This window comes from Ammospiza caudacuta, chromosome 5 (genome assembly GCF_027887145.1).
Source record: "Ammospiza caudacuta isolate bAmmCau1 chromosome 5, bAmmCau1.pri, whole genome shotgun sequence".
NCBI classification, from domain to species: domain Eukaryota; kingdom Metazoa; phylum Chordata; class Aves; order Passeriformes; family Passerellidae; genus Ammospiza; species Ammospiza caudacuta.
Genome location: NC_080597.1, coordinates 4637857 through 5758022, shown reverse-complemented (window position 1 = coordinate 5758022; position 1120166 = coordinate 4637857). Strand labels below are relative to the sequence as shown.

Sequence of the window (1120166 nt, the reverse complement as noted above, 5' to 3'; positions counted from 1 at the left end):
GTGTAGCAGAGTGGCCTTTTGCAATTCAGGAAACTGCCACGTTGAATCCAGACATGCAGCACTGGTGGAACTTGTACTTTCTATATGGACCAAAGTTTGTTCCCTATGAACCCTGAGAAAGCACAAATTGAGCAGATCTTGTTCAGTCATATGAAATCAAACATGCAAGAGTCTCTCTCTGCACACTTGACCCCATCCAGGGAGAACCCTAGTAGGTTTAAATTACACTGCAGGAGCAATTCCTCATCACCTGTGGCTACAGAAATATAGAGAGTATTTTCATATGCTGACACAGCCACAGAACATCCCAAGGAGACCTTGGGAAATACCTTCCAGTAACTACAGGGCATTTCTCAAGTGTCTGTCACAAGGCTATTCCAGAATCAGCTGCTTATATGGTCATTAACTTTCATTTAGCTTTTGTTTAACTCTATTTCAGGTTAAATAGTTTCTAGCAGATACTCTGTGAAGGGAAATTCACTGAAGGGCAGGCTGTGAAGGAACTGTCATAGGACAAACACAGCAGATGTGAAAATAATCTCAGATCCCCTTCTTCTCACAGGCAGACTGTGGCTGTGTCTAATTTTTGGGACACAGAGATTCATCCATCTCCTTGGTGCAGATGTATCCTGGCCACATTCTAACTCCCTGGCACCAGCACCCTGTGTGCAAAGGCTTGTGGATGCAGAGGCTGTGGGTAGCCTGTCCCAGCTCCAGGCTTTGGGACTAGGCCACCTCCTCCATACCAGCTCTGAAATCTAAATATAACCAGCTCAAAGATAAGCAAAGGTTAAATTTCTGTGCCCAACAGAACATGTACCAGAAAGCACAGAAAGAATCATGATCAGCAGTTGTGAATCCCCAAATAACAATAATAAATCCCCCCAGTATGATACAATGATCACAGTTCCATCCATCAGTCTTCTCTTGCAGGACATGGAGCTGTTACTAAAATCTCTTGTTTCTTAGCTATGTTTGAATGCCAGTTGATTTTTAATTTTTTTTTTTTTAATTAGAATTCAAAAAGGGATGACCTACACGATAGCCTTTCCTTGAAGATAGAAAGAAAGGGGGAGCAAACAGGGTCAGCAGTTCTCCCTGGGAGCAGAGATAAAATGCAGCAGCCATAAAAAGAAGTACTAAACGCTGCCCTGTGACACTCGAGTTGGACACCTGCCCTAATGTCACAGTTCCCTCTCCGTGTCACCCACCCAATGCAAGCTGTCAGGACTGGCAGCAGTTCCAGCTGTTTGGAATGTGGTGGGTGCACCAGACTTCAGCTGCCTGACTGAGTGGGTGCAGAGGGTGGAGCCCTTGCTGATTTGGGAGGAGAGGAAGACTCTGATAAGGAAAGAAATATAAAGAGAGTGAGCAGAGCTGCTTTGCTGGGAGGTTGCAGTGCCTCCCCCAGGCCATTTCCCCCCCCCCCATTTTCCCCTTTTCCCACCCATTTTCCCCTTGTCCCACATGGTGGCAGCTGTCCTGGGGACGGAAGGGACCTGCCCAGGTATGTTTGCCAAGAGAGATGAAGCCGTTTAAAGGCTTGCAGCAGTAACACAATCCTGAAGAAAAAAAAAAAAGAAGAAAAAAGGTCCAGGCTCTTGCTTACCCTAAGGCAGTTTTATTCTGAATCATCATTTGTCTTGTGGCTGTTCCTAGAGTGCCACATCGCTGTGTCAGCCCTTCACAAGACTCCCAAAACATCCAGATGATGCTGGATGGGGCATTACCATGCTAACACTGCCTTTCAGGGGAAAAAAGTTAAAATATGTGGGGTAGACCCAGTGTTGGAGCTAAATGTAACCCTGTCTTGTCCACAGCCTCAAGGAGCTGCACAAGGATTTAGCATCTACTTGGCCTGAGCAAACAGCTAGACCAGTTTTTTAGAGCAGCAGCTCTCTGCAGTTCACTGTGATGATCTTGGCCAGGCTCAGTTTCATTTGCTGCAGGCAGATTTGTTTTATCCTGCTCGGGAACAACAGAGTTAACCAGTAATGACCTGCCAACTTCCACAAATCACAGGGCTGTGTATATAGGACAGACACATTCTGAAGGAATTAAGGCAATGAACATTTTATTACTGCTTCATTTTCTAGGAAACATCTGCAAATGCCCAGGCAGTACATAACTCTGGTTTTGAAAATGTGTTTTACTGTATTGCAGGGCACAGCTTTGCTTTTTGATTTCCAGCCTCTTGAACCAGAATAACTACCCAAATTCCTTTTATTTAATATTTATTGAATCAGTATTTCTATCTCATTTTCCCTCTTATTTGGCTGCATACACGTTAAGTTATGGTGACAGGAAATGACAGATGAAAATGACATGCAGTTTTTACGTATATTTTTCGTCAATGAAGCTCAAAATATTTTCAAATCATTAGCGCCATTTTACAGAAGAAATCCTGAAAGACAGGGCAGGAAATACTTCATCCGACAGGCACGGGGTGGAGCTGGAGCAGCCACTGCAGCTGCTGCTCCCGTGCTGCGGCCCAACAGCTGCCAAAATACATCTTGATTGATGAGAGAAACCCAAAGTACTTGTAAGAGTGAAAATGTAGTGTTCAGTAACTACCTTGCTCCTTTCACAATAACAAAAACTTTGATGAATGTGCGAGATGGGGCATATTTTAAAGGAGGCAATAGGGAATCATAGTTTTATAAACAGAGTTTCAGAGTTTTAAGGAATGGGCTGGGTGTATTTGTTGTTTGTGGGTATTAGGGATCAAAACAACTCAAATTTTAATTTATAGGGATAATTTTGCTTCCTTTAATTATCTCGTTCACACTCACTGGTTTGAGCTAAAATTTCTGGGTGTGGGGACAAGTGTATTGGCTCAGCAAAGCACTACAGTACATAGAGCCAAATCACCCAGTTATTCTCCCTAGCAATTGCTAAGATTATCCTCCAACAGAGTAGTGTTCCCTTTGTGTTTTGACTGGTCTCACTGTAGAACTTGTTGGTGTAGAGTTTCCACCATTTTCCCCAAGGACACTGTTTTGGGAGGTGAAATCTCCACATGACAGAGGTTTGCTCGCTGCTCAGCCAACACTTCTCATTCCTTAACAGGGCAAGTTCTTGTTCTCTTTGGTGCTCCCCCTCCATGCTTTACTCCAGACACAGGTGTTTGGGCCCTGGACAGGCAGGCCAGCCTATCCAGTGAGGCCTCTTCCCCCTCCTCCAGCTGCCCTGGACACAGGGATGTCCACACCACAGAATCACACACTGGGTCAGGCTGGAAGGGACCGCAATGCTCATCTGGTGCCCCCTCCCTGCCTGAGCAGGGCCAGCCCAGAGCATGTGGGACTGTGTCCAGATGGCTCTGGAATATGTCCCTAAAGGGAGGTTTCACACCCTCTCTGGACATTCTGTTCCAGTGCATGGCCACTTGTACAGTAAAGTCCTTCCTCATATCTAGGTGGAATTTCCTGTGCATCAGTGTCTGCCGATTGTCCTATTGCCTGGCATCACTGAAAACAGCCTGGCTCCATCCTTTTGGCACCCTCATCCAGACACATTGAGACCTCCATTCAGGTCCCCTCCCAAAGTGCTCTTCTAGTTAAAAAAAAAATAAAATAGATCTCAACTGGCATTTAAACAGAGCTAAGAAACAAGAGATTGTAGTAACAGTTTCAGGTCCTACAGGAGAAGACTGATGGATGGAGGCCATGAGCATATGATCATTGTGTTATAACAGAGGGGTTGTTATTGTTATTTGAGGATTTACAACTGCTGATCATGATTCGTTTTGTCCTTTCTGGTATGTGTTCTGTTGCACACCTTCTCTGCTGTTTGTGGGCAGCTCTGGGCTGTTCCCACAGGTGGCCTGGTGGTCGTGGAAGTGCGGGGGTTTCCCCTGACGCCGATTCTGAGAGGAGAGGGTGGCACTGCCTGCTCAGGGCACACAGGAAGCAGCCAAAAGGGGAACTCCCCTCCAGCCTGGAGGCCATCGCTGGGGCTGGAAACTCCCTTCTTTGCCAATCCCTTCTGTTCTTTGGCCACAACAGTCCCATGTAGCAATACAGGCTGGGGACAGAGTGTCGGATCATCAGGTGACCCCAGCATCTGGGAAGAATGATGTGCATAACTCCATGATATCAGAAGGCTAATTAATTACTTTATTACACTATATTATATTGTAACTATTTAAAGAGATACATACTATACTACATCATACTTACTTCTAACTAACTACTGGAAAACCTGTGACTGTCAGCCAACAGTCCCAACACACACACACATGTGGATCCAATTGGTCAATGAATTAAAACACTATCACCAGAATCCAATCGAGCAATCCCTTCAGGTAAATAATCTTCCAACACATTCCACATGTTCAAAACAACAGGAGCAGCAAGCAGAGATAAGAATTGTTTTTCCTTCTTCTCCATTTCTCTCTGTTCAGAGGGCATGTGAATACCACAGCAGAGTGGTTGGAAAGCCAGCTGGAAAAGGACCTGGGAGTGTTGGTCAACAGCCAGGTGAACGTGAGCCAGCAGCGTGCCCAGGTGCCCAAGGAGGCCAGCGGCATCCTGGCCTGGATCAAGGAGATCGTGGCCAGCAGGAGCAGGGCAGTGATTGTCCCCCTGTACTGGGCACTGCTGAGGGCACACCTCGAGTGCTGTGTCCAGCTCTGGGCCCTTCACTTCAGGAAGAACTTTTTGATGCAGGAGCAAGTCCACATGGCAGCAATGAAACTGGTGAAGGGTCTGGACACGTTTCACAAGGAGTGGCTGAGGGAGCTGGGGCTGTTTAGCCTGGATGAAAGGAGGCTCAGGGGAGATCTTATGGATCTGCAAAACTCAGGAGGATGCAGCCGGGTGGGGGTCTGGCTCTTCCCCAGGCAACAGCGACAGGAGGAGAGCACACAGTCTTAAAATGCCAGCTGAAGGCTTAGGTTGGACATTGGGAAGAACTTCTTTACAGAATAACAATCGAGCTGCCCAAGGAGCCGGGGGAGTCACCGTTCCTGGAGGTGTTTACGTTAAGAGTGAACGTAGTCTAGACAACATGGTGGTGTGTGGCCACAGGCCGGACCCGATATCTCAGAACTCTTTCCCCACGGATTCCAGGAATCTGTTCCCGGGAGGGAGGGAATGAGTGAGTGAGGGGTGACCCCGGGCCCCGCTCCGCTGCGGCTGCGCGCCCTCAGCGCCGCCTCCTCCGTGCGCGGCCCGGCCCGGGCCCGCCGCGCGTCCTTCCGGCCCCGGGCGCGCAGCCGCGGCGGCGCCTCCCGCATTGGCGGCGGCGGCCTCGTGCGATGGTGACGCCGTAGGGCCGGAGGAGGCGGCGGCCGGGCCGGGCGGGCGGCGGCGGCGGCGGCGGCAGCGGCGGCCGCGGGACGGGGGCGGCGGCAGCACCTCCGCCGGCCGTTGCCAGGTGAGCGAGCGCCGGGCAGCCGCGGCCGCGCTCCGCTCCGCGGGGGCTGCGCGGCCTGGCCGCGGCCCGCGGGGCCGGGGCTGCCCGCCCGGGCGTGCGGCCGCTCTTCGGGGCGGCGGGAGGGACCGCGGCGGGCGGGAGGGCTGGAGGGCGGGCGGCCTGCGCTGGTGCCGCTGCTGGCGGGGCGGGAGGCGGGCGGAGGGCGCTGGCCGGGCCGGGCCGGGCCCTGCGGGCGAGCGGAGCCCTCAGGCAGCGAGAGCGCTCGGGGCACGGCGGAGCACCGGGAATCGCCGGCTGCGGGAGGAGGCTTTGGGCCAGGGGAGCGCTCTAAGTGGGTCAAGAGCACCGTAAGTGGGTCTTGTTTATAGCCTTCCGTGCACTTGTTGCTTGTGAGGGCAGGGAAATCTGCTGCTGCGCCTGAAAGCTTCTTAGGGAGGCAATAGAAGTAATAATTCCTCCGCTTGCAGTGTGGGAGCCCTTTTTGACAGCAGAGTGTTTTTAAGTGCTTATATCTATAAACACTGGAGTTACCGACAGTAGATAATGTAATATAAATATTTGATATTAGGGTAAGCACAGTTTGGATATTCTCAAGTGGCATTAGAAGAAACTTTTTAAAAAGTTTTGCTGTTTTTTTTTTTTATTCCTGAGTGAATCAGGTGTTCATCTCTTGTTTGTTTGTGATGAACAACAAAGACGTTGAAACATATGGTAATGGGCTGGAAAACAAAGAAGAGATGACAGCTGTTCTTCTTTGCTGGGGTTTTCAAGCAGTGTTAGTTTCTTCTTGTGTTTGTCTTAGCCTTACAAGTCAGATGATTCTGTGGCTTCCGTAGATGTGTGGGCATTTGCTTTCAGAAAACCATTAATATTAAATTAGAACTTTTAATTTTTTATTTTTTGTTATACGAGCTTTGTCACTTTGTGTATGTAAACTATCATGCACTTGTCACACAGCAGAAATCTTTTAGATGTTACCTCTCGTTTAAAGAAACTTTGTGTTCTTCACTGCAGCATTGAAGCTTTTCAGGCAGCTCAATTGCCTTGTGTATCACAACCGTGTTGTGTATTTTTAAAAATGGATTGAATTGTATGAAATTGGCCAGGCCCTCTGGGCAGAGCCTTCTTGGCATAATCTGGCCTTGAGTTGATGTCTTCGAGTGTAATTTAAACGCCTGTTTTCACTCCCTTGCTGTAGTCAGTGTCAGGGAGTATCGAATTTCTGCCTTCATCCTGGCTCCGGGCTTCACAGGTCTGTTCTGGAAGTCAGTGAAGAGCTGTGTGCTGCACAGCACTCCGAGTTGTGAAAATCCTCAGAGTCCTTGTTGTAGTATTTCAGTGTGGAGGTGCTTGTTTGCTGCACAACCTTACTCTGCTGTAACAGAGCAAAACATGTTTGTGATCAGCAAAAGTAGGCGTTGTGTCTTGGAGTTATGGGTGCAGCACGATCATGAAACATGGCCAGTTTTCCTTGTTATCTTTGGCTGTGACCTAGCCTTGTTTATAGCACAGAGGAAGTTTGTGTTATGAGTTCCTTTTTTTCTTTTCCTATGGGGTTGCCAGCCACTTGCAGTTCAGATGATTTCCTGCCGTGGTGTTTGCATTATAGGGATAACTTATTAATAATGTGTGAACTTCATCTGTTCTGTGACACTTAAACCTGTAAGAAGCCTATAAGTGTGTGTTAGTAGGCAACTTAAAAGGAAGTCATTGTTGTGTTGGAAGTGTAAGATTAGTTGGTACAATACAGAAATTATTCCCTTGTCTGAGCTGACAACTAAATATGGTTGTGAATAAGGTTGTTGGCAGCTTTGCTGTGAAAGCCATGGAGGATCGCTGCTAATGTGGAAAACTGAATCACAATGAGTGATGGAGGAGCTAAAAGCTGCATCCCAACCTAGCCCAGGTTTTCAGAATGATCCTTTCTGAGCGTAAATCAGATCTGAAAACATAATGTGGTGTGAAGGACAGGAGTGTATTTTTGGCGTACTTCAAGCAAAGCCTTTCATGGTGAAAATTTCTCCAGCATATTCTTATATATTATATGTGTATTCTCAAATATAGATTTAAAGTGCCACGGGTAGAGAAGCTTAAATTGTCTTAAAGAGACAAGAGAGGCAGAGCCATGGGGCTTTCCTTCATCCCACAGCCCAGTCTTGGCCCTGATGGACTTGAGTCAGTGCTGCTGAGCTGGTGACATTGCTACGAGTGTGGCAAGTGGCTGGTGAGCAGGGGTTTTGGCAGTGTGGGTGAGATTCAGACTGAAAGGCTGACTCCTGGACACAGGGTTGGAAGGCTGAGCTTTGCAAAACCTGTGCTTGCTCTAGGCAAGCGTTTCTGTAGGTCTGTGATGAAGGGAAATTAATGGGAATTGGCAGGGCATGTAATGCCAGTGATTTTAATGCTGGGATCTCTGCTGTTATCTCATGTCTTCAGTTACATGTTCAAGGAGCTGTGTCAAGCATTCATGTACAAAAGATACTCAATATTAGGCACTAAAAACGTTGCAAGTTTCATGGGTTTTGGATTGCATAACCATATTGTCCAAGGCACTGTGCAAAGCACAAGGCTGGCTTTGGTCAGTGGACATGCTGTTTGTGCATGGGGGAAATCTTGATAAGGAAACTTCGTGAGGTCGTTGGATTATTGTGCCATCAGCAATTCAAATCCTTGAACAGAAGTAGTTCTGAAATGGAAATAGCAGTTTTGAGTATTTATGATTTGAAAGTGTCTGTCTGAGTCATTCAGTGAATTTTCTGACAGACGGTGTTGGTAGATTTGAAAAGACGTTGCCCAAGATAATGGTGGTGATTATGAAAAAGTGTTTGGGACAGTGTTTAAGGAAGGGACTATTAAACTATTGATTTTGATAGAACTTGTTTTAAATGCTTTGTCCTTTTACAAGGTGTATTTCAGCTTGTTGTGGTTCACATGGTGCCTGTCTTTAAAGCACTGTTTGTCAAGAGAAGTTTAACAAAGAAGCTGGTTTTCAAAACTAAAGAATATGGAAACAAATAAGATTCTAGTTCCAATTCTTCAGGAAACATTCCTGAAAACATTTTGAACTTTTATTTGTTTATTTGAATATGCTCCTACTACTGGAACATTTCACTTTTGAAGTAGGATGTTGCAGGTCAGTGTGTAAGCTAATAAGAAGCAGGAGGTGAGTTGTTTTCACACAGTTCCTGTTACAGAGCTTTGAGGAGAGCAGCCTCCTGCCTTCTGGGTTGTGGAGTGTGAGATGCAGACTTTCACCATCATGTAACTATAAAATTGAACTTGCCCAGTGATTACATCTATTTTCTGGGAAGTTTGTCTCAATGGTTTGACATAAAAAAAAATATAATCTTAGCCCAGCTTGACGATGAGCCTGAAGGTTCCCTTTGAGGAGAGGGTGACAGACTTTGTGTCTGCAGAGGCTGCTCTCCACCCTGGCACGCGGCAGCTGGGGAGGTGAAGGGCAGGCAGCCTCTCTCAGGAAAGGGGGTGCCACACTGCTTGTGCTGCTGCTACTGGATTTGAGAGACAGCAAGGAACTTGAAGTGAGTTGGCAAAATTAATGTGCTCAGAAATATGAAAAGCAAATATTATATGTTTAAATAGTATTTTGCTTTCTGGTTTAACATGATTGCTCATGTATTCTGGAGTTGCAGGTCTCTGCTGCTCTGTTGGTGGGGGAGAGGGTCTCTCTTTCTGACCAGGCAGGATTCTTTGGACTTCTGTGAACTACATGTGTGTCAGTGATTTTGGGACATCTCAGGGCTGTCCTGTGGTTGAACTGACTGCAGAAAGGGTTTTTCAAACGTATAGGTGGATGTAAATTTCACAGGATGCATAATTGTTAGTGTAGAAAAATGTGCTGCATGGTTCAGATGGATTTGAATAGCTGTGAAAATGCACTGGAGTCTGCTGGGATGTGCCAGCTGCTGTAGCTCTCTGTGAACAGGACTAATTAGGCCCTTGTGAGAGCAGAAAATAGTCAGGCACTATTTACAGGGGGAAGTGTTGGAACAGCAGAGCTGTAATCGTTGGCTGTGAGGTACCTTCAGGCAGCAGTGGGAAAGAGAGCAGACAATTTACTTGCAGAATGGGCTGAAAGTCATATCTGAATACTCAGAGTGGGTATTTCGGTGTTCTGCCAGCCCATCTGAGTGCATTGCAAACCTGCTACAGGAAAGGCTACTTCCTTTCCCCCCCTGCTTTATTCTCTTCTTTCTGCTAGTATTATCTCAAAATGCTAAATGTTCATGTTTCTCACCTAATGGTGAAAACCAAAGGTACACCAGGTATAGATGTCAAAATGTTACAGTGTTGCCTGCATTTGAATAGATCCTGTGAGAGGGGTTTGCTTTTGTCAAATAGTTGTTTTTCTGAGGGAGTCTGTGATCATCTGCATGTATTCCAAGATAAGGTGTCACTAGGCTGCTGTGTCACAAGTACTCCAAAGCAGTTTCTCATATCTGTTCATGTAGTTTTCCTCCTTCTCTTCTTCACCAAATTAAATGCTCTTTTCCCCCAACACATTGGTTCCATCTGCTTAGAGGATTGCAGAGACTGCCATTCTTTGTTTGAAGCCAAGGTCAATTGTGCTGCTCTGTTTGGGTCTAGAAAATGACAGTTTATGTGCTGTGGAATTTTTTAGGAGCTCACTGGATGTGTTAAGCAGTTCTACAACTTCTAGATAAGGGTCATTTTGCTGGTAGGAGCCTTCAGTGGGCTTTTCTCTGTTTTAATGACAGCACTCTGGAGAGCTTCCTGTTTTAGCTCCTTACTGATGGATTTTTATTTGTCAAGTTTGATTTTTCTCAAAATGTTGTCATAAGTGTGTGTTAGTAAATTGGATGTTTATGGATATTTAAATAACAGGCTGTTCCTTGAGGGAATGAGCCATGGGCCTTCCTGCTAAAGGAAATATTTTCTTCATGTAATTCCAGACTTCATTGAAGGCCCTTACTTGTGCTCCTTTGATTTCTTGTTCAAGCTGTTTGGTAGGTGATAGTAAATTTTGGGAGATAAGGACTTCAAGATCCCATATGTCTCTACATTGTTTCTGTTTATTGTAACATGCAGGACTTGTGATGGAAATGAGATAGTTGAAGGGAAGCAGTAAAAGCTGGTTTTTGGGTGCAAATACCAACTCTGGCTGCTTAGATTAAATCTGAATGATGGTAAAAGAGCAATGTGCTTTGCAAATTGTGTTAGTTGAAGAATTATTTGTGTGTCTCTGTATTCTCTAGAATGGCATGTGGCATTGCAAGGCTGGTCACAGCAATGTTTCACTGTTCTCAATATTAATCTTTTAGGCAAATAGTTTTTTGCTTTAATGGAACATGATTGTAGAAATAAAAGTAAGAGCCTATTCATAATTTTTATTAAAGTAGATATGTGACAAAGTGCCAACTATTGGCTTTCTGCCTGCTGTACCTTCAGTGGGGAACAAAATGGATTATTTCTGAGGTGAGTGTTCTGAGAGTTGAGAAAAGCATAACAAAGTCAACAAAAGCTTTACTTAGTGGTTTTCTGACCTTTATATGCTCCAAGCTAGAAGGAGGATGCTGAAAAAGGCTTGTGTCATGGTTATCTGAATGTCCATGGTTAAGTGCAACTGCTCCTTGACTTCCTGCTCTGTGACATTTTAATAATTGGCAACCATGTGAAATCTGCAGCATTACAGAAATAGTTCAATAAGAGATGTCTTATAAAAATCCTTTCCTTTTTATGAGCTTCACTAATTTGGGGAAGGAAGTTGCTAGGTATCTTAGACTTGATCTGTAATGTATTTCTCGAGGGGCAATTTTCAAATCCATTTTTGGTATAGCAGAGGAAATTTAAATATAAATACACTATTATTTAAATATAAACACATACCAATTACTTGTTCTCTTTTTAGATCATCTCTCAGAAACACAGAGTGTGATTTGCTAAAGCCTCATTTCTCTCTGATAGGATTTTTCATAGGTGTTTCTTCTGCTGCTCTTATATCAAACAGGACTGTAATCAGTAATAAAATGTTAAAACTTTCTGGGTTACAAAAGAAATCTTTGGTTCAGTAGGAAGTGACTTGTTGCTGAAGTATCTGGGGCGGTGTCTATTGATTTTAGTTACTTTGCAAAACTCTTCTAATTTAGCCTTGAACCTATACTCTAGAGTTTAAGGGTAAGATGTCTTCTGTCTTGAAGATAAACCCAATTTTAAGTGAAGCTTATCCTTGATGGGCAGCAAGAGAAGCTGACCAAGTTTCAGAGGCCTGGCATGACTGTTTGTGTCCCAAACACCAAGCAGCATGTGATGCTGCTGAAAATGCCATTTGTGTCAACTGCTTTGGCAGGACTTCAGGGTCCAGGTCAGTGGGGCCAAAGGGAGGGGACCTGCAAGGCTGTCACAGATAACACTCCACAGTCCCAGCACTCAGATAAGGTCGGGTTGATGCAGCAGTGCAGCTCTGCAGGACTGTGAATGCCCAGGACACGTGTTGGGCTGGGGGCAGCAGAGCCCTAAAGTGCTGTTGGAAAGGTGGTGCAAGATGCTCTCACAGCACATTGGTTTTTCATTCCTCCCTGTAAGCCCTTTCCAGCTGACTTTTTCTGGGCTGGTTAGCTGCTTCAAACAGCCCCTTGTTACACATCACAGTAAAGTCATTGTGAGAAACAAAGCACGATCACAGAACTCATGACTGTTTTCCTCTGAAAACTCGTGTCTTGGCTCTGCTTCAATAGTTCATTATTGTACAAGTGCCTGAGGGCTTATCTGCCTGCAAGACTCACATGAGTGTTTTCTGTAGGCTAAGGCCATCCGTGAAAAGGCACAATTCCACATTCCTGTTCTTTTAGCAGTAACTGTGATGTGTCCAGTACTTCTTGTGCTACCACTGGAAATCACATTGCATTTTGAGAGGCTATCACGTGTGGACATTAAAACTTCCTTAAAGCTCAGCTTCCTTCTTGAAGATCCTGTTTTGAGGTAACACTTTCTCATTTGAAGCACAAGGGACTCATGAATTGGACAGTAATGGGAGTAATGTGTTTGTAATAAATGAACAGTTCATAGGCATGTTATTTGTTACAACATTCAGAGTCACAGGTAACAGTGGTGGTATTTGGGGTTGACCAAAGCATAGTTGCATAATTCCTGTGTAGAATGACATTTAGTCATGCTAATGATGGAGCAATTGAGAATTGCTGGCACTTAAAATTAATTACTAGGCAAACATAAAAAGGAAAGGTGGGGAGCATACTCATTGCTGCTGCTTGCATCTGAGACTGCTTCTTCAGGGCTTGTGACAGGTAATGGGCCAGTACCAATATATTGTGCTGCTTATGGTGATCCAGTTGCTGAGCAAACATGCAGGATGTGTATGTTAAAACTGCTTCTCTTCAGGGATTGCCCAACAGCCTTTATTCATCTTTGAACTTTTGATTTGTTTGTACTGAAATCTTGGATCGTCTGGTGAGTTGTCGAGAGAATTGATTATATTAGGAAGCAAGTGGTCTGCTGGTGAAAACCAGTCCTGCTTTCTGTTGGAAATGTTGAATAAGGAAGCCATGCAACTGGGGAGGGTTTAGACTGTTGGATGTGAGGCTTTGTATAGAACTATTAGCAGCACTCAGTGTACATAATGTGGTGTGTGTAATGTTGGAGGCAGATTTTCTGGCTGGTGTACTCCTTGCAGTATGGATGAAGTAGGTTGTATAAATTACAACAAACCCCTCCTCCACCGGAGTGCAGTGAATGTCAGATTGAAGCTGTCATGCTGGTGCTTTACAACTCCAGTGACACAGGATCCTAAGATAAACTCAGCCTTCATTTAGGGAAATTTTTAGGCTTTAACAACATGCCATGAAGTGAAGCAGAGAAAATGGAAATGGATTACAGAAAGTCTTCTGCGTTCCTTGCTGTTTTCCTGCTATAATATTTATGTCGTAGAGGATCTCTCCCAAGCTCTGATTTCAAACTCCCATGTGGACCAAAAGCAACATTTTATATGGCTTGACAAAGGTCTCTTTTCACTAACTTCAAGTGACCTGAGGCAGATTAACATGCAGATTAATGTATTTGACAGTAATAAATCAGCTTTAACAAGTACCGAGGCAGAGATTTGTTTGGCAGAGAGTTTGGATAAGATGTGGTATTTGGATTTAAGTTGAACATTTTGTAGAGAATGATATAGTGGAGATGGTTAAAAATTTCCTGCTTTCCTTGGTTTTATGCTGATGCATCTTTGTGCAATTTAGCTGTAACTGTGTGGAGTTTAAGTCAGAGTTATCTGGGTGAGTGAGCCTACAAAAATGGAAGGGTGTTAATTTAGATGAATGCATGCATTTTGTCACCCAGTGTGATGTAAATGTTTACAAGCTGCTGCATAGGACGCATACTCTTTGCATTTTTTCCCTCTCTATGTAAATTTATTACGTAGGATTTTGTTTTCTTGGAGAAACAGCCTTCATATTGATTACACATCTTTCTTGTGGGAATCTTAAGCTGTAACCTTCCCAAGCTTGAATACAAACATCAAAAACCAGGGAGGAATTTGAGGCTACCTTCCTCACAGGTAGCACAGCTGTTTGTCAGGAGAGCAGGTGTGTTGGGGAAAATTATTGCAGTGGTTGAGATAACTGCTGTGTGTGTTACTCCATGTGGAAGGTACAAGATCTGTCTGTTTCACTGTTCTCTGTTGTATTTCTCAGAAATGAGGCTTATGAGAAATTTGAATGTTTCCGTATCAGGGTGACAGTGTGACAAGTGGGGCTTCCAGATTGGGGATGATTGTTGAAGTGAGCTGCAGGAGAACATACACCAGTCAGAGACAGGACTGGAAGATGTCATTCTTTTCCCCTTCAGGAGGAAAACTGTGGAAATGAATTTTTGAAGGGTTTATTTAGTTTGTTTTCCGGTTTTGATTTGGTTTGGTTTTTTTCTCTGAATGGGGTGACTTTTTTTTCGTTAGTTTTTTCTTTTCCATTTGCACCTACTGTTCTGACTTTCATCAGTGGAAATCAGTGACATCAAATTGCTGTGGGACAGCTTAGACACTATCTCTGAAAGAAGTTAAAAATCATAGTTAAAAGATTTTATCTAATCTGTATGTAAGAACAAAAATTGGGGCATACTGAGTGTTTTGATTTCTTCAAGTCTCTGGAAAAAAGTCAATTTCATTGAAACTTGAAATTCCAGGGGAGCTATAACATAAACTAGTAAAACTACCTCTGGCTTAGGGTTCTGCCTTCATTGTGGAGTTGCTGCTTAGGCTGCTGCCTCCTGAGACTCTCTGAGCACCCTCTGGTGTGCAATGCAGGCAGGCTGTGTGGTACCCACCTGCCTCCAAGCTCTGCTGCACAAACATCTTTATGTTCTGGTGCTTCCCTCGCTCAGTTCTGCTCCCCCTGTGTGTCAGCCATGCTCAAAGTGCCAAGAGCTCCCTGAAGCAGAGGGACCAGCAGCTTTGTGCTGGTTGTGCTCAGCAGGCTGTGGCTGTGGGCAGTGTGAGAGCTGTGCCTGGCTGTGTTCATGGCAGGATGAAATCCTGACGTGAGGCTCCAAATGTGCCAGCCTGCAGCACCTCTCGCGGAGCCTTTGTGCTCTGTCCCTGACCTTTCTGCCTGTGCCCTGTGAGTCTGAGCCCCGGCCAAGCTGCAGGGCCACCCAGCCAAGCTGCCCATTCAGGGCAGGAGGCACAAACCTGGCAGCCTCAGGGCTTTGCTCTCCCCCTGTCCTCTTATGTAAGTCCCTGGCCAGAGCCTTCAGGGTAGTGCCTGCTGGCTTCTTGGGTGCCTTTGGCAGCTGTTGGTGTTCTTAGGGTGCTTTGCCTGCTGTCCCTAGGAAATTGTTTCAGCCCTTATCCTTTTTTCTACAGTTTTGTTTTCTGTCTCATAATAATTTAACTTCCTTCCTGTTTTATTTTGTTTGTATGCGTTAGGCTCTTTGCTGTCCTTCCTCAGAGACAACGCTATTTTAGAGTTTTTAGTGAGTATGTCCATCCCCTAAGGAAGCATGAATGTGCAAGCATTCTGAGCATGAATGTACAAGCAACATAAAACAGACATGCACAGGTATTCAGAGGTTTTTAGAGCTAAAGGTGGCTTCATGTGCTTGATGGATTTACACTGCATATTTGTCCATTTTCCCTGTGGATCCTCATTCTGTAGCAAAATGTTCCAGGGTTTGCTTATTGCTGTGTCAAAAATAAATTTTTTTTTGTGTTTGAGGTCACCCAGCCTGATCTGCTAACTCTCTGTGCCCTTACCTTGGTTGATGGGCAGTGGTTGATATCTTCATTTTTCTTATTGTTGTTTGGCATGGTGCTGTTGTAGACATAAAGATTAGGAAACCTTGTGCTTTGTTGAAATCTTAACTGCAGTTTTGAGTGGTCACCCCTGGTTTCACATAAAGCTTTCTTTCCTATCACAAACAAAACCTTCTCTCAAATAATTTAGTAAATGTGTGAAATGTGATGTAAAACTTACAAACTATTACACATTGACTAACACATATTAAAAATAGATATTGGATTTTGAATTTCATAAGTTCAAGGCTTATTTCACATCTTGTTTACTTTGCTACAGCTGCTTGCTTATCTGCATAGGTCAGGGCTTGCCTGGTTATCTGGGCAGCTTGAAGGTCCTCCAAGGTTTTGCTTCTGCTTTTTCTCATGTATTAAATTCACAGCACTGCTTATTGACTTTCTTAGGACTTAGAGCCTGTCAGGGTCTCCTTTTTTTCCAAAATCTTGTGTGCCACTGCTGTGTGTCACTACTGGAAGAGCCTTTCATGCTTTCCATGATGGTGTGCCTGGGGATACAGGTGGGTAAGGTGCTGGCTTTGCTCTGTTCAGATCTGCCCCCTGTGTGGAGTTCTCAGCCAGAGAACTCAGCTGAGAACATCTCTGGCATACAGATTAGTGCCTGGCTCCTGTATGTAGCACTCAGCCTCTGCTGGGAAGCTTGGCCTGTGTCTTCTGTCTGTCTGTCTGTCTGTCTGTGCACATCAGGTGAATCCAAAGAGCTATGTTGCGTCTTGGTCACACCCATTGATATGGTAGCTTGTCTTCACATCAAAATTACATTAGATAGCTTATTTTTCTCACAGAGAGAGATCAAACTCATCCTAGAAAGAGGTTCTTTATTTGCCAGCTCCATTGACAGTAGGTGCTGTCAGCCTAAGGTATTTTTTCTTTGCAGAACAGTTTATCTGTGTAGTTTTACATGCATTAACACCCCTTACAGATGCAATTGTTCAAGAGTACCTTCAGTAAGTATTTAAAACTAGGACACATAACTATTCAGTAGTTTGCTGACCCAGTTCTTGCTTTCTGCTCGTGTTCCTTGTCTGGGCCCTTGTCCAGGAAATCAACTGAAATTCCTCCCCTTCCTACTCTTAAGGTAGTGAAGGCTTATCGACTTGGCCACGTTTCCTTCCTGTTCGTAAAGTTTCTTTGAGCAATGGAGTGTCTCCTGTGGTATCTGGAGATCCTTTCTGCAAACAGCAAGCACAGGCAGTGGATGCCAGGCTCGCTGGTTTGTGTTTGGGTGCTGCTGTAGGATGTGCATGTGTGTCTGAAAGGCTCTTGGGTGCAAAGCAGCCCTGACAGGTCACCCCAGCCCCGAGTTCCCTCTCTGGGCAGAGAGTGCTGCCAGTTCAGGGGGCCCTTTTGGTTGCTTTTCCTGGGGCTGTTTCAGACCTTGTCATTCTGTTGTAATTTTCCTGTAACGCTTTGAAGACAACAGTGGATGGAGTCTTGCATTCCTTCAGCTTTGTTGTTGTGTTCTTGTTTGTGGTCAAAGAGGAAGTGCCCCTTGTGCATGTGTCTGTTGGTTAAAGTGACGTGTGTGCAGGTACGGCCCAGAATTTATTGCTGCTACAATGGAAATCTTAACTGTGGGACTCAGTTTTTCTTTCTGAAGTCTGACTAATGATTCTAAGAAGAATGTGGCAGTTACAGACATGAAAATGTTGCCAAACACAGTTAAAATTGTAACACAATGGACTTTTTGGTTTCTGTCCCTTCTCTGTGATTTATTTTCACCCTTCCATTGCTGCTCTGGGTCTTCAGGTCAGCAGCTTTGGACTGCTGGAGAGGGTAACAGAGGCTATCAGCCCTAGGAGTCATTTGTTGGGAGTATGATCTGGATGTTCCCTGTTTCTTTTTCCTCTCTCTAGGATCCACTTGAGTTTCCTTGGGATCTTTGCTAATATGCTTTTATTCCTCTTTTCTTTCTTCATTGGTCTAAAGCTTCAGGTTATCTCTGGGAATGCTTCACATAATGCTGTTTTCTTCAGTGAATTTCATAATTAGAGTAAATGCTGCATTCTACATGTGATTAAGGCAACCTGGGTGTCTAATTTCAACTTTTTCTGTTTATGTGAAATTAAACCTTTATTCTTGTTTTGCAATAAGAGATTTTCGTAAGTGTAAACTTTGTGTCTGTTTCCCTTGAGGATTTTTTTGCTTAATCTGCTGTTCTTGGAGTTTCATGTTGTAAATTATCTTGTGTAAATAGTTTGACAGAAAAAAATAATCTTTATTTTCCTCTGTTGGTGCTGATTGTCACTAATCCAATGTTACAGCCAGTCCTCATTGTGCTTAGCCAGCAGTGTAGCTCTGTTACAAAGGGTGGATGGCAATTACATGCTTCAAAGTAAGGACACAATAATTTTTTAGATAGGTGCTCCTCATTGCCCAGCTCATTTACAACATTTTTTTTTTCAATTCCATTATGTGTTTGGGGTTTTCTGGTTTTGAAGATTGCTTTTTTTTTTTTTTTTTTTTTTTTTTTTTAGCTGAAAGAGATCCCAACATGATTGTCTGAATGCACCAGTAAGTGGTGTTAAGTCATGGTAAACATCTAACATGTACATTCACAAAATACTTCCTGATCACTTCTGAGTTAACATGAAGCATGTTCATGATCTTAAACTGTTTCAGTCCTAGCATTTACACTGGGATAGCTGTACTGGTTAGACCACACACTGCAGTAAAACTCTGTGGGGAGCACAGTGGCACCAGCAGAAAGTATTTTGGCGAAACAAGCCACAGCAAGATGACATTTTGTGTGAGTCTCTGTGGTCCTGGACCTGCTGATGTGTTTTGGGTTCAAGCTACAGCCCTATTCCATTTTAGCAATATTCTCATAAGGAGACTTGGGTGTTTTGAAATCCGTCCTTAGCCATAGGACAGTAGAAAGTAAAAATTAACTTAACATTTCTGCTTTTAAATTGCATCACTGGTGCCTTACGATATCAGTGTCCTTGGTCTTGTTTCAGAATTCAAGATGAACTATGTTACCAGGAAATAAATTTATATCTGAAGGAGTGGCACTGAATGTAGAGGAGACTAAATGGTCACATCAACTTTTCCTAATTTTCAACAACATTTGTCTTTTAAAACCAAAATTATTCTCTGGCTATTGCGTTAAGGAAATAAATTCATTAAAAGTGGCTTTACTTGGTTTTAGTGGAACTTCAGGCACTTGACTAATTTAATTGGCATAAATTAGATGGTCTAGTTATGGTGGATCTGCTTCTTTTCCTTGAATTTTGGTTGTTAAGAAGGAATCTGAAAGATGATGCACCACTTTTTTGATCCTAGTCTGATACAGTTCTGTGGATGTGGATGCTGTTTCTACAGTGTTCCTGTAGCATTCTTGCTACAGAAAAGTAGCAACTTGTTAGTTGTCTGACTTGTGGCAAACATAATGTTTTATGTTTTATGGCTTTTGAGGAGAGGGATATGTGCTGTTTTCAGAAATGCCATTGCTGAGGGCAAGTGAAGCAGTAGCTTTGCTTCATTTTAATTTTTTTACTAATATGGGAATGCAGACATTTTATAAACCAAATCTGTTGGCCAAAAACCAAAACACTGATGAGCAAACTCACAACCTTATGAGTAAAGATTATCAATAAAGTTAGAGAGCAGGTGCTTCCAAAAACTGGAAAGAGTGTCATCCTTTTACAACCTGGCCTTTATTAAAATGAGTGATCTTGGTAAGGTGATGGTTTGCTGTGCCAGGCGTGGTTTGCCCCTGGTCAACAGGTTGTAATAAAGACCATGATGTGTACTTTTATAACAATTAAAGGTTAGGGCCAACAGATAACTGCCAGTTTTTCATACATTAGGAAAATACATATAAAATAATAGATATAAAATATATGACAGAAATATATAAAATATATGTATGCAGTTAAACCTTTGGAGGTGGGGTGCTGCCCTTGAGCACCTTGTCCAGGCTGTTTCCCCAGCTGGGCTTTGAGCCAGTGCAGTTTATGTGTGTGACAGTATTTCATGGCAAACGATGGTCTCGTTCCCCTCCACTGGTTAATGTTTTTCCAGAGTCCCCTGGAAGGGCTTGTGACAAACATCAGAGTGCCTGTGGGGTGGGCAGCTGGGAGAGGTGGAGCTGTGTTTTGCCCAAAGGGGGGAAAGTGGAGCTGCCCCCTCTGGGCACCAGCCAGGCCTTAAATCTGCACACCGAAATAAAGAGGTGAGCACTAAGAAGCACTGAAGGCAGCACTGTCCTGATGATTGCTGTTGGAAGTTTGCAGCCTGAAATGTGCATATTCCTCTTTGGTTTTAAAAGCATGGCTGCAGTGTTTGTTTTTATACAATTGCTCCAGGTCTTGGAGCATTTTCTTGGAGCATTTATCTAAAAAGCTTCATTCAGTTTTTAGAGATTGAAACTCAGGCTTCCTAGGGGGAAGGGTAGGGTTATGCTTGCCTGTGGATTGCTGTTATTTTGGTGCCCTTTATATTCCCATGCAAAGATTTTCTCTGTAGAGGGTTAAAGGAAGTAACCTCAGTTTCATGGTGTAGCTCTGCATTTTAGTGCCTGCTCCAAATGCTTTGGTTTCTTCATCTCCACCCAACAGTTTTGTGAATTGGATGTCCTTGAGGCAGTAGTTAAAAGTATATATTCTGAATCTTCACTTTAGAGGAAAGTGATGTTTGATTTCAGGCTTTCACTTGCAGACAGTCTGTGATCCTAAGTGTTACTAACATAGGAGAACTGCATCTTTTTGTTTTTGGCAGCCATGAAGCAAAGTTGATGTGAGTAGCATGCCATGGAAATAAAATCATAAAAGAGCAAAAGATGGGATTTTTCTCACTTGGAGAAACTGAGCCACTTAATGAAAAATGAACCAAAAGCAAGTTTTGTGGGTATTTGTGGAATGTAATGTGGAAAGAGCTTGAACTTCATTCTGAGTTCTATGCTGCTTTTGTGACAATTCACTTGGTTTTGGTTTATTGAAGAGTAGAACTGATTTACAGCAGTCATCCAGTCTGTAAGGGCTGGACATTGTGCTCTGGGGGTGGGCCAGCCTCTGCCATAACTCTTTACTCAGTTAAAAAAATGGGGTCCGATTTGCAGTACAAATTGGACAAATGTTGTAACAATGTAGTGGGATCCTGTGAAATGGAAGCATTTCGATAATGCAGGAGGCTGCTGGCTTGTTCCCTTTCTTTGACTCCAAATGCATCAGAATGTGCTTGATTGTTTGCCTCTGCAGCCTGCTGTGAAATAGCTGGGGCTGAAGTTGCAGTGACAGTTTACAAGTTAAAAAGACAGCTTTTTGGCCACTGACCCTCTGCGGGAGTCTAATCTTTGTTTTGTAGATGCCTCTTTATCTAGGGAAATTACATCAAGAAAAGAGGTGTTGGATTACTTCCTCATTGTTCCTCTTTGTTAAAGATAACCTCCAAAGAATTTTTACAGGCTGATTTGTACTTTTCCTTAGGGTACATTGAGAAAACAAAGTCCTCTGTGAGAATTTCCTTCCCCTCCCGTTCATACAAACCCTTATTTGCTTTGTTTTTGACTGCAGCTTTGGAATGTTAACTGTGGATGTTTTACCTCCTGAATTGAAAAAGATCAAGACTGTTAAATTAAAAAAAAAAAGGAAGATAAAAGTTCCTTATTTCAAGTTGGTGTTAGAATACTGTTATTGAGGGACAACTTGTGACAACCAGAAATACAATGTTCCTAGAGAACTGCATTTCAATTAGTATACCTTATTTCACTCAAGGTAGCCAGAATCAGCTGTTCCACAGGCACAAAAATAGGTTGTGTTCTTCTCCCAATCAGTCTGTCCGTGGGTTGTAGTGGAAGTGCTCTGCCATTTGTACCTGTGCTGACAGTTCTGGGAAGGGACTTGTGCCTGTTCTGTCACTAAGGCCTTGCCTGAACCTCTTGGGAAATCTTATTTCAGTCAGCTTTGCCATTCCACTGGCGTGGCTGTAGCTGTCATGGCACATGGCACAGGCAAGGCAGGGTTTGTGGATTGATACAGCTTCTCCTACAAGATTTTTCAGGCACTCAAGCCCTTCATTAAATATTAAGCATTAATGAACGTTCTGAGAAATGTGTAGCCTGAAATTTTCATGGTGGTCTTTTGTTCTTTTGATAAGTTAAGGTCTGTTAGGGGAACGAGCTAATCTTAGGAGGAGTCACCCACTGTGTGTACATTGTTTATGCTGCTTTAATGGCTGCTTTGGGAGAGGATCAGTAAGGAAAGGGCGTGCAGTGGATGCCATTGCCTACCTGAGCAGGGAAGTTTCTGCCAGTAAGGCAATTGAGAGGGGATTGCAGGAAAAAGCAATTTTCATTCTTCTTCCAAAGACCAGCTACAGCCAGAATTAAATATCTTCTGAGGATCATTCTCATGCTGCTTACAGGAAAGAACATACTGACAAGAGTGGAGTACTGGAGAGATTGCTTTGCTTAGGGGTAGTGGGAGGTAGTCTGACCATCCAGGACTGTGTTTTATCCTCAAAAGGGAGTGACAGATCTTTTAGATCTAATTACAAACACTACTGTTAATGTGTTTTCTTTGTTTTGCTACCATGTGTCATCATTTAGCTGAGGCAGTAAATCAGCCCTTGTGCCAGGTGAGCTCTGGGAGTTGGAAGGGCTGCAGTGCTTATCCCAGGGAGTGTCACACAGAGAATAATGGCATTATCCTGTGCTGCTCAAGTCTGGGTAACTAGTCTTTCCTTACCATCTTCAGGAGTGAGGCCGTGTCCCAGATATGCTGTAGCCGTGGGTGCTGGCTCCTGTGACATTGCACAGCTGCAGTGCGTGCTGAAATAATGCTGCCTTCCAGTTGTGTGTGCACAGCTGGCAGGGCTGAGCCTCACACTGCCCTGGCTGTGCTCCTGTGGGCTGGCTGCTCTGGGGCTGTGTGGCAAGGCAGCAGCACACTGAATTGACCAAAGCCTCATTTTGTGCTTCCAGGCTGAGTTTGGAGCCCTGCTTGCATCAAACTGCCAAGTCCTTTCTGAAAGCTGATGGAGCATTTAGGAGTTTCTGTATTAAAAAACCCAACAGACCAAACTCTGTAGATGCTTTTCTCAGCTTATTTTAAGCACAGCAGGAACTCACTGATTCATCTACATGCTGATATTATGGATGCAGTCATTAAGTAGATTTTAAGTCATCATGGCAACTTCCTCTTTAAATGGAAGCTAATTTTAATGAAACCTTTAATTTGTATGCTACAAAAAATGTTGAAGGATTTCATTTATGAGACTGATAATCTCAATGAGACACAAAACAATATTTTCCAAGACCTCAAGTGTTCTATAGCTTTCCATTTTCTAGCTTTTGTTTTTGGGAACTGTGCAGTCTTAGGCAGAATGGGGCAGTAAGTATCCTCACAATGGTTCAACCATCATCTTCTGGTTAGATTCTACTATACTTAGCAATACTTCCTAATTTTTTAGGAAAAGAACTGTACTGTGAGTCATAGAGACTTTGTGATAGAACTCAGACTGCCTATGCCTTTCCTGTTCATAATCTTCACTGCTTTCTTTCATTTGTGAACAAATATTTCAGGCTATTTGCACTTCTGTGTTGGCACCTTCCAGCTGCATTCAGTCAGTGGTACATTTTTAAAAAGAAGTGAAACCCAGTAGTGGTGATTTTGGATTAGCTTTAACTTGCTTACCTTTGCATGCTCATTTAGGGCAAGCATATTTAGCACTGTGAGGATCCTGCATGATGAATGACATGGAAACATCTTAGTTCACTGAACAATCTCACTGTCATTTCAAGAAACAGCAACTTGTATTTCTGCAGAGCTCTGAAGATCAGCTCTGCTGCTCAATGCAAATCTGACTCTCTGGAGGTGAAATGCATCTTTTATTTTTAACCTTAGTGAATACTTGGCAGTGAGTGCTGGTGAAGTAGATCCTCTAGGCCTGATGTAAATTGGCATTCCTCTATCTGTTTTATTAGGAGAGCCTTTTGCAAGCATCTTGGCCAAATGTGGTTGAGCCTGTTGTGTGGTTGTGCTGTGTCCCAGAGCATTGCTCTCACAATGTCACAGAGGTGATGTAAGGACAGGCATTAGGCAATATTGCTGCTGCTGCAGCACACAGTGGCAATGCTGTTGCTTAAATCTGGCTGAAAGGAGAACCAGTACAACTTGCTGGTTCAACGTCTCATGGAATTGCCCAATGTATGGAACTGACTGGGCTGTTTGTGCTGACTGCCTGTTTGAAATGTGTGGGTTAGCAGGCAGGGGGTGTGCCTGTGTGTAACTTGTTTATAAACACCTGCTCTGCTTACTTGCATTTTTCTGCATTAGCTACAGCTTCAGATTGCTTCAGTGGACTTACTGTGGTCTAACCCCAGTGGGCAACCAGGACCCACAGAGCTGCTTGCTCACTGCCCCAGTGGGGTGGGAGAGAGAATCATAAAAGAGAGAACCTGTGGGTTCACATAAAGACAGTTCAATAACTACAGCAAAAGTTGTGGATACAAGCAAAGCAAACCAAGGAATTCCTTCACCACTTCCCATGGGCAGGCAGGTGTTCAGCCATCCCATCAGGAAAGCCAGGCTCCATCCATGTGATGTTTACCCCAGCCAAAACCAGCACAGTACTGTACTGAAATTCTCTCTTATAGGCTGCTTTTTGAATGAAGATGTCCATTAGCTTTATTTCAAACTTTATTTGTTGTTGTTTCTCTGGTGTTCAGCCATCCGATCAGGAAAGCCAGGGATCACATGTAGTGGTTACCTCAACCATGGGATATTTCAGCACAGTACTGTCCTGAAGTTGTCTCTTATAGGCTGCTTTTTAAATGAAGATGTCCATTAGCTTTATTTCAAACTGTATTTGTTGTTGTTTCTGTGGTGTTCAGCCATCCCATCAGGAAAGCCAGGCTCCATCACATGTAATGGTTACTTAGGAAGAATATTAGCTCTCCCCCAGCCAAAACCAGCACAGTGCTGTACTGAAATTGTCTCTTATAGGTTGCTTTCTGAATTAAGATCCCCATTAGCTTAATTTCAAACTGTAGTTGTTGTTGCTTACTCTTTTCTTTCTTACATCAGTTTTGCCAAATGGCAGTGTGATTATGTCTTCATGTTTCTTGCCTAAAAATAGAATTGTGAATTGGCTGCTTGAAATATGACAAAAACAGTTAAGATTTCAGTTCTGTGGCTTCCTGAATATTTGTTCCTGCTCTTAAAATCTACTTGCTCAACTCCTTCACTGAGCTTCCTGTGTAATGTTGCTAAACCTCTTAATTCTCCTGTGGCTCTTGTGTTTACCAAGTAAACAGCTGTGGCCATTTTAGCTGTTGCATCTCAGATGGAGGTTGTGACCCTGCAGTGAAGGCAGCAGGAAGGTGGGGATGCCATCTGCTCTGCTGTCACATTGTCACCTTACCGTCCTGGGTGATTAAAGCACTGTGCCATGCTGAACTCGGACAACTCGAGGTATCATTCAGTTCTGCAGAGTCTGTTACCTGCTCATTAGCAGCTCTCTCCTCTGAGGATTGCCAGGCAGCTGAGGGGATAGAATATTACAAACTGCTGCAGCAAAATTAACCAGAGCCCATTTGTCAGAGCTGAGAATTATCTTGCAGTGATCATATGTAAATGAAATGAGTTCATGTAAGGACAGAATACATTATTTACTGGCTTTTTGGAGGTGACATCTTATTACAAAACTGCCCATATCAATTCCCTATCTTATATTTTTAATTTTCCCTCCTACATTATGACAAATTTCAGCATCTTTTATTGGGCAGTAAAATTCCAATTTAATTATGCATACTGGCAAGTTAAATCTTGTTAGATGGGTTGTCTTAATGTTGTGTGTTAGTCACATCAGAGCACTTAGGTGCTACAGTAATGACACCAGGTGATTAGTGCAAAAAGAATAGATTGTCATTCAGAGGGATTCTGAAGCTTCAGCTGTGGCTTCAGTGTGATAGTACATTCTGATGCTTTCTGTCACTCAGACTGCAGAGTTCTCTGGAGATTGTGCCTCCCAAGGCTGCCACTATCAAACAAGTCTCTCTGAACTGGCTGCTGAAGTGGCACCACACAGGGTGTACGAAACAAATGGGTAACCAAAAATACTCTGGATGAGGGCTCAGATTAACAGTTGTCATCAATTTTCTGTAAATTTGATCAAATCTTTAGCATTTTGAGTTAAATTTACCCTGAATACTTTTTGCAGTGTTGTAAGTGTAGAAGACAGTTTCTTTCCTGAGTAGGAGCCATGGGTTATTGTGTTCTCGGAGATTTACCTGTTTCTGATTGCTCTGATGGAGTGAACAGTGTTTAAATTTGTCTGCTCTAATTCCTTGCACAAGTAAAGATACAAACCCATTCCTTGCAGTGATTGTGACCATGTTAATTTAAGCAAGGGAAGCATAATCACACTGTGTACTACTGTCCTCCTTGCAGTCTGTCTAAAATTAGTTGCTGCTTGAGCTCTGCTTGATTGCTATTACTAATACTTAATGTCCTAGTTTGGTGAAACCTAGTCTGGATGATTGAGCTTGGGTATGAGCTTCATACCTGCAAAAATACAGTAATTATAGAGTACCTGTGACAAGTGGTGCATTTCTAAATAATATTAACAGCCTGCTGCTTGCAATTTTGTAGAAATAATTCATAAAAGTTGGCTGTGGTTTTGTAGATTTACTGCTTTTTGAAGCTCACTTTCTGTCACCTTTCAAAGTTGTGTTTAACTTGTGTTAAACACAAGGATATGAAACTGTTAGTGGTCTCAGGATGAGGATTCATTACCCAGCAGTGTAGAAATGTGTTTAATTGATCCTGTGGGATTTTGGGCACATATAAAAGCAGTTGTCATAGCTGTTTGTAGCTTGTAAGCAAGCTCTTCTTCCAGCCAACTTCTGCATTCCTCTTTCTGACTTCAGTTGAGTTACACAAACGATTTTGTTCTTTCAGAGCCAAGACATAATCAGCCAAACTGAACCAAGAGGAAAGAGAATATTTGAGAAGGCCTCCAGCATCTCATGAACGAACCAACGGAACTCGATAATGCCGGTTGTGCAGAGCCAGGTCTGCGGCTCAGAAAAGGACACATGTCTGACCCTGCAACCACACAGGCAGCCTTTGAGGAGGACAGCTCTCAAGAGAACCTCCTTCTAGTGGAGACACCACTGTCTTCTGACCAGGAAAATGTAAGTCATATGATTCATTACCTGCTAGGTTTTCTAGGAAAAATGAGTTTTGACCTAAGCGCTTCAGTGTTGTAATCTAACTTTTGGAAATGTGGACCATGAGCCTCAACCTTTTATTGCCTGCTAAATAACTGTAATAATACCAGGAAGATTCCAGAAGTATTCAGTTGAATAAATGTATGGGAACTTGGGTGACAAGACCAACTAGTAATAACTAGTTTAACCAGCTTTTTTGTTTTTATTTTGTCCTCAAAGAAATGGGACTTGTACTGGTTTGTGTTCTGCTGAGATGCTGTTCATACAAAAAGATTTTTGTTCTGTAATTTTCAGTTAATTGTAAGTGAAAGGAGACCTGTTGGCTCTGGCTGCATGTAATCAGAACCTTGGCTAATTGGTATCTTTTTGATGATTAGGACAGAAAAATCTGTTTGCAAGCATTCTTGCTGTAATTAGACTGAACAGTGCATGATATCTTATCTCAGACAGTAGCCAGTAACAGACTCACAAGGAAGAGCAAAAGGATGGGGAAGCTCCTTTTGTTACCTCCTAGGACACTCTCCCAGTCTTCAGCAGTTGTTGGCTCACAGATTTTCTGAGCCAGTGGCAATGTCTGCAAGTTTTAGGTGCATGAACCTCTATAAATTTTAGCAGCCACAACATGCAGAAGGGCATCCACAGCTTTATTAGGTGTTCTACAAAGACACAGTCCAAGCACTGGAGAAAAGTACCTTCTGGTTAGAGATTTCCAGAACTGTAATTAATGCTTCTCCCAGGATATATTCAGATGGATATCAGCATAGTTAAGTGGAAGAGGCATTCATCTTAGGCTCACTATCCAATTTATCATGGATTAATGAGTTTACTGTATCAGCTCAGTCACAGCAAGTGTGTGGTTTTAGCCAGCAGCAAAAACATGCTGGTGCTGCTTACTGTGTGTTGGGCTGGGGCTGTAATTGCATTTGCCACAAGTTCTGGGTGTTTGCAGGGCCCAGTGTCATGGATCAGCTGACATGAGAACTGCTATTTGCCTTGTCAGCTTGATGAGTTGGAGCCCTTACAGAATTTAGTGCCAAGCATTCTTGTAATGAAAAGTCAGGATTGGTATTCATGTCTAGAGAGCCAAGCCAGTGCACTCACAGTTGTACTGCAATAACTTCTCCAGAACATTCTCAGTATTCTGATAAGGTAAACTCCCAGAGTCTTTTTCTATTTTGTGGAAGGTTGTGAAGCATGGGTTTAAGGTGCAAAGTCTTGGACAAAACTGGTTAGAAAAAGAAAGGTTGAGTTGTGGTAGCAGATATTTTGAATTTACATGTTTATCTCTTGGTGTGTTTGGGATCATCTGCTTTGAAGACTATTTTCATTCTTGTCTCTGACTTTCCTGGTTGAATAATCAGAGTTACCTGTGGATGGAATGCCCAAGGTAAAAGTCCATAATTGATAATGTGCTTTAGTTCTTTCTGTACATTGCTTAGCTAAACAGAAATTATCTGGCTGAATCAGTGTTTAATTCTAACTTTTTGGCAATGAAACAGTTGAAATACTTTCATTCTCTCTTTCAGGCATTCGTAGCACATGTTGTCTTTTTGATTTTTTTGCTTTCATCCATACAACAAATGTTTGTGTTTTTTTTCATTTTGGCTCACTACAAATGTTTGGCTTTCTCATGTTTGATTTCTCTTTCCTGGTCTCCTGAAGTGGTGTCACAGAAATTTGTTTTTGCCATTTGGGTCTTGCTGTTACATCTTAATCTTCATCACTTTCTCTGCCATATATGGCCTTGTGCTTTTTAAATTTTTTTTTCATCCTTTTATGCTGGTCCTCAGTGATTTCTTGGGTTTGTTAGTATGATGCCTTTAAATTGTTTTTGTCTTAAAAGGCTAAATAATTGATGCTTCTAATGGATCATCCCAAAACACTTTGCTGTCAAAAGTGCCAATATTGGCTTGCCAAATGGCCTTTATTATGTGACATTCTGCAGTGTTCCAGATAATCTGGAAAAAACATTATGCTATACATCTTCCTCTGCCTTGTGTAAGCCTCAGCACAGCTGTTGCTCAAATGTCAGCTTGGATTCCCTCTTTGCTCTGCTGTGCATTCTGGCTCTGTGCATCTGTCTCAGCAGAGCAACGTGTATTTGTTCATTAGCCTGACTTCTCGTTCAAAAGCCTCATTTTCCTCTGGTCTGGAAGAGATTCATGTTCAGATAATAGTAATATAAGGATTTTGTTCTTGACCAGGTGACAATCAAGCTAAACACAGCCTTGTAAAGGTCTCAGGTAGTGCCCACTCTGAATCAGCCACGATGGAGCTGGGGACAACAATTCCTGTTGGATGAGGGAAGGCAGTGAGGGCTGTTGTCATTTAATATTCCTCTAAATGCTTCTACTTAGGAAAAGCTTTTATCATAGTAAATATGTGTTCTGAAATGTACTGGGCTTAGGACTTGTTGTGTTAGTGTAAAAAGATGTGTATTTTTATCCTGTGATAATATGACATTGTTTATTTTCCCAGCGCCTCCTATTACTGTGCTTATATCATTGCAGCTCTCATATAAAATCTTCTCCAAACTCTCCTATACAAGATTCCTTTCCCTTCTTGTATATCCACTTCCTACTCCACTTGTAGAAGTAGCTCTTAAGAGGTAGTAGTTGATGAATTTTTGATGAATTATTTTAATAGTCTTTTGTAAGGAGGAAGGCATGGAAGCATGTCATTATGTTGTTCAGAATTAATTTCAATCTTCCTCACAGCTTGCATTGTATACTATGTACTTATAATTTGATGGACCAAAATATTGGTCCTCATAATAAAGCTTTTTTTTTTTTTTTTTGCTAAGAAAATGAAGGTGATATTAAGAAATAACATTTACTTCTAAAAGATTTCTTTTCTGAGGCTGTTGACCCTGGCACCTACCTGGGAGGTTGCATAGCTGTGAACTAGAAATATAAGATCCTACTTTCTGTAAATTGTGGCATTCAGTAGATACATGTAGCAAAGAATTGCTAGCCAAAAGCATAGACCATGCTTATTCCAAATAACAATAACACAGCTGCACCCTTCTGCCAATGCTGTTAATCTGCCAATTTTATAACAGTTCCTATGAGAAGATACAAATCATATAACATCAATATCCTTTTTATACCTGAACCTCTCAGTCTGTATTTTGTTCCATAACTCTCTGTTCTCTCCTGGAGTGCAGATATGTCCATAGCTTATCCCCTCTTCCCAGTACCAGTTTCAAGGACTAGATACAAATCTTGCTGTCTTTAAATGTGAAATTAGTGTGGTGGCAGGTGAGTGGTGAGCCTTCTGTGACTTGGACCAACAGTAACCATTTGTCTGCATGATAAGCACTTGATGATGAGAAAAGCATCAAGCAAAAGCTGCATAATTCTTCTCATTCCTTCAGCAGTTTAAACTTATTTTCCTTTATCTGGTTTACAGTACATGCTGATAAAGCATTTTTCATCAGGTGTTTCCCTCCTGTAGCATCCTGGATTGCCTTGTCTTTGGGACAGCATCCTTTCTCCTGTCCCAGAGTTTCTGTGTCTTAACTGCTTTTGTAATTCCAGCAGTGATAGTTCCTAAAGAAATCCCTCCTGCTGTGACTTTGTTAGGCTGACACAATCAAATGCATGTGACTTCTTACCATGTGCTGAATGGGCTCTTTGTGCAGCCCTGGAACCCTGTGCTCGACTCTTTCCCTTTGTACTTTAACCTGTCAGTGACAGGAGGTAAACAACAGAACCATTTTCTTTGCCTTTGTTCCAGTCATGGGTTTTGCCCGTGCCTGGATGATGATTCCTTTCATCTTCCCTGAAGTTGAGTTGTTGTGCTCTTGTCCTGTGAGGCACCAAAATGTGCCCATAAGGTGGAGAGCTGTTGCTTTGAAGTGTTTGATAACTTACAGTAAGGTTCTGGGGGCAGCTTTGTGTAGCCCTCAAGTTGTCTGAATGGGCAGAAAGAATTTGGGTGAATACTCCTCTGGATTGCTTTTCAGGGAGTGTGGGCTCTGAAGGGAGAACTTGGTTGACCTCTGACAAATTTCATGATATTTCCATGTACTTACAGGAATCTTTCTAGAGCATAAATACCAAAGTGACTTGAAGGAGGAAGGCAGAAGGATGTAACAGAATTTCAGGTACAAAAGAGAATTTTAGAGTAATTTAGGGTGAACAAATGACTCAAGGCTTTTAACTTGAATCATAAAACTTCAAGCATATTCTGTTACAGAAGTGTTTACATATTATCTACAAGAGCAGACTACAGACAGACTTTTGGTTTTGCAGAAGGATGGATGTGAATAAATGGAATTGTTTACTTGACTCCTGGTGCATGCCAGCTGAGTGAAAAAGACAGGTGAAGTCTTGAAGGTCAAAGAGAGACATTTGAGTCTTAAGAATAGTTTTTCTGGGGGGAAATATTTGTAAATTCTGATTGGGTGAAATTTCATCCTTTGCAAATCTACTTGCAAGTTTCAACCAATTTAGCTTTCTTTTCAGTCTGGCATTTTTCTATTGGTTCTTTGGGGTTATGATTGAAATCTTGGCTTTTGCTTCTGCATTTGCCTTCTTCCTCCATTGCATTGCAGGTTTTGTGTGAATGGAAGAGGCCTGGTAAAATCAAGTTTTGACTTTGTACCAAAGCACATTTCCTTTTCTTTTAAAGCTGATTGTGTTCAAATGTTGTTGTTCTGTGGATTTCTTTATCACCTCTTCCATTCCTTCATTTTTGCAACTCTTGGGAAGAAATGTTAATTCTTTGAAAGCATGTGAGTTGACATTTTACTTCAGATCAAAAGATCTTACCATCTGCATTTCTCCTTCACTTGCTGTTCTAAGAACTGGAAGTAATATGAATTTTACTCATACTGCTAGTCACTGAAGTAAGTGCTTGAATATAGTAAATTTTTTTTCTACAGAAAAGCATTTTTGGATAGAGAGGGCAGAATATCTCCAAGTATTCCCACTTAGACAGTATGAAGGCAATGGGCCACGTTTATGGAGATTGTTTCCAGGCCCCACTGGTGCCTCCCTCACTCATTGATGTGCTTGGGTTATGAACAGACTGTCAGAGCTTGAAATTCTGCAGAAAAGGCAAACTGGTGATCAGTCAGCCGTGCATGGGCAGTGCCCAGGAGGCTGGGAACATGCAGGAAATGGCCCCTCTCCATGCCTGCTCTGTCTCCCAGAAAACTCTCTCTGAGCACCAGGGAATCTGTCCTGGGTGATGGTTGTGGAGTTGCAGCTGGATTCAGTGTGTCCTGTTCCTGTTTCTGTTCCTGGGGAGGGCAAGTGGTGCTGCTCAGGGTTTGCTGCCTGTCAGCAGGTTCTGGAACCATTGCTTGCTGAGCTGGGTGTTGAAACTAGGAGAGGGAGGGAGTAGTTCTGTTTATAATTCACTGGCACAACAGTTTCCCTGCACAGGGGTTGGGTTCCATGGGTTTTGCCTTTGTTCTCCTGCAGATCCTATCTGCCTGATTTGGGCAGCAGTGGGGGGGTGTGTCAACCTTTTACAGTGATAAGAGAGAAAAAAATAGTGTTGTACTGCTGGGTTAACTTGCATCTTCCTCCAGCTGTTTCAGATTGATAGACTCTGCTGTTATGTTAAGTTCAGCAGTGCACTTTCAATCTCTCTTTGTTTATTTTTGTAACACAGCATTTCTTTTTCCATAAGCCCAGCATGCTTGTTTTCTTTTTCTCTTGTCAGGATTAACAATGGCAGAGGAGCAGAAAACGGCGCATGAGACTCCTCTGCAGTAGAAACAATTTCTACAGGCCCTCCCCCAAACTACTGCTGAGCACATGTTGGCATTGAGACCCTGGCCCTTGTCAGATACTGGGCTTTGACAGAAAATCAGTATAAAATCAGAAAATGAGCTCAAAGATTCAACAGACCCTTTTCATCTGAAGATATTTAAGAAGGGAGCTGGTTTAATCAGAGTGTTCTAGCAATGCTACAAAAAGTGACTTTGTCCTAGGACTATTTGCTAAATGAGTTTTGAATGTTAGTGCTTGTTTTTAATGAGTGCCAGCCAGCAGTCACCCATGACCAGTTGTGTAAAGCTGTTTTCAAGTGCTGTATTAAATGGACTGTATCTTTTATAAGAAGGTGACCTACAAAAGAAAAACACTGAACTCCAGGAACCTCCAAGTGCTTGACATTTTGACCAATGGGCCTAAAGGGGTTTTGGCACTGTGCTAATGAAAGATTTTTTTGGTCCAGTGACAGTAAAGGCAGCTTTGCACACCCTGCTCAGAGGTTTCCTTTTGGAAACTGGTGTGGCTGTGTTTACAAGCTTGTCTGGGAGAATGTGAATTCTAAAGGACAAAGCTGTTGTTTTAAAATAACTTGGGATGTGCAGAAGCTAGGGAAAGTCAGGGAAAGTTTTATGATGCTGTTTGCTTCCAGTTTATTTCTCCAATTCAAAGAATAGAAGTTGATGAAATTCTAAAAAATGTGCAACAGGCTTTTAGGAGAAATGGCATGGCAGCCTGCACTTATTGTTACTTCCCCCTTACAAAAGGCTGGTTGATAAAAGGTCAGTTGATAGAATGGGCACAGAGTTGCTGCTGAAAAAAAGCAATCTGGCCAGCTGAAAGGGATGTTACAGAACTGCCATTAGAAAAATAACATTTTTATATTACAGCCTTGAACGTGTTTTGGCCATTATGCTGAAAGCTCTCGAGTTACTGAATCTGGCACGCTGCCCCAAGGAACATAAAATGATTTGAATGTCATGTTAAGCACTATTAATAATTCATCTGATGAGATCAAGATAAACAAGAGCAAAAACTCAGAGTCATGTCTAGACTTTGTGACTTCAGTTTAATGTGGGGGATAACAGTGGTATTGTAAATGCAGCAACATATGTTTTGTAACTTGAGTTTTAAGAAGAAAATAATGTATAAGTACTGTGTCACATAACATGCCATGACTCAGTGTTAAATCAAGACATTTGGTTTTTCTGAGCTGTCTTGCCTGTGTCCCTACCAAGGCACAGAGTTTTGCCAGGGCACTGATCAAGAAGGCAGTGGGGGAGTGTCTGTCAACAGCTGAAGGAAGCAAGAATATTAGAACAAATTCAGACTGCATCATGCTTTGAAAATCCCTGTGGTGGTAGGTTTAGGGCACTGGTGACATCTTGCTGGTGAGTTGGCATCACAGACAGCTGAACTTTGAGACATGGGAGTTCATTAACTGCAGAGCTTAATACTACATAGGTGTGTGCATGGTCAGTTGGGCTCCTGGGTAACTGAGTAATGACTCTGTCTGGAAAGAAACTCTAATGCACAAAACCTGTGCCCTTTGTGGGGCCTAGCAGAGTTTTATTGCATTGCTGGTTGTCCTGGTTTCAACTGGGATTGCTCATTTTCTGCCTTCTAGCTGGTACAATTTGGTAGTTTGGATTTAGGGTGAGAGTAACATTGATAACACCCTGATGTTTTGGTTGCTGCTCAGCAGTGCTAGCCCTAAATCAAGGACTTTGCAGTGTCTCATGCTGTGCCAGTGAGGGGAGGCACAGGAGGCTGGGAGGGAATGGCCAGAGGGACATTCCAGACCATGGAACACAGAGCCCAGTGCAGGAACTGGGGGAGCTGCTGGGAGACAGGATGGGTGTTGCTCACATGGGGCTGAGGGACAAGGTCACCACTTTTTAGGATAAAAGGTGGCTCCATTCAGATTTCAGTTATCTTTTAGTTTGCACACTCAAATGACAACATTGACAGCACTTTCTGAAGTGATGAACCAGAACTTGTCACCTGTGCAAGGAGCAGTCATGTGCAAACTCTGAAGCTTTCTAGAAATCTTTAAACTGACATCAAGAAACTAAAAACCTCAAGAAAATACACTTTGCTTGAAGTCCATTGAACATAGCTTAGTCCAAAGTGGGAAAAATGTTTCTGGAATATTTTTCTGCAATTATGACTTGACTTCTGACAGGCTTTTCCCTAGTAAGGACTTTATTAGCCAGCATGTCTGTTAGCAAATTGGAGAGTGATAGTATAGAAACTGTCAGTCTGTGTGAGGAGGAGAAGCTGTTGTAGGAGACAAGAGAAGTATGTTGCATTTACTAGAGCAGGTTTTACTGCACTTTTCTCTGTAACAGGATCTTTGGCTATGTGATCTGACGTTTTTGGACTGCATTCAGAAGAGAAATGCTTGTACTAAATGTAAACTTTTTTTTACCTTTTCTGCTATTGCTATAAAAGTGAGATTTTACTGTTAAACTGACTTAATGATCAGCACTGTGCAATTGAACTCTTGGGTTTCTTGCTCTTTGTTTGCTCTGGTTCTCTAAGCCTTGGGTTTGCTATTAAACCTTTTTGATCCCTACCAAAATATGCTCTGGAATTCTTGTTTAGGTGATGATCTGTCCCTGGAAGTGCATTGCCTGGTTCTCCTTACAAAGTGATATAATTTAGTCTGATTTCTACCTTTTCATTTACATTCTTGTCTGTCACTGTTATCACAAAAGAAGCTGTAACACTTAACAAAATTAACTGAATATTGATAAACCAGTAAAGCTGATTCCTCTGGATATTTTCACTTGTCCTTCAGATGGATTTTATTCTCTGGTACTGTTACTAAACTCAGATTGTGTTTATACATCTGTTGGATAATTTCCCTCTCATATGTACCTGTACTGGTTTTTAGTAGCTTTAGCACTTTGTGAATTTGCAAAAGGAGTAGAATTAAAATTGGAACAATTGCTTGGCATTTCCATAGAGTTAAATGTCCAGACCTTTTAGAGTGTATATATCCAGAAGCCATGATTTTTGATTTTTGTGAAAGTCTGATTGTAAACGTTGCTGCATGTGTTCAGCAGAAGAGTGACAGCTCCTGATTGTAACAAGTTTGCTTGTTACAAACCAGAGGGTTTATTTAAAGATACTCTAAAATGCTCTGAAGACTTCACAGAATTGTTTAGACAAATCTGAGATGCTTTAAAAGAGGTTGAGTAAATTAGATGATGTAAAAGAACATCTGAAACATCAACTGAGTGAAAATCCCTTTGGCCTATGGCCTAGAAACTACAAAGGCAAAAGTTATTCTTGAAGCACTTAATTCAGGATATACCATAGCTCATTGAAAATGGGATTATCAGACTTTTCTTCTGGGCTCTCATTTCTTGCACAGTTTTAGGCAAGTGATATTATTTACTCAATATGTTTCCCATTTCAAAATGTGATTCTGTGGGCAGGACTTAGAAATAGTTGAAAATGTGTCCTACTAGAATGTGCTTGCTTATGTTGTTATGGTCTAGAATTACTCATGAATTTCTGATACAGTCTGCTGAAGAGGAGAAAATAATGAGTCCTGAGATATGAAGGAAGTTGTCACAGTGGAAATATTACAATATGCTTTCTGAGCAGAAGAGTGGGATTCTTTCCTTTCAGTCATTGAAGAACTGAAGGTCAATGGATTCCTTCAGATATCCAAGTCAAAACTGGTTTTGGTGTTGCCCTCCAGTGTAGATTTCTGACTTTAAACAAGCATAGCTTACTGTTCTTCCCAGTGAGACACTGCAGGAGGAGTCCAGGGAGGATGGGTGTTCAGAACAGGCCTCCTTTTGCCTCCTTAGCAAGAAAAGGACTAAGAGCTGAGCTTTAGGTTTTTTCCCCTTGAATGCTAATTGTGAAGTTTAATGGCAGGAAGGAGATAGTAAAATCAATTCCATTTTTTGGCAGTAATCTGGACTGTGTATATGATATGAATTCCTTTTATCACCAAAAGAAGCTCAGTAATGATTTGTTTGTAGGCACATGGCCAAAATGCAAAGATTTTGGACTAGCTCAGAAATAGCTGTGCTCTTCAGGCTTTCCAGTCTGTTCAAATTTAAGCCTTCCCATCATTCTAGAAATGGGAATGTGTGCAGAGGGGGAAATGAACATTTTTTGGCTTTGAGTCACTGGGCAGACTGCAATGAATGCAGGCTTTGATTCTGTCAGGGACCTTTTTTCCTTCAGTCCACCCGGTTGTGTAAATGGAGCGTTGCTGACTGTCCCCCCATTTGAGCTGGTTATTGTGTGCTGCTGGGGAGGGAATTCTGGAGTAGCTAAAGGGCTCAGCAGTGCTGCTTCTCTCAAATGCACTGGGACTGGAGTGCCAGCCTTGCTTTTCCATAAGGTTTCTTTGGTTTCTAAACTGTGCAGATATCATGAGCATTTCCTCCAGACCTCCATGGCAGGGCATTTAGTCTGGCTGATCTTTACAGCTGCCTTCTAACCCAACCCATTCTGTGTTTCTGTGACCTTGAGTTAATTATTTATGATATTGAAAACCCAGAATCCTAGAGAGCTCCATTAGTAGAAACAGCCAGTGGAATTGACAGCGTGGGGCAGCAATGTCAGTGAATGTTGTTGAGTCAGAATGAAACCAAATTTGCTTTTTATTCCTGTGCCTAGCAGGAATTGTGCCTATTTTAGAAGGATACTAAAGCTATTTGCATCTTTCTGTTGCCTGGTGCCTTTCTGAATAGGACTAATGGGCTAACCTAGGCAGAGTGAGTGTATTTAATAATGTCTTTTTCTGCTGGAGAATCTGCTTAGAGCTGGTCAATATATCAATCATTGCTGTAAAATACAAGAGATTGTTCAGAGGAATTGTTAACTGGAATCATAAATGAAGATGATTAGATGGTACAAGGTACATGGCTTGTTTGTTTAGGTAATCAAGTTTTCCTAGTGTGGACAAATGTGAGGTCATACATAAAAATTGAAGGATGTGTAGTGTGTATTGCACACCAGAAATTGCATTCTGGGTAAGCAAAATTGGGTCAGGAAATGGGATGGGGCCTCTTTGAAAGATGAAGCTTCAGTGACTACTGCAAGGCTTGGGCACAAAACAGGTATGAACATGTCATCTCTCTGTCACAACTCCCAAAAGTATTGAAGGCTCTGGATAGCTCACTGTAGGCTGGAAGAAGCCTCCTTTTATTTATTCAAAAATGAGAATTTTGAGCAGCTTATTGAGTTAACCTGACAGAAACAGTTACTAAGGCTTGACACCAGGGAAGAGAGCTGTAATGTGGGACAGAGGCACAGCCAGCTCCCATCCCTGGCCTGAAAGTTCAGGGCATTAATCTGAACATTACTGATCATAATTTGTAGATAAAGTAAGTGAGGTTATATATGATATTCTCAGTCACTTTGGATGGTATTATTGATACATCACCTTGATTTTAAAGTTGTTAGCCATGGTATGGGAACAGGAGGGGAAAAGTGTTCTGGGAAGTCTGGAGGAGGCCAGCCTCCCTCTGTGCTGGCTGTGGAGCTTTCTTGGCATGGCCAGGGGTGTGTGGCAGCTTTTGCATTAAGTCTGGAGGGTGCAGAAAGCTCCTTCTCTCCCTCCTAGCTTCCTCCAGTTTGTTTACATTGGAAGCTGAAATGTTGAATAGAGTCTTTGATGGGCCATGAGCATTGTAGGGAGCAAACAGGAATGTAGATCTTCCATGGCCCCCTGCTTTTCTCCTCCATGGGAAGCTGGAGAGTATCAAAATATGCAGATGATGTGATAAGTCATGCTAGAGCAGAGAAGTACCACACTGTTCCTGTAAAGTTATTAATGATGTGCACCAGCCTGATATCCCAGCTCAGTGGATTATTTTAGTTTTCCTTTTCAGAATTCTCTTGGCACACCCTGAGAATATGGATGTTTCTCTTTATTTGAACTTGGCTTAAAACTCTGATCCAGGCCTGTTACTGCTTTTCTTTGATAACTTGCCGTTGTCTTACTGGCAGAAGTCTCATAGTAGTTTCTGAAATACCTTGAAAAATCAAATGAATGAGTAAATTCCAGTGCTGGATTACAAGCTGAACAGAAGTATCAGTTAAACAGAATAGATTTTCAGATTTGGAGTGCAAATTGAGGTGAAACATTTCTAACAAGGTAAATGGATTCCTCTCCTTGACTTACCTTTTATTACCCTGAAATGCCAGATCCATTATGGAGGCATTAACACTGGCACAGTGACATTGAAACATAAAATAGGAGTAATCCTTCCCTGGAGGTGGGGAGGCTGCAAGCCTCAGACTCCATATCTGGGATTTAATGAAGCATGACTTGGAGGAGCACTGCTGGCTCCCAAAGCTGCTGGAAACATATGCACAATGCATTAGACATGTGAGTTCTTCTCACATACCTAAGAATGTAATCACTTTTTTGCTTGTTCTTCTGAATTCTTTTCTCAGTGCTGCACAAGGAGAGACTTCTTTATTTGCCAAGAGCTCAAATCATAGCTCTGTGTGGAAAACAGCATCACCTTCCTCTGTTCATCTTTCTACAAAGTGTTTTCTCTGTTTTTTTTCCCCTCCAGTCTTCTGATGATAATAAACACAATGATGAGCCACCTCAAGAAGATGAAGGGTTTATGGGAATGTCACCTCTTCTGCAAGCCCACCATGCTATGGAGAGAATGGAAGAATTTGTGTGTAAGGTAAGGGCATGTGGAAACTGCTGAAGTAATTTCCTTTTTTAGGCAGCCTCAGTGGACAGCAGTCTGTACCTGGAGGAGCTGCACTGCTCATGTGAGGGAGAGGAGGTTCTCACTGTCCCCAAATGGGCATCTCTTGTTCTAATTACCAATACTGTGCTTCCTCAGCATCTGTCTGTCATACAGGATTAAATTGTAGAGCTTGGAACAATAAGGATTTACAACTGACACTCCAGAGCTGATCATGCAACTCAGGTGTGTCCCTTGAGAAACACCTGTGAGTGCAAAGCAGAACAAAAGCTTCTGCTTTGGGGCGCTTTGACTTGCAAGGTCATTTGACCTAATTTCTTCAGATTGGCAAATATTTTGCTTTCCCAGCATCACTTGCATCTATTATAAAATAAGCTTTGTCCCTGACTTGAAAACAATGCTTTATTGAAACCACACATAAGTAAATCCATTGTAGATTTTGTAATTGTTGACCTTGGCTCAGTTTTTGCTACTTTTTAGAGCCACTGGCTGTGTCAGTCTCTGGCCCTCCTTTCTCTCTGAAAGGAATGCTCCCCCTTTATACACTGGTTCCTGCTGGGTTTATGAGCTATTTTTGATATTTTTACAGAGGGACCCTGGTGACTTGGTGGTCTTCTGTGTATGGATCATTTTGATTTTTTGCTTGATTTTTTTGGGTGTTTTTTTACTATGCATCTTTGCCTCTTTAAAGTATTTTGTAGGGTGGATTGTGTAAAATGAATTCCCTCCTTCTGTTTCTACCTCAAATCACATTTTTTGTTCATGAACTAAACCAGTTATTTCCTTGTTGAATGTATTTAAGAACCCAGTCTTTAACTGGGCTGCTTCTTCTGAATTTCTTTGTTTTGCTTCCATGCACGAGTGTGGAGAATTGATTTAAAAACTCTGAGCTCTTGTTGTTGAAACTGAAATAAGAATGTAGCTTTTTAACCTCAGTGTTTCAGGAACCTTCAGCCTTGCTCCTGTAACTCTAGCCAGCCATCAAGCCCCCAGCAGCCTGCAGAAGCAGCCCCGGTACATAAAGCAGCTCCTGCTCCCCCTGCCACTCTGAAGCCTCCATGTGTCTTGTGTTACTGCAGCAGTGCTGGAACATCTGTGCACACTTATTTCCTGTGGAGCCAGCTGCAAGAATGGCTCTGTGCACAAACCCCCCCCCCCACTTTAAAGAAGAAATCCCATGGAATTGAGAGTCATGAGTCTGTTGCCTAAAGTGCTCTGTCACTGTTTGTGAGCTTGGGAGCATTTCTTTCCCAGTCTGAATAAGGGGGTTGGACTCTTCTTGCTGGCCTCTCACCATTTCACATTTTCTGGCCCCTGTTAGGGTAGCTTCTTCTGCTAGCCTTCCCCAAATGCTGGCAGGTACACAGTCAGGTTGGCTCATGGTGGAGGAACAGGCTTATTTATTTATTGGAGGGAACTGGGTGTAGGCTTCTTCAATTAAATGGAGAAGGTGGCCTGTAGAAAAACAGAACATGGAAGTGAATTTAATGTTTTCTCTTCACCGGCAGTAAAAACACCCAATAGCCTTCCTGTCCAGTGGAATGCTGAAGTATTTCTTTCTGTGCTGGTGCAGTTCATAGTGCTGCAGTTTTGAACTGGAAACAGTAACTTTAGCATGTGTAAAACCTTTTCCCCAGAGATGTTCCATCAACTCTCCTCTGTTTACTGTACAGGTTAACTCCAGCACTTGTACCAATATGTGTTTTCTGACTGTTTCCATGCACTGAAGGAGCTCCAGTGCCTGCATTTCACTGAACTCTTGTATCCCCCAGGTGTGGGAGGGCAGATGGAGAGTGATTCCCCACGATGTGCTGCCCGACTGGCTGAAGGACAATGACTACCTGCTGCATGGCCACAGACCACCCATGCCTTCCTTCCGGGCCTGCTTCAAGAGCATCTTCAGAATACACACAGAGACTGGCAACATCTGGACTCATCTCCTAGGTACTCATCCTAAATCTCATCCAATGGGTTTGTCGCTCTCAAAGAAAAGAGAGCAAGACAGAAAGGTCTGTGGGGTTGTCAGCATTATCATTGCACTAGTAACCTGTTAAATTAGCAACTTGGTATCCCTCTCCTAATATTATCCCATCAGAATTGGATTGGACTTGCTTAATTATGGCATACTGTACAAACAAATGCATTAAACATTTCCTAATTTCCTAATAAATTACTGTTAGATCCTTCTTTTCCCAGATGTGTAGGTGTTAATTGGGATGGCCACAGGAACATGTTTAAGTTGCAGTTTCTCTGAGTTGTAAGAGTCTTGAAGGGAAGAGATGATGTTTGTAGAAAGAAGAGCTCTCAGTATGCATGAGCTTGACACCTCTGTGCCTTGCTGCTTTCCAGGATGTGTGTTCTTCCTTTGTTTGGGAATCTTCTACATGTTCCGGCCAAACATGTCCTTCGTAGCACCTGTGCAGGAGAAGGTGGTCGTGGGCTTGTTCTTCTTGGGAGCCATCCTCTGCCTCTCCTTCTCATGGCTCTTCCACACAGTTTATTGCCACTCAGAAGGTGTTTCCCGGCTCTTCTCCAAGTAAGTGCCTCAGAACAGGGCAGGCCAAATAGGAAACAGGTGGGAAAACAGGGCTGGGATTTGTGCCTGGAGCCCCAGTGTGGGAGTTGTTCATTTCATGACTGCATGTACTTTGGAACAGAGTTGAGCTGAGATTTAATGCAGCTTCTTCTAATTATAGTTTGTTTCAACATGAGTTTTTGTGCTGTCATTTGAGTCTTAAAACTCCATCGTTTTCTGCTGTTTGGCAGGCATGTGCTTGCATCTTGCTGCTCTGAGTAATATGCCTTGAGCTTAGTTGCAGGACTTTGAATTTTTAGTGCAACCGTTACTTCTTGTCATTTCAGCTGTTCTGACTTTGAACCTGAAACTTATGTAAGACAGTTCCACAGTGTGTATCAAGATGTCTTGCTCTCTTGGTTTTACTGCATGTTCTTTTTTTGGCTGGCTGCTGAATATCTGATATTTCCTAAAACTACTCAACCAGGATTCTGTAATCTGCAAGACCACCTCTAAAGTAGCCCAGCAGTTAAAGTCCCCTACTGAAAAATTACCTCCTCCAGCTTTTGCAGGGGTATTTTGTCAGGGTGTGGTAAAAAGCAGTGGCTATGATTTCCTTTTTTACATGGGTGCACAAAAAACCAGCATGGTTGAAAAATTGCAGCATTATTCCACTGTGGTCACTGAAGCTGATGCCCATTTAACTCTTACTTGTCAGATACTGAAGTGTTTGCCTTGGCTGTGTTCCCAGAACATTCTGTGTGCCCTGTCTTCTGAGGGCTCTTGCAGTGCTTTTTCCTCATCTGAAACTAAAATGTGAGTTTTCCTCACAAAGCTTTGGTCTAAAGGCTGCTGAAGGCATTGCTGATGTCTGTCTCAAAAATGGCCTTCCTGGCTGTCAGGTAATCCATTGCTGTAGGTGGAAGAGTTGCTGTCAGGACCTTACCTGCAACAGTGAGAATAATTTAATTGCAGTGAGAAGTAGACAGTTGCTCTACTAAAGAAGAGTGTGTAGGTGTGAGGATTTCCAAAGGTTCTCACTTCTTTTGACACTGATTTTTGTTTTCTTCTAGGCTGGATTATTCTGGCATTGCACTCCTCATAATGGGCAGCTTTGTACCATGGCTGTACTACTCCTTCTACTGCAACCCTCAGCCTTGCTTCATCTACTTGATTGTGATTTGTGTCCTGGGCATTGCAGCCATAATTGTCTCACAATGGGACATGTTTGCCACCCCTGAATACCGGGGTGTAAGGGCAGGTAAGACCTGAAATTAACTGCTTTGCTTCTTGACTGCCTTTCCTGCTTCCTGCTTGCCACCTGGAAAAACCACCTTGGGAAGACTTGAGGGAGTTTAATTTTATAGACCTAATATTCTCAAATTGGGAGCTTGGTGGGTTTTCTTTCAGCATTTATTGTACCCAGCTGGATGCACAGATAAGGGCTGGTGCAAGTCCTGGAAGTGCATTGCTGAAATGGACAGTAACACATGCAGTAGGAAAGGTGGTGCAAAGGATTTCTAGCTGCATCTAGCAGGTTTGTTCTCAAAAAATGACTGACTGCTTGGTGTGTGTATGTGTACTTGTTGTGCTTGTGCTTTTTTTTAAACACCAGACACTAGCAAATCATTGAATTCATGTGAATGATTTGTCTGGATAAAACACAGAGTTAAGATAAAGACTGTTTTTCTCTTCACATCATCAAAAGAACAAAACCAGATTTGGGTTCATATTTTGAGGTAGGGAGAAAGAGAGCTTTAGGGGGCAGCTATGGAATGTGCACACAGCTGGGTTGAATAGTAATATTTCTTGTTTCTTAACCTGCACATGCTGTCTACAGTAAATCTAGATTTCCTGGAGAGGTTTGGGTACCTTCAGAGCAGTCAGCTTTCCAAACTTAAAATCTCTGTACAGGACATGAATATTCCCCCCATGCCCACTGTTTTACAAGTTTTCTGTCCTTGCTGCTAAAATCTAAACAAATAATCAGTGTTCTCTTGTATGGCAGATCAGATGAGCACAGATGCTGCTTTTCTGTTTGGTAGGAGTACTTGTGCAGCATATGATAAACAGTCTCTTTGTTGTGTCTCCTTGTCTTGCTCTTGAGCTTGGTGGTGATTGAGGCTCGGTCTGTGTGGTCTCGGTTCCCTCTACAGGCCGAGAGCAGGAACTGGCCTGGCCTCCATTGGAGCTGGCAGGCACAATCAGCAAATGAAATATTCCAGCCATCTGCTGGGACCTGTAACTGAGTAGCTTCTGGTATATGAAGGAAGTTGTGCATTCTTTAGCTTCCTTTCCAATAAATCTCTTCTGGGGACCTGCAGCTTCAAGAGCTGTCACCCCTCTGCTGCTTGGGCAAATGCTGAGTTTTCCTCCTGTAGCTTTTGTGTTTTCATTGTCTCCCTTTGCCTTCAAACCTGACTCTCCCACATTTTCTTTGCCTCCCAGGAGTATTTCTAGGTCTGGGTCTTAGTGGGGTAATTCCCACTCTGCACTTTGTCATCTCTGAGGGGCTCCTGAAAGCAGCCACCATGGGGCAGATAGGCTGGCTGGCACTCATGGCATGCCTGTACATCACTGGTGCTGCGCTCTATGCCGCCCGCATCCCGGAGAGATTCTTCCCTGGCAAGTGTGACATCTGGGTGAGTCTGTGAGTCACTGCTGAGGAGACCAAGCTGAAAGCTGGTCCCCCTGAGCCTGGAGGATGTTGTGTCAATGTTTTCTTACTGCACCAGAAGCAATAGGTCTTCAGGGAGGGGCCAAATGACTCTGGGCTCTCTGAGCCTGGCTTAGCTGGTGCCTCTCTTCCCAAGTTGGCACAACCTGGCTGGTCTGAGGTAGCTGCTGGTGTGCAGATTCCCCTCAGCACATTCCTGGATTGCTTGAACAGATGGGCAAGGAACTGCAAACATTTGTGTGTGTGTTTGTGTTGAGGCTCCTGCAAAGGCACATCTTTACCTTGCTTCTGTGCAGAGCAGTACGTGGTCATTTCATTGATGTTCAGTGTGTTCTCTGGGATCTTCCCCATGGCTGGCTCCTCATCTTGTACAGCCAGTGAAAATGCTGGACAGAGATGGTAGGGTTTGGCCCAGAAGGGACAGTGGGGTGACAAGTGAGTGGGTGGGGGAAACTTGGTATGAGGGAAAGATCATGGAGACTGGAGGAGAAATACCTGAGGAAGATGTAAGGAGAGAAGCTGGGTGGAGCAAGAGTAGAGATGAGGGGAAGCAGATCTTTGGAAGGCCACTGTCCTTGCACTTAGCATAGTTTAAGATCCCCAAAGAAGCCTAGAAGTGAGAATGAGACCTGCACCAGTTTGCTTGGTTGGTTTGTTACTATAATGAGCCAAACTCCAAAAGCACTGTTGTACCACCAGCTCTTTCCCAAGCTTCCCATGAAGCCTGCAAATACACATTTGTAGGAATATTTCAGGAGCATTATCCATGCTGGTATGGCTTCCCTCAGACAAGGGCATGCTTTGCCATGTAGCTCTCTCACAGTTTTCAATCTGCTCTACTCCAGTCAGTGACATCCTGGGCATTCATTCAGAACATCCAGTTGTTTCTAGGTTTTAATACAATATCACGTTTGTCTGTTCTGTTTCTCTGTGGTAGAGAAATAAAATACCAGCATGCAGAATCCACTTGGTAAAACTTATCCCTGTGACCAGAGCAGAGTTTGTACCTGTTGTCTGTATGAGAGGCCATTTTTGTCCATAAACCACCAGTGTGTCTTGTGGAGAAACTTAATTTTGAAAGCATCCTGCTTAAGCCTTTTGCCTAAGGTTCTGAAGTTCTCCTTGTCCCTTTGCAAAGATGAGTTAGAGCAGCTCTTTAGCACGTTTTTTGGTTCAGATGACTCTGAAGTGAAGGGGGATGTGTGTGTGCAGAGAATTTGATTATTTTGCTAAAGATAGCAGAGGGAGAAGAAGGGATAGTGGGGTGAGCAAGTAGGTGGGTGGGGGACACTTGACATGAGGGAAAGAATCACAGAGACTGGAGGAGAAATACCTGAGGAAGATGTAAGGAAAGAAGCTTTTTGTTTGACCAGCTGACTCTGAAGTGCAGGGGGAACGTGTGTGTGTGCAGAGAATTGGATGATTTTGCTAAAGGTAGCAGAGGGGTGGCTTTAGCACACAGCCTGGAGAGCTGTGCGCTCCCGGCCCTGCCCGGTGTCCCTGCGCGCTCCCGGCCCTGCCCGGTGTCCCTGCGCGCTCCCGGCCCTGCCCGGTGTCCCTGCGCGCTCCCGGCCCTGCCCGGTGTCCCTGCGCGCTCCCGGCCCTGCCCGGTGTTACCGTGCGCTCCCGGCCCTGCCCGGTGTCCCTGCGCGCTCCCGGCACTGCCCGGTGTCGCTGTGCGTGCCCGGCCCTGCCCGGTGTCCCTGCGCGCTCCCGGCACTGCCCGGTGTCACCGTGCGCTCCCGGCACTGCCCGGTGTCCCTGCACGCTCCCGGCACTGCCCGGTGTCCCTGTGCGCTCCCAGCACTGCCCGGTGTCCCTGCGTGCCTGGCACTGCCCGGTGTCCCTGCACGCTCCCGGCACTGCCCGGTGTCCCTGCGTGCCTGGCACTGCCCGGTGTCCCTGCGTGCCTGGCACTGCCCGGTGTCGCTGTGCGCCTGAGCTGAACGTGGCTCCGGGGCCGGGTGGAGCCCCAGCTGAACGCGGCTGTTTCCCTCTGCAGTTCCACTCCCACCAGCTGTTCCACGTGTTTGTCGTGGCTGGCGCCTTCGTGCACTTCCACGGCGTGTCCAACCTGCAGGAGTTCCGCTTCACGGTCGGCGGGGGCTGCACGGAGGAGGAGGGGATGCAGTAGGAGCCGCCCGCAGCCCCGGGGCACAACCAACCAGGAGAGCCGCCGGCACCACGGCCGAGCACCGGGCTTAGCTACAGGAATACCTAAGAAGAATCCACGTTTCAGCTGATGAGGCATGGAGCTTCATGGGGATTCTGACTAACCAAGATAAAAATTCTATACCTCAAGCAATGGAATAAATCAATTTGAAGACCAGGAAATTCTGCAAACCTAATTTATTCTTGGGATCTACAGATTGAGCTACAGAGGACCCTTTCCAAATCGGCTTCTGTTCAATGCCATATTTATTTGTAGAACTGGGGAGGGATAGCTTAGCGGTTTCCTTTTTTTTAAAAAAAAAGAAAAAAAAAAGTCAAGGTTAAATTTATATCCTCTCAGAGGGTTTGGGCGTTGATTTTAGATGCTCTTTTGGGAGACAAAATGTAAATAAGATTTCTAACTTTCTGTTTAAATAAAATTTATATAAATGTTTTAAACAATGGGTGGGGGGAAAAGGGTTTTTGTAAAGAATGCAACATGCAAGTACCACACACTGTTTCAATTTTGCACAAAATAAACGATTGCAGGAGGACCAGGTAAAATTCCCAGGAGTGAAGCTCGCTGGCCCTGTCGATTTTCCTAGTGGCCAGCATGCCCTGGGCAATGTGGGGTCCTGGCCAGCACCTGGAGCGGGTTCAGGACGTGCACAGGAGAGTTGTGAAGGCTGGGTCAGTCATGGTGTCGTGCAGGTCACAGTGTGAGCACGTGGAATTGCTCCAGTGCCTGGAAAGGTGCATCTGCTCCCTGCCCCAGCCCGTGTGCAGGGCGAGGTTTGGGATCCTGGATCCTACACTTGGTTGGTTTGGGTCTCATCATAGGAGCTGGAGCACGGTGGGATAACTGCATGTGGAATGGCAAACAGTCCAACTCCATCAGTGCCTGCCCAAGCCAGAGGCCCCAGGGAGAGGATGGTTGCCATTTGCAAGCCTGCTTCGTTTGCTCTGAGGGATGGTGGTCATGGCCTGTCAGGAGATCGTTGAGCATGTGAGGGGAAACAAAGGTGGGGTCAAGGTGGACTGGAAAAAGGAAGCTGTGTGCTCCAGGACTGGGAGTTAACAGGCACTGCAGACCTCAGGCACGTTACCATCCTGTGTGTCAGGCTCCATATGCCAAGGCAGTTTGCAGGTTTTTCTTTTAAGGAGGAATAGATCCCTATTTTTTTAAATAATTTTTTTTTTGTCCTTAGGTCTGCTTTCCATCTGTGCTTTAGCAATGGGACTGCTGGTATTTCTTAAGCCTAAACCTGAGAGTTCAGCTGGATTGCTGTGGTGCAGACACACCTCCTATATAAGGGGAGGCAAGCACCCTTCTCCTGTGTAATTGATGTAGCTTGAGCTTTGGAGCCCAGTCAGAAGCCAGACTGCAGGAGAATCTTTGGAGTCCTAAGGTGAAACTTGAGCATTTTGTTTGTTATGGCACAGGTATTGGAGGCTTTAGCTGGAAATTCAGAGCAATTACCTCTCTCACAGATGAGTTAAACAGCTCATACCGTGCAGTATTTCACAGGGAAGGAAGGTAAAGGGTGGTTGGTTGTTGTATGGGGTGGTTTTTCGTTGTTGTTGGGTTTGGGGTTTTTTTTTAGATTCCCTCAAGTTTCAGTTTTCATTTTTCAAGGGAAAGAGATGGATTGCAAAGATCTTCCCATCCCTGGATGTCACAGTGTGTTTTGGGGAGTTGCTTTGTCTCTTGGAGTCAGGTAGGAGCAGAATGCCCTCCTAAAGCTGGGTGGGCATTAAGGCTTCACCCTGGAGTGGAGTGAAGGCTCTGAGAGCAAGGTCAGCTGCAGGAGGAGGGGCTGCAGCAGCCTGCAAGTGCAGAGGGATGTGTTCTCAGCAGGATCCTGACCCTGGGTGCCTGTGGGGCTGGAGGTGGTTTATCCCAGGTCTGTGGTGTTTAAATGAGGGAAAGGGAAGTGTTCCCTTGGATGTAAGGGCTAACAGCACTGGCATCCCAGCCAGGCTGGGGAGGTGTGCTGGTGTCTGAGCCAGGGGTGGTACATATCACAATCAGAGCTGGCTGAAGGTGCTTTGGGATACCTCTGAACAGTACCAGCAGCAGCAGCCTCCATCCTGGATCACCCCACGTTCACTCCTCCAAGGGTGATTGTAACCTGGTCCTACACAGCACAGAACTATTACAAAAACACAGTACTCCACCTGCTATTCTTAACCCAGTCTCTCTGTTCAAGAAGTTTGTGTGTTCCAATAAAAACAACCTAGCTGTGCACTTTTCTGTAGCTTTTGCTGAGAACTCTTCCCAGGTTGGCACCTGAATGCCTTACTCTCAGCAGTCAGAGGCTTGCTTGCTCTGTGTGCAGGTTATTGCCATAGAATAGTTAGGACCTACAGCTTCTTTCCTTCCCCATTAAATAGTGGCCTTGTTCAGTATATTTCTTTTTAACAATTGCTTACTGTTGGAAGCAATGAAGCACATTCTGGGGTTTTGATGGCTGGGGACTCTGGTGATGGTTCCATATAAGATGGGATCTTATTACTTGCTGTATTCTTAACTTCTGCTAATAAAAGAACCAAATTGATTATTGTCTGGTCTGGGTCTTACTGCACTGTGTGGGCACGAGGGCTGGGGGGAAGAGGGGGGGGCATTGCTGGAGACTTTGGTGGCTGGGGACAAAGTTTCAGGTGAGTTGAGATAAAGAAAAGAAGTTCAGGAGGCTTGGACTTAAATTCCTGGTGTAGAGGAAATGCCTCCTATCCTGTATGTGTGTAAAGGATTGATCATCTCCTCCTGGTGTGAGGGCTTAGGGGTGGCATGAGTGGGGTTGGACTGGGCAGGGAAGGGGCTGGTGGTGCCCAGAACAGCCTGTGCCCACTGGGCCTTGTGCTGTTCCTTGGCTGCCAGTTCCTAATGGCTGGGAACTGCCTGGAAGGTAACACCCAGTCCTGCCCTTGTCTGGGCTCACTGCAGCTCTGGGTGTCCACAGCTGAGCTGGGCTTTTTGTCAGCTCCTTCACTCAAGGTGAGTGTTCTGCAGTGACTTGTAACGCAGACAGCTCCTGTTCGTGACCTGGACAGCCTGATGGATGTCTCAGGATGGATTACTATTATTATTATTACCATTACTATTATTATTGTTGTTAGTTTAATGAAAAGCAAATTCAAGGAACGTGGAGAAAGTTGGTAGCAGATTTCACACAAATTACACTAAAAGTAGCTGCCACATTAGAATATGAATTGGGTTTATTCTGTTTCCAGGAAGCAGAGTGGTATTTAAAAGTTGGCTGGGCAGGATAGAATTGCATGTCCCACCTGTCCTGTGTGTAGTTGTGTCCTTGCTCTGCCCTCTCCTGAGAATCACTTGCTTCATTCATTGCCAAGTACCTGAGTATGGATTAAAGTGTAGCAACCAAGGTGAGTGTCTGAGGCCACTGCCCAACTTTCTAGAGAAATAAATGAAGTGCATGATTAGGATGGAAGAGCTGACTGCTTTAGTTGAAGCTATTAAAGGCTTCCCTGCAAAATTGAGTTCTTTCCCCCCCCCCTTTTTTTTTTACCCCTGCCTCCTGTGTGGCATCAAAGAACTTGTTTGAACCAAACAGTGCTGCTGGATCTGCCTGGAATGCCTGAAATTCTCCAGGCTGATTTCCAGGAGCATTAATGTGGTTTGAATGAAGTTGCTTAAAAAGATGGATTCCTTGGAGAGTGTCTGTGGTAATTCCTAGGTGCACATTGCTCTTGAAGAAGGAATACTGGCCTTGAGCGCATGGCAGCATGGAGAATGTCTCACCTGCTCATCTCCAGCTGTGTGGACAAGGAGCAGGGAAGCAGAAGTGCCTGGGCAGCTGCTGTGAGAGCCTTGCAGTGTAAGCAGTTCCTTGTTCACCACTGAGGGTTGGTGCCTTGGGCAGGGATAGCAGGATGGGAGCCCAGCACTCCTGCACGGAGCTGATTTGCCTGCTGGATCTTATCACAGTCACAGAAGGGTTTGGGTTGGAAGGGACCTGAAAGATCAGACAGTTCCGGCCCCTCTGCCATGGACAGGGACACCTTTCCAACCAGACCAGGCTGCTCAGAGCCACGTCCAACCTGGCCTTGAACACTTGCACAGATGGGGCAGCCACAGCTCCTGTGGGCAACCTCTGTCTCACCACTGTCATAGTGATGGATTTTCTGGTGTTTCCAGAAATTTTATCTTTGCCTTTCTCCAGTAAAATTCACCTGTAAACTACAAAAGCATTGGGATGCTGGGATCTCATTCAGTGGCAGCTTCACCTCTGTAGTGGCACCACTGAGCACAGAGTTCTCTTTGCAGCTTAAAAACTGAACCGGTCTGGTTGTAAATGAGATGGGGAAATCTCTGGCCCGGCTGGGCTCCCAGAGCAGTGGTGTGTTTCCCTTAGAGAGGCAAATGCCACCCCTGCAGTTCCAGGGTCTGCCTTTGCTCTCACCCCAACCCTGCCTGTGCCTGGGTTGTTGGTGCTGGCTGGAGCTGGGCTCTCCCAATCCCAGTTTTTCCCCGTGGCTGTGGCCAGGCTGCAGGGCTGGCACTGCCACATGGGCTGTGGGGTGGCAGCTGCTGCTGGCACAGGCGGCCAGCCCTCCTGGGAGGGAGTGGCACTGCCACCACCTCCCTGCTGGCTCCCGGCCACGGTGGCAGCTCAGGGCTCGGCCCTGGCCCTGGCCCAGCTCCCCATCCTGCAGGGACAGCCAGCCTGGGAGTGCTGCCTCTGCCAGGGAGCCTCTGCCAGCTTGGAAAGCGATATTCTGTCCCTCAGGGCCTGGCAGCAGGAGGTGACAGCAGCTCCAGCCCCTGCTGCCAGGGCTAGAGAAGGTCACTGCTGGCTGGGACGCACAAGAGCAGCCAGGGGCTCTGGCCAGAGTCCCTGGTGTGGGGGTGTGGGGGCTTCCCTGTCCCTTTCCTGCTGCCGGTGACAGGCCAACCCCTGGTGCAGCTCCTGCCACCATCCCACAGCCTTTCCTGCAGCCATGCACATCCCTCTGCTCCCTGTGGCACTGGTGGGAAGCACAGCAGCAGCTGCCTGGCCCTGCAGAGCCAAACAGGCCTAAAGAGAGGGCTCAGTGCCCAGCCCTCCTCTGCTGCCAGCAGGGCCTGCCTGGGCAAGGGCAGGGTGCCAGGGCTCCCAAAATCTGAGGCAGCAGCAAGCAGAGCAGAGCAGGAGGGGCTCATGGCATTTCCTGGGGGCATTTACAGCAGAAACATGCTCGGGGGTGTCTGAGTGGGGCCATCCCAGAGGGCTGGGGCTGAGGCTGATGTCACAGGGCTGTGACAGAGCTGGCCGAGTGACAGGAGGTGTAAGGGTATCTGCTGCATGAGGCTGCCCTGAGCCCCGCTCCCCTGCCAGCAGAGGTTTCTGTGCTGACAGTGCCACTGGGCTCTCTCAGCAGAAAAAGCATCCTGGAAAATCCTCTGAGGAGCCTGAGGTGTGCATCAAACCGAGCAGAACTGTGGTACTGGTCCTTCCCCGTGCCAGAGATGGGCACACACCCCACACGCCTCTCAACACACTTGGGGTGTGTGGGTCCTGGCTGTGGCCACTGCTCTGCCCAGCCTGGCATGTGCCAGTCCCTTGCTAAGTCTAAGCCAGCTCAGGCCAGGCTCCTTTTGTGCACACAGCTGCTGCAAATCCCACTGACTTCCCCACTGTTTTGTAGCATGAAGTCATCCCCGTGTGGCCACACTTGTAGCCAACAGCCTGCTGTGCCCCAGCCACGATCCAGGGAGGGCTCGTGTGTGTGTGATGCTGTGCAAGGTGTGTGTCCCTGCCCACCACAGTGCTTGGGGGAGAGCCAGGCTTACCTCAGCCTGCAGTGCAGCGTCTGTGGAGCCTGGGAGGAGTGTCAGAGAGAATTCAGCTCCCTGCCCCCTGCCTGGGAGGAAATCAGCTGCAGGACTGGGGCCTGTGAAGCCCCTGCTGTGTGCAGCAGTGAGGGGTGGCTCTGATGGACAGCTCTGTCTGCAGAACAGATTCCCACCTGGGAATTTGCTCCCATTGCATTTTCCCTAACAGAACAAACCCTGCTCCTCTGGGTGTGCTTTGTGTGCTCACAGGGTGGATGGCACAGGAGGGACAGCTGGGATTGATGGGATCAGGATGGCAGCAGGATGCTGCTCAGCTGGAAGTGGGAGATGGCTCCTCTCACAGCTGCTGTGCTGCTGGTTGGATGCTCTGGCCTCTGCTCACTGTTTGCTTTTGCTGACCTATTTTCATCTGCTGTGCCCAGCACATGGCTGAAGAAGTTGGAAGCTGAGGCAGCTGCTCTTCCTGGGGATTTTTCTCTTGCTGAAAGGGCCATGAGTCACTGTCTCTGTCAGAGCATGAAATAGAATTTGCTTAACCCCGTGCTGGAGCCCAGAACTGGGTAGGTTTGCTTATGGTCTGCTTTGCTGCAAAAAAAAATTCCAAAACCCAGGAAGCTGTTCCTGGTGTGTGCTCAGGTTTGGGTCAGGCAAACCTTTGCTTCTATTTCTCAGTTTAAGAAGTAATCCAGTTCTCACCCTGTCCCTTCCCTGCAGTCAGCACCTGTGGACAAACTCCCTGAGCCAGCCAAGCCAGGTACAGCTCTCATCTTCTCTCAGTGCAGGTATCCCTGCAGGACCCTGTTTATTGGGGATTGGTGCACCTGAAGCCAAGCATGGCTCATCCAGAGCATCCTCCTGTCCTGTTGAAGCTGAGTGCACATGGGGCTGCTAATCCTTTCTGACAGGGAGGTCATCCCTGAGAGGCACCAGGGGCAGGCACGTGGGGCTGGGGGAGCTGTGCCAGCCTGGGGTGCCCTGAGCCCGGGGCTCCTCCATCTCTGAGCAGCTCCTCAGCCTTGACAGCCGCCCCTTCTCCCTCTGTCCTGCCTTCACCTTCCCTGGCTGCTGCTGCCTCTGAGAAGGTCACTGCCTCTGAAGCCTGGAGCCTTCTCCACCTCCAGTTTCACTTCCAGTACTGCCATGGTTCCTCTCCTCTTTGCTGGAACACTGCCAGGACCTGGCTGGGACTGGTCCTGTCCCCTCAGTGTCAGGTGACACGGGTGGCAAGAAGGACAAGCCTGGAGTGCACCTGTGGGTGTCTGCTGTGCAGGGCAGGGACAGAGCTGCTGTGAGGATGAAGCCCTTTCCCACCCAGCTGCTCTGTGCAGCAGCAGCCCAGGAGTCCAGCCTGGCAGTGGTGGCAGTGGGTGACATGGTGGCCCTGCAGCTGCCATGGCAGGCACGTGGCAGGGCACGAGTGGGCAGTGCTGCTCGTCAGGCAGCCAGCAAGGAGGGCCTGTGTCCTCAAGGAGGTGACATCGTGCTGTGACAGGGGCCTGGAGGGCTGCAGGACACTCCCAAAGTGACCAGGGGCAGGTTCAGCCTTCCTGCTGTACCACCCTGCTGCCCTGGGGCCACCACAGCTGTGTCTGCAGTCCCTCCAGCCACACTCTGTCCCCAGAGTGATGCCCACCAAACATGCTGAAGCTGTGGTGTCTATGTAGAATATACCATATATCTGTTTTTAATGAGATGGTATGGAACAGTTCATAAAAAAGAAAAAAAAATAAGAAAAACGGGTGCTTCCCACCCATTGTCCATAAAGCTCTGTGAGGAATGGCCTGTGCCCACCAGCTGGGAATGCCAGGCCCAGGGCAGGGCACAGCCAAGGGCAGTGCTGCTCCCAGGGACAAAGTGCCTGTTCCTTGGCTGCTTCTGCAATGAGGAGAGCAGGTCAGTCTCTTCGGGTGGCTCACACAAAACCCCTTTGCAGAGGTAAGTCCACATGCAGACAAGAACCTGGGTGCTGCCATAGCAGTGTTAGGAGCGGCCTCCTTGGCAGAGGAGCTGCAGCTCTCCAGCTGAGCTGTGCTGCCTCCCCCTGCCCAGCCCAGGCGAGGCTGCTGCCATTCAGCCTCGGTGCCGTGTCTCACCCCCAGGACCAGGACGTGCTGCTTCCACACCCGGGGTTCCAAACCCGGTGTCACCCTGAGGGACAGGCAGGTGCTGTCCCCTGCCCCTGCTGCTCTCCTGGAGCCAGCTCTGCCCCTCCGTGGGGGGCAGGCTGATGGGGAATGTTCTCCATGATGATCGCAGCAGCCCCGGCTGCGAGCGGGGTCTGGGATGTCCGAGCTGCTGTGCCCGGAGCCGCCCCTGCTGCTTCTCGCATCTCCTTTAGCCACGGCCTTCCGAGGAGCAGCAGCTCCCCCCGTGCTGGACCCTGTGCTGAAGGACACCTGGGGAAGTGGCCGAGGGTGTCCCAGAAGGACATGTCCCCCGTGTCCCCCGTGTCCCCTGCACGGCTCTGTCCCGCCGGCTCCGGGCAGCGTCACCGCAGCAGCAGCACCAGGGGCAGGAGCAGCAGCGCCGCACACACGGAGATCCCAGCGGCGCCCCCGCAGTCCTGGGCATTCTCCTGCGAGAGGGGAGACAAGGGGTCAGGGTCCCTGCTGCCAAGCCTGCCTGTGCCTTTGCAAGGGGGAGCAATGCCTGTGGCCGGGAGAGCACCCCAGGAGCCAAGGAAGGGACTGGTTTATCCCTGCTGGCCACAGCAGCCCTCCATGGGTAGGAAGGCACATGGCTCCTGGCTCCTAGCAGGTGTGTGTGTGTGTGTGTGCTCCTGACCCTGTGGCTTCCGAGCTCAAGCCCTTCCCAGGTGGTACAGAGCTGAAATCCTGCTAGGAAATCCTGGTGGAGCCCCCTCGGGGACTCACGGCTGTGCCTGGCCCCAGCCAGCAGTGACACACCCTATGCAAGGCTGCAAGAGGAGCATTTGTGCATTTTGGGCACCGCCAGCTGTCCCTCCCTGTCCCCAGTGTCCCGGGATACCTCAGGGTGGAAGGCGTGGCACGAGTCCGGCCGCCGGCGCAGCTTCTGGGAGCGCATCCGCTCGCACTTCACCGAGGCGTTGTGTGCGGGGCTGTTAAGGACTGGATGGATGGATGGATGGATGGATGGATGGATGGATGGATGGATGGATGGATGGATGGATGGATGGCACACACACCCCTGGGCCCCCAGGAAAGTTTGGCCAGGTGGAACTGCCCCAACCCAGGAGGATGAGGGGAGGGCGGGTCACCCTGCATGGGCTACAGACCTCCCCAAGCCAGGCCGTGCTCTCCATTCTCCACCCTTCTGCAATGGCAGCAGAAGGACAAACCCTATTTTCCACCCTGGCAAACATGGAGATGACAGGGCCTGTGGAGCTCTGCATCCCTGCTGGGCATGGAAGGATATATTTGACTTCTTTTGCATCCATTGGGACGGGTGGGAAGATGCTGCAATCGCAGACGGTGTCCGTGACCAGGAGCAGGAGGTTACTGCTGATGATCTGCTGTGCCACAAACATCCTGCAAGGGAAGAGCAGGTGAAAAAAAAAACACAGAGCAAAATGAAAAGTGAAAAAAACCACAACTCTCCAGAGCAGCTTCCCTGGCATTGCCTGAGCCACAGCAAAGAAATTGAAAGAAAAAAAGAGATCATTGGAAACAGGGTGCCAGCAGAAAGCAAAAGAGACCAGTGAGCAGATGTACACAGGGAGAAGTGCCACTGGCACTCCTTTTTGGCCTCCTTTCTGGCTCTGAACTGGCTCAAATCTTTAACTCCATGCTTGGCAAAAAGTCAAAATCAACCCAAGAACCCAACCAACCAGCCAAAACCAAGACAAGCTCTGCCCAGGTGGGGCAGCACATGACAGCAGATGACACCTGAGCAAAGCCTGGCTTCACCCAGAGGTATGTCAGTGCCTATTTAATGTATATTTGTGTGTGTGCTTGTACAGTGCAAGGGTGTCTCTATCCTGTGGTCCTGGGAGCAGCAGAGTTGTGCTAAATTTCAAGTTACTGGAGAGAGAAGTAGAGGAACCCAGTAACACTGTGGGCTACACTGGAGTGACAGGACTGACCAGCTGGGGTTTGTTTGGCAGGGAGCCAGCATGTCCCAGAGCCACTGGGCACAGGGAAGGCTGGGGACATCAGGCTCTGCATGCCTGCACTGGTGGCAGGGCTTCTGGAACAGAAATACAGCCTTGTGGGGATGTGCCCACTGCCCTGGCCAAGCTGACTGTGCTGGAGCAGTGCCCAGTGTCCCTGGTTATTCACCACCTGGCCTTGCTGCCTTCCAGCCTCCAGGCATTTGTGTGTCCCCTTTTAGAGGTGCTGAATGCCACACACAGCAGCTGACCATGTCCTTAGTGCTCCCTGACTAATGAGTGCCCTGGCAGCTTTGGCAAGCAGTCTTCACCCCCTGCACAGATTCAGCCAGCAGGACAGAGGTGCCCCATGCATCGATCCACAGGCCAATGCTTCTGCCCAGGATGGAGCACCCAGCCTAGCCCTGCTCCACCAGGAATGCCTGCGTGCCAGGCCCTGGCTGATGCTCCACAGAGCCTGTGGCAGGGGTGAGGGGTGTCTCTCCCAAATACCTGGATAAAAGATGCCCAAGATGCACCAGGGGCTGTAACTACAAAGAGCCAAGCAGGACACAGCCCCTGCTGCTCCATCCAGCACTGCTGAGGTGCTGCCTCCAGCAGGGGAGGGGCAGCTCCCAGGCTCTGTTTGCAGCACAGATCTGTGACCCACAGAGGTCACTCAGTTCCTCTGGATCTGCCCAGACATTAACAGAATACCTTGTTATCATCAAATCTGCAATCTCATCTGAAACAATGTTTGGCAAGGCCCTGGTTTTCCTAGAGCCATGCTGACTAGTGGAGGCTGTTTTTCTAAGCTTTAAGTCTTTCCTTCAGCTGATCCAATACTGAAGACTAGGTAGGATTGTTTTGTGGGCTTTTTTTAAGAAGGAATTTTAGTCAGATCTGTTTGGGAAAGCTGGATCAGTGGAAATTCATCTTTTGGTCACCTTTCCACACATGATTGCTGATAGCACTGTGCAACCACTGAAAACAGCCTCTTTTCACAATGCCTTTCCTGTTATTTTTCACTGTCCATTCACTTACACTGAAAATGGGTAATAAAAAAGTGGACTCTTGTTTTCAGTTCTTTCAGTCTAACACTTATTTTTTTCCCCCATCCCTGGTTTGTTTGTTTGGTTTTTTGGTGTTTTTGTTTTGTTTTATTTTGTTTCATTTTTGTTTGTTTGTGTTTTGGGGGTTTTTTGTGGTTTTTTTTTTTGGTTTTTTGTGTCGTTGTTGTTTTGGGGTGTTTTTTTTGTTTTTATAGAAATACAGGAAAGGGGGAAAAATTAAAAAGAAAAAGAAAGAAAAGGAAAGCCAAGAGTATTGCAAAAAGGGAAAGCCACAATAAACAGGCTTAGTGGCTTTCTAAGAAGAAAAGTTTTGCCAGTAACATGAAAGAACAGAACAAGTTCCTTTCTGAAATCTATGGAATGGAAAGATATATATATATTTAAATGCTGTTCTCTTTGTTCTCCAGCCACCTTTGCTTATTAACACTTTTTTTTTTTGTAAGACTCAGTACCCTGCTCTCTTCCCTTCTCTCTGTCCAGTGTGGCTCTGTGGCCAGAGCTGTGGCTGCCGTGGTGGCTGTGCCACTGTGACCCTTCTGATGCCGCTGTCACCCCCAGCTCCCTGGGACAATGTCCCCAGCTGGAAGGAAAGCTGTGGCTCTTACTTTTGGCAGTCTCCACAGTCGATGAGCCCGTTGGTCTCCTTGATGGCAGGCTCGTAGACGAACACGGGGTACTCGGTGTCGCAGGGCTGCAGCGTGTCGTGCTTCTTGTGCCTGTGAGCTGGGGGAACGAGACAGGGACACATGAGAGGGGCACAGGGACCTGTCCGCGCTAAATGGGGACATCCCAGACTCGGGGATGCACTCTGGAGCAGCAGCGACCCTCCCGAGGTGGCCGGAGCAGAAGAAGGGGAAGGAGATGCTGCAGGAGCAGCCGGGCAGTGATGCCTGCTCCCACTAGGTGGTGTGGGAAAACCAGCCTATGTGAAAGCGCCTCCAACATCGTCACATCGCCACCGCAGCGAGCCCGGACCCTGCCGTGCCCAAACTGCACCCGAGGGCCCGCAGTGGCCACAGCACCCACGGACCCCTGGCCAGGCAGGAAGGACATTCGGGCACAGTGTTCAAGTGCTCAAAGGAGCTCGGGGTGTCCTGCTGAACCAGCCGTGACAATGAAACCCCTCCTGCCCTAGCCAGCCCTGGTTCATTCATGCAGGTTTTAAACACTGAAAGCTGTGCCTGGGCTGGCCCTCTCCCTGTGTGCCTGTGCCCAGGGCTGCGCTCCCTGCGGTGGGGCTCCCATCAGTGCTGGTCCCTCCTGAGCCCACTGACATTTCCCACAGCAGGAAACTGGAAGAGCTCAATACGTGTCATGTTAAGAAGAAACCACCAGCAGCAAGCAGATCTGGCCTGAGAGCACAGGGAAACAGACGACAGCTCTCGGGACCAGCAGAGAGCCAGCTAATGAACAGCACCGGCTCCTGGAGGGAGCAGCTGCTCCATCACTCATCAGTCACACCCTGCAGGACTCCCAAACTAATCTGGGGATGAGGGGGAGCTGAACCACCTCACTCAGCCTCCCTCAAGAAGCAAGAGCATTCTTTCTAGGAGTTCAGCAAAATCTGTCTTGCCTGAAACTACTGCCTTGGGCCCTTTTGGCAATTATTTTCTGCAGTGGAAGGTAGCAAAGGCAGCTCCTGGCTGTGCAGGACACAGGGGACTGCTGCTGATGGAAATACAAAGCTGCGTTGCTAGGGCAGAGGTGGCTGCGGCTCAGCCAGCAGCAAGCACAAGCAATGGTTTCTACATCAGCTCTGAGCACAAAACCTCACTCTGCAGCCCCCCACCCACACAGCAGCCACGGGCAGGGCTCCTGGGGGGAACAGCAGGGAACAGCGTCCTCCTCACCTGGAGGGTGCCCAGTTTACCCCTTGCAGCAGAAGCGCTGAGGATTTATAGGAAAATGCAGCAATCTGGGTTTTAATCAGCAGATGTGTGGTGAGAGGCACGGAGAGGGCACCCGTGCTTGGATGGGTGATTTGCATCGCTGCTCAGAGCAATGGTCTCCTCTCCCCCGGCACTGCAGGCACCTCCCCGCCGAGCCCGCCGTCCAAACAACGTGCATTACACGAGGGAGAGAAAAACTGCGTGATTTCCTCTGATTTTTCTCTCCACCGTGGCAATCCAGCAACACAAGACATCCATTAAGAGCCAGGAACTGCAGCCCAATCTTGCCTCTAACGCCTGGCCCAGATGAATATGATGGGCACTCCAACCCCTCCCTGCAGTGCAGAGTCTCTGGTAATTGTACTTTGTGCTTTTCTTCAGGAGTCTCAAAAAGCAGCACTCAGGAGGCTTCAATCCTCCCAGACTATGGACCCACCTTTTGGTGAGGTTCATTTTGCACAGACTCAAAAGCACACAGAGCCTGACTGCAGCACAATGCCTCGTTCTGTATTCACCCTGGATTCACACTGAATTCATCAGCCCAGCTTGTCATTCCAGGGGCCGGCAGCACCTCTGCCACCAGCCAGGAGCTGTGTGCCTGTGCTCTGCCACCACTCCCTGTCCCTCTGTGCAAACCCCACCTGCAGAGGCAGGGAAAAGCCTCTCCCGTTCCTGCTGATGGAGAATGCCTCTGACTAGGACCTGTCCCAGGGACTGACAGCCCTGAGGAGATCTGGGATGAGCAGAACACCCTGTTTCTGAGGTGAATTTCAGACACTTCTGATGGGGCATGCAGAATATCCCCATTTATGCTGTAAGGAGAGAAGCTGCAAACACTTTCTGGCTCTGAGCAGCTGCAGGGCTGGTAAGTGTATTCTGGCCAGGAAAAGTCCCCAAACTAAGACTAAAGGAGTGTGAGAAACAGAGCAGCATTTCTTTCAGCCTCAATTCTCTGGACTGGGGGTTGGGGAAGCAGCTCCAAACCCTGAAGCAGGTGGCCAGGCTGGACTGCCCTTCTTGGGGACATGCTTGTGGCAAGTCCACACATTGATCCCTGAGCTGCAAGCCATCACTGTCCTGTTGAGCTGCCCCTGGATTTACAGCACTGCCCCTGCAGCACAGCTGTTGGCAATGGAATGTTCTTCTTGCTCAGAAGAATCACTGTGATGACCACAAAGGTGACCTCATAAAGCTGGGGCAAACCGCTTGCAAGAATTTAACATATGGCTCATGTCACGAGTGGCAAAGAGCCCTGACACATCAGGACCTCATTTTTCCCTGTCCCTGGTAAAGAGTGACATCCTTTACTAGCTCCTGTTATAATATCATATCCTTTACTAGCTTCCTGCTATAACATCATCAAAGCAGATGGAGTTCAAGCAATAGAAAGGACAGTGGTGTGAAGGACAGGGTGCAGGGAGGGCTGGATGAGACCATCAGCTTGGACAATGCAGAATGGAAGCTGATCTGAGGCCTCAGCCTCAGCCAGTGTTGGATGAGGGCTGTCAGAACCAGGCCCTGCAAAGAAAAAGTCAATTGAAGAGCCTGCATGAACCACACCCAGGTGTATTTTTAAACTGGCAGAAGTGGCCTGCACAGACTTTAAGGTTTTTTTGTTTGAGTTTTTTTTTTTTTTTGGCACACGCTTAATGAAAAGAAGCTGCTTTAAAATCTAACTCCTGCCCAGAGACAAGACCTATGACAGAGATTATGCTTAAGCCTACTGACACTTAATTTGCTGGGAAGCAATGCAGCTGCAGCAGCACTGAGAGGTTCAGAGAAGCCCAGTAGCATGTACATCATCAGCAAAGGGCTCAGGCTGAGCCTCTGCATGCACATACTGGACATCAAAATGTTATCAGCAGCCTCAGAGCCTGCTGGTCAGGGATTAGTAAACAGCCAGAGGAGCTGATAACAAATTGCAAACTTTATAGCAAAGAGTGAGTTAATTCCAGGCTGTCATTGCTACCATCTGCACTTCCAGAAAGACTTTTGTCAGACATTTGGCAACCAATCCTTCTGAGCAGCAAAAGCAGTTGCTGTGCCTTGTTATGAACTACAGAGCCCAGATTGTGAACTCTTTCCCACCAGCATAAATCATGCATTCAAGTCAGAGAATTTACTCTGGGACATGTGACAAAATCTGCCACTTAGTTACCACTATAAAACATAGAATTTAACCAAATATCTTGTAAAATATCTTCTGAGTACATTACCATGGAGTTAAAAAAAAAAAAAAAAAAAGAAACTTTTATGATCTATGGAATTCTAGAAATAGTTCTTTCTAGGCTGCATGCCTTGGCTGGAAGTATTTTTGGCTTAATTAAAAGCTTTCAAACCTGTGCTGATGTCCATAAAAGCAGAAGTCCTTATAAACACAGAGAGAAACTGAGATGCTGAGAGCAGAGAAAAGTCTGTGGCAGCAAACATATCTTCTCAGCACCTCTGAAAAGCAGATTTGTATGATGAGTGCAGTCTGAATACATCATGCCCATATTCCAACAGCAAGTCTCACCTTCCCAAAAAACAAGAGAACTTGGGAAGCAGAAATAGGCTCAGTGCTGCAGAGCCAGAGGTACACAGTCAGGCAAGGGGGAGCATTAGATCCCTGATCGTTAATTCCTCTGCACATAACCCGGAAAAAATGTGTGTGCTCAATTTCTCTCTCACAAAATGTCTCCTTCGCTTCATATTTTTCACATACACCAGCCTTGGCGTGCAGTCAAGAAAATGTTAACATCTCTGGCAAAAATCTACAGCCCCTTCTTAACAACATGTGCAATCCATTTTTTCCAGCCCCAATAGCATTCTTCCACCCTGCTACTCCCCCACACACATGGACACTCTTTTTTTTCATCTGCAGACACTCTCTCCTGCTCTTCCTCTTCTCCATCCAGTCAGACACATTCCAACTGTCTCTATTTCTCCATCTCTGTCTCACACATATGTCTTGCTGGGCAGAGAGCAAATTGGCAAACACAAGCTAGAAATGGAAGCAGGGAGATACAAACACAGCCACAGTCTGGACTCTGTCTTGGAGGAATTTCTAACTCGCCTGTAGGAGCGGATTTATGAGTTATCAGTTGAACCACTTGAAAGTCCTCCTGCATTATCCCAGAGCTGGGCTGGGATTTATCAGAAGGAGCTAAGCCATGGTGTGTGGAAAAGAAGACTTAAGTTACTTCTTAATAACTACAGTCTACACGACCTGTTTATTTTCCCCTGCAAGAAGGCACAGGTTGGTCTTTGGTTTGGGAATAGCAGCTGAAAAGAATGGGCCAGCTGGGAAGCACGGTGAAGGACACGCCATGGAACACAGGCCTCAGAGCAATGAGTGATGATGCTGTCTGTGACTGCAGCTCCCCAGGAGACTCATATGTTCCTTCTTTTATCAACTTCTCAGTGACAGACCTTCCATCACCAGCTCAGCCAGCTAAATGAGCAACAGCATCTCTTCTTTGCAGAGCAGGGAAACAGAGCCAGGCTCTGCCTTGGCCCTGTCACGCCTTCCTGCAAGTCCCCCACTGTACAAAGGGTGGAAAAAAGTCTTTCCTAGCCTAGGAATTTCTAGTTAATTCTATTTTTTTTTAACTATTAGGTGGTTCTACTTACAGTGATGGAAGACAGCCTTGGCTGGAGAAGTCCCATGACACACAGACACACAGTGATGATGGAGACACGTGACAGATTCACAGGATGGCAGTGACATGGAGACAGGAATTTGCACACAACAGTCATGGAGGTGATGTAGGAAAGAGATGAAGGAAGCACAAAAGGAAATGGTGATGAGTAGGACAGCAGTGACATCCCCCCTCCCTTTTTGCTCTCCTCAAGCACAGACTAAACCAGACTAAATCAGCCAGAGAACATGCACAGCAGGAATGCCACACCTGCCTGTTCCCTGAATGAGCAGCCTCTCCTGAACTGCACCTGCTCATCTGACTCTTCCTCACCAATTTCTGCATGGGGCCACTCCTGCTACCCTGATTTGTGTTACACAGCAGCCAGGGATGCTCAGGGGACAGATGCAGCTTCTACTGCCACCTCTTTGGAGGAGGAGAGTGGGACTTAAACAGCATCCCTGGACCTCCTTCTCTCTAGAGGGGAATTTTGCTTTCAAAAAATGACTGTTTCCCCATTATGCCAGGAGAATTCAGTGCAGAAGGATCCAGCCCCACAGCTGGCATGGAAGATACCACTGTCTCCACTACAGGCACCACTAGTGATCAATAATTAGCAAGGCTAATTACAGCCTGTGCTTGGCTGTGCAGAGCACACCTCCCCTTCCCCTTTGAGTCTCCTCAGGGCCATTCACATCCCCCCTGCCTGCAGGGGCTGGGATGGGGCTGCAGAGATTCCTGGGGTGTTTCCAGCAGGCAGCACTTCAGGCCAGACACTATTTCAAGCCAGACACAGCCCTCTGGTGCTGTGCAATACCATGTGCCATCATCTTCTCTCCTCCAGAGCAGGTCTAGTTAGTGGGTAAGAGAAGACCCTCTGTGTGTTATTAACAGGTTTCTGTCTGGCTTCCTGGGACCTCTGCTAGGCTCTGGAGAGCCGGCTGTTCCACCCCTGCTCTGCTCTGTCCTGTAGCAGACTGGAAGGCAGGATTTCCAACTGAAGTTTTTTGCAGCTGATGGCCTCTCTCATCCCCTGCACATAGGATAGGGGTTCTCAGAAAGAAGTGTCTCCCCTCTCCTCAGCAAATTACCCTGAGGAGAGCAAGCAGAGTGCTCTGAGCAGGACACACCTCACCCTGACCACCCTGGTGCTGTGGCAGCCTGGAATGGGGGGGCATGGGGGATCTGGAAGCTGCATTCCAGTGTCTGTGGAGGAAGGGGTGTGGGGCAGAGGGCAGGCTCCTTGCACAAGGCCAGGCTTCCCTGTGCAGTTTCTTCTGTCACCAGTGGCTGCAACACTCACGTGCTGTGGGGTGGCTGGACTCTTGTGTACTCACCATCTGCCAAGTTGTCTGAGTGCCAGAAGCTACTCATGTTAAACTCCAAAAGGAAGCTGTCAAAAGAGCAAGAACAGAGGATGCTTTTTCAGCAGCCTGGAAGGATGCAGGTGTCAGGGAGATGGCCCTGTTGCCCAGTGAGTATCAGTTCAAAAATGTTTACTACAAATTTCTGGCAGTGCAAGTCTGATTTTTTAGATTTTTAATTTTTTCCCCCCTCTCCACAGGCTAGAATGTAGCTCTGTATTGTAGGATCTGTACTGTGGAAGATCTGAATGGGCTTTTTCATGTGCGAGGGGCTTGTCAGTGAAGGAAGGAACAAGGATGGCAGCCCCTGAGGCTGGGAGGGGGTTCAGCCACGACAGGACCCACCTGAGGAGCAGGCATGATGGCCATCAGAAGCCCAGACTCTGGCTGCTTGGAGCCATGGAAACGTTCTGTAAAACCCTCAGAGCTGGACCTTTAGCACATCTCCCCTTTCGCACACCCTGCAAGCTGAGCAGTGGCACCTCCATCCCAATTTGAGCTTGAACTCTGCTTCAAGACCCCAGAAGTCTGAGGTGAACCCAAACCCAGAGCAGAGCCTCCCCTCTCTCCCCCTTTGCCTGGCACTCAGACCTGAGCTCTTGGCTTGCTGCCTTCAGCCCTGTCCCCCTGTGAGAGGAAGATGTGCATTCGCTCCTCACGGCCAAGAGGACTCGGCACCGAGGATCTGCACAGAGCCCCAGGAGACCCAAGTCCTATTTCTGACTCAGGCACTTTGTACTGAGTGATTTCAGGTAAACCCCAGCCCCTCTGTGGGCCTCTGCCTCTCAAAATGGCAATAGTAATAGCTTTCTGTCTCCCAGGAGCACAGTGCAGAGCTGAATGTCAGGAGAAGGCTGACAGCAACAGCAAAGCCTCACACAGGGGCTTCCACCTGCAGCTTTTCCAGCTCTTGCCCCTCCTGGTCTGAACCCCCCAAACACCCCCATCTTTTGGTACTCACATGAGGAAATCACTTATCAGCCACTTCACTGCAGCTACAAAGGCATAAATTGGCTGGAAAACAAAAGAAGAAATGAGAAATACCACAAGGAGCTGGTCAGAGAATTTATAATTGTCATGCAGGACCCCACGTTTTAGACCAAGTCCCTTCACTGATCAGAGCTCTTGAAGACAGGCTGGAAATACAAGGTCTGGGCATCACTGGAAAACGTTCAAAATCCATCAAAAGCCAGCAGAGCTGCCCTGCTACTAATAATACCTCCTCACCCCCTCCCCATGAGGGTCAGGGAGTTTATCAGGAATGTATGAAGGACTTTGAAGATGTAATTGCTTGATGATTTCTCTCCAGCGTGGATGACCTTCAGAGCTCAGAGCAGGAGAGAAACACAGCTAAATGGGACAGCACCAGTTTAGGATGCTTTTGTGTTCTGAGAGCAAGTGGTGTTTCTGGGACAAGTGACAGCACTGCCCAGGATTTAGTATTATCTGCCATTGATTGATTATGCTTAACTGTGCTTTCATCCAGCTTTTCCTCAAGATGGCATGACTTCTATCATCTTCTTGCTTTTCAGCTACAAATTGGAAATCCAGCATTATCCCAGGGACAATTCATCTGCAGAGGATACTGCTGCTTCTTTTCCTCATGGTAACCACGTCTAATTTTCATCTCCCCCTCTCATAATCATGCCCATGTCCTCAAACCCAAAACAGATGTGGCAGTCACGGGATGCAGGATAATGTTTCATTACTCCCATTATTGATGAATTCTCTTCAAGCAAAATAAATCAGAAAATAGTAAAATGTAGAGATGGCTGGCAATTTGACTGATTTTTATGTCTGTATATGAAAAACTGACTTTTCTTGATTTCTTCCTTTTCAAGGGTTTTGCTAAGAGGGGAAGATGAGAGATGGAGGCTGAATGCTCTCCTTTTTGTTTTGTTCCCAAGTCACCTCATTTTTGGCAGCTCATAGTTTGTGACATTTCTTTCAGTGATCAGGATTGGAGGATATAATCAAGAACTTATTTTCACTACAATCACCATGTGTTATCTAGCCAGCTCAAGTATAGCCATTGCAAACCAGGCATTGTTAAAGGTGCTATTGTTAAGAATGTTGTTAAAAGACAATATTTTGTTGGAAATTCTTTTACTGGAAAAAAATTACAATGCCACACTGTAAGGGAACTTCCTGCACTCCTCCCAGTATCTAAGGATCATAACAGTAATGAATAAATTCCTGTTTGGGGCTGTGTCAAGCAGTTTGAAGTGGCCTAAGTGTTGAGTAGTTACTTTGTTCTGCCTGTCTGAGGCAAGGTTAGGAAAGTGGAGTGGGATTGGAGTACGAGTTTGTATCAGCCTAAGAGAGGTTGCTTTTGGGTACTTCACTCTGCTAGTTTGTTCCCTGGGCTACCAGCATTCTCCCTCTCCTGCTCCAAGCTCACTCATCCTTCCCCAATGACTGCCAGTTTTCCCCAGATGTTCCCTGACACTTCAACTCTCCTTCCTGAGCTGAGTAAAACCACGCCCTGTAAAAGCATTCCTGTTCATTTCAGCTGCTAGCTGATTGCTTGGCTCCCAGGAGAACCTGCCATAGTTTAGCTCCTGTTCTTTCCTGGTCCTTCCAATTTTCAGTGAGATCCTACATGGCAACAGAGAGCCACATTGGAAACCAACACCAGTGGCCACCACAGCTTCAGGAATCTGCCTGAGGTGAGTTTGGACAGTGCCATCCTGAAAGCAGACATCTCCTGAAGTGTTTTGGGGAATGCTGGAGCTGCCCTGCAGGAGGAAGCCCAGCCAGGGAGGGCAGCATGGAGACAGCTACGTACGCTGAGCAGGGGCCGCGCGCCGCTGTGGTGGTGGTAGGGCACCTTGCACATGGCCTGGTAATCATACATGGTCACCCTGCAGGCAAAACACAACAGGCAAGCAGTCAAAAGCAAGCAATGCAACACCCATGGGACAGACATGTCAGCTTTTCCTCAAAAATGTCAGGTATGAAGTGTTTCCTGGATTCAGGAAAGCAGTGACCTGCTCACACGTGTCTTTGCTGTTTGGCCAGTGCTGGATCTTGCAGAGCAAGAAATACAGGCTCTGGATGAATGTAACTGGGTCAGCACAGGAGGAAATATGTCCCTAATTTCACACAGTGAGTAAAGCAAGCTATGAAGCAGAGGAATTATAATTGTAACTACCTCAGATCCCTCTAGTTCCTGCTTTCAAGCCACTGAAACTCTGAACTCTCTTTTGAGGGAGTGGAGTGAGGTGAACAGAATTTTTTTTAAGAGAGAGAGAAATGTGGTCAGCCAGCTGCAATGCTGCATCTGTGGGGCTCTCAGACAGCCACTTCCCAGAAAGGCTTTCCCAGTGGCAGGAGGAACTGAAGCACTTCCATACCCAAAATGCCAAGGAATGTCTCCCATAACATCTTGCCCTGCGAAAGACAGAGAAGCAGCTGCTCTCTGGCCACACAGAGGTTGGAAGTTTCTGTCTCTCTCTGTGTTTTGCAGCAGGTGGAAGAGCAAGAGATGAGGAGAAACAGTGTGTGTGCTGATGATGGCTGAGCCAGGCAGCAGATGGGGCAGGTAGCTAAAGGGGCTCTTGTGTCTGGATAAGAGAGCCACCAGCACCACCAGCATGTGCATTTTCCCTGCTCAAGTGCTTCTCAGAGGGACCAACATGCTCTGACCCACACAGCAGCAAAGAACAAGGAGCACAGTGTGGAGATCCCCCACTTACCGCCTGAACATGCCCATGTTTAGCAGCTGGGTCATCACTGAGCCATCCACTGCACCAAAAAATTTTCCAGTCTGCAAGCACAAAAAGGGAAAAACAGAACAAACTGTAAATTTTCCAAATGCTTGATGGCTCCAGCTGATCTAGCTTGTCTGGAGGCTGCAGTACACAAGGAGGGTTTTTGTAAGGAGGCAATGCTGAGCTTTGTCCTTTGGCTGGTTGGAAAGCTTGAGGGAGGACTTCCCTCAACACCAGCTGGGCATCCTGCACCATTCCTACCACGCTTGGAAAAGATTTAGCCCACATAAGTCCCTGTGGCTTGTCAGAAAAAGGCAGACTCTCAAGCTTCAGAGACTCAGGCATGCTGAATCATTGGAGGCCTGGACTCTCTAGTGGATTATTTGGAATCCATGTTCTCTGGAATGGCTGAGTCTTCCATCTGAGCCTCTCTGCTACCCATGGGCACTATGGTTTTGGAAATCTCTGCTCTCCTGCTGCCCTAGGTGAAATGACCCACCATGCACGAGTGTGATGTACAGATTTCCTTAGGTAGCAAATGCAATATTACAGCTCACTGCTGTGTGACTTCTGAGCAGGCAGTGGCCCGAACAACACAACACAAAGCCACCCATCCCTGTAGCTTACATACTGTGCACTGGCACAGCTAGAACTAAGTTGCATTTGGGGGGACAACAACCCCCAGTCCTGCTTGCATGCCTGAACTAAAGATAGGGCTTGTGGCCCTCTGGTTCCATGTGTGCCCTGGAGTCAAAAACCTCAAATAAGGACCCAATCTCAAAACTGCTAACTGCTGCTTTAGAGATTTCTTCAAACAAACAATTCTGGCCTTCCTGATTACTAAACCATGACAAATATATTGCAAAATGCTTCAAACCTGTCAAGTCCACTGCTTTGTTGACAGAGAAGTAAATGAAATATTTGTAAATAATAAAAGTGCAGATATGAGCTGCCCTCTGTTTTCCTGGCTCATGGGTCCTGACAGAGTAAATAGCTCCCATGTTTTATGGAAGCATTCACACAGTCTGGGATGTTTTGCTTTTCCACTGATAGGCTAGCAGTCATTTAGCATGTATTAGCAGATGACAGATGACTTCATTTATTTGAGTGGGACATTTCCACAAAAAAAGTGCAAACCCTTAGACAGATTTACCTAAGATCACATGGTAATCATCTAACAGTAGTGTTACATGGTTATGAGCTTCTTCCCAAAAGACTTTAGAAATCATTTCACTGCACAAATTGATGCATAACATCAGCTCCGCTTCGAGCATTTAGGCTGTAATCGTCTCAGACACTCCAATGTGCCTGAGCAAGCACTAACTTTTTTCACCTCCCTCGCTCTTTCAATCTGATTAGGGTGGTGGAGAGGCCAGCTGCTTCCATTTAATACCAGTCTGCAGACCCAGCAGGGAGATTTAACACAGTGCAAGCTGCAGGCAGTGGGGCAAGGAGAGGGGGCCACTGCAAGGCTGTAAATGAGGCCCATCCTGTCAAAAGATGTCTGGCTGAATTTCTCCATGCAGGACATCAATTGTATAGGTGTAAGAATGAGCAGCTATTAGTGCAAGTAAATATGGCCTGGGGAGCGTGTTCAGAAAGGCAGCAGCAAACTGGCCTCCAACACCAAACCAGACATTCAGAGCTTGCTGCTGTTTTAGGTACCCCATGCAGGCAGTAACACAGAAAAGCATCACTTGGCAGAAACCAAAGCTGTCCTGTACTGGAGCAATGTTTGTAAAGCAGCTCTCATTACATCCTGCTTCCTCCAGTGACTGCTGCTCTCCTAGACATCCCTCTGCTGTGTTTCTCCTAACTCCCATCTCTGGGCAAGTTTCCAGAGGCCCTTGCCATTTCAGAGGTTGACAGCAGAAAGCATTGCTCTGACATCCTGCATGACACAGGCTGTGTCACTCCCCCTGCAGCTGAGTGTGCACAGGCACATGTGCAGCAAAGACACGCAACCCAGAGCACACATGTGACTCAAAAGCTACATCACTGCTCACATGCACCCATGCTTTGCTGGCTCATTGAACAATTTACACTTTTTGTACACTCAGAAGCTGCAGACAAACAGGATCTGCCAAATCGCCCAGGCTTTGGGCAGGCAGGCAGCCTCCTCCCCCAGCATCTCTCAAACAGAGCCAGCTCTTGTCTCTCCACAAGCTCTGAGCTCTGGTGGCATCCTGGCCTTTTGGCTGCCTCTCTGCACCCTGCTCCTGGAGTCCCACCTGGGCAGAGCTTGCAGACATCCTCTGCAAAATGCCTCAGGCAGAAGGCAGCAATCCTAGAAAAAGAGGTTTAGTGAGAGAGGGAACATCTGGATGCAGCAGGAGGAGGGAGCTCAAGACCTGGGATCCACAGCTGTGCCTATGACTGGCAGTGAAAAACAGCTAAAAACTCAGGGGTGGCTGTGGGGCCATGGCTGCAAACATGACGGAAAAGGCAGAGCAGCCCCCCCTGCAGCACAGCCTGACCCTGCCACTTATTTCCCTTCCTCCCAGAGCACCTGGTCCTCACTCACTCCCTTCTCCTGGCTCTGTGTTTTAACTCTTTGCTCCCTCTGGGATGAGGCTGCATGGGGAGATTAGCTCGAATTAAGAGATTACCCATTCTTCCCCAAGTAATCCTGCAGGGAGCTTCCAACTTGTCACTCATTAAAATCCTGAGTCCCTTTTCCATGGTGGTTTCCAACTGCCAGTAAGCTTCCTGCTGCCTTCATGCAGAGGTTATTAGAGCCAATCCCTCCCCCTGATCCCCCATGCCAAGGTCAGAGCAGAGCAGAGCCTAAGCCTTACCCCCTTCACCCTGCTCTGATTTCCAGTGTGGTCACCCAGGGAAGGAGGTGCAGGCAGCAGGCAGCTCTGGCAGGCAGAAAAGCCAAAATACCCACAAAAGCCCAGGTACAGGATTTTTTTGGGGCATTTTAAAAATGGATGCCTTAAGGAAAGACTACAGGATGGGACAGGGAAGGCCACACAGCAGCAAGGGATCCATGCAGCAACATCCAGGTGGCATCTAGGACACCCAGGATATTGATTTAATGCTGTCTTGAATTCCCTGTAGGGTTTAATGGTGTGAGGACTCATGGTGTCACCAGGAGATAAAAACAGTAACTGGAACAGGATAAAGAAATCAGAAAAAAAAGCAGTAGTGAACTCTGGGAAGGTAAAAGCTGGAGGAGGACAGCTCTGGTGCTTGCCAAAATGCCTTATCTTGGAGGGATGTGGATAATATTTATAATTTACCCAAATCCACTATAATGCCATGTGTCTGCTAGTCAGATCTTTCAGAGATGAGCTTTGGAAAAATCTGTTTTCCATAAGATGCAGGAAAAAGTTTTGAGGCAGAGCCCAGGAGGCAGTGCTGAGGTCACACAGGTGACATGGTAGCTAAAGGGTGTAGCTGAGGGACACATGTCATAAGAGTCAGTAAAGTGTCTTTGAAAATGCCATGGGTATCAGAGGAGAAAGCAATTCCCAAGACCCCCAGCCCATCCCAAAAACTCAGTAGGGCCTGGCCACCCAGAGGGGGGAGCCAATGCAATTTTTATAGCATTTCTCCCCCTTAGTCTTCAAATTCTATTTGCATTTTTGGCTTTTGGCACACATCATTGAAGGGACACTTCTCCCAGACTGTTCAGTGTGCTGGGTAGGGCACTTTTCAATTTCTTACAGAAAAGAGGTTGGTTATCCCTTGCAATAAGCTCCCCTTGGTACCTGTCTTTATCCCCCCTGGTGCCTCTGTGTTGCTGATTGGTTTTGCTCTGTGACTCTCAGAATCTCAGCCTCACTGAACTCACTGTGCAGTGCCTGCAGAATGCACAGTCTCACCTTTTTCTTTTGCCAGCCCATTCTGAATATGCTAACCAACCCAAGTCCAGGTGGGAAACCATGGGACTCATAGAGCTGATGTTTTCCATCTGAATAGCCCTCTAAAAATTCTTCTTCTTTCTCTTCTGTCCCAGCTACTTTTAGATCAGTGTCCCTACTTCATGCTTCACTGTTTCACCATATTTTTGTAAGGGACTCTGTTCAAGGCTGAAGAGAACTGAAATTCTACAGGTTATCTAGTCTCCCTTATCTCCTGATTTTGCCACGCTATTAAAGAACTGTAGCTGATAAGTTTTCTTCCTTCTGGAAGCTGTGCTGCTGGTGCCAATCATCCACCAGGAGGTCTGTTACCTTAATTTCCATTTCCATGTGACCTATTTGTCTCATCTTGAAGAAAGTAATTTCTGGGAGTGGATCTGCTCCCTTTTGGAAATACCCAAACTGCATTTGTTAACACGAGTACAATGACAATTTTAATGAAACTCCATGATTCTGTCAGTAACAAAATCCCTTCATTTCCCACTTCTTCTCTAAGCCCACTTTTCCTATTGACTTATTGCTTTGTATTTTATGAGACTGTTCCCACACATCACTTTCTGATGTCCAGAACTATGGGGTTTAATTATTTTGAAAGAAGAAGCTCTGTGGTGAATTTATCAGAGAACAGAAAAGTGTAACTCAACAATGCAGTGGCTGGTAGTGTTGACTTTACCCAGCTGCACAGGATGTCACATCAAACTTGCATCCCTTCAGCTCCCTAGAAATGGCTGTGGAATCATACATCTTATTTCTATTCTGAGCCTTTTCCCTTGCTCCTTTCACCTTTGCAAGTTCAGTAAATTCTCCGATTCTACAGGCGTGTTCCTGTTTCCAATTTACTTAAATTATTTTGTCTTTGGTTTTTGCCTTTAGCATTTTGCTCTTACCATCCCTTCAGTTTGTTTCCTGAAGAACACCTTCTTTGACTTCAGAAGCACTCAAAAGTACTGCTCCCTTCCCTTCCCTTCCCTTCCCTTCCCTTCCCTTCCCTTCCCTTCCCTTCCCTTCCCTTCCCTTCCCTTCCCTTCCCTTCCCTTCCCTTCCCTTCCCTTCCCTTCCCTTCCCTTCCCTTCCCTTCCCTTCCCTTCCCTTCCCTTCCCTTCCCTTCCCTTCCCTTCCCTTCCCTTCCCTTCCCTTCCCTTCCCTTCCCTTCCCCTGTCTCAGCTCATCTTTCAATAGCATCTGTGCCAAGGGAACAGAGTCTAATTTCCTTTCTTCTGATCAAAAGATATTTTGACTAGTTCCTTCCTTATCTCTGCAAACTCCTTCCTCACCTAGGATGTGCTGTCACTCTGCTGGGAGCCTTCCCCCTCACTGTGCAGTTTAATTTAATTACACCCAGCCACCCTTATTACACAATTCAGCTTCATTTGTTTTAAGCAGCTCTGGTGGGTTATTCAGGAACAAGCAAACCCCACTCTCCTCCTTCTCTTATGCTCTCTTACCTCTTCAGGTATTTTGGAAACAAGTATAAAGCCATTGTTGTCAATGAGGAAGCAGTTCAGAATCTGCAGAGATGGAAGAGAAGCAATATTAAAGATGGTTTTTATGGCTGTTTGTGTTCAGGATGGAGCAGTGTGGGTTTGTGATGATGCCAACAGCCTTGGCATTTCCACATCAAGCCCCACAGCTCAGCTACCACGAGCTTTACACAATTCTTTTCCCTCTCTGCCTCCATTTTAAGGGATTGAACCCATGAGCTGTGACAGGTCTTGTCTCTAGCTGGGGCTCTGTGCAGGCCTGGCAGGCTGTGAGCCACACTTCAGGCAAGGCATCCTTCAGGAAGAGACAGGATAACTGTAGTGCTCTTCTCTTTAGTAATATGGTATCTAATACTTTCCATCTTCAGATGTCAGAGTTTTATAACCACTCACAAAATAACCCTCTCCCCACCACTGAGTATCAGTGCTGATTTACTTTTATTTTGCAAAGCAGGAAATAGAGGCACAGAGTTTAGATGAAAACCCTTTCCTGCAGGAAAAACTAGGAAGCAGAGAAAATCCTACTTGAATACACAACAAAAAATCTCTGGTGATCTCACTTTTCAGGGCAGAGGAGATCCTGTCTCACATATTCCTGATACCAAGGCTGAAGCAGTGGCATAAACACAAAGACAGTGTCCAGCATGCATGTCATGCTGCCAGACACTTTGTTTTTTGGAAGATCTGGGATGCCAGGGAGACAGATTTGAAGGAGATGGACTTTCACTGGCTGGAATCCCAATGTCTCTGCCTGGCCCAGCTGGGGGAAGACCTAAACTGCAGATTTGTCTCATTACTATGAGATCCTGTCCCCCAGCTGTGCAATCTCTTGTGAGGAGACAACAGGCACTGCCTTTTTTGGGGAGACAGATCTCCAAGGAGAAGGTGGTCAGTGACACCCACCACAGGTACAGAGAAGAAACTGAGGCAACTTACATCATCCTGACAGCTGAGTGGACAGGCACCATCAAAGCCACTGCACTGCAAAGGGAAAGCAGAGAATTAACCATGTTGTGAAGGAAACTTCCCAGTGTGACCATGCAGGAGCTGCTCTGGCAGTCACTCCCCCACCATCAGAAGCTTTCACTGCTGGGACTGAGGCAGCAGCAGCTACAGTGACCCCACAGATCTCTGACTCCCCACACACTCCACACTCACACAGCCAGACAAGTTTTCCTTGTTCAACTCCACGTTTCCCATAGCAGGCTCTCAGACATCAGAACATTAAATCAATTTATTAATGGTGCAGTAACACAGAAAGAGCTCAAGCCTGTGCCTCTGAGGAGGGGCCCCAAACAAAGGAAACTGAGCTTTTATACCCTCACAGCCCATGTGTGATCATCTGGGGTCAGCCTGCTGGGACATCTGCTCCTGCTGTGTCTCCAGGTGGCCGGACACCTGGCTGTCCCTCATGTCCCCGTGGTGCCCTTTGTTGTGCAAAGGGTCAGTGCCAGGTCACAGCCTTGCCTGGGGCTCCCAGAGCTCAGCCTGCAGCTGCAGCCAGAGCCACCTGCACTGAGTGCATCCCTCAGCACATGGCTCATCTTACTGTCCCCCCCTTGGGACTGCTGGGCTGAAGGTCTGCAGAACAGCATCCCAGAATTTCTGCAATTCCGCTGGCATTTCCACCAGGACAGGCTTGGCAGCACCCCCAGGTCAGCCACTCCAGCTCCCCGCCTCTGCCAGCACCATCCCTCTCCTGAGGGCTCAGATCCTGCACCTGCCACCCTGACATGTGCCCAGCAGGACCTGTGCACTCCAAGAAAGGGCAAAGGCAAAGGTTATTGTGCACCAGGGAGAAACCAGCATGCATTTCAGCATCTGTTAGTATCTGGACTAAGAGCATGGTATTTCAGATGAGGGTTCTTCTCAGGCAGGGATTCTTTTGTTGTTGTTGCTGTTGGTTTCTTTATTCTCCAGACAGCTAATGATAAAATAGGATGTGAATGGTGCACATGTAGCCCAAGGCAGCATCCACTTCTTTCATTTAGAATTTCTGCGTAGTGGACTTGACATGTGTTTCACAACACTGAACTGGGTGGGCACACCAGGGGTTAAGTGGTGAGTAACAAAGCCCTTCAGGTGCTTATTGATTTCATAATTGTTCAGAGTTTGCTGTGGCTGCATGTGTCTGTCTCTTTGTGTTATTTTTTAATTCTATTTCCTCCACTAGCAGAGGGAAGAAAGCTGACACAGTGTTGCCTTTTCTGTGCATGGAGTCCCCTTCCTGCCAGAGGTTTTCTGGGGTTGGGGAAGGACACTGACATAGCACACAGCCTGTCTGCTCTCAGCCTGCTACCCACTATTTCCTCAAAACCCTTAGACATAAAATCCAACCCCTTTTCTGGGTGATTCTCAGTAACAAGAGGTAAATTTGCCATTCTAGACCACAACAAGATCGCAACTTTCAGTTAGAATTTATTTCTCCCCTTGAGTTTTGCAAAACAAAACCAGTTTTCTGTCCCTCTGTTCAAATTCAGAGGAGATTTGGAGATGCCTGAGTTTGTTTCAAGTCCCACAGCTTTGCAATATCACATGCTCACACTCTGAATCCAGCTGGCTTTTTGAGATTCTAGGGATGATGGTTTAAAAAAAATTCCTTTATCCACAGTTGCAAGCACCATCTCACCCCTGCCTCACCACAAAGCAACACGTGGCTGTTTTATTTCCCTGGATGTATTCCTAGAGGTCACCTTGTGCTTCACCCTGCAGGTTCTTTCCTTTGGTCAGCAGAGAAATGTGGTCACAACAAACCACAGTTATGGCCTTGGGGAATAACAAATACAGAGCCCAGGGTTCAGATATCAGCAGAGAAACCCAGGTGAACCACAGTGGTTCTCCACAAGAAGGGCTCACATCTCACACATCCCCCTCAGCAGTGTGAGGGCTGCGTCTCACTTGCAGACCTGGAGAGGTTCCAGCAGTGCCCTGTGCTGGGTTGGCCATGCAGCAGCAGCAGCACAGCCAGGACCCTGCTTTGAGAGCACTGGCAGCTTGAGAGGGGCAGAACTGAGCCTGTGCTCCCTGGCTTCTCTGAGATGACATCTGCTGCTCCCTCCTCAGAGACCAGCCCACCTCACAGCATCCTCCTGCTGTTGGTCAGGTCTCTGTGACCCACAGCACTCTGAGCTTTGCCAAAGACACTTAATTACTGTGAAGACAAATGCAGCCTGTGACAGGTTTGGACCCTCTCCAGAGGCTAGAGACAAGGGACAGTGCCTATGATATGCTGGCACACAAATGACACAATTAGGAAGCCAAGCCAGGCATGCCAGGATGCCTCCCTGTCCCCAGCTTTTGTCCACTTACATCAGTGTCATTGGGCTGGGAGGCACAGCGTGGACATCCAGAGCAGCACAGCATCAGTGAGGCAGGAGAGAGAGAGAGAAAACAAAATCTGTTAGTCATTCCTCTGTCCAACAGTGCTCACATCCTGGGAAAGCACATGGAGCCTTTTTTCACACCAGCACCTACCAGGGCCACAGCTCACAGCCACTTGGCACACAGGCCTCCTTCACCTGCTTTCGTAAGGCCTCCCAGCTCCACTTAACACCCATGAGGGCTTGTTTGTGTGAGAGCTGCCTGGCAATGGCCCTGAGCAGGGTGTTCAAAATGAAGCTCTCTGTTGCTGTTTCAGGATCACTCATGTGCTTTGCAGAAATCTTTTTAGCTCAGGTTAGGTTTATGTGATCCCCACCTGCGAGGATGCTCCTGCCCTCCCACCTTCTCTGTCATCCCTGTGTGATGACAGTTCCCTCTCCTGACAGCAGAGAGCTGCTTCTGCTGTGTGCTGCTGCAGTCCTGTCATGCTCACCCCTCCAGCACACCCCTCTGAAAGCAAAGCCTGGGAAGAAAGCCCCTGGGTGATGAGGGAAAGGTGTTTCATTTGTCTTGCTCCCCAGACCAGGGGAATTGTTTTAATTATTCCACGTCCTTCAGTCCAGCGGAGTATCTAATATTAGGACAACATCAAAAGCTTATCCCTGGAGCAAATAATTTTTATTTTGGCAAGCTGGCAGCGTTTTGTTATCATTATCAAGATGATAAGAAAAGGCAGTAGATTTTTTTTCTGTGTGCCCAAAATTGCAGATTTCCATGAGTCTTCTGAAAGGCTGAATGAGCAGAAGCATATTTCCACAATTAAATGTGTCACATGCAGCACAGCTAATGCCAGGCCAGGATGCTGACACTGTCACCACGGCATCTGCAGAACAGACTCATGGCTCACACGGCATTAGTGCTGTCAAAGGATTACAGAAATGTGTGACTTCAAACTAATCTACTTCATAAATCTCTTAATATGAATTCCACAAAAACCCTCATTAAAATGCCATCATGTGTGATGTAACATAGCATTGACCTTGCTGACAAAGAGCACTAAATTGTGTCTCTGCATGACTGCTGATGCTCTTACCTGTTGCATGGCCATCCAAAACTTGCGTTGCAGCAAATCCAGCTTTATTTGCACACCCACAGCTGCAGGGAACAACAAAAAAGGAGAGGATCAAAAGAGGAGCATTAAAGACAAATACAGGTCGGGAAATAAAGTAAATATTTGCCCAAGGTGATGGGATGGAAATCACAACTGCAACCTGCCTCCAAGTGCGAATGGTGAGCGCTGAGTCAGACTGCCAAGTGAGAGTCAGAGGTTTAACAAGGGAGAGGAAAAGGGGACACTGACTCTACCAAGGTACTGAGATTTCCCTCACACTAAACACTATGAAGCTACAAACAGATCAACAACAACACCACCACGAAAAAAACCCAAGAAACCCCCAAAAGCCCCCCAGGGTGGCATGAGCTTTTGCCTTTGTCTTTTCACGGATGTTTGTGATCGCCCCAGCCTCAACTCTTATACCACACAGCATCAATCAGAAATAAAGTAGGCCAGTGAGGAAGGGATTAATTTGAAAACCCACCTGTCTCAAGGGGGAACCACAGAGATTTAGGTTTTTCCTAAGCCACTACAAAAGCACAGAATAATGAATGCCACTTGACAGGAAGTCGATTATGAATAGTGATTTGTTACCTGGTCCCAGCCCAGTGCACGGTGGGCTAAGCAGAACTCTGTGTGTATGTGTGTTTCTTAATGAAGTGTGTCCTAATTTCCTGCCTTAATTTCCCTTCTATTCCTAGCATCATGCTCCTGAATAAAGGCAGAGTTGCAGAGGAGAAGGAAGGGTGCAGGGTCTCCCTGACAGGACAAGCTGGCTGTCCCTGGGTTGGCTGCCTACAAGCACACACAATAACCAGGGCAGTCATGCACAGCTGGCATGGTGATGGGGAACAACTGGGCTGTGTGTCAACTAGTTGAATCCAAGAGCTCTGGAGGAATTACAGCCTCAAGCAGGACCTTGAAATAGAATATAAAGTGCAAGTGAGGGAGAAAAAGTAATACAGGGAGAGAGATCTGGGGCCTTTTTCACAACCACCAATATCAGGAGGATGAAGTATTGCTGTTTCTACAGACTTCCTCTGAATTAAAAGGAGCTTCAAAGGGGGGAACAGATCCTTTAAATCTGAATCATGCTATGTGGGTGCTTTTAAGCTAACAGTGTGATCTGATGCTCTAATTCAAATGGGGATGAATTAAAACTGGAGTATGCAATGGTATATTTTCTTGCCTCATGTACAGAGACCCTAGCACCTGGCATCAGCTCTGTGTTTTATACCAGTGTCACATTCCTACTGCTGGTACATCTTACCAATCCCATGTATCAGAGTCACATTTCTCATCCAGCTCTCCCTGCTGTAAACTGAATCTGACTGCCTGTCTGCGGGGGAAAGGAATGATTCTCTAGAGCTGCACTGCCCTAAGCCTCGCAGAGCACAAACCAGGCAGGACAAAGAATGCAAACACAGGAGGAAGGACAGGGCTGAGTATGGCCTGGGTGAAGATTCCCCAGCCTCAGGGAGGCTGTGGCAGGCATGGCTTGGCTTGGTGCCTGCTGACAAACCGACACGCCATGACAGCAGGCAAGCGGTGCTGTTGCTGCTGAGTCCCCTGAGGCCCACGCACCCAATTTGGTACACAGCTTTAAATAAATTCATCCTTTCAAACCAGCTCAAGAAAGAGTCCTTCCCCTTAGCACAGCAGATCACATCAATGGGATTGAGTATTACCCAGGCCATATAGTTTTCATGAGGCTTGAAGAGGGGTCGATGCCTACATAACTAAACTTGCAATGCAGACTTACTCAGTGGCTCATGTTTTTGCCACTGGGAACACTTGGCCTCAAATTGTTCTTCAGAGAGGTTTTAGAGCCTGGTTGTAAATCCTTGCTTCTGCCCAGGAGGCATAAGCAGCACATACCCAGCCTGGACAGAGCTGCCTGCAACATGGTGGAGAAGAAAACCTGCGGGGTCAGACTGGTGGCCAGTGGCAGGGACAGAAAGTGGCAGCTGCTGGCAAGAACTGTGAGAAACTTTCACACATTTGGGGGACCTGAGTAAGACATGGGAGCTGAGGAGAAGCAGGCCACAATCAGCCCTCCCTCAGGAACAAATAGTGATCTCTGTGTCTTCATACTGTTGGTGAGGTCAAGGACAAAGGAGGAAAGCAGTGATCCCGTCTGAGATAAGGATGAAGCTATAGCTCAAGTGAGAAGGGAAAACACTGGAATAAACTCCTCTGTGCTTGTTCCAAAGAACAACTGATTGTTAATGAGCGTTTTTGCTCTGGTGGCAAAGGGTACACTGCATCAGAGGGAAGATCTGAAGCCCATGAAATGATGAGTGGCTGCTGCAGAGTCCCCAGAGAGACCATGGCTAACAGTTTTATTCCTACTCACATAGGAATAAAACTGTTAGCCAGTTTTGCAGCCCAGCAATGCAATAAAGCAGTGCTGAACACCTGGCACAGGGAGGCATCACCATATTGACATGGTACCCAGAGCTGTGCACCTCTTGCCACTCCCCACCCTGCCTGCAGCAGAGCCATGGCTGCAGCTCCTGGGCCTTCCCTGGAGCTGTGCACTGCTGTTCACCGTGGAGAGAAGAGCCTTCCCCTCCACCTGCTCATCCCTGTGCTGAGCATGCCTGCTTCATTAGCTCATCCTCTGCTTGCCCCTCTTTCTGTCTGCAGTCTCTGCCTTCTCTCTTTGATTATCCATATGTTGTTCACATAAGGAGCTCTCCCCAAGATTTAATTCTTGGGCCTGCTGCACAATAAAAAGGCACAACAAAGTCTCAAGATTGCATCCTGCAGAGTGCCTACCAAGGTTTATCTTGCCATGCACAACCTGTTTTCATGGTAGCTGGTCTAATGGTTACATAAAACCTGTGATTCAGCTGGAAGGTACCAGAACAGCAGAACAGCCATGCCTGTACCATCCATTTGCATTTTCTAGTCCCTATTTCTGAAATATTCTTATTTTCCCTCTTGAGCTACTAGCTTGAAATTTTACTTTGAGTCCTCTAAAAATTTCACAAAAAGATAACTTCCAGACACATTAAAATGAACAAAAAGCCCAAATCAGCCTGTTTTATGATACTGGACCTGATAGAAGGGGCAGTTTAAGTAGATCAACAAAAAAGTAATTCTTGCAAATGTGAGCTACTGAGGTCCTCATCAAGATAGAGGAAGGCAACATAGGGGGCTGATTTTGGGGGGGAAGGCTACAGCAGCCTGTGGAGAGCACAGAGGAAATCCCAGTGGTGGTAGTGGGCTGGATTTGCTGCTTACTGCATCCCTGTACCAGCAGGTGATGTCAGGGAGGGCAGGGAATGCCTGTCCCTGATGGATGTCACGGCACCTGACGCATGCACCTATGGCTGAACACACTCCCTGCTGCAGCCACAGCTCAGGGGAACAAACTGTGGATCTTTCACCCATTCCCTTTGTCCCAAATACCCCCTAACAGCACCCCATAAGATTTCCCTGAATCCCTAAGGAAACAGGCACAGGGCTGTGCTGCCCACGGCGGGCACCTCTCGGTTGTCTCCCCCTTGGATGCCTCCCCACCACCATCTCAGGAGCCCTGGGATGGGGGGTGGGAAGGGGGTGCCTTTCTCCCAAGCCCACCAGGTTCTCCCCTGCTGTGTCCCCATCGCTCCTTGCTCCTATACAAAAGCCAGGGCTTGTCCCTTTTCATCCTGATGTCTTTCTCTCTGAGTTCATTGTCATCAACCGCAGCAGGGGCGAGATGGAGGGAGGGGAGGAACTGTTCAGCTCTTGTAACCTGTGCCTGACCAATCTACCTCCTCAGGGGCTGTGGGGAGCTCCTCCCGCCCTGGCATCTCCTCAGCCCTCCTCGAGCCCCTGGGCTCCTGGCACCCGGAGAGGGATGGCAGCAAGGGCGGGATGAGGGAGAGAGAGGGACTGACAGCAGCTGCCCTTTCTCCAGGATGCACTGAGAGGAATGAAAACCTCCCGAGCTCCTTCCTCTGGGTGTTTGGGAGCAGATCCTGCCTGCCTGGCGGGGTGACTCCTCTGCACTGTCTGTGCGCGTTCCTGTGCGTGTGCTGCTGCCATCGCAGATGTACCCCCAGCTGTCACTTCACCGCGCACAGTCGCTCCCTCTCCCGCCTCTCTCTCTCTTTCTCTCTCCCCCTATTTATTATTTACGGAGGATTACAGTCCCTTTCCCACGCTGTCATCTCGCTGTGCGGCTCCCCTGCCCTCCACACGAGGCCAGAGGCTGGCTAGGGAGGGCTCCTGCCAGCTAGGCTCCAGAACAGAGGCACTTTCTGCTGGATTTGCTTTGGGATTGTACCGGGTTCAGAGAGCCGGGAGAGCTGCCATTCTCACAGGAGGGTCCATTCCAGCCTAAGAGAGGTAAGCAAAGCCGTTTCCCTTTTGGATTTCCCCCCATCCCGGCTAAGCGAGGCGAGCGGAGCTGCCCCGCAGGCAGCGGCTCCCCCGGGGAGGGGGCGGCAGGCAGGGCAGCGCTGCGCGCCGGGCGGCTCAAAGGCTCCCTTGTGCCAGACAGACGGACAGGGGAACGGCAAACCTGCTGCAGAGCTTGTTCCTGCTGCTTCCAGCCCAGCCTCAGTGCAGGCAGCCGGGAGGGAGCAACTTCTCCCGGCTGAGAACAGCACCGGCAGCTTTCCTTGCACCACCGGCGCGCCTCTGAGGCTGAGCACTCGGAGCTGCGGTCACCCCGTACCTGGGAGCTCCTGCTGAGCCCTGACTTCTGTCTGCTCCCCGGGGCTCTCACAGGGTCAGCATGAGAGGTGCCACTCTCCTGACTTGTGATGGCTTTGCTGGCTATCATTTTGGACTCAGTAAGAACACCCTAAAATGGAGAAGTACGGACCAAAATCGAAGAGGTTCAGCACTCAGTGCACAGCTTTAGGAATGGGGGGGTGGATGTGGATAGAGTGTGTGGGGGTGTGTGCTCATGGACATGACCACAGGACATGAAGTGAAGCATGCCAAATCACAAGTAGAGCCAAAAATAAGTCCCGAGTTGCTTTCAGCATCTCTGCAGGCTGAGCCTGTGATTTCTGAACTTTTGGGTGGAAGGCAGAGCACTGAGGAGGATGGGTGAAACAGCACAGAGAAGCTTCACAGCCTTTTCCAGCCCTGACTGGGAGGAAAGAGTGAGAATGAGGTCCCAAACGAGCCGAGGAGAAGCACACTGTGGACAGGAGTTATATGTCAGTGTTAGCCTGTCTGTGTCTGTGTGTGTTTGTGTGCATACATACACATGCACAGACACGTGCACACACACACACATCCCACACAGGGCATGCTGCCCCCTCCTCCTCCCTCTGCCTGACCAGTTTATTACTGTCCCTGCATCTCCTGCTAATTAAGAGCGACATGTTAAACTGGAGCTCTCCTGATTTGGGGAGAGAGGGTGTTTGAAGCTGTTGCTCCAAGCAGGTCATGGCCAAGCTGGGCCCCAGGCCCACCACGTGGCCTGTCAGGTAACCTGAATGTGCCACATCCAGCACAGCCCTGATGGGAATGGCAGTGGGCAGGATACAGCACTGCTCTGCTGTGAGTCTGACCTGCCACTCAAGGGTGGAGAGAGAAATTCAGATCTCATTTGGGGAAGGACCAGAGCTGCTGCTATTGCAGGAGAAGGAAACCCTTAAAAGACAGGGGAACCCTTGAACACAGACAGCAACTTGTCCCAAAGCAGGGGACCTTCCTAGCAGCGAGGAGAAGGGAGCCTTTCCACAACTGCAGACCATTTTTTCTTCTGAGCTTTGTGGCTCAAATCTGTGGGGGGGCAGGGGTGGATTTTCCTCTAACTGCTGTGGGCAAACAACATTTGCAAGGGAATTATTCCACATGAGCGAAAGGCTTGCGGGAGTTGTCTCCCTGTCAGACATCAGTGCTGCCTCTGTTAGTGCATCCTGTCCACTTGGAGGAATTATGGTAAACCCTGAGCAAAGGGGCTGCTTGCAAAGAGAAAGGGAGGAAGCCTTCTTATGTAATTTTTATACCAGATCATGGCTTTACCCTTTCCTCCAGCAAAGTGAATGTCACATGCTAGCAAGGTGCGCTCTCAGCTCAGACATCTTTAAGAGTCACTCCAGCTTTCTGCCCTTCCTCTGGCATTTTTTAAGCCTGATGCAGAAAGGATTTTCTAGGCTTTTCTGCACCACAGAAGCCTGGTGAAGGCAGAGCTGTGTGTCAGTAGGGCTGGGAGGGTCAGCACAGGGCCACAAGGATACCTGGGCAGAAGAATTCAGGGAGCAACAGAGCCTGGAACAGGATGGGGAGAGGCTCGAGCCTGTGGGAGGGCATTTCTGGGTAGTTCTTCCGTGACTTTTGTCTGTTGCTGAGTCAAAAGACAGAGCAGGCAGTTTCCTTCACTTGCCATGTTTGGTTACAAGCAGTTGCTTACACTGCTTGACAAGTGTCCCAGTCCTGGGTGGCTCAAACCATAGCTCAGATGACCATACTGGGATGCTCCGGCCAGCGGGGTAGCGCCTCAGCATGCTACACCATGACACACACTCAGTTCTGCCTGGAAAGAAGCAGCAGTGGGAGTTCTGGGATGTTCCTCCTGCTGCAGGGAAATACCTTGTCACACATACCCTATTCCTGCTGTGACTTTACCAAAATGCTGGCTCACAGTAAAGCTCTCTGTGATTGAGGGGATGGTAACAGGAAGAAGATGTGCATTTTTTTTCTATAAACTAGTTCAATTCCAGACTCAAGATAGGGAAGGAAAAGTTGCTTCATCTGTGAGGGGTTGGATTATGTGAAATATATTATTGATATTTCAAAGACAAGCAGTTGAAAGTTAGGAAATACTGGTACTGGAGGCAGTGTGCTACTGACTGGTAGGATCACACACTATTTTCATGAGCTGCTTCATTCAGGGTACTTGGCTACATGGTGCTCAAGGAGTGAAGCAGGGGGGCTCTCTTTTTTTTTTTTTCTTTTTTTTTTTTTTCTTTTTTTTTTTTTGGTACTGCAAAATGTGTGTCTCTTTTATTTGTTTACTGCCTGCCAAGCAAGCCCTGCAGGCAATACATCACTATGCATTGTCTTATGCTGTTCTGGAGATGTTAGCAGCTACAGTTGCCTGTACAGAATTTATGCTCTTGATGAGGCAAGGAGAAGGGTGGTTTTCCTGGCTTTTGAGGGGAAAAGAGACTTCCCCTCTTAGCCACACAGGGAAGGAGCAGCAGGTGCAGGACAAGGGCCTGGGACCTCTTGGCTCTCAGTGCTATTGAGCCCTAGAGATTGTACCAGTTTGCTGGCTAAGCTGCCAGCATTTTGGAAAACAGCTGTGAGTGTTCAGCAGTTCTGCAAAATGGCCCCTAGGGTCTCGTGTTGAGCACCCACAAAATTAGGAATGTACAGACTGTGGCCTCCTGCCAAAACTGTGGTTTAATATTTAATTCTGACCATATAAAAACAGCCTTATTTATTACAACATCCTCATTGTTAGCTTGAGTATCATGTGTCCTTTGCACTGAGTATGGGACAGGGTCCTGTGAAAAAAAGAACTTGTTTGGGTGAGCATAGGCAGTGCTGTGCTGCATCCATGCAAGTGGCTGAATGAAGGTTGGACAAGTATAAGCTCACATTTAAGTCCTTAGCTTTGCAAGCCTATTTTATCATACTATTTTATAAATTTTTTTCTTCCTTTAATGAAAATAACAATTTCCTCGTTATATTTTTATGAAAGGGAATACAAGAGACTGTCTATTATTTATGTCCTGCATAAATGCCCCATGCCCATCACAGGAAGAACTGAGACTTAAATTTACAGCAAAGCCACACAAGTCAGAATTTCTTGACTGACTGCAAGAAGAGCCTGGAAGTTTTTCTTGGAAGTCATGCCCTGCTACCATGCTCCTCCTCACTTCAAGGAGGCTGGGAAGGTTCCTTCCCCATGAACCATGCTCTCACACAAGGGATAAAAAACAAGACCTCATCCTGAGTCTGGAGATGAGCTGTGAAAGGCAACTTGGCTTGGCACTCATTTCTTGGGCTGCCTTTCCTCTCCTGGTGAGACTCCCTAGTGCCAGCACTGCCCAAAGTGACTTTGCTGTGAGGTACCTGAAGGTGGGGCCTGCTCTCCACACCACTTCTAGTGATTTTGATGGGATGTGATTTTGCCATAAAGGTATTTTTTCTGTGGCTGCAAACCCCATAGAAAACTAAAGTCACATCAAATTTGGAGACCTTCCTCAGCCTCAGCAAGCTCTGCAGCATGAGGCTGTGATCTGTGTGCTAACCCAGATGCATCCAAAGATCCTGGCTGGAGCTCTGGGTTGTGAGAGCTGTCACCACATCTTGTTGAGCTATGGGCAATGTTCCCAGCTTGTAAAAAGCCTAAATGTGTCCCAGGGATCCACAGGCACCCCTGGAGCTGAAGGCAGCAGCCCAGATCCCATGCAGTTTGTGTGGACTTTGCAGGGCTGCCCCTCTTGGATGCTCTGGGAAGGTGATGGGGCAGCAGAACAGCTCCAGGTTCTTACAGGCAGCACCAACAACCTTGTGCCACAGTGGCAACCAAGTGAGGCAGATCTCTGCAACTCACTAGGGCAGAAAAAGGTCTCCTTCAGAGTCCAGTGCAAATGCACTGTGTGGGAATGATGAGAGGCAGCCTTTGCTCAGGAGGTTTGCCAGGAGCTGTGTGTATGCTGGGTTGCTGATCCCCTTATGATAAGGGCTGAGAGGATTTTTACTGCCAGCACCTTGTGCTCTGCCCCACCACTGTGCAGGCTTGGATGGTCCCTGTGCCTCTGGACATGCCCAGGGCACAGCCTCGTAACACCTTAGTTAAGTTCTTCCATTTTTCCAGTGTTTTCTACATCGTCTCTCTCCTCCTGCTCAGCAGCCAAAGTGACAAGCCACGACCCTTGCAGCTCATTTTGGGAGCCTGGCACCCAGGGAAGCACAGCCAGTGAGGGGAGTGAGGAGAAAGGGCAGCAGCCTTGGTGGCAGCAGTTCTTCACCACGCTGGCTTCTCCACCAGAAGAAAGAGTAACAAGAGTCAAGCAAAAGGAAGGCCAGTGAGCTCAAGGGCCCAGTGTATTTCAAAATGCAGGCAGTGACAAAAGCAAAACCAGTTTTTGGGCTAATGCAGAAATGGGCAAGTGTGGGGCACTTTGTGTGCAAGGGATCACCCAGGCTTGCAAAAGCTTACCTCATTTTTGGAATGAGAAACCACAAGGAGAAAAGGCTCATGGCTGAAGTGCCTTGACCCCATAAGATGTAACAGGGGTCTCTTGATATCGATCTGGAAGCCCCTTGATTTGGCAGTCTGGTCATGCTGTTCAACAGAAATCTGGCCTGGCTCTGTCCAGGGACAGAGCTTATATTGATTAAAAACTTACATTTTTCTATCTTGCTGCTAAATTGATGCACCTCCATCTACTACTCTATTCATGTAAATGTATCTCTTATCTCAGACAGGCTGGCACCTTCCCTCTTAAAGATCTGCTGCATTCTTTGACTCTAAGTAAGAGACCCAGGGAAGGTACTGGGCCCTGTTAAAATTTTTGACCCCTCAGACAATCCTTCACAAATCTGGGCCCATACACACCTTCCTTCTTGAACACCACCCAAATAAAAACAAGAAAGAGAATACTTTGGGATTCAGAGCACCATCCAGCCAAGAAGTGCAGAAAATACCTGTGAGCACAGTAGTGATGGGAATGAGGACCACAGAACCAGGATTCTCCCACCAAGCTGTCTTCTCTGCCTGCAACCTTTTCCTGGTTGTACCACCCACCCACACCCCCAGGATAGGCTTGCCAGGAAGCAGGGAGCAGCATTTTAAATGCCAGGGAGCTGGAGGATGCTCGTGGGGTGTAGAGGGGGAACTGGGAGCAGAAGGGTGCCTCCCTCAGACCTGCAGCCCTTCTGTCAAGGGACTGAGCAAAAGGATTAAAGGCCTGAGCTACCACTTACCATGGGATTAACCCCTGCAGAAAATTAAAGTTGTAGGGAAGGCGCTTCACTCCACAGCTGAGAGAATGAGAAAAACTGGGATCTGGATTAGAACTGGCAGGGCTGGTGACAAGCCACCACCCACAGCCAACTGTTCCCGGCTGGATCAGAAAATGTTATCTCAACCTTCATGTAGAACCCCCCTCCACATCTCACTTGGTTACCAATTTTTGCCAACAGTGTGAGAAGAACAAAAACATCACCCTGTGGCAAGAAAAAGAGGAGGAAACTGGGTAGTCAGCTCACGTGTCCCTCCTCTGAGCCCCTCTCCCACTCCCTCACCCGCTTCCCTTCTCAGCTGCCTCCGCTCAGCAGGCAGGAAACATGCACGTGGTCTGTCGCGTTCCCTGGACTCGGAGGAGATGCTGGCACACACATGGCTGGATTTCTTCCTGTCAACTGCCCCCTCAGCTCTCCTCCTGCTGCTGCTCTGGGCCTCCTCCATATGCCACGCTTTTCGCTGTGCTGGGACTTTCCTGTCACTCCTGGTTGGATATCCCGCTCTCTCCACCTGCTTCCACAGCTTCCCAAGGAATTCCACATCTCCACAGCAATCTGGGTCTTTCCCAGCAGTGCTACCCTCTGCATCTCCCCTTCCTATGCCCTGTATTTCTCAGAGGATTTGCTGAGGCTTTATGTCCTTGGTTATTTCCAGCTCCTCCAGAATTTCCCAGTCTCATTATTGTGCATTGGTCAGGGAGGCTTGGGATGCAAATAGTGTTTTCTGCTTAAGCTATGGAATGAGGAATCAAGAAAACTGGCTTCTCTCCTGTTTTTGCCACAGGCCTGTCAGGAAACTTTGGGAAAACCTGGCCAAAAATCTTTTTATTCTGTGTAGCTTTGATAAGGCCTACAAATGCTCTCTGCAGGACAGGACAGCATTTACAACCCCAAGTGCAAACTCTGCACTCGACAGCTTTGAAACCCTCAGTGAGTGGGGAACTGATGTGGACTAATGATGAAGTATCAAAAGCAAGGCAGCTGAAATTTCTGCCAGCCAAAATCAGCAGCCAGTTTTACCTGCATCATTCACCTTTCCATAAAATAGGGATAAAGTTGATCTTTCTTGGAGGGTCCTGGGGAGGAAACATTTTTTACCATCAACACATTTTCATTTCAGAGGTGCCTCCATTGCCAATCCAAAAATCTGAAGCTTTTTGACCTTTTCATATCACAAAGGATGAGGGTTTTATTCACATCAGGTCAGGAATGTGGCAGAGTCCTTTACAAAACCAAGTTTTACACTTTTTCTGCTTGCTTTACAGCTTTCTGGATGAGGTGTTTTGCTTAGCTGTGATTGATCACTGCAAGTCAGAGGGCACAATTTCTTCTGCAGCTGGGTTTCTTGTATGAATTTAAAATGTGCTTTCCATTGATTGTGACAGCACAACACTAATGAATCCTGAACACATGTGTTAATACATCAGCAAGTGCTGCAAATAAAGCTGGGAAGCTCACTGGAGCAATGACACACACTGGATGTTTCCACAGCTTTGCTGAGCTTCTCTGCCACCTCTGAGTGTTTCTGCATTCCAAAGAGACAACAAACAGGGGCTGCCACTGAGACAATGTCACCTCTTGGGATCAAAAATCTGCACAACTAGCAGGTCTATTGGGGACCTGAATGGGTGAGGTCTCCTTGCCATCTAAAGCCACTTGTGGTGTGGCAGTCAGGCCACACAGATTATGTGTCTCTGCTGCCACTTGCCCCACCAAGGGCAGATGAAGGGACATGCACAGAACAACATGTGATAGTCACTAAATGCTGGGGTACCACTGTCCCTCTCCACTATGGGATGATAGCAATAAAACATGGATCCTAGAAGCAACAAGGAAAGGGGAAGGAAAGAAGATAATCTCCTTAAAGCGTCCTCCATGTCCTCCCTCATGCTGCTGCTTTTCTGATAAAGGCTAAAGCAATTCAGCAGTGGAAAGGGGAAAGGGACTTTGCCATGAAGGAGAGTGTGGGGGAGGGATGAAAGTCTGTGCACACTTTCTGATAATTTATTGCTGGCATCTGTTGCAGTCTCTGCTACCTACCCTTCTGTAATATAGGTCACCCACATGCCCTGCCAGTGCTCATAAGCCAAGCTGTTAACAGAGTCTGATCCCCCAGCCATGATCCAAGGGTTAGTGCAAGGGGCTTGGAGAGATAATCAGAGACAGAGGTTGCTGGGCTCTGTCTCTGACAGTGTCTCATCCCAGTGACACAGTCCCCTGTGTCTCTAGCCTCAGCGCTGTTGTCTGGAGAATGGGATGGATTTATCCACCTACCCAGAGCAGAAGCACTACTGGCTCTGCTTCTGGGGGTCATTAAACACAAAATAACACCCCTGACAACTATGGTAAGAGCCATCCATAGAACACATGGCAAGCTTTGGATAGAAGGTGACACAGAATTAGGAAGAGGTACTAAGCCAGGACATGGATACAGTAAACCGAAACCCTCCCTGATCTTCTAGCATGCTCCTTGGGACCCTTCCCACAAAAAATACAGCTTTGGGGTGATACTGCAAACATGACTGGTGTCTGGGCACAGAGGAGCAGGCACAAGGCAGGAATAGTGCCTGCTGGAGTTTTCAGGCCCTGGCAAGCGCTGCGGAGTCATTACAATCCCCTCTGCATCCCCCAGTTCCCTGCTCAATCTAATTAGGGGAATCCTCATTAGAGAGTCCTCTAGAGTCTGACAGCAGGCCAAATGTCCAAGTGGCACTTCAGCTCAGTGTATTTTTGGCCACTGGAGCCCATGGGCCAGAAATGGATGATTTCATTTTGTTGCTTTGAGCTGAAACTAAAAAAGTTGTCTTTTGCTGTCCTATTTGAAACAGTAATAGGAAAAGGCCATCACCAGCCCCACAGGCAATGCTGCTTTCTCAAGAATGTGAAAAGACATCCAGCTCCAAGCACATGGAAGAAAGCTCTGGTCTCTGTGCCCCATGGATAACAGGGCATTCAGCTGACATGTTGCTCTAGGGAGAAGGAATGATCTAGAAAGCCCATGAGAAAGGCAAATGCCTGGTTTGTGGAGCCCTTGGGCGACTTCAGAGCATTCAGAGCTCCAGCAGTGCTGACCAGCCCTGAGCCCCCAAAGCCAAGCAATGCCAGGCAAGCTCAGAACAGACAGCACGGTGCCTCTCTTGTTGAGCTGGGGACATACAGGGAGCACTCCTAGGTCTGTCAGAGTCCTGGCTGCTGGAAAAATCCCTGGCTGTCAGGCTGAAAGCAGCCAGACACATCTGGCGCTGCCTTGGAGAGGCTGGAGGTGTGGGCAGGTGCTATTTGCCCCAAGATTACACATTCCCAGTGCTGCACTGGCAGGGAGTGCAGTTGGCCTGGTGCTCTGCAGAGCAGAAGGCATCTCTTGGGCCACAAGAAAACTGCTAATTAAGTCAGAATTCAAGACAAGTCAGAGGAAACCTTTAAAAAAGAAACTCTTAAAAATCCTCTCTGCCTCCTTGCTCTCTCTTTACTGTGGAATATTAATCACTAAGGGTATAATGTTCTTATGGGCAGTAGATGCGTAGGAGAAACTGAGTTTTTTTCTGGATCTTTGGAATTAAAATTTCTCCATGAACATACTTCAACGTATAGATGCAGAAGCTCATTGACCCTCACCTTTCAGCAGCCAAGAACCTCTATGTATTCCAAATCCACTGCTCTGCCACCTGGGCATATGGTGTGCTTGGAGAAGCAGGCAGCTTTGTGGAAGACATGGAGGTTAATAAATATGGGTTACAGAAGAGTCCCTGGAACATGTGCAAGCCCAGCTCCATGCACACATTTGTAGATGTAAGCTAGGTTGGTGACTGTGCATTTGTACATGAAGGTAGCTGCTTTTAAGTCTTGGGAACACGTGTATGAGTGCACACAGGGTGGCTGCTATCTATGGAGTGGGGAGTGTGGCATATATGTGACATGCTTTAAAATAATCTCGGGTTTATCAAGGCCCCTCCATCTCAGTGCATGTTGCAGTGCAGGAGACTGACATTAAAGCCTGAACAGGTGTTAATCACTATGCACTGTAATAAATTCTAAACATAGGGAAAAGGCTTATTTATACATGGCTGCTCCTCCCACCCTGCACTCTCTGCTTGAGCCTTGGTGCTGCCTGAGGGAAAGAGGCGCCTGTGAGGTACCAGAAATGAGTGCAAGAGCTGGACTTGCCCTGCTGGAGCACAAGGAGCCGGGGGTGGACCCTGACCCTGTCCCCATCCTCACGCCCAGGTGTGCCAGCCCTGCCCTGCCCTCAGCCCCCATCACTGCCTGGGGACAGCCTGGAAAAATAGCACAGGGCACTGGGAGAGACACCAGTGCATGGCCTGACTGGGGGCTGAGGGGATACCACAGAGGGAAACAATGCCATAAAGCACCCAAGGAAGCTGGCTTTGTTTTTTTTTTTAAATTGCTTTGCCCCCCTAATTGGAACGAAGCCAGCTGATACAGATGGGGTGTTACAAAACAGAGCCAAAAGGCAAGAGCACAAGGAACAGAGCTATCTATAACCCTGACAAAGTTAGATGGAGTGAAGGTGGGGAAGAGGGAAAGGCAGAGCATGGCAGGCGGCTGCCCCTGATGCTGAGAGCAAGGACGTGATCATTTGGCAACGGGATTTGGAGCTGATCGACTGGCGCTATCCAGCAGGCAGATAAGGCTCTGTGGCTGTCAGCTTAACTCTGCCGTTTATTCCAGTGCTGGAGGGAGTTAAATAGAGCACACGGAAAGCTGCTGCTGGGGACTGAAAGTCAAGCAGGGAGAGGGAAGGAAGAGGCTGTAATTGGGCAGTGTCCGGGGACTCGGGTGGAAGTGGCTGCAGGCAGAACCCCTCCAGGTAAGTGCCTGCAGCTTTTCATCCTCCTTTTCCATACGGACAGGTGGGGACAGGAGACTTCATTGGCGGCATTTAGGATGGAGAGGTTTCTGTGGGGGAGGCTGAAAGTCTCCTCGGTCAGGGCGAGCGCAAGCACCAAATGGGGACAGCTATTTGTTGCAGCTTCTCCTTCAGTGGGAACTGCAGAGAAAGGGCTCCAGCTCAGTTTGGGGAGTGGGGGGCTGCAGTGGATGAAGGCTGAATTGGCTTCTGTACTATGAGAGGTGTTTGGTGCATTGGCATTTAGGTAAATGATCTAAACAGCCTTGTAAATGTGCTAGCCTAGGTACTGAACCTGCTCGCAATTTTCATCAAGATGCTAATTTGAATATTTCCTGGTGGTTTACATTCTCATATAAAATAAATCAGTGGGGGAGCCTGGGGGAGGGTAGGCACCTGGCACATGTGTGGGGACAGTGTCCTGGTGGCAGTGCAGCACCCAGCTAAAACAGCTGCTGTGGATGTTGTCAGAGCCCCTCAGAGGGGACGGAGGATGGCTTATTTTTGTACTCTGGTTGAAATGTGTCCATCTATGTGCTGCTGTGACTGTGGGTGGCACGTCAGAGAGTACACAGGGGGACAGAAGGATTTGTGGTGTCTTCATTTTTCCTGCCTCCTTGTATCCAAAAGGGAAGCGGGAGGGAAGTTGAAACCTGTTGTCAGTCACTTACTGTCAGGGGAGAGTTTTATGGTCTTTGGGTTTCTAATTAGACTGAGGATTTTTCCTTCTACTAATTAAGATGCAATTCCTATCTTTTCAACACTCCCACTCAGTCTCCCCCGCCTCAGGTCCTTCCTTATCCTTCTCCTCCGAGGCTCGCTCGCTCTTCAGCTCCTGCAGTTGCTGCAGTGGGAAATCCCCAAGCTGAAGCTGTGCTGCTCTAGCCACCACATCCATTTTACCTTAAAGCAGACAGGAAGTGCTGGTAGGGAATACGGCACGGGGGGTGGGGGGACGGGTGTGGTGGAGGGGGGAGGAGGAGCGGGCAGAGAAGCGGCTTGGCAGCCGCTGGTGCCCAGATCGCAGCGAGCCTGAGCCGTGCGTCAGGCAGAGGATGCACAGGTGGCACCAGCCTGCGTGGGGGCGACGGGAATGAGCCGGACTCTGCTGCCCTGGCAGGGTCACCTTAGCAATTCATCAGGTTAACCTTGAGCATGGAGCTAATGTAGCTACCGTGGCAGGCTGTTCAAGCACAAACTTCTCTCTGGCACTTAGGTGAATCAGGTTTTATTTCTGCACCGCGAGGTTCAAAGTGAATTAATGTTGCGCCTCCTGAAACACCCTCCATTTCTCCTCCAAAACAGAAGTGATGCCTCAAAGGCAAAACCCTAATTGGGGAGGGGAAAGGCCAGCTCTGAGCTCAGCACCCAGGGAAGTGAATGTCCTCTGCTCAGCTCTGCTTTCCCTCTACAGGACCTGGCAGGCAGGCTACAAGGTCACTCCCTCTCGCGGTGGGGCCGAGGGCCAGGCTGGCTGTTGGATGTGAAGGCACGCTGGAGAAGAGCACGATGCTGCCTGCAAGTGCTGGCCACCGGTGGAGGAGCAGGTTCCTCATGAGGTGGCAGGAGGCTTGTCGTAAGTAATGCCTGCTCAGGTACCAACTACAGCATTCCTGTTTGTCAAGGGAATGGGAAGAAAATGGGTCACATCAGGGTTAAGAACAGGGGAGAGGGACAGCTAAGAATGGAGATGTTTGAACTAATTCCTGATTCCTTTAGAGGCCAGGCTAGCTGGGAGGGAGAGTGATATTGTAAAGCTGAAGATGGGCTTAAAGTGGGACAGCGAGTGATGATTGCTTCTGAATTCCAGTGGGCCTGGCAGGTGAGAAACAGCACGACAGACACCACGGCACAAAGGTCCACTCTGAACATTCCTCAAATCAGCATCCTATGAGCTGCAGGCTCCTCTCTGTTCTTGGGGTATTACACAGGCTGCTGAGCAGAGCTCTTCACAGCAAAAGTCATAACAGATTTTAGAGGGAAATGCAGGATGTGAAGGCAGAATTCTCCTACTGGGCACTGCCACATGTAGTGAAAATCAAGGAGTAAATAAAGAAGCTCTCCTTCAAATTAAATTGTTAACATTCAGCCTGTGCATATTCCCAGTGGGCTGGGGCAGCTGCTGCAGCACCCCTGAGTGCAGAGCAGGCACTGCTAGGGTGATGTGGGGCTTTGGGAATTTATCTGCATCTCAGAGAAGTATCTGGGGACCACAGCAGAGTAAAGAGGACCCTCGGAGAGTGTCCCTCACTACTGCATGCCCAGGCACAAGTAGGTCTGTGCTTTCCCTTGCTCCAGTCCTCCTGGTCACATTTGGAGCTGCAGCTGTAAGAAACTGGGGGAATTACTTCCTTCTCCAGAAAACAAATATCTTTGTAATCCATCCTCACAGACTAGACTGTCTAAATTATTTATAATGAACGCTACTGAGTCTTGACTTAATGTGATATACCTGGATAATCTTTCTGCCACCTACTAGAGTCACCAAACACCCCACAAAGTAACTTGATCTTCCCTAAACACAAAACCACTTATTATCCATCCTTCTGTAGGGCTGGAAGACAGCTTCAAGTTTTGTCTATTGCTTCCCTGCCTCTCCTTCCTGCAGAGCTGCATCTTCACCAACGCAATGAATTCCCTGGCCTCAGCTCACATCCTCATGGATGTGAAATGAAAACGAGATCTCTTTTCTGTACGATTTTAGTAAAATATTTCCAAAAGCATACAGCAATATATGGGTAACAACAAGACATTTTTGGCATATCCTACAAGCCTGGCATAAATCCACTTCCTGAACATAACCACAGCCAGCTGCCTGAGGCTGTTCCTGCCAGCCACTGCCAGCAAACACACTGGTGGAACCCCACAGCCACCCAGCCGGCGCCGCAGGCGGCCAGGCGCTCTGAGAGATAAGCACTGAGCAGAATGGCACCTGGATAGCGTTACACATGGGCTGCTCTTGCCTTTCCTGGTGTACAAAGCAGCTGTTATCTCATCATCACAGCTGCCAATCTATTATTAATACTGGGCTTTTGTTAAGCATCTGGGAAAAGACGGGGTCACTTGAATGACTCATTGCTCTTTCCCTTCCCCACTCTGGCTCCCATTCTTTTAACTCCCTCCCTACAACAAGAGTGTGACATATTCTGAACAGAATTAAATATCAGTTACTCAGTCAGTACCTGTACACTAGCCCATTGGCTATGATCTAATTTCATGGCAATTTCTGCTGTGGGCTCCAGCCTCTGCATGACAAGAAAGCACAGAGGTGGTCTGGGCAAAGATCTGTCTTACACTTCACCATAAGGGTCCATAATTGTCCTTAAAAGAGCACATTTATTGTCATGGCCTGGGCTGATGTACACCTGAGATCTCAACTGTAGGATAGTAAAAAATTATTGAAGAATTGTGAAAGACAGATGAAATAGGAAAGAATTGATATATTATCTCTGAACATTTATCCCTTGGTCCTTAACAAAGTCATACACCTTAGGATTCAAACAGGATAGTTCTCCTTAGACTACCAGTCCACAAATCTGCCAATTCTCACAAGGATCACTGGGAACACAAAACTTGCCCTGTGCAGCATGACAGGGTTGGAGTATGAAGGCACAACGCTGACAGAAGCAAAGTCACTATAAAAAAATGGGCTGGGGGTCAGATTAAACTCTAGAGAGTGGCACAAGGGAAGAGAGGAAGAGCATGGCTGACTGCAAAGCTGCTCCAGGCAGAGCTTCTCCACAGCATGGGTCTCCTCTGGCTCCTTCTCTTGTGGCAATCTTTTCACAATTCCGTTAGGATTCAGAAGTAAAACACCTGCTTGTTGGTTCTTGAAGAAAAGCAGGACAGAAGAACCTGGCTGCCAGTTCAGGAAGGCAAGACAATCAATGCATCCCCTTTAGCCACCACTCACCCCTCAAAAGACTCTACCAACCCAAGTGACTGCCTTCTCTGAAGAAAAGTGAGAAAGGGAGAGGACAGGCATGATGTACAGACAAACCTGCTTCAGTTTTAGTCAAATGCTCAAACTTGTCACCTTAAAAACTGCAAGGGAGCTGAATTTGCTTCCCACATTGAAGAATAGTGGAATTCATTGTGTGATCTCAATTCCACAAAAGGAGCTAAGATGAAGGATGCAAATGTTTTACATAGTCTGCTTAAACATAACTCCCACTCCTCTAATGACAAGAGGTACAAAGCTTGCTTTCTTGCTGATAATGCTTCTTTGTCACAAAAATGAGAGGTTGAAAAGCCACTGGCTCCCAGGGGAGTTTGGTAACTCGTGCCCTGATGCCACTGGCAGGATCTGGAGCCATGTCTGGAATCCACAGCAGCTCTAAAAAATGCTGATTTGTGATTTGTCCAACCTTGAGACAGTGTAGGAGAAAGGGTGTGTGTGTGTTATCCCTTTTCCTGACACTGCTTTTGTCAGTTACCAAGGTACATCTCTTTTCCTCATTCCATTGCTGTGGGCCATTTTGGTCAGAGGTGGTTTAAACTGTTCTTTGCATGTCTGTTGTCTGCCCAGCTGGTGACCATGATTCAGGATTTGCCCCATGATTTGACTGTAGTCCAGAATGTGTCCAAAGTTCTTAATTAGAACAATTGCTGGATCTGTACCCAGTTACCACCTCTAGTTGGGCGGGGGGTCACTGGTCACTCAGAGATACTTTTGGGGCTCTTGCTCTGGGATTCAGAAACTGCTTTGAGAGCAATGGCAGGTACCAGGTGTGCAGTGATTTAGGGACCCCTTGTTACTTTTTAGCAGTTCTCTTGGTCATCCCTTTGTAATGTAATGAAATTCATTAAAAAGTGGACACACTGTGAATATGGTAAGCAAATGAAACCCTGATTTAGAGTCTTAGATCTGAGTCTGATCTATCACAAATATTAGGATTCAAACTGCAGGAGCACATCTGAAATGTAGGTTGTTTTACTTTTCATTTTTCTTAAAAGCTTTTTAATAACATATCTGTTTGTGAAAAATTGGAACTTTTAAAATATACCTGGTCCCTGCATCTCTACCCTGACTGTTTAGAAAGAGCTGTCCTTTGTCAGAGGTGTCACCTCCCACCACTCTCTGCTCCATTATCCTCTGACAGGTACCAGTGCTCCAGTATCTGTTGGCAAAGCCCGCTGGGATGCACTGTTCTGACTTTGTTGTGAAACTGGAAGGATATTTACTTGCTTGTTCTGAAAAAAACAGGCTAAGAGGAGAGTCATGCTGTCAGGATGCAGGCCAAGGGTAAAGCAATGTAGCTGTGAGGAAACTCATTACACTGCAGGGCATTGCAGTGAAGAGCCCTGCTGTGAGGGTTCTGTTGTAGCTGGTGGTGGGTGAGGATGGGGAAGCACTGATCTAATCCATGCCCTCTTCCTTCCCTGCTTTTCTCCTTCCAGTGCTTGGCTGCTGGCTCTCACTATGTGCTGCTGAGTCCTTCTTTGCTTGTCCTTCCTCCTGCAAGTGTAACAGTGGCAACCTGGAAGTGGACTGCAGTGGTTTGGGCCTCTCTTCCATTCCCTCAGACATCCCCACAAACACCAGGACCTTCCTCTTTCTCAACAACAAACTCAGCATCCTGCCAGGAGCAGTGTTTTCCAACCTCTCTGCTCTACAGAGGTTGGACCTATCCAACAACTTCTTGGACCAGCTCCCTCAGAATATCTTCAGTGACCTGGGGAACCTCACAGAGCTGCAGCTGAGGAACAACAGCATCCGGGCCTTGGACAAGGACCTGCTCCAGCACACGGCCCTGCTGCGCCAGCTGGATCTCTCCATCAACGGCCTGGCCCAGATCCCTTCGGGCATCTTTGACGATCTGCCTGCCCTGCGCTCCCTCTCCCTCAGGTCCAACCGCCTGCAGAGCCTGGACAGGGTGACCTTTGAGCCTCTGACCAGCCTGCAGCACCTCCAGGTTGGGGACAACCCCTGGGAATGCGACTGCAACCTCCGGGACTTCAAGCACTGGATGGAGTGGTTCTCCTACCGAGGTGGGTGCTCGCGTGTGCGAGGGGAGGCAGGTGGGGGAATTTTGGTCTTCCAGGAAAAGCAAGCAAAAGGCAGGGAAGAAACAGAAGCACATACAACTGGCAGGTCAGGCTGACCTGATGGACAGGTCTCAGCCAAAGAGCATGGGGACCCTGCTACAATTTAGTGCCACTGCACCTTCATATAGCAACACTGCCACTCTGTGAAGTCCCCAGCAGCCCTAGATTTCCTATTTCCTTGTTTTTCTAATCTGAACTATTACCTGTTTTTTTTTTAATCTTGAGAGAATAAAGAACTTTCCTCAAGTAAAATTAAAATTTTAGGATTATGAATTCACCTTACTCTTTCTGCTAAAAAGAAGAAATGCTTTTCACACTTGGAAATAACCATCCCATTCTCTTTCTTAAGATGAGAGAATTAGAAGTCAGATTTGGCTGTAAAGCATCAGGTTTGCTGCCAAAAAAAAGAACATTAGGAAACAGTGACACTTAGGAAAAACACTGCAACTCATATTGGAGAACCCAACCTACAGCTCAAATTAACAAGCCAGGCCCCAAATCAGACTGGCTATGAAATCATCATTTCAAACTGAGCCATTTTTGACAAGTTTGCATTTCCAGATTTTCCTTGAAACAAGAAGACTAGAAAGGTACATGTCACTTATCAGGAATGCTGATGGGATGACATGCTTTCAGGAGCTGCAACTCAAAGAAAGATGGCACATTTTACAGGAGGGAGGACTGAAAGCCTGACCTTCTGTTTCTGGAACCAACGAGTAGGAAAGGGTCTCAAATCATGCGGATAGCAACAGTCAGCTGTCACATCCCTGCTGATCACAGCCATGCTGCAAGGAGATTATCTCTGCCTATGGCTTCACTGCAGTCTGAAATATGCATTTGTGTGAGCAGAATCAAACAAGCACACGAGTGCCACTTTGCACTTTTTTTTTTTTGATTTGTTGTTTTTTCTTGACTACCATATCACAAAGTCAGTGGAAAGCACGCAGACATAACTTTGCTTTTTTTCCTCCCTTTCAAGGAAATTGCTCAAACTCACTCAAGCATTTGTTTCAACATCTGTCATTATTTTCACAGAGATGGATTAGTTGTCAGAAGATGGGATGTGTATCTGTTGTTTTTTTTTGAGAAGGTACAGCCTGCTCCTATATTTTTGCTTTAATTTCTCTTTTTCTAAAGTGGTTCTTCTGAGACTTACATAACTCACTAAACAGTATGAGGCTGACTTAAATGGTTTCAGAGGGCTTTCATGTGTTGGCCTATTCAGATATGCACCAGGAGCTCCAATGTCAAACCCAACCTAGGCAGAGACTTACTGGCCAGCTGACATGGTTGAAGCTTCTGCAGGAAAAATACTTTAGCAGGTGTGAATGGAGGCCCATGAACTCACCCAGCTGAGGATCTAATCCTGCTGCCTGTGCATGGGCATGGAGCTGTGATTGACTCTTGTTATCTCTGTTGGAACAGGTGGGAAAATCGACCAGCTGGCCTGCACCCTGCCCAAGGAGCTGAAAGGAAAGGACATGCGGATGGTGCCCATGGAGATGTTCAACTACTGCTCCCAGCTGGATGACGAGAACAGCTCTACAGTGCTGGACAATACTGGCCCACCTTGCACTAAAGGAAGCCCTGCTCCTTCCAAATCTAAATCAGGCCCAGAACCAGAAGTGGAGCCCAGTGTGGGATGCCCTCAGAAACAGCGGTACAGGCCCGTGAGCGTGCGCCGCGCGATCGGCACTGTGATCATTGCAGGGGTGGTTTGTGGCATCGTCTGCATCATGATGGTGGTGGCAGCTGCCTATGGCTGCATCTACGCCTCCCTCATGGCCAAGTACCACAGGGAGCTGAAGAAGAGGCAGCCGCTCATGGGTGACACAGAAGGTGAACACGAAGAGCAAAAACAAATCTCTTCTGTGGCGTGAAACTGTTCTAGGAAGGAAGGGACAGCGATGAAAAAAGGTACCTGAGAGCAGTCAAGCATGGGGTTCTCCCAAAATACATCTTCCCAGACAGACTGTGCTATTGCTCCACTCACCCAAGTAGTACAACATGCTTCTGGGGGGTCAGGGCACCTGGCTCAATTTCTTTTCCTCTGCCCCAGGCCCATTTTGTGCCCTTTCACCCTTGGGCCCTCCCAGACAAATAAAGTAGAGTCAGACCTCGAGTGCTTGCTGTGCCTCATGCCCTTGCACAGAGTTTCCCTCACATGCCTGCTGCAAAGGCAGCTGGCACCTTCTGGGACCCTGTGTCATCCTCTCAGCTTTGGTCCTGAGTCATCCTGTGTCCTTTCAAGAGTTCTGTGCAAACAGAGAGCAGCTGTGTGAAACCCTGTGTGGGAAGCAGGACACCAGAAGTGTCCATGCCTCACCATTAGGTCACTGCTGTTGTGTGACACGAAGCTGCTGCCTACCCTACAAATCAGAGCTGCCAAGATTCCATCAGAAGGGAGGCAAGGTCCCTATGGCAGGGCAACAGTCCGTGGTAGATTTCTCACTTTTAGAGGTGGAAAGATGTCTGTATCACCCTAACACACTGCCAGGGAGCACAGTGTCCCTTTTCTTGCTCCTGGCCAAGTCCAAACCTTTGAGCTGGCACACACATCATCTGCTGCAGGTGCACAGCACAGAGTCATCCTCCTGTACACACACACACACACACACTCTGACTCATTCTGATCCCAACACACACACACACAGAGCCAGTCCCAGTTCCAGGCATCCAGGCACCCCAGCTGCACATGCAGAGCTATCACTCATGCCCATGCTGACCTGCCCTCTGCATGCAGCCATGGATACATCCAGCCACTTTACCTTACCCTGATCATAGTAGTGTGTATCACCTTCCACTTCAGACAAAAAACATGCACACACCACTGAGGAGTAACAAAAACATCTCAGCCAGAGTGCAGAGCCAGCGGGAACTGGCAGAAGAGGATGGAGAGAGGCAAAATTATTGAGATTCCAGCAGTCAGTGGAAATAAGTACACAGCATCAAAAAAAAAGAAAGTCTGTTCTTATCTATTTTATGTCTTCTCAAATAAATGGAGAGAGTAAGGATATGAAGCCTCCATTTAGAAATGTTTGATTGGCAGATCAGAAGTGGGTCATCAGGAAAGACTGGAGGAGGAGGTGGCTTACCAGGAGCGTGAGCCGTGCTGAGTAGTGTGAGCCTAGGGGAAGGTGTCAGGGGAAGAAGTCACACATAGTCAACCCCAGAGCTGCTATGGCTGGCACGGGGGCCAGCATGGTGTGTGGAACAGGGTGATGCAGCCAGTGTGACCAAAAAGAGTGGGCAGAGTTATGGAGGGTCTTGAGGTGAAGGCTGGAACCTGGAGCACAGTGTGGCACATGTGGGAGAGCCCAGGAAAGGTCTGGCACAGAAGGCAGCAGAGCCCACATGCACTCCCTTCACCATCATTGGGGTGTCCAGTGACACCCACAGCTGCACCTCAGTGTGCCCACACACACAGCTGTGCACACTGTCACTGTCACATAGGGTGATTTCCCCCAACCAGATTTTAAAGCCCTCAGACTGCAGTGCCTCCTATTAGTCTTAGCTCATTCTGACCTGACAGGGAAAAAAAAGTGAGAGGGGAAAAAAAAAATGAAAGGAACTCAACATAAGGACTCATTTTGTATCACTGGAAGTGGGATAAAATGCTGTCTCCAGGGGAGAGCGCACATTGCCATGGTAACCTGCTCTAACCCGTCACAGTGGGTATTCCTGGGTGAGGAAGATGACACCGGAGGTCGTGCATCCACTGTGCCTGTGCATGGTGTGATCCCTGCCATCAGGAAACAAGCTGGCAGCCAGCCCAGCCCTGCAGGGTGTTTCACTAGCAACCTGTGTTCAGAGCCTCAGAGCCCTGCACGCTCTGCAGGTGCACCCTGCCAGGGCACCTCACCTCTTCCTTCCACCTGCTCCATCTGAATCCCAGTGCTGTGGGACACCTCACAGCCCTCCTGCTCGCTGTGGCTGGATCCCTGTGGAAGCAATGCACACTGGCTCCTCACTCCTTCTGGTCCCAGAGGTGGCTGTACTGATCCGTGGGCACACAACACCATTAATCAAAGCCTGGAGTGGCAAAATCCCTCCCGGTCTACCCAGGGTCACCAGAGCCAAGGAGACAGGGTGCTCTGGACTGTTTTAGCATGGGGCAGAGGAGGATGTTCTTCAGGAAAGCATAAGACCAGGCTGCCACAGAGGAAGAACTGGGAGAAGCAGTCAGCCCGCCCACCAGTGTGAGCACACACTTTCCTCCCGCTTCCAGCACACTGTGGGGAAGAGGAAGCAAAGGAGGGGGGCTGGTGAAATGTGAGGAGGAAGAAAAAAGGACTCTTCCCCCATGCACTGTACAGCCACTCCAACCATCCCATCTGCTCCAAGTGTAGCCCGCTCTGAAGGGCAGAACTGGTGCACTGCAGACTCCATATGCGTGTTATTGCTGTTCCACATTCCCAGCAAGCCAGGAGCAGACTCTGCCTGCTGGATCCAATCCTCTCCCCAAGCTCCCTCTCAGGGGAACCTCTCCCTTCACCATACTGGACTCCTCAATCATACTTGAAATGGGACTTGAGTCAGAGTGGTATATTTATAGATCTATATTTTACTTGCATCAAATAATGGTGACATATTGCACAAAACAAATGGGATCTCTATGTGTGTGTGTGTGTGTGTGTGTGTGTGTGTGTGTGTGTGTGTGTGTGAGATAAGAGAGAGACTGTTTTTAAGGGAATAGACTAGAGGTGAAATGAATGGGAAGAAGGTAGGGGACAATGCAGGGGTTGAGGGTGTGAAATCCTCCTTTCCCTGCACCTTCCCTGTGACTTCCTCCTGCCCTGACCAATTTTTCTTTGTTGCTAATAATATTTTCTATATCCTGTGTTGTGGGGCTGGTGATGACCTTGCCCATCCTTTCCTTTTTTTGTTTTAATTTATACGGCAGAAAGTCTGGATTTATCTCAACCCTAGACAAGGGACTGCTATGTTTAGCAACCCACCCAGGAAAGGAGAAGACAGGAAAGGGGAGAACTGAGTGTTGCTGGGAAACACGAAGGCTGGCTATGAGGAGTCCCTCTGGAAAGCAAATACTCTGTTTGGCAGGATGAGGACCTGTCCTTCTGCATGCAGAGCAGAGGGAAGTGCCCTCTTCATGGCACTGTTTGCAAACAGGCTCTTTCTCTGCTCCCCAGCACACCTGGAAATCAGGCTGCCCTGGTGTGACTGAGCTGCTGCGCTGCCCACAGGCACTGCAGGGAGCACAGCATCCTCAGCAGGCAGAAACAAAGCTCTGAGGGATGCTGGATACAGAATGAGACCCAGTGCTCCTTGTGTGCCCAGCCAAGGGGTTCCTCTGGTGTGTGGGGACAGCAGCTCCTGTCGTCCCTGCAGGTGCCTCAGGAAAGGGTCCTCTGGGCTGCCAGGTCCAACAATGCCAGGGTGATGCTGGGCTGGCAGGGCCACCAGGAACAGCCCTCCTGCTCCTCCTGCTCCCCTTCCCCTCACATCCACCTGTGGGACAGGTAGGCACATCCCTTGCAGGGAACAGATGGCACTTGTAATTCCTTTTTCTTTTTTGTTACTGTTTGAGGGAGAGCGACAAGATTTTCTAAAATGATTGAATGGAGGTTTCTTTGGCATGAGACAGAAAATTTTTAAAGGTATATTATATTTCTGGCTTGTTGTTACAGAATAATAATAAAGAATGTATTTTCCTATGCTCCTTCTTGTTTAAATGAGATCTCTGATAATACCATTCACTCTCTCCCTATCCCCTGCAGAAGCAAACACCTCAGGGACACAGCCAGGCAAAGGAGGAAGCCCCTCAATTCCCACAGATATATTCTTGTCTGTACACACAGTTTGGAGTGAACGTGCACAGACACACAGTACATCAGTGTGAGTCAGGGTGAGGCTCTAGGGCTAAACACACAGTAGGTGAAGGTGAGACCCTAGATCTAGAAACACACACACAGAATGCTCCAGGGACACAGCCAGACAAGGGTGATTGTATAACAAGGATAAGATACTGTGGCAATCAGCTCATTACATAAAAGCAGAAAGGGCCAAATTAATCCCTAGTGCAAGACTGCAGGAGCCAATGGAGTTATATTCAGGTCAAATTTGGTTCCAAAAGCTTTTTTTTTTTTTTTTTTTTTTAATTAGAACATAATGTAACAAATAGGGAGCTATGGGTTCCTACATCTCCAGCTTCCTGACCCTCTTGAGCAAGGTTATTTGGAAATGGATGGAAATTGCAATCTAATCCTATTGCACCCCCAAGTACACAAGCTGCTACCCCTAGAGCTAAAAGAGTCTCTCCACCAGCTGTTCCCTGGCGAGGTCTATCACACACAGCTAAGAAGTTTAAATTCCCCACTTGGCCACTTTCAGTGCTAAGCATACACAACTCATCACATTGCCCTGCTGTAAGAATAAGCTCATCCTGACGCATGTGGAACCACGCAGGATGTTAAACCCACAGAGCAAACCCCTGTGCCACCCTGCTCTCACTGCTGCACTCTGTCACCCTGCTGGGCTCAGGCTGATCTTCAGAGAGAAACTGGGAGCAGAAGCCAGCTACTCTTAATCTGCTCACAGCTGAGGCATCTGTTCTGCTAAAAAGGTATGTGCTGCAGGAGAATCACCATCATTGTTTAATAGCATGGTGTCTATGACACATAGTTTAATCTCATTCTGCCAGCTAGGTAGAGGAGTGCACGCAGATACTACTCAGCAGTTCATATAATACCAGAAACACAGAGCAGAAAAAAGCAAAGCCAACACACTCATCTGATGACTCTGGGCTTTTTCAGTTCATGAACTGTCTGGGAGCAGGCTGTGATTTTCTGCAATTATTTATTATAATTTGATTACTATTTGATATTAACCAATGTATTTGTCCTGCTAACACACCTACTCATGCACACAACACCCTATATAATAACCACATAATTCTGTACATATGACAGGTAAAATATATAAAATAGGATTCCTCCTCAGTATCTGGTCCATTAGGAGCCCATTGTGCTGGCTTGAAGAGGGTTTGCTAGCACTGATTGGAAGCACAGGTTGGAGGATCAGCTTCTATCCTCCAACCAGATAAACAGAAGCCCTAGCACAGGATTTCTGAGGGCCAAAAAGACTTCTCTCCAAGAATAATGGGCAATACAACAAGCATTCACCAATGAACATAGTTAAAGAATGAAATGTGAGTAAATAAACATTTTCTGCGTCATTCTGGGGTGCTTTCTACATCTGTTGCAGCCCTAGAAATCTGGGGATAAGGCAGCATCCTCACAGCTCTTCTCCCTTCACAGAAAGGAGAAAAAGCAGCCAACAAGGGCCAGATCTGTCTTTCCCAGGGTTCTGCTCTACTGCAGCCAGGCAGAGGCCATGAGCAGGGCACCTGGAGACAAAGAGAAAGCAAAGCATGATGCTAATAATAAGTCTGCCTCGCATGGAGCTTCTGGACCAGGACAACAACGTGCTGCTCTTTGCTTGGGGCTCCAGGCAGAGATTTGCTCCTTCACATTTGCTTTTTCTAAATCCTAACTTGGGAATGAAGTTGTTTGTTAGCACAGCTGCAGAAAATCAACTCAGAAAGGGCACTGCAGGAGTGAGAAATGCAGGTATTTAGTTTGAGGGAATACACACAGACCATACCCTGTGATATTCAACCAGCTCCACATAAAGCTCAAGGGAAATATGCACAGTAACAACAATGCTTTGCATTTCTATAGTGCTTGCCTTTGGCAGCTCTCTGGGAGCTTGCAAACATTAATGAATTCACAGAGGCAGAGACTCAGAGAATATAAAGGCCAGAAGGGACTTTAGATCATCCAGTCTGACCTTCTGCGTATCGCACGCTACTTGGAAATGGTGTGGAAAAGAACCACAAGCATTATTTGGGGTGGCAGAAAATGCCTTTCTGTGAAAGGCTGAAAGAGCTCAATCTGTTTAGCTTGTGAAACAGAAATTAGACAAACTATCCTGTAGAAAGACCAACAGTAAGTGTTTACATGCAGCTAAGCTGAATATTCCATAAAGCCATCCACCTTTGATTTGAAAAACACTCAAGAAAGGGAAAAATATTGTTTCCCTTGGTATCTTCTGACAATACCTATTTGTGTTCATTGTTAGCATTTATGCTTACTGACTAATTTGAATCTGTTTGGTTTTTCTGTTACAGTTTTTTGTTATTCTCTCCCCTAGATTAAGAAAAAATAAACCTTCAGTAACCAGCAGCTCTCTCTGTGGAGGCACTTTATACTCTAAATCAAATAATCTCTCAGTCTTCCTTTAGGTACAATAGGCAGATTGAGTTCATTAAGTCTTTCACTGAAAGCATTTTCTCACCTCTGGAACAACACTGGAGCCTATTGTCACACTGCTTCCAGCTTTTTCTCCTCCTTTTAGAAGTATTATCCTCATCCACCAGTATCTGTGCTCTATATTGCAGACGCTACATGACTTTTGCCACTTTTCTCTACTCCTTCCCACCAAAGAATGTTTCACTGGGTTGTGTGAACATTGTTCCTGCTTTAAAGATGCAGGCAAATATAAATGTTAGGACAAAACCCTAACAAGTAATTTTGAGGGAGGAAGATTATGGGTAAGTGGTTCTGATCCTACCTTTATATTAGTATAAATTCAGTGCATTTTAAACATGAGCCTCCAGATTTATGGAATTCTTGGCAAGAGAAAATTTAGCCCTTTATTTAAAAGGATTATCCCCTTCCAGCATTTTCCACTTTTTCATCCACTCACAGCCTCATATGGTTGGTTTTCTCGTATCTCTCACTGGACATAAATGTCCTGGATTCCCCAGTTATTTTTTCTCTCTCCCCCTTATTTTTCTCTTCTTGTGACTGATCATCCCCTTTTCAATGAGTGCCTCTGACCAGCTGCTTCTCAGATTCTCCCTGCTCTGGTCTACTCAAATGTCACAAAACACACCAGCCCCCACATCCCCATCTGCTTTTTAAACGTTTGTCATCATAAGCAGAGGTTTTTCTGCTCACTGTTCTTTACTTTGCAAAACCCAAAGCAACCAAGAGAAACCACCACAATGTCAAAGGCTGAGAGAGGGGTTTAGGTCAGCCCTAGCTTCTGGCCTCCCAGGTGCTGTGCTGGGGCTTTCAGCTGCATTAACAAGCTGATTTTTATTCAGTCATGACTGAAATCATGGAGTGTGGGAACTACAGGGTAGGAATGCCCTGCCTTGTGCCCAAGGAGAATGCTGCAGGGAATGGGAAGTTCCCTGAGTGTTTGTTTACCTTGCTTGTGGCTGGTTTTTGTTGTGTGACATGGTGAGATCAGGGACTTCAGCTGTTCCCTGGTCAAGGCTAACAGAGTCTCAGCTCTTTCTATTCCAGGCACCACCACTTTCTTACACAAGCTCCAGCTTAAATCCATTGTCTTTATACCTCAGATTCTGGCTAAACCTGCATTACCCTAACAGACAGGAACCCACTTCTAGTTTTGCACCCTGAGTATTTTGCTAGCCTGTCTGTACTAGACTGTCTCCACACAACCATGTGCTTCAGTTTAAATGTGTCCTCCAAGGTGCATTCATTACAGCAATCCTGTCTGCTTTGTCCTTGGCTGCATGTGGTTAAACAAGCTGGGTGCTCCAGGTTCCAATGCCAGACTTCCCTTTCCTCTCATCACCTGCCCATCCCTCCTGTCTCAGCCTGTATTCCTTTCACCAAAACTGTAACACAGACCACAGGAGAGGTCTCACTGGGTTTGGGTGGGAGCATCAATGTATTTTCCCACTGGGAACACCTCCCTAAGCACTAGAACAGCATTTGCTTTGTTCCCAGCTGCACTGCACTGTGATTCACCATCATGCCACCATCACCTAATACAGAAAATCCCAGCACTTTTTTCCTGAGCTTTCTCAGGATATGTTTACCACTAAGTGTCTCCTGCTGCCTTTCAGCAAGGCTCTCAGGACAGGTCTTGGCAGATGACAGTGGTTCCCTGAATTTAATGTGGGCATCAAGGAGCAATACAGTTTATACTGATGATCCACACTGAGGATCCTCACTGAGATTTGGCAAAACTGGCTCAACAGTTCCCAGAAGACAAGGACTGCCTCCGGTCCTGCTTGCTATGCTCCCTGCCAGATCTCTGAGAGTTCCCAGCTTACAGAAGATTTCTATTATTAGCTGTCAAGTGTATGACCTTGTCTGTCGTACTACTGAAATTCATTCTGTTTCTGGTACTCCTGCCAAGGTCAAATGAGGCTTCCTCTGCATATCCTGGTCCTTCCATGTACTAGCAATGCCTTCTAGTGTTGAATCACCAGGATACTCCTTCCCTCTCCCCAGCTATCTGAGCTGGGGTCTCAGGGTAATATTAGCAAGGCAAATCCCATGAGTGACCATGGGGAGTGTAACAAGGAACTTTTTGCCAGATTTTGATAGGTGATCTTGCTACTGCTGTCTTCTCAGACTGACTTCTCCCTCCCTGTTACTTACAAGTCCTCTGCCTCACTTGATCTTCTCCAGTCTAACTAATTGTTTCTTATGTGGCACGTATCAATGCTTTACTGGAATACAGAGATGAGACCTTTGAAATTTCTTTTGCCTTCTACAAAAACAATCATCTGAAAGAAAGATGTTGGCTTGGCCTGGTGTTATCCAGAATTGATAAACTCATATTGCTTGATTCCCTTTCCCCCTGCTTGGTAATAATTATACTTTCCTTGAAGATCTCCTCTAAAGTGCTACACATTGCAGAGGTCACACTTGAAAGTCTGAGCCTGACAAACTTATTTCTCATCCTTCTTTAATCCTAACTGCTGAATTTTCACTTTTGCAGACTGCATGGAGTCACCACTGTGTGCAGAGCTGAAAAAAGCCCTTTGCTGTAAGTGTGCTTTTCCACATGCCAGCTCTCCCAGGGCCAGAAAGCACCCAGGCCCAGCACTGTGAGTGCACTAATCAGCTTCAGCTGCTTATTCACAGCACCCAGCTTGTTTCTTTCCCCAGGGATGATATTTCTGTCCTTATCAATAACTTGGGCACTGAGTCTTCTTTGGTTTTTGCTCAGACTATAGACTCCTTGATCCCAGCTTCACTCTTATTGACCAGAAGTGACCCTACTTTTTTTTTTTTTTAATTCCCCAAATAGCTGAACAATATTAAGCCATTTGTTTTAACCTCCTTTGCAAGGTCTAGCTCAGCTTGATATGTAAGCAATCCTCACTTTATCCCTACAGTTCTGACCTCTAAGGGAGGGCAGAGCAGGGCAGGGCTAGGCAAGGCAGCCTTCTTTGCTGCCTGCCCTTTTTCCATTCCACACAATCTCTCTGCAGAGCCAGCTTAAGCAGCTGCTTGTTGTCACAGACAGACGGAGGGCAAGAGAATCAGGATCCTCCCAGAAATGGGGGCTTCACACTGTCCCCAAAAGCTCAACTGCTCCCTCCCCACACTCCAGACTGATTGTTCTTGGCACTGTGAAAGCAGTGCCATGAGTCAACAGCAGAACACCCTCCACACACTGAGCAGAGTGTAGAGGTGCCATCTAACCAGAATTACTGTGATCCTGTGAGTGGGGTTTCTGTGTCCCAGTGAGAGAAAGGAAGAAAAGAAAAAGGTCTTTTGAAGGGAAAGGGATGGCCGAGTCCCATTACAAAGCCTTATGATAGGGAGATTTGTGCCTTAGGTGAGAGGTAGGGCAGGAGAAAAAGAATTCAGGATAAGTTTGGTGGCTAAAAGAATGTATCTTAGGAGAAGGCTGGAGCTGTGCTCAGATCTGCTAAGATTCTGTGATTCTCACCCTGCAAAACCTGTCTGCTTCTACCTTGGCTGAATTTAAGCTAAACCATCATACAACACATTTCCTATAACCTTCTCTGCTGCGACACTTACCATCTTCATCCTCATATCTACAGACTGCTCCTTTTTGGCATCATCTTTGCTCCTCTGCTGAGCTGTAGGTGCTGACAGAGCTCAGGACATCAGATATACCTGTGCTAAGGCTACAGACAACAGCAATTTGTGCACTTTGCATAGAAGACATGGGGCACTGGAAGGATGGATGTGAGCAGGGTAATGAGCTGGCCTTGCACTCACACAGATTCAGATGGTGTCAGGGCTGCCAGTGCCACTTGCTTGGCAGCCTGTGGATCTCCACACAGCTTCAAATGAAGGTTCTATTCATTACCCTCACTTTGGCAGTCCCCCAAATACCCAGTGCTTACTGACAGCCTCTGCACACTGGATAAAACTCCATGGCCACAGGGATCAACCCTGCACCTACCTGGAAAACACCACAGGCAGGAGGAAGTGCAAATTGCTCTGTGTTTCTGAGTGTCTGTGCACGTCCCCAGTGAGCCCAGGGATCTCACAGCGCACTGCAGAGCAGCTCTTTATGTATGCACATACACACATGCACTCACAAATCACCTCACACATCGTTTACCCACACATCCAGTGCACTCCCATGAGCACCCCTGGGTGGGGATACAGGGCCCTGCTGATGCTGGGCAGGCAGGAGTTAATGGAAGAGAGAGGCTGGGAAGGAAATTAAAAGCAAAAAAAAGTTGAAAGCCCAGCACATGATTCTTCTCCTATCGCATCTGTGAATCCTGGAGCGCAAGAGTAATTGTCTGCAATGAGTCAGACCAAAAGGCACAAGGTAATGGTTGCTATGGAAACCTGTGCACTGCTCTAATTCGGCTCGGAATTAAAATTATATCAAATAATTTGCAAGCAAAGGCAACACGGCAAAGGCGCTGGGTGCCAATCTAAAAGATCCAGCTCTATGCAAGTCTCTCCTGAGTCACTGGCAAGGGCTCTTGTCACTCCAAGAGTGACAGCCATGGCAATCAGTGGAGCTGTAGAGGCAGCAGGGATGGATAACTGGATAACCTTAGGCAGGAAGGTTTCTGCTACACATGGGCAAGAATGTGTAGCTCCAGCCTGGAACTGGGGTTGAGGATATCCTGGGACAGATGCCTCACCAGACCCTAAAACTCATTGCTCACCATTTTTTGTTATGGTCCCACTGAGAAAATTCCCTGAAAGGCTGGTGAGGGCAGGCCCTGGGCACAGGAACCTACCCACAGGGTCTGTGCTGGGTGAAGCACTGCCTGCATGGGCTCACTCCCTTAGAGCTTTTTCCCTGGTAAGGGGAGCAGTGTAAAAAGTCAGGCACTCAGCAGAGACTACAAATAAATATTTACTCTACAGAATTGGCTACTGTCTTCAGTTTTTCCCCTGACAAGGACTCCTCCCAAGGCAACAGACAATGTCTGCACACACATGGGGGAGGCATGCTCCCCATGCTGAAGATCACAGCCTATGCAGACAGCACAAACACCATGGAAGAAAAGGAAATTGCTAAGGTCTAGCCAGGGTGAGCAGAATTCTATGGAAGATGCCTCACATTACTATTTTCAGCATTCTTTTGAGGTCAAAATAGACTTATTTGTCCCTCTTGTCCCCAGTTACTGTCTATGCATGGAGACATCTAGCTGGAGTTCTGCAGGCAGATGTTGCTCTCTCTCCTGTTCACTGAGCTGGCTGGAGGATAATCAGCTCTGAAAAGGGAACCATGTGGCCCCAGCACTGATGCCAAACCTTGATGAAAGGCAAAGTTTGTAAGATCAGAGCCAGCACAAAATAACACAACCACCTCAGTTCTGTCTGGCTCATGGAACAGCTTGTGTGTGCCCCAGGAACACCCTGAAAAGCAGCCTGGGCACTTACAGGTGTCCCCCAAGGCTCAGTGGGTAAGCAGAATGCAGTGGGTGGCAGGCAGGCAGATGGGGGATGAAGAGATGCTGGTTTTGGCACCCTAACATGTCATGGGGACACTGACATTGGATTAGTGTCTCAACCCTAAGGCCAGTCAAAGTGTACCCACTGATAACAGCCTCCAGACAGATGTGCTCAGAGGTGGAGAAGGCACAGCACTAAAACCAGCAGTGTTTGTGCCATAGGAGTGTCCCTAACACTTTCCATGACTCACTTCCAGGGCATGGCCTGTTCAGATGGCTCTGATTTTGTTGGATCAAATGGATGCATGAGAAACTGCTCGGGCTTTGGGGGCTGCCAGAAGGGGCTGGTGTCAGGCAGAGACCAGACACAGCAGGTGATGGGCTAAAAATGAGTTGTCTTCCTTCTTTTTATCCATCATAAAGGCATGCCAGGGGGACCATGATTTCCATAAAGGCACCTGGTGATGCCTGAGGGACTCTCAGAAGTCTCTGCACTGAGATAACTTTGGCACAACCTTTGGCACGAAAAGAGGGACAGAATTCCTTCTGAAATACTGCAGTACACATTCAAGAGATCAGCTACCCTCATATTTTATATGGGTATCTTAATGCTGCTTTCTGAACCAGCCTAGTGAAATAATTTTAATTCTCCAGTTTATATGCAGCTATTTTCATGGAAAAGGTGCTTATGCTATTAGAGCTTATTTCCGTGAATTTAACAGCTTCTACTGATGCTACTGTCACTTTCCAGAGAGAAGGTTGAAATGTTTTATCCATCCAAACAACAAAACTGCAGGAATATGGAATTGTGTGCAGATTAGCTTGAAAAGATGCCACAGCAACAGTCCTGCTGAAAAAGCCACCTGCACCTCCTGTTCCTGCTTGCTGATAGCAGACAGCAGGTAGCCAAAATTGGAGACCAAGGAAGAGATGGAGAGACATCAAGCTGGCCAGGAACTGCTCTTCAAATTAAGAGCTTCCATCAGACTGACAGAGGCTGGATTTTAAGCAGAGGCAAAATGGCAGAATTACTCCCCATTATCTACTTTTCAGACTGATAGGTTTCAACTTCTTATGAAAAAAAAATCAAAACATTTTTTTAAAATCTGCTCCTGCTGCGTGTATAGAGCTTTTCTGAAAATACTGGCCTTGATAACTCAGTGTCCCAAAATTCTGTCTTTAAAACAGAGACAACATTTCTCCTCTCTGCCCTGGTTTGAGCTTACCTAAAGCTCTCCCCAAATACATCTGCATGAATTGCTGGTGTCATGGGATAATGATTTCACTGTGGTCCAATAACTGCTGGTAAGAGCAGTTACTTCCAATATCAGCAGAGAAGTGCTGTGTAAAATAAACCTGCATCTCCCAAGTGCCCATTTGGATTCTTTTTCTTGGGCACCATGTGCATGCCCCTGTTTGCTATCCCTGCCACATGACAGCCATGGACCTGACCCTACCTGTCCCTGCTGGGACTGGCAGCCAGCTGACAGCCCCAGGAGTTGAACAGCCAGAAGGGCAGGCAATGAGAGAGACGTCATCCACAGCCCAGAGTGACAGCTGAACTCCTGCACAGATTCCAGCAGTTTCACTCAGGCTTTAAATCACAAAAAGCTTCTGTCAGGAGCTCCATGTGATTTCTGCTTTGCAGCCTGAGGACCAGAAAGCCCCAGGCTCCTGACTCAGGGGAGGGAGCAGATGACAGTGCTATTTGGGGCAGGACATGGCTTGGGGAGAATGCCATCCCCATTCCTTATTTCTCATTTCCAACAGAGTCAATGTGCATGAAAGGTACTGGACTGACATCCCAGGAGAACAGCTGCCTTCTAATTAATGAAAATTAATCATCCAGGCATTACTTAATGTTTGCATAGTGCTTTGAAGTGCCAAAGCACAACATAGCAGGTAGATATTATTCATTCCAAGAAACAGGTATAGTCAAGCCAGGGTTGCCTGTGTGGCTTCCCACCAAAAAGACCACACCAACTCAGCTCACACAGGTGCACCCTGCCCGAGTTCCTCCAAGAAATCTGCGTGTACCCTGAACCCCCTGTGCACCCCTCCCAAGCCCATGGGGGAAGGAGCGGATGGATGAAAAGGGGTGAGGATAGGGCAGGGCAAAGGACACTTCCTTTCCCTCTCAATTTGGCCACCTCTCCACCTGGAGTGTGGAGTAGCACCTGTAATGGCAAGAGGAGCAGCTTGGACTCCCCCTCAAACCCATTCTGGGATTTCCCACTGAGCTAAGACAGACTGAAATGGGAGGAAGGAGGCCCTTGTGCTTCCCCCTTCATCCCTCCTCTCAGCCCTCCAGACTGCAACTCTCTAATTCCATCTGACTGCTCCCTCAGTCCCTGACAGCAGCCAGGCTTGTGTCATCTTCCTGGACACTGGATTTTACCAGTTTGCCTTACTCTGCCCTGGCCATGGACTGCCATTCATCTGCCAGAAAAAGGGGCCCAATGCTGCCTGGAACTGGCATTCTCCCCATGGGGGCACTGGGGGTGCTCCCTCCCCATGAGCATGGCTGTAAATCCTGCAGCTTAATTCTTCCCTGCATGCATAGTGAACATTTCAAAGTGCTTACAAATCCCCTCAAGCACCATCAAGTCAAACAAGTGACAGTAATGATCAGTGGCAGAATGACAGGCCAGTTCATACCACTTGTTCTTTTACAGGGGCACTTAAAAAGTCTCTGTTGTTCCCCTTTTACAGAACTGTAGCTGCATTTATTCAGAAACTACAAATCTTCACAGATATTTAGTTTTCTGGGAACTAGTGCTGGGTATCAAACTTCTGCTAGTATAACTAAATTACCATGGTATCAATCCCAGTAAGGGCTGATGTCATCAGAATAACAATAACAACAATCTGCATCCCATTCTGCTTTGATTGCCTCTTGTGCCTCCACACTCCCTCCCCTTCCTTCACCCATCTCCTGTACCCAAGATGGTGCTGCAGCTCTGTCCAGCATCATTTCTGCTGCAGCCCCTCACAGTCCCCTAGAACCAGAATCTAGCAATTCAGGATAATTATATTACTGTGAGGGGAAAGGAAGTGAGATTACTTACTCTCTAAGCTGACACCCTCAAGAGAAAAATAATATTTCAATTGGTAGTGTGACCACTAGTTATTGCCCTTTTTAAAAAATGACTACTAGCATGAAAGATTCAGCTGATGAACCTTAGTCACTACTAGAAAAGTAAATGGCAATATTGCACTTTTCTCCTCCCTGAACACCCCCACAAACATAAACTGGCACCCAAGCCAGCACATGGAAGCTACCTCAGCAAACCCTTGCACTCCTGCTGAAGTCAGTGCAGGCTACAGCTGGGGACATGAAGAACTCTGGACCCTTTGGGTGACAGTGTTTGCCCTGATGCTGTCCTTTAGCCCACCCATCCCATGGATCAGAGATGGGCTGTTCCATCAAGCATAAGAAACCAGGAGTGAAGAATGCCCACCATGTGTGAGAGCAGCAGAAGATTCTTGTGGTCAGGCCACCTCATGCACCTGCTGGGGACAGGGACTGTGATACCTTTAAGGAACAGAAGCAATTGAAAATTCATTTCTCTGTCTCAGCTTTAGTGATTGCCAGCGAGAAAACTGGTTGTGCATCACTTCCAAAAATGACAGATTTTCCACCTTATTGTTATTGTTTTAAAATATGGTTTTGTTTCCCTATCCTTTGCTGTTTCCTCCACCCTCTGCAAAGGATCCTGTCCTTTCCCAGCATGTCCACACAGACAGTATTCAGCATAACTCAGTGGGTGGAAATCTCCACAGGGCTTGTGGAAAGTGCTGCTGACAGAAGAGAAATGGCTCTGTCGGGGCCAGATCCTCCTGCCACTTGCTCTTGCTCCAGTGCTTCCACTGAGAAGTTTCCTTCCTTGAATTTATGCTGAGAGCCAGATTGTCCTGGTTTCAGCTAGGGTAGAGTTAATTTCTTCTCAGTGGCTGCTAGAGTGCTGTGTTTTGAATTCATAACGAGAATGTTTTGGTTTTTTGCTAAGTGTTTATCATAAGTCAAGGGCTTTTTTCCTTGTCTCATGCTCTGCCAGTGAGGAGCTGAACAAAGGAAAATGGAAGGGACCACAGCTTGGGCAGGTGACCTGAACTGACCAAAGGGACATTCTACACCACAGAACATCATGCCCACTACAGAAATGGGGGGAGTTACCCAGAAGAGGGATGATAGAAACTGCTATAGATAGACCAGTCTGGGTTTGGGAAGAGAGGTCTGTCATGGGTCAGTGGGTGGTGAGCAATTGCATCCTACATGCTTGTTTTTCCCTTATTATTATTTTTATCATCATCATCATCTTTTACCATTATTATTGTATTTTACTTAATTTTCAATTATTAAACTGCTCTTATCTCAAACTGAAAGCTTTACTTTGACTCTCCTCCCCAGTTCACCAGGGTGAAGGGGTGAGAGGCTGTGTGGTGCTTCATTTCCAGCTGGGCTTGAACCACAGCACAGATGAACTGCTTGTGTGCCTCTGCTCTAACCCACAGGTCAGGAAAGGGAAGGAAAAAGATCATGAAAAACAAGCTTCTTTTAAAAAAATGTTATTTTCTCCTCTCAAAATAATGCCTAGAAAAATGTTTCAGTGCTGTGCAGAGACCCTTGGTGCTGTTTCAATGCTCTTTCATTTTCTGCTGGGTACAACAGTGTCAGCTGGTATCAGTTTTGGGAGCAGCTTCTATCATCCAAGCACCTATTAATGTGAACTTTGCTGAAACCATCTCTGTTCACAGGTGCCTCTGGGCAGACTTCATAAAAATTTTCTGGCTTTGGGCACAAGAGTGAAATGTTCTGTTTCATAACACTTCCTTCACCTTATGAGTACTTTCTCAATGCCCAGGTGATAACTAAGGAGTATCACTGTCAGCTAGAACTACCGAAATCCTGGAAACTGAGGAATGCTTCATCACATGAAATTAATTTGCTATAGTTTTACTGACTAGTAGTATTGAAGAACATTCCCTGTCTCCTACCCAGCCTAGGCAAAAGCAATGACTTCAGACTGTGATCTGAAGGTATCTGCTGTATGTCCTTCTCTCTACAGGGAGACCCTGTAACAAAGTTGTTGTTTGGTGTCCATCCTGTCAGTCATTCCTTCCACCATGTAAGGCTCCATTAGCACTAACTATTCCTTCCCAACAAGCTTTGCATCACAGCATATAATAACTCCATTACCTGTTCCATCAGCCTCTTCCTTTAGTCACTGCTTGCAGGTCTAAAACAATTTCCATGGAGCTACATCTTCTCTTGCCCCAGTACTCCTATGCTGAGTGGTTGAGTTGGATATGGTGCCAGGGTTACTGGTAATGGTTTGTTTTGGTAAATGCCTGCTCTGTTTTGCTTCTAAGGCTGAAGCAGTTAGAACAGAAAATGGTAAATCTTCAAAAGCTTTGGGGTTCTGTTGGAAATAATGTGCTACATGAATTTTCCAAAAGAAGATTCAGTCTAGTGAAGGTCTGCAAAAAGGAGTTTAAAGCTCAGATCAGCAAGAAGTCGGGCAATCTATAGTTCTGAGTTGGAGTTCTAGCAACATATCCACTACACCAGCAGAAAATATTTTTCATTTGAGATAACAATGGGGACACACAAACATGAAGCTGTTCTAAAGCCAAAAGTGTTTTCTGCAAAGTTTTAAACCTGCACAGATTTCCCAACCTACTCCTGCTCCAGAAAAAGGGTCTCAATCCACAAATTCACCAGCACTGGAGATGGGAAGCTTCCATTCAAGCAGCCCATTTCCCTTCCAGAAGCCTGTCAGCCATTCAGTACCTGCTCCATTATTCTCTGTTGAGCCTAGTTCTCAATACCACAAGCTATTGTGGCTCCTGTCACTTCCCTTGAATGACAAGCTAACAGCTCTCAGCTCCCACACTCAGTGCAAGATGCAGCCATTTCATTCAAGATAAAAAGAGAAATGTCCTACCTGCAGCAATTCCCATCTTCCCATCCACAGACACAGACACAGCCGTGCTCACTGTCACCACTTTTGGCAGGCCACCCCCCTCTGTCAAGACACAAATACAGCAGGCTTGGTTAGCTCACCCCCAGAGAGGAATAAAATGCAGCAAGACCAGCTTGCCCCCACATTTTCCCATCCAGGACAGTGTACAGGTATTCCTCAACTCTGAAACATCCCAGAATGTTGAGGGCTGCATCTTTCAAGACACAAAGGCAGCCTAATGGGCTATGAGCAGATTTTATTTTTCTCTCCTTTATGGCTCATGATAAAAGTGATATCCTCAACATAAAGGAAGTGTCCAAGGCTGGATGGGAGGGGTTTGAGCAACCTGGGCTCAAGGAAGACATCCCTGACCATGGCAAGGGGTGTGGAACTAAGTGACCTTTAAGGTCCCCTTCAGCCCAAAATGTTCAATGATTCTGTGATAAAATGGAGAAGACTGGTCTCCTTGATTTTGGGCATGTAGAGTTTCTCTCAGGCCAGAGAGCTGTTCTGCTCAATGCACCATCTAAACCCTGTAGACAGAGGAGGAGCAGGACAGGTAATTCTGACAACATCTGCACACCAAAGGCCAGGCTTATGCCTAAGTCTTACCCAAGCCAGGCCAGCACTAGAAACTGTAGACACAGCAGCTCCCAGAGCACACTCCATTTGAGAAACAAAGCCTTTTGGGACTATGTTGCCTAAACTCTCTTATGCCCCAGGGTCTCCCAATTATCCCTGAGCTGCTGCTTTAAGCATCCTGTAGGTCCTGTGACACATCTGCCAGCCCAGTGCAGATCTCTGAGCTCCCATGGGGCATTTAAAATCACATGGCTGGCTAGACTCAAGCAACTGAACTCCATCTCTCCTTGTCAGGGCAGTTGTTCCAGCCTGCAATTTTCCATGTGGCAGATTCCATTTCTATGTATTTTTTTAAGTGATTAGATTAGCTTCAGCTGGGGCACCTCTTTGGGAACTGCCAGGGGACAGTTTGAAGGCCAGTCTGATCAATATAGTCTGCACCTGGTTCCCTCCCTGCATGCTCTGTGCAAATCTCTTCCTTAGACAGATGGGTCAGGGATTCTTTCCTTCCCCACAACTCCAGCATTTGTTACTCCTTTCCATGTCTGCCTTCATCAGTTTAGGTGTGTCCAGAGCACAATTCAGTGCCTACCACAGTTTAGCCTCACATTAGGCTCTCACTATTTTGTTTTTGCTTTTTGATCAAAGCCACATTAACCTGCTCAAGTGTGTCAAAAGCAGTAAAACCTTTGTGAAATAAACACTCACTTCACACACCTTGAGCATGATCCTGCCTTTATGGTTGTCCTGGGCTGGCTATATCATGCTTGTATCCCCAGCTGTTTGCTCTGTATATGCTGGATAACAGGTTTTGAGACTGATTCCAAGGACAAAGAGGGGAGAGAAGATGCGTGGAGTTTGGGGGCTGCACGCACTCCTCCACATTCCTGCTCCTGGACTGTGTTATTGCAGCATGGACAGACAGCAGGACAGAGCTCTCCTTTGCTTCTAGTTAGATTTTAGCTAGCTGAGGCAGAGAAGCTCCCTGGACTGTGGTTTTTCTTTTTCTTGGACCTGTTCAAACCCAGCAGAGCACCGGCAGCTCCAGTGTGGGCACCGGGCCGGGCCTGGGCATTTCCAGCCCTGGAGGGGCTGACAGAGACTGAGTGAGCTGAGCTACAGCCCATGGAGGGGCTTCCTGAGTTTGGCATCTCTACAGTTTGGCAAGAGGTTTTATTGTTTAATATCATAGTTTGGTTTTTTTTTTTTTTTTTTTTTTTTTTTGTGCTGGTGAATGCTTTGCCTGTTAAATAAACAGTTTTTCCCACTTTTCTCCAAGGAAATATTTTTTCTGGAACCAGCTGGGGGAGGGCCACTTGAATTTTTTTCAAGAGGAAACCCCTTTGGAGGTTTTCTCCCAAATTTTTGCCAAACCAGGACAATAGTGAACCTCAAATGGCTTGTTCAGAGATGGGATAAAGAAGCAAAATATACTCAGAATCTCTAGGAAAAAAATCCCACCTAACACATGAAAAATCTGGGTTGCAAGAACAGTGCTACTTGACATGCAGAGGCTTCCCTGCTGTCCTTTCACTTGTGGACACTGGAAGGAGGTGCTGTGCATAAATGATTCTGATGACCTGCAGTCACTTCCTGCTGGTTTGCTCCCCAACAGAGAACTGTTGGGGGTTTTCCCTCTTAGGTGATTAGAAGTCCATCTGCCATGAAAACCTCCTGCCACAGTAGGGGACTTGTGGAAAACATGAAAAGGGGACGTCAGCAGCTGATAGAATTTAATAAGAAACTGGGTGGCCTATTTTGGCTAAAATATGGGACAGCTCTGCTTCATCAGATGTCAGGGAAGGGCCTGGACTCTGCTTTATAGTAAACCACTGTCTCAGAAGCACTGGGAATTATTTCCTGGCCCTTCCCAGGCAGTCTCTCTGAGCCCAGCTGCTCATCCCTACAGACTAATAATCTCCTTTACAATTTAGGGCACGAGGTCTTCAGGGCCAAGTGCTACTTCTTACAAGGTGCCTGCAGGCACCAGGTTTCCAGGTGAGTGGGGTTCTGGACCTGATTTAAGCTTCTAACCCATGGCCATGTAAAACAAAGACCAGTGCCAGCTCCTTGTCTTCCGACTTCATCCAAAACCAGCTGTGACTTCTGAGAAAGCCACAGCAAGCCACAAGCCCAGTGTTTAGCCAGCAGTGACACTGTGGCCTGGGTAATGGCTGCCCTAGGAAGGCCCACTGGATATCACTGCCTGGTTTTCCAACCCACACTCTATCCCAAAGAGCAGATCCATAGCTTGCAGGGGAGTGAAAGGTCCCTCCTGCCATCTCTCCCCCTCTCTCCACACTTGCTTTATAAGTGAGATGTAAGGGTGTTGGGGAGAAAGAGGCTTTTGTAGGTTTTGAGTTTTTTCTCTTTCCATTCCTTTCCCTATACATCCTGGTTCATCTCTTGCCTCCCAGGCTGGTTTCTTCTCTTTTCTACTTGCTTTCCCACCCACCAGACTCCCACCACTGTGCCACAAAAAGCTTTAACAGCTACAGTGCTGAGCTCTGTGACAGAGATGGAGAGCTGGGGGCCAGGGAAGAGCACAAAGGGGCTCTTTGCCTTGTGTGGAGGAGTCTCACATGAATATTTTGTTTTGCTTATTGTTTTTAGGCTGTTTTGCTCTCTTCCAGCCTTTGAGAAGGTCCTGGCTGGCCCTGCATACTCACAGGAATATACAGGAACCAACACCTTAAGCAAGAGATATTGAAAAGCCACTCCTTGCTTTTCTCTAGTGTTTGAACTTTGCTGTGTGGGACACCAATGCTTCCTCTCCACCCTTTTCCTCCACCATCTTCCATAACAAACCCATCCTTTCCTGTCATGGAAAGTGGTGATGGAAAAAATGACACCCTCTGAACTTAGATTTCCTGACTGTCTGCTGGTCCCTCACCAGTGCCAGTTGTTATTGTCACCCAGCAGGGCTGATGCTGTTCCCTCCCAAGCCTGGTTTCATCTCTGTGCCTCTTCCTTCTGCAACACCTCTCCTGCTCCCTTCTCATGTTTCATGTGTATTCCAGCCCCACAAGTACTTCGTGTTCCCCCAGCTCCCACCTCTCTACACCTTTCCATCCACCCAAGCCCTGCATTTCCATTTCCATCCTTCTCCTCTCTAGCCCTGCATTGCTCATTCCTGACTGCCTTCCCTACACCTTGTAGCTCCATCTTTCAGCATCTTGCCCATGAGCTCTGTGCCCCTCACTGGTGTGAAGGTAACACCACAAGGGCAGGTCCCAGCACTTTCTACTAGGCGGGAGGCAGTGATAAAGGTATCGGGATGGGCGCCGTGTGGGATGTGAGGTGCGAAAAGAGCTTTTATTCTCTTTCCCTCTGTCTGCTCTGTGTTTAAGTTGGGATTACCTGATTCATCCTCTGAGACAATGCTGTAGATGAAGCTGCCGGGGGGATGCTCGGCCGCCCTGCGGTACCACAGAGGGAAGTGGTCCATGGTGAAGATGCTTTCCTTGTCCTTCTGTGTCAGGAATTTCCTGCCGGGAGAGAACACGCTGCTCACGGAGCCCTCCTCAGGGCAACGCAGTGGGACACCTGCGGCAGGGCGCATCGCCCTCACCTCTCCACCCGGGGTTTTTCTACGGGCGAGGGCCGGTGGTGTCGCCGCTGTCCCCCCGGGGCAGGGCAGGGCTCCCCCTCGCTCCTGAGGGCGGCCGCGCCCGCCGCGCCTCCCGCGACCGCCGCCAGGTGCCGCTGTTGGCCCGGGCCAGGCCCGCGGCGGCAGCCCCCGGCGGGCGGTGGGGCCGGGCCGGCCCCGGGCTCTGAGGGCCGGGCAGGGCCGGAGGGAAGCGGGCAGGGCCGGAGGGAAGCGGGCAGCACGGAAGATATACCAGGAACGACACCCCGGGAGCAGCGCCGCAGTGCCAGGGGAGCGGGTGGGCGAGGGAAGCACAGGTGCTTGTGGCCATTAGTTACCGCAGGGGATGGGGAGCAGGTGAGGAAAGGGGATTAGGCAGTCTCCTAAAAAACAAACCACACACCCCAAACATAACGTTATGCAACTGTGGGAAAAATCCTCATCTCCTCAGGAGATGCTCAGAGCAGAGACCTCACAGCAACCTTCCAGTATCTGAAGGGGGGCTGCTGGGAAGCTGGAGAGTGACTCTGTTAGGAACTGTAGTGATAGGACAAAGAGAAATGGGTACAGACTGAAAAACGGGAAATTTAGATAAGATACTGGGAAGAAATCTTTTAAGGTGAGGCCGGTGAGAAGCTGGAACAGGTTGCTTAAGAAGGTTGCCCCAGCCCTGGCAGTGTTCAAGGCCAGGTTGGATAATGCCTTAATCAACTTAATCCATGGGAGGTGTCCCTCCCCATGGCAGAATGGGCTGGGAACAGATCACCTTAAAGGTCCATTCTAATCCCTTAACAAATTCTATGATTCTGTGATTCCCAGAGAGGCAGGAACTGAAGTACTTGAGCAAAGAGATGCTTCTGAAGGCAAGAGGATGTGTCCTGGGAGCTTGACAAGACATGCAGTGGGTGCTCAAGCGAGACCTCATAAAATCAGGTCATTTGTTTCCCTGGAGGTTCATACAGCTTGCCTGGCAAGTCCTTTTGTTTTCAGACTCTTGTTTTGCTGTATATTTTGACATCATAATTCCTCATTTAGGATTCCTTCCTTTCAGGGGATTCCAGGAGCTCCTCCTGTGAGATATGTGGGGGTCTGTCTCTGCAGTGTGGTGACTGTGACTGTTTCAAGCACTGAATGCTGTTCCTGATGAGCAGTGGGAATTATCACATTAACCTCCTGCAGCACACAGCATTTCTCCCTTGTTGCCAGAGACTGACTACTCTGAGTTGTTCAGACTACTTCAAACACATGAAGAGTGTCACCTTTCAGGCACAGCAGAGCTGGAGGGTAGGACTCATATTTGGGGAACTTGGGGACAGTGAAACAGCTGCTGAGAAGCTAATGACCACCACCCACATGGTCCCTTTCTGTTCCATCTGCTGGTGTGCCTCTGTGACCTGTCCTTTCCTACAGCAGCATGCATATCCAAAATGCAACAGAATGCAAACTACCCTTTCCACATCAAAACCCTTCAGTGCACACATCCTCCTGCCTTGAGGGAGAGGACAAGGCAGTGAATGGGATGTGACAGATGTCAGTCACATCGCTTAACGCCTCACTGCAAGGCACTGGGATGCTGCTGCCATGTGGGCAGTGTGAGAGGCAGAGCAGCATCAATCTGGGAGAGGAACTGAGACAGAAAGATCAAACACAGCCAAGCTGGGATGTTGCTGGGGCACTGGAGTGCAGAGCCTTTGCACTGCAAAATGGTCCTGGGGACATGGAGTGACTGTGGGCATTTTCTGTGTCAGCTGACTGAAGTCAGGGAATGGTTGAAGTGTTTCATTTAAATGAATGCACTCTGGGACAGTATTTTAAGAAAAACTCAAAAGGACCAGAGGAACACAAAGGCCCCCTACTCTGATTCTGTGAATCAGCATTAATGCCATCAAGGTGTTTCTCCTTTCCATTCTGCCTCCCCAAAAGCATTTCTAAGGCTGGTGGTGATTTCATGCTGGCCCTCCAGAGACACAGACAGAAACCCTGTAATGCAGCTTAGGCACTTACTTGTTGGAAATCTTCTCAGAGCCCACATACAGGGCACTCCTCATGAGCCCAGCCCGAGTGCCCAGAAACGCCATCTCAATGCCTGCCTCAGTATCCCTGTGGGACAGAAATACACAAGCAGGAGCAAACAGTTCTCACAAGAACAGCCATGACCCAGGGTGAGGGCCTTTCAAACTTGAAGCCACATCTGGAGACCTGGTCCCAAGTTCTGCAATATAACCCTTTACACCAGGAGTGACAGTGGCTCCTCCCTGCTCATGGCAACAGGGGACAACTGGCAGGTTTAAGACTTGTGCTCAGATTTAAACCTTTGAAGTCTGCTTATTTCATTCTCTTTTAAGTAGGCCATAAGCTCCTCTGCCCCTGCTAGCTCTGCTTCAGGCTACTCTCACAAGGCTGAAGTGCAGGAAAGGAACTGCAGAAGGAGAATGGCTGGATCAGGGATGCAGGGAATGGCCAGGGTAGCAGAATGTGACTAAATAGGGTGTGTTGGTGTAGCTATTTAAAAGCTGTGCTGATAACTGTGTGTCCTAGCAGGATTGTCACTGGCTCAGCTTCTGTTTGTGTAGGGATACAAGGAACTTAAACAGGAGTCCAGTGGCCATGTACATCAGTGAGCAGGACGTTGTCTGCTGAAAGAAGGAAGATCTGTGAGACATGATACAAGACACCACAAGCAACAAGTGCCTCACTGGAAATAATAAAATACAAAGTTGTTCACTGAAACAAGCCTGTCCAGTATCTTCCTGAGGTTCAATCTGGAGGTACCACCAATAGAGACAAGACCAATCTCTCTTTTCTCCACTAGAAAAACCCTCACCATACTAAAGACTCTCCCAAGGAGGCCCAGCTTACCGGAGTTTACTCCTAAGAGACACTTTTCAAGCTATTTCTAAAGCTATTGAACTATTTCTATCAACTTTTGGAGCTATTTCTGCAGTTTCTTGTATGCTGTGCCAAGTTTGTGACTATTTCAGGCACTGCATAAACCCAGAGCAGTGTTCTATCCATATTTATGACTCGTACACTTACAAGGACATGTTGAGGGCCAGTGTTGTCCAGTAGGCCTCCATGGGGGCAGTGACCACTGCATCAAACAGCACTTCCTGGACCAACTCCTCATCACCTAAGGAGAAAAAAGAACAACAAAAATCAGGAGAGAAAGACATGTTTTTCCCTAGATGTTTTAGGGAGTCCCGTGGCACAGTGGATCAATGTGGCATAAAAAAGAGGCCTCCCATTACAGGGCAGAGAAGATGTCTAACACCCTGGGTGGTGGAAAACACAGGAGCAGATGCTACAGCCAAGATCACAGAATTACAGAATCAATGATGTTGGAAAAGACCTCTGAGATCATCAAGTCCAACCTATGACCCAACACCATCAGGTCAACCAAACCACAGCACTGAGTACCATATCCAGTCTTTCTTTAAACACCTCCAGGGATGGTGACTCCACCACCTCCCTGGGCAGCTGTTGCCAAAACTGATCACCCTTTCTGTGAATAATTTCTTCCTAATGTCCATAATCATCAGATCAGCTCCCCTGCAAACTCTGTGGAAACGTGGTGCCCAAACAAGTGTGGGCAAGTGAGAGGCTTTCAAATGAAGTTATTCATGAGACTGCCACTTGACTCCTTCATTGAGCAGGCTGTCCACAGCCTTTGCCTCAAATCCCTGCCTTGACCTTTCCTCTGGGCATCCTGTAGAGAGGATATCAGCCAAAACCTTCCACTCATGTGGCTTCCCTCAAAACCACTAGAGACTTTTTTATGGTCTCTACTCTGTCCCTTTGATCACTGGCTTCTCTGTTTGCCCTCCTTCCTTCCTGTGAGTCCCAAAACATTTTCCTGTCCTGGTTTTCACCAGATGCTCAAGACAGTGCAGGCTACCACTCTAATCCACTTTGCACTGGAGCTAAGAAGTGATTAGGAAAGTTCAAGGTATTGTCATGTGCTAAATGACATGCCCTAGAACTCCATTTATTTGACCTGCTTTGTTTCTGTATTGCCCTACTTGCAATAATCTGTGAGAACATGGTGACCATCATGTCCCAGAAATGCTCCTTTCAGTGCTGTTCTAGATGGAGCCACCCCACCATTTCAGTGTTTCTGGCACTGAAACCTTCTGGGTTTATGTTCCAGGTGTCCCTTAATGTTTTACCTCAAGTTCTCCCAAATTTCTTTGCCATAGATTTCAGGATCCTTCTCTCCATAGCTGTTGTTACTCAAGCTTCAAACTCAGAGCCCACCATGAGATCTTTCCCTCTTGAGGCCCCCCATGTCTAGGATTCATGTGTTCAAATCATATTTGTTTTTCCTCCACAGCACTTCCAAGCCTGCATTTTTCTCCAAGTCAGCTCTCCTGAAACTTTCCTCCTCCCTGGCCTCTTCAAAGCATACATCTCCTCTTTCCAGCCTACTCCAAGGACAGCCAGGAGGGCTCTGCTCACACTGTGCAAGGGAGGAAGGATTACTGGATTACAGTTGATTTTGCTTTTATGAGATTCCCATCCTTGTGCCAAAGGTTTGTGCCTCTGAGGTGCAGCCTTACATACAAAAGCTTGTACTTGGCAGCACTAAGGGGGCTGAAGGATAACCTAAAACCAAATTGCTGTAAGGAATTCCCATGCACAGCTGGCCATCTCTGTCCCCACAGAAATCCCACTCTTCAGTGGTGCTGTATCAGCTGCAGGAGAATGGGACCTGGTGCAAGGGATGAGCAACAGGGGGAGCAGGAAAGATAATAATCCTGTAACCATTTTTTTTCTCTTGGATCAGTTACCTGTTGTGTTTGGAAAACAAAATTAAAAATCCTTGTTCTGAAAAAAACCCATGTCTCCAATTTTTTTGGCCAACATTGTAGGTTCAAGTCAATGACAACATTTCTCAAATCTCTGCCAGTTTCAAACCATTTCAGCTGGGGAAAAAAACCTAACACCCCCTTCTTCCCCAAAGTTTCCTTCATTTATTATTTGTTGTTTTATAATTTTCAGTGTATAACAATGTTGAGGTTTTTTTAAAGCATGAGCCCTTGGAGGATGATGCCTGGTGTCCCTGGGAAACTGAGTTGTCTCAGCACTTTTCCTGGCTTCTCCTGCCATTGTCCCCTCTAGGCCACTCAGTCTGTCTGTCTTAAACCTGGAGTGCAGCCCCTGCCACGCTCCATTCAAGCCTTCCACTTTCCAGTATTTCCTGTGCTGAGACCTCCAATAAGGCTGAGTTATGTGTCAGCTTTGAAATGGAAAAAAAATCATCTGATAGACACAAGGGGGTGGATCCTCAGCTCATTTCCACTTGTGAATTGATCTGGCCTTGAGTTCAGTCCTGCCTGTGTAAGAAGTGCCAGAGGGGCTCAGTCTGAGACCAATCAGTTGTCACAGTCCCCTCTCCCTTGTGATAGGTACAGAAAGACCCCAGCAGGGCACTTTCAGTGCCTGGGACTCACATTCCAGGTCAGGCTCCTCTCCAGTGAGGAAACGGATCACAGCCTCCAGCTGGCTCAGCTTCCGGTGGTCGGGATCAATGTCGGTGATACAGTAAATCCTGGTGGGAAGGGGAGAACAAACCCAAAAGGGCAAAGAGAAACCACAGTCAAACAAAGGCTCCTGCATGATAATAACTGTGAAAAGAAAGTCAGCAAGAAACCTTGGGCTGCAAAGTCTTTACTTTTACATTGCTGCATGTTGTGCCCACTCTAAAGCTAACAGTGTGGCTAACAGTAAGTCAAACCCTGCCACTAAGCCAAACACCAATTAACCTGCCTGCTGCGCTCTCCAGCATCAGCTCACAACACAACTGAGCTGTTCCAAATCCTGCCAGCAGTTTCCTGTGTTATGTTGTGTAAGATGTGTACATGTGCCTGTGTAGACACTAACAGTGTGATGGAGAGACCTGAAAAGCAGAGGGTCATGTGCAACATGAGACCAGACTAGGAGCAGAAAAAGTAAGAGACAGAGGAACAAAGTGTGCAATGAGGAATGGTCTTGCAGTGAAATATGGTGACAACAAAAGCTGTCCCACGGGGACAGAACTGCAGGAGCCTCAGGACACAGCTTGGCAAAGGTAAAAGGATGTATTAGAAATGCTCTGTGCTATAAAAGAAACCAGTCTTCTAATCTGGCTTCCAATTTTGACTGCTCCGTTGTCAGGACAAGGGAGAGGAAGGGGTTATAAGATAGAATTAAAAGTCATAAAGAGGCTGAAAGGAGTGATTTATGAGAAAAGTCTAAGAGAAATGAATATGTAAAGTGTGGTAAGCTAACACCTGAAGTCAGGAGTAGAAGAAGGAGAAGTCGTTGTTTGTGTCTCAAATGTGCTGCTTGTGAAACTTGACAGCATAATGAGAGGTGAGAAGGGGTGCAGGGCTGCTCGAATATAGTTATTTTGGCTTTGATACAGCCTGGGTTCATGTGACTGAGTGGGACTGAATGTTGGGTTCATGAAAACCCCAAACCTCACAGCAATAAATGGAAAGTGCCGTGCTTCACCCTGTTTCATATCCAAACCAAGCAAAACTGTAAGTTCTGCTTGCTATTGAAATGGGGGTTATAAATCACCTCCGTGTTCACTAGAAGTTAGGTCTAGGCACAGTTCAGAAGGATGCCAACCAAAAATAAACTAGGATTTAAAAAAGTATTTCAATCTCTCACCAAGCTCGCAACAAAATTGCCTAACAGGTCTGACATAGTGTAGGTTTTGTGAGACAATTCTGAGCAATGTGAGGAGGAACAAAGTAAGTGTGAGCACAGCAGACTGAGGATAAATCTCAGCTGTTTCTTTGGAGAGGAATGTGTCAGGTCTTGGTGGGATCTCCCAACAGAAGAGGGGAAAGTCAATTGCCTGGAGACAATCAGGTCTTTGCAGGTCCAGCCCCTGAACAGCACTGCTTTTTCCCTAGGCACAGAGGGTGGTGAACTCAAACCAGACTGCTGGGAACTTTGCCCAAACATCATGACAAAGTCCTGTGTCACTGACAGGATTTCCTCCACTTACCATTCGTTTGCTAAAGACAGGTCTGGCTGGAGCAGGTCATGCAAACCTGAAACCAGAGAGAACATGGAGTATTCAGTGAGGAAGCAGACAGACACACAGAGGCTCTGAAGGAGAACTGGTGACGTTCAGGGTAGCTCCCCTGTCCCTTTCAGATTAACCTACCTTCTTCCACGGAAGTGTTCCCCAGCAGGATGTACTCCCCGTGCCCCCTGGACAGCACAACACCCAGGCTGCAGGCAAGAGGGAAAACAGAGGGCTTGTCAGCAAGGAAAGGTGCCATTGCCTGCAGTTCCAACCCTTAATGACATTAACTCCCTCCACAGCTATTAAAGAAAAGAACATCATCGGAAGAGGATTAAGTGAGATCCGATTTCAGCACAGGGGGCTAAGGAACTGTCTGCAGAGTTATGAGGCATTGCTGGTGACAATTTTTTTGGCCAACACTGTAGGTTCAGGTCAACGATAACTTTTCTCAAATCTCTGCCAGTTTCAAACCATTTTAGCTGGGGAAAAAAAACAACACCCCCCTCCCTCCCCTCCCCCTCACAATTTCCTAAACTTGTTAATTGCTGTTTTATAATTTTCAGTGTATAACAATGTTGAGGTTTTTTTAAAGCCATACACCAGTACCATAAACCATATTCAGTGAAAATGAAAATTTAAGCTGTCTCATTTCTCTGAAATAAAACAACATGCTTTATCTAAGGTATATAGCTGTCAGACTCTGAATTTCAGGTAAATCATAATATTCCTTTTGAATTGACCCCAAATAATATTTTAATGGCAACAGGAACAAAGAATTCATTTATTCCTACTGCTCTACTCATGTCTTGTAGTAAGATTTATGAAGAGAAGGAACTGGTCTGCTGCTCAGACTTCTGATACACTGCATTGGTGCCACAAGTCCTTGCTCACCTGAAGGGTGTGCCACTGATGTCCGTGAAGAAATAATCATTGGTGAGGAAGAGAACTCGTTTCTGAAATGAGAGAATGAATGAGTAAGAGAGACCCTCTGACAGAGCAAGGGCATAGTGGGATGGGGGCCTGGGATAATGTCCCCAAGGCTGAGCAAAGCCAACACCTCTCACCCTGCTGGGGCTGGCTGGAGGCTGGCATGAATGTGCAGTATTCAGCATATCCAGCACCTTGAGACTTCCAGGATCCAGGCAGCCACTCTATCTTTGCAACAAGGGCTGCAGATAAACCTTTCTTTGTTCTAGGGCTCCTGCACTGGCTGCAGAAAGGGCTGGGGGGAAGCTGCCCTCCCTCTCAGCCCCTCCAAGCTGGGGCCCTGCTGCTCTTCTGCTAGACACAGCAGCCCTGACAGCTTTGCACATCATCATCATCATCATCATCTCCAGCTGGAGGGGGGCTCAGGGGCAGATAGGAAGGAGGAGTGGAGTTGAAGGAGAGGCAGAATGGCAAACCTATCCTCTGCGTGGGTGGGCAGCCAGGGCCAAGTCTCCCCACTCCTGTAGGAAATGCTGATATTCCTGACATTTGCTTTCACACCAAAGTGGGACAAAACATTAGCATATTCCAATTTTGTTAAAAAAAAATCAGTTTAAAAAAAAATTACATTTTCAATTTGGAAAAAAAGTGCTGTTTCAAATCCAAGCCATTTTGATTCGCACGCAAATATTTTTTTCAGACTGACATTTCAACTGAAGACATTTCAGATTATTGAAAGCTGCCTCAGAACTTCATCTGTTTGCCAGACTGGCCTTTTCCTGTAGGAAAGTGTTGATTTCAGTGGAACGCTTTTCCAAAGGAGAAAAGTTTCTGGAAAGTTTCTATCCAAGCCTTATGCCAGTATATGAACCCTAATATGTTTAAAATCCTAGACCCAGTCTGAGAACGAGATGAGAGGATGTGTGTGGGAGACAGGGGAGGGAACACAGAAAACTCAGTGTTCCCCAGGGAAAACCATGCCTGCTCTAACCTGCTTGAGCTGAGCAGCCCTGGAAGGGGAGTGAGGCACAGAGGGCTCCAGCTCCACAGAGTACACCCAGTTTGTGCTCACTGTGCTGACAGGGATGGGGGATATCATTAGGTGTGCTGATGGGCATTCAGGATATTGGTAGGTGAGGAGGTGGCAGGTGGCTTAGCCCCTTTTCCCACCCCTCTCATGCATTGCAACTGTACTGCTGAACAACAGGGTCTTCTGCTGAGACAAGACCACACAGAATCACAGAATCATTGAGGTTGGAAAAGAGCTCTGAGATCACCGAGCCCATCCTTTGAGCTATCACCACCTTGTCAAGCAGACCACAGCACTAAGTGCCACGTCCAGGCCTCTCCTGAACACCTCCAGGGATGGTGACTCCACCACCTCCCTGGGCGGTCCATTCCAATTTAAAATAACCCTTCCCAAGAAGTTATTTCTCTTAATGTGCAAGATCTCCCAAAGGGCTGTGGTACCCCCAGAGAATATAACTTGGTGGTGTTTTGGTGGCTGTGGGTGGTACAAAAGGCATTTACCCTCCCTTTTCTTCCTGTCTGATCTGATGATGGAGGCAGGGAGGCATGGAAAAGACCTGGCCACTACCCTGATACCCTTTCCTTTAGCAGGGCTTGTTCTGCTCCTCCTTTTTTCCCCTGACCTGCCCCTCTTCTGATGAGTGCTCAGCCAGCCCCAAGACAGCTGGAGGTACCACCCCTTACCCATGGCATGGAAAAGAAGCAGAGCCACCCCTGAGCCAAGTGGGGCTGAGGATGATGAGGCAGGACTTTGCTGCATAGCAGGGCTCAAGGGAGGAGAGCATGGGCACGCTGGCACAGTGACAGGATGGCTGACTGCCATCCCCTGCACTCTGGAAACACGTGGATTCCAGACTGGATGCTGTGCTAGGCATCCAGGCATGGCTGTTGCCATTACCAGAGGTTTGCCACAACTTCCACCCATGCCCTCTCTCTTCTGCTTTTACAGTCACAGTCCTTCTGTACTCAAGCTGTAAGAGAAGGCATTTCTGCCCCTAGAACTCCCTAACAACTGCCTCCTGTATTTGCTCCTTGTTTTTTCCTCTCTATCTCACTCTGTTCTTGATACCCTCCTGAAATCAATGTGGAGTATTGACATTTACGTGGCTGACACAATCATTTCTATCCCCTTCACTCAGGTCTCCTCTCCACAGTCTGGGTGCCTCATTCTATTAGTTTCAAGGCTCTGTCAGCACTTTCTTTGTTTCAAAGCTGCTCTGCTTCATCAGCTAGCAGAGTACAAGTGGGAATTACTAAGCTTCATTTCTGGTTTCCACTCTGTGTGTATTCTGCTAATAGTAAAATTGTCACAGACTCAGCCTCAGTCCCCTGTTGTGCTTCACAAGGCTTCCAGAGCTGCAAATGGAACAAATAATATCTCTTTACCAAGGCTACTTTTTGTTATCTTCTTTTTCCCCTGGGTAGGGGAGCAGAAGGATGTCTCTAAAATACTGAACTAAAAGATAGCATTGGATGACTCAGAAGAGTGTTATTGAGGGTGCACAAAGGGGTTAAGCTAGCAAAAGAAGCAATCTAGACCTACAAAGAATAGGTCTTGCTCTAAGACCTTGATTACTTTTCTGATAGAATAACTAAGGTAATGGATGAAGGAAATAAAGGTCATTCAATATATTTGGGTTTATATAAAGTACTTGAAACAGCTTCTCATGAACTTTTATTCAAAAAAATCAGTTAAAGTGGGCTTAAATAAGATATAGAGGGAGAACCAGCTGCAGGACTGTAAACCGAAAGAAACAGTGAACAACAGGCCATGGAGGGAAGAAAATCTAATGGGAGGAACAGACTCTGCCTTAGCAGCCCTTCTGTACAGGGATCTATCTGTAAGACAAAACAGAACATTTCTCTGTACACTGAAAAAAGTGTCTCAACAGCCCTTAAAATTAGAAAGGCTGGATGGAAAGGAGAAGTGGGTTTCATGTGGAAAAATGGCAACTGGAAAAAATAGCTAAGAAACACAGAATTGAGGGCGGCAGCTCCAGTGCAGTTGTGGGAGGGAGAAAAAAATTGAAGGGACAGCAGAAAGAAGATTGGGGGCTCCCTGTTCAGAAATATCCTACTGCAGAGAATAGCTGCTCTGTGCAGAGCAACAGGGAAACAGTTTCATAATTCAGTGAAGCCCTGGTATTTGGGCACCAGAAATGATAGAAGAGTCAACAGGAACAATCATAACAGCTGAAAAGTGTGCAAATATTTCAAATGCAGATGTTAGCAATGCTCAGGAGAAGAAAAGCAAAGCCATCAACACGTCCATGGGAGTTACAAACACCAGGAATAGAGAGAAAAAAAATGTAGGGACAAGATCTAGCAGGACAACCATTCAGAGGAAACAGAGGGGTGTCTTCAGTAGGAAATGGCCCCATTTCAGCAGCGGCTGTGAGCATTTGGTTTGTTGGAATTAATGCTGACTGTGGCTTAGCATGGGAATAGTTCAGCCAGCCACTGAAAAAAAAATGCTCTCTATAAAGGATGGAAAATTTTCCTGAAATATAGAAGACTTCTGGGCAGTGTAACTTGCAGGACTCTGGAATACTTCCTAACAGGAAATGATGAAAGCCAAAATCTTCGAGAGAGTTAAATAAATGTGAATGAAAAAGTACCAGTGAACATAAATGTACGAGATAATTTTGCACTGATTCCAAAGGAAGATGTATAACCCTGCCCTAGAGCTGGTAGGGAGTGTTCAAAAGTCTCCATTTCACTATGGCTTTTCATAAAACATCTGCAAATATTTGCATAGAAATTTAATCCTGGACCTGGATAAAGGGAATCACATCCTGACGAAGTGAGGGACAAAGTTTTCATGAGTAGTTTTTTATAGAGAAAGAGGGTGGCAAAACAGTCTCCAAATCTCCCTCTGCCTAGGTCAGTTCAGCATGGTCTTCCCCTGTTGTAACTCTTGAAGATGTCTGATTCATTTCACAGCCCTATAAACAATGACCAACATGCTTTTTGGCTTTGCCTGGACAAAGCAGGGAGCTGAGAGATGTTTCCAGTACCTTTCTGAAAGCAGAATGTTGGTAGGTGTAATAAGGACTTCTAACGATGTTCTCCTGTATGTCTTTAGCACATGGGTTATATATGTGGTGAAACAATGAAATCCTCACACTCAGGAATGCTGAACATTGAAAACCACATCCCTTGTGGTTTTTCAGCATCCACTCCCCTGGGTGACCTGAACAGAAGGAGAATTTCTTACCCCTTTGTCCACAGGGACCTTCACATCCATGGAGAGGTAGCCTGTTTCCCCATTGATCATAGCACTTCTCAGCTGCAGAGGTGAACAAGTTTGCTGTTAGTGTCTCCAAGCAGGACCCAGCAGGAATTAACAAAGCCTTGTAATTAACACACAGGGGCTGGCAGAAAGAATCACAATTGGCTCCCTCTCCTCCCCAGCTCTGTCTTGCTTCTTTTAAACAGAAATCTTGTTTGCAGTGATCAGAATCTTTGGACAGTCAAGCTGATAAGTGATACAGAATAGTAATAGTTTATCCTGAAAGCTTCTTGATATGTCTTTGAGCAAAAATAAAAGATCTGGAATCTATGAAATTGCCAGTCCCACTTACAGACTTCACTGTTTGGCAGCCAGAAATTCATTAGCACAGTGCTTTGAGAGCCTGGAAGAGGAGGAAACTGAGAAACCCACTAACTCCCTCAGACTGAATCCAAAGATCTTTGACATTTTAAAAACTGATTTATAAATTATAGGCTGTATTCAGCAACACTTCTGAGGGGCAGCAAAGCAGCTGTTTAGCACAGTAAAGCAAGAATATATGAGAGCAGGGTAGGCAGTGAGAAGACCACTTTATTCAACCCAGGTTCCAAAGGTAAAATGTAATTTTCACAGTGACTCCCAGCCTCTTGCAAGAAAGATCCAGGAAATTTTTCCACAAGTAGAGAGGCTTTGACTTCAGGTCCAGCCTGCCAGAGCATATCAAGTCTATTGCTTCAGGCTGGATAGAAAAAAAATAGGTGGGAAGTAACTTACTCATTCACAAATTGTTTCCTTACTTCCAGAAACAGGCCTCCATTCAGGTGCTAGCCAGTCTCAACTGCACTGGCTTTACAAGGCCATGGTTTTGTTTATTATGGCTGTTTGATGTGGGTTATTTACAGACCTAGAATATAAAGCTCATGTTTCCCAAGGCCCACATCTTGGAAATGAAAACACTGACTGGTACTATTACTCCTTTCTGGCTAAGAGTGTTTTGCCTTCTTCCAAAGCCTCGGCATACTCTTTGTTCTGGTCTGACAGCCTGCAGGATTTGTTCTGAGTTTAGAATTATAGAATATCCTGAACTGGAAACAAGGATCAGCAAGTCCAACTCCTGGCCCTGCACAGCACCATCCCCAAAAGTCACACCCTGCGCCTGAGAGCATTGTCCAAACACTCCTTGAGCTCTGGCAGCCTGTGCTGTGCCCACTGCCCTGGGGAGCTGTTCCAGAGCCCAACCACCCTCTGTGGGTAAAACCTTTTCCTGATACCCAACCTAAACCTGCCCTGGCACAGCTTCAGGCCATTCCCTGAGTCCTGTCACTGTCACCACAGAGAGGAGATCAGTGCCTGCCCCTCCTCTCCCTCTCTCAGAGAAGCTGTAACTGCACTGAAGTCTTCCCTCAACCTCCTCCAGGCTGAACAGACCAAAAGACCTCAGCCACTCCCCTCCAGACCCTTGACCCTTCTCCTTTTTGCCCCTCACACTATAAATATCCCTGTGCTGCTTTACAGACAAGCCCTTGCTGCTGCCTGGCTGCAGGTTGCACCATTGTGCACCAGTTGGTGTTTTTCAGACAATGCCAACTTGCCTCTCCTGGATTGCTTTTTGCTGCATTACACATCATTAGCACTTGGGCATATTTTCCAGCCTGAATGTGCTGCTTATCAGCATTGCTGAGATTATACTGCAACTGATGTGGAGTCTGTCATTGATCTAATACCATAGCTACAAATATGAGTGTTGAAATGTTGGCAGCTTTCTGCTGCAGTGGGTGTATCTTGAGAGCCTCTAGACTTGCTGAAGTCACACTGCAGATATTGCTCACGTCACTGAATCTCTCTGCACCCTCTGTGACTGCAATCTTTCTTTCTTCTGGAAGATGCAGTACAGGAAGACAAAGTTGCTTTTTGTTTCTCATGCTGGTTTCATGATTTTTTTGTCCCCCGGATAGTTTTACTCTGATTGCCTATGAACAGAAACCTTACACTTGGTATTGTATTTGCATTCAGGTATCAGTGTCAGTTGGTCAGACTGACTTCGTCATGAGCCCACTAGCCAAATAAACATGAGAGCAAAGCAGATAATTCTTTCATTTCTTAGATTAATTTTTTTAACAGCAAACTAGGCAAAGAGGTATAGCTCTAAAAGTGGTTCCAGTTAGAGAGAAAACTGCAATGGGAGTAAAGTCCTCTAGGAGATCAGTGAACCTACAACAAAGCTGCTGGCAACTTGCATCTTGGTGGTTCCACTGCATGTAAGACCACTTATTTTTGTCTTGCTTTCCACATTACATAGTTCTGCTGTGTTCCCTTTCTCAATTTGCCACTCTTCCCCCTCCCAAACTCCTTTGATGCTGCCTTTATACTTGGCCTACACTAGTGGCAGTAGCTACTTTGATCCCCTTGCTGCTGTTTGTCCTGCCTGTTTAAGTGGATATCTGTAAGCATCAGATCCGTTTATCTCAGCAGTCTCCCCTGTAATCCAGAAGCATCACAGCTAATTCTATCTTACTCCACATTCAGTTCTTATCTTAGTCATTTAGGTATCCATTTCCTCCTAGTTCTGAGTAAAATAAAACCAGCCACAGAGGAACCTCTCTATGTGCTCATTTTACCTGAGGTCCTAGGTGTGCAAAGCAGCAGTGTGCAGCTCTTACAGGTGTACACTGTTTCTTCTTTACCACTTGTTAATAATTTTGCTCAAAAGACAGTAGAAAAGAGTTTGGCTTTTCTTTTCATCTTTTCTCTCTGGTCAGTTACTGCTTTCAGTAACTCCACACCTGCGCAGTAAGGTGGTTTCTGGAATTTGTTTTTCCTCTGTGTTTATTACTAATAGTGACTGCAAGCTTTAGTCCCCTGATGAATGTACTCCTTGTTCCTGATCTCATTAGTGGAGTGGCTTCAGCTTTATCTCACACACTGCACGTGTGGGTGACATCACAGGGCACTGCCACACTCCTAAACTACTCTGGCTTTGTATTAAGGCAGCATTAGGCTTTGTACACACAGACTGGCTCCCTGGAGCATCCTCCAAAGTGCTTCCTTCCTCTTCCCAGCACTTCTTCTTTGTTCCATAAGAAGGAAAACTCATACTGGGAAGGAAGGCAAGCACTTGGTAGGGGAGCTTCATCTTTTGTCCTCCTGTAAACCACCCATCTCTCTTAGTCAGAGCCAGTCAGGCACAGAGAAACAGCAGGAATGCCCCCCTCACCTTCCATACAGGCACACAAAGCAGTAGAAAGAAGGTGCTACAAGAGGCTAAATCCACTTTCTGACACTCACTATTTCATCCTGGTCTTCCCACTCCACTTCTGAAAGATCTACGCTGTTGTAGTTCGGCTTAGGCTTCAGTTTCTTTCCTTCTTTATACTGGAATTAAAAAAAAAAAAAAAAAAAAGGAAAAAGAAAAATATTCAAGTAAGTAGCTACATCAATTCCTAAACCAATCCTTTAAGAATTGGTGTGTAATTTGAAAAATAGGGGTGTCTCATTTATTCTCTGACTAGGCAGGCAGAATTTGTGCAGTAGGCAGAATTTCTTGGTCCCATGTCACAGATTTCTTTACACTGGCAGTGAGGCGCTAGGGCAGTCCCAGTGGGACAGACAGGAACACAGCTAAACTTACAGGCAGAGGCTGTGGCCTCCTTCCCCTAAACAGATCAGTGCAACACCCCTGCCTGCAGGAAATCAGTTTTTTTCCCTGCAGCTGAGTATAATCCCATTAACATTATAATACCAGCAGGAGATCTCTTCTGATGGGAGTCAGGTTTAACTGCACTCACGGGAGACTTTTCACCTACAACTAACTGACGCCAGAGGGCTATTCCCCTAATCTCCGGGTGAGGGAGAAGGCGTGAATCGGACTGGGAGAGGCCAATTGACGCTGCAGGGATAAAGCAGCAAGGGCTGTGCCTTGCCCCGCCCTGGAAACGCGGCGTGTCCCTTCTCTTCACACACTTTACCTTTACAAGAACGTAAAATTTGGTGGATGATTGGTTGATGATTTATGATCACGATTTATATTTTTGTTTTTTTTTTTTTTTTTTGGGGGGGGGGTTAGTTCTAGGGTTAGTTTGTTTTGGGGTGGTTATGAAATGATGATGGCAGTTGATTATTGTTTTTGATACTAGGAAATATAGAGGAAGGTTAATTAAAAGTGTATTGATGATAAATGGTTTGGATAATGTAGGGACATATGGTTTCATGTGCCTGTGGTGACCCTGGCCAAAGCTGCCTTTCTGAAGACAGGGCCACCATGGGGCTTCAGAGCAGCTTTCTCTTGTGGTGACCACACTAATGCTTATAGATGTGAGCAGGTGGGTTTGGGCAGACCAGAAACGTGTCTGGAATGTAAAATCCTCCCGTGCTGGGCATCTCAGCAATGAGGCCAGCTGGCCCTCCTGCTCCTGGGTGCCTGCATGTCAGAGCTGGTGGCCTTCACAGCCCAAAACCCCCAAAGGAATCAGAAGCAGCACAGAAAGTCCCCGTGTTCAAGCCAGCAAAGGGTCTCAGATGCACAGCTGCACGTACCAAAGGACGGAGGTCGGGGTGTGAGAGGATGTAGCCGTTGTTGGTGTTGAGGAAGGCGTAGCCATGGACACCCAGCTGCAGAAAGAGGCATGACAATAATCAGTGCTGATCACACCCAGGCACCACCAATATTGAGAAATATTTTCCTTTTAAAGGTATTGACCAGCAGAAAATGGAATCCATCCCAAAGCAGGTATTTGTCTGTGCACAAAAGGATGTGCAGGAAGTTGGTCTGTGTACACATTCAGAAAAATATGTCCTCCTACAGTCTGATTGTCAGCATGGACAATCAGCACCCAGAGGCAGACTGAGCCCTCCACAGCAGAGATGCACAGGAAATGGGCAGTGATAGGGAAAATTTTAGTTTTAAAACAATTTTTCAGGAATAGCATAATCTATCAAGAGCAGACACCGGCTGACCTGATCTGTGAGAGATTTCCAAGAGAGCCATTACTCAGCTCAAGCCCATATATAATGCAAATTCCAACTACATCCTGAGTTGCTAAAAATCTGCAGATAGCCTGTGCTTGCCAAAACATTAGATGTCTCAAGAAAAACAGCAATGAATAAAGTTTCTATCTTAAAAAAAAAAGTTCCAACTCTATTCCTACAGAGACAATCCTGGAGGGATAACGTAGGGAATTGAGGAGGTAACTAATTTACAGTCTGTCTGTGTATTCAGGGAATCAATTCTGTATTTCACACATCCCAGACCAAAACCTTGGACCATATCTCTATGTGAAGCAGTTTCTTGAAAACCACACTTGGCTTAACTCAGTGTGGCAAAAATGAAACCAAGACACTGGATCAGCAAATTTCTTTTTTGGCCCATTAAAGCTGAAATTTCCCAGCCCAGTAAAAGCCCAATCATTAATATATAAGCTCCAGAGGTCTGGAATGCTGGAACTGGTCCTTTTGGAGCCCATGTACTAGGGAATTCAAGTTGAGGACCCTAGATTTCCAAACTGGTCAGGAGTTGGAGGAGTTTCTGAGAAGATATGTCCTGCTGCTGATATAATGAAATCAAAATTTTTCCCCTCCTTTCCTGGCACTGCTTGGAGGAAAGAACAGTGACCCTCCTTAGCCCAGAATAAAAAAAAATTATTGTATATCTGTCCTTTGAGTGACATGGGGGGGAGATAAAAAGGCATTATTCCTATATAGAAATCATATAAAAATTGACCCAAAGCAGGCAGCTTTGCATGCTGAGTGCATGCACCCTGACATTCTCAGTTCCAGGGTTGTCTGCAGGATCATTTCCTACAGCTGCCTGTTAATGGTCTGCCCTGAATCCATGTCTGGAAGCACCACAGAAATTCACAGCTTCTGACAGCACTTTCAGTCCTGTGAGTCTTCAGCAATCAGATTTTGGACAACTGCCTCACTGGTAGTAGTTGTCTGATAGTTATTGAAGAGAAAACAAAAACTTGAAATGTTGGTTCAACTTGCCAGATTTCAGGGTGGTCCTTGGATGTGCTTGTTGTCTCCTGACTGAACAAAGGGTCACTGCCTGAAATCTACAGCAGAAACCAAACCAAACAGTGCATCTCTGGGGGAATTTCCTATGGATGAACATTTTTTTTAAGATACATTGAACACAGAGCTAATGGAAAGTTTTTTGACTAACAATTCTGGAGAGCAAATACTCTATCCAGGTACAGCATAAAATGAGTGAAAGCCAACTTTCTGTACACTGTCCTGCCAAGAAACCATCATGCTGATCTGGAGAAAGGAACCTCTAGGCATGACAGGAGAGTTGGCTCTCCACAATCCATTCAGCCCTCAGTTTTTCAGCTAAGAATATTGACAGTGAAAAGAATACATTTTTTGCCAGCTGGCATGGCAGCTCTTGTCCACTGGGAACTGGATATAAAACTTCAATTCTTCTAATACAGGCTGTCATCTCTGAGAGATTTAGGCTGGTGACCATCAGGATGCAAAGGTTCCATGACCTTTTGCCAACCTACTGGATCACCCAGTCCTTGTGTTGCTGAAGCAGCCTAAAAGCTTGTAGTAGTAAATTATTTCATATGTGCTGTATGGAAACCACACACCACTACATCCAACTCTTCCCTCAGGCTCACAGTTTTTCCTACAGAGCAGCAGAAGTGATTTTTCAGTCATACCCATGGAAGTGTGAGTAGTGACTCTGCTGTGCAAAGGAACCAACTGCATTATCTCAGTCTTACCTTGTAGCGTGGAGCAAGTTTCAGCAACTCCCTCAGTGGTACATCAGAGCCCACCACACCCAGAAGAATGCCATGGGATCGCTTTAACACAAAGGAGAATCCATTTTCAGAAGCAAAACCTGCATAATTTTATACCTGAAAACACATTATGGTCTGCCTAGTAGTTTCTCACCCATCCCCTCTAGGCTTCTGTGAAAGTGGTTATTCAAAACCAATTAATATACTTCAAAAACTCCACAGAGGTTATTCCAGTGTTCATGGAGAAGAGTATTTCTACACAACACTAATCAGTATTCACTGCTGTGATTCAGAAGTAACAAAATCACTGACAACAAGTTTTGAGGGCAAATCCCTGCATTCAGTATGTGTAAATAGCAATAAGGTCAAGAAAATAATGCAAACCGACAACATGAATAGGTTGATAAATTGGGCCAACTAAATAAATGCCAAATACAAAACTGTTAACCCTGAAAAAAGGAAATCCCCCCTCCATGGCATGGGGATCTGTTTTTTAAATAAGCAGCTGGAGAGCATTATGGATAAAATACACCCAGACTCCCACTGCAGTGCTGTGCTAATGCAGGCTATGGTCAGCCCCAGGTGGAGAAGGCACACAGTCACTTGTAGGACCTGGATGAAGAATTTATCCCTTGTACAGCACTGATAAGGTACCATTCTCCATTTTAAAAGCATGCTGAGAAATTAGAAATGCTACAGAAAAGAGTGCCTAAAGGGTTTCTAACCCCAGAGGAAATGCCCTTATCAAATCATCGAACTAATTCAACCTTTTTAATCCTATCAAGATAGACAGGTTTGATTTTATGGCAGTGTAGAAGATGCTTCCCATGAGAACTTACTAAAGGGTACAGGCTTTTTAATCTGAGGAAGCCATTATGACAGGAAGGTGAGGTCAGACAACTTAAAAGCAGAATTCAGACACCAGTTTTTCACTGAGAGTTAAAAACCACAATAGAGAGAGCTTGGGCCTGGATGCCTTTCTTCAATGATGCTTTTGCCAAAACCAGGATATTTCACTCATCTGTGTGAGATGTAAAGGTCTGCAATAAAATGCAGACTAGACAAGGTAATGATCTCTTTCAGCCTGAAATTTCAGGCTCTGTAAACTAGGCTTGGTTTGAAAATGGAAGGGATAAAACAAGAAGCGTCATATTTAAGGGGTGTTTTAAAGAAATCACAGACTATCATTCTGACAGATAAATGATCACCCATCCACCCTGCCAGAGCTCTGCTGCCTTCCCTGATGGCTGAATGTTTGTTCAGAGCCCCTTTGGCTTTAGAGTCCCACAAAGCTGGGTTGCCTCTGTCTCACTCACCGTCTCATTCTTCTTGCTGAACACTGGCATGGCCACCGTCGTCATGAGCAGCAGGCTCTGAGCCTGGGATGCAAAGAGCTGCCAAGAACAAGAGGAGAGCTTGTGTCAGCAAGTGCAGCACCCCAGGAGCACCAGTGCAAGGAGATGCAACTCCCAAGGACCCCAGATGTGCAATTGGCCACCTCCTTGTCTCCCACTCAGGAAACAGATGGCAACACTTTTAAATACTCAGTGTCCAAGAGGACTGTGGATGGATGCTTGTTCTTGTGGGGTGATGAGGATGGGATGAAAGCCAGTGAAATGCATTGAAGAGTTGTTTTAATGAAGAGACAGGAACCTGAAGAAGTGGTGGCACAATTTGTACCCACCACTCTTTGTGAGTGTAGACATGGGCACTTATACAATGAGTGCAAAATACACCAACACAAACAGCACAGAACAGAGAAAAGCAACACAAATATGAGCAAAATCACAAACAAGGTATACTGCAAACATATGAATACCACAAATGAAAAACACCACAGACAAATATTTAAATGGCACAAATGCACACAAAGCCTACTTATATACACTTGTTACTCAGCCATCTAAGCTCAGGAAAAAGAGACAAAGTAATGATCCAAACAGATACACCACAGTTAGCTATCTCTATGAGGGATACAGGACATGCATATGTAATGAGATAAGAGATGTTCCCAATTCAACAGAGGACAGATGCTCTAAAAGCACATGAGAGGAGGTAAAACAGGCAAGTCATGTGCAAAGGAGTCTCCCAAACACACCACCTATCAAAAGATTCCCATCCTTTACTGCTGGTAACATCACTCCTTCCATCTCTCATTTGGTGTGAGTAGTAAGGCAAGAAATGACCTCCAGTCCCTACTACAGAGCATGCTGAGAGCCATAAAGGAACAAGTCAGCAATCTAATCACTTGGTGGAGATTTGCACTTGGTATCTTGAGCTACTTCTCTGGATGATTTTGTGTGCAATCTTCCCATTTACAGCAACACTCACACTAACACACAGCAAGTAAACTACTCTGGACATGTGGAAAAAGAGATCAGGTGAATTAAGCCACTGCACAACACAGATAGCCCTACCCACTCTGAACCAACAGCACAGCTCTCCAGTACATCCAGCATTTCCTCTCCTCTTCTTGCCAGTTCAAGAGGAGCCTCAGTGCTGCAGCCCCCACCCCTGCAGATGTACAGGCCAGCTGTGGCTGTGAAGGCTGGCACTGGCACAAGGGACACAGCACATGCACAAAACACGGTGCAGTTACCTCCTCAGACTGTGGCAGCTGGTGAAAGACATGGATGAACACACAAATGAATACATGAATGGAGGAATGAATCAAAGACAGGACAGGTTGGGACAGAGGAAGACAATGGCAAGACAAGAGATAAGAAACAAGATGCAGAAAAACATGTGCAGCAAACAAATGTCTGTGACTGCCTTGGGAAGCATGACTCTATACACCAGTACCAGAGGTGGCAAATCTGCTGATAAAATAAACTTCCTGGATAATTAGTAGCACTTCTGGAGGCTTTGATAAGTACACTCAAGTACCATGTCCCAGCCCTTGTTTGGCACAGCTCATACAGCAGAAGATACCCCACGTCACCCTCACAGAGCCAAATGTCTCCCCACAGGGCAGGCCTGAGACAAAGCAGGGGGCATTGGGAGTGATGACTGTCTGGTCTTTTGCAGTGTGTCCTTTGCCCACAGGGCTGGGCACTGCGGTGAGTTAGGTCCTGCTAGTTTAAGGAAGGAAAGAGTGAGCCTGCTGCCTCAGTTGAAATCTCTATGAGTAGCAAACACTTTGCAGTTAGCTACTGGGCGGGAGGAAATCAGTCTCTGTGACCCTACCCTGAGCCAAGAATGACCTATTGTGTGAACAATCCTTTAGAAGGCACCCTGCTTGCACAGAAGCACATCTTAGGTGATGTTGTGCCTGTGTGATTAGTCCTGGGCACCTGAGTCACTGCAGATTCGTGTCTGAGTCTGCACACACACCTCAGCTCCAGGAGTAAGCAGAAAAGAAATATTGTCTGTCTCAGTAGAGCCAGAGCCCAGTAATTTCTACCAACCAAACAACTCCTGGCCTGTTTTCCCTAAGTTTCAGGGCTTTCTTTGGGGTTTGGCCCGTGCTGGGGGTCCTTACCGCGCTGTCCATGTAGGCTTCGGTCCAGATGATGTCGTGGTCGTGGTTGATGACCATGGGCCGGCTGAGCACGTGCAGGTACTCCATGACATTCTCCTGGACATCTGCCAGCGTGGAGATCTGAGTGTAGTAGCCTTCATGGAGAAACAGAGCTGTGAGTCACTCTGCTGACACATCTCCCTTGTTTCTAAATGAGTGCAAAGCTAGAAAACTGAATGTCAAAGGCTGGGTAATCTGCTCTTTGTAAAATGGGCCTTAACATCCAAAAGCACCTGTGGAAATCTAGAGTTTCAAAGCAGTGGTTCTGTTCTTCCAAAAATGCTGAAGCAATGTGCAAGATGAGAGTCTTGATATAACCAGATTTGTGCAAAGCAGATGCAAAATGTTGCTTTGGGTGTCAGGAAAAACCTTCCACTGATCAGAGTGCCTTTATTCTGGAAGGCCAAACATATGCAAGCAAAGGTTTTTCACCAGGCTACCCACTTGCCCTGCCCTATTTTATATTAAGATAAAATTCCACTTCCTTTTCCAGATCTTTTTCCAGCACTCTTCAGTCTGCCTAGTTTTACGTTCAAGGATGGCAACTACTTCCATCTACACATTGAAAGCAGAATAAAAAGTGCAAGTTACTTCTTTCCAAAGCTTTGTCCCTGCAGCTGGACACACAGCCATCTAAAACTACAAGAGTACAGGGCAAGGATGTTCTCAAGTTACCAAAAGGCCCTCACAGAAGTACCTGCTGGTCAGAAGTGCTAACACAGTAATGTCATAAGGATTCTTGTGTCCTGCTTCTTACCACAGGCATTGGTTGCACTTGGTACAGGATAGAATATGTCAGATGGAAAACTTCCCAAACGCCAGGAAAACATTGCCATGTGAAAGGGCTCATGTTCTGATAAGCTTTGTGATGTGCAAACAGATTTAGTGTGCTTTAAAACAAAGACCAAAAGAGTTACACAATGCATTGAAACAGAAGAACCAAAATCAGGGAGCCCTCTGCACAGCTCAGATCTGCTAAGTGAGAATGCAAGTGCACAGAGCACATTTTTGTTACCTGGTTATTCAGAAGAATGCATTCTGACATTTTACAGTGAACCAACAGTACCATGAAGTCTCTGTCACTGATCTCCTGGCTGAATACAGAATTTAAAACCCAGGGGTTTGCTTCATTTAACAAAACATAAAAATATTATATGTAATTCATAGTGCTAATTAGACGAATGCTTGAGTCTTGAGCATCCCCAGCTCACAGACATTCTACAGGCCAGCAGCTCTCCTGTCAACTGTTTTCAGCAGCAAATGTTCCCATGCATTTCATGCTCTGCTGGAAGCACTGCTCAGGCTGGAAAAGTCTGTACCTGACACCCAGCTTCAGTTTTGCCTTCCTTTCCCTGTTTATACAGGACACTGATGCAACCAGCATCGCTGTCTCCAGAGGCCAGGTCATGCTCAAACGTGGATGGCGTTTTTCCCTTTCTTCCTTTACTCTTGCAGACTCTGACAGTGCTAACTTGACTTTTTAACTGGCCCCAAATGCACAGAGGTGACTCACTTACTGTGGATGGATTTTCTCATTCATTTAATTTCATGCCAGATAGAGAGAATAGTGGGTTTGGGGTGGGATTAACAAGCTATTTTTGTATCTCAGTGGAAATCACTTACACACAAAGAATTTGGCCAGAATACAGGGGTTAACCTGCAGACCTTGTGAAAATTGCTGTAAAACCTTTAAAGCAGCAATGTTTGTTTTATGTCTCAGCCAAAAGATGTCAGGCTCTCTAACAGAGCTTTGGACAGATTGTCAAAAGCCAGCAACTGGGACACAATAAGCACAGGGGACTTAGGTGGACTACAGCCAGCATGAATCTTGGTCATAGTGTCCCTTGGCAGGGTGACAGGAAAATGCGGTGGCTCAGCACGGAGCACTTGTGTTAGTTGGACACAGGCACACTTCACGTGGGCCAGCAGGGGCTGCTTTTTCCTTAGCTTGTCTTCCAAGCAGGGGCTTGTGGGCCCCAGCAGTGGTGGGTGAGCCCTGGAGGGGTGCAGGGAGGTTGAGCAGCATTCCCACACAGCACCTTTGTTGTTGCAGGCGATCCATTTCACGTTCGGGGCAAAAGTGACCTCCCGTCCTATGAGGTACGTGAACACCCGCACCTAGGAGCATGCAAAGACAGGAGAATGAGGCTGCAATGTGCTACCAAATCCAAAGGGCTGAAGTTTGGCATCCCCTTGTCCACTGGTGTGAACGTGGTGAGAGAAATAGCTCTGCTTTCACACAGAGACAGGAGCCTCTCGCACCATTTGTTTCCTGTTTTGTGGCCTGGAACTTAATTTCCAATTACAATAAGCCCAGAAAGCCAAGTAGCACCCAGGATCATCTGAATAACAAAGCAAAAGTGCAAATTCTGTTTGATTCTATAATAGCAGCTCTGCCAGGCACTCGGCAACCACATGCAGAGTGGTTTACAGCTCCCAGGAATCCTTTACCCAGGAGAACAGCGGGCCACATGAATCATTTAGAGAGAGCTTTACCATTTCTCTTGCATTTGACCACCAACAAAAGAGCCAATCCTGAAATAAACTGTTTCAACAGCCCCCTGCTCTGGTCTCTCAGTAGGCTGCTTCTCTCCCTTTGTGCATTGCTGCTAGCTGGGATGAGGTAAACAAATAAATCAGGAGGGTTTAGGATGAGCAGCGGTCTATTACATTTTCACAGCCAGCTCTGCTAGTGCAAGCCTGTAATCACAGACATCAGAGTAAACAGGGCTGGAAGGCACCTAGAAGGGCTGTTTGGATCATTCCCCATACCACCATAAGAACTTGGAATAGCCAAACCTTTTCTGAACAGGACCAGTTATAAACAGTCCTACATGGGATTAAAACTCTTAGCATGAGTTAGTTTTTAATTTTGAAATACTCAATTCAGTCTTTATAATCTCACCAGGAGAACATTTAGATTGCCCACACCTTTAGAAAACAAAGTGTATGAAAAAGAAAAGCTTCCCTGACCTAGAGATCTGCATTTATAACCCTCTCACCTCAGAAATCACCACAGCAAGCTCCTGCCTGGCTGCTTTGTTTGCATTTACAGTCAGGTGCCCATGGGTACTCAGGTACTGGAATATGTGAATGCTCAGCTTTGCCTGATATCCTGGCTCATGCTCTCCCCCTCCCAGCACGGCAGAACAGCCCCTTTCCCCTCCCTTTCCATTTCTCACTTCCCAGCCAAACCTTCCGATCGGGCCAGTTGTACTTTTCAAAGACAGCTTCATAATCCTCCACGGCTCCATCGGTGATCAGCATGATGGCTTGGTTACACAGACCTCCTTGGCCAGCATCTCTGAACTACAAACAGAGAGGGAGAGCACTGCTTACCCACCACAGGCTGGTTTTGATGAACTGCACTCTATTTATTCACAGTGGGCCACATCCTGACTTCCACTTGCAAACCCCACACTGCTCAGAAAGATGATTGTGTTCGCATGCTGCATATAGATTTTTTATTTATACAGCCTTGCCTGGCACATGCAGACACAGGAGGCTTTGCAGAAGTAAAATAATGAGGAAAAAATAAGTGCTGTGGAGGAAGGGTGTGATTCCCTGCTGCTTCACATCTTGCACAGTCGCATTAGTTTATGCAAAACAACTATGGATTGACCATAAACACGGCAATGCTGATTTGACAGCAGTAACTGTCACTTTTTATGGCAGAAAATGTGAGAGGAGTGGGAAATCAGACTCATTATTCCAGGATGAATCCATCAGTCAGCCAAAGAACAGCAAAGAAAGGCAGGAGCATATGAAAAAAGAAGGCAACTGCCATTGGAGCTGGGAAAGGTTATGGACGTGCCAGCTAGAGAGGCCATACACTGACATGACAGATGACCTGTTATTTATGCATAAGAGAGATTTCAGGCAGAGCAGAAGTGCACCAGGACTCTGGTACAAACACTGCCATGCTCCCAAGGGCACCTGCAGAGGTGTTGGACAGATGTGCTCCTACAAGCAAGCCAGACCCTGCCTATCCAGCCAGGGAGAGCCAGCCTTGGAATGCCGCCTGTCTCCTGCTCCATGTGCTTCCCATGCCCTCAGGTACCTGCTCTGGAGAACTGAGGGCCTCCTGCAGCACCAACACAGTGCTAAAGCCAGCAGCAGAGGCGGCTGAGGACATCCCAGGGACAGAACTGAGCACTTGGCTGCAGCTGCCAGCTCTGTGGCACTCTGTGCTTCTCCTTGTCCTGCCCCTCACTGCTGCTATGCTCTGAGAAGGAAAATCTGATCAACAGAGGAGGGTGCAGAAATTGATGCAGAGTGAAAAAATTATGGAAGAAGGAGAAACAAAAGCTCTCCTGCTAACAAAGATTAATGAGAGGCAATAATATGAGATAAGAGTATACAGGAGACCAGCTGAAGGGCAATTAAGGTTACATCAAACAGCAGCAATTTTAAACTGGATAGTTATATCTTATGGAAAAAAAAAGGTATGCAAATGGCACAATTAATTGTATAAAATTAAATCCCTGGATGGGAGAACAAGAGCACAGGCCATGAACTGGGAGTTTTTAGATGTTTTAGGGTTCAATTCCCAACTCCTTTAGGGTTTGGTAATGCTATGTTATGACAGACAAATGCCTTTTCCAACATGGCTGGTCCTGTGGTTCCACTGCAGATTAACATCATGACCATCAGTACCTTGATGCCAGTTCCAAGCCCAGATTTCCCCAGTAATTTCACCACTCCTTATTATGAAATTACTGGGCTCAGTGCTAATATCACCATAACATCCCCTTCTGCCATGTTATCAGTCCTGCCTCCTCCAACTTCACACAGCACCTGTAACTACACTGCAGAGAGAATGGATTCAACAGCCTCTGAATGATCAGAGGTACAAACCCTCTCTGGCTGTGCCCCTGCTTGTATCACTGAGCAGAACCAGGACAGATGATCAGGAGTGATCAGAAGGATGCTGTAACAGGGTCATTTCTAACTAGCTGCTCTCAGTGAAACATCTCTGGGAAATACCAAGTCAGGATGAGATGTTTGGATGTGCTCCTCCTCCTCTCTCATGTCCCCCACAACAGCACATTCAGAGGGGAGACAGGCAGTAAAGGCTGAGGGTGTACAACAGGATGCAAAGGATGCTCTTAGCAAAGCAGGTGAGAGCCTCATGGAATTTTGCTAAAGACCAGCAGGTAGGAAAAAACCAGAGCCTCAAGTGAGCTATTTCTAGGACAGAGATCAACTGAGTGCAGATTAGCAGGGAGAACAGACAGTGTGAGTGTCCATGAGGGAGGCACAGGGTGCAGGAGATGTTGTCAGAATGAGGCTCAGATCACAGATATAGGAACCTTGTGGTTATGAAAGCAGCTTATTCCTAACTGTTGCAATCTACAATATGTCTGTTTGGATTATTATTAAATTAACACTTAATTAAGGTCACTCACCATTTCATCAAATGACTTAAGATCTCTTCATGAAGCTTACTTCAGAACTCATAATTCTGAGATACTGAGAAATTGGATGTTATATCAGAACCAGCAATCTCCTAATTACAGGAGTAGATGATATTTTCAACAGGGAAAATGAGATCATCAGTGTCATAGAAATGGAGATTAAAAAGACAGATTTAGAAAACAAATGAACAAGAGGTAATCCCTGGTTTTTAGGTCCTTTGTGACTGGCTGCAGCTGTAGCAAATGATCTGACAGCATTTGCAGCAAGCTCTGAGCATAATTCCCTGCTCTGACTGAAGTCTCAGGAGCAGGAAAGAAGGGGAGATGAGGAATAACATGTCCACAGAAGAGATGTCTGAAGACTTGCAGGCTAGAGCTGGGTCAGTGAAGGAGGCACAGAGCTGTGTAACTTCAGTCACGTTGCCAGGACTAAGAGGCATGATCTAATTAATTCAGGGTCACAGTTTCCTGCACTCCCTTGTTTGCTCATTGCCTTTTACTCTGCAGTTATAGGCTGGCACAGAGCTCCCAGTGAAGAGATTGGAACCATCAGCATGGCCCAGAGATGTGCAGGCAGGCGTGCTGATTATGTGCATGCCTGACCAGGGGACTGAGCAGCCCCTCTCCATCTCTCCTGACCCATTATTTATGCAGACCTGCCTCTGGAATGGCCTCCAGAACTACTGAAAATTCAAACTTGGTGGAAAGCATCTCATGGGGAGAAAATCAGCAGTAGACAAGAAAACAAAGCCAGTGAAGGAGAAACGAGAAAGGGCATTAAGCAAGATAGCAGGAACTGATAAACAGGAAAGCCTGAGCTTTGCATATCCTGAAAAAGATGCTGTAGAATCTGGGTCCATAAAAATGTGACTGGAATCAAGAAATAATTTCTAAGTGTTCATAGAAGAATCAAGAAAGGGAGTAAAAATAATACAATGCCAAATGATAAACAGAGGGAGATGGTCAGGCAGAGATTCTTTAGAGCCTCCATCCTTTATCATCAAAAGGAAAATATTGTAATGGCTGGGTACTCACTGAAGTGATAGGAAACTAAGAAAAGAATGAATGAATTAGAGGCAGGGTCACAAAGTGGCAGGGTTAGGGAAAAGACTAATTTAAAGCATTTGAATAATATGTGCTCAGCATGAAGGGAAAGAATTGCAGAAGGTGTAGCTGAACTACTTGCCTTATGGGCTGAGACCTGACAGGGACTATACAAGATCCCAAAGGATGAAGAGGCAATCAACAGAAAACACAGAAAATGGATGGATAAACCCTCAAACATCTAGCATGCTACTAGAAAAATGAGTAACACATGCATCTTGTGAATGCGTAAATCAATAGACACAAGTGAGAGGCCACAAACCTTTGCTTACTTAAATCAGCACACAGGTTCATGCTTTTTATGGCACCAGTTTGCTCAAGTTACTCAGAATTTTATGTCTCACTGAAATCCAATCTGTTACCAGTTTCATCACTTTTTTCCACCTATAGCCATTCTGGAATGACCCACTCAATTAACTTCAACATTTATGTGATTCCTGAGATCAGCAGTGAGTCAAGGCATGACTAAATCAGCCTGGTGGTAAGAGGAAACATCCAAGGTGGCCTTGGAAAGCAGAACTTGGCTTTTCTTGTCCTCCACAGGGTGGGAAAAGCAACAGCTTTCAAAATACTTGCTCTGAGTGTATCCTGAGAAAGGAGGACAGATGCACATTGGAAAGCAGAGGCAGTGGCTTGAACACAGAAGAGGAGGGTGGATACTGCCTGGAGAGGGATGCTGCAGAGACACATCAGCTGAATAGGAATTAACAATGTGACAGTGCCTGAAAAAAAACTGTAGCTGTTGTCTTAAGTCCTGTTAAGAGGACTACGGTGTGTAAAACAGGGAAGGCAATTATTCTGCTCTGCTTAGCACCTGATAGCTCTCAGCTGCAGCACTCACACACTGTTGGGAGGATGGTGGAAGCAGCCTGGAAGCAGAACAAAGGGGTATAAATCCTGCAGGAAAAAGGGGAGAGAACAAGGCAGGCCAAGCTTGTTGAAACAAGGAAGAGAGGAGAGCAGTGAGACAGATTAAAATTTAATAAATAAGAAAATACCTCAAAGATAGCACTTAACACCTGAGAATTTTGAAGCACTTCATAAATGTGTGCTTAAGACCATGGCTTCCCTTGGATGCATATTTTATTGAAACCACTTAGTTTGTGGCTAAATTGGAGAGTTCAAGTGGTTTATTGAGCATGGCAGAGAGGGATGGGGGGGGGGGTCTCTAGCTGGCTGTTCTCCTGAAACTGATCTGCAAATTGTGTCATGGATTAAAATATGCCCTGTCTCCCCCAGAGGATAATGGAGGAGAACAAAGACAGTGAGAGATTTGTGCTCTTCTTCAAGCCCTCTTTGCTACTAATACCTCATTGAGTGGGTCTCTGCTGGGCTATTAATTCTGTAAGCAATTGGACTGAGGAAAATTACCAGGGAAATTCTGCAGCCACTCTCATTACAGATATTACTGGTTGTCTCTTGTAATCAGCAAAGCCTGTTTCATCAGTGTGATGCTGCAATTTTCATTCTCCTGTGTGCTCCCGTGAGCAATAACAGGAGAGCCTGAGGAACAGCTGAGAGTGGGAATTTTGTCTGATGAGAAGGGGGTGGTCAATTCCACCAAAGTTCCCCCTTTTGCTGACTGTGACTGCACAGATTTGTTTTGGGGCACACTGACTAAAATCCTTTTCCTCTGCTCTTACCCATACAGGTCTAAGAAACTCGAGGAGATGATTTCAGAGAGCCCTCAAACCCCATGAGCACTTGGCAGGGGACACCCTTTTATCTTAGGCTGTGCTACTTGCAGAGCCTGGGGTGCTCCAGCTGCTGATATTAAGGCACTCTGCTTCACACATTTCTTTGGTAACAAAGATATTGTTTTATGGACAGCCATTTCCTAGGCACAGAACAGCATGTCACCTTTCCTCATCTGCAGGTGCTCAATGCCTGAGCCTTCTCCCCAGACCCAAGGTGAGCAAAAGGCATGAGAGAAGCAGTACTTCACCTTGTGAGTGAAAACAGCAGAAGGTTCTTTCACCACTGGGTGTTGCACTGTCCAAGAGCAACCTCAGAGCTGTTTAGAGCTTGTTGAGCAAGACAGACTCAACAAGAATCAAGATAAGTGATGACTGCTGAAATTGTTGACTGTATTTTTTAATGCTAAATAGAGAGAAGAAATAAATTCTTTACCCACCAAAGAGTTTGTTCTCTATTACTGCAGTGGAGTCACATTAATCTACTGGGGTGCATGGGCAACACTCCCTGGAGGTACTTTTGGTTCACTGTTTCAGTGGAGGACATATTTGTCTCAGCTTTTAAGGCCCCTTCCATCCCAAGCCCTTCTATGATTCTATGAGCCACAACCCCACTATATACAGTGCCATGAGGGGATGGGGGTATTCAGCTTCTTCTTGGTCCTTTTCCTTGTTACCATTCCTTAAGAAACAGAATTAAATTGTATGTTTTCCTCCAGGCTACTGAATTTCCTATTCAATGAAGCAATGAATAATTTATGGTTCTTTTCAGAGGGATTAATTCTCCTGTACCTGTGATTTCTTCCCCAAGCACTGACACTCAGCAAAGTGACATTGAAATAAATCTGAAGAATAATCTTCCATGTCTTCATTATCACCACTGCTCACTAATAACATTACTTACAACCAGAACTGTGGCCCTCAGCAATCAGTTGTATTTTATTGCCATCATCTGGAAAGGTGCCTGGGCAATGCCCAGTTGTGTGGCTTATTAAGAAAAGTCACGAAGCCACAGCTTTGCTGGCTCCTGATCCTTCCTGGGCAGGGACTGCTGGCTGTGGACATCATGCACAAACCAACACTTCCCCTGAGATGGGTGAGCCCTGCACACTGCTTGTGATAAATGTGGGATCCATGAGATTAGCTCCTGCCTGCTCCACACTGCAGCAGCCTGAGGGATGTGCTGACACTGGGGGAGAGGAGTGCAGGGCTGGGCAGGGACTTTCAAGCCTCACACCAGCACCAACTCTTACCTCTCTCAGGATTTTGAAGGACTCTGTCAAAGCCTTGCTCACTGTCCCCACTCCTTTTGCCTGCAGTTCCTCCACCAGCTGCTTGAAGTGCTGGCAAAAAGAGAAGGAAGAAAACCAGGAATGAGTTGCAGGCAGGGTGTTCCCTTTGAGCAGGGCAGGAAAGGGTGGCCCAGAAAAGGCTGTGCCAATGTAGCTCCAGCAGGACTGCATTTCTCAGTCTCAGGACTGTGAAGTACTGAGGATCCATGTAAGATCATGAAAGGGGAAAATCTGGGAATCTGACTTGCCCTTATCTGCTCCTTCAGGAAAAATAAAACATCCTGTGCACCCAAAAGCAACAGCAGGGGGAAAAATAAAAATGTGAATGCTTGTCTATGACTTAAGTGGCATTGATCTGCTTAAATTAAACCCTCTCTGCAAGACAGTGTTTAGGATGTTTGGGAATCCTTTGGGAATCCCTGCAAAGGCATCACCCTTTGTAGTCATACTCTGTGGCCTAGGGCTAATCTGGGAGAGAAATCTAATTGTTGAAGGCATACAGGGATGCAGTAATACAAATTAAAAAAACTGAAATAAGGAAAACAAAACAGAGAGGAGCTAAAAATACCAGTCAGCCAGGAGGGTGGTGGAGCAGCTGGACACCTCAGGGCTGCTGAACCCTCCTGGATCAGAGCAGCAAAACCCTTCCACTGAGAGGGCTTGCTAGCAGTCCATCCTGATGAAGGATCAGGCCAGGCTGAGAACATATTCACCAGGAAAGGACTGATTGTTCTCATTTCTGAGGGCTGAGGATGTGGGGTATCTAAGATGGAGACCTTCTGCCCTCTGCACACAGTTTTTAACAAGGCAGCCTGGGCTAAGTCTGCTGGTGGTGCAGCAGTGGGGACCAGGGGAGCTGTGGCTGCTGCTCACCCACCAGCTGACCCTGTGTCACAGCAGCTTGGGGTAATTCAGGGTGAGCCACAGAGCCAGCACACAGCCCTGAACTGCTGCTGGCTTCTGAAATTCAAACCCTGTTCCTTGTCCCTGGAGTTTCATCTCACAGCATCTCAACCCTGTTCTCTGCCTGCATGAAGGGAGCTACCTGAGTCACACTGAGAGGGCCTGGTACTCACCTCTCTGTTATCTCTGTCTGCTTGGACCAGGATACCCTTAAAACAGGGCTCAATAAAATGAACATAATCATTGTACTGCAAAGAGAAAACAAGAAGAAAGGAGTTGTCATGGGAGAAAATTCACAAAATGGGTTCATGTCCTAGGTGCATGTTCAGAAAGCAGCATGGAACATGATGCCATTTTATACCCATTTCCCTTAAAAACTGTTTATAGTTATCATGGCAAACTAGGATTTTGATGACCTGTTTGTTTAAACAATGCATTAATTACAGTGTTTTGCTGAGTTCTAGCTGAGCAGATCTACACATACAAAGTTACTTTTTTTCCCCCACTCACACCACAAAGTTTTTATCCCCACTTTATGAACTTGTATCCCTGGCCTTGCTTCTAGCACTTTTTGCACATAGTTTTCACTTCTGGAGACTTTGTGAGTCCCCAGCTGAACCTTGTAACCTGAAGTTTGAAGCCTCTGGTGCACAGCTGAACAGTAACAAAGCAGGTTAGCACACATCCACTGGACTGGGATAATTAGGGGAGTGGATGATTCCAGGCTGTGACATGTGAGGAAAAGCTTGGTAAGGCCCCTGTGAACCTTTTCCTGCAAGGTTCAGGAGAGTGCAATTCCTAAGAGGCCTCTGAGGCTCAGCTGATCAATAGGAACTTAGGTCAGGCTATAAGGTCTCTGAGCCAACAGATTCTTGGTGTGAGTGCAGTAAAGAAAAAAAAATTAAAAATATATCTATATATCTATATATATATAGATAGATATATAAACATGGTATTTCTGGGATTGTTTTTGAAGAACAGATGATATTTCAAACTCCTTAATGACTCCCCCTCCATTTTTCTGCCAACACTGTTCACTCTTCCATCTGTCCAGTCATATAAAGACAGAATTGTTGCCACTGGAGTTTCTAATTAGCTAACATAAGAAGCTATCAACAAAAAGCAAAATTTATATCTCAGTGGCTGTGCCCTGGCAAGCTATCATAGAAAGAAGCCTGGGGAAGGAGATGGTGTTTGAATTAGCTCTGAAAATTAGAAGGCAAGGAGCCTTTAACATGGCTTTAGTCTTGCTATGAGTCATGGAAAGAAGTTTTGCTTTCTGTGGTCACTGGTGCTGGTTTTCTGTGGGTAACCAGCCCATCCTCACCCTGCCAGGGCTCAAAAAGGAAGAGAGTGACACTGAAGCTTCCTGACCAAGCTCCAGGCAGCCCAGCTGATGGACTCAGAACTGTAAGGGCAGCCTTCCAGGATGCTGGAGCACAAAAAGGCACATGGTGATAGTTTTCTAGCCTGGAAGCATTATCCTGAGGATTACACTGCTGCTGCTGGACCCAAATTCAGTGTTAGGGCAAGCTGGGTGAATTATTATCTCTGGTGTCTCTCTGCAGCCCTTTGTTATCTGTTGCAGTCACATCCCTAAGAAAACAAAAAGATGCAGCCAACACCCTCTGTGGAGGAGAGGTGAAATGAGCTGGCAGCCACCCTGCTGAACACACAGAGCTGCCTTCCCAAGGGGAATCTCCCCAATCCAACAGAAGTGCTGCTGTAGGTGGGTCACTGTGATTTGCTGAGGGGAAGGAGGAGGGGTGTGAGGCACCAGGAGAGAGCTCAGCACTGGAATGGAGGCAGACATACTGCAATGATGTTGACAAAGTCATTTTCTCCCAGAGTATCCAAAATGGTGACAATGGTGTGCTTGGCAATGGTCATCCTCAGGCCCTTCATGCTGCCACTGACATCCACGATGATGACAATGTCCTTGGGAGAGGTGGCTGCTTGGATGTACCTGCACAACAAAGAGCAGCAGCAAGCAGGGTGAGAGCCAGGGAGGGGGAATGCTGGGCATGCTGCTGTCACCCTGCCAGCCACAGCACCACGGCCACATTGCCCAGCAGGAACAGGCTGGCCCCAGCACCTCACTTCCTGCCCTGGGAAGTGCTGAGCCTAATGCAGACATACACCCAAGAGTTCTGAAACTCACCACAGTTCTGAAACTCAAATATCCCCACCACCTCCCAGCCACAGAAGTGTAATTTCCATGTGGCACACGCTAGAAGCCACAGGGAAAACTGTTGCTGGCAGGGCTTCACAACCTGCTGTTAACTTTATTTATGTACCCCCTTGTCACTGTTATCTTTTCTGAAAAATCTCTTTACCCAGAATTTTCTCCTGAGAAGCCTCAGAGAAAAATGAAAACAATTATCTGATTTGCTTCTCCTGTGTTTTGCTGCTTTGGAATGGGGTTGGAGATTGTTTCATTGGTTTCATGTGAATTGTTTTTACTTATTGGCCAATCAGGGGCCAAGCTGTGTTGGACTCTGAAGAGAGAGTCACAAGTTCTCATTAGTACCTTTTAGCCTTCTGTCTGTATCCTTTCTGTATTCTTTAGTATAGTTTTAGTATAGCATTCTTTAATATTATATAGATCACAAAATAAAAAATTAGCCTTCTAAGAACGTGGAGTCAGATTCATCACTCCTTCCAACAATGGGGGTCTCAGAAAATACCACACCCCCCACCTCCTGCAGGGGCACCACAGGACATTAATTACTGATCAGCAGCTCCCCAAGGTGTCACACCTTGGAGAAGGGGGAGAGAGGAAGGATCAAAGGTGCTTTGGCCAAGTCTCTCCGGAACTCACCAGCCACGGTTCCTGCAGTCAAAGGAGATGACTCCATTCTCATCTGGTAACCACTTTATTCCTGAGGAGAGCAACAAGAGGAGCAATCAGCACTCACAGCAGGCAGGCACCTGCACTGCTGCTGTTGCCTGCTGAGACCTGGCTACCCCAGGGAGCACAGGAGGCTGGACAGCCACAGCAGTGGCCATTCTGCAGAAATACAAGCAGAGCTGCTCAGTCTTTCGCAGTTCTGAGTAAACTGTTTATTAAAAAATGTACCTTGGAATAGTCTGTTCAACTGTGAAGCAACTGCTTGTACTTTTGAGTTTTTTTCTCACCTTGAGGTAGTTCTCAACAACAGATTTTTTTCTCACAGGGGATGGTGGAGAGCATAAAAAAGCAGCAGCAGTGACTGGGATGCATCCCAGATTCCCTGCTACAGGCTCTGCTCACAGCCATCTCTGCATTCACCTTCCCCAGCATGTGCCAGGGCACAGAACAAGGGCAGGCAGCCATCTGACCAAGTGGCACCAGGCAAGCTGCAGCTGCAGAGCATCTCAAGGGTTCCTGCAAGCACAGCACCTCCCTCCTGTGCTGTGACCTGATGTGCACTCACAGCTGGTGAGTGGATGACCAGCCAGGCTGGCCAGCTGCATCTGCCATGTGTGTCCTCAGAGGCTTGGCCACCACTCAAACCCTCAGGGGAGCCCTGCTATGGTGTTTTGAGAGCTCTTTGGAGGTCCCCTGCCAGCAGACTCCTCTGGGGATGCATGAGGGGCTGGTTCTAATGGAAGAAAGGGGTTTATGCCTGCAGAGTAATTCCTTCAGCCTTACCAGCCCATTTTGCTCACTGTATTCTGCCCTTCTCAGGGCTGGGATGGCCACAGGCTTCCCAGACTGGATTCCTCCATGGCACAGGCCCTGTCTTGCAAGGTTATTGTGTGGCACTGAAAGAGCAAAGCCCATCTCTACTCTTTTACCTGGGTACAGCCTGAAGAATCCAGTGGAGCTGCCAAAGTACTGCCAAGTCAGCGTGGGATCCCTTTCAAAGTTGTCCACAAAAACAGGATTCAGGGCTTCTGACATGTAAACTCCATTGAGTATGGCAGGGTCTGTGGGGGAGAAAACTGTGTTAAAAGAAGGGAGGACATCCACCATCCCTGATGGAGGAGAGGGATGGGAACAAAGGCAGCTGCAGGAGGAATACAACCTTGTCCAAAGCTTTTACACTGATGCATCCTGTTCTCTGGCCATTCAAGTGAATCCTGGAGGCCAGGGCACCACTGCCACTGCAGGTGATCTCAGCTTGGTCAGACACTATTAATTCCATGTCTCTGCACAGCCTTGCCTGCCCTTGAGCCCTACATCTGGTTGGAATAATGCTCCCAGAGGCCCAGGGAGGTCATCACAGTGCTGAGCACAGCTGGCACAGCCTGCAGGCAGTGTTTAACTGCTGCCTGACAGGGGATGTGTGGCTCTTGAGAAGCAGTAGGCTGATGCATCACTGACAGCCTTTCTGCAAGGCCTGTCTAAATTTATGCTGGGTGTAATTACCTAAGACAGAAGAGCCCTAGGATTTACACAGTTGCACTCTCTCTCTTCTTTTCCTCATTGAATTTTTCTTTTCTTCTTGGCCTGCTCTTTCTTTGACAAAGCCTGGGCTGTCCTACCATGCCCCCATCTCCTCAGGAGAGTGAGAAACAACGCTCACTTTTAACATTTGAAAGGTGTTGTCATTATATTGCAAGAGTTCCATATTGTTGTCTCCTTAGTGCAAGTTTCCTACCTCCTTGATGTTTCTCATAGGCAGCTCCTTTAAGCACTGACTCTTTCTTCTTCTCACAGCAGCCAACTAACTCCAGTTCTCCCTCAACCAACAAATCCACTCTTTTATAGCACTCTTCTTCTTATTGACTACAGCTGTGGCCTGCTCCTAATCTTTGATAATTGGCCCAGCTGCAACTCTTTAGGGGGCAAGATTACTTTCTATACTACCTTTATTTACTTATATTCTATCCCCCTACAGAAAGGTTTATTAAACCTTAACAAAGTACAACAAAAGACTGAATAAGGAAACCCTGACAGCACTGGGAGCATGGACCACCATGTGCTCACCCACAAAATGGCTCCTCCACCTTTTATACCTTTGGTGCAGCATCAATTAACCCTGGCCCCTACCAAAGTCCATCAGTCAGCTCTTCCTTGCCATTCATTGGTGGGGATTGAGAGGAATGATGGATTCATCTTTACAAACAAACTGTGTCTGCTGGTAGACAACATCAGCACTGAGAGATAAACAATGGGAAGAATTTCACTGATTGATTAACGGAAGAAGATATTTGCCTTTACAAATAAACTGTAGGTTTGCTGGTAAATGAAACTGAATATTGAAAGATGAAAGAAACAATGGGGAAAAACTCCAAATTCCATAAGAATTAAAAATGAAAAGGGAGGTTACACATTAGAGGGAAATCTTTGGTATCAGGCATTCCAGGAAGTCTGTGCCTCTCAAGTACCTCAGCCAATGGGGAAAGAGAGAAGGGAAATGCAGCAGGGAAATTGGGATAATAAGGAGGCTGTGTCCTCCAAAAATTTGAGAGACCCTAGGGGAATATCCCATGGCCTCTTCCTGCCTGACATGGAGGCCTGTCCACCACGAGAGGTTTCCCAAGAGCAGATTGTACCTAAACCTGTCACAGTGACAGCACAGACATGACTGTCCCTTAGGACAGCAGCTTTCCAACCCTGCCTTTTTTTTTTTTTTTTCCCCTCTGTTGTTATTTTTCTATTCCCATCCTTGTTTCCAGTATTGCTGCTGATAATTTCCACACCACCCTACCATCAGTGAGAAGGCAGAGGCCATTACCTTTGTTGTAGACATTGGTGGGCAGCTGGATATCACTGTAGGTTGTGTTCACCAGCAGGTTATTGAAATGCTCATTTGGCTCCAGAATGAATTCATCCCCAAGCTCCACGTAATTGTCATTTTCATCCTTATCATTAATCAGGAGAGAGTTGTAGTAATCAAACTGTTGATGAAGCAAATAGAAAAAAGACAAAGAGAGAATAGCACAGACTATTACCAGCACTGTTTAAAACAAAGAGGGGACATATGGAGAATCAGGGCTTCAAAGAGGATCAAAATGAGCCACAAACAAGCTATTACTAACTGGAAGTGTCAAGCTGCCCAAATGATGGTTTCTGGCCACTTTGTTTGTTGCTGTCATATGCCCACATGACTGAAAGCACTGTCACTGCCAGGAGCATTGCTTAAGAACCACTGCAGAGCACAGGGGCAGGGTGGCAGCCTCCTGTGGCCCCTCAGCTGTATTTAGGGGATTAGCCAGAAAGGTGAAGTGTCTTATGGGGTCTGGCTCCCAGGTTTAGCACAGGACACAGCAGTGCTGACCTCACCCAGCCTGTCCCTTACTGAGTTCACTGCTGGACATCCAGCTGGGATTATCCCCTCATTCTGGCACTCCAAATAGCAGGCACTCATTGGGAGCAAAGGACCAAGCAGAAGGTGCTCAAAGACAATGAAGTGTCCCCCCACCCATGAAGGTCACTGGGGATTTACCATCTACAGTCACTTTAGTACATCCAGGGCATTCTTTGTCCTTGGATAACCTATGTTTTTAAGATGCTTTTGCTGACTTTATCTGAGCCAGGGGTTACATAAGGATTAGTGTTCAAGCACTAGCAGCACCCAGAGGGTGCAAATGGAGTGTGCAAATACAGAGTCATGTACCTCAACTCACCCATGCCCCTTACTGTGAATGCAGCTGACCCAACTAACGTGGCTAATGGGATTCTTTAAGAAAGGAAAAATAAAAAGTGAGATGAAATTAGTAACTAGCTTGATTTCAAGGAGTGTTTTCAACTTTCCTGCAACTGAGACATGTACTTGCAGGGGTAGCCTGTCCTTCTGCTGAGCTGTCTGTGCTTGTACTGTGGATAGAGAATTTCCTTCCACAGCCTTTTCATTCCAGCTCCCCTCAGCAGCAATAATCCCACAGCTTGGCCACAACAAACAGTTATTAACAGAAAGCCAATTATCCAAATTGATTGGACAGCACCAAACTTTCACCTTAAGGGAAGTCCTGACGAGTGGGTGTCTGTCTGGTACAGAAAAGATGATGGGAGCTGTTAAGAAAGATGGTGAGAAACTCAGTTCATTTGGATTAAGGTTTGCTGTGGGTATTTGTAACAGCATCCTCCTAGTTGTTCATTCACACTCAATTTTTAGCTCATTTTCCAGTCAAGTAACCCACAAAGTGCCAGCTAATTTGCACGAAAACATCACATAATGACAGTGTTGGCCAGTGCAGTAAAAGTAAAGCCAATAACATCACTCAGCCCAATGTCTTCCCAAATCCTTCCCCTCCCAGAGCCACAGGGACAAATCTTTTTGGCGTTCCTAGGCTTGGGATCTGCCAAGGATATCTCTTATTTGCAGCAGTCTCTGAGTGTCCTGCAGACAAGGCAATTCCTAAGCCCAGGAACCTGGTGGGGGTGGGTTCCTGGCTGTGCCCTGAGGATGTGTGCCACGTTTGCCACTGACCAGGATAAACTCACCTCCAGTGAGGAGTTGTACTCATGGTTCAGATCTGCATCTTCTGCTGCTTCCACCAGCCTCTAAAGCAAGCACACAGAAACGAAGGTGAGTGGGTGCTGTGGCAAAGCCCTCCAGAAGTTCTCCCAGCTGTATCAGCGATTGCCTCCTTCACCACAACCACGTCTGGGGTTATAAACTTCCTTCTTTCCCTCCTCTCCTGCTGACCTGTCATTCTGTGCTACAGTTTTACAGCTTGGAAGGTACATTATTTGCAGCTATTTATTGCCAAGTGTATTCACACCTACTTACTCCAGAGTCCCTGCTAAACCCCAGAGCAATTTTAGATATCACAGGACATATACAAACAGAAACAGGTCCATTTAGAGAAACAACAGACAGATTTAATTTCATTTTCCATGAGCCCTTCCAAAAAGCCATGGGAAAGGCATTTCAGCCCCAGCTTGATGTCAGTATCTCATCAAAGGAAAAGGCCTTGTGGGAGTCTCAGTCTGGTATTGTTACTGAGACAAAGACCATGACTGGATTTTGTAAAGGGCTCAGCGATGCTGTGGCCGTTTATAAGCTCTTACCATTTATGGAAGGCAATAAAATCAGCCAGTTTTCTCCAGTATGATGCTTCAGGGCACTAATTCTCAATTGGTACAGACTGGGAAGGGATCCAACTAAACACGTACATGTTTTCAAGGTTGCACAATCAGCAACAGTCTCAGCAAAACTACATTTTGCTCCCTCACAAAGGATAAGGCAATCCAAACACTGGAGAAGTATGGCTAAGAATTTAATGTTATTGGCCAAAGTTCTGGGACTAAATATGCCCACATTTCACTTGGAGATTCAAATGATGTGTTTCTGGATGACTTTTCCACATTAGAAGCCTTAAACAGTCAAGGCTCTGTGACTACAGAAATATGCTTTTCATAGTAGGTAAATACACAGGAATATGATAAATCCTTAGATGCAGGAAGCAAGGGGGGCCAGAACGATTACCTGCTCTGATCTCCCACACTGCAGCAGCTACAGACCCCTTGCCACCTCCTCCACACTTCCCCATGTACACAGCTGGAAATCCAAGCACCTTCCTTGCAGCCTGTGCTCAGGAGGTGCAGAAATTCCCCTTGAGCCACACACAGAGCTGAAACAAGCCCCTAGTCTTCAGCAGCCAGTGTGCACTATGGAAGGATGAACTGGATTTTTCACTTCTGAGAGGTTTTCTTCTCCCCCTTTTTAAACAGCTTGTCTCCTAAAAGAGTGTTCATTCCCTCATATTTATTCCTAGACTTTGTTTTTGTCTTATTTTCTAATTTGAGCCGAGGGAGAAGCCAGCATCCCCTTGTCTGAACGCCCACATCCTCCCACCAGTGTCTGCTTAAAGCTCAGCGTGAGCAGCCAGCTGCACCAGCAGGCTCCTGCCTGGGCAGGGGAGTCCTCACACAACCCCTGCACCCACACACTCCTGGTGCAGGCAGAGCCCTGTGCCTGCTGCTCTGGGGCTGGCAGGACACAAAAATTCCCTCCCAAAGCCCCAGAGGCAGTGGTCATACCTCAACAGCTTCCACCTTCCTGCGGAGCATGCTCTCCATCTGCTCCGAGAACTTCTTCACCAGCTCCAAGCCATCCACCTCCTTGATCTTCAGGGTTGGCTCCACATCTTTGTACTTCTACCCAAGGGAAGGAAGAAAATCCTGCTGAGCAGGAGGTTCTTAAGGAGGGGGATGAATCTATCATTGCTAGCTGGGTATTGTCTTTGTATTGAAACAAGTGCTCTGATTTTATCACCTTCCACCTTTGCCTTTCCCCCTTTTCCATCTGCAGATTTGAGGCCACAACTCAAAGCACTTGGACCAAGTGAAAACAACTGATCCAACTGTGAGCTTGTGGCTGTAGAAAGGAGCAATGCACCTGAAGCTACGAGTGCCTACAAGTTAGAGAGAAGCAGAAGGCCAACTTTTAAAAACCCAAACTGTGCACTGACATCCACAACAGCTTTATACATATCACACACCTCCAGCACACTCAAGGCAGAGGGAAGAGCAAGGGAATGGAGCTGTGTGCTGTCACTGCAGCTCTTCCTATGCCATGTGAGCTCTGGGGCACTGTCCTGACTGTGCTGCCTCAGAGCCACCCCATCTGTGAGGGAACTTGCCAGGTCTCTAGCAAGAAGGGCCTGCTCAGTGCTCACAGGGGAGACTGGCAAGAAAAGCTGAGACAGAAAGGGATGATGCCACTTATTGGGCACCCAGGATAATAATTTAGGCCAAGAGCAACACAGAGGCAATTCCCAAAACCTAGGAATTATGAGCATGGCTACTTGCTGCTGCCTCCAAGGGGAGAGGTGCTATAATGAGGAGGATCTAGATCTGACAGCTTTAGAGATAACCAGTTTATTCTCACCACGTTTCATAAAACCTAGGAATTTAAAAAACCCAAGAGTACATCTAAACTGTAAGCATAATTTGTCTCCTTAAATCTGTTCTTTTAAGACTGGCTAAAATGGTCTTTATTTCTCCTTTGCAAAAAATCCCTCTGCTAACAGAGACAGCCAGAAAGAAAGATTAATGAAACCTGTGAAAGTTCGCAAGACAATTAACTTATTTCAGAAAAGACAGAGCCTTATCTCCTGAGCAATCTGGAAACTCAAAGGCAACCAATTGCAATTCCCTGGTCCCTCATCATCAGTTTTGTCTGCAGTGTGTACAGCCCCCCCTCCATCCTCACACTGTGTTAGCAACAGAGCAGCAATCTCAGCCAGGGCTGGGCAAAAAAAATGATGTGGTTAAAAGGGCAAGGAGATGGCAGGGGCTCTAGTGACACTTCTGAATTAGAGAGAAGCAGCAGGGAAAGGACTTTGCATGTCTTTAGGGTGAGCCCGTGGAGTCCCTTTTGTTCAAGAAGCTCCTTGACCATGCAGGAGTGAGCACGGGCAGAGGCAGAAATGCCTCGAGGACGGGGCAGGCTGAGGAAGTCAGACAGAAATAGCAGCAGCATCCAGCCCACAGCAGGCATGGCAGGGAGGCTGCTCGCTCTGTCTGGCATGATTAACAGCAAGGGTTTTACTGGATTAAAAATGCCAGGCCTCCCATCCCCTGGGCTGGGGAGCTGGGACAGGCAGGGGAAGCAGGAGGAGGAAGAGGATTGAGCAGGAAGGTTGGGGTAACCACACTGCCAGAAGAGAAATGTGCAGCACAACCCCTGACCACGGTGCCTGGCTGGTGAGACACTGCAGCACACCCCCAGCTGGTGTCTGTCCCTTCAGCTCTGTGTCACAGCTCTGCCAGCACAGAGGTGATCTCTGCCAGGCTGGGCTTTAATCAGGCCCTGCTGGGGGAGCAGGGTAATCTCTCCTGGGAAAGCTCACCAAGGGGAGGACACATGGGCAGGCAGGCACTTCACAAAGTGACCTGCCACAGTTACCCTATAGCACAGCCTCAGGTAAAAGCAACAGGGCTTTTCCCTCTCTCTGTAAATTTTTTAATGTGCTTTTGACATACTCACAAGCAGATGTTATGGGGTAAAAGTAATAATGAGAAATGAATACCAGTCTGCTCATGGCGTGCACCTCTCAGGCCTGAGATCCAGCCAGAGATGGGAAGGAAAAAAACCCAACACAAAAAAACCACCCAACTTTCTGCAAAGTTCCAGTTAGCTAAGGAATACACCAGTTTTGAGCTCAAATACTATCTGAGCTTTTTTCCTACAAATGAACCAGGAAACCACTACATGCCTGTATTCCTGCCCTGGAAATCTCTGCCTGTTGATGACTATTCATCCAAGATTTTCTAATGGTGGGCAACAGAGCTGTGATTTCAATCCTGTCACCAGACACCATGGCTGGAAGTCAGCTCAGGTGCATGTATTGGCCAGGATCATCCTGTACAACCTGTGCTTGGGGTTCAGGCTATCAGATCATTTTAAGTTATAGAACAGGAGTCAGGCTTGGGAGAACTGGCTGAAATGATCTGATGTTTGAAAAGAGGCCAAGAAGTTAGCTCAGCTCTAACACAAAACCTTTCCTTATTCATCTAGCACTTAGCATTCCCCTAAAACAGTAGGAGCAATTCATTAAGATTCCCCTTCTGCCGTGACGGGGGTGGTGATTTAAAAGTAGAATATCCAGAATTCAGTATCCTAAGTTTTATCTGTGAACAGAGATATGTCACCAAGTATATATTCTTGTTCCCACCTCCATAAAATCCAGCCTATTGAAATACACAGTGCTGCATTACTCACTGCTAGTGGAACTAAATTAAGAGTGTGAAAGACATTCCTTTCATCTTCACCCAGGAAAATGTCTTGACTGAACTTCTCAAGTTTGTCTGTTCTTTGCATGTTTTTTGGGCTTTCTAATAACACCAAGGCCAAGCTGTGATGCAGGGTAAAAGCCTGCCCTTGGGGATTCAAGGGATGTCTGTGATCTCACCAGGCCTCTGGGAATGATACAGCCTGGTAGGAAGTCAACTACTTGAGTGTGCAACATGATTTTAGGGTTCTTCTGGAGGAAACAAACAAAAAGTTCAAAGAAAACTAAGCAAACTGAAAACCATAAAAGAAAGTTTATGCCAAGTATTAAAGACAAGGTTTATATGCAAAGCATTCAGTAACTGAAAAATTATGACTCTCACAGCTACAATAAGCTGGTTACTTCAAGACCATTAGGCATGAGGGAGACATGAAATAAGATCCAAACTGAGATGATAGCACCTTCTGTATTTCCTCAGAGACAAAATGTCTGTTGACTTAAACAAGCACTGAGAAAAGAATCACCTGGACCTCTGCACTGTGCTCCCCCCACTTCTGCTGGTCTGGGCACAATCCTGCATGCAGAGAAATATCTGATGTGAAAAACAGGTAATAGCCCAAAAAAGAGCAAGGTGTCTGGGGAGCCGGTAAATCCATGTCTTTAATTTTCAGACTTTGGAGTGTTTGGCTCCCCAGGCCTAACATACCAATGAGATAATCTGCATAAAGTTATTTAGGATCTGCCAGGGTGCATGGAAATTATATTTATTAGCAAAAGATCTGTCTGCATCCACTTGTAGTGCTGGAGGTGCCAGGGATGCAGTGGGAGCCCTCTTGGGATAGTCCCTGCTTTGACATAAATTGTGAAGAAATCCTACCTAAAGAAAAGGACTGAAGTGAGTGCTGGCTGCTTCTCCCCTATTCCCTTATTTCCCAGGGAAACAACAGGAGATAAAAAAGCTCAAGAAGTTAAAAGATAAACTTGAGCTGCTTAAATTGCTAAAGTCAAGTTAGGGCAGAACACAACACCGCATGAATTTAAGAAATGATTTTTTACTCGAGTGTTCACAGAGCAAGGCTACATCAAGCTCATCTGTACCCCTACTCAAAGTGACATTTTCCTTCTGAGTCACACACACTGGGAGCTATGGCTTGGGGACCCCAGGGGACAACAGGCAATGCAGAAGCATCATCAAAACTGCTAAAAGCCCAATTTTTGCATCCACATCCTGCTGCAGCTGCCTCACAATTAGTGCAAGAAGTACCTTTATCAGGGCTGACAGCTTTTATTGCAGGGTGACTCTCTCCTTCCAAGAAAAGCTGATGATGAGCACAGACCTCAGTGATGGACGCTGAAAGCCTGTCCTGGTCAAACCCAGCAAAGTGAGTGCTGCAGGATATGATCCCTTACTCCAGCAAAAAGCAGCACTCTGGGGACAGGGAAACAGGGCTTAGCAGTGAGGCAAGGAATGTGATACCCAAACCCTGTGTTGTGCATGGGATGTGAGTGTAATTGACAATGGTAATATGAGGACAGAAGTCAGACACCTAGAAGGTGTAAGGGAAAACTCATGGCTTGTGTCAGAGAATCAGAGAAAGAGTAAAACACTGGATGGCCACAAAGTGGAGTGTGCATTCCTTTGGATGCAGTCAGCAGGCACCATTTCCCAAAAGCAGCACTTGGGAGGTGCAGGGCAGAGATCCCCAGGTCTGAAAGAGGAACAGCCATTCCCCACTGACCTAAGGAAGCTTCTCTACAGCTGCAAAAGGGACCATTTGTTTAAAGCCCCTGAAGCTACACCCCTGAATGCTGCTGGAAAGTTTAGTGCAGTAGTGCCTGTTTGGTGAACAGGCCAAGCAAACTCTGCCCCCCTGGCTTCCAGGGCAGCTGCCTGAGGCAGAGTCTTAATGGCAAAATGCAAAGAATTGATAAACAACTGGCTGAATACAGATGAGGAAACAAAAAAAATAATTAGTGTCAGCTGGAGAGATGCAGGAGGGGATGGTGGGGTGAGTGATGAGTAGCAGAGAGACTTAGGAAAGGAGGAATGAAGGGTCAGCATGGAAGAGCAGGAGGTGATCATCAGAGGGAAAACATGAGGAGTGCTGTTAAAAAGTATTTGTAACAAAAAGTGATACAATTAAGTGGTGCTCAGCAATGGCTGATGAAAGCAGGGAAGGCACTGAATGGATCTCCCTCTCCATCCATGGAGAATGGCCACAGGGCATCACTCTGGCCTTAGGGATATGGAGCTCCATGGTTTAAGAGACAGCTGCACACCAGTGCCTTGTTCTATCCTCCACCCTGCGAGGCACACAGGGAGGTGACACAAAGCAAAGGGAACCCTCACAGGTTTTGCCTACCTTCTGCAGCAGGAGAGAGCCTGAATACTTAGTCACAATGGAGTACAGCTCCCCACCAAAGGCATCTGCCCAGGACTTCACCCTAAAAAAGGCCAAAAGAAGGAAAACCCGTGTTAATAATTCCAAATCTGCAGAGGTGGTCAGACAGACAGCTGGTTAGTCTGCAGAGTTTTCTTCAGACAGCTAAAACTCCATCATCCTGAGTACAAATCCCTCTATTTCTCTAAACCACTCTCCCACAGTGGCAATGTTCTGTCCAGCCACACAAGCAGCAAGGAGACAGTGCTGCTCTTGGACATTCCACCCAAGAGACTGGAGAGCAGGGAGAAACACCGAGTTCTGCTGGTCTTGAACTTGTCCCACCTAACTTTGGATGTGGAAATTTGGTCTTAGATGGCATCTGAGCTCCTTCTGTTGCTAGCAAAGGGAAATAAATTGCTTTCTGCAGACACTTATTCATCTCTCATGACAGGCCCTGGGGTGAAGGGCTAGACACTCAGTGCCAAATCTGCTGAAGAGAAATAAGTGTCAGGACTTAGAGAAGGTGCCACAATTCACCCCTTGCATTCAGCTCCTCCAGCAGAGCAGGCCACAGACTGATGAGCCAGACAAATTCTCTGCTCTCACTGGTGGTGCAGCTGCTTGATAATGCCACAGCTGATTATGCACATTGTCACTGTAAAGCACCCCCAGCTTGTGCCATCCTGGAAATAATGGATGGCAGCGATCCCACATGGAGAACAGTCAGATGTTGAGGAGCAGCCTGAACACTGAGCCATCCAAATCAAAATAGATGGCTCCCAGAATTGACAGAGCACTTCATCAGCACTTACACAAGCAATGCCAGGCAGCTCCCTCAACAAGGATTCACTTAAGAGAGATTTATTTAATGCAATGAGTGGCCCTCTCCAGTTACACTTCTTTATGATAAGTGCAGAGTCTTACCTACAGCTTCCAGGGGAGTTCTTTGAGTCCCAGGCAGGCTTTAACCCCAGGGCCTGTTTTCCCAGTGCATTGCACCACAAATAACACACCAACACAGAGATGAGCGCAGGAGAAAAGCCAGCACAGCAATGGTGGAATAATCACAGGAGCTCACTTCTGCCTAGGAAAGCCTGCCTAAACTCCCCTCTTGCACACAGGAACACACAGGCTTTTTTAAACACATAGGGGATGATTTGGAGCAAACACAAAGCTTCAGCTCTGCACCTCTCTCTACTGCTATAAAAAAGCATGAGAGAGTGGGTGCCTTTTAAAATCAATCCTTAATTGGCAATGAGGCATTCATATTTAACCATTCAGTGTGAGCTAGCACCAGCTAAAGTAAATTTCTTTACTTTTGTTTTTTTTCTGCATTGTGCATCTGCTCTTATTTGCAGAGCCAGAGCTTTTATCTCACCATTTCATCCTCAGAGAAAAAAGCATACAGATATTTTCTAGGAGACCAGGATTTATTTGGCTATATCAGAGTTATTCTAGCAAGCCTGGAATAAAAGAGGAAACAGGGATCCCATGGGATGCTTTCCTGTTTGTTGTAGTAGTGACTAATCATTCCCTTAGATATGAGGATCTCTGGATCAACATTTAAATTGATGCCCATCTGCTCCTACTGGCTTTGCAAGTTTTATGTACAAGATGTTTTGTGCTGAATTTAACAAATATTCTCCAGTCTCCTTGCCTTTTACTGTAGAAAAAGAAAACCTAAACATGAAGGGATAGTAATTTCAGCAGGGATGTTTATTTTTCATTTCTCTCCCCATTTCTCTCCCCTCACCTCTGTTTTGTGTCATATTTATAGTGTGCCCCTGCTCCTTCCAGCCCTCAACATTCTTCAACACAACAGGGTGGAAGAGTCTGTGGTGTTAATTTCTGATTAGTTGAGCAATTTCTTGAAACTTCCAGTAACAGCAGAACTTGAATAAAAACGGGGTTTGTATAGTTTTGGGATGTCTGCTCTGGCTCAGGGACTGTTACTGTTTCTGGTCTCAAAGCAGAGGAGGAACGAGGCACAAAGACAGGGGGACCAAAGAGAAGGGCAGAGACTGGCAGCTCTGGAGGACTGGCTGGAAAGTTAAGGGCACAGAAGAATGAGAGGGCTCAAAAGTCTCAAATCTCTGTGTTACAGGGCTAAAGTTTGTGTCATTAAACATATCTGGCGGCATTTCATGGAAGTTGCAAAGTAGGAAAGTGAAGAGGCAGAAATACACTGGCATTTTTGTATTTAAAAGACAATTATTAGCCAGGGAAATGAGCAACCTTAGAATACTGCCTTAGAATACTGGGAAATTAAGGGCAGCCTGCTGAACTTAAATTTTTTTTCATAAACAAGCGAGAGAAAAGGTCATTCTGAAATTCACCAGCTTGCAGAGACATTTCTTTTAATTGAAGCTGGCTCTGTCCAGCTCAGGAGTAGGTGTATGAAGGCAACAGGAGCAGCCTAAAGAGGCCACACCAAGTTGATCTTTGCCTCTCCCACCAGCATTTCCCAGTGTTCCACTACCTTAAGAAGAAGTCAGCCCCAACTCCTGCCTACACCACGGCTGGTGGAGGAGCAGGGCTGCGTCCAGTGGGGGAGAAGAGGCGCTTTGTGCGCTGAACTGGCACCCCAGCAGCACCGCTAGGAACTGACTGAGCAGATTTCTGCACAGAGAGGAACGAGCTGGCAGTGATCCAAGCACGATGCAGCAAAGCCAGACAGGGCTTGGGGAGCAGCACAGCCCGACTGAGCCTTGTGTCACCTCACCCTGCCTGAACCCAGCTGCTGCTTGGAGGGCTCCGCTTTTGTGTCCCCCCCAAAATGTCCCTGTGTAACCCATGAAACAGAGCCATTTTCTGCTGACTGACTTACTCCCTCTGGGCCTCTGGCCAATGTATTTCCCTGCTGAAATTTCATTTCAAAAGGGCGACTTTTGTGTTTTGGTTAAATTCATGAGTGGATTTGAAACACCAGGGATTAATTCAGCCATTGCTCTGGTTTTAGTACCAGAGGAGAAAAGCTCTTTTTCTATTGTTTATTCTTCATTCTTGCACAGGAATAAGTTCCAAATTGTGCAAAGTGACGTAAATTTCTTTTTTTCAGTATCACATTATAACAAAACACATCAGAAAAGGTTTTGGTCAGAGATTGTCTGCTTCTAATCCCTGCTCTTGTATTCTGTGGCAAGAACAGCAAAAAGGACAGGCTGGCTTCTAAATGCCATAGGCTTCAATGCCAAAAGGTATTCCTATGTGGTATTTATCCTGGACATGAAAAGTTGATTTGCTTGGTTTGAAGTTGGCAGAAGTTGGATTTTATCTTGTGTAACCTCTGTGTCCTTTCTGTGCAACCCAAATCAGAAGCATTTTTGCTGGGGAAGGGCTTGATAGTGCAAGAACAGAATGGGCAGCAAAGTTTCCTGAGACCCTCCTGGATAATGTCAGTGCAGCTCCTGGGCAGATGGGCTGGATTGGTGGCACATCTCTAAGTGCCTTATTGGCAATTTTTGAATAAAAAACATTTCCACAAACGCAGGAAAGTGCTTAAGCTGTCTTGAGTTGATTTTTCAGATGTCTTCTCCTCAAACTGGCTGGCAGAGTTGTCCCCTGTCCAGACCAAGCTGCTGTCCTGCACCCACAGCCCTGTCCCAGCACCCCAGAGGCTGCCCCACAACAGCTTTAACCAACGCCGGCACTGACATTTCTAATCCTTAAAGGATTTAACTCGCCCAAATCAGCTTAACAAGGTGAAGTTTCTATAAACTGGGGTTGCTGAGAGCTCTTGGGCTCCTGGGGGGCTGCCAGGGCTACGTTGCTGGCGGGGAGCTTTCCGGCAGTGACGGTGCTGGATGAGCCGCTCGTCACACGGACACACGCAGGCCTTGGAGCGCTACAAACCCAAAGTCTGCAAACCAAAAACCCCAAAAGATGCATCTAGAGTCCTTGCATGTGCAGTGCACGCACAAACCACGGCTGGGTGTGCTTTGTATCGCAGCTCAGCTTCTCATTCCTTCCCTCTGGAGCTCTCGGGAGGGCCATTACGCCTTTTGTAGAGAGGTGGAGCCAGCACCAGCAAGAAGGGCTGAGGCCTCTTTCCTCCATTCAGCCTCGCTCGCTAACATCCTCTGACAGCCACAGGTGAATAAACACGGCTGTGTGCTTTACCCAGGCCCTTTGCAGCCAGCACTGACCCAGACAAACGCAAGGGACCAGAGCTTTGGAGCTGCAAACCTTGCTGTGCACAAAGAGGTGTGTCACTGCCCCAACACCTCATGTGCACCTTCCCCAGCCAGAACCCGGCCAGTGCTGTGCATCCCTTGGGTGTTCCTGGCATCTTAAAACCCAGCAGTGCCTACTGAAACAACTCTGCTCAACTGGGAGCTGCCAAACTGGGGCCACTCCCGTCTGCCTCCATGGTGGGATCTCTGCAAGTTTTGCAGCAGCGGCAGCGAGGTTTTATGAACGTGTCTTTAAACTGGTTTCGCCTTCTGCTGCCCAGTGCATTAAAGGAGAGCATTAATAGATGTCAAAATACTTAACTAAAGGAGATGAGTATCATTGCTACTCTTGAGGAGTGGGAGGAAGAGGCATTGCATCTTAGCCTAGACCTGGACACAGAACTGGCAGCTCCCATGTCTGTGTCCTCTGCCAGGAGCCAAGGGAGGGCAGTGCCAGCCCCTGGAGCCATGTGTCCCCCTGGAGACATGTGTCCCTCAGGAGCAGCCTGTCCCTGCCGCGCCTGCCATGCCGGGGAGGCAATTCCCACCCGCAGCGCCCATGCACGCAGCAACACTCACGTTTCCAGCGGGATCTTCGTCTGGGCCCTGGCCCAGGGCGGCAGGCAGAGCAGACAGAGCATCATCCACGACACGGCCCAGGGCCCCATCCTGCAGGCACCGGCCATCAGCAAGGGCTCCGGCCGGCGGCGTGCGGGGGCTCCCCGCCGCTCCTGCTGCCCTGAGGGAGCTCCCCGGAGGCCCCCGCCATGGTGCCGGCCTGGGAGCGCTGCTTGTGAGGGGCCGAGCCCCGGGGGCACCGCGGCCGCCTCTGCCCCGGGAGCGCCGCCGCGGCTGCCGGGCGCCGTCGGGCTGTCCGGCCCAGGCACCGAACCGTGTGGGAGCCGCGGCCCGGTGCGTTCCCACGGGTGTGAAGCGGCTCCGGGCCCGCTCAGGGGTGCGCACCCACGGGTGTGAAGCGGCTCCGGGCCCGGGGTGCGCACCCACGGGTGTGGAGCAGCTCCGGTCCCGGTCAGGAGAGAGCGGCTCCGGGTGAGGAGCGGCTCCCGCTCCGAGCCCGGTCAGGGGTGCGCACCCACAGGTGAGGATCGGCTCGGGCGCCGGTGAGGGGTGCGCACCCACAGGCGTGAAGCAGCTCCGGGCCCGCTCAGGGGTGCGCACCCACAGGTGGGGATCGGCTCCGGCCCCGTTCAGGGGTGCGCACCCACGGGTACGGAGCGGCTCCAGGCCCCGGAGCGGCCGCGCCAGGAGGGAGCTCGGCGCTGGGAGCTGCAGCGGCTACGTAATCCCCTGCCAGCCCTTAATCCCCTCGCCAAGCAGCAGCAGCCGCAGATTTAGGGAAGTGGAGTGGGATAAAATCACCCGGGATTACTCTGATTTCTGAAGACGGGCCTTGGCTTCTCCAGCCGGAGGTCAGGCCGTGCCTGCTTTAAAGGGGTCGCATCCACATCCCCCAGAGCCTTCCCAGAGCTTCGATCTCTGCCTAGTGGGGCCTCCCCGACCTGCAGGATGCTGGCGGGTCCCTCCGGCTGGTTTTCCCAGCGTTATCTCCTGTCCAAAGGGGATCCGGGGAGCCCTGAGGGTACCGGCGGGTCCCTGCCGGCCCCTGCCCGGTGCTGAGGTTTGCACAGGGATGATGAGGCCGGGCAGAGCATCCAGGACAGCTCCGAGGCGATTGCCAAGGCAATTTCCTTCCAAACCGCAGCTGTGGGTCTCTGGCAGGGCAGAGGAGGGAAACTGAGCAGTGGAAAGCAAAAGGGACATGAAAGGAAGGGCTCTCTCTGCCAGTTTCAGCTGATCGCCTCCTAATGTGAATGATTATTTATTAATAGCCGGACCTTTCAGTTTGGCCAACATTCACTTGAGATTGCCATCCCTTGGTCTGTGTCTGGAGAGCAATGAATCAAAGGAGCCCAATTGCTGAGCCTGATGAATGACAGGAAGCAGCACACTGCACACTCGGATGAGGGTCACACTGTGGAAGCTCATTATCATCATGAGAAGTATGAATTATAAATAACTACAGATATGGCAGCAGAAAGAGCATAAATTACTGCTTCAACCTGTTGAACAGCTTGGCTCTGTGGCTGTGAATTAAGCCATTTATTACAGTACCTTCCAATCATCTTTTGCACATTTACAAATGGCTTGTTTAATGTAAAATGCAAATGTTTAATGTAAAATGCGAAGCCACACTAGATTGGTAGGTTTCTCTAAGGACAGGGAGGGGGGAACTGGCTGTCAAAGCACTGAAATAAAATGAAGGCCTGTAGTATAGATGACAAGTATAAGGAAAATTAACTGAATCCTGGCCAAAACCAGCACAGATGCAGTTTAAATGGGATAATAGAAGTGACAAAGGAAATACTGAAAAGGGAATAAAACCAGGAAACACTGAATAGAGGTTAAATTGTATGATGAAGAGGCTGAAAGCCTGTGGTCAGGAATTAAGTAATTCCAGGAATAACTCACCGCAGGATAGGATGGCTTTGTCAGTTATTACAATATTTACTCCAGACTGAATGTCTTCTTGAGAATCACAATCTTCAAGCAGAAGCTGCAGGCCTGGAGGGCATAAATTTCTCTTATGTTTTTAAGTCTGTGCAAAGGGCTTCATGGGAAAGTTGAAATGCTTCTTTCTGACCTTAAAATCTACAAAAGAATCAATTTCTACACAGCGAACACTCCAGAGAGAGCGCCTTTAGCACATCACATGGCTGCAGGCAGCTGCCTGAGCCAGCCTGGGAAGGCAACAGGCAGAGCAGATCTGGGCCCGTGTAATTCACCTCTCCCAAGTGGCCAAAATGTGCAGCCTCCTCCTGCCCCTGCAGCTGGAAAAGAGGAGAAAATTGCTCTTAGAGGAGCTAGGAAGACTGACAATGAAGCCTTAATTTGTCTGTGCTTACCAGGATTAAAACTGAGGGGTGGCATCCAGGGTGACAGGCTTCCCTGTATGAGGACTTGAGGGAAAAGAGGATAAAAATTCACATACTGGAAAAAAAAAATCTGAAATGAGATCTGAAGGCAGGAGCATCAACATTTTAGATAACATTTTTTCTCCACTTTGCAAGGAGCCATAAAAATTGCTATTGTGAGTGATTTTTGCAGGATCTCTTCAGTGTGCTGCTTGCAGCTGGGACCCAGGTTAATCCAGATGGGTTCTGGCAAGAGCCCTTGTCTGGGTGTGTTTGGTAACCCCTGAAACACTGATAGAAAAGGCAATGAGACAGCAGCACACTGAACTGGGAGATCCAAATCCCTTTATTTGGATTTATCTCATTTAGTGGATATATCTCACTTAACCCCTTAATGATCTAAAATTGCAAGGAAGTAAGATTGGAAGATTAAATGAAAATAGCACTGAAAACTGAAAACCCCAGGTGCCTGGAGGGGCCTTAATGGGATTAGTGTGCATCCAGTTGCTTCTGCAGAGCTCAGCCTCCACCGTGTGTGAGCACAGTTGGAGCAAGGGAAGGAGATAACAGCAGGGACTGACTGGGGAAAAAGAAAATGAAATCTGTGAGAAAGAATGAAAGCAAATACATTAAAAAGAGTGAGAACTTAAAGCTGCAAGAGATACAAGGTGAGCAAGTGCAGCAATTTAGAGCTACATTTGCAAAACCATGAGGCAATAAAAAAAATACCTGTGTGATTTTTGTGCTGTAGACACAGGCAGGGGAGAGATTTACCTGCTCTGGTAAATGCTCTGGGAAGCAGGAGGATTTGGAGCACACATGCCCTCCCAGAGCCCACATCACTCACCCCCATGGTCTCTGTACATTTCTGCCTGCACACCCATTCATCTGCAAGCCACATGCTGTCCCTGCAGTTTATAGAAGCAGCCACAAAGGTGTCGTATTAATTAATGCCTTCAGCTGGTTACTTTGCCTTTTTTTTTCCTTTTTAGTTTTTTTTTTTCCACAGCTCTGCTCTAAATTTAGACTTGTTTAAATACTCCAAGATGAAATGAGCATTTTTAAAAAAATTTGTTTTTGCTTGCAGCATTTTAAACCCTCATCAGACACAGTGTTCTGAGCAGTAGGAAATTCAGGGCCCAGAGGGAGACACCAAGGGAGAGCAGAATGCACAGGAAACAAAAAGCACTGGAGCATCTTGCCACCACCTCTGAAGCCATGACAAGGAAAAGAATGAATTAAAAAAAAGAAAAGGAAAAGTAAGTGAAAGCAGATGCTCTGTTTGGGGAGAACTGTGAGCAGTTCTGCCCCACAAGAATGCAGCTTTCCTGAAAAAGCAGGCAGAGGGAAAGTGAACTTTATCCACTATCAAAGGGTTAAACTTAATCTTTTACATTTCAAGTCCACCTGAAGGGACTTGACTAAGAGAAAGGGAAATCCCATTTTAAAAGAGATTAAAGCCTTTTGTGATAAACTGGCTGCACTGGAGCAGCTTTCTTGGGGAGGAGGCTTTGCTCTGTGGGGAGCCCCAGGAATTTTGGTGCATCAAGTGCCTGAATAAATGATGGCAGTCATTCTGCCAGTCTGTGCTGCAAAGACACTTGATAGTGCACATCTAGCAACATCATCCATGCTGCCAAATCCTGTGTATTAGAGGCATGATGCAATGACCCTGTTTGGGGAACACTCTGCAGATCCCTCCTTCTCTCTGCTCACTGTGCTACTGAGGATTCAGGATTTTGCAAGGTTATCAGGACAGAGGTATTCGGGCCAAATTAAAGTTGTTCCAGCCTGGCAGGGCTACAAAAAAGGAGGGTCCCTCCTCCATCTGTTCCACTGTCAGGGTCAGCAGGTGGGGAAGGCACAGAGATGAGTTCACAGAGATCATAGCTTCCTTTGTGCTCTGATGTTACTGGTTCACCTACTTGCTGAAATCCTGATAAGGATTTATTAGGTCATGGCTGTAGGGTGTTTTGGAAATACAATAATTCTCTGAGCTCTTGCAGGGGGAGACAGCAGAGCCTCCAGTGCCAAGGACCCTCTTCTGGCTTGGCAATGACGTACAGGGACAAAGCAGCAAAGGCCCCGCTTCCCTGCCTCCCCTGATGTGTTCGGGTGGCACTGTCAGTTTACCAGGGGGGTTTCCCTGTTCCCTGGCAGTGGGGGTGGCTCAGGGAGGCCGTGGAGCTGGGCTGCAGCCTCTGCTGGGCTCTCTGTGGTGATGCAGGCATGGAACATCTGCCTGTCAGGGACGACGGCATCGGCACAGCTGAGCCGCCTCTCTCTCCCCAGCACAGCGCTGAGGGCCAGGGGCTCTCCATCTGTGGGCTGGCACAGCACTCGTGCCTCATCCTTGGGGAAGCTGCTGCACGCTGCCACAGCATAAATAAATAGAAATTTCTGGGCAGAAAGATTATTTTGTTCATCTTTCAGAGGTTGAAAATCTTTGAATCTTTCCTGCTAATTTTTGTTGCCAATACTGAGTGTTCAAGCAAGACCTGTTGTAGAAATGTGTACGAGAATTTATGGAATATTCAGAACTCAATTTAAAAAAATCTTAAAAGTCTTATTATTTCTTTTCCCTTCCTTTTGATTTCAGAGAAGGCAGCAGCTTTGCCAAAATTCTAGGTCACAAATTAAAACATTTCATGCTTTTCTCCTTTGAAAACGAGACCACTTTTTTTTCCCCACAAAAATCAGAGGCGATCAGTTTCAGTGTGATTACAGATAAAAGCTGGGCTTTGGATACATTTTACCACACATTGATGTAGGTGTAGATAAAACCAGTCCATTCTTTCATGAATATTAATGAAAACATGTTTTGTGATTTTAGGCAACCATCAATTGTTATTAAAAATACCCTGACAGTTCTGAAGAAGAGAAAGAGGTGGGGGGAGGCTCTGCAAACTGCTTTCCACATCCAATTAACACCGTTTTGTGTTTTGCTGTGCAATTACCCTGTAGTGAGTGTGAAAGGTGCTTCCCTGACCTCCAGCTGCTCAGCGGGCTGGCAGGGAATGGTGTTCACCCATCCAAGCACGGCAGGGCAGGCTCTGCTCCTTTTAAACTCTTTTAACCTCTGGTTACAATTCCAGTCACTTCCCGTCACCCTAAATTGCCTCCGAGTCCGTAATTAGCTCAGTCACCTGCCAGCTTCCATAGCACACACTCCTTCTTCCTCCCTTCGACATCTGACAGCATCCTGCTCTGCCAGCAGCTTTCAAACAGATTCCCCTCCACCCCAGGGCCTTTGGTGCCACGAGCCTGCCCTGAAAGGATGAAGATACAAATCACGTTGTGCCCACAAGGATCATTAAATGCCTTCTTTGATTTCCTTCAAGGAGCACAAACGAACTCAGGAAGCGAACCAGCGTGTTTCTTGCCAGCCTTTTTTTGTGGTCGTTGATGTTTTTGAGCCCCCCTCGGTGTGGGGTGATGGAGCTGGTCCCTCCCTGTGGTGGGTGAGGAATCTCCAGCTCTCAGCCATCTCCTCCTGAGGTGGGTGCTGGCTAAGTAGATTGCCGACCCCAGGACAGAGTGGTTCCCAGGGATTCAGCCTGGTCTCTGTGTTATGAGAGAAAATAACCTCTCTCTTACTGCTGGAATGTGAGGCAGTGTGCAAAGCCTGAAAAAATCAGTTTTAGCAGCCTGGCTCCTTCTGCCTCCCCCCTCTGTTGTCAGCATCTGGGCAGCACATGGGACAGGCAGGAGAGAGGCAGGGAGAGCTCAGCAAAGCACTGGGTCAGGGACAGAGCAGCCTGCAGCACGCTGGAGATAAAACCAAGAACTGTGTCCACCATCCACAAAAACTGGAATGTAAGATTGCAAGAGTTATCCATAAATAATATTTTATATATATAAAATTTAAATATAAAATTTTAATAGATTAAGTATTTCTAAATTTTCTGTTGCAAGAAAGGAAATTTCTATTCCAACTTATGATGTCTGTCTCAAATCATCTTTTATTTGCCAAAGCTGCACTCCACCTTCTGCCTTCTCGTTAGTGCAGCCTTGAGGCTGAAGTTTACATCTTCCTGAGCCAGAGGCTCCTGAAGTTTCAGACAGAAGCCAAACAGTTGTGCCCTGAGGGATTCCTTCACAGGAAATCTGATATGCATAAAGTAGGCAGAGCTGTGCTGAAATCTCATTAGTGATGGTTGCTTGCTGCAGCTCTGACCTTGCCTTAATTCGTTCAAGTGATGCTGGAGTTAATTGGCGTTCTCAGTTTGGAGTGATTCCCTTTTACAAGGGCACTTTAAGCCTGGATCTGCTCTGCTGGCCAGGCCTGTAACTCCCCTAGACAGAAGAAGCATTACCTGGCTGTACTTGTGCTCCAGTGTCTGGTGTCACACTCTGGCAGCCCCCGAGTGTCACCCAGGGCTGGAGGGAAACCAGCACCAAACACAGCAGCTGGGTTTGCAGCAGATGGTGTCACCCAGCCCCAAGGCTCTTCCTGCTCTGTCACCAGGCACAGGGACAGCCACCCCTCCCAGGACACTCCACCTGCTCTCCTGCTCCAGCAAATGCTCAGCCTGCACCTGCCTCATTTGGGAGGTGAATTCCTGGGACTGGCTATGGGAATTTCTCTGTGGTTGTCAGGGAAGCACACACGGACAGAGACACAGCACTCCTCATCCTCCTCTCCTCCTCATCTTCCTCATCCCACCTGGAGATGGGAGCTATCCGTGCCCAGATTCCATAAGCCCTTTCCTGGGCCACCTTCAAAGTGTGCCCTGCTATTTTCACAGTCCTTAGTTACTGGTCAGCTTTTTCCCATCCTTGAAGTGCCATAATTTTCTATTTGCCTTCCAGAGGTTTTTCCAGAGCTCTGCTGGTATTTTTTCCTATAGCTGTTTTCACCAGCTATTTTTTTTTTCTCATCTACCCAGGCAGAAACAGCAGGTGGAAAGGTTATTCACTTCCAAAGCCTTCCCTCCAAGGATGGGCTGCAGCAGCAAAGGGCAGGCTGGTGTTCTTTGCCATCTCACCAACCTCTGTTGAGGGTGATCAGGAAAGAAAGGAGCTCACTGCTTTCACAGTCCTCCCAAAATGCTCTGTAGTCAGGAGGATGTTTGGATGTTTTATCACCCACAGTGGGTTGTTTTCAGCATTGCTGAGCAGTCTGTTCCCTAGCACCTGAAGACTGGGGAGGCCAAGGGCATAAACACACCTCAACAGCTCAATAGCCCACTCTGTTCTGGCAAAGTCATTTTATGGGGAAGGAGCTACAACAGAAAGTTTTGCCTTTTCCTCTCCCAGTGAAAATGGACTTTTTGTAATTCTGGTCTTTTCTGAAATGACAGTAGCAATTGCTCACCTCTGGACAGATCATCAAAACCCCTTTCAGACTCCCATTAAGCTGCTGCAGTCATCAGGCAAGAGGAAAACATTTCTAAGGCAGAAGCACAACAACAGCTTTGACAGCAGCACGTCTCAAATCACATCAGAGACTCAGAGCAGAGCTAATGGGACAGGAAGGATAATGGGAATCTTGCACCAACTGGTCTCCTCAGTGTCATCTTTGTCACACAGCTGGAGACAGCATATTTGGGAGCAACTGTAATTTATTTTTTGATCAATACAGGAGCTGCATATGAAAATAGCCTTGCTGCTCTGGTCACTCCCTGCTGGCTTTGTTCATTTCCCTGGCCCAGAGCAGGCTCAGGGCACGCCAGGCTGCCACGTGCCAGCCACTGGGATGCTGCAGAGCAAGGGACAGGGAAGGGATTCCTGCTGGGTGATACAGCACCTGCAAAGGGAAAGGAATACAATATCAGAAATCCTGTATTTGTCTGGACTAATTTTTGGTTGCTAGGCTGCTGCTGTTGCCTCTGTCTGCTCCTTGCTTTTTCCAGTTTTCGGTGCTTACACAACATGCTGATCTCTTTACAAAGGGCTGGATCTGGGAAACAGAGCAGTTTGGGCTGGGCTGAGGGATTTCTCAGCTGGCTGCAAACAAAAATGAAGTGTTTGGAGAGGAGTGAAGCTCCAGTGGGGTGTGACTGAGCATCAGTCTCTGCCTTTGACTTCTGAGACCTCCATACACCTGTTACGGAACTGCTCCTCATGCCCATTTCAAGTGGGGTAATGTTTCCTTCTCTCTCCTTTAGAAGGGTAATGTGTATAAAAAGCACTTTTAGACACTTCTATCTAGCTGTTTATATAAATGCACTTGTAGAGCAATGTTGAAGACTTAGAAGATACATATAAGAAATAGAAATCTTTTAAAGTCATGTTGAGTTCTCATCTGAAGGAGATAATGAAATCATCACTTCCAGAAAAGGAGCAGAGCACTTCAGATTAAATACCCAAAGAGTGTTTGTGCTCCTCTCTTCTGTATCTGAACCTGCCCCTGTTCCCCTCCCCACCTTCTGTCTGTCCAGGCCTCCCTCAGCAAAGGGTAATTGAGCAGCTTGTTATGGTGTGGTGACAATAGCCCCACTTCTATCTTCCTGTCACTTCCTAAGCTGATATTTTATCTCTGAGATCTTCCCACTTCATAACCTGCTTGCTTCAAGGTGTGCACAGCAGAGACACAAGGGGTTCTTCATCCCTGGGCATGTGGCTGCTCCCTGCACTGACACTGGCCAGCCTTTGTCTTCTGGATTTAGCAGCCCTGCAGTGAGGGATTAGCTGAGTCTCCTGAAATTTAATGTTCTCTAAATTTCTGCTTTCAGCCAAGGAAGTGAAAGTTTCCCTTGACTTTCCGTGATTTTTTTTTTTTCCCAAAACAAAATCATGTTTTGCTTGTGCTCTTTTCTCTCCCTGGTACCTCTTCTGATTTCCACATCTTCATTTCTGCCCCTAAAGGCAAGCTGAAAATTTCCAGTTTTCACACCTCTTTAGAACTATTCACTAATTTCAAAGTCCTTCCTGGACTTTCTTGAGTACACAGTCATAATTTCTTCATATTTCTCAAAGGATTTAACTGGAGACTCCTCAACTTTACATTCCCTCTACCCTTCCCTTGGTGAAGCTCCTGCTTTATGATCTCTGGAGGGGCTTTTCTCAAAGACAACAATGCTTTTAATTGTTACAGGATTCATCATCTTCACCTGTGGTCCTGCTGACACTCTGAGACATTCCTAAGCTGTGGCACACGTTTGGTGGGATGTGATGGACTTGAAAGGAGCCCGTGGTGATGGCCTGTGCTTGCTGGTGGGGCAGACAAACATCTCCCTGCAGTTGCTTTGGAGGAACTGGAGATTTTAGGAGTTGGGGCAGGGCTAAGGAGGCACAGATGGGTTGGAAGCACTAGGTTTTGGCCAAAACAGGAGAAGGGAAAGAGGGTGAGACAGCAGAGGCAAGAGGATGATGCTGCTTGCAAGCACACCTCTCACAGAGATGGGAATTGCAGCTCTGCTGCCAGACTTCCAGCATTCAGTAGGTGATTCCTGAACTTTGGTACAGTTCTGCAACTTGGCAGCTCCCCTGATCCAAGCTCTTGGCTGCAGCTCTCTGCATCCATGGCAGAAGCCAGGAGAGGCAGGACTCCCGTGACAAGGATCCAGGAGAGGAGCCTCAGGCACAAAGGAACCCTGCTCAGACAATGAAATGCACTCGGGCTGAGTGGTGGTTCTGGGGCTACTGCTCCAGGCAGAGAGCAGGCAGCTGCCTGTCAGCCAGACTACAAAGCTGCAGTAAAAATGAAGGAAAACAGAGCTTTTGTTCCCAGCCTGAGCAGCCCTGCTCTGGGAGGGCTGCCAAGAGCCTGCACGCTTTCCTCTCTCCCTTTCAACCTTGTATTTACAGGCAAGTGCTGAAGAAAAAACCCACAGATGGGCAGGGTAATGAAGGGACATATTAATAATTTCTCTCTCCCTTCTAGGATGTTTGAGAAGCAGATTTCAGGTCTTGGTGAAGAAATCCAGGATGGGTGGCTGTACTTGGAGATAAAAGGTATAGCAAGAGATGTGTGGCAGCAGCACTTGGGCAAAAAATGTTAATATTTATGTAAGATCTAACCATGGGATTAACATCCCTCTGTGCACACAGTAGCAGCTGTAGGAATACCATCATTTTCCAGAGATCCCTCATGCCATGGAAGCAGGATACTCTCTTGCTGATAGGAGGATCTCATCCTTTCTAATCTTTTTCTCTTGTTTAGTCACACACTAGAGGGTTTTTCCTTCTGCCTTTACAGGGCTTACCTTGCTTTGTGTAGCATTTGTGTCCAAATAGAGAAAAAACATATTTTAATTAATGTATGCTCCAAATAGCTTAAAAAATGTTGAGTAGGGTTTTTTTTAATTACCTGTTTGACTGAAGCTGCTGCTCTCAGAAAATGTGCAGTGACTTCCTATTGTGTACACCTGATATTTATTCTAAATTAATTTATTGGATTTATTAAAGTTGTTGCTCACTTATTGAAAAGAAGAAGCATAGACATTACTTGAAACTCGAATTCTTTCCACAACAGCTGTAAAGGAAAGGCATTCTTACATAAAACATATTTTTTCCAATATGTATTCTTCAAAGTGATGTAAAAATCTTTTCCTCTCCACTTTACCCTTTTCAGTACTTGTTTCCTGCTTGTTTCAGTAGTTTTTTTCAGCTAAACTTAGAGCAATGTGGTTCCTGCACTTCACGTTCACTTCCATGCTGGGCAGACTTATATCTGAACACTGTTCTGGTTTGAGGATGCAATCTCCATTAAAATAAAAAATCCCCACAAATCTGAAGGGCAGATTCACAACCCCTCTCTGCTGCACTCTGAGGAAAGGCAGGGGCTTCTCACTGTCATATTTTCTGAGAAATCCCTTGCCCAGCATTCTTCTCCTGGAGCTGAGAAGCCTCAGAGAAAAATGCAAACAATAATTATCTGATTTGCTTCTCTTGTGTTTGGCTGCTTTGGAATGTGGTTTGGCAATTGTTTATCCAACAGGTGATTGTTTCATTGGTTTCATGTGATTTTTTTTAACTTAATGACCAATCACAGTCAGGCTGTGTCAGGGCTCTGGAAGGAGTAATGAGTTTTTCATGATTATCTTTTTAGCCTTCTGTAAGTATACTTTCTCTATTCTTTAGAATACAATGGCATGGCATGGCATGGCATGGCATGGCATGGCATGACATGGCATGGCATGGCATGGAATAGAATAGAATAGAATAGAATAGAATAGAATAGAATAGAATAGAATAGAAATCAGCCTTCTAAGAACATGGAGTCAGATTCTCAATTCCTCCTCCATCTGGGGAACCCACAAAATACCCCAGGGGCTGGCAGTGGTGTCAGTGCAGTTCAGCAGTGGGTGCTGGTGCTGGGGAAGTGCTGCCCAGGCTAACTTTAGCCCAGACACTCTAATCCCCCTGGCTAAATTAGGTTTGTGCTGAGAGCTGCCCTCTCTCAGATTAGGCTCGGGATCAGCAGCTGCCCCGTGGGAGGGACCTGCAAACACTCCTGGGTTCCCAGAGTCAGCCAAGGTAGGGGGTACAACAAAGTCACCTTCTGGTACCTGTGGCATTTCCCAAGTCTTGATGTCCTCCAAGAGGAAGAGCCTTTGGATCTCAGTTTCCTCAGCACCTCAGTGTTGGGAAGGATGGAAGTTTGATAAGGAAGTTTCACAGATATGTATGCTTGGCAGAAAGATTTTTGAACATAGAATCTAAAGAAGGAATAGAAATGAATGCAAGTTTTGATATAGAAGAAAAGAATTGCTGAGCCAGTCTTACTGGATAACCAAGAAGGTAAAGGGTGTGTTAGTTAGAAGGGGTTTTTATGACTTAGAGCAAAGGATAAACCCACCTCAAACAAGAAGAGGTTTTTACCAAGCACAAAGCACAGCAAAGTTGCAAGTAGAAAAAAGGTACCAGAATTTTCCACTGCAAGAAAACTGAAAAACAACTTTTAGCTTAAACTGTAATGTACTAACTTTTAGTGACTGGAGAATAGTAACATGAATATGGTAATTACAGTAGTTATGATAGGCTATAGATAATAGCTATAGATTGGTTCTGCTGTATTAAGATGCTCTGCAAGGAAAAGTGCAGTGCAATGTAACCAAAACCAAAGGGTTTCCAGGCCTGCCTGCAGCTGGAGCTGACAGCTGTGGGCACAGCTCTGTCACCCACCACCCTGGACTGCCGTAACATCCAGGATACATAAACTGCATTTTGGATACAACAAGCTGCATTTTGGAGAGCTGCCTGGAGTCCCCCATCCCTCATTCCAGCTCTTACGCCCCAGATCAGCTCAGTGCAGCTCCTGCCTCTCTCTGCCCTCCCCACATCCCAGCCCAGTGCTGCAGAACCCATCCCTGCCCTGATCCAGTGCCTTCCCTCTGAGCCCCTCGACATCCAACCCAACCTTGGCAACCAATGCTGCATTAATTCTGCTGCAAGACATGGTATGGTGTAGCCATCTTAAAATAAAGAGAAAAACTGGGAAAAGGCAGAAAAGACTGGTGTGGGAGCAGGATGAGCAGCTAGAAGGGAGTGGTTGGGATGGGCTTCCTCTCCAGCAGCAGATGCAGCTCAAAGTATTTATATTTGTAAAGCCACAACCTTTGTTTCCTCAGTGTCTTGCAGAACCCCATTTTCCACTTGCAGCTCGTGTATGCCAAGCTTCCTGCTCCAGTATTCCCAACTGAGCTGGGCACAAATATATCTAAAGGCCAGAACAAGCTTGTTAGAGATACTCACAGGAGTTTGGGAAAGGCAAAGACTTGTAAGAGTCTTTTAAAAGTCTTCAGAATCAGCAATAAAGTTTACTGTAGGTTGACTGAGGATTAAATCTTCAGTGCATTATTCATCTCCAGGAGTGGAATTTTGCCTTTCCCTGGGTTTCATGGACCCCTCTGGGTAAAGCTGCCTTCTCACAGCATTTTTTTCATTAGAGCCTCCAATGCTTACTGAAAAATGTGTTTTAATTTTGCCTTTTCCTCAGCAAAGACTTCCAAGTTTGCTGAAATATTGAACTATGATTTTAATGTCCTAAAGGGGCACTGGTATCTCAGTGCCCACTGCTTTTATGACAGAAGTTCAAAGCTCAACACATTCTAAAGAGGAGGTGGAGCATCCTGCCTACTCAGCTGCATCCTGCTCCTGGGAAATTTTATTTTGCTGCACCATTTTAATTATCCCCATTGCAGCTACAACAAGCAGGAACAACAGAGAGCTAGTGAATAAAAATCAAATTAAGGAGTGGAATTTTCTGTGAGAAAATATTTGGATGCTTTCACTGAGTGTTGTGGGTTTCCATGATAGACATGGACAGAAATGATGCTTCAGTGTTTCACTGACTTTTTACTCCTTGTCTTCTCACTCTAGTTTAATATGGGGATTAATGCATAAAGCACTGCTGCAACTGCTTCTGCAATTCTTGCTGGTCTCAAATGTACAAGTTATTTAATTCTGATGGAAGAAAAAAAAAATCACAAAAACCCCAAACCAAAACAACAACATCAACAACAAAAAAACCCCAAACCACCACCACCAACAAAAAAAACCAAAACCACTCAACCAAAAAAACCCCAAACCAACAACAGCAAAAAAAAAAAAAACCCAGAAAAACCAAACCAAAACATCACAACTCAAAATGAGCAGTATCACAAGAAATACAAAAACAATAAAATGACACATGCATACTGTGAAATCATCTAAATAGAGTTAATGTCATCCTTATATATTTTCTGATTTTCTACTTGCTCTCTTTTTTTCCATATTCAGATAAAGAAAAAAATAAAACATGCCCCAAAAAAGGCAATTCTAAACTGCTGCAGTCTTTTCTCAAAAGGCCTATGAGCTCATAGTTCTAACAGTATCTCTAAAAAAAATTTAAAAATTGAGGATGTTTGCAACCACCATATTCAGAGGTGGTTCATTCATATTCACCAAATTTGATATCAAATTCACCATATTTGATACCCAAAACACCCTTTTTGGTACCATGCACAGACCTGGCTGCATAGAGGCACTCCCAGCCAAAACAGAGGTGCTAAAAACACAAAATGCCAAAAGGCAGAGATGAAGTTTTCATAATTCCATGAGAATCCTCCAGGTTTCCATGACATTCCAACTGTATTTCTGGATAAAGCCTTTTCTGACACAGGTACTTCAGTTTGCAGTAGAAAGGGACATGGGTCAGCTGTACACTCCAGTATGACCCCAAGCTCAGTCTCCAATTCTCAAATGCACCTGAAAAAGCAGATCCTGTCCTCTGAGATGGAAACCTGGACAAGAAGTTTGGCTTCATCTCTCCACAGATTTCTCTCTCCACTTTTCCTCTTCTGCTCATTGTCATAAAACTCATGGTTTGTTTCTGAGCTTGTTCCATCTTCTCACCACTGCTGTTCTTGGTAAACAGGACAGACTTTAAAACAGCACCTCCATTCTTTAGCAACAACACTTCTTCACTCCACAAAAGGCAAGTTTATGCCTTCTGAATAATCCCAGAAATCCCTTACAGTGCAACACAGTGAGAGAAATCCAATTCTGCCAGCATTACTTGGTGTAGATGTAACCAGAAGAGAGGGCAGTGAAAAGAAACCCTGAATTACCTCAATCCTTGTCTGCTTTAAGATAAGCCTCAGCTTGTCAAGCATAATGCCAATACTACAGTTTTTGTAAGCAGCCAGAGTTAACAGATGTTTTAAAAAATATGCCTTTAATTTCTGTAAGTTGCTCTGACAAGTAATAAATAAGAATATTTTTAAAACTTCTACTCACCTTTTTATAAATAAAATATTTGCCCCATAACTAGAAAATGTCTTATCCAGGCAGCTTGAGATGCTTAAGGATTATTTTTACCCACTAATTACAGAAGTTCTACATGTCAAATGAGGTCTTAACTATGTATCCTCATCATCTTTAAATTGCACTCTCAGATAATCCAACATCACAGACACCAATTATGCATGTATTTAGTTTCAAACTCTGTTGTGTAGATTGCAATATCTTCCACACCAGTTCATTCTGAAATAATACCAATTAACTCAGTAGAATGCCATCAATTATAAAGGCTACATAAATTATGAAGGCTACAGGATTAGAATTTGCTATCTTTAAGGTCTGCTTTTCCTGGTATCTGCTCAGCACATTAATTTCACTGAATCTGCAAGAATCATAAACTAACAACAGGCAACCAGAGGGTGATTTGTTGTCTATCAGTTAATTAGTGCAGGGAAACTCCAGCAGTTTCTTGGGGTTATTTGCTTATGTGAATAAAGAAAGTAGCTCTTGACTTGTTTTTTCCTATGTATTTAGAGCTTTTCCCAAAAAATGGCAGCAAATCCTCCCTACCCTTGCATGGGGCAGGAGCAACTCTTTGACTCATTACAACTGTGTAATTATTCAATTCAATTACCTTAAAGTAATTGAAACCTGCAGCCAAACTGACACTGAAGAACCTTCACAGATGAGGCTGAGTTGTGCCTACATCAGTGCCCACAGCAGAGAAGACTGAATAATCATTCATAGATTACAGTTTGGGTTCTCTGCACCCACAGAAGAAATGCCTCCTCAGCAACAACTGTGGATTCCTAAACTGTAGTAAACTGGCACTCCAGCAGCAGATGCTAATAAAAATATACATAAAAATCCTTTCAATCATTTATTTTAGTGGATTTAAAACCTCATGTGTCTTCTGCCAAGTGTAAAAACATTTTCGAGTCATACAAACGAAATATATAGCCCATGGTGCAATAAAATGAAATCAGCACATTGGAGGGATTATCCATTTTTATTTTCTTTAGAAATGGATCAATGGAATTACTGTGCTCCAGGAACACACTTAAAAAAATTTACACCAGGTAGCATTTCCCTTAACAAATTTTCACATTGCTTATAATTATGCAGATTGGACCTGGAACAATAGAAAGATGCATCCAGTGTCACCCCAGAGTTCTGTGACAGCCAAGTACATTCACAAACCCACCCCCCCCCACCCCAATTCCTCAAACACCTGCAGAATCCCATCTCTACATCTAGCTAAAAATATTCTTGTCAAAATAGAAAAAGATTTTCCTACAAAAATTTTAGGGGAAGTCATGACACTTCTTCTAAATTGCTTTGCAGACAGCTAAGTACGACGATCAGTCTTCCCGAAAAGCTCCTTTTCCAGGATTTCAGGCGGATTTTGATGTTCCTAAAAATAGTCCAACATTGCCACCATGTGGTGAGGGACGGCTCAGGGAAAAGCAGGGACAAACACCTCGGCAATGAGGAACCACTGCGAGTGAAAAAGGACTCTGGATCCTGAGAACTGACTCCTTATGCCGGGAAACCAACTCTAAGCATGGACCAGGGTAAGAAAAATAATTTAAGATATTTTGTGAATAATTCTTGAGCGTTGTGATGCTCCCCTCACTAAAGGCACAATCCATTTCTGCTCACTTTTATCTCAGTACAGCACGTGTTTGCCAACAAGGAAAACCTAAGTGTATGCAAAATGCCTAAGACCATTCATTTCTTCAAACATAATCATACTTGAAAATTCCAAAATCTTCTTCCTGGAGTTCAGGAAGCCGTGGAAATTTATTTAAGAGATGATCTTTCACATAGGCTTTTTCATTGCTGCCTTCCTCACACTGAAGAGATATGCTTCATAAATAATGTTCAAGAAGTTGTCATCGTTCTGAAAAACAAAAAAAACCCAACAGGTAATTGTTAGCAGGATAACTGGAGTAAAGAGATTAGAGGGTTATTCCATTTTATGGACCTGACACTTTTTAATCTTACTCTTTTTTATAAAAGGGAACAATAGCAAAGCCCTTTCCTTCACTGAAGATCTGTTTTATTTCCCAGGACTGCACCTCAGCAATGAGTACACTGAAAGATGATTTTCTAAACTCACAGTGCATTTAAATTGAGTCCAGTATTGTTGCATAATAACTCAGTGACAATACTGCAATTACAGCCCTATTTCTCTTCTTTGCCCTCATTTATCTAGGGACTTCCTTAAGCTGTGTCCTCTCTTAGGTCAGGGATAATTCCAAGCATGTCTGAAGGAATAATGAAACACTCTGGATTGTGATCCTACACCAAAACCCTACCTGGGGAAATCCTTGCATCTTGTTTAGCTCTTTTAGGCTCAATGCTCCCTAAGGGATGCTGTCCTTTTGCTCTGATGCTAAACTTTTTCCTTCTGAAGAACATTTTGCAAGAATGAGTCAGCCCACATTAAGAAAGAATGTTATAAGTAGCTCACATAAACATATGAGGATAATTACAATCAAGATAATATTTAAGGAAAATTAGGTGCATCCAAGATTGTAGTTTTATATAATGGAAAATGACAGCTAACAAATTGGCAGTGAATAATTTCAAGGTAACTCAGTTAATCCTAACTACCACCAAAAATAGCAGGGTTAAATATATATTTTACAAGTACAAAGTTACAGAGGGTAACCCCAATTTTCCTTGACTAGTTTTTCCTCTTTAACTTCATGTATGGTTTTAATAGTATCCAGACACTCAAAGTAGGTAAAGGCAAGTTAATGTGATATTTTTTAATCCCAAAATAAAAGTAGAGGGAAAAAATGAGAAAGCCCTCCATCTTATTAAAGATACCATTTATTTTCTGAATTTGTAACCTAAATAAAATTTTAAGTAACTTACAATAATGACTTTTAATTTTATTCCAAAGCCATACAGGCACATAGTTTTGACCTATTAACTGGATGTGTTTCTCTGTCCCTTGTGTTCTGCAGCCAGGTTTTTAGTTATGTAATCTCTCCTCAACTTTTACTCTTCAGATATTACTCACACAGCAAATTAAGGAAAAAAAAAATCATAATTATGCATCATGCCAAAGCAGTAAACAATCATCTTATATATAACATTGTTAATGCTTTGTCACAATTAAACCTGAAAAACTGCAAGAAAAGGAATTTTATTTCATGTAATTTTCTATTTCAAATGCTAAACTGAATTAACATACATTCATGTTATCTAGCCCATATTTTAAAGTTGCTCACTCTCCTAAAATTGCAGGATTAAATCCTGCAATTTTAATCTCCCATCTGAATTCCTCTTACTGCTAACACACATCTCTGAAATATTTGGCAGCTAGGATAATCACCCATTATTTATCCTTGGCTAAAAATATAATCGATGTCTCTCTGGCTTAGAGGCTGACCTTACAAAGCTTTCAGTCATCTTTGTTCTCTCCCACCAAATTTATTACCTTTCCTGAACCCCCAATCAGATGCATTAATCAAAATGCAGTGTGCAAGGAGAGCCCGGCACAAGCAGCCCAACTTCCAACGTTTATTTAATTTCAGAATGAAATTCAGAGTTTAGACAGACAGAACAAGTAGAGGGTGCTGGTCTCAGAGCGGGCAGCAGGATCTGAAGCGGCAGCGCTGCCGGCACGGTACCTGGATGAGGTGCAGCAGCGTTTCCTGCAGCTGCACCTTGGAGACGGAGGCGCTGCAGGGCACGGCCGCCTCGGCGGGCAGGGGCAGGAGCAGGCTGCCCGAGCCGGGCTCGGCGCTGCCCAGGCGGCCGCTCTCGGCAGCTTTGGGCGCAGCGGGCGTGGGCTGAGCGAACACCATGGGGGACATCAGCAGCGTGGGGCTCGCCGTGGCAGGGATGCGCTGCGGGGAGATCACCTGTGCAGACAAAAACACGGGCATCAGGTAAAGATGTACGCTCAATTCTGTGGGAATGGAGATGGTGAGAACTACACAGATTGGCAGCGGGCACTGGAGATCAACGCTGCGATGTACAACTCCAGCTCAACACCACCTCTAGGATCTACTTCCAGATGGAAAGGTCTTCCACCCAATTTGAGATTGCAGACATGGATTCAAGCGTTATAAATCTGATAGGCAAATGATCTTAGGACAATAGTGTTTTAGTGCAGGAATTGGACTACTATTAAATATCAGCACTTAGAGAATGCGGCAGTAAAATCTTCCATGCAGGGACTACAAGTCAGGAAGTTTAATCTTTGAGAACATGAGACATGCAAATATCACTATTAAAGACTAACCCCTGTGTGGCAGTCATATTTTCTGAAAAAATCCCTTTGCCCAGGATTTTGCTCCTGGAAGATGAGAAGCCTCCGAGAAAAAGGAAAACAAGAATTATCTGATTTGCTTCTCCTGTATTTTGCTCATGTGGAATGCGTTTGGAGATCGTTTACCCACAGATGATTGTTGCATTGGTTTCATGTGAATTGCTTTGACTCATTGGCCAGTCAGGGTCAAGCTGTGTAACAGCTCTGGAAAGAGTCACAAGTTTTCATTATTATCTTCTGTAAGTATCCTTTCTGTATTCTTTAATATAGTTTAGTATAGCATTCTTTTATATAATACAATATCATAAAATAATAAATTAGCCTTATGAGAAGACGGAGTCAGATTCATCATTCCCTCCTTCGTCTGGGCCCCCCATAAATACAATACCCCTGTACCTAATACTAGAAAGTATTGTCCAATTATAACTCTCAAATTACTTAATAAATATATACATGTATTTTCCCTTCTCATTTTACTTAAGGAGAGAGAAAACAAAACCATAGATTCAGTGATTTAGCTAAAGATCCATAGTGAGGTCATGGCACTGCCAGAAACAGAACAGACACACAACCAATGCACCATTAACAAAATCAAAGTAGCCCTCAAAGAGAGCCTTGGTGCTGCAGCAGTTCCCTCAGTATCCTAACCACACTAATCTGCACATCTGCCAAATAATTTTCACCTTCAAGTTTTGCAGTGAAACTTGGAACTTTAAATCATGCAGGATTAGCGAATACTATCAGATATAATATTAGCAAATACTATAATATGTAATACACAACGTAACAAAGTTAATTCATTCAGCTTGCAGACATCAGATCTCACTCCCGGTGATTCCAGTAATAAATCTTATCCTAATCAGCCATCTTCTTGCTATGCAAGTATCCAATCTTTTAAATGTACGTCAGAATTGATACAAGCTCACCAAAGCTCCTCCCTTTGGGACTGCAGCACAATTTATTGCTCCCATATTAAGGTGAAAGGCTGCTGAATCACTTCACTCTGTGTCCTGGATTACATTTCAATTTTGAAGAAAAATTAAGGTTAAGAAAACAGAACTGAGGTTGATCTTCGAGGTATGCAAAGCCACACAGATCAGCATTAAAGAACAGTTATATTTTTGTAGCTTGTCTCTCTCCTAGTTATCATTGCTCTACCCAAGACATTTCTGAACAATTTTTGTGAGACCATGATACAAAGAGAAATAGAAACAAAGAGGACTGAGATTTCATGATGTTTTATGGAAAATTTAAGGAAGCAGAAAGGCTGGGGTCAGGAAAGAAAGCATGCAATATACACCTAACACAAAAGTCTCGCTTTATTCTCTCCCAGTATTTACCCAGTTAGGTAAATATTGTGTCTGTTTCTCAAACACAGAGTACTACAAAACTCTAGACTGCAGCTTTCTTCCAGCCCCACAGAAAGTAATCAAAACAGCCATGACCAGGTCTTGTTCCAAGTCCCTGACTGAGCAGAGGTATTACAAACTGACTGAAGGTTTGCACACCTATGCTTGAAAAACAACATTCATTTTAGAAGAAAACTAGTGTGAGTCCAAAGTGACATCCCTCTGTAGAGTGAGACCTCCAGCCTCTGCACAGATCTGTGGAACACCAGCTACCCCCAGATACTCATCCCAGTGCTTCTCCTCTCCTCACCCACACTGCTGCAGCAACTTCTCTTTCATTTACCTCCAGCAAAATTGGCAGGGCTTGCTTAAACAGGATGATTCTTCCCAATGTGATTTCAAGAATGCATACACAAAACTGCTCTATAAGGGCAGAAACCTCCTGCAAAGGGAAGGTTGGGAGCTGCTGGAGGAGATGCAGTGTCCCACTAACAGAGCTTAATCTACAGCAGACTCAGCCCCAGATAACACAGCCTTCCAAATCTAAAGACATTTTTCTCATTTGCCCAAGGCAAACAAACAAAACCTGAGACAAACTGTGCCCTTAATAATACACAGCTCCTCCTGACAAACACATGTTGTGGTTTCAGAGACGCACGAAGAATGCTTTGTCTTCTCTAGTTAGAGAGGTCTGTTAGGTAGGACATGCCAAGCATATGGAAACTGTATGCAATGAGCAATATTGCCATCTGCTGGTGACACAGCCAACATCCACAGGTCATGCACAACTTCAAACACTGTCAGAAGAAGAATAGAGTTTGTGTCTTTTTTTAGTGCATATCACTTATGTCTGTCCTCAATATTACAATGTATTTTTTGCTAACAGCTCAAGCTCAAAGCTTCTGCCGTTGAACAAACTCTTACATAAAAACATGGATTGTTTGGGGTTTGTTTTGAAAATAAAGCAAAATTTTCATTTGAGATTCAGCTCAGATCACCTTGAGTCACTGGGACAACTGACACCCACCAGAAAACAGGATGCTGAGCCTGGCATTACTAGTGCAACTCCTGTAACACCAAGCTTTTGCAGAAGGCACTGTAAATGCTCTTTGGACCAATCTTTTAGCTTTGAGTAACTTCTCACCACTCATAACAGCCCTTCCAAAATTCTGTTGATCAACTTCTTACCCACAGAAACCGAGCTGCTTCTTCCTCCATTATCTCCAGCTGTCAGGTCAACACTTAAATCTCTGAGTCACTAATAACAGAGTAGGAGTCTGCCATCAGCTGTGCAGCAAAGAACAAAAAAATGTGCAGAATAACGGGTGCAGTATCTAACATCCTTTCCCTGAAGCCCAAATGCTCACTAAGATGTCAGACTGGTGTTCTGTGTGGCTGTTGGCAGCTGGATGATACCAAATCCACAGATCACCATGAACCAAGGAGTGCACTGGGTCTCCTGCAATGCAAACTGGCACCTTCTGTGGCTTCCTGTATGAAAAGAATTCCCAGGTGGAGCAAGTGGAACATCAGCACCCAGCGTGTGCTGTGGGCCTAAGCAGTTTTCAGAGGCACTGCTTAAAACTGAGAACATAATTCTGAGAATGGTTTAGGAACTTTAAAAGCAGTTAATTAAAACAAAGCTGGCTACAACTAACATTCCTTTGTCTTTCAAGTTTAATTTAGAATATTTTAATTGATGTTTAGCTACAGAAGCTGAAATTACTTTTTGAAACAAGTTTAATGCAACTATTTGCATTATAGAATTACTGAAACTGCAGTCAGGACAACAGAGAAGCAGTGCTGTGACGCTCACACCACACACACTGGGGTTTCATGCACATACTCAGAAGATGTAACATTATGTACAAAATACATTCTTGATGGAAAAATGCTCCAAGAAATGTGAAAAACGAGCTGCAAGATACGTGGTCTTCTGAAGAAATGATAAATTTGTGTCTGGGTTATTGTAAGCACTTTTAAAACCATAATTCTGATTAACATAAACACTTAAGCATGCATGTACCTATAACCAGGATAACACATCCCTAACACTAAACATACCCCTAAAAGCCCACTGTAGATTAATGTTTTTAATTGTCTCTTAAGCACACGTTACTGTCTGCATATGGAATATTTCACAAAACAGGCCTGGCACCACACCAGGCTCAATGCTTCCAACTATTATTCTTTGGCTTTTACTTTTTTTTAAATTTCTTTTCCCATTTTTTTGGTAACTGGTCTCTTCCTTTTCATGTGGGAGATCACAGTTCTTGTACCATATGGAGTTGCAGCAGAAGCCAGTTTAAACTTGGACTTGTAATGTGTCAGTTGTGGAAAGGACTATTGCTTACATTTTCTTAGTGCTGCTGATGGATTGAGGGTGTTCCTTTAATCTGATTTTTCCAGCAACAGACACTGCTCAGATATCTCTCTATTCCTGTCAGACTTTTGCTTTTTCTGTATGCTGAAGCATAGTAGGAGAGGCAATACCAAAACACAAATAATTACAGAGAACAAACCTTTTGCTGCACTTGTTGTCAGAATCTGCTTTGATCAATTTTGCATGAGCATGTGCAGATATATTTGTGCCAATTCAATTTCACTCAAATATCTACTCTGCAGGCATGGCAGCACTTGAAGCCTCTGGTCTACTGCGAGGATAATTTTATAAAAAGATTAATGTTGGTTTTAAAAGTTGGTTTTTATCTTCCAGGTTGTTTTTCAAAAGCAGGCATGTTTTGTGTGGCTAATTCATGGCTTCCAGAGGAACAGAGTCCTTCCTTCATTTTTAGCCTCCCTGCTTTTGTGCAATCTGCTGCATGTGAAAGAGGCCATTCCTCCCAGACTGCAGAGCTTTAGGTCTCCTAAGCAATAATTAGTGACATTTTTGTTATCATTTTTAGTCAATGCATTAAATCTCCACATTTAATGCATCTAATACTGTGTTGATAGCAGCTGTGGGAAGCCCCTCCTCAGCAGTCTCAGCCTCCTTGTTCTGCTCACAGCCCTGCAAAGGAAGACTGAGAATCTCAGTTGCTGCCTTTTTTTTTTTAAGGCAAACTTGCAGCAATAATCACAGTGAATGAGCCTTGCTCCAGAGAAGACTTTTCTGTTCTATCCATACTCAAGCAGTCAAAGTGCTGCAATTGCATTAGACCAGACCTCAGGAATTGCCTTTCCATATTGCAATTAATACTGGCACCACTGTCTTTTTCATATATACAAAATTAAAGACATTTGCCATAGCAACATCTGTAGGATTTTTTCATCTGAAAAATATATCAGCATATTACCTAATTTTTTATTCATGCATACTGACTTACAGTGTAGAGCCTGGACTTGCCTCATTTCACTTTTACCTCCATTATGTCCTCCCTCATGCCATCAAGCACATGTACCAGTGAATCACACAATTTCTTACATTTAAAGCAGGCAAGTTCCATTCCCAGTGAAAACAAATCAATTTGTTTGACTTTGGATCCTCCTTTTATTCTTTAGCTCTCCACCGGAAAGTCAAAGTTACCATCTGCAAGCAACTGATTCTGAATAATTTCAATGACTAATCCCCAAAAAACTCTTTCATACAGATTCAGATCCTACTGCATTAATTAAAAGAACAAAAATAATGATGGCTATTTGCTGTATCAAATTAATATTCCTCCCACTTCTCTCATGGAATTAGAAAACTTGACCTGTCACAAACTTAGTGACAGATGTGGCTCTTTTATTTTTAAATGACTCCTTCAGCTTCTTCATGTATAGAAGAACTTGCTAGCATCTTGAAATATCCTGTAGTCTTTCAATCAGGTTTGACAGAATTAGAAAAACAGAATACAAGAGTAAAACAGAAAAGAGAAATAAAAAATAGAATAGAACAGAAATACAATAATGGAATAGTCACAATAGAAAAACAGCTTTTCAGCTTTACACTGGAAAGGGGAATACTTGGCATCAGTAATTTCAGACTCCAGTACCCCACAGCCTATCCCCAAAAAAGGAAGCTGAAAAGGGCTTAGATGCATTCCCAGACAGGACATGTGAAGACATTCTAGTGTAGAAAATACTACTGAAAATGAAGTTGTTAAAGACAGTAGTTGTTTTGGATGGGACATTTTGTAATTGCACATGTTGCTTTTCTGAAGAACATAAAACTGTACTCCATCAGAGAGATATAGTCTCTTAACATCTGAATTTTTTAAGACACTAATTTGACTTCTGGGATCAAAATAAACAGATTTTTTTGATGTCACTCAGGCACAAGACCTTTTTTCAAAACAAAACAGAAAAAATTAAAGAAAAATAGCTAATGAATATCTGGAAGTAGCAGGTGTGGTATAAGATAACTAACTGACCAATATACAAATAATTCTAAAAGCTGCAGTTAGAAAACAAGGGACCTTTTAAGTATCTTTAGCAACTGGCATACAAAAGAATGCACATCTACACAGAGGAAGCTATGACTAATTTTGCAGAAAATAATTATTAAACCCAAAATATTACACTGAATAGCAAGCCATTACACATAACAGCCAAGTGTAAGTGAGTGGCAAGTGAAAACTGGGTGACTTTTCAAAGGGGCTATGGGACAACACAGCACTGCAGTATTTCTGGTCATCATTGATGTGTAAGAGATGTGGCCTTCAGGATTTACAGTATCAAATCTTGGTAAATCAGAACTTCATGTTGGGAAAATATCACCTGCAAAATGAATCATGTACAACATGCAGCAGGACAACCAAGCCAAGCCTAACCTCAGAAAACATCAAGTTTAAAAGACTGCTGGATTTGTATTTATTTATGATGAAATTCCCCATTTACCTGGAAGTCATGGGGAACTCCCCCATGAAGAGAGTGCTCTGTTTCCTCACCTCAGAAAACATCAAAATTAAAAGACTGCTGGATTTGTATTTATTTATGAAGTCCCCCATTTACCTGGAAGAGAGTGCTCTGTTTTTCTGTGCCTGGAGCCTTTTCTATCCAGGAATCCAGTGATTTCAGGGTATTGGTGTTCTGGGTAACTGGGAACTTAGCTGCCAACGTTGGTCTGCTGGATACATGGAGCTGCTGTTCTTGTTGCACTATCTGGAGTTTTTTCAGTAATTCTTGAGGTGAAATCACCCCAGAATTGGCTGCTTGATTGCCAGAGAGAGGAAGCGGCTGTCTGGGGAGTTTGGATTGTTCTTTCCCAAGCGTCTGAGCCTCTAAAGTCTGGCCTGGTAGGGACCCATTGAAATACACCAGAGGGGGCTGGCTCATGCTGTTTGCTGGTGCCGCAGGTGCTCCAACAGGAGCAGGAGTCCTGCCGAACACGGCAGCTGTCGAGTTCACAGCTCCTGCGGCGCCGGGCTCCATTTTAGCCACCGATCCTGACTGACTCTGCAATTTCTGCAGGAGGCTCTGAGTGCCAGCCGCATCCTGAGCTCCGTGGGCCGTGGCCATGCCGTGGGCAGCCACGGGCTGGAAGAGGCCCGTCAAAGTGTCCCCGACGGGGGGGACGCTGCCGTTCTCACACAGGCGGCTCTCGGGGAGCTCGGCCAGCGGCTGCAGCTCAGTGCCCCGCACCATCAGCTTCTGGATGGCGGGGCACAGCTGCTTCTCGGCGCCGGGGGAGTGCCTGCTGGGCTCCTCGTAGGACAGCGAGCGAACCACGCCCTGCCTCGCCGGGACGCTCTCCTGGGGCTGCTTGCTGAGCGCCTCCGAGCCGTCTGCCTTGTCCTGTTTGCCAAACAGCGCTGTCAAGGACAGGTGCTGCGGTTCAGGATCCGCGTTCTGCGAGGGGACGAAGGAAAAGAGTGAACACAGCTTCCTCCTGCAGGAGTTACATTGTTACAGACATATTTTATGAAATATCCTTTCGTTAGGATTTTTTCTCCTGAGAAGCTGAGAGGCCTCGGAAACAAAATTTCACAATAATTATGTGCTGCTGTGGAACGCAACAGGTGCATCTTTGATTGGTCTCATGTGGTTGTTTCTAATTAATGGCCAATCACAGTCCAGCTGGCTTAGACTCTCTGGTCAGTCACAAGATTTTATTATCATTCTATTCCTTTCCTTTCAAAGCCTCCTGATGAAATCCTTTCTTCTATTATTTTAATATACCATTTTCTTTTAAAATAATATATATCATAAAAATATATATCTATACATCACAGACATCTTTTGTGGAAAATCCTTTCTTTAGGAGTTTTTCTCTTCGGGGAAGCTGAGGCCCCAGAAATAGAAGGGAAACAAAAATTAGCTGCTGATGTGGAATGCAGTAGGTGCACCTGTGATTGGCTCATGTTCCATGTTTACAATTAAGGGCCAATCACAAGACCAAGCTCCGGGACAGATTCACAGAGAACTCTCTTGTTATGAGATCCCTATTCTATTCTTAGCTTAGCAGCTTTTGAACTTTTCTCTCTATTCCTATTAGTATAGTCCTAATGTATTATATATCATAAATTAATAAATCCAGCCTTCTGATCATGAAGCAAAATTCTCGTCTATCTCTTCACCCCTGAAGACCCTTACAAGTCATGTAACATCTATAAATAAAATATAGATCATAAATCAGGCTTCTGAAACACTGAGTCAAGATTCTCATCTCTTCCCTTGTCCTGGGACCCCTGCAAACATCACCACATTACATTAAGTGGTGACAACATTTAGCCAGCAGAATTCAATGAAAAGCTGAGAAAGCTGCAATGCTCTTTTTTTCCCCAAGAGGATTTTTAATAGTTTTGTCACATAGGAAGGGCAAGAAGACTGTTGTCAAGCTGCTAATGTGGGAGAAAATCAGCAAATCTGAGACATAGCAGTGGCTTTGCTTTAAATAACATGAAAGAGCATCTTCTTTTACAGCCATCAGTACAATATTAGTAAGAGACAGAAATCTGCCTGTGTATGAAGTAGAGCCACTTCTTGTGCATCTGCTGGTCACAGCTGAATTCAATTTTTAGGATTTTGCACTGCGATTCGGCTTGAAGATATACCAAGAGACTTTTCTTTATTTCAATGATTTCCACTGGGGAAAAAGAAAACCAAACAAAAAACGCAAAAAAAACCCAAAAACCAAACAAAACCCCACAAAAAGTGTGGTCCAGCAATTGACTAGATCAGCTTGTGATCAAAACATGCCCTGAAATTTGCAAGACCAATATTTCTTTGTTGCATCAGCACAGTGTGTCTGTAGTTTGTGCGTTTCCACATCATACAGTGGGGGTTAGGGAGCTTTCACAAACCATTGTGCTTTAAAATCATTCCTTACAGTGGCTCAATCTCAAGTCCATGCAGTGACCTCAAACCAATGTTCCTGTTGCTCAGAGCAGCAGCAGCAGTCAGAAAACACCCCAGATTTTACCTTGCTCTGCTGGGAGATTCGCTGCTGCTGCTGGGTCTCACTCGGCTTCACTGGAATGGGTTTGATCAGGTTGGGGTTGCTGTAGATTGCAGAGGAACTGGTTATTTGTTTTGGCTCTGAGCAGGTCTTACACTGCAACACAAAAAAAGGGTTTCTTAGCATGTGTGACAATGTATTTTCCTCCAGTTCCCAACCACAGTAAAATACAGACATAACCAGATACTCAATAACCAAAATACTAACTGCAGCACTGATGATGAAGTATTATGCTATTAGAAGAACTGTAGCAACTGCAACCTAATTTTCTAAAACCACAAGACATATGTAAAACTGAACACTTGATTCCAAGATTTCCCTCTAATTTAAATCTCAGCTCTTTTTGGCCTTCTGCTTTTCCTGCACTTCAAAAACATAAAATACTTTAAAAAAGCACCTTAAAAACCAAGCAACAGACATGCTTTTCCTGTATGCAACAGGCAGCTAAAAGGATTAATGGGCCCATAAAGATAATTTAAAATGCTTTTGTCAACAAGTAGAATAATAACTCAACTCTTTTACATAAATCTTCACATGGTAGGAACTGGTAGGATGTATATACACGTACAGAAAAATAATTAAAGATTTAATCAATTTGTAGAATCAGGAGGATTTCTTATTATGAAAAAGATGGTCAAGACAGATTACTAAAAGTGATCAGGGACAAAAAATGTCATGTGGAGAGAGAAGGGCATGACTTAATTCAGAGAAAAAACACATAAAATGCTCTGTGAAAAAGTAAATGGAAAAAGAAAATGTGAATAAGATGCTATACATAAAAATATAGTCAATGAAACTAAAAAAGCATTGGGTATACACGGAACGCTACTGTCAGTAGAAAAGAAGACAGTGTCTTTGAAGTCATTGTCACTTGATACAGTTGAAACCAAGAAAGTGGAAAGATTTTTAGAAGAATTATTTAACAAGAAGTTAATAGAATTAGCTATTAATTCTAACCCCACTCTCAAATACACAAAGCTGATTACTTAACCCATTTCTGACAATAAACAAATAAACAAAGACATGCTGGTCCCAGGGCTGCCCAGTAAAGCAGAACTGGAATTCTTGTAAGGACTTAAGGGGCTTTAGTAGATCCTCAACACTTTCACTTTTTTGTCAGATTGGACAGATCCTACGTGGACCAAAACTGCATTACAATAAGACTAAATAGCTGGGTTTTTTTGCCCCAAACAGTTCTCTTTCTAATGGTTCTGCTTTTTCTTCAATGTATCTTCTATTTTTCAGCCCAACCTTTTGGGCAAAAAGCATATAAACTTTAACACAATGGATAACATCCTATTGAATATTTGCCAGTGAGTTCTGCAGAATTTAAATAATACCCTTATTTCCTCAGGATATTTTAATAGGCTGAATTCCTCAGAAACCTTAAGTACCTTAGATTCCACTGTCATACCCTGCATAATCCCAGCACTAAGCCTATAAAAATGAGGTGAGAAGCAGTAGTGTTTAACAGAGTCATCACTACATGAGCATATTTTAGACCAAATTCCTCAGCCAAATGAGCATCAGTACACACAAGAATGACATTGACCTGACTTGGTATCATTGCTGTGACTCGATAACAAGGCTAGTAGGTTGCTGTCAAACACAGAAGCACATGGAGGAGAAAAGAAGCCTGTGATGATTGCAGAGGCATCTCTAACTATTGGAGCTCAGAATTTAAAGCCATTGTGGCAGATGGGAGCACAGCCTTGCTGGTGAGGAAGTTGGGAGCACTAGCATGGCATTTTAAGCACCTGTCAGGTGGACAGGTAAAGATGCTATCAGATGCTATTATCAACAAATAATAGCAAAAAGCAGCATGAAAGAAATCCCACCATGCTCTGTAGTGAGAGAACCAGAGAACATCTGACAATTCCTACACCTTGCTCACAGCTCTGTCCTTTAGTCAGCTGTCCTGTTCAAAGCTCTGCTGCTACAAAAGATTGATAAGCAGCCAAAAGGTTCTAAGATCAAGTCAAAGAAAGGCTCAGCAACACTGGAACAAAACTAGACACTTATGGTCCATGTGGATCAAAAAGAGCAAGAAAAAGGGGTTTTTGGCAAGTTTGGTAGAGTCAGAGATATTCAAAGCAAACAACAGCTCTGTGTTGTGAGATCCATACTCCACCTGTGCAGTATGAAGCTGGAAATGCTAAATGCTGGGAGAAGAACTGTGCAGCACAGAGTTCAACCCAGAGCTTGGGCTGCAGCACAGGACAAGGCACAATGGGAAAGGACAAACCCATTTTGTCACGATTTGTTCTGTACCTTTGCAACTCTTCAGCTGGTTTCTCCATGGCTGTCAGTGAGGCCAGCTTTTTCTTACCAGAGGTCAAGAGAAGGCAACTGTATAAGAGGTAGATCTAAAAAAATAACTCAGTAGTTTGGCAACTTAAAGCTCCATCAATTCAAAAAGGAAGAGAAAGCTGTGTATTTTATTTTGCATGTAATGTAATCTCTAAATGTACAACATAATTTGGGAACAAGGAACTTCAAAATGAGTTACAGTCCTAAAAATTGAGTAAAATTCCTTAAAACTTTGAAAATTGATGCTCTTGAACTGATTCTACAGCTTCCAACACTTTAACACACTCTTCACTGAATAAACACAATTCAAAGAAGAGAACAATATATTTCATAACTAATTTCAGCACATCAGACTGTAAGTAATAAAACATACACTGACAAGAAAGTAGATGTCATAAACCAGTCAAAACCCACAACTGCTCTGAAACATTGACATTAGAGAGAAAAATGGTTGTCATTGCCTTTTTTTATCACACTCTAGAAATTTATATTACTAGCAATACAAGAAATCATACACATCCTGTTCATGAGAGGTCAGGCATTCATAGCACTCATGTCCCAGATGAGGAGGAAGTTTTTATGTTATTTTTTATGTCCTTGGCAATCCCTTAAATGCAGAAAGATTAAAGATAAAGTAAGAAGCAAATCTGCAAAAGATTCTAAAGGGAAAAGAGTCCTAAAAGCTATTATTTAAACAACAGAATTTCCTCTCCTTTGTCTTGTTTCCTGTGTGCTAATGCAGAAATGGAAGGTAACATCTTTTAGATTTATCACCCTCTTTTCACAGAATCTGAAGACAGCCTAATATTTTCCAGTTTTCCATCTGCAGTATTTTTAAGGTTATCTAATGAAAACCCTTTAAACATTTCAGAACATCTCAAATCATATTCTCTGATGACAAGATTAGATAATGATTCAGTATTAAAAGATGGGAAAACCACCAAGTTTTGGAAGTGTTTGTCCACTATAATACATTAAATCTCTACTACAGAAAATACAAAGGCCCCAAGCTTCAACAGAAACTATACACAAAATTTAGGTTCCATTTCACCCTAGCTCAAAACAGTTTGCTATCATCTTTCTGAGGATTTTATTAGTAGCTACATTTCAGAAAAATAAACACGAGAAATGTAAAGAGATAAAAGTTAAGATGTATGTACATTGCCAGACTCTTAGGGAACACTGAGGAGCTCTATTATTGCATGACAGCACATAAGCAATACAGGAAACAGCAGCAGGAACCTGCAGGCTCTGTAACAATTTGTAGCTTATATATAGGTAGTTAAAATTATTAGATTTTTATTCCCCAAAGTAAAACGTTTTTGATTGCTCAATAATAGAGAACATTATTAGTCCATTAGTTACTTCTTTATTTAGAAGCCTCAGAAGACCAAAGCAGCGCACGGGCTGAAATCATACTACATTTCAACCTTTTCATTTCCTTCCATTAGTGCCTGAAAGGAGCTAACAACCACAATTAAAAGCAGTAACTTCACTGCCAAAAGTCTCCTGAACCAAGTCCTTTGTGCAAAGCACGGAAACTACCAGCAGGTAAATACTTCACCCAGAAAGAGGGCACAGCTTGCAGGGGCTCCTCAATAGCCACAACAGCTCTAAGGGTCAGATGAAAGGTAATTTATACTTGCTCTGAGCCTCTGCTATTCAACAAATAATCATATCCACATTCTCCTGCCAGAACTTGTTATTGACAGCATTAATTTCTTTTGAATTTTTAGCAAATTCGACATAAAATGAGAGAGCACACTGTCCAAAATCACTTGGAGTAGATCTATTCAAAACCCCAAATCAAATATTTTATGTTTCATACTGTAAAATGGGAGCAAGTCTCACCTTGGTATACTCATCTTTGGCCTTGGTAAGCATCCTTAAGATATCCACTTCTTTGTTATTAGCAGAATTCATGATCATGGGGGACACCCCTGTTCCTGTGCCCTGCTGTGCTTTGAATTGTTCCTGCTGAGTTAGGCTGAAAGGTGGAGGATATATGAGAAAAAAAGTACAAATTAAACATAAAAACTTAACCACAATTAATGTACAATACTTAATTGAAACTCAAATATTTGTCCTTCCCCATCTACATTAAAATGTGCAGTAAAAAAATCGCTATTAAAAAAATCTCTATAAAAATCATAATTTGACATAAGATTAATTTTCTCCAATCTTGACTACACTAGACCATAGAATAAAATTTCCATAACTGAGTCACAATTTCTATACCCAGAAGGAGCAGGAATTTATAGTGTTATTCAGTTCTGCTGGTGGTGGAGGATGGCAAACACACACACAAATCAGGCATTAAGTACTAGCAAATGACCAATTTCCTGCCCCAGCTGTTTTATTATTATTGTAGAATGCTGAGAATTAAAACACACAGCCAATTGGCTGAGCAACAGGGTATTTTTTATCTATATGAAATACTGCTATTATAAACCACTACACATGGTTTACATTTGCATGAATCCTCTGAAAACTAGGTTTTATTGTAGTAAATTACCAGTTTGAGAGCACCTAATCACCACCAACCGAAACTTGAGCTAGTTAACTAAAATGAGCTGTCAAAAACCTGGGCTTCCTAGGGTTCATTGTTTATTTCTGTAAATTCATCCCCATCAATTATTTCTTGGGTCACAGCTGACTCATTTTAGAGCTGTAGAATATACAGCAAAACCAACAAACCCCACTGAACAAAACCCCACCACTGTCCCAGTCTGCATTTCACACTGTTTTGTCACTGCAAAATGAAAAGCAGCAGGTATTTTTTCAAAAATAGGATATATGGAGGAAAGATGACTACGTTCCCATCCAGTATTTTATCACAAATCCTATCTGGTGTGTCTAATCCTATGTACCACAGGCAGCTGGAATAGCCAATCACTGCCTGGTCCTACCCAGCCCCTTTACAACATCTTCCACATTAAAGCTCTAAAAAATGTAGATTGCATATGTTGATAAAATCTGTATGACTTCAGCTCCCTTGTTCTCCAAGCAAACATGAAAACCTGCAGGACACCATCCTAAAAAAAAGGGTCCCTGCAAACAACACAGAAAAATGAGCACTGTCTATCCTGGACATGAGAAGAGTGATATTGGAAAAAGCTACCCATATGACATTCTTAGGATAAAATACAGCTGAGAACACAGTTCTGTATGAAATCTTCACCTCTGGCTGGACTGCAAAATTAAAGTTTAACATTTAGAAAAACACATTTTTATGTGCATGAAAGCAATGACTTTAAAGCTAATTGAAGTCTTGCTTTAAATGCCAACAACAAAGTGAATTTTGTATCTATTGCTAAGAAATGAGGAAGCAGGGATTCAGCCATGCTGTACAAACAGGACAAACCCCACAGAAATTGTATCAATACAGCATGCCCTCATGATATCCTGCACTTACCTTAATATAAGCAAAAAAAAAGAAAGATAACAAAATTAAAAAATAAAATCTTCCCAAATTGAAAGATATATTAAACCCCCAAAGAATACAATTCTTCAAAATAGGTCTCTGAGTCATCAGGAAATAAATCATATCAACTGGTACACTCTGATGTAGCTGGAGAGCTGCACTACAAATTAGGAAAAATTACTGCAATACTGTGACTTATTTATCATTTTATGAAATGCAGGCTCGACACTTGCAACAAAGTTTGTAAGTTTAAAGTAGAAAGGCATTATAATCCTAAAAACATAAAATGGGCATGTACATACCAGAAAACATACATTAAAAAATTTACCCATCACTTACTTTTTCATGAGCTCTGCAATTCTTTGGCATTCTTCTTTATCATAAAACCAAATCCCATATATGGACACTGCAAATGCACATCAAACACAAACTGTGAGCATCTTCTCAAACAGCAACTCTTCCTGGTAGATATTTAAATGTGACCTGCAAATTAATCTTCAAATTTATTTTGATCTTATGTTTTCCCCATCCAGAAACACAAAATGACACCTCAGATCCTATAAAATCAAAAAAGATCAAAGGCACATCTCTAAGCATTCAGATTACAAGCTCTTAAATACTCAATTAAGGCAAAGGTATTTGATCCTTTTCTTCAGAACACTAAACCAGTGGGGGTTTTTCTTTAAAATCTTTTTCTCTGTGCTTTATTTTATGTCATATCCATTTGGCTCCACTACCAGCATGCTGCAGGGAGCATTGCATGCATATGGAAGTAGGGAAATCTGTTTGGTTTTCAAAGAATGCTGAGGTCTATCTTACAGAGCATCAGAGCATCTCTACCTCCCTGGAGAATTGCTGTAATTCTGCCCATTGTTTTCTGCAGGAGATCCTGGGTTTCCTCCTCCTTCCCTCCCTACCCTACTGCAGGCAAGAGTTGTCTCTTAACCTTACCAGGAATTGGCAGTTCCTGCCATGTCTTCCAACATTTCATTTGAAAATGGATTTCATTTGACATGGGTTGAGCACCTGTTCAAAAACAACTGCAACACTGACCCTGATGATGTAATAATTCCTAATATTAGGAGAGTCCAAAAGCAATAACTCCTTCAATTCCACAGAGCCAAACCTGTGGCATATGAAGTGTTCCTTGGCTTTGTTCATGTTTGGAAAGAAAATGAATGTACAGCTGCTTGCAAGACATAATTATATTATTTTCTCCATTCTCCTCCAAATTTAAAGCTGTGTGTTGTCTTCTATAGAACTAAAAATGGTCCCAGCTGTTTAATACACATCACATTGGCAAAAAGTCTAAAATATCACACAAATCAGACATCCTGTAGGCATACAAAAATTAACTTTGAAAATATGTACTGTCCTTTTTATGATTATTGAGAAGTGTGATGATTTCTATTACTCACCTAAAAAAGGCAAGTAACATAATATGCACCAGTGGTTCTACAAATGTGCAATTTAAGAGCTGAACTGCACAAGTAATCTCAGTTTTTTAACAGAAATATTAAAATATGCATTTCAAATGCACATGAATATTCTAGCATGTTCCAATGGGTGTTCAGTAAAAAACTGTGCACCTGTAGAAAAGCATGTGAACAACTCATAAGGTTCCAGAACACCCACCTGTGATGCAAAATTCCACATCCTTCTGATGGAACACATTTGAAAATTTGTCCAAATCACAAGAAACTACATATTCCTCAATGCAACAGCACAGCAAGCAGACTGAGAATCCCAGACAAACCAAATTTGTTTTAATCAAGATACTCATTCTTTATAAAAGAATCTCCAATGGAGAAGAGTATTGATGAAATTTTAGCCATCTGCTCCATCTTCCCAAATTTCTTTTATGTCTGCCACAGCTGGTGGCACCATCAATTATGCAGCACAGGTTGGACAGCTTCACCTTTGGCCAACAGAACAGACATGCCACAGACTACTGATGAATACCTAATAAATCTGAAAGCTGACAGTCCCTTGGAAATGCCAAACTGCTTCTGGCCATTAGAAGCTGCAAGACTCACACTGCCTTGCTTCAGCTGCTGATTTATCTCAACTCAGAGACAAACAGAAGTAAACTGATAACCAGAACAATGACAGATTTCAGATTTTACAGAGCTACAACTAATATTTTGAAATACAGTTGCAACAAATACAAACCTCTTTGGATCAGAACAAGGGCACTGGGTCTGTGCCACCAAACCAAACCACACCACCACCCAACAACATATCCCATTTTAACTCCAGTTTTAAGTCAGGATACTGCAGATCCAGAGACCTTTAACCTAGTGTTGAGCTGAACTTCAAACCCACCCACATATATTTCTCCCCTTGGTTAAATGGTATTTCCAACCCAAATTAGGAAGAACAGCTGAAAGCAAGCTAAGAGCAAAGCCCAACATCCTGTGAGCTTAGAGCTCACCCAGTTGGTGCTGAAATCTTTCAGAAGTGGACAGTCCTACTGCTCTTCCTTCCACACTGCTCCCATCTGTCCAGAGGAGACAGACACTTGAAATTCACTGAGAAACAACCCCTGAGCTTGTGGTAGCACAACACACCCTGAACTCTTTTATGCAGGTGAGAGTGAGGGACCAGTGAGAACACAGCAACTTGTGGAAATCTGAGATACCTGAAGCAGCCATGGCATAAATTCACTATATTCTCCTGTAATCTGTATTTAAGAGAAAAAAAGTGTAGAAACAATGAGTATTGATGGCCTCCATCTTGATTAATGATGAGGACAAAATGAAAAAAAAAATCTGGTGTGTGTGGCAACACATAAAACCCCACAACCAGAATGAGAACCTAAGCTGATAACAACCTGTAACTGTCTGGGAACCTGGCACACTCACAGACACAATACAAATTCACTGCAAGCTTTCTACCAGCATGAAAACACTGCCTGTTTTATCAGGATTAAACATAAACAGATTACTTTTATCTCCCTTCCCACTCTGTCAGACTGTTTGACAAAATAGAATTTCACATCTAAGTATCATGTGTAGAGTGGTAATTTCATGTTCGTGTTAAAAATGAATCACAAAACATCAGAGACACAAAGCAAATTTTTCCACTGCCAAACAGAAGAGGAAATATTAAGGCACTTCAGGCCCAGCCTCAACCATAAAGTTATGTAAGAAGAGATTGTAAAAAACAGAAAAAAATAAAATCAGAGTCAAGTAATGAATTGATGACATTAAAAGGAAAAAAAAGTGCCACAATTACAATATTATTAACAAGATTACACAAAGCTATGACATAATGCAGCTATGAACTCAAGAAGATGCAATTAACATTGAATGGGAAGCTAAATTACTGAAATAAACTGACTGAAGTTATTAATTATTAAGGGTATCAGTCTTTAGAATTTTTAGAATTTCTAAAAGGCAGGCCACTCATAAATCAAAACTGAAAACTTTTACCCAAATCTGTGAAGCTCCTTTAATAGCTCAGTGACTGAATTCAGGAAGGGCACTATTTAAGTTTGAAATCACGACTTCAGAGCCAATTCGAAAGCTTCCGCCTTACAGTTTTCATTTTTTGGCTATGGATTTCTCCTGTCCTCACAAACACTAGAACACTTGATACTATTTATATGCAGAAGCTGACAGCTGCTATCTTCCAGAATTATAGATAACAATTTCCAACCTCTCAATATTTGAAACATTAATTTAGCTATTACGATAATACAGAATTTCTTATCGACCTCAATCATTCGTGTTAAGTATTCTATTAAAAAGAAAGGCATTTTTTCCGGGATTATTTTTTTTCCTCTTCATTATTCCAGTGATTAGATTTTTGTCTTCTGGATAGACATTTCCATTATGAAAGCTTTTGTTTCAGCGGACCTGCAACATGTGATTTTTAAGCTACTCCTCCACAGACTACATAAAATGGATACAGAAATAACTACTGACTAGAGATTCCCCTGTACCTAGGAACTGTTTTATACTTGCTGGTATTAAAAATAAATAAATAAACACCAAGTCTGAAATTTTTGTGTTTATTCTTCATTCCATGCTTAAAGTATTTTGGTCTATGTATAGTCTAGACTCTTGCTCCTGAATATGTAAATCCACACTTGGCTATGTTAAAGAGAAATTTCTGTATCCATGTCTCGCAAGGCAGGCAGACACCTTTATGTTGCTATGTTTAGGACTGCAACAAGGGAGAAATATAGAAAAACCCGAGCACAGACAGCTGCACACTATCCTGGAAAGCTGAATTCCATCCCAGAGATGTTATGCAATGATACACAAGCTGTGAAATATTATCTGAAGTGGCTGCACTGGTTGTGTGTGCTTCATTTCCCAGTGGCTGAGGCGAGATCTTGGACCTGGGTGCAAGACTTGAGTGTGTGGCCTGAAAAAACACCCATCACCCCAATCCAAGTCCGTAAGAAACTTTTTTGAACATATGAATAATAAATACATTGGAAAAAAATTGGCTTGAGTAATTAAAGTCAGACACTCCATTCTAATTGTAACTACTCTGCCCTAGGATCTCAATTTGTGAAATGGGAAGAATAATCTTTATAATCTGAGCAAGGTAAGACAGTTCTCTTTGTTCCTGAGTTACCAGCTTTATAGTGATGATTATTGGAGAAAACAACAGGAAAACTCCATAATTCTGACTCTAGTGCAGAACTCCAGAGGCATATAACAAAGGCCATGCATGAGTAATGAGGAAAAACCAGACTACTGAGTAGCCTCTCGATGTGAACACCACTCCAACTGTTTGATAGCTGAAACAAAGTCCTTATTGCAAAAGAAGAAAACCACACAATATAAAAGTCCATAAACAGAGAGATTGCACAACCAGCCTTAACTCTGGTATTTCCTAGTTTAGGAGTCTTAAAGTTCTTTTAGCTCTAAGCAGGCTTTAAATTCTTTCAAACATAAAATTTTGCTCTTTAGATATTAAACCCAAAACACTAGAAAAAGATTTCAATTGTATCCTGTTATACCACATTGACAGAAATGTGGATCATCAACAGGACTGGAATTTTTAGGCCTCTTGCTTCTCAGCATTGTGCAAAGCTGCACAATACAAAATATGTATTAGGTAAATGTATTTGTTTCTAAATAATGGAAATTTCTCTCTGGCTATATCCTGGTATTTCTGGAAGTTTTTAAAGAGAAGTCAAAATTTTAATGATTCCTCAGGCATTAAAAAGTCAATAAATTGAAGCAAGGTAAGAGTTTTTCAAACAACAAAAATGTGTATTTTGCTATGAGCTCAACCTAAATTCCTAAAAAGCTCTGAAAAGGCCCTGCCTGTTAAATTATCAGACAATTGTTCTTTCATTTAAAGGCTGATAAAGCTCCTGATCCACTCATTTGGAGAACTGTTAAAGACAGGGAAAAGGATGACTTGGTATCTCCATTATCTCAAATATTTAAAATATTATATATGAACAAGCAAGCTACAAAAAATGCCCTAATAAACAACCAAACCAGTTGTTAAAGGAGAAAGAATCCTACTCACAGACAGGTCAATGCAAAGCACTGATTACACATGGCCTCTTTCCAGCTTAACCAGTGAAATTCAGCTGAGGAGGGAACTGTTAAAACAATTTTATTCTAAAATAAAACAACCACAAAATATGAACAACAAAACCCCCAACAAAATGAAAAAGCCCCTCCAGACCCCTTTCCCCAAAAGCAAATGGTTTGAGAGTGGGCAGTGATTGGCAACATTACTGAAGTCAAGAATAAGTTCATCACCACCATCTGTTTAATTGTTCTTGGAACCATGCCTTAAAAATCAAGACAAAATTTTTGTTAATAGAATGGACCCTGAAATATTCCTACCATCATCTATCAGTTGTGAAAGTTGGGGGACCAATTTGCAGACTTCCAGATAGAGCCAGTGATTATTTCTGGTTTCATGAGGCAAAAAAAGGACAGCACAGACAGGGTGGATGGTTTAATAAATCATGTCTGTGACTCTGCTGTGAGAGACTGACTTCAGGCAGATTTTTGATCCAAATTTATCAGAAATTTTAATGAAGAAAAATCAACTGTGTAGCTGTCAAACAGAATAGTGTCACTGGAAAGCCCCCTAAATGGCCTCAAAGCTGAAGTTCTGTTAGTACTGCAGGAAAATTTAAAGCCTATTGATGCACTTATTTCCATAAAGCTCAGCAGATGTAAGAGTCCATCAGCAGGTTCTTTACTTTTTTTGGAAAAGAGCCCAAATGCAAACTGTATTTGCAAGATTTCCCTTAAATATGCCTTCTGTTGATGCTACAAGAAATTTTTATTCCTGACACAGGAATAGCATCTATATTATGATCCATCTGGCTTAGAGAATTTTTTTTTGCCCCACACCACTGGTTTTCCAGTCACACCTCTTGCCATTGCATCATCAGTCCCAAATAATTTTTAAATCATGATGGTGCATGACACTGAAATTACAGCAGGAAGGCTGTGGAAGCCAGGCTATCAATTTCTGAAATAACAAGTTGTTCTTGAGAAATTTTTTCTTATAAATAGGCTCTCTTAAATAACAAATGGTTCCCGTTACTATTTCACAATAGACTTCCAAAATATCCCCATCAGACAAGAGTTCCATAAGCTAAAAACTACATCCAAATATCCTGATTCAACACAAGCAGGGTTGCTGTGAAATAAAAATCCATCAGGGAAAGCCTTACTGGAAAACAAATGCAACTCCTCAACGCCTGGAAGGATTATTTTCTAGCTTACCTGTGCTCTATATTCTCTGCAAACAATAGAACATGTCTTCAACACACTGCAATGAAGCCAGGCCCTGATGTACAGAAATCACCTGAGCAGAACACAGCAATGCCTTACACAAATCCAGGCTAAATATAAATCCACACCTTCCAGCAGCAGAAAGGCTTGTACTAAAAGGAGACTGTCACAAGTGGAAGAGGTTAAACTAGAAAGCTTTTCTTGATTCTGTGCACTTCCCTCCTACCTAGTAACAAAAAGCTAAAAGAACACTGCTCAATCAAGAAGGGGACAACACACCTTTTCCAGCCTGGACACAACAAAAAAATTGCTTTTATTGGAAAGAACAGAAAGGAGAGCTACCTTCAGTGTCTCAATTTCCAGCCTTTCCTTTTTCTTTCCACTATGTTAAGAACAGCAGCAGCTTCTGTGTTTCTTGTGGAGTATCTGGGCTTCCATTCCCACAGGGAAGAGCTGCTCTGCTGCCTGTGACACACACAGCTGGTAGAGGACTCACCAGGATTCTCACATCAAGGTTTTCATTTATAATTTAGTCCAGTCTAAGAATATGTTCCCAATTATTTTTAAAGTGCATCTCTGAGGTACCTGCCAAAGGTACACCTCCAATTCCACAGCTATAGTTAAGTTCAAGGTCAAATAGTTTTCCAAACTCTGACAATGCCATTTTCCAGGATATTAGAAGAGAAGGGAAAAAAGAGAAGACTATTTTAACCTCAAATAGGTGTTCAATAGCATGTCATTTTTTCCTGAAACCTGAATTTTCACTATAATCAGTATGATGAGCTGTCACTCCAAATGGTTCAACTCCCACAAAATAATGAACAACTTCATAAAGGGCTTCATGAAGAAAATAAGCAACCTTAACTATACATGATGTTTCTAATTCTGACTGTTGTGATCTCATCTCTTATTTCTCCACTGCATACCTTCAGATCCTAAGTAATGGAAATATATTTGCAGATCTGGACTGAGCTCTCAGCCTGCAACAATAAAAGTCTGAGTTACTTGTATATCCTTGATCTTGTAACAAGAAACACATAAACACAGTAAGATAATTTAACCTCTCAATTTTGGTATTTTTCCATTTGTATGCTCTATACACAACAATTTTGTATAGGCAATTGTTTCATTTTTCCTACACCATCTCTAATTCTAAAATGGTTAGAAAAATAATTTTAAAAATCCACATAGAAATAGGCAAAAGTCAACTACTCCTCCTGATATCTCAAACAGTTAGCTGATATTTACAGCATATCTTATGCACTCCCTTTTATTGCTTTGCCACAGCCTGTTAACAGGCTACAGTCCACAATTAATGAGTTTTCTACTCTTCTGTAACCATTCCTTCCCTTGCAGTCAGCTGTTGCACTGCCTTCAGTAACATCTGCTTGTCTGCAGAGCTGCAGACAGAAACTTTGCAGCACAAGTTTTAGAAATAAAATACAATTTCACAGGCACAGAAAGGACATTCACTGTTCTCACAGAATGGCAGGCAAACTGTGGGTAGGTTCACACTGTGCTCACAAGCTAAATTTCACCCTGAACTCTATCATTCACATATGGCCACTGCATTTTTACATGCTTGAAAGCTGAAGGATCATTTAAGTATTAATAATAATTTTTCACCTGCATTTTTCTTGTGAAATTGCAATTTTGTAATTTCTTTCATGAAGATAGAAATATACCCCTTTGAAGTACCTTGTTGCTTTTTTCTTTGATTACTGTAATTCTATTTTAATTTGAATCTGTATTTATTCTATTTTAATTTGTATTTGTATCTATTTTAAAATTTTATTTTAACAACTGAAATTAGTGTTCAGGTTATTCAGAAGTTTACTGACTTTGCTATAATGTTGCACACAAAACATTCTGTGGGCAAGAATACAGAATGTTCTGTGTATATGAACAAAGAGAGACAATGCACCCCGAGATCAAGTTTGTCACCAAGAAAATGTAATTTAAGTAGTAAACAGTTTCTTATTTAACCTGTAATTCAACTGAAAAAGAAAAAAAACCCCTCACATTTATCAAATTCATTTCATATTAGCAGCTAGATATTTCACAATAGCAGCACTGGAAGGTACCCTGCAACTCTGAATCCCTGATTATAGACTAAAGTCATATTTAAATAAAAATTAGGGATTATTGCATGGGATTATTTTCACTGCAGCAACTGTATTGCTTCCACACAAAGTAGAAATATGTATTTCATTTTGCTTCAGAAGTCAGCAGTGTTTTACTAGTTTATGCATAATCCTTTAGGAATAAAACTTAACAGTAATCATAATCTGCTTCCTCAGTCTCTCCCCTCCTTCAGTTTTTAACTTTCAGTGCAAATTTGAACATCTACTTTGTTTTCTGTTAAAGAGTGTTAGGGAAATATTCACATGAGAGAAACCAGAATAAAAACAACAGGTAACAATAAACAGAAGGCAGCAAAGCCCTGCAGGAAGACATAGCATACTCACACACAAAAAAAAAATCCCAATGTTATTTCTCTCCTTTTTCTAATTATGAAATTTCATGAACTTGTTAATTGAGAGATGCAACACATGCCTGTATAGAGGATTTAACACTGTATGTTGTTTAGGAAAAGACAGTGAAATTTTACAGAAAGGCAGTTGGTTTGACAGAGCCAAAAGAATTGGTACAGCTCAAACAGAAAGTCCATATCCTTTCTAAAACAATGGGCAGCAGCAGATGATCCACAGAAAGGATCTTAGTCCCTTTATTGCTGACTTCTGACCTGAAGCTTGTGTCTCACATTACTTACTTTTTTTTCCCCCATCCCTGGCTACAGAATCTCTCTGGTTGGTTTAATGCATGTAAACAATACCACTGTTATGCAAAGGGATTATTAAAACAGGCTCTACAAGTCCTGGGCATATGTATGTCCAAAACAACAACGCCAGCAGGAAAAACCCACTGGGTATTTTCTGGGATTGATTTTAGGCAATTCATGATGAAGACTTTATACTTTGTGAAAGGAGGCCCTGCAGCAAACCCCACAAGTGGGCTGCAGCCACAGCCACTGAGGCAGAGCAGGCAGCAGGCATGAAGCCCAGTGCTGTTACTGCTTTGGACAGCAGTTAAGACAAAAAAGCAACTCTGCCTTTGCAGCCTGAGTGAAATTCCACTGGAGCACTTGCACCACGTTCCTGTATATAACACATTCCTTGTCCTTTAAAGGGTATGCTATCTTACACTTGGGAAGGGTTTCTTTCCTCTTCCCTCCTGTAATTGAAAAGTATTCTTTACTGCCGATTTAAGGTTTGTTTTGACAAAGAGAGCACTGATGAGGCACTCAAGAGCTTGTATTAAATCAAAGTTAGACAGAAGTGAGCAGCTTGTATATGTGCTGTGGGATACACTTGCTCACATATTTATCTTCCATGTTTTGAGAGAAGGTTACAAATATTTTTATACATATACACACACATATAAAAGAGCGTGAGTAAGCAAGCTCGCATTCCGAGAGAAGTTTTCTGGCTATGTCAGGAGTGTAGTCCACCCTCTGCTAAGCAAACCTATTTTTTTCAAGCACAAGAGAATATTATCAGAGGAGCCTGTGTGGATATACAGAAACCAGAGATCGTCATGGCTCGCTGAGGTGACGAGCTGATGGGTGGATGGCGCCCATTATCTTCACTCCTCAATCCAAGTTTTCCTGAAAAACGGACAGGGGGAGGAGGAGGCTCCAACTGAGCACAAGGCACAGAGGACAAGCAAAGGATTAGGAGTGAACAGCAAGAGAAGGAAGGACAACGCAAATGATATTGAAAACGTTTCGAAGAGCTAGAAAATAGTTCCTAGATTAGAAGATCCAGTTGTCAGCGATTTAAAACAACATTCAGGTTTTAACTTCTGTACAAGGCTATTACATAATCCTGAAACAAGGAAATTAACCAAAAGGAATGTGCCTTTACTATCTATAGAAAAAACCACTCAGCTTCAGCTGCTTGGAGGCTCCTTGGAATTTGAAAATGTTTCAAGCCTTGGTTCGGCAGGCGTATCACCCCCTGGGCAGCCACCAGCCGGGGGAACCCGACACCAAGTACAAGGGGAAGCTGGTGCATGAAACTCAGCTCAACTGCTTCTACATCAAACCTGGAGGTAAGACAGCATCACCCACTCGTGTGCACACAAACTGTACTCACAGCTGCCTTAAGGGTTGCCTTCCTGTCTAACTAGAGCAATCTGTGTCATGTAGGAGACTAGCCTAATACCTCACAGCAGAATTTGGTGATAATGTACTGGGAAGCCCTGAATGTGTGATCACACCACCGCAGGATTTAGATAATTCTAGTAATTCTCAGATCTGGGGAGTTAAGTAGATGGATGGCTTCTTTTGGTTATATATTGTATTTAGAGCATCTAATCAACATTGCTTTCCCACTTCCACTGTGACATGATTTAAAAAAAAAAGGAATGCAAGTAAAGGAAAATGAAAGAAATATTTTTTTTTGTTGTAGACAAAGAGGCTAAGAAGTTTAAAACATAGGAAAGCTGAAAATACTAAATACATGTGTGCGTATGTGAGGGGATTAAGCTGCAAAGGCGGTTACACAAGGGATTTGTGAAAAGCAAGCAGCTCTGGAATATCCTTGTGTGCAGGAGAAATACATAGAGGAATTCATGTAGATATTTCCCCTGCTCCTGAAACACCCAGCATTTCATGCTGTGCAAGGGGGGAAGTGTGAAGCAGAGGGTGTACAGGTAGTCATGTGAAAATAACCCCTCTGAAAAAAAGAATCATTATCTGCTGCAAGCCCAACTCTTGAGCATTGCTGCATCATATGCCTATCTTATCTTGAAAAGACGTCAGGAATGCCCAGCACTGGCACTGCACTCCCCACAGTAAACGTCCAGACAAGCTAATTTGTTACTTATATGCTGACATCCATAAATGGGAAACAAAGCCTGTGTCTAGCAGATATATGCAGCATTACTCTCCTGCCATCTCATACAGAAAGTCATCCCCAAAGGTGGGATGTTTGACACATGGGTCTAACTCTATTCCATACCCTTTTCCTACTGATTTGTTTGCCCAAACTGAGATACAGCTGCACCACGCACAAAATAATTATCAGCCATCTAAAAACTCCACAGCCTTTTTGTCTTAGCTCCTTAGCCTGTTTCTTCTCACATGGCATACTCTGACTTCCAGACTGGGCTGAAACTGAAAACCTGCATTAACATTACTGCATTTCTTTTCCTTACTTTTTTTTAAGCACCTTCAACACCCAACAGAAAAACATAATTAAAGCAAAAAGATGGCTGCAGTCATCACAGTCACAGCTGCAAAAAGCCACCTGACAAACCAAAACCTGTTTGCTTTGTTCAGCCAAAGGGTTCCACACTTGGCATAAAATCCTCAGGGTGAGGAAGAAACAACTAAAACATCCTGTTTAGAAAGTTTGAATAGGAAGTATCTGTGCTGAGTTGGGTGGTGTGACTGTGGTGTTACGCATCAAAAATTAAAACTGAAGGCCTTCAGCAGTGGTGTCTGCAAACTCCACTGAAAAACAAATTGTATTTAGTTTAAAGGAAAATATGAATAATAAAGCAGCCCTAGAGAAACTAAATTTAGAAATACTTAGTAGTACAAACAATTTTGCTTTTAAAACAACAAACAAAAAGGAATTTTGTAGTTCCTCCTCCTTGTTTTTTTAAATATGAAATGTAAAAACCTAAATCATAGAACATTTACTCTCCACAAAACCCAGGAAAAAACCCCAAACACCCTAAAGCTGAATTAACAGCTGCTACTCCTAGAGTCACAATAATAATTTTGTTTGGCTGGAGCTTCTGCAGTTCACTTAGTCCAGTGTTCTGCTCAGAATAGTGGCACCTTCAGTTTGGGGAAAGAAGAAACCATGATCAACAAAAAGTTTCCATCAAAAACTATATTCTATGGCACTTTTTCAGTTGATTTATTTTGAATTCATTTTCCTGTTCCCTTCCCTAGGTTAAAAATACACTCCTCCTTCCATGGAATTAAACAGAGTTTAGCCACAAGTTTCAAACCCTGTAGTTTGTGCACTCTAGAAGAGGCAAGCCAAATAACCTGACTGCTAAACCATAATTACTGATGTTAAAACCCACTTTCCTTCATGTCCATCTACCCCTGACTGCACTATTAACTTATGCCATCAAGTTATAATAATATTTTTATATCTCAGCAGGCAGGCATTAAAGATTTTCAGGTAGCCTTGAAAATTCAAATGAAACAGAAAGCATGAAAACCTAACATATAAATGCACATATTTTATGGTTTTAGTGATAAAAATATAAATTGGTATCTATACTATTTCCAAGGGGCAGTTTATTATTTTCCTTGACATTCTGAAGTAATTTTTACCATTTTCTAAGCACATTAAAATCATTGGTTAGTTGAAGTATAGACCACAAAGGCAGGAGCTATATGGGAAATGTAGTAGAAAATTAGTAATGCCTTTATCTATGTTTTTATAAACTGGTTTATGAACAGGTAATTTGAGTGTAGGTACAAGGAAGTCAAACTGAGTGCCAGAGGCTATCTTGCTTAAAAAAAATTATCATCACTATGAATCCAATAAACAGAGGCAATCAGAAGCTTGCTTACTTCTCTCAAGGAAATTTGCAGATTAAAAACTACACAACAGTTAGGTTGGACAGAAACTTAAACAGGTTTCCAAAAATTGCATGCAACATGACAAAGTACATGCTGCATCCTTCATTTTCTGGGTTTAGAATTAAAAACATTAATTAATTAAAAACATTAATTTTCAGCATGTATGTTTCCTTTGGAAATTTAAAAAAGGAAAAGAATGCCTATGCTCCAGCCTGTTAGTATTCCAACACTCTCAGCAAAACTGAGGTTTCACTTTAAGGCCAGGAACATCCAGGGAAGATAATCATGACCTCTGCTGTTGTTCTGTCTTGCTGGATACACAATGAATTTTTAAAATGCTGATCAAAGGAGAGAAACTGGAATGGAAAAGAGGAGAGATTTGTTTGTATCTCTGAAACAAAAATGTCTCCAAGGACAGAAGCTCAGGTAAAGCACAAACATTTGTATTCTGAGACACGGCACTAGTCAGTCCAGGCAGACTTTTCAAAAACAGCTTTACCCAAAACTGTTTAGCAAAAAAACAGGCTGAGAAGGATACATCCCTAAGAAGGGCAAGGCCAAAATTATTTAGCATTTCTACAGTTTGAGTTTGCACTTTTGTTTCAAATTGACAAACACTTCTCAAAGGGTTGTAAACTACAGAAATATTTTCCTAAACAAAACATGCAGGTTGTAGCAGGCCAGAACAATAGTTCTGCAAATAAGCACAAAAAATGGTTTTAACTTATTCAGTTGTGACAAAAACATGGCACTTTGTGTAATGATGCAGCAAGAGAAAGCCATGTAATGTTTCTGAATCAGTAGACCACTGATTTGGAGACATTTAGAGAAAAAAAATCACAAACTGGACTAAGTTAAACACATTTACAGTTATTTGTTTCAAACTTCTGAAAGACAAAGGAGGATTTGGAGAATAATCAATTGAATATACATTTCTATTTTCTGCATTGATCCTTTTGGGGTTTGATACTGGACCTGATACTGAATGTTGGCAGGATAGAGGCTGATAAAGGTTCTCCTTTCTAAACTGGTATTTTTACCCAAACCAATAACAAACAAACTCTGTTACATTGTAAAGACAAAGGCTGGAATACCTATTTTGCCTGTCTCAATTGAGCCAGGAGCAGTTTATTGGTCAATATGCAGAAGGCCAAGTCTAAATATATACACAAGGAAATTTCACCACCAAATGCTGGTTTCATGCTCAAAAAAAAAAAATAAGAAAAGGAGGTTTAAAATACACAATTACACAATAACAGTGTAGATTATGAACACATTTCAAGGGGAAAAATACACTATGGTAGCCAAAAGAGGATTGGTTTTCATCATATATTCTTTTTTACATATCACTCTGATTCTTTTCTTGTTGCTTCCTACCTTTTCCCTTCAGAAGTAGATTTGTAAAGTGTTCAAGCTAAGATGTTTTTTACAAGAGAAATGCTACTTGCAGGGTCATTGCAGAGGTGGGACATTTATAATTCATTTGTATTTTTATTAGCATGCATTTCCTTAGAAGGGTGAACTAAAATGTGCCACAGTCTCAAAATAAGATGAGTTGCTCTATTTGAGAGCATCATTGATGCTGTAACAATCTAAGAACGAAAAATAATAGTTTGAGAAAAATATACACTGTTACCTTTTCCTAAACATTTTACAAGCACTTGCCCCCAAGCATATATTTGGTAAAATTTTCATTCATAATTATGAACTATGGGGGAAGAACAAAAACAACAAACAGCAACCCACAAACCACAGATAAAACCCACAAAATTTCCTTAGACAGCTGGCAAACTTCCCTCTCCCTCCCATCCCATTTACCAGACGTCTCTGCAGTGTAAAAATCTGGGAAAATAATACAAAATTGTTCAGGGTTCTGATAGACACATGGCAGCAGGTTAAAGTGAAAAACAGACAAGTGTAAGGTTATGCACAGACCACGTGTGTCTGGACAGCTGTGCCAAATCCAGGCATGTCTGCTCTGCTTTGGTACCACCAAGAGCCCAAATTCAGCAGACACCTTTCACTAGGAAGGTTTTATTCCATTTCAGGCTGAGGAGATGACAGTAGTAACAGTGTGGCAGAGAAGGAAAAACTACCTACTGTGTCCAAATAGGTGCAGAAACTGTCAGAGAGAAATACCGGCTGACATGTCACACAATTTCTTTCTGCACTCAATATAGCAGAAAAGCACCCAATTAACCTGTATCAGATCATTGTCACAATTAGCATACTATTTTAAGGCAGGATCTTGTGTTCTTGGCAGCTAAAATGCTCAAGGTGAAGCCAGTTCTGAGATAAGCAACTTAATATTCCCCAAACTCTGTTTCCTACAAGCATCAAAAGCACAATTCACTGATGAAAAGGTAAATGAGTGAAATCAAGAAATAATTCCCTGACCCAGCACACAGACAAAAACACCTGGTACAGTAGAGAGTGGGGAATAGCTGTAATTATTACACAGCTGCTAAAGGGAGAAAATTAAGGTAGTTTAATCAATTTACTGCTATATATTTCTTCTGAACCATCTCATATCAATCAGCATCCAGACTTAAGCAGCAGGCTCTGACTATTGGTTTTCCCAATAACTATCAGGAAAAACTAATGAAAATAAAGTCATAATTATGTAGTTATGTAATTATGTAGTCAAATACATAACGCATGAAAATTTAAAAATTGTAAGATCATCTAAACAACACCAGAACTACTGTCTTGCTCTCAGTAAGCAAGCACCTAAAATTGCAGAAGTTTAAAGGTCACATTGAAAATTGCCTGTTTGAGCCATAAACCTTCTGTTCCTTGGTGGACAAAGATTTCTGCTGGCATTAAAAACTAACTTGAGCTTCCCTCCTGGCTTTGAAATTAATAACCCCAGCTCTACCCTGACAGATTTCCCAAAAAAAAAACTTTGCTGTGAAATAGTGGATCAGAGCAAACATTAACTGGCATGCATCCCAAATCCAGCCTGAAAAGTCCTGGAATTAGACTGTGCCTCCAACATGGTGTTCAGACAATAATTCAACTTAAGATAACCAGGATCACATGAAACAATAAAAGAAATATGAAAAAAGAAAAGAAAAGGATTAAATATACCTTTTTAATCTTAAGCATTTCTAAAACTTACATTTATTGTGTACAATTTTGTTTTTTTTTTTTTTCAATTGTGATTATATATTGGATACAAAGCAAGCTTTACAGAAGGATAGCTGTTACATCACAAAATGTTGTTGGGCTTGTCCACTACACAAGCACCAGCTTTTGCTGCCAAAACAGATTTATTTTAGACTGTGAGATACAACCAGCCACAGATACTCAGCTGTACAAAAAGAATTTTGAATATTGGAAGAAACAAAACAATGGGCAAGGCCAGCAATTAAAAATGCAGAGGGAATTGTTAGTTTTGTTAGATCTGATAATGAGACATGTATGAAAAGCAGCCTAAGAAGTCATTAAGTCAAACAGCATGTTAGAAAAAGATAATTTGTTTCCAGATACTGTTAAGTATTGCTGCCAAACTGTTCAGTGTTCTGCAGAGTAAACTGCTGTCCCTGAGTACTCCTTGTTACTATGTGAAAGCAGGAGACAAAAACAGTCCTACAGCATAAGGGCCTAAACACCCCAGTTTTGTAAAGTTCATTTAACAATAAACCTCAAGCCTTAGTTTTGCAAAAATCTATAAAGGCAAATTGTGCAAAAGCAAGAAAATATTAATTTATAAAATTGAAGACGAAATTCAGAACTGTGTTTGGATGAGACCCTTGTGAAAACCCCCACTTATTGTCAGGGAGATCCCTTTATTTCATGTTGCAAAGGCTTTGAAACACAAGGAAGAAAGGGCAAGAGGTATGTGCAACCCAATGAACAAATCACCACATGAACTGTAGGGACCTAAAGAAAACCTGGGCAACTCAAATGAGTTGGTAAAAATTGTCTCCCAATTTGCTCTGAAAACAGCTGTCTTCATGAAAATCCCAGAAAACAACAGAAGCTTTTGCTTTGAAGTATCAAAACCTTCAGTTTTCTTGAAGAAATAATAATTAAGCCTTTATAAGAATATTTCAGGAAGATAAGGGGTAACATAACCTTATACCAGAACTCACCTGATACTGACAGGATTTATAGGGTTTTTTTAATAAAACCAAACATGAATCTGCTCTCAGACAACCAAACTCACAATTCAATGAAGAGGTACAGATTTACCCATGGTTAGAGCAAACAAAAATCAGATACACAGACCCAGACATCCTGCTCAGAAGCACAGGCTGCTACTTATATTTGAGAAATATCAACCTAAAGTTTTCCCTGCAAATCTAAAATTTCCACATCTTAGTGAAAAAAGAGCCTACATCCCCCAACCCCTGATTTTTCTCTTAGTAAAAAAAAGTATCACAATTCATGTGCAGTAATCAAACTAAAAACTTATTTCTGTCACCAGAGAATTATGACAACTTCTAATTACTCATTATACCACTTGTATCAACAAAAAAGAAATTAATGGATCAGGTTTCAAAAGGGATATTGGTATATAAATACAGAAACTTCTAATGAAGTTTCAAAACAGGATTAAACAAGATTACAGCTACATAAGAAAAAGCCTTCAAAATCAGATAGAATAGTACTTAAAATCCTAAAGTCTGGCCCAGTCTAGGTTAGCCTGAAGATGTCTGCAAGTCTTTTCAGTTTGCTTCTGAACTCCAGTTCTTTGTCGGCTTAGAAAAGAGTCTCAAAAACAGCAGTTTCATTTAGGCTATTTAGAATGTTCTTCCTCTATTGCTTCTACCACACAGTGTGTGTGAACAACAGCATTCCCTCTTGATATGTTTCCCAACTCCAAATTAGTTTATGAAATAAGAAGGTCTAGCAGATTATCAAATTAGGGTACTTTGCAAGCCATTGATTGCTTTTGCCTTTAGTTCATCCAGAGGGAACACCTGAGCATCACAGTTCACACAAACCATGTCTGAAATCTGCTTTTATGCATAAAGGACAAAGGCCAGATCAGGTACTACAGCTCTGCTTCCAAAGTGAATTTCCAACTGCTGCCTGCACATTGTAACAGTCTGTGTGCAGATCTGCATGCACAAATCAAATTCCTCACGTCTTCCACTCACTGCTGAACTTGCCTGACACTTGCTAATTCCTGTGCAAAGATAATCATGCAGTATCAACAGGAAGCCCAAAGTAATGACTTTGTCTTTCAGCAGGGTTTAAATTAGACTCAGCATTATGTTGTCAGGAGTTACCCCAAGAGCTGAGGAGCAACCTGCCTTCCAACATGCTCTAAGAGCAGGGTTCTGGAGCTGGAGCAGAACACAGGGCTTGGATTGGCTGTATTTGCCCATTTTCATACAGAAAATCAAGACTACAACTACTACCCTGAGACTTCCCAGCAGTGACTGGGGTGTATTCAGAAAACACACACAGACTCTCTCAGCCCATCACAACCACAAACATCCACAATTTGTCAGTTAAATGAGGAGATTACTCCTAAGCACATTCTAATACTTTCTTTAGTAGGGTGGCATTGTAGGGAACACCGAGCAATTCTTCTCTTTCAGAACATCAAAAAAGCAAAATTCATTCCTTCAATTGCACCCCCTGAATGCTGCAGTCTAGGCACTTGGACTACCTTAACCAGGAACAGAATGAAGAGAGCTTGACTGCAATGTTTAACCCAAAGTGTCACATACTTACACCTGGCATTTCTGTAGAGCAGAAAAGGGTCCTGGAGCTGGAAATCAAGGTCTTTAGTAATAGGTTCTGTTCGGTTTTCCATGCTCAGTCTGTTCATTATTGTGAAACCATGCCTTGGAGAAGCTGATCTGAAAGGGAACAAGTAGAAATCCCATTAAGTCAAGGGAAAAGGAAATCACAATAATTTCTTTGTTGGGTAATTCTCCAACTCATTATTTATTTATTTTCTTTGTTAGGTAGTGCTCCAATTCATTATTTATTTATTTCTAAGAGATGCTACAAAAACCTAATTTTGTTGCCAAGGAAATAACAATTGACTTTTGCAGTTTTGGTAATCCTTTTTATTATGGCAAAGGCCCACATTATGTATGAGAAATAAACAGACCATCAGTATCATGTGATTCAATGCCACCTACAGCTCCTTGCTGGACTAGAAAGCAGCAATTAAACCAAGACAGAGCAAGGCAAGCTCTCAGCACTCAGGTGGACAACTGCAGATACTAACAGTCATCAGAGAGAATTTTCTACACCACCTAAAACCTAAGGACAAAAGCCACCATGTGAGAAACTGAAACAGGTTGCCCCAGAGCAGCTGTGAATCCTCTCCCATCGCTGAATATTCCCTGATAAATGATGAACCCAAACCATGCTGTGGCTCTAGGTCATTATGCTCATTCATGGAGATGACACTCAAGTCATTTAGATAAAACTGTTGAACCTGTCATGATCCTGACAGGAGACACTCCTTCCAAACCAAGTTTGGCAACAAAGGAAAAGATGATGGCTACACGTTTGGGGAAGGGTGCCACCTCTGCTTAATTGCTGCTGTGTGGATATCTCTATGAAACCAAAATACTGGAACCTGTTTTACAGGATTGGAGACAACCAAACAAATAATCCTTGTTTGCAAGGGTCAATATTTCCCTTCAAACAAACAAACAGTCCACTTCCACTGGTGCTCATCCAGTTGGAAGTCTGATTTTTTGACTGTTCCTCGAATTCACAAAGATGAGCTGGGCAGGGAGTGAGTCAGCCCAAGTAAAATGGTAACATCATTTTACATTGTGACTAAGGTAATGAGGAGAAACAGACACAGCACCAGCGGTCTCCAAACTGTCTGCTGGCAATGTGCTTTCCACAGGACTTCATGAATTTGTTTGTAGTCACAGAAAATTAAAGTTAAAACTGATGATGAGGACAATGCATGCTGTTACTCACAGTTTACAACCTACTCCATACTGCTGCCTAAAGTGCAACCTGTGCCCTAAATGGAAACTTCCTCAGGCAACAAAACCAGCAGTGAAAGATAACAATACCAGAAGGACCAGGTTTCATGTTGGCAGTTCTTGAGCTTTGAAACCAACACACCAGGAAACACTGCTTCTGTTTTGCAGCACACCAGTCACCACATCCACCCAGTGCCAGCACAACAAAGGGCTGCTGCTTTCCTCTTGTGGTGGCAAATTTACAGCACTTGATCTCCACTGACATGAGAAAAACTGCTGATGACCATTGCCAGTGCAGGGACTGAAACCAGCACTCCCACAAAGCTCACAGCCTCTTGGGCTTCTGTCACCTCACACACTGCTCAAAACCATCTCCTGCTTTCTCAGCTCTCCTACCAGATCCTCTTTGACACAAAAGCTGAAAAAGTAACTTTCTGCTTTGGTGTTACACCTCAGCAGCTGCTGCAAGAGCTGCTGACTGTGCAACTCTCTGATTTTAACAGCAGTCACAGAGAAATGCTGGGGCACCACCACGGAACCCCCACAACAGAACAAACACAAGTGCTACAACAAATGGCGCAAAAAATGAGGTTCTGAAAGCCACAACCAGAGTTGCTGCTAAAAGAAATCATGAAAACCATCCAAAATGTTGGATGAAATATGCATGAAAAATGAACAGACAAGTAGTATGAAAGTTGCCTGAGTAGGGGACACAACATTTCAAAAGCTCTGCCATTCCTTTCCTTTCAGCAGTACCATTATTTATTTCACTCTTTTTTGTTCAGACAATTTTAATTTGCAAATCCTACTTAAACCACCACAGAAGATTTCTACAGTTTACCCATGTAGTGTTCACAGGGGTCTTAGGACGAGGGAAGAGACAAGAATGTTGACTCCATGTTTCAGAAGGCTGATTTATTATTTTATGATATATACTATATTAAAACTATACTAAAAGAATAGAAGAAAAGATTTCATCGGGAAGCTAGCTAAGAATAGAAAAAAGAAAGACAACAAAGGCTTGTGACTGACCAAGACAATTCAGACAGCTGACTGTGATTGGCCATTAATTAGAAAAAAAACACATGAGACCAATCACAGATGCACCTGTTGCATTGCAGCACATGCAGATAACCATTGTTTACATTTTGTTCCTGAGGCCTCTCAGCTTCTCAGGAGGAAAAATCCTAAAGAAAGGATTCTCCATAAAACATGTCCCATACTGACATTTAAATCACATTTGGAAGTCTTATCAAAACACAAGGTCATGCCTCCTTCAGAGGGTTTTCCTTCCCACATTTACTTCTGGCAGTTTCAGTTTCTTTTCCTTAAACAAAGGGGAGCATTTTATTTCATTCAGCCATACTCCATCCCAGCCAGCTTTTCCACAGGTTTCACTCATATGTCAGAATGTGCTCACCTGGTGTAAACAAACAGCGTTCCCTCCACATCTGTCTTCTCCTGAAGAAAAGGAACATTAACAAAGTTGAAAACAGGGCAGTGTTTTGGTCACCATCAGTGAGCTCCCTTTTTCTCTGTTTCACCCAAGCCAGGAAAAACATTACTAAACCATATTTCTTGAGCTGGTGGTGAGAGGCTGGAGCTAGCACAGGTCACCACACAGCTGAGCCAGGTTTGAGGTAAGATATGGAGCTGGGTTCATTCCAGGCTACACCTGAGCACAACACACAGGCAAGAGGCAGAGAAAGGAGTTTGCAAAGGGCACCTGCCCTCCAGGGTGTTGTTTGGCACAGAAATGGGGGAAAACAACACAAAAGGCAGATTGGGCAGGTTCTGCAAACACAGGCCCCGAGTCTGACTGTCACAGCAAGCCAAGAACCGCCTGCCAAGAGCCTAAATGTTCTATTACCTACAGCTTCCCCAAGGTAATTATGTTTGTACATTTTACAATAATGCTTTTAGCACTGGTAACTCCACTCTTTTGCAAATGTTTGGGTTCCATTACAGGTGTTGGAAGGGCAGAGGAGTGCCTGAGGCCCAGAGCCCTGAGTTAAACCCCAGCCTTCCATGGCCTTGGGTTAAGAACCAGCCCTGCCTTAAACCCCAGTCTTCCATGGCCTTGGGATAAAAACCAGCCCTGGGTTAAAACCCAATCTTCCATGGCCTTGGGATAAAAACCAGGCCTGGGTTAAAACCCAATCTTCCGTGGCCTTGGGATAAAAACCAGCCCTGGGTTTAACCCCAGTCTTAACCCTTGGGATAAAAATTCAACCTGTGTTAAACCGCAGTCTTCCATAGCTTTGGGATAAAAATCAGCCCTGGGTTAAATCCCAATCTTCCATGGCCTTGGGCTAAACTCCAGCCTCCTCAGCTTTAAGTAAACCCCAATCTCCCATGGCCTCGGGCTAACCCCAGCCTACACCACCCCAGGTTAAACCCTTTTGTCCCACAGCCCCACGTTAAACCCCAGCCTCCCCCGCACGTGGCAGAACTCCTCCATCCTGCAGCCTCCCAGAGCTCCATTGCCGGCACCCCGGTGCTCCTCAGCGTGCCCAGGCCGGCTGTCGGTGGCGCACCGGGCACACGGCAGGGGCACACCGGCACACGGCAGGGGCACACCGGGCACACGGCAGGGGCACACCGGGCACACGGCAGGGGCACACCGGGCACACGGCAGGGGCACACCGGCAATCGCCGCCGGGCCCCTCCCGCTCCCCACCCTCACACCTCGCCGGGGGCGGGGCGTGCCGGGAAGGGGCGGGGCGTTCCCGCGGCGAGGCCCCGCCCCCGCGGCGCGCGCGGTGGGCGTGTCGGGGCGGGCGCGCGCACGTACCCACTGGCTGGCGCGGTGGCCGAAGGTGTAGAGCGCCACCTGGCTGGCCACGTCCACGATGCCGCTGATGTAGGGGTCGTGCTGCCGCAGCGCCGCCAGGCTGATGTCCAGCCCCCGGCCCAGCGCCGCCGCCATCTTGCGCCCGCCGCGCAGACCCCACCAATCCAGCGCCGAGCCGCGCCGCCTCGGGAGCAGCCGCCGCAATCGAGCGCCGAGCGGCCGACGCTCAGGATGGCGGGCGGTGGCGAGGGGCGGGCCGGGGACAGAGAGACGCGGGGTCGCTTGGTGCGTCCGCAGCAGCGCAGGGACACTCCAGTCCCACACACAGGGACACAGGGAGCCGAGCTGAGCATGGTGGTTCCAGCTCCTCCGTGTCTTCCTGGGAGTGCTGTGGTGCTCCTGCTGTGGCTGGGCTCATCCCTTCAGAGGGCACATGCGGGAGCTGCGCCTGTTTAGTCCAGCTTCAGGTCTCTGTAGGAAAGAGAAAGCTAAGGGAGATCTCATCAATACATGTAAATATCGCCAAGGGAAAGTGCCGGACTAAAGCGGTGCCCAGCGACAGCTCGAGGAGCGGCGGGTACAAATTAAAACCCGAGGAGTTCCACCTCAGCACGTACAAGGACTTTACACTGAGGGTGGCAGGGCACTGGAACAGCAGCCCAGGGTGGCCACGGGGTCTCTCCGGAGACATTCCAAGCCCACCTGGAGGCGTTCCTGTGCCACCTGCTCCAGGTGGCCCTGCCTGGGTGGGATGATCCCCTGAGGTCCCTTCTGAACCGAGCAGCTCTGGGAGTGTGTGTGGGTGCTCCGGTGTTCCTGCAGAGAGCGGGACCGAGCGTGTCCAGCCCGTGTGCCCGCGAGCTTGGGGTCCATGAAGGGCTCGGAGATCCGTGAGGGTCTCAAGGATCCGCGGGGAGCTCGGCCGTCCATGAAGGGTTCACAGATACATGAGGGACTCAGAGATCTGTGAGGGTCTTGGGAATCCATGAGGGGTTCGCGGATACATGAGAGGCTCAGGGATCCGTGAGGAATTCGGGGATCCATGGAGGCTTCTGCCCGGCTCCAGCCCCCCGGGCCAGGGAGAGCAGCGGGCCCGGATCTCCGAGCCCACAGCCAGCCCGTGTTTGCTGGCACACCCTCACACACCCCTGCACCCAGCCGAAGGGAGCAGCATTGCAAGCTAAACCATCACACAGCCCTCGTGAGCAAAAATATACACACAAACACATACTTATATATATATATATGCACTCGTACGTGCGACAAGCAGCTGAAACCTAAACAAGCATGCTGTAATATGGAGTTATACAAACAGCAAGCAACAGATGGACAAGAGCAAGGATTCAGTTGCCACCTTTTCCCGTCAGGCACACATGTTTGTTACTAATCTGTTGGTACCGACAGTTTACAGCAAATACATGAGCTTTATGAGGCATGCAGATAAGCTCAGTATATTGTACTTCCATGGAAAAGATTGCTTAACCCTCCTGCCTGAACCCCCTGGAAGAGCAAATTCTTTTTGCTTTATCACCTCAGCCACCACCTTCCCTGTACAGAAGCAGTAGGGTGATATATTAACAGCCAGAGAACTTGCAGGATGCCTGGAAGAACCAAGGTGATGGCAGTGGATGCTGTCTTAATTGTTTGCAATATTCCTGACGCAGCATTCTCAAAAGGATAGTAGCAGGACAGAGGGGACGAGGTCTGCTGTGGAGTTTTCTTCCCTTCTTGCTCCAGGCCAGATGGAGCTGGTGGGATAGAGAGAGCAGTAGCATCTGTTCCAAGAGCACATGGGCAAGCCTAGGTAAAAGATTCCCATTGAGTGAAGTGAGGATAGGAGAGAATTGAGAGACAGCAAGCTGGGAAATCATAGAAATAAATGTACCAACAGTGAGTCTCTTGAGTAGAGTTAGGAGTAGCCATGTTGCCAAAAAGAAATGGAAAGAAAGGCTGGTTTTTGGGACTTAGGAGAGACTCTATAGGTTTTATTGTATCCCAGAAGGCCAACAAAAATTGCATCACTGAGAGTAAGACCTACAGCTTGCTCTGCAAGCATCTATTAGCAGAGGAAACATCTGAACATACTCTGGTTATAATCTGTCTCACTCTCATTTCCTCCTTGTCTAAAGCCACCTTGTTTCATTTGGGGCTGTGATGAAATACAGCTTTAGAGTTTCAAACTCTGTGGTTTTTTGTGATCCTTGTGGTAGGAAAATGGCCCTAAGCAGTTCCACTGCAAAGCTCTGGCTGACCTACAGATGCTGTAACAGCAAGGAAGACTCATGGGCTCATGCTGGACAAGGAGAACTGCTGTCCTTAGCATGACCCAGAGTAGGGAGGCAAAAAAAACCCAAAACCAAACAACCAAACAAAAACCGAAAGAAAAAGCAGTAAGTAGGAAAGATAAGCCAGCTTTTGCTTAAATAATTAACAGATGCACATTAGTTTCTTTTTGCTGATTAATTAGTTCTCATTTCACAGTTTCCAAGCACCCTTAAGCACATTCCTCCACATGTGCTGGGACTTCTCTTTACCATCATCTTCAATTCTTTGGCAATTCTCCTGCTTACACAAAGTCCAAACGTCACCAAGGATAGAAACATGAAACTTGGAATCCCACTCCTTAACTTTTCCTTTACAGATGCTTTTTGCAGCCTTCAACAATAATATTTAAAGAAAAGATGCCCTGCTATTTTTTTTCTTTTTGTTTTCCTTTAAATCTCTTCAAGCAGACCTGTCAGATATTTTGGCTGTGTATTTTTGTTTGTAGCTGCTTTTTACCACCTCCCTCCCAGGTCCCAGTGCCCCTTTCTCACACAGCTGGACAGACAGCTTCCTGACATTGTGTTTTGAGTCAGCAAACCTGTCAGGCTTCTGACGAGACCTTTTTATATTTTCTGTTACACTCTGAGGTACCTTCAGCAGGTTCCAGCTGTTTTCCTGCATAAGTGCAATGTAATTGCTCCTTCCATTTAGCCTGAAGTAAATATACTTAATAAAGCCATTAGTTCTGCCCTGCTTTATGGGATCACTTGATAGCAAACTAAAAATTCTCCTATGAAACAAGATGCTGTTAAAAACAGAAACACTCTGAATTCTCTAAAAAATTAAGGATGTTTTAGCAAAAAATGTCACAGCTTAAAAACATGGACTATTTAAACTATGGTTCTTTTTCTTACAGTCAGTAATCCAGTAGTTCATGACAACTGTAAAATCAAGTCTGAATGATTTTGCTGTAATTTTGTTTATGAAACAAAGTAATTTTCTAGCTTTCAAAATGTCATCATTTCATGCAGTATATAATTAGACTGTAACTTTGTCTTCTACCTACCTGGATACTGTTTTGTTAAAAAAAACCCCAAACCACATCTTGCTTTTGATATGGCAAGAAAAGGATTTTGTGTAGGTAACACTCAGGCCAATTTAAGGTAAAATCCACCCAGCATGACATTTTGAAGGTCTCCTTTAATAAAAAATGCAGACACGATTAAGCCAAACCTTTTCATGAGGGTTGTTCAAGCAGTTACTAAACCTTCACATTCAAGGATCTGTGACACTTGAAAGATTAAGGCATGCTTCCTCCAGCAAATTATTGGCACTGAGCATGTGATTTTCTGTGGATTTATGTGGGGACACTGCTCCAGGTCCCAGGCATTCAGTCCTGCCCTTCTGGCACCGTGGTTCTGGCCTGGCACAGGTGTGTGCGTGGCCTCAGCGTGAACCAGGCAGATGGGGGAAGTGAACTGTGTGAGAAACAAGTGCCCAGAGCCCTGCTGAGCTCCCAGCCTCCCCTGGCTGCCTGCCCACACTCGCTCCTTCCTCTGAGCTGCACCTTTTTCTGATAAACAGCAGAAATCACTTGAGCCAGTGTGATGCTGAGCACCTCATTTGCCTCACTTCCTCTTCTCCAGCCCTTTTGGAGCTGTTATTGCATGGTAGCTGCCTTTGCCTTTTTCTTCCTTCCCAAAGGCTGCCACAGTTTTCTTCTCACCCTCACTGGTGGCACCACTGCTGCCCCTGCTAGAGAGGAGAGTGCTGAGGCAGCATCCCTAAGTTCCTCTCACTGATCCAGGGCCACTCAAATGCATTTGTGTGAAGCCGTCCAGCATGCTGCTTTCCTGGGAGCAGCAGGTTGCTCTGGAGGAGCCAGAATGATCCAGCAAGGCTTGATTACCCATGCTCCACATATTCCTGGGCATGTGCCCTCAATGCTGCAGCGTGGCAGCTCTCCCACTTTGGCAACCAGTGCCCCGTGCTTTGTACTGGAGCCTGACTGCATCCCTTCCCAGGCACATCTGAAATATGATGGTTTTTCAGCCCATCTCCCTTTTAAGAACCTGTGCCCTGTGATTGTGCTGGAGCCTGGCTGCATCCCTTCCCGAGCACAGATTATTTGAGATATGTGCTCTTCTCAGCCCACTTTTATTAAGGCCCTCACTAGCTTTGCACTGGAACACTTTCCTCATGCTCAAAAGTTGAAATTTCAGGTTGTGCTCTGAGACTACTTCTTAACTGCAGCCCTAATGGCTAAGACAGCTTTAGTCTATTTGTTATTAGTTTATTACTTGCTGAAATTTCCTTCATGAGCATAGAGTCAGGCTATTATGGCTTTGTCTGTTGCTGTTATTAAAATACTCTCTCTACACTAAAAGTAAATCTGACTGCTTTCATTCCAATTCTAACCAAGTCCCCTCCTGCCCCCAGATAAACCCCAGCACATCAGGTTCTTAGCAGGCACATGCTTGTCTGCAGCACAGCTCTCTGGTGAAATTTATCTGACTGTTTTGAGACTTGCTGAAGTGTTAGTCCACAGAGGTATTATTATATTGGAAAGGTTCTATATTACTAGAGCTTCCTACCTCCTTGATGTTTCTCACAGGCAGCTCCTCTGAGTACTAACTCTTCCTTCTTCTTGCAGTAACCAACTGACTCCAGTTCCTTCTTAAGTACCCACCCCACTCTTTTATAGCACTCTTCTTCTTATTGGCTACATCTGTGGCCTGTTAAACTCAGGCATGTTCCTAATTTCTGATAATTGGCTCAGCTGCAACTCCTTAGGGGTAAGATTACTTTCTATGCTACCTCTGTTTACTTGTATTTTGTCCCCCTACACACATGAATGGGACAGCATTCTTCAGCATTGTTGGATTTAGAATTCTGCTGTATTAATTACGAAATAATTAACTATCATTTACTGTGATTTTGGGGGTTGCATTTTTCCTGCACGTAAGAACCTGTTTTTTTTGCCAAAAGGCTTACTTTGGGGGGATAGAATGTAAGAAAATAAAGGTAGTGTAGAGAGTAATCTCACCCCTAAGGAGTTGCAGCTGGGCCAATTATCAAAGATTAGAACAGGCCTGACTTTAACAGGCCACAGGTGTAACCAATGAGAAGAAGATGCTATAAAAGAGGGGTTGGGAACCAGACCCAGTTGGCTGCTGTATGAAGAAGGAAGAGTCAGTGCTCTGAGGAGCTGCCTGGGAGAAACACCAACAAGGTATGGAACTTTTGCAATGAGGAAACAACTGTATGGAACCCTTGTAATAAGAGGACAACAGCTTACTATCATAATCACTTAGCAAAAATATAGCTCTTTACTTATTTTGCTGTGTGTTTATTTGTGAGGTACTGAGCTTTACCTTTTTATAGGCCCAGTTTCTACTGATAGCTCAGTTTGGTAAGAGCTAGAGGAAAGTTACCTACTATCATTAGTAGAGCTACATTTTTTCCTTTCTAACTTCCTATGTACATATTATAACTGTGAAGAATTCTTTTTGATTTATCTTCAGTCACTTTTCAGAGGAGGGCATAATCTGAGCTGTAGAAATAAGTTTAACACGAGGAAAAGACTTATTTCAGGAGAAGGAAGTGAGAGCCTATATCAATATACTTGCATTGCATTCTAGTGTTTTTCAGGAAACTTAAAAAAATTCTTTCTGTACATTTAATCAGTAAAAATTTTTATTTCTATTAATGTTAGATTTTCAATGTTTAAAGTGACTCTATGATTTCACTGTCTAGTCATTAGGCAAGCAGAAATCAGAATATGATAAACCTATCAAAGGTGTGTGGAATATTTTGTGTGTGGCATGTTTTTCCTGGTTGTCTTGCTTTTATCCCCAAAACTTGCCTGACTTCTATAGCTATACATTTGTGAATATGATTCTGTCAGATGTCTTAATAAAATTCTAGATTTCATCCTCCAGTCTTTCTCTAATGCTGATTATATTCCAAACATATATTGTTGATTTCCCTGCTAGAGCAAAGAAAGAATACTGTCAAAACTTACAGAAGGCTTTTTCCTCCTCTTTTATTTACTTAATGAAGCAGAATTCACTAACTGCAGTAACATTTCTCATAAGCTTTAGCTTTGCAAATTCCTTTACTTCCACCCCCATGCTACTTTAATTAAAGTTAAAATTTAACACGAGATTTTATCCTGAGAAGGCAACCATTTGGAGCCACTATGTGGTTTTTTTCCTCTGTGATTTTGTTACCACAACTGTCTGTGCTAAAGCTCAATAAAATATTATTGATAGCTATTACATTATTGCTGTCCTGATAAAATGACATAAACTGTTGTGAGCCATCAGTTTCATTCTTTGCTTGGTTGACTGGCTGGACAAGCCACCAAAATATTGAGGAGGATCAGGCAGTCCTGTTATTTCCCATAGGTTAATGAGGTACAGCAGCAATTATATTTTCCCTAAGATAATGCCTTTGCAGCCACATCTCCCTGGTAATCACCATTTAATTTGGCAGCATCAAACACCTGTTGCTCTAAAAGAGGTATTTTCCAACCAGTTACAGAGAAGATGCCCCTATTTAATTAATTCCTGGTATGGAAAGTTTCATTAGATAATTACACTAAGTCAGGACCTTATTTTTATGCCTCACCTGGCAGAGCAGTTTTTGCCCTGTGCAGGGAGTGGAGTCATCCCAGAGCCAGTGCTGGGATGCAGAGAAATCCACAGTGCTGGGGAGCTGTGCCTGTGGGGGCAAAATATCTTTTTGTGAGTTCTGAACGTTGCCACCAGCTTTTGTTTGAGCTTATTGAGGAAGGAGAAAGTCTGAATAACTTTATACTTTTAGCTGTTACAGTGTTGCTTTATTAAGAGAATTTGCATTAGTTGCTTCTCAACTAGCAGAAGTATCCTCTTGGGTTTTGTTGGCATGTTTGTTTTCTAAATGAAGAATCTTGGTGTTTAAGACTGATACAGCATTTCATAGCTTTAAATATAAGTGAATGAAGAGTGTTGCAACAATAATGACTTTCAGAAAGCAAATAAATATAAGAAGGCTCCTTAAAGAAATCAAGCAAATAAAGTGATGTTTCTGTTTTCTTCTGTCTTAGATGTTCCCCCAATGCTTTTGTGTTTTTGATAGCTGCCTATTGATATTGCTGGGGGGAAATTCTTGAGTTACTAATGGCTATTTCAGCTCTGCTCCTCCAGGTGGGCAGAGCTGCTGAAGGCTTTCAGAAATGCACCTTCTGTAGTTAAAATTAGACTTAAAAGCTATTTTAAGTGTCTTTTAAGGTAAGACATCTAGCCTATAATAGCATGATTTTGGCACAACACCTTACATGACCATTTTGATTTGTTGCTGTCTTTATTTTGCTAGAAAATATGAAAAAGATATTTGTTTCAAAATAATCTTCCTTTCAAAGTGAAAATAGGTTTTCCCCCCTTTTGTTATGCAACATGTTGCAGTAAGGATCCACAATCACTTTTCTGTTTTAAATGCTATTACTTACAGCTTCTGGGAGAGTAAAACCATTTCATTTTTATTTTAAACCTACATTATGGGCTTTATTTGTGCTGCTTTAGGGTTTATGATAATAAGAAGAAAGGCCTGGGTAGAAAAAGGAGTTCAGATTTGTGTAACTGAGCCAGAAAACAAAACTTGGTAACATTTGAATTGTTGCCCTTGGAAACAATAAATGCAGTCTATCCCTGGTTTTTAGAAGGGTTGGATTTAGGCAAAGGCACCTTCCATCAGGCAGCCAATACAAGATTTAAGCACTTTTGAATGAGATTTTGAAGTGGAAACTAAAGGTATTAGCACCACAAACCTCCAGTGAGTGTGTGAGTCTGGGTTTATTACAGTTGTGTGAATTTGTTTCCCTCGGTGGATTCTGAGAGCTGTGGAGGCATTTGGCTGTCCTTCTCTTACAATCTGATTTTGTTATTTTCTGCTGATGCTGTGCTGCTTCTTCTGTCAGATTAAATTTACAGGCATATTACCTCGCCTGACAGAAACATGAACTGCATGGATTTTTCAAAGGAAGGCTTCCATAAGGAGAAACAGGACAGGGTTTTTTTTTTTTTATTTTTCCCCCCTCTTACTTTTCATGCTGGTTTGCCCAAATCTGTTAATTTTATTATCATCCTAAATTACTCTTATAATATTGAGCTGAGCTTGCTTTCTTATCTACAGTGAAATTGCTGTGTCATTGAAGCACTAGTAATCCTACCAAGACTGTGTTAAACTAAATCAGGTTCAGGACATTTTGGTGGGGGTTTTTTGTTATTTACTTTTGACTTGCTATGCAGCTTTAAGGGAAGATCCTTCTGCAACAGTTTCACACAGCTTCTGAGGGAATTCTGTTATTAGAAGGTCAGCTGATAACAGCATTTTGTGGTGCTCTCAGAATTGCAGGATTCAGGTTGAAAGGGGAATCTGAAGGTGTTGTTCAACATGATCATAAAGGGGAGGCAAGGAGTGGAAGAAAACTTCTGAAAGTGTTGGTGCAATACAGAAACATCTAGACTGGGCAGATTGGATTCACAAATCACAGCTGGTGTCATGAGGGGACAAAAGGACCAAGAGGCAGGGCTGAGGGGGAACAGGCTTGATTGGGAAGGCAGGATTGGTATGCAAGCAAAACTGAAGCAGGTTTGCCATCAGAATGGGACACCTGCTAGGAACAAAGTTAAATGGAAATCACAGGCCTGGGTCTGGAGGAAGGAAAATTCAGGAAGATAATGCAACTGGAAATGGAGTAAGTGGAGTGTTTTGATGGAAGGAAATGCTGAGCACAAGGATGGGTAAACAGTGTGCTGTCATTACCAAGAACTGTCCTGCCATGGCCATTTTTTTAGCTCACTTTAATTGCTGGTTGTGACGTGACCTAGTTGAAAGTGGCTGCTACAGAACAGAACCTATGGAGAGTCTCCCCTCACACAGCACTGAGCAATTGGAAAGCAGATAGAGCATCACATAGATTTTCTGTCTCTTTGTCTCTGAGGGATACAGACCAGCAGATATTTTCTCTCAAGCAAGAAAGAGATGTAGACTTAACAATTTAGAGGAAGTTGATTGACCATCAAGAAAGTGTTGTAATGATTGAGGAAGCATTTATGAAATGATAAAGGCTGCTAGAAAGCATCTCTCTTTTCCCTACTACTTGGCAACAGTTGCCACAAGACATAGAAGCCCTCTGTGCAGTTCCAAGAGAGATGATGTGGTCTAACATTTTCAAATGTCTAAGTATCATTAATTCCAGCTGACAAATAGCAGTTCCATTTTATCCTAAAAGTCATACTTATCCTAAAAGTATGTCAATAGAGACAGTGGTTTGAAATGTGGTTAGGATATGGAGGGAGTTTGCACAAATTATATAAACCAAGCTTTTTTGTCTGAGCTTTAGGCAGTATATGTGTGTGTGATTGTATACAAAATAAACCCCAGGCCAAAAGAGGCTCATTTTACTTATCACTAAACATTTTAAGCAATGAAATGATGTAAAGCTTCTCTGAAGTTTGATTTCCTCTTATCTGCATTAACTCCATCAGTGATGGCTCCATTTTCATTCAGTGTAAGTGAATAAGATTGTCTGGCTTATGGGTTTTTCCTTTCACATGGCTAATCCATCTTGCTATGCTAGGAGAGAATGATAACCACATTAGTTTTGTAGTTGCATTGATTCTGAGCTGTCCTGTGGTACTGAGGAATATGATCTTTGTGAATGAGAATACTGTGCTTCAACTGCTCTAGTAACAAGAAAAAGATTCCAAATTTGCCTTTTCTGTAAAAATGTTTCTTAACAGATCTTTGACTTAAACTAGAGTAGTAGTAATGGGAATGGAGATTCCACAGCATTTCTAGGCAACCTATTCCAGTGTTTTATTACCTTTGTAACAAAAAGAGTTCTTTGTGCCTAATTGAAATTTCCTCCTTTCTGACTTGTCTGCTACCTGTCATCCTTTTGCTGTGTACCTCTGATAAGAGACAGGCCCCAACTCTCTGTACCCTCCTCCTGAACACTTGAAGACAGCATAAAGGTCTGTGTTAGTCATCTCTTCTTCAGGCTTAACAAGCCCAGTTCTCTCAGCCTGTGCTCATTCAATGTGTGCCTCAGCCCCCTAATTCTCTTAGAGGCTCTGGGCTTTTCGTATTGCAGTGTCTTGTACTAAGCAGCCCAAAACCAGATGGGTCATTCCATCTGTGGGCTCTGAGAATGACTCCCCTGTGACCTGCTGGCAACAATATTGGTGAGAGGGTCCAGGATGTGGTCAGCCTCCTTCACAGCCAGGGCATGCTACTTGCTGGTGTTCAGCTTTTTCTCTACCAGGACACTGGCTCTCTTTTGCAAAGCTGCTTCCCAGCCTCTACTGCTGCATGGGATTATTCCATCCCAGGTGTAGGGTTTGGAATTTGATTTGTGGCACTCCAGGGAAATTTTCATCTTCCATATCTAATCTACAGCTCTACAACTGAGCTACAAAGTTGTAGGGGAAACTCTCAGATGCCTTGCCCAAGTCAAGGTAAGGGGCACCCATTTTCCTCCCCTTGTCCACAGAGTCAGTGATCTTCTCACAGAATAGTCAGGTGTGTGTGGCATTGTGTGCCTTTGGTAATTCCAACCTGACTGTTCCTTCTTATCCTTTGTCTGCTTGGATATGGCTTCTAAGGTGACTTACTCCATGATCTTTCTGAAGTTAGGTTGACTGCCCTACAGGAGGAGCTCCCTGGCTCCTCCTTCTTGGAAATGGGTATGGTGTTTGTCTTGCTGTTCATCAAAAGCATCACTTGGCAGTTGTGACCTTTCAAAAATGAGAGGACAATTTTACAGTGACATTGGCCACCTTTCTCCATACCTTCACATACAGTTTGTGTTGTTCCAAGGATCTGGGTGTGTCCCACTGTTTTACAGGCTCCATTCCCAGAGACTGACCCTGGGCTTGGAGACTCTGAAGGCCTAAAGACAAACCTTATGAAGAACTAAACCCCTTCCCCCAAAAAGCCCCAAACAACCCCTCCCCACTCTGAAAACCAAAAATAAAAACCGGAAAAAGATGTAAGGCAAACCAGTCACTGAGTACCTGAGCCTTAGTCACATCCTTTTTCACTGCTTTTCCTGCCAGACTGAGCAGTGGGGCCATATCCTTCCCAGCCTTCCCTTTGCTGCCAATGTACTTACAGAAGCCCTTCTGCCCTCTAATCTCTCAATTTTCCCAGCTACATCTGAGCTTTGGCACTGGCCTTCCATCTCCATGTTCTTGAGCTGGGATGGGAGCTCCCTGTTCATTTGTGCTGGCTTCCCTCCTGCCTGGCAGACTGACCTGTTCCTGTGCACTCCAGAGAGGGTCCATGGGGACCAGCCCCATGTCCTGGGTCACTTAGCCCTGCAGGGCAGGGTTCTGGGGGATCCCCCACAGCCCATTCCGAAACAAACTGAAATATAGTCTGAATTCCAGAACTGTGACTCCAATATTTCTCTTGCTCAATTTCTTCCAGGATGTTGTACTGCAGAATGCTGTGTTTGCTGCAGCCTTGCTGCCCTTGACCTTCACATCTTCTAGCCCCTCATCCTCTTTTTATGTATACCAGGCTGACTGCCTCTCCTAGTCATCTTCTTGATAAGCCACATCAAGAAATTGTCATCAACATATTAACATGATTATTCATGAGAAGAAATTGATTTCATGAAGTGTCTAGTTCAAAATTATGAACTAAAGAAGTTTGAATAAGTTTCCCAAACTACTGGGTAATTATCCAAACAGAACCATTTAAAGCTCTTCCACTCCTTGTATTAATAGGAGCCACAATATTCCCATGCTGACTATGAGAGGAAAAATCAATATCAGCAAACGTACATTCATATTGATTTATCTTCCCTTTTGGCTTTCTAATTTAGTAAAGGCTACTAATGCAACATTACATAAAGATTCTCAGGAGAGTAAAAAGGCTAATAGGAGCAGGTATTTGTTTGTTCTGGGGAGGTGAACTGACTGTGCTGTTCAGAGTCAATTGCTGCCCAGTCTTTGATACATGGACTTTTGAGCTGTGTATCAGAGAGCATTATTCCAGGGAAAAGGATTAGAAGGAGGCACCAAGATGACTTTTTGGAATGCAGGCCCAGCACACTGTTAGGATTTTTGAAAGTCCTCATATGTGTGTACAGAGCAGTTAACCTTTGTTAAATTAGGTTAGAAAAGGGTTTTCAGATCACATCCAATTCTTAAGAATATATTTGATTTGTAATAGATTATTTCATGTCTTTTGCAAATAATAATTTTGTATCAGTTTTTTTGTATAATTTGAAAACAGAAGTTTGTGGCTATCCAGGACATCAGAAAGGTGAATTATGGGAAAATGAGTCAGTTAGACACCTGTATGTTACATCCTGAGATATTAAATGGGGATGTGATACAGTACAAACTATTGAATATTTCACCTGGTATAAAGCTTCAGGAAAAAAAACTTTGAATTAAAAAAATGCTCCTTGTATTGTTACAAACATGGAAGTGCAACAGGTTATAAAATGGGAAGAGCATTCTCTGTGCTCTTACTGTGCACAATCAATAGGAACAGGTTTGTGATTGGAAGGTTTCCACATGGTTGGGGTTTTTTTTCCTCCCCCTTTTGAGGATACAGCACTCATGAGGACAGTGTCAGAAAGTAGGACATTTCCTTATCCTACCAAAGGACAAGGAAAACAACAGATTACTGGAAAATAAGACAGAATAATTAGGTCATTGAAGGTCTGGGCTCATAGAGGTATTTGGTGTCCCAGAAGAACAGCTGATAATCTGCAGCAGAAAAATCACATTTTGAGGATGAGTGTAAAGGTTGAGTTCTGTCTTCCAAAGCCCAAATTCCTAACTTTTTTTCAACTTTTCTTGAGTTTGGCCTCGAAGGCATTTTATTAGGGAAGTAAATGCAAGAACAGCCTTTGTTACACTCTGTTGGAGAATTAATTTTCCTTAGTCACCTTCATTGAACTGTCAACAAGTCCTTTGCTTGCCTTGCTGGAATGAAGGAGCATTCCAGCTTGATTTGGGGTACCAAAAGACAGGGTGGCTGTCTCCAAATGGCCATGGCATCATAGTTTCAAAATCTATGTTCAGCCTGCTCTTTCCTATTGTCCATCAGCAAAGACTTTGACTCCTGCTGGGAATTAGTGATACCAGAGTGGTTCACTGTAGAGATCTGCCTTTTTTCCAGGGGAAGGGGTTTCACTGTAAATCCAACCTCTTTACCCAGTCTTTTAGTTCCAAAAGTAGAGAACAGAAATCAGTTTCACAGAAGTAAGATATTCCAGGGGTTCTGTCGGGAAGTAGTACTTGAACGTAATGTAAATATTATAATTCCATGGAAACAGAGTGATGGTGTTACTCACAGAGGCTTAATTCTTGTATCATTCACACAGTCTTTTGGATATCACTTTCTTGGTATGCACCTCCTGAAACACAGGCTTCCAGCCACCCCTGAATTTGGATACACAAAATGGTTTTATTGTACAGTTTATTAGAACAGCTGAAATATTTCGATTCATAGCCCTTCTTTAACCATTTGGAAAACAGGAGAAACTATTAGTGAGTGTAGATGATCATACTCTTATGTCAGCTGTGAGGAGGAAAGAGGGGCTACAGCTGTTGCAGAGATCCAGGGGTGAAGTTCCAGTTAGTTTTTAGGTTCAGTTCCTCTTGTGTTCTGGGCTGATTCTGGCCCTATAGCTTGTTCTTTTTCAATACTGAGCATATGGAAGTCACAATTCTTTTATGGAACTTTAACTCGACAAGATTCAAGTCATGTACGTGACAGAAGGCCTTGAAATCTGGGCAACGTTGCTTGTCAGATTGCAAGTCCTGGCTCTGAAGCATTTATTACCCATTTTCATTGGGAGTTTCTAGTGTGTGAATTTTTGAATATTGTAGGATAAAGCACTTCATACCCTTCTTTTAAAAATTATTTTTCTCCAGAAACTTGCAGAATAAATTCAACCTCCACCCTGAGAAGTTTCAATCCAAACAGTTAAAACTTTGTTATCAAAAACTGAAAAGAATGTCTTGTAGTAGTGTTGCCTTGTACTTATGTTGTGCTAAAGAGAGGTTATTTTTAAATGAAAATCAAATGACAGGGTACCATTTAGTAACACTGTAGTTCCTGTGGATTTTCAGTTCTTTCATTACAAGGTCTCATACAACTTCACAAATACCTCAGTGAAATGCAGAAATACTATATTCATCTTATTTTTAAATTAAAAAAAGGGTTGGAAAGGCTGCATTTTGTCAGTATGAGTAAAGAAGCAACACTTGTTTGAGGTTAGAGATGAAATAATTTACCAAGTCCTTCCTGGTAACCTTTGAATCTGCAATTTAGGGAGTACTTAGCAGTTCCATTTTTGTTTAGGATGACTGAGGTCAGTGTGGCCCTGTGACTTCAGTAACTTTGAGGTCTCTTATTGTTTGTACAGTCACAACAATCTTGCTTAGTGGCAATAATTTTTTTTTTTTTTTTTTTTTTTACCCTCCATATTCCCAGGTAATGCCTGTGCATTTCCTGCCCAGGTGTCTGGTAAGTGAATCAAGTAATTTAGATATTCTCTTCCATCATTTTGGTTTTGCCCTGGCTAGGAAAAACAAACCATGAACTACTGTGATATCTGGTCTGGAAAAATGCTTCTCAAGACAAAGATTGACTTGGAAATAATTATGGATAGTTTCTAATAGAGGATTCTCTTGGTGCCCTTTCTTTAAGTTAAATGGAGACTCAAGAAAAAAAATTCAAGAGGACAAATTTTAATGTTTTATCTGTTGGCCTGTAGCTTTTAGAAATGTTTTCTTAAAATCCACACTGATACTGTTTGTATTACAATGACCAGTGTCATTCTTCATTTACAGTCATTTTTACCTTCTACTTCTAATGGCCAGTAATCTATCTCCTGTGGCTTGGTGAGGTTATTACCCTCTTTACATTCACAGGTTTGCCTATATTAATAAAATACCTCTGATGATACCTAATGTATTATGTTTGAACTATTTTCTGCTGGCAAAAAAATGAGAATTATTATTTCAGAAATGTTTCAAATTTTTAGCAAGTTTCCCAGTTGAAATATTGACAGCATTGTATGTAAATGATGTTGTTTTCCTCAGGGAGAGTTTAGCAAGGATGTGTCTAGTGTGTGTCCCTTTCTCTGTAAGCTACAATAATAAATTTCTCTGCACTTATAAATCTGCTCTTCCCACCCTTAACTGGGAGCACACCAGCTTCCATGGTGCTACAGGAAGGAAAAGATAGGAAATTGTCAGTACAAACATCCTTACTAACTCTGTATAGTGGCTGGGAAGTGAAGGGTGGAGGATGCAACAGTTTGGCTTAATCAAGATATGTCTTGAAACCAAAGAAACTGAAAAAATTCTTTCTCTCTTTCTGGTACTTTAAATCTGATTTGAACTCAGAAAGCTAAGGAGAGTTAAGAATGAAAAATCACAAGGAAAGTATGCAAAGATGCAATGAATCAATACCTTAAACAGTGCCAAGTGTGGAAGAAACAAAAGTAAAATATGTTGCATGTGTTTTCCTTTTTTTTGGGTGGGGGTAATGTGGAGTGGATTGGGAAGTTGGGACAGCTGGTACATCTCTTATTTAAATATAGTGTATTTCAAGGTGTACTCTGGCTTATCATTTGGAACTCAATAACAGCAAGTGTCCAATAACAAAGGTTTTGAGTCCTTTAGAGGTCATTAATCTTTCTCTGAGGATTCAGTAGTCATTGTCACTCAGGAATCCAGGATGACAGCACTATTTTCCTGGATATTTTGCTATTATGAGAGTCACTTATTCAGGAGCACTTTCTTTATGTGCTTTAACTTTACTACAAGGTACTTGTAGTAACTTCCACGTGTTGGCCTCTCACAGGCTGACATTTTACCCATTGAGTTCATGGGGCCACGTGGTTTTCCCTGCATTCATGGGGGAGCACATGGCTCAGGTCGCTTGGGGAGTGAATTCCCTGTTCAGAGCTGAAGGGAGGTTATGTAGAGAGGGCAGTGCAGTGTGCTTTTGCTTTTTTGGATATTCTGTGGCACACAGACTGCAGGTAAGTGGTACCTTGATCGTTCTTGGAATCACTTTTACATTCAGAAGAAATAAGGTGGTGGAACAACAGCTTCAATCCCACCCTGCTGCATGTGTGTTTCTGGTGAGAGAGGAAAATTCAGCTGGCAATGCCTTCGTGATGTGCACTGTAGTTTTTTGGGTCCAGCTCTGCCAAATGTGTAGATGGTAGCAGGCCAAATGCAGCCTTTTAGTTATGTCTACAAAGAGCTTAATTTGATCCTGGCATTAGTTCTGGTTGCTTAAAGCCACAAAGCAACTTTTTTCCTTTCTTTTAACCCTACACAAAGGAGGCTGCTGCTAGTGTTGCAAAATAATTGAGCCAGAGCCTCTTGCAATCAAAAGATGATTAGCTTCTTGTGTTAGTGTGTGTTCTGATGTGAACCAATCCATTATGTCTGTTTTGTGTTCCTAGGGATGCACTATTTTTGTGTGGAACTTGCAAATGCAGGCACAGTTCACTGATGTTTATTGGTGACCTTGTCTTGTCCTCTGAATTACGGACAAATCTGCTTTGAACATGGGGAAATGCTACTAGCAGTCATTAAGTGGATGTTAGGGTTTTTGTAGTTGTTTAACCTCTCCAAGGCCCTGCTGCAATTCTAGATGTAAAAAAAAAAAAAAAAAAAGAGAAACTGAATTATGGGTGTTTAAAGCTGAAATATTTATAGAAGCAGTTTTTTATTTAAAAATAGCATTTGTGCCTGAGAAGATCAGATGTACCACTTGAGTATGAAAAGCCAAACTAGATTTTAGTTCATATTGTTAATAGAAATTGCATGAAGTTTGATAAAGTAATTTAGCTGAAAGTATTTTTCTTCCAGTCTAGGTTTTGGAATGGCTTTTGTGTTATTAAATATTATAAAGAAAACTATTTTTAAAAATTCTGAATTCTTTATAGTTATAGAATGCAAAGACTGGTGGTTTAATTACTGTTTATTAAAGAAGAGAATGTACTAAATATCAGAACACAAGCCATAGAGATGAGATCTCTCAAATTAAAACAAGCAAATGATGTCAGAAAAATAATTTTGCTTATTAGGGGAAGATAGATGGGAATTCGATCACCAACAAAGTAGAATGTATTGAGATGAAAGTGTGTTGTTGAAGTAGATTACAATTCAAAACTGGACTATTTAGGATCAAAATTTACCTTGATTGCCTGTGAGGGAAACTTATGTGGACTTAAAAAAATCCATCCTTATTAAAAATGAAAAGCAACAGTATGTGAAATCATGAAGTTCCTATTGATCTGAAGCCACTATTTATGTAGATCATCTTTTCACCTGAATGAATGTAAATCCTGCAGGATGTGGCCCAAGTGATTTAAAGGTGGTGGCAATTGTTAATGCTCCAGTATCCACATTGTAGCCAAATTTGGGTTGTTTGGAAAGGCTTCCTTATTTGAGGAATCCTACACTGATGGGATTAAAAGAGTAAAGAAATATCCTGAATTACTCTTCTGAAGCTCAGGGAAAGGTTGTAACATACTGTGGTGTTTTTTCAGCTCAATGAAAGGAACTCTTGCACTTTATAAAGAAAGTGCTAAAATGTGTCAGGGAGTAAAATAAATGACTTGTGAGTTACTGCTTTGGCTTTTCAAATATTATCTTAGAGCACAATTTGGGGGGAAGAGAAGTGCCCATGGAGCAATGATCCACAACTCTAAATAAAAAAATCCAAATTTGAATGCATTTTACAGACAGGTATTCCCAATACTGTGACAGTGCTCTTAAATAAAAAATTGAGGATAAAAGTCTGCCTAAAACTTTGACTACTGACTATAAAAACCAAATCCTGTCTGAATAGGGAGAAATTCTTGCTTCATGTTTCCTTAGGATGACAGATCTTGGCTTTGCAGCTTACCTCCCCAAACCAGAGTAAAGCAGCACTCTTGATTAGTCAAGAGAAGGTGCAAACATTAATATTTACTCCATCACATCACACTATCTGGCTCCACCAGCTTGGAAAGGATGGCTTTAGTCGTGTAGCTTTCCTTACTTATGGGTGTCAGGAAACAGCAAATTCATTGGGAGTCCAATTGTGATTTACCTTTTACCCCTTACTCTTGGTCTGCCATTCATTTTGTCTTTGTAAGGCCTAACACTTCAAGGTGTCTTGTTTCATGGGTCAGAAGAGAATATTTGCTGTATGCTGGAGCACTGAGTATATAAAGAAAGACAAAAAGTAGGTGGAAGCTGGTGTGGAGCTTGTTGTTTTTTAAAAAAGCACAGAACTCTTTTTAAGCTGCAGAGTTGAAGCTACTTTTATGTGAGGGTCCATTAAACATTTATTCTCAGAGGTAATTATGGACAGAGGGGAATGTTAACATCCAGGAATACTGCAAAGCAGCCACCTACTCACCCTTTAATTTCCTAGCGCAGGATTGACCTGACGCCCTGCTTAATTTGAAAACACCTTGCATCCTGCCTCCAAAAGTATCATTTTGCTACAAAGTTTGCAAGATCCCTGTGATTTCATCAGATGGAATCCAAGCATAGAGAACAAGATCCTATTTTCTATCTTCATGGATACACTAAGATTTAATTAGTCAATATTATAAAATTCCATATAGGCATGACAATTTGGTCCTTCACTTCAGCATAGCCCAGCTTTTAGTTGTCCTGCTTGCCATAGTACCAGCAATTTATCTCTTGGAAAATCAGTTGTAGTTACTAATCCAATGGGACTTCAAGAAGAAATTAGGGTAGCACCAAAGGTAGTAAAGCTGGTCAGCAGATTGCATTATTCTCCTGGAGAAGTACTGAGCTAACAAAACCATGGCTTGGGTTTCACTGTGCTGCCTGCTGTGCAATCTCTCTGTAATTGTAACATACAACTGGTAGCTCAATTCATGGTCATTCTACATCTCACTGAACCTTTTCATATTCATATTCTGACCAAGTTCTTACAGCAGTAAATCGTTTTGCTTGGCATTTTTCAATTCCAATTTCAAAGTATGGTGCAGTGTTAATTCAAAATGAAGCTTTAACTCAAATGTCAATTGTGACTAGTAAAATTATTCTTAAACACTTTTTGTGTGCTCTGAAGATTTTTTGGATCTGAATATCATCAGTGACTGTATTTAATGCTGCTGCAAACTATGGGAGCTTCATCTCAAGGACTGAGGAACTTAGAACACGGGGAGTCACGAGTGTGTTCTTAACTGGGGCCAGAACATCAGCTCAAGCTGATTGCTCCTTTGTGTCACTCTCAGGGCAAGAGTGTGATTCATCACTTCCATTCTGCTGAATACTCAAGTGCAGATGCATCTTCATGGGTTAGATTTTACTTCCATTGACGACTAAATGGCATCGTGATCTCATTTGTAATAATGTAAGTTGGGAGTAATTTGGTAAAGGCAATTGACCTACATCGGTGTAATTCTTGTGTGAAATCTTGTCAGATTCAACAGCTTCTCTAGAAACAGTTTTGATCTTAGCAAATACATATGTTTAGTTCCCCAGGAAAGCATGTGGATTTCCCCTGCACTGGGGAGCATCTGTGGGTTCTGCTTTTTGTTTGTCAGTAGAATATTTTAAAAATGAATTAAGACATTTAAACCTTGTGTTCTTCATGTGTGTAAGTTCAGGCATGATGTAGCTTTCAATGAATTATTAGACTTGACCACCAGCTCACTTCCATTTTGACAATAATACCATCTGCCATTCTTTCATAGTGTGCTTGTTCCTCTATCTTTGTAGCTCTCTTGATGACTACATTGTTTTGATATGCTAGGCCAGTTAAGCTGCAAAAATCTAGTTTAAAAATAGCTGTATGATTTTAAAATGATTTTTAAAAACTGGAGGAGCTCAGAAGAAAAAATTGTTTATATGTGGTTATAGATCTATTTTTGTAGTTCTATTTCTGGTAAACTGAAGCTGATACACCAGCACAAAAAAGATGATTTATGTAAGTATAGATATGGAGTCATTTCAGGCTGTGGTCAGGATCATCTTACTGGCATGTCTTTGGGTCACTGGGCCAAGCAGGGTTTGTTTAGGTTTTGTTGTGCATTTTTCTTTCTTTTTTGTTGCCTTTTTTTCCCCTCTCCATAGCATTCTTCCTCTGTCAACCCATTTTATTTTGAGAGCAGAATTTCCTCCCTAGTTTCTTCCTTCTTCAGCTAATTCATGTCTTTTGCTTGTAGACATCCGCTGGGCTGCAAAAACAGCAGTACAGTAGTGTAGAGCTAAATACAGATATTCAAAACATGAAATCTGTCAGTCTGTCCCTTGGGCACGAGTCTGTGCCTGTTCATGTTAGAACAGCAGACACATGCCTTATTAAATCAGGTGCTCTTTGTGCAGCCTGTGCTCTGTGGATTTTCTCTGCTCTGCTGCTGTGCTCATGCTGATAAGGGTTCCTTCCCCAGGCTGCAGTGCAACCAGCAGCCCCTGTTGTTTGTGGTAGCAATTGCCACAAACACCACGGATTCAAATGGGAGTGAAATGCAATCAGAGGGGTGTAAAGGTCCCATATTGTAATTTTCTACATTCTCAGAATCTACCAGCCTGGAACTTTTAGGCTGTGCTTTTCCTTTGGGACTGACAGGCAGCACTGACCAGTAGAGAGCTCAGAATGTGGATATCTCCATTTCCCTGCCTTTCTCCAAAGTTCAAGCTGTGTTCCTTCAGGAGATGGCAGCAGATGATACAATAATTGTACAAGTCAGGCTCCTGTGACTGAAGAGGAGAGATGTCCAACAGTTACTCAAGTAACAGAATTATCAAGCTTTTTGCATTGCAATGATACAGAGGGAACTGAGTAAGATTTTGAGCCTTTTGTGTTGAAGCCTAACATAAGAGAAGAACTCTTCAGACTAAAGAAAGATGGTCCAGTGCCTGATAGCTCACAATGTGGAAAAAAGCTTTCATATCAAATTGGATCATGCTGTGTTTTATTTTATGAGCACTCATGCCTGTTGGTAAAGAGCATGGCTTTGTTTTGCTCTGGAAGTGTAAAAGAAGAAACTGAGGAAATGGACAGTTCCTCAGTTTCAGGGATTTAGTTGTTGATTTCAAGGAGCCAGGTCTGAAATGTTCATCTTGATTTCACTCATCCGCTCTTCTTCTGAAGTCGCAGGACTCCCACTGTCTAATGGAAACACAGGTAAATGAGACACAGGACATCTGAAAAGGCTGTCAGGGAACAAAGTGGGAAGTGGCGCTTCTGTTCTCTACAGTTTGGTTCTTGTGCAACATTGGGTCAGGCATTTATTTGGTTTTTACCAATATGAAAGATTTCCTATGAAAAGTATCATTATAATTTAACAGGATCAAGACCTCAGTCCTTTACAACTTCTTTTTTTCCCCTTGATTTAAGGAAACAGGGCAAAAAGCTGAGGAGGGGACAGGAAAAAGGATTGTCAAAGAATGAAATGATGCTTGCTGTATGTGCAATTGGTACGAGCTTTCCATTACCTTTTATTTTATTTGTTTCTATTTCTTATTAAAAATCATTAGTTTCTCTTCCCATGGCGTAAAGCAAATATCAAATCAAGACTTAAAAATTCCACTGTGCTTTAAAAGAGGGTGAGTTATGAATGACAGTTGAAGCAGTTTGAGCCAGTGATGTAACTTATTCTGAAATCTACCTGTTTTCCCAGCATTTAAAACTATTGCTATTTAAAGTTCAAGCGGAATAGGTCTTTCTCTATTTCTCTTACTCTCCCCTAAATCGAAGAGGATTTTTTAAACCTGATCTGGAAAACTTATTTCTGGTGATACATTACTTTCAGATAAAATTGTCTTCTTTCTGTTCCTTCTCTTTTCTTTCTCTCCTTCCTTCTCCTCCTCTTGTGTATGTTAGGAGTTTAGCTTGGTCATCCTGGAGTTCTGCAGATGCAACTCTTATAAACTAGTGTATACATTGATGACATTATAAAATAACTGAACTCTTAACCATTTCTGTTAAGGCAATATAAATAATTCCTTCAGAACATGTGGAACCAGCTAGTAAAGATTTTCAAGTTGTTTATTGTTTTATTTTGCTTGTCTGCATGTTTAGACAAAGATGGGAGAATTAAAAGTGGAGACATAAATAAACTGTTCTGCTTGTGTGTTGGAAGGGTAGTTTAAATAGCAGTATAACATTTTTTTCTCAGCTTCTAAAGCTCCAGATTTTTTTGAGAAACTGCAAACATAATGAACATTTCTTTATACTTACATCAATTCAGAACCTACTACCTTGCAGTATTATCCTCCAAATCAAATAATGCTCTTGACTTTGCTGCCTGTCACTTCAATGATTTTTTTTTTCTGCTTCTGTTCCACCAAGGTTCCACTGCAGCTGAGGAAGCTTTGGAGGGCAAATATTCAGGCAGACACCCATTACATATTGCTACAATTATTTGGGATTATTTTCAGCACTCTTGGAGTTCACAGTGACAGCCACACAACCATTTTTAAATGAAATCTATTTGAATAATTATTGTGTGCAAGCCCAGATCTGTGCAACAGAAGCAGATTTAATTTATAGTGTACAGGAACCTTTTCAGGATACCTTAAATATCTCTCTAGCAAAAAGCACCTCTGAACACTCTGTTTCACACTTCCAGAACTTCTGTAACATCTTAAAGTCCCACTAAATGAGTTTTTAGGATGTCCTAGCGGAGGGATTAGTCAAGATGGCACCTTAATGAAATATACATTTTTTTAACACTGATGATGTAACCAATTCATTTAGGGTTTGTGCAGCATTTGCTTTTGCTGTTTTGACAATAATTTTTTTTGGAAATAAAGAGCTCTTTTGAGCAGTCTATTGGAACTAATTTGGTTTTAAAGGGCAGTTTGCAAAAAATCAAACAATGTTTAGGTGGTGCTGAGAACTCTGGTTTGTCTGTAACCATACAATTTAGAAAATGGCGTTGAAATCAAGAATTGCTATATATGGAAGTTGTTTCTAGCCTAGTGCCCATTTTGAATTGACCACAAAATCATTATTCAACTAAACATAATTACCAGTCATCTTAACAGGAGGCAATAGGAGAGATGCAAGTTGTGGGACAGATTTTAAGACCACACAAAATAAAGTTGCTGCAGTTGAAATAGAGGTGGATTTCTGGGTGAGTTGTGTTTTTCTTCATTTTGGAGAGAAATAATTGGGAGGGGAAAAGCCAGAGGAACACCACAAAGATTGAATTATAACCAGATACACTTGCTAAGCAGTGTAGCCCTTCAGTGCAGAAAGAGTCATTGTTGAAAATGGAGTGTTGACATTGTGTTTCAGGCCAACAGCAAGGCAACTGACTATTCTAACAAATTAATCTAATCATCTTCCTCGCAGCTGATCCATAAGATGATGTATTTTTAGACTATTTTATCTCATTAGTGATTATTGCAAATCCTCCAAAATCTGTCAGAACTCCAAATTGCTGACTTCCTTGAGTTTGTCAATAATTCTCTGTGTTGACAAAGCATATTTAAAAGTTTTGAATCTTTAAATTCCAAAAGACAAGGTAGGAGTTTGGTCTTACGGCCTGCCCCAATGTCAATTTTCTTGTCTTTTTTGAACTCAGTTTATGAGTTTTATACTTGGCATTGGTTTTCCTAGCTAAATATGTTTTTCTGCATTGCCTTCTTATTTTCACTTTGTGTAGTTTTCATTGTTTGCTAATTAGGTCCACTGAGGGTTCCAAATGTCAGCACGTAATTCTTGTAGTCACTGTCAGGTCCTCCTCAGCAGCTTGCAAACATTTGTTCTTTGAAGAATCCCTCCCTCTAAAATAGTCTCTTTGTGCTTGCCCTAAATCCAAAATTCTGTGTGGTTCTTAGTTAAGAACAGGCTACAAACTCCATGTTCTTGAGTGTTTTCTAGAACTGTGATGGAAGATTAGAATGGTAGTAAACTCTCAATTTTGTGTAAGCTGGATTAATTGGATTAAAATTTTTTTCCATTGTACATCTCCTTATAGACTTTAAAAGTTCATGTCTTGTTCAACTAATTATTTTAGACTAGTATTAACAGCAACAATTTTGCTTTTTTTCTTAATTGGCAGAAGTTCATGAAACAATTCTGAATTTAAACCTTTGTGTCAATATGTAACCAATCTAGATAGACTCAATTATTTCTTATTTAAAATAGGCACAGGGCAACACTTTTTGTCAAGTTTGGGTCTTTCCCTTAAACTTTTTGGCAGAGCCACTAAATTTTTCCAGCCAATACTTTTGTATTTAAATTCTGCAAAGGTGTTAAACCTTACTCCTGGCCAGGTACCCATGATGATGATGGCATAAGGAAAACTCCTTACTAGCTACTTTCCTACCCATCAGTCAATTATCTTTCCTTTTTTCCTCTTGGATCTAACATTTTCTGTCATTTACCAATACTAGGCCCTAATATACTTTAGTGGGCCATACAACTTGATATTATAATTACCCTTCTAATTTTTGTAGTTTCTTGACAACATTAAATGCAAATATAAAAGCTAATGACTGAAATTTCAAGGTCAAGCTACCACTTTTTTTTTTAATTTGAAAATTACAGCTAAATTTCCCATCTTTGAAAATCAATCTTTTTCAGTGTAAAAAATTTCAAAAGTTCCTGTGTGTATGTAACTGTTCCAGATTTTAAGAAATAAAATCACCTAGAAATTCTGATAATCCATCTTCTGCTTCCCATCCATCCCAGACTTCTTTTTTTTATCTTGAGAAAGTCTCCTGTGTTCTAGCTAGCTGATAATTTTGAAATGTCTGCAGTTTCCTGACCACACTTTGAATAGCCTTGGGTAGGATTATCAATTGCTTTAATTTCAATTAAAATTAAGCAACCAAGAAAAGTCAAATAAAGAACATTTTAATACATCTGTATTCATAGGTCTAAAAAGGTAATTTTTTTTCATTATCAAACAAGAAGTGTGGGAGATGATGCAGCTTTAGATGTTACATAGTTCAAAAGAATAGAAAATAACTGGGAGAACAATTCTTGCCACAGCAGTCCTGAAATATGAGAAAAATGTATTATCACCAATATTTCATTTAAAAATATTTACATTGTAGTTGTGTAATACCAGCAAATTCCCAATATTGGTATATTACTGTGTGTGGACCAACAATGCAGCCTTGTCAGAAATGACAGGAGTTGTTAGGAGCAGTATGTTGTTCATGCACAGTGATTCTTTAGAGTGCTCAGGCTGTTGCTTTAGGCTGGAATGGTCATTTATTTAAAATAATATCCCATATTCTTCAGTGCAAGGAAGTGCAGAGTCTTATGGGAAGCCTTCTCTGTTGGCAGAGGTGCAAAACCTAAAATCTGTGGGGAAAAAATTCCTTTCAGCAAAGTAACACAGAGCTCTGGCACCAATCCTCTGAGCTGGCCCTGGGAGGAATTGCATTTGTATTGTGAACATAAGTACCATTTCTGGGATAAAAATGCATTTCTTTTCCACTTTTGAATAATTTACCCTTTTCTTTTAGAGTAGAAGGCATTACTGCCAAAATAGTGTGAGCATAATCTGCTGCAATTAGACAGCCTGTGCAGTGGGCCCAGTGGAAACCTTACATCATTTTAGAAATTCTGAGGCTGCTTAAAAGAGACTTACAAATAATGTTATAAGTTATATAAATAGTTCAGTGCAGAGTTTTTGCACACTCTGGTCTGCCTTCCTCCCATTGCTTTCCAGCCCCATTTGTTCCATACATCTTGACAGTAACTCCTCCTTTTGGAAGTAGGGAAATGTTCAGGTGGTTTCTGTTCTGAAGACGGATGCAGGTCCCATACTGGATTTTGGAGAAGTTGTTATTGCCCAGTGTACTCTTTATAAGGCAGGAAAACAGGGAAGGGCTGCTGTATTGTGCACAGAACAAAACATTCCTGGCATGAGAAATGGAGTTGCATGTTCACAGTGTGTACCCTGCAAGTCATTTTTTGGCACTTTACAACTTTAAATAGCAATTTTTCAGGAATCTCTGACTTGGTGCTTTATATGGTCCTCATCACAATTGTTCTCTGAGCAACTGGAGAGCAATTATTCTTCTTGTACTTTTGCATGGGATAGAAAATTTGTATCTCCATTAGAGAGGCCTAAGGCTGAATATACATTGATCATTTGTCCAGTCTGTCATCATGGGCTTAGAGAAAGTCCACAACCACTGATGCAGGCCAGGGTGGGATAGATACCCTTTATTCTGATCTTTGCATTGTCCATCTCACCTCCAGATCTGCTGCTGCCATATCAGACAGGGACTAAGAACTTCTGAATCGGATTTGTATTGAAATAATAATTCTTTCATAATTTTCTTTAAAGCTGATCTCTCACTTGTATACTCCTCTTTGGGTGTGCCTGTGGGGATTGAACTCTGAAGAAGGCTAATTTTCCTAGTTTCTATGGAGGTTCACACCTCAATTTCTTACCTGAAGTGGTCTATATTAAATGTGCATTTCAGTAATCACATTATGAAAAAATCTTACAAGCATTTTTACTTCAAATTCTTGTTTTCATGGACTACATCTTCTTTGTGTACTTGGACAATGCAAATACTTTAGGGGAAGGTGTGGTATTCACTCTTATGCCACCTGATTCATGAGCAGGATCTTTCCATCTTAATCCTACAATCAGTTTCTTTCCACTTCTCTCTATAGGAAATTATTTTATTGGAATTGCTGAGTAAGGAAGCCTCAAGTTATAGTAGAATTTTTATTTATGCTGGAGAAATTAATGCCAGCTAATAGTGTTGTTTCTTGTTCTGTTTTTCTTTGGTATTTGATTTTTGGTAATTGGCCCAACTTGTGTCCTACTGTGGGAGCTTGGCAGAGAGAGAGAGGGATAAAGAACGGAGGGAAAGATTTGTAGGTGTCAGAGACAGCTTGTGTATGTGCCTGCATGCATATGTGAGCTGGCAGAAAGCAGGGCTGTGTGGATTTTAACTGTTTAAATAATACTGTACATTAATCTTCAGCTAGCTGAGGATGTGACCCAAGAAATGCAAAGGAAACATTTCCAGGTGCTCCAGCAGTGTTTGATTTCTAGGCAGGGGTGATCAGGATGCATTTACTTTCCAAGATGCCTTGTCCATGCAAGGGTGAATCATGCAAGGCTCAGTTGACTCATGGATGGAAAAAATGGAGTTAGCACAACTCAAAATGGCAAGGATTTGTGGTCACAAGTGGAAAACAAAATGTACATGTACACAACAAATGTAGGCAGTGAAGTATCTTGTGTTCAGTCCCTTTTATAATGGTGAAGAGAGGACTTGACTTTTTTAAGAAAAGGAAACTTGAAAATGAAAGCGAAGATATTGTCATTCTACCTCTAGCTGAGATCTTGCCTGATCTGGTAAATTAAATGGGTACGTGCATGTGACATTATTAGAGAAAAACTAGGCAAGAGAGGACAGAGTATTTTAATTGCTCAGAGGAACTCTTCCTCCTGAGTCAGAATTAAAGCTGTGCCTCTCCATGCTGTCAATGGCAATATGGTGTTGGTTAATTACCCTTTGAACAGCATCTAATGCAGAAGTTGTGATGATCAGTGGTTATTAGAAACCAAAATGGCCTTTATTTAGGACAAGTGATTTGGCTGCATCCAGTTTTCGGTAAGTGCTTTACATCTATTCTAGTTTTTCTTGTAGTTCCAAATGGATGTGTTGTGTGGTGGTTGTTGGTTTTTTTTTTGGTTTCTTTCCATGAATCTGTTAGCTGGTGGTGTTTTCTATAATATTTTGAGTTCCAGCTGAAAGACAGCTCAATTAAAGTGGAGGGGAGAAACCCATCTCCACATGAGGCTATTTGATACTGGTAGGCATCTGTAGAGAAGGCACTAAGTTTGTTCAAAAGTATTTCTTTTATAGAGGTACTATGAATTGTAAATACTCTTCTAGTTAAAATGGAAAACCACTTGAAAGGAAATACCCATGGTGCTTTAAGCTTCACAAATAGTATTGCATGCATGTGATGCTAGGTGGGTACTCGGTTATGGTGGGAATCTACAGCCCTGGATTTGCACCTAGGGCTTGGTATTCCAGGTGTTCACCTCTGTGCATGTCAGTGGTTCAGTTCTTCGGGTTGTGGCAGTTTCTGCAGTGGTTCTGAGGAGTGTTTTGGGACTCTGCATCTCTTGTTTAACATGGCAGCTCGGAGAGTCCAGATAGGTTTAACATGTGCTGCATTCGGTTCGCAATTCATTTTCGAGGAGTCGTTTTCTCTCTCTGCGGAGGCTTCAATTACAGAGGGCCAAATGACAGGCGTAATTAAGCCAAGTGGTGGGATACCGGCGGAGCACTCCGGCGTTTCCACCAAGGATTTTGCAAATCCTAGCTTGATTAATCTCTTTAAACATCTGTGCATCCTCCGCTGTGTGCAGCTCGCCCCTGGCTCCCTCTCCCTTCCTCCGCCCGCGGGGGCTCCCGCCCGGCTCCCGCGCACCCATCCCGGGCTCCGCGCTCCTCGGGATGCGGCTCGCACTCCCGTTCCGGGGGCAGAGCCCGCCCCGCGGCTCGGAGCGGGGCCGCTGCCGCTCCCCGCCCGGTGCCCGCTCCCCCAGGCAGCCGCCGGCTCCAGCTCGCCTCCTTGACGTCATGTCTGTGCCGAGGCTCCGGCAGGCGCAGTGGAGGCAGCAGGCAGCGTGTTAAACTTTCGCAGCGACTCCGGCGTTCTCGCAGCGCCGTGCGAGAGCGGGGAGCTGCGTGCAGCCGCAGCTGGAACATCTGGAAGCGTTCAGGGTGTCTGTCTGTCGGCGAGAGGCAGAGAGCGGGCGGCGAGCGCGCTGTGAGGGAGGGGAGGGAGTGAGGGGCTGGGACTGTGCTCTCTTCCTCTGCAGAAACAGCTCCCTGCCAGCACAACGCGCTCAGAATGGCTTTGAAGAGGAGGAGCAGCGGCGTTTGAACATCTCCCCCCCTTTTTTTTTTTTTTTTTTGCCTCGTCCTCCTGTTGTTAATCTTATAGTTGGTGGATTTTAAAAAGACATTTAACCCTCAGAGGTTTGTCCTGGATGCTTTTGCTTTTTTTCCTTTCCCCCCCACCCCTCCTCTCGTTTCCCCCCTTCCTGTTCTTTTTTATGGTTTAACAGCCAGAGGTGCTGTGCTAAATTCTTGGAAGGGGCCCGGATGTACTGAGGATGCATTGCAATCTCACTAAAGGAGGCAGTAGTGGAAAGGATCAGTTTTTGGTGTTTGATGCAATAATGGGAATCAGGTAATAATAAAAGGAGAAATTCTGCAGCTCCATTCTTCCTTGAATTTTACCAAGCCGATTTTCGGAGGGATTATTCTGGACTCGTTTTAAATGGTCAATGAAAACAAGAGGATGTACATTCCAGAAGAAAACCATCAAGGTAAGCCTGAGATTTACCTCCGAGGACCTAGCAACCGTTCCCTCCCCTGCCCTTTGTCCCTTCTCTCCCGGCTCGGCTCCGCCGAGGACAGCCTGTGACTCCGGGCTCCATTGGGAGCGCTCGGCTCCCCTCGGCCGGGCGTGCTCCGGGGGGACCCCGCAGCCCCTCACAGAGCTGCTGTTCCTTAGCACAGCCCGGGCACAGAAAAGTTGCTTTGAGTGGCCGTGTCGGGCTCGGGGCTAGAGGGGCTGCGGGCCGGGGCTCGGAGCTCGGCATCTCCTCCGTGTCCAGCGAGGATTCACTCGCAGGGCCGCCGCAATTCGGGGATCTTGCCCATCAACCTCCTCCCGGTGCCCCTGAGCTCCGTCTGGGTACGGCTTCCCAAGGCACCGGGAGAGGAGCCCTTCCCTTCTCTTACGCTATTTCCAATCTCTCGCACGAAAGGGGAGGGGAAGGCAGAATTATCTGTTTACACACATGTGCACCATGCATGCGCTCATGCCGAGAGAACCAGGGACACCGGGGGTGCCTGTATTGAAATGAAAGTTGGGTTTCACTCGGGGCGCTGATTTCTCGCCCAGCTCCTCGCAGGATCGCCTGCATCATGGACACCAAGCCGTGTGCTGTTGCTCCTCGGCGTTTAGCAAATGCCCCCCGCTATTCCCTGTAGTAAAACTTTGTTTGTCCAAACTCCAGAAGCCTTCCCCCGCCCCCGCCCAACCCCGATGTGCCGTTCCTGAAGTTATTTTTAGCCCGCTACCTGCATGGTGTCACCCCCTCCCCTCCCTCCTTCCCTTCCCTCCATCCCTGGCTGCACACACACACTCACACACACACGTCGGTGTTGCAGAGCAGGCAGAGCCATTTCCTCCCCATGGGCGAGGGAAGAGCAGCGCGGCTCCCGGCGTGTCCCTGTCCCCACCTCAGAACCCCCAGCCCCGGCCAACTTCTCCCTCATCGCCCCCTCCGCTTCCCCAGGGCGGCCACAACTTCCCTGCCGGCAATCGTGTTTGTCATCGGGCATCCAACACCTGCTCCGGGGCCGAGCCTGCCCCGCCGAGCCCCGGGTACCCCCGAACACCTGGGAGGGGCAGCGGCGCTGTGGCAGCCCTCCATGGTGGAAGGGTAGTGGGGTTTAGACATAACACCGCTCTCCTCATGATTAAACGCAGATTAAAAGGAATAAAAACCAGCCAGCACCCGCAGCCCTAAGCACTCCATCGAATAAGGTGGGAGGGGAAAGGAAGCAGCCCCTGCTCCGGAGTGCTCCTTGCGAGTGGGAGCCAGTCTGCAGCACATGCATTCAGCAGGCATAATTGGGCTGCTCTTCCTGGTCCAGCGCTGATAAAGTGGATGAAGAGCTCAGCCTCCATAGCAATATGCCAACGCTATGGCAACCTAAATCCAGCTCCCTCCTTATCAGCTGCAGTGATTATATAATTGCAGGAACAGTTTTGCATCTGTCTCTTGATGCGGGTTGTCGTTACTCCCAGGTGAAAGAGCGACTTGTAAAGCAAACAGAAAATCAGCCAGGTGGAAGAGAGTTCTGTTCCCTGATAGTGCTTGGGTTGCCATTTATTTACAATCTATTTTTATTTTATGCAAACAGCACCTGAAAGGTTAAATTGATCAGTAGTCAAGAAAACCTGGTGGTGAGGAGATGGGAGCAAACCAATCACGAGATGGAATGGAGCCATTAAAGCAGCCACAGATTTGCAGTTGCAAGGTAGTGATGGGAGGGGGGCGGAAGATGAAGCCAGCTCTGGGATCCTGGTCTGCTCCTCTCTTCTGACATGCAAGGCTGATTTAGATCAGTCCTTGCTCTTGTGCTTGGCAGCAAGGTGAATGTTCCAGGTTCTTGGTGATGCAAGGCAAATTTTGATGTCTGTTCTTGAGGTGTGACTGATGTGAGCAGGCCTCTGCTGGCAGCTGCTGCCTGGTATCAGGTCTGATATCAGCCAGCCCACCTGAGCTCACACTCAGCTACCCGGGCAGCTGCTCCAACAGGGCTCCCTCAAGGTAAATAAATAAATAAAATGTAGGGAGGCCATTACTTACATTGTGAGGGCTGTGGTGGAGAGGAATTGTGTTTGAAAGGGCTTTGCTGGCTTTTTATCTGCCAGTTTGGGTAGGTTTGCAATAATACTTGTTTTACACTTCTGGATGTGGCTAGGTGTCCTGAAAATCTTTGGCCTACAGTAAGAATTTCCTGGGTTTTTTTGGATGCGAAGCCTGCTGTGCTTTCATTACAGCCTCCCATTGCACAAAGGCAAGTGAATAGTATGTTATTTGTTGATGCTGAGACACAATGCTCGTTTTTTTTGCTACACAATGGAGCATATTTTTTTAATAGCAATTATTCCTTGATACAGGTTATGTTTGTCCAGAAAATGACAAAACCCCACCCAAGAAGCGCCAGCAAAAGCTTCCCAAACTCACTACATCACAACCCAGGCACACGTGGGACTGGGTGGAATCCTCGAGGGGCATCTTTAGCGCGCTCCCTCTTAACGCTGTTGAAAACTTGGTCCTTTGAAATAAAATAGAAAACGGGTGTGCAAACCCACGTGTTGCAGCCCCTGTAGGGAGGGACGAGCGGAACGGGGTGGCCGGAGCTGCTCGGACACGCGTTAAATTCGCCTCTCGCTGCCGCCTGCGCTGGGCAGGGGCGGCAGGGAGGGAGCCCGGGGCTCCGCGGAGGTTTTGCTGAGGTTTTGCTGAGGTTTTCAGCCCCGCGGAGGGGAGGGAGGGCAGCGGGGTCCCGCAGCCTCTCCCGGAAGGTGGCACTGCAGGGCTGCACTGCCCGCGATGCTGCGGCCAGCCCCGCTCTCCACCGCTGCCTATCCCGGGATAAAATTCATCAGTGCTGAAAAGCCCCCGCTAGGTCATTTATTCCGTGCTGTAATGATCCTCTGAGTGAAAAGCCATTTTTGCTGAACTACCCCGCCTTCAATTTCAGATAATGCCTTTGGGCTTTGTCCTTATTGCATATTTTGAAGAGATTTCTACCTGCTGCTTGTAGAAAGAGAACCCCCTCAGGTATTTGTCAACCATAATTAGGTCTTCTTGCAACCTCCTTTCCTAACCTGCACATAGCCTGTTCTTGAAATGTTTCCCTGTAAGACACTCTTTTCATAGTCCTTGTATCTCCTGTATCTGTTAAATTAAGAACTAATTAGTATACCCTTTATTTCTCAGAAGCCTATTGATAGCGAGAGGGTCAAGCCACCAGCGTAGTCCCTGATGCGTTTTCTGACCTGAAATGAGGGTCAAACCCACAAATATTCCTCTTAACTTTGCAGGTATAAATAGAGATGATTGTGTACACACTTCACAGCTGATTTCAGTTGGAGAGCTGAAATCTGTCTCATGCTGTGCTGCAAAGCAAAACCATTGGCTATAGGCACTAGAATTTATTGGATGTTTGCTTTAATTTTCTGCTCTATTTTCAGAGTATCAATTTTGTTTCCTGTTTGTTTTTGGGGCAACGCTTTCACGTGTAGGAGAAGCCACGTTCTTTCCCTGGTGACAAAGTGACCATGTTAGCAAACTTTGTCGTCATTTTTGAGTATTTTCTCTTGTGCTCTTGCTTTGCTGTAAGGCTTGGTCAGAGTGGGCATTAGTCATGGGGCATAAAGGATATCTCTATGTGGTCTGAAACAGCTTATCTTCAGGATTTTTGGAGAAAAAGAGTCTGAATCACTGTTTAAAGATTCAGCACTAGAATTCCAACCTCCCCTGATTTAACAATAAACATTTGTATTTATGAGGTGTTATCTTCTACCTCAAAGTATTTGGAACTCTTGGTTGGTGTGAAGCATTTAATTCAATATAATATGAAATAGCAGTGTAATATAGAAATATTTAACATAGTGTTAAGTAACAGTTCTTAAACATTCTGCATAATACAGTGCACTGCATTTGTTTGTGAAAGTTGCCAGTAGAGCCTCCAGGAAGGTATTTAAGTGCTTTCAAGCATTAAATATCCTTAAAAGGAGTATTTAAGTGTCCTGCAAAAGGCATGGAATTTGAAGTATATACTTTTGAAGGGTTTTCTTTGACATAATCTCCAGTCACAGAGACCAGTTTTGGTTAGGTCATCATCAGTTCCTGCTGAGGGGATCACCCTGGAGTTTGCACTGCTGTCCTGAGCACTTCGCTGGTGCGCTCTCTGCAGCCAGGGCACCTTGAACCCCCTTTGGCTTGCATTTCTGATGTGTTTTTGGGGTTACAGCTGGGTAATTCACTATAGCAGGCATGACACAGCCTTGCCATGTGGAATTAATTTATCCCACTGAGATACTTACTTTGAATTCTTTGTCCTCATCTTCTTGTTTTGTTTCTTCCAAACACTTCAGAGAACATGCTCTGTGACTGCAGTGCTGCCATATGTACTCAGTTTTGGTTTGTTTTCTTTTCTTCCAGTTTTGTGGAAAATGGTTCTGCATCCATACTTAAAATAGGGTTTGCCTGAATGGCAGTCACTCTTAAATCTACTTCTTGTGTGTTTGTGTGAGAGTTTTCATTGTGGCCATAAACTTGCTGAGGAGTGTCTTGTTGTCTTGTTTAACCCTTTCTGGGAAATAATGAAAGGAACAGAGTCATTCAAGTTCAGCAACAGCAAATAAATAAAAGAGCTCCTCTGAGCAAGTGTTCTCTAAATTTATTGACTATCAACCAGCATAACAGATGTGACTGCGTGCAGTAAAATTCTCTCTTAAATTATTGAACACAACAAATCAGATCAACACCAAAGAAAGCTTTTACCAGTGGCAGATATATGATTTACAAAACATAATGTTATTAAATGGTTCAATTGCCTATCTTTTTTTAAAGACTGTATACAAACCCAGTATATATTTTGTCAATCATTTGTCTGAAACACTGGTTTTATTTACATACTGGGGATGATAGGAATTTGAGAGCAAGTGTGTTCATTAAAATGTTTATTACTGGATTTCAGCATCATTAATTTTAAATAGAGAAAATGCTATTAAGGGTTCAGACATGTTGGTGGGTGGCCACTGAACACTCTTTCTGATAGTTCATCTATTACCTAACATAATATTGGCATTTCTTCTTAGTAACATTACCAATGAAAGTAAAAAAAAAATACTATTTTTAGAAATTTTCTCTTTTATTGGAATAAAAGCATGACTGTACATTTAAGCATGTCAAGCTTTTTTTCCTCGGTTTTTATTTATTTATTTTTTTAAAACTGGGAGAGAAAGTGCCAGTCTGTTTTCGGTGCAGAGAGGGCAGTGATGGGTTCATGGTGCTCCTGGCAGAGTTTAGGTGTGGGTTCAGTGGTGGATTTGTCCTGTTGGGATCTCTGATATCCAGTAGTGAGGTTTCATATCACAGAGGCAACTGGTGCTATTGCAGGGTTGTTGTGAAACAGATCAAGGTGCAGTTGACAATACATATAAACCCTTTTCTGAAAGAAAAGGAAGAATTCTGGAAGAATTTCTGTCAGTTCCTATGGATTTCTCATAACCATGAGAATGGAGTAAACTTTAAGAACTGGTGATGGTTTCAGGATAAGCCAATTCCAGCTGGAAGAGTCACGGGTGTCTCTGTACCATGTGCGGAGATTTCCAGAACAAAAGGCCTGGCTGAATTTCCTCCAGAAACCCAAACACAACATGAAGGATTGTGTGGTTCGGACAGGTGCCTTTGCTGGTCAAAAGCAAAGAGAGGGAGAAAAGGTTGATATATGTGTGGTAGAAGGCGACAGAAGATTTGATGGAATCACATTTTGTCTGTGTTTGGTCAAACTGGCAGCTGCCCAGCAGGCAAGGCTGAGTTATTGCAATCTGGGGCTGAGAGATGATCAGCACAGCCCATCCTCAGGAGGAGGTGGGACTGGGGAGCAGTGGCTGCTGGTGGCTTTGGAGGTGGGCTGCCCTCCCTGTCACCTTCCCAAAAACACAGTTCTGGGAGCTGCTGCTCTCCCTGCCTCAGCTTTCAGTGCAAAAATGGCATTTCTGGGAGGTGAGGATTAAACAAAATGGTCCTGTGTGATGGGAGGGAGCTGCTGGAGCTGGGCTGGGCTGCTCAGCACGCCACTGCAAACAGGTTTAATTAAAAGGGGCTGTTCAGGGCCATGGCCAGGCAAATCCTGAATGTCTCTGATGATGGAGCTTACCCAAACCCACTGCGGCCTTTCATTTAATTCTCTTCATAACAAACAAACAAGCAAGCTGACCACGTTGTTCTGGAGTCTGCTCTGTGTGTTTCAGTCTGCATCCATGAAGATGGAGAGCTCATTTCCCAACATCACCCAGGCACTTGGCTGGCTTTAATCAGACACAGAGGCTCTGTGAGGGGCTTTTGGAATAATTTGCTTTTTTGGGAACCTCTGGGATGTTAGAAGCTTGTACAGGAATGTTAAAATAGTAGACTTAAAATAGAGGACTTCCACAATTTTCCTTTTTTCCTGTATGTTTTTTTCAGTCCCACATAGAAAATTCTAAATTTCAGTGGCTGCCTCAGCAGGAAAAACATTTAGAATCCATGAAAAACCACCAGCAAGTTGAATGTCCTTCAACAGCTGGGAGAAATTAGCAGAGAACCATTTAAAGCCTCTTTCATGGGGGGGAAAACAAAGTTATTTAACCTGGTATCTGTCAAGAAATGAAAGAAATCCACAAGTCTCACCTGGGCACCAAGAAACTCAACAAATTTAGGAGGGAAGGAAAATTTGCTTCTTTAATAAAATACAGAAGATTAAAATAATTATTGAGAGTGACTGGAAACTTAGTGGTTTTCAAACCAGAGACAGTAATAAAAAGAAATCTGATTGCACAGGAACTCTTTTTGAGTTTTGTCCATAAACCTTAAAGAGTTAATTTTCCCAAGGAAAATATTGTTTGAGAACCACCCAACCTTAAAAATACTCTATGATATATTTAAAATATCCTTCTCTAAATTGCATTGTTATTTATCTAAAATATTCAGGTTTTTAACCCACTCTGTGTATGGTTGCCTTTGGGTGTTTTGGAAAAAACAATTAAATATGACTGAACATGACATTATAATTACAAAGTAAATATGCTCTAATTGAGTAATTAACTCAACATTTCTTCCTAAAGGCATTGTAGGAACAAACTCATGTTAGTGATCAGATTTCAGATTCTTTATTCCGGGGGACAAAAAAAAGGCTCTCATTCTCCAATATGGCTGGCTGGATGTAAAACTTCTTAAGACGCCTCAGTTTTAAAACTTAATATGTAATTTTTGAAATTTAATATACATTATTGTTGCATCAGATATTCTTCTAATGCTTTTTGTCAGAAGAAATAATCTTTTACATAGACAAAAGGAATACTTGTGTCTCTTTGCTTGTAACTCAGCTCAACTCTTAGGTGGCAGCTATATTCAGTTTCAGGAGCTACTGGCAGAAATTATGATTTTTAAACTGCAACTTGTGTTATACAGCTGTCAGGAGTAGAATTTTAGCTTCAGGAATGATTCAGGAGTAGGAATTTTAGCTAAAATTCCTGAATTTGAGCTCCAGGAATGCAAAAATGACCTATGTGAGAAGCAAATGTAATTTGTGTGAATACAGGAATTAAAGTTGATGTGTGTTGAAGGGGAAAAATGAATTATTGCACCTAAATACACTGCATAGAGGATTTATGTTGAACCTTATTTCTGATGCAGATTGACAAATATCAGCAAGTTGAAAGTTGAGACTGATCTGTAATGCCAAAATTTTCTGAGTTTTCCATCTTATAGCTTCCATTTAAAAAGAACATTTTCAGTGCAGACCCTACACGTAAATATTAGACATTTGAATTAAGTATGAAGGGGTCTGATTTCCTTGGGATGAATTTAAGATACTGACAGCAAAGTCAGCAAATGAAGTTGCACAGACCCAAGGGTCATTAAGAAAACAGGAAATCCATAGTATTCATCACTCTCTGGAGTTGAGAACAAATAGAGTCAGGCAGGGAGGAAAGCTTCACCTGTGTGCTGAAATTCACATATGATAATTAAATTGCCTATTATTGCTTTTATAAATTGTATATTGCCTGTTATTATTGCCCATTATAAATTGTATAGATGCACAGAGTGTTTTCAGGTGTAATTTAAATTCAAATTGGTGTCTTTAGAGAGAAGTAAAAGGCATTTATGGGGTGAAAATTGAAAGTGATCAGGTTTAATTGTGGGTTTAATGGAACTTTAGTGTGACTGTATCCAGGAGCAATAGCTAGGAGTGGATTACATGGAATCTTTTACATCACTTTCACCTAAGTGAAAATTTTAAGATTTGCAGCACCAGTTATGTTTAGTGCCAGCAGCATCAGAAGTTGAATTCATAAATCAGTGAATGGCTTTAGCCACAGAACTCCAATGCCTTACCTGGCAGATTCTCGCTGGCTTTGGCTCAATTGCACAAATTCTGAGTGTGAAATGTTTGTTAGCAGGTGTTTGGGGTGTGCTGGTCCTGCAGCTAGCAGCACACACTGCTGAGTTCTCAAAAAAATTCCCCACAGTTTTCTTTGAGAATTGTTTGCTATTTCTTCAATGTAACAAAGCTTATTGCTTAAATCAGAAATGAACGCATTCTTGAGGGTACATGCTGAAAAAAAATCCTTAATTTTGTTTTTTGGGTACACTATGACTAAGAAGTTAATAGTTTCATTTGAATTTTGGATTTGAAATGGATTGCAGTGAATTGGATTTGCAATGGGACAGTGATGACTGGAATAGAGTAACTGAGTATCTCTTGTCTTTTCAGCCATTATGGCAAAAGTCAGAAACAAAAGCAGAGTGAAAGACTGAGATGAACATGACTTGAAGGCTTTTCCCTGCTTTAAGGCAAAGGGTGTCAAGAAAGATCATAAGAGATGAAAAATTGTGTCCCAGCTTGCATGCAGTGATAAAAGATGTAATGCATGCCAGGAAATCAGTCAAAAATGACAGGAGGGACTTGCTGCTGGCAGCTCTCAAAGACAACCAAAGCATTTTAAAATAAAATTTAAGAAAATTCAGCCATCAGACTTTGGAAAAATTGAGGATGGAGCTTTACAGGTGCCTGGCAGAGTCCCTGTGAGTGTATCATGGCACACGGTCAAATGTGAAGTGCTTAAAAAAGGATCACATCTCCGAGTATGAATAATTCAACAAAACACTGCAGGAAGTTTTTAATGCTGAGAATGCAACTTCTGCTACTTTCTATGAAACATCATGCTTAGACATCTCCTTAAGTGCTTTTAATTTGCAGTGTGGTTCACACAGCTTGGAGTATTTCTGTGCAGAGATATGCATTTGACTGCAACATACATCCTGCTGTTCCAAGGCAAAGCTTGTATCTAAATAAGTACATATGGGTCAGCAGTTCTTTATTTTTCCAGTACTTAGCATTCTTATTGAGAGCTTTGCTGTTATCTTTGCCTTGAATTTGCTTTTATTTCACAAGAACATTTTTTTCTTTTCGTTTTGGGGTGTGCATTTTTGAGATTTTGGCTTTTGTGCTTTAAGGCAGTTTCTGATGGAGAACATCAGTGCCCAGAATGCACTGAGTGTTCCTAAGGATCTTGGTATGCATGCTGTAGGGCCAGAAATAATTTCTCATTATTTATGAGAAATATGGATGGGAAAGCCCTGTGTGGAGTCAGCTCTACAAATATCAGAGGGAAGGAAATTTATTCTTTTTAGCATGTATTAGTGGTGTTTGATAGTTCAAAAGGAATGTGATGTAAGCTCAGCCAGATGGTTTAATACATTGGTGGATTTCATTACTCCTCTCCCTGAGTCGTGTTGGAATACTATTTTAGAATACTATTTAGAGATGGAATTGCTGTAGAAGATGGAAAGCCCCACTTGTCATCTTAGGATTTAAACCTCTAGTTCATGTAGCTAGTTGTTCTGATAAAAGCAGTAGAAAGTATCTAAACCTGATTCTGCAGCTACAAAAGATCTGACAGACTGTCAGGTGCTGTTTGGGAGATTAATGTAAAGACTGGAGTATGGAAATTTAGAGGAGCAGACTGTATTCTAATTTATTTCTGTGTTAGGATGGAGACTTTCAGGAAGTCTCATATCTGCACAAAAGCTCCGCTGCTTTCCTTTTGGAAGGTTGAAAAAAGAACATGTTCTCTGAAGTTATTTACTTCTCTTCTATATTTACATGGTCATGGTCCCTGTAATATGAACAACTTCCAGTATTAAAAGGTCTCGTCATCTTCCCAATGTGCCAGGTCAATGGGCTTGGAAAATTAATTTTCTCTTTCTTCATTAACTATGTTATGTGTGCTTATGTGAAGATATCACCCTAGGAGGTGCATGCAAAGAAATTAATAAGTTATTTAATTTTAGTAAGATCCTTGTTATGAAATGGTGTTTAGTTGCTGATATCATCAAGCCTGGAACAGACACAGCAATGCTGGGAAGTTTTATCCCTGTGTCTGGGTGTAAATCAGAGAGGACAAACCCTGCCCAGCTCCTCCTGAGTGCACAAGTTTGACTCTTGTGGTGCAATCAGAACCTCAGGTTGGGTGTTTTGTCCTGCCCCAGCTGTGCTGATCAAGGAGCAGGGCTGCTGATGGGTGCCCCCATACAGGAGTTGTGCCATGATTTATCTCCTTCCACTTCTGCTGACTTGCTTTTTCTCTGCCTTTGTGTCTGCCTTGTCATTCCAGGATAAACGACCCAACCCTAGTTGGTTTGTTTTTAACTGCACCAGCTTTTCCACCTCCATCCCCAAATTTGGTGTTTCTGGTACTGGTTTTCAGTAATGCTGGCCTTATTTCACATTCCTAACACAGTTACCAGAGCACTGCTGTCCCTGGGATGCTTCCCTATAGGACTGCAGCACTTTGCTCAATTGAGTGTGGAGTTTATTCCTCCCTGACAGGTCCCTCTGGGCTGTGTGTGCAGCGTGGCCATTTCTCACATTTCTCACGTGTACCTCCTGTCAGCTCCTCACTCTGTTGCCACTCCTGGTGATCCCTCATGCCATGGCCAGTAGTTTTCCATGTCCTGTTTGGTCACCCAGGCCGGGCTGAGTCATCTCCCTGCATCCCTAGCACCAATTATTCTGAGCAGCCTTAACCTCACTAATGAGCGCTGTATATTAATAAGTAAAGAGGATTCTCCTCTTTGTCAGTGCAGTCTTGCCCTGGTGATGGTCAGTGTTAGAGTCAGGGTGTAACAGCCATGGAAGGAATGTCTTGGGGAACAAATGACCAGACAGGTTTGTAAGGAGTCAGTGCAGAGACGTGTGAATTTTGAGCCAGATGCTTTGTGATCAGGATGTGTGTGGGTTTCCCTCTTGGGTGTAAATTGTAGAGACAAAGTCTGTTTCTCTTGAATGCAGGCATCGCTGTGATCAAATGGGAATTTGATAGGAAAGGGGGCTGCTGTCTGGGCTCTCTCTGGGGGCTGCACATGGTGCTGTGGGGTGTGCACACAGCATCCTTGGATAGGAGGAATGAAACCTCTCTCTTCCTCCCAAACCTATACATACCACTAGGCACCTCCAGGGCTTGACTACTAACTTAGACACACAGATATTTCTGCTTTTCATCTGCCATCTTTCCACTGTGTGTGTGTCATGAGGCATTTTTATTTTTTGTTTCCAAATAGCTGGGGAAAAAAAGAAGAATTATCTACTCTTGGGAACCATTAGAATGTCTTTGAGATGTCTGCAGTTGCACTGTGCCTACACAGTTTTGTGTATGTATAGGCAGAAGCATAATTTGCTTAGTGGACCAGAATGAATAAGTGATTGTGGTTGGAAGCATCTGGCTGTGTGTTATGAAAGATTTTGAAAGAAATAGAATAGTGTGAAATAAGAGAGAACTGTTCTATGTTTTGTCATTGTTCGTATAGTAAAACTGATCATTTGGCATAGATTCCATTTTACCTCACTGTAGGTGTTTAAATTGTCTAGTTAGAGCTAATCCTTTAGAGCTGGTGTGCTGTCAGTGGAGAGGGAATCAGCCATGGCCAAAGAACATTATAGATATATGAAATAGGTGGGGTAGGCTGCTTTTTTGGGAGCTACTTAACTCTGCCTTGGCTATGTAGCTAAAGCTTTGGTGACTAAGTTAGACTAAATGTCAGATTTCAGATTGCTGGAACTACTGCACTGAATTCTACCTTGTGCATGTGTGTGGCTTCTAATTTTGGTTGTCAACAACAGAGGCATAGTGGGAAGACAGGAATTCTGCGACTATTTTAGTTTTAAGTCACCTGTCTTTCAGGTGACTGAATGTGTGAATGCAAATCCTTTAAGTGTACACATCTTGCCTGGATGCATGCTGGTAAACAAAAGAAATTGGCAAAGAAAAGCATGATAAGGAAAATCACAACTTGGGAAAAATCCCAGTTGGAAATTCATTGTTGGAAGCTGCTTCTTGAGGAATATCCCTGCTAAACCCCTGTGTTGTGAGAAGAATCCATTTTACCTGAGATGTTGTTTAGGAGTGGAAAACTTTGCGAGTGCAGAACAGGCAGCTTCAGGAGGGAGATGGGTTTTCCAGAGTCAGAGAGGAGAGATTTGGGAGTGTCAGAGAGGGATGGCAAGTGTGGCAGAAGACACAGTATCACAGGAATTATGCTGTATATAATCCCAGGAATTATGCTGCCGTCAGTTCAGGCTTTGCTTCCTGGCTAGTGTGGGTACCTGGGCTGGCTGGAATGTGCCAAACTCACCAGGAAAGATGAACAGCTGGGTGACAGCAATGCAGAGAAGGTTCTCTGCTGTAACCCTTTGGTTTGTGTGGGCTCAACAAATGCAGTGTGCCTGGTTTTGGGAGTGCCATTTTTGAGTAGTGGAGAACTCCTTCTCTAGCAGGGTCTCAAAGAGAAGATAAACTGAGGCGTGAAACTCATTTGGTTTTATGAACTTGGTGGCTTTATTGAACCTTGGACATGCTGGCGAATGGGATTGTGCCTGCCACAGCCTGGATTTCCATGTGGAGCATGCTGGATCCCTGCTTTCAGGCAGAGGGAGAGCCCTTGTCCCCCAGGATGCAGCCAGGGGAGGAATCCTTCTGGTGGCTTCAGAAGAAAAGGTGAACCTCTCTTGGCAGGGAAAGTTTTTATCATCATAAATAAAGGGCAGCACACTCTTTCTTTATACCTGTGCTACTATATCACCTCAAAGAATGTGCATCTTTTCAAATTTCTCCCTCTCACTGCCACAAGCAGGGACATGAAGTTGTTCTGTATCACAGGATCTCTTCAGGACCTCTTTGCCCAGGATTTCCAGCTCTGGCTCTGTCCTGCTGCCCTTCCCACAAGCTCTGGAGTGCCCAAATCCTGCTGTGCCCAGGGAATGCCCGAATCCTGCTGTGCCACAGCACCCAGGGTTTGTGAAGCAGCAATTTCAGCTCCCTGGAGAGCACCAGCCACAGAGATTCTCCTTGCAGAAATTGCCATCTGCAATGGGAGAGAGCAGCTCAAAGCAGTGCTTGCCCTTCTCATGAGGTGCTGGTGAAATAATTGAACTTTGTGAACTCAGCTGTGAAATCTGGATTTTTAAAAAAGGAAGTAAGGGGATTTTTAAATTAAAAAACAACCTTTAAATGCAATATTTACCATTGGTGGCTTCCAGTTGAATCTTTCTGAAGAAATCACAAACATATGTTTTTCCTCTTCTGCTATTCTGTAATTTTGCATGGGGTTGTCTCTGATGTTTTCTGTCATCGTTTCACCATTTGCTTTTGAATGCTCATTTACTGTCTGTGCCTGGTAATGATACAATGACTCAAAACAAGAGAATGTTTCAGGAAATGTATGGATTTAAGTGGGAGTAATTTACTTAAAATAATGTTACTGTTTTTGTAGCACTACTTTTCTGATTAAGCCATTGTACTGCAAATAACTTGAAATAAGGACAATGGGGATCCCCAGTCTACATGGGAAAATGTTGCATTTATCCCACTGCAGGCCTTAATATGTTGCAAAAGACACATTTTTACAGAGAAAATTCCAGTTGGTGTACTTTAAAGATCTGAGTTTGCTGCTGTCCTTGGGCTGTCTGTGGGTAACAGATTTTTGGGGACATCTGCCAGGCTGAAGAATCTCACCCAGCAGTTTCAGGACTCTGCTGTTTGATCACCAAAAGGGTTGTTAGAAAATGAAACAGACCTGACCTGGGGAGATGAAGTGAAATAATGTCAGGAAGTGACCCCTGACATTTCACAGTTAAGTTTTCCCTGGTTGTTGCTCCTCATTGTTACCAGTGCACACCTTACCTGACACCTGCCTTTGCTTAGCTACAGCTACCAAATATTGGATATAGTAAGGGTTATTCCATGAGGTTGAAAGGGTCATGAGGTGTGTCAAAAAGCTTCCACGTGCTTGTGCTCATTAATTCTGATCAATTTTTTATAACTCTCTCTTACATAAAACTGGATGCTTAAGCTATTTTTAGTCCTTCATTGAAGATGTTTTCCTGCTCTACATTTCTTGTATCTCCTTTTTTCAGTTCCCTGGGCTTTCAGGCTTGCACGTTGGTTGGAAATCATTCAGGGATGTGTTTCTATGTGTTGGTTCATTCTGTCCAGAATGAAAAAAGCCAATGAGGACAAAGCTGCTCTGTCATGGAAGAGGAGTCAATCTGCACACGCCACCTTCCTCCAAACTGGGAGGGCACAATTTTTAAATAGCCTGGATGTTTTGAGGCCTTCTGTTATGTTTTGTTACTTTGCTGGTTTGGATTTTTGTGTTTTCCTCCTTTTTAGTTCTCTAATGAGCAGTAGAACCACGGAATCTCTAGACCAGATGAGTGGTTTTTAGGAAATTTCTTGCTTCTTTTGTGATGCTGATCCTGCAAACTGTGGAAGAAAGGAACACAATGCCTCAGCTTTCACCATCTTTGGTGAGATCTGCAAATTCCCAAGGCAGAGCTGGAGCAGCCAGAGCCTTCTCCCTATGGCAGAGCTGACCCAGAGCCTCCTGGGCTCTCACCAAGAGCTCTGCAGACCTGGCGTGGATCTGCTCCATGTAAATTCCCTCATGACCAATGGACCTGCTTTTATATAAACAGCAGCTTTTATTTTTAGAAAGAACCTACAAAGGCTGCCTCAAACACTTGTCTGCAGAGAAGGTCACAGGGAAGAGGCTGAGCTCCCTTTGTGCAGTCACCCAGTGACTCAGGAGCTGTTCTGGGGTTACGTGTGCCAGGGTTCAGCCTGGGATGCACAGCAGATGCTGCTTTTCCTCATACAGGTGCTTGCAAAGATTGTCTCCTGCTCATTTCCCCCACCCATGATTACCTCTCACCCTCAGCTCCTCCCTTTGCTGCAGTTGCAATCTCCTGATTAGTGCCTTATTTAGGTTGGGAATGCTCACAGCCAGCAGAGCCAGCCAAGGGTGCTTATTTTTGCATTTGTATATGGCACATGCTTAATGTTTAGGCTTGGAACATTCAGTAAGAAGGTACCAGGAGCTAAAAAAAAAATATTAGGGAAAAGTTTGCATGCTGGAGATAGAACATATTACTTTATGCACCAAACAACCCAGTAAAAATATTTTTTCCTCTATGCAAAGTGCTATAAAAATATGACTCTAAATCTATCTAATACTATGATACCTCTAGATCACAAAGATGTAGTTTGAGTAAATGAATGGTTTTGGGTATTTTTTTTTATCTTTTAATGTCACGCTGAATATTAACCAAGCCTCTGTTTTTCCTTTGTTGTATAGCATGGTTTGCATTCTTGTGGTTGGTCATGTTCTGTGGGTTTGTTTGAGGGGAGGTTCACAAGGAATTCCATTTCCTTGGTGTGCAGAGCATGTTGTGTATACAGCATTCTCTTGGGGATTTTGTGGATGAAAGGAAATACAGAATGGAAGAAGCTTTTAGTCTTATCTCAATTCAAATTTTGCCTTTTTTTGCGTGATCTCTTTCACACACTTTAATGATGCGAAGGTACAAAGAACCCTCCTGTTTGAATACTTTTATTTTGTCTAAAGTTATTAAAAAATGAGAACATTAATTAGGTGACAAATTATTAGAAACACCAAAATTTTCTATTTTTACTTAATTCTTAGAGTTTGATTGAAACTTTTGTACATCTTGTTTCAAAACTTTCCTCTTCAATTGGTTTTGGTGATGTTTTGTTGGTATAATTCCAAGCAGCAAGGGAAGAAAAAGAATCAGATTTTAAAAATAGAAAAATGTGGTTTTTAGAACACTAAGATTAATAGCTGAAATAAAAGTCAGTTTTGACTCTGAAGCATCTTATAAATACCTTTTCCTTTGAACCTGCATTTCAAGAAGGGAGTGCATCTTTAATTTATTAGGGTATTGCATGCATGATCTAAAATTAGGTAAATGTAGCTTAAAATAAATTTTTGCCTTTCTGGAAAGCAAGAAATAATTTTTGAGGGCCTGTTTTGCATGTGTGTGCTAATGTCTGGTTTTCACTGAGGATCGTGTAGTGGGTACCTCTGGAAATTGGACGGGTTTATATCTCAATTATGTATTGAGGTTTATATTGTGATTATATATTGAGACATATATCTCAATAGATATAGATATATCTATTATTTATTTATTCTATATATATAATAGATATATATTATTATATAGTATACAATATATATAGATCTATAGATTGATATATAATATTATGCTTATAATTGATATTAGAATATAATATCAGTATATAATCAATATTATATATTATAATATAAATTATAATATAATCATCAATTATATATTTATATATAATGGATAATATTGCTATATAATAATCTCTATATTTCTGATATTGCTATATAATAATCTCTATATCTCTATATAATATTTATCTCAATTATAATATATTATATATCATATTATATATTAATGTAATAATATTTATCTCAATATATATCTCAATTATATATTGAGATTTTTTATATATGTATATATTATAATATATTATAATATAATTATATATAATTATATATAATTATATATATACATATATATACATATATATACATATATAGATATATATATACACATATATAGATATATATATACACATATACACACACACACACACATATATATATATATATATTCTCTCAGATGGTATGGTCACTATCTGACTGAATCTTTAATTTGGGTGTGTTCTCACCACCCTGAACAGACTCAGAGCAGAGACACCAATAATGCTGCAGAGTGTGGGGCTGGAGAGCCAGAGGTTGATGAAATTTGACCACTTGGAAGGAGGGGGCTCAAAAAGGAGGAGGCTGTGGAGCAGATGGCCTTCAGAGGTCCCCTTTAATCAGAGTTATTGTGTCATAATGCAGATTAATGACCTCCTGCTGTGGGCATGGCCACTGTGAGGGAGGGCTGGCAGCCAGGGCTTATGGCTGCTACAGGAAATTTAGATTTACACCCTCCTTCTCTGCACTTGCTGAGCTCCTCCCCACAAACCCTGCTGCTCTCTGGGTTTGTGCAGCTGAAGGCTGACCCCATGAACAGCAAGGGGAAGCAAAAATCCTCAGCCTGTCAGAATTGCCACTGTCTGTTGTCTGTCAGGACTCAAGATCTGGATGCAAAAGTTTGATTTCTTGTTTATGTGTGTGCCTTTGTTGAAAGGTCTTGTCTGTAACTCAGATACAGACCTACATAGAGATCCCTTTGTGCTTTTTAGCCATCATCTGCTGTAAATGGGAACAGGCTGCTATTTCTGGACTGAGCATACTATGAGTTGTGGAAGGAGTGTGATTGATTTTTCTAGGATGAAGACTATTGGAATTGCAGGCTTTGAATTATTTAGATATCATATGCTTGTACATATTTTCCAAACTGTGTCACATGCTTAGGGCCAAAAGCAGCTGCAGAACTGGGCTAAAAGCAGCTGCAGAGCTGCTCTCTACCTTGTGCGCAGGCACATGTGCATGCATGTGCTCCCCCAAATAAATGGGAGCCTTTAATCTCATTTAATCCACTGAAATTTGTTGTGCAATTAAACTTGTGTTTTGGATTACTTCTGTACAGTGAGAGAGATTGGCACTCTGAGCAGCTGCTTTCACTTGTATTTCAGAAATCTGTCCCAAGGATGGAAGAAATGATCTCTCCATTGACTCTGGAGGGGATTTAGACAAAATCCCTTTTTTAAAATTGTTTGGGTAGGGTGAGGCAAATCAAATTAACAGGTTTGTGTATTGGTTTCTATCCCACTCTGCATTTTCAGACAAGGAATCTGGAGACCATCTAATATGGTGAGGATTATTTTTGAAGTGTAAGAGCTTAATTTCTGTAAAGAAGCTATATTTAGATTACTCACTAAGTGAAGAGTAATCATTCACCAATAAGAAAATGACAGGTTTGTCAGAAGAATCCAATTTATTGAGTTACAGTTAATCTCCAGGGAAATTTTACTGAAGTCCAGGAAATCTTACCAAAGATGTGCTTGCACCCAGCACCTGTAATGGTGGTAATGATAATTTAGACAAACAGTGGGAAAAATTTGCATTTAAGTATTGTATCTGTGGGGTTCCCAGATGAAGGGAGGAATGATGAATCTGACTCCATGTTTTTGAAGGCTAATTTATTATATTAAAGAATGCCATACTAAACTATACTAAAGAATACAGGAAGGATACTTACAGAAGGTTAAAAAGATAATAATGGAAACTTGTGACTCTTTCCAGAGTCCCAACACAGCTTGGCCCTGATTGGCCAATGACTCAAAACAATTCACATGAAACAATGAAACAATCTCCAAATGCATTCCAAAGCAGCAAAACACAGGAGAAGCAAATGAGATAAGAATTTGTTTTCATTTTCTCTGAGGCTTCTCAGCTTCTCAGGAGAGAAATCCTGGGCCAAGGGATTTCTCCAGAAAATGTCTGTGACATTTAAGCAGGAAAGCTCTCTCTTGGTTGAGGATTTGTGCCTGGAGTTTGCCTAGTGTCCCTCCAAGCAGCTCTCCATGATGTGTGTGCATGTCACTGCAAAGCTTTTGTGCTGACAGGTGCCCTAAAAATAGGTGTTCTATTTAAAATGATGTATCAAAGCAATATACCATGAGAGGTGCATCTACAGCTGCCTGAAGGTGAGGAACTTTGGGGTTTTATTTACTTGTCCTTGTGCTCTGTCCTGCTGGAGATGGTGTTATCCCAGGAGAAATGTGGATTACTGTAAAAAATACCCTCTCTAGTTGTTCCTTCAACCTTGGGGCTAATTGGGGTCTCTCAGACAAATACAAATCCTCTTATCAGCAAAGAGATGTTTGTCACTGCTCCTCTGTTGCTGCTTTTGAGTTTTATGAATGTTTCACTGAGTTGTGATTGAAGGGAAAAGTTCCCTGGCTGGAACCACCAGAAACTCGTCTCAAGAAACCCAAGAAGGATCCTTTGTGGGTTTCTCTGGGCTTTCTTGTAGCTTGAAAGTCACAAAATGTAAAAAAATGCAAGTGTTTTGGAGGATATTGTCCTCTTAAAACCTTCTCACCCTCACCCTAATAAATTTATCTCCTGATAGAATTTGTGATTCAGCTGAGTTTACCTCTCATCAATTACCAACACATTAGGTACTTGTCTGAGATCCTATTATGTAGCAGGGTTCATGCTTTCCCCCCCTCTTCCTCCTCTCTAAAAACCCCAAACTTCACTCCCCAGTCTGTTTCTTTTGATTCCATAGTTACAGAAGAGAATCACCCTAACTAGATGGATCTTTGTGTCTGCTGAGGATTTTCAAACTTTGAGCTTTCTAGATTCTCCTGGGCAAGGTTTGAGATGCCTCTTTGGTCGAAGGGCCTGAACAGAGAGTTGCTTTAAATCCCAAATTTATCATTAAGTAGGAATATATTTTGTTTTTACTACAAGTAAAAGATGGTGTCTTTTATTAAAAAAGCCCACAGTGCAAAACAAACAGTGCCCCTTCCTTTCTCCCCACCCTCCAAAAAGCAAAATGAGCCAAAAAGCCACAAAGCAAAAGAACTTCAAAACCACCCTAAACATCTGAACTGTGCTCTTTGAAAACCACAGCATTTTCAAGCAGAAAAGTAAGGGAAATCCTAAAAATTGCTGTCTTGCTGTCTGGATATTTTGTACATCCAAGATTTATGCATATGTAAGAATGACTTTATTTACAACATCCTCTGAAATATGGCTTTTTTTTCATGGAGAGAAATGTTTAGGTCGTGATTTTAAGGAAGAGCTGTCCCATACTTTATTTCAGTAGGGACTAGAGGAAATTATTATTGCTTACAGTCTTGTGCCTCATCCATGAGCCAGAAATCCACTGTGCTGCCTGTTCTACCAACGTGGAACCTTTCTCAGAAAATTCCAAACCTAAACAGTGCTGGCAAAATGACAATTTGCCACACAGTGTCAGAAGTTAATTTTCAGGAGTAAATATTTAACTTGGAGGCATTTGGTGCTGGAAGTGAGAGCAGCTTGTGCACTTGTGCTCTTCATTGAAATGGACTTTTTTTCACATTGCTTGGAGCTCATTGCATCTTTTGTGAATGGCATGCAGATAAAAATCCTTGCTTTTGAGGAGGAAAAGAAGGAAAACCAAGATCTCATGTTGAGTGAAGCACAGTTCTTGAAAATTAGATTTTTGTATAGATTTTTAAAAAAATGTTTAGTCTCAACTATGGCAAACAAACTGTCTTAAATAATGTATTTTCTATCTACATGTATGTTCTGAAACCCCCAAAAAATATACGGGAGAAATTCTTAACTCTCTTATCTGGGCTAGAAACTACACTGAGTCTTGGCCTGATGTGATATTTAAAAGTGTATGTGTTAAATAACAAAATTTGTTATAGAAAAAGCCCTAGTTGTAATCAATCCAGTTTTCATTGTAATTCCTACCTCTACTTGCAGGATGCCTTCAGAAAACCCTTCTATTAGTGGGGGGGAAAGCCCTAGCATCACTTTAACTGTTAGATATCAGAATTCATGTCTTGTTAACTTTTTTTAAAAGGGCTGATAAGGAAAAAATATCCAAATCATGCTTCAAAAAAGAGTTTTAGGTGAGTGCAGCCTTGCATTTACTGTAGGAAAGTTCTAGGCAGGGAAACTGAAAAGTTAGTAAAGATTTCTGGAAAAAAATCTGCTCTTTCATATAAATAAGTGGGTTTATTTCATATTAAGATTTTAAATTTTGTGTTCAGATTTTAATTTTTGTGTAAATTTTGTGGCTGGTCATTGTCCTGGGATACTAAGGTTAATCTATTTGGCTTTTAAAATGTAGGCTTTATAAAGTCTATTAGGCTAAAATTTAGGCTTTAGAAAGTCTATTATATCCTCTAAAGGCTGGAGTTTACTCAGAGGGGTCTCTTTTCATGGATTGATGAAATAAATACATTAGATGTCTGTGCACAGGCTTTTCTTCATGTCAAACTTGCTTTAAATGAGCAAAAGAAACTGCTGCTCACTAGAAATCTCAGCTTAGGTGTGATTGCAGATAGAGATTTTTGCTGGCCTGGTCTGACATTCTTGAGAGTGTGGAAGGCCCGAGTTTTTCTTACTGCAAACCCTTCTGCTTATTGCCTGTGAGTTTGGTGATGGGTATGACCTTTCTGTTCATTGATGTACATACATATGTGTTTAAAATATATATATATTACATATGTAGACATGCTCCAAGGCTGTTATCATGCCACCCTGCCATTCCCATTCCTGTGCCTTTGCCTTGGGCTCGTGTTTCCCAGGCCTTGGGTTGGTTTCCTTGCCCACTTTGGGCAGCCTGGGCTCAGCCAGTCTGTCTGGGCTGGGGAAGCCAAACCTGCAAACCCACTGCGTTCCAGGTTTTATCCCTGTTTGTGCACTCCATGGTTATCACTGCATTTTAATGGGAAGAAGGCAGAATGACAATATCAACTTGTGCTCTGTTGAATGACAATACCAACTTCTCTTCTCTTGGGGATCCAATACAAACCCCCCAAGGCTTTTCTGAAAATAATTTGGGCCGATGAATCATTTTGCTTAAATACTTCGCATTTGTCCCTGCTGAACTCCTTCCTATTTTAAAGGCTTTTTCTTCAATTCATGGAGTTAATTTTAAATTCAGATCCTGTCCTTCAGTGTATTTGCTTTACCTCCCAGCTTCACAGTTACCTGCTTGTTTAATAACAGTGTTCACCATGTAATCACCAGATCATTAATTGAGCAGAATTAAAACATGGAACAGGATCAGATGCTGGGCAGGCTCTCAGGTACCTCCCTGTGACACATCCCCAGTTTGGATGTGCAGCAAAGATAACTGCTCCCAGGCATCCACTGGTTTCATATTCATGACATACCAATTTTTTTTCTTGCCTGTATATCCCTAGAATTCTGATGAAACTATCATACAAGACCTCATAGAACTATTAATAAAACCAGGAGGCATGGACCTACTTCTTCTGCTTTGCCTGGGAATTCTGTTGCTCAGTTCTGGAGGAAACTGGTTTTCTTTGATGCAATGTGTTCATGACAGGTCCATGTCTCTTGCTCGTTTTCTACTTGTCCTGCAAGTACTTGCTGGTGCTTGTTTATTTTACTTATTCCAGTTTTTAAAAATTTTTTATTTTTTGAAACTGAAGTTAATCTGGATGTAAATTTGCCCTTCTTCTATTTTTATTTTATTTTATTTTATTTTTTAACTGGAGATTCTTCTTACCATTTCTGAGTCCTCTGGGATCTCTCCTGTCTTCCATGAGTTCAAGCCAGCAGCCAACAGCTTTGAGGTTATTTCAGAAGGTGTTTTAAATATTCTAGGACATTCTAGGGTGCAAGGTAGCTACCAAAGCAGCTGAAAGCATGGACTTTATCCAATGATTTGTTTCCCTTTTACAGTTGGAAATTATACCTGTTCTGGTTTGGGGTTTTTTTTGTGATAGTCATCAGGTCTTGATGGATATTTTTAAAGTAAAAATTGATGCAAAAATGTCATGCAATACTTAATCCTTCTTGGAAAAATTTGTCAAATGCTCTCATTTTTCCATTGGTTAATGGATCAATGTTTTCCACATTCTTCCTCATTAACAGATGATCTCATGCACTGACTTTTTATTGGTGTTGTTCTTCGTGCTTCTGATTTTGACACCTCTCACTTCAATATTTTGTAACATTTTTCCTGTGGGCTTGAACTGGTCTCACACACGATCTTAGCAATGTGACCAGTTTCCTACTTGCTTTTTGCCTTCATTCTGACAGCAGCTAAGACACTGAGTTAACCAATCTCATATTTTACTGTACCCAGCTCTCCTCTGCTTTAGGGGAAAACACAGCAGTTTCAGGGTGTGCAATTTTAGGATCTGCTGTTTCAAAATGTTGGGGGAAAAAATGACATTTCACATCAGGATTGGTTTATTTTTCATTTAAATAATTAATCTAAGCACAAATTTTTCTAAATAAATGTATGCTTAACTAGATGAAAGCAAAAACCCTCAAAAGTTGTGATTCCATTGTGTCATTAACCTGCCCATGTCTTGTCTCAAATGGTCACTGCATAGTTGGGGTTTTTTATGGTGCTTTTTTGATATAGTAATAGGTGGCACGAAAGATGGTGTTAGAATTCAAATAGCACTTAAAATGGTCATCACTGTGTATTTTAATGGTTTCTGTAATGACAATTTTAGTGATTTAGTTGTAAGCTTTCAGCATCAGGTACTTTGTGCAACATGGTTCATTTCCTGTTGTAGAGCAACCTTACCTGTTACTTTTGTGACTTAACTCTGATTTTTGAGACCTGTGTTTCTGTTGTTTCTGCATCTGTTTTAGTTCTACAAATCTGCATTTTTTTTTTCAGAAGTGAAAATCTTTTCCAAAGGCTTTGTAATCAAACTTGTTCACATATATAGACTTTTCTGTTTAATTATATTTAAATGCTCAAATTAATGATCCATAGCACAGAAGGGTTTGAGAGGGCAGAATTTTGTGCACCAGCTGGACAGAGTCAACAGTGGAAATTCTTGCTGAAGTGTGGTGGGGATTAGCAGGGTGATGATGCTGTGGATCAGAGTGTTTAGTGAGTTATTGCATTTGGGTGGGGGCTCAGTCTCCATTTCCTAGTTCTGGTCAACATCCAGCTTGAATAATGGTATATTTGGTAGTGTGAAACTTCATTTGTAGCGGGGAAATTGAGTGGACTATTCACTGTTGTACTGCAAAAAGAAAAAAAAACCTCAAATCCAGTGACTGCAGCTCTCAGGTTGCAGCAAAGTTTTGTGGTGGGGGAGCAATGAGTGCTGTAGGTGAAATTTCAGCTTGGTGCCTCACGAGTTCAATAGGAACTCTGTTCTCCCTTCTTCCCAGGAATTAACCCTAAGCATTTAGATTATAGGGTGGAATTTCATTCTCCCTGAAACTTTGGCTATGCTGCCTTTGACAAGATTTTGCTCAGTTCTTGAATGCAGCTGTGGGAGCTTCACTCTTTTATTCAAGCTATTTCTATAAAATACCTCCAGAACAAGTCTTTTGTCATTGCCATTTCTCATTTATTAGAGATCCTGTCTGCAGCCTCAGAGCTTCATAAAGCAGAGAGAGCCTTATCAGTTATCAATATTTGTAATATTTGTTAATATAAATCTGTCATTACTGACTCATTGTTTGAAACTAATTTGAGACAAAGCACTTTGCTATGGGACTGATGATCATATTAGAAGCAAAACCAATGAAACCACCAAAAGCTGGATCCTTAACTTTGCTGGCACATCAAAGTCAAAATGCATGACTTGGATCCTCATGTGGAACCTAACTAATAAGAAGTAATAATGATGGAACTTGACACATTCCCAAATTGCAGAAAAGTCTTCATTAAGAAGCAGCAGCTGTTTATTTACAGGAGCACATGGTCTAGTCAGCATGATAAGAACACTGTGGAGAGGGATCAGCAAGTTTGCTTTCACTGGAAAACACGCATCTTTCTTCTCCACTCTAATGGGTCAGTATTAAAGAAAAGCTGGAGTGGGAGAATAATTAGAGTGATTTTCCATTTATTTTTCCTTTCCAGCGTGCCTCAGGCTAGGGAGGTCAAAGAGATGCTAAGAGAAAAACTGCATCTGGAACAAGTCTGAAAATAAATACGTATCCCATGAGTAGTGCTGTGCACAATTTGCTTAGCCTTGGAAAACTAACTTTGTCTGCCACTTGATTGCCTGCTTCATCGAGGAAATCTGCTTAGCCTGTAGGATTCTGAAAGCTCTTTTTCTTCATTTTCAAAATGTGAGGGATGTGAATTAACCATTTCCCATTCCTTGTTTCTTTCAGCTTTCCCTTTCACATATCAGAGTCACATTACTCATCAGCTTCCTTTGGCTGGTTTGCAGCAAGGAGGTTTTTCAGTGAGCAGAGGCAAGCTCTGGATTTCCCTGCTCTGTAACAGCCTGAAAATCTTACAGCAATGCCTGACATAAAGTAACATCCGACACTATCATGTCCTTCTTTGTGTTGCAGTGAGGTGAATTTACAAATCTTGAATGCTTTCTAGGCAGAGGCATATCCTGTTGCACTCTGTGTGTCAATGTAATTGTATTTATTCCACCTGCTTTCATTCATTTGTAGTGCAGTAGTGCTGTGCTACCTTGGCACCGCACAGCCAGCTATGAAATATGCATCTTGAGTAATTATTTCCATTCAAGAAGAGCTTTCCAACTCCCTGGTTTTAAATGTCTTTCATCTGATACTGCAAAAGAAACAGTGTCACAAGTGGTCTTCCCTCAGCTTTGTCTAACAGTCTGCAGGAGCCCATCTGTCCTATTTAGCAACACCACAATTCTGCACTAATCTAAAGCGGAGCATGGTCAACAGGAGGCTTTGGGCTTGCTTTGAAGCAGGTGCTCTCACTCCTTGCCGGGGTTTCCTCTCTCTGAAGCACAGCCTGCAGCTCAGATGTCAGGGGAACCATTCAGAATTCCTGAATCAGGAATGGGCAGGATTTGGAAGCTGAACTGTGGAGGGATAAGATCTGTTGACCTCTCAGGCCTCCTTTTACTTGTACCTCAAATTATGGGCAAACTCACAAGTCCATACAAATTAAATAATCTCTTAAATGTGATACAGGACATACCTAAACAAGGCATTCTTCTTAATCAGAGTTTGCTGTTGTGACTTTGTGTAGAATCCATGTTGCAATTTTTAAACTGGGCTTACATTTTCTTCTGTAAAGTGTCTGGGATAAAATTCAGTTAATATTTCACAAGTTCTCGCAAAACTCAACTGAAGCATAGCCCAAAGAGTAAAACAATCTCTTGAAATTTCAAAATTCTTTCCTCTTTAAGTGATTGGGGTTTTAATTTGGGTCGCTGGAAAAGCCTCACTGAAGAGGCAGAGGTGACTTTACTGAAACGCTGGATCAACTGCACTGGCTTGAGAGAGTGACTTTAACTAATTAATTTAATGCCAAGACCTTCTCAACACCAGCCACATGTCACCTGATGTGAATATTCCATTATTAGGATTTGGTAAATGCATATACTTCCTTACTTTTGGCTAAAGAAGCTGCAAAACTTGGGACTGCCAGGTTTTAGCATTCTTATTATTTTATGCTTTTAAAATTAATTTCTCCATTGATTCAGTAGTTTGTCAGGATATGGCATTAGTTCCAATTTCTAAACTTGCGGTTGGCCTAAACTCTCTGCACAGGAACACACAGAGCACAAGGCCACCAGGTGTGTCCTTGTGTGCTTGTTTCTGCTTCACTGGACCTTCTGCTCAGGCTGTTCTTAGAGTGTACATATATGTTTTGTGCAGGGATAATTAAGGTTATTGTCAAAATTTCACCTTGCCTTCAGGTAACCTCCAAGAAGCATGAAGGTTTTTGTAACGGGACTTGACAATTTCATCTGGGTCCTTTGCCATGTGCTAGATAGCATCGTGCTGCTTGTCTGAGCGAGAAGGTGACGAGAACTAGCCTCACCTTTTGAACTTTCAAAGAGTCCAACTTGCAATATATGTGGGTGAAAAAGAAAGGATAGTTTATTTTCTCTGAATGTCTCCAGACATTGACTGGAGGCACTTCTAACAGCTCAGCATCCATCAGTGTGGTGGGGAATCTCTTGCAAGACAAAAGACTGCATAGTAGTATTGCTTTACAGTGAAGAATTTGAATTACTCTACACTGAAGGTTTAAAAAAGGCATTAGCTATCTCTTCTGCAGTTTAAAAAACATCTTCACAAATTTCTCTGGTTTATTTTGTTTTTAATTCTTTTTCCCTCACAGGTTCCAACTATGGGAGTCCCCGTCCGGCTCACGCCAACATGAACGCCAATGCAGCTGCAGGGCTCGCCCCGGAGCACATCCCCACGCCGGGGGCAGCTCTGTCCTGGCAGGCTGCCATCGATGCTGCCAGGCAGGCCAAGCTGATGGGCAGCGCCGGCAACGCCACCATCTCCACGGCCAGCTCCACGCAGAGGAAGCGGCAGCAGTACGGCAAGCAGAAGAAGCAGGGCACCACCACAGCCACCCGCCCGCCCCGGGCACTGCTGTGCCTCACGCTGAAGAATCCCATCCGGAGGGCGTGCATCAGCATCGTCGAATGGAAATATCCTTCACATGGCCAGCAGGCAGGCCCCTGTGCACAGCAGCTCTTGTGCATGGGCGGTGGAAATCCACGCGTGGGGTGGAAATCCACGCCCGGGCTGGAAATCAGTGGTCCATCGGGTTGAATTTCATGCATTGGGTGGAAATCAATGCATCGAGTTGAAGTCAGCACATCAGGTGGAATTTTATTGCATTGAGTTGAAACCCATGCACCAGTTTTTCAATCTATGCATTGTTTTGCAATCCATGCTTCAAGTGGAAATTCATGCATTGGGTTGAAATCAGTGATGCATTGGGTGGAATTTCGTGCATTAGGTAGAATTTAATGCATTGGGTTGAAATCAGTGGTGCATTGGGTTGAAATCAGTGGTGCATTGGGTGGAAATCCATGCACCAGGTGGAAATCCATGCACCAGGTGGAAACCTGTGCATTGGTTTGCAATCCGTGCATTGGTTTGAAATCCATGCATTGGGTGGAAATCAGTGATGCATTGGGTGGAATTTCGTGCATTAGGTAGAATTTAATGCATTGGGTTGAAATCAGTGGTGCATTGGGTGGAATTTCATGCATTGGGTGGAAATCCATGCACCAGGTGGAAACCTGTGCATTGGTTTGCAATCCGTGCATTGGTTTGAAATCCATGCATTGGGTGGAAATCAATGCATCAGGTAGAATTTAATGCATTGGGTTGCAACCCATGCATTGGGTTGAAATCAGTGGTGCATCGGGTTGCAATCCATGCATCAGATTGAAATCTATGCATCAGTTTGAATGTTCCACCACTGGGAACTCAAAGTACACAAATAATTTTTGATGTCTTAACTGAGGTGGTTTATGCTGAAGAGGGGGCATGTGAGGAAAGAGGTTTAGAAGTGAAATCTTTACTACACCCTGGTGCCAGAGACCACTAGAAGCTTGAATTGAGAGGTTGAATTCTGTTCTTTGGAAAAAGCATGGCCCAGGAAATGCATGGGAGATATTCAAGGTATCTGAGGTCAGGGCTATCAACCTATGGGATTGATAGCAACTCCTGGCTTTCCCTTTTTAAATTTTAATTGGTTTTTTAGAGGTGTAACCACTCCAAAGTTCTGCTACTTTGAACCATGCACCTTTTTGTTCAACATGTGACATCACACTTTCTACAGTATGGAGAAAAGAATGGGGCAAAAGACAAGGTAAAAACCCCCAAAGGTATGCAGTAAAACCCTGAGATTGGGCTGAGAACTGTTGATTTTATTGGAATTCTGGTCAAAATCATAAGACACAGTATTATGTGGTAAGGGATAAAGGAAAAATAAATGCAGTTAAGTAACATGTCCAAAAGCAGTGCAGAGCCAGATCTGACAGTCTGAACAAGAGACAGATGGTGTCACAGATGATGGATGATAACCACTGACACAGAGCTGCAGAGTGAAGGGGTTGGTGCTGCTTCCCTGGAAAGTCAGGGAGAGTCTGGTCATTGCTTTATGGTGTGCAAAGAGCAAAGCCTTCCCAGTCTGCTCAGTGCAAGCTGGAATTTGAGTCTTTGGGGTGAAACTCAAATTGAAATTGTGTTTCTCATTGCATCCTCAAAGAGAAATGAGGATTAACCCTGTAATCACAGTAATCACAAGCTAATGGGGTTCTTCAGGAAATACAAAAGAAAGAAAATGTTTCTAGGGGTAGATAAGCATGTCAAGGAAAGGCAGTACAGAACTTGGCAGTAGTTAATATGATTAAAAAAATGAATTAAGGCATTTAAAACAATGTGATAATATTATTCCCTTGGGTGTCTGGTGGGATGCTGGGTGAAAACAGAAAATGAGTATATCAGGTATTACTGACATGGACATACTTTTTAGATTAAGAACTTGTTAAAAATGCTCCTGTCAATCTTTGGATGTCCTTAAACCACCTGCCTGCCTCTTCCTTTCTTCTTCAGATGCTAATTTTTAGTCCCCTGATTAAGTTTGCTGTTTTTTATTGCTTCTGACACAAGTCTGATACTTTAAGCATGAGATGATGGGTGATGACTAACAGGATAAAACTGAATATTGGTTTGCTTAGCAGCACCCCAGTCACCACATGTCTTCAGAGTTACATTTGATAAATGGATAGGATCAGCAATAAATGATGGGAATGAGGTGTTGTAAACCAGGGTACAGCACTGCTGAGACCAAGAGATGACCAAACAATGCAATTGAAGCAACACAAAGATGCTGAAGCTTGCAGTTTGGGGTTTTGTTTGGTTTTAGGTGATTTGATGGAAGTATTTTTTTCCATCAGAACCTCTCATTGGACATCTGGAGTTTGTAAACCTGAAACACTTCAATGACAACAAGCATTATCAAAGGGTTGTGACAGGGTTTAGTTTAATTCTATATTCTGACTTTTCCTACTTGCTGAAAACTACTGAGAAAGGCTTAGACTAATTTGTAGTACCACTACATTTAGGCATAATAGATATTAAACAAATATCAAATAGTACTTCAGCAGTGTTTCTTACCCAAATGTTACAGTGTTAAGAGCCTGAATGAGCAATTGCATTCAAGAAAAAAGTGAAATGAATTAATAACCTTATTTTGCAAGGATTTAGCTGTGTATTTAATTTTCTGCCTTTTGTACAGTGTATTTGTAGATTTTATAGAATTTAATGTTTACAGTGCAAAAAGAGAATTGAAATGAAAGGAAATAAGTGTAAACAGTGATAAATTAATGGATAATAATTCTGCCAAAAGAAACAAACAAAAATTTGGAGGGAAAAAAGTGATTAGGAAAATGAAAGCCTGTGGAAATCCAGGTATTTAAGCAGTAAACATTATACAAACAGCCTGAGGCAGTACAAACCTGAGAAGTCTCACTGATTTCCAATGTAGATTTCTCCTCCTGCCCTGATCTGCTCTGCTGCCTCTGCGGTACCATTTATCTCCTATTATTCAGAGGCTTAAGCACAGTAGTCTGGTGAGCCTGGAGCCCTCTGAGTGTCCCTGTGTGAAATGCAGAATGCCTGTGAGGATGAGCAGCGGGCAGGTGCCTGGAATTTGTGCACACCTTGCAGCTCAGCGCAACACCCCGAGCTCCCCTGTTCTTTCTGCTCCAGGCTGCTGAGAACAGCAGCCTGCTGACCAAAACCATCCCTGCTGTGCTGACATTTGGCAGCCCCGTGGTGGGCAAAGCCATGCTCAAACGCACTCTGTGGCACAGGTTGTGCTTGGCATTCTCTCCTGCTCCTCACTCCCCTCCCGAGTGCCGGGGAGTTATCCCAGAAGTCGCCTCCAGGATGTTCCTGCGGGGCAGTAAATGCAGACAGGCCATAAATCTGCTCTCTAGGCTGAGGTTGGAGACAGCAGGGAGATTAGGGAGACCACTGGAGTGGATGGAGTGCAGTGGAAAAATGCCCTTTGGTTCCCCTGGACAGCCAGGGGGGCGCTGAGCTTGTGCAGGATTGCTTTGTTGAACATTCCAAACGTTTGATTTCTCTCTATTCCCCAACAAAGCTGGTGCACGGTTGAAATGCCTCTGAGCTTTTCTTTGTCAGAAGGGACTCCCAGCTTCCTGCTGTCCCTAAAATATTGAACTTTTGTGGTCCCTCTGATGCCAAACGAAATGCAAATAAGAGAAAAAAAAAAACTCCCTCAAATAATTTTTAAACAAAACAAGTATACATGGCAATGTGCAGTCTAAGCAGATTTTGGACAAAGACTTTTTGTACCTTAACAAAATTTATCCTTTTTAAAATATATTCTAACCATAGTAATTATTGATTGAGGCCTCACATTTAACTCCAAGATATGAGAGAGAAACTGAGAAAAGAGAGGCAAGAATACAGTAACAACATCAAAAGAAAAGAAACTCCAAAATGTCTGTTAGAATTATCTGAGAATTTATAAATGTAGATGAAAACAACCAGGAAAAAAGAATCTTCAAAAGTGCAAGGACAGTCATTATAGTACAGGTTTCTCTTATTATCTTATCTTATTATGTAGTGCAGCCGCAATCAGAGGAAAATTGGGAAAATGCAATCTAAAGAAGTAAAAGAAGAAAAAACTTTTAAGAAACCTTTGTTTACTCTGGCACGTGACTGGCCTACACTGCTTTTGACATATTAGGAAGAATTTTGGCTGGGAGCTCCTAAAAGCACTTAAAAAGGCATATGTTTCTTTTCAGAGTATAAGAGGCTTGGAATGCTTTCTTTAAACAGAGTTCTTATAAATATTGTTTTTTTAAAAATTTCTTTTATTTTTGTGTGCTTATTTTGGAACAATTTCCTTAACTCCATTCCTCAGACCATTTGAAATAATTATTTTACTGACTATTTTTGCCAATTGTGTGGCCTTAGCTATCTATATCCCCTTTCCAGAAGATGATTCCAATGCCACCAATTCCAATCTGGTAAGTCCACAATGGTGTTTAGTTTTGCTATTTTGAAATTCCTTTTGAAAAGTGATTGTGGAGACTTGTGAAGGTAGGGAATGTAAATATATCCACCAAAGATAAGAACATAAAAATTGGTTTTGATTGCTATGTCTTGTTAATTCATTTTATTACCTGTCTCAGTGGAGCTGGTTTTAGGGATGAATATTCCAAAAAGTTGCACAGGTGCTGTATGTGATGTTTAGGTTAAGAAATTTCAGCATGCTGCAAAAGGGCTTGGTAAATTTTAACCTGCAGGTATTTGTGGGAGATGTCTTTTAATCAGTGATTTTAATCTGGTGGCTTTTTCTTACCATGTGCCATTGTGAAATCGGTGCTGTCCCCCTCTCAGGTGATTGATGACTGATTATTGTTTGCATTTCAGATACATGCATTGATTTGGCTGAATGATATTTGTGCACTCGGTGTTTTTGGTTTGGTTTGGAGATTTTTTTTTTTTAAATTTTTGGTTGTTTTTGTTTTTTTAATAATTCCCTCTTGTTGGGGGAATATAGCTTTTCATCTGTCACCACTGATGCCAGCGTTGGTGCTTTGGGATTGAGCTGTCTGTATAAAAAAGGAAGTGTGTTTACTTTGGGCTTAGCATGAAGCCATAGCAAAGAATTCTGTTCAGTAAGGGCAAAACACAAACCAGCTCTGGAACACAGTTCACTGAATTAGCAGAAAACATTTTTTCCCCCTCTCAAATTTGTGAATAAATCTCCTACTTGTCAGGTTGACTCAGGATGGAAACTCCCTCCCAGAGTTTAGGAGCAGGGATGCTATTTCCTGAATAAAATTTATTGAGACTTAAGAAATTTTAGAGCAACAGAGGAGGAGAACAAAAGCCATACTTCCAAAGTAGCAACAACTGGGGTGGCTGACAGACACTGTAATTAATAAAGATTCATGCTGCTCTTGGAAGTCAGTCATCTGATTAAATCTCTCAAAGTTTTAGAAAACACATCGCAAACTTCAGGAATTGCTGAAACAATACTTCTATGCTTAAAAAAAAAGTAGTAAAAAAATTTGTAGTGTGGTGGATTTGCACTGTAACTCCTTAAAGAAGCACAAAAAGAGAAGCAGGAGGTGGTAAGTGATTGTGAACTACTCTCTACACATACACATGAGTTGGTCTTGTGTCTCTTTGGCTGTTCTTTGTTGGTGTGACAGTGTTTAAGAATGATGAGTTGTACTGTATATACTTAAAAAACTTCAGTAGGGCACCTCTCAAAAATTAGTGTATTTTATTTAATAAAAGCCACATTCAGTTGATTTCCTAGTCAGGCAAACAGGTATGTTCATTGCATGTCGTGCCTTGCAGGGTTCAAAGAGGAAAATGAAGCAGATTTGAAGGTTAGAGGACTCACAATTTGTTTGAGTTTAATTGGGTTGTTGGGATGTGCCTCAATTCATTGTGGAATTGACTAAAACCAGGCTGGAAGTATCTTTGTAATTGAACAAGATGTATTGAAACTGTTCTGCTACCAAGAAATGTGCACCTTGTGATTTGAGTTTCCATTGTGCATCTGTTTCCCAAGACATCTTTTGCATCATTTAGAATGTCTATAAAAACTCTTGTGTTATTTGTTGGTGGAGTTTAAAAAATAACCTAGCCAAGAAAGAGTTATCGTCTCAGGAAAGTTTGGAAATGTTACAGCCTTGAGGACGAGGAGGAATTGTTAGTTTACCTAAATAGCTGTTGCACAGAAGTAAAGCAAGAAGAAAGTGAAATGAGTAATCTGCTTGACTCCATGTTGTTCTTATTGTCTTCATGGCAAAAATAATTAAAACTGGGAAATGAGATATTTGGTGTGGACTTGGGAAGTCAAGACCTTTCTACATTACAGAGAAAATCCTGCAGCTGTGGCTGCTCAGTGGGCTGTGCTCTCCTGTTGGTCTGTGTTTGCTGTTGTTGGGTTTTGTGTGTTTTGTTGCTGTTTTCTCAGTTTACAAACTTATCCCTTGGCATGTGTACACTGCTATTGAGGAGCACACAGCCTGAGCATGCAGCACATGCTGCATTCTGTGAGTGAAGTCCAGAGCAAAACGCAGGGAATGGGGGGCGAATGGGTGAGATAAGGGTGCAAAAATGTGTTAGTTGTGTTTTGGAATGGAATGAAAGAATAGGTGAGAGTCACAGTTATTCCATCAGGCAGGAACTGTGCAAGAGTGGGACCTCACTGTCAAAAAGCCAAGCTGCACATGGAAGGGCCTGGAAAAAAGCTGGGGTTAATAATGTGTTCCTGTAAAAGCTCATGTGCTCACTTCATCTTTGATTTTTTTTTTCTACCGGTGGACATCTATTTCACAATCAGATTTATTTTGTAGCCATGAAGTCGAGGGCTGCACAGGCTGTAAAGTGACACAGGCAAGGAGTTTGTGTGTGCATGTGGGTCATGCACGGATGTGTGTACTGTGCAGAAAGGTGATTGAATGCATATTGAATTTTTCTAGCTGCCCAGAACTCTTGATTCATTTTCATGTTGCAATTTAGCTGGTTTAGGGTTAAAGCTACCACAGGAGCTCCCACATCCCTGGTTTCCTGAGACATCTCTAACTCCTTGAGGTACAAGAAACTATCTACAGAAAACACGATGGGCAGTAACTGCTTTACAAGCTCTGAAAGTGCCAGAACACTTTTCCAATAAGCTGCCAGATTTGCCTTAGGCTCAGAGTATTCCTTCTCCAAAGTTTCATCATAACTTTTCAAATAACATTTTCCTTGGTGACTGAGGTCAAAATCCAATCAATTTCCTTCTACAAGCTAATGGAGTAGAGGGTGGTGAGGGAAGAGAAAGGAATCCTGGGTGATGTGAGTGTCCTCTTCTCTCTGTAAAAGTGGAGAAATGATGCCTAAAAATGCTTGGACAAATAATTGCTCTGTGTGAATTTCACACGAGACCAGCCACTGCTCACATAAGGCACAGGCAGTGCTGTGTGCCTTCCCCACGTACCTGAACAAAACCAGCAACCTCTTCCATGTCTCCATTTGTCTTTTGCTGCAAGACCAATTTGATATAATGCTTCAGTGGTGAGCATGGAAATAGATACAGAAGAGTCCAGTAAATAATTCCTTCCCTTTTGCATTAGCCAGGAATTGTGAATAGCCAGGGTTGCGTGTTGCAAGATTAGGTTTAACACCACCTAGATATTTTGCCTGTTTCTCTGCAATCTGTCTTCCTACAATATCAATTCCTATAAAATTTCAGGCCTTTTTTATCAAGTTTAGGGACAGTAACTTGAGCTGTGAAGCCCTTTCATTTTTGAAATGAACGTTTATCCTAAACCCCACATTTCCTATTTTATGCTCACTGCAGTGTTTTTGTCACTGGCAGGAACAGAAATATGCCAGGATAGTATAATGTACTCATAAAAAATGCTTGAAATTGGTTCAGCAGTTTTTATGTGTTACTTTTGCAGTGTTACTGCAAAAGTAACTAAAAACTATTGTTACTGGAAAGTACTGGAAAACTATTGAACTTAGACAGATGGAGGGCAGTTGTATTAGGTGCATTTTTTCCCTTTTTTTTTTTTGTATTAATGAACTTGCTGAGACTTAATTTAAATTCACAATTAAAATAAGCTCATGTATAACTCTCTGCAAAGGACGGTTGTGTGTTAATGCAACCAGGAAAATTGGAGCTGGTTTGAGGGGAATTAAAGTCAGTCTGCAGCAGAGGCTGTGACTGATACAGAGGCTTTCTGCTTGTTATCCCAGCAATTATGCATTAGCACAGAGATAACATACATTTAGGAATAAAACTATAGACTGCCCAAGATAGGAAGCTGAGAGGAAAATGCTTCTGTCACTTTGCTGGCAACTGCAAACGGCACAAGCCTGGTCAGTGTCACAGCCTGGTGATAACATAATGAGGTTAGGACCAAGGTTTACAGCACGTTCCAGGGAAGGCAGCTCTGTGGGTTGTTTATGCTTTGGGTAAAAAGCAGGGAAATCTTCCTTCTGTTGCTTTGGTAGTTCTGCTTTCCCTTCTTGGTCCTTCTTACAGGAGGGAAATCCTGTTGTACAGTAGTTAAATGTAAAGGAAGATCTCTTGTGTTTATATGTGAGCTTATAAAAAATGGGATGTCACCTTCAGGCTAATTTTTTAAACCTCAAATAGGACTCTGTGAAAAGAAAGATGAGATTTCTGCTTGCTTCTCAATTCTTGTGCTAGCCAGTGTTTGTGCCTGACAATGGAAAGGGGGCTTGCCTTTCAGCAAGTGTGGCTGCTTTACTACCTGGTCATTATGGGAGTATCCTGTAGAACTGGATTCCTGTGTTAAGAGAAAGTTGGTTTAATTAATTTTAAAACTATCTATTGAGACTTTCTATTACATTGCACGGTCTATCTATTACATAGGTATTTGGATGTGACTATCTATTACATTTCTATACATTGGCATAACAAACCAGCAATTCTTGTATCAGAGAATACTGGAGTCGCCACATGGAACAGGCTCAGTTTTTCTTGCGTGAAATCAGGAATTGTTAGCGAGCGAAGTAGGGGTGAGAGGCTTGGGAAAAGAAAGGATGGCTTTTCTGGGTGAGGGTGGGGAAGAGCCCTGCGCAAAAGGTTTTGGTGCTGCTGTACCAGTGCCCTCACCCCGGTGTGTGGCAGCTCCCAGGCAGTGAGTGAGCAGAGGATGACAGCACGGGGTGAGGGACACAGTGCACACCGAGCTAATGAGCTCTGAAAGGTTTATTACCTTGGGCCTGGTGCCAGCCCTGCTGCAGCTGGGGGAGCTGACATGGCTGCAGGGCTCCAGCGGGGAGGGCTGAGTGACAGGCGCTGGAAAGGGACTGGAGTCAGGATGGGAAGAAAGGAAATTGTGCCAAAAAATCCTTGAGGGTTTCTTCCAGAAAGATTGTCGATCTCTATGTGATTCTGAGGAAGCTGAATATAATGGAATTCAGGCTCAACATGTCCCAAAGTTCTCAGAAACCCTGCTTCTGACAGGGTGATACTCAGCACCCCTAGCTGCAGAGAAGCACAGGGTGGAAGAATAAGCAAGGGGTTCAAGAGGGAGACATTCAGCTTGTGCTCTGGTCCTGGTATTGGCAAGCTGTGTGGCCTTGGACAAATTGCCATCTCAATTTTTCCATCATACCATTACAAGTACTGTAAAATAGATCCTAAAGAAAGAAGAAAATCCCTAGCAGCAAATTACAATATAGTAGTCACTAACTAGAAAAGAAATGTAAAAAGTAGTTTTTTTTTTTTTTTTTTTTTTAACATATTAATGTAATTTCCTAGGCTTTGTGAAGGTGAAACTGTTGGGTTCAGAGAGATGACCAAATCTGAGCTTCTCTGTACCAGTGGCCCCAGAGTCCTCATCCAGTCTGTGCTTGTTGGTGTTTGCCATCTCTTTATGGGATATGACATTACTCATGGCTGTGTCCCCTCATATATTTTTTTTTTCTTTTAAAATTGATAATCCTTGTCAAGAAATTCTCCTTGTTCCAGTACACATTCTAACAGATTTGTCCCTTTTCCATTTTCCTCCTAATTCAGTCTCCCTTCCAGAGTAGTTTCATATTTCCCACCTATTTTCTCATTTGACCTCAGTGCTCTGCTTAATCAGCTTCCTGACCACTTCTCTTGTTAATTTTACTCTTGAATTCCCTTTTACTTCCTAAATCCAGACTCTGTAATCAAGTAATTAATCCCAGTGCACATTCTATCTCCTTATTTTTTTTAGCTTCGTTCTTTGCACATTGGTCTCCTAGGCTGAGCCTTTTTGTTTTGAAATTGTTCTTTCCAGTGATGTCTGAGCACCAGCAGTGGACATGGGCACTCATATGCACTTGCAGTAGGGCTGTAAGCTGTGAAAAATGCAAAGATTTATAAATTGTATACCAACTAATCCAACTCCATGAAAAGAGCAACTTGAAATTTGTAGGCTGTATGTTTCTGTGTAAGTGATTTGGAAATTTTAGTTGCATGTTTTGGTTCTGATTGATGGCAAGTTTACTGAGTTAGTCCAAACATGAAACCATTTATCCCATTTTTGAAGACAGCTCTGATTACCGTTTTCCTTTCCTTTATGTGTAGGCTTTCTAAATCTTAACAAGTGGGGTTTTTTTCAGGTGGTAATTATTCTTGTTTATCAAACATCAGGTTCAGTGTAGGAATTTTGTGTGTGTGTGTTTTATTTGGATTTTTTACCACTTATTTTACCTGTTTAAGGAAGATAGAAAAAATGTGGAAGCAGGCCAAATAAGAGTATTTAAGTAGTGATGTTCTCACTGCAGTCTAATTCCTGCCACTGCAAAGGTAACAGTCTTTCAAAAGCAGTGGAAATTTTCAAAATGGCAGGTCATTTTTGTTTTGTCTTTTTTGATACAAGTATCCTTATCCTATAAGCCTTTGGGATGTTTGACTTCTGTTCATGAGCTCTTCAGAATCTTATAATGACATTGGGAAGGAAATAAGCATCTAGAAAATCTAGAAATTCAATTGAGCATATTACGTATCACCTTTAAATTCCTTTGTATTCCTTTATCACCTTTATATTCCTTTATGCATAGTTTGTTTTATACCACATTCTAAGACAGGGAAGTTTCTCATTGACTTCACTGGAGTTTGACTGTCACCAAAAGCCATCCACTAATTCAGTGCATGCCATTGACAAACAATTGCTGGAACACTGGGCTTTGCTGACGTGTACAGAATCATTGACTCTAAAGGCAGTGCTTCATGGACTTGTTCAAACTAGAAAAAACCCTAGGAACTTTTCATAGCTCCCTCAGAAGTAAAATAATGGATGTGCTTCTTGCCAAGGGACAGAATCACCAAAAGGGAGGCATGTTTTGTGTGGTTGTCAGAGTTTTGACTGGCTGTTCCTCTCAAGGACAATTCCTATTTTATCCTATGCTTTCTGACTCCCAAAACATGAGGGTCTGTATGTCATAGCAGCTCTTCAGCCCTCCTCGCCTCAGAACAAAATGAGACCATTCTTGGATTTCACCTCAAAAATGCTGGACAATATACAATTGATATTGTCCATAACCTCATAGAATAACCTGAAGAATTAGCAAAGGTACTTAGCAAAGCTATTTCTCGATGAAGAATATGATGTTGGGAGACCACTGGTTAGGGAAAGACTTCTAGCAAGCAGCAGGAAATGTCCATTAATGCCTTTGCAGTGTGCTGCCTTTCTGGCAGAGGCTGCAAGGTTGGCTCAGCAGGTTCTCTCCTGAAGAAACCCTCAGCAAGTTCTGCTTCAGCTAAGCCTAGGCAAGGGAGCTGGACCATCTTTGGACAGCTGTGTTTGCCACAACCCTAACAGCTTGTGATGATCCCTGGGACATCAAGGAATGCATATTTTGCTCGGTGGAGGCACTTTAATGGTGTATAGCTGTAAAATTTGGTAGACACGAGATGCAAATTGATGTCTTGGTGTTTGTGGCGAGCTCACTCATACAGAGCTTGAACACTGAGCAGCCAGAGGAGCACCTTTGAAAGCTGTTCCCTTCCTGGGGTTACAGCTGCTGGCACAGTCCCTTTCCAGCCTCTCTAGCAGCACTTTTAGCCCTGTGTGCTGGATTTGGCAATGGCATGTGCGAGGTGCCCAGCTCCCCCAGCAGGAGCTTTCCAGAATGGAAATGAGGTTGTGTGCTCCCCTGGCTGGCTGTGTTGGCAAGTGTGCAGCTGCTTTTCAGGCTGTCCTGATAAACTTGCACTGGTGGAGAGCTTGGGGCTCTTGGAATTCATCATCTTCTGCTGGTTTGTCCTTGTCTGTTGCTTGTAAAATTTATATTTAGGTAGCTTATATTAGGAACTGAAGCAAAAGTCTTTTGCATATGGTTATCTTCATCTGGTATGTTGAAATGTTTTTCTACTTAGCAATAAATGTGCTTAATCTTTTACTACAACTCTTTGATCTGTAGCATGGTGAATGCTTTTTATGTGGACATTTTAAAATGTTTCAGTTCTATTACATGCCCTCAAATATAAAACCTCACACAAAAATGGAAGTTGCATGTAATTTTATTATTGTTATTTTTATCCATTGAAAACCTCTTATAGTGCTGTTATCCTTGTGTGGCCTTATTGTCTGAGTTTTAAACAAGAATCCCTGTTTAGATGAGATTATGCAGGCAAACATGTGGTCACAAAAGATTTTTTCAAGATCTAGTTGTATAATTGTTTCACAATCTAAACTTGCATTTAAAAATAAACAAGCAGAAAGCTTCTCCTCATTATGGTCATCAAGATAATGCCTGAATCTGTACAAAAGGCACACCAATGCCCTTCAGGAGCAGTTGGCTGAGATGAAAAATATGAATTGAAATAACATCAAAGGGAATGCAGAGCTTCTATAGCAGTGGCTAAATCATGGCAATGACAAAGGGAGGTCTCACACACAGGATTGGTGTCACTGTGGTGGTGGGTATTGGGGAATTTAATTGTTAAGGATTGTTTTGCTGTACAACAAGGAAATCTGCTGCTTCTGCTCTTTAAAATCACTGCTCTCCTTGCCACAAAGGGAAGGAAACAGAGGAATTCCAGCTTCCTGCTTCTGCTAAATGCCTCAGGTGCCTCCTGAGTCCGAGAACCGAACTGGGCATTTGCTTGTGCAAATCACAGAATCACAGAATCACAGAATTTTCAAGACTGGAAGAGACCTATAAGATCATCTAGTCCAGCCGATGTTCTAACTGTTCAGCTAGATCATGGCAGCAAGTGCCACATCCAGTCTTTTTTTAAATTCTTCAAGGGATGATGCCTCTACCACCTCACTGGGTAAATGATTCCAGTTTCTGACCACTCTTTCTGTGAAGTATTTCCTTCTTACTTCTAACTTACATCTAGCTTGACGCAACTTGAGACTGTGTCCTCTTGTTCTATCCGTTGTCGCCCGGAGAAAGAGGCCGACCCCCAGCTCACCACAGCCACCCTTCAGGAAGTTGTAGAGAGTGATGAGGTCACCCCTTAGTCTCCTTTTCTCCAGGCTGAACAACCCCAGCTCCCTCAGTCGCTCTTCATATGGCTTGTGTTCCAAGCCCCTTATTAGTTTCGTTGCTCTCCTCTGGACACGCTCAAGTAACTCAACGTCCCTCTTAAAGTGAGGGGCCCAGAACTGGATACAGTACTCCAAGTGAGGCCTCAATGTGCCATGTGCAAATCAATCAATATGGGTGATACTGGAGTTAAATCTGGGGTTTTCTGCGAAATCCAGTGCTCTGTGTCCAGGCAGAGAGAGCAGTGGGTAAAAGCTGGCACCTACATGGAGGTGTCTGGGCTGGATGTGCAGCTGTGGTTTACAGCTTATGTTGCATTGATGTGGACAAGCAAAAATCTGATACATCTCCTTTCACCCCAAACAACTTGTATGCTAATTGTTATAAGTCATTAACCGTGATGTATTCCTTCCTTGTTCAACCTGAACCAAGTTTTAGCTGTGAAACAAGTCACTGGCTTTTTTACATATCATCTTATTTATTGTTTTCATTGAATCCTACTTCTCATTTGACAATTACACAACTTTTATCCATCTCAGGAGTGTGATGCTTTCCTCCTGACATAAATAAATTCTTGTTTATAGCAATTAATATTCCAGCATTGCCCTTTACTTACTCAAATTAAGTGTTTACTACATTTTACATGCTTAAAAACAACATTCCAGTTTCAGCTTTTTAAAAAATATTGAATATAAATCTTGATGTCCAGATCAACTTGATCTCCAATTTTATTGTCCCTAGGATAAAACCAGCACTGGTGCTGCTTTGTTTTGCTTTTGATACATCATGCAAATACTTGACAGCTCATAGGGGAAAAAGGAAGAAGCAGCTGAAGCAAAGTTGAGTGTTTCAGCCTTTCAGAGGCCATGAATATGATAATGTTTGAGTATTTTTGATGTTTTTTTCTGCCCTGGAATCTTAGGGAGCAAAAGAAAAAGAGGAGAAAAAATAAATGCAGAAATGTGTTTGTAACTTTCAGAAGGTCTAATTCTGCTGAATTTTGAGCTTGCACTTAACAGTCCAGAGGATAACAGTCCAAAGGATACTTAAGTGTACAGAGGACATGGCAATATGAGGGACTGAGCAGTACAAAAGAGCAGGAGCTAATCTAGGGAAAATACAGTGTGGTATTTGAGAGAGGTAACTGCTGATAAAACCCTGGAAATACTTCTGGTAAATAGGTCTTGAAATAAATTCAGTCCTGGCTGAGAGTTCCCTTTGGAAGTGTTTACCTTTGCTTTCACATTTCAATATGTATTGAAAAAGGAGGCTGAGACAGATCACAGCTTGTGTTCAGGCCGCTGCTCACGGGTTTCCCTCAGTTCATCTTAGTTACTCTGGTCATTTTCCATGGTGCACAGCTAGCACTTCTGGCCTCTGATGTGAGCTTAAGGATTGTGTTTAAAACAGGGTTTTAACAGGTTTTAAACAGTGCTTCATTCTCTCCTTCCATCACCCAGACATGAACAAGACACAGCTGCCAGTTTGTGCATCCACTGCTGCTCTTTAATAATAGACAGAGAAAAGTTTCACTGGACACAAACAGTTCTTAAATAATTAGAAATTTTCCGAGTGGGATTTTTGTATCACTGGTTCTTCAGTATGTCTTGGACTTTATTTTTGGTTTTTTTTTAATGCCTCTCTTGAACCATTTCATTGAAGCAGAACTTATGAAGAGCATGGTTCTGGCTCTGCTGGGCTCCACTTCTGAGCTCTTCCTGTGGGTGAAGGTTGTGAGGTTCCACCTCTGAGCAGAGCAGGTGAGGCCTTGCAGTGCTCTCCCTTGGGCTCTGTTGGAGTTTAGGTCAGGAAAGTGTTCAAAGCTGCCTCTGATCGATGCATGTGTGGATCAGTTCACGCTGCTCTGGGTGCCTCAGGCTACAGAAACCCATGTGCCTTTACTGTTCCAGCCCAGGAGGCAAACTGGGCTCTGCAGAGCCTTTGACCTTTTGAAAGCATGAAAATCCATAGGGAGCTGAAAATTATTCCTTTTTCATTGAACTGCTTAAAATAAAGTGGCCTATGACCTCTCGAAAGTGTGTCTGACCCTGTGGGACTAGGCAGAGACCAAATGAACTAGACCATAGCAGGACCCAGAGGTGAGCACAAATTCCAAGTTTTTAGGCAAATTCCATAGATCAGACTGTATTTTAAAGTGGGAGGTGATGATTTCAGGCCTCTAGTGTTGCTTTCTGCTGGCCATATAAATACATGCTATAATTGCTTTATCAAGAAAAGGGAAGATATTTATAATACTGGTAAGAGCAATTTTCTAATTGGAAGCTGTTAAAGGATGATATAACCTGAAAAAATACAGAGGGCTTTTTCCTCCATACATTCCTCTTCTTCTCTACAAATTTACACAGAGAATGAAAATGTATTTCTTAACTCCATGTAAATTCTGATAGGTTATGCTTGATTGTATTGCAAGGGCTCTAACTTTTTCATTGGTTCTCACTATATCCTGATGCTGATAATTGTTTCTGTTCTTTCTCCTGAAAGCACTCATCAGCATCATGTTTGAAGGCCACTGGAGGTAGATAAAGTTTTCGATTTTGCTGTCACTAGCACAGCAAAGAAGTTAATAACTCATTGAGCATCCTGGAATCTTAATAGCCATGTTATCCAAAAGCTGTGCCCTGATGCTAGAGTTGAGTTGACCTTGGAGGTGATCTGGAAGCTGCCCTGAGAAACTGTTGCTCTCCAATGTGTAACAAGAGTTTGATAAGGCTGACCTGTGCTCGTGGATCCCAAGCTCATGCCTTTGCTTTTGGCTATGCTCAGACTGATTATTCAATAGTTCCCAATTCTCTGATAAATACACTTAAGCCTGCCCTGCTTCAGCAAAATTGGGACCATGCAGGTTGATCTCAGTGGGTGAGTGTCACTTGAACAGCTTGTAAACAAAATATTGTGTTTCCTTTGCTTTTTGGATACTCCTGACATGTCTCTCCATCCTCTCTCCATCCTACCTGCTGGAGCCCTGTACTGCACACAGGTGATTATGGAGTTACTTTCCTCTGCTATCATCAAATATGCTTTAATTGGACTGCAGGGCAAGAGACTGATTGTGAGCTTTGAGTCTGTTCTATTTGCTTGCCATATTCAAACCTGTTATTTTAGATTCCCTGGTCTGATTCAGAAAAGCAAAGTCTGAAAGCTTGTAAGCAAATCCAGATCTTGTTTGCTAAGACACAGATAAGAACATATTCTCCCACGTCATACATAAGTGAGTAAAGGGGTGATGATTACAAAGCAAACACTGAGCAGAAAATGGCTCACAGAATAATGCACAGAAAATGCACTGAGTAAATTTTTTAAAAGCCCTCACGTTATGCCTGGCCATCAAGGATTGTACAACTATTTGTCCAGACAGTTAATGTAAGGAAAAGAAATTGTTCCTGCTTCAGAATATTTGCCATTTTCTTTACCTTAGTGAAACAACGCATACAGCCCTAAATGTTTTGGAATCTAATCTCATCATGCCCATCAGATGACCATGCTTGAGGTATTTATTGATGGGGCTGGATAAATCTGAGCTGAAGAGAACACCACTCGTCACAGAGTGAGTAAAATCCTGGGCAGGATGCCAGACTGTCAGGGACAGTTTTGCCTTGATGGCTTATAGAGATTTATACTTGTCTTTGCTTCCATCACCGAGTGCTAGAACATGGAGAAGAGAGGCAGGAGAAAAAGAAAACACTGTCTTCTCACATGGATGTTATTTACTTAGAAATTAAAATCTGCTCATTGCCTCATCATTTTCTGTTAAAAAAAGTACTCCTAGATTTGTTCTAGATTATAGACTCTGTGGTATTTTACAGATATGCTGGTTGTTGAGTCTTTCTCAACTGAAATAATTTTTTTTGTTGAAATGTTCATAATCCTGCAACAGCAAAAGAAGTTTGTTTAATAATCTTACCCTGAGCTGCTGATAAATAGGCTGAGTTCTGAGTAGGTTTTTTTCTTGCTACTTGGTGATGTTTTGTTTCAGTGAGCAAAAGCTCATTTTCCAATCTGCTTTCAGTGAATTGGAGAAGTCTATAAGCTTTATGTGTTGGTCAGCTTCCATCTTTAAGCAGCCTTTTATGACTTTCAGTAAAACCTTTTGTTTTGATAGCGTATTAAAATGAAGTTTTGCACTTGGGAGCTGAATGACTGACTTATACAAGGAGCAGTAGTTCCCACCTATTCCCTGTAGCCTCCCAGAAAAATAGCATTCCTGGACAAAAGTTGAGACAGGAATGACTCATTCTTCCTGCTCTTCCCCTCTGACACTGCTCCAAGAACAAGCAAGAGGTTTAGTCTGAAGTGTTACTGTTGTATAAAAATGCAGAAAGTTTACGTTAACTCCAGAGGAGAATGGAACAAGAATTTGGAAGGCAGGTCCATTGAGGATTAATAATTAGATAAACTGCATCCAGCTGAGGAAATCCCCTGAGCTGAAAATAATTGGAGGCTGGGAGAAGGATGAAGGAGAGGTACCAGCCTGTCTTGTCATTGATCTCCCTTTGGCTTTTGTCTTTGGTTGCTCCTGGAGGAACCGTTTTGAGTTAGATTAAGTCTTTTTTGGAATGGTGGGGAAGCCTGAAAACCAGAATTTCGGTGCTCAAAATACAGAAAGAGTACAATGCTTTTTGCTTTATGGCTTTGTGGCCAACCTTCAGGTGCCATGGAGGGAAAGAGAAGGAAAGGAAAGGAGCCAGTGCATTTTGAAAATCTGTCTTTTAAGGTCAGCAGTCCTTGACTTTTCATAGAGGAAAAATTGTTTGGGTTGGAAAGGACCTTAAAGATCCTCTAATTCCAATGCCCCTGTGATGGACAGGGACACTGGTTGCTCAAAGGCCTGTCCAGCCTGACCTTTTAGTTTGGTTTAATATAACATAATTGTAAGTGAAGCTGAAGATTTGTGGCTTGTTGTTGTAATTAAATCTGAGGAAAGAGGAAGGTTCAGGGTTGTCAGCTGAGATGTTCTCCCTGAGAGAGACAGTAATGTAGGAACCACCAAACTCAGATGGACATCTGAAAATGCACTTTTATCTCAAACTGCTGATTTTGTTGGTAATAACCTTTGGCTTCATGGATATTGTGAACTTAGATCTGAATGAATTTGGAAAATGAAATCTGTTTGTGACAGGTAAAACTCTTTACAGGGAGTTTTCTACTTCTGCATTCCTTCACATGGGAGAATTCTTCCCAAGAACATGCCTTTAATTCCCCCTCAGTAGGTTTTTAATTAAGCTGATCATCAAAGCCACATCTTGTAAACCAAACACACCAGAGATTGCTGACAAGCACATTATCTATGTGATAATGCTGATCATGTGTGTACTACCTTGGCATTTCCAAGAGCAAAACTAAATTCTGTGCTCTCCTGAATATTTCAGGGTGCTGTCATGTATTGTAAAAGTGGCCTTCTTGTTAAATAGGGAAGTGTTTGTTTTGAAAGTTTAGTAATTGTGAAAGAATATTCAGCAAAAATTCCTCATCTCAGAAAGGTACAAAGACTTAAAAGAGTGATATTAAGCTGAGGTGGCAATTGCAGCTAGAAAATAAGGGGAAGTCATACAGATAATTTCACTGTTGGTTCGTTATTTTGTGATATAGCCCTATATTCAAAACATGTATCTTTAAATCTAATTTTGTTTTCACACTGCAGTTAAGCAAGAGAATCTGGAAATCTGTGAAGTGGCACTGTGAACCCTGCTTTAGTCTTGGCAATGTGGGTTCACAAAGAAGCTGACAACTCAGCATCAGACTTGTGACACTTTGCTAAATTCATGATGCCCTTCAGTAGCTTTATTTCAAGGAGTTTTTAGTGGAGAGTCACATACAAGGACTGTAAAGGAGATGGCAGGACCCAGGACATTTCAGCCTCTCTCCAAGGAAAACAGACCTAGCAGCATGGTCTAGATACTGTCCCTATTTTCATCAATTCCCCAGCCACTCTGACTCCAGATATAAGTGTCCCAGATATCTGAAAAAATGGATCCCTCTAAGGCCTCAGAAACCTTGCTGGAACAGAATCCTCTCAGTCTTTCCAATAAAGTTCCTGACTGGGGAACTTCCTTAGAAGAGAGCTGAGGAGAGCAAGCTGTGCTCAGTGCTCACACACAGCACCAACAAGTGCCAGCTCTGTCCCTCTGGGCTGTCCTGGTCACACTGGGGTGTCCCACCCTGTTTTTACAAGGTACCTGCTTCCCTTTCAGTCCTTCCTCTTTGGAGAGGAAGCACAGCACAGTCTGACATTTTTGCAAGGTGGCTTAGCCAGTTTACCACTGTGCAGAGAACATGCTGGAACCCATTCAAAGCTTGAATTCATAGCAGAACTTGGAGGGGACTGCATTCACCCTCTGTATTAGCAATGAAAGGGAATTTCTCTGGGCCCCCAAACCAGCCTGGCATGAGCCCTGTGGCATCTAGGTCAGCCTGTGGTGTTGTCTGGGTGCTGACTCTTTATGTTGGAAAGTATCCTGCTGGTTTTGCATTAGTTTTTGGCAACTCTCAGATTTTCTAGGAAGACAGATCAGCAAAACTATCCTGAAAGCTGGTAAAAATAACTTGAAAAATTGTTTTTAGCTGGCTAATTTATCACCAGGATGCCATTAGAAACCAGACACTGATGCATTTGCAAATGGAGACATTTTTCTCTGTAGTTCTATAAAATTTTGCTGTTAAATTCATCTTTTGTTGATAAGGTTTCTTTTCTGGACTGCTATCAGTTGCTACTAGTTTCCTGAGGATGTTAAAAGACTCTAGAGCAATTTGGAATTGCAACTGTGAATTTCTTAAGATGGGTAAGCAAATCTGCTTTGTTATCTAATCTGTGATTGGATCTACTTGGCTTCCAATTGGCCATTGTGCCCTCTGTATCTGCAGATGTGGAGGATGATCAGCACAGGCCACTTGCTGGATCATGGAATTTCTGGGAAACCTCACATTCAAGATAAGCCAGCAATATAGGAACACATCCCACAGGATTAAGGGGATCCTACAATGGTTCTTCAGGTCACCACATTGACTTCTTGCACTTTACCTGAATTCAAACTCTGTGAAAATTTTTGTTCTTTCAATTTTTATTTTTTATGGTCAAGAAGTCTGACCAGAGCCTTTCTTGATATATCATTCCTATATTCACAACTTCTCTAAGAATAGAACTGTCATGTGAAAACAATAATCCTGTCACAGCTAATAAGGAAATAGTGATATGTTTGTTGTTTCTTTACATTTGCTTTCATTCCAGAGTCAGGTACATGGAGTTAGGACAGGCATCTGTTCCTGTCTGACATTTCTTAAAAGGAACAGTTTTAGCAATGTCATGAGAAGGTCACAGAACCCACATAAGTGTCATCCATGAGGGGTTATAATATTCTGCACTTGTAAATTATAAGTGTATGTATCATGACAATGCCTTTGTCATTTTAGTAACAGTTCATACAGTGATTCTATGAAAAGCAGTTCAGTTCTATTAAGAACACTAATTATGCACTTTTGAAAAGACTCTGATAGTACATAGGACAAAGGAGTTATAAAATGGTTATAAAAATCCTTGAGTTGAAACTTTCCGGTAAGTGACTCAGGCTGATAGGCCTAATTCAACCAGCACAAATAAATCCAGTAAAAATATATGTGACCTAAATTATGTGAATAGCACTATGGGCTCTGAGAAGGCTCTATGTGGTGTCACTGACAGGCACTTTTTAAAAGACTAATTAAAAACTGGAAACGTAAACATTTCTATATTCCTTTCCAAATTAAATTATGTCATTATCAGATAAATAGTCATTAGCAGTAAGATTATGCACTTGTTTATTGAAAGAACTTTTTTGGAAAAGAGAAGGAAGCTGCATTTATTAATATTTATCTGATTTTTTTTAAGCAGCATTGAACTGTATCAAATAACACGAGCAAGATAATGTACAAATATGGATTTTGGAATTGTTAACAATTGTGAATCAGTTCACTGTTTGTACATTATGTTGATGCTCTGAGAGGTTCTGTGTCCCTTCATTACTGATGTGAGCATTTTGTGGCTGGCAAAATGTGGGTTCTGCCCGTGGATCAGTGTTTGCTGTGCCTGGGAGGGTGGGAAGGGTCTGCGGCCATCCCTGCTCAGGTGAGAGCAGTGCAGCAGCAGCAGGTGGCCAGAATTGAAGCAGCAACCTGAATTTCAGTGGGCTAGAGCTGATTCTAGAAGCATTTTGGGTATCCTGCTGAGAATACACAATATCTATCTTCAATACAGATTGAAGTGGGTCTTGTCATCTCAGCTTTGCTCTCTGGAGTGAAACGACACTGGAGCAGCACAGAGCATCTGCCTCAGCAGTGTGGAGCATCACAGATTGATCTGTGTGTGCCATCCCTGCCACCAGGCTGCATGGACGTGATTTAAAGAACCAAAGCTCTTACTAAATAGCTAAAGAACCAAAGAACTGTTACTAAAATTACTCCAAGCCTCAGAGCTGTTTCTTTCCCCATTGCAAAGAGCAAAAGCTGATCCCTGCCCCACATCTTGCAGTGTAGTGCTTGGGAGAAGCAGTCCTGTGTGACTGGAGCAGTTTGCTCCACGTTCTAGGTTCCTTTTCAGAGCAGAGAATTTGTCTGCCAATACAAGCTGATATCTGAGTGAGCTTATCTGTGTATCAAGAGCTATCTTGAAGCCAGAGACATGTATCAAAGCAAGTGGCAGATATCATAGCAATTACTGCTTTACAAGCCTATTTTTAAGAATAAGTGAGGTTACAGAACATTTTCAAGTTCTAAAGCTGTGTAAATTTACCAAAACAGAAGGAGAGGGTTTAGGATTACTCTGTCATACCACTCTGTCAGTGTAAAACTGAAGTTAATATTTTTTTATGTTAATCTTTTCTGATATGGTACAGGAGGAAGAAGATGTGTCTTGTTGCTTCTTGCATGTGCATGTCTAGAAGTGCTATAAAGTACCACTGCCTCTAAAGAAAGCATTTGAGAATGTAAAAATATCTCTGTGCTTTACAAAAGTAGCTCAATTATGATAGATATGTTTTCACTTGCATCTAATGAACACAAGTCAAAAACAAAAATAATAGGACAAAGTAAATTTAAAACAAACTAAACCATCAAAAAAAAAAAAAAATCCCATAAAGTAGGATTTTGCCATCTTTATGGACCTTTTCCCTCTGCCTGGAATAAATGTCATGACTCAGTGACATTGCTGGCAAGTGTTCAGAACCTGGATGTTTAGGCCCATTCTGGCTCACTGAGGATTAGAAGGGAAGAAAATGCCCCCTATAATTAACCAGTCCACTTTCTGTAATATTTCTGCTTACATTCTTTAGGTTTAGGTTCTCCTTGTGCCCAAACCTGTGTTCTTGTGATTTAATGTTTGAGAGCTGTCATACCTTAAACTGATTAAGCACCAAGGATCATGGAAGCAGCCACAGCATTTTGAAATTAATTTCTGGGTGATTGATTTGAGACTGTGGTCAAAGGGTTATGTTTTTTAATTTACAAAGAGTTTTCAATTTTGTGGTGTAAGAATTAAAAGTCAATCAGGGAACTGCACTAGGTTGAGAGAAGGAACAGTAGGTTTAAGGACTCTATTCTCTCATTGCCTTTAGATATTCTACAGGTGGATAACAATTCAAGATTGCATAGCACATAGTTAAGATAACTTTGTTTGAAAAAAAAAAGGAAATAAGGTTTTAAACTAGCAATTTGGAATGGAATCATCATGATAAGTTGCACCCTCATTTTGTGGCCTTTGCAGCTCTGCTTTCTCCTGCCTTCCTTGACCTCTTAAAGCAAGATGAGATATAGACACTAAATTCTTCATCCCATTCCTCAAGTCTAAACCTTGGTGAGAGATTTGTTGTTACAGATTTACATGGTGTAAAATGTTGGTTTAGGACCAGGATGGAGAAGGAGATTTTTCTTCTGGATCCAGAGAGATTCAAATCTAACAGTGTGATCATTCAACATCAGTCATTGCACTGAGTCACTGTCCTGAAGACTTTGTGGTGTGACACTGCAGTGGATTAAGACAGACTCTTGCACCTTTTCTCTGAGCAGGACAAGTGATTTGGAGGAGCTGTGCAGCTGGCAGAGCAGAGATGTGACCACGTCCATCTCTTTGACAGGCCTGACACTCTTCCAGCTGCATTAGGTAAAATTAACTTATTGACTGGGGGCAGCTTCTGGTTGTGCCAGTACAAGGAAGAAGACCTTGAACATTATTTACCTTAATTCTGTTTTTCATAAACTTTATAGCATGTGACTGCATCAAAGGTAAACAGATTTGCTAGGAACACAAGTGTTTTTGTTTTATTCACACATAACTGTGCACAGAAATTTGTGAAATGCTTATAAAGGTGTTAATTTGTAGGACTTCTGATAAAACAATGAGACAGCTGGACTCCAAAGAGGGAAATTAATGATTATCATAGTCTAATTATGCAACAGACTTTGACATAGGAGGTCCCCCTGCCTGTGGGAGTCAGTGAAGTTCCTCGCATCTCTGTGCTTTCCACATGGTCACAACTTTCTGACCTTGTCCAAAGGTATGATGGAAATTGTGTTTTTCTATGAAATGCTGAAAACTGGCCCCTTCCCAATCTAGATTACCTGACCAGATCAGTGTTCTGGCTTTACTGGATATGAGTTTGTGGGATAGTTTTTTATTATTACTCTTTCTGATTTTTAAAAAATGTATCAGGGTGGCAAAACTTTGATCCTGTGGTTGTGTTTGAAATTCGGCAGGCTGGATATTGCTGTCTTTGATCTGGAATGTCAAAATTTGTATTCTGGATAAACACATTGCAGTGCATTTGTATTAAGACCAAAAAGGAAGACTAAAGCTATTTTTGTGCCCATGTATGAGGAATGTGGCAATGAATTCCAGTATTGATATAAAAGCTTTTATCTATTTAGTCAGGCTTTTCTGCTTTACCTGTTAAATTTCCTAGCTGTATCATGAAAAAGAAAAGAAAGCATGTCAAACTTTGAAAACCACATTTTCTTAAGGAAAAAAGTAAGAATTCCTATGGCTTTGAATCTTTGTTCTGAAAATTCAAGCAGAAGCAGTATGCTCAGCATATTTGAAAATTAAACCACTGCTTTAGCTGCTATAGAACAGGTATAGAAGGCCAGCTTCAAGCAGTTGCTTGACAAACTTTTGGTTTTTTTAACAAATATCAGTGAATACAGGTAATACCAACAGCAGAATGACCCAAGATGCCAGAAGCTAAAAAATGAAAACTCCTGTATGATCATGGGTTAAAATCTATTTAAATAGATTTAATTTATTTATATTTCTGTTTCCTGTGCTGATTCTGCTGTGGTCTGGACCAAAAACTGGGTGAAGAGCTGGAGATAAGAGGGAGATAACTATTTTATAGAATTATGGCATTTTGTTACCAGTTTATAATGGCTGAAATTCACAGCCCAATACTCTCCATAGAAAACTAGTTATAATTCAGTTTTAAAGTGGGGGAACTCAAATTTATTAGCAGAGGTGTTTTGAGACCAATTTGCATGGTTTCATTTATGAAGCTTGAAGAAAAATAGTTTAAATATGGTTGAAAGTTAGATGGAAAAAACAAGAGATAATTTCAACTATAAAATTGGAGAAGGCCATTTATGTGCATTTTGCTACCAGAGTAAATTGAATAACAAAGTAAAGGTATTAAGTTTGACTCAATAAATCATGAAAAAGAACCAATTCATTAGAGTCTAACAAACCTTTAAAAAGTGGAAATTCTATCCAAACACCATTAGTAGATTGGAGCACAATTTATGACACAATCTCAAAATATATTTTTTAAAAGATGGTAAGATAAGTACAAAAAAATTAAAATGCTCTGAGGATGTGATGTAAGATAACTGTATATTTAAACAGAGACTTCTGCTTGTAGTATCAGATGACCTAAAAAAATTTTTTTTTGCAGAAATTGTTCATTAAAACAATTTTTTAATAGAGAAGTTTAGGATGGCCTCATGAAAATGAAACTTTTGGAACAGAATTACATCTCTGTGTATATTTGTATTGATGTGTTTTCATGTTCTCCTTTTCTCCTTGACTTGCACAGGTTTGTTTGAAGTTTTTTGGATTGGAGTGATGGCAATTTGTAGACTTTTAAAAATATTATTTTTATTTAAATACCTATAGTAATAATCAGAATATAAGGAAAAAAATGACAGCAGCAGAATCAAACTATGTCCAAACTAAACATTTTGAACAGATAGACAAAAACTGAGAAGTTAATATCAATGTTTCAAAATCTGGGATGACTAAGGATATTATTTTATTCCCAGATCTAAAGCATGAAGAGAAATGACAGATAAGGCTGAGGAAACATCATGTATCCACAAAACCAACTTTGATCAAAGACCTGAACTTGCAAAAAAAAAAAAAAAAAAAAAAAAATCCCCAAACTGTGAAGACTCAGAAACTGAATCTGTTTAAGGAATTGTTTAAAGATGTGAAGTCTGCTTTGTCTGCACTGAGCCCAGAGCCTGGATTGGGTTGGGTTACCCCCAGAGGTCCCTTCCAAACCAGATTATTTTCCAGTTCCTTGTGTCTGTGCTGTGTTTAACAACAGCCGCAGAGGGGTCCATGGTACACGTTGGCCTGGGCTGGTGCCAGGGGAACCCTCAGGGCCTGCAGCTCCCTGGCAGTGCCTCGTGCTGTGGCACAGCTTGGCGCACAGCAGTGTCCCTTCTGGGGGCTGTGCTCGCTGGCAAGGGCGAGTTGGGGTTGGGATTCTCACCCTGCCACAGGTGAAACACTGACCTCAAGCTCAGGAGGAGTCTTGAATGCAATTTAATCTTCCTTTCCTTGGGAATTCAGTATGATGCGTTGTGTTTCAGCTGTTGCTGAGTTCACCTATCTGGGTAGTATTATATCTGTTTTTGAAGATGTGGCTAAGGTGAAATTATTTTGCTTTTTCAATCTTCTGGTCAAAATTGGTTAAATCAGACCTTGGCTTTTAATGACACTCTATGTTCATTAGAACAATATCTAAATCTGCCTGAAGCTTGGCCAGTAGTAGTCCTCTCTGCATTGCTGGGTGCCTAGCAACCACCATCAGGGCCAGTATTTTCATCCACTTTGCCTTTGAAGTGTTTTCCAGTTCCTTGTAGCTAGGGTATCAAATAGAAACAGTCTGAGAGACACTTACCTCTGTATGTAATGGCAATAGCTGATTTTATGTACTTCAGGGCGAGCTTCCTGTGGTAGGCAGCCCTTCAGATCATTCTTTATTATTCTAATATTATGATTTGGACTCCTTGTTTTTAATCACTTGGAAACCCTTCTCGTGCATGTGGTGGGAAGATGCAAGAATTTGTGTGCTGTCGCTTAAAAATCACAGGTCATCTGCAGGGAGGAAAAGAAATAAAAAAATACTGCTCAAAGAAATTTGCTTTCCCAAAGTTGCTCTACACATGTGTATCAAGAGGAAATGAATGCTTTCTAAATAAGCAGACAGCTTGCAGTTACAAATAGCTTTTCATTTTTGTGCCGTTCAGACAATAATCCTATTTTCTCAATATTAATAACCACAGTGGCTTTGGAAGGAAAGCTACTCTTGCAGCAGATGTTAAACCAAAACTGCACAGCCTGGGCCTAATGTGCAGGCTGCTTCCTTTTCCTGCAGGTTTCAGCTGGAAGGTACATTTTTCTGGTACCATCCTTATTATTTTTTTACTCTGTACGGGAGGATATTGTCCCTGCATTACTCGAACTGCATCACAAGACTTGTGAATGTGTTTGCAAGTGCCATTTGTCTGTTGCATAAGGCTGCTTTCCCTTGTCCTGGCTCAGTGTGATTATTTCTCTTGGCAGCAAAGTAAAAGAAGGAAATAGGGATGTTTCTTTCCTTTAAATCAAGTAGCTTTAAAGAGGCCTGTGTGCATTGTGAGCTGCAGCATTTCGTTTCTTAGGGTGTAATAGCTCAGCCAGAGCCTGTGATTCACAGAGGTTCTGCAGAGGCAGCTCAGGCCCTGCTGCAGAACTCGCAGTTCACTTGCACAATAACAATACTTGCTCTAATGAAAACACAATTAAAGCCAGGCAGGAGCCTCAGGACTCCTACTATAAGTTATTTAATTACAGCTCATGGATGGCCGGTGGGATGAGATCATTTGTGCCCATATGAGGCTCCTATGGTGAGGAGTTATTTGTGAAGATGAAGCAGTTTACAATAAAATATCCCAAACAAACAGTGGTCTTAGAGCTGGATCCTCAGACTGTGTAAATTGGTGTAACCACACAGATTTCAATGAGACTGGCTTTTAACTGCTTAGAAACAGAATTTTCATGTTAAAAAACAAGCTTAACTGTGGTGAGGGTGGGGAACAACCAAAAACTATAAGCTCCTCTTCCCTGGGCATTTCCTTATTTTACTGCTTTCCTGCAGTCTTTCCACCTACACAATCATCTTTCATCTTTAACTGTCACACCAAGGAACAAAATCTATTTGTGCAGTTACAATACATTTTGGGAGGCTGTCCTCAGGCACTGGTGGCTGTAGCACAAACATAAACTAAGGGTGTGTTGCTTGAGTCACACAGAGTTGGCTGTTTGAGTGAGAGGAGATGACCTGAAATATTTTTGCAAATGGTGACTGACCTTTGCCTAATGGAGGTTTGGGTTTTGTTATCTGGTTACCTTACTTTGCTGAAACATTGCACTCCAAACTGGTGTTCAGGATTTCTTTTTAGCAAATTTAATGCTTACAGTTGTGAAATCAAATGTTCTGGATTAAAGTCTGGCTGTCTTATCCAATGAGAAATGCATGTCTCATCTCTTGCTGAGCCAAGGGTTGTCCTGTCTCTGATGCACAGACACTGTACTGCCAGGTATTTTTATTTCATCTTCTCATGTTCACAGCCATGTTCCAGGTAAAATTTTAAAATATTACATTTTTCATGTTCATTTATTTAGTTTGAAGTAGCAGTTCTGTTTCAGAAGCACCTTCAGATATTAGAAAAACAGCTATGTACTTCATGTTATATAACCTAGGTAGTGATATTCGTTAAATTGGTTGTAAACCTGAGTTTTGGAATGTCCTACTGTCCTGGATTTGGCTGCAGGGGAGTAAGAATTTAACAATATATAGATTGGTTATTCTTTTTTTTTTTTTTTTTTTCCTGGTTCTTTCATCTTTGGGCTCCTCAGTGTATGAGGAGAGAGAAGAGGAGGAACATGATCACCAGAGTGTGCTTGTTAAACTGTGTGGAAGGAAGGTGCTTAAATTCATCCAAGATGGCATTATTATATTTACCATCATATTGCTCACTTATGCCAGATCTTCACTTGACTCATCCAGATTCCTGTGGTAGCCTGTTTACACAGAGATGGAGGAAGCAAGGCAGTGGGTGATATTTTTTTTTTTTGATAGAAGCCTCGTTTTTAAAGACAGAGAACCCAGCAATTATGTCCTCTAATTCAGTCCCAGTCATGTAATTGCATAAATCAGGCTAGACCATGTGTGCGTGTCACAATAGCCACTTTTTGCAGCAGTGTGCACTACCAGCTCCTGCAGGAAAAGCTAGTTAGTCTCAAAGACGAATTTATAGTTAAGGTGAGAAAACAGAACCTGAAACAGCCACTGGCAGCTCTGTGCCCAGGGCCCTCACTCGATGCAGATTCAGATCCAAGTCTTCAAACAGCTCAGCAGCTTAAAGCGGTGGCTTCTCTACCCAGCCAATGCCCTGACACCAGGATACAGAATCATTCCTGGCTTTTTTCCTGCCAGATATATTCTTGGTGAGCTTAATTACAGTGTGGAACAAGTGAGGGGAGCTGAATCCATGTCCACAGTTAGGACAATCCCTAGAGATATACAGCAGAGATTCAAGCCTGGTCTGCAGTGAGTCAATCATTTATACATAATGTAATCTCTCAAGTAAAACTTTGGAGGCAATGATTCTCTATCTATTTGCTAATAAATTATTTTTAAAAATTAAGCTTCACCTCCTTAAATAAGTGGAGCAAAGATGTATTGGAGTTTCCCCAAACCCCAAGATGGATGCCATACTCAGCTGCAGAGATGATACTTAATGCAGTTGGTAAGGGCTCTGTTTTTCCTTCTAGGCTCCAGAATACCTTCATCTGTAAGTAAAACTCATGTCCAGCTCTTGCAGTAGGAACATAGGGACTTGTTTCATGTCTAGATTCAGTTTTCTGGGACAGTCCCTCAGTGTTGAATATGATAGGTGGCTTCCATCCATTTTATGTGTGTGTTCTTCTGCTGTTGTTGTATTAGAACTCTCTGTGGACAGAGGGTGTCAATCTATGTACCAAATTACTTGTAGCTGACTTCTTTGCAGTTCCCCATATAAATGGTCAGAAAGAATTATGAAAGCCAGTAATAAAGCAATACCATTTGTGTTATTAAACTGCCTTTGTTGTTTTGCAATGTTCCAAGAAAAACAGGAAGAAATTTGGAAAAAGGCCTGTGTATGCTCACCGTGATGTTTCAGTTACTTTAACCCTTATTCAAAGAACTAGACTAAACTAAGTGCTTAAAAGCCTTATAAATTGTCAAAAAATTTGTAAGGAGCCTCTTTGAACCCAAAGCAGGCTAATGAGAGACACTGATTTAAAGGAACCAAATAACTTTGGCTCAAATTAGAAATGAGACAAGAAAACATTTTACTTGCTCCAGTAGCTTGTGTGACATGAATTGGTGGCCCCAGTCCAGTTTCTAGTAAATGTTTCTCTGCTACAGTAATGGTCTCTATAAATCATCAGTAGTGCCTACATCAGAAAATTCACCACTGGTATTTGACCATAATTGGCTGAGTGATCATCCTCATGCAAGATCATCCTCAATGCCTTTCAAAGGAGTTCTGCTTTGACAATGCTGAAAAGCACTGGCAGGGAATATGGATTGTGGGGAGGGAGAGAGGAGAGAAAGTTTGGTGATGTTGGTGCAGATGTTCCTTGGGTCAACTCCCTTGATTTCTAACTCTGTAAAAGTTTCCTTTTTTGTCCAAACTAAAATTCAATGAAAATGAAGAGGAGGAACATAAAGAAAGGTATTGAACTGTGCAGTCCTGTCTTTCTTCTGTTCTTATGACTGATGTTTCAGTTATTCTTCTGCTGCTGCCTTTCCAGTGGTGTGGACAATAGTGTCAGTAGTAATTATATATTTAGGTCTTCACAGAAAATGTATTCCGCAATCCTTTACTTAGTTCTAACACACACTGCTGTTTTCTTTACCTTTAATACAGTAAAGCTGTTTTTATACTCTAATATTTGTACTGAGTTGGCTGATCATTTGTTTTCCTTATGGGCCATACTGTCTTGCCTGCTGTCCCATTGTTTGTCCTAGGAAATCTACACAATATGTGCCCCTTAATGGGAGCCAGTAAGATATGCTTGGTCAAGCTGCCAGTTTGTCAGCATAAAAACCTCTTCAGAGTCTTAAAAACCTGAAGCCTGTGTCACAGCATTGGTTTAAGATCCACAGGACTGTGTTATTAGAACACGTAGGACAGCCATTACAAATAGGTGAATCAGCTCAGATAAAATTAGAACTGGCTCTGTCTTTACTAAGTCCTTGAACTAAACCTAGATCAGATTACTTTTGAAGTAACTGTGAAGTCTCTCACATATTTTTAATTGAAATCACACAGTCAGGACTCTAGTGTTTCTATTTTATTAAAGTTAATCCACTTTGGTTCACTTTTATGGACTCTAAACTTCCTTGTTCTACTGAAGGCCTTTTGTTTGTGATCTGCACCATGGAAGGGCAACTCTTCCAGCCAGGTCAGACTTGGGAGGGAATAGAAACTTCCCATGGAAAAATAATATTGAATCAACCAAATACAGCAAAGCAAGAAACACAAATTTTCACATCTGTTCTTGCTAGACTTCTGTGTTAAAAGACCAAAGAGGTTTGGTAAAAGTTGGGGAAATCAGCCATTTTTGGTGTGCTTTAACAGAACCTCAAGTCTCCAATGGTTTGCCTGTCACTGCTCAGAGTTAAAGAGGTTTTCTTTGACTGAGGGTACACTGCATATCTAACATCCAGTCTCTTTCATGGTATGCTCCAGACACAGCAGCATGCTATTAGCATTAGCAGGCAGCTCTCTTAAAGGTCAGATGAAGCCAGAGAAGCATATTTCTCAGTGATAATAAAATTAAGCCAAAGCTGACACTTCAGTAGCAACGAGGAAAATGCAGACTGTTTTTGTGTGCATGATTGCGCAGGCGTCTGAATCAGAAAGCCAGTTTCTGCATTCTTTTACACCACCACAATAAGTTCATAAGGAGTAGGCTCCACAGAGAAACATAATATTGGCTCTTGTAATGGGATTTTTTTTTCTGTTTTCTTGAAATACTAATTAATAAGCATCAGTGAGCCACATGCTGTGGCTAGGATACTGTGGCCTGTACAATTTGCATTTGTATCTTTTTTGCTTGTGACACATTAAAATAATAGAATCATAGGAGATATCTGAAGACTAATTCATTAGGAAGGATAAAATCATGGTACTTTTTGTTTTGCCTCATCCTACTTTGTTTCCATATGCTGTTCAGGGTAATCAGTAAGACTGTGGAGTGGCGTGGCAGATGATGCTGGGAATGTTATTTTTTGATTAGGTTATTTCAGTATTTACTCTACAAACATATTTAATCTAATTGGGGCAGTCAGGTAAAAAATCAGAACAAGCAGAGATAAACAAATGGCCCAAAGGCAAATAATTCACGGTTGGATTTGGGAAGGTGGTTTTCTTACTCAGCACTCTGTATGAGAAGTCCAAATTGAAGTAAGCAATCTAACTTGGTCATGTCTACTGGGTTATACTTAAAAGAAAGTAAAAATTCAAGTAAAGCTGATGGGACCTTTGGTCCTACGAATGTAAATCATTCCTATCTTTTGTTGACGGTGTCTCTTATCTCACATAGTTGCTTGTGAATGCCTCAGCTAGATTCAAACTCATGATCCTCTGACTGCTGCCCATTTGAACATCTCCCATTTGAACCACATTGTGGAGATGAATGTTCTGCTCCCCTTTGTGGTACAGATAGAAATGTCTGAATGAGACCAAATCACAGAAGCTCCCATTCAGAGTAGCACTGGGGTCCCTCCTCCTTCAGGACTCTGAGGTGTGTGAGAGGATGGGTGCTCACAGAAAACCTCAGAGGGGCTGGAAATGTGAAAATCTTGTGCAGGCCTGAGTGATGACTGGCCAGGGTGAGGTGGTCACACAATGTAAGGTGTGCTTTGAAAACCAGCCTGGCAGGAGAGCAGCAGGTGGGACTCTGTGAAGGATCATCACAGGAGTGTGACAACCTCAGCCTGTACTCAGGAGAGCTGTAGGATGCTTCTGTCCTTAAGCTGGAAAGGCTGACCTTGGAGACAAAGTCACAGAATAAATTAGGTTACTGGGGGCTTCTCAGGGTCATCTGGTCTAAGCCACCACTCAAATTAGAGCTAGTTTTGAGGTTACACTGAACTCATCGCTCAGTGCCTTGTCCAGGTGAGTTTTGGTTGTCTGTAAGGATGGAGATCCCACAGCCTGTCAGTTTAACCACATCTAAGATGAAGTGTTTTAGCTAATATCCCATCAGAAATGCTGTGGTAAGGTTTTCTCTCTATATATATATAAAGTCTGGTCTGAGTTACATCCTGCCATCACAGAAAGCTGATATATATATAGTTGGAAACTGCAATTTATTTTAATAATTCAGAACACTTCAATGTTATTTTTTTTCAAATTCCATTCTAATTTTTTTTTTCTGTGACAAGCTGAATTTGCAAAAGTAAAGGAAATGCTTCCCTTCTCAATAATTTTGAGGCATACAACATTGGGAGATACAACAATGAGGACTTGGAACTCTTAGCAACTAGATAGCTTTTTTTTTCATACATAGTTTTCAACATTTGTGTGTTTCTTTGGGATACTAAAATTATTTCTTGAAGACAAGTTTGGTTCTTTTTCACTAGCATGAGTCCTTTATGAGCGTGAAATGTTATGTGATTCCAAAACGGCACTAAAAATATTAACAAAATCCAGAACACTTAGATGTAATATTTCTATGCTAATTTACACCTATGAAAATCATACTGCTTTCTGCAGCAACAAGGCCTATATGGATAGAAAATTGCTATCTAAAATTCTTTTCAATGCTCCAGGAATTAGATATCTGTGTGTTTAACTTTGTTCTGTAGGCAGTGAAGAACTAGGAATGAAATTTTCAATTTTTTATTTCAGATTATACCTATTTAATTGATTTATAGTGAAGCTTTGAGAGGAACCTGTCATTTTCAGTTGCAATCACATATAAGTAAAAGAATTTTTTTAATGGTTTTTAATAACATAGCATGTTGTCTGCCATGTTTAATGGTGTAAATGTTACTACATAATATGCAGGTATTTCTTCTGTGGTTTTGCTTTCTTCAATGAGACTCTTCTAACCTAACAGCTTTCTTTCCATCTTTTGCACCAGCTCCTTGATTTGACCTTGGTTCACTTTACTGCTTCTTAACCTGACTTAATTTTGCTAAGGTGTGCCTTCACATTTTGCCCTTCTGTAAGGGAAATATTCACTAAATATTCACTTCTGGTTAGTTTTCTTTTAATTCGGACTCCCCACAGTTCTTGGATGGTGTCCATATCCAGACCATGCTGGTCTCCTTTCTGTAAACCTTCTGAGTAGCAACAGCTTTTGTTTCCTTGGAATGGAGCTGATGCTTGTTGTTCAAGTAATCCTGAAAGGGAGAATATAATGATGCTAAGTATCATTGCTTCAGGAATGAAGATGGAACAAATAGTGTGAAATAGAATATCTGAGATGATGGCATTTCAGTCATGTGAGGAAAGCTATTTCATACTTAGGAACTGGCTTATAATCTTTGGCATAAATACATTCACAGCTTGAATATTCCCAGATCTTCCATCATTCCTGTCAGTTTCTTAAATCTCATTAGAGGCTGCAATAGATGTGTCCTGGAAAATCAGGGAGCATGTATATCATATCTAGATCTGATGAAATAGGAAGCATAATTAGAATGCTTTAACATGTTTGTAGTTGCCAGTATATCATCAATCAAAGATTTACCAGGAGTCTGTGGCCAGTAGAGATGGATGCGTTAAAGAGACCCAACAAAGTCTTTTTTAGTGTTTTTGTCTTTTGATATTTTTTTGAGTAGACAATGAAGAGAATATGAAGAGATTCCAAAAATCTGATTGGAAATGTAAATTTTATCTTTCTTTGAAGTCTGACATTTTGTTAGGTAGCAGTCCTATTTTGGTGTTACCAGATGAGGATTTGGAGATTTTTTTGTTTCACATGATGGAAATTCCCTGAATACTAACCTGTTTCATTGAATATATTATTTATTGTTATTGATTTTGAATAAAAAAGCTAGTAATGTGCTGATGGAAGTTGCTGTTCACTCAAGTCATGAGACATTAAACTACCAAAGAAGGTTTGATATATGAGAAGAACTAGATTACACCAAAGTAGTAAAAATCAGATGTAATCTTGTAGCACAAAATCCCTTTAGGAACTAACAAGAAGCAATGCTGGCATCTTCTGGAAGAGCATTTTGGAAAAAGCTGAGGTGGTTATAGTTTGGCTAGAGGCTGAGTGTGAATTTCCAGTGTAACTTAGAAGGAGGGTAATGTGTTCCTTGTGTCAAGAGAAGTCCAACAGATTGAAGGAGGTAATAACCCTGTTGTACACAATATTTAATGTTAGATGTGAATGAACCCAAAGGGTGGGGAAAGTCATAACAGAAGGAGTAAGGGAATGAAAACCATTATCTATCAAGTTGATTGCAGTAGTTTCACTAGTCCTGCTTAGAAAACAAAGCTGAAGAGGAGGTACAGTCACTGCCTACAAGTTCTCAGGGAGTAAGAATTACATAGAAAAATACCATGTTTAAAGGGTAATTTAGTGGTTTATAGCATTGCTGGGGAAATAGTTTAGCTTCATTTTAAATTTGCATCGATTTTATATAGAAAAAAATAGAACATTTCTTTATCATTCCTTACTACAACCCAAACAACTCCTGCATATTTTGAAGCAGAGAAGGTAATAACCACTCAGAGGCATGAAAAACATTGTCCACAGATTCAAGTTATGCTTTTGGGCAAGATCCTTGCTACAAGGCTTGGTGCTAAGTGAATGGTGGAGGTTGAGCTGAGTAAAGGCTGAGCATGTTGGCGAAGTAAAAGGAGCTCAGGTATGAGTATTGAGGAATTTTATGTACAATCAAATGTTATTTACATTATTTCCACAGCCTATCCATGTTAAATTGATGTCTGTGTCTGCCTCTAGAGCAGCAGAAAGACTGATAGTGTAACAGCATATAGCTGGAGTCTCCCATTCAAATACTGTGGACAGCACAACAGCTTTGGTGTTTTACCCTAATAGAGTCCAAAATCCATTGCATATGCAGCTGTGAGGTAGGGTTGGCTGGTTTCTTAGAGATTGGAATAAATGGAATATTGGAAATAAGCTCATCATCTAATAGATGCTGGAGATTTATATGTTTCCACAAAACAAGCTTGAATATGTTCCCCAGTATCTCCTTCCCTGTGAGCAATGAAAATATTCCTGAGATGAAAGTTTGAGGTTCTCCTGGTGCTTTCCTGTTCACATTTCTTTGTGGACAAATATGGCCACAGTTTAACACAAGGAACAACAAAGAAAACCTAAACTTAGCAAAATACTGACTAATGCTTGATTTTGGGAGTCTGTGTTTTCACAAGGGTCTGCAAATCCCTTAAAAATGGTTGCATAACAACTGTGAATAGGGCTGGTAAGGACTTCTTTTTTCTTTTTTTTTTTTTTTTATCTAAATGATTCCATCTGAAAGTGAGTTCACTGAAAAGAAAGCTTTTGTAAGAATCTAGTGCTTTTGACAGAACTTAAATCAGAAGGGATTCTGAAATCTTGGATGGGATTCCTGGCTAGCAGCACTTCCAGCCTGGCCAGTGTTGTGGCTGATGAAGCACCAATTTGGGACACAGGAAAGTGGAGTTTGAATTCTCTTGTGATTCCTTCTGGGAACCTGGGACAGCACTTCAGCTGGAATGGTTAGACTGCTGGAAAAGTGTAGCTTTGCTCATTGCAGTGAGCAGGTGAGAGCTGGTTTTCCTCATCCCACAAGAGGCTGTTAAGCAGTGAGGGCTACATTTTCCTGTCCCTGTTACTACTTATTCATACAGAACAGGAATATTACATCAGGAGGAAGTGGAAGAGAACAGCTGTGGCTGAGTCTTCAGCTGAGTTTAGGCTGTCTAGGATTAAAAGCTTTGTTGTTCTGGCTGTGGGAAGGGGTTTTAAGATTCCATGTTCTGCATGTCAGAGGCATTCTCTGCCATGTACCTAGGCAGAGCTTTACAGCACAGCACTAGAATTCCTTTTAAATAAAAAAAAAAAAAAGTAGTATTTTTTATTCTGTGGCAAACAGTTTTCCAAATCTTAAAAACCTTCTCTGGGAGGAAAGAGATTTTAGAAAATTTCTGTAGTGCTTTACAGATGAAACGTTGCTTCTGGAGGAAGGAGTATTTCCCTCTTGAGTCAGGGGAAGGAAATATTCTGCATGGAGCCTGTAGGGACAATAAGTGCTTCACAGGCCAGACTTTGCAGGTCACAATGCTGGTCATTGTAGACCTCTTACAGCTGGAGAATGTAACAAGGGAGGAGAGCAGAACTAACCAGAAAGAGTTATGTACCTGAAAGGACAGAAATTAAGCTTGTAATAAGTGTATCAGGGGGCTGTTTAAATAACACTTTTTTTTCAGAAACCATACACCTATTTAAACTGATATCTGTTTTCCACAGAAAATAAATCTCTGGAATGATGAAATTAGAAGAGTATTTTCATCTATTGTGATTCACCTCTTTTGCATTTGATGTATATACAACAGAAATTTAAGAAGGAGGTTGTGGACTGTTTTGAAAGAAGGGGCATAGAATGTTATGACCTTCTTGTGTGGTTTCATTCAAGATCTGAGGTGCACTATAATCAATCAAAAGGGTCAGTGCTGCACGTTCCACCTGTTGAAATAGGAGTCACTTATTTGGAAGAGGGAGCATTGTATTTATTTTTAACATTTTGCAGAAAGTTTGGATAGAAAACTGACAGGATTCTTGCTTATTTATTAATTTTATAGTGAATTGTTAATTAATGTGCTTAAAGGCAAAATCTCATAGAAACAAAATAATAGTTTTTTTGGGGGGGGGGGAATCCCATCAAAGATATTGCAGCAGCATTTAAGTCTTTTTAAAAGCTTTCCTTCTGCCACCCCCTTATGAACTGCCTTAATGACTAGAATGAAATAATTTTCAGGCAAGTTTGCCCTGATTTTTCCTGTGTGTTCTTAGATACCATTCTTCTATAAAGAAGGTGAAGTTCACATCCTGTTAGAAGGACCAACACAAGGGCCACACTTTCAAGTGTTGAAAAAAAATCAAATAGAAGATTTTTGGTATAGGAGGGAAGTGAGAGTGGTCTTTCTTTTGTGACAAAAGAAAGAATAACCACAAATGACAGCTTTTTGAACTGTGTTTTTGCATAGGTTCTTGAAGAAAAAACTAAGTGACAGCACTTTCTGTCAGTCTCTTGCTAATAAGTTTTGAGTTTGTTGGCAAACTTTAATCAAAATTAGCATGTTGACAGATAACTTGGAGATATTGAGTTCCTGAAACAGTTATCAAAAGACATGGCAGGAAAATCCTGTTAATGGCTCCAGTGACAGAATGGCAGAGAAAACTCAGCCATTGTCCATGGAGTTTGGCAGGAGCTGGTCAGGCAGGCAGCACAAGGGTGCAAGTCAAGCGACCAGCATGGGAGGAGGCATCACAACAGCAAAGAGCATGCACAGCTCTGGGCAAACCTCTGCTCAAACAAGACAGGTCAGTGGGTTTTGGGGCAAATGAGGAATGTTGCTGCCAGGAGATGGGGTAAAAGAACTTGGAGAACAATGTGGAGTAATAATGCAAATTTGGGGATAAGCAGAAAGTCTTTAGGGGGTAGCTGTCATTGCAGGTATCTGGAGAAGCCTGGAAATCTAATGGAAGTACAACAGGAAACATGTGGTGAGCTGAGCTTCTCATCATGAATGTACAGAAGGCAGATGTGGTATAAATCTGCTGGAACAGCCTAAGGAGCCATTTTTTCCCTTTTATTTTGCATGTGTGCGTTTCTGCACTGTTCTTCCTTTTAGGTAGAGCTGAATCTAGTTGAGGTTTAGTGCTTGCATCTCTGCATAAGGGTTCTCACCCCAAAGGTAGATTAGAATTGTAAAAAATTTACTTTAAATATTGTGTGTATTTGAAGACTCCATTATTGAGAAAGAAGATAATTGTTAGGTTTAATTTGACTCTTTCTTGGTTGTCACAATCAAGCTTTTTTTGGAAATTAGAGATTTGTGCTATGTCAGAGAACTTTCAAAAGAGTCAGAAATATCCATATTCAAGAACCTCATGTTCTTTGGATGCTGATCAACATCTCTGTTTTTCCTTTGTGTCTCTTACTAGTTGAAGCAAAAAGGATGTGTCATGCTACCTTTCTCTTCTATTTTTTAGTCATTGGGGCTGTATTGGAAAGTTAGTGTTTAATTTATCATTTCGTGTTGGTTTTTTCCCCACCTGAAGTCATAACTAAAGCTGATTAAATCTTTCCTTTTCTTCCAAGATGTAAGATGGTCTAGTTTTGATGGCAATTACATAAAATCTTGGTCAGAATTTCAGCAAAACGGGTATGGATTAATGTAAATTAGTACATGCACAAGGCATGGGAGATAAGTGATCAAGTCCTTCATTTCATCAAAAAACAAAAGAGATCAAAGCTTCAAAAGCACTCACTATGTAAATTTGTTGTTTTCCTGCCAGTCTTACCAACATTCCATATGGATATGTTTATTGTTTGAAGCTGATGAGTCTGTTTCAGTGACATGGGCTAGAATAATTAAAAAGTAATAAACTGTAGAAAATATAGATCACTTTGTGATCTGAGCCTTTCAGATGGTGCATCTGGTTTTCAAAATACATTCATCCCTCTCTGAGCTGTTTTGAGGAAAAAACCCAGCAGTGGTGGATTGCTGTGGGTGTTGTGAAGAGATGAGGGTGGAGAGACAGGGATGAGGCTGGGTGGAGGCTGACAGGTCTCCTGGCCTCTCTTAGGGAGCCATTCTCAGGAAAGTGGTGCAGAACCACCGCCATGGAGCACAGGATGATTTCTAGCCTTCTTTCCAGAGCTTCCCAGGAGATGGGATGTGGTGATCACTCATGAAGGACCAAGTTCTGTTCAGTTCTCCTGGGCATCTCTGAGGGAAAGCCACCCTTCCAAGGGTGTGTGAAATGATTGATGTCAATCTAAAGGTACCTGCTGGAGCTCTGCATGATCATTAGGCCCACTTTCAGCTTTCATAACTGACTCAGACCTCAAAACTTGAAAGACTCCTGAAATTGCAGTTCTTCTCAAAATGTGACTTTGTTTAAAAAGAAAAAAGGTGTGATAGGTTGTCATGTTTCTTTCTCTATAACTTCAGATCAAATATATTTAGATTACAGATATTTTTGCTGTCAGCCTTGCAGACTTAGCAAAGAAAGACAAGCCTGATTCCTTCCTACTTTGTGCATCACTGATAATATTCTGCAGCATAACTTGACTCTCCATGAAACTTATGCAAGCCCATGGTTTTACAGGTGCCATAAACTTCCAGATCTGGGCTCTCAATGGAAACTTATAAATTGATATATAAGTCAAAAATGAGCCTGTCTGACTTTGATCAACATGATTTTCCTCGTTGGTAGGAAGAAGAAAAGGAACTTAAAGCAGCTCTTGAGGCAATTAGGTATAAAAAAGTTGTGTAGCTCCTGTTCATGTTGATAGAATTGTATTTATGGGCTGCTTTGTAGAAGAGAATCCATAAGAATCCATAAAGAGATTTGTGAATCTTTCAAGTATATTTGAGTCAATTATATGTTTTTAGTGCAAATTAGCTGCAACTCAATGATTTTAGGGAAAATTTTACTCTACATTTTAGGTCTAAGTGGAGATATACTGGGGAAAAAAAAATTGTTCCCACCAAAATGGATGTATGTTCATTTGAAGTGTGAATTTTTGAGCCAGAGATTTTGCAATTCTTACCCAGTCAAGGGACAAGAGTAGAGAATCCTGTAACTACTGAATTAGCTATAACTGAGCAAAACCACAGAAGAGTCCAGTGAAGGAAAAGGATAAATATTTTTGTGCTGCTATACATTTGGAAGGAAAATAAATGCTTCCAGATGACAAACCACTTTTACAATGATATATTATCCTTTTACCTTGCAATTAGGGTGAAATTTTCTCAAACTGAGCAATGGTCCAGTGGAACTGAGGAGATGAGATCTAGTGCTGCACTAGAATGAGATCTATGTTCTTTTTGGCTGCAGGTCTTATCAGCAGTTTTTTTCTTCACTGTGCAACCTCTAAATTTTGGATTAATAGAGAGGTTTGTGGTGTCTTACGTGCTTCCTGCTGTGGGCCTCCAACCAGATGCATTTCCCCGCTCCCCTCATTTGTTATTTGAACACAAAGCTTTTATTTCTGTGTTGCAAGGAAATGAGTTAATGTTGTGAGAGCTTTTTCACTGTATTTCATGGGATAACTGTTGTTCTAACTATAAAATATAATGTGGATATGAAAGGAAAAAAGGAAATAGAGAATAAATATAAAACTATTCTAGAGGCCAGCGTAAGAGACATATATGAATTTTTTTGAAATTAAATTCTATGTTAATGCCAATATTCTAAAGATAAATTAATAACCACTTTTTCTTGAGTGTGTTCTATTTAGCTGATGCTACTGGGATTTAACTCTCTTCCCCAGAAGATTCATGTGAATGTATGACAGTTATTTGTGTCTAAAATATCAATTTTCCTCTTCTATGGGAAATTTCAAAATTCAGGCAGAAAATAATTTCAAGTTGAAATATTTAACATTTTTAGGATTGAAGTTCAAAATATAGCAATCACTTTAATGTTATCAAAACATTTTGATTAATTTTACTTCCCCTTTTTATTGCACTACCTCACCAAGGACAATATACATTGTTTTTACATTTACAATTACAATTAATAGTTTAGTGTGAGAGTAGATTAATTGCTATGTTCAACACCTGAAGTGGAAAGCTTTGACAGTGTTCTGTCAAAAACTTAGTTGACATCAACGTGCTGCAAAAAACCTGCAATTTTGTAAAAGTTATTTTTATGCAAATTCTCTGCCATTGTGGAGGGTTTTTTGGGGAGGGGGGGAGGGTTGATAGTTTTTTTTTTTTAAGCATTAAAAGATGCCAAAAGAAAGACTTACTACAGGAAAAAGGAGCACAGGTAAAAGAAAGGCTTCTGGGGGCAGCACTGTGTCCCTGGCTTAGTTAAGCAGAGACAAAGAGTCTCGAGGATGGCATAGGAATAAAATGTCTTTATAAAGTCATCCCACTCGGTGCCCTTCCTAGGGAAGCTGAGAACTGGCACCTCCATATATGCTAGAACTTGGCTTGGGCTGAGCAATCTCTAATTGTGCTTTAGAAACAAAGCTCGGAAAGTCAGAGAGTTCAAAATAAACTCCTTTGAACTTCAGAGAACATTGTATCTCTGGAAACCATCCCTGGGATGGGTATTTGTCTTTCCCTAAGGGATGCAACAAGAGGGAATAATCAAATCAAATTTTTTTGGTATTCAAGCTTGTGGCTTCCTTAAGGATTATCACCACACTTGCAACTGCTTAGTGTTTTTGGGGGAGTTGAAGCCCATTTGGACAAAAATCAAATTCTAGCAGAGGTCTGAAATCAGCTGAGTTAACACACAGTTACATTAAGAGTTCTGTGTGTCTTCCTATGTTTGTATAAATTGATCTTATCTGATACTCAGCAGGACAAAATGTATAAAATTCAGTCATGGATGCCAGAACAAAAGGAAGAGGATTAGAATGAGTCTTATAACTTGAAGAGGCATTTTAATTTTCAGTCCTTTCTTAAAACAAACAGTTGCTAGTAAGGAACACTGCTCTCATTGTTTTAGCTTCCTTTGTATTGTTCTTGTTCATTTTTGGGAGTAATTTTCCACTCAAATTTGGCCTTTTTTTTAATATTTTGTGCCTTTGTTTCTCAAATACACCACACTGCAATTAAGTCTGTGACATTATCCACTTCCCATAGATTCCTAATATACACTGAAGAATATACATTATTCATTGAAAAATGGAAAAGAAAAAAGTAAAAGTGAGGGAATCATTGTCCTTATAGTGCTCTGCCTTTCTAAATATAGGGTCCCATACAGCACAGAATGTAGGGGGGAAGTATTTTTCTTAGCTGGATGCTTGAGATAGAAGAACATTTCTATGACTGAAAACTGAACATTTCAGCAGATTTTACTGCTCCTGAAACACAGATTTTGCAACATCCAGGACGTTTTAGAAATCGCTTTTTTTTGTTGCCAAGTTACTCATTTGAAGCAACAATGTTCAAAAACTACCAAATGTTTCATTTTAACATCTTAAACATTGAAAGTTTACACTGTTCAAATCCGAAGTTACTTTCAATTTCATAATTCCTTTTTTGGCTTATGTCATTGCATTTTTTTTCAGTTTACAAAAAAAGGGGAAAAAACAGTGTTTCCTAATAAAAAGAATTAATATTCCATCAAACTGTCGTTATTTAAATGAAGAGGGGGGGAAAAAAGTAAAATTCCTTTTTTTTAGTCAATTGAAAGGAATTGTTTATTTTGTACATTGAAATGGATTCAGACTCAATATTTCATTCATTATCTAATTTTTCCTGTGAAAGGAGTCGGCCTGACAAGCAGTTTGGCCCAACCCTGCAGTATTTCTGCCATGGGCTTATCCCTTAAATCCTCTAAGGAATAGTTTCAGGGAATCCAGTAGCACAAATGCATGCAGATCTTGGAGTCAATAACTGTAAAACACAACTGGTTACAATTAGACTTGATTTCTGATATTTTAGTTTCTAGGGGCTCTTACAGTTTTTTCTCCTTTAAAATACTTGCTCCTAGGAAGAAAGATGATGCAGATCTGTCTTTCCATGTCACCCGGGGTGACCTGTGGTTAGATTTGGGTTTGTTTTATATGTTTTTGTTGTTGGTTTGGTGGTTTTTTGATTGTTTTTCTGGGTTTTTGCCTGTTTGTTTGTTTTGTAATATATCCATGTAGTGACTAGGAAGAAGAAGGAAAGGCCACTTTTGCTCTTCTTTGTGACTTATGCTGAAAATTTTTTCACTGCAACAGCCTTTCCTTGCTTGGGGATGAGCCTTTGCAACATTTGCTTTCCCAAACCCTGTTGCAATGAGACACAGCACATCCTGTATTGCCATCATCTCTTCAGTATGAGGATGCCAAAGCCCTTGATGTCCTCAGATGCATAATCTGCCAAGTTGCATTTTCTCCTATTTTATGGGTCCATACATATATGGAATGTTTGATTATGAAAATTAAATCCATTTTCCCCCTATCCCTTAAGTACAGGACAGTTTTTGCATGGGTGATGTAAACCAGCAGAGCTGCCACGCTTTTTTACTCTGCTGATGCAGAGATTTAGAAAGGATTTAGTCTTTTATCTGTCAGTTTCTTTGAATATTCAGAACAGTTTATCTCCTTTCCTGCTTTTTTAGTCTCATGTTTTCATTGATCTAGAATATCTTCCCACTGTCATGTTTTGGTTGTGTTCGTTGCTTAGAAAAATGTACTAATTTTAAAAGGTGATCAAAGCCTGTGGAATAGAAACACCCCGTAACTGCCGAGATCTTGAGGGAGTTTTATTATTATTTTGCCTGTTACATATGAGGATCTAGGGGGAAAAAAAAACCAAAAAAACCCAAGAAAAAAACCCGACACCTTTATTTTTAGGCCTTGCTAATTCTTAGTCTACTCTTAGTTGCCGGCTACCTGGCAACAGCAGATTGCCATGGCAACAGTGCTGCTGCTCGGGGCTTGGCCTGGCCGGGGGCTGCAGGCCTCTGATGGCCGCTGAGGGCCAGAGCCGCATGACGGCCGCTGAGGGCCACAGCCCCATGATGGCCACTGAAGGCCACAGCTCTGTAATGGCGACCAAGAGCCACAGGCCTGTGATGGACACTGGAGGCCAGAGCTCAGTGACAGCCACTGAGGGCCAGAGCTCAGTGATGGCCACTGAGGGCCACAGTGCCGTGACGGCCACTGAGGGCCAGAGCCCCGTGATGGCCACTGAGGGCCAGAGCTCCGTAATGGCGACCGCTGAGGGCCACAGACCCATGATGGTGACTGAAGCCTACAGCTCCGTAATGGCAACTGAATGGCCAGAGCCCCGTGACAGCCTCTGAGGGCCACAGCCCCATTATGGCCACTGAGGGCCAGAGCCCCGTGATGGCCACTGAGGGCCGGAGCCCCGTGATGGCCTCTGAGGGCCAGAGTTCAGTGACGGCCACTGAGGGCAACAGCCCTGTGATGGCCACTGAGGGCCACAGCCCCATGATGACCTCTGTGGACCACAGGCCAATGATCGTGACTGAAGGCTACAACTCCATAATGGTGAGAGCCAATGCGCCATGATGGTCACTGAGGGCCAGAGCCCCATAATGGTGACTGAAGGCTACAGCTCCATAATGGTGACTGAGAGACACAGGCCTGTGATGGCCACTGAAGGCCACAGCCCCATGATGGTCATGGAGGGCCACAGCCCCGTGATGATTTCTGTGGACCACAGGTCTGTGCTGGCCACAGCCCCATAATGGCGACTGATGGCTACAATTCCATAATGGTGAGAGCCACGGGCCTGTGACAGTCACTGAGGGCCACAGCTCCTGACGGCCACTGAGGGCCAGACCCCTGTGATGGCTACAACTGCATAATGGTGAGAGCCATGGGCCCGTGATGGCCGCTGAGGGCCACAGTACTGTGACGGCCGCTGAGGGCCAGAGGCCCATCACGGCCACTGAGAGCCACAGCAATGGCCCTGAAGTGACTGAAGGCTACAGCTCCGTAAGAGCGACTGAGAGCCACAGGCCTGTGATGGCCACTGAAGGCCACAGCGCCGTGATGGCTGTGGAGGGCCACAGCCCTGTGATGACCTCTGTGGACCACAGGCCCGTGATGGCCACAGCCCTGTGATGGTGACTGGTGGCTACAACTCCATAATGGTGAGAGCCACGGGCCTGTGACGACCACTGAGGGCCGGACCCCTGTGATGGCCACTGAGGGCCACAGCTTGGGTCCTGCCAAGTTTCCACCAGCACATTCAAATATTTCCTGTCTTACCGGAGAAAGAAGCATGAGGCTTAATACACTGTACTTGGCAGGTAGGTCACAGACATTTGCCTTGGAATTTCTCATCTTAAAGATTAATTTGTAGGTTTGGAATTTTTTAAAAAATGGTTTGCATTTTGATGTCTAAGGTTTTCTACATGTTACTATATATTGGTAATAGTTTGAGGGCTTTGGTAAAGTAGAAGTGAAATGTTTTTCATTTTTACCCAACAATACTCAAACATACTCTATTAAACCCCAGGTACACTTCCCTTTGGGGGCCTGTAGTTGTCCATAAAAACACTAATTTGATATACTCATTTCCCTTATCTTTAAGAGGAATAGAAAAGCACTAATTTGATGTACTCATTTCCTTTATCTTTCAGAGGAATAGAATACTCTGTGACTGGTCTGATATTTTAGTAGCTGTCATCTCACAATGTCTGTTAGCAGTAATAAAATATCAAATGCTAATGCTCAGTTCCATAGATTTAAACTTGACTGAAATTCCTGTGTTACTGCAAACTACAGAAGTAATGAATTTGTAGAATACACATCTTGATTTAGAAGGTGTTGGGGGAGAACTTCAATGTGCAGGTATATATATTACAGGGAATGGTGACATCTAGTATTTTTACCACCTGCTTTGCCTTCTAAACAATTCTTCATTCATGGTTAAAATGCTGAATTATGTGGCATGTGGAATTATGTTGATTTCAAGCAGCTGCACTAAGTAATTTGGATTGAGTTTTAAAAAAATTGCTATAAAGCTCCAGATAAACTTGATTAATACTTGCTGATTGAGAGTATTCTGTTTAGTATCATTGGGCCTTATAGCAGTTTCTTGGTCTAGGACTCAGCAGTGTTGAACCCTTTGACTTGAATGATTTTGTTGTCAAGATAGTGATCTACTTATGGGAGATTACTTTTCAGTTTTGTAAAGGCATGATGTTATTGTAAATTCCTTAGCTATGTGAGATGACAATCAGTACAGTCTCATTCCAGCAGTAATTGATCTTCACTCCAAGTCTAGATATCACTGTTAGATTGCTGAGATTCTCATGCAAAGATTGGTCGAAATCCTAATAAATACAAATTTTAGAAGAATTTAATGACTACAAAATACTTAAAATCGTTCAATCTAATATTTATAAAGAGATTCTTTTCCATTTTGATCCAAAACACACAGTATGGATTTAGAGCTTTGAAATCTTTGGTAATAATTTTACAGTTTGTCAATCAGGCCTCTGGAAAAGTTAAGTATATCTTAGGTTAAAGACTTATTTTACTCAAGACTTCCAAGAGTCTTATCTTAGCACTTTAAAGATGAGGTTATGATCTTTTTTGCCTCTACTTCAGGTTGAGGGCTTTGTAATTCACCCTAAAGCCTTAACCCTGGGCTTGGGAACAGTCTGAGTCTTTTTGGTATGTGTAGGAATTGTTAGTGAAAGCTTTAGACAAACTTTGTAGTGGGAAAATATATGTCTCTTTTATTATTAGGAGTAAGGGAGCTATTGGAAAGAATACATAAACAAAAGAGAAACCTCTAATCACTCAACTGCTCTTCCAGGATAAGGAGTGGGCAGAGCTGGGCTGCACTGTGCTCACAGTGATAAGATAGAAGATGAGTGACACCTTTGGAAGATTGGGAGGAAAGGGTGGGGTACTGGGAGCTTTGCAGGAGAAAATTCTTTTAAGGTGGAGAATATTTGTACAGACATCATTCTTTAATTTAGCACGTGGCTCTGTTTTGGGGAGTGACTCTGAGCATTCAGGTGGGGTTTTTTCCCAGATATAATTACCCTGCTGACACAGTAAACACTTTATTCTCTCAATAACATCATCTGGTGACCAAGCTGTTGGCAGGATGGAAAATGCTTTAGAATACATCCAAGCTACAAATGTTTTTGCAATTATTGCATTGTTGCAGGTGGTTGTTTGTAGTTCATCATTCCGTTTGGAAATAAAAGCCTTAAAAATTTATAGAAAAATCCAGCTTTTACAAATAGGACTATCATCAAGGGGAAGGACTTTCTTCTCCTTGGTAGGCTCTTAAAAATATATACATGATTGTAATTGTTAGTCAAGCCACAGTTTGTTGTCTCTTGGCACCTCAGTTGCTCAAACTGGATGATTAAAAAATAAAAATGCTCCTTCACTCTCCTTTCTGCAGGTCTGGCAGCACCTTTGTGTCAGGCGTTTCCCCTGACAGCCATGTGCAGCTTCCTACCAGTTCTTGCCAAATTCCTCTTTGTCCTACCCTGCCTCTCTTACCCTGCAGTTTCTTGCCCCAGCTGTGGTATATCTATGTCTTGCAAATATGCAGCACTTAAAACAAAAAGAAGGGTATGGATGAGTTTTGGGGAAAAACAAAACCTAAGGTCAATTCTAACTGCAGCTTTGAGGGGTATTCTGGTAGTTTACTTTAACTTCTATCAATTGCCTGAAAGCAACAAAAGCAGAAAACAAGAACACTTTTGGAGCTGATCTTTTTTGTTGCTAATCCAATAAAGTTACTGTGTGTGTGTAACTTGCCTGAAGAGAGAAGTGGGATGATTCACAGTGCTAAAAAGAGGAATAAATACTGAAAAGCTTTAGGAGAATACGTCTATGCAACTCTTCATTGTAAATTACAATTATGAAGCAGAGTCTGAATGCTTTTATTTTTCACTGTGAAGGGTTGACAGTGTGTTATGTAACTTCAAAATATTGCCCTCACGCTTTCCTTGAACATCTTACTTAAAATCCAGGAACAAAAGCATATAAAAAAAAACAACAGTGCTTTGTGTTGTGTGCTCTGTAAGCATCATCAGCCTGGGCTGAATATGCAATGCTGTGTAGTGTTGCTATCACAGATGCATTTCTGCCATCAAAATTTTTCCTTTTCACAAGATGAAAAGATATTTTCTTAATGTTCATTAGAATGTATTAAGACATTAGTGCTCAGATCCTTTTAGTGCATTAGGGAGAGCATTGCCATTCTATTTTCTCATCTATATTCTATTTCTCAGATAAAATAATCGTTTATCTGAAATTGCATTACCTTCAGAGAAAACAGAGAAGATATGGGCTCAAGCTTTGACAATCAAGGCTTACTTTAGATAATGCAGTTAACCACTTGAAATAGCAGAGTGAGACATCTGAGCCATTGCCACGTAGCAAAACAGCAGAAGATGGGCAAGGCTCTTGACTTGTTCTACAACACTGCATGTCTATTTTAAGACAAAACCTAAAGCAAAGGTCAGTCTACTTGTGATAAACTTTCAGGCTGACTTTGCATTAATAGGTGAGAAAGACAAGAAACTGTTAGGGAAAAATAAGAACATGGTATTTTCATGACTTTATTTTTTATTTTTTTACAGAGCCACAGATGTTTGTGGCACTCTACAGGCAAATAAAACAACAGGTCCTGACACTGAGGAATTAATATTACAGTGAAATTTTACACAAAGGGACTGAAGTATTCACAGGAATATTGGAGGAAAATGTTTTCACTGCAGTGAAGTATCTTGAAATGTGTTTATTGCACACATTTTGATGTCTGTCTAATAAAATGTCAAAGCAAAGATATGTTTAATACTGTAACTGGTGCCCCAGAATGAGGGTTGAGTTGAAGGTCACTGATGGAAAAGAGGCCTGAAAAATTTAGAGCCATCAGGTGTCTGAAGATGGAGAGGTGAAAGACAGGATCTCAGAGAAAATTACAAGCAATGGGCAGAGCATGGTAGGAAAAAACATGGATTCTGCTAAGGCCCAGCAAGTGACACTCAAACCATAGGTCCCTGAAGTTTTCATTGTGGTTGCCAACCTGTAGGAATAGATCTGTGCAAGACAAATCAAAGACTCCATTCACATCCAGCTTCCTGTGGAGAAGTGTCTGTTTTCTCTCCCAGTTTCTTGTGAGTGAAGGGATGGTCTGCTAAAGGTGGTGGAAGTGACTGAGCAGTCAGGGCAGGGAAGCAAAGAGCACGAGGCAGAGATGACCTGGGTTCAAGCAATCAATGGAGGGAGCATTTAGGCCATTTAGCCTCTGTGGAAATGAGAAACTTAAGAAAAGTGGGGGAAGTTTGTAAAAACAGCCTGCTCTGCTGATCACATCTCACAAACTTCAGAGCATTCTGGACTGGGGAAAATGTGTTTCCTTCCATACAACCTGTAATGGAGCTGTTCTCTGGGTGTTATGGTGGTAAGCATGCAAAGTTTTGTTGGAGATATTCTGCTGAGCCCTCTGTGAGTTTCATGACTAGAATGTTCTTGCTACTTTTCCCTGTGAAACAAAACAACAGGGAAGGAATTTTCAAGGCAAGTTTGATTTTTACCTGTTCTCCAGGAACTGAAATAAACTGTGTTCATAGGAAAGAAAATCTTCTGCAGAGATCTGCTGTTTCTTGGAAACACCATTTCCTGTTTAATAGCTGTGGTGTTGAGTCTCTTAAAAGAGACTTCATGGTGATGTGTAGTTTGCTTATTTTCTTTTGAATCCAAATGCATGAAGATCAAATATTGAATTCAATTTCTGAACGACTTCTAGAGTATTTGAACCTGGACAGAAAGTGAGTGGCATTATCAATTGGCAGAATTTTATGTACCATGAAATTGTTAGTGTTTGTCATCTGCTTAGCAGTAGCTCTGTACTGAAGTAGAGTAATGATTGCATATTGAAAATAAAACTCTGAATTTAAGTGGACTATGAAAGGCTTTGGGAACTGTCTGCCAGATGTAGTTCAGTCAAAATAAAGACGTTCATCAGCTTTAGGGGGCTATGGTTCAGATATGTGATTTTTCAGACAGAGGTGCTGAATTGAATATAAAACCATTGCTATGGATGTGCTTTTTCCAAATGTATATTGAACTCAGGAATCTGTTAATCCTGATTTTTTTGTTTGTTTGTTTTTGGGATTTGTTTTGTTTTGTTTTACTATCAATCTACCTAGAGAGGCTCCTGAAGATTTTGGGAATAAAACAATATGTTTTGCTTCTTTGATAAGCCTAAATTTTTGAGTAAATAATTTTAACTATTTTAAAACTTATCTGAATAAATTTAGCATGACAACTGAGAGCTGAAATGCATATTGTGTGGTGCTGAGGGATGTTTTTCTTAACTAAGAATAATACCAATGTACCAAATCTATTTCTATAATTTATGTATTATAACAAAGATAATGTCTGGGGAAGGTCAATTGCTCCTCCTCAATGTGCATAGGAAAATGATACATTCCTGACTCAATCCTGAATTCCTTAATCAGTTTTCACTAGTTTATTATTTAAACAGACACTTTACTAATTTCACATTGACTGAGGAAAGAATGAATGAAAATGTTGGAGCTCATTGCTCGAGGCCTTTTCGTGGTAATTTAATACAATGAAAGAATACTTTGGGGTTAGGAGAGAATTCCATTGGAAGAGATTATGCGTTTTTGAAGTGGAGAAAGTACAGTTAGCTGCCACAGAGTCCTTCTCAACAACAATTTCCATAATAATAAATAGTTTACACTTGTATAGGTCCTTTCAGCCAAGAGTCATGAAATGCTTTAAGAAAAGGCCACATATTATTATCCTCACCTTGCAGATAAGAACTTGAATTAAATAGTGTTTGAAGTGCAGGCATGTCCAAGTTCGTAAATAAACTTTCTTTTTAAACCACAAGGCCATCCTGCCAATCCTTGTGACACTTCTTTTTAGCACACAAACTTCAGCAGATTGCACTGAGATTTTTCTAAACTGACAACCATTTGGGCTTTGTGAGTGGCTGGTCTTAATTAAGCAAATTTGCAATCCTTGCACAAACTGAGATTTAGGTCTAGTTGGTAATTATATCTTTTCATTGATGTCAGGGCAATCATCAATTCTTTCAGCTGACTGAACAGATTCACACTTGGCTGTTAGCTTGACCTCTCTATGTGAGCTGATTTTTTCCCTTTTTTTTAGGTTTACTCACGAGTCTTTCAATACATATTTCATAAGATTCATCTCTTCACACACAATTTAATTTAGTTAAATATTTCAGTCAATAATTTCCACACAAGAAAATTACATAAATTATGCTTAGGAATAGCTGAATCCTAATGTGTCAGAAAAGTTAAATTCTTGCTGCACACTTCCACTCTCCTTCTAAGCAATTGCACAACACTGGATTTGAATGGACATTTTGACATTCAAGTTTGTGGTTCAATATTAAAGACAGGTGCTCTAACTTCCCAAGCCAGTAGAAATTAGGAGTCAAAATTTAAGTCTGAGCTGGACAATACTGTGTATTTGAAGTCTATGGGAATGCATGAGAAGAGATTGTCCTTCCCACTATTAGCATCTTTTAGCTCCACTCTTCCTTCTGAAAATCATAATATATTCTTGGGTTTGTGTTCTCCCAGCTCTCATTTTTTTGGCGGTTACTTACTGTTACTCTTTTATTGCCCTCAGTTCTCTCACATTTGTCTTCCTTGTCCACGTAGCATCATAATGTCTTTGAGACATGGACTGTCTCAACTGATGTAGAAATATGATCCTAGAAGTGATGGGAATTGAACTTCCATAAGCACTCTCAGCAACAAAAAGATAAAGCTTCAGGGAAAATAATAATTCTTGCATCTTGGATGATATGGAAATGTATTACACAGACAAAAACTTTTGCAAAACCTATTCAGGAAAGTACTTAAGCATTAGTAAGACTGCTGCATATGTCTGAAGTTAATAATTTTCTTAAACACTCTTCTGTATCCAGGCCCTGAATTATATTCTGTAGCTGTGTGTTTATTTTTTTTCAAACAAAAGCTGCATTAAAATGCTAGTTTTCATTACTGTTACTTGATATTATTTGGCAAGCTGCACAGAGAAGTTGCTGGAGAAATAAAAGCCAAAGGGACAGGTAAAATGGCATAATTGACAAACACTGAGAGAACCCCACTGAGACTAAATGACTACATCTCATTAACATTGTCGTAGGACTGAACTGGGCAATCTCTTTCCTGATTTCCATCTAGCATGGAGAGACAGTTGTCACATACATTGGTAGCAGAGAAGAATCCCAGCTATGCAGCTTAAGTATTTTCTTTATTAACCTTTGAGAAGGTCTATTTATGTTCTCTATTGTTCATTTGTACCCACCAAAGTAACAGTGAGGAAATCCCTTCTTAAAAACAATAAACTTCAAGCAAGAATCCCTCTTCATCCCTGTGGAGGTTTTTGAAGCTGGGGACAAACTTTGTTCTGAAGCCAAACTGAGTTGTGTTGGACCTACACAGCAGTAATGGCTCTTTGGTGTTACTTTTGCTATCAGTTTTATGAACTATGGAAATTAATTGTAGTGGTTATAGGCAGGCTGCAGGATCCAGCATCATGATGTGACCATGTTTAGCTTATCTGGTGGATGACATAATTCTCGATGATAGAATAGTTTTGCCATTCAGCAGTGTAAACAAGGACCCAGTGGTTTGAAATGTTAAAACAAAATAGATCAGTATGTATAAGATCAATGGCACATCTGAATATCAACTGGATATTGTTTATCATAAAGATTTTGATTCTGTGTATGCATGAATGTAAAATATGCATGAGACGTCCTCCAAGACTTGCAAACACAAATCACTTTTTCATTAGATAAGCATTAGAAGTCTGCATTCAATTCAGAGATCTCACATCAGATTAGGTTATTCTTAGGGAGTTGATAGCATCTGGGATTAGGCATTCTTTTTCATTTGTAGAAAACTGAAAAGAAACACTCATTCATCATCAGTAAATATGGCTTCTGTAGACCTGTATTATTATATAAACCTACCAGAAATTAATTCACAAAGGATGCCTGCAGAATACTGCCACAGGAAATGAGGACCAAGGAGCCCTTCTGCATGGTTCTGTCAAGTTAGGGATGCCAAGAATCAAACCAACACACATCTCTGCTTGTTTTCATGCATGCAAATAGAGAAGCTTCTAAACAGACCTTTAGGATTTAATATGATCTCTGCCAGGTTTTATTTATCTGTTTCTCTCCAGTCTTCAGGTAGTGTGCTGAAGTGGCTGCTATGGTAACTTCAGATTGAAAGCCAGCATAATTTTTTTTAAAAAAAGTTTCTTTTTGCCTTTGCCATTCTCTCCATTCTTTTATCAATGTCATATTCCAGAATTCTATTAACAAATAAGTAAAAAAAAAATAATTTAAATTATGTTTGTTTTTTTTTAAAGTGAGAATTAACTAGACCAAAAACAGCTGGATAAATTAATCCAGATGGAGGAAGGTGAGAGACAGAAACACTCTCTGTACACCTCCAGTGATGTGTTGCTGTGACATTATTGGAAAACAGTTCAAACAGGGTTCTTTCAAAGGTCTGCAGTGGAAAGATGACACTAAGAATCAAATTTGCAGATCACAAGGCTGTCAGTAAGGTCTGTATGGCACAAGCTCCAAATGGCAGTTTACAGGATTGATTTGGACTGACCTTTGTTAACTCAATAAGTTTAAAAGCAGTTGTGTTAGCATCTCCTCATTTGGAGCTATATAATAAATGAATAAATAAATACAGATACATAGAAATGCTCTCTGAAAGCTGATAAAACTGAGGGATTCAATAAAACAAAATTTCGCTAAAAGAGATTCCCTAAACAATTAGATTTTAGGAGTGAACTGATCAAGAGGAATAATCCTAATAATATGTTTGTTACTTGATAATTTAAAAATAGATGCTGATAAATTTAAACCTACGCTTTCGAGTACTATATGCTCAAATTAGCATGAAATTGAATTGTCTTTTTCTTGCCTCTATTTATTTTGTATTCTCTACAACAAGATTCTCTTAGTCAGAAGTGACTTCTTTCATATTTTTTTTTCTCTCTGTTGTACAAGTTCTACCCCACTTCACAATGAGGTGGAATTTGCTCTAGCTCTCATCTGGTACCAGAATGCTTGCTGGAAGGATTAAGCCAATTTTATTTTGGTTTTGATAATATCTATAAGATCAAGACAACTGTGTCCCCACTCATGTCGACTTCATTTATCTTTCTGCAAGACTTTCTGGGTATTATTTGACCCGGACTTTAGAAGCAATTAGTAGGAAAGAGCAGAAGGACTGTCTCCTGTCCCATGAGATGTTGCAACATTTAAAATATTGACTCAATGTGTAGATGGAAAGCTGTTTCAAAGAAATATATTCCTCCTAGAGTAGTAGGACAGGTATTCATTTTCCATGAAAAAAGTCTATGCTTACTGAAGCAGTTTTAAACCTCCCACTCTGGGTAGAATATGAGATCTCTTTTACTTATTTAGATTCTCTCACTGCCAAACTGAGCTTGGTTAAACCATCTCCTTTTTTTGGGTATCTGTCTTCATTTATACAGACATAGGTGTTCATTTGAAGTCTTAACTTCAATTTATCAACATCTCTCAGGAAAGATCCAATAGATATATAATTGAGAAATCTTTAGCCAGCTTTATGAGAGCCTATAGTTGAAACATCTCTCTGGTGACTGGTGTCAGACTTTGGACAGGACTCTTTGTCTCAGAAGATCCAGTTTTCTGTGTAATGGACATCATAACACCTACCTGCCTCATACAGAAGTTGTGGGGGTGAGGGAATTTATGTTTGTGCCTTGCTGGTTTTCTTCCTAAAGCTAAATGATGCCTGAGAATGAGAGTCCTGACCTTGAAATTGGATGTAGTACTGTTATAGGCAAAACTTATCACTGAGAAAATGTGCCAACCCTTTATTTATCACTCACCCAGCTGTTCTGCTAAATTACAGCTCCTTTAAAATTACACTCTAATTCATCAATAATTCAGCACTGAAGTCTTATGAAGAAAACACTAGATGCCATTTTGAATAGCTCCACTATCAAATGAGAAGCTATTCAGAGGGGAAACACTGCTGAGGTGCTGTGTCTCTGTTACCAAGGGAAAAATATTTTGTCTTAGAGAAAGCTACAACACAACAGGGCTCAGGAGATTATTTCACAACAGACCTTTGGTAGACACAGAACAGAATGACAGGAGGGGAGAGGGAAGCCTGTGGGGTAAATATATCGATGTGATCTTCTTGCAGCTTTGCAGGCTTCTCTGGGTATTTAAAGCCCACACAAGCCAAGCAGATCAATGCCTCACCCGGCGCATCGCGCATGAGCGCGGGCTCAGCATCGCTCCAGCCTCGCCAACGCTGCGGTTCGTCAGGGTGTGCTAAACACTTGTGTGTGTGCTGTGTGCTGTCCCCGGCCTGGCAGCCAGGCTTAACCCTTTTGGCGTGCCTGGCACAGCTCAGGGGGCTGCTCCTCTGCGCTTGTCTGCGCCCCTGGCCTGTCTGCTGAGGGCACCTGCTCATCCTGCAGTGCTGGAGAGCGATGGGTGCAGCAGCACTTTGGCTTTTTGCAGTTTAGCGTTGGCAGAGTCATTTCAATAGCACTCAGCATCTTGGAAGACTGTCTTCTCTGCTGCTCCCTTTTTCTCTGTGTGTTCTGCTGTGTGACAGAACATTTGTAATGACAGATGCAGACAGAAGCTGGATGTATGCATTAGTGCTGTAGCAACCATGGGTGAGACAGTGCACGGTTAATCGTGCTTAGATCAAATGGATCATATAAGTGCAAATGAATTAACTTGTACAGTCATTTATCTGCCTTCATTTTTACTTTACACTGAAGTACTGATAGGCTTTTAAGCTTAAATATAGTTTTGAAAAAAATCCCAATATGTTGTAAATTTTCTTCTAAAGAAAATATATTTGTGAGATTGAGAGGACTTTGGTCAAAAATACTTTATGTTTGTAGCTCCAGCCTTTTGTATGATAGAGGAAGAAGAAACTTTGTCACAAAACAGTTTCCTTGCAAAATATCTGACCTTTGGAACCCACTCAATTCCCTGCACCACTGAAAACTAGCACTGAGGTGGAAGCTGCACCTGTACAGGTCCCATACAAAATTTTAGGTCTAGACAAAATGGTCTCTTTTTCACTCCTGATTCTGTTTGCTTGTTTTCTTGATCCTCTTCCACTTGATCCTTAATGATCTTCCTTCAGGCACATTTTTCTCCATGCCCTCCCCTTAGCTTCCTGAATTTTTTAGATTTATCTGTCTCCCCTCACCTTAGGCTTCCAGGGGGATTTGCTAATTGTTCCATTCCTCGAAGAGAGCAGCCTTTAGAGTCCCTGGATTGGGTAACAGCTATGCTTCTTTTTCAGGGACCACCCTGCAGCTCTAAAATGAGCTGCTCTGTGCAGGTGCTATTCATCTCTTGATGGGAAAAATTCACTTTTGCCTCAGGATCTTGGTCCACTACCAATGTTAGCTGTGGTTATTTATATATGGTAATGCCTAAGAGCAGCAGCCCTGTCCTGCCTAGACAAATGTTCTGAAGCCAACAGAATTAGAACACTGCTCTTACGTATAAAGCACTCTCCATTTCTTGTTTTATTCTGTTTGTTTAAACAAGGAATCACTCATTTAAACATTAAAATTCAGTAATACTAAATAAATAATGTAGTTTTAAAATGCAAACAGATTAAAAACAAAGGCAGCATCCTACTATCCCTCTCTCTCTTACACATCTACAGGCTCAGAAGGAAAGCTGGGAAAGAAACTGCATTAATATACATAAGGCCAGAAGTAATCATTAAATAAATATAATTTTTAAAATCCCCTTGATATTTAAAAATGCTGAAGGCTTTTGTTTAATAAAAAATGGCTAGGAATATAAGATGAAATGGATACTGTAGAGCAGTGAATTCCACTATCAGGAAATGAGCCACAATGAAGTTCATTTCAACAGGCAGCAGCAGAATCCCTGGAACAAGGATACTGCCAGGTCAGTACAGAGCTTTCTGTGCTATAAAGGGTCTTTCCAGCTGGGGTTTCATACCATAGTGACCTTCCAGACAAAATACCAGTCTGAGCAGCCCCCAGGAGGCACTCAGGGCAGCCTAAATCTGCTGGCTCTTTGTGGAACAGAGGAGCAGATGGGCTAATCCATCCTGAACAAGCTGCGAGCCTGGGAGCTGCAGGATCTCAACCCTTCCGGCCACAGGGTGGCCAGGGCACGTGTCGCTGCTGTGAGATTGCAATGAGTAAGGGCACCACAAATGTAAACTATGCAAAGGGAAAAACATTTTCAGTCATATATTCACATCTCTTTCCAGGGAGAGTCAGAGTTGATGGCAGGATTCAGCTCAGCTTCTGTGAAATGCTGGGCCACAAAAGAGGGAGCCAGGAAGGGAAGTGGTAAATTGTCTGGTTCCAAACTGATGTGTTGACCTCGTATGCTCAAATTATCAGAAGCTATAAAGAAAATAATATCTGTATTTAAAGAAAATAATACTTTTTTTTTACATATACTGAAGGTTGTAGAGAGGGAAATGTTTTCCAAATACACACAACATGAAATCTTTCGGGAATTATAAGACTCAGAAGCAGCTCCTTATTCAATTGAAACAGCTGACAGATCGATTGGAACAATGGCATATATAACAGCAGCTTGTGCAAAAGCAGCAGAGCTACTTTTAAAACTCAATATCTTGGCTAGCAGGAGCTCTTTAATCAGAGCAGCACTGAGTTCAACTCAAGTTAACTGCCCCAGTGTTTTTGGAGCTTCTCATGGAAGCTTTGCAGTTTGTTTGGCACCCTGGGATTCCCAGCCCAGAACATCTGGAAGCTGTGTTCAGGCATAACTGTGTGAATGTGGCTGTTCATAGACTTTGCACCACTTGTGAGTGGGATCTCCACATATTCAATCATCCCCTTCAGCAAATCCAAAGGAGTTTGTATCATTCATTTCTCCTCCTGTGACACATAAGTTGGAATATTTTGCAGTTACCATGAGCTCAGTTGTAATATTTGAGTTTGGGAATTCAAAGTTCTTCTAAATGAGTATGTTGGTGATATTCCTGGCATCATATAGGTAATACTTGATAATGAAGAGCATTTTGCTCATAGATGGTGTGAATCCAGAATATTCATTTTTTATAGACCTTTTACATCTAATTGACTTTTATTGTACCTACGAAATGGAAATGCATTAAAGAGCATCTCCATTTCACTTATAAGACTAATAGCCAATTTTCCATTAAATGTCTTTTGAGAATTCTTAATTGTCTTCCATAATTAGGTATTGGGAGTGTAAACATTTGTATGAGATTATAAGGGCTCTTTTTAAATACATATTATTCTGTAAATATATGAATGTTATGTTGCTGCAGCCATGTTTCCTGTTTTCCGTTTTGCATTGAATTTTGCCATTGTAATTCCTGTTCCACATTGAGTTCTGCATATTTTCTTAAAAGGTAAAGTATAAAAAAGTCTAACAGTTTCTAACACTTGTAAATTATGTGGTCCCCAGAATATTTAAGGAACCCACAGAATACCAAAACACTCCAAAGGAATATCCCAGTTTTTAATGTAGAATAATTACTGTTCTGTAGCATCTGGAGACATCACAAACCATATTTTTCCTGGTTTTGTCTTTCTGTCTTTCTCCCAAAAAATTCTGCTACAAAGTTCACACTGCTGTACTTTGCAAAACATTACTGACCAGAGAGTTCTGCAAGTGGAGGTGATGCCTTAAGGTTTAGATTTCATATTTTTCAGATTCTGTACTGCCTTAGTGTGTAAATCTGATCTTCATATAAAGTGCTAGCAAGTTCTCTTCACAGCTTAGTCAGACAAAAAAATCATTTTCCAGCCTAAGAACCAAGGACACCATTGCAACTTTGGGCCCAAAAGTGTGAATGATGGTGAAGTGAGGAAAGCAATTTTAGAAGATGGGACTTCACAAACTGAAGTTGTAATTGGACAATTAACCCCAATATCTAAATGGACAAAAACTTATAAAAGTGTGAAAACTCATGACTGGTCATCCATCTTGTGTCAACCTGGGTTCCATCTTGGGGGGAGCCACAGCTGGGCTCTTGTACTGCCCAAGGTGTAACCTTTGAAGGCCTTTTAATAAAGACCTGCTTTATTCCTTTAACTCTGTCTAGCCTCTGTTCCAGGTAGACTCTCTTGGCACCACAGAAATATCTATTTTACCCCTACAGAGCAAAAGCAGGGATAAGCAGAACTATGTCAAAGTGGTTTTTATTGACATGCAGGTTTAGTATTCTTTGGTCTATTTGAATTAATGTAACATTTGGCAAACAGAGCAGTTTGCCTTGAGTAGTTCTTTTGGAATGACAATGGTTCTCATTTCTGATATTCATTATGCAGTTGGTGGGAATCATCATTTGGTATCCCATGTATTCCTTGTATGAGCTATCAAGTGGAAGGCTTAGCTACAAGTCTTATATTTGCAGTATTCATCTCTGCTCATCTTGAGGCACTAGTCAGTCCATCCAGCCTATCCCATTGAACAGATCATCCGAGCTTTGGAGCTGTAGAAAAGTTACTCATGTAAATGATCAGATAATATTTGGACAGCCACATGATACCACTTGGTTCTGAAGGACGTACTCAGCTGTAGGAAGGAACTAATTAGCTCAAACAAGCCTTAAATTGGACTTGATGGGCCATAGAGACAGATTTTTGTCCCAAGGTACTTGAAATTGTTGCTGTTGCTTTATAACATATGCTGAAACATGTGCTTTTGTCAAATTTCCCCTTGGTTCATGCTCCTCTTCCACCCCTGATTTCCATAGTAGTCATTAGGGCATGAACAGGGAATTCCTTGCGTCCCGTGATGGATGGGCCTGTACAGTGTGCAAAGCACATGCTATAGATCACAATTCTCTTCCATTTTTTCCCCTCAAGTTCCTTCCTCCTGTAAGAGTTTGACCACTTTTCCCTACAGTTAATAACACATTTTAAATGCAGCAAGCTCTGCTGCTTGCATCAGGAATAAGACCTCCTTTTGGGTTTTGGCTTTCTTTTTTTTTTTTTTGGTTGAAAGAGCAGTTTTAATATCAGCAAGTGGCTGCTCCTGTGATGTTTTTGATATGCTGCTAATCTTAAGTGGCTGAGGGCCTCCTGTGCCGTGGGTAGCGTGCTTAGCTTCCATTGATTATTGAGGATAATCAGAGCCCTGCAGGACAGGCTGCCAGAAATGCTCCAGAAAATGGGAGCTCACAAGAGCAATCACAGTGCTAATGAAAGCAATAGGTGGCTGTCTGTGAAATACAGTTTTTCCTATTCAGTTTGTCTTGAGAGATTAAAAAAAGGTTTTGCTCGAATTAAATGTGTATAAACAAAAAAAAAGAGAAAAGGAACAGGAGAGAAGATTATTCATATTTCAGGTTTCTGTTCTTAATCTGCTGTGCTTGGCCTGCTCAAAGGAGATTTCACTGAAGTTCTTAGACAGAACATAGAGGAAAGAACATTTTCCAGTTGGCTAACAGCACAATTATCTTTACTGAAATAATCTAAAAAAATCCCCCAAACTCAGCTTGAAGTAGGATGAGAAATTTCTAGCAAGTTTTCTAGTATGTCAGTAATAAGTAGCGGAAAAAATACATTTCAATACAGAACACTTAACGGCCTCAAACTCCATGTGCTGACAAGATTTTTGTCACCCGTGGCAGCTTTTTTGCCCAAGAGTAGAGAGCAAGTGGGGACATGTTAGAATGGTGTAAATCTAACACTGAAGAGAACCTTTTTTAGGATGGATCTAGAGGGTTAAATAGAGTTAATGACAGGAAATTGTAACAGGTTAATTTTAGATCTGAGGAGAATAGATTTTGGAACAGAGAAATGGTGGGAACCCTGATGTTGACACATTTAAATATAGACTGGACAAAATGTTAATAAATGTACAATAGGGAACAATTTGACATTGTACTCAAGGAGATGGAAATGATGCAGTAATGACTCTTAAAAATAACTGTCAGGTTCTCAATATACTTCATTGGGAACTTTATTTCACTTTTAATGCGTTTGTATTTAATATAAATACAACAATATTTCTCCTAATTAATAAAGGAAGATTTAATTTTTTTTTCTCTCTATTCAAATACAATACTTTTATATTCAACTCCCTGTCCTTGGTTTTCTTGTAGGGCATAGGGATTTCTGCTGACTTTTACCTAGTGAGTGCATAGACAGGGGTAATTTGTCTTTTTGAGTCTTAAAGGCACTACCCAGTTTTAGTAAATCATCCCAGAGAAGGAAATGGTGTTCAGATATGATCCTATGAATCTGAAAGCCCACTGGAACTGTGGAAGGGAGGAATGTTTATATGGAAGCAGTCATAGGATCTGTTAGATGGTGCTTTTTATGTTTTCTGTGCTTCTTGTCAGTATCCCACAGCCACGAATCACCAATATTAAACAGCTGAAAACAATCAGCACTATCAAAAAAGTAATTTTCAATTTGCAGGCAACACACGTTGCAGGAGTGGTGGAGATGCCAGCTAAGGAAAAGATACAGTCAAATGAATATGTCTTTTATATGGCTGAGTTGTGTTAATTTAGTTCATCCTTTTAAACTCAAGCAAATCTTCAAAAAATGGTGTTTGCTTTAGTATAACATGTTGAAAGATAATTAATGGTCCTTGACATGAAAGTTCTAGGTCAAGTGTAAGAACTTAGAAATCTAAGAAAAAGTGTCTTTCCAGTGACATCTAAAAATTATTTAGATTTACTGTAAATTACATTTACTGATTTTTATCCTGGAGGAGGTCCAGCTATTTGAAAGCTACCACACTTGTGGTAAGATCTTCCTTTCTCACTAGTGGGAATTTATTGTTTAGAAATTGTTGGTACACAGAATGTGCTCAACATTCTATAGATGCAGGAGCAGTCAGTCATTGTCCAGAGGGTTTGCTTGCTAATAACACACATGGTACAGCGAGGGAGACACTTCAAAATGAGGTCAACCACTCTTAGGGTTATAGCATTGTTAAGTGAAAGTCCAGTGAGAAAATATTTCTCTCTGCCATATTTGCCTCAGCTTTTACTAAAATGATTTTAACTTAAAGATATCCTTATTAATTCTCCTGCTGACATTTCACTTCTCAGCACATTCTTCCTGCTTCTCCCTTTCCTTCTGTTGGAAAGCTGTCCACTTTTCTGGGGGTACAACCCTTGTTGAGTAACACTACAGATAAAAGGTGAAATCCAAAAGTGAGGAGTTCACAGCATTATAAGGTGTCCATATTATTTTAATGTTCACCAGAATTTCTCTGCCTATCTGGAAATATATGGCTTTGGGGGTGGATAGGTTTATGAGCAAGCTAGTAAATTACAGATGATACCTCAGAACTTCATGGCAAATCAAAAAGAATTACCTTTCTGTGATATTGTATATTTTGAGATTCATAGTCACAGTTCTTGGGAGGAAGATGTGTTCTCCTGTTCATACCTAATGTTCACCATCTCTAAATTATATATTGCAAAAACTTATTTTATACATCTCTTTCTTAAAGGATTTTACTAGACTACATGATAGGAAACCTCCTTGAAATTCTTATCAGAGGTTTGATAGCATGATATTAAAACAAGAAGCGAAATAAAGAAACCACTTAAGTGGTTCTGTAAGTTCCACTTACAGACAATCCTCTGGAAGCAATGTAAACTTCATACTCAATTTCATATTTAAATTTTTCTTTACAGTGCTCTGTACATTTCTTATGGTCATACTTTTTCATAAGAGGATATTAGATGAGATCCTTGATGAAAAATAATGGTACTGAAGGGGTTTTACTTTTAAACTGAGATGAACTTTTAAACTGCATTAAAAGTTGGTCATACTGAATGGAAGGTGAATATTCAGCTTTCCTCCCTTCTCTGGAAGTGAGCACCCCATGCCTCAGTTCCTCACCAGAAGAAGAAAACATTTTTTGTGTTGGAAAGGCTTTACATCTATAAACATTTAATCTATAATCTGTTAAACAGCCAAGGTCCCATTGATGTCTGAGATAATGGCTCTGGTGACTGTTTCCTCTTGGGATAGTTCAGCACTGAGGGCTGAAGGAGGATCTGCCTCACCCTTGTCTGGCCTGCCTGGTGTCATCGATGCACTCAAGTGTGTTACCCCTGCAGCTATAAAGGTGCTTATTTGTGGGGTTTATGGGGGTTTCTCCCTTGGCAAGCGTGGGGGCAGAGGAGGGGATAGAGCAGGCAGTGTGGCTGCTCCTCAGCCAGTCGGAGGGAGCTGACAGTGAGCACATCCTCCAGTACATTCAATCCTTTGTATGGTAGCTGTGGTTGGGAAGGGCAGGAAAAGTGGGGACATCCCAAATTCACAGAACATTGTACCAAACAGGGCAAGACTGGACAGAAGGTTCTCTGTTGCTAAATAGTGATTTGTGTAGCAGGGACAGAGGCAAGTTGAGGAAAAAGTAAACAAGATTAAATGTTTTTTTTTCTATTCTGTACTTTACATTCATTCTAAAACAGCATGAAAGCAGCCATGCACCAGCCAGTTCCTTGTGTCATCTCCTGTTCACCTGCCCTAGAAATGTTTTCACTAAATGACCTAGATTTATTAATAATATCAATTAAAAGTAAAGGGGGAATATAACTGCATGTGTGACTTCCTTAGCTGACAGGATGAGAGAGACCAACAGACTCAGAGTGGATAGTCACTTTTGTTTTCCTTTTTGTACAAACTGCCATTTGTCCAACCTTGTTTGAAAGAACCTCTGCTGCTCTTGAGAACCTTGTAGTAAGGGGCTTTTTGTAGCCCAGCTTTGTTGCATTCACATTTGCAGGCTGGCTGACACTCAGTGGAGGGAGACAACCTCTGCCTGCCAGAGCAAAGCCACCACATCTCCCTCTCCTTTGCATTCCACACACCATGTTTCGATTTTCCACCATTAAACAATAATTTGTAGCTCTGTATAATCTTTTATTGGGGATCTCAGCAAGCTTTATGAATATTGTATGAATGAATGGAGCCTTGCAACACGCCTGTGAAGTACTAGGTAAGAGTCATTATCGCTGTTTTATGCAGGAGCAAGATAGGATGCTAAAGCTTGGGAAGATTAGGCTCTGAATTTCATCCCCAAATTGTGAAAGCACTATCTCATAGCAAAGCAGACACCTGTTGAACCAGTATATTTGCAAAAGACTGATACGGGCAAATGCAGGTAACTTGAGTGCAGCTTCAAACTAAAACCTTTTATCTTCAAGGTCATGTAGCGAGTTTAGTCAGAGCAAGGAAGAGAACTGATGTCTTTAGTCTCCCTAGTCTGTGTTTTAAATCCAGAGCTATTTATCCTCCTTGAAAGACTGAAATTAACAGGAAAGTTGATATATCCCAGTGAGGATTAATCCTCCCCCAAACTTCATGCGGGTTTCTCTTATTTATTTTTTTGTGTTTGTGAAATAGTTGTTGGTTTTGGGTTTTTTTTTTTCCTCCTCACACTGTCTTTTCAGTCAGATTGCTCCCCACTGAGTTAAGAATAAATGTCAAACAATATGACTTAAGGAAAAACCCGTGTGTTCCAGAAGTGCTTTCCCTAGGAAACACTAGCCAATTAATAGAGTAGAATAAGGGATTTTGCCTAGGGAGCCATCATGAAATAAGAAGTGTATATAAATACATGTAAAAAGAGACACACACAAACACATTAAAAGAGCATTTCATTTGGACAGGATTTACTTATCAGCATGGAGATTTATGAGGCACTGTACAACATGGACAAGCAGAAATCACAGGGAGGATGCTGTTTTGAAAGGCTAATGAAATATTCCTTGTATATATTTTTTTGCTGCTGCAGCAGGAATCATCACGAACACCATGAAGCTGTTATTGGTTAAGCCTCTGCTGCAGAAGTTCTTAAACAGATGTTTTTCCCCAAAACACTTAGGAGGATGTGGTAATTCATCTATTTACTACCATTTTCATGCTAGAAGAAATTGCCCTGTCATGCAGCTTGAGTATCTCTCTCTGACAACCTTCAGTAACCATTTTAACTCTCTCTGTGGAGACCTGCTCTAATACCAATTACACTTAATATTATTTCCTTATAGCTAGTGAGATTTTTGGCTGGGTTTCAAGCCCAGATTTTCTCTATTGTCTTTGTACAAGTTGCCTGTGTTGTTTCCAAGTGATCTGTGCACATTACATACAATATAAATTCATCCTCAGATCACCCACACTTGTCTTAATCTCCCTCACTTAAAGGCTAGTGAATATTTTCATATGGAATTATCCCAGCCATGCCAGGTGGGAAAAAAGACTTCCTAATAGAAAGACTCACTATTAAAAATGCCAGACTTTTAAAAGAAATAACTCTCTTAAATCTTAGGGATTACTAGTGGCAGAAGCAATAAAAATCTTCTTTTAAAATCTTCTGTGAATTATTAAATAAATTTCTTTCAATCTGCTTTATTACTCATAGGAATTGTATCAATCAACAGTGAGAGCTAAATTACTAGATCAGTCAGAAAATATTGTTGCAGCTAAAGAATCAATGCTAATTGAATCATTAAGGCATTATTACATGAAACACAAATACCTCAGGATGATAACTCTTCACTCTGCTTGATCTATAGTCTACAAAGAAGACATAATACCAACAACTGTAATGCTTGATTGCTCTCCTAAGCATTGTATTTTCTCAATGCAGCATTTTTCTCTAGTCGTGTCCTTTTGCTTATAAGTCTCCCACTAGTAAATAAAAAAGGGGAAAAAAGGGTGACTTTAAATTAATGCAGTGCAAATTCTCTCTGCAGTTCAAAGGCCAAACTCCCTTCAGCCTCACTCCCACTGACTGCAAGAAAGTTCAGAGCTGGGGGCATTTTTAGCTTGACCTATTTTTGCATTTTTGAAGGGTCTTGTCAAGTGCTGCTCTTACTACATTGGGTGAAGAAAGGTTGGGTCTGATGGAAACCTTTTATGATGTGTAGCAAAATTCTACTGATTAAGTGAACTCTGTGCCTTGTGTCTCCTCTACGTGTGGGTTTTTGCCTGGTTCAGTCCTCACTGACAGCCAGAAAAGTTGGCTATGGGCACTGTCATTATCCCTGGATTTACCAGGCTTTGGATGGATTTTCCAGGTCACACTGGATGAACAAGGATGATGTGGAGCCCCTGAGTGCTGCAGAAGCCCCCCAGCACTAAATAACTACAGTCCCTTTGCTAGACTTTGTTCCCAGGAGGCTGAATGAACAATTCTCTGTCTTCTGGCTGTGGTGACATCACTGTGTCATGGCTACAGTGTAGTGACAGACAGACAGCCCATGGACTACGGACGTGTATGTGGGTGAGAAAGGGAGTTTGTGTGAGTGCTGGTGCATGAGTGCCAGCAGTGGTGATGAGCATCCTGTTTAGGCAGATAGATGGAGGCTTGCTGGGGTAGATGGGAACAAGAGCATCTATGTGAGAAAATGTGTGAATATGTAGGTTAGAGTAGGTTTGAGGTGGTGTTTTTGTTTTGATCTTCCTACTCCCTCTTTTTTTTTTTTTTTTCCCTATGAAAAAACAACTTCGGTTTTAACATATGTGCTTGCAGTCATAGCAGGATTTTGATGTATGGGTTATGCTTCTTTCCCATCTTCTCCCAAGAGTAAAACCTGCATATTGTCTGTCAAAGAAAACAGAGTGTTTCCAGCCTCTTGATCTATCATTTTTCTGGTTAAGGAATATCATCTTGGTGTATAACATTATTTTTGTTCTGCAAATTGACACCTTTCATTCTCGTCAAAGTTATTGACTATTGTTTACATATAGTGATCAGCTAACAAGATGTATGGAGCTGGGAAAAATAATTCAGGGAATCATAGCAGCAACAATATATTCTTTAATTCTAAAGTTCTTTGGCTGCATTACGATTAATGAATAAAAGGTCTTGATGCCAGCAAAGGCCTGGAGTGCACCTTTTGAATTGGTGTTAATGTAGTTTAATGGGTAGAACAATATAGATGCATAACTTCTTTTCTGGTTAGGGTTTGTTTTTTTCTCTTCTCTTCTATTAAATTAAACATTCTGTTTTGTATTTGTGCCAATGGCTCTGCCACAACCTTTCCAGGTTGTTTGACGACCAATTCAATATAGCAGCTGGGAAATTTATAAAGTACTTTCTTCTTTCCCCACTCTTTCCATATTTCTGCTCCTCATTGGTGTCCCAAGCAAGCAGCTGCCAAGTTTTGTATTCACAGGGCTACAGAGGCTCATCATCCCAGGCTGGTGTGTAATATGGAGCAAAATGCAGCTGGGGGGGGGGGGGGGGCAGCAAAGCATCATGAAATCCTTTTCATTCAAGTCAAAATTTCTCCAAAGATTTTTTTTCTTTCTCCTCCTTCGCCATCCCCACTCCTCACCCTCTTCCTTCACTCCAGTTCCCAGCCCTGTGTAACCCAAGGCAATGCAGCACAACAGTCATACATTCACATCTCACCCAATGAAGTTCTTAACAGTAATAGCTGGGTTTTCCTGTTTGCACTGCAAACAAACAAATCCATTAGAAGGTCCCTCCATAGTGAAACAGAGCAATGGTGCTAAAATATCCACAGTTACAGCATGATTTTAGAGTAGGCATTTCTGGGCATATCAGAAAGTTAAGAAATAATTCCCTAGGTGGAAATTTATCTGGGGTACCAGGCTAACAAATGCACTCTGTGGATATGTGGGTCTTAGGAGACACAGATCTGATTCAAAGCTTCCTCCTGCTACTGAAAAGTGGTCCCTACCTACAACCACAAAATGCTTCAAATGTAACCAGATTCCAGAAGTAATTCACTAACAATCGTTGCAGTCTGTTATTTTTTTTTCCTTCGGAAAGTCTCCATCTGGAAATTACCTATTCCCACCTTGTAGTACCAAGGTACTACAAACTGAAACAGTGACAGCAACATGGCTGAATCAGAAGATTTTCTGCCATTCAGGGGATTTAACAGTGATTTACTAGCTCATCTGTCTTGTGCATTTCTTTTTCTGTATTTCAGTAAAGGCCTGTCAGCAATTTCTTCAGACCTCTGCAGTTTAATTCATGGGGTCTGTGGCTAATCCTACTGATGTTATTGAGATTCATTCCATAGTTTTGGTGAGAACAGGATTTGATATATAAAGAGTAGGTGAAATATTTGAAGGGAAAAGGAAGGATCCTAAGAGCTCTTTCAGGTTAGTTAAAGGTAAAAAAAGCTCTAACGTAGGGAAAAATGAGGCCAAGGATAAAATGGAAAAGAGGTTTTACTGCTGGATACTCTAAAAATACCAAGAACAGCAGCTAAAACTAAGGATGCAGAAATCAAAACAACCTTTTCCATCACCTCTGATAGTGATAAATCTCAAACCCCAAGTTTCTTTTACAAGTATGGGCTCTAAAGCTTATGAATTTCTCTTCTTAAAATAAGTATATTTTAAACCAGTTGATTTTGAGAGGTTTTATTCCCTCCTGCAGTGCTCCATATTTGCATATCAGGGCTTAGAAATCAGATGTGCTTACCAAGATCAGTGAAGCTAAATCCTGTTTTCAATCTGCACCTTCAGAATATCACTCCATGCTCATATTTTTAATGTTGGCTCTCAGGCCACATTCTTAATATCATGCACAAGAAGGCCACTGGCAAGAGTCAGTCCTCAGGTACAGCTAGAGATGGTGTTGCCTCCTAATGAAGTCTAACCTCACGAACTTAACTCTCTTCCATTCTCTGTGCTGCCAGGCTTCTGTTCCAGGATTCATCATCTGCTCATTCCTGCCTCTAGATGTGTACAGTCCAGGAGAACTGGCTTGGACTCAGAGCTGGATGATGGCTAGCAGAGGACTTGGGAATCTAAGAAATGTTCAGAACAGAAAAAGGCCACTTATTCCTCTGTTTCTGTTTTTACTCCACTTTCCTGATTTTACATTTTGTCCCTTGGTTCTCCTCCAAAAATAAATCTGGACATTTCTTCCGTTTCTGAAATGCTTTGATTTTAAAGGCTTGTTCCAGCAAGTAAAGTTAGCTCCCTATAGTAAATCCTAAAGAAATTCTCAAAGAAAACAGATGATTAAATTTTTCAGTGTTGGATCCTCAGAACCTCTTAGACTACCAGCAGATCATCTAGGCCATGCAAATCAAATCTCACATGAATTCAAACCTAGTTTCTAGGTAGCTTGAAAATAGTTATTGAATTTGCTCACCATTTTTATTTGGGTGGACAGCTTCTGGTCTGAAATTCCATGTGACTTTGCACATTGACCTTCCCTGCAAATGTTCTTTTGCTCTTAAAAAAGCTGTTGACTGGGATCAGCTGCAGCAACAGACTTCCTGCTCAGTCTGGTGCCAGTAATTGGCTGTGTTGGGATCTGATGGTGTTAAGAAAAGCACAGTGAGATCTGTCTGGAAAGTGCCCTTTGGACCAGAGCTGCGACACTTGCTGGTGATATTTGAAGGGAAGGTTTTGAATGGATTGCAAATGAAAAGTAGATTTTCTGAACTGGACCTGATGTGAAATATTCAGGTCAACTTTGCTCTTTATGGAAAGACAGTAGAAAGCACTGAGTCCCCATTTGTTTCCCATGACCATCCCATTCTGTGTCCTGTAACCTGTGTGTGATGTGTGCAGCTTTTGCCCCTTCCTAGATGAGGTGTACTATAGCAGGAAAAGATGACAGTCCAGTTCCTCTCTGCTCTGCACCCAACTTCCCTGAGTTGGAAGTCAAAGGGAAAAAGCATCACCTACATCATTCTTGATGCAGTGGTGGCCCTGACAATATGAAGTACTTCTCCTCCTCCAGAGACTGCTGGAGCAGCTCAGGATCAGGAAAAAGGAGAGCAGGCTGATAATGTGAGATATTGAAAGCAGTTCAAACTGATTTAGTCAGACCAACAGTTGAAAAAGCAGCTGATCTGTGAACTGCTGAGTGCCCTCCCTTCTGTTGCTGCTGGCCCCTGCCCAAGTGCTTGGGTGAGTAGGGAGCTCCAGTGTCCTCTGTGTGTGTCCCTGTAGGCTCCCTCTCCCCATCCCTTCCTCCCAGACTGGATGATGCTGTGCTGCTCTCCATGCCCCTGACTCTCAGTGGCAATCTTGGTAGAGAGCACAGCAGCTCCAATGTGACCCCGTTAGCTGTGATTTGTAAGGGCTCACACACTGTGTGACCAACACCCCTCATTTCCTTCCCCTCTGCTCGCTGCCCCTCAGACCCCTGGCTGGCTGGATGCTGGCCAGGGCACTTCTGGCCTCCTGGTGGTTTCCATGTCTAAATCCTGTCCTGAGCAGAGGAGCAGCTTGGTGATTGAGGATCTGTCTCAAAGCATTTCCTGTGAGCTTTCCAAATCCATTCTGCTAATACTGTGAATTGATTGGCTTCTGCTTTTTTTGCAGGATGGTATGACAGTGCATCATATTGATGTTGAGATGCTTCATTATGCAGAGCTGCATTTGCTGTCTTTGTTGCTGAGCAAATGTGTGGCTGGATATCGGTCACAGTCCTCAAACCCTCCACTAGGTTTTGTTTTGCTTGACCATGAATCCTGTGACAGTATTAATTAAAACTTAGAGGTCCCAATAATTTAGGTACAGATTCTGCCTTCAGCTATCTGTGTTCTCTTCACAAACAAGCAAGACTTCTCTGTTTATTTTAGATTCATCTATCCTCATCTTCCTTTGATTTTTTTCAGAAAGGCTTTTGCTATTGAAATTCAGTGCAAAAATAAGGAACAGAAAAATATAGAAACCTTCTTTAAAATTCAGCTTTGAATAAGGCCTTGAGTTTTCTCCTCAGATTTTACTGGGGCATCCCTCACTCACAGAGGCTTGGTTCCCACAATCCTCTCCGAAAAATTCAGACTTAGACTTTAGCACTCCAGAGCTATTTTGAAGCCTAAAAGCACCTAAAATGGCTCAGGCAGAGTCTCCATTTGGGGATAATCATCCACGCATTCTGCATTCCTCCTCGGATTGTTTATGCTGAGCATTCTCTTAATCTCACTCACTGTAGTGCCATTCTCTTTGTATGAAATAATAATTCAGGCTCATGGTGTTCTCTCCTCTGCCACCCACCTTTAGTCCAAGGCCCATGCTGAGTGAGCAGACCCAGCTTCAGTGATGGTGCAGGAATGCTTGGAATCTCTCTGATCTGTTTCCAGGGAACATTTCCCCATGGCATGGCCAACAAGCAAGAGCATTTTCCTTTACCTTGCAAAAGCTGGAGCCCTTCCTCCACTCAGGCTCCTCTGTGCCCAGGTCCCAGAACATTTCTGGAACATTTATGGAAGTGGAATGAGGGAAGGAGTAATGGCAGATGGTTTTTCTCATTCACTGCCATGTCCACAGAGGGGCAAAAGGCTAACTGGTTCATCTGTACTTCTCTGCAAAGTCAAATATTTGAGGTACTCAGATGATGGAAAATTCAAGTGATATAATTAGAAGAATATCTAGGGCCAGGCCTTAAGTAAAGTTTAAAAGTGTGATGAAAATTAGGCTTCTACGTGTTTCATCTTCCCAGGTGGGTATCTACTGAGATCCGAGCTTTGTAAAACCACAGTGCCTTTCTAAATATTTAAACATGAGTCAGAAGCTTATTTTCAGAAATCTGGCTGTGGAAAAACGTAGCAGAGTCATATAAATATTTTTCTTAGTCTTCCTTTTAATGAAGATGGTACTGATTTGCAGCTCTTCAAATTATCTATTAATGTCCAGCAGCTTGACTTCAAAAAATACTTCTTCAAGTCCTGTACTGTCTTTAATACAAAAAGCCATATCCCAACCTTATTTGGCAAGTTAATATATTTACTTTTATTTTGAGAATAAGGAGCAGAAGGATTAAAATGATTGGTCCTATCTGCTGAGAAAGTTGGTGGTAAGTGCTTCAAAGAGAAAGAAATCTTGGCAATCAATTTCTAAAATCTTTGGCTTTTTCTGCCTTCAGGATATTTTGAAGGTAGAATTTTTTTGACAAACTAGAATTTGTTTTATTTGCAAAAACTAAAATGATTTCATTCCTTTGTTTTAAATTGAAATTCTAATTGCATTTACAAGTGTAAAATCCAGGACTATTTATGGGTTTTCACCTTTTCCTTGTTGGCTACCAAATGCTCATTTTGACTACGAAACAGAAAATGAAGTAGAAAATTAAGGTTTAGGACTTGGCAGCAGGCAAGGGTAACTCCCCAGACTAGGACAATAAAAAATATCTGGCCAAAAATTTTAAAGCTGGGAAAATTAATTACTTTCTCTTATTCGGTTTGCATTCTTCTGATGATGAAAGTTTGAAAGTTTCTTTTTTTTCCCTTATATTAAAATTGTTTTTTCCTTACATGGAAGTTAATTGATGAAAAATAATGAAAAGACATTTAAATTCCTTCTTTCCAAACGTGAAGAACCTTTACCCTGTGTCCACAAACATGTCCCTGCTACACGTCAGCTGTAGTAGTGGGTTTTCCAAATCTAATCTCACCAGAGGGGAGAAGAAATGAAATAAATTATTGAAATCTGGGGCGATAGCAACTCAAAAGAATCTAGATTCAAACTACTGGAAAATATGTTAGTGCTAAATTTGGTAATTTTTTTCAATTTTAAGAGGACATTAACCAAGTGTTTTGCCCTATCAGATCCCCATCTTCATTTTGTTGCCTTTTGTAGCCAGTCAGAACTTCCTGGTAAAGTCTGAGAACATCTTGCAGTAAAAGCAGGTGCTGTTCCAAGAGCACAAACCACATGAGTTAAATGAGACACCACCGTATATAGATTGAATTGGAAGGGCCATTGCACACCCATAAAAAATTTGGGTTCTATTCAACAGAGAGCAGTGGTGTAAAATGCACATAAAGAGACAATTAATGACAATGTCATTATAAGCAATTTTCTTGTTGGGTAGCTAATGCAGCTCTCTGACTCTTTCTTATCCTCTTATGTTATGTTGGAAACCTGATTATTCTGCAGCCAAAGGATAAACTGCTCTGGAAGTTAGTCCATTTTATCTTATGTCTCAAGTGCCAGTGCCTGGCTGCCACTTCTCTTTCGATATTTAGGGTTCTGCATCTATGGACTGTTTCAGCATCAAAAGCATGTCCCTCACAATAAGTGATAAAGCAGGTCCTTGAGCTGGGTACTCTAAGCACTTTGCCAGCTCTAGCAACAACATTCAACAAGAATTAATTAAAATGAGCTCCCAGTCATTTCCAAGAGCCAGTGTGCTCAGGGCACTGAGGCAGTGGAATGCAGCTTCATACCTGGCCATGCCTTCATCCAGGTCTCTGAGCAGGAACTTGGCTCTCCCAGCTGCTAAAACCAAACCTTGACAAGGGATCTAGGATCCATTTGTTCCCTTGACATAAATTTTGTTTCACTTTTGTCCGTCTGAATTTACATCTGTGTTACAAAACCTTTCTGGAGGAGCTTCCAGATAGGAGAAAGGTGAAATCATATTCAGGTTCCACCTCTGTCATCTTTAAGAATTGTGTACTTAAACCTGGTCTCATAGGTGTGTGACCTCTACAATCACAAGAGTCACTGCAGAAAGGGGATATGCTCTGTTCTAATCAGAGACCAAAAAACAAAGCAATACAAAAAGAATAGGAGAAGCTTCCACTAAGTGGAATTTATACTTCCTAGCTAGTCCTGGCTAGAAGATGGAAGAAAGTATTTTATGATCTTAGAGAAGTTCACTTGTGTTTAAACACAGTGTAGAAGTGATGTGGAGGGAAGATGAACAATACCTTCTGTCAACATCACAGGCTCTATAGCTGGTTTTGGTTCTCCAAAATGCAAAAGCATCTAAGAAATTTCAAATATATTTTTACTTCTGTAAGAAAGTTCCACTGTTTCTCTTAGGAGAAAGGAAAATATTTGGTCAGGACACAGAGAAATAAGAAGGGATATGGAGCTCTTTCCAGAGTCCAAAAATAAATATTTCTGTTCTCTCTGCTCTCAAAAGGTATGTGCTCACACAAACTAACAAGCACTCCTTTGGGACAGTTAGGACATGAGGGCATTTTTTGTGGCAAGCTTACATTTTTTGTCCCAGATTCTGCTTTGGCACCTGTTGGCCTGACAGTTTAAGCTCCTTTCTGAAAAGCAGGGTTTGTCTCTTACCTGTGTTGGAAGTTGGAATCTCAGTGGGAATTTGTGATCCCAGCAACTCATAAACAGCCTTTGTCCTTCCATGTCTGTCCTCCTAACCCCTGCAGAATTTCAAAAGTACAGGAGCCTCCTAAGCAATGGCTTGTGGCATTTCACTGACTTTTACTTCTATCTCCACCAGTAACAATAAAAGCAGTGAAATGGAAGCTGTAACAAGCTGCTGCTTTGTCATAATAGCTTGGAAGTACTTTATCCATAGTTAATATGCACCTGGTGCACTCCCAGATAAACTCCCCAAGCAGGGACCAGATTAAAAATTATGCCAAATACATGTCTGAAAATAGTGCAAATGATCTTTGACATTGCTAGCATCCTTCCTGCACTGTATGTGTGTTCCCCACATCTGGAATGTGTTGTCTGTTGGTCATACTGGGTCGAATCTAATCTTTTTTAGACATTTGAAAAAAAAAACCTCTGCCTGCAGCACTAGGAAATGTAAAGAAGAGTAGGGATGACTGGTTTTAGATGAACAAACAATGACTGAATTCAGTGCCAGGGATCTGTTTCTCCTATATCCTTTATGTTTTTATATTCAGCTACTTTGTAGGAATTAGGAACAATTTCTGAAGAACATAGGCAGGGTATGGTTGGATGAATCATGTCTCATACCCCAGCTCTAATACCTTTACCTGGGAATGCTGATCATTTGTGGCATCAGAAGAACATAACGAAACCCAAAGCCCCCACCAGCATTTAAGGCATGCAGGGCTCTTTTGGAGTGAGGAATGAGACTCATATTCCCACAGAAGTGCATTATGAGCATCAGTAATGTCATGTGTTGTTCATGATGTTATTGATAAAGTTATGCAACTCTTCTTGTCCTTTGGCTTCCCCATGTGAATTAATTCCTCAAGTTTAGTATGAAAAGAGTAAGAAAAAAAATATATCTCAATTCAGAAATTCAGTTTCTCTTAAATTTACTGAATTTTAGTCTTCAAATGGTGTTAGGAGTTGTATAGTTCCTTCTCTTTTTATTCATGCCTGCAGTAAGTAATACCTGTACATCCTCTACTTCAAAATGCAGTAGGTTGAGCTATGGATCTGACTCCATTTGGATCAGAATTATGGATTGGATTAAAAAGGTTTCTTTCTTGTTTACTTGCATGCATTGTTGTATGCTTCTCTTTTCAATGTGCCCTTCCTGACAGCACATTTGAATGGGTTTTTCTGCCTTAAATTATTACTGAATCTCATATTTTACTCTAAAGGCATAATTTTGGTAAGAAGACATCCTTAACCTCCTGGTACATTTGGTGTAGACCAGACAACTTAGATAAGAAAACCTCATCTGGAATGAAAACACAGCCTATTCTTTCACAGCTGGTAGTCTGCTGTTTCCCTCTCTTTCCTCCCTCTTGGAAGGTCATGTTAGAGTGTTAAGTGCAAATTTCCATTTGGTGTTACTTTAATAAGGGTTTTCAAGCTGTTCTGTTTTCCATATTGTCCTTTGCTCAGTGATTTGGTTGTGCTCTGTAAACAGAGTGACTCAGATGTGTTGTATTGAGTACAGGCTTGATGGCAAAGATGAGAAGTTAAGCCCTTTCTGAAAATAGTGTTTTCAGGCTCTTGCAGGGTATTTGATGAGTCAAACACAAGGGAACTCTGACTTAGAGAATTTCCTCTGCCAGTGCTCACAGCCAGCCTGAGGCCTATGCATCACACCCACCCTGCTTGCAACACTCACACTAGAGCTTAATATTAATAGCATTAATTATATGTATTAACAAATAATAATGTATTAAGCTCAAGCCTTATGCTGGGCTTTCACACACAAAATTCATCTCATCCTCCCACTTGAAAGGAAACTTGCCTCGCCACCTCCAGTAACCTTGTTAATGACATTACTATGTGTGAGTTAATTTTAAAAGATTTTTTAAATGGGCAAATTTTCTGTTGAATTGTTTGAGTCTATGAAGGGCTGTGTTAAGCACCATATCAATTGAATTACATTTTCCTCATCCTGCAGAATCACTGCCAATCTTTGGAGAGTATAAAAATACCACTTACATAAGCTTTTGTCCATTCATAAAATCTGATAACAGGAGTCTTGACTAACATTTTAATGTACAAATAAAGGCCTGACTTGAACTCATTTTTTAACAATTTCTTGTTCATTTTGTTGCTGTAGTTATTTCTAAAAAGAAATAATTGAATATCTTTAAGGGTAAAAAGATTTTTTTCAAACAAGAATATTTCTTTTCAAGCAAGAATACTTTTTCAAATAAGAATCTTTTTGATAGAAACTCTTTTTTTTTACAGACATCTCTTTTAAAATATTTTGGCAGTTAGTAATTCCCAGGACCACAAATCACTTCCAAAACTAAGCCAAATAATTTAGTTCTTACATACCACACTGTCTTAGCCCATCAGGGTTGAACGCCCTCAGCAAATATTATGGCTTTGTTGGACTGGAAAAGAACAAGTTGGAAAACTAACAGGATTGAAAATTGATGCACACTAGACTGGGAAAATAATATTCCCATTATCATATTCAGGGCATTATAACAGCTGGGTAGAATTTCAGGTTGTAGAAGTTTCTCTTTGCTGATCATAAAAAGATGCAGGATAAATATTTGTAAGCCTTTGTGTGCATCTCCTCAGGCAGTAATTTTTCAGATGAAAAAATGTGACCAAAAAAAAGTTTGAGTTCACTTTCTACACTGTGACAGAAAAAATAAGTGAGCCACACCTTAGAATGAAGTGATGGGCCCCATGTCATATGAATACATCCACGCAGCCCTTGCAGTGCTCAGGCCTAGCCCCCTCTTGTCCCAGCTCTGTGCCTTTTTGTGTTCCAAACCATTCCAGACTCAGTCCCATTGCTTAAGTATTTATTTCAGAGTTACTTCTTTATTTTTAATTACCTCATTACAGTCCAAATAAAAGATGGCTTTACCTTAGCATTTTGCTATGGAGGAGTAGTGCAGTTTTGAAACAAATGCTGTGATTGCCTACACTTACCCCCTCTTGCAACGTATCTCATGTGTGGTTTTGGTTCATGTGAAATAGATTCTTCTGAGAGCAGAAGCTCTGATCTGCCTACATGTCCAGAAGATTTAAAATCCTTAAGGGAGGTCTGAACCAGGGATCTGTCTGCTAGAGCACTTTACATCATGTATAGAGTGGGGATGCTTTGATCCAGGAAAACAGATTAGATTTCATCTGAATTTACAGCAGAATATCCTATGGGGGAGAGGTGAGGGCCTGAGTATCAGGTGCTCTGACCTACTGATCCTCTTCTGTTGTGTTAGAAAATTTTCTTTTGTAGTCATAGTAAAAAATATTTTGAGTTTTTGGGTTTTGAGCCACAGGTTCTCTGTGTTGTGATAAAACTGTCACCATTTTTTTCTTCATTCTCCTTTCTACCTCCAAATGATGGGGCATCGTATTGCATTCTAGAGCTGCACTTGATGGAGGAAAATAAGGTGTGCCACAGAATAAAAAGGGAAATATTGTCACAGGACAATAGTTTTCCATTCTTCCAGCTCTGCAGGCAAAGAACAGATATTAGCTGCCACTGTGAAACAAAATGGAATGACACACAAAATGCTAACACGCTTTCCTAGTGGGAGTGCTTGTAGTGCTAGCAGGTAATTGCTCCTACTCCTGCTCTGGAAGGTCACTCTGGATTGAAACACAGATGCTCCCATCTTGTCCTTGCTGTAAGTACAGTTAGAGAGAGGAGAAAAGGCAGCCTGCTTTAATGGGAGCCTGCTGCTGCCGAGCCTGAGAAAGGAAATTCAGGATGATATCTTTCTGAGGGTTCTGCTACTATGAAAAGAAGATTAAAGGATAAGTGGCTTATACTGTTACAGTGACCCGAGCCTACAAAACAAAATGGCAGAATTTTTTTTTTTTCTGTGGCAGTTTTGATATGCTGGTTGTCAGTAGTGGGATAGCTTCCATCAGAGAGTTAAAAGAACAGATGGGAAAATATATTTTACTCTGCAGGGAGGAATTCTGTATTCCAGGGCAAGAAGTGTGAGAAACATAAAAATTGGTATTCTAACAAATTGCTCCATGAATTCAGGTAAGTCATACTTTCCAGCATTTTCAAAAAAAAACCTGCCTGAAATTAGGTCATTGCAGTATTGAAGCTTGCCTAACTATATGAAATAAATGAAGAATAGCCAGAGCCCTGCAGACACATGGAACATTTTTCTGATTGAGAATTTTTCTTGTGGGGAATCCTCACTGTTAGACAGAATTTGCTGCTTTCCGAAAAATAAGTGGTTGAGGGCTGCTATCCTCTAAGAAAAGCCTTTTGAATCAGCTCTTTGGAAATTCTGTCATAAACATGCAGCAAGTTTCCTATGCAGAAGAAACGTGAAGAAATACCAATTTCTAATCCAGCTCTGCCACCTAATATGAGTAGGGCGCTACTCAGCCAGAGGGTGGAGGTACACCTAATTGCCCCAAATCACTGCTGATTTACTACACAGGAAAGGGGCATCATGCACAAATGGCTTGTAAATGTCGGTGCTCAAAAGCACTTTTGTGACGTGCATCACCTTGTTCTTGCCAGGATACAGGCATGAAATTTCTCTTTCTGCCTACTTCTACTCTGCTGGAATCCACTTACAAATCCCTTGCAGAGCCAAGGTGGATTCTTTCTGCTAAGCCACAAACAAGGACTCTCGAGGTTTCATTCTTTGAGATCCAAGCATGCTTTTATTCCCTTCCCAAAGAACTGATTACATATGTTTGCTGTCTTCACTTCTCTCACCAGGAATATAAACATAGATTTAATCCTGCAAAGGCACACTTTATTTTTTCTTTAAAAAAGGAAAACTTTATTTTTTCCCCATTGTCAATGACCAAAATGCTGAGTTTGGTGAGACTTGACTTAAGTCTTCAAGCAAAATTATTTTAGAGGGTAGGGACAGCATGGAATTAAATGCTCGTGCACTGTCAAAATACTGACAGCTATGAAAGGCTCCAGCCAGTGACTTGTTGGAGAGCAAGCAATGAGCAAAATTACTTCAATATGCAGGAGATATTTAGATGCCATGAGGGAATGCTAATTCAGAGAGATATTAATAGGGATTACTACTTGTTTTATGATGTGGCCTGAAAGAAATCAACCAGCCCAGACCTGCTGCCTGGGCATGCACTAAGCCATAGTCACAATTCCAAAAGGAAGATGTTAGCCATTCATCTTGGTTTCATGCTGCCTCCTTCAACCTTTTCTGCCCCTCTTCATTTCTTCCTCTAATTAAACAACTTTGTGACTTCATCTGTCCCTCCCATTTCCACCTTGTAACTTTCTCTGCCATGCCTGAAAACTTACGGAGTTAATAACCTGCAGAAGTTGCCCCAGGTGCCTCCTTCTCCAATCTGACAACCTGTCTGATAACCCACTCCCACCTGCCTTCTTTTTACTTTATTCTGTGGTAACTGCCCTCATTAAGGCCTGGGGAAGTTTCCTTGTAGACAAATCTCCTGTCCCCTTTGCCACCCTGCACCCTTTTGCTCGGCTGTATCATTCCTAAGGAAGTTTTTCTCGGCTCTCTTTTCCATTCCCTCCTTTGCATCTTCCAGTTACTGAGGAGTTTCTTCTGGTCCACTTAACCTCCAGTTTGGAAAAGGAAATTGCACTTTGGCATGTCAGCCTGGAAATCCTGCTGACCCCTCATTTAATTTCAGCTGTCTGACATGCTCAGCCCTCTGCTCTTTTGCTTTGCAATGTTTCTTCTGCCACATTTTATGGAAGAGAGTCAAAAGATGGAAGGATAATCTGTGAGTCACTTGTGCAGTGACGGCTTGCAGATTTTCTTCTTTCTATCCTAATTTTCCTATCCTGCCAATCTTTTATTTTAGTTTCTTCTGAAAAGGACTGAGAATTCATTTAAAAAGAACATTGAATACCTCTTATTGCAAAGTATTTTTAAAATATTATCAATACTTACAGAAGAATTGCTCCACTTTCATCTGCAGAGTGTATCTAAAGGATTTTTCTTTTTGTCAGAAAACATAATCTTATCACGGAGATTTTTAGAGCCCTATTCATGACAGCTCAGACAGGGAGATTATATACCCTTTGAGCTCTGCTTCTCTGATTAGAAGCTGACTTTTTCCTTATATGCTTGTGCTTTTTCTGTTTTGCCCCATGCCTCCTTCTCCCCCACCCCCTACCACGTTGTTTAAACTTGGTTTGACCATGGACATACTGTAATCTGATGATTTAAGATACTGAAAAAATGTTAGTTATTGGGGATATAGGATATCTTGGTGATGGTTGAGTGGGGAGGTATAATTTACTGCCCTGGACAATTTGGTTTTGAAATTGCTAAGTACTCTGGAAGACATCTGAAGTTTCTGATTGTGGGATACACTTGCCTTGTCATGTGAGTCTATCAGTGACTGTCTAAGCAGAGAAGAGAAACTCTCAAAAGAGAAATGAGAGAGAATATTATATAGTTTTATTTTAATATATTTGCTGATAGCATTGTTTTGACTATATCTTTTGGGTTGATTTTTGTTTTGATCTGCCCATGAATTAGTTATTGCCATATGTTCTATAAGTAGAATTTGTGTCATTGTTCAACACTCATCATTGGGCTACAAGACTTAACAACATTTTCAGTTTCTCCTCTTTGACATTTTTAGGATAAATATGTTTTTGCAGTGGCTTGGTTTATTATGCAGTCAAAACTGCTGTCAGAGCTACCCAGGCAGCTCATCCCTGGTTTGTGACACCTCAATAATTGAAAACTGTAATTTAAAATAGGGATAAGGTCACTGAATTAACATAGTTAGTAAAATAAAGTGGATTGTTTGCAGATAATCTCAGAATTTTATGTGTAAAGGATCCTCTTTTTAAAAAGGTTAGAAAATAGGAAATGTCTTAAAATATGATTTCAGATTTGAAAATTATTAGATGACTGATCAACTGACATTTTGTCATTCTTCCAGAGAATACTGCAGCTTTCACAGCTCTTAGAGCATAAATCTGAAGGGCTGCACAAGGCTTCAAGATTTCTCTAAGAAAAAAAGCCATGAATAATAAAGGGCAGCCCCCTATTTTGATTTATTTCTGAAATGTAATATATTTAATGAAATTCCACAATACCTATTGCAATTGGAGTGACTTCTTAATTTAATTTTATTTTTTATAGACTAGGAGTGTTAGTCACTATAATAAAAATGAAATGTGTAATTTCTAACTAAAGAAGCTTAACATGTTTATGTTGCTAGCAACATGTGTTTGCGTGGAAAAACTTGTCAAAAGCTGACCCCATACTGGGAAAATTGCTAATCTCCAAACAGAATCCTAAACAACTTAATACAAATATTTTACTGCATTTATTTGTGAGGTCATCTTGCACATTCTGAGACAGTATTTCATTGCATACTGGCAATGTGAATGTCTTGTGCCTCCAAAATGTTTTGTTTCCCAAGGAATCTTCTCATCCCTACTCCATGCCATGGTTGCCTCATGTAATCTTTTCTCAAATGAACACATCAAGTTCAGCCTTTCTTTTTTTGGGTTTCTTTGTTGAATTGTAAAAATCTCTTCCCGCCTTCCAGCACTGAGTGAAATCCTGGCTTTGATTGAAATTGGTGCAGATATACAGAGTTCAACAGAGTCATGGCTTCCTCACCTGAATGTATTAATTTTATATTCATTATCAATTCTAAAACCAATAATGATCTCTTATGTCTCAAAGGTGCGATGGCTCGATTTATCATCTTTAAATATCTGAACAGTTTTGGATGAAGTAGATGTGAAGTATTATTCTTAATACTTAAGTGCATATCTTAAAAATATGTCCCAATGTCTTTTGCATTTACCTAAAGGAGTGTGATAATAAAGTCTTACAGCCATGTTGAACCTTCACTTATCCCATTTTCCCAAGGCATCCTCCTGGAGAATCTGGCTGCTCATGTCTCCTTACTGGGTAAAAACCTGGCTGTATGGCTTGCCCAATTCCATTTTCTTTCCTTTCTGTATTCCCTTGTTTTCATATTTTGTGAAGTGATTCTTTATAAAGAAATTTTATTCTGTGGCGTGTCATGAAGTGCCTTGACTACTGAATCTGAATCCAGGTGAGAACTTAATGTGCTGTTAATATAATTAGCAACAGCACATTTTATCAAATGTTTGTTGAGTTCTATACTAGCATTTAACACTTGCTACATCATTGATGTGGTATTTTATGAAATTAGCCAAAATATATTACAGATATTTTTAGAAATGGGAAACACACATGGTCATAAAATAATGCTCCACTGGCCTGGTGGTCTGCAGCTGGACATGGAGCTAAGCAGGTTTACCACACTGGGGCTGCAGTGGCTCTAGGAATATTCCCCTTTCTTGTTAGAACATTAAGGCTGGCTGTAGATCTCACACTTTAACTGCTTTTGAACAGAGCTGTTTACATGAAGCCCCAAAATGGAATTGTTTTCATGTGTTTCTCCTTTGTTGCATATTAAGGTTTAATTAACAAAAAGATCACATTACTACAATACTAAAAGTGAGATTAGCTAAGGGACCTCCAAAATATAAAATTAAATGCACAGTCAACCTTTAAGCTGGTCATAATGCTGTTACCTAAATATTGTTCTAACTCCTATCGTAAACTCTGATTTTATTGATTTTGAAATGTTTTTACCCAGAGTGTCTGGCACAACTTGTTTTTGTGAGTAAGCTGAAGTCAAAATATCTGAACTAAAGAGACAACTGCTCCCAACAAGCTTTATTTGGGGTTTTCTTTGGTTCAAGTGTCCTTTCTTCAGAATGGGAACTGAGCTGGAATCCAAGTTGAACTTAAACCAAGAAAAACAATTCTCTAAGCATACTTTAATCACCCATAAATATTCTCATGGCTCTGAGGACTGTCTTTCAGAGGAATCTGTTTCTGAAGGAATAGAAGGCTTTTCTCCTGTGGTACTAGAAATTGTGGGTGCAGAACTAAAAGGTAGCTGTAGTACAGATATACAAAGGAAAATACACAGGAAAATTATTTTGTTCACTTTTTGTTTTGGGGTGAGAGGCATGAAGCCAAAATTAGATGGAAGTTTTCCCAGTGGGATACATAAGAGCAAATGAAAGGGCTCCTGCTATCTGCAGCTTTAAGGATGTCTTGGCTATTTATTACAGCTATTGCCACAACAGTGAAAAAGGCTTTTGGTAACGTTGACTCTTGACTATTTTTTCCACTTAGTTTTGGTTGCTAAGTCCTGTTTCTATACATGACATCTTTCTGGTTGGTTTTGTATTATGATGTCTCAGCAGCAGTATTTCATCATGGACACTTGTTATGGTACTCATCTATTAATATAGCAATGGGCATCTCACACATCCCTGTTTTAAATTTGGTTCTCAAATCATGCTTTGAGAACACATACTAAGGTTGCTGGGATGTTATAAGGCATACATCTGAACTTTACTGACAGCAAATACAATATATTTGATCCAGCTTACAGTAAAATTTGAGATATATAACTAAAATGTTGATTATGCTTGCTCTTGCAGCTTCCAATTTAGAAACTCTCTTTGTTAGAGAGAATCACAAAAATGATTTGTTTTTATGGTTTAGGAACAGGATATCTCTTGAGAGGATTAGGTTTTGCAACAGTTTCAAGCAGTCTGCAAATGAAAGAGGATTTCTTTGGTCTGTGTTATTATTTATTGCAACATTTTCTAGAAACATTACTTGAAATAAAACCTGTCTTTTGGAAAACTTAAATTTTCTTTCAAAGAAACCGTTACCAGTGTTTTGTTTTCTTTGGAAGAGAAAGAAAAATATTTAATTTTGAGTCTGGTTAATCTGAAACAAAATTTTTCATTGTGTTGAACTGTACAGGAACATCTTCCTTTTGCTGTTGATTTACTGAGCTGATTTAATGCCTCACAAGAGAAATAGTTGAAGTATCTGCTGCCTCTCTGCTCTGTAGGGATTAGCCTTGGTCTACAACACACTCACAGCCTGTTCTCTGGTTGTACACTGTGCATCCATCATGGGAGATCTGACCTCTGGAATGTGACATGAAACACCACAAACACATCTAAGAAGCAATATCTCAGGTTGCAAGAGTTTCCACTAATATCATATTAAACTTAAAGAGTTTTCTTTTCAATGGATAGTGGCAAACATAAATAGTGCAACAATTCTGAGCATTTTTTCCATCTTCAAAAAATTGCTGGAAATATTTAACTATTAAAGCCATAACCTTCAGCATGTTTTAGGCACAACAGTGCTGGAAAGGTGGTTCTTGTTTGTCATTCTGAGTGGACAGGTATGGAAAAAAAATGCAAGAGCAATTGCATTTACTGCTATGAAATCTTGCAACATGGAATAGAATACTTATTAGAAGACTGTAAATATAATTCAAATTCCTTTGACCACCATGCCTTGGCAGGTAGTCTGCAATTTCTGAAGCACACAATTGCTGTCAGTGTATTGATTTTTGTGGTTGGTTCACTGACTAGATACTCGTGGGACTTTTCTCTTTCCTCAGATATTTGCCAATAGTATTTTCATAGTATATTAATTAGGTTCTCCCTTTTGTTTGAGTCTTTACCTGTGTTGCTGGGACAGAACTAAAGCTTTTCCACTAGGCAACAAAAAGGAAATTGATGGAAACTCCTCATTTGCTCTCTACAGCTCCCTGAAAGGAGGGAGTAGCCAGGTGGGGGTCAGGTTCTTATCCCAGGCAACAGCACCAGGACAGGAGGACACAGCCTCAAGCTGTGCCAGGCTGGACATCAGGAAGAATAACTTAATGGGAAAGGCTTGTTAAGTCTTGGAATGGACTTCCCAGGGAGGCAGTGTAGCCACCATCCCTGGAGGTGTTCAAGGAACAGCTGGATGTGGCACTCACTGCCCAAGTCTTGTTGACAAAATGGTACTTGAAGATTGGACTCGATCTCCAAGGTCTTTTCCAACATAAATGATTCTGTGATGCTGTGATTCCCTGAGAATACATTCTCCTCTGCATTTTAAGGGCTGTTTATTAGTTCTGGCCCAAAATGGGAAATGCTGACCCAACACTGGAAAGGCATTCAAGATTTGCTTGGGGTTAAACCCACTTGATATTCAAGGGGGGAGGTTTGAGCCTGTCATGATGCATTTTCCTGCTGTGTGCATCCATAGCTGGGGAAAGCTCACTGTCCCTGGCTCAAGTAAAGTTCATGTCTCAATTAAGTCCATGTTTTCTGCCTGCTGTTGTCATGCTGCAGCACCACTGTGCTGCTCATGAAGGATGTCCTGTGGTTCCTTTGAAACAGGCCAGGCTCACCTGCTGCAGGGACAGATGGGATTAGTCAGCAGCCTCATTTGGGCACAAGGAGACAGATTTGAGGAGAATATGTGACAGCTGCCAGCTGATCCCAACACTAGCCAGCCCAGGTCCAGACATGCATAACCTTCATGTTTAAACAGCAAAGGCTGCAAGTAGGATGGCTCCCTCCCTAAAGCAGACAAACCATTTAAAATTACTTTTGCACACTACAGTATTCCTGAGTTCTATATTTGTATATATAGTTATGCATTTGTCAAATTTCCATATCTTTCTTTGGTCTTGTATGCATTTCACTACTGCTCTGAATTTGTGCTGTGTTAGCTGTCCTGCTTCCTGCCAGCACAAAGTGTGTCCTGTGCACTTGTTTTAATGCAGCTCTAGTGCCATGTGATTCTTTGCATAGAATTCTAATTTTCCAGTTTTCTTGTGTGAGCTCTTTTTGAACACTTTCCACTATCATGGTGACCTGATTCCACCCCTCAGTGAACTAGATTTCTTTGCAAAACTAGAATTTGGGGCCCAGAACCATATTCTTTTCCAAACAGGTTATTTGGAAAGGAATAACGTTTTCTGCCTCCATAAAAACTTAAGAAAAGCAGAACAAACAAACAAAGAACCTTTTCCATCCACAGACAAGAAATTCTTTAGTGCTTGTTTATGTTATGCAAAGATCAGATTTAATTTAGATATTTGGAATGAGAACATCATCTTTCAAAATAGTTTAGAAACAATGTCTAATTTGGTATCACAGCTCTCCAAGTGTTCAGATTGAGCAGGAACACCTGAGAGGAGATGCTTTTACTTTGAGCAAAAGAAGTTGAATTATTAGCCCTCCTCCTGAGAGGGACAATTGACAGGTCTGTTAAACCAAGCAAAGCAGGCAGAAAGAGGGAGATTTTTCAAGTTGCCTAAAAGATCTGGAGTCCCAGAATGTGTGGCTTTGAAAAACCCATCTTAAAAGTTGTCAAAACAAAAAGAAGATGGGAAAGGAAAAATAATTGTGTGAGCATCTCAGTAATCGAGTCCTTCAGGCTTCACTTTTATATTCCTGACATTCTTAACATATTTTCTGTCAGACCAGCTCTCAGCAGGACAGTTGGCACGGGAGGTGAAGGAGAATCCCCCAGTGGAGCCTCTTCTGGCTCAGCCTCTCCCCCTCCTGTTTCCTAGCTGGGACCTGAGCTGTTGCATTGCAGAGGCTCCCTCACTGTTCCATTATTAATTTGTGTGCAGAGTTCTAATTACAATTTACCCAAATGTTTTTCCATTTTCCATCTATCATGTTCTGAGTCTATAAAAGAGTGGGTGAGAAGACTTGTCAGTAAGTCACACCTCTTCCATTTCTTAAGCTGTATTTTTAGTTGACTGACTCAGATGGACTTTTGCTGTCAGAATATCAAAAAAGCCTTACCCAGCATGTGTGTCTCCTTCCATGATCAGTCATTTGGAATCCGAGATTTGAGTTCATGAAGGGATGTATTTGTATCCTCAATTTACTGATTTATTTCTGCTTAGACATTGTTTCAGCCTCCTGAAGGTTGAGGGTAGATTCCTGAGGGTATGAATGTGACTTACTAAATTCTTACCAGTTGTTTCTTCCAGTAGTGAGCATCTGCATTTTGTTTCCTGATTGCTGTTGATCCATAACCTGAAATTTAGTTCTAATTATATTGCATGTACTGATGAGTCTGTGGTCTCTGCAATGGCAATGAACTTTTTTATCTAGGATGGAACTAGGACTTGCAATAGGATATGGAAGAAATCTGTTGCTGTTTGTTAGATTTCTCTCATCATTCCTCCATACCTAGCAGTTTAAACACATCTACTTGCTTTTCATTTTTTCATTAGTATTATGTTCTTAATAATGATATGTTATGGAAAAAACTCTGTAAATTGTTCTTTTTTCTTATCTATTTCTTCCCTGCATGCATATACCCACAATCACTGTGCATTTTTACACCCACCTGCATACAGCAATTGCACCTGCATAAGCACACACAATTCTTTTTGTGGAAGATGGAACTGCCGGCAATTCTTCCTTATCCTTTTTATGTCAGTCATTCCACAGAACAGTGTACCATCTTTTCCCAAGATGTATTCTAAAAAGCTGCTTCAAGTTCAAAGCCCAGCCTTGAACACCCTGGAGCTCCAAAAACTCTGTTTCTGATCTGAAAATTTGCAGTTTTATGTGGTCATCAACAAAGAGGCTCAGGGTGAGTCTGTGGTGGGAGGAATTGCTGCTTCCCAAAGTGTATGTCAGTCTTAATTTCAGTCACTTCCATTATGGTCAGAGTGCTTAAAATGTAAACATCCCCAACAGGAAACAATTCATTCCTCATTGATCTTTCCTGGCAGCCTGCTTCCTCCCTCCAGTGGAGTGGAGTAGTGCACCTTTGGGCTTTCCTGCCACACAGCTGGCTACTTCAAACCAGCATTGACTTTGCTGAGGCTTTATGGAGCCTCTCCACCGTGGGGAGTTAAGGCCTGAGTGTTTCATGTCTCCTCAGTGGTTGTCACAAAGAGGAACAAAACACTTCTTGAGAGATTGCAGGGACAGCCCTGACCCAGCTGTCCCAGAGAAGGCAACAGGAGCTGTGCAACATCACTGCACCAGCTTTGTTCCTTTGATCTAATCTTTTCAAGGCCTCTTATGGCAGCCAGTGAAATTCCCCTTTCCTCTTGTTCTGTCTGTGCTGTCAAAGCTGCAGTGAATTTCTGCCCAGCTCTGTACTCTCTCCTCTATGCTTTTTCTTGCATTCACATGTGCTAAGAAATGCCTGTTACTAAAGCCTTTGAGGTTATCTTTGTTCCTTCGAGCACATCACGAGCTTTGATGTCCAGGAAAATATGAAAGTACAAGTCCACTTGCTGTCTTCTGTGGCACAGTATGGAAAGCAGCAAAAGAACTGAAAACCAGGGTGAAGAAACCTGATTTTCAGTTCTTGGCTTCTAGGAATCACAGATCATCACTGGAGTGACCTTGAGAAGGGTGTTACCTGCAGAACCTGACTCATTGCTGAGCTGAGAAGGGCACAGGTGTTGATTTGGCCAGCACAGGTTGTTCTCCTTAGAGAAATCACCTCTAAGAGGGTGCACCTGTGCAGGACAGGGAACCCAGAGTGTTGTGGTGAGGATCAGAGGGCTGCCCAGGTGTTCTTCATTACCCCCATCAGGGCTGTGAGGGAGCCCCTCCCTGCTGGGGCAGAGTGGGACATAAAGAGGGGCTCCCTTGAGGAGGAAGGGTCTTCTCAAGGCTGAGTTTGCTCCTCTTCAGACTGGCACCTGCTGAGCAAAAGCTCTTGACCCCTCCGCACAAGCAGCCATGTAAGTACAACACCTGACTAACCTGAATTTATTTTATTGAGATTATTGTTTCAATAATTATTGATTATGTTATATCATATATGTGTTTCCAGGGCATGCGTGGTTTATGGAGAGCCTGTGTTTTTTCCTGTGTAGTGTTCCTTTTCACAGGCTGCACAGTGAATGCTGAAAGCTCAGCTGCTTGTGCATGCAGTGAATGGTTGGGGGAGAGGGCACTGCACATGCTGCTGAACACGCAGCTTGATTTGCTGCTATCTAGTGGCTCTTGCAGCCTTTGTTGATTAATATTTACTGTGCTTGGTTGGGAGAGCTGTGACTATCAAAAGTAGCACTAATAGGTGTATCTGACCTGAAAATGGTACTATAAACTGCAGGGCAGTGTATGTAGTATAGCCAATTTTAATTAAATTCTGCTCAAAAGCTATGTAGTTTGTTCAAATGACGGGATGCCAAATTGTCAACTTGCCAGTCAAGCTAAAAGGGTTTCCATCTAACAGAGTGGACTGGTTTGAAAAATATGATTTATTAAAATTCAGCACCTTTGAATAATTATGTACTAAATGTGTGTGCCCTGTAGAGTGACACCACAAAGGATGGAGTTGTGCTTGGCAGAGAGAAGCTTCCTGGGCAATAGAGAGGCTGTGAGATGAGTACAGTTTGTGCATTAGGTGTGCAGAGGGCAGGCAGGGGATACACAGTGGCTTGGCTGCAGGACCATCAGTATGTGTGTCTCTGCTGGTATAAAAAAGTTTTTTCAACCTGTAGGTTTCATGATTTGTCATAGAAAACAGGGATTTTAGGCCATTTGAGATCACAGCTACCTGATGTTTTTTGTTAAATCACTGATATGGCTAAATCTGTGTACATCTAAGGTAATGAGATGCAGGTGTCTCTAGTGGTACATGCAGCTTAATTGTGGTGTGAAACTGCAAGTTGAGTCCATTACCAAATATTTTAAGCTTGCTAATTGAGCTCTATGCAAAATGATATTAAAACTGTTTTACAAAGAAGGCATTCAACACCATGTCTGAGTTAAATTAACCCATTAATAATTGTGAAGTTCTTTCTGTCTTGCTTTTCTAAAATCAGAGTCATTCATAGGTTCCATGTTAAAAGTGGTATTCAGAACTCTAAACATTTTGATGTGTTTTGTCCTTACCTCATGAAGAATAATATTGATAATCTCAAGAGAAATGGGCTCTTGATACCAATAACTCAGAAATAAAAGAGGAAAATGTCCTGTTGTATTTTGATAACAACTTTTGCTGACAATGTTTTCTGTAAAGAATATTCTCAGATTTGGATGATTCTACTGTTCATCTGACTGAAAGGAGAGCAAACTAGCAGAGGTGAACAGGAAGGCTTTGCTGTAGTAGACAAATGCTGTTGATATCCTTGATTTCTGACTGGCACCATAAATGCTGGACCTTTTTTCTTCAACAGTACAAACAGCAGCCTGTTTTCAGGGCTTTGGTTTGGAAGTGCTGCTCAAACAGTTTCAGGCTATGAAGAACATCTTAAAGGTGTCAGCCCACTTGGCATAAGAAAGGTAGAGCCATCACAGCTCTGCAAATAATGAAATTTGGAACAAACCAGGAGCAGTATATGTTGAATTTACCTTGGCGTTTTTTGGATCCATTGATTTCCTGCTTGTGACAAGTAGGGGAAGGTTATATTTTTCCATTAAAAAAAATCTGCTGCTATTTTTAAATTTAAACATACCCCAAAATTGGGAATGCTTAAGCGTAATGAAGCTGTTTCAATTTGCTAACTGCAGCATTTTCACCATGGTACACATTGATTGCATAATATTGTTGGGTCTTATTCCTTGTGTTTGCAAGCTAAGTCAGATTCTCATATGAGCTGTGATCCTTGCATGAACTATTCATGGATATGAGGCAGTTTCTTTGCTCTCCAAGGTGTTGGAGGCTTGTTACCATCTTCCAGAAGGGAACATTTAGGTGCTCAACACCTGGGCAGTGCAGCAGAGATTGTCAGGTGTTTTTCTAGAACAGTGCAGGCACATTAGACTGTGCTGCAATCTTGAAGAAATGCTGAACAAAAAATAATGTTCAGGATGTTGGGACTATGGAGAGGCTGAATATTGCAGGGCTTTTGTTTTCTTTGAATATAATGGATAAATAAAAGCAAAATTGTGGCTCAATTATCGTTTGTGGACCTTGCCAGGGAGGTGCACTTGCATTTTCCTTGCCTTTAATTACGTATTTCTGGCACACCTCTTGTGCAGCTCTGTGCTGAGGCAGATCAGGGTGAAGGATAAACCTGCAGGAGAGCTGAGGTGGATGGGAATTGTGCAGGGATGAGGAGCTGAGTGAGCAGACTGCCCCTTTGTACCACAGCACGTGCTTAAAAATTGGCGTTGAGCCTCAAGAACGTAGCTGGAAAACTACAGCATTCAACCTATTTATGGTCATGAGTTATGCTTCTCTGCAAGGTTTGGGATGTCAACCTCTCCAACTCTGGGAAATGCATTCCTCTCTCCTAAATCATTCTTTTGGCTGGATAGGATCAGCTTCACATGTTGTCTTTCAGTGTTGCTACAAATATTCCCTTCTCCCTGAACTGAGGTGAGGCAGGCTTCAGCAATGGGTGAAATAAAGGTTTTTCTTTTTCAAGTTTTTTCTTTATCTCTTTCCTGCTTCTTATGCCAATGATTCAGTGATATCCAGGAGCAGTTGAACCTAAAGCTGTATAGGAAGCCAGAGTGCTCTTAAAAGATGCAAGAAACCTTAGCAATCACATTTTTTGTTTATCTGCCCAACAGAAAAATGGTGGCTTCCCTGCCACTTAGCAAAAATTCAACAGCAAGTGCTGTACTGAGGTCTTCTAAAAGCAAAGGAGTCTTAAGTAATAAAAATATGCCCAAGGGCATTTACTATTACCGTAAGAAATATTATCATAAATAACCAGCACTATAAATGACATTTGGGAAATGAATTATCCAAGTACTTTGTGCAATGTGCGTTGCGCTTGCTTCTGTGTTAGTGCCATTTATTACTTAATAGACAAGAAAAGTCAGGGATTTCCCCCATTTCATGATGGAAAAGATGAGAACTGACAATTTAATGTATAAATTTAGTATTTGAAAGCTATAGTTTGGTCACACAGACAAAGAAGCTCAGTGACTTCTGTGATGTTGTACTTAGTTTCCATCTAATATTGAAAACATGATATAAATGGGCAAAAATATGAAGGTTTTGTGCAATGTAAATAATAACTAGATGAAAAAGCAAAAAATAAATGTTTTGGGACCTGAAAAACTTTTAAACTTTAAAATATTGCATTGTATGTATTGAAGACTTAGTTCTTTTTTAGATTAAATGCTTTTTAAAAAATCTAATGACTAGCTGAAACATTCTGAACCCAATTATTTTGACATTATTTTTAAAAAATTCTTTCTGTCATCTAGGTTTGGGATGGGTTGTTGTTTTAATCCAATTATTCACGGAGTATTTTGCCACAAACTGGCTCTACCTTGATCTTCCATCATCTCTTTCTCATCTCAAAAACCAGAGTTAGTTTTCCCACTTGTGGACAGAGCTCACATGAAAATCTACCTTAGTCTTGGCCTTGCAGCTGAATAAATGTGAACCCTTCATCTCTTGAAGGGAAGATGAACTTAATGAGATGACACCTAAAAGTAGGTTATTTGGGCTTTGTTCTCATGTTTCATGCATTCCTCAAGAAGCCAGTTCCTGTGTTCAATAATGTGTTACAATTGGATGATTAGGAAAAATCTGGTGCCTTGGAAGAGAGAATATAATATCGCTGAAATCTGGTACAAGTATTAGATCTTCTTTCACTTTAAGGAATGATGGGCATGTGAAATAGAGCAGAAATTTGAAAGTAAAATAGCTGGTCACTGGTATCGTGCAGCCACACACAAACTGGTGTTATCAGTTTTGATGAAAACATTAGAGAATTTTTAAATTGAAGAAATGCTATCATTTCAGAGGAAAGCAACAATCCTATGATAGTAAATATAACTGTACTTTGGAAGTCTGCTGTTGCAGAATATTGGGTTTGGGTCTTCTAAGTGGATTTTGGGGTATTTTTCTGTCTTTTCCCCTTTTTTAGAAATACTGATATCAGCTATTTAGATAACTGGAGAACTTGTTAGCACCACCTATTGGATGAGAAATTTTACTTTCATCTAAATAGCTCCTGTTAATTTCTGTACAAAAAAAAAAAAAAGCACAGTGTATCCATTTGAAGCTGAAATATCTCCAAGCAGGCAGCTTTCAAAAGGGCATTTTGTTTTGTCAGTGTTTCAATAAATACAGTAATTTAATAATTAGTTGCGGGGACGGAGAAATTTCAGTGTTTTGTTGCTGCAGCATGAGGGCTTTTGTATGCTGGGAGTGTACCTAAAGCTGCTGGCTGTTTAGAGGCTTGAGCACATTAATACTACAGCTGTCACTCTGGGGACAGGAGGAAGTGCTGGGAGCTCCAGGCATCCATTATTTTTTATCAAAAATTGCTTTTTGTTCAACCCTTTGTACTCATCTTCTCAATAAATAAAGGTGTTCAAGGAGGGGTGGAACAAACAAGACCACCCTCCTGCCTGAGCTGTTTTCTTTGACAAACCCTTCCACTGAGCTAAAGCTTCAGCTCTGCAGTAACTATATTTAAAATAGAGCTATGCTTTTCACTGCTTTTTAAAAATAGATTATTTATCCTTCCATATACACGAACACAACTGACTCGACAGGCAGAGAGAATAGTTACTTAATTCCACTCCTACTCTCTTGTTTCTTCCCTATTAACATTATCTCCTTGGTAACACATCCCATGAATTGTGTCTATGATATGCCAGCTACTGCAGCTTTAGTGTCTTGCTGCTTAAATCTATTTGGATTTTCTCTCTGAGGTCCCACCTTAAATGCTGGAATTTTAAAAATTGTCTTACCTGAGTGTGTTCAGGGGTGTTTTTTGTGTCCATTGACCCCAGGTGTGACATGACCCCTTTCACTGAAATGAATGACAGGAGCTTTATTGAGCCTGGATCTCTCAGGTTTTCTTTCTTACAATCCTGTTGATCCTGTTGCAATATTTACAAGTGCTCAGATGTATATCTTTAGTACAGTAACTAATATCTCACCCAAATATATGTTTGTGTATAAACTTAAAAGGATAGACTGTGATCTCTTCTCCCCTGCCTTGCTTTTGCACAAGAGCCCACAGCCTTTTGTTTTAAATATTTGATAATGTGTAATCAGAATCCATCTGAGCCTAAAGCATTACCACTTTTAATATCAATTATATTCCCCTTTGAAGGGGGCTGATCAGACATGTTTATATATAATTTTTTGAGAATTAGAGAGTGTGCTTTATTTCTTAAATGTGTACATTGTGTATAGGGCTCCTCACAGCTATTGAAAAGCTGGTTAACTATTTGGGATGGGATGATATTGATCTCTGCAAATCTCTATGTTGACTTTGACACAAGGCTGCTTGAAGTTATTGGTTTCAGTGTCAAAGAGAGAACCTCTTTAACTTCTGTGGCTGAATAAAATTAATTTGCATCCTGGAGATCTTTCTCTTTCACCTATTAAAATGTTATTAAATGGCTTCCCAAATAATTATAGGGAACTAGAAGTTACAGCCAGGTCATTAAAATTCTCCATTGAGAATGAGTTCCTTTTTCTGTGAAAAATTCCAGCTTCATTGATTCAGAATTTTCTAGCAATAAGGAACACTGTGTTGGCTAGTTAAAAATTGACTCAACTCTGCTAAAAATCAGTGTCTTCCTTCCTTTTATAGTAATGAATAAGGGCAGAGAAGTGAAAACACTTTAGTATGGGCCCTGTGAAGCAGGAGCTCACCTCCTTGGGTGTGCCCTGTCCAGGCCTGCAAAGTAGAGGTCTCTGGAGCAGTTTTGGATACCTTTATACAGTACAGTCCAAAGAGCTCCCAAAATCACTGGCAGCAGCCCTGTCTTTGTTTTAGAATAGAAAAATGAGATAATAATGGAAGTCATCTGTATAAAATACATAAATATGAATAGCCACCAAGTGAAACTCTATCCAGGGCAGATTCCAGAAATGCCAAGTGCCCGAAATCCACAGCAGTGAGCGGGAGGCACCGCAGAGGGCAACTGCTGTAATTTAATGCGGAGATAATCCCGGTGAGATAAGGGGGTAATGGCTGTGTTAGGGGAAAGGGCTTGGCGAGATTAACCTGCTAATAGCACTTGTATGTCTCAGGTGCTAAAAGCAGCTTATCAACCTGCAGCTGAGCATGTGTGCCCATTCCTGTGGGCACATCCCGTGTGTCCCGGTGACAGCCAAGACACCACAAACACCCACAAAGAGTCAAACGCCTTCTTTGGCATCAAGAGGACTAGGTCATGTTGGGCTGCTCTTACATGATTTATTCATTGGTGAAAACACAGACACTTGTCTGTGTGTGAAGCATCCAGAAAGTAGCAATAGTTTCTTGGCAAATAGGTGAAGAAATCAGTCCAGCTTTAAAAGGCTGGGAGTAGTGCTGTTGGAAGTAAAGATGTGCTTAAAAATATTATTTTGAAGGCTTATGCATTTATTTGCTTTGTCACTGTCAACACTTTCCATGCCAGGTGGGGCTAAGGTCCCTTATTCCAGTAACTTGTACACCTGTGAGCACTTTTTGTGAAGTAATCCTTATTTGCTTAGTAAAAGAGGGGTTTGCTTTAGAGTTGGTAGAGATATGCTCAAAATAGAGTGCTTTAATTTGTAAGTCTGATATTCAACTGCCTTTATGTTTTGAGACTGGCAAGGTGGTATCTGTGCTTGGGAACCAGATAAAGTGGGATGAGAAGGATGGACAGAGAGGAGAAACAATTTATATCTGTTTTAATAATTGGCTTAAAGAAGATTAATAAACCATCCTGGGCACAGGTATTTAAGAAACTCATGAACGTGCACCCCTAAATAGCTAGGGAGGCCAATATTTTGCTGGGAAGAGGGATGTCATATTCTTTTGTTGTCTGAGTGTTTTTTAGATGTATAAACCAGGCTCATGCAACTTGGCCACTCTGAACTTCGAGGAAGGAGCATTTGTCGAGTAGGGCGCCCAAAAATGTGTCAGTGCTTCTCAGGATCGACTTGTGAATGACCCTGTGATCTCACGAGCAGGAAAGGAAGTGAAATGGAAGGAGAAAAAAAAAGTTGAAAATTCAATACAAGTTGAATTTTTTCTGCAACTTTTCTGAACTCGCTTATTTGCTGTTGGTTGAGGTGTCTAAATTCCTAATGACAATTAAACACAACTGGAGGAAGAGGAGAAGGGGAAATTACCCCCCAGCCCCGGTGCTCTCAGCACTGGGAGCTGCGCTATTGACAAGGAGCATTTACCAGCTGTGTTTAAAGGCTGTTCCTTCACCAGCCAGCTTGGCTGTGCTCTAAATGAGATACAGTAATCGTTCGCACCAGCTCGACCTGACAAACGCAAAGCCTTTGACGGAAACGCTGCTCTAGGGTTGCACATTGGTGGCAGGGTTTCCTCATGACGCCATGCCCTATTTGGAGAGCAGGAGGGCTGCCCAGAGCAGCTCGGGCTCCAGGCTGGGCTGCCTCTCCCTGCCAGGGCAGGAAGGTGGGAGCAGAGCAAGCCCCCAGGAGCTGGGGTTTGGCTGAAGGGAGCACTGATGTAATGTGCTACTTCGGTCCACCTTCTGGGAATGAGGGGAAGCAGACCCCACAGCTCTGTAGGAGCCCTTTGTGTGTTTTCTCTCCTTTTTTTTTTTGCTTTCTTCCCAAGTATACATTACCCTGAAATTGCAAGAGACCCTTTTGGTAGAAGATAGAATTTTGGCTTTTATGATTAGCTGCTAGAGATGCTACAAATGTGGCTTTCTAACTTCGTTTGTGCAAAAGGTTTGCTGAGCTGTGACATTTTCAAAAGTTCCCAGACTCTTTAGTGCTAGGCTTAATTTAAACCTCAGCAGAACCATTCCAGCTGAGCTGTTGGGTGTTGTCACCAGGACCACAAGCTTGTCCTGTTAATTTTGTCAGTGTTCAGTGGGAAATGTCCTGTGGACTTGAGTGTCAAAAATGTTATATCCATACCTGTAGGATTTAACCTGTGAGCACATCTAAATTTGGCAAGCTCTGTGTGTGTTATCCATGTGCATTGTGCATATGTTTTTATTTTAGTCTGGAGCTGCTGGGACAGGTGGGAAAAGCAGAAGCCTGAGAGAGCTTACAAGGGTGCCACAAGATTATAGTTTGCTTGAGTGGCAAGTGAAAGGGCTCATCCAGGTGTCAAGGAGGATTTGAAGAGCATTAAGAGGAATGAAGAAATTGGGTCAGACAATCTGCAGCCCAGACAACAAGGACAAGACATTTTGCTGCCTTTCAGCTTCAGGAACTATTCTGAAGGCAGTGCTTTTTGAATCAGGGATTTAATCTGGGCAATATAGTTATTGTTTTTCCTCAGGAGTCCCACTGACATGAATACACAAACCTGTTTCCCTGACAGAAATTGCAAGAAAATGTTTGACTAAGGCTGACAATAGAAGCTTCAGAGGAACCTGCTGACAAAACTACTTAAGGGACAATTTGGGTCAAGTACAAAATTGCAGTTGAAAAAGGTCTATAAAAGAAGAAATAGTGCAAGTTAACATAAGCCAGAATAGGTACAGTTTTCTTTATTGGTTTTTAAAAAAATCCTGGCCATGTACAGTAAAACATTCCTTACTCCTGTGGTGCTCAATTCTCTGTTTGAGGGAATTCCCCTGTTACATGGCTGTGGCTGAACAGAATAAATTGCCCAAGGTGACATCCTTAATGGAGTAAAATAATTGCTTTTTATAAATATTTTTAATACAAGCAGAAATTGCCCTTTGGTTTACAAATTGTCCCCAGATTACCATCAGCATATGTAAAATAAATGTCCAAAACATTCAGAAATTGTAATGAATACTGAAGGTATGCCATGTAGGGCAGTGCAGACTGGCTGTCAGTCTTCTTCAGCAGATTAAGAAAATGCATAAGAACTTTATACCAAATTTTTCACTAGGGATAGCAAAATAAAATATTACACTGTTGACCCCTCAGTGCATTGACTGCAGATGTGTCAGTGACAGGTTTCTCAGGTGCAAGTTAATATTGAATTAATGTCTCTTTGGAGCTCCTGAGTTGCTGGAGACTTTACAGAACATAGGACCAATTTCTGGCTGTCAGCAATACCTCTGAGCAGTTCACAAGGATAGGACTCCTGTACACACATGCATATAACTGCCAATCACATTCTAATTCAGCACAGTGATTTTTCCCTGCTTCATTTTGTGGCAAGTTACAGCTCTAGTCAGTTCTAGTCCTACAATGCTCTGCAGCACTTTTTCCTGGTGGTGGTTTGTGGTTTAGAACCTCTGTTCTGAGTCCATACTCTTACTGGGAAGGTTCCCGTGTGTGGAACTCCACAGTTCCCCTCTGCCCAGGCTCTGCACAATACAGCTGGTTTTGCTCCATTTCCCAAATTTGCAACCTTTCTAATGCCATAATATGCTTCTTAAATGAAGACTGTTATTAAAAAATTGGAGTACAATGTAAGAGGAAGATGTTTTAAATAATTTAAGGTGTACACATTGAACTTTCCAATGTTCTTAAAGTTCCTTTCCCAAAGGAAGGGCATGTTCCTCAAGAATTCTCATGAAATATCTGGGGACATCAGACTGTTCCAGGGAATGTGTGCTGGAAAATGCAATCTTGTATTAAACCTACAGCAGCTCTTGTTAGCTCTGTTTCTTTTGGTGGCTGAACAGGATAAAGGTTAGCTCCACTCAGGGTTAAACCATGACCATTTTGCATTTTCAGGTGTTTTTTGAGAGAAAGTTTTCCACTTCTTACCTGAATGCAGCTCAGTCTGCCTTGAACCAATTCCTTATTTACCTACAGTCAGTCCCTTTACCATGGTCACTTGGCACCTCAGAGAGGATAGACTTCAAGGTAGAAGGCAAGGATTTCTGGAAGTATGTTTTGTTCAGTAATTTAAAAACTTCTGGAGCAAAAGCTGCTGTTTACCCTGCAGCAAGTGTTACTAACATAAGCTATTAGAAAATTTTCTTTCTTTTCTTTCATAACTTTTCCTTCTGGGCATTACGTCATATCAATTTGTAACCAATGCAATTACTGTTTTCTAGGGGGACATCAATTCCTCATATTAAGTTTTTTGGGGCTTTTTTTGTTTTTGGGGTTTTTTTTTTTCTTACTTTTGAGTACACTGCAGATCAATTCTGTATGAAAACTACTTATCTGAAAACAGGCAAAATCTTCTGAGAACACCTATAAATCCTCCTCTTCCCAGCATTGCTAGTGGGGCCAGAAATAGAAACTGAGAAGATGAGGAGTGTGGTCTGCTAATGCCTTTGTCACTTTGAGAATAGGCTGCTTTGATGAGCTCTAGGTGAGGCTGCATCCAAAAGCTCTTTGGAGGTTGTGGGGATTTGCAGGCAGGGAGAGCTTTTGTTATTTCTTTAATGAAGGTGTTAGCCCTGTCCTCCTCATCCAAACCCTCTTGTTCTTTGTTTGCTTTCTGGCCAAACTTTCTCTAGTTTGGATCTACTCTGAGAAAGTTACTTATCATAATGTTTGGGTATTAAAGGCAGCAATGGTATATAAAAGAGAAGGGAGTAAGTAAGGGAAGAATCTTGGCTGCCAGACTTTCTTAAGTCTCAATCTTTCTTCATTTGCTCAAGCAATGCAGTAATGAGGCAATGAGCGGAAGATTATGTACATCTCCCCCTCCAAGTGTAAAATGCCTCCTCGTGGAGCTTATTTAACTTAATTGAGGTATGCTTTGGTAGGGCTTTCTGGTGGGCTTGGTCTTGTTTAAAAGAAATGAAAATAATTCTGTTACTGTTGAGTGACACCACAGACACTGAGGTGTAGATATCTAGCCTAGGGTTCTGCTTAAATCTTTAGATATTGGTGTTTCACAGACTCTTAGAAAGAAACAAAAGCTGCAGGAAGGAGGCAAAGCACATAGCCTTTAAAAATAAAACTCAAAGAAATATGGTGAATTTGATCACCAAAGTTTTTCAGACCTATTTTTGGCCGTTTGAACATGTTGACTCTTACATAAGTTTCATTCAGAATATACAAACTGTTCAGTAAATATTCCCAAATGTGAAAACTCAGATTTTCACCCATTTTGTTTGTGTCTTTCACATTTTGAAAACAGGCCATGGTAGGATTTCAGATACATTTCTGCAATAGCTGCATGAAGTTCTAGCATAGATTCACAAGTATGTGTCATATATTAATAATGTTGCAGTGAAGTTAGGACTTGAGAAGGAAGAGAGAAAATTTGATGTGTATTTAAATAAGCTCTGTATCTTGATAAATGCATGTGGTGCTCTTATTTTTAATCTTTTTTGTGTCATGTCTGCCACACTGCAAAGCTGGGGCTGTGTTGATGAGTTTTGCAATACAAGAGCTGCTTCACAATGTATTTAACCAAGGGTATGTCTGATGTCCTGCTCAAAGCTGTGCTTGGAGATCAGGTTTTGCACAGAGCAAAGCTGACTTTTAGCCAGCTGCCCAGAGTGGCAGAGGTTGCACTTGAGCCCAGCCTTCTGTTCCTGACTTTCTCTGCCAGTAGAGGAAAAACCAGAATCTGATTAAAACCTGTTGAGATCTCTGGTCTCAAGTGCAAGCCTGAGTTCTCTGGTGCCATGAGATAACCACGTTATCTCTCTGCTGTTACAAGATGTTGGGGGTGCTTTTGACTGCATAAGTGCAGCTCAGGTCCCTTGTGCAGGCAAAGTTACAGCTTCCAAAAACAGGAACTTTTTACCCCTCCTCCTCACTGAAAACTACCTAATGCTTAAAAATATAAATTGTCTTTTATTCAGTTTGCTACTTCTTGGCTCCTACAAATTTTAGGTGTGAGTATGCATATTGTTGAAGGCCAAGACTCCAGGAGAACCATGGGGTTGATTTGAGGAGGTTTGGTGTTGGGGCAATAAATTTCACTCTATGGCATTTTATGTCTGAAACACTGCAGTGCAGTTAGGGTTAGCCTGATCTGTTTAGGTTGAAGAAAACTTCTGCTCTATTTTTTTCTATTAAAGTTCTACATACTGAAGTTTAACCTGGCTTCCTTTTGTTTATGAAAAAATTCTCTGCATCTATTTGGTGACAACCCCAAAGAAGGATAAAATGAGGGCCCTGACATCCATCTTTTCCATTTGACAACTATCTCCATTAAATTCCACTCATCTGGAGCACTGTGTAAGAGTTGTTGCTGTCTCCAGCAAGAAAAAGGACATGAAATCTCAGATGCTGTACAACTTTCCTCATGTTCTGCTTCCTCCATGCAGATTTAAGAGCCAGCCCAAGTGTTTCTGAGCATACACAGAAGAAATAATAGGAAGGGGAAATGTTGGAGACATTTAAAACAAAGCTTTTCCACCCCTGCCAAGTGAAATAATTTTAAATGCTTTTTCCTTTCAAGAAACAAAATTAAAGACCAGCATTGCAAATAAGTATCTCCCAAGTATTAATCCCTGCTCCCATTCAAGACTTGTTCAATCTGTGGGCTGATATGATCTAAGATTGCTTAAGGGGATCATGACTGGGCAAAAAGCACTAAATTAACTCTAACATCAGAGGGTGAAGGCTCACAACCTCCTCTTTTTAAATCTGTACAATCCTAACAAGTAGTGTTGCAGGTTTTCCACAGAATAAACACATGGAAAAATCTTCCTGGAGAAAAAGTGATTAAAAATCTTAAGGCTCAGGATAAAATAGCATCTAGTGAAAACAAATGTTGAGCGAAACCAAGGCTTCATGCTAATAACCAACATCTGAAACATGAGGCTTCTGGGTGACTCACAATATGCATCAGAGGAAGCCGATTCCAAACCCATTTTGCTGGTGTCTGTTGTGGACTATTTGAAAGATGATGATTTTGGCTGCTGCAGTTTTGGAGTCACACCCTGGGTGAAGGAGGGAGACTTTTGGGGGAGATGCTGTGTCTGGAGCTGGCAGCAGCTGTGGCTTGGGCTAAGGCTGCACAGTGATGCTCTTCTGCCCTGTAAGGTGAATTGTTGGGCGACTCTGCAGGCAGGGAAAAGCAACAGCTCCCTTCATGTGCCAGCCCTGCTTGACCCTTCTCTGCCACCTGCTTCCTTTGCAACCAGGAAACTGTTCTGTTCTGTAGATTTTTGGGAAAATTATTATGTATGGAGATTTTTATTATAAAATGCATGTCAAATATGTAAATATATATGTATGCATATATATACTCTATTATTTTCCTGAAGGATTAGCAATTTTCTAATAACATGTTTTCTCATAGAGGAAATTACAGTTTTGCCTATACCTCTTGATTTTTCTTTTTGGAATTGAAAATGTCATTTTACTTTAGAGGTACAAGCTGCTGAACCAAAAATTTTTAGGTCAATGTGATGTTGATCCTTGTTCACCTGAATTTCTGTGGTCCTGGGTCAGTGTTTCTATTGAGATGGTGCATATCCCTGTTCCCTTCCTGGCTTAGGCCCCTCCTTTGGGCTTTTTCAGTTGTGATAGCCTTTGTTTGACCATTGCTGTGTATGACCAGACTGATAAATTCCATGCAGAGCAAAATTATTTTTTATTCAAAGTATGGCTTTGTATTTCAATTTGACAATTAATAACAACAAAAAAAATTGCTGTTGAGTTTTTCTGGTACTTCATGTCCTACAAAATGTGCATGATGTTTTGGCTTTTTGACTGAGTTTTGGCATGCTACTTGGATAAAAAAGCTGAAATATCAAGTGACATGCTGAACTTCCCACTTTTGACTAGTTCTTTTCTGTTTATGCTATTCCAGCCTTGGTGTGCTCAGTCTGCCCTGCAGCATTACAAAACCCCATATTTCACACCAATCAAGGCTTCAGCGTGCCAGTAGTGATTTCTGTGTATTCCTAGCAGAGCAGGAGGAAACCTGGATTGCCCAACTTGTAGTAAACAGTGAGTAGCACATGGCAGGTGCTGGTAGCAGTGGCATGAGAGCATCCCCAGGGCAGGATCAGCAGCGGCCCTGAGTGCCCTTTACCATATGTGGTATCTCTTGTCAGATCAGAACATTTCATAAATGTATCTGTTCAATCAGCTTTATCTGCACAATCTCAGCTCCCAAAACAAACTGCTGCTGCTTTACCTTTCCCTTCTTTTTTTTTTTTTTTTTTCCTCCCATCCACCTCATCTCCCCAGTAGCCATAGCATCCCATTTTCTCTTAACCTCTGTGACTGTCACTCTGACTTTCTGTTACTTCTGTGCTGGACTCATACATTTTCCTGAATATATTTTCCTGAATGTTGTCAAATATTTCAGCCAAGGTCACACATCTCTACATTAATTGCCACCCCCTTTTATTTGAGAAACAAGAGTTCTGCCCAGATGGTGGTTTTTTTTTTTTGGTGTGTTTGACTAGTACATTTTCTACCTTCCTAATGAGAATTTAGTAGCAAAATAACATTCAGCTTTTAGGTCCCATGCAAAATACCCTTGAGACACAGCTGCACAAGCAATAAAATGAGGAGTTCGCATTGCATTCTTGGTTTCTACTGCGTCTCTTTATACTGTTAGTTCTACTGCAGCACAGTTGAAAATTGAGATTTTTTTTTTCCTGTGATCTTCATTCTATTTTATGAGCTTTAATTGAAATGTAACTTGAACATCTAAACTGTCTGTTGATGCATGTTCGCCACTCAGTTGACCTAACTGTAATATAATGAGACCAGTTTGAAACAAACAAGATCCCAAGGTAATACCTCTAAAAGGTTTTATTCCTGATATTCTAGAAAATTAGTTTCATATAGAAGAGTTGCCTTGTAAGAGAAGACATAATTCAACTGTTCCACTGATCCATCTAAGTTTTTTATTCCTGAACAATTCCTGAAATATCAATATTTTAGCAGTGTTGTTAAAACAAATAGTTAAGCATGGATGCATCTCAATCCAATGCCTCCCCTCGTAATTCCTTGGCCAACTCCTTTAGGGTAGGATTGAGCAGTCTGTGTCTAAAATAAGATTCATCTACTTCAAGGTAGATGTCTCAAATAATTGGTGGAATCTTCACCTAGAGCTGTTTCTTATTTGCTGCCAACTTGGAAAATAATTTTTAAACAGTCTCAGTGACTATTTCAGGTGCAGATTTTCAATAAAGATGAATCTTTTCTCTACCAAAATTCTGGGATTCTCATTATGCATTTTGCATAATCCCTGATGACAAAATGGAAGAATATTTTTTCCTGGAATGAAACATCTATGATCACCCATGCCAGCAGGCCTGCTTGCTGGTTGAAAACACTTCCGTCCAACTGTATAAAATGTGACTCCAAGGAGGCAGGGAAACAGCTCTTTGAGCAGAATATGTTATCTGAGCACTTCAGCACCTCTGCCTGCCCGAGTGTGCTGTCTGATAGTCCTGTTGCCATTTCTGCTGCAGCCTGGAAGATGCCACTGGGAGAAATGGCATCTCCTGGTGTCACCAAGCATCCCTGATGTCCCCATGCTGGCAGAGTGACAAAGCTCTGCTATGCTGTGGGAAGGAATTTGGTGATTCATGTGCATGACACAGGTAGGAACAGTGTTGGGAAGGATGGGTTGGATGCCATGGAGAGACTGTTGTTGGCACAGGGGGTTGGTAAAGGTTGGAAAAGATGTGGCTGGGTGTTTGCAGAGAAGTCAAGGAGAAGTTATCCTCCCATTAAGCAAAGCACAACAAATATTGACAGATTCCTACAGGTTGTTTCTGCCCATTCCTGAGTGATGCTTGTATTTAGGAAACCAGGGCTGCTTTCCTAAAAATGACTTTTGATTGGTGACTAACTTCCCAAGACATGGATTGATCCAACAGTCAGACCGCTTGAGGAAATGATCCCCTTCAGCTACTGCTGAAAGGATGAAGGCTTTCTTCCCCATCCAAGCATTGCTTTCCTTAATCTGGTCAGAGACTTGTAGTTCCCACTGTACATTTGTGTGTTTTGTTAGTTATTAGGGTTTTTTAGGCATAGTTAAAGGGGTATTATTCAGCTGTATGTGAAGCTATAAAATCTTGTGTTGGTGATGCAACAAGAAAAATGAAATTGTGAGTAATGTAGCCGTGACCAGTGTTTTGACTGTGTGCCAAGACTAAAATCAAGCCAACACAGCAAAGAATAACAGAACTCTCAAGAAAATAAAATCTTTTTCTTATATATATTTTGTGCAGCTACTTTTATAGAATTTTTTCTTTGTTCAAGATGAAGATTATAGTTCTGACTTACACATTATATTACCTGTGACACCATTTTAAAAATCTCTTTATAAGCACTCTATAACAAAGCGGACAACTTCCTTAAGTGCAGAATTGTAACAAAACAAGACCATATACACTCAGTCTTGAGTGATAATTGTCTCTTGAAAGAAAATTATGGCCCTCAGGGTCTTGACTGTTAGCAGCCTAATTCCACTTTGACTGAGGCCAGTTGCTGAGTTTTTCCGCTGAATTCTGTGCGAAAGCAACCAGATGAAGATAAGAGAGAGGGGTTTTCTCTAGTGTGACTTCATGAGGGTTTCCTTTGCTTCTTTTACAGCATTGTGGGGGTTTTGGCAGAGCTCCTTGCTGTCTGCTGCCTTACATAATTTTGTGCATTCTTTTTAAAGAATGCATCATAGAAATTAATATTCCCATGCTACCTGATGCTAATATGACAGCATAAGCCTTTCATGTGTTTTGGGTTTTGTGGTGGGTTTCTTTCTGACTGCAGGTTAGTTTTCCTAAGGAGCTTAAATAGTAGACAAGTTAATAAACCTTTTGATAGTATAGTTTGACAATCATTTTTTTACTAAAAGTGATGGTTATTTCTGGAGATTGGATTAAATTTAAGATTTTAATAATATTGAATTTTTGTTGTCTTAGATGATTAAGTGTTTAAAGTTGAATTTGTTTCAGTTACAATTTAAAGTTATTTAATTTCTAAGTAGTTTTGTTATCCATATAGTTGGCACATACTGTATCATTTATAGGTAATATCAATACCTTCAAGCTAATTACAAGCAGTAAAACTAATAATTATTTCAGCACTTTGCAAGTGAGAAATACAGGTTGGGCATAGGTATAATTTTAAAGTTTGATCATAAAGATGTGTTTTGGATTAGAGAGCTGAAAATATGCTATTTCAGGTTAAAATTAACACTGCGTAGAAGCCTCTGTTCTTTGAAGTCAGCAAATAGTGAAACTTGTAACCCTATCCCTGGTTAGAAATAGGCTGTAAGGAAGATGCTTGTGTGCTATTTAAATGTTTGCAGCTGTCTGGGGTGCAGAGGAACCTCAGAGCTCCACAACAGCCCAAAGCCACCTCAGCAAAGGGTTTGGGCTGGGAGGTGAGGCTGAAACTGCAGTGAGGATTTCAAATGATGAGCTGAGTGTGTGTGTGGTGCCTGTGCTGGCACATACAGGAAACATTGCCATGTCCTACACTGCCACTGCCAGCTGTGCCCTTTGAAGGGCTCCCATTCAGCAGCTGACCCTGAGGGTGTGGCAGTGCCCGGTGGGCAGGCTGGAGGCTCTCAGGGGATGCTGAGACACCAGAATCTGCAGCAGGGGAGGTGCATGTCAGCTTTGCAGTGAAAAACCTGTGCAGTTGGGTGGCCCAGGAGATGCCAGGTTTGCCAGGGCCCCTGCACATGTCAGAGGGGACAACAGAGAAGGAGCCCTTGGCCAGTAAACACTGTGCACATTGCCTCTGAGACTGTTCTGCTGGTAGCCTTTGTAATTTGGTATTGTTATTTTTGCAATTCATACCCACACAATCAAAAGTAGTTTCTTTTAATGCTGTAGAACATAATTATAGGCCTGACAGGCTCTGACAAGTTGGTTGAGACATTTATTCTTGCAGCCGGCAGATGCTTAAATGATTTTGTATTGGAAAATGCTGTCTGTGAAATGTTCTGTCTTAGTCTCTGTTACTAAACCCAGATTCATAATGAAGTCTAGCATCAAATATTTATGTAAAATTACTTTAATCTGTAAATAGTTTGTTATGAAAGATAAAAACAGCTGAGGAAATTAGTCAAGGGGGTTTCAGAAGTTTGTGTTGCAAAAACAGTGATATGTTTCTTTTCTGGTCTCTTGAAGTTGTTACCCAGCTGGCACTTTACAGAGAAAGAAGTCCACAGTATCCATTGCTACATGAAAGATGTTCATGTTCTAAGGTATTAATAGCACTGTAACCTATCCCCCTTGGGGTCACTATTATTAAAATCCTCTACAAGACCCATTTGGAAAAGCAGAAGGCTTTATAAAATATCCATGGACCAGTCATAAATAAAACACTTTCCCACAGAGTTGACCCCAGTCAGATTAGGTCTCACCAGGAAAAGCCAAAATTGTATACACTGACTTCTACCTCTCCCTCCTACCTTTGAGTTTAAGCTGTGTTTAAGCAAGCAAAACCTCGTTTGCCATGAACCAACTTGAGTGCTTGTAAAGCCACAAGGAAGAGAGGGATGTCTTCAACTCCTTGAGTTCTTACTCAGAGGTTTTGACAGTGACTGATTTTCTTTTAATGAGTTGAGTCATTATTTGGAAGCTTCAGTAGCTGGCAGTTCATCTGCAGCATGGCTGAGTCTGAAAGTGACTGCAGCCTGATCCTATGGAGTTGCATATTCCCTAAATATTTGAATAGCAGCAAATATGCCTGGGTCCCCTTTTTCCAGCTTACAGTCTCTGATGAAGGGTGCTACAGAGGCTCTGCTGATGCCTACCATGAAGGAGGCATAAATCTCAACCACTGACTCTGCTTACAACTTTGTTTCTTATAAGGTTCCTAAAAGTAATCCCTTCTTAGCCACTAATCTGACCTAGTTACTATAAACTGGTTTCTCTAGGATGAAAGGGTCTGTCTTTCCTCTGGGACTGCTGCAGTGGGACTCTCACATATTACTTAATGGTTTTTGTACTCTCATCTGTGGCTGTGGAATTTGGATACCATCCACTGACGTGTTTGTATAGTCTATGTGGCTGTTATATCTTAATGTCTCTGAAATATTTTAAAATTTATGGTCTTGGTCAATTCCTTTCCAGTTTGAGGAAAGAAATTGTTTTAGTCACATGGTTTTGTTGTTGTTTGTTCATTTTATTGGGTTTTTTTTTGTGCTTGTGTGTGGGTAAAAATTTGTCAAGGGAAAGCTCAACAGAAAAAAACCATTGAATTTTGGTCTGAAACTAATGAAACTATGACCAGCTACTGCTCTTGTGTGATCTTGACTTAGCTGCTCTGAAAGTTGTGACATCATAAGCTGTGTCAGTGAAAATTTGGTGTTGTAGGAAGGCTTGGACAAGGGAAAATGATAGTTGTAGTTTGACCAAAAATAATCCCAGGAAAGCTCATTTTTCTGGACAGGAACCTTTGACTCTGTATCAGGCAGAGAATTTTAGTAGGAAGCTGAACATTGCAGGGAAGTCCCTCAGTGCCTCCAACTGCATAAATCTAAGATAACCATGGCAGCATCTACAGGTGCTTAGGTGATACCCTCCTCTCTGGTCCTGTTTGTCTCTAGACATGCACAGGGTTGGGCTTTCTTGCTACAGTGGCTGTTTGGGTGATGCCTCCAGGAATGCAGATGGGACTAAATAAACCCCAGTTGGAAAATCTGAGGACAAATGTCTCTGAGAAGAGAGAAAAAAGCTGCTTCTTACTGTTACTCAGTGGTGTGTAGGTTGTTGAGCAGTAGGTAGGTTCTGTGCCTCCACATGCTGTTTTCATAGAGGCACTGAGAAAGCTGAGGGATGGTGCTGTTTACATGTGATAAAAGGAGCCTTGGAGCTGTGGGCTGGCTCACAGACTGCCAGCACCACAGCGTTTGTTCTCTCACTGGCTGTCCCAGCGGCCTGGTGCAGACAGTGGCTAACGTGGAGGAAAGGCTGGATTCTTCAGGACTCCTCCAATGAGGACTGTGGAAGTGAAAGAGCAATTTCCCAGACTACTTCTGCTCAAGTGAAGCAAAACTATTGCTATTGATCATTGCTCATTCTCCCCTAGCAAAGGTCATGGAGTAAGTGTGAGATTCAGTGCTTTGATTTCTTTATTGAAGTCTTGCAAGGATTAAAGCCATCAGGTTCTCCTCTACTGAAAAATGTGTTAGAGAGAAGTCCCAACCTTTCCTCCAGAATAGGAACTGTTTTGATTTTTGGGTCTTTCATCTAGCACTTATTACTCATACAGGTCTCATAAAGCTTTCGGTAAAAAATATATTTTGCCCAAAACTCAGCCAGTGGAAACGGTTCCAGCATAGTCCCTTGGATTATACAGGAGAAGAAGAAAGAGGCTTTATTTCTTTTTATTCTGGAGAAGATGATCAGAGACTTGGAAGCTGAATACCACTTCTTGCAGACAGGAATCTGTGTAACAGCCAGATTTACTCTAGAGTGCATGCACACTATATTAAGGTGTTTCTTTTTATGCTTCATTGCTGTACCTATTGGACATCTTGGAGTCCTTATATGTCCACTGGAAGCTGTGAATTAGCTCACAAAGAACAACTTTTTTCAGGCATCTGCTTTTAGTGTTTGTATCCAGTGACAGGAGCAGGACTGGCTGACTCAAGAAGGAACTGTGTAATTATTGTCATGTTTGCCTATGGAATGCACAGCCTGGATTCCCACTGTTACTTGCACTGTGTGGATGCCCTCAATGCCACACACTGTTACTGAACTCCCTTGGTAAAGATTTCTTACCATGCAAGTCCTTAGTTCTTTCCAGAAACTAGAAAATTGTGATGTGGTCACCTCATTCATTGTGTGTGCTGTATGAAAATTATCCTGGGGTCAGCAGTCATCCTAAAGGCTTGCTCAGGGCTATTGAAATATTTCCATTCCTGGTGGGAGCTGCAGCTGAACCTCTTCAAGTGGTAAGGGACATAATGAATATTAGAGGGCTCCAGCAGGTATTTAAAGCTTTGACATATCTAATTTTATAGATCTATAATCACATATTCAAAATGCTTCATTCCTCTAAATTAAAGGTGTGATAAGCAAAAGCAACTTTTCATTGAAGTCAAGAGAAGGCTGCCTGCCTCAGCTGGACAAGAGACTGTATGGTTCAAAGCAAGTCAGAAAAACACTATTTGCTCCTCCTTCTGGGAAAAAAAGGGAAAGAATGGAGGAGAGACAGATGTCAGGGAGCAAGGGCAGGGAAAAAAAAAAGAATATGTATATCTTGCCAGAGCTCCTGACAAGATTCCATAATGGAATGCAGAAGGTGAGGAAATGTAGAAGTTTTCAATTATAATATCAAGCTCCCAGCACTGCACAGCCTAGGTACTACCTTGCATCTTTAACTAGCTTACCACTTATACAAAAAAAAGACACATGGTGTAGCTCAAATTCCCTTGAAATGATCAATGTCTGAATTGCCTAGCAAGATATTGTTTCATATTGAAAAGTAAGGTTGTAGCATCCTAGGTTTTTGAGTTTAATTTTGTGAAAGCAAATGCAGAAGCACTAAGCGCAGCAAACACTTAACAAGGTTTGCAGTGCTAGTCCTGGGAAGTTACACAATCATTATTCTGGCAGCTCTGCAGCCTGTATGCATTTGACTTCTGTAGATATAAGAATACAATGGACCCACAACTGTGTGATTTACCACTTTATTTGCCTTGCAGCTATAGAAACACATTAGAGATTGTCGTGGTTTAATCCCAGGCACCAGCTATGTACCACGCAGATGTTTGCTCACTTCCCCCCTCCCTACCAGTGGGATGGGGAAGAGAATCCAAAAAAAGGTAAAACCCGTGGGTTGAAATAAGAAGAATTTAATATTTGAAATAAAGCTAAATATTATAATAATAGGAAAGAGAGAGAGAGAGGAATAAACCCCAAGACAGGCAATGCACAATGCAATAGCTCACCACCCACAGATGGATGCCCAGCCTGTCCCCACAGAGATCAGCAGCTCCCCCCAGTTCATGTGTGGAACAAGAAGTGCTGTGGTGTGCAATATCCCTTTGGACAGTTCAGGTCAGCTGCCTTGCCCACGCTCCCTCCCAGCTTCTTGTGCCTCTTGTTGCCAGAACTGAGATTCTGAAAACCTCTTGACTTTTAGGGTAAGAACTGCTGAGTTCTTACCTAAGAACAACAATCAAAAACTCAGTGTGTTATCAATGTTATGATCAACCTAAATCCAAACCACAGAGCTGTACCAGCTTCTAGGGAGAAAATTAGCTATCCCAGCCAAAACCAGGGCAGGAGTTATGCATCTAGAAACCTGCTGGCTTTGTGGTACCCATTCAATGTTAGGTCCTGCACTGCCTCCCAGGCTATGTGTGCTTGGTGCTCTTGGAGGTCTAGGCTGGGAACTGCTCTAGCCCCAGCATAAGAAGCTCACAGCAGGAGTAAATTATATTCCTGCAAGTTGGGGTCTCAAATGGCTCTTCTGGCACCTGGGAATTGTTGACGCAAAGGCAAAATGCATCTCTGATAGGAAAAGCAAGGATGTGATATTAGGAAGTCAGCACAAAGCCAAACAACCCCTCATGCTCTTTTAAGGAGAATAAGTGCAAGCAGGAAAACAGGATGCAGAAGGGAGGACAGAACCCTTCAATCCTCCTGAGCATTGGCAAGGCTTTAGATGAAGCAGTCCTGGGTAGGACATGTTAAGGGAGGTGTGCACCAGCTGCAGAGAGTGCAGAGGAAGAAGGATCAAAGCATGACTTGCAGCTTAAGAATGTTTAGTCTAGAGACAGGAAGTACAGACTAGATATGAGGAAAGAGATTTGAACAATAAGGATGGTGAAGCTTGGAAATGCATTGCCAAAGAAGGCTGTGGAGTCTTATTCATTGGAAGTTTTCCAAAAGACTAAGCAAACATCTGTTAAAAATGATGTAAGTGTATTTGATTCTCCTTTGGAACATGTAGAAGGAGTAAATTATGGTTAAAGAGATGAAATAAACTGGTGATTTTGAAACTGTGGGTCATGCTACTCTTGAATTCAAAGAACCTTAAAGTGTTAGCAGTGGTTATATCTAATAGCATTTGACCTTGATGTTTCTGGCCCCTATTCACATAATTGTTGCATGAAGATATATAACCCAAAAGGGAGTTGTGCTTTTCAGAAGATGAAAATCATTGTAATAAATGGCTTCTGAAGGTTCTTCCTGGCCTTCTGACTCTGTGATCCCTCAGTACTGCTGCTGGAGCAATGAAAAGCAAAGCAGGCAGAGCAGATCTGAATTCAGATTTCAATTTAGGTTAATCTCTATCACTCACTCTTAATGGATCAACAAGTATGATGGACTTTACTGTCAAAAACTAAGCTAAATGGCCATTGGTGTTTTAAGCTGTAGTAATTTTTTTATAGATGTTCAAAATATTTCTGCAGAAAGACATATGAAAGTATTCTATTTTTCTCTTCATGTTATTTGTAAAAAGGGCAAAAATACTAGCTCAGTCCTGTAGACAAAGAATAATTATAAAATGTTCTCCCCTGCAGACATTTTGCTAAAAAGGCATTTGTGTGAGCCAGAGCATAGCAAAACACAGGAAGTTTTGGAGGTTGACCATGAACAAATCTCCTTTTTAGTCTCAGTAATAGAGGAAGGCTTTTAATTCTGAAATTTGGACACAAATGAAAACATCTGTAGAAGTGCAAGAGTGAGTCATGAAGCAGTCAGTTTATTTAGTGGAACAATGCTGGTGTAAGACCTACTGCACATAGCTTGGGAAGAGACCTTGTCTTTGCATCATTTACACTTGGGATTTGCAGTAATGGCTCATCTGTTAATGGCTTCTAATAGATGCACAAGAGAAGAAATGTTTTCTGAGTAGAAAAGCAAAAACCACAACACCCCCTTCCACCTCCTGGTTAATACTGCTAGTTAGTTGTATGTTGTGCTTGGTGTGTGTCCAGGTGATGTGTTAACCATTCTGTTGAGTTCTCAAGGTAGTTGAGGAGTGGTCAAGATTCTTTGTAGAGTTGCCTGTTCTTAGCACCAAACATCAATGCCTGGTTGTGCAATTTTACTGCAGCAAAAAGAATTGATGTTGAGAATCCACTCACTCTCATTTCATGGTTACTCTCTACTCATGTTTTACATGAGATGCATGGTTCTACTTCTGGTGTTGTCAGATTTGGATTTTAGAGGGTGTAGTGACAAGTTAAGAGTTAAAGATGCAAGGTAGTACCTAGTGTCTTCATAAAAGAAAAATGGCATCAGCACCCCCAACACTGCAAAAGTTGTTCTTTCCATTTGGTTCATAGAGATATTTCTGAATGCAGAGCTCACTGTCTCCTGGTATTTCTCATCTGGTTGTTGAGACCCAAAACCTCTAGTTTTATCCCCAAGGTCAGATTTTTGAGGATTTTTCCAGCACTTGAGGTGTTTGGATCCCCCATTGTTATTTAGGTCTGTATATTGTACTTTAAAATGAGGTTTAAAATCATGTTTTACCTTCTTTTCATCCATTCTTTCTTTTCTCTGTTTAAGAAGTCTCTTGAATTCTTAAACTTTTTTCTTTTCCTAAGCCTATCCTGTGTTTCCACAAAAGTGAGTGCAATCTGTGGTCTCTTATCTTAGATGCATTGGTTGAACATTGCTGTAGTCAGTATAATTAATTCATGGGGCTTTTTATATGTATTGATATACAAAATATCCCAGAGAACCAGAAGAGATTTTGTATAGAGCTATGGATGAAATTTTCCTCTCTAGAGGAAAAAATACTCTCTAAAAAAGCTGATGTGGATAAAAGTGATTGAGTTGTTTTTCCCCCTTTTTATGCATACCTATCATAAGGTATTTTTGCTTAGCATCTGTGCAAGATATTTAAATAAACTTGGACCCTAGTAATTCCTATTTTTTACTTATTCTAGGCAGAGAAAAGAAAACATTAAGTCCTAGTTGAATCAAAGTTTAAGAACAAGCTCTTTGTTTTATTGCAGGATGCTTTTTGTTGAGGTTTTCCCTAAATGTGTGTAGATTTTTAGTAAGTTTTTGCCAACGTTCTATTGCGTTGATAGCTGGGGAAAATAGAAGCAGCAAAATATTGCTGTGCTGCCTGGCTCAGCTTGCTCTCTGTGTGGGCTCCTATGTGCACATGGATACAGGAAAATTCAGTAATTAATTGCAGCTGGGGCTTTGCCCAAGATAATTATGGGTCAAAGTTGCTAATAGATGTGCCAGAGCAGGTGTGGAAGCTGCCCAGGGCCTGTCCCCAGTGGAAGGACTCGCTGAAGTGTGACATGTACTGGTGATGGGATCAGGGCTGTCTTCAGTGCAAAATTCAGGGGTTTTTTTCCTTCAAAGCAGTAAAGAGCTAATGATGTGAGATGGCAAAAAAATGATTATCGCTTCAATGCTGTAAAATTGTGGTCCCAGTGAAGACAGCAGATGTTTTAATTGGCTTGGGATGTAGGAAAGTCTTAATCATTGCATGTGGAAATTCTGGTGTGTGACTAGGAACTGATTGTATTTTATACAGGACCAAGTCATAGCTGCCCAAGAAGGAGCACCTCGAGCTGCATTTGAATCCTGTCAAGAAGAGGTTCATAATTTCATAGCTACACATTTGAGTCTTTATTGCTGAGTGTGCTTGGTGTAGTTATGTCTGGTTTGATTCTATAGCAAAGAGGTTTTCTAGAAATCTGCTCAACAGTCTGTCATTACTTGGAATTGTACTCTAATACAGTGGTAAATACTGTGAAGACTTCATTATAAAGTGACTTTTAAAAAAAAAAAGTTGCCTGAAAGACTAAATTGCACTTGAATAATCTATTCTGAAGTATACTTAGTATTACCGCTCTGCTTGAGCTTTTCACACTCAATCTATGCTTTTGAGAGGATGAAGTATGCAATAGTAAAAGCCATAAATCACAAATTATCATTACTGGCCTAATAATTCTGTGTCTTGCCAGGATTGCCAGGAAGGTCATTTGGCCCCAATGGTGCCTGTTACATGGATAAGGTTGTGGTGGGAACTGAAAGGAGAATAAGAATTCAATTAATTTGATTACAGTAATGTAAAGAACCCCCAAGTATACTTCTGTAGGAAATCCTTTGTAACAGGTTAGATCTTGACGCATCATCCAGACATAAATGATGACAGGAAGTAGCTCAAGTTCCTTTCAAAATCAGTGCAAGTCATGTTAGAGCATGATGGTGCTTCTTGCTGCTCCTGGCATTCACTTTTTCTGTGCATCCACCGAGTAAGGATCTTCTGTGGACCTCTGCATCCACTTCTTTCATTTCATCTGATCACTTCTTTCACCCAATGTCAAATCAGTAAATTTGACAGCACCCAGTAGTTTCTATGAGTGTTTTTGTGGTTGTAGCTTCAGAGTGTACTCGGAAAAAAAAACCTGGAGGGAAAGGAAGGGAAGAGAAGGAAAAAAGAAATATTTCAAGGTCATTTGATGACCAAAACTTGGGAGAGTGTGCTCTTGAGTGTTAACAAGACTGTGCCAAAAGAAGCAAGCTTTAATTCCCGCATTTTATTCCATGGTTCTTTTAGAAAAATGTTGGTTAATTCAGAAGGATTACAGTTTCAACCTAAATTCTATCCAAAGATGATGGAAAGCTGATGTCCTAATAAACTATGAATGCTCTTAGTGACTGTAATATTCTTGCCTAGGGTAGAGCAGAGGTTTAAGAACAAGCACCTCAGTTTTGTTACGTGTGACATAAATACAATAAGTTCTGCTCTTGTCAAAGACTCCATGTCCACACAGCTGTCTATTACATCTCTCCAGAGTCAGTTCAATGGTGCATTCAATAGAAGCCATCTCAGTCTGTTAGTCAATCTTGGCTAATTTTTGGCAGCCACATTGGATTTTTACCACTCTTTTACAAAGCACTCTTGCCTAGACTTGACAGGAGTTAAGAAAGAAGTCAAACACTGGACAACTTTGTTGCAGAACTGTGTTCTGGCATTGAATCACCTTAATCCTTGCTAATCTTATTTATTTTTTCAAAATTTTATGGATTTTCCCCCATCTTTCCTTCAATATCTGTTTTGCAGTTTTACGGGCTGTGCAAGACCACATCCTTTCTGTTTCACCCTGGCCTAGCCTCTCTTAAAATGCTGCTCCAGGGACCAGCAGAAATGGGTTGCTAGATGAAGCATTATCTCTAATTACAGCCAAAAAGTGCTCCCTGAAACAATGTGGGATAAGTATTTTTAAAAGGTAGCCCAGGAGAAGCAGTTGTGAGCACAAGTGCAAGTACTTCGGGTAAAAAAAAAATGTTCAAGTGTTTAGAGACTTGTTTTCTTCTCTTCATGTTGGGTTGGGGTTTTTTGGTTGATTTTTTTTTTTTATGGTTGTGACTTTTTTTTGTTATATTTGGGTTGCTTTGTTGCTTTGGTTCTTTATTTTATTTGGTTGGTTTTTTTCCCAAGTTGAATCTAGGACCTGATTAAAGCACTGCTGTCTGTTCAATTCTGACAGTTTTTAAATCTCTTTTTCAAGCCTAAAATTTTGCTTTCCAAAGCTGGCTGTTTGATAGGATTTTTTTGGGAGTTCTTATGCTTAATTTTTCTTTGAAGTTAGCAATTCCCTAACCTTCTCAGCCATTAAGTTGAGCAATCAGATGCTGTTTGGTATTGATAATCCAGGTTTCTAGGTAACCCATGTGGGACCATTTTACAAGGCAAGAGTATTCAGACAGTGTCAATGATATTGAAGGTTCTGTGCAAGAAAATGTGCTGATGCAGGAGATCAAAAGTTTAAGTTTCAGGAGTTCCTTCTGATCACATGCCCCAGTTCTGTATTTGATCAGAATCCCTTCATCATATCAACTCAGAAGACAGCTGGAATTTCCATTCTGTAAAATTTTCACCATACAAGCCAATTTATTTTGTTGGTTTAAAATGAATGTAATTGAAACACTAATACAAATTCACCATGCTGATGGACAAGTGAACTGTCAGTCTCAGCATCAATACCAGCTCCAGGATAAAAGGCAATGTGAATAATCTCAGTACTTTTTTGTGGTGCATTTTCCTGGAGATTTTATAGGACTAGATACCAGATTGAGGTGTTTAGTTTACTTTTATACTTTATATTACAATGATCACACCACTTTAAAGAGTTAGCAACCATGTACACAAAATATAACAGACAGATCATCTTTTCCAATGTATCTTCAATGAAATCTGTCCTGGTTAATTCAAGAAGAGCTAACTTACTAGCACAAACAGAAACAAGGAAAGAATAGAGTAAGAAAAAATACTTCTAACATGTTTGGACATTGGAATATGTGTCCTGAGGCCTGTGAAAGGTGCTGAGCTTGGGATGATGTGGGAAGGTATGGCCTAATAATAGTTTGGGGATTCCTTATTAAACATAAGCAGGTTGCTTCCAGGTGTACAGGTTGGAAACACAATGTGGTCATGGTTGAGATCCCTTTGCTGATGTTTGCAAACAGCAGCAGAGGCAGTTTCAGACCCAGTTTTCCAGCAAAATTGAATGCAATGCAAGTGAAGGAGCAGAATGGAAATACTCCTGTTTGTTTCACTGGTTGCAGGTATTCAGAGGAAATGTGTTTATTTCTGCCCACGTTCAGTCCCAGGGTCTGTGGCTCCTATTTTTAGCAGCCATGCACTATTATTAATCTGAGATTTTTGACTATCCAGTGAGTCAGAAGGTCTGACTGCCCAGAGATACATGAGTCAGACAGGCAGGAATAGTCTGTTCTTCTTCAAGACACCAGGAGACATAGATTTAAAAAAGAGGTTTCATACTTAGTGAACAATACAAATGGAAACATAATATATAAATAGAAATCCTTTTACCCTTCACATTGGATTCTTTTCCCAGGGGACTCTTGTCCCAAAACTGTTACTTACTACACTCTATTTGTATATGAAAATGGGAATCTTGTCACCCTTTTTATTCTTTTCATATCCCCTGTCTATTGGGTAGTTAATGCATTTCTAGGACAGATGATCCTCCCACTGTGACATAGCTATTCCCACAGTAAAAAAATGTAATATGTAAGAAGCTTAGAGAAGGGGTGTGGGTCAGGGAGGAGAATTTCATAATAATTTAAATTTATCTTCTGAAATGGTTTCTCTGAGAAGGGCAAATTGCATTAAAATAGCAAAGACAGGGCTGTATGAGATCCTGAAGTTTCTTTCTGCAGCATATTTTGGGTTTTATTTTCATATACTGATGCCTTTCTGAGTCTCCCCATGTCAGTGGAAAATTATTAGTAGCTATAACATAGCAACACGTAACATGTAATTGAGGAATGTAAGAGTAGACAGTAAAAGGATGAATGTTACATGTTGATGTTCAGCCCCAGCCTTTTCAGAATTTCCCTGTGGAAGGCAGGAATGTCCAACCAGCCATAAAATTTCATGGGTTCTGAGCTGGGGATCAAGTGAATGCAAGGTACAAATGCAGACCGGAATGCTTAGTAATGGAATAACAGTGCTTTGGCAGCTCAGTGGTTCAGGAATGAAACAAGGATATTTTTACTCAAAGGTCATTTGTGTAAAAGCCAAATTATGGGACACTAAAATGCAAGGCAGAATTCAGAGGGACAGACATTGGTGATCTTAGGCCTAATTAGAACAGATGGGTACACAAACAGTTTTGGCTGGCTGCCTTTTGTTCACCTGCAGCAGGGAGACTTAGGATAAAGATGCAATTTATCTACTCTCATGGTAAGAAAGCACACGAATCTCTAGGAATCCAGAAATTCATTTTCAGAATGAGTAGCTATGCGATGCAAATAAAATGAATTGTCAAACATGGATATTTAGGGAGAAGTTCAAAAGGTTTCCACAGGCTTCTAAGTTGAATGAGCTCCTAGCAAGCTCTTCTGTTTAGGTTCAAGTCAAAGTCCCATGATGGAATTTGGACAGCTAACTCCTGGAGCTTTTTAGTTGTAGTGGCCTGTAAATGGAACAGGAGTAAAATATTCCCAGTTAGATTTTTTTAAATGAAAGCAATTGGTGTTTTATGTAGCCTTTATTTCAATGTCTGTAGTATTTGTTAAGCTCTCTTAGAACTTGAAGCGGTTCATGGATTCTTTGAAGCCAAGTATCTTCCAAGTGGCCAGGAGGTTAGAGTAGAATAGAAGGGACCTGCAATAATCATCTAATCCAACTGTCTGACCACTTAAGGGCTGACCAAAACATAAAACCTCTTACTAGCAAGAACATTTGTCTGAGCCACCTGCATTCTTAGAGCTGTCTGTTCTTAATGTGTCTTCAAGAGCCACCTCCTTTTCTGCCATGTGGGTGCTATTTCCAGCAGCATTTTTAGCTCTGCAGTTGACAATGCAGGAATGTCCAAACTGAAAGGCTGCCTTAAAATGGACATTGTCTTGTAAAGGCTAATGAGTACATCAGCTTTTCATTGTTGGAGGTATTAAGATGTATGACAAAATTCATGCAAGTACTTTCCCACAAAACAATAGGGAATACACACCCAGGCTTCACTGGATGCCACTCATCTGAATTTCAATTGTCTCTTCTCCCTCAGCAGAAGTTCTAGAAAGCTTTGTTGAGCTGACTGATCAGAGCCACCATTTCCACAGAGATGTTGCTGAGTGTGCTGTGTGTAACAGAAAATCTGCACTGAGTTACTGATGGATATTTGTGTTCTCCCCCAAAAATGGAACTTCTGTGCATTGTAATATGTGCATGTTTTGGCACACTGTTTCATGAAAAGTGCCATTAAAAATGGCAGTTGTTTGAGTCTTTGAGCAATGGATGTCAATTTTTGATGAGTGATCAATGTGTGACATGCAGTGATTAGTGAAGGGAAATCAAGTTTGTGTAATTGAATGCTCATTTCTTCAAGTCAGTGATCAACCCATCTATCATCTTAGCATAAATGTCATCTGACTTCACATTCCAATGAAATGGATAAAGGAAACATTAAAAGTTCCCTGCAGCTTTTACACCAAGGCCAGTCCTTTTATTGCTTAATATTTAATTATTAGGCAATTTCAAAATTATTGCATTCATGTGACTTTCTGATTGATCTTCTTTTATCTGCTCTTCAGTCTCAAGCCAAAGCTACTTAAATCACAGCAACTCCCATATCAAAGCCAGGCTTAAGCAAAAACAGTCATTGAAGCTAGGAAAATGACAAGAAATAGTATTTGAAAGTTCTTCTGTGGAACCTATTGGATTTTGATTAGTGCCATTTCTCTCCTAAACTGTACCTGCTTGTAAATTAAAAAACAATACTGATATACTACTCTTTTATTAGAGAAATGGGGCATCAGTGTGCCTGCACTACACCTGAGTGAAGGAAACATTGTGGCCCCTTTGTTTTCACAGGGGGAAAAGGTCCTCCAGATCCACATACATACAAGAAAAACTAAAATCACAAACAACCAAACAAATCAAAAGCAGGGAAGAAGGAGATACATGACAGGTGAAAAAGAGAATGAACCTGTTCAAACTGGGCCTGGGAGGGAAAAAAAGAAGGGGGAAAAAAAAGGAAAAATCAGGGACTCCAACTCAAGAAATGGAGGAAGAACTTGTGGTTAGGGCTCACTTCCCATCCCTTGGGACGCCCTTAGTTGGATCCTTTGGTCTTCTCAGCTCTAGTGCACCAAAGCTGCCTGCTTCTTCAGCCTGAATTCAATCCTGGACAAAACTCTTTTCCATCCCAAAGGAAGAAATTTGAATAGTGATAATAGCAGGAACCAATGCATCTGCTAAGGAAAAGATGACCTAATAGATTATTTTCAAATATTAGACGAGTAGAGGATTCCTTGCTATTAAATATTATCGCTCCCATCTCTTCTCTTGTGTCCATCAAGCATTACTTTGTGACAATCTGTAGCTCAGAGATAATTGTTAAGTTTTATTCAAATTACATTACTAACCCTGTAACTCATACTGTGCATAATCTTAGCTATCTAAAATGATTCTGTGGGAGGGCTGGCTTTCAATTTACGCCAACATTTTTAGCATTTCTTTTCCCTCCATTGTGCAAAAATTAGCAGCAAGTTCTAACAGAATGATATGAATTGTGATAATAAAAATTATTGCTAAAAATTTGTTTTACTTTTCCCCTTAAATATGCTGTGTTACTATTCTTTAGAGTTTAACTAATCTCATTTGGCAAAAGCATCTTCTCGAGGTTTCATTATCCCTTGACTGATGTCAAGTCAGTCTTTACATGTGTGTCTCCTTTTCATAAGTTTTATCGTGATAAAATTAATTTCTTTTCCATGCTAAAAGAGAGGAAAGATTTTAGAATTTACAGTTTTGACCATTAATACTATTTTCTTTACTGGAGCTGCCTCTGCTACATGAGCAAGTGAAACTGTTGCTAAATTTCTCTCCCTATCTGCTTGCCAAAAAGTTACAGTCTCCAGCTGGAGTGACTCCAGATTTTCACTAACATGCATAGAATGAGAGCGAATTGCAAATTTTTCAAGATGGAAAAAGATCGTCAGACTTTAAACCTGAAATATAAGGTTCTTATTTTTATCTACAATGATGAAGATTAGGAACACTCCTAATAAAGCCAGCAGAATCAGCACTAGCGAAAAGTCAGTGTGAATGAGATTAGAATCAGGTGGAATGGAAGTGATCTCCTCCTGTCAGATTCAAAATCTGGTTCAGGCTAAACTTATGAGTGTGCTAGGGGCCAAGATGATCCCTCTCATGAATATACAGGCTTTGGCTGTGGGTTAGGCAAAGTAGAGGCTTGGCTGTTGACTGGCAGCAGCCACCTTGATCCTGAGTAGTTGTTGTCAGTCTGTTTCATAAATTTGACCCAACAGGGAAATTCCTATTGTGAATGACAATGGGTATCAATAAATAGTTATTATTCAGTCTCATCTGGAGAGACTTCGCATAAAATGGAAGCTGCAGGCAATAAGGAGGAATGAATGACATTCCACATCATATTCAACCCTCACAGAGAGGGAGTTAAATAGACCCAACAAATATATAAAAGTATGTGATGAAAGGAGTAGGATGAAACCTTTCAGCCCTCAGAACTGGATTGACTCTTGTTACTGAGGTTGGCTCTGCCACTGATGATGTGAAAATCAGAGTGGACCAATTCTCTGCTATCTTCCATTTTTCACTGTACAAAGGTCAATCACAGCATTGTTTAAAAAATGAGGTTTTGTTGGAAGCCTTCATAAATCTCAGCATGAAACAATGTCTAGAGCATTAAAATAATTGTATAGCAAAACCACTTAGGGTAATTTGATAAGGTGCTCTGATTCCAGAGGAGTGAAAGTCTTCTGCTCTGGTTCTTAGCTGCTCTTGAATAAAAATCTCTGAAAAAAGAGTCTGGGGAAGAATTCATATGGGATATATCTACCATGCTTTATTTTAGAATCCACTTCAGTGGCCTGACTTGCACACATGGTTCATAAATCCTGATAGCCACACAGTCTACATTTATAGAAGGATTGGTACCATATGGAGAAGATATAAAAGTGGGTGTTAAATGCATAGTCTCATATGATATTTCATAACAAAAAATGTGTAGCTTTTCCAGGTAGAGCAGGAGCAGCACTACCCAAGGGTTGCTTAGAATATCAATATATATTCATATATGCCTCTACTCCAGTCAGCAACTGGGTATCACTTTGAAGTTATTCATTTGGGTGTTTTTAGGCTCATTTGAAAGCCAAAATTGGTAAGAACTCTAAGATTCCACTTGGTTTCCCCTTCTTTTGTTTTTCTTTACTTATGAGAATAATTGCATAAGATATTATCTATTTTGACTTACCTTCAATATTGAAAATTTGTGAGGTATTAGCGGTAGGCTTTTGAAATTAACTTGTTTTCCCAAAAGTTTCAGATTGTAGTGAGTATCAGCACGATTAAAAAAGCTCCTAAAGAGGCAAATGAATTTTTTTTCAACAAATAAGCTACATACAGTTCTCTTAAAGCCAATGTTGTTACCTGTCTGAAAAATTTATTTAAAGATGTAAATTTAAAATTGTATTACAACCAGGAAATCCTAGTTGCCAGTTATATAATTAATCCACTAGATCATGCTGCCACTTAGCTCTGCTATTAAGAAATGTGTGTCTATGTAGCCTGTCTGAAATGGGGCCTCCTGATGAGATACTGTATTAGGGAACAATGATGGGTTGTTATGTAATGAAACCAAACTCCTTATAATCTACGGCTGTGCTGGTTAAACAGGAAAAAAAATACTGCTCAGCCTATTCTTTCAAGAGCTTTATTCTGTGCTTAGTCCCTCCTTTAAAAAACACCCCATAAAAAAGCTTTCCAGGATCCTTTTTCCAAGGTCAAAAGCCTACTGCATCTTGTAAGGAAGAAAAGGCAAAAAGCAGATATAAAAGGTTGAATTGTAGAGGAAAGAAAGCAGAGTCTGAAAGCAGACAGGTATCTGAAGATGCAGATCTGTGCCTAATGAGATTTTCTGAAGTGCATAAGCAGGTTAGGGCTGGGGAGATGGATGCCTGACTTGGTTAGTTGTGTCTGAAAATCTCACTTGGCTCTATTAGCCCTTTTAGTCTTCTCAATAGCTTTGAACATTTGGCTAAGGGAACTGAAAATCTGTTTTCTCTGTTCTAGAAACCTGGCAAGTCCTGGTTGCCCTGGGTGTTGGGGAAGTTCCAGTGATTTCCAATGGACAGATTTTGTTATCTCTCCTCCTGGTTTATGGGCAATGTGTTCCAGGCAGCTCAGGCCATTAAACAGCCAAGAATTCCTCTTTCTTTTGTGGGGGTTTTATAGTATCTGCTCGATGTGGTAAACTTATTTGTGAGGAACATGTGCTGCCATATGAACTAATCTGCCAGCACAAGAAAATGAGGTTTGTTCTTTGTTCAGGAATGCTCAGCAAGTGTGATACGCAAGAGTTTGCTTTCACTGGAGCTGCACCTCAGCGATTCCCAGGCTGTCTAAAACCTGGGCATTCCCAAGCTGTTCCTGCCTTGGCTCCCACACACTCTAGGCAGCAAAGGCAATTGTGTTCCTTTGTTTGCCTTCTCCAGTTCTGAGGTTGCTACCTGGTATGAATTAGTTCTTTTTCTATTTTTTGCTCATTACAGATTAAATTCTGTCCTTCATTCTTAGCACAGGTTTGTAGTCATCTCTATGTCCTTATAGCTGAAGGGAGACTGCTTTTTTTTTCTATTTTTTTTCTTTCTATATTCCACTTGCAAATAAGAGTAGGCACTGCAGGCTCCTGGTCTGGGAAAACCAGCCAGGAATATCCCTTTGTAAAAGGGAATTACATAGATGACACGAGAGCTTAATCATTCCAAATAAAAGCCACTAAATGGCAAATGAGAACTGGAAGATAACACAAAATCACTTTTTCTTGGCCTTTCCACGAGTTTGCAAGTCAACAAAATTAATGTAGCAACTGCCGAAGTGCCAGTAATAAGGCAAGGCTTCAAACCCCCCTTGCTGTTTCATTGTGCTCGGCTTCTCTAATGCTGAGGATGTGCTTCTCAATAAAATGTAACTGATCAAAGGAGACACAGGGAAAGACATGGAAGCTAATCCATAGCTGACCCTGCTTTATACAGGATTTTCTAGCTGATTGGATTCATAGTGAAGAGGACTAGAAAATGAAACCATTTAGTAGCAATTTAAAAAAAAAAATGGGGGAGGGGGTGGGGGGGTAGAGATTGAGGCATTAACTCCATAAAATTCAGATGAAAAAAAACCTCCCCACCAAACAGAGCACAAGGCATTTGATTTGTTAGTGATGAATGTAATTATAAAAATTCTGATCAATTCTAGCCCTGAGATGGTAATTGTGTTACCATGGATGCAGAGGCCTGAAGCGAGAAGGTAACAAGACGAACGTATCTGTTCTTTTACCCCATTTTTAAATCTAAACATGTGGCTTAAATAGCTCTTCAGTTGTTTATAATTAAATTTTCCCAAGATATACATGAGTTGGCCATTTCTCAGCTGTCTGGGGCATCTGTTTTCACATGCTTCAAATACAGTAAAGGGTTTTGTTGTGTATGAGGTTTGGAGGTTTTTTGTTTGCTTTTATTTTTTTGACTTCCTGTACAAGAAAAGTAGGAATGGATGCAAACTTATAATTAGTATTCCTTTTTTGGTATAGACAGCTGGAATAAAAACTGCATGAACCCAATTTTGTCCTTAGTTACTCCTAGATAACCTTATGAAGCTTAAATTCTACAGGTGCAGAGGAGAGACAAAACCATTCTTAACAGTTCTTTGTGGAACAGCTTTCCTCTAAGGAAACACTACATTAACAACCCTTAACCAAAGTAACCCGAGCTCAGGGTTTTCTTTCAGACTGTCTCTGCTGTTGGTCAGAGCTGATGTCAAAACATTTGATTTGCATGTTTTTTAATGCCTCTTCTGGAACCTGAACTTTTTGAACACTTGAATAAATTGCAAGTGGCTTTGGTAACATGAAAAACACCCACGATTTTGGGCCACTGGACCATTAACTCTCCAAGGAGCTAAAAGCTCTAAAATTTTTGTTACACATGAACTCATCCTGGCTTGGTGTCATAGGCGGTCTTTTTGTTTTTTTTTTATTCCTGCTGTTTTTTATAAACTTCTGGTGCTTGGAAGTGGAGACTGGTCATTCTTTTCTCAGTAAAGACATTAAATATCAAGATGTTTATTTCACTGGCAAAATGAAGGTAGAGCTACATTTGTTGTCCATTTTAAAATGTCTTTGAGCTTCTGATGTTAAATCTATGGAGGAAAATCCCCATAACATTTTATTTAAAGCATTTCTGCAGTATTTGAGGCTGCTTTTGTGGGGTTTTTTCCCTCCTGTGTTGCAATATTTTTATTTATCATATGACTTAAAAATGTATGTTCTAAATGAAGCAGATCAGTTACCATTTGAGCAAAAATGTCCAGTAGCAGCAGCATGCTACCACAGAGGTTTGGGTTTTCTTGTTTGGTTTTCTAAGTATCAGAAATGGTACAACCATAGTAGGGTACAGGCAAATCATTCTTCAAAGTTACTTTAAAGTTTTGAAGTACTTGATTTTGTGGGGTTTTTTTTCAGTTTTTCTATTTTTAAATTTGTGCCAGTATTTGATCAGTTGCTTCCAAAGGTAAATTTTAGATTCTAAAGGGAGAATTTGTTTACTTTCTTCCAAAAGAACGAAAAAGTGCATGGGTTTGCGATGTCCCTGCAGCTCTTCACTCTACACAGCCAGACTTACCAGTAGAAAGATGCAGATTATCTGTGTTTCATACCATTTTTCTTCAGACTTCTGACTTTTCCATGTAAAATTTTGTCAGTTTTAGATAAAGAATAATTTAAAGCTTCAGATTTGATTTTTTAAAAATTTTTTAAGCAGTACAGCACATTTCAAAGACAGATTGTATTCAGATAAACTTAGCAGGTGTTTTAGAAGAAATAAATAGAGTGCAAAGAAGATACCAGAATGGATGAGCAAGTATATTTAATACTGGGCTAGTTAGTGCAAGGAATTAAGCATTGTTATTTTAAATTCTTTGTGGCCCCACATACAATTAGTTCCTCTTTCACTGTGAATTCATGGAGGGATTGTCTTTAGAAGCACAGTAATGGAATAATTTCTTCTTTTTGGCAGAACTAGAGCAAAAAACAGATGAAAGTTTTTATATCAGAAACTTTCTTAGGAGAAGGTTGGGCCTGGTATGATCTCTTTTATCTCTTCTTTGCTGCAGTTCCCTGTTGCTTTTATTCCCCTGTTCATCATTGCTCCAGCTCTGGTTTGAAATTTCTCTTCATAATACAGAATTTCCCATGGAACATCAACATCAATATTTCTGCCTGGGAGACTGATCTATCAGGATTAGAGATTTTTTTCCCCCCATCACTTAAGTATCTGAACTGATAGTTATCTGCTCATCTTTTGCATAATCTTTTAGTTCATTTTGCAGATCCATGAGCACTGGCACAATTTTGATAAGCCATGGAAAAATACGCCCATGTTGTATGCTGCTGTGAAGCCTATTTTGCTGGCATGATGTTTTGAATATGGTCCAGTGAGTGAAATTTAGTGTGCGAATGGTGCAATAAGTTTGGTTAATATTCACTTTTGTGTCTTTCTGTACTGAGCTGTAGAATTATCTGGCTATTTCTATTTTTCCTCATAATCAGATATTGTAAAGCATTGCACACAGTAGCAATTCTTGCCCTTGATTCCCTGCTATAAGACATTATTTCACTACACTGATGATTGTTTGTGACCACTTTTCCTGCCTTTATCCCAAATCAGTGAAATCTCTGCTAGCACACAAAAATTTATGTAATTCTTCTTTGTTTTGCTATATTTAAAAAATGGTACCTGAGAGTTTTGAGATAACAGGTTAGAATATGATTAAGGTAGTGCTTGTAGCTTAAAGGATTAGAAGAATTCCAAACAGTCCCACCATGAAAGCTGTTTAGGGATACATAAGCCAGTTTAGATAAAATAACAGCTAACTGCAGTCCTCTCACAAACCTCAAATGGATCTCTTTGTACTTCAGAAACATTTGGCCATTTTTTTTTCTCTTAATTTTTCACATTTTTCCTATCTCTGCACTTTGTGTAGAAGCATCAAGAAACCACAATAAAGACTCTTTGGCAGACCCAAAGGATTATGATAAGCATCAGATACTGTAAATGCCCATCTGAACCCTCAAGGTATTTGAGCTTTGCCCATGACTAATTTCTGCCTGGCTCTGGAGGGAGCAGCTCAGGATAACAATTTTCCTCTGGAAATGTACCTGAAGATGTTATTTTTTTCACCAAAGAGGCTTTTAAGAAAGTTTTCTTCCCTCTTCCAGGACATCAGTTTGAAAACCATTCCATTGATTTTTGTACCACAATATGAAGGGTGGGAGGGGAAAAAACCCCTCCAAGCTGCAACCTCTGTAATTTCTTCTCTTTTGGCTGGTGCTTCTTATCTGCTTGCTTAAAGTGCTACTGAGGATTGCTAATGCATAACACAGGGTCTGCCAGTTGCCCTTTTGCTGTTGATACAGCTCTTAAAGTGCATTTAGAGTAAACAGGTAAAATGTCAGGGTAGATGGAAAGAAAAGAGCAGCAAAGTCAGTTAATTTGATGAAGCACCACAAGTGGAGTTCTGCCCTTAGCCATACCTGACTGAGTTCCAGGGCCGGATTTCAGGTGGGAATGGTAGCAGACTTTACCTGGATGTGTTCTGTTGAAAAGCCAAATGGAAACAACATTGGGGAAGTTATGGGCTTCTGCTATTGGCACCATGCTTAAAATCTCCAGGGAGAAAATTTCCCAGTAATAACTTGGGGAATTACCTCTTTCCAAGGAGTTAAGGGTGTTGTGACAAGAGGATTTTTTGTGATATTTTGAGGATTGGTATGGAAGTGCAGAAACCAGTAGAATATTCTATGCGAGTAAACATTTAACTGTAGAATAAAAATAGGATAAACATTTGACTGATCAAAAACTAGTTGGAAAATTTTGAGATTTACTTTAGATGAGAACAAAGGTGCAGATAATTTCTTTTTGGTTGTGGAAGTACATGCCTATGCTGAAATGACAACTCTTGAAAATGAAATTTTTGTGTCTTCCAAGTGAGTATTATTTTCATCCAGCTTACAAACAATTAGCATTGCATTTAGTCAGGAAAGAAGGAAATGGAGCTGTGAATTCTTTATTGTTATTAATCTTGTTTGTCATTTCTCTTGCATATGGGAAGCCGCTTCTTCCACAATATTCATAGTAGATGAAGAACTATTTCCCCACATAGCCACAGCAATTCAGGATGCAGAATATTTTCAAAAAGTATGTTTGACTTTACAGCATGATAAAGAAGAATGGGTGGCTATTTTCAGACAGGCATACTTCATCCATCTCCATCTGTAATTTAATTCTGAATCTCAAGAAATACAATCTACAGTACAACGTAAGACTTGATTTCTGTAGGTTCATTAGTGAAGCACTGATCTGCGCTCCCATCCAATGTTTCAATCTGTACTTCAGTCTGACATGTGCTTAGATCTCTTATTAATTCTCTGGTTTAAGACAAACTTCACTAGCATCCTAGGCAGATAAAAGGAAAGCCACCCAGGATGACAATTTACTTTTCTTACAGAACCAAGCATGTAGCTGCACATACTAGAGGATAAACCACTCCAAGTTGTCCCTGGAGTAGCAGAGTACAAATCAAAGTTGAGATGAGACTGCATTGAAGTGTATTGAGGCATCGTGGCTAAATCCTGTGTTTAGAGTGCTTGTCTCTGCCATGTGGAACCTCTTTGACAAATCTGTTCTTGCAACAAATGCCTATTCCATGATTTTACTTGCAGTGAAGTGTTTAGAAAAGGTTTTCTAAATAAATTGTGCAGCAAATATGAGGCAGAACAGAATATGGGCAGGAGCTGGAGTACATTCTTGGTTTGGTTTTTCTGCTGGCTTCTTCATAAATCCTCTCTGTAACATGCTGGGATTTTTCCTCTTTTGTTCTCTCTTCTCCTCAACTAGCTGGCTGGTTTGGCATCTTATCCTTGTGGCTATTTTTAGCATCTCTTGAAAAACTCAGAGATGGATTCCTGCTGCTGATCAGCCAGTGCTGTGTTCTCCAGCAGTTGCCATCAAAATATCTCTGATCTGCTTCCTTGGCACTCTTTACTCACCTATTTTTTTTTTATTCAATATCCATAATATTTATTTCCTAGCAAGTGTTCTCTTTTGAGGGAAGGAGACATATGGATTCTAGCTGCTACTCTGTATGTCTTTTGCTGAGACTCTTGACTTGCTGCGTAAATACCTGTCAAAAACTTTAGGGCTGTATTTCCATGGTGATTGCAACATGTTTACTGTAGTATCTGCCTTGTATTGCCTTGTATTTTTTTGGCATAAGCAATCCCTCTTTGTCTTTGCGTGGCTTTTTGTGATTCTGCAGAAATGCACCTTACAGAAGTTCTGTCAAAATAACATTTCTTTGTATTTAATGCAATGGGGGTTTTTTTATTGAAGAATAACTAAAAATGAGAGAGGAATTGTCTTCTGAACAAAGACTGTAGAGTTGCTTTTCATTTTTCTTTTAGACCTACTGATGCAGTAGCTGCCTTAGATAGAAACATGAGTTTGCTCACTCTGAGCTCAAAGATAATGGTCTTAGCTATTACCAGCTGTTTATTAGCAATGGTAGATTTCATATCAAAGCTTGCAGAATCAGAAACCTTTTCCTTGGCCCCTCTCAGGACACGAGCTGGGAGCCCAGAGTGGCTGTGCAGCACTCGCTGCTGCATTCGAGAGACATTTCTTGCTGAAGCTTTTGCTAAGATAAAAATGAGTTTGAAATGCAGGCGAACAGGTGAAAGGCAAACCTGAAGGTGAGGCAAGGCTGGGTTCAGGTCTCCTTACCTGGAGTGCTGTGTGGCTGCCACTGCACCTGCCCGGTTCTCAGTGCACAGCTCAGGTATCCTTTTACAACGGGGTCAAACGAGGACACTCCTTTACGCTGCTTCAGTAGGAGCTCTGCCACCTACATCACTGAAATGAACATGTTCTTTATTTCTTTTTAACTCTTCTCGCTTCTGAGGGCCAGATTTCTGAGCCCCAAAATACACGAACTGGATTCCAAGCAGATTTCTGAATTAGCAGACTTTTCTGGGAGGCCCTGGAGGAACCATGGGAACGTGGCTGTCTTGGTGAGCCCTCTGCACCTCAGCTGACAAAGACAGCACTGCAAACAAGGCAGGTAGCACTGGCAGGTATTCCCCAGGTGTTGCTCAGCCTTTTCAGCATTACCCTGGAGAGTGGATTATTTTAGGTTTATTAAGTCCCCTGTGCCTGTCCACTTCCACTCTTTCCTACTCATGTGGTAAAGATTAAGCTGTGTTATATTCCTAGCATGGAGCAGCAGAACCTACCTGCTGCACACTTGCCATCAGAGGACGGAGCAGCATCTTGGAAAACTGATGGTTTATCAGTAGCAGCCTCGTGTGCAGAAAGCTCTGGATGTCAAGTTTCACAGAAAGGGGCATGTTTGTGATGCACGTGCCCAAACCAGGAAAAGAACAGATTTGAAATGCCTGCTAATGAAACCTGGCAGTTTTTAGTCCACAGGTATCACAGGATACTGTGAAGACAGGGGAAAATCATGGCTAAGTAAAGTGGGGAGGCAGAGGTACAGAGAAGCCAGGGCTGATTGAGAGTTTCCATTCTCACTGATCAGGGTCTGCATGTGGCTGCTGCTTGCTGTGCCAAGTCCAGCTGCCATTGCATTTTTATTATGTTTATCTCAAGTATATTACTGCAGCCTTATTTATTCTCCTTTAGAAGCTTATTTCTTGTACATTGAAAACTTCCAGTGATGTCAGAGACTTGGACATGCAAGGACATACAAGCATGGAAGGGAGGCAGGCTTAGAGCTGCTCAGTCCTTTCCTTCTTATTCGGCATAAAAATATAAAGATGGAATTTCTTATGTGGAAAGACAAGATTTTGATTCTCAGAAACAATCAAATGAAGCTTGGTAATCTCCCTAAGGTTTTGTTTTCTTCTGTTTGGCTAGAGGAAAAAAAGACAGCAACTAATATGTCTTACATTTTGACAGTGCCTTTCTTTAAACAGCAACTAATTTAACTGAACTCTCAGTTAATTGGTTTAAAAATACGAAACCGCTCAACTCGGGTGTGCAGTCAGCTTTTCATAGCACATCCTGGAGTCAGTTACCATGGCACTGGGAAAGATTTTTGGTCTCCATGGCAACCTCAGGTCGGCTTGTCGCACCTTTTATCTTATGCAGACTGAAAGCAGCAGCGTGTGTGTGGTATCTGGAGTTAATATGTCAAGGAGGAGGCAGATAGCAGAGAGGTGTTGGGTTTTTTGGGTTAGTTTGGGGTTTTATTTTCCCCTGCTTTAAACTTAGTAAGTCTGTTAATTATTGCTAATCAGGGTCATGGCAGGGGCAGGTGGAAATGGCACTGCCTGGTGGGTGCTTGGATAGACAGGATGCTCCTGGAGGCTCTGCAGCAGGTGGAAAATCTCCTCCTTTCTTTGCCTCCTGGGAGAGCAGCTGCAGAGCTGGAAAGCCACAGCTCTGTGGAATTTTTAGGACCCCTTTGCAGCTGGTTGTTCTGGGTGGCTCTTTGCTAACCCTGCCATGAGAGGAGTAATGCCTCTGGTCCTCTGTACTCAGTGTTTTAGTTAGACAGCTTCCACAGAGTAGTTTGAGTGGGAAGGGACCCTTTAAAAGCTGTCTTGTTCAACATCTTCCAGATGTCTAGAACTATACCAGGTTCCTCCAAGCCCTATCCAACCTGGTCTTGAAATCTTCCAGGGATTGGGTTTTGCTCTGGCCAAGGCTAATTCATGACCTGGGTGCTGCTGTAAGGTGCCCCAGTGAGCAGCTGTGTCTCCAGACCATCAGTCCCAGCTCTTGCAGCATCTGCCATACAGTGCCACCGAGGTCCTCTCCTGCTGCCTGCAGGCAGCAAGAGGAGCAGGACAGCCCAGCTCAGCGAAGGTTGTCATGGCCTTCAGGAATGAAGGGGAGTAAGAGAAGGCACCAATTGGGCACTGGGAAATCATGCTTCAAGGCCACCATTTCTCAGACTGCTCATCACTTAAATGTTAGGCAACTTGTGGTCTCCTTTAGCTTTCTGACCCACCTGTGCAGGCTGTGGCATGTGCTCATGTGGGATTTTTCTTTTTTTTTTTTTTTTTTGCTTGTTTGCTTATTCCTGTTAAAGCTGTGGAGGCTACACCTTTAGTTACTACCATTAAAATTGGCCCTCTGCAGCTGTGATATCTGGGGCTGGAGGGAAAAGCTGTCTCCTTGGCCTTCTGGTAGAAGGATTGCCTGCTAAAGCAGGGTGCAGGAGCAGGCAGTGTCTGCACTCCTGACCTCCCTGGCTCCACTCACCCTTCCCAAGCTTTGCTGTGTCTCTCTGCTGGATTGCCATGGTCAGGGGGCTGTTGTTACAGGAGAGAGGGTCAGGTCTGAGGCCCCAGTAAAGACCCAATTCTATTCATGCATTGGGCTTGTCTCATGAAATCACACTGGTGGCGTTCAGGCCTTGTTGCTGGAAATCACCAAAGTTCCTAGAGCTACAGAAGCACAAGGAATTGTAAGTCTGGCAACCTAATGCTTAGAACTGCTTGAAGTGGTCTTCTGTACACTCACTACTTGTTTTCCTTGAAATTGTAGAGGCTGGTTAGAGAGATTGCAATGGAAGCAGGAATTAAGGCACTATTTTCTGATTCCAGAAAATCTTTTCTGGGATTTTGTGTGCTCTTAGGGCAGAGGGGCACATCTGACCAGGAGATAGTTGTTTAGCAGTGGGTGTATGTGGTGTGAGGTAAAACCTCTCTAGTTATGCTGCTGACTAAAAATAGCCAGTGCATAACCCATGTTCACAGTGATCTTGGAACGTTTGGTCTACCAGGAGCCTCCTTAATATTCCAACACAAATCTTCCCAACTGCCTGTTTTTAAAGCAGAACATACTACAAATAGCAGGAGCAAATAAGTTTTGCTTTCAAGGATAAGTAGACTGTGTTCACATGAAACTGGCAGCTCTGGAAAACTTCAGTTTTTCAGACAGACAAATGAGCATCACAATACATTTTAAATGCCCCTGCGTTTTTCACATGTATTATCTTGCATTCACACTGTATTAGGTTTTCATGGAAAGGTTGTGGTACCAGAGGGACTTCAGGAGTGGCTTCCATGAGAAGCTCGCAGAAGCTTTCCCATCCCCACAGAGGTAATCCCAGCCCAGCTCCAAGGCCTGCTCTGTAAGGCTGAGCGCATCAGCAACAGGGGTAGCACCCCAGGGACAACATATTTAAAAAGAGGGGGGAAAATATTGCTGGGCAACAGTAATTGTAACTGGCAAAAGGGGGGAAAATACGTGGCAGGACCAATTCTGCCAACATCAAGGTCCTAGATGAAGGTGAGGGAAGGAGAATGCTCCGAGTGCCAGAGCAGAAATTCCCCTGCAGGCCATGGTGAGGCAGCTGTGCCCCTGCAGCCCTTGGAGGTCCACAGTGGAGCAGAAATCCACCTGCAGCCCACTGGGGACCCCACACCACAGCAAGTGGATGCTTGAAGGAGGCTGTGGCCCCATGGGAAACCTGTGTGAGAGCAGGCTCCTGGGAGGATGTGTGGTCCCATGGAGAGAGGAGCCCACCTGGAGCAGGTTTGTCACCCTGCTGGGGCAGCCTGTTCCTCAAGCATGGAACTCATGTTGGAGCAGTTTGTGAAGACCTGCACAGTAAAAAGGAAAAAGGAGTGGCAGAAACCACTGACTGCATCCCCTATTACCCATCCTGCTGTGTTGCTGGAGGGGAGGAGGTAGAGAAAATGGGGAGTGACATTAAGCCCGGAAGAAAGGAGGGGTAGGGGGAAGGTGTTTGTAAGACCTGGTTTTATTTCTCATTAACCTACACTAATTTAATTGGTAGTAAATTAAACTAATTTCCCCAAGTCAAGTCTGTTTTGCCCGTGATGGTAATTGAATGATTTCTCCCTGTCCTTATCTCGACCCATGAGCCTTTTGTTATATTTTCTCTCCCCTGTCTGAGCAGGTGATGAAAAACCCTCAGGAGGCCCATAGATTTATGCAGGAGGTTTTTGTTAAACCTTATTTGGGCTATAGAGTTTTCTGCTCCCTTAATATGAAAAGGAAAAATTTTCCCTCCAAAATCAAATCTTTTCCCAATTTTGTTTCTAGTTCATGACCAATAGAATATTTTCAGGCCTCAAAATAGATTTACATTTCATATGGACACAGGCTCTGGTTGAGTCTTATTTTATCATCTGTTCTTAACTTAATGATGAGGCCAAGGAGCAAAGTTTGGATCCAGTTTTGGAGGAGGAAAGTATGTGTTGCAATGAAGGCTGTATTTGTGATGGTGTTAAGTTTTTGGCTAAATTTAGCAAGTCTACTTTAAGATTCAGAAATGACATTTTTTTGTGTAAAGAATTGATACAAAAGTCCATATGCTTTTAAATATATGGATTTCATTTAGAAATCTGACAGCCAGAATTGAAAACACTTAGCTGTGACACAGAATTACTCTGTTAAATATCAGGGAGAAGAATTAGCAAAGATGGGAACCAGATGCAGGAGCATGTTTTAGATCAATCCCAGCATTAGAGGGGAGTGCTTATTCCCTCACCTGTGCAATGGCTGTTCTGCACTGGAGCTGATCAGCTTTCCTGCAGCTCTCCCAGCAGGCAGCTGCCCTGACAGCATCACACTCCTGCTGCCTCAAGAAGGCAGAGCTGGAAGGATAAAGCTCCTGTTTACATTTCCAATGTTGCTCTGGCCAATACACTGAAAGACAGAAAAACAGGCATGTAGAATTTGTAAAAATCCAACAGCTTTTCATGTTGGTTCCAACATTGGATGCCTCCTTGTTTATTTTCCTGTAGCACATGTGTTTGAACAAAACCTGTGACTACTGCAAGGGGCAATTATGTGCTCTGACAGTGGTGGCTTTCAGTGCTTAAAACAAAGCTTAACAAGCACATAACATCCCTGTCGAGTGTTTTCAGGAATTGCTCTGTAGCAGCAGAGGGAAGGAACGAGCAAAGGCAGAGCATGTTCTGCCTTCTGCCTGACTTGAGATAAATGACAGTAATCACATAGACAGTAATCTGGCCTTTTCTGCTCTGCCCACCTGCTGCTGCTGTTGTCATGCTCTGCACTCTGCTGCCATCCTCCGTGACAGCAGCGCCTCCAGCTTGGCACTGCTGGGAATAATTAGGGGTGGCACAGCTCTGCAGCTGCTGCAGTGGCACTGGGGGCACGGGCAGAGAGGGGGCACAGAGCTGGGCTGGAGCAAAGCTGGCAGGAAACTGGCTGAGCTGTCATGCCTGCAGCAGTGGGGGGTTTAACTGTAGCGTGATCTGAGGGCATGAAAGGGAAGTTTCTCCATCTGGGCAATGAGAGGCTGGAGGGCAGCCCTGCAGACAGAGATCTGGGGGGGCCTGGTGAATGACATGTGAAATATGAGTGAGCACTGCCCTGGCAGCCAGGAGGGACATCTCTGTCTGGGGGGCATCAGGGACAGCATGGCTGGCCAGGCAAGGGAGGAGATTGTTCTCTGCACTGGGGCAACCTCACCTTGAATGCTGTGTTTGGGCTGCCACAATGTTAAAAAGACATGGGGCCTTTAGAGAGTGTCCAGTGGAGGGCAACAGAGATGGTGAAGGGCCTTGAGGGGAAGTTGCATGAGGAGAGGCTCAGGGCACTTGTTCTGTTCAGCCTGGAGAAGAGGAGAACGAGGGGAGAACTCATGGTCATCTTAAACATCCTCACAAGGGGAAGAGGAGGGAGAGGCGCTGACCTCTTTGCCCTGGTGATCAGTGACAGGACTTGAGGGAATGGCCTGAAGCTGTGCCAGGGCAGGTTTAGGTTGGGTTGGGTACCAGGAAAAGGTTTTTCCCCCAGAGGGTGGTTGGGCACTCCAGCCTGCCAGAGCTCAAGGAGCATTTGGATGATGTTCTCAGGCACAATGGGATTTTTGGGGATGATTCTGCAAAGGGCCAGCAGTTGGCCTTGATGATCCTGATGGATCCCTTCTGATTTGGCATTCTATGAGTCCATCAAGTCCATGACTGTGTTACAGGGGAGAGAACAGGAAATTATGAGAAATCCAGCCACAGTCAGAATGTAGCTCTGATGGCAGGCCTTGGCATCTTCAAGTACAGTCATGATCCTTTAAAATTACCTCTGCCCTGTGCAAGGGGAGCCCTTCACAGCAATAATGGCTTCTGTGGAATTGTCCAGGACAGAAATCCTCCTGATTTCTGTCCGGATTTCTCCTGATAATTGAAAGGGCAGGCACTGTCAGATTTCAACCTGTAGCGCATCTTAAAACTCTTCAATACATCCCAGCTGTAATCAATAAAGAAACACAAGCCTTTAAGTGTGGAGTAGGTTTTGTTAAATAACTGTTGGTAGGAGATTTAAGAATAGAAATCCTACTGTAGCTAATAGAAAATTTGTTTGGGATATGGAGAATATGTAATGAATGAGCAGGTAAAGAGAGCAGGGTAAAAAGTAGCAACTTGTAGGACATAGAGGTCTCCCCAGGCTCTGAGTTCACAGGCTAAATATTGAAAGACATTTCTAAGATGTATAAATCTACATGTTTGTTCTGAGGATGACTACACTGTCTTGTGTGTGTGTATATATGCATACATTTATATGTAGTTTTATATATGCACACTTTAACACATATTCAGTGTAAAATTGTACACTGCCATGACAGTGTCCAATCATTTTGGGCTGATGGATTGAAGCACATGTAATACAAGATTAATTTTCCAGAGTAGATAAGCTGGAACTGATCTTAAAATATGAAATAAATAGGGAGAGTCTCTTTCTGTATCTTTACTGTAAGTTATTATTTGGAAACTTCTGACATGGAAGATGCTTAGGATTTATCATCCATCAGTGCCAGTGCCATGGGTAGACCTCTGTGAATCATGGTTTTGAGTTCTCCCGTAGTTTCTCTTGCTCACTTTTGACTTGCTTTAATCAGTCCTTGTGTGGCATCCAGAAATAAGCACCCAGACCTGAAGCCTTCTGTAGAATGCAAAGATGATTTTGCATGTTAACTTTTCTTATACAAATCAATATTTCAATATAAGTTATGATTTTATTGTGAAGTAATCTCTAAACTAGTGCTCCTACCAGTTTAAATATTTTTTCATCTAAGTCTAGTTTTTCTATATTTGCAGCACATAACAACTCCTTATGTACATTACTGAAGTAGAGTTCTACAGCTCTAGTCTTTTCTCTCTCTGCTACCAGGTCCTAAAAAGAAATTAGATTGGTGTGAGAGGATTTTTTTTCCACAACAAATCTCTGCTGGATGTTGATAATTACCTTCTATATAGTTACAAACATCTCATAATTTGTTCCAGAAATTAAAGTTAAACTGGCTGCTTCTAATTCACTTAATTCTCCTTTAATGTTTTTTAAGAAATAAAAAACTAGAGAATGGGTAAGATATTACACATCACATCTACCTTTCTTGATGAGTTATCAAAATAACTGCTAAAAGCTCTAGAACTCATCAGTCAAACCTTTAGGTTTGGTCTGGAATGAAGCTCATTAGATCTAGGAAATTTGAAAACAATTGAATTTAACTAATACTTGTTAATTGGGGGAGTTTTTTCCATTCAAAGACTTAGCTCTTGATCTTCTGTGACTGGAATCAGAGCTGATATCTGTCTGATGAAAGCTTGTCTTTTGTGATGATCAACACACAAAAAAGCATTAACAACTCGACCCTTTTGACCTCATACATCAATGACTTTCATGCTCAGTTTCACAGCAGAGTACTCTTGAGCCTTCCTTTATTGTTCATCTTTTTACTGAATGATTTCTTAATGTTCCTTGCTGGTTACATCCCACTTTGTACCCTGAACACTGTTAGTGAGTAACACTGTATATTAATGTAATCTTCTTGGGCTTTAGTACATTTTCGTGGTAATCTGATTTGGTTTTTACTGCTGGTTTGCTTCCTTCTCATTTCTCAGGTCAGTGAAGAGCTCATGGTCTACTCAAGGTTACTGTGTCACTTGTCTTCTCTCCATCATGAAACAGCTGGCACATAAGGCCATGAGAATTATTTCATTAAAGAGCTTCCATCTCTCCTTAATGCCTTTTTTCCTTAGACCATCCTCTGGAGACCTTTCCTGCCACCCCTCTGGGATTGCTGAAGTGTACTCCCTTGAGGTCCATTCCTTTGACTTTCTTGTTGTGCTGCCTTCCTATTCTAGGTTGTTAAGAGTGGAAAAAGGAAAAACTCTGAATACTTTTAACTTTTCCCCTGTATGCAGTGCCACCAGATTTTTGTCATATTGTCCCAGATTTTACATACAGGAGGGTTTTCATTCACATCCCCGCCTTTCTCAGGTGCCCAAGTTCAGATATTAGTTTCTACCAGCTCTTGCAATAGTTGATAAGAAGTCATGGGATATGTGTTTGTGTTAGCAGTGTGGATTCACTTCTTGCTTTGAGTTACAATCTAGCAAAGCCCCTCAAGTGAATGTACCTAATGTAGGGTTTTAAATTTGGTGCTTAGATTTTGGCACTATTCCATGCGATGCCCTTCTTTGTACCCTCCCCAAGTCCATTTTAGCTTTACACTGTGTTGCAATGTCTCTTTGGGACAGAAGTGGAAGACCTGAAAGCAAAAAATGTGATGTGGGAAGTCGCAATGCACTGTGCAATTTTCTGCTTTCTCGCTGATAAATTCTTGTGTCTTCAGTGTGCTCTGGCATGCAGCGCAATTTGTCCATGCAGCAGTGATGATAGGTTGTCCTGAGCTAATAATCAGGACTCCTTTGTTTAGACTCCTCAGCCTTTTAGGGAAGTCTTAAGAAAGAGTTCTTATCTCTTTGTCAGTTTTTATTCGTGTTTTATCATAAATGGAGAAAGCTCTTAGTCTTGAGAGTGATCACATTAAGGGTGATCACGTTAAGAGGCAATCCAAGAGAAGAAAAATAATCAGTGCCCTTTGCAGTGACAGCTTGTCCTGTGCATCTCAAGAAAACGGGTAATGGAATGTTGCAAAATACTTAGAAAAGGAAGACTGCCTTTCCTGTCATACATCTGAGACCTTTGTGCCACCAAAAAGCAGCACCTCTGGCTTTGCACTGGAGTTCTCTCAGCCTTTCTGCATCGGTGTGCAATTTCACACTCTGTTTGTACCCTGTACCTTCCACCTTGCAGTCAGGACACCACCCAGAATGGGATTTCAGGCTGCTATCCTGTCTCCCACTTTCCATCTTCTACTGGTTCCTCACCATATAGAAAAGGCTTCTTTCACATTGAAAACTGGCTGGCAGGATCACAATTGCCTTGTAGAAAAATGCTGAAGAGAATGAACTTAGCTCTTCAGCTTTAGAGCAGTGTTCTGAATGATTTAAGTGTGATTATTTGCACCAAAACTATTAATTAACTCTCATGCTTGAGGGACTGGGACTGTTTTCTGGTGACATATGCAGTAGGAATTGTTCCATGGCAAAATCAGAGGCTGGAGGTTGGTTATCACCTCTTGAATGTTTGTAGTAGTAAAATGTTATCCCTCTCTCAGTATGATCTGTAATCTTTCCCTGCAAAATATAACACGCCCTTATGGACGTTTTAATTCAATTTAAGAGTTTTCTTGACTTTGTTTAATGGTGGGGATTTTTGTGCTTCAAGATTCCCATATCCTTGCGTTAGGAATTTGCTTCATCATGTTGTTCTAACTTTATGACTGTTTCAAGATCAGTTTTAAGTAATCAAATGAATATAGATGCAGTAGAACATCTCACCTACCTAGAACTTTTCAAGAGGCCTTGCAGCTGATTTCAATGAAAGTACCCTCTGTTTATTGGGAGGGTACTCTCAATTTAGCAGACATTTTTTCCCCCCAATATTTTTTTTCCTATGTCAACAAGGTATAGCCCAGTGAGATTGGTGACTCCAGCTCTGGGACACTACAGAATGTTCTGTACTATGAGGAACTCCATGGAACTATTCATTAATATTTCCATGAAAATGATATTTTTTTAAATGAGTGGATTCATCAAAACTGAAGCAGTTCACGTCACAAGTTAGTTTTGATTAATTTTTCAAGACAAATATTTTTGGGGGAGAAGAAATTTTCCAAATTTGTAGTATATCTATTTGTATTTTTTTTTTTTAATTTAAAAATATTTCTTTTTCATTTCAAGATGACCTTTTCTTTAGAGAGCTAAGCTAATTATCATTAACAAGTTCAATATTTAATAGTTTGAGTAATATGAATGGATTTTTTTTTTTTGCTTCTTCTGGGATAGAAAATTATATTTCTGCATAGCCACAGATGTTGACTGTCATTGACTGGCAGAGGAGCCAAGAGCCTGAATTGAAGCATAATACAGAGTTTAGTGAGGGTTTCATGGTAAGAAACTTCTTGCCTTTTTCTATTCAATTTCACAGTCTGGGAAAAAAGAGCCCCTTGCTACACAAGATAATTACTGTAGCTTTTTTATAGTTGTATTTGAGTTGTAGATCAGCCACTCTTTTAGCACTGATAGCAATTCCTTCAGAAACAAACCTGACCCCTAAATTGAGAATGCTTGCCATAAGTGCAGCACATGCTTTCAATAAACTTTTTATTCCTTTTCCCCCCTTCTCATGAGATTTTCATGCGTGTTTTGTGAGTGCTTACTAGGCTGTGGACTGAAGTGGTGTACTATTATGTTAATGTTTTGAACAATTCCTATGGGAGATCCAAAAGATCTTGTATTCTGCAAAGTAAGTAAGTATCCGAAAGATGTGCAAGTATTTATTGCAGAAAGAGCTTTTCTAAATGAACTCAGCTATCTAACAGCAAATGCCACAGCTATTTTTGTTAGACTCTCAAAAATCTTGTATTTCTCAAGGAACATCTGCCAGGGCAAGAACTGACTTGAGTTTTCCAAAGCACTCTATCTAGAAAATATAAAATTTCTTAAGCTCATCAAACCATAGGTATTCCTTGTAAAAAACCTTGTATTTTCCTACCAGGATATGATATCCACCTTTTGTTTAAGGCTGCTGTGTGTTGATCCCACCACTCAGAGCCCCTCTTTCTTGATACAGAGCTACTGAAGTTGTAAATTCTGCAATACTTAGTGGGTGGAAGTTCACTGTCAACTGATCCTCTTTGCAATGTGCAAATCATTTACCTTCTCTCTTCAGGATCAGTGCTGACTACTTATTCCCTACCCTCAATTCTGATATTTTCTTCCTATTGCTTATTTATGCCCTTTTCTGTAGCTCTGCTTGTGATGAGTGTGGAAATTCACAAGGGGATTTTTGAGTGGTGCATAACTCAGGCACAGAGATTCTCACAATATCTGTGGATCCTTTGGTGCATTTATCTGGTCTCCTTCTGCACAAACTATCCAGATTCCTCCTTTCTCACTAAGTTTCTTAGCTCCATGAGGCCTCTGAGAACTAAATTAAGATCCAGCTTTGCTCAAAGGGCTTTGAGCCTTTTTGTTTGTTGCATGTTTCTCAGTCTCTGTGCCATGTAAGATAAAGGCTCAATTTCTGACCTCTGTCTCCTTGTGTGGATGCTCATCACTGTTCATGTCCCAGCCTTCTGCACAGTCTGTGGAAAGCTCCTTTTGGCCATCCTGTCTGTGGAAAGTCTCCTTTTATCCTCAAGGGAAGCATCAAGGTTTAAAGAGTGTCCATTTTCCTTGACTGGGATGTAGAGAATGATATGAGGGATTGCTCTTGTGTGCTGAAGCATCCCATGGATCACAAATTTCAGCATTAATAATCTCTAGGTGCACAGATTCCACTTGGTGTTAAACCTGAAGCAAAAAGGGATTATCACTTAGATAAAAGTCTAATTCTGTGTTTTGGAGGATCCTGGGAGTAGGTGGAAGAGATGGGGGGTGCTGAGGAGTCAAAATAAAGGTCAAAGTTTGTAAAGGAAAAATGGTGGAGAGGAAGAGGAGGAAGAAGCTGCTGTGAAGTTCCCCTTTCAGTAGCATAGCTAGAACTCATGGCTAGAGATTCAGGTTTCTTGTTCCCTCACCCATGGCAGACAAGCCTGACTTAGGGAGTTTAGCCTGCATTTTCTTATCAACTGCAGTACATTAGCACTGATCTTATAAAATAAGGACAAAATCAATGTCAGGTAACATCAGGATACACCAAGATTCTAAGTCAGTATTTACTGTTCTGCCTGTGGATGTCATTGAGGTCCATACTGTCCCAGCAGCTACTCTTCATTTCTCCAGCATTGTACCTTCACTCATCACCTTGACATACTTATTATATAAGAAAGCTGAAGTCATACATTTTTTCCTGTGTAATCCTTGCCAGTTGTTCCATTTAAGTCTCCCTGCACCTTCCCATGAGATGCTATATACATTGAGGATCTTTGTGATGAGGCAGACACAACAGCAGATGAAGCCTTGATAATATTAAAGGAGCCCTGGAAGTCTTTGGGATGCTTTTGGACAGTGAGGGAAGAGCAAAAGGAAGCCCCTATGATGAAAGAAGCAACATGAAATAATCCACTAGAAGTACATTGTATCATTTTGGGGAAGATATGTATTCTCAGTCATGTGACAGATAATTTAGGAAAAGAGGTAGAGGAGGACCTGCTGCAGTTGTACATCTAAATGCACAACAGCACATCCATCAACAGTGCTACTTGTGAAAGATTCCTGCATTACTGAGGGGATCACACAACTGAGCATGTCCAGAAATAATTTCATCACATTTTTATTTCCAAGAGACATGAAATGATTTTAGTGGCAAGGGTCTGGCACTGAAAAAATCAGGTGCCAGTTTGCAATTAGTTGGCTTTGTGTTCTAGGATAAGACATCTAACTTCCCTGAGCCTATGTTTAACCATCCATAAATGAGAATAATTCTCACACATCTTCCAGGCTGCTGGAATGTTTAATTAATTAGTGTTTCAAAACTGTTCTGGATGATGCAGATAGGAGGCACAGTAAAGTGCTGCTATTACTTCTTAACACTATGTGTACCTTCCATCTATTTTATTTGTAACTGCAAAAAGCCTATTTGCTGCAAGGTGTTTTATTCTGTCACCCTATACTGCCTTCCAGCCAGAAAAAAAGAACTGAGCCAGACACTGAAGCGTTTACAGACACTTTTTGGTAGTTGCTGCAGTTAATAGAAACTCCAGTTGCTTTAAGAGAAGTTTCAGTTTATGGCTGTGTTTGAATTTAACATGCCATGAAACCATTCTGACATGCACAGAGCCTGAAGCTTTTGCTGCTCAAACCTTTCTCCACAAAGCTGAGAATCTTAATGAGAAATGAAGGCCCTGAGCTAAAGATCTCACAACAGGCTGCTGCTGTAAACAGAGCAGAAACTGCCCCCCAAGGTGAGAAATTCTCTTTAAAAGATTACTCTGCTGTGGAGATGGTGCAATGCCAGTGCTTTTGTTAGTGACCAAATCATTTGGAGCCAGGTACTTGTTTTGGCAGTCACCATATGATAAAGAAGGAAAACCCCACAGCATTTTGGAATGCTTCTGCAGCAGTGCTCTGGCCACTATGAGAGCACCAAAGTTAAACTCTTCCACTACTGGATCTTCTCTTTCCTGACAGTTTATTTAATTCTTGCACTCACCAGCCCCTTTTCCCCTCTGAAGCGTACACTGATGGTTGTTGGATGTATTCATTAATGGCATTTTGCAGAAGAGAGGTCAGTGTTAACTCTGGCTCACTTCTGGTATCAGAACATCTGAGATAAAGGTCTGGCCTCCATTTCACCAGGGGGATGCTGAGGGCCATCATGGGCAGCAGCACAGCCCTGTCCTTCCTCTGCCTTTGGGGCAGGCAGGTGAATCCTGCACTCATCACATTCAGAGCAACCAAGCTGCACTCAGTCAAAGTCTATTTCTGGTATTTGGGTTATTTACAAAGAGATATTCAGTGCAATGCAGAAAATTTAGCCTGAATTCTTGGTTTGTTAAGCTCCTTCACAAAGTTGGCTGTGGTCTGCATAGGACATTTTTAGAGGGGTGGCTGCCCCCAGCCAGGTATTCTCGTGTGGCCACGAGCTACATCAGCAACCCTCACTTTTTGTTTTCCAGAGGGAAATCTGAGCTCTTTGGACAGACTGAGGAGGAAGAGGGTTAGATGCAAAAAGCTGATTTATAATAATCTCTGTTACTCTGCAAAATAATGTCTTGAAATAGAACTACATAGTAATATTGTGGAATTAAAAATTCATACATAGTTAGAACGTGTCATTTCTCAAGGCAGTAGCAAAAAATTGTGGACTGGGTGCATATCTGATTAGTGCTAATTTAATGAGGGTGCAGAATCTCTAACTTACCCCTGCTGCTTTGCATCAGAAACACTGGGGATGATTCTGATTTTGCTAAATGAAAACATTTAAAAAATATATACACACGTTTATATCTAAAAGTACACACAATTATGAACACACATAAATACATAATTTAACATGTACTAAATACATATGAAAGATCTGGAGAGAGACAATTATTTCATATTTGTGTTGTTGTTGCCAAAACTGAATGAACAGTAAATTAAACAATGCTCACTGATCATTATTGTAATCAAATTGAATGTAAATATTTTGGCAGACACTGATTTATGTCAACAATTATCAGTAAAAATGTATTTGTTCTTTTACTGAAAAGCAATTTTCACATATGTCACCAAATTTAGCTACCCCAGGGCACGTTTTCAGTGTTAGGTGTGTGTGCAGTACATCAACTGAAGAAGTCCCAGCTGTCTTTAATAAATTAATATGAATTATTTAACAGCTGCTTGGATATTTGTACCTGCCCTACCTCATTGCTCAATATGGAAAGGTCCTTCTTGTTCCATAATCTTTTCAATTTTGTGCCAGTTTGGTAGATTGGGAGAAGAGAGAGCCGTACATAATTGTGTCTGTCTGGAAAAGGATTTGCAGTCTCTTCTGACTGCTTATTTTGGGGATTTATTTGTCCCATACACTCATGTGCTGTTTGCTCTGAATGCAGATGGCACAAGTGACAGCAAAAGTGCCCACTGACATTTTGGCTGATAGAAATTAAAATTTATTAATGGTGACCTGCAGCCAGAAACTGTCCCTGTACCTGGGGCCTTGGTCTCCCGTTTTACCACACTGCCTGCTCCAGAGCTGCACTGAGAATTTCCTCTGACTGTCCTTGACTTTTCTTAGTATTTAGATGGTTTAATTCAGCTGACCATAACATAGAATCTCCTCTTCTGTCCTCCTTGGCTCTCTCAGTTGCTTGTTAAGGCAAGAGAGCTCATCCAAGATATTTGATTTCTTGTCTGTTATAGTTGACTTTTTGCAAATGGAAAGAAAAAGGCCCCCCCAAACTGTTTGCAGCTATTTTTGACAAATGTTTGTCAGAAATTAATTCAAATCCCTTTATTTTTGTGACTTATTTCTTGTCCACAAGGAAAGTTTACAGTTAGACAGTCAGTATTACCAGTGGCTGTGTAGTCATTAGTAACATCTTTATCTTTCTGAGGAGAGAGAAATAACTTCAGTAAATCAGATTACCCATTAGTTGGGTGGAAGATTGGTTTTAAAGGTTGTTTTTTTCACCCTTTCTCTCATAAAGGGAGAAGGGGGTTTGGAAGGTGGCAGCTTTGAATACCTAAGAAAAGAGCATGACTCACCTTGTTATTGCTCCTGAGCAGGGCAGGTTGGGTGCTTCAGGAGTGTAACTTGGCGATCAGAAAGGATCTTCTCCTGTCATGGCCGTTCCAGTAGCAGGGCATTCTCCTGGATTTAGTGACACTGAGTGACAATTTGCCATAAATTCCATGTAATCATGAGGATCCTTTCAACCTCATTACAAGTTATGATGGAAGTTGCAGGAATTCCTTTGGAGCATCTCTGAGTTTCTTTGTGCTAGAGTTTCTAGGAGTTGGCAGGGGGCTGGTCTATCAAGGAACCTTAAAGTGAATAACATGACAACTGAAATGGAATGAAAATGCCATTTTTCTGTTCAGCAGTATGAGTTTCTTAACAAATGTGGCAGAGCTGTGCCATAACTGAAGCTGGAAAGTTGCAGGAGGCTTTACAGACAGAGCGTTTCTATTTTGCTATTTCTAGTTTTTTGTAAACAGTATTACTAGGGCATCTCCAAGAGCAAATAAAACAAACAATTTGACCTTCCATAACTTATCAATGGAAGTGGATGGATGTTGTTGATTTGGAATACTCCATGGAGAAATCACTGAGCTCTAAAACCCTTTGCTAGCAACAAACACGAAGCAGATGCCATGTTGTTTGTTACTGGTGACACCTTCAGAAAGCAGAGAATAGCAAACAGATTTTCTCTGTACCAGTGGGACCCACATAGCAAAGTGCATATTTGACACATATGAGAAGAGAAAGGAGTGCTCTCCATGTGCCATCACTGAGAGATGCTGAGAGGGGCAGGGTGGAGACTGTGAGTAAGGAGAAATGGAGGGGAGCATGTGAGCCTGGGCTCTGGAAAGGAGCAAGTGGAAGAATTGTAAGGTCATTGCAGGAAAGAGGACTTGTTTAAAGCTGTAACAGAATGACTCAGAAGATAAGCAGTTGGGGAGATCAAATGTAAGCTGAAAAGTGCAGTGTTGGAAAATAGAAATTTGGGGCATCCCTAATTATTTGTATGATACAATGGAGGTGTCCTTGCATGTGTGAGAGATTCCAGGGTAATCGTGAAATTTTATGTAATTTTCCAGGGTATCCTGAAAGGGCTGAGCAGTGAAAGTTTTGTTTGGAATCCTTTCTGCTTTGATTAACCTTGAAACACATGCAGGGTGCCTGGAACTTGTGGCATCACATGGCAGCATCCTCAGTGGCAGTCTGAATGAAAAAATATATGGTTTGGTGTGAGGCTTGAGTTGGATGTCCTGGCTTCGTTGAAAGGAGTGAAATTTAACATGCTAAAGTAAGACATTTTTCTGTGCAACATGCAATTCAACCTGTCTTGCAATGGGCAAATAGGTTAGAAGATTGGATGTGTGTTTGAATAAAAGTAGTGATTAGTCTGGTTTGCATAAAGGTATAAATGTCAGCTCCTTGTGTTTTAAGGAACTTGTAGCTGGCATCAGGAAGAAATTGTGCATGCATGCAGCTGGTTTATGTTACCAGGATCTTCAAGACTTCGTGGAGGTCAGGTACTGAGATTTAGGTTTTTCTATAGCTCTTTTTTTGCCTTTTGCAAAAAGCAGTAGCTGACATTGTTGCTGAAATGTTTCTGTCTGTATTAGTTGTGGAATGGAAAAGGGAAAGGAAAGCTTAAAGCAAAATTTGGGAATAATCCCTGAAGCCAAGTCTCCTAGTCCTGCAGTCAAACCACAGAGTAATGCCTTTTATAGGCTGGTAAAACCCCATTTTACAATGGCTCTTTCTTACTTGAGAGGCTGTTCTAGGATTTCCATTCTTTTTTGTTAGAAATCTTTCTTCTAATTTCTGTTAGAGATCATCAGCACGAGCTCGTTCTTGAGCCACAGTGTTCTTTTGGTTAAAAAGCTCTTTTCTCTCCCTTGTATATACCATGATTTGTGTAGAGGCATCACATGGTGTGATGTTATTGCTGGCTAGCCTCAGGTGAAGGGATCACACACCAAACCTGCCTTGGCATGAGTGGGAAGGCTTCCCTTACAAGAGGAAATTATGTAGCCTCGTGTTTGGGAACTGTTAGAAGGATTTGAAGCAGCACAACTTTGAGTGTTGATCAAGTCCATGTTTATTCCACTCCTCTAATCAGCAGGGATGAGTCACTCTGCTGTGCAAACCTGGGCCTGGCAGCAGCTCCAAGGACAGAAGTGATGCTGAAGGGTCATGCTGCTTGTCTTGCCCAGTCCAAAAGCAGTTTCTGTTTGTGAAAGGATCTACACACTTGACAGGAAGATTGTGTCCATGCTGATGTGAAGCCTCGGCCGTGTGGTGGGATGCAGCAGTTTATTAGCAGAACTTTTTACTGCCGCCATGAGAACAAAGGAGATGAAGATCACATTGAGTAGCCTGACCTGTCTTGAGAGGATGTTGGGCCAGCCAGAGTACCTGCCTTGGCATTGAGGCCTGGGAGCTTTTCCCTATTTTTGCCATTTTTTCTGTTAACTTTGCACTCCTTCAGTTCTGTCTGTCGTGTCTGTCATTCCTGGTGGAGCAGGAAAAGGCCTTAATGGCAGGGCTGGGCCTGCTTTCCTTTCCTTTTGATTAATTTAGGCTTTTTGATTAAATGGCAGCTTTCATCCCTTTCAGCAGTCACTTTGTGACAAGGCAATTTATAGATGCATTGGCATTATATGATTAGGACAAGCACAGTAAATAACAAGTGAGAGCAGTGATTTATTTTGATATTTAAACAGATCCTACTCCAAATTCCAAGTTTATGCTGTTTTCATATACAAAAATATCTTTTATTTGTTTGCTGACAGTCTAATACTTGGTGCATCTTTCAACGATAACTGTTGCCATGCAATTCTGAACACAAAAGACCAAACATTCAATATTTCTGTGAAATTTGGTCTGTATTTCTGCAAAACCCAAGCTAACTAGATAAAGAGAAGGAAAGGTTAGAATATCAACAACTCTTTTGGCGTTTCTATCTCACACCAAATGTGCTGATAATTGTCATGTTCTGGTTAATCAACAGCAGTTAATCTCCAGATACCAGTGTAACCATCCCAAACTCAAGGTTTACAGCCTCTCACTGGACACATTAACCCAAATGTGTAGAGACAGATATGTGCTAGTGACTGAAACAACTGCTGGAGTTGGTTAGATATTTTCTGGAAGTATTTCCCTTCTCCAAAAGTGATTTCAGCAAATTTGAAATACTTGAAAGATGTGTGTTAATTAGACAAAATAAATAAAATAGGGGAAGAACAGAAGCAGAACATCCTACCATTTTCTTTCCAGAGTTTTGGAACGGAGTATTTTGTTTCTTCATTATGAAATGTTTGTTTTGTTTCCAACAGCTGCATTGTTGTTATAAAACAAAAAGATGGAATTCGGATGAAAGGAAAGATTTGACTCCCTGTGAAAAAAAGAAGGATTTACTTCATTTTTCTGGGGGAATATCAAGAACTTTGGGCTTCCTTGCTTCTGTTGAGGATGTGGTTAAGTGTTATAGAGTTGAATTCTTCTGGGAGCCACAGGCCACACCGGCCCTGGCTGCAGAGCAGTTTTGTACAGTCCCTCAGGAACAGCTGAAGGATGAGTAAGATGAGTGAGGAAATTCCTGGCATTATGTGATGTTACCTTCACAAATTCATATTTGGGCACCTCCTCTGGACAGGCAGTAATATGAAGCACGCGGGCCCTGAAGTGGTACATGTGGGTAGGGATATTTTGAAGCAAGTGTTGGGAAGGCAGGACAAGAGAGTCACTTTGGTATTATTTGGTGTTGTAGGTGCACATAACAGAGCATAATCAGTGAATTGTCACCTCCTGGTGCCTGATAACAGGTTAGCTGCAGCTCTGGATACTTTCCAGCAGCTTCTTCTAGAAAGCAGCTCTCAAACTACCAACCCAGAAGAAATAATAGCATTTAGAAGCTCATGAAGTTGACAAGGCTGAAGGTAAAACATGTTCACCCACCTAAGAACATGCCATCTCTGGGAATATTTTGAGCAGATCCTGCCCCTGTCCTTACTGAAACAGCTCCCTCAAATGTGGGATTTCTTCACCCTTTGACTTGTTTTGCATTTCCAGGGGCAAATATTGGAGCAGTGTGTTGTTCTCACTTTGTCATTGTCTATAAGAACAGTTCTTGGGTCTTCTCTTTCCTCATGAGAGACTCTGCAGGAGTGTAATTTTTCTGCTCTCACTTTTGTTTTACATGTCGTACTAATTACCTTGGTTTTGAAAAAGGCTGGTTGGTCTATTAGTCTTCTACTGGTTTATTTGTCTGAAAACTTTAAGGGTGAGATAAAGAAGCAGCTTTCCCTATTTAATGTGATAAATGGGTGTTAGTTTGAACAAGGACTCAAATAAAAATAAAAGGTTAATGGCAGACTACTACCAAGAAATAAAGGCAATTTTGAGGAGGGGTTTAAATATGCAAGAATGGAAGACTGAAATGTCATGAAAGGACTGAGACATCACACCCAGATGGCTGTACATGTTTGCCTGCAGATGTCTACAAAGGTCACCCAAACTGTCATGCAAAGATCTGGGGTTCTGTGATTCCAGTGTATTTATGCTGATTCATGGATTAGAATAATGTCTCTGAAATTTCTTGAGATCTCTGCTAATGATAAATTCTTTCTTTAAAGCATTCTTTTCCTCCTAGATAGCTCTGATGTAAGACTCTCTGGCAGACTGACTAACATGATGTTTTAACCCTTGTTTGGGTTGTTCTGATTTCTCTCCTCTTCAGTCTTGTTAATAATCTTTACTGGATTTGCAGTTATAGAACTGAGTAGCAGAATTCATCTTGTTGTTATAGGGAAGTGCACAGTGCACCCTGGGTTTACTGAACTGGATTCTTGCAAATTCTGTGGATGGAGAAACAGCACTTTCTCTGCACTGGGGTGGGGGGTACAGTGGGGAACTTTACAGTTCCCTGTGAGATTTAATTCTGATTCCCTGAAGGTAAGGGGAGGAACCAAAATCTGCCAAGTTAAAAAGTTTCCTGTTGGAGAAAAGGTAGAATTGATGGATAAACAACCTAAAGCACAGACATCAGGTTTCAATAATGCTGTTAAATATGGAATACTTTGGCTGTTAGTTCCTGGCTTTCCCAGAGGAACTTGAGATTTTTTGTGCAGATCTCTTCATTGTAAAGCACAAATTCCCTGACAGGCTGGGTGATTTCTAGGGAAGATTTTTGTAGAGGCTTGCCTGTGGCACACGGGGAAGGGACTAGGAGGTGCCAGGAGGCAGCAGTGCCCTGCAGTGTTCCTGCAGCTCCTGACTCAACAGCTCAGGCAGATAATCCTCCATCCCTGCTGAGGTGAGGCTGTACCTTGGCTCAGAGCTCTGGCTGTGTCTCCATGAGTGCTTTTTCCTCTAGCACACGCTTCACTGAAGAACTCTGTGCTCCAAGAAGCAATAGTGAACCCCATACCCAACCCTCAGGTTAGGTGCTGTAACCAAAAGCCCTCCAGGTTTACCTGGTAGCCCCAAGGGCTGGCATAGCTCTCCTGCATGGAAATCTTAACTCCTGTAGGTTAAACATATATTTATTCAAATTCTTACGGAGCTGCAAGTTGAAGGATGCATTTTTGTCCTGGTTTCTGTCTGCCTGTTTAAGGATTTTGCTTCTTTGCTGTTGCTGTATGTGGTGGTTAGAGATTCAGACACTGGGACATCCGTGCTTGAGAGGAGAGTGTGGGTGTGTTGATGGAACTACCAGGAGGTACTATACATGCTAAATCTCAGGAGGCTGGAATTAAAAGATTTTTATTACCACATGAGAGCAGATGAGTTGAAATGGGTGTGCTACTTACAGAGCTCAGGTAAGGATTTCTTATTAACCCTTTTCACATGACTTGTTCCATTATGCCTTTTTCTTTTGTGAAGAGAACAGTTAGATACAGTTGTAAATATTCATTTTATAGTGGGCATAAATCAAAATCAAATCAGATTTGAAAGCATGTATGTGAGGAATTTTGGATCCATTGTTAACAGACAATTCTTTACCCCTAAATGTATAACCACCCTCCAAAATTTAGACAAGCCAGAACACAAAATGAGAGTGTGTGTAAATCTGGATCTTCCTATCCAAGTTTGTTTCTGCTTTTGGCACTGACTTGTTAAAGTCAGATTTGCAGTAGCTGCCCAAACTGTGCAATGTCAGTGGATGAGCACGTCTGCAGAGCAATGCACAAATGCATTCAAGTGTGCATTTGCCCATGAAGAGGCTGAAATTGTCTCTCCAGATACTGGGTAGGTGTAAACAAGTGACAATTTCTGCACACATGAACAGAAAGCATTTATAGATAGTGCGAAAATGGGATTTTCTGGAGGCTGTAGGAAATGTGATCTTCAGATACTTCCTTAAGGCAGCACCATCTCTAAGCTGAGTTCACATCTTTTATCTCTGTGTAACCTTACTCCAGGTTTCTGGATCTTTTTGCTTCTGCTTAGGAGGTTGCATTGAAAATCTTTCTCTGTTATCCTTGCTATTAATTATCCTTAGGTGTCAGCCAGAACAGCAAGCTCTACATTTCCCCAGCTTCTGAGGGGAAGCAAGTCCTGGAGCAGGAATATGCAGGCAAGAACAAAGCAGAAACTTTGCCTGGGCTGATCCAAGAGCCAAATCCAGTTCCTAACTCTTGGTTTCAGCCCTCTATTAGTAGCTGATAATCCCATGCACCCAATTTTCCCTAGCACTGACTAGTTTTAAAACACTTTGGGTAGTATCAACATCTAAAGATGATTAAACATTGCATTGTATGGGTTCTTTACTGTCCCACAAGTCAGTCCTGTCTTCTCAAAATGTTTTGATCTGTAAGTGGAGAAATGTGTGAGGCTTTTCTGTAAATGTGATCTGGGAGCCAAGGTGGGCTGCTCTTGGTTGAAGTTGATGTATTGTTCTGAGGCACAACTAGACTTTGATTAACAGTTTTATTGCTAGTGCTCATGATACAGAGGAATGCAAATAAATGTTCTCCTCTCTTGCTGCAATACAACACACTCTCGTATTTTAACTAAAATATTTGATTCAGACTCATCTAGTATTTCTCATCACTAATACTATTATTATTGTTTTTACTGCATTTCACTTCCAGCCAGTTGTTTTTCACAGTAGTTTGCTAGTCCAGCTAGCCTGAGGTATGGAGTGAAGCTCTGCCAGCAGCTGCTGTTGCTGAAGACACAATGACCCACAGCTTTATCATTGTCAAATGACATTTCTAAGTGCTTGGGGACATTGTAATCAGGCCTGGGATATTTCCTTTTCTGTTTTCTACCTGATCTGGTAGGTAGACTAGAACAGGCTTTGTCTGTTTTGGTCCTTAATTAGGCAGATTTCCTCCCATGGCTGGAAGCAGTGTAAGCAGCAGAGCCTCCATCCCTGGGGCTCAGTTTTAGAGCAGCTGCAGGCTGTGTGCTCCTTCCCTATGCAGGGAGCTGCTTGTGTCCCTGCCACACACAGAAACAGCACATTCCCACACGAGGGAATGCTGTTCTCACCTGCAGGTCCTGCTTGTGTCTGCAGCCAGCACCTGGCTTTTTATATTGCTGCAAAAGGAGGGAATCTGTACTTTGGGTGACCAGCTGCCTTCAGTCACAGTTGAGCTGTGATTTTGATAGCTGTGCTGCAGAAGCTGCTGTGAGATTGCATAGATCCTGCAGGCAACTGAGTGGAAAATACATTGTGTGTGTTTGTATTGTTTTCTGTACCTCTAGAGAAGTTTGGCTCTGTGCATTGACACTCTCAAAGAGAGTATCTAGCAGTTTATCACAATCAGGAAAGGAACAGGTGCTCCTCAGGCTGATACCCCTGTCCAGGAGAGCTCTGGCATGGCTCCCTGCCAAAATAACTCATTGTTTGTGTAAGCTGGGCTGGTGCTGTATAGAGGAATAAACATTGTCCAAGAGCTGTATAGGAACAACTCAGAGCAGGGAGAATCCTTTCCATTCTCATTCTTCTTGTGTCTTTAGCTTGGTCTTTGAACTCATACCACCTGTGGTGGATTCATTTTTCCTTCTTGTCACAGCTGTTTCAAAGGAGGAATACTTAGAGCAAACAGCAAGTCCAGATGGAGTGTACAGGTCTCTAAAAATAATGTCTGTGGAACTGAGCATGCTATTTTAGCCCAAACAAAAGAGGTTCAAATGGGAGTAGTTGTAGGTTAAGGGCTTCAATGGCAAGAGTGTATCTTCAGGTACTTTTCCTCCTCACTCATATCTTCCACAAATTCCTCAGGTTTTTTGCATTGATTTTTACAAGGTTAGCAGCTTTACAGAAAGCCAGTAAGCCACATCTTGCCGCAACCACATTTCTTGGCTTCTGTGCAGTCAAAATCTAAACTTTATGCCCACATGGACTTTTAAAGCAGTTCCATACATATGCAATGATTTAAAAAGCTCTCCCACAGAGGGTTTCATGTCTGTATTATTGTTTTGTTTATACTAGTAGTAGTAGCTGACTAAAGATATATCAGTGTCTTCTGGGGAGGTTTGTCCTTTCTGCACATATGTACTTGTGGATGCATAACAATATACTTTTTTCTTATTTTTTAACTCTTAGGCTATTTATGTCATTGCATCTTCAAACCCAGCTTTGGTTTGGAAGCATTAAAAATTATTTCCTACAAGAATTTTTCAAACTTTGAATATAGGTATGGAATTCTTGAAAGATAAAGCTCTTTTTAAAGTGCTTTAAAATTGTGGATTTCTTTACGTAGTAGTGGTGCAAAAAAACCCAGCAATCAGCTTTTGCAATCCCAAACAAGTCCAGATTAAGTTACAAAATCAGCAACTGTAACTTTGGCTCCAATGTGCTGCATACAGTTTGTTTCACAAAGAGATGGTTTTGCAGATGGAAATGATTAGCAATAAAATGTATTGCAATAATGGAGCATGCTAAGGTTACATAAGTTCAAAAATACACAGTAAAAACAGATTGTCATTTGCCTTCTCATAGAGCTGACCCAATTAAAAATGGTCACTGTGCAGCATCACATGAGCAGCTGTCCCTTCAGTTCTCTTCACTTATCTCCTTTTCTTAATTTCTCCATTATTTTTCCTCTCCTTGCTTGATCTATCAGTTCTTCCCACTTTGTGTTTGCATATCCCACTTAGCCTCCGCTCTCGTGCTTCCACAGGAGATCCTTTATTCCTTCTCTGCGGTTCTCTGAGAAGGGATGTGCAGGAAAGACAAAAAAATCCTGTTGTGATTCACCCCAAAGTGCAACCCACAGCTCTTGAGGAGCAGTGCTGCTGTAGGGAGCTGGGAATTGGTGTGTTGATGTGCTGATAGATATGAAGGCTGCCCTTTGTGTTTCCTCCAGGAACGTCCAGACAGCAAATGAATCAGTGAGTGTAGAGGGCAGGTTCATTTAATGGTAAATCATGCCTTTCCCTTCCCACCCAAGGCATATAAAAGGAACTTTTCTCCCACAGCAGGGAAGAGGCAGGTGCAAATTCTGGGACTAAGGAAGATCTCCTGTGCCTGGCAGTATAAGCTGTTCCCTTATCCTCTGTTCAGGATGGCTGCTGGGGACAGGAGCACACATTGCACAGACAGTGTATTGCATTGCAGTTAGCCTGAAAAAGCCATTGGGCTGCATTAGTAAAGGATATAAAACTCTGTGTGAAGCTGCTCAATGAGGTTTGCAGTTAACAAGGCAGGATCAGCCCACTGAGGAGGGGAAAGATGTAAGAAATTACATTTAGATTGTCTTCCCTCAGCTTGCTTCATCAAGTGTGATTATCTGACTACCCTCTGTCTTGTTAACCATGTACAATAGCAAGTGTACAAAAGAAAAATAAAAGCCAACTTGCTCATTCAGGGAAGCACAAATAGGATAAACACCAGAGCTTCTGCATGGCATGGTGGTGCTTTGCTTTTACAGCTACCACAAGGTGGGAATCTAGGGAAATAGCCAATTTTATATTCTCCTAGGCATGAATTCTGACAGGCAAAGTATTACATGAAACTAGCAAGTGACAACAGGGCAGGCTCAAAGCAGTCACAAGAACTTGGCTTTTAACATGTCCTAGGAGACATCTGTGGATCTCCTTCATGCAGGGTGTCATGGATGATAAAGACTTCACAGAAGTTCAAGAAAGGCCTAATCCAAATGTGCCTCTCCTTGGTTTTAGTGACTCTGATCAGTGTGACCACCCTATGATGGATTGTCCTGCTTTGACTACAAATTTTCAAACAGCTCAGGGATTTTTTAGTCTGATGAGATTGTTGGAGAATGAGAACATATGACTGTGCCAGTGTTCCTCATGGTTCTGGTTCTCTTTTCTCATTGGGTGTCGAACTTGTGGTGTTCCACATTTAGAGTGCAATTCAGCTGCATAAGCTTGGGCATGTGCCCTTTTAGGTACCCAGACTTTCCTACCTGGCCTCCAAGGAGCTTGGCTCTTCATTAGGGACCATGGCAGATCTGCCAGTCCAGCATGGCTGCCTCAGAAAATTTTTCAAGTTTTTGAAAATGTCTTTGTTCAGAAAACTAAAACTTGTCCTTAAAATATGTTTTGTTTAGCAGTTTTTAGTACACTCACATTTGACTGTATGCTTTGAATTCTTTATTTCCTTCCTTCCCTCCTTCCTGTTTTCCCTTAGTTCTTTTTGTGAATTTCTCTTCTTTTCACTTCCTATCAATGTCACCTCTTCATGGTGCTCTTCCCCCTTCTCCAACTCTGGTAATGTGGTTGTTCTCCACAAATAAAAATGGTTGTACTTGTGTGGTTCCCAGATGAAGGCAGGAATGATGAATCTCACTGCATGTTCTCAGAAGGCTAATTTATTATTTTATAATACTATATTAAAGAATACTGAACTCAACTATACTAAAAGGATACTTACAGAAGACTAAAAGATAATAATGAAAACTTGGGACTTCTTCTGGAGTCCTGACACAGCCTGACTGTGATTGGTCATTAAGTCAAAAACAATTCACGTTAAACCAATGAAACAATCTCCAAACACATTCTAAAGCAGCAAAACACAGGAGAAGCAAATGAAGATAATTTTGTTTTCATTTTTCTCTGAGGCTTCTCAGCTTCCCAGGAGAAAATCCTGAGCAAAGAGATTTTTCAGAGAATATGATGGTGACACTCCATCAAAAAGGCATTTTGGAGTATGGGTGCTGCCTTTACTTTGTGAGCTGAAATGAGCCTGTGGATTGTGTAGTGAGCTCTGTGTGTGTGTGTCACTAGAAACTGTAAACTGACACCTCCCAAAGAGCTAAATTACACAACAAAAGAAAATCCACTTCAGTTTTAGCCGATGACTTGGCCTTCCCACATGCCCACTAGCTAAATTGCAATTGGGATAATTCATTAATGAAATCATCTTCGAATAATAGTTGTTTGGATTGAATCAACTGCATCTGTGTACCTTCCTTCTGACTGCCTTGTGTTGGGAGTGTGACTCAAAGGCTGGGCCGTCGAGGCTGCTCTGAGCACTTTGCTGGCCAAGTGTGCAGTGGTAGTGGCTGTGGCAAGTGCCAACCCCACCAAAAAAAGAGCAGTCAGGAGCCCAGCCCTTCTTCTGAGCCATCCCCTTCCCCCTGCTTCCCTGCCTAGTCTCTATGACCCTGGGCACTGAAATGGCCAAGCTGTTCCAAATCCATGTCACCAAGGAATGGGTTAAAACACTGAAAAGAGAGAGTGGCTGTGTGTGTAATGCCTGCACAGCCACCCACGTCCTGAGCCCCAAAGGGAAAGCCTCAGATCTCCTTATATGGGGATCTCTTTTCAGAAGAAAGTGGTCAGGATTTGGCTGTGCCTGTGTGAGCACAGTGCTGTCACCTCCTGTGTCCCAGTGCTGCTTTCTCTGAGGCAGGAGGGAAGCTGTGGGGGTCAGGACAGCTCAAACTCTGCTGCTTTTAGTAGTACAGTGCACCCACAAAGAAACCTGGTGGGTATGATCTTTACTTTTGCAGCCTTTCTTGAGACCCATAAACCCTATTTGAATATTGTGCTGCTATAGATTTCCTGCTTCAGCTCTGTCCAAAATTTTTTTTTTGTTCTTCAATTTTTTTCTCTTACTGCTTTCCAGGCATGGGCACGTTTGTGTGCACAACAATACCCACACATGCACTCAACCCAGTACAGCTGGCCTGCACATGAGCACAAGGGTGTCTGAATGTGCTGGGGGCTTGGGATGATTATTTACATTTCCTTTTATGGGGATCTCTGCAAGTGTAGTTTTCTGGTGATTCATGTTTTGGCCAAGGCTTGAGTCTTTTTCAGCTTTTTCATTAAAAAAGCTGTTCTGTTTAGTGATACTTTGCATTTTTGCCCCGCTGACTGCCTTGAGCTGTGCAGTGCTGCGTGGTGAGGAGAGAAGAAAAAGAAAGCTGGGACACAGGAGTGTCTGGGGAGTGCAGTCAGGGCTACAGTCCTGCCCAGTCATTTCCCAGTGTCCTTCCAGAGCGACAAAAACAGTGACTTCCATCTTCCCTGCCTGCCACCCAGAGCCTGCAGCTTCTTGTTTCATTTCAGTGCTGTATCTGGGGTGAAAGGGGCTTTGCTCTACACACAGGCTCATCTCAGAGCCACGGCCACCTCTGCCTTTCTCTCATGGGTGAGTTCCCCTTCCTGCTGCCTGGAGTGCCCTGGGTGCATCCTGGCAGGCAGCCCCAAGCTGAGCTGGAGTTTGGCTCTCCCAGGCAGGTGTGCACTGGAGGGAGGTTCCTGTGGCTCTGCATTTTGGTTTATGTTCTTCAGGCTGTGCCTTTCCAGCAGGCTCACCCTGAGCAGCTGTATGGAATGAAAGCAGTGGTGTCTGTCCACCAGGCTCAGCAGCATGGGGGCTGCCAGGTCCCATGGCCTGTGAAGGATATGTCTGGCTGCATGTGCTGTGGTGGGGAAGCTGGGGATGAGCACAGGATAAGAGGGAAGCAGCTGCCAAGCTGTGTGGCACAGCTATCGCTGGGCTCTGGTGAGTTTGACTCCAGCACCTCAGTGCTTCTTTTTCTCTGTGTTTGATGTAATAGCTGTAAATCATGCTTCTCCCTCCACTCCCCCTCATTTCAGCTTCACTCTAAGTCCTAAACTGAAGGAAAAGGCAGGTTTTGCAGACACCAGAAAACCTTCAAGCTCAAGCCCAGAGCTTCTTTCATGGGAGACCTCAGTTCTCAAAGCAGGGGGATGGGCTCTGGAGCGTGGTTCAGCCACACATTGCCCTGAAACCTCAGCCTCGTGCTGGTACAGGGGAGCCAGGGAGCCCTGCCTGCCCCTGAGATGGCAGCTCCCATCTCCCAGGTGTGAAGGAGGGGCACTGTCCCTTCACTGGTGCTTTGACACCACAGAAAGCCTCATCTTGTGGCAGTGCATGTGCCACACTGTGAGCAGGCAGTCACTGTGCCAGGTATCCACCTGCAGTGTGAACCCAGCAGCACTTTGCTCTTAGAGATGCAGTCACTAAGTTTTATTTCCTAAATGAGATTGCAGATGGATCCTGTCTGCCCTGCCCTGGTTTTCTTAGCATCATGTGGTAAATTCTCTCTGCCTTAAGCTGACAATAGCCATAACTTCAGTTTCTCAGCAGAGGTTAGAACCACTGCATGAGAGCTGTGGGCAACTGCACAGTGATCCAGTGGGATCCAGCTGCTGCCCTTCAGTTCCATCAGTCAGCAGTAACTTACAGCTGATGCCTTCCTTTTCCACTGGTGATGCAATTGCTTCATCCCTTTAGAAGGACTTGAATTAATTTCTGAGGGATTGGACTTTTCTCATCAGGCTGTCTGTGACCCCTGACAGCACAAATACTGCAAACCCAGACTTGATTAATCATTAGGCTTTTAAAGAAGATTTCCAAGCCTAGCTGCCTGGATTACTGATACAACAACCTTTAGTAGAAAGGGACATGGTTGATGTTCACCTACATAAACAAACATTGCTATTTCTTCTCTACAAGACTAAGGTTTGGGAAGGGCTTTTTAGTTGTGTTGAGTCTGTTTTCAGAACCTCAAAGTAATTACCTCATTTAAGGTCAGAAAGGTCTCTCTTCAGTTCCCCAGTAGCTATAAAAACACCCAAATATTTCAATGCCTGAATGAGAACATGATTTGTGGATTTAAACTTGGGCATGTGTAACAGGTGCAATTCTTTTACTTTAGGCCCTTCAGGCTGTAAGTTCCATTCATTTGAAAGATCCTTGTGGGTCCCTTCCAACTCAGAATGTTCTGTGATCTGTGAAAAGTGCTGTTAGTAGCTTTAATATAAAAACATTTGTGCTTCTGTTGTCACATTCCATTCATACAGCTCAATGTGTCCATTCCACCACATGACTGGTTTGAGCTGAACACCTTTAATTTTTGTGATTGCTGGCAGGCTTCTTGGTACCTCCTAGGTTTGCTTAGACTTACTGAAAGTATGTATTTTTTTAGAGCAAATGAGGTTTTAGTTGTGACATAAGCATGTACATGATCAAGGGAATCCTGAGTATCCATCTTCAAGATACCCCTGGAATCAATTCTTGGCTTCACCATTGCCTAGTCCTGGACTCTGAGGAAGTCATTTAAACCACCATTTCTTGAGTGTGCTTGTGTATCTGATTCCTTGTGGTTTATATCCTTCAGATATAAAACAGATATGTCTGTTGAGTTCTCCTTCTTTGTTCTTTGCTAAGGTCTGCATATTTATCTTTTCCTTCCTTTTAAACAGGTTACACTGAGTTTAGATGCAGTGATGTCAAACAGTATTCAATAAGTGATGTGTAATACGTGTGTAATTTGTGGGACCTCTTGAGCAAGAGAAGATAAATTGACTTTTGCTATCTTTGTGAGCTAGAGAATCTTATGCTAATGGCTTGTTTCAAAATAGATACTCAGAGAAGTCAGAGTAAGGAAAAAACTTATTAAATCATGAAACTTCTCTGGCTCCTAATATGGAATATTTTCCTTATGGAGCACGTTCAATTTTTGTCCAAAATCTTTCGAAATACCCTCAGCAATGGAGCTTTTGAACTTGCTCTTGGAAGACTGCTTGATGTCATACTAGAACTACTTGTAAAGACAAATTGGCGTTTCAATGAAAGTTTATCTTTTCATAATTTATTGTCATTACTCAGATTTACTACATCTTGCACAACCCAAAATTCCTCTCCTTTCTTAGTGTTTATAGCCTTCAAGTATTTGTCATTTCTGGTTGTATTCTTTTTCTTCGTTGTCTTCGGGCCAAGGTCTGTGTGTTTTGTTTTCTTAACATCGTCTTTTAAATCAGCCCCTGGATGTTCTTGTTTCTCATCTGCTACTGCTTTAGCTCCATTTTTTGTTTAAGTTAATGAGATGTCTCAAAGTGAATGAAATATCCATGAGTGTTCTAGAAAAAGGGACAGAGTCTTGTAAAACCATTTCAATTCATGGGACTGTAAGGAGGTCACAAGATCCCTAAATCAGTGTGGGAATTCCCAGATATTCTGTTTATTACAGGATTTCCCATGTAAATAGAACACCTTGTAAAACAGATTTTTTTTTTCTCTCTGTTTCTGGGAAGCCAGCACTCACAGCTTGCAAAGGCTCCTAATGTACCTGTGCAAATAAATTGTGCAGGTAGAGCAAGTCTGGTGGGTTGAATTGAGTGGGGAGGCCAGTCTGAACCCTGCCTCTTGCTGTGTGACCACAGTCAGATTTGCTGTCCTCATGTGCTTGGGGTTTCCAGTTGTCATTCCAGCCTTTAAATCTACTTTCTACAAACTTTCTGATTTCTGATCTAGCTTTTCTAACCATTCTTTTTTTTTTCTTTTAGTTTTTAACCATGCCATTATTTGTTAATAGATCCTTCATTTTTTCTGAGACCGTGATGATGTTGTTGGGTAAAAAGTGGACTAACATACTTTTATATACTATTCCAGTAAGCTAAGTGTGCAAACTTGGTGTAGAGCCAAACTCCAGATTTTGTTTACTGTCATTCAGCCTGCTTTTGCTTTGGTTGATTTTGTTCCTGTCGAGATCCAAGTAAATTAATTCTGTGAGTAACGTTTCCTGAGATGCTTTGTCAAATGCTTGTGCTTCAGCTATATCATGTATGCTATATTCCCTCCAGCCACAAATTTTAAAATTCTGTGCAAGATCCTCAGGTTTTTCTGGCAGTCTCTATTCTTTAGAACCTAGTGCAGCTCAAAAATTTCTTCCATTATTGTGTAGTTTAGAGCTGGCTGACTGTGGTCTGCAAACCCTAGTTTTGTGTTTCATGCTGTCTGCAGAGAATTGTCTGGTCAAAAAATGCAGTCTCTTCCCTTGGACACTAAATTTCATTATGAGCACTTAGAGTACATTAAACACATTTCTTAATACTAGTCACATGTATAAGCTGCTCTTCTATTTGCTACAGGACTGTGAGCACAAATAAAAGGAAAGTAATGTATATAATAGAATGAAGAAAGGGTGTTGTCTTAATTACTTTGCATTAAGCAGTTGACCTGCCTCCAGAACAGAATATACTCTCTGGTAAGAAAACTCAGCATCTCTTTGGCCTTGGAAGATTTCTATAGGGAGCTACAAAGGAGCTCTGCACCTTTTATATCCTCTCCTTTTGCTGGGAATTATTGCAGTTCTCTTTATGCATAGAAGAACTACTCCATCTGTGTGTAGTCAGCTTTACGTATCCTCCTTTGGGTGCTGGGGAGTAGAGTAAATTGTAGCACAGACTGCTGTCCTGGCCTCAGGGTGGTTGGTCTGGAGTCCCCTCCCTGCTTGCAGCACACCTCCTGGTGTTCCCTGCTGAGATGCCATCCTTGTCCTGGTGATTGCTGCTTCCTCTTTAATTTTAGACTTCCTGTTTTGATCTGTTCTAATTTGTTGCCAAACAGAAAAAAAAAACCCCAAAACAGAGTAATCATCAGTGCAGGTTCACATCTTGTGCTTTGCAGGTGTGTAAGGGCATTTGCACCTAAAGGGTTTCAGGCATTTTTGTGTTTTCCTGCCCTGTTGAGCGTCCTGTTACTTGTTCATGTCCTGTGACATGGTTCCCTTCCTGCCATGGGCCCTGTGCATCTTTCTGCACCTTTGCCTCTTATGTCTGTAGTTGTGCACCCCTGGTTTCCCTCAGAAGCCAGGTTGTTCCCTTGTCTGTGCCAGGGCTCCAGGGTTTTCTCCCTTTTGTGAGGGGCCGACAGCTCCTTTTTTCCTTTTCCAGCTTTTTGTACCCTCCATTCATCATGGAGAGGATCTTTTATCCTCCCAAATACTTGCCTCACACCATTTTCCTCTTTCCTTTTCTATCATGGAGACCAAAGTGGAGCCTTGCAAAGAGTCAGTGCTATGATCCCTAGATTTGTCATTTCAAATACTGGAAGTTTTACTTTCTTATAACTTTCTACATGGCCTGTACTTTTAGAATGTGTTTAAACCTTTGTCATCTTGACCAAAATTGCTCTTTGGATTCTCATATTGCAGCACATAAATATATTTTATTTTCTTCCTTCCTCTAATAGTCATACTTACATTTAATGTTTTATTCTATTTCCCTCAAGTGGAATGAGTTTTTTTGCAAATTCTATCTCCTGCAAATGAGAAAAATAAGATTTGTTTTACCATGTAATCTTTACTTTTCTTCATGAAATATAATCACAAAACTGTGAGTGAAGCTTACTGTTAATATTAACTCTTTAAATCTCTGTTTAGGACAAATATCAGTACCTTATTGACCTAGGAAAACTTGTAAAAATTAATTAGATATGCAAAATGAAATATTTTATCATGATGATAAATTCTGGGGCAAAGAGAACTCTTTTACTATATCTTTGTCTTCTATTACTACAAGTACTGCACAAATTCCTTCACAAGTGAAGGTAGATAAGAGAGCCACATAAAGAATATCTTAGATGGCTCTGACCCAGTTAGCTCTCCCCAGCCAGGAACCAGAATATCTTTGTCTTATTTTTTGCTGGCCTGTGTTTTTCTCAGTAAATTTTTCACCTGCTGGTGTCTCTAATTTTATATTATTGTTCTATTACTGCAATCCTAAGAGATTTATCCAGTGTATATTAGTGTTCTCTCCTGTTGAACTTTTAACTCCTGCTGAATTCCCACTGATGGAAAGAGCCCCTACTTCCCTGGTTTTCATTTGGCTGACAGCTGCCCCATTTGCTTAACTCCAGGATAGAAAGAAATTGTTCTTGCTGCTGTGCCCTGACAAGTGAATTTTCCTAGTTGTTTGATTATACACCCTTTTCCCACTCTCCCCAACTTTCACTGTTGCACACACGTTTCACTGAGCTGTGGCTTGCACAGAGTCAATGAAATAGGGAAATGCTGGGTGGCTCTTCCAGCTGGCTGAAGCCTCAGATAAGGATATTGCAGTGAGGGTGTGGGATGTTGTGGGAAGGACAGAGGGGGCAAACAAGAAAAGCAGATCAATAGGATGATCTCAAAGCAAAACCAGCTTGGTTTTGTTTCTGTGCTACCTCAGAGGGTACTTGTGCCCCTGTACCATCATGTCAGTCAGGATTAGGGGAAGAGGGGTAACTGATGCTTTCCAAAGTGCTCCTAACTCTGATTGAGCAGCTGCTGGGTCTCCCCTACCTAAAGGCTGATCTGGAACCTTCCAGTGCCAGACAGAGCCAAACTGTCTCAGGGGAGTCATGGAGGAGAGGGTCACACACTGGCTTTGGGTCAGGAAATGGGAGTTAAACATCTTGGCTCATGACATGTCCTAGATTTGTTTGAACAGTGCTGAGAAAATTCCCTCTGCTAACAAGATTGGCTGCACTGACCCAGCCACCTTGGAACAGCAAAAGGAGAACAGAGTGCCAGCGTGTTCTGCCAGTGCAGCTGGTGGGGTCTGCTACCTCCTGGGAGTCCTGCCTTGGAGCTTTCCCAGGATTAAATTGCTGGCACTCCTTGCATCAGCAATGAGCCAGAGGAAAGTCCAGGTTGTCTCTGCTTGTGCTGCTTTGTTTAGATCACCTGAGCTCCTTCCCCCCAGGCTCTACCTTTTTGGTCTAAAGTTAGAGATTTTGCACATTGCATTTTGGTGTCCTTGCACCCAGTTACTTTGTCTGTCCTCCTGCTGATGTAGGTGAAGGTTGAAGAGGAGCATGCCACTCCCCATGTGGATCACCTCATGGCATCAGGACCTCTGATAGGATGGGCTATTAGAAATAATCTGTCTGCTTTTCAGCTGCCTGTTAAGAAATGTTGGTGCAAGTGTGCCTGTTTGGGGTTTTAGAGAGAACATACATGCATTTGTAGCCAGGCTGCCTTAGGGAGAGATCTCATCTGCTGTGGAAGTTCCAGATCCCCCAACACACAATTTTTTACCAGTGGTGGCCACCAAAGCACTTCCTGAAGCTGGTGGGACAGTTAATGTGGATGCCTACTTGATGAATGAGTGTCCAGAACAGTCCATCTTGGAGAGGCTAAAGGCAAATCAAATACCTGAGCTTTACCCCTTTTTAATCTCCTTCCAGTCCAGGAGCAGCAGTTTCCAAATCATAGTGGCTAGTTGTACAACTTTCTCCAATTTTAGAATCTTGAGTCCCAAATTAAATGGATTTACTATAAATTTATGACTGGCAGGAGCATCTTTTATGGTCTGATTTTGTACAACCTGTGAGGTGCATGTACCTGAGACTGATTAAAATGAAATGCTCCTGCTGACCACCTCAGAGAATGTCACTTGTCTTCTCCAGACCCAGATTCCTGCAGGCTTCAGAAGGTCAATGCACTTATCTGCAAACTACTGTTTTCATCTGTACATGAAAAAATTTTTATATTAACACAATTTGTACGTATAACAGTCTTCATTTGCAGCTTCATGTATTTTCCACTTAGAATAACCCAAAATAACAAGTTAGAAGCATGCCTTAGTAAAGAGAAATATTTTCTAGGGTAACCATTACTCCAGACTGCACAACAAGCCTTGACCCTGAGGACTCTTGTTCTCTTGGGAATGGGAGGGAGAAGGGAAGTGCACTGGGCAGAATCCCAGTCCTCAGGGCATTGCTTAATGCACATCCAGCCTTGTGTTCACTCCAGTTATAAACAAACAGTGAGGTCCGAGTGGGCTTTGCACCATTTGGGTCTAAATCTATTTCCTGGCTGCTTCCAAAGGCTGTGTCTGAAGGAGTGCACTCCTTTCCTGGGCAGGAAATCGGGGATAATGGGAGGGCCAGAAGGCTGAGGCGTGGTGCACTGCAGTTCAGCTGGAGCCCAGTGATTAAACCTCGTGTGCTGGCTCCAGGCTGCTCTTCCAGCCTGTCCTGATTGCAGCCCCGTGGCTGGAGGGTGCTCAGCTTCCTCCAGCTGCAGCAGCAAAACCACTTGTGTTTGTTTTGGTCTCGCTTATCCTGCTGCTGATTTCATCCTCGCACCAGCTGATAAACCTGGAGCAAAGATGCAATCTGCAGCCTGGCTGCTTGGGCAGCACAGAGATCTTCCCTGGGAGTGTGTAATTGTGTAATTTGAAACAAGGTGACTTTAGCTGAGCCTAGTTCACTTTTCAATCTCATGTCTGTTTTGCATGCTCTGGGGATGATCTGTACTCCCTTTCCCACCCTGGTTTAAAATTCTTCTGATCCTATTTTAGTGGACTTTTTTTCCTAAGCCCTGAATAAAAAAGGGTTGATTTCTTAGTGCAGAAAAATGCAACACTTTTGCAACATATTCCCAAAAGACTCAAAAGAGAACTCCTTGGGTTTGGAAGCTGATTTGGAGAAAGGAGATAGAGTAAAAACTAATAGTATTTAACAAATAAAATGGTGGCTGAAGCGTTAGGAAACATTCTGGTTGTGAAGCTGCCTGGCTTGGAGAAGAAGCTTGGAAATCAAGTAGTGGAAGCTCCATCTGTGTAATGTGAGCATAATAAAAGCATTGCAGGGAGAATATGCTGTAGAACCCAGCCCTGTTCTTTCCATTGTCACAGTTACAATTATTCTGATTTTGCTATTTGGGCTGCTGGTAGCTTTTCTTCTGCCATAATAAGATGTGTCTCTGTGTGGTATTAACCATCAAATGAGAAAAAGGGGGATCCTTCAAGGCCAGGGGTGAAAAAATGAGTAAATCTCTTCTTTGTTTCTCTGATCGTCTCTGAAGGCGTTTTACCTCCCCTTGCTCTGCCTCATTCTCCCCTACTCTTTGTCAACAATAGGAACAGAAATCTAAATTTATATATAGCATTTGTGGGGCCTCTGTGCTCAGCAGCACATTCTGTTGTGGTTTTGGGTCTGGAGAACAATTGTTAATGGGGTATTGTGCCTTTTTTTTCTACCCTTGGCAATTATTATCTGCAAAAAATCAAATTTAAGTGAACTCTGAAGTCTTGGGTCATAATGACTGTAATACCTGGGCTGAAATGTGAGGGACGCTGTTCCTAAATTGATTAGACATGCTAAGACATTTTCCTAATGAAGGTGGTGGCCTTGTAAATTTATCTAATGAGACATAAGAATCTTCTTGGCTCATGATCACATGCATGTGTTGCTGAGAGTTTACAACATTTTTTCTGACTCCAATGTGATCTTTTTAAAACATACAGGTAGCATTGCTGGCTTAAAATGCAGCAAGCCGGCATCAGGGGCTATGCACAAGACTAGTGTCATTATTTGATTCCAAGAATCTGAAATTTTGGAGGATTTTTCCCCAGCTGTGAACAAAGCTCCAGCTGTAAGCTTGCAACAGTTGTCTGTAGCTCTGCAGTCTGGCCAGCCCTGGAGTGAACATAACTCCAAATTATTGGATGTACCTGTGTGTTTCATATACTTGTCACAGTGCTGCAGGTCTTTGTGATCTGTAACCTCAAGATGTTTGAAAAAGTCTTTAATATTAATTAGTCAGTTCAGGTGGGTCATATGACTGAGGGAAGAAAAATCATTGATAATTAAAAATTAGATTAGAGGAAAATTATATAAACTACATTATTCTAGTGTTGAGGCAATAAAATGTTCATATAGGCAAGATATTAATTAACAATTAAATGCTGGACTGGGCTCTGCTCTCAATTTGTGATTCCACTCTAGTTTTAAAAAAATCATACTTGTGGGAAAATGGTGTGAGGGCATGGAGGCCTAAGGCTCACACATCAAATTTCACTGCACACATGTCATTAATAAACTGTGAAGCTGTGAATTGCAGTGATATGAGTACCTGAGAGCAACTTTCTTCTCACATGACACCAGGACACTTGAAATTCCCCAGAATGCTCTGACAGTGGCCTCAAGGTTAAGGCAGGATGAAGCTGATGGCAGGTTATATTTAGCCCAGGCCCTTGACTCCAGGACTCTGTCTCCAATGACCTTCAGTTCACATTGTAAGATGGATTTAATTTTTGGGACCTTTGTAATTAGGAGTTGGGTGTGGATGGATTCTGCAGCGCTGCAATGGATGTTGCTTGCACACTTAGTCTAATCTGCATGTCTTGCTAAATCCTGTGATTTTACCTTGAGTTTCACAATAGTTGATTATTTTGTGATAGCTCAGCCCTCTGCAGTTACATTTCTTTCAGCTTTAGTTTTAGGAACATTAACATTCTAGCCAGCATAGTTTTTGCAGTTTGAAAATGTGTAGTAAAGCCTCAGAAATTATAAATCAAAGAAAAACATCTATAAACACAGTTCTGCTGTTCTTATTAGGCCCTTTTAAGGCAAATTCAGGATTTGTGTATTTAAGTGCTGTTTGTTATAGTATGTCCTGGTTTGAAACAGATTCAGAGCTCTTAGGAAAAAAAAACATTTGAAAAGAGCAACCAGCAGTATACAACAAAGTGCAAAATGGAGTGTGGAAGACCTGATTTATGGTTTACCCTAAAATTTGCTTGAAAAGGAACAGAATAGGGGACATGTTACAAGGCAGGTCGGTTTGTTTATCCTTGTTATCCATTAATCATGCTGGGTGCAGTGCTGCTGAAAACCATAGGAGCTGTGCTGGGGTTTTTTTTAAATAAAGTCAGCCTTTGGGAGGGAACTGAAGTGTAGATTTCTAGACACTGTCACATAAAGTAGAGTGGCAGGAATGTGTTGTTTCTCTCACTCTGAGACAGTGCACTGCACGTTTTGCTCCTTGTTTTGTATTATCAAATACTAAAATGTCTTCTCAGCTGCCCCTGAAACTGCCAAATGGAGGTCTTAAAACCATTCTCAGTTAAGCTGGAATGGCTGAATAATGTGTGTTCCTCAAACTGAGTGCAGTGAGGAAGACAAAGTCTTGTTTCTGCATTATCCATCTCATTCCATGCTGTCCCCCATGGGAAGGGAAGGATGAGTGCCACAGGTGGCACCTGATCCTGGGAAATTATTACCAATATTCAAAGTACACCATGACCAGGCTTGCATGAGTTTCTTTAGCCCTGCTTCACAGCCTGTGCATTCTAAAACTTTCCTGGGATTGTATAAATCTGATCACTTGCTGTTTGTGACACAGGAGAGCTGCAGCAGATGCACTCCTGCCTCCCTCTCTTGGGATCCTGCTGGAAAAGAGAGTCTTGGTGTGCCTGCCTGCGCTGCTCCTGCTCATTCCTTCCACCCAGGTGTGCTGGCGCCTGCTGGCAGCCTGTCTTGTGTGTTAGTGTCAGGAGAATCAGGCAGGGAGCAGTTCTGGGGTGCATGAGAGCAATGTGGGCTCCCAAACAGCTGCTGCAAGCAGACCCAAGGACCATGGGTGACCCAATGAGATGCTTCCTTTTGCCCACACCTTTACGGGGACAGGAGGGAATTGGAAGCTGTTTGTGCTGGCTTTGATAGCAGACAGGTGAATTGGGTGTTGTGCAAGGCATCCAAAATGCAGCAGGTCTTTCTATCCATAACTGGTCTCTTTTCTTTCTGCATCCTAATAAGTAAATCTAGATTGGTTATACTAATAATCCACCAGAAGCCCAAAGCCTACAGTCATGGAAATTTACTTCTCCTTTCAGTGTACCAAGATATAAGCAAATAATTACGTTTGTAATATTTGGTAGCTCCACGCAGAAAAATAATATTCGTAAATTTCCCAACACCAAAATCAAATGGAACCCACTTAATTACCAGCAAGTAAACAATGATTCTTCCTCCTTAAAATACCCAAACATGTTCATAATTAGCTAATTAAACTACCACATAAATGATTATTCAATATAAAAGAGCGACAGAGAGGCGGGCAGAGGAGGAAAAGCAGTGAAATCATTACCCGCAGACACATTTCTTTCTCCAAGGCAGCCAGTGAGTCGTTACAGGAGAGATGATGAGTAGAAAATAATAGGAACAGCAGCAATAATTAACGTGCTGGCAATAATTAACTTGCCAATATCTGCAGCTTGAAGCCAGCCAGTGTGTTTGTTTTGCCCAGAGAAGGCCACATGTGAGAAGATACTCACCTGTTTCTGAGCACTTTGCCATTTTCTGCAGGAGACAGAGGAGTTGCCCTAATTCAGTGCTGCCAAAGGGCCCATGTAAACCATCACTGTGCCTGCTCAGCTCTTGCTTGTGGCAGCCCAGGAGAGAAGAAATAGATTTCTCCTCTCCTTCTATTTGTAACTTGAGAAATCTGAGAGGTTACGAAAGATCTGAATGTTTGAGAGACCAATTAGAGAACTAGAATTTGAGGTCTCTTCTGTAAATTGGTAAGAATTGAATGAAAAAAAGGAAAGGTCCTCTCTCCTTGGTACTTGGTGTCAATACTGAGTTTTTAATGACTCTGCTGCTAACATCCATGCAAACCAGCAAACTCCTGCTGGCATATAATTTCATATAGACAAATTCATTCAGGTGATGTTGGCATACCCAAACAAAAGTGTTTTGCAAGGAGCCCCATTGGCTTTTTAAAAAGTTATAGAATCATGAGGTAGTTTGGTTGTAAGGGACCTTAAAGATCATCTAGTTTAAACCCCCCCACCAGGGCAGGAAAACCTTCTGCTAGACCGAGCTGTTCAGGGCCCCATCCAGCCTGTACTTGAATACTTCCAAGGATGGGGCATTCACAGTTGCTCCAGGAAACCTGTGTCTCACCACCCACACAGTAAAGAATTTCTTCAAATAACTAATCTAAACCTGCCCTCTTTCAGTTTAAAGCCATGACCCTTTGTCCTGTCACTACATGCTCTTGTAAAAAGACCCTCCAGTGCTCTTGAAGATCCATGTTGTGTAGGTTGAATCTATATTTCCAAAAGCATAGCAAAGATAATTGGCATTCCTTAATTTCTGCATCTTTTCAGAGTTTCCACTGCCTTTGTCTCTTTGTTCCTGAACCTTGACTTTCAGCTTCAAGGCAGTAGAGTTCCTCTTTCCCTGCAGGGATCAGGCTGAGGGGATTTCAGTGTTTTCCCTCAATAATCTTCCCCACACAGCAAATATCCTACAGAGATATTCTGGTTGTTTAATGTTTGGGTTATTTCTTTGACTTTAGTTTTTTGGGGTGTTTTTTATTTGTTGAATAACAGTTAAAAAACAAGACTAGAAAGGCTATTTGTTAACCAAGGAAAGAAAAAAATACTGTTCAACAGGATGAAAAATGAAGTTGCCTACTGGGTTATGGAGAAAAATGTCCTTTAGTAATTGTATGAGTCAGATTAATTCTTTTCCAATGTTGTAAATCAGTAGGCTTTAATCTTTTTTACTTTAGCAGTTTGGTGAACAACATGGATCTGTTGGTTTTTTCTCCTTTACACCTAAACAATTTTTATAAGGCTCTTTTGTGTTTTGGTTTCGGAGACGCTGTTTTTATGATCACTTGTGATGTAATAAAGTGGTAACATTTCTGAACAAGCATTGCAGAGCTGAGGTATGAGTTTTGTGCCCTTCAGATTTTGTTTTCAGAGAGAACTGTGAGCAATGCTGGGGCCTTGATAACTTAAATTGGGCCATAAATTGAAGTGATATCTTAATTGCTCTGTGTTTTAGCTTTTCTGCCATGTCACTGAGATGTTTGTGCTGTTGGAAGGGGAATTTTTGTTCAGAGGTTTCTTAACTGCTGAGTGGGCTAAGGGTAAAAAGAAAAAAATGAAGCCTAGGGAGAGGGACTGGACACGAGGGATCCCTGCAGAATTGATCAGACTTACCCAGAGCACCCAGCAAGAAGGGCAGGTGAGCAACCGGACTGAAAACCAAATGGACCAATTTTGGACAGCTCCTGGCAATTAGATATGAAGGGGAATTGAGAAGAATAAGTTGCTTTTCTGCCACAAAGGCAATTAATTGTAAAATTTTGTGTAAAAAGTACAAAGCTCCCGGCATAGCTGGAAAAGACAGCTCTCTATCTTTTTCCATGAAACACAGAGAGAGCTGCTGAATTAGCTCAGGAAACATTGGTAGATGCTTTGATACAGACAAGGAGACCGGAGTTTGGATGGATGGTTTTAAAATATTGGCTCTAATTCACTGCTGTGCCCTTTTCAGGACGTAGAAAAGCGTGGAGAATGTGGATGTGGGATTTTGGGGTTTTCTGGGAATTGCTAAGGAGTCATTTTGACCACAGTACAGGTTAGAAGTTTAGCAGCTCTTGCCTCCAAAGGTCTGGACCAACAGTTGGGAATTTTTATTCAGAGCCTGCTTAACAAGAAAACTGCTGAGTGGCTAAGGGTAAAAAATGAAGGGAGAGGGACTGGACAAGAGGGATCCCTGCAGAATTGATCAGTCCTGCCCAGAGCACCCAGCAAGCAGCAGCTTCTGGTGCTGTCTTGTTTGGAGTTCTCATGCCTCATTGTCAGCTTCTCCTGACTCCCAAGGAATAAATTGCTCTTGTAAGCTTCCCTTTAAAAAAAACTGGCCTAGGGATTAAAAGCATCGTTACTATAGGGTGCTTGCATTGTTTTATCAGGATCTTGGGAACTCTGTCAGAGTGTGACAGAAGTAAAAAAAAATGTATCTAAATAGGGGTGATAAAGTGGGATGAAAATGGGAGAAGTCACAGGTAGGAGGACAAGAGACAAAAGCCATCAAGTGCAAGGAAGAAAAACAAAGGAGAGTTGAAGTAACAAGCAATTAATTTGTAAAACAGTTTCCAAGTTAAGCTCTATTTCTGTGACTGTGCTTGCTGCAGTGCTCCATGTTGTCTTGTATCCAGAATGAGGATCCCTGGAGACAGCAAACCATCTCTCTGAAGCAGGCATCTGTCCTGTGTGCCCTGCAGAATGCCATTGTCCTCTCTCCTGCAAAGCTGCCCTGACTCAGTCCCTGTGGTGAACTCCCTTCAGGCCTTTCAAAACCATGTTCAGCTGTCAAGTGCCTCCAGGAGAAGCTGGCCAAATAGATTTTTTTTTTTTCAATTTTGCATATTCCTTACCTTTCTTAAATATTCTGAGTTCAAATATCCTTGCTTATATTGAGCACGTCTTATTTCTGTTCCTTTTCTCCATCTTGTCTATGTAGCTCTGCTATTCCTGGGTAAGCTTCACAGCAAAATAATCATTTTTAGTAATTATTTTTACCTATAAAATGGGGTACTCACATTTTATAGGGGAGTCCTTGGGCTAAATTGTTTTTTCCACCATTCTTGGCCCGCCACTGAACATGGTGCTGAGATCCTCAGCTTCGCCTAGAGGCAGCTTGGATTTTTCTGTGTGCTCTTTTGAAAGCTGATGTGCTGAATGAGAGATAAATGCTGTAATGAGGGAGGGAGAGGAGAAAAATTATTTTTTTGATATAGGATGTCCTTTTCCTTTCCTTAAGTGATTAGAGGCAGATGTCAACCCTTCAAAATAGGCAACAAAAGTCATTATTTGGTGCACAGATGGCTTTCCTCATATCTGAAGGAGTTTTAGGGGCATTTGGGAGTTAGGTACATATGAGGAAAATTTGAGGTATTGAGAGGTTGGCTGCTTTTAGGATAAAACCAGACATTCACCAAGAAAAGAAAGGTACCTTGACCTTAGTTTGATATAATTGAGACAAGACCTACAAGTGGCCCAACAAAAAATAAAAGGAATGTGAATTCTTTCTTCCCATGCCCTAGAAGTCTGTTTCTCATCATGCTTTGGTTTATCTTTTCTCCCTCTATTTGTCTGTATCATTTTTATCATTCTCTGTCCATTCTAGTTTTAACATCCCAAGTTAACATGGCACACTGTAAATACCATGCACACTCTCTTACCTAGTAAACAAGTGTACATGTTAGATATTAGAACATGATTAAGCAACTCTGAACACATCCTGTGTCCTAGATCCTGTATGACTCATATGTCATGGCAGTTAATCAGCTATAATTGAGTAAAGCAGGAAAAAGGATAAAACCAAAAAAGAGGGGGCTTGGTTGATTTATGTTTTCTTCTTTTTTAAATATTACAGGAATTCTTTTCTATTAATAAAAGAAAGGAGGTTTTTTTGTTGCCTCCATTTAAAAATCTGGGAATGCTCTGTGTGTTCCTTGCAGGCAGATTGGGAGTATACAGAGGGATTAAGCAACTCTCCACAGGAATGCAGGCATGCTGAGCAGAGATACAGATTTTAAATGAGGCAAAGCCACTGAAGAGCTCAGGGTACAAAGTAAAAAAAGCCTCACCAGTCAAACAAAAAGTGCAGAACATGGGAATTTCTCTAATCGAGGTAGACCTTATTTATCTAGCAGAAATTGGGCAAGGCCAAGTGACACTTCTAATTCATGAGGGGAAATTTTGCTATGTTAATATCACATTATATTAAATTGTTCAGAGAGGAAGGTTTCCTAAGGAAACTTGGGATTTTGAGTTACAGATCAATCCAGATGACGCAGTGCATTTTCAGGTCTTGCTCAGAGGTGGGAAAACTCAGAGGCTAGATATAAGAGAGAAATGTATCCATTAAAATATATTGATGCTCACAGGCTTGCATACATGGCAGCACTTCTCTTTTTCCCCCTAAATGGCTTGAATTTCAAAGAGTGAAAATCAGAAATTAATAGTACCTCTTATTTTTGTGTTCTTTTTTACCTAAACACCAGCATACTCTTAAACAGTTAAGAATAACTGCTAAGGCTACAGTATTTCTCTCAGAAATTACTGCCTGATAAAATGCAGGCCCATAAAAATTATTTTAGAGAGCTGTAAAGCTTCTCTTGGGAGAGCACAGAGTAGGAGTCCTGGTGAAGGCAAGGGTGTTGTGGGCACAGCTGGGGCTGGAATAACACCACATCCCTCCTTCTGGAGCTCCAGCAGTCCACATCCCTCCTTCTGGAGCTTCAGCAGTCCATATCCCTCCTTCTGGGGCTCCACCAATCTTTTTGGTTATCAGAGCCCTGATCTCCCTCCTTGGGAAGGGTTTCCTTGCTCACACTAATGCTCTAGAGCAGCATCACCTTGTCCAAAGTGGACCAGCAGGGATTTCTTAAGGAGTGTGGTGAGTTTGCAGGAGGCAAGAGTGCTTACTGTCTATAGAAAGTCAATATTCTCTCTTTTTACTTATGATCTGTTCAGAATTTGGTCTGCAATCTCCATTTTCATCCGTCTGCCCACAGCATGAATTCTCCTGATTGCCCTAAAGGAGGAGTGCTGTTGCAATGAGCTGTTCTGTGCCTGTTTTACAAGAGACACCTAGAGATGTACCCCTTGTTGTGCACTCCCTAGGTGCACCATCTTTTTAGATAATTGGTTTTTATTCTGTGTTTCAAAGAGCAGAGGCCTTCTGCATTACTCTGTTGTAGTTCTGGAGAATTCATCTTGTCAGGTGCTGTTTTACTCGAACTGAATCACAATTTTGTGAGAGAAGTTTTGGTTCTGCAGAGAAAAGGAAGGATGGCAACAGGTAGGAGGAGCAGCAGGTTGGTGCACAGGGTGTAACTCAACTTTATTGGGATCCTATCAACTGGTCCAAGTTAGGGTTAATAGAGAGCAGGAGAATTGTGTTGTGCAGATAAGAATTGCAACTCCCTCTCTGGTGAGTGCAGCCTGTCCCTACTGTGCAAGGCAGCCTCTGCACCCCAGACTGCAGTCAACTCTGGGTTTGACAGCTAAAACTCAGCTTTTAGCAACTGAAAGTTCCTACCAGCTGCAATGCAAAGAATTCATCATGCTGGGACATACTATCTTTTCCCTGTAAAACATGTTGCAACAAAAGGCTGCTGAACTGTTTTTGGTAATTTCTTGTTCGGATGATTTCCTTCTGAGATGAATTCTGGTGCCTCTGGTCCCCATTTGCACTGCAGTTGCATTTGTGAGGTCCTGGTGTCATTTTGATGCTACAGTGCAAATGTCACCAAATAATAGGTGTGTTCCTAGGGCACAGTGTGTTAGTTTGCAAAAGTGAGCCAAAAAAACATCCTTTGGGATAAAGAAGTTTCTTTGGCACCTCCCAGACATTGCCTGCTATGAACACCATATCTATGGTGTGGAATAGCAAACCCCCCAGGATTCCCCCATCCCTCTTCTGATTTTCTCATGAGGTGGTAATCAGGTAGGTCCAATTTCCAAACTTGTCTGTCAGTTTTGATCAGCTTTTGGTTTGGACATGGAGATACAGGTGTCTGTGCTTTCAGCTGAACCTCTGGAAATCCCTGTATCCAAAAAGAAGAGTGGAGTGCAAAACAAAGCAACAAAAGATACAAAAGGTTAGAGAGATGGCAAAAGCATGAGGCAGGAGGTGGAGTCTAAGAAACAAAAGAGGGGCAGAGACAGCAACACCTCAGTTTTCATCCACCAGGAATTAATCAGATTTCTAAACATTTAGACAGCGTCTTTTCATGCTTGTCAGAGGTTTGTATTCTGTAAATTGCTATTAGCTTGTTAGCTGGTTAAATCAGTCAGGCCACTGTGCCAAGCTCCTATCCCTAGAGGCATCATCACTCCAATTAGTCAACAAACCACTTGGTGTCTCTGGAAAGAAAAAAAGAGTAAAATCAGACTGTCATTGTCCTAAAATGGGTATTTATGAATTGGAAGACCTCAAACCTTCAAATAGCTTCATCCTATGTATTTCTCAATTTTCCCAATTGTGAAATACAGACAGTTTCTCTTTTGCCCATGGGGTATGATTTATATTTTAATTCATTCATTACTGTCTGTGCCATCTTATTGCAACCTTTGCATGAGGGAGACTGTATTTATTCAAGCTGGTAGTATTGCTGCTTTGAAGACTTCTCTGATCTATGGAAATCAGTGGGTTCAGTGGCCTAAGCCAAATTCTGACTCTTTCTTTGCTGCTTGTAACAAGGAAACTCCAGCATTGCTCCAGAGACATAAGGAATTCAGCAATCCACTAATCCCCACGTTTCTCTAAGTCTAGGATTAATTACAAATATGCTCAGCAAATCTCATAGATTTCTGCTGCAGAGGCTCTGTGGACCTAAGGCAAAAGAGATCAAAAGAAGACTAAATATTCACAAGGTCGTGTTCCTGAATGCCCTTCAGAACCAGATCCATTGAGGAAGAGAAACTCCTGTTATAAATATCACCAGCCTGGATGAGAATCAGTCAGAATCATGGTGCTTGAGAGTCCTTTCAGGGAGGGGAAAATCCCTCCTCTTAACTTGGGCTCTGCAGGGTAATCTTTGAAAATCCTGAAGAACAGAAAATCTTACTCCATCTCAGCACAATTGCAGTGACATTTCCAAACTGATCAGCCCTGGGGAGAAGCCTGAATTCTGTTTCCCCCAAGAGAGATACTGAGCTCCTTTTTCAAATGATGACACATGGAAGCATTCCTTGAAATCCCAAATGACTAATAGATTTCTTGCCTGGATCTGCCTTAGCTGCATGGGTGTCAGAAACATTTTGAAAGGTTTTTCACTCGTGAATAGAGAAGGACTGTCCCCTGGAGTCTTTCTGTCCAAGCCCAACAGACATCGCCCTCCCTGATGAGACAAGTCTGGCTGGACCTTGAGGCCATTGACATCTATTAGAGCCTCAGGAATGCCAAAGTTGGGCTAGAAGATACCCTGGTAGGCCATTTAGTTGTCCAATCCCACAGGAGAGTTTAGCCTCTAGGGATTTAAAGTCTCTATCTTCCCAGCCAGTGTGCTCTGTCACAGCCCTCTCACCAATACTGGCATCCCAAGGAAAAGTTTCCTTGTGTCCATCCTGAACCTTCTTTATGCCGGTGTAAAGCCTTTCCTTCCTGTGGTATCCAAAGTGAAAGTGGGCAAATGAATTATTCACCACCTGCAGTCCAGAGCCTTGTGTTGATTCACCTTCTCTGCGCTGAATGGTCTCACCACAGCTTTTCCTCTCAGGTAATTTTTGTACTCTTCAGGAGATCCCTGTTGATCTCTCTTGGATCATCCCCAGTCCATCCATGTATCCTTTCATTCACAGAATTTCAGCCAAACTTTCACCCCTGCTGTGTGGAGCAGAAGGAATTTTTCTTGCATCTTGTGGCTCGTACATTTGTTTACACACCCTAGTGTGGTGTTTGCTTTTTTTGTTTTGCAATAGCATGACATTGAGTCACATTCAGTATGTGATTGACTGTGTAACCCCTGCAGCCTTCTCTGAAGATCTAAAGCACTTACATGATGAGACAAACTTATCCTTTCAGGCTGGCAATCTCATCCTTTCAGGCAGCTCCAGAAGACTTGTGGGATATTTCAGCCCTATTAGTTTCATATCTGGCAAGCTGTACAAGAGATTTCACTGTCAGTTCCCATTTCTGTGCAACAGCCCAGCTAACTATAATATAGTGCAGTGAATCTAACAGCACTGGTTCTTAGTAATTGAACTTTTCATGAAGGGAATGATTGCAGAAGGGAAGCTAATTAAAATTAAAGAATTTCCCTTAATTATTTTATTTTATGGCATTTGCCATAGGCCGGTGGTTCCATAGTCCTCATTGCTTATGGCTTTTTTTAAATCTCCTTGTGAAAACAAATTGGGTTTGAAATAAAGCAGGGTGAGACAGCATAGGAGAGTGAAACAGAGGACAGGCAAGTGACAGAGTTTTTTGGAATATAAGCTGTGGAAAGTAGCTTTGGAGTCATGCTCATGGGCTTAAGACAAGTCCTTGTTGCATGCTATATCCTATCGATGTTTTTCTACATCTTCCTGAATCCGGATGGATTCCATAAGGAAGAAAGTTTTAGGAGAGAAGAAAGCATTTTGGAAAATTTCAGTTTAGACCAGCTGACTAAAATGAGAAGCCTTCAGCAGAAGACAAAAGTGTTTGTGAAAATTGAATCATCAGCTTATTTTCCATTCATAAAATATTCTGAGAATGAATTTTAGGTTGCTGTGTTTGTTCTTGCAGTCTGTCAAAGGATAAGGATAAACTGTGGACTGAGCAATGCTTATTACCTGCAAAACTGGTTCCCCTTCCATCTGTGTGTTACTAACAGTACCAAAGACAGAACAGAATGAAAAAGCACTATCAACATTATTTTTCCATGTCTATGTTTGTTCTTTCAACATCCTTTTCACTGTTTCATAAATAATAGCAGCTTATTCCATTTAATTATAGTTTTTAATTAGTTCCCCCAGTGAACTCAAACATTAGCACAGCACTGCCTTAGCACAACTTGTAGACAGCTAAAAGGAAATGCTAAAATCCCCCAAGTCTGTGCAATTTGATTTTGTGTTAGTGTAGAATATTTTTGCTGTTACTAGGCCAAAGTTTACTGTCCTCAGTTCGGGGTTGTACAGACCTTATAGAAGTTGATGGAAATCACATCCATATAAAGGCTTAATTTAAAATCTTTTTTCAAAATCAGGTCTTTGTTTCTGTTTTTGTCAAATGTGTGGGTTTTGGGTTTTTTTCCCTGTTCTGGGAGCTGGGTCTTGGCCAGGAGCAAGGCAAGTTATATGTTTAATGTGTTGCAGGTCAGTCAGAACCACTAGTTAGGATGAAAAACTTGGAAGAGGTCCATTACAGCAGCCTATAACATTAATAGCATTAAAAATAATTTTCAGACAGATCAATATGAATCCTGTTTGCTCTGAGCCTGAGGGTGATTGAAGAGAAAAGGAGCCTTGGGAATAGAGAGAGTGAAAACACAGAGTGTAACATCTTATTTTCATCAAGTGAACACGAAACCTTTGAAATTCAAGTCCATTTGGTAGGATGCTTGCCAGCCCTGAGCAGGGCTCTGACGTAGAGGAAATCTGGCTGAGTTGCACCAGGATTGTTCCCCCTGAGTGATGGGTGGCATAAGAATTTGACTTAAATGATAAAAGGGAGTTCTCATTGTGGGTGGGATTTATCTCTCCTTTTTTATTTCTTTTTCAGACAGGTCAGCTGAAATCTAATTTTCCTTTAGACAGAGATCCCACAGCCTGCAATGCTTGCAGGAGACAGAGCTGCTCCTGCAGCCAGGGAATATAGGAAGAATGCACCTTTTCCAAACCAGCCAGAAGCTAATCAAGCTGACTTTAATTAAAGGACATAATTGGATATTAATAAGATTCTTGACCTCTCATTGTCCAGACTCTAGTATTTTTCTTAGTTTTTTTATTTTAAGTTTATCTGCATGACAATAAGTGTTGTATTAAGGGTTTATTATAGTAAAAGGAAGTACAAGTACATGGGATGCCTCTCTTCTGGCATGATAATTAGTGCTCACCACACTTATTTACAGAGTTTTCAATTGCAAAAAATGGCATGGGTGCAATCCTCATTCGTTATTAGAGTCTGAACTTAATTAGAAATCCTTCTTCCTTATTTTTAATTAATTAAATGCATGAGTATGTATTAACCCATTTCATAGCTGTTTCTCTTTTTTCCCAATATTTGTTCCTGCTGGTTTGCCAGTCAGGCTGGTGGAAATCTAGGTATTGTCTGAAAAATTCCAGTGTTTCAAAACTTGGTTTTGTTTAATATTAGAAGAAATAGTTGAAAGTGTTTTAAATGCAATATTCCCTTTGTCTGTAAAGGGACATTCTCACAGAGTTTCAGAAAGCACAGAAATAGCAGAGCCTCATGTTTAGACATTTTTATTGAACAAAAATGTTTTAACATTCCCAGATCTGTGTGTTTGGCTTGTTTGAAGCAAATCCAAGTATTTTATTATGACACAACCTCGTGTTACTCTGCAGCACCCCAGCAGTGCCATGGGCTCTGTGGGGCTGGAGGAGTGTCCTGGGGGACCCCAGCCTGGCTGGGCAGGAGCTGCTGACACCCAGCAAGAGTTTTAATTTCTCTTTATTCCAGCAATACACACACCTTGAAGGATGAGGCACACACTTGTCTTACAAGAAATGAGAAATCCTGCCTTGGTTTGGCTGGGGGAGGCCAGGCAAGAATCTGAATTCCATTTTCCAGCTTCTTGTCTCCGTGGATTTATTTCAACATGAGTAGCAGCTGCAGTGAGGGTCAGTAGAGTGGCTCTTGGGAGTCAACCAAGGGACTGAAAAACTGGCAAATTTCTTTGTTTTTTTGTTTTCTTTTTTTTAGTTTGCCTAAGTTAGCAAAACCTGCTAAAAACTAAAGCACCTTGCCCAGAAAGTCTTGCTACTCTGCAGAGCTGCAGTCCTGTGAGCTTTATCTGTTTAAAATGAAATCAATTTCTATTCTCTGGGTACTGCACAGGTCACAGTCATGTTTTTAATTACCAATTAGCCTTCCATTAAGGAAATAAAATGAGTTTTATGTGCTGGTTGTCAGAGGTCCTTATATCTGCCTCATTTCATGTGTCCTGTCTGCTCAAGCAGCAAGAAACCAAAGAGAGACTTACTCAGGGGTAGTAAACAAAACATGAAAACCTTTGTCCCAGGAAAGTAAGGATGGAGCCTGAGATGAAGAAGCTGCAAGGACTTTTCATTTTTTCATCCCCTTCAGTTGTGTTTTTCCTGTCTGCCTTGAGCACTGTGAACAGAATGTTAAATATGCCCTGAAGTTACTCATGGAAAGTCATACACACATTCTCTCTCCCTGTCCCTTTTTCTCTTCCTTTAATGCATGTACCTTGTGTGTTTGTATGAATGTCTACAGAGAAACCCCAGCCCTAGAAGGCTGAGCTGTGGGACCAATTTATTTGCTGAGAAATTTCAAGAGAGAGAGGTTATAAATAGTCATAAATTCGATTTATTTATAAAGCATTCCCTGTCAGGCATCGCTGCACAAACAATTATAAAAGAATTGTAGTAGATTAAGAACATAAATTAGAGCATCCCAAAATGTGCAGGAGGGATGGGAGTAAAATGCATTTGACAGATGTTTCAAAAGTGGGATTTGGTGAGGTGTTCTGCGTGGGCAGTCAGAGAAAAGTTGAAAACCAGAGGTCCAGGGCTAGATTTCTGCAGGGGCTCACTTGCAGCTCTGGCTCTTAGCTCAGTGGTGGAGAGTGATCCAGGAGGGTCTAAATATTGCTGGGTGTGTCCATGGTTCATTGAGGAGCCCATGATTGCTGAGATCTCTTCCCAAATCCTCCTTCCTTTGGCTGCTGCTCCCTTCTGGAAATGTTCTCTGTGTCAGGGGCTCCTGGGGAGGGGCAACACCAACCCTTCTGTCAGCTCAGAACACGAGGGTGCAAGTTTGGGTTCCCCTTGCAAGGCAGCCTGGGGCCAGTTTATGATGTTTTAGTGTTACCTGAGAAGTTGTAAAGAAAAAGAAATGGGTAATTCAGCCTACTGACTAAATTAGTACTTAAATTCTCCCTGCTTAAGATTCTACTTTAGCCTAACTTAGCATGCAATAGAATTATTCAAAATTTTGTAGGACCATAGAATTTTTAAAAAGTAAAAAAAAAAAAAAACAAAAATCAAACAAGTAAAAAAAAGTCCATCAAAACAACAACAACAAAAAAGAAAAAAACCACCAAAACCAACAAACCAAAAAACCACAACAAAAGAACCCCAAAAAACCCCAACTTTCTGAAAGAAATGATTCTTCATTAAGTTAAGTGTATGGATTGTAACTCTTCCACACCTCTTATCCATGAACCCATTGTCAAAATTCCTGGCACATAGAAAGTCTCATTACAGTTAGAGTTTCAAAGGAGCTCACTATCCCCATCTTGAGCTCTGTTGGGAATTCAGTCCTTCATTTTGGAGCCCAATTTTTGGTCATCTTTTTGGAAAGATGACTGAATACAACCACGAATTTTTCCTGCTGTGCCTGTGGATGTGACAAGTCTAAGTTTATAGGGCAGAGAAATCATAGTTGCCATAAAGTTGATTGCAAGTTAAATCATCAGCTCCTGAAATCATATAAATGATTAGAAATTAATAAATCTCATAGGGGCAAGGTTACTTATTTTTAGCAGTCAGATGCTTGGGTTTCACCTTAGTTAAGCTTTGTGCCTACCACTAAGAATTTTAGGGACCCGTTGAAAAGGGATGTACTGAAAGCACTGGTTTTGTCATGATGGTCAGATTAAAGTGATATTGAGATAAGAGCTCCAGACCTGCTCATGGGTGGTGCAAAACACTAAAATCCTTAGAGCTGTTGCTGCTGAGGTCACGTAGGCTGTTTCCAAAAGCGAGTGTGCTGGTGTGTCCTGCTTAGATGATGCCCTCTGGAGAAGACCTTTTAGAAACTGTCCTAATGTATCATTATTTAATTAGGTACTTCTCTAGAATCCCTCCTTATGCAGAGATAAACACACAGAGAGTTCTGTCTGGCAACAAACCACTCAATATTTAACACTAGCATGTTTTTTAAGATTAATAATGATTTTAAAAATTAATTAAGTGGAACACTGAAATGCTTTGTGGCTGCTGGACTTGTGTATTTGTCTGTGTACGTGATTGAGTGCAGACACCTGAGTATGGTGGGTAGCCCATTTCTCCCTTATCTGAGTCATTTTTGGAGCTGGATGAGACACTTATGTCTTGTGATGATCTATTAGATACAGCTGTTGTGCTGGGGCTGCTCTGATTTAAATGGATGTTTCTGGTACTCTGGTCTGGACCAGTGGCTGGTAGATGGAAAAATGATGGGAGTGCTTCTAATGGCTGTGTTAACCTTGGGAGAAGACGCTGGGCTGCCTCAAAAATGCTTAAAGGAAACCAGTAAAAGCTTCTTCTAGAGGTGAATTTAATTCCTAAGCATGGTAAAAACACCTTGCCACCTTTTAATTTCTATGCAGAGATCCTAAATGAGGCTCTCTGTCATAAACTTTATGCTGCCTTCCCTCATTTTGCTTCCTCCTGGAAGGGTAATCTCTTATTGCTCTGAGCAAAATATAAAGTGACAGTTCATTTCAGTTTAATCAGAGTAGTGGACAAAAAAAAATAAATTAGGGTACAAGCTTCTTTGCCTCTTCAGAGCTGATCAGTTTGGAATATTTGTTCATGGCCTGTTTGTATGGCTTCAATTCTTGGTCATGCCAAAGAAAATCTGAACCCATAAGGAACATATTCTCTGGATTTGACTCATATATAGACAGGATGCTATTGTTCTATTTCAGTTAAAAAAAAAAAATCATCTTGGGCAACAATGCCCAAGAGATTTCTGCTATTGCTAGACAAAGACAGTAAAGAAATATCTCATAAATGTTAGACATTGTCTAATTGGCACCAGAGTTCAAGATTTTAAGTTTAAATGGATGTATAATCCTTTATATGTAGCCAGAATGATGCTTGCTTGACCATCTCTGTTATGAAGAATCAGGTATCCCACTGAAAAGTATTGATTTACAATGGAAAGGAAATATCAAGTTTGTTAGATTATTCTGAGGACTAGAGGCACGTTTGGAATAATAAAACATGCATTTAGAGTCTCAGAAAAAATATAGGTTGAATAGGGATTTTTGTATGTTGTCTAGTTCAAATTCTATCTCCAAGCAGGACTGTCTTCAAAATTAATCAAGCTGTTCAGAACCTTCTCTAGTATACAGGTTTTTAAACAATATTCCTAGTATATTGCCATCCTAATGTTATTGGCATGTCACCCCTTTCTGAAATTTAGGACTCCCAATAATTACATTATTATTACTTGAGGCTTGTTTTCCACACTCTGTTAGTGAAAAATGTAGGTGAAAGGATGATGAATCAGAACAGCAGTGGCATTCATCATCTGTGTTCTGGTTTGAGTGAGCATGAGCACATGGCTGACGGGAAGGGAAAGTGTGTTTGTACTAGGTAAGATTGGTTTGCACCTTTAAGATTGGTTCTCAGAGGGAAGAGGAGGAAAAGAAGTGGGGCAAAAGTTCACAAAAAGAACTTTCTGAATTTGCCACCTCTTCAGAACAGTGAGAGGTTTTATTGTTTAATATTCATTTTTTATGCTTGTGTATACTTTGCTTGCTAAATAAACAGGTTTTTTCACTTTTCTCCAAGGAAATATTTTCCTAAACCAGTTAGGGGAGGGGCTGCTTGAATCTGCTTTCTAGAGGGACCCCTTTGGAAGTTTCCTCCTAAACCAGGACAACCCCCTTCCACCTTGGCTCTGCATTACAATTGGACTCTGACACACAGCATAGTTCCACTAACCTGTAAATAAATTCAACTTGATCCTTGCCAAAGTGCTCTAAGAAAAGCTAGGACCTTATAGACTAAATTGTGCAAAAGAGTTCTGCATGAACTATTCATTGATTTGCCAAGGAATCCCTGAATATAGGGCATGTGTATGAGGCCTGTAATAATTTAAAACTATTTATGTTCTCTCTTCTGTTCATTTCAGGGGAAGTTCTTTAAATACATCGTGGGCACGTTGTGAATTATCATAAAGTACTGAAGGCTGGCTTGCACTATATTCCTGTTTTATAATTGCTTCTTTCAGATTACTGAGAATTCTCTTTCATTTATTCTTTATAAAGGTGTTGGCCACCTTTAGGCTGATGTGAGTGAATCCCCCACTTACCTGGGGTTAATTAAAAGTTGGTATTTCTGCAGTGCTTGGCATGAATTCAACTCTGCTCATTTGAAAGCCTGACACTGGCTGGAGTGGAGTGAAGGCAGTGCTGATCATATTTGGAAATCAAACCTTTCAGAAGCCCTCCTGATTTCTGTTTACCAAAATGGTGTGTTAGTCTTTAGTTCAGAAGTAGTCACCCACTTTCTTCTTTGGGCTTGTTTTGTCAGGTAAAATCAAATAGTGTTCTTCTGCTCTAATTTTGCGGATATTCCTTTTGGGGAATGTGTAGAAGGGATGCTTTGTTTCAGGACCAGAAATAGCAGCAAATGGGGTTATATTCAGCAGTATATCTTATCATCCCTTTATTAAATGGATATGACCACTTGTTTCTGCAGTGGCAGTAGTTTTAAGGGGAAATTAAAAAAAAAACCAAACATGTTCTGTCTTTCTGTCTTTTAAGTTTTATTCCCTCATGTGCTTGTATATTTTCATGCGTACTTAGCTGAAAACATCTTCTGAGTAACTAAATATACTCAGAAGTAACTCACTGTCAACGTCAACAAACCTGTCTTAAAAACTTCTTTATTGAATTGATCCTCTGAGCGCACACATGTGGCTCTTCCTCACTGAAGGTCACACTTATTCATGTTAGCAGTAATCTCCTGGTTAGCATATTGACACAGTGAGGATGTCCATATCCCAGATGTGATGGTAACCTGTAATCCATTTTCTCATGGAGTCTCTGGGCCATCCTTCCCAGCACTGCAGTTCAGTCTCCTTCCTGACCATCAGAAAAGATTGTTTTCCCTGCTAGGGGAAGGTCTGAGTGCTTCCACTCTGAGTCATATCTTTCAGAGCCTATTTCCATAAGCATTGCCAAAACATCCTATATGACAGAGGCCCTTAAAATACTGCTGTTTTCCTTGGATGTCTGCTATTTGCATGACTGAAGAGATGTATTCTCTTATGTTTAAGGAAGCTTTAGGGAATAATAATGCAGGCTCAGATGTAGCTGAGGTCAAACAGGCAGCCCCATAAAGGTTCTAACTGCACAGTGCTTGTGACTCATTACTTCAAACATGTAAACTGGAGTTTTTGAAACATGGTTTGTAGCAAGGTGGTCAGAGTGCAAGGAGAGAGAGACTGCAAAGTCTGAGAAAACATTTAGTGACTGAATTTTAGATTGTAAGCTCTTTTAACTGGCATGTATGAAATGTGAGAACCTGATTGTGATTTAATCTTTCTTGCAATGAAAATGTTATAACCAAGCAGTGCTGCTGGATGGATGGAGTTTAGAGAGCTGGGATCAAGATATGGTGAATCATTCTGATGACCATTTCTCAGAAACAGCACTGGTCTACTCACTTTCTGACAGGAGACAAGCCTTATGACACCCTAGAGTCATTTCCTTGGATTTCCTGTTTTCGGGCTCCTTTTATGAACCCAAGATGACATTAGCTACAGTTTAAAAATTATAAACAAAACAAAACCTATGACTTCTTTGGAAGACACATGGGATTAGAGGGGTTTCATACATAATACAGTAATCCTCTTTGGGTATTATGTTTTACAGTCTTTACAGTAAGTTAATATTTGTTTCTTTGTTATGAGTAAGATGATGTACAGGTTGCTTCTTGGCAGTGTTAGTGCTGGCTGATGTATCAGCTGGGGTAGCTGATACTCATGACCTAGATTTACAAAAAAGCCCCAAAACAAAGTCAAGCAGGGGTAGAACCAGCTCCAGAACATGTGTGCTCCAGGAACTGTTCCACTTTCTAAAGCTTTTATCCTTCTTCTTCTTCTCGTTATATTTTGTTAGCATTTTTCCTTTGGTTTTCAAAACATTTATGTCCCTATTGTCCAAGGAGGAAGCTCCTGCTTTGTAATTCTGCAGCCTGCAGTATGCTTCATGTGCCTCAACCACATGACCATAGTTCCCATTTCTAAGAGACAAATAAAAAATTTCTGTTCCTTCTTTCTTACAGCTCCAAAGGTTCCTCTCTTTTGATGCTGTGGTTTGGATTAGTGTTCCAAGGGGCAATGCTGCTGCTATCTCCTTTCAGTCCCACAAATGTAGTGCTCAGCTCCCTCCCTCCCTGTCAGCAGGGAACTCTCTCAGACAGAAATACCAATATTTTTCTAGCTTGGCTTCTTCTAAAATTGTACCAAATTAGCTTCTCAGAGAAGTTGGGATGATGGATACTTTGCAGGGCTGTGTCTCTTGGGACATTGAAACACTGGACTGTGGTCTACCTCATCTGTGAGAGCAAAGCTTCAAATGAGCAATCAAAAGTGCAGATGCCCATTTAGCAGAGACAAATTCTTTGTTTTGTGGCTGTTGAGGGTGAGAGACAGTCCTGTCCCTTCTAACCTGAGGCAGGGAGGGGCTGAGTCACATCTCTGCCCTCTCTGGGCAAGGTGGCATCAGAATTGGGGCTGCAGTCCACATTCTGGGGAGCTCAGTTGTGTTATGTCATTACTGAGTTATGCTCTGTTCATAAAGGCTCTTTAGTTTTATAGTATAGGAAGAAAAGGGGACACAAATTATTTAGTAGGCTTTTCAAATTCTTCTTGAGTCTGAGCAGGAGCGGTTTTCTGAAATGGCTTTTTGGAGCAGCTGCATTGTTTAATCTCAGCAGTATTTTTCCTTCAGTTTTACACCCAAAAATCATTAATTTAAGTGCAGAGGATCATAAAACCGATCCTCAGCTCAACATTCTGTATCTTATGGTAATTTCAGAACCTTTTATATAATTTTATTTTTTTATGGATCTTCCCACCTTAGCTGAAGAACTGTAAGGAATTTATTCAAACAGCTTATAGTTGCATATATTTATATATCAATGTATAGATGTATACGTATGCATGCGTGTGCAATACTTTGGCATATTATTACCCCCATAACATGGTTCAACAAGCAGCATTTATTACAATAACAAAAAGTGTCTGTATTCCCATGGGCATCTTCAGAGATAGAAAAGGTATGAGGCTCCTAAACCCAGCCAAATGGAACATGCTAGTTGTTGATATATTGTCTGCTCTGTACAGCACTAAATAATTTTTAAAATAGTAGTTAATTAAAAAAAAAGTTGTTCCAGAATTTTTCCAAGTGTTTTCTTTCATGGACTCCTTTTGCTGGCACTAGCACAGGTATTTCAGTGAAATTCATGGAGTGGAAAGGCTGTGCTGGCCTGCAGAGTGCTGTGGCTGTGCAGCACAAAGCCAGACAGAGCTGGCAGCAACGTTTGTCCCTGGTGGCCAGTGACAATGTCTGCTGTTAAATTGCTGGGCACAGGATCAGCCTCGGGCCCTCCACTTCACCTGCTCTGCCCACCTGATTCTAATGGCCCTGGAGCTCTGAATGAGTGGGTGGGCTCCTCCACATCCCTTGTGCCATCTCAGCTGTGGCTACTAAAGGAGGTTTTAGGGCCTGCAGCACTTTGTCATGATCCTGGGTGTGTTTATGGGGGAGATGAACTGAGTGTGCAGGGCAGCCTCAAAGGCAGGATGAGTACTTTGGCCCTTTTTGTGAGAGGTGAAAAAGAGCTTGCCCACAACTGTGCAAAGGCCCTGGTTGAAACAGGGAGTGAGAGAGGCTAACTGTTGGGTTACCATAAGAGAAATCTTTGTTTCCATCCTCAAAGGTGTTCATTTGGCACTAGCGAGGCCATGTCCATCTCAGGCACAGCACTCCCTATTCCCATCCTCAGTTCAGGGCAGGTTTTTGCCCCTCAGAGCCCATTTTCATCTTTCTTCAATCTCTACACCGGCTTTATCTTGTCCTTGCAGACATGGGGCATTGCTCCATGAGGCAGAGCTCCCATGAGCTGTGTGGGGTTGGGCCTTGGGCCATGTTGGTAGAGCCATGTGGCAGCACAAAGGGGCAGGGCAGTTGGAAGACCACATGGAATTCCTATTAATGTGTTCATTTTGCATTTCTTTTTGGTTTTGTTTGAGAGATTCTGCAACAGCTGGTCCTGCTTTACAAATGTGTGCCTGGAGATGGATCATTGTTTGCCTGCGATTTGTGTATCAGTACTCGTTCAGCTCTCAGCTGTAGTGGAAGGAGAAGGACCACTATGTCAGTCCTTTCACGGAGCCATCATGGGGCTCTTTCCTGTGCTCAAGCCCCTGGTTGGACTCCTGGTTGCAAGCACTTACTATTTGTAGAGCTGGGAATATAGTATTGTGTGCTGTTGTTTCCTTTTCTGAGTTCAAGGGAAGGGAAATCCTTGGTGTGCTGCCGTGTCTCCATCTGGGACAACGACAGACAAATCCTTTGCTGTGGGTGTGTTCAAAAGCTTTACTACTGGATCAGATAACTGCAGAATGACACTTTTTTCTTTTTTTAGGCATTCCTTGTACTAAGCACTGGGGGATACTGCAGGCATTGGGAAAGCATTGTCTGGGGCAAACCAGCAATATTTTAAAGCACAAACATGTGCCTGCTACTGTCAGATGGAGTTTCTCAGTCTTTTAAAATATCACATTAATGTAAACATGCAGATGAACTAGCAATAGGTGGGTTCTTTTGGATCTGCAGGCTTCTTGTGAGCTGTTAATTACCCAGAGCTGAATTGAAGATATTCCAATGGGCAGCTGTCAAATGATGGAACTAATTTTTTTGTAATCCTGCTCATTCTCTATTGCTGTATAATATGAAAATGTCATATATGCATTCAGCTGGACAGAGGAACAGGGCAGTTGCAATTTGGAGCAGAAAAAAAATATAGTGACTGTTGTTCTGGGTATCCTTTAAGATATGTCAGGAATGCCTGGGATGTTTTAATTTGTATTTATCTCAGATTTTATTTCTTTAGTGTGAACTTCTAATGACTGTAGTTTAACCTTGTAGGAACTTGGTCTCCTTTTGCTGTCATCTAGTTTTCATGTACTTATCTCCCACTCAGCTTGCCACGCAGCACTTGTGTAGTGATTACCTAATGCTGCAGTTTCCCTCCTACTTAGGTGGAGATCCTTACCATTTCTTCAATACTGCTATCCTTATTCCACACTGGGGCTAAAAGCCCTGAGGATGAGAGATGGGGAGCCTCTGTACTGACTCCAAAAGCCTGCTTTCTTGTCCCAAATCAGGCTCTACTGTAACTGGAAGTGCCTTTGTTTGGATATGCTTAATTGCAGCCTGCATTTTGCAGGGATATGTACAATTCTGACAGAATGACTAAAAGCCTCTAGTGTTAGTCAGCCTGATCTGTGAATCACTTATCACCAATACTCAGCCTACTTATTCCCCAGCAGCAGAAAAGGGAATCCCAAAGAAAGCTCAGTTTGACATACATATCAGTCTCAGGTGGGCTCATTTAATTTTCCCCATCTCTCTCCACAGTATTGCATGCAGCAATATTTCCTCTCCAGAGCTAGAAAAGGGCTGGATGCAGCTCGTTATTGATGGCTGACAATATCTGCCCTGGGAACCTCCTGCTGACCCTCTCCCTTCCTGCTTTGCACAAGCCAGTTCAGGGGTCTGTCCCTGCCAAGAAAAGGGCAGCAAATTTCAGAATGTAACTAAAATTTACTGCCCCTTGTACTGTCAGAGTGGCTGCAGGCCATGCAAGGTTGAGGAGCACAGCCCTCTGGCCAGCAAGCTGAGTGGGAGGTGTACCCTGGTGGCAGCAGGGGTGGACTAGGACAGAAGAAAACATCCTGATTTGTGATTTGTCACTCACACTAACCAGTGTCTCTCTTGTTCTCTTGTCTTCCCCAGGAACGAGTGGAATATCTCTTTCTCATAATTTTTACAGTGGAAGCATTTTTAAAAGTAATAGCATACGGACTTCTCTTTCACCCCAACGCTTACCTCCGCAATGGCTGGAATTTACTAGATTTTATAATTGTGGTAGTAGGGTGAGTACCAAGTTTGTTTTTCAACACTGTCCACATGGGAATACTGGCAACCTTTGGGACCATGAGAGTGGCTCTATGCTTTGTTACACGTAGGTGATGTTAGACATTGTTGTCCATCCTGCTCCTCTGGCAAACAGCCTTTTAATGTTTGCACGACAGGGAAATGAAACTGCTCTTTGGGAGCTAGAGGTAAGAAGAGAAAGCAGTCCAAAGCTCTTAGATAAAGTCAGTTGCCTGAATGTGCTTAACTGCAAGAAAATGCATTTGTTTTTAAATCTGTATGAATTTTAAAAAATAATATATAGGTAATCCCTTAATTAAGATTAGGAGTTTGGTGACAGATGAATTCTGCCATCTTGTGAACTTTTGCTGATGTTTCTCATTCTGGAATATGGAAGAAAAATTTAAATCATAGATTTTCCTACTTACAAACAAAAATTAGCTCCTCAGTTCAATTGCACTGCTCAGCTGGTGATTTCAACACTTTTGATTTTGACCTTTTTAATCTTTTAACTTCTTCAAAGACTAGTTTTACTATTGTAGATCAAATTACCACTTTGAGCTGCAACCTTTCTAATTCTCTGATTTCTTTCCATGTTTTTCAAGTTTGGCATTTAATTTATTTGAGTAAAACCAAAATAATGCATCTTCTGCTTTTTCTGCCTAAGGGTTAGAGATAAGCAAGGAGTTGGAATTGTGGTTGTTGAAGGGAAGAGGTGAAGGATAAACTACCTCTGAATACAAAGGGAACAAGTATTTCTTTGCCTGAATAATTTGTCCCATCCTCCCACCACTCCATTGTTAGAGAGTTTCATCGCCCACAAATACCTGTAGTCTTTTCACCTCTTTCCCAAGGAAACCCTGCATCAACTCCTAGGGAAAACGTCAAAAGGGACACTCCTAGTCATCAAAACCCCCTCACAATTTCTGCCCCACACCAATCCACCTTCCTGACCATTTTTGTGCCGGCCCCAAAATATTTAATCAGCAAAGAGCTGCGTGCTTCCCAATGCCTCCCACTTCCCATCATCATGGATAAGAGTGGGTGGAAGGAGAATTCCCAGCGAGGGGGAGGGAGAGCAGGCTGAAGCCTATTCTTAGTCTCAAGACCTCTCTGCTCCACGTGGGCATAGAGCTTCTCCTTACAGCAATGTCCATTGTGCTTCTCCTTTGTTCCTACCTACAGACAGAGGATCCCTTAGCATGTCAATACCTGAAAAGTGGAAAATCCCCGCCCCCTCCCCGGTAATGATGTCCAATTCCATCACTGGTTTTACCTTTGAATGCCCTCAGATATCTCACCTGTTTGGAAATTGCTGCCTAAGTGGAAGAAAGATTGAAGAACAAAACTCCTGTGAATGTGATTATTCCCTTTTCATTTTTATGAGAAAGAGGCATTTTAAAGAGAGGACACATTGCCTCCTCTTTTTCCATTGGATGTGAGACAGCAGGACTCCAGAAATCACAGAGCAGCATTATATCTAGTTTAAGTACAGTCCTTTTCAATTTTCCTACGAGGGCAGTTAATCAGCAAGATGATATTCAGGCTGAAATTAATTCCCTTGCCAATGACACAAGCTGCAGCTCTCAGCTCCTCTATCTGCTTTTGCCTCCAGCAGCTCTTAGTCAGTAGATGGGGAAGAAAAAAATGTAACTGGGGAAGGATTACATGAGTATAATAAACATGACCAAGACCCCAAGGTCTCTGTTAAATAGCAACAATCTCAAGTGACAGATTCCACTTCAAGGCCAGATGGGTTCCTTTGATGTTTATCTGTTTAAACTCACTGGTACAGTACCACAGCCTAGGCTGGTGTGCTGCTTTTCCTCTCCACAGCCCCTCTGCAAAATCTACTTGGTGATACCATCTGTTCCTCTCCTGCCCTGTCTTCTTTTCCTAGGGGCTGTCTGAAATCCCTCAGTGACACTGTGTTTAAACTTCAGTGTATTTGAATATTTTGCCAGGAAGGAAGCCCCATGGAAAAGGTTTAAAATAAATTTGGAAAAGAGAGAGGAAAGAGGAAGAAAGCAAGTGCTGATAACATTTCCTTGTGGTGCCTTTTTCTACCTATTGATGGAGCTATTGGAGAAAGCTGAGTTATTTGAACACTGGGACAGAGAGATTTATTTGGTGTGTGGGGCAAAGGATGGTGTGACTGTGGTAATTGCCATTTCTGTTTCCTCTGCCTTACCAATCATCTCTAATTTTCAAAGATGCTACAAAGCATTGGCTAGGTGGGAAGCACTTCTTCGAGTACTGTTGCAAGTTAAAGGAGGAAAAAAAAAAGACAGATTTTAGATCTTTCAAATCCACCTATACTCAATTCACCACATATAACTTCAATAAATAAATAGCACATCTGGCTTCCTTTACCTTAACATGAACTAGTCCGTAGAGTAAGTGGAAAATGGACATGTGAAGGAACAGGTATAAATTTTAGAAGAGAGTCACAGTTGCTATGAAAAATGTTTATGACAATGTGTCTGTATACTTTCCCCTGCCTTCTGAAGATAGATCCCCTGGTATCCAAAGGGATTTTAGAGTCAGTGATTCTCACAAGGCCATAGGAATATGCACCAGCAGCACAGGGAAGCACTGAACACAGCTGCTCTGTTTCCTGGTGGAAGGATACATTTCAGACTGTAGGCTTGAAGCAGCTTATCATTCTTGAAGTGTGGGAGACCTGTTTATTCATCAGCTATGTCTTTCAGAGTTTGAATCTGACTTCTCTTTAAATAGCCTCTGACCTTGCTATAGCAACACTTTAAATGATGCTTTGAAGAATGTCTGTGTGAGGGTATCAGTCAGAAGCTCTACCAACATTATTAATTAATAGTAAAAACTAGACCCCTAGGCCACTCAATGAGGCACAACCCACAAGCACTAATGATTAGGCAAATTGTCTCCCACTTCCTTCATTTTTGCTGTTCCTCTTTATGAAAACACTAAAACTTTCAGATATCACAGTCATGCCCCTTTCTCTTGAGGGAAGACCAGCTTGACAATATTGTGAGGGAAGAATATCTGTCTTTCCTGGCAGTGCTGTGGTTTGTCTGCCAAGCACAGTCATTCTCCAAGGACCTGTAGCTACTGCCAGAGAAAAAGGTGGTGTAATTTGAAAGTCACTGTTATAGTCTTACTTGGGAAGGGAAGCAGTGAAGACATTTGGACAAAATCTGAAGTCAGAGCAGACTGGAAAATGTGGTCTCAGTTTCTGTCTTACTGAAGACCTGTGGTGAGTTTCTAGAGGGAAGATCCAAACATTTTCACACTCACAAATCACAGGTGAACTGTAAAACACTGTGGAAAAAACCTTTGTGCTTTACTCTTTTTTTTATACCTAAGAGGATTTTTCTTCAGCTATGTTTTTCTGCTGATTTTTTGTCTTAGAAATACCAAGGCCTCTGTTTTCTTTCTATATTTTGGAGGACCATGACAAGTTCTTTTTTTATGCTATAAAAATCACAGTGTACTCCCCACAGAGGAAGAGATGAAGAGCAGGTTACAACCTTATCATGCTGCTGTTGGGGTCATCTAGCAAAGTGAAAACCCTTTTGATATATCAAATGTCAAAAGGGAAATAGAAAAATACAAGAAAAAAAACCCCAGTGAAGCTAGCTTGTTACTTCACATGTAAATTTTAAAAAATCCAAACAAAGCAAGGAGCATATCTATACATGCATGTGATAAAAGTTTGGTTTTCTGCCATAATAGTTCATGTCTGTCAGATGAATTTAGTTAGGTTATAGTCATGTCACAAATGAAAGCCAGAAATTAAGGTGATGTTAATTGTGCTTTATCAGTGGAAAGTATAATACCCAACTGAAAATGGGGCGTGAATTTACACTGGCAGAAAGTAATTAAGTAGAAGTAAATAAGGTTGATATCTGGTTTTTGGAGGAGGGTGAAGTTTAATGTTGAGATTTCCAGAGGCTACAAGAGCTCCTCTTGCTTTTTTTTTACCACCCAAACTCTTATTTCTCTGTCACCCTATGCTTGGAGCATGCTAATTCATCTACTGGTAAAGAACTGCACCTCACTCCACCACCATACCTATTGAAAACTTTCCCAAAATGTTTTCTTCAAAGAGCAGGATTTCCTATATATGATAGATGAGATTCTGGCCTCATCTTTTGTATCAGTAGTTTAACATCTGTCCAGCTGTTTTAGTCTCAGAAAACAATTAGCTGATAACCCAAAGAGCATTAGGTACCTGTACATCATGGATGTCTGCCCATGCCTTATTGAGGGAGGTGCTGAGGACAAAGAAGAAAAATTTACAGGATATTCTATAAACTTGAAGAGTGGAGTAGAGATTCAGTAGGCCACACTGAGCACAGGCTAGACCCTAATACAGAAGGCAGAGTGAAACAAATGGGAGAAATAAGAAGTTGTAATGCATTAGGAAAAATCAGGATTAGTACAGGCAAAATATAAAGCATGGAGTAAATGCATTAAAGCAGGATTAGCAGGAGTAATGCAATTCAAGTTTAAATGTAGGTTTTAAAATTAGGAGCAGCAGGAATTACTGCAAATTATTCCTGAAGTGCAAAAGCAGATGACTGTGGGTACTTCAAAAGAGCACATTTAACATGCCAGTGCTGGAGCACAAAAATAAGGCCAGCTGGCCTGCAGTGGAGCTGCACTAGCCTGGAAAGGCAGGCTCTAGCTCCAGAGGAGTGAGCTGTGCTATTGGTTGCTTCTGCTCCTCCTGAACTAATTGAGGGCATTGCTTGGGCAGCAGAATTCTAGAGTAGTCTGCTTCGCTCACTGTACAAACAGCCTCAGTGCCCAGTGCCAAGAGCTGCTCTTTGGGAAAACACGGGGACAGTAAAAATGGGGAGCAGGAAAATGGACCCCCTGTTTTGCACAATTGCTGACTCAGAGCTCCTTGAGATTCCTAGTCTTGGACCTGAAAAAATAGTATTAGAAACCTTTCTGCAGTAAATTATTTTTCCTTTAGAGGATCCCAGGAGACTGGGTCTGTTGTACAGGTATGTCAGTCATAACCTATTATGGGAATTCTGTGGACTAGAAAGATAGAAATATTTGTATGTGAAACAGAGCACATTGCTAGAGCTTAATCAGTCACTTACTGAAAATGCATTAGGCCAAATTTGACCTACAGTGTTTCTATTATGAAGACCAGCAGATAATTGCAACTGTATAATTTGTGTACACAGCTTAAGAAATGCATATATTCCAATAATTCACATTCTTTGCATCAACCCTTGTTTGTCTCTCTCTGTGATGTCTGTAGTCAATGCAGTATTTCTCAGAGCTCTGCTTTTTTCTTCTCTGTATCCTGCTTCTGCAACACCTACAAACTCAGCATCCAACCTCCTCACACACAGTTTTTCCCATGCTCGTTACCTAGTTGTTAAATCTTTCTGCAGTGCTTCAAGATGATGCTTTGAATAGATCAAGTTAGGTGTTCCTCAGTCACAGCGGACAAGTTTTATAAGACTCTCAATATGAATTTAAAAAAAAGCAAACCAAAACCTTCTTAAGAAAGGAATTTCGCATTTGCGGTTCCCTAATCCATGTTTTTGTGTGGATTTAGTGCTGGGGGAATCTGTTGGTTTAGATGTTTCAGTAAATGGATCTTCATTTTAATATCCAGGGCAAGCTCCCTGTGTTTGTGACCCCATCAGTAAGATTTATCTGCAGGCTGCAGGCTTTGGAGCTGCTTGTTAAGCCATCAGCCAGCTCAGTGTCTGCTTGACCCATGGTCTGGGGGCTCTCTGTGGAATGTGCCAGTCGGGATACGGATGAGACCCTGACAAGGGCACCACAGACTGCAAAGTCTGTGAGAGAAACCATTGCTGTGTCCAGGCTCTCCATCTGGACTGGTTCTCTCATCTCAGGAAGTTTCTTTCAAGTTGTCTGTGGTACCTCCATGGCACCCAACAGACCAAAGGGTCTCTGCCACTCCCAAGCAAGCCTTATTTACAGAGCTCCAAACATCCATTTAGGCTGGAACAGCTTTTAACCTCTACTGAATTTGGCTGGGTTCAAGCTGAGGATTTCAAGGCTGAAAGCAATATCATTAGCAAATTCATGAGGAATCCGTTCTCCCCCAAATGTACTAATGTTTTACCAGAAAAATGGAAGCTGCTTCCTGAAAGCTAATTTATTAAATCAAGTTCTTATTAACAGATAGGGTGAGCCTTCAGGTTTTTTGCAGAAGAACATTGCCTTTTTCTTTCTTGCTCTGCCTTTTTAAATGCATTCTGAGCGAGACATCTTCTCCTTAAAGCATCTACTCCTATTAGCCAAGATAAAACATTAAGGCTGGAATAATAAAACATTCTAATAATAAGACTACTACAGTTTTGCACTCTCCTTAGCCAGTGCATCAGGGGATTTACAAATGGATCCAGAAGCACACAGTGTGAGCATGCACTCTAACTAAAAACTTGCCCCTTGAAGGGTCTTCAAGTTTAGACCAAGTTCCACCTGCAGTGCCGTTGGTGAATCTTAATTCTTTGTAAAATGGGTGGCAGATAATGAATGATTGGCTTAATTAAGGGTGATGATTTTCTCCTCCAAGGTGGATTGTTGGTTAATAAAGACAGCAAAGTGTTGGCAGCCCATAGCTGGCTGCAAGGAGCCATGGAGGAGCATGAAGGAGGAGCTTTCTGTCATGTTTATGTCTGCTCCAGAAACAAGTGTTTTGCAAATGGTATAGACACCCCCAATAGGCTGTTGCATATGGGAAGAGTCTGTCTCTCCTCCACCATATGGCAATGTCAGAGAGAGGTGTGACACCCTTCACAGGTCTGTGAGATAGCTTGGGTGAGATGATGGTGATGATCTCTGTTCCTGTTTAGCCCAAGCCTTGCTGCCTGCCTACAGATTGTTTCCTCTTTCTTTTTGCAGGCTTTTTAGTGCAATTTTAGAACAAGCAACCAAAGCAGATGGGGGGAATTCAATAGGAGGAAAAGGTGCCGGATTCGATGTTAAAGCACTGCGGGCTTTCCGAGTATTACGTCCACTACGGCTGGTGTCTGGAGTTCCCAGTAAGTAATACCACTGTTTTCTTCTCAGCTGTATCTGTGGTGTGACATGCAGCAGGGGTAATTTTTGTAACAGTTTTGGAGACAGAGCATGATACTGATTATTTTTGGTGTGTGGGGGAAAACTTTTTTCAAATGTACGTATTTGTGATGAGCTTGACATTAATCAAAGGATGACCAAAGCAGAGCTGAAAATCAATGGAAGACTCATGGTATGTCAAGTCTGATTGTGCAACCTTTTTAAATAATGAAAGGGGAAGATCCAGGGGGTTTGTGATGTCAAGCATGAAATCTTTTAAATGGTGAAGTTTGGTATTATAAATTCTTGACTTTGATGGAAATTCTGTATGGTCATGTGTGTTGCTTTTGGAGGGAAAGGAACTTTTTCATTAAAATTGAATTTTCTTCTTTGTATGTGATGTTCAGATCAAGAGAACTGGGAACAGTTTAGAAGCAACAGAATATAGGACAATGACATGCTACCTTCTCTGTTAGTCTGATTTGCTTAAATTATTTGTAATGCCTCTGAGAAAGTCCTCAAGCAGCCTTTTATAGTCTTTTATCCCTTTTCTTGTTTGCAATGAAGCTATGAGTAACTAAGACTGGGAGTTCCATTGTGGAGGTGGAATATGGACACAACAATGTGGGAAAATGATATCATTTGGCTTTAGAGTTTGTTATGGATGCGACCTCTTTACCTTATGGACAGAGAGGTGGTTGAAAACTGTCACTGGCTTCCACGATTATAGCAAAGAGAGATGTAGTGAGCAGAAAATGAGTTAATCTTCTCTAGAAGAGCTGTAGGAAGCACTTTGTTTATTTTTATTTGAGGATCTTGTTAGACTGGTATCCTAAAGTACTTCTAACCTTAGTCATGCAAAAACCTTGTGTTGAGTTGCCATAAACTCTGTGATATCAGTTGTACTGATACAGACTGAGCTTGGCTGTTTGCTCAGTGCTGTTGGAGGGCTTGAGGAAGCTGAGGGAACCAAGCCTGACATAGTTCATGTCCAATCTCAATCCCAGTATAGAGTAACAGTCCATTTGTGAGTTTTCTCATCAAGGAGTATTTAATTTGTACCAGAACAGAGCCAGGGAGCCTGGTGCAGACTACCAAACACTTGGTCTAGACAATAAAATGCAGTGTGAGGCAAGCAAACCATCAACTTCATCTGACAAGATATCCACTATTAATCTTTCTGGTTCTGACTAAGGACATATTTGCTAAACCAGGCTTCTTGGGGGCCAGCATGGCTTTAAAAAGTCTACTGAGATCTGTAGCTAATGCATCCTCAATCTTGACTGGGCATTTTTTAATTGTACAAATGCCTGTTGATTAGCCTAGAATAGATGTTATCACATCCATATGTATTAGAGCATAACTTTTCTCATGAGGCCTTTTAGATAAGATTGCCTAAGCGAACTGTAAATAGCACATTACAGGATTACATTCTTACATAAGTTTAGTGCAGAGGTTTAGAAGTCAAGTCTCAGGTCCCATCCAATTCTGTCCCTGAGGCATCATAAACACCAGTGGGTGAGTTACCAACATTGCACTTGCAGTGCTTTGCCATTTATAAAGATATGCTTTTTTGCTTCCTTGCCCTTCCAAAATGCAGAAGGCTTTCCCCCTGTAAGGAAAAAAGCCAGCACAGATTTGTCCTAAAATTACATGAATGTAACATACGCTGCAATTCCTTCTCACTTAACAGACTCTGTATAGAAGCAGCAGCTCTTTAGTAAGAGGGAATGCTCTGGGTCACTGGCAGCTGCCTTCTGCATGGAAATTCCAACATCTGCTGCTTGGCTTGAGGTCCAGATCTAACTACCACTATTTGGAAAAAAAGTGTGTAAAGCACAATGATTCCTATAAAACAAATTTTTGAAACACGCGGTGAATTTTTGCATTCAAATCTTATACTCATTAGAATTGCTCTTGGGAAATAGCTTGTCTGAGGTGGAGAGGTTGGCTTGCAGCATGGAATAATTTTTTCTGAGTCACAAGTTTACGGGGATTTTTTTGTCTCTGGCTCAATCCATAGGAAATAATCCAATTTAAGAGAGACATGTTTTGTATTCAGGTTCATGCATTTAAAGACCTGTCTCAGCATATAGAAAGTTTCCAATAAGTTTGGTTTGAGGTGGGGGAAAGACATATTAATTTTCCTCTGAAGTAAATCACTGGTGTCTGCATTTTGCAGATTGAGAGCTGGAAACAAAAGTTCAAGATTTAACACTTCTAAAAGTGGCTTCTAATTATTTAGGTCTCCTATTGGCTATCAGTGCTAGATTTAGGTCAACACAACAATCCAACAGCTTCAGATAGATGGATAGAGGATATTAAGAGTTCACAGTCCCTTTTCCTAAGTTCCATGCATGCTTAATTCCTGGACTTGGCTGTCTCTTGCCAGTGAATATCTCAACCAAGAAATGGGGGCCTTTCTGTGCAGTAAGTGGTTCATGTGCAAGCAAAGCTGGCTCACCCATGGGCAGACAAGCAAAAAAGTACCTTTGACAATCTTTGTCAGGATCAAACTGTCCAAGGCCCCAGATTATGTTAGTGCCTCCTAAAATCAAAATGGTTTGAAATCATGAGTTCAACAAAGCCTGAAGACTACATCTGGATGATGGTTGTGGGCACATCAAAATTTCATAATTTTTAAGAGAACAGATGACACTTTTATGCTTTGTGGTTATGTGCACATTCACAAGACCACTTGTCATAAGGAAGAAAACAAGACATTTTGTTCAAAAGATAGGACAGGCTTTTTTTATCCATGTCACAGAAAATAACTGTGCCATCGCAGGAGAAGCCTTCAAAGGAACTGAATTCCAAGTGTTTGGATTCCCAGTATAACTTAAAAAAAAATAGTGTTAAGTATTTACACATTTCCAAGAAACTCCACAGGGATCAATTGGATTTGGTTTGAGGGGGTTTTGTGTTAGATTCTTTTTTAAAATAGTTTGAATTCTTTTCCAGAAAACTGTTTTTGGAGTCAGAGGTACAGTTCTTATGTGTGAGGTGTATAGCAGAACAGTAGATTAGATACTTCCCACAGCTGTCATCCCACTGCTGGCCATTGCTTTGTGTACAGAATAGAGTTTGAGCTAATTAAGAAAACTTTTTTTTTCCCCTACAACATTTTTTAAGTCCTACTGCCTCTGGAAAAATGGTCCACACTGGGTCCTTCTAGCCTGGCATTAGTATGTAGATGAATGGTGATTATTTTGCAAAGCACACAGATTATTTTGCTTTCATTGTAGTAAAATCACTTTTGAAAATGAGATCTAAGAACTCGATATCGTTGATACACAGGCCAGATTTCACTGTTCAGCTCTTCTGTTACTGCCATATTAACACAGTTCTTGCGGTGCACACTTTGTTTTGGTTGCTGAAGGAACTTTACTGCTAGAGTACCAAAGCAGTCTCCTTGTAAGGAAAACTTCACACGTGCTTTAGAGCACCTGTCTTGATGTGTGGCATTAAGATCAATAGAGTGGTTTGAGAAAGGAGAGAGAAGGAAAACAATTCCCTTGATGGACATAAGTAGACAAGTGCAAAATCAGCATGTCTACCAAAACTTAATCACTTTAGTGTCTTGGAAACTTACCCAATATCTCCTTTGGCAGGAGTGTAAAGTATTGTAAAGCTTTCTAGGGACAGAATGTAGTCTGCCCTTTTGTGCTATGAGTTTTCTGTTGATTACTCTCCTCTCTTGGTTTTATATTATTACATATTTTAAAACCTGTTTTAAACATTCTGTGCTTCAGGAGGGCAAAAAGAAACATCCAATTGGGCAATGAAGAAGCATGATCCAATTAAAGAGGAAAATCACTCCTGACTATTGGAAAGGGCAATAAGTTACTCCTACGCATGCTAGCTCATGCCCTTTTAATTTATAAAATTCCATTTCTACCACCTTTATTCGTGCTGCTCAATTATACCACCTCATACATTCTGTTCATTCTCTTTATGTTGTACTTCATCTTAATGTAATTGCATTTTTGCCACTGGTTATTGCCTATCTGATATTTGCCAGACTTAATTGATAAGCTCTCCTAGACAATTTGGAACTCATATGATTTTTGAGTAGCTGCTGTGCTCCATATTTGTGTTTTGAACAAGATCCTCTGCTGACAACACAGATTTATGTGGGCAGAAGACCCTGCTACTCTTAATGAAGCTAGAGAGGAAACTTGACTGTTCCACTGGAACAAAAACTTGCCATGATGTGCCTTTTTTTTTTTTTTTAAACCACAGAAAGCTAAGCTTGTGATGTGTTCAAGCTTTCCTGGAGTCTTGTAGCAGGAGAGTTGCTCAAAGGCAGTGTAGGTACCTCTCTAGCACCAGTGCTTACATGGTCTGCTGGTGATGCAGCAATTGTATAACAGGGAAAGAGAGGGATGAGCAAAAGGACCTAAGCCAAACCCTCCCCATGACAATGCAATGTCCTTCTGTTAGTGACACAGCAGCATGTAACTGGCAGAGTACATTTTTGAATTAAATAAGACCAGAATTTTCATGTGTGAATGCCTAGAGATGACTACATTTATGTGTATTTAAATAATTAAATAGAACACATACTTTTTCAAAATGATGCTTATATTTCAGTCCATAGTTACTCTGAGTTAATGAGAAAACTGGGCACATTCAGACAAGGTGGATGAAAAATTTAGACTTTTTTAGATTTTGGTCTGTCTCATTGCAATTAGTAATCTGCCCTGAAATGCTCTATTAAAATCTACAATGCTTTCTCAGTCTCAGCAGTGTTCTCTACCCTATATTTAATGCAGAGTTTTCTCATTGCCACAGAGAGAAATTCTCTTATCCCAAAGTCTCTGGCATATATAAAAATATTTCTTTGAGGTTTGCAACAGGTAGGAAAGTATTCTACCTTTCCTTGCAATGTCCTGGTAGATCTGAGCCATCCAGGTCCATAATGCCACATTCACCACATATGGCAATGTGGTGAAGATGAGAAGTAAAATACACCCTGAGGGCTCTATGGGGAGAGGAAAGGTTTTGCTTATTTGAGAGATGCTGGATTGGCAAAGTCACCCAGTTGTCTTTATTGTTAATTTGCTATATTATTGCATGTAGATGAAGCAAGGAAATCACAGGTGTGATAGGATTGGATTTTTTCCTGTCTAGGTGTTTTTGTGTGTGGGACTGCCTAAATATATGTGTGTGCTAAATCACAATCAGGTTTTTGTGGAGAAGTAAGAGCAAAAGCTTTCAAATACTTACAAGATATTGAGGTTATTAGTCTGTATTTTCCAATGGTGACTGTTCCTAACATTAAGACTGGCAATATTTTTTCTCCCCCTTTTCAAGGGATATGTTCTAATCTAATAATTTGAAATCACAGGGGAATTCTGTCTGTACGGACTCATAATTCATTAATACTTGCCCCTGAAAGAAAAATATGGAGGGACATTTTTAGTAAAATACAGAGTAGCTTACAGAGTTTGAGACAGCAGAGACATGTCAGAACCACCATGGTCATCTTTCTAATGTAAGAAACTGCTTTATCTCATCTTTGATTCCAGGACTTGGAATGATTTATAGTAAAATGGGTGTTTGGTGCTTGTTGCCCATAAGAAGAAGAGCTCTTGATGCTGTGAGCTAGAAACTGATACTATAGCAGAGACTTTGCCTTCCACTACACCTGATTTAGAGGGAGTGTACTTAACTGGGGGGAACAGCTTCAACATTTTCTATCTTGCATAATCCTTGTACACCTGAATTATCCTAGAAGCCAAATTGAACTTGTTTGTAGTTGAAACATCCTCAGAGCCTCTTTGCTTGGTGTGTGTAGAAGGCTGGACCAGTTAGGAAGGATCAAGCACCGTGCAGAGGGCCCAGCTCCTGCTGCAGGCACTCTGCCTCTGGAGCCTTCCATTCTGCCTGGGCTGTGTAAAGCAGGGAGATCAAAATGGGGATGCTTAACCACCCTCAAATATTCTTTCCCAGGGAAAATACACTATTCTTATCTGTAGCGTGATTCCAACTGGGGTTTGCCAAACCACTTTGCTGGAGGGTGATAACAGGACCTAGAGTAGCCCTAGATGTTGTCAGCTCTCTCTCTCTCTGTATCTAAATGTGCAGTGGTGCCATTCACCCTAGTCCATCCTAGGCTCTTGATTGTGTGGCCTGGGATTGCCCTCCTCCTTCCCAGCCACTGAGACAGCACACTAAACCCATTGCAATTATTCCATTTTGCAGCTGTTGAAACAAAGCACGTCCAATGCAATTATCTGGTTTGCATTCAGGATTCTTTTTTTTTTTTTCAGTGCCCAATCAAACTTTTCAACTGTAATTTCTCATTATTTTCTGTTCTGTGAGAGAAAATTAACACCATGACATAGAGTTGAGGAAATAATGTAATTGAGGTAACAAACACAGAGGATTCAAGGAACCCAAAGTGGCACCTCTTTTGATAACTGTGTGGTTTTGGAATATGGCAAAGAAATGTTGAGCCATTGACTGTTTCTGTATGTTGAATAGCAGGCATTAAGTCCTTAGGAAATGCTAACTGGTGTAAGGAAGTCCACTTTTAAAATTGATTTTTAACATGTGTATGCTTTAGGAATGGACTTTTAAAATGTATATGCTTCTAGCAATGTACAGTTGACAGGTGTGTCTTGCATGTGATTTGCATTTATTCACTGTCAGTGGGGGAGCAAGGGACTTAAATCTGCCCTCCTGAGGTTATGCTATGGCCCACAAACCAGGGCAGGATTGTGGCTTGCCTTCAGTGGGAGGACAGTGGCCTGATCAGAGCTCCCCAAGTGTGAAAGGTCTGTGTTTAGGAAATAAAGAATACAGTAAGATGTATAAGGAGGAAACTATACTTAGCAGCTTACTGCCACCAAACCTACAAGATAAAGGTCCTTGACAACACAGGGAATTTCATCACATATACATTTAGGCAAAATTTGGCTTCCAAATATTAGTTCTGCCTTAAATTTTGCTGTTGTTACAATAAATAATGTCAGTTTTTGCCAAAAAATCTTCCTCTTCTCTTGAGGTCCAGAAGCTGTAGCAAACATGCTCTCAGGCAGATCGCTGAAGTTCTCCTTCATTCTTGAGCAAGACTTCTTAACCCTCTGTGCCACCTCTCCAGCACATAGAGAACCATGAGAGGACAAGTTGCACCACCTTTCCCATGTCCTTGCCTCGCTGTTTTTAATCTCAAGTGGCCAATTTGTTTTGCTTTCATTACTAATGGGGAGGGAGTGGATTAGAAAGGATAGAACAGTCTGAACTAAATGTCCTCATTAGGCTTGTTTCTTCGTGGTTAACTGCAAGCTCTACACATGCTTGCAAGTCCTTTATTTACTTAGGTCACTGTTACTCAAGGGAGTAATTTGATTCCAGGCTAGCATCTCCCTTAGGTAAGGATCATCCCTGTGAGTAGGAATTACACAACCAGGAATCAAAGCCTGCTTCCCTGAGAGGTACAGCCTGCAAAATTATGTAATTTATGGCAGAAGAAGCTAAGTCTGTGTAGCAGTAGCAAAGAGGGGTTCGTCTTGCTAAGGATGATTACCCACAGGGGCACAATGTTGCTTGATAAAGATTTCCCTGATATTTAAAGAATGCCAATGAAAACAGGGAAATATTTATTTGATCTTGTCTATGCAGCTCTTTTAAAAATAACACTGACTACAAATCTACCCAATAACTGCCTCAGCTTTTATCTTACGAGTTACTGTGCATGCTGGCATGATTATTCAGCATGTCTTCACAACAGAAAAAATCCCAATATCATAATATGGGATCACATCAGGGTGTAGGCAGACCCTTTCAAAAGAAGAAAACAAACTGCATGCTGACATCAAGGAACAGACAGGGAGATAGTAGAAAATCTCTCTTGGCTTAGTAAGAGAATTTCCAGAAGGGCTCTGGATGGATCAGACATTTCTAGTACCCTTTTTGCATTCTTCAAGCAATGCCCAGAGTTATTCAGACTGGGTGTAGGGCACAGGTCTGAAAGGGAGGCCATGTCACTAAGATGCTTGTCCTGAAGCATCTGAAAATCTAAGAATGCCATCTGCTGTCTCCTCAGAACAGTTTGCATTGTATCTGTACAGGTTGTAGCTAACTGGTACAAACGGGAACACGTTGGGTTCCCAGTTGCTCACTTGTAATTTCTGGCTGCTGCTCTCACCACATTGGGGAGGGAAGATTTGGCTGTTCCACATCAAAGTAGGAAGGGCATGATCTGCTTTGGGTGTTTCTTATGTTCTCTCCCAGATGATACCTCTACTGTATCTGGTGTTGTCCCAAGCTTACAACAAATGTCATTACATACTTTGATTTCAGTTGGCTGAATTTTGCATTGCTTATTAATTTAAGATCTTGTAAGCAATTATTTGATGTCCTTTGCTCATTTTCTCTAGTTACTCTGTGTCTGTTAATGTGTTTCTGCCCTGATGGGACTTTTTAGCTTTCTCTTTCTCATTCTGTCCCAAGGATGTGACTGGCACACACCCACTGGGTAGCAGTCAACTCAAAAGTGGGACACAGGAGAGTTCATAGGTTTTGCTCAGCACACAGAATGGTACATGGATGTTCCATGACTCTGGGCATCAAGTGAATTACTTCTGTCTGTCCAAGCCTTCAAAAAGCCTTGTTGGATGCCTGTGGTCCTTGTTGTGATTTTCACAGAGCATTATTAAAATATCAGCAAAGCACACAGCAGCAGACCAGTCAGATAGTGCTCTCAACCAGTGAATGCATTTTAAGCCTGCCAATATTTTTTTTTTCAGTGATAGTCTGAATTTATAATAATGTTGCATCTTGTTCAAGTGCTATAGTAGGGAAAAAAAAAAAAACCAACAAAAACCCACCAAATAATGAATTAAGTACAGGCAGAGATGAGGGAAAAATATTTTTAAGTTTCAATGTCTACACAAATCTATAGGAGAACCTCTCTCTTCTCTTTAATGTAGATTTCTCTGAAATTAGGTACTTCATTGTGTCTGCTTGCTATTGCTGTGCTAGATGAGAGCACAAGCATGTTGGCTGGTATGAACAACTAATAAACTTCTCAATGCTTAAGATGTTCACTGGTGGAACAAATTTGCTGTTCGGATCATGGGAAAGTATTAAAATGAGAGCCCACCTAACCTGCCCAGTCTTTTAACTTTTTATCTAAGTTTTCCTTGTGCCAAGGAAAAGGGAAGGAGATCAGACATCTTCCTTAATCTCCCTTTTTTCCAGAAGCAAATCCAATTCCTGTTTAACACATGTAACAATAACTTATCCCATATGTGTTTTGTGCTTTGTTGCAACTATTTTTTATGAGTTGAGTAGCTATGCCTTTTATTTTTTCAGTTTTCGATTATCTTCTGCTGGTTTGCCCTGCCACATCAATCAAAATTCAGAAAACATCTGCTAACCCTCTGCAAAGAATCTTTTTTTCAATTTCTGTACTGCTAAAGCTGCTCAACAATTTTACATCAGAAGCATTTTTGACAGAATGTAGCTCACGGGATAAAAGAAATAGAAGAAATTATAAAAACTCTATTTTTGTCACTTCTTTCCATAGGCCTTAGTAAGTGTTGTTTCTTTAGCAGTGGAAATGGCTATAGAAATTAAATTTCTTTACAAGATTACAAAACATCCTCTCTAAACTTTCTTCATGCATCTCATCTTTCAACCACAGCCCCTCCTTGCAGAGGGCTGAGGCAGTGGTGTGAGAACTGGGGCATATCAAATGCTATACATCTTAGAAGTATAATCTCTTAGGGGTGATTATTTTCTATTATTGCTCACACATTAAGCTAGCAGCCTGTCTGACATTTCTCTTTTTCTTTTTTTTTTTTTTTTTTGCATTGGTTGTTGGATTTGGTGACTGGTTGGGGTTTTTTTTCCCTGCAATAAGTTGTTCAGGACTTTTCTGCAATTGGCATTTTCTTGAAGGTTGTTGTTGTTGTACATTGGCTTTTATTTGTACTGAAAATTACCAACAGATAAAGTTCCTCTTAATCAGGTTTGATGGCTTGATCAAAAGTCAAATCGATACATCCAGGTATGAATAAACACAGGCTTTACAGAGACCTGTTCTAAATCTAACAGTTTTGGTTTTTAAGATGAACAGCACCCAATGAAAGAATTTAGCATTGAGTCTCACCCTTCCCCTCACAATATAGCTTAAAATTTAAACTCAAGTCTTTAGCCCACCTATTGCTTTTCATATTCCAGTGCTGAGACTATTTCACTTTAAAAATTTACTTTGGAGGAAGTCAGATTACTCTCAGATTAATATTTGTAGATTTTTTTATCTGTTAAGAATTTTATTTAGCTGATCACATTGCAGCAGGAGAGCCTTATGATTCCCCCTTGACAGCTTATTATATGGAAAAGGAAATTTAAAAAAATAAATGTTTAATTCCAGTGCATTCTAGCAGCACACAATCTGTACAAAAAGCCTTTGAACTGTGCAAGTTGTAGAGGGAGTTGCAAAGAAAGCAAACACCAATAAAGAACCATTCTTTCTTCTGAAAAATACAACTTTGTGAAAATGGCAACCATTAATTTTTCTGTCCAAACATACTGGGGCTGCCTAGTGAGCTAAAGGACGCTTTGCTTAATATGTCAGGAAGCTTTTTTTTTTCCCCAAAGCATTTTATTATCTGATGTGTGCAAGAAGAGTTTTAAGTCTAATCAGGTTCATAAAAATCAAAAGCAACAGTCTCACTAATGTGGAAGAAAAAGAAAGTTGGAGTTTTAGGTATTCTGAGAGGGGACTGATTACCCACTGAGTTGATAAGTCCTTAAATCCACTCTTTCTTCTTAAAAATGAGAGTCAGAGTTGCTCAGATTTGTCTGGCCGTGTCTTTCTTTTCAGTTTTTTAGGAAGAGAAAACAAATCCCACATGTGCATCAAGACAGTAACACAACAATGATCACACATTGTGGGGTTTGCATCAGCTCTTTAATTATCTGATCCGGTAGATTTCTATTGTTAGATTCTCAAAATTCTCCTAGAAACCCTCTATGACAGTGACTTGAAAATGCCACACTGTGTCTCTCCAGAGCTCAGTCCCATCTGTGCTCATTAAGCACTATTCTACCTTGAGAGCTTGGGTCAATTTTCCTCTCCAGGGTTATATAACCTAGTATTTGTCACATTCAGTGCTGTACTTCTTCATAGTCATCTAAAGACAAAGTTTTAGATTTTATCCAGTATTTTGTTGTAATCCTTTTATCATGAGAAGTTCAAACTTTGTGCAGCCAAAAGTAAAGCCACTTGTAAGTAAACTTAGTAAGCCACTTGTTGTTTGCTGGAGCATTTAACCTGCAAGAAGATCAATTTCTTTCATCAATATATTTTTCTCCACATAGTAAAAAGCTGTAATCTTATTATCCCCGGCTGGACTTCTACATTTACAGAATCCCTGTTAACATTTGTTAACTTTTAAGCTTTTGCCTTTTCTAAACCTGTTCACAAGTGATGAGTTAGAATATCTGGGGAAGGACATCAAACAAATAAAATACTCTATATTATTTATAATAGAGAAAGGAGGCTAATGACCACTTAGCTGAGGAATTCTGTCAATAAACTGTAGAAATGTTAACAATTTTATAAAGGTGTTTGTAACCCAAATGTCATTAATCTTCAACTCAAGTGATTGAGACCCAATTGCTTTGAGCCCATTTCTGCTACCATGAGGCTTTAGCACTTCCAGGTTTTCCAAGTTCCTTTTTGCAAAACTATTTCCTGAGGACATGTGTTAGCACAGTTTTTTCAGAGCTGCATACAACAGCACTTGACATCCTGAAACAAGGCTTTTCCATCATTATCTCTGTTCAGAGGTTGTTTAACTCTTGACTTGGATTTTGTTTTTATGCTCACCTGACCAGACTGAAGACAGAACATCATGTTGACATGATCCTACCCAACTTTTCTGACTGAATCCAGTGTCATGGGACTAGACCAAAATTTCCCCCTGTAAATATTGTTTCCTATCACAGCTGTTCTTGCATATGAAGAAATTTTAAAAAATAGAAATATGATGGGTCATTCACTGAGAACTGGAGCAGTCCTGGCCAGACTGTCTTTGGGTTTGGATAGCTCTGTAGGAAGAGGAGCCAAGAAAAATTCTTCCTGTGGTTCTTCAGAGTGGTTAAGAACAGGTAAAACCTTTACAGTGACCCCATAAATGGTTTTCTCAGTCCATCATCATTCTGTCAGCAGAAAATCAAAGCTGTTTGCTGGGAAATAGTGACAGCTGATCCTTGCTGGCCTAGGAACTGCCAGGGCTCCTGAAGGCCTTTACCTGCCTTAACTTTAGTCCATCTTCAGAAGTCTCTGTCTGGCAGAGAGCATTTGACCTCAACCTCCCCACTCTGGGTAAGACTACTTGGCAGCACACTGTGGTCTTTGTTCAGAGCAGCTTTGGAGTTTGCTCAGTGAACTTCGTTTTGGTTTTGCTCAAGATGGCCTTTTTTCCGTAATGTGGAATTTTCTGTAGGCACTCAGTTGCTGCTTTTCTCTCCATGCTCTTCCTCTATGTTCAGGTAGCTGCAGGAGAGGGACACCACACCATTTTTGGGTTTGATTTTTTTACATTTAAAGTCTGAAGATCTTGCCTGCCTGAGGATCTCATCCTCAACTGAACTGAGCTAAAATCAAATGGTTAGAGAGTGAGGCTGAACTTACAGGAGCTATCTGTTATGTTGGCTCTGGAAAGATGAAGAAAATCTTTTTAGTCATCAAGAAACTTTATAAGAAAGTGGACACTTACATACAAAAGACTACTAAAAAATGTTAAAGCCCCCCAGGAGGAGAGAGGGATGTTTCTGTGAGTGGTAGTTGAGGTCTCTTCCAGCAGAGTCCAGGAGCCCAAGCCATGTGTACATTTGTCCAAGCATCCTCCTCAAGCTGGGGCTGTGTGGCCACCCTGCTCAGGACAGGCTGCATTGTCTGCCTCAGTCAGGTCACTCTGGCAGGCAGAGGATGCTGTAGCTGAATTTCTTCCCAAGAGAAAAGGAACCAAAATGAAGAGCTGGGGTTTTGTTGTGGCTTTTGGCTTTTGGTTTTGTTCTGCTGATCCTTTCTCGCCTCAAAGAATGAGGCAAGGGTGGTATTGCAAGACCTGGCAAACATAAAGCAATTGTGTTCACATCCACATGCACATTTGCACAAAGCCCCTTGTGTGTAACTATTGGGTTTGAGAAGTCAATGAAGACATGGTTTGAAAATGCATGAATAAGAACATCGTGAGCAGATGCCAAAACTTTCTTTTTTCTATTTTTTTACAGCACATGGTTTTGAATTGAGTGCTTGTATATGTTTAAAAGGCATTGCCTACTCAAAAGTAGTCACCCTGCAGCTTAAAATTTTTCTTTCTTATTTCTTTTTACATCAACTAGTTTTCTGTCCTGTGTTTTGTGTTTCCTTACTATTCCAAGACCTTCCCTATTATTCTTAAAATATAAATGACATCTGCAGCCCCAAGAATGCTGGGCTACACCCACAGAATTTACTTTATCTAGCAATCTGCCACTAACGTTTTGAGAATCCAGCAAGACAGAAAAAGACCTCCCCAAATACCTCCCCAAACTGCTATTGTACAGTTGTCCTTAAATGAACTGTATGATATGATTTCCCTTTGCAACACTGGTGAAGAGAGTCCTCAATATTTTTTCTCACAAATCATTGTAGATGTACTTATCTAAGATATCTTGCCATGGCTGTGGATCTTTTTGTGCTAAAACTGTCTATTGTTTTCCAGGCTTCCTTTGATATTGCTATAAAACCTTTCCTATTTATGAATATTTAATATTTTTCAATTTTCTTAGCCAATGTCTACATTTATTAAGTGATAAACATCCACTTTGGGGAATATTACTGGTTATATTGCTTGTGCTTTGGAAATAGAACTGTAGTGGCAGTCTCTCAGTGCATTGTCAGAAATAAATGTGATTTGTGGGTAGACCTTGCTCATGGCTGGGGATGGTGCATCAGCTCCACCACTTCAGAGTGGTTCCCAGAAGTGATCTGACTCAGGCCCTGTGCTGAGTCACAAGTCCTCCCCTGCTTCCTCCTTGCTTGCACAAAGTAGTAGTTTTCTTCTGAACTGTATTAGCAGAAAAAGAATTGCTTCCCACACCCCTGGCACTGCCTTAAGTAAAAAAATGTGTATTTTTTTTGTGCATAGGAAAGCAGAGGAGGGATGGCCCTCTCCTTTCCCTTTTATTCCTGCTCACTTCTAGGAGGTCATTGTTATGAGATTGTGCCTGCTCATAGCCCTGGTTCAGGCACCCCATGGTGTGGGCAAAATATATCCCTGAAAAACCAATGGAAGAGTAGACAGAGTAAACTGAACTACTAATATGATGGAACAGGAAACTGCCCTGTCCAGTAAACCAAGCTTGATCCAAAATTGAAGACAGATGAAAATTGTGGGAGGAGCTCGGCTTGGCAAGGCCTGAATGTTAGTTCTGAGCCAAATGTCCTAAGAATGTTCTAAGCTTTGCCTGCAGAACTCAGTCGTGACATGGCCCTTCCAAAGCAGGCAGCAGGCAGAGCCCAGAAAATGGGCTCAGATAAAGGGAAACTCAAACTGAAAGGCAGCAGTGTCTGAGTGTCCAAACACACTGCCCGCCCCTTGGACAAAAGCTGCTAACTCCTAATGTCCAAATAGCTCCAAAAAGTGCATTGACTGCTTCAAGAGCAGGGCCCTTGATCACTGAATGTCCTTGCAATAAAATAAATTGTAATGTTGGTGGTCGGGATGACATCTAAAAAGCCTTTGGGAAGTTAAGAAATCACAGCCCCAGGTGTGGTCAGGGAGGATGAGGAGGGTCAGGGCAGCCCCAGGTGTGGTCAGGGAGGATGAGGAGGTGGTGAAGCAGCTCCAGGTGTGGTCAGGGAGGATGAGGAGGGGCCGGCCCTGCTCAGGGCTGCTTTCAGGGGGTTATGGGTTACTGTACCTGCTGGAGGGAGTCATCCTCGAGAATCTCCCAAAGGACAGCAGAGACAGCATCTGCAGGGCAGGGGGAACACCGGGGTGCTCCTGGGGCATTGCTCAGGTGTGCCAAGGGACAATCCCTGTGCCCGAGGGCAGTGCAGAGAGGGGAGCAGCACACCTGAGCAGTTGGGGGTGCAGGGAAATTCCTTTTTGATTAATTTCTTTATTTCATCTTCCTAATCCCATCCCAGTGCCCTCAGTCCCTCCCTAGTGTGCCCCAGTGACCCCAGAGTTCGATGGAAAAGTGATTTGAGAGGAAATTTCCTTTTCCATTATTGTCTGTGTTTAAATTGGAGGAGATTCCCTTCACCTGTGATTTTAAGGGTATCAGTTGAAAGAAAACCAACCTTTCCCATGATTTAAAGGTATTACTTGAGGAGAAATTGTTGTTTTCTAGTTTAAATGGAAGGGGATAGCCTTTCTGATGCCATTTTACAGATTTGAGTTGAGGGAAACTCATCACCATCTTAAGGCTTAAATTGCAAGGGAATCCCTGTTTTCCCTTGGTTTTAAGGGTTTAAATTCTGAGGAAATTCTCCTTTTCCAGTATTTGAAGTATTTAAATAGAGTGGGAAAGGGAAGGAAAAGAGAGGAAAAATGGCAGGAAACATGAAGTGAAAAATGGCAGGCATGTGAGGTAGAAAAGAGGGGGAAATTTGAAGGGTACAAAAGGACAGGAAACCTAAGGGGAAAAGGGTGAGAAATGTGAGGTAATCAACACTCATGCAATAATTAATTGGGAATTTATGAACACTGTGCAACAAAGAAGAGAGATTATCTTTTTGAGAAAAAACCTGGCAGAATCGGTCTCAGAAGATTTTTCAGGTCTGAAAGTTCACAGTCTTGAGGAAAAAAAGGCAAGTTAGGTGTTTCTAAGAATTGTCTTTCTTTTTATAGGCATGTCTTTCTTGAGAGGAATTGTTTATTAGCAAACCTACCATTCATTTCCTTGGATATGTTTCACAATGCAACAATGCCAAGTGCGTTTTAGCAGCTGGGTCTTTTTCTTGTGCCATCTTGCTAAACATTGGTTGAAATCCAAAAGAGCTTGTAAGTACACAATGGGATATGTAGGTAATCCCATTGCTTTAGGGGCAGACACTCACTTGCTCAAAGATAAAGCACATTCTTCAATAACTGCCTGAATCGATGAGACAGCAACCAGCCCCTCTCATCATCTTCCTGAGAGAAAAACACAGCATCATATAATAGCTCTAAAACACCTGCAGCAGCCCTAGAAGGGCATCTCCCACAGCTTTGAGAAAGATCAATGTTACTTGGTATAGGAGGTTTTCCTTTATTCTTCCATAGTCTCTCTTCTTTCCAGCTGTATTCTAAACTTTTGGGTTAGTGCAGAGCTAAAAAGGGCTTGACCTGGTATAAAAAGCAATGGTTTTCCCATGTAATAAATATTTTAAATGTTTTATCAGTGTAAATAAATGCTAAATTCTGTGAGCCCAGGGAACGGCATTAACATGTTTTGCTTGCTGAAACATTTATGGAATCAGTGTCAGCCAACAGAACAGAGCCAAGAGGATTTTTTTTAAAGGTAAACTGAAGTGCTTTTAAAATAAATACTAAGAGTTGTTTAAGATCTTCAATTATTAACAGACGCAAAGTGTGGGTTGAAAAAGTGCAAACAATCCCTTTTGTTGCACTTTCCCTAATCCCTGTGCAGCTCTCTGTGTCCAGCCTGCAGTGAGCTCCTCAAGGCAGATGCTTCACCTTAACAGACGTCTGCAGAGAGTCCAGCACACAAACAAGTAGATTTAGAACGCCAAATATTTGAAAACCCTTTATTTTTATATTTACTTCTCAGTACTTCAGTTCAAGACCCCGTGTTTATGGTTGGCCAGTGCTGACATTGCCATCCTCTGCAAACAGCACTGTAAAAACTTGGCTCTGCTGTAGAAAGCAGTTATTGGCATCATCTCCTTTAAATCCAGAGGCCAGCTCTGCAGTCTGATCAGGTCACCAGGCACTCTGATTTAATTATGATTATCAGCTGCACAGCTCATTGCTAGGACTGCAATCCTTACCTCCACAAGTGAGAAAAAAATGCCAAAGATATGCAATGGTGTGAACACCCATGTGTGGTGATACCTATGTATTGCATGATCGAAAGATTAAGAGCATACGTGAGCTAGGACAGAGAAATCATTCTTTTATAAGCTGAACTCTCTTTTCTTCCCCTGCACAGTGAAAGAGCCCATAAAAGTGTGTGGAATTCTCACCACTGGTTAGAAAAGTCTTTGTGGCTGCTTATAAGGGGGTGGTTCTCCTGGATTTACTCTGATCAGGAATGCATCTGCACCTCTGGAGTTTCAGAACATATATTTGATGCGTTTTAAAGCGTGTGAGGTTTTTATTTAAAAAGTGTCTCTGTTCCATATACCCATGGCTCCTCCCCTGTCCTTTACCCCCTCCTCATCCCCTCTCCCAGTTCTCCCTTTGCCAGTACAAGGAGTTTTCTGAGTGTCTGTGCAAGGTTCCTCGTGCCATTCCTTGCAGCAGCTCTTTGTGCTGCCTGACAGAATAAAGCAATTTGCAGGCAGCAGCTGTGTTGCTGCAATGAGCTCAACCAACAGTGTGGGGGTCAACAATCAGCCTGCTGATGTGCATGGGTCTCTTGCCCCTCTGCAGATAGTATCCATTACATCTCCTGAGGGCATTTGTAAAGTTGCCACATGATGTTTTTTAGCTTTTAGAAACTCTCTGAATACTTTGATGGTAACGTATTTAAGTCTGCCAATTACTGGAATCATCTGGATTTAAAAACCGGCTATGCCCTAAAGGGATACTGCGCAGCACACACATCAATTCATGCTAAAAGCATTCAGTACCTCATGTCCTCTTCAAAGCTGGCTTATTATCCTCAAGAAGCTTTTCTCTAAGCTGGTTGAAGGTGCTGTACATCTTCTGGTGGTACATGCTCGCCTCGACCATCTAAGCATCATCTCAGCTTTATGGTGCAAACCTTTGTTTTCATAAACACTGCTTTGTTAACACAAAGGGCATTGCTTTGTGCAGATATTATCTTCTCTGGACATCTGCAGTAGGCTGAAGCACTTTAATGGTGTTAATGAAGCTGTTTTTAAAATGAGAGAGCTTTTATGTTCATCTTTTTGTCTGTCCTCAGTACCCTCTCAAGAGTGCTGGATAAAACCTACAATGAATGTTAGAATTAATTAATAATAATAATTAAGGGTAAATTACATAAAACCTGGTGTTAAAACTCTTAACCTCATAAGCTTGGCTACATTTTGGATTAACAAGACTGGAAAAGTCACTGAAATGGGAGGCCTTTATTTGCTTTTGTGAAGATTTATTTGAATCAACAACTATTTCAGTCTGTGGGGTTTTTTTTAAGGTTTGCAGCCATCTGTAGTCCTTTAACTTTCTTGTACTGTTGTACCTTGTTTGGGAGAAGGTGAGACATTGTTTTAATTTTCTGGGGAATGTAACATTCCTGACCAATGCAAAGAATTGGAGCAGTGCTGGTGTTGACCGCACTTCATTTTTGGTGCATATTTGGAATTAGTAGACTGAAAGATGTGGGAATTTAGAGGGAAAGGCTGACTGCCTCATGTAAACACAGCAATTTTTTTTTTTCCCCCCAGAGATATTGCTTATTGAGAAAACCACCCAGAGGCAACTGAGCAAGCAGAGTGGCCCACTCTTATGCAGGATGTTTTGATGCTGTCAGTAATGTAATTCATGTAGGAGTCTCTGTGAGAGTCAGAATGTTTCATGCTGAATGGCACTGCCTTTGGATAGATAGCTGAACCACCTGTAGACACCTAAAAAAGTGTTCTGACATCTGAGACATGTTAGAATCCAGCCTGTATTTGCTAGCAGCAGTGAGGGAGGCTGCTGGCCAGGGCAGCTGATGCCACATTTGGTTGTTTCTGCTGTGTTCCATCACAGCTGTGGAGCAAAGGCAGTCTCAGCCTTAGCTGTAAGCTGATAAGTGGATTGTCTTCAAGGGAAAGTGCTTGTCAAGAGATGTGTCATCCTCATTAGAAAGTATTTAAATTAGTTTGGGAGAAAAAGAAAAAAAAAGTCTAATATCTTAGATGATAGATTTTAAAAGTTATTAGTTATCACAAGCTCTCTTGGCAGATTTTTACAGACATTTACAACTCATGAATCACATTTTTCAAAAATCACAGCTAATACCAACTTCTCTGAGGAGATGACAGCATTTGCTGGAGACATTAATGACTTCTGGCTCTCAGTCATTGCAAAATCATGAGCTTGTAATTGTTCTGATCTGGCTATTTGTAGACTATAGATTTCTAGAGGCCTCTCAATACTTCCATCATTAATAACTTGCCAGTGACAGTGATTGCCATCCTTCTTACTCAAAGTGATAACTTTAAGATCTTTGTAAATGCAAATCCTTACTAAAGGCTTATGAGGCTGGCTTTATTATTCTGGTTTTACAAAATGAGGGGAAGGAGACAGAGGGAGGCACATGAATCTGCAGCTTGAGTCAAGTGCATCTGAGGGTACAGCTGCTTAGTGATTTACAAAACTTGCCTACAAGTCACCTTCCCTGGGCCATTCTGGCAATGTTTGGCTTGCTCGTGATTAGGACTTTCAACCTTAACAATCACGTAATCATATTTTCCTCACATTCATTTCTGGGCAACCTGTGTTAGAAGGTGATCCATAAATTTTGCGACCAAACGAGCCCTGCTGGTTCTGACTTTCCCTCTGTTGAGAGTGAAGTTAGCTGAGGTGGATGTGGGGCACAGGAAGATCCTAAGAGGGCTGGGAGCTCTCACTCAGTGTGGGTTTGGTGGTTCTTGATCATCTCAGGTTCTGCCTGGGCCTGGATTGACGTCTGGAAGCCCCCAGCATCAGGGCAGGGACATGACTTCAGTTTGCCACCTCTCCCCATGCTCTGGAGTGCAGCTTTGAGCACCCCAGCATTTGCCCTCTCCTGTATCATGGTTTTTGTCCCTCTTCAGGCCTGGCTGTCCCTTGGTTTTCCACTGCTTTAACTCTCCTCAGCACCTTGTGTGCAACACCTTAGCTCTGCTTTTCAGGAACAAACAAGTTAGCTGACATATTCCCTCCTCAGCATGGGGGTATTTTGGTGACAGATAAGGTAATACCTGTTTCACTCTGGTCTGTGATCTGGAAGCAGTGATAAATTCTTGAAATGTTGGGGGTATTCTGGAGGGAGGTAATCTGTAAATGTACATCTTTGCATCATCACAATAATGAGTTCAGGTGAGAGGCAAAAATAAAACTGAAACACTACTGTGCAATTTATAGCCTCTCTGAATTTTGTTCTCTTGCTGATAAGTGCTTCCTTCTGTTCTCTCTGCAGGTCTCCAGGTGGTTTTAAATTCAATTATCAAGGCCATGGTCCCTTTGTTGCATATTGCCCTGCTGGTGCTGTTTGTCATTATTATCTATGCCATCATTGGACTGGAGTTATTCATGGGGAAGATGCACAAGACCTGCTACCATGTGCAAGGGGGACTGATAGGTAAGGGGAGCACACACAAACAGACAGGATTTTCAGAGGGAGGCTTTTCCCATGTGTGACAGAGCATTTCTTCTGGCACAGGAGATGGTGGCTGTTGCTCACTGCTCACTTCTTATGGGTTTCACAATTTCTCTGCTGCAGATTGAGCTACACAGGACACGGTGTCACAGAAATGAACACCTCATATATTTTATTATTAATGTCATACACAAATGCATCTTTGTTTTAAACCAGTATCATTGTAAAGGAACACATAATTCAGGGTAATACCTTTTTTTTAGTCACAGGCTCCAACTTTGGTTAAAAGCGCAACCAGAAAGAAAATAAAATTATATTAATGGGAAGAAACTTTTTTACATCAAATCCATCATGAAATTAATTTATTTCATATTATTTGCAGAAAGAAATATTCACATTTCAAAACAATTCAGTTGCACTGTCACTCATGTAACCATCTGTTAATTTTAGTTTGATTTATTGATCTTGAACACCAAATATTTCCTATGTGGTAGAGGGTATTAATGCTTAGTACCCAGTTCAGCTCATAAGAAAACAATGTACAGCAGGAAATTTTTTCAGAAGTTCTGCATTTTCTGCTTTTATAATGTTGGCAGATTTCATTTTCTGGACACGATGCTAGAACTATAATGAGCTGTCACTGTGGTTTGCATCTTTAAAGTGGGTGTATTTTTCTCCATTCTGTCTGGAAGTATTTACATTACAGCATCTAATTCTGATATTACTGTTTCTGGCATTCTTTCGTGATCAGAATGTGATAACAATTTTGGAAAATTACATTGTTTACCATATAATAAGATGAGAAGCAAACATAATTACCCACTCCTCTACACATACCTGTATCTGTTAAAAATGCAGTACTAAGATGTGAAATCTGTATATTTTAAAAAAATTACATTCCAGAAGTTACTGTGCTTATAAAAATGTTTTCTGGAGCATTCTTTATATACCAAAGCATTTAGTTTGCTTTGTTGTATAGATTGTTAGGTCTTTGAAAACACCTGTACAGAATAAGGGGTGGATAACCAAGCAGCAGTCTTAGAGTTTCTGAGTGCCTCTGGGCTACTGATAAAATGCCATTCATCGTGTAAATGCCAAAAGAGCAGAGCCGCAGACACTCCCTGCTGTAATTCAGCAGTGGCCCAGTGCCACATCAGCCTGTCTCCTGAGCACTGAAGCCTGTCTGCTGCAGGGGCTCAGCCTCCTCCAGCAGTGCCAGCCAGTGCTGTGCCGCCCACATTGACCCAGATGCCAGGTGGCTGCAGCAGGAGAGCGCTGGCCATGACACTCAGCCTAATGAAACATGATAGCCTTGATCTGATGCTCCCTGTCATGCTGAAAGGCATGAATTCTTCCTCACAGGAGGGTATGCTTTGGTGGGAAAAAAAGTTCATCTCTGTTTTGACTATAAAATTTGACAGCTTGGCTATTATTTTTTGCAAAAAGAAAGTGAAGCTCGACAGTGAGCAGTTACCTGTGTATTCCTGAGAAATCTGTCAAACTCACTGTGAAATACATTTGTTGAAATCTGATATCCTTCACTTGCTTCTCAGTGTGCCAAATGGTTTCCTTCAGCTGTTTTCTCCCCTTCTCTCCTTTAAGATACACCTGCAGAAGATGATCCGTCCCCGTGTGCCCCCCAGTCTGCCCACGGGCGGCAGTGTCAGAACGGCACCGAGTGCAAGGCGGGCTGGGAGGGACCCAAGCATGGCATTACCAACTTTGACAATTTTGCTTTTGCCATGCTCACGGTGTTTCAGTGCATCACCATGGAGGGCTGGACAGATGTGCTCTACTGGGTACGTATCCGAAAATGCCAGGCTGAGTCCTGCTCATGCTCACAGCTCTTTTGAAACTTGGGGCTTTAGCTTTCTTGCTTGTTCTCTAGAGTGAAGGCATGGTTGCTAGCATGGAGCTTGAATTAACTCAGCTTACTGCTCAGTAAAGTGGAGGGGTTCTCTGGTGCAATGAAATCAAATGTAAATGTTGACTTTCCATTGATGTTTTAATTTTGAATTATAGCAGATGGCTTATTTATTTGGAGGTTTGCAATGAACCTTGGTTGAGGAGAAAGTCATTGAAAGACGCTCTCTGCAGGAGTGAAACATCTTGTCCATCTCCAGATTACTGATGTAGAAGAATTTGTAACATATAGCCATGTGCTCTGCCCATGGCATTTGTGTCACAAAGGCACTGCATTGATCAGTTCATGGGTTCTATAAGAAAGGCCTCACAAATTCCAGCAGTATACTCCTGATTATAACTTTTGCCATAGTAGAATTTATTCTAATGATATTAACTCTGATACTGGTATCAATCATGCTCTTATGTTTAGTCAAGATATGATATTACCCATAATACAAATGGAGACTCATCTTGTCCTGTAGTCTAATTCTGGACATTTCCTCAGCTTTAATTTGTACCTTTTAATTCCTGATGTATTGGGAAATTCACTGCAATACAATTGTACTGCAGGAGTTAATATCAGGTTTAGCTTTCAGCAGTAAAAAATAGATAAATGTGTTTCTGGATGCAGCTCTGGCCATCAGCTTTTGCAGCAATATGTCATGACCTAGGGCTTTCGTTCATACACAGCACAGTCCTGTCTGTGTGAGACTGACCCAGACTCACACCAGCTTGTAAGTCTGGCATGTCATGACACACCTGGATCTCCAGATGGTAGGATGTGTTAAAATGCAGGATGCAGTTTGACATGAGAGGGCTCAGAGCACACAAAAGGATAATCTGGACTGAGGCAGCTTGCACTGTTAGTCAACAAGCTTCTCTCTTAGACATGAGCCCAAGGCTGCCTTCTACCCACAAGTGATTTAGAGTTTGCAAGATTCCCCTTTGAAGATTTAGCTTATCTGCCAAGAATGGTCTCTGTGTGGAACAGCTAGAAGTTGTCTCTTTATCTTCTTAAGCTTAGATTAGAATAGTGACTATAGCTTCCTTTTAATGCCTGAGATAAAGGGCAGAGATCAAACCACAAGGGGAGTCTGGGGCTTAGAAAAAAATTGCCATTACCAGAAAAGAGGGTATAAATTAATAAAATAATGAAGAGCAGAAATTAAAGTCAGAAGAGAAACTGGGCAAAATTGCTCCACAGTTCAACTATGGCTACATATAACATACCTGCCTTTTACCATATTTAGCTCCTATTTCTCTGTGATGTGTGTGATGGAGAGGATTTATTTACAGGGAAGTGGGAGAGAGTAAATGATATTACAAGAAGAAAGGAAAATATTTTTGGCCCTGTATACTATTCACAATTGTGAAACCTCTCCACACATTATCATCAGTTTCTCCAGAGACATGTGCTGTGAAAGACCCTTCCAATTCCCACCCTTTAGGGCCCATGTGTCATTTTTATGACTTGATATGAATCATGTTTAACTCATTATCAGTTATCTAATAACAGGAGCCAAAAGTTTATACTCCCTTCCAAGAGATTTTCTACCATGACTGCAGCAGACAGTCTGATTTTATGGTGTCCCTGCAGCAAACTGGGTTTTAGTTGTTGGCTTTTGTTTGGTATTCAGCCAGCTTCTTTTTTTTCACTGACTTTCTGAGATGTTCATTTTTCTTTTTCCTAATGGAGACAGAATGCTGAACTTAGACCTTAAATTACTACAGATGGATGGTCATTATTTTTAGGGGCATGCATATAGTGAGCCTTTTAGATGATGGTATTGTTAGAATGCTGGCTTTGGGAAGAGCAGAAATATTTATCATCAGTTCCCAGTTATTCCTAGACAAGATTATAAAAGATAAGAGTTAGCACTGCAGAAAAAAATATCAGTAATTGAGGAGGATTGAATTTATTTAATGAAGAAAAAAAAGTATCACCTATGTTTAAAGACCACAAAATACAAAATTTGAGTAAATACCTGAACATCTGAACTGGCAGACATTCTTGGTTAAGCTGCTGGAAACAATCCTAAGAATACAATTGTCCCATCTGACTTTTGCCCCTTTGTGCTATTTTGACAAAGCAGCCAGAGCTCAGCTCTGATCAGTGTTTGCCTTTTGGTGAGGGAGGTGCCTGAGGTGTTTCCTTCTGCAGAGGGGTCTGTGCCATGCTGGGGGCAGGTGCTGCTTGGGGCACCTACTGCAGGGCACACCTAGGAGAAACACTGCTGCTTTTATATTTATATGTGGAAACAGTCTCTAAACACTCACACTGCCATTTCATTCCATTTCCAACCATACTTATTGTGGTTTATCCAGTCAGATTTAGAGTCCATGAGAAGGGCATTCCAGCTTAATTTAGCCAGATCAAAAGGAAGAGTACTCTGGATAGTAAAGGATAGAAAAGATGCAATATTTCAGTTGCTGGAGGAAGAATTTCAGTGAGGTAGGATACAAATATCTACCTTAAACTTACTGTGAGCCACTGTTCCCTTACTGCAGTCTGACTCATACACAACTTTATTCCCTGGTCTTTGCCTTTTTGGCTGAGGAAGAGTGGACTTGTCATAGATAACCCGTTGAGAGCTGCATCTCCACAGGGTGCAGAGATAGGAGGCTATTCTCTTCTTAGCTCTGAAAAATCTCCTGAAACCACAGTGAGGTCACAAAAATCAAATTAAATTTTGCTTTATAAGGGAGTAAATCTGCACAGTTATTTAAATTAGAAATATAGAGTTTGTTGTCCATTTTAAACTGAAAGTAAAGATAGAAAGAGTGTAAGAAAATTTTGGCTGCAAATTGGACAATTTTGCAGGCAAAAATTTTAGGTGATGATTTTCAGAGGCCATTCATTATACTTAAAAATGTAAGCTAATGAGCTAATATTTAAAAGTGCTGAGATTTCAAAGCTCAAGCAGACTGTCAAGTTCTTAGCTCCTCTGCAATTCAGGGTAGATAACAAGGTTTGAATCTGGGGTCCTGCTGAGGTCAATGGCAAAATTCTCATTAATTTCTAAAGGTCAGGATGTCACTTTGTATTTTGCAAAATCTTGATCATGCTGTTGAGATTTCTCACATGCAGTCATAGTACAATGTGAGGACTTACCAAGGCCCTGATTAGGCATCTGTATCTGTTGTGATTAGTCTTCCAAGGACATATATGCAGATGTAGAGAGTTTTCTTTGCTCCCTTATTAAACCTGAAAATGTGTGCCTGACCTAAAACTCAGCAGAACAACAGATAAAGCTCTGAGCTGAATTACTTGGCTAGAAGTGTTGAAACAATGGAGCAATTCCCTTGCTTTGAGCTTTTCTAGAAGTGCTTCTCAATTATATTTTCTTATTTTATTAAAAATAACCAAAAACAACTCAACTTTTGACAGATTCCTAGATTTCTGCATTGCTCCCAGTGAGAATGGAGGGAGCTTAGCACATTTCAGCATGTTGCCCTGAAAAATATAGTAGTCATTTCATGAAAGCAATGTCTGTCCTGTGCCACAGTTTGCAAGGTTAAAGCTGCATGTTTGAAAGTTAGAAAGCTGTGTGACCTTCCACAAGCCCTAGACTCCTAATTCACTTAATAGCTCTTCAAATTTTAACTTCAGCTTACTGCTTCCTTCTTCATGCTTCCTTGTGCAGGTTTTCTACCTGTGCAGGGAAGCCTGTCTCCTCTCTCATGGAGTACTATTCCCCAGCCTGTGATCCACATCCTCACAAAAAGATAATCAGAGACAGGAGAGCAATAAACTTTTATTCCCTAGAAGGACTTGACATCACTAAGATCAATACACTTTCCAATCTCCTCTTTCTCTCTCTTAGCAGATAAGACTTGTGAGTAGATTGGTTTCTTTTGAAATGAGAAAGAAAAATGTTAGGGAAAACATGTTGACAGTGCTATCATGGGAGGTAGGATAATTACTTTAAAAGAGCCAAATTTTTAATGTGAAATAACTGTATTGGACAGGATGAAAATCTGTGCAAAACAGCTTTGTTGACTCTTCACTGAAGAATTGATCTTTGTGAAAGAGAGTGTTAAGTGTTTGTAGAAACACATCTCCTGTACGGCCTCAGTCTTACAAGTTTATTTTGTCCCATGCAGGCACCTTGGTCTCATGGGCACTCAGTCCACAGAGCCACTGAGCAGACAGGCACTCTTATGATATGTCCCATTATAACTTTTCTTATGCATTCTAGAAGGATCTGAGGTTATTATCTCAAAACTCTCCTTAGTGTGTGATCAGCCTGCATTAGCAACTTGCTTGGTGCAAGCACCAAGACCCATTTCTGAAGACCTATCTGTCTTGGAAACTTCCAGCAGCAGATGAAAATCCAGATGTTGCAAATTGAATCGTTTGGTATTTTGTAACCAGCCTCTGCTGCAGTCCATTATTTTGTATTGTCTTGTTGACTAAGAAGGAAAATTAATCTCTGAGCAGTTCATAACGTAGTGTTTAAATATTTGTAGGCATTGTGTGTTTTCCCTTAATCTTTTTCTAATCTGAGGAGATTCAGTTCTTTCAACCTTGCCTAATGGATCTTCTTTTTAATTATTTTTAATCAGTTTGTTACTCTCCTGCAGGGCAAGCTTTGTTTCTGAGTTAAACACAATTTGGCCAGTGCCCTGTCTCTAGAAAAGTTTTCATCTTTGTGTGAAATGTGCTCTCTGCAGCTGGAGACCTGTGACACTGCATGCAAATCTATCCACTGCAGCCTCAGTTTTACATGCCTGGTCTCTCCACTGCCCTGCATCTAAGCAATTGTACATATAAATGAAAACAAAGCACAGAGAAATTGCAAAACACAACCAGATTATGTTGTATTGGGCTGTTCACATTGCTGGGTAGTGGAGAACCTGGTCCTGAGTTGTTCTGCTTGCCCCTTACAGCTTGAATTCTAGGATTGAGTAATTCTGCTTCATCTGCTTGAAGATTATTAATAATGAGCAACCCTGAGCCTGCCATCAGTTTTGGAGTCTTGGCTCTGACCCATGTCATTTGGACAACACTTGAGAATACTTGGTGGAGTCTCTGAAAATAACATGCAGTGCCTCCAGGAGCAATTTACCTCAAGGCTCTAAGTGTAAACTTAGGAGTGTGGTATTATTATAGATGGACTAAGGCCAAGCCTGGATGACATCCAGGCCACTAACCTGTCCCTGGAAGAGATGTCCAAACTGGCACATAATAAGTTGACTCCCTCAGATATAAAAAAAATCCTTGTTAGTCTTCCCCAGCCCCTAGGCAAAAAAAATGAGTTAATAGTCTAAAGCAGTACAGAAGAGCCACCACAGTGCAGTGAGAGACAACTCGGTGAGACTCAATTAGTGTAAACCTTCAGGAGCATCACATCCCCAGGGACAGCAGAGAGAAGCACATATAGATGTACACACAGGCTGCCCTGGAACTTCCCTCCACCTCTCAGTCTTTGAGGTCATACTTTCAAGAGTCACTAAATCAGCTTGAAACAGGGGCTTACAGTCACCCTTACATTCCCATCATGAAATCAGAATGGAACAAATTGAACAACAGATGTAATTTACTTTGCTGACAGCATTGACAGATTCTGTGAGCTTTTCTCACCCCCCTCCTCCAGCCTGTTGCAGCCAATGAGGAAGACATGAGAAATTCAGAGATATTGCCACAAAGTGGAAGACATTAAATGCAGAGCTACAACCCCCAATTTTCGCCAGCTGTGTTTTTCCTTCTAACCCTTTATTCTTGCAGCACTTAAGCTTGAATTAGTAAGGCTTTCCACAAAAGAGAATGATCTGATTCTAAGAATATATCTGTCTACATGTTTCCATGGTGTTTATTCTCCATCCACCTCCGCCCCTCCAAGAAAATGCTGGGCTTTTATTGTTGTTGGGTTGAGGTTTTTTAATCATCTTTTTGGCAGGGGTTTGCATGAATGTGAAAAATTTACAGAGAATAAGCATGCAACTGTGAGCAGCCCATCACTGTGATTGCAGAGGTTATTTCATCTCCATCTGCTGAAACAGTAGTGGGTAAGGGGAGAGGGGCCATAGTTCAGAGCACTGAAGGGCCACAGCATCAATGCACTGAAAAAGCAGTTTACACATTTAATTTGCATAAATGCTGACCTCAGTCTGCTTTCCTTTTCCTTGTTAACAACTGTGCATGCAACTGTAATGGTTGCTGTACCACTGACTCCAAAGTGAGTAACAGCAGTGACTTACTCCTTGGCACCTGCCACAAAAACCTGCTGCTGAACATTTGTTCAGTACACTTGTTGTGTGAAACGAAATCTTTATGAGCCCTTCAGAACTCAACTTTGGACTTCTCAGCCCTCTTCCTCTATATAAAAAGAAACTCTCTATTAAAAATAAGCTCTTTTGGGTTGGTTATGGGAGGTGTTAATAAAGACCCTCTGCCCAGTGCTCCTGTGTAGGAAGGACCTTTTTAATAGCCCTGTCCTTCTGTTGCCCTTTCACTTTTCTTTCTTTTGTTCTTCTTTAGACTGTATCCTAATTGCTGCTGTCTAATCACCACAAAGACTGTTCTTGTCTTTAATCTGTTGTCCCAGAGCTTGAAAATTAAGAGCTAAACTACTGGGACATTTCTACACAATTTAGGATTTTGAGTGCCTCTGTTTGTGGGTGCACTTCTTGAGCCCTACCACCAGTTTTATCAAGAAATGATGATATTTTGAAAAATACATAATCAGATTTGTTAGCTGTGGACCCATATCTACTAGACAAATTCACAAATAACAGACTGGTTCATTACCTAGATCCTGGGAAAGAAAAAGACAAGGAAATAGGCCCAAGGTCAGGACACAAGTCATGGGTATAGAACCATTTATTAAATTATTGTGTATTTTGAGTTTAACTTTTTTAACCTCTTGCTTTTAAGACAAAGGGCAATACAATTAACTCTTCACCAGTGTTACTGTGAATATCAAGTCCTTCCTGCCTGCAAAGAGAATTAGTCCATTAATATTGGCTTTATTCATTGGTTTCAGAGGGATTTCTGCCTGGGCAGGATATGAGGCCTCAGTATGATGAGTGGTCATAAGGGTATCGTTTATCTGCACCCATGGCCCACTGTAGAACTGTCTCCTTGTAACTCCAACCCTCTGAACTGCACCCAAACTGGAGACCTAAAAACAATATTGAGCACATCTTCCAAAATACACAGAGACCACAAGTGTAAAATGAAGGGTTTAGAAGTCAATCAGAGGTATCAGTCTCCCTCTGGGAAGGGCTTGTGGGTTTTGGTGGATGAGAGGCTGGACATAACCCAGCAATGTGCCCACAGCCATGCCCTGGGCTGCATCCAAGGCACTGTGGGCAGCAGGGGAGGGAGGGGATTCTGCCCCTCTGCTCACTCTTGTGCTGCATCCAGCCCTGGGGCCCAGCACAGGCAGGACATGGAGCTGTTGGGCTGAGTGCAGAGCAGGGCCAGGAAGATGATCAGAGGGCTGGAGGAGCTCTCCTGAGAGGAAAGTCTGTGATTCTGTGGAAGGCTGAGAGAGCTGGGGTTGTTCAGTCTGGAGAACAGAAGGAGAGCTCCAGGGAGACCTCCCAGTACCTAGAGGGGACCTGCAAGGGAGCTGGAGGGGCTCTCTTACAAGGGCATGTAGTGATGGGACAGAGGATGATGAATTAAAATGGAAAGTGGACAGATTTAAATCAGACATTAGGAAGAAAATGTTTACAGTGAGGGTGGGAAAACTCTGGCACAGTTTGCCCAGAGAGGTGATGGACTCCCCACCCCTGGGAACATTAAAGGTCCAGTTGGCAAGGGCTGTGAGCAGCCTCATCTGGCGGGAGTTGTCTCTTTTCATTGCAGGGGTTGGACTAGATGGCCTTTAAGGGTCCTTTCAAACCCAAACTGTTCTATGAATATTCACCACAGAGCATTGACTCTATTGACTTTTAAAGCACATCTAGAAGGAGTCAGTCAGGTTGTTGCATTGATCTTGCCTACGTGGTGTTGCTTATAAGACTCATAAGAAAAGGAGAAGGGGCAGTTTTGTGTCAGTAATGCAGCTGGAGCTCATTCAGGCTCTTTGATAATAATTTCCTCAGCAAACCTCTAGAGCTTTTACAGTATCCCTGACTGCCTCTCAGACAAAGGTTTATTATCTGTGTGCTAGGAGTTCTAGATATTGTACATTTTATTGAGAATTTTGGATCTGATTTCACGATTGGAAACTGGATTAATTATCTAAAATGTAGAATTTTCCTAGGATTCCTAAATTGTGAATTGAATATGGAAGAACTTGGGATAAACTGATCAAGTGCAAAAAAAATTGACAGTCTTGTCTTCACTTTTTAAAGAAGGTAGTGATTATCTACATCTTACAGTGCTGTTTTTCATAGTTTTTATTTTTAAGGACTTAATTGACTATGGAAATCAATGAATAGTGTGTACTTTTATATTCCTGTGCATGCAGCAATCAGTACTGTTCTGATGTAGCCGTGGAAGAAATTGCTATCAGTCTGCACTGAGACAAATAGAAGCATTTATAAAACAGCAATAGTTACACAGGCAGAGTATCCTTTCTGGATAATCAGCCATGCAAATGTAAACACAAAATAAGCAGAGATAAGAAGGGATAGCCCAGAATTCTAAGATGAAGTTAAATTTTTATATTTGGAAACGCACCACCATAGGGGATATTTTTATGCTTGAATTGAGCACTTTATTCTTTTGGAGTGAATTTCCAAAGACTTTAAAGGGCAAAAAGGTTTTTACATAACTGAGTAGCAGTAAGAGATGGAACTGCTGCAGTGGCTGTAATGAAAGAACTGTGGCTAAATAGCCTTTGGGCTCTTTAATGACTTTTCCAAAGCCCAACCTTTTCCTTTTAAATGGAAAAAAAAGTTGTACACACTTATGTGGGAATAGGGCAACTCACATAAATCTCTGTGACTTTTATCTCTGGAGCTCTGAATTAAAATCCTGATTAAGTCACACAAGACCAAACAATTTTTGGAGGTCACTCCATGGCATTTCTGCAAATTGCAAATTCACTCAACAAGCACCCATGTAATCAGTCAGATGAGAAAAAGGAGAGCATTCTTGGCCCCTCTGCTTTGGCAGAACACTGCAGGTGGCTCAAAAGGCATGAACCTCCTCTAAGCAGATCCACTCTTCAGGAACCATGAAGAGCAGAGTATTAAGCAGGCCAGTATAATATTATTATTGATGTCAGCTGCTGAGTACAGGAGAGTTGGGGAAAATGATCTGTCAGCCATCTGTAACCAGCAGGATGGATCAAGAGCAAGGGCTTGGCATAGCAGACTGCAGGATGTTTTTGTGGGAAGTCCTGAAGAGCTGCTCAGTCTGGGCCTCACATCTTCAAGAGCCCAGCCTGGCTCTGTGTCTGGCCTGCTCTTTCCCCACTGGTCTGTGTGGCCCAGACAGCTTCAGAGCACACAGGGTGACCTGAGCCACCACTGAGAAAAGCCATCTAACTTCTGAGGGAACAGTTTCAGGGAATTTTTTTACATCCTCAAAGTGCAGCTGTTTCAGCATGCTCTAGAATGTGAGTTGCTTTATCACTTTGCAGTAATTGAATTTCAATATTTCACTTTTGGTTAACATGTTCCATGTTAAACTGAATTGAGATACATTCCTTTTTTTTTTTCTCTCTCTTTTACATATAAGCCTGGAGAAAGCAAGTGAAGTGGCAAAGCAAGAGTTTTATTGGAGCTTAGAATTTTTCTTTGATGTAAGGATTTCTTGTTTTTAGTGGGAGTTCAGAATCCCTGTATTTTCAAACATTCTGCAGAGATATGTAGCACCCTCCAGTTTTCACAGAAAAACAGAGAAGTCCCTCAAGAAAGCACAAAATTACAGGTGGGATGGGAGGATGTGTAAATGGTAGCTTCCTGATAATTTTTGTTTCCCCTCTCCTAGCTGACTAGAGGAATTTCCCAGAGGTAGTTGTATTAACAAAATTTAATATGCTGAGATTTTGTCAGCAAATCCACTCTTCAGATATCTGATTTGCCATGATGATGCATGTCCCTTTGGAGCACTACTGGTTGCTAATAAAAGTTGCAACTTTGTGAAAACAAAGGCCAGTAACACTGCTGGGATTTTTAAAGGGAAGGGAGAGCCTTATGGGTTTTTTTCCCCTCTGTTTTGAAAAGTGTGAAGTTAAATGGCCTCTGCTACCTGTTGAAGTTGTATAGTAAACTTGGGTGAAGGGCATTTGAAACCACAGATTTAACTAGGACACTGCTAAACACATTCAGCATTTCCCCTCTAGTGCTGAACAGGGTGCTGATTTTAGGTTGGTGCTTGGACTTGATCTTCAGAGGTCTTTTCCAGCCTTAATGGTTCTGTGATTACCCCCTTCTCCAGCAAGCACAAACTGCTGTGCTGGAGAAGTATGGGATCAGGAAGCATTTTCAACAGAAATAACTTGCAGTGGAAAACAACTCAGCTGCAGCATTGTGTGCCACAGACATTTTGACCTGCTGGTATTTGAATGCAAGCTGTAATTCTCTTCCTTACCATCAGACAGAGACCTTGTTTTTTTTATAATGGCTGGGTCTGGTAAAAAACATCAGACTGTTAAAAACAATGTGCACCCAAGCTGAAAACAGATGAAATATTAATGTGGAAGTTTACTAACAAGTAAAATAATGTTGTGGATTTCAGTGCTTATATACTGAGAGCTAAAAAACACAGTGGAAAGACTCAGTGACAACATACTGTCAGTATCAGTCATCTGGGACTAGATAGATGAAAGTTTGACCCTTTTCTATGTTTCTCTGACTTTATACAATCTTTCTTAGCTGATAAAAATGTGCATATCCTTGAAAAGGGGCCTGTATTTAATGAGGGAGGAAAATGTCCTGCTATAAAAAATAAGTGTGGCAAATTCATGGTAGCAATGCACTTCCCTCAAACTGCATGGAACCAAAGCAAACATGGTTTGCTCCATGTGACAGCAAAATGGCATTCCTGTATAACTTTAGAGAAGCTCATGTGAGCTATTTGACATGTTTTTCACTTTGCCATCAAGCAGTGACCTGGTTCTGAGGCAGAGCTGATCTCATCTCCTACCTTGCTCTTGAGCAGGTGGCAGCAACCTGGTAGGACCCTTCTGTGGGACTCCTGCCTTTGCCAAGTGTCCCCAGGAAGCTCAGGCCAGTCAAGGTGGATCTCCTGCAGGAGGCTGTCCTCTCATGGTTCCAGAGATTTAGCCCCAGCACTGCTTCCATTTGCCTTCTGTGCAGGACTGTGTGGGGAATCTTGGTCACTTCTGGAGACTGCACCCTCTTGCCAGGGAGCTTAGGCAGTGTAGCAATGAAATATAGCTACACCGAAAGCTTTTAATTAATAAACCACAAGTGATGGTTCATCTGGGTCAGGGCAGGTGTACTTGGCTGAGGACATTTATAGCAGGTTCAACATCTTTGAAGACCTTCAGTCTTTGTTAGGAGAGGTAAAGAAGCAAACTCTGCAGATTCCCCATTCTCAGATCTGTCTGCCATCTCCCCCTTCTCTCTTCTGGAATCATCTTCCATAGCTGCAGTTTCTTTGATTCTTTCTCAAGGGTTCTCTGTTGCAAATTAATCTTGATGTTTCTGTTGTCCTCATCGAGGCAGTCCTTTCTCAGTTAATGGCTCCATTTAGCTCCTGCAGAGAATTCTGTACAAATTGCCAATGATTCTGCCTCAGAGTGAATTTTAATTTGCTCTTTCCATCTCTACAGAGTATACAGAACGATTGGAGAACCAAGCCAAACATTGGAATCCTCTTACTTTTCTACTGTCCTACTATTTCTCCAACATGTGATGAATCTTACCTAAATTATTCATCTTTATCCCACAGTGGCTCTATAACAGAATAACCTGTCTGGAGTATTCTCTGCCCTGGTTCATGATCCCTGTGCCCTTGTCTTCACCCAGCTCTGTCTTGCCTTTCTCATGAAGACATTGAAAAAAGTTATGGGTACTTATATGTACCTAGAGAATGCACATACAGAATTTGTGAAATTCCATAGTTGAGGTAACACAGTAAGTAGAGCCATATGAGCTTGGAGAAGACAACTGAGCTTAAAATTTCCTTTTTCCTTCAGTACTTCAAAATAAAAGAAACATGATTTTAAAAACAGGACCAGCTGATCAGGTGCTGCTTGTTCCTTTGACTGTCATCTATTCAAACTGAAGCTGGGTTGAACTCTCTGGTGTCTTCTTTGCATCAATCTGATAGCACCAGCTACAAAATGTGAATTTAGGAACGGTTTTAAGGAGTGACTGTGGCTTGGAGTCCTTCTAAGATTATTAGGATGTTGATGCTTAGCGAAAAATTCTACCTAGACCAAGAGCAAAGACATCTGGAAGCCTTTGCCTGTGTTTCAAACTATTGTTCCTAAGTCATTAAAAGTCAGTCTAGTTTATTTTAGTTTTTACATTTTTGCTTATTACAAATTTAGGACTTTTTGTCATTTTTTTACCCCCATCTCTCTCTCTTGAGTCAGCTCTGAGACTTTAATTTTCCACTCCTTTTCCCCTGTCCTAAAGACTCAGAATGCCTGAAAGACTATTCCAGGTCAACAAGATGATAATACTTTTAATGATGCACTCAAATTTATAGATGGAAATGCTTAAATGTTTTTTATCATTTTTTAGTCACTATGTTATTAAGCTTCAATTTTTTTCCTGAGGAATTTCTGAAGATTAACTCCTAATCATACATTCCTCCCCGTTCTGTGCCCCAGCCTATTCAAGGAAAGCACTTATTCATATCAGCTCTTTTCCACTGGTAACAATAATATTGACCATTGGCCTCAGTGGAATTATTCATTTATGTGCCTTGAATTATACAAACACATGAGTGCTGGATGAAAAACCAACCAAGCAAAGACAATTAATTAGATTTTACATAAGGGAGGATCTGCAAGGTAGAATCTGCATGCTTATGTAATAATGCACTAAATCCACCTTTTAGGATATGTGCTGGGTAATAGGAAATATGATCCTTTCCTTGCTCCTTCTCTGAATGGTGAAGTCAGATGAATGTATGTTGTGTCTATAGACTTACTTACTATGTATGTGGAGAACAACCAGGAATTTATCAAGTAAAAGTATGACTTTTTTAATGTCTTTATTGACATGATACACATGAGCAACCTCACACCATTCAGGCTCCAAATAAACCAGCAGATTCAGGAGATGCAGGATTTCAGTGCTAAAGAAACAATCTCTGGTTTTCCCCACAGGTTGGACAAAGTTTGCTTACTGAGCCTATCATACACAGAAAGTCAATTTTAGTACTGTGTCTCTTGTAACTCAATCTTTAATTCTGTGTCACCTCATTGACATATTTCTGGGGCTTCTTTTAAGCATTTACAGATTTGTAAAATTAGAAATTGAGAATAGTAATAAGCAATTTCCTTGTTAAAAGCAGCAAGGTTTACAATATATTAAAAATTGCATAGTTAATATAATTATCACAACTATTACATAAAATCCCATTATAAGAAGTATAGAGTTTAGAAATCAGATAAAAACATAATGTACAGGATTCATTACCAGAGCTAAAAGCACTAAATTTCTGCATATTTGAGGGTTGACTTATTTGTGTCACAGTCTCAATAGTCACAATCCTATTACCCACTGCAAGTTAAGACCAAATAAGATAATTCTCAGATGTCTCAGATCTGTAAGCAGAAATTAAGAGAAAGACAGGAGTCAAACCTTCTTGTCACATGTCCTCTGATAATTCCCAAGAGCTTTCAAGGTAAAGACTCAAAGTACTGCAGAGCCAAGAGTTATTAAGCCCAAATTGGGTCTGCAGTTGAGAAGTTAACCAGAAGATATTGTTTTGTTGAGGAAAATATTTTTTTCTTCTTTGCAGAGCAGCCTCAAAAATCCGGTGGTCACCAGTTATGGTTGTTAGTTAGATGTTGTTAGGAGCTGCCAGCAATATAATTTTTCTCATTTAGGATGAATATTTTCTTCTTCATCTGTTTCTGCTGATGAAATATGTCTAGCATGAGGAAAGGTAGATGTTTCAAAGTTTTGGTTCTTCACTGGACAGATGTATGCAGGCACTTTGTAGGAAATTCACCCTACCTTAATTATTTCTGAAGGATCACCTGGATTTATGGCATCTTTTTTGTTCCCTGACTGTATGAGTGTAAATTTTAAAAGAGGAGGTGGAAAAGGAAAATTTATGTTTGAAGCAAAACCTCCTTGATCAATGATAAATATCCCACTCATCAATACCTGCATGGCCCTTTATGCATCCCCTGAGCTCTGCCTGCCAGTAGCCTACCATGAGATCTTTGATCTGAGCTGAGAAAATGACTTCTACACATCCCAAAAGTAAGAAAGGTGCTTAAGCCCTGCTCCTGAAAAAGATGATTTTCAAAACAAAGTCTTCAAGCTGAAGGATAGATTTAGTGACAGTTATTTGTTATTTCTGCTGTCTTCCACTCCCAATAATCTCCAATTTTAGATTGCCACAAGAAACACTTGGTTTCAGCTAGAGATCTTCCTACTGGCCATAGCCATTAGTTTTGGCTAGGTTGTTTTCTGAAGCAGTAAATTCCACAGATGGGTTACAGAAAATAGCATTTCTATGCAAAATTTCCAAATTTGCTGCCCTTTAATTTTATTAAATATGCTGCTCCTCTCAATTAATGTTATTCTGTGAAAGGTTATACACTTCCTTATAGAATACTACACTTCATTATAGAATACTTGTAGTACTAGCATTTTAAAAAGTGTTATCACACCATTCTATAGTCATTAGAAATCAATTAACAATTTATTTGAGGAACAGAAGCCTAGCCCAGGTGCCCTAACTTACTTTCCATTAAGCTGCAGCTCTCCAGCACTGTGCACTAAACAAGGCAGATTTCATTTTTTATTCAACTTGCTGCTTTCCATTGACTGATTTGCAGCTGCCCTTTTCTGATGGATTAAACTTTTCCTGTGACCCTCTGTTGTTTTTGAAAGACATTCACCACAAAGTGTCAGGGTGTGAGTGTGTGACATATAAAGTCAGCAGAATTTAGTGAATTGTGCCTACCCCTCCCATTAAGTGACTGAAAGCCTGTGCTTGGTGATGCTCAACCACTGTGGTAATAGGTTTTATTATATTGTCTTTGAACTGTGGTGCCTGTGTAAGGAATGAGACACTTGCAAATGTGCCAGACTATTATCCCTGGGAAAGAAAAAAAAATGACCAAACAACTAATGCATGAATGTCTCCTGTGGCATTGCCAATGTGATCTCACCTGTGTCTTCTGAAGAACCAGAAGACAGAGGCACAAAGGTCTGTTAAGAAAGACTTTTATTCCTTGGCCCTTACTGAAACTGCTGATAGTAATTGAGATCAGCAGAATATAGAACTAAAACCCCTGGTGTTATTTCTAGGTGATTACCTGTACCATTGAGAGAAAAGCCTCTGCCGAAACGCTACAGGCATGAGAGCAGTTAAGGGTGCTTGGCAAAGATGGAGCTCTTCCAGCAGACCTTGGGTATGCTGAAATGACCTCTTTTTGTCATGAAACTGAGTGGTTTCTTTGACAGTACCCAGTGAAGCAGGGTAGTTTCCCACTTTGCAGATTGGAAAGCTGAGGCATAATGAGCCAAATGATCTCCCCACAGTGCCAGAGAGACTATGTAGGAAATAATAATGAGAAGGAATCCTTTTCTCCAAGCTCTCTGAGAGATGATGCATGAATGCTCTGAAATGTGCCAGCTTCCTTGCTGTTGAGAGTAGTGACATGTAAGTGTTGAGATGTGAGCTGTGAGAGGTTGGGCAGCTTGACTCAGAAAGCAGAATTATTTCCATAAATGACAATCTGCAGCTTCCCACTCATTCTGAGCTTCCAGCTGATGTAACTATTGTTCCACACATGCTGAAGTTGGCATCAGGTTGCAATCACCTGGACTGAAAGTTGTAATTTGGACCTCAACTGGTTGATATTTTAGTCTTTGTTTAGAACTGTGAATTTAGAAGATGATCTACCTTTTCTGTTGGGATTCCTAGGGTTTGTAGTAAACACTCAGGGAGAAGTGTTGCACTCAGGCACCAAAAAACTGAGCTGTGTACCAGGAGCTGCTCATCCTGGAGAGGTAACCTATAACTGAGTTGGTTCCTGTTTTCTGGGGGTAGCAGTACAAAATGTATTTTGCAGACTTCATTTTCTGCACTCAGGAGGGTGCAGAAGGCAACACCCCTGGCCTTGCTTTACTGCTTTGAGTAAGTCTACTCCTTTTCCCCCCAGCTTTCACCAAACAACCTATTTCTCTGCATTTCTCCTGCAGCTGTTTTTCAGGAGCTCACAGAGTACTGTTTCCTTATTGCAAGGAGGTTTTAACATAATTTAACAATCACTTAACATATGTTCATGTAACATACACTCCTGTCACCTGTGGGTCGGTCCCACAGGAATAATCTCATGTGCTACTAAAGAAAAAAAGACAGAGCACCAAACACAGAGAAGTCCAGCAACAGAGACAGACTCAGCTGTCTGCCAAATACTGGCAGTTTCTCTATGCTTGAGAAGCTCTTGCTGTCTCTGCCCCTCAGCTTCTCTGTTATGTATATAAATGTGCAATAAAAAGGAGATAAAAAGCTGACCTCTGAAATTTTCAGTCTGAGAAGTCCCAAATGCTCTGCTGTACCAGAATGCAGGTCTGCTTTACAGGACTAATTTGTGCTGATGCTAGCTGGTACAATTGTTATGCAATTGTGCAGGCATTGGGAATAACAGAGTACACTATATTCTAGTTAGATACTTTACCAGGACATGGTGGAAGTTCTTGCCATCTGGAAATTTCTTCATGGCGGGGAAGGTTTGTTCTTCTTCTGACATGAATATGACCTCTGCACCTGGCACTCTGGCTTTTGCTCTACAATTCCCTTGTACCACAGCTTTGAGAAGTTCTACTTTTCCAGCTGACAAAAAATCCCAAACTGATGATAGATAAATGCCATGCAGCTCAGGCTGTTTTATCACCATCTATCATAATTAGAGGGATGTCAATTCATCATTGTGCCCACAGAGGTAAATTCTTATGGTAGTTTTTCAATGTCATCCATACTCATTGTTTGTGCAGATTGCTTTAAATAGATATTGGTGTTCTTTGTAGGAGAGAGAGGGTGTTAAATCTCATTTCTTTACTTAATTCCAACTTGGGCATTTATGTTTTGCCTTCCTGGTTTCCCAGCTGGGATCTCAGGTGAGCTTTTGCTTCCATCTTTATACTTGAAGATGTTTTATTCTCATTAAAGCCCTGATATGCAGCAGACACCAGGGGTGCCACTTTTTGGTCACATGGGATGAAATGTGGCTTGCAAGCACAAATAGTAATTAGTAAGATTTATAAACTAACTGAAAAATCCTGCAAAACTATAAAAAAGGGAGGAGTTTATTATGCCTAGGGAATGTTAACATCTCAGGTACTCTTCTGCCCACCAAATGTATTTATCCTGTGAGGAAGGAGCTGATGAACTGTTTACACAGAGGCAGATTTTAAGCTTATTTGTTAGTGAGTCTACTTTAAATCAGTGGCAGCTGAAGGAGCTGAGATGGAGTTCTGGATCAGTCCATTGACTGAGGACTATTGCCAGACAAGAACTTTAGTGACTCTACTTTGGAAGAACTGATTATTGTCCTATTGTCCTATTGAAGGTCTGAAATCCCTTTCCTGACTTGTTATGAATCTTGAGGTCCATGTATGGAAGGATATTTCTCCTGTGATTCCAACAGATGTTTAGGTTGCAAAGGAAAGAGCATTTTCCTGGAAAGAAAAGACAAAATTTTCAAAAGAGTGGAAAACAAAGGAATGTAGATTTCTTTATGCCTTTAGGTACTTAAAATTCTGCAATTTATGTTCATAAATCAATTTAGTGCTCCTGAAAATGTTAACCACCATCTGTTGCTTTAATGATGCTATTTCTGGATTCAAAGATAATTGTTTATGAAGAGTAAAGAAGGGACTCTGGTATTTTTGATACTATTATGAAAGTGAGATTCTATTAAGGTATCCAGCAACTTTCCAAAATTTTGAACTTTGAAGGAGACTTCAAGATGAAATAGCGTTTATGTACAAGATGCTTTTAGAATATGTACAAGATCTTATTGTGGGCTAGAACTGGACCTCATATAATACAGGTTCTGGTGCTAAGATAAGTCCCCCTCCTTCATGTGAAGATGCTTAAAGTAGTGTGAAATCCATGTCATTCAGTTTACACTCTGAAATTCTCCTAGTATTCAGTTGTGTAGGAATTGTGTTTAGATAAGTGAATCATCCTTCAAGCCAAGAGAATGAAGCTTGTGAGGAAGCTTTAGGAAACACTTGGCCAGGTCAGAACATGATGGGTCTTGAAAAGACCTTCCTTGAAAGAACAAAGCTACTGCCCTCACTATGGTAAACTGTGAAGATTTACACAGAAAGATCAGTATTTGCCCAGTTCCCACCTGCTCCTCTCTGAGGTACCTGTGCTACACATGGGAAGTAAATGTGATCTGACAGTACACTGTGGCAATGCCTACCAAAAACTAGAAGTATTTTCCCTGGCAGCAGAGGGACATATATGTGAGAAGCCAAGTTTAGAATTCATGGGGTGGACCCTTTGAGGTGTTTTAAGTAAATTCCAAAAAGTAAGTCCACAATTTTGAGCATCCAAGGAAATGCCAGTAGGGCACATTGTTATATCTTAGGCTGTATTAGTCACTGATTAATAATAGATCAATGAGGAAATAGATGAAAAAAACAATCAAAGGAGTGGTCACATCAGAAAGAACAAAGAGAAACACATGGTATGATTATGTGTAAACCAACCACAGGCTCTATTTACAGACCTTTCCATCTGCTCCTTTGCCTAATCATTTCTGCTTTCCCTCTCTGTCTTCTAACTTTCCTTCATCTTTCCAGATGCAGGACGCTATGGGCTATGAGTTACCATGGGTGTATTTTGTCAGTCTGGTCATCTTTGGATCCTTTTTCGTTCTAAATCTGGTTCTTGGTGTGTTGAGCGGGTAAGCTGACAGTTTTGGTGTCCTTTTTCCAATGCTACAGGGCAAGACTCCATAATAAGGGTTCTTCCCTGTCACCAGGATACTTTCAGAGGGATTAAAAATCTGAATCCAAGGAAGCTTCACATCAGCTCTGAAATACTTTGACAAAATGTCCAATTATTGCAAATAACAATACAGGTAACAAAAGCGGTGTTATTCCCTGACAGAAAAATTCAACCTCAGGGCCTTCAAAATTATTTATGTCAACCTGTCATAAATTTCCAGAAAACTGGCTATTGAAGAACCTTACTGCTGGTGACTTGGGATCTCTTTGGCTGGAGCCTTGCAGTGCTCAGAATCTGAGCTTGTCTCACTAATTATCATTCCACTCTTCCAGGTCAATGATGCCATAGGAAGGGACTGGCCCTGGATCTATTTTGTTACACTAATCATCATAGGGTCATTTTTTGTACTTAACTTGGTTCTCGGTGTACTTAGCGGGTAAGCAGTACCAGGAAAATGTTTTATTATTGTTTATTTTTTAAAAATTTGTGTTTCTATTCCTACTCTCTGGTTACCAAAACAACGGTCAGTGGTGGGTTGATCTCAAGAACCTCAAGGCCTAGGCTATTGCTGTGCCAATAGCAAAATACAGCATTCCTAGTACCACAGAAGGAGTCTTTTGACTAAATCAAAAGAATATAAGACAATTTTTGTCTGTAACACATTCCTCTACCTGTACACTGTGGGAAGAGGACAGCGCTGTGCTCTCCTGTGGGCAAAGCAACCCACACACCATAGAAGGGGATTATAGTAGAATTTCTGGAAGAGTCAGTAGGACTGAAGGAGGAATGAGAGCATGAGACAAATCCGTTTACATCTGCAGGGATGAAATTCCTGCCAAATTATGTCTTCTCACAGGAGAAATTTTCACATTGTTTAGAACATCTGAAGCACAGCCTACCAGGAGACTATTTTCCCTGGAGAGAGTCTTGGGCACGTTTCTCCTTCAGTAAGCCCATCTTCTCTATTGTGCAGATTGCAAACTTGGCATGATGCAGGGAGAAAAGATCATTTTCCTCTGACCTTTTCCAAGGATGAACAGAGAAGCAGGAGAAGTCCTTTTAGTGTTTAAGCATTTTTAAGACATCCAGACACTTAGCTGTATTTCAGTTCTGCAGTACAACCCTTGCTGCAAAGCATCATTTTAGTAGCTTTGATTAAAAACAATGGGTATTGTCCCCAGTAGTCAAAAATTTTACTGCCCCTGGGGAGACACATAATTTAAGGAATCAAGCCAGCAAACATTCCTTGCAAGATTTAAAAAAAAAATCTTCTAGGATTAGGCTTCTAGTTCCATATTTGGGCATGACTGGGGGCTACAGGCATTCTGTGTACATGGATAAATATGGTATGAGGACTTTTATGCATCCTCTTTTTGTTTCTACCACCCTGCCCCCTCTGATGAGCTCTAAATGAGTTTCATTAGGGCCTGTGCCTGCTGCCTGAGCAGGCAGCCCTGAAGTCCCTTGTCTTTTGATCAAAAGACAGGGAAAATGATCTCTGAGCAGGAGAGAGGACTTGATGCCTCATAGAAATAATGTCCTCGGTACTTGGGCCAACAAGATAGGAAGGGCAGCAGTGGGACTGGGGAAAAAGATCCACCTTTGGCCATCTGGCAAAGACACAGGTAATAGAAAGTCTGCAGGAGGTATTATTTCTATCTTCATGACTCCATTGAAGGAGACTAGCCACTGTGACAGCTGCTGCAAGGAGAAGGGATTCCACACCATAATGGAAGTGTGGAGAAAACTCTCAGTAATGAAGTGTTGGGCAATAATCTGTGTTTGCATATTTGGAGAGTGATGCCCTGGTACAGTGTTGAAACACAAACTCCTCATTCCTCCAGGTGGATACTCTGCCCAGCAGGTAAGGATGTCAGCACTGGTGGGGGATGATGATCAGCTGACAGGGAAAGGGATCTGTTCCATCAGAGGTGCACTCAAGGACCCTATAGAAATGTTGTTAAAGATTATATGGTATCTGATTGGATAAAAAGTGCCTGTGAGCCCAGCCATGGGGAGTGCACAGTATCGAAGCACTGCTGATTCAATTTACCTGCACTTGGATTTTTACCTGTGCATAATTAATAGTTTAGTTTCCTCTCTCTTTTATTATCAACTCAAAAAAAGTGTTTTGAGGCCTAAATGTTCCACCCCCGCCTAAACCACCACAGTTAGTGGTAGGAGATGGAAACAGTCTGTAGAGGGAACTGAAAATCAAAGATGAAGTTCACCTTGTTTAAGCTGTGAGTCACTCTTTCTGGCTGTCTTCACAGTGTTATGACAGCTGCACTGTTTCTGCAAAAATGTCCCCAACTGGAGAAAAGTAAAAAGAAACTTGAGAATTTGCATCCATGAAAAAACACAGAAATTATGGGAGAAATGTTCCAAATTTTCTTTGGTCTGTATAAGCAGTTCTTAAACAATTAACTTTCTAAAGCAGTTCTAAATTCTGCTGAGTTACAAAGTGTCTTCACTTTGCAGATTCAGCTTTTTCTCTCGGAGACTTGCTATTGCTATTAGTCTGATCCATGCTGATGATCCACCTGTCTGTTCCAGATACAAAGCAGCATTCCTGGTTATCTCTGAATATCCATTCTGGGCATCTCTGATTTTTTCCCCCATTTATCTATTTCAGGAGCTTCAGCAGGCATGTTGTGTAGGTAGGCTTCACAAATGATAGATTAGCTTGGGGGGAGGAGGGTAATCACTTCTGAATACATAAGTGTAATTAATTGTACTCACAAAGACACCTTGATTGCACCTGCAAAATGAAATGCTGAATTTTGCTCTGCTGAAAGAGCTCTTTTGTAATTTGTTTTTCCTCAGGTATATCATCCATTCATGGTCCTGGTGAATTTACTAATCACATACTAGCCTAAATAGCATGTCAGAGTATTTATATGTGGAGCTGTAATCTCCTCCTGACTTGGCTGAGCACAATACAAAATTCATGTACTCCTAAGGAATATTCAGTCAGCAGATCACACAGCAGACCTCCTCAAGCCCAAGCAAAACAATTCCACATCCTTGCTCTGAGCAGTGATAAGAAGTCACTTGAGATCAGAGATGTTCACATCTGTGTTATCTGTTACAGTTAATTAATTAGGAAAAAAAAATGGCAGAGGAGGTTCAACCTTCAGACAAGTACACCCAAGAATATAGAGTCCCATTTCCTTTCTATTTTGATCCAAATCCCAGGACACAGGCCAAACAAGCAGTTGCCTAAGGCAAATGGAGGGCAGGAGAACAGAGGTTTCTTCTGCTTTGAGAGGATCCTGCAAAACACAGTTGGCTCCTTTTGATGTTTTTGCTGTCAAGAAAGAGGTCAGAGTGAACAGGAGGCTGGCTATGGTTGTAGCTCCTCCTTGAGCAGGTTGTGTGACCTTTCAGGTATTTTTCCTAATTTTCTGTCCCTTCTTCCAACCCTTCCCATTCCTTGGTGTACTTCTCAGGGTGGATGAGATTTGAAGCCTTGTGCTCCACTTTGAGTAGTAAGAAAGTTTTGAACTGTTAGAATTCTGCTGTTTTGCTCACTTTCCATCTCGCCTCTAAATGTGAGAAATCATATCAACAAGAGTAACCTAAATTCCATCACTGGGATAGGAAAGAGAAATTTTCTTATGAAACAGCACATAATGCAGAGCTGGATGTTTATGATCTTGACCCACTCTAACCCCACACAGAGAAAACATCTCTCCAGAATATTCTGCCCTCTGGTATTCCCACTGGCAGGCATTTCTATAGCTTTCTGGGAGAAGTAAACCAAAATGAAACAAACTGGATTGTGGTAAATACAATCAGATTCACCCACTGCTATACTGATGTTTTGGGTTCACTGAAAAAAGACAGATTGCTTGCTCGTTCTGCGAGCCTTTGTTGACCTCACCCTGCCGTGATTGTGCAGCCTTTTTTGTGAAAGCAAAAAGACTTGAAGACTCTAGATGAAGATGGCACTTCCATAAAAAGCGTCTGTGGTGCTTGGCCTGCCTGCTGGAGCTGCAGACAGTGACCATTTACTGCCAGCTGTGCTGGAGGCAGCAGCAGTGTATGCACCTGCCTGCAATACAGCCTGGGCTGAGGCCACCAGCTCCCTTGCCATGGGATGGAAAACGGCCACTGATAAGAACTCTTGATTGTGAGCTACATTTGCCTACATTTGGGAGGTGGTTTGAATTGCAGCAGCAATTTCCTGAGCCACCTGTTCTCAATGGTTTAGTGTTAGTAGAGCATAGAAATTAGGACAATTTAAACCAGTTGTCTTCTTTGGAGAGTCATTTGAGATGTGGAGTTTCATGTGTTCTACAAAGGGAAGAGACGTGGAATTGCAGGTCATTTTCACAAGGCAATCACAGTGTTTTGCATTGTGTTAGAAAACTCTAGGTTCAGCCCATTTCAAAATTTGACCCATTTGTTTTAGATTCTAAAATAATACTTCACGAGCTGAAAATCAAAATATTTGAATTTGATTTAACAAACAGGCTTAATAGTACATAGATTCATTCAGTGTTTTCTTTTTTAAGAGTTAATTCATTAATTTGGATACTGCAGTGTAGCAGACCCAGGGGAAAGGTGTTACTGAAGCAGAAAATATAACCACCAGTGATTGATTTTTTTCCTAACAATCTTTCTGCAGTTTTTATTATTATTGTTGTTTGGCTTATTTGTTTCTTTTATATTGTGAATAACAAAATATCACTCCCAGTATGAGAAAATTTCATTTTTAATTTTTTCCATGCCTTGAGGCTGAGTTTGGACCCAGAGCTGAATGTGGACTAACTTCAGGCCAGAGAAGCCAGTGGTTCTCTTCCTCACCTCCACCTTTTTATCACATTTCCTTGGGAGGACCTGAACCCTCAGTAATATAACAGGGTTCAGTTGTCACTGGCATACATTGTCATTGTCACATATTTTGGCTACAAATTAAGGGATCATCCTGCTTTGATCCTGCTACAGTGCTGGTTTCATGCACAGCTCAGAATTCTGAAAACCTGATGCAAAGCCTGTAAAGTCCATGGAAGTCTTTCAGCAGGTGTTGGACCAGACAGGAGGAAAGTACCTCATCATGACTGTTAGATACCCACCTCCACCTCAGTCACATGGCACTCATAAAATTCACATTTTGACTAGGATTTCCATTATCCTAATATTATGCCACCAAAATCAGTGGTAGATTTCCTATTCATTTTTGCAGGAGCAAACCTAAGACAAATGGCAAGTGGAGTAGCATTTTGTTAAATCTATTCGCTGCTGACAGTCTTCAGCAACAGTAATGGAGCAACACTGCGGAGAATGGCTTTACCTCTTTTCCTAGAAAGAGTGGCCTGTATTATCTGCTCTGTGTGTCTTGTGTAGTGATCTGCTTCAACAGATATAAGACTTAGTGCTTAAGAATTCTTGGTCCAGCAATTTTCACAATCATTAAACTTACTTTTTAAAATACAAGTGTTAAAACCTGGGTTAGAACCACATGAGTCTCTAAATAAGGGAGGTCAGCATTTCTTGAAAAAAATTATTGCTGAAAGAGGAGAAGAAACAGCACTGCAGCCAAAAAGAAGGCAAAGCCGAGAATCATAACAAAGCAACAGGAAATTCTTTTCTTATGCCCTCTTTTAAGTCTGTATTCCCAACAATGTTCTTTCATAAAACTATCATCAAATGTCTTGCCCTGTCCACTTTCTGGCAGACTCTATTAGTTTTGTCTATCCATAATTTATCGTATTTGTCCATCCAGTGTGAGATTTGAAAAATCTATTTCGTGTTAGATAACACCCTTGAATGTTGAAAGTCTTCAGTAAAACTTTGAGGTCTGAGTTTTTAACTATATTTCCCCTTACTGTGGATGAAATAGTCCATAATTAAATGTGTACAGGATTGTGAGTACCATTAATTACACTTGAACTAGCCCAATTCAGTTGTGATGAAATATAAAATCTTAAATAGTGATTGAAACCTGGCTAGAAATTAGAGCCACCAGCTCACTCTCCAGATGTCAGATTATTGTCAAACAGTTCATCTTTAACCATTATTCATGCAGACATTTGTAGATAACTGTTGGAGAATATCAAGTGTTTACAGAATGTTAGAAAATGCCTGGTATTGTACACAAAATTGTACATAAATGTCACATATATGTTTTATTTGAATTGTCAATCAAATGCTGAGAAGGAAAGTTTTGAAAAAGGTATCAGTCTTTTGCTAAGTGTTGATGGATATGTGGACACTCCAGCTGTTTTACATCTGTGTGCACAGCAAGGATGCTCCATACATGTGTTTGTCTGGAGAGAATAGAAACAGCTGGATGTGCTACACAGACTGAGGAGACTTTCTGGTGGAAATCAATCTAACCCATTGTTTTTCTTCCATCTCTTCCTCCTTCCCACCCATGTCCTGTCCCTCCCTCCCTCTTGCTAGGGAGTTTTCCAAAGAAAGAGAAAAGGCCAAGGCTCGAGGTGATTTCCAGAAGCTTCGGGAAAAGCAGCAGCTAGAGGAGGATCTGAAGGGATACTTAGACTGGATAACTCAAGCAGAAGATATTGATCCAGAAAATGAAGATGAAGGCATGGATGAGGAGAAGCCTCGAAACAGTAAGCAACTTTCTTCTCTTTCTTTTTCTCTCTCTCCTTCTCTGTCTCTCTCCATGCTTTTAGCCACAAAGCCTGTGCCCATCTGCTGTAGTGCTGAGGTGGCTTCTAAGGAAGAACAAGTTCTTTCTGAGACATGCAATATGCTTATACATGATTCCAGTTTAGTGCTTGTGGGAAACCATGGGAAGCAGAAATACGTGTACAATACTTGATATTCTGCAGATCAATGTTTAGTGATAGGGGCATTAGATCCTGAAATTAAACAGATGAAAGATCAATACTTGCTGGTACAGTCCACTACTGAGAAAAGTTTTAAAATACAAGTGTGCCCTATATTCATTTATTTAATTGAAGCTCATTGTTGCAGGCGCTTTGCGCATGGTTGGTTCCTTTGGAAGCAAAGGTTTCTCAGGGAAAGCAGAGATACAGTATGGCAAAATGGCCAAATCAGCTCTGTTGTACCTTAAGGGGGACATCTGTAACTCCACTGAAGTCAGTGGACTTGTGTTTGCTTTTGCCAGGATGGGTTAAGCTCTCTGACATTTCTTCTAAGGGTGTTATTTCTTACTCTTCTTTTTTGGACTTGACAAGGGGTTTGTACAAAGTGCAAATTCACCAACAACCCCTTATTAGAAATCCTGAAGAAGGAAGGGTTTGAGGAAAGCAGTCCTTCCCCAACATTTTATTACCATTATTGAATCTTCTGCCACCTTCTCTTTTACCAACACGAGCTGTGTAACACTTCAGAGCACTTAGCAGTTGTCATTGCTGGTTGTGCACTTGGGAAATGTCAGACTTGGAACCTTTACAAAGCCCATGGACAATGGCTCTACTCTTGGCTTTCATCACAGGAATGTGCATTTTCTTTGTTTGGTTTTGGAAGACAAGACATTAAACATGTCCCTAGATATCACCCTTCCCATCAAACAATCAAAGTCTATGGGATGATCCCATCACAAACATATCTTCCAGTAACAGGAAGATTGGACATGGCAAAGTTGTGTTTTTCTTTCTTCAGCAAGATTTTTAATAGATGTTCATGACCTTTAGAATATTAGTAACCACTATTGTTGCCAAAACAATGAAGTTCTTCTAAAAAAACAATTGGAGTGGTTGATATCAGGTTATACCCACAATACTTAGGTAACTGGACTTGAAGCAGTCACTGTGGTGACTTGCTTAGACTTTTTCCAAATCAGATTATTTTGATTTTTATGCTGGTATTTTCATAGTTCATATAGTTTACTTTCACCTCAGCAATCATCCAGAAATAATTATATTAATCATGTCCAAAATTTGCTACTCAGTGGCATACCATACATGAACAAATCAGTTGAGGATTCACTGCATGTATTGTTGAGTGTGGTCAATCCATATTTGAGCTAACAAGCCCCTTTTGTGGGTGGTGATATTAAGAAGTGAAAGGTAACACATCTCCAGCTTGCCGTCAGTTCCTCCTGGTCTATTTGATAAGGTGAGTTTTGTAAGACATGGTTTATCAAAATTAGTCCTCTCACATCTGAGTCAGAAGAACTGAGAAGTAATGGTTTCCGCTTAAGATGACATCACAGTAAAGGTACTGTGAGTAAGTGACAGGGCAGGGCATTTTGTTTAGGGTGAGGTTTATTTTTGGTGTGTTATCTCCTGGGTTGAATGCTTTGGCATTCCTGCCAGCAGTCAATCACCAGTAGGGTTAAATTGGAAGAGAAAGATGGCATTATTTCTCTTCCAAAAGCCATTTACAAACTAAGTGAAGGACAGATGGCACAGATGTAAATTCCCTCATGAATCCCTTTGGCTTGAGTGTTCCCAAGACATTTGAATCCCACCTAGTCTTAGTCCAAGCTTACATCACCAAGACTACAATGTCTTCCTTGTTTTATGTTTAGCTCAGTTGCCTCCTGTGCACCTTCAGTGTCTTTTGTTCAAGTGCTCATCAAATCTCATCACCTTCTGTAACTAGCACAGCATCTGAACTCCATGGCTGACTGTGACTGCCCTTTCAAGCACACTTTGTTCAGTGACTAATTGATGTTGACTTTTGAGGTATCAGCCCTGAGAATTTCAAATGACAGATGACTGAAGCACGCAGGGTAGTTCAGACCTCCTTAAGCTGCTGTGTTAGCTCAAAAAACTTCAGGTGTGGCCTTTGCATCAGAGGTGTTGCACTGATGCTCAGAGGACACGTGCTCCTGCCTGAGCTCTGACACTGATTCGCACCAATACTTTAAAGAGCTCACATCAGTTTTGGCTTCTTTGCTTTTCCCTTGTAGGTAGTTTGGAGGCTTGGCTTTTTTTTTTTTAATAAAAAGTATCAGAATAGTTCAGAAGTTCAAATAAAAAATACTTATTAATCTAGAGACTCAGCTAATGTAAGTTCTGAGACTCAGCAGTTTACACCATCTGGGCTCTGACCCAGGTAGTCTACCTACACTGAATCATCCCAAACACAGAGAACATATGTTTCTCATCTTTTCTTTGTCCTTGGCAGCTACAGAGGCAGATTTTGCTGTCTTTTAACTTTGTAGAGAGTGCTGCCCACTTGTCAGCATGGGCACTGCCTCCTGTAAAACAGAGGACACGAGGTGGAAGGGAAGAGAAACTCACTTGCATCCCCTTTTGGTTTCACTGCCTGCGACAGTCCTTAGGGCATCATCAGCCATATTTTGCATATGCTGCTGCTTTCCTGAGGCTCTCAAACCTTGCCCAAAGCCTCACTGGGTGTTTGCAGCCCTTAATGAAGTTACTAAGTCCAAGGATACAGCAGAGAGGACCTTAGTAAAGGAAAGGGTAAAAAAGGAAGATAAATGCAACCAGAGTTGGACAGCCTGTGCAGTCTTGAGCTCTTCTCTCCATAGCAGAGGTCTTGGCACTTTGCTGAGGGAGCTCATTGCCTCTTTTCACTCACATGGACTGAGAGACATTCACAGAGCAGGCTGAGCTAATTCCCTGTCTTTTGAGGAATTGCCACATTTAAGGCAGTTTTTCCATGCTGTTTGCAAACATGGATTTGCCATTGTGACAGATGTGAGGTGGGAAATGTGAAAAGGCTTCTCGGGGCAGTTTGTGTTGATGGTCTTGTTCTGTGCTCTTTCCCTGACATGCCTTCCACAAGGCAAGAAAGCTTTAATTTGATGGGGGGAGAAAGTTACAAAATTTGCCATCAAAATTACAGGATGGCAAAGAAAACTGCCCCTCCTGTTGCCGCAGTTACTGGGAATTTGCACTTTTATTTTCCCTTCCTGAGAGTGGTCTGGAATGCTTCTCTTGCTGTCGGCAGAAGCAGAAAACTTCAGTTCAACCCAGATTCTCCTCCTATTGAAATTGATTGGCAAAACTCCCACAGGCTGCAGTGGGGTTCACAAATAATCTATGAATGGGCAGGGCAAAATAATTTCATGTTTCTGAGTGCTCAGATTTTGTCCTCCCTCTGTTTCCTTTATTTCAGTTCTATTTGGTGCCACCATGTGAGAGTCTGACCTCACTAATGTCAACAGAGTCCCTAAAAGTAAAAAACCCCAACTGGTTTGTAAAGGCATTCCATGATTCCAGACAATTAATCCTTCTTGTTAAGTCATATCCAACATTGTACTGTAAATTCAGGAACTGATTTGCAAGTAGCTTACCCTACTAAAATTAAAAGTCTAATCATTCTTCAAGGCCCTATTGTAATGGAACTGATGGCTGTAGATAATTAAGTTTTCGTGTAGCACAGCAGAAAAAAATCCAGTACAAATCAATGTGTTGCCGATCAAAATCATATGATATTTCAGGTGGTACATTAAATAATGAAAAGTGTGTCTGTACATGCAGATTTATGCCTCTGTTGAAGTGGGAATAGTGCACAAGTGAAGACAAAAAGTACAGACATACAGGCAGATTTTAAAATATATATTAAAAATTAATCAGTTTTAAAAGAAATAGTCCTCAGTCTTCACCTTCAGAGCATTGCTGTAGTGCCTTAGTGACCTTTGGAAATGTACATTAACATCTGAGTTTGCTGCCTCTAAGGAGTCAATGACAACCTAACGTTTTGGTGGTCTATAGGTTTTGTCTCACTCTTTCAACCACTGTTTCTTTTGAACATCTCCATAACTGGGAATTAGACTGCATTTAATCACAGATTTATGAGAGTCTTCCCTGGAAAAAAAAATTATTTTGAGACAAGGAAGAACTTTTCAGCAGAAAAAGCAAAATTTCAGGAGAAATTGGTACCTCTTAGACCATTACAGCTTTTGGAAAATCTCTGTCTTTCATGGGAACAATTCGTGCTTCTGCACATCAGGCCATAAATGAGAACAGAAGAGATGGTAGTTTAAATAGAATGGAAGAGTTTTAGAACTCTAGAAATAGAAACCTTAGTAATTTCAACCCAAACAGGGCTTTATTTTCTAAGAACTCCAATAGTAGTTTGACTCTATTAAGTAACAGGGAAAAAAGCATGACCACCTGTACCTAAAAGTCCAGGCATTTTATGATTTATCTATCCAATTCCTGTTGACTTGATTTCCTTTTGCACAGTCAATTTATGCACCACAAAGAGACTCTGTTGATTTCAGTGAGGTTATGTACAAAATACCCTCCACAGACTTTAATGAAAGCTGTCACTAAATTCTGTGCAACCCTTTGGGAAAGTTAGTGATGTGGAGCTGTTGGACAGAGAGAGTTCTGTGTACAGATCTAGTCATGATACCAAGGTAAAAGAACACCAACTTCAATTTGTACATTTCTTTAATTTGTATATTTAGTAATTTCATATGTCATAATTCATAATTTCATATGTCAGCCTGCTCAGTGGCCTCCAAATTATGTGTTTAGTGTTCTGACTTTACTGGCTTATTACTTTCAGCCTGAAATAAAATATCATTATACTCTGGGATGATGTCTAAGGTAGGAAGGATTTTCAAAGACTGGATTGCAAGCTAAAATTTCAGGGTGGCCTAAAATACTCTTGGTCCATCTTATGCAATGAAATTTAATGGGCAAGTGCACAGCTGGGGAATCAACATGGAAGATGCAGAGGGGAAAATGAGAGAGTGGATATTTAAAAGATATATATTTTACATCCAGTCTTGACCCTCACTGCCTTAAAACCCGTCTTCTTACTGTATGAGCAAAAAGAGGCTGTTCTGAGTTAATTTCTGTTTAGCAGAGCATACTTGAACTTGTTTGCCAACAGCAAATTAGTTCATCCTGCATTATTCTAGTTTCATCCACGGAATCTGTCTTGATGTATTTTATATACACATGGAAGGACATGGACAACCACCCCTTGACAGGCAGGTGCAGATATTGTCAAAAAGCAATTTTAAAAATCCACATGGAGCTTGCATGGAATTTAAGATCATCTAAACAAAAGCTCTAAGAGGCACAGACTGGAAAATGAAACCCTTACTAATTTAATTCCTCCAAAAGTTGGTGGCTTGAGAAAGGCATCATAGAAGGTGGTTGCATTTTGCTTTCCATATCCAAATACAAGGAAATCAATGCCAGTCTTGTGAAATGATTTATTGTCTGTCAACACCTCATCTAAAGAGGAAGAAAGCACAATCTCTTCTACTTTTATCATTGTCCACTGATGTGGAAAATAATCATCTGGTAACCCAGAAGAGATGAGCTGCAGTGCCAACAATTTGCAGGCATTTCCCAAGGGCACCTGATAGGTACTTCATAAGTTTAGCAACTGGGATAGATCTATTCTCTTTCACCTGGAGACAGAGGGACAAAAGAAGTGTATACTGTGCCAACAGGTTGTTCTAGGGGGAAAAAAATCCATGTATTAATGTGCAGAGGTTCCAACATATGGTTTATTTGGACAGGAGTGACAGCAGCTCCCAGCTGTGTGCTGTGCCCAATAGAAAATAAACCCAGTGGCATTTTCCTACCTTGTCATCTTTTGAAACAGCTCATACACTGCTCTTAATTTAAATACCAGAGTCTGAGGAAACCTAATGAAAGGCCTTTGTGAATGATAAGTCAGCTTTGTGGTTTTTTTTGTGGTTCCTCACAGAGAGGCTCAGGTTGCAAAATGCAGCATGGGTTTGTGCTACAGATGTCAAGCTTGAGTCTATAATTAGAATGCTGCCTAGAAAAAGCTTCCAGGACATTAGTTCTCACATTAGTCTGAATCACTCCTACAGTCCTCGGGCAAAATTTGTACTGAAATTCCTGGGGATTTTGCCTGGGTAAGGACTTGGGCCCCAATCGGTTTCATCCAAGGTCAATAACAAAACATGCTCATGTCAGCACTCCAAAAGGTTGCCCAGTGTGAGGTCTTGGAGCACAGAGGCTCTCAGTGCTCACACATCACTTCAGTACTGTGTAACTGGCATCCACCAAAGGGAGAGTGTGAGGTATCTGAAATCACTTACAGCACTGGGCACTCCCCTGAGCACTGTTTGCCCAGTGCTGCATTCCACTGGCTAAAATGCAGTTGTGTCTGGCATGAATGGGATCCACAGTCATTACAAACATGTGGTTTATACTGAAATAAATGTGTGGTCAGATCCAGGTAAACTCTGATATCCTAAAAAGGAAGAGCTATATAGGTCAGGAATAATAATTTTTTTTTTTTAATAGCATTTGTGAGGCTTTATAGTGACCCTGTAGGTAGCTGTGGTAGCAGAATACACAGGGCGATGATCTTCAGTGATGTAGGTGAAAGTCAAGCTGCCATTTCCAAGTATCATTTTCATTTTATAATTTCTGTGCAGTGCAAGTAACAAAGAAAAAGATCACTTAGGGTGATTCCTCTTCCACCTTTCCATCAATGTCAACAAAACTATGATGTCAACATCTGGCTTTTTTCTATTGGAATAAAATCAAAACTGAGAGTAGATTTTCTTCCTGACTCTCTTAATAAGTTGCCATATTTTTTTTTTTTTATTGTGAGTGAAAAAACAAGGAAGCAAGTAGATCCTTATCCTTGATTGTTTTGTCTTTCTCCATTTCCAAGAGGAAATGCTTGGGGGAAAAAAGTTATTCTTCTCAACAAAGTGAAATTTAAAACTTGAGGGTTTAAATTATGCTTTAAAATTATTCAGCTAAAACATTGGTTCTTGAAATATGTGTATGCAGGGTGATATTTGGAGAGGAGTGAAATATTTTTCTGGACTCCTTTGTCCAAGAAAAAAAAAAGACGCAGGAAAGCTAAATTATGTTCTCATGATCACCCCCACAGTGCCAGTGGCACAGGCTCTCACACCATTTTCTGCCCTCTAGAGCAGAAAGAGCAGAATTTTGATCCTGGATTGCATCACATAAGGCGTTTCCAAGTTTCATCAGGGTGGTTTTGAACTATTTTCCTTCTCTGACAATTCACAGTAATCATACCAATCATTGTAAGAAATACAAGAGTTTTTTTGTTCCCCTGAATGTATGGATGGTTCACTCCAAAGGTCTGGTTTTCTGGTTTTTGTTAGCAATATAATTTAATAACCCAGCCTTTAGCAAAAGCAGCTTTTAGGTTCATTGTCCTGTAGATTTCACAACTTCCCAGTTTTTCTTTCTTTCTGTCTCGAAGATTTGAACAAAAAACAAAAAGCAAGCAACCATTTGAAAACCTTCTTCCCCTTCCTTCTCTACTAGTAAATTACTTCTAGGGAGGTAAATCCCACCTAACCCAACAAGATGTTAAAGCAGTTTAGCCCAAGCCTGCATTTTCTGTCAAAGCACGGTGTGGAGAAAACAATGTTCCCTTTGTTTGAACAGAGAGCAAAAGAAGAAGCTGCTGGTATTCAGGACAAAGATGTGGCCAATCTAACAACCTATAATTCAGCAGTAATTTGTTCCAACAGAGCATCAGAAGGCCTGATATAAACTCGTGAAGAGGGAAAAATGTTTCTAGGAAGCAGGGAAATTCCTCCATTTTGGAAAGGTGGGCTACATTCAGGCGTGTGCCTGACTCCTTCAGCCAGCTCACTGAGTGAGCAGCTCTGAGATAATTACCTGATCCTCAGAGGGTCACTGGGATGAGCACCAAATCTCTGTGCCACTTCTGCATGGGAGAATGGAAACCAGCATGGAGACTAAACTCCAAAACTGTGCTCATTTTTGCCCACAGGCTCATTTTTTTCTTCTTGCTCCTTGCAGGCATCAAAGGTTACAGCAATTAGATGAGCTTCCAGGTTACTGTAGTTTATATCTTGGGAAAAAAGCTCTTCCTATAATATGCTCCCTGACTGAAAAAAATTTTATGGTGATCTACAGCACTCTTGCTCTCTTGCAGCTGAGAATTTGGCTCATCTTGTTCAACTCACAGGTCCTTCCAGTTCCTCCCTGCCCAGGTTCTTGTGCCCTGAAGCACAAAGAATTTTATACTGAGAGCTGCTGGAGCAGTGGTGTGTGACCAGCTATAGCACAGAGAGACTGACATTAATGTTGATGGGGCATTGACTTTGTCCACTATAAAAGCTATTTCCCTAGCAAAGACTGACTGAATAGATACCACCTCTGTTTTCCCTGCTAGAAGAGAGACTTGTGTTGATGTAGGAATTCTCTTATAGTACCAGTTTGTTACATAGAAATATCTCTGAAGGTAAGGCTTTAGAGGGAATCAATTGTTTATATAGCTGGCAAAGACACCTTTGTGCAAATAATTTTATCTCTATCTGCCCTGCTGGCAAGTGTTTCTTGAAGCTGTCAAGATTTATCCATTGACACTGGTTCTACTCCTCAGGAAAGAACATTACTCTGTGAGAAAGCTGCCTTTGCCATGCCTTCTGATGAATTGCTTTATTTCCTATGGTTAGAGAGGCATAGAAAGCATTTGGTACCAGCATCTCCACAGAAAAGTTTTGGAAGAAATGCCACAAACCCCCCAAGCTGAGTATTCATAGAGCAAGATCATTTCTTATTTCATTTTTTAATCAGATGCCTAAAGTGTGCTCTTAAATCTTTGCAAGGACACTTACAAAGTGGTTTTAAAAACTATGGAGTATTCAGCAGTTCCTGCTGCAGTCGGTGAGAATGGCCCATAGTCAGTGATTTAAAGTAAGTCACCATTGCAGATGTAGTCTCAAGAGCCTCTTCACTGAGAAGAAAGCACTGCTGAGCAGGACTGATAGCTGAAATCCTGAGCATTGTTTTGATGTGGCATGAAGAGCTGTCAGGAGAGGGGCTGTCGTGCTCAGGAACAGTAGCTGAGGGACATGAAGCATGTGTTTTGAGTTAGAAACAGCTGCTGGGGATGAGAACCAGTTTTATTACAGTAATGTCAGCCAAGATCAAAGCCACAGTGTGTCTGGCACTGTATATACAGAAATTAAAAGTATGTTGTATGTATTTCCTTTTTTACAGGAAATCAAAACTAGTAAAGATGGGGTTCAACTGACTAAACACATTAATCTAATGCCAATTTAGACACCTCATCATACCCAAGACTTTCATTGTGCACTGACAGGTCAAGTATAGCAGCTGAGGCTTATATTCTTGCAGTGTTAGAAGTTGGATAGTTGGAAGGAATATCCCAAATGGGGTGTCAAAAATGTCATCCAGTGCCTCAGAAAAGGCAATTGAGTGTGGTTAGTCCAAAGACATGTAGGAAAAGTTTAGTACAAAGTAGAACCTTCAATACTGATCCTATAAGCTGAATGTCTTAGAAGAGTGTGTTGGAACCAGCTGTAACAGAAATTGTTCTGGTATGATGTTTTGTTTCTTCCTTGTCTAAGTGGTTATTCATCATGACCTATCTCTTTGCCTTCCCTTATGTATTTTATTTTATAACTTGAAGATTCATGTGCAGAGAGGTAAACACTGAAGCCCAGACCAAGAGCTCTTGGGAAGGGCTCAGAGCAGGAAGTCTGAAGAGCCCAGGACAGACTGAGGGATGAAGGAGGTGTGTTAGTAGAGCTCTCCTGGGGAAAATCTCATTTCCTCCACCTTGCCCAGCCCTGACTGCCCGGCAGCTTGGGTAGCTCATCCCTTGCTTAAGTCAATTCACAAGCAAGCACAGAGCAAGGCAAATATAAAAGTATTTTGTTTTAAACACAAGTGGGGCTGGAACACTGACCCTGCTGTTGAATGGGCGCTGCAGTGGAGCTGAGCAATGAGCTGTACCTGACGGGAGATCTGAGGCACAGCTCAGACACAGGGAGTCTGGGTGACATTACACAGCTGAACTGGCACACATGTAACCAAACTGGCAGCCAGGGCTGAGCAGCTGAGGGGAGCTGACAGCTGTGAATGGCACCCAGCCCCTCTCAGTGCTTTGGGAAGCTTGCAGCAGGACCCTGGTGCAGGCACGGCTCCAGGGGAGCAGCAGTCACACCCTCACTCTGTGCCTGCTCCCTTCTGCTTGCTGGCTATCCACTCAGTGCAGTCTGCGAGGGGGATAAAAATCTCTGCTGTATCTCTTGTGTTTGCTGCTGGGGAGAAAAGCAGGTCTCTCCATGCCAGTTATCTCATAGACAACATCAAGCCTGGAGAGGTGGCGGGGGAAGGAAAATGTTTCCAACTGAGGAACTGAACTGAAAATAGCTGTGACTGAGTCTGCCTGCTGATGACAGCAGCTCTGCAGTTAGCAGGATTGTGGAGACAAGACAACAGATTAAAGAATTGGCCTTTCTGATCTTGAGGCCTAAATTCAAATTCAGGTTTAGTGCCCACAGGCATTCGTAGGGCTGCTCACATCCTCACTCTCATTTTAAAAATTCACAAACCGCAGCATGATGCATCTCTCTTCTCCTTTTCCACTTGAGGAGGGGCTGCACTCAGACATATCACTCTAAGTTCAAACTGTAAAGGACTTGTAGTGAACCCAAGGATAGGGGGCCCTCTGGATCAGGGTGAGGATGTTACCAGCTACATTAAAATCCCTGGTCTGAAGTAGCAGAAGGGTTAAGCATCAGAACAAGAATGCAGAGGCAGAGCTGCTGGATCCTCACAGATGTGCAGATCAAAATGTAAGTGTATTATGTGGCTGTTGGAAAAACCAGGAGCTGAATATCAGGGCTATGCCAGGTCATGAGTGACTTGTTTTAACACAGCTGTGTGAGGGCAGCTTGCATAACACCTGCCCACACGAAGCTTAACTCAAGCTGTTGTTATCAGTCCCTCATTCTCCTGCATGCTGCAAGTATTTGCAAACCAGGAATCTATTATTTCAAGGCCACTATAAAATGCCTCTTTGTTTGGCTCTGGGTAATTAGCCTATTCTCAATGCCTTGCTCAAAAGGTAGGGAAGCTTTAATCATATGTTTGACAAGCTGACTTCAGAGGCAAGGCTCTTTAACTTCAATTTTTGCTTTTCTCCTGGCTGCACAGTAACACACAGCCTGCCCAGCTAGCATGTCTCGTGCTTCTGACTCATGATATTGTGATTATAATGTCTAGTATCAGACTAGTCAATATGTTAGCAAAAGTGTCTGAGAGAACACCACATGCAGGAGCAGCACACAAAATCCAAAGCATTTTATTTACTAGGCACAGAAGAAATGTAACAGAGCAGGGCTTCAAAACTGGAGAGGTGAGCTCCATTTCAGGTCATGAGGCTGGATTGAATCTGTTCAGTGTGGTGCAAGAACCAACCAAGGGGTTGGTGCTTTCACAGAGCCCTGCTTCTGGAGAGACCTAAATCTCTAAATGTATGTGTTGCTGTGTCTGTTGATCAGAGAACTGAATTGCTTGATTGTTTGCCATCAAGGAAAGCATCATCCATAAGCCTTCTCACACATCCCACATGAATCCTGCTATTAGAAAATGTCTCCACTTGCTGAGCACTCATCTCAGTCAGGCACTGTCTGTTCAGATGGACAGGGCCTTGATGCTGTTTTTTCTTCATAAGATTAATGCCTAAATATTTTAAACACTACTCCTAAATTGGGTTTTCCCAAATGCAGGGAGCACACTGAACTCTTCCAGCTTGCAGATTGGTATTTCAGATTAAAATTCTCAGTCACTTTTTCCTTCTTACCATCTCTTTGCCTATGTCCCAGTCACTACTCAGTTGTTCTGCTTGTCCTTTGAAATAATACAGCCTAGTTTTCCCATCATATTCACTTTTCTTTGGGTTTTTTGGTTTGTTTTTTTTTTTTTTGAGGGAGGGGTTGGGGGGGTTGTTGTTTTGTTGGGGTTTTTGCGTTTGGTTTGTTTTGGTGTTTGTTTTTTCAGGGTTTGGGGGTTTTTTGTTTGGTTTTGTCTGCCAACAAGAGCCAGCCTCCTGGATAATACTATCCTTCTTCTATACCAGAGAAGATACACCTTCTCATTGGCACAATTCCTGCCTAAGATCCCTGGGTGTAGGGTTGTGCAGGCTTCCTCTGGGGAAAATGTCCATTGAGAGCTGCCAGGACATGATTTCCCACCCACTGCACCACCCAAGCAGTCCCTGCTGTTCCCACCTATCCTCTTACGTGCTGTAGATCACAAATTGTAGGCCACTCACCGAGTTCTCAGGCATCACCCATCTTGAAATGGCCTTTGACAGGCAGGAATGTCATAAAACAGCCAGAGCTGCATCTCAGTCACTTTGAAGCTCAGCAGTCCAGGTGTAAAGCAGATACCCAGACTCCCTGGAGAGTTTTTGATGACCTAAGCAGATCAGCTTGGAAGGAGCTTCTATAATTTTTTTGTTTCTCCCAGACTCTGCAGGGAGGATGGATTCACAGGGCTGTGCTCTGCAGGAACAAAGATGCTGCTGCTGAAGTAGAGATCCTAATCAGAGTTACCACCCCAGCATGCAGGTGTATATTTGTGTAGGTGGGCAGATGCAGAAGTTCCCCATGAACAGGAACTGCAGAATGAGCTACAGTTGCAGAACCCAGCAAATGGGCTGCTTTGAAACTACATTTGTAGTTAAAACCTGTGTCCTGTCAATTTTCATTAACAGCAATTCCAGTGAGAAATATGAGAAACTTCATGATTATTAGAGGCACAAAAAGCAGAGAGGTTTTGGGTTTTTTTTGTGGTTTCTGCTGTCTCCAGGGCACTTCCTTTGCCATTAGTTATTTTGCTCATGATCAATGTTTATATCACTTCCCAACACATTATCTGCAGGGTTTGCAGCTCTCATGCCCCCATTTCCAAGGTGTCTGCAAGACCAGCCTGCAATAATGGAATCCTTCTGTTTTTCTAGTGAGATGGTCCTGCTTTTTGTGCCCACATATAGTTTTGTGGTGTTGTTTCAGGAGCATTTGATGGCTCTGCTGCCCGTTCTAGTTCCTCTACTAAAAATCATAAAGAATGAGAGAGAAAATTTGTTGAGCTCTTTCAAATGGGCTGTTGTAATTTGTTCACAAAATGCTGTTGAAAGAGTCATAGATCCTCAGTAGTTTTGCCTTTCCTTCATTTTGTCTGTCCATCCTTGAACTGCTTCAGAATTCTGTGGGGAACAAGAGAGGTTGCTAAAATTATTATACTGGCAAAAGAAACACCATAAACCATGTCCTGGCAAATAAATGCCTTGCACTTTAGCACCTTAATTGTTGCTCCTAGCAAGGCAAACGATGCAAGTCATTTATCAGACAGGAAAATCAGTTTAGGAGGTCACAGGAGGATCCAGATTCAGGAGAGGGACATCTTTCAAGGTGTGTTCTGGTAGCACCTCTGTCCCCCTGTGACCCAGCCAGTCTGTCCTCCTTCAGCCACAGGGACTGAGAGAGTCGCTTGCATTGCCCTTGCAGGCAGATTCTCTGCATGGAATGGGCTCCTGCAGCAGACTCAGGTGTTTGCTCAGCAGCACAGCAGTTATCCAGGGACACTGCCCCTTTTGCCCTTTTCAGCAGAGAGTTAGACTCCTTTCTGCAAAGTCTACTTTTGGGTGAGTCCCATGCCCTGTGCTTACGAGATATTTTGACAAACCACAGGTTATGCAAAGAAAAGCATTGTCCTTCAGGCAGGAAATGCAAAGAGACTTGAAGTTCTTCCTATCAAATCCAGAACAGAACATGTGTGCCACTGGCAAAGGCTGTCACTTGGCAGGGCCAGCAGTTTGACTGTGCACTTGGTCCTCTGTGCACGTGCATTCCACTCACTGGCTGTAATGAACAAATATTTATGTAACCCAGCATATTACTGTCAATATTGCTATAAAAAGAAGGGAAATGGCAGCTGTTCAAACTAGCTGAGGAGTTTGTTACAGTAAAATAAGTCCCAGGAAGATTAATTAGTAGCAAGGTAATGCATTTATAGGTGTGCAGTAGTCTGCATGTGGTAATGACAGATCTGTTAATCACAGGCCTGCACAATTAATACATTTCACTCTCTCTCCTCTTTCACTTCTGTAAGATATAGATTTATGTAGCCCATAGCTATATCCCCTCAACCTGTGTATGGGCATATGGTGACTCTCTGGAAGGGGAGAAGGATGAGTTAAAACAAGCATTTATGAATAAAATATACACTTTGCAATTTATATTGTAAAATAGATAATCTATCTATGAATGAAACATTTGATGATATAACACTCCATCTCAGTATTGGCAATGCTCCTGCTTTGTGCTGTTCCATTCAGTACAGCAGGGTTACACTGCACCAGCCTCTGTGCCCAGCCCAGTGCCCAGCCTGCCTTGGTGTGATCACAGGTCCTGGCCCTGCACAGGGGCTGTGGTGCCTTCCATGGCTGGAAAGGTGTTTTTACCAAAAGCCTTTTCCTGTTTGACTGAAGTGGATGCAACTGGCAATTAGTTCATGCCTCTGTTGCCATCCTTGTGTTCTCTGACCTTGAGTGAAAAGGTGAATCCAGCTCATTCTCCTTGCTGTATTCATCTGTGCATCATCCAAAATCAGGTTATGCAAAGTGTGTATGTTACATGTGTTTAATGTAATATAGTGTATAATACTGTCCTTTATGAGTATTGGTCTCTGAGCCCTTAGAAAATACTTTTCTAAGTATTTTCACAATTTTTCTGGGTATTTTTTACTGTGCTAGATTTATTGACACATTGTCTAAGTTTGGGAGGCATTCAACCACCAAAATCCTACACATAATTCAAGTTCCCTTTCTTCTCCTGTAAAAACTTTTCTGTCACAGAGCTCCTTTTGAAAGCAGAAAACACTAAAGAATTCCCCAGTCACATCTGCTATATTTTCCTGACAAAATCAGGACATCCATGGAAAACTAATGTCTTACCTCTGCAATTTACCTTCTGGATGCTGCTTGCATTTAAGAGCATAGCCACTCATTGTTCCCAAGGCACTGCATGCATGCAACAGAGTGAAAGCTGTATCTTATTTAAATTAATGAGTAAGATGAATGACTGCAGCATTTGCAAACCGGGCAGAAGAGGAAAGCTAGGCAATATTCACATATTAATTAAAATGAGAGCTCTCCACCCAAAAAACACGAGTCAATTGATATTCTGCCCATAGACTCATTCATGAAATGATGGGCATGAAAAGCACCACAGGAAGCAGGGTTTTACCAGAGACAAAGTCATTCACTTGATGCACATACTGTTAAAGGAAGCAGACTTGGTATTGCAATTTATTCTTGTTGTGCTTGAGGGGGAAAGAAACCTTAAATTCAGCTGGAGAACTCACAAGACTACTTTGCTCTTTAGATTTCCTTTATAGTTGTGCAGAGTCCCACTTGGGAGACATTAGCATCAGTAATAACTCTAGAACTTAGCACTTAGTGTGATGTGTGTCATCTGCACCTCCCAGAGAGGCTGGCAGGGCAACTGCAGAATTACAACCCCTGGCACAGAAACTGAACAGGTATTTACAAAAGCTTGGTCATATGGCCAAGGTGACACAATTAAGTGAAAGGATGGGCAAGTGGCTTCAGGTCTCTCTGACCTCAAATGCCAGTGTGGGCAAAAAGGGTTATTTACACCCATATTTTGCAAAGTAATTAATTACCAGTAGACTTTGGCATACTGGAGAAATTTGAGTCTGATGGAGCATATTATACAAGTCAATCAAATGTATTGTAGGCTTTTTTTAAATCTGAAAACCCACTGCAAGACTCTTTCACTATGACTACTGCTGGATAGTCCCACTGTTTCAAGTCAGGTGCCTAACCCAAGGATCTAAACTAAATGTCTTCTTTAACCAGTCCATACAGCTGAGGGACACATCAGCACAGCATTCAGAAAACCTGTGGTTTCTATCTGTCTCTGTAGCCTAACTCAAACAGCTAAATCAGAGAGGGGAAGTCAGACAATGTGAATAGCCTCCAATATATCCAGTTTTATAGGTAATGCCCAGATCTGCAAAGTTATGTAGTAACATGTCCCACTAAAATCTGTGAAAAGTTTGTTTTGTCTGTGTTTCTGGAACTGGGCACCCTTTGCCCAAGCATGATTGCCTCTGAGTCTTAAAATGTCACAGTATTAAAGTGAGATTCAGCAAGAAGTGTGACAGCATTATATAATCCATGCAAATAAATCTGAATATTAAAACTACTTCCACTGCCAAGATGACAAGAATTTCATAAATGCAAGATGCAACAGTGGAAATGATTTTTCTGAACTGAGAAGCAAATATTGTTCTCCAAGCGTGTGAAGGAAAAATCGTCTCAGGGCTGCACAGAAGGGTATATTTGCTTGTGCCAGCTTTCTGTTTCAGGGTTGGCTGTCTTTTGGCAACCTGCCATCCAATAATTCATTGCATGCCCATGGGGCATTTCATCGGGGGAGGGACATATGTTAGTGCAAGAGCAGAGCTGGTATCAGAGCTTGATGCCAGTGACATGGAACAGAGGCTCTCAAAGGGTCTTGCGCATCTGCCTAGTCAGCCACAGACTGCAGACTCTGCTCTTATTTTTCTCTGTCTGTTAGGTCTCAGAGCTGGGATTAACATAACACAAAGCATTTTTTCAGATTTGTTTTTAAGGAAGCTGTTGTATGGCTTTTGTTGCTGCTTTAACTGCTGCAGGAATGCCATGTAAGTGATGTGAAATTGGAGTTTAGGTAGTCCAGGAGAAAAGGTCTCTGTTCAGTGATGAGCCACACTGTGGCAACGTGTAAGAAGTGCAAAGGCTTCGGAAGGAACTGGATACAGAATATCAAACCTATTGGTCCTTATGATGTGCACTCTTCTGAAACCATGAGATACTTGCCTGCCTTTATAAAGTTGTTTCATTTCCCTTTAAAAGAATTGCCATCTATGCTACCTAGAGAATATGTAACTAATGGGAGATTTCATCAACTCTAGTGGGTTATGGATACAATGATGCATCTAAAAAAAGGAGATTCCCATGTAAGCAAAGCCACCATGATTTGTATCAGCCTTTGCATATTTTTTTGCCTTTGTCTCAACTCCCAAAATTACAGGGGGGAAATGGCCATTGAGACAGCATTGTCTGTATGCCATGGTCCTAAACACAACTCTGGTCTGGACTTGAGCCCACCATTTGGAAAAACATCTCTTCCTGATTAAAACATTCCTGTGGTGGATTTACCACCAGCATTCTTGGTACATGGTTCCAGTAATTAATTACCCGGACTGCAAAAAATGCCTGCCTTGTTTCTAGACTGGAGCCAGGGTGTGGGCACAGGGTCTGGCTTCTCTGAGAACTGAGTCAGATAAGAAAGCCATCTGGGCTGTACTTGGTCTACTTCCTCTCATATTCAGCCCCAGTTTATGCACAACTCTTCTGCAGTATCTTCTATTTCCTGGTTTTGTTAACTGGCCTGAATAAACCTCGCAGCACTGAACACCTGATTGTGCCCTGGTGATATGAATGAAGGTGGTGTGAGGTGCCAGGTAAAGTGATTGTAATTCTGAGAGCACATAGCATTGGGGAACTCAGCCCTAATGTCCCCTCTGTCCTCACCTTTATCCTCTAGACCATCATTCCTCTAATATTTCATACCATGCTAATACTTTTGATTGTCCTTAACATTTTCCATCAGTGCAGTGTAATGAGGTGAGGTGTAAATGCTGTGAGGTGGTGCCAGCAAAGTGATCCATGGGGTCTCTTCAGCCCAAGTACCCCTGCACCTCTCACTTTACTAAGTTTGACTTTCTGCACCAGTAAGGTGAGGGAAGTACAGGGCACACTCCAAGATGTCTCTGGGATATGACCCGTAAACTTAAATTCATTAAGCTCACATTCTCAAGAACTGGATATAAAAAGAATAGAAAGCAAGTGAGAGCTATGGTCTGGCAATCTGTTAGTGATATTTCATACCTCTGTATACCTTTGTTTTGCATTTTGCACTTTTAACTCACATGATGAAGTTTTCAGACAGAAGTGGATATCAGGTGTAAGCTGAGTTCCTTGTTTTTGTCTTTTGCCTGTCACTGGCTGCATGTTCTCTGTTGATGTCTTGTTCCTGGTACTTGACACTGACCATCTTGTCTGTGAAAGGAAGCCCTCCAGCTGGTTTGCCTGATGAGAAGAAAGGAAAGTTTGCTTGGTTTAGTCACTCCACAGAAAGCCATGGTAATGTTCCACTGCACTCTGTGTCCACACTGCATGTGTCTGTGTGTCTGTCTGTATATCTCTGTGCAGACTGGCCTATAAATCACATTTGTGTTCTCCTGCATGTGAGTGCCTGGCTTTGTCTGTTGCTTGTGCAGTGTCCTCTTCATGCACTCAGGATAAGCTGCTCTGCAAATCAATCTCATGCTAATGTCTTCAGAATAGTTTTCCATTTGCAAATAAGCTCAAATATGTCTTGAAAGTGTTTTACCTCATCTTCCAAACTGACTTGTGAAATATCAGCATTTTGGTTTTATTCCTGCAGGGCTTACTCTGGACAAAAAAAAATAATTTTGAATGTTGGGGTTTTTTTTTCATAGCTTACTTGACTGTTTCATGTATATCAGAACATGAATTCAGTTTATTCCTTAATTTACCTTTCCAAATAGACAAGATTATTAAAATACCTGTCTTCATAAAGGAGCAGGCACCATTAGAGTACAATATTTCATAGTTCTGTCAAAAGTGCTAGAGAGTCCATTATTTCATGTGGTCCTGAGAACACAGTACAAGAATTTTAGATTTCCCAGTAAGTGTGTTGGAGGTATGTGAATTGTTGTGATAGGATGAAGGAAAGATAGCTCATTTTGAAGGACATTTCTACCATAATGCTTTCAAAGCTGTAACCCAGAACATTTTTAAAAGAAAGAACATTTCTGATGTCTTTTTAGCCCCTGAAAGAAGACCATGGTCCCATGAACATTTGCCCAATTGAAATGCAGAACCAATTTCTTCCACATTGACTCATTTTGCAGCAATGACCCACAAATAGACATATTCTTACTACTGAGTTACATATTCCTGCAGGCTGTTAGAAATCTCTCCAACAGCTAAGAGCACATACTCTCAAGCCTCATCTGAGATATGTATCCAACAGCTAATGCAGGTCATGTTCTGAAGTTCTATCAGGCTCCTGGGAGATCTGTTTAACTCCTCCATCATTCAATCTTAAGTATAATATTTTCTCCTTTTTTTGTGTATTCCAAAATGGGTGAGGAGGGAACAGGACACATATTGGATCCTGTCCATTTTCCTGCCTTTAAGATTATGTGTAAAGAGAGATCGGAGCTTGGAGGAGCTGTGGGCAACTGGGGAAATGAAAATGGTGGGTTTAAGGGAATTTTTTTGGTCTGTAGAAGCAAATAAAATCTTGGGGTTTGATAAGAGCTAAAACCAGGTTCTTGAATCTAGATGAGAGAGATTCACACCTAAGGTTGCTTCCATTTGATGTTTGTTTCATGGTACTTCAGTAAAAGCCTAGAAGGTTCTGTCCAGCCCTTAGCTGTGAGACTCAACATAAAGCAGCACCAGAGTCCATATTCATTGGCTCCTTTGTTGGTAATACTTGAATGGGTCAGAGAGTCTGAATTTCTCTCTTACAGCTCTAGAGCCAGTTTCTAGGTGTGAGGTTGAATCACATTCATAGTTAGTAAGTGACAGATGAGCCATCAATATTCTTCATGTGGTATTTGCTAACAGAAGCTGTTTATCTGCATGTATCTCAATCCTGGTAATTTTTATTTGTCTTCTAATCATTGCACAAAAGATTTTGGAGGGCAGTGAGGTGGTTGGGCTGCTGCAGGTAAAAAGGCTTTTTTTTTTAATGCTCAATGGAATCAAGCAGAAGCTTCTTGTTGGGTTTGTCAGGGTTTTTATTTTCCAGTGGTTCTCATTCATAAAATTTCCAGAAATTGACTCTGAAAGAAGGAGAGCAGCTGCTTCTTCTTTAGCATTTTAGTTACTTTTATGCTCCTGAAATCTACCTGCCCAACCTGCTCTGTACAAGAAGGCACTAGGCTTGCTCAGCAAATTGTTTAATCCTCAGGAGCGGCACCTGAGAGTCCTTTCATGAAGCCAGCTCCTTCAGTCATGCACTCATTAGGAGGTGTGCCAGGTTCTAATGGCCATCCCTCTCTTTTTCTTCCCTTTGACTCTTGCAGTGAGCATGCCCACCAGCGAGACCGAGTCCGTGAACACCGACAACGTGCCCGGAGCGGACATGGAAGGCGAGAACTGCGGCGCGAGGCTGGCGTGAGTACCCAGATACCATCCCAAGGAGCCCTGGCATGGGAGTAATGTGCTCTGACCCCATGACTCAGGAGGATGAACAGTTCCTTCATTAAGCTATACTATATTACACTAATACTATACTAAATTACATACTAAAGAGACACTATGCTAAAGAAAAACCTGTGACAGGACACAACTTTGACCCAACTGGCCAATCAATCCAAACAACCCTCAGCAGAATCTAACTAACAAATCACTTTGGGTAAACAATCTCCATAACACATTCCACATGTGCAAAACAACAGGAGCAGTGAATAGAGATAAGAATTGTTTTCTCTTCTTCTCTGAGCTTCTCATTGCCTTCCCCAGGAAAAGTCCTGGGAGAGTTGTGCGTGCTGCGGTCACACTCACACACAGATCATGTGTCAGGGGCTGGGTTGAGCTGGGGGGAAAGCCAGGCAAGTGTCAGGCTTTTCAAGATGAGCAAAACCCACAGGGGGTGAAAGGAGAGGCCAAAGAAGATCTATTGATCCAGGTTCTTATCTTAATTGTGATGTAAACTCACTCTGCACATTAGTGAAGAACCTCTTGTTTTTCACAAAAGTAAATAAGGAACAGAGTGCCCAGGATAAGCAGGTCTGGTTTTGTATAATATCTAAAAGAGAAATGGGTGGATAAGAATGTTCTTATTTTAAAATTCCTCGTTGGTGATAGTCTTTCAAAACTAGTATATGTACACTGAAGAGTGGAAATGACTGGTCAATTTTAGTTTTTCTAAAGATTGTTGCACACTTTACAGTGTCTTGTAATAGAAATACATTGAGGGTAACTCCCATCCTGCAGACCAAATTACACCCTTTAAATGCTGAACAGGGTACTGTAAGTGATAAAGAAATACAACAATTAGGAGGGATTAATGCCTCCTTGAAATTACACCATTATAATTAGTGGAGATGATTGAGAATATGTGAGATAGCAGTTAAGAAATGCCATAATATGTGGTGTACTTTTTAGCCTCACAGAGAGCAAGTATAGGCAAGAGGAGTCCTTTATTCCCTTTTGCATTATTTAAACAAGAATGGACTTTATCTGTGGGGCAGTTATTCCCTCCCAATTTCCTTGACACATAAACATATCAGTGCTATAGCTTGTATCATGCTGAAGTATTTTGAGGCTCTGTCCTATCGTGGGAGCTACCTTGAGCCCTTGGATGTTGCTTGAATGAACCAGATGGGATCCATCCTAGGGTGGATGAGGGAGCTGGCAGAACTCTCTAAGCCGCTCTCCATCTTTTATCCTCAGTCCTGGCTCACCAGGGAGGTCCCAGATGACTGGAAGCTGGACAATGTGACAGCAATCCCTAAAAAGCCAAAAGGAGGATCTGGGAAACTACAGGCCGGGGACAGAGTGGTTGGACAGTGGCCAGGCAGGAAGGGACCTGGGTTGTGACTGACAGCAGCTGAACATGAGCCAGCAGAGTGCCCAGGTGGGCAGGAAGGCCAGTGATGGCTCCTGGCCTGGCTCAGGAATGGTGTGGGCAGGAGCAGGGCAGTGATTCTGCCCCTGCCCTCAGCACTGGTGAGGGCACAGCTCCAGTGCTGTGCCCAGCCCTGGCCCCTCAGCTCAGGAGCGATGCTGAGGGGCTGGAGTGAGTCCAGAGAAGGGCAGCGAGGCTGGGGAGGGGTCTGGAACACAAATCCTGCAAGGAGCAGCTGAGGGAGCTGGGAGTGCTCAGCCTGGAGAGGAGGAGGCTCAGGACAGACCTTGTCACTCCACAGGTACCTGAAAGGAGGGAGGAGCCAGGTGGGGTCAGGCTCTTCTCCAAGGCAACAGCAGCAGGACAGGATGACACAGCCTTAAGCTGTGCCAGGGGAGGTTTAGCTTGGACATTGGGAACAAGTTCACAAAAAGGCTGATTGAACATTGGAATGGGCTGCAGGGAGTGACCATCCCTGGAGGTGTTTCAGTAAAGACTGGATGTGGCACTCAGTGCCATGGTCTGTCTGAGTGACAAGGTGATGTTAGGCCTGAGGTTGGACTTGGTAATCTCAAAGATCTTTTCCATCTTAGTTAATTCTTTGTTATTCTGTGATCTGCATTATAAGATATGGTATGTGGAATATGTTGTAATTTCAATCTCTGCTTTCCTTCAAGAGTCAGTCAGTCCTTCAAGAGTCAGACTTACAAGCCCCCAGGGAAATTATTTGTGATCACTTTCCTCCACCTGCCTGCTGTTGGGAACCTGCTGAGTGTTTTAGATTATGGACCCTTTCCTGCAGGAACCAGGCTAGATGTTTTCACAGCACTGGGGCAGTTTAGCCCTTTCTTTGGCACCCCACCAAGCTGCTTGTGCTCTTGGCACTGTTCTGGAAGCATCAGCTGGATCCACTCTGGAGAACCCTCTTTATTCTGCAGTTATGGTTCACAGAATGGGTCAGGTTGGAAGGGACCACCCTGGCTCATCTGGTCCAGAGCGGCAGCCAAAGCTGACCCAAACCTTCACATCTCCAACAAGGCCTCCCCTGCTTGTTAGTATGAGGTGGAGCAGCACATCATTCCTTGTGGGAACCTCCACAGTCTGTGTCAGAAAGCTGTCATTGCCACTTTCCAGGAACCTCCTGGATGGTTTTGCTTTGCTGTGCTGCTTCTTCAGAATATGTCAGAGTAGTAAAGTCCCTCATACATCTGGACACAGTGCCAAAAAGAATGGCAGCAGCTACTCTAAGTTTTCATGTATTTTTAATATTACAGCTTGCATTCATTTAATGTTCTTAATCCCAAAGGGTCCTAAAGCACTTTATGAACTGTAAATGCAGGGATTGTTTTCACAGCATTAGAGTTCAGCCACCTTCAGGGTAGAATGTGACAGGTGTTTAAAAACAACAGGCACAAGTGTTTAAGGCGTTCTATGAGGGATAACTTGCTTTGTGCAGAAACTGCATTGGGAATTTTGGCAACCAAAACATAATTATCTTAGCTGGAATGTGGCCAGGAGGGCTGAAGTTAAACCCAACTCTAAATGTAATCATGGCTTAGAATGGAGTTTACTTAAAATAGCCCAGCATGCTCACAGGAGGATGGCAGTACCCTGATTTGGCATTAGGAGAAGTCTGATTTGGCTAAGTCCAATGTATTTTAGGGAGAAAGACATAAGAAAATTACAGGAAAACAGAATTTAATTTCTTCTTCTCATGTTTTAAATGTTAAAACAGGGCCCAAAGTTTCAGCAGAGCAGGACATGTACAATTCAGACAGAAAAAGTTTCCTTGCCACTTTTCACTTCATCTAGAAATGGGTGATGTATAGTAGGCAAATCAAAATCTGTTATTGAGGAGGGTTTGTTTAGTCCTTCCCCAAGGACAGTTGAGAATCCTCAAGGCCTCCCTCAGATTGCTTTTCATCTCTAAGAGATGGATAGGCTCCATCCTCCATGAAAATGAATGGCTGTATCACTGATTATGAAATTCTGGAGAGATACAAATTTTGCCAATGCTGCCTGCTTTTGTAAAATATTTGTTTCAAACTGTGGATCTGGGAATTCCTTAGTTATGGGCTAACTCAGACCTGCCTCTGATTCTGAGGCTTAGAATCCTTTCTGGTTTCTTTATTGCTGTATCACACACTCAGGCAGGCAAAGAAAGCAGCTGTCATTGTTTCAAGGAATACTAAATACTCTTCTTTTTACTGAATCCTCATTCAAACCCCCCATAGGTCAATATTCCTACTGGAACATATAAAACATAAGCAATGATTTATTTGAATGAGTGTGTTCTTTTATTGGAACCTAAGAATCAGAATTTGGCCCAGTGTTTTAGAACAGTGAAAATTCATGTGGGAAGTCAGTTGAGCTTTTAAAAAAGTTCCTCATCAAGCCCTAGGTTTTTTTTATATACTAGCATTAATAATATACTAGCATACAGTCATGTCATCCTGATTTGCTCTAGTTGAAGATTAGGCCTGGACTTTTGAGCAGTTGGAATGGTTAGTCAACATTTTTGTTCAGTTGTTGAGTTTCACCTGTTGCAGATGAGTCTCAGTGTTTTTACCAGCATTCTAAACTCACCCTGTGGCTGTGAATCCCCACTGCCCTGCTATAAACACACTCTCCCAGAGGGCAGAGGCTGCTCTGGGCAGACATGACTGAAGCAATGTGGGCCTTTCAAGTCAAAGGCAATATATTTCTTTATTTATTGACATCAGGCTGCCTAGGATGTCTAAACACCCCAGCACCACCACTACAGTTACAGGCTGAGCTTGCCATCAAAATGCACTCCTGATAAAAGGAAAAAGATGCCCAGGAGACTGAAAGAAAATGCTTTTTCATTGAAGGCAACTTAGAATTACTCACTATTCTTTCTGTTCTTTTAAAATCTGTAGTTTTGAAAGGCTGGGTCTGTGACTGACAGAAAGATCTGCTTGAGAAGCCAGGCTCAAATGTGCCTTTTGGAAAAGGAGATCTTCTCTGACAGCCTTTCTCAGCTCCACAGAGACATATGCTATGTGAGATCAGGAGAGTACCTCTCAAACACAAACTATTGCCTACTGATAAATTGTCTCAAAGAGGCTTTTATTTCTCTAGTGTCCATACTATAGAAACTGCCTCTGTCACCTGTCCTGTCTGGAGTAATGCCAGCCTTCAAACAAACAGGAGTTTCAGGACTCTAAGAATTTTAAAACTAACCTAAGAATTTTAGAACTATAACAAAACAAAACCAACCCATAATTCATAATGATTTCTGGTGTAATTCTGCTGGCAATGGTACTGCTGTGGCACAGCACAGTTCATTTCCTAAGGAAATACACTTTATCAGGCATCTGAATTTGAAAATGGTTTTGCAGGCTTCCACAGGACATTGAAAAGCACCCCAGAACTTCCACAGTATATTATTCCTGTCATGGTATTGCCTTGTACTGGGCTGACATCTGCCCTGCAGTAGGCACAGCAGCTTTTATTCCTCAAGGACAGCATTTGGGAGTGGAACTTATCTTATTTTGATGTGTCACAGCTTTCATAACCTGTTGGTGCAGAGAGAGCACAAAGAAACACATTTCCTCTGCAGCAGCACCAGTGGGACAAACCCAGAGCCAGGAGCAGTGGGGCTCAGTTTGCAGGATATTCTTAAACCCAGAGCTTCCCAATAGTGAGCAATTTCCCTGAGCCTCTGGGGTTACTGCTGTGCAGGACTCAGATTCCTGAGGACAGGCTATTGCTCATAATCAGGAGTAATCTGTTCTGTGCAGGGTGTCAGCATATATAATCTTCCAATAGAAGCAGGATGTTAATTTTCTAATACAACCATACAGATCTGGAGTGCCACAATAGAGCTTGCTTTTATACATATGCATTAGCTCAAAAAAAGACCTTTGTGGAAGCTAATGCTCCATACAGCCTCAATAGAAAAGTGAAGCACTTGAGCTCAAAGGGAAAGAGAGCTTAAAATTATCTGCTTTCATTGAAACAATAACCCACTTGGCATTTTTGCCTTAGCCAGGATTTCCATACATATGGGGAACAGTTCAATTGCTTTTCCACCAAAGACAGTTCAAACAATAAAACAGGATAAACAAAAACTAACAACCTACACTGGCTCTCCAACTGAAGACAATGTGTCCTGAAAGTTTTATGAGCAATGGAAGGTTTCCCTGGCAGCTGAATGGTCAGTGATTTTTCCCTTGGTGCTTTTCTGGCATGGAAATTAATTCCTGTGCAGTTCTTGCAACAATCAGCACAGGAGCCAGTGGTAAAGGTGAAACTTTTCTTGCAGGTTTGCTGCAATTGTTGCTGGTTTTCACCTTATGAGAAGATGGGCTCCTTGTGATGTGATGGAACCGAAGTTCCCATCACATCAGGAATAGTGGGAAGAACAGTCTGCCAAAAGCTCTGAAACCACTGCTGACTTCAGCAGGAAAACTCACAGCATCAACCTTATGTGTAATCTCAGATACTGCTCTCCAACTTATTGTGAGCAAGGTGCTTTTAATGCTCACAGCCAGCTCTAGGTGTGTGTCTAAAGGACAGCAGCCCTTATGGAAGGGGAATTTTCTTCCTGCCTCAGATTCTGTGACTTGCCACAGGTAGAGCAAGATTTTTTACTGAATGCTGAAATGCTGGCCTATTTTCCCAGCCTGTAAGAAAGCCTGTTGAATAGCAAACCAACTCAGTTTTATGTTAGACAGATCCAATTTCCTTAAGGCTATTCTGTAGATTCTTATTGTGCCACCTTGCCAGTTACTGCACAAATGCACCACGTTGCCCCAAAGCAGAATCCATGTCACACCAGAACTACCTTCTCACAGTACTAAAATCTGTAAGATATGGCCAGAGAAGCTCTTTAGATGTTCTCCAAAGTTGAATATAGCCTAGAAGCTTAGTAAAGTCCCTTTCTGTGTTGCTGCTTTTCTGACAGCTTTTCCTGGTATCCAAAGGTTTTTATGTGTCCTTATGAAGATGTGGCTGCCTCTAAGTTGGGATCATACAATATAAAAGTAGTTGTGACCAGAGAGTTAGATAATGGTCATGTTTGATAATGTCCACACCCAGAAAACAGCTGTAATGTGGCCTTTTGTGTCATGCTTGGTGATCTACAAGGTTTTTCCTGAACTGGAATGTTGTGTGAATGCTAGGATTGTCTGTTGTGTGTACAACTCCACAGAGCCCTCAATCCCTGTTACACAAAAACTGTCACATCCTTCACAAAGGATGTGAACATGAACAGGGAACTTTATCTCTCAGAATGTGGGATATCTCATTACATTTGAGTTATGCTGATTATCCAGAGTTTTTGTTGATAAAAACCTTTACATTTCACCATCTTATCTGTGTGTTGTACATAACAATGTAAGGTTGGAGGAGTTCTAGAGAATTTCAAAGATAGCTAGTCAAACAGAGATCTGATTTTTGTGTTTGTTTTCTAAAAGACAAGCTGAGTTACGTGGGTCCTGTGATAAAAGCACTCAGTAGTGATCTGAATTGGTTTTCATTATGCTCCTATACCATCATTTTAAACAAAGGTTTCTCAAGGCATTCCAGAGTTGGACAGAATCGAAGTCACTCTCTTTCTCCCATAAATGACATAAACCTCCCAGGACACCAGAGATGCAAGAGATCCATGTTTAAACTCAGCAGAGAATCTGGCCCACTCTGAACGCATTAAGTGCCAGCTTGGAGTGTCACAGACACTGTGGCACAATTTCTAGACTATTTGACAGCCCCTAGTGATGTCATAAAAGGATTTTTTTATGTGACATTGGTAACCCAAGTTCTGAAAAAAATTTAATCATAGGAGTCATTTGAAAAATGTGGTTCAGATTCATGCATAATGTTTTCAGAAACATTTATTATACAGTTTATTTCCAAAATTCCATTTCACTCTCTGATTCTACCTCTAAATATAAATCTAATCCTCCTTCCTTGTCCTCTTCCATATATATAGCACACCCACATGTGATAAAGCCTTCTGCCACAGCAGTAAGGCAAGGTGGAGGGAGGGGGATGAAGGCTGTAGGTAACCTGTGGGAGCACTGAATGCACTTGGCTGCTGCTCATAATGCTCCAAAGATATAATTATCACATGCATGATGAGTACTACACCTGCTGCATCTCTTTTGCTTAAATACATAAAATATTCCAGTGCTCCCTCACTGAGGAGCCATTAACCAGAGAGGTCACCAGAGGATTTCACACCCCCTATCCATCACCTTCCATCTCTCTCTCTATCTTTTTCTCTTTTGCTCTCTCTCCCCCTCTGTCCCTGCCAAACTATTCCTATCAAAATCCTCACCACCTCCTTTCCAGTGCTCAGCTTTCTGCTTCGTTGTGATTTTTACATCTTTTCACTTCCCCTCCTCAAGCCCTCTTCCCTGTTGCCTGTAAATCTCCATTACAGTTTGCAGGTAGTGATCATCAAGCCAGGATTCTCAGTGAGAAGCAGGAATAGCTTTAACATTAAGGATGTGTTTTGTAGGTGCTTCACTTGGCATCCTTGTTAGAGCTTGCTTTGTCTCTGCAGCACAGTTTAGCATTCTGCTCTGCCAGTGCATTATTTCTTCTTCCTCAAGGGCCTTGCACGTGTCTGTACCCTCCCTGCTGCCCAGTGTGTGGCCTGGACAGGCTGCCCGTGACACAGCAGGAATTATGTATTTGGGTATTTGCTGCAAAGGCCCTTTTATCTTTTTTGGCTCAGCCCATCTGCTGGTAAAAAGTTCCCCTGACTAAAACCTCTTGCAGATGAGGAACCTGACCTGTCACTGATTACTTGTCAGTAACTGATGTCCTCAAGCAGGGGCAGGACCATTGTTAGGGCTGCTACAGTAAGGAGTGTTAGATGCTTGGAGAATTACATTCTCCCCTCTCTACTAACAGTGAATCCAATTTCAGGGCAGTGCAGTAAGACCTCTGCTGACTGCTGTCAACAATGAACCACTTTCCTGTCATAGAGGGAACCTGAAGGATTGCTTCAACCCAGCAGAAATTCTTTTTCCATAGTCATTCCCCAGAGTTTTTTCTGCTGCTATTGGTAGTAGATTTTGAAGCTCCCCAAGTCAGCTCTGACTCACAGCATTGTATCCACATGCATTTATTTCTCTCTGTGCACCATTATGGATTTACCAAAAGACAGCCAAAGTGTTCAAAGGCCTTACAGGACATGTGTCAAGCAGGGCAAGGTAGTGGTTTAAAAACTGGGGCCAATTTCTAGCTTTGCCTGTGACTTTTCATAAAGGATTAATGAGATTATGTAGGTGAATAAATCCAAATGCATAGAATTAGATATTTAAACATATATATAGTGGGAATATGGCCAAATTTTCTGGAATGCTTAATTCTCAAAATTTCATTGCTAGCAACAGAATCTATTACTGTACAGACCCATTTGAATGAAAACTGATTTACATAGATAACCAAGACAAATGAGTGTTAGTTTCTAAGTTTGAAAATATTTGCCATGCACTGTTTCCTTCAATTACTGAAAAAAATCTTTATTTTTACATTATTGTTTCATAATGTGTGTATACATCCTGAAGTGACAGGTGATGTGTGAAAGCAAAATGTCTGTCTGTATAAAGTCATACCTATTTTAATATAAGAAAAAAAAATAGTAACAAAAAATAATAGTCATACTTCAGAAATAAATTTGGTAGCAGTTGTAGAGTTCACTGATATCTACAGGTGGTAAAATGCCACCATGACTTCTGCTTCATGAGTCCTACCAAAACACAAAATTTGGTTATTGGCAAATTCTAGCCATGCCCAGTGCCTACGGTGACTTAGAACAGATGGAAGGGAAAACAGCATGGGTTAAAAAATGCATTGAGCTTTACTTTGTTTCTTTCTATTGCTGTTTTCACAAAAGCCTGGGAGGTGTGGGACAGCTTCAGAGACTCTAATGGCAATTCTTGTCTTTCAGGCATCGGATCTCAAAATCAAAATTTAGGTAAGTAAAACTGGCTTTTGCTTTTCCTCCTTTCTACTGTTTTTTGCTCTTTTATGAAGTGATTTACACAAACATTGCTGGGATGCAGTGGTGATTCTAGGAGATCCTGCTAAATATGTCAGATTTTAGTCATAATTTTTTTCTTAGTTTCACACTGAAATAAGGCACAGGGACTACTGACTACTGAAGTACCTATCTATGCTACCTTTGTATCTCAAACCATAAAATACAAAATCAGAAATAAAAAACCAGTTCAACAACATAATTGCACAACATCCATCAACATCAGCCCTGTCTGCTCAAGGCTCTCTTTGTTGAACTTCTCTGCTTTGTTGATTGTAAAGATTTCAGCTGATGAAGTTGGCAACTTACTTGTGAAATTCTGCCATTCAGCCTGGGACATGGGGATCTTCTCTGATGGTGTTTGATTTTCTGTTGACTCAGAGCTTTTGGAAAAGTGAAGTAGTCCTAAGATGGCTATTTTTGGGGTTTCACTGGAGAGGCTGACTGAACTCATGGAACTTGGTTGCTAAGGTCCCTTTCTTACCCCTTTGGCAGGATCTCAGCTGCCTCCATAACCCTGAAATCGAAGTCAGATTTATAAAATACTAAATGAATTTTCAGAATAACTGGAGCAAGTGTGTAACTGAGTCCTTCTGCTTACCTAAGGAGCAATGAGTAATGTCAATTTGGGAAGCACATAACATCCCCATGTAAAGAGAGAAAGAAAAGCACAGAAAACACCATACATTGTCATGTGCATGCACATTTATGCACAGCTACACACAAAAGCACGTGAGATTGCAAATACGTTAATGACAACATTAATGTCTAAGTGTGGTGCCCACTTTGGAAGTTAGGAAGATTATTTCTTGTCCCAAATCCACTGCAAAACACACAGTGTATCTGTTTGGGATAGACTGGTGCCTTTGTAAATTGCATAGGTGAAAAACCCTAGATTTGACCACCTTAAATGGTGGTCAAATGTTGTTGCAAAATCCTTGTTCACATTGTGTTTATATGGTCTGGCTTTAGTTCCTATGGATTAGGACCCTGATGTCAAGCATGGCCATAGTTTGCCACTGAAAATTATACACAGGGCAAGAATAGCCAAGAAAAGTTCATTCTCCTGTAACATGGTGTATGTGTGTGTCACTTCAGACACACACATATGTATGTAGTATCTATATAAAACTATTAGATTTATTATACAGTAGCAAGTGTTGCCTGGAAACTGGTTGCTATGCAAGTTAAATTCTGAAGAGTAGGAGGTGTGTAATTAGCTTTAAATATCTTCTGTGGTTAGTAATTACCCTGAGAAATCAGTGACACAAGGGGATGTGTTCATGGAAGGCAAACTTTAAAAACTCTCTTGATTAGCAAATGGCACCCTTAGTTCCCTTAGTCACCTTTACATGAAGGTGAGATGCTGAAGCCCCCTAAGTTTTGGGATTTGTTTTCAGAACTTGTAGCCCTTGTATAGGGCTAACTCCTGAATGTTGCTGAATGCTGGAAATGTTCTTTGGATTTTATTTGACCTCACCTCTCCAAAGATTTAATCCTTCAGCTCCATGTGATAGACTATCTTTCTATTGACTGTCCTGAGGCTCGGCAAGGTGCTGTTGCAGGCCCCAAGAATCAAGTTCAAGGAGAATATTTATTTATGTGGCAACTGAGCTAAAAAATCTCTTGAGGTCTCTGCAGTGGATGTCTTATTCAGATAAAAGTATTGCTTGAAGCTCTTGCAAATTGATTTAGGACAAACTTTATTCCTATAGCTATAGGAAGGATGTTCACAAGTGTCGACTCAGATGAGAGAGTGTTTTCCAGGGTGAACTTGAGTTACTCCCTACCATTCTTGAACAGTAAATCAAGATTAGAGTCTCCCTTAACAGGGAGCTGCAATAGCCTAAAAATCCCTCTCTGAAAAGAACTTTCCCTTCTTCAATTTTTCAAGTCGCTACTGGCGCCGATGGAATCGATTCTGCCGAAGGAAGTGCCGTGCTGCTGTCAAGTCCAATGTTTTCTATTGGCTGGTGATCTTCCTCGTGTTTCTCAACACCCTCACCATTGCCTCTGAGCACTACAACCAGCCAGACTGGCTCACGGAGGTCCAAGGTGAGGAGGAGCTGCTGCTTCTGTTTGTTATGGAGGGTGTCAAAAAAGGGAGATGGGAGAAGAGCTGATGCATTAAACCACACAGTGTCAAAGGAGAGTGCACAGCTCCAAGCAGTCCTGTGTCTTTGGAAGATCCTAAAAAATGCAATTAACTTATCTGCCTGTGCTGGGAGAAGTTATAGAAAAAATGTAAAAACCTCCTTCCCAGCCAAAGCAGTGTTCCATTTGGTGTAAGTGAAATCAGGAGATTATGCTAAATTTATATTTGCAGCAACTGGATTCCCAATTTGTGGATAGCTACTGGGAACACCACATTGTCCAAGGTTTCCCCTGAAATGGCCTTTATGATTAATTCTAATTATTAGGGAGGTGATGAAGAGTGATTTGTAAAGTTCTTCTGTCTGCAGAACAGCTGAATTCTCTCTGGAGGTGAGAGCAGCTGAAAGGGCTTAATTAAGCAACAGTAGGTAGCACAGCAGCTCTTCTATTCCCACTCTCCTCTGCAGATGATGGGTGTGAAGGCAGGTTGTGCAGGGAAGGCGTGTCCCTGCCACTGGAGGTTGTGTAATACATTGCAGCTGTATGTGCAGCACATGAGAACTGCTGCAACCCTTTTGCTAAAACATTTCTGTGAATGAGATGCCCACGCTTTTCTTTGCACCCATTCTTTGACCCAAGCTATACAAAGTTAACTTTTAAGGCTGTTCCTCAAAATGCTTTCTTAGAAGCAAGGCCCAATGATTAATTGTGGTGATCTTTTGACTAAGTTTCTTTAATCTGTTTCTTTTTGCTTTCCATGAGACACTGCCAATAAGGTGCTGCTAGCTCTTTTCACGGCAGAGATGCTGCTGAAGATGTACAGCCTTGGCCTCCAGGCCTACTTTGTGTCCCTCTTCAACCGCTTTGACTGTTTCATCGTGTGTGGAGGCATCCTGGAAACCATCCTGGTGGAGACAAAGATCATGTCACCCCTGGGCATTTCGGTCTTGAGATGTGTGAGACTCCTCAGAATATTTAAAATCACAAGGTACTTTATTGCTTTTTTGGGGCTGGAGGAGGGCTGCTGCTTGATGCACAAGTCACTCACATTCATGTTTATTTTCACTTTTTCTGCCACTACTTAGGTAGTGTGAGTGCTGGATTAACAGTCCTCATCTTCTGAAGTCTGTAACAGGGTGGGAGGGCTGTACAGACTGGACATCTATCCCAGACATGAGGGGTGAGGGGTCTGGCACAGACAGCTGGAAATACCTGTTACCACATAAAGTGTTAAACTGAAATCTGGAATAGTGTGAACTGAGCTCAGGTTCTTACAATTCTCTGCAAATGACCAAGAAAACCAAAACAGCAGATAGCCTTGTGACCTCCTCTGATGCTTTTTGATGACAGAGTGGAGCCTGAAAGGCTTCCAGCCAAAACAGCATTTGACTGAGGAGCCCATGCCAGCTCCAGCAGACTCAACAGTGACCCGAGTGGGAGACTGTGTCAATACCAGCAGCTCTAGGCAAAGGATGTTGCCAGCTATTCCCCTTCCAAGGAGTCCATCACAAAGCAGCAACTTTATGAAGAAACCAGACTTTTTCCAGCTTCCAATATCTCCTCTTTTCCCTTTTCATTCTTTCCCCTCTCCCTCTGCGTGAAGGCACAGTGATATCTATTAAACAGGCACTGCTGCTGAGCCAGGTACCTCCAAAACACCAGCTTGGTTTGGCAGGGCTTTTTCAGCCTGAGGGGAGTTTGTAGGAGAGATCAGCTCCAAACTTACCCAGAGCTCTTGCAACAAATCCATCCAAGCCCTTGCCCCAAGTAGCACAAGGTCATCAAAGTGTCCCTACAATTCCTGTAACTCTCCCCCCCCACCCAACCAGAGAAATTTCTGACAAATTTGAGATAGAAAACACAGCACCTGAGAAAAACAAGTCCAAAACTGGAAGATCATCAAGATGGCTGAGCTGAGAGGCAGAAAAAAAAAAAAAAAAAAAAAAAAAAAAAACCAGACTTGGACTTGTGCATCATGCAAGATTTGTCCTTAAAGCTTCTGAGCCTCAGATCTCTGGCAGGATGGATGGATCCCAGGGTCAGATGGCAGAGACAGAAAATCGATTCACAGTCTCAGAGAGAGAGGCCAAAGCAAGCCTACAACTGCTCCAAAAGGGGGGAAAAAAGTGTTTGGATGTGTGATCATAGAAGAGGGGAAAACCTTCCAGAGGGGAACGTTCCCTCCCAGAGAGGGGAAACAAGAGTTTCCAGCAAGAAAGAAATAGTGGGGATCTCTGGTCTGGGGATTGTTTTTCCTGGATCCATCCATTCCCAAGTCCCAGGCCTGGTTTCTGAGGAAAGCAGTAGCTGTTTCAGGCACTGGGTAATCAGATATATGCAGGGCAACATACCAACAGCTATAAAAGCATGAGCTTCAACATAGCATCCTGGAGAGGTCATTGTTTTTTCAAGACATGTCTCCAATCCTATATAAGCTAGCTAAGAGAATTCTCTAACAGAAAGGCAAACACTGACAGAATATCATTAAAACTTTAGAAAGCCTGAGCTGGTGGAGTACTCATATATTCCTAAAGCTTTTGGCAGAAATGTGATGATGGAGCCAGTCAGCAGCAGGACTGGCTACATTTGCCTTCACTCTGCAGCACAGTTAAAATACAATTTTGCCTGGGAAAAGTGTTACCTGGAATATGTCTCCTGCAATTTGTGCATGGGTCTGTGTGCAAAGCACAGAGCTAAGGAAGAGCTCATGATGCATAATGTATTAATCAGATTTTTCTCTTTCTTTCCTGTTCCTAAAAGATTGACAAGTAGGCTGCAGTAGCTTCAAATTTATATGTTTTGTAATTATTCATAATTTTCTTCATAACTCTTCACTCTGTGGGTGAAGTTCACCCTCATGTGGAAGGCCCTAACACGAGCCTCCAAAGCAGTATTTTAGGCTCACTCATGCCTTGCAAAGGACAGAATACTTTGGCATTAAAGCCAAACTTTTACCTTCTCTAGTAAATTACATATTTTTCTATTGTTCACTCAGCTCTAAATACAATGAGGATTTATTAATGACATTATCAGCACCGGTGGAATACCCCACCTGAGTGCCATGATAATTCAGAAAGATACCACACTGGAAAGCTGGGAGGGGCAGGAGGAATTATAGAATTATTTGGTTTATATCAAACAATTATATAGAATTATTATTGTTTTATATCAAACAACAATTAAAGAATTATTTTATATCAAACAAATATTTTATATAATTATTTTAAAGAATTGTTTTAGATCAAACATATATTCATGACCATAGGAGGAGATACAGTGGAAGTGAGAATAGTGATCATCTAGGATATTAAAGAGGTACAAAGCAGGAAAATTACTCTAGTGAGAATATATCAGAAGGTAGACTATTCTTTATATATTTGCATAGATTTTCCATGATAAACACCATGCACAAACAAATTCTGGGCCATAAAGATGATACAATTCTACAAGAAACACAAAAATAGCTCCATAATAGAATAGAAACAAATAAAGATGCCATCTGATGAACAATGCACCATTTTAGAAACACTATTTAGAATTTCAAGACCAAGCATTTCTTCCAAAACTATAAATACATTAGACAAACAGACAATGTAATCTGTTTTATTCTCCCTAATTTTTAAAGTGCTGTGCAGAACATCTCACTTTGCTATGAGAAGACAGATTATTTTCTCATTATAAATAATCCTTTACTGCTTTATATGTATTATAGCCCTTTGTATTTAAAAAATCATATAATTGTGACAGCATACAGAAATTTGATGCTTTATACCTAATCCTGCCACTAGGTAAGTCACTGTTAATTGTAGGGAGGAGAGACAGGGTGCCCCATTTTTTGTACTTTCTGTCAAAAATGACTGTCAAAGTGGTTTTATATGGGATGAACAGGGTGGGAAGCTTCCCAATAATGAGTCTGCCAGCTGCTGCTTTAAACCCTGCATCTGTGGTTGCCAGAGATGAGATCCTAAAGCTATAGGGGAAGGCAATGGAGAGAGGGGAGAGAGCAGAACAGGTTAAGTTCTAACCCAGGTATGGAACAAACCCCTTGACTTCTCTGCATCATTGCTCCACTTTGAACAGGGATCACAGTCAGGTCCTGCTCACCTGAGGGTCTGCAGATCCTCATTCATGGCACCTCAAGGGCCCAGGATCTGCAGTGGGGGCTGTCAGAGGCACATCCATTTCCCCATAAATCTGAGGCAGCAGCACTGCTTTCTCTCATACTTCCCACTAAAACATGCCTGGTCCAAACCCTCCTATTCCATCCAGCATCCAGTGCTGATTTTTCCTTTGTGGTAAGGTGATAATCAGAGGAGATGAACTCTTCTTTGAGTGAGACCCTTCTTTGTTTGGGCTTCGGCCATTGCTGACATGAAACCCTTGTGTGTCACTGAGTAATCCCAGATCTCGCTGTGAGGGAGTTCATGTTAATCCTGCAGCCACCAAATGGGACAGATGCTACCCTCAGGTCAGGCTTCTAGGACCCTGAGATAAGACCATTGTTATTTTCACATCCTAATCAGTCAAGCATTTCTTATCCTCTCCTTTTTCTCCTTTTTTTTTTTTCCTTATTGGTTTCTTTACTTTTCTAGTGGTACTGTATGTTTAGCTAGCACTAGCACACAGATAAAACAGCACTCATCTTACCACCAGGCCGTCTCAGTTAATTGCTTGAAGCTTGATGCTTATATAAGAATCTGAATGCCAGGTATTCAGCCATTTGTAGGAAATGCAGAGCTGAGAGAAGTCTGCACGGTTGTGAGCTGAGATAGCAAAGCCTTTAAGCTTAAACTGAGTCACTGGGACTGTTCAGATTTGTAACAACTTTACTGCTTCTTAAGGGAACTGCTAGAAAGACCTAGAAAATGTGTGTCCTGGCTGACATTGGGGAGCTTGGAGATGTTCTGGAGCCCATCAACCTCTGCTTTAAGAATGCTGAATTCATTTGACTTTCATCAGACTGAATTTTTCCCTTCTCCTGTGTCACTTTCCCTTCTTTCCAAAGTGTGAAAGTATGTGAGCTGTGAGCATAACTGCAAACACAGGGAGCTGTTACATTGCACATTCCGTGTGGATATTTGGTGGCACTGAGCCCACAGCTTCCATGCCCTTACCTTTGCTCTGTAGTTTTTCATTGCTCATCTCTTTAATTGCAGTTAAACTTTAAAGCATCCTAGTTTTCTCTGAAGTGCTGAAGCTGGGCTGGAGGGAAAACATCACAGCTCTCTTTGAAGCTCAGTCCTTGGAGATGAACCTGCTGCTGAACTTGAGAGGACACAGTGGTGTCCGTCTGCAGATAAGATTGCTGATCTTCCTGAAGTGATTGGGCTGTCAGGCAGTCCTGCCTTCCACAGGACAAGAAAAGTATTCTTTTTAGATCAATATTTAAAAAATATTAATTTAACTAGGATTTTAAGAACCCTTGTCTCTAATGAGGATGTATACTACCTTCAGGAAAAAAGGATGAGTTGAAAGATAAGGCTTCCACAGAAGAGCCAGAGCACCAGTCTGCTATCCTTTTTACCTGGAACTTTTGTCTTCAGGGAAAGTATGGTTAAGCAGAGTCCTCTGGTTAAAGGAATGTTCAAAGTTGTGGGCCTTGGGAGAAGGGACTAGAGGACCTTGGAGGACTCTCAAAGCAGGGTGGCAGGCCAGGCAGAAGGAAGAGCACAGGCAAACATTGCTGGCTTGCTGACCTGTGCAAGCTGTTGAGCCTTTGCTAATAAGGTGTATGAAAATGAGGTGGTTGGAGGATAACAGTGAATCCTCAGCCCATTCTGAACGCTCTGCCAGCCCCAAAGCACAAAAGAGGAGAGCTCATGACCAGCTAAGCAGTAGTTTAGGAGTGACTGAGCAGACGCAAGACCAAAGTGGAAGTTGCTTCATGGGTGATGTGGTGAATTCTTTGGAATTTTTTTCTAAAGCCTCTTTCCAGCTGGTGACTACTCTGCAGGCTGAAAAAGAATGCAAACTTACATGCTGCAGCAAACATGCATCTCTCTGAAACCTAAAGTGGAACCACCATGGCAAGAAGATCCTCTCCCTGCATCATACATGAGTCTGAACGGGGCACAAGCCTGAATACACTGGGAGAAAAGGTCTAAACCATCCTGTCTCTTGAATGAAGCCATTTGAAAATGTTCTGCAGCCTGTTTGAAGGAGTAAAAAAAAACCAAAAAAACAAGTGATGTTGTGCTCTTCCAAATAAATGTAGATCTGGAGTTTGCTTTAGGGTCCTTGTAAAAGGAGCATTGATATCTTTCTCATTCCTCCCAGTCCCAGAGAGCTCAGCAACCTCTCTGTGAGTGAGCCCAAGCACACACTCACACTCCAAATTTTGGGCAAGTTTGTATTTGCATCCAAACAGTTTCCCCATCTGTTCTTGCTAGTTATTACAGGCCATTCTCTGGAGTGAGTTATTCTGGCTGCCACAACATCTGTGAGTGCTGTAATGAGGTTGGTTAGAATGTAACTCACTGAAGCAGCAAGAACTAATCACTGTATATTGATGGAAGATGTGCAGAGCCTTAGATGGAGAGTGCTGTAATAATCTTCTGGGTGTGTGTGTGGAGGGGGGGTGGAGGGAATTGTGTGTGTACACGTGTGGTAGTAAAATTACTCATTAGCTGCAGTAGGTCTCGTTATCTCAGGGAGGCACATCAATGATTCACTGCTTAACAGGGTGTTGGGAAATGCCTGCTTTACACAGAAGGCAGCCTGAACCAATATCCTGTGCAGTCCATGAGCACCTGTCTGGAACTGAAGGAATTTTAACTGCTTCTATTTTCTCTCCCAGATATTGGAACTCCCTGAGTAATCTTGTGGCTTCACTCCTGAATTCAGTCCGCTCCATTGCCTCCCTGTTGCTGCTTCTCTTCCTCTTCATCATCATCTTCTCCCTCCTGGGGATGCAGCTCTTTGGGGGCAAGTTTAACTTTGATGAGATGCAGACCAGGAGGAGTACATTTGACAACTTCCCTCAGTCCCTCCTCACTGTGTTTCAGGTAAGGGCACAAGTGGTCCTTGTGGGGCCAATATTTTGTGTTTTCATGGGGCAAGACAGGTCCTGCAGCCTGACAGTCCCCAGGGTGGGGCTGGACCCTGACAGCTCCAGGAGCAGGGTGCCAGCACAGGGTATTCCCTCCCAAAGTGGGAACCAAAGATGAAACCCCTGTGTGTTGCAAGGCCACAGACAAAGGGGTCTTTACAGGGCAGGACAAGAGAATAGCCATTGCCATGTCCCAGGGCAGCACTTGCTGCCAAAGCCCAGCCCTGCTGCTGTCCTGCCTGCTCTGGGGAACAAATACCTGTTCACCGTAATCCCTATAAATACCTGTTTAGCAGTGATCCCATGGCCTTTAAGCCCTCTGCAGCTTTGGGAGAGACCCACCAAGAGCATCAGGATCACGATTTCACTGAGATGTGAGGAGAAATGGCCTGGAGTGCTGTGCTGAGGGCAGTGTCATAGGCTGTGCAGCCTGTCTGAAACAGCAGGCATGGGAGGGAAATGCTTGGAACCACGGGGAGACTTGAGTGGATTTTTCTAGGACAGCCATTACCTTCAGCCATCATCTTCAAGAATACACTCTTTAGGACTTTTTCACACTTTGAGCACGGGCCTTCTTTGCATTTTCTTTGTTCTGTGGTTTGTTTTTTGTTTTTGTTTTTTTAATGTTCTAGATGGACACTGCCAGAGTCTCCATCAGCTCCATGCTGGGGGAGGGGGTGTTCTCTGGGACAGTGGGTATCTTTGTGTTAATGGGGTGTTCAAATTCTCTGTGTGGTCTAACACTGTATCCCTTATTGGTGGGAATGTGTCATTTAGATCCTGACTGGGGAGGACTGGAATTCGGTGATGTATGATGGGATCATGGCTTATGGCGGCCCCTCTTTTCCAGGAATGTTGGTCTGTATTTACTTCATCATCCTCTTCATCTGTGGAAACTGTATCCTTTGATGCTACTCTTTTCTGCAAGAAGGGGATGAATTAAAACCACTGTTTACTTTGTTATGTCACAAAATAGTGAATTTCACACCTCATGTTTTTGCCCTTTCCCTCGGTCTGAATTTTAGCATTTCACTGCCAAAAGTTTAAAAAGTTCATTTTATTTTAGCTGGTGCTAAGGCATATAAACAATTGTAAGAGCCAGCTAAATGCCAGTTGCACAAATGCTAGATTTTATTTAGTATCTTTACATGTTTAGTGTTTTTATTTTTCATTCCCCTTAGTTCACTCATAGGTTTGTCTTTCCTGCCTTCTCCACAAACTAATTTCTGGGTGTTCCTACTGTACTTACTGCGTTTTTTTTTTTTTACTTTAATGGCTTTTTTAGTAATATATTCCATGTGCTTCCATCCAAACCTTATGTGGAATAAAAATATGTATAATCTGCAATATGCTATATACAAATGCTGTAGTAGGAGTAACATATGTTTGACATAATTGATTTATGTGAGATCATGTATTAATTCATGTATAAACTAACAGGACCTGTGTTCCATTTCAGTCCCTGCAATCTGTGTGTTCTTCAAACAGAAAATGTGCTCTGTTATCTTCCAGCCTATGCTGGTCTTGAATAACTTCAGTTCTGTCTGGTTTAAGGTGAAGTGAGGGCACTGTACTCACCCCACAAAGCACATTGCAGGATTGTGCTGTGAGTGTCTCTTCACAGGAATTTGCATGTAGCATAGAGCTGCCTTTCTGTTCCCTATCTCAGTTTGCTCCAAATTTGTCCATGTTTAGTTGCTGCTTCCCTAATAAATGGCCCTCCTGTGTCAGAGGTGACATTTCCTTTTATACTGATGCTTCTATAAAGCCGCCTTATAGACTCAGCCCAGCTCTTCTGGCCTTTGCTCATAATTCACATCTCTCAAACCCCGTTATGTGACATTTTGGTTGACCTGCATACCCTCACTTCAAAGTGAGGTGGTGCAATTCCACTTATCTGAAGGTCAAGGTAGGCAATCTGGCTGACAGCTTAAAAAAAAAAAGCTACAACTTGGATCTCCTTGTGAAAATGTGAGCCAACTCTACAGTGCTGGCTGACTTTGGAGCATTTAGACCTTGGAGCCCAGGGAGGGGGGATGTCTGTGTTTCCGGACTAAGCCTTGAACCAGGGTTTGCTTAAAAGTTATCATGGTACAATAAGACCTACACTCAAGAAATGCATAAAACAACCTTCTGGTCAGATTTGTAACATGAGACCTGAACACTGGCTGGTAAGACAAGAAAACAGCTGTGATTCCTTGCCCTGAAGCTACATGGGCATGAGTGGCCATGCATGGATTCTCTGTTAGGAGTTGGCAGAGTTGTCAGCTCAACCCTTCATTGTCCAGACTAAATTAACCTCAGAAATGCTCACCAGAGTCTCATGCTTGCTGTCCATAAAATCCACTTGTGCAACCTAAACTGTCCAAAGATGCAAAGCTTTCCATACTCCTCTTATGTTCAGTGGGATCCTCTTCACAAAGGGAGACACACTTGGGAAACTGGAAACTAAAATGTAAATTTGTAAATCTGCTGTTTTACATCAGCCACTCTGTTGTGAAATGTTGAAAACCCACAAAGTGTGTTATCTGTGTGGAAGGAAGGTGTAGGTTTGTGCATGATGGATATGCAGTTGTGTGAAATGGAAGTTTGGAAAATCCAAGAGATCTGATGACAGGTTGCTAAAAATTTTCAATTAAGAAACCTTTGGTATAATCTTTTTCTACAGTTTTCAAAGCCTGTTTTCTTTAAGTAGCACACAAACAGATATCCTGCTGAATGTATTTTTGGCCATTGCTGTGGACAACCTTGCTGATGCTGAGAGTTTAACATCTGCACAGAAAGAGGAGGAAGAGGAAAAAGAAAGGAAAAAGCTAGCTAGGTAAATCCATTTGCATATACCTATCTGCACACATTCCTGTAATTACACACAGCATGGATATATATGAATATGTTACCTATACATACATGTGTGCATATGTAATATATGTAATTATCTGTATGTGTATAGATTATATATGTCATTAATTATGTTTGGGGTTATGTATATATAAATTTTTATGCAAAGGAACTCCAGCTGTAAAACAAGAAGGTGTGAGCTAGGAGTCCCCCCAGGTGCAGTGGTGTGAGCTGAGGAAAGGAAGTTGGGTTACTGATGAGCTTTCACAGCATCAGCAGAGAATGAGTATGGGTGTCAATCCAGTTTGAATCTCCCTGCTATCCTCTGATTGCTTTGGGCCACGAGGCACATTTTCTGTCATTCCCACCATGAGATTTAGCAGCTTCTTTTTCTTTTGATGCCACATGCTGTTTTTCCCTTGCCAGTTCTTTTAGTGTTTCTGCAGACGTTTAAGGGGCACAAGCTGGATGAGGAGCTGCTCTGTCATTCCCAGCTGCCAACAGCAGGGAAGCCTCTCCTTCCTGGTTATTCCTATTCACTGTCTTCCAGGCTGCTTGGAGGGGATCTCCTGTGCAGCTCTTTCTGCTTCATCCTGCATGCAGCTCAGCAGATTTTCCTTTCTCTAGGGGTGCAGTGAGGGGCAAAACTTTTGTAGAAAATCCAGTTGGAAGCTCACAAGAAATGGGTTGAAAATGGTCCATGACTTTGTTGTTGGGTGAGCAAAGGGATTTCAGCTGACAGACCTAAAATATGCATTTTCACAAACACATGCCATTGAGAAAGATAAAAAATAAAAGGCCCTATATAAAAATAGATCAGAGCCTCTGCCTTTGCCTGCAGATGAGGACAAGGTGCAGCCACTGGTATGGAAGCTGAACTCAGAATGGAGATGCCAGCCAGCTGATTGTTTTCATGGTGTGTGCTGTACTACATGAAGTTCCTGAAAGGGAAGCAGCTTTCCACCTTTGTAACTCTTTTTACAATTTTTTTCTTGTAAAATTGCTAGGACTGCTAGTCCCGAAAAGAAACAGGAGATGGAAAAAACAGCTGTGGAGGAAGAGACAAAGGAGGAGAAAATTGAGCTGAAATCGATCACTGCTGATGGAGAGTCCCCACCTGCTACCAAGGTAAGGTCTGCTGGCAGCCAGCACTCTCTGTGCAGTGATGGCATGAGCAGCTTGGGTTTCCAGGGGAATGAAAACTGTCTGCCTTGTCTGATAAAGGCTTTGATGCTTCTCCTTCCATTTCTGTCAGATCAACGTGGATGATTATCAGCCCAATGAGAATGAAGAAAAGAGCCCTTATCCCACAACAGAAGCACCAGGTACACATCTCCTTCCTTGTATCCCTCACTCAACAAAGCTCCAGTTGTTAATGTACACAAAGCCAAACTGTGGTAGCAGGTCTGCTGGAAATGCTTTCATGATGGGACAGGATGGTGTCCTTGCATGTTTTTGCACAGGTGTGGTTTGGCCCTTTGAAGTCCCTATCCCGATCAATCATATTTGATTTGGTTCCCTGTAAAGCTCTTTACTGGAAAATACAGAGCTTTACAGAGAATCAAATCATATAAAAACCTGTTTCAAAATATGCACATGACACTGTTTTCAGTGTGCTTTATCAGTACTCAGTGGTCAGGGGTGTCTCACAACAGAAAGTCATGAAAGGGGAAAGTGCTAAATGCCTTTTTGCACTGTTTTCTAATCTAAAAGCACAGTGTGACACAGCATAACTCTAAAGGCATAAGATCTCAGCCTAAAAATGCAAGAAACAAGCTCTTGCATTAGTTAGGCTGGTTTTCAAGTCAGCTGGGCCTAATTAACCTCATTCTCAGAAACTTGAAAGATTGGTTGAAGAAATCTCAGAACTTTAAGCAGTGTTCAAGAGAACCTGAATAGTGGGCAGGATTGGAGCTAGTCAGTTCAACTTCCAATCTTGGAAAAGTGCTGGACAAAAGGATTAAACTATATCACCACAAGATAAAGAGATGAAAAGCAGCCAACACAATTTGCCAAGAGCAAATCAAGTCAAGCCACCCTTATTTTCTTCTGAAAGGGGCTGAAGTGTTTTATTCTGAAAACGCCTGTAGACAGGAGAAAATAACTAGATGTAATATTCCTTAACTTTGCTAAGACTTCTGACCATCTCTTACAGTGTTCTCATAAACTGACTAGAAAAATCTGGTCTAGATGATGGTGAGAGAAATGATCAGGCCCTTTATGGGGAGGGTAGTGATAGCCCAAGTGAGTTTGTACAACCCAAAAGCCTGTCTGGAGTTCAGCTCAGTTCATCGTTAATGACCTGAATGATGGAAGAGGCAATATGCTTATTACATTTGTAGATGACATGAAGCTAGGAAGGACAAGGAGTGTGCTGGAGGGCAGCATTAGAATTCAAAGAGCTCCTGAGGTCCTGGATAAATGGTCTAAATAAAATTGAAAGTGCCAGGCTCTATGCATAGACAGGAATAAACAATTCACAAAGAAAGGCTCTTAGGTGACAGCTAGTTAGGTAACAGTCCTTGAGAAAAGGATCTGAATCTTATGACCACAAGCTCAACAGATGTCAGCAACAGTTTGCTGTCTTTGAAAAGGCAAGCAAGTAGTGAGATTTATAACACAGAGGAAGAATGGGCCTTTTGTCCAGTTATGGGTTTGTTTGAACTGGTCAATGGAAGCTATTCAGAGCAAAGCAATTGTTTTATTGTGTTCAACATTGATAAGATCTTTGCAATCTGGAATATCATATCTCTTTTTGGGTTAAGAGAAGTGGGGCTGAACAGAAGAGAATGGTGAAAACAATGCTAGTAGGTAGCAAGAACTAAGATTGGATAAAATTTGCTCATTTGACTTAGGAAAGATGGGAGAAACATCTTCATATTCCTAAAAACCTTCTACAGATTAGGAGGAGAATTATCTCCATTATGAAGCAATAGATTTTATAGGATTCACAGCAGACAATTTTCTAATGGTGAGGCAGTAAAAGTTCCCAGAGATGGTTGTGGAAGCCCAGCACCACTGGATGTTGTTAAGGACAGGTCAGAAAATGTCTCCCAGAAAAGGCTTAGATATAATAATTAATTGGACCTGGCTTGGCAGAGGCATGAACCAGAGGGCCTTTTGTGATCCTTCCCTGCCTTTCTCTTCTGTGTTTCTGTGATTATGTAACAGGCTATATTAGGCTATAAAACACTTTCTCTTCTATTCCATGATTCCTAATAAATAAATGTCTGATAATAGGTTGATTTGATAGGGTAAAAAAGAACACAAAAGTTCATTTTGAGTAGATGGACAAGAGCTTCAGACAAGAATAATGGAAAACTGTTCATTGCATTTGATTTTCAGTACAAGAAGTCCTCACATATGCTGTACTTGTGTTCTTCCATATTTATAGCAAATTTATCAGGAGTAGAGTGTGGTTCTAATTTGTGCAATGCTATTTTAACACTGCCTGAGGAAGGTCACTCTGGATTTAATCTTTCCATCACCTCTATAGGCCCAGGCACTTAGTGGATACACATCCCCAGTTGCTACAGGGTTTGTGGGAGTCTTTAGTAAGAAGCACAAATTAAAACATCTTGATAGAGTTTTGTTTCTGTTTCTTGGCTGGCTTGGATTTGCAGAAAATTACTTTTTTTTCAAGTGAAACAACAGTCATCTGAATGTCAATTTTAAGTCTACTGCTAATAGAATTGGGGTTTATTTACTTTCTGTAGATAGCTTAGAAAGATAAGCTTATAAATGAAAAATATAACAAAACACTACTTTCTGGGGTTTTTTGCCATGCATAGAATTAGAGTGCAGAAAATGAAGTGAAAACACTTTAAATGCCTGCCTCAGAGTGCCAATCCCTGTCTTAGCATACTTTTGAACACAACCTAAAATTTGAATGGATTATCAGGTTTTCTCCTGTCTCCTATTAAAAATGCAAAGGGACACCATCTTACTTACTTGCCATTGTATGGCATCAATGCCATTTCAACACAGGCCTTTTCCCTGAATTGTTTATCAATTCCTTGTGAAGACTGAAGATTCAGTGTTCAGAAACCATTTGAACTGGTTACCTCATTTATTTTTCCTCACAGAGGTCCTTTGCTAACCTGCCTTGCTCATTCTCTGACTTGTTTCTGCTCCTTAAAGCAGTTTTCTCAATACCCTCTCCTGACTCTGCTTGCTGCACAGTGCTGCCCCTCAGCCCCAGAGTGGTTGCAGCTCCTCAGGTCACCTGGTCTCTTTTTAGGAAGGACAGACTAGCTCTCCCAGATATTTGTGTACACTAGGAGGATTATTATGATGATATGTTTATTGCAGGAAGACAGGGAGCTAGCCTTGCAGTCTAGTACAGAAATAGACAAAGAATTTGGAACGTCAGATGAAGGTAAAAGCTTGGGATGATTCATGGGAGCTTGGAGCAAAATAATGTCCTTATAGGAGAGTTCTGGTCTTTGTACAGTAAAAAAAACCCTCCACATCATCGAATTTCTCACTGATGCTGCCCTGTAGCCTGTTTGTGCTTGTCTCCACAGCCAAAGAACATTTGCTTCCACAAATGTGAGCAGCTGTGCTGCTTCTATATGGAGGTAGATAGCATGGGCAGTGACCTGGGATGAGGCTGTAATCATGTTATTCTTTGTGAATTTGGCCCTCAATGTTTCCTTTCTTCTGTGCCCTAAACTCTAAGTGAAAAGTAGAACATTGCTCTTTATCTATGCCTGAGGAACTGAATGTGTTTTTTAGTCTGGAAGTATTTGGTTCCCAGAGTCATTAATCTATATTTCTTGCTGTATGGCAGACAGGAGAAAAAGAGGAGAGGAACAATGTTCTTTATGGTCTTCATGGGGCTGATCCTTCTGCTGAAGATCTATTTTCCAGAGGCATTGCTCCATGCCCATTTAAAAGTGTATTTTAAGCATTCCTCTGAGTAATAAAAGAAGAATGATCTCACATTGAAGGCGCAGAGCAGGGACCCAGAATACTCTTCTTAAGTATGAGTTTCAAATATCCCACATGATCCCAGGCATTGGTTTTCTGGCCTGTTCAAGAAGAAAAAGAATTTGCTTATCTCACTCTTTGTCAGCCTTCTCTGAAGCCCGCAGATAAAAGGTGCACGTGCAAGGTATGGTTATATTACATAAACCTGCACATTAACCTTAACACCTCTTTTACAAGTCCTGCGTAAAGAAGTACTTCTGAAAGATGTTTCTTTAACTATTAAAGCCTGTAGAAAGAGTATTATGAAGTATATTACACATAAAATTGAGCTGTTAAAAAATAGACTGACTTAAAAAGTACAAACTCTCTGTACCAGCTCAAACATTTATGCAAAGATCTATCAAGTGAATTTGAGCTGAACTCTTGGAACTGGAAGTGTAAAGAAAGAATCCTATTTACATGTAATAATGGCATGCCTTCAGAATGGGCACTTTTCTCCTCTCTCTGATATCTAGATCAGGATCTGTGCTGATTCATCTGTTCTTTCTGATGTGTCCTGTAAGCAGATCAAGTACAGTATCTCACCCTAAAGGAACACCATTCCTGGAGCTTATCTCCCTTTATGGACTCAAGATGAACCTTTTAATTAGAGTATCCTCCTTTGCACTGCCTGGAAGATGAATCAGTTGTATCTAGCATGTAAGGCTCCTTTCTTAAAGATTTTTTCCTGTCTTGCTGATTAAGTGAGAGGATTGGGATCTTTAAAACAGCAAAATCCTATCATGTCAATTACAAAACAACATCTGCCTTCAGCCGGTTGAAGAAATCCTCAAAGGCAGAAGCTTCTTTTTCAGGTACCACTTAGCCTTCATCTCTGCTTTTTCTATCTTGAAGATGCTCACTGATCTGCCTGGAGATGACACAGGTTCAAGAGTCTCAGCCTCATTCCCATGTTTCTGACCTTCCCCCCCACCCTAAATTATAAAAGGGGACAATTTTAGGACTTTCTGATCAGTGTAAGTCAATGTGTATGTGCTCACTGTTTGTTCTGGGGCATACATGTGCTCATCCAGACACAGCTCCAGATGTAGCAGCAGCTCCATGGAGATGCTCACAAATAGAAGAAAAACAATCTTGATAAGCTGGAGGGATGGTCAAAAGAAAAAAATATGCCCTTCAGTAAGGATGAGGTCTAAGTGCCACCTTTGGGAATAGTCAGCAGCAGAAATGCAGAGGGGGGAGTGACAGGCCAGATTGTGGCTCTGTGGTAAATAATCTGTGCTTTGTGCATATCTGACACTGGTGGCAAATTAATGCCAAAGTGAAATGAAAAGTTTCCATGAAGGACATTCAACAGGAAGATAATATCACAAGATATAAGAAGTAATCTAGCTTTCATCTGAAGCAGTAAAACCTCAACTGCAGGTTAATCCTGCAGACAATGTGGGAGCAAGTAGCAGGAGTGATCAGAGACCTGGGCAACACAACACCTCAGGAAAGGCTGCTGCTGTTTTGCTCTAGGAACCAGATATTCTCCCAGAGGCACAAGAGTGGTCCTCAAATGCAAAAGCTTTCTGCAAGAGGAAGGCAATTTTTAATTTTCTGTGTCCATGGAAAATAAGAAAACAAATAATGGATCTAGACCTCAGCAAGAAGGATTCAAATGAGCCATTAGAATCTTAGAAAAGCCATAGAAAACAAACCTTTCTGTTTGTTTTTTGCAGCAGGAACTGTGAGGCATCTGAGGAGAGTGTTGTGAGGATGTTGTAGGTTTACCAGCACTAATGGTTTTACAGAGAGACGAGACCAGTGTCTGCCAGGGTGAGCACTGGGTAAAGGGCGCTGCCTCAAAGGAAGGAAGGGCAAGGAAAGTCAAGGCTTCAGCATCCTATTTTAATGATTTTTAGCTCTAGTTATGACAGAGACAAATGCCTCAGCACTTTGGAATGGGTTGTGTTTTGCAATAAAAGACAAAAACGTTTCTTGCAGCAGAGGAAGACGAGGAGGAACCTGAGATGCCTGTCGGCCCTCGACCTCGCCCAATGTCTGAGCTGCACCTCAAGGAAAAGGCTGTGCCCATGCCCGATGCCAGTGCTTTTTTCATCTTCAGCCCTAACAACAGGTACTTGAGAGATTGGTTAGCCAGAAGAAGGAGGTGAAGGGCTGGTACCCCTTTCACACTGGGCCACAAAAGTGATGAGGTGCAGAGCTCCCTCTCAGCAGTTCATATCTGAGGCCTTCTCTGACCCACCTCTCCGTTAAGACAGGAAACCCTATGAAACCACAACTGCAGGGAAAATATTCAGTGGGAGCTCACGGGACATACAAAGCTGATTGAGGACACAAATCATGAAAGCTTCATAAATAAGGGACACAGAGGCGAGTCAGTAATTGGAATTTCCTGACACATCCAGGTCCAAGCTGCAGGAGAGCCATCATGCAATCAGTCAAGTGGAAGGTAGCAGCTTCCTGTCCTAAGGGCTGCCCAAAATCCACTCCCAGTAGGGAGCTCCTGTGTCTCTGCTCATTGCTGCACATCAAGAATGAGCAAAAAGAGGAAATGAGAAGGTGGGAGAGTCCATAGCTCTGAGAGGAGCCTAGGAAGCACAGTCCTCCTCTCACACTTCACCCATGGGCTCCTACAATGCAGCCTCATGTTGTCACACCTGCCTTTCCAAAGGAGATGTGCAGGACCTGTGATTTGAGGGCTGTTAGGAGCCAGGTGAGTTTATCTTTGCAAGGGCTCAGCAGTGAGATCACTGCCCAATGCTCTGTGCAGCACCACAAATTCGTGTCTCTCCTAAGGACTCAGCCTTCAAACACAGCCCAGAGGAAGGCAGGGCTGTTCCTGCACCGCTGAATTCCAAGCCATTTGTCCCAGCAGAGCTTGTGCCACTCCTTCTTGGCTATATGTAACAGGGAGGGACTGAGGATGGCTGGGGCTCGTGGACTGTAATGCTAGCTGTGCCACCCACCCCCTGTCATTTGTAGAACTAAATTAACCTCTGCAGTCATCTGTAAAATTGCTGTAATAGGGACTTGGAGCCCTAACAGCCAAGAGTAGAGCTAAATAGATTAATGAAGTGCCTGTAGAATTATGCACAGGGCTGTTATGGGGTTTAACTCCTCACATCCTGCTACCAACATATGAAAGTGGTGTAATGGTCTCCAGTAAGGCAGTTTGATGGGAGACTGCTCCTTCTTTGCCTTCTAGTTTCCCACTAAAAGCACCAAGTGGGCCTATGTTTAGCATACAAACTGCATGGCATGATGTCTCTCAGAAGCCATTTCCTGCCCTATATCCATTTGGCCAGGCCTGTACTCTGTTAGCAAGGTAGAAAGCCCCCTCAGCTCCTGTTGAGTGCAAGCTCAGAAAGACATTGGCACCCTAAAACCCTTTCTGATGCCTTCCTCCTGAATGAAGCAGGAATGGTTCCATAAATGAAAGCGAGGGATATAATTCTGAGCTGGCAGGTTTCAGGCCACATGGAAATCACAAAAAGCTCTGTCAGGAGGGAGTGATTGTTCTCCATTCAAACAGATGGAGTGTGAGTCCTGTGTGGAGAGCCAGCACTGCCCTGCACACCTTGTTGCTGTGCTGGGGTAGAGGGAAGATGCTCTGCAGGGCAATCCTCCAGTCCTGCTGGCAGAAGAGGAGGGGGGAAATGTTTCCTTGCTGTTCTTTGAGAGCTGAAGTTGTGCCTCTCCCCTCTCTTGCAGGTTCCGTGTGCACTGCCACCGCATCGTTAACGATAACATTTTCACCAACCTGATCCTGTTCTTCATCCTGCTCAGCAGCATCTCCCTGGCAGCTGAGGACCCCGTGAGACACCTCTCCTTTAGGAACCAAGTATGCTCCATATCCTCCTTCCCTCACTGGGGATTGCAAGTGTGGGACAAGCTGATCATGATTTGAAGCCAGGAAAGGCAGAAGAGGCTGCATCAGAGGCTTGGGAGTGCCTGCCTTCCATGATTTCTGCCTTTTGTAGGCTGTGTGTGAAAATCATTAGGTTTTTTGCAGGAAACATGAGTCAGTGCAGAATCTGGCCTCTAGTTCACTTCAGAAGTGTGTGTAGGGAAAGGAAGAACAGGAGGCTGAAGCAAAATTATTGTTCCCTGGGATTAAAGCAGTAGAAATGATCTTTAAAAACATTGATTGTGGATATAGATAATTCAATTTTGAGGGTTTTTCAGGTTCCCTGTGGAACATTTGTCCTGCTGCCACATGCTGTCTTTTAAACTAAAAGCCCAGGGCCTGATTTTCATTTTATTCACACTGGTGTATATCAGGAGTAATATTCCTGAATTTGATGCTGTCACTCTGGGGAAAATTGATGTCATCATGGTTAGAATCAGATTTTTTGAACACAAGCTGCAAAGCTATCATTAAATTTGAGATAACCCTCAAAAAATATGCTGTGCCTGGGGAGAGAAGAGGAAGGCATTCAGCATAAAGATACATTCTCACCCTCTTTCCTGACCATTTTTATTTGCCCTTTGAAATGTTCATTGCTCCTTTAACTTTGCCAGTGGTTGTTTCCATTAGTCAGAGGTCATTGCAGAAATGAGGAGTCAGCAGGCATATGCAAGGCCTCTGATTTCTGGTGTCTGCAGTGGCATTTTGGTGCCTTGATGCCTGAAGACTTTGCTAGGATTGAAGAGTGGGATGGTTTTTCCTTGTTTAATAATACAACCTTAATTTAATGCTCCCTGAAATATCCTGGCCTGAGAATGCATTTGAACACATATGTGCATGCAGAGAAGGTGTTAATGGAAGTCTATTCCGGAGCATATCTCAGAGTGGCTTTGCATTTTGTCCTGAAGGAGGATGCTAAATAATCCAGCCAAACCTGTGCCACCAATAACCCACTTGTGCACAAGTGAGGGTGCCCACCATGTAGGGATAACTGAATGCCAATATGTATTAGTGCTGCAGCATGTCAGCTGGCAGATGGGCTCCTGACATGCCACAGAAACTGTCACAGAGTCTGTAGCAGAGACATTTAAATGAGATAGAGAAAAAAGAGTAAGAGCTGGTTGTCCTGGATTAAAGAGCTGAAGGTTTGAGGCAAAGCATTGTTTTGTGTATGTAAAGCCATTGGTGTTGCATGAAAATCTGTGTTTAACTTTTGCAGGTACAGATGTTTAAAATGTATCATACAAGGGGACACTGGCAAGACATTTGGGTTGCAAATGTGGCCTGCCTTGGCACTGTGACAGTAGAACAGTGAGATCCTGTCCTGCCCTGTGCCCACACAGAGGCCTGGGAGGAAAAGGAAGAAAGCAAGCTGAAAGCAAGCTGAAATCAAGCTGAAAGCAAAGCTGCCTCTGCCTTCACTCAGCATGAGCCTGTGTGCCAGGACTGGGCGTGCTGCTGGCACAGACCATCCCAGAGCAGGAAAACAGGGACAGAGAGCCCAGCAAGGGCTGGTGGAGAGGCTTGGCCCTGCTCTTTCCTGGGGCAGGCTGTGTCCTTCTGTGTCACACAGGGCTCAGGCAGAGAGTGCTTGAAGTGCCAGCCCAGTCTGACCAAACAGCCCTTGAAGTCCAAGCAAGTGCTAAGACTGTGCTCACCATATTCTGCTGTTAGCACCTTGGCAAGGTGCTCATTCATTTTAACGTGTTCTAGAGCAAGTTCATATTTAGATAATAAAAAATATGCCAGCTGATAAGTGGGACTGCCTGCGCAGGAGGGGCAGTGACCATTTTCATTAGGCATGATTTCATCTTTGCTAGCTGCACCTTTGGGGCCACATTCAGCAGTGTGTTCCAGCTCCTTTGCAGGCCCCTGGTGAGGCAAAGAAGCAACAGGTACAGCTTAATCACTCACTTTAATCAAGTTTGCAGCTTCTTTATGTTGCTGGAGTCATGCAAAGAAGTTAGAGAGTTCCCATGAATCTGGCCCATTGATTATAAAATTATTCCATTGATAAAATAATCAAATGTCAAGACTTACAAAGCAGCAAGGCAAAAGGATATTTCCAGTTGTAAGTAAATTAATATAGGTTAAAATCAAGATCTGTCCCTTTGAAATGGCCCTTTCTTAATTCTTTAAGCTGCAAAAATTGATATAGTCAAGACAGCCTCGAGAAGAATTTGGGATTAAAAATTGAGCAGTGACCTGGAGAATTTTGGGTCATGTGGTAGCAGTAAGTGATACATCCCCCCATTTGACATAAAGTGTCTGCAATTCAATCCAGATTTGAACTGTGCTTAAATAGAGTACTGTGAAATAACCCTGGAGCTTGCAGTAGCTGTCCCTCTGCATACCAAGCTGTAAGAATTTAGCCACCTATAAATCTGAGTGAGGATACAGGCACTGAGATACAATAAACCCCTGTGGGATGGGAACAGGCAGTTTCCTGGTTTATGTTTCTTAGTGTTTTAGCAGCAAAGGTCCAAATTTCACAAATTATCAGTTTTCTACATATATAGCTTCCATATATTGGCTTTCTAATTTAAAACATGTTTATGGTAAAACCACAGTAAACCATGGTTATGGTACTTCTGATGTTCAACATTTGTAGTGTAGATAGCACTAAAGTGGATTGGGATGTTAAAATATATTGGAAACAAAGAGAGTTCAATCCTGGTCCCATAAATCAGTGAGAAATTTCCCATTTACTGTGGGATGCCAACATATTAGCAGTGAAGGACATTCTTGTCCTTGATGCTGCTACTTTGAAAGCCCCTTTACACTTCTCACTGCCTCCTGTGACACCACTTTTGTGGTCTGCTGTGCATGCCATGAGTTTCTCCATCACCAGCTTCCTGGGAATGATGAGCATTTCAGCTGGCTGGTTATTCAGGATGCAAATAGAAAGATGCAGGATCTAAGTTAGGCACCTTTAGCAAATGACCAAATTATGGTTGCAATACAAGGGCTGGGATTCTGTTCAATTGGCAGAGTCTTTGTTATTCATCCTAATCCAGAGCAATTCAGGACAGAGAAAAGAAATAGCTAGAGTATGATTTTGCAGTTTGCTTTCCTTCCTTTGAGAGAGGCACAGAACAAGACTGAATGGAAGTTAATAAGAAGGAATCTAATGTTTTCCACTGAGAGACCAGGCATTCTTTGTACTCTCAGTTTGGAATCCTATTTGGGAAAACCCTTGAATGTTCTTTATGAGATTTAAAAAAAAAAAAAAAATCTTACAGCAACCAAAAAGTTATTTTGCCTCTATAGTGCTCATGGGATTGTAACTCAGGAAAGATTTCATGTAATGTGCTTCTTGTCCTCTGTGCCAGGACCTTCACTGCATTCAACAGGACCTTGTTCCAAAACCATTCCCTATAGAGTCGTCCTCATTCCCTCGTGACAAGAACTTGTGCATCTGATTTTAACTGTGATTTCCCACTCAAGTGACCACTCACTGACCTACCCTCCCCACTCCTATCCCCTTTTGTTTTTACAGATTCTCTTTTATTTTGATATAGTTTTTACTGTCATTTTCACCATTGAAATTGCTCTGAAGGTAAAGTGCCCATCTTCTCTACCATTACTTGTTCCCAAGCTTTCTGGTTTCTGCCAGTCTCTGTTGCTAACACACACGCCTGTTTGTTCTGGGTCACGCTCAGTACCACTAACCCAACTGTGCTTATTTTTCAGATCCTAGGCAATGCAGACTATGTCTTCACTAGTATCTTTACATTAGAAATTATTCTTAAGGTAACCAATCTGAGAAATACACTTGTTTTCTGCTTTTCTCTTTCTTTCTTTCTTTCTTTCTTTCTTTCTTTCTTTCTTTCTTTCTTTCTTTCTTTCTTTCTTTCTTTCTTTCTTTCTTTCTTTCTTTCTTTCTTTCTTTCTTTCTTTCTTTCTTTCTTTCTTTCTCTCTCTCTCTCTCTCTCTCTCTCTCTCTTTTTTTCTTTCCTTTTTTTTTCAACCCCATTATTATTACTGCACAAAGGGTTTTTTTCCTTTTCATTTGATGTTTCTGTAGTTGCTTTAAAAGTCTCCTGGGAAATTTTGATATTCAGACTTGTAACTGAGGGCCTATAGCAAAATAATGCTTTTTAGGGGAATCGCAATGAAAGGATGCAATGTTGGGAAATGTAAGAGAGAAAAAGGCCATCCCCAGATAAACTTCTCCCTCTACCCTGGCCAGTCTTTCCAAAACAGGATTTTTCTCCTCTGCAAGAAACTCTGAATACACATACCTCTTACACAGGCAAAGAGAAGGTCTCTGTTCTGCAGAAACCACCCCAAAGGGTGGCTGATGACTTCTATGAGCTTACAGGGTGCAAGCAAATTTGGAGGTGAGGAGCACAGTGCAAAACCTCACTTTTTAGGTGTATAGAGAGAGTTTGAAGAGTACAAATCCCTGAGACACCAAGGACAGAAGCTGCCAATGAAAATTGCTGCATCAAAGCCCAGCTTCCCATTTCCCAGGAAAGTGCTCTATACCAAGGGGAATGTGCAGGAGAATGGTCTAGCTTGGAGGAAAATAAAAATAGGCTGCCTTGTTCTTAACTCTAATTTTCTCAAATTGGTAGGCTAATAATTTAAATCATAGTAATTGAGCAAAGTTCTGGCTTTCTAAATGCTAGGTTCACTTGGCAGCTGTTTTTGGGTTTTTTTCCTCAGCAAGCTAGTTCTAAGTGCTGGCAGGCGGTGCCTTAGAGTTGCTCACATTTTCAGCTCAAGACCCTAATAACAGTATCTATATTGAAGGCTGGCAAGCAGGGTGGCCCCTGCATATTTTTATAGAGAAACGTGCTTTTTTTGATATGACTTGAAATTACCAAAGCCATAATGTTCTCCAGGGAGATGTACACATTATGCCTGGGTGCAGTTTGCATCTGCGTTTACACAATAAATCTGGATGTGCACAGATCACATGGCAGATCCAAAAGGCCTGTCAAGAAAAGGAAAATATCCCAACAGCGACGTTTAAAAATGAAACAATAGTTCAAGGTTACCTGTTTGGACTCACAATTACTAATTCTGCTTGCTCTGAAGGAAGTGGTAACACTCTTAATGATTTCAGTGAAAGCAGAACTTAACCCAGCCTGGGCCTTCCAAGGTCCTCCTGTTAACTTCAGTGATTTATGACAACATCCCTGGATATTCTCTAAGTCCAAGTGGGAGAATAGTGCAAGGACCATAAGCTGAAGTCACTAAGAGCTTGGTTTCTCACTGCATGTTTCTCTGCTGCCTTCACTGAGCACATTGTTTTGCAAAACAGCAAAGTTAATGTAGGTGGTGAAAACAAAAGAATGAATGGCCATGGGAAGTTCAAGGCTGTAGAGGAACAAGCTTCATCTGCCCCCATGTTGCTTTTAACAACACCTGCATTCTGGTGGATGTTGGCAAGGTGACTGCCAAGGATTGTTAACTGGCATCCTAAAAGGCTATAACTTGTTTTATGCCCCAGGTGGGAGGCAGATGTAGATTACACACTCTCTGAGAGTCTCTTCTGAGATGAAAAAAATCCCTAAATAGGCTTGAGAGAACCACAATTTGTACTGAACTTAATCTCAGCAGAGCTTGCCCTCCTGATTTCAATGGTGTCTTTCTTTCAAGATTGCCATACAAAATCTAACCAGTAAAGGGCATCTTTACCACATTTGTTATGGCAAGAACCCCTCCTCCCTTCCCCAACTGAATGTGTCTACAAGTATAAATTCTAAGCCAAGACCAGAGTTTATACTTCCTCCCCCTCTAATTTCTGTCTGATTGATAGTCAGTTCCCTGATGTCATGGATGTTTGGTGAAGAAAATAATCCAATATACCATGTGCCCTTCAAATTTGCTCTGAATAAAGTTGTCACAGGCTGGAAACTTCCAGCCAATACACCATCCTAAGCAACTGGTGGGAGCTAGAAAACTCCAGTTTGATTGTCCAGTTCACACTTCTCAGCTGCAAGTCTGGCTACAGCTCAGTGTAATGGTGTCCTCCTCGGGTTACTTTACACACCTAACTTAGATGAGATTCAGAGGACCAAACTTAGAAGCCTGTATTCCTGGATGGGAATGAGAATTCCTCATGAAGGAACATTAGCACTTGTGGGGATGGGGTTTCTTCAAAGCAGCTGCATTAGATCACTCACCAAATCTAAGGTAGGTGGTACAAATACCCCATCAGCTCACCCTCTTTAACTGTGCCAGGCTCATTTAGACACATTGGGTAAGAGAACTCAGTTTACACTGTCACTCAATCCAGCTCTGGAGCTGTGACATCCTCCTCAAAGCCAGCAGGTTTTCAACACCCCATCACACCCAGGCAGGGCAGAGCCTCGCTTCCAAAATATGTATTTTCCCTCCCTCTGCCCAGTGATGTTGATAATGATTACCTCCACAAAGAAATTACCCTGTTCCAAGGAGTACAGCCTGGGCTTTGTAAGGAAACTAAAGGGAAAATGCAACTACATCTAGAGTAAAAATTAATAGGAAAAGGGGTGTGGGATTGAGCTGAACAGAAGGACCGAGGTGAAGAGAGCAGCAATTCCTCCTGTTTTTTCAGTTCAGCTTTTAAGTATCTTATTCCTGAGGGATTCTGTTTTTCCTTCATGAAGGGAAAAGCAGTCAACTGTCCACTGCAGCTGGTCCAAGTACTGAAAAGCATTACAGAAAAGACCATTTTATTTTGTGTTTTCTATTCAATTTTGCTAGAGACGCCTTTATATAACACAAGTATCCTCTGTCACTGAAGAAAAAGGGAAAAGCATATGATTGCAAAGAGTAGTTTTTGCAAACAGTCATTCTGCTGCTTTGCTAATTCTAAATGTTATGTACTCAGTGCACTTAAAGTGCATCTTTTCCTCTCTTTCTTTAGTTAGGCCTTTCACAGTTATCTTGCTGTCTTTTTCACTCTCTTTTCTTTCCATTGGGGCTCAACTTCTCCTTTGGGGTCTGGGGGTAAATTGTCTGCCAACAATAGAAACACTGCCCCCTCCCCAGTTATCCACCCTGAGCATAGCCAGGTGGGTTTGGCTCCTGGGCAGCTGCTGATGGCAAAGTGTGTTTGTGCTCCCTGCAGATGACTGCCTACGGGGCTTTCCTCCACAAGGGCTCCTTCTGCAGGAACTACTTCAACATCTTGGACCTGCTGGTGGTCAGCGTTTCTCTCATCTCCTTTGGGATCCAGTGAGTGAGCTATTCCAGCTGGCTGGTTTTGGGTGGGGATTGTAGGGCTGGGCTGGGAGGGATGGCTCAGGCTCCTTGTTTTATCTGGGTAAGATTTTCCTCATGAGCCTGTTGGAGTATTCATGAGGTGTTTTTCTCAGATGGTTCAAGGCCATTAAAATTCATCCTCAAGACAGAAGGTTGTAACTGGAAATGCTACTCTAGTGACCTGGAGGGGGGAATCTTTCAGAAAGAGCAAATGAGAACAAAAAATGGGTGTATGGGGAATCATGACACTTAACTTGTTCCAAGGCCTTTGTTTCACTGTATCAGTTCAGGACATTTCAATGACTTATGGTTCCCTCCTAGACTTTTAATAACCTCTTTGGAAAATGAGATTGATAATGTTTTCCTACTTCCTAAGATGCTGTGAGTCTCAGTCACAGCCATCAAAATGGAAATGGAAAGCCATCAAACACTTGAAGAGTTTTGTGAGACTCTTCAGAGTGGTAATGGCTATTCTGTCATGCTGTTGTCCTTTAGTTCACCTGTTAGTTTACTTAGCAATTTATAGATTTACTTGACTATGTGTTGGTTAGGAAGTTCCCTAATTAGTTTCATATCTGGTAAGAAACAAGCTCCCAGTTGTTACCATCATAGTTTGGCAGCTCATAGAAGTTGCATGTTAAGTCAAGTAGGACAATTTGAAGGGTCCATTGGGCTTTCAGTCACAGTCTTAAGAAAGGCACAGTTCTTGTTTTGACCTGCTGTTTCTTTCTTACAGGCCTAAGTCAGACTCTTGGTGTGTTAACATTAAAATGTGCATTAACATTAAAACTGTTCCCAAAGTCAGTAGGAGAACATGATGTCATTGAGCACGAGGAAGATTCTCAGTCAGGGTTTAGTTTTGGAAGGCGCAGAGAGCTCTGCTGCAGTAGTTGTGTTCAGTACTTAAAAGTGAGCACATAAGTCATCCTATTCAACTGAGTGGGAGTTTTCACATCCTTAAATTTATGTACACACTTTGATTTGTGGGTTCAGGAGCCAGACACATTGTAGGATCAAACTCCAGGTGGATAGTCTACCTTTAATGCTGGAGTCTCCTGGACTTTTCACTCTTCTATTAATATTTCAGTGGAATGCTTCTTTGAGCCTTATCTGAAAATGCCTTGGTAATGACTACATCTTGGCACAATTTCTATATCATAGATATCTACAGAATCTGTTTGCCCTGCTCTAAAAATACACCTTGCCCATGTTCCATTCCCCCTCCATTAATACAGTAGAGATTATGAAATCCAGAACAAGCAGCCAGACCTCTGAAGAAAACAGAGAAATTGGTTTCCTTACCCCTGAAGTGCCATGGCAAAGAGTTGAATAAATCCCTTATGCAGTCTCAGGCTATGCAGAATTTCAAAGATCTGTCCTTGCTGCACACTCCCCACATTACTGTATCTCTCAAACCTTCCAATACTTTCTTCCAGGTCCAGTGCCATTAACGTGGTGAAGATCCTGCGTGTTCTGCGGGTCCTCAGGCCACTGAGGGCCATCAACAGAGCCAAAGGACTGAAGGTTAGAAAAGTCCCAGTGCATTCTAGGAACTATAAATTCAGATTATTTCAGGCTTTTGCAGTGGTTCAAGTAAAGTTTCAGCAGAATCACAGTCTGGTTGAGGTTGGAAGGGACCTGCTCAAGCAGGGCCACTGAGAGCAGATGTTTAGAGTACCTCCAAGGCTTTAGATTACCTCCAAGGAGAGAAACTCCACAACCTCTCTGGATGACCTGTTCCCATGCTCAGTCACCCTGACAGTAGAAGTGTTTCTCAATGTTCATATAAACCTACCCTGTTTCAATCCTGTTGTCCTGTCAGGGGGAACCACTGAAAAGAGCCTGGCTTTGCCTCCTCTGCATCCTCCCTTCAGCCATTGATCAGATTACATTGACTGGATTCCCTGACCCTCCTCTCAGATGAACAGACCCAGCTCTCTCAGCCTTTTCTCACTCCAATCCCTTAAGTCGTCTTTGTGGCTCTTTCCTCCAGTATGTCCACAGCTCTCTTGTACTGAGCCCAGTGCTACAGGTACAGTCTCACCAGTGCTGAGTAAAGGGGAGGAATCCTTTTTAAAAACCTCCTTCAACTTGTTTAAACCTTGCCTAATGCAGCCCAGGATAGCACTTGCCATCTTTGTAGTGAAGGCTCATATTCAACTTTGTGTCCACCAGCTCCTTTTCTGACAAGCTGCTTTTAAGCTGAATGGCCACATCAGCCCAGAGGTGAAATGATGTGGTTTTCTGAGGTTACAGATGGGCCCACAACCCTAAGCATAACCTTTCTGTATTAGATAAACTCCTTCCTATGTGCTGGTGGGTGCCCAAATATGCAGGAAGTTTCAGAGAGCTGAGTTCTGGTATGTTCCTACCCATTTCTGCATCCTTCTAAAAATACAGCAAGGAATGAAATAAGTTGGTCCCCTTTCCTTAGACATCACTTAGGTAATGGGTACTGCTTAAACAATTTTTTCTTGTTATTTTTATTCTTGGGCTTCTCCCTTGGCTGGAGCAGCTGAGAATAATCCCACAAGTGACTTTTGTTCCTCTCTCCCCTTTGCAGCACGTGGTCCAGTGTGTGTTTGTCGCCATCCGAACCATCGGGAACATTGTGATTGTCACCACTTTGCTGCAGTTCATGTTTGCCTGCATTGGAGTTCAGCTGTTTAAGGTAAAACCATGGGACCCATTCCTTCATCCATTACATTGGGCTGTATTCAGGGATGGGGAGAATAAAAAGCCTGAGGAAGGGAAATTGGGGTCTGTTGTGTGTAACAGGCAAGACATTTGGGGCATTGTCCGTGTTACCTGGGCTTCTGCTGCCAGCAGTTCTCCAGAACTTGCCCATCATCTGTGATCAGAAGAAATTATCAGTAATGTTGTTCTTACCTAAACAGCTTTACATTGGCATGACATGGCACCATGGGAGGGTGAAGGGGGCTGCTCAGACGGGTTGGTCCCTGCAGGCTCTCTGCCTCCCATCTTGCAGAGGAAGGGGCACACCAGATGACCATGGGGAGTTGTTCATTCCCTTCTTTATGCCTGCCTTTATCTCCTTGTCTTTCATCACTCTCCTGACAAATGTTGAGGACATACACATTTGTGGTATTTGTGAGGTGCCCTGGATGGAGGAGGAATTGAGAATCTGTCACCATGTTCTTAGAAGGCTAATTTATTATTATGGAATGGAATGGAATGGAATGGAATGGAATGGAATAGAATAGAATAGAATAGAATAGAATAGAATAGAATAGAATAGAATAGAATAGAATAGAATAGAATAGAATAGAATAGAATAAGGATACAGCCAGAAGGCAACAAAGAATGATAATCAAAACTTGTGACTCTCTCTTCCAGAGTCCCGACACAGCTGGACATTGATTGTTCATTAAGTTAAAACAATTCACATGAAACCAATCAATGACCAGTTGGTAAACAATGTCCAAACCAAATTCCAAAGCAGCAAAACACAGGAGAAGCGAATCAGATAATTATTTTTTTCATTTTTCTCTGAGGCTTCTCAGCTTCCCAGGAGCAGAAATCCTGGCAAAGGGATTTTTCCAGAAAATATGATGGTGACACACATAAAAGTACCATACAAGCAGAAGCTTCATTCCTCTTTATTCCTTTCCTAGGGCAAGCTGTACAGCTGCACTGACAGCTCCAAGCAGACAGAAGCAGAATGCAGGTGGGTCTGAGCTTCTCCAATCCCTGCCCCTGGCCACCCGTGGTGCCTGGTGGTGCAGGTGTGCCACGTTGTGTGTGCCCTCTCCCCCCACAGAGGGTACTACATCACCTACAAGGATGGGGAGGTCAGCCAGCCCATGATACAGCCCCGCAGCTGGGAGAACAGCAAGTTTGACTTCGACAACGTCCTGACTGCCATGATGGCCCTCTTCACCGTCTCCACCTTCGAGGGCTGGCCAGAGTGAGTGTTTCTAGGACCAGTACAACACTAGCAATGCCCTCATTCATTTCAAAAGAGAAAATTCAAAGGCAGAGCATAGTCTTTCCCTTTCTAAGTATTTAAATAAATCCAGAGCTTTAAATATAGCAGTAGTAGCACTGTAGCATTATGTACCTTGTAAATTCCTCAGGCCCTGCAGGGATTTCTGTTACTGTACTTGTAAACAGTGTAAAGCACTGTCTCTAGTTCTTAAAAGATGATTTTCATTAGTAGCAATGCTACCAGTATTTGTTACCATTATTATGTGTATAAATGAATGTAAAATGCATATCAAGTCCTTTCCAGCATTGCCAGGTTTCAGTCTCCCCATGGAGCCAGCAGGGCAACATGAAACATTTCCTCTGCAGTACTGGCAGACATGGGGTGTCTGTCCAGGCCCTGCTGTCTGTGCCACTGGAGCTGGGGACTCCCCCAGAGTCACTCAGGGTGACGTGGCCATGCAGGAGGCTGACCCTGACCTGTGTCACCAGGTGATGCCAACAGCAGTGTTAACAACTGGGACTGTGTTGTTATCCCAACTCCTGGGATCCCCTTTTCTCACAAAACTTAGTTCCCAATAACACTGTTGGGACTTAATTGTCTTTTGTTACCTGAAGAACATGATTTTGTTCAACTATGAAGATATTTCACCCCTGAATACATTCAAATGTAGAATTAGTAAGAGCCAGGTCTTCTCCTTTGCAAGCTTTGCACTCAGATCAGTGCAAGTCTGCACATCTCTGAGTGAATTAATTTTGATACAAGTGGAAGAAAATCACAAAGTTAAACTTTATAACATCACCTATAAGGCCTCAAGGCAGTTGCAGATTTTCTCTGCATTTGGCTCCTGTTTGCTTTCAGGTTGCTGTATAGGTCCATTGATTCCCACATGGAGGATGTGGGACCCATCTATAATCACAGGGTTGAGATCTCCATCTTCTTTATTATCTACATCATCATCATTGCTTTCTTCATGATGAACATCTTCGTTGGTTTCGTCATCGTCACATTTCAGGAACAAGGAGAACAAGAGTACAAGAACTGTGAGCTGGACAAAAACCAGGTAATTTACAACACCCTGCTTTCAACAAAGGTAGAAAATGCATTGAGAATAAGCTTTCAATAGGTAGATGCATACAGAGAGGAAAATGTTAAGCTTGCCAGAAAATGCACAGAGAGAGGAAAATGTTAAGTTTGCCAACAAGATAGAACTGTAAGATGGTTTGCTGACATCTTTTAGGAGCCAGGTAAAAAAATCATGCTGTAAGATTTGCTCAATGGACAACAATTACTTAAAAATGTTTGCTGTACCATTTGTTTCACTGAGATTAGATGAGCACAACAGCAGTGTCTGGCCAAAGTAAATGGCCAAAGTAAATACACGTAGAACTCTTTTACAGGTAGAATTTGCACATTCACATTGTGACCTAGTAGAAATTCTTCGACTAAGCTTTTTCATTTCAGAAAAAAAACTTGAAACATTGTAATTTTAATTACATTTGAAGGTAGCTGACCCCCCTGATATTTTGGGTTTGAGTTTTAAATGTACCCTGCCTCTCCCACAGCGCCAGTGTGTAGAGTATGCCCTGAAAGCCCGGCCTCTGCGGAGATACATCCCTAAAAACCAGTACCAGTACAAAGTTTGGTATGTGGTCAACTCCACCTATTTTGAATACCTGATGTTCGTTCTGATCCTACTGAACACCATCTGCCTGGCCATGCAAGTAAGTGAACAAGCAGAAAACCTCCAGTAGTAGATTTTTGTCTGGGGAAATGCACAAATGGCTGAGGTTGAGACCTACTTTGACCTTCACACCATGTGTTGAGGGAGAGGGACAAGCACATCAAGAAAAACATTGTACCCTGTTCACTTCTGATGACATGTAGTTGAAGTAAGGAATCTAATTCTCACCCTCTTCCTGCTAATATCTGATGCTTTCAACAATTCTGTTTTGACTCCTTAAAAAAATCAAATTTCTCATTTCTAAACAGAGTTCTGCAAGTACTAGAGCCTTTAAAGAAAAATGTTGAAAATGTCTCAACATTATATTTTTCTCAGCCTTGCATTCATCTGCAGCTGAATTGTTTTATCTGAAACTGCTTTGAATAAATCACCCTGTGCCAATGCAGATCATGAAAATCCATCCCAGCTCTTTGAAGTTTATTAAAATTAAGCAACTACAAATGGGTCTTGTAACATGAACTGAAAGGTGACCTTAGAATAAGGCAGTGCCATAAGTTCAAGTATCATGATCTGGAAATAGGGGTATGAAAAGTGAGGTGGCAACACTTGCAGAAGACACTGCTTGAATTAATCAATAGAGGATGGAGAGTAACTTCATAAGATCTTAATAAAGTTAAGTGAATGGGCAGCATGATTGCAAATTTAATTCAGAATTGACAAATGCAAGATAGTGCATATTGGGAAAATATGATTTGAGCTGCTCATGTACTTTGCAGAATCCTGAATTTAGTGTAATTACTTGGGAAATGGCTTGGTATCATTATGGACAGCTCAGTGAAACCCCTGCTTGCTGTGCAGTCACAATTAAACAAAAAAGCAATCCAAGAGGGAAGGTTGAGATAAAAATCACAATTGAAGATTGTATTATAACATTGTGCAAATTTATAATGAGCCCTGAATTGGAATGGTAAGTATGATTTTGGTAGCCACTCCTCAAAAAGATTCTTCTAAAAAGAGGATATCAAGAGCCAGGTGGCAAAAATGGATAGAGGCATGGGAGTGTTTATGTATGAAGGGAAATGGGAATTCCTATTTGAAAAAATGAAACATGCTGGGGTCTTCCTTAGAGAACCTTGGCATGAAGGGAGAATGGGAGGGGCCCTGTGTATTCCTGACTGCTGGCACATCCTATCCTCACACTCCTGCTGGGTTGCTCTTTTTCAGCACTATGGTCAGAGCTGCATGTTCAAGGAAGCCATGAACATCCTCAACATGCTCTTCACTGGGCTCTTCACTGTGGAGATGGTCCTGAAGTTAATTGCCTTCAAACCCAAGGTAGGTGCACGAGGAGTAGATTTCCCTGGCCTCTGTGTGTGTGTGCATGTGTGCGGGGCAGCTGTGAGGAGAAGGAGGAGGTGAACCTTTCTCATCTATTACCCCACCAAGAACTGAGCTGGACAGTTGCTCTCTGGATTGGAGTCTCACTTATATTTAATAACATTTTTTGCTGGAGAGTAGACACACTTTAAAAAAAAACCCAAAAAAAGTGAAAAAAGGCAACACCTGCTAATAGAGATGGTTCCTAGTTTTCATTAAGTCATCACAGTGACACTCTGCTAAGGCTGTAACATGTCTTCCGTTCTGAATGTTATTCCAGTGCTCTCTCTCTGACTTTTCTTATATAATTTAAAAATAGCATCTCATGATTAGTCTCCTGACCCAAGTGAAGTTAATCAAGCATGACTCATTTTGAGTTATGATCTTTGGAAAAAAAATGTTTCTTCTGGGAGGGCTACATCTCAGTGATGGTTTGGATTGCTCTGGTTTGGAATTTAAGACTTCATTGATTATATTCAGTACCCCAGCAGGTCCTGTCTGAAAGTATTGTCCTGTGCATTGGGCCATGATATTGTGCTAGTTTAGCTGCACTGTGGGGTGTGATTAGAGCTCCAAGCTCTTCTAGTTAAGTTCTCACAGCTGCTGCAGGACAAGGACAAAGATCCTGACTTCACAGAATTACCCAAGACTTCATTCTGTGGGGTTTAAATTCAGTGATTTGTCATAAAAAGTTGAATCCAAATACCTAAATATAGGTCCCTCATGTCATTTCATATCTTCAGTGGTGCCTTGACACGTGGAGTTGTACTTGAAGGATGCTTTGAAACATTGTGGAGATGGTCAAGATGCTCTCTGAAGCGTCAGTTATTAATTGGTAAAAATGAGAATATTTGTCTGGCAGTCATGCTTGTCCTTCATGTTAAAGTTAAGGGATGACTGAATTTAGCTCCTCCCAGGTGTAATCTAACATTTTCCTCATCCTTACTTCAGAAATTTTGCTCTCCATTTCTACTGAATTTGGCCTTATTTTTTTCTTTTCAACTCCATGTTGACTTTATTCCCACCCAGCTTCTCTCTTTCTTCCACACTTTCTAGGACTTCCTCTTGTAATAGTCTTGTAATTTTATTTTTCACCTAAACCCCATATCACTTTCTTATCTTGGGTGTAGTTCTCTTGGAAGTTAGGAGCATCTTGGCAGTCCTCATGAAGACTGGGTTTTGGAGGTTTTTTGTGAGTTCTCAAACACTGTCTTGCAAAATTTAGAAGCATCATTATCTGTTTCAGCAGAGATTTTAATTTTCAGGAGAGATCTATCTTTGATTTTTGAGACTTCACCATGTCTGTTAGCGAGCAAACTTTGTTGCTTCATAAAAGTTTTATCTGCACACCATGTACCCAGAAGTGCCTCTCACAGGCTTTGTAATGTTCTTCTGATTTTGCAGTTCTGCTTCACAGGAGATTTTTAACTTTCAAGAAGATGAGAATCTCAGCAGAATTTGGTTCAGAACATTTAGGGGAGCAGTTCAACCAGGTCAAATACTGAGTTCTGTACACATACAAGAAAGGCTTTACCTGACATGGTTGCTTCCACCAGTAAGGAAATAGCATTGATGATAGTGGAAATCCTTTCTACTTCCTGTGCTTTACTTTCCTCCGTTCACTCTCCTTTTCAAGTTTTACTGCACAAAAAAATATTAGAAAAAAATCAACTGAGGGCAAGCAAATATCTCTGGATGGCCAAACATTGAAACATATTTCCTAAAGTAATTGTGGAATCTTTATAGTTTGAGGATTTAGAATTAAGTTGGGGGAATCTTTAATTCAAGACAGTTTAGGAATCAATGATCTGTCTTGAGACGGGCAAATGGAATAGACCACAGGGCCCCTCTCAGCCAAATTTTCCATGATTCTGTAATCTCCAAACTAAATCCCCAGCTGCTAAACTATAGTAAAAGTGAGAGTTTATCACAAGAATAGTAGAGTCTAAATGAAATCTTTTGAACTAGAACTCAGACAACAACCTCAGGTGAAAGAATAGCCAACACTAACAATAAATGTTTCAAATCCTGATCTGGCCTGTATGCCAAAGATGGTATGAGCTCATACCTCTATTTTAATTAAATACCTTAATGAAAGAAACCCCAACTCTTCAAAAATTGAAGCAAAAGATTACAGGGAAGAAAAACAGGACTGACCTTGTGAAAACAGCTAACACAGCAAAAATACTTTCCTCCTGCAGCATATACACACTGAAGTACCAGTTAAGTACCAGTTCAGTGACTAGGGTTTGGAAACCCCAAATTCCTTGTGTAACTCGTCATTGTTATGTACAAGGATTTGGCTGCAGCCTTCATTCCCTGTTCTCCAAAGAAGGCAGCCCCTTCTCCCACATGACCACTGGGACCGATGGGGACCAGCACTGGGGAGCACTGTCTGCTTCTCTTCAGGTTGCACACCAGTACTGCAGGTGAACTTGGCTAGAATATGTGCTGAAGTGGGAGTTTCCAGCATGGAGAAAGTAGTTACCTCCATCTTCTTCTTGGCTACACCTTGTGGCCAGACTACATTTGCAGATGGAAGCTGTCCCCAGGAACACCAGCTGGGAATGTCCAAAAGCATTTCTTTGACCCCGGGAGAACATCATTACCTATGCCCTCTAACCAACCACGTGGCCCCAGCAAAGAAATGAGATGCTGAGTGTTATTAGTGTTTCCCAGATGGGAAATGGCAAGATGAAATACTCATCTCTGCTGCAGACAGATTTGTCTGTCATTTCCCAAGCAGTAAAACACAAACCAGCCTTTGTTTAAGATGCTTTGTCTCATTTTGAATTTCTGCCCAAACATCACTCTTTTCTGTGAGAAGAATACCCTAAAATAAAAGAGCTGTAAGCTTGATGACTGACAATAAGCAAGGAGGAAACTTGGTTAGCTGAAGATGTTGTGTTCTAATGACAAGCCCCAGGAGAATGTGGCAGAACAAAACTGAAGCTGGCAACATTCAGTCTGTTTTCTCCTTTTTTTGGGTGCTTAATCCAGTCATGGATGTTTCAGCTTAACCTTCAACTGCAGCAAGACAAGCAGGAACTGAGTTGTGACTCAGAAGCAGCCACCACAGAGCTCTCCCTTGCACAGCCACTTCCTAAAGGCACCTTGGAATGAAGGGTCTGCAGCAGCAGAACAGAGGGATGAGGATTTCTCCATCTGCACAAGGTGGAACCAGCTGCTGTTTCTTCATACCTTCACCAGGGAGGGTTGGAAAGGGAACTAGGACAGATCCCTGAGGTATTGGGAGCTGCTATTGTGCTGCCTTCTCACAGGAGCCAGCCCAGGGATGTGCCCACGTGGAACAGCTTTAGGGGAAGCCCAATCTGCAGAGTTCCTGCTGGTGCCCATAGTGTGGCATCCACGATTACAGACACACAGATTCACTTGGAAATGGGCTGGAAAATCATCAAGATCATTCAAGATCACCAAGTCAAGCTGTTAACCTACCATTGCCAAGGTCCACTAAGTAGAATCCACACCAGTGCTACTGTGAATTACCTGCATAACAACAGAAAAGGTGGCAGCCTGGCTGAATAGAGTTTTATTACTGTATCCCTTTTTCATTTCTTCATTTCCATTCTGTGAGAAGTCCTTCTGACTTGCTGCTTTTGATAATAGAGGTGAAAAAAGCAAAGTTGCTTTTCAGTTGCACAGATAAGAAGCAGGTTCACACATGTGCCTGTCTACAAAGAAACCAGCGTGGATAACTCAGCCCTGCTCCCATTTCTTATGGTGGGAGCAAGGCTTTACTTATTGAAAGGCCAGCTGTAGGAATAAGGAGCCAAGTCCAAGTCAGGGCTTGTCTCCTAACACTTACAGAAAATATGTGAAAGGAGTAGGAAGACAAGGGTTTTCCTAACTAAACATACGTTACTCCTGAGATTTCTTGCTCTGGTCAGCTTTGAAAGTTGTCCTTTTTGCTGGCCATCCTCTGTGAGCAGTGTTTTGGTCTGCTTGGTCTCCGGGAGGCTGTAGAGAGAGGGGTACATCAGCTGGAGCAGCTGCTGCTGTGGCACAGTCAGGGCATGCCAGGCTGGGACAAGGCTCCTGAGAACCCTGTGGGTTTGTGTGACACTCCTGTGGTGCAGAGGGTCACTTACCCCATTTTTTTGCAGGATTAATCTAAGCACTGTGTCAGACACAGCTCATCCATGTCTGCAGTTTTGTCAGGAGGATGTGCTAACAGTGAGCTCGAGCCATTTGGGGTGATTAGGGCTGCTGATAAAGAAAACATCCACTGCATGCCCTGCATCTCCTTACAGAGTATTAATGTGCTGCTCTGAAGCAAAGCTCTCAAATGGACCTCAGTGCTTGTTTTGGCTGATGCTCACAAACTGATTCAAGACTAGCTACTTCAAAGAGACAGACAGTCTAAAAGTAATGCTGTTGAGCCAAGGCCTTTTGCTGCTTTGTTTTTCTAATTTTATAAATTCTCCAGCCAGTCTGCTGAGCTATTTTCCAATTCCTGCATGGAGAAACCTGCTGCTGCTGCTTCAGGCTTTTTCCAGAGAAAACTTCTGAAGGGAATGAGGTGCTGTGCTGTCTGTGGTGCTCACAGCTACCACTGTTCCAGCTTCTTAAGCTTCTTAAAGAAGAAATCCCCACAAGAACCAGTCCAGGAAGGGCCAGCTGCTCTACAAAACCTGCCTGGGGTTTATCTTTTCAAGTTAAAGACAGTGACTTAAAATTCCTATTCACATGAAGCCTCACCATCTGTCAATGTACATGCTAATGTGAGGATGGATATTCCTCCAGGAATTTCAGATCTTTCCAGCTGCCTGGAATGGGCTGTTTTCCTGGTGAGCTATATCTACTTTTTCTTTCAGGAAAACACTTCATCTGTCCCCTTATTAGCTAGGGCAGGACCACTAATCCAAAAGCTATGAATTTTCTCCTGCTGTGCCTGTCATCTCAAACTAGGGAAGAGATATCCATAGAACTACTGCTATGCATAAAGTAAAGCCACATGACCACATATTTTGTCACATCTGTGCCTGAGTGTGGAAAGGGAATCTTGGAGATTTCCTCTGTGGAATTATGACTATCAGAGAGACTGCAGATCACAAGTCTATTCCATTTACCAGACACTGTCAGCACCTTTCTTGCCTGGGTGTTTATGGATGTTACTTGTAAAGCAGCCTGTAACAAACGCCATCTGTCCTGCCTCAGAGAGTTCCTCCAGCCCCTCATTTATCACTGCTACTTTACTCTGCATTCCTGCCATTCTTACATGTCATTTCTGTGCAGCAGTTTGGACTTCAGGGGGCTGTTTCAAACAAGCTTCACACTCAGCACAAGGCACGCAAGGGATCCCAGGAGGAGCTGTGACCCTCTGTGCTGTGGAAGTCACAAGTGCCACCCATGGTTATTTCTCAGCCTCCATGCACTGATGGATCTACGTGTCCTCGGTGTTTCTTTCTCCCCTGATGCATTTGCACTTCTTTATTCCTCTTTAAGCTCCTCTCAGTCAGCGTTTATCATGCATTTGATGTACAGATATTTCTTCCAAAACCTGCAAAATGACTCATCTGTTTTTGTTCCCTTTTTACCAGTACATTTCTCATGCTTTTATGCCTATAAACAGATCTTTGAGCAGTCTCTCCTAAAGTCACACTGGCTGCTTCATACTACTCACATTCTTCTTTCTCACCAAAACCATAATCTGTTATTCCTTGGTTAGGATAGAGGCTCCAACATTTTCACAAACAGCTGAAATTTATATACATAGAAACAATGCTGGTTTATTTTGGAAATCTAATGCTTTTTGTCCTTCTTCATTCTAGTACATGTAGAAATACCTGTATAGCTTAGGATGCTGCCCTGGCATCATTCATCACAGTTTTATTTCACCAGCTTATACAGAGAAAGGGAAGTAAAGACTTTCTGCACAGATAAAAAAACATCAGAAAAACTGGTTACAACTCAGTGGTCTTTTGCCCAGAGCTAAATAACACTTCAGCTCTATCCAACAGGAATCACAGTTAGTTAAAAATCACATGCTCTGGGATGCAGTGTGGTGGCATAAATTAGTGGTTTAGGCTGTGTAAATGTGAGCCCGTGGTGCAGGCAGCTGCTTTCCTCCATGGACAGCATGGACAAAGCTGTGTGGCCAAATGGGATGGTGGTCAAGTGGCTCTTCTTACTTTGCAGACTTCCTTTGCTAGTTTTGGCAAGTCCTTAACCTTGGTAGACACCTAATTGTTTCCTCAGCTTCAATATTATCTTTTATGTTTTGGAGGGGCAGCCTCTACATGTGGAGTATTTGATGATTGAGTCATGTACCCCCTGCAAGAGGAAGGTCAGCCTCCAACCATCACCCTGGCTTTGGGGGGAAAAATGCTTTAAAAGGCAAAAGAAAGCTCAAGAAAGCTGGTTATGTGTCAAAATCTGTGGGTGGGGAATAATGTACATCATTTAATAAGAAGGAAGAGTGAGCTGTGCTTGATGGTGGGTAAGGAGTAGAGAGCATGGAGAGAGCTAGGAATGATCAGGTGAGACAGTTTGTTAGGTGAAGAAAAGGAAAGAACAAAACCAAAAAGAACCAACAGGTCTGAGAAGAAAAGAGAGAAAACCCAAGTCCGTGGAGTAAGAAAAGCCATACAGATAATGAAGAGTGGGAAAAGATAAAATATCCTTAAAGGTAGAAAGAAAAAGATAAATTTAAGACCTTGGAATAATAAAGTGTTAGTAAAATGGAGGAAGATGTGATTGGACAAAAAGGGATGCAAGGAAAAGAAAAACGCAAACAGGACTGAAAGAAAAAGTAAACATGGGAAAGGATTTTTAGAAAATTAAAAACTGAATTAAAACCCATACCTTTTAAGCTAATGAGCATCTTTTTGTGCTTCTAAAGTTCCCTGACAGGCATCCCAGGTCTCCATGTTCAAGCACATTAGAACCTCAGCCACAGAGCCTCCCTGTGTGGAGGGAATTCATCAGAATAAGTTGCAGTAGAAGTTGGGTACAGTATGTTTCCCTGCTTCTGTGGATTAAACTCAGCCCTATTTCAAAATGTATCATCAGGTTACCCCAGAAAGTCTTTCCTTTTCACCTCAAATTTTGTTGTGGTGAAATCTGATTGTCTTGTCTGTTCCTCTGCATTTTCTATACCACCAGTAGCTCAGCTGGAATTAATCTCAGCTGCTCCAGTGAGCCCAGCAGCTGCCATACACCCAGAAATCCCTGAATTTGTCATGCCCAGATAAAGATACCAGTGACTGCATCTCATGAGAAGTCAGCCTGAGACTCTCAAGGAATTGCTGAATCAGCCTCAAGGGCTTCGAGGCTGAAAAAGGGGGAAAAAAATCTTCTCCCTTCATTAATCACTCCTCTGCTTTCCCTTTCCTGCGATTACCTGTCTGCCAGGATTCCCATGCATTTTGCACAGGATACACATCATGCAGAGACTTGAGCATATTGTCTGTCATGTCCATAGGTCTGGAAGGAAGAAGGAGCCTCTTTTCTAAGCCTTTCTGAAAAAGTAAATGCTAAAATTACTGTGTGTCAGAGCAGCATGTGTAGGTGACTTTGGTGGGAAGAAATACTTGGAATAATTATTCTGGACATGGATGACCAGGTCATCCCAGTCCTTTGTGCACATCAGTGGGTTGGCACAGTCAGCTGATAGACTTGCTCCTGGGAGCTGCTTGCTGGACAGAATTTCTATCTGCCCATATGTCCAGGAAAAGAGAGGCTAAGGAAGAAAGTGAGCCTCTTGCAGCCCAGTCTGTGCCACAGCATTCTCCCAGCAGTTCAGCACTGCTGGGGCTTTCTCACAGACCATGGAAGACCCCTCTAGCCAAGAGCCAAAGCCTGGATTTGTTATTTCAGGTATTTAATTGAAACTACTCAGGAGAGAGTGCAGCCAACATGTTACAAGGCAGTGAAATTTGAAAAAAGGAATTACAGGAGCACTACTCCTAGTGCTTCAGACTGCTGGCCCATCAAGTAGGGCCTTAAATAAATGTTCCAGTTAATACAGAGAAAGGAAATTTGCTACAGAATGCTCAGGGATGAGGTTGATTTAGCTGCAGTTTCTACAAATGAGGAGTTAGCTAGCAGATAGCTGCCTTCTCTATCATGTGAAAGCACAGGGAATCCTCTTTGGTGGCTTCTAGATTTCACTGAGCTCCTCACCAGTTCCTGAGTGTGTGTGGGAGAGAAAATCTGGCCCTTCCAAACACTTTAAAGGAGAAGAAAGTAGTGCCAGACTAAAGTTGTTCTATTGTGCATATGCTTATATTCTGAGATGGCATCGGCGTGACTGAGCCCAAACAAGTCATGCAGTGTGAAAAACACTTGGTAGGTGAATGTAACAGAAGAAAAGAGATGGATGATGAGAAATGAAACTTTCACCCTAAATCCTAGCTCACAACTCTGCTTGAATCTGGGTCAGGAAGCATCAAAGCCTTCCTTGTCAGCACTGGTTGACATCCTGTATAAAGTGGCTCTTTCCCATTTTACTGCACAAAATAAATATATCTGCTACAAAGATATGAGCAGAGTGCACCTTATTTGGTTTCTTTGTTGCTGCCCCTAAGAAAGAGGCCAACAACAAAATAGTATCCAGAACAAACTTCCCTCTTCAGGAAAAGAGCTTGTCCTTTCATATTGTGGTGGAAACAGTTGGTGAGGGACAAAAAGTCTGTTTGATCTGCTGCTCCCTGTGTTAGATCTGTTGTTTAAATGCAGGATGTTCTCCTTCCTGGAGGACAAGGCCAGCAATTTTCTGCAAATAGATCCTCTAATTACTATAGAGAACATGTGAAACCTCTAACAAGAATCAGCCAGAGCTGTGCAATCCTCCAGCTTTCTGAAGGATCAGTGGAGAATTCAGTAGGCAGAAAAGGCTGTTAGAGGAGCTGTGTGAGAGCTGCAGTGATAGAGGACCTTTTCCCTCACAGCAAACATACCCAGAGAATTTGCATATTGCTGCAACATTATGACAGATGTATTTTCAGTCTGGCACTTGGGGGTTTTAATGTCGTTATAAATGATCAAAAATAATTATATGACTGCACAATGCAACAGTGTGGGAAGCACTGTATTAGCTATTGCACTTAATTATTTAATACAGAAAATTATCCACATGATGTTAAAAGCCCAGTGGGATGGTGAACCAGGGCCTCACTCACAGCAGCAGCAAGAGGCTGGAAAGGGAACAGTGCCAGGGAAAAGCAACAGACAAAAAATCCCAGCCCTCTATCACTTCCTGTGAGGTTGTTTTAAAAGGTCCAAAGCTCTCAGAGATGTGAATCTTCACATAAGAATGGTACCAGATAACAGGCTGTGATACAGCACCTGTTGAGAAGCATTTGTCATGTTAGAAAGTGACATTTCCACTGGCAAATGGAAACCTGGCTGACATCTAAGAGAGGTGATCTCCCTTCTCTCATGCATCTGGCTTTTAGAGACCTTGGAAACTTTAGTTTTCTTTGTTTCTGCTTCCCCAAGAGTCAAATGAGAGTAATCATCCTCTTTTGGCAAGTTATGATTGATGGATTACATAAAAATAAGTATTCTTTTACTACCTACTCTAATCCATATAAAATTAAGCCTTTTATGAAAATGAAATAACTTAAAAGAAACTATCTAAAAACCTACAGCTCATACCTACTGTGCTGTTCCTGGAACATTGTGCCTTTCTGCCACTCAGCAGCCACATCAGAGCAGTCCACAGCCTCTTCCCCTGCTTCATACAGAGAAGGGAATCTGTTCCAAGTCCAGCCCCATATTCAGAATGCTTCTTCACCCACTGCTTGCCCCTGTCTCATCTTCCCACAACTTGCAGTGACTCTTCACTCTGAGAGATGTGACACTTCTGTTCTTGTAGCCTGAGTTTTCCTTCTTTTGAGTCATTCTTGCCTGGGCTGGCATGTCAGTCCTACTTTAGGAGACAGACTATCTCAAACAATAAAACCCATCCTTTAGCTCTTCTCATAAGACTGTTTCATATTGCTGGGTTGGTTTATTGCCTTCAGGAGTTATTTATTGGCCTTCATCAGGACATGCTGCTTCTAGACCTTCCAAAGTCTTTGAGCACTTGCAGCTTCTTCCAAATGGAATTTGACAGCAAAGTTCTCATGGAATGCCCTTTGTGATAAAAGATCTGTTCACCCATCACATTCATTTTTCAGTCTTTCTGGTAAAACTTGTGCTTATTTTGTTTCTCTTTGCTGAGAACAAGTCTGGTTTCTGGCTGCAGGGCAGTAATTGTTAACTGACTGCTGTGAGCTTACTGCTCATGAGAAAAAGGGCCTGACTCCTCATGGGGTATTTCTGTGTCACAAAATACCTGTGGGAAGGTCAGGAATGTTTATCTGATTTTCTAGGTGGACAGTAAAATTTATAAGAGAGCTTTCAGCTATTCTGCCACCATTTTCATGCATTTATATCAAGCGGCCTTAGTCATTATTGTTCAGAGACATTACTCACCCTTCCTTCAAAGGCACTTAAGAGCAATCCAGGCCAAAAATTACATCAGGATCAGCTAGTTGAATCATCCAGTTTCAGCATGCTTTACTGGTATAGTTTCCCCAGGCCTTCTCAGCATATTGCCTAGAAATATTCTCTTTGCTATGTCTAAGAGATGTTTCATATTAAATGCTTCCATCTTGCCTTTGTCATGCTTCTTTCCCAGTCTTTGGAGGACCTGGGACCAGAAATTGCACTTCAAGCCTCCCCTGTTGCTGAGAGCCTGTGTATTTCAATCACTTTACAGTAAATGAAATAGAGGGAGATGTAAGATGACTGTGCCACCAAGTGCCAGCACCTTCAGCACCTGAAGGGGGTCTGCAGGAAGGCTGGAAAGGGTCTTTTTGCAAGGGCATGTAGTGATAGGACAAGGGGAATGGCCTCAAACTGAAAGAGGGCTGGTTTAGATTAGAAAATAATTCTTTACTGTGAGAGTGGTGAGGTCCTGGCGCAGGCTGCCCACAGAAGCTGTGGGTGTCACATCCCTGGAAGGGCTCAAGGCCAGGCAGGAATGGGCTTTGAGCAACCTGGGATAGTGGAAAGTGTCCCAGACCACAGCAGGGATTGGAGCTGGATGGATCTTTAAGGTCCCTTCCAGCCCAAACCATCCCATGAGTCCATGTAGATGGGCATGGAGGCACTCGCAGGGCTCTTTGGAAAATACAATTCTGGTGAAATGAACTGGATTGCAAAATCTGGAAATGGAAATTCTCCAGTCACAGATATGATACAGTCTTTTCTAATCGTATCTTCCAGACATTATCAATTATCATTAGGTGTGCAGAGCATTAAAAAGAGATTCTGTATTTCCAGCCTCCATAAATGTTAATAGATTTGTCAAATAGTGGCCTGGGGACTTTGGTTCAGGCAGTGGGGTTTTTTGGGGTTTTTTCCTCTGATTAAGGTATTTGTTCCCCAGAAGGACAGGTGAGACCTGTAATTTGCTTTAGGATCTACAGGATCTGAAACCATAATCAGAAAGTGTCCACTTCAAAGTGGTCAGTAATGAGGTACCTCAGTTTTCTTCCAGCAACATAGAAATAAACATCTGAGGTCTTTTTCCAGATCACAGAGCCATTCACATCCTCCAGCTCTTTTGTTTCTGTCAAGGAGAGTGTTCAGGATGGCCAAGCAAGCCCTCAGACCTCAAGGGACACCTGTCTGCTTTCACAGGTCCCCTCATTGTGGGAGAGAGCATGAAACAAGTGAGGGAGGATAAAGGGAAACATCAACATTTTTGAGTGTCCATCTTGGGCTATAAGTTGGTCTTGTTTTCTTATGGAATAAGCAAAGAGTCATGAGGCTCCTTCAGAACTCACCAGAACACTCTGGAGGGATGAAATGCTCCTCTTTTCTTTGCCTGTCTTAGGAAAGATTTGAGGGAGTAGAAGGGAGCCTTGTTTAATTCCCTGCAGCAGTGACTCATTACAGTGACTGGTAGGTGAACTGCAGGGACTCTGTCTCAGAATTAATCCATCAGTGGATGAGAGTTGATAGATAGTATGCAAATAGATGCTGTTTTCCTGCAGCCTGTCAGGAACTCCAAGCAGCTGCATCCTCCACTTGATTCCTTCTCTATTAACATTCTGCTAATTTCCCTGATTGCTGTTATGGCTAAATGGTATCTCAGCACAACAGAATTTGCATCTGACACACATCTCTGGTCCGTGTCAGGAGCTATTGTAGCTTTGTAAGATTGTCCAGGACACACATGAATCCCCCAAATCCGCTGTGAGAGCATGTGCCAAGAGCTGTGGAACTGTGTAAATGTCCTTTGACTCAATCCTGTCCCTTTTGCAAAAGTACTTTCAGGGAAAACTTCTTTTAATGAAGTCTAAGAACTGACTCTCACAGCTCTAAAAAGCCTGCAGCATTTTCAAAAACGAGTCCTTGTATTAACTAAATATCAGCCAGACTAGCAGTTCATCTCATTTTACAAATCCCCAGCAAAGTCTGCTTTGCCCTTTACAATCAGAAGGAAATTTTCACTAAGATATCCCACTGAGTATCAGGGTATCAGCCCCTTTCTCTCCTTTCTATGTACTCTCTTCAGCTGATTTAGACTTGATGCTTCCTTTTGTTGTTTTAGCATGCAGGCTTATTTCAGAGAAGTAGTAGCAAGGTCATCCTGCAGTTTGCCCTCTTTTTAAGCTGTGCAGTTATCTCTGTGTCTCACTTTCTCCTCCTTGATGCTTCATTCCTGTATTCATAAATACAAACCTGCGTGCATGTCCTTCCCTTTTTTCCTTCTGTAGCATCACCTTCCACTGGGGACCATCCCACCTACACTCAGATCCCACCCAGTGAACAGCCTTGACATTGCTGTGCTCTTCATCTTTAGAGACTTTTTTCTCAGAAAGGTTTGTTAAATTTTGCCAGCCACCTCAGAAGAGGCAGAAATGAAAACCTGTGACTAAGCAGATAAAAACTGCACGTAAACTAACACAAAGTGACCCTGCAGGTCCCACAGGGCTCGATGCTCAAAATCCAGCCAGTACCCCAACTCAGCACCCTACCCCTGAGGACTTCTATGCTTCACTGGGGATGCACAGAATTCCAGCTGTCACATATTCTTGTTATGGGCTCCAGGTGACTCTGAGCTTCAGATAGACCCCCTTGGGCAATTTTCCCTCTTGTTGTTATTGAGGCTTCTTAGATGTCCTATTTAGGATCTCTTATTCAGAAAAAGTAGAAGAAATGGTGTCCAGAGATGTCAATGCCTCCATTAGGACCTAAATAAAACCTAGTTTCTTTAACAGCTAATCTCAGCAACTAGGAAACCTAAAAATGATTGGCATGCTCATTTTGAAATGTCTGCTCCTCTCACACAAATGAGATTCCATTCCAGTCAGCTACTGCATATTTATGCTCAGCCTTTCATGAATTTATTGATCATGTGGTGATACACTATCATTTGCTACCTTTGGGGGGGAAAAAAATGGGGAAAAAAATGTGCTCTACTGGTGGGGCTATTTCATGCTTCCTGAATACTCAATCCAATCCTCCTGGTCTCTCTCTGTCCTCTTTTCTCCCCAAAAGCTTGGACGGATCTCCAAAGTCATCCCACAAGAGAGGGTGACTGCCATTCCCCAGTAAACCCCTGAGGATGCCATTATGTGGCATGCAATAATAGCTAAATCAGGGTCAAGCCTCTCCCTTTATGGGTAAAATATGGTATTACACTCTAAATTCCTGTGCTGCAAAAACAAACAGTGCCATCAATTCATTTCCAGTCAGACCTCCACCCTCTTGGGAAAAGTATGCAGAACTTTCTGGTGGGAAAAAATATTTTGGAAATACAACCTCTTTATTAGAATGAAAGCTCCTCCCTCATTCAGTTCATCTTTCATGAGCCACCCTGGTACACTCCAGTGGGGAATGTGGCTTGAAGAGGTGCTTTGAGGTCACAAGAGGCAAGTCCTGGAGGGGTGTAGCTCACTCTCATTGCACACTCATAACTGGTGACCAGGTTATGAGGTCTGATCCAAAGCAAAGTCCCAGGGGCCATTTGTAGGTAAATGTCTCCAGGGAGGGTGGGTGGCTTTTCAAGGGAGGATTCCATCACCTTGCACCCCAATGAAGCATCTGTGCTCTCTGTTTCCTTGAGCTCTCTTCCTGTGAATATCTTCCTGTTTTTCACCCTTCTGTTTGAAACACAGAGGGAGCAGGTGAGGAGGAAAGGAAGGTTTTAAAACCCATGTGTTTCATTAATCCAACACTGGCATTTTGGATGTGGGGTTGAGTAAAACTTCATTCATACCCATGGTTCCTCTCTATCACTCATCTGAGAGACACAGGAGGAAGAGAAGAGCTCTCTGTGGTCACCTTACAGCCACACAATAACAGACTGGGATAATGCTCTTCCTGGGATCCCAGAGCAGACCAGCCATGACTTTCAAGCAAGGATCTTGCTGCTGAGACTCAGTAGAGCATCCCAGGAGAAGGAACTTGCAGTGTAAATTTGGAGCAACACTGTTGAAGTCAGCAGAGTGGCTTCAGATACACTGTGGTGTCTCAGAGGTCCAAAGCTGCTATTTTTGATGGCAATGAAAAAGGGACCTTTCCTTTCCAGGCTTCAATCCCTCCTGAGATGTGCCAGCTCTGTCAGTGCAGTGTCATTGCTTCCAGTGAGGTTGTATTACTCCTACTGGGAGCAATAAATCACTGAGTGGCTTTGGTGGTCATCTGAGGACAGGGTTTGATGCTACTTTGTCACCTGGGTTACATATCAACAGCAAATGCTGTTTTACCAGAGCAATGATTATTGGGCTCTATGTAAGAAGTTGCTCAGAAAAAAGAAATTGTAAATTTGTTTACACGAAAAACATTCTTTGCAGTATGATGCCAATCATAGTAAAAATACCAAATGTCTGTCACTAGAGATTTGAAAATTATTAAAAGTCATCATCTAAACAACACTTTTTGGATCTTTACCCTTGCAGCTGCCCAAAATCAAACTCTTGAGTTTTTTGGAAGTAGTTTTGATTCCTGCTGAAATTCTTACTAATTCCTAAACTGTGCGATTTGAGAGGAAATAGAAGAGAACCATGCTGTTGAACATTCGTATTCATTTGGCATGTGGGCAGTGCCATTGCCTTCTGCAGGACTATGCCCATGGACAGGGGCAGGAGGATTGGGTCTGTTGTCTTCTACTCTGCTTTGATGCTGCAAGTGCACTGTCTGCCAAGGTCGCATCAGGCTGCAAAGGCACTTTGTGTAACTCTGTATGAGCTGTGTCTACCCTTTATTTATTCAAAATGCGTTTGCCTCTACAATTTAATCTGCTGTTCTCTCCCTCCCCTTCCTCTTGGTGAAGTCTAATTACAGTTTTATTCCAGGTCCATCTGGTTGTTAATGATGCTGGACATCACCGCTGAATCCATTCTAATATTTGTTGTGTATTTCTAGGCTGGACGCTGAATAATAATATTCTCTGAATTTGCTTTTGCTCCTGTTTGCTTCCTCCCTGTTGTAGCTAATTGTGTAGTAATGTGTAGCCATGGGATGGTTGCTCCTTCCAGTGTAGATCTGCTAAGAGAGTTGCCTATTTCAGGCTGCAGAATGAAAGTGTTTTATTCTGGTTTTGAGGAGAAGATTTTAAAGTCACTGTACCAGCTCCCTTCACTGGCTCTGGCGTGGAACCAGCTGGGCAGTGCCTTTTTCTGCTTCGTATTTTCTTTTTTTTTTCCTGTCCAAAGAGTAATGTTGTTCATAAATGTGAGTCTCAAAGTCTCATGGAGGCAGTGTTTCAGCAGATAGAAAGACACTTTTTGCCAGTGCCTGCTCCTCGTGATGGTTGAACCCACAGTAATCTGAGGTTCCCAAGCCTGACTTTGTACAGTGCCAGTACTGGGATAAGTTTTTTTTCTTTCTTGTCTTTAATTATTTTTTTTCTTTTCTCCTTTTTTCTTTCTGCAACGCTGCCTGGGAACACAGGCTCACACTTTACCCATGACCTGACTCTTGGACTAAGAATAGCAGTCGCAGTGCAGCTCGGGTTCAGTCTCACAGGAGACAAGCTGCAGCTGGGAACCAGGGAGGTCAGGTTAGCCCATGCTCACTGAACCAAACACATGAAAGGAGCATGGAGGATTTTGAATGTTTGCCTCCTTTGAAGGCTGCAGAACAAGGGCAGGAGATTGGCGCAGGTGCTCAGTGAGCCAGGATGAATTTTCTTTGCTTGTGACATTGACTTGTAGAGGAAGTTTACGTAGGGGTTCATCTCCTAGGCTGAAGAGAACCTTCTCCAAAAGGGTACTGTGTCCTTGCAGCCTATCCATCAAAAAATTATTCAGGATAAGGCCGTAAGCAGTGCTGATTAGCATTTCCTGAGCTCTGCTTAGGACAGTGAGATGTTGGCGCAGCCCCTGAAGTGACCAGCCATCGTTTGTCCTGGACAGCCAAGGTGACAGTGCTGCTGTGGCACTGTCCTTAGCAGGAGTGAGCAGCAGGTCTGACTCTGAGCAATGCTAAAGACAACTTTGCTCTGTTCTTCCCCTTCCTGCTGGGACATGCCAGGCTACATTCACAGCTCCATTTTGTGGTGCAGGAATGCTTTCAGTGACAGAGATACCAGTCCTGCTCTGTATCATTGAGACAGGACCTAGAGCATTACTGAAAGAAACTGTAATGACTGAAATAATACTGACTGGGGCTGGGTATAGAGAGAGGTGAGGTTTAGATAGCACAGCCCCAGCTTGACTGTGTCCTCTCCTCCATGGCACAGCAGCCAGCTATTCCCTGTGCCAGCACAGAGCTGGAACATGGACTGAGGGATTGATAGTGACAGTGGGGAGCCATTTATTGAAGAAACCACGTTACACTATTCCTGTACTCTCCCCACTAAGTCAAATGGGAATGGTGCTGCATTGCCAGGAATGGAGGAACTGGTCCTGCAAGCCCCATTCCTGCCAGCAGCCATGCTCAAAATGATCTGTGTGACTTCCCTTCATCCCTTGTCTCAGAGTTGGAGGGGAGGGGTGGCTTCTCTGGAATCCCATGAGCTGGAGAGGGGCTGCTCACACGAGGCAGGGAACCCAGGCCTAGGCTACAGCTTGAGACACAACAAGTAGACTTAAGAGGAAAACCCCTTGAGGTGTCAGGGCAGAAATTCTAATGGTAATTTTGAACTGTTTTTGTCTGTCTAACATTCCTTTTTAATCCCCATCCTGCCTGCCCCTTCCTTATGTAGGGTTACTTTAGTGATCCTTGGAATGTTTTTGACTTCCTCATCGTAATTGGCAGCATTATAGACGTCATTCTCAGTGAAACTAATGTGAGTATTACTCTACCCTCCCCAGGATACCACCACCTCCTCCTCCTCTGCTGTTCCTTCTCTCTTTCTCTCTTTTTTTCTCTCTCTTTTTGTTTTCTGGTTTTTTTCCCTCTAGTCATGCTTTTATTGAACTTGCCGTCGTCCTTCTCCTTCTCCCAGGGAAAAAAAAAGGAGGGGGGGAAATGCCTCCTTCTTTTTCACTTGTCATAGCTGGCCCCAAGGCTGTGACTGGTGAAAGCGCACAGAGTTTGGGGTGTGTGTGCTTTTTTTCCCTCCAAAAGGTAGACATGCTTGAGTGTAACTTTCTGACTAACCAGGCTTTTGTTGATACCCTCCATCATGTGAAACGTTACAGAGGTTTGAGCAACCAATACTGTAGAGTGGTAAGAGACTATTTAATATGCCCACATAACCTCTTTCTTTTCTTATTTTTTTCCTCTTCTCTCCCTCTTTCATGCTTTTGTTTCGTTTTTATTTTCATTTTATTTTATTTTACTTTTTTACTTTTTTTCCCCTCTTTTCTCCCTTTCCCTCTTTCTCTCCCTCCTCTCTCTCTCTCATTCTTTCTTCCTCCTCCTTCTTTCCTCTCTCTTTCTCTCTCATTCTTTCTTCCTCTCCTTCTTTCCTCTTTCTCTCTCTCTCTCCTTGGCTTCTCTGCCACATGCAGCACTATTTCTGTGATGCATGGAATACATTTGACGCCTTGATTGTTGTGGGTAGCATTGTTGATATAGCAATCACCGAGGTGAACGTAAGTAGCTGGCGTCTGTCCATGATCGTGCCTGCTCTAACATTCGTCTTTCCCGGGTTCTTTTATTTTTTTCCCTCTTCCTCCTTTCTTTTTTTTTTCAGAATTTTTTTGTTTAGTTTCAAAGCTCTTTTTTCTTTCATTTTCTTTTTTTTTTTTTTTTTTTTTTTTTTTGCATTTTATTTGGTTTGGTTTTCTTTTGTTTTAAATTTTTTTTTTTGGAACGACTTAAAGGCCTTTTTGACTGTTGCATCATTTTCTTCCCTCCATAATCCGCCTGGCATGAATTAAACTGTATAGCAGGAAAAGTGATGGGAAACGTGGAGTGTAAGTGGAAAAGCTCTTTGTGCCATGGGAAGCTGCTCGAACAGGACTTTGGTCTGCCCAGTGTTATGCTGTGCTTCCCATGGCAGCTCAGTACTCTCCACCCCACAGAGAGATAAAGGTCAGTTCTTTCGAGGTGGAACTGAGGGAACCAAAACAGGAATCCTCCCTGTGCCTCCCCACTCAGGCTCCCTCCAAAAGAAATAAAGACCAAATTGTGTCTCTGTTTAGAGGAATCTGCTCCTAATGTTCTGTTTCAAATGTGAATATAATAACAAACAAAGGTAGATGACATAAAAAAATAAAGCAGAAATCCCAAAGGAAAACAAAGCACCAGAGTTCCAACCCTTTTTATTTTTGTTTGCAACCTGATTTGCTCCATCTCTCAAATTGCACCAGCCCAATTGGCACTGATTGGCCCCACTCGTGCCCATCTCAGCAGACAGGTGAAGGACTGAGTGAGCCACGGAGACTGAAATGAGCATCTGGTGTGCAGGAAATAAATCACACCAGGCAATCCTTTTCCTATGTCTCTTTTTTGGAGGTAGATGGATATAGAATTATAGGATAAATAGACAAAGGACAGGCAGGAAACACACAGATTTCCAAAAGAGAGGCTGTGATGGAGTTATGAGCATGGACAAAATTACACTGAAAAATGCAGCTTATAAAGGCCAGGAAAATAGAAAAATTGAAAGAAAATTGCTGTAAATATCTTAAAGAACAGCAAATCACTTGTGAATTTTCAAAATTCTGTGGCTCTTGAATAAACATTCCATCTTGGAATTGTGTACTGTAAAGGCAACCAATTGCAAGCAGAGAAGTGACAGCATAGTTTTCACTCATTGCTGTGTTTAGAGAAAAATAATCAGGCAGCATTTTGAAAAATAAAAGTGCCTCACTTGGAACTTTCCAAACAAAATATTTTCATATGTTAGTTCTAGCTTAATTTCTTTTCAACTTTTTTCTTTTTTTCCTTTTATTCTATAATTCCAAAACAAGAATATTTATTCAAGCTGTAACATTTTGATTTTGAATGAATAATTTTTTTTAACTAGTTTATTTTCCTTGTCTTTTGAAAGAATGGAAAATAGCTTTTAACTAGAAAGGAAATTTTATTCTGCATCTCTTAAATGTCCTGATTTCTGGACACAAAAAGTTGCTTACAACATTTCCCACAGAATGTTGTAAACAATTTTGGTTACCCTTTTACTGGGTAGATATCAGTATTAGTCTGACTTTGTAGAGGGATGTTACAATGAGGCTGAAGTTGTTAATTTTTAAAAGTGAGATTAAAACCTTTTCTCTGCCATACTTGTCACAAGCAAACTAAGTAGGGAACCTGGCAATAGCCTTCAGATTGTGGAAAAGTTCAATTCTCATCCTTAGAGGGAGAACTGTATATGGCACTGTAGGGAATAAGCACAGTTAACTGGAAATTAATCATGTTAAACATCAATAAGACTTCCCTGACTGATGTACTTCAATCCATACAAAAATCTTCTAAGCAGAAAGGAAGGAAATCCTTTTGTTTTGGTACATAAATAGTCAGAAATCCTAGACTGCAGAAAAATCCAACGGGTCCTTTTGAAGAAATTCAGATTCATCTCCTCATTAGCTGCCATTGTCTGAGAGGAAGAGAGTCACAGCCAGGTGACCTCTTGCTGTTAGTGGTGAGGGATGCTCCCCTCCCAGGCACCCTGGACACATCTGTGACAGGGAAATAAATTGCTATTTGGAGGTGCCCACTGGTGACTGGTGAGTGTCTAGCTTTGTTAGGTTTGTCTAGACACCTGGCTCCCAGACATCAAATTTAAGCAGTATAAATCACATTCATCCTCAGCATCTTGCTGAGACAGACATGCTGCTGATGCTTGTTGTGATCTTCAGTCTCCAGGGCTGTCCGTGCTGCTGTGCTTAATTGCCAGCCACAAGGCTCGTCTCAATTCAAGTTCGTGTCAGGCGAGGCCCAGAATCCAGTTTTCAGTTACAGAAGCCTACAAAAAATGAGGGCATGCCTCTGTCCAAACAACCTGCAGCTGTCTCAGGTGAGGAGGCAGCAGGGTTGGCCCTCACTCTTTTAGTAAGGGCTGTGAAGAGCATTGTGTGATGGTCCCTCTGTTTCCTCTAAAGAATCCTTTCCTTCTATACAGTTTTACAGATCTCTGCACACATCTTTTTGTTACCTGGCATGTTTAAATCTTCTCTTTTTTATCTAGGCAACTCCTTTGCTACTAGTTTCTAATGTTTGTTACTAAAAACTTGCACAACCTTTTGATGCACTGATAAATAAGCGGCAGCTGTGGATTGAGTTTGTTCTGAAATGTTCTGAAATCCCTTTGCACTTTATAACCCTTATTGAATAAGAGAATGTTTTGTATGTTGGTTTGTCCTGTCAGATTCCCTCCCTGCTAGCAGCACTTGATATGTTACAGCTGTAGAAAATGGGCTTTGGAAGTAGCAGCCCATCTTGGACGGCCGGTTGTCATCTTGCCAAGCAGTGTGAGGCAGTTTATCAGACACACTTCTCCCCTCTCCTCGGGGGCTCGTTGCTTCCTTGCTGTCTGTGGGCTTGAGCAAGCCCTGCCCTGTGTTTCTGTACACTGTCTTGTCTTGTTCCGAGAGACCTGGGGTCTGAAAAAGACAGAAACCATAAACCCTAAAAGGCCAACCAGCTCCACTGATAGGAGATGTTTAGATTGGTCAGGTGCAGGTAAAATATTTCTGCTGAACTCCTTAGAAGATGAAAAGTGCTTGTGGATGTTGGAAGGTGCTGCTCTTGGAATGAAGGGTCAGTTCTCATTGTGGTCAGTCAGAAGGGAAGATGGACACTCCTGGCACAGGTCAGTTTGACCTGCAGCCTTTGGCATAAGCCTGAAATGTGTGAGGTTCAGCACACGTTTGCACTCAGGGGAAGCAAACCCAGCAGGCACAGAGCTGTAGTTGTGAGGAGAGCCCTGACTGACTGACAGCCTCCACAGTGTGTGTGTAGTTATGTGCTTGCTCTTGTTTGTGCAGTTCCCCATGTTCTGGTTTGTCTTTCATTTTTTATTTTGGCGTATGTTTTTGTTTCTTGGAAAAGGAATTTCCCAGACCAAAACCTTCCTTAAGATATATGTGAGTGTGCATGGGTGGGTGTTTGTGTGTGCACTCCATTACTGGTGCTCCATGTCCCTAAGTGTGTTTGGATGCCTGTATGGGCTACAAATCCCCACAGGAGAATGTCCAGACATAAATCCATGTGTGGGGGGAAAAAAAGTGCAAATGCAAGCACAAGAATTTCACGTGTATTTGGTGTTGGTGGATTCGGGGGTTGCTGTGTGTGTAACTGAGCTCGTGTGACTGTCTCACTGTGAGAGCTGGTAATGGATGAGTGTGCCTGGGAATTCCCTGAATGCAGGAATGCTCCCCTGCATGCCCATGGGTGAGTGTGCACCTGCATGCCCAGCTCAGCACTTCATTAGCGTGGCTGTGCATTCCAAAAGAGTGGGAAGCCATGGGGTTGCAGGGTAGGCCCCACCCTGAGCATTTCTGAGTCCTTCAGGAAGCCTTCACGTAAAACACCTCCATGGTGGGGATTATGTCAAGCAAAAAGCCCAATCATGTCAAGCAATAAGTCCATCTTGCTTCCTGCATCCTGGGAACATCTCCCAAGCCCTCCCAAGGAGCTCCACAGACACCCAGAGGCATCTGACACAACTGAGGAAGTGCAAAGGACACAGAGAAGGTTAAAATCTGGTGGGTTTAAAAACTTCAGGGTGGCACAGTTTCTCCCACATTCACCTTTAATTGCATCACTCTGAAGCTGCATTTTTGGAGCTTTCCTCTCAGTGACTGCTGTACAACTAACTTTCTAGCCACAAAATTAAGATTTTTTTTTAATATTTTTTTCCCCAAAAGGTTTTTTAAATATTCATTTTTGGGGCACTCTTGTGCCACTTCTTAAGTAACTAAAGAGGGAAGAAATGACTTTTTAATCTTTTGCTTAAAAAAGAACTTCCAACCACCTCTACCATGTGTCAGCTGTCTTCAAGACAAAGAATGACTTTTGGGGAGTAAGATGAAAAATGGTATTATCTATGAAGCCTGGGATGTAGGGCCTGTGGGTTATACTCCTTGGACTTTTATTAGATCCCTGTACCTCAGTCTTCCCAACAGTGGAGACTGCTATCATTCCTTATGTTAAAAAAGTATTGTTATTTGAGTTTGAAAAACCCCTTTAGAAGAAAATGTTGAGGTGGTAAAAATTATTACTGTCTATTATAATTGGAAATAAATCTGATAGGAGTTGAACAAAACCCAGCAGGTCGGGACTGTATCATCCCAGAAGTAGCTCCAAGCACAGAGTAGCACTTCCTTCCTTTCCACGTCAGCAGACACTGCCCGGAGTTGAGTGCTGTAAAGGTGACTAACAGCCTGCTGTCCCTTCCTCCTCCAGGCTAAGAAAGTTTCTCATTATTGTTTGTTGCTCTGTATCATGGAAAAATCAAGTTCCATTTATGCTGTGCCACAGTGCCCAAAGTAATGAAAGAAACACAGACCCTGAGTCACTGGGAAAGGTGTTCATGTGACCTCCTTCCCCTTGGTCAGAGAGGAAAACTGACTTTGCCTTGGTCCACAGGGTCCTTTTTCCTTCACCCTTCCCCCTGTCAGTGTCAGACCAAGGGACTGCATGGCTCAGTCCTCATTTGCCACCAAAGCAAGGCTCATATCAGTGCTCACGGAGCTGGAGGAGCCTCTGGGGGTTGTTCATGGCCTGTGAGAGCTCCAGGGGCATGTCCAGGTGGGAGCACCTGTGTCTCCAGAGTGGCACAGTGACAGAGGGGGTGTTGAGTGTTTGATTCCATCTGTCTGTCTGGAAAGGCTGTCAGGGAGGGAGGGTTTGTGCCTGTCTGTGGGCCTGTCTCTGAGGGCTTCTGCTGGTGCCTCTGAGCACGTCTGCATGTGCAGGTGCCTCTGTGTTTGTCAGCTGCGCTTGGGGTGCATGAGGATGACTGAGAAAACCATCTGGAGTGGTGGCCACCCTGCCTGCTCATTCAGTGCCACAGCTGCACAGTGTCTGAGTGTGTCTGTGAACCCTGCAGGAGGCTCAGGGGAGGAGGAGTTACCCACCACAGGTACCCACACAAGGCCATGCAGCAGATGTGATGAGCCAGGGGGTGAGCGTGGTTACAAGATGAGAACTGTCAGGGAGAGGGAACTGGTGACTTGAGGGTTTTTGTGAAAGAATGGAATATTTCTGTGCATAAAATGCACTCCTGTTGCAGTAGCACACATTTCCCTAAGAGTGAACATTGCAAGTGGTTTGAGATGGAAATGGTGGGGTTTTAATAGGAGAGATGACAGGAGGGGCGTGCAGTGTTGTGTGTGGACATCTGGGAGACAAAGGACTTGGGTGCCTCAGGAAGCAGCCCCCCTGTGAAGGTTAGGGAAACACAAACCCCACCTTGGTGTATTACTTCCCTAAAAACTGTTGGTGAGGTCTCTTTTGCCTCAGCCTTATGGGTAATGGCTTGATGTTTGTCCATCAGGTGTTCAGGAGAGCTGAGTACTTTATACCTTGCACTTCTGGAAAGTTTTCCAAGTTCTGTTAAGATGTCAGCAGAGGGTTGCAGCTTGATTGGATCCTGAGTAGTGGCGCAGTAAGGCCAGAGAAATACCAAGGCATTGAGCTCCCAAGACTTGGAGACTTGTGCAGTGATTTCTCATTTAGCCTATTTTATTTCTGATGTTTAAGCCAGGCGCATGAGGCCTTTTTTTACAATCATCTTGCTTTTGGTGTCAAGAGGCTTCATATTATTTGCCACGAGCTCCTGCTCCCATTCTTTAGAATATCTGAAAGCCTATACCTAATCTCCCTTTCACCCTCTCCTGCACTCCTCCCTTTTAACCCACACCCTGCCTCTCTTCCTTCTCATCCTCACTTTCCTCTCCCCTTCTCCAGCCACACTAAACCCCCTGAGTTCATTTTCACTCCCAACCAATGTGTCTGAAGGCAGAGAACCAGGGCTGAGGCCCTGCAGTCCTCGTCCAGGCGGCGCTGCCTGCGCCAGGACTGCAGCGCGGCCCCGCCGCCCTCGTGGGCACACACCCCTCCCTCCAAGGGAGCAAGGATCGCGGGAAGGACGACTTGCACCCAGCCTGCACCTCACTTGGGACTGCCATTCATCTCTGTCGCTGTGCCTGTCTGTCTGTCTTTCTCTGCCTGTCTGGTTCTCTCCGCTTCCACGCCCTTTGCTGCTCAGATTTTGGCCGTCAGCTGCCGCCACCAAATCTTTGCGGTTCCCACAACTCGCAAGCTCGTTTAACCAAACCTTCTGAAAGAGGCAGAAAACATCTCCCCCCACTCTCCTTTCTCCCCCTCTCAAATGCCATCTGGGTAGTAGAGGCCTCCAAATTATGTAGCAAAGGGCTGGAGAAGCACAGTGGCTTCTTTGACATCCTGTGTTGTCACTCCCTTACTGCTGCCATCCCAGAAGTGTCTCCAGTCCTGAGCTCTCCCTGTGTGCGTGTATATGTATGTGTATATGACTTGTTTTCTTTTTGGAAAAACTGCTGCTAAAATTGATGGGGGGGGAGGGTGGATTGAGTTTGCCTTTTTTTTTTTTCTCTTTTTTGTTTTAATCTGGTGGTGTTTTTATCACTGGAATAATTCAGGTAACACATCACGGTGGCCCCAGCTGTAGGAAACCATGTTGAAGCGTGGTTGTGAGCTGTAGCAGTGGCAAGTGCTTTATTTTGCATTTGAAGAACATCAGGAGAGCTGCCCTGGACTATTCCACAGATTAGGCTTAGATCAATTTGAATTTGATCCTTCCCATGCTTAATCAACAATTTTAGTGCTTGTTTTTCACCCTGTATTGGTGAGAAAGAAGTATTGTATGACTATATAACCACAACCATGTTTGAACAGGGTTATTTTTGGTTTTATTTATGTATATACTTGTCAGAATAATGGGGCCTCTTTTTTTTTTTTATTTTAATCTCTTTCCTTTAAAATGTTGGCATTTTGAGTGCATTTCCAGAGTTCATAATGTGATTTGCTCTTTAAAAGAGGTGATTTTGGTAACTGCACAACTTTTTCTGTATGGAAATCTATATGAAATATGGACAATCAGAAATAAGTATGTATTTTCTGCAAAAGAAGGGGACAGTAAATGCAAATTACTCCTTCTTCTGTTTACCAGAGTGTTTGAGCTGTTGCTAGCAATGCTAGCACCATAAGAAGAAGGCAGGTAGTTCCCACTTTGAAAGACTCTTCATACCACCCAATTTTAAGGATGTACCTCAATATTGTGATTTCCACAAAATTGTTATACTTGGCTTCTGACATTATGCCAGGCCCATGGAAAAATCAGAATGTATTTTAATGCAGGGAAGACTTAAGAGTAGCATAAAAATTAATTTGCCTTACTGGAAAAATTTAACCACACACATTCTCGTTAATTAAAATAGGAGAAACCAAAGATAAAGAATCCAGGAGAACAAATTTTTAAAAGCTAAATGTGAAAGCAGCAAAAAGAAAGTTAGACAGCCCTATGACTGTAAGACCTGATGCATAAACCTGTCTGGAGTCCTTCTGAGTGAAAATGTTTTAAATGGTGGCCCACAGCATCTCACTGGCTGCCCTAAGGAGTGAATTGTGCTTTTAATTAGAGCAGGCTTGCACATACCCAAAACCTTGCTGGGTTTTAGGGCCCTTAGAGCAGAAGTTCTCTTTTCTTATGTGACTGTAAATTATTGCTATAATAATAGTAAAAGCTAATAGTTGGAACACAAAGAACCACAGACCTTGTCCTGTGTTGGTTCAATAGTAAAAATAAGTATATGGCATTTACATTTCAGTGTAAAAAGCTCTTTTAAAAGCCTATGTGCAGGTTTTCTGACCAGTATTTAATTTTACTTGTCATTTTTCTATCACAGTACTTTGAAGAAAAAACCCACTACAATATTCTGGCATCAACATCTGTGATATATTACAGTTATATTTCATTTTCCTCTTAATTCCAATGTGTTTTTCCACAAAGCTAGTTAAAACACTCAAATTAAAAAGAGCTACCCCAAGCTGATTATTTTTTTCCATTGGCTTGCTAGCCAGGATAAATCATTCCTTTTGCCTAGCAGAAGTTTCTTTTAACTTTCCCTGAACTCTAATAGAGATTTTATCTTTATATGAATCCACAGGAAAATCGCTTGACTTTTTTCTTGACTCTTGATTCCTTAGATCATCTCTAAATATATTAATGTTAATTAACGATCCCTAAGCACTCTAAGTTAGATGGTCAAAAAGGTGCTTGGGTGAGTTCAAATCCAGCTGGTTCTGCCATCTTAGGCAATTCCCTGAAGCAGTGAAAGATGTTTCTGGCATTTAATTCTCTTTTTTCTCAGACCTACCTTGCTGAGAATGCCTAAGGAATTTTCCAGTGTCGCTGTTCTCCATACACAGGCTGCAGTAACAGAGAGGGCACAAACCCCTGCATTTCACTCAGTTGTGCTGCAAAAGCTCCTGCTCTTCATGCAAATCACAAGAGCTTTTAGAATTGGTGCTACAAGACCTCACTGTGTGCACCATCTTGCACATATATCGAGAAATTCTAACTTATCCCAGGCTGCACTGCCAGTTGCAATGAAAGTAGTGGAGGTGATGGAAGAAGGGAAAACACACACAAGCATTTTTTACTCGTTTTCCTCTTTAACTTGCTCTTCTCCCCCATCTTCTTTTTCCCAGTGATTTTGTCGCAATTTTGCTGAACTCTTGGGCAGCAGACATTTGCAGCAAGGCAGTAGGAAGTTCCCCTCTATCTTATCTAGCAGTAGATTTTCCTCTCTGTCCTCAGCCAGATCCCATCAGTCCAGGGGAAGAGCTGCTCCCCTTTTGTGCAAGGCACTGGGCAGCCTTTCAGCATGGTGATGGTACCAGTCTGCAAACCCAAATGTACAGACCTCCCATCAAATGCACATCCAGTTGTGGGGGCTTTGCTGCTCACCCAGATTTGTAATCAAAGGTAAACACATATAAACTAATTCTACCCTTTCCAATATAGTCAATATAGCACTCTCATTTAGCTCTTGCTTTGCTTCCTCTACATTCTCATGCACCAGCCAGGCAAACACAAGAGGGGTGGTTCTTTTATTATTTCTTCTTAGACATCTGGTTTGTAAATGGCTGTGCTCTTACCTTCACTCTCTGATCTGTTCTTTGAGGAGACTCTCTGGCACAAGATGCCAACAAAACCACTTCAGCTTCATGTATCTCCCCGGGAATCTGCTAAATGGAACCCATTCCCTGCTGCAGCCAGATGACCAAGCTGTGGGGACTGGAATCAGCTCATGGTCAGCTGATTGATGGCCAAAGAATGTGACTTGGCTCTAATTGCTGTTGCAGAGTAATGGGACATCCCAGCTGGTGGCACCCCAGTTGTTCTATCCAGCTCCACTTTGAAGCTCTGAGACACCAGCCAGCAGTGCTGCCTGCTGGGCCTTGTCTGAGGGGCTGGGAGAAAAATCTTCTTCATCCAAAGCCAGACATCATTATATAAGATGAACAGACATGAAGGCAAAGATGCCTCAGCTGTAAAGAAACACTTGTTAATAGAAAAACATCAAAACAAATTGATGTTTAGAGACAGGGAATTTGAGACTCAAGTGTTTGACCATACTTGAACACAGTAAATCACACAGAGTGAGCATTATGTATCATCTAAACAGTCCCTACTCTTGGTATTTTTTACCAAAGAATTCATCAAATCAATAATAATTTATTCTTGGAAAGATGTGTAGAACAAGAAAACGTTGCTAAGTAGCTTTGTAAGATCTATTCCCAGTCTCCATATGACCACTTCTAATGTTTTCTGATAATGCCTGTGATTGGCATTTCAAATCCCAGAATGACACGTACAGACTTTATTGTATCCCATAATATCATACAGAAATCCAATGAGTCTGTAGGCTGGTTTTTTCCTAGGTAATATTCTGCATCAACATTAAATAACTTTCTAATTTAAAAGGCAATGAAAAGACACAGACTGGGAATTAAACACTAGCTGCTGCAAATCTCAGGTGAAAATGGTCCATAACAATCTCTCTGTTTGGGCTGCTGGTATCCCTGGATATCCTCCCTTGAGCAAAGATTAATTGTACAAAACTGACAGGGGATGAGCGTTCACCTACAGTCATCCAGAGCCTCTTGCAATCCACAGACCTATTGCTTTGAAACCAAGGTGGGTTTGGTTTTCTCCTGCATGTGCAGTTTCTTTAAGCACCTTCACCAAAGCACAAGATGGCTCATCCATCTTCACAATGTCCCAAAGCCTCTGGGTTTCCCAAAGGATGGGTCCTGGCAACACTGCATGTGGAATCTGTCAGCTGGTAGCCTACCTGACTCCCTCCCCAGGAAAACCTGCTCCTGCTCCAGTGTCTCCCTGGCTCCAGCAGTCCCCAGAGTTGTACTGAGGAGTGGGGATTTTGCTGCAGACCACAGGGCTCCTTCCAACCTTGGCACCCCCAGTGTAATCAGGACGTGTGCAGTACAACAAAGAAGCTACTGAAGTTTCCTTCTGGACTCATGTGCTTCTGGAACCCTGCCAATTCCAAAGGTCTCCCTCCATCTTTCAGCTTGAGGCTGGCCAGAGAAACCCCAGAAAGACCCAAAGGAGCACCAAGTTTCACTCTGTTCTTCATTTTTCCTTCTTCCTTGTCCTTTTCCCACACCATGAAATCCTATCAGCTAATTCAGAAATAATTAACAAATATCTGCAGAAGTGCTCAAACATCCAGTGCAGAGAAGACAAACACAGCCATGGCAGCAGAAGGACATGCCTCTGGGAGTTTGTTTAATTCCTCATCAATCAGCAAAATCCTCATAAATCACCAGTCTGCAGGGAAGAAGAAGCCTGTAGATGCCTCTCACCCTCTCAGCACCAATGGAGCATTGCAAGGTGTTGGACACAAAGTGGCTCAGGGAGTTCATCTCAGAGAAAAGCTCTGTTGCCATTCTCATTTCCAAGGCAGGCTGTGGGATGCCACAAGAAATGGAAAAATCAGTTCTTACACAGTGCACAACAAAGTCATTTGGACTGGCATGGATGTTTTGAAGAGTCTTTTTCTTCTGTTTTATTTTGACAACAAAATCGGTGTCATGGTCTTAGTAGACAAGAACCTGAGCAGGCCAAGTGTGTCAGAGAACATCTCCCAGCTTGCAGCCCTCCACAGCAGCTGTGCTTTCACAACACTGCTGCAGATAAGTCAAGATGATGGATTTATTTGGGTGTTTGGGATGGGACAACCTGGATTTGAAAATATCTGTTACTTGGAATGAAAACCAGATACAGGCCGTGCTCCTTTTGGAAAACCTGTCCCACAGGTTTCTCTCCCTCTTCCCTCCCAGACAATGAAAACAAAAAAAAAGGGAAGAGAGCAATGAACAATATAATTCAGAACATAAATCTCTCTAAAGAGGTGGAGGAAAAGAAGACTGCCTTTTCCAGCACAGTGATAAATACACTGCTGAGTTTGATGTTTAAAAGCCATGTTAACTTTGCCTCAGGAAATGCAGTGAAGCACACTGGACTGCTCAGGAACAGAAATGAGGACACTGTTGGCATGGATGGTAATAGAAGTGAGGAAAGCTGGAAAGCTGAATTCTCATCTTGCTCTCTCTCTCTCTTGCTCAGTGGCCTGTTCTGATCCCAAGGTCATCCCCCTCGGGCTGCTCTGGGCTGGGACACACTGATCATCTCCTTTGGGAGCCATTGCCCTGTGAATCAAGAACTGGTCAGATGAAAAGCCAAGTTTAATGAAAAAAAAGTTTATCACACATGGCTGCTGGCAGAGGCATTCAAATCAGCAAAACCTCTCTTCTCTTACTCAAACAGAAGATCCTCAGAGTCTCTCCACCTGTAAAACAAAAGGCCCTGCACACATGTAGCCTTTGAACATTTATTTTCATGGTTCAATTCATCTTTAGCGCCTTCTCATCCAGATGTTCTAGGGCTTCTTCTGGCTGCCTGTCCCACAGAACTCAAATGATGAAGTGCAGGCCAGCTGCACCTGCCTCTCTGAGTAGACCAGTGGCTGCACCTGAAGATGAGCATTACATCTCTGATAGTGGTTAGTATCTGCTGCTTTCTCAGGAGCCTCCCAGGCTTGATTACCCTAAGACTTGATTTCCCAAAGCTAATGAGAAGGATTATTAAAACATCCTGAAAATTAAGAATAATTTGCGTATATATACTTTACCAATTGTTCTGCTTTTCTGAAAGTCATGGGGAAAAAATAGAGCTTTTAGTTGTGTGAAAAAGCAGCCCTTTCATTATTTGTCCTCTAATTGTCAATCTAGGGTAATCTGCATAACCAAATAAAAGCAATTGACTTTCCTTATATTTACCTTAAGCACTTGGAGCCATAAGACTTCTGTCTGACAATTTTTGGATATATATAAAATTAATTTATAAGCTATTCAAATTTGTATGATTTGCATATTAGAAGCTAATTAGAAAAGCAAGCTCCAGAATTTCAAAATCTTAGAATACATAGGAAATGAAGGGGAAAAAACTGATAGCTGCAGGACTCATTTGCTTAAGAAGTTACCTTGCCCTTATTAACTGTATTCAAAACAGGCTTTTGTTGCACAGGGATATGGTAATGCTTCCCCTGAGGTCTGAGATCATGTGGAATCAGTGAAGTATAAATGCATATATATTGCATTTGGATGAGCTGACTCTTGGTGTTTCTTGGCCTCCATGAGTTAATGCAGGCAGAAATGTAATGGCAAACCCCATTGCAGATGTTGCATTTTCCCCAGTTGCCCTCCTTGCAACAAATGAAATTTTAACTCCCTGCTGCAGGAGAGCTCAGTCTCCTCTGCAGAGCTGAGTATCAGCATTTTATATTGCACTGGAACACCTTCAGAGCTTTTTCCAGGGAAATCCACAAGGTGTTCACTATTTGCCCCAGTAAAGGCAGCATCACATCCCTCAATTCCCAGTTTTCCTGTAAGATGGTGCCCTTTTCTAATAGGCATTAAATTATCAAAAAACCCTCCAGTCCTTCACCCAGATTACAGCTATAGAGAGGCTCGATTTTTTTGTTTCCAAAAGCCCCTTGTAACATTTTTCTCCGTTTTAAAATAGAAAGAAAATTTAAAGTTGAAAAACTTTCAGTAAAAGATCATTTTTATTGAAATAATCAAGATTCAAGACATATGCTTAAGTAAAGTAAAAGCAGTTTAATCTGGCATTGATTTTTTTTTCTCAGTTATATATGATTTATAATGGAAATGTAAACCAAATTAAAATGTGTGAGGACAAAATGTGAGATTTCAACCTTACATTTCTGAAATGCCTGTTTCAGAATTGGCATGTGTCTACAGAACATTTGACTTTCAGCATCAGCATTCTTCTAACAGAAAATATTTTTGCAGGGGAAAAAAAAAATGAATTTTGGCTAGCTTTGTTCAAAATGTTCCCAGAAATTTTCAAAGACCTCCTTACTTAAAGGAAGATGGCACAGTTTGAGAAGCTTTTCTGATTTGTTCTTGAGGAAAATATTTTGGGGTTTTTTTGGTTTTTTTCTTTTTTTTGGTTGGTTTTTTGTTTTTTTTTTTTTTTTTTCCTGCTAATAATTTGAATTCACTGTAAGGTTGTGGGAATTTACAATTATGCCATCTGCAATCCAGTAGTATTCCCTGTCAGAGAAGTACCAGATACATTTCTGCCTGGCCTCATAATAACCTCAGAGACTTTTGGTGGCTGGTGGGTTATCTCCAGGGCTCTTGTGATTAAAGCCTCAGACAGCAGTGGCAGACAGATGGCTCTGGAAGGGGCTGTGGGGGCTGTGGTAACTCCCCAGTGCCATGGCAGAAGATTACCTGCCAGCAGTCAGGTTGATGTGAAGCCCTGACTTTTTCCAGCTCTCCACAAAGACTTGTGCAACTCAGCCTCCTGAGGTCACTTCAGATTTTTGACACTACAAATACAAGAGTGTCTTCTTTTACCATGTCTCTATGGCACAGATAACTTCTAAACCTCTTTTTTTTCCCCATACTTTGGAAAATTCTTGTTCTTGAAACTCAAAACCTTGGAGATCCCATCTCAGTGTCAGCACATGGGAAGGAAACATCTCCAGAAGAGCAGTGGGGTTTCTCATTGCCAAATGTGTGCTTTTAATTCCCCTCCACATCTTACCTATGGCTTTAATGAGTTAATTTCCTCAAAACATCTCTTGCCACACTTCATCTTGTGTCCAAAGTCACAGATGCAGCATGGCTGAAGTAGGACCCTTGGAGGAGACCTAAAGACCTTGATCTAAAAAAGGCTGATATCCTACAAATGTAAAGGAACTATACAACACTTCAGCCTGCTCAGGAAGCTCTGCAGAGCAGGTTCTCAGAGGCACCTTTCCTGCAGGGAGGAGAAAAAAGCAAGTGAACATGTGTCACCCCCTTCCTCATGGGACAAAGCTGACAGACCAAATATCAAGTTTCCAACAGATATGGCATCTTCGTGGGTAACTTTTCATTCTCGAAATTCAACATCAAGGAAATATCTTAGCAGACATCCATCACCAGCAACCAGCTGCTCTCAGTGGGCTTCTAGAAGCTTCATCCATGAGCCACAGTTTCCTCAGTGGAGAAAGGCCATTACAGATTGCTAGTCACAAAAGGCAGCATAAGCATCTGACCACTCATTCTCCTGAGAAATAAGGAGCTACTCTGTCATATTGTGGTGCCAGTATCTCAAACACACATTTCCTCTCATCTCCTCCAACCTAGGGCTATCAGGCATAACTGGGAGCCTGCAGCTGTACCTCTGCATTGACTGAGACAACTCCAGTGAAGCAATTATAACACTGTGCATTCAGCTGCTCAAATGCTCTCCACAATACAAAGGTTGAATTGTCTCTTGCGAAAAAGAGATTCCTCCCTATGAATGGAAGTGTTGGTAGAAAGTAAAAAGCTATCAGCAAGGAAGTTCTGCTCCTCAAACATCAGGGAAAATATCAGTTTGGACTTCCTAGCAAAGGCTAGATCCACTTCAAGGGAGTTGAACTCATCTTCAGTGTGTCCTGTGGTGTAAAAGAATTGCTGCCATCAGCAATGGGAATGCTGCCTGCCTGTCCTGTCATCAACAGCTCCTGAACAGCTACTGACACTTACCCAGCAGAGAAGGAGCCTCCATGGTTATATGGATTAAACACATACTGTAAAGGCCTAATGAAGCTGCCTTTTAGGCATTTCCAGGGGCTGCTTCTCTGCAAAGCCATTACAGTTGTCAGCGAGCCAGCCAAAAGGAGCTCAAACCTCCCAAATGGTCCTCTGTCTCCAGTGTTCCACAAGGATGAGGTGGGATTAATATCTCTTCTCTGGAATTTCCTACTGAATCTTTCATTTGAATCTGCCTATTAACACACTTTCCTGTTTTCTTCCAAATCTTTATCTATAAGATATTCTAAGCCATGGATATTTCAGGGAACTTTGATACTACTGTGAATATACAAAGCCTTTTTGTTCATATTTTTCCTGCTGTCTTTACAGATCTGAAAAGCCACATCATCCTTTCTCAGAATTTCAGAATGGATTGCATTACAGTATAAATATCCCACTATATTTACTCTGTTACATATTGCTCTTGAAAGATTGAGAATGGTTCCTTAGGAGTGCAAATTTTATCCTCTCCCAGATTCCAAAGCACAACCCATTAGAAACTTTTTCAGACACCAGGTTTGATTTGTGAGACATCATGGAGGTTCAACAGGACCTGGAGGGGTTGTGTTCCTCATGAGCAGTTCCCAGTAAACCTCACTGTCCCCGACCCAGGCAGAGCAGGATTACCAGGAACACAGCTCCCTTATCCAGTGCTGTGGCCTCTGAGATTTTAAGAATCTCTCCACTGAATAAAGCTGGCTTCTTTCCCAGAGACTTCCTTACCTGGGATCCTGACTTCATGATGGGCACAAGCTTTGACTTCCTCTTTTGTGCCTGTAGGGGCTCTAAGAATGCTCACAGGTTTGCAGCAATTTATCTGCCTAAAAAGCTGGTGTTCTAGTACACTCTGAATATGAATGAGATGTATGCAGGCAACAATATTCTGAGGAGGTTTTCAGACATGTTGCAGGGATCACTCAGTCTTTATCCTACTGAATTTTACTTGGGCTTCTAGAACCTTCTCTTTTTCTTGGACTCTTCTGCTTCTTGACATCTCTGTTGCCTTTTCAAATATAGTGGCATAAAAAGAAAGAAAAAAATTACCCAAACAGTTCTCATTGCACTCATCCCCCTGAGTGTCTTTACACAGGTGCATCCTGCCTCAGATATTTCTTTTCCCAGTCAGCCTGCAGGTTCCCTTCTGTATCACTCTAAATATGACCTTGTACTTGTGATTTATCCTTCAGATCCCTTTTCTCTGTGAGAGAAACTGCTCAGAACATCACCTCAGACTGATGTCCCTGCTGTGGCCCTTTCCCATTCAGTATGTTCATGTTACTTATGCCCCAGAGAAGGGCAGGACAGAAGTCTTGTCTTGAAGTTCCTTTGCAGGTTAAACCCCCATGCAGCAGCAGGGAACACAGCCAAGAGTGCTTTCTGCTCAGTGGTGTAGCTTCTCCAAAAGCTCTTCCAGAGACATCAAACAGATGAGGGTTTGTTTTTCCACATTGTTCTGAGATTTGTAGAAATGAAATCCTGTCCACTTCAGATGGGCGACAGACACTGGCTTTAATTACTTGTCACCATGCCTCCATCCCTGGGAACTGATGTGACCACTGCATTCTCAGGTGCCAGTCCTTGCCTAAAATTTGCATTCCACATCACTGGCAAGGCTGAAGATTCTTGGATAATCTAGCAGTAGCTCTCTCAGCTTTAGGGCTCGGAATGGCCACACTGGAAAGTTCCAGTAATGGATTCTCAGATTCCTGTGCTCAGGTCCATGGGGTGCCCCTTTGGCACAGCTTGTAGGACTTGTCTCCCTTCTGAAACCTTTGGGGATATCCAAAAATGTATTCAGGAACCCAAAGGTGGGGGTTGATTTCCCCCTCATGAACTCACACAAGCACAGCAGGAACCTCAGCCCACAGTGCCACAGTTTGTACAAATCCCACCTGCCAGCATCAGCAGAACCTTCCCTGTGCTGCTTTTGAGCCTCTACCACAGGCAGTGATATAATTTGGTTCATTTTTGACCACAACTTAAAACACAGCCCAGTTAGCTCAGGGAATAGAAGAAGAAATGACAGTGAAAGCACAATATCCCACAGCACCTCAAGAGGCTTCTTCAGCCTGTCAGTCACAGATGCACAAACACCATCAGCCAGGAAGGATGGAGAATCCAGAAAATTTTCAGTTATTTTGAAGGACATTTGTACCTTCTACCAGGTAGAAGCAGCAAGCAGCAGAATAAGGGTCCTTCCACTGTGAGAAAAGGTGATTTGCAGAACTAGAAAGAGGAAGGGGGATGGGACTTTGCTGGAAAGATGTTTGCCTAGCAACACAAAATCAAAATCTATGCCTGACCTGTAAGAAATGTCTCTATGGGCACTGCTGCTTCATTTGGTATTCAAGCCAACTTTTGCCTGTATGTGATCTGAAAACACAAGAGCAAACATGTGAAAGAGGAGGATGAAAGCAATGAAAGCTGACACTACCAAACCAATGAGTTAACCCAAATTATTAAATGAGCTGGTGTACCTTGGGTTTTTAATTGTTCTTATCTGCCCATATCACCAAACTAGGCTGTGCATCCAAACTACAGGGGTTTTTTTAGGTAATACAATGCCAGTTTGATTACTGCAGCACGCTTGGAGAGCAGGAGCATGCTGCAGGAGACCTCCATGGCACTAGAGGGGAATTCTGACACTGGCAGAAACACATCAATTCCCACTTTGCTAAAGTAGCAGACTGGTTTGGCACATGGTAGAGGTTAGGCCTGAAGGATTATGTTACTATTGAACTGAAGGACTCCTAATAAAGACAGTTTCATTTAATTTACAATTCTGCTTCTTACACCTAAGGATACTTGCAGCCTTGGGTATATTTTAGAATTGCTCTCAGTATTGGAAATGGCCCCAGAGGTTAATCAAGTAATATCAAGCAGAGTGTCTGCAGCAATTTGACTCTTCCAGGTGTGGCCAGGGCTGGTCTCAGCTCAGCCTGGCCTCCAAAAACAGATCCACTGAGTGCCTAGGGCTCTACTGTGAGGTGGGTAAAGGCAGAGTGAGCTAATTAGCTGCACCAACCCACATTCACAGCTGGTGCTGGGTGTTGCAGGTCTGCCAAGAGCCAGTTAGACTCTCCCAACCCAGAACTGTGTGAAAGGGAATGGGAATATACAAACAGAAAGTGTTGCTTTAGCCCTGGGATGTTATGGGTTTGCAAATCAGATGGATGCACTGGAAGCTGGCTGGTCCCTGTGCAGACATGGCCTGGATCTGAGCTGGAGAGCCAAATCAGCCCCTGTATTGAACTCATTTACCAGTACAGTACCTCCACTGCCAGGGTGTCCAGCACTCAGGAGACACTGGGTGTGACTCACGTGTGCTGGTAGTGGAGAGAGCTTACATCAAATTCAGAGGCAGTTGTACCCACTTCTGCCTTGGCCAGCCTTGATCCTGGGCATCCTAGGGAATAAGCCCAGCCTCTTGTGCATTTCTTTCAAATCCCCTTTTGCCCTCTTCTGCCATTTTGTTGCTCCTGTGTTAGCCAAGACCTAGTTTACTAGGGCTCTTGATTGGAGACTTATTACAGCTTATTTCTGTCTGCCTTTCTTTAAAGCCAGCTGAACATACCCAATGCTCTTCCTCTATGGTAAGACCGAAAATACAGACCACCCTCCCAGCTTCTGTGACACTCTTTCTAACACACTCCTTTTTTCTCTTCTCCGTGATCACAAGTTCTCTCTCCAAGCCCAGCCTAGTTATTTGTGCATGAAGCTGCCATGTCATGTATTGGTGTGAGTCTGGTGTTCACATGAGCTGTGAATATGCTGCACATGTGTATCTCTTGTGCATCCTGAGCTTTCCTTTGGTCAAGTTAACTGTTGTTCTGCCTTCTAATGAACCACCAAGAGAGAACTGGACCTGGTAAGATTTCTTGTTAGTAACAATGTCCCTGTGTCACTGTCAATGTGACGCTGAATGAGTTTGCAGTGTGACTTCACGTCCAAGCTTCCAGAAAAGAAAGAGTTGGGCCTCTGAAGCTCCTCTTCAGTGAGGTGATTCATTATAACACTTGAGTTTGTATTTTGCACTGGTGCAATGGTGCACAAAACTCTGCTGCCTTGGTGTGTGAAGCAGGCCCCACACCACCCCCAGAGAGTTCCAGTTTCTGGATTGCCACGCTGCAGAACCTCCCTCCTCTGCAAGGATATGCCTTCAAAAAGCTGGATGAAAGCAAGGAGGAAGTGAGCAGGGCTACTCAAGCATCAGCTAATCTACAGCCACCTAGTTTGAAAATTACTGTAATCTTCTAAGGCATGGCTGAGTTTTTGGCTAAGTGGTTTGATGCCAGTAAGTTGCACATTTGCGTCAGGGAGGGATTTGTTCTATTTTATCTGCTGCTGAGACTTTGCCTTCTCCAGGACACTAGAAGGGCAGAGATAAACTTCTGCCTACAGTAACTGCCTCCTCTCAGCAAGGAAGGACAAAGGAATACTAAAACCTCTGTCCAGACCCATGTCCCAGCTTGCTGCCACCTAAAGAGCCAAGACAACCAGAAGAACAGCAGGTAGAATAAGAAAACTCTGGTTTTTTAGTCACAACCACAGCATGATTGCTGTCCATACAACCTCTAGATTGGTACCTCAGCTCTGTTTTAGATGGCATAGAGCTTGGCTTCTACAGGACTGGAAGAGGTATTTGACCTTACAGTGATCCCTCTGGGACTGTAGCACTGAGAGTATTCAGTGCCAGTGATTTTTGATTCCTTGGAGGCCACATTCCCTCCTTCACCTCAGAGCAACTCCCTCCAATCTGCTGAAGCCCACAGCCTGATGTCCAAGTAATCAAATCAGGATGATGTGAGGTGTAGGGAGCACTCAGGCTTTTTGTAACACAGCCTGTTTCCCTATTCTTTTTCACCCAGTTACTCCATGGTTAGCCAGTGCCAGCCTTTGGTACAGCCTGGAGGAAGTTACCTGGTGACAGACAGAGACAGACAGACAGACAAACTGAAGCTAGGTGCAGTCGTGATCAGTTGTACATGGTGCTGAGCTCTCTGTGTGAGCAGGGGTCACACCCAGCACCCAGCTACAGCCCCTGCATAGGGACAGGGACAGAGCTGAGCATCAATCAGCTCAGAAACAGGGGCACACCCAGGTACACATCTGCATCTGGGCATTTCATCCCAGAAACATCCACCCAGGCTGCTCCTGTGCCTTGGCTTTTATCAGAAGCAGACAGGCTGCTGTTTTCACTGCCCAGTGACAGGAAATCCAAAGGGTCTGTTCTCTCTTGGTTTACACAGTGGTGAGTAGTTAACAGCAGGGGTGATCTGCACTGTTTCTTCCTCCTAAATGTTGCTCTTTTGGTGTTGTTTAGACTCCAACTGCAGTCTTTGCAGCCTGGGTGGGGACAGAGAGGGGGTTTCCATGCACTGTGCTCACAGCAGGTCAAGTGGCAGGGTGACAGTGTTATCTCCACTGTGGCAGGAGGTCACATTCCCACAGTGCTGCTACCGGAAGGCACCAGCTCCACAGGCTTGGCACAGTATTTTAGGGGGTTAATAAACTGGAAAACTTGGCATTTGCTGTGCCCTTGAGCTAGGCAGCAAGTCCTGTGCCAAGGCCAGGTGAGCCTGCTGCTGCAGCAGCCTTCAGATGGATGTTGCCTTCACACATGTGAAGGCTGAGGAACGTCAGAGCTGGTTACAACCCCAGGGGAAAATGCTTAGGGACAAAGCAGATGCTGTGAGAAAAAACAGGCCAGAAGAAAGACTATTTTAAAATACTCCACGCTCGAACAGTAGCAGCGAAGCCAAAATAAAATGTTTTTTAAAAAACAGAAGTCAGTGCACAGACTGTGGGAAATACAAAGGGGTCATGAGAAATGAGAAAGGCCCAGCAGTGGGAGAGAGTGACCAGGGGCCAGCCCACAGGAGCATGGCCACAGCAGCACAGGGACAGCCGGGCTGGCAGCAGTGCCAGTGACACAGCACACACCTTGGGGTGCCCCCGTGGGGTTTTGCAGCCAGGGGTGAATCTGGGACCTGCTCCTGTTCCCAGCAGAGCAAGCAGAACATGGCTGGTGCCTGACACCAGATTCAGCAGAACTGCTGGCTGAGACACCCACTGGGGTGAAACACTCAAGGCAGGCCAAAAGGGAAAGCGTCTTTCTCCTCCAGTGCAAGGTCAAAGGGGAATTGCCTCTTTCCAATGTGAGGAGATATATTGGAGGGTATGAGCATATCCTATCCCTAATCAGAAAGCCCAGACAAACTGAGGGGAGAGGCTGATGGCCTTGAGAGGCCCCCTAGAGCAGCCTCACCACCATTGGAGACGGGGCAGGCCAGAGCAGCCTCGGCTGTCCCTGGGGTGAAGGGAGTGGGAGCCCAGGGAGCAGTGGCAGGACAAGGAACAGTGCAGTGAACCCTCGGCGTAGGCTCCTCTGTGGCCCAGGGCCCCGGTTGCTCTCGTGCTGTTGTAACTCCTGCCTCTGTGCCAATGGCTTCCAGAACGCAGAGGAAAACTCTCGCATCTCAATCACCTTCTTCCGACTCTTCCGTGTGATGCGCCTCGTGAAGCTCCTGAGCCGAGGGGAGGGCATCCGGACCCTGCTGTGGACCTTCATCAAGTCCTTCCAGGTATTCCTTCACTTTTCTCTAAGAAAGGCCCCACTCCTTTTGGTTTCCCTCGCTGGCCTCTCAGGGAGAGGTTTCACCCCAGTGCCTGAGCTCAAAGGTGCCCGGGGAGAGGTGGCACAAATGAGTCAGGCAAATGGAACTCACAGAGAGTGACTGCCTGGGTGTGAGTTTCATCTTTAAAGCATGAGGAATTGCTTGAGACCCTCCTGAACAGCCTTAATAGTTCAGTTCAACTCAATTACTGCCTGTCTGTAACCCTTCTATCTCATCTTTTTTTTTTTTTTCCCTTATTTGAGCTGTGTTTCGTATGTGTAACTCTAAGTGAAATACACAGCTATGGGGAGAAGGCCTGTGTCTCAATTAAGTTTCCTTTAAGCTTTGTTTTGAGGATTTCCAGGGAGTATTAGAGGTGTGTGGCCTCCATACTTTCATCCAGGAAGAATTCACCTTTTTAGCCCTACTCTTTTGAGCTGGTAACAATGCCAAGTTATTGAATTGCTGCTGCTTTTTTTTCCCTGGAGACAGGTTGCATTTCAGTGGTAGGTAAAGTTCCAGAGTAGATAGGAGGAAGTGAAGAATAGCAGACCGGATAAGAATCATCACCTTTGGAGGAAAACAAAGGTTATTGTTATAGTTTGTAATAGTATATTGTTAAAGTTATTTGCAGGAAAAAACCTAGCCACATAAAGTAAAATGATAGAGATGAAGCATGTCATATTCCTGCATCCTAAAATGACCTGGATTTACTGGACCAGCACAACCTGGATGTTAGCTGGGGCTTATCCAAAGGAATCAGCAGGGAAACACAGCACAGGAATACAAATGGTGGTCTAAACATGAGCAAATATGCAGAACACACCACTGGGCAAAAGCATGAAAGAGTAACTTGTGCAACACACGAGCCTTGAAACAGTACCTACACAGCCCTCAGACTGAGGCTGTAAATGGTCAATAGCTTTGGTAGTGACTCAAATGGAAAAGGAACTGACCTATACTTTAAAACTTAAACCTTACCAGGGACAACACAAGCTGGAACCAAAGCCTGCAGTGCTGCAGCTCATTGCCACTTCTGTCTCTTTTCAGCAGAAGCAGCACACGTGCACACCAGGGACCAGCACGGAGTTATTCCAGTGCAGCTCTCAGTGGTCCCAGTAGCCAGCCCACCAGGCTGATGGAAAGGACTCATTTTGCCCAGTCCTTGACTGCCAGGGGACCTAACCCTGCACAGCAGGTTTCTGGCACATCCACACCACAGTGACTTTTTCCATTGCTTGCAGAGCTGCTAACTTCCAGGTTGTTATCTGAGCAGTGCCACTGGGAACCATTCTGTTTGCATGCGTAGGAATGAGATTTCCTTGGCACAGCTCAGCCAGCCCTGGTGCAGGGCACAGAGTCACACTTTCCAGCTCCTGCCTCTCCTCCCCTTGCCCTGTGCCTCTGCAGCCTCTTTGGCAATAGCTTGCCCTGAGCTGAACTTGTCACAGCCCATGGCTGGAGAGGAGGAGATGGATGGGAAAGGAGCACCTGGACCTTCCCTGCAGTGACCTCCAGGCCTCTTCAGCTGCAGAGTCAGGCAGGGTTGTAGGGTGGTGGGAGAAAGGATGGAGGGAGGGATCTTCCACAGCAGGGGAAGGGGAAAAACCAGGCAGCATTGCAAGCAAGTGCCTTTTCCCTTGAAAGCCTTTAGCCATTTATAACATGGAATTCTCTGCTCCAAACTCCTCCTCTTGCAACTACCGGGAGGCTCCTTTGGCAGCTAAGAATAGCCCCTGTGCCGCTCCCACCGTCAGAATGTGGGATCCCAGCAGACTTTGGCACGGGCTCCTCAGTGTCCCCACATGCTTCCAGGAAGCATCTCTGCTCACACAGGGCAGCCCAACAAGCAAGGAACCCATGGAGTGAGATCCCATGGTCGCCTCCATGTGCCCTGGGCATGGCATGAAGCGCTGACGTAGGAGCTGGGGCACCGGTCAGAGCGGTGGGAAAATGCTCGGCGGGGTTTCCTGCTGTCTGCAGAGACAGCAACAGGGTCAGCCTGGGGAGTGGGAGGAGGAGGAGGAAGTGAGAGGGTGCTGAGGGCACGGCAGGGCCGTGGGAACGCCAAGGAAGGACAGAGCCAGAGAGGACAGAGCCAGAGAGGACAGAGCCAGAGAGGACAGAGACAGAAATGGAGAATACGGGAAGCTGAAGGAGCCATGGGGAACAGGGGGCAGGGATGAGCAGGAAGGTGCGTTAGTAAGTAGAACAGAAATTGCAGAACATGAAAAGGAAGTGAAGGGGCAGACAGGACAGAAGACACTTTCCCACCCCCATATGGATGGGGAAAACAGCAGTACTGTCAGAAAACAGCTAAGGTTATATACCTTAGAAGTACTGTTAATGTTATACGCCTGTCTGGACACTACCCCAGGAGCTCTTAGGTATTGTGTGTATCAAGTCCCAGCTAAATCATCACAAAATGTTTGGAGCCCAGTTCTGAGCTGGTGGTCTCTTCAGTGGCATTGTGAGGTAAACATACCAATTTGTCTGGCTCCCTAAAAAGCCAGAGGAATCTGTCCTGAGATTCAAGGTGATGATTACAGACATTGTCTAAAGGATTTGATTATTTTTTGCCATTTTGATGATATTCTGATCTCTTTGAAATGATTTATGCAGATCTTAGTCAAATTTCCATGGTGGCCAGTGAAAATATTCCCTCATTTTTTCCTGTGGGATTCAGTTGTGTTGAATTTAGGATTACAGAAGGGTTTGGCTTGGAAGGGACCTTAAAGATCACCTAGTTCCAACCACTCTGCCATGGGCAGAGACACCTTCCACAGGTTGTTCAGAGCTCCACCCAGCCTGGCCTTGAACAGGGATGGGGCAGCCACAGCTTCTCTGGGCAACCTGTTCATGTCTCACCAACCCATATAGTAAATAATTTCTTCCTAATATTTAATATAAACCTGCCCTCTTTCAGTATAAAACCATTGCCCCTTCTCCTATCACTGCATGCCATTTAAAAAAATCCCTCTATGTCTTTATTGTAGGCCCCCTTTAGGTATTGGAAGGTACTCTAGAGTCTCCCTGGAGCCTTCTCTTCTCCAGGCTGAACAACCCCAACTCTCTCGGCCTGTCTCCATAGCAGAGGTGCTGCAGCCCTCTGATAATGTTGTAGGCTCGTTATATTCTGTGAAACTGGATGTTCAAAATCTAGATCAGGGACTGTGCTCACATTTTCAGAGTGAATGTGTCCACCCATTTCCTCTGAATCAAATTCTGAAAGCCTCTGCTCTGAGTGCTAGATATTTCAAAAGATTCCTGCTCAAAAGCCTGAGCCCATGAAGTCCCAAACCCTTGATTCCTGTCAGTGGTGGAGGAAACCAGGAGCACTCAGCACTTGGCTGACTGCACTGACCCCTTCCCTAGGAGGCAGCTCTGCTTATCAGGGCTCTGCATGTCCTCTCCAGCAGCTGATCACTGACACTTGGTGAACGGCACACACCATCAGGAACACCTAACACCCAACAGGAAAGTGCTGATGCTGCTTTAGGTACTTAGGGTGGTACCAGCCATTGCAGCAGAAGCCTTGAATTAGGATTCCAGCAGCTGTAGCATCTTTTATTTCACCATCCTGGATGCAGGGAAATATCACACTGCCATTAGTGCCAGAGTAGTGCTGGCTGTGAGAGCTTTCTCCTCCTGGTAAGCAGGTGTAGACACTGGTTTTCCCTCTTTCCTGGCTCGGTCAAGGGCGGGGGTGCCGGGAAGGCAGCGGAGCTCCATCCCTGCATCCCTGCATCCATCCCCCATGGCTCAGAGCCGAGCCGAGCCGGCGGGGCGGGGCTGGGCTGGGCGGGCAAGCCAAGCGCGGGCTTGCAGAGGCATCTAGCGGCTACTGCCCGCACTACAGAGCCACGCTGGGACAGCCGCGCCCCGTCCCAAAGCCAGCCGCGCGAACCAGGCACAGACACAGCCCTCTTTTCTCCTCTCGTTTCCAGGCTCTCCCCTACGTGGCTCTTTTGATAGTGATGTTGTTCTTCATCTACGCTGTGATTGGGATGCAGGTAAGTGAGGCTTAAAGAGCTCGGGTGTGTCTGTGTTCTCCTAGAGCATGGGAACAGGATTACAGGGTAACTAGATCAGTGTGTGGTTGTGGGGGCTTACAGCAATGTTCTCACACAGTAAGGTGAGATGGAAGCTAACCTTGGCTGGAGAACATTGTCTGACTGGGTACCTCCAACCAGATCCAGATCCAGAAAAAAAAGCAAGCAAATAAAAGAATTGACCCATTTAAGGGCAGAACACAATATGCAAACAGTAAAAGGACCATGCCTGCCCTCCACATTCTTGAAGGAATATCCACAAAGATTTACTGCTTTTCTTGTTGGTGCAAAACAGTTTTTTAAGTGGGCTTATGGCCATGCTGCACTGAGCAAACCAAAATATTCTCTTGTATCTCTCTCACACTGGCACAACTTCCACTGAGTTGTAAAGAGCAGCTTTTGATCTACACCCATGAAGGGAAATATGGGATCAGACCCAATGTACCAACACTTACATCAACACAACATCTTACTCAGTTTGCAAAATGTGCTTGGAATCATCCTGAGCATTCACCTGTGCAGGGAACTGATGTTGCACAGACACCATTGAAGATAGCACAAGATACAGACACAGCCTGTGACAGTCCCAGCCTCATTTGCTGTGCTGCTTTTCAAGCTAAGCTTCACTTTCCCCTTCCATGTTAATCAAAGTTCTCAGACAAGTCAGCCATCTGGGATCAGAGGCCACAGTATGGAAAGGCATGGCATAATTGCTTCCAGAGGTCTGCAAACATGACAGGCTTCTTGGTTTCACAATGGCAACAGAATTTGTAATGAAATTCATCTGACCTCTGTGATCTTGTTTTGTTTCCTGTTATTATAATCACATGTTTTCACAAACTCCCTGCCCCACCATGAAAGATAAAATTAATGTTTTCTTGACTTATCACAGGTTATCTCAATAGCCCCAGTAATCACAGCTGTCATTTACTCTGCTAAGCTCATACTGTAAACTTGCCAGTTTTGCCTTTAATACCTAAGATGGCCAAGATCTTACAAATTACCTGTGCTATACAGAAAATCACTTCAGAGTATTAAGCTGGTATTACATCACTGTACAAAGCATTATAAGGGACTTCCAAGCACCCACAAAGATGGGGTCTATAGTGGTTGGGGCACTGCCAGGGCCAGATGCTTTATTCTGTAATTCTACTCCTTTTTCTTTCAGTTAGTTCTAAGTTACCTATTTAACCTTTGGCTTACTTTCAAGCCTCTGTTTAAATCATCTCAGCAGCCTGAAGATCATACATCTGCCTTTCACATTGATCTAGATTACTAGGTTGCTTTGTGCCTTCATGTCTTCCAATAAGAAAACCAACTTTTTAAATTTTCCCTGTTTGCCCAGAGCCCACAGACCTGTGATTATCGCTTTTTGTCCAAATGGCATCTCAGACATTTTGTGTGCAGCTCTCTTGAACGTGCTGACACACAGAGTTCCCTCCCACACAGGGGCACATAGGAAAGAAAATCATCCCTCACTCCATTAAGCAGCTACCATGAAAGACTGGATGTCCCAGAACTGATAAAAACATCAGAATTTCCCATATAAAGGAGACCTACTACTTTATGCCAGCTACTGCCACAACCTGGAGCGTAACAACATTCAAGCCTCACTACCTAATGTGCTCAAGTGGAAAACATCCAGGTTGATGCTGATGGATGGAGCTGCTCTAGGATGGCCCAGGAGGCACAGATTGGAGAGGCTGTGAGGGAGGAACCCCCACTTGCAGCTCCTCCCAGGTGCCTAATGCAAAACACCCACAGCAGCTGCTGCCTCCTGTGTGAGGGAAGCTGTAGGGTGGATCATGGGGAGCTCCCTTATCTACATTTGCCTGAAGTGATAAATATGGGCTGCTTCAGCTCAAGCTCGGTGCAATGGGGCGGTCAGAGCTGCCTGTGGCATGGGGCTGGCCAGGCAGAAGTTCCCCTGCATCCATGAGGAACCCCTGAGGAAAACTGCCATGTGCTGACCCTCCCTCCTGCCTGGCAAAGCCGTCCCACCATTGTCCCTGTGCTCCTCTCCGTGTCACTGTTTCTCGGGGGTGCTAATTATCAGTGACATTTCCTTGAAAATAAGCTGGGTGTTCTCTCAGAGCTGCTCTGTTCCTGCTGCTTGTTTCGGCTACAGAGAGATTACAGCTCTCAGCCCCTGAGATCTCCGCCACGTTGTTATCAGTGGGGAATAAATAGTCCTGACTGTGCTGTGTAGAGACCTTTCTGCCACACAAGGTTTGTTTAAGCTCTCAGTCCCACTGCCTGAAAGTACAACAGCTATCCAAGATTTTTTAAAGAAGCCTGAAACTGCTGCACTGGGGGCTTCACACCCAAAGACAGGGCCCCTAAGAAGGTTTGCTGATGGTTGCAGGCTTGGTTGATGTGGCATGGGGGGAAGCTCTAGGCCATCCTTGTCTGGGCAGATCTGGTCATCATCTTCATGCTGCTGTAATCTGGGAGGACCCCAGAAACACCTGCTGGAGACGGGCATGACTATAGAAGGGCAGGCATTTGGACAATTGCAGACCCAAGGCAATGTATTTACATTGTTTTTGTGAAGGTCCAAGGCCCCCCACAGAGATGGAAGCTCAAGGCTTTGCAGCTGCTGGTCCTTTGCTATCATTTTGTCCTGACAATGACAGATAAGCAATGAAGGAAGGAGCCTTTTCTTCTCTGTTACTGATTTATTTCAGCTGGACTCCCTCCCCAATTGAGTGCCTGTTAAAACAAGGCCCCACATCATGTATTCAGTGTCTGAATAAGAAAGGACACCTTGTTTTGACACAAGATGCTTCTTATTGCAGAATTAGTGCTTTTCTGGTTATAAAGCAGAAGCCAGGGAAGCAACAACAAACATGAAAGACACAGAAAATTTTCTTTTAATATAAGAGCAGATTCCACTAAATATCAGAGTCAGGGTGAGGCCAAGAGCTACAGGCGACAAGAGGTTTGGAGATTTTGCAGGGCTAATCTGAAAAGACCTCTGCTTTCTGCCAGGTGTTTGGTAAAATTGCGCTGAACGACACCACAGAAATCAACCGCAACAATAACTTCCAGACCTTCCCCCAGGCAGTGCTGCTGCTTTTCAGGTGGGTACACAACAGCTCTGCCTTGTGTCAGCCTGGGAGCACCATTCCTCTGCTCTCGGGCACAGATTATCTCCTCCTGCCGTGTCATGTTCCCGAGGTGAGTGGTAACATGTTGTCCTTCAGTTGGGGAGCCTGGAATTATGTCAGATGGAAGGAGCAGTGCTTTAAGTCTCTTGTAGCCCAGCAGCTCACCCTGGTTATGCTCAGTGCTGGGGAGGGACACAAGTCTTCCTACACAGAAGGAAAGAAGCCAGTTTTCAGTGCTTTCAAAAGTTGATATACATCAAAACCTTCTTTGGCTCAAATCTGGCCAGTGTGACTTCCAGCAGGGAAAGAGACACGATGAACTCGTGCTTAGGCATGGCCGTGGCCAGCTCAGCTTAGCACATCATCCCACTCCAGCTGGGGCCAGGGAGGGGTGCTAAAGGGGTGGGAAATTGGCACAAATTCAACACTGTCATAATTTTGAAGGACTTCTTTACATTAAATCCACAGCCATGTCACACATATCTCCATGATTCTGCTTGGAATGTGACAGCCCCATACCCACATCAGCCAAAGCCAGTCAGAAATGATAAACTGATGATGGCAACAAAACCAAATAGAGGAGCAGTGTGGTATTTTAGGGGTCCCCCATGGCAGGAAGGAAATGATGAATCTGATTCTATGTTCTTAGAAGGCTAATTTATTATTTTATGATGTTATATTAAAGAATGCTATTCTAAAACTATACTAAAGAATACAGAAAGGATATAGACAGAAGGTTACCAAGAATGATAATGAAAACTCGTGACTGACTCCTCAGTCTGACACAGCCTAACTGTGATTGGTCATTAACTAAAAACAATTCACCTGTTGATGAACCATCTCCTACCACATTCCAAAGCAGCCAAACACAGGAGAAGCAATCAGATAATTATTGTTTTCATTTTTCTCTGAAGCTTCTCAGCTTCCCAGGAGAAGAAATCCTGATGAAGGGATTTTTCCAGAAAATAAGACAGTGACAGAGCAGGGTATGCCAGGGGATGTCAAAGCCATCAGCCTAACTTGCTCTTAATTGACCTCAGTGGCAAAACTCTCATTAATGTTCATGGGATCAGGAACAGGTTGCTAATGTGCTCTGTCACATCCAAGGTCACTGCTGTCTCCTCCTGCCCTCTGCCTTGCCCAGGTGTGCCACAGGTGAGGCCTGGCAGGAAATCATGCTGGCATGTCTCCCTGACAAGAAGTGCGACCCGGAGTCGGAGCCGGCCAACTCCACAGAGGCCGATCACTCGTGCGGCAGCAGCTTCGCCGTCTTCTACTTCATCAGCTTCTACATGCTCTGTGCCTTCCTGGTGAGTGCCCAGCACAGACCTTCCTGCAGCCTCAGCCTCTGCTTCCCCAGAGCAGCAATGCACAAGAATGATCTCAAATCTCCCCACGGGTCTTTCCCAGCAGAGCCCTTTCAGTGACAGCATCCCTTCCCTGCCACCCTCCAGCTCTGGGGGATGCTCTGCTTCCAATCCCTGTCTTTTGTGCACGGCAAAGGAGCGTTCTTCCCCCCCTCCCCCTAAAGGAGAAAACCAAATTAGTCTGTTGTGGGCTGTGCTGAGGCTAGCAACGCCTCAGCCACACTTCCCACCTTCCCTCCTACCTTCCTTCTGGCTGCTGAGCAGGTTTTTCCTCCGCTGCCAGCAGCAATGACTGTGAGAATACACATATCCCACTTGCATCTGCTCCGTGTTGGCAGTGCAGCACTGCTCAGAGCGACAGCACACGCTCTGCAGCTGGCAGCAGTGCCCAAAACCCTCCCAGTGAACAGCAGCAGCATTTCTAAAGTTTTGGCCTTGGGCTAGAAGAAAGGACTTTTATCTCAGCCCCACTGCCTGTTGAAGATAAATCTCACCTTGTTCTGCCAGGCAAAGACACAGGTAAATAAAAAGCGACAACAGCACAAATAATAATTCAGCCAATTTGTGCCTCATCCATTTAGTAGGGAGGAGGAAAATGTAACCAGCTGAGAATATTCCACCTCAGGGCTCTTCCCATTTAAACTGGGGGGCTGGGATGGGAGAATAAAGAAGCTAAACCAAATGGCCTCCTAGTTTTGTGAGTCCAAATCCAGACCTTAAATGGAGAACCTGGTAAAATGTACTGTTCCTTGCTCATCCATCACATCATCTCTGTCCTTGTTTGCAGATCATCAATCTTTTTGTAGCTGTTATAATGGATAACTTCGATTACCTGACACGGGACTGGTCCATTTTAGGACCACACCACCTGGATGAGTTTAAAAGGATCTGGGCAGAGTATGACCCTGAAGCTAAGTAAGTAACCCAGCCTGGCTATCAGCGCTCCTCAGAGAACAGGCCCATTATTTTCTGTTCTCTAGACTCAGTGCAGTAAGTGCCATGTTCCTCCTGCAGGAACACTTTTTCTTTTTTTTTTTTTGGTACTAAACTCATAAAATAGATATCACCACCAGGTACTGCTGGTGAATCCATAAGCCCAAAGTGCAAAGATACTCACAGAAGTCTCAGCATTTAGGCTGCACTGTTCCCTGTCAGGCCATTGCTTTACTTTCTGTCAGCGAGATATAGACTCAGGGGAGCAGGAGACTGAGAAAAAGAGATTAGGGGGTTGGATTATTGATGTATTTGTTTGTGATATTGAGCTGTGACTCTTCTGCTTGACTTTGTACTCACAGCAGAGCTGCTCTGCTCAAATCTCTGTTTTTTCCTATGTCATATATGCCCACCACAGCCTGTACATTGACATGGCTGCATTACATTTTCTGCAGGGTTATTCACAAGAGCAGACTTGCAGGGATATAAAGTTACACCACAACAACTCATATGAGGGCTTAACTGGCATTCAGTATTATATGCTCTGTTTGACACATGCTTAGGCTTAAAGTGCATTTAGATCCCTGTGGCATTACTGTACAGTTGACAATTGTAATTGCAAAGCTCCCTTCATAATGCAAAAGCCATGGAGAGAGATTTGGGTGTAAACTGAAAGCAGATCTCTTTAGGAGACAAAGTGTTGAGATTAGTCTGGGCTTAGGTTCTGCCATACATGAGGGTGTGTCACATTATGAGAGTGATACATGAATTTAAACACTTCTTCACCTTCATGGTGACTTCCTGGGCTGGGGATTTTTAATATGGATGGGGAATAAGCACAGACTTGTAATCAATACATCATTTGTTAACAAAACAGATGCTACTATGTGTGCTTCCTTAAAGGCCAGACTGCAGTGGCTGAAGGCATGTGATGGATAGCCACTCACTTCAGATGGCATCCTGCTCCTCCCTGTTTTTAAATGGGAATCTCTTTCATTCCTCTTCCCCATCCATGTCCTGTGCCCCTCCTCTGGCTCTGCTAACTTTCCTCCCTCCCTGAGAGAATTCTTCTTTCGAGATGCCATTTACCAAACTTAAGAGAAACCCAGCTGCTGCTGTGAAGGAAGTTCAGTGCTTTGTTTTGTGCTCACAAAACAGCCCAAAGCATAAACAAGTATTAAAAGGCAGTGCCTTGGGGCTATTTGCATGGGAGGTAAACCACAAAGAAATAAACCATTTACACCTCTCTGCCTGCTACAGGCCTCAGCCCAACAAGTAAATAGCAGATATTTGTTTTGAGCAGGTCAATGACGGGAAGAGAACCCCAAATTATCGGTTCCTGTGTCCCTTACCTGGGGCAGGTGGGAATGGAAAAGCTTGGTGCTTAGGGGGTGTGGAATGGCAACACCTGACCCCCAATCCAGTTACAAAGCAGCCTCCACTGGTAAATGGTAAAGAAGAGCTGACTGACAGACTTTGGGAGGGGCCAGGACTGGCTGATGCAAACTCCCAGGGTATAAAAGACTGAGCATCCACCTTGAAGATGAACTGGCCACATGATATGCATGAGGGGCAGTTCCCAGTGCTGCAGCCTTTTCCTCATGTAGTCCTTTGTTGTGTTTTTGTTAAGGTTTAATAAACCTCTTTAAACTTTCCAAGTGAGCAGCTGTGTCTCACACAGCCCTCCCTGTGCTCTCTTCTCAGGGGACGGATCAAGCACCTGGACGTGGTGACGCTGCTGCGGCGGATCCAGCCCCCGCTGGGCTTCGGGAAGCTCTGCCCTCACCGGGTGGCTTGCAAAGTAAGGCACTGCTGCTCTGGGAGCCTGGGCTCACAGCAGCTAAACCACAGCACCAGACAGAGAATACACAATGGTTTGGCCTGAAAGGCACCTTAAAGCCCTCTAATTCCAGCCTCTGTGCTGGGCAGGGCTGCCTTGCACCAGGCCAGTTGTTTTACACTAAACAGCCTGCCGTGGCATTTTCCAGCTGACCCTGCCTCACTCACTGGGCACATCACTGCCCACCAGGCAGAGCAACAAACAGCATGTCTGAACAGCCCCTGGGGTGCCCTGTGCCCCTCACCAGCTCCTCTGGGCTCCAACCACCCAGTCCAGGGCAGGAGTGTTGTGCACTACTCAGGGCCATCAGCCTTTTGTCTGGGTAGGAGAGCACATCTTTGCTAAATTCAGCTCTCAAGTACCAAGAACACACCTCTGCTTGTACTGTCAAACTCCCATCTCCAGACAGATTAGGAGAGGTAGAAATAACGGCAATCTCATTGTGGAACTAATCCACAGGCCATGGATATTCACATGAGAAGGATGGCAGGTCTGGAGGGCATCAGGAGGACATGAGGAGGGGCATGCTTCAGTCCATGTGTGGCAGTAATTGTTGTCTTTCCTCTCTTCACCCCACAGCGCCTTGTCTCCATGAACATGCCACTGAACAGCGATGGGACCGTCATGTTCAATGCCACTCTCTTTGCACTGGTCAGAACAGCACTGAGGATCAAGACAGAAGGTGAGAAGCTTGCCCACTGCAGGGATACAAAGGTGTTCATGTTCTGAGCTGGAATAAACCGACAGGGACATCTTGTTTAGAATGATACAAAGGTGTTCATGCCAAGGTGTCCAACTGGTTTCAAATGATCCAAATTACTCATATGCAGCACGTGGGACAAAAAGCTATGTAAAGAGGTTTGGAGGAATAATATCTTCTGGGAAAGCACAGTGTTTCCCACTACCTAGGAAGTTGGTGCTTCCTGTATTATCATCTCAAATTACTGATCACATTCTTCTCAGTGGTCTGAAAGTTTAAAGTTTTAGATCAATGTCTGCTCACACAGCAATTAGGAGAAGGGCAAAGAAGCCTCCTTTTTGTACCCTGTCTGCAGAGCTGAGCCACTTCTTGACTGCTGTTGTCACTGATCTTCCAGTCCAAGGGAGAAAAAAGAGCTTGGACTTGAGGGTCTCATCTCACAAAAACTCCTCCTGTGCTTCCATTAGCATGAGTGAACATTACATTATAGTAACAGTGGTGCTGTAAAGAGAGATGAGGAGTAAAGGGACTGTTAATAGCTTTGCATAGACAGCAGGTATATTTGAGGAAAGCACACAAGATTTGGGGCTCAGCTTGTCCTCTTTGTTGCTCTCTGTCACCTGCTGTAATGAAAGATATTGGTCCTGAGTCAAAATCTGGCTTCAGGTATTAATGAGATGCATTGAAAGGGAGTGTAGGTCTGTGATTCACAGCTAAACACCTCTGCCTCAGGAGTGGCTGCATTTCATTTCAGGCATGGGGAAGCAGTGCCCAGCAGAACTCTGCCTTACAGTGCCAGCTGTACACTGCTGAGCCAAAAAATAGTGGCAAAACGAAAAATTATATTAAGGCCTTTAAAATTGTGCTAAACAGAATTTGACTGTAGTGCAAGAGACTCTCCTGAGGAAAAAGCCACCCACAATCCCTGTAAGACATCGTGTGTCTTATGAAACAGAGACCCAAAAAGGATTCAGTTTTCTTGTCTATCTGAGAGAGCCTCAAACTCTTTAAGTCATTGCCAGTGAACTCCTGGGAAACCATCTAAAGCCTCAAACTGCTTGTTTTCTTTCTTGCCCTAGCAGGATCTTTTAAGGGGTCAGGGCAGGAGTTTGGATTTAGCCCTGCTGAGTCAGATTTCTGCCTTTGATGCTGTCCATGTGTTGCATCCTCAGCAAGTTATTCCATGTCCCTATCTTCACTGCATCCTATTACAAGAACTACTGCCATGCAGAGCCCTGTGCAGCACCCTCAGGAGCCTCAGTGCTGGGGAGAAATAAGAAAAACTGCAGGAAAAACACCTTTAGGAGGACAAGATACTGGTTTCAGACACCTAGAGAGAGACAAGGGAGGGGTTTGAATGTACATAAATCAAGAAATAAAACTGAAGATGACTGATTTGAGAGGAAATGGGTATCTAGAAGGAAAGTCACCTCCCTACCCAGAGATGACTCTGCACATTTAGGAAGAAGATTTCTTGCTGTGAGGGAGCCTTAGGAATGGTCAGAGCATCTCTTGGCCCAAAACTTTCCACTACTGCAAACACTCTGATATTTACCTCCTGAGACTTCCATGCCAGACATTAAATTGCTCCTCTGCAGGGTCTGCTTAATTCCTGTCTCTGATGATTTTCACCCTGCAGGTAACCTGGAGCAGGCCAACGAAGAGCTGAGAGCAATAATTAAGAAAATCTGGAAGCGCACCAGTATGAAGCTGCTGGACCAGGTGGTGCCTCCTGCAGGTGGTGAGTGCAGGATCTTGTCCCTGTCTCTGAATATCTTTGGTTTTTTTTCCCTCACCTGTCCTGTCCTAGTGCACCTCATGATCATCAGGTGGAATCAGGGGGGACAGGCTTTCTTCTCAAAACTGCCAGTATTTAATCAGGCTGAGGTCTCTTCTATACTAACATGAATATGCTGCTCTTACTGCTGAGAAATCAGGGAAAGGAAAAAATGTGCATAAACGGGAGCTGGTGCATAGGCATCCAGTGTGGCATTCACTGCCTTTCCAGGTGGCCCCATGGGCACAAAGCAGCCCGTGGCAGTCAGGCAACAGCAGCAGCCAGGGTCCTGAGCCTTGCTCAGCCTGCTCTGAACTCAGTGGACCATGTCTTCTAAAATTTCCAGTGGGTTTGCAGAAAGGAGGAGAGCTACCTGGAGAAAAACATAGCGCACATTTTGGCTGGCTGACAGTTTTTGTTGTGTGAGAACACAGCTGTGACTGCATTTCAAGGGAGAGGTGATCTCCTCTGTTCGCTCACACCCATGTTAGGCACAAAGGGACAGAATTCCAGTGCAGAGAAGGGTCATGCCTGGGATGGATGATCAGTCAGAGGCTGTGAATAAGTCTTGCCCCAGGCTGTCACAAGACAGCAGCATGTGTTGACCCAGACTGGGAGGCTGCTGCTATAATGAGATCCTTTGTGATTAACCAACACCAGAGACTGCCCAGGTTAGATGTGCTCCTGCTGCAGGGGCTCTGTGCCAGCAGAGCCAGTCTGCCCCAATGCCACCTGCACCTCTGCTCCTGACTGCTCACAGCAAGCTCTGGCTGCAGAGCAACCCCTTCCTTCAGCTCTGCATCCTGATGCCATAAAAAGCAGAGATGAACTGAAGTGCCCAGTGTTTCTGCAATACATGAGCAAATACACCAATAAATCAGCTGCTTATTTAATTTATTTTTTCACTCCCCCCTTTGCAGATGATGAGGTGACCGTGGGGAAGTTCTTTCTTGATCCAGGAGTATTTCTGGAAGTTCAAAAAGCACAAAGAGCAGGGGCTGGTGGGGAAGCAAATACATCCATAAATCAGCAGCTTATTTAATTTATTTTTTCACCTCTCCCTTTGCAGATGATGAGGTGACCGTGGGGAAGTTCTACGCCACTTTCCTGATCCAGGAGTATTTCAGGAAGTTCAAGAAGCGCAAGGAGCAGGGGCTGGTGGGGAAGCCCTCCCAGCGCAATGCGCTCTCCTTACAGGTGACAAGCGGGCCCCGAGCGGACAGGGGTGGTACAGTAGAGACAGGTGGTCCCACCTCCCTCTCCAACCATTCTGGGGGTTGCAATGGGCTATCCCTACTGGAAAGGAGTTCGTAGACCCCTTGAATTATCACACCAATCCTTTTGGATAAATGCCTGTGTACCATGGGCTCATAATCCCTTAGCTCCAAAAGGCACAGGTGAGGCATAATCATAATTTATCAATCTGCCAGTAATATTTGAAATTTGGGATCCTTTGAACTGGTATGAAGTGTCCTACAGACATTTGCTTACTCACACATATATTTGACCCATTTTGAGTGCATGTTTCCAGGAGACAAAATCACTTAAAAAGCAAAAATCATACCTGGATGCCAAGGCCATCCAATGGACAGTAAGGACTGTAAGGACTGGGATTTGTTCCCCACTGTGGCACATGTTCACTCAGCAGAATACCAGGCTGTGTGACAGAAAGAGAAAATCCTGTTGAATGTATAAGCAGTGCTATTTGTGTCCCTCGAGGATACTTTGAGAAAAAAGGGTGGCTGTGGAGTTTCAGAAAGCTGCAAAGTGCTGTGATGTGGGCACAAACACAGAACAAGGCCTCAGCACACTCACAGATTACCACCCTGGATGGACTCTTTGGAACAGACTCCAGTCAGTGAGGGGTTTGAGGACTTAGCAGGTCCAAATGCCAGAAGCTTTGTTGTTAAATCCATACTTAAGCTGCTGATTAAAAAGAAGAGATTTTCTGAAGCACCAAAGTGCTGCACATGGTTCAGCTGGAACTGTGGCTGGTCTAGAGCTTCTGGTTGTGGATCTGAGAACCCAGAGCTGAAAGCACGCAGACCTGCTTAGTCAGGCCTGTGGATTTATGTCTATGTCCTGCTGTGATGAAGCCAAGGACGAGCAACAAACATTCCTTGGTTTGTATTGCCAAGAGTTTCTCCCTCCCTGAGGTGGAGATGCAAGAACAGGGTTTGCTGGTGTTTCTCCAGGAGCTGGGGGTGCTGTGCTGACTGAAGGGCCCCACAGTGTTGAGGAAGGAATGGCAGTGCTGCTGTCCCTCCTGTGCCCACTCGGAGATATGAAGCTCTACAGTTTGCTGTCTTGCAGGCTGGGCTGCGCACGCTGCACGACATCGGGCCCGAGATCCGACGAGCCATTTCTGGAGACCTGACCGCTGAGGAGGAGCTGGACAAGGCCATGAAGGAAGCTGTTTCTGCTGCCTCTGAAGATGACATCTTCCGGGTAGGTTCTGAACCAGTCTGAGAGCTGAGGCTGAGCTCAGAGTGCTTTGGAGGCAAGTCCAGGCATACAGGAACTCTGGTGGTGGTGGGATGGAGCTTCCTCTCATGGAGGGTCTGCTCCTCAGGTTTTACCTCTGGCAAAGAAGCTTTAAGGCAATGGTGAAGGAAAGGAGTTGGTTTGGATCCAGAGCTTTATTCTGGCCCACAGGCCTCTGAATCCAGCAACAGCTCCAACAGAACTCCCAACCGTGTGGTTGCTGTTCCTTTTAATCCCAGGGAGAGGGGAAGGGAAGGGATAGGAAACCACCAACCAGGTACAGAAGAGGAGGTCTCAAGGGACAAAGGACACCTGGATGGCCCAATCCCCCCCCACCCCTGCCCAGGGGTAGAGGGCATCCTTTGAATCTGCCAATCACTCGATGCCCTTCTGGAATTCAGGACTGACAGACAGTGCTGGGCAGGGGTCAAGGAGGGGAAAGGAGAGGTGATTGACACACCTGGGAGGGAATCTTCAGGGAGAGACCTGAGGTTCTGGGGTAAACCCTGAAATCACAATGCAACAACATTCTCTTTTGTTCATTCTGCAACTCAGCTGGGCCCTCCTTGTTTGGTAGATCTTACTAGAAAAGAGTGGTGGACCTAGGTCCTAAGTGAAAGGTCCTAGGGTCTTTGAACAGTTTTATCCCAATTCCTTCTCTCTTTCTCTCAAGGGAAGCTTCTCACTGGAAGATTCTCTCAGGAAACCTAAATTAAAGAACAGATCAGTGCAGCAGCCAGGCACACTTTAGTGTTTTGTTCACTCCTTTCAGTGGCACTGGTAGCATCCTTCCAAAAAGTACACAAAGACACAACAGAGCTCCTACAGAAGAAGGAAATTTTCTGAGCAACTTAGCTAAAACATTTCTTTCTTATTTCATTCCTGTTTCTTACAACTGTTTTCTTTGGTAACTTTTCCTCTCCTTTGGCATTGTCCTTCTTTCTTTACAGAAAGATGCTGTCAGTCCCTTTCATTACCCACCTAACAGTACATAACTGGCTCATTAAATTTCTCTTCCTTTCTTCCTCCGGGTACTTAATAGTTTCTGGTGCTCTTCTCAAATTCCCCCTCATACCTAAATGTTCCTTTGTAACTGCACTGGGAAAACCAGAGAGGTTCTTGCATCCATACCCTGTCCTGGACTCCCAGAACTGGTGGGAGGTGTGGAGGCACACACCTGCCAGCCCTCTGAAATCCCAGCCTGTGTGTAGCTGGTCTCTGTGACAGAGAAGTCCTCACACTGCTTTCTGGAAGAGAGAGCACCAGTGCCATCATGCTCACTTTGGTCCTCCTTTTTTTCCCTCAAGAACAGTCTAAGCAGGGAAACACCAGGGTCCTTGCACATCTCATTCACAAAGGAAAAATCCTTTTTGTTTCTCTGGCAGAGAGCTGGAGGCTTGTTTGGAAACCATGTGAGCTACTACCAAAGTGATGGCAGGAGTGGGTTCCCCCAGACATTCACTACCCAGAGACCTTTGCACATCAACAAGTCTGGCAACAACCACGGCGACACCGAGTCTCCATCTCACGAGAAGCTGGTGGACTCCACCTTCACTCCCAGCAGCTACTCATCCTCAGGCTCCAATGCCAACATCAACAACGCCAACAACACCGCCCTGTGTCGCTTCCCCAGCCCACCCAGCTTCCCCAGCACTGTCAGCACGGTGGAAGGCCATGGGACGCCCCTGTCACCCACCATATGTGTGCAGGAGGCTCCCTGGAAGCTCCCCTCCAAAAGGTGAGTGAGCAGAGAGGGAGCCAGGGGAGCAGGTGTTGGAAGGTGCATGCAAACACCAGAGCACTGCTGCTGAGCCAGAGTCACTCCCAGACATTGCCCAGCCTGCAGCCTGGATTGAGCCCTGTGGTTCTCCACATGTGCCAAAGCCCACAGATGTGCACCAATTGGCCACTGCAAAGCACCAGCACTCTTACTGACCAACACACTCTATTTATTTGGGATTTATCAGGAAGAAACCTTTGTAAGATCCAAAGGGAACCTTATTTATCCCTCCTTCACCACAGGGAGGTGTTTTATCAACTGGTAGGAGACTGCTCTTCATGTCCTAATAGCCCAATGGGGAGCTTTGTTGAAGTCAATGGGTTTTCATTTAGCAGGTCACCTTACAGAGGTCACCAAAGACATTCTGGGAAGAGGGAGGCAAGGTTTTCAGGAAAAAAGTGAAGAAAATCCCCTTCTCTGGAGACTTTTCAGGCTCTCTACACACAGATGACTAACACAAAAGGAATATAATTTTTCTCAGTGGGGGATTTCTTTTAATACTTTCAGAAACAGCAGGAAGGAGATGGAATTTTTTTTCAGTGCAGAGAGTGAACAGTGTGAAAAGGTGGCCAAATGCTGCTCCCAGAAAGGACAGAATAGGACAATGAGGCAGAGGAGCTTCAGTGGGTGCAGAATTGCCCAAGTGAAGAGTCCTGTGGTTTTTGCATTTCATGCCTTCCTGAGGGAGGCCACGGGGAGTTCCCTCTGCCCTCCTCCCTGCTGAACTCGTGCTGGTGTGACACTGCTAACAGGGTGTTCTTTTCTCTCCTTGCTCCCCTGGGCACGTTCCCTGCATTAGGACACATTACTACGAGACACTGGCACGGTACGTGTTCTCCTTACCCCTCCCATGCTGCCTGGCTGTAAGACCCACTGTCTTCATCTGTTCAAACTCCAAATTCCCACTAATGCTGAATGTGACCTCTCCTTTTTGGTGTCAGTAGGGCTGGAATAGAGATACTGAGCACCATGACAGCTCCAGAAAATACTCCCCACTTGGGGCAAGTCAATGTTCTGGCTATTTTCTAGATTTGGGGGTTTTCAGAGATTCTAGCTGGGCTCAAACATCTACACATTCTCTGATCACAGCATAGTGAAGTACACCCTGGCATGTACATGCAAAATTCTGTATGGTTTTGGCTAAACACAGACAGTTGAACAGGAGGAGATGCCAGGTACTGATTGTGTTCCACTCTGCACCTCAGCAGTTTTACTTGCCTCCCATTTCAGAGGAGGGTCCCTGCAGCACTGTCCTACAGGCTTTTTCACACAATGCATACCCACATTTCTCCCAGTGGTTTTTGCTTTAACCACATGACAAGATAATGTTGCCCCTCCAGAACCTAAAAGATGAAAAAAAAAAAAAAAAAAATGCCACCCTGCTCTATTCTGCAAATGGTAGTAAGAAACTGAAATAATTTCCACTACCTCCATGCCCATACCTCAAAGATTCAAGCTACCTCCAGATTTTATTTTACTCCTCAGAAAAAGCAAAGTCCAAATGAAGTGAAATATATGTGCCAAAATGTGAAACAGGGGGACAGAGAGGAGGCAAGCAGGGAATTAAGGGCTGGCACACCTGAGGCTTTGGACAGATCCTGCTGAATTCAGTAGAAGCACTCTGCAGTTAAAAAAGGGACAAAAGGTGGAAAAGCCAGCAAGGATGAGAACATGACCAGGAGGCAGAGGGCAGAGCTGGTGCAGACTGAGGGATTTGGGAAGCAAAGGCCACACATGATAGAGATGAGAAGGTTACTGTGAGTGTCCAGGAGGCTTCTCTGAAATCCATAACCAAGGCTTTTCCAACAAGGCAAAAGAGAGCCCATCCCAGATTTTACTGTGAGTTCAGTGAGGTGTAGCACTGGAAATGATCAGTGTGATGTGCACATTCACAGAGTGCAGGTAGTCACAAAGGACAAAATGCATTTACAGTTTAAGAAAGAGGACACAGACAAAGATTGTTGCCTTGTATTTGTGAACTCTGCAGCTCTGTTCAGTCATTGATTTTCCTATGAAGGCTCTTCAGCATTATAATAAACTGGGACAGATGGAGCCTGTCATTCTTGTCTTTGTAACAGGTTGTTTTTACCATCTCCATATCTTGACTTGTCTTTTTTGCTCATTAGCTCCAGTTCCAGAGACAGCCAGCTGGCAATTGTTTGCCAAGAGGAAGTGTCTCAGGATGAGACTTATGATGAAAATTTGAATGAAGACATTGAGTACTGTAGTGAACCAAGTCTGCTCTCTACCGAAATGTGAGCTTTGCAGCTTTAGTCAAGGTGTTTGGGTGGTTCTTTAATTAAGGGGGAGAGGTGGGAAGAGGTGACATTTTTCTACAGAAATTTCTATTTATGGAAGAAGGTCAGAAAATTTTAGAGAACTCAAATATGAGAACATAATTCCAGTTCAGCCCTTGAAGTAGAATTAAGGTTTTTTTTCACCTAGGATTTTCTTTCTCTGTATGAGATATCTGCAGGGCTGCCCCCCACATTCAATTCTCCCTCCTGATGTTCCCAGAGCTCATTTTTAGAGTTCTCTGTCTCGTGGTCTCTTGTTACTTCTCCTGGACCAGTAATAGTTTGAAGCCAGCTTGCTCTTGCATCCCTTTGCTAGCATGACCTCCTTGACTTTCTTGCTGGAAAAGGGGCTTTTTCTGCCCAATATCATCATTCCTTTTCTAAATCCCCCTACTCTCCTCCCCAGGCTTGCATACCAAGATGATGAAAACAGACAACTCACTCCACCAGGGCACAGCAAAGGAGAGGACACCCGGCCCTCTCCCAAGAAGGGGTTTCTGTGCTCCTCAGCTCTAGGTAAGCTCCCTGCAGGGCTGGGCTGGGTTCCTCCACCTTGATGGAGTTCCCACATGTCCCTGAAGGAGTCCCAGCCTGGGTGGGCACAGGTGTTGCTGTTTGCAGCCCATGAGAGCAGAATCCCAGGGCGTGCAGACAATGCTGGTCAGGCACATGGCTCTGCCGGCTTCACAGATGAACCTGTGGCTGTTTGGACAGTCCCTGGGATCTGTTTGATCAACCTGCCTGTGAATTAGGACAGTTTATTTGAGAGCTGTAGGCTCTCCAAACAATCACCAGGGAGTCACTGAACAGGTGAGCCTTGAGCCTACAGCGTTCTGCTCTGTGTGTATTCAGCAAGGAGAAATGAGAGATTGTCTCCTTTGGCTGCTGCCAGGAGCACACTGAATGTCAGATTAAGTTAATACAACATGCATTTGCCTTCTGCTCTAATTGTACCTGGAGATTTTCAAGTGTTTCACTGGGAGATGAAACCCATGAATCACAAGGTTTTATGAAGGTATCAAGAGTCTGTGACAAAAGGAACTCTTGGGTATAGCATTTTTCAGCCTTTTTCTGAGTATTGGTGTGGTGAAAAAGGGCATTGAAGGGAGAAACTAAAAAGAATGGTGTGTATAAAATACATTTTTACAGAATAACAGTGACAGACTAGGTAGTGTCATGTTTAAAGTGAGACTACTGAGTCTTCACTGAAATCCCTCAGGATGCTTCACTGTTCTAGCAACATTTCCTTTATTTCAAATCTTAAAATATTAGAAAATTACAACTTCTATATCTATCTGTAAGGCAGTCAGCCCTTGATACAATGCTTCACTAACGGCATTCCTGTGAATATATATATATAAAATACATTCATTATATATATAATACTGAATCATATATATTATATAATATATATATATAATTCATAATATATATATAATACATATAGTTGGGGTTTTTTTCTCAAGAAAGAGGAAATACTTTTAACCTGCATTGTAACATTCATTCTCTGGGTTATAACATATTTTCTCCAACCCTGAGAGGGCTTTTTCTCAGCAATCCAATATTATAGATACTTACTATTTTCAGAATTCTAATTTTCTTTCCTTCTTTAGAAAAATGCCAACAAAATGAAGAAGACTACAAACTATTTTAATGTGCCATGTATTGAATCTTCAATACTGGATTTATTTGCCATTTTTCAGTAGTAAAGCACTTGATCTTAAACATACTTTTCATTAGTTTTAAATTCCTCATTGGGAGTACCTTTCTCATATTTAGAGAAGTAAAGTTTAATTATATTAAATATATAAAAAATATATAAAACTTTAATTATATTATATATAAGTAAAGTTTTTATAGTGAGTGAATAACTGTGACTGTTTCAGCAGCTCCCTCTAAACTGTTTTTTTCTCTCTTCCCTTCCTTCCAAATTCCAAAAAAGCTTCATTTCTGTCTAAGTCACCTTGCATTCACCAGCAAATTCCCCACTGATGGATTCAGTTGCACTCAACCTTGCTATAGACACAGTCTGACAAAGTGTGGTGTGTCTGGCAGCCAAAGGACACAGATCACATGCAAGCAGGGTGCCAGTGTCACCTGAGCAGCACAATGTCCCTGCCTGCCCAGCACCAGAGGCTCAGCTTCACATCCTGCTGAGGGCTCTGCCTCAGCCACACAGGTCTGAGAGCACTGCACTGCTTGGGAGGGAGATCAGCTGCATGTGTTTTAAAGGAGAAAAGTGTTCAGAAAAAAAAGTGTTCGGAATCTACCTTGCAGCAATCCCACCTCGCAGCAATCCTCCCTTGCAGCTTGCTTGGAAGGTGGAGTTGATTGTTTTGTGATGCCTGAGTGCTTTCTGTAAATACATTTGCTTTGGAAAGGGCTCAGTGTTGAGGGGAAGAGCCTGAAGTATGTGTTTGCTGTGTGTCCAGTGGGACTGCACTAAAAGAAACTGAAAACAGATTTCCTGTAATGTGCAATGAGTGATGGACACCCTGTGTGTGTTGCTGTTTCAGGTCGAAGAGCATCTTTTCACTTAGAGTGTTTGAAAAGACAGAAAAACCAGGGTGTGGATGTCTCACAGAAGACAGTCCTGCCTTTGCATCTGGTCCATCATCAGGTGAGTGTTAATAATTAGACACAGCCCCTGCCATCTGCAGTGCCCCCCAGAGCATCCCAACCCACTGATTAAAAACCATTTGGGATAGATTCTCACCCACACCAAAGGCAGAGGTTTTAGCAATCAGGATTTTTATCATTCCCAGAATGCTACAGGAATATGTGCATTGGAGTCAGCCACAGTTATCCTTGTATGATGCTCATGAATGAATACAATTCTAGCAAAAAGATAAAAATAACTACCCAAATTGCATGCTGCAGTGCAATTACCCTGGCTTTGATTGCAGTATGCACATGAATAAAGTATGAACAGTCTAATATTAATTAAAGGTAACCAGTAAGTGTAATTATCCATTTTAAAACACAAACTGATTACATGTCATCAATCAGCTTCTCAAGCCCTTTGTAACTCTGTTCAGCAGCCTGGCAAATGCTGCCTAAACACTACCTGGGTGATCAGGCAGCTGTCAGGCTCCAAAGGAGAGCTGTGTCTTCTGGTTTGATTATGCCTCTTTTTGTCACCCATAAAAGAAACAGGTGCAGATGGCAGTGCCAGCCTTGCAGGTGGGGCATCCTGCTCTGTGCAGTCCCCCCAGGCAGGGTAGAATGGCCCTGCTGCTTCTTGAGGCTGCCACAAGGGCAGAAAATGCCACACAGCAAGAACAGGAGGAGTGAGAAGTCAGAGGAGTGAGAGAGGGGTGGGCTTGAGGCTCCCTGGCTTTCCTCACCTCCACTTTCAGAGAGTTATCCTTTAATTCTTGAGCTCCAAAAGCAGTGGTCTGCAGAGAGTTACAGCTTTGGCAGGGACAATCAGAAAACGAGCTGGAGCAGGGAGGGTTGGTCAGGAAACAGATTCCCACACTCACCACAGCATCAACAGCCCTCCTGAGACTTCCTGCCTTCCCATGGCAGGCCAGGCAGAGGGAACACAGAGAACACAGCCTCTCAGCATTCCCAACACACACAGCTGGCAGAATCACCTCCCCCCAAACCTCTTCACCCTTCCCCATCCCACCATGCAGCCCAAAACCTGGAGGGATGGGGCTCTGCCCACACAGGTGTCACTCAGCCAGGCTGAAGGGCTACCCTGAAAGAGGCATCTAGCTGCCAGCTGACAACACTCAGCAATGATCCTGTTTATAAAATGTTAACCAACAACAGGGCCTAAAATAATCCCACAGAATGGAAAGGTTGCTGTAAAGGCTTGAAGAGGTGTTCTCAGGGAATACCTGTACATCATGATATGTAAATGTGTTCAGCTGAAACTCAAAGTAATCCCACACAGCTTCCTTCAGCTTCCTGATAAAACATTTTGTGTAAGTTTCTGCCAACAAGCTGGAAAATTGGTTCTGTTGTCCTGTCTGACAGATCCAGGTCTCTCCTTGAAGTCCTGGCAGTTTAAGGGATGTGCTGAGGCCATCATAGCCAGCAGGGTATGACTTATTCAGAAGTTTTAAGGGCTTTCTAGCTCACTGAAATTTGATAGGAGTCTGACATCTAATTACTGAGAAAACATCAGTGAACTTGCAGGTGACTAAGAATTAATTCTTTTTTTCAGAATGATTTTTTTTTCCTGACACTGAAGTCACCAGCACAAAATAATTATCAGTTCCCAGGGATTTCAGTGGCAGATGGACTGAGCTTCACTGAACATTAGATAGCTTTAAGTGAGCTGTCTAATTTAAATTAGTCAGTTCAGCCCTACTGTGGTCAGTGGAGGGAAGGAGCATCACCAAAGGGCAAGTTTAAGTCTTGTGTAAGTCATGTCTTTGAGGCAGTGTTTTCAGGCAGGCATGAAGAGCAGGGAGGCTTTCCAGTGCCTTTCTGCCCAGTTAGCTTAGACTGAACACAGAGCCTTGCCCCAGCCTGAACACAACACAGTCACACCCTTTTGTAGTTTCCATGCTTTTATTTCATTGCTCAGCCATGAGCTCTGTGAGATGAGTTCATGACTCTGACAGTCTTGCTTACAGAACAAGGAAGCAGACACCATCAATAAGGCATCAGATCAGCCCTGTGCACCAAGAGGAATTCATTTTAAGAGGAGGCTGAATGACTCAGAGGTTGTGTGTATGATTACAGGAAGGACTGGATGGCTGAAAGTATAATCATCAGATATTGATCCTCCCACCAACAGCAGATGCCTTAAAATCCAGTGGTGGATTTCAAGTTATTGCCAACTGCACACACTCTAAAATTCATATCTGGTATCTCTTCAGTAGACACTAAAAACAGCAACTGGCAGTAAAATCCTGTGCTGTGTGTGGTGTCAGTGGTGGGAAAATGATTTGCTGTCTCCCCCACTGGACAAGAGGTGGTGTTTCTGACAGAACCATGGGGAATGGGGCTGCATCCTCCTGGCAGTGCCATGGGAATGGGGCTGCATCCTCCAGGCAGTGCCGTGGGAATGGGGCTGCATCCTCCAGGCAGTGCCATGGGAATGGGGCTGCATCCTCCAGGCAGTGCCATGGTTCCCAGGCTAAAGAACTGCGGTTCTGAAAATTTCCAATCCAGTCCTTGGCACTAGCACAGGGCACACCATGTAAAGGAAAGCTTGCACAATGAGTTTGCAGCACACATCCAAACCCTTGAAGGAGCTGGCAGCTGTGTTCACAAGCCTCGAGACTCTCCAGGCCTTTCTCGGATGGTTTCTCCAGCACCTCCTTGTGTAGCCACATTTCTCTTCACAGAGAAAATCTGAACCTCTGAGAAAGGAAAAACTATTCTTATCATTTGCTGTGCCTGTGTTGTGCCAAAGTAGAATGCAATATGGAGATTGTTTACCCAGAGTGATGGGGTTTTGTTTCCGTGGCCTGTCAGGGCCAAGTGTGTGTATGTGTCAGGACGGTTGGGTGACAGTCACGAGATGAGGGCAGTGTGTGCAGAGTTGAGTGCTTGGCAGATTCAGTTTAGATGTAATGTAATAGAGTGCAATGCAATACAGGATAACACAGTATAATAAAGTAATTAATTAGTGGAGATGGAGTCAAATGCATCATTCTCTCCCCCTCGTCGGGGGTGAAAATATCCACTGTATCCTTGTTCCAGCGCCGCAATCCCTCGCTCACGCTGTCCCTGTGTGTCCGCAGGCGCTGGCAGTGGCCGGCCTGAGTCCCCTGCTGCAGCGAAGCCATTCCCCCACCGCGTTCTCTCGGCTGTGCGCGACACCCCCGGCCACACCCTGCAACCGGGGCTGGCCGCCGCAGAGCATCCCCACGCTGCGCCTCGACGGGGCGGACTCCTCGGAGAAGCTCAACAGCAGCTTGCCGTCCGTGCACTGCGGCTCCCGGTACCCCGAGAGCGGCGGCAGCCCCAGGAGAGCCCGGCCCGTGTCCCTGACCGTGCCCAGCCCCAGCGCGGGGAGCAGCCGGCAGTTCCACGGCAGCGCCAGCAGCCTGGTGGAAGCGGTAAGAGCGCACGGGCACCGAGGGTGCTGGGGCACGGCCAGCTGGGAACGTGGCCCTGGAAGAGCAGGGCAGCAGGAGTAGGAGAGCCCTTCTCCCAGGTTTAGAAGCATGAATGGGAGGAGGAAACACGGCAGTGAAGAGGGTTGCGTTGGAGGTGTGGTGGTGGTGGCGCTGCAGGGTACTAACACGTGTCTTTGTGTTCTGGTTCCCCACCTGCTTTTGAAGGTCTTGATTTCGGAAGGACTGGTGCAGTTTGCTCAAGATCCAAAGTTCATTGAGGTCACAACCCAGGAGCTCGCAGACGCCTGCGACATGACGATAGAAGAGATGGAAAATGCAGCAGACAACATTCTCAATGGTAACAGCAAGCAGAGCCCCAATGGCAACCTCTTGCCTTTTGCTAACTGCAGGGACCCAGGGCAGGACAGTGCAGGAGAGGAAGAGGAAGAGGTGCAGAACCCGGATTGTAGGATAAGTCAGGAGGAGCTCAAGGACAGCAGGATTTATATCAGCAGCCTGTAGTTGCCAGGGCTGGAAGCGATGCTGGTTTTTTATTTGTTTCAATGTTCCTAATGGGTTTGTTTCAGAAGTGCCTCACTGTTCTCGTGACCTGGAGTAACCGGAACAGCGTTCTTCATTCATTTCTGTTGGGACGAGTCGCAGAGTTGGGTGGTGTAAGAAAGCTTTTCAGGAGCGGATTTAACCCCAGCACGTGTCCATGAGGGAAGAGTGAGGAGGAGGAGGAGAAGAAGAGGAGGAGAGCCAGCTCCCTCTTTTTTTCAGTCCCTGCACAAGGAACGACAGCTGCCTCCGGAGCACGAAGGGGAACCTCAGCTTCCTGTGGATCGCCCTAGCCAAAAGGACCCTGCGCCAAACGGGTGTCTTTCAACCTTGCTTGTAAAAATCATTTTGCACATGTTCTGTATGAGCCTCACCGTCTCCATAAAGCCAAGGCCCTTTGATTCGGAAGGAGAGGAAGACTTCTGCTGTGGATTCCCACACGGCCACGGGGAGGAGGAAGCAGGAGAAGCCCGAGGCGCGGCCCAGCCCTGCCGAGACTCCGGCAGCGGCCCCTGCCGGCCAATCAGAGCTCGGGCGGTCACTCGCCAGCCAATCCGAGTTTAGGCGGTTTTCTGCTGGCCAATCAGAGCTAGCGCGCCAACTGTGCCAGCCAATGGGAGAGCAGGCATGGCGGCGGGGCTGAGAGGCCGCCAGGCCTGTGCAGAGTTCTTCTTGTTTCGCAGTTTGGTATTTTCTTGAAAGCATGTTGCAGTTTTTATTTTGACTATTTTATTATTATTATTATTATTTTGAGGGAGAAGGGAGTGTTTACAGCGTTTTGTAATCACCTACCTTTTTTGTTTTGGTTTATTTTCACCTTTGCAGATGTTAAATTGGTTTGATCATGTTGTATTATTATTTAAACTGGGGTAGGGGTGGTTTCTCCATTGGAATTTGGTAGAAGTATAATGATAGATGAGTTTTGCCAACCATTATGTACACCGAGGATTTGTAATTTTATTTACTAGCAACTGAAACCTTTTGTTGTTGTTGTTTTATAATTTAAAGATAGTAGGCAATGCACTTGATATAGTCTTGCACATTTGAGTGATTGATTTGGGTTCTTTTTAGTGCTAAGTGTATCTGTGAGTGTGGGAGCAATGGGAGCGAGCGTGAGTGCATGTGTGAGTGTGCGTGTGTGTACGAGCAGTTCTCCACGTCCTGGTTTGAGCTGCAGGAGATCTGTATCTGGGGCCATTCGAATGCAAAAACAAACCACTGTCTCTGCTTTCGAAAAGGGAATCAGTAACTTTGCATTTTCTGTTCCACAAGATATGCAAAAACAATGCAATAATATTAATTTTAAAAATAAAATTGTAAGTTGTGTCGGCATTAAAACTGTATAGAAAAAGAAAAAATTTACGGGGGTGGGGGGGGAAACAAAAAAAAGAAAAACAAACCAGAAGACGTTACGCTTCGATATATTCCGTGTGATGTTTTATTGCATTGATAATGTTTCTGTTGAAGAAACCGTTATACTTGAATTCAGGTCAGTTTCAGTATTTTTCAAATATTTTTTTAAAATGAATTGCAATTGTGCCAAGCAAAGATAATGAATTGAATTAAGTTTGTTTAAAAAAAAAAGAAAAAAAATAATCACTTCTTGTATATTTTGCTGCATGTCAAGTGAGTCATTTCGTATTTGGAATGTGCCAAGCTTTACCTTTGAACTTTTAAGTGCTTTTTTACGTGTGGTTGGGGAAAGGGTACTACTTTTTTTTTTTTTTCCTTTTTTAATTTGTACGATGAACAAAGTGTACCTGGTGTAAGTAACTATTCTGCAATCCACTGACAGGTTGAACGTTACTGATTTTGCATATCTTGTGTTCATTTTCCTTCTTCCTCACTCCCTTTTAACGTGCACGATGACTTTATCGGTAGAGAATCTTTCTTCCCAAGACTGGGACATTTTATTTAGGCTTTGTTTTCTTTCCTTTCGCTCAGTTCCTCTAAAGGTCTCGTCCCACTCAAGGGTGACAAGACCCCCAAAGCCCATTTGGCAGATCCATCCTACACGTTCAGCTGACACCAGCAATTTAAGGAGCGGGGCAGAAAAAATCTGGCTTCAAAATTATTTTATTAAATAGCTGAATCCTGATCAGTTTTAGCAGGATCCTGGGATAAGAAATGCAAGAATCAGGACAGTTGGCAAAGTAAAGTTACCTAACCCTGGTCTGGGCTGAAAGCAGAGGGAGAGGGAGAGAGCTGTGGATCTTTATTAGGAGAATTGCTGCAGGCTGGTCAAGATGCAGGTGATGTGCCAAGTGACTTTTTGGTGTTCCTATGCATGGTCTCAATCCTCTTCACAGACTTTAATGGAGGGTATTAAGTCACAAAACATCTGGCAGCACAGCATGTCCCAGCCACAACTCCTGACTGGTAGGTGTGAAACTCTCACACTGACAGCCCTAACCCTGAGAGAGGCTGAAAAAACAGGCAGGTATTGTTAGATTTTATGCAACTGTTTTTTGTCTAGACTACTGCTGGGTTTTTTTCCCTCCTCAGGATGATTCACAAACTTGCAGATCAGTTCTGAGGTATGATCTGACTCAGAGCTAAACTTTGATTCAAATCTTGAGCTTCTGCAGATGTCCAAGAACACCCTTCACTGCATACATTGATTACATTATTTTTGTGACGCTCTTGTTTTTCTTCTCAGTTCTCTGGGGCATAAAGGAGAAATAGCAGAAAGGGTATTTTCATCTGTACTGTTTGAACTGGCCAGTATCAGCTCAAGATACCTTGGAAAAACCAAATATTAGAGAAATATGAATCCATTTGTACAAGCATCTGTCATCAAAATCATAATTCAAGGCTTCCCTGGAGAAAGTGACCAGCTGGTGTGGGTCAGTCTCATCCTTTCATCCCTGGTGCTGTACAGAGATGGGCACAGATGTGTCTCCCTGTGAGTTTGCTGCTGCTGCTGATGTGCTCCAAAGGGACTTGAAAGGGAAGAATGTCCGTGCCTGGCTGTTCCTGAAAATGCAGTGTAAGGGCTCCCTAACTTATTTTCTTTCACTGACCCTCCCAATGGAAGACAGGGGTTCTTCACTCCTGAAGAGCAGTGCTTACCTAAATTAGTGGTGACAAGGAACATTTTGGATGCTTGACAGCCCATCTTTTAGAATTTTTCTTGATGGGAAGGACAATGACAGGAAAGACTATGCCCCAGGCAGTGAAAGATGTTGCTCCCTCCGGGGTCAGAGCCTATGGCCAGGAAAACCCTGCTCTCTCCTGGAACACCCTGTAGGGGCTGCAGAGTGGGAAATGTATGGCTAGCAGAGAATGCAAATGACTTCTGCAGTTTGAGGGTAGGTGTTAAATTTAGTAATTGCTGGTGCCAGCTGTGCAAACTCCTCTTTCTGGGGAGGGTGGCTTTTTTTTCTAATTTTTTTCATTTGAGGTACTTCCAAATGTGCACATTGTGACAGGCCTGAGCAAAGAGCTGCTGCCTCCTGTGAGCAAGGCAGAGTCTGGGGGACAGTGGGAAGGAGGGGCAGGTTCAGCTCCTGGAGTGTTTCCCTGTGTCTGGGAGTGGATGGTGGGTACAATCCCTGTGCTGTGGATGGAAGCTCTGAAGGAACCGATGGCTGAGAAGTGGCGTGGAAGGAAAGAATGGGGAAACTGATCTGCTGTTTGCCTCTGAGCATCTCTGACTCGCGAGAGGACACTGCAGACTAAAGACATTTCTCATAAAACAACAAACCTCCTCCCTGTATCACTCCTGCTCATTAGTCCAGACAGTACTGGGTCAGCCACATCGGGTGCATTTCTTTTTTTCTTCCCTATTTCTGTGTGGCTGACATGATGGGAAAGCAAGTGGAACTCATGATCCAGAGCTGGAGTTTCGTTGTCCACAGACCTTTTGTGCATCATCTGCCTCTTCAGCTGGACATGTGGACGATGATGGTGTGTAGATGCTGCTGCTACTGCAGGGGTCCCGCCTGTTTTCTTGCCCTGCCCACCCCACCCCAGCACGGAGGGACAGCCAGAGAGGCGCCATGTACAGAACCGCATCTATTTCTGCTTTGTTTTCTGACTCACAACCCTGCCCCAGTGACTACGACGACAACAACAACACAAAAAAAAAAAAAAAAGGGCAAATGCATTTTTTACATTTCTTGATAATTTCCAAAGCAATGTATCATTGCTTTCTTTAGACTGACGCCAATATAACAGTTGTATGGGTCTCAGCCAGGCTCCTGTGTCTTTTCTGCCTGAGTTTCAGATTGCTGTATGAAATGTATGCGCGTTTGCACACAGACACAACCGGACGAGGTGGCAGCACCCCGAGCCCGTGGGGTTGGTCACCTGTGTCACAGGTGGAGTTGGAGGCCTTGCTTTGTGTGAATAGATGAGAAACCCCAACCCACTGGTCCAGGGAGCTGAAGTGAAGCAGCCCTACTGCAACAGAACTGAGATACATCCATGGTCCTGCTGTGACTGTCCCCACAGCAGGGGCACTGGGGGGAGAGCAACGCTGAATGGGGAATTTGGAGCACAACAATATTGAAGCAGAATCCAGTCAGGGGTTTCTGGTAGCAGTGAGATTTTGCCAGTTCTCATAATGAAAACTGTAGTCCACATAAAGAAAACATTCCAGGCCTTTAGAAGCCTTGATTCCCATCTTGCTAACATGAGGGCATTAGAGGCCAAGGAGGTTGTATTGATGCAAAGGATGTGGAAAATAGAATTGGGCCCTGAAAAATTTAATTGCATCTTTCTCCCATTTATTTTCTTCTTCAAAGGAGTCTAAGAAATACAATCCTCAATAGCTGCACAGGGTTTCTTTTTTTCTTCTGTTGAATGTTGTGAAACTTTTAAAGTTTTACTCTGGGTGAGCAAGCCCAGGGATGCAGAAAGTTTCCAATGGTATCTCAGTCCGTGGAGCTTTTATCTCTGTTCCTGCTTTGTTTCTGGAAAGCTGAAACCACTCTGGCCTTGCTGCTACAGCTCCCTGAGGTTGGGTGGGTGAGGGCAGAAGCACAGCAGGAGATATGTCCTGTTTGAAGACAGATTGGGCTCCAATTGCTTTCAGAAAACTCAGTAGCATGACACTGGAATGGAAAAAAAGCCCTCTTCTGATATAAACTTTAGTGTTCTAGTTAAATTCTCCATTCTTCTCTTCCCCCTTATGGGGAACTTAACACTTGAGCATAAAAACCAGGCCTTCTTTAGGGGCACAGGGCTCGACTCAGTTGCCTAAACGTGGGTGTTCACTGTCATTTGAGATATCCTACAGAATCCTCTGTCACAGCTGGTGGGGAGAGGCACAGCTCTGGCCCAGGCAGGGCTGGTGTCACAGAGCCCCAGAGGATGCAGAGATCTCAGGTGGCAGGAGACAATGAGGCAACTCAATCAAGACCCTTTCTAAAGGGCTAATTGAGAGGAGCAGCACCAATTACTGATGTAATGAGGGAATCTTCATTAGCATTACCAAGGGCTTAGTTAGGCAGGATCAGGAGCTTGTCTCCACACTCCCGTGCTGTTGTTTTTCTACCCCATGTCAGGCACTCTGCCTCCACTCCTGCGGCCTGAGGTTGGCAGAGCTCTGCCTGGTCCTTGCCCTAGGCCAGGATTAGAGGCTGCATCCCAGGCCCAGGGGAGCTGGGACGGGCCCAGGCAAGAGCAGGCGTCACTCCACTCAAACACAGATCTTTCTGCCAGCGTTCCAATAGCCCCTTTCCAAAGCTTTTTCCTATTTGAGACAGAACCACAAACTCAGACACCATTTGCTGGCATCATCATTCAGGTGATTAAATACCTGTGTTTTTCTGTTAGTTCTTTCCCAATTAGGCTGAAATGCTTTCAGTATTTTAAGCATCCTAAGTCAGTCTGTTCCCATCTCAAGCACCTAGGTAGACTGGCAGCCAATACTATCTAAGCATCATCAACTTTATGATTGCTCATAGAAATTATTGTTTCAAGCTTATTTAGTCTTAACAGTTTGAATGTGGGAAGATTTTGGAGGAGGAGGAGTGACATTGTAAATATCTCTGACAAACATTGCTGCATCACACACAAAAAAAAAGGGGAGATACTTATAAAACTGCCTTAAAAATCAATTCTGAATGATGAATCTCCCTCCAAACAATTGCCGCTTGATAGAGCAAGGGATGAGTCACTTTGGGTGAATTCTGGCAAGAAGTGGTTGGAATCTAGTCCGGTTTCAGGAGTAAAGTGTAATTTAGGAGCTGATCTCTCACTCAGTCTGAATTCACATCAGCACCAAGGACTGAGCACTGCAGGATCCAAAGGGTTTAAGGTCTGGGGGGTACTGTCTGTGCATGGTTTGGGTCTGGCCCAGCAGGTACTGCATACCAGTGTCTCCCAGTGACTTCAGGGAAGATGGGGTTCCTCAGCACCTCTTCAGTTCAGGCCCTGGAGCACCATTTCCTGCTCTGATCATCAGCTATAAATGTTGATAAATATAAGTGTTTTGCCTTCATTTGAATTGCCCAGAGCTGTAAAATGACCTCTCTCAAGTATAAATCAGTCCAGATATAAACCTCCTCTCCTACTCTTCCCTACGCTCCCTGCCCACCTTCCCAGCCCTCCCTTGCACCTCCACCCAAGCCCTTCCCTGTCTCAATTCTTTACCTCCTTCCACACTTTTATATCTAGTTTTCATGAACCCACAGAAATGCTTTTGTAAATACTGCTGTACAGTTTGTAACCGTCATGTAAGCCTGTCATCAGTGCCAGAGTCCGTCTTGCCCTCTCGCACGTTTTAAAATCAACAGAGGAAAGTTAGAGTGAATGGCCCTCAGTGAGCTATAGGGTCATCTCTGTGTGGGACAAATGTATATTCCTGTAAGATTGCATTTTTACCTAAGGAATGATGTTATTTTAAAATTGCTAATAAATTTCTAAACAATGTCCAGATTTGTTCAATATTGTAAATGGTATCAAAACTCCTTTGACATTGCTCCCTCCTACCAGCAGTGGCTGAAAATTAAAGACAGCTTCCTGCAGCCCCTTATTTCCCACTGGTGGCCCTGCTGCCTTTCAGGGACTCTTGTCCCTGTCTAAGGGGCTGCAGAATGGTCTGGACAGCCACAGCCTGCCCCACTAAACAGCAGCTTAGGAAATCCAGCCGCTGTCTGTGCTGCTGTCACCACAGAAATTCTGCCGTGTCACGATGTCCAACGCGTGTGACTCATGTGCAACCACACGCTTAACATTTTCCCTACTGGATTCCTTCTTACCAAGCACATGCAACAGAAAATTAATGCCCTCAGCTTAAATACAGTGTAATTAGTATATACATAAGCCATGAAGCTAATGGGATGATAACAAGTAACGTTCCACACATTTGCTTGTCGATTGAGCAAATTTGTTCTACCACGGTTATCAGGAAATTACACCGCAATGCCAGCTGAGCACTGTGTTTGTGTTGCAGCATTATAAATCACAGCGTGCTCAGCCCAAGTACATCAGTCTAAGATTCAGTAAAATAATGCCTAAAGAAAAAAGATTTTTATTTTTCAGTTACACGTGTATATATAAATATTTTTCCCTGATTTGCACACAGCTGTCAGAACTGCAGGCTCTGCTGTTACTATTAAATTGTGGTGGTACAAAACGTTAAAAACCCAGGGGATGATGAAAACCTGTAGGTGTTATCAGTGAGGGCAGAAGGCTCACCAACAGAAACCTCATTATCTGCAGGCTCAGACTGGACATCAGTTAGACATCTGCCACCACAAAACCATAGGAAACCACCGTGCTCACGGCTGTTGGTCAAAGCTCAGCAAAGGACTCAGCATTGCTAGAAAGCTCCCTGAGCTGGCAGCTCAGCTGAGTTATAGCTCTGTGTGAGACCATTAGGTGAAATCCATGGTAGAGAGCAGGGGAAAGTGGCTGTGGGCAGCTGCAGTGTGAAAAAAATGTGAAACCTGGAGTGAAACCTGAGAGACAGCTGAAACGGGGTTTGCAGAGTCCCCTGTGAAGTGGATGCATTTAGAGCAGCCCCACAGCTGGAAAGGTAGAGCATACACCTACAATGCTTTTTGTTCGGCAGCTGCAGAGCGCTGCTGATGTCAGTACTTAAAGCTCAGGGAATTTACCCGAAGCCAGAGAGGAGCACTGGGAGTTCCAACTCAACACGAGGGAGAACTTCTTTACATCCAGGGTGGCAGAGCCCTGGGACAGCTGCCCAGGGAGGCCGGGCAGTCTCCCTCTCCGGAGACATCCCGAACCCGCTCCAGGTGACTCTGCCTTGGCAGGGGTGTTGGCATGGATGATCTCCAGCGGTCCCTCCCAACCCTGATGCTCCTATGAGGCGCACGCAGACCTCGCAAACAAGAAGACGACCCCCAGTTTTAAGCAGGTTTGGCTCTGTAACCCCAACCCCAGCGCACGGCCGGCGCTGTCCCGGGCGGGGCGGAGCCGCTCGCTGCTCCCGCGGCCCGGCCCAGGCCCCACAGGCGGGCGGGCCCCGCTCCGCTCCGCGCCGCCCCGGCCCCTCCTCAGGTGCGGCCCCGCCCGGCCCGAGCCCGGAAGCGCCGGGCGGCGGTGCGGGGGCGATGGCGGGCGCGGGGCCGCCGCTGCTGCCGCTGTTGTTGTTGTTCCTCCTGCCGCTCCTGCTGCCCCGGCCGCCCGCCGCCGCGGCCCTGCGGCTGCTGCTGGACGCCGCGCCGCCTTTCACCTGCTCGCAGCCGGTAAGCGGCGCCGGGAGCGCGGGGCCTGGGCGGGCGCGGGGAGCCGGGAGGGTGGGACGGGGCTCGGGGCCGGGCGGTGTCGGTGTCCCGGGCGGTGTCGGTGTCCCGGGGAGCACCGCACACCTCGCTGCGTTGCCTCGGCCGGGAGGCGCTGCTGGCCCGGGCACCTCCGGGCGGCCGCGGCTGAGCCGTGCGGGAAGCGGCCGCGGTCCCCGAGCAGGATGTGAGTCTGTGCTAAGAGCTGACGTTGCCCAATGTCCTAAAAGCTTTAACCAGTGCCTTGCATATTTTAGGACTTTTAGGAGTGCGCGGGGAATTGAGCATTACATGCGTGTGAGGTTTTTGAGCAGGCGGGCTTTGGCTCCCTGTGAAACCGGCCGGACAGGAGCTGCCGATGCAGCGGCGCTGTAAAAGTGAACAACCAACCTGAGCGAACTTTGAGTAGGAACTCCGAGCCGGTCACTCTCTCTGGTGGTTTTTGAGGATTGTTTTGTTGGTCGCTTTTTTTGCTTTGGAGTGGGGTTTTTTTTGGTTTCAGATAAGTATAAAGAGTGTATTGGAGGGGAAGAGATCTGCTTTTGCTTTTTAATTAACAATAGCAGGTGAGACAGGAAAATGGGCGGTTGTTGTCTAAGCTGGACAGCTTTATTTGCCATGGTGCACTTTCAGCAGCCTGAAAAAGGCAGATAATCAGGTACAGCTATAGACAACCGTAAAACAAAATGTGTCCTTTGGGGTGAAAGCTTCTATAATCTTTTCCTGTTCACATTTCCTGTCTTTTGTCTAGTCTGACACTTTTCCTAATGTTTGACTATATCCTTACCCCTGTTTTACCAGAACCTCTGCTCTGCTGCCTTCTCTCCTATTTAAAGAGACCCCAAGAAAACAGACCAGTTCGGCAATTTTACTGTAGGCTGGACATTGTAGAGTTACAAAATGTAAACTTTGGCAAAGGGAAAATTACAGTATTGCTTAGGCATCTCACATAACCATGATATCCCAAACCTTGTTAGTCACAGAGATTGACAGTAATAGAGTCTGTGCAAGTCCTTGGATGGTGGGGCTCTGACTGACTTTGTCTTGTCTGTCCCTCGTTTTTTAGGAAGTGTGAGCACAGTAGCTGGGTGAGGGCTTCACCAGAACATCTCCAGCTTTCACAGGGGAGCTGTGCTGCCCCATGCTCTGGTGTGCACACAGAGCAGTGAATGCTGGGCTGCTACGTTGGCCCTTTCTATCAAAAAGCCAATTTCCAAAGTGCAGGTAGACTTAAGAAAAAGGAGTCAGCTGAAGCCCAGGAGCAGCCTCTTGAAGCAGTTTTGAAGCTGCTGATTCACATAGAGAAAAGCCCCATCATCAACTGAGGCTGTGACAGTTGAGAACAGTTCCCCCTTCCCTTTCTGTGGGCTGGATTTGGTAACGCTCCCTCCCAGCGTGTGGCTGTGCTGTGGTTCAGAAGCAGAGCTGCAGCTGAGCAGGGTGGGTGAGTCCCGTTTCCTTTGTCTAACCCACCCTGCTCTGCTGAGCTCTGGAGCAGCTCAGGCTGAGCCCTGGCAGCTTCCTCAGCAAAACCCTCGTCAGGCAGAGGCTGCTTGGTGGAGGGGAAGTGTCATACCAGTACCTATAGACACCTGTAAGGAAAATTAAATGCTTGTTAACAGCTCATCTTATTAAAATCCACTAAATGGGCCTTATTCATCACTACTCCATCAAACTAGGGCTGAATAGCACAGCTGGAAATCCAGCTCTCACCAGTAACCATTGCTTGTACATGTCATCTGCAGGGGCTTTTTTCCTATGTGCAGGGGAAAAAGACATCCCACAGCTTAAACACCCGTGTGTTTTTCCACCATCACGTGTTAATCACTGTGTTCAGTTGCTGTGCTGTAGCTGTTGTGGGATGTGGCGTGCCTGGGGCTCCTGGAGGAATGCAGTGGTTATAACCCTGCTCTCTTTGAGGGGCTGGATAGCTGTACATAGTTTGGTCTCTGGAATTTATCTTGCCAGCTTGCTTCACTGCAGGTCTCTGGAGAAGAATTGATGTAACACCTCTCATGAAGATGAGCCCTGGTGCTGCATGCGAGGACAGCTTTTCCAGGGTCTCCTTTGCAAATGTGTTCATTTTGCCCTTGCTGTTGACTGACTTCTGTCCTTCCCCTCTCTGGCATCTTTCTGCTGTGTAGGATGTTAACAATAACCCATGATCACACTGAGTGCTGGTGAAATATTTCTGGACCTCTTGGCATGAAAAGGATTCACTATCAAAACTATTGAACTTCAGCATAAAAAGGGTCACTGGTCAAAACTATGAAAATATTATAAAGACAACTTTAGAACTGATTGCTATGAAGAAATTTTAACTTTTGAATTTGGATTTGATTTTGCTGAGAATTGATATGAGGACATGATAAAAAGTTAAAAACTGTAGAGAAAAATGCTTAAAAAATTAATTTGTAAAAGATGCTGGTTTCCTACAAGCCTTAAACAAATCATCCTTCAGCATTCATTCCTGTAATGTGTTCATGTGTTGATCTCTGCTTCTTTTTGCTAAGGAGTTAGAAAAGTGAAACTGCAGTAAACTTCAAATCATCCAAGTCTCTGAAGATACATGGAATGGTTCAAAGGTGAAAGGCAAATTTTGGAAAGCTGGAGCCCTTCCCCTTCAGCAGCCACTCTTAAAGGAAAACTGGACACTTGCCTGGCTCCCAGTGGTTTCTTTCTAGTTACCACAGCATCCTGCTGGCAAATCTTTGCCTCCCATTACTTTAATTGAATTGTTATGGGATGGTGCTGTTAATCAGTTTCCCAGGTTTATTTCATTCAGATTCTTAGAATTCTCCACAGCATATGGTCTGTTCTTTTTAAGCAAAACACAAATCATTAGAAAAGAGCAAAAAAAACAGTTGCTTCCCTTTTTGTGAGAATACAGCAAGTAGACAAGAGTTGAGTGTGCCTGTCCTGGTGAGAATAGTTTCAGCATCACCTCAAAATCATCTCCTTCTCATATTTATGCCTCCCATGTCTGTAGCTTTGATTTTCAGCCCTGGTTTAAGCTCAGTTGGCAAGCAAGCCCCACATGGCCACTCAGTCACTCACTTCCCTACCACGGAGATGGGGGAGAGAACCAGAAAGGTGAAAGTGAGAGAAATTGTGGGTTGAGGTACAGACCATGTAATAAGCAAAGCCAAAGCCATGCATGCAAGCAAAGGAGAACGAGAAATTATTTTTCACCACTTCCCTGGGCAGGCAGGTGTTCAGCTGCCTCCAGGACAGCAGGGATCCATCATGCATAACAATGAAGACAAACACCATCACACTGAAATCCCCCTCCTCATCTCTCTTCCCCCAGCTTTATGTGCTGAGTTTGGTGCCTCACAGTGTCCCTGTGGGGAGCTGGGGTCAGCACTCCCAGCTGTGTCCACTCTGATTCCTGCACCCCCAGCCTGCTGGTGGCAGGGGTGTTGGAGAGCAGAAATGGCCTGTGCAAGCCCTGCTCAGCAAGAACAAAGACATCTCTCTGTTACCAGCACTGTTTCCAGCCCAAATCCAAAATACTGCCCCATACCAGCTGCTGGGAAGGAAATTAACTGTATTACAGCACACTCAGGTAGAGAAACCAGGTTAAATATTTCTGCTGTCATAGCTTTGTTAGTGTGCTCTGGATGAGCCAGTGCATCAAATAAGGTTTTGTGTTGGTTGGACTTTACAAGGAGAAACCAACAAGTATTCCCTCAGGTGCTGAGGAGGGAGCCAGTGCAAATCTGACAGTGGTTAACACTGTGCTGCAGACCAAACTGGTCTTTTGCTCTGGTTGCTTCCTGGCTTTTGAATGTCATTGCCTGGAGTTACGCATTCTGGTATAAAAGTGTGCCCAGAGCTGTTCACCTGGGTACTCTGCCAAAAGGAGATGGGGGTTTCATGGCAAGTGCTCCTAGTTCTTGCCTTTCCTTGAGCTTCTTACACCTCTGCCTGCACTGTGCCTTTATCTTTGCTTATCTTTGCTTCCTTATGCCAATAGTGAGGACATCCTGTGTGGATGAGTTGTTCTTAAAAGCATTTTCAGCTCTTGGGTCATCCCTGTAGTGCTTGGGCACTGGGAAGGGAGAGGACCAAGAAGTGAATTGGTGCCTTGCAGTGGGAGAATCCTTTCCCTGTTCTTGTGGCAGACCTGCTAAATGCTCAGCTAACTGATGGCAGCTTAAAACACTGCAGTATAGTCAGCTACACAGAAAAAAATGTTGCTGGCACAGCAGGCAAGCAGGTTAGTGCAGGGTAGGAAAAACACTGTGTAGGTGGTCCCTTGAAAACTCTGAGTGGGGCTGGGGAAAGGTGATAAAATACTGTTGGTGATAAAATACCAGATAAAGTACTGTTGTTTTTCCCCATGGAAACCCAGCGTTGAAAAGATAAGAAGGGCTTTAATTAGCAAGTGTCAGTTCTGAATCCTCATTGACAGACAGATGGCTCCTCACTGAGCTCTGGAGTTTTTAATAAATGTCAGAAAGGGCACAACAGCCTCATCAAAGCTGGGAACATCCTTGTGAATGCTTCACCTGGGATAATCGACCTGGAGGAAGAGAGGATCCCTTTGTACACTGTGCTGGATCAATATTCATATTGATAATTAAACAAGAAAGGGGAAATGCAGCATTTCCTCACTGATGGTGTCAGCTCTGCAGAGCACCAGCACTCCATGAAAGCAGCTGTTGCTGCTCTTCAGGCTGATAATGCCTTATATTTTCCATAAGGGCTTTGTTGGGATGCCATGTACAGTAATTACTGATGACTGCAACAGAACAAGGACAAAATGACTGAATATTAAGTGATAGGCTTTAACAGAAATCATTACATTAGGAAAAATCCCTATGCTTGGTTGCCAGTTATTTTTGTTTCCTCTTGAGGGCTCATCCCAGAGCAGTCACTCACTCTTTGCCCTCCGTGGAAAGCACCATAGCAGTTGCTGTGAAGAAAATTAACTCCAGATAAAATCTTAATCTCAGATAAAACCACTGCACCTTTGCACATAAGGGGCTTTGTCAGGCCACATAATTTACCTTAAAAAGTCTGATTAAGGGTCTGAAGTGTTAGGACTAATTTTTTTCGTAGCTTAATCCATTCTTCCATATAGGTATTCACAATTTTTATTTTTCTCTTTTTCAGTGTTTGTGGTTAGCCAGTTTGGTTTCATCAGCATTTGCTTCTTTGCTTTTAATTTCTTTTATTCTTTTTTTTTTTTAATGTATTTATTTTCCATTACTGAAGGATTTAGGTTGCAGGTGCTGTTTTTCAATATAGCTCTACCTTGGGTGCATTTGTGGTGCAGTAATTGGAGTGTGGATGTGTTTCTTGTGAAGGGTGCCTGCAGGCTGCATTTGTACCTGTGTGTGTTGTTGTGACTTGTGTAGCAAAAGCCTGGAAGAGATTTTCAGGTTTTATTCTTTATATAAGCATGAGGAGGTTAATGCCAGATCTTCCTGCTTTCCTTCCAAGGAACACGAGCAGAAATGTGAGCATTGATCTCTGAGCTATTTTCATTACCAAAATGGCACAGCTGGCTTGTCCAAGCACCCTTCCCTAAAAATGTAAATATTCCCTTGGACACTGAGCCCCAAATGCATTTGCAGTTGACCTTAGGAAGTTGTAGAGAGTTTAAAACCCAACTGCCTTCCCTGCTCCACTGAAATGAATTATATGGTGGCAATTGTTGACCATAATATCCAGCTTTAGGGGGCTTCCAAAATAATCAAAATATAACTGGGAGAAGCCAGGCAGAGCCCACATAACTTCTGCTTGCTTCTTTGTGATCAGGGCATCTTTATTCTTAATAAGAAAGTGTCTAATTCTGATGAATTCTTCTTTCTCAGCACAGTGGTGTTTGCCATAGGTTGGACTGGATGATCTCGGAGATGTCACATAAATGGTGCCCAAGTTCCATGCCCTGTGTCTTTGGTTTTTTGATTAACAGCTCAGCCCAGTGTTTCCATCATGGTTAATTTTTCTAATTTGTGTGCATCACTGAAGTGCTTTTTCCTGCCCCTCTCCCAGCCCTGAGCAGAAGCAAGTTGCTGTCAGTTTTATTCTGAGAGTAATATTCTTGTTTCTTTCCCCCACAGGATTTAAACTGTCTCGTAAGAAATAGTAAGTAATTTTTTTTTCATTGATGCAGTTTTCTCGTAAGATCATGCTATTTTTTTTTCTATTTTTTTTTTGTTCTTTTCTTTTTTTAACTGGGTTCATACAGCATGTTTTTCCTGCTAGAATCGAAGAGTTGTAAAGGGAAACACTGCTATCATGCCTTGCTTTGGGATTTACACTTGGATCCATTATAAGCTCCAGCTAGAAGAGGAATGGAAAGTTTGGTCTTTTTTTAGGACAGAGTTAGGGGTAGGCAATGACATGAGTAAAACCCAACCCAACTTGTTTAATTTCTATTTAAAGCTGGGATCATCAGTTTTTAAAGAAATGGGAATTTAAGGACAAGTTTGCCAGCAAATGTTCATTACAAGCCATTATGACAGTACTTGATGAGAAATTGGTGTATGAACTAAAATTAAAATGGGGCATAGAGGGGTGCAGTTGGGAGCAGTTAATGTAAATTATTGGGTGTAAGGGGTCAAGTCTTAGCAATGACATGCATCTGAAAGACCTGAATATAATTGTGGGTAATGTTGTGAAAAGCGTTCTTAAAAACAAAAGGAAAATGTTCTGAAATTGTCCATTTGAAACCTGGAGGCATCGGGGCAGCCCTGCAGAGCTCCTTGGCTTTCCCCCCTGTTCTAAGCCAGCTCATTCCTGCCTCAGTGCCCAGCCCTGTGTCAAACTGACACAAGGATTTCTGTACCAGTGGTATTTTTGTTTGGCTTGCCAGATCAGGGAGAGGGCTATGCTGAAAATAACCAGATTTAAAACTCCTTTGGCAGGAGAGGGCTTGGGTGGGATCAGGTTGGATATTTCCCAGTGGCACACAGCCACTGGAATACAGCTTGACAACATGGCCAAGCCAGACTGCAGCACCAGCATTAAAATGCTGCCCAAGTTAAATATTTGGTTTAAATTCTGCTTTATGGCTTTTGTTATGTTTTTCTGCTCTAGGGGAAATCTATTTTTTTTTTTTTAGTGTTTAGTACACTCTTTGCTGAAAGGTACTTTATTCTTGTCAGGCTTTTTATAGATATTTTTTGTAAAAGGAGCATTTGAGGGTGGTCTGATTACTCCTAAGCCTAAAGCCATGTTTCCGTCACATATCCATCAAAACAGACCCAAAGTGCACTTTAGCGGGGGCTGACTGCTATTTTTAACATGCTCTGAGAAGTCAAATGTGTTACAAAAGCCCAAGTAGATCATGTCTGTCTGATGCCTGTCACACCTGATTTCACTTTCTGGTGACTCTGCAGGACCAGCTCTCCCTAACACCCTGTTGACAAGCACAGTTTATTTTTCTGTCCAGGGAGCTCATTAATTTAGGCAAGGCATAACAGGCAGTTGTTGGAAGCTGAATTCAGATGTATATTCAAATTTGAGGAAAAGCAGTTTGGTAATTAACCAAGGTAATTAAATATTGGGAGGTAATTAACTATTGGAACCATTTCCCTGGCTGACAGAATTCTTACCACTGGAAGGCTGGAAATCAGCACTAAAATAGGTCTGTTTCAGCAGAAAGTTTAAGGAAGTACTGAGTAAACTTACTTGATCTGTTTAGCCTGACTACACTGATAGTGACAAGTACTAACAGATTTTAAGGAAAAGAGGAAGTGGAAGTTACTAGAATAAGTTTGGATTATTACAGGCAATTTACAAAGCACTTCCATACAGAAAACTAACTTTGAGTCTGTCACCCAGTTTTCCCCTCAGAATAAACCTGACCCAGAGAGCAGATCATAATTGCAGTTAAGCAGAGGTTGCTCAGCCCCACTCTAAATGTGAGTTTCATTTCTGGACAGGCACGTGCATGGAGCCGAGCTGGCTGCAGGTGGCTGCCTGGACTCCCTCTGCTCCAAGCAGTCTCCACGTTTCTTCTGATGTTTTCCGTAAGGAGGATGGAAAACTGGTCCCTGTGCTTCAGATACAGTGGAAAGTGGCTACAGATGGTAAGTGGTGGTTGTTTCATTTCAGTTTAATTTCAGTGCTTAAATTGTCCTTTGAAGTCGTTGTGGATGTGTTTTGTTTTCAGTGGAATTTCACTTTTGAGCATGGAGCAGAGGTAAAAGGTGTGTTCTAGTAAGAATAGATATTGGTTGCTCTGGGTCTGGGTTGAAGGCACCTGAGACAGTAATTCATGTTCAGACTCAGGTGTTTATTATTTCTTATCAGTAAAACAGTTTCACAACCATGAGGTTGGCAGCTTTTCATTAGCAAGGCACAGAAAGGCTAATTGCCTCTTGTTACAAGGTCTTTTAGGACTAAACTATCCAATTAAGAACTGGCACCTGGATTATTTTCCCTTTTAACCCAATAACTCATCCCTGGAAGCCTGCAGTGCAGACTTCTCTGCCCAATTACAACACATCACCCAAACCCATGAAGAAGAAGGTAAAGAAGAATAACCTGCCTCTACCCTAAAACCTCCATCTTCCTTCATATTTATTTCTATATTCTAAAATTCCAAGCTCTAAGTTTTCCACCCTGTGGTATTACTCACTTCTAACCAACTCCACACCCACAATCCCAGTGCTAGCAATCAATTTTCGGAGCCTTCTTCACAGCCTCAGGTCAAATGCAGTATTCTTTGTGGGTCTGTGCCTTTAAGCACAGAAAGTTTAAAATTCTCAGCATCCAGGGTTCCAACAGATAGAGAGGAAAATTATGACTTCAAGTTATGCAAGCAGATCTTTGAAATTGGAGAGGTTGGCTGCCTAATTTTGTTTGGTGGGTGTAATCTCATCTTTGTGTGCCTTGGCAAAGCAATAATTGTGTCATTGTTGGAGCCTAAATGACTACTAAGTCACATTTTCTCACTCCCCAAATATATTTGATTGTTTGTAAATGATGCTTCCCTTGCATACTCTAGTCCAAAGTTTTGCCCTGCTTTAAGGCAGAATTAAACACATTTATTTCTTCCTTCTGCAAGGGCTGTGTCTGAGGGCTGTAGAGTTGTGATCTCTAGCTAGGGTAGTGTAGAAGCAGGTGTGACCCAGTCATTGAACTCACCTGTGCTTGGCAGCTCTCTCATGTGTACCAAAACAAAGATGTGTTTGCTTTGGCACCCAGACTGCACGAGGCAGCTTTGAGAGAGCTCAGCACAATGCCACATCTGTGGAATGGCAGGGTGTGTGGAGAATGCAGTCACCTTCTCCTGTGCTCCTTCATTTGCACAGATGTAGCTTTGCCAAGGTAATTAACTATTGGAACTATTTCCCTGGCTATCTGACAGATTTCTTATCACTGGAAGGCTGGAAATCAGCACTAACATAGGTCTGTTTCAGCTGAAGGTTGAAGGAAACACTGAGTAAACTTACTTGACCTGTTTAGCCTGACTACATGCCTGCTCTGGCACCCAAGCTGCATGAGGCAGAGCTCAGCACATCTGTGGAATGGCAGGGTGTGTGGAGAATGCAGTCACCTTCTCCTGTGCTCCTTCATTTGCACAGGTGTAGCTCTGCCATGCAGGACAGCCTTTAGGCTGAGGGTGCTGTCAGTCAGCCCTGCGTGCTCGCTTTTCCATGGCCACTTATCTTCATGCTGGGATCCTCAGCACCTCAAAGCAGCTAGACTAGACAAGGCTAGGCACAGTGGTGCTCTCTGTGGGGGCTGCAGCCTCTCCATGGGCAGAGAGGAGGGTGAGCAGCTTTGTCCCCTGTCCCTGCAGCCAGCGTCCGCTCCCTGGAAGGGGCCGAGCTCGCCGTCATGCAGGTCAGCAGCAATCAGCAGATCTGTGCCCAGTTTGACTTCCTCAACAATTTGCCTCTTCAGGTCCGTCCAGATGGAGGCCGGGTGAGTGCAGAGCGATCCAAATTATGTGTTCTAGTCTGTGGAATTGTTTCTGCTTTCACTGTTTTATGGCAAGGTTATTGATTAAAAAGTACAGGCTGCTTAGAGCCTGTGTTGGACTTCAGATCTGCCCTCATTTCCCATTTCTCTTTCACTCTGCCCTCATTTCCCATTTCTTCAGATTTTAAGAATTGCTGCTTTTAGTTGTCTGGCATGTGTCATCACTCGGGAGGTTGCTTAAAGCAAATCATTGTAGGGGTTCTTGTGGTGGTGTTCAAGGGGGCCTCAGGATGAGGGAAGAGATGAGAATCTTGACTCCATGTTTCAGAAGGCTGATAATATTATTATTTTATTATTATATACATATATATTTTATTAAAAGAAAATGATATATTAAAACTATACTAAAAGAATAGAAGAAAGGATTTCATCAGAAGGCTAGCAAGGAAAGAAAGGAATCATAATAAAATCTTGAGACTGACTGAAAATCTGAGACAGCTGGATTGTGATTAGCCATTAATTAAAAGCAACCACATGAGATGAATCAAAATGCACCTGTTGCATTGCACAGCAGCAGATAATCATTGCTTACATTTTGTTCCTGAGGCCTCTCAGCTTCTCAGGAGAAAAAAATCCTAAGGAATGGACTTTTCATAAAACATGTCTGTGACAGGTTCTTGCATTCTGCTTCAGAGCATGATATTTTATAGCTTTTAAACTCAACTCTTACTATTGCTTCCACTTTTTTCTTGTACTCTCTTGTTGCTGAGGAAAGCACCAGCCTTGGGGGTGGTAATTCAGATTACATTCCTTCTAGGAAACTCGTCAGAAAAGTGCTGAACATCCACAACAGTAAGGAATATAAACAATGAGGAGTTCATTCCTTAACCACACAGAATTTGGCCATAGTTAGCTTGCCACTCACTAAATACCACTCTCCCAGAGTGCCTCTCCCAGAATATGCACAGCATTGCTGATGCAGCAAACAGTATAGATTTAAGAATATATGTATGGAATGGCCAGGTACAGAACTACATAGGTATAAATGCAATTCTAAATGCTTAGCACTTGCAAAGTGCTACAAAATTCATACTAGACTGAAATTTCCATCTTGAAACTGCATATTTTATTCTAGTCTCCATTCAGTTCAGGATATAGTTTGGTGGAAGTTCCACACAATGGCTTGGCATAAAACTGTTGTATCAGCTCAAAGATCCCAAGAAAAAACGAATTCTAAACAGAAGAATTGAGACAGACAAAGAGACAGGTATACTTACACTTATGTTCCAATTTTTCACAGTCAAGCTTCAGTTAAAGGGTTACATGGGATGAGGGAACACAGTGGAACAGGGCCAAGTCAGCTGTTAATTTCAGTGCCTAAATTGTCCTTTAAAGTCCTTGTGGATGTGTTTTGTTTTCAGTGGAATTTCACTTTTGACCGTTTTGAAGTAGAACCTGGCCAGACTTACCAAGTGACTGTGTATCACCTGCCCAAGCTGGGTGTAAATGGAGACTACAATTGCAAGTCCACGTCCCTCACAATGCCTGGTAAGAGGTGATTTAATTCACTTGGGCCTTGGGTTTAGGAATGTGGTGGTTTGTGGACCTCTGGAAGGAATGTGGTGGTTTGTGGGCCTGGCATCACTGCTGCTTTTACTTCATTTAAAATATTTCAGAGCTGCCCCTCTGCTTGTGGCAGCTGGAAGTACAGGTCAGAATTTCCAAATCAGAAGTTTGGCTTCTAGTACTAAATCCTAGACATGGGAAGGTCAATTTCAAAGGCACAGTTAGGCATAATTTACCAAGAAACTTGGTAGTGCTGGGTGCCTGACCCTTTCTTGTTGATGTGAAAATTTTCCTATCACTAAGGAATTTTTACTGTGGTCCCCAAGGTTGCTGAGCATCTGTAATCCCTGTGGCTGCACTGACTGCTTCATAAATATTTGCTGCTTCATACAGATCTTGAAAACTGGTTCTTAAATTTTTTCTTAACTTGCTCATAGTTGTCAACCTGACTTTGTAGTTATAAAATGGCAAAGTGTGGAGTGTGTCAGCCAATGTGAGCTGGAAAAGGAGAAGAGAGCACTTAATTTTCAGCCCTCATACCCTTTCTTCTGCCTGTTCACACTAAGAACTTCCTGGCTTTTATCCTCTACTGTTCTTCAGAAGCCTAATGCATGGTGTTAAGCTCAGCAGCTGCAGGGAGCTTTGCTGGTTAGAGCTTACACATGAATTAGGGACACTGTAAATTCACAGAGTTTAAATTGGTAACTTTGAAAGTTGAAAACTTGAAATATGAAATGTTTTATCTCAACTGTCTAAGCAGGGAGTTGTTACTTTTCCTTTGTCCAAACCCTGGAGGAGAGACATAATTTAAGGCTGAGAGTTGTAAATCCCACATTGCTAAATGTTGAATATGTAACTTTGGATTTAACTGTGAAGCAAGTACCAAAAAGCAGGGCCAATCTTCTAAATAAAGGGAATTAGAAATGTGGAAGAGTGTTTTAGGATTAAGAAAGATTCCAGCCTCCTGATTTTCCTGTGTCAGAATGCCTTTGAAGGAATCTATTGCTGAGGTGTGATTACAAGGTGTGGGGATGAATGTGAGGTTTTAATTCCACTATTGTGACCCTTTCTGCACCAGTGTTACATTATTGCTGTACTATTAAGTGTGGTATGTTTTTGGTTCTGAGAAGAAAAAGAACCAAACGCCCCATGGCATCAGGAAATGGACTGGAAACCAGTACTGTTCTTCTACAGAATTTTGCCACTGCTTTAGAACAAAGGTGTCTACTCATTTAGGAGAGCTTGGTTAGGTCTCTGACTTCTGATTAAAATTGTGGTTTTTTCCTAAATGGAAGTACAATATTTCTGACTGACTACTGATGGTCTTTCTTGCAGACTGCAGCGATTCTCTGATGAAAAGAACCATCCCATGTATAAAGACAGGTAAAAATATTTGAGTCTCATAGACATGGGTGCTCTGTTGGAATATTTGACAGCTGGGAAACATGAGAATATCTGCCCTGCTTCCAGGCAGCTTGTGGGAGCCCAGGATCCAGGGTGAAGTTCTAGGTGATACAGCTCTGCTTGTGAGCTTCCAGCCATGGATGGAGGCAGCCAGGTACAGAATCCATGTGGCCAGTTACATGCATGAGAAGAGGTGTAAAATGGCCACACAGGATTTCACTGAGGTAAGTCCCTTCCCCAGGTCATGCCTGCTCTGGAGATTTAGGCAAACATCTTAAATGCTTGCTAAATCAGGACATTTGAACAACAATTTTCAAGGAATTATTTTTTGATTGCTTTTGGAAAGGGGAATTTAGTAGGTAAAAGATCAAAAAAGACGTTTTATAATGTATAAAGCAGTCTATAAACACCTTCAAAGTCAAATTTTATGTTTGACTATCTGGGCTTTATTACCTTTTTCAAGCCAGTGCCTGGGTAGCTAAGACTAAGCAAATTAACCAAAATTGAGATGCAAAGTTTCAATAAATCATTGAAGTACTTTATCAGAGATGATCACAGGAAGGTATTAATTAAATCTTTTATATAAAGAATGAGTGATTTACTAACAGATGCTTCAATCAAGCTGAGAATCAATTTCCATAGGTCTTATAGTCTGTGTTGCTGAGAATCTTAAAGTGTCCAGACTGTGTTCTGATATAAAAAATGTTTCCCTTCAGGCACTTGAGGGAGGAGAAATACTGAATATTTGGAATCACTCTCCACCCTTCCTTGTGTGAGGGCAGATATATTGGCATTCAGTTTGTTTAATCTTTCTATTCCTTAACACTTAAAACCCTTAGTACTGCCTGCACTGATATGTTTAAGCTGTTACTGACACAGATGGGGCAGCTGTGTGAGTATCTCCCTGGTGGAGGGGAATACACTTCATTTTGGAGTTTGTATCTGCTAATCACTGTGAACAATTAGGTTATCATGATATTGACTGTGTGCAGCAGGTAGCAAGGGCAACTCACCTGCCTGTTCTAGTGTCAGAAGTAGTGTTGGCAGCTGCTTTTAATTAAACAAGGAGACTTGTTAATGTTTACACATTACAGAGCTGAAGACATCTACATTGTTAAGAAAATGTAAGTTTTAACTCCTTTGAAGTTGTACCAGGTACATCCCTAATTATTTCCTGTTACCTGTGTAGTCTTGGCCTGCTGTCTCAATTGCACTGTCACACAGCACAGCTGCTGAGATGGTGGCCAGATCCTTCACCCGTTCTGTTCTCTCTGGGCTTCTTCTTCAAAAGGAAAACATAGCTTCTGCTTCTTTGGACCACTCCATTTTTTCATTTCAGCTTTTTCTGTTTTCCTTGCTTTCATTTGGTTTTCTTCCTTCCCTTATAACTTGCATCTGATTTCTGCAGGATGGACTGCAACAGCAAGTGAATGTCACAATCAAAATAGAGAACATAAAAGCTTGCTGCAGATACAAAATACAGGTGGGATCACACTCTTGTCTCTGTGTCCTTCCTTCCCAATCAAGGCTGTGAGCACCTCAGGAATGTCAGGAAGTTTTTTTTTTTCACAGTGTTTTGTTCTGAGAGTGGCTAATATGCAATTACCTGCATCAGGGAAATATTCTGGCTGAAAGAATTTTTATATAGGTATTTGTTGGGGGATAGAATATAAGAAAATAAAGATAGTGTAGAAAGTAATCTTACCCTTAAGGAGTTGCAGCTGGGCCAGTTATCAAAGATTAGGAACAGGCCTGAGTTTAACAGGCCACAGGTGTAACCAGTGAGAAGAAGAGTGCTGTAAAAGAGTGGGGTGGCTGCTTTGTGAAGAAAGAGTCAGTGCTCTGAGGAGCTGCCCATGAGAAACACCAACAAGGTGTGAAACTTTTGTGATGAGGAGACAACAGTATGGAACCCCTGCAATAAGATGGCAGCAGGTGTTCTCTGCAGTCCGTGGCTTTTCTTCAGTACAGGGCTGCCAAGTCAGAGATTATGGGAGTGGGAATGGCAAATGTGCAGCCTCAGGAGCTCACAGCTTTTGTCATGTATGGTGTAAGAATTCTTGATTAATCTTCTTTTCTGAAGGGAAACGGGAATTCTGTGTCTCTGTCCTAAAATACAAGGAACATTGAGGCAGAGAGAAAGTAAATCAGGGAACAAAATTTCTTTTAAGAATAACTTCTGTTTTCTGGATTCTTTTCAACTGCAGATTCAGCCATTCTTTGCAAACTGTGGCACAGACTGTCTGAGACACTCTGCTTCCATCCCATGTGATCCAGTTCCAAGTGAGAACCACTTTTCTCTAAATTAGATTGCCATTGTTTTACAGCTGAGAACTGAATTTTTAACATAACTCTTGTCTTTTGCAGGTACAGAACCAGCAGGTAAGAAGTTCTTGCAACACCCTGAAACTTTTTTTGCTGCTCTTCTGTTGGGTAGAATGAGAAATAATCCTTCCTGGAAATGACCCAATGGGCAGGAAATGTCACTGTTGAAAGTTTTATATTATTTGAAAATAGTGGACAACCCATAGGTGGTGCATGAACTGTACCAGCCATACTGGGAACACACCAAAGCTCCCACTGAAACCTCAGAGGATGTGAAGATCAGCACTTGGCAACCACCTGGTAACAAAACACCAAACCAATGAAGAGCAAGGAGACCCCACACTCCTAATAATGAGAACATCATGTGAGGGATGAGAGTTTAGGTCATGTGGGTTTAGTTGTTCGGGGATTTCTTTGTTCAGGGTCCCTCTTTTGAGCCACCAAGCTCACCCAGCCAGGTATCATAATCAATATGTGCAGTAAATCTCTCTGATGGAGATGAGAGCCTGGTGTCTAAAATTTCTTTAACAGTCCCCTTGTAACACTGAGTTCAGAATTAATTGTGCTAAGAATGACTTCACCATGATTTAATGAGGCAAGTATTTGTATGCAGTGTGAACCTTAAAGAGCAATTTTTTGAGAGACACTTCACTTGCATAGAATTCTTTGAGAAGCAGTTTTGACAAGAAGAGTCTTAATATAAAATACTTTCTGTCACTTTGCTCAGTGTTAAAAAATTTGCATAATATAAAGCAGCTTTTTGAGAGAATAGCATGCATATATTCATTTTTATGAATGTCAAGATAACTTGTGCATAATGATTTGACATCTTTTTTTTGGCTGCAACACCTGTAAGGATCTTTTGCCCAAGATTAAAAAAAATTAAAAAAGGAAAAACACCTGTAAACTTAAATTCTTGACCCAAAATAGTGATATTTTAATTTTTTTTTTTAAGCTAGATTACAGGAACAGGCAGGACATGGGCGGCATGCCTGTCAGAGCTGGGTAAACATTGCTATTTAGAGGAGGGTTCTTGATCTGTGTTTTCAGTGTGCTGCACATATGGTTCTTTGTGTGGAGCAAGTTTGTGGTGTACAGCAGCACCATGCAAGCAGGAATTGGTTTGGAGAAGTGGCTGTGGATTGTAAGGGGGAAGTGCTGTCTGCTCAGCAGAGCCAGGGTCCTCCTCCCTTGGCTTCTGCTGCTCAGGGACCTTCTGCTCTTTGGTGGAGCTGTGTCTGAGCAGTGTTTCTGTTTTGCAGATGACATGATGATCTGGCTGTACTGGTGCATCACTGGGATCTCTGTGTTGCTGGTGGGGTCAGTCATCACAGCTGTGCTGTGCATGACTAAAATACGAGCAGGTGAGGCTCATACCAGCCAAAGAAAAAATCCAGTGCTAAAGATTATTTTTTTCTCCTTCTGTACCTATTCCTATTGTGGTTTTTTTCCTTGCTGTTCTGATGCCTTGCCACTGAGAATAATGCCTATGAAAACATCTTCAGTTTTACATTATGGGACTTGCAATGTCCTTATACCATGCACTAGATAAGTAAAGCCTTCCACAGGTTATCTTCTCTGATGCTCCTTGTTCATAGCACTTCAGAGGTCATGAGGGGAAAAAGGAATTTCGTAGTTCAGCCCTTTATTTACTGCAGATTGCTGCAGTTTTGTGCACGTTTTTTCCCCCTGCATTGCATAAGAGCATTGCAGAGCAGAAGCTTCCTGTTTGTCCACACTGTAGTCTTCCCCCTGTTTCCCAAATTCTCTGCAAAATTAATTTTATACTATTGTGAGATTAGATAAGGTTTTTCAATTGAAGTGGAAGGAAAAAAAAAACACAGGACAGAGACTGACATCAAGCAACTTGGAAAATTGGGTACTTAAGGGCTAACTCCTTGTTTTCTGTGCTGCAGCCATGAGGCAGTTATCTCAGGGAAGCTGTAACTCATTGCTTTTGTTTTTTTTTTACATGAGAGTAAGAATTGGTAATCTTTTGGAAAATTTCTTAACAGCAAATTCATCTATAAGATGCAGCTAGGGACATTTTAGTCGCCTCTTCAGAAAAGCTTCTTAAGAAAAAGACATATTTTAAAACCCTCTTCTCCTTAAGGAGAGGTCACAGGACGGTTGGGGGTTCTGTATTTGAGACTGCCACAACTGGGGAAGAAGCTGAAAGTTCATTTTGAGTGCGTTGTCTCCACTCAAAGGAAAAATATAGCAAGAACTGGCTGTAGAAGAGTCTTTATTCTTTCAGTATGTTTTTTTAATTCGGCTTCTTCCTCCTTAAAGCTTTATCTCCCTGCACAGTTAGAGATTTATTTTTTTTACCTAATCTGTGGAAGGTGGTGTGATTTTAAGCATTTAATCTTAGTTCATGCTTCCAGAACTGACAGTGACTGTCTCTCTTCCAGCACGCCGGCGAGGGAAATGCAGCCACGACAGTTTGCAAGCTGGTAAGATGCAACTGTGCTTGGTCAAGCACCTCTCATGCAGGTCTGACAGTGTTGCCCAGAAGGGGCTTTTGTAGGCTCTAACTACTCCATAGATGCTTCTTGAAACCAAAAGTTAGCCTGTTTAGCTAAAAGAAGCTTTGTATATGGAATTTGAAGTGCTGTTTTTGTGAGATGGGAGGTAATTGCTTTGAAATGTGGGGAGGCTTTTGACCCAAGGCTGTACTAGCTAGCAGAAGAAGCTTTGCTGATCATCTAGGCCATAGCAACAGCAGATTGCTTTGGGGTGGGTGCACTCAGCTCTCCACTAGAGAATACAGCAATATTTGCAAACCTCTTGAAGCTGCTGCAGTGTTTTTGTGAGGTGAAAGTTGATGAATCATCTGGGCATTATCATAAATCACCCTTTACTGTGCCTGTACTTTCATATTAAATTTACAAAATGAGATGTTGTCCACATAGACTGCCAAAATAGCATTAAAGCTTAAAAGTTGTGTTGATACCCTGCTATGCTGCTTAGTGCTGACTCACAGCTTTGCAGTTTGGGGACTGTGGCTGTAATTAACATTTCCCTGCCTTCCATCAGCGCCGTACAGCGAGCTGCCCCTGCCGCCCCTGAAGCTGCGCAAGGTTTGGATCGTGTACTCTGCTGATCACCTGCTCTACGTGGACGTGGTGCTCAAGTTTGCTGAGTTCCTGATGACAGTCTGTGGCACTGCTGTGGCCCTGGACCTGCTGGAGGACCACCACATCTCAGAGCTGGGGCCCTTACCCTGGCTCACCCGGCAGAAGAAGGAGATGGAAGAGCTCTCTTCGAAGATCATCATCCTGTGCTCTCGGGGCACCCAGGCCAAATGGCAGGCCATGCTTGGGAATGAGCCTGTGTGCCTCAAGCAGGATCAGCAAAAGCCAGTGGGAGACCTGTTCACCCCAGCCTTGAACCTGATCCTGCCAGATTTCAAGAAGCCAGCCTGTTTTGGAATGTACATAGTTTGCTACTTCGAGGGAATAAGCAGTGAGAGAGATATACCTGATCTGTTCAATGTCACCTCCAGATACCAGCTGATGGACAAGTTTGAGGATATTTATTTTCGGATTCAGGATCTGGAGAAGTTTGAACCTGGGCGCATCCATCGAATCCAGGAAATCACAGCTGAAAATTACATCGATACCCCCAGTGGGAGGAAGCTGAAAGAGGCCATAGAGAAGTTCAAGAACTGGCAGACTGAGCACCCAGACTGGTTTGAGAGTGAGGCCATCTGCCTGGATAGTGATGAAGAGTTGCATTCCCTGAGCAGAGAGAGCCAGTTGGGTTCACTGCTGAGTGAGCCAGGAGGAATTGTGAAACACCAGCTGCACCCACGTGAGCCTGAGCCCTGTTACACCATCAGCCTCCACGTGCATGAGGGTGAAAGTACAGGCTGCAGGCTGCAGCCTCAGCTTAATCCACTTGGGGATCCAATTTCCCAGACTGTGGTCCTTCCTATGGATGTTCCTCCAGTTCAGGTGGTGGAGCCAGTCTCTTCCATGGAAAGCAGAAACATCCTCAGTCACCATGTGCTGAGCAATGAGGACTGTATGGAAGGAGTTCCTCTTCTGGAGACCAGCTTTCCAATGAGGAATAACCTCATCCTCCACGATGGCTCTGAAGCTTCAGCAGCTGACCAGAGTCCTGCAAACTTGTCAGATGACCTGAGTGAGCATCTGAGTGGACTCATGTACCCCCTTTATCAGCAGAGTGTCATCCCTTCAGAGCCATATCTGTGCCAGGGGGAGGCTGACCAGCAGCACCAGCTGGTCTTTGATGACCAGTGCAAGGACCAGAGGCAGTCAGTGCAGTCAGACCAGGGCTACATCTCCAGATGCTCCCCTCTGCCTCCTGAGGACCTTCTAGAGGAGGAGGAGGAAGAGGAGGAGGATCAGGAACAGCAGGGGGGCTTCCATGAGCTCTCTCCAGAGGTTTTGAACAGCCTGAAGAGCCTCCAGAAGCAGCTGTTTTTCCAGGACATTCAGAGGCACTCCAGCTGGAGCTACCCAGCAGAGGTGATGGACCTTGGCCAGGCTTTGGAGGACTCTTAGGCTCTGCCCTGTTTGAAATGCAGGGATGGAGGGTGGTCCTGTGCAGAGCAGTACTGAGGCTGCATTTCCAGCACTGTCCTTGTCCTTGCATTGTAAATGGCTTAGTGCTGGCACCTTGCTGTGCTGCTGGGATGCAGCACTGCCCAGCACATGTGGAATGTTGCTTCCAATCTCTGTGGAGAGAAGCCAGGAGTATTGCCCCCCCCTGTGAAAGAACAGGCAGTGATTCTGTTCCTTGGGGAAGAGCATTACACTGAATTCTCTCTGATGGATGGCAGAAAAATTGCTGTGGCTCATCCACTCGTGCCTTCACAATGCCCTCCAGCTGTGCTGATTCTATTGCACTGGATAAAATCACAGGCATGCTTCAGAAAATAGGCTTAGATAATGTGGTGACATTTGCATTGCCGTTTTAATGCACATTTTGAACATTTCCTTGTAAATACTGTATTAAAGACATGTGCCTTAAGTTTCAGCTAGATTAGGGCTGTTTCTACCTGGTTGATAAATGTGCCTAAAGATTTTTATTTTTCTTCCCACTCATCATTCATTTACAGCTGCATTTCCATGGTCATTCAGAAATCAAGTGGAATAGCTGAGAATAAGTGGGATAAATGTTTAAATTGAGAGTCTCCATGACTCTTCTTGCCTCTCTACTGGGAGCTATGTGCTTGAAAACCAGCAACAGTAGTGAAGGGGGAAGAGGAGACCGAGAAATGGAATTTGGGATTTTTTTTACAGTTTTAAGAAATGTGGAGCTGAATACAGAATCAGGGGAATCTGGTGTGTTCTGTGACACACTGCTGCAGTGCTGTTTGCTTTTGGATATCTTAGCACCAGGAAGATGTGAGCTGAAGATATAGATAGTGACACACAAGGAAATAAAGGACTGTTTTGGAGGAGGAAAAACTGTAGCCTCAGCAGATGCTGTTTTAGAGTGGAAATTATATCTGAGTTAAGGGAGGCTGAGTGAAAATGACTGTAAGATGCACTTGTGTGGGTTTAAGCTCCAGCACAGGTAGTTCAGGTTAACTACAATGAAATACTGAACAGACTAAGGGATTTCTCTTCCAGGAGCAGTGATGGTAAGGCTGCATTTACCCTGTTTCTTATCACTGGATAACAACCTGTGAGGTGTAAATACATGCAGGCCTTTCTCCTTTGTTGTTTTCCCATCCATCTAAGTTTACTTGTCAAAAAAATCCTTTATCTCAGCTTTTTAAAAATCTAATGTCTTAGAAAGAATCTATTCTTTTCTCTTGCAATTTATTTTGTATTGTGTGTGTTTTCTAATTTTGTGTCTAACCTGTGGGGGTTTTTTTCCTTAAATTAAAAATGAAGAATACTTTTTTTGATATATTCAGTTAAATACTTCTGTGTCCTCATTTCTGCCTATCTCCTTATGTTGAGTTCTTAGTATTTGTTACAGGAATCTGAGGCAAAACTGAGCCAGAACTGAACTGGCTCACAAATGTCAAAATATTCCTGCAAAGCACAGTGTGGAGATGAGCTGGACAGAGCTGAGGGCCTGCAGCCATGGCAAGCATCCCTACATCCCTTCAGAAGGGGTGGTAAAGGAACTGTTTGTCATTTCCATGCAGGACTCTTAGGACAGCTCAGTGACAAAGGGAAATCCCTGCAGAGATCCAGAATTAAGGCTGGGAGCCTTCCTGCTCCAACAGGAATCCAATCCAATCCAATCTAACCCAACAGAGCTCAGCAAGAGGCAGCTGTGATCTCTGTGCTCCTCCAGTGAGAACCCATTTTCCAGATTATGCCAGTAATTGCCATCTTGATGATCCCACTTCTAAAAGTTTCTTTTATCTTACAGCAATTAACATGTAAATCTGATTTTTTTTTCCCCATGAGTCTTTTTCAAGTGGTATAAATTCCTATAAATCACTTGAATAGGAAGCTCAGAAGTGTCATTTGAATTTCCTTGCCTTAGTCATTCCCTTCTCAAATAACTCCCTTGGTGTTACAGCTCTTAGATATTGCTTTCACTTAGAAAAAGTTTGTTTGAAGGGAAAATCTAGACACTATTTTAGCAATCCAGTATGAGGAAAACAAGTAACTAACACATCTGTTGGTCCCTATTCAATACAAAACTGAATATCCCAGCAAGAATCAAAGGAGAGGGAAAAAAGGAACAAAATCAGTCACAAGTTTCTAATTTTATTTTAACAATCTTGCTTTTTAAAAAATACAAGTTCTGATTAATGCCAGGGGGATGCCAAGTGTCCATCAGCCACAGGCCTTATCTCTCACTTCCATTTCCCCTCCTGGGAGTAGTCATCTCTTTTGTCAGGATAGCAAACAAAGAGCAGTAAAATGCTAAATAACTGAGTTGGGTAACAGGATCCAAAGGGACCTGTGTCTTAGTATGGCACAAATTTGTTCAGCAAAGTGTTACTGACCTGGACCAGTAATTAATGTTGGCACAATGTACAGGAGTTGTGCAAGGTGCATCAGGAGAGGTACTGTTTGCACTTCCGTGGTGCCACCAGCTCTCTGCTGCAAACAAAGGTTTAAGGAAGCAAGAGCTCAGTTACCAAAGAGGAGGGGATTCAAGAGGAGGAGCAGGTTTATAAACAAGACATTGAAGATCTTTAAATGTTTTTTCATAGTAGGTAATTGCAGGAGCAGCAGAGCTGCAAGGGGGCTTCAGTATAGGCAACTACAAGAGTTTTAACACTCTCAAACAGCACAATTCCTAACAACCTAGAAACCATGGCACCACAAAGAACAACTTTTCCTACAAAGGAATTCTATGCAACACAAGTGTCATTTTGCAGGGTCGTGCGTCCCAGGCAACCTTTTCATCCATGGAAAAATCTGAACTGTGAGTTCACTGCCAATGGGTTAAAAATGCCATGGCCAGATAAATTTCAAATATGCCATTTTTCTCAAGAACGTCCTAACTGGAAAAAGGCACTCACTTTTGAAACAGCAACTTTGTTATGGGCTATGGAGGGGTACTGAAGACTCATTAATAATTGTGCTGTGATTCTTCTGATGTCTCAACTATGCTCATGCTTCAGTGTATTAGGGGTTAGCACTTGGTGCTTTTGGGAACTTGGCCATAGGAGCAGCCAAACGTAGTCGGTGATGAAAAGCTTTTGTTTTGCAAAGTTGGTTGGGGATTTATTTTTTTTCCTTTCAGCTGTTTGACTGAAGAATGGAGTAGTCCTAGGTTCAGGTATCACCTTATTGTCTCTTGAATAATTATTTCTGAGCTTCTACTACTAAAAAGGAAGGTGCAAGGAAACAAATATCTGTACAAGCAGAATATGCCTGTAATTACACCTCCTTTGGCCAGGAACTTAGCATCCCCTCAACACATGTCACATCACATAGGAAAAGTTCACAGTACCAAGTTTTACAATCACAGTCACTCACAGCACCAAGATTGTCCAGACAAGAAGAAGTTACCGAAGAGAAAGGCCACTGGCCAAAATTCACACAACTGCCCACGAAAGGGCTCAGGTTAAAAATAAAGCACTGGTGGGAAAGTTAAGCCTAGCTTTTGCCTGCTCTCCATTTGGCACGAGGAGAGCAGCGAGTCACCCATCCTAGCTGCACTTCTGAACAGAACAGCACTATTGACCCATCTTTTGCAGGGGCTCTTCCAGCCCCTCAAAGCCCATCAGCCACCGAGAGCTGGGGCAGAGGAGCCCCATGGCAGCCCCACCTCTGCCTCTGGAGCTGGAATTACCAGACTGTAAACATTTTGTTGTAGCAGTCCACCGGAGCAGGCAGTTGATCCCACTCTGTGACAAGGAAGGTGGGACAGAGGCTCTGAAGCCCAAGCCCTGAAAGAAAGAATAAATGTGTGTGCGGAAGAAGCCTGGGCTGCACCTGCAGTCCTGCTGTGGGTAGCAGTTGGTTGTGCTTTATTTCCCCTTCCCATCAGGACAGCTTGAAAAAAAAGAAAAATAAAAAAACAAAACTTGCAACAGGAAACTTGTTTTTCACAATTATTGCAGCCTTGCCCAGATAACAAAAGATAAGCCTGGGAGGGGCAAAGTCCTTCCTCCAGACGTGGTCTGTGTGCTCCTCCTTCCACGGGCTGGTTTCAGGAGCAGCGGCAGCCAGGCAGAAGAGCAGGCCTTAACCCCACCCAACATTCATGGAGCTTCAAACCAAAGAAAACTGTGTTCCTATGAGAGCCTACTAACAACTTTTCCCCACCTACCCTAAATCACATGCACACAGAGGACAGGATGCTGATCCATGGGCTTTCACCAAAGCTCGAGAGCCCCTGTGGCCCGAGGGCTCCTGCAGCACTTTGCTTTTTCTGTGCTGAAATGTTTGGTTCACTGAGCATGGAGCCCACCCCGAGCAGTGCCAGCGTGCTCTGCTCTGCTCTTGGAGAGGGGGCACTCTGCAGGCTCAGCCCCATCTCTGCTCTCTCCAGCAGGCATGGAAGGGGGCCAGAGGAAATTTTCCAGCCTTTCTGGCTGTGGAAAGGAAGACCCTATGCTCCGTGTAAAAGAAAACCAACGCTGATCCCGTAAACATGCATATTCACAGAGAAATGAGAGCCCCAGCACGTGGGGATGCCAGCAGGAGGCTGCTGTAAACCCTGTTCTCACCAGAAATAAATGTCTTGGTGGGTATGAAATGGGGCCTAAGCCCTGGTTTGTGTCCATGCTGGACTGGTTTCTTTAGCGTGTGAAGTCAATGCAAGATGCAAAAGGTTGAAGCACAGAGGTAGACATTTTGGCTAGGAGAAGGTGGCTCATGGGCTGAAGTGACCGAGTGGCCAGCGTGCTTCCAGAGGTTCCTTAGCTGTACACAAAGGCCTGGGAAACACAGGCAGCAGCTTTGCAGGACCGAGGGAAACCAAAGCGTGCTTCCTTCTGTCCTTCCCATACCTGGAGGCAACATCTGCTGGTCAGGCCCCTCTTGCATCTCGTTATTGTGGTCAGCAGGAGTTCTTAAAGGAGGGGACAAATGCACTGGTCCCTGTTGAGGATGAAAAGGAAAAAACTAAACCTTTTCGGTGACAAAGCAACACAATGTCCTGGAAGGGGGGGGAAGAGTGGGACCCTCCAGACAGTGGAGATGCAGAAGCACTGGAAGAAGTCTTGTCATGAAGGACAGGTGCGTTTTTCGGGGACAAGCGTCATCCGTAGGCTCCTGCAGGTAGTCGGGTTTGTGCGGAGCTTCCGCTGCTGGATTTGTCCATGAGGAAGGGAGGAGGGGAACGGGAGTCCGACGGGGAAACCCACGTCCCCTTCCCCTGCTCGGCCACGGCGGAGGGAACCTGAGCAGAACGCAGAGACAGATTCTCTGCCGGGAGCGGGCCCGGGGGCTCAGCCCTGGGCGGTGACCGCCAAGGCGTTCACGTACCCGTGGGGCCCCACGTCCACGTCGGAGAGCCCGTGGGCCAGCGGGGCGGCGGCGGGCGCGGCGGCGGCCGGGCCGTACTTGGCGGGCGGCGGGGCGGCGGCGGGCCGGAGGAGGCAGCAGGTCTCCAGCGCCTCCAGGCCGCGGCAGGTCAGGAAGAAGAGGTTCTTGAGCATGAAGAGGGAGAGCGGCTGCTGGTAGCGCAGGAGCAGGAGGCAGCGCAGCGCCAGCAGCGGCGCGTCCAGCAGCCCGGCGGGCAGCAGGAGGTGCAGGGCGAGGCGGGCGGCGCCGGGCGGGCGGGCGGCGCTCAGCTCGTACAGCCACAGCACCGGCGAGGCCAGGCAGAGGAAGTAGACGGCGATGAGCAGGTAGCGCAGCGGGGCGGGCAGCGGCGCCGGCCGCCCGGGCTGCAGCACCAGCTCCAGCAGGGAGAAGCTGTCGAGCAGGTCGAGGCAGGTGGCGAGGAAGGCGGCGGCGGCGCGGTGCTGCGGCGGCGGCTGCGGCGGCAGGAGCAGCTGCCCGGCGCCCTCGGTGCCGATGGCCCGCAGCAGGCAGTACAGCAGCGGCGCGGACAGCGCCAGGGTGATGCGGAAGCCGGTGGTGCCCAGCGGCAGGCGCAGCTCGATCAGCTCCAGGATGGAGGTGCCCAGGATCAGCGCCGCCTTGGGCGTGAAGGCGATGGAGTAGATGAGCCAGGCGAGGTGCGCGTAGGCGAAGTCGCCGCCGCGGGGGGGGACCCCGGCCCCGCGGCCCCCGGCCCCGCGGCCGCCGGGGGGGCCGTGCAGCAGCAGCGGGTGCGGCGGCGGCGGCCCGGGGGGCGGCGGGGGCCGCTCCCGGCGGCGCGCCCGGCTGTTGCGGCAGAAGAAGATGCCCCAGCCGGCCGCCAGCACCAGGTCGGTGGCGATCCAGCTGCACCAGTACAGGTCGGTGACGGCGATCAGGTAGAGGTCCAGCAGCGCGCCCTGCCCCAGCAGCAGCACCAGGGACAGCGCCTGGAAGCCCCAGCGCCGCCCTCCCCCCGCCCCGCCGGGCCCCAGCAGCGCCCCCGCCGCCGCCCCGCCGCCCCCCGCCCCGCCGCCCGCCGCCGCCGCCCCGTACAGCTCCGCCGCCGTCATGCTGCGGCCCGGGCTCCCGCCGCCGCCGCTGCTGATGCTGCTGCTGCTGCTGGGGAGCGGCGAGGCGGCGGCGGGCAGCGGGGTGGCGGGCGGCGGCACCAGGGGCTTGCTGATGCTGCTGCTGTCCTCCTCCTCTTCCTCCTCCTCCTCCTCCTCTTGCTCGGCGCTGCTGCGGGGGCTGCGAGGGCGGCGGGCCCGCGCCGAGCCCGAGCTCGACCCCGAGCCCCGCCGCCTGCCGCCGCTGCTGGAGCCCCGCTGGAAGAGGGGCTGCCGGTCGGCGGCGTGCGGCGGCAGCGGCGGCGGCGGCGGCGGCGGCGGCGGCTGGAAGGAGCCCGAGGAGGAGGAGACCGAGCGCTGGTTGGAGGCAGCGCGGTGCATGGTCCTCCCCGGCCCCCGAGCCGGCGCGCCGGGCCCGACGGCCTCGCCGCGGCCCCCGGCCCGCCCCCGGCCCGCCCCCCGCAGCGGCCCCGGGCCCGGCGGCGGCGGCGGCAGCGGCGCGGAGAGCCCGAGCGGCGGCGGGGGAGCCCGGGGGCGGCGCCGAGCACAGCCGCAGCAGCTGCCGGAGCCGGGGCGGGCGGCTGGCGGCGGTGGGTGGGCTGCGGCTGGGGCTGGGGGAGAGGCTGCGCGGCCGGGGGAGGGGAGGAGGGGGCGACAACGGGAGGGCGAGGAAGGCGCCCCCGCCCTGTCCCCCGGGATGCTCCCCTGCCACATCCCCGGGACCGTCCTGCCTCCTGCCCCGCAGGAACCCCGCCAGCCGCCCATGGACGTGCCACAGCCCCGCGGCACCCAGCCCTTCACATCGGATGTGCTTCAGCCTTCTCTGGTCTCTCCAGGCTGGGCAAGACAAAGACCAGTTGGCCTGGCACAGAGCCTATTTCACAGAGCGCTCATTTGTGGCTCATCTGTGCTGCTGGACATTCATCTGCCCCTGCATTTGGTCTGGTGTGTTTGTTCATCAAAGTGTCCTTTATCCCATCAGGTTTCTGAGTTGAGCCAATCCATGTGCTGAGGGCCCTGCCCACTTTGCCATGATGGGACAGAGCCTTTGAATTGATATGAACAGCTCTGGAGTTCTTACTTCTACTGAAAGCAACAATTGGGACCTTTATTGACCCACTTTTAATGGCCTTGAATTGAGCTTAATAGCTGGCTGCATCTGTTTATCACCAGCACTAATGGCTTGGCATGTCATGTTCCAAAGTGCCTTAGTGCTCAGCATCACCAGCTCCTCATCTGTACCTGTGCCCACCCATGATGAGCCAGGTGATGCCTGACGATGATGTGCAGCACATCAAATAAACTGTCTCCACAAACATCTGTATTAACTACACTTTGTGATAAAGATCCAAAACAGCTTCACGTTTTCAGCATGTTGCTGAATCAACACATGGCACTGAGCAAATGCTGCTGGTGCTGGGAAAGGACGTCCAGGACAGCAGTGACAACCATCCAATACATGTTATTGCAGGCTCCCTGAGGAGCCCTGCCCCAGGCAATGTCCCTGCTGCTCCTGGCTACAAGGAGAAATCAGTCTGGAGTACAAGGAGAATTCATGCTTAAACTTGAAGCAAAGAGGTAACTGAGTAAGGGAAAAGGAGAACTTGGGGTGGATTGACACAAAGATCTCTTTGGGCAGGCACACAGCAACAATCAGGGGAAGGCTTTCTCTCACTGACTTTGCTGCCCAAGAAAAATCCATGGCCAAAAAATTGCTTAGATTTTTGTCTAAAAAAGTCTACAATTTTTGTACAACCCCACAATGATTTTACTGAAGGTTCTGTACAACCCCACAAAGACTTCACTGTCTACAATTTTTGTACAACCCCACAAACACTCCACTGAAGGCTCTGTGGATGGGCTCTGTTTGATAGGCAGCAGGAGGCTGGGGTCCGTGGCCAGGGAGGATGGTTGCTCTCTCTGGTGCTGTTTCATGTTCCTGGGCAGGTGTTGGGAGTTGCCCAGCTCAGGACAGCTCAGAGTGGTGTGAGTGACCCCAGCTGTGCCTCCTCATGTGGTTTCCACATAAAGGCTGGCTTGGATGGCAGTGTAAGCCTGTGTGCCCCATGGTAGAAGGTAAAAACCCATCCTTATGTTCTGGATCCTGGCTTTTATCCAAGGTGCGTGAGTGCCTTCACCTGACTCTTCTCAGGTAAGCTATGATTTATGTGTGGTCAGCTCTCAGCATTAGCTAAATTGCTCTTGCCTGCAAGGGGAGTTTTCCACTTCCATGAGAGGATGTGGAGTGAAAACCAAGCATCCATCTGGGCTGCTGAGGGCAACAGCCCCCATGCAGAGGGTGCTGCTCCTGCCCTGCCTGGGCAGCAGACAGGGGCAGCTCTGCCTCCTTGGCTGTTGTGCTCTGGATTTCCTGAGCAGTGCAATTCCCTGTGTGCCAGGGGCTGGACTCACTTAGCTGCCCTGGCAGCCCACCACAGGCACCCACAGCCCTGCTCTTCATCCAGGCCCTCATTTCACAAAGCAGCCCCGTTCCCCAAAGCTTTGGGAGGCTGTGTGGGTGAAGGGAATGGGGTGGGGATCCCTGGGCTTTGGGAGGGCTGTCACCCACAGCTGGGGTGCAGAGCTGGGAAATGGCTCTGACCCTGCCCCCAGGGGATGTGGGGAGCTGGGAGCAGGGAATTGAGGCTGCTGGGAGGGAGCTCAGGGGGCCTGCTGAGCTGGGGCTGTGTGAGCAGGGCAGGAGCAGCCTCATGGAAAGGGTTCTCCAGACACCACAGGATGCCTGCTGGGCTGTGATGAAGGTTCCTGCATCCAAGGTAGGTGGGAACAGGGAGAACCCGTGGTGGCACAGCAAGGGGAGCTATGACAAGGAATGGGGAACACCAGGAAGGAGGGTGGAAGCTCAAGGGCTTCAGCATGGGCTCCAGCAGTGCAACCACAAAAACAAAGAGGTGAAGATAAGAAAGGAGCTTATTTGTAGGAAAGGAAGCAGAAATTGTGCCTCTGCTTCTAAATGGGAATGAGGGGAAAAATGACTTCTACTCGAGAGAGCTCTGAAGAGCTTTTTGTGGCACACTGTAGGATGGGATATGACAAGATGATGCTTCCCATGTGATCCAGTTATTTAATGCAATGTGCAGTCCTTGGATGTGTTAGTGCTTAACCATTGCTGTTAAAACATTAAAAAGCTAAACTATAAATAGAGTCTACTCTTTAGTAGTTCCCAAGCTATGTTTTTGGCTTTTTTTATGTATTGATGTGTACGCATAGAGATGTGTGTGTATACGCATATTTAAAGGCAAACAGCAGACAGAGTTTTGTGCAATAGTCATACTGAATTTCTAAAATGCTACCATTTTTAGTTTACACTGCAAGTGGAAACAAGTGTGCCCTCAAAAATACCCCTGCTGGGGGATGGCAAAACTTTCTCGAGGGCTGAACTTGGGAGGAAACAAAATAATGACTCAATTTCTTGGGAGAAGGAAAAAAAATAAGAAAACCAGGGCAGATATATGCCTGAAAGAAAGACCAGAAACTAGATACCTAATTATACCCTGCAGTGAGCTGTCAGAAACTGGCAGCAGTGGGAGGGAAAGAGGCAAAGCTGATCTCAGGGAGTTTGAGCATAATCTGCTCCAACCATACTTAAAATGCCTTTTGTGTGGGAAAGGAAGCTTCTGGGATTCTCTGACACACACTTTGTGCTGCACTTATCCAACCCATTCAAATGGCCAGGGCTGAAGTGACAGATAAGTGTAAAAAAGTTTCACCTGGCCAGCACCAAAATTCAACGATGCCTTGGCTTCCAAACACAGCCTTTGCACCCGAACTGCTGATCCTGTGTTATGGCTCAGGGAATGCAGATCCTCTTCAAAAGGATACTGAAGTGTTAACAGTCTATTGCTTGTAATTACATTTCAGCTCAAAGAGCTTTCAATGCCAGCAGAAAGTGCCAAGACATTTCTTTTTGTGCTTGTAGCAGGGTAGGGGGCTTGGAGAGTGGATTTGGGGTTTGCTTTTGGTGTTTTGTCTTTACTCAGTCTTAGCATAGAGCATCTATTGAGTGACCTTGAGGAGAAAGTGGAAGCTCTTCATAGTTTAGACTGAAAAGGAAAAGCAGGTGTGTTACAGTGAATTAAGTGTTTTTGATGGAGGTTTGGTTCCTAGAGAACACATTGCTGCCCTGCTGGTGCAGGGTTTAAACTGTTGCAGACTGGATCTGTGCAGGTCTATAAGTGAAAAGTGTTCATCAAATTAACTGCAGCAGTAAAAAAACCCATAAAGATTTGTGCTTTTATAGTTGGGGTTAGGAAGGCCTGGCAAGGGAAGGGTTTGGACAGGCCCCTACAGGCACCAGGGCAAGCAGGGCCCAAGCACTTCCCAAGGGTTACCCTGGCAGGAATTCCTCACAGCATTCCCCTGGGAGCAAACTCCTCAGGGCTCTCAGTCCTTTTGCTCAAGCTGGTTCTTCCTCAGTGTTTAACTCTGCACCTTGGGCTGGGTAAGGATTTCTATGGGACTCCAGTTCCAGCTCAGCCTCTCCTGCAAGGGACACCTCAACCCCAGGCTGCCCTTGTGCTCTGACAAGAGGATTAAAAGCACCTGGGAGCCTCAGGCTGTGATCTCTCCCTGCTTAACTAAACCTTGACGGGCCCCATCTTGGGTGAGTGCTCCAACTACCAGAGCACTGGACAAAAGGAGGAGGCTGATTAACAGTTTTTATTTGTTATTTACTAGAGGTTGGGGCTGTAGGTCACTTCTCCAAGATGTAGAATATAATTCAGTTAAATTCTGAATATATATATATATATATCCTCTCTCTGCTGAGATTGGGAATCCTTGTCCAGTCCCTCCCAAAGTGCTTTATGATTGTTGCTTTCAACATCAAGTTCTCAGGACTCTGCATCACACTTGTTTTGCTGTCTAATGTGCCTCCTGTGAGCTGTGGACTTTGTAGATGGGAAGCTTTCTGATAAAATATAAAAACAATGCAAGTGAACTTTGTAGATAGGAAATTTTCTGATAAAATATAAAAAGTTTTTATATTGGCTGTTTCTAGATTATTAAAGATGATGGTTTCACCTAGCAGGATTTTGAATTTTCTGTTGAAATCAGGGGAAGCTTTTGGTTCTAGTGTGAAAGTTTGCCAGTTAATTGCTGAAGGGGTATCTTTCAGGGTGGGTCTCTCAAGAAAATCTGGTAGTAGCTTGAAGAACAGGGAAAAAAAAAAGAAAAAGCAAACAGAATTTGCCTTAATAGTCTTCTAGGGCAAAGATGTGAAAGAGAGCAGGATAATATCCATTAAATGTACACACAGGAAGTTAAAATTAATTTCAAAGAAAACATTTTATTATTTTACATATGTGGTTGAACAAAGCAGCAACTCTGTAACTGCACTGAAATTAATATGAAATCTAAAATAATCACAGTTTGTGATTTCTCTGTATGATATATAATCACTTCTACAGTGCACATGACACAATCTGAAACATTTTACCATTTATTGGAGGGAGAAAGGCATGGCAGGGTTAGGACTGGAAGAAAGGGGACAGCAGTGTTATCTGATGCCCTGAATGCCAGGTTAGCAGTTGCACGTGTCCTGTGGAATAAAGGAATTCACTTCTCTGGCCACGGTGTTATTGCATGCTGTAAAAGCTCTTGGTTTCAGATCCAAAACAAGTCAATCCCTTGTTCCTTCCCACTAGCCTCAGTTGCAAGCTCCCTTCTGGCTTGACTGAAACCTGTTTATCTTTGGAAGATGGAGCTGTTAGGATCAGGTCTTTGCCCTGTTTGCTGTACAGGGCAGTGCACCATGTAAATATTAAGGTATTGGAGCAGCAGTGAAGTCCCCTCTCCTGCTTGGTCCCACAGCCTGCACAGAAGGATGACAGCTCCAAAGGACAGAAATACTCCTTTGGAGAAACCTCTTCTGAGCAATACATGAGACAAAGGAAGCGTTTCCTTCCAGACAAGCTGCAGGAAGCTGCAGCTCCAAGGAAAAAGGATTTCACTGAATTCTGGCAATAACAAATGTCCATAAATGAACTGGACATAAGCTACAAGCCTGTACAACACTCAAGCACAGCTCATGGAACAGACGAGACCTGCCAAGCAATGCCATCAACAGAAACCTTTCAGAATCAAGCCAGTGTCCAAGAACAGCTGGAGAAGCCAGATTCCCTACTCCATCATGCAATTCCCAGGCAGGGACTTGGGCAAAGTGCACTGTGTCAGGGAGCTAAGAAGGGGAAGAGGGGAAAGGTCTTTGCATTGCTCAGACCAAGGGCAGCCCATCTGGCTAATTAGTACAGAGAGCAACAAAGCAGAGTTTTTTATGCAACCTTACTTGGTATGAATTAGGCAAAGGGTACAAGATATTTCTAGATTCCTTCTCCTCCCTTCTGTTCAATTTTCAACTCGCAAGCAAAGCATTTTTTTAAAGTTCCTTACACCAAAGTTCCTCCTACACATTTTTAAGAGTGGTGGGGAAAAAAAAAGTGATCCAGAGCTAAAAGCAGATTTGGCATCTGAAGCAGATTCACATCAGTCAGCTCACCTCCGCTGCTATTCCAAAGATGGAGATGCCTGGCTCCCTCTCTGTGCAAATGCAAACCTTCCTTCCTTCCTTGGGAGAGGTGCCACAGCCCTCAGGGCACAGGGGTCCAGCAGCACCTTCTCTCTGAGTAACTGGCACCACACTTCCAGCAAGGAACAGGACAGAGCCCTGCCAGGGCTGGCTGCAGAGGGACAGAGCTCAGCGTTTCTGCAGTCACACCATGCTGAAGGTGTGGCTCCTTCCTGCCAGCAAACACCTCCCTGAGGTCTGGCTAGGAGGACCATGCCCAGGAATGCCAGCAAAGTTACACCCAAGTCAGCAAGCACTGCAAGCAAAGGGAGAGTTCCTTCTTCTGCAGTGGGTGGCATCTCTGAAAAGGGAGGCTGAGGGACACTGGAGCCACCCTGTGAATAAATGGGGTTTGGGCTCCAGTTTCAGCTCCACGGCTGTGACTGTGGAGAGGTGCTGCAGCTAAAGGACCTTCCCTGTGTTATATCCCAAGTGCCTGCCCTTCTGGGAACTGGAGACAAGCCCTTGTTCTGTGCAACGAGATGAAATGGTGATTTCCTTTTCTCTGCAGCAAAAGGAAAAGGATTCAAATCCATGTCCCTCCCATTACAGCTTCTTTTAGAAGCAGCCAAGCAGTTCTTGTTCTGATGAGACAAAGGAGAAGAACCCCAAGTAATGGTAAGAGAGGAAGAAACTGCTTCCTGTTGTGGATTTCACTGAGGGAAACACATGCAAAGAGGTATTTTTCTGCTCCTATTCATGAAGGGAAGGATAGAGAAACAGAGAAGGAACTCTTTTGCCTGGATAACTGAGAGAGCACAAAATCTGCTGCACACACAGAGCCTGGCACAACTTGAGAATTGAGCCTATGCTGCAGTGACCTTCCTAGGAAGATACATCAGTATTGAGAGGATGGAGAGCTGATGGAGCAAAGTTTCAGTGCACATGGATGCTGAGATTTGAATCAAGGACTCAAACTTGTGTGCAGAACATGTTTGCACCCTGGGTATGGAGCTGCCTGGTAAAGCAGGAAGGAGGAGAGAAGAGGCAGAGCAGACCCATTTCTGATACCTCAGTGTGGTGTGAGCTGACTGCAATTAGGAAAATCAACTCAGTTGTGTGGTTCCAAGGCTTTTCATCTTATACACAGGCTGATTTGTGCTTCTAAAATCACAGTGCTCCTCTGGAATTAAGACACTCCTTGCTAAGTCCAATCTTTCACACTAATTTCTCACGCAAACTTTGTTTATCTTCTTTGGAATGTCTATGGAGACACAAGTCCTGTCTTTCTCTGGATAGGAGAGCAGAAGGTGCATGTTGTTAGGGAAATGTTCCTGGGCAGGCAAGTCCCAGCTGCTAATTCATGTGAGGGGGACTCTACCTGCATGTTAAAGAAAGAGGAGGGACCAGAGGTCACACTGTATGGGGTATCCCTGAGCTGCAAACCACATGAGGGATGACAGGAACAAAAGAACTGGAAGACACAGACACTTGTATTCTAAAAGGTCAGGCCTGGGGATCTGGGGCTCTGGTACCATCCTGCTTGACTGATCTTCTCTTTGAATCTTTGCATGCCATGAAGGAGCAGAGGTGGACTGTGACTCTTTTTGTTTGGCCCTTTTTCCAGAGAAGGGCCCCTCTTGGAAGCTGTGCCAGCTGGAGCAGGTGGATATTCCCTGCAACAGTTGGGATCAGAGTGGGTGCCAAAAAAGCCTCTTGCTGCAGCACTGAGTTCTGGGCAAAGACAACTCTGCCAATTCAAACTCTATGGTGGTTTCCTCTGCTGCTGAGCACAGGCTGCTGGCTCCCTGGTGGGATGTGAAAAGGCAGGGGTGTTCACAGAATGCTAAATAGCGGGGAGGGAACAATATAACTTTCACCTCAGCCCTGCAGCAAGTCGCTCTGGCTACTGAAGCTTCCTTTGAGGGGCCCTGCCTCTCCACAGCTGCCAGATGACTGCAAAACAGAACTTTGTTTCAGGCTGACAGTGATGCAGTGGCAAATCCCCAGGCAAAGAGAATTTGTTAAAAGTCTGTAGGCACTTATTCTTCACGAGGAGAATGTTAAGACTTAAAGCCTTCTCTTGGCACGGAGCCACCACAGCCCAGCTTTTGGTGTGCTTGAGTCACAGCCTGGACAAACAGCACATTCTACAAATGGCTGACGGTGGCTCCTTGTGTGGGGAAGAGCTTTGCCCTCAAACACCCCACAAATAGGAGGGTGGGCTCCCCTGATCTTTGCACACAAAGCAAGGAAAAGAATGAGCCGTGAGAGCTGAACAAAACCGGGATTGCTGGGACAAGCCTGCTCCTTATACCCTGTTTCCATTATGGCTCAATTATGGCTGGCAGCAATGTACAGTCACAGCTGAAAGTCTCTGGGCAGCTGTCAGGATGGCAGATGAGCTTTAAAAAAATTAAGGGGCTTTTAGTGCTGCAACAGGGAGTTTTCTTTAACATTATCTAGATTAGAAAATCACCCCAGGTCCCTCCCCATTCTTCCCCTCTTTCCAGTACATAAAACCCCTTACAGCAGATCTTTAGGCACTCTGTCTGAACCCCTAGCTCCAGTTTTCTTTTTTAAAAGCCAGCTGCACAGCCTCATCCACATCCTGCACGATGTGGGATGGCTGCACCAGGCTGGGGTCGAAGCTGAAGTCCCGGTGTCCATGGAACACTGTCTCCCCTGTTTCCCTGGGAGCGGCGCCGCCGGGGCGGAACACCCCGGTGCAGACCAGGATGGACTCACAGCTCTCCACTGAGCTGGTGCTGTCATTCCTCAGCTCCAGGGAAACCTCAGCCTGGGCACTGGCTGCCTGTGGGCTCCTCTTCAGCCCAGCCTGGACCTGGTTCTGCTGAGCTGACTTGAGGTAGTTGTTGTAGAGGTTTGCCCCATAGACGTCAGACATGGGGTTATCCCTGGGTAAGGTCACGGTGTGAAACAGAAAGGAGAAACAAGCCCATGAGAGCGGGCTCAGAAATGAGAAACAAACCCTCTGGCTGTGAGGGACTGGGACTGAGACAGCAGTCTCAGAGAAAGGGCTGGGAGATAGTTGCTAACATCAAGAGGGGCAGCTGGAGTGGGCAGTGAGTCCTGCTCAGGACACGTGCACCTTTCAAAGGGGACACAGCACATCCCAAGCACCCAGAGCAGTTTCAGCCATGACTGGATTATATTCCCAAAGTCTTTGGCCAAACTGAGCTAACAGTGGGTCTCTTAATTTTGTCTTTGAGTCGCTCTTTGTGCACTCTGCATCCTACAGTCCACAGCTTTGCTGTGTAGGGTACAAAAAGCCAGCAAGCCTCTGTTACAGGATGTGAGGCTCCAGAGATACCATGGGAATTTTGATATTAACTTTAGAAATATCCAGAGAGGAAAAAAACCCAGCAAGTATAAAACAAACAAACAAAACTCCACCACCACTAAAGAGCAGTCAGTTTCCAACTCCCTAAGGAAACCAGCAGGAAAAAGTCTCTTACCCAACTGCATAGAGGTGTCGGATGGGAGCCTTCCAGCCCTGCTTCTCTGCCTGCTGCTGGATCAGGTACTGGGCGTAGCGGTAGGTGATGGGGCTGGGTTTGCCAATCAGGGCCTCATACCTCAGCTCCTTGCCTGTCACCTTCTTGTAGATGCTCTCCAGGCAGAGAAGGAAAGTGCCATGGCCAAACCTGCCCAGAAAGGAGGGCATCAGCATCCCCAGTAACAGCACTGATGCAGCAAGCACTCCTTGGTTATTGCCTGTTTTGGATGTGGTGCCCACACACCCCTCCACAGACAGTGGTCTGCCTTTTGCTGCTGCCCAAGCTTTAGCCTTTATTTCTCATGCAGCTTTCATGTTTCTGCTAATTACATTGTACAATCAAGCTCTTAAAACATTCAAATGCTAAAAAATCTCAGTAGAGAAAGATATCTCCATGAGAGGAGTGTTTAATTGGCTAAACCAAACACCACATGTGCTTCTCACCTGGGCATCTTGGCTTCAGCCATCCACAGGAGGTCCATGTTGCAGGCCAGGATAGGCAGATGAGGGTATGGCACATCCTGCAGCTCTGCCCCAGGGTTCCCATTGCTCAGCAGTACATCAGCAATGAGTTGCAGGCTCGTCTCCCACCTCACTGGCTCACCAAACAGAATCACCCCTGCAAGATTTTGAGAGCTGTTTGGAAACTCACAGCATCCAAAAGCCACCAGCTAACAAACCCCTCCTGTGCTGGGCTGTCCTGGCAAGTACAGCTACCAGTGGAACACAGCTGGTGCCAGGGCTCCAGTCTGCACATCTCTGCACTGTGTGCACCTCTGGTTCCAGATACTGGCACACAGCACAGGGAAAATTTGCTTTGATCCAGCTTTTCCCAGCAGCAAGGCTGTAGCCTCTGAATGTGGTGCCCATGAACAGCAGTGAGCTGACAGCACATCATCAGCTCCCAGCCCAGCTGGCCTGCCTTGCTCTCAGCTCTGCTTGCTGCCCATATGTAAACACAGGCCTCTGCTTACCTTCTATAGTGGGGAAGCCAGGGGGGGGAGGAGGAGGCTGCCAGAAAAAAAAAGTAAGGCTGGATTAGTAATGCAAAACCTAATGCCATCTCCAAAATAAAACTAAAAATGCCTCCTTTGAACCTGCCAAGGCAGTTCCATAATAAGGCAGGACAAAGCCACCTGGAATCCTGAAGGAATATTTCTCCTCCTCCCCCACCCCAGATGGGATTTCACAGATCTTGTACTCCTGTCTCAGAGCTGGAGATGCCAACCAAGCCACCTTAGCCCTCCCTGCAAGGAACAGCAATGGAAGGCAGAGACAGGAGAGGGGAGAGTCACTGCCCTTCCTGCAGGAGCCAACCCTGGAAGGGCAGAGGCTCCTGCTAAGGGACCTCAGTGACAGCAGCCCCGTCCCTTTGCTGTGTGCTGTGGCCACCCCAGGACACCCCTTCTGCCGATGCTTCAGGGAATTACCAGCTCTTTTGGCCTCCGGCTCAGGTCCACCATGTCCAGCAGGGGATATGCCTTCCTCAGGGCCTCTATGGTGACCACGTGCTTGAACCCCAGGCTAGTTCACACCATCAAGGAATGTTGTGGAGACTGGTTTGTTTGGATTGTTAGTTGTTTTTTTTTAAGTGACAGTTTTTCTGTAAGTTACTTGCAGAAGCATCTGCAGGATGAAGGAATGCAAGTCCTAGTAACAGAGCAGTGTGGTGAAGTATAACCTTATGGCTTTCAGCCAGACAAAACCAGCTTCCACTAATTACATTGTACAACCAAGCTCTTAAAACATTCAAATGCTAAAAAATCACAGTAGGAAAAGATCATCTGCATGAGAAGAGCATGAAATTGGCTAAACCAAATACAACACATGCTTTTCACCTGGGCATCTTGGCTTCAGCTATGCACAGGAGGACCAGACTGCTCAAAGCCCCATCATATTTGAGTTTCTTCAACTGCTGTTGGATTCTGGGGAAAATCTCATCCATGGTACAGTTGGGAGTGACCTTTAATGGGTTTTGCCATGGAAGAACAGGAGGAGCACAACTTTGATCTCAAAAATGAGACACCTAAAGCTGATGGAGTCCTCATGGTCACATCCCACCAGGAGCAGAGCAATCACAGGAGAAGTCATGAGCGTGAGACCCAAACACGGAACAGGGGAGCCAGGCAGTGACCACCACGGAGATCAACAGCACCAGAGCCTGTCCATAAGGACGCTGCCCCATAAGGTGAGCCCAGTGACCTTTGTGTCTCCTTGTGCTTCAGAAGCTGAGCAAGCGAGTGCCAGGGCTGGGGCAGGATCAGCAGCCTTTAGCAGGGCACCACCAGGTACAAAGGATACTTGTGGGCGTTCTCCACCACGGGCCCCTGCCCGGCCACCAGCATGCACCTCTGGTGGAACTGGCTGAAGAGCTGCAGGGGGCTGTGGGACAGGATCACCTGCTCCGGAGGCACCTGCGGCACGGAGAGAGCGCGGCTGGGACCCGCAGGTAGGATGTGCCCCCTTCTCCCGGCGGCTCTGGAGCTGCCCCGGGCCGCGGCCACGCCGGGCACCGGCGGCGCTGCCCTGCCGGGATCGCTCGGGCTCCCTCCCGCCGCCCCGTCAGCGTTACCTGCAGCCCCAGCGCCCGGGACAGCTCTCGGGCCTTGTCCGAGCGCATGCAGTTCCCGGCGTTGGTCAGGAACACCACGGGCACCCGCAGCCGCCCGCCGCCGTCCGTCAGCCTCTGGAAGGCGCGGCGGGCGGCGGGCACGGGCTGGCTGCCCCGCACCAGCACGCCGTCCACATCGAACAGGAACCCGAAGGCCGGCGGCTGCAAGGCGAGCGGAGGGCACGGTCAGCCTGGAGCTCCCGCCCGCCCCGCGCCCGCCCCGCACCCTCCGCGCACGCACCCGGCCGCAGAGCCCGCGGGCGGACGGCCCCGGGGCGCACAGCAGCGCCCGGCCGGCCCGCAGCGAGCCGCGCAGCGCCATCCGCCCCGGCCGCCTCGGGCTCCCGGCGCCCCGGACTACAGCTCCCGTCCGCCCCTGCGGCCGGGCACGCCGCCGCTACCGGCCCGCGGCTGCCCGCGGGGAGCGGCCGGAGCCCCGCCAGCCTGCCCCCCCACACCCGGCTGCGGGCAATGAGGGTGCCCGGGAAGGGTTCTGCCGTCCCTGCTCCGGGCAAAGCGGGTTTGGCGAGAGCTGGAGAGAAGAGCGGGTGCTGGAGGCAGCAGCACCCGGAGGGAAAGGGGGTGCCCTGGCCACAAGCAGCCCTGCCGTGCTAGAGGCGTGCAGAATCACCGGCGAGCCATGCTAGAAAGAAGAAGGCTTCTGATGTGATGAATAAGGCTATTCCGTAGCCTAGTCCTTTTTGTGCAGTGGGAGTATGGTGGCCTTGGAATGTGCTTTCTCGTACAATGTCCTGTCATCATTGGAACATGACAAGAATAGTGGAGAGTAGGCCTAGAATAAGGAGTCGAGGGGAGTTGTAGTGGAATCGCATTGTCAGTCCTGAGGTGGTCAGGAGAGCAGCGGCTGCTCCGAGGATGGGTCAGGGGCTAGGGTCTACTATGCGATAAGAATGTGCTTGGTGTCCCATTGAGAGTTAGATATTTTCTTGTAGGTAGAGATTTGGGCAGCAGGGAGCCAAAGGCTTTGAGCCCTGCAGTGCAATCGCAGCGGGTTTATCTGAGCCCTTCACAAAGCCAAAGAACGGGAGGCTCTCGCTCTGTGAGGGAAGTGCTCGGGAGCTGCTTGTGATAATGGAGGCGTGGGCCCGGGCACGGCCTGGCTTCAGTCGGGCTGGTGCCTGCTGGCCCTGGCTGCCATCTGCCTGCCCGGGAATGGCACCGCAGCCTGGCACCTCTGGCAGCCCACGGGCACAGCGATTGTCCTGGTGTGCTTGGCACTGGGGATGTGCTGCCTCGAGTGCTGCGTCCAGTTCTGGGCTCCTCCCTGCAGAAAATTGAGGTGTGGAGCAAGTCCAGAGAAGGGCAGCGAAGCTGAAGGGTCTGGGGTTCTGTGAGGACTGCTGAGGGAGCTGGGGCTGGAAGAGAGGCTCAGGAGAGACCTTATGGCTCTCCACAACTCCCTGACCTCCCCCTGAGGTGGGGGTCGGGCTCTTGTCCCAGGCAACAACAACAGGAGAGGGTGTGCCAGGCTGGACATCAGGAAGAATTTCTTCACTGGAAGTGGCATCAGGTACTGGAATGGACTGCCCAGGGAGGTGGTGGAATCAGCGTCCCTGGAAGTGTTCGAGAAATGACTGGATGTGGCAATGACTGCCGTGGTCTGGTTGACAGGTGGTGCTCAGTCAGTTTGCACTTGATGACCTTGCAGGTCTTTTCCAACCTTAAGAATTCTGTGAGTTGCTGCCCTGCCTTTGCTCAGCCTTTTCTGTGCAAACCCTTTTTCCTACAGATAAATAAGGTTCTGTAAAACTCTGGTCACTTTCTTTACCCTTTGACAGACTGCATCACTCTTTCCTGTACCCTGAAACAGAAATCTTGATGTTGAATTCAGCTGAGGCCCTTACAAACCTGGGGAAAGTGAAAGGTTCATTTCACATCCATGGAGATGAAGCAATGTTTGTTTGCTTTCTGACTGGGCTCAGGATCTCCTGAGTCCCTCGACAGGGCAGGTTTAACACGTATGACTTTAGGCATCAATTACACAGTGTAATTGTTTGTTTTTACGCTTCCATTGCCATGAACACCAACCTTAATTTGTTTTTGACCCACTTTAACACCTAGAGTCCTATTTGCAGAGCTATTAAAGCATTGGCAATTCAGAGATATACATTTGTACAGATGGTTATTCCTCCTTAAGTGCCTTAACTGAATTACCTACCGTTTATTTTTTGCAATTTCCTCAATTTGCCAGGATCACTTTAATTTCTTCGAAGTGTTTGCAGCTCATCCTGCTCTGGCAAAATATATGCTGGCCTTGGAGATGTTACTGAAAATATTTCGTTTTTTGAAGAACTGGGCTTAAAGCTTTCTTCCATCAGCACACTACAGCTACTCTGAAGCGTGCCTTCCCAACTATGTACAAACCAGAGGCCTCCAACCCTCACCTTCCCTGGCTGTCAGTGAAAAATAGTCAGAGAGAGAGGCAGAGACTTTCTGAAATTAATGACAAACACAGGAGCCTTGTCTCGAGTGCTGCTCAGCCATCCACCGAGGCGGTCCCTCCTGGCAGAGTGAAAATGTGATGGATTTGCTGTGATTTCTGCTCAGAGTGTTTGCTAACGGGGATTTATGGCCTTTTAATGATACAGCCACTCACAAGTTAGACAGGTTGGGTTGTTTTGCTTGCTGGTTTCGGTGCCTCTAGACTGAACTGCATTGAGGGGGTCTCTCAGTCCCTTTTAAGTGTAGGGATACTTTTGCCCCTTTCTTCTCATTCCCAAGGTGCAAAAAAGAACCGGGAGAGACATCCAGACTGTTTCCTATCACAGAGATTTCATTGCTAAAACAATTTTAAAATATTATTGTATTAAATATCTAAGAGTTATGGTGGGGGGGGAAGAGGGGGACAGGTTGGGACTTTTGGGATGGGTGTTTTTGGGGGAGAGGGTTTTGGGACTGAGGGTTTTGGGGGTTTTTGGGGGAGAGGTTTTTGGGGATGGGGTTTTTGGGGATGGGGTTAATGGAGGTGGGGGTTTGGGGGGCTGGGGTTAATGGGGGTTTTGGGGTGGGGTTTTGGCAGAGAGGGTTTTGGAGGTGAGTTTCTGGGGGAGAGGGTTTTGTGGGTGGGAGTTTTGGCAGAGAGGGTTTTGGAGGTGAGCGATTTGTGGGTGGGAGCTTTGGGGGAGAGGGTTTTGGGGGTGAGGGTTTTTGGTATGGGGGTTTTTGGGGGTGAGGGTTTTGGGGTGGGGTTTTTGGGGGTGGGTTTAATGGAGGTGGGGGTTTTTGGGGCTGGGGTTAATGGGGGTGTGGATTATGGGGGCTTTGAAGGAGAGGGATTTGCCGGTGCGGGTATTGGGTGTGAGGGCTTTTGGGGCTGGGGTTAATGGAGGTGGGGGTTTTTGGGCTGGGGTTTTTGAGGATGGGGGTTTTGGGGCTGGGATTGTTTGGGGTGGGGGTTTTTGAGGATGGGGGTTTTGGGGCTGGGGTTAATGGAGGTGGGGGTTTTTGAGGATGGGGGTTTTGGGGCTGGGGTTAATGGAGGTGGGGGTTTTTGAGGATGGGGGTTTTGGGGTGGGGGTTGTTTGGGGTGGGGGTTTTTGAGGATGGGGGTTTTGGGGCTGGGGTTAATTGAGGTGGGGGTTTTGGGGCTGGGGTTTTTTGGGGTGGGGGTTTTTGGGGGCGGGGTTAAGGGGGTGGGGGTTTTGGAGCGGGTTTGATCCCCCCGATGCGGGTTGCTCTCCCGTTCCATCCCTGCGGGCGGCGCTCCTGCTCCACGGCCCGGGCGGGCCCGCAGCGCTCGCTGCGCCCGGCTCGGGGGCTCCGGGCTCGGGGATGCGGTGGGGACGCGGGGTCCGGCGGAGGGAGGGCAGGGAAGGGAACGCGTTGTTCTGCTCCCAGGGGGGCTCGGGGGTGTCTGCCCTTGGAGAGCTGTCCCCAGAGTGTGCCTGTGCTCTGCCCAGCGCTGCCGTGTTTATTTTTCCGAGCAAGGCTGTCCAACAGGCTGGAGCGCTTATTTTTAAACCGACCCGGAGGGACTTTGCCAGCGGGCGGGCACAGGCTGAGCCTGGCACCGACAGCGGCAGCGCTGCCAAGCCCCGCGCTGTGCAGAGCCTGCTGAGCCCCAGCACCCCAGGCAGGATTTAGCCCATCGTTCCCTCTGTTCCCTTCCTGAAATCATCCCTGTGCTGCATGCTCGGTGTGTCTTTTTCCCTTCAGGCGTTGGGAATTTCTCTGTGTCTGCTTGGAGCTTCCCATTCCGCGTGCTGTACATGGACGGACCTCGTGATTTCCTCTGCAGGCACATCTGGTAACAGCTGTACTCCACATACCCCTAGGGATCGTCTGTCTGTCTGCCCTTCTCACACCGCCCACAGGAGACTCCCTCTTCTTCCCCTGTCCACGCCGTGCTTGGATGTGTCCCAGCCCCTTTCACAGCTCACATAAAGACAAGCCAAACAGGCAGTTGCCCACAGCCTTCTCCCGTGGGTGCCTGTGTAAACTTTGCAGCTCTATTTTCCCTGGACTCACAGCCCTGTCATCACCCCCCCCTTCCTGACCTTCTCACACCCCCCTCGAATGCAGCCCTACCTTCCATCTCTGTCCTTAGTGCAGAGGCTCTAATGGCCTGAAGCAGCCCTCCCCCCACGGTTTATCTCTCCCCTTCCCATGCTGCAGCCTGCTCGGGGAATGATGGACAAGCTAAAGGTTGAGAAAATACAGTAAAATGCCTTTCTTATCCTGTAATGACCAAGGGGGAGGACACAACCTGATAAAAATGACAAACCAGGAGAATTGAGAGCCAGACCCTTCACCTGCCTGTCCCTCAGTGCCCAGAAAACACTTGATAGACCTGCTGTGATTGCAGCTGCTGCAAGCCTGCAAAGAAAGGAATTAAGGACTGAGCCAATTAGAGCCACAGGTTTCTGACCAAAGAAATGTCCTTCTGCTACCTGTGAAGAGGCTAATTCAGACACTTAGATAGGAAGAAAGCTTGAAGCAGGCTGATAATTTGGAGCTGGTGGAAAACACATCTGCAGCCCTGTGTTTTATGGCCAGAGGGCTTTGCTTAGCATCTGGCACCTGCATAGTCCCACTGCAGAGATGGAGGCTCACATGACAGATACACCCAGCTGCTTGCTCAGGCCCATCTCTGTTTTCAACCACTTACTTTGCTCCTCTGTTTTTATTGGCATGATTTTTGACAGCAGCCACTGGTGCTGGATCTGCCATTTCCTGGTAGGCAGTGACCAGGAGGCAAACATTTCATCCTCTAAGGCAGAATAAGATGCTCTGCAGCAAACACTTGTGCTGCAAACAAAGCTCCATCCACCTCCCATTCAAACAAATTGAACCTGAAGAGGCCACAGGGAGTGACAGATGGGGGAGATAACAGGCATAAGGCTTTAAGTATTGCTATGGCTGCTTGAAGTAATAGAAACTTCCATGGATTTTCTACTCTCCTTGCTTGCTCCTGAGTCTGGCTGGAGACTGAAGCAGGCTCTTTTTGCCTCTATGTTTGCTGTACTCAGCCTCCCACCATCCTTGCAGCTGCTTCCTCCTCTTTCATCTCAGATATTGAAGCTCTCTCAAGCTGGCACTTTCTTTCCATGCCCACCAGCAGTGCTTTTGGCAAAGAGCCTCACCTTGTACCCTGAAGTCACCTGGTGCTCCACAAGGCAATTATTTGAAAAGAATTCACTTTCTTTGAAAAGAATGGGCTGACAATTTAGCCTTCTCCTCACTTCCCTCTATTCCCTTCCTAAAATCATGCTAAAAGAGATTAAATGACCTCCAGTCATTCCGTGCTGTAACAACCACAGAGATGGTACAAAACTGTACTGGGAGGAGAGGCAGCAGGAGCAAATCCTGTCTGTGAGGTGTTCTCTGTATCAAAACACAGCCCTGAGCTGGGTGCAGCAGCTGTGGGGCTTGGGGAAGGGGGAACAGGGGTCCTGGGTAGTGTCTTGGCCAGGTGACTCAAGCTTAACATTATGTTAGCTCTACAGATCAAACTGCCCTTTGCAGCATGCTGAGAAGGCTTTTCAGGTTCCCTGATCCCTCCAGGCTGAGTGATGTGAGACATCCCCATCAAATCTAGGTATCCTCTGTTCTTCTTAACAGGGAGACAAAAGAAGAAAAAAAAAAAAGAAAAAAAAAAAAGGAAAAATAACCCCCACCATTAAGACAGGTTTGAAAATTTAATTATAGACTATGTTCTGAAAGAGACAAGCAAGGGAGCATTGTGTATGTGATGTATTTGCCAACAAATGTGAGCAGGGAGCCAAGGTACTGGGCAAAAGGGAGTAGACTGGCAGCAAAACCCTTGGAAATTTGCTACTAAAGGAAAGCTGAGTCTCAGTGAAGCCCTGCAGCCAAATTGACCCAAAGCTTGAATGGAGCTGAATGAATTGATCTTTTATAACTGCTGTGGTCCAGCCTAAATTCCTCCTTTTTTGCACACCTGGAGTTAGAGGGGTGAGAATGCAGCCAGGGCTTCCCAATTTGCACCTTTCTCCCAATTAAGACAGGCTCTAAGGAAGAGCAGATCCCAGCAGTAAGGCAGGCTGGCCCTCCCTCTGTCACACATTTCTGAGGGCTGCATCAGACCTGTGCCATCTTAAACCCCTGTGATTTTTGCAGAAACCTGATTCTGCTGTAATCCTGACCAGCATCACACCCTGGTGGCTCCAGGCACTTGGCCCCATCACAGCACAGCTGAGAAGAAGGTAAATGGCCAATGCACAGCAGGCTTTTCCTAGGAAAGCAAGAACAAAGTGGACACAACAACTGGTTCCAGCAAGCATTTGGCAGATGGAAGATCTAGCCCTGCAACTCCTGCAGGTAATGGGGAGAAAAGAGGACTACAGGTAAGCAAAAAGTGGTTCAGGACCTCAAGAGACCACGTGAAGGAAGAGCTGAAAGCTTTCTGCTGTGGTAGGAAAGGAAGGGGCATGGGTCAGCCTGTGTGTTGAGGAGCTCAGCTCTTCCCACAATGGCTCTGTAATGATTAGCTTCACCTTGGCAGCAAAGAGGCTTATTTAAGGGAGAATCAACTCATGGCAAATAAAGATCCTCATCCATCCACATATAGCAAAGCTGAAAGATCAGGTTGCTGAGAGGGACAGGGCTTTGGGTTGCTGGTTAGCTGCCATTCTGCTTGTTTGCTGTGGTTCTGCTCAGCAAGTAAAGCACTTCCCAAATCAGCATTTATAACCTGGCCATGACAAAAGGCTACCCTGAGCTCTGGATACAACACCCATGCAGGAGGAGGGAGGGTGGCTCTGCTCTGGCTACTCCTCCAGTACAAAACTCCTGCCCAGGACCAAATCTGTACCAAGGCCCAGGAGAGGTCACACTGCAAAAAAAGCATCAGGATGCTTCAGAGGAAGATGCTGGGGGTGTGGGCAGAGAGAGCTGGAGGAGAGGTAGCTGTGGCTGGAAAGGGCTGGGGGTGTAAGGCACTTAACCCCCCCCCCCCCCCAGTTAGTGAGGAGTGTGAGTGGGTTCTCACTTTTTAATTTCTGTGGTTTGTGTTGCTGCCTTCTGCAATGCACACACCTGTGGTTTGTTGTGATTTTATTTGTGTTCTGTGATGGGGTTCATAGTGTCTTTGGTTTGGTTGGTTTTTATTTTCTCTGGGATAACCAGAGATGAGGTTGCAGCCTGTGAACTGTGGGCAATTTCACACAGGCTGTGCAGCTTGATCCACTTCTGCAATAAGTGTGTGTGCCTCCTGCTAAGGTGCTCCAGCCAAGGTCAGTGGAAATAAACACTGTGGCCAAGCTGCTTGAGACAATTAACAGAAAGCATAAAGAGAGCCAATTGGCCCAGTCTGGTCAGATTAGCAAACAACAGCCTTTGCAAGTCTGTGCTTCAGAGGAGGGAGATGTCTTTCAGTAGGAATTTTTGTCAATTCTCCCTTGACTGATGCAAACCAGCATGATTGTACTGAAGTCAGGGAAAGATGCTCTTTGATCCTAGCTGCATGCTTGGCATGTGTGTGATGAAAGATTTTTTTGAATTTATTTAGCAACCTGATTAAGTTTGCTTTTTTCTGAGTTTTTTTTTTTTTGTTTGGTTTTGGTTGGTTGGTTGGTTTTTTTAGTCTCCCTGCAACTGGTTTTCCTCCTGATATTTTTGATGATGTTAAGACAGGGACTCAGCTTGTCAAGAGACTATTTCTTGTGTCGGTTTTTTGGGTTTTTTTTTGCCAAGGAGCTGGAAACCACAGAGGTCCAAATGAGCCCTGTGGATATCCACAGCAGTTCTCTACCAAGGTGAAAATCTCTCTGACAGGCAGGATAAGGCCACATTTGCACGATGAGTACAGCAACAAAGGCTGGTAGTGGAACTCCCTGAAAGCAAAAGGTCTTTCCTATAAATGTCTGTGTTAACACAGCCTTGTGCAGGGGGATAGTTTTAATCAAGCTGGGTCTGGGAAGCCAGGATGTTTTTGACTTAACCTGAAATGTGTTTTGTCTTCCTTTTGACTAGAGGACAGGAAAAGAGTTTGTAGTAAAAAAACTGCTGGCAACTGAGGCACCTCTCTTCTGGCTTTATGATCACTGTGCAACCAGGCTTAAATATTGTGGGAGCAAGTTGCACCAGATTGTTTCCAGCCATGGTAGGTCCTGAAATAGCAGACATCAGACCTATGACTGGTTCTTCGACCTAGCAGTGCTATTTTGGCAGCAGGCCCAGGGTTAAACATAACAAGAGTCATTTTCAGTCCTTGCTCTCTTGAAGGTCAGTGGCCCAAATGGTTGGATGTTTGTCTTTGCTGTTTCCGGCCAAGGTCTGCATTTTGTAATGATAAGGCAAAATTCAGAGATCCTCATGTTGGCAATCTCCTGCTGACTCTCATTGGAAAGCATGTTTTTCCTGAATAAGGATGTCAGGATTTGGCCATTGGCAAGTTTTAATTGTTTTGACTCTTTTGAGCAGGGTGATTTCTTGTGGTTGCTCTAAAGGCTCACTGCTCCCTTTTACCTGCAGCCCATGAGTTTCACAGCATAGTGTAGCTCCTTCTTAGCTTTAAGCCCATTAAGCCTGGCTTAGCAGAGTGGCCAGGTGAGACTTTGACGTCCATTCATCTGCTCAGGTCACATGGAAGAGGCAGTCTCCCTCTTAGCAATCAGTCTGGCTCACTCTAGCTTGCCAAATGCCTTCTGAGATGAGCCTTGTCCTCTCTAGAGCTCCCTCAGAAAGCTATCAGAGAGGTCAGCCACAAATTGGTCCCATTTTTTCTGCCAGAGCTCTTTGGCCTTGGCTTTCTCAGCCGGCAGCATGGCACTGTATCTGTGAGGAGGAGGAAAGTCAGTGTCAGGCAGGAGACAAGGGGGCAGCTATTTCAAGAGCAGCACTGAAATGAAAAGGCAGGAGGCAGCAAGAGTTTAACCCTTGCAGGACATGCCTGCACCGCACGTTGTAAAACAGGCAGGAGCTGAGGAATGTTCAGGGAGACCCTGGGCTTCACATCCAAACTATTTTTGGACATTCAGAACTGTCCAGTTAATAAAAAAAAGGGGTTAAACACACCCAAATGAAATGCTAATTGTTTTCCTGTGTTTCTCAGATGGAAAACACTGCAGCAAGTCAAATTTTGGCAGAAATAGACAAGTGATACAAAGACATACAATTTCTCCCAAACCCAGAACCAGGTGCTGGAGGCAAGTTCCCAAAGAGTGGAAAAGGAAGAATACACTGGGGCATGGAATCAGAGAAAGGCCCTTGAGAACACAGGCAGAGGGGCCTCTGGGCTCCCTGTGTCCTGCCTTTGGACAAGACACACAGAGGAGATTTTGGATTGACAGAAGCCCAGCTCCTGTGGCAGAGGAGACTCTGAGGCAGAAACCCAAATGCAAGCAAGGGTGAAAGCTGATAGCCCCCTTATGATTACTACAACAAGGTGAGAGAAGTGATGAACTTACTTTATGGAGTTGAGTGCAAGCTGTTTTAGGGTCCTCAGGTCAGCATTCATCCCTCCAATGGCCATGAACACCTCATAGAAGTCATAAGAGACTCCCTTTGCCCCAAAGATGGGGGGATCATCGGGGCTGACCACAATGGGGTGCCCTTCAGCCATGAGGTCAGCTGCAGGGTGACTCCTCAGATCAGCTACCAGCAGGAGGACCTGGGTGGGGAAGAGTGGGAGACAACACCTCAGCAGGTTATTGCTGCAGTTGTGTCACACTGACACTGCCAGGGCTGCAGCTGTGTCACTGACACCTGCCAGCAGGTAGTGGTCAGGGAGGGACAGGCTCCAGAGGACTGTTCACAATGATTTCTGCTCTGAACTGCTGCAGGAGGAAGCAGCTTGTCTCCACTGACTGTACAAGGAGATTAATTTCTTAAATAAATCACCTTAATCAAGTCCAGTGGGGTGAATAACTTGTGCTTATTTAGAACAATTTGACTGTGAGCAATTCAGGAACAGTCTTTTGGTTACACATTTGCTGTGGTGCTTAGCTTGAGGCATCTGGGGCTGGTATCAGGGTTATCTCCCTTAAGGCTCACACCAGTAAATCTCCAACCAAAGTCCTTTCTGCTGCACCTCTCTAATGTGCTGCAAAAGAGTTCCCACTGGTTATGAATTTTGCAAAACCAAGAACTTCCAGTTAGAATCCCTGCTTCTCAGCCTCTGGCCCTCCTGGTTTGAAGTATTTTCAATTATGTTTCTTAAGGCACCTCTGTGTCTGTGGGCCTCATCTCCACTAGGGAGGACTGCCTTCCCAGGTTCCTCTGGATAGGATTTTAAATTATTTTTTTGCTGACTGACATTACAAGCCTTAAATAAAGTCACTGTACATCTACATGGTAAATTGTAGTGTAAGGTGCTGCAAAGGAAACTAAGCCAGCCTGTGTGCATCAGAACTTGTAGGTGCCCCCCAGCTGACCCTCACAGCGATGGTGATCCCCTTTGCAGTGACCCAGCCACATAACAACATACCTGGTTGGAGATGGGACAGACTTCCACAGGAATATCCCTCTTCAGAGACAAATTTTTGGCTACTGGGTGTTTAATGAGAGCGAGTCCATGGCCAATCCTGCTGGTGTTCAGTAGCAATGCATCCAGCACATTATTGTCTACAGAGGTGCCCTGCCAGTCTGAGCAGAGACAGACAAGAGTCAGTGCAGTGCTGGGAGGAGATAAAGCTCCTCAAACTGCTAGGTGATTTTGTTAATAGAGGTCCCAGTTGTGAGGTGAGAGGGTTGCTCATGCTCAGAGTTTCCATTTGCATTTTCAGTGAAACAGGGATCTAAATCTGCCCAGGATATTGCCCAGCATGGAGATACCCACCCATCTCACCTGGCTTCAGATGTTTGCAGTATTGTTCTTGCAGCTGAGTTAATTTTGCTGGACTCCATTACTTGTCAATGGAGAGAAGTAACAATTATTGGGGAGTAGCCTGTGCATTAGAATGAGATGTGTTTTAAGGTGAAATATTATTTTACCTTCACCAGCAATAACTCCTACACCAGGTCAAAGATGCTGGGCAATGTGACACCTACAGTCCAGAGCAGGGAGGGGTCATGTGGGAATGCCACAGCCCCAAACTGATAAGGAGAAAAGCATAGGGGAAACTGGTTATGTGCACAGGTATGCACACACATCCTCTTGATACAGCCAGCAAGCCAGCCAGGCTTGCTGCTTCTGTTCTTTGCAGGATTTCAGTCTTGCCTCTGCAAGCAGTAACAAGCCTTGAGTCCTCATGCTCACCAGTCTCCCCAGCATGGAAGAAGTAAGGCAAGTTGACCCCCATGGAATAGGGGATGGTCAGGGCATCCTTCAGCTCCCATAAAGAATGACCTTGGTCCTCATCACCGACCTGGGGAAAGCAGAAAGGTATTTTTGAGCATGATTGGGAAGATGGTGGGACTTAGAGCTCTGTATAAATGAGGTGCCAGCTGTGCTGAAATTACAATGCTGTGGGGTAGGGAGCTGATTCTTTCAGGGGATTTTGTCAATTACCCTGAACAAAATCCTTAGCTGGAGGATTTGCAATTCATTAACACTGATTTCAGTACAGCAGCAGAGGTTCTGGCTCTGGTATAGAACATATGCCACGGGATATATGTGGTTATATCAGCAGGGGTCAGAAGAAATTCAGTTACCAGGTCAAAGCCTGCCAGGGTGTCTGGGAAGCGGGCTCTGAGTGCCATGGCAGTGATGATGTCTTCTTTAATCTGGGAGACATTCAGCATCCTAGAGAGCAAGAAAGAGAAAGAGCTGCAGAAGCTGGCTCCCCTGGGCCTGCCTTCTCAGGGTTTGAGTTGTGAAATGGGGCCCCCAGGGGTATTTCCAAAATGCAAGTTGCTCTTGAATCTGACAACCAGCTTCAGGTCTCTAGAGGAACAGCAGTAGAAAATTGATATTATGAAAGGAAACCCATGAATGACCAGGAAATGCCTGGCTAGACCCTGCTGTCACTTGAGTTGAGGCATGCTTGTCTAACTCACTGGATTTCCCATTTACCAAGCGGGGAAGGGAACACAACAATGTGAAGAGAAAATGTTTCATTTTTTTTCTTTCCTCCCAGCTGTTTTGTTGTGACTTGAAGCAGTAACTGCATTTCAAGAGAGTTTTCCATTTAGGTTTCTTTCAACCCTATCAGACTTAAACTTCTCGGTGTATTTTGCTGACTGTGTCCATGCTCAATTAAGCTGGCCAGAGAGGCAAGCCAGCTCTGAACTGGAGAGGGCATTGTGCCAAAGCAGAGCTGTGCTGCTGAGGTCTGCTGTGCTTGCTGAGGATCACCTCACATGACTTCGTGGCATCTGCCTGCTTGGAGGGCAGCAGCACGGACATGCCGTACACAGGCTGCAAGGAGCAGTGTGTGCCAGGTCCCGTGGGACCTTTGCCACACCAAGTGCCCAAACTCAGGCACTGCTGTCACTGCTTTCATGTCTGCAGGGTGGGGGAGTGCATCAGGCTCAGAGGAGAGCAGGCATGGCTTGGACACACACACAGGCAGCCCTGCCTGGGCTCATTCCTGCTCCCAGGGCTCATGGATGCTCCTCTGGCGCTCACTTTGCACAAAGGCAGACCCACATGGATGAATTCTCACCCTCAGCCTTTCACACGTGCCAGGGAATGTCTCAGGAGGCAACACCCCAGCTCCAACAGCCCACGTGGACATTGCCAACCAACCTTGGCATCCCAGCATTGCCTCTCCCAGCCCTCTGCCCTGCACATGGCACAGCTGCTCTCAGCCCTGCTCAGCCTCTACCTGTGTGCTGCAAATATAACCTTGGCTCCAACAAAGTCTGGGTGCTCCTTCACAAACTGCCTGGTCACTTCCCGGTAGGCTGCCACAGACCAGGATTTGTCGTGCTTGGTGCCATCCAGTTCATACACCTGCAGTGTGACAAGCAGTAATTAGAATAGGTGTTTTACTGGAATTGGGAGAAATTAAGTGACAAAAACCTTGGGAGAAGCAGAGTGCTGTGGTTCTGACAACAGGGCAGGAAAACAAAAGCAGTGAAATCTGTGCAGAACATTTCATTCTTCAAGCCTTTACCAGCTGGCAAGAACCAAGGAGTGGACTTCCCCCTCCTGTGTGATACAAGTTTCTCCGTGTTCAGACGTGGCAAGCAAACGCCCTTGAGAACCCCTTGGAGACCGTGACCTCTCACTCCTGTCTGCAGTGCTTTGTCCAGCTGTCTGCAGCTCACACATGCTCTGTGCCTTGCAGTGGCAATCTGTCAGCTGAGGCAGCCCCAAGGCATGCAGTGGCTGAGCTCCATAAGCTACCAGCTGAGCTGGGCTCCTGCTGCTCCCCTCTGCCTGAGGTTTGCTTCATGACCTTGAGTCAGTCATTTAGTCCTGCCATGCTTTTCTCAGGTCTCTGGCTGCAAACTGGGAAAAATAATCCTTTTGGCATGCTCTGTCTCATCAACTTGCTCTGGGGGTTCCTCACTACCAGGGCTGGTTTTTGCCCTGATTTCAGCAGGGGTGAAGACCCTGAATTGATACTAACCCACAAAGGCTCTGCCTGGAGTCACTCACAGACAGCAGCTGAAACCACACCATCAGTTCTCCTCTCACCCTTCTCACCATTCTTTTCTCTGTCACCTTTCTCCTCCAGCCTTCAACTGCTCCACTTCACCCCCTAACTTCCCCTCTGGTGCTGTCCCTTGCAGGGATGCCCCTGCAAAGCCCCACACCCCATTACAACGTGGTGTCCCCCTTGCAGGCACCAGCAGCCGTGGGGCAGCTGCAGATGCTCAGAGGGAATTTTCCCCAGCTGCAGCCCATGGGAATGTGAGACTTTACACAGCTGAATCTGCAAACACAGCTGGGCTTAGGGGGCTTTTCCACACTGTTTGCTGTTTCACACTAAATCCCAGTTTCATTTACTTTACCTCGGGGCCGCTTCTGGCAGGCTTTGCTGCAGGGAGAGCTTTTGCTGCTGTGGAGCCTTGTGGAGGCTCTCCAGCCACACGAGCACCTTGCTATTCCTGTCACACCCTGCTCACCTTGACTTTCCCCATGAAGCTTTTCCCTCTCCTCTAACCCCAGCTTCAAGCTGGCTGTCCCTTTGCTGCCCTCCATCCCGGCGTGGCTGTGGCTCCTGGCATTCCCTGCTGTGGTACCTGGAGCTCACAGCCCTGGAGCTTACAGAACTTGAGCTCACAGCCCTGCAGCTCACAGAACTGCAGCTCAGAGCATTGGATCTCACAGCACTGCAGCTCACAGCATTGGATCTCACAGAACTGCAGCTCACAGCACTGCAGCTCACAGCTGCTGGCTGCAGGGGAGCCCCAGGGCTCTGCAGGCTCCCACGGCTGCTGCCAGCATCAGGAGCTGGATGGGAAGCAAATCTTCCCTGCCAAGCCTCTCTTCAAAAGGACTCACAGCCGTGTCCAAGGGCTGATGGTAAAGGCAGGCTATTTTCCAGGCAGGCCCACGCACTTGTATCATGGCAGATACTCTTGGCCTGGAAACCTGTGTGGCCTGGGGGGATGCCTCACAAAATGCACAGGCATTTTGACATTGCTGTTATTTTCTCTTTTCAGGTACCCCAAAGACAGGTGGTGGCTGAATTCAGAGCAACTGGCTTATGGCAACCCCCATCACAGTAAGACTCATGTAAATTTTGTGGACTTCTCCACATCTTTTTTTTTTTTTTCCCATTTGCAATACATTCTTCTCTTCTCAGGTATGATAGACTGACAGAACTCCCACCCCCATGGAGTCCTGCATGGAGCTGGGCTGGAGAATTACATGGGAAAGGTATGTCTGCAGTTACAAAATTGTCACTGGGAAAGTGGGAACACTTTGGGTGGTGTGGGCTGCTGGTGCTTGGGGAGGCATTAGGGCAGAGTAGGCTTGGAGGACAACCAGACCAGCTCTGGGTGAAAGGCCTGAACCATTACCAGATTTTAGTGTTAATGGCAATGAAAGGAGCGGTTCATACTTCATACACACAGCCAAAATTTTAGGTTGTCTGCAAATTGTGGTAGGTTGTGTTTTGCCAATTGATTGACTCACCTATTTAGAGTAATCATTCTGAAATAAGCTGACGATTTAAAATAACAACTATTCCAGAATAATTCTCTATCCAAGTCAGGAAATTTGTTCAGAGCAGCTGCCACAGAACAGGTGATTCTGGTGCAAAACTGAGCTACATCTTCCCAATGAGCAAGATTTTGACCCAGCTCCCAGTCTGTACAATGTAGTTTTGTGCCAATGTCACAGCAGGTATCTCCCTTAGCCACTAAGAACAAAGAGTCTCTCAAGCCCTTGCCTATGCAAATCTCCAAGAAAGAGGTTTGAATATGATCAAGGTTTTCCAGCATCCTTAGGAGGGCAGGTATGCAAACATCCAAAAACTAAATTCAAGATAGGGCTTGAGAAAAGCTATGGAGAAACAAGGATTTAAAAGACTGCTAGAGAAGCCAAACCCCACGTACCGCAGGCAGGATAGCTCTTATCTCAACATACTGTATGTTATCTTCATAGAGCTCCAGCAGCCCCTGGTAGAAATAGGCCTTGAACACAGGTGCATAGCAGATAAGTCCAGAGGCAATGAGAAAGACTTCTTCAAATCTTTTCCAAATGAAAGCCTGAGAAGGGTAGGCCAGCTCAGGGCTATCCGTCACCAGGGTCAGGTTTCTCAGCAAGCTATAGAAAAGGGAGAAGAGAAGGAATGAGGAGAGCAAACAGAGCCTGTTGGCACTGCAGTACAACAGTGGCTGGTGCAGCTAGGAAGCATTCAGGTCATTTTTCTGCCACCTGTATTTACTCCTTTAATGGCACAGAATTTGTATGATACATGTTGAGCTGTAAGCAGGGTAGGGGTAGGTGCTTAAAACCTGCCCACCATCCCTTTTTCAAGGAACAGAGTTACAAAAGCAAGCACAGTGCTTTTATATCAATTTTACTCTGCTACCCAGGGTATCCCTAACCTGAAAATCTTACTCTTCTACCCAGGGTATCCCTAACCTGAAAATCTTACTCTTCTACCCAGGGTATTCCTAATCTGAAAGCAGGCATGCACATTACTCCTGCAGACAATGTGTTTTCCCAAGAATCTTCAGTGTGCATAAAATGTCACAACTCTTGGTCCTTTATTCAGCACCTGAAAGGCAGATTTAGTCTACAGGACATGCCATGTGCTGGGCCACCACCAGCCTGCTTGCTGAGCCCATAAGTTGTCCTGGTACCTTTGTAGTGTCAAAATATGCCACCCAAAAAACTGCAAGGGGAAGACAGTTCTGAATCAGAAATCATTTTTCCCAGCCACTGAGAATAAACCTGATGCCCCACCTGCCTTGCTGATAGCTACTTCAGGGAACAGCTGATAAGAATCTCAGTCCTGGCTTTTCCTTACTGTGGTGGAAATGTATTTATTTCCTCCATCCACTCAGCTGGCATATGAGCCTCTTTCAGAAATCCAGAGAGACAGTGGGTAGTTTTATCAAGCAGACTTTAAGGGAGCCAGTAAATTGCAAGAATATCTGATTGTGGGTGACAGCCTGCATTTAGGACAGGGTGAGCATCTGTGCCATGCCACCAGCCTCTGGCAAGCTGATAGCCTTCATCCCACCTGAAGCCCTCCTTCTTCCACCTGAAGAGTAGCTCATAACAAAATTCTCCTACCAGTGGGCAAAGTCTGAATGGCAATGCAGGGATGATGAACTCCATTCCTGGGAGGACGAATGGAAGCCATCACAGAAACCTACAGATGTTTTCTTGCTGGCCCAGTGCTTATCTCATGTCAGGGGCTAAGCAGGTTCAGACAGAAATACCTTCAGCCATGCTTCAGCTTTCATCTGGGTATATTGTTTCCCCTCAATAACAGCTACTGATCTTTAATAATGTTTCCTGTTTGATGTCTTGGCCCCCATCCTCGTGCAGTGCTCTGCTCTGTTATATGGGAGGTGTGGCTTTGATTTGTGGTCTTATTATCTTCATCCAGGACACTTCTGTGGATGGAATTAAACCTCCACAGCCCCCCTACAGATGTAAAAGGTGCTCTGGTCCAACTTCATAAACTAAGACATCCTGGGCAGTTATGCCTTTTGAATCCCTCCATCCTGCCCATAAAGCAGAGCCTGTTCCCCCAGGATTTGCCTGCTCTTTCACTCCCTAAGGATTGTCTTCCAGGGCCTGCAGCTTCATTTCTTCCTCACCCTGTTAATTTCTTTGCCAGCAGCAATTTTAGAAGCAAACATGTACATAAAAGAGATGCTACTACTGTTAAGGATGAGTCTTTAAATGCTCAACAGTCAGGAAAATTCAGAGTTAAGGTTTCCACAGCAACTTGGGCTCTGCCCTCCCATGCGTTACAATAGGGGCTTTGGTGCCATTATCCAGGACACTGGGCAACCCCAGCTACTGTTCAGTAATCCATGCAAGCAGAGGAGACCGAGCTGGACCACGGGAGGGGCGAGGAGACACCGCAGCATCACCCTAGAAACCAGGAATGCGGGAGTCAGGAGCATCCCGAAGGCGCTGATCCAGCTGCCCGAGCTGCGGAGGGGGGCAGAAAGGCTGTGCTGCTGCTCATCGGGCGGTTTCGTGTGGGAAGGAGGGTTTTCCCTTCCCTCTGGCCGGAGGGCAGCTCCCCTCCAGCTCGGCACCTGCCCGCAGCCGGGGGCCGAGCGGGGCCGTTCCCAGCGGCTCCGGGACAAACCTCCCGTGGATCAAAAGGCCGTGCAAGCCCGGTCTCGCCGTGCAGGCACTCCCTTCCAGATAAGGATGGGTGCTCAGCCGGGCTCCCAGCGCTTTCTGCCCTCGTCCTGTGAGAACTCGGCTCCTCCAGCGCTGAGCGCACGCAGGGCTCCGCTCCCCGCCTTTAAATCTGCCTCTAGAAACTCGTGGCGGTTTGCTTAGCCTGTGCTCTTGGGCTAGAAACAGCCATAAATCCCCACACCACCCTGCTCCTAAAAGCACATAAATCAAATTGTGCTTCTCTTTATAATCCCCTTCCCTTTGAGACTGATTATTGATCCTTAGAACTGTTGAAGATTTATTGCATAATAGTGATCCATGCTTGATAACCCGATAATCTCCTAAGGGTTTGGGGGCTTTTGCCATCAGTAGCTCATGCAGATGAAGCAAAGCTTCGTAAACACATTCTTTTTTTGCTTCTTTTCAGGAATGGGCCTTGGCCAGTGATCAGGTGCAGACTACAAATAGCCCTCCATGTCATGTCATATATGCACTGAACAATGCTATTGCAATGCATATGCCCAAAGGGGCACAGCTAAAATGACCAGCCAAGGATTATTTATTTTCAACTGTGCATTTGTTTTCTCTTTTCCTGGAAAACGGGGATTTTTCGTTTTCGAAGTGAAAGGTTTTTTGTTGCCTTATTTTTAAGGGGATTCTTTTTCCTGCTCCTTTTTCTGCTCTCGATGGGTAATTATGCCCCTCTCCTCACCGTGGTATCTAAATGTCTTCCAGTGGTGCATTAAATAGTGTGACTAACATCTGTCACATGTGGTTCATTCGCTTGCTCTCGCTCTCTCTCATCCCCTCTTCTTCTCCCCAAGGGGGGACTTGTAGAGGGAGTGGAGTGCTTTGTTTCTGTGGTGGATTTTTATTCCCCTTTTCCCCCCCTCTCACTGCACACACTGCCCTATTTTTCTGTGAGATAAGGCAGTCAGAAGACACGGAGGGGAAGGTGATGGCAGCCGGGGCCGCCGCCAGTGCCCAGGGGAGTTGTCCCTGCAGCCTGGGCCGTGGTGTCAGCTCCCTCACAGATGACTTCATCCTGGTGATAGAGAGCTCTGTTGGGCACGGCCTCAGTCCTTGTGCTGCTGGTGGGGGGTGTGCAGTGGTATTTTACAAATAGCTGGAATGTCAATGCTGCTTCCCTAAATATCTAGGGGCATGCTCTTGCTTTGGAGGTGGCAGCCATTATGTTGCTTCTTGAGGGAAAGAATGACATTCTCCTGAATTGTAATTGATTGTGAAGGAAATAAGTGAGGATTGTTTTTCCTTTTAAGTAGGAAAGCAAAATTCCCTTCCTTTCGCTGTCCCTTGGCCCATGGTCTCCTGGCTCTCCTAAGAGCATCCTTTTGGAAGCTCACCAATAACACAATCCTCCAGGGTCTTGGCCCATGAGATGTGTGCTTTGAATAGGAATGATTAGACGTTCTCTTGAGGGAAACAAACAAAAGGAGTCACTTCCAAAGCACACACAGACACACACACACACATATATGTATATGTACCTAAAACTGCAAACAGCAAAAAAAATCCTGCAGATTCCCCTTTCTTCCACCCCTTCGTAGTCAAATGCTTTAAGGTGAAAGAGGTGCAGCTTCTCAGAAACATTTCCATTGTTCCTTCACATTTGCTGATCCACCCTGCCTTGCATGAGAGCCCTTCCCTGCTGCCATATTCCCTTGACACTTCCTTGAAACCACCCAACTATCCATCCGTTCTTTGCTCTGACATCTGCTTTCTCTCAGCTTGTCAGTGCTCAAGGGCAAAGAGGAGTGCAGGAGAGAGGTAGCCTGGGATGCACATGTTCAAGAGACTGGGAGAGCTTCCAGAAACTGAGAAGCAGAACAGATTGGGGCCTATTCCTGGCTAGAGACCTATTTCCAGACGGCCAAAAACATTCCTAACCCCTAGACTAGTGCCCAGGGATTAGAGGAGAATAGGAGGGGAAGTGCCTCAGCGTGGCTGTTGTTGGTGTGTTTGCACATTATGCCTAATGACTCCTCTGTGATTTTGTGCTGATGAGCATGGAAGGGCAAGAAATGAAGGACAACATACTCAAATGGGTAAGTGAGCACCCAGGATGCCAGAGATCCAAGTTTGTTCTTGGCTCAGGCAAAAGAATCCCCCTCCAGATTTGGGGAGACCCTTGCAGCAAGGCTCTGTCTTGTGTCCCTGTGCTGTGCCTGCCACTCTCAAGTCCTGCTCTGACTTGTGGCCACTAAACACTGTCAGGCAAACACAAAAGAAGAGAAATGTGTCACTACTGCCTCTGAAAACAAGTGTTTACACGCAGTAACAGAGGGAACCACACAAGGCACAGCCCCAGGTGTACAGGGTGTACAGGATGCCCTGCCCTCAGCCTCTGCTGGAAAGTGGCATCATGCCATGGAAGCACCACCAAAAACAAGTGCAGTGAAAGGTTGCTCCTGAGACACTTCTAAATGTCCACTGCAATTGCTGGGACTTAGGGAAGTGAAGCTGTTTCAAAATCCAATCTCTTGCATGTTATTTATGGGTCTCCTGGTGTGGTTGAAGAGAGCTGCTGCTGTCATCTTTCCTTCCTCATCGCTCCCAGCAGAAATGGAAGGGAGCTAATGGGGAACCAGTTTTCTCTGTGGCAGACAGAGATCAGAGACTTCTCACTGGATCTTGTTTTGTCCATCTCGTGTCAGGGCAGTTGAGCCTCAGAATATAAAAGTCAGGAGCCCAGGGTCTGGCATCACTTTCTCCTTCCCTTCTGGACTTCCATAAGAGAGGGATGGTGGATGCCCTGGAGGGTCAGACCCCTCTGCCCTGCCCATTGCTGGTTTTGGGGAGGGAAGGCAATACTGTGCCTCAAGTCTGGAAGCTCCTCGGCTTTTCAACCTGACCTCCTTCCCAGATCTGCAGGGCACAGAGCCCAGACAGCTTCCACGTGGAGGGGACACCAGCTCACTAAGAGTTAAAAGGTCTCCATTTAAGAGCACACAACCTCACTGGAGAGCACTGCAGTAAAACCCACCAAGTTTCACTTGGGAAATGCTGGAATTAGGGTCCTCTGCACTGCCTCAGTCCAGCCCTGCCCTTGTGTGTTGGCATGGCAATCTTGTCTGTCATTACATGACACCCCACACTATTTTTCCTGCAGCCCCCAGAGTGCCATGGGCAGCAGTGGCCTCTCAATGGATGGCTACTCAATATTTTCCTTTGTCCTCATCGCTCAGTGTCTGACTTCATGCATTATTTAGTGTGCTCTCTCCAGCCCCCCACACACTACAGCAGAGCTGCCTGCTTCCTCTTGGCCTTTCCAGCAGGGCTTTGTCCCAGGATCAATGGCCCCTGGATGGGGAGATAGGACTCTGTGTTCCCATCACCACTGGCTGGAGGGAGAGCCAGGCTCTTCCCAGCCACCTGTAAGTGATTAAATGCCAGGTGGCTCAGACAAGCCCAGCCCTGATAAAAGGCTGCCAGCAGTGAAGGCAGGAGCTGCCTGCAGGGAGAGGAGCTCCTGCAGGAGGGTGAGTGATGCTCTGGGGAGCCAGCTGAGGTGTGAGCAGCTGCAGGAGCCTTGCTGTAAGGGCAGGAGCTCTGCTAGCAGGAGGGGTTTTGAGGGGAAGGAGCCCCAAAACCAGGCAGGGGTCCCATGTGTGGGGTTCCTTGGCTCAGCCAGTGCCCAGGAGGGTGAGCCACAGCTCCTGGTGCCTGTTGGGAATGAGTGCCTTGTGCTTCCAGGTGGTGGGTGACACTGGGGTTTCAATGGCAGAAAACAAGTTTGGTGCTTGGAGGGACAGTTGGGTTGGGTTTTATTTTGGGAAGTTTGAGGGGTTTTGCTTGTACAGTAATTAACATAAATAGTTTGCCCAACTTCTTGCTCTGAATCAAAATAATGACTTTGCAAAGGACTTTTCTGATGTTGGGGACAGCCTGTTCATCATCTACCTGGCTTCCCCATCCAGTTTTTGGATACCTCACTGGCTGAGGCACCGTGCAGCCCTGTCCCACATTGAGAGCCCATTCAGTGCTGAGGAGAGCTGGGGCCAGGTCTCATAAATCCACTTTAGCTTCTCTCCTCAGTGTGTGTTCACAGAAAAATTCTGGTTTTATGGTCCCTGACTGGTGCACTTAATGCAGCAGCCTTCAAACTCTTACATTGCTGTCACTGTTAGGTTGGACAGGATATACACGCGTGATCAGGATCTAAGAAGAAAAAAGTTTCTAATTTGCTTCTATGCTGATGGCTTTGTCTTCTTCTTTGCTATAGATACCCTCAAAACCCATCAATTGTCATTTCTTCTATTAACTCAGCTTTGTTTGCAAGCTAGCTGTCAAACCCCTTCATACATCCATTGCTATTTGCTTTTCCAGCCCTAGACGGAGTTCCTCGCCTGTAGAGCAGCGAGCAAAGGGGAAAGCTGTCCCAGAATGGAGCACCAGGAGGCCGCCCCCGTGCACTCACCCTCTGTCGAACTCGGCCACGTCTCGGAGCTGTCGCCGGTAGGTGTCCAGCAGCAGCCACGGGGAGCAGCGGGGCGCGGGCGGCGGCCGCGGCCGGGAGAAGCGGAAGCGCACGGAGCCCGCGGCCGTGAAGCAGATGTGGCAGTCGGGCAGGTAGGAGGCATTGAACACCAGCCAGCCCGCGCTCAGCATGGCCAAGTCGTGCAGGTGGAGCACAGCGCCTGGTGGGGGGGACAGGGATGTCCTGGTGAGCCCAGGCAGCTGGGGAGAAAGTTTGATGGGGGCACCAGTCTGTTTGCCCAGGTTTGATGGGGTAACTGTTTGTCCATCGGGGGGTGTCTGGAAATGCTTTAGAAGGCTGTGAGCGAATTCTCCCAGCAAGGACTGCACTGCTGCTCTGCCTCCCCCAGGCTGGAGGATGTGCCCCCTCCACATCACACACTGGGCAGGCAGAGTGTAACAGCTCGCTGGGAGCACAGGGAGGGGGAATCGATAGGGAGCTCTGCTGCTCCACTGGGATGGAAAATGCTCCGAGTTATTAAAGTTCTTCAGGCAGAGTTTGCTGTGAGCTGGCTCAGGCCCCGCTGCTTTAAAGAGAAACTTGCACAGGAGGCAGCAGTTCACAAGGCATGCTGGCTGGAGCACACCTGAAGCAAAGCTCTGTATCTAGGCTGTTTGAATCCCAGCTTCAGTTTTTGTGCCTAGTGTGTCTCCTCTGTCAACTCTCTGGAGCTCTGGCATACACCAAAATCCCAGACCACGTTACTCTGGGGAATTGCACTCAGATGCAGAAGTATGTTTTACTCTGTGCCTTATCAAAAGCATGCTTGCTTACATTGTACATCTGCTGCTGGCCAGCACAGAGGGCCTCTGGGGTGCTCTGCTATTGTGCAGTGTGTTGGCAGCTGCCAGTCTTCCTGGCACAGGGAGCATCCTCTCTATGCTCACCTTCCTTATAATTTCATTTTGCTGAGGTCTCTCCTTTTGCAAAGGCTCCTGGTGCTATTGGTTCTTGCACTAAGCCTCACCTTTGTGAAGGGAAGACACTGTGAGAGCTGAAGTCTTAGATGTGTATTTTATTAGTCTAGGGGAGACCTCTTAGTTGAAATAGCTTTGATGCCCTGAAGGGTAAAGGGACAACATGAATAGCAAGAACAAGACTGGTATGTATTTGACATTAGATTAGGTTCCAGACTACAATTTACAGTGGACTAATCTAATATAGAGTCATGTCTATGATCTCGCACTACAGAGGGTCTGGCTGTTAAGGTGCTGAGGAGCTGTGGTTGCTGCTCTCAGCAGAGCTGGTGCACCAGGCTGGGCCTGCTGCAGCTGTCTGACCCTCCTCTGGCTGGCATTGTCACCTTCTTCCCTGTGAGAGCAGCAACAGACATTATAGTGGTGCTTGAAACAACAGGGACTCCCAGGGGCTCTGATCAAATCCTACTCAAACAGCTACAAGGACGTGATCTTGGCCCTAAAAGCTTACAGCCCTTGCAAAGATTCCAAGAGCCCATTTAAACATTGTCAGGACTGAAAAGTATTAATTATTTGTTTTGACTCCCACTTGGTACCAATGATACTGGAGGTAAAGAGGGGAATACTTTTAAATTTCTGACTGTTCAATTCAGCCATGACAGGATAATGACATTTCTGACACACTAATTGTTTATGTTAATGGATTGGGATGCTGCAAGACTGGGATCTGCATTCCACAGTGGAAACTGGGAGGGAGAAGTTGGGAAGATTGCTCAGGGCCACATCCAATCTGGCTGCGAACACTTCCAGGGATGGGGCAGCCACAACTTCTCTGGGCAACCTGTTCTGGTGCCTCACCACCCTCTGAGTAGGCTTACTAATATCTAATCTAAATCTCTCCTCTTTTAATTCAATACTGGTCCCCCTGGTCCTGTCACTACCTGCCTGTGAAAAATGTTGCTCTCTTTCAATTTTGTAAGCCCACTTTAAGCGCTGGAAGTACACAGGCTTTGACTTGTACACAACAAGCAAAGAACATAAAGATTTCAGTGTTAGAGGTAGCCCCTTCCTTCTCTGGTGCCCCCAGACTTTCCAGCACACTTCCAGGTCTGCTACAGAACCACCTGCGTCTTTTTGGGGGATGCAACACTTTTGGCTGAGATACAGAATAAGGTTGGTAGCCTGTCCATGGAGTGTGTCTGTGGGAAAAAGAGACCCTGGCTGGAACATGCTGAGTAAATGGGGATGTCTGGTATTTCTTGTTGCCTTTGCTTCCTCTGTCCCTTCTCCACTCTTGAAAGACTTAAGGATCCATATTGTAAGTTAAACCAAATGCCACAATTGCTGGAAATGTGCATTCACCCAATCCATCCCCCTCTTCCTCTCCTCAGGGCTTTTCCTGAAACCCAAAGAGCACAATTTACAGCTCTCAGAAGATTTTCTCCCACATCCTGTGTTTTGTCCTAGCTCAGAAAGCAAAAGATGAGAAAAGATGAGGCTCCTTAAGCCAAGCCTACCTTTAGGCATGCGCTTTAAGATGCTGAACACCTTGCTCTGGTCAATGAGGCTTTTTGCCCTGAAGAAGTGCATGCTTGGAGGGAACTGTCCTGTAGCTATGGCTGCTTCCACTTCCTTCTTCTTGAGGTCTACCAGCTTTGTACTGAGCTGCTGCTCCTGCCTGCTCAGCACCAAGTTGCCACCTGTCTGGTGGGCTTTCTCCTGCTGCATCAGGGAGTCCCTGTCCTTCCAGAGGGGGCTGGGAAGGCAGGGGGCAGCCAGACTCAGGAGCAGGCATGCCAGCCTGATGCCTTGCCCAGATGGAGCTTTCATCTTAGAGCTGCACCTGGACAGGGAGAAAACACTGAGGCTTTAGCAGAGGTCAGAAGGGAGCACCTTGGCAAGGGGATGTGAAGTTGTTGGGTTAACAACAGCATCATGCAGAGGCAGGGGGTTAATGGGGTGCTTAGAACTGGCAGGGACACCTGTTAGCAGTGTCCCCTGAATTCAGGGCTATGCATCAGCACACTCCCTGTGGCTGCTGGTTACACACAGCAAGGCTGGTAGGGTGAAGAGATGCTGCTCCTTGGGTCACACTGACATGCAGTAAGGCAAAGGGCCAGCCTGGGATGGGGGATTGGTGGGCTCAGGATGCTGCCTGCAAGCTGGGGTGGAGCTCTCAGTGAATAAGAGGTGCTGGCTGTGCTGATAAATGTCCAGCTAAGGCTTGCCTTGAGCTGATCAGATCCCCATTCCCTTCAGTTGAGAGAAGGTCCTGTTGCACCCTTGTAGTATATTCCAGCTATCCCAAGGGTTCATTTACAGGCAGGATCCCCCAAGGCTTTCTCTGCAGTAACAGAGGTGTCCTCCTTGCAATCCCAGAGGAAAGGGGATGGAAGTGAGACCATGGGAGTAGTAAGGGATCACAGGACACAGGCACATGTGAACTCTGAGCACTCTCCCTCCCCCAAAAAAGCACAACTGCAATATAATCCTTCAATACCAGGCTTTAGTGACCCTCCCTGCCAACCTCTCCAGAGCAAAACAGCCTGGAGAAGGGCTCAATATTTTGAAATGTGAATGACATAGAAAGGCCCTGCTTGTGCATGTGTCTTCTCCTTCCAGGCTCTCCTCCACCTGTAGGTCCAGGAAAACATCCCAGCCCTTTTAGTGGGGTTGAAGGGGAGCAAACTGAGCAGGGGTGGCTGCAGCCCCACAGCAGGCCTGGCTCTGAGCTGAGAAAAGGACACATCCCCCAGAAAGTGTTATCTTAGCCGTGCTGGGACTGGCTCACTTACTGCCCGCTCTCCTCTCCTCCTCCCGGCATCCAGAGCTCCGGAGCCGCTGCCCGGAGCGGCTCTGCCTCCAGCCCGGCGCTGCCCCGGCACGGACAGCGATAACGAGAGAGATAAGGACGGGGTCCGTCCCGGCAGGGCCGTGCCGAGCCAGGCACACGGAGTTCCTCTTCCTGTGCAGCCCAGCTTTTCTTGCAGCCCAGCTGCACCGCTTCATGAATATATAAGGAGGAGGAGGAGGAGGCGGGCGAGGTTATGAGAGAGCGGGACACGGGCAGCGGCGGGGCTGCCAAAAAAGCGGGGTCACTCCGGGGAATCTCCCCTAAATCTTTAACCCTTCGGTGCCTGACAGCGAGGGCATCTCTGGGGGTTTATCTGTGCAGCCGTGCCGCGTTCCCTGGCGCACACATTCAGCCTTTAAACACCCTGGGAGAAACGCGTTCCTGGGGCAGGGAGACTCCGCACCCCGCTCGCTGTCCCGGGAATACACACGGGCTTGGAGATCTAATCCTGATATCTTGGATATCTAATCCTGATCTGCTGCAGAGCCTTTAATGCCCGCGACACTGCTCGCTAGTGCCTTTACATCTGAGAAAACAGCAATTTGTACCTCGAAATGGTCGTGCCCGGTCTCTGCCGGCTCTGGGAATGGGGCAGGCATCAATCCAGGCGGATTGAGACACACAGGGCTCAACTCCAGTCAGGTGGAGGGGGGATAGATTTATTAAAAAAAAAAATCACAACAAATACAGTAATTTCAGCATTTTATTTCACACACTTCAACGAACTGGAGTTTTAAACTACTTAAACTTAGGAGTTTTAAACCACTTAAAACAGATGTTACATAAACAGCTTCCAGGGGAGAACAAAGTCCATTTGGTTTAATTTAGTCCAAAAATTGAATAATTTTAAATATTAAAACAAAAACTCTTGTGAGTTAAGGACTATTGAAAACAACCCAGAGCAGTCACAAAGGTTGTTTTTGAGGCACAGATAGTAGAGTCTGGTCAATAACATGTTAAATTTCATTAGCTGGCACAAGGGACTGAAAGCTTCAGTTCAGGCTGGCCACCCTCCCCTCCCTGACTGTCCCAACCAGACACCTGATGGGCATTCCTTGAGTCTCCAGGTGATCCTGCTCCCAAAGAGGGAGAGCAGAGGAGTGGAAAGATGACCCAAATATGCTCAGCAGCAGCTATTGGTTGATGAAAGCAGCTCAAGGGTGGGAGGTGTCAGGAGGGAAACACATGGATGATTCAGCAGGGACAGGAGTTCTGCCTCCAAATACCTTCAAGGGAGCAATATCAGGGAAGGAAGGGAATTGCTTTAATTTTCTCGTGGCAGTAAAGCCCAGCATTAGTTCCATAAAACCAAGTTCAGCCCAGGCAGTTGGAAAACTGGCTCTGTGGTGAGGAATTGGGTGCTAGAGACAGGTTCCCACTGTGGAGCACTGAGTGGGGTTAAAATGCTGTGTGAGGGAGCTCAAATAGCTTACAGCCAGGCAGGGGTCTTGGCAATGCCTGCCAGAGGGCCTCAGAGATTTGTAGTGGTTCATCCTTTCAAATCACATTTGGAAAACAGAACCAAAGTCCAGTGCTCAAACACTTCTTTGATGGGACTTTTCCACATAAACAATTGCAGACTTTGCCAGGAGAATTTTGTACAGATGTTGGAGGGGTTGGACTAGGAAATGAGCAGGTGTTTGAGATGCTTTGTTCTCTATTAAAATGTGGTGCATGCTCTGAAAATAAAAAATCCTGGTGAAATGGGACCACAGCTGCTTTTAGGTGGGATCTGTCTGGACATGAAAGGTGGAAAGAGGGAGAAGAGGACAACAAGGAGCCCCATCTGGAGGAGGATTGGGTTTGTCTAGTGCTTGCAGGCAGCCAAAACCCTGGCTTCAGGCTTCCCTGGGAACTGAGGTGTGGTATAGGAAGGCTTGCCCTGTCCCAAGGACTAACAGGAATGTTAGTTGTCATTTCCAGACCAACACATCTCCCAGCTTCTCTGCATTCTTCCTGAGAACCAAGTAGACTGTTTGGGGGTTTTGCAATAGCTCTGTGTCTGTCTACAGGGGCATGATTGCAGTTCTGTCCAGTCTTGTGTGGCCCCTGGAATATTCTTCAGCTCCCTGGCTCTGGTCCCATGTGCTGTTCAGCCAGGCATCCCTGCTCCTTCACACAGCCCAGCTTTCCTTGGTCTCTGGGCTGGTTCCAGCCCCTGCTGACCCCTCAGCTGCTGCAGCTGTACCAGCAGTGTCCCAAATCCTGGGTGTGTCTGTGCAGGCTGCAGTTGTGCCCCTTCTCTATACCCAGCTGCACCTCAGAGGCATCTGAAGCTTTAAATAGCTGGTGGCCAGCACTGGGTGCTCACAGCCAGTTCACCCTGCCTCAGTTTCAGTTCCACGTGTGAAACTGCTTTCCTTCAAACCTTTTGAGCCTCTTCAAGGTGACAGGTACCATTCCCAGAGCGTTTCCCCACCTCTCCCTCCTGTGCCCTGCTGTGGCCACAGCTCCCACCAGCCTGCTCCTGGCTCAGGGAGTGTGGGCAGCTCTGGGCTGCAGGAAGGGGGAAGGATCACAGAGGCAGCAGCAGCAGGCTTGCAGATGTGTGTTTTCACTTCATCTTTCAGCCCAGGTCCTGCAGAGTCCCTCCTGCTGCTGTGGAGGGCCAGCCTGCAGTGTGCCCCTGCAGCCCCCAGCCCCAGTTAAAGCCTGGCAGTGTGTGGGTGACAGCAGAGGCTGAAAAAGTGCCAAATCCAGCAGAGGCAAGGCCTAGGGGGGATGCAGAGCTGGCTGTGTTTTCTGTGGGGGAAACCCATTTTTGTGTGAGCCAAATGCAAACCAAGGAGCATTTCTGAGAGCACACAGGGTGGGGCTGCCTTTCAGCTTCCTAGCCTCTCTGAACATGTTGTAATCCAAGCTGCTTTCTGGAAATATCACTGTAAGGCCGGGAAGAGAGGAGTGGAGCTGGGAAATGTGTTCCTAGCTCACCAGTTAGCTATTCTTTCTGTGCCAGCTGCCTCATTTGTGAAATGGAACCAATTCCCTGCCTAGCTGTGATGGTTATTTGCTGTATTTGCTGGTGCAATAGCCATGGTCCCTGGGCCAGCAGCTGCTGTAAAGTAAATCTGCATAAGAGACATCATCTAGTTTGGAGAGGGAGCCATGAGGTGGGACAAGGGGCAGGGAAACAGCAGAGCTGGGCATGTGCACAGGTGAGTGAGGGCAGGCTCTGGAGAGTCCTTCCCTCTGCTGGGGCTGGGTGAGACCACAGAGTCTCTGCTTCATGCCTGTAAAATGCTAAGAACATGTAACAGTGCTAAGTGCTATAAATTATTACTAAGAATAGACTGTCCTGGGATGTTTGGGGTCATTAAAACCTCCCCACTGGAGTGCTCCATAACCTCTGCTTTGGTCTGGCTGGGCACAGGTTGGTGTTTTCATTTCTTTCCACCCCACTTTGTGCCCAGCCAGGCAAAACCATGGAGCATTTCCCAGCCCAACAGGGACAGCAGTGGGAGCTCTGTGGCAGGGAGAAAGCTGCTGTGCCCTGGGTCCTTCTGGCAGCATTGCTGCCCAGTCTGCAGCTGAGCTCTGCTCACCCCCAAGGTGCTCCATGCCCCTTCAAAAACCCTCCATGTCTCAGTCCATCTGTCCTTCCACCCCTGCTCAGTTACATCCATAACTATCCAATGATTCAAAATGGACAAGACACTTGAGATGCCTCAGGAGCAGGAGGTGCTGATGAAGAGAGCCAGGGAAAGGGCTGAATTCCCAGGTTAATGATGAATCACTCTGGGAGTCGAGTCATTGATTTGTAATCATTGCCTGGCTCCCAGATAGAATAGCCGTGAATTCCTCTGGCCAGCCACCGAGACAAGGTGCTTTGGGCTATTCCCAGCACACCTGCAAAAGCTCAAATCCTGCTCACAATGGCAGGGGGGCTCAGAGCTCCATCAGCATTTTCCCTCCAAGGAGAGGGGCTCAGCACTCAGCACAATGTCACTGCTGCTGCTGGAGCTCAGCATGCAGATGAATAAGTGAAACTGCATCATTTCCTTCCAGCCCTCCACAGGTGCCCAGCCCAGTTCCCTGCTGCTGTCACCCCACCCTGCAGGTCTGGGAAGGGGAAGCACAAACCAAGTGAGCTGGTGAGTGTTAACACCCCACTGCTCTGGGGGCAAACAGCAGCCTGCCAAGGGCTCCTGGGCACGAGCTGGGAGCTTTGGGTGTTTGGGAAAGGGGCTCAGTGCCATCCAAGGCAGGTCCCAAGCTGTCACCAAGCCTTCTGTGCAAAGATTCCCAGAGCCTCAAGTTTATTGTTTGTATTCTTGTATTCTCTTCCTCTCCTACCCACAGGGACAAAAATGAGAGCAGACTAGGAGACCAAACCATCCTGGATTAGTAAGTGTACTTGACTCTCTCTCTGGGGGATGACTTTAGGGGGGGTGGAAGCCCAGTGCTACCATGGGAAGTCTTTTCTTGCTTTTTATGCTAGTCACATCAGGTTTCCTGCCCGACCTATGGTATCTGTCCATCCCCAGGCTGTGCTGGGTGATGGATACACAGGGGTCAGTATGCTTTTGGAGGGATTTGCCCTAGCATAAAAGCAGGCAAAATTCCTGTTCCTAGGAGCTATATTCCATATAAACATCCTCCCCACTCCCAGCCTCCTACTCCTCCCACCTGACTTCCCCAAACAGAACCAAAAGCCAACCATGTGTCTGTCCTTATCCCTCCACCTCTGTCCCTGGGGTCCATCCCACAGGATCTGAGTTCATCTGTGGTCACTCTGCAGCTGTGAGCATCCCCCTGACCTCTGCCAGGACATCCTGTGTGCCTGCATGTCAGCCATCCCCTCCTCTCCCTGCCTCTCCATTTCTGTGTGCCTGCATCACCCACAGGGCTCCACCATCACACACACACTTCAAGCACAATCAGTAAAAAGTGCAAGGCCTTGCAGGGACACTGCACCATGTTTCTCTTTCTCTCTCTGACCCCAGCCTCTCATAGAAGTCTCACCAGAAGAGACATTTTACATTGCATCCCAGAGCTATCTTTATTTTATACTTTTAAGGCTCCAGAAATATTTTGGAAGAGAGGATAGCAAGGGCTGGGGAGCACATCAGCAGATACACCTGACCTTCAGCTGCTCAGGAGTCACCCCATTTTGCATGGTTTCTTTTCCTCCTGTGCATGAGACAAGCAAGTCAGCATTTAGAATGGGTTTGTACTAAAAAATTAACAGTAGTGAGGAGCATTTGGGTTAAAACACAACTGGCCAAAAGTGCCTGTGTTGTAGCCAAGCTTCATCCTGCCTAGGCAAACATCCAAACTTTATTAAAGCCTTGAGATGTCAAAACAAGGCTTCTGCACAGTTCCCTTTAGAGGTACCTCCATGTACCATGCTGCAAATGCAGACACTGGCTCCAAGCCAGTCAGCACTAGCAGCCCTGCCAGCAAAACCTCATTCCCCCAAGCTCCTTAGGCAGGGCTGTGCTCTGCAGGGATTTGTGTTGCTCTCAGCTGTGGCAACACCTGAGCAACAGAGTTTAGAGCAAGGTGAAGGGTGCTCATCCCAGCAGGGCACACCCTGAACAGAGCCCAGCCACTTGTGATGGTTACAGACAAGGCTCAGGGCATTTCTGGCGTGCCTAGACTTGTTCATCCTGTTCTTCAGAGGCATTTCAGCCCAGCCCAGCACACTCCTGTCCCCTGGCACCTCCCACCCTCACCCTGCAGGTAGTACCCTCAAAGATCATTGAGTTCAACCCAGCCCTAACACCCCAACTGAACCCTGGCACCCAGTGCCACAATCAGGCTTTGTTAAACACATCCAGGGATGGTGACTCCACCACCTCCGTGGGCAGCCATTCCAGAGCTTTATCATTCTTTCTGTGAAAAACTTTTTCCTAATATGCAACCTATATTTCTCTTGGTGCAGCTTGAGACTGTGTGCTCTGGTTCTGTCAGTTCCTGGAGAAAGAGCCCAGCCCCAGCTGAGCACAGGCACCTTTCAGGAGCTGTAGAGAGTGATAAGGTCACCCCTGAGTCTCCTTTTCTCCAGGCTCACCATCTGCCTGAAATTCCCCTTTCCTGTGGCCTCCTTCAGTCTGAGATTTTGTAAGGGGCACAAGGGTGCAGGAGTGCTGCTGCCCACTGCTACTTTAAATTATAATTTGGGAAAGCTTCTTCCTTTCTGTTCTGCCTGACCAATATGTCCTCTGCAGACACAGGGTGACTCTTTCCTGCTGTGGTTTACCTCTGCCAGGCAAAATGACAGGCACCATCAGGGATGTGGGCATCAATCAGGGCTGGCTCCATGGGGGAAGGTGAGCCTGGAGCTGTGGGTGGCAGAAGGCAGGCGTGGGGCAGTGACAGAGGTGCAGGGACACAGTCCCCAGGCAAGAAGAGCAGAGCAGATCTGGGGATGGCAGCCAGGTTCAGGCACAGCACAGTGCCTGCCAGGCCAGCCCACGGTGACGAGACACAACCAAGGTCAGCTCAGGGGCTGAAGTCCACAGGTCAGGGTCCACACAAACAGGGTCCATGGCACAGCTGATGGGGCAAGGCAGCCCAGCTGGGAGCAAGGGCAAGACCCCAGGCAGGGAGCAGCCTGACAGCCCTCACCAGGGCTTTTTATAGAGCTCTCTTGGACATCAGGCTCTTGTGGGATTATCTAAGCCAGCCCTGAACCCAGGCAGTCAAACCCCCAGGGGATGATCTCAGAGCCCTGGCTGCAGCCACCATGCTGTGTGAGCCTTCTGAAGGCAGGGGGAGATGCAAGGGATGAATTTAATCTGCTGCCAATCCCCAGGCTGAGGCACCACAGCTCCTGAAATGCTGATGGAAACAGCAGTGGGCATTTTAAAGTGAAAGGTCTTTAGCAGACAACCCTCTGCCTTCTGCAGCAGTGAATTTCTCCACTTTTATAATGATTACATGGAAAGAACGTGGAAATTTGCTGTTAAGAAAGGGAGCAAATAGTGAAATTGTAAACTGCTTTAAAGTAGCTGTTTTAACAAAGTTGTGAAACCAAGCTGGGGACAGAAGTGAGTGCAGTGCACAGGAGGGAGCACTGTCTCAGGGATAATATGTGTGACCTTCTTAAGCTAAAACAATATGCAGATTTTCACTCTGGAGAGGGAGAACTATCAGCCAAACCAAGCTTCTAACTGACCAGTGGTTCTGGTATTTTGTGTTTATTCACCCTGCTGTGAGTTGATCTGATCCAGATCCTGTCTGCATCTCTTTCAGGTGTTCCAAACCCACTTCTGGGAGACAGCAGGAAAGATGAAACACTCAGCATCCTCACCAGTCCCTGAGGAGGAGAGATGGCTAGCAGCCACCAGCAGCCTTTCTGGACCAAGATAATGATGTGTCAAGGTACAAAAGTGTGCTAGGTTCACATTTTAGCCTAAATAGCTGTAATTCCCAGCACAGGATGGGGGGCAAAGGGAATTCACTGAGGCAGTCAGGCTCTCCAGCAGCCTTGGTACACAGTGGAAATTAATCACTGAGCTCAGGGAAGCACACCTTAAATGAAAAAAAAAAAACAAACACCAGCAACTTTGCTGAGGCATCACCCTAAATGGAAAAATCAAACTATGCACATCCAGCCTGTTTGAATGACACTGTAATTAAAACTTAATGAAAAGTGCCATTTATCAATGAGCTTTATTAACCTTGTCTAAAACCATTTGGACAAATTAAAACTCCTCTTGGTCTTTTCCTGCCGCACTCCTGCTAAAAGCGGCGAGTCACGAAACAAATCAATAATGCTGGCCACATTGGTTCTTTGTTCAGGGCAGGAGAAAGCCTTGCTGCTGCTGCAAAGCTTTAGCTGGCATGGCTTCAGCCACGGGGCTGCTGCTCCTGGCCTCTGCCAGGGCCCCTGCTGGCAAGCCCCAGCAGAGATTGCCAGGGTACTTACATGGGCACATAAAGAGCGCTCCCAGGAGTGCTGCGGGGAGCAGCTGTCCCTGCCCGGGGGACATTTGCAGGTTATTTGCATGAGCAGATATCAATCTATGCCCCAGAGAGCTCTGCCAAGGCCCTGCTGGCACACAGCAGGGGCTGTGCCAGGGTACTCACCCAGCACAAGGGCTGCCACACACCCTGTGTGTGCCCTTGCAGGGCGCTCCTGGCACTGCTCCTCCCGGGACCAGAACCACACAGGGCCCTGCAGCCCTGCTGGGTCCCTTTCTGCTGTTCCTCAGCTCTGTAAAGCAGAAACACTGTCAGACCCTGAGCTCTTCCCTTCCCTCCCCTCAGCCAGCTGTGTCTGTCCCTCTCCAGCCCCACGACAGCTGAGCAGCTCAGCACTGTGCCACCTGCTCCCCACCTCCAACAGATCCCCTGCAAATCCCAGGCACAGCCTCCCCAGGGATGCTCAGAGCTTTGCCTCCAGTGCTTCACCCTCCTCCTGCACGGCTCCAGCCCCACTCAAGCTGTGTGCAGTGGCCAGGAAAGAAGTGAAAGCCTTGGAAGGAACTAAATCCACCTGGCTGAGGCAGGCTCACACGGGTTGTTTGCCTTGCTCAGGCTGCAACCCTCATGCTTCCCCTGGGGTCCTGCTGTGCCTGGGGCTGCTCTTCTCCCCCTTCACTCCTCTGCTGTATTGGCAGCACTTGTGTGGAAACCACTGAGAGTGTGGATGTAGGGGGCAACTCCAGTGGTTCTCACACAATCAAGCAGACACCAGGCTGGGCCCTTTTTAGGTGCTGACAAACCCTTGGTCTCTGTTCCAGCCCAGGGGAATTGTGTCACTGGACCAGCAGCCCTTCAGCACCTGCAGCTGGCACACTGCAGGGCTGTTCAAACAGGTAAAGCACTTCTAGAGAGAAAACATCCAGGAGCTTTCTCTTTGGGAGTGCCACTGCTGCAGCAGAGCCAGTGAAATCAACCTCTGGGAGAAACCAGTAAGAGGAAAGTTTGCCTGTCTGCTTCCCACCTAAGTAGTTAAGCTGTGGAACTTGCTGCCCCAAGACATTTGTTTAAGGCAAAGGATTTCTTTGCACCTTTTCATAAGTGCCCAACATGAGTACTTACAGGGGTCAGGACTTGGTGAACACCACCCCTCCAACCTTGCATTGCCCTTAGGATTACAGAGGGAATATTTGATGCTCAGCTGTTTAAACAAAATAGAAAAACTGATTTGATAAGACTAACTCTTGCTCTCCTCTAGATTTTTGGTTTTGCATCATGGGCAGGGACACAAAATTCTTCAGTAGGTACAAGCAGGAGAACATCCCTACTGATGAAGCACTTCCCAAACTCCACTGGGAAAGGTTGAATTCAGCTTTGGCAAGCAGGGCTTGCATCACTAGCAGCCTTTGTTACTTTAATTATAGCTTTTAATATTGCTTATAAAAATGTTTGAGACCTGCTGAACTCTTTTCTGAATCCTGCTGAGACCCCTGGGCTCCATCACACATGGCAGAAGCACATTCCATAGGTAAATGTGCACAGTGTGGAAAGGGACTGCCTCCAATTGCCCTCATATGATTTCTAATGTAATTGAATATCTCTGGTTTTCACACAATGAAACCCAGAGATGAGTTCCCAGTGAATCTTTTTGAGCTGCTCATTCTTTCATGGAGCTTTATCAAGCTGCAACCACAGTGACTTTTACCCAACTCTGTCTGGGGACTCAGCTTTTGTTTTTACTGTGGGTTCTGCTTCCTATTTGCATTTATAATGATAAATAAGCACTCTGTCTAGTGTCAAAAATAAGTTCTTGATGCTCTTACCTTTTCTGCACTTTGGGTTTGTCAGTTTTCTTGCAATAGCAATGCCAGTGTAGGAGATTGATCTGAAGTGTTAGTGAGCAAAATTTGCCATGTTGATAAGTGCTTATGAAGAGAAAAACCCCACTAAAGCCCCAGGCCTTCTGTTTAGTTTGCAGGGTTGCAGAACATAAAAATCCCTCCCTGTTTAATAAATTGAGCCAATGTAGTCCAGAGCAACTAAGAGACAGATGTGGAACCCTATGATGCCAGCACTACAGACTCCCTTTTCAAGCTAGAACAATACTTTAAAATGAACAATTCATTACTCAGATCTGTGAAAAGCAAATGAAGCTCAGCCTTTCCTAATCTTGACATTTTCCAGACTACTGGCCAAATCCATGGGTAGAACATTTCATGTTGGTAAAATAGAGGAAATAAGACAAGGACTGTTTTTTTGCTGTCAGTCATGGTTTAAAATATAATAGGATAAAATCTTTATTTTATTTTAAGTGCTGAAGTCACCAAAGGAAGCAAACCCACATCTTGATTTTATACAGAACTTGCTCTGTAGGATGGCATTGTCTTTAAAGGTGGTTGAGCTTCCAGCTTTCTCCCTCTGTTTGAGGTGGGTTTTTTTAAAACAGTAGTTTCAAGGAATTTGTTTGCACTAATTCACTCTTCACAAACATTAAAGCCTTTCATTTATCTCTGAGATCCTCTGTCAAGTTGTCTGGCTGTGAAGAGCATCACAGTGTGCTTCTAACAGGAAAAAAAGGTGAGCAGTTGTCTTGTCTGTGTGTCTCTGCAGGAAATGAGCCCAAGAATTGAACTGTGGCCTGGGTCAGTGTTGTGAGTTCTCTTGAGTGCAAGGCTTCTCCATTAAAGATTTTTCCCTTTCTTCTAACATGGTTTGTTAGCTTTATAAAAGGAGACCTAAGGATGTGACTTAACCTTGCAGGAGGAAGGAAACCTCAAATTCAGGCTGTGCTCCCATTCTGAACTTAACAGCAAATCTCTGCAGAGGGTTCAGTATTCTTGCTAAATCAATACAGATTTATTTTTTTACTGTGCATGGAAAATAGGGAAAGCCTGGCTGTGTGTGAGTGTCCCCTGATTTATGGAAAAGACATTTGCTTAATGACATCTTCTGGGGGTGCTGGCATTGGCCCTGGGATTTGGGTGCCCTGGGATGGAATGTGAGGCTCCCCATGTCCCAGTCTGGCCCCAACACCCTCCCTGACTCCTCATGGGATGGAGAAAGGTTTGGTGGGCTGGAAGTTTTGGCCAGTTCCCAGAGGGGGGCTATGGATGGCAGTGAGACTTGGGGGAATGAGGGCGGTGCAAGGTGATCAGCAGGACAGAACTCCTCTAAGGAAAGACTGAATTGGGATTCTTCAGCCTGAAGAAGGCTCTAGGGAGAAGTTATTGTGGCCTTTTAGTACTGAAATAGGTTTTTATAAGAAATATAAATACAGGACACATTTTTTAGTGGGGTACGTTGTGATGGGACAAGCAGTACTGGTTTTAACTGAGAGAGACTAAATTTAGGCTAGGTAATAAGGACAATTTTTTTATGGTGAGGGTGGTGAAGCACTGGAACAGGTTGCACATGGAAGTTGTTGATTCCCCATCCCTGGAAATATTCAGGGTCAGGCTGGATGGGGCTCTGAGCAGTATGATGTAGCTGAAGGTCTCCCCTGTCATTGCAGGGCAGCTGGAGCTGAATAACCTTTAAAGGCCTCTCCCAACACAAACCTTTCTGTGGCCCTGTGACACATTCCCCTTCAGAGGGCTGGCTGGCCGAGAATGCCTTTCTGATATGGCTTATCTCTGCTGAATGACACCACAGAGTCCCAGAGAATGAGGCACTGTGCATCTCTATTTCTAATAGAGACTAAAACTGGCCATGGTAAAGGCTTTATGGCTCTGAGTGTTCCCTGTCCTGATGCAGTCCCCAAAGACACAAACCAGAGGAAGGCTGAGTGAAAGCAAAGTGCAACAATTAGTAAGTTCATTCACCAGAAGGCCATTTGCATGTCCTATTGCAATACTGCTCCACTTGGGCACTGCAGGCTGTTTGGGCTGCCAGGGTCTGCTCACTGGCATAGCTTAACATCCTCTTTGCTGTGTGTTTTGTCCCTGTCCCCCCCAGTTCTGCCTGATACCTGACATTTTCTGCCAAGCAGTGTTAGTGCATTAGCCGCTTTTCAAATGATTGCTTCCCCATCGGGCAGGGTCTCTTCAGACAGGAGACCACGAGCCTCTCAGTTCCAAAGAGATTTTTCCCCTCTCCAGTTAGTGGTATTCCCTGAGCCCTGCTGATGAAAGACACAGATGTGTCTGCAGAGGAGGAGCTCTCAGTGCCTGCCTCATTCCCCAGAGCCCTCTTCAGCCAGTTTGATGTCTAAGTGGAAGGGAAGAAAACAAGCTGACAGTGGGGTTACCACCCAGATGATTTTCTGAATTGATTAGCTGCTTTTTCACAGGTCTCAGAGCCACACAAACAGCCACCTCCTTGGATCTCCCCAGCTAAGTAATGACCTGGGCTTGGAGAGCCCTAGAGAAAGACCAGCCATAATGATGTGCTGCTTCCTGTGAAGGAAACAAAGAAAAAGCCAGGGGAAAACAACATGAGGGGAACTAAATAGCAGCTAGAAAGAGGCAAGGGAAATGCAGCTTGCAAGAGAGAGGTGGAAAAGAAACACCTTTCAGCAGCAGCTGAAATTTGTACGTGAAGGAAAAGACAACTCAGACCACAACTTTCTGAGGTCAAGCCTGTGAGCACAGGGCAGGCTCCTCAGCAGCTGAAGGCCATCTTTGGGTGTGCTATGATAGAGGTGATGTTGTAATAAAACCCAGATCCCTTCGAGCTGTCACCTTCTGGCCAGCCCACTGCCACACGTGGGACAGCCAGGAGCAGCCTTAGAGCTCTGGCCATCGCCTCCCTGACCAGCATCACCTCCTGCACCCTAAACCTTCCCTGGCAAGCATCACCCCCTGACCTCCACCCCAACCCTTCCCTGACCAGCATCACCCCCTGATCTGCACCCCAACCCTTCCCTGACCAGCATCACCCCCTGACCTCCACCCCAACCCTTCCCTGACCAGCATCACCCCCTGCTCTGGGCTCCTGCACCCCAACCCTTCCCTGGCAGGCCATTTCAGCCCCGCTGGGCACAGTCCATGCTGCAGAGCCTCCCACCAGCGCTGCCCTCCATTCCCAGTCTCTGCCCTGCTGTTACTGGGTGGGGACAGCAGGCAGCAGCGCTGGCTCTCGGTTGTCAGTCCCTCTGTCTGTCTGTCAGTCTGACCGTGGTCTTGTGCCCCGATGGCAAAACCCTCTGGGATGTGCAAACGGGAGGGGCCAGGGCAGGAGTGCCCAGCCCAGCAGCTGTAATTGCTCCGCTTCTCCCAACATTCCTGCTGGGGAAGGCTCTCCTCCAGCATCCTCGGGCAGCACCGCTGAGGGGAAGATGCATCGCGGGTGGGGAGGGCGAGTGAAGCCCCTGCAGAGCACTTCGGGGTCCGTAAGTGTCCCACAGAACAGCCCTGGGCTGTGCCACACTCTGCTGAGGTGGGTGAGTTGTGCGAGTGGGGAGGCTTGGGCTGGCCTTTGAAGGATTTAGATCACACATTGAAAATCTGTCTTGGAATGGGAACAAATGGTCCAGCCTTGCTTATCTTTTACTCCTGCCTCCTTCTTGTACCGCGGAATAATGCAGATTAGAAGGGTGCTGTGGAGCCTCCTCCCTCTGCCCTGTCCCATCTGTGCTGTGCTATCCTGACAGAGGTTTTTAACTGGACCACAAGGAAGAAAAAAAAGCCAAAAAAACCCCAAAACAACCAAACAAAAACCAAAAAACAAAAGCCTACAAAAAACCACAAAAAAAAAAAAAAACCAAACAAAAAAATCCCACAAAAACAAACAAAACTCCCTCCAAAAACCCAAAACAAAACAAAAAAAACCCACCAAAGCTAGAAACAAACCCCACAGCCTCTGTATTTCCTCTGCAAGTGCCGCAGCCCAGAACTGCAGCCTGCTGCTCTCAGTGCCTCTAATTAGCTAAGCAAGGCAGGCACTCGTTATTCCCACCTGGGTCACTCTGCAGCTGGGAAAGGGAGCCTTAAGCCCCACATGGCTCCAGAATAAATAGGTGAGAGGTGGATCTGTGCCCTGTGCCAGCCCCTGCTGGCAGCCTGGCCCCGGGTGCCTTTGGGTGGATGTGCTGGCTCTGCTCCTCTGCAGAGCTCCCAGGGAGGTGCTATCAGCTCAGATTTGGAGAGGCACTCTGGGAGGGGCAGATATTTGTCCCAGCACTGCAGTTTTAGCTGTTCTGGTGCTGTGAGTGCCCTGCTGGTGTGGCTCTGAGGGCAGGTCTCTGTGGGGAGACAAGGGAGGCTCTGGCACGGTGGGTTTGGCTGCAGTGATGGAGTTTGGCTTGACACTGATGTGCTGTTTCATAGCCTTAGCTTCAGAAACAGCTAAGAAAATCCATCTGCCAGCATAATTTTAAAAATTAGATGGGTTTTTTTGGCTAAAGTTATGGTGTAAGGCATAAGTGAACACCAGAACTATTCCCTGTGCTATCACACAACTATTTCTGTCCTTCCAGATCAAGTGCTTCTCAGATCAGCTGTTTTTTTCAGCTGTAGTTGTGCATCAAACTCCAGTGTAGAGCCCAAGGTGATGGGTAAAACACATACATGTGGGACAAATCAGTCTCAGGCAGTTTGGAGACTTTAAGTAAAGGCACTTACAGGCTGGATTCACCCACAATGGGCAGGTGGAGTGAGTTTTAGAATAGAAATAAGTGTTTGGTTCCTTGTTAAGTTCATTATTATTTTCAGGAAACTGGTGCTAAACCATAAAAGGCACTCTCTAGGAAAGGACAAGAGAAGGATGGGAGTGTCTGCTCTGCCTGGAGACAGGAGCTGGGGAAGAACACTGAGCACTGGTGAGTCCTCAAAAGCAAACCTGCCTCTGTCCTTCCCCTCTGTTACAAACAAACAGCTGCAGCAGCCAACAGCAGGAAAAGGATGGGGAGCACCCAAAATACTTCTTGACTCTGACCAAATCTTGGGACTGCAGAGTTCTGCCTTCCTCTGTGTCCCCACCCCCCAGGTGGGAGGAAATTTGGAGCTGTGGAGGCTGGCATGAAGGACACCCCTGTCAGAACTGGGATTTTGAGGCAGAATGATCACTGATACTAACAGCACTAAAAAAACCCAAAAGAATACTATTTTTGCCAGCTTTTTCCCTCCTTTTTTTTTTTTTGTTTTTCCTCAGCTGGATCAAAGGAATTAGTTTGGCTGGTTTCTCTTTTATTTCAAGTCATCTTTGCTTTTCTTTCTGTTTGTTAATCTTCCCCAGAATGGTCTTCAAAGTTGGGGTTGGAAAGGCTGCAGGGGAATTTTGGTTGTCTGGTTGGTTTATTAATATCACTGTTGTAATGGTATCTGAATGTTTTGCTCTATGAATTTTTGCTTGGCTTTGCTTTCAACTGGATTTCTATGATGCTGCTTCAGACAAGTGGTAGCCCTCTCTCATGGGAAAGGAAAATCAGTTGAACAAAGTATTTGCTTTGGAAAGATGAGGGTGGGGTTGTGATGACTGTTCAGACATTCTGAATTAGAAAGAGAACTGATAAATCCTGCACCATAAATCTCCCACCCGAGGTGGGTGAGAGAGTGCTTCTCTACCACATCTCTCACTGTGCCCAAACACTACCAAGGAGACTTTTAACCACCAGGACTGGCTAAAATCTATGTACAACGTTGCCTCTGAGAAGAGAGGACCCCTGAAAACTCCATCCCCTTCCCTCCCCAAATGCACATTTTCCCTGTGGAAACTGAGCTGTCCCCCCATGGAGTCTAGGTAAGGTTGCACATTTTGTGTTCCTGGTAGGAGCACAAACACTTGCTGGGGGTTTGTGGTGACAAGAGGTGGTGGCAGGATTTGCTGTTTGCCTGATGTGCTGGGTCTCTGATTTGAGTTTCTTAGCCCCCTCAGGCTCAGCTGTGGCTCTCTGCCAGGATTTGATCATATTTTCAGGACAGGATAAATTATGCTTTATTGCTTCATGTAACAGACCAGTATCATTTAGGATGGAAAAGACCTTTATGGCCATCAAGCCCAAGCATTACCCAGCACTGCCAAGCCATCTCCCCAGTGCCACATCTACATGTTTCAAATATCTCCAGTGCTGGTGACACAGCCACTTCCCTGGGCAGCCTGTTCCAGTGTTTGACAACCCTTTTGGTGAAGAAATTTTTCCTGATATCAAATCTAAACCTCTTGAGGTACGACTTGAAGCCATTTCCTCTTGTTATATCATTTGTTACCTGGGAAAAGAGACCAACACCTTGCTACAGCTTCCTTTCTGGTAGTTGTGGAGAGTGATAAGGTCCCCACTGAGGCTCCTTTTCTCCAGGCTGAATCTCCTGGAGATTCCTCATAAGGCTGTCCTTTGGGGGAGGGAGGGGATGTGCCCTGTAATTTAGTGACCATTCATTCTAAATGAGAAGGTTAATAGCTTGGCCACTTCATATTTTAACCCTAAGCTTTTCCCCCTCTCTAATTGTAAAGCATAATAGGTTTTATTTCCATATGGCTGTTCCCTGTGGAGCTCTGTCTGGATGTATAAATCAAAGCCTTCCTGCCACATTTTGGGGCTTGGGGGCAGGTTCTGCCCTCAGGAGAGCATGAAGTAGGGTCACCCAGCTGCCAGCAGAGTCACCCCGTTTTTCCTGCACTGCTGGGAGCAGGCAAGGCAGAGATGGCCACTCAGATAAATAACTGCAGCATGGTTGGGTGCTGAGGACTTTGCAAATGGGATTGCTGATCTGGGTGATTAACTTGGAGGGACTGGGTGTTTCTGGTACCATGGTCTAGCAGGGCAGGCAGTGTCCTGGGGGCTGGGGCACACACACAGAGCTGCTAGCATTCCTCCCTCTCCTCCCAGCAGGAAAATGAGGCTTAGGCATGAGGGTGAACCGGGAAGGCTGGGTGTGGGAAAGCCAAACCTCCAAAGCTGTGAAGTGCAGAAGGAGGAATAAATCAGCTGTCCCTTCTCCTGCCAATTTCTCCTTTCTCCGTTGCCTGTTTACTTGTATTTACTCTGGGCCACGGGTTTGAAACAAGCCAGTGCTTCCACAGGCGCAGCCGTTCCACCACAGGCAGGTGGTTTGCAGCAGGATCCTCATCTTGAACTCAGGGAAAAGCAGAAGTGCCCTGGCAGAGCTCTCTGGGGAGCTGGGAACAGGAACCTAGAGGTTCTTCTGGCCAAGGCTGTGATGTGTTTATCAGATCTCTGCTCAGGAGCCTGCAGCATCCTTCCTGCCTAACTGTAGTGATATCCTGCTGGCATGGGAACCTCTGGAGCTGAGCCTCAGGTGCTGGGTGAGAGCTGCTGAAAGTGGAGGAGTCAATGGATGACAGGGTCACTAACAGATGCAAGCAGGTCTCTTCTTTCCACTTCTGCACTGCTGGTTTAAACTGGGCTGGTGACAGAGAGAGCTGAGCAGCCTCTGTCACTGTGTGGCTGCATCCAGCCCTGGGGAGGCACTGAGCTGATTTTCTGAGCTGAGCACCAGGCTGAGGTACAGGGCTGTGCTTCTGGTGCCTTGGGGGATGAAAGTGATACCTGCAAAGTGTAAAGCCATTTCCCAGCCCCTGTGGAAATGCAGTGGGAGGAGCAGCCCCTGCCTCCAGTCGCTGGAGAGGCTGGGGTGAGAAGGGGTGCAGGCAGCCCCCTGCCCCACTTTCAGCATCCCAGGTCTTTTCTAGCAGCCCCTAGGATCAAGACTGTGCTCCTTTCTCTCTTCACCCAAGACAGAAAAAGCTGAGTATCTCAAAACTCCCCAGTTACAAGCAGGACTGCTCTGGGAAAGGTCTGGACATGACTCACTGGATTAGTCACTAGCTCTTTTATTTTGAGGCTGGGCACCTAAAATCCTTCAGCCCATGAATCTGCCAGCCATCCCCCATTTCCAGCTGCCTACAGTCACTTTCCTCCAAGTGACTTGACAGGTTTTGAAAGTCTTTGATGGACCTTGTTCAGGTTCCCTGACGCTGGAACCAACGTTGTGTCCAAACCAGTTTAAATTATGTTTATCCCAGGTCAATTTATTTACACATACCAAATTAGGCAAACCAGTAATAATGCTGCTTAACTGTTTCAAGAGCAGCTACATTAGGAATCTGGAAAGAAATAATTTTTGTTTTATGTCAGGGAGATTTTTCTACAAGTAAAGCAGACCTCACACTAAAGCCAATACTGGGAATATCAACTCCCTGCCCTTGGTATTTACAGAGAAACTGGATTAAGTCACTCCACCTCATGTAGAATAATAATGTTTAGCATGTAAGCAGCATTTTACAATTTCACAGCAATAAACACAGATACCATGGTAATGAGACCTGACAAGGCACTAGTATTAACTAATTAAGTATTGCAACTTTCCTGAGGTATCTAAATATGACCATTCCCATTTTATAGATGAGGAAAATACACCTGAATTGATTTACTCACAGTCACAGAGCAATTCAGTGAAAGAGCTGGGACCATGACTCAGTCCTGGTAATGTTTGGATGGCTGCTCAGCCCTCTGTGAGGCTCTGCCTTATTTCTAGACCTGTGCACCAGCACAGCCTGGTATCCCATCCTTAGCAAGATTTAGAGATCAATCACTTTCAACTTCTGCTGACTGCTGTGGAAGGAATGGGATTTGAATGCCTCTCTAGCCAAATGCAGCAGGAAAGTGTGGAGGTATTGGTGGTGTTGGAAATGGATGTGCTGAAGGCACAAGTTAGCACTGGAGAGCTGCACTGCCCACAGAAGCAGTGCAGCAGGAAAAGCAGCTGGCAGTGGGTGTCAAATGGAGCTTTGGAAAGGCTGTGTTGGCTGAAACCACCACGGGCTTTGCCTTTCCAGCCCCACCACAGCTCAGGAATTGGTGTGCACACAATTCTAGTCTGTATGGGCTCAGTGGTTCACACCAACACTGCATCTGTCCCAGAAACCTCGGTGGGAGCACAGCCTTGGCACCAGCACTGAGCAGGAGCTCCTTTCCTCTGTGCCGCTCACAGTGTGAGATCAGCAGCTTTACACAAGAGCTGCAGCTTTCCCTCACATCACCTCCTCAGGTCCAAGCTACAAAACCTGATCACCACAAAGAGACTCTCAGCCACTCTGCCAGCTCTGCTCACACGCCACCAATCCCCATCTAGGAAGGTGTTGAACTGAGACCTGAGTTGTCGTGGCTTGTAAGCAAAATGGAATTTAAATTCCCCTCCAGGAACATCATCTATCTCTGCTGGAGTGACTGATGAGGATGGTGCTGTGCATGGAGCACTGCCCTGCTGTGCAGCACCCTCTGCATCTGTCTGGGGCTGTTCTCTCTGCCTGTGAGTGCCTCACTCCTCAGCACAGAGTGCTGCACCTGAACCAGAGGAGCTCAGGCTGTGGTGAGTCCCAGGGAGCCCTCACTGCTGTTCAAGGCAGGCTGCAGGAGCCAGTCCTGGAGCACACTGCACACATATCAGCACTGCTCACTGCTGTTCTGGAAACAATTAAACATCTCCTTGTTTATGCCCAAATGCTGCTGCCTGCCTGTGGAGTAGCTGTGGACAGCAGGAGCAGGGAGAGCAAACCTGGGGAGGCACTGAAGTGTTGGGGTTTGTGTGTGTCTCCTCTCTGCTTCCCAGTGAGGTTTCCAGGGCAGATCATTGCTCCCCATCTTGTTCTGTGGCTGCTCAAGCCAGCCTGTGTCTGACTCATCTCCCTGCCAGATGTACCCAGCAGCAGCTGTGAGCATGGATGCCCACAAACAAACCCCCAGCAGCAGCAGGCCCCTCTCTGCTCTTTGGGGAAAGATCCACATTCCCTGCCTTCAAATCCACTGCCACAAATTCTCATTTGCCTGTTGATTGCTCTCTAGGGGACAAAACATCAAGTTACAACCTGTGGTTTTCAGCCCCAATGGGATAGGAGCAGAAAATCTGTTGAGACCTAAGGCTTAGATCTGTTGGTTTGATATGTAGCTCAGTAAAGCACACAGGAGAGGAGCTGTGATGGAGGGTGCTTTGCCACATCAGTGCTAGCCAAATTCCCAGGAGGGAGATGGTGTTCAAGGAAGAGAGTCCATGCAAGCTAAAGAGGCCCAATGTTGCTAATTTTCTGCCTAAACCAATGGTGGTGTGTGCAACTGCTGCTTTGCTTCATGGAAAGTGTGGCTCCACTTCAGTAATGTGAAATTACTTCTCCTTTCCAGTGGTTTGTTCAGCTGAAAATAGTGTTGTGGAGTAAATATCTGGGGTGCTGTAAAGAGAATCCATCAGATTCTCAGATGCTGGGTCAGGTTCTCAGAGTGGCTGCTTTCATATTGGACAGATGGAATGTGTACATCCAGGAGACAAAAGAAGCAGATCTTTCACAAGTGTCCACAACATAACAGCTGGGTCTGTGCCTGAGGAGCTGGAGTGCATTCCAGCCAAGCAGCAGGTTCTTCAGCAGATGAACCTCAAACCCACACTGCTCAGGATGCAGGCTGCAGGAATCATGGAAAACCTTCTGGTGACTCAAAGCTGGAGAGAAGTGTCTGTGTCCCAGCTAAAGCTGCAGCCCTGTTGGTGGTAGCTGAAGTTGAAGTGCATTGATAGCACATATCCAGCCTCAGCACCAGACCTGTGCAAGCTGGTTCACTGCGCCACAATGCCCAACCAGTGGGAATGGCACTTTTCTCTTGTTCTGCTTCTGTTTCCAATTCCTGTCTCCCACGCTTTCCAGCACTGCCCGTGTTCTCTCTCATGCCTCCATTTCACAGCTGTTGTCTGTGCCCACCCATCTCTTTTCTATTCTCTGCCTTAACAACTGGCTCTCCTTTTTATTGACTCCCTCATCTTTTCTCTTGATAACTTCCAACTTCACATTTTTAGGCTGTTGAGACTGCACATTTTCTACCTTCCTCATCTCACCTTCTCATGCAGCCCTGCAGCATCCCACTCACCAGCAGACCTTGCCTTCACTGTGCATTTCTTGGTTTATTCAGCTTATCTCTCCCTGAATGCATGTCTCAGACATTCCCCACTCTCTCTGTCTCCCTCACAGCTTCTTCCACTCCACAAGTGTTTGTGGCTACAGACTTTTCCTTGCTCCCTGCTAATTACTATTAGTGCTTACTTCCCCCTCTCAGAGAATTTACCAGTTTCTCTCATCCCCTGTGTCTCTCCCATCCTACACAGTCTCTTGACTGCAACCCTGTCCTCTATTTCAAATCTGTTTTGCTCTCTTTCAACCACTCCTCTTGGCTTTCATGCCTCTAATGTTAGCCCCTTGTGTGCCACTGCTTTCCCTACTTCTTAGGAAATCATAACTAGTGATTTAAAAGAAGTAATTATCAAAATTATGCAACATAGCTTTTTTTTCTCTTGACTCTCCTGGTTTAGTTAAAAGAAACACAATTTCTCATCTGCTTCCACACCTCTTCTGTGATCCCTCTGGCTGCCTCCATGACTCCAGCTCTACCACTACCCAGAAAAATCTGTGCCTTCATTTTCACTGTGTGTGCCTCAGTTTCCCTGATTTGTTGTTTGAGTAGGAAAAGCAGATCCAGGGGTGAAAGCCAGACCTCCCAGTGCTAAATACTGCAGCCTCTGCTCTGCTCAGGAATGCTTTTCCACTGTGCTCCAAACCAAAACCTCTTTGCTCAGGAGGCATTGAAAAGGGAACAAGGGACTTGAAGATGGATCAAAATATGAAGAATCCTAGAAGGTAGAAGTAGCTTGGGGTGAAAGTAGGTGGCTAAATCACATTTGTCATCTATTTCATAGCTCAGCAAAAAGAAGCAAAGGCAGTGGGAGTTGGTGGTGTTAGATTGTTGAGGGAGGTCAACACCAGGAAGGAAGCAGTAGAATTCAGACAGGCTAGAAAAGGGAGATGAAGCTCTTCACAGCCAGAAATGCAAAAGTTCTGTTTTGAAGGAGCAGAAATGTTAGGCTTTATTGTTAAATCTTTTCTCCTGAATTAGGAAAACTTGAACTTCCCAGAGCCAAGTCCTTCTGAGAATGTGCTGCCAGTAAGAACAGAATCTGAGCTTTGGTGGGTCTTTTCTGCAAGTTTTCCTTCCTTTTGATTCCTTACAAGGGAAGACTGCAGTTCCTCCTGAACCTGGTTTATAGGAATATTGTCCACTGGGCTTTAGCTTAAAGCCAGCTGGTGGAAATGCAAGGAAGTTAAGAGTTCTTTTAAAAGAGATCTTTATTAATGATAATATCACCTCAGCTGGTGAGGAACTGACCTGTGCCTGTCAGAAATCCATTATCTTTCAGAGGCAGCCTACAAGAGATCTACCTGTCATCAGCCTAGCATTACACTTAAGCTTTAGATCAGTGTTTCTGGAGAAAGAGGAAAACACTCCTCCCTTCTTTTCTGTTTCTAGATTAAATGATTTGCCATACAGAAATGGGGATATGCAGTCCCTACAACTCTACAACCTTCTTTAAAATTTGCTTTTGGCACTTGGAATTTGTTGTTTTTTTTTTTTTTTTTTCCTCCAGAAAGTGAGCTCACAAATCCAGAGATGACCTGGAACAATGAAAACAAGAGACTGATTTGGTCCATCAGCCTCAGTGTGGCTCTACGTGTCACAAGGACTCAACCTTCAGCCAGTTTGGGAAGAAAGGATGAGAAAAAGCACATAAGACAGGGGAGGAGGGTAAGTATGGAAAGTAGAGAGCTGTCAGGACTGGATATTGAGCTAAAAAATCAGTGGGAGGGGAAGCCTTACCAGCAGCCTAGGCAAAAAAAAAAAAATTATCAGAGGAAGAATACAGAATACTTGGAAAGGGCACTGGCCAGAGCAGGCTTTGGTTTTGTTAGTTATGGACAGGAAACTCACAACCAAAGGTGGCTTGGAAGAGAAGGAGCACATGGATCAAAGAAGAGGAAATGCCATAGTGTATTCACCAAGGCTCTGCCTGCTGTTGAATAGCAGAGGGAAAGTAGAGCTTTTTGTGCTTGAATAAGAAGTTTAAAGAAGTCTTTTAAGAACAGTGTAAGAATCTAGTAAAAGGAAACAACCTGAAGTGATTGTGGGCAGCCCCTAGCATCCTGGAATAAAAAGAACAATATAAAAAACAGTCCAACAGAAATAATGGGGACGATAGAGGGAGCCAAATTAATTCAAAAAAACATTCGGCAAAATTGGTACCGTAGCTCTTCTGACAAAAAGAGAGATTAGGAGTCTTCATTTAAAGTTCACAAAGCTCTTAGCAGGGCAGAGAGTGGGGATACTACAAAGCTGTTTGACCCAGTGTCAAGAACAAGCAAAGATGCAGCAGTGAGATAAGCCACAGCTGGACGTGGCAGGAATTCAGGGAGGAATGTCAGCACAGAGCAAGACAGAACTGCAACATAAACTCCCCTTACGTGGCCAGGGCACCAAAAGTTAGCTCCATGGAAGAGCTGGGCATTAGTAGAATTCTGTAACTAGCCCAGAGGAAACTGTGCCTGAGGATTTGTTACCCCTAGATCCTTCACACAGAGCTGCTGGTGTTTTACAGTGATCCTGCATGCTGACAGAGTGCCCTGAGCTGGCCTGCCCTCTCCTCTCACAGCTACTGCAGGGAGCTGCAGCTGGCTCAATCCAGTGCAGGCAGACACAATACACAAGAGATCACATTCTGTCTTGCTCAAGACCAAGGCTTGCAGTCATTGTGCCTTGAAACACAGGCAGGGTTTCAGTGTAGCATGTTGGTCTCCTTCAAACAATAAATGAACCAAGTCAAAAGCTTTTAGGGAAAACAGATGCAAAGGCTGAACTTAGAAAGATAACTAATCAACCACTTAAAAAATAGAGTGCATTTTGGCAGAAACCTTGGTGAGGAAGGCATAGGAAATCTATTTTCTGTGTGAAATTTACAGCGAAGGAAAGCAAGGTCTGTGTCTGAAGAAAAATCAGGTGTCTGATGACACTCATCTCCTGTGCCATCCTCTCAGCCATGCCATTTCTCAAGTGACCCTCACAGACCCCCAAAGAGCACAGCAGTTGCCACACCAGATGAGCCTGGTAGCCTTCCTAATCCAGCCTTCTCACTCCAACAGTTGCTACCCTCTGATACTTCAAAGAAAGGTGCAAGAAACCCCATAGTGGACAATTATAGAATAACCCGCCCACAAGGGAAGTTTTTCCCTAATCCCTTGCCATCAGTTAGTGGTTACGTTGTGCCTTGAAGCCTGACAGTTTATATCCCTTCTAAAATTTATTTATATCCTGTCTAATGTGACCATGAATGTTCTTGGTATCCATATAAATGTCTAATCCTTTTCCGAATCCTGCTAATCTCCTGGGCTCAATGAAACCTCATGGTAACAAATGCCATGTGTTAATTACACATGGTACAAATATTTCCTTGCACCATTTTAAATTCGCTTCCTTCCAATTTCACTGGGTATCCCTTGATCCTGCAATAGGAAAAAGGGCAATGAAATTAGAGCTTGTTCATTCTTGCTGAGCCACGCTGCTGCTCCTTGATTTGTTTCTTCTCTAAACCAGCTTGTTCCCATCCTCAGCCAGTTTTCCCTGGTCAGGCTGTTAGGCAGTGGCCTGAGACACAGCACAGAGATAATACCTTCACGTTATTCTCTGTTGATATGTTCATTTTGAGTGGAAAAAGGGAAAGGAAACCCTGGAGATCTCAAAAGTGCATGCTGAAATCAGACTGCTTTATGTCAGCAGGTATTAGGGTGGCACTGAAGGATGCCACCAGCCTTTCCCTGCAAGTCAGAGACAGAGCAGGGTACCTGCAATGTTTGAACCTGAGTCTGCAGCCTGAACCCTTGGAGCTTCAGGCTGCTCCTGGAAGGGGATATCCCCCTCCCACTGCAACTCAGTCATTTCACTGCTTCCTCACATCCTCGCTAGCTAAAACCAGGCTGTGGGATTAGGGCAATTCTGACGGAGTTGTCCTCATCCACAGCCTAACTCTGCTCTGCTGTGGCCGTGGTTGAACTCCAGTTTTAGTGGAAACTGGAACTCCAGTTTCACGCTGGTGTCACTGGAGCTAAGCCTAACTGAGGCAGAGCTGTGCACAGTGATCCTTGGCAGCTGTTTTGAAGCTGGGCTGCGGTGCCCACAGAGAGCTCGTCAGGTGCTGCAGTGACAGCACACGAGGTCACAGCTGCTGGGTGTTCCACTGGAGCTCTGTCTCATCAACGCAGCCCCACAGGCAGGTAAGTCTTCCCTGTTTGTCGCGGAACGTTTTCTCGCAATAAAATTCAAAATAGGGCAGCGTTGCTCTTCATTTCCGAGCCGGGAGGAACGGGGGCACCGGGAGTGTGAGTGACACGCAGAGCTGTCCCCGGGCACCGGAGCGCGTCCGGCTCCTCGTGGCAGCCGCATGCGGACAACAAGCAGCGCCGCTTGGGCTCCCTCACTCAGAGGCACGAAGTGGGAGCAGAAACCCTGGGGGATTCCCAGGGGTTCGCTGCACCAGGAGCCATCCCCGGCAGCTCCCGGTGCCAGCCAAGGGATCGGGATCAGCACCGGGACCGGCGGAGCCGCCGCGTGTGGGAGCGCCCCGCCCACAGCCATAGCCCCGCCCCAGATGGGCGTGGCCGGGCGGGCGCCGGGGGCCTGTTGTTGTGATGAGCGCTGGCCCCGCCCGCTCCTCGTGCACGGCCGCGCGCCGCCCCTCCCTCACGCCTTTTGTCCCCGCCCCGCCGGGCCCGCCACTCCCCGCCCCCCGCCCGATCGCGCCTTCCCATTGGTGCTCCCTCCTTCGGGACCCGCCCCCCCGCGCGCGGAGCCCCGCCCCGCCCCGCTCGGCCCCCCTCGCGCCCATCTGTTCCCGGCGGCGCGGCGGCTCCTGCGCGGGGCGCGGGCGGGGAGGCGGAGGGCGCTGAGGGCGATGAGGATGGGCCCGCGCAGCGGCGGCCGCCCGCGGTAGGGGGGGCAGCGGCAGCAGCAGCGCCCCCGCCGGCCCTGAGCCGCCCCGTGCGCGGGCGGCAGCGAGGGGGCAGCGCGGGGCCGCCGGGGGGCGGCCGCTGAGCGGCGTGGCGCCGGGGGGCGGGCGGGGCCGCAGCGCCGAGCGGCGGCGGCACCACACGCAGCCGCCCGCGGAGTGAGGGAGGCAGCGACCGAGCGGGCGGACGGCGGCCGCGGGAGATGTGCCCGGAGGAGGACGGCGGCTGCGGCGGCGGCGGCGGCAGCGTAGCCGGCACCGGTGGCCCCGAGGCGGCGGCTGCTGTGGCGCTGGACGAGCTCCGCTCCTGGTGGGAAGTCCCGGCCATCGCGCACTTTTGCTCTCTCTTCCGCACCGCCTTCCGCTTGCCCGACTTCGAGATCGAGGTGAGAACCCTGCGGGCGCCGCGCCGCGTCCCGCCGGACAGCCCGCGGGCTGTGTCCGTGCCGCCGCTCCCGCTGCGCCCCCGCCGCCCGCCGGCTCCCTCACGCCTCTCCCGCTGCCCCGCGATGCGGCGGGGGCACCCCCGGCCCCCGAAGTGCCGCCGGACTCCGCCGGGATGCGGCGCGGGGCGTTCGCTCCGCTCGCGGCGGACCCGGCAACTTCGCCGTCCCTCCCGGGCGCGCTCGCAAACTTTGGGCGCGCCCGTCCCGGGCGGCGGCGGGCAGGAGCCCCCCGGCTCGGCGGGCGGCGGGGCGCACGGCGGGGGCGCAGCGAGGCCGGCCCCGCCGGGCCGCATTGTTCCGCCGCCGTGCCGGTGTCCGCACACAAAGGTGGCGGGGGGACGGACGCGGCACGGAGCCCGCCGTGGGTCCCCCGTGCCCAAAATGGTGGCGGCGAGAGGCGGGCCCGGCCCGGTGATCCCCCAGCTCCCCCGGGGGTACAGCCGCTGCTCTCGGGGGGTTCGCCCGGCCCGCTCCGCTGTGCCCAGGCCGGCTCCTTTTGTTGCGGGTGGGGGTCCCCACCTGGCCGGTGCCGCCGGAGGGTCCGGCCGAGCCTTTCTCGCGCATCCCGGCGAGGCCGGAGGGCTCCGCGGGGCTCCGCGCCGCTCATTGTGCGGCTCCGCGGAGCCGCCGCGGACCGACGGTGCCTTCACCGGTGCCCCAGCCGGGGAACGCGCTCGGCTTTCGTACCTCCCGACCCGTTTTCCCTTGTAACTTTCTCGTGTGGCTTGTTCGGGTTTTAGTTTGTTTGGTTTTTGTTTTTTTCCTGCTTGATTTCAATTCTTATTTTCGTGTTGCGCCGCTAATGGTCCCGTAAATATTTTGCGCGCCGGCTACAAATGTTACAAACAAAGTGTGTCCTGGTAGGAAATCTTTTGTGCTTGCTGTGAAAAGCTATTCTTGCCAGCGCGTTGGCAATAAACCGGGTGAATAACGTGGTGGCGTGTGTTTTTTAAAGACAGTAATTGCCCCGTGAATGCGAATTCCAAAGATGCTTAAAAGTTCAATGGGATGCGCGGAGCCCTAAAGAGCAAAACTCCTCGAGCAGGATGTGGATTTCTGAAGAGGGGGAATCCCTTATGCGGTACGAAATCTTGAAAGGGGATAAGATCTCTCAATGATGCAACTTCTTGCGAAAGAGAACTCCCCTCCCCCTCCTATTGATGCCAAACCATTAAAGGGGGAGGCTCTCCGGGCCCAGCAGCGTAAAGTCTTGAAGGAACCTGAATTTACAATGATAAAAGGGCCAAGGCACTAGCCTTTCACCTTTGGAGGCAATTAGCATCTGGCTTGCTTCACAAATGAAGTAAATGTGGGCTCCCCTTTGCTTCCCGGAGCACGCTTAGGCTGGGGGAGTTAACATCATCACTCGGAACAAATTAACTTGCTTTTTTTGGGGGGGGATGCCCGGGAGGAGGAGGAGAAGGAGTGCGGGCGCGTTGGTGCTGGGGGTGTTGCAGAGCAAAAGCAGCACACCGAAAACATCGTCCAAAAAAAACCTCGGTGCACGTGGGTGGATGGCCGGCAGCCCTTGGCAGAAATGGGGTTTGAAGCATGGCGTGTGTCCGAGGGTCGGTGGGAATTGCGGGTAAAATCGGGATGCTGCCAGAGGACGGATGCGGCTGTCAGAGCTCTGCTCCTTTCGGGCACGTGGAGTAAATCTCCTTCTCCGGCAGTGTGAGCAGCACAAGCAGTTTCAAAAGTTGCTGTTCCTTGAAATTCACCCTCTCCTTACCTCTTGCTTGGTGTAGTTGTTCCACTCTCACCGCTGGTTTGGGGGTATCTGGGAACAGATCTTTGCACAAAGAGCTTGCTCATGTTTTGAAACCAATTTCATGTTTTGAAACCAATGGCCAGCGATGGGAGTTGCACTTTTTTCTAAGAGTATTGCTCTGTGTTTTTTTGGTGGGTTTTTTATTTGCACTTTATTTAGCTGCATAAAGAAGATTTCTTCTACGGTTTTGGACCTAATAATACCAGTGCTCCTTCTGGCTGGTCTCACTGCTACCTCTGAGACATGCTTGAGTTTCAGGGGTGTCTGAATGAAATGGAGGTGGCTGTTTTTCTAGGGGTTTGTGGAGATGCCAGGATTTAAAACACATTTTTTGGGAGAAATAAAACCGTAGCTAGCCATCAAAAAGTGAATCTGTGCTCACATATGAATGATGTTTTCTTGCTTTAGCTTTAGTAATTGTGGAGAGGCGTGCTTGGGGCTGAACACCGGATTGGGGTATGCCCCTTCCCTCTAAAGTTACTGCCTCTCATGAGGAACCCTGGGGTGATTGCCCCAGTCCATTTGGGCACAGAGTAAAACGGGTGCTTGGAGCGAATCTGGGAATGCAGAGGGAAAAATGGAGATCTCAGGCTCAGAGGGTTTCAGCTGGAGGATGCTCGTGCTCAAACCCCCTGAGCTTCACAGCTCATGCTTGTCCAGTATCTCCGAGGGATGGTCTTACACTGGATGCAGCTGTCTCTCCTTGGATTTTCTCTTCTTCCTAGGAGCTGTGAGCTCCTCTGAGCTGAAATTCTGCCTGGTGGCGCTTCTCTTGTGTTTTTCTGATACCAGTGTATCTCCGGGGGAACTTTAGTGCTAAACTCCTACAATATCCTTACAAAAGGGAGAAGTTTTAAACAAGCCTTAATTCTGCTTGAAACAAATATCCCCTGCTCTCACTGTCCCTCCAATTTCAGCAGGTGGGTCAGGTTAAGGTTTCACTGCTACCATCCCTGCAGTCCTCAAATAAGACAAAACCTGATCTTCCAATTTGTGGTGTTCCGTTGGTCATTTTTAAAAAGCTCTGGGTATTTTTTGTTTTTTCTTCCCCCCCGTACCCCCCTACCCCTTCCCCCCTGATATTTTTTCCTTCTGGTGTGTTTCTCCATAGCTAGCTGGAAGGCTCTGTAATGATGGGCCATCTGGACCCATCCCTCCTGTGCTGAGCAGATTTGATGAGGGTATTTGAGAAGTTTGGGGCCTTTAGTAGTTTAGAGAAGCAGAATTAAGCTTTTCTTTTTTTTTTTTTTTTTTTTTTTTTTTTTTTTTTTTTTTTTTCACTTCTTAAATGCAAACCCTTTACCCTCTACTTATTGGCTCGAAAGAAAGTGAAGCTTCCAGGCTTCCAGATGTGTGGCTGCCATCAGCAGCTGGATGGCAGAAACCTGGGGAGCAAATGTTCTCATTTACTTTTTGCTGGACCTGTGCATAGCCAGAGACCGCAGGGCAGGGTGTCCAAGGGGAAAGAGGCACATCCATCAGGCTGGGCTCTGGGCATTGTTTGGGGAGGGGGTGGGCACAGCTGGCCCTCGGGCTGCCTCTGGCAGATGCAGGGGCCTGGGCTCCTCTTTTTGAGTCTCTGCTGCAGCAGCATCACCGGCAATGGGCTCAGGAGGGGCTCAGCCACCGCCACCAGGTCAAAAGTTCAGTGGGACACGAGCGGGTGCTTCGGGACGTGTTCAGCTTCATGCTGTGTTTCTGCATGGATCTGAGGATGGCAGGGAGCACTTCTGCCTTCTGGGGTGGGTTGGCTGTTTTTTTTTTTCCTTCCCTTCCTCCCCTTTTAAATGGCTGCCTTGTCAGCCATCTGCTGTACAAAACTTGCCTGCCACTTCTAAAGTGGTCTTTTGGTTGTGCTGGCTTGGTTGTAATGGTGTATTTCTTGGTGGTTTGTAAAATCACAGAATCACAGAATGGGTGAGGTTGCAAGGGACCACACTGAGTCATCTGATCCAACCTCCCTGCATCAGGGAGTTTGTCCTTACCTACTCTAGCAGCACTGCAGCAGGAGGAGGTGTGGCTGTGTGGGACAGCTCTTTTTTTTGGCTGTCATTGCCTTGATGGACAGAAAGGATGCTTTCCATAGTCAAGTCAGTGCAGGTGATGATAGCTAGTGATTTATTTCCCTCTTCAAGACTGGACTGCAATGTGGGACACCTCTTGTGTCAAAGTATCTCCTGGCCGTGTGCCCTTCCCCTGTGCAGCTGAAATGTCCTCCTGGCAGCTGTGGGGGTTGTTTGTATCAAAAATATTGGGGGAATATTTAACGTTTTCAACCGTATTTCAGCACAGCTTGAGAACGCTGGACAGGAGCCAGTGTGGCATGGCCACCCAGCTCTTTGGCATGTGCTCCAGGAGCTGTGGGCTCCAGCATTTAGGAACTGCTACCTGGGTAGGTCGAGGGGTGGTTGACTTTCCAGAATGTGCTTGGAAATAGTCAAAACATTGTTGTTAACTTGGTTTATTTGGAAAAGGGGGAAAAGCCACATTACACAGGGAAAACATAAATCTTTTCCTGTGGTTTTTAAAAGCACCTTTGGGCAAATTGCCTCTGCTGTTAACTTCACTACGGCTTTAAGATGCTTTTCCTTGCCTCTTGCCCCTTCCTAGCACTTCAGGCTCATTCCTCCCGCCCACAGGCAGGGAGGGCACTGCTGCTCCTGCCCACCTTTTTCCTTCTCTAGTGTGGTATCTCCGTGCAGGTCCTTGAACAGGCTCCTTCTGTCAGGAATATTATGTGGCTGTTAGAAACCAGCAGCTGCTACTGCTCCCCTGGGTCCCCCAGCAGGAGGAAGAGTGTGGAGAGAAGGAGAGGGCAGAGAACAGGGTTTCTTCTATCTGTGCAAACCAGATACAGCTTTAAAAGAAAAAAAATTAATGTGTTAAGCAGAGCGATAGAATTTTAATGCTTTGAAAGGAATTTTTCCTAGTGAGGGCAGGATGGCCAAATACGCTCTGACCTCTACTGTCATATCATGTTAAGTCTTGCTGAAAATTCTGTGTGGATCCCCTTGCTCTGGCCTTTGGGTGTGTCCCTTGACATCCATGACACCAAAATGGCACAACCTTCCTGTTCTGTCAGTGGTTGTATGGGGTTAATTACACAGACAGTGGGGTTTGGTACCCAGGTACAGCCTCCACCCCTCTGTCACTGTTTGGGTCTGGTGCTGCATTCTGGTTGGCTTTACAGAAACATATCCAATGCCTACTGGTGCCTCATCCTGCTCTGTGGTAGTTGAGATGGCCAGGTGGTTTCTGATCAGAACAATAAAAAATCTAAGTAAGGTCAATGCAGCAAGAAGGTGCTGCAAGCTGATGGAAATGTTGGTGAATTCATGAGGGTCAGCTCTGTTCATTGAGGGTAGTTTAAATTCTGAGTTTAAATGCCTTTTCAGTAGGATAGTTCAGTCATTGGGATGTCCATCCCTCCTGCCATTTGCCTGATCACAGCAGGCAACATTAAAGTGGGAGTGGGCAGGGACTGAAGCAACAGTGAACAATAGATCTGCTGACTAAAACTTCCCTCTCATGTGAAGCACCTTGCTTTAGAAAAGCACACATGGTCTGAGGAAAGGTAGAGTAACTGGCAGTGCAGGGAGAGGTACAGAGAGCAGGCAGGGTTGGAAAAGATTATGGAATTACTTATACTGAAAAGACAGCGTAACAAAATCAAAGGCCAGTACTGGTTTTATTCTTCCTACCTGTCCCATCTGCTGTTTGGTGCAGTGCCCCATCCCTCTCCCCATGTTTGTTCCAGCACCACTTCTTACATTGCTGCTTTTGCTGCCTTAGTTATTCTGTGTGCAATAGAATCATTAGCACTCTACATGTCAGAGCTGGGCTCTAGAGTTCATTGAGATTAGTGGAGGGGGGAGGCAGAGAGATACTTCTCAGAGCTGTTGTTTCAAGTGGTCTGCAAATTGGAAAGCAGTTTCCATTTCACATGCAAGTCACATCTTTCCCAACTGTAGATCTTAAACTTTTACACAAGTGTTTACCTTTTATATAATGATACTCTAGTGTAATTGGACACACACAAAAAAAAAAAAAAAAAAAAAAAAAACAACCCCCCAAAAAAACCCAAACTACACCAAAAATAAACCAAAAAAACATCAAAATAACTGCAACAACAACAAAAAAAGAATAGATAGTTCAGGAGGCTGATACATGAGTTAAAATGTTATCTTAAGCCTGTGAAAAGAAACAAGTAGTGACTGCACGAAGCCAAAGGGTGTCTGAACAATGGATAAGGAAGGTTATTTTGACAGCAACGTTTTGAATGGATGTGAGTTAGGTGACAGGGGAGTTGGGGAATGACTGTAGCAGTAGAAGGCAGAAGGGAAGGAGGGCATGATAAGAATTTCAGGGATTTGATGGAGCACATGGAGCCTGATATTACAGATTTTTTGTGGTGTTAGTATAGGCAATTCTTCTGCTGGCACAGCTGACACTGAAAATCATGCCTGGTGTTAGCTGAAGTGTTTGTGTACCCACAAGTTTAACAGTTTGAGCTGAGTTTATTTTAAGACCGACTTAAGATAATCAGGTACAAGTCTTTCCCCACTAGGAAAAAAACCATAATAGTTTGTGCAGGAACTTAAATATGACTTTGCAGTTTGCTTTGTTTGAGAAGACCCAAGTACCACAAACAAACCTGTGCCAATTCAATCAACAGATTTAAACTTCTGCACAGCGCCTCTAAATCGAGCCTTAAAAGTTTTTCCTTGTGGAATTTGCTCTAACCAAAGCAGCTAAAAGTAACACCTTTAAAGTGGTGCAGCTTTATATGTAGACCTGCTTAACTGTGGTCTTTCTCTCCCAGTGCATAATGCCGGCAGAGCTGTGCCATTCTGCCCCTGGCATCTGTTAAGTGCCTGCATGAAGGGTGAAGAATTAACTTTTGTAATGGCAATGGATGCTTTCATAGACTTCTTTCAGGCAAAAATCTCCTCCATAAGAGAGCTATGGGTAGAAATGACAACAGCCAAGGAGTTAAAATTCCTGAATTAAAAAGTTTATAATGTAAACATTATTGTAGGTATGTATGAATTTTTAAAAAAAATTTTTCCCCCCCTCCTCGTTACCAGAAGCAACAGCATCTGCTGTGGTGGTGGGAACAATGCAGCCTAGTGATTCCTCCTTCCTTACAGTAGAGAATCCTGTTAAACACACAAGGCTGTGCCTCAGAGTGTATCCTTTCAGCAGGCTTGTTCCTTTTAATGGGTGCCCATTCCTGGGGTCTCCATTGTTTCACCAACAATAGCACTAGGGGCAGCTGATTTGGTTGACAGAAAATGCGTTAATTTAACAGATCTATTCCCTTTAGCCGGTCTCCTTCCTATTGTGCCCCGGTTCTCCCCCAGTTCCTGGGGAGGAGGGCCTCGGGAGCAGGGTCTGTTAGGTGGAAGGCTCCTGCAATTAGGAGGGGTTTGCAGCCCTTTGTGCGAGGATCAGAAAACAGCTGATGGGGAGAAGTGGGGAGAGAGCAGTTTGCTTGCTGCCAGAACCCTCATTTTCCTGCTTTTTGGGGAGGGCTTTACAGACTGCCTTTGCAGGGTATGGGGGAATAACTCGACACTGGGAGCTGGTGGCAGTCAAGGTCTTTGCTCTGCTCAGAGGTGGTCCTGCAGCCCAATGTGGCAACGCCTTTCAGTGCTGGCTCAACTTCTTGACAAACTCTTTATATACTACAAATGCTTAGCTAAAACACCAGCTTTCCACTGAAAAAGCAAAGCTGCTGGTATTATCTGGGGTAGGACTGCAGAGAGCTGGCTAGGGGAGGCAGTATGTAAAGTTAACACCAAATTACTTGAAACATGAGGGGGGTAAGGACCCCTACCATGGGCTAGTGCACCAGTTTGGGGTGGTTTTAGGACTGGTCTGGTTTAAACAGCGCAGGCTCTTCACCCTTGGGTGCCTTTACACAGGTTCAGCCCTTCCCTGCAGTAACTTACCTTGGCTCAGTAACAGAGGGGGCGTCTCTGTTGGTTTTTACATCAGTGTGGTCAAGCACACACGTCCAGCCTGGTGGGAAGGAGGGTGCCTGCACTGCTGAGGGGGCAGTGAAACATGAAGCTCCCCTGCTCCTGGGGGCTGCCTGCTGCCAGAGAGATCTTGGCTGCCAGAAAGAAGATCTCGCTCCCCTTCAAGCCCTCGCTTCAGCCACGCTCCCGCCTCTGTGGTTTGCCCCTTTCCTGGCAGGTCCCAGCTGCTGGCTGGGCTTGTGTGGGGGTTGTTGGTCTGTGGTGGGAGCAGGACCTCCTGCTTTCGGTGGCTGCAAGCTGCCAGGTCAATCCTCTGTGGCTCTTGAAACTCTAGCTGTAGTTTAGTTCTGGTTGCTGGCGCTGGGGATGTAAAAGGAGCTCTGGAGGGTCTTTTTCCTCCTGTTTGGTAAAGCTGTTAATTCTCTGGCTCTTTCTCTCCAGCTAAGCCTGCTGTAAAGGGACCAGGGCTTTGTATGGCCAAAGGATTGGAAGGTATACCTAGTATTCTCCTTTCTAGTGAGCCCTGTGTGTAGGGAGTTGTGTGGCAGCAAAAATATTTATATATCCATAACACAAGGCACAGAGGGTTGTGGTTGGAGAGGTTTTTTGGTTTTTTTTCTTGCTTGGAGTTTTTTTGTTTGTTTTAGGAGGCAAAGGGTGAGAGTTCACTTAAAGAGCTTGACTCTTAATAGAGCTTGTCATTGTCACTAATATAAAACAAATGATGAGCATGGGAGAGGAGTCAAAGGCTCCCTCTTCTGGTGTTCTGGAAAGGTTCAAATACTGAAAAATAAGCAAGGAAAAAGACCCCTTCCATGCTTTATTGTGGTATTTTGTGACCTCACTTAGGCCTACCCCTTACTGGCCCACCATGCAAGTCTCTTCATGTCCCATAAATACACAACCTTAACAGCTCTCTGTGGAAGTGAAATGCATTTTCAAATGCAAAATATGTTGCACTTGTACGTAAAAGTGAGTCCTGGATTCAGAAGGGTTCCCAATGTGAGCATGGAAAATGGCAGCCCTGCGTGTCCCTGCCTGTGACATTTCTCAGTGCTTCCCTTTGCTTCTCTCTATACTGCACCCTCTTCTTGCAGTGGCAATGTCATTTGTGCCCCGTGCATTTCCCAGGTCACACGTGTGCACTGGCATGTAAACATGTTTGGGATGGTTGGAGGGGCCCAGTATGCTGAGCACTCCCTCTAGGAAGGCCTGTCCAAGGCTCTGGCACTGCTGCTGCTTTAGGTTGAGTCAGTCCAGAATTCAAAGCTTATTAGTGGTTGATTGATGGAGAAATGTGCACAAGAAGTAACAGTTTGTTGGGAATTTTAGATGAATTTTCTAAAAACCATTATATAAAGTGTAGTGCCTCTGAAATTAAAGGAATTCCAGAGCATTAGAGAAGGGACTTTTTTCTTTCGTATTTTTTCCATCACTGGAGAGCTGGCCATCACAGCTGTGTTGTTAGTGTGGACTCATGAACAGTGTCTGGTGGAACCTGAGGGATGCTCAACCTGCCTTCCATGGCAGCAGCTCCTGCCACTGTCAGAGCCAGCAGTAAAACTGCTCACTTGGATTGAAAACTTCTCCAAAGTGAGCTGTGCCTCCCCAGAAGCAGTTCCCCCAGGCAGCTCCTCCACAGCCCCACAAAAGGGTTGCACCAGCATAGCTGAAGCAGCGGCACAGGAATGGAAACAGGCAGCAGGGAGGGGAAGGGCTTTTTATAGCTGACACTTCTGCTGAAAGAAACGCTTATCGCCCTGCAGCCCTGGGGAGCAGGTGGAGTGAGCTGCACAGGTAACAACAGGTCATGCAGCACCTGGGGAAGAAACCTTATCAGTAAGACCCTCCCTGAAAGGGTTTTGGGTTATATCAAGCCTTGATTCATTTATTTTTTTCAAGTGAACATTCTGGTTAGAAATGTTTTAATTTGGAGTTAGGTGGTGAGCCTGTAAATTGTTGATTCTGTAGTTAGTCCTGAATGTGCAGCTGAAATCAGCTAAACTTCACTGCAGCTGAGAGTCTTGATACATTTCTTTTTTCAAGTGAACATTCTGGTTAGAAAAGTTTTAGTTTGGAGTTAGCTGGTGAGTCTTTAAATTGTTTATTCCACAATCTGTCCTGAATGTGCAGTTGAAATCAGTTAAACTTCACTGGAGCTGAGAGTGTCACACAAAACCAGAGTAGTGCAAAATTCTTTTTGAGAAAATTCAGTCTTTCTCTAAAAAAAAACAAAACAAAGAGATTTCCCACAGAGAAGAAGGTTTCTGTGTGTCTCTGGTCGCCCAGCAATGCAGATATCTATCCATCAGGAATTGTTTGCCTGTGCTGAAGAGGCTGGAGCAGCTTGCCTTGTGGGACAGGGCAGCCATGTAGAATAAACAGGGAATAGCAGTCTCGATTTCCTTTCTTTCAGCCTGATACAAGGTGCAGAGGCACTGAAGACTATTTGCCCTTAAGATAATTGTGAGTTGGAGAGGATCAAAGGGCTTGAGGGGGCTTTTTTGGTTGAAAGGGGATTTTCTCCATGGACAGCTGCAGTAGTGCATTAGTAGTGCAATGGATTATCTTTCCATGATCTGTAGGATCTCAACCAGCCATCGAGGGGCCCCACTGAAGGCTGCTGCTGGGGGAGGCACAGCGAAAGTCTCCTCTGTCAGGGAGACCTGCAGTGCCTGGGAGCTCGGAGCACTTGACTCTCCCTGCCCCAGCAGGGTGGGTGGTGCTGGATATTCTTAGACTGCAGATAGTGCTGGGAGCATGGGGAAAGGGAGCCCAGCCATGTCTAACTGCAGCTGATGCCCTGCATCCACCCTGCTCTCCAGTGGAAGTGCTTATTAAGGAATGTGAGAAGCTGATTCCAGCTGCTGTGGCATCCCCTAAAGGGAAATGTGTAATTTGGGAGGGTGTTGCGAGTCCCTTGGTGGAGCAAACTGCTCTCTGTAGTAAACATCTGACCTGCCAAATGTCTGGACTTTGTCATTTTGGGAAGTTTTGGATGATGGCTGCTCTGCAAATAGCTGTGCCATTGAGAGGGTGTCCCTGCAGATGCCTGGATAGGTATCTGTATCCTTGCTCTGTGCTTTTCATCACTGCAGGGAGGGAGCACATCTGGCCTGACTGTGGCAAGGGCGGCAGGAGGGGATGGGACAGGGCTTGGTGCTATCAGAGGTGGGGATCAGGTCAGGCTGTGTCTCCCTGACCTGGTTTCAGGCCCGGGGAGAGGGGGCTGGAATGTGCAGGGGGGCAGAGCTGTCAAGGAATGCGGGTTCCCAGGTGGCCACGTCCCCAGGTGGCCACTTCAGGGCCTTGTGCTTGGGCTCAAATTGCAGCTGTGCTGGTTAATGAGTGCTGGGGCAGCCCTGCCCTGCCAGTCCTCCTGTGCACCCCTCCTCGGGTAGGGAGTGGGATGCCAGCAAGAGAGGGGTGACCATGGCATCTTGTGGGGTGGTAAACTCGCCCTCCCAGCGCTTTCAGAATTTTCTGTTACTTTAATGATGGAAGCTTTATGGTTTTTAGGTTGGTTGAGGATTTTTGGGACTAGTGAAACGCAAAATGGGATGAACCCAGCTTTGGATTTCAGGGCTGAGGTTTTTTTGGGACAGGCACTTAAAAAGCCTTGTCTTTATTTGTAAGCAGGGCTGGTTTCAGAATTTCAGGGCCGCCATATGATGTTGTGTTTTTCCTTGGAGTAGCAACTTCAGTTTATAATCTTTGCCTAGTCCTTAGCCAGTTGGCAGGGAGACTGCTGTGAAGGGATTGATTATTAGTGGATGCCTCATTGTGCTGTCCAAGCCTGACTTTCTTGCTCTAACCAGTTCCCTTCAGTTGGAATGGCTGTCCTCAGCAGAGGGAAGAGAGGGACATGTGTCTCTTCCCTCTCAGCAGTGCTGTTTCTTGTTCATGGGATATACTCAGGATAAGAAGGGTCAACAAAAAGTGTCAGCACTTGAGCATTCTCACAGAAAGCCAGCTGGCTGCTGGGGACTGCTCACAATTTTTCTGCTTCCTCTTGTGATTCTCTCCGTGTTTGTTTTTGGAGTGGTGAGTTAAAAGTAGCGCTGTGTGGTGTGAGCATCCTGGAGGCTCCGCCCTTTCCCTGGGAGAGGCACCGATGGGAGTGGAAACATAATCAGGAAGATGATCTGGAGCTCAGAGAGGCGAAGACACGCTGGCAGCTGTGGCAATTGAAGATGAGTTAGTGTTTAAACTGGCAGTGAGGACATGCACAAGTACAGAGGCAGCAGAGCAGGCTGGAGCCTGGGCAGCAACATCTGCCAGGCTCCTTGGATAGAAGCTGGGATGGTTTGCTCCTGCTGAACCACATCCTGCTGCAGCTCCTCTGATAAACCTGGGCTAGCTAATTAGAAGCTAGGATGTGTGCAGCTATGCACAAAGCAGCTGTGCTGTACTGGACTTATTGGTGCTGCTGTTTGGGAAAGGGAGTTTGAGCTGGGTCTGAGCAGGGGTGGTTTGTGAGGAAGGGGAGGTGTGTGTCAGGGTGCACATCCCACCCTGCTCTGCTTAGGCTGAACAGCAGCAACTGGAAAAGGACAGCTGAGATAATGCCTAAAAGGTGTGGAGGGATGGAAGACTCCACACCAGGTCTTGGCAGTATGATCCTAACACTCTGCCTGTCTCCTGCTTTCCTCCCCCACTGCCAAAGCCCCTCTTGGGCTGTGTGGAAGTGTCCCAGTTCTTGCAGCTGTGTTGGTTGTAATGGGTCATTTAGTCCTGAAATCCCCGTTTGAAAGGGGCAAGTCCTTGCCTCGTGTGACAGCTGCTGCCTTGCGCTTCTCCCCAGGCTGGAAATAACTGCATATGACACAGGAGCAGCTCTGGCATGGGGGAGGGACGAGGGCTCCTGGCTTCCTCTCAGTGCTCTAATGGCTTTGCTGTGTGCCTCTTCTCCCAAGTGGACCATAGCAGAGCCATGCCCCACATACCCAGCAGATCCCTCAGCTGGCAGTGCCCAGGCAATGCCCTGAACAGCCTGGCACTCTGCAGGCTGTGCAGAGTGGAGCCTTCCTGTGCAGCTGGGGGCAGGACAGAAGGGCTGTGAGGAGATGGTGATGCCTGCAGCATCACGGAGCCTTGCTGTTGTGTGCAGAGGCAGAGACAAGGAGAGGGAAGGTGGGAATGTTTCTGCTCCCCTCTTCACAATCCAAAGCCTCGAGCCCATGGAAACCTGGCCAGCTTTTCCTTCCAGCTGAAGGGCTGTCTCCTGATTGGAATGACAGCTTTGAACTGGAAGACATTATTTCATTAGCGTGCTAATCAGATACAGAGATTACCTGATTGGCTACTTAATAATTAAATGAAGTTGCCTGTAATTCTTTGAGCACACACAGAACTAATTAAATTAACCCTTCACTGCTCTGCATGCCTGGGATGCACTTGTGTGAAATGGAGAGGGCAGCTTCCCCAGTGTGGGGACTGTGATCAGAAGGGGGTGGTGGTCATGAAGTGGCCACTGCAGGACTGTCAGAGTGGGCTTATCAGGAGCTTGGAGAGGAGAAGATGATGCACTCTTGTACCCTTTCACTTTAATTTGGCACACCTGGTGTGTGATCAGTGTGTCTGGCAATGGGCTGCCAGCAGATCCTGTGTCCAAATAGCCAAAAGAGTGCGCTGGGCTCATGGAGTTGGTGCCAAGGCATGTGCAGTAACCCATCCCATCACCTAGGATCACCTGGTGAAAAACAGAGAAGAAAAACCTGCACTTTACAGTTCTTGAGGAGACACAGTCAAACAGAGAGCTGAAGATGTTCTCCTGTGCTTTTGAAGCATTATTCTTCCCTGTCCTCACTGGCACATGGGCACAAGCCAGGTTCTTTCCTTGCTTTTGGCAGGATTCCACCAATTCATCTTCTTGTTGACCACCTATTTCTCTCTCCTCCTGCAGTGCCTGCTCCAGGAACTGCACTTTGCCCATGCTCACGGGTGTATTTCCAACAGCTTGAGGAGGACACAAGTCATGTCAATGCCATAACTTTCTTTTATTATAGGTTGAAAAAGAAAAGTGAAAAGAGTAATAAACAGAAAGTCTCCTTGTGTTCTCCAGCCCCAGTGCTATGCCCAAGCTTTCAGCTTCTGTGATGCTAGTTTGAAATTTATAGTGAAAGGCTGATTTTTATAATGTGTTAGAGAATTGTTACCATGTTGAAGACACTCTGTGTTTGATCATTTCATTGCTAGGCTGAAGAGCTATCATCTATAATTTTTTGTATCCATTTTTAGAGCTAAGCACTGGGTTGAGGCAACTAAAAAACTACCTTATAATAATCCAGCTCTCTTCCCTTGCTGCTGCCACTGTCTCCTTCTAGACTTTGCCCATACATGTTAAAATGAAACTGTCAAATTAAGCACATTTCACTGTCATCCAGAGCTAAACTTGGCAGAGAAGAGCCCTTGGACCTTCTGGCCTAAGTTAACCACGGCTGGCTTCAGCTACCCCAGTCAGGAATTGCTGTGGCATGCAGAACAGCTTTCCCCTTCCCCGTGGTCCGTGTTGCTGACTCTGTCCTCTTTTTCCCTGAAGATTGGTGGTAGCAGCAGTGTCCTTGGAGCCAGCAGAGGGATAAATGTCTCCAGCCACTGCTTTGTCTTTCAAATCTGGCTTCCACATGACAGGCAGCCCAAAATGCTTTGGAAAACAGGTCAGAAGACTGAAGAAAACAGGGAGGATGGGAAACAAAAGGGCAGCTTTCAGGGTAATTAGATGGTTTCAGTGCTCCTTCTGGCAGGGAGCATTGGCTGGTGAGACATGACCCCCTGTGTGACTCCCTGCAGATGTGGGTGTGCTGGCAGGGTTTGAAGGGAGAGTAGAGAGAACAGCCACGAGCCTTGGGATGTCCTTGTGTCCCTACTGATCTCTGAGATTTACCACCTCCACTTCCCAGCCCTTGGATCTGCTCTCCCCACAAGCCAACCTTTGCTATCCTTCCTCCAGTCCCCTCTGCCTCCCCGGGTCAGGCCAGTCTGTGATTGCCACCTGTGACTCCCAGCCAGGGGCTCTGGGATGCATAAAATGCTTGCCCCCATTTTATGAGCCATGGATCTAAAATGTGGGTTTGGGGGAGGCAGGGAAAGTGGGCGCAGTGCATGCAAGGTCCAGCTGGAGCCCAGGTACAGCTGGGCTTTAGTGTTGTTAATATTTGATGGTGTCTCTTGTAAAGGGCAGTAAGTAAGGCTGGCAGGTCTGTGTCTGGGGCTGTTGCTGCTGTAGAAAGATGTTCTCAGAGATTTCAGAAACAAAGGGTGTTCCAGTGTGTGGTGGAAGTGGCCATTTAAACACATCTGACCAGAAAGATGCTCCCTTCCAGCACTTTCGATATCAGAGCTTGTGGGACTCGCTCCTGTGGGCAAAATCCGGCTCCATCAGACAGAGCCTGACTGCTGGAGATTGGGTTTGGGGATGGAGTTCAGGGAGGCTTTTTGCCTCTTGTGTCCTCCTCTTTGTTTTTGTTTATAGGTTTACAAAGTCAGATTAGCATTTCAATGTTGGAGGCAGAGCCCTTGGGCAGTGGTGGAAGGCAGCCTGGTTCGGCAGGTTTGGGATTGCTGCCCCTTTCCCAGCAGCAGCGAGGAGCAGAGCCCGAGGCTCTCCCTGCTGGGAATGCACCCAATTGCAGCCACCCCTCCAGCGTGTCTGAAGGTGCATGGGCAGGGTCACCGGGAAGGGTAATTAGCCTTCTTTTCAGGCAAGGATAATTGTTTTATTATTCTAAATAATAGCACAAATTCTGGGGGAATAAAAAATAACCCTCTAAGAGCTCTCTATCCAGAAGCTGTTCGCTTTTTAGGTGTTGCCTGTGCACAAGCTTGGCTTTGCTGTAATCCTGGGAATCTCAGAATCCAGAGCTCTTTTCCTTTAGTAAAACAGAGTATTGAATAAAAGAGAAGTCCATGCCCCTTTCCTCTCTGTCAGGCATAATGCTGTACTCAGTCACACTGGTGCAAATTTAGGACAGGGCCAGTGGGTTCAAGTCAATGTACTCCAGACTCGTGTTTTAGCTGCAGAAGGTGGTGTCTCTTCTGAAACCAAATTTTCCTCTTTGAGCTTTTCTGTGTTTGTTCACCAGAGCTGGCTGCTGCTCCATTCAGTACCCAGTGCATGAGCTGAGAACGCAGTGCAGGGGAGCAGGCTTAGGTGCTCCTGCAATGCCAGACTCTTGCATGTGGGTTGAGCTTGCAAACTTGCATTCACACAAGAAGCTTAAAGAAGAGGTATTTTAAGCATTTAGCTATTAGCAAAAAGGGATCTGAGTCTGTGTAAAAAAACATATTTCTTTAGATTTGTTCCACCTACCCAGGTGCCTCAAGTCAAGTTCTGATTTCTTTTGTTCTATATATATATTTTATAACTGCCAGTACTTTGTGCTATCTCGCTTATGCTGGGACACTGCACACACCTTCATTCCTCACTCCCCTGCACATTTCTGTTTGTCTGCTGTCTGGGAGAGGAGTCGTTCAGGGTGCCAATATGCTAAGCTGTTGAGAGAATGGGGAGAGCTGAGATGAAGGTATTGTTATGCTGGAAGGTGTTAATTGGTGCTATCAGCCACTTGTTTGATTTCTAGACCATTACAGCAGTCCTTGAAGTTGTGTCTGAGCCAAGCAAATGGCAGGGGCTCTGCAAGTCCCCCATCTTGTCTTATTTTTGAGTGCTTATTTCCCCACTGCCACTCACAAAAATTATCAGGGCTCTCTCTGCACGCTTGAGCAGAGAGGAAGTGCCTGGGTGTTGAGGAGCTGGCTGGGGGTACTGCACAGAAATGATCTCATTGCTTGTGAGCCCTGGCCTGGCACCCTGGCTTGGCAGGGGATGGAGAGGAGATGCTGAATGGTGAGGGGGTATTTCTGGGTTCCTTAGAAGCAGAGGGGAGTGTTTTCTTCTGTGATGTTTCCTGCTTTAGGGGCAGACGCTTGATATTATTTAGGGCTGAGCCCTCCTGTAGGCCAGCACCAAATAAAATCTCATATTTGTAGTCCAGGATTTCTGCCTGGATAGAGGACAAGTGAGAGTTTAATTCCTCCCCCTGTAGCAGGGACAAGAGCTGCAGCAGAAGAGTGGCTGGCTCCTCTGCAGCCAGAGGGAAATGCTCTTTACAGCTGCCTATAGCTGGGAAGTAAGGAGCCATCCTGATTTCCCTGATTTATTTTCCTACTTTTTCCCCGTGTGCAATAAGAAGTGGGATGGGGAGTAGCACCTGCAGAAGCTTGGAGACGGGAGGATGCATTAATGCCTCCCTTTTCCATCCAAAGGTCCAGGGTTTGTTGAGCATTATTCAACCATAACTGTGTGGACCTCTTGGCATACACAGAGACACATGAATCCAGTCCCAAGTTCCTGCTCCTGGCATTCCTTTGGTCATGGTGGGTGGAGTGTTGCCACCCCAGTGTCCCTCCCTGGTGTCATGGCTTTGCTTGCTGCTTTTCCTGAATGTTCATGCTGTCCACCTGGTTTTATCCTATGTTATATGTGGAAAATGGAGTGAGAGAAGGCAGCTGAACAGAGAGGTGATACTAAATGGAGGCTGAGAGCTTGAAGGTGTGAATGACCAATGAGGACCATTGTGAGAGGAAAGTCGATACTTGATTTCAGAAAAGACTGATAAGGAAACCCCAATGCAGAATCGGAAAAATGTACAGTCAGAGTGGACCTCTGGAAGTCCAACCTCTTTGTTGGATTCAGGCTGTCACCAGCAGTAGGTCAGGTTAACCATGGTCTGAAGATTGCATAATTTCTCTGTCCTTTTTTATTCTCTGAATGCTTTTCTTTCCCTTCTCCCATTCTCCCAAAAGAGAGCAGAGTTGTGAAAATAGTTAAGAGATTATTTAGCAATGCATGGTCTAAAACTGCTGAAATTCAGCTTGGGCAAAAGGGAAGCTTTTAGTCCTGAAGCAGGGATACACCTTTTGCTAGCATTTTTTGAAACTCCATTTGAGCTGTGATTGACAATAAGTCAGGGTTGGAAACTGCCTTTCCTTTTTTCATTATGTAGGGAATAGTTTGCCTTTGAGGGATGGTTGCTGCTTGTGCAGGAATACCTTACTTCAGGAGTCATTATGCAGGCACTCCAAATGGGACCTGTGGGTAAGCACCACACAAAATAGCAGCTGTTGCCCTCAGAGAAGTGCCTTAGGCCAGACAGGAAGATTTTTATTTGTTTTATTGTTGAGAACAGATAGCCAAGGGTTCTGGCCTTTGGTCTTTTAATACGCAGCTTGTTTTCATCCACTCCTCCATGCCTGAAATCTGTGATTATCTAGTCTCTAAATCCCTATCAGCACCTCCACAGGTGTTCCAGTGCAACTCTTTCTGAGGCTGCACTGAAACAGGTCAGGCAGCTGATCTGGACAGTGGATAAAAAAAATCCAAAACACCTCAACTCCCATTCCCTCCAGTTATTTTTTGCCTGGATTAGTTTCATGAGCTGGCTTATAGAGTGGCCTGGAAATACTTGTGCCAGCCATACTGTGGTATGGAGTTTGGATAAGCAGTGGGGATGAGCAAAGGGGCAAGAATAATTTAGTGTTCAGAGTAGACTGTCGTGTCAGACTGATCATGCGGGCATTTATCACTGTCAGTGGAAAGAAATTGAACTTGGAGAGATGAGAGGGGTCTATTTTAGAGTGACATGAATCACTCTGAAGGTGTTCCCCTCTTTTCTCCATGGATGATGATGGGGAACTAAGTGTACCAGCTCTGACAAGACATCAAACTTAAACCTCGCTTTCTGACTCTTATATTTAATAATGAAAGTATTGGCATGCCTGATTATTGTTTGTAATGCTTCACCTTCAGTGCTGTTGTAAATACAGAAAATGTCACCAGCTGGAAGCAGAATCCCAAACTTCCTAGCAGGGCAGTTGTGAGCAATAGTGATGCCATGAAAATCCAGCTGCCAACCATAGAAGTGGTTGAAGAGCTAAATATTAGCTTTGGGGCAAAAAAAAAGCACTTTTAACCATTGCCCATTGCCTCACCTTAGGGTAAAGCTGCCCAGAAAATGGTTCCTGCACACTTTTCAGCATTTCTGTCCTGCAGTGCTGCATTTAAAGACCAATATTAACTGCTAATGTAATTTATATTTGAGCTCAAGTGGTGGTGATGGTAGAGAACATGCCTGCTTCAAATCACCACTGTGACATGAGAGTGAGGGGTTTGTTGTACATTATTGGGATTTTATTTTTGTGTTGAAACCGATGCTAAATGATGACAAATTCAGTCTCTTGACAGGAATCACTGCAACCTTTAATTCAGTGCCTTGTACCTGTGATGACGATTGGTTTTAATTACAGGGTGGTATGCTTTTCCCATGGGCTTGCTCTGTGTGGCAGGTGGTGCTGAGAGTACAAACCAGGGCTGTGCACTGAAGGAAGCTGTTGGCTGTGTGGTTCTCACCTTGTTTGCTAAAGAAGCTGGGAAGTGGCAGGATATGAGAGATGGAGGCTGCCACAGAGAAAGAAAGGATGTCTGTTGGTTACAGGAGGGAGTAGTGCTTTATCTGTCTAGCCAGAGGCAAGGCAGATGTGAGGTCCAGAGCTTTCCCCTCTTCTGCCCTAAGAGATGACAGCTTCTTTTCATCCACCAGCTCAGATTTGTGGGGCTGTGCTTGTGCAGGGAGGAGAGGGAGTGATCAGGGTTTCAGAAGTTAAATTTTGGAGGGGTTTTGGTTTTTTTCTGTTTTTCAACTGAAATTACTTTGGTTGTCTGGCTTACAATAAAGCCCTAAAATGAGTGGAATAGGAGTAGGAATGGAGGAATAAGGATAGGTTTTTCCAGCTGAAACATACTGATGTGAAGTTGCATTTTCAGTCTTAAGCACTCATTTTTTGTAAATTTATGACTCTCGTGAGTTGCTTATGCCTCACTTCTCACAAGAAATCTTATTTACCTGGCTGGGTAGTGGTGCTCTCCCCCAGAGCAGCTCAGGAGGTGGAACAAAATGCTTCACAAACTATTGTGGAGCTGGGAAAAAGCTTAGGTGAAGCCAAGGGAGGCTGGCATAAATTACTGCCTTGGCTGAAGCACAGAGGGCAAAGGCTCCTTCACCCACCATTTGTGCTCCAGAGCTTCAGTTTGGGCCCTGGCTCCTCCCATGTGTCTCCATTCCCTGCAGCTGGTCATCCAGATGATCCAGTCAAGGAGATGGTTTTCATTTGCTGGATTAGCCAGCTGAGGAGCAGCCGTGGGTATTGGCCAGCACAGGGAGCCCAACCAGGGAGATGTGTTAAAAATGGCAGAGCTGAGTTTATGTCAGTGCTGCTCTGGCATTTCTGGTTCAGCCTGAAGCATCCTAACTCTGTGGCCAAATCTCAGCTTTAGGAAGTGTTGAATGTTTGGTGCTGGAGGTGGGATTGGGAGCAGTGCTGCAGGGGAGAGCCAGCCTCTGTCACAGCTTCTCTGCTGGCCTCGGATAAGGCACCGCACTCCTCCCTGCTTTCCTGCCTCCCCACCTTCTCCCAGCCCTGGGAAAAATAGCAATTAACTCTGTTGTGTTTTAAATGCTGCCATAAAAATGCCAGGGATGGGGCTTGTGGGATTCATTTTGGGGGTGGGGGGGACAATCTCAAACAGAGGTGCACCTCTTAACAGAGAGGTGAGTTTTGCTCGTGTTGATCAATTTTTTTCCCCACCAATTTCTCATTTGTCAAATCAGATTAAAAATCATTAACTTGTAAATAGATTGAGAAAAAAGTTAATGCTCATTGGATTGAGATGCTGTGGGGAGGCCACCCCAGAAAAAGGTCTGTGAAGCAATTAATGGCTTATTTGGTGGCCAGGCAAGGAGGCAATGTGGCAAATTAGGCATAGGGATACATAAAGAATAAGAAGGATAAAAATCAATATTGAACAGCTGTCTTTACTTCCTAGTCTCACACTCCCATGTACTGAATGAAGCGTAATGGAGATGTGATTACTCATTTTATTACTATTGTAAAGGATTTGAATAATGGGACAGACCTCAGGTTGGTTTTATGGTCCTGAATGTGGCATTTCCCCCTTCCCTCGCTGTCACCTGAACCATTGCAGAGTCTCTGCAGCCTGCACAGAATACATGAAAGAAGTAGGAATAAGTGAGGCTGTGCAGCAATGTAAAACCTGAAATACACCACTTAACAATGAGTGAAGAGTGGAATAAAGCTTTACTTGTCCTCATCTGGGGGGGGACAGGAGGGAACAGGGGAAAAAATGAGCACTGAGGCTACTGGAATTGAAGGAGCTGGGAATGGAGGGAATTGCCTGGATCAGCAGTGTGCAGAGTGCCTTCCTGGTGGTTGGTTTGAAGTGTCCTGGTATCAGATGGCTTTCTGACTTTTTGTGTGATCACTAGCAGACTCAAAATTGTAGGATATGCAGCTCAGACTTGGAAGACAATTGATTTCCTGATATACATCTGTAAGACCTAACTTTTTTCTTTTTAATAACCGAGCTATTGTAGTCTCAACAGATCCATGATTGCAAAAATGCAAATTTCTGTATGTCTGATGAGGTTGGCTGTATGGGGTGGCTGTTGTCAACAAGCTGGCTGGTGCTGCTGCTGCTGCTGCAGTCTCTTCAGGGATAATAGAATCTGGGAACAATTAAGAGGCAGAGTAATCAGTTCCTGGGGGCAGGAGCATACCCTCTTGCTTTTCAGCATTCCCTTGGCTGACTCATGAACTCTGTTGATTGACTTGGGAAGCAAATGAATCCAGCTCTCCTCCACAAGGAAGAGTTATGGAGGCAAGGTGGTGAGAGGAATACATCAGATCTCGGGCAGCTTCTGCCCTCTGTGCTGTGAAATGTGTGGAATTTACAATGGTTACTTAGCTGCTAAGCAAGTGGGATTTTTTTTTACTTTGTTTTTGCCCTTAAGCCCTGTCCATCCTTTAAACTAAGAACGACTACAAGCTATAGCTGGGAAATGCTCACATAAGCACAGAGGACAGTCTTGGCAGCTTGCTGGAACTGTAACTAACTATAATTGTACAAAAATGTATGCAGCCATAAGATTTGCAAGCACTTTGTAGGGGCTTTGGTAATGAAGGAAGTGGTGTGTTTGGATTCCCATCTCATTGGGCTCTGTTGTTCAGCTGTTCCCCAGCTGGCAGCTGAGAACTTTAGGGTGCAGGTACACATCCCTAATGCACTCTGCTTCCACATTTCCTTCCTCCCAGGAATGCTGAGTGTCCAAGGCTGGTTAGTGAGTGCAGGCAGGAGGATCCCTGGGAGCCAGGCAGGATCTGCTCTCACAGGTGTGGTGCAGAAGGGCGAGGTGACGTGCCACAAGGCTGCTGCGTGACCCTGGGCCATCTGCAGCACAGACCTGATCCTCCCTCTTCCAGCCCTCCATGTGGGGAACACCAGAGCACTTCAAGCACGAGAGTGCTCAAAACGTTCCTTTTTTTCCTTTAGCATTACTTAGTTCTTCTGCCAAACGGTCTCTTCTTTTTTCTTTTGATTTTTAACTGCTCTGTTTTGATGGTGGTGTGCTCTAGGTAGTTACTCATCTCCCAGGCACATGGGGAATAAAAGCTTGCAGTACCCCAGAGCGTGTGCAAGGCAGGGATGGGCTGCACGAGCAGGACTCGCCCCTAACCAAGTTTGGTTTGTGCTATCTTGCATTCTAGGATGAGAAGAAGGCCAGTGGTAAAAAATACTCCCAGAGGCTGAGTGTTCCAGTGACAGGAGGAGCCGCTGAGGGAAGGAGAGGAGACAAGCCCATGGAAAATAAGCTTCTGCTCCCTCAAAGACGTGCATGCAGAGTGATAGCGGGGTGGGTGTGGGGGCGTGTAAGCAAGTAACATCCCAGAGGCTGGAAGAATAAAATGAAAAGGCAGCAGGATCAGCCCGCAGATGAAAGGCAGCCCCTTTAACATTTGCTCCCGGACTCCGGCAACTCTCAGCAGTTGGCTGGAGACTAAGCTGGACGGTCCTGCGGAGCTCCAACAAAGGGACGAAACAAACCCCCGTCCCCCGGGGCCCCCCTCCCCGACAACGCGTGAAACAACTTGATAAATGATTGCTCTGTCAGGGGACCAGGGGATGGAGACGTCTGGGAGTGCAGGGGGAATGTATCTAATTCAGGCATCGGGGGAGCTCAGGAGGGGTGGGAGAGGGGAGCAGGCCAAGGGACAGCGGGATGGGACTGTGAGGGTCCCCTGCCTTGGCAGCAAAATTAATAAACACGGCCGGGTGGGAAGGGGTGAGTGGCTCTCTGGAGAGGTTTCTGGGGAGCAGGCTGTCGGGGCTTGGGGTGAGTCCCCCTGGCTGTGCCCTGCCTCCAGCCCCCATGCTCGCATTACCTCATTTACTGGGGATGGCAGGAAATACAAACCTCCCCCCAGCTCCCAGCCTGTCCAGCCCGGGCTGCTGATAGCATTGAGAGCTGCAGAAACAGGAGCCCATGCCCTGGCTCTATTCAAGGGAACATTAATTACCCTAAAACAAAAACAAGAGGAGTTCACAGCTGAGGCCCAACACTTCAGATTCCCCCTCCCTCTGTCCCTCCCTCTCTCCTTCCCTGCTGCTCCTCGAGTTTGTGCACACCAGCTATTTATGCAGCCTCCCCTCCAAAATGACTGAAACTGGCCCTTGGTGCCCCAAACTCTGCCAGCGGGGTTTGTAGGGGCTGTGCAGGCAGAGGTGGTCCAAGGGCTGGGGCTGTGCTGTGAGAGGAGTGGTGTGCCACCACCACCCAGCAAACCCAGGCTCTGTATGCTGTGAGAAGCTGTGGCAGCTAGAATAACCAGCCTGGTCATACATGGTCCAGAAACCAAGCCTTGGGTGGCTTATCCTGGCAAGTACAGGAGGGAGCACTGGGAAAACTTCAGGGAGTCCTGCTGGAAGAAAATAAGGATTTGGTGGTGGTGTGTTTTTCTCCCTCCCCGTCTCTGGGAGTGGAGCAGAGAACTTAATTTAGAGCCCTCCCGAGCTGCTGGTTAATAGACGCTTGATCCAGGAGGCAGCTGCTGCCACCGCTTGCAAGGTGACCCAGAGCCCTGTTCCAGCGTGTCCCAGGCCACTATGTCATGAGCACCAGTTGCCAGGAATAGAGAGTGCAGCAATGTGTATAAATAAATAAAATAGGGTTTGAGTGTACTTCTGTGTTTGGCTGATGAAGAGGAAGGGCCTGGCTTCAGGAGAACTGAGTGCTGAGCTGGTTGTTGTTCTGGTAGCTGTCACCCATCCAAAGAAGTTGGCCTCAAGCCTCACTCTTGGGGCACATCAGCAAGAAATGATAACAAAAATAGGTAAGACGTGAGGAGGAGTGTTCTGAAACATGTGGAGGGCAGTGCTTGCCAGCTGTCAGCTTCCTGTCTTCACAGGGAATTTGATCTCCTGGGAGTTGCCCTTCCCCTTCTCCTCTCTGCTCCTGCCATGCTTTGGCACAGGGTGAGGTGGCTTGCCTGCAGTGGAAGCAAGCAAGCTTCCCTCTGACTGTGCACTAAAGGCTAAAATGCCTGAGTCTTCAAAACCCTCTAGGACCTTTTCTCATGTCTCCAGAAAATTACCAAATACCCCACAGTTTGTTGGAAAATAGTTTTTTAACATCTTCAGTTGTGATGTGAAAGCTGTGAGAGGAGCACGTGGAAGGGGTGAGCAGCCCCTGGCAGAATCCAGCACCTGGAGTGTTACTGCAGGGCAGCCACTGGCATTCATTTTGGGTTAAGTGAGAGGTGTTCAGCTCAGTTAAGCAGACCTATTTATAATGTGGAGTGGCCTGGTTCGAGCAGGGCTGCAGATTAAGAGGAGAGGAGATAGGGAATTAGTCAGCACTGTTAATGCTTTACCTGGCAGTGAGGAGGAACTGTGGATGGCTGTGCCTGCTTTCTTTCCTCCTGGCAATGCAAAGGCCACCAGTGCTTTGTTTGTCACAGAGATCACTGTCAGCCCTGGTAACAACCCCCTCAGACTTCACTTTTACAGATTGCCAAAGTTGCCCTGTGTCAGAAAAACCCAATGTGTAGAAAGACTCTTTGTGCTATTTGGATTGTCAAGAAAGGAGGCAAGAGTAGAAAGATGTTTACAGAATATTGTCTCCACAATTTTTCTGTGCTTCTGTTTATTTCTTGTGGACCTGAAACAGTGAGAATAAATAGCCACTAAACCCACAACAAATAATTATACTAGCAAGGCAAAGAATGATATTATCTATGATCATTTGCATTGGGTTGCAGCACCTACAGTTATGCAAGCGTAACACAGGATACTTTTTAGAATGCAAGACCCTTTCCCAGTCTAGCAGGGAACAAACACTGGATTTTTGCAAGTGTATACAACAGTCAGGAGCATAGGCAAACTTTTTTTTCGACTTGGGGCAAGTTGCCAACTCAGTTTAGACCATCATCAACCCTCATGATGTAGAACTCCACCTTTTTCCCCAGCACCCTTGTCTAATATTCTGGGCAATAACCTTTGCAGAAGGCCAGAGGGGACAGCTGAATGCAGTGGTTTCTTCTAAAGCCCTTGCAAAACTAGCAGAACTTGGAGTCTTACATAGTGATAGTTGTTGGTTGATGGTTTTGGGGGAGGTTTTTTTGGTGTTTTCTTTTTTTTTGAAGGAAGTAATTTCCTTCACAAAAGGGAAGTATTTTTTCATGCAAGACATAATTAAACTGGAATTCATTGCCACAGGATGTTGTGGATGCCAGAAGTTGAGATAGGTTCAAAAAGCAATTAAACAAATTCATGGAAGCAAAGTTCATCGAGGGCAATTAAGCACAAAGATACAATCTCTGGCACAGGAAGTCTTAAGCCACAGCTTGCTGGAAGCTGGTAGGGGGGAAGCCTTATGGTGTGCTTGCACCATTCCTGCACTCACCAGCATTTGCTGCTATAGGGGCAGGATATTGGGCTCTGTGGACCTTTGGTGTGGCCTGATCTGGCAGAGAGATTCATCTGCTGTGCTTGAGACATCCCAGTTTTGCTAAGGAAGTGCTAACAGCGTGTAGAGATGTGAGTGATCCATCAGAGTCCCTTTCCTGTGTCTTTTTTTGCCTGCAGAAAGCAGAATCAGGACCAGGTCTTCTGGTGGCACAGAGAGCTGGGCTGGCAAGTGAGGGAGGGGGGCAGTGGGGAAGGAAATGAAACCAGGCTGCTCCACCACTGTCCTGCTGGCTCATGACGTGCTCTGCAGAGCTCTCGTGGTGTGCTGTTCGTGGATGAGCTCCAGACCCTTCATGTGCCTCCAGAAAATTTGTCTGTGTGAGTCCTGTCTTCCAATAACCTGCCCTCATCAGCCAACTGCTTCCTCTGGTGTGCCCAAAACACAGGGCCTTTGAAAATGGACTTAAAATGAGACTTCATGCTGATTAATAGCATGTAAATACATAGAGCAATTCTTCAGATGGAAGTTAATTTGACTTTTAGCCTTTTCTTTAATTTTAGGCTTCCTGCTTTGCTTGAGAAATTTAAGCACTGCTAATATGACATTGTATTAAGTGGTGTCACTCAACGTAGATAACACATGATTATAACTTAGTTATTAGAAAACACCTGATTTATCTCAATTGTGCCTCTTAATTTATACTGAGAACCATAAAAGCAATAATCAAACCCCCTCAGGTCCTCCCTCCCTCCCTCCCTCCTGTTGGCAAGCCTGTAACTAACCTGATTCACTGACAAGTCAGAGGAAGAAGCAGGCAGTCTATTAATTCATTGATGTAAAAAAAAAAAGCTGAAGGAGTGCTACTCAAAAGTACAAGAGCCTAGAGAAGGATTAAAAGTATGGATAAAGAAATTCAAGTTGGAAAGTTTATGCTCTCACATGTGGACATAAATAATATAAATCAGAGGTAGTTGTTGGGAACATTCTGGATGTGAGAATGAGTGTGCCATGTCTTGTGACTTTTAGCCAAAACCAGTATTTCATATTTGCTTGAACCTTCTGTTCCTGAAGGTACTTAGAGAACATGATCCAAGTGTATTCCAGGATCAGAGAACCAAATTGCACCCAGTATTTATTGTAATTTTTAAAATGTAGTGAGTCCAGTGGGTCATGTTTGTGTTGTTTTATGGAGTAAAGCAGATCACCGGATAGATCAAGGGAGGTAGTAAAAGTGTGATTTTTTTTTTTTTTGTTCTTAAATGTAGCCCCTGCCCTTTTGTGTAACTTTGTTTCTGGATGTCTTGGTACAAAAAACTCTTTAAAAATTGTGGAGAAGTCACAGAGTATCAACCACAATAACAACATGAGAATGATCCTTTTGGAAAGAAATATTGAAAGGCCTGAATATACTGGATCCTTACCTCCATCTGTAGGATAGAGACAACAAGGGAGACAAGGAAATTGGATGGTTGAAATAATAGGAGAAAGGAGAACAAAAATGATTCTAAACACAAAGAAGTGTTTCTAAGCAGGAATAGGAAGTTCTGCTCTTGAAACACTTAAACTAGACAAATACATTGTGTCTGGCAGAGAGTAGCCTACAAATAGTCCTGGGTTAGAAATAGCATTTTGTATGCCTTTTGTGTCCCTGAATTTTATCCCCAGTAAAGTGAATTGGAAAGCAGGGGATGGTTAATATCATGGGTTCATCTCAGTAGCCAATACTAGAATTAATTGAAAAAGCAGGAGAATAGGGACACTTGAGATGTGTGTTCTTTTGGCAGATTCGGGCTAGGTACTGAAAAAGTGCCTTGGGATTTATTGGGAAGTCTAAGAAGGAATTAGATGGCACATATACAGTGGTTTTGCTGTGCATGTCAGTGCTCTGGAAGCCAGCCAGCTGTGCTCAGAGGTTGGTTTTTGATGGAGATGTTTTCCCTCACCACAGGGAGAAAAGGTTGGCATCTCATTAAATACTGGTTTTTCACACTGATGGTGGATGGCCGTCAGGTTGGTAATCTCACACCCACCTTTCTCTTAGCCTGAAGTGGGCCATGGCACCTGACCTCCAGGGCAGAAGTGTGGCCCCCCTCCTCTTCAACATCACAGCAATGTCCACTCCAGGTTTGGTTTGTGCAAATTTAGCAACAGTTATTCTGCTTTTCAGAATTTCTACTCTATTTCTACTCTAATCTGAGTGGATAGGAAGGTGTTGGGAAGACCTGCAAAAAAAGTCTCCCCTTTGGTTTGGATGGAAGACTTGGTGGTAGTGACTGCAGAGTTGATATTGCCTCCTACCACTTTTCTCAGAAGACTGAATGTTTTAAAGATTAAAAGCTCTGTTTCTCAGCATTTTTTTCCTGCTGTTGTGGTGGTGACTTAAAGCATCTTTTCCTTCAATGTAACTCGCACAATGAAGCTAAAATCATGTCTTCCCAGTTTCCTTCCTCTTTCATTTTGAGCTGCTTTCATGTACAAACCATCCACCTCCTCAGAGCAAACCCTCTGAGCAGGTTCTGGATGAGGCCACTTGGCTCATTTCAAGTCCCAAGTCATGCCTAATATTAGATACCTTGGAAGAAAGAGTAAAATCCTGCAAAGACAAGTGGGAAAACTGCAGAATTCTCTTGACTCCAGTTGCTACCCCTGTTGATGTTTTGGGTTTTTAATCTCATTAATATTACTGCTTCAATAAATACCTTGCAGAGAAGAGTTCTGTGGGTTACTTTTGTGAGTGTGAGTGCAGCAATATTTTCTTTCATCACTTCTAAATCTATTGTCTATTATTTAGTTGGATGACTCCTTGCTCCTGTCCTATTGGGAGAAAAAGAGGGTGGGAATGGAGAATAAGTGCATCCAGATGGCTTTCTCTGACTGTTTTATGTTATCATATGGTTGGATTGTTTCACCTCTTTCTTACCGCCCCTTGAACGTTGCCCAGAAATTTAAAAATCATTAGAGTTCCTATTCAGCAGAGTTTTTAATGGACTGTAGGCCATCCAAAGTCATGCTAACAAGGGTTCAGTGAGTCTTGAGTTTTGTAATGTGTGTGTTTTGTAACTGCATTCTCAGATGAGCATCTTACTGGGGCTGTAAATAATTTCAGTTCCTTCTTGACTTTTAAGTTTCTGAGGTTTTGTTTTGTTACAGAGGCAAATGGGTTGAATGCCATGTTTGAGAGAAAAACTGTGTTTTCCATATTATTCTTTATCTCTCTCTAATACAAGCTCCACATCTGGTTTGTGGTTTTGACAATGACTGGAAACTAAGCAGATGTTTTCCCTGTGCTGTCCACAAGGCCACTTAGATCTTTCTCCAAATGGTTACAATTAATGTGAAACCCATCCATGTCTACAATTAGTTCAAACTCTCCTTGCCAATTTGCATAACCTTGCACTTGTGTGCAGTAACATTTATTTGCTGTAACTTGGTTGGATGCTTCAGATTCATACTATTAGATCTTGCTGGTTTTATTTAATTTATAGAGCAGTATCATCAACAACTTTTTCCCCCTATTCCACATTGTATATGCCCCTTTCCAGATCATTTAATATATTAAATGTTGATCATAGTATCCACCCCTGGGACTTCCCCCATTAACCTCCTTGAAAACTGGCCATTTATTCATGCTGTTCGTTTTCCCTAAATTAGCTTTAATCTATTGACAGATGTTTACCTCTCACCCCATGACTAGTTTCCCTAATAGACTGTGGTGATTAATATTACTAAAGGCTGTTTGAAAATTCAAATTAATTATATCTACCAATTTTTCTTTACCCACTGTCTTGGCACTCCTTATAGAAAACACGGATGTGCCCATTTTTCTTATGGAAACGCCATGCTAATCTGAGCCTGCTGCATGGCATTAATCTAACTTTCATAACTACCCAGTTGAGCCGTTTTACCAGGTACTAAAGTAAGGTTTACAAGTGCCTGTAATTCCCAAGCTCACTGTTGCTTTTTATACACAAATCCAGGGTATCACCTGCCCTGCAGCTTTGCCACTTCCTAGTTAATTTTAATGACCGAGCTGCCGGCAGAACGCGCAATGCGCCGCTCGGCTCCTAGCGCTGTTTGAAACTCGCGCGAGCCAGCGCTACCTGGGCCAGTTTGTTTCCAATTTAAATTAATTTTATGTGACTCCAGGCATCAGTGGCAGGCTGCCCTGGGTTTTTACAGCGCCTGCTCTTGAGCTGCTCGTTACCAGGTGCTCGCCAAGGGCCCCTGCAGGGCTGTGCTCTCCGTGCCTTCCATACCCTTCCTACACCCTTCCTATACCCTTCCTATACCCTTCCTATGCCCCTCCTACACCAGCCTGTTTGGTGTAGCCAGCCCAGCCTCTCACTGTGGAGATGTTCTTTGAAAAGCTCTTCCAAGTATCTTGACAACCCCTTACCCTCAGACTTCTGGGAAGTTCAACCAGCTCTGTTAAAACTACAGTTTTTAAGTTTTTAATTCAAACAAGCAAGCAACAGAGCATCATTTGAGTATGATTTTAATGATTTTTGCCTTTTATGTTTGTTAAAGTTGGATTATTTCAGGATCTTGCTGCAATCTGGATGTTTACAACCAAATTAAGTCTTCACATTCAAGTCAGTATTTTCTTCTGTGCATGTCTGAGCAATTTATAGCTTTAATGTTCATTTGCTTGAATTTGTCTTTAATGTCTTAAGTTACAAAATCATAATTGTTTCTTCCTGTTTGCAGGATGAACTGTTTCTTTTGACCTGTGTCAAAGGGCTTTTGGTTAAAAAATTGAGTTTAAAAATGCACTGTCTTTTGTTTGATGATGAAGTTTAGTATTCCATTGTCTTAAATAGCACCCAAACCTGATTTAGTGCAGTTAGTCGGCTGTTCTGGTTTGTTCCCAGTCTTTAGGGACTCTGTGGCCCATGTCAGCATCTCACCCTCCCCTGGGCACTCAGGTCTGTGTCAGGCTGTGGGTGGGTGCTTGGCAGCAGCTGGGGCACTGTGAGATGGGCAGAGAAAGGCTGATCCACTGCAAAATAACACAGCAAAGAAAACTCAGCCAGATAATCAATTTTAGGTTTAAAAACCCTAAAACTTCCCCATAGCCTCACCATCCATGGTGCCCAGGGCAGTGAGCAAGCACAGGGGTCATGCAGGTGGAGGAGCTGGGCAGTGCTGCTCTAAAGTTACCCCTGGAATTTCATCCAGAACGAAGGGAATAAACAGAACTAAAGCGCGTACTCCTCGTCGCTCGCAGATGGGCTCCACACATGTCAAGGCTCAATTTATCCTATCAGTAAGGTCTATTCTGGGCTCTTCTGTGTTTTCTGCCAGTTCAGTCTGGGAGTTGTTTTACACCTCTTGGCAAATATTTGGTTTGGGAGTTTCTAAGTATAATTTAAGTGATTGATTAAAAGGCAGGGAAAGCATCAGTTCTTACCAGTTAGAGTAATTTCAAATTTACCATTAGATAAGTTTGAAAGATATTAGTGTATGCTAAGCATTTAAGAGTAAAGTAAAGGATCCAAACAGCCTGTACTGCTGTTCTTGAAGACTTTGTGCTGCTGCTGGTATTCCAAGTTTATATTCCAAGTTTATATTTGCTTTAGTGATACAGTTAATATTCAAATGATTAATGGTTAATATTCCTGAGGAGGAGTGGGAAGTCAGTAGAAAGCATTGAAAACATTTGGTTAAGCATTGTTTCTTTATTTCTGAGTACTCAAGTGTATCTAGGATGTAGACAGACACTGCAGTACTTGGTACATTGTACCAAATTATCCCTTTTGTTAATTATCCTCCTAGTTAGTGTCAGACTGATTCCTTCCTATAGCATCGCATTTGCAGCATTGTCCTTCACAGGCATTGCAAACCTGCCAGCTCCTTAAGCACACTTCCTACATCTTATATTTTGACTGGCTTGGAAACCTGTTCCCTTCACACCTTCTTGGGTTTAATTTCCCAGAGCTGATTTCCTGCAGTGGAATTCTTTCCCCTGTGGTTTCATCCCACGCTGGGAGTGCTGGGTGTTTGCTGTCCTAACTGTGCTTCTTCAGGCCCCACAGTGCATCCTGGATATTTAAAGAATTCAGCCTCACGGCTTTCCTGTGCATTAAGAAAATATTTTCTTGGTTTTGTGGAAGAGCAAAGTGAAATGCAGAGCATGGTGAGGGAAGTGTGGCTCAGCTGGGGGATGAACTCTGATCTCCACGTGTCTGCCCAGTACCTTGATTACGTGATCATCTCCACTGCTTCATCTCAAATTCATCTCTGGAAGTTGAACCATCGTGTCAAACTGCATTTTTCATCTCTTTTCTCTAGACTCTGCTTATAGCTTGAGGCACTGGAGGAGAGTGGAGTTTTTACATGTTGGGAGTCTTCTTCAATACTGCTCTTTTATCCCCTCTTTTTGCCTCCCTTCTTGCATCTCAAGTTGTGTGAAATCAAGTCTCTATTCCCTTCTACATCTGAAATGCAGCTTTCTGTATTCATGCACATACTTGCCATCAAAAGTTTAATCTCTGTCCTCCGTTTTAATGCTGTAACAAGATTTTATTATTTTTTTTTAGGACCCTCACATTTTCCTTCCTCTATGACATTCAACCCTAGGCAACCAGTATTTTCTGCATTTAGCACCTAAGTCACGTTCTTTCCTGGTCAAATTTTAGTGTCCCCAGCCTGATTCAACATGGAATAGAAACCCTTTTCTGCCTTGTACACAAAAATGGATGTACAGGGTTAGATCAAAGGTCCCCCTAGCCCAGCATCCTGTCTCTTGCTGTACAGCAGATACCCATGGAAGAGTGTCAGTTCAGGGCAATCAAGCAAAGATACTTGCCTAGACTGTGCTACCAGTCTCTGGCTCATTTGCAGCTCAAAAACTTCATTTTGTACCTAACAGCTACTGATAGATTATTTCCCCCCCCTTCTGTTAACTTGACTTTCTTCTGTGAACCCATGTACTCTTATAGCATCCATAATATTCCATGGCCAAGAGACAGAAGAATTATTGCTTGTGCAAGGAAGTGTTGTTTCTGTCCTGATAATTTAATTTGCTGTCTGTCCATTCTTTTTTTCAGAAGGTACTACAAGCACTCATTCATTCTCCATGCCATTTCTGGCTTTTTTTTTTTTTTTTTTTGTTTTGCATAATTGTTTTTTCCTGCAGAAGCTGTTTCATGCATTTAATCACTGCTGTTCTCCTCCTCCAGCTTATCAGTTCTTCTGTGTCTTCTTTTTCCCCAAATCTGGGGTCCAGAACTGTGTGCAGTTTTGTGGTGTAGATTCACTCTGCATTCATACAGAGATATATTGATGTTTTATGTTCCTTTCCTCAGCATGCCTACTATTATTATTTCATTTTTGACAGCTTCCACTATATTGCTTCAACTTTCAGGGTTCTGCACACTGCTGCCCAAGCTGCATCTCTGCTTCTTGCACTCTTGCTTGTGATTTGGACCCTGACAGTTACTCTTCCTTCACCTGAATTTTCCTTTTCCTATTTTTTCTGCCTTTTTATGTTCCCACCATATCTGAAAGAGCTTTTTTCCTCCATTGCTCCTACCCACCTTGATCTCTAAATTCCTGTCAAAGAGTCATACTACAAAGCCCTTCAAAAGCATCTGCTCTTTTTTTTCCTCCCTTATCTAGTCTACCAGCACTGTCAGGCAACTTTCTATTATGCTGGAAATAAAAAATGTCTCTAAGATGTGTGCCAAGCTCACAGAATGTAAATCCACATATGTATATCCAATCCACTCTTCTTTTTTCTTCTTTCCTCTTCACCATCTGTCTTATAATCTGGTTTCTGTGGGCATTTAGGTATCATTTTACACCAGTCCAGTTAATTCCAAGTTTAGTTCTAGTTTCTGCTGTTCAAAAGTGCCTCATGCTAATGGAGCTTAATCTGCTTGCACCGTGCACAGCATCTCAAGGAAAGCAGCTCTGGTTTTCAGAAGCAGTCCAGGAAAATCTGGGGCCTCCTCTATTCCTGTCTGGCAACTTTTGGACAGAAATCACTCACATGATGCATGTAAACTCTGCCTAATAAGCCTGATGTTCCTGTGCTGGGTTGGACCCTCTGCAGCCCTGCTGTGCAGACGTGCAGATGTGCAGCCTGTTTGTGTCCCAGCACTCTGGATCACACACAGATGGACTCTGTGGGCAGGGAGCACGCAGGAGCCAGGCTGGACACGCACCCAGAGCATCGTCATTGTGGCTTGTGCTGATCACTGGGTCAGCACATAAGCTTTTCTCCTGAGTTGTCTTGGATTAGCAGTGCTGGCTGGATCTGTAGGAGAGCAATCTGCCATCAGGTGCAAGTCCTAATGTTGCTGTGAGCTTTAATCCTGACCAAGGTACTGCAAGGAAACTGTTTTTGTAGCAGTATAACCCACAGTTATACTCCTATATGTATCAATATTGCAAATGATTAAATTGCCCTGATTCCCTCTCTCTGCCCTAAGAGTGTAGAACCTCTTCCAGAAGGGAGTTGTGATGGGCTCTGAGCATTTGAAAAGTTGGGTGTTGTGTTCAGTTGCTCCCATAAGGACTTGAGACCTTTGTGACAGGGACATACATCACCCTGTGGGTGCAGTGATCAAGGAACAGTGCCCTCCTTCCCCTCTCCTCCACAGTTTAGCTGCAGTGTGGTTTTGAAGGCCAGCAGCATTTCAGATCCTCCAGCTGTGGAGGTGCTGAGGATAGCTCTGTCCTTTAGGCTGCATCATTACATTCACATGAGATTCACAGAAAAGCCCAGATCTCTAATGTAGAGCTCCACAGCACCCAATAGTGTATTGGCAGAAATCTGTTAGCTGAGCATTAAGTTCAGTTAAACTAAATCAAAACTGATAAATGCTGCAGTGGCCAGAGGTCTAGCCTGGGAGTTGTTGTGCTCAGCTTTAGTGCTCTGCATTTGGCTTCCTGTGTGACCCTGGCAAGTCACTTAGCTTGTCTGTGAGAAGCTCACATGGGTGTTGTGAGGTTAAATGCCATAAGGATGCATGAAGTCTTCTTGTGAGTCTATTACTGGGCTCATACAGAGGTTGAAGATAAAGTTAGCAAAATCAGTCCTTCTTTGTCAGCCCTTTCTGTGTCCCAAATGGTTTCTGTGGTTGGAAAAAAACCCACACTTAAAATTTGCCATATAACAAATTTCACAATTACAGTTACATGTGTACCTGAACAAATGATGTCAGCACTTCAGTGATTACTCTGAATCTGATGCTGATGGCAATATTGGCAGCGTGAGCTGCTTCTGCAGTGAGTGTGGCTCAGAGCCATTCTGATGTTAAAAAAGGGACAGAAACAATCAGTAACCCCTGCTGCCAGGCAAAGGAAGGATGAGGGCTGGGGCAGACAAAAGCTTAATCTTTCTCTTTCTCTCTTTTTCTAACAGTTGGAGCTAATCGCTGATAACCAACACTAAAACATCTGAATCATAAATCTGTTCAGCTGCTCTGTGACTCACAACAAACAGAGTATGAACTGTTTGTGCCTTAGCTATTCTCTTCCCTGCTGAGCTCTGCCATGAGTTATCTCACATACAACCCCTTCTCGTAGTCTTTTCATGTTTAAAGCAAAATTCCTGTAATGCTTTTTACATTTTAAGTTGCTGGGGCACTCTTTCCATGCTAGCTCCCTTTTAAGGTAACTTTAGGCAGAAGATGGAATCACAGCAAGGAAGTCCAAAGGCCAGGGATGCAGCCTACACACTCATCTTTCTCCCTTCTCCCCCACTCACCCCCCCAAGAGCAGGGACTCCTGCTTCCCACTATTGTGAGAATTAATCCTTTAGTGCTCCTTGCTGCTCTACCTTCCATATAGCCAATCAGCACAGAGTGGCTGAAAGATTGGATCTGTGTCCAAAGGAATGAATAGCAATGGATCACACTGCTCTAGCTCTTTTGAGAGTGCTGTTAGGAAAATATCATTTGGTTTTGTTTGAAAAATAATCAGGACATCTCAGTTTATAAAAAAGTGAGTCTGAACATATTTGGATTTTTTTTTTTCTTTCTTTCTTCTCTGATCAATGGACTGCTGGGGAGGAGGGGGGGAGGAAATTCCTAACTTTGGACCCTAGCTGGAAATCAATACAAAGATAGTCCTGAATGCCATTCCTTGACTGCTGGCTGTGGATGTGCTCCTGTGTTGACTGAGGCTGCTCACAGTAAATGAATAGGTGAACTTTTGGAGGGAAAGGAAGTGACGTTACTTTGTTGTGGTTGCTTAACTGTCTTCTGTGCAAGAAACCCTGGAATGAGTAAATTTTGTAGGCTGCAGAGGAGGATGTGATTTTTTTTGTTTGTTTGCCTTTTCTTGTTCTATTTTGACTGTGTGGAAATGGTGTGGAGGTTATTGAGTTCAAACGACTTCCTGAGATTTCTGCATGCTGGAAGGGAATGACTTGGGAAACAGTCTTTGGAGTTCCTCTTACTGAAGCTTTATTATATTAGCAAGGCTGACTCAGAGGAAATGTTGCCAGACATCAACACAGTGGGACTGAGTTCCCTGGGAGTGACCAGGTCAGAGTCACCTGAACTCATGGGCAAGTAGGTTTTTTTAAACAGCAGCAGCATGTGAATGCATTGATCTGAGGGCAGGGTGTGCAGAAAAGAGCTGTGCTCAGTCTGGGAAGGTGTGAGTCTGAAATGTTGCAGTGCAGAGCACCAGTAAGGCTCTCCTTGCTCTCTTTTAAGGAGCTTTGGAAATCATGGGATTGTTTCATGCTCAAATGTTTTGTATGAATTTTATTTAAAAGTTTGAAGGGAGTTACTACAGGGGCACTAAAATATGAGGAGAATGTAGCTATGAGAGTTTGGGAGGGATGGCAGGCACCTTGTGAAAGGAGACTCCAAGCCAGTATTGCTTTTCACAGTGGAGATGCCTAGGATGAATTTGTTAGGAAGGAAAGTAGTGATCCTTGCTCCCGGCACTGAATGTTCTGTGTCATCTCACACTTTTGGTATTTTTTTGTATTGTACTTTTGAAATGCTTCATTATTCTTTTAATTGAATTTATTTTGTTGTCTTTTGAAGTTGTTTTTAACATTCTTGCAGTGAAATCAGACCCTGAGGAGGAAAGCTGTTTGTTGAGTTGTCCAGGCAGCAGCATGGCTTTTCCTAAACTTGAACTTTCCCTAATTTCTCAGTTTTGCTCCTTTTGAGCACCTCCTTTGGACTGTAATGCTGGATAGGATAAGACATTTCCTTCACTGCTGAAAAAAATAATGTAGTTGGTAATGTTGTGACTCAGGATTCTTGCCCATATGGGGTGCCCAGTGCAGGTGTCCTTTTCTGGTGTCTGTGGCATCTTCTGTTTGGAGAAGTTTGAGCAACTCTGCTTGTATGGAATGGCTAAACATCATCTGCTTAGAGGGGTCTGTGAAGAGTTAAGCTGCGTTCAGCCTCATGGGAGATTTAGGTATTTGTCTCTGCTGTGCACATTGGGAAAGAGCAGAGAATAGTCAAGTGGGTTGCCTGAAGTCATCCAGCCTGGCAGAGCTGGGAATGGGTTTCCTGGCTCACAGTACTGTACTTTAAACCAGTTTTTTGAAAGGGATAATCTGTATGTTCAAAGAAGGCTTTATAAAGCTCCCATTAACCCCTGTGCCATACCTAGTGAGGAATCTAATTTATGTTCTGGCAAATGAAAGCAGTTTCAGAGACCTTGGTGCTGCAGGTCACTGTCAGACCTTCAAGGTTCGTTGCCACCAGTTTAATTTTTCTCCTGGTTGGATTCAACTCTGTTGTTCCTGAGAAAGGAGGAGCAAAATTTACTCCTGAGCAAAGATTTCCAGAGACACCCAGCTGTGGATAACTGGGAACAAGGTCCATGCAAGGGTTTTTGCTCTGCTATGCATTTTAATGTATAGAATGTCTTATGTTCCCATTCCTTCCTTGAAAGAAAGAGAGACCTTCTGGCAAAGCTGTCTCTTTTTTATTGCATTATGTCACTTAGTCAGGATCTCAAGATCTGAATTCCAGTAGCCAATGACTGGAAATGTCCTTTCAAACTAAAATGTTGAACTTTGGAGTTTACCCCTGAGTCCTCAAGCTACCTTATCTGAACAGCAGGGGAGATTTTTTTTCCAGTTTTCTCTTGTGTTATCAAGGTGGAACACAGCATCTGAATGTTAGAGGAGTAGCAGTACATTAACCTCAGCCTTGCTTTTACTCAAAGATTGCAAGTGTTCTACAGGGTTGGCTAAAAATTATCTAACATTTGGGTGGGGGAGGAGGGAGAGACAGACAGAGATTTAGCTCTCATCACTGTGAATGCATGAAGTGAGAATAAAAGCCAGGCCTTTCCTGATCCCATGCCCTGCTAATAACACTTTTACAAGCTGGTTATATAATTATCTGTTATTGGGAGCTTTTCCCCCCCACTTCAGGCAGATCAGCTATTTCATCCAACCAAAGTGTTTTGTGCATATTTTTGGGTAATCCAATGTCATCAGTTCTGCACTGAATTGCAGAAACAAAGCTGGCTATTACAGTTTATGAGATGCAACAGACTTTTGGGTCAGTTTTTTGTTTGTTTTAAAGTATAATGAAACAAGTTTGGTAGATTTTTTTCTTTGTTTCATATTCTGGATGTCAGGAAAATTTAGAAGAAAAAAGTACTCCAACTAATGTCTGTAGAATAAGTATTATAGCAATAGAGCTGGTTTCCTCTGTGTCTGGGCAATAGTTTGCTGCCCTTCTCTCAAATTACGACTCTTTTTATAATATGTGTTGTAAGAGTGTAATTAGCATTAACATTTATGAAGATAATAATAATTATTTGCCATTTCTGGCAGATAGAACTATTATTGTGTAAATAGCCAAGTGTTTGTAGCAATCTGCAAATTTATTGGCTATAAAGACAGCTTTAAATTAGGCTGGAGAAGAATTCCTGCATGGCGTGTGTGTTGAAGAAGATTTTTATCCCTTGCTCTGGAAGGAGAGCCACAAGCACTCCATCACCTTTTTTATGGAGCAGCCCTGCCAGATGTGTGGAGTAAAACGCAGAGCACGACTCCTAAGCACGCAAAGGGCTCTGTGCTGTTTCCCTTGGCAAACGCACATGTGCGCCAAGCTCCTTCCAGATGGGAGTGGGGTGGATGGTGCTTCATGGTCACCTCAGGCCATGGGGAGGATGCTGGGCTGCTTGCAGTGTGTTGCAAGAAGCATCTCCTGAGTTTTTGCACTTTGCTCCAACTCAAAACCCGGGCACTGCCAGCTTTTTGCTTTGTTTTCTTGAGCACCTCCTTCTCCCCTCTGCCTTTCCCCAGCTCAGAGGAAGAGAATGGGAATTCCCACGGGGCTCCTGGCTGCTCCCAGCCCCAAGAGCAGTCACAGGCAGCCCTGTTGGGTCCTGTTTGGGCTTTCATTAGGGCAGCACCTCCTGTTCCACAGGAGGTTCAAACAAGCTCTGGATGGGGAAGGTGTAATAGGCAGCAGTCTGGGGTAGAGGCTCTGAGCCCAACCAGGCTCTAAAAGCTATGGCAGGGTGGTCTTTCCCACATATCCAGTGAAATACAGATCTTTTTGGACAGGGCTGAAGATAGGGTGTGAATCTGGAGAGATAAGTTCTTGTATTTATTTTGACATTGGATCCTGCAGTGACGTGCCTTGGGAAGCCAGCTCTGTGTGACTTGCATTACAATATTCAACTGCCTGGAAACACCATTTCCTATTTCAAGCTTATCCTTTTGGTGCATATACATCTCATTAAGGTGGAAGCATCTGTCTTTGTTGTAATAATTTTTTTAAAAAGTATAAAAGCCATTAATTTTTATGTTGAAGTATGTCTGGACTGCATAAGCATGGAATAAGTTCAGAAAGTCTGATAGATAAACAAGATGATGCTTTTGGCAATCCACATCTAAGAGTATGGAAAAGACCCATTAGCTCTAGTTCTAGCAACTGTTATGCCACGTGTTTTTAAAACTTATTCTTAGGCTTGAGACTAAGGCCATTGCAAAGAGGCAGCTCACACATCTGAGTGGCTGCCTGGCTGCCTCATCAGGGCTGATAGCAGTAGGCAGCTATCTCATACTTTTTCAAATCCTTCTTTGCTAAATTAATAGGAGAAAAAAAAATGGTGCTGGAACTTGGAAAGGTGGAACTCACCCAGCTTTCATCTTGGCAGTGGCAGAAACACGTGGGGCACCTGTGTGTGGCTGCTGGCTCCTCTCTCTCTCTGTGGCTTTCCTTTTGTCCCACCCGGGGCAAGGAAGAGTTGTCAGTGCTGGCAGCACTGCCAGGCCACCCTCCCCACTGAGCCCCAGGTAGGGTTTGTTTGTGGTGTGTGTGCTGGGGGCTGCACTCTGCACAGCATCCAAGCAGAGGCAGAAGAATGGCTGGCTGTGGAGATCAGAATAAAGGGAAAAAGCAAGGATTTACAGCCTCTTTCTACCTGAATGTGTTTTACTGTTTCACCCTGCTTTTTCAGGCAGTGGTGAGCAAGGACCTGTCTTCCTCTGTTGTTTTTGTTTGAGGGGCAGAAGGGATGTGGGGAAATCACCTGACTCCTTAAGGGATGATCTGGACTTTCTGTTTATCTCCAGGCTTGTGGAGATAAGTTGTTTCATGGCTTGCATATCACCTGGCAGCTAATAACATCCTGGAGGGGGGAGCAATGTAAATGCCAGGGCAGCAGCACTGGTTGCTGTACAGGAGAAGTTTTGTGGGGAGTTTTGCAAACCAGCTGCATAGCTCGAATGCCCTGGTGCCTCATAATGGCAGGGAGTAAATCCCCTGAGAGTTTTGGCCAGTGCAGGGACTACTAAAGTGGATGTTGCTTAGATAAACCAGTCCAGCTGTATCAAAAGCAGTGAAAATTCCCTTTAAATTTTCTTTTCCCAGTAAGTTTTGAAATCTTTGCAGAAACTTTAGCCAAGCAATCCACTCCAGATTTTGGCACTCATCCTTCCCCTTGCTGGTGCTCATGCTGAGCAGATGAGTGCAATGGCCAGACCTAAAATGAAGAGCATCTACAGTCTGATCTCATCCTCCCTTGCTGCCTTTGGCTGGAGAGGAGGAGGAGCTTTGAAATCGGATTATTACTTCGAGCCTCTTGGCTTTGGAGCTACAGACTGTTCCCCACGTTGCCAATGGGCTTAAAAGCTTAGCAGAACTCCCACTAGGTACCCAGGAAGCCTCTTACCACAGGAGATGGTGACACGGCAGGATCAGCTGTTCTTTATTTATCGTGCAGCTGAATTGTCTGGGGAGGGACCATGGCTAACCCGCTGCTGTTGTTTCCAGAAACAGCATCAAAACAGGTAGAGCTGGTGCTGTTCCCCACCAACAGGGCTGTGATCACCCTAAGTGCTGTGTAAAACACTTGCTAAAATGTTTAGTCTTTAACTGCTGGGAGTACTTAGCCCATAAACGGGAATGTTAAATCCAGCATGTGTGGAGAGAAAGAGTTCGGGGTTGTTTTGGTTGGGTTTTACCAGCAAGGTACTGCTGGCATGGGACTGCAAGAGCTTAGTGATGATCTATAGATCTATCTTAGATCTATACAGTATTTTGGGTTAGTTTCAGAATGATAACAATCTGTAGGTGCCTGCTCACCACTTATCTCACCCCGTTTTCCCAGGGTAAAAAAAAACAAAACCAGAATCCTAAACCAGTCCAGTCTGCAAATAGTTTACTGATCTGAATAATTCTGATACTCTGTACAGGCACAGCTATTGGGAGAGGGCTTTTCTAGGCAATAATAAATGATACCTTTCTGTCTGAGGGTGAGGCAGACAGGATGCAATTCAAACAGACTCTGTTTCCCCTCACACTGTTGTGTTTGGAGGCTATTTTCAGCTGGAGGAGTTGAACTTGTGGCTTGGGCAATACTTTGGGATGGGGGGAGGAGGACAGTGTTTTGGTTTGTTTGTTTTTTAAGTCCACAGTGCCAATACTTTTTCTCTAAAGGCATAGATCTCTGATTAGAAATTTAGGCAGACTGGTGATAGGCTTGCTTTTCTTATTTGCCCTTCACAGGCCTCTTGGAATTCTTCCACAGGGTCTGCAAGAGGTCTGGAGGTTCTGCTGAGCCTGAAATGTGCTGTGAAGGCAGCTCAGTGCCCAGTACAGTGCTTGCTCCTCAGCCAGCATAACTGGCTTATGGTAAATGGCATAGATTATCTGCACTGAAGGAAGAGGGGATTATTTTGAAAGGGAGAAATTATCCTTTGGAGGGAAATAGCATGATCTCCAAAGGCTTTGGCTGCTCGTAAAACTGCAGAAAAAGAGAGATGATTGCAGTGGCATCAAGTGTCAAAACTTATGTGTCTCTCTTAGCCCCACCACTGAGTGAAGCATTCCATGTGTGGATGCTGGGGCTTCTGTCTGTCTGCGAAATCGCTCTGCATGTGGCTGTGTGCCTCCCCTTTCTGCACAGGTGACACAAGGCTTTACTGAATGGTCTTGAAATGCTTTAATGCTCTGGGATGGCAACTGCTTTAGAGGCATAAAGTGCTAATATCTAACTGCTAAACAGAAACGAATCACTTGTTGCTTCAGATGCGCCCTGTCCATCTGAAAAGCTTCTTTGCCAGGGGCAAGAAATGGAATGAGTAGCAGTTTTACATCTTTAAAGTGATGACAGTGCATACATTCATAACAAATGTAGTTCTCAAATCACTTGCACTGCAGGCAAGATGAGCTGGGAGGAGAAGAAAGCATTATTAGCACTGTTAGATGGCTATAGGGCATGAGGGAAACTGGATTGATCAGTCTGAAATCTCTTTTCAGTCCAGTTTAGCCACACAAGGTGAGTGAGCTGCTCATTTGTGTTTGTATTACACAGCAGTGAAAAATTCCACTGGGAGAGCAAGGAGCAGCATGCTGTGCAAACAGGGGAGGGTCCTGTCCCAAGGGAGAGATCAGGCAGCAGGTTAATGTGGATGGAGAACTCCAACTGCTCTGGCAGGTGGGATAGGTGATACACAGAGAGCGATGGTCTCAGAGTTTTAATCCTGATAGAGGGGGTAAAGGAAGGCATGATGTAAGTTTGCCTATAAAGCAAGTCTGGAAAATTCTAGCCTGACCAAAATGTCCACTGGCATGGCACACAGTTTGCATTTGCAAACCTGCTTAGGCTGAGCTGAGCAGAATTCAGTGTCTGTTGCATCCCCTTTCATAGCTGGAGGAAAGGATGGCTGACATTACCCCTGCGCTGCTGGCACCAGTGGGGAACATGTGGGGTTTGTACTTTGCAAACAGCCATAACGTGGAGGCAATGTGACAAATTCTCCCTGGCTTTCTGTTTATAGCCAATCTCCCTCATACAAAGCTGTCATCTCACACCTCTGCCTAGCCCTGGAGTAACATTATGCTCCTATTTTACAACATGTTTGAAATAGCCTTCAAAGTCTCCTGTCAGAAATTCGAGGAAGGTATACATTTCAGAAAGCACTGACAGACATTGAGGGGGAATCTGAAGAAACAGGGAAAGGAAATACCTTTTCTGCTCTTCCTTTGTCCCCCTCCCCAAATGATAGCTCCCTTCTGACAGGATGGCTTCTTTCCTCCCTCAGGTATTTGCTCTTCATCCCTTGGGAGGCTCAGAGAGGAGCTGGGACCATTGTGGTGATGAGTGTCATTAACCCCTTCAGCTCACACCCCAAACCTTCTGGAGAAGGCCAACTTGGCTCCCTCTGAGCTTGTGGTCCTGAGGGTGAGGTGAAGATGATGGTGTTTCCTTGAGGACAGCTGCTGACTTCATCCTCCCTGCCAGGAGCACAGGGAGGGCATTCAGCACCCATTTTCCTTGCTGTGGAAAGGCAGAGTGAAGAGACTGGGGATCCTTTTAGCTTAGGAAACCTTAGAGCCCTGGAGGATCATAGAGGGAGAGAGCAGCATGCAGGCTCCTGCAGGACTCTGGGGAAGGTGGGAGAGGTGCATCCAGCTGCAGACTTGGATAACACATAGTGTTTCCAACAGCCAGTTAGGATGGCATGGCTGGGAGACTCCACCAGGACCAGGAGCCATAACTTCTTCTGAATTTATGGCAGCCAGCTAAACCCACAGCTGTTTGCCCCTGTAGGGTACTCTGGCCCTAGGAACACCCTGATACCCTGCAGTGCCCTCCTGCCTTGTCGTGCAGAGCACTCTCAGTAGGTTCATATTTTGGAAACTATTTCCATATGATGGCAGGGATCCCAGGCAGGGAGAACACAGCACTGGGCTGCAGGCAGCTGCTGGGTGGGGGCTTGGTTCCCTCAGGCATTCTGAGAAGGTGCTGGGGGCTGAGCACACTGACTTCACACCAAAGGGATAAATGGTGCTTCTTGGAAGCATTTCAGGCCTGCACTTGACTTTCTATCTTCCTGCCCAATCCCACTACCCTGTGGCATGAGTTTGCCAAACTTTTGCCCAGATGCCTGTTGTCATTAATTATCTGTGATGAGAAAAGAGCATCCTGACTTGACTCAGTGACAGCACTGAAATTTCAGAGCATGGGCTGGGGCTGGCTCAGCACGTCCTGCTGGTGGCTTTTGGTGATCTCCTATAGCCTGTTGAGTCACTTTGGAGCATTGCAATGGAAAGCTGATAACAGCAGCTGTATGGAAATAGAGCTGAAGGGATTGGGGTTTTTAAACTGATGGCTAACTTGGACAAGGCTTAGCTGTGCTTAAACTCGTTATGTCCATCACGTTCAGTTATAGATGATTCAGCTCCAGCACAGAAGAAACCTCTAAATTGTAGTTCTGTTCCTCAGCACCCAGCCTGCTCACACTGGGCTCTGGCAGGTTTGGAGGAGTCTCTCTTCTGAAACAAAGTCCCTGAGCTTTTTGAGCTGCCCTTTGCACAGTCAGCTTGCTGGAGCAGGAGCTGGAGGCTGGCTGGCTGCTTTCCACAGCTCAAAAAAAAGCATGTGCAGCAGCCCTGTGGTCACCCCATGCCAGCTCGGTTGTTGTGAACTCATTTGTTTACTTTCATCGGGAAGGTTGACTCAAAAATCCGGGCAGATATCAAAAAGGCATCCAAAGCAGCATTTGTTTCAGGCCCCAGCTGGTGGGGTTACCCATCCCTGCCCCAGTGCTGGGTGTGGGGTACCCAGCCCTCTCCCAGGGAGCGGGGACGGACAGGATGGTGCCTCTCACCCGCCCTGCTGGCCCTGCTTTGGGCCAGTGCTCCTCCTGGGAAGGGTGGTCACCCTTGCTCCCAGCCTTGCTCTGGCAATTGCCTCTTCCCAACAGTCCCTGCCTGACTCAGGGGGGATTTAGTACCGGGCTGGGGGGAGGGAAAGACGTTAAACAGGCTTTTCCCTAATGAGGTGTGACGCCAGCTGGAGAGGGGGAGAATCCTGCTTTTCTCCTGTCTGTTGCTCTCTCCAGCTAGAGGAGGAGGAGATGTGTGTCCCCCCCTTTTCCTCTGCTGATTTGCTGCCTCTTCTGTTTCCTTTCTGTGCTGTCCCCAAAGCGTTTTGGCAAGGTTCAGATTTCTGTGCTCACAGCTCAGTGCTCAAAGAGAAAAGAGGAAAAACAAAAGGATTGGAGGCGTGGGGAGGATGGTGGCGGGGAGGAAGCTGAGCTGCTTGTCCTGGCCAGGCTGGAGGAGTGTGGGGATGGGTGACTGAGGCAGGGTCTGCCCTTAGGACCAGGGGGGTTTTAGTGGCTTCTTTCTCCTGGCATCAATTCATCTGCCTCTGTGTGCTGCTTGAGCAGTGTGCTGCTTTGCTGGCTGTCCCTTGTTGGAGGGACAAGGCTGGAAAAATCCTCCTGCTAAATGTGAGCTGAAGCATTAGGTGAAATCCTGAAAGGATACTGTTTGTGTTCCTGAAATGTTCAGATTTGCATCACATCCTCCTAGTCTGTCTGTCCTTCCCACAGCACTGAGTGTGTGGGAAGAGTCTAGAATTTGGGTGTTTTGGGGCTGGAAGCTGGAGAATCCAGTGGGATAGAAAATGATGGCATTCAGATAAACAGGGCTGATGGACCCAGCCCTGGGTTCATTGCTCAGTCCCTGTGTTCATTCATCAGGTTCCTCTCACTGCTCCTACCCTTCTGTCACAAGCAACAATAGTTGAAATGTAGACAGAAACATTACAGGACAATGTCAGTAACCTTTTCCCAAGATAAATAATCACAGTAATACTTAGACTGTGCCTTTACTGTAATTATTCTGGCACTGAGTGCTACTGTTGGCAGGGAGCAGATCAGGATGGGCTCCAAGGAAGCACCCATGGCATTGGGAGCATGGGGCAGGTGTCTTTCTACAGAAGCATTGAAAACCTCACACCTGCCAGGGATGGGCTTTCACTGGCCTCATGCTGTGTGTGCTGATGAATCTTGGCTTGTTCCAGAGCCCCTGAACCCAGCATGGCACTGGCACTCTGCACCCAGCCCCACATTGGTCTGCATGCCCAGGCTGTGAGATCCATCTGGGTCTGGGTCCCCAAAATTTGTGCTGCACCTGCCATGGAGACAAGGACAAGGAGCACCCTTCTGGGAGGGAGAAAGCAGGAGGACAAGCAGGGGGAACAGCCCCATCCAGGTGTTTAAGTGCCTGCCCAGGGATTGCATCTTGCCCAGTGCCCCAGGAATGCCCCCCTGCTCCTGGGGTGACCTGCCAGCTCCAAAAATGTAAAGGTCACCCTCGGGCCTGGAAAACAATGGCTGCAGATAGGGGCTATCTGAGGCACTTGTGGCCACTGCTGAAGGAGTGTTAGTCAAACAGCAGGCTGAAAAGGCTCACGGGAAGCAGTTTAAATATTCCTCATACAAAAGGCTGTCACATCCTAGCAGGGGCTGACTGCTGACTGACAGCTTTAATGAACAAGTGTATGTGGATGAGGGAGAGGCTGAATGCAGGGAGGCATCCTGGAGACTCACTCTCCCCCTGCCCATCATTCTGGGTTCTGACATGTCATTTTTCACAAGCTGCAGGTTTGTTGTGGTAATGTGGTAACACACCTGGGATGGTTTAGCATATCATGTGCTTTAGGTCTTCCCTGCTTCCCTCTCCTCCAGGGATATTTATAGAAGGCATATGTCCACTAAAATATTTTACAAATAAAGTAAGTCAACACGTCTAAAATACTAGCCACTTATCAGGGCCAGGACCAGGACTCAGTCCTTGTGGGTCCCTTCCAGCTCGGGACATTCCATGATTGTCAGTGAATTCACTCTGTAATTACTGTTTATATAACATGATTACTATTTATACAACAATACTATCACTCTGTCCAAGGCATGGCAAGCAGCAACTGCAGATTTTGTGTTAATTTTCATTAAGCAGGGTGCTCGTCTAGAGGCAGGGAACAGAGATTGCTGGTCCTTTCCCCATCTCCGTGGCAGGGACATCAGGCTGTGGCTGCTTGCTGCCCTTTCCTTAGCTCCAGTTCCCACGTGTAATAGATGTGTTTAGTGCATTCTTCACAGGGCAGGTGTCAGGCTTCCACTCCTAATGCACTTTGCATGTTGCACAAGAGGTAAATAAGAGCAGTGTTGGTAATGAAAATATGCCATTAATATATTTCCAATAAAAAACTACAAGCGGCGTTTAAGCAGCAATCTGTTATCAATAATTTTATTACTGCAGTTACTGCAGTCTAATAAAAAAGCACTTTCTCTTCTTTATTGGGTAAGTGCCAAAACGTTTATCCTTTATTCTCTGGCCATTAACCTTTATTCTGTAGCCATTAGCTTAGCTATTTGTGTAACAGTCTGTTGAGTAACATTCAAGTAGGAATTTGTATTCAATCCATTATTTACTCTGAAACCGAAAAAGAATAGCTTACTCTGCCTATATTGTTTATCCATATTAAATCATGTTAAATGCTGTATGCTAGTGATGATAAGTCTTAGAGAAAGTGGATTTTTCTTACTGTGAATAATTTTCTGGCATACAAATAAAATGGCAATTAACCAAATGATATTTGGAAAACAAAGCTTGAAACTGTGAGCTGAAAAGAAGATATTTCTTACAATATGTGCAAAATTCATAATAAGTAAATTTCAGGAGTTTATCCTTTTTGTGGATCAATTTCTGCATCACATCTTTGTGAACTCCACTGTGCTAGAATAACCCATGCTATTCTCCATTGCGGATTGAGATTTTGAGTCACAAAGTCTGACATCCCTCCATCCTTTCTCTCTTACTGGAGTTGGGGAAAAAAAGGAGCTGAATAAGAAATAAGCTAAATAATCAAAATGCCTTTTCTTTGAGGCATTTGCTTGCTAGCTTTCAGCCATTTCTGGCAATCCATCTGAAACTGCTACTTCTGGGTTGTAAGTGGCTTTTAGTGCCCTGCTTTCTGAGCACATCTTTTAAATTGAGCTCACCAGCCTCAGTGAGTGGAGGGAAAGCAGAAGAATGAAACTGTTGATTCCTGTCCATCAGGTGAACACGAGAGAAATCATGCCTTTCTTATTAGGCTGTAGTGTATCTCAACCCCACTGAACCCTATTTTTCTGCACCCAGACAAAAGCATTAGTCTTCTGGCTGGAGAGTGACATTCAGTAAAAACCTTTCAAGGTCTTCCCATAAACTCTTGCAATGAAGAGGTAGTAGAAGCAGTATTTTTAATGATAAGGAAGGTCAGTTTACCCCATGTGTGCTCTGCTCTGTACACATACATGAGGCTGTTTGGGTGATTTTGGTCCAGATGAGCTAGCAGGAAATTTTAAGGAATTACTTTAATGGTTGGATTTTTTTTTTTTTTTTCTTCTCTCCTTTCTGCTCATTAGGAACTGGAAGCTGCTCTTCACGGGGATGATGTGGAGTTTATCAGCGACCTGATCGCTTGCCTTCTTCAAGGTTGCTATCAGCGCAGAGACATCACGTGAGTAACCTCTCTGTATGGCTCAAGCACTTTGCAAGGGGAGCTAATTAACACGGTGGCGGGATGTTTCACGGCTCGGAGTGATGACATGGCAGTGATCAGCAGCCACAGCAATCAGGCCAGATGCTTCACGGAGTGAAAGGGAATTCGGGTTCTCTTGGGTTGAGTTGGAGGCTTTTAATTGTACAGAGCCGTTAAGCAAAGCCCTTTGTTCGGATGCCGTGCAAAAAGGGAATGTTTGATGCTCTGCTGTGGCACTCACAGTGAACATTCACATCTGCTGTTATGCTCTGCACTCTGGTCAAATTAGTGATATTAAGTCATTACATATGTTTTCAGCATATTTGTATGTATTGCATAGCATAAAACTTGCTGCTCTGCACACACCTCGCTTGCATGAAAGATCCCATTTGCTTTACATAAGGACAGCAATGATTATTTTCTTAGAAATAAAAGTATTGGAATCACTTCAGCTGCAGGATGTTGGAGAGTGATTTGACATGCTCTCTTGAGGTTTTGACATCCAGAGACACTTTGTCAGTGTCCACTAAAGCAGCCTCCCAAATGGAGACATCTGCAGAGCATCATTCTTTAGAAGACTGCCACTGGCACAGCAAAATGTGCTTCCAGTGATAGCAAAGGCTTGTTGCAGTGTGTTTTATTTGTTCTTTTGTGAATCATGTTAATAGCAAAGCATAATTGTGGGGACAAAGACAGCTTGGCAACACATGCAGTTGCTTGGAAGCAGTCCTGCTCCCTAAGATCCCCCTGTTGTGGAGAGGCTCAGGCCAGTGCATAGGCAGAACCATAAGTGCTTGTATTGAAAGCTCTATTTCTAATTAACTGATTATGTTCAACAAAATTTATTTAGCTGATTTATATATGCATATGCCACTTAATTAAGTTCTCTTTCATTGCTGCATAGACATTCAGCATCAGTGGGTATCAGGAGCTGAATCAGGCACCTTTTTTTTTTTTTTTGCACTGCTTTTACTATCTCCAAATGATTGATTGTAAAGGATCTGCAGTCATGTGTATCTTCTTCATCAAAATAGCCACAGAGGAATATATACCTGCTTGTAAACATGCAGCAAGTTTATTTCTTCATACCAAAGCCATCAGAAAGTAGAGGCTTAAGTGTTTTGCCCACCTGAACCAGCTTACCCTTGTAGCAGCAGTGGAAGATTTGTCTTTTATAAAATTCATTAATTTTGTGAGGTTGTGAGGTTCTCCAAAACTCTCCAGATCTAAGAGTGATTGCACTGTGTAATTGCCTCCCCATTTGCAACTCTTTTAACTAAGAAAATTCAGGGATGAATCATGGGTGAGTGTTGGACACTGGCAAGTTGTCTGTCTGTCTGTCACCCTGTCAGTCATGCTGGGGAGGGCCTGAAGGAGAAACCAGCTGCACCATTTCTGCAGCCTCCTGTAGAAGGGGATTACCTCGTGGGCATGGGGATAATGAGGAAAGAAATTTCTGCAGAGGAGATGGGGAAGAGGACACAGCAGGAGCGGTGTGGTGGGAATGGCTTAAGGGATGTATCAGGAAAAGTGCCTGAAACTGCTGGGATGTTAAAGAGAAGAGGTGAGCTCTGAAGCACTGCAGAGGAAGCAGTGGGAAAGGCTACCTGGAAACAAGAGGGAAAGACGCTGTATGCAGAGGGATGTCATGAAGGAAGAAGCATTAAGATGTAGTCTAAGTATGAAAATCTGAAGATAAATAAGAATAAAAGTGATGGTTTGGATACACTTTTCAGAAACTTGCCACACTGTTTCACACTTTAAATTATCCATATTCCTTACATGTTTCCTTGCAACACCTTTTTCCCCCTCTAACCCCAGTTCAGGAGGCATAGGCCTCGGCTGATGCACAGCTTCCCTCCTGTACCTTGTTTTTCTGCAGTTAGTGGTAGGAAGCTGAGCCTCTCATTGATATTTTGAGTGCTCAGCAGACAAAGCCATGCAAAAGTGGTACAGGATTTGTGTGGGGTTTAGACTTGGCTTTTCACAGTGGCCCAGGACTCCATTCTTCTCTGCTGCAGACAGATAAGAGGTATCAGTCTTGGGTGGGAAGAATCAGCAGTGTCACAGATCATCCTGCTGGTGTTACTGCAGCATCTCTCCAGGCATTTGTGCCCTCAGCCATCCTCGTGCTGAGGCTGTGGCTGTTCCTACCAAGGCTGTAAATTTCTGTTCCTTGTTGCACCTCAGAGAGAAAGGCAGGAGCTTGTTCCCATGCCTGCTCTCAGGCTGGGGCACGGCAGCTCAAGCACGGGATGCTTCATAAACCTCACTTTTCCTACCTCTCTGAGGGGTTTTGAGGTTTAATTAGTTTTGTGTCGGGTCTTACATCTTTGATGGCCAAAATGTTATCTGCCTATGCGTTCTCACAGTCTGTCTGGGAGCAGCTTGCAGCTCTTGTCACATCTGTTTTGACGGTGCGCAGGACTGGGCTGCCTGGCTTTAATCATGCATCATAGAGGGGTATAAAACTGTCACATACCTCTGCTAATTATAATGTGCTCTCAAGTAATTTTGGAAGTGGCTGAGAGCCCTTCTAATGCTCAATTTAACATGCTGTAGTTTGATTTGCTTTCCATTCTTTGGAAAAAAAAAGAGATTATTACTTTTGTAGTCTTCTGGTTTTGAAGTAAAGCAACTTTGCCTTGATTTTGATATTATTTATGACAGACTTAAAAAAGAAAGAATCACATACAAGAGAGACTGCTTTTTACCCTGCTTGATGTCTAAGGAGCATTGTCTGGTAACATAAGACTTTCTTTGAGTTATGGATATCTGTGTTTAACTACAGAGACTGCTTAATGGAATGCTATGTGATCTTCTCCTAAGTCTTATTTATCATAACCTATCATAGCTGTTAGGAACACTCCATTGACCTGGTTCTTGCTGTGTTAAGTACTGTGGAAGTACAGAACAAAAACTAGTTGCCTGCATTTCTGCATCTTTAGCAATGACCCTGTAGCTATCCTTGCCTGCACCAAGTAGTTTGAGCACTTGGCCAGGACAGTTTCCCTGTTGCTCTGCTGTTTTTACTGAAACACAATACTTGTGTGTCATGATCTGCAGCTTTTGTTGTTTTATAAATACCCCTCATAGTATCCATATACCATCTGTATGTGACTGCTAAGGGTGCAGTAGGTATCCAAGGCATGCTTTGGTTTGATGCCATTGAGATTGCCCACAGGTTTTTCCTGCTCCTAGCTCTTTTGCACAGGTCTGAAAATGTCTGTGTTTTCTTTTAATTGCTTCAAAAGGCAAATGCCCAGAAAAACTCTTATTAGAATTCAGGAGTTGCAAAAAAAAAAAAAAAAAAAAAAAAAAAAATTAAGCAGTTTGAAAAAAATCCCGGTGCTTGCTTCAGATTCTCTGTGGTATAAATTGGGTAGCTGCATAGTCCCTAGGGGCTGCCACTTTAATTCCAGCAGGAAATGTGGCTTGATGACTTGTATGAAGACAGGAAGATCAGAGCTTCAGCTAACGGCAGCGGCCGCAGCAGGAGCCTTCTGCAGCTGTTTTTAAGTAAGAAGTGATGGTGTGACATGGATGTGTACACTCAACTAAAATATTCCAGAAAAGCTCCTGCTGTTCAGCTTCTCTTTGGGTGAAACTCATTCTTCAATGGTCTGTTATTGCACTTTGGCTGTTTTGCTAATGTGATGGCATAAAAAGTTTTAGTAACTGTGTGTTACTGTGTGTTTCTTATTGGGAGGCATTTTGTATGCTGCTACTTTGTCTCAAAAAAAAAATCTTTGCTGCTTTTTCTTATGTTTTATTTTTTCAACATGCAAAAAGGCCAGAATGTGAGGAGGAAGAAAAACAATATCTCTTGCTTTTTTTTCCCCTATGCCCCATGAGATTATTTTCTTTTTTTACACTTCAGGGGATTGGTCCATCAGTGTATCTGAAAACTCTTTTTAACTTCTGTGCCATCAGAGGGGATTTGCTTCCTTCGGAATCTCAGTTGTTTTTTTCTTCTTATTTCTTACCAAATGCATTGGAATTTTTTTCTTCCCAAGGGGACCATTGGTTTTGCAACTACCTTAAGCTCTTTTGGGATCCCTAAACTATCCTTGGTGTCTTTGGCTTGTAGCTTGCTCCTGGTTTGTTCTAATAAGGATAATAAGAGGATATTTCTTAACTCCTCCTCCCTTCCCCACAATTGTTTAAATTATTTCTGTCCTATCCCTAGTGGTGGCATTGAGAACACTCCCAGTATGGCATCTGAGAGCTGTATTTCCTACCTGCTGAGTTGCCAGTCAAGGACACTGTGTCTGTTCTATGTATTTTCTAACACTTGTTCTGTAATCACTTATTTGAGCTTTTATCAGAAAGAGAGAGATAATCTGAAATCTTCTAACCTACTGAGGAGCAATACCTGTTTCTGAGGACAGTGTTTAATAGCTCTGGATATTTTGCTTCTTCCTTCTGCTTTGTCACTTTTGTCCAGCCTTGTCCTTTATTCTGTGCAGACTGTGTCCTTACAGGTGCTTTGGGGGTTGCCCTAGGTCTCATATTTTGGTAAAAGAGAGCTTAGCATCTTGAAATCACTCTTGTGCATGTGCCTACATGGGCTGTGTCCTTCCAGAAGTGCTGTTAGTCAGTCTGGTTGGAAGATAAGGTGGCAGGTCAAGGAATGGCAAAGCAGAGCTGAGATTTCAGTCTCATGGATACTGTGTGAGCTGGGCTGTGGAGAGAGCTAAGCCAAGGTACTGAGACTGAGCTGAATGAATTCACCACTTCAGTCCTTGCCATGACCTCTGGGGCAGCCAGCCTGAGCTCAGGCACAGCAGACCTGGTGCCCACCACCTTTGGAAGGAGTTTTAGCAGCTGGCTCTTGCACCAGTGACCTTGATTTTAACAACTACTTCCATGCCTGGCCACAAAGCACCTCACTAACTCAGAGTCATATTCATGAATGCCAAGTGAATATCAACAAGATCAGCATTATTTACAGTCTGACTTTTAACAAGTGCTGCCTTGCATACATCATGGATATTGGTGGATGGCCTCTGGAATCAGCCTGGTATCCTCAGCACAGGAGATACCGTGAAGGGGGCAAGGGAGATGAAGTGGCTGCACTGCTCATCTTGAATCTAATTTTAATATTTATTATAGTAATAGCCAAGCCATGCAAGGTGAGCCTTTTAAAGGGTAAAAAGTGAAAATGAAGCAGCTGGCAGGTGTTGGCAAAGGAAGGATGAGATTACAGCAGTAAAATAACACGGTCATTCAGAGATTAATGAGAAGCACGGTGGAATAAAATTATAGAGTTGAAATATAACTAAAGCTAAGTAAATGTCTTTGATTCTCAGATGGATAAAATGAATCTTTAAAGAAGAATTTGAAGAAAAGTTGGTAGCATGTTCTGGAAGTGCTATTCCATGGGTAGTGGTGGAGAATAAGGACTGAAAACAGTGAAAGAAAAAGAGGAAAAGCTGTGCTGTTATTGTCAGGGCAGATGGATGAGAGACAAACAGATTGGATTGCTGGGGAGAGGGAGTTATGCAAAACATTGACAGAGAGGAATAGGTGGCTAAACTTCAAAGGAGGAACATGGAACAGTCAGCAAAGGGTCTTGGAGACTGCAGTGATGTCATTGTGCCCATGTCAGAGCATGAAATATGAAAGGGACAGCTGTATTTATAACTTCTTGATGTTGCAAACCAAGTACTCTGGAGAGGAGGAAGAAAGCAACGATGAAAAAAGAAACTGAGAAGGCAAATGAAAATATCTTCTTCTTTCAAGGAAGAAGGCAAAGAATTGGGTAGAGAGACAGATGGGGTGTGAAGTTCCCCTGATGTGAAACCTTTGCCCTCACCCTTGAGGCTTGCAGTGATGCTCCAAAACACTGGTGCAGGAGTTTTGCTCCAGCACAGTTGGTTTTGCACGTCACTTCCCAGCACCTCATCCAAGTTCAGAAACCAATGTGTAGTCCAAGGGTGAATATTGGAGAAGATCTGAAGTAATTTTTTTGGAGCCTTTTAGCCTCAGTGGGCTTGAACAGCTGGAATAGCTGCTGGCCAGCTGCTAGGCCACTGTGATGATGTGGTGTGTCACGTCAGTCTCTGTTATAAGTCATCTTTGCTTTTACTTTTTCTCCCATTTTACCTTCCAGCCTTCCTCAGTTTATTTCTGCCTCAACCAATTTAGTGGTTTAAACTTTAGAGAAAAGAAGATGAAAGACCTGCACTGAAACAAATCCCAAAAGGGACTTCTTTAGGACCTATTTATCTGTAAAAACTTGGGTTTATCCATGGTCTCCAGAAACTTATAATGTGTGGGGCTGATTCTAAGAAATGAATTTGCTAAGCTTATTTGCTTCAAGGCAGCCCCACACTAGGTATTTTGTGCCTCATGGGGGACTCTTCTCTGACATTAAGTGTATTTTTCTATGAGCAGTAAGGCACATAAGGGCTTGTTTCATATGGATTTGTGCTGTAATACAGGCATGTGTCCTATTTCCCCATCATCATCATCAAGACAATAACTCCAGCTTCTTCCCCACAGTGCTCGTCATCACTGTAATACCCTAAGGTCCTCTCTGCAGCCCCCAAACAATCACAAGTGCTTATGGCACAGCACTGCTGTTGTCTTTCCTTGTGGCAATGAATTGGGAGCATGCTTTCTGTTGATGGGCACTAGGAATGAACAATGCAGCATTAAGCTGGCTTCACTTGTTCTTCAAGGATCCAGGAATGAATAGTAAGTAATGATCCTCTTCCAGTCTCAATGTGGAGCATGTAAGCCCCATTCCTATTTGCTCCTTCAGAATATAGGAGATGTATTTGGGTCTTTTGTAAGTTAATCAGCTCCAGCCCCCAAGGAGCTTCTCGAAAAGAATCAAATAACAGCCGTGGAAAGAAAGAAAGAAGCATGTGGATTAAAATTGGCAAGTGCATATTGAAGCTTGGCTAGATGCAGGTGAAGGTCATCGATGGGAGAAGTGAATTGTCATTGCAGAAAAACCAAAGCCCTTGCTGTTCAATCACAAGGTGAAATTTGGGCTGTAGACACATTTGTTTATTCTGGACCATCCAGAAGACTGTGCTTATCCTTCCTGAGATAGAGAGTACTGTGGTTTGAGAGTACTGTGGCTTCATTTCTTCATGTCCAGAGTGGCTTCTTGTTGGGGCACACCTTGTGTGGTTGTTTGTTGAGGTCACACAGAACAGGACACTAAACAAGGAACAAAAAAAAATCCATGCTTTAAAAATCAAAAACATGCACATGAAGCAGCGTGTGGCAAGAGCAGGGAGTGCAGCAGCTGTTCTCAGCCTTCATTTGTCTGTGTGGCCATCAGCATCCCTCCCTGCACTTTTCCAGCTCAGAGCAGTGTGTGCTGGCTGTGTGTGCAGGAACACAGGTGTCCCTCACCCCCCCACCACTGTTACCCAAATCCCCCCAGTCATCTTCCCCAAAGGAACTTGTTAATTCCTTTTTGAGCACTCAGATCTCTCTTGCTCCCTTTTTTTTTCCCTATCAAACAACGTGTAGCTAGTTTTTGGGTTAGTTAATAGTTCTGACACTGGCTCTTTTTGTTTGGATCCTTCAAGAGATTGCCCTTTGTTATTCAAAGCCCAAGGTACTTGACACACCAGCAATGCAGAAGCCCCCGGGCTTCAAGCTGTCCTGGCTGTGTGATCCCTATGCCTGTGAGCCATTCCCATCCTCGGTGTCTGATAAGCCTTGGGGAAGAAATGGGAAAAGAATGCAGCACTCCGAATTCCTGGGGGGTGCTGGGGGGCATCCATCCATGTGGGGACTGGAGGATGTTCACCTGCTGGCCAGAGCCTTTCAGATTCAGCATTTCACTGAATTCAGCTGCCAGGGGACCCTTCTGCCTTTGACTTTCTTTACAAGGCTGACAAAAGTCTGGCTTCCAATCCACCTATTAGGGAGAAAGGTATCTTGCATTTCCTAAGTTGTTTGCAGAAATGTCCAAGTCAGGTGGTTTTGTGTTCAGGATTTGCTTTTTGAGCTCCAAAACCAACCCTAGGAGCTGCTGTCGTGGATTTAGTGTACTGCTCTCTGGAGAACTCAGGTTCTTTGGTTTTGTGTCACATCCAAAAAGTGGCATCATTTACTGATAATATTAACGCTGTTGGTGTCATCCAGCCTGCTGATGTGCCTGTAAAATCTCCAGTTTGGCATCAGCATGGTTTAATCTTCTCCTGGTGATCTTAGCTTCACCAGGGGACCAGCTGTGCTCCACATTGAAGCATTGTTCCTTCAGTCTTACTGGTGCACCTCTTCTTGTGCACCAGTACCATTGACATCAGAACCTGTCAAGAAGACATCTCTTTGCCATTTTCTTCCCATCCTTTGGTACAAGTGTTTCTTTGTGCCTTTAGCACACTCTGAGGCTCAGGACCTCTCTTCTGCCTCCTGGCATTCTGCCTTGGCCACTGGTCTCTATCACTCACTTTGTGATTTTGAACATGACAGAGTTCTCTGTACCTCGGGGTCTTGAGAGATTCTTGTCTCTTGTTCTGAGCATGCTCTGAGGGAAAAATTCATATTCCTGGAATATATATTATGCTCTGTCATGATAGATCTCATTGGATAGGGAAATGTTGGGCTCCAGCTCTGCTCAGCTCTCCAAGCCTATTCACCAGCATGCCAGGGAATTCATTGCTTAATGAAAGCCATTTTCCCTGGCCTTCCCCAGCCAAGATCAATGTCATCACATGGCAGGAGATGGCCTGCACTTAGACATCTCCCTTGTGTGCTCTTGTAGAATCACAGCTTGACAGCAAAGCTTTTTAGGTGTGATAGGCATTTTCAGTTCTGTTTTTAATTTATCATGGTTGATGGTGTGAGGTAACTTCTTCCCTTGGTCCTTTGCACTTCAGATGTAAAATGTGATGACATCAGACCTGGAACCACCCTGTTGTAGTGGCTGCTGTGCTTCCCTTGCTGGGGAAAGCTTTCATAACTGATATTGCCTCTTTCTTGGGCTCAGTTGGCTCAACAGGTTCCTCAAGGCAGGAAAAGAGCAGCTGACCCTTCTGGGGCCACTCAGCTTGTCTCCTGTTTGGTTGCTGAACTGTTCAGTGCTACCCCCACCAAAGAAGCAGAAACCTCTTCTTGACAGACATTGCAGCTTTCTTCCCATTCAGACAGGCAGGATGTCTGAGGAACCCTCTCACCAGGAGTTTTCTGGAAGTTCCTGTATATTTCTAGACGCAGTATTTTACAATTTCAGCCATTTCTCAAGGAACTGAGGTCTCTATTTTCAAGCCTTTCTCTGTGCTGGAGCTGTAGTGCAAGTTTCAACATGATGGTTGATAATGCTTGTCAGTGACTGATTACAGAGCTGTTTTCCTTTTGCAATTTAAAGCTACCCTTGCTGCTTTCATGGACTGTATATCACATTGAATGCCACTGATTTGTTCCTGCACCCTTTGACTAATGGTTTCAGGACAGTGCCCTAAAGGTAAGATTGAATAAACTGTGAAGTACAGAGTATCTGTGAGGTTAGTGTGTCAGCAAAGCTGGGCAGGTGTGTTTAAACACACATTTGGTGTGAACATGGTCACCCTGAGTCAAAACCAGCAATGACCATGGAGAATAGCATCATCACTCTTAATTTATTGCATTTATGCAGATGTAGTTAAGGGACAAGACAGCTTTTAAAATTGTCTTGAATTGTCTGTCCATTCTATGCATTCAAAGTAAATAATCTTTTCTGTTCATCTAATGCTACATTAATTCATGTTTTCACAAATATATATAGCAATACAGTTTGCTCAATATAGTCATGTTTCAGGGTCTTTCTGCAGAATTCTTTCCCCTGTTTTAATCCACTTATCCAACTCATTGATTTGTCATTATTGGTTTTCACTCAAATTGCAGCATCAGTAGTGGGGGGTGGAGTTCCTGCTTCTCTGTCCAAAACCCTGCATGTAGTAAGAGCACAAGTCATCCCTTGGTGGAGACTGTGCAGAGACTTACTGAGTTGGAAGGAGGGGTTGAGCTAGAATTGTAAGACAAATTTTATTTTAGTCCTACTAATATTCCCTGAATCTGTCTGGGCAGTGTTTATATCTTCCTGCTTATCCCCTTTCCCCCCAGGATTTTCTCTTTCTGTGGTACCACAAACCTTCAATTGTTGTTTGGGGTGTTTCTGGCTGCTCTGGTTTCATTGATACTACATTTCTATTTCTTTCTTTCCCTAATCAAGCAGCAAAACCACTGAAGCAGCCCTTGCTCCTACCTAAAAAACATATGCAGGCCCCTGCACCCAGCATGCATCTAGTTAGCAATATGTGTCTTCCTCATCCTCCAAGAACTGCATAATCCACCACCAGGCTTGGCAAATCCAAGCCCTTTTCCCTCCAATGTTTCACATCTTCACACCAGTCACTTTCCTTGCCTGGCTCACTTGGCCATGTAGGCTGCTGGTCTCTTGGGAAGGGGAGATGGATGCTGGGCATCTGCTCACTCTATTGTGATGGGGACGGTGAGGGAGAAAACAGCAAGGCAGATCAGGGCAGTGAGGAGCAGCTGGGCATAGGTGAAAGGAGGGCCATCAGTGCCTTCAGGTTGTGTTTCCTTCACCTAAAATTACTTTCACCTTCTCACACGGAAGGCGAAACAACAATATTCCTTTTTGTTGCCTCCCTGTGCTTTGAGGCGTTGGGAGGCAGGGCCACAGCACAAAACACTTGTGGGCCCTCCTGCTGATCCTGGGGATGGTGATGAAAACAGAGCAGCCCTGGCTCACAGAAGGGTGCTTGGAGCTCCTGCAAGCAGGGAGACAGAATGTGACAGGACAGTTCAAAGTAACAGGTATGTGTGATTTCTCCTGCCAGTGCTGCCTTTCTCTCACACAGCCCAATTAACAGGGGTCACAGAGCACTGATTAGCTGCCTTGGCGTTTTGTGAACATAAAGCAGTGAAAAACCCAGGGTGAATGGGGGAAAAAAAGATCAAATAGACACTTATCTCAGCACTCCTGCCTGTCCCTGGCATTTGCCAGCCTAAGGAAAGAGCCTTTCCAGAAGAGACCAATGCAGGATAGTGCTGTATCTGTGCTGATATCTCTGCTGCTTTTCTGCCTTTCCTCAGCAAAATAACAAACAAGGCAGCCCCAGCAGCTGTGTCATTTGTAGCGTGGTTGTTAGATAAGAGCCAAATCACTGGAGAAGCGTGGGCCACAGGCCGCTGGTAAGATCAGAGCGTGCCCTTTTGCCACACTGCTGTGTGAGATGGCTTCAGCCCCTCCTTGGGAGGAGTGGACTGCTGCCTCCTGTCCTTTGTGCAAGGGATAAGGGGTGGGAGGCAGCACATGCCAGCTCAGGGGAGGTAAAAGGACGTCCCCATCTGGTTTGAGACTTGCTGAGTGTGGTCTAGTAATGCTAAGGAGCCCAAGCTGGCAACTTCCATGGCTGTTTGGGCTGTGACTGGGGTGAGAAATCTGGTCAAGGAGACCTGGAATGTTCCTGAAGGGTGGGCAGCTGTGGTGACCTCGTGCCTTCCCCTCTCCTCCTTCATACCCCCCTGTTTTTGGGGGTGGCAAAGCAACGCTCCCTCTTCAGCTGTCACAGCCAGGTTAAGTGGCTGCACTTGCTTCTGTCAAGCCAACACATGCTCCTGTGGTGTGATCCCTTATTAGAGCAGACAGCCCACATCAGCTCTCCATTCTCCCTGCCTCCCCAGAGACACTGCCTCGCTCCAGAGCTGTTCCCATTCTGCTTCTCTGTGGGATGCAGCATGTCTGCCAGCTCCCCTTCCAGCTTCCCCAGGGCTCATTGCATGGAAGGTGGAGGAACAAGGAGCAGGAGGGTTCTTATAGCTGCTGACAGCCATGGGTTTTTGTAGATTTTTTCCCCTCTCCTGAAGATGAATATTTTCAGAGTTCAGGTGGGAAATCCACCATGTAAATCCAGCCATGTGAATTAGATCCAACCATGTAAATTGGATTTCTTTAGCAGGATTGGGCTGCCCTTCTGCTGCTGAGCCTCCTGTCCTAGCTTAGTGTTACTGTGTTGCAGGAAAGGTCCAGAACCTTGATGTCTTCTCTAAGCATCACTTCAGCGTATTCTCGATGTGGTCTCTGATCTCTGCCACATTTGCGTTCTGGAAGTGAGTTATGGGATAGACAAATGAGGAGCAGGGAACAGGAATTGCTAGGGTGCTGAAATTACTCTGCTGTCCCTTACTTTTGTGGAAGACATGGATCTTTCATGGTTGTGGAAGCCTCCAATTGGTTGTGTTTCAGACCACCAAATCCTGGAGATAGGCCAGATTGTTTTAGGAAAGAGCTGCTGCTACTTAACATTTGCTAACTAGGTAATATTTTGTCCTTCTGTTTTGAAACAAAACAATGGTTCTGATGTAGAATGATTGTATTCCCATGTTCAGCAATGATGAAGACAAATGTCCTTGTGTGGAGAGCCCAGTGCCATCCACCTGCTTAAATCTTCAGATGTCTTTCTCTTCCCTTACCTGATGGCCACACAGGTAAGCCACAGAATTACTGAGGTTTGGGCAATGTCTGCATTCAAAAAACTAGTTCTAGCTTGCCATGGAGGACAAAAGGCAGACCTGTACATGCCTTGTGATGGTCTTGTGCTCCAGCAATCTCTGCTGTCTTTACAACTCTGGGAGGAGAAACTCCACTCTGGAGATCTGATCAATGTAATTTGAATTTTTTTCCCCCCTACTTTGTGATTCCTTTCAGGGTCCATTAATGTCAGCTGTACTCTTGTTCACAGCCACTACAGCAGGTTTTCTCCAGGCATGATTCAAAACAGACACTGAAAAGCAGGATGTGTCTGAGTGTTTGTTTCCTTCATCACAAGAGCTCTGCCTTGTTGGACCTTGCTGAGGTCTGTCACAAGAACAGTGTGGAGTTACTGGTCTCTCTAGACTGTCTTTGGCTGGAGTTTTTGAGGTCTGTCCCCATCAGTGGTGCAGCTAATGGCACTGCTAAATGTGGCTGTTAAAGCCCAAGGTCATGGCTCCTGGATCTCCAGCTTCGTGGTCATTTTGCTCTGCTGCAGGGAGTGTTCTGTGGAGAGACAGAACATTCCCTTGGGCCTCAGGCAGTTTGGTCACCCTGGTCTGAGCAATGTGTGCTCCCTGTTGGCTTGCACACCTCCTGAGCCAGCTGCACACACAGGCCTTGGAAGGATTCCTCTCCAACCCTCTTCTCCCCCTGGAGGATGGGATGGTATCCCTTTCCCCTGCATCATACCTGACTTGGTTTCTCAGTAGGGTAAATTGAAGGTGAAGTACAAGCTGGTCCATGAAGCTTCCTCCCCCACCTCAGATAAGAAAGCTCATTAATACAGTAAAAAAAAGGTCTCCATTGTTACATGAGAGCTCAAGGTCAGGCTGGTAGTAGTAACTCATATTGCTTCTAAGGTCAGCCTAAGCTTTCTCTTTCTGACAAGCCACGATAGATTGATCATGGGGGCCCTTACATTATTTTTTTTCTTCTGAAATAGGCTTTGCTTCTCCTGACCCTGTTAATGATGTTTGACTGAGGTCATCCCAGCAAACCCTGAATCCTTCCCATTCCCTTCCAGAGGGCTTGCCTTTGTGCCAAAGCATTGTATGCTTGTTAAGAATTAAGCTTTCCTGATCTCTGCTGCAGCAAAGGAGCTGTCTTCATTGGAGAGGCGAGAAATATCTTGAATGCCATCTGTCAGTTAATGCTCTCATTAACACCTGAGTGACTCCCAACACCAAGCTGGTGCCTTTTTGCCAATTCAGAACTTAAAAGGTGCCAGCCCATAAGGTGAAATATCTTCAGTCCATAAAATTAATTCCATTATAAAACGTCTGTTCTGGTAAGACCTAGATTTTTGTTGGGCTTTTTTTTTAACTAGAGCGATCACAGAGGCAAAGCCAGTTCTCTTGTGTGCTGTGAATTAGATGTCCAAGAAGTCTTTTTTCATTTAGTACTGAGAACCTCCTAAAATCCACACTTGTGCTGGGTGACTGAATGCATTCAAGTCTTTTTCAGCTTTTAAAGCCTTTACTGGACAGAAGTATCACCTCTATTATTTTCCTTAGTGGCTAACTCGGTAATAGGAACTTCAAGAGTAATTACATTTATCTGTAAATGGTCTTTGGTAGAAAGGCTGAGCTCTCCCAGTCTTGTTTTCCATGTTCCTCCCACATACAGCTTTTGAACAGGAGTTGGAAGAGGTCTGTTGTTTTCCCTGCTTTCTGTCATCCTCTGGTTTTGTCAGGGTTCTTGGTGTTAATCTCAAGAACAATATACTGTCTGGGATTAGATGCAGGTCAGGTTCGCCTTTTTCCCAGCAGTTTTAGCTCAAGAGCATGCCAGTATTTACTCTTCCATTGCATTTTGTAAATTAAATGAAACAAGAGACTTAAAACACTGTCAATATGATAGATATTCTAGCTAGAGGGTCCAGGCATCTACACTTTCAGAAGGCTTATTTGTGTGTGCCAGCAGTGTCCGAACATCGTTGGTAAATTTTTGTCTCCGATATTTCAACTCCTTACCCTAATGTTTCTTTTAATCCAATATTTGCTCCCATAGGACCAGAGATTTTGTGATGAATGGGTTTTAGGGGTTGTTTTTAGAGATGTATGTGGGGGGAGGACTTGTAAAAAAATTGGCAGCAGTAGACTAGATAGGGCAATGTGCTGTGACAGTAATTCCACACTTGGGCCATGGCATGCTGCCTGCAGGAAGCACAGATTGACACGGGGACTCTCTTACTGAATCAGTGTTTGGTTTAGCTTTTGTTTGTTTGGCTTGATTTTGTTTACAGTTTTCCAGCCAAGATTTGATTTACTTTGGAGTCTTTAAAACTAAAAGCACAAGTGACTCCGCTTCCTTTGGGCATGAGGATAAAAAAAAATAAGCGTTATGTGTCTGTACATATAATTCTAGAAGGAATTATGCTCAGAAGGAATTTCACATTGAGTTTGCTCCTACAGTGTCCCTGTGGGGCTGGGGTCTCTAGGTGCAGCTGTTCCCTGCCAAACATGCACGCCAGAAGCTCCAACCAAATTTTTCCATGTATCCCATCAGCTCTGTGAAATTCTCACCCCCTGTTCCTGAGTCTCCAAAGGAGCCCCTCTAGGAAGCTGGGCACGGTGACGGGAGCAGTGGCCAAGCTTCTCTTTCCTGACAGCAGAGCATGACCCCACGCGTTCAAAGCCGGGGAGGTGGGAAGGGTGCCTCTCCTCTGAGCAGGGGAAAACACTGGGATTGCCAGGCAGGGGGAGGAGTCCTCAGCTCCCCTCTCTGGAACAGAGAAGCCTCCCTCTTTGGGAGGCAGCCGGGCAGCAGATGGCCGGGCTGCGGCGCTGAGCTGTCAGGGCTGGATCATTTCTCTGGCTGCTCTGGGTGCTGATACCCATGGTGGGGAGAGGAGCCCCTCCCTCAACTTGCTCCATCTTCTTTATGCCCTGATTTTTCTGCAGCTGCTGCTAAAGATCACAGGCAACTTGAGCTGCAGCCTCGGTGGTACTCTTGTGGATTGTCTGACGCTGTTCCTCCCCTTTGACACAGATGTGCTGGGTCGTGTCCTTCCCTGTGCCCCAGATTTCTCTTTGTATATGCAACATACGATTAAAACTTTCGACCACAGTTGCAGTTTGGCTTCGACCTCCTTTCTAATCTTTGCAGCAAAAGATAGGGACCTCTGACAACAGCCCTGTGGTTTCAGGGTGTAGTCAGGGATAAGACTAAGAATTGCACTGGGCTCTTGAAAAATCATCTGCATCCACATGGGATGTACCACGTAGATGTGCATGTACCATTCCACCACTGCCCCATTACAGCTATCCAAATTGCTTTGCACATCGGAGGGCAACTGCACAACAAGGCATGTTTTGTCAAGTGAGGGAAAGTTTATCTGTTTTATGAAATATTAATGGTGCTAGTCAAGTTGGCATGGGAGAAGTTTTAGAGTTGCAGAGTTTGTCAAGGTACACTTCTGATCTGTTGTAGCTGGTTTCTGTAGTACTTTTCCTTGGTTACTGAGCTGTGTGGAAGCTGCCTGTGCTACACATCAGGAAGTGGTTGAGAGGTGGTGAGAGTGGTGGCCCGTGGTCTCACACTTTTCTTGTAAATTGTTTCTAAGACTCCCAATTTACTTTCAGAAGAGGGTTGGTTTTCCTTTGGATAAATGCCCTGAGGCAGAATGTGCCCATGTACCAGTTCAGCCTCCTTGGGAATGCCCCAGTTTGTAGAGAAAAGGACACAACTGACCTAACACTGCCTCCACTTGCTGAGTGTTTTTACACATCTCAGTGATGCTGAGAACCTCTGGAGAAGAGATACTTCTGTCTCCTCAGCTCAGTGATTTCCTTCCTGCCCTCTTCCCACTTACAAAAGAGTTTTTGGAGGTTCTCAGCTGCAGCAGAGACTCTGTAGGACTTTCAAGTGTATTGGTGTCCTACTGAGCCTGAAAGAAGGATATTTAACAGACTGTATCCAGGTAATTCCATTCCTGTATCCAGTCTCTCTGATTCTTGGGTTTTAATTTTATAGGCAATTCTAAACAGTTATTCCTGGGCATTTCTGCTTAGAGCAGGGAAGAACCCCAAGGGCAGGGTTCTCACATATTGCTGTTCTCCCTGCAGATTTTCTTTTCCAAACCAAGAGAGCTGTTTCAGAAACTTTTTCAAAGGGAAATATAAGAGATGGGGTAAGTGAAACTAACTGTAGGTGTGGCAGACAGGGTGAAGACGAGCACCATCCATTTGTCTGGAGAAAAGAGGTCGGTTCCCATTAAGAGGAAAAATATAAATTGGGTAAGATTGAGAGTGATTGGGAATGCCTTGAGACATCTGTTTCCCATCTCTGGTTTTTATTTCTATCCTTATTCAAAGTGACAAATGCACAGTAGCTGTTTTTGAAAATTGATGGGGGTAGGAACTCAAAAGTACTCTTAAGAACAGAGCTTGTAATGCACTGAACACCGGGTGGACGGCGGAAATTTCTAGTGTTAGCCACTTATGTGAAAGTCAAACTAAAACCAAATTGGTTAAATCAACAGAGCCAGTCCCTAGGGGGAAGGGGAGTTACATAGGCAAAGATTTCAAATGATCTTCTGGAATTAAACAGCTTCCTGGATCAGTTTTCTTTGAGAGCAGACAAAATGATAAAGCAAGATAAGTGAACTCGTGCAAGTGGTCAAAGTATCTGTCTGAGCCATGCCTTCCTGCTTTCTTTTAGGTAGAAAAAAAAATAGGAGTAGATAGAACCCTTTAACTTTTGTTGTTTCTTTCTGGCAATCCTTTTCATCCTGTAGTTATTCAGGATCATAGGGAAACTGCTTTTTCAGTCCTTTTTATTTGGAATAGCCAGAACCTCTGTATCAGATTTGATGAAATAATCTTCTGCCTTGAACTCTGTCAGAGCTGAAGAACTGAACTTGTGGAGCTGAAACTCAAATGCTGTCTGAGAGCTTACAGTCATTTGCCTTATGGTTCTGGACTAAGCATCCAAATACAACTCTCTCTCTTTCTCTCTCTCTTTCTCTCTCTCTCTTTCTCTCCTTCTCTCTCTCTTTCTCTCTCTCTTTCTCTCCTTCTCTCCTTTTATCTCCTTCTCTCCTCTCTTTCTTTCTTTCTGTCTTTCTTTCTTTTATTTGTTTTAATCTAATGGCTTCTGTAAATATCTGACATTTAAGATACATTATCAGATACCACTCTTAAAAAGTCTGTGAAGGGAATCTATTATTGCCCCCTTTCCCAAATCAAAGTCCTTGCTGGAGGTTAGATCTTGGGATATTTGAGAAAGACAATGCAGGAATGCACAGCTACTTCAGGTAGGTGTAGTGTGTACTGAATATTTCACTTTAAAAAAGGATACTTGCTGTAGTTTTCACCCTAAAATTTCTACTCGAGGCAGTTGTGAGGCATTTCATAAAATGTCAGTCCTCCCTTTGTGACTGAACTTTGTCAGCATAGGGGGCTGTTCCAAGTTATATTTGTCTGATGGCTGACAATAGTGAAACAACAATGCTTGGGAACACTGATGCTTTGCTTGTGTCACGCAGATGGAGCAAACTCCAGGTTGCAGAGGGCACCAGATCCAGGTACACCCAAGCATCTGTTGTTAAATACAACCAGAGGGCTGGTAACAGTGGTATGGTGAGAGCAGATATCTCTGGGAGGTCAGCTTGCATTTGACGTCAGAAAGAAGCAGGCTGGTAAGGAGAGATCTGCAGGGTGATCTGTGCTTCTCTCTACCCAAGGAGGAAGGGAAATACTGCCAGGTGGACATGGCTTGAGGCATCTGTTCCTTCATTCTCACAGTCACTGGCCAGTCGTGGTCCTTGCAGAGAAGTCTGGTCTTTACCCAATGTGTGGAGACCTCTGTCTAATAGCTAACTTCTTGTTGACTTTTAATGATCTTTCTTCAGCTGGATCACACTCCTCCAGCTCTTTGTTAAAATATAATAGCTTTTGTAGAAGTTAGCAATTTCTCAGGGAAATGCAATTCTGTAGTGCTGGCGCCATTCCATTAATCATATAGAGTAATCTGCTTGTGCCAAAAACCTATCAAGTGGAGCTGCCTTTTTGAGAGCTGGTGGGAATGTGTACCCAGTGGTGTTCTTGCTGGCATATGGACTTCCCGTGTGTGCAAGAATGGCTGGGGCATGGGGGGGTCCCCTTTTACACAACTCCAGCAGGCTGAGCGAGCCTGGCAACTCCCAGGACTCAAAGTCATATGGACGGATCTTCAGAAAGTTTTATATTTAGGGACATGGCCCCTTTTCCTGAAATTCTTTCTCCTGACATTTTGGGCATTCAGAGTAAAGGCTTAAGTCTCATTGAAATATAGACATGAGATCTTTTAGCCTTAAGCTCCATCAGTGGTCTTAAACGTGTCAGATGGGGACACTCACTCTCAGTGCTAGATGAGGGTGAGAAATATCTGCTTCCTTGGGTTTTATGATGAAGTGCTGGCAGGAAAGTAGGACTTAATGTGACACAGCTAGAAAATCAGAAAGATCATTTTAATAGTAATGTTTATGAAGAGCTCAAGTGTTCAGCTTGGTGATCTGGGAGAGTACAGATGGGGAAGTCCTCTGTACTGACTCCTTTTTGGGAGGTGCACTCCTGTTGGGGATGAGCCTTGTTGTGTGGCAGTGTCCAAGCCACATGTGTGAGGTGGGCAGTGCAGATGTCCTGCCAGAGCCACCAGTGGAGGAACAGGCAGAAAGTGGCAGCAACTGTGGGGATGGAGAGAGAGGAGGCCAGGGACCACATACAGCAGCAAAGTGAGGAGGAATCAATCAGCTATGCAAAGTCTCAAGACACTGAACCAGGGCACGAACATTTCTTTAGAAGTTGAGAGAAGCAGGGCTTGGCAATGACAGATGTGAAGGGCAAAGGGAAATCTGAAGAAAATTGTCCCCCCATCAAATGGGAAGAGTTGGAAGGGGAGCAGACTCAAATTTTGTTGCACCCCATTTTAGTTAAGAGTGGCTGATGCTAGCACAAGGCATTGCCCATTGGGGTAGAAAGGAGATGAGTTGCTACCATGTTTGGCTCGTTCTGCTTAGAAAGAAATAACAGTCTGTGTATAAAAAATTGACTGTGTCATGACATCCTGTGATGTTGCAATGAGATTGCTGTGTTTTAGGAATGTGAATGATGGAGCTGCACCCACCATAGCTGACAGTTTTCCTTCAGATGCTCTCTGTCCCTGCATTGTGTTGGTTGCAGTTGCTTGGTGCACTAGGTGGACATAGCAAACTACAGGAAGTATGTGAGATTCTTTTCTTCCTTGGTTAGATCCCAGACATTTCACAGCTACCTGGAGGACATCATCAACTACCGCTGGGAGCTGGAGGAAGGGAAGCCCAACCCTCTGAGGGAGTGCACTTTCCAGGAGCTGCCCCTGCGCACGCGGGTGGAGATCCTGCACCGCCTCTGCGACTACCGCCTCGACGCCGACGATGTCTTCGACCTCCTCAAGGTGCTTTGGGCAGCAGGGAGGAGGGAAACTGTGTGGCCACAGGAGCTGGGCCAGATCAGAATCTTCTTGGGAAGAGAAGGGGTCACAGTGGGTCAGCAGTTCACTTTGCCCTCTGCCTTGCTCAGAACTTGGGCCCTTGTCCTGTGTGGATGTATTCATAACATGGGAGTCACTAAGGAAGTTGGCTGCATTGGCTACTCTTTCTGCAAAGAGTGAATTTGGAGATTGGTAATGGCAGGGCTGTGAGAGCAGAGACTGCTGCCTTGCTGAGGGATGCTGTGAGATGAAAGGATGGGGATGAAGTATACTGGGGGAGCTGGGGGAGGGTAGAGCGGGGATGGGGGGGAGGGAGCTTCTCAGGGCTGTGCGTGACTGTCGCCAGCACTAATTAGACCTTCCCTGTCAGGAGCACCAGAGATGAAATGTTAAAACGAGAGAGGCCATTCAAATTAGAGATGCCAATCTAAATCCCTCCCTGGACAGAGAGACAACGTCATCTTCCCCCTGGAGTAACATTTTCCCAGCTCGGCCGGGAGGAGCAGCTGTACTGCTGCTGTGGCATGGTGGGAGGGAAGGAAGGAGGGAGGGAGGTGTTTACCGAGGGGTGTCATCATGTTTTGTGTGACAATGTGGCCGCTTTTCAACTTGTCACCGTCTGTCGGGGGGCTCCCGGCGGGCGCAGGGCTTGGACGCCGACAGCCTCCGCGTGGAGCCGCTGGGCGAGGACAGCAGCGGCGCCCTGTACTGGTACTTCTACGGCACCAGGATGTACAAGGAGGACCCGGTGCAGGGCAAACCCAACGGGGAGCTGGCTGCAGACAGGTAACAGCCCCTCACACACCCCCTCCCTGTCTGGGTGCAGGGGCGAGGGGGGCACGGCCCGGGCTGGAGGGGGCTCCTCCGCCTGACTGCTGTTGTGCCGGGGGGAGCGGGCGGGACCCGAGTTGCCAAGCAGGCTGGGGGCTGCCATGCAGCCATGCATTGTGTCCAGGCAGCCTGCAGCCTTTGTGGCACCGGCAGAGCCTGCTGGGGGAGCGCTGCTGCCTGCCCCACCGCATTCCTGCCTGGCTGCCCCGCACCGGCGGCTCCCAGCCAGTGGGAATCCCTCCTCTCCTCTCCCCTCCCCGTCCTGTTGCTGCTCTGATTTAATCCCTCCTTTGGTTGGGATCTTAGCAGCTGTTCCGATTTCTGTGCCCCTCTCCCATCCTGCCAGCCTCGGTTGCCTTGCTGGCAGATATTTCATGGTGGTTTTGCCATTTTTCAGGGGATGTGGGGGGCAGACAAACACCCCAAACGTTCCTGGGAAAACGGGCAAGAGACGAGGGCGACCTCCGAAGCGGAAAAAACTACTGGAGGAAAATTTGCTGAGGTATGGAAGGGTTCTTCCTGCAACAGATATAAAATACATACATTCCCAGAGGGAAGTATAATGTATGTCTGGGGTTCCCCCAATAACTATGTATATACCATGCAGCCATAATCTCAAAGCAACTCAGAAGTGAAACAAGCTCAGACTTGGTGGATGCTTTGATTACTCTCCAAAGCAAATTCTGACTTAGCTGGAAGTTTGGTGAAACAGTGGGCATCACTCTTCCAACCACCTCACTTCAAATGCAGTTCCACCATGCAGTGCTAGGGAATTTGCTCCTGATAAAGAATACTTTCATTGTGTGACTTGAAGCCAGAAATCCAGGCCAGTTGAGTCCATTTAGATTTTGGGATGCTTCCCTTAAGAACTGAGATACTGTACTTGACAAACTTCATCCTGCACCATTCACTTACAAAAACTTTACGAAGCTATGATAAGTATATATTTGTAATATGTATCAAATGTGTGTTCTGCAGTGTTCTTTTCATGGTTTTGCTCTGCGCTGGATAATTGTGGTATTCCCTATTCTCCTCAGAAACAGCTGTGTTTTGGTGATGTGATGTACTTATTGTATCACTCCTCTTTATTTTTGGTAGGGAGAAGGCAGAAGAAAGCTTGCTTATCCACGAGACTCAGATAAGAAATGGTAAAGAGATTTTGCAGTATTTGGATTGATACCACCCACTAATAAGACTTAAATTATCAAAACCCAGAGAGATGCCTGAGAGACAATCCAGCCTTTCTCAGGAGAGTCCTTCTGCTGATGGTTGGGGCCAAGTTTGGAAGGAGGGGTTTGTATTACAGACTGCCTGGCATTGGGAGCCTGGGCACCTGGAGGCCTCCTGTTTTGTCATGGCTGAGTTTGGGATGAAGAAACCTAACCTTCTGGGATACACTGGAATTCAAGGGCTCACCTAAAAAAGTCTCCCAGCGGTAAGGTAAAACACACCCTCTTGCTAGCAGGTGTGTTTTTTCAGATGGGGAAGAGAGTGGAGTCGGTGATGCTAAGATAGAGAAGGAAGAACCTTTTTGATCCTCTCACTTTTCTTTCCTCATGGCCATTGGGTGGCTGAGAGTAGTAAACAATGTCTTGGGTAAACCCTTACCCAGCTAAGGGTTAACGAGGCAAAAAGCGAGTTAGCAACATGATGTGAAAGTGAGTTCAAGGGAGCTGGGACTCATTTGTCATACATGTGTATCCACTGGCTTCCACAAAACATAGGGACTCGGCCTGCCTGTTGCCTCACAATAAAAGGCAAGGGTGGCATTGTCTTTCCCGTGCCTCCTTCCATTTGTTCTTTGTCTTCAGATTTCCTGGCGGCCACTCCGGCTTCTCCAGAGCCGGGCGGCAGAGCCGGAGCGGTGTGCGTGAGGCGCTGGGGGTTTTATCAGATCATTGTCTCCAGCAAATTGTGTCACTTCAGCTGCAGAGTAATCTTCTGCTGGCACAAAGAGTGCCTCAGTCCTGTTTGCTATTGAAATGAGTTGTCTGTGGGCAGCTGGCAAGGGGATGAGAAACCAGGATGCAGGCTCTGGGGGCCAGATGCAGGTAAGCTCCCTGCTGCACGTGGGCAAGGGACGGATGGCTTTGTGTAGCCAGAGCAGCAGAGCCAGCACAGGGCTGGACCTTTGCTGTCTCACTTACCAGTCCCCAGTGCATTCACAGAGCTGAAACTCTGTGCCACTGCACCCCAGGCACCTGACAGAGGGCAGGTGCTGCAGGGAGCCTGCAGCTTTCCAGCCTTCCTGGGACAACCTGACACCTTGCATGTCACAGCCACTTACACTTCAGATCCACAAAGTGCCCAGAGTCAGATTCAGCTTTTTACTTCTTTTTGTTTTTCATTGTTAGTTTGCTTGAAAATGTGTTAAGAAGGTGCATGACATCTGCCAGTGGTGCTGATGACCATTGCTTTCTTTCTGGGAGCCAGTGGTTAGCCCTAGAAAATTCTGGAGGGAGCTGAGAACCCCTCAGCCTGAAGGTGTTTGATCCTAAACTTTCCCCACTCCAAAAAGAAAAAAAGGGCAACAACCCTTTTCTGCTCAGAGAGCATCCTGGGGCAAAAGCATACAAGTTGCAACCCATGAGGCTTCCCTGCTCTGTGTAAACATTTGTGGAGCAGGAACCACATTCCCTATCTCCAGGTGGGTGTTCCGACCACAGTGCAAGAGAGCCCTTCCTTCACAATTAATATTCAAATGTTTCACACAAGGTGGAACAGTTCTCCAAGTGTCTTGGTGGTTGGGACATGCTTCAGAGCAGTGGGTGATCTGCTTCAGTCCCACTCTGGATCGAGCAGGGATGGGATGTGAACTTTTGGAACTTCCCCCTCATCTGGCAGCCTGATGAACCCTGTCCTTCGCTTCCTCTTCTGCTCTTTCAAGTGCCTGCAAACAAAATATTTCATTTGCAGGGAGCAGGAGGATTTGTTACCCTGCAGAAATGGTTTGCAATGCTTTAAAAAAAAAAAAAGTATTTCAAATTACATTATTTTTGATGACTTTATTCCGCTGCCAGACTAAATTAGACATTTGCAGTTCCCTATGTCCTGCTCTGGCTGACAGCCCCCTCTACAAAAAACAAATTAAATTCTTTTCTCCAGTCTACAATAACTGTAATGTGGGCTTGCTACAGGGATGTCACACTACCTGTGTGTTGCCATGTGGCACCATTATTTCTTCCCCTGAGTACTTCCTCTCTATCTTGGCATCACTCTCAGAGGTAGCAGTGCTTCTGGTGCATGAAGAGAGCTTTGGGTCTGCAGCAAATGGAATGTTTTCTGTAACAGTGGCCTTTGCCAGTGTCTCTTGCTCTTCCTGAGCCCTGAGGAGAGAAGAGAAGGGATTGAGAGAAGCTGTTAGTCATAGCTGCTGGGGAGATAACATCCTTTCATGTTTTTGAAGGGTCCCAGGGGCCTGGCCGTGGGACATGGTGGTTGCTGTGCCAGACGGAAGAGGAGTGGAGGCAGGTCACAGAGAGCTTCAGAGAGAGGACTTCCCTTAGAGAGAGGCAGCTCTACAAACTCTTGAGTGAAGACTTCCTGCCGGAGATCTGCAACATGATTGCACAGAAGGTGAGGAGACATGACATCCTGTTTACCTCTCTTTGACCACTTCCAAGAGCAGGGATGCTTGCTGAGTGGAGAGCTAAATCCCAGCAGCCTGCCAGCCCGTTCTGCTCCCTGCACCTACAGCCTGCAAGTGTCATGGATGTTGGGGCTGTTGAGGATGTGTGGATGGGGGGAAGACTGTCCCCCATGCAGTGCTGGAGTCGGTGCTCGAGGATCTGGTTGGTGATTGCACAGCAGCGTAGGTAGGGTGGCTGAAGGGGTTACTGTCTTCAGCCATGTCCTGTGGCCCTTTTCTGCTAGCAGGGGATCTCTGTGCTTTTGAACTGCTGCGATTTACAGCCTGGCTTTTCTATGCAAACTGCCTGTGATTCCACTTTTACTGCCCTTTCTCTGCTGGCTCTGCTGAAGGGGCACTGGCTGCTTAGCTGCCCTAGCTAAGCCCAAAACTCTGAGGGGTGTTGTCCGTCAGCTGAGTGTTTCCAGGTGGGACAGATCTGGAAAGAAGGATCATTTGGCTGGATGGCTTTGTAAAACTGGCTCTGCAGTCAGCGTGCTGTTCTTGGATCGAGTTCAGTTTGCTTGTTTGCTACCCTTGTAAAGCTAATAGGGATTTCATGGTCACTTCTAGCCCTCAGAGTTTCTGCTGCCAGTGTCACCTATGTGCCCTAATTTCCTCCACTCTCTTTTTCCTTCCCTCAATTCTCAACCCTGTTTTAGGAGAAGCGTCTGCAGCGGACAGAGTTTTCTCCCAGGTGGATGTCTGACCATCAGCCCATCAAACCAATCAAGCAGGAGGTGAGGGGGGGTGCGAGGGGGAGGACGACGGAGGGAGGCAGAGCAGATGCCTCCTGGGGGAAGAAATAAACCGCAGCATCGCCATTCAGTGGGAAGGAGCCACTTGAAAGTGCCTGTGCTGAAAGAGAGATGGGTGGTAATGCCCGTCAAAGGCAGGCTGACACCCAGGGTTTCTATGGCAAGCAGGGAGGTGCTGCCCTCTGGATCGCACAGGGAACGGCCCCGCCGCAGACCCCGCTGCAGCTGCATATGGAAATCTGCGCTCAGTCTGGGGAATTCCACTTCAATGAAAGTGCTGGCACATTCGAGGCAGTTCAAAGAAAAGTTGAAGAAGGATGAGAGGGCTAGAAGAACCGGCTTACAAAGGGAAATGACAGAAATTCAGCCAAGGGGAAAACGTGAGGCTGCAAACACATGAGGGTGTAGATAGCGCCGAGGGAGAGAATGACTGATGCAGTATGGAGCTGAGCTAGGAGGGGGTCAGCTGGAAATGGAAGTCACAATTTAGGCTACTTTAAGAAATGCTTATCAAACTGCAGCCTTGTGGGCTCAAACAGCGCTTTCTGTGCCTCCTCACCCTCATCTCATCTCTACCCCATCAGTGCAACAGCACTGCTGCTGCTTGAGGGTCTGTGCAGTGAACCAGACCCAGGAAAATGACTGGAGTTAAATATAACCTTTTTCTTTGGTCGGGGTTATTTTTAACATAGATCAGTTTTCCGATCCAGTTCACCACACAGCCCCTAACAGGCACACCAGCACAGGCAGGGACATGGGGCTGTGGAGATGGGGGGTCTTTGAACTGGCAACTGGTACCCAAAGCAATCGGTCAGACAACACCAGATTAGCCACAGAGGAAAAAATTGTCTCAATTCTATCAGGCTGGGGCATAATCTCTCGCTGTAGATGTAATGGAAACATAGTTACCTGGTGTTTTGTCAAACCCTGGGAAATTAGGCTGCAGGGAATATGCCATGTGAGCTAGAGTCAGGGGTTCCCCCAAAACAAAGGAGAAAGTACAGGTCCCTGTGCAATAAATGTAATTACTTAGAAACAGATGAATAAAAGGAAGGAAGAACCTCTCATCATGCTGCAGATGAAAGCCTGTCGAGAGGAAAATGAGACCCCAGCGATGGTCAGTTTGGGGCCAGAATTGCTCTCTGCAAAGCCCACCATGCAGGAAGCACAGGGACACGTGTTTGTTCACAGGCAGCAGAAATCCCAGAGGAGGAGGGGAGTGGGAAACACATGGAGCCTGAATGATGCTAATCAGTACCGCAGGTGCTCCAGGTCTGCAGCAGCAGAGGGCTGTTAATTGCTGCCTGTGGGCCAGTGAAACCTTTCCAGCGAGCAGGGGCCCTGCTGGCACCCGCTGTGCTGGGACAGGGAGCCAGCCAGCACACAGTGGTGATGGTCACACTGCTCCCCAGCAGGATGTGAGGCCATCCCTGCCATGGGGCACCAGGGAAGTGCCAGCATTTCTGATGGCTTGTTCCTTAAACCAGGGTGGGCAGTCAGTGAGCCTGCGGGAGAAAGCCTCAGCCCGGTACAGGTGACCTCTTTCTCCTGGCTGCTGTTGGAGTTGGAGATGTAACTGCTCCATGGGCTCCTGATCCTGCAGGGGATTTCTCAACAGGTGGTTCAGATTAGCTCCTCATTTAGAGCCGCCTGAGCAGCACCCTCATTAGGAGAGCGCTGCAGAAACCTGAGCAGGAAGGTTTGGCGGATGAGGGGCCAGGGCACTCAGGGCACCCGCGCCTTCTGGCTTTCTGCCCCTGAAGCCTGATACCCAGTGTCTGGAGAGCAGAGCTGAAGGCAGGAGTTGGGCTCTTTCAGAGTCCCAGGGCAGGGGACAGCAGCGATGTTGTGTCCTGGAGTGCTCTCTGCCGGAGGGAAGGAGGCGGTGATGCCTTGGTCGCTGTGGTGCTTATCCTCCAAGTGGGGAGGAAGCTGGAGAAGAGTCCTGTCCTTTTGCCACCTCCTTTTGCCTCCTCCGTGGTCAGGAAGGAAGTTTAACTTGTGCTTGGTTCTTGCTTTTGTCGTTCCAATAAGTGTCTGCTTCCACCAATCCAGTAGGAGTTTACTGGTTCATGTTTGTGTATTTTTTTAACCCTGAGTTGAGCACACTTGTCCCCAAGTGTGGGGGACTTAGGTGGGGCAGCAGGCAGAGGTGCCTCTGAGAATCAGGTTGTTTCTGTGTCTGAAGGGTCTCAAAGAGCCCATGCAGCACTGTTGCTGCCCTGCAAGTGCTGCAGGGAGTAAGTGCAATTGTGGGTGTCTGCTGCAGTCCTTGGGGCTCACTACACTGATTGTGGTTTCTGCTTTTCCCTTTGCTTTCTAGATCTGGTAGGATGACACCCTCTCCTTTGTTTAAAAGTGCTTTGTTGATGCCATATGTGTGTTGGCTTGCTCTGAGCATGCTGTGTATCCTGTGTCATGCCATTGAAGCTCAGGGTGCTGAGTGTGCCCTGCAGGCTTGGAGAGGTCCTGGTGTGAGCACTGCAGCTTGGATGTTGTGTTCCTGTTTCCATAGGGCATGAGTGATGGAAGTTGTATTAATCTAGGGAAAGGGAAGGTCTCACCTGTGTACCAGCAATCAAAGAAATCCTAACATGCCAGGCTGGCTTACATGTACTGGTTTGAGAATGTAAAGGCTGATGGTCACATCCTCACTAAAATATCTTGGCATACCAAGTTTGGTGGTGGGTTCCTGCTCACCTCTTTCTTTTCACCTCACTCTTTTGGTTCCTATTGCAATTTAAGATTTATCAAGAAAGTCAGAGGAAAACTGTTTGACAGTTTTGACAGTGGTCAGGATCAGATCTGAAAGGAAGTTGTTTGCAGCTCACAAGTAGCAATTCAGATGGCAGAGCTTTTGAGGAAAAAAAGAATCAAAAGTGGAAATATAGAACCCAATTCTCTAGGTTCTTGACCTGTTGTCCTTGTCATAGCACAATCCTGGGCATCTTGGTGTTTGGACATTGATCAGAGAGGAAAGGTTTGAGAAACAACTGGAATAATCATGCCAAGGAACTGAAAGGATTGCTTTATAAGAAAACATTTAATCTAAATGTAGAAATGTGGGAGTTGTGTAAGTGTCTGAGGAGTCCATAAGGTAAAGGCTGGAATGTGACTAAAGAAAAGGAGAATTTATGTTCAGCCAGAAGAGCATAACTAGGAATTATTGAATGGAATGAGGGGTTGAGAAACAAACTTCAAACTGACTGGGGGGAGAGGCTGGCTAATCTCAAGGCACCTGAACTCACAGAATGATTTCCCTAGGAAAGGGGTAGACAAATAAAGTGATAACATTTTGACAAAGATATAAAATTGAAAATAAGAGAATGGTTCCCTCGTGATGAGATGGAACTCTGGGTCTCACCTTAAAGGATCAACACAGAATAGGTGGGTTTTATTGCCCAATTTGTCCCTAAATGCAGGATATGGTCCTAATTTTGTCAAGAGTCCCATGACCCTCTCGTGGACACTTCTCTGTGACTGTTGGTGTTTGAAGCATAATTCTCTTAATGTATTGTTTCTGCTGGTGATGATGCATGGTGCTTGTCTACAGAAAACTGGAGTGGGAGTTTGTAGGGCAGCATTGGGACTGTGTAGGGGAAGGGGAGGCAGAGGGGGAATGAATGTGCAGTGATACCAGACAACATTTCTGGGCATTCATCAAAACACCCCCAGGTTCCATTCCTGGGCAATGAAACAAGGACAAAATAGTAATCCTGGTGCCAGAATTTATTTGTTTTCCCTGGGGATTAATAATGGGCCTGGAGAAGTTGATGGTCTGAGCAGCAGCCAACGGACCCCAGCTGATTGCTAATCCTCAGGAAATGCCTTCTGCCTAAGTGGTGGTTGCTGGTTATTCCCTGAAAGTGAAGCTGGAGCAAACTGTATGTACATTGTTTTTTCTGGTTGATATTCCCTGCTGATAAGGTACACATATCTTGGTCACAGGGGTAGGAGTGGCTGGTAGATGACTGATACATTTGTCTTAGAACTAAATTAAGGTAATAAAGATAATTGCACACTTCCATATACATACCTTATACTTTGCTGGAGAAATAGGAACAGGCAGTCCCTGGTCTGGGAAGCCTGAAGTCTTAAGAAGGATCAAACACAGCCTTGCAGCCTGCTGGCAGTGGGGAGGTGAGAAAGTGGGGCAATAAAGAGCCAGGTGTCCTTGAATGAGAGAGCTGGTTTTGGGACCCAGCAGGAAAACTGTCCAAACAAACAAATGAGAGCCAGTTCAGGGGAGATTAGCACACAGAAATTTTGAACAGGAAAGGAAAACATTCCTAATGATACCTTGACGCAGGGCTGTACCAGACGCTTTTCCTATGGAAGTGTTCTGTGTTTTGCAGCAGAGACAGGTTTGGCAAAGTAGTCCTTCTCACACTTACAGTCAGAGCTCTGCTAGCTGGAAGAGGTAGAGGTGTTGTGTGAGGGTGTCAACAGCCTGAATCCTTTGCCCAGAAGGGAAGAGAAATGCGCGTGGTGCATCCCTGACAGAATGGCAGCTTGTCTAACCCATCGCTTCTCCTTCCATTGTCCTTGTGTCCGTAGGATTTCATTGCTTGGCAAATAACCTCCCTTTCCATGTTGCTTTTCATCTAGGAAATCGTTCATTCAAATCCTTTTTTCCCCCTTTTTTTTCCTCCCAGTCATCCATTGTAGGTGTGCTTTAATACCTCCTCCAAGTAAACCTGCCTCTGCTCAGCTTTCAGTGAGCCACTGAGTTACAGTTTTTGGTGCATCATTCTGTTACAGGTAAACCCAAATGTGCTGAGCTCAATGGAGAAGCAGAGGCGCAGAGAGGAAGAGGAGGAGCGCCAGATCCTTATAGCAGTGCAGAAGAGGGAGCAGGAGCAGCTGCTCAAGGAGGAGAGGAAGAGGGAGATGGAGGAGAAGGTCAAAGCAGTGGAAGGTAACGTGGAACAGGAGTGGAAACTTTCAAACTCACGACTGAGATCTTGAATTAAATTTTGCCATTTGCATTCCTCCCCTGCCAGACTTGCTAATGAGAATATTTTCTTGTTCTCTGATAAGTTGGTCTGACTGTAGTTTCTTTTCCTTTGTCTGTCCTCTCAGTGTTGGTGGCTGTTCTCTAGGGCACCTTTAGACTGTGTTGTCTTCTTCAAATTGTGCTAATTTTCTTCCTTGCCCCAGCTGTCAATTTTTTTCTCCTGCTATTCATGTTGTTTCTCAGTTCTGTCTCCCCACTTGCCTCCTCATGATTTCCCTGTGTGCAGGATTAACCTTCTTTGCTCTCACTGGGATAGCATTTGGTTCTTTTGGCCCAATGCATGATGGGAGAAGAATTCCCTTTGAGGAGAAAGGGAATGGGATAACATGGGAGTAGCAAGAGTAGTATTTTTATATTGCTGCTGGCATTACCAATTGGAGAACTAAAGGTGAAGGGACCAGGCTGCATAGAGCACCAGAGGTGGCAATTTCAGGTGTTGGTTCTAAAACTTTTGTGGTTAATGAATTAAATGTTGATTTAAGCTCTTCTGGAGCAAACAACAATGTTGTGTTGAATACCTCAGATCAAGGCACAGAGAGCAGGCACTAAGCCTGTACATGTAGGTGTGGGTGTCAGAGCAAGCTGATTTCTTTTTGTTGGCCTCCCTTATGGGGGATTCCTTTAGCTGCTGCTTTATCCACAGTGACTGGCTGGGCTGTTGTAATTCCATGGAAAGGCTGAGCATCCTCAGAAAGCTGTGGCAATGTGGGGCAGTGTCAGTATCATGAGTCCCAAAGTGGATAAAGAATCAGAAAAAGAAAAAAAAATATTAAGTTCATGCTCCCCTTGTAAACTTTCCAAAATGAAACAGTTTGCTACCAGATGTTTGGTAGGAGGCCAGATGTTATCTAAGAATAGCTTCTTTTACCTGCTTACCTTTCTAACCATTAGAAAAACCAATTACTTCCTTGGCCTTCATGTATTCCTGGTTGCTAGTCCTAGCTAATCAGGTGTTTTAAATTGAGACTCATCCAGCTTCCATATCTGCCACAGATATCTGTTTCCCTTGGCAAATTGCATATTCTTTGTGGTTTAATGCTTCTTCTTTACAGACAAAATTAGTCTTGAAGTTCCACAAGAGCTGCAAAGATAAATGTTCCTGTAAAATGGTTTTGGTTTGGTATAAGCCACTTCCTTTTCTGAGTAAATTCAATCATTACATCACTGGATTCAAAGGCATCAGAGCCATGCAAAGAGACTGGTGTGAGGTTGAGCAGTAGCCTCTTTTAAGCCAAGTTAGCATACATTCTTGCTTCTATTGGCACAGGTGCTTTAATTTTGTTTTGTGCAGTTTCTTTCACTTCGTTTAAACTCTTTTCTAGTCCATTTAGGCTTAATCAGGAGAAGTCTTCTTTTAAGCCATGCAAAAGCTGTTTGCAAAGGTTATGTTGACTTGTTCAGTTCAATCACTACAGTATTTTTTATCCCCAGAACCAGCAGCTCTCCAGGTAAAACTGGCTTCTTAATGATCATTTCTTAGTGCCAAGCACACCCACCACTAGCATTTGCTGTCATGACAGTTCTAATGATGGAGGGGAAATTATTTGAAAATTATGTCATTTGTTTTACTTGGTTCAGACTTGTTAAAACTGGACATCCAACAACAGAAATTTCAGGGCAACAGAGATTTTCTTCTAATTTTCAGTCTGTTTGGAATCTAATATTAGTTTTGTATGGCCTTCTGTAGAGGAGAGATGTGAAATATCTTCTTTGTATGAATTTTACCTTCTTCTCAGTTTTGGATGGTATTTCTGTTTTTACATCCCATTCTTGTTTCCAGCCCAAGATTACACTTCCCCCAACTCCAACACAGCCCCCAGGTAGCAAGTTTCCTGCTGGGCCCATCTGTACTCTCCTGAATTTATAAGTTAGGGAAGCTTTCTAGATTTCTACCACAACAGCAGGTTGGAGTTTCCCAGCTCTCTTTCCAGGTGCTGCTTCAACATCATGTATCACATATATGAGTTTCTAGCTTGTTGAGGCACTTTTTAGGGCATTATTTAGATTTTGAAAGCTGCTGGGTAGGAGTCAACCCAAGCCAACAGTATGAGAATGAGCTCTGCCAGTGATCTTGAACACACTGTGTTAATCACTAGCTGTGTTAGAGACTCCTGCTATTAATCCTAGCTGAGATCTGGTACCAGAGTAGAACTGCTTCGTTCCTGTCAGTTTACCAGGTCAGATCTTTGGCAGATGCTGGTGGATTTCTAAAATCTACACCATCTTTACCTCTTGGCTGCTGTTGTCAGCAGAGATTTTCCATTGGCTGCCCAAATAATCACTTCATGTTCTTCTCCTCAGCTTTCTCACTTAGGCATCCATTGCAATGCCATCTAAGGATTGCAAATTTTATGAAAGCAGCATGAATTCTGAAAAGTGCTTGGACAGACTCAGATATTCCCTGTTACATGAAATGGGGTGTTGGACTTCTGGTCATGCAGTTCTTTTAGATTCTGTGGGACACCTCAGATGCAAGTCCTATAATCCCAGCTTCAGTGCTACCCTGAGTCTTCTAACAAGAAATCTGGGCTTTCTTTTACCAGTCTTTGACATGTCTGCCAATGAATGTCCCTACAAACACTCACCTTGTAGCTATTCCTACTTTTCTTGTGCTCTCAACCTCCACCCCAAATTTATTTTTGACTGACAGAGTAGGACTTCAATAAACATTTTTCCACCAGAGCTGGTATCTCTTGAGTAGTTGGCATTTTCCAAAGGCAAAGCCTCTGCTAGAGTGTGTTAGCCAAGTCTCCCTCATCTTTCTTTCACTCTGGGTGTTCCCTGACATGGCCTGTTCCTATGACATCTCTCCCTGAACATTACTTCCGCAGAATTCTGCTCCTGCAGAAGGTTGGTCCAACTGCAGGTGTTTCACAAGTCAAATGAATTCAGATTTCCTATAAGAAAAAGGAAATGAGGTTCATAAGAGCCCATAAACTTTCTATTATGAAGCAATCTGTTGGCCAGCTGTCTGGTTGCAAACCACAGGTTATATTACCAGCATTGCTTCTTCCTGTGTCTCACTTCTTTAAATGAAAGCTGTCCCAGTGGCCCTCGTGTGTGGCAGGTTGCTCACTCTGGCTGCTGGCCATGAAGACCTACCTGAGCAATCTTCCCAAAGGCAGCTAAGGAGGATAAAAATTACCCCAGTTACTCATTGCCACTGGTAGAACTGGGAGCTGGTAGAACTCCCCTCCCTCAGCACTGCTCTTCATCCCATTCTGTGCAAAGGCAGCTGCCTCAAGTTCACCTGCCTGAGGTGAAACCCCTAAAGGAAGATAACAACAAGCCAGCTCTTTCCATAGTGCTGAGCTGTGCCTAGGGCTGGGTGTTGAGCTTCCCTCTTTGTACCACACCACTTCTGGAAGTTGCCTAAGGCAGCATCTGTGTCACAGTGGGGCTCCAAAATAGGTGATTGTAACCAAGGGAGGATGACAAGGCATGATGATGGTGCACTGTATTCTCACCTCACCTGCTCCTGTGCTTGTGCTGCTTTTGCTGAAAGAACAAGATCCTCTCACTGGAGCTATTGAGAGCTGCAGGAGGACCTTCTGTTTCCCTGCAAAATGTGGGCAAAGAGTGCTGAATGGTTTTTCATCTCTTCCCACTGCAGAGCGGGCCAGGAGGAGGAAACTTCGTGAAGAGCGGGCGTGGCTGCTGGCACAGGGGAAGGAGCTGCCCCCTGAGCTTTCCCACCTGGATCCCAGCTCCCCTGGCAGGGAAGAGAGAAGGACCAAGGACATGTGAGTACACAATGGGCCATTGCAGCACACAAGTGTATTGAAGCAGAGTAAGTATGGCAAGGAGAGGAGTGTGATCATTCACAGGAATGCAGAGGGAGAAGTGAGGACGGAGAACAGTGAGAGGAGTAAGCTGAGAAACATCTGGGTTTGGTCCATATGAGAGGAGTGTTTGTGAGGAGGCCTGCTGGCCAGCATGGTGGCACTGCATGGGTGGAGGAGAAGATGAAGTACAGAGCATGTCTTATCTGTCCTCAGTCTGCATATTCACTGTGGTGCTTCCTGTTACAGCTTTGAACTGGACGATGAGTTCACAGCCATGTACAAAGGTTAGTCCCACCCCAGCTTTCTCAAAGTGAAATACTTCTCTGTGTGTGTGAGTGTAACCATTCACCTTTCTCCTGCTGCTGCCAGTTCTAGATGTGGTGAAGGCTCACAAGGACTCTTGGCCCTTCTTGGAGCCTGTTGATGAATCGTATGCTCCCAACTACTACCAGATCATTAAGGTATGGAAAGTGGCACAGCCATCTTGACTGATGCCCTTTATTCACTGGGATGCAGTTCTTGGGAAGTGTATTGAAGTTTGATGGGCTTTATTACTCTCGCAGCCAATATCCATGATTCTGGCAGTCCCTTCTAACCTTACAAGTCAAGAAAACAAAAAATGGATGGCTGCCTCTCTGGAGAGCATCCTCTGCTGCCCATGCCCTCTCTGAGCTCTAACTTTGTAAGCCCCACTGTGCTTTCTGTAACTGAAGGGAAGTTTGGTTGTATTCCAGGCCCCCATGGATATCTCCAGCATGGAGAAGAAGCTGAATGGAGGTCAGTACTGCACCAAGGATGAATTTGTGGGTGATATGAAGACCATGTTCAGGAACTGTCTGAAGTACAATGGTGAAGGCAGTGGTAAGAGCAGTAAGATGCTATATTTGTCTATTTGCAGTGCTCAGCCAAAGCAAGCAGTGCCCTCTTCCTCCTCACCAGTACTTGATTTGTGATTCTTCTCTTTCAGAATATTTTTGGGATACCAGATGAAAGGGTAATAGTTACTGAGACCTGCACTGGGTTTTAGTGAGGCTTTTAGCACAGTTTGGTCATGCTGAATTGGGGCATGGCATACCAAGGACTGCCATGATGGTAGATGGTGAAGGCAGAGCACACAGAGAGGAGAGTTTGTTTCTTTCTGAACTTATTCCTTCATGTGTTTATGTGTGCCCCTTTTCCTCATAGTAACTAACAGACTGAAAAGCATTGCAGTCTGGTTAGCTGCCAGTGTTTGTTGAGTACCACAGGAAAGTGAGGAGTGACCCATGCCTGTCCTTTGGATGGAAAATGTAGTTTTTTGCTTCCTTGGCTATTGAAGGAACAATGTGAGTGTGCAAATGGGAAATCCTGGGTTTAATTGCCATGCCAATTAAAATTCTATGTGTTGCTTAGATAAGAAATCAGTTCCCATATGGTGGGTCATCACTGCAGACAGTCTCACCAGCAACACCTGGTGAGAAAGGGAGAGCAACATTAAGAACAAATCAGCTTGTTGCTGTTGGCTGCAAGTAAAAGCATACCTGCACTGCCACTGGGACAGCTCTGTTCCTCAAGGAACTTCAGGGTTAGTTGAGTGGAAACAACTGGAAAGTCACTTGCTTCAAGGCCTTGTTACCAGCACCTCTCACATGTCTTTTCTTTCCTATCCACTCAACAAAAAGTAAAAGCACATCTCAGCAGAACTGTCCAGTAAAAATGATGCAGTGGGGACACTGTTGTTGGCAATAGCTTTCATGTCAGGGTCAACAAGTGCTTTGGAAACTACACAGATAAATGTGTTTGCTGATTTTCCTCTGTCTTGTGGCCCACAGCAGAGACCTGAACGAGTCCAAGAAAAGCCTCTGAAAGTAATCAAATAGCATTGCTGGAAGTTCACATTTCTTCTCTCAGCACTCCTGCTGGCTAACTGTGCAGGTCACACATCTCTGTGAGCAGAGGTGGTGCTCCCCTAATGTAATTCTTGGCACTAGGCTGGAACACTGAGTTAATGCTGACTCTGCAGGCCCTGCTGCCAGTGGTACTTTGTCATGCCTGTGTGCCTGTCCTCTGCTGGCGTTACTGAGCAGAACTGATGCTGTGTTGCTTATGGAGTTTAGTAACCAAAGCCAACTAGTTAGAAACAAAAGTCTTCCTTGGAGAAACTTGGCAGAGGGGAGATGATTTATCTGATGTTGCATAATTGCTTAATTGCTTCTCTCTATGAGGCTCTGACGTTCTTGGGGGTTTTTGACTTCAGAATATACAAAGATGGCTTACAACTTGGAGAGGTGTTTCCACCGAGCAATGATGAAGCACTTCCCTGGGGAAGATGGAGACACAGATGAGGAGTTTTGGATCAGGGAGGACGGGAGAAGAGAGAAGAGGAGCCGGCGGTCCGGCCGCTCCGGCACAGGCAGCGTCTGGACTCGATCACGAGACCCCGATGGGCCCGGCAAGAGACAGCAACGCCTGGAAAATGGAGGAAAACCTCCTCCATATCGAGCTGCTTCCAGGGCTCCCGCTTCTTCCTCCTCTTCCTCCTCCTTCTCCTCGTCCTCTGTGGATGACCCAAGTGGCAACCCCATGCAGGCTGCTCGAGAGGTGGGCCCTTCCAACGGGCGAGGCTTCCCCCGCTCCCTGCAGTACGGCGGCATGCCCAGCCCTGTGCCACATCCTGCACAGATGGTAAGGAGCAGCTCCTGCTGTCCTCTGCCCATCAGGACAAGGCAGGGAGGGAGGTAAAAGGGAATGAAACTTCCTACCATGAAATCCTTAGTGCCTGTCAGGAACCTTTTCCCAGAGATAAAGAGTCAGAGCTATGGTTCTTCCAAGTGAAACCTTTTCAGCCCTTAGATTTAAACTGGTGAAATTTAAGTCTTTGCCACATTAGGTGGGGGCAATCTCCTAATGTTTCTCATGGCTGTCATTTCCCAGTGTAGACAAACTCATTCCCCCAGTTTTCTTCTCTCCTTGGAGAGTAGCCCCAGTGTGCATGGAAAGCTGTAACATTTCTTCCCTTACCCCCCAGTTTATGAAGCTGAACAATCTGGTCTTTTGTCTCAATTGTTTACAGATGCCTGGTAACTTTGTGCCATCTGTGTACTACTGCATTTTGTGCTTTGAGTATTTATAAAAGCAGTAAACTGAATCAAACAAAGGCCACCCTGGACTGCAGCAGTGACCTATCTTTAGCCCAGCATTTCTTCTCTGAATGCCACCTCTGTTCTGCCTCCCTTCTGGGCTGTTCCTCACCCGTCCTTCACTGCCTTTTGCATTTTAACCAGTGATTGCTTGTGGTGTGATGTATCTGCTGTTCTCCTGATATTTAGGCTATCCCTTGCCCTTTTAGCTAGAGATCAAACAAAATCTTTAGAGTGATTCTTGTGCTGCAGATAGTGGAAGGTGGTAGGAGAGCTGGAGGCATTGAGTATTTTGAAGGAAATCCAGCATACTCCCTGTTGTTTTCCTGCTTCCATACTCTTGTGGTCCATTCCTGTTCTTGAAGCAAACCACTGCCCCCTCCAGCCTTCTTTCTTGCCCCCCAGTATTTGGGTGGCAAGTGAGTGTATTGCAGCCTTAAATTCAGGGGTGAGTTGTGGTGGTGTTTGCAGGGGTCCCAGGATGAGGGAAGAGATGAGAAACTTGACTCTGTTTCAGAAGGCTGATTTATTATTTTATGATATATATTATATTAAAGGAAAATGATGTATTAAAACTATACTAAAAGAACAGAAGAAAGGATTTAATCAGAAGGCTAGCAAGGAAGGGAAAAAATTAATGATAATAAAATCTTGTGACTGATCAGAGAGTCTGAGACAGCTGGACTGTGATTGGCCATTAATTAGAAACAGCCACATAAGACCAATCACAGACCCACCTGTTGCATTCCACAGCAGCAGATAATTATTGTTTACATTTCGTTTCTGAGGCTCTCAGCTTCTCAGGAGAAAAAATCCTGGCAAAGGGATTTTTCAGAAAATATCATAGCGACAGTGAGTGGCTGAGGTGTGACAGAGTGGCTTTGATAAGGCTGAGTCACCTATAGAAGAGAGTGCGCAGCTTTTCTACAGTATCTCCAAAACAGTCCAGCTGCTTATTTGTGCAGTTACTCCAGCCTTGGCTTCCCCTCACCTGCAGTATTTCTACTGCTTTTATGCCCTTCACAAATTGTTTTATTTCTCCCCATCCTTTAGAGACCAGCGGTGCCAGGAACCTTCGGCCCTTTGCGTGGATCCGATCCCACCAAACTGTACGGCTCTCCGCGAGTGCCCGAGCCCCATCCTGGAGACCCGGTGCAGCAGCACCAGCACTTTGCCATGCAGGTGAGCCCCTTCCGCGTGGGGTGACGCATCCCCGGCCCCGCAGGTTCCACGGCTGTCACTGAGACCCCCCCCTCTCTCTCTCTCTGCAGCCGGCCGTGGGACTGGGCGAGCACCACGGGCACCGCCTGGGCACTCCGGAGAAGCAGGCGTGCGCGGCGCCGGCACACGTGGCCGGGCTGGGGCCCCGCCTGGGCTCCCTGCAGCTGGGCCGCCCGCCCGATGGCGTCTATCCCCCGGCCCAGTTCCAGCAGGGCTTCCTCCCGCCGCGGCACAGCGGGCCCCCGGGGAAGGCGCCGGAGGGCTCGGAGGTGCCCCCGGCACACATGTACCGGCCCTACAAGTACCTGAACCGCGCGCACCCGGGCCTGTGGAACGGCAGCCACGCCGGCCAGGCGGCCGTGGGGCCCGAGGAGAAGGCGCCCATGGGGCCGGGGCCCTCGCTGCAGCCCCGGGTCCTGGGTCACATGATGGACCCCCGGGCCATGAGGCCGCCGCTGCCTCCCGGCCAGTGGAGCGAGCAATCCAATTTCCTACCTCACGGGGTGCCTCCCTCAGGGTACATCCGACCGCCCGGCAAGGGCGCCGGCCAGAGGATGCCGCAGCCGCCGGCCGCCCTCTTTGGGGGAGCAGCCCAGGTTCAGCGAGGGTGCCAGGGCGGGGACTCCATGCTGGACAGCCCCGAGATGATCGCCATGCAGCAGCTGTCGTCCCGCGTGTGCCCGCCGGGTGTGCCTTACCACCCCCGCCAGCCGCCGCCGCCGCACCTCCCCGGGCCCTTCCCACAGCTGGCCCACGCTGCCTCTGCCAGCAGCCAGCCCCCAAAAGCCATGGGCAACGGGGGCTCACAGGATGCAACCGGCCACACCATGGACATGGACAGCAACCAAGGTAACGCCCTCAGTGCCCACTGGTAGCACTTCCCTGCCTGCATGTGTCGCCTCCACCGCTCAGAAAATAATTCAAATCTTGGTTAAATATTTGGGGGGAACAGAGTTTTTATGCATAGTTTTTTTAATCTAAGTTGGAATACATTTTCTACTCAGGGCATTGCTTAGATTTTTCTGGGACTGTTTTGTTTCACTGTAGCCTGCCAGAGGTCCCCTCTGTCCCAGGTTTACCTGCAAGTTATCAGTGTGCCATGAGGTGCAAATGCAAAGCATTAGTCTGTAATGCTTCTAGAGCTCACCTGGAGTTAATATAAAAATTGGATCTGCAGAGAGTTAGGTAAGGAGAGGAGATGTTATGTGAATAAATGCCTTAAATATACTCCTTTGAGTGTGTGTAAGTATAACTTCCCCTCTGAAATGCACATCTGCCTTATGAGCTCTCAACATCTTAAAATCTTCACACGCCAGGGCTGCCCAAAAGCCCCTGAGCAGCTGTATCAGTTCAGGTGAGATGGCAACATGTCATGCATGCCCTTACCAGTTTCTTTCTGGTTGAATTTCATTTGTTCTATCCAGTAAACTACAGATAATAAAAAGGAAAGAACCTTAAAAATAAAACCTAATGTAGAGATCAAAAAAATTGAGAGATCAAAAAAAATTTTTTTTCATTAATTCTAGCTGGTAAACTAGAGATCAAAACCCTTGTATCTTTTATCAATCCCTTGTGCGCCTTGCACTAAGAGGAAACTCTTTCCTTGTGTGGCATTGCTTAAAAGTTATCATCATAATTTAGCTTGCTGGATATAGAACAGAGACAGGGGAGAACATTGAGTGATTGCAGGACAGAGCGGTCTCATCTCCAAACCACAGTTGGTTAAAATATGGCTGTGATCATCTCTGCAGTATCTCAGAGCGTGGTGGTGCTTCTGCCCAAGCTCGATGCAAACAGGGTTTGTGGAGGGTGGGCTTAAATTTGATGTTAAGAAGAAATTCTGTACTGTGAGAGTGGTGAGGCACTGACACAGCTTGCCCAGAGGAGCTGTGGATGCCCCATCCCTGGAAGTGTTCAAGACCCAGGGTGGAGAGGACTTTGAACAATCTGGTCTAGTGGAAGGTTTCTCTCTCCATGGCAGGGTGGGGTGGAACTACATGATCTTTAAGGTCCCTTCCAACCCAAACTATTTTTTAATTCTATGACTGGAAAGGATAATGCAAGCCTGAAATCAAGCTGCCAGTACACCAACACTTTTATGTTGCTGTCATGTGGACCCCAACTCTGCCTCTTCCTTTGGGCAGCCTCTGCACACCTGTGTCAGAGCAAACACGTTTACCACGTTGTTCCAGAGGGGCTATGACTTAGTGGTGGCTCACAAACTGCAGTGTCTACCTGTGCCATCTTTCAGAGAGAGATGCAACCTCATGAGCAGTTTTTAAAAGAGCACTTTTAAAAGAAGCAGCTCTTAAAGATCACCCAAATTTGCAAAGATTAGACATGTGTTTGACTTCCTTCCCTCTCTTTCAGTGGACTCGCTGGCAGGCATGGACGAGAAGGCTCAGTGCATCATTCCTGACGGGGCCTACGGCAAACTCCTACCTCACCCCAAGCCCCCGCTGCCCATGGAGTGCACAAGGCGCGCCGTGCCCCCGGATGGGGAGGGGGACGGCCCCGCTGGGAAGGGTGACCTGAAGGCAGGGCAGGGCAAAGGCGCGTGGTCAGCAGAGAGCGGCTACACTGGGGACCCGGGCTGCGTGAGGGACCTGGGGCCCGCCTCCGAAAGAGGGGGTGCCCTGCCTCAGAACGGGGCGGCGGCCGAGGGGCCGGCAGCCGGCCCTGAGGGGAAGGGGCTGGCTGCCAACCTGCTGGAGAAGCCCCTCTGTGGTGGGGGAAAGGCTCTGCCCGAAGCAGCCGTGCCCTGCATGGGACAGGGCAGCGGCCTCCCTGGCGTGGACGCCACCTCCATGGGGGCCACCCCCAACCAGTTTCATCCTCTCTACATGTCCGGCCTGGAGTACCCGAATTCAGCCGGGCGGTACCACATGAACCCCGGCCTGCAGGGGTTCAGCCCCGTCATGGGGGGGAAGCCACCACCTCCTCCTGCCTCCCACCCCCAGCATTTCCCCCCGCGGGGTTTCCAGCCCAGCGGCGCTCATCCCGGCGTCTTCCCGCGGTACCGGCCGCCCCAGGGAATGCCGTATCCCTACCAGCCGCAGCCCCAGCCCTCCTACCACCACTACCAGCGACCGCCCTACTACGGCTGCCCGCAGGGCTACTCGGACTGGCAGAGACCTGTCCATGCCCAGGCCAGCCCCAGCGGGCACCCCGGTGCCCACCCATCCCTGGGCAGGGCCCCCTTCCCGGAGCGGGGCCTGCAGGGCTGCGAGGCGCTGAGCTCCGCCATGGCCTCTCCCAACCGCGTGGACGCAGCCAATGCCAAAGAGGTTTCTCCGAGCGACGGGCAGGAGCTGGGGCCTGAAGATGAGAAGTCCGAGGAGTCCCAGGAAAGAGCGGAGAGTCCCAAAGAGTTTCTCGATTTGGACAACCACAACGCAGCCACTAAGAGGCAGAGCTCAGTGGCAGCGGGGGAGTTCCTGTACGGAGCCCCCCCACCACATCTGGGTGCGGGGATGGGATTTGGCCCATCAGCATTCCCTCCCCATGGGGTGATGCTACAGACTGGCTCTCCTTATGGATCCCGGCATCCTGCCAGCCACTTCCAGCCCAGGACCTATGGAGCGCCCATGAATGCTCACCTGTCTCACCATGCAGCCTCCGGCCAGGCCAACGGCCTCTCTCAGGAGGGCCCCCTGTACCGCTGCCGAGAGGAGAACGTGGGTCACTTTCAGGCCTTGCTGATGGATCAGAGAGGCAGTGGAGGTGGCATGGGGGGGCCACCCCAGGACTTGTATAGACCCTCGGGGTAAGATGGTGTTTTCTGCAAGGAGGCAAGGTGGAGGGGAGGGGGGTGATGCCTGGGTGACCATCAGTCTTGGATACCCTTGAAGGGATATGGCTTCAAGTCACAGGAGATGGCAAGTCAAGTTGAAAGGCTAAGAGGTAGCTCTTGCACTCTTGGAGTAAGAGTACTAAAATGGAGAGAGAGTCTCATTGCACCTCCTTAAAGCAAGGAGCTGTCATGGAGAACCTGTCAGCCTGCTTCATCCATCCCCACACCAGTGCTGAGCTTCCCCTGACAGTGTTTTGCTAATGTGTCATCAAGGGTTGAGTCGCTCTTAATCACAGGGGCTCTTGCCGTTTTCTTTGCAAATGTTTTATTTAATCTTGCTTGTAGTGAGGCAGAGTCACTGACTAAAGTGGAAGTTTGCCTCTTGTTATGAGCATCCTTAATTTTGCCCTCTTTTTGTCCTCTTGTTTTGCCCCTTCTCTCTGTGTCAAATTTCCATCACAGAAAGTTACTTCTCACTGAGACTGTATATCACATTTTTATTCCCAAGTGGAAAATACTGCTACTCCAACAATTCCCTGTTCAGTTTTTATGAATGTGCCTCAGCTGTTACTGTTTTGTCATCATCACAGCATCAAGTCCTTCCTTCTTCTAGTGTTCAGGAAACCTGGCTTAAAGCTAAGCCACTGGGGGAATGGCATGGGTTGAGGGCTGTATTTTGGGGGGAAGCCAGACAGAATATACAAGACAAATGCTTGTATGCTAATGTTGTATGTATGCCTTCAGTGAAGTAGTTTTAACCAAGAGTGGGGATTTGCTCCTGACATTCATGTGCTAAAACTCTCTCCATTCAACCTGACTGCAGAATGCAAATGCATCAGGCTCAAGTTCCTTTCCCGAAGATGCCTACAGCAACCATGGCCCGGGAAGATTTGACATCACAAAAACCATCAGCGTTGCCTCTGGATCAAGTAAGGGCTGCTAGAGAGAGCAGAGCTGAAATGCAAGTCTTTGTCCTCCCAATGGTTAAAGGATTGAGGTGTTTGGTGAGGGTGGGGAGAACTGGAGGGAGCTGTGAACTTGGGCAGATCACTGGTGTTAGCTTTGAACTGGTTGCATGCAAAGGAGATTATTCCTTTCTAAAGCTGCTCCAACTCTTGTTCTTCCTCTTGCAGAGCTAGTCCAAGAAAGGATCAGACTTCATGAAGACGAAAGCCACACATGATTTGGACAAGGGAGAGGAGGGGCAGGCCCTGCTCCCACCCTCCCCTCGCCCATGGAGCTTCCCAGGTCCGCGGAGACGGCGCCGTGCCGGATTTTGGGCTGGAAACCCACAGAGGTGCTGGGCCCAGCCAGCCAAGCAGCTGGATCACCACACAGGGCACCCCAAACTAGTGGCTTTCTGTGACAGGAGACTGCGTCTCATTCAGGGTTTGAGGGGTTTTTCGGGTGGGGAGGGCGGGGTGGGGGTGGAAACTTTCATTGACTGCTAAACTCAGGTATATTTTTCAGGGTGGAAGAGGATGATGATGGAATTTTACTTGTAGTATTAACATGTGTGTTTTGGAGCTGGATCCAGTTTACAGAATTTAACCTGTTGCCTTTCTAAATAAATTTCTGTTGTTGGTGAATGTATTGTACATAATGGGGGAGGGGGTGGGCCCAGCTTGTAGTGGGCTTAGCACTGGAGGAACCGTAAACTGTTTACAATCATATCACACTGAAATCTTTCAGGATAGGGTGAGGGTTTGGGGGGAGTGGGGAGAGGTGAGGGAATGTGTGATGGATGACTTGCTGTCCTCCTTCCTGTCCTCTGCAACCAAGACACGACCCCCTGGCTGGTTGGCTTAATAGCAGGAATTGCTCAGAAGCATAACATGTCCTCCTCTTTCTCTTGTCCTCTTCCTCCTTCCCCTCTCACCCCCATCTCCACCCCTCTGGATCCAGGGCCTGAGTGCACTTCCAGCTCCTGTCATCATGGGGGAACAAGGAAACCAGGACCAGGAACTGAAACCAGGGCAGGACACCCATGGCATTGTCCCTTCTGCTAGTATAGTACCCTTCTCCCTGCCTTTCTGATAGAAGAAATGTGTGCTCTAGAAAACAGAAAAAGGCATAACTGGTTAAAACTTATAACTTATTTTGGTGAAACCAGTGTAGTTGCAGGTGGAGCAGCACCTATCCAGTAGAACAATTTTGTGCTAATCTGTACTGCCCTGCTGCCCAAGAAGAGTCCCCACCTCTTTCTGTGACCCTGGGCTAAATTCACTTCTTAGCAGCAGTGAAGCAGAAAGTGCCACAGGCTTCCTGAGCACTTCTGCTGAGGAGGAGAAGAGTAAGAGGCTGCCTTGGGGGAATGGCAGGGTTACTGCAGTGTGAGACATTTGTTGGATTTGGCATTTGCAGTTGCAGGTGAATTGGGAAGCACTCAAGCACTCATTCAGAGTTGGATGTGGAGGTTGATTGGCTCAGAAGCTGAGGGACAAAAGGGCTGCATCCTCCAGTTCAGTTGGTTTTACTTTTTTGTCAAGCAGCAGGGCCTACAGGGCCAGTGGAGTACTGCACTGGGAAAAACCCTCTGTGCCAGTGCTTGGACAGCCACTGCTTGTTCAAGTGAGTTCTGTAGGAATTTTGTCTGCATTTATTCAATCTTACAGCTAACAAGCAGTTGATTATTCTTGGGCAAGCTGCAGTAAATAGGGGAGTTGTTGGGTTATGGGACTGGGCAGCAGGAGCTGCTGGGAGCACAGCTGGCGTGAGCAGGCTGCTGGGTGCACTGGGAGAGGACAGTGCTTAAACAGAGCATCTGCCAAGCAGTGGGACACAGGATGGCAGCAGCAGGATAAGGACAGAGCAGCATGCCCTTCAGTCTGTGTGATACCAGCCAGAGGAGGAATGCTGTCTCCAGTTTCTGGAGGATTTTTCTGCCTGCTTGCTTATTCTGGGGCCACCACCCATATCTTTAGCTGGATTGCACCAGGATGCAGGACTGTGCTGCCTGTGTCCTGTGGAGATCTGCCACAAGCTGGCAGAGCTGTTCAAGTAAATGGCAGGTAGCATCTGACTGAGCCATTGCTCCTTCTGTTCTAAGCTTTTGGAAGAACAAAAAGATGAGAAATATTCCTTCCTGAAATAGTTGGGAAGATGAAGGACTGCCATGTTCGTGCTCAATGAGCATCACTTCTCTCTTGCTACACTACTTTTGTCTCTGATGAACTGTGTAGGGCCAAGGCATTTTCCAAGCCTAACAGGAGTTAAAATTCTTTGTGTGATTGCCCAGGTTTGCTTCCAGATGCAGTTCTTACCCAGTGCTGCAGCCAGCCTGGGAGCTGGAGCTCTGGCTGCTTAGGCCAGGCAGTTGCCTGGGACATCTGTCAATGCTCTGGGAATGGCTTCCAATATCTCTCTAAAGATGCCATTGCATCAGGAAAGGGAAGGTTTTTGGTTTTTTTTCATTTGTATTCATCTGTCAGGGAGCAATTGTGACTGGTGGATTGATCTAAACTGGAAGAGATGATCCTGAAGGTTGATCTTTGACTGAGAAATAGGTAACTGCTTTCCCCAGCCAAGAACATTATGATATGTCTCTTAGAAATTTGTCCCAAATCTGGAAGTGGTTTTCAGAGGTGCCTCATCTGCTCCAAAAGGCAAGCCTAGATCCTTCACTGAACAGAGCCACAGGAGGAGCAGTAGATATTAATGAAAAACTGTGCAAGTATAACTCCTCTGCAAGATGACAATCCTGGGACAAACGCAGTTGCTTCTCCTTGTAAAGCAGTCTTTACTTCACCGTAGATATAAAAATAATTGGAAATAACAGATTTAAAAACAGAGGAACTGGAAAATACAACTTGTAGCAAAGCATTGAAAACTCTGGAAATGTGAATGTAGATTCTGCAAAGAAGCCCTGCCATACTTCAGCCTCTGCTATATCACAGCCAGCTGAATATTTGAATGGGCCTCTCATTCAGCCCATTGTGAGGTTTTTAGATGCTATAAAAACTCTCCAAGCAGGCTGAAGCACACTTCAGCTGGAACTGGCTCTGAAAACATGGTTCTGGTGGTCATGGCCTCTGGATGAGGACCAAGCCTCAATCAAAAACAGGAGACAGCTAAGGAGGGCAAGAATTGCTTGTGGTCTGCCTGGAGAGGGTGGTGCAGTGTCAGACAGTGATGGATGCCCTCACCTGACATGAGGCAAACCTGGGAGAAGGATTTGACTTGCAGGTGTGGAAAACAAAACCAAGAGGTGAAGCTGACTCCTCTGGAGGGTTTCTAGGTAAATGGCTTCTGATGCAGTCAGTAATTTTCATTGAAGTGGCTAACAAGCTGCTGTTGTGAGGACAGATAGTTTCTGTTAGAAAAGTACTTGTAAAGAATACAAGGAGCTATGGCTGGGCTTTCCTGAGGACAGGACATTTTGAGGTGGAGAAATGCTGCTGGAGTCTTAGATTGGAGTTTTCAGATTTTCAAATGCTTTGTTCATAAATATGGGTTGGGGGTTTTTCTTTCCTTCTTACAATACCTAGGGATCCCCTGAAAATCAGAGCCTAATCTTGCTAGGTACAATCTGAGCAAATCACTGAAAACTGACTCCCCTCAGAGGGAACAGCCCTGGGGGAGGATTGCTGGGCTGGAATACCTGAGAAAATGTAAGGAGGAACAGATAATATGAATTTTATGATTTCCAAACCATGCTGCTTTGTAGATATTGTGGAAGATAGGTTTGATGGGTTTAGAAGAGTAGCATTCAGCTGTTGATGTACAGAGTGGTGTTTTGTGCCACAGGTTGGATTGCAGTGCAGGAGAAGGGTAGCTGCACTTTAAAATAACATGGCTTTTGAGTGCCATACTTGTGCCACTATCCTAAATTCTGAACACAATACAGAGAAACTGCAGAGCATTCCCCAGCATTGTTGTAGTAACAGTATATTACCAGGTGGTCCTTTTTTAGAAAGCATCCTGAACTAGTGACTTGGCAAAATTACAAAAAAAGTAATAGCCATTACTTTTCCCATCTGGAGGATGTGTTTTGCTGTAATTACAGATTTCATGTTAAATGAGATTATGTAATACATAGAACAATTATGAAGTTGACCATGCTCAAGCACAACAAAAATTTCCAATGTTCTCAGATGATCTTTCTGTGCTACTCTACCTTTTTAGCCTCTTGCTCTCCCCCCACCACTTCCTCCTTTTTAAATGGTGTGTGGTGTTCCCAAGCTCCCTGGATGTCAGGCTGCCTTTGCAAAGGCTCTTGTATAAAATCCCCCTGAGACTCTGAATCTTTGGGCATCTTAGGTGATACAGGCCCTGACAATTCAACTGGAAAGGGCAGTCACTGAGGCTTCACTGTGAACTTCACTTTTAGCAAACTTAGAAGTTTTCAGTCTATAAATTCCATGGTGTGACCCACCAAACCACTCGGGCACCAGCCTGCAATGAGGAGGACAAAAGAGAAAAGCAAATTTGAAGCTTCAAGGGCCAACTAGTTTGATTTGTGACTTTGAGGAGACACTTTTCTTGGAAGCTTCTGATTCTTTCTTGTCTGCCAAATGCCTTTCCCATGCAGACTTTCCGAAGCAAGTCGCCTGTGTGTATTTTTGTAAGTGTGGTTTCTCAGGGTCTTGGAGAGCTATCAGCTTGATGATGTCTTATCTGAAAGCAAGTCACAGAGACTGTCTTTCATTCTGCTGACTGAGGCAGCTCCCCTGCAGGTTCTCACCCCAACACTTCTCCATTTAAAATGAAAGTATAATTAGAAAACAACCTTTCTTTATTTTCTCCACTGATCCCTGTCAGGTTTTTGTTCATCTCTCTGTTCAACCAAGGTGGTTTCTTTGTTCTTGATGGCTTCATTCTGCTTTCCTTTTCTGCAAAGACTGTGTTGCTGTATGCTCTGTGGAATTTCAGAGAAGGCGCTGAAATGAGTGACAGGGAAGTGTCATCCCAAAGGATGGCTTGGAGAGGACCAGCAGTGCAATCTGTGATGGTGTAGTTGGTCCTGGTTCCCCTTGCTGCAGAGCAGCCATGCAACTGGTCTGTACTTAATCAGAGCAACCCCTTAAAAAGTTTTTATTGTGGTGCATCAGAGGAGGAACAGAGGAGTTTGCTCTTGCAGAATTCCTGTTTTGCTTTAAGGCGGGTGCTGGTGGTTGCAGAGCAGTTGTGTGCGTGCCAGGACTGAGACAGGCTGTGCAAGGAGGGCTGCAGCCCCTGTGAGCTTTAGGAGCCTGTGCTTATTGTGAGGGACAGAGCATCTCAGAGGTTGCCATTGCAGCCTCTGCCCATCTGTACCTGTTTAACGTGGTGGGGGTGAGCACGCTGCCAAGGAGAACCCTTCCAACCAGCACATACTGAACTGCTCCTGCTGGTTTTCCTCTGCCCACCTCCCACTCTGACAGAGAGCTGGGGAGGGACACATTTCCAGCTGTCTCCCAACAGGAGCTTCTGGGAACAGCCAGGGCAAGGCTCAGTCCATCCCTAGGCAGGGAAATTCAGGACAGGGTTTAATGGATTTGAAACTACATGGTAACATCCAAGTGTACCTTTGAAGTGAGCTGTGCTGTGCCCTTCCCTTTTTCATCACTGTCTCACCTTGGCTGACATGCAGGATTTGAGAGACCATGAAGCCATTTACCAATCTACCATTTTGTAGATTTAACCCTGCTGGTCTTGCCTTGACTGAGGGCTTTTCCCTTCATTTGCAGCCATGGCCTAGATTTCTTTTGGCAAAGGTTTTCCTCTTTTTGAAACGTGGATATCAAAGGGAACAGCACATCCAGGAGAGAGCTAAGTCCACCAGGGAAAAAGGAGACAAAGGATTAATTAGGACTGAGGCTTAATTGGGATTTTCAGCAACTCTAGCAAGTCCCTCTGTCCTTTGCCCCCTTTATTTGGAAACACTTGGCTCACTTAGCAGAAGGGCAGTAAGTGGAATATCTTCTAACTAACAGCAGCACTGACTCTGTGTGAGCACAATTCCCTTGTTGTGAACAAGGTCAGACCAGAGAGCCACTGGGGACCCCTTTGGGCATCAGTGAGCAGGAGACCTGCAGGCACCTGGTGCACTCAAACCCTGGCACACGGCAGGGGAGCAATCTGCCTTTCCAAGGCCAGCCAGGCAGCTCCAGGAGCCCAGGCCTCAACTCTTAGTCTGGAAATCCTGATTCCCTTCTGTATCATATGCCAACCCTTCCCCTCTCCTTGTTTCCCAGCTCCCAAGCCACTTTCCCCCTGCTGGCTGCCCTGCAGTCGGTGGCTGTCGAGGGCAGAGATGAAAGCTCCCTGCCCACACCAGCACAAGGGCACAGGGCTGGCCCTGCCAGCTGCCTCCTGCACACACACAGGCAGCGGCTGGGGAGGGCACATTTACTCTCCTCATGAAATCAGGGTGTCCTCAGTGGCCCACGAGTGTTCTCTCTGTGCCCCTGGGGTTTGCCACCCAGGCACAGCAGTGTCTGTCCATCTGCCAGTACAGGGGTTTGCTCCTGGTCCCAGTGCAGGGCTCCCACACGTGATCCTGCCATGTCTACCTCCAGGAGGGTTTAGGTTAAAAATGCCTGGGCATATACTGGTACAGCTGTGGAAACTCCTGTCTCTCCTCCTTGATGGATCAGTGAATGCTGCTGCCTGATCTTTTTCTGAGCAATAATAACATGCAGCAGTGCAGCTTTGACCTTCCTGTTCTGTTTCAGGGCTAAGATGGCTATGGAACACACTGCGGGGTTTTCACAGTCTCAGTGGGAAGCGGGGTGCTCTCTGTGGCCCCATATTTTATCATGCCATGTTCCTGCTTTCCCAGAGACTGGTGGGTTGATTTAGGTAGCCATGAGAGAGCTGGGTGCTGCTTCTGTGTTTGGGAAGGCAGAGGGGAAGGGAGCATTTGGGTTAAGTTGAGCCTCATCCATCCATAGAGCAGGGCACATGGAAGAGGGGTGGGTGGACCACTGGTTTAATGCCTCTGGGGGAGGAGAGTGACCCACTGCTGCTTCCCTGGGCATTGCTGGGCAGGGACTGGGGGAGCCTATGCCACTACATCCAGTCATTTCTCTGAAGTTGGGCAACGTTGGGGTTGTTTTTGTATTATTGTAAGTTTGTAAAGAATGTAATCTGTCTGTTGGGGGCACAAGGAGAAAACGGGGGCCTTTCTCTTTTTGGGTGAGGCTGTTCTTATGTTGCTGTGCTTTTTGTTGTTGGGCAGGGAGGGGTCTGGTGGCCATGGGGGCAAAGCCTGGCCCTTGTCAAGGGCAAGCTGTCCCAGGGTGACAGGAGGGTGAGCTGAGGCTGCTGCAGAGACCTCCCACACCAAGCTGTGAAAATGCTCTGCCTGTGTCCCTCAGTGGGAGAAACCTGACCTGCACTGGGGCTCTGCACTGGTGTGTTTTGCTGCGTGTGCTGGGATGTCACACTCCAGGACTGGGCTTGCTTGTCCTCAGCTCCGTCGGAAACTGGGCTCAGCAGCTGCCCATGCTGTTCAGGAAAGGTTGGACTGGATGGGCTCAGTTGATCAGCTCAAGAAGGACTTCATGCTGGAGCTGCTCATCCCAGCCCTTCTGTCCCAGCAGGGCCTCAGGGGCTGCACCTCTCCATCCCCTGTTGCCCAGAGCCCTGTCCTTCCTCCCCATCCTGTAGAGCACAGTGTCAGGGATCCTCTTCTCTCTCCTGCTGCTGCAAAGTCGTGTGAACTTTCCTGGTCAATACTGGAAAGGGGAATGCTATTTATTTTTATATTGTGTATATTTTGTCTTGGTCTGCTGATTACCTTTGTTCCCCAAGAGCGACAGTTACCTCAATAGTTAGTTTAATACTGTGTGTTGGGTAATTTTTTTAAAGAACTTTTTTAAAATCTTGATCCTTGGAGGTCTGTAGATTTTATTTCCATATGAATTGGTTATTTTGTATAAAGTACATTCTTAAAATAGCAATCACCCTTGCTGTATGTGTGTTTTCTTGTCTCCTGTATGGGGGTGGGAGGATAACGCAGAGGGCTTTATTTCAGAGAGACAAAGCCCTGGACTGCAGTCAGGGACCGTTGTACACCTGAAATCCATTTACAAGAGAGCACCTGGAAAGCCAGTCGGGATCATTTCCCGTTCAGGAGCACAGCTGTCTGCCCATGAACAGCCCAGCTGTGCAAAGGAGATGCTGTCACTGCTTTCCCCACAAAGTCCCTGGTGGGACGTGGGTTTTCCTGCAGCCCAGGTGTGGAGGGAAGCCTTCCTCTCTCCCCAAAACACACCATGCTTTTGGGGCACAGGTGGTCTGTGCCCCCACACCCTCGTGAAACCTCTCTGCTGTAAAAGTGGCGACTGCCCTGAATAGAGCCCACGGGGGAATGCTGCTGAGGAGGAGCTGATGTAACCTCTGTGACTCCTCTTTGTGCAGGTCAGTGATGCCCTCAGGGGCTGTTAGAGGAATGGAAAGCCTGGAGCCCGTGTGTGGTGGTCCAAATGAATACTGGGCCCCAAAGGGCACTTGCTGTTTGCTGTTTATTCAATCTCCCATGTGGGATGGGGCACGGGCTGCAGCCCTCCCAAGAGGGAGGTGTTTTATCTCTTTCTCTCCAGGTATCAGCATCACAGGCAAGCACTGGCCATGCTGGTTCATGCTGGGAGGTGCCTGATGTAGATGCACTTGGTCATTGCACAGCTGTTCCCTGAATTAATAACTTGCTTGGTTCTGCTGATTCTGCACCTTTACAACAGGACAAAATTAAGGTGATTTTCCTTAAAAGCTGGTGCCAGCAAACAGAGGCATGTGGGGATGAACAGCAGAAGGATGGGGGCACAGAAGCTCCCAGGTACAAGCTGCAGGCCTTTTCCTTCTCCTCCTCAGCTCCATCCAGTGAAAGCTCCCTGTGTTTCCTGCAGGGCTGCTAACAGACGCTCACCTCTCCTGCCAGAACAGCCCTGCAGCGTCGCCTGCTGCTCTGTGGGCTCCATCTGCCCCTCCTGTGGGATCCTCAGGGGGCTGGGGCTGCTCCCGAGCTGAGCACGCTCTCCTGGCTCCAGCACCAGAGCTGCCAATGCAAAGAGATGCCCAGAAACATTTTTCCATGGTGCAGCACTCCAAACTCGCTGGCCAAGCCAGGGGCCAGCATCTTTTCTGCCCAAAGAAGCTCAGAGGAGCACACGTAGGCAACTTCCCATGCTGGGTCTGGACCCCAAACCCACCGGCCAGGTGCCAGAGCTGCCCCTGCTCTCCAGGGCTGGCAGATGAACTCAAACATCCTAGCAGGGCTTTTCCCAGCCCAGCTGCAGCTCCAGGCCCTGCAAAGGCTTCTGAGGAGCTTGGCTTCTTGCTCCTGGGGAGGATGAAGAGCTGCTCTGTCACATATCCCCCTTTCCACAGGGGCCAGAGTTTGGGGAGACAAGAGCAAGCTGTCCAATTCAGGAAGGGGAGGAATTCTGTCCCCCTATCAGTCCCAGGAAGTGTTTGGGTCAGAGGGGATTGGCACAGGAAGATTTTTAATCCTGGGGCTAAGCTGGCACAGAGTGGGGTCGGCACTAATTGGAACCAGTCCTGGGGAAGGGGTAGATGGAGCTGCTCCTTTCAGAGCTGCCCTGCAGCCCAGGCAAAGACAAAGCTTATCTGTGCTGTAGGAAATGCCTTGTCCTGGTCTTGACAAAGTGTCAAACCAAGCCACGTGTCCCTTAATTTTTTTTCTACCTTTCTTTCTACTACTAGCCACAATTATTGATTCTTTCCTTTATTCCATGGGCTGGCAAAGCTACTCCCACCCCCTTGTACAAAGGGAGCTTTCCTGAGCTCTTAGGCTGAGGCTTTAAACTCTCTATCTCTAGCCTCCTTCTCCCTGAGAACAGCTGCCAAACATAGCATTTTTCCCCCAAAAAAGCCATTTCAAAGCAACTTGTTCATGTAGGCTTGAATTTGGGATGGATTTGATGCATCAGTTTCAGCAGGGTCCAGTGCCCAGTTTGGGTGTGGAAATGAATGGCAGCCACTCACCCCCATGATGGGGCAGACCCTGGGAAAGCCTTGACTCCAGGCAGGCTTTGCTGCAGCTGGAGGATGATGCAGCTGTAATGCAGCTAAATGCAGCATTTTGGAAATGCCTGATGGTGAAGGAAGAACCAGAATGTCTTTGGCATGATCAGTGTTTTTTTTGGGTTTTCTGGCTTCGGGTTTTGCTGGGCTTTTTTTTTGGGGGGGGGGGAGGGTGTTGGTTGGTGTTGGTTGGTTTTGTGTATTTCTCTAAAAAATAAAGCATCTTGCAGATAAAGTTCCCATCTTGAATTTTCTTGTTAGTCACCACACTTCAGCATGGGAGAGACTGCCTCACAGTAAGGCGAGATTGGGACTTTCGGGATAGCTCAGGAAGATTCAGTTTTAGGCTAAACCAAATTATTTCTAATTGCAGAAATGTTCACTTATAGGTATTAGGAAAAATAAATGTACAAATAAGTTAAAATTTTGATTTTTTCCTGCCACATTGAGATGTAAAATGCAACTTCTCCAAGCAGACGGGGATCTCTCAAAGGGTGGGACCCTGCTGTATCTCCCCCAGCACACAAAGCTGCAGCTTTTGCTTGGTGGAGAAGTCAGAGGCACAGGAGGGCAAAGCAAAGGCCCGGTGGGATGAGAATGTACCTGAACTCCTTGTTCCCAGCCATGAGCTTGGTCTGAGGTGCTGTGTTGGTGCCTGCATGTTTATACACTCACAAAATGAATATTGGGGTCTCCCAGGTGCTAAAATAAAAGTAAACTTGTTCTGGACCATAACAAGACCCCCCAAATGGCAATTCCCAAGGCAGAGACAGAAAGGTTTTTCTGGAGGAGAGGAAGGAGGTGGGAAGGGGCAGGGGCTGGGGTTTGCCATGGGCTGGGGCAGCATTTCAGGGCTGCCCCCTCCTCTTCTGTCAGCTGCCGGAAGCCTCACGGCCACTTTTTAAAATTCCTTTCCCAAAGAGGCTGCCAGGGTGGAGGGATCATAAAAAGTTCAGCCCCTTGTCACGAATGCTGCCGTTCTTCCGGGGCCGGTGGGCAAAAGTTGTTAGCAATTTCCTCGGGCCATGACCTTTGTTTTGACCGTGGCAGAGGAGGATTGCAATCCATCAAAGCCTGCCTGGCCTGGGGAGAGGGCTGAGCAGAAAGGGGGAGCCTTTACCAGGGGCAGGGGGCACAAAGACACGGCTTTGCCCCTCAGGTTTGGTGAGGAGCAGAGGGGGATGCTCAGCTGGAAACTCAAACTTCCCAACGTGGGATCCTGTGAGGGAAACTTCACTGTGTGGACCACAGGAGAAATTTGAGAGTTTTCTTTCATTTTCTTTCCCAAGAGAGGGACACTGGATTACAATTTACTGCATCAGCAGAGCAGGGAAAGATGTCCTGCAGAGCTTGAGCCCAAAGCCAGTCCTGCAGACCAGGCAGCTGCATCAGCACCTAATTCCATCAAGAGCTTGGGCAAAATGGAAGATGCCAGCACATTTACAACCTCCCAAGCCCCAGCCCCTATTGATCCCTGGCTTTTCCAGGCTGCATGGGTTTTTGGAAAGTCCCACAGGACTGTGTTTTGTTAGGAAAATCAGCGGCAAACTAGAGCTCCCCCCTGGGAAATGGCTGGCTCCCACAGCCACCTGCCTCTCCACTCAAGTTCCCAGGGGGGCAGTTCATCCCTGGAGCATCCCTGGTGCTCCCTGCACCCTGGTGTCCCCTTTGAACACATAGCTGCATTTGAAACAAATCTCCCCTGAGGAAATGCAGCCTGTGCATACCAGTCTGCTCTGCTTTCCTTGGCTGCCTGCCCCTGCCTCCCTGCCTCTGATCTCTGCTTCCCTAGGGAAATGCACAGATTCCCTTGGGAAGTTCCTCTGTCAGTTATGCCCCTGATGAGGCCCTTGGAGAGCACTTAGGTTTTGGGCTCAGCAGGGAGGGTTGCAATGTTTCACCTGTCCCCTTTGTGACACCAAGCATGGCCTTGTAACACCCAGACCTTCCTGTCCAGCCCCATCACTTGCATGACAATCAGGGCAGGTTTTCCCTAGGAAGCAGCTGTGTGCTCACTTCCAGGCACAGCAGAGCATTGATATGGAGAAGTGTCCTGCTTATTTCTTTGTTTGACGAGGATCTGTTGAGCTCAGGGAGAAGAAGGGAAGGGAAAGAACTTTTCACACCTCAGACTGAGACCCTTTGGCTGTGTGAGGCAGCTCCTTGGACTGGGAGGCACACGAGGCCCCCAGAAAGTCTGGAGAAGGCAAACCAGAGCTGTTTGTAGGAATGATCCTCTGCTCCCATGCCACTTGATAGCCTGTGTGCCTGAATGCCCACCCCATTTCTCTCTGCATCTGTATTTTGTCAGCCTGACTCAATTCTCTCTCTCTCTGTGTGCAGTGCAGTCAGCAGCGCTGGGGTTCGATGTCTGTGACATCCCCTCACACTTTGTACACTGGGTGCTCACCAGTTGGCATTTTGCCCCTGCCACCACCAAAACACTAAACACACCCTCCTTGCCATCCTGTGTCCATGCCCATCTCAGAGGCCATGCCATGTGGTCTGGGCTCACCCATTCTCAGGCCTCACTGAAATCAAAGCCTCAGGAGCTGCTCTCCTTTGTCCAGGCCCTGCTCTGCCGCTCTCCCTGCAGCCCAGACACCTCTCCATGCCATGGCCACAGCTCCACGTGGCTCAGGGAGCTCTGAGGGGCACCAAACGCTTCCCCAGGCATGGGAACAGCAAGGAGACAGGGCTGGAGCCACAAGTGCCTGCCTTTCCATCAGGGCTGATGCTGCCTGGGTGCTCTGAGGGACAGGGGCTGTGCAGCATGGGAAAGAGCAGCAGCTTTGGGAGAGCAGCCCCCTGTCCCAGGCACGCCTGCCCCACAGGTAGGTGGGTGCCCACGGAGGGAGCAGATGTTCAGGAGATCAAAGGGGCTGCTCTGCTCCTGCATCCTCCCTTCACGTGTGTGCACACACCCCCTGTGCCTCCCAAGAGACTCCTCATGCTCTCTACCTTCCCTCCAAGATATTTCCCTTCCCTTCCTTTGTTTGCTTTCCAAACCCCCGTTTCTCCTTCGGCACTCCCAGCAGGGGAAGGCACCCTTTGCTCCCACTAACCACATCCAGCCTCACGGGTTTTCTCCCTGCTGCCCTGCCTCTGGCACTTGGTGCTGCTTGGCTGGGAGGCACAGGGACCTCCTGTCACCCAGGGGGGCTCTGCAGCACCCCTGAACCCCCTACCCACCATGCCCACCATGGCTGGGAGGAGCTGAGGGCTGCCAGCTTCCCACAGTGACCAGGAAACCCTCTGGATATGTCTGCCTTTGTTCTCTGCAAGTGCCTGCAGCTCTCTTGTCCCCTCATAGTCCTGGGGGAGTCCCTCAGCCTCTGCTGAAGCCCTGAGACCCCTGTGGATGCACCAGGTGTGATACAACACCTCTAGCACAGGGTGAGAATGCTTTTCATGCTTTTCACCAGCATAGAAAGCCTTTTTGGTACATCACAGGTCTCCAAAGTGAGCTGCATGCAAACAAAACACTGTTGGGGTGCAAGAGGAGAATACAGTTTACACTATTAATAAATAGAACATATTAATTTCATATTAATATAATCCTTTTTAAATGTATAGTTTTGTTATGCTTTATAATATAATTTGTACAGTAGTACCTGCATATAATTTATATAAATTATATATATAATTAATGAGAAATATATATATTTATATTTATAAAAATATTTATATTTATATTACATTAATTATATATTTATATATAAATATATAAAATTTATATGTATAAATGATATATATATATATAATTATACATGTAATTTATTTGGGGCAGATGCCCCTAGGATATGTTTTTTACTTTTACTAATATGGGTGCACAATCAAAAGGGCTGGCTTAAATTACCAACTAAAGGGTAATTTAAAAGGGAAATCAAAGCAAAAGGTGAAACCTGAATGCCAGAAACTCAGCAGCACGGACACCTCTTTATGGAGATAAAAGTAGCCAAGCTTTGGTGAGCTCCAAGGTTTTGCTCCAAGGTTTTGTTCCAAGGGTTTGCCTCTCTCCTTTTTTTCCCCCTAGCACAACACAGCCAGAGACCTTCCAGTCACTACATGTAGTGGTGCTCCACAAAAATGGGAAACACAGGATGGAAAATGAATGGTTAGCACAGAGCAATAAAACCATTCAGATGCAGGGAGATATGGTAGCAATGTATTAAATGGGGAACAGAAAAAAAGCCAGATGGTTGATCCAATTTACTTTACAACTCCAGATGACTTCACAAAGAGGTCACTTGGTGAAACTGAAAGGCAAATGCTTCAGCTTGGATGAAAGCAAACAGCTCATGCCTGCCAACATAACATGGAGGAGACCAGGAACGTCCTGCAGCAGAACAGCACTGACAGATCTGGAGAAGGAACATTTTCAAAGGTTTTTAATAGGTTATCACCTTTAGCCTGCATTGCAGCAGCAGCCACTGTTATGCTGGGATTAACACTTCAAATGCCAGGATTTACAGCATGAGTGATGAACTGTTCATACTCCTCATCAAGAGCTCACAGAACAGCAGCACTTCCTGCCACACAGAGGTGGGATGTGGATGTCTTCAGTGCTAAAATCCTCATATGCTCATTCCTGAAGTCCAGAAATTCACCATTCCTATCCCACAGAGCCCAGCAGTGGTGGCAAGGACACCAGGCAGGTCACCCAGGCAGCAGGTGAAGGGAGCCTCACAATTCCTGGTGTCCCTGCCCTGGCTACAAACAATTCAAAGGGCTTGGAATTGAGAGCAGCATGGAACTGTCTGTGCTTGAACTGCTTTATTTCTCGTGCATGAGAGGAAAACAATAATAATTCAGTTTTTTAGACATTATTAATTTTCTTGTGCTGCCATGCAAACACTGCTTTGGGATGAACTTCTAGCTGGAAGGGAGGCTCCCCTCTCCTTCTGCAGCCCTCTGAGAGGAAGCACCAGCCTTTCTCCAGAAGATGTTCCAAAAAGATTTTGTCTGTAGCCAGCTGAGTAAAAGTGGCCTTTGCTGGGAAGAGTTACCGTGGCACTGCAGGCAATGGATGAAAGAAGTTTTGCAAAAGGTACCTGCCCCTCTCACTACCAGGAATACTTCAAGGCGTCCCTTTCTCCCTTATTGTGCTCAGTGCTCCAGCTAGGACAGCTGTTCCCCTCTCCTGCCCACTCCCAGCCCCTGTATTTGGGATCTGCAGCCACAGAACAGCCCCAAGGTTTGCACTGGGGTGGGGTTTGTGCATCACTTGGTATTCAGGCAGTGCACACGTGGGCCAGGGGCTGACAGGGAAAAGGAGCTGAGCTCCTGCAAATCCTCTTGGACACAGGAAGGAAAAACAGCCTCTAGAAATGCTGGGGGACCACCCCTGATATTTTCTTTGCAGTCTCTCCCAACAGATCAGCCTTGAACTACCTAAAATAACGTGGTAGCCTTGATTTCCACAGCTTTTGATTCCCAGCATGTACCAAGGGCTGGGAAATGACATTTTTGGCACATTGTCAGGAAGATTTTAACCCCAGAATGCTCCTGTACAGATGTTTTTCTTGCTTTCTCTAAAGCAAAGCCAAAGGAACAGTATGGGATGCTCTGAATGAGATGCCTAGGAAGACAGATTTGGGGTTTCCCAGCCAGCTCTACTTTGGCTGAGAGCAGCAGGAACATCCCAGCCCTGGAAGGGCCTTCTTGTCACGGCCTGTTCCCTGCAAACATGTTTGAGAGGCAGGATGGGGCCCCCACCTGCCTCTCTGAGCTGCCTCTATCAAACAGCACACCCAGCCAAACCACACTCAGGTCTGTCTGGGCTCTTGCTTAGGGCTAAACACCTTGTGCCAAGCTGCTTCCCTGCACTATCAAGCCTTTGCTCTCCAGAGTAACAGCTCAGAGTTCACTTAACTAAAGAAGTTTTTTTGCTTTGAATTTTCCCCTGGGGTGGTTCACTTTTTTCCCCCAATTTTTCTTTTCCTCCTTCATGCACTTTCTCTGGAAATAAATAAATGGGTAATTTTCTTTTAACCTCCCCAGCTATTTCAGGCACAGGCTGAAATGTGTGTCCATGGAGGTGGCCCCAGCCTGTGTGTGCTATTTGGCTGTGTAAGGGATGAGTTTACACTTTCCTATTTTCCAGGAGATGCATATTCTGCCTGCTAACATCAGCAGGTCAGGACAGGGGCATGCAACAAGCAAGGTACCACCCTTCTGCCAGCTTCTGCATGTTTTCTTCCAGGCTTTCCTCTTCTGGACACTTGCATGCCCTTCCAGGCATCATTCATACAGCCTGATTAAAGTTAATACACCTAGGTGTGAAAACTACCTTCTAAAACAGGGTTTTGAGTCAGATGTGCAGGAACATTTCAAGTCCTCTGGTGACTACCTAAGTGTCAAGCCTGCTCTTAAACTTTCCACTGCCAGCTCTGCAGAACAAGTGCAATATTATCCATTTCCCCAAGTCCTTTTCCATTAGGCTGAACCATCTCACTGTTAACCTGCAGTGCTTGCCTCTCCCATCACAACTTCACAGAGCGTTTTTTCATTTAATGCCTCCTTTGTTCCCTGTAATTGTCCACTTTCCTAAGGTGCTGATGTGGCTTAGGGTTTGTTTAATGTGCCCAACTGGAATATTATGCATGCTTATACAAAGATGAATAAAGATCAATATTCTCATTGATTTGCCCTGGGTCATCAGGCTACTTCCAGCAGTACAGCTCACCTTACAAAACTGTGCTGCAACGATGCTGCAGGAGGAGTTCTGAGATTGTCCTCAAGTGCTGCTTTTGTTTCACATTTGACTTGCAAAAATCTGTGTACAAACACTGAAGGGAGTTTGGATGAAGACATAACAGGGTTGCTAACTGCACTAGGTACACCTGGATGGGATATCCCATTTTCCTCTGCATCTCTAAAAACCTTGGTGACAGTTCCTCTTACCTGGAATAAAGGACCAGGATGTTCCAGATAATGCCTCAGTCAGCTTGGGGGGAGCTATAGGGGGTACAAACTCCCCAGTCCTGGACTTCAGCTGTGAGGTACATAAATCTGAGACCCTTCCTTAATGACCTGCTTTGAATCACTGCTGACACTGACTAACACTGAACACATTCCTGAGGACACCAATTTTTGAATCCAAGTGCAACAAGTTTCTTCCTCTTTCCTGAGAAGGAAGATACAAAACTAACAGAGAAAAGTAAAAAGTAAATAACTCTAACATCTTCCAGTGTGAGAATCACAGTCAAACTCGTATCTAGTTACTATTTTGCTTTTCAAAAGTATGCAAGACCTGGGTTTGTGAAGCTCTTGCTACCTTCATGAAAGAAAGAGACCATCAGATCCTGCACAAACAGCCGCATTTTGTCACAGACAAGCATCTGCAGATAGCTCACTCATGAGCTGGATGAAACCATCAGAAAGGACCAAAACACCTCTGTATCACAAAGTACTCTTTGAAACAAGAAACAGCACAGCCAAGCATGCACATGCAAAGGCTTATCCTTCACTACATGAGCGTCACAAAGCCAGAGCCCAGCGCTCAGTCAGGAAGCTGGACCAGCAACTGTGACAAAAAGCTGTAACAGGTATCCAAAATCTAGAAAGAGGGGGACTTCAATCCAGACACACCTATTGCCCAGCACAGAAATGTGCTGAAAAGCAAATGAAGAAATAAATACCATAACCATCTATGGAAAACAAGAGCTGGCACCTAAATGCAGCAGCAAAGAGCAGTAAAACAAAAAAAACCCAACCTTGCAAAGTAATCTTATTTCCTAAGAGCAAATTTAAAGCATTTCTTCCAGAAACAGATTAAATAAGCTTGGTATCAGGATTTCCTGATACCAAGCTTATTTAGGAATAAGGACAAATGAGGAATGAGACAATAAAAGGCTTATCTAGCATTTAGAGTCTACTTTACATGAGGGCACACACAGTAGAGCCTCAGGTTAAAAACACTGCATAAAACCAGTGCTGCTGCAGTTTGGCAAATGCCCTTCATGGCACAATGTAAAATTCCTACTGCTCCTGGTTCACTGCAATCCTTAGAGAAGATTATTTCAAAACATATTTAAGTTGTAATTCATCAGCTTCTATTTTCCATGGAAGAAATCTCAGAATTGAGCATTAAGAAGAGTCAGGGTACAGTTTGGATCAGAAGCAACAACCTTGTGATGGGAAATGGATTGTGTTTGCTTTATCTAAGCAGCACAGTTGTGTTACTGTAGCTCTCTCCTGTGACAGAAGATAGAGGGAACAGAACTACTGACCCATTTTTCAGGGAGAATGATGCTCCAGAATCCTGGAGTCCTACTCAAAAGCCTTGCCTGCAATCCAACATTATTCTTGCAAATATTCTTGGCCCTGCTCCTTGCTCTTGAATTCCAGCTTCACAGAAGAGCTCATACACAGAGCTCAGGTAGAAGGTCCTTGCACAAACAATCCCACTTTCCAAAGGCTGCCAATACCCCAGAGAGAAGTGACAAGGAACTCCATACACACACGCATTTTTATTTTAATAAATAGAGTATTACAGGCTCAGGCTTTTTTTTTTTTAATCACATATACAGAACAGGAAATGCCTGACCAAGTAACATGAATTAAACTACCAACCTTGGGAAGGAATACATGCCCTTTAGAACACTGAAGACCATAACTGAAAGGGGATTTGACATCAGCAGCACAGTAATTTACTTCACAGATCAGATAACTTGAGAGAGACAAGGCCAAAGCAAAGAGAGTGACCCTAAATGCACCACTTGTCTTTAGAGTCACAACAGTGTGAGGAAAACCAAGAGCCCAAGTGCCTCCATTTCCTAGTGCCACTTCTGGATGAATATGTATGTCTTCACATCCTTAGAGCAATACATTCTAACCACAAGTAGAGAGGCTAAGCACAGCAGGTATGCAAAATTATTCGATTGAAGAACAGATACTGGATGACACAGTAATGTTAAATTTCAAGATTTTAAATTAGCAGATGCTTTTGCATCCCCTTCAGTATGGCAGTGGAACAGATCCCACCTTCTCTCATAGAGCTTTAGTCCAAAAACTTCCTGTTGGCATTAGCACCAAAGAGAGCCACTCTGATTTCTGGCATCATCTGAAGAGAAAGAACACATCAGTTATGTGAAATGGGCAATAAAACTGCTGCAGGTTCTTCCGCAGGCACTCTGGGATACTTAGGTTGGCTTCAAAATTAACAAGTCAGTTCAGCTGAGCTTGCTGAAGTCTTTCCCTGATCACACATTGCCTGCTATTCTGTACACTGAAAGCACTGCCTGTACTGCAGCACATGAAAGAGATGCCAGAGCTAGAGTTTTCTGCACTTGGGTGTGATAGGTCTCAGCCAAAGTTTGTACTCAAGCTAGCTTCAGTAATTCAAGTTAGCCTCAGCATTTCAGCATCTTGATTGCAGTGCAGTCATTAACTAAGACTTTCAGTATCATAATTTATAGAGTTTTATGCTTAAACTTAATTCAAAAGGAATCATGTTCTTTTGCTGCACAAACAACAGGTAATTTGCTTCTTTACATTCAAAAATAACTTCCTACTGGTCATTCCCAATGAAATCTGATGCCATGCACTATTGTGACACTTTGGAAACACAAGGATTTCATTACAAGAACAAACTAGTTAATTGTATTTTTTTTACCCAGGTTGTTGGAGAAACTCACCTGCTGGGCTACAAGGTCCAGCCGACTTTCCAGGGTATTGGAAACTTTAATTTTGCCATCACCGTTGTAGATTTCAACACCACCAGCACTAAAGATGGACAACAAAAAAAGAAATAATTCAGTGAAATCCATGGATCAGGATCAGAATGTGGCAAACCTATCCCAAATCAGCATTTATAGACAAGTCAGATACATGGCTAACATTTATTTTTTAAAAAAAATAACCTTTTTGATCATGTTTTAATAGGAATAAGCACAAAGATCCAGAGAAGCAGCAGCACAAAGGATCTCGGAGTTATTAGGGACCACATCTATGTGCAAGGACCCTCATCAGTATGTTTTAAATGGAAGTGGAGCTTTGCAATTTGTCCCTTCAAAACAGCTTCTGACTCTGTGTTATTAAGAGAGTGTCACATTTTGGGAAGTGAGGAAAGGAGGTAGAACTGCTGTTTGCTGGCCCACAGATAAAGATGGCAGAATACACAGCTTTGTCTATGGTACCTCTATGATACCATATGGAAACAGCCCTGCAGACAGAACAGACATAAACCCATCAAGTGATTGTCCTGCAGCACTTCATGACTCAGTTTGCTTCATCTTGAGACAGAAAGCATGGCTACATCCATCTTCTCTCTCCTTAAAAGACCAGTGGTTCAGTTCCTATGCACAGTGATTTCCTGCTCCAGTACTGTGAATCAGGCTGGAGATTGCACAAAACTTTTCCTCACATTTTTGGTGGGGACAGTGCTTGTCTGGAGAAAACTGCAGAGTGTGTGTCTGAAAAACTCAAAGAAGTGCCAGGTACACAAGAACAGCAGCAGCCACTCTGAGGACATTCCACACTTAACTTTCTGACACTAACGTGAGCTGTGGCTTGAAAAGTTGCATTAAGTTAGTGCCCTGTACAAAACAATCCCATTTTCCTTACATATCTTCTGGCAGGAAGCTGTCTTGGTCAATATGAACGTCCACATCCCTTTTTATGGCATTTTTGTAGATGGGAATGCTCTTGTGTACAGCAGTCTAGGACACAAGATAAACTTCCAGTTAGCATGGACAAATGCCACTGCAGCAGATGGGTTTGATCATTCAATCACTTGTAGTAATAGAAAAAGGTATTGAGGCCTCTTTTTTTATTTTTAATTAAGCAAATGCATTTCAGTTTGGCTCTTCAGCCAAACCCAGTTATTATTCTTAATACTGTAGCCAGGTCTAAAGTTTCCAAGGTAAGATCCAAGCAGGGAAATGACTCCCAACTTTGGAAGTACACTGTAGCTGCAACAGAAGTGCAACAAGTAAAGTGCATAGCACACAGAGAGGGGGATCTGAGCAGCAAATCCAGCAGGGCACTGTCAAAATATTGCAGGTGTCTCACCTTAACCATGGGGAGATCCTGCTTCCTGCACCGAACAACTAATCTGGGCTCAAGCAGCTGGTAGAACCCCTGCAAGGAATAACCATTATAACCATTTCAGTTTCAGGAAATCAATTGTTTCTTTGTCACAATTATTTACCCCTAAGAAAGGAAACCTGATCAATTTGAAACCCAAGTCCCAGCAATATCAGCCTCATTTATTTAGATTTTTGCCCACGAGTTCACCTCACACAGCCATTCTGGAAGGACAACACCAATGTTTGGGGAAGAGCCCAAATATGGATGATGCTTTTGGAACTCAAGTGCAACTAAACATAGGGAATCTCAGGACTGTGATGCCCAGTTCCAGTCTGAAGGGACCTACAATGATCATCTGGTCCAGCTGTGAGCACAGATCCCTCACTGGATCTAACATAAGGAGCCAAGAGAAGTGTGGCCAATTTGCAAGAACAAGAAAGGGTTTTTTTTTGATGTACAGCAAGACCAGACCTGAGTGTGAGAAAGAAACAACACCCAGTTGGAGGCACAAGCTGGCAGGAGGCACTACTGAGAAAACTCTGCCATCAAGTGTGACAGGAGAGCTCGTGATGGCTCCTGGGAGCTCCCAGCAACAGGACCAGTGCGTGCCAGAAGGTGGCACCAGAGCCCACAGCACTGACCCGGCCAAGGCTCACTGGACTTTCATGTGTTCATTTCTGGGGCTTGAGGGGGTTCTTCTAGGCAAGCAAAGCTCTGGGTGCTGCTTTCTGCGCCTGCTTCTGTCACAGGCTCATTCCATACTACAGTAAATTTGTCAAGGCTTATTAAGTCTCAGATGCTGAAAAGGTTTTCGACAGGTATTGACTGATTTGTGGGCTTGGAGGAGCAGCCTCTGACAAAGGAGCACTTGATCCAAATCATCACTACAGAGCTTCATGTGTGCACCCTAAAATGAGTGTGTGCAATGGACCTGCTGCTGGTGTCCCAGGTTCTACACCTCAAAGTAAGCCACAGCCTTGTCTGCTCAGAACCCAAGACTCAAAGATACTGAAGCGATGTTTGAAACTCAGGGATCACTCACATCAGCATTTGATCCAGACTCTAATACAACTGGAACTTTCAGAGGGCTATTTCTCACAAAAGAAACCTAGGGGGCTAGGGCAGCAATGATCCATTTTTTACAATTTGAATATTTACCTGTAGAACTAGTCCATCCAGCAGTGTCTGGTACCTGGCAGAATCTTTCACCACCTTGGCAAGTCTCTGCTTGGCCTCATTCAGCAAATCCTACATTCAGAAGAAATCAGATCAGCAGAGCCCATCTGTTTGGCATTTGGTTTCATGCCTACCAACTTTCTGTACTTCTATTATAGCTCTCACACCCTGCCAACACGTAAATGTACACTCCAGCTGGTGTTCATCCAAGCTAGACCTCCATCTCTGTGCATGGCACACCATCCCTGCCCAACACTCCCTTCCTCCTGCCCTGGGCTGACCTCATTACAACCTGACAATAATTCTTGCTGTGTGAAAAAGGGAGAGCTCAGGATAAAAGAATGGTACTTAAAATGCTAGCTTAGATAAATTAAATATGTAGCAAATAATTGCTTCATGTAAAATAATACAGTTGTCCAAATAAATTTTTTTCAGCTTTATGGTCAAGCAAAGAAATCCAATCTATTTTTCTATCAATTAATATTCAGGTTAGGTATTCTTTAATTGTAAGTAAATGCAAAGAGAGAGCTTATTTTTAATTTGAAGTAGCTCTCTTGATTATCTTTACTCAGCAAATCAGCATAGGATGTGATTGAATTTTAAAGAAATTTTTAAAGAGTCAACTCAAAGTTCCTAAAACTGAACCATCAGAAATGCTCCAGATAAAGAAACTCTCTCCTGTCCTACCTCATGGTGTTTAGAAAAAGAATGCACAGAAACACAATCAGTATGAAGATATAAAACTATCACACTTCACCACCATGGTCAAACCCAGTTACTCTGTCCTCCCTAGGGAAACATTGCATTTCTGCCACTGCTCATCTCATGAAAGAAGCCAAAGATCTGATAAGGACAGAAAGAGTGAGCAGCATGTGACTTTAAATGTCTTAAAATGAGGAAGACTGTTTAGAATTACTCAGAAGCATGAGGTTGAGTCAGCAGATAAATGAGGAAGAGATTACCCAGCAGAGACCAACACAACAGAGTTAGCCCTTGAGCAATCCACCTTCCTCCTCTCTGGAAATACAATCTAAAGTTTGAAACTCATTTTAAAGAATCAATAAACCGGTGATTTTCTTCTGCTAACTCTTCTTTTTCATGGTAGCATCAACCTGAACATTTATCCCATCTCAAGCTTTTCCAGCAGCTCAACAGCCCCATCTAGCAGAACGTGGAACAGCCAAACTATCCCTGAGGTGGGAGAGCACAGCAAAGCTGCTCAGTGAGCAGGATGGGGACACACTGCCCATGGTGAGAGATAAACACAGGAAACACAAACTAGCCTGAATGCTCCCTGCTCTGATGAATGATTACTCTGTGTCAACACAGAACAAGAAGCAAAACTTTTCATGGCCTATGGGCCATTGAAGGACACAAAACCTCCCAGTTAGTGGTGTTTTCAGCCTCCTTGCTTATGCCATGCTGGGTTTTTTATATAAACACTACTTCAGGCAAACAGGATTTCAAAGTTCTACCAACTGTGCAAGAGAGAGTTGCTGCTCTTGAAAGAAACAAGCCACTGTGCAAATGACAGATACAACACTGCCTGCAATGCTCCTGGCAGACCAATGCACTTCCCTAAAACAGCAGGTAATGGAAACTGTGAAAATAGGGAGATAGCAAAGCTGGATTAAATCCTCAAGGCCCTTTCAGAGCAGCTTGGAAAGCCCTTTTTGTATGTTGAAGCAAACATCACTCAATCAAAAATCCTATTTTCTGGAGAGAACAGTTCCATTTCCTAACTTATGGCAGAAATAGAGACTGTGTGTCTGCTTCAGAGATACTCACTGCAATAAGGTCATCCCTTGCCTTGAGGACCTTCAGCCTTGCTTGATTCATCAGGTTGGACATCTGGCTGCAAGTTGCATGATAAAGTTGGATCAATCCATCAGTCTTTGACAGAAGAACTGTAACATTTGCATTTAAAGGTAACAATTCTACAACACTTAAAGCCAAGGTCTGTTCACCTGCCTGAATCTGTTTCTGGACTTGCACAAAAGATTAAACTGCAGAAGCCCCTTCTTGGTGAAGACCCAGGCAAACTAAACCCAACATGATCATTTATCCCAGGGTAACAAAGCAGGGTAGAGTTCTAGATGTTAACTACCAAAAGAAATGTGAAGGATTCTTTTATCACACTGTTATACCATTGTAGCTCAGTTTTGATCATTTGTCCCCAGAAAAAAAAACAGGAACTCATAATTAGAACTAAATATGTTGTCTACAATTTGAGTGCTTGCAGGGCCAGAAGAATTTTGTATAAAATTAACAACAAAATGCAGGCTCAGGCTCTGAGGTCAGCTGTCTAGCCCAAGTAACTCACATTTTCTTTTGCTGTTCAATTTGCTTCTCCTTCTTTTCATAATACTCCATGATTTTCAGCCTCTGTGTCTGAACAAGGCGACCCTTCTCAATGTTGAATTCTTCTTCTGCCTACAGTAAAAATTAAAGAACTGAAGTGGAAATTGATTCCTTGGGCTGAAAAAAACAGAACCAAAATGTAACAGAGCACATTCACACACAGGATAGGATGATACAATCTATGGTTCCATATAAAAACCCTTCACCTCTTTAAGTAATTCTTACACAAGGAGGCTGACAGCACAGCTTTTAATATTTTTTTTTGTAAAGCCTCACTAGACAAAATGTAAAAACATGTGGATAATTGTCCTATCTGAGAATCCAATCTCAACTTCTGAATTCTGTTTGCAGATCTTCAGGAATACAAGCTTTAGTACTGATTAAATATTTATGTAAACCCAAATGGTTAAGGGAGATTAAATATTATCAGCAACATGTATGCTGAGTCCAATACCAACAAGGCATTTCCCTGGTGGTGTAGTGCAGATTGCTGGGGCTGAAAGGCACCATTAATCCTTCTTCAGTAAACATCTATACTCTAACATCAGGTTAATATTAAACCCAGTCTCTTGTGGCTTAACCTAAGTGAAGCATTCAGCAAGTAATTCAACTCCTGCCTTAAATACTAATTTAGTGGGGGAAGGTGTCCTACTCAATCCAGTTTAGTCACATTTCCTGTCAGCTCTCCTGATTTCTCAAAAAGGGGTTGAACGTTGATATGAATATATTTATATCCAAGAACCACCAAAACATTGACCAAAACCAGCTCTGAGTCATTTTCATTTGTCAAAAACTAAGGAATGCTATCTTTGGTACATTTTTGCTATGTAGTAACTAAACAGAAACCAGCTGTAGCTTACAAAGGTTTCTAGTTCTCTCTGACTGCCACTTTCAGAGCAGGATGTGGGAGGCAGTTTTCCTTTTGCACTTACTGACAGTGAACTTCTATTTTTACCTTGGCATCTATTTCTTCAGCCTTTTCATTGGCTTCCTGCTCGATGAAAGCCATCATGTGCTTGATCTGTAACCAGAGAGAGGAAAGAAAATGTTTTCTGTAGGAAAGGACACTGACCAGAGGAAGCAGGTGTATGTATCTACTCATCTGTACAGCCTCCATATCCATTTACTCTTTCATATGATATTATTTTGCAAGGAAATTACATTGAGCATACACAATGAAGAGCCAGTTAATCTTGACATATATTACAAGAAAACTATTTCCCCCAATAATTCTATATAATGCTGTTTCACTAGCTGCCATTAGGAGAATGCACTTCGTGTATGCAGCCATAAAAACCCCAAAACAAACCAACCAACCCCAAAGAAAATTTGTATAAATGCAAGACCATTTTTGGGTATAAATGTAAAGGCATTTTTGTTCTTCATTAATGAGACCAACTTTTTCACCCCTGGGATTATTAAATAAACCTCCCAGACTTCAAAAATCCTCAGACAGCAAAATGAGTCTGTTTGTTATGACATTTCCATGAAACAAAAAGATTACACAGATGGCATCTGAATGAACCTGGGCCTTCCACAGATGAACAGTGAAGCCAAGCCAAGTGCCACTGACCACTCTGGTCAGATCTGCACAGCCACAAGTTCCTTTGAACACCAGAGACCCTTCTCTTGGGAAACTGTAATGAAGTCTGTAAAAACCTATAATGTCACTTAGGAGGGGCTGGGGAAGGAGACAGCAGCAGCAACACTCCGTGACCCTGACCACATCAAGAATGTCACGTGCTGCTTCAGAGCCCCACAGGAACCAAAAAGTTCTACTTGAAAAGCATTTCTGCAGCCACCCCAAAGCACTACAAAGCCCAGGCCCAGCAGCTGAGAGAGCAGGAAAGCAACCAGACCCAGTTGTGTTCAGCCATCACATGGCTCTCTGTGAGCAGGCCTCAGCTCAGGCTCCCATTTGGGGCAGACTGGAAGGACTCATTCCCAACCAAACTGCAACTGGGATGAGGCACAGACACTTCCATGGCCACATGGAGCAGACCCTAAAACCCACTGACTTTCTGTCTGATTGCACTTAGTGATGAGAGACATTGTGCAGAAAATCCAGTCAGAATAAACTCACACAAAAGACTCTATTTACAGAATCTCATGTTAAAATGAAATGTTTTAAAGAGTTTAGAAAGGTGCCAAGCTGAAAAGTGAGCCAATGTGCAGCATTAAGCCCATAGAGATGAAAAACCAGAAGTGAAGAGACAAATGGAAGATTTTAAACACGTGTTAGCACAGTGGAACAAGTGAACAGTAACATCTACATCCTCAAAATCAAATCAGCAGGTTTGCTTTTAATTTGTGTCTGCAAAGACTTTCGAGTGCTTGTCTACCTACTCTGCCTGTCAGAAAGGACAAGAGAGGCATTTAAAACAAGGATATTATTCTGCTGAATAGCCTATTGTTGAAGAGGACTGGGAACTTAGCAGCAGCAGCAGCCTTTATGTGACTGAGTCACTTCCTCCAGTGTAGTCTGGTTTCTGAATTTTGGACAAGCACTTTTAACAGTTCTGGGTGTTCAGGAAACATCCTCTGTGTAAAGATCAGGAATGAGATGGATGCAAGATAATATGGAATGCACTTCTCCTAGACTGATAAGACTGAACACTGTTACTTCCTTCAAAAGCTCCTGTACTGAAATCCCCTTTTGTTTTTCTAGAAATGAAGAGAGATCCAAAGCGAGATTTTCACATCTATAAATAGGATCAGTTTTAATAACAGTGACAAAAATGTATTTTGAAATGAGAGACTTATTTTAAGGCAGCATTTCCTGCAGAAAGGAGGAAGGGCTTTTCCTGTCAGGAGCAGTGTGATTATCCTTTCCAAGGGAAGTTCTAGATGTTAGATGGGCTTCACAAGTGACCAGATGGAACAATGTATTAAATTCCTTTGACAGAACAACAAAGCAAGTCTGACAGTGGGAAAAGTCTCAATCAGAGATGATTTTCAGAGTGACAATCACTGGAAGTGTGGTGGCAAGGAGAACCTGCTGGGAAGTGATGCCAGACTGATCCACGTGCAGGACTGTGGATCATCATCAGCACTGTCCAGTTAACAGGATCATGCTGGGCCCAGGAGTGCAAAGCACTGACAGGAATGTGCACATGTGGAATGCCATCAGTATTACATGTCTGATACATCACCAGAGCCTGAACTCACCTTTGAAGTTCAGGTCTGGCTGAGCAAGACCACCTTAATGTCAGCTTTATTTTTATTATCTTCATAAAAGAGGCAGGAAAAAAAAAACCCAACCAAAACACACGAGCTTTGCAGATAAAAGGAATACAACGTAATGTTACAACTCTCCTTCTGGAGAAAGGCAACCTACCAATTTTACTTGCATTGTGATGCTGCCTTGCCAAGAGACTATGTTTACTGAATGAGAAAGTGAGACACAAGTACTTGTGATGCAGAGGACAGAGGGAACTCGCCTGATCTGCTCATCACCTGCAGAAACTCCCCACACCAGTGCTGACTGGATGCCCACGGCCTTTGACACCACACACCAACCCCAACCCAGCTGAAAGCAGTTTGTTTAGCTGAGGGCAGTGTTTACTGTCAACAGGGACAGGGTGCCCTGCCTCTGGAGGAGTGTGCACAGCCAGACTTCAGCGCTGGAAGTTTCCATTGCAAGCCAGCCCCTACTCTGGTGAGCATGTAGAGCTGAGAAGGGCACTCAGGAACAGTGAGCAGCCCACCCACATGCTAAGGTACAGCTAACTGCAGGTAACACAGCTACAAGCCAAAACGAGATGGGAAATCCTTAGGGAACCATGGAATCATTAAGGTTGGAAGAGATCACCCAGTCCAACCATCAACCATAACCTTTAATCCACTAAACCACTTCAGATCCAGACACCTCCAGGGATGCTGACTCCATCACCTCCCTGGGCAACCCATTCCAATGCCCGACCACCCTAACAGTGAAGCATTTTTTTCTAAAATCTGATGTAAATCTCCCCTGTCTCAGGTTAAGGCCACTTTTCCTAGTTCTCCGTTCTGCAGGAAGAAGAAACCGGCCCTCACCTCTCAGCATCCACCGCAGCAGCCTGTAAAAGCACAGTGCTCATCTGAGGCTCTGCCTTTACCCGCCCGGGGTGCAGTTAACCCCGGCAGACAGCACACAGCGTGCTCGGGAACCCTCCGGTCACAGCCTGGCCTAACACGGCCCCAAAACGCCTCAAGGAAGTTCCCTGTGGGGCCCACCCAGCCCGGCAGGGGAAAAATCGCCTTCTTGTCGGGAGACTCATCTATCCAAGCCAGGATCCCTCCCCTCCATTGATCTTCCGCTCCCAGAGCAGCAGGCCCGGTAGGGCAGCACGCCCGGGCCCGGCGCTGCCAGCCCCGCTCCCCCTCAGGGGCTCCGCTCGGGCCGGGCCGCGCGGCCCTACCTGCTTCTGCACGTCCGCATCGCTGAGCGCCATGGCGGCGGTGGCAGGGACGGTGACGGTGACAGTGACGGTGACAGTGGCGGTGTCGGGGGCAGCCGCAGGCCCAGCAGACGCGGCCGGTGCCGTCGGTGGCCCCGAGCGGAATCAGATCCGGTTCGGGTCGCGGCCGGGGCGGGGGCGCCACACGCCCCGCCCACCGCGCATCTGGACCAATAGGAACTCGACGAACGAATGATGTCACACCGCCATATATGGTGATGGCGTCATTGTCACTGTCGCTGTCGCCGTCCCTGTGTCATTTGCAGGCTGCTACAGCTGCAGCGGACAGCGCCGAAACGCGGGACGAGCTCCCCTGCCAGCCCCCAAGGCCGCTTTGTGCTGGCAGCAGGGAGAAGCAGAAAGATGCAGGAAACAGCCGGACAAGGGGAGGGCAAGGAGGGCCTGGCAGCAGTGCTCTTACTGCTACTGTTCTTCTCTTTACGGCAAAATTCAAACAAACTTCATAATTAGTAAATTACGGCAAAACTCAAAGAAACTTCAAATTCAAACAAGCTTCAAAATGTCTAATAGTATTGGTTTGTTCTAATCGGCAGGAGGTTTCCGCTTCCACTCTGCAGGAACATTTTGTGGAAAAGACAAAATCATTCCCCTACAAATCACTGTCAAATGTGGTATTTGTCACATCCATGCTTCTTCCTGATTTATTTCCATTTCCTTTTTTTTTCTGTGTTTTTTTTTTTTTTTCCTGCGTGGAAAAGCTTATTATAAAACTCTGTAACTTTGCTGTCTTTTCATATTGCCTTTATAATGCTGGAAACCAGCCTGTACTTTGGGTCTGGGGAACGCTTCACTATTACTTCAGGCACCATCTAAATGATATTGAAACCAGGTTTTAATAAAAAAAAAATATATATATATATAACAGCAAATGATAATGATGTCTCTTATTGTAAAATAAATATTGCTAAATAAATACAGTTGGAATTATATCCAGGCTCTGTTTATTTTCTGTGCGCCCCTTGCCTTGTCGGGGGGGGGCGTTTGGGACTCTGACCCACCGAACCCACACGTGCAGCCGCGAGACGCGGAGGTCAGGGCGGCAGGAACTGCCCTGCCAAGGGCTCCTGTTGCTCCGAATCCACGAGGAAACGGGACAGGCTGGCACAAGCCCCGCTCCCCACGTTTATTCCCGGCGCCGGAGGCTCCGTGACCGCCGCCCGCCGCTCCCGCCCGGCCCCGCCCCGTCACGTGCGGCGGGCGGAGCCCCCGCCCGGCCCCGCCCCCTCCCCGGCGCGAGCCGTGACGCGCGGCACGCGCCGCGCCGCGCCCCGCGCGCTCCTGCCCCCGCCCCCTCCATCATGGCGGCGGCGGCGGCGGCAAATTAGGGCAGAGCCCGCGCACCGGGCGCGCTCCCGCCTCCCCCCCTCCCCTCCTCACCGCCCCCGGCGGGAGCGACCCGGCAGCTGCGGCCGCTCCTCCACCTCCAGTTCCTCCCCGCGGCGCCCGCAGGTGAGGAAACGGGCGTGGGAGCGGGCGGGCTGGCTGTTGATTTATTTTTGTTTGTTTTGTTTATTTATTTCTTTCCCTGTCTGTCTGCGTTTACTCATTGATTCAAAGGTGGTGGGGGAGCGGGGACCGGCGGCTGGGCGCGCTCCCGCCGCCCTCCCGCGCGCACCCCCGGCCGTGAGTCGGGGGGGGCGCGCGTCGCGGCGGGGGCGCGGCGGGGGCAGGCGCGCCCCCTGGCGGCCGGTGCCGCGGCCGAGGGACGCGCGGACCCCCGGGACACCCCCGGGACACCCCCGGGACACCCCCGGGACACCCCCGGAGCCGCGGGCCGCGGTGGCGAGGCGGCCGTGCCAGGCTCCCGTCGGCGGCTCCCCCGCTGCAGGGGCCGCGGCAGCGCGCAGGCTGCGAGTCCCGCGCGGCGCCGCCGGTGACTCATCCCGCCGCCGTGCCCGCCCGCCCGCCCGGGTATAAATAAATCTCTCATTCATCGCCGTAGTAACTGAGGGGCTCACGCTGCTCTCCCGCCGGCGGCTCCGGCGCCGCTGAAACTTGGAAGGGATTTTTTTCGGCTCCTCAAACCCAAACAGGCGCGTTAAGGCAGAAAGTGAATGGGAATGGAGCTCGTTAATGAAAGCTGTGCTTGTCATAATTTAATGCTGTGGTGAGATGGTTTGAAGCTGCGAAGGATTGAGGACCTTTGTAGTGGATAACTCATACAGCTTTTGCTTTTCTTCCTAAAAGAGAAATCACCCCGTTTGCCTAGAGTGCTCACCTAATTGCATTTCTGTCAGAGGTCAGCTACAGCCACTGTCCAGACAAAGAACAATTATGTTTTCCAGTATTTCTATCCATTAAGTGCCACCAGAGGATCAGTAGTGGCTGCAGTATTGATTCATTTCCAGTAGGAACTGACATGTTTGAACTGAGTAGCTCTCAGTTTATTATAAACAATCTCTTAGTCATACCCTCATACCCAGTTGGAAAAGTACTCTGGAGAATTTATCTCCCAAGCTGATCACAACTGGATGCTTTGGATAGCCCTGCCTGTTATGGGAAGTGTTTTCAGAGACAAACTGCTGCAAGGTTTAACTAGCCTACACATGCAAGTCTCACCCAAAATCCCCGCATCTGGTAAGGCTGCAGAGTGCCTGAATATTTTCCATCTTGTTGATACGGGGTGTGGCTCTGTAGACCTGCAACTCCTTGAAATTGGGCACGTTTGGTGAAGGGCACCGAGGCTGTAGATGCAGCTGAGCCGAGCGTGGCTGCCTGTTGCAGAGACTGATGGCAGGAAGACGACCCAAACCGTGAGCATATCGAGGTCAGGAGGCCCTAAAGATGATGTGAGCTGCAGTGCTGCCATCCTGCTGCTTGGCTGAGCGCTTGCTGGCCGGAGCTGTGGCAATAATTCAGCAGGAGGAATTCCGCCACAGCAGCTCACAGGGTGACTGGGTTTGTGGCTGGCGAGTGAGGCTCTAGGTGGGGAATGCAGCTCTGGAGTGATCCATTTTGGAGTGGGAGCTGAGGGCTGTGGTGCTGCTGTTTGGAAAGAGCTCTGGCAGCGCTGCTGTTTCTGAAATCCGTAGGTGACATTGTTTGTAAGAACCAGCTGAGCTGCTCGGGGCAGCCGAGCAGTGATGTTGCATTTTGGGGTTTGGATGATGCAAGCAAACGCATCTTGATGCACAGTGGGGTTTTACAGATACGGACTCAAACACAGCCCGGCCTCGTGGCTGGAGATTATATTCCCTGTATTCATTGGTAGGCTGGTGCTGCCCATTATCCAATTTATAACTCTGCTGTGGATTAGGACGTGACAGATGGGGAAATGTCAGTCCTGCTGCAACTCCTGCTCTCAGGTCGCTTGAGCAGCTCAGCCCACATGAAACAAGTGACAGCAGGGCCGGAGGAGTGACAGGCTAAGTCAGCTTCAACAGGTAGAGCCTTCTGTCTCCCAAGGGTGCAGGAACTGGGAAAGGTGGTTGTATTTTTTTTTATTTTTTTTTTTGTAGGGAGTAATTGGTAATAATGTTATAATGTTGATCTCTGTAGTTTTTTAAGGACAGTATTCCTGCAGAGGTCTTGTTAAACCTGAAGCAGCCCTCTTGCCCTGGCTCTGAGACTTGGGGAGTCTGCGTAGCTACTTATTTCCTCTGCTCCGTTGCATCTCCTGTACAAGCTTGTCATTTTAAACACTTTCTGGACTCTTCCATTTTGCTCCTTTAGTGGAGAGTTCTCTTTCCTCTGATCTGGTCTCTCAAGCTGTGTGTCCTTTTTCAATCCCCCTCATTCCTGAAAAATGGCCTTTTCTGAGATATTTACAGGATCTGAGTCAATATTTCTGTGTTTGTCTTTGTAAACAAAACCAGTCATTCTCAATCCTAAGGGAGTCATTCAGTTTCTGTGCTGTGGGCTTCTCTCAAAGGAAAATCAGTGATTCTGAAGTGCTGTTCCACTCATGACATTCTTTTATGTGAATTTGAAGATTTCTTCCATTCAAGTTCTTAAGTCTCCTTTCTCATTTCATTATAAAACTGCCTTTCAAAATGTATCCACTGAGGTAATTTTTTTTTATCATTCTTTCCCCAGGGAAACATTAGCCACTATTTAAATAAGCAGTGGTCTCATTCTCTCTCTGTTTTTTTCCCCTCCTCCCCTGAGAAGTGCTGAGCTGTGATTTTCATGAATTAGGCCTCCCTGTTGCACTGTGCTGTTTTGGATATCATGCTTGTTTTCGTCAACTTTTTTTTTTTATTTCATTTTCTGCATTGATTTGGAATTATATTTTGAAGAATAATCTCTATTATATATTCAGACTTGTTCTTTGGTCCACAGCACAGTTTCTGGATGTCTCTGGACCATCTGTCAGGCTGATTTTTTTCAGGAGAGATCAGTTCAGGTTGTCTGGAAGGGCTCCCATTCACTGTGTAGGCATTGTGAGAAGCATTTTGATTTCAGGACTGTGGATCTCTACTGAACAAACCAGAACTGAAACAGGCTGGGGAGCTTTTGCTTTTTGGAGAATGGCACCTTTCCCACCTGGTGATGTCAACATGTGATGTGTGGTGACTGCAGATCTGAAGAGCAGATCTATTGTTAAAGGATCATTAAGTCTTCAGAGCAGTTTGGTTTTTTTTTTCAGATCTTCTTGCTCTATAAAAATGTCAATTTTGGAAGAGGCTCAAAGCTGTGGTTCTTCTGTGCTGTGATTCCTTAGGTGTGGATTCCTTAGGATGTGCTGCCTGTGGAGCACTCTGGGATGGAAGAGGCAGCATAGATGAAATGTTGACTCCAAGTTCATTGTTTCCTTTGTATGTAATTTGCTGATTTGGTTCAAGCTGCAGCGAAGACTCAACCCAACCTTTCTGGTAAAGGCTTTCAGGCATTTTTAAATACATGGAGCAAGAGGCGGGGCTGCCATAGTATGGTCTTCAACAGAGAGCCCATTTCTGTTTTCAGTACTGAATGGGTTTCAGAAACTAGAGTTTCTAAAGAGAATAGCCAGCCAATTTTACAGCGCTTATTTTCCTTTTACAGCTTTTAGTTTGGTGGTAAATTTTTCTTTGCCAAGCTACCTACTCCCACAGCAACCATGCCATAGCACAGTTCTGGTTCTGTTTATCCTCAGTTACCAGTGTGCAACTGCTGTTAATCTGAATTCCTTCTCAGGGAGGAGGGATTAGAAGTTAGCCCAGGCATCTTGAACATCTAGACAGGCAAGTGCTTTTCTTTTGCTTTCTTGGTTGTTTATTATTTATTATTATTATTATTATTATTAAACTTGAGGCTTCATTTGCAGATTGGTTTTGGAACCTGATTCTTTCTTTTAGTCCCAAGGCATTTCCAGTGCAATCCATAACTCTCTTGAGAGGGTCCAATTTCTCTTCCTTGTATTTAGCATTTTGCTCATTCTAACTGCTTTAAACTTTAAACTTGATAAAAAAATCTTCTTCTAAATGTAACTGTGTCCCACATTACTAAATTATCTGGCTCTTTCAGTGCCTGTTCAGTAGCTGTTCTGTAGCACAATCTTCTTGTGTGCTTTTCATTTACACATCTGTTCTGGTGGCCAAGAATTGGCCACTGCTTGTTTGGGAATGACTCTTTGAAGTCCTGGGGAACTCAACTTGAAGAGTTTGTCAGAAACCCCTAGATAGCATTATTTGATCCATTAAGTTGGAAGTAGTTATCCAGACTTGGCCAAACAAAACCAGCTAAAACATGTTGATTAATCTCAAACATCCTTTTCATCTCTTGCATGGCTTTTTCTCCACTTCCATGTTGTTGTTTGAGATTTTACTTTTTACTGTGTCGTTTTTGATTTCTCTCTACCTTAGTTTTTCCTGCAGGTCTTATTTGGATATTTGAAAAAAGCAACAAAACAATTAGAGTGAAACAGGGAGGAGTTTTTTGGCCAGATGTTGCTGTTAGGTGTGGATTTCTGGTTTATACTTAATAACATCTGGGTGAGAAATCCAGGACAAACAACCATCTGTTCTTCCAATCCCTACAATGAATGTGGAATTCTCTCTGTTGACCATATGTTTTCCATTGCTGTTGGAACACTAAAATTAATTTGAGGCGATTTTGGTCACTTTTTCTCTTACAATTTTTGGGCATCACAGTAGCCAATCTGAGAAAGCAGAGAAAATATTGATGGGAGGCTTTGGGAAAGGGAGACTCCTCAGAACTTGCCTTTTTACCATGTGTGGTGGTTAAGGAAATGTTCAGAATCTGTCAAAACATGAGACTAATGGTCTCTTTCTAACTTCCATAAAAATCCATAGGCTCTGAGCCCTGACTTGCACTTCCAAGCATGGGATTTATTTTCTATGGGGTGAACTCCAGCTGTTTTGTTCTTGTAACAGCAAAGAATTAAGAAAGCTGTGGAAAACTGACCCATCCAGTTGACAATTTCCCTCCACCCTACTGAGGCTTGCTTCATCTTGTTTTTGGGCTACACTTTCAGCTCCAGGTGTAAACTCAAAATCTAATATAGAACTTGATCAAAATGAATTAAATGCCACAAATATTGGGAAAAATTAACTGTGAAACCTACTGTCATTGAAAAAGCATCAGTACACCTCTGACCAATGTGTTTAAATGGAACCACCAAACAATGGGTGAGCATTTTAGTCAAGGAAATGAACAGCTGGACTCTGCAGAGATTAGAGGATGGCTCCTCTTAAGTTTAACAGTCCTGCACATATAAGCAATTAAAACACGATTTCAGCTAACAGAAAAACACTTGCCTGGTCTCTAACAACTTCTGTCCTTTTCAAGTTTGTGACTTCGACTTCTAAGCTGCTTGTAGAATTGAAGGTCAACCTTCTATACACATCTGTGGGTGCAAAAAGTGCAGTTTTTTATTAGTCCACGACCCAAGGAAATTATAGACTCAGGATAATTCTAATTCTAAATGCAACTTTTTCATGTGAATGATATAATAGACTCAATAGTCCAGATTATTTAAAAAAAAAAAAATCAGAAAATAGACACGCCTTTACTATCATAATGAAAATTCTTCTATATTATATACACATTTTTTACAAGGAACAATTTTTGATAATTCTGTTTTGGGGCAATGGATAGCCCAAAAAATAAAACTCTGCAGCCACACCAACTTCACAAAAACCTTGTGCTGAGGGACTGCTCATTTTGCTTGCATGGGAGTGTGGCCGTGGCAGGTCACCAATTTTTGATAATTCTGTTTCAGGGCAATGGGTAGCCCAAATAAATCGCTGCAGCCACACCAACATCACAAAAACCTGTGCTAGGGACTGCTCCTTTTGCTTGCATGGTTGTGTGACTGTGGCAGGCAGGAGTGGGAAATGCCACTGCTGGCAGCAGGCAGGAGCTGCACTGAGGCACAGCTGGGCTTACTCCGCATGGTTCTTATTAAAATAAGAATGCAAAAACCTGGATATTGCTTCAGGATTGTTACATAATTCCCTGTTACGTGTGGGTTCATGACCTGTTGCAGCCTTCTAACCCAACCAAACCCCTTTTCTGTCCCCTGACAGCCCTCCTGGCTCCCCCGAGCGCAGCGCAGCCACCCCGATGGCGTCCGCTACTGCCGTGCCTGTAGGATTTCACTATGAAACCAAATACGTAGTGCTCAGCTACCTGGGCCTTCTAGCACAGGAGAAGCCACAGGAGCATCCTCCTCCTCCTCCTCCTCCAACTCAAGGTAATATTTGCATATTCATCTCTAGCCATTTCTGTGTGCAGCTGGGTTCGCAATTAGTTCCTGGGGTGTTTCTGCAGGTGTGCAGAGCATTAGCCTGATGTTCGGTGCAGTGAATCTCTTGGTTTGTTCAGTGAAAAATGAATAAATTCCAGTTTAAAGATGTGAGATGCTGATGGAAACAAAGCTGTTTGTGTGTCGATTAATGTTTTAATTTGAGCTATGCCAGGGCTGGTTGGTGTTTAGGAAGCAAATAAGTGGTTTTAGTTGTGCCTTGAGGCTAGGATATATATCACCTTGGGTTGATGTACATTACATTTGTTGAGCCAGCATGAGAATTTCAGCCCATGCTTGCTATTTTTTTGGGACACAAGTGGAAGTAAGCAGGGGTGAGGTGATGTTTACTGGCATAAACTGAGGGGTGTCTTGAGCAACCTCCTGTGCTAAATAGTTTTGCCCTATTGCACTGAGGCTGCTGTTGTTGTCACTCAGGGCTGGTGCAGAGATGTGGCCTATGCTACTTGTGTTTATTTTTTTTTTATTTATTTATGCAAAGTCAAGGACTGCAGATATTTCTTCCAGGACAGGTTTATGGATAAAAGAGAATAAATACATAAATAGAAGGCAGAATAAAAGAAGTTTGGTAGATTGTGTTTCACACAAAGCTAGGAGGTAAAACTGTTTTTTATTTTGTGGTGGCAAGCACTTAAGCAATGTTGTTTGTCAGGACTGCATGGGTGACTTGTCATTTCTTAATGATGTTTTAGTCACTATTAGTTCTGTGATTCAGAGCTTATTCTGATGAAAGGAGACTTTAAAAAAGCCCAAACCAAACAGAGACAGTCTTCAGAATCTTTGTTTTCTTTGAACAACCATTTAATAATGCATATGCTGTCACTTACTGAACTTACCTGTCATCAAGTGAGAAATTCCTGAAAAGAAAGACTGCAACAAGGCTATCACAGAAGTGCTCTTCTGTTTGGTAGTTAATCACATAGCACATGCTGGTTATATTATATATAATTCATTAAATTATTGTTATGTAATTAGTAAACTGTAATTCATAAATACCTTTGTGTATTTAAGGTATGTTTGCTACTTCCACTTTGTCTGCCTCTGTGGTCCCTGAAAGGAGAGGCACCTTAGCTGTTTCATAAAACCCTTTGTTGAAAAATGTGCTTATTTTAGCAATGACATCTCATTCTGAACATCCCACCCATTTATAACTGGGCTGTAACTGGAAATGTATAGAGTACATATAAAGGTTCAATGCATGAGAGTCTGCTTTGTTCTAGAAATAGATTCAGAAAGGGAAATGCTAGTCTTAAAGCTTTTAAAAATGATTTGGCTGTAGTTACCTTTGAAGCATTTGCAAATTGAGGTGAAACCTTTCGTTTTCAGAATCAGTTGATTCTCATTACTGGAACCTCTAAACTTCTAATCTGAATTACAGAAGTATATTTAAACTTTCTAAAGAGGAAGCTACAAATCCTTAAATGAAAATTTTGTAGTGACTTAAGATTTTACTTCTCAGATATTGTTTAGATGTGTTAGCTTGTGTCACAGCAGCCTGTAGTTTGATTTACTACTAAAATACTCTAAAGCATTCATACTTTACAACTTCTGAAGAGGAAATCTTCCTACATTTTCCCCAGCTCATTTACCAAACCAGACAGTGACCACAAGGTCTCCTCTCCTGCTTATGTTTCACTTTAATTAGGTCTGTCTTTCAGTGGTTTTGCTGCTTTCTGATCAAAGCCTTGGGATTAAATAATTTTGCCTTACTTTTAATTTGCCAATTTGTTTCTCACTCTGTTTTGTAATGCTTTGAATGGACTTCAGGCTGTATTGAACTAAGCAAATGCTTTATCAGGATTTGTTTCATTCTTTCCTAACTCACTTTTCCTGGTGGTGCTTTTCTGCCTTCCATGCTTCTGAGAGGTTTCTTTTGTCTGCTAGCTACATTTTAAAAATCCCTTTTCCTACATTTGCTCACCTTGCTTGTAATGAAGCAGTGTTTGAGGTGCACTGCCGGGCTGTGTGTGGTTATTTCAGAGTGCTGTGTGCATCCCCACTGTCTGTTAGCAGTTCATATACCCAGTGAGTATCTCCTGGTTGTTTGGCACCTGGCTGATGCCTGCTGGCTGTAATCTGCAGTCCCCAGGAGGGGAGCACAGCCCATAATGGATATTTCCTGCCCTGCCTAATGCACTGCTGGGAGGTGTAGCTGGGTGTTGCAGTCCCCAGCGTGGGCTGAGAAACCTGGTGAGAATGAGAGATGGGAAAGCTGGGAAATGGAAATGAACTGGAATCCCATCTTGAGGAGGAGACTTCTGGGTTTGGTGACAGACACAGAAGGGGTAACAGGAGCACAGCATTCCTGCCTGTCAGTGTGGTTTCCAAGCACTGTCATCAGTTGTTAATTCAACACTTGGAGTGATCCCAGATTCCTTCCATTGTAGAATTCTGTGGCACTTCAGAATGCTGGTCAGGAGTCTTTGTACTCTATGGCTGAACACCATTGATTTGTGAATTGAGAGGATTCCAATTAAAAACACCTGTCTTTAATCTTACTTTGCTTTGATTTGGATATTGTACTGACAGACCTTCCATGGGAAGCAATGAAGCGGCAATTTTACCTACTGCCTGTTTCCTTTCCACTTGCAGAACAAACTCCTGCATTTTGTGTTCCATTCATACGAGGCCTTGACTAAAGTTTGCAGCACTTTCTCTTAATTTATTTTTCTCTGATCCAAATAAGACTGTACTCCTGGTAAGTTTTCTGAATCATATTCAGTGTAATGCATGAAGACAAGTTTCAGCTTGCCCTGGTGGAGTTGAGCTCCCTGTGTACCTGAGAGGGAGAGTGAGGGACTCCTCTAGAGGGCAGTTCAGCTCAGGATCCCAGTTCCAGCCACCTTGTGTCACCACTGGAGCATCTTCTGCCTTTCCACTGCATGTGTACCAAACGTGGGAGATGAGGAAAACAGGTGCCCTAGGTGGTGGTAGGATTTCTGTATTTCCCTTGAGTCTCCTACCACAGCGTCCCAAATTTTGGTGAAGTTTTGACACTCCAGTTAAAGTAGAAGGTGTTTCTAGTGGGTCAAAACCACCTAGCCAAAAGTGATCCTTCCCAATTGGAGTGGCACTATATTATCTCTGCCAGAGCTGCCTCTGTTACCATCTTCTGCTTCTGTTTTCCTGCATTTTGTACTAGTTTGTTGTTTTTTTTTTTTCTGGTGTACATCTTTGTTTCAAATACTGAGATAAGAATAACATTTTAAGATAGGTTGATAGATTTCCAGTTAAAACTTCTCATTGTTTGTAGGTCTAATATGCTTTCCAAGACTGATGATTTTTGGAGGGTTTTTTTTTCAGTGAATAGAAAATTCAGAGAAATTACATAGAAAATTACATTGCTGTGTTTCCTTTTGGGTCTCTTGGTTGGTTTTGTTCAAGAAGGATGGCTTCAATTGCAACCACTAAAATCACTTCTGGCTCCAAGCAAATAACGTTGATATAAATCAACACCTGATGAGGACTTGGAAATTTTGATTTTGCTATCTTCTTTTCAGCACAGGGACTGAAGAGAGAGCCATCCACAATAATCCAGACTCTTGAAGAAAAGACAGTTTTACTGGGCAAGCCAATCTTTAAACATTATAGCTCTATAGGGTTCTGTAATGGATTTCAGTGTCTCCAGAGGTAAATCCAGCAAATTTAACTGGCCAGTGCGTTGAGAGATTTTTCCCATTAGTTTTTCCAGAATAATGATTCTGCATAACAGTCCCTGCAGTTTATTTAAAGCAAAATCTATTAGCAGTATATTCTGTTATTTTTGGTAGGTGAACAAATCAGATAAATTGATAAAACACTCAGAGTAGCATCACCTGGGTAAGTCAATGTGCTTTGAGGCAACAGTGAGTACCTATATTTAAAATGTGTGGAAGCTCTCAGTACCTATATTTAAAATGTGTGGAAGCTCTCAGTTGTCTGTTCATTAGATTGTGCAGAGATGCTTTGTATTTTTTCAGAACTCTTTTCATACCTATCAGTACTGGTTCAGACACAGAAAATAATTATTAAGTATTGGAAAACATCTCTACACTTTTCCCCCTGAAGTCATTCTCATTACAGAAGCTTCCACTGTGCTGCAGTTGTTAGTATTACTAACTTTTCAAGTGAGTCAAAGTACTTTGGTTTTGTGATTCAATGTGTTTATATTACAAATGTTTCTTTATATTTTATCAAGGAGTGACTTTTGATGTATTTCTCTATTTTAATCTACTTCCCCATTGCTTTACACCATCCCTTGAGCTTGTGGCTATGACAAACACTGTGAAGAAAATTAGGTTTTCTGTGTTTTTCTTGACAGAGTGAAAAATCTTAAATAATCCCTTAATTTACAGAGCATCTGAAAGATTTATAGTCAGTGCCACTACTGCGTGGTGACATAGGTTAGCCAAGAGTTGAGCAAGGTTTTGAGTTTTACAGTTCCCCTGAGGTGCGTGCTATCCACAGCACTTCAATCCAGTTATGGTGCTCAATGTCCTTTTGGCCATTTATTGTCTTTTTGGAATTACCCTATGAAGTGCTGTATGTGGTTAGTGATTGAGCCATTTTCCTGGCTTCCCACACATGGTGCCCGCTGTTGGCTTGTAGGAAACTGAGTTTTTAGTTTGGTTTTGAGCTGTTTGGGCTGCAAAGATTCACATTGTAGGTCAGAGCAGTCCAGTTCGTGGTAATAAGGGAGTTATTACCTTAAATGAGGGAAGGAAAAGGAGCTTTTTGGGGTGTCAATTCCCACTTGATTAAGCTTCCTCTCTGCCCACAAAAAAAAAAGTGTTAATTGGCAATATCTTGTATCTTTTTAATATTTTAGACTTTTTCAGTTTCTTTTAAGCTGAGCATTCTTAGGGTTTCTAAAGAGCTTCTTTTAAACATTTCTTAAATCAAGGGCAACATCCATGTGTGGCAGTCCATGGTCTGCAGTTTGCTGGTGTAATGGATGTATTTTCATTAAAGGAAACAAATAAATACATTTGTAAAGAGATTTTGTATATCTTTGTAACTTTTCAGAGCTTATGGTAATTTTAGAGTGTTACTTAATGTTTTAAAAAGTGTGAGATGTTAAACAAATATTACAGCCATGCTGAAAGTAAATTTTTATGTCAACTGGACAGAAGTTAATATAGAGACTTAGGAGAACTCAAAAATGAAGATATTGTTAAATTAAAATTACAAGCATGAAAGAAAAAAATCAGGAGCAATCTGTGACATCAGTGGCTTTCTTTTCCAATCATCCTTTGTTCCCTTGAACCAAAAAGGCAAAACATCTTTTCAGTCTCTCCTTATAGTCCCTGTTGTCCCTTGTTAGCTGAAATTTTGGCTCAAGCGCTGTAGAGTGAGAGGTGCAGACTCTGTAGCTCTGATGAATGACTTCCATCCCTCCTCCTCCTGAGATCAACCCTGGCAAACAGGTTACTCTTTATTGTTACTGAGCTCCTGGAGTTTTGCTGAAGTATCACATTTGTTTTGTAGTCAGATGCTCCCTGATGCAGCACTTGATGGACTTTCACAACACATTTTCCTCTGCTCTTTAAGTTACTTCCAGATACCCGAAACCCAAAATCTCAACAGGAACATAATTGTGCCAAAGTGAACATTTATTCCATAAATAGAAAGTAGAATGCAGTAACTTGGTTGTGTAAGAGCATGTAACAGAGGTTTGTTGTGCCTCTGGCTTGGGAAGAGCCTTGCAGAGTTGGTTTGCCAAAAGCCCAGAAGATGCAAACCCATTTCTTGAACACAGGAAAGCTTTCAATGCTTATGTCTCTTACAAACACCATTTCTGGTGTGACCATTTGCATCTTTGATAATGAAAATATATTCTCACCTAAAATAAGCTGGTTTTACTGTTTTCTTCTGCCTGTTTGTGACTTGGAAGTTGGATAATTGAGAAAAAGGTACCCCTCACTTAGGAGCTTTGCAGTGTGCAGTGTTTGCTGTAGCAGTCAATATCCAGGAGATGCAGAAAGCTGGAATCCATTCTTTATCAGGGGAATAAACAGTGCAAAGTCGCTGCTGTGGGAGGGGTGGGGTTTTGATGTTCTGGCATGGCTGAACAGTCAGGTGCTCTCAGAATCAGCAACTGCTGCAAAGTTGTGGGTGTTGGGAGATGGAAACCATTGAGTGCAGTGCTGATTATCCAAACAGCTCTTTTGTACTCTGGCAGCAGTGGAATTTCCCTTCCTTCCATTTTCTGGGTGACTTCTTATCAGGTATGACAGCTTGTCAGGGGTGATGATTGTCACATTATTCCTGTGAGAATGGCTGCTCCTCTGTCCTTCCAGACGCAGGGACAGCACAGGTTCACACAGGGGGTGAACTTGCTCACACTTGTTGCTCTTGACTCCAGAGCAGTGGTTCAGTTCTTCAGAGAAGCATCTGACAGGGCATTAACCAAAAAGAGGAACACTGTGCTCCTCTCTGGAATTTATTACTCAGACTGGCAGAGATGCTACTTGGGAAGGGATTTAAGAAGCTAAGTAAAGTTATTCTGAACATGTGTGGTTAAGTCCAGTGGAATTAAAGTGACTGGTCACAGAAATATATGAAAACATTTTATACTGACTTAAGCATACATTGGTTTAGAGGGATCCTGCTGCTGAGTTTTTAAGCATTAACACATGTTCAGTGGGTTGATACTGTGGGTTTTTAACATCTTTTTCAATTGTAGGAGACCATAAAAGCTAATTGTCTGGTGGTTTTTTAATCACAGAAAATGCACAGTGTACTTCACTAGTGTGTAGTTAACCACACATCTGTGTGTGTTAAGTGCTTTTACAGTTTTCACACACCCTTTTATGAAATTTAGTGATTATATGTGTCCTTTGTGGAAGAAAAGGGAAGGCAAGACAACACTTAAAGTGAGTTCCAGCAGAGAACCAAACCAAAGGAAACAGGCCACAAAGCTGTCATTCATGAGACCACCAAATTATGATTTAGTGCCTTCAAAACAGGAATAAAAAAAGATGTGCCAGAAAGCTCCCCTGGCTGTTACAGGACTTACCTGAAGATCTGGGTGTGAATTGAAATAGATGAGGAGGAAATTGAGTCAGATGACACCAACATTACAGATACAAATCCTTTCCCTTTTTGTTTTCTTCTGCTGGGTGAAGAATGTCTGTAGAGCAGAACATTGTCTGGATGTCTGGGTAGAACTGTAGCCCTGGGTGCAGGTGCAGAAAGGGTGAGAAATTCAGATGTCCTGAATACCTGGGTTTGTTTGGAAACAGTTTTGTGTCTCTTGGTACAGAATAATGATTAAGATGACTGAGAATCTGTGTAACCCTGACTGATATGGCTGAAACAACTTCTGTTACCAATATCTGGAGTCAGCACATGGAAAATGTGATCCCAAACCATGGCATGTGAGTTCTGGGGAAATGTAACCATTTCAAATTCTTAAATTTCTCGGTTAAGAGAGAATTGGCAACTGACTGACAATTGTGAGGTCCTTTGCCTCTAGTCTTGCTTGTGAACCCAGTGTTAAATTGTGGTCTGTGGACTCTTCATGGCCAGGGAAATGATACACAGTTCACAGGTTTCAGGATTCTCCATTGATGTCATTGCATAGTTGGTCTGAGAATGCTGTAGATTTTGGAGGCATCAATATAAATCTTATATTTTGCTGCTAAAAATCAAGCTTATGCCAATCTGCTTTGTTTTGGTGTAGTTTGATAATAAATGTATTAGGTGGAATGGCTGATTGTTGATGTGCCTTGGTTTGCTTTTGGTCTTAAATTGAAGATAGTGCTTTTAAAGTTTCTATGTATCCTGTTTGTAGCTTTACAGTTCTTACTCTTTTTAAAAATTTTTTATTATTTTAATTTTTTTTGAAGCACCAGTTCTACCTTGAATAGGCCTGGAAGTTTATCTGTTTCTGGGTTCATATAATAAAACTTTTGTAGTAAGTGCTCTGGAGGGATCATACTTGTTGCTGTCTGAAATCTCGCTTTCACCTCAAATTCCTTTATACTTAATATTTCAATACCATGTTCCATTATCTACCTTGTTTGAAACATGAAATTAAAACATTTGAATGATTTCTCTGGTTTCTTTCAGGGACTCAACAACAGCTTATGGCACAACATGCTCTGGAGAAAGAGGCTTTGGAGAAGATTAAAATAGAAATCGAGGAGGAGCTAAAACGTCTTGATGAAGAAATCTTGGAAGGTGCTCTTCAGGTTTTCCAGTTTCAATCCATAATCTCTATGCACTATAATGGTGGTTAATTTGTAACAGGTACTCAGTTAAAGAGATTTTTGAATGCCTTGAATCTCTTTATCCTCCTCCCCCCACAAGATTTGTACACATTGCCACATGGAGTAAAATAGTTAAACATTACCATTTGGAGTGGTGGAGCCTGGCCAAAGCAAACAACTGGATGACATTTAATAGTCTACTATAAATAATGGAAAGTAAGCAGCCCTTAAGCTTCTGCACTTGATGGCAGAAGTCCTCAGGAGCTAATATGTCAATGAGAGTGCACTTAAACCTTCAGATTTCTCCCTTCCACCAGGTTTATTTTTTGTGGTACGCTTTGACCTGGAGATGTGGCTTTTATAGGAATGATTTCAAACCCATCTTTGTTTTGCATGTGTGCTGCAAATCACAAATCTGAAATAGAAACACTCTAGAGCTGTTTAAGTTCTTTCATATGGAACTTTTTTAGAAGTTTTAAACTGAGAAGGAAAAGGTTACATGAACAAAATAATATTTTAAAAATGCTGCAGAGATGTCCATGTGTGGGCCAATTTACTATGAGAAGATGCCAAGGTTGGCATCAGCTTAAAATGGGACAATAGCTGCACATTCAGCAAACTTCTGGTTAGGATGCAATTGTGAAACAAAAGCTGGTGGGGAAATGTAGCTCAAAGTCATCTCTGCCTTGTAAGTAGCACTTTCAGAATGTATTAGGACAATTTTACTATGATTTGATCATGGTATGCTTTGACTACAGAGCTGTGAATTTTTCATCCCTTATGTAAACTGTGTAAACTGCAGGGATAAGAAATCTGAGACTGTTGATGTTCTTGTGTGAATCTGTTTGATTTTGTGTACCTTCTTCTCTCAGCATTTACCACTACAGGTTTTGACTGCCACACTTCCCCAGTGTTCAGCCCTGCCAACCCAGAGAGCTCCATAGAAGATTGCCTGGCTCATCTGGGGGAGAAAGTGTCCCAGGAATCGAAGGAACATCTGCACAAAGCACTGCAGACCTTGCTTAGCAAGTGAGTTTCCAATTGCTTTTTCAAAGGTGTTTCCTTTTGCACTGTGAATGCTGCTGAAATGCTGAAGCTGGGACTGCATCTTGTATTACATTTCTTTCTTTTTCAATCTTCCTTTTTTTTGGTTTTGTTTTGTTTTGCAATGTAATGTGCAAATACTTCTTTGTGGTATTTGCTTTTTGCAGCAATGTAAGTTCTAAAATTTTTCTAAGCTTTTGTTGCTGAATTTTTGAGGCTGCATCAAGCAGTTTGAGCTGCCATTGCCAGTTCATCAGTGCTGGGCTGTAGCCACATTAATGTCCTTAGCCTTTCAGAGTGGAGCTGAGGGTTTGTTTGTGGTCTGGCCCATGATGAGAGGGAGGGTTTCCAGGAGAGGATGGTAGTTACAGACCTTGTGACCACCCTTCAGGTGCACATCTGAAGCAAATGTGGGCCCCTGGGCTAACGTTGGTGCCTTAACAGCTGTCCTGCCAGTTTAAACTTATTGTGTAAATAGCACATTGCAGTTGGCATGCTAGTACCTTAATTAATGTCTTTGCAAATTAATACAATTGTTGTGGTTGCTTGGTTTGCTGTTATAAATGATGAGCCTGAAATTTAATGGATCTGCATGAACTACTTGAGGCTTTTCTGAGTGACCTCCAAAATGCGTTGGTAGAGAGCTGGAGTTGGAAGGTGCTGCTTTAGGAAGAGTTGCATAAATGCAGCCATGCACTTAAGTGGTTCTAGTTTTTTGATATTCTGATGTTCTAGGCTTCCTATGTTTTCTATGGGAAAATATTTGCTTTCTAAATAATTTTTTGTTGGTGCATGCACATATATAAAGTCTGAAATGCCTGTGAAACCGTGTTGCCTTTTTCTAAGGCAAACTAGAGTTACTGTTTAATCTCTTGATAATATCCTTCCTGCAGCTGTTCCTGCTCTGCTCATCCCACTGATTGATTTAGATTTAGTTTCAAAGAATTAATGTGCCAAGGAAGTCAAGAGAATGCCCTTAAAATGACAAACACAAATTATGTTTTCCCCACTGTGCATTAACTCAGTTATTTTTCCCCCTGTTGCTGGACTAGTGCTATTTAATGCAATACTTATTAATTTGGCTTTTATTTTCCTGCCCTCTGACATGCATATAAACAGGTGTTAGGGTACATTAGATGTTAGATCAGTACAGGTTCCTGGAGTTCAAGAAGCAGTTTTCTGTCCAATGCCAGTTACCACTATTTCCATTAAACTGAAATCTGAACTTGCCTTTTGTAATGGTTTGGACTGAGGAGAGCTGCTTTTGAAGCAGTGCATCTTCTGCTGTCACTTGGCAGAAAGCTTTTGCTGTTACTGACTCTGAGATGCCAAATGATCTTGGAGAAAAGAGTATGGAAGAGAGGAATTTCATCACCCCAATTCAGAGAAGTAGGGATGTGATAAATCTAGAATAAAGGTATCTACTGAAGTATGAAGGGGTTTTGTGATCAAAAGTGCTGTTTCTTGCAAATAAAAGTTTCAACTCTGACATAATGCAGTCAGTCTGTGTTAGTCCATAGCCTGTATTGATTACACAATATTTCTCTGCATTGGCCTCTAGCTCAGGTATGGATTTCTTAGTGGAATTTTCTATCTTTAAAATCTTAGATTATAAAAGAAATATATGCAAGAGCTTAGAAATTTTCTAGTATATCAGAGAACCTACTTATCTAATGTCTTTTAAGTTGTAGAGTATCAAATTATTAGGAAATTCACCAGTTATATCCAAGTGTGCAAGTGGGAGAAAGGTGATGCCTTCCTGACCCTGTCTGGTGCTGGTGTTTTATGTCCTGAACCACAAGACTTGTTAGCTCCTGAAAATGACTTGCTGTAATGCATGTGCAAATATTTTGTCCTCTAGAAACTGAGAACTTTCTTTTATTCATGTTCTTTTGTTTCCTTTTATAACTTTCAGTGTTGGTTTAACTTCTGCAGGCCGGTGACGTATCAGGAGTATCGGGAGCGCACGCACGAGGCAGCTGCTCATGCCAGTGGGTGGAACAAGGTACCAGACCTGTCACTTGCACTTGGATGTGTCCTTGGATATGTCTTGGGTCTCCTTGATGTCCATGTTGTTTGTACTAGCTGCAGTTGTGCTTCCCAGAGGGCCAGAAATAGAAAGAACTTGGTTTTAGTGTGAAATAAATGGCACTCTCAGAGTGGTAGCTGTGCACATAGCATGTAGTTTTATAGATAATTTAGCTAGAAGTTGTTGGATTGAAGTGTTAGGTCAACCTGCCTTTAGTTTGGTAAAATGGAAAGTTAGGCATGTTGCTTGACTTATTTTTTTTAAATTCCCAAGAGAGGTTAATTCGTGCAGCAGTTTTGGAATGAAATCTGAGATGGTTTTTTCATAACACTTCTCTGCTCTTTCTCTGCTCCAATGTCAGGTTTAAAATAAATGTAAAAAAGAGTGCTGAGCATGGTGGAAATAAAATTGATAGTATCTTCATGATATTTAAATTGTTCAGAAAATGTAGGGATGGTGTTCCTACCTGGTTTCAAGAGTAGTTATCTCAAATGATGAGAATCTTCTTTTCTTAAACAAAATGCAAATCTGTAAATGAATTATCTTAAATTACTTTTAATGTAGAATGAGTAGATTATTCTTCCCAGATTCATCTTTCATTAATCATTTGAATTCATCACCATAATCATTCCTTGATGGGTTCAGTGGGCATCAAAAAAGAATGAAAGAATGAAATAACTACTTGAAAATGTAGTCACAATTTGAGTGGTAAAATGTAGTCTTACATTTAAAATAGAACAAGGAATCTTCTCCCTCCTCTTTACATTTCTTTTCCAGAAAAACTTTTTCCTGACTTAGATTTCCCTGCTTACTTCAGAAAGTGTTCATCTAACCCAGGGTGTGGGCCCTTGTACAGCAGTTTAATAAACATTGCATGACAAGTTACTGCCCATGGCTCCAGCAATTATCATTGCTTTATGTGTGTGCTCTTTCAATTTGTCATCTTGTGATTCACAGCATTTTGGTTTAAACAACCATGAAATCTGATTATCAAGAAGGTGGCTTAAGCTAGCACATTTCACTTTTCAGCTGGTGAAGGCTAGAGCCAAGCATAAAACCAGGCATTGTGGCTCAGCTGGCAAGGGAGGAGGTGCTTGGGGCTTCTCAGGTCAGTGTGCTTTGGGTCCCCACCTGAGGATGGATGAATCCTCCTGGCTGGATGAGAGGGCTGCATTTGGGGCTCAGCATTTCAGTGGATTTCAGGCCCCATCAGTTGTGGTGGAGAGCATCATCCAGAACATCTGTCATCAGCTCTGCTTGCCTGTAACATTTGCTGCTGCAAAACACACAGTCCATATGAAAATGCCATAAAAGCAAACCAGAGGGGAAGTTTTGTACCCCAGCACAGCATCTGTTTGGATTGTTTTTCTGGTAGTTTGGAGCTCCAGGAATGCCCAGCAGTTCCTTCAATAATCTTTGTTTTGAGGAGATGCAGTACATTTGTGTTGGTTTCATTTCCTTTTAATTTCCTTTATCATCTTAATCAGAATTGTGTTTTGTAACAGAAGAAATCTGGATAGCTTTCCTGCCATCTCAGCTCAGCTTAATTTTTACTCTAAAGAAGCTGTTAGAAAAACATGTTCATGTTGAATTCTGGAAAGGACAAGGGTCTTCATCTTCTATTTGAAATAAGGCTCTCATGAAAAAAAAAAAAAACAAAAAAAAACCAAATTCCAAACTACCCCATACAGGACAAATTGAATTTCTATAATAAAATGAACATAATAAAATTTTTTAAATACTGCACTGCTGAGTTTTTATGCTTTTTGCTTAAAACTGATGAAATACATATATCCAGAATGTATAATCCCACTGTTGTGCATCATTTGAAAGGATAACACATACTGGTATTGAGAGCCAGTGGAACTGGTGAGTAGGGTAGCAGTCATCTCAGTGTCCCATTCTTACTGATTAATGGGGGCAAAGAATAGTGCAACAAAAATATAAGCAATAATCATGTGAAGAATTGGATTGATTTTAAGTTGAAATGGTCAAAAAGTACAGAGAACTGCAATAATTTTGGATATAGCTTCCTCAAAAAAATACAGCTTCCTCTGAACTTTCTTTGTGTCTTTTTAAATTTAAATTTGTAATATTGTACAATGGAATTGCAATAGCGTAGTTGACACAAGAGTTTCATTTACACAGTCTGCTATCTTCTGGTAGCAAAGTGGGTTTTAAAATAATTCCCTAGAAGTGTTCTCCTGCCAACTTCTTTTCTCTGTGTGTTTTTCTCCAATCAAAATATAAATAGCCCCTAGCATTCCTTCCCAGGCATCCTGGTGGAGGGAGCTGCAGTTGCTTTGAATTGCAGATTCTGTATTTTTACTTTGTTCTACTTAAATCTCACCACTGTTCACACAGCTGCTCTTCTGTACACAAAGGTGGTGTTAACTTCCATGGAAGTACTGTGAGGTAATTTGTGATTTAGGGCCAGTGTGTTCTGCTCCTGCTGGTGTCAGAATTTCAGCAGAAAGGGAAAGCTGGGTGGTGTTTGTTGGTCAGTGTGGGACTGGATGTTGGAGTTTGAGTTTGGTCCCTCACTCTGAGCCCTGAACAGGCTTGCTGAATTTGGGGTGAATGGGTGGATTTGGCATCAAGTTGGCAAAGGAAGAAGGCAACAATCATATTCACTATGCCAGCATTTTAGCTCCATTCATTTCCCAGCCCTTCCTTGCTTTTGTCTCTTTTGCCTTCAGCCTCATTAAATGTCAAATATTTTGAGATCTCAGTGTTCATGCTGCTGTAGAGTTATGTGGGTGTGCCCAAAGCCTCTGAAAGATCCCTAGCTTTGAGCTTGAGTTGTTTTGATTCCTCTTGACACCTCATCTTGACCTGTTCCTTATATCTGTGCACTGTGATCTTGCACCTCTTCTGCCTCTGAGTTAATTGTAAGAACCTCAAAAAGCCCAATCTTTTAAAATTCAAACACTTTTAAACTTCAGGCACCATGACATCCCTGGTGAAGTGTAAACACTTATCAGTGCTAACTGTTCAGCACAGAACAACACTACTATAGCCTTGTTGTAGTCAGTCAGCTGAGACTCCATGTTCTTCATGCAGGAAAAGCCAATTCTTTATTCACACAACTCATTTTATACAGTTTGTAGAGGTCTTCTGTGGAACTTTAATTGGCTAACAGCTTTCTTGCCATTGGTCACTAAGAGATGTTTTACTTGTCTATCAAATCTCTCTATTCTTGAATTGTTTACGTATTTTCTTCACTGATTCTCATGGGACAGATTTAATGTTTATGCAGGTGCTAGTTGTTTTTCTCCCCAAGAATTGGTTGTTGTGATAACATACTACTTAGAGCAGGATTGTTTTTGCATGGGAACTTGAAAAGAACTTATCTGCACTTAGAAGAAGTGACAGGTCAGCTATTAATTTAGCAGAGCAGGCTTGATCTTATGAGGCCCGCTCTGCTAAATTTTTTTATAATATATTCTAAATAAAATAAGTAAGTATATTCTAAATTCTTTTATAAATTTCTTTTATAATTTCTCTAGCTGTCTGTGACATGACCTGTCTGCCACACTCTTGGACTCCTTTGTTAATCAGCTAGAGCATCTTAAATATATCAGATTATGGGCATTTTTAGGCCCTATCTGGTTTTAGTAGTCAATCTCAGGGTGATGCCACCATGAATTTAGAACAAATCTCAATTTCAGCTTACTTTGCCTATTCGTCTTCCTCCAGCTTTGCACACTAAGGTGTGATTTCTGGTAACAGCTGTGCAAGATATTTACAGAAAGGAGAACCAGGCTGATAGGGGAAGGGACTGAAGAGGGAAGGAGGCATTAGGGGTGAGTATGAGCAGTAGCAGAGCCTTCATCTCCCTTGTGCAGCTGGGAAACAGCATTCCAGTCTGCACAGTGAATAGATGTGCAGTTGCCTCAATTAAAATGCAGTAAAACAAATATTTTTCTCTTGTGTCATAATAAAGCTTTTTCAGATGCTAATGACTTCAGCTCATGCCAGCTTCCCGACCCTGGCGAGGTGCTGCATATGAACGAAGCCCAGAGGGCCACTTGCATGCTCTGTGAGAATAAATTTAGAGTTTAAAAGTTCAACTGCATGTTGTTTAGGTAAACAAAAACATAATGGCAGAAGGAAGTGTCTAGAAGTGTATAATGTGAAGGAAGTGGATTCACAATCTTGCATCTTCCAGAGCAGTTTAGGTTAAGGCTGAACATTCAGTTTAAAGGTTTCTAAAGAGGAATGGGAGTAGGAAATGAGGAAGGAAGATCTCTCTGTGTTAAATTTGGTATCAGAGGGAGAGTTTGACATGGAAAGGGCTTTGTGCTTGTCATTTTAAACATGTTTGTAATGCTGTGCTGCTGGGTGGAGGTGTTTGTTTCAGTCCTGCTTCAAAGCTAAGTGTGAACTTCTAAAGAGACTGTCTAGTGCAGTGTCCCTGTTCAAGAATGTGTATGAGTTTGCTGTTTGCATGTGGATGCATATCCCTTTAAGCTGTTTATGATGTTTTGTCTTTCCACTTCTGGGGTAGCAAGTTCTGGACCTGTTCTGCTTCTCTACTTGAACCCTGTGCTGGGAAAAAAGTGGGGTTTAAGAAAACACTGCAGTGGTGTTCTGTGAAATTCTCTTAGATTAATTCTAAATGTGAAAATCTCTTAGTCTAGCTCAATTAGATGGTGGGTTTTTGCTTAGCAGCTTAAGTGCTTCCTTTTTAGTGCATTTTATTGTGTGTTTGCCTTGTGTCTTCTCAGAAATGAAGTGTACAGTCCCTGGTACATTTGGACTTGAAGACTCAGACCTTTTCTGTGGACACATGAATTCTGTTCTAGCTGGAAAGTAGTATTGATAATGCATTCTGTATTTATTTGTTCACACTATTTTTTTTCTTTTTTTTTTTTTTTTTGAAGGTCTTGGTGCCCCTGGTTCTGTTACAACAATTTCTGATGGAGCTGACCAGAAGGGGCCAGGAACCACTGAGTGCCCTTGTGAACTTTGGGGTGACATATCTAGAAGATTATTCTGCAGATTATATCATTGAACAAGGAGGATGGGTAAGAAGACCTCATTTCTAAGTGTGATCCTAGTAGGAGTGAAAGCTTAAGAGGGCTTGCTAGAAGTAAGCAGATGCAAGGAGGAATGACTCAGAAAAAGAAATTTAAGAAATGATCAGGAGGTCAGGATCAGAAAGAGATCTTGGGCAGTCATCTCCTTCTCTTCTCTGCCCCAAGGCAGAACTGAATTTCAGCCATTCATTTCTGATGTTGATATTAAAGACCTGAGCGATTGGACTCCACAATTTCCCCAGGCAGTCTGTTCCAGTTCTTTGCACAGTTTGTTGGATTGCTGTTGAAATTAAGGAGGTGCTCAGGTGTCAGATAACAATTAATTTTCATACAGTGTGTGCTAAGGTGCTAATTTGTTGCAGTATGGTGAGCTTTGTGCTGCCCTGTTAATACACATGGAGCACTGCATTTGGAAGCAGACACCTGTAACAAGAGGTTATATGCCCAAAAAGCTCCTCTTTTTAATGGTATCTTCATCCTCTGGTGACTGCTGGAAAAGGTATTTGGGTTTTTTCCTCCTCTTAAATTTCAGAGAGTTTCTTAGCAGATAGGTAATTGGCAAGCACTGCATACAGAAATGTCAATAGGTACTAATTAATTTTTATAATAAGTGATAAGATAGCTAATGCATATTAGAGTTCATAGCTGTAGAAGAACATGCATAGAATAAGCAATCAGGATTCCTTTGTGCTGCATTTTTCCTTGTAGAAATTATTAATTCATGGTGAGCAGTGTTCCTGAGTCATGGCATGCTGAGCAAGTTTCATTTAGAAATGTTTCAGAAAGGCAGCTCACAGCTGATGAGCTGGGTCTTGAAGGCTGAGCCTAAGATTACTGTGTTTGGGAAGAATGCCAGATTTGAGTGGAATTAATCTGGGATTTGTGAAATGGCTCCAGCAAGCTGATTTATTCTAAAAAGAAAAGCTGTTCAGGAAAACCCAGTGATAAAAAAGTACTAATAGGAAAAATCTCTTTCAGAAGCTTCTCGTATTTCAAGAGTTTACCTGAGGGGTTTTTTGGAAGAGTAGCTTGTTCCAGAATTTCTGCACATCTGCACCTTCTTTACCTGCTCCCTTCCTGGCAGTTGTGATGAGCAGTTCTCAAGGCCCATGGGAGGGATTGTTTGTCTTTAATGGCCAGAAGCACTAACAGCACACAGCCAAATAACCTTGGGTCATTTGATAAATGCACTCATATCTCAAAAGTATTTTCATCCCAGGGCAGGCTCTTACTTGCAGCTTTTACACAGATCAATGTTAGTACTTCTGTGCTCTTCTGCCTTGTTTTTTGACCTCCAGAAGGGCTGTGCTGTGTTCTCCAGCCCCTTTTTGTGGCCTGCTGTAAACACACTTCACAGAGTTCAAAGCTTCTGAAAACAAGCAGCTTTCCAGCACGGCTGTGCTTGGTGTCTGGCTGGCTGTGCAGGGATGGACAGATCAGGGTGGGGGTGTCCAGTGAGCTCCCAGCCTGTCTGTGCACATCCAGCCGGGCAGAAAATCAGACTGACACAGGCAGGGCAGCAAACAGGGCAGAGCTATTTTTGAAACAGCACAAGAGGCGAGGAAAGGGACTAGGTGATGAAAATCCTTTCCAGATGAATTAATGTAGCTGCACTAATCTTTGTGAGTTGCTCTGGGCATGGGCACCCACTGGGCATGTGGCTTTTTGTGGAGGAAGGGGAATATTTGGTTATATTTTATTTTTTCCTTCCTGTGAGGAGAAGGTTCATTTTCACCCTGTGGTGTGTTTCTGGGGTTGTTGCCAGTATGGGAAGGCAGTGCTGGGAGCAGGGCATGGAGCCAGGATGGGAAGGGTTGTGTTCTGAGAAGGGCCAGGAAGAGCCTGGCAGGCTGGTAGCCACAGGGAAGTGTTGGAATGTTTGCATTTTTTGAGATAAGCATCTGCCGGTTGACAGTAATTTGCTTGAGCCATAAGGGCAATGTGTAAACCTGGGAGTCTCCAGTGACTCATTGACAGTAAGAGGTTCAATTTTTGTGTTATTTTGGAGCTGTATGAAGTTGGGTCTTTCCTGCAGCAGCTGAGAGCTTGCTAAAAAGTGAGAAGCAAGAATAGCCTGTCTGGTTTTCTGTGGATCTGGAGCAGAGGAGAGCTTCACAGGACTCAGCTCTTCAAGGGCAGACCTGAAAAGCTCTGTGGTGTCTCTGGTGCTGTCTCATCCCTTGGCACCATTTGGGATTTTCCTCAGTTTTTGGGTTGAAGCCAGCCTTTGCCAGGAGGGGAGTAGCCAGTCAAAGGTGAGGGGCCAGCCGAGCCCTTCCTGTGCCTCACTGCAGATCTGTGCAGTCAGAGTCCCACAGAGCTGTGTCATCCATTTGCTGCATCATCCTCTGCAGCCACAGCGCAGCTGGAAGAGCTCCCAGGGCTCTGCATGTGTGCAAGGCTTGGGGCTCTCCTGTGAGCTCAGGAGGCTTCTGGGTGCAGGAAAGCATCTGACTGAGAATGGTACACAGCTAACCAGAAGCAAAATTTCCAGCTCATGGGAGTAAAGGTTTACAAATTGGGTAGCTATGCAGCAGGTTTCAAGAAATTGGCATGGCTTATGGGAAACAAGAAATGTGATATCCTGGAGGATGAGAAGTTGCTTTTTTATTTTCCACGCCAGTCCCACAGAGATATGGTGCTTAGATGGTGTATTGAAACAATGAGTGTTCCCATCCCATTCTCCCTTCAGGCACTAAAATTGTAATTTAGCTAACTTTGATGACAGTGTGGGACTGGAATGTACTGGTGGGTTGGTGAGGGAATGGCTGGCATAGTTTTATGCTCCCTCTTTCACTAATTGCTCTGATGGGTTTGGCTGCAACTCTGGCATTTACCTGTTTGACTCTTAAGTTTTATCATGACCTCTCTTTAGGAACAAAAAGCATGCTGGGCATTCCAGCAGGTTCTCTAAACAGATAAATGGGGGGCACACATTTCTTCCTCCTGACTAGTGGGTCCGCTGGTCCTACTCAGACCTTCTTCCTTCATAATCTTGGGCCATTGCAAAACAATACCCAGCAGGATTTACAAGTAGCTTTGTTCTTTCCTTTCCCAGAAGCAGTCAGGGCTCTCCAGACACAGACGGGCAGTGTGTGCAGGCTCTCCCCGCCCCTTTCCTCTTTTCCCCACCCCTTTTCTCCTCTCCCCTCCCCTTTCCTCCTCTCCCCTCCCTTCTCTCCTCCTACCTCTGCTGCCTCTTTGCTCTCCCTGACTCCTCCAGGGCTGAATGCTGCTGCATCAGAAGCAATTCTTGGTCTCCTGGAAAAGTGCACAGTAAGACCAGTCTGTTGGTAAGGATTTTTTCCCCTCTTCCTTTCCCACCCCTTCCCAAATAATTTATTTCTTCTCAAGTTCTGCAGATCCTGTTTTCCGTGATTAGATTTCATCTTTTTAGAAATATCGGGGAATATCTATAAGGAGAAAAGAGTGTAACTTCTTGGAAACTAGCTGCCTTTCTTTTTCTCTCTGGTTCCCATTCCTGTTACCAGCCCCTCTGCCTTCCCCTTGTTTGAACCTGTTTATCAGAGTGGAGTTAATAAAACCTTTCTTCTCAGCCTGGGAGTTACATTGTGACCCGTGGCAGAAATTGTCTCTACCTTCCCAGGGATTTTGTCTCATGGAGTTGAGACCTGGATTTGCATTTAACTACTTAAGTGCCCATGCTGAAGGGGTAAAAGTAAATTTGCTTAAAATTTCCATAATGTTTACAGTTTCCTATCTCAGCCTCAGAGGAGCTGTTCTCTCTGTGTCTCCAGTGTTTTGTCTTGGGCTTTGCAGCTGGTTTGGTTGTTTTCTTTGCTGCTGGTGATTCAATAATGCACATATTACAGGATGTTGACAATCAGGAGGAGAAAGAGAGTAAAGAGGCAATTGTTATCCTAGGGAAGTGAGGTAGTCAGTTTGTGCTTCCCAAGATGAAAATCTCCTGCAGCAGTCCAGGTGTCTGCCCTGGGAATGACAATGCAGAAATAGAGAGAAGTGCTCTGCTGGAGGAGGAGAAGTAAGTTTAATGTGGCAGAGAGGCAAGAAAAGGCAGTCTAGTTAGAGGAGTCCTAGGAAGGAGTTTTCCTTTCAAAATAATTCTGCTTTATCCCTGTGTCATGGAATACTGCAGCGAATTGTCCTTTTTTATTTACATGTAACTTCTTTGGTACAGTAATAGATATTTTAAATTTTTAGGCACTGTGGCTGAAGAAGGACATTAAATAGTAAAGGAGCAACTAGATCTCCTTTCTCTTTTCCCTTCCAACAACTTCAAATCTGAAGAAGTGGTCTATAAATAACTGAATTTACCTCATTTTAAACCCATAAGACTGAAACCTAAAGGGTGTTGCTTTGATGCTGGCTTTCTGCAGGTTGTAGAGGTTATGTTGGAAGGCAGGGATGGAAGAGGATAATTTCTGCATTCCTTGAAGGGAATGAGAGCAGTGCCTGCAATATCAGAGTGCTTTGATGTGGTTCATTTGACCTTCTTTTCCTTTTTTTTTTTTCCTTAATAAAAAGTACAATCCTATTTGTAAGAACTCTGCTCTCTTTTTCTTGGCTCCACCTATCTTGACAGTTTCAGAGGGATGAACAGAGAGGCACAGTAAGCGCCTGAGGGCTTTTTGGGACTTCTTTATATTTTAAAATGTTTTGTTTTGTATCTGAGTGTTGTCAGAAGCTGCTTTGTAATCCATTCCTCTGAAGGATTAGCTGGGTGATACTGTCAGATCTGACTTCCACGAGGGTCTGAAAGGTTTGGATAACTGGGCTGGGCATGGAAACAGGAGCACCTGGAGCCACAGCCTGGGCACACCTGGGTGGGAGTGAAGCCATTCCTGGGCACAGGTGCCCCTGCTCCAGCACACAGCTGCTTCTCTGCCACAGCTACAGATCATGCAGCAAGCACATTCCCAGTTTGTTGTTGTGGGAAGTTTGCTTATTTCCCTGTGGGAGATGTCTTAGGATCCCTGGACATAGGCCAGTTCTTGCCTCTTGTTTTTCAGACTGGATTTTAGCACAAATGCATTTGATGGGTTCCCAGTGCTCGTTGCTGTGACCCTGTTGGTGTGGGGCAGGTGGCCACAGAGGCACAGAGGGTCCTGAGTTGGAAGGGACCCACAAGGATCCCTGAGTCCAAGCCCTGAACCACACTGTGTGCATGAGAACACTGTCCAAGCACCTCTGGAATTTCATTTCTCTCTGGGATAGGTTATGTTACAAGATAGTCAGTGCCCTCACCTAAGAAACTTCCTAGCTGAGTTGAGTGTTTGAAATTTTTATCATAGCCAAGATTGCTCTCCTGGGACACTGTGTTCTGCAAGCATTTCCTCTTGAGCCTCAGGATACTCTTTTTCTCAGGGATTTTATGTGGCTCTGTCTAGTTTCATGTTGAGGGGCTGAAGCTCAGGGAACATCGAGGTTTTTTCCTCTGGTGGCTCTTTCTGACTTGTACAGAATTTTTGCATGTGTTGGACAAAATCAGGGTCTGGGGGTACAGGTGGCTTGCTGGGCTGTGTATTTTTCAGGTGGGAATTTTTGTGTCTTCAGAAATGAGTTTTGTGTGAGTTGCCTATCCATAGCCATCCTTGTTTCTACTTAGGAACTGAACCAGAGAGACCAACTGAGTTTTAGGAACACTTACAACCAAACCCTAGAAGAAGCTTCAACAGCAGTTAGACACAGTGTTTTGCATTTTCCTGGTCTTTGGAGTTTACAGGGTAGGACATTCAAAGTCTGCTCTAAGATGCAGCAAATGTTCTATGGGACACCTCAATGGGGATTTCTTCTGTTCTAATCTCATCTCATCTCTATTATAGATGCAATGTGTGTTACTACTCCTACTATTTTTTGTAGAGAAAAGAGTTGCTTTTATCTTTGAGACATTCAGAATTTTGATTTGAGTATCTCTTGGCACCAGCAGCAGCTTTGCATAAATTATGCTGAAATGATTGTTTTGTGAAATAAGGATTTTTTTTTCCTTATGTGTAGTTAAAGGTTTTACTGTTTAGCAAATATATACTGTAGGTAATGAGCCTGTTTGTTTGCATACACTTAATAATAGACATATTGGAAAACTATGAAAGATAATATAGACAACATAAGAGTCAGTTTCTATGTTTTGGGGGAGGTTTTGTTATGTTTGCTGTCTTTAAATCGTAATTGAAAGTTAACAGGTGTTTTTAAGTAACAGTTCTGTACTATATTATTGTAGGAGCTTTCAGACCTTTTTTTTCATTATTTTGTTACCATCTTGCTGCTGTCCCGTGTGGCTCACCCTACTGGCTGTAGCCTCTCCTGAGGGCAGGTGTGCCACATTTGTTAACAGTGCTTCCTGTCACTTGTAGAAATGGGACTTGTGGATTGTGGAGCATTCCTGTGTCAAACCCCATAGGCTGAGCACAGTGATTGATTTCTGTAGCTGATGTTTTCCCCAGGACTGCCTCATGGCATGTGGCCTTTCTTGCTGTGTTCTAGCCAAGCGGGGAAACGTGCAGTTCTCTGTCTCCTAAGGTGTGCCAACTCTTCCCTCAAGTGGCAGTGGTTGGGATCAGGAGTGGCAGGAACTGCAGTGAGGGACTCCAGCTTCTCTACCACACCTGATGTGGTTCTCTAAACCACTCCCAGGTTTGCAAGTTTCCAACCACATATATGAGAAAGAGCAAGCCTGATGTTTCTGGTTTGAAGCAGTAAACTGTCTATTTACAATAAACAAATCAGATAAAGAAATGCTTACATACATTCCTTACTTACTATTAAATCTAAAGTGTAGGGCTTACATAAGGCCTCCTCAGGTTATTAAATCCTTCCACATGTTCCATCCTGTCCTGAAATAATCTGCCTGTTGGAGATTTGCTTCTGGGTCACATCTGTAGATGAATCAAGAGAATTGTCCTAAATGTCATTCAGTTTTTATTGCAGCTGCTTTAAAAAGAAAAAAAAAAAACCCACCAAAGTGCAAACCTCAACTGAACCAGCACAAAATCCCAGCTTTATCCGCTTGACTTTACATATTAAATCTTAATTCAGATCAAGAAATATTAATCATGCATCCTAAATAATGCCTATTACTGTCTGGATTTTCAATTAAAGCTTCATAAGCTTTTAACGAAAAAGTGCTGGAGTTGCCAGTGTGTCAGCTCTGCCCCAGCCTTCCCAGCCAGGGAGATGTGTCTGTCCAAGGCTGGGGAGTTGTGGCCCTGAGGCACTGACACGGAAGGTGAATTGTCTGTAAAGACAGAAAGGAATCAGCCAGGCTGCATAAGGCTCTGATTTATAGGGAGCCAGCAGCTGATAACTCTTTTGAGGTCAGCACAGTTTGCGTGAGAAAAGGAACAATGAAACTCGAGTCCCTTTGGCCCTCCTGCTGAAGGCAGGCTGTGGTGTAGTGTTGCTACACTTACTAACAAGGTATTTGAAATTAGGAGGATGGCCCATGTTCCTTGTGTAACCATCTCTTCATTTCCTTACCCTCTCCTAAGCAGTTTATCCTGCATGTTACCCTCTGGATGTGCCCAGATCTTGCTGTATTTTGTGAGAAGCAGATCTCCAGTGAGAGTATGTATTTAGAAGTGTCAGCATGGTTGTAATTTCAGGGCAGTCTCTGTCCCCACTGTCCCACGATTACAGGTGGCTCCATTCTCCCCTCTGTGGGCTGCTGAGTCATGGCTCAAAGCTTCTTGGCTTTTACAAGTGCACAGTGTGTGACTTCAGGGGAATTCAGGCCATCTCAGTGTAGCCCTTGTTGGTGTTTTTTTTTTTTTTTTCTACAATCACCAGAGCTCACAAATCCTCAGCACATAGTGTGGTTTTGGAATATTTTTGTATATGCCTCATGCTGAGTGAGTCAGTGCATGTGTGCACTTCCACTGGAATGTTAAGAGCAGAGCTGCTATCAGTGGTGTGTGTCCCTGTTCTTTCTTCCAGTGTCACACCACAGACATGGTCTAGTGTGTTGTGATGCGGTGTGGACAGGAGATAAATTCATCCTGATCTGTGGGAGTGAGGAGCTGGACAGAGAGGAGGATAGTACAGAGGTTCGGGAGACTGCAGGTTTTACCCCTAATTATTTTGTTGTTTAATTGCAGTTTTTCTGAGTCTGTATCACTTGTGGAAATAAGGAATTTATTTTGATTGTAGATGTCTGTTAGTGACTTATATTCCAGTGAAAGTATTTCCTACTTAACAACATGCAGGGCAAAACCTGCTGGCCAAAGGAGTGAGTGTACAATCTTTCAGTGTCTCATGCTGTGCCAGTGAGGGGAGGCACAGGAGGCTGGGAGGGAGCAGCTGGCCTGAGCTGGCCAAAGGAATATTCCAGACCATGGAACATGGAGCCCAGTACAGGAACTGGGCTGATTGCAGGGAATCAGTATTTTACACTTGCAGTTTCTTCAGCTGAAACCCATTGTCAAATTTTTAGGATGCCTACAGATTTTTCCTAGCTAAATAAAAGCAAGCAGACCCTGTCACCATCTCTGGGTGTCTGTGCTTGGTTGCTTGTTTCAACTTCAGTTGTGTAGCCAAAGTTACGATGGCAGTTTTTGAAAGTGAACTTGTTGAAGAATAGCTAAAATTGTAGTAAAATACTAGAATTATTGTAGATACCAGCTTGTTGGTGCAAAGTAGAAATTCAGGCTTCACATAGCACTGGAAATGGGATAAAATTAATATAAGAGGAACGCTGTTAGGTGAAAACAGACAAGCAATAGAGAGCACTTGCTCAGAAAGGAGTGGAGAGTGAGTAGTATTCAGCTGGGATCATGTACTTGTGTTTGCTTTCTTTTTCTTTGTTCCATTGCAGTATGGTTTCAGACAGCAGTGTCTTGTCAGGTTAATAATGACCATGTGGTGCATTTTGGTGATGTCATGGTGATAAAGTCAGGGAAAGGAGGAGCTCCCAGCAAAGCTCATGTAAGGGGTTCCATTCTCTGGACACGCCAGCTGGACCAGCTGGGTTCTGTAATCCCTACTGAAATGTAGGTCAGGCAGCTGCTGCTCCTGCAGAGGCCCTCTCATCTTTCTTCCAGCTCACCAAGTTTCCAAGTGTCCTGTTCTGCTCTGTCCCATACAGAGGGAACGCTGAAGGAATCACTCACGTGTTGTGTCCTCCTTTTTGTTCGTAGGGAACAGTCTTCACTTTGGAATCCGAAGAGGAAGAGTATCCCGGGCTGATTGCAGAGGACAGCAATGACATCTACATCCTGACCAGTGACAACTCAGGGCAGGTGAGCCCCCCGGAGTCCCCCACGGTGACCACGTCGTGGCAGTCGGAGGGCCTGCCCGTGTCCCTGTCAGCCAGTCAGAGCTGGCACACGGAGAGCCTGCCAGTGTCCCTGGGACCTGAGTCCTGGCAGCAGGTGGCCATGGATCCCGAAGAGGTCAAAAGCCTGGACAGCAACGGAGGGGCTGAAGAGAGGAGTGAGAACAACTCTTCCAACTCTGACATTGTTCACGTGGAGAAGGAAGAGATACCAGAGGGGATTGAGGAAGCAGTGGTGCCAGCTGGTGCTGCAGAGACCATACAGGCAGCCTTTCCAGAAACCTCTGCTTCTTTACCTCCTGAAATTGCTGCTGCTGAAAAAGCACATCCCTCTGCACTTCTGCGTACAAAACAGGAGGAAAAGGGAAAAGCAGCTGAAGAGCTTGTTGAACCTGAAATCCCCATGTTAAGTAAACCTGTCCCAAAGTTAGCCCCATCAGAAGAAAAGGCTGCACCAGAACCTGAGAAAATAGTGCTTCCAGGGGAAAAAAAAGCGGGGAAAGAGGGCCATTTGGAAGAAATAGAAGAGAAGTCCTCAGCTGCAGAGGAGAAGCCTATCCTGTTGCCAGAAGGGAAATCGATACTGCTGTACGGCGGGGCTGCCGCGGTCGCTATCTTGGCCGTGGCAGTCGGAGTAGCGCTGGCGCTTAGGAAAAAGTAACGGAGCTCTCTGAGGAGGAGGGAGAAGAGAAGAGAGCACATCCAGTTTTTGTAGTTATGTTACCTAAAGGTTGAGCTGCCTGCTGTTTAATTGGACATTTGAGTAACTCAGTGGTGATGAGGTGAGGTTGTTCAATAAGCCTCCAGCTACGGACAATCATGTTTTTAGTAGAATCGGGGCGGGGACTGGTTTTTCGTGATTAAAGTACAGGGGTATTTTTAAAAAAAAAAACAAAAAAATCTGCAAATTTAAGAACTTAAAGTGCAGGTGCTGAAGAAAGGGGTGCTCATACTCTAGGAACTGGAACAAAAAAAATCCCCAGGGGAAGGGGAGAGCCAGCTGCTGCCAGCCCCTGGAGATTTTGGCTTCTCAGATTGACCGCTATTGCAGCTGTGCTGTCTTGTCATTTCCCGTTGTGCCCCCGAGCCCCTCCTAACCAACATTAGCAACCTGAGTCCTGTAGCGAGAGGCTGGTGTCCCTTTTGTCTCAGCTTCCTCTCAGGTACAGCACTGCTCCTCATAACCTTCCAGGTTCCTCCTAAGCTCCAGTGGGACAGTGCTTATTCTTACCTCTTGGCTCACACTGGTTTTGGCCCCTAATGTTTACTGGAGCCCCATCCTGTGAAGATGCTGCCTCTCTCTAGCTGTATTATCTCTGAGCATCCTGGTGTTGCTGGGGCAGAGGTGCTGCCCAGGAGGGTGGGAGGGACACTGCTGTTTGCTGGTTTGAGAATCCATTTGCTCTGCTCCTGCCCAGCCCACTTTACTGCAAACCCTTCAGTTACCAGAGGTACGAAATTGATGCTGGACACGGTGCCCTTGGGATCACTACTCTGATATCTGGGGTATATTCAGCAAAAATACAGCAAACCCATGTGGAAGCAAGGCCAGTGCCTCAAGTGCAATTCAGATATTAAATGCTCTGCTGTCCTGTGTCACGCTGCAGTCTGCATTGTCTTTCCCAAGTTAAGCACAGAGTGTATTTAGTCCTGACTTGGTCTTGCCTGTGACAGCATCCCAGATATATAAAGCAATGGATTCTAGTAACTGAGCAAAAGAGCATTAAACATCTCTATCTGCTTGTTCCTGACCTGGCCCAGAGTGCTGTTCAGTGTGACTTCTGCAACTGTGAATCTGAGGTAATTACCTCAACTTACAGGTTCACAAATCATGAGCAATTAACTTTGGCAAAAAAAGGAAATCCCCCTTCCTGCAGTCACAACACTTGAGGTGTGTGTGGAGAGAAGCCTTTCAGGTATTGCCCTGCTCCTTAGTGGGATCCAGCTGCAAGTGTTCCTCCTTCAGCACATTGTCTGTCCTTGTCCAGCTGCAGCTCCGTGGGCAACACCTTGGGCTTCCCAGGCAGAACTGATGGATCTCTGAGGGTTGGTGCTGGCACTGTGGCTTAGACCAGATGGAGGAAGGTGAAAGGGAACTTGTGATAATGTAAAAAACAAAACATGAGCTTATGGGGAAGTCTTTGCAAAGCACAAAGACAAGGTACTTTTATTTCTAAATAACCATATCCTGATGAGCCTGTTTCTTAAGGGATCTCAGAATGAAGAGATCTTCGCATATTCTCTATCTTAGGATATTCTTGCTGTATTTTCCTATCCCAGGATGCTGGAAAGTTAGTCAGAATGTATCAGATTCTGAGGAATTATTTTTGTGTAAGCTTTTGTGAAATGGATTTTCTAGAAAACTTACTGGATTTTGAACTGTGTGTGTGTGAAGTTGACTATTAAGAGGAAGGGTTGTGTGTATACTGCAGCTGTGGACTGAACTTGGAGCTCTGGAGTTCTGGACTGTACTGTTGATCATTGATTGCTCTTCTTCCATGTATAAAATATAGCAAGTTGGCCTTATCAGAAAAAAGAACCCCAAATCTTTTATCACATTTCAAAATGGAATTGACTCTTTTTTTGCCATTTTCTGGTGCCCTGCTGGTACTTATTGCTGTGCTGTGTCCCAGAAGGGGTCATTGGGACCTCCTCATCCCACAGGGGCTCTCTGGTGTCTGCCTCCCCACCAGGGCAGTTCCCCTCCTGGCCCCTTGCAGGAGCTTCCCAACGTGAAGGAGAGGTCTCTTCATCTCCATCTGTCATGGACATGCAGGAACAGTTTTGCTTCATTTCACATGTCCTGTTTATTGTGAGTAGTACACTCCCTGAGGTGGCAAGGGCAGCTTTATTTATTGCTTGGTCAGTTGGGGCAGGGCTGCCCCTCTCTGTGCTTTGCTGAAGACTTTGGGTTCCTCTCTGGGCACAAACTGTTCTTCCTGAAGGCAATGAAGCTGCTTTTGGTACAGCCCCACCTCTAGGCACCCAGCAGGGTACTCTGAGGCAGAGATGGAGTCTGAGGACACTCTGGATAATTTGTGTACCAGTGGGGGAGGGTGGAGCTGGTGTAATTCATCTTCTCTGTGGATGGGGTTGTTTCAGTAGTAGTGTGAAGATGGGTAGAGGACAAACAAGAATAAATCCAAGCTGGCAAGGGAAGAAGTTAAAAACTTTCTGCCACAAGGAGCCCAGTGGGGCATGAAATAAAAAGCATCCACGCACAGCAGTGAGAAGGTGGCAGCAGTGGTAAGGAAAAGAAATGACTGTGTCAGGCATTTCCATGGTCAGGCAGAAGCCTTGAGTACCTGTGTGTTGCTGCATTTCATGGAGCATCAGTTGCACTGTGTTTTGGTTACTTGGTCCTTTGTTTATAATGTTCTTTTCCTTCTGGGTCTTTTAGATTTGGCAAATCAGTGAGAATTTGAACTGACCACATGTTCAAAAAATTTATTGCATGAGTCTCTTTCCTCTGGGAGCACTCCACTAGTTAAAAAGGTCAGCTGTGGGGTAGAATTCTGCAGAGTTTGGAGTCCTGTGGTCAGAGCTGGGCCAGGCCTTGTGGAAGGCACCAAAGGGGGGTAAGCTCAGATGGCAGTGTTCCTAGAGACCTGAGTGAGAGGCTGCTCTGTTAAGAGGTGAGAATTAGAAAATGGAAGTTTTCTTCCCCCATCTTCAAGTATATTACAGTAACCTTAAACTGCAGGCTCCAGTTACCCTGGACGGTGTGATGCAGCCTCTCCTTAGTGGATCTCTCCTAGCTGGCAGAGGGGAGGCAGGAGCTGTACACTTGCAAAAGGGCATATAGAATTACTTCCCCTTGTGTTGCTCATCCCCTTCTCAGAAGTGCCTCAATATCTGTCCTCTAGTGGCCTGTATTTTAACAAAATATCTACCTTAGACCCATTCTGTCTTCACTTTATCCTTAGCATACCCTAAAGCTGAGATGCTAAAACAGCAGAGGGCTGGATCTGTGAAAAAAGTGGGAAATACTTAAGGAACTGCAGTGGACAGCATGCTCAATAAGGAGCTGTCAAGGGAAAGACTTTGAAGGTAAGGTGCAACTTAATTCAGCTGTGCTTAATTCTAAGCTCTGCTTAGCTGGGCATTGTGGGAGCCGGGCAAGGACTTTCTTCAGCTGGCACTGCAGGAACAAGAGGCTGAGAGCAAAGACAGAATTCCTGTGTTGCCCAAAAGCCCAAAGTGCAGATGAGGGCCCTGTCCCAGCCAGCTGCAGCTCCTGTGTGCTGGGTGGAGCCTGGTGGGCTCCTGAGGCCCCTGAGCTGTGGGGCAAGTCAGCACTGCAGGAATCCATCCTTGCTCTTTGTGAGGGCTTCGTTTTTCACTCTGGCTGTGCTCAGGCAGCTGCAGCTCAAGTGCCAGGTGGAAGCTGCAGTGCTGAGTGCTCTTACACAGGACAAGTTTTGCTGCCAGAATCCCATTTCCTTCCTTTCCCCTGATCACAGCTAGGCTAAAACGCTGGACTGGATTTTTAAATTAATCAGTGTTTTCTAGTGGTCACAAATGAAAAGTTTAATTAGTACTAAATAAGCAAGCTGCTGAAGTTTGGTCTTCTTTCATCGTAATGATTGTAGAAGATAAAATAATCTGAGGTTATAAACCTTCCCTATATTTAGTGTCAGTTACAGGGTTATGGCAGTACTGGCAAAGCCCTAGTAAAGTAGATATTGCTGTTCTGGGAAAAACTAGAAATGCTTCTGGCTCTGCAGTCACTAAGCCAGAGCAAGTTCCTGTTAGAGTTTCAGAGTGTAATTACTACAATCTTTTGTTGTGAAATGGGGGACTGGGTGGAGAGGTGCACGTGGCTGGCCCAGGTGTGATGCCTACAGGCAGCAGAAAGCCCAGGGTTTAGTAGAATGTCATATTTTGAGCTTTGTGTCTGCTCTTGTTGGAGCACAATGGGAGAAAGTATTTCCCAGTGAAAGATTCCTGGTTAGTACCTTTATTGATGATCTGGATGAAGACATTGAGTTTAACATCAGCAGATTTGCAGAGGACACCAAGTTGGGTGCAAGTGTTTGTCTGGAGGGGAGGAGAGCTCTGGGAGGGACCTGCACAGGCTGGATCCATAAGCTGAGTTCAGTGATAGGAGGTTCAACAAAACCAAGTGCCAGGTCCTGCACTTTGGGCACAACCCCAGCAGTGCTGCAGGCTGGGGACAGAGTGGTTGGACAGTGGCCAGGCAGGAAGGGACCTGGGTTGTGACTGACAGCAGCTGAACATGAGCCAGCAGAGTGCCCAGGTGGGCAGGAAGGCCAGTGATGGCTCCTGGCCTGGCTCAGGAATGGTGTGGACAGGAGCAGGGCAGTGATTCTGCCCCTGCCCTCAGCACTGGTGAGGGCACAGCTCCAGTGCTGTGCCCAGCCCTGGCCCCTCAGCTCAGGAGCGATGCTGAGGGGCTGGAGTGAGTCCAGAGAAGGGCAGCGAGGCTGGGGAGGGGTCTGGAACACAAATCCTGCAAGGAGCAGCTGAGGGAGCTGGGAGTGCTCAGCCTGGAGAGGAGGAGGCTCAGGGCAGACCTTGTCACTCCACAGGTACCTGAAAGGAGGGAGGAGCCAGGTGGGGTCAGGCTCTTCTCCAAGGCAACAGCAGCAGGACAGGATGACACAGCCTTAAGCTGTGCCAGGGGAGGTTTAGTTTGGACATTGGGAAGTTCTTCACAGAAAGGGTGATTGGACATTGGAATGGGCTGCAGGGAGCTGGTGGAGTCACTGTCCCTGAAGGTGTTTCAGTAAAGACTGCATGTGGCATTCAGTGCCATGGTCTGGTTGGCAAGGTGGTGTTTGGTCATGGACTGGAGTCGATCTCAAAGGTCTTTTCCAAACCAGGTGATTCTGTGAAACATGGAGGGATGTGAGGCACAATATCTGCTCTACCTAATGAGGGCAAAAGCTGTGCCTTGGACTGCTTAATTTCAGCATCAGGAAGGTTGCAGGAACAGTATTACTTTGACTTAATGGATGTACCTGTGCTTAAGAGTGCAAGCTCTGTATTGCCATAACAAAACAAAAAAAATGGAAGGGGGCTGTTTATAAAATTTAAGCTAGCACTACTTGACTCAGGTAGAGAAGCTCTCAGGCCCAGAGGAAGCAGGTCTAGGCAACAGAATTCAGTTTGTGTCTGGTACAGTGAAGGTACCTGACCAGGACTTGGCTTGGAAGGGGCAGTAGTGTTAAGGCCAGAGGAAGCACAACACATCACTCAGCTCCACCTCCTTAAGTTAAATAATTTTATCACTTTTTTTTTTTCTACTTAGAGCTGACCTTCTCTCAGTCTGTTGGGTAGGCTGACTTGCTTCCTCCAAGCTAGAGGTCAGTGGTGATGCTGTAGAAGTGGGGGAATTCCTGTTGGCTTCCAGTGGAAGCTGCTTTTGATCTCCCTGCAGTGTCTGCAGGGCAGGCAAGGGACACTATCAATGTGGACACAACAAACTGCAGAGGATGCATCTTACTGCTGTACCTTTAGGGGCTTTGCCCTCAGTTCTAACTTGCAGGATAAGCTTTTATTCAACTGTAAACCTAAAAACCCACTCAGACCAAAAGAATGCCACTTGATTTGATAAGTAGTAAAGACTAATGGGGCTGACTCTGAAGCTGCAGGTTAGGGGATCTCTTCTGCTGGGTGTAAGCAAATAGTGACAGACTTGCAGGGCTTTGGGATTCTGTTCTCAAGAGGCCTGCCTGGGGGAAGAGACCCTGACTGGTCCTCAGGTCACCCATTATCCCAGGAACTCGTCACACTGCTGTTCCTTCCAACGTGCAAGTGCAGCCCTCGGGGGAAAACTGTCAAAAGCTTCTTGTGCCATTTGGTTAATAAAAGTGTTTCCACCTTGACAAGAAAGTTCTTTCCAGCTTCATCATTCAATATTCAGTTCAAGTGAAGGGGTATGTACATTTTTCCCTCTGCTAATGGGACACTGCTGTAAGACCATGCCCCCAGGTTGCACTTTAATAAATGGTACAGTTTTCAAAAACAATGTGTAGACTACTTCTGTGCTTCCACTCTTCCCATTTTAGTGCAGGCACCAGAAGAAAAGGTGGTTTTACTTAGAGGAAATTTGATTATTCAAGGCACAGGGACAGGACTAGAGTGCTGTCTCTACTGCTGGCAGCTGCATCAGAAGCCATGGTGAATTAGAAGAATGCCATGAGTACTTACACAAAAAATTTTCAGGTGGAGACTGAAAGTCTGCGGAGCTGTAGCAGCCATCAGAACTTTTATTTAAGTTAAAAAACCCTACAAAATATTTACATACTTGGAAAAAGCCTGAGGCAGCTGGATCACAGGTGACACATTTGTCACCTTGTGTGATTATGTATCAAACAACCTGAGTCCAAGTTTGTTCAGCCTGAGACTAGAAAATATATTCAGGTTGCATTGTCAAAAAACTTTCCCTGTCCCTACTCCACTCCTTTCTTTATATTTTTTTCCTGTCAGTTTTATTTTTCAAGGAAACAGGAGGATGGTGATTGATACTGAAAGTATCCTGGTGTCACCCTTCTCTGGGCACACCCCACCCTGTCCTTCAGGGATCTGTTCCCTCTTGCTTCCAGCTTCTTATAAAGATAAACCTGATTCCCACCCACCCCTGCTGATGAACTACCCATTCCATAGCCTGAGGCCTTCCTGGGGACATTCAGCATGGCTCAGCTGCAGGAGCAGGGCTGGGAAGTGAATAACTAAAGCAAAATCCTACAGCTGCTTAGAAAAACCACAGAGGACAGGCCCTGTGCCCACTGGGCCTATGGAGGCACAAGGCAGGCTCTGCACAAAATCTGCTGCTGCTAAATTAAAAAAATATTGTGAAAGGAAAGAGGCAGACACTACTCCCTACAGGTACTGGCAGAGCTGGCAGGCAGCTCACACTACTATTACTGCTGTGCTAGTCTACAAAAGCCTATCTATCAAGCCCTGCCATCCATTTCACAGCTGTATTTCAAAAGTTAGGCATAAATAGAGTCATCTTCATCCAGCAGAGAAAGTCCTCAGTAATGTGGATGCTGTACACAGGCCTGGAGAGCTCACTCACCCAGCTGGAGGGAGAGAAACAGAAGGGGCATTATGAACAGCAGCAGGGTTCTTCTCCCGTGCCAAGCCCTGCCCTGTGCCCGCCCAGGGCAGCTCCAGCGTGCACCGACACTGCCACCTGCCGTGCTCCTTCCTGCCCGTGGGGACAATGAGTGACAGCCCGGGGGCAGCTCCAGCGTGCACCGACACTGCCACCTGCCGTGCTCCTTCCTGCCCGTGGGGACAATGAGTGACAGCCCGGGGGCAGCTCCAGCGTGCACCGACACTGCCACCTGCCGTGCTCCTTCCTGCCCGTGGGGACACGGCCATGGGGACAATAAGGGACAGCCCGGGGGCAGCTCCAGCGTGCACCGACACTGCCACCTGCCGTGCTCCTTCCTGCCCGTGGGGACAATGAGTGACAGCCCCGGGGCAGCTCCAGCGTGCACCAACACTGCCACCTGCCGTGCTCCTTCCTGCCCGTGGGGACAATGAGGGACAGCCCCGGGGCAGCTCCAGCGTGCACCAACACTGCCACCTGCCGTGCTCCTTCCTGCCCGTGGGGACAATGAGGGACAGCCCCGGGGCAGCTCCAGCGTGCACCGACACTGCCACCTGCCGTGCTCCTTCCTGCCCGTGGGGACACGGCCATGGGGACAATAAGGGACAGCCCGGGGGCAGCTCCAGCGTGCACCAACACTGCCACCTGCCGTGCTCCTTCCTGCCCGTGCCAGCAGCAGGACACGGCCACGGGGACAATAAGGGACAGCCCCAGGGCAGCTCCAGCCCTTGGTGGTGCCAGCCAGCTGGGGCAGCAGCACGGGCCAGTCTCACACAAGTGACATGTCTGGCATAACTCAGCACGCTGGAGCCAAAGTGAGTGAAGGGAAGGGCAGAGTTGAAGGACACGGCACAGTGACACCGTGAGCCAGCCCAGCTGCACGTTGCTGACAACGCTGTCTCTGGCAAGGCTGCAGTGCAGGAGTGTCCCCGCCTCTGCCCAAGTGCCAACAGGGAACAAGAACAGATTTGACTATTTCTCATTGCTAGTGTTAATTCTCAAAAGCAATTCCTTTCCCCTTCCAGCTCTCCCAAGCTCTGGGGAGCTGAGGAAGACAAGAGCAGAGAGCTCAGGGTCAAGACACTGGGGAAATGGAGCCAATAGAGCTCAGGTCAGGCTTTCTTTCCCAGAGGGAATGAAAGAATCATTAACCAGAACGTTACTGGTAGAGCTCCCTGAGGAGTTTGCAGGAGGAGAGGAGCAGGCACAGCTCTCTCTGCCTGACAGAACAAATGCACTCTGTTCACTGGCTGCTCTGAGGGGGAGGGCAAGCAGATGTGACATGACCCCCTCAAGCACACTCATTTCCAGAGCTCTGCAGGACTGACTCTGCCTTCTGGCCCAACCTCCAGAGCACTACAGGGAAAGCAGCAGGCAGTCCAGAGCTAGGCCACCCCTCAGGGAATAACCCAGGACAGCCAAAAGGCTGGCTGTGACTCCCACAGAGCAGTTTGACAGCACTCACCATATCAACAATGTAGTTGTGGAACTGCCGGTTCATGTAGTTCACAGTGGTGTCAAAGACACGGCGCAGAAGGAAGGGCACTGTATTCACAATTTTCTTAGTCAAGACCATTGCTAGCACCAACATGGCCTTCTCCTGTTCCATGTCTGAGGGGATGGCTTGCATGAGCTCTCCCACCACCCTGGACATGTGCCGGGTTATCTCCTGTGTGGGAGGAAGAGAGGGATCTCAGTGCCACAGCAGGGGCTCTCAGCATGCCAGGACTGTGCTAATACCTGCTGTGCTTCTTGCAACACCCCAGGGTCTGCTCCCCTTCCTCCCAGCCATGGCAGCCAGCTGTTACATAAAAAACACCCCCAAAAACTATGGCCCTTGATCCAGATATAGAGCTAATCCTTGGATAGCCTTCCTTTTCCTTTTTAACACAAGAGACCGCAAACTCTGCTTCCCTTGCACAGCAGCAAGGCATGTTAGATGCTGGGCCAACTGCATCTAGGAAGGGCCTAAACCCACTGCTACTCCCAACACTGTGCCTATGAACACACTCACAGCATCAGAAAAGGGTCTCATGACTTGCTGTCTCTTCAGTGCTCAGTAACAAGCACAAGTTAAGCCCCTGTCACTAACCTGCTCAATTTTTACCCATGTGATGGTCAGCAGATATACAGGACTTGGCACCAAAGTGCAAAGATCTTAAGTACTAAAACTAAGCCTTAGCCAGACTATTCAGTTTCCAAGGTAAGCCATGGGGCCATCAAAAGAAGGACAAAATGCCTCAAAGTCAGTCCCTTTCCACAATCACCATTTCATCATCTGCAGAAAGGAAATGAGCCCAAGGAACCCAATTTACACATTAACTTCTGCCACAGAATCACCTCTAACAAATCTTCAAAGGTAAATGTTTGGAATTAATTTTCAAATGCCTTCAAAGTCACAGCAGGAAGGATGCAGAATATTTAAAAGGAGAACTGCTTATCAGGCTGCTTTTCACTCACCTCATTAGACAGATTCTCATTCAAAAAATGCTGCACTAGGCCATTTACTACTCTTTCTTGGATTTCTCTATCAAACTGGTCTCCAATCTCAGCGAGCTGAGCAGCAATGATCCGGATAACCTCTTCATTTGTTGGAGCCAGCCCTGCCAACACAAAGAGCAGAATTTAGTTCACAGGCTGTAGTCAGACCAGGTTCAGTACAGGTCACAGCATTTTGCTAATATCCATTAGCAACCTCCTTCCCAGCCCTGAGTGTATTCATGACAGGTCTGAGCACAATTTCTTTAAGTGTACCCAGGTTGCTTACAAGAAGTTGTGGCAAACAGGGGTTTGTATCTGTAGTTTAGGTAAAATGCAGCCTCACCCTGCCCAAAAAAATCATTGCAGGGCATGTTAGAACATCTCCAACCAAAATCTGAACAGGACAGTTACTGCCAACATCCTGCCCAGAAAGGGGAATTGAGAAGCTCTGCAACACACTGAAGGTCTTTTTCAACCTAATTATTCTAGACTTTAAGTGACTTGTCAGGACTTGTCTCTTGAAGTCCTAAAATACAGGACCTAAAATACAGCACCTCATAGAATAGTTGGAGTTGGAAAGGACCTTGAAAGGCCATCTCATCCAGACTCCCTGCAATAAGCAGGAATATCTTCAACTAGATTAGACTGCTCAAAGCCCCAACCAAACTGGCCTTGAATGTTTCCAGGGGTGGGGCATCCATCACCTCTTTGGGCAACCTGTGCCAGTGTTTTACCACCCTCATTGTAAAAATCTTCCTTACATCTAGTCTGAATCTGTCCTTTTTCAGCTGAGAACCTTACACCTTGTCCTACCTGCTTCCCGCATGAGACCTATGCAAATTGGTGTGAGAGGGCTATTTCCTGTGGCAGTTCCTCCTCACCCTGCTTCAGCTGAGGTCAATGTGCCAGCTGACACACCCTGGGCAAGGGGCAGCAGCCACCCTGCAGATGGCTAGCAAAGCAGGAACAGGACCAGAAGCTATTTGAGGAACAGTTTTCACCAGACCGGTAGGGCAGAAAGGGATTCACCCAGTACCAGAACTCAAGTTGTTCCAAGATCCTAGCTCAAGTATTGATACTGCCTGAGGAGCAGAGTGAGGCCTAACTTAACTGCTTAGTATCACACTCCTTTGAGGGCAGCTATCATCAGTAGCAGCTTTGTGCCTTGTTCTGGTGTACTGCAGACAAAACCCAGTGACAGGTGCTCTAGAAATCCAGGGAGAGAGAAAGTGCTAAGCACTAAGTGTTAAACTCCCAACCAGCAGCCACACAGTGAAGTTTCTCAACAGAGAAAACATTACTCCTCTGAAACAGACAATAAATACAAAGATAGGAAATGTGTAAAGAAAACCACCATGTTCAGAGAGACGTGGGATGGAGCAAAGCTTGCTCACCTACGTCACCATTCCGGAAGTGGCCACTGCGATTGCCGTCGGTCTGCAGCTCATCGTCATCGCTCCCTTGGCACAACATGATCTGCTGGCTTTGCAGGGAATGCAGCTGCTCCTTGAACTTACAGTCAGAGGATACCTCCAGGAAGCTGAACAGCAATGCATGCTCCATCTGAAGAGGTCCATTGATCTGAAACATTAAGGAGATCACTGTTAAGCCCATGCCTAGAAAACATCCCGCTCAGAGCATCCAGGCATGCAGTGTTTGCCAACCTTGACACGTCTCTGTGGCCTCCTGTGGGCACAGCATCAGCCAGGGGCTCCACAGGGCCTCAGCAAAGGCAGACTGACTCCTGGCTGTGGACACACACAGGACTGTCCCATGGGGAATGACAGAAGGCTCTGCTCTTACAAACTGGCACAATTCAACTGGCTGTTGAAAACACAGCTCACCTCCTCCTCACCTTTCCAGCTGTGGCAATGGCAGCAATCTGAGTTCCCAATCTGAGTTCCTCTTTTGAAACAGGTGTGAGCTCACAAAACCCATCCATTCCCCTTACTCAGAGACCTGTGTTTGGAAGGGTTTTATCCTGTGTTTGGGAATGGGGCATTCTACTTGCTGTGCATAAAGAAGGCAGGAGCTCCCCACTTCCATGTAATCAGAGCAGAGCAGTAACAAGGTGGGAAATAGAGATAAGAGCATAAGGCTGCAAAAACCCCAAGGTTCATATTTCTTCTCCCTCTTCAAAGGAACCTCAACCAGCTCCATAATAAACCTGTTTAGCTCCTCACAGAGACCCAAGCAGCTGCTCACAACAAAAGTGACATGAGATGGCAGATCAGTGCCACCTCCAGTGGCACATTCACCCCCAGTAAATGGGCACATGCTGTCTCCATGGCCACACAACCTGCAGCCTTCAAGCAAGGCAGCACACAGTGCCCAAATTAATTAGGTTCAGGAGGTCCATGAGGCAGGCAGACCAACCTCATAACCAACTAAGGCCTCCAGAAAACCAGGAGACTCCAAAAATTTTATTTAAACAGGTATGAGAGTAGGACATGATATAAGCACAGAAATAAATAAAGAAGGAAAACCTTTACTCTGGTATGCAGATGGTCTGCCTGTAAGTAAATACTTAGGCCTTATTTTATTTAGGGAGAAGAAAAATAGTTAAAGAAGAATGGTTTGTTATGCTGACAATATACAGCCAGGATGAACTTGGTAACTGAAAGGGAATTTTGGGGAGTGGAACCTTGCAAAGCCTCGACATGACCATATCTGACTGGGCAAACAAAAGGAGGAACAAAGTCAACAAAAGGCAGGGTTCAGCAATGGAAACAAATAGAAAATAAAGGATATGATCAGTCAGAGATGAAGAGAAGGCACACCTTCCATGGTCTGAGCATGCCTGTTTGCAGACAGTAGTGCAGGTCACCTGGTGGCAATCCCTTTCAACTGCCTGCTGGACTGGTCATTGGGTTTATCACTGATACTTTTTAAATCATATTGTATTCAAAAGGCTTTGCAGAGGGCAGAGTAGGGGATCAGAACTGTATCTTAACATCAGCTGGGCTGGGGGAGGTTGACAGACATTTCAGTTACAGTTCAATGTGTAAGATTTAAGTGTGCTAAGTAACATCATTAACAGTGTTTAACCTCACAAAAAGCAATGCAATGCACTGATCACAGGGCTGTGCCCATTCCTTTATTAGTCTAGCAGTTTGTAGCTTTATCAATGAACACTGTAGTCTCTTACATAGCTACATCTCCAGCTTGCAGTCCCAAGGGAAGTGTCACACTGAGAGCTGCAGGGAAGCAGCTTGCAGCCTAACTGGTTCCATCCACTTCCTTGTATTCAGAGCAGTGCCGGGAACACTGCAGAAATTCTGGGAAATTCAAGAAGGACACCAGCCAACACTGAGACTTATCCCCTTCAAAGCATCTCAGGACAAGTGTACCAGAGAACCACTGCACACTGTGAACAGCTGAATTCAGACATGTTGGACTCTAACCTGCTCCATAATGGATTCAGGGACAGCAGCTCCTGTCACCCTCTGCTTCAGACCAGAAATCCTCGTCCTGTGAAAGAGTAAGAAAGAAAAGTGTGAAAGGAAAAAAATTCCCATAAATCCACATCTTGCAGCTGTACATGTGTCTGGCCATGTCTCAAAGTCAATGTCCCTTTTAGTGATGCATAGCCCTATTTCTGGAGAGAGCTGCCCATTACACACTGTCAGCCATGAAAAAGGGCTGAGGAAACTACAACTGAGAATGAGAGGCACAAATCTCCTTCCTGCCATAGAGCAGGGTGATCAGAGAGGAACTCCTGAGCACCTCCTGGGAGCAGGTGAGCTGACATGCACAGCAGAATATTCTGAAATGAAAAACCCTAGCTGGTATTGCTACACACCCACCCTTGAGGGTGCCTCTCCCCACCCTCCATGCAAGAGATCCACATGGAAACTCAGGCTCATTTCAACACTTCCCAACAAATATCATGATGGGGAAGGTTGGATCAAGTGCCAACAGAGGCCTCCAGTCACATGAGTGCACCTCTGCAAAGCCTCCAGGGAGGCTAGCTAGGAACAAAAGAGAGAGCAGGAAGAGCCCAAGGGAAGAGGCACCCAGCAAGGGAGAGCACAGGGCACAGGGGAGCCTCCCTCTCTCCCTCACAAAGGGGAGATGTAGGAGCACAGTGCTCCCTCCTCATCCTGCCAGGAGCAGCTGGGGGTGGGTCAGAACCTTGCATTGGTGCCTTGGACACACAGTCCCACACAGCTGCACACACAAAGCTCTGGCTCAACTCCTGATGAGCAGGGCCTGGCTCAAAGTGGGCACTCCCTCCCTACCAAGCCTTCTTCACCCAGGGCAACAACCTGGTTGTTGTGCAGGCACTTCTAAACCAAAAATGGGCAAGGAACCCAAGCAAAAGGCCTGCTAACCATCAAAGATGTGGGCTAGTGATAAATGACTATTTCACAGCAATCCCTCACATCTGTGTTTTAAATAACTAAGCATGCTGGTAGAAAAGAGGGAAGTGAAAGCAGAAAGAAATTCAAACTCTGAAGCAAACCACAGTCATATTTCAAGAGATCATGAATCTCCCAACTTCTCAAAGGCTCTTAGAGGTCCAAGACCAACACACAATCTGCAATGTCTGAAACACACAGCAGCCCCCAGGAAGCCTCTTAACCATGAGCTCTTCTTCTCATGAAATTATGCCAGACTAAGAGCTACAACACAGGCTTATCCCTTGCTGCTTTGCATTTCCCTCTGTTCCATTCAAATCCCTGTTGCTGCTACTCACCTCTGCCCTAAGGAGTGTTCTGGCTGGGGAGAGTCCTCTGTCCTGTTCTTTGGGACCTGAAGGGGCTCTGAAACAGGTCAGGGTGACTTCTCTTCTGGGCTTGACTTTGCTGGAAGAGACACAGATGTTAATTCAGCTTTGAGAACTCAAAACAGAGCACTGAGATTAAGAGGAAAGTGGGGATTTAGAATTAAGTCTGTGGCAGGACTTTGGCTTTGTGCAAACTTGTCCACACAAGCAATATTTCTGTAGGTTAGGTAAAGACTCAGTTTGCATATATTCTGGATTTAGAGATAACATTTCTTTTCAATGCAATTTTCCCACTCTCTGCTTTAAATGGAGAGGCACAGGCTGCTCCAGCCCAGCCAGGTGCCTCCTGCACCTGCAGGTGTCAGTGGCTGTGCAGGGAGAAGAGACCTGCAACACATGTGGGTTCTTCCCTTCCCTTCCCTTTCCTCAGGGATCAAATCAGCTCTGTGTAGATACAGACACTCCTCAGGCCAAGTCCACAAAAATAGAGACATTAAAAAAGTCACCCACCACAGCTGCAAATAGCAATGTTGTCTACTCCTGCACATGAGCACAGATAAAACAAACACACAAACAGAACAATGAAAAGTTCCACCACACTCCAAAGTACTAATATGGCAAAAAATGAAGACAAGGGAGCCTGAACATAACTTCACAAACTGAATTTCTAAAGCAAAGATTGACCACCCATGCAGTGAATGACCCTGAAGGCAATACCTGCCCTCAGCTAAGAAAATTCTGCTTGGGTGGTCAAAAACACACCAGAGAAGAGGAAAAAGGATTTCTCTCCCCCCAAATGGCTTCCTACTTCTACAATACAGGGCAAATTATTTTTAATTTTAGTTAACTAATAATTACAGGAACCTCAAGTTTTGCATAACTACTTTGAAACAATGCAAAGGGCTTTGATAGTCATGAGTTCCTACTGAGAAGTCAAATTCCTTAAAGGAATCTCAAAAAATACAAAAAAAACCCAAAAACCAAAAAAAGTCAAATGTAATCATGCTGATATCATCCAAAATTTTTAATCATTAAGACTTTGGAATCCTGGTAGTTCTAGATTCAAATTGAGACTGTTTCTGGTGGAGGGACAAAGGTTACCTTATACTGGGTAAAAAGAATCTTTAGTTGGAAAAGGAGATAATACTGATAAAGGGTACAAACACCATCTGCACTCAGATTCAGAGTCAAACTAGAACATTTGTAAGGCTGCTTTAGGACTGCTGAAATCCTGCAATGAATTTTTACAGAATATGGTATTTTAATTGAAACATCAACTAATTTTAATACATTGTTAATTTTTTACTTCAATTCACTCATTAGACAAATGCACTTTGTGAGAAGCTCATATTCCTTTGTGAGAAATGAGCTGCTTCTGAGAAATCACTAAATGCCTTGAAGTGTTCAACACATAAGACTACAACCTGTTCTTTCTCTCTTTCTTAGGAAAACAATGAGGGGGGTACTTTAACCACTTAAATCAGTTCTACAGAATCAATGTAGGGCATGTTCATTCCAACTCAACACTGCATGAGATGCAGGACTGTGGGAGAGGCTTATGGCAGGGAGAAGCAGGGACTAGAGGCAATTGGCACTCCATGCCTCTGTCCCACCTCAAGCAGTGAGGGGTAATCAAAGGAAAAGCCTCACACACTGTGTAACACCATGGTTTCCTGCTGAGGGAACTCCCCACAGCTCTCAGGGCTGCCACAACAGCAGCAGGTCCCAGAATCCCTGCAGCACTGCTGGGTCACCCTACAAACCAGTTTTCATCTCCACACCTGTGCTACAGCTCAGAAAAGCAGCCACCCCACAAACAGTGCCTCTGCTCACCATCACTTCTTCTCAGATTGCTCCCCTCCCCTCCCAGCTCAGCCTGGAGTCACTCTTTCAGCTCCAGCAGACAAGTCTGGTCACAAATACACTGCTTTCAGCAGGGAAGGCACAGGCCTGCAAAGACTGACAGTGTCTGGACTGTGGGCCAATGGAGCTATTGTGTGAGCTGTCAAGATGTTTATGTCTCACGTTTGAGTTAGGAGCAATTAAAATCTCCAAAGCAGAAACCACAATAAAGCATCAGTCACTGCAAAGTGAAAAACTTCCAGTCCGAGCATTGCTTTCCCTGTGTGGCAGCTGAAAAGTGAGAATTTGGGTGTGGCTGACAGGATGACATCATTATTGGGAGAAGTAAAACAGTGACTGTTTCTCCCTTCCAGGGCCTGGAAGCACTTCCCTGTTCTGCAGGAAGATATTTCACTGCTGAGCTACAGAGCCAGGGCATCGTTTTACAGGCAGGGAAACCAAGTCTTTGCTATGTCCTGACACTTTAAATCCATATATCAAACCATAACCACTCAATTTTACTGTCCTCATGAGAACCTGCCACAGGCACAACTACTTTACATATCCAGTCATTACTGGAAAATAAAGAAACAGAAACAGCACCACAGACTTAGGAAGTTCCTTACTTGAGGATATTCTGAGCTGTGCCACTGTTTGTCTGCAGCACTTAGGTCAGGAGAGTGTAAGCAAATACCACATCACAGAGCCCAAAGTCTCCAAAAGCAATGCCCCACTTCCAGCCCATAAACCCAACAGAACTAAACAGCCCAGGGAAGGCACCTTGCTGGTGTGCCAAGCCAACACTGCTGAGTAAATAGGATGTTATCATCACCACAGGAAACCTGCCCCCATTGCTCCTTGCCCTGCAAAGGATTTGCCAGCCTGTAACAGTGTTCAGATTCTGCCTCATTTGAGACTCACCCCTAAATCAGAATTTGCTTTTAGGCTTTGGAAACAGAAGCAGCGTGGTGGGAGGACAGAGACCTTGTGTAAGCCAGGGGAAGGATGGGCTCAACAAGACCCTCTGGCCATGTGTGGATGCACACACACACAGAGCTGTGACAACTGTAAAACTAAAGGATGGTTTGGTACAGCTGGTGAACACCAAAGCTACTGGCTTGGAGAGTGCCAGGACTTTCCCAGCCACAGGGAACACTGCTCCCAAACCAAGGGTGTTTTGACTTAGAGAAGATGCAACATCAAGAGCCTGTTTGGGAAGTGACAAAACTGACATGCCATGAGGAGCACTCTTGGGGATAGTGGCAGCTCAGTGGCCCACAGCAGGACACACCTCCTGCCCCAGTCACTTGCCCATTTATTTGCTTGCTCTTGGGAGGAATGCCCTGTTAATCAGGAATCATGAGACTACTTAAAATCCAACCAGGACAACCTCTGCCTTAGCTGGGGCATTTTTACTTTTGCTTCTTTAGCACAGAATTATCATCCCAGTTTGGACACCAAGCACTCTCAGCTGTGTATTTTGGCTTAGAAATACATTTCTCTCTTTGTTTAAAGGGTTTTTCTTCTTTGGAAGAAAAAGTTTATTAGAGACAATTCTAAAAAGAAGTTCTCAGTAGGCTTTTTGATAGAAATTTATGTAAGTTTCTGAAGAAATTTATGTAATTTTCTTCTGTCTTTTCACAATGACGTGAATTGCAGCAATCTTCCAATTATCAGGGCAGTACTTTGACTTCTTAGGAAGAAAAACACCCAAATCCCTCATCAAAACCACCCTTCTCATCTGGCTCAAAAACCTCTGGTGACCACCCCACGCGGCACATGAATGAGTAAGAAGCAGCACTGCCATGTTACTAATGCTCTTTACAAACCAGGTAGGCAGGAACTTTCCAGCAGCGTGGTTTCTGTACTGGAGCAGTGACAGAGGCAGCATGACAACATTTCATTCTTCAGCAGCCAGCCTACAGACACAGCTGGGCTTAAACTGAGTCAGCAGGAAGCCTGCAGCTGGAATTGGAATTCAGCTAACTACAGCTGGACCCAAACAGAATTTCCACATCCGTGTTTTGGGCACAGCCAAGCCTAAGAGGCAAGGGCAGGACTGGGATCTTGGCTGGCAGAGTGCAGGCAGATTCTTGGATCTGGCACTGGGCTGTGCTTTTCCCTCTGTGTTGAGCAAGGGAACTCCAGCCTGGCGAGCTCCTCCTGCACTCCACCCCCTCAGAAAGGCAGGGAAATACTTCTGTCTTTGCTTGGGGCCTGGCTGGAGGGAGCAGAGCAAACCCTGATGGAAAAGCACCATCACCACTAGCACACAAGCCTGCTGCTCTTACAGGGCTGGCTTCCTGTTCAAAGTGTAACTATTGCAGCCCAGCAGCTGCAACAGAGCCCTGCTAGAATGGCACAGTGCATGAATGTGCAAGCAGTTCTTATGTTTGCCCCTTGGAAATGATGGAAAAGCAGGAGGCACTGAGGAATCACAGTTCCAGTGTTTGGACATTATCAAGGAAGGACAAACAGATGGAGAGCAGGCAGTACTGGGACAAACTCCAGCCATCACTGGTGATGTGCAAGTGATGGTGTCCAAGGAGGGAAATGCAAGACTTGCTCCTGGATTTACAGCAGGCCCCAGCTGGGCCATGGGCACTGCACCCTTGCAAAGCTGTTTTTACACCTGAGCAGTGACAAAGTGCCCAGACTCTGCAGCAGACACAGCCCCAGCACCTGATTCATGTTTGAGTCATGTTGGGAAGAAAACAATGACACACAAATATTTCAAAAAACTGAAGTTTCTGTTTCCTGAAGTTGTTCACCTTTGTCCTGCAAAGTCAGCACTGTCCCCCTCTCTCCTTTCTGCAGTACAACATTTCAGCATCAGAACAACATTCCAGCATTTCAGCAGCTCCCTGCCTAGCTGAAACAAGGGTGCTGATGCAACAGCCAGGATTGTACTCACGGAGCTGCTCAGGAATGATTCAGTGCACTGGACAATTTACTGTCAAGGGAATTCTCAGAGCTGGTTTTCACCAGAATTACTTCAGTGGAGCCTGTTCACCCTCTCAGGCTCTGAACGTTCAGCATAAAAACATGCAAACCATTTCTAAGAAAGTGGTACAAAGACAAATCTTCACAGCTGCACGCTCATGTGCTCTGACAGCATCCACAACCCTGTGTGTCAATATTTGACATCTTCCCCAGAAGATGAAAATGAATTTTCAGCAGGCTCCCCTCCTCCTAAACATCAAGTGTATCAGAGATGCAAACATCTCTTACATGCCTCAGTTTTATGAAACAACTGTGCACCAGCAGAGACAGCCAGAGATGATCCCCAGAAGGAAAGTCTGGCACAGATCCTTTGATTCCCTTCTCCCACTGCAACCTCCATTCCCACCATGACAGCTAAACTGATGAAGCCAGTACAAAAATATTTTTTAAAAAGTAATCATGACAATCTTGAAGGAATCTCTTATGAAAGGAGCCCAGAAATCCTCAAGAATCTTAAAAAGAAAGTTGTGCATCAAACCAGGCAGCCAAAAATAACAGTAACTCCAAGCAGCATTCACACTGTGATCAAAGCTGTTTGACAGCAGCAGCTCATACACTGTCAGCATGAAAGAAAGCATCATCTCTCTTAAACACCTTTCTCAATGATACAGAGCTAAGAAAATACTCATTCTCAAAGAAATGCTGCAGGAGCGTTTGGGAACTGTGACAGGAAAATTGCAAACTGCAAATTCCTGCCTGCAGGAGTACACTTTCCCAGTGCCAGGCAAGCAGGAGATGCCTCAGCACCTACAGGCTCTCCTAGCTGTAGTCTAAACACACACAGTGAGAAAACATCTGTTCTTCTAGGAGAAAACACATGACTGTGCATGAAACAAAGCAAGACCATTTCACTTTCACTTACCTTAGGAGGAATAGGCTGATGTTGAAACACAGGAAGAGCTTACAAGGCCAAAACACAGCAGCTGCTGATCTAAGGGGATTTGTTTCACGTGGCTGCCAACCCAAAGGTGTTACAGCGATTACACTGAACAGCCAGAAGCTACACTTACCAAGGGACATATGGGAACTTTAAAGATGAAGGAAATAGTCCAGAATATTTGAGAGACCTGGGTATTGCCCATTCTATAAACAGCAGTAAGAGCACTAGAAACTGGCCAAAGGTCACAGCAACAGCATTTCACCGTGAAAGAGCAGGTTTGCAGCCATTTAAACAAGAATGCAACATCTGTGTGTGCCATGATTGCACACACAGCACAGCTCCCCTGCTGATAGCTCAGAGAAGCTGAATAAAAGCTCTGAGGGTTTACAGGAAAGTGGGGAGCAAGCTACTGAGGCAGGAGGAGTTTAGAGCCACCATGACACTGTCCTCTCAGGGCAGAAAGAGCAGAACTCCCATAACGCATGAAGGGCTTCAGCCCCTCCCTGATGTTTGATGTTTGCCAGCAAGGGCAGCCCAGGCAGAGCCCACTGTGCCAAGCAGTGCCATGGTGGTGCAGGGACACAGGGACAGCAGCAGGCTGGACCCAGAGCAGGAGCCACCAAGAGCCCAGGGCAGTGCTAACAAGGCTCCCAGCCACGGGGCTACTCAAGGGGAGGGGGCCGAGGGACTCTTGGAGCAGCCCTTGCCAAGAAGGGTGTGAGAGAGACATCAACACAGCCCTGTGCTCTGCATGGAGCAGCTGCTTCAGGATGCACTCAGGAGGAATCCCTGCCATCCCACCCAGGTGCAAGGAGGTGCCTAATCCACACCACTGGCAGCTGCACAGAGTCCTGCTCTCTGCCCAGTATGGGTGAGGAAACAGCAGGATGCCAGGACATGGTTCACTACAGACATCTGGTACAAATCAAGGCAGAAGCTTAACAGATTGCTACCAAACCTAAGGAATGACGTTGGGCACTGTGTGACTCAACACTTCCTTCTATGCTTTATCCCTACTTTGCTACCAAACCTAAGGAATGACATTGGACAGTGTGTGACTCAACATTTCCTTCTATATTCTATCCCTCCTTTCCCTATATCCTTCTCGTCTAGGTCAAAAAAATCAGACTTGCAAAACACTTGAGGAAGGGACCCCCTCCCCCATGCACATACCATAATCATAACTCATAAGCTTTAACTAAAGCTAAACTCAGCACCCTGCAACCTCTTCCAACCCCAAGCAAAGCCATCCAAAACTAAAAGGCGCTCAGACCTCCAAGAGTTTTGCGTGTTTGGCTAAGCCATGAGCTCCACTCAGTAATTAGAAATACTTTCACGTACTTGGCTTTGCACGGTACACAGATGTGCAGGTAAGTCCAGCCCCCGAAACTCCTCTGTAATCTGGCACAGACAAAAAGCCACAGCATGCCAAGGAAAAAAGGAGAAGGCAGCTCCTTGAGAAAAAAGGGAAACAACCCAAAAAATCAACCCAAAATCGACAGTAAATGGTGCTCTTTCACTCATGTAGGAACTGCTAAGCAGAGAAAATGAAACCTGCCCATCTGCACGCAATTCCCCTCAGCACAGAAACCGCAGACCAGGCTGGCTCTTTCCTGCTGGGGAGCTCATGCCCAGAGGCCAAAGGAGCTGCCTTATCAAGGAACCAACATCTCAAGGCTGCTCCTGCACAGCCACACCAGCTCTCCTTGCACCAGGCACAAACCTGTCCAGAGTTATCAGAGACAGCCCCTTCTCCCCCCTGCCATGACTTCCAAGCACCAGGCTGCCCCAGGAAGGGCTCCAAAGGTGACAGTCACTGGATTTATGTGTCTGCCTGCTCCCACTCTAAACATTTTCATTCTATTACAGAAAAAAACCCAATCCTGTTTGATCTGTCAGCTCCTCAGGCTCCTGCTGAGTGTGGATGACTCCTGTCATCCCACTGCAGAGAAAAAGTACAATTTAGGGGAACATAGCAAAAATGACCTCGGGTGAGAGTGTTCAGTGAATACACACACCCCCATCTAATTCCCTAATTATATATCACAGCTCTTACAGGTTCAGGATCTAACAGAAGTCCAGGTTTGCACAGGCAGCCCTGGTGGAGTGCTGTGCACTGTTCTGCTGCACAGTGAGAAACTGAGCAGAACTCACAGCCTCAGCTGGCCTAATCTGGTTTGAAGAAACTGGGAGGGCAGGAACCCAACAAAACCACCTAACCAAAAATCAGGCACATTTTTTCTTCTTCAATTCAGTAAATGTCACCAGATGCAAACAAGAAGGTGCTGATAAATCACAAGGGGGGGTTCGTCACACCAGCCTTTCTTGCTACAGGGCAGCCTATCCACAGGTTTACAATCAGCTGTTACACCCTGCACATGTAAAATAGAAGTGTTTCACCTCAGCAGGTCCCTAAGCCCTGCCAGTTCCCTCTAATGAAAGACAAGAGACCTAGAAAGGAAGACAAGGAAATGGGAAGTGACAGGTTGCAGAAATCCAAGGGAATAACAGGGTACTAGAATGCTACTTTTTATACAATGCATTCCCCCAGTGTTTTTGTGTAACACCAGTGGCACAGAAGAGATCTCCAAAAATGGGTGTTGCAAAATTATCCTAAAGACATGGAGCAGCACTAAAGTTATGTAAAGAGGTTACAAAAGAAAGGGAAAAAAAAACCCACACAGAAAACCCCTTCTTTTTAAATAACACCTTTTAAGATGTTATGCTTCCACAGGCAGGTGAAAACAGTTTCAGTCTGATTAGTGACAAGATGTTATAACAGAACAAAAACCACGCTTCCCCACAGGTGGACTTTTGCAAAAAGTCCTTTACCAAAAAAACAAACCAAAACAAAACCTTCAGAAACAATTTCCTTTCGGGGAACCACTTTGCTCTTTCCCCCACCAAACACTTTAACCGTTTTGAACAGATAACAAGTACCCCACGACAAGATTATGGCCCAGATATTCCAAGAGCCATAAAGAAAAGTTCACCATTTCTGAAATAAGCACTAACTTCCTGAATGAAGACTTCAGTGATTTAAATAACTCTGAGGCACTATGCCTTTTTTTTTTTTTTTATTAAAGCTACAAACTATTATCATTTAAAAGAGAGAAGAACATCCCCCCTTAGCCAAACCCAGCAGTTTCAGAGCCAGTGTCACTCCAAGGTACAGACACCATCACCAAAGCATCTAGCGTACAGAAATACACTTCTAAGGAAGGAAACCTGCTCACTCCTTCCTTCCCTTCCACTTCACACACACTGCGCAGTCTCCTGCTCCAGCCTTCCCTCAGCCCAAACCAACACAGCCGAGTGTCACCGGGAACGCGAGCGCTGCTCACGGCGAACAAAGGGCCGGGCAAGGCCTCGCCACCTCCACGGGCAGCCAGACACCCACAGCGCTGGGGAAGGCAAGGAGAAGCGAGAAAAGCGATGCTGAAGAGCTGAACTGACTCATCTGTGCAAGTCACCTGCTCTTCCTTTTAAACACGTTAGGTTAGCGCTATTATTAGAAAACCTTGCCCTGCTGGAGGTGCCACTCCCACATCCCGCGGCTGAGGGAAGGCTGAGGGGTCGCCGCCACACGATTAACTCTTTGCACTGCCCGGCCAATACCGCTCGTGTCTGACAATCAGAAACTGAGGGCGAGATGCTGCTCTTCACCACGCAGTGCAAAGGCAAAGAGAACTTTGTGTGGTTTTAGGAAATACCGCCTAGCGGAAGGGAGGCCGGTCCGCCACAGAAGCAGGGACGAGGGGAGGCGCGGACCGGCCGGACCCCGCCGGGGGAAGCAGCGGAGGGGCCGGGGTCGATGGAAGAGCGGGGGTGCGAGGAGGGACGAGCGGGATAGAGGCAGCGACCGAGCGGGAAAAGGAGCAAAGCAAGAAACAACCGCACCGCTGAAACGCAAGGCGGGATTCCGCGGGAATGGAACCGAGAGAGCGGCCGGGAGGCAGAGGAGTTTCCAGCAGCCAGAAGAAAAAGCAGAACGCGCACACGGAGCCCCGCAGGGTCTCTTCACCCGCCAGATTTGGGGGGCTGCGAGCTGCAGCCAGCACCTCCGGCCCCGGCGCTGATGCCCCGCGGCCCAGGAGCCAGCGGGCCCGGCACTCGCCCCGAGCCCGCCACGGCCACTGGGGCCGCGCAGCGCCGCGTCTCGGAGCGCTGCCGGGACGCCGCCCACGCACACCCCGCGAGCTTCCCGCCCGACGCGGTGCCGCCGCCGAACCGCTCCCGCGGCTGGGCAGCCACAGGTAACACTCACCGGAGCCCGAAGCGCGGCTGCAGTACCGCGCCTGCCGCTTCCGATTTTGAGCGCCCTGCCGGGCCGGCCCCGGCCCCGCCCCGGGAAGGCGGGCGGGCGCGCGGGCGGGGGACGGGCGGGAAGGCGCGGCGCGCGGCACGCGCCCGCTGAGGGCCCGGCCCAACGGCCGCGGGGCTGAGGGCGTGAGGGCCGGCAAGGGCCCGGGTACCGGGAGCCGCCCGATCCGCGCTCCGCCACAGTTCTCCCGACCGCGATCCTCGCTCGGGCGTTCTGATGGGTCCCGACCTGGTGCTGCTTGGCCAAAGGCTTCCCGTACGCCATCTACAGCCAGTTCTCTCCCCGCCATATAAATGCTGACTTTCGTTTAAGATCGTTTGATAGGCATAAAATCACAGAGCTACAGGAGCAATTATGTTGGAAAAGACCTCTGAGGTCATCGGCTCCAACTTGTGACCAGACACCGCCTTGCCAACACGGCACTGAGTGCCACATCCAGTATTAAACACCTGCAGGGATGGTGGCTCCACCAGCTCCCTGGGCAACCCACTCCAATCTAATCACCTTCCTGTGAATAAATTATTCCCCATGTCCAACCCGAACCTCCCCTGGTACAGTTTAGGACTTTGTGCTGTCATTCTGTCACTCGCTGCCGGAGAGAACAGGAGAGCCCCACCTCGCTACAACTCTCAAGTCTAGTAATACAGCCCCACTTCAACAAATTACTACTTAATACAGCCTTATCCTTCAATGTAGCTCTGTTTAGAGCAATGCTTACCTGGCATTCAGTACAGGTGTCCTTCCTGACACAGTTTCCTTCCAAAAGTGCCCAATCACGATGCCAGTGCCACACTCAGGCTTTGGATGGCCCCACAGAGTGTGCCGGGGTGCCTGACCTTAGAGTGCTTTTTAAAGTCTGGGATTCTAAGAAACAGAGCCAATTCTGATTCATGTTTGAGTCACGTTGGCTTTCCATTGGGAATAGTGTTGGGAAGAAAACAATGGCACACAAATATGTAAATTTCAAGGAACTGAAGAGAAATTTCTGTTTCCTGAAGTTGGTTTGTCCTGAGAAGTCAGCACTGCCCCAAGCAGCACTGTGCCCCTCTCTCCTTTCTGCCCAAAGTGTGTTTGTTTATTTGAGAAATCACTGTGGGTTTTTTTATATCCGTTTGTTTCTGGTATCTGAGTAATATGGATTATATATTTATATAGAACATGTGAATAACCAAAAAGAGATGTTATCTCTTGCTTACAGAAAGGCATGTGATTTCTGCATCTGAGAAATGCACCACACACTCAGCAGGTTAGGAAATACTAGTTTATCCACTTTCCTGGTACCCACAGGCATAATAGCCCTTTTTCCAGAGCTGGTTTCTGGAGCAGAGTTGGGTTGTTTGTTTTTTTGGTTTTTTTTTTTTTTTGTTTTTTTTTTTTTTTTTTTTTTGTTTTTTTTTTTTTTTGTTTGTTTTTTTTTTGTTTGTTTTTTTGTTTTTTTTTTTGTTTTTTTTTTTTTTGTTTTTTTTTTTGGTTCCTTATTTTGAGTGCTTGTAGAAAGATGCAGGCTAAAGAAGGAGGCAACTCTTCATCATATCCCTCAAGTAATATTTATAAAATGAAGCATGAGGCTCCTTCTTCCCTGTGGCTCCAGGAGGAGATGCAGCCCCATGCCAGCACTGTTGCTTTCATCCCCTACAGGGTCATTTTTCTGCTAACTGCTCCATTGCTGCTGATGCTTAGGTTTTCAAGCAGGAAGATACACTCAGAACCTGCTGGAGTTCTTAAGAGATGTGTGGCCAGGTAGAATCCTTACAGGATTAGGTATTCATTCTCCAATATGTGTGACTTAAAAATGCAGTTGCTGATTGCTGTCACAGCACTGATGGTGAGGACTCTTCCAAAAACCCCTGTAAAACATGAGGGAAGCCAGAAAGGCAGGGGGGTTGGAGGAATGACTCCCACAGTTATTTTTCCTGACATGTTACATTCATTGTCTTTAGCCAGGGCGAGTACAGCCAGGAGGGGTTGTATAAGATAAAATATATCTGCTGCTGCCAGAAAGAGGTTCTGCACACTTCCTGATGAACCCACTGACAACCTTCCTCCTGTGCTCCTGAGGGAACATTCACCCTCCTACCTCGGTCATTTCCTTGCCTCTGCACGGAGGGGTTTGTGCTTCTGTGCCAAGGGGCACTCGCAGGGTGGGTGAGGCAGCTTCCTGGGCATGGAATGCCACTTGTGGAAAGGGTCAGAGGCTTCTGGAGGCTACTTTCATTATCGAGGGAAAAGGAAAGCAGCAGCTGCCACCAGGCTGAGCTCCTGGGGTGGGGTTTACTTGTTACAGGGTCTTTCCCTGGTGTCATTTCAGAGCTAATCTGTGCAGGAGCACTCATCTTGAAGGGCTGACAGGTTTTGCCCAAGCTAACAACAGATAAAGCTATTCCTGGACCCGTTTTCCATCCACAGTTTGTGAAACAGCAGAATGTCTTTGTTCCTAATGGAGATTGAGAATTAACAATATAACTTATTAATTTGCAATATAACTTCAAAAGCCATGATATATGTTGGAAACTATGGATGCAAATCAACCTCCTGTGTCCCAGAGCCCAGCAGTCACTTTCTAGACATTCCATTTTTCTTCTGGCATCAAGTGAGAAATCCTTATGGACTGGCCAACAGCACAAGATCCCCCATCCCTGGGTAACCACAGCTTTCTCTCACTACTATTTTTATTCCCACTACTATGGGGGAGAGCAGGAGACCAAAAGAACAGGAAGAATGGTAAGGTTTGAAGTGTAGGCAGTGAGCTGCTGCCCTGCTGAGCTGCACAGAGCTGTCATTCCTGCCACCTGCAGCACAGCCTGCTCACCAGCCCCCAGGCAGCGGGGAGGCAAGGGGAAATCCAAGGCGTGTCCTCCTCCCGCGGCACTAATAGGTTTCCTTTTATCACACCACCATAGGAACACCAGGGTTTATCCTTTGTTGTTTTTTTTTTTTTCTAAGAATGGTGGAGTGTTAAGAAAATGAAACGCATTGTTTGGGATTTCCCCGGCTGGGAAAATGAAACACATTGTTTGGGATTTCCCCCATCATCCTGTGTAAAACTTCTGCTTCTTAGAAAAAAAAAAAAAAAAAGGAAAATTTTTAAAAGTCAGCACAGAGGCATTGATGTCCTTCTCCCCAAATTATTCTGAATGCTGCTACATCACCATCAGGCTACACCAGATGTTCAGGCTAGTACTGCAGGCTGAGGAAGTGAGATTCAGCTACAAAAATGAAATCCTACTTTCTATAAACCAATTTATATTACCTTCATCCCTTCTTCTCAGTAACTTCACTGAGAATCTGAAGAAAAAATATGGAATATGCACAGGCACTGGGGATGTTTGTCGATTTTTTTTCATCAGATAATTCAGAGTGGCTGAGAGCGAGTCAGCAAAAGAGTAATTAAAGGCAGGCACTTTTAACACCCAGATTTATCTCTAGATCATCTTTTCTCAGGTCCTCATCAATCAAAGAAATAACAGCAGAGGAAAGAAACAATAGCGCCACCAGCAAAAAAGAAAAAATAATTAATGACTTTATTTTTTTTTTTTTTTTAGTTCAGTTGGCCATCTGAGGTGCTAAAATCTCAACACCAATGAAGCAAGTGTGCATGAAAACAAACGATAAAACACAACCAAATAGAAGAAAACAGGCTGGAACAGAGCTGGTTTTGTACAGGTAGGGTATTCACTTTTCTGTTAACGCTCCATACATGCCAACCGTAAGCGCCTTGAACAATCTGAATATCAGAGTTCACGTTCATACAAAAGGGCAGGTGCCAAAGCAACTCCCTTTGCCTGGATTAGACTTCGCACACACACGCATGCACCCACAGATACAGAGTACTGAAATTACTGCAATGCCATCAGAACATGGCATCCTCCCCTTCACACCTGCTTTCAGTCACATCCTCATCTGCCTGCTACCCTGCCAAGCAGGCATGTACAGGCAGGGTAGCAGGCTTGGATAATCCAAAAGCAGGAACTTTTGGAAAGCTTCCCATCTCTGTTACTTTGCAAAGGTCAACAGCCAGCGATCTCTTTCTCTGTGATTATATACAGACTGGTTTTTAGTATGCTTTAGAGCTCTCTTCCTTGCAGACAGTGACAACTGAAATTCCCATTGAAGCTTTTCAGTTTGCACATGGGAGATTTTACAATGCAACAACACCTCTCTCAATCCACCGGTGTGTGGTGTAAACACTTAATGGGAAACTCATTTTAGAAGAATGTTAACCAAACAAGGTGTAGCTGCTCACAACAGGGAACTGCCGGCTGCTCTAGATCATGCTGTCTAGACCACTTAGAATACTTCATAACATTCAGGATTAGGATGTATAAAAATATTAAAACCCACCAGAGTGCACACAAATGTGGTGACTAGCTCTACGCAAGCACCGTGTTCTAACAGAGGCCTAGGCATTGCACAAAACTCAGATTCTTGACCATGGGGTAGCCCAAGGATCCACTGGTGTCTTTACATACAAACAAATATTTACAGAAAATGCAGAGACAGAGAGAGAAGGACAGATTTTTAAAACTTGCGGTTTGCTCTAAAATATGTTCAGCAATGCAGTTTATAACATGCCCTAGTGAGACCAGGGGGTATTGGTTAACTGAAAGAAGGAATATGTCTGAAAGTTGGAGCTGAAATGTCTCGTCACCTCCCCACACATTAGTTCTCCGAAGCTCGGAATTTTACAGCCAGTTGTGACTTTTAATGACAATATGATTAAAAGGAACAGAACAGTTTAAAAATAATTGGTATTGTGAAAACAGCAGATTAGTTGTTCTGGCAGTCCTCACTCCCCCATCTCCATTTACCTCCTGGGCGTTTACTGCCAGGAGCTGGTGTTCCCCTCCCTTCCCCGCCGGGGCTGAAGGGCTCGCCCCATCCTCGGTGTGCCCATTTCAGAACCAGCGCGGCTCAGGCTCCGAGCTCGGCTCTGTTCCCGCCGGCTGCCGGGACGAAGCACGGCCAGCCCCGGGCCAGGCCCGTGTCACCTGGGGACAGCCACCCCTGTGTGCCCACGCCTGGGGAGCTGAGGGTCCCTGGGCTCTCCTCACACGTGAAATGGACACACGTCATTGAATGCACGTGGCTGAGTGTGCGCTGCGGGCAGCGCAAAGAGCTACAACATCCTGCTCGGATTCGGATACAAATAAGGGATCTTGTGCTCACAAGAACCTTCTTCAGCTTTAAAAATACAAAATTTGAATTAAAAATATTCAGAGAGTAAAAAATCCCACTATCTGATATGCAAGTCATATTCTTAAAGTGCAACTGAACAGCAAATAACAAGTTGTGCCTTTTACAACCATTTTGATATAAAAAGGCCTTTTAACATTCCCTTTTGTGTATTTTAATCAATTTGTGTGTGCGATGTTAGCTCTTTGTTTTCATTCTCACTGCTGGAGGCCTTCAGCACAACCCAAAGAGTTTAGGGTTGGAATATGTGGGTTTTCTGTGCTGTAAGGTACTACATCCTGAAGTGATCTCACTCTTCAGCATTGCCAAGATCTGGCAAATGTCCCTCAGCATGAAAGGGAAAAGAAACCATCTAAAAAGAGTCTTCAGGAGTTTTTTTTAGTTCTACAGCTCACATTCAATGACCTTCTGTTACAAGTTAGATGTGGTCCATATACCCAGTGCACAATAAAATGGACTGAGGCCAACTCTCTGCACAAGACAATTTACACTAAACTTTCCATCTTTTCTTCCCTCCTCCTGCACTCCAGCTTCCAGTGGCCCCTCAAATGCAGACTGTAAACTACCACTGCCAGTCTCACTTGGGCAGCAGGCCCTGCACCAGCAAACGGGAGGGAATTCTGTTTGTTAGAAATCCTGCTGGTAAAGCCAACGCTCTGGGATGCTGGAATGGCAGGTGCCACTTGCTAAACACACACAGTTATGAAGTAGCATTGCAGCTGCCTGTCTGTCTGCTTGGTTTCACGAGTATCTGGATTTAATTTGTAATGCCTTATGTGGAATAAAGGGAGAACACTTTGGGTGGAAAACACGGGTTTCCATAGTTAGCAACCAGCACTGCTCAGAGTCCTCATGGACACTCCTACCCATTCTTCCTCAGCCTGGGGCATTCTCCCAAGTCAGAGGTGAATTCAAATCATAGACCTTGGCTTACAGGAGACCCCTCTGAAGGAGGTAGAGAGCCAACAGCAAGGAACCTTGCAAACTTCTGTGCCAGGGCAAAAGACTGAAGGATGTCCAGCCCTGCTGGGGTGCCTCGCACTGGCAGTGTCAATTCCAGCTGGAAGAGTCAGTAGGCTGTACAAATGTGCTTGGGAATGGGACTCGTTCTCAGAGACTTCAGAAAGCAGCCTTGGTACTCCTTGAACAGGAAAAGAACACAGTCAGCATCCCAAGGAGGGAAACCCTCTGGACACATCGTGTGAAGGATGGGACACATCCCCAGCGCACGGTGCTGCTTCAGCTCTGCAGGATAGGTTAAGGACACAGCTTGCCGAGGGAGTCTGTCCCACAGGGAGGGGGGCTGAGCTGCTCAGTGCACATCCTGCTCATCCATCATTGTGTGGTGACAGTCAGGACCCTCCTGGCTGAAAAGCAGCAGATTCACTAACTGGGCCAAAAGGAGCTTCTTCCAATAGATGCAGCAGGAAATGTGCTGGTTTTGTTTTCACGGAAATCCCTCAAACTGTATCAGGACTGTGAGGATCTCCTCTTTCAGTGAGGAAGGGACATATGGGATATTTCTACCTCACAGTTTTGGCTTTCTTGTTATAAAAATGTAAAATTTAAATAAATATAGGTTTGTTAGTCCAAAAGAGAGAATGTGGGATGTGGAAGAAAAGGATGCTAAGAACACAAATAGATTCTTAAACTCCATGAGTGCACAGGATTTTTTCATAGATGAAAACTCCTAGGGCAGGATGCATCCATGGGTACATAAAGGCTGCCCTTGCTGTGAAGCAGGGACCAATCCGCAGTAGTGTCTTTCTCTAACAGAGTTAAAACACTCCCTCCACAATCAAATATGTGTAACAATCAAATTATTATTAAGAACACTAATAAATAGCCACAGGTAACAACGTCCAGTAATTTTGAAGTGGAAGTTGTAGGATGCAGCAGGCACACACACCCATCACTCGTCCATTTTTTTTCCTAAAAGATACAAAAATGAATCTTCTTTCAAGTATTAAAAAAATAAGTTAATTGACATAAAAGGGTCAAAGTGACTGAGGGCCCAGGCAGGTCTTAAGCTTTGTTTCCAATGTGCAAAAACAAAATACAGAAAAAAAAAATAATAAAAACACTGAAAAGTCTTAATGGTGGTTCGGTCACTTAAGGGCTTCTCCCTTTTAGGGGGCCTAATAACCAGGGAATGCTGCCTGGGAACACCCCTGCCCCAGCACACACTTACCACTGTCCCACAGCAGTATTTTCCAGTGTCAAAACAGTCACAATAAAAACAGAACAAGGAAGCCCACCAGCCTCTGAGCTGTGGCCATGAAGACTAAGGCCAGCAGTAGCTGCCTCTCCAGTGTGTAGCAAAGCAGGTGGGCATCTTCCCTCTCTCTTCTGCTCCCCTTGTTCCCCACAAGAAGATTTAGGAGGCTAAGGTAGGGAAAGAGTCCACTGATGCCCACTTCTCTCCAAAAACCAAGAGGCAGAGAGTTCCAGCACACACAGCAGTATCTTCTCTGTCTTGTATTTCTTCATATCCATGCATAAGGATCAACTGCAGGTTTCTTTGGTGGGGAGGAAGACTAAAGCAAAGAAGGTGTTGCCCTGGGCTTCTGGAGCTCTCTTGGACAGCTGACTCCACTGCTACAGGCTGCTGTGGTTTTTCAGGAAAGGTTGCCACTTCCCTCCCTTTTATTAGAACTGGTGTAGTAAAAATGGGAAGGGAATGGACTGCCTTAAATCAAATGTCGTTAAGGGTACTTCTTCCCTTAACCTCCTTCCCCACACATGGATTATTCCCCCCTCCCTCCTACCACACACAAAACATGGTCCATCGTACAGGACCTCAAGGAGATTGCACAGTCTCAACTCATTTCTTCAACTTGGCTTGCAGACATGTAAAACTTAAGCTTCTGGAACCAACACACTTATCAAAAGGCTTCTGAGTGCTTCAAACCAAATCTCTGCATGCTGTTGGACCTTTCAGAAGTTTCCCCTTCAACATCTTCATATCCATGTAATTCTGGCAAACTCAGGGTAGGCCAACTGGACAACACAGACCAGCAGAGGTAAATGTGCTAAGCTCAGGACCAGTTCAAGCTAAAACCTTTGGAAAGCATGACTGCCTCCAGGTCCTTGTCTTCTTCTTTTTCTCGAAGCCGCTGCTCCTCAAGGAGAGCCACAAGGGAATCTCTCTGCTCCACTACTTCAAGCATTTCGTTCAGGATCCTCTTCTCCTCTGAGAGCTCCTCGTCTGTCTTCAGATGATCTACAGAGATATCAAGATCTATCAGCATACACAAGGCTAGAGATACACACATCCAATCCATGAAATATCTCCTTTAGCTCTCACCTTCTACTGCCATCCTCTCACGGAGCTCCTGCTGCAGTCGACTCTGCCTGTCTTCCAGTTCCAGCTCCCGAGCACTAAAAGGAAAAGAGCAGAAATCCAAGTTCCAGATGTAATAAAACACTCCATACATTGCTTCATATTCATTCTCAGCTTCTGCTCCCTCTCTAGATTTCTGCTGTGTCATTTATCAATCTTGTTTGGAACAACTCTTCAATAACTTAAGATATATAACTATATTTAAAAGCTTTAATTGCACTTTTAGCATTTCAGGTTATTTGCCTGAAGCTAGGAAGTGCAATACCAAAAGTGGAGCAAACTAAATATAGAGTAGAGTCAAAGAGCAAATAAATCTGCAATGCCTCTACATATCCCCTGCTACTTCCCACTCTAAACCCCAAGTTACTCATTAATAAATTACTTATTATTAAGGACACTATCAAGCTATTGCAAACACCACCTTGGGACTTTTCTGCCACTAAGGCCATCAGCTTCCACATTGCTAAGGTGAGCTGACACACTCAAATTCATTTCAGTGAATTTGCACAGAAATTCACTGAAACAGAATTTGGGGGGAACAGAAAAACCCCCCAGTTTCATTAACAGGAAAACACCTTTACCGTTTGAGCCCACGTGAGCAGCACTGGGGTCGCACTACAGGCAGAAAGGAGGGCCACAAGGCAAGGTGGCTGAATTAAATGCTTTTGGCTATGCTTAGAAGACAATTTTACAAAACCAGAAGGAGTCCCACATTATTTCTGCATAGCTTGAACACACTTGCACAAACAGGATGTGTTTTATACAAGAACAGCATGAGAAGGGCTCACATACCTGTACTTCTGCATGTGCACAAATAATTGGAACTTTAATCCCTTACCACTATTGTTCTTTCTTCTACCACTCCTTTAAAATGTACTTGGGATTCCTGTCTCAGCCTAAGAGGCTGCTGACCTCCTGGCCTTACAGGGAAGACAATACTGACAGATCTTCCACTGCTATTTATGGAAAATCCCCATTTTTTCCACATTCACTCACAATATCATCAGTTCAGACTCGTAGCGAACCAAGGCATTCTTCTCCTGCACCAGCTTGAACCACTCCTGCATCAGCTTGGGGTCATCCTTCTTACCCATGCCTGCCAAGAAAGAAACCTGGTAAATTTTCAGGTAACACCCTGCAATCCTTACAAGCCCAAACTGCAAAAACAACAATGGGGCAAAATGTGCAAAGAAAGCCGAGCAAGATGCTGCCAGAGCACTCCCAAGCCGGGTCCGTTCACTTTGCCTACAGCACTCAGATGAGTGGAAGTCACCTCCAAAAGGATTCTCTTCTCTTTGGAGCCTACTTTTATTTTGTTTCTGATATTCTTGTGATTACTTGTTTCTTCCTCACTCTTACTGCAGAAAGCCCCCATTTCTATGAGTATTTAACTTTTCCTTTCATTAGAAGAATTTTATAGATGCTTATGCCAGCTATTGAAACATATGCTCATCAGAAAAGGATTCAATTGCAACTCCCTGTGTTTTACCTTTGTTTTCTTCAATTGCATGTCCTCAAGTTTTTCTTTTACTAGCCAAAAGTAACATCTTGTCTCCTCTTTTTTTCGGCAGTTAAGTAAACCTTTTCTGACTGCTCCTCCTAGACACACATACCTATTCATCTTCGAAGATCCCCTTGCACAGTGAACACAGAAACTCATTCTACTCCACTGCATACCAGCACTAGAAAGAAAAGGAACCCCCAGACACATTTGCTAATATGAAAGAAGAATAAAGAAACCTTGGGCCTTGACCACCCAGTACAGAACTCTTTGCTGGTCCTTTTATTTTAGAACAAACTCCTAAACTAACTCAATAGTCCACCGATGAATTTTGTGTCTGTCAGGAGTCATGTGGAATAAATGCAGAATGCTGTTCCCAAAGCCTTCTGTTGATATTTAGCAAACACAAGAACTTACCAAGGAGGCTCCTCCTGGCAAGCTCTTGGTCTGGGCCACTTATTCCACATTGAACCACCTGCACCTCAATGCTGTGACTTACACCAGACCCCATCAAGGCCAGTGGCAACATTCCTGCCTGTGTGGCAGTAGAAGCAGGAGAAAGGCCTCAAATCAGGCTGAGCAGCACTTCTGGATTGCTGCATCCCATCATCTTACACTGCACATGCCCTAGGCATCCCAAGGTAACTAACACCCCTGTCTCTGCTTCTTATTGTGGATAGCTACTCCCTACATAAGAACAAAAACTCTCAAACAGTCCATCTAATGCTAGATTAATCCAGCAGCAAGCTTACTAGTCAAACTCTACAACACAGACACAGCACAAATACCACATTAATGGCTACTTAATTCAGACCCGTACCACATTAATGGCTACTTAATTCAGACCCGTACCACATTAATGGCTACTTAATTCAGACCCATGCCCTGCCTCATCCTCAGTAGTCAGAGAAGCGCTGCCCTGCAGTTACACAAGGGAGAGCCTACGACTCCTAGTAAGCTGCAGCTTGGGCTGCCTTTGGAAATACATCATACCAGCCCCTGGGGGAACACCAGGCTGGGATGTAGCACCCTAAGAGCCCCTGAGGACTTGATAGCAGTGTGTTGCTCAGTTCCAAGCATTCCTTTCTGAGCATCTCTGCACAATATGCCCACGTGGCGACAGGAGAGGGAGACTGTACATGCAGATGTCCAGTGCTGTGGCGCCATGAAAACACTGGGAAGTCTCCCCTTCCTTTCCAATGCCAGGATGTATAGAAAACAAATGCCTCTAAGAAAAAGCCAAAACCACAATGCTACTGACCTATGGAATACGTAAGTATTTTTAAACAGCCAATGAGTAGAGGAATAATGGGAGGACTGGAAAGGGAGCACTGACAACTGATGTGAGGGAGCACTATGGAAAGCAGATAAGTGGTTAGCAAAATTACACCATGAACACACATAAAACAACCCCTTCCCCATGCCTTGGCAATGGAAACTCTACAGCAAACTCCATTTGGGATAGTTAAAGAATGCACTCAGCAAGACAGATGAGGGAGAACTAGTCTAACTTAAGGTCTGTTGGCTTTTAAAGTTCACGGATGTTTTTCAAATCAGTCCTTATAAAGACACAGTATTCCTTTAATCCCTATATGCTAATTAAAAGGCAGTATTTAAGGAAACAGATTGTCATTCCCTTATCCCACCTTCCAAACATGTTTCAGGAGGAATAGAGTGATTGAAGCCACCAAATGAAAATAGAAACTTTAGTGTGTGACACTTCTGGTCCCACAGCTGCTGCCCATTGTCCCTCCCAGTCACTGCACCTTCTGTTGCACAGCTGGGACTAGCAAAAGGGATACTGTACCTTTAACAGCTTGCCACAGGCTCAGAGAAGCTGGTTACCAGGTAGCTACAGACAAGGCTGGCTTGGGGACACAGCAAGAAAAGGGCTGGGGTCCCTGTGGTCACTGGCTGACTAGTGCTGCTATGAGAACCCAGCTGTGGGCAGGAGGACAGGGGTGTGTGAGGTTACGTTACCTTCATGGGCACAGCAAGGGCAGAAGGAGAGAGGTCTACGACGTGGTGTCCCGCCATTGGGCTCAACTTCAATAGGACCAAACGAGGAAGAGGAAGAGGCAGGAGAGGAAGAGGAAGTTGGAAGTGGAACAGAAGAGGAGGAAAGGGGTGAAATAAAAGACAAGCAAAGGACAAAAAGCATAAGAGTGAGAAAGAAAGGAAACACAAGAAGAAAAAGAAAAGAAAAAATACAAGAAATGGAGAAGCAGAAACAAGGGATACAGTCTACAGATGAATAATGTCCCTAATAAGCACAGATAACAGGTAAGAGGTAGACTGAGGTACTGGTGAACTCTTACTGAGCTGTACAAACACCAGGCAGGAGGTTACTGTTACTGCACTTTTCCTGATGTACAGTTTTCAGGTGCAAGGTCTTTAACCAAAAGCTTTGTGACCCAGATGTCAGGAGGAGTAGAGACATGTATTTAACTTCTGCTGATAAATGTCAGATTTCAAGCAGGGTTACAGTAAGTCTCACCAGCTGTAAGCAGCCACCCTACCTTCAGCTCTATCAGGACCATGCTCTTATCACCATGGCAGCACCCACTGATGGTAAAAGTGTCCTTTGCAATGGAATAGAATGTCTTCAGACAGGGAACACCACAGGGAGAATCTGATTACCATGGAACCAGCCTGCCAGGGTCTGCTGTTTCAAGTATGGTGAGTACACAGGTACCCCACCAGACTGCTGTGCTTAGGGGGAAAAAGGCTTTTACACAGATAAAGTGGTTCACATCAGGGTCTGTGGGGGCAGTGACCAACTGAGGACTCTGCAGAGTTAAACCAGGAAATTTAAAGCTCTCCCTTGGCATTCTCATTCCACAAAGCATTTTAAAGCTTACAAGTCCTGTTAGTACCAGTGACTTACTGAATCTTTATCATCTTTTCCATCAGCCAGTGGAGGACAAGCATTTCTCATCTCTCAAAAAGTTCAGTCTCTTTAACACCAAGAATTTGCTTTTCAGTGGTACTTAACATTACAGAGATAAACAGTAGGCAGTGACCAATGTCACTAATAGTTACAGGAGAACGAGCACCAGGGAGATGATGAACTCTGAAACATCAGAGACAGCACAATGGAACACTTACTGGGCTCAGGGCACAACTGCATTTATAAAGAGGAGGCATTTCTGTGTTGGGAAAAGGCATAAACTCCACCACAACAGCATGGTAAGAATAACACTCATTTTGGAGAAGTCAGCAGAGTTTGATGTTTGTGGTTCACAGAAAGCTCTACAAAAGTACCAGTGGACTGGGAAGGCTTTAGAAGGGACCATCACAGAACTAGACCAGCACATGGATGACACACTGGAGCAAGAGGGAGAGCACACCAGCTTCAAAGCCCGTGACTGAGCAGCAGGGCTTTCTCAGAAGAAGAAACCTCTGCACTGGAAGCAGGAAGGGGCAACATCAGGAGAGGTGCCACAGCTGGCCATAGGACAGTTACAAATAAAGCATGGTACCAACAACATTGAGAAAGTACCAGAACATTAATTACAGCTGTTCTGAATTTTCCAACTTCTGCATTAAAATAGAAAAATACTAAGGCTTTTTTTCCTACAACTGCCATTTCACAGATCAGGTTACAAATGTAAAAACAAACAAGAAAAACTCCAAACCACAAAGGTATGGTCAAGAATATGCTTCCATACAAAGCAGAGCATTTAGTGCATGATACTCAAATATTTTTAATTTCCCATCCTATCTTATTCAAATTAATTCTTTAAGCTAAAAGCTTTAATACTCTAACTTGGTCTAACCACTGTTTTGAGGGTGGCCAGGGAGATGGAGATTTAACTATGGAAAAAATCCACTTCTTTCAGGGCTTGAGATTTCATTCAGAACTGGGGGCTGGGGGGATTTGATACATTTCAAGCCATGAACATAGGGACTTGGTGAGGAACTTCCAGTTTCCATATTTGAGCTGAAAAGAAATACCCAGTATGTGAAAATGTCATTTATCTCATTGTGAAATGGCCACACACTGCTAGCTTTGTCAACAGCAAGCAAGTGGTGTGATACCTGGAGGATCCCAGCTTTAGTCTCCAGTGAAAAGCCCCAGGGATCACACAGCACCTGAGTAATGCAGAGCTCACTCCCCACAACTGCACTTTCCTCCCCTGCTCTTAGTTATCTTCCTACTCTTGTCTAAAGAAAATTTGTCCTTGAATCAAGTTACAAAGTCCACGGTATCTACACTAGTCCTGCTACTAGAAAAGTCAACATGTTTTTTCAGTAAGATAATAAACATAACCTTTGCAATTAAGATCCTTTCCAGCTACTCTAGATGTAAATTACAGTTAATTAAATTGGTAAATGCAGGTTATGATCATTGCAATTACTTTGGAAACAATTTCTGTCCAAAGTAGGATGATTAGCAAGGCTTTAGAAAGTCTTCCTTATATATTGGAGGGTCCTTAACAGCAAGAAGAAAGTGCAACCTGAAAACTTACTTCCCATGGTTCTCTAAAGCTTATTTTATGGCTTATTGCTCCAAAAGCCATTACTAATCTTACAGTAAATAGTATTATTAACTTATTATTAATAATATTATTGCATTGTTTAGAGAAGAGAAATCACCACCTCCCAGTCTCAATAAATTACAAATAGGATCATCACTGCAAGACAATTTTCCTGGATGTGGAGCCAGGGCCAGATAGAGTAAAACCCATTTCTTGTGCAAATTAGAAAAACCTCAACAACCTAACCTCCCTTTCTGTTTAAATCTTCTTCACCACCAAAAATATACTGACACATGTATTCATCCACAACATGGAGAAGTTCTGGCAGCAGCAACACCCACTGAAGCAGTTTGTTTGGAAGGAGCTGAAGGGCAAGAGAAGAACCATTTCTGTAATCTCCCCTTCTTAGGGTCCTGTACTGCCAGCAAGTAAGGTGTGGCTATAGCCTCTGGACAGAAAATTCCCATTTTTTTCACCAGAGGCATAAAGCTGCCAACAGACTAATGTTAGTCACGTTAGTCATGTTAGCCTTTCAGTGCCACAAGCCAACTCTTCTTTTGTGCAAAGCCTTGTAAAGCAGTCCAAGCTGCTGGCAAGCCAGAGCATGGTTTGGAGGCCAGAGCTGCAGCTTATTAAGAAAAAGAGTTCCTAAGCACACTGAACATTCTCAAGATGCAGAAGCTCTGCCTGGCACACCAGACACATCCCATCAATAAAGTGACTGGAATTACTTTGCTTCTGTGCAAAAAAGCCACAAGATTGACCTTGTTTGTCACAGTACTCTTGAGAGACTGCAGACTTTGCTACAGTGGTGGAAACCAAGAGCCAGGTGAAGAATAAATACCATAGCTTCAAAGTCTCTTCAAAACAAGGACCAGAAATTGTATAGTCACTATGTTCATTTTCACTGCACACTCTTCCTTGTTACAGAAGCTACATTGGACTGTTGCATTATTTTTTACTCTTTATTTACCTGTTGATTAAAGAGCAATTCTTCAGTTTGGTTTTGTCCTTTTCCTCTCTAGCTCCATAACACTTCTTCACAATCACAAGCCCAGTGGTCAAAATGATCAGGATGAAAAAGCACTGCACAGAGTCTGGGATGGCAGACCCCCTTATCCCCAAGCTGCAGCTCACACTGATCCCCTTCACTGTTTGCCCCTGTTTTTTGATATAAGAGCTGTGATGATTTCTGAGAAGTGGTGAGTCACTGCAAGTTAAATTTACTTGAACAGATATACCACTGACCAAGTGGGATCACATCATTTGCAAACTGTGCATCCAAAGCCTTTGATTTCTATATTGTTGACTAATCACAGTGGTTTGGAAAACAACAACAATGGACAGAAAACCCCAGCTCTGAGGCCAATCTCAATTCTGTGGAACTTGCCCTCACAAGTTACAAGCATGACACTTTGGGAACTTATTCTGCTAACAAACGCCATCCCTTTATTTATCAGGAATACCGAAAGCTCTGATTTTAAATCAGTGCTTAAAATATGGATCAGTCCAAAGGGGATCAGTAAGTGAAAGGGCACTGATCATAGTAAATGTCCTCTTTTCCACCCTTAAGAAGATCAGGTTATGATCAGAAGCCCAAGTACTGAAAAAAAAGCATTCTAACTTTACTATTTGGTGAAGCTGTTCAACAGCAGTGTTGTTAAAAACCAGAGATACAGAAAGCCAATTCTTACAGAACAGCATCCACAGAACTGCAGGCTGAGAGCAAGGATTTTGGCAAATGTCCCAAAAGCACATCACAGTTTATTAAATCTGGGTCAAACTCAATATCCTCTATAGTACAATCACTAAAAGTTTTCTGGGGAAAACCCACAGAGAACCAGATTGTCATGCAAACTGAACCACTTTTATTTATCCAGCAGAAGGGGGTGGGGGAAAGGCAGGGAAGGGAAGGGAAAAAATGGGGAAAGCAGTGGTTGGAGCAGAATACACACACAAATGACTCCAGAGAAGTGTTCTGATTCTACTAGACCTTGAGGCACTTCAGAATGCACTCAGAATGAATGCAGTCCTGCACTGCCCCTGTCTCCCATGACTGTTGTTTTTGTGTGCAGAAAAAAGCAGGTAAATGGCAATTGTCTAACAAGTACGGGTACTTAACAAGTTCTGCTTATCAAGTGCTCTTTCCTGCTCAAAATTTACAGCAAAGAAAACAAGTTACCAATTCACTTCAGAGTCAAAAACGGCTGCAGACTGCAAAAACAATGTTTATCTTACAACTCCATTCCCCTTTCAGAAGAGCTGTGTTTGCCAATCACAAGAAATAGGACTGATCCCACTTGAATATATCAGGCTCCAGCCTTGCAGAGTTAGACCTGCAAGACTTTAAAGGACATAGTAAACTCAAATGTTTTAAATAAGTTTAAAAAAAGGTGAAGTTGTTGTAGAGTGTGCTTTAAATAGAGTACAAAGATTTTTTAAAAGTCCAAACAATTGCACTTCCCTGCCCTGTTTACCTGATGTCATAAGGCCCTTGTCAAGAAGTGAAGGTGTGTGAATGAAATCAACACTATCAAACATACCAGCTCTCTTCCCTACATCCTTCTTGCCTCTCTTGGCATCCTCCAGCCAAGAAAAAAAGCATGATGGGAGTGTGTGGCTGTTTATTTAATGATTTCCTGTGGGTGCAAGGAAAATGAAACTGCTTGCTTGATGACACAGGAAACCATGGAGGTACTTTCCAGAGGCAGACAAGGAGCTGCTGGGTTAGGAGTTGAGGCTGGGACTAAGGAAGCAAGGTGACTAATGGAGAACTGACAAAAGAGAGGGAAAAAAGGGTAAGGGATGAAAGGAGAAGGCAGATTTGAGAAGAAGGCAGGACCTAAAACTTATTTGTCCACAGACAAATAATGTTGGGCAGAAGAGGAAGCAGAGCCCAAAAATTTTGGAAGTCCAAAGGCTGGGATTCAGACTGTGTCAGTGGGAAGACAAGACCAGGAATAGCTAGTGGAGAGAAATAGGATGGCTGAAGGGTGGAATGCTAGGATTTCTTTGACAAGAAGGCAGGATTAAAATTAAATGCCTAAGAATTAAAATGGAAGTGGGGTAAGGAGCTCTGGATGAAATAAGACAGGATCAGGACAAGGACCATCTCAAAAGAGGGAACAAAAGGACAAAGAATATATATCCACCAGACCAATGCATCCTTCCACTGTCTGGCTCAGAATCCATATTTTCAAGTCTCACTATTCCACAGCTCCCAACAAACATCTATAAAATCCACTGATTGTGCCCCATTTCCTCTCCATAAGGATCTACCCAGAAGATGACATCCTAGTGTTGCTACCAATTTTTCCATAAGGACATGATACACCTCTCTGTGGTGGATCTGAAAGTTATAAATCTGTTGATATATCAATATAATATAAAGTCTTAATTTCAGTTGACTTTGCAACCTTTGTAATGTTCTTTTAACCACACATGCATACAATATACACACAGGAGTAATTACTCAGAATTGAAATGTGACCATCTGTAGCATGAAATGAAACATCTGCGTTACAGCAACGGTACAAAACATTTCAGAACAGGAAGAGAGGATTATGACATCTGAGCACAGCAACAGAACTAGTTAAGATAGCAATCTGTAATCCTACACACTGGAAGTTGACCAGGATGTCAGAAGTTACCACTCCCCTAGTTGTGCAATCTGGAACAACTAAATATTACCAGTTTACAGATAACTTTCCAAAGTGCTTTGCAATTTTTGTTAATATTCTAGAATTTTGTTAATATTCTATTGCCATGCCCATGCCTCAGAGACATGGGTTGTCAATAGAATAATTAACTGTGCAGCATCTGCAGGGCTCAGCAGAACCTCCAGGGATTTTAATGGCTCTCTAGCCAGACATGTTAATAATCTTGAAGCTGAGCTCTGTATCTGCCACTTGAGCTGACAAGTTCACCAGAGCAATGTATCCCTTCTGGCAAAAGTGTTCTGGCAGCCCCAAAAGCAAATATAAAGCAAATTACACGGAGGCAACAAAATAATACTACAAAGCCACATACTCCAGGCTATACTGGCTCATTGCATTTAAAGGGATACTGCCCAATATAGTTTCTTTAAAATTTGTTTTGAAAACAGTGTTTTTGAGACAAGCAGAAATTTGATAGAGTTTTCAGATGTATCAACTGTTTTGAAAATAACCATGAATATTGCCTCTGACTGCTGGAAGCCCAAGTGACTGAGTCACCACACTAATAAAGCAGCCTGTTCAAAAATGACCACTCTGAGGTGACTGAGCTCAGAGAAACGGAAGAGTAAACGCGCAAAGAGATAAACAAATTCCATTTCCAATGAAGATTTTTTGCAGCACAATGAATTTTTTTAAGTGACAGTGTCCCTTTAAGCGAAGACTGTTTTGCTTTTCTTAAAGCACTATTAGTGTTTTGGATGGGATGGCTGTCTCTAAAGAGGCATTAGGAGCAAGGCAGGAGGAGGGAGAGGTGTAGTGGAGATAGCATTAAACAGGGATAAGGGTTTGTTAAGTGTGATTCAGCATCAACCCTTTTACAGCTCCTACTCTATGCACATCATGAGTATGGGCCAGCCCTGGTGGATACAGGGGAAGAGGATTTCAAAGTCTCTCTGCAGGAAATAGCCCAGGAAAGAAAGCCAGAAGGACTGAACAGCGAATGAAGCACAGGGCTAGCAGAGGACTATCACATCAAAATTAGCACAGGGCAACTGGGCAACAAATCAGATCTAAGGAAGAAAGTCTTCCATTCTGAAACTTGCACTTGGGTGGATATCTGAACTCAGGTGGATGTTCTTCAATAAAAGTCTATTGTGCCACAAGTAATTCTCAACAGGTAGGTACAGGAAGGTACTATGTGAGACAGCCTCCCTGGAGCAGGAGAAAAATGGCTGTTAAAAACCTGGGCAAGATTATATTTAAAGGATCAAATACAGAACACAATGAAATCAGGGAAGACTTCCAGGGATGTGTCCTGGATCAGGCCTAGAGCGTGTGGATCTCTCCCTCTGCAGAGCTGGTCTGCAATGCAGTCCCTCAAAAAAACACAGCTTAGATCAAGCAACTTCCTACTCTGAAAGATAAACTAAATGAGACCCTCAGATAACAAGGCAACTGAGCAGAGTTTGCTTTCTACTGAATCTGCTGACAGACAGACGTGTTCACTTCATAAGAACAGATTTTGGGTGGTTAAACTAGCAAAGGAAATTTTAATTTTCAAGACAGGCAAAGGCTAATCAAATGTCATTTGCAACCCAAAAGTAAATCCCCTACTAAGGGACTCAGGAACTAACATTAATTAAAGCAAGGGCAGAACCATAGTATAGAGTGATGACCAGATTCTTAAGTGAAAATGAGAACTAAACACTGCAATGTGTGTTTAGCACTAAATGGAGTATTAAAGCAATAGCATAGCAAGAGGCTTAATAGCTGTGGAGTGATGCAAACCGGATTCCAGCAAAAAATCACTGGAACTCTTTACAGCAAATTCTTTTTTAACCTTACAGTAAGACAAAACAAGAAAGAAGACATATGTGCCATCTGCAAATGTTTTCAAAGTCCCTTGAGGGAGCATTTTTGTTTTCTTAGATCAACAACACACTCTGGCTATTTTGGAAGGAAAAAACAAGCCTCAGAAGGGCAAGACAGAGGCAACAGTATGACTAATCCCTGACAGTGCTGTTTGCTTTGCTGCCCCCCTTAAAATACTTTCCTAAAGAAAACTTCAGTGATAGAGCTGGACTTCTCAAAGGAGAAGCAAAAAATCAGAATCACCTTCTACTGCTAGTGAGGAAGGTGGCTGGAGTGAAAACAGTAAGCAAATTTATAAAAAAAACAGCACTGTGAAAAATAGAAGAGGGAGCCTTACACATGTTTTGTAGAACATGCCAGGATCTCCTGTTCCTGAGCTGGAAAAGGGGTTCTGCTATCATCAGTCATGTGCAAGGGCTGTTTCTTCTTGTTTGTGAGCCAAGGATGGGAGAAGTAGGTGAAGGGAGGGTGGGGAGGAGTGTCAGCAGGGTTAGTGTCAGCAGGAGGTTCAGCCATACATACCACCCAGATGCAAGTCGATGAGGTCACTGTAATAAGACTCTCCCCAATAGTCTACAACAAGGAATTGGTGAAGACATAGTTATTGAGTCAGATACCCACCCTAGCCCCATACCATCAAAGCAATATATGAGAAAGACATGGAAACAAAAAAAGGGCAAACAAGAGACAGGCAGCTACACACATGGGCACACACACATATATAAACAAACACTGTATGTCTCTCTTTCTCTGTATTTATACATATATGTACACACATACACAAATATATCATATAGACATTGGGAAGATGAAGAGAAAATTTCCAGAAGGCAGGCTGGACTTCCAAGGGGAAAATGAAGAAGTTTACATAGAGACACTTCACCTATTTGTGTTTGCAGCAGTACCTGACTCTGATGTCTCTCCTGCTCTTGCTGAGAAAAGCAGAATTAATCCTGTTGCTTTGGAGCTGAGCAATGTGTCAGAAGGGAACTGTAATTTCTTAGGACAGCTGCAGGAAAGGTGTAAGGGTTGATTTTCTGGAGGTGAGTGAGTGGAGGATGGAGTGTGGCACACAGGTGAGGCACTGACTGAGTGCTGACATGGATGGCAAACACTCAGGTGTAGGAAGATGGGAGTGTGTGCTCCTGCTGATGCAGTCTCTGTGCCAGGGAAGAACTGCACAGCAGTTTTCAGGACAGAGATGTGCATTCCCACAGCTGCTAGAGACAGGGGCACCATGAGTCTAGCACTGGGAACATTTTGTTGGGAGGAGACAGATGGAAGTACTGAGAGCAACATTTCTCACTGCATATGATTCATTTGATGTAAAGAGGTGGCTCTTAAACTTTTCAGAATTGATCTGACAGGAGATGTTTTCCAAACTCTTAAAAATGACTATCAAGGTTTATGCTAGAGGGAATAAAAGAAAGTTCAAGAAATTTCTGATTTGACATATTTTTAAGTTAATGATTGACAAAAAAATTCACAGAGGAAATCCAAGTCATTAGCATGTCCAAACAGGCGAATGCACTAGAATACAAGTACACAAATATGCAAATGCACTCTAATACAAAGTACTGCTGCATTAGTCATATTGTATTACATTAATTAACTCATTCAGGGTGTCCCTTGGGACACCACAGAAAACTGAGAAAATTCTTCATTCATGATGCAATAGGAAGGGGGCAGGGAGGGAAGGAAAACAAGGGATGACAGTAGCTCAGACCACCTGTACCTCTCCCTGAAGCAGAGCTGACACTGCCACCCAAAATAGAGCTTACCCTCCTAAGCATTCATTCTTGCTCTGAATGCAGCTATCAAAGGCTGAGATTTCCAAAGATAATCACAGAGAACACATTAAGGCAATAAAGTAATCGTAGCTTGGGAGATTTTCTGAATCAGAAACTAAACCTTACACTGAGCATTCAGCTTCTGAAAGAATAAAAGAGCAACTGTGCCATGCCTGAGGCTGAGCTAATTTTAAAAAAGAAAAGAAGGTAGCCAAGAAGGCACAATTATTTTGTCAGAATTAAAGTTGATGGTGACCTACAAAATGTTTCTGAGTTTGATTAGTTGAAGAGCAAGTATGACCCTATAAATATTCCACCTTGACAAATAGCAGATAATGTGTGAAATTCCTGGAAAGAATATTGAGCTGCCTGTATCTATTGCTAAGATCAAAAGCTGTAATGTCTCAAGAAAACAGCAGGCCATCACTGTGAAAAACTGATTAACAATCTTTTCAGTATAAGTTACTTGACAATAACATATTAAGGATGATGCAAAATGGATAGAAAGTAGAAACAAAATTATTCTAAATAAATAAATTTTTATCTATAGAACTGGTTTTTGTTCTTACCAGTTGAACTAAAAAATGCTTTTTTCTAAAAATGGAAAGTGGTCCAGATGTGAGAGATTTGAGGAATTAAAGTTAGTGGAAGACCTCTACAAAAGAAAAATTTGCAAGATGGAAAGATGACTAAGAAGCAATAGTTAGAAGATGATAAACTACATAGAGAACTAGTTCAGTTGGTCTTGTCTTCTTCTATAATAGAAGAAGAAAAGAATCATTGCAAGTTACAGAATTCTGTTTCTTCTGATTGGATTTTTAAGTAGTAAGAAACTACTATTAACATTACCTAAAACTCCATATTTAAATGCTGATCAATAAGTGGTTTTTTCCTTTCCCTGCATGAAGGAACCTGAAAATCCCACTCATTACAGAGCCTAATACATTGTCCTGGAACAGTCAATACTGGCTGCTGCCTATGAAGAGCCATTATTTGGATGCTCTACTGCAATCCTTCTCTATTTATGGGGAAAAAGTAAGTGCACAGCAGACACATCTCCCAGGTTCCCCCATTTTTTCTCCTTGTACTACCTTATAAAGAATTTGGGTTTTTTAGATGGCAACACCACTTTACACGCTGCCTTTCCCCTTTTGAACTTTTGTTTTCATGTTTTCCTTAGGGGAGGGACTGATCAGAGACAGGAGCATGACCCCACACCTTTACACAAAGTCCTTGTTGATGTAGTAGCCACTGTTAGGTCACAATGCAGATGACAGAAAAATGATACTTCCCTCTTGAATAATTAGTGGATATTGCAGGCAGAAATAACTTTATGGAATGTGATACCACAGATCTCAAAAAGAAGGAATTCAGTTATTTTATTGCAAAGATGTAAAATGTCTGGAAAAGAAGAAGCTGAGGAGAAACCTTACTGCTCTCTACAACTTCCTGAAAGGAGGCTGGAGCCAGGTTGGGGGTGGTCTCTTCTCCCAAGTAACAAAACGAGAGAAATCACCTCAAGTTGTGCCAGGGGAGGTTTAGATTGGATATTAGGAAACATTTCCTCATGGAAAAGTTTGCCAAGCCCTGGAACAGCTTGCCCAGGGCAGTGGGGGAGCCCCCACCCTGGATGTGGCCTTTTAGGGACGTGGTTTAATGGAGGGCTTGGCAGTATTGGGTTAATTGCTGGACTCATGATCTTAGAGGTCTTTTCCAACTTAAATGATTCTATGGCCATGCAGGAGGACCTAGAGAGGTGAAGCATGGAATTGATTTATAATCTTGTATTTCAGTCAACACAGATTAGAACATGTTCGTTTCTCCCCACTCCAACAGTGTGTTTCTGGGTAATCCCCTGAATTAGGGGGAAGAATTTAGGATGGTGAAATCTTTATGTCAGTGTTAAGCTTCTGCAAACATATGACCTGTTGATAGAAATATTTTGCAAGAACAAAGCATAGCCTAGGGACTTCCTGAAGAAGAGATATCCCTTTTGCAAAGCAGGACCCACAATTTCACAGTTCTTCTAGGAAATTCACAAATACACAAGCTCATCTAAGACTGCTTCCATTTGGGAGAGCAGGAAGCGAGAAGCTATTTATCCAAATTCTGCAGTGTCTCATACAAAATTGTAATTCTTACTCTGTCCTCTCTGAATGTGTTTTAGGCATTCTATGATTCTTCAGTGAGAAAACTCTATAATGAATAAGATTCTCTCAGCTGCTAAGATTTCTCACTTGTGCTGGCATGTTTACGTGAAAGTCATTCAGCAGCTCATTAATCAAGATTATTTGGACTTCCAGATGAAAAGAAGCAAAATTAAAAGAACCACTGAAACAATGGAGGTGGCTTCAGTAAGTCCAGTCACAGGCAGGCCAGAGAACAGAGTGGGGCTACACAGGAACACACAGCATAAGGAAGGGGGCAGCCCCACAAAGACAGGCATTTGCACAAGGCTATTTTTGATCCCACAAATGAATAAAGACAGTCTGATCATACTGAAGTCCTCAAGACTGTTCTTCACACTTGTAGTACCTATTTGCTTTGCTGAGCACTCAGTCCAGCTTCTTTGGCACACCCTTGTGGAGCACCAGACATAGCTAATTTTGGGTGAGCAGTAACTGGCAGAAGCCACAACAGACTTCTTCTCTGGGGCACCCTCACTGCTTAATCAAGCTCCAACTTCAGAGGCATAGATGTGGCTCTTCAAGCAACAAGCAAACATTTTCCAAACATCTGTTCCACTGTTGCCATTTCTGAACTCTGACCCTTGTGATCAGGTACATCATCCTGGCCTTGTCAGGTACACACACACTGCATTTGCCTGTTGGATATTTGACTCCTTGCAAATTGAGGAGTTTTTTCCCAAATCATTATACTACTATCAGCATTATCTGAACCAGGTACTTCTCCACTGATTGCCAGATCAGATGATACTCACTAAATTTAATTTCAAGTACACACAGCATTTTTTTAACAGCTTGACATGGATACCTTTCAGTACACATGTGCATTTCTGCTCTGCACAACTTTGTCAGAAGTAGCCAGTGTGCTGGGCTGTGCAGTGAGGAAGATGTTCTGTGATGGTCCCTTGTAAGGACACTACCTTGATAATCCAACACAAGAGAGAAAGCACACACCATTCCACAATTATTTCCTTAACATACAAACAGGGTTGTCTCACTGTGACAACTCTGTGTGAATGGCAGCTGCAAAACCCCTGCAATTTTCCAGCTGTAGGATCCAGTAGTATGCACAAACAGCCATTAGTAGTAGCTGGAGAATTACCTCCTACACCTCAGGCAAAGGTAAATGATCTAAGTCTCTGCCAATAGGGAAGTCCCAGAATTAGAAGAAACACAGGAAAAACAAGGCCTCAAAAAGATAGCAGAAAAGGGAGAAGGGATTCACACTGGGATCAGTCTCTAGGCTATAATGGTCCAAATTGCCTCTAAAATCCAAACAGCTACAGATTTCTGCACAAGCACTTGGGAAGAAAACATGGAAAACCAAACCAAGTTGTGATGGATACCTGCTTCTCCTCGAAGGGCCTTCTCCACAGCAACTCCTCTCTCCTCGAGTTGCCTCTGCTTCTCTTCCACTTGTTCCAACTGCCGCTGGATAATCTGTTCAGAGAGGAATGGAGCAGAACTCACCAAAGCAATTCTCCTGCTCTGGCTGCAGCACACAGCCAGCACTAAGAGATTTCAGTCAGATTTGCCTTTTCAGAAACAAGTATTTGTAGTCAACAACACCCTGCTTTGTAGCTGGAGCTCTCTTCATAGAGAGCAGGCAGGAATAACTTCCCAAGGATATTTCCTGGGAATTGCAGCAAGGAACATCAGAGAAAGAGAAAACAATTCTTATCTCTACTTGCTGCTCTTGTTATTTTTGCACATGTAGAATGTGTTAGGAAGATTATTTACCTGAAGTGATTTATCAATTAGGTTCTACTAGGGATTATTTTGATTCCTTGGCCTGTTGGGTCAAAGCTGTGTCCTGGCTGTCTAGAGACAGTCATGGGTTTTTCTTTAGTATAGTTATAATATAGTATTAATGTAATATAGTACAGTTTTAATAAAGCAATTGTTCAGCCTTCTGAATCAATAGAGTCAGATCCCAATCATTCCACACACTGGGGACTCCCTACATTCAGTACTGCTCCAACAACAAGCATCACAGATTCCAGTGACAGCACCCTCCCCACCCCGTTGTATCTTAACTCTTAAATTTGCAAACACCTTGATATTAATTTATTTCCTACAACTCCTATCACCTGAACATTGAATTGAAAGGTGATGCTATTCAGACAGCTGAGCCTCTGCCTTGAGTCTTTGACAAATCCCATCACCTGTAGATGCTGTTGGCAGTTTTCCAGCAGACTCTCTGGTAATAAAGGTTAATTTGATAACACATCACCCACTAGCATACCCTAGCAAAGCAATGATAGGGTGCAGCTACATCAGGCATTATGTGAGTATCACTGCTCCATTCAGTGCATGATGCTTGCTAGAAAGGTGCTATGGGCATTATTTTTCTCACTGTAAAACTCTCATGATAGGTTTTGGCCATCCTTCACTTCTCTGTGGCATGACATGAAATTTGAAAGAGGGAGCAGGAGCGCTCATGTAGAAAGAGAGGATTCTGTTCTGATACCCTCAGAGGAATGTCAGGATCAGGGTGCTGTCACACAGAGTTGTCTGTGTGCCATGACAAGAGGCTTGTGAGACGCTACCTGAGCTCTGTGTAACCTCTTTAGCTCCTCTTGCTTGGCTTGTCTGCGGGCAGCTTTCTGTACTCGCCGCGTCAGCTTGGCGTTCAGCTCCTCCTCTGTGTAGGCCCTCTGAAGGAAGGAAAACAGCAGCAGATCTTATTTACATGCTCAGGGATATGAGGGCAGGGATGACCATTTTCTCTTCCAAAAATCTCAGAAGGGAGGTGTTCTGTCTTTGCCATGGCTGTGTCAAAAGTCAAGCTTCTGTAGGCAAAGGTGTTCACAGTGCAGTGAGCAACAATTTCAGGATCAAATCAGGAGTGAAGAAGCATTGAAGCCAGCTGCAAAGCTGTGGTTTTATATGACATCCCACCCCTGCCTTCCACTGCTATATGAAACCTCTCCCAAAGATCAAACCAGTTTTTATTCTCAGTAATTTTCATTTCTCAGTAAATTTAGCCAAATAGATTTAGATAAATCAATGAGTGCCATGTAGAGGGTTCATCTTGACAGGAGTCCTCTTGATTTCATTTTAATTAGAGGATAAAGGCTTGTCTAAATGAACAGTTACAGCAGTGTAAGCTAAGAAATTACTACAGACTAATGTAGAATATTGCACCACCAGAAGCCATCCAAAAGGGAAAAAGCTATGTTTATAGAAATAAAAGGCTAGTTTCTCTTATTTTCTGTCAGTGAAACTAGTTCAAGAATATGTCTTTCTAACATTACTGAAATTTGGTTTAGGATCTTACCAGATACACCAGTTGGATATATCATGGCCTAGAACGGCTTTCTCTCAAAGAGATTGAAAAGTGTCAAAAAAAACTTTGACAACTGCACTAAGTAAACTACAGTGAAGAAAAAGCCTCCTTTCTCATGTACATGTATGTAAGCTTTAAGGGGCTGCTGTAAACATGTGTCTTCCACTTCTGGAAAGAGATGTCCACGGACAGTCAACTTCAAGAACAAAATGCTAAGTCAGACCACTCTGAAATTTGCTTGATTTAGTTATTGTGCTGCCACATTGCTCAGTTGGTGGTTCTCAGTGAACAGAGTTTAAGGTAGCATCACAACTTAATTAAAAATCCCTCAGGTAGGTCATTGGCAAGCACCACTATTAAAGCTTCAAAAAGCTCACACTTTACTTGTTCTTTTTTGAAAACACAAATCCACGATGGTACTCAAATTAGAAGGTAAGGAGACAGAGCACATGAACTTTCTATCCCATGTAACACTGTTGTGACTGCAAAGACAAGACAATAAGAATTTCAGAAAGCAGCAACTTCTGCCTTCATTTCAGCTTGATACACAATTTGACTAAGATTTGAGCCAACTCAGCAATTTTGAAAGCTGCTGATTGAAGTGTGATGATTCATTTGAACTCAAATTTGAAGCATTAAAAAAGAAGAATATACAAACATATTTAAGTACCTTGAAAACCAATTTGTTCTGCAGCTCACAGACAATCCACATCACTGCATAGTGGTGCACTGATAAATGCATGCATTCCAACCAGACATTTCGGAGCTTAATGCATTTTTGGGAGACATCCTCTACAAAGAATTTGCTGCCCATGTCTGCTAACATCTGAGGCATGCACAGTCAGTGTTGATGTTAGTGCACATGTGGTTGGAGCTATGGATTCAATGGGTTAATGTAGGGGGACATGCAATGCAACAATGGCCAACTAGTGGGAAGGGAGACACTACCTTTGACGAGTATGATCTCTTGAATGCCAAGGCGTGTGGTACATAGATCGACTTTAAAGGGGGAATGGTAAAGGGAGAAAAATAAAAAAAAATGCACAAAATGAAGCAAAATCAGTTCAACATTGAAAACAGATGCACAGTAATAAAACAAAGTGGTTTTAACATGAAACAAAATTGTGCAAATGCTGAACGTGACCCAGACTGATGGAGCACAATGGAACTTCTGGCCACAAAATCAAGTTTCTAGCACTTTCCTGAAGGCAATTTGTTTTGTCAGTCTCCTTGAAGATACAGTCAACTAGGATACAGTCAACCTTTTTCTAGAGGAATTATTTGGCCTTTGTTTACCTGTATGAGTATGAATTTCTGGCTTAAGAGTTGGAATAATGGCTTATTTCTGGAACATATTTGGTTTGAACTGGCTTGGCCAACCATGTATTACTCTGTCACACAACTCCCCATTTACATTCTGATTTACAGTCTCTCCCAGGAGTTGTGTTTATTCCACAGTTTTAAATTATCTCCATTTCATTTTAGTTATCTCCATTTCCATAGAAATGATAATTGACATTTAACCAACATCATAACTCTTATTCACTGCTTTATGAACTAGGAAACACCAGATGGGCTCAGAGTGGGTTATGTGTCCTGCAGTAATGGAACCTCCTTGTCTAAAAGGAGAGCCTCCAAAGATCTTGAGGAGCTAAAATTGGAGGGGGAAAGGAGCAGGAAAAGGAGGGGGAAATCACTACTTACCCTAGCCAAGGACATTCTATGCTACCCTATAACATAATATATTGCCTTATATAAATATAAGGCAAGTGAAGCACTTAGCTTTATTTGCTAAGAAGGGAGGTAAATTTCCCTTCATGTCCATGAAGTCCAGAAGGCATTGTGCCACTCTGGGCAAACAGACAGCATTTTGCACTCTCACATTTAATTAACTAAAACCAGTCACAAACGAGAAGCCAGAGAACAACACCAGCATGTTTGCAGGCTCCAGGAAAAAGCAAGCTACCTGTGGTGGTGAACACCTGAGCACAACACCACAGCTGTACAGGAACAATGACAAACACACACATGGTGACAATACACCTACAAACACAACACCCACGGGCGCTCACGTCAGGAATTCTTTACAAGATGCTTCTCTTGAGAGACACCACATTAAACAACACTGAATTAATTCACTGCTGATCACAAAGAGCAGGCTAAACAGAGCAGGCTGTCTGGGAAGCAAGCTCACTACGTTACCAAAAAAGCAGCACAAACAGGATTTCAATTTGGAGAAGGGGTTCACATAAAAGTTAAGTAGCTCTACTTAAGTCAGTAAGTCAGCTCTTACCCATATAAAGTAGCAGGCAGGTTATAATTTAAAAAATACAACTCCCACCCCAAACCAGTACAAACCCAGCTTGGTCAGACTGAAGTTTGGTTACATTTCTTTTGACAGCAAGGCATTCCAGTGTTTGCATGTATATTCTACATCCTTGAACAGGATGCAACAAAATGAGGTAAGTCAAGTTTTCAGATCCATATCCTCTAAATAAATATATTCTCAAAACTGTTCTTAAGAGAACAGATGCTGAGTATATAACTTCTTAATGTAACTTCAGCAACAGCAAATGAGTGAAAACGAGACACTACCACCTTGGCAGAGCTTGTGAGATATTTTCAGTATGAGGATTCCAGGCATCTGCAACTGTCACTTATCATCTCCTCCTGTGCTTAGAGATGTGATCTGTCTTACTGCAAAAGCCATTTTAAATCTAAGTACCCCAGCATAGGAAAAACATGACCATCAAGGCAGACCAAAAATTCTGTAACTCTTATCTGAACCCCAAGTATTGGGTATCTGTCCTCTGCTGGCCCCAGGTACCTCATTCTTCTGCATCTCTTGGAAAATGCAGAATTTCTCATGAAACGCCTTGAGGGCATGCAAGGGGGAATGGAAGGGGGAGAGAAAAAAGGGAATAAAAGAAAAACAAAATAATCTTCCTCTCAGATGAGATCTAGACCAACTAGGGAAAGAGATTAAAAGAGAGATAAGTAAATACAGAAAATTCCTATTTAGTTCATCAATTTCTTCCACCAGCCTTAAATTCATTCATTAGCTATTCTAGTTCATCATACCATATATAGTTAGAAAGCATTTCATATGGCACTTCAATTTGCAGTACTTCCACACCTTTGCCATCTCAGCCAAGGGTCAGCTTGGCATCTGAGACTGATTTGTGCACATGGGATGACAGGTTTGGGACAGGAGGCACAGGCCACTGTGCCTGTGGCACTTCCCTCCCAGAGGCTCTGTTCTTCTTGAGCTTTTTTAACATGTGCACCAGGCACCACCAGGAAAGAACAGTGGGAACACAGTTTTCATTTTGGTGCACCAGAGGAGCCTTAGTGTTCTGTGGGGTCAATAAAACCTCTACATACTCATCCAAACCTCGCCAATTCTGTCTAGCAGAGCTTAGAGGCCCTCAGGAATGAAAGCAGGATTCTTCGTTACTATGATCAAACAGTTCCTTAAATTATTCCCTTGTTTTTGCATTAATAGTGACATTCTAAAAATAAATCAAATAATTTTAAAAAAAAACTAGCTTTGAAACTTTGCTTTCACTATACATTCTATGTATTTCCCACATAAAAATGTGTGTAATTAAACTAAATTCTTATACTAGTTCCTTAGGCCAGTAGGGAGGGTGCACAACAAGCTCCCTACCCTGGATTTCAGGAGAGCAGACTTTGGCTTCTTCATGGACCTGCTTAGTGGAATGCCATGGAATAAACCTCTGGAGAGAGGAGGGGCCCAGGAAAGCTGGTTAACATTCAAGGATTGCTTCCTCCAACCTCAGGAGCAATGCATCCTAACAAAGAGGAAATCAGGCAAAAATACTGGGAGGTCTGTGTGGATGAACAAGGGGCTCCTGGACAAACTCAAACAAAAATAAGAAGTCTATAGAGGGTAGAAGCAAGGGCAGGTAGCCTGAGGGGAATACAGAGAAATTCCCCATGCAGCCAGGGATCAGGTTAGGAAAGCTAAGGCCCTGACAGAATTAAATCTGCCCAGGGACATCAATGGCAACAAGGAAAGGTTCAGTAGGTATGTCAGTGATACAGGAAGACTAGGGGAAACATGAGCCCTCTCCAGAAGGAAACTGGGAACCTGCTTATCCAGGATATGGAAAAGGCTGAGGTGCTCTAACTTTGCCTTGATTTTCACCAGCAAGTGGCTCCAGGCACAGCATCCCAGTCACAGAAGGGGCTGGGAGAACAAAGAACTGCCCATGTAGGAGAAAGCCACATTTGAGAACATCTAAGGCACCTACAGGTGCACAAGTTCTGAGGGAACTGGCAGAGAAAGGGCCTAAGCCACTCTCCATCATATTTGAGAAGTTGCGGCAGTTATGGTGGAGCTCCCACTGACTAGAAAAGGGGAAACAAAATCCCATTTTTAAAAAGGGGAAAAAGGAATACCCAGGAGATTACAGGCTGTTTCCTTTTAGTGCCCAGTAAAGTAATGGGAGAGTGAGACAATGGATCCTTCTTACAATAACAGTGCAGAGCAGCTTGTAATCATGGAAACAAGTGAAACCATCTTATTTTAGATAGGACAGTCAGCTGACTTACAGGAAAACCTGCTCCTTGGGAGAAAGAGTAAAAACAACAGCATTAATCACCTAGGTTTCTGATGTGATTCTCTGAGTCTGTGATCTGACTGGTGCTAGACCCATCTAAAATGCATTTCCCACCTACATACCTCTCGTTTGGATTTCTGGGAGGAGCGTTCCAGAATGTCGTCACTGGAGAGGTCGGAGTCCTCTGAGAAACTCAGGTGCTGACGGAGCTGTAAATCTGCCAAGGTGGGAATAAAAAGGGGAAATTAGAGAAGTGGCAACAATCCTTTCTGTAAACTCTTTGAGCTCAGCTGTAGGTTGTTTGGTTGAGCACCAAAAATACTCAGTCCTTTCACGTCAGTGTCCATTGTTTTGCCTGGGAGGGATCAAAGAAACCCTACTCCACAAAATGACCAGCATGAGTCTGAGCTGTTCTAAGAGTGCATCACTTCCTCCAAATGTTGTCAGAAATAATGATCATGGCTCTCTTACTGTGTTGTATCAATGCTCTTAGGATAGATACAGCACCTGGCTCTATTTTGGCTGGTTGTACATGCCAGAGAAATGTAACATGTTTGCTTTTAATCACATTTATGGGTAACTTCTTTACTGCATCCCAAGTTGCCATTAAACATCTCTGCCTGCAACTGGTGGGCATGTGAAAGATTTACAGGAGGCTGCCAACTCCCTCCTTCAGAGATCAGCAGACAGCCACCAGATTACAGGAATAACAGCATCTCTGCAGTCTTCAGCTTCTGTGGAGCCAGGTGGAAAGAAAGACGAGAGATCAGACAAAGAAAAGATGAAAATCAGGTTTAAAGTAGGGATGAAATGTCACAAATTCCAACAAATTATGCTTATTTTGCAAATCTAAGACATAAAACAGATGTACCTTGTACATGTTGAGAATTAAGCCTTTAGTTAGAATTCAATTTTTTTTTTCAGTGGACTCTGTAAATATGCAGAAACACAAATCCAGTCCCTAGCACTTACCCCACTCTGCCCATCTGACACTGGGGAGCAGCAGCATTCAGCACAGTAGCTGAACAACAAAGCAAACCAAAACTACTTTCAAAGACACCTCGGAAAAGCAGGAGAAGTACACAGTGCAGAGGCATTTATTGTTATACCTGCAGCTGTAATCAGTGGAGCAGAGGGTTTGTGCTTGCCAGAATCCACTGTGGCATTACTTGAGGGAGTACTTGGGCAAGATTTCTCATCAGCCTTTTTCTTCTTGTCTTTCTTATAGCCAGAGAAAACAGACTTCCATAAGGACCTAGGCTTTGTTGCTTCCTCTGTCCCACCACTAGATTTGTCAGAAAGTCTGCTGTCATTTTTGGATTTCTTCTCCTTTTTGTTCTTACGAGGGGAGAAGAGGGAACTTCTTTTCTTACTCTTCCCACTGGAGCCTTCTGAAGAGCTGACAGACCCTTCAGGCCCAGCCATGTCAGCAGGAGGAGTAGAGTACTTCTCAGTAGCAGAATGATGTTTTCGTGCGGATCCCTCTGCTAATTTCAAGGCCAAATGTTTTGGAGACTCATAAAACAACTCTTTGGTCTTCAAGGGCATAGAAGACGCCTTTCGTGCCCTTGTGGCCCCACCAGCAGCTGGAGCAGCAGTCACCTCCATATCTTTCATCTTACACAGCTGTTTAGCCATAGCATCTCGTAGTGCTGGGCTCTTGACAGACTTCTCTCTGGCTCTCATTCTTTCTTCAGCAAGCTCCTTGGCCTCCACAGAAATGTCAGGGAACACTCTCTTCTTGTGGTGAGCCCCTCCTTCCATGGAGGGTGGACCACCATTCTCTTTGACCAAGGGCAAAAGATGTGGTTTCTCTGGCCTTGGCCTGCTGGTAGGAGGTGTAAAGAACCTCTCGTGAAGGCTGGAGTCCTCTGTCCTGTCATCGTACGTGTCCTCCACGTCATCAGCAAACGGGATTTCATCCACGCTCTCCGCGAACGACTTCCGCACCTCGTCCCTCTTGGCCGGGGGGGGCTCCTTGGCAGGAGGGGCTGGCTCCTGGTGTCGGGGAGCAGGAGGGGTTGATGCTGGTGTTGGAGGTGACCTGGCTTCCACCTCATTCTGCCACAGTGCCTGGTACCTCTTCCTGCGCAGCGTGGCCGGCTCCTCGTTCTGAGGAGGTGGTGGGGGCGGGCTCGACGGGGGAGTTAGCATGGTGGAGTCGGAAGTGTTGAAGCTCTGGCTAGCCATGGTTCTCATGTTAGATGAGCTCTCCTGAAGGCCAAGCCCAGAGCTGCTGGATACATCTCCCCGTACTTCATTGGAAATCTTTAGCTCTTTTTCTGACGGAGACTTTGGAGTGAGCAGAGAAATCTGCTCATTTTCTAACTTGGACAGTCCCTGCCTTCTTGGAGCAGGCTGGGGTTTCACAGGATGGATCCTTTCATCCCCTGTGATATTCCTGCTATTGAAAGTCTTCTGAGGAGTTGTCTCCAGAGCAGACACAGTGAAGTTGCTCTCTGAGCGTTTGTTTCTGTCCACAGGGGTGAGTCCCAAGCTCCGTCGGATTTCAGCACTCTTCATCCAGAACTCTTCCACGAGGCTGCTCCGTTTCAGAGCTTCTTCTGCAGTAGTGGGGCTCCCCAGTTTTTCCACCTCACCATCCTGGCCCCTAAGGGCCAATTTGGCTAAAGGAGTAGATGTTAAGGCTGGGACAGGTTGGAAACATACTGGAGGCTCCACTGGGGATGGAATGGATGTTTCAGCAGAAGGCAAAGGCTGGGAACAGATAGGCATTTGAGCAGATGCTGGGGATGAGGCCAGTGCTCCTGGCTGGGACTCTGTGAGTGATGGGGGTGCAATGGCTTCTGGTGATGCAACTGGCTGGGACAGCACTGGAGATGGTGGCACCAAGGGGCTCTTAACTTTCCTGTCTTTGGGAATTTCATCCTTTGGTCTTTCCTCAAGAACGAAAGGCTCAGGAAAAAAGCGTGGCTCCGGGGATTTTATTGCACGGCTCACTTCAGCCAGGGGATCTTCTACCTCCTAGAGAAAAATGAAAAAGGGGAATGTTAATAGTCACTGAGCATGTGAGAACACAATTACTTTTGGTTTTTTTTGCTTTTAACAGAGCTTGATAAGGAAACCATCCAAGTATCAAAATACTAATTTAATGTCCCAAAGTCTGCCTGCTAAACAAAAACTGTGTCTGACAGGATGATTAGATGGCTATCAAAAAAACAAGCTTTATTTTAATAGAAAGTGAATGCTGTCAGCAATTGTGTCAGCAAACCAGACTCGGCCCACTGTAAAAGTAAACTGGTCTATGCCAAAGCTGTCCAAGACAATGTTTCAGCAATTCCTTAAAAAAAAAAACCAAAAAAACCACAAACCAAAACAAAAACAATTAGAAGGGAAAATTTGAATTGAACTTTGGTTACTACTGTAATTTTCAATTGCAGCTGCACACTCTTTTTGGCACATCAAAGACAGCCAGACCAGGATAAACAGGAAACACCTTATTTATGGCTCCCTCCATTTATCACATATACCTGTTGCTAGCTGCTCACTGAGATTAAAATATCCTGTATAATTCTGCCTGGGGCTTTGTGATGGGAACTTGTGTGGCTGTGATAGAGTCACTGCACTCTGAAGACAGGAAAACAGATAGTATCCATTATATTTTAAGGCTAATGAAGTCAGATTTCAAGATCAACATAAATATTAGAGTCAGAAAAGAAGGAGAGCCCCCTGCTGTCAGTCCTCATTAGTTTATCCGACAAACTATTTTATTGAACTACAGGTGCTAAGTAGAAAATGTCAAAGACTCCCTTTCTTACCTCTGCTTGTTTTGCTTTGGGACTAGCAGCTGGAGACAGAGGAAGAACACTCTCACTAGAGGGCTGGATAGGGGTGGGTGGCTTGCATGGACCTAGGGAAAGGAAAAATGGTCGAAAAATACACAAACCATTAATACTCTACCATTTTTTTTTAATGTTACATGCAACAAGTAGTGACAAATTTCTCAGCTTTTTACAAATTTTAGATTGGACATCTGGAACACAATAAAAATTTTTAAATGTCCAAAACGGTACAAGCTTTTCAATAGTAACTTTTACAAGAAAAAAAGAATTAGAACAATTCTCACATTTTACAAAGCTGTAATTAATGGATTCAGAACATTCTCCTCAAAATGTTAATGCAAGCACAGACCTTGCCACTGAGCGTGTGAGATGGTTCAAATCCAAGAGACTCTCTTCTCCTAACCGTGCACTCAAATGCAATTAACATCATTCAAGCACTAAAGAGAAAGTGATTACCTTCTTCTGTCACACTGTGAGAAGCACCTTCTGCTTCTTCTTCATGCTCAGACACTTTCAGCTCTGCCCCTTCTGCACCACTCTGACGTAAGCGAAACTCCGCTTCTGCATCAGAAGCGATGTCTGATCATGCAGGGAAAAAACCAAGAGAACTTGGATACAAGTCCATCAGGGCATAATGCTTTCCATTCACATGGTGCTAGCCATTTTCATAACCAGAACACTTAAATGTTCGCTCCTTTTTTGGTGATAATTAGTCATTTAAGCAGTAAATGTAAGCAGTAAATGATTGGACTGTTAGTACAAAGAGTTAAATCAGTAACTGAAGTTTCTCTTATCAGTTCTTGGGAAAATTTTCCATGTTTTCTGCCATATGCAGTTAATTTTACAATAGCACAGAAAGCATTCTGACAGTATTATGGATCTTTCACAAATTTAATTCTATTTTTGTTATTCATCAGGATTAGTATTGAATACAGACACAAGACATGGGGTGAGAGGACATGAGAAATTCATTACATAATCCAGGACATTGAGGTTCTTCTCTTTCTTTTTGTCCCTCACTCCTGGCTCCCTCTCAGATATTTGAAACAAACTCCCACACCTCTAAAAATAAGACCAGGTTTAAGTACCCTCATGCAAAGTTCATTGCCAATACATTCTGTTCACACAACAGGTTTAAAGGCTGCACAGTGGTACCCTACCATCGTCCAGCTCTGCACCCGTGTCTCCCTCTTCACCTGCCTGCCCTTCTGTGTCTGCAGGCTCTGTGCCCAGCTCATCCTCCACATCATCCTCCTCACATGGAGCTAGAATATATTCAAATATTGAGGGGAAAAAGAAAAGAAAACAAACACTACACAGTGAAAAAGTTCTGTATTGAACTGCACCAATAGTTTATACCAGAGATGTTTATCAGTTACTGTCAATACAAGAAATCCTGAAATGTGTCACCTGGAGAGACATCTATGGTGAAGTGACACTTCCAGACTCCAGTGAATCAAGGAATGCCTGCCCTTGGGAGTCTCCAAGGCAATTGCAGTGAAAGCTGCCAGGGCTTTTCTGAGAACAGGTGTTGTGAAAAATTGAACAGGAAGGGGACTGGGAGGACATCAAACCAGAATAAAGGTTACTGTTCTTCCAGGAACATTTTGGGCTTTTCTTTACCACAACAGAACAGTTACCATCACTTGATACCATATGTTTATTAGGTCAAAACTGGAACCTCACAATTAACCAGAACTGTTCATCTTGGAATTGAAACTGGCTTTGAGGGTGTAAGTCAAAGAAAGAGTCTGGGTATGGGATTTACCATTATTGCTCTTGGAAACTGTTTAACTCTGTGCAGCTACAGCAGTCTTTGGTAATAAGGTCTAAGAAAATGCATATGCTGTACAAGTGACTAGTGCACAAATTGAAATACTTTGAAGTAATTAAAATAACATATATAAAACCTTTTTTTCTGTTACAGATCATTAAGTGAGACACTTTTAAGTAATTGAAATTACTTATTCAAAACTTTTTTTTTCCATTTACAGACCACTATTTGATTTACTAGGTCAAAACAAAGAAGAGATTCTTGAATTTGTAACTCTGAAAACTATGACATCTGACACTACTGCTTTTGACAGCATTTAATTAGAGGAGGAGAAACAAGATCAAAGTGTGGAGTATAAATCTCATTATTAAATGATAATAAAAAAAACCACCTGTGCAATGGATGACTTGCTGCCTTTTTTTTAAACATTTCAATTAAACATAATTTAAATATTAAAAAAAAGTGAGCACTTCCAGTTCCTGATCCTTTCTATTTAATAGTGATGATGTGGCTCTTGGAACTATTTACATCATTGCACTGCTAATTAAGGCAGTCTTGAAAACAAACCAACCCTCCCTAAAACGGAGGTCTTGCAGCCTCTCCTTTAATACAGGTTTTTGCTTATTTCACAAGACAGCCTTCAGCAGCTGGTTTGTCTTCTTCCTTCAACCTGAGAATTTCCTTTTTTCCGTGCTCTGTAGTGAGCATGGATTAATTCATTTTCTGTCAGCTACTGTGAAATGCAGTTCCACTCATGTGTGATAATGTACCGGCCTATTCCTTTACATCAGAGGACTATCAAATCCAGACCCTTACCTATGTCAAGCACAGGAAAACTGAATCATGTGGAAAAGGCTGGAGTGCCCACAGGAGCATTTATAAATCTATTGAACAAAATCAAACCATGTCCCAGTCTGATCATTGCTTAGGTATGCAATAGCTTATGTTATTTTGGAAATGATAATGTCATGAATGGCTTTATGGTAACAGCAAATGTGAGTAATCTTAATCAAAATTTGCAAAAATCATAACTAATGTTAAGAATATCTGAATCCAGTATGTATGTGTGGGTCTTCAGATTCAGAAACCATGAATGGATGTGACACACACGGATTATGTTGGAGAGAGAGGAGAAAATCAGGTTTTAAATAGGTTGGTACAAAAACTCAATGGTAAGATTACAGATGCATCAATAAGTAACAACTTGGTGCAAGGGTGGATCCCATTCTGAGGGACACAGGAAGCTTGCAGTGGCTGGTTATATGACACATATACTGTGCATATACATATATGCAGTTAGGATGAGGAGCAAGAGGCCAAAAGCTGTCACACATTAACTCAGAAGTTACACACTACTGCAGCCAGAAACTGGGATCAGCACTTGGTTCATATTAGCTGGCAGCTGTGAGCAGCCTGCATCGTGTGCAGACACCTTGTAAACACTGCTGACTTGCCAAAGCAGCAGCAGAAGCAAAGTTTTAAAGGCAAGCTGGCTATTCTGATGTGCCAAAGCAACTCAGCTGCAGATCAACTACCTAGTACAGACTGCTCCACTAATTCAGACACCTTCACAGCTTTACACAATGTACTCCCTCACTGTCATCCCAAAATCTTCAGGCTCATCCGTTTGTAATAGAGCTTAGAGAACCACGCAAAAAAAATGAGCTGAGCTCTACCATCCTTCAGCATTCCTGAGGCTTTCCTGAATAATGTGAATGCCAAGTCAGAAGAGATACAACACCACCAGTATTCCTAAAGATCTTAGGTTCAACTTATTCCTCTTTGCAGTTTTCTTCACCACATAACTACGCTTTGCAGTTGCTACAGAGAAGCGCAATTGCTTTAAGCACTCTGTCACTTAACCTTTCAACTGCAAGAAAGCCCCGCGTTCTTTGAGTCTAAGGGCTGGGGGAAGAAAACCTGGCTCCATCTTCAGTTGCCCAAGCAAATCTGAGCTCTCAGCTGGAGCCCTCCTGCATTGCTGCCCCCAGGGTGAGCCGTCCTTGGCCTGCCTGCCCAGGGTTAGGGTGAGAGTGGAGCTCATGCGAGAAGAAGGGGCTGTCTGAGCAAGGCGGACATGCGCGCTCCCCGTCCCCCCTCCACCTCCACTCATGCAGTAGCGACAGGGCCGTAAGTTCCAGGGTTAAAGGACCAGCTCAGCTGCTGAAGGCACGGAGAAGAGAGGGGCAGGGTTATTGTGCATTGGAAGACATAGAACATCACCAAACTACCTCCAGGGACCGTCTCCAGCCACGCCTGTACCGCCTCATGGCGTACGGAGGGAAGGTCGGATGCTGAATTTAAAAAACAATAAATTGCAAGAAGTCAAAATTAGACCAGCAGTCAGAGTCTAAAACAGAAGAGTGACAGAGGGAAATTTTTCAGTAGCAAATACAGGAATAAAACCTATGAAATTTCAATCACCCAATTCCAGGCTTGAGAATTAAATTGAGATAACACACAAGTGTCAGGGGCCTAATCTTCCTTTGGGATCTGTAATGTTAGAGGAAATATTCCTGTGTGGCACAGCGAGAAGAACACCACGTCTGACCAGCAGCTGCTGCTACCCTTGGAACTCTGCAGAGGAGGGAAACTGAGAGAAGGAAGAGCTGAGCAGTGAGAGAGGGGTCCCACGTGTCCCAGAAACTGCTGCCCAGCAGAGGAAGAGGAGCTCCCAAAGCAGAATGAGAGGGATTTCTGGGAGCTGTGGCACTGTCCCAGGCTGTCACATCAAACCTTATCACTGCTGCTGCCAGTGGGCTCTCCAAACACCTCAGATCATGGAATACAGCTCCTCAGCCAGGAACAATCTGTCTCTTGAACCCAGGTTGAAAACTTACAGCATTGCCACAAACAGATGTTGGCAACAGCCTTTGACATACCCAAACTGCTGAGAACACCTGCACACACCTCTGCCATATGACAGAGCAATAGAAGCAGCTAATTATACATCAAGATAGTCCTAGGTTGGCCCAGTTTCAGGGAACAGAAAGGAAATACTGACTCGCTTCCCAAAGGAATTTGGAAAGATCACAAAATCAGTTTTGGAAAGATCACCTGTTGCTGGCCACTGTAATATCCCCCCATAGAAAAGTAAGGATTGAACTCATGATTTTCAGATTATGATAACAAAATACAAATTAAAATAAAAGTCTGGAAACGAGAGTGACACAGACCCCCAGGCAGAAGCACAAGTAACCTTAACTGTTGTAAACTTAAGAAACATTGTAAACATTTTTTACTTAGTGCTTTTTGAATGTTAATCAAACCACTCTAGCAATACTGAAAGTTACAGAGTTGGACACAGCCTATTTCTGTGGCTGCAGTGGGAACAAAATACCCATCTCTTATTTGTAGGGAGCTGATTTCACACCAGAAAAACCCAGTGCATTCTACAAACTGCAAATGTAAGTATAGCCAAACTGATCTGGAATTATGTATCAAGCCAAGCCAGGATTAAAAAAGCTCCTATACCAAACATCTAAAACTGTAAGGAAAAGATAATTATCTGGAATAGAAAAGAATCAAGTATCATGAGGTAGAGCTCTGGATTTTTAACCTAATTTCATTTTTTCTGTGAAAGGCAGCCCTTCTCACAGCAGATATACTCCCTGTACAATTGTGTCACCATGGTTGCAGACTGAGAGAAGATCACCGCTCATCAGCTGCATGGTAAACTTTGATTTAAGCCCACAGATGAAGCACTTATGACATACTTACCTTACATCACACTGCAACATAGCCTAGAACAAGGTCAGCAGGGACTGCTGGAAGGTGCTCACATGAGATCTAGACTATCAACATTTTCCCCCTCCAAAGTTTGCCTTTGAGTAACTGACAACTTGCACATTAGAGGTAGATATACTGTCAAATCTTAAACACGGGGAGTCAAACCCACCACTGCTCAGATGTGCAAGCCCTTTGGCTCCCATCATTCCTGGCTAATACCATTTGCAGTTACATACTTGGAAAGGAAGCAGCAGAGAAACACATTCGATACAGAAGCTGACCCTGTTCAATCTTTGCTCTAGTAGCTACACAACACAGCCCCTCATCTTTCCCTAAAAAGTGTCATTTTCCCTGCCACAAAAAGCATGATACTACTACTATTAGTCTCCCTAGTCAGTTACAGAGGGCTGATTGCCAGCACTATCAAATCGTGTGTGGTGAGGAAAACTGTTATGGAGTCAAAGCAGGCAGACAAATAGGCCAGAAATCACACTGTCACAGAGCTGAGAAAGCAGCAGTTTTAAACAGACACTGACCTGAAAAGCAAAAAGTTTAACCAAGTGTAATTTCAGTGCAATTTGAAAGCAGGTCCTTTCAATCACTGCTGCCCCTGCTGAAGTCACTGGTCTTGAAGGGCGCAGAAGCAACAGAGTTAAACAGCTGCAACTGGGATCCAGGAACTGCTGGTGTGGGGCTTGGGGGAGATTACCTCTGGAGGTGGAGGACTTTGAGGCTGAGACCATTTTTTCCTCCTCCTCTTTCTCACGGATGTGTGTCCAGTGCACATCTGCCAGGATCTCCAGAGGATCAACCGGATTTACAATCTGCTGCAGCCTAAGGTTTCCAGCTAGCAGGAGGAGGGCATGGCATAACAGGTTGTAGGCAGGGTGCATGAAGGGCAGGGAGGAAAAGATGGGAGAACAGTGGAAAGGAAAGGTAGCACATCATAGGAAAGGAAATAAGAAAAGAAAATATTATTGGCCAAGGTCAGTTTGCAAGACAGACAGAAAAAGCTCAGCACTGTGTGCGCACGCATCCACCACCACAGCTCCTCACGCCTCCCATCCAAGCTGAGTCACGCCATTCCAAGGGCGGGGGATGCCATTAAAGCATCGTCAGACATCATGTCTATTGCAAGAAGCTTTGCTGAAATGAAAGAAGTTCTCTGGGTGTCCAACAGAATGTGGTATGTAGATACCAATTTAGCAGAAATTCCCAGCTCCTTCAGCCTATTTGTTATGATTATTACCAAAGATGTCTTGCTGTTAAAGGTGAGGAATAATCTCCACCTGACTGATGCACCAAGACAAAAGGTTTTTTATTTCCTACTATTGGGCTAGGCACTTCTTTCTGGTCTGGGTACACACTTTGTGAATTAAATAATATGATGGATCTGAGAGTTTCACGTGTGTATGTGCATATGGGCACATGCTAATTTTAGCACTTAAAACCATTTTGTTTACTCCTGGCTCTTTTGTACTGGCTTGTTCAAAGGGAGAATTTTTTTCCTGAAGGATAACAGCATTTTGGTTGTGACTTAACAGCTCCCCAGAAGGGAATTCCTGTCACACAAATTATTCTGTTTAAGAGAAATAGCATTACTCTTCAATTACCTACCTACACAAAGCTCAGCTACTTATGGAATGTCAGAGAGAACAATGGGCACCTTAAGCAATTGATGAGCTTGTTTAACTTCTGCAGAACACCTGCCCTGGGAGCACTTACTCTGAGGTATAAAATTTATACACCCTGTCTCTATTGCTGTCTGCTCTGGTTCTGTAACTCAGGCTTCATTATCCATAACAAAAAAAAACTGGTTCTGCAGGGGACAGGTGTTCACCTGTACACTGTCTGCAGGAGTGGTCTTCAAAAGCAAACATCTCAGCCTGAAAGGAAAATGCCCACTTACTTTTTAAAGTAGGAAGTCAATTTTCACAACAACTGGACTACCACTGAGTAGGGCAAAGCACTGTTGCAGCAGTTTAGAACCTCAAAAGCAGTTAGATTTTCACATGGTGCTCTAATGTTTGAAGGAAACAAGAAACATTAGCAGCATTTAGAGCTTGCATTCATTATTTCCTGCTGCCTCATTTTAACAAGTTCCTCTCTCCCAGCCATGTTTTTCCCAGACATGACAAAGTGTTTGGGATTTCCATTTCAGGAATGACTATGTGTGAGATTTGGCATTAAAACCGCAGACGAAACAGGCAGAAGGAACTGCAGGAAGGACAGAATCAGCAGATGGTCATTAAAGGGAAAGGGGCTCAGAGGCACAAACCCAAATGCAGAGCAGGATTCACAATGTAGCCAAGGATTCTGCAGCTTTATGTCTCTGTTGCCTCACCAGTGTTTTTGTGTCAATGACACAACCACAAGGGCTGCCAGAGGCGCTGGCCATCCTGCAGGGACAGGAGCCTGGGCTGTCCCCGCTCCGTCCCAAAGCGCTCGCATGCAGCCCCCAGGATGAGTAGAGTTAGCGCTTGCACCAACACACAAAGGTCTGTGTTAAAAGGTTTAGGTTTGCCAGCAGGGGCTGACAAGTCCAGAGTCACTCAGCAAGGCTTGGAAAGAGCAGGTCCCACATGATCTGCATGTTTTCAAGTGGATTGCTCTGGGATTATACCACTGTAACCTTTAGTTTTTCCACAGAGGCTTGAGCCTGTCCTGTCCCTCTCACCTTTTCCAATAAATAATGAGGAGCACAGCCAGACATGAAGGGCTGCTGCTTGGCCTAGAGGCAAACCTAACACTTCTTTAATGTCTAAGGGCTTGAGAATTTCAAACAACACGTGGCACAGCCTTTCCTCAGGGCTGCCTGCTCAGCTTTGCAGGAAGCTGAACATTAATTGCATTTAGATTTGAAGTGGTAGCTTTCCTCCATTTTCACTGCAGCAGCAACACTTTATAAGCTGTGGGCAGGCTCAACGTTTTCACTTTATTGGCTCAATGTTTTCACTTTATTGCAGTAAGGAGCCACTTGCAAACCAACTCCTTAAGAGTCAGGTCTGAATCACCCTGGCAACTGCAACAGGGGGAACTTCTTCCTGCCCTTCTGCCACCTTACTAATACTTCTTATTCTTATCACAGAAAAGTTATATGGCAAAAAAGTTACAATGCTTCTTCATTTTTTTTTCTCTCTTGGAAAGAAAAAAAAGAAAGTTGGAAGCTAAGCTACTGTTACTATAACCATCAGCTGTAAAATATGCAGTTTGACAACTGCATATGGCCCCTTACATGCAGGAAGGCACTTGGATTTTCCTCTTATATATTCTGGCTCTGATGAACCACATTGAGGGAATAAGGGGTTAACAAGCTATTGGGACCATGTGTTACAAAAAACCCAAAAATAAACTGCAAGAGACTGCATCATGGAAAATGACACAACCAGTTAGATTTGAATGTCTGATTAATTTTATGACTATTATGTAACTGCTTGAAGAATCTTGAGGGATTGCTGTAGCTTGATTAGTTTCCTTCCAGACTCTTCCCCACAGACAGACACACACACAGAGGGCAACAAAAAAAGCAACTTTGCTGACACAAGCAGTCTAAAGCAGTACTTCTGGTGTGTCCCATGTGTCTGAGATAATGCACAGGTGCAAGTAGTCTGCATGTGTAGAACAAATCTGATACTCCTTATTACCTGGAAGTCACTGTTCATGCAAATTACAGCAGCAAATTGTCCAGGTTTTCTAGAAATCCTGAGGTACTTGGCAGCTTTATCACCTTCCTAAAACCAGTGTCAGCAACAGATCTGATTTATGGCACTTGAACCAGGAGATGAACAATGGCCACTGAATCAGTTTTGAGGGGGCTGGTAACACAATGCAATAAAACACAGAAACTCTTCATGTGGGACCTGCTCTTTAATACCTTCCCCTGGAGGTGGAGACAGTGTATGGGTACCTTTATGTGTACCCGAGTCCTCTTCATCTGAGAGACGTTGGAGCCAGAGGCCTTGCTGCAGCTCTCTCTCCCAAGGGTTATACTCCCCCTCTACAGCAGAGGGAAGCACACATCCACATTTAGCACCAGGCACACGTGTACACACACAAGCCGTGGAGAGAAGGAAAGAGAGAAAGAGAGAGGACAGGATCAGAAAGAGAGACTGCCTGGAAATGCTGCAGCTCCCCGTACTCCCACTGTGCTCCAAGTGCCTGGCAGGAAAACTGCTCGAACGAAACAACATCCATCCAAGAACACTGCTCAGCAGGCTGAACACACAACATGCATGTCGCCATACTCATAAAGAACTCTTGGTTTCCACAGACTGTACTCATGGACATTCAGCTCCTAGGTAGCCAAGAAGCCTGCTGAGCTCATCAACGACACTGCCACTAAGACTCAACACTGGACCTCTGCTGGCAGTAGGCAGCCAAAGACCTTTACAAAAAAGCTCTTTGGAGTCTACAAGTCTCCTCAAAAAGGAAATGTGAGTATAAAGACAAAGACAAGAGCAGTGAGAAATTTGGCATGGTGGTGAAACACTGGAAACATGTCTATTCTGAGCACAAACTTTGCATTTTGATGACTGAGACAAACACAGGGGAAGGAGTCTTTCCCTAAGGTTTTCCACAGAAATCTTTCCAAGCTAAAATGGGAACTACCTGAACTCCCATCAAAGCCATTTTTTAACCTGGGAGAGCTACAAGCACCTTCTTGTGGAATGCCCTGCTGACAGTGACAGGGCACTACCCCTCAGTGAGGCACTCTAAAACTGAAAACACTGCAACCACAATGCTTCCAGTTCCTGCTGTCAGAGAACAAAGGGCACATTCAAATCTAATTCCAAATAACTATAAAAACCAACCATAAGCCAATACAGCAGCACAAGGCTGTGAATTGACACGCTGGCATGGTGTATGGGAAGCATATTGTGAGTACTGGTACTCTAAACTGTCCTGTGGGCAAGGTCCTTCAGAATCCAGAATGAACCACCTTGAGCTTTCCTTGACCATAACTCCCTCAAAAACCAGAGCAACAAAGAAGCAAAAGAAGAAGTAAAGTTTTCCAAGGCAAATCTTTCTTATTCTGCATGGCAAATACTCAACTCATTTTTCCCTGTTGGCTGGCAGAAAGAAAGGATGAACCAAGCTAACCTTCACTTGACTCCTCATCTTCTTCCTCTTCATATTCCTCCTCCTCCTCATCATATTTGTACTCAATCTCATGATTTTGCTCAGCCTCAATCTCTTCTTCACTCTTTCCCTTCAGGAGGGCGTGGATGCGCACAGCCTCTTTCCATGGCACACCACCCAGGTCTGAAGGGGGTTGCTGTTCATCATCTTCCTCTTCATCTTCCTCCTCCATCTCCGATTCTGAACTACTGTAAGGTTTTAGGAAAAAAAAAAGATTATATTGCTAATAAAATAACAACATTAAAGATTATGAAGTAAATGTTCTCTTGATCAGTCTTAGATCACTAACAAGTCATTTCAACACACATGAGCCTAAAACATAACACTGATTTTCAGCTTTCAACGTTTCACAGGCCTTTTAGTGACAGCATCACCTGCAGGCTGCAGTATGGTCCTTGCCCTCCTTTTAAAGAAGGAGAGGCAGCAGAAAATGCTTCTGAAGCCAAGTCCAAATATTTGTGCAGCATTTATTGTTACAGTTCAAGACAACTGAATACAACAGAAAGAAATTATTTTCTTCATATCACATTGCTCTTGATAAATCAGTGCAGGAGTTCCTCACAGTATCAGAATGTAGAAGGCCACGGCTTTTGATACAGCAGCTACTGCTGAGATACCCAGAATGATTTTGGCACTTGCTCCTGTGAACCAGAGCAGTCTTTGGGAGTAGAAAGAACACAAAGCACATCAGGCAAAGGATACAGCATGTTAACTAAGGAGATGGAGGAAAAAAACCCCAAAATTCCTCACTTTTCTGCATCACAGACAGAAATATGTATCCAATTAAGTACACTGTGTACATGGTGGCAAGAAACTGTAGGAAGCAGTGCAAAGATAATTACAGTAATGAGATTATTATTCCCACAGCAAAGTCTCAACCATGCAAAGCAATAAATCATTAGTGCCTCTTAGAAGTCACCTCTGTTTAATTCTAACAGTTCCTCAGCATATGCAGCAGGGGCAGGAAATGTAACCACTCATTCAGTGAATTTAATCTAGCTCACTCTTACATGCCAAACTACCTGGAGGGACTGAGGAGAAAGATGGTTGCATTTGTCACTGGAAAATGAATTAGAACTACAACACACAGACAGAACCTCTCTGCAGTGTGAAAAGGTGCTCCAGCTTTGTTTTACCTGAACAGACCATTGTCATAAGAGAACTGCATTTATTAGAGCAACTGTTGGATGCTTTCCCATAAATCTAAAAAGGCCCAATTCATCTGACTGAAGGAGAAAACTGTTTGAGAATAATTAAAGTTTGGGTGAATAATCTGAGAATAGTATTTCTGCTGCTTCCTTATGCCCACTATCACCAGCTTTGGCAGAACCCATTCCATGTAGACAATGAAAGGGAAAACCAATAAGTAGAAAGTAATGAAGGTTATACTTCATGTGGGTCTATAAAATAGAACTTGTAAAGTTGTACTATCTTATTTACATAATTTTATTCATCTGCTAGTCTGAGAGACTATTTTTGATGGCAAACCTAATAAGGAAAACCCTTTGTTCATGCTCTGATTGTCACACACTTCTGTCCATAGGCTCTTAAATTCTTCTCACTGGTCTGCATACAAATAACATTATTTTCCTCAAATTACGAGCCACTTTTTCACAGCATGAATTCAATAGTTATTTTTAACATGCTGCCTGATTTTCACATGTGAAATACTGAACACAAACACTGTTGGCAAGCCACAGGCTTGGTGCATGGAGACCAGAGCATACTCCAAAGGCTTTATGCAGATATTGTCACAGGGGTAAATGTGATGTTCCCCTTCTCCCTGATTTACTTTCCCACCCTTTGGTATGGAAATAAACCTGACAGGTGCTGCATGCTGGGGGCTTGGTGTGCTGTCAATAAGGTTTACTGCTCTTCAAACTGTTGCCATGGGTGCTGAACAGGATGAGCTGCTGCTCTTCCACCAGCCGGCTTATCGCATGGAGGAGTGACGACACAAATTCCTCACCACACAGCTCACTTCACCTTCTTTGGCTTTTATTTATCACTTGGCTTTTGTTTGACCTTTGAATACTGAGAAATGACAAGCTGAAAGACAGCAGTGAGAGATAGCCTGGTATAGTGAGCATTCCTTTCAGCATGGAAACCCTGTGCTGTAGGAATTCACTCAACAGCTGAAATTTGATTTTTCTATAAAGCAGAAATCAAAGACCAAGGTAGGTTGCTCTATAGAATTTGCATAAGGAGTTGAGTATCTCATTAGAAAAAGAAGTATGCACAGATTTAGTGCTGAGGAGAGGAACTGAAACCTAAACTGTGGCAATGAATCTCTTCCCTTGCCATACAGACCTATACAGCACAAGCTGTCCTACAATACTCATTTGAAAGGCCACAGGACATGACACCAAAACTGGAGATGGCACACTGGGGGCTACTGCAACTTAAAGGCAATCAATAAGGCACATAAAAGGTTTCCTACACCTCAGACTAGTGTGTAGTCCGGGTTTAGTTGCTTAATTGATTTTTTTTTTAATTGAAACTTAAATAAGATTAACTACCTTTTGAAAAAATATACTTTGAATGCTGTTTCCCATAAACTTTCTCTACAGTGTGTGTGTGATGGGAAGCTGTGCACCAAAATGTGAGGTCTCTGCCTGATTTCTATCTGCCAGCTGAGTGAACCCTGAAAGCCCAATCCATCCTTCATAAGACATGGAGGGAACAAAGAGTTCCCCATCTCCTCCGCCTGCTCCTAGCCCTGCAGCGCTGCACCAAGACAGTGAAGATGATTAAATCAGGGCCTTGGCTGGCTTGTTGCAAGAGTCAAAACTTTTTTTTTTTTTTTGTTGCTGAAAAGTAGTCAGACTTCTCCCCCCTTTTTTTATTTTTTTGAAGTCTTCCTGTCTCTGCAGTCTATCCATGGAGTGGATACAGCTAAACAGAGGATATCCAATAGCTACACCTCCTAGAAAATTCTCCCTCTGCTCTCTCTGATATTTGGCCCACACGGCCTTGTCCATTTTCTGAGTAAACTGCTTGCCATATTTAGATTTGGAATATAAATTCTTCCAGGTAAAACTGTCAAGGAATTTGATGTATTTCCTCTTTTCTCCTTATGACAGAATGCGAGTTGCCCATTCTGGTTCTCACATGGAAAATTATACAATGTAGTCTATTACAGACAGAAATACTTATACTGATAACAAGTTATAGGGATGAATGTAGGACAAAAGGAACTAAATGTAACACCCTACAAGACAAAAACCAAATTTGCTAACCTAATAGTGTACCACCCTCAATCTCCAGAATCTCACAAAACACCTCTTGGTGATGACCATCAGCTTCATACCAAAATGCCAAAACTCCACTTTTTAAACTAATTCTTGGCCTTTGTAAGTTTTCTTTCTCCTTTCTCATTTATTGAGCAGGTCTAATGTGTCCTGATTTATTGAAATCAAGACAAAGAGTAACAACAGTCAATGGCTCCACACTTCTGTTTTAGAGGTAGAAACATAAAGAAGTAAAACCCCCTGAGATCATCAATGCTTATATTGTCATAGTTGATGTAATTCCTAAACCTGAGCAGGTAACTAAAGGAAGGATGATTAAGAAAATATAGTTTGAATCTCCCAAAAATAGGCCAAGATTATTCAATTTCTCATATAGACCTATATATGCAGGCAATTCATACACAGAATATGACTGTAGGATCTAAGTTTCAGAAAACAAACAACAGCACTTTCTGAGTTTATTTCAAGATTACTGGACAGACTCAGAGATTAAAAGGTAAGGGCTGCAATTGCTACAAAGACAAGTAGATGAGAAATTGTATTAAGAGACCAAGACTCCACAAAAGTGTGTGATTGACTATAAAGTTTATGAGCATACTTCCTCAAGGATTTCCTCTCAATGATTCTTGTAAAAATTGTTTCCACTAGCTCTGCCTGCATGGAGGTGGATCCTGGTGTGCTTGCACAGAATTTTCCATATAAAGAGAAATTCATTAAGGTGCAACACATTTATACACCTTCATTTTATTACCATGAAGGTGCAACACATTTATACACCTTCATTTTATTACCATGAAGGTGCAACACATTTATACACCTTCATTTTATTACCATGAAGGTGCAACACATTTATACACCTTCATTTTATTACCATGAAGGTACAACACATTTATACACCTTCACTTTATTACCATGAAGGTGCAACACGTTTATACACCTTCATTTTATTACCATAAAGGTACAACACATTTTTCAACAGCCACAGCTATTGCTTCCCATTAATACCTCTCAGGCATTGCACCAGCATTCAGTCAGGATTACATGTGTGTCAAGCCTAAATCTTGAAACCAAACATGATTTTGAATTGTAATGCAAAGCATTCAGAAAAGAAGGCAACTTTGGAACCCCCTTCCATTTGAATGCATGTTCCGTTTGCTCAAAAGACTCACTTACCTTTAATACAATTGAAAAATTAAATTTAAAAATCCCTTCCAATTTAGAACTTAATCTCATGGTATTACAGTGCTAGAGGTGTCTTCTGATAGTAGCGAGTTATTGAGAACAGAAACTACAAGATGAAAAGTCTGTGTGATTCAAAAGCTTTAGAAAGCGCAACGTGGTAAAGAGTTAAAGAAAAAGGAAAGGCAGTCAAAGCCAGCTGGGATGGGTGCAGAAAAGCTGCTGGGCAATGTGTGCTGACCTGCTGGGCACATCCTCTTCTGTCCCTTTGTCCAGCACGCTGCTCAGGTTGTGCTCTGCCAGGGTCTCCTCGGGCACCTCCTCCAGCTCCTCCTCGCGCTGCAGGGACAGCCGGTAGTTCTCCAGCTCGATGCGCTCCGGGGTGCCCCGCAAACGCTTGGCCAGGCTGGGCTCCTCCAGCCCATTCACACTGGGACCTGAGGACAAGCCAGGCAATAAACAACAAATGCAACAGTCAGAAAGTCACATTTTTAAGAGAACTGAGCAACTGGGAGAAAAGGGGCATGAGGCAGAGGGAGGTAAATAAAGCGAGAGAATACCTTATGTCATTATCCTGTTCGCCACTACTGGGAGGCCAGACTGCAAAAGGGAATCTTAGTGGTTTTGGCTAATAGATGCTAAAAAGAATGTTAAATATCCTAGTTGAGAGAGGAAATAGGGCCATTTTAGCTGCAAAAACTAGAGATGCAATGAAGTTTGTGTGGGGAAGGCCTGGGCACAGGCTGGATTTATTATCTGAGACATGGAATGCTACGGGGCAACCATGCTGTGTGTTAAAACTGGCACCAGCCAAGGGAAATCTACAGAGTTAAGGAGCAAGACAATATTGTTACTACTTAAAGATGAGGGAAGGAATGAAAAAGGCCAAATTTGAAAACTTTTAGTAGACTTGAATTGATTGACTTTTCAATCAGAATTTGTAATGAAATGAATCACAGGGACAAATCTCAGAGAGACATTTGCAAGCAAAAATCCCAGAAGTCCCCAAAAATTGCCAGGATATGTGAACCAGAGAGTTGTAGAAAAGTATTGAGAAGCTTCACTCACAGTAGCACTCAATGAATTTTATTCTATCCTGCTTTCATCCACTTATTTTTTAAATTGCAGTATTTTAGCTTGAATACTATACCACTGTTGACCCCTTACCCTTATTTCCACGCTTTTGTTTTGCTTTGCTAAACAAGCCACACCTTCTTCTCACTGAAGATAAGCTCTTCAGTGCTCTGATCATCCCCCAGGTCTCTGAATCTGTCCCAGTTTGGATTAATCTTTTCAGAACCTGGGTGATTAAAAGTGAACATGGCTTTCCAGATGAGGCCTTATCAGTGTAACACACAGCCCTGCCACAAATCTCTCATCTGATACATGCTGAGAACACACCTGCCTATTTATATGTCACATAATACTGGTGGCTTTTATGAGACTTAGATCTCTCTCCTTCTTTGCTTTCAACTGATAAGCACTTTGTTGGTAGCCAAAATTCTCAACATCTTAGTGCTTGACCTGGCACTTTCCACTATTACATTCCTAAGTTTAATCTTACAGTTGGCAACATTTTGCAGTTCTTAGTGGATGATGTGCTTGTCCTCCTCTGCATTGATGAGGATTTGAAATGTTGATTCAGCTCTGAATTGCATTAGCAGATTTTTTCCTTGGTCTTGTTTTTTCAGTTGGTAACCTTAATGACAGTATTACAAAGATCAGATCCCAGATCACTTTTTGGGACACTGCATAGTCTGTAGGTTGCATCCAAACCCCTTATTTCCACTTTTAATAAAACCTCTTGTCTCTTATTTAGCCCAACTCCTTAGCTACTCACACTTCATGTACTTCTCTCCCATTTTATCCAGTTCCAATAATTATTTCCATGTGTCAGCATTCCTGTGTTACGCTCAAGTCCAGACTGTGCAAATGCACTACAATTTCCCTCATGGAGGTATCAATTGTCAATAAAAGCTGTCAAGCCAGTCCAGCACGGTCTCTGGTGAGCCCATGCCACATTTTATAGGACTTACCTGCATGAGGTCAAAGGACTTCTCTTGCAGAACTAGCAGGTTTTAGTTATTCCTTAAAAGGTGTTACACCTACTGTTTAACTGATATATACTTGTTCAGATCACTTTTTAAAGTTTTTTATTTGTTTTGTTTTCTTTTTAGTTTATCTGCAGGATATACTTCTGTTACCCAGTGGTCCACAGTATTTCCTGAACGAGACAGTCAAAGTATATCAGGACAGCTTGATTTAATCAAAAGTTGTTACCACAAAGCTCACAATTTCATTTTAATTTCTCCCACTCTTCTGAGACAAAGATTATTTGTTTCATTGTATTAGTCCTCATTTCCCAATCCTGCTGCACACTGATTCTTGCTCTCATGGAACACACTTCTGTTTTCCCTTACCTTGCTTTTACCTACATGCTTACAAAACAGAGCTCTTTGCTTTGCTCTCCTTTGCAAAGTCTAACCCAGCATGAGCTTTGGCAACCTTTACTTTATCCTCACACATTTTAACTTCCAAGACAGCTTTTGTTTCCTTTCTTCATCCTCTGTAGCTTCTCATTTTATTCCTAACAGGTTTTGGGCTTTTTTTCAGGAAAATTACTCAGTACCACCTTCATATTTCACACAAAATTACACAGGTCTTTACATAATTCCTGGCATCCATTTCCAATCCCCCTCCCCTGAGATAAAATCTTGAAGACAACTGCCAGAAGTGTTTTTCTGTCTTCCTTAGTATGATTTAACCCTTCCATGATGTGGCCAAGTGGCTGCCATGCCTTTAGCTGGAACCCCAGAGCTTTTTCATGGTATAAACAAATAAGCTTGGTCAGATGGCACCACTGCCTTGCATTTCCAGGGATACTGTGGTCTCCACCATCTCCTGCTGCTAAGCCTTCTGTTGTGCCTTAGTTTGCAAAGTTTGGTGGAACTGAGCTGCCTTTTTCACTGGGATTCACTCTTTTCATTCTCTCTCTCCCTCTCTGGTGATACCAACTTGGCCAAATCTATTTTTGCAATCCTTGTTACATTACCCAGCCCTGAGTTCACAGTACCAGGGGAACTGACCTCGAATTTTGCTCTGCCACTTTGGCTGACAGTAGAAAAAAACAGGACTCTGGGTAACATAGTAACACCAAGGTCAGGGAAAACAAACAAGGAATACATTAAAATAATGATTAAAAAAAAAGGTTTTGTACTACTCAGAACTTTTTATACATATGAAGTCATCAGCAAGGCTCAGCTACTTTAACAGGGATGTCTTTCCACAAGCTGTTTTTAGCTTACTCTCTTCTGATGCAAACCCTGACATAGCTGCAAAGTACACTAGAAAAAGAATTCTGAAAACCAAAGAACAAGAAATTTTATCTGTCTGATATTATTTCACTCTTTTTGTTTTCTTACCATCTTAGGGGCTTTGTGTCAGCCTTTTCAAAGGAAAAAACAAACAAAAACCCAAAACACCCACCAAACAAACAATTGCCATATAATTAAATGGAGTAGAGTTCTTTAAAAAAAGGCTGTTTCAATAATCCAATATCTAGTGTGGGGAGAGAGACTGGCAGCAATCACTGCTAGGTAGAGAAGGACTGAAAATCAAGCTGGCATCTTTTTACATGCATTTCATGAAGATATATCATCCTTCAGGAAAGTTTTTCAAAACACAAAGCATCCCTGCCCTTCTCATCACAAGGACCCAATGTAACTGGGACACAGAGAATGAAACAAATCCTGTCACAGCACAAACTGTAAGTGGGAGTGACTCGATGCAACTGTGTTAAAAAATCTTAAAAGATAGAAAATCAACCTGAACTTTAATGCAAAAAGATGTGGTCAAGCCAAGATGTCCTGTGAGCTTGACAAGCACTCCCTCCCTCAGAATCTCCAAGTAGAAAGGGCATTTCCAGCACTTTCTCTTATTAACTTATACATCCATAGCCTTGAGATGCAAAAGTGGTCACATCTCTCCAGTCTGCCAAGAAAACAGCTCTGCATCAGAGAACATGATACAGAAACTCCACTACCAGTTTAAGCATGGGATTTCTAGGAATTTGCACTACACAAATTATTTCGTTTATTTCACATATTAGTTTTGTTTCTAAAAGTTGTCTGTTTCTACAAGATGCCATGCATTTAGCAAATCTGGCTGTCTGCAAAGTCACTGTCCAACTTATTAACAAATACGAAACAAGAGAAATGCTGCTGATAGCCATGCACTGTAAAGCCATCAACTATGAGAAGGAAAAGCACTGCACTTCACAAACTTATACAAGGGATGAAAGTAAGTATGAGATACAAGCATCACTGAAGTGTCCAGATGATGGACAATTCCCCCATTTTATGTTCTAAAGTTTACACCAACTAATTTGATGCTACAATTAAAAAACCCATAAAAAAACTACAATAAAATATAAATAAGACTGAGGAATTCTGAAGCTTGCTGCCTGCTCTCATTTCTCTCCCCCACATATATAAGGTGCTAAATGCATGGGCAAAGTGTGTTCCAAGGCAGTTCTTGTAGACCTGAAGTCCCTGTGGAGGGGAAAGCTGCCTCTCTTTAATCAATACACTGTACACCCCAGATTGTTCAGAGTGCACCCAGCCAGCACCTGATCTTCTGCTTGGCCCCTGCCTCTGGCCCCACAGGGACAAAAGTCAGCAACCATTCACAGGTGAGGGAAAAGGCTGCCATGGCTGCACCAGCCAGGAAGAAAAGCTGTGTTACTACCCAGAGAGGGGAGCTACCTCAAAGCCAAGTGTAGCTTCTTGAACAATCAACTGATCAGCTAAAAATCCACAAACAACATCCAAAATAGGACACATTTTAAAACCTGACTCTTTACTTTGGAAGAGTCAGTGGGCCATGAACATTACATAGATCATCTGAAGGGAGCTGTTTTTCTTAACAGGACAGGCTGCTTAGCTGCTGCATGAAAGCTGCCAGAGCCCCTAATTTATCTCAGCTTTGACAGAGCTTGCCTCCTGAAATGATAAGTGTCTGATCAGAGATAACATTCCTAACAGAACTGCTCCTTGCCTGCATGAGTGTGTCCTATTCCAGCAACTCTGGCAATTCCTGGAAGGCTTGAGAAGCTCCCCTTGAGAGAGGATCCTATCTCAACTCACCTCCAGTATTACCTTGTTCTGTAAAATCTACATGTTATTCCCATGGGCTCAATGAAATCCTGCCAAAGTTACTCCTTGACACAACATTTCCATGCTGAAGATGCAGGAGAGAACTGGGAATCTGAGAACAATGAATTCTTCCCAAAGGGAAAATACCTGTCTATTTTACTAGAAGCTGTTTTTCAATTACCATGCAGTACCTCTAGACTTTCTTTTCTTAGCTTGCTATCTCAATATCTGACTAAAAGTGCATGTCATCTCTTGTCCAGTATTTTGCACAGACTTAGCTGTGGCCTTGGGGAATTATGGAAATTCAAATAAAGGAGTCTGTGAAACACATGCAAAAGGGGGAAGGAATTAATAGACTCTCAGGAAAATCTTCATTATGGATTTCCCAAAGCTTGTGGTTTTGTGGTAATGTGAAACACTGTACCTGTTTGTTTCCACTTGTCTTTTCCAAACACTTCAATTCATTCTACCTCCACACAATTGTTTGAGAACTGTGTCAGTTCCCTACAGAAACAGCAGCACATTGCCTGTGACTAAGTATTGAAAAGGAAGATGGGAACTTTTCCAGGGGAGTTTAAAAGTGATGCAGTGAGCTTTGAGTTTGAAATGCTGGAAGTCCTCATATTCCCTTGCAATTAGTTTCTGAGAAATACCTTTTGGGTAAGGTTTCTGAAGTGTACTATCAATTCAGCAAACATTGTCACTGAGGTCTACACCTCAAAGGTATAGACCTCAAAGGAGAAGGCAGCAAATGAGATCCAGCAGCATTCTTAGCTTCTCATTTTTAATCTCTGTTCACATCACATTGAGTTTCAGGATTTTTCCTAGAAGTTTCACCCTCACCCACTTCAGTTCCACTAACTGCCTGTTTGTTTTCCAACTCCACTTCTTGTCCAAGGGCCTCAAAACGCTTTACAAGTACTAGCACACAAAAACAAACCTATTTTGGAAGTAGGTAAGTGCTGTAGAGGCACTGCACAAGTCCAGACACAGAGATTAAATACCAGCAAGGCAATCTCACAACAGTCTGGTGGCAGTGCCAAAAACAGGATCCAGAATGCACAACACCAAGCACTTCACTCTCAACTTCACTTCAAGTCAAGAAAAAACACTTTTGATGTAAGGAAGTGCCCAGCACTGTGTGCACAATAAAAAAAAGGAAATCTTGGTATTGAGGCTCATGTTAGATGCTGCACACATTCAAACAGTAAGTCAATTAAGACATTCAATTTAAATAAGTGCAACTGATTTCTTTTGAAATCCTTTCCTGAATCCTCTCAAAAATTATTATCTATAGACACTGTAAATTTCTGTACTGCCCAGCAACAGATACATACACCATGTCCATGGTAATTCTGAACTGACTACAGAAGGGTGTAAAATGGAATGGATTTTTTAAGGGTTAGTAAGAAGTTCAATATTTTCAGTCTGGATACATCTGCCCTTTTACATTTATCTTCTCTTTTAGGAAATTTCTCCAGGGAACCCCTGGCAAGAGCCCAGCAGACCTGCTACATTCTTGTCAGTGCTTGTTTGCACAGCCCCACATCACCAGCTGCAGAACTGACATTTCCTGGTAGGAGGCCCTGAATTTGGATAAGTACATCCTCAAAGGCAAAAAGGGCAATGCAACGCCTCCTCAAACAGACACAAGAACAAATTTATTTGAATGTCAATACTTCATAGTACCCTGGTTTGGGCTGGGATAGAGTTAATTCTCTCCCTAGTAGCTAGTACCATGTTTTGGGTTTGGTGTGATGTAACACTGGTGACAGGCTGATGTTTTGGCTGTTGCTAAGCAGTGCTTACCCTGGGTCAAGGACTTTGCAGCATGTCATGCTCTGCCAGTGAGCAGGTGCACAAAAGGCTGGGAGGGAGTGTGGCCAGGGCAGTGACCCCAAATGGCCAAAGGGATATTCCATCCATAGAATGTCATGGCCAGAACATGAACTGGGGGAGCTGGCCAGGAGGGACTGATAGCTGCCCAGGGATTAGCTGGGAATCAAACAGTGGGTGGTGAGCAAACTGTAGTGTGCATCAGTTGTTCCTTGGGGTTACTCCTCTCATTCCTTCCTTTTCATTACAATTGCTGTTGTTACGTATTGTATTTGCTGGGATGCCCCGATGAAGGCAGGAATGATGCATCTGACTCCATGTTCTCAGATGGCTAATTTATTACTTTATTATACTATATTACATTTATACTATATTATATTAAAGAATACTATACTATACTAAAGAATACAGACAGGATACTTACTAAATGCTAAAAAGATAATAATGAAAACTCCTGACTCTTTTAAGAGTCCTGATACAGCTTGGCCCCAATTGGCCAAATAGTGGAAACAACTCACAGCAGAATCCAATTAAATAATCACCTGTGGATAAACAATCTCCAAACACATTCCACATGTGAACACAACACAGGAGAAGCAAATGAGATAACAATTTGTTTTCCTTTTTCTCTGAGGCTTCTCAGCTTCCCAGGAGAAAAATCCTGGGTGAAAGAATTTTTTCAGCAGCCATCAAATGTCAATGTTACTTTGATACAATGCCTCAACTTTCTCTCTTACTATGGTAGGATATTCCCAAGCCCTCAGAAAGCCTGAATTACTCAGCTGTACTATAAAGCCATTACATCTTGAGTTTTCTGATGTTTCCCATTTGATCCATAGCATTCTGCTAAATATAAAAGGCCTGAACTCAAAGAGGGCATTAGGATAAGAAAAACGAAGTCTACTCATAAGGAAGATACCTAGCATTAAAAAAGTGCTCAAACCTGAAGAGAGCCCTCCTGAAATTATTCTGTAATGCACATATACCAATCCTAACAGTAAATACTAACTAGGCTTTCTAGATGATGCATTCTATTGAGTCAAAGCTCTTGGGAATTGTAAATGCAAACTGGCTTATGCTGGACCTGATCAATAAAACTGTCCTTAAATTGACAAGCACCAACATTCTCAAGACTTCTGCTACCATGTCAGGCTCCATCCTCACACCATCAGCCTAGAAATTCTCCCCAGCAAATTTGGGACCTAAACAGAGAAACAGGGAGATTAAGCTGTACAGACAGAAAGGTGTTTAATCAAAAAACCATCTGGTGCAGAAGAACCCAGTAGAGTTATCAAAGAACCACTTCTAGTGCTGGCAAGACGTTTTACAGCATGAATTCAGCAGCACATGAAATAAAAATCAGTGAGATGTTGATATCTACTGGTGCCCTAAGCAATGAAGAGCAGAAAGCCCCCCTCAAACCACTCTAATGTGTATAGGAACAGCTGACAGCTAAAATACTCAAGGGATTCTGAAACAGACAGCCCAGAAACAAACACATGAAGGTGTAAATCCTCCTCCACACATTCCACAATGTCCAGCTAGAATTAAGTTCTCCATTCTCAGATACTGCCTGTAAATGTGGAAGCTTGTTCTCTTCATAACAGTGAAAATTAATAGGACTGACTATTGAATGAAATTGAAACTCACACATTTGTCTTATAAGTGTTGCAATGGTTTGCCCCACTCCCCCCATTATTTTAATTAAAACAGACTTCTAGAATTCCCAAAACAGACACTGACAAAACAGTTGCTTACTGCATCAGTAGGACTGAGTTTAGAACCAGCTGGCAATTGCATTGATCTGACCTTTCTCTGGTTTTAGTGGAAGCAACCAGAAGTGAATATAATTAGCCAGTTTCAGATCAAGGTCATCTGTAATTTATCCTTATGTCTTGGAAACAAACAGAAATTCATCTAACTCACAGTATAAGTTATGTTTGAGGAACAGTGTTCCTCACATGCATGAAATAGCAGCATTATGTAATGAAGGTTAGGAGTTCAGTATGTGGTTTAACAATACAGAAAAGTTGCCTTCCTTACAGCAGAGCAACAGAATCATCCAGGAGTGTAGCTATTTTTGACTCCTGGAAAGTGGCCAGTGTTGTCACTGGTGGGTGGAGAAGAGAATCAGGGGAAAGGAGGTATTAGGTCACCTAATCCAAGCCCCAGGGAACAATGCTAAGGTCAGTATTCCTTATTACATCTCTTCTGGCAAGAAAATCTTGATGTTTGTACAGAATTCACTGTTACTGCTGCTCAAACAGGTTTCGAGTCCTAGAGATACAATATAAGTTATATAGGGATTTTTAGCCTGTTAATCACTCAGGAGCATTGGTAAGTCAGTAACCTATTACCAATCATGCTCCATTTTCCTGGTATCATCCAGGATGTCAGAGCTCTCCCTGGTATTTAGATGAGCTCTATCATAAGTTGCCTGGCCTCATTTCCATTCTCTGAAAGAAGCTGAGTGTGGGAAGGCTGAAGAGGATAAAATAACATTACTTTACAGGCATAAATTTTGTTCTGGAAGCTATTAAAGGTACGGTACCTCAAAGAACCACCTGGGATCTTGATGAGGCACATGCAGGGATTGGCAGGGAGAAAAAAGAAAATAAAAGGCCACACTAGATTTTAGAACTACCATGACTTTGGTTAATGAGGTTTCCCACTTTTTGAGTGAAACGTTCTCTTTATTTTTGTTAAATAACTTAGAAATTAATATTTAAGACTGATTGTCCAGTTATGATCCAAACAGTGACCCCTTTTATGTTGTTATAAAGAAAGCCTCTGCTATCTTATCTACTACATAACACTTGGTATCATTTATTCATGGTGGCATCTACCTCTTGCCACTTGTCTGTAGCACAAGTGCAATCTGCAATCCTTCTGCAATCTCCCATTTCACAGTGAGGATCAGACAGGTGATCTCCAAATGTGCAAATCACACCAAGCTAAACCAAAGCTATTTTCACCTAAAAGCAGGAGTGGAATCTTCACTGGCAAGTGCTGCAAGCTCAAATCACAGAAGGCACAGGCAGGGAGCAGGAGGATGAAGAAGTGCCTGATGCAGGAGAAAGTTTGGAGAAGGACACAAGAAGCTCAACATGACCTGTCAATGTGCACTCACACCCCAAAAGCCAAACATGTCCTGAGCTGCATCCAAAGCACAGTGGGCTGCAGGGCAAGTGAGGGGATTCTGCCCCTCTGTTCTGGTGAGATCCCACCTGAGTTCTGCCTCCAGCCCTGGGGGCCCCAATGCAAGGAGGAGGTGGATCTGCTGGAGCAAGCCCAGAGATGCCACAAAGATGATTAGAGGGATGAAACATTTCTCCTGCGAGGAAAGGATGAGAGAGCTGAGCTTGCTCAGCCTGGAGAAGTCTCTGTGGAGGCCTTGGTCAGTACCTAAGGGGGCCAGCAAGAGCTCTGAGCTCTGAGAATGGACAAGGCATGGAGCAGTAAGACAATGGAGAATGGCTTTGAACTGAAAGAGGGTAGGTTTAGATTGGATATCAGGAAGAAATTCTTTACTGTGAGGGTGATGAAGCACTGGAACAGATTGCTCAAAGAGGTGGATGTCCTATCCCTGGAGGTGTTCAAGGTCAGGCTGGACAGGACTTTGAGGCATTTGGTCTAGTGGAAAGTGTCCCTGTCAAGGGCAAGGGGTTGAAACTTAATGACCTTTAAAGGTCCCCTCCAACCCAAACCATTCTATGATTCATTCTATGAATCTTTCAGTACAAATTTTTATTTTTTATAGAAACTGGCACTTCTAGTTCCACATGTGACAATGAACAATATTTTGATCATTAAAGAACAACCCATCAGAAACCTGAAATTTTATAATGCATAATAAAATGTGGAATGTAATGTTTTCAGGCTCCTGTTCAATTTGTGATCAGATTCAAAACACCACCTGTGAACAGCTATCTTCTTTCTCTTTACTGAGCTAATAACCAGTCTGTCTTTTCTGAGGCAATGTCCTAGAGATTTCCATAATCACAGAATCTCAGAATCCATTTACATACTAAGCATGTCTTTATCTAATTTCTACCATTTATGTCAAGATTATCAGGTGCTGCAAATGGAACAGGCTGAAATCTTAGGCTGGCAAATACAGTGGGGAATATTTGCCACAAGTAAAAGATCCACATACTCCAAAAAGGTTCAACATCTGCTCCCTCATTCTGTTGCACATTTTTCATTATCTACACTTAATGTCACATACTCTTGTGTAAATTTTACAGAGCATATTCCAAGCAATCCAGAGCTTCACACCTTAGTGGAAATTTTTCCCAAAAATAGCAAAATTCTTGTTATTATATATGTAGATAGTTATATTAAAAATCTGGTACAGTTCCAGGAAGCAAGCTTCCAAAAGACTTATTACTGATTAAAAATAGTTTACACATCAGTTCTGATGTGTTTTCACATCAGCCTGGAAGTATTCAAAACATCTCTTGGGTAAAAAAAATCCTATTTTTAAACACTTCTACCCTCAAGCCATCAGATAAACGTCTATAACAGCAGAAAGGAGGATTATGAAATTTTCCTAAAAAAGCAAACGCAGCCTTCTGGGATGACAGCAAACATGAAAAATGTCAGACTAAACATACATTTTTGAGAGCAGATGTAAGCAACTAAACAGGGCACAGAAGTGCCATCTCATCCTTAAAGAGCATCTGCCCAGTTTTGTTCAGAAAGCTCAAGCTAAACTCTACATTGTAAGGATCAGTTCAGCAACTAATTCACCTTCCTTCATAAATACACATCAAAAACAGGAGAATAGCTTTGATGTTGACTCTGGATTACCTGCTCCTTCCCTTGAGATTATTTCTATTTGTTTTGGTTTTGTGGCTTTTTGTTTTGTTATTTTTGGTTTGGGTGCTGTTTTGCTTTGTGGTTTTTTGTTAGTTTTTGTTTGGTTGATTTTTTAAATTTGGTTTTCTCCCCTTACTTCTTGCATTTTAAGATACATCATCAACTACATATCTCAATAAATTACACTGCTGATCACAAGCAGGTGGTAAAACTATAACTTCCCTGTTTTAATTTGTATTAATTTTTATTCACTCATTATTTTAGAAGTACCTTCTTACATTTTTTCATCCCTGTTAGAGAAGCCATGACACTAGAGAAGAACCACAAGCACAGAAACAGCAAGTGTGAGGTATCTGTGTAGACTTAAAAGGAAGTCTGATTTCCACTCTGGGGACAATCTCTAGAATTCTCTAGAATGCACCTACTTTCATCCTTTTTTTTTTCCTTCTTAATTCATGAAGCAAACATGTGCTTTCTGGAGAGCACATATGCAGGTGTAGAGTTAACAGAACAGTGAAGGCTGTTGGAGTGGTACATCAAAATGACATTTCTAGCTCATGCACCAGCATATGAAGTTTTACCCTGAATGCTCATGGCTCCTCCTCAGAACTGAAGGCCCATTTTAACCTCAAACCTGGCACTGCTTAACACAGCAATGAAAAACTACAGGCATTTTCAAAGGCATAAAGCAATTACCTCCCTCCAAAGAAGGAAATTTTACATAGATCAGAACTGGTTTGTGTTTGTTCTGTGACCTAACATTTAAATGTAATCTACTCAGGCCAAATATCATTCACAACTGAACTTTCAAAAATCATCAGCTATACCAAGCTTTTAGCTGCAGATGGTGGAGTAGGAAGCAGGAGTAGCATGCGAGGAAAAAATACTGAGCAAGTCCCTAATGTAGACTAACTCTTTGTAATTTTGAGACCAGGAAAATGCAGCTCAGAACAACAATCCAGGTCTGTTTGTAATGTGAAAACATCACACAACAGGCTCTTAAGGGTCTTGAGGAAGGCAGGTCCCCTCCTTGTGTGCAGTCCTCAGAAAAGACAACAGTCCAGCCAGAACACCAGACAGGATTTGGCTACAAAGCTTAGCATTTAGTCATTTTCTGTCTTTTCATCACAGCAAAACATCCCACCACCACAGCAGATCTACACCAAGCAGAGGAACCAAAGCCTGTCAAGACTTTTACCTGTCACACTACAGGTCCCTTGCTCTGCCATGGGTGTGACTGCCTTGGTCACAGAGCATGACAAAGAACTCTGGCTTGCAGCAAGCACACAAAACAACCTCCTCAGACACCAAGCTCTGTGAAGCCACAATGCTGAGAGCACAGCTATCCAAAGCCAGCTTTGCCAAGGCAGCAGAATACCTAGCAAGGAGGTGCTCAGCAGGTCGTGCTGTCTGTGCAATGTGCGCCCTGCACTCCCAGAAAACCACAACATAACAGCAAAATTTAAAACAGACACCACAATACAGAAAGAGCCTGAAAAGTAGTACTTGGCAGTGACAGATGGCACATGCCACAGAGCTCCCCAAATGCCAGTTGTATTTGAGCTTGCTAGAGCTATTCATTCCACTGTCCCCCAATTCTGTAGCCCCTGCAGCATCCCTCACCTGGAACCAGTGGAGGGACAAGGGGCAGGACAAAGAAAAACTCAGAAACCTGAAGTTTGTTTGGAATTTATTCCCTTGAACATTTCACACAGTTGAACAAAAAAATATCTCCATTTCACAGCAACAGGGAAACCACGTGTTACATAATTCAGAGACACACACACACACCCAAAACAAAAACAGGTTAAAAACAACTGCATAAATCAAAGTTTTCAAAGGGACTATACAGCGGAGACATGAAGCCTTTCTGAGCACTAAATCATCTCACTTGAACATTATCTGTCACTGAACTTATTTTATGCACAGTCCCCTCCTTTTCTCTGAGGGAAGCAACCTCAAAATAGTATTAGTCAGATTTCACTTTTCAAAAAACCAGACATTTTAATTCTGCAATTAAAACAAAAATCCAACTCTTTCACACAAACTTAATACTATTTTTCTAAGACACAAAAACATTCAATGAAGCTCTTAAAGTGCCCAGAAAAATTCATATCACCCTTCAGAATATACACATACAAACAACAAATATTCCAGTGGCACAAGTCTATAGGTCTGAAAGCTAGAGAGTGAGAGAGGAGGAGTTGGGAGTCCAGTAACTCCCAAGACAAAGTGTTCTTAGCAGGATCCAGCCATGAGTACAAACTCAGCACACTGTTGTTTTGTACATCCTTCTCAGTCCTCAAAACATTTTTCAAGATTTTGCAGTGAAACTCCATCAGATCAGCTGCATCTCCTACTCTTAAGAACAAATAACCTTCCCACCACATCTTTTCCTTTCCAAATTTTCTGGGCTTCAAATTGCCAATCCTTTAGCATTCTCCTTTCCTTTATGCCAAAGCCACCCAAATCCTGATAAGAACACTGAAAAGGACCATGATGGACTGGGAACAGTCAAGCACTTATCCTAACAGATTCCTGGCTTGTTACTGAGAGATGATTCACTGGGCACTGAACTCTGGTTCTAGTCAGGCAACCTGTACACTCTCCTCAGCTTCCAAAAATACAGGGTCTGGTTCTGAACTTTGCATTGTTAATGTTTCAGAGAGAAGTCAATCTTCCATCAGATCTCTCTGCAGTTGTATGATACCCCAAAAAAGGGTTCAGAACCCTATGCCATGTCCTGCTAAACACACCACCATGGCTCCTCCAAACAGAACAGACAATATTCAAGGCACGCTAGTAGAGGAAATAGCTTTCATCCCAGTTTGGTGGTGCATCCTGAAATATGAATGCTTTCCTTTCTCTTTTTTATTTTTGGCAGGGAAAAGAGTGAGATATATTTGTAAACCTTCATTGGTTTAAAATGAAGGCACCTCAAACAGAATGTCATGTCACAGAATTTGTTTGCTGTTATCTTCCATAATTTAATGTTTAAACTAGACCAAATTAAAACAAGAATAAAACCCAAAGGTGAATAGTAATGAAAAGAAGTGACCAAGTAGAGGATTTCATCACAATGTTTGTTTGCACAGCAAACAAAGCAGTATTGCTTTGAGCTAAGCCATTTTCACAAGTAAGGCATGTTCAATGTATGCAGAATGGTGAAGAGGCAATGCTTCTGAACAATAGAGGCAATGTTTATGAACAAGAAGCTTATTCCTAAACAGAAACATATATTTGTGTTTTGTCAGACACAAAATTGAATTGTGTGCAAATAATATTGGATGCATTCAAAAATACTTATATTTGTACAGATACTCAAGATCCTTTTCCAAACATGGTTCAGATAATTTACTTTCAAGGACATGCCATTTAGAGGAAACAGCCACTCTTTCCCAGCTCTCCAGGTCAGCAAAACAACTTCCTCATGTATATTGCTTGCTATATACAACAGTACTTGTTTAAGGGTCTGCTGTGAAGGGCTTTGTTCTGAGTATTTCTCCCTGAAAACCATTAAGGCACATCCATAGGAGGATTTTAACTTTTCAGACTGCATACCTATTATCATAAATACTATGTATTTATGTGATATTAAAGCACAAGTCCTAGTAGCTCTAATTTGTATTGCATTTTAGTTTTTCATACTATTGCTTAGGTTTGATTTCTTAATCTTTCACAGGTCAAGTAACTAAAGCAAAAGATCTCATGACTTGCCTTTTATTGCTGTACAAGTATGAGTTTCCCTAGGCAGTCTTTCCTTTATCAACTTCCTATTGCTGATAGGGACAAAAATGCATTGTTGTGAAAACATGAGCCTGAAATGGGAAATATTTTACAAAAAAACATTGCTGGCTAACATCACCCCAAGGAGCATATCATAAAGCTGATAGGGGTAAAGACTGTTCCAAGTCCATCTGTCAAGAAAGAGCTGAAAATTCAGAAACATTCTTACAGACCTTTAGAACAAACAGAAGAACAGCATTTGCATTAAAAGCACATTAAAACCATATAAAGTACTGTAAATTATATAAAAAAAATTCCAAGACACAGCAGTTACAGATTATCAAAGGGAGAGACAGTTGAGAAGCAAAAGTTTTTTGTTCAGTTGTTGTTTTTTTTTCCTTAGCAATAGCAGCATTTTGGCACAAAGGCAAATGCAGAAGATAGAGAAAAACAGGCAGACAAGGTACAGAGAAAGTTACAGAATCTACAACAAGCATGCCACAGTTCAGCAGGACCAAAAGCACAGTAAGAGCTGTCCCCAACTTCCCTTTCCCAGAGAGAATGGCAGCCACTGCTCAAAGCTTGTTGCCACTTTCCCCACTGAAGGGTTCCAGTTTGGCCATAACCTCCCCTGGGAGCAGCAGGGCAGAGCCACACAGGCTCTGTGCAAACCCCTCACACAAAGGGTGACTCCAGCTGAGTGCTGAACAGACCTCAACCTGCTGATCACAGACTGTGCCCTGCAGCCACTGCTCTACAAGGGACAGACAGAACTCACTCCATGCCAGCCAGCACTGTGGCCACCCAGGCAGGGACTGACATCTTTAGCAAGGTTAATCCACGTCAAACGGGTTAGTGACAGCACAAGAAAGGGCTTGGTGTGACCAATCTCACCTTGGCGTGACCAATCTCACCTCACCTGACTAAACCTGCTGAAGGCTACTCTGTGGTTGAATATATTTTAAGCATTAAGCTGGTTTGGTGATAAAGCAAAGGGGACAGTGAATGTAGGGAGAAAACCCATGCAATTTACATCCATTTGGGATTTCATGGCAACTACTAAAAAGCAGGACTTGCATGAGTCACCATAAAGCTCTCTGAGAAAAGCACTTTTGCTTACTCTGAGCAGAATTTAACTCTCAGGTATAAAATTTTTAAATGGCTGCCTTTTTGTATATTCCACAATGGATGTAACTGTTGTACACCTTCCCTTTGCCTTCTCAGTTATATTTGCATCTCCACCAAATATCAAACCTGAGCATGTTACATGCTTTTCTGCTTTTACTAAATCCCTTTAGAGGCAAATAACACTCTACACCAAGACCTACCCCACTACTGAGCATTAGTTCAGATCTCAAGGCCTGAAATTGCTATTCCCAAATTCCATTTGGTGGTCTTGCCCTAAAGGAAGTAAAATACTTTCAGATGTATGACCTGTACTAGGAGAGTGACCAGATGGATGAAGTGGAGGAAACAGATCCCTGCCTCTGTCTTCATCTCAGACAGGTTTTTGCTCAAGGTATTTGTCTAGGCTACAGTGAAAGCTTGCAAGAAGGAATATATACCAAAAGTTTAAATTCAGGAGTTACACTGAGATGTAATCTTACAGACTCCTTTTGATTATTCAGGAATAATATCCTGTTCTTCCACTGTATAGGTAAAATTGGTAGTTCAAAAAGATTTGTTTTTTGAAACCATAAATAACTGTAAAACCCACACAGATTTCCTGACCTAGCTACCCAGCAGGAAGGGGAGCTGAAGGTAAGTACCTACAGGACATGACTGCTGCTCTAACAGAGAACTGACCTGCCTTTAATGCCACTGTGGATTGTTTTTACAATACATTGTATTTTGCTTCCTCCTGCTTCTTAACCATTGCTAAGTCAGTATTTCCAAGAGTTACTTAAATCATACTGCACAAAGAAAACAAAACACAGCTCTAATGGTATTTCTTTAGCACAACAGAGGCACTGCTCACCTCTTCTAGCACTGAATGCACTTCTGCCATGCACACATGAGAATGCACCACAACACCTGCCTGAAATACCAGCTAAGCTCAGCATGTCCTAATGCACTCAGGGCACTGCAAGGGGCAAAGCTTTAAAAGGTCCAACAGCTCTGAACATTATGCTACAGTTATACACTGCTCTAAAAAGCACAAAGCAAACAGAAGGAGCCCTAGATTTCAAGTTTTGCCATTAGACAAAATGGTGTCTGTTCCATCTTACTGCTCTGGAAGTACTACAGTGCTGCTACAGGATTGTGCCACCACTACAGAAGGAGACATCTGAGTTATAGCTGATTTTTGCCTGGTTTATAGAAGTTTATCACAAACTATGCCCTACTGTTTGCTCCACTTAGTGAACATTTAGTTGCTACTTGCTGAATATTCCCTTGTAAAAGCAATTAAATTCGATTTGTTGGAAGGACTAAACCAAAGGAGATTTTCTGCCAGCAGTTGCTGTGATAAACTAATTGCTAAATGTAATTCAAATCTCCTCCTAACTATCATCACCTACAGCTTCAGTCCACAAAACCCCTTGTGCTCACATCAGTTGCCGTGTATCAATAAATATTTTTTCTATTTATCTTTAAGAATATGCTCCAAGCTACAAAAAACCAAAGTTTTTTTCACTTTCAGAGAAAGCAGTTTTAAATCTATCTAGTTATGCAAAAAATGCTGCAGTTCACACATCTGCTCATAGCATTTTGCAAATATCATTCTTCCCTACCTCTTTCTCACTTTTGCCATATGGAAATTGCACACACACAAAAGAGGAAATCTTGAAAGTAACTACACTCCAAAAATCAACACACTAAGGATAAATTTCTGTCAGATTGCATTCAGTTACAATCTTAGAAACACTTGCATAATAATATAAAGTCAAAGAACACCATGATTTTTATCTGCTCCTGTGTTAAGGTCTTCTCAACTGGTACTATGCAAACATTCTTTTCTCAAAGAATTGCTCTAAGTATGTTCCCTTTCTAAAAGCAGCTGATTTCGCTTATTCATAGTCTTGCGGAACAAGTACTAGAAATTACTATTTCTTCCTTTTTCTGACATCACAAAATGAGCACTTGGGGGCTGGGCAAACGAGCATTTGTAGCACAGACACTTCTCTCGTGTTAGAAGGAATTAGAATTTCAAGTTAAAAGGGAAAACTATGTCGCAGTAAGACACACACATTCACCACCCCACTTGCACAGCCACAACCAGGAGCAGCACAGATGCTGGCAGAGGGAAGAGCACCATGACCTGCCAGCACCACGAAATTCAAGGGGTTTAAGGAACCCAATCCCATTAGCTGTCAGACACTCAGAATTCCAAAGGAGACACAATCCAAAGATAATGGGATCTTTCCCATTCAAGTACCAGATTAATAAAGAGAATCTTGGGAGAACAAGAAACCACACCCAGAATTCAGGAAAACACAGAAATCCAGTTTATGAGCTATTCCAGTGCTTTATAAAAACTTTCAATTTCACTGACATTGAGCTGCATACATTACAGGGCTCTTTATCTGGGCTGACTCAGAGGAGACCCTCAACTGAGCATCTGTGTTTTCCTGGTATTCTTTCAAAAATGTCCTTGAAAGAACTGAGAACATCTAGGCCCCAAAGCCACAGTGCAAAATAATATATTGAGATTTCTATGTAGCACACAAAATTCACAAGGCACCGCAAAAACCAAACGAGTTACACAGCTCAAAGGTGGGTGACATTAAATCTCACTGGTCAGCAGGCTGCCCACAGAATTCCCCTAGGATCTGCCCGAGAACTTCTGACTGGACATAGAGAAAGGGAACCCCAAATGCCAGCAGCTGACACATGAAAAAGGAGTCCAGAGGGTTCTGGGCTACGTGGTGCCCAATGGAGGAGACTGTGCTGTGCAGGCGCTGGCTCAGCACCCTAACTCTGCCCACGAGGCCGAGTGAGAACTGCACCACCCTGCCAAAGAAGGAAGCGGAGCTACCTGGGGCCCTCTCTGCTGAGCTGGGGAGGCTGCTGGCCCGTCCGCTCCCATCGCTGGCCATGGCGTCCTGCACAGGTCCTTTGGTGTCCTGCAAGAAGGTGGGGCAAGTTAAACTCAGGTTAAAGTTGGAATTGCTGTGTGTACTGAACAGCTGAGCGAGGAATTGAGATGCCTCGCAAGCATCGTGTAAGGAAAGCTCTGAAAAACAAACATGCTCCTTCTCAGTTTAAGGCTTTATTAAAGCTCTGAAAAACAAACTGGATGGCCAAGAAAGTCACAGCTGTAAGAGCCCTTAATCTGCTCCTCTGGGAAATAAAGCAGGTACCATTTCCAGTCTTTATTTTTGGCAGAAAGTATGGCACATATTGGGATAGATCCACTATCCTTGCAAAAAGGAGTACAGCTTCAGCTTGTACTAATAAAACCTGAGAATCAGGCAGGACAGGCACCACTGCTTGCACAAAGAAAAATATAATTTAAGGGACAAGGGCAGCTTGCAGCATGCAAGCTTAACAGAACTTAAGAAACCAGCATGTAGCTTGCTCAGAGTACATGAAAATACTGAAAAGGGGCTTGAGGAGAAAAATGAGGTGCCTTGGATTATAACAACAAAAGCTGAGGGACAGCTGAGCCCATTCTGTATAACAGTGTCTCTTCATCCTATATTTACAGCACAAATACTTCTATTTTGATAGTATAGGAAAGGGGATATTCTCTATTTTCATGCAGCTTCCTGTTAACACGCAGCAGACCTTCAGAAATGAAGGTATGTGATTTTCATAGCTTATGCAAGAGGGGTAGAACTTTGTGTTTCAAAGGAAATGTAAACAATTTGTTTCATCTTAAGCAAAACCACAGAGAAACAAAGCAAAACTAGAACTGGTAACATTATTCATTTAGCCTCAGCATACACTGAGAAATTATTTCAGCTGACAAGAAAAACAAATCAAAATTCTGTTTTGAACAGGATAGCATATAATTTGATAATAAGTACCATGAAAAGAGCAGTACTAAGTAGAGGAATTGCTTTTAAATAAGATTTAGTTGAACTGTAAGCTTTCATGATAGATAAAGCAACTAAATGCACCCTGAATTTTTCTACTTTCTGAAAAAACCCCAAACCATCACACATGTTTTGTCAATGTTAAGAATCCAAATCTATTAACACAGCACATTAGATGAAAACAATGAGTTACCTTTCCTGACAGAGGACCCACTGCTGGCCTCTTCCTCTGAGCATAACCAGAGACTCTGTAACAGTAGTGAGGTTTACAGTAGAATTTGCCTGCAGATAAAACACAAATGATGGTCAGGAACAGGAACACAGGAATTTAGCACAATATAAATGTCCATCTCACTGCAACGTGTTTTCTGCTGCCACTCCTCCTCTCTCTAATTTCTTCACTATATGCAGAGGCAAATACTGGCTGAAGTTTTAGCTCCAGCCCTGCTCTCTCCCCTTGTAACTAGGCTCTTTTCCATTGGGTGCCTGACAGCCATTTAGTTTAAAATCCTATCAAACACCAAAGCAAAGCTGTGAGGCTTGTGTGGTATCACATGCTAACAATGCGGCAGTGTGTGAGGAACAAAGAAATCATCACATGAAAAGCTGGCAGAAGCACTTTTGGAAAAAGCAAGAATGAATACAACCAGCAGAGCAAAGTGGGAGAGGACAGTGTTAACTCCCAAAGAACCATCTCTCAAAATGCACAGTGGCTACTTGTAAAAAGGACAATGACTCATTTTCACAAATAAGACCTTTTGTGATCCTGCTGGTTTACTAACACCCCAGAAGTCTAGAGAGGTTTTTCACTGCTATCTGAGCACAGTGAGGAAGACAAAGCAGCATTAGCAATACCATCATGCAAATACTACTGGTACTAATAAAAGCAGCAAGCTGATGCCTCATAATTATCTTCCACTGTACCTTTGTCAGTGTATCCTGCACGGCATATGCAGCCCATAGCACTCTCCAGTGCCATCCCATTCCTAGAGCTTTGCCAATGCATTCCCAACACATATTCTGACCTCTGCCTCTAATTTCTCTGTGCTGCTATTTGCAAAATAACACCACAGAGATGGAAAAGTGACAAACATCTTTCTAGAAATATTTACTTCAATAAGTATTTCTTAATGTTTACTCATACCAAAATCTGCTTTTCGAGATTGTCTGAAATGAGCAACAACTGAAAAGCTCTTACACACAAAAATTCTCAGACTCTGAAGCCTAAAACCAGACACTGACTGCAGAAGGCTGCAGAATGCTTGTCAGCCCAAACAGCCAGATGAACAGCAACAATATGTGCATAGCTTTGGTTTTTTAACTCTCAAAGAAAACTCAGAATGAAATACAAGCTACATTTTCACAACAGATAGATACCACAGATTTCTGTTTAGCCACATCTGCTTCATATACACACACAAATGTTGGGCATGTAATATTTCAGAATGAATGCTATAAGCCTGCTGAAACTCCAAGCTTTGTGTTTGCTTCACTGAGAACTGTCTGGCCATAACTGCACACACAAGCATGCCTGCAGAGGGAATCACTAAAAATCTGGTGGTAAAAATTGCTTCAGCTCATACAGCTGACAGAGGAGCTCAGTCTGTTACTGCTTAACAGACAGTCAGATATTCAGTTACTTGTGAGTGCTCAAAATAACAGCAGTGCTCAAAAAATGCTTTTCCCCAGCTTTGACTTCTGACAAAGATGTTGCTTTTATATGTTGATCTCAAAATTACCAATGGCCCCTTTAAACTTGCATGCCAAGTCTGATGACCTTCCAGACAAGCAATAAAGGGGTTTCTATTCCTTACTGAGAGTCTGGTTCGATTCTAAGTTTCCTCAACTCTTCACAACCCAGCAAATCCATTACTTAAAGTCATTATATAATGCGTTATGAATACACAATTTTAGTTCTTTTTTTGCCCCTTAAACCAGATGGTGTTTCCGCAGCCATTTTTCTACCCAGTATATATTAAAAGATTGTTCTCACACAGAATGGACACCCATCAATTTCAATCTGCAGAAGAATATCTTGGAGTGTCATCCTGTGACATCAATTTAAAATTTTTACTTCATGTTCACCTCAATCAGTGGGAAAAGTACAGGTACTAACACTTTTTTCTTGTTATTCTGTTTTCTACACCATTATGTCTGAAACAGAATCCTTTGCACCTTACTTGTCACTAGTTTTACACCATTTTACACTTATTTTCCTACTGAGATTGGATTAAAGATAGGCAGCTGTGTAAGAAAATAAATTCATACCTGCTGATGTGAATCAACATTTACCTCAAATATTTTCTCATACATTTTCTTCAGAAAACGTGCCATTTTTGTCCATCATTGCTCAAACAAAGACTGTAGTACACAGCTACCCTTACAAGCAAATGACTTTTCACAAGTGATGGATGATCCTAAATTATTACTTTCAATATGCACGCTTTGCCAATTAACAGTTTCTTTCACCTGCTGCCATATTGTCTGGTTTGTCAGACTTGTAGGGTATATCTGAAGCTTCCCTTTGTTCTTAGCATGTTAGATTCTTTTAATTGAGGCATCAGCAAGTTTTGTAATCATATTCTTTTCTCCTTAGTCTATCAGATACAAAAAATAAGCCATTACTGAATCTTCAGTAACTACTGCTACAACAGTCTAACATTGACTTACCTCTACTCAACTTTAATGTTCCATGTTTTCTATATAAGTAGAACTCAGCTTGTAATGACCAATTATCAACAGCCCCTGATAATAAGTTCCTGTTTTATTACATCTAAAATAAACATACAGAGGTGGACAGTTGTGGTACCTTCAAGAAGAACAAGCTGATCACATTTCTCTCCAACTTGTTATTTTCTCTTAAGTAGTATTAAACACTCAGTAGTATTAAACACTGTCAGATGAGGACAGTAAAAAGTCCAGCCCTCAAACTCAGCCTGTGAAGCTTTTTAAAGCCTCCAGTTACTATTTGTTTACCCTGCACTCTAGCAGCTGTTAACGATGCCTTAAGTTTTAGATTTCATATTTTCCAGATTCTGTACTGCCTTAGTGTGTAAATCTGAACTTCATAAAAAGTATTAGCAAGTTCTCTTGACAGTTTAGTCAGACAAAACAATCCTTTTCCAGCCTGAGAACCAAGGACACTGTTGCAGCTTTCAGTCCAAAAGTGTGAACAATGGTGAATTGAGGAGAGCAATCTGGGATGTTGGGACTTCACAACCTGAAGCTGTAATTGGACAATTAACCCAAATATGGAAATGGACCAAAACTTATAAAAGTGTGAAAACTCATGACCTGCCATCCATCTTGGGTGGAGCCACGGCCAGGCACTTGTACTGCCAGGGTGTAACCTTTAAAGAAATCCCTCCTTTACTCCTTCAGCTCTGTCTAGCCTCTGTTCCAGGTAGCCTCTGCAGGCACCACTACAATGTTAACTCCTTTGGGTTTGGCTGCTCTGCTGCCGCCATGACCTGGCCATAGGAAATCCCCAAAGCTCCAACAGCTGGAGAGATGGCGTCTGGGGAATGGAAGTCACCCTGCTCCCTAACTCACCAAACAGTTTTTAAGTGACAAAAGATCTGCCAGGCCAGGAGGAGCCTGGTGACCAGAGGCCATTCCCTTACCGTCCTCGATGTCGTAGGCGTAGGAGGACAGGCGCAGGGTGGTGGCGCAGTACTCGCACTTGAAGCAGCTGCGGTGGAAGAACTTGCCCTCGGCGCTCAGCCTCTCCATCACGTAGACCCGCTTGCGGCAGAAGTAGCACACGTCGCTGCCTCCCAGGTTCTGCGGGAACTCCTTCTTGAGTGAGCCCTGGACACAAACAAGGATGGCTGAATTTGTGTGTCCAGCCTCACTGAGATCACACACCCAGGTCATGTTTTCTCTTTGGTTATGTGGACACGGGAGCACCTGGATGCTGCTGCAGTTCTCAGACACAACTCACGTTGGTTTTAACCAGGACACCAAAAACTAACCTTGTTGTCCAGGAAAAAGGCTCCTAGGATGCCATGCCTACATAAGTTCTGGATAGATGAGTGGACGCCAGTATTATTAATGAGGACCCTGAAATCAGTGACTTAAGGAGGCATTTGAAGAAAGGCAAAACCATTAGAACATCCTGAAACAGCAATTCTTAGACCTACATTACCAAAACCAGTGTCTCCTCCAGAAAGCAGCAGTGCAGAAGTGTTATGAACAGTTTTCTCAAGTCATTACACCCTGTCTTTGGACGCTGGCATTAGGTTAAAATATTTGGCAAAGGAAACGAGGATAGGAGTGAGGGTGGATGGAGAAAGGGAAACAAAAATGTCTCACAGAACTACAACAGATTCCATCAGTGGTGTAACAAAACTCACAAAACTGGTGGACACTCACAAAACTTGAGATCTACACAACATCTAAGCACAAACACACTTCATCTCTGGCACATTGTCTTACCAGTTCCTTCTTGTCTAGAAGGGTTTTGGGCTGCTCTTTCCTTTGAAGCTGATTGGCTATCTGCTCAGCCAATGAGCTCACTCCGCCTGTGTACATCTTTATGTACTTCTACCAGATGGGTTGAATAAAACAAGAGTGATGTGAGAAAAGAAAAAAAGAATCAAATTAAAAAAAAATAATTAGAACGATGAGAGGTTAGGTGGTGAAAAGATGCAGAGAGGTCAAATCATGCCAAGACAGTGGACAAATAAAGTGACAAGTAGTAATAGCAAAGCCAGTGTCATCAGAAATCACCAGTACAGTCCAGGATCACCTGTAGGAACAGACAGGAAGGCTTGCATTTTGCATTTTTTAAGTGTTCCAGAAATACTATGATGAAGGGAGCAGATCTTGTTTTCATCTGTGGGGTATTTTGTCCCTGGAAACTTGAGTATAGACACTTCTAAAAGATGAGGCTAAATATAGGTTAGATTTTAGGTTCCAGGTAAAATTGACATCAGAAACAAAGACCTTTCAGAAGGCATGTTACCAAGTCTAATGCAACATGCTGATTTACAACAGTATATTTGTGTACTTTGCACTTGGAAAGAATTAATTTACAGAGCATTCACAGAGCAGGGAGAAGCTCTTAACTAAAGAACTCACAGTGAGTCAAAAGTATTAATTCTTCCACTCCTAAAAATACGCAGAGGTTTAGATGAAAAAAAAGATGGAAGAGCCTTCATCCAATGCATTAAAGTCATACCTGCATATATCTGGAACATATATTTGTTCAACCCTGAACATGGCTTTATGACTTGGCTTTTCTCCATCATGGGCACAGACTGACTCCATAACTCTGGATATCTGAAAACCCTCCAGTATTTTCAGCAGTCTAGGCAAGTTGGCTGTTACCTTAGATGGTACCAAATGAGTGTCTGCAAGCCAAAGTCAATCACTGCAGGAGTGGAGAAAGTGTTTTTCACAGGAAACACAACCACTGGCAATAATTACATGGTTAAGAAAATTAGGTGGTTACATCCATGTTAGCTCAATCCCACTGCAAACGCCACGGGTTTGACTCGGAGCAGCAAAGAGCATGCCAAGCAACTTCCCTTTTCCACACTAAGCAGCATTATGAATGTTTCTAGCTGGATTCTCAGCTAATACAGGATCAGAGAGCCACTCAGCTTCTAGCAAGTGGGAAATGCCAAGGATAACAAAAGGAAAGTTGTATCTTAAAAACCCCTTTACTTATAGCAAAACTTGCTTGAAGCACAGTAGTTATTTCCCTCAACTAATAACTAATTTAATATGTGTGGTTATTAGCCTTTTAGGAATGTTTAAAATCTTCACAAGTTCAGACTTGAGAACAGCAGGAAGTATCAGAGAAACTGAAATTCAGCATAGAATGAGTACTTCTTTGGGGAAAAAGATTATGAAAATGGAGTGCTCAGCCAGAGATTATTGCTGCTGTCACTACAGTCCTAATTCCTTAAGCTCTCTGTCACTGCAACAATGAGGGGAGGGTTTATTTCTACCCAGAAAGAATTTACACCTGTCTATTGATTCCATTCCAAGGGGCAGAACACTTGCAGTATTTCTATATGCAAGAAATAACAAATTATTTGTCTCTGAGTCTCCCAGGTTCCATGTGTTTCCAAATTCCACATACATATGTGCAGAGTTGCTTTTCAATGACATATATGTTGTCAAACATGACATTTAAAATGGTGCTCACTTCTAAAATTTTCTTCATCATTGATTTTTAACTGGCAATCATAATAATTTGGCCAAGAGTTTTCTGTTTCCTCTGAATGATCAGAGCTTTTGAGGCTTTTTGAGTTTCCTTAGAAGAGAGATCAGGCATTTCCAAGAGAGAATTTCCTTCTAGCTGAACCAGGTTTCCCCTAATCAAGCTTTGATTTGAAACCTTCAACTGCAGATCCTTCAGGACCTTTAAAATTCTACCAGCATGTAACATGCTCCATGCTAAAAAAATGATGTGTTAATATTAACTGACAGTACCTTGGACTATTTGTGTGAGAAATTTACTTGCTGAATTTTTAATTTGGAGTTCTGTGTTTCTGATTTGTTTTGCTTTTTGCCTACATATCACATGTAGCCTAATTATGAGTATTGAGTGAAGCATTTTATCTTTCTTTCCATGGTCTTCCAGACTTACAACATTCCGCAGCATTTTCAAAAGGAGGCAAAGAACCTGCTCCAGCTTAGGTCAAATCAAGTTCCTGCTGTTTATGTAGGACAACTGTAACTAGTTCAAATTCTCAGTGATCTTTCAAAAAGCCAAAGCACTTTTTATTTCACACTCTCCATTAACCACATATGCACAAACACATTCTGTTGTTTAGCCCAAAACTTCAACAAAAGCAGCAAGCAAAACCAGAAAGCTTCACTGCAAAGCCAGAAGGACTACCAGTGCTCAAAACCCCTGGTTTGAGTGAGAGATGCACCACAAACTTCTCACAGACACTAATGTTAAAAACCATTTAGTTTCAAACTGCTCTATGGCTGGCAACACCCGAGCTGTGCTGGGCACAGGCTGCTTTGTGCAGGGACAAGCACAGAGGCTCTGCAGGTGGAGCAGTGCCAGCCTGGCTGTGTCCTGTGAGTGTCCTTGGCAAGCAAAGGCAGCTGGGTGCACCTGGAGTGCTCAGGTGAGGGCTACCTGGCGCAGGGAGTCGGAGGAGGGTGAGGAAGGGCGGTTGGAAGAGCGGAGGCTACGGGAGAGCTCCCACTGGTCAACAAAGAATCGGCGAGACGGCTCCGTCTCGGGCTAAAACATAAAATAAACATCAACACAATCATACATGTGCTCTTCTAAGAGAGAAGAGAAAATAAATAAAAAAAAAAACAGTCCAGGCTTTTCTAACTACCATCAAGAACAATGTTTTAAGGACTCTTACAGGAAAACTTTGAGACAAACACCCAGGGTATCTTTACTTTCTCCCTAGCGAGGCAGAGTAGTTATTCCAAATTTGCTCTTTATTAGGTTTTATATTATTTAGGACCATTTGGAAGCAGTTACCTACTTCCACAGATGTCCAACCTCCTGTAATTCAACCAACTAAGCCACTGGCAAAGACCCCAAATCAATTTCCTCTGCTCCTTCTGTATCTCCCATTGTTCTCTATTACTGGCCCAAGGCACTAACATCATCTTTCAGGCCATGTGAGACCTCTTCTTCATTTTAACTATATAAAGCAAAACTCTGTTCTCCTAGGGGACAGAAGAGAAAGAAGTTAGCTTGTATGTATTTCCAGTAATTAACAGCAAATTTCCAACCTAAAAATTACTGTAAAATGATTAGAAACACTGAACAAAATAAAGAATGTATCAATGTAAAATAATCTACTGATCTTGATTATCAAATGGCAAAGAATAAATCACAGACTGAGAACCTGCATCATTCTCAAACTGGTTTCTCACAGGAGAACCCAAAATTTGGTCTTCCAATATGCCCTTATCATCATCTCTACAGATGATTATGCCCATCCTCCAATGAATACTTCATATAAGTAGGGAAAAAGTTGGAAGTATTGGACAAACAGCACTGGAAGAAACTGTGCATTCCTAAAAATTATAGTCTGGAAATAAAAAAATATTCACATTACAAATAACTGGCTTCTTTGAGAAATAAATTATGGTTTTAGTTATAAAAAGGAAAACTAAATGTCATGTAATTGCATGACCCATGAAAAGACCTACTTCTAGCCACTTGGAATAGGCTAACCTCAAGATTAAATTTACTGAGCAAAATGCAAAAGAGCTTGGCTTTCACAATTTCCCCAATTTATGGAAATATAATTGTTCATACAAAAATTTTCAGTAAATTAACATTTAATCAAGTTTCTTCTCTGTAAATGTCCTTACTTTGCTAAGCCTCCTCTTTCTCAGTATTTTCTTTGTTTTCTTCTCTTAAATCCCACATCATAATCCATCATTGCTTGCAGTGTTCCAACATCTGTTTCCTTTTTCCTCTCTGCCCTACCCACTTTATGCTTTCCTCTACTTTGTGTTCTCTCCTCCTTCTCAATTCTGCATGATACAGAAATTAGACAATTTCAAAAATAATTGCTATCTTTGCATCTCCACACTCAGAAGGAGCTTTAAAATTGCCAGAGAGCACTACAAAAGGTAGGAGCAAAGTATTTTGGTCTAGATCTTGATTTCTGCATCATCATTTTAACTGAATAAGGAAATTCACATGAGTATTGTGGGCCTTGCTTGAGATATTAACTTTGTTTAAGGTAGACTTCTTATTCAGGCCTTCACAGCCAAAACTTCAAATCTAGCCAAAGGTTTGCTGTTCCTTCTTGGAGAACAGCTCCTGTGATTTTAGCCATCAGAAAAAGATGGCATCCCAAAAAAACCCCAATGACATGAAGTGACCTAGATGTCACAAAATTCTTTTTAGTAGGGCTTGCAAAAGTTATGCCCACCAGCAAAAGTTCTGGGACTGTTTATGCTCCAGCTCAAGTAGACAGCTTGATTTGGGATGGTTAACTCAAAACAGTTAAGTTATAAAACAAAATCACTTCTTTAGATGGTGCTTTCCAAAAAAAGCACTCTGCAGTTTGCCAAGCACTGCTGAAGATAACTGAAAACAGAGAGCAACCAAAGAAACCACAGTTCAAACTGGCATGCTCCCATAGCCCAAAGACAACAGACTGGGGAGAAAATTAGGCACAAAAACGAAACAAAACAGAAGTGTACACTGCAATCAAAGACAATCTGCACAAGCTGCCAGCTCTACCATTGGAAACAACTGCACAGGAAGGATGGACACACAAGTAGTACTACAGAGCCAGGGATTAAGCTTGGAAAATGTGAATATTCTTGCTTCCAGAAGCAAGTAAAATTTGCAAGGGACTGACTGCTAAATGACCACTGTGAGATGTCTTGATCCAGAGCTCAGCTGGTTTTCAGCATTTATTCATTTATTCTGAAGTTTACTGGCTGCTTTTTACTTCATTGTTTATATCCTGTTTTGAGGAACAGAAAGGGTCACTCACCAAACAAGGAGACAGCTAAGAAAAGGCAAGTCAAATAAAGACACTAAAATAAAGACAAAAATAGTCTTGATGCTTGTTTTAACCACATGACCATAGAGCAGTGGCCATCATATTTTGGTGATTTTTTCCTCTTTCTGCCCCAAGATTTCACCTGTACCCAGAATCCCCCAGTGCTCCAGGACACCAGCTAGGCAGGGCTGTAGTCACCTGATGCCTCAGTGCACGTCTGGACTCCAGGAGGGCAGCCAGCTGACATGCCCTTTGCTCAATACTCATGGGCACATGGTCATGAGACAATAAACGAGGAGATCTCTGCGAGACGAGGAAGGAGGCAGGATGTAAACAAACGAGCACAAAAACGAAGGGACACCAAAATGCCAGCCAAAAGGTATGACATTCACATGCACAACAGTAACAGAAGCTCTCATGTGAAAACTGGGGGGTTTTCCCCCCATGTGTGTACTTTTCTAATGAAGTGCTACGTTTTGACCCTCAGGGGGAAGAAAAAATTGGTTACATTAATTCACAACTCTTCTTAGGACTGCAGCAGCCAAAATCAAACAAGCACATAGCCTTTCTCTCTGGCATTACCATCAAAAAATAATTTTAAAATGCGGTTTTGTCATGCACCAAGGGCCTTATCTGTCAGTTTATTTCTCCAGAGTTCTGCATTCTCAAGGATTTCCTTTAAATATCTCAACCTGTACCTATTTGTTTCTCAGATTTTGTGTACAGAAACACATTTTAGGATAATGTATTTCGGTTCTCATAAAGAATGAATTCATATCTAAAAGATGATGGTATATGCAAAATAAATAGTCCACATGCCAAAGAGAGCATGTTTAATGAGCCTGTCTAAATAAAGCAAAGAACAGTACAATCAAACACTCACAGAAGCAGCCAGTTTTACTTATGCAACTCCACTGTCCTACTTGTTCTTATTGCACTACCAAGTCAATACACCCCAGGCACAATATTTGACACCTCTGCTATTCTGGTCTTTCATATCAATGTTCCTAAAGAGCTGTGTGGTGCACTTGATGACATGAAAAAAGGCCTGGCAGGTGACCTGCTATATAAGTCACTGCAGCACCACACAGCCTTCAGCTAATTTGTTTGCGGAATACAAAAGTAAATGGACGGGAACTACAAACATGTGCATCAAGAAATCTGAGGCTTGATCTGTCAAGAATGCCAGGGTGCAGCTCTGTATTACAAATTGTCCTCCGATGCAGAACAGAAAATCGGGCTCACACCCAGTTTACAGGAAACACTCTTCCCATTCAGATGCATTAATAATACTCTACTTTCAAGCTGCTTTCTGTTCCACCTACTCCTTCCTACTAGATCATTTTCACTAAAACTGGGGTCTGTTATGAAGCTGTGGGCTTCTGTGTCATTGCAGACACGTGTATTCATTTTCTACTGCCTGTCAGAAAACATTCAGCCCACAAAAGGCTTTTGTTAGAACACATTCTGGAAGTTGCAACAGTTTTATTGCTGGCTCCCATTTATGACTTAATTCATTCAATGCCTGTACTGGAATGTCAATTAATTTGTCAATATGAATTCAAATCAACTGGTCCTTTTGAGTGCCTATCTTTTATTTTCCCATGCTTCTGTATAATACTGAGCCATTCAGACAGACTGTTGAATATTTCATTGTTAAGAAGGCTTCAAAGTCTCTATACTAAATAATGCCTCATCATTTTTCCTTTTACTTTGGCCTGTAGGAGGCAAGATGGAATGCCAGTTGTTTAACCATCCAGAAAGCAAGCGGTGAACACAATGCAACCACTTTCGCATCAATTAGCACAACACATAACTCTTCTTGTTCTGCTACAGCCAAGGCATACTTCCCTAAAGAGGTGTAAGAGACAAAGAAGAATGATAAGAGCCCAAGTGCTCGACCTAGGGCAAAATAAAAGCATATAGCAAACTGCTGATGAAGGCTTGTTATGCATTTATGTGGGTGTCACACAGGAGGGATCTCCTGGCTGACTCTCAGCAGTTGCAGCGTGTTAACAGCAGCATTAGGATAAGTGTGCTTCACCACCCCCTGCATCTGACCTCTGGATTGCACACATCCGCCACAGCTTTGTGTCATCAGCACCCATGCCATTTGTTCATGCTTTTTTACCCTTTCCTGTCTGGGTCTCAGATCCCCGGAATAGCCAGCACCAGGTTCCCTGAATCTCTGCAGGCAACAAATGATGAGCTTAAAAACAATCACAGACCAACTTCCTAATCACAACAAACTTTATCTGATTTTTCTTATGCAGGCAGAAAAGAAGCCACAACAAGAGCAGAAGTTTATTAAGAATAATTTAAACCTGGCAATAACAAGTTGGCTCCTGTAGAGAATTTTTTTTAAAGTATATATTTATAATAAGTCTATAAACAACAACATAGTACCACAATGTAATCAAATTAGTGCAATAAAGATGGTAAGGCACTCAGTACAACTCATACTGTGATGTTAGTTCAGAGGAAGGAGATGGAGAGTTTAAAAGAAGTGGCAGAATAAATGCAGTAGAAGAGCAGAACTAAAGGTTCTAAAAGACATCAGTGTAACATGGATACAGATCCATCTGACTTGCTATGAGGCCTGGGCCAAGACAATTTTAGGAAAAAAAAAATCATTCCTAAGGAGAAAGAATGCTTCCAAAAGCACATTACTCTGACTGAGCCTAACATCAGTTCTGCAGGATTTTTATCAGAGGACAAAAATTCCTGAGTTAAAAGAAGGAAGACTTCCATAAAACACAACATAGAAAATGGTCAAAACACACTTGGCAGAGCTGGCCTTCATGACTAAACTAGGCAACCAAAAAGACACAGGACAAACAAACACTTGAAGAGGTGACAGAAGGAAAATACAGAGCTACAAGATCCTGTGAGTGAAAACAAATTTCTCTACCTGGAAAATGAATCCTACATTATAGATTAGAAGGTAAAACTCAGCATTTAACTACCTTTGAGTCTCCATCTGTAAGGCTGGGGAAAGCCTTTCTTCTTTCATAAAATGTATCCAACAAATTTTTCAGAGAATTTTGACACGAGGCAGGCAGCTAGCTAACACATCAGCTGATATTACACTCTCCTGTATCCTTCTTGAAAAGGCTGCTGTTCACAGCAGAAAACCAACCCCTTTTTCTGTTAGGACAGTTTCAAATGGGATCAGTAGGCAGAGCTGATCTATCTTGCAGATGCAGACACCACAGAGGCAGCAAAGAATGTGTGTCCTGGAGGCTGACAATAATTAGACCAGATAAACTGCAACATGTAATTAAAATTTGAGAAATCAGCAATAATGCAAGTCAAACTTTCTGCCAAAGAATAAAACTTGTCTACTCTGCTAAAAGGTAATGCTCCTTTACAGTTTATAGGCTCAAGAGCTCAGCAAAGACAGTTCAGCTTCACCTCTGGGGAAATTAATTTGTACAATCCTTATGTGATGTCATGACAGCTCAATGGGACTGCACCTGCCTTTTCAGGACCTCTAGCTCAGAACTGATCAAGAAGTAGATTTGAAGGTAGGAAAATGAAACAATTTTAAAGGATACAACTGAAAGAAGCACAATGACAATATACAAGAAGACAGAAATATTAGAAGGATTTCAGGAAATATGTGACTGGACAACAAATACATGTGCACAAACATCTGAATACACATTTATACAGTGGGCTCAGAACAGCTCTCACTGCTCCAGGTTCAAAGCCAGACTGAGACAAGAGCCTCATGTGGGAGAAACAGAAAGACCACAGTGGACATGTGAAGGCCACTACAACAGTCAAAAGCCACTTCAGATAAGCAGTCCTATAAAAGTTTAATGGATACAAGAGCAAATTTTCAGTCACACCTATTTAAACAGACAGTGGACATGGAACAAAATTCAATTTTCTTTCCCTGCATTACTCCGAACTTTTAATTTCTACTTTGCTGCATCTAAAAACTAAGAAAGGGTTCTGTAATAAATCTGCCTACAGCAAAATCTCAGTCTCCAGTGGAGACTCTTCATGCTTCCAGTGAGTTAATGTTGCCTTATTTTCCTAACCTAAGAGGGTGAGAAGCCCCCATCAGCACCTGAAAGAAAGAAAACTGGAAGTGTATTTGTAAATAAGCTGTTTGGTAACTGAGCTAGTCACTTGTGCAAGCAGCAATGAAGAGAAAGGGACAGAGCATGCAGAGGGAATCACCTGCTGCCTGGGATACGATGGAGAGGAGGATGGAGTGCAAGAAGAGAGCATGATCACTTTTTTGGGGCAGGTCCGAGAACGTTCCTTATGCCTCATCTTTTTTTAAAACAGAAAAAGAAAAAAAAAATCATAATAATGGTAGAAAAGAGGTAACATTACCAGTGGTTTGGTGAGACAGGCCAGAATGCATGAACTGAGACCATGATCTAAGCTTACACCTCTCTCAAATCAGCTAAAGCAACAGTGTATCTGAAGAGGAGACCCAAGTTTTTACCCAGAGCCACACAATCACATTTGACAGTCAGTGAACACAGATTTGTATCAATCAGCAATTAAACCAACAGCTTTTGAGTCAAGGTCTTACAATCAGTTAAAGGCAAAACTTGGAACTGTCCATAGCACAATTGGACTGCTCTCTTTGCTTCATGAAAAATTACTTATTGCTGAGCCTTAAAATGCTTAAAAATATGCATCCTGTTGACCTAATTACTCTTGCTTGCAGCTCATTACTAATACAATTCAAGTCTCAGTGTTCTGCTCCCAGCTCCAGATCTCTTCTCTCTTACAGACATTACACCATCTCAGGCAAGCTAAAATGTACAACATTCTGTTAGAAACAAATCCAGCTGGTTTATAGATAAAATGGAGCTGTATTTAATAGTCTGCATATTACACAATGCACATACATGTCCTCAGTTTAACACACCAGAAAACATGCCCTTCTAGTGCTGTACTCCTTGTTATGTAGGGTCTTTTTTTCTCCACCATTTCTTGTTTATTAATGAACCTTCAGCCTGATTTTTCTTTTCCTGCTGAGTTCTCACCAGAGCATATCTGGAAATGGTTGCACTGGGAAAAAACAAAATGCTGTGTACTCAAAGCCAGTGTTAGATAAGGCTCTAAAAAACTGCACATGGTGTAGACATATTACAGATGTTTATTACTGCCCTTGCAAACGAGCTGGCACTAACATCTGTTTGGGTGCTCTCTTCCTTTTCAACAAAACAGATAAATAATACACTACTCTATCTCAAACAGATGCTAAAAGCAGCTTAAACTGAAGCATATGACTTTGCACTGCAGTGGATAAGGAACATTTATATGTTGTTTCAAAAGGCTTAGCTATGAAGTCACTCATTTCTAACTGAAAGCATGGCAACGTTCTCAACCACAGAGCTGCTCATGGATTTTCATCTGTCCATGGCCAAGTTTGCATTTCAAATGTCAAAATTTTCACAAAGTTGCTTATTTTTTCAAGGCAAATCTCAGAATGTAATATTGGATGAATGCATGAAGTACATGTTCCGTCAGCCCTCCAGCAGAATGTATTTCTGAGCACACAAGAAAAGGTTGACTATAGGAATGCAGAAAATAATCACTATATTTAAATTAAAAAATTAAAGGTAAAAAAGGAGTATTTGCAGAAGTCATTGGTGTTTTAAGTTCTCTCCTGGTGAGGTTTCAGCTCTTGCTGCCTGTGGTCATCTCAGTCATTATTTATCTTCAAAAAACACAGTTCCAACAAAATTACTGCAAAGTTTGCACTTCTGCCCTTTGTGACACTATAGGGAATGGTCTCAAAAGAAGAAGCAGCAGATGTCCGGAGGCAGAAAAGATGTGCACCAAAAAACACGGGATCTCCATCCTACAAGTATCTTTGTACACATCAAACATGATTTAAGCTCATGTATGACACACAAAAGCTGTTGCTGACAAGAGACCTATAGAACAATAGAAGACTGCTGAAGGCTACAAGATGAAGGTCTGGAAATCCAGGGCAAAATTCAGTTTAAAAGGCTTGTCTCTCACACCATGCCCAGTCAGATCCTCTTCTGGATAGACCATATGGCTTTCAAAGGCTTCATGATCCTGGATGAGATGCTCTTTGCCAAAAGCAGCCAAAATGGCTCAGAAAGCATAGAGCACATGATGGAAGATGTTCTTATACAAGCAGGCATCACCTTCCCAAGAGAGACAGCATTAAAGGTCTTGTGATGGCAGTAAAAACTGCTTCAGAACAGATTCTGCCAGGATTTCACTCTTTCTAGGAATTCTCTCTTAGCAAGGTACCTCTACCTCACCTATACAACACACAGAGGTGTTGTATCTCCTGCTTTACAAGCTCAAGGAAACTGTTCACCTAATATCTTAATGCAAGGGGGTAAAACAAGATTTTAGATTTAAACTGGTAAGCAAGTACAGCTAAGGATCTCCACCTGACAGACACCAGCAGGCAATGCCCCAAGGCAGATGCCACTTTCTCTTCAGAACTGTGGGTCCAACCCAGACCATTTCCTTTGCAATTTTTTTCCTTGCAGCCACTCTTATGCTTTTGCAATATACTTTCCTCTTCCATGCAGTTTCCAAAAGACAGGAAAAACCAAACCTGTCGATCACATAAATGCCCTTCTCCCAAAGAGAGGATCTCAACTTCATTTTGCCAGCTAGTAAGAATATTAAGCAACCTGTGGTTTCTCTCAGTAACACCCAACACCTCCCCTGTGTCTCCTTAGGAGCTGTTTTGCCCCTCTACAAAGCACTCTCCCCTAGAAGGTAATTGCTATGTGATATATTCAGTCAGTAGCAGAAGTTTCTGCTCCTGAACTTCAACACCTGTGCCAAAAGAGAAACCTTTCCACAAGCTTCGTGAACAGTTCTTTCTAGCAAACATATATCATCCCTAAAGAATTGTCAGAAGCAACAGTAATCCTTTAGAGCATGAGCAGTGATAAAGCTCTGGAATGGCTGCCTGGGGAGGTGGTGGAGTCACCGTCCCTGGATGTGTTTAACAAAGCCTGGATCTGGCACTGGTGCCAGGGTTCAGCTGAGGTGTTGGGGCTGGGTTGGACTCAATGATCTTGAAGGTCTCTTCCAACCTGGTCATTCTGTGATTCATGACAGGTCCTGGCATTCAGCAGCACTTCTCTATTGGCAGTCTGTCATCCAGGGATGAGCTACAAGCCAGAGTGACCAATGTCACCACGGAAGGCCAGTCCAGCACCATCAAAAGGTGCAGTCTCACAACTATCAGGTTCTGCCTGCCAAAGCAATCAGAACCAGAAATCTCAGCAGCCAGCTGAGGTACTGCTCCAGCAACAACTTCCTGCAAGAGGGGATTTCTGTCCAGGCTTGGCAAAGCTGGCTGCTTGGCTCAGTGGTTTCAGCTGTCTCTGTTCAGACAAGAATAAATGGCTCTGTGCATCCATGGCTTTTGAATAAAGGTAACCCATATTCTTCCCTTCCCCAGGAACACAGTGAGGAACCTTTGGAACAGGAACCCTATGAGTGAGGCTTTGGTCCTTCTGCATCCTGCAGATTTGGCATCCTTGAGACCCAGTTTTATACTTCTTCATTACAAAAGCACTGCAAATCCTGCAACACATCTGGACCCAGGAATCAATCATCTTCTGTTGACGCAGTAGAACTAATCAAGGAAAGATCATCTCCATGTGTAATATGGAGAGGGAAATCATGCACACAGGGCAATCACTGCCAGTGTTGAAAAAAATAATTTAAATCCTCTGAAAGTAAAATTGTTGCAGAAAGATTTTTCAGAGATATGCCCTACACTTCTTCCTTGATGTTGATAGCATGCCTGTATAGGAAGAGGAGAAGGATTTTTTCTTCCTTTTTTGAAATTTCTTTTCAGTTGTGTAGTGCGGGTATAAACAAGAACAAAGAAACCCAAAAAAATGCTCCCTGGTGAGGAGAAAAATCCTCAATAAAAACAGGAAATAAAACTTTGTCCTTTTTTTCTATCAATGACAAAAGAATGGCAATAAGAACTTTTGTGTTTCACTATAAAGGCTTAATTATAAAGCCTTCATAAACTTTCAGGAACAAATTCAAATAGAAATCTCAAGGGTGCAGGAATGTGGCATTTTCCAAGTGCTAAAACAGAAAGACAGCCAGTGCAATCCAGTTTTTCTTTTTCTAGGAGGCAATACAAGGAGTGCTCATCAACTCACTTAATATTGTACAGTTTTTTTGCTTCAGGGTTTTTTTTCTGCCTTAATAAGTATTCTTGAGAAATAAAATTTGCCTTAATCATGAATTATGTGAATCCATCTCAAAATGTTCATTAGCCTATAAAGAATATTTTGATGAGACAAAGGATAGAAGAACAAATCCTGAGTCAGGAAAGCAAAGCATCCTGACAATAATTTCTCTGGACTTAGATCTTCTTCCTTGAAAAGAAATCTTCTAGATCAGGGCACCAGTCATGACGTGCAGAATTAATTGTGCTGAATGTCTCAGACACAAAGATCACCATGAATCCATATTCATCAAGAACAGTGAATTTCCAAAGCAGTGTCATCATCTTCCTCTTGACTCCAAAGTACACTGATTAAACTACAGCCAGAGAGAAGTAGATGTTTCTCCAAATTATGGCTGTCAGCAAAACACTTCTGAGCACTCTCAGAAACATGAGGAGGCCATTTGCACAGAGAAACCAGTGAGCTGGTTCACAGATGAGGCATCATAGATGAAGCCAGTGAGGTAAGTATCATAAAATGCCTGAAAAGATTACAGAAGTCTTCAGTTTTGGAAAGCACATGGCTGAAAGAAAAACAGCAGCAATGACAATGGCTCGAAACATTGGAGAAAAAATAAACTTTGATACCTGCTGATTTTTCTGCTGTTGGTCTGCTGTTGGTATTCTGTAGAAGAAAACTTAAAATGTACTGAATTCACAGCAACATAGGAGTATGAAAAGAAACAAGTGTGAGAAGCTGGCAAGGAAAGCTGCATTAAAGAAAGGGAAACCACAGGAAAATCTCCTGCAACTACAGAATACCTAAGATTTCACATAGGACTAGCAAAACTGATAACCAAGTTTACTATTTATATCAAGGAAGAGCTTTAATATCATAGATAAGATCTTTTTACCTCATAAGTTTCCATAATTGGTTACATTGTTTCCCTTATTTCTAACAGAAGAATCTAGAAATTCTATGGCAAAAATTTCTGCTGCAACATCCATGAAAGTCTAGGTAAGTTGAAACTATCACAAGAAGGCAGGGAAAATTTGATTAAATATTTTTGAAACATTAAACCATACATCATCACCAAAGGGCGATGCTGACTTTATTCACTGGAAATTATTTAAAATAACAGACTCAGACAAGGTGCTGGAAAAGAACTGGCTTAAAAGCACAACAGTGATGGGTGGTGCTGGGTGAGGAGGTGCAATGTAGTGAGAATGAGTTTTCTTTACCTGTTTCCACTGGGGTATGGGGGCAAGCCGGCCCTGCTCTCGTCTGCTGGATGACTGGCTGTGGACACGCTCTTGGTAAGGCAGGACAGGTGGCTGCATGCAGGTTGTAGGGAAGGTGGGACCAAGGAGGAAAGATAAAATAGTGAAGGAAACTCAAAGAAAGCCATAGGAATGGAACACAGATTAAGACAGACAAACATTTAAGAAAAAAATATAGGGTAGGGGGGAATTCATTTAGCAAGTAAAAAAGGAAAAAAAAATAACCAAAAATGGGGAATTTCACATATTTTTGGAGCTTTCCTTTCATTTAATTGTTTCTTCAAATCATTGGCTGAGTATGCCAGCCAATGTGTAGCAGCTGAAGAAACATTTTATGGTGTGGATAGACATGGCCATTCCGATTATGTTGCACTACAAATGCTGGTATGTAGGGTAGCAGAGACAAACTTGAGCTGGCTTTCAAGCAGCCAGGTCAGGTCCCACTCACGATGTGGCCATGGCACAGAGCTTGGCACCAGCTGTGGGGATGGACTCATGCAGCAGAGCAAGGACTCTGGCACTTAAACCACACTGAGCCTCATCCTGCTGACACTGCACTGCCAGCAGCAGCTTCAAGTGACTCAATCTAACTTCAAAGATAGCTAGCCTGCAGTGCAGCAGCTCAGATACCATCCTGGAGAACAAATGAGCCTCACTTGGAATGACACTAACATCCTGATTGCCAAGAAACTCCCAGGCATTTATCTGCTGCACATACACACGTACAACACTTAATCACAGTTCACAAGAACAAACAGATGTAACCTGATATGAAAATGTTCAAATCAGAAATCAAATGGTTGTTCTTAAACAGCATAAGGAGAACATTCCTGGAAAGCTTTTAAAGAGCAATAGTAGTTATAAAAGAAACTCAATTGCTGGTCTTCTCCACCCTGTACTAGTAAAATTTAAGCTTTGGGTAAACTTCACTCTTCTTTAGGAGAGCCTTTGAAGTAGAAAAGCAACACTAGCACCAAGTCTTGAGGAATGCATGCTATCACCCATGGTTTTCCTCTTCAATTCCAAAACAAAGGGGTTTATTATCCATCTCCTACCTGTCTTCGTAAGTGTGAGGATGGCACTGGTGCATTCTCTTCAAACTTGGCCAGCAGCTGGGTTGCCATGGACTTGACTTTGTTCTGATTCCCAATGGCAGCATCAATTCTCCTCTCTGTCAGGGCACTCACCAGTGTGGGCCTTTCTTCTCTGTAGCTTCGTGGGAGGTCCTCCTAACAATCAGTGACATCAAAATTTAACAAGATACAACCAGATCACCCTTCTCCTTTCTATCCCTTTGCTGTGAAAAGTCTCTTACGCTAGAGATAACAAATCTCTCAGCCTCACTTGAAAGCTCAGATTTTAATTTCCTTTGGTAAGTCATCAAATGTTCTGTTAAACTTTACTGATCTTTTCAATCTTATTTGATACCTACAAAAAGATCTCAGCTGAAACACCCCTGTGAAGCCCTTGACATAAACCAAAGCTCATCTTCAAACAACAAACCCAAAGCACTGAATTTTAATTCACCTGTACCCATTTGGCTACAAACACTGAATTTGAAAAACTGCCTTGTGGGCATACTGGAAATGTTTGGATTTTGCATAAACCAAAGTTAAAGTTTAAATATGCATCAAGCTTCTGACAATACCACAAAACTTCATTGAGAAGTTTTGAGTGTTGATGTCCTCATCAAACCATAGCAATTTGCAATAAAAGCAGAACATCAGGGAACTGTAACATTTCACTTGTAGTGTTATTCACTTGTAGTATTATTATAGTAGTATTATGTAGTATTCTTTCATAAACATTAATAAAATATTAGCACTAAAGATACCATTAAAGTGTAACTTCTGAAGAAGAATTAAATTTTATCTAAAAAATCCTATATAATCCCTGCCTGGATATTAAAAAAATGAAAGAACTGAAGTGGGGAAAAATGTACCTACCATTTATTTTGCTCCCTGACACCTCTCACTGTAATACTTACATCCTCAGATTGGCTGGTTTTTCTCCTCTTTCCTGCACCATCCAGTTCCTTTTCTTTTTTGTCCTGAAAACAGAAGGAGTAGGGGAAAGAAAACAAAAATAACTCTCATACCTCTCTGGGCTGAGATAAGTGTCATCAGTGCTCTTAATCAGTTTAGTTGCAAAGCTTATTTAATTCCCTGTGCTCATTCTCCATTTGTTTAAGAGTTTTTTTCCTAGATACTCCTTAGGGGATTGTAACTTTCAACTGGACAATTCTTCAACACTTTCAAATCATGAAAACTGAGCAACTAGCTATGTTCCAAGAGAAAATATATGCCCAAGTACTACCACAAGGCTAAGCTTTTAAGACTAAAAAACACCTCTAGGGGTACATACTAGAGATGCAATTTTGCAGTCATAAAGGTCATGTATTTTCCCATACCAAGGGCTGGTGAGCACATGGTCTCTAGCAAACTAACAAACACTCACACCTGCACTTTTCGCAGCATGGCTGTCCAAGTGCCCCCAGGGCTGTGCCTGCTTACCTTGGGAGTGCGCTTCCGAGAGATGCTTTGTCCCAGTTTGCTGAGGAAGGAGATGGGAGACTTGGTACTGGCAATCAGGGCAGCCTTTTCCTCTGCATTCAGCTCCAGGCTATCTGTTGGTGACAACAGGCACAACAAGGGAATGCCATGAAGTTTTTTTCTATGGTGCTGTTATTGAATACACAACTGAAGGACTCACTGAGTCTTTTTAACATAGCAGCCTTTTTCTTAAATTCTCAGAAATCCTCACGATTTCTAAATTTTGCACAAAATGACTAATGTCTAGAATTAATACCTTTCTTATCTATTCTGCTTTTTCATTTTGCCCAAAGCAGTTCTTTCAGGGTTTATAACCGCCTGTGTTTACTCTATTTACTTTTATATTTAAAGAACATGCTTTAAGGAACATGAGCATCAGTATTCTTAAAAAGAATACAGAATTTTAGAAATAATACATTACACTTACTATATTTTTAAAATGCTATTAAACCCAATTTTTTCCCCTTGCCAGAGAGACACATGTGAATTAAGATCACTAGTAATAAAGAGCTGTAACAACATTATCAATATTTAAAGGCTGGCCATATTGATTTGGGTTAGGTAATTACATCTTTCAGTTCTGATCAAAGATGTTTTGTTCCAAAGATGGCCTGAATTTAGTCTCACCATTCACAGATGATAAATAGGTATAAAACTCAGCTGGTGTTTTGAAATTACTTGTTCAACAACTACTAGCAAGGCACATTAGTTAAGACAAACAATTGTAAGAAAGGAGAAAATTTATCTAGTAGTGCTGAAGTGAACTTTTGAGGACACTATTGTATATTAACTCCTTTTTTTGCTCCTCCTGCTGCTAACGTGGTTTTTATCAGCACCAGTAACAAGTCAACATTTTGTAATGTAAAGCTACAATGAGTAACCACTCAATGTGCTCATGCAGAAGCAGCATGAAGGTAACTGAAGCACACAAATTCACCCTGGAACAGTCTTTAAATCCCACAGAAGTGCCCCAAACTGCTTACCACTAGAGGGGATGGTGTCTTTGAACATCTCATAGAACTGTGTGAGGTACATCACCATGGACAGCTTATCTGGCTCTCCAACAGATGCCATTTCCTTTCCAGTCATAATAGGAGAGATCCCAAACTCTTTCTCAGCGATGTCAAAGGCCAGTTGGTTGTTCTTCTCCACATCGTGCTCATCCAAGGAGTCAAAGTCTCTGCAAAGGGCAAAAAGAGGCCTTGCACTGAACCAAGCAGAAACCAGTCTTCTGAAAGAACTCAGACATCCATCTTTTTTTGTCTCTTGAAATGTTAATTTTATTTTCCACCAACATGGCAAAGTTGATGCTACTTAACTACAGTGAACTTCAGCTCAAATATATTTGTTTGCTCCTGTTAAACACCTAGACTTTTCTTCTTAAAAAGCATCATCCTCTGAAATACATCTCCACTTCCTCCTCTACTGGAAGACTGTACAGTGCCTCCTACATAAAATCTTCTGTGCACCTGGAACTAAATTAAATCTTGACTTTTTGTCCCCTTTTCTCTTGACTGATCCACATTTTTATCCTGCTGTCTTTTTCCAAAACTTGTATAACTATATGAAAAACTATAGCTTGTAGAGAGCTACATGAAGCATTTTAAAAGCTGTTTGAACTCCCCACAAGCTATAAAGCTATTAAACAGTGTAGTTCATGTTTACTGAAGTACACTAATACAGAAGTAATTCAGTGCATATGGATTGGAATAACTCCACATATTTTCAGTATGTTTTACAGTGGATTATGTCTTCAAGTACAGCTCTAGAATTTACTTTTTCTGATGTCTCTTCGGGGAGTTGGAGACATTTCAGATTAAAGTACCAGAATCTATGCTATCATCACTTTTTGCAGCCAGTGTTTTCCCATTCCAGAATCTGGGCTGTTTCACCCAATATATCACTGAAGAGGACACCTCTGCCATCCACCCAATCACCAAGTCAGTGTGCAAACAGTAACAACCTCTTCATTTAGGCTGTGGGTCACTATTTTAGAAAGAGCAGCCTGAAAGTCTTTAGGAAGAGCTGCTTTGTTAAACAGGAAATTTATAAAGGACCATGCAGAGACTTGTTCACAAGAGATTTAACTGAAGCTATGAACTGTTCCTTACTCACTTCACACATAAAATTTGTCAGTCAATAATGCTTTCCAGTCAGTACCAATTTGAAGCTTAATTCTGCCAAATCATCCAGAAGGTAAAATGACAACACATTTATTTTCAAATTCATCAAGCTATCATGACCTTCCACTCTGCCAGTGAATCACTGGATGTTGGTTTCTATCAAGTTTAATTGAATTCATTTCAATCTATTTCTTCCTAAGTCACAAATGCACTGCCTCCAACTCCATATTATTAGTTCCAAACATCACTAATTTCCTGCTCCTCCCAGTGATTTGAAGCAGCCAGTTACTCACATTAGGTCTGGACGGTATCTGTGGATAATGGCACACAAAGCTAAGCCACTTTTCCATGACATTGTCAGATCTGTCACATTAACACCAGCATATCCATCAGTCTGCCTCTGGCACCAACTGAGCAATTTACTAGAGCGAGCTACAGACTCTGTCAAAAAAAAAAAAAAAAAGCACATTTCAAAATAAAAATGAACAACAGCTCAAATTCTAAGTACAACACAAACCCCCATGAATCAACAAGCAAAACCTTAATATAAAAAACAAGTTCCTTCTGCAATGGGTAATGGAGGACTGGATTCTTATTTTTTTTCAAAAATGCTATTAATATTTATTTTAGATCCAAGAAAGTATTTTTTAATTTGCTGAAAACTAATTATCTAAGTTGTAACTTGCCAGACTTTTCACCCTAGCTATTGTAAAAGAGCCCCAGGAAATATAAAACAGCTGCAAAGGCTTGTTAAATACGATCAAAAGGACATACAGTAGCAATGTTCTCTAAAGCCCAGATATACCATTTCTAGGGAAAGAACAGACAAATGTACTTCTGTAACTACTTCTTCTCCCTTGAAAACTTTCCTTTAAAAGCACTGACCTATTCTGACCTTATCTTACCAGAAGATCTGATGAGATTGCAGCCTAAAGGGACATGGCTGCAGGGCAAAGAGCAGAGACTACACAGCTCTTCAGCAGTGAAAGGGAGGCTTAGCAGCAAAGAGCCACTCTGGGAATCCCAAAACACTATCTGGGCATGCAAAGGGCAAAGTCTGACACAGCCCTCAGGGTAGAGACAAGAAGACAGCTACTGAAATGCTTATCACAAGGCATCTAGCTCTCAGAATAATGCAGGCAAAGTGAGGTCTCATTTAGTTGAGAGATGAGACAAAGAAAAGGAAAGCAGGAACATGCAAGACTGCACAAGCAATACATTCTGATACATTTGTAGGAGTTCTGAGTCTACTGTTAGAGTGAACTCAGTCCAGGCTTCTGCACTTTAGGCAAGGACAATGTAAGAGATAAAGGATGTGAAATGAACTGCCTAGACAAACAAATGTGCTTAGAAAATTAACAGCATTATAAAGCAAGGGAAATTAGGCAAACAAAAATAAATTCCCATGCTAATGGAAACTTGAAAAATTGTAAGCTCAGACTGTTGACAAAACAATTACTGGATACCTTTTCTAAATTAAGAGAATGTTTAAATAATACCCTACAGCCCTGCTGCTCTCTAGTTCCTGCACTGATCCAGCTCCAGAATACCAAAAGGAATAGGACAGCAGCCAGGCCTACCATTTCGAGTCAGCTTTGGTGTCCTGGAGTTCACAAAGTTCTCTATCTCCAGGTGAATGTCTTTCAAGTCTCCTGTATTATACAAGTGGCGTACCTAAAATGGCACACAAAAACATTTAAGATCATCAACATGCCATGCACCCCAGACACACAGAAATAACCAGAAGACAATAAAGAGACATCCCAAGGTACAAAAAAGAAGCTAAGTACATGTAGGTAGCAAAAATCCTATCCCAAGAACCTCACAACCGCAAGCATCAGCTAATCGGTGCTGAACATAAAATCTGTTTTATGACTGCTGCTGCTCAGTGGATACCAAATTGCAATGACAGACTGCTAGACTGGATTATTACAAAGAAAATGCACACATAGAAAACACAAATTTATAGGTTTCCTGTATCATTATATCACAGTTAAAATTATCAAAATCAAACATTCCTAAAAGGGAATTTGTTCAAGTACAAAGTTTACTTTTGACTGATGCAACTGCCTTTCACTGCTTCCATGCTACACACACATCACTCTCTGCCCCCAAAACATTGGCACAGCTTCACCTGAGGAAAGCCACTGCAGATTGCAAGCACTCAGGAGCACCATTTGTGACTTACCTGCTGTGGCCTCAGGAAGTTGACGTTGATATTGGGATATCGGGTGGCAGGATCAATGCTGTAGTGGCTGAAGTTTTTACTCACGTTCTCTGGGGTGGTCTGAGGCAGCAGCCTATAAATGCTTTCCCTTGGGAAAATAACACAAAAAAAAAAGTTTGGGGTTTTGTTTTGGTTCATCTGTTTTGTTTAAGCTTTGTGGTGGTTTGGGGTTTTTGGTTTGTTTTGGCTGGTTTGAGGTTTTGTTCTGTTTTTGTTTTTTTTAAGAGATGTATCACTACTACTATGGCTAAGCAAACTCTGGAGAGATAAACATTCAAATCAGAAATCTAACCACTTCAGACACTGCATAGCTAACAGCCAGCATAACCATATTAAAATCTGCACTTTAATACAACTTCAGAATTCCAAAGGACAAAAGAGAACAATACACTAAGTGAAACTGAAGGGACTGCCCAGTACAATAAAGGCACTGAGATACAGGAAGGGCTCAGGAAGAGGGGCCACCAAGGAGACTGGAGCACTTGACCTGTGAGGAGAGGCCAGGAGAACTGGGTCTGTTCAATATGTGGAAGAGAAAGCCCAGGGAAGATCTTACTGCTGTCTGAACTGGCTAATGGAAAGGTGATGAAGTCTGGCTTCAACAGCAACATTATTTTCCTCGCTGTTTTTTTAAATTCAAACAAATGGAATTTTAAGTATGAACTGTGCCATTGTGCAATTTTAGAAATTATACTATGGTTCCTGATGGTCAGAAGCTGCAGTTGCTGAGTTTAAAATAGGACCTAGAAACTGTTGCTTTTACTCACTCTGTCTTCTAATTACCCGAGTTCTGATCTCCAAGAGAGTCCTTTGAGTCACCAAAACCACACTGGAGCAAAGCTGATTAACACATCAAAAACTCAATACTTCAAAAGAGACAAGATGTTGTTTGGCTTACATGAAACAAAGTGACCAAGGACAACATGAAAGATAGCAAGTCACAGCTTCCTTATAAGGAAATAATAAAAAGTATTCACAAGATAATAGGCAACAGCAAGAACTTTTGTATCTAGTACTTTAAATGCATCTACATCTTCATCTGGTTTGCCATTGAAGGGCTGGTGACAGTCAGGCTCAATTTGTCCATGCAATGTCAATAAGCACCTAAAAAAAGATTCCTCATGTAATCTTTTAAAACTAGAACCAGAAATAGCAACATTTCTTACTCATCCATATACTTCAGTTTATCAACTCCTTTGAAATTTTTTCCTTTAACTGAATTATACCCTCGTGCATTCTCTAAAAACAGTGAGAGTCTGTATCTCTCATTCTGTCTACATATTTGTACTAAAAGAAACTGTAATGAACGATGAGATGTTGGAGGATTGGATTAGAACTGTAAATGTATTCACTTTCTCCATTACCTCTCTGCAAGGACTTCCAAAGGACTGGCTCCGAGTGACCAACTTCGTACCATCCAAGCAGAGTCCATTGCAGCCAAAAATCCCCTGGCTATTCCAGTTCCCATTGGCCAAAACGGCTGATATTACAGGTTACCAAAGGAAAAAAAAGCAGAGAAAGGAAAAGCATCACTTAGGGAAAATCTTAAAGAAGTATCAAGTACATATTCAGGCAGTAATCTGCTGGGAAATTATAACTCAGTAATTAGCTTCAAGTTCCACTCCCACTGGGCTAGAGGAAACCAGATGTACAGTGAACAGCTCGAGAGCTCTCCCAAAGCCAGTGCTCCTCTATTTCCAACAGTAATTCATAGCCTGGAGTGCTTTAACAGCTTCTCTTCAAGACAGCACTTTTTAAACCAACTACAAAATGCTAACTACTAGCAGGCCTACAGTGGGTTCTCTACAGAGTCAACAAGAAGCAGATGGAACAGACAGAACTTCAGAAAAAGCTCTGCACACATTTTCTTAAGCGCGATCATTACCACGCTAAAAATTCTGTTTTCCCAACACTCCCACCCTTCCTTCCAACCTCCCACTTTCTTCTATAACAAACAGCAGCTTTCCTTAGAGTGCCTCTCTGTCAGGCAGCACGGATCTCAGCGGTTTGTGCTCATTCAGGGCTGACCACGAACCTCCAGCAGGCTGTCCCCGACCAGTGCCACGAGCAGCTGGTGGCCGTTCTGCTCGCGCACCAGGGCGGCGTTCTCGGAGGCGTACATGCACGTGAAGTCAAACATGGCCACGTCGGGCTGCCCGTAGTGGTTGATGGCAAAGTCCAGCGAGGGCAGCTGCTGGTTAGTGGAGAAATCTGCTGCCTCCCTGGCATAGTTCAGCAAAGCCTCCTGGTCCACGTTCTCCCGGGACAGCAAGACCTCCGTGTCAGCATGGTCCTGCCAAAACCAGCACAGTTAAAGTGCCGTGGTCAAACCCACAAGTTTAAGATTGGTATATATTGTAGCTGGCATTAAAATTCTGAGAAATCTACTCATACAAATTTGCTTGCTAATTTCTTTCATTCCTATCTGTGTTACTACTTCCAGGAGAAAATCTACTGTATTTGCAGGGTGCCTCATGGCAAGAAGGAATGATGAATCTGACTCCATGCTCTCAGAAAGCTAATTTATATTATATTAAAGAATGCCATACTAAACTACACTAAAGAATACAGAAAGGATACTTACAGAAGGCTAAAAAGATAATAATGAAAACTCCTGACTCTTTCCAGAGTCCCAACACAGCTTGGCTGTGATTGGCCAATGAGTGAAAACACTCACACCAGAAATTCAACGAAACAATCACCTGTGGGTGAACAATCTCCAAACACATTCCACATGTGGCACAACACAGGAGAAGCAAATGAGATAAGAATTTGTTTCCCTTTTTCTCTGAGGCTTCTCAGCTTCCCAGGAGAAAATCCTGGGTGAAAGGATTTTTCAGAAAATATAACTGTGACCAAAATCTATAGATCTTTTATTGCAAACAGTAATGAGTCCTGCTTGCATTGCTGACTGTGAAAGGGCTAAGAAACTTTTGAGTATTTTTCATTCCCATAAAATAAGAGAAGCTCAACTAAGCTATTAAATGTTCCTTCAGAATATTTTATCTTAGCATGAGCAAACTCCCAAATCTACAAAAGGAGACAAATTTGAAAAGGACAGGTTTTGTAACATTTGTCTGATGATTTAAAATACTTCAGAAGGGCATTAACTGCCTTTTAGAACACAATTACATTCATGTTCTAAAGTAAGAACTGTAGAAAAACATTACGTGATGGAGGAGAAGCGCGTTTTCCTACTTTCACCTTACCAAAAGTAAATTATCATCACAATTTCAGCTTACAGAGAATACAGGAGAAGTTAATACCCACATGCCGTATCACTCCTTTATCCAGCAAGCTCTGCTTTTTGGCAGTCATGACAAAGTAGTGTGTATCATCCTTGTAGTAGACAATGTTCTCCAAGTCAATGCCTTGTGACAGAACAAAAGACATGGTAATGAAGGAACAAGTTAGGAGTTATGTGCAACAGAAGTTCTACCAGAAGAAAGTAAATTGAAACTGCATGATTAGAAAGAGAATATGCCAAGCAACTTTCTTCCATGCTCTGAGTGACTTTAAAATCTGAACTGTCAACAAAACCACAGCACATTTCACCTGCATAAAGCTACCTCTTTTAAAACATCCATTTATCATCACTCTAAGGTTTGCATTCAGACGTGGAGTGCAAAAACAAAACTCTGGATTCATGACCTCTTCCCATTTAGGGCTTTGATTTCCTGAAAACCATAAATTCTCCACTTCTGAATCAAAATGACACACAACTGCTTTGTACAGCAGAATAGCTACAAAAACAAGGAAATCACATTTCAGAGGCAGCAATGACTGACTGCCTTGCACAAGATGTTTGTTTCTGGTTAAACACACAAACCTGAGCTGCAAAATCGTAATTATAAACACAAAGACTTGATATTTCACTGGAAATCTGTCCAAGTGCTGGCAAACCTGTGGCATCTCGGAGATCCTGGAAGAACTTCTGGTTGAAGATGAAGGCCACACCGCTGATCTCTTCTACTTTGGCTTCAGCTGTGGTGTTGCGATTGATGAAGTTTGCTGTGATAGCGATTGCAAGCTTGCCGCGGAATTCCTTCCGGCGAAACCCTGCAGGAAGGATAAAGTGGCAATGCTGGAAAGCAAACACACCTTCAGAGAGGGATCAGTATGCCACAGACAGGTGCACTCACACAGTAAAGGGAGAGAAGGGAATGGATGAGCTACAAACTCCTCCAAAGAGGAAAGAACAATTGCTTCATTAGAAAAGTGTTCTTTAGGGAAAAAGCTCCCCACCACCCTGTCTCTCCTCTCTGTTCCTAAAGCTGCAATTTCCATTAAAAAAAAAAAAAGATTCTCTGCTACACAGAATAATACTCAACACCTCAGTTCCTACACCCAAAGGTAGGAGTGACAATACTACTTAACTAAAGAAAAAATGTAGGAAAAATTATCCAGATCAAAAACCCTTATGTCTTTATTAGTTTAGAGGAAGAAAACAAACACCACCCACATCTCTGCTATAAATGGATTTTTATATGGACTTTTAATCTCCCAGTCACTTGTCACCTGTCCCTATCACACTATCAAGTGTATTTCCAGATGTTGATTGGTGTGTTAAAGGCCACTTTTGTTCCAACAAATTTAAGAATAACTTTTGTTTGGAGGTGAATTATGAACCATTACCTTCTAAGGTGTTTCTCCTGCCATCCCCTCCAATGATTACTTCAAACTCATACTCAGACACTGGATGGGTTTTGGGATGGACCAGTGCACGCCAACCTATTCCTGTAGATAAACTCCAAGTTAGTGACAATATAAATGGCAATAATAACAGAAAAAAATTAAATAAAACCAGTTCTTACTATCAATAAATCCTTCAACACATGATCAGTCAAGAAACCCAGCAGGACAGCTACACTGATGACAGGGCTATTCCTGAAGCAGCAATTCCATGTGAATCAGAAGTAAACATAGCCCTGCTAAAACTCCCCTAATTCCTTTAAGGGCCCCTACAAACTTCTCTACTGCCTATACAATTAATAAAAGGCCAAACTACAAGTAAGCTACAACTCCTGTGGTGATCAGAGAAGAGGTTTCACAGCGATACCAAAAGCATTACAAGGATCATTCACCAATGTAAATACACTTAGTGAGTGCAAAGAAAGGAGTTGTTTTAAAATGTTATCAAAATGTTACATAATAGGCTTAAGTATTTTAGAAGCAATTACAATTTACCATGTCTTGGTCTATTTCTGTGCAGTCCTCCTGGTGACTTTGTTTCGTTCAGTAACTAATTTGGATTTGCCACTAGAAAAAGCAAATCCTACTAAAAATCCAAGCAAAATGGATTAATAACTATTCTTATTAATAGAGCACGAGGAAAGGACTTAACATCATAAGCAGAATTAAGGAGTGTATCCTGTGTATCCTACCACAACTTCCCCCCTTCTCTACTGCCCATTTCAGTGCTACTTGCTTTCATTCTCCTGGTCCTCTGGAGGGTAAACGAGCCCCCGGAACTCCACGTTGACATGGATCTCTATTCCCAAGATCAAGGCAACCTTCAAAAGGATCAGCTGGAGCTGACGGATACCTGCAAGAAAAAAAGCAGATTATAAAGAAATAGAAGGAAAAGAAAAGAGGCCAAGGGCCCATGTGTGTCTGTGCGACATTACTGATACCCTGACAAAGGCCAGCTGCCACTTTCTTCTTCCCCACGGAGTTCCCAGTGATTCATCCAGGCACCACTGGTGTGTGATTTCACAGCATGCTAAGAAAACTCTACACAGCTGAAAACCCAACCCTTTTCAAAGCATAAAAAGTAGTTTTTTAGTGTTTCAGTCCCCTAACCAGCAACAAGGGTAACAGCCAGGACATGAGCTGCAGAAGAGGGAGGGCAGACAGCACTGGCAGGACTGCATTTGTCACAGATGGCAGAGAGCCACTGGATCAGCCTGGATGTAATACTGACTGCACCTCCATGCCAGCACCTCTGGGTTAGTGAGGGCATAGAAAGCTCCTCACCACCTCTTCAGGTAACTTTGGCAATGAGAATGAAAATTACAGTGCGCAGACTCAATGAATTTGAAGGAAAACACCTTACTGTCATACGTCAGACACTGAAATGAAAAAATCCTTCACCTAAACACTAAATTTTAGCTGTGCTGATACACAAAAAACCCCCAAAATGCATAAAAACTGGAAGAATAAAAATGAAAATAGAGGGAAAAACAATCTGCAAGGTTGAAGTTACAAAGACATCTTCCAGTTTTACCATTTGTTGCCAAATTAAAAAAAAAAAAAAGACAACAACACCTGGTTGCACCTTGTACAGTCAATTTTGGGGAAGAAAAAGAAAAGAAAAATAACTCCTACTCCACCAAAGCATTCAGCTTTCAAAGAGGACTGACTTAACAGAATATAAAAATCATCAAGATTATTCTCAGTTTTAACACAAACATCTATTTAATCAAAACATATTTTCATCACTCTCCTGAACATTAACAAAGCCAAAACTGTTCCACCTTTCTCCAGACAGAAATTCACAAGAATATTCAAAAGCATGCACTTATTTTTCTTTACAAGTTGCTCAAGAGAAACAGAACAATGCAGCAGCTGCAGGAATGTATCAGCAAAAACCAGAAAAATTACCCATTAAAAGAAAAAAAACGTTTGAGCTTTAAGTGTACTTTTCAGTGTAGGAAGAAGCTATGCCTTAGGAATGTCTAAGAGATGACAGATAAACACTGCATGTTTTAATCTTATGACCAGCCCAGAATGCACAATGCAAAAGTAACGCTGAAATATACAAATATACAAATACAAAAATATGAGAGCAGGGACTGTGTAGGCTGAATGTTCACCCTCGCCTTCCTCCCCCCAGGAAGAAGCAGTGCTGCTGTGCCCAGCCCTGCCTGTACTCACTGATATGGTCTATGGATCCTGCACAGAATTTGCCGTAGAACTTTTTGGCGCCGAGGCCGCGGAGGTCGTGGATGGTGAAGGGCCAGAGGTGCAGCACGTTGTTGCGGGAGAAGGCGTCCCTCTTCTCTATCACCACCACCTTGGCTCCCAGGAAGGACAGGTCGATGGCTGTGCGAAGGCCACAGGGTCCAGCCCCAATTATCAGACACTGCAAAACACCAGCACTGAGTGACTGCACAGTCCTTGCAGAAATGGGATTTCTGCAGCAGCTTCTGAGCATCCCACAGCTCTTAGGAAGAAGTGCTCTTTGTATGAAACATAAGCTGAAATCTCAGATCAGTCTGTTTCAACCTGCTAAGTTCTGCCATTGATAAGAAGAAACCACGACCTGAAATTTAAGTATTAAAGACTCAGAAAGCAGGCAAGTAAAACTGTGTGCTTGCAAGCCTTGCTCTTGGAAGAGCTGCCAAGTCATACTCTCCAAGTTACCTGGAGAACAGCAATATTTCTGAAGGCTTCTCCCTCCCACATTCCACCTTTTTTTTCTTAAAAACAAAACAAAACAAAAAATCAAAACAACCCCCAAAAAAACAAAAACAAAACCACTGACAAGTTTTCCTCTCATCTTCCAAACACTGAGCTGGCCTTTCTTAAGAATATCTTCAGTAGTATTGCAACAGCTACAGCAGACAAACACAAGACATTAATGTTTTTATAAACACCATCATTTAGAGTAACAGAATAAAAGAGTAGCCAAGTCAGAGCACAAGATTTTATGCCTTTGGTGGTGCTTTGGGGCTTCTATTACTGCAGCAAAGGACACTTCAGGGAAGTAGACATCATGTAAACAAAACCTTTGTGTGATCAGACAAATCTTTTCTCCAACCTAACCTTTGTCCTTCACCTTCCCTTATCTCTTTCCACTTTACTCACAAACACCATCAGATGCTAATAAACAACTTGAGAATGTAAAATACGTGCATGTCTAGTGTTGAAGTACCTTCTGAGAACAGAATGATGCAGCAAAATACTCTCTGATTAAAAACCCAAGATAGTCAGGAGACACTTTTAACCCACAGAAACTGAGGTTCACAGAGAAAGTGTTGGTATGTGCAGTCACATAAATACAGTACACAGTCCATTTCTTCATTATTGCACTTTGATTTCTACTGAGCAAACCAGAGACCTTGTTACAGAGGTGGCTGCTGCTGCTGCCACGTGATTCTCTTCCAGATCCTTATGGCTGCACAAGAAAGCGCTTTGAGAAACTCCTAATTATGCCAAAATTTAACTATGAGCCAGTGTTCTGATAAACAACCAATCCCAAAAAGCAAAACTTGGTGTTTAGTGGTCATCCCCATCTGACAATTTTTACAGGCCGCCACCTTCTCACCACTTCACCACTTACTCACTGGGGCACAAACTCTGCAGGCACCATGAAACTGCAAATGTAAAGCCTGAATGATGGGAAACCAATTACAGCAGTGATGACATAGCTATTGACATGCAAATTCCACGTAGGACTACAGAAGAAGATAAGGAGTCACATAAATCTGAGGGCAGAGATCCAAGTCTAGAGGAAAGGAAAGGGAAGGGAATAATAACACCACTGCTTCTTTAGTGGCTTCAGGAACCTGAAAGCATTTGGGACAAAAGGCACACCCAACCTCTGAGCTAATAAATAACTAAATAAAATTGTATATTGAACAGGTAATCTTGAACAGGATCCTCAGTTAGATCTATATTCTTCCAATTTTAATATTGCTTTCTTTGTAGGCAAGTGTAATTTCCAAATACTCCCTTGTCTTTCTTTTCTAAAGCTTTTCAGAAAATTAGCTCAGCACATCATACTTATTGAGGTAATAACTACAATCTTAAAAGAGCCTGGATTTCAATAAGCAAGAAGAACACACTGAATTGGGTGATTTTCATTCTTTGACAAATTTCCACATATAAAATATTTATGATGAAGTACACAACAGCAAAGGAATTGTACTAAAATCAGACTATTCAAACTCAGGTTTCATGAAATTATAAGCCAGTTGTCTGCAACTTTGTCACAGGAACTTAAAAGGTTTTTTTCCCCTCTCTATCCTTCCTCCCTGCTCTCATAGTAGGATGTGGTTAAAAGCACTTAAATTTTGATTAAGATTCTAGTTATTCTGAATGTAAAATACTCAGACAAGTAATTTATGGTCAAAGCTGCCTTTTTTTAAATTCCATCACAAAATCATTAAATTATGTTGTTATAGAACATAAATTCTAAGCACAATTAAAAACAGAAAAGATTCTTTTCCAACTCTAATGCTTCTTCCAGCATCAGATATCTCATAAAAACCCACCTTCTGATACTCCCAGTCAGCAGTAACCCCATGACATGCCAAGTACAGCCAAATAAAGACAGCTACTGTTATTCTTGTTCCCTTTCCCCTCAGTGACTCCAAGCAATTGCTGCAATCCCCTGCACTGAAGCTGTCTCACCCCTCAAAAACACTTCTTGCTCAAGATCTTTCAGAGAGATTATATTAAGTTTCCAGTAACAATGCCATGGTAATGGAACATCAAATGCAAACTGAAATGCTGTATTCTCTGTATAACCAATGGAGAGAGAGCACCATTTGTAACTATTTACATTTGAACAACCCATCACATCCAAGACACTTTCATGAACTCTGATTATCTGAATTCTGGTTAGCCTGGATGCTGGCCATGTGCACAAACTGGCCAGCTCCAGGCACAGCACTTCCATCCCTGAACAATTTTGAAATGGGCAATTAAGAGCCATCCCACAAAGTATGAAAGCTTCAGAACTGGTTTATGTTCAAGTGTACAGAAGCCAGGCTTCCTAAAGAAATTATTGACTTCTGTTCTGACATAGATAAAACCCTAATCTTTATTTTAAATTCTATCATCTCCACATGCCCACTTAAATCTCTGTACCTTTTAATCAGCAGTTAGCAAATTACATTAAACATTAGGAATATAAAGCCAAGTGAGTTAGGAAACATCAAATCACAGATGACTCAGTTTTCAAAAGGCCTCTGCTTTAAACAGTTATGATAACATCTTAGGAGCAAAGTAAATTTAAACATTTAATGGCAGATACTATTTGGATAGGAAACAAGAAATTAATAGAAACATATATGAAAAGATAAGAGGAATACATGGTGAAATTTGGTTTAAAAAATATGTTCACTGCAGTCATTGCCCAGTTCCATCACCATGGTCCTTCACACCAACACCAGCAAGTTCTGAGGTTTTTGTCTCATCATTCAAAGAGGGACAGTCCCACATGAGCCTCTCTCTTTATCTCACCACCACCCCACCACAGGCTGCTTCTACAATCACACTCTTGATCCCAGCTCTCCAATTTCATTCTCAATCTCTTTAACTTGGCTTTGCTATATGAAATAGGTTCAGCTTTTGGAGGATACCAAATCCCTAGCAACCTCTACAGTCCAACTCCCAGGATGTTTTACTCCTTTTATCCACTTTATAACTGTACTTGAACAGAGGTTTTAAAGGCACTTGATTACACGTATTTACTCAAAGCACACCCTTTTCTGATGACTTTTGAGCCTCGGTACTCCTCTGGGTCTCCAGTTATTCTTTCAGAGCACCATCTGAAGGACTCAATTTCTCCCATTCCTCTCATTGCCAACTTCCCAGGGGAATTCACTCATGATCTCGTGTGATCTTCCTCTATAAACTGTCTTTGCATCACCTCATCAGAGACACTGGTTTAATCAGCTTTGTCAGAGCTGTCAAGTCACAAAACCTCAAGAGTTGGCTACTTTTTGGCCAAGCTAAAATCCCTACCTTTCTGACATTTCCTTGTGGCTGCCTAGTTGTTAATTCAAGCTCAATAACACCAAATGGAGCTCTGATGTCCTTCTAAACTCAGCTCACCACTTCCCATGGATATAAATGTCACACTCAATTTTCTGAATGCCTTTCATAGCTGAATGTCACCCTCCACTCACATCTGGTTTTTGTATGCTCTCACAATCAAGCACCATCCACTTACCTGCCTATAAAATCTCATCTCTAATGTTTCATCTCAATTATTGAACCAACCTTTTCCAGTGTTAACAAATACAGTCAGAGCCTAGATGCAAAAATCACTCTTAGAGTCTATTATTCAAATAAGTTTAAAACCTCTACATCTTGCTCCTTCCATCTCTTTGTCCTAAAAGCATAAACCACTTCTCTTCATTTCACAGATGTAAACACATTAGTTCAGTTCAACCCATTATGTGTCATTCAAAGTAAGAGCAATTCCTGAATCTAATGAACGCACAAGGTGATCAGTTTGGCAGAAAATTTAGAGTTTTTCTCCATGATGCTCATAGCACTTGGAAGACTTATTCCTAAGCATACACAAAACCTATTACATTCATATTCTGGTAAATCCTTCCTTTCTTATCTTATGTTGCCTGAAAAATGAAAACTTTAACAGTGGTTGGATTTTTGGGGTGTTGAAGCTGCTGCCCACTGTGACTACCAACAGTGCACAATTGTTTGATTTTCAGAGTTTACAAACTGTTACTACAGTAATTCATTATAAATGCCTCCATCCTTAAGAAAATGGCCACTGGAAAGTGAAACAAGAAAAACAACTAAGAAACTAACATAACTTTCTAATATCCAGTTGGGGGAAACTATAAGTCCACCAATTTGAAATTGCATTCTCTAAACAAGATATATTCTCCCTCAATTCTATACTGAGGAATTAATCATTAACTCTTCCAATTAAAGAACTTCCTTCTCTCAAAAGGTGACTATCCAAGAGAAGGAGTGGCATCTGTTGTCCTCAATGAAGGAGGACAGAATCCTGTTCTAATTTTATCCTATTCTGCACTATTTGTTTATTTTGAAAAAAAAAGTGCTTGATTATTTACCAACCTATTCTATTCACATTTCAATAAATGATATAAAGAACTGCTTTCAAACTGCACTGTCCAAGGGGAGCAGCACATAAATACCAGCTCACAGTAATTCAGGTTTAAAAAATAGTAAAATGCTGTGTGTGTGTGTGTAAAAGCAGGAATTCCTGCAATAAATACCACACATATCAACCTTTTGAAAAGAATTGGTATGAGTTTCCACAGCATACTTTTTTCTTTGAACCTAGAATAAAATTGATCACTTTCTAAATAATGGGAAACAGTCTGTTTTGCCAAATTGGCAGAAAAGTTCAGATTTCTTAAGAGTCATGAGAATTTTAAAATTGCAACTGGAAATTTCCAAACACGCATATTTTGGATCCTAGAATCCAAAAGCACACATTCCTGTTACTGTCAAAATGCAAAAAGGAGTCGACCAAGATTAAAGGTTTACCAATTAAGACTTTCCAAGGCATCTATCTATAGGACCCATGCCACAAAAACTTACAATGCAAGAACTTGCTGGCTGCTCCTCCTGAATAAAATACAAACATTCAGGTGGGCAGTCACATCGGGTGGTGACAAAAGGAATTTCTGATTGCTGATCAAATGCTAAAATTGTGAGAACATTGCTGAAACTTCCCTGGCTTACACCAGGCAATATCTTCCTACATCCACACCTTTTCAGTGTGTATTCCAGAGGGATTGGGTAATAGCTGCCTAGCCCATGGTGACTGAACTCTTACCTTGGTGTTGGCGCATGCTTTCCCCTTCTTGTAGTCCTTGTGGCTGCCTCTTTTATCCAATTTGGCCCACAAGGCTTTGGCTTTCCAGTAATTGAGTTTGGACTTGAGTTTGTGATAGAAGGAACGATAGTCTTTGGGCTTTAGCTCCAGGTAGTCACAGAGCTCCTGGAAAGCCTTGAGAGTCCCCTTGCAGGTGGAAGCCTGGACAAATCTGTCAAAGAGAACATGAGCCTGGTTCACCTTCTCGTTTTTACTTTCCTCCATGCTTCACACGTGGCAGCTGCCCAGGGGGGCAGCTGTGCTCTTCCAGTCTGCCAGATTTCCTGATGTTGTTCTGCTGAGCCACTTTCACCTCTGCCTTACAAGCATTATTAACCTATAAAACAAAAAGAAGAAAGAGCAAGTTCAGTTACTCTTTTTCATTCCAAAACTTTGTCTAAGCCTGCTGAACTGAGAGCCCAGATTCCCAGTCAGTCCTTAGGTGATTGATATCCCAAGGATTCCTACCCAGGCTGACTGAAGAGGAGGCTTCCAGAGTTCAGTGAGCCTCACTGCAGACAGCAGCACATCTCACATCTCTGTTAAATCACAGAATATTTTAACCTGAGCCAGTGTCTTGGAATGAGTTTTCCCGGCTCATTTATCCAAACTCATTCTGCATGAAGAGCAGGGGAAGTTCCAAGTGAACAGGCAGACGTTACATGGTGTCTGCAAGAGGGCAGAGGCTGTGAAACAGAACAGGCAGACCCTACCATGTTGCAGTTACTGTGTAACACCACAGCAACAGTTATGGGCTGGTGCTAAAAACACTACTGCCACAAAACACTTAAGAGTCTCTGCTCCATCAGTAAAACAAGCTTTTGTGCCTTCATTCTAAAAAGACACATGTCTTTGGTCATGATAAATAGAGATAAGAGGATGGCATAGCAGAAGCTGATATAGAGTCCTTGCCAAGACTGGTTTTTGCACAGTGATGCTTACTGTGATCTTAAAAATAAGTTAAACCTGCTAATAGCAATCAATTTTTTGGACATATTAGTCAAGGCTGTAAAAAGGAAGCCTGTATGTGTTGCATAAAGCAGTATAAACAGTTCCCTTACCTAAAGCCTACACACATCATTCCATCCATAAGTGAGCAGCGTAAGAGTGAAACATGGCTGGTGCATGAGCCTTATAAGACCCCATACTAATTCCCCTATTTTGTATTTTTCAGCTTCTTTTGATATGCAGGTCCATACAAAATTTTAGGTGGTAGCTGGGGTCTACTTTAACCTGCTGGGGCAGAGCTGCTGTCATAAGCTCTGCTGCTCATTTCTGGGATGCCTCAGAAGCAGGCTGCAGACCTACAGAATTGTTTGGATAATGCTTAAAGCACAGGTATCTGCTCTTCCTCTCTCTCTCTTTCATATAGAATAAACCTTTTTCTTTCTTTTATAGATAACACTAAGTATACTCTAAATTACCCTTCTTGTTGAGAAAGAATAGTTCTGTTTGCCTTCAGATATGAAGGCAGCATAGGAACACATGCACAAACAATGGAAGTGAAAGCACTTCCAAGGTGCTTTTTGCCCTTTTTTTTTTTTTTTTTTTGCAAAGGGTATTAAGGCAAAAAGGGAAATATGTGGACTTGGATGAAACTTTTTAGATTCTCACCAGCTCTCTTCCTGCTTCCAGCAGACAGGAAGCCGAGCCAAACATTACAGCTCATGTCTCTTCCCCTCCCACATGACAGCTCTCCAGTAGTTTATTTGGGCACTCCTGCTTTTCAGCCTAACATGGTATTTATTGTTTATGTTTAGAAACAGCAAGGGAGTCCTGGAAACCTTTACATACCCCCACAAGCTGGTAGTTTTGAAAAATAAAAGTTCCGACAGAAGTCAAAGTACAACAGTGGGTTATAGTGCAGAATGCAATTCTAACTTTATTGGGACAACCACCTTAGAGGACTCAGTACCCATGAAGCTGTTTTTCTAACTGGCTGATAGTGATGCCCATGTCCATATCAGTGCTGCTCACTAAGCAAACTGGAACTGCTTTCCTTGTTTGCCATCTTAACTTCGCTGTTGTGAAGCTGGAAACATCTCCAGGCTTGCACCGCAGGGAAAGCACTGCACTGCTACAGAGGCCAAGCCACAGAACCCTGAAATGGTTTGGTTTGGAAGGGAGACCTTAAAGGTCACCAAGTTCCAATGCCCCTGCCATAGGCAGGGACACCTCCCACTAGACCAGGTTGTTCAAAGCTCCATCTAATTTGGTCTTGAGCACTTCCAGGGATGGAGCATCCACAGCTTGTCTGGGCAACCTGTGCCAGTGTCTCAGTGCCCTCACAGCAAAGAGCTTCTTCCCAATATCCAATCTAAACCTGCCCTATAACAGTTTGAAGCCATTTCCTTTCTCCTGTCATTCATATCCTTGTTAAAATTCCCTCTTCACCTCTCTTCTGGCCCAACCAGGTACTGAAGTCTTGGGCCTCCTCTTTTGTTCTCAAGAAGAATATAATGGACTCCAACAAAGCACCTCTAACACTGAAGGAGTCATTTCAGTGTCTCTGTGTCATACAGACACAATAAAATACCTACAGCCTAAAGTCATGTGCCTCATTAATCAGCACAGCATTCCAAGCTGAATACTCTGATGTTCCCTCCACTTCTTGCACCTCCACTCTGCTACCCAAACACCCACTTTACACCAGTGCTTTGGATGACTGAGACTTCTTCAGAAAAAGCAATACAAGTTACATGACCTAAATTAAGTAGAGTCACAATTCAGGTCTGTTAGCCCTCATTGCACTTCTGATATATCCAGATGTAAGGACAGCATAGGGATCATTTCTTACTCTTGCTTCTCCCACAGCTTTTCACCAAGGAAGTGAAGCAGCATTGGTTTTGCACTGCTTAAAGACCCCAAAATTAAAACCCAACCTCTTATTGTCACATTTTATGACAGTACAAGCTGGGCAAATAATTTGGCTATAAATAAGAAAACCAGCTGGCCCCTGGGTTGAAAGAAAGGATTCTCAACCAATTCTGTTCCATCCTAAGTTGCACACATCTCACGGGTCCAGGAGCTGGGTGGTGTCAAGGAACAGACCAATAACTGGGTTTTTCAAACCCCCTTTATAAACAAGGCTTCATACAATAAACTTGTTCTTTTGCCACATGGACATTGGGGTGTGTGTTGTCTCTCCCTGTCCTGACTACCAACCCCACAAAATACATGGATATTAAACATAATATCCTTTCACTCTAGGAACTTACTGCTGTGTCTGAGGTTTGCTAAGCCAGCAGCCAAACCTGGAACAAACAGGTCATTTGAGCCAGCACATTCCAAGGGGTACCTCAGCACAGCAGCTCTGCCCAAATCCCATTTCACAGCCTGGGAAATCAGTTATGCCCACGGGTGAAACACCGAGGCTTCAGTCACCACATTAGGTCACTCCCTAGAACTCTGCATTCCCGATGTAAACACCCTGAGCCCTTGGAACCCAAGAGCAACACGTCAGAGAACATGGAAATTACAGGAGGAAGGCAAGGGCAGGCAAGAATTATTTGCTGGGTTTCCAGGGTACTGGTGTGCCTCGCTGGCTGTTCTGCAAGCCTGCAGTATCCTGCATGTTTTGTCTCGAGGCAGCTGATTGCTGACTCAGATGCTCTGTGAATTCCTTGGCTTGGGAGCTGGGCGAGAAAGACAAAGCCCGTGGAAAAACGCATGCAAGAACAGTGTTCACGTTGCTATTTACAATAATAGCGGGAGGTTGTCACTGACTCATGGCTCCAAGTACCCTCAGGATCTCCAGTGCTTGCCCAGGACAAAAGAAACCAAAGGAAAACACAGAGATGCAGGCAGTGAATAATTCCAGGTGGTGGTTCCTTCCCACAGTCACACAGATGCAGGAATATGAATATTTTATCAAATGCATACACGAGAAAGAAAGCCCAGTGCCCTACTTCTGCCAAAGGCAAGAGATAAGAGGAGATTTTCAAATACTACACATAATGAATTTGGTTGTACAAATTGAAGTTCTGCAGCAAGTGTTGCAAATGCAGGGCTTATATATTCCAGGCAAATAAAGTCCCATTACACAAATCACCACCCCCTCTACATTTCCATCCTAATTTTGTTCAAAGTGTTCATTCAAGCAACGACTTGAGCCCAGGGAAAAAATAAAATACTATTGGAATGTATTTTTCAGCCATCTCTTTTTTCCCCCATCAGAAATTATTGAGTTAATTCCATCTACATTCACAGCTTGTTCTCTCCACCCTAAATGAGGAGTGAATAAAACATTTGCCAAAGTAACTGCCCAGCTGCACTTCAGAATGCTGAGCTTCTCTGAGCACCATGTAAGTGCTTCCTTACATTTGAATTATTTCACAGCCAGGCCAACACCACAGATGCACCCTTGACAGACAAACCTCTGAGAAGTCAGGCATCAAGAAGAAGCAGTAATACCATATGGAATTTGAAAGCAAACTGGTCCATGATCATAAAACTACTGTCCAGCAACATTCCCTATGCCCTTGCCTCCCTTTCCTGGCTCCTCCTGTAGCTTGTGCCTAAGCAAGGCTCAGTAACAAACTCTGCAAACCCTGAATTACTGCAGTACCCAGGCAGCCAGGACACACTTGCAACTTGGCTAGCAAAAGCCTAAGCACAGATTACAGTTAAGCTCATGCTACAGACAGTGGGGACACCTATTTTTGTCTCTCTCCTCCACCCAGCATCCAGTTTTCTTGTAGGAAACCAATTACCTTTGAGACTCTTATTCCTCATTGAATCTGGATGAAATTGTTCAAAAGTTATTAAGGATGAACTGAAAAGCAGATGAACAAATGGCTCAATCCCATAAGCCTCTCCTCTTTAGGAAGCCAAACACACACAAAAAAAATCTTTATTCCAACAAATGAAAAAGCTGTTTTAATTTCTAAGACTTACATTCTTTTACTTTCAGCTAAAACTGAAAAAATGGATTTTCTACAATATGTTCATGACTTTCTAAGTGATTACAATACCAAAAAGTGCAGCTTTAGGGCAGTGGTAAGACTGTGGAACAGATGGCAAAAAGAGGACAATTTTGACAAGAAAAGCTAAAGCCAAAACTGGCAACTATTTTAGCTCCATGTAACGCAGACCAAGAATGGGAAAGCAGGAGGACAAAGGCGTGGCTGCCATTGTTTGCAGCTTCCCTTTTAACCAGATGGAAAAGGGGCACGTCAGCCCTGTCCACAGCACGTCTTAAATGGGATTTAGATCTGCTCCTGTTCATAACATTCAAGACTCAAGTAAATAAGCTGTCAAAAAAACTGTGCTTTAATATATCTATGAAACTTGATCTGGTCACTTCTGCCCACCACACTGGAGAGAGTCTTCTGGGTCTCCACCTCTTTCCTGCCTATCCTCCCTCCCAAGCTAGGCCAAAAGTGGGAGAAAGAGAAACCAAGCATGAACTTGACTGCAAACACCAGAACCTGTTCTTAGCACATACATAAACAGTTCATAGAATGCTCATGTCAAGAAAAACTCAACCCAGTACTCACTTGAGAAGAAATGCTAATTACACACAAGAACATGGAAACATACAAATAGAGAAGCAGTTATAGAAAATATTTTGGTTCCCAAATTCACATTACAGTAGAGAAGGAAAAATGTGTACATTGCTTATTACTAACCATTTCTTCAATGCCACAACACAACAACTGAAAGCATTTGACCTACAAAACACAACCCTTTCTCTATGAGAACTCAAAAAGCACACCTTGCTGCTGCTGTCATACACAACTCTTTGATCACAGCACTCCCTACACTGAATGAACACTAACAAAGAAAGAGACCAAGAAACAGATCAATGCTTTTCTTTGGAAGAGAAAAAACAAAAGTGAATTATACCAAGGAAGAGGTAGCTGTTCCCTCAGAGGATGATAAGGGAACAACAGTAGGACACCTGGATAGGTGTCATTCTCACACCACGATGTAACAGAGCAACACAGTTGAATTCCTTTATCTGAAGTGCTTTGAAGCTGTTCCTGATGTTACATTTCAACATAGAAATGCATCTCCTATAGTTAGTTCCCACCCAGTTTTACAAGCTGGATTTCCCCAGAGCTCTGCAAACACTATGAAATAACCCTTGGAAAGTGCCTATTTAAAAAAAAAAAAAACAAAAGGAAGACTCCTAAAATTACCAGAATGATATTTTCACAAGACTTTATTTCTATTACTTCAAATGGGGATAAAACAAATTTGTTGTCTTCGCACAGCAAGGTATATCAGCTTTTGACACCATACAGGACACGGACCCCTTCATTTTTCCAAGCTAAAATGCTGTGTATGCCACAAGAAAGAGCAGAAACAGCAGCTTTGAGAAAAGCTTTACTGAGCATTAGAGAACAAGAACACTGTTCTGCCCCAAGTAGAAATTCTGAGCAGAACAAGGAGTGGAGACCACAAACACACTTTAACAACCTCTGCAGCCCAGAGAGCCAAGTCCACTGAAATCTCCAGATTCTGCTGGAGCACTGATCACCCCAAACCATTCCATGGCACAGGGAGAAAATATATAGAACCTCTTTGTATTTTGGAAAAAATAATCTCATTAAAGAAATTGTCTAATGAAACTCACATGAACACATTTGCAAAAATTCATGTAAGTGAAAGCTTACATAAAATTTCACATAAGTGAAAGTCAAATTTTGGTGTTAGAACCTAACACCAAAACACAGACTGCATTGACCACAGAAGTGATCACAGAGGATAAAAGATAACAGGAACAAAGAAACAGACAGAATCATAGGATCTGCAGCTGACAAGAAAATAAAAATGACCCATCTTTACTGGGCATGTAAAATGTTTCAGTGACCAGGACGAAAAGGTCTAGCACCTTCTGTAATATGTGCTTGCTTTCTCTTTACCTGCACTTGCCTCCACTTAATGTGCTTCAGTTCTCCCTCTCTTTACCAAATTAGCCAGGAAGGGAACAAAGCCAGGGAAGGGTCTGAAGCAGAATTCCTGTGAGCAGCACTTGAGTGAGCTGGGGTTGTCCAGCCTGCAGAAGAGGAAGCTGAGGAGTACCTTATCCTCTCTACAACCTCCTGAAAAGAGAGTGTAGCCAGGTGGGGGTCAGCCTCTTCTCCCAGGGAAGAAGTGAGAGCACAGGAAGAGTCTTCAGCTGTGCCAGGGGAGGTTCAGACTGGATATCAGGAGGAATTCCTTCAAAGAAAGGGTGGTCAGGCACTGGAACAGCACCCAGGGAGCTGCTGGAGCCACTGTCCCTGGAGGTGTTTAAGGAAAGGCTGGAGGCGGCACTGAGTGCCACGGTGGTGTTGGGTCATAGGTTGGACCAGGTGATCTCAGAGTCTTTTTCAACTCAAGTGATTCTGTAATTCCCCCTTTTATAGGTCAAAGATTACTGATCACCTGGAGATCCAAAGGAGGCTGAATTTACCCTTCATTTGCATCAGCCATTAAGAGAAATATTTAGCACCTCAGAAGCAAGCTCAAAGACTGGCCATTTGTGCCAGCATTTATTTTAATCACAGCAGATAGAGGCCTAGACTTTCAAGTCCAGGGCTCACCCCTCTGTGCTTTGGTAAATCCAGACTCTCACAAAGCATTCCAGTTACAGACAGTAAAAAATGAACATGGGGAAGCAAGTTGTATTTGTGCTGCTTCCAACTCTAAACTGTTATGGGTGTGGAAAAGAGGCAGGCACTTCCTGAAAGGAAGTGGTGGATGACAAGGGAGTTAGAAAACAGGATCAGAAGATTCCTAATTTCACCATTTTTACACAGTCTGCTAGGTATGGCATCACAAATCTTCTGCACTGAGAAGTTCAAACAGATTACAGATTATTTAGTGGGTGTATAACCATTTTCTGTGGAAGAAGACTGATTACAGAAAGCAGAGGAAGTTAAAAATCTTGGAATCTTCTTCCCTCTACACATCTTGCAAGACTCTTTTGGGAGCCAAGAAATCCAATGTAAATAGACATTTGAATAAAAGAGCTGTAAAGATTTCTCCAACCCACAAACCACCATTTAGAGGTGGCTGAACTTTAAAAGAAAAAGAAAAACAAATTTCAAGCTTTATTCTAGGACAAGTTCAGGAAAGGTTGGGATCATGCTATAACCCATGGGTGTAACCCTAGCCTGTGTAATTACCACATAAAAGATACATGCAGAATCAAAAAAAAAAAATAAACACCTAAAGATCAGACCTTAAACCCAGACCTCCAGAACTGCCACCTCCTTTCCCTTAACAAGTAAAGTCCAACCAGGAACAGCATCTTGAGACTCACCTGCAGATGAGGTCACTGGTGATTTGTCACTCTGCATCCCAGCTATTGGATGCTCCAATCTGCCCCTGTCCCCATCCCATGCATGGCCAATAAGACCTAAGGTCCCCAGGGCAGTCTGAACCCTCAAGCTTTCACTGCTGCCAAAGAAAACCCCACAATGTGTTTATAACCACTCATGGGTGTACCCTGCACCTGTAACTCAAACCACTGCCCCAGCCTTCCTTTCTCCTTCCAAGCTATGCACAAAAATATGTGCTCTGCAGTCTGTCTATACACCTAAAATCAGAAATGGCAACGACAACAAACTCAATCTAGGTTAGATCAGGCTGTTTCTAACACCCCACAGGCTCACAGCCATGTGCTGTCCTCCCACATCACTCAGTAGATTAGACAATAATATACAATTAGGCAATTTCAATTTGTTTTGCAGAGGTGGAGAATTACACACCTCAGCAAGAGCACTCCTTGACTGAGCAGAGTCTGAACAAGGCACCAAGCAGGATTTGAAACAAGCCAGGAGGCTACTTTCCATCATGGCTTACCTTTTTGGTCAGATTTACTATGGAGTTACACCTCATTTTTACAGTAAAACTTATTTATTAGACTCTAAAGGCACGGGGCTTCTAGATAACAGGGGAGATACTGAATATGTTCAATGGACACAATGTTAAATCCCAATTTGTCACAGGAAGAAAACACACCCACACATTCATCCTATAACTTTTATTTCATAAATTAGATCATTTGGTGGAGGTCTATTCCACACAAGCCACAAACCTCCTCTGTAACCTCTCCCAGGCTGCATTCCTGTAGCCATGGCTTTAATTTCAGAGGGAAAGAAAGTCTTGATGCCATCCTTTCCTCAAAATACTCTTACTATGCTTACACTTTTGGGTTCTTGACAGTATGTTAGACTTAGTTTAGTATTAACCCTCAATAAATTTACTCATGTAAATCTTTCCTCTTTCCAAGATAAGAATACCAACCCTTTGCACTCTGGCATGCTCCACAATCCTGAGTAAGGATAATAATTTTAAAAAGCAAAGCAAAATCCAACCCTTAGTGACTAACCAACTGTGAGACCATCAAATGACAACTGATGAAATCTAGCAACTTAATGAAAGTCTGTCTGTGTTACACAATCTGCTGTGCCTAATTCTTCCCCATCGTTCATATTCCTCAGAGGTACAAGGAAAGCTTTTACCAGGAGACAGCAATGTATTGTAAGCAAATAACCAGTTCAACATTTCAGCTCAGTCTTGACAAACAGACAGAATAAAGAGTTTGCATTTTTTCATGATACAAAATAGCCCAGAATCTTGAAAAGTAATCCAAACTGTAGGCAGAGAATGGCAAAACCAAAACCCACAACATCCAACTTTCCGTTTGGCTCCGGATATCAGATAATACCAATTGCACATATTGTGCATGGGTTATAAATAGCAACCAGGCAGCACCTTCCCCACTTGGCTGGACATTTGACTCTCAGTAAACACTGAGCAGTTTCAATTGCCCAGATAGCAATTTCCCTGGAACCTGCAGGATGCCTCTCTGAGCAAAGCCCAGGCCAAGCTCAGTGCCTGGAGCGAATGAAAATCTGTTAGGAAATCAGTGGGAGGAAGGAGCTGGAGGTGGTTCTGTGATTTACTCTCCTCTCCCTGAGGCTCTGGCAGCCTCCTGGAAGGAGGCAGCCATCACCTCCAGAGGCAGACATTACCAATCTCCTCAAGTACAGCTGCACTGGTGGGGGCATGAAAAGACTTGGTATGAATTAGTCAGACATTAAATCCAACCTAAGTGTAAAGATGTTATTGTCAGAATTCATTCCTAGTAGCAAGGACACATCTCTTTGCCTTTTATCCTCAAGGACTGCTCTGCCTAGCCTTTTTCATTCCATCCTCCTTTGGATAAAGGCCCATTCCTCTGCAAGGATATCTGGGGGTCTGAAGCAGATACCTGGAAGGTTCAACTGAGGATACCTGGCAGAGAAAGCAGCCCTGTGAGGGGGCACAGGCATTTCCTTTGCTTAACGCAGGTCTCAGAGCCCTCACCAAAGGAACTACGAGCACTTTTTGTGCAACAGACCTGTGTGCACTCTGCTGACAGGCAAAGCCCCCCATGCTCACAGACTGCACTGTGGAACAGTGACTGCCCAGCATGGCTTGGCAGGACTGAGGCACTGCTTTGCTCCTGTGCTGCTCACAGGCTCTGCTCTGTAGGGCAGCTCAGTATTTCCACTGGCAGATGATTCGGTTCTGGACCTTGGACTCAAACTGTGTAATTTCCATAATCTCTTATTCCATAACATCCTGTATTTGAGCACTAGCCAGAATGACCCTTTTCCAAAATACTTTTAATACAGCAAGAAGGAGCACAAGAGACTGCAGGTCACTTGTGACTTCCTCAGTGACAATACCAACAGGTGGTTGCTGGTGTATCTGAAAAGAAAAATACTGAAATTAAGAAGTATTTTCTTCAACTTCATTCAACTCCTGCTTTCAGGTTCAGTCAGCCAGAACAGACTGGTAGCAGAGGAGAGCTCTGTAAACTGGGAATGCCCAAGAGTGGTGGCAGCACCACAGCATGACAGTCGCTGCTGTCCTGAAAATCCACACAGTGCTCCTGGAGAGCATTAACTGCACAGAACAACCTGGGGTCTATGACACCTGAAAACTACCCTCTCTCTAGTTGTTCACTGGCAGTAAACAATTTAATATTTATATATTTACTATTAGTTTATGCTAACAGAAACAAATACTGCTGTTAAGAAAGATTTGTTTTCTCCAGTTTAAGGACTGAGAAATGTAAAGGGTTTGTTTCTCGTTACACTGGGAGTTACCAGTAAAATCCATGTCTGCTCTCCACTCCCCTGTCATTTCCCATACATACACCCCAGAAATTATCATGTGTTTTTTCCATGGACCCAAAAGATCTGGCTTACTGTAGAGGAAAACTTCTCATTTCCTGGGGCAAACCAGAAAATGCTTCAGTATTTGGTTCTTTAAATACTTGGGAGTGACCACAAGTAATAAGCAATGTTTGCTTTTAACCTTTCATTTCTGTAACACTCCTGTTTATTTTCTAGGATAGAACAGACTATTGCAGTTGGGAGAGCCCTACAGTTACCATCTGCCTGGCTGAACAAAAGTTGAAGTTGTTAAAGGCAATGCCATCATCAAAGTTCATTTCCCTTCCCTGGCTGACACCAGTGTCTGGGCATGCACATTTTGTGGTAACTTCTGCATTATGTTCTGTAACTATAAGGAATAACAGGGAAATGCTCATTTGAAGAACAAAAGGATCTAAAGTTGATAAAAATGGGCAATTTCCTACCCTTAACACACTGGTCAGTGATATTATGAATGCTTTATGTCTCATCCCTGTTATCAACTCAGACATTTCTTCCTGAGCCAGTTGTTTTTATGATCAATAGCTTTCTTTTAATTTCCAGGCCAAGTTTATACCTCTCTGTTCCTGTGATGATGCTGACTTATGCATTAGCTTTGCCTCCCTTCCCACATATATTTATAGACAATGCCACATCTCCCCTTGGCCTTCATTATGCTAAGGTCAAATCAAGCTCTCATGGACAAAGATAGGCTTTCTTTTCCCTCTCCTGCCCATTCTGGGATTGCTTTAGTGTCTTCCACCTCAACAATCCACAACTAACATACATTTTAATGTACTCCTTGATCACGGGAATCACTCTTTCTCCTTTCTTGGTTATTTCCAAGTGAAAGGCCATCAGATTGCTTCACACTATTGAATTTAATTTCATGCGCATCCTATAAGTTCTAGTCCTGTAACTCAGTATAATAAATCAGGGAAGTGGGGTTCTAGAGCACTCTCCAACAACAAAAGCCCAAGGTAATTAGTCAGTTTATTACTCCTTACCATGACTGCAAACATGTATGCACAGCAAAGCAACTTGATTGAAAGTTCATTGAAGGTTGTGCAAAATTATTTGGTTCAAGGCCTTTAGAGGCTTGAATTTCTGTGAAAGCAGCTGATACTGTAGCCATTTCTGTAACCCTCTGTCCTCTGACAGAGTGTGTGGGGTGGGAAGAAGAGTGAGGGAGGTGACCTTGCCATTTGAAACTCTGTTTCCGTGACAGGATGGAGGGAATTTTGCTTCTTCCTCTGTTTTAAAGAATTACAGCCTTGAAAGCTGAAGGTGGTAAGAGACTCCCAGAATTTTGCCTGTGTGCATAGAGCTGCCAAAAACACTGTTGGTAATAGTGTTGTTTGGAAAGGCTGTTCATACAATCTCAAGAAAACTCTGCTTTTGGTAGACAGCTTACTAAAAGCTGCTGGTATGCTCCTGAGTGTTGTTTACTTTGGAAAATGAAATTTGAATGCTGTTTTCCCTCAATGGCAAAGCTATGCTATGCAAAGCAATACTTCAGGTAATTTATGCCACATCTGTGTCCTCAAAGCTAATAAAGGAATGTAAGATGACTACAAGCTATGCAGGTATAATCACTTCACCAAATTACATAAGAGAATTTAAGAGATAAGTACTGTTCTCAGTGCTCCAAGCATATATTATATTTTGCCCAGGAGTCCATTATCCCAAAAGAAAAAATATTTTGTGTCTTTGAATTGCTCTTAGAAATATCTAAAATACCCCAAGAGTGTGGTTGATTCAGCATTGCTCTAATCTGATCTTGAACAAGCTTGGTTTTCCCTTTTCCACATATGCTATGGAACAGTAACTTCACTTTCATTAGTCCCCTGGCTAACTCCTTAGATCTGACAGTAATGCAGCCATTAAGCAGATCAGCAGGGTCTCAAGTTTAACAGAAAGATCAGTATTTAGACATGTCTGACTTCAGTCCAAGGTTGCTGGCACACTTATAAACAGCCATAGATTGAGATGCAGCAATATCTTAGAGAAACAGACCAAAGCAGCAAGTTTACAGTATCCAGCTGTAATGAAATGTGAAACTGTGCCCTTGACAAGCATAATACAGCATTGTTCACTGGACACAAGAGGGGCTCCCCTCTGCAGCTTGGACTCCTACCTGTTCCAGTGCTTCCACGTGCCCCTATGCTCTTCACACTTGCTGGTTTTGGAGAAAACACCAAATTTTCTGCCAGGCTGTTGCGCACAAGGTCTAGAGCTCATCTCACTGCAGACTGGGGGGAGTAACCCCGAGGTTATTCAACATTGTGGCATCCCAGTAACTCACAGGACATGCTGGGGAAAACATCTGTGGTACCCACACCCCCTGTCCATGGACTCACCCAGCACTTACTGACTCTGTGGGCCCAGATCTTTAGAAGCATTAGACTCCACATTCCTCCTCTGCAGAGGCCAAGGCAGCTCTCTTCTAGCACAGAGCTATTTATTACTTACACCACATGCCACATTAACACAAGCTTATGTAAGCACATTCAGAGCAAGGTAACATCTAATGAAAATGGCCAACAAAAAACAGGTACCTTGCTATTAAAGGCTGCTTTCCCTGGAAGAATTTAAAGCCACCCAGGGAATGTGTGGGAGAAGCTGACAACACTGCAAAGCAACCTGCAGCAAGGCAGGTGTGGATGCAAAACACCTGCAAACAAACCCAATCCATTGCTAAAGCTGAGTTTGACTTTCACCTAGAACTGAACCTCACACACACTGTGTGCTCTCATCTATGTCAATCCCACCTCAGGTCAGCCTGACAAGCGTTGGGTGTGATGTCCACAGACACAAAATGACCACCTGAAGCGAACAAGAGCAGTTTCCACTCTCTGTGACTGGAATGACCAGGCTGGCTGGCCCATTCTCTCGGCAGTCTTTTCTACAGACAGAGTGGAGCACAGAGAAGCTTCCAGAACACTGCTCTCCTGGCTTCCTTCACTGAACAAGTAGTTACAACCCATTCCTGGAAAAACAACCCTGTGCATGCAGAGAAAAACCAGGCTGTCCCAACTGGGCTATACTCAACAACTGGAGTCAGCACTAAGGTGACCCAGACAGGATTAAGCTGGAGCCCTGCCACACCATTACTTTCATCAGATCAGTATTTGGCTCCAGAAAAAGACAGATCATTTCTGGGGAAAGGCAGCCATGCTTCCTTTTCTCTTCTTGGTTAAGAAACTTGATCTGGCTGTTGATTAGGGAAGTACATCAATCCATATTGTTTAAAACTCTTGCTTAAGGAGAAGGTCAAACTAAGAAATTGTGAGTCACCGAACCACAGAATAATTAAGATTGGAAAAGACCTCTGGAGATTGCCTAGGTTGATCCCACTGCTCAAAGCAGAGTCAGCTAAAACAGGTTATTCAGGACTGTGCCCAGTCGGGTTTTGAGTATCTCCAAGGATGGAGTCACAAGGGATGCTTAAAGCCTAACATAATATCTCTTGCAACAGACAGACCTGCATATTTAACCTCCAGGCAGATTAATTTTTATGTAACCAGGCAATACAAGAGAGGATAGATACTCAAGTCCCAGCACACATCACCCTAAAAGGTAAAGTCAAGGGTGCCAAAAACAGCAAGTCACTTTTTCCCCTATATCCATGAAACTCGTGAGGTCCTCAGATTTCCTCCTTACTCTGAAACAAATTCAATTGTTTATTCCCAGCCCTAATAGAACATTAAACAAAAGAAAGCTTAACCCATGAAGACAACACATGAAGCTTCTCTAGCAGATAGTATTGGAGCTCTGAATCCCATTTTACATTCTACTCCCCAAACAAAGGCAACACCTAGTGCAAGGCTTTAACTAAACTGCCTCTTCTCTCCTTGGAAACATTTCTTACTGGTCAAGTTCAGTAACATCTGAATTTGCAGTAAACAAGTACTGCCACAATCAAAAATAACATTTAAGAGAACCTCAAGAAGTGATTGAGTGTCATGTTGGTCCAGATGTTGACCCAGAACATGTGATTTTCTCACAAGCTGCAAGATGGAAGAGGTGCATAATGACATCAAAAAGGATATTCACACCTAACAACAAAAAAATTAGGATCAAAAAATCCATGCTATGTTTTCCAAAGGCAGAGTGCAATTCCTGGCAATGGGGCAGCAAGGAATAGCTATGCAGCTGGCAAGTGAACCACAAGGTTTTAAATAGATAGTTCAAAGCCAAAGATTACTCTCTTATCCTGCACTGAGGGTGTTACAAGGCTGTGAGGAAAGATAATGATGTACAAAGAATCAAAAATGTATCACTTTAATTTTAAATTATCTACCTCTGCCTTTACAAAACTACTTTTTGGATGATTTGCAATGTGTCAATATGATTTAAAACAGTAGCTGTAGAATCCAAAGATCCCTGATTCCATTTTGATGTAATCAAGGGGCTTTTCACTCTTGAGGGGTTGCCATTTTAATTTTGAACACACTCAAATAAAATAAAGCTCACCTCAGGGATGAGAAGTTGTTTCTAGTCTCAGGTTACAGTGGCTACTTAGAAGTACTTGGGTAAAGTGATTTTTCTAAGAAAGAAAAGGTCGGTCATGGGGGAAAGACAGGTTAAGAAACCAGCAGAGCAGGCTGACCCTACAAAGAGCAGATTTTTAGCAGCCTTGTTTATTGGGAATCTACTACACACACACACGTGGGACTGGAGATCTTCCAGCAGGTCAGCCCTCCTGCAGCCAGGGTCCTTCTTTGCTCATCCCCGAATAGGAGGGTCTGGAGACAGGATTTGAGGAGATTACCAGGGCAAAGCTGGAAGTGCCTTCCCGCCAGCAGTCTAAAAGTGAAGTTAATCACCTCAGCACTTCTAGGGGCAAGGCCCAGGGAAGATTGAGTGAGCCTGCTTTCAGCAGCTGGCCTGAAACCAACCACCAGCCACAGACACACCAGGTCTGATCCTGGGGGCAAACAAGTCCTGGAGGTGACATGCTGGGTGACACAAGACACACTTCTTTACACTGTTCCACAGAACGTTTCAGCAAGTCCCACTGGAACACTCAAGTTCTCCAGTCAAAGGCCTTTATTACAAAGAACTTTTGGTAAAAGAAAATAAGCAATAATTTGTGTGTGCTTATTTAGAAAACAGCTACCTTCACTCAAATCCTCTGGTAAGTGGGGAAAGTGGCACTAAGTCTTTTCCAGGGAAAAAACTTCAGTCTAGATTTAGAAAAGGCTTAGTCTAGACATGGATACCACAAGCACTGAAAATGTGAAAACTTTTCTGGTGTCCTCAGTGCACAGGACAGGGAGTGTCTCCCTGCGTCTCCCTTCTCCCAGCAGGCAGCCCAGGTAGGGGTCCAAGGCTGAATTCAGTTATACCATCACCATACCCTGTCATGGTGCAGACTTGCTTGAAAATTTAGGAATTTATGCTGAAACTTGGAAGAAAATATCCCAGCAAACAACTTTCAGCCAAAACTTGGAGTCTTTAGCATAAAGAGGTCAGCTAGTGACTGTAGAAGTATTCACTGAGTTTCTTCTGCATTTCATACATACACACTCATCCTTCCCCTCACATAAAAAGGAAAGTCAGGGATCCTATTTTTAAAACAAGCTTGTTTTCATTTAAAGAGAGAAATATGCACATATGCAGTTTCAATATCAACTATTTCAGATTTTATGGGAACTTTTTTCTTCAGTGACCTGGCCACAGTTTAGTAGTTTTCTTTTTTTTCTCCCTTTGTTTTCAGATCCCTCCATGAAGAGGAAACCCTTCTAGAAAGAAGAGCTATTCCCTGCAGTACCACCTCTCCATTCCAAATTGCCAAGAACAGTGCAGGGAATAGTTTCTAGCATGGGGACAGAGAAATCTTCTTCCAAAAGTTTAAGGACACTCTTCTCAGACTATTTCAGTCACCAATAACTGCACTGGAATGGCACTGGAGATTCCAAAGGAAAGCTGTTATCCATCACCAGCAAGTCAGCTATGCTCAGCTCTGTAAATACATCTCAGAAGAATCAAGTGTTACACTTTTCCTACATTTATAGTACTGCAAGAACAGAACAAGGAATACAGTCTGTTTAGCTTTTATTTTTGTCTTGATATGTTTCCATTCTGAATTTCAAAATGTATTCCTGTAACTGTTGTGTACATTTCCTAACACTGAGAACTTTCAATGCAATCTCAGTCAAAAAAGACCAAGAGAAAATTCAGTACCTATGTCCAAAGAAGTGCTAACAGACATTTCCACCTTGAGAAAGGCCAGAGACAACAAGCTTGTTCATCAAAACCAGTTCCTGAATTTTACAACTTTCTCTTCCAGCCCTGTGGTTTCACTGGGTTTATTAAATCACATCAGCTGGTACTATTAAGTACTTGATGACAATGCAGAAAGGAACAGCACTTTTGTGGTCAGAAATGCAGCCACACAACCTTCCTGTTCATGCATAACTGGGGCTGTAACAGCAGATGCACCCAGATTCCCATACATATGGATCCATGCTTTGCTTAAACCTATTTATCAAGGACATCTATTTCATGCTATCACTGAAAGGTATTTCTTTCCCTCCCCCCTGATTTTGGAAATGCTTGGAAAGTTGTATTTTTCAACTGAAGACCATGCTGGAAGCTCCCCTGCCTAACCAAACACCAGCAGCCTCTTCAGTCAGGTCAGAGATTTGACCTGATCCCCCATGGCACAATACCACAGGAGAAATGGAAGGGAAAACAAACACAAGGTTTGAGGTGAGATGAGATCCACCCCTTAGGCAATTGTGGGATCTACAGCTGTTTCATGCAAATCATGAACATATCCATATCTTTATAACTTAGGGCAGAGGCTGTAAGAAATATAAAAACCTCCCCTAGTTTTCAAAATCAGTGAAAGTTGAAAAAAAACTAAAAATCAGCAAGGACTTGGCAGAAGAAAAGGTTTATGTCAGTATTTTTAAAAAATGCAGTTTCAATCACCTCAGTATGACATGTCTGGGAAAACAAGTTCCTTTTTTTTTTTTTTTTGTTTGACTTCTTCTTAAGTTGCATTACCACTAAGTTCAACTAGAAATTGCATGAGCAAAGCCAAGAAGCCAGCCTGCTTAACAGCCAAAGAAAGAATAAAAATTATTTGTCTGGACCTACCCATTACATCTTCTGCATGCTTTAAGGACACACCTCTTTAAAAATGCAGACATATTTCATCTTGCCTACCCCTTTAAGAAAGGCTCCAATTGCTCTTTTAACATCCCATATTTAACTTCAGTTTTAACAACTTGTAGATTTATCACTGCCTTTTTCTTGTACTCATAGTAGCTGCACACTAAGCAGAATTTTGCTCCGGGACCTTAATTGTACTTATTAGGGCTACAGCTAACTAGCTTTCAAAAAAATTCTGGAGAAACATCATTTAGAGCAGTCCAAAGGGCTGCCATCAGAAACTGTGACAAAGCAGCACAGAAAAGCTCATACCCACATCAGGGCTGTTGTGGAACAGAGTCCAGCTCAATGTTTGCTCTATTATCAACTTGGCACACTCAAGGGAAGTTGTGGAAGTCTGTTGTTCAAGTAATTTAAAATTAGACTACTCAAAAGAAATAACAGGAGGAATAAGCCTTAGCTGTCTAGATTATGTTTCCTATAATTTTGCAGGAAAATTTTACAAATATCCACAGATTTATTTTTGTGCAAGGGTAAGAAGCTCGTGGGATGTAAATTACCATAAGGTTTGATGCTTTAAGGACAGAACATTTCAAGAGCAATACTCCTCCCACTCTCCAAGAGTGTCTTCAGAGCTCTTGGTGGGGGGCCTGACAAATACATTTGTCCCACCTGAGACTTCTCAAGTGTGCCAAGACATCCCCCTCAAGCCCTCTTGCACACAGCTACAGAACAAGACAAAAGGCAATCCTGATCCTCTTTACTCTGCAATTCTGACACAGGGCACGTACAATAGCTGTGCCAACTGACTGGCATGTTTCCTTGCACAGATTTCAGATGGAGAGGCAGAGATAAGCACAGGGGGAGGAAAAAAAGGCAAGGACACAAACAAGACCTAATCACAGCCCGTCTGTAATGGCAAACAATACATTGGGTGTATTGTAACTTGGAAAAGATCAACCTTTAGGCTCTGCCACCTGCTCTGTTTTAGGTGTGATCATCCAATTATCTAAGAATTCAGAACAACACTTCACAAGCTTTCATATCTTATTTACACTAGAGAGTTTCTCTCAATGAAAGAAAAAGTTGTAAGCTACCAATACGGTTCTGAAGCAAAAATATGGTCAAAAACCTAATTTCCATAAATTACTTTAATTCAGCTTGAACACCTATCTGATTTACCATCTTCAGGTAGCAAGCTGCACGAAGAGCAGAGCTCCAGAGGATGCCTGCTGTCCTGGACTATGTTTTGCTCAGGAGAATGTAAACCAGCTGTGAAGTTCTGTCTTTCATGGGGTGAAGTTGTACCACAGAGCAGCTAAAGATATCCCAATTATTGTATGTTTGCAAGAAAGCAGTTAATTAGGCCTTGCTTAAGCAGGCAGAAAGCCACCACAGCTTTAACAACTACCATTTCTACAATGGTTTTTCATCTTTCTTTCCAGACCCAAAATACATCGTTCTCCAGAATCTCTAAAAGGTTATGACTCCAGTAGACAACCCAGGTTAGATCTTCCTTTTTGAAATCAGCAGGGATTCTCATGGGGTGCCATTAAATGTGAGTTATACAGGTAACAAGTGCTCCCAAAGGTTCAGAAGGGAGACCTTTGAGAGGAACAAGTTTAGTTGGAAACAATCCTACGGCCACAAAAGCACATACTGTCCTCACTATAAAAGCTATTTACTCTTCAAAGGAGCAAGATGAAAGATTACTGAAAAAGTACTGGACAAGATAAAGCAACAATTAATCTCAATTAGTGCCATTCAGTTTGTGTTCAATCTCAAGCCTTTAATCCCTACCTTTAAATCCACTTTTTTGCCAGCTCGCCATCATTTTACAGGAGAGCTACAAGAGGCTCCACAAAACCTTCATCAGGAGGAGGATTATTTGATTGCAACACAAAGTTAGGCCACTTCCAAGTAATTCCCAAAGCCTCAGCTGGGGCTGCTGTCACTGAGGTGGTGCAGCAAAGCAAGCTGCTCCTGCATTTTTGCTGCCTTACTTCAGTGCTCCCCCAGAACAAGAGCACACATCCTGCTGGCTGAACTGCCCCTCCATTCTGCACTCCAGGGAAATGCATGCATCTCAATTATGCACACTTACATCGCCAGCTCCCATCCAGCAGGACACACAGAGTTCAGCTCCTCCATTAAACTGTGCTCCCCTTGGCAGCCAGGGAAGGAGGTGCAGGTGGAAAGCAGAAATCCCGTCTGTGTTTTGAAGGGCAAGGGTAAATCAGCTACAACGGTGGGAGCTGGAATAGCAGTGAGGCACGAGACTGAGCTGAAATTCTGAGAGTACATGCACTGAATACTCTCACTTTTGTGTCCCCATCACACACACACACAGGGTGGTGGGCAGACAGAACCCTGGTGATGTGGCAGCTGGTTTCTCTTCTCTCCCTAAAACAGATGATTTCATGTCAGAGTATATCCTGATTTCAGTCAAAGAAAATATCCAGAACCGTCAAACTTTTTTTAAAAGCATTTCTGACCACAATGTGGCAAGATGGGGCTAAAAAGAGAGAAGACAAAAAAGCAGTTTTGTTTGAGAGCTATTTTAAGTTTACATCTCCAGGCAGAACAGCTTTTAGCATTGCTATGCTCAGTAAGAAGCTTCAGGGTCAGTTACTTTCATTTGTTGTTTCTTCCCTAAGGAATAACTAGGTTTGCATGAATAGCACTGTGGAGCTTGGCTTAGACCATGCATGTGGGGGAAGGTGGAAAAAGACATGAGAGGGCTGGAAAAGACAACAAGAAAATTGCAGTGCAAAAGCTGTTTACAAATGCTGCACCACACTAAGACAATGTCCTCAGCTGCTCAGGCAAACCATTACTTTGAATCCCAATCAATGGCTACAGAGGTGGAAAAAAGCCTGGTACCATCTCATCCTTCACATCAAGGGTAGGTGGAAGGGCAAGGATATTCCATGTAAAGCTTCCAAGAGGACAACAGAGGAAATCTTTAGTTTTGCCCAGGAATTAAGCACTTGGCCGTGGACTTCAGTAAAGGAAAGTCAGACTCAATTTTACCACAGCAGAACAGCAGACTTCTGATGAACAATATACACAAGTAAGAGCTAGATGGGATTCTAAAAAAGCCACTACAAACAAAAAAGTAGTAGCTTCCTAGACAAAAAAAAAGTGTCAAAAGGAACTCAAGGACTGCCTATTTCTGACCATGAAAGCACAGATTTGCTGGGGCCTGGCCTGCACAGGTTTCTATTTTTATCTGGACAGTGAAAATGCAGATGTTGTAGTTAGAAGTTTTTCACCACTTTAGTGACTAGTTTTTTTATTTGAAGTTCATGAAGGAATGGATAAACAATCCATTTATCAGCTGCACAAGCACGAGTGCTCAATGCCTGTTACTCCCTGTACCGCAACTTCATTTCTTTACATTATCATTGACACCTGTTTCTTTCTTTGACTCCAAGTTTATTTGCAAGTACCATTTATGGTTGTTTTTTAGAAACCCATGCCCTAAGAGCCTGACAGATTGCCAGCTCACTTCATTAAAAAACCTCCTGTGGTAACAGCTTTCTTCCACTGCTGACCAAGGCTGTGTTTGAATGGATGACCCCAAAGTGAAGCACTTCACATGTCGAGTCTTGGCTTTGCCAAGTCAGCCTGTAACCCCTGAACATGGGGAATTCTTGACATGGAACTTCTTCAACTGTGGCATCTTTTATTCCCCCAGAAAAGCAGAAGAGCTAGTAAACATGCTTTTACAGTCATCTTTAAGCCTCTAGAAATGACTCTCCTTTCTTCGTCTTGACATGCCTTTCCTCCTCTTGAGAATTCAGAATTTTCTATTACCCCAGCATATTTTAGAATACATTCTTTAATCCCTTTGCTGATTGACAATTTCACTTAAGATTTTATCTTCACCCTCTTGGGATTACTTATATGGTCAAACTCTGCTCTTCAAATAGCTTGTAAAGTGAGGATTGAACAATAAGGGGTGGGAGAAATGAGTTTAGCATCAGACAGAACAGTTCTGGCTCCTAGGGTTGAGCAAGCCTTGGAAAAGACAAGACTTCTAGCCATCATACTGCAGATCACCTGCCAAAGAGTAACAAAATCCCCCAACAACTAAAAAGATCACAAAAACCCCCAAACTCTTTCAGATCCAGTTACCACCCTGAAATGCAAAGGAACAGGCAATACCAGAGAGCTGATAGCCTCCACCCTCACTACAGTAACAGAGCCTGCCAACCAGCTATTTATCAAGAATCCACAGCCACATGAGCTGCAAAACACTCCTCTCTTCAGACTCTTGACAACAGTCCCAGCTCAGGTTCATACCAAAACCCCAGTTTGGTACATGCAGAACCTCTGACAGGCTTCATTACACTGAGAATGTGACTAAAAAGGTGCTGCTTCAACCCCTTGTCAGCTCAATACTTGTGTTAGGTCTAATATTAGAATATTCTAAGTCCATTAGGGGTAACTGCTTTCATTAGCTTTTAAATAGTTTTTCCATGGCAGGATCTCTGAATTCCCTCTTCAAGCACTGGGGCACACTGTTTTCCGAGGATGGCGCAGCAGGAAATACTAAGGACAGCTAATAAAAACAAAGCCACAGCCCCAAAATACAAAAGGTTCTGCCAGCATAACACTGAAGAGCACAGAAGTGTCAGAGCATGCACTGTGCTGCTCTCCTGGCTCAGGTTTTTGCCACAATATCTGGCCACATGCTGAGCTCTGCATGTGGCAGAGGTTGCCACAAAAGCTTCTGTCCTGTTGATGCACCTCAGAGGCACAGACATGGTCAGCCTTGGGTGTTGCCACAATTACCTTCATTCTGCTCTGTTAAAGCTCTTGGATGAATCATGTTGCACCATTCTGGTTAAAAAGAGGCCTCTCCAAGGAGTGGTCACACATGGACCCGCTCCCTCCAAAGCTGCTGTGCTACAAACCTGGAGTTCCTCCTCTCCACAGCTGATGTGCTCCCAGCCTTGACAGAACAAAACAAAATGAGGGAAACACACAAGCCTTTCAAGTCTAATTTCTGAAGCCATTTAGACACTGAGAACAAAACTGTTTGATCAGCAACAAGCAGACAGGAATGGCTTGGTCCTGAAAAGACTCTAAAGGGAGAAAAAGAACACAGCACAAAGACTTGTTTCACTACTCCTGCTCAAGGACCTAAAGATAACTAACACCTGTGTATATCTCAATTTGTGAAAATGCCCTAAAGGGACAGAGAGGAAACTACATGAATATTTATGCTCTTTAAGAACAATAATATGTGTATCAAAATATGCACTACATAAACAGTTTACTGAGGGTCAGATTTTGAGTGTTCCATTGTCCAGCCAGAATTTTTTTGTTTATAAACTACTACATGAATCAATCTTTTAAAAAACCTGTGAGCCTCCTGGTGAAAACAAGCAAAGTATTAGTCCTTGAAATCTCACACAAGCAGCAATTATTTTTAGACTAAAGGATGCTAAGTGAAGGTTATGAGGCAAGCAATGTCATTTGCAAATAAGCTCTCTGAAGCAGGAAACATGTGAATTTGGGCCTGTGGCTGTTCAAAACAAATTATTTCCAGTCAAAGGCATATTTTACGCACAAAAAAGTGCTGGTTTCCAGCAACAAAACACAACTGACACTCTTGAGCACCTGTGACAGACACCAAGCCTCTAGAACATAAGACAATGACAGAAAACAGATCCCCCTCCTACCCAATTTGAAGTTCAGAATTACTTGAATGCTTTGAACAGAGAAAGGGAAAAGAGGCTGCATCCAAACTAAGAGAAAGCAAAAGGAGGGATGGCTTATTTTCAACAGCAAACAGGCACAGCCATGGTTTCAATTCATGTAATGAGACCACTGAGATTCACATGAGCTCCAACACAGCCCTCAGCACAGACCAGTGGGGCAGGAGGAATAACATTTACACTGAACATTGCTATTCCTCTTCCATCAAACAGACCACCAGGTGACCAGTGCTCTGCTTCTCATCACTACTGGTGCAAGTTAGGAGCAGTCAGAGTACACAAGGATGAGTGGCCCTGCTGTATTACGGACAATCTGAGATTCAAGGAATAAATATTGTTCTTTCCCAGCCTTCAAACTGAATTGCAGCAGAGGAAAAGAGACTGACCTGCATACTCCACATTTTTGCACCAGTAAGGAAGAACAGGTTAGTACAAGAGCCTCTGGAAAATATCCTGTCAGAAGCTTCCCTGTACAGGTCATATTTCTGGGCTTGCTCTCTTGAGCAAAAGCTATTCCACATAGCTATGTTCATTTCACCAAAACAACTTTTTGCGACTGTGGGGAAACCTACCAATATGAGAAGTACTTTTTATGGATAGTTGGACTTCCAGCATCACCCCCCTCCCATGTATATTTACTTTCCAGATTATGAAACATGAGTCTTTGGGTACTTCACATCCAAAAGCAGTAATTTTTTTCTTTTAAGTTCCAGCCTTTTTTACTTCTCTTACTGTTCCCCACATATACTCCATACCCTGCCTACTTAGAGGACTAAACATCAAATGCAGCAGCATTTCAAGACTTGAGATCTTGCCAGATCAGAGTTCTTCATGCTTTATCACACACTTTGTCTCTCACATAAGATTTTACATATTTTATAACTAGCTGCATTACTTGTTTAAACAATTGTTATTTAAGAAAAAAACCATAATATTTGGTGGTCTGTGTTGAGAGAGGCATAACATCTGCAGCTGTTGTTCATTTGAGAGAAACTCAACTTCTCCTAGAGCTGAGGTCAGTACATGGGTGTTGTAATCTTATTTCAAAAGCTCCCATACCTTCTCGGTGATTTCTCATGTACAGCTCCTCTCAGCACTGACTCCTTCCTCACAGCACAGCCAACAAACTCCATCCCTCTCCTCACCCAGCTCACCCTCTCTTTGGTAGCACTCATCTCCTCATTGGACACAGCTGTGGCCTATTAAGGGCAGGGCTGTTCCTAATCTTTGGTGATTAGCACAGCTGCAACTCCTCAGGTGTGAGATTACCTCTGCACTGTCTTTATTTTCTTACATTCTATCCCTCCACACACAAACTCCTGAAAGGAGGAACTGAGCTGAAAGACAACAGCTCTACCATATGACTTAGAGAGACAGCTTCAGTCTTTTCCTATCAATGATGAGTATTTACATTTATGGCTCAGCATTTTCTTCAGTATGGTATCTTCACATCAGACAAGTTCTAGATTAAATGCTTTAGAATTGGAACCCAACTTTTAAGTCTTACATATACTCTCAAACAACCAAAAGAATAACTGATTTTAGCCTGTAACTCTGCATTCTAGAGCAGTCTGAAACCATGACCAAATTTCTGAACCACACAGTTAACACACTTGGCTAGAAAAGACTTTGATTTTTTTAAATCAATTTATTCAACAAGAGAGATGTCATGACTTACAAGTCTTTGCACCAGTTGCGGCTACCAAGCTTTACAAGATGGAAAAAAATGTTAAAGTAATACTACTTGAAAAATCATAGAATCATAGCATGGTTTAGGTTGGAAGGGACCCTAAAGATCTCCTAGCTCCAACCCCCCATCATAGGCAGGGGCACCTTCCACTAGACCAGGTTGCTCCAAATCCCATCCAACCCGGCCTCAAACACTTCCAGGGATGGGGCACCCACAGCTCCTCTGGACAACCCCTGCCAGAGCCACACCAGGGACCAGCAGACTTATCCAGGTTGTTCTCCTGGCCTCTCTCTTCTGGAGATGTTATAAATACCCTTCTTTGAACAGCACAGATTCCCTGCCCAGCTCTTGTTGCGGGCTGGAACTAGATGATCTTTAAGCTTGCTTCCAACCCAAAACCATTCTGAGATTTTATAATTCCCAAACATTTCCCTCAATTAAGAAGCACCACAGCACTCAGTGAACTCAGAGAGCAAACCTGTTGCTCTCCTACACAATAACCTCACTATGGCCTGAACTTCAAAGAGCCCTTATGGAAATGTTCCTGAATCCAGTAGGAAGGCTTTACAGTAAGCACTAAACAAACATATGACTTGGGGTGCTTTAAGAAGCTACTTCACTTGATAAAGTGATAGAAATATCACTGATAACAACCTACAAGGATGAAGGCCCAGCTTATCTTAACAGCACAAGTGGCAGTGTAATCTTCCCCATATTTCTACTGCTTTAAGGCAAGAGGAGTTGAGGAAGGCAATAATTCCAAGTGTCCCTGAACTTAAGCACAGAAAGATAATCTCCCTTCAGGGCTACAAACCAACTACTTACAGTCTTCAAAGAACTCTTAGTTAAAGAGCCAACCAGAGGAGCAACGTGACCAGAAGTTGCCTGGGCAATGGATGGACAAAGGATTTGCAAATTTGCTTCATTTTGTACTGAATCACTTTGGTAGTTTTATAGCAGGAAGGTTATAGAATTCATAGCCAGCAGGCCAATTCCAGGGGACACTTCAACTTGCATCCTATAAATCTCCATCAAGATATTTGTATAACTGTGGAATAACAGACTCTTAAACAAGAAAATACCTTCACTTAACAGTTAGGGAATAGACTCTACAGCCAATATTTGAGACCCAACTGCTTGTGTTATGCACCTGATTAACCCATGTGTGAAGCCTGATCAACAGGGGCCAACCTCAGAGGGAACCATCTCTAGGTTTACTGGGTAAGTGAACAGAAGCCAAGGCTTAATCTGAGCAAAGCTGTAAGAGTTTATTCCTAACTCACACACAAACAAGTGTTCTTCAACAGGAACTTTCAATGTAGAGGTCTCTGTATCTATCCCACACCAACTTTCCTTTGAAAAGTCAACAACTTACTCCAACTAATGGAGACTTATCAGTAAAATATTTTTTTTCACACAAAGCCACAGCAAGTGAGGCCTGATGAAGCAAAGTCCAAGACTTTGATCTGTGAAAGAATATTATCTTAAGATTCAAATGGGGACCACAAGCACCAGTGCTGGAAAAATTAAGGGAGAGTATCAACAGAGAAACAGAGGCAGGAGTTAAAAGCAAGATCTTAAAACCCTCTCTCTATCCTCAACCCTGGAACCCCTGTCATCAGGTTTATTTTCCAATAAACTGATTTGTCCAGTCACAGGTTTTCAAGGATTCAAGGTACTCATCGTATGGTTGAATTTAACTCCAAGCTTATTCTTCGGTCTACCAATTTATTCCCTGAAAATTATAAACATGAACAAAAAGAAAAAACAACCTAACACCAAACCCTTTATTTACCAAATTACCCTAATCACATTGGCAGAGCTATTAAATGACATAACAGATGGCTGCATGACACAAAGGCATCTAAATTATAAAAGCTGGTACCTTGGTTTTACGGCACTTTAGTACTTCTATAATAACCAAAGGTTTTAGTCAGTTCTTCAAAATTGCACATCTCTAACCATTTGTTTTGAGGTAGGCCCTCTAAATGTATATTAGATGAGCTCTTCTCAGAAGACTTTGTTCTGCACATCTAAATCCCACTGAGCCTTACAACAGTTTGAATCCTGCTCTCCTCAAGCCCTCCAGGAAGCCCTACCAGAAGCATGCCATGCCACAAAAAGCCAGCTGTTCCTGCTGAGACTCTTCCTAAGTTCTAGAAAGGCTTCCTCAGAGACTGGGAGCATACCTAGCAGTACAGAGCACTACATCCTCACATTTTAGGATGACACTGATATTCTTGATCTGTGCAAGGACAGCTTCCACTCATACAATGTTGGAACCCAGGACGTTCCTCTGGCTGCCCTGGATGGCTCAAGCCCCTGCCAGGGGGCTCAGAGGCCTTGGCACGAAGCCAAAGACACCTGTGCCTTTGATTTTAACCCATGGAGAAAACCACCAACTTTATGTGAAGATTTACAAGCCATGGGAGTTTAAGTAGAATTATAGTTAGTTTGTCACAGGGTGAAAAGTAAAACTTTGGGGTTTTTAGAACGGGAGTTCAGAAACCAAAATGGAGGGATTTGGGTGTGCCTTGTCCTTCTTAGCCTCCAACTTCTGGGTGATGGTGGCACTTTTGGATTGGTTTAGAGTAGAAACTGACTGTCTAACATAGGTGATAGGTATTGGAAAATTATTGTAGATAATGTACACATAGTTTTTAGAAGAAAAAGTTAACACCGTCCCAAGCCTCAGACTGACTTGCTAGACAGACCTCAGCAAGTCAGAAAAAGAATGTTCTAGATAACAGAATAAAAAACCTTGAAAACCACAGCCAAAGAACCCTGACTCCTCCTTCAATCTCAGGGCTGGGAAAAAGAGACTTTCTAACACCTCGAGGTCATCTTAACCACAGAGAGTCCAAGAATACAGGTATCAACACTGCCAGAAACCTTCACAGTAAAAGAGCAAAGTCATAAGCAAGGGCACTTGCCACAAATCCCAAACTAAAGAATGTCCACAGCCAAGTTCTGCTGTGTGCCCATTCCTATAGATGCCAGTGCAGGCCTCCAAACAAGCAGTATAAGTTCACTTTACAGTTACATGCTGCCCTTCTCTAGGGGAGGATACACAAGCACAAACACATTCTGTGTGCACACGGCTCTCCCCAGCCAGCCTGCAGCACTTCAGCACAGGGACACAAAGATCTGGCTCTTGGAGAGCACTATCAGTCCTGTAACAAAGTCCAGGGCAGGCTGACAGCAGTGGGTGATAGAGCCAAGCCCTCTCCTGGAAACAGCGACTCCATGGTTATCTGCCGCGCACACCGCTTTGTGCCCTCCAAACATGGAGCTCTCCTGACAGGAGAGGAAAAAGGCTCAGAGCCAGAGCCAAAGGGGCTGGCTTGGTTTATGGGCTGTGGCCCAGAAAAGCAGATAGCCCTGGCACACGAGGTGACAGCACAAACACTGGAGCAATCCTCAGGAACAGAATGGGAAACGGTTTGTTACTTGCACAGTCAGTGAGATGCTGCATTTCTACACCTCACTGCAAACTACAAAAAGGACTTGTGCCCTTCCAATTTTAGAGGGAATTCAGTACCCAGAAGTTTTCTTTAGAATTTCCTTATTCCATCCTACTACATTCAAAGCAATGTTTTCAATGCGTGCTTTAGAGCTGTCTTCCATTTGTAGCAAACAAGTTTTATTTGGACAGGATTTACATGCATATTATTGCTGAAAGCAATACCTAAAACCAGTTTTTAAAGAAGAGACTAAAACAGGGCTCCTGTGTCAGAATGGGGCTAGTGTCAACAGGCCTGCCCTCAGCCAAAGAGTGCAGCAACCCCATCAAGCCAATTGTGACTAGTTGGTGCCTCTGCTTCTGTTTCATAGAAGAAAAACAGCACTGCAATAAATTTAGTTTTATGTTTTAAATTTAGTGAGATGAAGAGCTCTCCTCAACTGTCAAGTCTGAGCTCCATAGGCAGAAGTGTTCCTACAAACCAGACTGCAGGCATGCCCTAATACCTATTACACTTGTTCAAATACAGTGTGTTCTCTTGTTCTAGTAAAGTTTATAAATGTCTTTTTAGCACAAGAGAAAACCAGCCATGCAAACAGAAAATCTGAACATGACACACTGTCAAGCTGACAAAGATAACACTGAAATTCCCCTTGCTCTGTTAGCATAGCACACACTTGAGTAGAAACCTGTAAGCAGTAAAGCATTTGCAAGGAAACAACAGTCAAGATAAGGGCATCTCTTTCATCTGCCAAAATGAATCTCCACTGCTTAACCATAACAAGTGATGAGCAGAAACCTGGAAAAGGGCAAAGAAATGAGAGTTCAAACCATAACTGTTGCTGCAGATACACAAACAGATGAAAAACAACTAAAAAATTCTATTAATGCAAACTGCAAGCATTGGATAGTGCTGCTCTAGACTCTGTGCAACAATAGGAGGAAATGGAATCTTGCCTCTTTCAATCAAAATATACAAAACACAAATACACCATGAACACTAACCATGTTCCTAGCAGCTGCTCTTCCACAGAAAAGCAGGGAAAGTTTTCACTCTGATAAAACCTGTTTCAATAAGATCTAAGCAGAACCCTTTCCTCCCACAGCTCAGATCCAAACCTCTGCTTCCCACCATCAGCAAACTGGCACCTACTGGAAAAGCACAAAGTAAATGATTCACTTTCCCTCTGATAACCATGCAGCAGATTGCTGCTACAACAGACCAGAAGAGAATTGGGAAAAACGTGGGTTTACTTGTCCTTAACCAGAGATCTGGAACACATACGGGGGCTGAAGACACAGCTCAATCCCAGAATAAGTATCTCCTAGACCTCCAGTCAGGACTCGTGGTTCCAGCTTAGATGTGTGAGCTCTGCTTTAACCACCAAGGAGGGAATTTCTGTCTTTAGGAGAGAAGTTAAACAGCACAGGTTAATATCAGCCAGGACATACAATTTCTTTATTATTATTTTCACTACTGCTGTTTACCAACAAAAGCCCAAGTTGTGTCTTCATATCCAGCAAATCAGCCATTCAAAAAATCCTGCCTGGAATCTGTGAATGTACCTCAGATGAAGCTGTGAAAGAACTAGCCAGACCAGGGAAAGAAGCAAGTCATTTGCTTATTTAAGTGTTTTAAAAAGTCAGAACTGAGCCAAAAAAAACAACCATACACACTTTCTTCAGCTGGCAAACCACACACTCTCACATTATGCTCTTAAGTAAAAGAAAATAGTCCAGGGGTTGTTTCGATTTCTTTTCAAGCTGCATCACCAGTGGCAATACTGATCTAGGAACCATTCCCTGATTATTCTTCTACAAAATAAAAAGTGAGGCCTTCTACATATCATATGCAGGAGAACCTCCCACTCATCTGGAAGTGTTAAACACAGTTGTAAAATTTGGACTCTTTCAAAAGCCCAATAAAAATATAAGTCAGGTTTACTACAGTGCATAATCCAGCATAAGAAGACAGAAGCCACATGAGGCTGCTGGGCTCACTTCCCTTCTCAGGGCAGTAGCACCAGCTTCATTTTTTCCTTTTCACTGTTATTTCATCCTTATTAGCATGCCAAGCAGGAGCAGGAAGAATTCCACAAGTTCCCATACATTAGCCCTGGCAAAGCGAGCTGCCTCTTTTCCATCAGTTAACTTGAAACACATAAAGAAAGGTGTCTGAAATGCTACCTGACAACTTGTGAGATTGGTTTCCATAAATTAATCTACAAGCAAATAACTCTGTGTGACCAGGAATTTAAACAAACAAACAAAGGCACACAGGAACAAGCAGGGAAGAAATGATCTGCAGTCAGACTGGCCGATATTAAAAAAGCACCCCCGAGGGCACAGTGATTTCCAGGGAGGAAATCCACCCACATCAGAACTAGATGGAGCACATACTCTCATGCCAGAAGCAGAATGTAACTTATTCCAATCTGAACAACTGCTTCACTCACTGCATATTGATCCTGGACTATTTATTCACTAGTTGTCACTGTATGAAACAGCTCGTGCATTGATTTTCCCTGCCTCCATTTTTTTTTCACCTGTTGTGGCAGGACACCTTGAGAAAGCACCACAGGTATGACTGGTGTCAGAACCAGAATTACAACAAAAAATGTTATGCTGTATAGTTCAGTGCAGCTCCCGGGACTGGCCAAGTTATAGAAAGTTCAGGCACTGATTAGTCATTTAGTTACATATTTTTTTAAAAGGCAGTTGTTGGGATGCTTGCAGTGAAGAACCCAAATTTAGTCCATATTCAAGATGTGTGTTCATTACATTGACAAAGCCACTAAACAGCCATAAATCCTGTTTATTTCATGGTTTTCCGAAAAAGAACACTTAATGTTACAAAATTACAAAACAGGCTGGTCAATTACCTCAGGACTGCCCTGAGGAACAGAAGGCTTGAACAATAGAAGCTTCCAGACAAAAATGATAAAATACACACTGAATCAACAGTTTAAAAAAAGATCCTGTGAATGCTAAAAGCAAAACAGGCTGCCTCCACTATGTCAGTCTTCTGAAAAGGTCAAACACCTTCTAAAAACAAGAGTACAACAAAAGAGATGACAACAGAGCAGAACACTGTATTCTTATTTCTCAAGCTATCTACACTGCAGTAAAAGAATTGAATGTGTGTTCCCTCCTACGAATCAAGACTCTTTCAACATTTAAATCAGAATGATAATTTCACAAACAAACATTTCAGAATCAAGTATTGAGGCTCTTGCTATAAAATGATTTTGTTAAAGGAACAGAAGTAGTTAATGAAGGGCCATCAGGTATGACAGATATTTCAGAAACATTACAGATGTTACAGAAAGGCTTCTGGAGCACTGTAGGTAGATAAATAAAACACACTATCCACTTCAGAAACAAACATTCTTGTGACTAATCCTCAGATTTAAGCAGGTCAGATTTTACAACATACCTGTGAATCACCAATCTCTTAAAAACAAGCAAGCACAGAAGGAAGAGGCACCTTTGTCACAGAAGGGGCTAAATGCACACATCCCTAGAAATAACTCCCAGCATGCAGTCCAATCAAACTGCCAGCTTCACCACCAGCCACCCAAATTTTTCATTTCACAGTATATTAAAAAGGGTTTCAGGTTCACTTGAACAGTATTCACTTTCCCACAAAGCAGCAGTACCAGGTTTGCCTACTTGGGGAAGCGAACAGTGGTCACAAAACAGTGGTTCCCATTCAAAAAAGTCAGAGACAGGAAGTACAATTAATATTTTCAGCACGGGATGGTTATGCTTAAAAAAAAAAAAAAAAAAAACAAAGAAAAAAACCACCTAGGGTTCATGACTCTTTTGGGAAGGGAGGAGAGGGTGGAAATTTTTATTTTGTCTTTTAATACTGTTCTGCAGGCAGGCAGTTGGACACACTGTATGTGCCAAGTGGCTCAGTTACAAGCTATCACAATTTTCCCAGGCCTGCATCTCTTCACACCCACACTGGTATCTTGCAAGTCCATACCCACATGCATCTGTAAAAACAGATGTAGGACTTCATTAGTACATGTATAAATATTCATTAGTTGCTACTCATGCCCACAAACACATCTATCACATCTGCAAAATAGCAAAAGGTTCCCTGTTCCTGGGATCAGTGTATTAAGAGCCCTGGATTCCTATCCTAGCTGTGTCTACACTCATGAAGGTCAGCTCCAGAGCAATCATGCTGCATTTCATTTATCTCCCTTCAGAAACTGGGGGGACAAAGCCCATTACCCATTTGGTAAAAGGGCAGGGACACCTAGACATGAAAGAACTTCAGTGCAATGCTAGATCAATAGTATTTTCTGAAACTGGGTCCTTCCTTCCCAGTTTTGCTTCCTTTCAATTTCTCTTTAGGCTGAATAACATTCAGATGCATCAGGGTTAGAAGCTCTAATTTTTCCCCAGAATTTGTTGAAAGACTGCACTGACTCCACCTGCTTTACACTCCTCCTTGACAAGCAGACAGGGCATCTTATTTCAAGTTTCTCTGCAGAGACACAAGAAATTCCATTCCTGAGGGTGGCTGCTCATCCTGGAGCAGTGAGACAGGTCACTTCCAATCATCCTCTGAGTACAGCCAGGATTTAAGGATTTACCAAAAAAAAAAAAAAAAAAAAAAAAAACCAAACCTCTCCCAAAAAAACCCCAACCCCCCACGAGAAACCCCTCCAAAAGAGAAAACCACCCCCAACAAAAACAAACAAGGAAAAAACAGAAAAGAAAACAAAACCAAAAAAAACACAAACAGAAAACCCCACAACTTTTTAAGAACCAACTGCTTTTCACAAAGCTGCTCCTAATCAGCAGTCAACAGGAAAATGCAGTCATGTGTTCAGTTATTAAAAGCTTTGATTGTTTTACATATTCAGTAGTAATTAAGAATGAGCAAATAGCATATATTTTCCTAGGAAAAATATTATGAGGTCACATAGAGGAAGAGGCAAATTTTGTTTTAAGAACAGCTGATACAGGCAGAAGTGACAATGCTCACAAGAGCCCAAGCACACCTGAAGCAGCTGGCAGAGCTAAGAGGAGAAGCAGACAGCAGCTAACACAAAACTACATTGAGTACTGCTCCTTTAGCTGGGGCCCTGCACACACAGAACAGTCAGAATACCAGCCTAGGAACCAAAACCCTACATGGGAAAGGAATAATGGTTCAGTAGAAATGATGATTTTATGGCACCTCATCCAACCACTGGTTGTATTTCTCTCCTTTATTAATTTGCATTTCTTGCCTCTTTCTTTCATAAAAGGTTGTAATACTTCTCTTGGAACATTCCTCCTTCTTCTCCACAGGCACTATGTTCTCCCAAATCCAGCATCATTAAGCTACAACTTTTCCCTGTCATTCAGCCCAAAATCCTCCTCCCTGACCAGCAATGCCACCGTGGCAGTTCTGGATCCTGCAGTGAACCCGCCCTGTTTCACATCTTTTATTCCAACAAGGCTATTTTTAAACCCAGATCAGATTTCTGATAAGACTCTGCACTCTCAGACAGCTGTGCTGTGTGACAAGAGCAGGCAAAGAGGACACAGAACCCCAGGACTCAAAAACCAACTGGAGGGCAGAGGCACTGCCCAAGACACACCTAAAAATCCTATAGTTGTTTTTTCTTTTGTATTTAGTTGTAGTGTCTGCTGCTGTTGTTTCAGATCTGAAGAACCTGAGGGCCTTAAAGCCTGTCCATTTACTGAAAAGGAATGTACTTCACTGCACAATGTACTCATAGGAGAGCTGTATCTAAAGCCTGTTTAGAAAACAATGAACAATTGTCTTGATTTAGTATCTTCAGAACTGTACCTCCACTATTATCAATATTTAAATCAAGTGTAAAAAATAACTTCTCATAGCGAGCACTACATACTCACTTTATCCCACTGGCTCTGCAGCAATAAACCTTAGCTGAGAAAAGTCCTAGTTCAAATAATGCTGCCATATCAGGAAAAGCAGGAAAATCGTTTTATAAAGGAAAAGCAGAAATCAAACAAGAAAGGAATTTTGTTTGTTTGTTTCTGGAGCTGCCTTTTCATTTAAGAAAACACAATGGAAAGCATAAAAACCTCAGAAGAATGAAGCAGACAACAGTGCCCTAAGGGAAAGAGAAAAGAACACAGATGCTGTGTTCCAACAGCAGGCAAGAATTACTGGGCTGGAGATGGCTGAGTGCTGCAGAACCAAAGCCCCCAAAATCCAGAAATATAAATTTATCATTATACCTGGGCTGCCCTCTAAACAGCTGCCATGCTACAGTGCACCTGCTAAGCACCTATTCCATTCTGTCTGTGGGGTTTCCTAAGTTAATTTAGCACTCACAAAAGAGAGCCAGCACATCTTGCAGGAGCCTGGGGATAGCAGCATTTACAAGATCAGGTAAAAAGGTGACAAACAGCAGCTATTACACTTCCACTGAAAAATCAAAACAGATCTCTGAACAAATGCAGGACATTTCAACTGCTTATCCCCTAACAAAAGGGCCTCCCAGAAAATATTTTCCTAAATACCAGTCACACATGGTATTGCTTCTTTCACTGGAGCTCACATTCAAGGTCACTCAACCTCCCCAATTCCTACTTCTTCCTTTAGCTGTTTTCTGTGGATCCTCAGATACAGGACCCATAAAAGGTTTTTCTCTCTTCATTTCATCCTGCCCAAGCCCTAGGAAAGCCTGCTAGGTTCAGCAGACTCCAGCATTAAGCAATGCTCCATCCTACATGTCCCCAAATTCTCTCCAACAGCAGGGCTATTTGATGGATTTCCCCAGCAGCCTCGTAAAGCACACGCCATGTACCAGATGTTCACTCACCCACAAGCTCACAGCCTGCCACCAAGGGGAAAAATAGGTGGGCAACAGCTCCGAGTTCTTCCTGGCTGCCTGAAGAAGGATCTCCCTCCTGCGTGCTGCATTCCTGCATTCCGTAGAGCCACTGCAGTGCTCTGAGCAGGCAGACTTGCAGGAGCAGCTGGAAAACAGCCGTGCTCTCCTACGCTGAGCAGAGGTGTCCATCCCAGAGCCAGAGTGGGTTTTGCACAGCAAACCCATCTTCTACAACCCCCTTACCACAGGGTGGGGCACACTGACAAGTGGCCATTGGAAGGTGGTCACCGGGGCAAGAGAGGATAATAAAGCCAGAGAATTTGCCTGCATGTGTGTAGGAAGGGAAAAGAATAAGTGGAGCAAATAATAAGTGAAAGAATGGAGTCAGTATGCAAAGAAAATTATTTACTGAACAGACTATTCGTGCTGCTGACCTCAGTCCATTCCTCTCCAAGTTTTAACTCCTTGTTGTTGCTCTGCCTGGGAGAGGAGGTCACAGCTCATCTCCACTGCCCTGCCATTAACCATTGGATGTAACCAGCAGATCCTGCAGTCAGAATTCCAGGAATGCTCTGCTGCTCCATTCCACAGCTCTAGGAAGCTCTCACAAACCAGAACACACACACCAAAAGCCTGGTTGGTGCAATCATGTTTCCCTCCTATACCTAGCAAGAAAAGCCCCTCTAAACCCAGAGCTGAAGAGGCTCACCAGAGCTCATATCACCACCATTTCTAAGACCTTCACAGAAAGAATTCTTTTTCTGCAGCACTTGAGTATTATCAGGTTTTAGAAAGTTGATGCATGCCAAACATTCTTTTCCACAGCAAGAAATGCTGTGTGCAAGTTAATCTCACACCCATGACCTTGTTCTTGCCACCTAAAGATTTTGCTGTCATAACAAACCCCACAGACACTGCACACATTTAACTGTGGCATAAACCTGAATATGTCACAGCAGTTTGTATTTCACACAGCAGCAGCTACCCCAGTAAATAGGAATACTAATATATTTTGTATTCATTCTTGGGGATACAGAACAAAACAGGTTTTTATACCTGAAAAAAAAAAAACGCTTTAAGTCATGACAGCATTTGAGAACCGGCTTACAGAATCTACCTGGCTCTCAGATTCCCTGATACTTATTAAGGATATTCTCTCCACATTGGAGCCTACATGGTGAAGCAAGCAGCAAACCCCACTGATACCATGCAATATCCAATGTAACAACCCAGCATTTAACTCACAGCCCTGGAAACACCTTCTACTCTATACCATTGTAAAGAAACTTTTCTAAATATATAACAAAGCCCCTGACTTTGTGGACAGGTTGAAAGCTGCTCCCTAAGGACTCCATTCAATCAAGTGAGGAATTAACACCGAGCATTTGCAAGTGCCATTGTAGCCTATGGAGCACAATTCTAGTAAATAATCCAACCTAGCTTGAGCTAAGGCAGCTGTTAGGAGAACCAAGCTCAGCTACCCACTCTTGTGAATCATTTCCTGAATTGCTGTAATTAGCACAGCATTGTAAGGCAATTCATACCCAAACCCAACAGAAGTCAACACTCAATTTACTCTGCTAATCTCAGAGCACTTGGTTCCCAGTCCATTCCCTTCAAGATGCACCTCTGCTGTGACAGCAGCAGGAAAAGGAAGAACTGAGACTGGTGTGCAGTAGGCACCGGCCTGCTGGGCCACGCCTGACCTGTGCATGTGGGACCTGCTTGGCCACGTCCTTTCCTCTCTTTTTATTACTCTCTCTTCCAACTTTGATGTGTGCTTCACATTTCTGAAATTCTTTGCTTTCTCCACAGCCTAGAACCAAAGCACTCTGCCCAACAGCTGAATGCACAGACAGACCCTGGCTGTGAGAAAGGATTGTGCCCAGGAATCACCATCACTGCTTGCAGGAATGCTAAGAAGGAGTCACCAATGTTTTCCACTGCCATTGAAAAGGTCTTGACTGTTTGGGATGTTTTCCTGTGTGCTGGTTGATCCCTACAGCTTTATGGAACCTGTTAGGTTCTCTCACCCTTGGAGAGCCAGACTTTTGATATTATAAACCTTGAGCTCATTGAGAGTTTGATGAAGCATAAAATAAGCATAGTTTAACAGTCAAATGAACAACAAAGAGCCTTTTGTGATAGCTGGAGAGTACAGGAATAGAGCAGCAAAGGAATTAGGACTAAGAAAAAGACAACCCCTTTTACATGGAGGTGACATCCTGTGACTTTGGATTAATAATTTGATTTATCAGTGACATTCTATATTTCAAATTAATACATTAACTTTAATTCTTGTCCTGACACAACCCATCTGAAGACTTTAGATCTAGACAGAAAATTATATAAAGTAGAGGAGTACAATGTGATAAGGAAATCTGACCTCTGGAAAAACATTTTCTTTGAATTTTTTTGGCAGAGGGTAAACAGTAAAGTCCCCAGGTTTTTGGCACAAGGAAAGAAGACTTACAAAATGCTTCTCTTTAAAAAAGTAAATTTATTTTTCTTGTGTAACAGTACCTTACTGCTCCAGGGGAGCTACAGTTCCAAGGTGACTATCTCAAGATGAAGCTCACCTTAAGATGGCAGAATTTACCACAGGTGAAAACAAGTAATCTTTTTATAGCAGAGAATGAAGGACAGTGCACAGCAGCCCCTGAAGTAAAACATTTGGCTTTGGCAATGTTTCGTTTTGGGAACACACACAATTTAAACTGGAGGAGTTCTGATGAAGCAAAACACAAAGTAAACAAGTCGTCTTTAACACAGTTTCAACTAGCAGCCTTAGAGAAGGGAGGATACAAATGTATTTTTTTCAATTTAGACTTTCAGAGGATCACTAAACATTTTAATTCCTTCCACCCTAACACTGCAGCATTTTAGAAGACTGTTTCTTCAGTAACTATTTAGAAATAAACTCTCCAGAGAGCACATGGCACCAAAAACAAGGCACTCCAGACTGATGAGCCATGTAGACAATGGTCCAGAAAAGGGCACATCAGCAGAAGAATTCTCCTAAGGAGGAAGCAAACATCTCAAGTGACACTCTGCAAGCAATTCAGCTGGTGTAGATCACAGCTGATACGATACCATTTCTAAATTAGCATTAACCAGTTCCTCTCCAAGAGAAGAGCACAGCAAAGTGCACAGCTAACCCAGCCCTGGAGGCAAGTCCTGGACACACTCCTTGGTCCTACTGGCTCATGGCTATTGCCACCAGGATGTGTAAGGAGCCCTACTACCCCTGGCAAGTCTCCAGTGTGTTTAGATTCTGTTTACAAGCAGCAAATGGCACAAAATCTGGAAGAAACCTGAAGTACCTGGAGTGAGGCACCAGCTTTCCCAGGCTCACCAGGGAAACCAGACACAAAGGCTAACTCCAAACCAGTCTTCCTTTACAATCAGCACAGCAAGAGGCACAGCTCTAGAGAGCTCTGAATGGGAACCTTGCCTAATTAATGAATTAGTGATTTAGTGCAGCAAAGTGAATCATCAAAAGCATAGTGCATTCTCCAAAGCTGTTTACCCTTCCACAGAAAAACATTAGACTTCCTCAAATGGAGCAGAAGCAGAACTCTGTTTATAGCAGATGGAGTACCATACACCATGTACACAGACTGCTATTAAAGAAATTACTTTCTGCCACAAAACAACCCAATAAAAAACCAAACTAGTGAAACATTGCTAGATTTAACTGCTTAAAGCATGATTCCCAAACAAACACTTGCCCTCATTCCTCATTTCTGTGCACATCACCACAGAGGAGAGGAGATAAAGCCTACTGTCCTCCCCTTCATTCCTTCAGCCACACAACCATGCTGTTGGAAATGCTGGAGGACACTGCCCAACACAAGATCCAGAATAACCAATCCCATGGGAATCACTGATGGACATCAATTGGGTTTGTGCTCTTCAACTGGGTTAGAATTACATTTGCCTCCTGCTTGCCTTTAGACTCAACTCTTTAATGAACCCTGAAAAACATGTAAAAGTTAAATGGTGCAAATCCCTACAAGCTGCAGCATCTCACAAAACAAAGCAGATTTTATATTGTCCTTTATACCCAACACAACAAGACTTTTTGTGTAAGTCTACACAGCATCTTTAGAAATACCAAGAGGAAGGCAAAAAGGGGCTCCCAACCATTTTGTTCAACCAGGGCAGTTCCATCATGCTCATAAAGAGATAGAAATATTAGATTAGACTCACACAGCCACAAGCACTTTCATTTGTATAGCAGAGATATGATCCCACAAAAATGCTGCTGTTCTGCCTACACTTCAGTGAGAGCTCTCCCCACAGACTCAGAGTAAAGAGATCTCAGTAATCTAAAGGGAGGTCACTGTAAAAGTTATGCTATCCATTGTCACCTCAGTTCAGAAGTTGCTTAGAAGACTGGAAGATTATATCCTAAGACTTCAGACACACCACCCAAAGTTCATTCCAAAGCATCTTAGAGCCATGAAAATGAAAGGTATAAAGTAAAGCTTGAAAGAGTTTTATTAGAAGCCTTCAATGCACTACAATGTCCTCTTCCCTCAACCACACCAGCCCTCAGCAAGCCTTGCCTCACTTCAAAGCACTGCATTTTCAGAGGAATTATTTCCAAACAGCAGGGCAGAGAGCAGCAACACAACAATTTTCCTGCTGGCCAAAGAGGAAGTTCATTCTGTAAATGGGCTATTTCCCAGATTTTAATTAAGCTGTGCAACTGGAATCCTAATGCAGGCAAACACAGCAGAAGACCCACAAAGTAAGACAAACATTCCTGGACTGAGGCTGGAGCAGAGAGAACAGCAAGATTTTACCTTTGCTTTGTATCCTACAATAACATTTGAGATCATCAGTCTAAACCAGAACTCCAAAATGTAACATGCTACATAGGAGCAGAACAAGAAAACACTTCTCTTGCACAGAGGGATGAGATGACTGCTGGACAAGTGGATCCGAGGCAAGAAGAGAACACAGCAAAAAGGCCAAACCACTCAAGGCACATAAGCAGAGACCTGTTGATTCCACTGCCAAGCTGCTCTGGGTCAGTCAGCTCACGGCAGGTGAGAACATTATGAACTTCTCTGAAGGCAGAAGATGACGGGCAGCAGAGATATCTATGGGACCCTTCTCCATGATGGCTGAGAAACATCCATCTGCCACTCCTTCTGCACTAACAAAGCAAAGAAAGGCCACAACAAGGCTTTGCTGAATGCCTCAAAGCAAGCAGCATCACCAGCTGGGACTAGGTGTCAAGTGCTCCACAGCATTTCACTCCAGGTAACAGCAGAAAATGAGTTTATGTCTGTAGCTGTATAACCCCACATATGAATGACTTTCAGTAAAAATGGTCATTGTTTTGAACAGCTCAATGCCAAGAAGAAATCCAGACACTAGACTAGTTTTAACCATGTGGCTAGACACAAAAGATCCTATCTCAAAGACTCCGTGGAGAAAGAATGAAAAAGGTTAACATATAACAAGGATAAAGATCTGGGAAGAAAGAGATGACAGGCTGAGAGAGACAGGAATGCAGTAAAAAGGTTTTCCTCACAATTTCCATAGCTTTCTTCAGTGTCCCTTCTCAAAAATGAAAGGCAGTTTCTCATGTTGTCTATTGCAAAACGACAGGTTGAGAACAGTTGATCTCTATCAGAGCAATCAAGTTTTTCTCTTCTGCAAAAGAACTATGGTGCTACTGCCCACCTTCAGCAGAAAAGTTATGAACTCCCTCAGGAAGTGTGGGATGAAGTACATTCCTCTTTCCTGAAGCTGAAATAATCCTATTGTTAATTTACTGCTGTCTAGGAAAAGCAAGAACTTGCATTTCCTTTCCTAGTCTTACTGAATAACTTTTGAATTGAGTAAATTTCAGTATCCAAAAAAAAAAAAAAGAAAGAAAGAAAAACATCCTTCAGTTTCCTCTTGCTACCAAGGCAAATGATTGCGGCTTGATTAAACTTTCAAAGGAGAAAAAAAATAAAAGAAGAGGTATCAGAAGAGAGGCTGCCCACAGAGGTGAGCAGCCCTTCCTTAAATTGTTGCCCATATCTGGGCACTCCGTTTCCATGACAAGTCACTCCTTACACAAGAGTACCACAGTGCCCCTTCAAACCAAGATACAACACAGGAATGAGAATGAGGAGAGCCTCGTCCGTTTACTGTTAACACAAAGAAACCAAATGCTGTTAGAGTCTTATCAACTCATTAATCCATATTCCAACTACCTCAACATTAGAAGGAATCCACAGGTACAGACAACAAAAATACAGACACTGAAATTGAGCTCATCCTGGCCCCAAACACTCAGCTGAAATCTACATGCTTTCACACCATTCACAAACACTTACTGCAGCTCTCATTCCTTGGCTTGTAGATGTTCCAGGTTCCCCTGGATGCACTTTTCCCTTTCTCCCTCTCCCCTGTGCAATTACAACGTGAGATGACATTCAGCTGGGGAAGGAGGAGGAGAAAAAGGAAGGAAAGGGTGGTGAGCTGATGTTCCTATGCTGGCTTACCCCTTGCTCTATCCCCATGGTTTTGGGCTCCCCGATAGTAAACAAACAGTGCCTGCCTCTTGTATCCATCACATCATTTCCAAACAGCAGCACGAGCTCCAGCTGGGTATCACTGCTGGTTTTTTTCCACCTCTCCAGTCATGAGCAGCACCCCTGGAGCTGACATCTAGGTTACATCCTGCCATAGTCTGCAAGGGCCAGGTCAGTTCTAAAGACCTAAAAAAACACCTATGAGCAAACACAGCTCTCAGGGGAGCTCACGTGAGCCCCCCTTCCCGGCACTGACCATTGGGAACTGTTCCCTCCTCCCCTTTCTGGATAAAAAGATGAGATTATCATTAGGATCTGTGACAGTAAAAGCACTCCCAGGAAACCCCTCAGGGAGCACCTCAGCAACACAGGAGCTGGGAGAGCTGCACTTTGCACCCCTGTATGGACAGGGCAGTGTCAGAGCGGCTGCCAGGGCAGGCGTGTGCCTTGCTCCTGTGTGATGTCCCTGCAGCTGCACTGATGGGGTTTCCTTCACTCCAGGGCGTTAGGACAGAGACCAAGGGGCAGAGAAAAGATTCCTAAATCATCAGGCTGTAAGGGCACACACAGGCTCTGCTGTTGCTCTCGAGGGCAATTTCCAGTGGCACAGCCAGAGTGGGAGATTGCTGCCTCAGCCAAGGACAGGCAGCAGCAGCACAGACAGCTCTCCCTTCACCTGCAGCTACCCTGAGCTGCTCCAAGATTAGGACAGCCCCAGTGTTTGCAAAGGAGAAAATGAACAAAACCCTAAAGGAGAAAAATGAACAAAATCCTAATCCATTCACGGATTACCCAAGTGGCTGAGAAGTAATTTTTAAATCCTGCAAGGAAAGAGGAACAAGTCCAAGCTCTTCCTTGGCTTTCTCCAAGAAGTGTCACCAGCTCTGCACTACCATGTGAACACCAGGAATTGAAGCTCACTCACAGCAAAGTAACAGTGCCAGAGCCTTTATCAAGAGACCTGCACCTGCAAAAGAACTGAGATTTCTCATGTGAGGCATGTTCACGGGATAGCTGAAACCCAGAGAGGCAAGAAAGCTTAGAATAAAATGTCACCCTGACCTCAACCAGCTGCATTTAGGTTTATACAGGAATATACAGTTACATATTATTTACAGATCCTTTCTTAATACACAGCATAGTCAGAAACAGGACTTTTACTCAAATTTATTGAATATTGATACATGTAATTCAGAAGCATAACTATTAGTTATTTCTTCTGCACAAATACTTAGAATTAACTGGTAAAAGAAAAATATTTATGGTTGTCCTGTAACACTGAAGAGGAGTTCCCCATCATTAATACAATAATTACAGGATTACCAACATCACAAATTAGCTGTAAGGTGTGCCTTCCATGTAATTTAAGACATGAATGAAGACAAGTCCAGCACACCTGGTTAAGCCATCTACTTAGACACAAGTAGTTTAGCAAGCTGCAAGCTAAATACAAACACATCTCTTTTCTTAACTGTACTGCGATTTTTGCAGATGAAAGTGCCATGGACTTCTGGCTGGTTTAAAGAGGCACTGCCAACTTCAATCTAACTCTAAATCTAGTTTTGTACCAGTAAGCTTTCACAGACTCTCAGGCCAGCAGAAATATTCCCATGATTGAAGAGCTTAATGCCCATGCAGGGAGTTATTTTTACTGAACATATCCCGGCAGTGCAACCAACCCAAACACAAGTACCGAGAACGTGACAGTGAGAAATAAACAGAATACGTACATTATAAGAAATACAGAAAAAGTTACTAGTGTAACTTTCAGTAAGAGTAGTATATTTCAAGCAAGTACATAATTACTCAAAGAAAACCTTGTTTATTTCATCTTTCAAAGGTCAGTTTCCTTGTCTATTTCAAAGTTTCTAGTTTTTTAGAAACTTTGAAATATACAAGGTAACTGAGCTTTGAAAGATGCCTCGTGGATAGTCAGTTTCAGTATATCCAGCTTGTCCACTGAGAGCCCATTTATTTGCTCAGTTTCCCCTAAGTCCATTACTCCAGCACAGACAAAGTTCATTTAAAGTGCAGAATAACCAAGAACGCCAATTTGAGTCTAACACTCAAAGATCTCACGTAGATTCTTCATTTTTTTTCAACTTTCAAAGAAGCACGACAGGACCAACAAGGGAAGCAGCACTTTTTTGTCGTGTCAGACTTAACAGTAACTTTTATCGAGACGGAGGAATAATTTCCAGGTGCTCCGGAGCACTAACCTTAAAGGGATGAGGTAAGAGAGGAGATCATGAAGTAAGAGAGATCTTTTTCAGTATATGGAATTAAGGTATTGCAGTGAATGGACAACCGGGTTTGTATTATCGTACAAGAAAAAACCTATGTTTAGAAGCAGCTACCCTTGTTAAGTACTAAACACCTTTAACACACCTTAGGACAACGGCCCGCAGAGATTAAGAATGAGCCATGACACAACAAATGGAGGAACAGAGGCACAAGCATTACAATCGCTCGCACTGCCTTTATCTCGAATGACAATAAAAGGGCCAAAGGCAGGACAAGCAGCAGCCTGTGCGAGCTGCGGGCGGTTTATGCCGTGCCTCACGCAGGGGTGCCGTAAGCTCCGTGTGACGGAAGCACCGGCAGCGCTCCGTGACCCTGAGGCGGCCGCGGGCGCTGCGAGGCACCCGCGCGGCGCCCGGGGCGATGCGGCCGAGCCGCAGCAGCCGCGCGGTGCCCTCGGGGCCGAACCGCCCGCTCCGGCCCGGGTCCGCCCCGTTCCTCCCCGGCGCCGAGCCGCGTAACCGGGGCACGGAGCCGGCACGGACAGCCGGCAGGGACCGCGCTCCGGTGCCCGCCGCCCTGTGCCCGCCTCAGCCGCGGCCGCCGCTCCCCACACGGCGCGCGGACCCCGCTCCGCGCGCCGCCACCGCACGACGGGGACCCTTCTCCGCCGCCGCCCCCGCCCCACCTGCCGACCCGCAGCCCTCCCGCCCCGCCGCGGGCACTTGCCTTCGCTTCATGCCGCTGCTCGGGGGCGGCGGAGCGGGGCTGAGGCTGGAGCGGAGCGGGACCGGCCCGTCCCTGCCCGCCGCGGGAGGGGCGGGTGCAGCCGCGGCGGCGCGCGCGCGCACACCTTGGCAGCTCGCGCTGCCGCTGCCCCGCCCACCGCGCGGGCAGAGCCCCCTTCCCGCCCGGCCCTTCGGGCGGCGCACCGGGGACAGGGGAGGGGCGGCAGGAAACGGCGGCTCTGAAGCCGCTGGGCACGCGGTGCAGAGGGGGGACAAGGGGAGGAGAGCAAAGGCAACGGGAAAGCAACAGGTGTGGCGGAGAACGGGCGCCATGCCCCGCGCGGTTCTCCCCCGACAGCCCTTAAACTCTCCCACTGCTCCCCCGCGCCGTATGGCAGTGGTACGCTCCCACCGCTCGAATTGCAACCGGCCGGGCGGGGATTGGTGGAGATCAAAAAAGGGGCGGGGCCAGGCGGCGGCCGTTTAAAGCGCCCCCGGGCGGAGGGGTGCGCGCCTCGGGAGCGCGCCCCGGGACACCGGGAACGCCAGTGGAGCCGAGCGGTGGCACCGGGGGGAAGGCGGCAAATAAATTATATCTAAAGGCGGCCGCAGAGACGCTTGTAAAGCCGTCTTGAGAAAAGCCCGAAGATGTTTTTGGCTCGGGGTGGCCGTAGCAGCTCGTCCCGTTGGGAGCGTGATGCGCTCGGGGAGAGCTCCGTGCCCCTGCGCTCGGGAAGTGCAGTAATTACATATCCTCTGAACAGAGGGAGACATGGTTCTCCCAGGAAAATCCTGGGAAGCTGTGTAGAAGCTGTAGGAAGCTGTAGAATTTAAACAATTATTATCTCTCTTTCTGTAAGTAATATTTATAGATATAGTTCTCTAGTTCTATAGTTCTCACACTCTTAGTGAGCTATTCATAGCTCACTAATAGTGTGAGGGAAAATTCCTAAAGGCCAATCAGCTCTTAAGTCCACCATTGTTTCTATAAGAACTGTAGATTTCTAATAATAAAGTGTCTTTTCATGCTTTCTGATGATGGAGTCTCTGTATCACCTTTATCTGACCCTGATACCCCTTCAGTGACAGGGAGGATGAGCAGTGTTGCAGCAGGTGGATGCTGCTGCCATCATCCTTGTCTCCTGCTAATCAACTCGGCTTGGGAGCTCCAAATATTGGCTAATCCCTCAGGTCACACCGAGGTGACAGTGTAGGGACTGGCTGGACCAGGGAATGAGCCAGTGGTCTTTGACAGCACTGAGAGGAACCCAGAAATGTCCCACCAAAGCCACAGCCTTCCAACCCTGCCTTAAGAGAAGTCTCCATAGCATATTAGAGATTCTGGTATAAAAGGTAGTCAGATATTGCAATAACACACGATAAAGCACCAAGCAGATATCATTCATAAGAGATGCATAAAATGAGTTAATGATATGGCTGAGCAAATTCTTACTACAGTGGGGTATGACAAATATCAGCCAGAAGTGCACAATTCCCAATTCACTATCTATATCCCTGTCTGAGAACAGATGGAGGAAAGCCTTTAGCTGGTCTAAACTTGGCTCAGCCCACCCTGTTTACTGATGGAGTTTCCATGAGCAGAGAAATTAGAGCTACTGGTTGCAATCACGGGAGAGCCTCAGCCTGCTGATTCACCTTCCATTATCTGTTCTAAACCAACATTTGCAGGTGTCCTCCCCTGCAAAGCTGCAGGCTGGGGGTGTGTTAATTATTGAACAATGAAAGCAGATGGAGGAGGGGGTTTACATACAGTGATAGAGGAGATGTTTGGAAATGCTCTCCCGGAGTTTGCAGTGATCACTGGCTGAGCACTCTGAGCAGTCAGGAGGAGAGCTGGCAAGTGGAACAGGAACCTTTGTGAAGTGCTAATAAGGACCCAAACAATTCCCATTAAGGAGCTGCAGAGCCATCTGCACTCTAGCATCAGGCTGCCTATGGCATCCACAGCAAGGCTTGTGTGTCTTGGCTCGATATTTTGGAATCCAGCAGCAGAGAGGCTAAGTCATATGACAGGGTTTTTTGCATCATTATGCTGCTGGATTCCCAGAGAAGTTTGCAGTAAGAGGAGGGGTTTAAACAAGTAGAACTGAAGCAGAAACAAAGGGCTGTGGTGCCTCTGCACGTCCCTTGTCACGGCATGCACGTGGTGGGCAGAGTGGGAGGAGGGTGGCAGGCAGTACTGTACAGAACTCCAGGCTAATAAAGCACACTCACAAAAACTGCAACAGCGGTACAAAATGGGCTCTTTTGCAACACAAAAACAAGCTAAGACAGCTGAAATCCTGCGTCTCAGCTCGGTGAGAAGCCTGGTGTTCCAGGCTGGTGATGCGCAGGGCAAGCCCAGCACCATTATATCCCCCAAGGGTTTTACAGAACCCGGGTTTGCACAGGGCTAGGGAGCAGTGTACCCGGCCAGGCAGTGATGGATTCCCTGCGAATTCCTGCCTGCAGGCACTGGAAACTTGGGTGTTGGCACTCCAGAAGTGACCTCTAGTGAGCAGAGCAGCTGTTGAGGAAGCAGTTCCAAACCAGCCCAGGGGAAAATATTGTGGTTCCAGACTGAGCTTTTTCAAGGAGCTGAGCTGCTACCACTCAAAATAAAGTCTGAGTATGGCACAGTATCCCATTTTCAAAAGTATATATAGAAAAATAAGAAAAATAGAAATTGTATAGAAAAATAAGTCTATATAGAAAAATAATACATAGAAAAAAATTTTTATGTATTCCAAGAGAAATTATTGAAGGCTCATAAGGCCCAGGTGTTGCTCCCAGTCAGACAAGGAGTATAACAAGGAAGGCAAGTTACAGAAGAAAACTCAAGAAAGTTTTTGGTAACTCTATGAAATCAAAGCTATTTTCACAGTAAAAATAGCCAGGGAATCCTAAATTCTATTTTGACAACTTTCCAAGGTTCAGGACTAGCCAGGTGCATGCTCCTGTGGGAATTTGTAATCTCTTTTAAGCGAGAGCACCAAATTCCACGGGAAGCATACTGTCCCAGAGCAGGGTCCCACATCTGGAAACAGGAAGTAAAAACACAGCAAGCAGATTTTCAAACAAGGAGGTGATCACCAAATGACAGCACTGGAAGGGATACTGAGAGGTCATCTAACTCCAGCCCTGTGAAAGCATCTCTGTCCCATCTGTTTTACCTCTCAAAGACCTCCCCAGTACAGACACCACAGTCTACCCAGGAAAGATGTTCTTTTCTCATGATTCACTCTTTTTGCCTTTAGAAAGTTTCCCCTAATGGTAAAGCTGGATCTCTCTCACCATAATTTACATGTACTTGTCATCCTACCCAACAGAGACAAAAAAACCCCATTTGCTCCTCAACTCCTGCAACAGCCTTTTAGATGCATGAAAATTTCTCATGTCACTTTTCACATTCCCCAGACCTAAAACTCCATTTTTTCTTGTCTGTCCTCCTTGTTTAGATTGAGTGAGGCTCTGTTGATTCATGGTGCTCCCCTTTGGTGGCTCTCACTTTAATCCATGTCTTTCCTGAATTTCTCTCTGCAGGAACAGCATACAGTGTGATCCCAGCTGGGGCCTTACCAGAGCAATGCAGAATGGAAGGAGCACTTGGTGTGCTCTGCAATCATCTCTCCTGTTTTTACATTTTAGTGTGACATTCACAGTGACAAAGGAGTTTTTGTTGTTTTTTGCTTCAATTTGTATAAGTCAAGGCCAAACATGAAACCAAACTGGAGCCCCTGAGATGCTCTCCATTAACAGGAGCTCTTTTCTCCTGCATGTATTCTCCTGTATCAGAAACACTCCTGTAAGTGTTTCTGTTAAAAGTCACTGTATTTGAATTGCCATCTGCGCTAAGAGACTGAATTGGGATCTTGATGAGTTACAGTCTTGTTTCCTCATGCTCACACTTACTGGGACAGCTAAACCATTTTTTTGCTTTTAGTGTTAGAGTAATCTGTATACAAATGAGCAGCTAAGAGCTTCCAAAAGAACTGTTTTCAGAAGAAAGTGAAGGACTAGTCTAGTCTACAGAGGATTTAAAATCTGCTGTTTTCTGTCCAGTTGTCCTGGAGTGCTGACTTGCTAAGCAAGAGCACAAGTGTTCAATCTGTGGTTCCAATGCAAGGCAGAAGTCACCAAGCACCCAGCATTCTCCTGGTGCAAGTGATTATTCACTGCACAGGCATCTGAATAGCTGCAATATTTATGAAATGATGTATTCAACCCCTGAACACACATGCACACCCTAATCCTGACTGATGTTGTGTGCTGAGCTGGAAACTGAGTTTCAAATGAATTGCTGGTGTTGTTTGGTTGCAAGGAAACAAATACAAGCCTAATTCACTTCAAAGAAACCTATCTCTTGGTGCTCTAAGTAGAAACTTCTGTAGGTAAAAACTTCTGCAGTTAAAAAGGAAAACAAAAAGCCAGCCCATCAAAAAGCCAGTGAGTTTGGATCATGTATATAAACATTTCTAACCCATCATGCTGAAAAAATAAGTGTTCTGATAGGAACTAATAAGGAAGGTTTCTCTGGGGCTCCATGCAAATCTGCTGAGTGTTCAGTATAGACTTCAGCATTTGGAACTATTTTAAGAATAAGAGAGGTTCTGGGTCTGGGCATATCCACTGCAGACAATTTCACTGCTCACAGATTTTGCCAAGCAGTAAAATATAAAGTTGCAGCTTTGGGTTTGCTGCTATGAGTCAGGACTGTGGGCATATGAGAAGCTGATGAGAAACACACAACTTTCACTTCACTACACTGTAAAGCCTTAAGTAGAATTAACACAAACCAAAGGCTACACAAGTGCAGAAAACTCCCTCCCAAAATGGTAAATTATGCCAAGGCTGGGAAGAGCAGCCCAGCTGAGTTTCACTTCATGCTTTAGGAACAACAGTTCAAGTGTGTAAAGAGGTGTGAGATCCTCCAAAGCAGTAAGACAAGTGTTTGTCAAGGAAGAAAATATAGATATTCAAGCACACCATACCCAGATGAAGTACTACTAGACTGCTGGCCTACAATTAATCCAGCAACCAAAAAAATCACAGGTACAGCATTTCCTTGTACTCAGACAGTCCCCAAGAAGGACCAAAGGGAATGGATTCAAATGTACCTTGGTGAAATGTAATGGCAACTCCTGCAAAGTCATTACTGAAACCCTTCATTGGTTCTTCACCTAATTTGGACTATAGAAGTTCCCCACAAGAGCTGCCTGTAAAGCGGAGATTGGTTTACTCCACAGAGCATGCATCAAGGTCTAAAAGGCATGTTTACTATTTGGAGTTTGGATTAAGGGAGAGCCTGAGCTATGTTTACTATGCTTGTTTATAAAACAACAGCTTTTTACTCCTTTAAGGAAATGTACAGAGCAGCTCCCTTGTGGTGCTGTTGTGGAAATAACTGGCAGTCTCTTCCAAACAGATTTGGAAGTTTCCTTCAAACTCTTAACCATGGTTAGGTTCTCTTTAGCTGTGTTGTCCTGGTTGAGAAGCTTATTTCTTTATTAGAGCTACTGGAACTGTTCTTTGACAAGCTATAAAAAAGACTCTACCTATGTTCAATCCAAATTCATCACTGTTTAGAGAAGTACTAATAAAAAGGGAAAAGTAAATCAATGAAGTCACTTTATTGATCTTGAGAATGTGGAACTACTATTAATAAAACATGTTGATGTTGTTTTATGGATAGGTCAAAGTCCTGCTAAGGGTGTGTTTGTCATTCTAATTTTTGTGCAGTTTCATCAACAAAGTATTTGCTCTTGCAGTATTGTAGTTATTCATCTCCTGTTTTCCTCCCCCACAGCCAGAACATCTGCTAAATGTTTCTGAATCCGAGCTTGTTGGGCTAGGGCCCGCTGCTTTTCCATATTTATGAACTGTGTGGTACACTGGCACTCATTCAGCAGCCTGCTTCCCCAGGCTCATGCACAGTGACATCAGCTGCTGTGGGTTTGTGTGCAGGAGATCCACATGTGCAGGGCTCACACAGGGGGCTGCAGAAATCCTCTGGCCTCCAGAAGCACTCAAACTCCACTGCTGCCCAGGAACAGAGCTATCAATTAACATTTGAGCCATGCAGGGACAAGAAGGAGGAGCTAGAGGTATTTATGGTGTCACCTGGAGTTGTAATGAAGAGTAATGGGCTAAAATTGAATGAAAAGAGTTCTATCTGACTCCTGAAATATCATCCAAATATTTTTCAGTTTAGTCAAAGAGGCCAACTAAACAAAAGCTACTATGCTTGTGTTAGTTGTACCAGGCAGGACAAAGCAGAAACAGGAGTGGTTCTGGGGATGGAGAAAGGAGCCCGTAATTAATTTCTGACTTCTGTTTTTGCTCTGTAGTAGCCCAGCCCTGCTTCCCCAGGCTCATGCACAATGACATCAGCTGCTGTGGGTTTGTGTGCAGGAGATCCACATGTGCAGGGCTCACACAGGGGGCTGCAGAAATCCTCTGGCCTCCAGAAGCAGAGGATTTTTTTCAAACTCCACTGCTGCCCAGGAATAAAACTACTAACTAATGTTTGAGCCATGCAGGGACGAGGAAGAGGAACTAGAGGTATTTATGGTGTCACCTGGAGTTGTAATGAAGAGTAATGGGCTAAAATTGAGTGAAAAGAGTTCTATCTGACTCCTGAAATATCATCCAAATATTTTTCAGTTTGGTCAAAGAGGCCAACTAAACAAAAGCTACTATGCTTGTGTTAGTTGTAACAGGCAGGACAAAGCAGATGAAAGGAGCCCATAATTAATTTCTGACTTCTGTTTTTGCTCTGCAGTAGCCCAGGCTGTCATGCCAACACTCAGACAGGCCCAGCTTTATGCTATTTACACACTGAGGGGAGGCTGCTGTGCCATTCTCGTGCCCACACGTGACTCCCATCACACCAGGAGAGGCTGTGCTCACAAACTGCCCTTGTGTGCCCGGCCTGGGTGACCTGTCCCTGCTCCCTTCCCAGCTGCTCTGCAAACTGTGCCTTGCCAAAGTCGAGGATGCAGGAGTTTCAAACCTCGTGAGAAACAAGGGACCCCCATCTCCTCTCGACTCCGAGAGCTCTGAGGGTCATTTGTCTGCCCAAATGGATGCCAGCAACAGACCACAGGCACAATCACAGCCTAATAGTCCTAATGAGATTACAGCTAGAGATGCCCCAGTGCTGCTGGCTGATTAAGGAACAGAACAAGCACCAAATTCATCTGGAGAAAAAGAAATCTCCTTGCCTTTCAACCTGCAGGTTGATCAGGATTTCAGATCTATGGTGTACAACCTTTGATTTCTTTTCCCTTATAATTCCTTATGATTGTTTTTTTTTTTTGCAATGCACTACTTTCTTTACAAAGCAGTGTATTCATTTCACAGATGACTAAGTTACATGAATATTTTTCAGGACATGATTTGAAACTGATGATCACACTGCTCAGTAACATGACTACATTTATAGATGCCTATTGTTAGCCATGGTAGATTGATCTCACCCATGGCTACTGTCTGTGTGCTTGACTGTGACACCCATGTGCTACAGGGGAACGTGGTGGATCTTTGCCAGTATAATAATTCCTTTTATCAGCAGTTTATCTGGAGCATCTGTTTGTCTCATCAGAGTGAAACTGCTTGTAACTCTATCCTCCACAGGGCAAATACTCTTTCTGCACCTGTTCAAGCATTTGATTTACTTACTGCTTCAATTCTTAATCTCAATGAAAACAAATAAGTCAGCTTGTACAACAAAGGCTGGAACCATGAATTAAATGGAAAAGCTGATATAGGAGCATATCAGCTGGCTAGAGCACAAACCTGGTATTAAGGTAGGATTGTGCAGAGCTCACTGCAAACTGCAGATCTCATCGAGCTTCCTGCAAGAAACCTGCTGCTGCTGATGGCAAGGCTGCAGCTCCTGCAGGAATTCATGCCTAGGACAAAAAGCCAGTAGCAGTGCATTCACGGATTTTGCAAGAAGCCTAGAGCTAGCACAAAAGAAAATTCCTCCCCTTAGACACGAGAAACCCCGGAATTTCCTAGCCAATGACAAACAATAAATAAACAATTTGCAGCAGAAGGTAGGAGAGGCTGGCTGGGTGGGTACTCACCGGGAATGACCTTCTTCTCACATGAGTAACTCCTCCCGACAGGTGCTCCCAGCTCCCCGCCTCTGCAGGGGCAGACACCAAATGAGAGCCCCTGCCCTGCCTCGCACGGCTTCTCCCTGCAGCCGCGATTTTCTCCTTCTCCAGGCTGTGAGGTAAAGCCGCAATTTAAAAGGAACGGGATCTCGGGTGCGAATCTCCTTGTGCGAGCCTTTGCCAGAGCATCTCGAGGAGGCTGAGTGATGATGGCTCTGGCTGCCAAGTCGTCACGGTTGCCACAGCAACGGAGCAGTGGTCCCCTGTGGCTGGCTAAGGGAGTGGCAGTGGGAGCACCGAATGGATGCACTGCCTCCTCCTCCTCCTTCCAGGGCTCCTCTGACCTGGGGAACCCACCCCTTTCTCTAAAAAGGCTGCTTGATGCAGGAGGTGTTTCCCTCACACCCCCCCTCCCGCCTTGGTTGCTCCACTCACAGATCTCCACAGCATCTTTAATCTTGTTTCTGTGGTGGTGGAGGAAAGCTGGCATAACCCCGAGAGAGCTGCTGGCTTCCCCTGAGAAATGCCATGGCTTGTGAAAAGAGGAGAAAAGAAACCTTGTTCTGGTGAAAATCTGAGCAGGAGCACACGCTCCCCAGTGTTTGAAGAAGTGCTGGGGCAGTGTGATATAATCTTGTCTCTGTGAGCAGGTGAATGAGCAGTTGAGAGAGCAGGAGGGGATTCCTCTGCCAAGTGTTTCTCTGCCAACAGAGCCGAGCACAAGTGTGTCTGTGAGGCCCTGTTACAGCCATGGGGAAGCTCAGGGCAGGCAGGATTCCTTTGTTCCTGTCCCCTCAACTGAAAAGTCTCGGTGCTGTCATTTCTGAGCCATAATATTGCTGTTTTCTACTTATTTTTATTATAACATCTACATAAACATTAGCAGTAATGTTAGGCAGGACAGTCCAGCACAGTGCAGATCTACAGAGTCTGGGCTGGAGTCAGAAAAGGAGCCAAGGCTGCAGAAGCAGGCGTTATTTTGCTGGACAATGAACAATTCAGCCTTGTTTTGGAAAGCAACTCCTTGGATAGTTAAATAATACCACTTGTTTATGAGACAGACTATTTATCTCATCTTCTTTATAAAATGTTGCTAATGGTCCTTTGTTGCTTTCCTGATTATTCTCTCTTAAAGCCAAGTGCTTCTTTTAAGGTGATGGGTTTCCTCTCTCAGGGCACCAGTAACAAACACAGCTCTGTGTGCACGTAGGTGGTGTGGACAAAAACAAACACACAGAAGTAAAACCCACTCATTTGCTTTCTTAACTGACTCTCCTGTCCTCACTTTCAACCCAGGTGTTTGGGCAATCTGTGACAGTGGCTCATCCCAATTTGCTAGGTAGGGACAGGCCTCCAGGGGCCAAAATCCAGATGTTGAAGATCCCATCATGACAAGGGGTTAGGTACCTTTTTGCTCCACTGTAATCTGCAGCAGCAGAGATGGGACTAGTTAAGAACAGCAGTATCTGCCAGAAGGGCTGATTATAATCTAGTTCAATTCTAGAAAGAATTGAACTCGATTATAAAAGCTGTGAGCAGGCAAAAAACCCTCACGTGTTAAAAGAAGTAAAGTAAAAATTCTAATATTTTTATTTATCTTTGCCTCTGCCCTCAGACTGAGTTTTCCAGCTTTCCTCCAACATACTGTGAGATTAAAACTTAACTTGATTTAGAAAAAACATTTCAATTTTCTGCTATGTTTACAGGATTCTTCAATGTGGGACTTGGAGAACATCACCAAACACGGTGATGGCCATGACACCACTGGGCTTGGCAGTGCAGAATATCTCTGTGAAGTAGGAAAGTCCACCTAGGCCCAGCCTAAGGGAGTCTGGAGCCTTCTGATTACAGGTGCTGGATTTAACAGCATCACCCCAACACACAGACACCCTCCCTGCACAGTGCCTTGTTCAAAATCAGTTATTGGTACAGCCAGAATTAGGAGCACCCAGTCCCACACAGGTGTGAGGTTACTAAACATATGAAGGCATCTTATAGAAATTCAAGTTATCACAAGCATTTTATGCCTGTTTCCTCAGTAACCCTAAATGAGAATGCAGCAAGATCAGAAACTGAGCTGCACACTTGGTCTCACATAGGAAAGTGGTGCTTGGTACATATAATTAAATAAATCTGTTTTGCTGACACTCCCTCCTCCCCCACCCTTTCCCTCAGCTATTTTTATGCTTGGCTTGGTGGAAAAGACTTGGTGCCTCTGGGTGTGAAGCATGGAGACATTAAAAATGAAGCTGTCCCCTGAAGAAGACAATCCTGAGCAGGAATAATGCTGGGCTCTCAGGGGGCAGGAAAGCAGCAGAGGAATGCAGGGCAGGGGAGGTGGCTGGGCTTGGCCTGCAGCACTGAGAAGTCTTTTCCATTTGCAGCTCTCTCCTCCTGCAGTCAGAGCTGTTTGATGGCATCACGAGGGCTGCTGCAGCATTACTCAGGGAAGAGGGTATAAAAATGACAGCAGCTAATAAGCACCCATTTCTCATCAGTGGCCTCATAAGGCTAATTGCACAAACAGAACGTTTCGGAGGCCAACGAGCCGGAAATGACATTCTGTCTGCTGGATCCCAAGCAGCACAGAGAGACTGCCTCCCTGAGCCTGGACACCAGCAAAGGGAGGGCTAGCCCCAAATGTGTGTCCACAGCAGGACACAGACTTCAGAAACTGAGCTGGAGTGCTAAAAACACAGCACAGCCATTCTTCCTGGTGATCAGGAGCAGAAACATTGAATGTTCCTTTGTCCACAAATGTCCAGACCACATTCCTGGTTCTGAAGTTCCCTCACAGAAAGGAAGGCTTTGTCTGGAGCTCATGACTGAGGACAGCAGGAGGACTGAGGACTGAAAAAAACCTGAAAATAACCAACCCAAGCTTGGTGGAGCAGGGTGGAAACACACCTTGAGGCCTAAATTCAGGGGAGGCATTCATGCTTGCCAGAGGAGAGGCTGGCTGGTGGGAAGGACAGACACTGGACAGAGCTGTGTGTGGTCCCAGGGCAGGATAAAGACGGGGAGTGAGTGTTTGTGTGTGTAGGAAGGGAGCTGCTATAGTGGGAGTGCAGTCCCTGCATGTGAATTATAGATGCCAAAGCTGGAAAAGTGCTTGTTGGCCTGTTCACTTCCCCTTCTTTTGTCTGCTGAAGATTTGAAAAGTTCAATCTTCCACTCATTGCACCTAATGCAGTATATTTGTTCTAGTATCATCAGCCACTAATTAGATCATTCTGACCAAAAAAAATACTTTACAAGATTGGTTCTTTCAAACATCCAGGTTCATTTTGCTCTTAGTGTCACTATCCAGGTTTATTTTAAACCCACATATAAATTTTTTTCTCACCCTGATCTATAGTTAGGCTTGTTAGGAAGTGTCTGTGCTGTTTTTTCTATTTTTAAGATATGGGCCCACGTTTGATGGGTTTTTGCTTGAGATTCTCTGGTGCACTGCTGGTAAAATTAACTCACAGCCAGTTTTCAAGGCTATTGGAAAGCTATGACCACATTCAAATTTATTCTGTTCTAAATGATTTGGATAGGCCAGGCTTTTTTTCCCCCAATATTTCCACACCTGATTTTCATGGAGATCCATGCTCCTGCTTGTTTATACTCCTGCTAACTGCAGCTATGGTCATGCATGTTATTGATGGGTTACTGGAAAGCAACTCAGCAATTTTATAACTGCATTATAAATAATTCAATCAACTGTTCTTCCCCACATCTATGTCTCATTTATTAATGGACTTTCTTTCTAGGCAGTATTTTCTTCTCTCGTCCCCGTCCCAGATATATAAATATATATATATATACACACTTGGAGGAGGAATTTAATTAGTTTCACCGTCCTTGTGCCAAAACTTCCACTGACTTCAGTCAGAGATTTGCCTGAAGAATGCCTGATTATAGTCTGTAGGAGTTGGTCCTATTTTTGTACCCCAGAACAGGCTGAAGAGAGTGCACAGAGTGGGCACTGGAGTCCCATGGGGGTTTGAACCCAGAGGCATTGGAAGAAAAGCCCCAAAGTGTGGGTTTTTGTGTACAAGAAAAAGAAGGTGAAGCACACAGAGGCGAGCCAGGCAAACTGATTGAGGAGATTATACATTATTAATTAATGTTAAGCTTTGTTTGTTTGTTTGGTTTGGTTTAACTTTTCAAATAACAGAAGAGTGGATTTTCTCTTTCCCCCCCTTTTTCTGTCATCAGACAGCTGTGAAAATATTTTAGCATGTGATTGTGGAAGCACAACACAGCAAAGTTCTGCATTGTGCCAAGACAAAAGTACAGGAAAACAAAAGGCAAAAGCCTGGGGTAGACCTGGCTGCCAGGATCTTCTGTCCCCAGGGGAACCAGAGGGAGGAAAAGGGAGAGAAAAAGGAGAACTGTGATAGCTTTCACTGCTGACAGTGACAGTATCCCAGGTCAGAAGGAAACACAGGCTGGAAGGAGGGTAGCAAAGGTATCAGAGCAATTAGCAGTCATAGAACCACATCTTTATCTTTCTTTGTTGTTGGCTTTATCTGCATCACCAACTGTTTGTATTGTACCTGCCCTAAGAGATTGAGTTCTCAGGTTGCAGGTAGATTGAAAACCCAGCTTACACAGTGCAGTAAATCAGTCTTTTAATTTAGGAAATCAGACCTACATGCCTGGTTTGTGGTTATACTGGCCTGGCATAAAACAGGACTTTTCCTAAAGCAGCTTGAGGGGTTCATCAGCAAGGCAGTGATCCAGGCCAGATGACTGAAAAACCATCTCTTCACAAGTTCCCTCAGGAGTTTATGCTGCACAAGTGTGGGCAGTGGGTGATAACACAAACCTAAATATGCCACAGCCAGGAATCAAGCTGACTGATTCTCTGCCAAAGAATCCTATCTTCTTACTGTAGGGGAATGAAGTAGTCCATTAAAAAATTAGCTATCACTTGCAACATTCTCAGTGGTTTGCCAGGCTCATTTCAGTGATTCCTCTACATCAAATGACAGCACATCTTCATCTTTCACTGCCTAAGTGAAAACAATAGGTCACTGTGTAATGGGACTCCAAATCAAGACTCATTCCTGAAGCTGGTCATCATTCTGTGCCCTGAAATACAGAGCTGGGGATACTCATCTTTTTTTTTTTTTTTTTTTTTTTCCCTTTTTTTTAGGCCCATGAAACTGCCAAAGTTACTCAAACAAACAAAAAACTCTTGGCTGTACTGCATGTAATCTCCCATCCCAGGGAATTAAACAGGTGGTTATTAAAACTGTAATAACACCCACACTGTGAGAACATTCAAACCCTAAAGGAAGAAATTCTTCCTCCATCAAAGAGAACAAAATCATTTAATGGTTTCAGGAAGTCTTCATACTCCAGCTTCCTCTAACCATTTGCATTCCACTTCCATTTAATTACCTGAATGATTAATTAACATCTATCAGCTAATGTTTTGCACAGTGCTTCAAACAAGTAAAGCACAGTGTAAATCCTTGCTAGGAGTGGTTAATTAGGCTATACTATTTATGCCACTGTTGTTCTGGGCTCTTCCTATTGCTTTCCATATTCACTTTCACAGGCTGTGGTCAGTGCTGCCTACCATGGCTGTTATTTCCTGCCCAAGTTATGGAGTCAGCAGCATCATCCTCCTGGAGCTGTTGCAGGAATATGTAGCTTTTCTGGCATTGTCACATGTACTTTTATGGGACCTGAGTCCCCAGCAAAGACCTTTCATCCTAGTATCCACTTTAATAGCATTTTTACCTCACAGCAGCTCTCCCCTGCCCAGGAATGCACAGAGGTGAGGATGGAGGCTCCCTTCACTCACTTCAGCTCTCCTATGACTCTGGGCATTTACAATCAGGTGTACAAGTGCAGAATTTGGGTGTCTCTGTCTTGAGAGACCAGAGACATGACCTTTAAAACCAGGACATATCCCTGCAATTGCAAGCAGTTGTCTCTGTAGTTATTGTCTCTGCAGGTCCTGTGAGATAAGCACACAAAATGCTGCATTTGTTTTGTTTTCCTTTAACAGTCAGCCATACAAATTCTGCTTTATAATTGAGCATCAAGTCAAGTTCTTTCCTTCTTACTCATAAGTAACATTCAACAAGCCAAAACAGGCCACAGGAATGCCAAAAATATAACCCTTTGGAACTCAGTAAACACTTTCGTTGATACTGCTGAAAAGGGAGCAGAATCATTTTCTCTGAGTGCACTCAGAGGTAATGAGAGCCCCTTGCTTTGAGTCACTGAACTCAACCTGAGTGCCAGCAGGACAGGCTGGGTGGTGAATCTCATGATCCTTCCCTTACGTCTCAGTTTATTTTAACTCCTTCTAGAGTCTCCAAAGGAAGACACTCTCATGCTCAAAGATACTGAAGCAGCAAAGGAGAAGTCCAGAAATAAAGTCCCTGGAATGTTCTAAGCAGAAAGGTCCATGAAGAGAAGGGAAAGAACCTCATAATCCCATTTTCCTCTGTATCCTCACACTGTTTGCAGATCTGGGTTTGTGGGGACTGTGAAACCCTGCTTTCTTCTAATCTTTATTGGCTTGGTCCTTAATAATTCTGGAAGTAGAACAGCTAACAGCACAAGTTTTCCATCTAAGTCCCACAGAGATGTCACAACTGCCTGTGACAGCTTCCAGTGCTGAGAAATGATGGAATTTGCACTAAGTCAGCACTGGAGGAGAAAAGAGAGAACAAAATGGAGGAAGAAAAAATGGAGAGTAACAAATGGGGAGTGCAGAAAAGAAAGATACAGAAAACAAATCAGAAGACACAACATGGCTCAACTTCTTCATGGCTGGCATCCTGGGATTTAGAGCTAGTTGAAACACCAGAAAGGCAGCAAGCTTGTTCTGAGACCTGCATGCACATACAGATATGGAGATATTATACAGGCAGTATGGAGAGCTCAAATGAAGGGGGTAAAACCTATATGCAACTGTGTGTATGTGCATGTTCCATGGTATGCAGCACCAACAGCTCTGGGAGTAGAAAATCACAAACCAGACTTTACATTATAATACAATAGGCTTCAAAACCTTAAGATTTTGAGCTATAAATAAAAACAAAACAAAACAACAACCCAAACCCCCAAAACCAAACAAACAAACAAACCAACCCACAAAACCCAAACAAAAACCAAAACAAAAACAACGGCAGCAACAACAAAACAAACAAACTGAAACAAACAAGACCCCAAGAACTTACAAACAAACAAACAAACAAACCCCAAACAAACAAAAAAAAAACCCCAAACCAGGACAGTGAGCACTCTTCCTAAAATCCAGAAGTGACAGAAGAAGCTGAGGATGAGCAGAAGTGGTTGCTGAAGTTTGTCTTTATCCACCCTTTGGTGCCTGTGCTGGAGAATGCACACAAACCTGCTGGAGTGTCCTGCACCCCTTGGCAGCTTTGTGCCCAAATTACTTTAACTGACTGAAGGCTTTCTCTGAGGCATGTAAACAAAGGACAAATTTGGAACAAAGTGCCACAAAAGGCTGATGAGCTGCTTACACAGAATGTAAGGAGCAGCCTTGTGGAGAAGACTGGACAGAAAGAAGAAAAGGTCTATGAGGAGTTTGATTTATTTTTTTCCCCCCTGAATCAAGATGGAAACAGTGTATGGGTCTTGCTTCTCTTCGTGGCTCTGGGGAGAGCAGAGGGATTGGTTTCAGTGCTCATTTCCCCAGGCTCCTGCTGTTCCATGGAGATCAATGTATCATTTAATAGGGAGAGGCTTTTCAGCTCTCTGAGATTTTATCTGCTGATGGCTTCCATGATATTTATAGACATATCTATCAGCATAACAGCAGGAAACAATTCTCCAGGGGTCAAATTGGGTGGATTTCCCCTATTTAAAGTGCATTATGGATGCAGCTTTCTGTATAGGATTAACCACTTAACTCACTGAATCCCGAACATCATCAGCTATTGTTCACAAAAACTGATGATCTCCACGGCTTAGTTGTGGGATGGTCGACTTGTTTTCAGCTTCAATTATCTTTTCAAATAATAAGGTCCTTTGTTAACCTCTGACTTGCTGAGCACTGTGTAGGCAGCCTATTAAGTACTTCTCAGTCCTCTTTTAACCCTGTGATTCAGGCAGCTCTAGAGATTTAGTGACACGATTGTCCAATTTCTGACCAGTCTGAATCTTTGATTGCCACATGAACAGCAATTTGATCATGTCAGGCTCAGGAAAATAAACCACAGTGGCTTGGAAATCGAAGCAGAACCTCCTTGCTTATTACACAAAGTGTTTAAATGCTTTCAGCCTAACTTTTGGTAATGATTTACAGAGCATGCTTCCCTGCTTAAGGCTATTTAGAGAGTCAGCTCCTTTGGGGATTTAGGATGCAGTGATTCTATCTCCTAAAATTATTCTACTAACTTTCTAGTATTGAATTTCTCCTTGTGAGCACACCTTTTGGAATGAGACAGCCTTGCAAGGGGAGCTCAGAATAGACATACTGTTCCAGCAGCTCAGAGTGCAGTGGAAATGTGAACTGCTGTGAACTGCTGCTTGATCTGACACAGAGAGATGGATGTAGAGCCCTGACATGGACAAGCGCTCTTGAGTACAAATTTGAGTTATTTAAGGTTTTGTTTCCAATCACCAGAGCTATCATCAGTCACGTCTGTCCATCCACTCTCCCTTTCAAATTCACCATGACCTCCTCATGGCCTTATTTCCCTTAACTTTGCTGTGTTTACAGTGACCTCCATGCTCATGGCCTGGCTGTGCTCTGAGTGCCAGGCTGACACACCAGCACACAGCCCTCTCACTCACAAAGACAATCCATGAGAAACGTAAGGGCAGCTGCTGTCTATCCCTGAGAGCAAAAATGAAGTTCCCAGTCCCTGGCAGAATCCACCCCATTTTCCATCCTTGAAGGTCTGGTCAGAGTTCATACATGAATCCCATTTCCATTTCTTTGGGATTTTATTTTGCTGGTGTACACAGCTGCAAGTGTACTCTTGATCCTTTTCTTTACCCTCATCCATTTCTTTTCATTCAGATATATTGGAACAGTCCATAAATACAACTGAAATAACAAATCAAATAAGGCTTCTGTCAGGAAGGAAAGACAATGACATTTTCCTCTCTGTTCCCTGGCTACATCTGCTGAAGGATGGTGGCAGTGGGAGACAGGAGAGCTACAGCCCAAAGTTCGCTTTTGAGGAGCCAAAAATATTATAAATACAACTTGTCCCATCCACAGTGTAGTTCCAAAATATATTAATTACAGCTTAGTTGCTTTTCTGCCATGTTTCAAGCAAGTTCTTTCAGGCTGTCTACACTGAGTCATTCTTTGGAATTAAACTTTTTGGATCTAACAATAAATGAGAAATTATTTCAGATTTGGTAATACAGACTGGGTTTTCAACTTCCTCCTTGAACAGGCATCTGGAACAAAATGTGTCTAGAAAATTTTGGCTTGCCTTTTGAGTCTGCCTGGGCTCAGGCTGCTCCCAAAGCTGCAAACCTCACTGAGAGACAAGGGCTGGATTCCTCTCAGGCTGCCCTTCCCCCAGTGCCAAGAAGTAACCACGTATGTCTAAGGCTACATAAACTAATTAGACATCTAATCCTACCTTTGTCTGCACCTGGCATTGCCAAGAAAGACGAGAAGGAACAGCAAGGGAGGTACAGAGGGCAAGGGAACATCAGCTCGTTAGGGAAATAGGGCCAGTGCACTGCTTGAGACATTAATCCTACACACAGTGCAAGCACACCTCTCATACAGGTAACACCCTGAAATAGCACACAGATCTTCCAGAGAGCAGAAATCCTCCCAGGAGAAAGGTGCTGCGCATTCATTGACTATGTTAAAAAAAACTTCACATGACCTTCATAAGAAAGCAATTAGCAGTTAATTACTGTATCGAGTTCAGGAGCACAAACAGCAAACGGGGGAGTTCTGCCCACCACAGCCAGAGGGGCACGCAGGGATGCTCTCGGTGAAACACAAGACACCAAGGTTCCACCAGCATCAGTTCCTTCCCTGGGGATTTCTCCCGAGGCTCTGGCACTGCTACCACTGCAGCTTTCCTAAAGCAACCTCACATCCCAGCTTTGTGAGCACCACGAGACCCGGCCAGGCAACAGCCAGGACCAGAATACTGAGATGGAAAAAGTTTGTTAACTTCTGCAGAATATTCTGAAATGTCCAGTTCAAGATGCATTGCCTGCTTGTAGAGATAATTAAGGCAGATCACAGTAAATGTGCATTCAGAATGAGGGACAGACGAGCGACAAACACTGTGAAAAGAAATACTGACATGTCAGGAAGTTGGGTCAAAAATGAGAAGAACCATTTTCTCAAATACCTTGTTTGCCTTGTGGTACAAATAGTTCCAGGATTCACACTGTCAGGGCTTTCTCCCAGCCATGAGAGCACAAGGCTCGCTTTTGAAAAAAGAGGAAAGGTGGAGACTAATGGATGAGAGTTGATTTTGGCAAGCTGGGCCTTGAGAAGTGGTTTTAACTGTTAGAGGGGTTGTGACTCTGAAGTGATGAGCAAAGAGATGCTGTGCTAGGCAAACAGGGTGTAATTGACCCACAGTGATGACAGGCTGCAGTGTTTTCAGTATTTTCTCACAGATAATAACTAGCTGAAGAAAAGAAGATGCCTTAGGCCTCTAACCAAATTGGTCACCTTACAGCTATGAAATGCCCCACCCAGCACTAATTATGACTGTTATAACAGTAACAATTAAATCAAAGTAACTGCTGCTATTCTTTGACAGGAGCCTTGCCAAGACGAGTATTTTGTTTGATTATGAAGCAAAGAAAGGGATTTAACTTAAAATTGCCCTTTGTTTCGGAAAACTTTTCCTATTGTGTGAGTAAAACTCAAGTTTTGGCAAGTCGTGAACACAACCCTGTGTTCCCAGTTTCCCAATTTCCAGTGTTTACACTTCACACGGTGTTTGTGCCTCTGTGATGAAGGTTGAAACAGAGTTTGGTCTTTCTGTTTTATGTGATACCCCTCAGCTGGACTGTGGCTGCCCCATAGTTGCCTTTTCTGCCTTGTACCATCCTCACCTGCTGTTTACATAGGTTTGGATATAGCCAAAAAATCAGACATCAGTGCATTTAAACACACTGACTAGGAAATCAGCAGGTGGGCCCAATATCAGGTGAATCTCCTCTAAACAGTTCT

General features: G+C 43.8%; 14 protein-coding genes across 19 annotated transcripts; 6 read left to right on the top strand and 8 right to left on the bottom strand.

Moving 5' to 3' along the window:
• Positions 1-5246: 5246 nt before the first annotated feature.
• Positions 5247-49186, top strand: ADIPOR2 (adiponectin receptor 2). Of its 3 annotated transcripts, none has more exons than XM_058804659.1 (8): positions 5247-5379; positions 26581-26816; positions 39139-39258; positions 41058-41229; positions 41635-41821; positions 42874-43061; positions 44249-44442; positions 46480-49186. In XM_058804659.1, exons 2-8 carry the CDS (start codon positions 26649-26651, stop codon positions 46609-46611), a joined length of 1161 nt encoding a protein of 386 aa, XP_058660642.1. In that variant the 5' UTR covers positions 5247-5379; positions 26581-26648; the 3' UTR covers positions 46612-49186. The 3 variants fall into 3 exon arrangements, with proteins under 3 accessions (XP_058660642.1, XP_058660641.1, XP_058660643.1); XM_058804658.1 differs by lacking the exon at positions 5247-5379 and adding an exon at positions 5593-5726; XM_058804660.1 differs by lacking the exon at positions 5247-5379 and adding an exon at positions 24904-25092.
• Positions 49187-54916: 5730 nt separating this feature from the next.
• CACNA2D4 (calcium voltage-gated channel auxiliary subunit alpha2delta 4) lies at positions 54917-174359 on the bottom strand. The gene is made up of 40 exons (XM_058804820.1): positions 174253-174359; positions 169481-169562; positions 164422-164538; positions 162880-162939; positions 161171-161333; positions 159285-159416; positions 158326-158386; positions 157320-157470; positions 155678-155752; positions 154563-154652; positions 148290-148403; positions 147134-147212; positions 145056-145189; positions 144174-144191; positions 142891-142968; positions 141557-141637; positions 139368-139442; positions 138120-138206; positions 134820-134891; positions 130538-130599; positions 129785-129852; positions 129623-129668; positions 128076-128173; positions 125662-125755; positions 124630-124725; positions 122397-122524; positions 118437-118517; positions 77924-77985; positions 76819-76833; positions 74446-74490; positions 73474-73536; positions 68142-68212; positions 67232-67307; positions 65405-65457; positions 64417-64472; positions 63072-63092; positions 58176-58293; positions 55825-55937; positions 55417-55499; positions 54917-55003 (listed from the first exon to the last, which is right to left on the bottom strand). The coding sequence occupies exons 1-40, from the start codon at positions 174357-174359 to the stop codon at positions 54917-54919; spliced, it is 3312 nt and encodes a 1103-aa protein (XP_058660803.1).
• Positions 94249-101468, top strand: LRTM2 (leucine rich repeats and transmembrane domains 2). Its single transcript, XM_058804821.1, has 3 exons — positions 94249-94323; positions 98148-98738; positions 100221-101468. The coding sequence occupies exons 1-3, from the start codon at positions 94257-94259 to the stop codon at positions 100673-100675; spliced, it is 1113 nt and encodes a 370-aa protein (XP_058660804.1). The 5' UTR covers positions 94249-94256; the 3' UTR covers positions 100676-101468.
• Positions 174360-190506: 16147 nt separating the features above from the next.
• DCP1B (decapping mRNA 1B) lies at positions 190507-236008 on the bottom strand. 2 transcript variants are annotated; one of them, XM_058806028.1, is made up of 10 exons: positions 235945-236008; positions 231086-231573; positions 229712-229752; positions 227066-227193; positions 208370-208436; positions 206458-206593; positions 202261-202392; positions 199851-200687; positions 192923-193156; positions 190507-191178 (listed from the first exon to the last, which is right to left on the bottom strand). In XM_058806028.1, the coding sequence occupies exons 2-10, from the start codon at positions 231218-231220 to the stop codon at positions 191098-191100; spliced, it is 1791 nt and encodes a 596-aa protein (XP_058662011.1). In that variant the 5' UTR covers positions 231221-231573; positions 235945-236008; the 3' UTR covers positions 190507-191097. The 2 variants fall into 2 exon arrangements, with proteins under 2 accessions (XP_058662011.1, XP_058662010.1); XM_058806027.1 differs by having other exon boundaries at positions 231086-231556; positions 235945-236007.
• Positions 218745-673454, top strand: CACNA1C (calcium voltage-gated channel subunit alpha1 C). 2 transcript variants are annotated; one of them, XM_058806025.1, is made up of 49 exons: positions 218745-218874; positions 287824-288147; positions 292413-292516; positions 479489-479628; positions 486512-486651; positions 506978-507139; positions 508760-508956; positions 528431-528534; positions 534510-534682; positions 554990-555080; positions 564464-564490; positions 566448-566608; positions 567410-567635; positions 573444-573651; positions 574473-574593; positions 576402-576516; positions 577541-577661; positions 577789-577858; positions 583455-583587; positions 585186-585315; positions 588881-588940; positions 589075-589134; positions 592448-592554; positions 594018-594105; positions 595145-595252; positions 596217-596269; positions 596363-596509; positions 597389-597590; positions 598093-598251; positions 599436-599546; positions 616762-616845; positions 617513-617596; positions 636680-636712; positions 639575-639703; positions 643684-643749; positions 646780-646871; positions 648043-648208; positions 649053-649180; positions 650903-650999; positions 651618-651720; positions 653378-653479; positions 654585-654712; positions 655829-655963; positions 657385-657737; positions 659906-660034; positions 660483-660592; positions 662593-662696; positions 665785-666102; positions 666328-673454. In XM_058806025.1, the coding sequence occupies exons 1-49, from the start codon at positions 218745-218747 to the stop codon at positions 666622-666624; spliced, it is 6630 nt and encodes a 2209-aa protein (XP_058662008.1). In that variant the 3' UTR covers positions 666625-673454. The 2 variants fall into 2 exon arrangements, with proteins under 2 accessions (XP_058662008.1, XP_058662009.1); XM_058806026.1 differs by lacking the exons at positions 528431-528534; positions 589075-589134; positions 617513-617596 and adding an exon at positions 527951-528054.
• A 1737-nt stretch (positions 673455-675191) lies between these two features.
• On the top strand, positions 675192-696411 carry IL17RA (interleukin 17 receptor A). Its single transcript, XM_058805422.1, has 13 exons — positions 675192-675326; positions 681437-681461; positions 683264-683410; positions 685129-685253; positions 686672-686798; positions 688152-688199; positions 688287-688444; positions 689629-689703; positions 690428-690503; positions 690588-690602; positions 691808-691909; positions 692960-693001; positions 693585-696411. Exons 1-13 carry the CDS (start codon positions 675192-675194, stop codon positions 695075-695077), a joined length of 2568 nt encoding a protein of 855 aa, XP_058661405.1. The 3' UTR covers positions 695078-696411.
• Positions 696412-700395: 3984 nt separating this feature from the next.
• Positions 700396-701922, bottom strand: TMEM121B (transmembrane protein 121B). The gene is made up of 2 exons (XM_058805178.1): positions 701746-701922; positions 700396-701430 (listed from the first exon to the last, which is right to left on the bottom strand). Exons 1-2 carry the CDS (start codon positions 701920-701922, stop codon positions 700396-700398), a joined length of 1212 nt encoding a protein of 403 aa, XP_058661161.1.
• Positions 701923-706833: 4911 nt separating this feature from the next.
• HDHD5 (haloacid dehalogenase like hydrolase domain containing 5) lies at positions 706834-714520 on the bottom strand. Its single transcript, XM_058805082.1, has 8 exons — positions 714434-714520; positions 714160-714360; positions 713889-714001; positions 713018-713111; positions 712562-712598; positions 712032-712206; positions 711547-711735; positions 706834-710985 (listed from the first exon to the last, which is right to left on the bottom strand). Exons 1-8 carry the CDS (start codon positions 714518-714520, stop codon positions 710628-710630), a joined length of 1254 nt encoding a protein of 417 aa, XP_058661065.1. The 3' UTR covers positions 706834-710627.
• Positions 714521-720433: 5913 nt separating this feature from the next.
• ADA2 (adenosine deaminase 2) lies at positions 720434-739594 on the bottom strand. Its single transcript, XM_058805563.1, has 9 exons — positions 739270-739594; positions 736776-736995; positions 730075-730285; positions 727389-727516; positions 726274-726364; positions 725879-725987; positions 725108-725265; positions 724089-724291; positions 720434-723456 (listed from the first exon to the last, which is right to left on the bottom strand). The coding sequence occupies exons 1-9, from the start codon at positions 739580-739582 to the stop codon at positions 723348-723350; spliced, it is 1542 nt and encodes a 513-aa protein (XP_058661546.1). The 5' UTR covers positions 739583-739594; the 3' UTR covers positions 720434-723347.
• A 96054-nt stretch (positions 739595-835648) lies between these two features.
• Positions 835649-858502, top strand: LOC131558133 (chromatin remodeling regulator CECR2). The gene is made up of 16 exons (XM_058805745.1): positions 835649-835779; positions 836222-836326; positions 836923-836972; positions 839231-839400; positions 840115-840192; positions 844972-845128; positions 848841-848970; positions 849259-849296; positions 849382-849473; positions 849747-849873; positions 851249-851676; positions 853185-853313; positions 853403-854201; positions 855723-857118; positions 857969-858074; positions 858279-858502. Exons 1-16 carry the CDS (start codon positions 835724-835726, stop codon positions 858282-858284), a joined length of 3867 nt encoding a protein of 1288 aa, XP_058661728.1. The 5' UTR covers positions 835649-835723; the 3' UTR covers positions 858285-858502.
• Positions 858503-876568: 18066 nt separating this feature from the next.
• On the bottom strand, positions 876569-887228 carry ATP6V1E1 (ATPase H+ transporting V1 subunit E1). The gene is made up of 9 exons (XM_058805377.1): positions 887085-887228; positions 883640-883705; positions 882647-882756; positions 882112-882178; positions 880306-880395; positions 879130-879198; positions 878683-878777; positions 877755-877842; positions 876569-877180 (listed from the first exon to the last, which is right to left on the bottom strand). Exons 1-9 carry the CDS (start codon positions 887115-887117, stop codon positions 877118-877120), a joined length of 681 nt encoding a protein of 226 aa, XP_058661360.1. The 5' UTR covers positions 887118-887228; the 3' UTR covers positions 876569-877117.
• A 1213-nt stretch (positions 887229-888441) lies between these two features.
• Positions 888442-927376, top strand: BCL2L13 (BCL2 like 13). Of its 2 annotated transcripts, XM_058804822.1 has the most exons (7): positions 888442-888593; positions 894614-894780; positions 902905-903015; positions 903917-904073; positions 906024-906093; positions 911004-911147; positions 920270-927376. In XM_058804822.1, the coding sequence occupies exons 2-7, from the start codon at positions 894651-894653 to the stop codon at positions 921065-921067; spliced, it is 1410 nt and encodes a 469-aa protein (XP_058660805.1). In that variant the 5' UTR covers positions 888442-888593; positions 894614-894650; the 3' UTR covers positions 921068-927376. The 2 variants fall into 2 exon arrangements, with proteins under 2 accessions (XP_058660805.1, XP_058660807.1); XM_058804824.1 differs by lacking the exons at positions 888442-888593; positions 894614-894780 and adding an exon at positions 897517-897550.
• A 235-nt stretch (positions 927377-927611) lies between these two features.
• BID (BH3 interacting domain death agonist) lies at positions 927612-945743 on the bottom strand. Its single transcript, XM_058805643.1, has 7 exons — positions 945695-945743; positions 935673-935781; positions 934378-934444; positions 932368-932554; positions 930953-931095; positions 929958-930161; positions 927612-928457 (listed from the first exon to the last, which is right to left on the bottom strand). The coding sequence occupies exons 3-7, from the start codon at positions 934384-934386 to the stop codon at positions 928446-928448; spliced, it is 555 nt and encodes a 184-aa protein (XP_058661626.1). The 5' UTR covers positions 934387-934444; positions 935673-935781; positions 945695-945743; the 3' UTR covers positions 927612-928445.
• A 3507-nt stretch (positions 945744-949250) lies between these two features.
• MICAL3 (microtubule associated monooxygenase, calponin and LIM domain containing 3) lies at positions 949251-1080478 on the bottom strand. The gene is made up of 43 exons (XM_058805709.1): positions 1080451-1080478; positions 1055358-1055733; positions 1049726-1049933; positions 1048278-1048394; positions 1047485-1047586; positions 1046753-1046908; positions 1046120-1046220; positions 1044885-1045142; positions 1044214-1044329; positions 1042811-1042937; positions 1042203-1042296; positions 1040916-1041063; positions 1039483-1039679; positions 1038461-1038573; positions 1037935-1037997; positions 1037003-1037176; positions 1035909-1036001; positions 1030691-1030786; positions 1028631-1028687; positions 1026698-1026802; positions 1024144-1024251; positions 1021476-1021583; positions 1020662-1020848; positions 1017232-1017320; positions 1016036-1016123; positions 996765-996960; positions 992055-992281; positions 990862-990951; positions 987664-987801; positions 985457-985519; positions 982612-982716; positions 981908-982030; positions 981428-981519; positions 978758-980633; positions 977771-977865; positions 974011-974061; positions 972323-972430; positions 971120-971213; positions 966320-966370; positions 957769-957834; positions 955284-955383; positions 954252-954325; positions 949251-954167 (listed from the first exon to the last, which is right to left on the bottom strand). The coding sequence occupies exons 2-43, from the start codon at positions 1055619-1055621 to the stop codon at positions 953983-953985; spliced, it is 6903 nt and encodes a 2300-aa protein (XP_058661692.1). The 5' UTR covers positions 1055622-1055733; positions 1080451-1080478; the 3' UTR covers positions 949251-953982.
• Positions 1080479-1120166: the final 39688 nt, after the last annotated feature.

What these genes read in the sequence shown, in the direction of transcription:
- BID (XM_058805643.1), bottom strand. An exon ending in CTTCCGGAATGGTGACGTAG is followed by an intron (nt 931,096 to 932,367) that starts GTGAGCAAGCTT and finishes TTGTGTTGGCAG; the next exon opens with GGCTGGCTCCAACAAATGAA. An exon ending in ATGAGAATCTGTCTAATGAG is followed by an intron (nt 930,162 to 930,952) that starts GTGAGTGAAAAG and finishes CCTCCCACACAG; the next exon opens with GAGATAACCCGGCACATGTC.
- TMEM121B (XM_058805178.1), bottom strand. Translation starts at nt 701,922, where the DNA reads ATGCACCGCGCTGCCTCCAACCAGCGCTCGGTCTCCTCCTCCTCGGGC. An exon ending in CGGGGTCGAGCTCGGGCTCG is followed by an intron (nt 701,431 to 701,745) that starts GCGCGGGCCCGC and finishes GGGCGGCGCTGG; the next exon opens with GGCTTCCAGGCGCTGTCCCT.
- IL17RA (XM_058805422.1), top strand. Translation starts at nt 675,192, where the DNA reads ATGGCGGGCGCGGGGCCGCCGCTGCTGCCGCTGTTGTTGTTGTTCCTC. An exon ending in AAACTGTCTCGTAAGAAATA is followed by an intron (nt 681,462 to 683,263) that starts GTAAGTAATTTT and finishes ATTTCTGGACAG; the next exon opens with GCACGTGCATGGAGCCGAGC. An exon ending in CATCCCATGTATAAAGACAG is followed by an intron (nt 688,200 to 688,286) that starts GTAAAAATATTT and finishes CCCTGCTTCCAG; the next exon opens with GCAGCTTGTGGGAGCCCAGG.
- LRTM2 (XM_058804821.1), top strand. Translation starts at nt 94,257, where the DNA reads ATGCTGCCTGCAAGTGCTGGCCACCGGTGGAGGAGCAGGTTCCTCATG. An exon ending in GAGGTGGCAGGAGGCTTGTC is followed by an intron (nt 94,324 to 98,147) that starts GTAAGTAATGCC and finishes TTCTCCTTCCAG; the next exon opens with TGCTTGGCTGCTGGCTCTCA. An exon ending in GGAGTGGTTCTCCTACCGAG is followed by an intron (nt 98,739 to 100,220) that starts GTGGGTGCTCGC and finishes CTGTTGGAACAG; the next exon opens with GTGGGAAAATCGACCAGCTG.
- ADA2 (XM_058805563.1), bottom strand. Translation starts at nt 739,582, where the DNA reads ATGAAAGCTCCATCTGGGCAAGGCATCAGGCTGGCATGCCTGCTCCTG. An exon ending in CTTAAAGCGCATGCCTAAAG is followed by an intron (nt 736,996 to 739,269) that starts GTAGGCTTGGCT and finishes CCCCCCCACCAG; the next exon opens with GCGCTGTGCTCCACCTGCAC. An exon ending in TAAGAGCTATCCTGCCTGCG is followed by an intron (nt 727,517 to 730,074) that starts GTACGTGGGGTT and finishes GTCACACTGCAG; the next exon opens with GTGTATGAACTGGATGGCAC.
- HDHD5 (XM_058805082.1), bottom strand. Translation starts at nt 714,520, where the DNA reads ATGGCGCTGCGCGGCTCGCTGCGGGCCGGCCGGGCGCTGCTGTGCGCC. An exon ending in GGCTCTGCGGCCGGGTGCGT is followed by an intron (nt 714,361 to 714,433) that starts GCGCGGAGGGTG and finishes CTCGCCTTGCAG; the next exon opens with CCGCCGGCCTTCGGGTTCCT. An exon ending in CGACACCTCTATGCAGTTGG is followed by an intron (nt 710,986 to 711,546) that starts GTAAGAGACTTT and finishes GACCTTACCCAG; the next exon opens with GGATAACCCCATGTCTGACG.
- ADIPOR2 (XM_058804659.1), top strand. Translation starts at nt 26,649, where the DNA reads ATGAACGAACCAACGGAACTCGATAATGCCGGTTGTGCAGAGCCAGGT. An exon ending in GTTTCCCGGCTCTTCTCCAA is followed by an intron (nt 41,822 to 42,873) that starts GTAAGTGCCTCA and finishes GTTTTCTTCTAG; the next exon opens with GCTGGATTATTCTGGCATTG. An exon ending in CTGGCAAGTGTGACATCTGG is followed by an intron (nt 44,443 to 46,479) that starts GTGAGTCTGTGA and finishes TTCCCTCTGCAG; the next exon opens with TTCCACTCCCACCAGCTGTT.
- DCP1B (XM_058806028.1), bottom strand. Translation starts at nt 231,220, where the DNA reads ATGGCGGCGGCGCTGGGCCGGGGGCTGGACATCAGCCTGGCGGCGCTG. An exon ending in GCCACCGCGCCAGCCAGTGG is followed by an intron (nt 229,753 to 231,085) that starts GTACGTGCGCGC and finishes CCTTTTCTTCAG; the next exon opens with GAGAAGACAGATGTGGAGGG. An exon ending in AACAGAGCACTCTCTTCCAG is followed by an intron (nt 193,157 to 199,850) that starts GTAAATGGGGGA and finishes TTGTCTGCACAG; the next exon opens with GTGATCTCCCCGCAGCGCAT.
- CACNA2D4 (XM_058804820.1), bottom strand. Translation starts at nt 174,359, where the DNA reads ATGGCCGGTGCCTGCAGGATGGGGCCCTGGGCCGTGTCGTGGATGATG. An exon ending in GACTGCAGGAACCGTGGCTG is followed by an intron (nt 157,471 to 158,325) that starts GTGAGTTCCGGA and finishes TTTGTTGTGCAG; the next exon opens with GTACATCCAAGCAGCCACCT. An exon ending in CTGTCTTTAGCAAACGAATG is followed by an intron (nt 128,174 to 129,622) that starts GTAAGTGGAGGA and finishes CCTTCCCACCAG; the next exon opens with GATTTACTGTATCACCGACA.
- CACNA1C (XM_058806025.1), top strand. Translation starts at nt 218,745, where the DNA reads ATGTTTCAAGCCTTGGTTCGGCAGGCGTATCACCCCCTGGGCAGCCAC. An exon ending in CCTCTTCATCTGTGGAAACT is followed by an intron (nt 574,594 to 576,401) that starts GTATCCTTTGAT and finishes GCACACAAACAG; the next exon opens with ATATCCTGCTGAATGTATTT. An exon ending in CCCAATGCTCTTCCTCTATG is followed by an intron (nt 636,713 to 639,574) that starts GTAAGACCGAAA and finishes AATGGCTTCCAG; the next exon opens with AACGCAGAGGAAAACTCTCG.
- MICAL3 (XM_058805709.1), bottom strand. Translation starts at nt 1,055,621, where the DNA reads ATGGAGGAAAGTAAAAACGAGAAGGTGAACCAGGCTCATGTTCTCTTT. An exon ending in ACTTCCTGAGGCCACAGCAG is followed by an intron (nt 1,042,297 to 1,042,810) that starts GTAAGTCACAAA and finishes GTGCCATTTTAG; the next exon opens with GTACGCCACTTGTATAATAC. An exon ending in GACGTGCACTGAGGCATCAG is followed by an intron (nt 1,024,252 to 1,026,697) that starts GTGACTACAGCC and finishes TTTATGTTTTAG; the next exon opens with CCCGAGACGGAGCCGTCTCG.
- ATP6V1E1 (XM_058805377.1), bottom strand. Translation starts at nt 887,117, where the DNA reads ATGGCGCTCAGCGATGCGGACGTGCAGAAGCAG. An exon ending in AGGATCTCCCCATGGTTAAG is followed by an intron (nt 878,778 to 879,129) that starts GTGAGACACCTG and finishes CTTGTGTCCTAG; the next exon opens with ACTGCTGTACACAAGAGCAT. An exon ending in AGCTTCCTGCCAGAAGATAT is followed by an intron (nt 877,843 to 878,682) that starts GTAAGGAAAATG and finishes GTCCATCTTTAG; the next exon opens with TGCTGGTGGTGTTGAAATCT.
- LOC131558133 (XM_058805745.1), top strand. Translation starts at nt 835,724, where the DNA reads ATGTACAAGGAGGACCCGGTGCAGGGCAAACCCAACGGGGAGCTGGCT. An exon ending in GCAACATGATTGCACAGAAG is followed by an intron (nt 839,401 to 840,114) that starts GTGAGGAGACAT and finishes ACCCTGTTTTAG; the next exon opens with GAGAAGCGTCTGCAGCGGAC. An exon ending in GGACATGGACAGCAACCAAG is followed by an intron (nt 854,202 to 855,722) that starts GTAACGCCCTCA and finishes CCTCTCTTTCAG; the next exon opens with TGGACTCGCTGGCAGGCATG.
- BCL2L13 (XM_058804822.1), top strand. Translation starts at nt 894,651, where the DNA reads ATGGCGTCCGCTACTGCCGTGCCTGTAGGATTTCACTATGAAACCAAA. An exon ending in TCCTCCTCCTCCAACTCAAG is followed by an intron (nt 894,781 to 902,904) that starts GTAATATTTGCA and finishes GGTTTCTTTCAG; the next exon opens with GGACTCAACAACAGCTTATG. An exon ending in CTGCAGACCTTGCTTAGCAA is followed by an intron (nt 904,074 to 906,023) that starts GTGAGTTTCCAA and finishes TAACTTCTGCAG; the next exon opens with GCCGGTGACGTATCAGGAGT.